This window comes from Mus musculus, chromosome 7 (genome assembly GCF_000001635.26).
Source record: "Mus musculus strain C57BL/6J chromosome 7, GRCm38.p6 C57BL/6J".
Classification (NCBI taxonomy): domain Eukaryota; kingdom Metazoa; phylum Chordata; class Mammalia; order Rodentia; family Muridae; genus Mus; species Mus musculus.
In genome coordinates, this window is record NC_000073.6 from 95945785 (window position 1) to 97063823 (window position 1118039).

Consider the following 1118039-nt stretch of genomic DNA (forward strand, 5'->3'; position numbering starts at 1 on the left):
GGACAAAACACCAATTTATGAGTATAGCAAAATATCACTACGAATCATTTCATTGATTCTTTTTGCCTGTTGTGTTTGGTTTTACCCTATGTTTCTAAACTATCCAGTCCCCAGTTCCTAGCTATCCAGGCAGTACTGGGCATAGGCTCCCTCTAGTGTTATGGGCTTCAAGATAATGAGACATTGGTTGGCTACCCCGGCAAATTCTGTGCCACTATTGCTCCACAATATTGTGAAGGCAAGTCAGATTGTAGATCAAGGATTTTGTGGCTGGTTGGGGTACAGGGTTCTCTTTCAGTAGCCTGCAGAGTACTGTCTTGCACCAAAGATATTAGAACATAGGGGTGAGGGCTCCATGCAGGCACCAGTTCAACCTATGTTCGATGAGCTATGTGGATGTTATGTTCAGCAATGGGATCCCACTGTCAGCTTTGGGGAGTGACCCTCTGTCCTAGCATCAGCCTGGGCTCTTTGGGGATCACCATGGAAAACATTGGCTAAAAAAAAAAATGGAGTTAATTGTCCATTTTTCTATCACTAGGGTCACCATCATAGATTGTGGGAAGTTTCCATTGAACTATTATTGGTTTCTATACCACCCCTAAACAATCACCAATTTCATCTATCTCTCTCTGCACTCTCTCCCTCCATCCCCACTACCTGGTGCCTCCTGTTTCTGTCCCTACCTGACCCAGTTCAGTAGGAAAATCTATTCTATTTCCCCTTTCCAGGGAGATCAATGAGCTTCCCCTACCCTACTCTCTAGCTACTTCTCTGGGTCTGTAGATAACAGCTTGATTATCATTTACTTAACAGCTAATATCTACTTATAAGTGAATTCATGCCACCTTTGTCTTTCTGGGTCTGGGTTACCACACTCAGGATGATTTGTTTCTAATTGTCTTCCTTTACATACAAATTTCATGTCATGTTTTTTTTTTAAACAACTGAGTAATATTCTGTTGTGTATCTATACCATATTTTCATTATTTTTTGGTTGAGGGTCATCTGGGTTGTTTTTAATTTCTGGCTATTACAAATAAAGCCACAGTGAATGTAATAGGACAGGTGTCCTCTTGGTAGGATGGATTAGGTATATGTCCGAGGTGGTATAGATGGATCTTGAGATAAATTGATCCTAAATTTTCTGAGGGACTGACATTGATTTCCATAGATCTACAAGTTTGCAGTCCCACCAGCAATGGAGAAGTGTTCTTTTTGCTCCACATCCTTGTCAATGTGAGCTGTCAGTTGTATTATTTATCTTAGCCCTATTTACAGGTGTAAGATGGACTCGCAAAGTAATTTTGATTTGCATTTCCCTGATGGCACAGGGTGCTGAACATTTTTTTAAGTGTTTCTCAGCCATTTGAGATTCCTTTATTGAGAATTCTCTCTTTAGAACTATACCATATTTTTAAGATGGATTATCTGGGTTTTTCGATATCTAGCTTCTTGAGTTCTTTATAAATTTTGGATAGTATTCTTCTACTCTTTTAGATAGTATGAAGTTGATAAAAAATATTTTCACATTTTGTAGTCTGCATCTTTGTCCCATTGATGACAGTCTCCTTTTCTTTACAGAATCTTTTCAGTTTCACAAGATACCGTTTTTATTATTATTATTATTATTATTATTATTATTATTATGTCCAGAAAGTTGTCTCCTGTGTCAATGTGTTGAAGTTTATTCCTCACTTTCTCTTCTTTTAGGTGCAGTATATCTGGTTTAGGTTGAGGTTTTTGCTCCACTTAGATTTGAGTTTTGTGACAAATATTGATCCATTTGCATTCTTCTACTTGCAACAAACAGTTTGACCAGCACCATTAGCCGAAGCTGCTTTTTTCCAAGTGTGTATTTCTGGCATCTTTATCAACAGTCAGGAGACCATAGGTGTGTGGACTTGTGTCTGGATCATCAGTTTGATACCCTTGACCAACCTGTCTGTTTTTATGCCAATATGATGTGGTTTTGATTACTATAGCCCTATAATACAACTTGAAATTAAAGCTGATGATACCTCCACCAGAGCTTTTATTGTTCAGAACTGTTTTAGCTATCCTGTTTTTTCGTTGTTTGTTTGTTTGTTTTTACATATGAACTTGAGAGTTGTCCCTTCAAGGTATATAAAAAAACTGTATTGGAATTTTGATAGGGACTGTGTAGAATCTGTAGATTATTTTTGGTAGGATGGCCATTTTTACTATGTAATACTACCAATCTATAAGCATGGGAGATCTTTTCATCTTCTGTTATCTTCTTCAAAAACTTGGAGATTTTGTCACACATGTCTTTCACTTGCTTAGAGTTACTCCAAGATATTTTATATTATTTGAGGCTATTGTGAAAACTGTTGATTTCCTGATTTATTTCTCAATCCATTTGCCATTTGTATAAAGGAGGGCTGTTGTTGTTGTTGTTAATCTTGAATCCAGTTGCTTTGCCAAAAGTCTTTATCAGCTATAGACGAGCTCCTTGGTAGCAATTTGGGGTCACTTATGTATACTATCTTATCATCAGAAAATAGCAATATATTGACTTCTTCCTTACCAATTTTATCCCCTTGATCTCCTTCAGTTGTCTTATTGCTCTAGATACAATTTCAAATACTATGTGGAATGGGTATGAAAAGAGTGAACAAACACCTTTGTCTTGCTCCTGATTTTAGGGGAATTGCTTTGAGTTTCTCTCCATTTAATTGGATATTGGCTATAGGCTTGCTATAAATTCCCTTTATTATTATGTTTAGCTATGTCCCTTGTATTCCTAATCTTTCCACAACTTTTAGCAAGAAGCAATGTTGGATTTTGTCAAAGGCTTTTTCAGCAACTAATAAGATGATCATGTGTTATGTCTTTATGTTTATTTACATGGCAGATTACATTTACTGGTTTTGTATGTTGAACCATTCCTGTATCTATGGGATGAAGCCTACTTGATCATGTTAGATGATTTTTTATGTGTTTTTGGAATCTGTTTGCAAGTATTTTATTGAATATTTTTGTATCTATCTTCATGAGGGAAACTTGACTGCAATTCTCTTTCTATGTTGAGTGGTTATATGGTTTGGGTATCAGGGTAACTATGGCTTCATAAAACAAATTGGACTGTTTCTTCTGGTTCTATTTGGTAGATTAATTTTAGGAGTATTGGCATTAACTCTTCTTTAAAAGTCTGGTACAATTCTGTGCTAAAGCCGTCTGGCCCTGGGATGTTCTTGGTTGGAGATTGTTAATTGACAGCTTCTATTTCACTAAGAGTTGTAGGTCTATTTAAATTGTTTATCTGATTGTGATTTAACTTTAACAAGTGGTACCTATTGGGGAAATTATTCATTTTTTTACATTTTCCAATTTGATGAAGTATAGGTTTTTAAAGTATGTCCTAAGAGTCTCTAAATTTCTACAGTGTCCATCATTATATCTCACTTTCTGATTTTGTTAACTTGGATACTCTTTCTGGGTTTTTTAGTTTGCTTGAATAAGGGCTTATCTAGTTGATTTTCTCAAAGAGCCAACTCTTTCTTTTATTGATTCTTTGCATTGTTCTCTTTGTTTCCATTTTATTGAATTTATCTCTTAGTTTGATTTTATCTTGCCATCTACTCCTCTTGGGTATGCTTACTTCTTTTTGTTCTAGAACTTTCCAGTGTGGTGTTAAGTTGTTAATATGAGAATTCTCCAATTTTTTAGGCCCTCAGTACTGTGAATGTTCCTCATAGTGCTGCTTTATTTTTGTTGCAAGTATGGGTAGGTTGTGTATTCGTTTAAATTGAGTTCTAGAAAGTCTTTCATTTCATTTCATTTCATTTCATTTCACTTCATTTCATTATTTATTTCCACTTTGACCCATTTTCATTCAGTAGAAAGTTTTTCAGTTTTCATGAGTTTGTAAGCTTTCTGTTGTTTCTGGTTTTGTTGATATCCTGCTTGAATCTGTGGTGATCTGATTGTATGCAGGCAGTTATTTCAATTTTCGTGAATCCATCAAAATGTCTTTTGTGATGAATATGTGGCCAGTTTTGGAAAAAGTTCCATGAACTGAGAAGAGGGTATACTCTTTGTGTTAAGTTAAATATTCTTTAAATATCTGTCAGGTCCCTTTAGTTTATAACATCTGTTAGTTTCGATGCTTTATGTTTAGTTTTTGCATGGATGACCTGTCCTTTGGTGAGAGTTGAGTACTGAAGTCTCCCACTATTCATGTGTGAGTGTCAATACTTGATGTAAGCTGTAGTATCATGTCTTTTACATAAGTGGTTGCCCTTGTGTTTGGGTCATAGAAGTTAAGAACTTAAGTGTCATCTTGGTGCATGTTTCCTCTAATGAGCATGTATTGCCCTTCCCCATCTCTTTTTATTAATTTTGGCTTGAAGTCTATTTTGTTAGATGTTAAAATGTCTACATCAGCTTCTTGTTTCTTTGGTCCATTTGCTTAAAATATCTTTTTACAACCCTTACTCTTAGATAATGTCTATTCTTGATATTGAGTCATATGTCTTATATGCAACAGAAACCTAGATAATGTTTTCTTTTTTTAAAAAAAAATTATTAGATATTTTCTTCACTCACATTTCAAATGCTATCCCAAAAAGTCCCCTATACCCTCCCCCAGCCCTGCTCCCTTACCCACTCATTCCCACTTCTTGGCCCTGGCATTCCCCTGTACTGAGGAATATAAAGTTGCAAGACCAAGGGGCATCTCTTCCCAATGATGGCCGACTAGGCCATCTTCTGCTACATATGCAGCTAGAGACATGAGCTCTGGGGGTACTGGTTAGTTCATATTGTTGTTCCACCTATAGGGTTGCAGACCCCTTCAGCTCCTTGGGTACTTTCTCTAGCTCCTCCATTGGGGGCCCTGTGTTCCATCCAATAGATGACTGTGAGCATCCACTTCTGCATTTACCAGGCACTGGCATAACCTCACAAGAGACAGCTATATCAGGGTCCTTTCAGCAAAATCTTGCTGGTATATGCAATAGTGTCTGTGCTTGGTGGCTGATTATGGGATGGACTCCCGAATGGGACAGTCTCTGGATGGTCCATCCTTTTGTCTTAGCTCCAAACTTTGTCTCTGTAACTCCTTCCATGGGTATTTTATTCCCTATTCTAGGGAGAAATGAAGTATCCAGGCGGCGTTGGTCCTTCTTCTTGATTTTCTTCTGTTTTGCAAATTGTATCTTGGGTATTCTAGGTTTCTGGGCTAATATCCACTTATCAGTGAGTGCGTATCAAGTGAGTTCTTTTAATGTTTTCAATCCTATTCTGTTACTCTGTGTCTTTTGTTTTTTTTTCTGAGAAATTGAGACCATTGATACTGAAAGAAATCAATGACCGATGATTGTTAGTACCTATTATGTTGTTGTTGTTGTTGTTGTTGTTGTTATTGTTGTTATTGATAGTGATGATGATGATGATGATGATGATGATGATGATGATGATGATGCAGTGGCAGCCAGGGTGTCAGTGGTGTGGGTTTTCCTCCTTTTGGTTTTTCCTGGTGTGAGATTATTGACTTCCTGTGTTTTCATTTGTATAATTATCCTCTTGGGATAGAGTTTTCCTTCTAGCACATTCTATAGGGATTTATAGATATTGTTTAAATTTGACTTTATCATTGAAAATTTTTATATCAAAATTGTAATTGAAAGTTTTGCTGGGTATAATGGAGTTGGCATCTGTGGTCTCTTTGAGTCTGCAACACTTCTACCCAAGCCCTTCTGGGTTTATAGACATCTCCTTCTTTATAAACATTTTCTTCTATGATTTTGTTGAAAATCTTTTCTGTGCCTTAGAGTGGGGTTTTCTCCTTCATATATTCTTATTATTCTTAGGTTTGATCTTTTCATAGTGCCCCAGATTTCCTAGGTGTTTTATATCAGGAATTTTATAGATTTAACATTTTCTTTGACAGATACATGCATTTCTTGTGTCGTGTCTTCAATGCTAAGATTCTTTCTTTCATCTCTTGTATTTTGTTGGTGAAGCTTGCTCGCCTCTGTACTTTTTGTTTGAGTTCCTAGATTTTTTTTTTGAAAATTTTCTCAGTTTATATTTTAATTTATTGACTTTTCAATGTCCATTTTCAGGTCTTGAACAGTTTTATTCATTTTCTTCAACTGTTTTTTTTTTTCTTTTCTTTCTTTAAGGGATTTCATTCTTCTAGCTTTTTGTTATTTGTTTGTTTGTGGTTTGTATTTTTCTGGATTTCTTTAAGAGATTTATTAATTCTTCTTTAAGGACCTCTATCATCATTTTACAGTTGGTTTTCAGATCTTTTTCTTCTGTTTTGACTACTTTGGAATATCCAGGGTATGCTGTTGTAGAATGGCTTGGCTCAAGTGGAGACATATTGTCCTGGTTTTTATTAATTTTGTTCTATGCTGTCATCTAGGCATCTGGATTTGGGGTGAATATAGGTCTGGGTGCTGATTTCTATATTTGTCTTTGTTAGATGGGTGCTTTCTTCTTTTATTTACATTTCCTTTCTGGATTTTCAGAGAGCGGTGTTAACTGTTTTACTGGCCTGCTTGACTCATGTGTTCATGGGTAGTATTTGGTAATGTTGGAGGCTAGGGAAGGGGCTGCCAGGAGGTGGGTTGTGGGATCCACAGCAGTCATGAGCAAGGGGATGAGGAGGCTGTAGCTGGTGTTCTGTTGTGGCACTGGTGGTGATGCCAAGGATTGGGTCTAAGGAAACAGAGAAAGAGGGAAAGGTCTATAGGCAGACTACTTGGTTTTCTGTGAGGCTTATTCTGACACATTGTCCAACAGACAATGTGTGGGAGATAGCACATTCTGAATTCAGAGGGCAGGCTTGCATGGTAAAGACTCAACATTGCCAAGCTTCTCTGTAGTATCTAGGGCACAGACTTCTTTTCTGGAAAACATCAGTCTTCGTTCTTAAAACCGTCAGAGAATTGGACAAAGTGCACCCACACCAAGGAAAGTAATTTACTTTACTTTGATTGTACCTCTTAATCCCTAGTACAAATATCTTCTCAGCCATGTCTACACAAGTGTTTGATCAAGCAACTGGAGATGCTAGCCCAGCCAAGTTGACAATCAGCCATTGAACATGGTACACAAAAATGGATCCCAGAAAAAATTTTATATGTAAGCTACTTTTTTCAACACATTTCTGATTTTTTAATTAAAAAATACATGAGAATAACAGAAAGAGTTTGAGAATCTGTGCATTTGTTAAGAAAAAAAAGTATTTTTCTTGTAAAATGGCTGCTTTTTAAAAATTCATATAAGCATAAAAAATTCAGAGAATAGAAAATGCTTGTGCTTGATTTAAACATCAAAATATTTTATGCATACTTGGTTTTGAGAGGATTGTTCATGGGGAAGTATATTTGACTCTTCTGCTATTTGCTTAGAGAACAGTTTTACAGAGAGTTCTAGAATTTCAGCTCTGAGAGATATAGGGTGTTACTTGAGCGGCCCCATGTGTCACACATGGGTGCACAAGACCCAGAAAGGACCCCATAGTTACACTAGTGACAACAGGAAGGAGGAGCATCCATTAGGCTCATTATCCAATCTTATTACAGTGGGGAGAAGACAAATAAACATATGCAAAGTCCACATTTCTCACTACTTGTTTGCCAGCTGTGGACTAGATGTCAGTCCTCCTCAAAGGGGCTGCATGAATTGACAAGGATTTCAGGGCAAGTGAAGTCACTGCCCCATGGAATGGGGCAAGACTGGGGCACTCTGAGATAACTGGCAGAAAGAGCAGAGAAGGGGAAGAAGAGAGAGAAAGTGAATTGTGTGTTGTGACAACATCCTTGAGGTGATCAGAAGACCAAAGCTAGGAGGCCAGAGGACATGTTCTCAGTTCCCCGTTTGCCTTTCTTCAGCTTTGAACTTGCCTCCTTGACTTCAGTCCCCTCTTTTAAACGAAGAGGGAGGGGCTTAGCTATATAAAGGGAGGGAAATCAAAAGACCAAGTTCTAAAGGCTAGCTCTGTCACTCAGAAATGGTCTGTCTTGAAGCAGTACATGGAGACTCTCAAGTGTCTTCCCACAAAGGGAAATTAAACCTCTGCCTGGGATTTAAGATGAGGTCCTGTGAAGTGTCAGACCCAACATTGGTGTTCTAGAGTGGTGACAAGTTATGGCTCTCCCATTCGTTCCTCCTCATTCTCTCCAGGACTACATCCCAGAGGTCTCAGCTTCCTCCCAACCCATTCTGACTCTTCCTGCTCCTTCTTTAGTTCTCTCTATGCAAGCACTCAGCAGCTCATTATGGAGGCAGCACTGAGTATCAAGGGCTCTTCTGAGAGCTTCTCCTCCTGGAACCAGCGTGTTTCCCCTAAAGCTACAGCCTCAGCTATAGACTGGAGGTGGTCCTTGCCTGCAGAAGAACTATCAAAGCTTCCCCTTGAAACCTTGCTACATTGTTTCCACCCCAAACCCCAGCTCTGGAAACCTTTGCCAAGTCTGCATGGTGAGAAAGCTAGGAGCCTTGCTAGGAGGCGTGGAGTGGAAGTCTCAGAGTGGCTCCCAACAGCCAGTGCTGCTGAAATATTGATGATTTCCCTCCCACGCTGTGGAATCCAGGTGTGGCTGCCTTTGTGTGTCTCTCCCTAATAGTAATAGGGTCCAAAGAACACTTCCATTGTTGAGGTACCAGTAAGGTAAGGTCTCTTAAAATGTCTTCCCAGGCTCTGGTGATATCTGTAATTCAGTGTTGAAGCTGGTCTGTGGGGTCTGATCCACCCCACCACAGATTTGCCTAGTGGAAGCTGAGGCAGGGACCATGAGCTCTCTCTGGCAGAAACTTCACAGTGCGATGTGGGGCCTGGGAAGAAACTAATTGCAATCTGGGTGTCTGAGGCTGGGGACTCACTGAGTGAGTCACACTCAAGTCTGAGCTCATCCAGGCTTCATGAGTTTGCAGCACTGTTCATAAAGCCAATGTGTGAGTTACAGGCTAGCAGGGCTGTCTGACAGCTTCCTGCTGCTGGAGCTCCTGAACAGCCCCACTGCTCACGCCCACTGTCCAACATCTTTGGTTTCCTCTTTGAAATCTAAGGCCCTCATTCTGCAACTTTCCTTGTTAGCTTTCTGTACCTGCTCCTTAGCTGACCAAGAAAATAGGGTGTCAGGTCCTGAGCACAATAGTCCTATACCTTCAGACCCCATCCCTAAATAGATGAACAACCAAAATGCTCTCTATCTATTCCCCATGGAACACAACACACCAAGGCCTAAAACCACCAAAAAAATCTTGGACCCCAGCATGCTATGGCCCCATCTGTAGCTCCCAATCCCTTCTCTACTACATAGGTGTGGAAACCACACCCCATCACCCCACAGGTACTTAAGAATTAACCCAACTTTCTTCCCAGCTGAGCCACAGGACATAATCCATGCCAGGAAGACAAAAACTGTCTCTAATAGTAACTACCACCCCAGGCATCTTTTAGCATTCCTTTATTGTTTAAAGAAAGAACTGAAGACCAAGAAGAATTAGGAGATTTGCCAAGACCCCACACTGTATGTGTATATAACACACCCATGATCTTGGCCCTTCCACTTCCTGTCATGGCTTCCTCCATGCAAGCGTCTCCTTGGCCTGAGATCTCACCAGGCTCCGTCTGGCTTAGTTTTTGCCCAGCTTCCTAATAAATTAGGCACCAACTGTTCTTTTGGCTTAGTGGATCACATTCCAACTGCACTCTTCAGGATAGAGCAAAACACTCTCAAGCTATTCAAACTCTGTCTCCCTTTGATCTCCTTTGAGCTCAACTATGAATTTTCAATGTTCTTACTCTTGGTGAGCCCCCAGGAGGGGCCATTCTTGACTGAATAAAAAGCTGCAACATACAGCAGGCTAAACCTCAGTACTATCTGGGTAAGCTTACCTCTTTCTGTTGGCTCTGGGGTTAGAAAGATGACAAGACACAGGAAAATGTGGCAGAAGAAGTCATTGGAGTGTTAGAGTCAAACAAGATAAAACACATCTTAGGTGTGTGTTTTAGTATGGTGGAACCCCTGCAAAAGGTAGCTGGCAGACCCTGTGGTGCTCCCGGGGACTGGATCATCAACCAAAGAATACACATAGAGGGACCCATGGCACTGGTCACATATGTGGCAGAGAATAGCGTTGTTGAACATCAGTGGGAAAAGTGGTCCTTGGGCTGAGGGTGTTCAATACCCCAGTGTAGGGGAATGCCAGGGTGGGAAGACAGGAGTGGGTGCATGGGTGGGGAGCACCCTTATAGAAGCAGGGAGAGGGGGAATGGCCTAGGGGGTGTCCCGAAGGGGTTACCTGGATAGGAGAAAACATTTGAAATGCAAATAAAGAAAATATCCCTCCCCGCCCCCCCCCAAAAAAAAAGAAAAAGAGAACTCAGCAAAGGTACTATCAGATCACTTCTGTCAATAACAATTCAGAATTTAAAAAAAAAAAAAAGACAGGCATAAAAAAGTATGGCTCCTATAATGTTACTTATTTAAATTTCAGTTGATAGATTTGTTTAAGATCAAGTCTTATGATTACATAGTTTATTTATGGTCAAAAAAAGAAAATCCTGGAAATTTGATTGTATTAGACTATTTGCTTTTAATAAAGAGATCAAAATAAAAAGTATTAAACATGAAAAAAAAAAGCTACCTGGCTTCGTTGAGCCTCTGGATGCTCCCGGAGAAAATATGGATGCTGGTCGTTACCTCAGGACTCCTGTGAGCGTTGGGGAAATGCTACTGACTCCTCTGTTCTAAGCTAGAATTCTATTCAGTAGTTTTTGTTCACTGGCTCCATGGTTTTACCTCTCTCTAAACTGGGGTATGTGTGAATACATATGTATAAATGTATTCATGTATGTAGTCCAAACTCAGTGATAGAGGAACAAATGGCCTCGCATAAGGTCAAACAGCTTGATGTCAAGACCCTCCCCTCCAAGTCAGACATTGACTTTCTTCTGCCTGCCACCTGCAACATTCCCTGGTACCAATCCTCCACATCTCTGCTTTGCAATGCCATCAGTTGAAAAAGCATACACTTACTGAGTCCCTCTTAGGGCTGTTCAGACAAACTAGATACTGTCTTAGTATTTATGTTGCTGTAACAAAGTGGGTAAGGATGGGTGTGGTATAAAGAAAGGAAGTTTATTCAGCTCGTGGTTCTGAAGGATTAAGAGCGTGACAGTGCCATCTGCTCGGCTCTGGTGAGACTTCCTGCTGGATGGCATCACAATGGTGGAATTGTATGTGGGAGAGAATGAGTAGCATTATAGAATGACACTTCTTGTGAGGTGGTTACTTCCTGAATGATAACCATTTTTATAGGAACTAACCCACCTCATGAGAACATTAATATCTTCCAAGGGTGAGTCCTATGACCCCATTACTTTCCACTAGACTCCTCCTCTCAAAAATTCCAGTACATAGCAGTGCCACCCTGGGAACCAAGCTTCTAGAGATACATCTAAACCATCACAGGAACCATGTATCAGGAGGAAACAATGGTTATGCACAAAAATTCCCAAAGAGTATAAGGATGATGTAAATACGGTTCTCTGACTGAGTAAGTTAAGAAACACCGGACTCAAGATTTCTTCATGCAGGACTCCATGCCTTCCACCTGCCAGTATGCATTGGCCTATCCAAAACTAGAATATATGTGCAGCATCTCCCAAGAATATTTGATATTGAGCAAACATTTTGGAAGCCGTATGATGAACTCTGAACTCGGTGTTCCATTCAGTGGATATGGGCCTCAGTTTCCACAGCACAGAACTTGCTCACCATCTTCACTCAGCATGCAGTGCAAGAGAAAGATGACGGGTGGACCCTGACTCAAACAAGCGAGTAGTCGAGAATTAGCAGCTGTGGTTGTCTTCTTACCTCTGCATTCCCCATGCGGGCACACACTCTTACACATGCACACACACATATTCTCTCCCTCTCTCCCTCTCCTGATACACACAGATTAAAAAACAAATCTTGAGCCAGGTCATGATGTCATCAAGTGAAAGTACTATGGGATGGCTCAAAGATCCCCAGACCTTAGAGATGTTACTCATGGGGCTTCTAAAGGCCTATGAGGCAGTGAACAAAAGTAGCTAGCTTTTCTCTCTTCATTTCAATTTTTTAAACTATGTAAGCAGTGGGAGTTGCCAAAGGTAGAACCTAGTGTGATGGCTTGAAATGCAGAGCCAGTCACAGCCACCACCTCGTGTATAGTCTACTGTGTTCTGAGCAACAGCAATCAGGCTCCGCATCTTGTGGGGTGGGGAGAATTCTCAGGAAGCCCATGCCTGTGGGAGCCACGTGGGCCCCATCACAGCTCTGTGCTTCCCTGCAAGCTGGCTATTGACCTCTGTGAGCTTTCTATGCTACAACAGACACCCAAGATCATGGACTCATAAAAAGAAAAGACAATGGTCTGCTTATTCTGGCCCACGGCTTGGAACATGTACCTTCCATTCCTGACAGTGGAGTCCTTTGCCTTTGGGCCTGTGGCGAGGGCAGCAAGTCAAGGCAGGAGCACAAGGAGGATGTATACAGGTTAGCATCTCATGACTAGGAAGCAAAGGGAGACTGAAGGGACTAGCGCCGTCCTAGCCTGCTCAAGGGCATATTCCCTGCTAGGCCCTGTCTTTTAAGCTTCGCAACCTCCTAACAAGGGCAACCTAGAGACCAGCCTCCCAACATGTGGGTATTTAGGAAATGTGTGTGATTTGTGCTATTGCTATTCCCATTCAAAGATTGAGAAACTTCCACCCTGAATCTTGTTTCATGTGTGGCTTTTCCAGAATCAGCCTCCATTCTAAAACAGGGTATGATCTATGTCTCTTGTTTCTTCTTTATCCTCTGGCTCTACCACCACCACCACCAAATAAACATGCTGTACATAAATGTCACCACCAAGGCAGAATTTACCGAGGAGTCCACAAGACAGTGTTGAGAATTTACGTGACACGCCATCCTTCTCAAAGGGCTTTCTTGATGTTTCTTATCTCACTCAGGCAGGCCTTGATTATGCTGTTTTCTCTGGAACATACCCTCCCTGCCCCCCGAGTATACTCGTTTATGGAGTCTGAAGCCCAGCTAACTCTGGGCTTTTATTAGCAGATTAAAGTCCGGGCTGGAGGATGCAGGCAAGTGGACAGCTCGTAGTCATTGACCTTGGTATCACAGAGGCGGTTCAAATCCTGGCTTTGCAACTTCCCAGAGGAGGAATCCTGTTCAAGTCACTTTGCTTTTTCTGGACTCAATTTCCATTTGAAGATGAAACTAACAACCCATTTTGCCTGATCATTTTGTGAATAGGATCAAAGCAAGAGGAGGCAGAGAGCCTGCCACGTGGCAACAAGAAGCCACTTGGTGAATGCAGTGACAGTGACTCAGAGAGGGACTGAGAAGTGCCTGAACCCAGATGGTGACTGTTAAAAAAGGAGGTGGGGGGTGGGGGACAGGTGCATGAGCCAGTATGTCTCAGCATAGACTGTGGCTGCTCTGGAGTGAAAGCAAGCGATGACAGGTCTCCGTTAAAGAGATTAAGTGCTTGGCCTTGCATGAAGATCTGGGTGCCACTCACGATGGAGTCTGACAGCTGAGCATCAGGGACTGCTGTGGAAATAAGCCAGGTGTCTCCCAGGACCCATGGGGGTAGCAGATAAAGGGCTGAATTAATTAATTAAAATAATAGCTGAAGGTCTGTTTGATGTTCATTCAGATAAATGACAAGGCCACCTAATTGGTGAAGGTGGAGGGGAATTTTTCGTGAGTGTTGTTTGACTATAAGTTGTAAATCGTCTTTGGCAAAGTGAGAGTTCGTTCTCTGCTTTATTTGTGGGTGCATGTGTTTGGTGGCGCAGGATAACTACTGAATAATTCTCAGCCTGGTCACAAGTGACTAAGAAGAGCCTATTGCCATGCTTAACTACTGGGGAGCAGAACAGGAGCCGGAAGCTTCTGGATGCTGACGAGCACTTTACCGTGGAAATTCATGGCTCTGAGTATTTAGACAAGATCCCAAGTCTGATTTAAACCTTCAAGTTTGGCCATATTATTTCATATGGGTCTTGGTAATTCTTTCAATGTAGTAGGACTACCTTTCTGGATTTTTCTAAGGTACCCATGAAGCTAACATAAGGAGAAGGGGTACCTGGCCCATGGCTGCCACTCAAGTGCACACTGGTTTGCCTTACTTAGACATTAAACTTGAACTACTTACATGTATGTGTGACTTTATATTGGATAGAGAAGGGGGAACAGAGAAGAGAGCTCAGAATTCTATGTGTGACTTCAAGTGCCTATGCTCTGCTTCTGAGTATATAGGTAGGCCAGAAGGAGTACTCAGGGCTAAAGGCATAGTCAAACAATGCAGGGCTTTGGTAGGCTGCATTGTAAGACTGTCACATGACAGAAGAAGGAGAAAAGAGATATGGGAATGAAAAAAATGAGGAAGAAATAAGTCTAGGAGGAATAATGAGTTTTGATGTCTCTGAGAACTGAGGAAAATCAATGTACCATGTGGCTGAAAGATGAGGCTGAGAATATGGGTCACACAGAGAAGACAGTCTTGGAGGTACTACTGTATGCTAATAAGCTGAAGTCTGGGATTATCCTCTGCCCTACAGGAAGGATGCTAGAAGGACAGTACTTGGCTCCTAAGAAATATCTGAAATGGCAGACTGGACAGTCTGTCAGGGTAATTATTTTTATCATGGTAAGTGGAAGAGAAAGATTAGGGGACATTGTTTAGTCAACCACCATCTTGATGCCCACCTACTAAAGATCTTCTAAGAAAGCCAGGGGAAAACCAGATGAGGCCAGAAAGACCCTTGTTTGTGCACTAGGGGGCCTTTGCACAGAACCCAGACAGTTCCTCTCATGGGAACACCAGTTTTCTTATAAGACTTGGCTTGAGTTTCCCATATTATTGTGACAGACAAATGGCTTACCTTAACATGTTTTTTGATCATCTTGTTTAAGAAGTCTTGGCTCCTTAATGCTACAGGTGTACTTGGGAGGCCTGGAGCTCGCATCAGGCAGAAGATGGCAGAAAGAGCAGAGGCCTTGGTCGGTTTCCCAGCACTCCAACTTCTTTACGCTCTGACTTGACCAAGTAGCCCCAAAAGTCTGGTCCTTCGTTTCTCCTCAGCTGAAAACTGAGAGGACATTGCTAGTAGGGCTCTTTTAAGAAGTCTTGGGTAGCAGCGAGTGTTGTAAAAAGCCGATTCAGATGAGAGAAATTATGAATCGCCAGCATGGTAAAGTCAAAACACCAGCCAAAATGTATCAAGCTCTGTTAAAAAAAATTGATCAAACGTCTTCATATTTTTAGACTTGGTTTTCCTCCTTGAATCTCAGGAAGCAGGTGCTGTTATTACTCTCATTTCCCAGGTGGAAAACCTGAAACTATGCCTGTCAGAGTTCACCTGAGCAGGGAAGCCAGAGCCATAAACTGAGCCCATGCCACGTCAGCTGATTTTGCTACTGAGCCGGGCAGACTTGGTCAATCCTGGAAGAAGCTTTCGCTTCTCTGTTCTGCATCGGAAAAATCCTCTAACTGGATCATCCCTGGGATCTCCACTATTTCCTCCTTCAATACTGGCAGAGCTAGCATGGCAGGCCACTTTGGACAGCAGATGAATTAAGAAATCAGTGAACATTGCTATCTCCCTTTCTGAACCCCAGAAAGGAGAGAGCAGCTATGTTTCTCAAAGTCTTGGCTTAGCCTAGAGTGAACGTGACTGGGGAGGGGCAGTAAAAGAGTGAAAGGGTGTCTGGGAAGATGAAAGAAAGATAGTAGAGTGTTTGCCAAGTGAGCAAGGGACTTGAATTCAGTTACTAATACAGATGTAAAAAGAAAAAAAAAAGTCTAGTACCTCTATTCCAAGAGCTAGGGAGGCTCGCTAGCCAGCCCGTCTAGTGAACTCAGCAAGCTGCAGGCTCAGTGTGAGACTATATCTTTAAAAATAAGATCAGCGAGCACAGAAGAAGAAATGCAGTGTCAACAACCTCTAGCCTCCCCATGCACACATCTGTAACATGAACCTAAACATGAGTGTACACACACAAATGAAGCAACAGAATAGTTACAAGTCTTGAAAAAGGCTAAAAGAACATAACCAGGTGATCGCAGATCACAACAAAGACACAGTGACAAAGGGTCCCATGAGGCAGTGTTCAGATTAGATGAATGAAAACCTGTGAGTGTGGTGGTGGTGGGAGGGTGCTTTGCATCTCCTGACAAGGGCTGGAGGGTCTCTTTTGAGGATGAGGGCCACAGAGAACTCTGGGGAGGTTTTACTTGAGGTAAATAAGGGAGTGACAGTGGTATTGCTTTTGCCCAAAGGCAAGTGTTGCTTGCATATCTAGCTAATAAGTACGAGGAGAACGCGGTAAGGCCTAAACAAATCTAGTTTTTTTTCCCTCCCTCTCTGGCCCTGTGGATGTGGCAGTCTAGGGAGGAGAGAAAGATGGAAGCCTCTCTTTTCATCGGGGGCAAAAAGAAATGTATGCCACAGAGATGGGTTGGAATCAACACTTCAGCTTCTCTTTTCCCACACACACACACAAAAAAAAGATTTTAATTTTAACATGAAAATTTGATGAGCAAATATGCAGCCTTGCCTGGGTCGATATGGACATTTCAGATGCATTTACTGTCATTACTGAGAGAACCTCCAGTTCGTGGACCATTAAGACAACGCACTGAGGAAATTAGCTAGATCATGCTTAGGGTAACCACTCTGTGGGCATTGTGGGAAGAGATGCTCTTCCTGCAAGTGGTGGTTGGTAAAGGGATGTTTCTGGAAAATGGCCTTTCGAGGAGGGACAACAGATAATCAGAAAAGATAGCTGAGGGGAAGAAGGGGAGAAGTAGGAATTTGTGTAGATATAGCCACAGTCTCCTCTCTGTCACCAGCAAGCTGAGTGACAGATTTGTTAAAGTATTAATTGTGTCCCTACTATATGTTCTCAGTGTATTCCATGCATGGACTATTTCAGAATCAGCAAATGGAATAAACCCCTGCCCCAGAGGAACTTGTTACATTCAGGTGGTATAAAATTGTCATACAGGATTATGTCTCCCCAAAATGCATATGAATCCATAGGCGTCCAAGTGGCAGGATGAGAAGATGGGGCCTGAAGACATTCTCTAGGAGAAATGGGGACGGGGTCTTGGGCATTTGTTATAGGATTAGTACCAGTATAAAGTGAGACAGGGGCACTCTCTCACTCACATTCAGTCTTCCCAACTCATAGACACACAAGGAAATGGCCATCTGTGAGCCAGCAAGCCATAGGTCTCTCCCTGGAAACCCTGAACCTGGTCACACAGCTTCCAGAACTGTGTGCAGATAAACCTCGGTTGTTTATTTCACACCGGCTGCATTCTTTGCCATGGAAGACACAGATCACTAATAAATATGTATTTCAAACACACAGGATGCTATCTCGTGGGAATTCCTGTGGAGGAGTTGAAGGAGAGGAATAATCAAAATGCTGGAAGTGGGTTGTACACAGGAAGAGGCTGTGACTTTCAGTAGCAACTTTAAGAGACCCTCACTCCACCCCTACATTCTGAGCCAAGCCAATGGCTAGCCACAACACAGATGATAAGAGCCCAATTTTCCACAGTTTGTTATTTTTTTCACCAATTGTCATCAAAGGAAGCTAACCCCCAGCTCCACTTGTCACCAGCGGGACGACCTCAGGCCAGTGCTTCACAAATTCTGCTGTGCACCAGGATTACCTTGAAAGGACAATACAAATACAGTGGTGCCGCCTTGTGAAGATCTAATTCTCTAGGTCCAATGTTAGCTTGGGAATCTGCATTTCTCATAAGTTCCCTGCTGCCACTGCTGCCACTGCTGCTAGACTGGGTCCTCATGAGAGAACCTCTGCACTCTATAATAAACCCCTCATTGCCTTCATTTCTCAGCTACGAACTGGGAGTGCTAATTCCTCCATCACAAGGTGGCCATTAGCTTTAGGACACCCAGTTCTCAGCAAGTGATGGCTGCTGCTGCTACTTGAGCCTTGTCAGCAAAGACATAGTGTCACATCCCTTCTCTAGGAGAGAATGCCCTGGGATAAGCAAACAGGCTTGGCCAAGATGGCCCCAGTCTGCTCAGGAGTTAGGGCTACCAGGTGTTTGCTAGAGATAACAACAGGATGAGTAGCAATGGAAATCTTGGCTTCAGCTTAATGGGGAATGGGCAGGTGAGGGAGCTTGATGGGGTGTTCTGAGCAGGAAGAGGGGACAGAGGGAAGAGAGGATGCTTATTCGGGGCACTGTGTGCATCTGATGAATGTAAATGTGCACCAAGATACGAAGGACTTCCGTGAGCTGTGACAACATGCTTGGTTTTAACCTGAAGTCATGAGGGAACTGATGAAGGATTTATTCAGGAAATCGTGTAAGTGCATCGGACTCCTTGGGGGAAAACTGCTTGAAATGGCACAGAGAAAGCACTGCAGTAAAAGAGCTGTGTCTGAAAGCTGGGAGACAAATATCACAGATTATAATGGGGAAGGCTAGGAACTTTCATAAAGACCCTGTCTGGGAAAAACTGGCACTTGCAATCCAGCCCACCGTTTGATTAATAGATGTCTCTGTCACGAGGCTGGGTTTCACCCAAAAGAAAACAGCTTCTGATAAGTGTTTGCTACAAAAACTTAAAGACCAGAGTTTCGATTTCTAATACCTATGTCAAAGCAAGGCATGGTTGTATGAACCTATAACCTTAGCACAGAGGGTCAGAGATACATAGACCTAGAGCTAACTCACCAGTCAGTCTAGCCAGCAGATGATCTCCAGGTGCAATGAGAGACCCTGTCCAAGAAACAACACTGGTGTCTTAGTCAGGGTTTCTATTCCTGCACAAAACAACATGACCAAGAAGCAAGTTGGGGAGGAAAGGATTTATTCGGCTTACATATCCATGTTTCTTTGCATCACCAAAGGAAGACAAGACTGGAACTCAAGCAGGTCAGGAAGCAGGAGCTGATGCAGAGGCCATGGAGGGATGTTACTTACTGGCTTGCTTCCCCTGGCTTGCTCAGCCTGCTCCCTTATAGAACCCAAGACTACCAGCCCAGAAATGGTAGCATCTAAAAGGGGACCTCCCCCCCTGGATCACCAACTGAGAAAATGCCTTACAGCTGGATCTCATGGATGCACGTCCCCAACTGAAGCTCCTTTCTCTGTGATAACTCCAGCTTGTGTCAAGTTGACACGCATAACCAGCCAGTACAACTGGGGAGGGAACTGAGATAGATGAAGATACCCAACATCAATCCCTGGCCTCTAAGTGCATGGTCCCACAAGTGCATATGCCCTCACACTCAAGTGCAAAACACACACTTATAAGATGAACTTTGATACCTTCAAGGCTGATACCATCTTGGATCATTCTTGAAAATTCAGCAAGCTGAAATGCATCCTATTTTGTAGAACAAGGTACAAACAGGACAGGCCTATGATCCAGCTACAAACTGGAGTTTCCCCCTTCTGGGAATACATTAGACCCTTCTTGGCTCCTTGAGGTTGATTTACACCCCTCTTGGATAAAGTTCCATATTCCTTATCCTGTGGCCTTACTCACGGCCCTTTTACCACTTTCTCTGGGGAACTTTCTCAGATTCTTGCTGATTCAGTGAGTTGTCTCCTCCTCTGGATTTTTTCTCCCCAGAAACTCATCCATCTCTGCCACATTCAGTGTCTTATATTTTAATGCACATGTCCATCGTCTCCATCCCCCTGTTTATTGCTGCATGCCGGCAGCTAGAAGTGAGCCTGCCTGGAGAGCAGGTTATCAGGATGAGTGAGTGAAGGAAGGAAAGGCATCAGTGGGTACATAGAAGAATGAAGATTTTGCTTTGTGATCAAAAAGAAGCCCTGTGCCGGCAGGCAGACTTCATGGGATGACTCCTTTCCGGAAGTCCCAGGTGGCTGGAGCCTTAGGCTTATTCACCACTTACCTCAGCCGTCATACCTTTCCAGACTCTTCTCCCCAGCTCTTGGTCCCCACCCTGTTCTCCCTGGCTCTGGGCCAGCCCTGCTTTGTTTTTGTGGGAGCTCCACCTGGCTCCAAAATACAGTGAGACATAGCTCATTACCTGCTAAAGCACAGTACAGATGCTCTGGGCCAAAACAAACACTCGCATCCTTCTGCCACTGAAGCAGGACTTGGGAAAAGTCACAGAGAAGAGGTTGCCTGATGCTGCCTGCCACATCTATGGGCATTCTTTGTCTCCGAATTCCTTCCCAGAAGGAATGGATTAATGTAACAGTACACTGACCATACAGGAAGCAGGTTCTTTTCAATGCCATGGGAACTTAAAGAGTTCTAAGCCTAAGGTCTTCCAAATGATGCTCAGTTGACAGCTAGACCCAAATTTGTAACATCAAAAGCGGTTGACATTTACAAAAACTTTTGGAAGTCAGTGCTAAAATAGGACCAGAGCTGAGAAGTATACAGTTGTCTGTTCACTTTCAATAAAATCTCTGTGGTCCCTAGGAGAGACCGAAACCAAGATACCAACTCACTGTGGACGCCACAGTCTGATCTTAGCATCATTAGTGTAAAGATGATCAGGATTTTTAATGCTGGAATGGGTACTTGGGAGGATGCCCAATAAGAGACCAGAATGAATAAGTAAATGAACAAATAGTAAGTGACCAAATAAAGCCCCTACATCATTATGCAGAATCACTGATGTGCAATAAAATACTTTTACAATTTTCTTTTCCCCACCCAATAACTTTTTATTTAACTTTGATGTCTTCCCTTCTACAAACCTTGGAGAGCCCCTCCTTTTTCATTCCACTGTTCTAGTATCATTCCTGTGGACCAGGCACTTTCTTCTAGGGCAAACGTTCCTGGATGACCCTTTGCAAAAAGGGTTGGTCTCTGTCATTTGAGCATGTCTACCTTCTTGAAAGTGGGTAGTCTAGAACAGGCATTGAGAAAATGTAAATAATCCTCTCTGAAAGGATACCATGAAGGGGTGTATTGTAAATCCTACCATGTGAATGGAAAACCAATATTCGATTCTCTCCAGTGGCCTTTCCACTTAATCCCCTTGTGGAAGAGCAAGAAATGGAACCTGGGTGAGAGAAGCACTCTGGGGTTTTCTGGAAATTTCTACTCATCTCCTGTCTGTTCCAGTCTTGCACCTTGGACCACAGAACACAGCCCTTGTTAGAAAAGTTTGCTAGTAGATCTGAAAACTTGTTCTCAGGTGACTGTGGATATGTGTATATGTGTATGATTGTGTGTGAATGTGCCTGAGTCTGTGTGTTTGTGTGTGTGTGTGTGTGTGTGTGTGTGTGTGTGTGTGTGTGTATGTGTGTGTGTGTGTGTGTGTGTGTGTGTGTGTGTGTGTGTGTGCGTGACAAGAATGGAGTGGGAGGGAGAAACTCAGGGAGCTAAACAGGAGACAGAGATAGCGCAGAACAGGCCAGCCACAAGATCCACTAAGTGAAGCCCAGTGAGGACTCTCTTCCACAGACACAGTGTGTGTTCATCTGCCGAGACAAGCCATGGAGAGATTTTCTTTGTCTTGCAACAATTATTGGATATTACTTCATAAAATCTAGATTTCAAGCTCCTCTTAAAATTGTGAAATTGTGGGAGGTGGAGAGATGGACCAGCAGTTAAGTGCATTTCTGCTCTTAGGACCCAAGTTCAGTTCCCAGAACTCATATCTGCTAGCTTAGCCTGTAACTTCAGTTTCAAGGAATCTCATGCTTTAGCCTGGCCTCTGTGAGCACTGGATGCACTTGATATACATACATACATACATACATACACACACACACACACAGACTCAGGCACATTCACACACAATCATACACATATACACACTTACACATACATGTAAAATAAGGAACAAACCTTTTACAAAATCCGAAATTGGTACAAGCCAGGTGATTGGTGCTATCTTGTATCCCTATGGGGCTCATGCATTCTAGTTTGCCATAGTCCTCACCATTCCCATATGTTCTGCATGCCTCTCTGGCCCTCTTCACTCATGAGCACTACCAACTTGGCTCCTGTCAGCTTTTGATTTGCAGTGTTTGAACAAGAAAGAAAGTGAGGATAGAAGCAGCGAGTCTTGCTCTTAGCCAAGAGCTCCTAGGCACAGATCAAGTGCTGTGACATCACTGGGCTAAAGTAGCATCACTCCCATTTTAAGCCTGATAAAACTCAGACTCAATTAGGGTCAGTGTCATGACCATGGCAACAAGCAAGTAGGTTATGGAGCTCAGACTGATCCTAAACTCTATACCCTCTCTGAACTATGCCAAGCACTCAATAGCACTCAATGCTCCCACACCACCTCTGCCTCTGTCTTTAGATTTGCTTTGATTCTGAACTTGGATGCTGACCCAGAAGGTCTAGTTCATTTGCATATTAATTGAATGTGGTCTGAGAGAAGGGTCATCAGTTCCAGAGCGCAGTCGAAAGGCACATTTTTAAAAACCCTAGACAAGCCAATGTGTCATTTGCTGGCTCTTGACTAAGGGAAAAAGAAAGAGAAATAATTAAGTTGCCTGAGTGTTTGGACTTCAGTGTTCAGACCACTAATTGTCAAAGGCAAGAGACTGATCATGGAGAGACAGGAGTTCTGCTTTACCACATCCAAAGCCCCTATTGGTTGTAGACATGACAAAAGAAGTTACAAATAAGGAGGAAAATGTGTGTGTGTGTGTGTGTGTGTGTGTGTGTGTGTGTGTGTGTGTGTGTTGTGTTGGTGGTTTGAATAGGCTTGGCTCAGAGAGTGGCACTATTAGAAGGTGTGGCCTTGTTGGAGTAGATGTGGCCTTGTTGGAGGAAGTGTATCACTGTGGGGGTGGGCTTTGAGACCCAATGCCTAGCTGCCTAGAAGACAGTAGTCTTCTCCTAGCAGCCTTTAGGTCACGATGTAGAACTCTCAGTTCCTTCTGGTCCATACCTGCCTGGACACTGCCATGCTCCTACTTATATGATAATGGATAGAACCTCTGAACCTATAAGCCAACCCTAGTCATAGGCATGCACACGCGCACGCACGCGTGTGTGTGTGTGTGTGTGTGTGTGTGTGTGTGTGTGTGTATTTAAATGCCTAAACATATTTTGAAAAATGTGACTTAAGCCCTTAAATTGATCAAAGAAATTCTTTTTAAAAACCTGGATCTCCCTGTCACAGGGACCTGGGGACCCCCACCATGGTTGCTCGGTTTGCTTTCGAATCAACTCATGATTCATGTACCAAGTATACAAAGATCTTACCATGTACCTGAAACTTCGAGGTGTTTACTTTCTCTTTGCAGGGACCTGTCGTCATGCTTCACAACAGGGCTGCTTAGACTTTTCCCATGTGAGACACCTTTTCACTGGAGAAATTTCTATGCGGTGGGATACAAATGTTGAAAATGCATTTACAAATCAAGCATTTACTGATGATAAATCATAATAAATTTTATTTTGAAATAATTATTTGCTATGCAAAGAGCTTTACCCCGTATTAGGATGAAAACAAATCTGCATGCTAATGAGATGCAGGGCTGTGCATGTTGATTTTTACATAAAGATAAGATCTTGGCTGAATATCTGATGCTTCGCAGCACAGACCATCTTCAGAGGGTTGCAGGCTGATCAATAGTTTGATTTTTATAATCATCAATGCTGAAAACTCAGCTTTGCATAAATAAGTAGTACAAGATACAGACGAGTATCTTGGTCATTTGGGTAACTTGGAATTTCTGTGCTAATCCCAAGTTAAACTCACATAGTGATTTGTGTGTGTGTGTGTGTGTGTGTGTGTGTGTGTGTGTGTGTGTGTGTTTTGTGTGTGTGTGTGTGTGTGTGTGTGAGAGAGAGAGAGAGAGAGAGAGAGAGAGAGAGTGAGAGACTGAAGTCATCAATTCAAACAGAAAACTTTATATCAAACATATTAACACAATGAAAGCCAGAGACATACTGATTTGATACTTAAAGCCTGCACTGCCTGGTTTTATGTGTCAACTTGACACAAGCTGGAGTTATCACAGAGAAAGGAGCTTCCCTTGAGGAAATGCCTCCATGAGATCCAGCTGTAAGGCATTTTCTCAATTAGTGATCAAGCGGGAGGGCCCATTGTGGTTGGTTCCATCCCTGGGCTGGTAGACTTGGGTTCTATAAAAAAGCAAGCTGAGCAAGCCAGGGGAAGCAAGCCAGTAAGTAACATCCCTCCATGGCCTCTGCATCAGCTCCTGCTTCCTGACCTGCTTGAGTTCCAATCCTGACTTCCTTCAATGATGAACAGCAATGTGGAAGTGTAAGCTGAATAAAGCCCTTCCTCCCCAACTTGATTCTTGGTCATGATATTTGTGCAGAAATAGAAACACTGACTAAGACAGAGCCTAAAAACTGAGATTTGGAAAACTTTTAAAGTTTTGTTCTCATGGGAAGGTGGTGGGTCATATAAATACCACATGCCAACAGGTGGCTCCAAAAGTTTTTGTTCTTTTAATTAAATCATTACATTTCTAGAAGGGCAGTAAACTAAATATGCAGTACAAATGTTGCAGGTCACAAGGTACAGTAGTCTCCTCAGAGAGGAAGTGTGTGTGTGTTTGTGAGCACACACACTCGAGCTCAGAAGTCACACAGTTCAACATAGACTGATGCTGATAGAAACCCTAGATTCACCACACATTTCATTTTTTATTAATTTTTCATCATTACGAATTCAGAAACCTTTACTGTCTCTAATTTTCTAATTAAGAAGCTGGGCTTTCACCTATGTCTTATCCCCATTTCAAAGATGAGAATGCTGAGTTTCAGAGAGATTTAACTAGTACCCTTTCCTCAGTCCTCTTCCATAGCCAACTACCAGCTACTTTTACCAGAGACCCCATAAATTACCAATGGGGTGAGGACAGTAATAAAAGACCAAATTCTGATGTTGGTAACCTAAGTTCAAAGCCTCATGTGCAGAAACAGAAGCCCCTCTGAGACCTACGTTTCTTGTCAGAAGAGAAACCCTGAGTCCCTGCGTTCTTGGGAAAGCAAAATGCAGGATGTGTGTGAGCAACTGGTATGTCCTGAAACCCCAACGTTAAACTTTCATCCTGTGCATGTACACACATATATAAACATATTCTACACCTTAAGTATATATTAAGGAAAAGAAGAATCAAAATGAGGCTGGGGACTCAGCAGGGATTTTTCCATTATGTCTCCAGGATTTGTGGCTGGAAGTAAGGCATAGAATCAGGAGTACAGCAGAGCTCCAGTGAGGTCTAGAATGATTTGCACCATATATTGGTAAATGCAGATCTATCCTTGTTCTTGCCTGGATCAGCCAAGGCTAATACCTAAGTGTACAGGGTCAGAGGATGGATGGGTAACCATCTACCTGAAAGAGGCTGAGATAGAGACCAGAAGACCAGAGCCAAGTACCACAGAAGGAAATAAGATGCCAATTAAGTGTAAGTGAAATTCTTTTAAGAGTCAACTTCATCAAAATTACCTGAGCCATTTATCTGGAAAAAAAAAAAGACTCATTGTTGGGATACACTCCAGGCATTCTAGATTAGAGTTTGTTAAAGTGCAGTAGTCAAATGCAGAGGGGGAAGTGGAGGAAGGGAAATGACTGTATACATCTTTCCTAAGTAATTCTTGGAGAACCAGGATTAGAAACCACTGTTTTACTGTTTTCCCCAGTGGGGAAATGATCAGGAAGGGTTTTGGATGGTGGTACCCAAGGATTAGCCTAGGCACAAGGCCTGTCTCACTCACTCTTAGCTGTCCTTTGGGACAGAACACTTGAGGTGCCAATGTACACCATTGTTACAACATCAAGAGACACACAATTAACAGGAGGAGCCATGAGTTCTTGGAGGGGAGGTGCTCCCAGTAAGTACCTAGCCAAGTGCTTGGGGCAGATAAATCTCCAGCAATGATTAGGCACTGCTGGTGGCAGGAGGTGTAAAGGAGAGAGATGTTAGGGCACTCATGGGGACCACAAGAAGTCAACAAAGCAAATGATCAGATTTCCCGTTCTAAAACTGAGAAAAGACGGTAGAGCTTAGGGTGAACTAGGGCTCAGTCCCTGTTCCCAGCCAGTACAATTTAGGTCCTCCAGCAAAACTAATTGTCCATGCCGAGAGAAAACCCATGACATACTCCAGCTTTAGCTCTGATTGGCCTAGGTGGGATTTATATAGCAGGGAATGTACTGCACACAACAAGAAGGTCAGGGAAGGACTGCCCATGGGAAGAAATCCCTCTCCCTAGTGGACCTCAGCTTGGGGTTGGCTCCGCATGTTAAGTGGCATGCTGACACCACTCGGAGTAGGCAGATAACTTTATTAGATGAAGGGTCAAGTGCAGTAAGATGCTTGGAGGCTTTTAGAAAAAACATTAGAAACATTTACCGTGACGTTATTGACAATCTGGTTAATAAGCTGCCTGGACTGGCTTGATCCTGCTGGAGTCAGCAGCTTGCTCTCGGCTTGCGTTTTCCTCCTCCTCTCGGGCCCCCCAAGGTACTTGGTGTGCACCTCCTTCCTGATGATTCTCACCTGTGCTTCCATTGGGAGTGACCTCCCACTTCAACTAAAAGGTTTCTTTAAGGGCATTAGGTAGTTCTTTCTGTCTCTGTTTCTTTTACACTTAGAATCTATTTCTGTTCTTCCGATGTCTCTTGCTTTCCTATGTCTTTCCTTTTTATTTAAATTGTTCATACAGTATATTTCCCCTACCACAACCTCCAACTCTTCCAAGATCTTCACCACCCATCTTCATGTTCTATCTATCTATCTATCTATCTATCTATCTATCTATCTATCGATCGATCTATCGACCTATCGACCTATCTACCTATCTCTCTCTCGACAAAACCTGTAAATAGAACAAGACAACAGCTTCTCGATTATGAATGCAAGACTGTGTCCACTTCTCCACCTTGGTGCGGGGGTTGTGTCTGGTTTGAACCTGGGCCTTACATGAGCTGCCACCGTCTCTGTGAGTTCTCGTGTACATCTTCCCTGCTGTGTCTGAAATATGCTGCTTCCTTGGAATTACCTCCCACCTCTGGCTCTTACATTCTGTCTCCTCCTCTCCCACATAGAAAGGTTTGATAAAGACATTCTATTTAGGACTGAGTACTCCTATTTTCTTCCTTGACTTTACACTCATCCCAGAGCATTTCCCTCTATTTCTCTGTCTACAAAATAACTGAATGTCAAAATTCATGCAGCTTATAAAGTGCAACATAGAAGGAAGTCTACCTGATTCTTGCAGGGTAACTAAAGGGCTCCTTCTTACCCCACCCTCCATTCTTAGTAGGCAAAGGCATCCTCACACTAGGTAGATGAGTCTATACCTTTGGTTATGAGTGAGTAACTTTCATAGATGCCCACAACTTAACTGTAACTCTGAACTGGTCAAGGTTCAGTTCCCTATGAAGACAAGCATTCCCATGTCTTCTTGGGCCCAGCATTCTCACATGGAAAATTAAAGTAGAAGCAGTCCCTACGTTCCAAGCTTGTCTAAATGCTTAAGATAAAACTGTAAACTGAACGGATACACAGGTCTTTTCATTCCTTCACAGGCTTTCCAAGTTTCAAATACTGTATCCGAACTGGCACATTGGCTAACTGCAGCTGATGCTGTTCAGGGAACATCAAGTGTCCAGTGGACAAAGTACTTTCCCACACACTGCAAGAAGAGGGAACAATGTGTCCCCCTACCTCTGATTCTTCATATTCCCTAAAAGAAGACATAATCACAGGCTTTCAAAACTCTGATAAAAAGTAGAGTGCCCACTGCTCTGAGAATAAAAACAAAGAGTCAGTTATCTTAGAGCACCCTATGAAATTGCTTCAAGGTTATATTAATGCTCACAGACATCTACTCTTTTTCTGGGAGAAGAATGTATCCCCAACTGTCATTGATGGCAGACTTGGTCATGTGACTGACTTAACCAAGGAAATGCAGTAGAAATTAATATGCTCTATCTAAGTAAAAATTCAGTATTCGATCCTCCCTCTTCTGATTTCCCTGCACTCTGATACTCAGTTGGTGAGCTGAGCTGTAGCTCCCACAGAAAGAGTAAAAGAATTCAGGGGAAATAAAACAACTCTTTATATAATAAGCCACTAAGATAGACAACAGGGCCATTTGTTACTGGAACACAACTGGCCCTATTTGGACAGATACAAACTAAAAGATTAAGGTATTCCAATTCCCAGGCAACTGCTGAGCCAAAGAGTGGAAGGCAGAGTGAGTTCTTAGTGTATCCCATTGAATAAAGTCTTGCAGAGTGGAATTGAGTGTCTTAACTGAGCTGCAGATGGCCAAGAATGCACAATCAAGAAGTTTTGACCTTATCAAACACTCAGAGGCCATAAAAATCACTTGACCAGAAGAGTGACAGGAGGAGAATTCCTGCCTCAAAGCCAGCAGATGACCTTGCAATTGATCCACTCACCAGAAAGGTGGAGGGGGCTGAGAGCTGTGGAGGGCGGAAACATTGTTGGCTTTGAAATTCCTGGCAGGGTTGCTTGCATAAACCCATAGCAACAATGCCCAGCTCAAAACCTCAGCCCAAAGATATTTATGTGCGTGCCCACAGTAGTCTAATTACTCTGTATCAAGTACCATGTATCAAAATACCCTTCAAGATTATAACAGGTTTAATTAAATGCACAGTGAAATCCACTTAAGATGAGCTAATTGGGTAGAACCTGATTTTCCTTCCCACTGCATCTGACAGACCTGAGGACATCCAAGGGAAGAGAACGCACACACAGAGATGATGGAGAGGCAGGGGTCAGAAGCTGCTGTGTTAGGAGTCATGGCAGGACTGATACTTCCCAGTGGCAAATGTGTGGAGCTGTGAAGAGCTGGGAACAAGCCCAGTGACAGCAGTTGTCTCCTGTCCTAGCTAGGACATTATTCTATTTTGGCTCCTGCCTGTACTCAAATCACCCAGTGTGTCTCACCTGAATGACTGAACTGGCCTCCCAGTCAGCAGCCAGATGAGCCTTTTAGGACCCAAGTCAGATCATGTCAATCCTCTACATAAGATGTTCCAAGGGCTCTGAACTCATTCAAAATAAAGGCCAGGCAAGGTCTTGCCCATGACTCACAAAGCTCTATATTATTTTCTCCTACCCAAAGGAAATTCTCACCCAGGCATGAATGGCCTGGTGAATGAGCTTCCTCCCAGGTTCATGGCAAGCAATGGTTTTCAAAGCCTGATTGCCCCATACTATGATGTTGCTTAACAGGGACACAGGAAAGGTAGCTCAGCAAGTTTCCAGTCTCTTTGGAAACACACACACATAGACTATGATACTAGAGGTCAGCCTGACTCCCAACAACTGAAAAGGAGGCATGAAATATTTAAGGGCTACTAAGATTAAATACCCACTCTGGGGAGTCAGTTTTCATGGTGACCATTGGTTTGATTTTAACTATTTAAATAAGGGATTCATTATGAGTTGTGTAAAACTTTGATAGTTTTTTTTTTCCAGTTGATTCACAAGTAGTATGTAATGCCTATGAGACATTTCAGACCTAGACACACTAATGTCTAGGTTGGTCCGAGAAAAGCTCTGGTCCGACAATTCCAACCCCTCTGACCATGACATAGTAGCTACCCCTGGTAGTACCAGAGCAAAGAACCAAACATGTCCTAAGATCAAGGCAAAATGCCCTGCCCAAAGTACCAAGATCAAAACCCCCTGCCTGTAATTCATCTCTATGGACAGAACAGTGTCCTGTGAAGTGTTGGGCCAGACAACCAGGCAGGTCCTGCCAACCAGCTCCACCATTCACAGGTTCCCCAGACCAGATGAAACAAAATTCCTTGAATCTGGTTTCTCTGGGAATGCTCCCAAAAGGGTCACCATTGCTGCTAGAACCGGCAGCATTTTGGCTGTGGCACTCAGCGCACGACGAATATTCACTCCATATTAATAGATCAGAGTTTCCTTCTCAGAGTCCAGTTCTCAAACAGAAGAAATTGAAGGAACCATAGTTATGTATATTGAGGATAAGCATCAGAACAAAAAGACCTTTTGTCTCTGTATCCCTGATAGATGAATGCATGAGAACCCCTGGAATCAAATACTACAATCAAATATTTAATATAGTTCCTACTGTCTTGGTGAAGCTGTGTGGACAGCACACAGACTATCATCGTGGCCACTGACAAATCAGAGACACAATGAATTATTTATGATTTTTGTTCCACCCAATATTGAAGACTTTGTATTTTTGAGTTTTGCATACTATTAATTTGAAATATGTTAATAGGGGAGTTGAAGAGTAGGAGAGAGGGTAAGGACAGGTACAGAGACTTTTTAGAGTAGGCTCTCACCACCAGATGGCCAAAGGAACAGAGTTGTAGAATAGTCTTGTAAATGACCTTTGAACCTTTTTCTCATGTTTGATATTGTAACATAATTAAACCATTTCTCCCTTCCCTTTCCTTCCTTCAAAGTGTCACATATACCCATCTTTGCTCTATTTCAGATTCATATATTTGTTGGTGTGTGTGTGTGTGTGTGTGTGTGTGTGTCCGTCCCTGATACCACCTGTGCAGTCTCTATAATGTTACCTGTATGTATAATTTCAGGGCTGACTATTTGGTATTGGTATTGGATAACCAACCCAACCAGTGTGCTCTTCTCTAGGGAAGACTATCTCTCATGCTCTCAACACTCCATAGTCTTCTGTAGTTCTTTATCTGAGACAAGCAGAAAAGGAGTTTTGTGAGCCATTTTGCAAAATGAAAAACTGTGTGGCTTTTTGTTATAAAAATATTAAAATTTTCAAGATGGGGACAGCACAGCATTCTGTTTAGCCTTGAGTGTGGGACCAGAAGTGTTTGAACAGCCTGCAGACCATGAGCTTGTTTCATTTAAGTTTTCAGCTAATTTGAGCTGAGTTGAAGTAGCCTGAAAGACCCACCTTGACACAAGCAGCCTGCTGGTGGACACCTGCCCTTCCATTAGACAGGTCTATAACTCCATAGACAATCCTGACTGACTGCTGGAAGCCTGTCTTTCTGTGGTTTGAATCTGGATACTTTCCCAGAGTTCCCTGTAACAAAGGCATGGCCACCAACCTGTGGTATTTGGGAGAGATAGTGGAATATTAGATAGTGAAGTTTGACTGAAGGAAGTTATGTATTGAGGGTATACCCTTGGTGGTCATTTAGAGGTTGTTGATCCTTTTGCTCTTTTTGATTCCTGGATGACATGAGTGTGGTGGTTTGAACAGGAATGGCCCCTCATTCACTCATGTATTTGAATGCTTATACATATGAAGTGGTACTACTACTAGTAGGTGTGGTTTTGTTAGAGGAGGCATAGCCTTACTGGAAGAAGAGCATTAGTGTGGAGGCAGGAGTTGGGTCTCCTATGCTCAAGCTCTACCCAGTATGGAATTTAGTCTCGTTCTGCTGCCTCTGGATCAAGATGTAGAAAACTCAGCTTCTTTTCCAGCATTGTGTCTGCCTGCATGCTGCCATGCTTCCTGCCATGATGATAATGGACTAAACCTCTGAAACTATAAGCTGCCCCCAATTAAGTGTTTTCCTTTATAACAGTTGTCTCGGTCATGATTTGTCCTCCCAGAAATAAAACCCTAACTAAGAATGAAGTTAGTACCAGTGACTGCAGTATTGCTGTGATAGGTCTGACCAGGCTTTTGTTCAGAAGAATGTGGCTTTGGAGGATTTTGATTTGGAAAGAAGTGGAATGCTTTAAGCAGGGGTCAATGAGCCATATTAGTAGGAACATGGAACACAGTGGTGCTGAGGGTGATTTGAACTGTGGGAGCCTGGATCGAGAGGTTTCAGAGGAGAAGAATTTTAGTATGAAGTCTAGAGCCTGCTCTTGTGGTATTTTGGTGAAAAATGAGGCTGTTTTTTTTGCCCTTGTCTGAACAGTCAGTCTGCCTGAAGGCTAAAGTGAAGAGATTTAAATTAATTGCATTGACAAAGGAAATCTCAAAACAGTCTGGTATAGACTCTGTCCTGAGGTTCACTCTTATGAAAAACATTTTGATGAAACGGAGCAGGAAAAAAATACAAAATGTATGGTTCAAAGAGTAGTGGGGCACCAGGAAGTGGGATGGAGCTAAATCTTGTGTTCAAGGAAATAAACAGATTAAAGATATTAAATGAAAGAGAGGCCCATTGGACACGCAAACTTTATATGCCCCAGTACAGGGGAACACCAGGGCCAAAAAGGGGGAGTGGGTGGGTAGGGGAGTGGGGGTGGGTGGGTATGGGGGACTTTTGGTATAGCATTGTAAATGTAAATGAGCTAAATACCTAATAAAAATGGAAAAAAAGAAAAAAAGATATTAAATGGAATTAAGGGAATGGTGGTCTCAGAGCAAGATCCCATCCAACTAAGTTTCTATTTAAATTCTCCTGAAAAGAAATGAAAGAAAATTTAGATCCATGTTTGGTGGTATACACCTTTAATTCCATCACTCAGGAGACAGAGGCATTCAGATTTCCAAGTTCAAGATCAGTCTACAATGCAAGTTCTATGACAGCCAAGCTTAGGCAGTGAAGAAAACCACCAAAAACAGAGAGCTGGTGAAGATGTGACTGAATATTCCCAGCAAGAAGCAGAACTTAGAAGCCTCAACCTTAGAATCAAGGATAGAAGAAAGGGGAAAGGGGTCATGGAATCTCACTTCATGCTAAGGAAAGTCTCTGGGGCCAGATGTGTGCATGAAGGTCTAGAGAGGCCATTGTGTGAAGGGGTGAAAGGCCATTTTGTGAAGTTGTGAAGATGAAGCCTGGTTTGCCTTGAAGACCCCAAAAGGTTTGAGATGCCAGAGCTATGGAATACCTGCCAAGGAAAGCTGCTAATAGAGAGTAGGACCAGATCAAGAGAAAGAAGTTGTGTTGTAGTCAACAAAACTGAAAGGAGTTGGAAATATGAAGAACATTTTGACATAAGAGGTGAAGATGCAGAGTTTGGACTTTGCCCAGCTGGTTTTGGTCTGGGTATGGTCCAGTATTTCCTCACTGTGTTCCTTTCCTTACATTTTGGAGTGGTAATGTATTTCCTGTGCCATGATATATTGAAAGTATGTGATCTGCTTTTTGAATTTGATTTTATAGAGGATTACACTTAAGAGATTGCATGAATCTCAGGAAAGACTGAACTTTTAAATATTGTTGAGACTGTGATAGACTATGGAGACTTTTGAAGATGGACTAAATGCATTGTGTTATGGCTACAAGTCTATGGGTGTCAGGGAGTGGGATGTAATGGTTTGAATAGGTTTGGCCCCCATAGACTCATGTGTTTAAATGAATGTCCCATGGGGAGTGGCACTATTAGGAGATGAAGAGGTGTGGCTTTCTTGGAGTAGGGATGGACTTGTTGGAGAAAGCATGTCACTATTGAGATAGGTTTTGAGGTCTCCTATGCTCAGGCTCTTTCCAGTGCGAAACCCAGTCTCTTTTTGCTGCCTTTAGATTAAGATATAGAACTCTCAGCTCCTTCTCCAGCACCATATCTGTCTGGATGCTGCCATGCATCTCACCATGATAATAATGGACTAAACCTTTGAAACTGTAAGCCAGCTTCAGTTAAATCTTTTCTTTTATAAGAGTTGCTATGGTCATAGGGTCTCTTCACAGCTATAAAACCCAAACTAAGACAATGAGTCAAACAACTTTTCCTCTATGCTATCCTGCCTTGCTGTAGACACAAAGGCAATGGCACCAACTGACCATAGACTAAATCCTCTGTGGTCTAGAGTCAAACTTAACTGTAATTACACATAAGGTGGTTTTTCTGGTATTTTGTCACAGTAGCTTTGAGAGCTACATAGTTCAGGTCCTAAGATTCTGTTCTTTCTTGTCACATCTTAATCTTTGGTATTGTTGTTGCTGTAACAAAATACCTGAGACTAGATTATTTATTCAGTATAAAAACTTCTTTTAGCTCACAGTACTGCTGCATTGAGAGATAAGTTTCACACTGGGTCTTGGAGGAGACAGACTGCATTCAGGACATAGTGCCAAGACTCTGACAAGCGAAGAGAACCTTAATGCCTCTGTCGTTTTTCACTCAGTTCACTGCTGCTATGGGGACATGTGCCTCTGGGATACTGTTAAGATGTGTGGCTTCAAAAGGATCATTTCACTGGTCCCTCTCCTATCTGATCTTCCCTCCCTTTCTCAAAAAAAAAAAAGCAGTAAGACTCCCATGGGTGCTATTAGGAAAGAAAAAAGAAACAGGAGAGAGAGAGAGAAGTCCTCCACCATCTATCCTAAGCCAGCACAGGACTTGGCTTCTGAGCACAGAAAACTGCTGGGAGCTCAAGAGTTTCCCTTTGGGTCCTAGCATACAGGGCAGTGGAAATTCAGTAAAATGGCTGAAAATCACTCTACACTCCCAGGATCAGAGGTACAGATGTGCTGTGGAGAGGCTGACATTCAGTGCCCGGTGGCCTGACCTCTGTGTGCCCTGGCTTCACTTCTGTCACTGCCTAAGACAGACCTCTGCTCCACACAAATATTTCTTCTTAAGTGTTCTCTGTACCTCTGGCCTTGCAGCTCAGCCCTGGCTGATTCCTCTTCTAGAAGGAACCACCTACATTGATGGATAATTCCCCCTTAGCTCTCAAGGCCCGCCTTGATCATTGATACCTGATTCTCACCTGTGCTCTGAAACTAATCACCATCACTAATGGCCTAACAGTTTTCTCCTGCCTGAAGAGTGCTTCTTCAGAAAGATCAGTCTCTCTTGTACATTGCTCCAACATTTTATTTGAAACCCTCTTCCATTATGATGCCATGGATCCTTGACTCTTATTGGTTAGCACTCTTCTGTTACAAATGGCAGGTAACTTAGCTTTCTATTGTTAATGGTCCCAGACAGTTCAGTGGCACATAGCTCAGGCCATGGCATCTTCACGACTTTCCTTGCTCCCCTTGCTCTGGGCTGGCTCCACTCTTTTATTATTTCCTTCCTAATAATAAGAGCTTGGAAAGGTCTCAAGGATCTCACCTCTGCTTCCATTGCAAGTAGAGCCACAGAACCCTTCAAGGACCTTCTCCCCATAGAGTTGTGATGTGTAGTTACGACTCCTGAAGATTTGGCTTGAGTGTCTCAATCATATTTTAGAATGAGTTTCTCTGACTCTGTGGCAGGATATAGAGCACCATCCAAATAGCAGGGCCCATGAAGAGAGAAGAATTTTGGGGGCCTAACACACCTTTTGGTGCCATAACAGATCTAGCAAACAATTATTGACCAAATGGATGGACTTTCAGTTATATGAATATAGTATGAATTTCTAACATTTAAAATATACCAAGTACTTGCCAATGTGCCTGTGATACAGTAGGATCACCTAAAAGTTTGTTAAATTAATTAACAAAAGAGAAGACACACACTATGTGTCAAGGATGCTAATCAGTAGCACATCACCTTTCTTCTTTGCTTGATTAGCAATTCCTCAATACATAGTGTGTATCCTCTTGGAGTTGTTAAGAAGCAGATTTGATTATAAAAATTAAGGAGGACCTTGAATAATAGGAGAGAGAGATGAGGAGGACTAAACTAAAAGTGAATAGCAACAAAAGAAGTGGACAGGTTATTTGCAATTAGCTAAACATTAACTGTATGTATGAGCAAAATGTCCTTCAAACTGGAATGAGCTGCCTATTACAGACTCAAATGTAAAATCAGGATAAAACTTTTTTGTCCAGGTTTCAAGATATAGAAATTAATATAGCAAGTAAGTATATATCATCCCATTGCTCTTGTGCCTGTTTTCATCACTGACATCCCAATTGCTCCAAGAGTATGTGAGTTCACCTCCAAACTCTCTAGGAGGCTACCCTTAGGAAAGCCTCAGGGAAGGCAAACAAGGGTATGAAGTCACCAGGCAAGCCTCATGTGGCCTTTCTCCAAGTGTGACCCGTGGAACACTAGCATTAGGACAGGGGTGAGTTGATCAAGTGAAGTTCTATATCTCATTTCCCTAGAGATTCTCAGTACTCGACCACTGGAATAGGGAAGAAGCCCATCTAACACAGTAAACTCTGTTTGACCCTAGCATCCTCCTCCTTGTTGTTTGGTCTTGCTTTGTTGTTTGTATCATTTCCCTCGAAATGTATGCACGTCCCAGGCCATGAGATCTTGGAACAGCCGTAGGGAATATCTGCTTCCTAATCTTATTGTTGCAGAACTGAGGTCTCCTGAAAGGCAAAATAACACATCCTGTGTCTAACAGCCCAGCTTTATCACCATCTTTTGACTGACTTGATCAAATAGTTATCTAGTAGCATCACATGTTCACAACTCTCCCCCCAACTGCTAAAGGATTAAACGGTGGCACTTTATTGGGTTCTGGGCTGAGTTTTACAGTGAGAAGCTTTTATGCCTGCTGCCTCCTGGGGGAACTGACAATAATAGGTTCCCAAGAATCAAGTTCACTTGTTCCCACCAGGATGACTTACTGTCCTAGGCCACGTTGCTATTGTCCACTATAATGCAATTCCCCATTATTCACTGTGATCCAGAGAATGATCTATAATACCTATCCTCTTGACTTCAAAGGAGTCTGTTAAGCACATAGCAAGTAAAAGTACAGCAATAATTAGCAGACAGTAGTTATAAGCAGTGGATAGATAACAGAAGATCATGAAATCAAGCATCGGTAACATCCAGCAGAGACACTGAGTAGCCCGATCAAAAGAAATCAAGCAAAAGGACCTTGCAACTGGGTACTTGCAACATTCAGCAGGAGTTGGCTGGAGAAGAAGTAGTCAGCTGGAGTTCACAATCTAGTCATTCTAACAATGAATGACCAACAGTAGGATTCTGGTTCCCACTACAGGCATTTTTATGCCATGAAATAAACAGCAGTAACTGGGGAACTGGTTTACTGTCTATTGGTTCTCATGGGTATATAATTTTAGTACCTTTAGTTGCTTGCTCTTTTTCTCCTTCCCCATTTCAGACGCAGGGGCCCAGAGTAACTTGGATAAGGGGCCTTGAAAGAGATTTTGAGCCAAACATACCTGTGTCTCAAATGAGGGGTCTACCCTCATTAGAGAGCCAATATCTCAGTAACTTTAAAGAACATGTGACAGACAGTTTACCAAGATGTTGTATATTACAGCCATATATATAGGATGTCTTTCCAGCGGTGACTTCTGATCTCTGTTTTCACAGTGCAAGACTTTACATTATGGCAGGTCCTTGGGTGGCTCTTGATAAATGGTATATAAATAAAATAAAATTTAAAACAACTTTTAAGGCCTTGCCTAACCAAGTTGTCACATGTAGTCAGAAAGAGAAATGGAGAAATAGTCTTGCTATCCCAAAGAGCTTAAAGTTTCTTCTCTTTCTGGACTCCTCTGCTTTTCCCTCCACCTCGTCTGCTGTGGAACCCTAGCATTAGGTGTGAGGTTTGCAGAAACTGGGGTTCCCCTGGCTGCAGTGTCCTTTCTTCTTTTAGCCTGGCTGCAGTCCTAACTCACATGTCAAGCTAACTCAAAAAAGCACCCTCTTTGTTATTGACGTCACCCAGCAGTGGACTTGGCAACTGGCCCATCTCCAAGGTGGGGCTTCAACTCTTAGAACCTCAGCTCCCAGTCTCCCCTCACTGCAGTGCTAAGGTGTGAGGTCTTCATTCACACCTATCTCCCCTCTAAAGTAGCACTCTGGCATTTAGTATTCAAGCACAGGCTTTGAGCCCAGTAAGATGAAATAAAATTCTACAGCTGGAACTGCCCCTTTATTGCCTCTCTATTTCAGGGGTAGAACAGTGTCACCAGGCATAGTCAGCAGTGGCAAGGATGACTAAATGAGACACCTTAAGAGCTCTGCAGAGTGGAGTGGAGTGGTGTGCACTGGGTATCCTGTGACTCATGGCAACCTGTATTAGCTTCATTCCCAGCCAATACCCTGATATATAGGCATGTGTACATCCCACAGCCTAGCCAGTGTCATCACCACCCTGCAATAGCTTGCACCTTTCTTGTCCCGTGCCCACTCTAAGCCCAGAAGACACATCTCTAAGTTCCTTCTTCTAAATGTCACTTCCTTCAAGGGGCTCCAGGTCACGGCTGTCAGAGCAGACTCTTCACTCCCATGTCTTAGTGTTTTCCTTGTTTTATTCTGCTTAACTAGTCCTTTGATGGGCCTAGCATCCCCTCTTATCTTTCTACCTTTGATTTTCAAAGTATATTCCCAGTGACTACCTCACAGTCAGTCCTCAACAAGACTGATAAGTGAACAGATGAAAAGCTGAAAGGACTTTACGATTGTAAGACAAAGTTCCCATCACAACATAAAACCTATTCTCAAAACAATAATTTTGCCCTGACAGAGCTTCATGTAAAGAAAGTTTGTGGCCTTGATATGCTAGGCCCCTTCCTGGTTGGAAAAACCACCCATGCTTGCAGATTGGTAATTGAGAGATAGATGGGCTGCAACTCTCCTCTATGTGGAAATCAGAACTCTCCAAATCGTAGCATCTGTCATGTGTTCCCACATGCACAGACCAGTAGGAAAGTGTCTTTAGATTTCTTAACCAGTTTCCTTAAAGTTCAAAGCGTAAAACATTAGGGGCATCGAAGTAACCTTTTCAGAGTTTCTTGCAAATCCTAGCTTGTTCCCCTGGAAGGAAGCAGGTTGCTGCTGGCAGGTCTTTAGACCAGTAATTGTCATATTCATGACCTGATTTAATCTTCACAATAAACCCTTGGGGAATCCATGCTGGTTTGCTTTCTTCATACATTCATGCATGTGTGCTACGCATGCACATATAAGCCAGAGGCAGATAGCAGGTGTTTCCCTCAATTTCTTTCCAGCTTAATTTTGAGAAAGGACATCTCACTGGACCTGGAGCTAATCAATGAGGCTAGATTGGATGGCCAATGTGGCCTAGGTATCACCCTGTCTCTGCTGTCCCAGTGGGGTTACAGATGTGGACTGCTGCACCTAGCATTTTGCATGGATGCTGGAAACCCTAGCTCAAGTTCTCATGCTTGCACGGCAAGTTCCTCACTGGCTGGGCCAAATCACCATGCCTAGTGTTATTTACTAGAGAGAAAGCAGAAGGCTAGAAGACTTGATAAACCAATTATGGAGCTGAACATTTGAATCCAAATCCAGGTCCTTTCTCTCAAGCCATGTACTTCTGATGTCTACAAATCCCTTTCTTCTACAAAGCTACATTTTCCAACAGCACCGGACAGCTGTGGCTTTGTTATACATATCAGATGCACACAGCAGCCACCACCCTTACCTCTGATACATCAAAGCCAGAAGCCCATTCCTGGATTGCAGGCGATCATTTCTCACTCGTGACTGAGAATTACCTTTCACGCTTTCCCCACTTTGGCAAAACTGTTCTATATTTATTTCATTGTTATTAACATTTTCATCATTCTAACGATTATTCAGTACATACCAGCTGTCTCCGATGAAACATGCAGGAGATGAAAAATCTTTGGGTGGGTTGGTGTGTTTCAAATTGTTAGTGTATTATTCATTGGTATATTAATATTGCATGGGCTGTATTTTTATATGCAATTTAAAGAACAGGTAGTTTGAAATGGGACTGAGACAATATTGTTGGATCAATCAGAAGCTCCGGCTTTCACTCAGAGCTTTTAAATGATCGCTCTGATCTGCTGGGTGAGAGAATATGTTGTCAGGAACGTGATGCATCTGCAGGGGGATGTTTGCAGGAAGGACCTCTCAGCCTATACCGAGAGTGGGACTATTAAAGTAAATGCTTTCTTTCCACCATGCGGACTCAGAGGAATTGGGTCTGGTGGATGGTTAAGGTATCCTCACAGGGAGCTGTCTTGGGTCTGACAGCCACTGGAAAAAATAAAAATAAAAGGAAGGCAGATACTGAGACTGCCCTGTGGTCTCTGCCGTGTCTTTCTGAAGCTACTCCCTCATCGAGAACACAAATCACTTGTGCATTTTTATGCAAATCCCCATCTTTATGCAGTGAAACAGAGTATGTGTGCTAGTTCCAATCTGAGAGATCAGGAGAGGCAAGCCCTACCTGTATTCATGCAGCTCCCAGGGAAAGGGCGGCTTCATGCTGACCATCAAAGGGATGCTGTATGGTGACCCATTTCTAGGCACCATTTTACTGAAAGTTACCCCAGACTCTTGAAAGCAATGAATACTGTAGATTCACACTATTTTTTTGTAGATGCCAGCATTGAGGTCGGAACCATCTGACACTAGTCTTTGTTCCCATCCTCTGTTCTTCCCACTTAAACATGTTTCACGGAAGCCTCCTCACTATTAGCTACCCCCGCTGCAGCTTCAGTCCAAACACTGCTCATCATCTGGATGCTAGAACCTGAGCTTATCTCTAGATCGCTGGGTTGGAAGAAGCTTGACATAGAGAGTCAGAAGCTCTTGATGGAGTCTTAGCTGAGAGGACCCCAACGAGTCTGCCTCCACTCCTTCTCACACGACTTTTGGGGGTCAGAAACTCAAAAGCCTTGGGGAGCAGAGTAGCAGTGAGGAACCTCACACCAGAATGCATGTTAAATAAATGAAGGATTTTTAATGATACGGGTAACAAATGATACTGGCAAACAAATGGCATGACTGCATAAGCTGTAAACTAGAAGATAATGGTGGGTATTTTTAGCATTAGCTTGACATAGGCAGCTTTACTCACTAAAAGAATTCGTTAAGTTTAGTGTGGTATCTATGGATACTTGCAGGCTATAGAAAGGAACTCCCAATAAACTACTCAGAGAGTCCTATCACTTATCTGAATGAGAGATATAGCTAAATGCTTGCTTTGATAAGCTGGATGTAGGGAATAGGGAAGATAGCTCAGTCTATAAAGTGATTGCCTAATAAGCATAAGGACCTGAGTTCAATCCCCAGAACCCACATAACGAAAATCTTGGCACAGTGATATGTGTTTGCAGTCTCAGCCCTGAGAAGCACAAACAGGTAGATCCCTGTGCCTCACTGGCCAATGAGCCTCATCCACTCAGTGAACTCCAGGCCAGTGACAGATTCCATCTCAAAAACAAGAAAGTAGATGTCACCTGATAAGTGGTACCCAAGACACATGCATACACTGCCCCCTCCCCATGCACACACAGACATACACTAAAGCAGAGATGAACATACATGGAGTATCTTGATGCTGAAAAGAGCCTCCCCGATCATTTAATATAAACTTTATTTTACAAAAGACAGAACAGAGAGCCAGAAAGAAAGACTGGTGGGCCAAGCTCTTCCCATCGTACATAGATCTTACTTGCTACTCTGGGACTCCAGGCCCTTGCTGGAGTTTTCCAGGCAACCTGGGATCTGCTGTAACAGCTAGCCCTGGGGCCTTGAGTCCTGTGAAGGCACGAAGCAACACATATGGGAGTGGCAGGAAATGACAGCACTTGGAGCTTGGCAAGAGAAAGGTTACAATGACCCTCTTGTTTAATTATTGCCAGCCATAAAATAATCTATCATTGTATCGCTATCCCTAATGCCAGCAAGGCAGAGGCTCACTGGGGTTCTGTTCTTCCTAAAACCACATCCATGTGTTGTGTTCCATGTAGTGGGCAGAGAGCTGCAAAATCTGCTTGGCATTGGCATCACCGGGCTTCCTTCGTTCATGTGTTGAATCTTTTATTCACTGACTGATAAAATGTTATTTACAAAATGTAACATATACAATGTGATGTCTTTCAGCCAAGCATCACGGGAAAGAATCTGAGATGAATTAGACAGGGGTCTTCAGTAGAATCTAGGGGAAAACAACTTCATATTTCATGGGCATCTACCTAGGGCCTGGCTTACTGAATCCAGTGTGGGAGTAAGGAGATAGCTCATAGATAGATACCTGAAGCTCATAAAATCCCTTGCCCAGTATCGCCCGGGAAGCACGCCATCAAATCAAATCCAGCTAGACCTATTTTCTGCATCTTCCACTTACTACTCCAGTATGTAAATGAACTCTTTACCAGACAAAAGTGCTCCATCATAAATAAATGACAAGACAGAGTGAAGGTGATGTGACCAAAGAGGAAAACAGTCTTACCCGTCCTCCACATTCTTTCTCACCTGTTTCCTGTTCCTGCTCCTGGAAGCTCAGACACACTAGAGGTTACAGTGTAAATGGAGCAAGGTCTCTGCCACTTGGGAAACTGTTTCTCAGTCTGGTCCTGTTACCCATCCTATGACCTCAGCTCCTATGAAAAGCAGATGGTGAGGAAAAATAAATAAAAACAATAACAGCTTCTTTCTGTTAAGCAATTTCTTTGCTCCAGGCACAATCATTGCCAAACTTTATCTCTGAACTTCACAGTTAACCTTACATATAACCCTATATTCAGAGTCTTAATTCAAGAAAGAAAGAAAGAAAGAAAGAAAGAAAGGAAGGAAGGAAGGAAGGAAGGAAGGAAGGAAGGAAGGAAGGAAAAAGTGCAAGCCTCCATTAGGCTCTCCTGGTCTCCCTGGGACCAGGTCTGAATGTCAGCCAGTGTCCTCTATGTGTGACTTACAGTCACCTGTCTCTGCGCAATGCTTTGTCTAAGGCAGTTATGGTTGTCATTCATGCAGTACCAATTACAGGTCAGATGCTATGCAGTTCTCTAGTATGCACAAAAGGAGGCATTAAACTCAGGAAGAGGTTTAAGGCTCAGATAGTTAGCAATAAAGAGCTAGCAACCTGCTCCATCCTCAGACCCACTTGATTAAACCCTCCAAAGTAAAACTTTGCATCTTGACCTTATAGCATCTTCTGTTTCAGAGAGTAGGAACTCTATCCTGAGGTGGCACTCTCCTCTGAGCACTGTCATCCATTCCCAGTCCCGGGTGGGTACCATTTGATGGATTGTCAACTTACATCACTTTTCTATGAGCATGTTCAGGTTTCTCCAACTCTAACCTCCCCTCTGACCTTCTCTTCCTTATTGATGCTCTGTCTTCACCCTTCTACCTGCTGAGAGTTGGCTGACCTTGCACTTGCCCTCCCTCACCCGCTCACTCCGACATCCTCAGCAGCCCTTCGTCTGCTGCTCCAGACTGCTAAGGATGTGCCCCCAAAGGCCACCAGAGACCCATTGCTCATCAACCCTCGTGGTCTTTTAGCCTCACCTGTACTGACTTCACGGTGGAACTGGCTCTTGCTGAGCTGTGGCCACCTTCCGCAAGTCTCCCTTATCGATTTCCTGTGACCCTATGTTATTATAGTTTTCATTTAACCCAACCAGCGATTCTTACATCAAGAGGGGAATCTAAATGTCTTCCCATGAAACTGATACCTCAGTGAGGAATCTCTTCAATAGCAACCGTTACAGGACGTCGCCTTGCAGTTTCCAGAAGCCTACTTATATACAGTAAAGCAACCACTACCTCACGCCTATTTTCCTGCTCTTAGTATTTATTTATCCATTCTCAGGGGTTCTTGATTTTGATTCCCAATATGTAGGGATATTTTAGATTACAAAACATTTGCATGTTTTCTAATTAAAGATTAATAAGTAAAAGTCTAATATTTATGCCCCATCCAACTAACATTCACTGCTTATTCTCAGGCCCATAGAAATACGCATATTTGCATAAATGCCATTGGTGGTGTTTTACTTTCGAAGTTACCTTCAGAACCTTACGAGAGTTCTCTAGTTGGAACTTTACAAACATACATAAAACTTGCTCCACATGCAGCCATAGCATCTTCACAGTGCAAGCAAGCCTCTCTTTCATATTCCCACATCCGAGGACAATTCTATTGGCTGCCAGGATTCTTTCATTGATTTGCGTTTATCTGTTGCATTGAGCTTCATTACAAGTAAATCTTTGTGGGCTCACATGTGCACAATGAACCTTCATCTGGGTCAAATGATTCCTATTAGTGTAGGACTGATTTTACAAAACTTTCCAGGTAACATTGGGGAAAGTGCTAGTTAGCCATCCGCCAATGAGGAGGGCAAGACAGCCTGTCCTCTAACCTCACCATGAACACTTTGCTGTCTAAAGTGTTTGCTAATCTGGACAATAAGAAATGTCATCTCAAGATACAATTTGCAAAACACATGAAACGCAAGAAGAAGGAAGACCAAAGTGTGGATACTTCATTCCTCCTTAGAATGGGGAACAAAATACCCATGGAGGGAGTTACAGAGACAAAGTTTGGAGCTGAGATGGAAAGAAGGACCATCCAGAGACTACCCCACCCTGGGATCCATCCCATAAACATCCAGCAAACCCAGACACTATTGCATATGCCAGCAAGATTTTGCTGACAGGACCCTGATATAGCTGTCTCGTGTGAGGCTATGCCACTGCCTGGCAAATACAGAAGTGGATGCTCACAGACATCTATTGGATGGAACACAGGGCCCTTAATGAAGGAGCTAGAGAAAGTACCCAAGGAGCTGAAGGGGTCTGCAACCCTATAGGAGAAACAACAATATGAACTAACCAGTACCCCCAGAACTGTGTCTCTAGCTGCACATGTAGCAGAAGTTGGCCTAGTCGACCATCATTGGGAGGAGAGGCCCTTGGTCTTGTGAAGATCATATGCCCCAGTACAGGGGAATGCCAGAGCCAGGAAGTGGGAGTAGATGGGTTGGGGAGCAGGGCCTGGGGGAGGGTATAGGAGACTTTTGGGATAACATTTGAAATGTAAATGAAGAAAATATCTAATAAAAAATGAAATGTAAAAAGAAAATTTTTTAATTAAAAAAAAAAGAAATGTCATCTCTTTGTTGCTTCAACTTGAATTTCAGCATGGTCATCTTTTACATACTTATTGGTTATTTAAATCTTCTCTTCATAAATTCTCTGCATATAACTTTTACCCTTTTTATTATTTGTTTTTTGTGAGTGTTTCTTTTGTCTCTTTGTGCAAGAAATATGCATAGAGACATACTTACCTAGGTCCCTATAACCTTATGCTATGATACCTAGCATTGCTTTATTTTGTTTGGACTTTGTGGTGTTTTGTCATACAAAGATGTTAAATGCTTAAGAATTGAAAAATAGTTACCTTTCCTTTCTGGTGTTGCTTAGGAAAGTTGCCCTGACTCCTAAGATTTTATAAATATTCTATGTTTTAAGGTCCTTTCTACTTAAACCCTTTTGATTTGGACTTATTTTTGTGTATGATATGAAGAAGAAGATACAATAATCATGTTCTTGCTTGACTTGAATCTTCAGTCCTCCTCCTTCTGTTCATATCCCTGGACTAACTCTGCCCTTAGGGCTACCTGGGTCAAGGTTAAGGCTGCAGCGTGCCAAGGCTAGGTCCAGGCTCCTCAGATGTTCCCCACGTAGGCTGATGCTCTAGCCTCTGACTGGACTCCAGAGAATCCCATTTGGGAAAACCTGTGACATTTTATTTTAATTGTGGTAAGATTTGTTTTTTTATCTCTTCCTTTACAGTTTACACTTCTTAATGGTAAGATTTCCCACCGAAGCTTAGCAAACGCAAATAGCCTATACTTGTCCCGTTGAATTCCCATCACCACACCTCACGTGTCAGTGCCCACGGCCTCCTGAGACTACAAAAGCTTCCCCTCTGCTATCTGGAGCCACCGCACGTCGGAAAGCATTTTGTCCCATTTGTCCAGGGACAGGCGCATGGGAAAATGCCACTCAATTAAGCCCTTTTGGGTTTCCTTAGAGCTCTTGCCAAAATCATAATTGCATATTAATTTGCAACTCAAGTGAGTTTTCCTAATTGCAGCTAGGGGAGGGGGTCGAGGACCCACGTGTGTATCAGAGGGAAGACAAGATGCTGCTGCCTAATGAGCCTCTGTAGGAAAAGGTCAAGGTTAAAGGCTTGCTTCATCAATCCTTAAAGGTCTGATGGGGGTGGTGAACTCCCATTGGAATTGAGCTCATTTTCATATGTATACACTCTAGGAAATAGGATTGAGGGGGCGGATCTGAGCATACACAAGACACTTCCCACCACAGTCCCAGAGTGGAAAATGTAGTGCAAGCCACACCCTCTGTCTTACCTTCTCTTGCTCAGTCAGGTTTACATCTTATCATCTGTAGAATGGGAATGAGAATTTGCCAACGAATGGATTCAAATTAAATGGATCATGTAAAATTCCTCACCCCACATGTAGCAATTAAGGAGCCTAATAAATGACAGCTGCTATTTTTATCTTATTGTTCCTATGACTATAGAGTGTCAGGAACCACAGTTGCTCCAGCTTTGCAAAACCAACATGCCTTTTTAAAAAAGAAGAAACTCATTTGAGGAATGTGAGTAGAAATGGGAGGGACCAGCACAGCATTTGGGATGATTTGAGCTCTGGCAGAAGGATGGGTGGGCACAGGCACATGGAGAATGACAGTTTAGGAGCCAGAGTAAAGGGACCTAGAAACAAAGGAAAACTCTTTGGCATTTTATCCTTAGGATAAACACACACATATACCATCTCTCCTTGCTGGTCACTTGGGACAGGGACTAGGAAGCAGTGATTTGCCTGAACAGACCATCTCTTAGGTGCCAGAATCCTGACTCAGTGTGCATTTGTGAGCGTGGGGACTCGGTGTAGGTGGCCCGTTTCCATGCTCAGAAGAGCCCTGAGAAGGCAGATGTAAGCCTTGGCTGTGGGGAGTGTCCACCCTTCTTTAAGTTTCTGATCTCTTGCCTGCCAGATCTCCTCACATGGGCAGATTTTTTTTTCTTTTCTTTTCCTTTTCTTTTCTTTTCTTTTTTGAACCCTTGCTGGTGCAGGTGCCTTCACAGCTTTTCTGGACAGTTTCTCTACAGACATTTCACAAGAGAAACAGAAGATCAGACCTTTGCAAGACAGACAAGGTGTTCATTTAATTTCCTCAACAAATATTGTATGCCAAGTGTTGTTCCGGAAGTGAGGCAGCTTTGACAAAGAAACCAGGCAGTAGCCTGCTCTTGGGAAACTCACTTCAGGAGGGTGCACAATACGATAAGCTTGGGACTGGTAAGGGACAAGAAGAAAGAAAGGCAGTTATAGGGAGCCTGAGGAAGGAGAGATGGTGAAGGGAATGGCAGGAGAGGCCAGACAGAAAGGCATAATTCATAAAGGAGAGTGGGAAGGAATTGAGTTGGCATCAGACGGAAAGGTATAATTCATAATGAAGAAAAGGAGAGTGGGAAGGAATTGAAGTTGGCATCATCTTGTTTGAATTGTTTTCATTTCTAGAGTTCAGTGTGATATTTCAACATGTGTATACAGTGAACACTATTCAAACGCTGTCTCCCATTATCTGTGTCCCTCTTTCCAACACTAGTAATTACCATTCTACATTCAGGTTGCTGGGAGGGGGTTGTTTTGTTTGTTTGATTGGTTGGTTGTTTTGTTTTGTTGTAGGTTTTTTCTCTTTTCTTTCTTTTCTTTTAGGTGAGGATAAACCATTAGTAGTTTGTTCATCAATTGCTTGGGGATCTTTTATCTGCTCTTCATCCCCGTTCTTACCTCCTGTCCCTTCTTAATGACTTCCAATACCTCTTTGTCTTCCTCAGACAATACAGAGGAAATAACTTTACCTATATTAATGACAGTGTGGATCAAAAGATTCTGCTGCTTCTGAAAAGACCTCATCATAGGCTCCTTTGCTGATGCACAATACTTCAGAGTTGGCAAACTCACCGCCCTTGTGCCCTCTTATTTCAGTCTTATGACAGCCTCACCTATCATCTAACCCAGCCTTCTGCTGCTACACATGTGGAAGAAAGCATACAAGAGGAGCATCATGGCAAAGTACGACAGCAAGCAGTAGATGGTAACCCTCAGGCCTCATTCTTTGATCTAATGATGCTTTTCTCTCACGTTCAGTGAGCTTCTCTGTCAGTCTCCAGCAGCAATGGGGAGAAGAGTGGTGCTACTTGATGATATGTTCTTCACTAAACCAGAAAATAGGACTCAGGAAGCCAAAGGAGCCTATCCTGACTTCTACAGTCGGGCACCCATGTTCGAGTTCTTGGATGTCTATCCATCCTATGGCTGCTTCCCTCCATGGTACAGTTGTGGTGTGATGGGAAGAGGTCAAACTACGGTGTCAGACCAATGTGGGTTTAAATGCTGGTGATTTCCCAGTCTGTCTTTTCTTCCTCTGTGTCTTGGTTTTTAAAAAATATCCAGTGATACCACAATTGCTTTTGTCAGAATTTCAGAAAAATATCCCCTACGAGCCTCATCTTTATTTATAAGGATTTCACTGTTATTATTGACATACTGAGTCACATACGGACTGGGAATTGGGTGGTGTGTCTTTGCCTGATTAACTCCCCATCTTGGTCATATAACCCTTGAATTAGCTGTGTTGGGAAAGGGAAATACTAAAGGGTCTATAGGGTATGCCTTTAAAAAGAAGGTGCTAACCCTGAAAGACATATAACTTGGATCTGCAGTTTATGGGCAGGGATTTAGTTGTTCCATGGATGGCAGCTGCACATAGCTTCAAAGAGAGGTAGGGGCTAGGTATGATGAACACACCATGGCTTGTTTTCCACACTGCTTCACAAAGAGAATATAAGCATTAAATAAGGGCAGATGTTCAAGTGTCTAGCACAAGGTATCATGAAGTGGCAGCTGTTTGGTAAGGAGGCAGCTGGCATCATGATAACATCATCAACATTGAAATTGACTCAGGGCCTGAGCAGGACTATGACAACAAAAAACACTCAAACTCCCTTCCTTCCTGGGCCCCAACTCACCATGAGCAGGAGGAGGGTGGTAAGGCATTACTCAGGCTCCTTTCAGCTCAGTGAAGGTTCCCTCTATGCACTGTTCTAATTAATATTTAGAGTTATACCATTTAAGTGAAATGATCGATCCCTTTTCGGTGATGATTCCAGGTGTCCTTTATAAATAAAGATGTCCTATTTAAATAGGGATCCTAAGGACCGTAACACCTGAAGAAGGTCTCCTAGGAAGCTGGCTGTCCAGTCGGAGCAACAATTTCTATTATGAGAACCTTACACAAAGGTGGGCTCTAAGCATCCCTTCTTCTAAAGACAGTTGCAAACCTTACCGAAGATGTTATTTTTGGAAAGGCATCACATGTGATGCCTTTATCAGAGATTCTTTATCTGACTCATGGTACAACTGACTGGCAGGCCTCCTTGCCAACCACAGAAGGAACAAGCAGTGTAGAATTGGAGTAGTGAGTGACTAGCTTCTCGTGGACTGACTTTCTGTTTACAGCCAAGCACTATTGCACTCTTTGAGATTTATTCTCCCCGATACTCTAGAATGATAAGTGCTGATATTGCACCCTGTTTAAGATGAAAACTGACTCCCTAATGTAACTTAACTTGTAAGTGACTATTATGTGTAACTTACTCATAGACCCCCTACTCCAGATCTTGACACTATCAGGATACATGTATGTCACCTGTGTCAGTTTGATGTTCTTTTAGTGATTAGAGAACCCTCAACTATAAGCATACAGGAGGGAAAGCATAATTGGGGATATAGCAGCTATAAACAATAGTTGATGTGAATGGGTGACCATACCACTTCCAGGTTCATGTCTTGGACAGATCCCAGCATTAGCCCACCTCCTAAGGACGAAAAGACCACATAAGAATATCCTGGAGTGCAACAGGGTGAACATTGCTCTGCATGCTTCTGCTCTAGCTGAGACATCCTACAGACCTGAAGGCAGCCTGGGCAGACTAGCTCACTAATGCCAGCACTGTCCTTTAATCCCTATGAGCTGAAGAAAAGGCCACCATCTCCTCACAGGCAGACTGGTCCCCAGATCCCAGAATCCTGCAGTGGGGTCAATGCTGGCACTGAAACAAAGTCAAGTTAATAAGGAGAGAATGACAGCTGACATCCATCACAGTGACTTCTAGTCACAGGGCATGATTAGTCTCATTCTACTTATCACAGTACCATCCCTGGGTATCCACCTTCAGATGTATTTTGCACATGAGATAACTGGGGCTTGGTAAAGCATGTGATCAGCTAGAAAGCTTAGCTTCTCTGGAATGAGATCCTATATTATTGATGACAAAAAGCCTATGTCCACATTCGAACATGCAACTCACAGATGATTCAACTCAGGTATATTATTTGCCAAATACTAAGGATATGAAGTCATAGAGAGATGTAAACCCTCTCTGCAAGGTGCACAGGATCTGAATTATATTTTATGAGAAACCTGGCCAAGGGTTAGGAATTTCTGGAAACTCACAGCTGGACAATGAAGAAAGAATGCTGACTTGGCCACCGAAGAGGAGTGGCCGCTACTCCCCACCCTCTGTGTGACAGAGAAAAGACCCATTCCCTGGGTCTCCTTGACTTATAATTATGAGACTAAATTGTTTGTGTTTGTTGCCTTGGTTTCCTCACTGGTAGATGGGGGATTTAATAGTGTCTATCTAGCTTACCAGTCTACACTGAGCATTAGGTGAGTTAGTAAGTCAATAACTATTGCCAGTCATTCAGTAAGTCATTAGTCACTGTTACTCATTAAATGAGCTATCACACAATGCCTAGGACAGTGCCTGGCACACGGTTATCATTCCATTCCTATGAGATCCTAGTTTTCATAATATTGTCATCATTAGAAAACTGGACCTTGAGTGGGAACGTCTCCGCACTCCCTACAACAACGCAATCATCCAGTCTCACTGTCTCAGAGTGCCTTTGAAAACCCAGGCAGGTTCCCGAGGCATGCCTATTGGATGGCCATAGAGTCTAAAATGAGCCAGAATGGGACTGGAGAGATGGCAACGTGAGTGGGGATCCAAGACTCAAGTGAGAGCTAGGCATGGCGCTAGGCTTCTGAAATCCTGGTGCTGAGAAGACAGAGAGCCAGATCCCTCGGCCCTCTTATCAACCAGTCTAAATAACTGCTGATCTCCAGGAGCTAATATAGCTATCACTGAGCTCCTCGGTTCAGCGAGGGACACCCTATATTTAAAGAAAAACAACAACAACAACAACAATGGTAGTGCACAGTAGAGACAGACGCTCAACATCAGCCTCTGGCCACTACGTGGGCATACACATACAGATGTGAACTCACATACACATGAGTACATATACACAAACACACATATATACCACATGCATATAGAGTGCACCAGAGTGGAGAAAGGAGGTAAAGTTCTATAATTAAACCAGCCGCCTGTGTTCTTGTTCTAACCCCTCCAACTCCACCTAACCCCTGCCATCCTATCCTAAGATGCTTTTGAGACAGGTGGTTTATTTTACAGGTTTTGCCCATGCCCCCCACCCCTCCCAGAGAAAATGCAGAGTTAGGAATCCCAGGATGCTTACAGTCCCTCTTTGTCATATGAATTGGTAGAAGGAGTAGAAGGACAACCTGAAAACACTGAAGAAGTTACAGTGAGTGCTGGCTGAGTTGGACGTGTAGGGAGGGGTTTCAATGACATCTATTTCCTCTGTCCTGGTAACGTGCTAATGAGCTGGAGAGCTCTGACTAAATTGCCATTTCCCAAAATGAGTTAATTAATAAACTGATTTTGGGATGATTAACAAGGGGGGGGGGGCATGGTTAACATGATTTTAATGGGAAAGCGTCAGCGAAGCACAAACTCATTAGTGCAAAACTATTTCCTGCCCCAGCAGGCTTGTCACATACTACTTTTTATGAAGGAAGCTGGAAAAGCCAAACTGATAAGGATTGGGCTGTGAGTAGCCCTGAGTCCCTAAGAGTAACACCCACTGAGGAGGAGTCCTTCACAGCCATGGCAGAGTCTGGCAGTTCCCCTAACGAGTGAGGTCCACTCACATCTCTTTGCTTCCATTCATCTGTGGGTTGCTAATATGCATGCTTAATACTTAGGTTAATTAAGCCCTGTGTTATTATCAAAGAACAGAAATAGAATTCTGTATAAACTAGCTGAGATAGCTCCCAAATATGATAAAATAATAGCTGTAGCAATGAGTACTATTATCATAAATGATATTTACAATGCACTTTTTTTCCTTGTCTATAAAAAGGAATCCTAACATTACCATAACCTGAAAAGTCATCACGAGATTGAGGATTGATCCTTTAAATCGTTCATTCTCTGAGTGCCTGCCCTCTGCCAAATACTGCGCTAGTAGATTCCTTTGGGATGAATAGCATTTCAAGATTATGAAACTGAGGCTTAAATGAATAAGGCAGATTCCTATATACAAAAAAATAGTTAATAAAGCTTAATGTGCACATATCTCATCAATGTCTTCTGAGTTATCTTAGGAGATAGGGCAGCCAAGTGTTACCACCCATTGCCCTGGTGTAAATGGAAAGGACTAAGGATGACGTGACAAGCCTGAGGGTGGTAGGACTTGCCCACTGTGTTAATTCCTTTTTCCTTAACTGTCATCAAATACCTTCCAGAAGCAACTTAAGGAAGGAAAGATTCATTATCGATCACAGTTTCAATTCGTCATGACTGGGAAGGCTCTGTAAAGTTCATAGTGGCCAGAGCAGGTGCCAAGGCTCCTCAAATATAGGTAGATGAGGAAGCTGAGGGCTTGCATCTGAGGCAAGATCAGGTTATAACTTCCGAAGACCAGCCTCCAGTGGCCACCATTACCAGCTGTGCCACCTACCTTGGAGGTATCACAGCTTCCCAAACAGTGCCAGTAGCTTGGGACTAAATATGAGCCTATTGGAGACATTTCATATTCAAACCACAATACCCACCAATAATACAGTGAGCTCAGTGTGTATGTAGGTGTGTGTGTGTGTGTGTGTGTGTGTGTGTGTAGACCATGAAACTACTTGAGGTGACACTCTGAATGCAGTCAGCTGAGGTGCCTGAGTGGTGGGAGGTATGTATATATGACCAAGCCTTGACTATTTATTACAGACCAGGCTTTATACGTAGCTCCTGCTGCATCCTTACCGCAGCCCCACAAACAGGCACAGCAGGAAGAGAAGGTCCTAGGATCTGTCCCACCTTGCAGAACAGAATCCTGAGGCTCACAATGGTTAAGTAATCTGTGCATGTTTTCAGAGTCAAACTGAACTCCAACAAAGAGTCCTGAACTCCCCTTTAACTATCATAGTAAAGGCCTACATGATAATCAATGGGCCTCGCCCCTTTAATGCCACTGGAAAATTGGTTCAAGTTCTCTTTTAAGTCTTGTCAGAAGCTCAGTACTTTCACTGAGATTTCTGACTGTGCATTATCTCTGGACCCCCTTTTGTCTCTCAGGAAGGCTACCTTATAGGTCCATGGGAGAGCTCAGCAGGTAAGCACCCTTGTAACTATGCTCATGAGCTGTTCACCCCCCCCCCCAAAAAATCCACATGGTGAAAGGAGAGAACCCCCCAAATCTACATTGGGAAAGCGATTATAGCTCCTCAAAATTGTCCTCTAATTTCCACATACAAGCTGTGGCACACATGACCCCTTCATATACAAAAGAAATACATAAGATGTGAAGAAAATCCACATCTCATCTGAACTATTAATTTCTGGAGAAATGCATGTCTCTGGGTCTCTTGGCAAGCAGCAAACTAATTTCCAGAGCTTTTCTGGGCTGGGACATGCAGAGTGAAGTGACCGTGCCATAGTAAGAGTTCCCGCTGAGTTTTCTGTAATTCTATGGCTCAGTGGGGTGTGTGCATACATCTACATCTGCACAGAGCAACCTCAGTCTCCCATCTGGGAAAAAAACACAGCAGTGTGTCAGCAGCCTCAAAAGCCAGTAGCTTGACCTCTTCAGCAGTCAGCCAATTGGCAAGAGCTGCACTTGAACTTTCTCCGAAAACCCTTTCAATGGCTGAGACTCATCACCTCTGTTGTAGTCTGAAGCTTTGTTCATGACGATGGCTGCAAGCTTAAAATTTCTTTGAGGGATTTTTAGTAGTCTTAAATCAGTGGTTCTCAACCTTCCTAACACTGTGACCCTTTAATACAGTGCCTCATGTTGCAGTGACCCCCCCCCAACCTAAAATTATTTTCATTGCTACCTCACAACTATAATTTTGCTACTGTTGTGTGTGTTATATGTAATATAAATGTCTGATTTGCAGGATAACTAGAATACAACCCATGTGAAATAGTTGCTTGACCCTCTCAAAGGGGTTGAGACCCACTGTCTTAAAATGTCACATAAATGCCCACATCATAGACCATGTCATTGTTTAGATATAAATATAATGACAATTACTTGTTAATAAACTTATTTTATTTTTTTCCTTATCTGACAACTCAGGGTTTTATATATATATAAAGAGAGAGAGAGAGAGAGAGAGAGAGAGATGCCAAAAACTGTATCCAGAGTTTCTTAACAGTGTACACTCCCTGTCCCCCTGACTTTCAAAAACAGAAACAGAACAAGGTTGTAATTATTGTCATGCATTTTGGTTGGTGAGATGAAGATGCATTGCGATGAACACACTCGTATGTTGTATGTTTGGGCTGTTTGACCACAAGGCCTGCTCTACTAAACAACCCAGGCTTAATGCTGCTCGCTTAGTGCCCATCTATTTATTTACATACTTTATTGAAAGAAATGTCTATATCTAATTTAATAAAGCCACACTAAAGATTGCACTTAGCAGGAAGATGGTGTAAGAGCCCAGCTTCTATCAGAAGCCAGAAGCCCACAGCATCTGAGACATCATGCCATCAGACAGAAAGATCCCAGAGGTCTCTAGTCTGTCAGGAGGCCTTGTACTCCTTGTACACAGCCTATAGAAGTAGCTCTCTCCAGCTCCTGTGTTACCCCCCTACCCAAGGTCTCAAGATATCACCATGGTGATTGGTCTGGGATGCAGTGTAGGCAAACACAACCAATAAAAAAAAGAAAAAAACCCTATAACTCAGACAGTAGGGATCTCAGCAAGCTGTCCTCAGTCATGCATGAAAACATCTCAGGTGATTTGAATAAAACACAAGGTGACATGAGCTCTGTGTAGGAAACTGACTCTTTACTCTCATGGCTGACCTTGCTCTTCTGTAGACATACAGAATAGTTTTCACAAGCAATAGAAGGCTTTCAAAATGGAGAAAGAATAGCTTCAAGAAAGTTTGTCAGGGGTGGAGAAGACAGTTCAGTCAGTGAAGGGCTTGCCTTGCAAGCATGAGGACAGGAGTTCAACCCCCAGACACACATACAAAAGACAGCACTGGGGGCGGGGCGGGGCAGAGAGAGAGAGAGAGAGAGAGAGAGAGAGAGAGAGAGAGAGAGAGAGAGAGAGAGAGAGAGAGAGAGAGAATACCTGTGGTCATAGGCATCACACATACATGAACACACAAACATATGCACATGCACAGACATACAATATTTAAAGCAAAGGTAGTCACTTGTGGCCGCCATTAGGTATGACGTTGACACCAGCATGTTGGGGAGTCCTAGCAGCATAAGATCCATGAATCCTAACAGCCATGTATAGTGGGAGTTGAGAACATGAGTCACATCAGAGTCAGGCAGGCTCAGATTCAGAATTCAAGTTAGATAATTTCCCATTGTGGGGTCCCAATAAATTATTAAGCTTTCAGCACAATGTTTTTTCCCCCTCTACAGACCAGGGATAGCAGTGTTTCCAAACAAGCTTAATGTGAGAATTCATTATGATTGACAGATTTAAAGCTCATGCACACTAAGTTCGAGTGTGCCTCCTCCTCCTCCTCCAGCTGTACAGCCCCTATGTTCATGTGGCCATTCCCCTGCATAGGCTATTTCTCCTGACTACTATGACCTCCATCATTTTATGCCTAGAGAAGTCCTCCATAGTCCAGCTCAGAAACGACTTACTCAAGGAAGCCTCCTAGGTTCACCCTCTGCCATTGAAGTTATAGCTTCTACTTCTATTCTCAATAGTCATTTGTCCACACTGGGAACAGGTGAAGAGTAAGGACCTCTGCAGGCTCTAGAACCATCATGTTAAGGGGTTAAGGGGTTCAACCTGAATCACGTGCCCTGGTGGAACAGAATAACCATGTGACCCAAGTGACTGGCAAAGAACTGTGAAGTGTCTATGTCACTAATGTCTCAGTGAGCAATTTGGTCCTTACTGTGGAAGATGAAAGAGGAAATACTGAAATGGGGAGAAGAAAGAAAGGAAGTGGGGGAAGAAAAGGAGGAAGAGGATGAAGAGAAGAGTAGCTGCCACTACAGGACCAAGCTTATCAACTCAGCTACTCAGGAGGTTGAGACAGGGCATCTCAATTTCAAGGCCTACATGGACTACACAGTGAATCTGTGATCAGCCTGGGCAACTCAGTGATACCCTGTATAAAAACAAATAGAAAAGAGGGCTGGGTGTATAGCTCAGTAGAGCTCGTCTGGGGTTGGGGGGAGGCAGGTGGGAAGCAAAAGAAGAATTCCTTCCCCAAGAGAGGAAAGTCTGAGCCAACTATAGAAGTCAGGTAGAAAGTTAAACAACCCTTCAGACCACGTCAGGTTGGAAAAAGGAATCCAAGGTGCATTCAGGATCAAGTTTGTGCCTCACACTGTGCAAGGTTGATTTACTGGCCTCAGATCCCAGCCAATGTGAGAGGGAATATCATGCCTCTCTTACATAGATTATAGCTGGCCCTGAGACTGAAGCTAGTTAAACAGAAATACCCAAGGATGAGAGCCTCATAATGGTGGAGTTTCAGTTTGAACCCACTCTGCTCCCTGCTGTTCCCCTTCACACCCCTCTACTCACATTTGCAAGTAGATAACCTGGGAGCCCTGAGCGATCACTGCAGATCTAAGTGACACCATCTCTTTGATTTTTTTTAAAAAGACTGGTGATCCTTTCATCCCCAGCATTTAGACACAGCATGCAACAGCCTGTTATTAATACACTGACACCCTGCATTAGACTCTGCAGGTCAATACCCACTCATTCTGTCATATTAAATGGCCGTTCAAGTCAGAGTGGACGAAACTCCAGTTGCAGGGCTCTCACTATGAACATGAGGCAGAGCGGATCACTTCTAAGGCTAAACAACCCTGACCGTGGCCCAAGACCAGAACTGTTGGGCAGCTAATTGCCTTCCCCTTCCAAAGAGCCAGGCAGGCAGACAGCATTACCCCCACCTCCTCACAGCAGTTCTTCAGTATTTCATCTTTCTTGACAGGCAGCCAGTCCATCACTGGACCCCTTTCATAATTTGTATTGATTTGCATTTATCCACAGCCTAGTCCGTTTCCAGACCATTTTTTTAATGAGCAGAAAAACTGTCATTTGGAGTTGACACAACTTCAAGCACCCATGTGAAACTCAAGGGTGTTCATCCCACTCACCTTGATGGCTCTGAGATCAGTCTAATACCAGCAGCTTGAGATGATTCAGCCACGAAAGCAACTGGAACTTGGCGTTGACTCTGCAAGTCTGAGACACTTAACCCATGGTCTGCTGTCCAGAACAACGCCATGGAGACTTAAAATAAATAAATAAATAAATAAATAAAAGCACAGGTCACAAACTGACAGACTAGACCTCATCACAGAGGGCAGGAGGTGCTCTGGGCCATGTGCTATTTTTAATTAGAGCAAGTTGGCAAGATGAAAAATGTTCTAAGATGTCGCATATCAAATTTCCTACTTTCCTTAGCATTTGAAGGTCTGGAAGTGATGAGCTTATGTGACCACCTGATGCCTCTCCGCTGTTACTGGCAGGTTTCTCCTAGGTAGACAGGTTCCTAATTCATCACATGTGCATTGCCATTGGTCCCTTGTGACGTTTGGGTGTACAGCCTTTACCTATATGGATATGGATAGGACACTTCTAGTCTGAACTTTGGTTTTCTCACTTGTAAACTTTAAAATGTGGTTCTATTCGAGATTTTCTAATTTAGGCTAGATGCTCTACTAGGCATTAAGAATGTGGTGATAAATTAGAGACCATGCTTGCCCCCAAGAAGATTTGGATTTAGGAAAATACATGGAAATGATATATTTCAAAATCATGTGTTAGTAAGCATGAATGCAAGGATATTCAGGGTGCGGGGACACAAGGAATGGCCATCTCTTGCTATGTGAAGGAAGACTAGAGACTATTATCCACAGAGGGATGCTCAAACAGGGATCACAGGAGGAACCACGCGTCTTTAGGCAGTGAGACTCGCTGAAGCTTTTGGAAAGAATGTGGGAGATTCAGAACCAAAGTCAATTTGGAGAACACTGGGCACAAGAGCTCTGCCTGTCTTCATGGAGTTCTTGGACTTGGTCCCAGAAGGTTGTTTGAATGAAGAGACACAACTCACTCTCAGAATGGAATTGTGAGTTCTCAGATATTTCCAGCCTGTGACAGATTTGATGGAAAGCAGGTGGATGTGTTCAGCAGGAAGAGATCTTCAAGGTCAAAGAGGCATGTGAGCTTTCAGAATTTTCAGACGTCTGGCAGACTATAAGAGAACTGAATCCATGTGCCAGCTGGTCAAAGCCCATAATGAACATTAAAATACCAGCTTTCATTCACATCAGACACCAGGCAGATCATGTAGAGTACTAATATCATGTTTTCTATTTTATCTCAGAGGTATGGAGGATACATTGGTGAACAAGAAAATTAAAAACAAAGCTTAGCTTTGCAACCATGCAGAAGCATGCTTTCAGCAGTCCTTAACAAGTGGATATATCAGTAAGGATGGAGACAAGCCAGGGATGCAAGGCATGAAGAAAATAAAGCTGGGTGTTATGGTAGGGACTAGCAGGGTATACAGTGAGGATGGGAGGCTGAGTGAAGAACTTCTCCGAGATAAGGCTATATGGGGTTCCACCTGAAAGAAAGGAAACTGACCTTGGGAAGTACTGAGGGGAGAACGTTGATAATCTCACTAGCCACTAGAGATGTCCATGTCATTGGGAGACCAGGTCTAAAGAAGGAAAGCAAATGTTTTGTGTTGCTGTAGCTTCCTACAAGGAAGAGTGCAGAACGGTAGTGATTCAAAGACTCCCTTCTACTCCTATGATTTCTTTGAATCATGAAAGAATGTCAGAAGGGCAAAAAAAAAAAAAAAAACCACCAAGAATCCCTTTAAGCTTCTCCCGTGTCTATTTTGTGTTCATGTTCATATTCCCCATGGTTTGTGGTCAGCCCATCTACATGGAGAACCCAGGAAAATCTCAGGATACATCATAGGCTGAGGATAGGTCAGGTGCTCTTCAATGAGAGTAAAATAAACAAGACACAGGACAAGAAATCAGAGTATGGTATCAGATGACTTGTATGAATTACCTTTGCCTTTCTTGTACATGACAGACATTATTAATAGATTGCTGTTCTCTTTCCTGCTGGGACCAAATGTGACCTCAGAATCCTTCCCAACTCATGGTTTCAAGCATAGACTATAAATCTACCAAATTCAGAACAACAGGGAAGATCTATTTGTTAGGTCACATCTTAAGTTATTCATAGAAGCAGTGGGAGGCATTCTGATATAGCCAGGTGAAAATGAAAAAAAAAAAAAAAAAACTCCTCTTTTACCCAGTTAATGTGTGTGGCAATGTCAGATTCACACACACACACACACACACACACACACACACATTTGACCATTGATTGCCTTATCAGCCCGCATTTAATAGTCTCCACGTTAAAACATTTTTGCAAGGTAACTACTACTTTGATATCTCTAGAGAGGGACATTCACCAAGCCCCGTTGAGGACCCGTGTCACTGACTCTTACCATCTTAGTTGCTGCTGGTGGAGAAGACATAAATTAGCCAGGCAGAACTCTGCATATAATGATCAGCTTGCTAAGAATTGAGGCTCTTGACAAATACAGAAGTGGATGCTCACAGTCATCTATTGGATGGAATACAGGGCCCCCAATGAAGGAGCTAGAGAAAGTACCCAAGGAACTAAAGGGGTCTGCAAGTCTACAGGAGGGACAACAATATGAACTAACCAGTACCCCCCAGAGCTTGTGTCTCTAGTTGCATATGTAGAGAGTAGCCTAGTAGGCCATCAGTGTGAGGAGAGGCCCTTGGTCTTGCAATGATTATATATATGTCTTAGTACAGGGGAATGCCAGGGCTAGGAAGTAGGAGTGGGTGGGTTGGGGAGTAGGGTGGGGGGATGGTATAGGGGATTTTCGGGATAGCATTTGAAATGTAAATGTAGAAAATATCTAATACAAAAGAAGAATTGAGGCTCTGATACCAGATGCCCAAAGTACATTGGTTCTGCCATTTAATAGCTGGATAGTTATATCATCCAACTCACAAGGCTTCAACTTTCTCATATGCAAAAAGGCTAAAATAAATGTTGTCTACTGTGTAGATCTGGTGAAAGGTTATCACATATTTAAAAATCATGCCCAATACAGAGTGAGAACTTAATGTGACTGTGCATGAGTAGATTTTTTTTTTAAAAAAAGTAGAATTTAGAGGTAGCTATGACTGCAACAAAAGCTAGGTGGGAAGTCTATCTATGAGTAGTGAGGAATCCAAGATAATAGCCAGGAAGATCCAGAGGAGGCTGGGTGGGGGTGGGGTCCTGGGTTTCCATGAAGTAGAAAATAAGCATGGTAGATTTGGTTTCATGACCCCAGCTGACTTCATTTATCACTTGCCTTCTCTGAGGTCTAGTTGTCTCATTTGTGAAACAGGTACAAAGGCTAGTGTCCATCTCTTACCCTTGATATCAGAACACATTGTGAGCATCAAACAAGTCCAAGAAGAAACTTAGAAAATGAGACATGCTGTCGGAGTCCTCAGAACCAGGGCAGAAGGAGAAAAGGAATAGAGATCAGAAAGGAGACATTTTATAGTGTCTTCATAGAGACTGCAGGAGAGAGTGGAGGAGACACTTACTGGTAGAAGCCCCAGTCTCAGAACATGATGCAATCACAGGCAAACCTAGAGATAGAACAATATGCTGCTCGTTCCTACAGTGAGATTGTTAACCTGGTGACCAAAGGCAAAACATCAAGGAAAAAAAATATAGGAGTATGACCCTAGGACCATGAAGACAAGAAAAAGTGAGAGACCAAGAACAACATGGTATTACAGAACAGATCTGTTCAGTCACTGAATTATAAAAGGTCCTAGGTCCCCTGAAGCTATAGATATATTTCATTTCTTTTTAATATGTGTGAGTGCATGTCTATGTGTAGGTGTATTCACTGGCTTGTGTGCCCACAGAGGCAGAAGTGGGCATTGGAATCCCAGGCACTGAACTTGGATCTATAGAAAAGTGCCATACTTGCTAACCTCAGAACTATCTCTCCAAGCCCAGTTTTTAAAAGATTTCTTGATTTAGTTAGTTGTTTTGTGCATGTGTGTGACAGTGATTGTATGATTGCCTCTGTGTGTGTGTACTTGAGCTTACGTACAATACAATGGGCAGCTACATGCAGAGGCAGAAATGTGTCAGGTCTCCTAGAACTGCAGCTACATGCAGTTGTGTGCTGAGTTGCAGCTTGATGTGAGCTGCCCAATGAGGGTGCTGGAAACCAAACTTCTACAAGAATGGCAAGTGCTCCCAACAATGGAGTTATCTCTCCAGGCCCATGAAGCTGTAGTTTTCTAACTTGTATTTTCTTGGTGAATAAGGAGAAAAGGTGCAAGAGAACAGAGCCTTTGAATAGGTTCCAGCTTAGTGGTTTTATCGGCTTGGATTCCACAAAGCTTCATTTAAAGGGATAGCTAGGCTACTTTTCAAAAGAGATTCAAAACCACAGACTTTAAAGAGCAGAGAGATTGCCTTATAGAATCCTAATAGCTTAGAATCAAATGGCCACCTTAAGAGCCATCCAATCTATCTTCTCCAAGGAGGGAAGCATCCCCTATCACCTGCTATGGAATCATGCAGCTTCTTTTTGGGTACACATGCTGGCAGGAACATCACAGTGCAACTTGTCTGACTGATGAGGCAAAATCCCTTCTGTCATCCTGAGATGAAACCAAACTCCCTTCCTCCAATTCTATCTAGTACACTCTCATCTCATCCTCTAAACCTCAGCGCCTGCTGGCTCCACAATAGACCATCTCCTTCTTTAAAGAGCATATCTGCTTATGCCACACCCCAAAAGGGTGAGCTTACTGCATAGAGGAACCACGCTGAATCCACTGCAAGGCACTAAGCCTGGGAAGGAAAAGGTATTTAATACATTCTCTCTCTCTCTCTCTCTCTCTCTCTCTCTCTCTCTCTCTGTGTGTGTGTGTGTGTGTGTGTGTGTGTGTGTGTGTGTGTGTGTGTGTGTGAGAGAGAGAGAGAGAGAGAGAGAGAATACAGATAACAAAGGAATAAATGGATGAATACTTAGGCCTTTACAGAATATTAGTTCAACATCTTCATTCTGTTAAAGAGCAATCTGAATTCCAACTAATATAAGTTTCTGAATAATGTGTGGTGGCAAAGAAAGAATTGGGCTCTGAATACATAGAGTGAATCTCAGAACTTGAGACATGGCCCTGGGGATTGAGGCTTTGTAAACATGAGAGTTCTGCCACCCAGAACAGAGAATCAGAAAGGTGATGAATGGTCTGACTTCACACAGGCCAGTGGCCACTCAGAAACTAGATTCACTTATGGTTTGCTAGTAAGTCCCATAATGTTTTATTGAGTATGTGCTCTAAGCAAAGCTCTGTGTCAGGCCCTGAGGAGGAGTCAAAGATGATCACATGGCCTCCATAAATGTGTGCATTCATGACTGCCATGGACATTCTCGGGCAGGTTATGCAATGCTCTATTACAAAACCATTATTAGCAAGGGGCTGCGATAAAGTCATTCACTCCATTTAGGAAGAACCCAAGTCTCATGGAAAAACAAGCATTTGACTTAGACACCAGATGATTGAAGAAAGTAAGCCCATAGATGAAGTATTGAAAGGACAAAGAAGGATTTGGGTAACTGGACATGTACAGAACCATTGACTGAAAGAATGTTTCAGCAGTGGCCAGATGCCTCACAATGCACAGGTTCAAGACCCAGCTAGGACTTCTTCTGTTACCACCAAAAGGAGTAACGGAAGAGTTTGCATGGTGAGACCCATGTTTAACAGTGTTGGGGACACCTTGTCCTACAGTTTGTATCCCTCCTGAATGAGGAAGGCCAGATCTGTCAGTCATTAACATTTGTGTTCAGTGTGAATCTGCCATTCAGGCCTTAAAAATGTCCTGAGTGGTACCAAAGTTGAATCAGGATCAAGTTGACCTTCTAAACAGTCCCATATCCCCTAAAGAAATAGAAGCAGTTATTAATAGTCTCCCAACCAAAAAAAGCCCAGGACCAGATGGGTTTAGTGCAGAGTTCTATCAGACCTTCAAAGAAGATCTAATTCCAGTTCTGCACAAACTATTTCACAAGATAGAAGTAGAAGGTACTCTACCCAACTCATTTTATGAAGCCACTATTACTCTGATACCTAAACCACAGAAAGATCCAACAAAGATAGAGAACTTCAGACCAATTTCTCTTATGAATATCGATGCAAAAATCCTTAATAAAATTCTCGCTAACCGAATCCAAGAACACATTAAAGAAATCATCCATCCTGACCAAGTAGGTTTTATTCCAGGGATGCAGGGATGGTTTAATATACGAAAATCCATCAATGTAATCCATTATATAAACAAACTCAAAGACAAAAACCACATGATCATCTCGTTAGATGCAGAAAAAGCATTTGACAAGATCCAACACCCATTCATGATAAAAGTTTTGGAAAGATCAGGAATTCAAGGCCCATACCTAAACATAATAAAAGCAATCTACAGCAAACCAGTAGCCAACATCAAAGTAAATGGAGAGAAGCTGGAAGCAATCCCACTAAAATCAGGGACTAGACAAGGCTGCCCACTTTCTCCCTACCTTTTCAACATAGTACTTGAAGTATTAGCCAGAGCAATTCGACAACAAAAGGAGATCAAGGGGATACAAATTGGAAAAGAGGAAGTCAAAATATCACTTTTTGCAGATGATATGATAGTATATATAAGTGACCCTAAAAATTCCACCAGAGAACTCCTAAACCTGATAAACAGCTTTGGTGAAGTAGCTGGATATAAAATTAACTCAAACAAGTCAATGGCCTTTCTCTACACAAAGAATAAACAGGCTGAGAAAGAAATTAGGGAAACAACACCGTTCTCAATAGTCACAAATAATATAAAATATCTCGGCGTGACTCTAACTAAGGAAGTAAAAGATCTGTATGATAAAAACTTCAAGTCTCTGAAGAAAGAAATTAAAGAAGATCTCAGAAGATGGAAAGATCTCCCATGCTCATGGATTGGCAGGATCAACATTGTAAAAATGGCTATCTTGCCAAAAGCAATCTACAGATTCAATGCAATCCCCATCAAAATTCCAACTCAATTCTTCAACGAATTAGAAGGAGCAATTTGCAAATTCATCTGGAATAACAAAAAACCTAGGATAGCAAAAACTCTTCTCAAGGATAAAAGAACTTCTGGCGGAATCACCATGCCAGACCTAAAGCTTTACTACAGGGCAATTGTGATAAAAACTGCATGGTACTGGTATAGAGACAGACAAGTAGACCAATGGAATAGAATTGAAGACCCAGAAATGAACCCACACACCTATGGTCACTTGATCTTCGACAAGGGAGCTAAAACCATCCAGTGGAAGAAAGACAGCATTTTCAACAATTGGTGCTGGCACAACTGGTTGTTATCATGTAGAAGAATGCGAATCGATCCATACTTATCTCCTTGTACTAAGGTCAAATCTAAGTGGATCAAGGAACTTCACATAAAACCAGAGACACTGAAACTTATAGAGGAGAAAGTGGGGAAAAGCCTTGAAGATATGGGTACAGGGGAAAGATTCCTGAACAGAACAGCAATGGCTTGCTCTGTAAGATCGAGAATTGACAAATGGGACCTAATGAAACTCCAAAGTTTCTGCAAGGCAAAAGACACCGTCAATAGGACAAAAAGACCACCAACAGATTGGGAAAGGATCTTTACCTATCCTAAATCAGATAGGGGACTAATATCCAACATATATAAAGAACTCAAGAAGGTGGACTTCAGAAAATCAAATCACCCCATTAAAAAATGGGGCTCAGAACTGAACAAAGAATTCTCACCTGAGGAATACCGAATGGCAGAGAAGCACCTGAAAAAATGCTCAACATCCTTAATCATCAGGGAAATGCAAATCAAAACAACCCTGAGATTCCACCTCACACCAGTCAGAATGGCTAAGATCAAAAATTCAGGTGACAGCAGATGCTGGCGTGGATGTGGAGAAAGAGGAACACTCCTCCATTGTTGGTGGGATTGCAGGCTTGTACAACCACTCTGGAGATCAGTCTGGCGGTTCCTCAGAAAACTGGATATAGTACTACCGGAGGATCCAGCAATACCTCTCCTGGGCATATATCCAGAAGATGCCCCAACTGGTAAGAAGGACACATGCTCCACTATGTTCATAGCAGCCTTATTTATAATAGCCAGAAGCTGGAAGGAACCCAGATGCCCCTCAACAGAGGAATGGATACAGAAGATGTGGTACATCTACACAATGGAGTACTACTCAGCTATTAAAAAGAATGAATTTATGAAATTCCTGGCCAAATGGATGGACCTGGAGGGCATCATCCTGAGTGAGGTAACACATTCACAAAGGAACTCACACAATATGTACTCACTGATAAGTGGATATTAGCCCAAAACCTAAGATACCCAAGATATAAGATACAATTTCCTAAACACATGAAACTCAAGAAAAATGAAGACTGAAGTGTGAACACTATGCCCCTCCTTAGAAGTGGGAGCAAAACACCCTTGGAAGGAGTTACAGAGACAAAGTTTGGAGTTGAGATAAAAGGATGGACCATGTAGACACTACCATATCCGGGGATCCATCCCATAATCAGCTTCCAAATGCTGACACCATTGCATACACTAGCAAGATTATGCTGAAAGGACCCTGATATAGCTGTCTCTTGTCAGAGTATGCCTGGGCCTAGCAAACATAGAAGTGGATGCTCACAGTCGGCTATTGGATGGATCACATGGCCCCCAATGAAGGAGCTAGAGAAAGTACCAAAGAAGCTAAAGGGATCTGCAACCCTATAGGTGGAACAACATTATGAACTAACCAGTACCCCGGAGCTCTTGACTCTAGCTGCATATGCATCAAAAGATGGCCTAGTCGGCCATCACTGGAAAGAGAGGCCCATTGGACACGCAAACTTTATATGCCCCAGTACAGGGGAACGCCAGGGCCATAAAAGGGGAGTGGGTGGGTAGGGGAGAGGGGGTGGGTGGCTATGGGGGACTTTTGGTATAGCATTGCAAATGTAAATGAGCGAAATACCTAATAAAAAATGGAAAAAAAAAAAAAAAGAAAAAAAAAAAAAAAAAAAGATGGCCTAGTCGGCCATCACTGGAAAGAGAGGCCCATTGGACTTGCAAACTTTATATGCCCCAGTACAGGGGAACGCCAGGGCCAAAAAAAATGGGAGTGGGTGGGTAGGGGAGTGGGGGGGGAGGGTATGGGGGACTTTTGGGATAGCATTGGAAATGTAATTGAGGAAAATACGTAATAAATAAATAAATAAATGAATAAATAAAAAAAAAATAAAATATGAACACACAAAAAAAAAAAATGTCCTGAGTATGTCTTGATAGACTAAAAAATTGACATGACTTGGACCATAGAGAGTCACCTCTGAAGCTAGGTGGGGGATGGTTGACCATAGCTTCTGGCAAACTCTACAGTAGGGCTAGGACTGAAGAAGCTTCTCTTTCCATAAGTCGTTATTGGGGTGTCTTTCCCATGGGACACAAGTTTCCCTATGCAGATGTAGTGAAATGGTGACAGGCCATCAGTCCTTGCATCTTCACTTCTGTCCCCCAGGATCTTTGAACAAACAAACACCTTGAACTCTCTAATATTCAACCCCAGTTCAAACTAGGAAGGATAACACATATCTCAAACGGGTTATTGAAAGAATTTAAATGTTATCTTACTGACTGCTCTTTCAGAGGACTCGGGTTGAAGTCACAGCATCCATATAACAGCTCACAACTATCTGTAACTCTAGGGTCTAATATTCTCACATAGACATACATGCAGGCAAAATACCAAAACACATGAGATTAAAAATAACTAAAATTTTTAAAAAGAATTTAAATGTTGAGCCCAAAACTAGCAATAAGTAGGAAGCCCTTTCTCTTCCCCTCATCCAGACAGGAAGCCAAGGCTCCCTAATTGTTCCTCCAGTACCATGTACTGAGGAAAAAAATCCCATGAATGCCCATTACCTGTGTGAGTTGAGGTAAGATAGCATCTACACACTTGGCACAACTTGTTCAAAGCTTTTCACCTCTGTTCCTCGGTTCCTTTCCCACCCACCTCCGAATTTCAAGACACAGTTTTCCTTTTCGGAATGAGGGGTGAAGCTCAGTAGCAAGCCTGTGACTCACCATTCTGCGAGCAGAATCCTGAATTGATTGCTCTGAGGGCTACAGCTGTCACTTCACACAGCTCCTCGCTGCCTCACATTTAATTGATACAGAAGTCAAAGCGCTGTGGATCCCATTTGCCATTGATGCAAAAAGTGGTCCAGGAACTCCTACTGGAGCTGAGAGTCTGAGGAATATGAGTCACTCAGGTCTAGAAGGAGTGCTGGAGAGAATCTCGATAGTGCCTGGCATGGTACACAAATGCTTGCACACCACTTACTCATGCCCATGTATATATTTTGCCTCAAATATTTCAAAACTAACTATTTAAGATGGCAGAGGGGATCAGGAGTTAGTTCAGTTGGTAAGGCACTTGCCTTTCAAATGAAATGACCTGAGTCCCACCCCCCAGACCCTGCATTTAAAAGCCAGGCATGGTACTATCTGCTTGTTGTCTCAGCACTGAAGATAGGAGAATGCCTGGAGCTTTCTGAAGAGCCAGCCTGCCTTGCCTATTCAACAAGGCCCCTGGCAATAAGAGACCCAGTGTTAAAAAAACAACAGGAATGGCTCCTGAGGAAGAATAATGGAGGCTGTCCTCTGGCCTGAATACACTAACAGATATATACACATACACACACATTCATTCATACATACTACACACACACACACACACACACACACAAAATGTGTCTTAAGTCATTGGCACATATTAGCTCACTTAATCTCCAGAGTAGCACATAACTACTTAGTACTTTGTATAAGAACAATTTTTACCTGTGAACTTGAGAGCTCCAAACAGATGTTTGATGCCACGAATCTCAGAAGCCAACAGAACATCTCTGTCTCTGCTGTCATGCTCCTAGCTCTTTGACCTTGAACAATCACCTGAGCTTTTTGAGTCATCATTCTTTTAATCACAAAATAGATCGAACAGAGCTGGGCCATAACTTAGCTGGTAGAATGCTGGTCTAGACTGCAGAGTCCTGGTTTGGGCTCCCAGCACTGCATAACCAGGACTTGACAGTTACCGCTGTGCTCTCCAGGACTAGAAAACTCTCAGGAGGGTCGGAACCTCAAGGTCACCCTCGGTTATATAGTTTTAGCCCCTATGTGGAGCATATGAGACCCTAACATGAAAAAATATGGATGAAATAGTGTCTCTTCGTAGCACTAGGAAAAATCACTAGGATAAAGTATAAAAGTTTACTAAGTCAGCTGGTACATAATACATGGACACAGGATATTAGGAATTATTAATAAGTAGTTTACCAAGACCATGGAGCTGGTAATAAACCCTAGCCTGCCTGAGCAGGAAGCCAAAACAACCTGCGAGGCTGTCACTTCTCTTTTGCCTCCCCACAGCTTGGTGTGATCTTTATTCCCTCAGGCTAGATACTAGAGATCCAGGGAGAACCTACTCAGGGATGCAGAGCTGGCAGAGTTCAGAGCCCATAGCACAAGAGTCTGGACCTCTGCTCCAAGGAGAATGGTTTGTCTCTCATGGCTCTGCTCTGCCTTTTCTTTCTGCAAGCGCCCCATGTTCATCATACCACTAGGATATCCCAAACTGAGAGAAGAGACACAGCTTGCCCAGTGAAGGCCAGGTGTAAAGTGGCAGAGCTGGGGCTAGACCCATATCCTAGCCCTTATCCTCATTGTTTCTCGTGTACATTACATTACAGATCAGAGAGACTGAGATGAGGACAGACAGACAGATGACAGAAATTAAACAGAAAGGGACAGACGGATAGAAATGGACATAGACAGAGGAATGGAGAGAGGAAAAAAATACAGAAAGTCTCTGACTTTCTCTAACTGTATGTTAAAAATACCTTTGAGACTGGTCCTTTAAAGAGGTACTTAAAGTGATGAGGACTTGGTGATTTTAAAGGGGAGAAGGTGAATACTAATACCATAGCAACTACTGGCACAGTTCATTAGCAAGTCTGAGTAAAGGGGGGCAGGGGGTGAGGAAGAAGTAGGGAAATCAGAGCTTGGTCACACTTACAATCATCCAGTTGGGTGCCTGCCCTCTCCACCCGCCTCCTGCAGAAAGAGCTAGGGTTGCAGTCAGCATTTGCCAGGGACTTTTGTGCAACTGAAGGTGTGAGAATCAACTAATTGAACACTCAGCAAATGGAGATGAGCATTTTGCAGATGTAGTCTCCTGTGGATTCAGGGGGTTATTGTGATCTCACCTGTTCCTGTTGAGCATCAGAGGTGTTCTAAACAGGAGAGCTGGAGGATGCCTGAGCTTCCAGCATCAGAGAGGGCAGGAGATGCAGTATGATGCAGGCCAATGAACCACCTCGCTGAAACATCAAGCTTGCAGTACACAACTTGACCAACTCATTCCCAGCATAGCAAGTCCTCTTTACCTGGTAGTTACTGCAGGCTCTACAGGGCATAACTATTTGCTGGTTTTCATCCACATTTATACTCCTAACCCTGGACTTAGGCTTAGGCCTTGCCCTGGTGTATCCCTCTGATTAGTAGTCCCATCCACAGGCCCAATTCTCCTCTGGGAGCTCGGTCTTCACAGACTCCACTTCACTAGTGATATCTCATCCCTCCCTTCTCTAAATGTCCACAATAGCTTCAAGTTTCTTCTGTTCTTTGAAAACTCATTTTCACGGGACTATATAAGGAAAACAAAGACACCTAGTGACAGTCCATACTTTCCATGGTTTAACTCATGTGTAATTCAGTGTAGACTTACTATGCCTAAGGACAACTTGGGCTGACTCATTGCTGCTAAAATCCCAGTTAAAAATACTAAATCAGCCAGTCTAGCTAAATCAGTATGCTCCAGGTTCAATGAGAAACCATGGTTCAAAAAGTAGAGAGATACACAATCAAGGAAGACATCCAACATTGATCTCTGACCTCCTTGCATACACCCACATAAACAGGTCCATACAAAACACACACACACACACACACACACACACACACACACACACACACACTCCACACACCAGATTGGCCACTGACTGAATCAGGGTACATAGCCCAAAAATGACTTCATTCATTGGCCAAGCAGAGGCCCGTATACCTATTCTGTAAACAGCATATAAGCAGTTGTTTTGTGTAAGGAATTGTTAGGTACTGAAAACACAACTGTCAACAAAGCAAGGTCCCTGTCCTCTTAAGACTTTATGGCCTTAGAGAAATAGCACTAAGTGAAAAGAATGAATAAATTATAATGATAACTATATATTAAATGGCAGGTTGGTGGGAAGTGCTTTGGAGAAAGAGGAACAAAATGTGTCACCAGGACATGGTAAGGAAGGAAAGTCTCATTGTAAATGATTGACTAGAAAAGTCTTTGTGCTAAAGTCACATTTGAGCAGAACCCAAGGAATGTATATGAGTAAGAGTGTTTATTAATTATAGGTATCAATTTGACTGGGCCATGGGATGCCTAGATATTTGGCCAAGCATTCTCCTGAGAGATTTTCCCAAGGGTGCTTTTATGATGAGTTTAATATTTGAAGTAGTAGATTGTGGAAGGATATGCCTTGTTCAATCAGATGAAATTCTGTGCGAAACAAAGGCCTCAACTTCTCCAAATGAAAGAGAATCCCTCTGCCTCATGGGGCTTGGCTTTATTTGGCCTTTGAACTCAGAACAGCTCTCCCGCATCTTGCTTGCTGACAGACAGCTGTTCTTGGGACTTGGTGATCTGTATAACCACAGTAATCCAGTTCACCATAATAAATCCTTCTCATCCCACATCATCAGCCTTTCATATTTATTGGTCTTATATCCATGGTTTCTATTAACTGCATATCAGGAAAAAATTATATCTATATTGAACATAGTCAGATATTTTCTTATCGCTGTTCCTTAGGCAACACAATGTAACACGTGTAACACATGTCTCCATATTTATGTTGTATCATTTCAAGTGATCTAGAGATGATTTTATGTAAATGAGAAGCTGTATGCAAATTATACCCAAATACTAAACCACGTTCTATAAAGGGCTTGAGCAGCTACGTATTTAGTATCTACAGAATTTCTAGAACCAGTCTGACATGGTTACCAATGGCTGAATATGCATCCCTTTGTGTTCTATGGAGAACCGTGATTAATATCACGAGCCATGTGCATAGTTTTAGAAGAGCTCCCAGCCATGGGGACAACTTAAATAAACACCTAGAGGTTACAAGCAAAGCCGAGTGAATAAGGAGGGTAGCCAAGGCTGAGGCCAAAGTCCTGGGTGTCTGAGGGTGGAGTCTCTTGAAGCTTATGAAGAAACTGCATTTTCCTCCGCACAAGATAGGGAAATTTTCCAGTGGAAAGGCGATGGGATCTGACATTGGCTTTTAAAGGCAGCTCTGACTGAGCTGAAGACAAATGGACTGTTAAGGGGCTGTTAGAGTGATCCAGAGAGAGATGGTGGCTGAACCAGGGAACTGTCAGGGAAGGTGAAGAAATGAGGATATCTAGGTACAGCATGTGTGAGTGAGATATGGAGGAGGTCTAGGCTGGGGTATAGATTATGAGCATCACCATATAATGAAGATGGCTGACATCACCAAAGGAACCTCACAGAGATACAGAAGGTCCAGGACTGAGCCCACAGCCTGCCAACACTCACAGCATCTTAAGTCAGTTTACAGGATAATGAGCAGTACTTCGTCCAATGAAATAGAAACAAATGGAAAATATCACAGTGCTTTGAATGTGGTGTTCCATGAAATATTTTCAACACAGTTCTTAAACAAATGTAGGTTTGCAGATGGCTTGTTTATGTATCTGTGTGATTGATTATATATGTTCCAAGTGAATTTATAGCTTTACTACATGATACACACACACACACACACACACACATATACACACACACACAACTTATGATTTAAATATGAAATGTCCATAACCTGATGGGCTTGAATGCTTGCTCCCCAACTAATAGTGCTCTTTGGGAAGATTTTAAGACAATTACGAGGTGGCACTTTGATAGAGGATAAATGTCACTAGAGTTAAGTCTTGAAATTTTATAACATGTCTAGTTTCCTGTTTAACTGTTTAACCTACAGTTGCAGTATAAATAGCTGGTCTCCGCGGATGCCTTCCCCACTGTACCTGAGTGGGACCCCCTAAATTCTAGGACAAGAATTTTTGTCACAGAGATGAGAAATAAGGAAAAAAAATAATACAATTGTTACAAGGCAATTGTGACAGTTCTACACTGACGTAGGACTAAACAATTACTTTTGAGACATAGTAGAGTCTCCTTGCTTCTGAGCTCTATAACTAAACTATCTCTGCTTGACCCCAAAAGTAAAACCAAGAGCACAACCTCCCAGATAAGGAAGCAGAAGGGAGAGGGAACGTTTCTGTGACTGAGAAACGAAGGCAGAGTCAGATGCTTACTCTCTGTAGTCTCTTTCTTCCATTCTAGCGACACAGTCTAGTTCTGCTCCCTCTGAGCTTATGCACAGACGCCTCTGCTGAGCATCTTCCTCACAGCATGCAAGTTGATCCCAGCAAAGAAGTAACTCCAGCAATGAGCCTCACTTCCGAGCCCCTCTATTTGCATATCTGTAAGATGATTCTGCAGCAAGATCCTTGGATATGTTCTGAGGATTGGAAAGGCATTTGGGCTCCATCAAATTTTCATTAAATGCTTCTTGGAAGAGGGCACAGCTGATGTTCTTTTGTCCCCTGCAATTTTCTGGGTGTGCTGGTTGTACTGGCATCAATCTTGTGAGTGACAGACTTCAGTCTCTGGGGGAGGCCCAGGCCTCATCTCCCCTCTAGAGGAGCCCAAATTGGTCTAGAGAGGCATGCACATTTAAGTGTCTTGAAACAAAGAAGAGACTTTGAAGGGATGAAGGATAGGAATGAAAAGCATTAGACTGAAGCTGGGACTGTCTTTCAAGCCATGCTTCTGATTTCTGATTACCAAATCCTCCACTCCTGCATCGATCAGGGGCGATGAACACAGGGTTGTCCTACCACCAACATGGGAGAGAAATGCAAAAACACAGACTGGGTGAACTAGTGGTTCAGAACCAGGTTCTAGAAAAAATGTCTCTTCTTTCTCAGAGGCTTTTTGTTTTAACCAAAAAGTAACGGATGGGAACTAAAAAGTTGGGTCAAGAGTTAAAAGCAGAGGACCTGGGTTGGGTTCCTAGCATCCACACGACCATCTGTACCTCAAGTTCCAGGGGTGCTCTGAAACACTCTTCTGGCTTCCAAGAGAAGCAGGAATGCCCCATGATATATAGATATACACATATCAAAACCTACACACATACACACACACTAATAATAAAAATTAAAAATTGACAAAAAATTTAAGTGATGATTTTGTAAGGCTAGGAGGGTGCCTTAATTAGGGTTTCCATTGCTGTGAAGAAACACCATGACTAAGGCAACTCTTATAAAGGAAAATATTTCATTGGGGCTGGCCTGCAGGTTCAGAGGTATATTATCAACAAGGCAAGGAGCATGGCAGCATGCAAGCAGACATGGGGCTAGAAATGAAGCTGAGAGTTCTATATTTTGATTCAACTGCGCTAAGTTAGACTGTTTTTCAGGCAGCTAGGAGGAGGGTCTCAAAGCCCACCCCTACAGTGCCACACTTCCTCCAACAAATCCACACCTATTCCAACAAGGACACACCTCCTAATAGCGCCACTCCCTAGGCCAAACATATTCAAACCACTACACAAGGGCACCAAAGGAAGCGTAGGTTACAGGAAGGTAGTCCCACACCATGTTCCTGTGCCCTCAACTATTCCAGACCACAAGTCACAGGTACATAGGACACACTGGAAACAAATGGCCATCACTACCCTATCAAGCTGACAGAGATTGGACCCAAATCTCCTAATTTTTTCACCTCTAATTTTTCTTCCATGGGCACTACTTTGGCTGCTACTTCTATTCTGTATAACAGCATCCATGAGTGTATATGCTTGGGCGTGGATTTGGCATAAAAGGATAGTGGGGGGGGGTAACTAAGAGGAGTGGATGGAGGGGATGCTGTGGTTGGGATGTATTGTAATGAGAGAAGAATAAATTTTAATAAAAGACAGCATGAGCTATCACGTTAGTATTGGGAATAAAACTTGGGTCCTCTTGAGAGAGCAACAAGTGCTCTTACACACTGAGCCACCTCTCCAGCCATTTGTCCCCTCTAAAGTTCTAGTCGTGTGCCTGTAAGTATCTATTTGCTATCCCATATTTACATATCTATTTATCTTATCTGTGTTAGCCCCCACTTCTGGCCTCCCATAGCACTTTTCATACATCTCTTTGATTTTGCTTATAAAACGTAACACATGTTTCTGTCCATTCAAAAAGAAAAACAAATAAAAATCTCAACTTTCCAAAAGACAAGACCTAGAAGCAAACCATATCTGTGTTTTTTTTAGCCTTAAAGGCATATTTGGTGCTCAGCGTCCCAGTGATTTTTCTTGGTAAAGTAATCAATTCAGTTGAACATACATTTATTAAACTTAGAGTGTGCACCAATCTGAAGCTGAAGATACAAGTACTTCCCTGACTTGACATATCTCACACTCCAACAATGGAGAAAAATATCTGACAAAGAAACCCAGAAGAGTGACTACAAATGCCAAAGTGTGTTAGAGTTACAAACTCAACCCAATAGAGGAGGAATATTCTAGGAGAATATAGAATAGGACAACAGATGGCTAGAAGCAGGTGAAGAAGAAGAACGTGGGTAGAAGAGCAAATAATAGTAACAGTCAGTAGCAGAGTCACCCCAACTTCAGCATATCATTGTCAAGGTCAAGGCTATTGCTTCTGTGTTGCGAGTATGGTACCAAGTTTCCAGAACCTTCCCACTAACTGTCAGCTGAAGACAGTACAGCTTATTTCAGCCTTCCACTTGGGATAAGTCTCAGACACAATACAAACCTACCTTGGGGGCTGTGAGCAGCGAAATAAGGCTGTGTTGAGGATAGTGTGCCGGAGCACAATTGATATTCATCCTTCTCATTCTTTAAAATACATTTCTTCCTAAGGACAGTTGAATGTAATTTAACATCTTAAGCAATTTGTTCAAATGAGCCTGCCTGCGTTGTGGAGCTGAGGGGGTACTCTAGAGGCTACGCTACACAAGAATGTAACCGCAGAGCAATCCTGTTGATAAAAATGAATTAACCAGAGAAGGCCAAGCGTTCTGTGATCAGAAAAGATGCCATCACAGGAAGATGAGATCATTAAAGATGTGGTCTCAGGAAAGGCAATGAGAGAGAGAGAATATGAACCAGAGGTTCAGTCCTACCATTCAAGGGGTATCTGTGCAGATCTGCTGACTGTGCGTAAAGCCTTTGTGAGGCTATTGAGGTGAAGATGGTGAGGAAAGTTCTTTTTAACTCATTTGTGCTTGAAGGAAGTAAGGAGGATTTGTAAGGAGAAACCAAGCAAACTTGAGCACCTGCTGCATTATCAAGCACTATCAAGATTCTCCTTCTCTCTCTCTCTCTCTCTCTCTCTCTCTCTCTCTCTCTCTCTCTCTCTCTCTCTCTCTGTATACATGTATGTACATGTTGGTTCAGTACCTGTGTGCATATGGCAAGGCCAGAGAGGATGTCAGGTGTCCTGCTCTATCACTGTCCGTCTTACATTTAGACAGGTTTTATTACTAGTGGAGCAGCTTGGCAGATCAGCTAGACTGGCTGGCCCGTGAGCTCCTGGAATCTGTCTATTTCCTAGCACTGTGGCTGCAGGCACATGTGACAGCTCCTTACTTTTGAGTCGGTACTGAGGATCTGAACTCGGGCTCTCATGGCTGTACAGAAAGCACCTTTCTACACTGTCATCTCCCCAGCCTTACATCCCCTTCAATACTGTGATTTGATTAACTCATTTTCCGGATAGGGGAAATGATAGATGGATATAAAGAAGTGTAAAATAAACCACAGGCATAGTCTGCAGGGATTCAGAGAGGAATCTCATTCACTCGTTCACTCAACTACCTTTACAACCCAAGTGTGGTGGTGCATGCCTATAATCCCAGCACTGGAGAGGCTAACCTGGACTGCAAAGTAAGACTTTGTCTCAAATAAGAAAAAAAAAATCTTTAATGAGTAACTATCAGGCACTGTAACAGATGCTGAGAATATAATAATCAAAGATGAAAGGTGTAGTCTTTGACATCACCCTATCCATGGTCAAAGTAATAGGCATTCCACCAATTAAACAACATTATGAACTAACCAGGACCCCGGAGCTCTTGACTCTAGCTGCATATGTATCAAAAGATGGCCTAGTCAGCCATCACTGGAAAGAGAGGCCCATTGGACTTGCAAACTTTATATGCCCCAGTACAGGGGAACGCCAGAGCCAACAAAATGGGAATGGGTGGGTAGGGAAGTGGGGGGGGGGCGTATGGGGGACTTTTGGGATAGCATTGGAAATGTAATTGAGGAAAATACGTAATAAAAAAAGTATGATAAAAAACAAAAACAAAACAAAAGATACCAGAAAAAAAAGTAAATGTGTCCTTCAAAACTTAATGTCTTGAAGGACAGGAGAAGTAGCTTTCTGAAAAAGTATGACAAAGGACTTATCACTTAAAGAACAATGCCAGCAAAAAGCCTCCTGAGACAGTGGTGGCTAAGCTGGAGGAAGGTACTGGAGATAGGCTGGGAGTGGGGCATAGTTGACTACACTGCAACTATTACACCTTAGCACACTTCCAAAACCCCTGTTGAAGAGAAGAGCATGAACTATGGAACTGAAAGCAGAGCTAGAACCCAGGAAGCCAGGGAGGTGAGAGGTTGATGAGGGGCCACAGGCACATGCACGTCTTCAATTTTGCTCTAATAGAAAGGGGAAGCCATCAGACTGTGATGTGAACTCACTGGCACTTTAAAGAGATAACCCTGGCTGCCATGTAATATACGTAATGGACTGAAAAGAAGACAGATGATTGCAGAGTGGTCAAGGCAGAGGCTACAACACCATGTAGGTGGCCTGTGGTTGGAAGCTTGACTCCGAGTGATGGAGACAGATGCAAGCGGGGTGACTTGGGAGATACCCAGAAATGAGATAGACATTGCTCAGAGATGACTGTAGAGTAATGATGGTAAGTAGGACAGGAAAGCATTTGGGCAAGCACACACATTAAGACAAATGCTCACGTTGCCTACCAGTGCCTGCTTTCCAGGGATGCAGGACAGGACAAAATGCCACACCTTTAAAACTAAGCACAATCTAAGCTACAACCACAAATTTCCGGAGTATGAACCTGGGAGCACTTGCCTCGTGGCCCCACCTGGGGTCAACCTTACCTAGGAAAAAGTGGGTGTGTTGCTGATCCCATGCAAATTCCTGTCCCTTCTTACCTTGACCCATGACTTTCCGGATAAAGCCTGCTTGTTGGGAGGAAGTTTCCAGGTAGTGGGTTCTTACCTCAGGATTCCCTCAAGCGCCTTTCAGTTCTTCCTGTCAGGGCACTGGCTCACCATATCCCAAAATGCACCTGTTAAAGGAGTGGGCTAATTTTCCAAGTGTGGAAAGGTATGCTGTTTCCTAGGAGCTATCACATGCCTCTTCAAGCTGAGACAAGTTCTTAGTGATATGTTGAGTGTTCTGTCATAGAAAGTGAGGAAATCTGAGGAGGTCATCTTCTCTTACCAGTTCCTACAAGGAAATTTCTGGATTGAGCATTGCCATCAACAGTATTTAAGTAGCTACAACACATGTTCAGAAGTCAGGAGTTGAGAGTTTCCAGCTACTAACTCACTAGAGACACGGAACTCAATCTCTTGCCCACAGGTCTCCTATCTACAATGATATGGGAGGGCTCAGTCCTTCCAGAATCGAGATGTATCCCTTCAGCTTCTTGTGACAGAAGGAACATATCTGTCACATGTGGTAGGGACATAATAAGCTTATTTGGGCTATCAAAGTACATGCTAATGCTTCCTCAGTAAAGACAGAATGGCATAAGAACAGGGGATTCTAAAGCTGGAAAGGGTTCTGGGAAAATGAAGCCTGAGTAATGTTGTTGCTATGTAATGGCCATCTTGAAAACAACACAAATCAGAGAGAAGGAGTGAGAAGGGACAGAAGGGAACATGAAAAGCAGCATTTTGTTCTCATTATAATGGTAATCTTTGTGTTGTTTGTTTTTATATGTGTATGAATGTCTGCATGCATGCAATATCCTCAGGAGGCCAGAAGAGGGTGCCTGATACCCGGAGACTGGCGGTACAGTTATGAGCTGTCACGAGGGAGCTGGGAATCAAACTCAGGTCCTTTGGAAGAGCTGCTGATGTTCTTTATCACTGAGCCATCTCTCCAGCTCTAATAATGCTAATTTATACTCTGGATCAAAATCCTAGGGAATTCAAAGAAATTTTAAGGCAAAGAAGGATAAGTACCTGCTGACAAAACCAGACCAAGTTATTATAAGAAGACAAAATAATACAATTGGCCAAAATCTCTGGTGAACATAGACAAAAAAAATATTCTCTAGAAAATATTATCAAGCTAAACTCAGCAGCATGTTAGAAAGGTCGCACACCACGACCCAGTGGGATTTGTCTCTGGAATACAAGTATAGTTCAACATGAAAGTTAATTAACAGCATGTTACATTAGCATCAGGAAGGATAAAAACATGTGGGCTAGATACAACCAGAATGCATTGTTTGGAAATCTCAAAAAAATAAATAAAAATATTTTCAAAAAGAGGATAAAGACCATAATATCATCTTGGTTAATACAGTAAAATTTAGAATTTTTAATTACTTTTTATTATGAAAAACTACACAACAATCTAGGAATTGGTAAATTTCCATGATATGTGCAAAAACCTACTATCAGCATCATACTCCGAAGTGAAAAGGAAAGAGCTTTTCCTCTGAGACAGTGGTTCTCAACCCGTGGGTTGCAAACCTTTTGGAAGTCGCCATAGTCAGATACCCTGAATAACATTTTTATATTACTATTCATAAGAGTAGCAAATTATAGTTATGAAGTAGCAACAAAAATCATTTTATGATTAGGTGTTGCCACAACATAAGGAACTAAAGGGTCACAGCATTAGGAAGGTTGAGAGCCATTGATCTAAGACCAGCAACTAGGCGAGAGGGAGTCTCACTACTTCTAGTCAATGCTTTATGAGAAACCATTGTTGGGGTGATTAGACAAGAAAATAATCACAATCCACCAAATTAGGAGGAGGTCTATTTGCATATAAGATTACCTTACATGTAAAAAACAAAGCTAGATATATTGTAGAATTGTTAAAAACAATAAAATATATAAGCTTGAAGATAGAAAACTTTACACACAGTGGCCAGAGGGTAGCCTGCTCAGTTGCTACAATCAGGCCCTGGGTATAATCTCCAGGATCAGATAGATAGGTAGATAGGTAGATAGGTAGGTAGGTAGATGGGTGGGTGGATAGATAGACAGATAGATAGATAGATAGATAGATAGATAGATAGATAGATAGATAGATAGATAGATAGATAGACAGACAGACAGGTAAAATTTTTTTGTACAGTAAAAATGAGCTAGCTTAGCTGGGAGTAAAATTAGGTCTTATTTACAATAGTTCCCAAATGAATAAAATGCTCAAGAGTGCATTTAAGAAACTTAATCACGTTACTCATTTCTTTATTGGTCCTTTGTGTTTCCTGCAACACAAGCTGGCCTGGGACATACTACATAATTCAGACTGGCCTTCAACTCCTGATCCTTCTACTTTGCCTTGCATGTGAGGATTACAGGTCTGTGCTACTAGCCCTGTCAGAAAGAAATTACAGAGGAAAGAACTAATGAAAACACATCCTGTGGTCATAAATTGAAAAGATTAGGACTGTCAACATGTGCATAATATCTTCAAAAGAAGGCTGCACATTCAGTGATGTCCCTATCTAAATAGCAGCAGCAAGTTTTGCAGAAACAGTTAAAAAAAAAACAGTTTTGCAATCAAAGAGTAAAACTAGATGTATAACATTTCCTGTGCACTCACGCTTTCTGCTTTCTCTCTGTCTCTCTGTCTCTCTGTCTCTCTGTCTCTCTGTCTCTCTCTCTCTCTCTCTCTCTCTCTCTGTGTGTGTGTGTGTGTGTATCTGTGTGTGATGAGTATGTGACCTCTCTATATATATTTCTCTGTGTGTATATAGTTAAAAATAGAAATACCATATGATCCACAATTATATTTTCAGTATGTATCCAACTAATTAAAATAAGAACCTTGAATAACTGTTAATCTCCTGGTGTTTGTTGCACAGGATAGTCATGGACATATATTGTATATGGTGTACAAATAGCACAAACAAGGAGTATAAATATGTGTTAATAGATTAACAGATTAGGAAAGCATAATGCAGAGAATGGTGTATTATTAAGCCTTAAAAATGAAATTATTTAAGATGAACTTAGGGAACAATATATTGACCAATCCAGACCCAAAACAAGTATTCAATGATTTCAATTGTGTGAGCTATTTAAAATGATCATTCTTGAGTTGGGTGTGCCTGCCATTCTTGGCATAGGGGAGACTGCAGGAAGGTAAGTTTGAGGCCAGCTTTGGCAACACACAGGGAGAAACTCTGTACATATACTAAAGAAACTCCTAACTACATATATACAGGTGTAACTGTGGATTAAACCCCCCCCCCCAAAACAGGAGAGGAAACCAAAGGAAGGTAATGACAGGTGATTAGGAATTACAAGGGGTGAGCAAAAAAAGGTGTGGGACATGGTAGAGGAAAGGATTAGAGGGACAGCTACAAGCAAGTAGATGAAGAGTACTCAAGGGGAGAACCACAAAAGCATACTTTGTTCACAAATGTCATAAAGATAGCTAACAGCCTTTATGCTGATTTTTTTTAATGACATGAAGGGGACATGTAAGAGATAAGAGGGGGTACTATGGTAGGAGGAAGATAAGAGGGAAGAGTTACAGTAATCAGAGTGCTATGTGTGTGTGCTTACATATGTCAAAGAATAAATATTTTGATAAAACAAGAGAAATAGCAAAACAAGCGATAGTTCACTGGACTCAAAAGTAGGCAAGCAGCCTTAATGGGAGAAAGAAAAGAACTGAGGTTGCTAGGATACGCCTAGAAACAAACACCCTTCATTTTCTTCTAGTTCTTCTTAGTAGATCATTCACATTGCTGACATCGTACTCTATGCACACACTCTTCTTCAGGCATTTTTGTCACATAATTATTAGATCTCCTCCCATGTTGGAACCAGCCTGCTCCTCTTTCCAACTGAGGGTTCGCTGACATTGGAAACCACTGTGGTGGAAATGTTTATACCATAGAAACTGGCAAACGGTTCAAAGTGAGACCCGTTTGTTTTATTATTTTTATATTCAAAGACTCTGTTGTGAACTTTATTGTACATCATGGCTGCATCATACGCTTCTCGAGGTCTTAGAACTTTCTCTGTAAGCAACCTGTAATCATTATATGGTGATGATTAGTTCTCATTTCTAGACATTATATTCAAATATTTCCATGATGGATAATATTCTAAAGAACAAATCTTAGTACAGAAAATGTATTCTTATCTTCAGTATAGATTCCCAGACAGAGAATTATTAGGTCAAAGGATATTAACATCATTTGTAGGCTCTTGAGATTTCATGAGAATTCTCTTTCCCAGTGATGGAAATAAGATAATGACAAATTTAAGAGTTCATTGAAAACACGGCCATTTTTACTATATAATTCAATCAAAGGGCACACCGGCAGAAGGAAAAAAGGCAAAATGGCTGCCTCACTGATTTAGTACAAGACAGCAGTTTTTTAAAATCCTGTGTTGAGAGAGAAATCTCTGTTCTCTCTTCCTGTAGGCCAGGACTTGACTTCTCCACAACTCCCCATCCTATGTGTTTAGGGCACAGAACTTTATCTAATGAAGAATTTGGGGGTTCTGTCTTCTTCTCTGGTCATGAGCTCACCCACCAGACTATCTGTAACTTTGCACCTCTCAAGAACTGTGATGTGCTTTATCCAGCTGTCATCAAAAAGTTCCTTCAGCAGGAGATGAGAGCAGATTCAGAGACCCACAGCCAGACATTATGGAGAGAGAGGGAGGGGGAGGGGGAGAAGGAGGGGGAGCCTCCATCAGGTCCCTCCCTTTGGAGCTCTTGGAACCCAGCAGAAGGAGAGGAAAGACTGTAGGTATCAGAGGGGGCAGAGGACACCAGAAAACATGACCAACTGAATCAACTAAGCATCTCTCATAGAGAGTGAAGGGGCAAGCATGGAGCCTGCAAGGGTCTGAACCAGGTCCCCTGTATAAATGTTATGGCTTTTAGCTTATGGACCTCATAAAATGAGAATTTTCCTTGCATGGCCCCAAATGAAACTAGGAGACAATTAACTAATTTACAATGTGATAAATACGTTATATGGCAGGCCATTATCTCTAAGATAGAAACAGTTTGTGCAAATCAATTAAAACAAATAAAAGAGCTAAGTACTTGGGCACACTAACATTTGAATTCATTGTCATACCCCAATGTGAAGACCTTCCACAATTAAATTCAGAGAATACAAGCATAAGGAAAATCTTGAGGTATCAAGGGCTCACCTGGCCAGTTCACCGGCATATCTGGTTATTTGATCAATGCTTGTGATTAGCACTAGAATTATCCAGAAGTTATCTTCTAAATAGAGCTAAATTCCACAAAAAAACACATACTTTTAAAACAACACGAGACCATGTAATTAATAGGCCATGTAGTTCATGGCTCAAAAGACAGAGGAAGGGAAATTAAGGATGCAATAGTCTAAGGACAATTCTTGCCAAGCAGATGGCTCCTCTCTGCTGAAACGGAAGCTCAGTGAATGCTGCTCACCTCCAAGGTTCCTGGAGGCTAGTTCACATTTCCTTGAAGTGTTTGGCTGTTTTCTGAAGCTACAGGAAACTGGAAACGGGGTGAGAGAAGCACCCCGAGCCTTTCTTTGTTCCTGCACAGCAGACTGCTGTCAAGACTCTAGGCTATGTATAGATTTGAGCAAGTTAGTCTTCCTGAAAATAAAATTCCAAGCCAGGGAAAAACATATTCTGGTTTATGGTGCATTTTGTTATGTAAATTGCATGATGCCACTTAGGTGAGGTTGCGATCAATCACCATGTGTATTCTGAGGACCATCAGCATCTTTTGAATTAGATGAGGGATAACATCAAAAACATTATCCCTAGCCTCAAGAAACTGAACCTTTGGGTCACTCTTCCATCTGGTCTCAGAAGTGAAACCAGGGCTGACTTATACAGAGCAGGCCTGGGAAGGACAGTGACAATAGTCCAGCGGGAGACCAGGCAGCCAGGGATGGCAGGACCAGAGCCTAGGGGTGACCTATCAGAAGCAAATACGTGGGCCAATTTTTTTTCTCTGCAATTGGCACTTGTAGCCACCCAAGTCAATCAAGGAGCATCCTGAACATGTTAAAAATGTATCCAAAGTAAAAGTTCCCAGTCAGTAGATGTGATAATCCAATGTGGCTCCTAATCTGGTATTGTGAAAGTGAATAAACAAAAACAAACAAATTCAACCATTGCTTTATCCTTACCCTACCAGAAATCAATAAGCCTTTGTTTTTAGTTTCCTTTCAATTATTATTTTATTATAATAATACACACATAACACAAAATTTAGCACATGAACTATTTTGAGTGTGCGTTCAGTAAGAGTAAATGCATGCACATCAGAGAGCAATCGTTGGTCCTGCCCATCTCCAGAATCTCTCCATCATTCTCAGGAGAAATTCTGTACCCATTAAATGAGAGTTCCCCATTCCCTCTTATGCCTGGCCCTGAAAACCACATTTCTCCTGTCTCATTGACTGTGACTATTATAGGTGCATCATATAAGTAGAATCATTCTCTCTGTTTTATTTTCACAGTCATTCTCAGTCATGGTCTCAGAAAAAAAAAATAACAGATGGCATACAAAACTGGGTAGTTGAAAAATTATAATTGATAATTGAATTTAAGAAAAGGAATACAGATGCTTCTCAGCTTACAACAGAACTACATCCTGATGCATCGTAAGCTAAAAAAAAAATGCATTTAATAAACCTAACCCACCAGATGCTGTAGCTTAGGCACATGGCATTGGGTCATTTCTCCTTGTGGTCTAGTGGCTGAGAACTGTCACTCACTATGCTGTCCAGCAGCTCCTTGAGTACTGTAGGCCATGCAAAGATCACCCTTCAAGGATGTGTTCTCCTGAGGGTTCACTGCTTTCACAGCAGCACGAAGTAAAGCATCCTAAATTGAAGTCACAGGAGGAGGACCACATGCATGTATAAGAAACTGTGCAGGAATGAGAATACTCTAGGGGCAAACATGACTGACACGACTATCAAGATCAGGGAACTGTTAGCAACTGGAGATCATGTAAGATAAACACAGACCTATGGCTGTGTGAAGAAGGCCACCATCAGGAGCTGGGGCTGTCACAGAGGCTGAAGCCAGCTTCCAAAGATCAAGCAGGGAGTACACCATTGGTGTAGTCCATGAAGTGTGGCTTCTATGGATACAGTAGACCTGGAGTCTAAAGAAAAATATGAACCATGTGAATTCCTTTGTCATATACTAAGTGTGCATTGCTGTATGGTGTGCAAAGGTGAATGTGCAGAAATTTAAAAGGCATGCAATATAAGAAAAAAGCTATATAAGAGAGACTACATGATTATCTGAGTTGGAAAAGCACCTCATGGTCTGCTAGCATGAAACAAACACCCCGAACTAGCCTCAGTAGAGCAAGGAGCACCAAGTTTCTATAGTTGTCACCACTTTCCCATGGACACCAGGTTTATATGGTAGCCACCACTATTCCATGCACTCCCAGATATGAACAATTCCTAACCTGGTCTTTTTGGATTGCACCATACAAGAGGATTCTGAGCCCTAGAAAAGGTTGCTCCCTGTATCCCTAAAACTCTCACATATAAGGACAGTTAAATTGGGGGTTCTCCCTGCCATCTCCTCAGTCCTCACCTCACCTGGCATTTTACTCACCCATCACATCCATCAATATCATACCCCAAACTTCCATAGGGAGACAAAATACCAGAAGGATAGGAAGCTTGCAACCACAAAGAGGAACATGAGTATCCTTGTGAACAGCAAAACTCAGGGAGCCCTAGGAGAGGAAGAGCCTCCAGACTGCAGGGCTGGGTGCTCAGAGATGCTTCCTGAAAGAGGCCAATGTTGGACAAACCTCTGAGGTTATGCCAGGCTGCTGGCAAGGACAAAAGAAAAAAGAAAAAAGAAAAGCAGACATTGCAGGCTGGCAGAGCACAAGAGCTAAGCATTTTATCATCCCTTTATCACACAGTAAATATTAAAATGTGCTCTGTCACCATGGGCTGTGATTGGTTCTCAGCTCTTCTGTCCAGGAGCATTGCGTTAGATCCCTCCCCACCCCATTCCCCCTACCCCCATCTACATGCTAATTGGCTTTCTGTTGCTTTGACAAATACCTAAGGAAAATACATGTAAATAAGGAAATTTGTTTTGACTCATGATTTCGTAGGGTTTGGTCCACTGTTGGCCCAGGTGCTTTTAGTTCTGTGGTAAGACAAAAACATCACAGTCGGAAGAGGATGGAACAGAGTGGGAATACTTACCTCATGGGAATCTCAGAAGCAAAGAGAGAGGAAGAAAGGGCCAAAGGTAGAATATATCATAGAAAGTCATGTCCCCAAAGACCACCTCTTCCAATTAGGCCCACTTCCTAAATATTTTCTCACCTTCTACAACCCTCTCCAGTGCCTCTGGCAGTGGAATGATTTGTCCATGAGGTCACAGCCACAAAGACACAAATATCCCTCAAAACCTTTGTTATGTTAGAGTTCAGTGCCTGTAACATGTAAATGTTGGCATGTATTTCAGATCTAAATCACAGCACTCCATCAAGCATCCCCCTGAAAAGGAAAAGCTCTCTGGACACACCAGTTGTCTGCTACAAATTAGAACCAGTGTTCAGGAATCTTGTCTCAGCACTTCCCTAACATTCTTGGAAAATTCCAGGAAGAATGGAGGAAAGTCTTGAAGATGGCATCCCTTCCCCAGACCTGGAAAATCCAGTAGTTTTATGTAGAATCCAGTGGTTGGATGAGATGATCATGAAGTCTCCTCCCAGCTCTGTTGTGTTGGGAGTTCTGCTTCTCATGCAGAGAGCCTATTCTGGTTTGTTCTCCAAATGAATATTCAAATTTGATGCTTCATTAGTTTCCAGAATCTTATAAATCTCCACTCTGCTATGTCTGTCCCTTCCCAGGACTTAACCTACCTGCCTGGAGTCCACATTCCCCTTCCCCTCCCCGTTCCCCTGCCCCCCCCCCACACACACACAGAGAGAGAGAGAGAGACAGAGAGACAGAGAGAGAGACAGAGAGAGAGAGACAGAGAGACAGAGAGAGAGAGAGGCAGAGAGACAGAGAGACAAAGAGAGAGACAGAGAGACAGAGACAGAGAGACAAAGAGAGAGACAGAGAGAGAGACAGAGACACAGAGACAGAGACACAGAGAGAGGCAGAGAGAAATAGAGACAGAGAGAGGAGAGAGAGAGAAAGAGAGAGACAGAGAGAGAGAGAGAGAGAGAGAGAGAGAGAGAGAGAGAGAGAGAGTCTAGCTTGCCTGGAAAGCCTACCCCATTCTTCCATGGCCACTCAGACACTCTAGCTCAGAATTTAAGCATGCATTGATGAATTAAGTCCTTGTCTAACTGCCGATTTCTCTTACTCCAGAACTATTTGAGTCTTCCTCCAATCATCTCAGCAACGCTAAAACTAACTCAAGACCTTTTAAAGAGACTTTGAGGTTTAAAGAATGTAGAGTCATGTGGAAGGAAGGTGAAGTATTGAAAGAAGTCCTACAGGGTCATGAGATCACTAACATCGTGACCCCTCACACCTTCATACTGACTCCACCCACTGGCGCTATACCTTGGCTTCTGCTTGACATCATTTGTCCTCCACCTAACTTTTTCTTGCCATGTGGGCCACTAGTAACCCTGAAATCCCCTCTCTCCCTAGTCTTTGGATTTTCTCTAACAGAACCTCTCTGTGAGTGGTAACTACCTCATATGCCCAAGTTAGTAAATGCCATTGCCCCAGCTCGTTCTGCACCAGATCCCATCATGGGTCCCTAATAAATGTGGACCAGCTACTTTTGATATTTGCAATCCACACTCCTAAGAGGGCAGAGCCATGAACACTGCCCAGGACTTCAGAGACCCAGCATGGTTCCCGAGTCTCCTATAAAGTAGGTCTGATTTATAGGAAGGTTTTACCACCAAGACTGACTTCCATCTGTAGAGGACAGTGTCACAGTGTCAGACTGTTTGGTGATCCCCAAAATAAAAAAGGCATTATCAGATGAAGAGGCTGAAACCTTTGCCTGATGCTCAAAAGGCATCAATTGTGGACGCTGGTTTCAAGGATGACCTTGGCAGAGTGCTTCCAGGTATCACCCAGAGGCCATAGCTCTCAGGCATGTCTGCAGTGAACTCCTCTGTTTTGAAGGAACAAGATGTTGCCATCTGTGTCTTGCTGAAATGAGCATCTAGAATCTTCTCCAAGGACAAGGAAGGCCCTGGCTGAGTGGGACTGGTATAACTTCAGTGGCAGCCCTGGGAGGAGACCTCGCCACAAACTGCTTCTGCTCCCAGACACCAGGTTGATTGGAAGATTGATTTTGAGAAGGCCTTTGTAATAAATTGTTCCTCTCCTTGCTCACAGGAGGGGGCCAGCTGCTGCTGGCTTTCCCAGCATGGAGGGCACAACTGTGGATTTAGAACGCAGAGAGAGCAGATGGGCGGCCTCTCGGCAGCTCAAGGATGGCTGCCAATTTGGGTTTGTGCTGCCATTTGATCTAATTTTTTTCTCTCCTGATGTTCATATTTTGTGATCTGTGGAGGAGCATGGTATCTGAGAAAGAGCACCAGGCCAGAGGACCAGGCTGGGACTCAGAGTGCCTTGCTAGGTGTTCTTCACAACCCTCTTACTCTAGTTTACAGTGTGGCTGCAGAAATCAGGGGTCTCTGTCCCATTGCTGTCACTGCTCACTGTTCATGGAGGCAAGCAGACCAGCAGCCACCCAGTGTCGTGTTGCTAAGACTGTGCTGTGCACAGGACACTATACCTACATGGACTGTTGAGTGCGCCATCTCAAGCAGGCCACTGATACCCACGGAAGACTTGTAAGAGGAAGGGATGCCTCAGTCAAAGGCTGAAAAATAAGTAAAAGAAGATCTTGCCAGACAAATAGATCACTAACTGCCATTCCCTCCCTGATGTGTTCCATCAGAGGGTTCTGGGAGAGGTAGACACACACTCACATCAAGAGATCAACAACACATCAAAGTAAGCAAGAGACAGCATGAGATGATGGGCATGCCCCAGATCACTAGTCTCACTCCATCCATCTGGGATGCTATGACAAAATACTTTATGGTGCATGCCTTATTAAAAAAAAAAAAGAAATGTATTTCTTACAGTTCTGGCAGTTGAAACATTCAAAGTCAAAGCACCAGCAGAATGGGTGTCTGGGAGAGGCCCCTTCCATAGGTGGTCCCTTCTCATGGTATCTGTAGATAATGAAAAAGGCTAAGCAGCTTTCAGAGACCTTTTGTAAGGGCATTAATATCATTTGTTAGGACTTTGTCTCCCTGACTTAAGCAGTTTCCAAATGTCCCATCTCCTAACGTCACCTTGGAGGATAAGACTCCAACATTTGAAAGTTGGAGATACACAAATTCTAGCTGGAGAGGGGGCTCTAAATGTCATCCTTAATTGCTTGCCAGCTTTGGGATCAGCATTTGGATCCATAAGAAATAAGCTGCGTGAAACTTCTGAGCTTTTCTCTACTGTATAACAGGGAATACTAAAAGATCCCTGGATTAGAAATCTTACCACACAAACATAAAGAATTACATGCACAACACATGCCTGGAATCCTAGTGGTAGGAAAGTGGACGCAGGAGGACCCCAGGATTAACTATCAGCCTTCTAGATGAGCTGATGAGCCCAGCCTCAGTAAGAAACTCTGTCCCAAAAATTATGGGGGTGGGGAGATTGTTAGAGATACATGGCATTGAAAACTGACTACCATGTATGCACATATGTACAAGGGCTCTCTATACATTACACTCACACACATGCACACACACAAGCACACATCTAAAACATAAAGAATACTATATATAAGATAATATATTTTTTAGGGCTGTGGACATCATTCACTCCTTTATCCATAAATGTATGGTGTGTCCTGCATATGCCAGAGATGCAGATATGAGTAAGAGATTATTATTACCCTTGGATTCTCCACTGTAGGCCAGAGACAATCATCGGGGGAGCCGATTAGTAAATCAATAAAGTCAGGTCAAAGCAAGCCAGATAACAATGAAGAACAAGAAATTAGAAGTTATTATAAAGGGCACATGTTCTGCTGTATACTTTGAGAAATGCTCCATTATTTGATCTCTTCCGAAGCCCCCTGTGGTAAAAAGAGAAGAAGGAGACAGGACACTCCCCCATCTCAGAGGCAAAAAGAAATTCCACAGATGACTGACTCTCTGGCCTTGGGACTCAGGGTCCGGTTTCCATGCTTCACCAGCCAAGGCTGGGAGGAGTCATCATGAAGATCCTCCCTGACTCCTTCCTCTCACTCTGTGCATTTGCCTTCCTGCTCCTTAAAGAGAATATTCATTTGCTCCTGTGGCTCTGTGGTGAGAGCTTGATTTGCAGGAGCCACAAGGAACTATTTGAATATGCTTTTGAGGGAGAGTGTTTCAGGGAGAAGGCAACTTCATGCTGAGATACCTGTTGGCAAAAATCATTCATGCACAGAACAGAGGTGAATATTTTTTTGAAATCAGGATTTTGTTTCATGGAATATTCATTGCATTTGAGGCTATGTTTTGCAGTATTTTCCTGTCTTACTACAGATTCGTTGTGAATCACAATTGGGCTTTTGGAACTGTAAGAGAACCTCTATTTTAAGCAATATTCATTTATTAGTTTATTGTTAATGATGATAACAAAGCATTTTGCATCCATCCATTTTTTTTCATGCATTCAGTCAACAAATGTTTACTGAGCACATAGCCTGAAGGAAATATTGTTGTAATTCTTCATTGCTGAGACAGTTGTTTGCAATGTATAGGGGGGAAGATGTATGTTGGCACGTGATCTCAGGGATGTTAGTTCTTGGTTGGCTTGCTCTGTGATCAGGAAGCTACAGTGAGACAGAACATCATGGAGGAAGGGCATGGTAGAAACAAGATGCACACCCCACAGTGGCCGAGAGGAAATTAAGAAGGAGGAAGTAGCTGGTTACAAGACGTTCCCTTTAAGGCGCACCCCTAGTGATGTGCACCTTCCAGCTAGGCTCTGCTTCAGAAAATCTCCAACTCTTCCCAGAAGCACCACCAATTAAGGACCAAGCCTTCAACATATTTTATGTTCAAACTACAGCAGGTCCAGTGGGTAGATTTTAGCATATGGTAATAAACAAGACAGACATAGGAAGGAGGCAGTAAATAAAAATGAATATTAGTATGTGATCATAATTAGCATGTTGCATATGACTATGGAAATATATTATTAGTTGCATACACAATGAGAAGCAACTGAAGAAGGGACAACTTGTTTGGGTTGGGAGCTCAGAGGCTGCTTGTTTACATCTGAGTGGATCAGAAATATTAGCACTCAGCTCACATGGGCTACCCCCCCTTCCCGTCTATTTTTCCTGGGTCCCAGTCCCATGGGGTGGAGCCATGCACAGTCAGGATGGGTCTTCCCTCCTTCCTTAAACTTCACTGGCAGACTTCAACCAAAGTGTGCCTCATTAATTTCCTGGGTGTTCGTTAATACAGTAGAGGTGACTAATGAAATGACCCATCACAGCAAGGGACAAACAGAGGTCCAGCATACTCTGAGAATATGGTACCTAGGAACCTAACCTAATTAGAATTTTAGGAAAGTTTTCTTTGATGATTTTTATCTTTCTGCTGAGATTTGAAGGATGAGCAGGTACGGAGTAGAAGAAAACATTTAAATTAGGCATGGTAGAGATGAGTGTGTTAAAAAGTCTCCAGGAACAAAGGGGTTTCCAGTGATATGGAAGGCAGCCAGTGTAAGTGTTGCGTAATCAAGAAGATGGAAAACAAACCAAGGGAAAAGCACTGTGCCCAGTGCTAAACGAGCAAGATGGAAGGAGAAGCCCAATGAGATACAAGTCCCTGTGGGCAGCTTGACTACAAACAGACCTAGCTAGCATCCCACACTCAAATTCCAAAAGCTTTTGAAAGCATTGCTTTGCCATCACCTCCAAAAACTTTGGGAGATGACACATCACACAGTTTCATACTTAAAGAATCACTATACTCATTATACGTGTGTACACAGCACTGAGACGTTCCACAAGTAGGAGAGATGTTTATCCTGGTATTCCCATGCACTAAGGCTCCAAAACGTATGCGGCACTGGCACTTCTAAAAACTCAGTTTAAGGAACTGTGGTTTAGGACACTAAGATCTTAGATTTTGGTGAAATTCTGAGACGTTTAATAGCTGTGGACAAATTGTTCCGCATCTCCAAGTCTCAGCGTTCTCACCTACACCATGGCAATCTGGACAGATGCCTTAGATCCTTTCTGTGAGGACCACATACAAAGCATGTGCAAATTCTTTATTTCACTCTCTAGCATTACAGAATAATTGGAAACTTATAAACATTAACCAAGACCGTTTCTTTCATATAGTACCAAATAGACTAGATCACACTTCACACCATAAACCACTGTGAAAAGGGTTTTTTTTTTTCCCCAGAATTAAAATCAAGTGCCTACAGTTAATTTTAAAAAAACCTATTATGTTCTGATTCAATATGGACAAAAAGATCCACTTTGAATTATATCATGATGAATTATGAAGAGAGAGGATATACTAAAATTATAGAGAGAATAAAAAGTAACAAAGAACGTAGGATCAAATTAACCTCAAATTTATCAAGAATAAGACCAGAAGTTATGACAAGGGAGAGCTGTTTTCAATATTTTGAAAGAAAATCGCTTCAACAATATAGATTCTTACTCAGTTAAACTAGTATATGAATCTGGAAAATTAGATAAGAAACACACAAAAAATGTTTTAATGTAAATGATTTGTATAGAACTTCTTTAGGAAGCTGCCTTGAAACATAACTCTTATCAAGGAGTTACAGAGAGTAGAAAAACAAAATCATGAAATAATTTCCCCAGGTGACAGTCAAATTAAGGGCCCTTTACTGCTTATACAATATCCCCCTTCCAAACGGAACAGAAGGGCAGACTGTCATAGAGGGAAAATCTCCAGGAAAAGTTAAATTGATAGGTGGGGTTTTTAAGATTTACTGATGGGTAAGAGTCAGAGATTTTGGAACATGTGAAGAACACTGAATATATGCTAAAATGTAGAAATGAGAAGAAAAATAATTACTACCCTTAGAGGGTGGGAAGCAAGGTGTGATACAATGAAGAAGATACCGTTCGCTGTGTATAATAGCTACAAAATCACAACAAAAATATTCATCAAACTACTATAGAATTATGTTCCAACATGAAAGGACATCAATGATAGAGAGACAGAGATATGACAGAGACAGAGAGATTTACACAGAAAGAGACAGAGATAGGAGAGAGGGGTGAGGAATAGAGAGCATCTTTATCTGCTAGCCTTCGTTTGCTCCCCGAGGAAGGCAATATCTAAAATTAATGAATCAAGCAGCCAATGTAGGCTGGGAGTGTAGCACAGTGCTAGAACACTTTCCCCCAAATATGAAAAGTCCTGACTTTAGTCTCCAGTGCTGCCAAAAGGGGAAAGGAAACTAAAATCAAAGCAGATATTGTACACATATTATTTGGCAATTGAGAGATTAGTATCAGTAGCAACCATCAGAAGAGACAAAGCACAAGGAGCCTAGAGACTAGTATTTGCTTTCTTTATGTTTTACTCATAAAATTAAATAAAATACTTATCGCATGTGTTTATCAGGAGAATACTGTCACTGAGATTCATTCCTTCTACCATGTGGGGTCTGGGCAACAAACTCAAATCAACAGGTTTGGTAGCCAGCACCTTAACTACTGAGCTGTCTTGCTGGCCCACGCATGGGGTTTTCTAAGACAGTGTTGGGCACTGTTTGAAAATATGTGCCTATTAGTTCGAGAAAAATGTCAAACTCTAAATAAAAACTATAGATATATAACAACCAAAGTTTCAGTTGTGTAAAATTCTGTGTATGGATGGCCGGGGTTAACAAGAGCACATGATTTGAGAGCATACGAATAAAGTCTGGGTAAACCAGGGAAATGCTACTGTTAATGAACCATAAGCCAGAATCAGCTGGGTTCCAGCTTCTTGTGTAGAATGAGGGTAAAGTGGATCCCGTCTTCTAGGGCTGTTAGGGAGATACCATGACAGACTATATCCTTAGCACAGATTCGTGTCCAATGTAAGTGTGAATAAAGGCTGGCAGCTTAAGGAAAGGAGAGAGGGAAGGGACCAGCCTTTGTGCAGCCTAAATTGTGGGAGGAAGTGGCATCCACCCAGCCCCCTCCCCACCCCCCCACCCCACGCGTCTTCTGTTCAGGCTAGCCTCTTAGTGACCATCCACTTAAAGGAACTTTGTCAAGGTTGACAGGCTCAATTTAATATACATTAAAAAGAACTTAGCCTGATTCCTCTTGTCGGAACAGACTGTCAGTGTGGGAGAGAGGGTCAGCTTCACTGCCAGGTTAGGAGACATGCTCAAGGAAAGCAGTCCCATGGTCCAGCGCTTCTCTAATCATCCCATTTTGTTCTCAGTGTCCTAGCTCTCCCTTGAAAAACGCATTTGCAACCCCCTTTTCTTTCTTTTTTTCTTCTTTTCTTTTCTTTTTTTTTTTTTTTTTTTGGTTTTTTTTTTTGTTTGTTTGTTGTTTTTTTTTGTTTTTGTCACTGACGGCCTGATCCTGCCAGGTGAAAAATTCCTCTCTGGGCATGATCAGGCTCTTCCAGGCCCCACTTTACAGTCCCATCTGAGACACTAAGGTTAAAATTAAGTACTACCAAAGTATTCAAGCTCCAAGGAGTTCTCCCGACCTGTGAACTTTGTGATGTCGCCTTTATAAAGGAGACCATGTTTTAGAGGGGTGGAAATGCATATGTAGCTATAAGTTTTACAGTAAAGATTAAGGGCCAGATTTCACTCAACTCCAAGTCCTGCATGGGTCTCCAAAGGTCACTCTATTTGACCTTCCAATGTGGTACAAGCTCCAAGAAGAAGGAGAAAGAAATACTGGGTGGATCCCAGCATTTTTGCTTCCTAGTTCTGAAGACTTGAAATAGATACTTGATCTCCCTGACTTTCAGTTTTGTCATCTAAAAAACCAAACCGGAATAATTGTTGAGTTGGTCCTTGCCTTGCTGATCTCAAGGTTAGCCCCAACAAAGTGACCAAGATCAACTGCGTGTACAGAAGCTGAGTGGGAATTGGTGGTGCCCATCAGTCAAAAGGCCAGTGACAGCAAGCCTCTTCCCCAAGCCATGCCATAATGCAGACATGCCTTCTCCACACCAGAAGAGCCTAGTCCTTCTGACCTAGTGACTGTAGCACCGTGAGGCTCAGCTGGCAGCCCCCTGCCACGAGCTTGGATGGACACCTCACTGCTCACATCTCTCTAGTGCTGCCATTCACTCTTTGTTTCCACATTTTCTAAGGCTATCCCCTAAGTTGCAGAGCCAATTCCAATTCCCTTTTCTCTCGATTTCATGATCAACTCTACACAGCTTCTATATTTGTTCAGTAGCCACCAGGCATTTTTCCTGTAACAGCCAGACAAGCGGATGGGAGCATAGCCAGCAACCCTAAGTAGGGTCCATATCCCTTCATCTTCCAGCTGCTTCATGATGCCCTTCAAACATCATAATTCGAACTCAGTAGCTCCTGTTATCATTGCATTTATAATTACACCAAAGGGCTATCTCATTGCCTGCATCTCTTGTTTTGCCTTTGTAGTAAATACCTCCTGGCCAGTTCTTGATCAATGGCATGAACGAAGAAAGAGAACAAAAAATGCAGGATGATTTCTGGGGGGAGGATGAGATGGGGGGGAGGGAACATGAAGTCTGAGGAGCATAAGAAGCCAGAGTCAGAGGCAAGAAAGCCAAGGAAGAGGGAGGAGCAGGCAGCTCTTTGGCCTTGCCTGCCAATCTTTGTGCCTTGGATTCTGAAGTTGTGCATGACACTGAGACAACATGCAACTGTTCCGGCCTTGTTCTCAGCCCTGGGATCTGCTCCCATGTTATCACTCCCTTAAGCAGGCCCCAGTGCCTACTCATCCTCACTGTTCTTATCTATGAAACAGGAGTGCCACCATCTGCCAGGTGGCATTGTCTGATGATTAAAGTCAGTATGATCAAGACATCCAAAGCAAGGATTTAAGATGCAACATGTAGCAGTGCTCATCCAATAGTCACTAAAAGAATGATCACTTCGGACAGTCAGGGAAAGATAGCTTCCATGCCCCCCCCCCCCAACCATTGATCCAACACATCCTGCTGCAGGGGAATGCCATTATTCTAACTGTTGCTCTCAGGAAAGAAATTCTGCCCTCCTGTTACCATTCCTCCTGTGACTTCTTTTCATTAATGTTGTTGCAGTTGTTCAAGAAGCATATTTAAAAAAAAAATAATCATGCAGACTTCCAGATTAGCACTTGAAAGCAGTTGAAAATTCATAAGCAAAACCATCAGAAGAAGTGAAAGTTTCCCCAGGGCTGGGCTTACAGCCTCTGCATCACTGTGGGCTAAAATGCGTGCTAGGAAGTAAGATATGGTTACCCCGAGCACAGCCACACGTGGATGTGACATCAGTAACTCCAAGTCCTCTTGGTCCACCCCATCCTCCAGGGAACCCTTCAAATTCCTAACTCCTGAGTGCAATTAAGTACATTAAATCAGTTCCTATAATTGAGTTTGGTTCAATTTCTCACTTTAGACTTGGGAAATGATGTGTAAGGAAAGATTTGCATGCCTTCCTAATCAGCCAGCGTTGACAGGGGGAGGAAAAAAGAAAGAAGGGAAACTTCTGATCACTCAGCCATGAGACAAATGCCAGCAATGGTGCCAATCTAATTACTAGTTACTACAGCTTCCAGGATTTTCTAAAGTGGCACCCTAGGTCTGAGGACCTCCATAGTCTAGAGGTCAGTGGCTTCTCACTTAGATATTTATTCCCTGCCTTCCTCTCTACTGTAGGATCACTTCAACTTGCTTATGTTTTCCAATATTTCTCAAAGTCCTCTCTAATTACCCCACCCTTTGTTGGATCCAGGAATTATCCCTGAGTACAAAAAGCCTCAGGGAGAGAGGATCTGTCAGAGTGTGACTCAATCCCACTTCAGCATGGAGCTAGGTTTTAAGACAATAGACAATATTTATTTCATGGGCATTAGTTATAATAATAAATAATGTACTACATAGCACCCCCAAATTGTGCTGAGATTACATAGCCTTTTATGTGACCCCTGTCTCTATCATAGTATGACTGGTCCAGCATTAGTGTTTAGAAAGGATGTTGTACGAAGGGATGATGAATGAGATTCACTCTGTGGGTTATTACCTATTCTCTCACACACTGGCCATCTCTGACTTCCACCTCAAGAGCCTCTGACATAGAGACTATGATGTATGGATCACCACTGTGAACATGGAACTCATTTGAGAGATAATTAAACAGACGATATGAAGATCGCAGTGGGTGGGAGGGGAGATAGTGTTTGAGGCACTCAAGTTAGAGGGAGGTCATGGTGGATGGGGAAGATGTGGTGTGTGTGTGTGTGTGTGTGTGAAATGTGTGATCCTTTCAGAGTATAAAAATTACATTTTTAAAAATGAAATGTTATTTAGAATGACTGAAAGAATATGTGAATCAAAATGAATAAGTGAACTGAATGATTTCCAAGATCCTTCCTTACAATCCTATAAAATCCTTCAAATGCTAACATGCATATGCTTTGTGTGAAGGACCAAGAAATATAGAAAGGTGTGTGTGTCTTCATCCAGAAAAGGCTTCTTAGAGAAGATGATTCTGTGTCTTTCAAAATATCACCCACTAGTTAACTCCATCATTTTCCAGACTTCAAAAGCAGCGTTCTTTTGACTTAGCTATTGGTTGAACTAAAAGCTTGTGGCCTCTATGCAAATGTACAGGACCAAGGGCTCAACTGAGGTCCATCTAGAATATTCCTAATTTCAAGGGTAAAAATAACTCCTCTTTTTAGTTCATATTAGCCTCTCTTTTTTCATTATAATTACATGATCATTATGAAAAATTGAAAAACCCAAGCAAATTTCACTCCCACTGAGAGTTCAGCCACTGTTGACATATTAGCACATTTCTTCCCAGGATGTTTCTTAAGCATTTATACTTTTTACATAATGTTATTGGTATTTTTTCCTAAAAATTTGTTCTGCTTGATTTTGCTTAACATTGCACCATGAGCATCTAACCATGCCATGAAAACATCAGCTTAAATTGCTACAGAGTGTTCTATGCTAGACAGATGAGTCAGTATTTACATAACCAATCCCAGATTGGACATTTAGGTTATTTTCAATATTCGTTATTATAGCAAGTAGTCCAATGATGGACATGCTTATATAGAAAGCTATATTTGTATTTCTGATTAGGTTCTGAGAGCAGGGGAAGAAGAGAATGAGTGGGTCGAAGATGTGGACAGTTTTCACAGTTACTATTCAAGACTAGGTGATTTTCTAAATGTGTTTCCCTGAGATGGACTCCATCAAAGAGCCAGGGAGGCTGTTTCTCTGCAGCAGCCACTTTGATTCCTATTGTCTCCTGTTGACTTTGCAACTCCACCTTGTCACCACCCCAAGCCTTTCAACTCCTATAACCCTCTCAGCATCATGTAGAAATCTGCATCATGAACATTAGTCATCACTCCAAGCTCAGTGTAAGGCATAAGGAGAGAGGAACAGAGGAACAGGGGAAGGGAGGGAAATAGAGATGGAGAGAGAGAGAGAGAGAGAGAGAGAGAGAGAGAGAGAGAGAGAGAACATTCAGAGAATTCCCACAATAGCACATGGCTATACACAAATGTATATCTGGCCTGGCCAGGCTGGTGAGATGACCAGTTTGAGTCCCAGAATCTAATATGAAGGAAAGACTCAACTCCTGAAATTTGTCTTTTGTTCTTCACTCCTCTAGACCCGTACTATGGCACATGTACACCTGTATTCCCTCCTTCCTTTCCTCTCTCCCTCTCTCTTTCTCTCTCACGTGCACACAGTAGGAATTATTGTTAAAATGTAATATAAAAGAAGTAATCTGGCATTCACATCAAAAAGCAGTGCTGGAGAAACCTAACATCAACATATACAGGAATGAACATAAACACAGCCAACACAAAAATTAATTAAAAAGAGATCAGAAGCCTCAAACTTTAGAGATGCTAAAGGAAGCCTAAGATTATAGGCATGAGCAAGAACTTCTGAGAAGGACTGAACCAGCCCAGGAAATTATCCCAAGAGTTGCTGAAGGGGGTTGCATGAGATTTGGAAGTTCCTCCACAGCAAAGGAAACAATCATGATTGTGAAAAAAACAGATACAGAGTGGGACTATAGCTTTCCCAGCTGTCTTAGGGTTTTACTGCTGTGAGCAGATACCATGACCAAGACAACTCTCACAAGGACGACATTTAATTTAAGTGGGAATGGCTTACAGGTTCAGTGGTTCAGCCCATTATCATCAAGGCAGGAACATGACAACATTCAGGCAGGCATGGTGTAGGAGGAGCTGAGAGTTCTACATCTTTATCTGAAGACTACTAACTGAATACTGACTTCCAGACAGCTAGGATGAGGGTCTTAAAGCCCATGCCCACAGTGGCACAACTACTGCAACGCAACAAGGCCACACCTCCAAATAGAGTCATTCCCTGGGCCAAGCATATTCAAACCATGAAACCAGCTGTACACCTGACAAGGGATTAATGTCTAGACCTTAAAGAACTCTCAAAAACACCAAAATAGCAATTTATTCTAATAATAAATGGATAATGAACTATTATTTTTCAAAAGAAGAAATACAATTGGCCAAGGAGTGCTTGAAAAACTATTCAGCATCCTTTAACCATCACAGAAATTTATATTAAAACCACATTAAGATGCTATTTCAACACATCTGTATGACCACCACAGAAAAAAAGAAATGAAAAATGCTCGTGAGAACATGGGAGGTATGACTCTACTCACTACTGGCTGGAACATAAACTTTTGTAGCTCCTATGGAAATCAGTATGGAGGTGACCCACAAAACTAAAAATAGAGCTAGAACATGAACACAGCCTTCTTACTCCCGAGGGAAGGACCCAAGTCAATTTGCCACAGAGATACTTGCTCATCCATGTTTATTGCTGCACTATTCACTAGCTAAAACCAACCTGGAAGCAGCATGCCTGTCCATCAACAAGTGAATGAATAAAGAAAATGTGATACATATACACAAGTCTATTTTAATCAGTGATAAAAAAAATCATGACATTTGTAGAGGAATAAATGGCAGTAGAGTTAATATTCTAAGCAAAATAAACCAGGCTAAGAAAGACAAGCATTGCATGTTTTCTCTCATTCACATTCAGAATCTAGATTGAAATCTGCAGTGGTGTGTGTGTGTGTGTGTGTGTGTGTGTGTGTGTATGCACATGTGCATGCATGTGAGTCTGTCTGTGAATATGTGTGCATGTCTGTGGGTGTGCATGTGAATGTGAGTGTGTCATGCATTCATACATTTGCATGTGAGTATGTAAAGTAAGGGAGTCAATAAGATAAACAAAGAGCTCTTAGGGGAGTGGGGAGGGGATATTTGTGAATGACTCACCATGCAGAAGGTGGATCTAATAGAAGGAACTACTTGGTAGATCAGCAAGAGGGGGTAAGGGAGATGAGGGAAGAAAGGAAGAAATAAGTAAAAGCAAAGCATACTGACATATATGTATGCACAGTCTTCTAACTGAAAAATTAGTTGAAATTTTCTTTTCAAAAAATATATTAGTATGAACAGTGGCAATACTGACAGAGAGGCCAGGATGACTTCCTGATGAGGTAAAAATCAGGGAAAGAAAATTTCCCTTAGACACGAATCATTAGACTTTCCAAGGGCATGGATCAAGTATCTCTATGATGCATGACAGAGCTCAAGTTCAAGCATAATCCTGAAAAGGTGAGCCTGAGAAGAGATGACTTATATATAGCAAGCTCCCAAAATGATCTTTGATCCCAAGACTTGAGTCTAGAAATCAAATCCAAGAGAAAAAGGTACTGGGGAGAAGGTGGACAGCTGCTGGAGTCAGAGGCTGGTATATCAAACATCTGGTTCAGTTGAAGAAAATACTGGAGAATTGTGTCCAAGACTAACTGGGGATCGGGGGAGATAAGATGGAAGCAAATTCCCATGAAGTGCTCTGTATGCTGTAAGTGCCTGCCTATAGACATGACTTTGGGAATAGAGTGGAAATGTGGAGACTATTAAAGATCTAAAGTTCCTCAAGTATTAAAAATGATAGAGAGATTCAAGGATTTCTTTGAGATTGTATGGCCCATGGAAATTAGCTACATCGGACTCTATCAGTTTTATACATGAAAAAGACGGAGGTCTGTACATCACACTGTGAAGTCTTTATCTAGGACCCATGTCATATCTTAATTGTAGCATGATGCCTTTTCTACATTTCTGCTTTAAGCCATAGTAATAGAATATGTCTAAAACATGGAGTATTTTCTCAACTAAGTTTCCCTCTTCCCATATGAAGCTTGTGTCAAATTGACCAAACATACAAACAAAGACTAATGAGTATATCCCAAACTATTAGTTCTGTCTTGAGAGAGAGTCTCACTGGGCATGGATGTTTTATGCCAGTCACTGACACTTAATTTCTCTTTCCATGTCTCCATCTTTAAATTGGACAGGACACTAAAGTGGAAACTTCTGGTTTCTTTGGAAAGTCAATTATGCCAAATGATGTTTTGCTAGGGCAAATGGTTGAAAGAATGTTTTCCTGAAGCAGACACAGGTGAAAGATGTTTTGCTAAAGAAGAAACATGAAGCAAATACAGGTAAAAGGTTGTTTTGCTATAGCAGACACGTGAAAGGATCCATGATGTTTAGAAGGAATATAAATATGAGCCCACAGACAGCAAGAGCTGGAGCACTTGCTCTGCCTCACTATTCTTTCCTGACACTGCGCATGTATTGGTTCGCCTTACATTGCTTTGCTGAGCTTCACAAGTGGTGACTTGATAGAGAAAAATTCACCAAAGTACTTCTCATGAGGTTCCTGTGGCTTCTTGCTGCTTCCACAGTGGACACTAGCAAGTTGGCAAGTCTTGCAGTTTCTTCTGAATTGAGCTGCCATTGCTGATTTGTGAATGGTGATTGCTGAATGGACTAGACTGCCACAGCTGATTCGTGTTGGTGTTTTGTTAAATGGACTGGAGGCCGATATCCTGACAACTAAGATTGGACTCAGCCCCAAATAACTATTTCTAAACAGGCCTACTTCCCCTGTGTGTTATAACTTTTCTTTTCTACTACCTCTGAGGGTGGTGTGCTAGAGGGGAGATTTCATGCTTATTAAAGTAGGTTAAGAAAAATTTGTGCCTATGACACCACTTTTTCTGTGTTTCCTTGGAGTCATTTTGTGGGTGGCTGACATAATGTATGTGAAAGCTGTTTGTGAATGTCAAAATACTCCTAAACATAAGCCAGGTATGTATTTGAGTTATAAGGTTCTGTGAAGGGTGGTAGGGGAAGAGAGAACTGAGTAAAGAATTTTCCAAAGGCCATTAAGAAACGCTTGTAAAAAACCATGTGTGTGTTCCTGTGTTTATGTATACAGGTGAGTGCATAGAAAATGGAGGCCAAAGAACAACCTGAGCTGTCATTCTCCAGGCACTGTCCACCTTATTTTGGGAGGAAAGGGTCCTTCATTGTCCTAGAAAGCTAGCTAGTCAGTTCCTGTCTCTGTGAAATCTATGAGAACGGTCAACTACTCTTGTTGTTTAAAAGCTCTGGTGATAATGCTCATAGCCCTGTCAGGCTATTTACGGAATGAGCCATCTCTCCAGGCCCAGTCCCTATACAGTTTTAATTCAGGTAGTAATGGTGTGAGACTTAAAATGAGGTACCACAACAAAGTGAAGACATGATAGAGATGTAGAAATTCACAGAGAACCAAATAGGCTAAAGGCAGCCTCTAGCGTCAGGAACCCTCCTGCGACCTGGTACTACCTGAGCTTTAATAAGTGATACCTTCTCTCTGAGTTTTGCCTTCAGGATGGTGTTGTAAATTTATGTTAGTGCCTGCCTCGAAGAGCTTCTGCTGAGAATGGAATAAATGGGCTGAGGCACAAATAGTGCCTGATTTTCCAGGTCATTTATACTGACAATAGAAGTAGAGATGGGGTATCACTCAGTACATAGAGTGCTTGCTTAAGATGCTTGAGACCTGCAGTTGAGCCTCAGCACCAAATACACTGAACATGGTGTCGCACACACACACACATACACACTTGTACGTCCAGCACTCCAGAGGTAGAGTGAGGAGATAAAAGTTCAGAGTTATGCTGGGCTATGTAGTGAGTTTAAAACAGCCAGCCTGGTTTACAAGAAGTCTTTCCACAAATTGAAAACAAAGCATAAATAGGAAAGGGTCTTGGAAGCTTTTTAGAAGTAGACCACACTCTTTATTTACAGTTGAGAGATAAGAGAGTCAAAAGGTCCTGGGTATCCATGGAAATAGATATGGCTGCCCTGCCAGAATGTGTGCCAGTTGTTTTCCAGTAAGAATGCTCATGTTTGGCCTGCTCCCCCTGGCTGGGGCAAAGAAAGTTAAAATATTTCCTCATTCTCTCTCTCTCTCTCTCTCTCTCTCTCTCTCTCTCTCTCAGATCAGATCCCCTGGCCTAGATAGCTTAAAAAAACCTACATAAAAAATCCATAAATTCATCATTTTCTACCGCCATATATAAGGATTAATCATTAATATTTGTAGACATGACAGAGCTTATGCCTTGGCCAGCCTCTAACAGTAGAGCATTACACATTCTAGTTTTCAGAATACCTCTCTTTATACTGTTATATCCAAGGTAAAAACGTTCATCCATTATGATCAATTTGTTGAACAATCTGAGCTCAACAGGGCATGAAAAAAAATGTTGACGTTTTTCTTTTCTTTTCTTTTCTTTTTTTATTTTTAAACAGAATAGCCTTGAACTTACTCTGTAGTTTAGGATGATCTTAAACTCCTGGTCCTGCCTTCTCCTCACAAGTTTTGGGATTACTGATATGTGCCACCACACTTTTTATACTGTTCACATCATCAAAATCAAGACCTGTACATGCTTGGCAAGCATTCTATCAACTGGCTATATCATCACCCAAAAGTTTTATTTCTTCTCTGATATCGACCATCCTTTGTTGACACTGATGTGAATTCCATACCTCTCAAGTGTAAGGGAACAATCAAAAATGTCCAAACTTGGTTTGCAATTTCAGTCTCACATGCTTATGTTTAATTCTTGCCCCTCCCTTATTCCTCCAGGCCTAGTAGGTCTTGGAATAAGCAGGTTGCCACAGAGAGAGACAGAAGTACGGATACTCAGAACTTAAAGGAGAGATCTCTGACTAGTCTGGTACCATTATGATCATGTGGGCCTAAGCAAAGTGTCCTCTGCACTGTAAATTTTCAAACACTGAAGCTCTCTTAAGTATACATGAAAGTTCTTCAAAAGGTCCGGCAGGCAAAGCTGTCAGATGAGTAAGTGACAGAGCTCATGCCTTGACCAACTGCTACCAAACATATCAACAGTCCAAGCTTTCATCTGAAATAGTCTACCATATGGTCTCTTGCAGCTAGCCCTTACTCCAGCAGCCATTATTATTGGATAAGGCACAAAGGATAACTCTAGACTGGCTATTGTTCAGAGTAGACTCTATGTCACATATCTCCCCTTCATGAGCTTCCATACACTGAGAATATGAGCTGCCCACCTGATCCCTCTCTCACCTCAACTATCTCTTCTGATATCTGCAACCCTACTTAGGCAGTCATACAATACACTATTAAACTCAGGGCAGGAACAGACAAAAAATTGGAAAGGAGAAGCCTGTTTGCCTTTCTAAGTGAACCCCTAGACTTTCCCTCTGCTCATGGGCTAAGGTAGTGACTTACAGCTGAAGCAATCCCCTCTGTCTCCTTAATCTGTTCAGACAACTTGCAGTTTCAAGATGTGGTCAAGAAGGAGATGGATGACCTCTGAGCATTTTTCTTAGAATATAGCATTTCTCACCCCTCTGTTCCTAGCTCTGGATTCTGGTAAAAAATATTCCCCTCCTTCTAATTATCCAAAGAAGTATTCATGATCTCCCCTCTGCCCTTCTCTTGAGTGGAAAGGATCAAATGCTCAGTACTAACTCCAGGATCCTCTTTTTTGGGCAAAGCCAGGAAAGGTAGCCATGAGAGCAAAGGGAGTTCAACAAGCTTGCTGCATCTGATTCTTTTGAGAACACCCAGAAGAGAAAGTCCTCAGAGAATCTGTGATGTGCAAAAAGTGCTTGCCAGCAGAGTGGTAGAATGGACCCTGTTTACTGCAGCATCTTGTACAAAATGAACACACTCTAGACTACAGCATTTGATTGTTTGTTGTAAAGAACTGAATTGCTTGTCAATGACCAGGAATGCCATTTGGAACTGAGACACTGAAATGGGGGTTGAGTTTCAGGCTTCTTACATTGTCTTTGCCAAAGTACAGCTCCAGAGTGCTATTATTCTCATTCCTGTTTCTAAAATGTACAAATTAGCCAGAAAAGGGTTAGGAAGATTTTGAAAATTTTTTAAATTAACAAAGAGCTTCCAGACTCTAATTCTAACATCAAGATCTTGTCTTTAAGGCCTGGGGACATGGTGTGTGAAGTGTTTGCTGTACAAACAGGAAGATCTGAGTTTCATTCCTGGAACCCATGTGAAAAGGCTGGACAAGGCGGTGTGCTCCTATGAGCTCTGTCCTGGGGATACAAAGACAAGAGAATCCTGGATCCTCCTAGAGTTTCTTCACCAGCCAGGATAGCTACATAGACAAGTGTTAGGTTCATTGACAGTTTTTCTGAAATAATAATAATAACAAAAACAATGACAATAGTGTGTAGGGTATTAGAACAAGAGAATAATTGAGGAGGCTATCAGTGTTAACCCCTGGCCTTCACAAGCACACACATGCATGTACACACACACACACATGCATACATATATTTTTAAAATCTTTATTTTAGAAATGCTATTACTATGTAATATTGAAGAGAAAAGTGTACCATAACTTATGAATTATTTTAAAATTGAATGCTTCTAAAGATGTTCTAATAATGGTCAAAATCCATCTCTGTAAGTTGAATTGGGGGGAACCTTGAAGATCAGCCTGAAGGGCAGCTAGTAGCCCTCAGATGTCTGTCCCTTCACCCTGACTATAGCACCTTATAAACAGAGCTGAGAAAGACCAGTCATTGTTAAATTAGCCATGCCTCTGCATCTGAAGAACCATCCAGAAGCCTCTCCTAGAGAGACAAAATGGCGATTCTTTGGAAAAGTGGAATTTCAGATCCCATTTCTAAACACAGGTGCCCAGAGAGTGGAGCTGACTCTGGACTTGAATTTCACACCATTCCACAAAGATGAATCAGCAGCTCTGCAAGCAAACAAAGCAAGCATGAGCTCCACAGGACATCAGAGCTGTGAGAAGCCACTAAAAGCAGGGGCTCTTTCCCAGAACCCCATTATTGGGTGCTGTGATAATGTCCCTCAGGCCACAAGGTCCAGAATACTCCTGTGGCTTAGCCTGAACAGGGCTCTCTGGGCTGGAGAACATTCTAATGGAACTTTCTGTCTTCTCATCATGTTGAAAGGCTTCCAAGCTCCTGTGGCTTTATCCACTTCTTCAGATTTCTGAATTCGTATCCAGATGAAATACAAAAAAAAAAAAAAATAGCTGTATAACACATCTATCCAAGCAAAATGTATAAGTGTATATATACTCCAATAACTAATTACTGTTTATTATAGCTTATTTTTGTTCCTTTTTCCTTTTTTCTTGCATCTATTGTATGCCAGGAAATTTATTACATCTCTTTTGATCCAACAATAGCTCCAAGCATCAGGACTTTGTTCCCCAATTTATAGATGGAAGAAAGAGGGTTCAGTGCATTATGACCATTCTAAGGCCTCAAGATGCCTCAAGACTGATACTGTAGTAAAGATTTAGGATGGGGCTACAGCTACCTCACATATGACAACACTTCACAGGTAATGCATCTTAGGCACTCCAACATCCAAATGAATAGTTGAGGTGACAGAGGGCATGAGGCCAACACATTTTGAAATCATTTAAGTTCTTGCTCTATGAAGTTGAACAGGAAAGCACACTCTACCTCCCCACCCCCACCAAAGGGAAGAAACTGTAGAAAAGAAACAGGGTCTCAAGGGAAAGCACACTGATAACTCTGGACCACTCCTCATCTGCACCGAGTGAGCAAAAATAGCCATAATAGCCTGTAAGCAGGTGAGGCGCCGTGATATTCAATTCATCCATGATGAATCGAGTCCCCGTGGCAACAAAAGTACATGCACACATTAAAAACTCGGGGCTAAATTATTAATGACACTTTGCATGTATGTCTTGGAGAGGTAAATGGCTTGCCTGGGATCACCTGCTGAAGAGCAGAGATAACAAGTTCACTGTGGTTGTTGTTTCTCCCATTGTTTTATCTGTTCCAACTGGTAGCTCTGGTCACATTGTCCTCTCACTGAGAACCCTCCACCATCTCAGAGAAATCTCTAACTCTTCCATCATTCCTTACTACCTATTTCAGCCCACCTTTTCTTTTGACTTCACTCTATGGGCTTCTGTGGGCATGTGTGTTTTAATTGCTTGGTCCCCAGTTGGCAGTGCTGTTTGGGACATTATAGAACTTTCAGGACAAGAGTTTTACTAAAAGAGGTATATAACTGGGGTGGGTTCTGAGGATGTATAGCCTCACTCCACTTCCAATTTGCTTTCTCTGTTTCCTGTGTGTGTGTAATAGAAGTGATCTCTCAGATCCTGCCATGTGCTGCTATACTGTCCAGAGTGATGGACTCTTATGCCTCTGGAACCATAAATGAAAAATTAATGCTTGTGTGTGTGTGTGTGTGTGTGTGTGTGTGTGTGTGTGTGTGTGTGTGTAAAGTCGGGGTACTTTATCACAGCAAGAGAAATATAACTGGAGCACTACCTAATTCATCATAAAGAGCTTGTTATCAGTGCAGGGGCAGCTGGCACACTGTGCTGCTTTCCCATGCTGTCTTTCATCTCCTGGTCTTCTACACAGGATGATCCATAGCATCCCAACATTCCTGGGCTATTCAGGACACCATATCTTCTCCTTGTCTATCTTTTCCCTTCCCTTCAGTTGTACTCACTGGTAAGAGCTATTTTGTTCTTCGAGGGTCTTCCTCCCATATTTCAGTTGAACTATAAATGGCTTTTACTAAGGGACATCTTGGGAAACATATTCTGTGTCCTCTTTTCCTAATATGTTTCCATAGCTAAATGTCCTAACATTACCCCTCCCAAGTGGATTCTGTTTAGCAAAAGGCAAAAGATTCATATGCTCTGAGGAGAAACTAGAGTTGTTTCTTATATTTAAATTGGACATTTCATCTCCTTTAAACAGGACACAGGGCATAGATTCAAGTCCTTCATCATCCTGTTGAACTGTTATAACATTTGTGTAGAAAGAAAAAGGATATTCTAGGTGTTGGAACCAATATGGAGCCAAGTTGTACTGAGCTGTACTTAGCATTACTGCCAATGCTTTAACAATATTATTTCGTTTTAGTCCTTACCCATTTTAATTAAATTATTTAATACTATAATCTTCCATTAGCCTAGCTAAGGAAACTGAAGAACTTCATGGGTTTAGCTTTTAGAAGTAGATAGATAGATAGATAGATAGATAGATAGATAGATAATATAACATTTTCCTCTTTTTGGCTCTTCTAAGTGTGTCATGACAATCTTAAATTTTCTAGACTCCAGATGATTTTATGCCTTGTGAAGGTCAGAACTGTAATCTCAATTCCCTTCTTCAAGAAAATTAAAATAATTGGTGTTTCCCTTCTCATTTGCTCTTCTGCGTCTCTGTTATTTTGCCAGTTGCTGAACAAACATGCCACCTAAAATCATCTCATCTCCGCCATTTTCCATCTGCTTTATTGGTTTCCTTAAATAAAATATTGCTGTGATGAATAATACCACATAATTGTAAATGTGCGCATCACAGTTCACTGCTTCAAGTGGCTTCCCAGAGCACTCTGATGGGAAACACAGACTTGAATGGCTCTCTGAAGTGCCATGAAGTCACTTGGATATGGTCCATAGTCCACCTCTCAGCCATGACAAATGCCAATGCCAACACCTCCACTGTTTTTTAGAGCTGGAACTGCCCAAGCACTGAACTAATAGGGCATAGAGCAACCAAATATGGGCACTGTCTACTGCACCACAGCCATCTAAGATGGACAGGGTAGTTAAGTAAATAGTTAACTGAACTAAATACGAATAAACTAAAGGAATGGGTAAGGGACAGATAGTGTGTTAGTTACAGGTCTCATCGCTGCTATAAAACACCTGACAGAAGCTGCTTAAGAGGAAGGAAGAATGTGACCCTTCAGTGGACACTTCAACAAAGATGACAAGTTCTAGGAGCAGGAGTTTGAGGCAGCCAATCGCATTGGATCCATAGACAGGAACAGAGAGATGAAGGCAGATGCTCAGGTTTCACTCTCCTTTTTATTCGGAACAGGATCCCAGCCTACAAAATGATGGGTCCTATGGTTAGGGTGGATCTGCCCAATTCAATTAACCTGCTCTAGAAACTCCTCAGATATGCCCAGAAATTTATACTCTAGGTGATTCTAGGACCTAGTAAGCTGACAATATTACCCATCTTCAGCAATTAGGTGGTTTGCTAGATAAATACAATGGATGAATAAAAGAAGGATAAAAGATTCTATGATATTCATAAAATCTTACAACTTCAACTGTAAAATTTGACAGTCATTTGGGTTGGGTTGGGTTTGGTAGGACATATATACATACAACACACACACACACACACACACACACACACACACACATATATAATTTTAACCTTTGAGATGTGGAGGGAGGAAAATTGAGAGTTTAAGGTCAAAGTGGGCTATGTATGTGGTCAGATCAGCCTGAGCTACAGTGAAATCTTCAGTCTAAATAAATAAGCCAGCCAGTTCTTAATATTATTATAACTGAAAATCTTGAGTACTCACCATGTCCCTAACTAATGTGTGAGCATGCTGCAAGACACTTTACTCTTCTCAAATACCATTGTTACTTTCATATAAATACAAATACAGATACAAATATTTGCATGCAGAACATGACACTTTTCCTTCTTTGTCTCTTGTCATCGGAAGTCACACATCTGGATGCGCCCCTTTCCACAAGGCAGCACTGGTTTTTAATCAAAGACAATGAACATGCACTAAGGCTTCATACTGTTGACATTTGGAGATTTAGGGCTGAGTAGGCAATATTATCAACCCTCAAAGTGCTTATGGTGTTAGTTGAATATAACTAACAATGGTTCCAGTGTCAAGAGAAGACATGAAAGCTGACCTTATGAAGGTAATCAGATGCAGTCCCCATGCCCACTTTTCAGGGAGAACATTCTGTTCTTCCTACCAACCAACCATTGGCCAAGCCCTTGCCAAGAGGTTCCTGTCCTCTCAGTGCAACACTCAGAAAGAGATCCCTGTGTCTCATTGAAGAAGAGATCGGTATAGATGGCTGCTGCCCCTCCAGGTACTCCTGTCACTAGGGGGAAAAGATTAGCCTAAGAAGACCAGAGGGTTCTAAAGTCTTCCTCCATCACTTGTGGATTCAGTGTGCCAATGTGCTAACAGCTTTCTCCCCCTTAATGGCAAAGTGTAAGAGCAAATAAGATAATATGAATATTATTTCTATCTTGTCAGTCTTTATTTAAGGTCATACTTTTTTTGTTTGTTCCTAGCCTAAATACGATTTTCTGGAATGTGCTCCATTCAAGTCAATAGTCAGTAAATCGACTATTACTCTGTAATGAAATGTTAATATTTTTCAATATGAAATAAGTTAATTTAATGAGTTACAAAGATTTTTCTTGATTATTAAGTATACATCATTTTATAATTTTATGTATTGCTGACTAATCTAGACAAAGCCATGGCCATTACCTTACTACTAAAGGGATATATTCTCTTGAAAATATTTTTTCTTTTCTTAAATAAATTATTTTTTATTCTTTAATCATTTTTTACAGTCCAGACTTCATCCCCCTCCCCGTCTAGCCCTGGACCACTTCTGATCCTACACTGCTTCCTCCCGTTCCCATCTCCAAGAGGATGTCCCCACTTCCCCACCCCAATATTTTAAAGAATAGAAAAATTGAACTTGTAATTCCAACTAGTTGATCATTGTTTCCACATTATTTTTTTTTTCCATTTTTTATTAGGTATTTAGCTCATTTACATTTCCAATGCTATACCAAAAGTCCCCCTTACCCACCCACCCCCACTCCCCTACCCACCCACTCCCCCCCTTTGGCCCTGGCGTTCCCCTGTACCGGGGCACACAAAGTCTGCGTGTCCAATGGGCCTCTCTTTCCAGTGATGGCCGACTAGGCCATCTTTTGATACATATGCAGCTAGAGTCAAGAGCTCAGGGGTACTGGTTAGTTCATAATGTTGTTCCACCTATAGGGTTGAAGATCCCTTTAGCTCCTTGGATACTTTCTCTAGCTCCTCCATTGGGAGCCCTGTGATCCATCCATTGTTTCCACATTATTAAATGAAGTAAAAGGAAAGGCACAATCGAGATCCCTCAGAGACTAGTCTGTGCAGGTGAGAGTGCTGACTACAGAAGCAACACAGCTTCTGGGACAGGCAGAAGCTACACAGCTTCTGGGACAGACCCCGTCTCAGACTCCAGACATTCTGGGCAGCTTCCCTGCCAGGGGAGAGGTGTCTACCTGGGAGGGCTCTGCCAGAGCAGGTGAGGGAGCCACCCCGGGTCCCCAAATGCCTCAGAGAGTAGTTTGCACAGGTGACAGTGCAGACTACAGAAGCAACACAGCTTCTGGGATAAGCAGAAGTGACACACAGCTTATGGACAGACCACATTTCTGGATCCAGCCATCCAGGCATCTTCCCTGCCAGAGGAAAGGTGTTTTCCCGGGAGGGCTCTGACCACCAGAGCAGGTGAGAGAGCGATCTTGTGTCCCGTGTCCCTCAGAGACCAGTCTGTGCAGGTGACTGTGCAGACTGCAGAGGCAACATGTCTTCTGGGACAGGCCCTGTTTCAGGCCTTCATCTTCATCCAGGAAGCAGGTCTAAATGCCAGATATCTGTGTACCTTCCCCGAAAGAGGAGAGCTTGCCTTCAGAGAGTACTCTGACCACTGAGACACAGGAGAGAGCTAGACTCCCAGATCTGCTGACAGATGCTAACAGAATCACAGGAGGAACAAGCTCCAACCAGAGACAACTATAACAATTAACTCCAGAGATTACCAGATGGCAAAAAGCAAAAGTAAGAATCTTACTAACAGAAATCAAGACCACTCACCATCATCAGAACCCAGCACTCCCACTTCACCCAGTCCTGGTTACCCCGACACACATGCAAAGCAAGACTCAGATTTAAGATCATATCTCATGATGCTAGTAGAGGACATCAAGAAGGGCTTTAATAACTCACTTAAAGAAATACAGGAGAACACTGCTAAAGAGGTAGAAGTCCTTAAAGAAATACAGGAAAACACAACCAAACAGGTGATGGAATTGAGCAAAACCATCCAAGACCTAAAAAGGGAAGTAGAAACAATAAAGAAAACCCAAAGTGAGGCAACGCTGGAGATAGAAAGTGTTATCAAAGAAGACAAGGAGGGGTACTTCATACTCATCAAAGGTAAAATATACCAAGATGAACTCTTAATTCTGAATATCTATGCTCCAAATACAAGGGCAGCCACATTCATTAAAGAAACTTTAGTAAAGCTCAAAGCACACATTGTACCTCACACAATAATAATGGGAGACTTCAACAAACCACTTTCACCAATGGACAGATCCTAGAAACAGAATAATAATAAACAGAGACACATGGATACTAACTGAAGTTATGAAACAAAAGGATTTAATAGATATCTACAGAACATTTTCTCCTAAAACAAAAGAATATAACTTCTTCTTCTTAGTACCACATTGTACCTCCTTCAAAATTGACCATATAATTGGTCACAAAACAGGCCTCCACAGATACAAAAATATTGAAATTATCCCATGCATCCTATCTGATCACCACGGACTAAGGCTGATCTTTAATAACAACATAAATAATAAAAAACCAACATTCACATGGAAACAGAACAACACTCTACTGAATGATTCCTTGGTCAAGGAAGAAATAAAGAAAGAAATTAAAGACTTTTCAGAATTTAATGAAAATGAAGCCACAACATACCCAAACTTATGGGACACATTGAAGGCAGACCTTAGAGGAAAAATCATAACCCTGAGTGCCTCCAAAAAGAAACTAGAGAGAGAGTACACTAGCAGCCTGACAGCACACCTAGAAGCTCTAGAACTAAAGGAAGCAAATTCACCCAAGAGGAGTAGACAGCAGGAAATAATCAAACTCAGGGCTGAAATCAATCAAGTGGAAACAAAACAAACTATTCAAAGAATCAACCAAACCAGGATCTTTGAGAAAATCAACAAGATAGATAAACCCTTAGCCAGACACAAACAATAAACGGACTGAGAAAGAAATTAGGGAAACAACACCCTTCAAAATCATCACAAATAATATAAAATATCTTGGTGTGACTCTAACTAAGGAAGTGAAGAATCTGTATAATAAGAACTTCAAATCTCTGAAGAAAGAAATTGAAGAAGATCTCAGAAGATGGAAAGATCTCCCATGCTCATGGATTGGCAGGATCAATATAGTAAAAATGGCTATCTTGCCGAAAGCAATCTACAGATTCAATGCAATCCCCATCAAAATTCTAACTCAATTATTCAGAGTTAGAAAAGGCAATTTGCAAATTCGTCTGGAATAATAAAAAACCTAGAATAGCAAAAACTCTTCTCAAGGATAAAAGAACCTTTGGTGGAATCACCATGCCTGACATTAAGCTGTACTACAGAGCAATTGTGATAAAAACTGCATGATACTGGTACAATGACAGACAGGTAGATCAATGGAATAGAATTGAAAACCCAGAAATTAATCCACACACCTATGGTCACAAGGGAGCTAAAACCATCCAGTGGAAAAAAGACAGCATTTTCAACAAATGGTGCTGGCACAATTGGTGGTTATCATGTAGAAGAATGTGAATTGATCCATTCTTATCGCCTTGTACAAAGCTCAAGTCTAAGTGGATCAAAGACCTCCACATAAAACCAGATAAAGTGAAATTAATAGAGGAGAAAGTGGGGAAAAGCCTCGAAAATATGGGCACAGGGGAGAATTCCTAAACAGAACAGCAATGGCTTATGCTGTAAGATCAAGAATTGACAAATGGGACCTCGTAAAATTGCAAAACTTCTGTAAGGCAAAAGACACTGTCAATAAGACAAAAAGGCCACCAACAGATTGGAAAAGGATTTTTACCAATCCTAACTCTGATAGGGAACTAATATCCAATATATACAAAGAGCTCAAGAAGCTGGACTGCAGAAATTCAAATAACCCCATTAAAAACTAGGTCACAGAGCTAAACAAAGAATTCTCAACTGAGGAATACTGAATAGCTGAGAAGCACCTGAAACAATGTTTAACATCCTTAATCATCAGGGAAATGCAAATCAAAACAACCCTGAGATTCCACCTCACACCAGTCAGAATGGCTAAGATCAAAAATTCAGGTGACAGCAGATGCTGGCGAGGATGTGGAGAAAGAGGAACACTCCTCCATTGCTGGTGGGATTGCAAGCTAGTACAACCACTCTGGAGTCAGTCTGGAGGTTCCTCAGAAAATTGGACATAATACTACCAGAAAATTCAGCAATACCTCTCCTGGGCATATATCCAGAAGAACTTCCAACTGGTAATAAGGACACATGCTCCATTATGTTCATAGCAGCCTTATTTATAATAGCCAGAAGCTAGAAAGAACCCAAATGTCCCTCAACAGAAGAATGGATACAGAAAATGTGTTATATTTACACAATGGAGTACTACTCAACTATTAAAAACAATGAATTTATGAAATTCTTGGACAAATGGTTGTATCTGGAGGATATCATCCTTAGTGAGGTAACCCAATCACAAAAGAAGTCATTAGATATGCACTCACTGATAAGTAGATATTAGCCTAGAAACAGAGAACACCCAAGGTACAATTTGCAAAACACAAGAAAATCAAGAAGAGGAAAGACCAATGGGTAGATACTTGGTTCCTCCTTAGAATCGGGGACAAAATACCCATGAAAGGAGTTACAGAGACAAAGTTTGGAGCTAAGACGAAAGGATGGACTTTCCAGAGACTACCCCCACCCGGGGATCCATCCCATAATCAGCCACCAAACCCAGACACTACTGCATATGCCAGCAAGATTTTAATGAAGGGACCCTGGTATGACTGTCTCGTATGAGGCTATGCCAGTGCCTGGCAAATACAGAAGTGGATGCTCACAGTTATCTATAAGATGGAACACAGGGCCCCCAATGGAGAAGCTAGAGAAAGCACCCAAGGAGCTGAAGGAGTCTGCAACCCTATAGGTGGAACAACAATATGAACTAACCAGTACCCCGGAGCTCATGTCTCTAGCTGCATATGTAGCAGAAGATGCCCTAGTCGGCCATCATTGGGAAGAGAGGCCCCTTAGTCTTGCAAACTTTATATGCCCCAGTATAGGGGAATGCCAGGGCCAAGAAGTGGGAGTGGGTGGGTAGGGGAGCAGGGCAGGGGGAGGGTATAGGGAACTTTTGGGATAGCATTTGAAATTTGAAATGTATATAAAGAAAATATCTAATAAAAAAAAGGACACACTTTATAGGAACAGAGGGGGGGAAAAAAGGAAAGGCACAATCCTTTTCAAAGCATATGCTAACAGATGTCATTTCTCCCAGCCTTAATTTATTGATCATAGACTCACAAAATGGTAGGCTAAGTAATTTCTTGAAGCATGAACCTTAACAAATGGGATGATGCTCATCCTCACTGTCTGTTCTCCCTGGAAATCCATCAAAGCATTGGAACTTTCCAAGGCCAGCGGTTTTTGCTATTGTTGTTGGTTTGTTTGTTTGTTTTGTTTTGTTTTTTGTTTTTTGTCTTAAATTTTTTTAATTTAATTTAATTTTAATTTATTTTTACACTCCATATTCCATTCCCTGCCCCCCTCCATTCAGCCTCTGTCTGCTCCCCACCCTACCCTATCTGCATATGCATGCCCCCACCCCACCCTACCCTATCTGCATATGCATGCCCCCACCCCACCCTACCCTATCTGCATATGCACGCCCCCACCCAACCTGACCTCTAAACTCCATGGGACCCCCAGTCTCTTGAGAGTTAGGTGCATCATCTCTGAATAAACACAGACCTGGAAGTCCTCTACTGTATGTGTATTGGGAGCCTCATATCAGCTGGTGTATGCTGTCTGTTCTGTCTATTTGGTGGGTGGTCCAATGTTTGAGAAATCTTAGGGCCCAGATTAATTGAGACTGCTGGTTCTACAGGGTCACCCTTCTCCACAGCTTCTTTCAGCTCTCCCTAATTCAACAACAGGGGTCAGCTGCTTCTGTCCATTGGTTGGGTGCCAAATATCTGCATCTAACTCTTTCAGCAGCTTGTTGGGTCTTTCGGAGGGCAGTCATGATAGATTCCTTTTTGTGAGCTCTCCATAGCCTCAGTAATAGTGTCAGAAGGCCAGCGTTCTTGACAAAGTGTAGCCCTCCCCCTAAGACCACCACCACCTCCACCCTCATCAGTATCTCCTGGGAAATCATCAGAAATGCAAATTCTTGAACAACTCAATCAAATCGATGAACTAGAGATAAGGCCAGGAATCTGAGCTCTAAATTCCTTTCAGGAAGCGTGGTGTGTGCTAAATTTTGAGAGCTACTGCCATAGAGGAATGAGACCTTGGGACACAAGCATTTCTTTTCTAACTGCAAACATTTATAGAAGCTACTGAGGCAAGTCTGAAACTCAGCACTCAAGAAACATTCACAGAGATACACAAAACAGTCTATCCTTAAGAAATCAGTAGTCCAGCAAAATTATAAATAATTTTGCTATTTAGCTAGCTAAACTAAGAGGCAGAAGAGTGGAGTGTCATGCTACTGGACGAGAAATGGGCAATAGAATCATCTCTGGGGATTTAAAAATTATGTATCCCAAGTAGCAGATTCAGAAGTCTGGGATGGATTCCAGCAACCTTTTCTTACTTGAGAACACTGGGTCGTGACAATGAGCACGGGTCTGAAGCAAGACTGGGTTGTGCCCTGTGTCAGCTCTGTGTCCTTGGGGTAGCTGGATATTCTGCTCAGGGACAGAGGGCTAGTACAATGATTACAAGCATGGGCTCTGAAGAAGGACTCCCTGGGTCTGAACTGAAGCACCACAACACACAAATGATGTAGCCATGGGTAAGGTACTTCAGTTCTCTGTACCTCCGTCTTCCTCTCTAAATGGTAGGGATGCTCAATAAGTTAACTTAGTCTTAAGATTAAGTTGGTAAGATATATATGACTTGAGATATATATGGTATATGTATCATATATACAGGACTTGAATCAGTAATGTAACATAGATTTGTGGTAATAATGATGATGATAGCTTCAAATGAAGATAAAATAATAACATTTAGTTAAAGTGTTCTTGGAACAATATTAGATAATAAAATACAAAAAAATAAGGAAAGGTTTGTTTCCATTTCTAGCTTAGGGTCTAACTACACATTATTTTTTCCTTCTATGTGCATACATCATTCTCTGAAAATATACAGTGGAGAGAAATACTTTGTCAAGGAGTTTTGGGTATCCCAGCCCCTTGCATCCACATGGCCCAATGGATATCTTCACTTCTCTGTAATACTCCTAAGCTTCCGCTTTGCTTTTGACTTCCTGAGAAGATCAGTGTAGTCTATCTCCTGAGCTTTGAGGATTCAATCAGAAGCCTTTCGTTTTAAATAATCATCTCCACATGCTTCTGCAAAGCACTGTGCTTGTGAAGTGCCGGAAACCTTGATAAAAAGCATGTTCTGACTCGTAGACACAGGACTGGTCCTGAGAGCTCACCTTTAAAATAAGCTTCCAAACGCTGCTAGTTGCCAGCACATGCATTGCTTTAGCAGAGTCCTGCAGTGGCCTCAACACTTCCACAGGAGCATCCACATATCCTCAAACTGTTCTAGATTTCATTTGCAAGCTCCTAAAAGCAAAATAGCACAGTAGAAGAAGTTCTAAATCCAGAGGAGGAGGCCAGGTTCTGAATTCTGCCTTAGCTTCCCATAAGGCCAGTGACCTTAAGAAACACATTTCTGAGAATTCCCAGTATTTTCTAACTATATCTCCTTAACAGGGCATTGTGAAATCTAGATGATATACTTTACATGAGAACTATGAAGATCAGAAGTCTTAGTGCAAAATGAAGACCATTGACAAGCCTATTGCAAACTACACATACAAATAGTCTGGTGCCTTGTTAACCCCTTGAACTGAAGGAACAGAGCAGGAATGTCTTTCTTCCTTTCTCATATTATACTCATTCTTGGATTTGAACATTTCTGAATTATTCAGTACTCAATATAAATGAGGCTGTATCAAAAAAACTGAAGGGGTATATTATGAAGGGATCATTCAACTATACCCCGTAGTTGAATCTGCTCTTAAATCTGCCTTACTAACTGCTTTTTATAAATAAAGTTTTATTGGAATACAGTCATACACCTATTTGTTACATATTGCTTAAACATGTTTTCATTCTCCCATGTCAGAGTTTAAGAATTGTATCCAAAACCACATGCCCTGCAAAGGTTTAATGATGTTTGTCATCTGAGACTAAGTTTCATTTTGGCTTCTAGTACTGTTGAGATCTGAAGGAGGCATGGTTTCCAGAAATAAGGATCAAAGCTATAGAAGAGAACTGAGTTTCTATGACTGTTTGCTTGCTCTGCTCAGAAAGATGTAACAATGAGAGTTCCAATGTTGGTTGAGCTCCAAATGAATGTCCACAAAGATCTCTACTATAGCCACATGCAGAATCAAATGTCTCCATGACTCCCCTTCCTTCCCAGCAATAGAAATAGAAAAGGCTCTGTGGTAACGTGTTACATCCTTGTGCAGGTGTACCTTACTAACGAAATCTAAATCACATTTGTGCCTCCTGCCATGAGCATTCTGGGAAAAAGACTTTGTAGCTTTCAGGCCAGAGCACAGTAATGTGTCATAGAAGGTGATTCAAATTGACACTGGACAAATCGGTACCCCCCTACAGTATTTGTCATAGTGCAGGATTCTATAAAAAATTGCAATAGGCCTGGGGAGGCTGTTAAGATGCAGATATTTATTTTTCCAATTCTGGAGGTGAGGAGTCCAAAGTCAAAATGCAGGCAGATCCTGTGTCCAGTACATACACACACAGTGGTTTGAGAGATCTATCTTTGCCTTGTATCTATACATACTAGAAAGAAGAAAGGGCAACTTATAATACCACTGCTCCAACCACAGGGGCTCCACATTCAGAAGCCAGTTGCACCTAGTATCATCTCAATAGAGGCTAGGATTCCAACTACAAAGTTTGGAGGAATAAAAACATTAGTCTGTAGGAGTCACCAATTGGCACAGGATCTGTCTTCCCTTCCTTGGCTTCTATTTTTCTTTCTTTTTTTTAAATTATTTTCTTATTTTTAATTAGGTATTTTCTTCATTTACATTTCCAATGCTATCCCAAAAGTTCCCCATACCCTCCCCCCCACTCCCCTACCCACCCACTCCCACTTCTTGGCCCTGGTGTTCCCCCATACTGAGGCATATAAAGTTTGCAAGACCAATGGGCCTCTCTTTCCACTGATGGCCGACTAGGCCATCTTCTGATACATATGCAGCTAGAGACACAAGCTCCGGGGGGTACTGGTTAGTTCTTATTGTTGTTCCACCTATAGGGTTGCAGATCCCTTTACCTCCTTGGGTATTTTCTCTAGCTCCTCCATTGGGGGCCTTGTGATTCATCCAATAGCTGACTGTGAGCATCCACTTCTGTGTTTGCTAGGCCCCAGCATAGCCTCACAAGAGATAGCTATATCAGGGTCCTTTCAGCAAAATCTTGCTAGTATATGCAATGGTGTCAGTGTTTGGAGGCTGATTACGGGATGGATCCCCGGGTATGGCAGTCTCTAGATGGTCCATCCTTTCGTCTTAGCTCTAGACTTTGTCTAAGTAACTCATTCCATGGGTGTTTTGTTCCCAATTCTAAGAAGGGGCAAAGTGTCCACACTTTGGTCTTCATTCTTCTTGAGTTTCATGTGTTTTACAAATTGTATCTTGTACCTAGGGTATTCTAAATTTCTGGGCTAATATCCACTTATCAGTGAGTACATATCATGTGAGTTCTTTTGTGATTGGGTTACCTCACTCAGGATGATGCCCTCCAGGTCCATCCATTTGCCTAGGAATTTCATAAATTCATTTTTAAATAGCTGAGTAGTACTCCATTGTGTAAATGTACCACATTTTCTGTATCCTTTCCTCTGTTGAGGGGCATCTGGGTTCTTTCCAGCTTCTGGCTATTATAAATAAGGCTGCTATGAACATAGTGGAGCATGTGTCCTTCTTACATGTTGGAACATCTTCTGGATATATGCCCAGGAGAGGTATTGCGGGATCCTCCGGTAGTACTACGTCTAATTTTCTGAGGAACTGCCAGACTGATTTCCAGAGTGGTTGTACAAGCTTGCAATCCTACCAGCAATGGAAGAATGTTCCTCTTTCTCCACATCCTCGCCAGCATTTGCTGTCACCTGAATTTTTTATCTTAACCATTCTGACTGGTGTGAGGTGGAATCTCAGGGTTGTTTTGATTTGCATTTCTCTGATGATTGAGGATGCTGAACATTTTTTCAGATGCTTCTCAGCCATTCAGTATTCCTCAGGTGAGAATTCTTTTTTGGCTCTTAGCCCCATTTTTTGATGGGGTTATTTGATTTTTTGGAGTCCATCTTCTTGAGTTCTTTATATATATTGAATATTAGTCCCCTATCTGATTTAGGATAGGTAAAGATCCTTTCCCAATCTGTTGGTGGCCTTTTTGTCTTATTGACAGTGTCTTTTGCCTTACAGAAGCTTGGCAATTTTATGAGGTCCCATTTGTTGATTCTCGATTTTACAGCACAAGCTATTGCTGTTCTATTCAGGAATTTTTCCCCTGTGCCCATAACTTCAAGGCTTTTACCCACTTTCTCTTCTATAAGTGTCTCTGGTTTTATGTGGAGTTCCTTGATCCACTTAGATTTGACCTTAGTACAAGGAGATAGGAATGGATCAATTCGCATTCTTCTACATGATCACCACCAGTTGTGCCAGCACCATTTGTTTAAAATGCTGTCTTTCTTCCACTGGACGGTTTTCACTCCCTTGTCAAAGATCAAGTGACCATAGGTGTGTGGATTCATTTCTGGGTCTTCAATTCTATTCCATTGGTTTACTTGTCTGTCGATACACCAGTACCATGCAATTTTTATCACAATTGCTCTGTAGTAGAGCTTTAGGTCAGGCATGGTGATTCCACCAGAGGTTCTTTTATCCTTGAGAAGAGTTTTTGCTGTCCTAGGGTTTTTGTTATTCCAGATGAATTTGCAGATTGCACTTTCTAATTCGTTGAAGAATTGAGTTGGAATTTTGATTGCATTGAATCTGTAGATTGCTTTTGGAAAGATAGCCATTTTTACTATATTAATCCTGCCAATCCATGAGCATGGGAGATCTTTCCATCTTCTGAGATCTTCTGAAAGATCAGGAATTCAAGGCCCATACCTAAACATGATAAAAGCAAACCAGTATCTGTCGCGCCCGCTCTCGACCAGCAAGAACGACGTGACCACCAGTCCTTCTAACAGCAGTTTATTCAGTCCTCATCTTTCTTCTTTCTCTTCATCAGTACCGTTCCCCAGCTGAAGAGTTCTGAATCCACGCCGGATCCTTCTCAACAGTCTGTTTTATGAGAACCTTTATTAACCACTTCTTCCCCGTTATGCAGTTCTGAATCCTCCCTGTAGCAGGGGGTCTTCGCTCATGCCTGAAGATGTTTCTTTTCCCGGGTTTCAGCACCACTTGTTGCGCGCGCTCAACTGGCCAGGAAGAACGACGCTGCTACAGGATCCTTCTGCACACGTTTATTCAGTCCTGATTCTTCTTGTTTATATCTCTCTTGTTTATATCTCCCTTGTTTATATATCTCCCTTGTTTTTATATCTCCCCTGCTTATATCTCCCTTGTTTATATCTCCCAATAATAACAATCCTCTCTCGAATAATAATCCTCCCTCTAACCCGGGCCTCTCACTCTTATATACTCTCAGTTCCCATCCACGCACAGCAGGCCACGCCACCTCACCAGGCACGCAGCTTCAGCTAATCAGGGCAGCAGGGGCAAATCTCCACCAAATTGGATTCACCTGTATCCTGGTACACCTGCGCAGCACTCAAGATGTTTGTGTCTTATATGAGGAAGTCAGGTGCAAGTCATATGACTTAGCTGCAGTCCCTGGCGCCTTTGGGACTGCCGCCACACCCGCTCCCCACAATTCCCCCTTTTTTCTTTTTTGGCAGAGAGAATGTCTGTAGATAGCCCCCCGCAGCCATGCCCCTTACCCGTCCTTGGGTGACAAACAGCATTGGTTTGATCCCTGTCTTAGGTTGGTGACATGCCCAGGGAGTCTTATCACTGACTACCTCTCTATCATGCCAAGCCACACCTGGGGAGATTGTGTTTTGCTTGCGGCAGGTGCATCAAAAGGCCAGGATGTTAATTAACCTATGGCCAGATCTTAATTGCTGCAAGCAAGCCTCATGGGTGAAGGTAGAGGTCTGATCCCCAGTGTGCAAGCATAGGGGCCCTACACAAAACCATCCCTTAGGCTCATCACCCAGAGAGGTCTTGGCCAGCTCCCGTGTCGTTTTTCCTGGGGGAAGGGAACTAGGACACTGAACCTTCATGCAATCAGATGTGCCTTCCACAGGATGCCAACAGCAAGCTATCCTCTGTGCAGTGCTTAGCCTCGCAACCCACGGCATAACGCAGCATAATTTCTTTTAGAGCGGCAAACCGAATCTGAGGAGATTGTCCCGCCTCCACTGCAGCAAAAGCCTACGCTACCATGGCGAAAGTGCGGGCCGCACACTCTGCACCTAACACATGTGCCAAACACAAAACACACACACACTATAACAAGCATACATCCCAGGGCTCTCACCCCCGCTCATCTTCCCTAAAGCAAGGGATAGATAGCCAGAGGGGATATCTCTTTAAGGGGAATTCAGGGATCAAAAAGCGTGGAAAAATTTGAATGTCATGTCGAGCTGGTATCGGCTTCTGGAACACCGAAAGGATCTCTCATCTCGGCTCCATCCTTTGTGCTTGTGGGATCATCCACCACATCCACAGGGGCAACTGGATCAGGATCCTCATTCTTGCAGCGTCTCACCAATCTCTCCGGCACCCAAAGAGGTTCCGTCTGGTCCTGTGGAAACACACAAACAGACCCTCTCGCCCACATCAACACCTGATCTACTCGATCCCCAGGGGGGATGGACACAATACCTCGTGGTGATGAGACCATAACCTCAATCACCTGTGTGTCCATCTGGGGAGTCAATATGAGAGTCAAGTTTTCACTGCTGAGGAGGCATAGGGAGGAGGCACAGAAGCTAATTCGCCTTCCTCCTCCACCTCGGCTCTTTTATTTTGTCCTTTCTGTCCACCTGATAACACTGTGTCTCCTTTCTTTTTCCTTTTTCTTTTTAAGCCCTTCTCCTTTTCCGACATACTTTCTTGTTGCTCTGTAAGGATTTTCTGACCTGTCTTGACTGCCTCTACACACAAACAGTAACAGAGTCCATATATCAGAACAAACAAGACCAAAACTATCAGACCTACCCACAAAGGGTCAATGGGAGAAAAAAGCATAACTACACAGCGAGGATCTATTGATCACTACACTGAGGTTATCATAGTTCCTTAATCTATCCTGAAACTGTGAACCTTAACTTGTCCCAAAGCCATGAACCTTTAGTTACCTTGTACCTGCTTCCTGGCAACGTTATATTCGCCTCTATTTTATCCGAGGTCCTTCCCAAACTCCTGGGTTACTTTGTGCCTACTTCCTGGCAACTTTATGCTCACCTCTATTTTATCCGAGGTCCTTCCCAAACTCCTGGAGTCCCAAGTTTCACTCACCATGAACTTACCCTGCCGGCAACCACTGACTGCTGAAAGTTCTGAACTCGGTGGGGGAGTCGGTTCCCCGTACGGGCCACCAATTGTCGCGCCCGCTCTCGACCAGCAAGAACGACGTGACCACCAGTCCTTCTAACAGCAGTTTATTCAGTCCTCATCTTTCTTCTTTCTCTTCATCAGTACCGTTCCCCAGCTGAAGAGTTCTGAATCCACGCCGGATCCTTCTCAACAGTCTGTTTTATGAGAACCTTTATTAACCACTTCTTCCCCGTTATGCAGTTCTGAATCCTCCCTGTAGCAGGGGGTCTTCGCTCATGCCTGAAGATGTTTCTTTTCCCGGGTTTCAGCACCACTTGTTGCGCGCGCTCAACTGGCCAGGAAGAACGACGCTGCTACAGGATCCTTCTGCACACGTTTATTCAGTCCTGATTCTTCTTGTTTATATCTCTCTTGTTTATATCTCCCTTGTTTATATATCTCCCTTGTTTTTATATCTCCCCTGCTTATATCTCCCTTGTTTATATCTCCCAATAATAACAATCCTCTCTCGAATAATAATCCTCCCTCTAACCCGGGCCTCTCACTCTTATATACTCTCAGTTCCCATCCACGCACAGCAGGCCACGCCACCTCACCAGGCACGCAGCTTCAGCTAATCAGGGCAGCAGGGGCAAATCTCCACCAAATTGGATTCACCTGTATCCTGGTACACCTGCGCAGCACTCAAGATGTTTGTGTCTTATATGAGGAAGTCAGGTGCAAGTCATATGACTTAGCTGCAGTCCCTGGCGCCTTTGGGACTGCCGCCACACCCGCTCCCCACAAGTATCCAACATCAAAGTAAATGGTGAGAAGCTGGAAGCAATCCCACTAAAATCAGGGACTAGACAAGGCTGCCCACTTTCTCCCTATCTATTCAACATTGTACTTGAAGTCCTAACCAGAGCAATTCGACAACAAAAGGAGATCAAGGGGGAATACAAATTAGAAAGGAAGAAGTCAAAAATATCACTTTTTGCAGATGATATGACAGTATATATAAGTGACCCTAAACATTCCACCAGAGAACTCCTAAACCTGATAAACAGCTTCGGTGAAGTAGCTGGATATAAAATTAACTCAAACAAGTCAATGGCCTTTCTCTACACAAAGGATAAACAGGCTGAGAAAGAAATTAGGGAAACAACACCCTTCTCAATAGTCACAAATAATATAAAATACCTTGGCATGACTCTAACTAAGGAAGTGAAAGATCTGTATGATAAGAACTTCAAGTCTCTGAGGAAAGAAATTAAAGATCTTCCTTGGCTTCTTTAAGCTTTCCATCTAGGGCTTCATCACAGTGACTCCAAACCTGTCCCAACAGTGTCCACAAGGGCTCTAGGTCAAGATGAAGTAATAAGTAAAAACTGAACCCAGTCTCTGATGGAGCTTTTCAAAATTAACCATTGAGTCACTTGTATGTACAGCCTACCCACAGCCACGTGGCCCTTGAACAGCAAGCAGTGTGAATATTCTTAAAGTGTTGGGAAAGCCATTGCTTTAACCACTGGCCTTGATTCTGAGCTAAATGTTTTCTGAGTTAAAACTCCATGGTTCGTAGACAGCCATTGGGCACCCCCAAAAAAATAATGATGGGGTTTTTTTGAAAGCACATTGACCTGAAACAGCTACTGTAAAAAAATCCAGCATTTGATTAGCCCAAGGCAGAGTTAGAGGAGACCTGGAGCTTCAGTGCCATGTGACAGCCAGGCTTTGAATACAGATTAGTGCAAGGCCCTGTGTCCTGCAGGTTCCATTTAATTCCCACATCTACAACCCTTACTGGGGTGGCACTAACCTGTCCACTTGCCTAAGGCTTTAGCCATCCCTCCCAAAATGCCCCAGGAGCCCCCATCTCCCTGCAGTTTCACTCTGAAAACTGAGAAGATGACGGGAATGAGAGGCCAGGAAGATAAAAACAATGTGAAGTGTGGAGATTGGGAGCTTATCAGCCAAACAGGACGTGGGAGAGAAAAAGCAATCAACCAAAAGCTCTTATCAAAATCTCCCCCAGGGAAAGGCTTGAAAAATCCTATCATTGCTCAAGGAAAAATTATCGGATTATTACAACGGAATCAGGTTTGCTATGCTCCCTGTACACTGAGGACACACACACGTGCTGGAGGCTGCTGAGCGTTTGTCTTAAAAATTGCGTTTAGAAACTTGAAGCAGGGTGTCCTTCACAATTAAGACAGAAATCACACACACACACACACACACACACACACACAGAGTCAACTACTGTCATAATGATTACTACACACCCTTAGCCATATGCCAGGTGAATGCTGTTTTGTTCATTTCTCTTCAAATGCACCATGCTAGACATGGCCCTGTCATCTCCAAAGCTTAGCTTAGGAGACCAAAGCTTAAGCGAGTGCTCAAAGTCACACAAATAAAGGAGCAGACTAGGATCCAAGTCTGTCGTAGTCTACCTCCAGGGGTCATTTGTATAAATCCAAACCTTCAGTGTAGATGCCCTTCTAGCTTTTTAAATTTCATTTATGTATGTGTGTGTTTGGAGGTGAGTGGGCTGCTAAGGAGAGTCGGTGCTCTCCTTCCAACATGTAAGGCCTGGGAATTGAACTCAGGTCAGTGTTGGCAAGTACCAATACTTAAAGCATCTTGTTGGCCTCACCTCTTCTAATGTGTATATATATATATATATATATATATATATATATATATATATATATGTATATGCACATACATATACATATATATATACATACATACACATATATGTATATATTTGTGTGTATATATGAATGTATAGATTTTTATTTTTTCCTTTTATTGAAAATAGATACTTTTCTCATATAATATATTCTGATTACAGTTCTGACTCCCTCTTCTCCTCTCCACCTTCTTTCCCATCCTGATCCACTCCCTTTCTTTTTTTTAACCATGAAATATAGTAGTTAGATTTATTATTCAGAATATTTAATTAAACTGTAACTTGTTCCATACTGAGTTATCCAAGACTAAGACTTCTTAATGTTGCTTACAATAGCTATTTTTCTGAAAATATAGTCAGCACTCAAAATTTTTGTTTTGAGTGATCAAAACATAAAACGAATGTATGAGATACTTTCTTAAATTAAGATATTTCTATATTATATATAGTAGTATTACTACAGAGTTGCAGCTTTAGGAAAATTGAGAATCACCGATTGAAAGCCTCAATGTTACATGCCTGTCGCTCTAGCTATGGCAGGGAGCTGAAGCAAAAGGATTGTGAATTGAAGGCCAGCCTAGAAAAACTTGCCCAAGAAATGAAAAAAGAGTAAGTTCAACCGCTTGATTGTTCATACCGTCAGAAAAATATGTTGCTGTCAAAATCCTTGGTACTCTTTGGTTTTGTTATGCTGCTGAAGAAGGGTACTCTTGAGAACTTCAGCCAGATGCATATGATAAAGTATTGATGCCTCTTCTAGTTTCTTGATAAAACTAAAGGAAACTAACTCAAGCTTTGCAAGATAGCCTAGAAAATCCTTTTGTCTAATTTCAAAGTGAAATTCAACCAGAGGAAAGGAAAGAGCCTGGGGTGAACCCTGAGAACCAGGCAGAGGGAAACAGCCAGCCAGCAGAGGGCTAGACAGAGAGCTGCTACCTGTGGAGTCTTCTGAAGGAAAGCACTTTCCACATTCACTCCTGCCTTCGGAACCTTCAGAATCGTGCAAGAGTAGCAGGAATAGAGATGTGATATTGAATTCATACATCCAGCTCTTTGTCCCAAGAAGCAATCTGTCTTCTTTAATTGCACAGGTGCATTCAAAGTGATGTTGTATTGAAGGAAAGCTAGTCAAAAAATGTTCTTAAAAGTGTCACTAAACCTATCTAAGCATTTTACTGGGGGTAGGGGAGTTCCATAAAGCTGCATGTGGAACCAAAGGGTAAACCTGGGATGTGTTCTCAGACCGGCCTCCCTGCATAAGAATGAGCTAGTTGAGATCAATGCATGGATGTCAGACAAGGCTTACCAACATGTCAGTGTCAAGGGGATAGAACCCTGGGTCCCAATGTCCTTTCCAAGGGTTACTTCTGTCTCGCTGTAGCTCATAAATTGCTCTGGTCAGAGGTGCTGCTCAAATAACCCCAAGACTCAGGGAGGGAAGGGGAGACCATAATTGAGCATTTTTGATGCAAATGGAAAAATTGCCTTTACTATTAAAAATTTGAAATTGTATTTTTAAAACACAGGACTTTATTGCATGTTTACGTTAACAAAACAACTGGAAGATGCCAATGTGCACAGAGCTACTGTTTCAGTGAGATGGGCTCATACACACTCATCTGCTCATTATTACCCTTCTCTGTGCTTCCCAGACACTTCACAGTTAGTACAACAGCCCCCCCCCCCCGCCTTATTTATAATCTTCATTCTATTCTTTCCTTAACATTTGGTCAATTGCAGTCCAAAAATGGTAAGTGGAAAGTTCCAGAAAAGGCTATTGATACATTTTAAATTGGACACCATTCTGAGCAGACTTATGAGATCTTAGAGAGTCCTACTCTGTTCGCTAGCATGTACCTTCCTTCATTCTGGCACACCTCCCTTCCACAGGCATCAGATAGCCACCATAGTATATATAGAGGGTTTGCCTTCAAATAACTCTTAGCTTACTTGATAGTGAGCCCAAAGTACACGCATAGTTAGATCTGTCATAGAGATGCTTTAAGAGCTTTTTAAAAGTGAAAATGTGAAATTTTTCAACTTAAAAGCTAAAGGAGGGATCTGCAACCCTATAGGTGGAACAACATTATGAACTAACCAGTACCCCGGAGCTCTTGACTCTAGCTGCATATGTATCAAAAGATGGCCTAGTTGGCCATCACTGGAAAGAGAGGCCCATTGGACACACAAACTTTATATGCCCCAGTACAGGGGAATGCTAGGGCCAAAAAAATGGGAATGGGTGGATAGGGAAGTGGGGGGGGGGGGCATGGGGGACTTTTGGGATAGCATTGGAAATGTAATGGAGGAAAATACATAATAAAAAAATATTTAAAAAAAAAAAGCTAAAGGATAGAGGCTGGAGCACATGCGCAGTGGTTAAAGTGCTTGCCCTACAAGTGTGAAGGCCACAGTTTGACTTCCCAAAACCCATTTAAATGCTGGGTGAGAGTGACAGTGCCTGTAATTCCCACCTGAGAAGGTAGAGACAGTGCCTATAGCTGAGGCTCTAGAACCTCCAATGCCCTCTCCCGGCTTTTGCAATCATCTGCACTTGCACAGACATCCATACACAGACACACAAGCAAACACATAAGTAAAAATAATAAAAAAACAAATCAGTTTCAAGGAAACCATTAAGAAAAGTAAAACAAAAGAAAATGTTTGTCGCCGGGCATGGTGGTACATACCTTTAATCCCAGCACTCAAAAGGCAGAGGCAGGCAGATTTCTGAGTTCAAGGCCAGCCTGATCTACAAAGTGAGTTCCAGGACAGCCAGGGCTATACAGAGAAACCTGGTCTCAAAAAAAAAAAAAAAAAAAGAAAAAGAAAAGAAAAGGAAAGAAAACGTTTGTCAATCTCTATTGCCTCAGATTTGCCAGGGCTGCTGAAACAAAGGACCACAGAACAGATGATTTAGTTGATAGACACGTAAGCCCTTAAATTTCAGAAGCTAGAAGACCGAAATGAAGGTGTCTTCTGAAACTACTCTCCTTGGTTTATAGATGCCATCTTCCCATGACTTCCCATGGTCTTTATCCTGTACTTCTTTGTCTTAATCTCCCTTTTCGAAAGACCTCTGTCATGTCAGAGTATGGATCACCTAAAAGACCTCCACTTAATCATTGCTTTAAACATTTACCTCTAACTTTCCAAATATGGTCACATTCTAAGCAATCTTGTTAGACTGCTGAATGTGCACTGTGAGGGAGGGCTGGGGACTCATTACACCATATTACGCCTGGTGAGGTTCTCAGGTAGTAGTAAACGCTACCTGTGCTGAGCCTCCTCAGCCAGTGCAGTAAGAAGCACACTATGTGCTCTGTCACTTTCTTTCTCCTTCACCCCAACAGTCTTCAAAACAGTGTACTTGAAATTGCAAAGGCTCATAAGGATACTCTAAAGAAATGGAAATTAAGTCTTCCTATTGTAGCATCACTTTAACATCTATCCACTAACTTCATGGAAAGTCTTTTATACTCAAAATGGCATTCCCTTATAGTTTGAGGTATTTCTCTATTATGCAGCCTCCTAACCATAAGATAATAATAGTCTCGCATGTTAAGTATTGACAACATCATGGAAACTGCAGAAAAAGGCATGAAGCCATGATAGAAATGCTATCGCAAGGAATCCATGCCCAGACACCAGCATAAAGGGTGTGATGGCAACGAGATTTGACACATCTTAATTGCGAAATGCCAATTCCTCCTGTAAATCCAGTCAGCCCTCCTCCCTCTGATGTGTTCAGAAAGGAGTCTCGAAGCACACACTTCCAAAGCTTAGCCAGAAGTGAGACAAAGAAGGAAGGACAAGATGTCCCTGTGAGCACCCGAAAAGGGTGTTCATTGGCTGTTGGCCTAACTAGACATTAATGGCACCTTAGAGGGTGACCTGGACTCCAAAAATTCCTAAGATGCCACTCAAGAGGCATCAGGGCTAAGGTAATGCTTGATAGGCATTGAAATCCTTTCTTCTTACTAGGGAGTATCATTGGCCACATTATACAACATAACCACCCCTCCCACACTCTGCTCCTGTGAACATCAAGATGTTATTCATAAGACACTATCTTAGCTACTGGGAGACCTTTGGGAAACAGTAAACTAACTCTCTTCTTGTGGCTACCCCATATCTCTGAGCTTACCCATTCCCACATCAACTTCATATTTAAGTCAGCTGTTTCCCAGACATATATGGACTTTCTCTCCTCTACATCTTTACATCTAACTGATCCTTTATTTTGGAATATAGCATTATCACAAACCATCATTTGTTTTTAAATACCCAAGTTAATGTCACGTCTGTGAGATTCTACTCAACTCTCCCTGTTTTACTGAACGAAAGCCATGTCTTTTTATCCTGTGCATCTGTGATCTGGATTCCCACAGCCTAAAATATAATAGATGAAGAGATGCTAGAACGATCTCACAGTGTCATGGGCCTGACTGTGTTGTGATGTAGCATTTTTACATGTCATAGTTTATAATTTCAACAAGAAAAGGGATGGGAATGTCAATATCAAGGGCCTAGTAGGGCTTGATAAACAATGACTTACCTTTTATATTTCTAACCTATGATTTGTTGGTAGAACCAAAGAGAAATGTGGGTGAGAGAAAGTGAGTATCAATAAGCATTTAGCATCTGTCCTTCAAAGGTTTACTTTGAAAACAATAATAGCATGTGTTATTGATGGACCACTTATCTATGTCTAAGCACATGCTTGGGACCTTTGTAAAGGAGTTTACTGCTAACCTGGTGAACTAAGGATTTGCCCTGTGATCTCTTCCTAGGAGCTACAGATTTCACTATTTAGTAGATGACTCTTTGGAGCCAAACCATTTAGGTTTCAGAACTCAAAAAGTTAAGTATATTGGAGAATTTCAATTGGTCACCTCATCTTTGGTTTCTTCATCTGAAAGATAAGAATAAACTTAGGACCCACCTTACATGGCTATTGTGAAAAATGGATGGTATATAATACAAAACCACTGAGATAGTGCAAGTAAGAGGCTCAGTGCAGAACAAAAGCAAAAAGACAGCCATGTTACAGCCCTGGTCTTTACACAATGTATATGTAGCAGAGCTGGACATGGGTCCAGTGTGCCTGACACCAATACAACCCCATGAGACCATTCAATGACACCTAAGTAAACAGTTACTCACCCCATTCTTCTTATAGGAGGCAATAAAAATGCCCAAGGAGTATCCCCATCCATCCTAAAAGAACATAAGAAAATGCAATCTCTTATCCACCCATTGGATAATATGGATTTCTTTCCAGTTGTTAGTAAAAAAAAAAATTCCTCAACACCACATTATTTGTTCACAGTTCCTATAACTGAGAGAAGTAAAATGTCAAGAAGAGATTTATTTTAGTTTGACTCAAACTGAGAGGAAGGAGGTAGGGGTGGTTTATAATTAGAGTGATCATAGGACAGTTCGCCCTGGAGAGTCCCAGTTTACCCAACTTGTCCCAGTGTGCCTATTAATAGCACTCCTTTTCATTCCCTAAAGGATTCCAGTTAGGACAATAAATTGCATGTCCCCTCTCCAATAATGGAAAAAGCAAGAGTCTTGGAGCCATGGAGATTTGAATTCAAATCTTAATTCTATCCCTCGCTACCTGTGTATCCGCATTAATTCATATCAGCATTCTGGGCTTACATTCCCCTCTTAAATGAATTTCCCACTACCTGTTTTCTAAGGATTTGTGAAAATTCACAAAATGAAAGAATTCTAGAAAACACTTGGCACATAGTAGGTTCTCCATGCTGGTGAATTCTCCTCTACTTACTCTTCCCTTGCCCCATTCACAAACCCCACTTAATTCAAAAGCACTTACATCTTTATTTTGCAGTTCACCAAGTGCCTCTCATATATTGGTTATATATTCAGCTAATTCAATTCAGCCCTTATGGGTGGAAGAAGAAATTTCATCTCTTAAAGGTGATACAAGTATTTTTGCAGATGTTATTAATGCAGGGCAGCTTAGTATAAGCTCTGTAGAGGAAATAGGGGAGGCCTTAAGGTTCATGACAGAGTGTGGACACCTCTGTAGATTGGACTTTCTGCAGGAAATAGGATTTGGAAGAGGTTCAAAAGTGATGGGTACATCTGCAACAGGCAGAGTTCAAGAAGACTACTGAAGACAAAATAGCCCGAGGACAGGGTAGTAGAGAGTGCTTTCATAGAATGGTGCTAATCCAACTTAACTAAAACACTGGGTACATTGGGAACAGATTGTAAATAGAAGGTCTGAAATAAGCTGTGGTGAGATACTGATGGTCCATGAGGAAGTCTGGTCTTGCCAAGATGAGCCTTGGGAACAGTTCTCTGGCAGCTGTTGAGTGGGAGCAATTACAAGGCCATGCAGAGAGGCAGAAGGTGGGAAGCCCAGCTATGGTGCTATTCTACAAACATTGTTCAGTCAAATTGACAACCAAGAGTTCAGTTCAACTAACCTCTTCACCCCACAGTTCCAAAAAACAAGTCTCTACTAACAATTAAGGGGGCCAATCTATCTCACTTCTAACTGCATATCTTAAGAGGAAATTAGGTTCATTTATTCAGTTTCTAGTCATACATCCAAACTGTTGGCAAGCCTTGAAGACTCACGATCCGCCATCTCATATGGTAAAGGACATTGCCTCCTATTTCATTTTGGAATTTCCTCTAATTTTCCCTGTATTTTCCCAATTCTTATAGTGCTTTCATCTCTAGGCTAACTCAAAAACACTCACCTGTGATGTTTTTGTGCTTACTCTGTGTTCCAGGTTGGCTGCAATAGCACCCTGAACTCTATTCAAAAAATGGAGCCTAAGAGAGTGGTCTGTATTTATTCTTGTAGAGTAATGTAAGAGAGGAGAGGAAGGAAAGGGCCAAAATAAGAATTTGATAGTGTGTTGATAACCGTAAAAGTAACCGGTTGTCTTTTCTACTGCAGTGATAAAACACCGTTACCAAATATATACATATAATAGGATGGAAAGGTTTAGTTCATCTGACAACTCTCAGGTCACACTCCATCACTGAGGGAAGACAGGGCAAGTACTCAAGGCAAGAAATGAAGCAGAAGCCATGGATGTATGCTGTTCAGTGGCTTGCCCTCATGGCTTACTCAGACTGCCTTATACAACTTAGGGCAACCTGTCCAGGGTTGGTACCCCTGTTATTGGCTAACTCCTCCCATATCAGTCATGGATCAAGGAAATGGTTCAAAGGCTGGGCACAGGTCAATACATTAGGGACAGGTTTTTGTTTTTGTTTTTTCCAATTAAGGTTCCCTTTTCCCTAATGACTCTAGCTTGTGTCAAGTTGCCAAAAAAAAAAAAAAAAAAAAAAAAAAAAAAAAAAAAACCTAACCAGAACAACTGTTTCTCAATGCTACCAGAACCAGGAACTCTAGAAACTGCAGCTCAGAACAGGAAGACAGAGAATGGGTTGTGTTGAGGTTTGATCTGTTGGTATGTATTGTAATGTTAAATATTGCTCCCCCAACGTCTGGTTGCTCCTAGGCAAGAGGGTCTTGTGCCTTTTACTTGGGAATTAAATGATCCAAGGTGAGGTGAAAACCCTCATTAATTTTAACTACAACAAGCATATAGTCTTCAAGTCCTTCCCATTTGACAAAGATGATCCCACAACTGTTAACTGCTCAGTATTTCCTAATTGCACATCTCACAGTATGACAGGAAGCTGACATCAACCAGGGTGTCAGAGACATCCTAGAAAAACAGTAATAGGCACATGACAGGAGACCTACAGTGAGTGGGGTACTGGACCATGTGATCACCTATGCAAGGGTATTAGAATTTTCAGTAAGCCAACAAAATTATACCAATTCATATCACAAGTATCAAAGACACAGAGAAAATACTAAAGGCAGCAAAAAAATAAAATGGCAGAGAAGAATGTAAAAAAGAATGTCTGCAGACTTCACATCGATGTAATCCACACAAGGAGACAAGAGGCTGACATCTTCCAAATGCAGTAAGGGGAGGTCTGGTCTGGAGGCAACTCATTCCAGGTATGACACAATGTAGTACAGGCCTCTGCTGTCTATCTCTCATCGATTTCCCACCTCAACTCAGGTCTTCCTCCAATGTGCAATACAGCCACTTAGAAGACTCCAGCCACCACAACCACATTTTAATCAACAAAAGCAAAAAAAAAAAAAAAAAAAGGCGGGGGGGGGGGGGGGGAGTAGAGAATATCCCATTCCATTCTTTAAGGACACATCCCCTGGCCATTACATAAACACTGATAGAATTATGTACATAACCATAGACAAAGGCAAGAAAAGCTTGGAAATGCATTATTTTTTAAGATTTTAATTTTGAATTATGTATATGTGGGAGGGGAGAGTATATCCATGTGAATTTGGTGACTGGAGACCAGAAGGTATCTGATGCCCTGGAATTGGCGTTTCATGCAGTTATGAGCTACCTAGAAGGAGCTGAGTACTAAACTCTGCTCCTCTACAGTAGAAGCAAGTCTCCTAAGCGCTGAGCCATCTCTCCAGCCCCAGGAAATAAGTTTTTATTCCAGTGGCCATGGATCCAAATAGAACTCTGGGGCTATGTTGTTACGGAAACTACAGAGAACAGATATTAAGGATGACTAGCAATCTTGCCATAAATATTAAGCTATGTCGTACGCATTGATCCCATTCATTCTTGACGCTATTAATAAGACATAAGCTACAGTAACCAGTAAATCCATGCAGATAAAATTAAGGGGCTGATAAAATGATCTGCAACAGTCCTTCCACTTTTGACTTTTATTTTATGTGTTGCTAGGATACACTGACACATAATAGGTCTTCTTTCATTAGACCAAAAGTAAGCAAATTATAGCCTAGAGGCCAAATCTAATTAATTATAAGATTTGAAAGTAAAGTTAGTTGGAACACAGTTACATTCACTCTACTGAATATTGCCTATGATTGTTCTCGAGTAACAATGGTAGGGGTGAACATCGTGATCAGGCCATGAGACCTGAAGTCCTATGTCCTGGCCCTTTGGGAGGACAGTGTGGCAATTCCTGCATTAGACAAATAAAGGAACTCTCATGACCAAGCAATTCAAGAAAACTTTGTTTTCAACAAAATGTGTTTTTCTTCTCCTCCATTCGAGTCTTCTGTAGATTACATTCTATAGTTTGAAAATGAATACACCATGAGCTTAATTTCTAACGATTTCAAGGAAAACAAATGCAGATGTTCTGCCAAAAACATAATAGAGCGTTTTCTTGACTCTTGAAAAAACTTTCAACTGCCCTTGAAATCTCAGGTTTAAACACAACAAACTTCCTCCCTTAGAAACCGAGCTGCTGGGGAAATAAATGACTGCTTTGGAGCATATCCCAGAGAAGCAAGTACACACGGCACGGAGGCCTCACAAGAGAGATTTGTGTTTGGAGAATTCTCACATTAAAATGAGTGACCATAAACGAGGGTGGTGGTTGAAAGAAGGAGCCAAGCATGGCTTCTCTGGGATCCAGACTAAAGAAAACCATCAGCTAGAGACTAGCTCTGAATGAGGTCACAAAAAGTTCAGACTGTGTGGAAGGAGACATGTGTGACAGATGTGCAGCTGTCCCTTGATGGGTGAAGCTCAGCAGAGGGTAACACCATCAGCACTGCCCAGAGTCAGAGCAGCAAAGCTTGTTCATGGCTTAAAAAGGAGGGCTTGCTTCAATAAGATTCATGGAAAATGATGGACAGGACCCAGCTCCCTGGGCAGGACACTGAAAAATGCCATTCAGTGTGTCCTTCTCAGCAAAAAGCCACACAAGAAGCCTGTATTTACTCAAGGCCCATAAGGCAAACACTCGGAACATGGCTTAATGACCACAGAGGCTCAATCCCCTCTGATAGACCTGGGCTCAAACATAAGCTTCTAAGAGGTGAATTCAATAGGTTGTCTCAGTGTTTCCATTTACAGGCAGAAATTTTTAGATGTCCTACAAAATTGTGATCTCTATGCTTAAGTGTTTGACAAGTGGTAGGTGTTGTTGTCACCCTCACTATTACCACCGTCATTACCACTGTTCTCTCTACCGTCATCACCACAGCTATCAACATTGCAGGCCTATACAGGTAAAGCTACCCTATACCCATTGGTCAAGGCCTATCTTGGGATCTAAAAGCCCTGAATTGGAAGACTAAATATATCTTCAACTGTACAAAGGAGCAAGGGAAATACCTTAAGAGGCAGAATTAAACAGCAGCAGATTTTGGTACTTTCTGAGATCTCCAGAAAGTTTATGTTCCTGTCATGAGATGAAATGTCTATGGGTGTGAGGCACATACAGGGCAAGACAAACAAGACGCTCTGATCAAATGTTACCATGCCCTGCTCCCTGTCTTTATTCCAGAGTCTGCTCAAAATTTTTTGTAGGCATCCTTTCTCTGTAACCCCAAACAGGTGTCCCCTCTTGCAAGACTCACCTTCTTCCTCCTTCCTGGGCTTCACTTCCTCTCAAATTCTTATCATTTCCTGATACATTATACATTTTGCTATACATGTATCTTAACCTATGAGAGTGTAAGTTCAATGAGACTGGAGAGTTTTCTTTGTTTTCCAGTGCTTCTGCATATAGAACTGTATCTTTTTTTTTTTCCATTTTTTATTAGGTATTTAGCTCATTTACATTTCCAATGCTATACCAAAAGTCCCCCTTACCCACCCACCCCCACTCCCCTACCCACCCACTCCCCCCCTTTGGCCCTGGCGTTCCCCTGTACTGGGGCACACAAAGTCTGCGTGTCCAATGGGCCTCTCTTTCCAGTGATGGCCGACTAGGCCATCTTTTGATACATATGCAGCTAGAGTCAAGAGCTCAGGGGTACTGGTTAGTTCATAATGTTGTTCCACCTATAGGGTTGAAGATCCCTTTAGCTCCTTGGGTACTTTCTCTAGCTCCTCCATTGTCTTAAACATCAAGAGGTATAAACTGTCTATTGGATATTTTTGAATGAACCTAACCCACCTGCCTCCAGGAAAAAAAGAAGTAATTTTGTTGGGGGGGGGGCATTCAGGGTAAGGGAGATGAAGAGCTTTCCATACAATTGTCAGTACCTGAGTTAAGATGCCCAGAATCCATGTACAGAGGCAGGCAGAGTAGCGAGTTCTTGTAAGTCCAGGTGCTGGGAGGTAGAGACAGGAGAATCCCTCTGGCAGCTACATTTGCCAAATTTGCAAGACTCAGTTCAGTGAGAGACCCTAACTCGAAAAAGGAAGTGGAGGACAATTAAGGAATGACCCTTGGCATCAGTCTGAAGCCTGCATGTGCACATGTGCACACACGAGTGCATGTACACACAAACTACATACACACACACACACATGCACATACAAAGCAGGCATTCTAGAAATAGTAAAGAAAAAGCAGCCTTAGATGAAAAGGAATTCGATCTTTCTTTGGTAACAAGGGAAGAGTGGCCTTCGCATACTTAAGCGATGGGTGACATTGCTCTACAAAGTAAACCCTAGTCCCATGCTACCCTGCCACAACCTAAAACATCAAGAAAACCAATAACAAGCAAAGAATAATGCTTTTTGTCTCACCAGAAGAAAAACAACTACCTAACTCAATGCGTTTTCAAGCATTTTAACCCAGTAAAGCCCAAGGCTCCCAGCTTAAAACAAACCAAAGCAAAAACAAAAAAACAAAAAAAAAATCTAAAAATATATGTAGATATAGTTTTTTTTTTCATTTGTTTTTATTTTAAGTTCAAATGTGGTATGGGCTTGCAAAGTCAGTGAGAACAGTCAGGTTGTAATATGGCAACCTTCAATCAACCTCAGTATCAATTTGATTTCCCTATGTTGTGTAGTTTCTTCGGGCCCTGGAATACCCTGACTTGCACTGTAAGTAGCTGTGCACGGCACATTTTTAATGGCTTGCCTTGCAATCTCAGGTCGCTGCTCAAATCAACTTCTACAGAAACTTCAAAGAGGAGAAAAGGGAAATTTTCTTTTCAGAACTGATTTGCTAATGACCTCTAACGACACCTTGAGTTTCTATTCTTTTTCCACATGAGTACCAAGGACAGGAAAGGAACATCCAAGAATTATAATAAACATCAAAACTGGTCCTAATTCAATAGTTCCACATAACAAAACATTTCAAATGCAACTGCTATTTTTTACCCAATGTCCATTTAGTACAAATGGGAGAAAGCCAAAAATAGAGGCACCTGAGCCTTGCTAGAAATAGATCACACAGCTCTCCACAACACAGTCCACATTGCAAGGGGAAAGGAACTCAGGTGGGTAGCATGCAGAAGCCTGACTTTGAAAGCAAAACACGTGCAGCTACAACTGTCTGAGCTATGATGTACATTCAAACTTCAGCATGTGCGCCAAAGGCTACAGAGGGCATGGAACCAGCCCTCCAATTATCACACACCCTACACACACACACACACACACACACACACACCAATCCTCACACTTATTTGTAAGCCTTTGACTAAACTGGAGATGCATTTTCATCCAGGGGCTGGATCTCACTTATCTCCTAACAGGCAGGCATCCATCTTTGCAATGTTGACTGGAAAAAAAAATGTGTGTGTTCGCTCCCAATCACCTTTGATCACTTTCCACATTCCCAAAAGCTCAAGTTTTTGTATTCTTCTGTTTTGTGAGAAAACAACAACAAAACTCAAACAAACAAAACTTTCCAAACTTTCTAGTGAGGCATTTGTAGGACCTATGGCACCTATGTGACATCTTGAGGTCTCCACATGAGTTCTTCTTCACCACTGTACCTGACTGACCATCAACCTGCATGGTGACAGAGCTCTCCCTTCACAGCAGTTAACCAAAGAGTAGACTCTGAGCTCAGCCTAGCTCAGCCTAGCTCAGCCTAGCTCAGCCCCACTCACCGCATTTACCCCATCTCTACCTTGGAGTCTCAGCCAGCTCCTGCTGAACATTTTTATGAAAGAAAGCTCAACATCCAATTATCATCACTTGTTTTTTGAAATGATTTCTCTGTTTCTTTGAGTTGATATAATTTTTATTTAACAGACCAGGCTTGCTTCCTTTTTGCAGAACTACCTACTCTGAGAGAGCCTGTGTCTCTCCTGCTACATCTCTCATGTTCTTCATCTGCAGTTCCTTTAATGAATTCCAAGAAGCCAGAGAGGATTAACACACAACTTGCAGAATTAGGTGATTTCAATGGAAAGTGTTCTCAACACATGACCAGATTAGCAAAAATTGAGTCTCAGCTGTGTGACCTTAGACCCATGATATAAACTCCATATAGCTCAATTTCCTTACCTACTAATCAGATATAGTAATCACAGTTAGGACTCCTACTGTGGTGAGCGAGATTTGATGAACAGCAATGGTGGGTGAAGTTGGGCCCTCCTTTTATGTTCTGTCCATCTTTCCTAAGATTCCTACATCTTACTCAAATGGCCACTGTTCTTTTTTTTAAGATTTTTTTTTATGTATATGAGTACACTGTAGCTGAAGAGGACATCCCATCCCATTACAGATGGTTGTGAGCCACCATGTGGTTTCTGGGAATTGAACTCAGGACCTCTGGAAGAGCAGCCGGTGCTCTTAACCGCTGAGCCATCTCTCCAGCCCCACTACTGTTCTAACTTCATGAACAAACCATGTTTTTACTTCGATGTCTGAGAGAGGAATTGACACACACAACAGACACACACAGACACACACACACACAAACAGAAAGAATTTCAGCATTGAGTATAGGAGTTATTGCCCCACTATGGGGTCGGCTTCCCCTCTCACATCTGAAAAAACTCACATCACACATTATTCACAATTATCAAAGCTAAGTGTGATGCATCCCCATTCTTGTGGAGTTTAGTGACTTAACACTAGGGGTAGAGTTGCCCGGGACCAGGGCGGTGGGGTTGATGGGAAGCTGAGGGAAATGTAAATGTAAAACTAAAGACAGAGCGTGCATGTTCTTTTGCTGGCATTTGGCAGGAAACAGACCCAGACCACTTTGTGGGATTTTCTTCCTTCTTTGCAAACAAGAGGATTCCTAAGGGGAGTGAGTACCAGGAAAACTTCCAGGGAAGAAGCTCTGAAATAAAGCTCTCAGGTTCCACAAAGTACTGACTTGCATTCTGCGGGGCTGGGTCAGCTAACACAGTACAGTGGGTGTTTCCCGGTGCTCACTGGCTTATGAATATTTAAAGGTAATAAATGTCACAGTAAGTGTTTAACGATCTTGTTTACATGTAAAAGTCCTTGAGAAGGGTCTATTGAAGATGAAGCTGATGCCAATTTCAAAATGTCTTTATTCGCTCATACCCTCCCCACTTCTTGGGGGACAGAAAGGTGTCCTTTAATACAGCAGGGATTTGGGGAATGCTGAGCCTTTCAACTTGAACATGGGAAAAGTGTTAAAATTAGTAGAGGTGTTAGAATTTTTTTTTTCTTTTGGAGTTTTATAGTTATTCAAATGACACCTTCCCTTACTATTGAAAACAGAGGACAAGAAAGAAAGAGAGGGAAAGAAAGGAGGCATGTAGGAAGAAGGATCTCCTGTTCTCCTAGTATCAATACTTATTGGGGTTCTAGAATTCATCTAGTGACCAGAGGAACCCAGATTAGACTGTGGATTTGTGAGAAAATAACCTCCGACTTGAGCAGGGCAGAACTAGGTTCTGGGAATGATCCTGGGAAATTAAAAGATTCCCAACATCACCCAGCGCCATAATTGTTAGGCAGTAGAGAGGCTCTGATTCCATGAGACAACTGAAATTGATGCAAAAGTGCCTGGCACACAGGTGCTTACCATGTACTAATTATAAAATTAGAATTGCCCGATAGATTTACTGTGCAACCTGCATCAAACACAGAGACTTAACCTGTAGCAAGTGAGCCAATCAACAACAAGACCAATGCCAATATATGGTTATGGATCTCGAGTAAGAGATTACAGAAAACAGCCATCAAAGGTGCAACAACTTAACGAGTTAGTCATTTGTTGTCGAGCCCTGTCCATGTCTGAGTTAACAACTCAGTGTCAGAGAGAAAAGATCACTATGCCTAAACCAAGAGTCTGATTTCCAACTCTTCATAGCTGTGTGCAAGAAGTTCCCCATGATCTTATTCCTGTCTGAGCTCTGGTTCCACTACTTATGTGCCAAGGCTGAGGAAAACATAGTTATAATCATAGGACTAAATGGTAAGCTGAAAAGAACTGTGAGATATTCCTGCTTAATTTTCCACTACCCACCAGACACACACACACACACACACACACACACACACACACACACACACTACCCTACCCTAAATTTATTTACTCTAATAACAAAATTTATTACCTCTAATTCAAGGTCTCTCCCATGGTACTAGGGAGAACATCACCCAGGGAAGCTCCCTACCATAGTCACTCAGAACTGAAGGATCATCATTTATATCACAAAAGGAGCTGCCTGTTTTCTTCATTGACAAATTTGACCCTTTCTACTCCCACTGTTAACTTGACAAGCTAAGCAACCCAACTTTAATTATTTTTCTTTAACTTGACTTTGATCTTCAAGAATGGTTACAAGGAGTGGATACCATATAATGAAAGCCAGTGCATCGTAAGCCACAAAAGTAATTTGGAACATATAAAAAGGCCAGAATAAGCCAGAAGGTCAAAAATAAGCCAGAATATATTGGCTGTCTGGAATGCTGGCCACATTTTTGAGAGACCCAGTTTTGACTTGAGACTTAAACTAAATGAATCCACCATGATCTCCAGTGATCCTGTGACTTTGTTGACAACCAGAGCCATGAAAGAAGCCCTGTTCATCATAAACACTGTTAGGGGAGGAGACTGAGTGTTTTCTACTGAGATACAATCTCCTGGCACTTAACACTTGAAGGACATCCTCATGAATCTCATCAAGTGATATAGTGAAGAGGGACCTCAGCAACTTCCCTTCAGAAACACATTTCTGAAGGCAAATCGAATATCATTTCTCAATGAAGGTCTAGAACATAGCTGCCAGTTGTGAAGAAAGTACAATTGAACTGCAAGGCCTTCTTCCAGTAGCGTGGCTTAATCCAGGAACAGCATCTATTGTGGCATCAAATAAACTTGATCTTGAATGCTGAGCCTACCTTCTTCCCAAGGGGCCACAAGAAAGGGGCCCTGAGTCTTCCTTATCTGGGCTTTGTAGGAAACAGTATGGTTATCAATTATTGATGTCTTACATGGCCACAGGAATCAAAGAATGGTAAAGACTCTAGATGCTAATCTTGGCCTGGAACCAAAGTCTTCATATGCCCTTGGCTAACAACGTGCCCAGTAGCCCTGTCTTTTTCTTAAAGATTTAATTTTACTTTATATGTATGAATGTTTTGCTTACATGTATGTATATGAAATGCAACCCTCAGAGATCTAAAAGTGGCAGTAGGTCCACTGGAACTGTAGTGGCAGACAGTTGCTAGCTACTGTGTGGATTCAGAGAGTTGAAACTGGGTCCTCTGCAGTAACATCAAGTGTTCTTAACCACTACGTCATTTCTCCAGCCCTTCTCTGTCTTCTCCTTGGACTTGAAAAAGTATCTGAGTTAAGAAATAAGGAGCTAGAATAACGGCCAAAGCAGAGCGAGTGTTACTTAGATAATAACACTGTAGTTTATAAACAGAAAATTCAGAAGCATGTCCACATATTGTGTACACACACAGACACTCACCTTGAAAGAATATACATTACCAACTAATTTGATACAGTATTTTCTTGATATCTATGTGTCTTAGCAATAAGGCAAATTTTGATTGTTAAAAAGAAAATAATAAAGCACATACTATACGTCCCTCTGTATGTCATGGACTGTCTGTGCTGGCAAAGGACCGTTGTGTTTCCTAGACATCACTGGCTCTCCTTCTGTCTCTGTGTGCTGCACAGAGTGCTATCTGCACACAGGAGACAAGTCTCCTCCCGTGAGATCTCTGTATCTTGTCTCACTTTTTTCCATTCCATGACCTCTACTATGTCTGCTCCTAGATACAGTCTCAAGGGTTGCAAAGAACACATAAGGAACTCGAAAGAAAGCCCAAATTCTTACACTTGACTCTCCAGAATCCATCTTCTCTGAATTAGTTTTGCCTTTCAGAACACAGTATGCGAACCTTCCCAAACAGGCTTTCAAAGGCAAAGTGCATATGCTTAATTGCCTCAAAACCTCTTAAGTTTTAGCTTATTTAGCTTGTTTAGCTTTTTGTTGCACATAGGTACCTAGTCCATAGCATCATGGCAGACACTCTGCAATGGAAGGTTCTGCATTTTCAGTCTCTGTATTCCCTGCAAGTTGTGATTAATCAAAGGGATGGCCCCTCCACTGAGCACTGTTAATTAGTTGGACATTTAACATGGAAACCTCACAGCAAGGGAGCTGTGTGCTCGTGCCCCACAGAGCCTGACTCAGGCCCTCCTGGGGCTATAGAGAATGAGTTCGTTTGCATGGTGAAGCACCCCCCATTGATCCAAATGAGGCACCCTGATTGAACAGGGCTTCTGGCAAGAGAGCCAGGATGCTGGGGCCTGTGACCACAGAGATAAGAAGAGCCAGCCCTAAAATACCCCATCCATCTGACACTCTCCCCGTGAAGGCATTCTTATTCCTCGTACTGAAAGTCCAAGCCAAGAAATTACAGTCTCTGAAGGTGACCTCCCTAGAAAATAGCCATCTAGAGAAGCAGCCTATGTCCACTCCCCACACAGCTCTCTCTGTGCCTGTTTGCTGCAGCGAGCATCACAGTGGGACCTAAGAGAGACCAATTAAATGGGACCACCAAAGCCCTTCTCCAAGGAATCATACAGTCTAACAAAGGAATTCAGAAAATAACCCAAAAGAGGGGGAGTCACTGCAAATTACTGTGTAATTTAAAGGAGCCCCTTTTGCTTTTGCTTTCTTATGGAATGGGGCCTAATGTGATGTGTATCAGGATCATGTCAGTCCTAAACTCCTTGCTTGAGCTTGCTGGAATAGACAGGGTAGGCAAAAACTGAGGTTCCAAAGTCTCATCCAAATTTTTGTTTCTGCTATAGGATAGGTCTGAAATAAATGGCCCATTATTCAGCAGAGCCTGTCATTGAGTCTTCTGATGTGGCAAGGTGAGTTTTCAGAAAGGAGGGAGAAGTGAAAAGAGGGGCTAAAGCAGCGAAGCCTTCTGGCCGAATAAGTACCCACTCACCAATGTGTTATGAACAGTAGTTTAAGGGAAACTCAAGGGGAAAGGAGAAATACAGACCAGACAACAAAGGAAAGAGAAGCTGTCCCAGTCACTTACCATATTAAGCCAAAACTGAACATTGAAAGCAGAGGGATGGAGCAAGCTATGGTAATGATGTTCTCAATCCAGAGAGAAAGAGTGGAAGGAGGGAAACAGGATGGAGAACATAGGTGGGAGACATTTGAAGCCCTCACTGCCTAGATTTGCATTTTCAAGTCAAATTAAACTTGAATGCCAAAAACACAGAACCTGAACTAATCTCCAGTTTATGTGTAAGATGAATGAGACAGGCTGAGGAGATAACTTGGTTAGTAAATGCCTTCTTTGCAAGCATAATGATAACCTGTGTTTGGATTACATAACCCACATAAGAAGTCAGGCTTGGCTGCATATGCCTGTAATCCTAGCAAGGAGTCAGAGACAGGAGAATCTCTGGGTCTTGCTGGCTATGCAGCCCAGCCAATAAGTGAGCTCCCAGTTCAATGAGAGACCCTTGTCTCAAACATAAGATAGAGAAGTAGTTGAGGAAGACAGAAGTCACCTGGCCTCCACATGCATGCAGGTTCACAGAAACCCACACACCTACACAGATGTGTGAACACAAATGCACATACACACACACATACACACACACAATTAAAATGTAGACCAAGGAAAGTGTATGCTAAACAAAACAGATAATAACAGACTTTGAACTTATTAGAACACACAGCTTTAAACTTGATTCAAGAAGCTATTAACTCATCACAGATAACAGGTTATTATGTGTACTAACGTAGTTGGACCTTTATCCAATGTGGTGGTTTGAATGCAAAAGGTCGCCATAGGCTCATATGTCTGAATCTTTGGTCCCTAGTTAGTACTACTGTTTGGGAAGGATTAGAAAGTGTGACCTTGTTGGAGAAGATATGCCACTTGGTATAGATTTGGGAGTTCCAAAAGCCCATGCCAGGTACAGTCTTCTTTCTCTGCCTGCAACTTGCAGAACAGATGTGAGCTCTCACACACTTCTCCAGTACCTTGCCTCTCTGCCGGCCATAACACATGTTCTTCTTTGTAAGCCGCCTTGGTCATAATGTCTCTTTACAGCAACAAACCAGTAACTAAGAACCCTAAACCAAAGACCCTGCTGTCCAGAATTTGATATTTCTCTCTCTTCAGAGGTTTGTCAAATGTTCTGGATAATTCAGGTTCCAAGGTCCAAGCCTCTGTCCTGAGACAAGGTAGTTGAGCTTTTTGGTTCCCCTGTAGGTTATCAATGGTTTCGACTCTAAGTCTTTTTTTTTTTTTTTTCCATTTTTTATTAGGTATTTAGCTCATTTACATTTCCAGTGCTATACCAAAAGTCCCCCTTACCCACCCACCCCCACTCCCCTACCCACCCACTCCCCCCCTTTGGCCCTGGCGTTCCCCTGTACCGGGGCACACAAAGTCTGCGTGTCCAATGGGCCTCTCTTTCCAGTGATGGCCGACTAGGCCATCTTTTGATACATATGCAGCTAGAGTCAAGAGCTCAGGGGTACTGGTTAGTTCATAATGTTGTTCCACCTATAGGGTTGAAGATCCCTTTAGCTCCTTGGGTACTTTCTCTAGCTCCTCCATTGGGAGCCCTGTGATCCATCCATTAGCTGACTGTGAGCATCCACTTCTGTGTTTGCTAGGCCCCGGCATAGTCTCACAAGAGACAGCTACATCTGGGTCCTTTCGATAAAATCTTGCTAGTATATGCAATGGTGTCAGCGTTTGGATGCTGATTATGGGGTGGATCCCTGGATATGGCAGTCTCTACATGGTCCATCCTTTCATCTCAGCTCCAAACTTTGTTTCTGTAACTCCTTCCATGGGTGTTTTGTTCCCACTTCTAAGGAGGGGCATAGTGTCCACACTTCAGTCTTCATTTTTCTTGAGTTTCATGTGTTTAGGAAATTGTATCTTATATCGTGGGTATCCTAGGTTTTGGGCTAGTATCCACTTATCAGTGAGTACATATTGTGTGAGTTCCTTTGGGATTGTGTTACCTCACTCAGGATGATGCTCTCCAGGTCCATCCATTTGGCTAGGAATTTCATAAATTCATTCTTTTTAATAGCTGTCGACTCTAAGTCTTAAACAAAAAGATAGAGTGTGCTTCCGAGCACATAACACAGTGTTACCTGAACATCTGGTACATCTAAAGCATCAGCTGGCCTTCCTGAGGTGAAGCTGGAGTTCTTAGCACAGTTAAATACCCTGCTGCTGCTCACCTGGAAGAGAGGCGCATAGACCCACCCTTGGGAGAAGCTAATCCACTCCTACCCAGAGTCTGTGGGTCCAGTATCTGCCCTTGGACATTCCTGTCCTCTATATAATAATTAATGTTTCCTCTGTCCAAGGCAGTGAGGAGTGCCTGCCATAACTCTCCTATATGTCGGATACATGGGGTTTTTCCTACAGAGTGGCTACCAGTCACTCTAAGAGACCTTCTAGGACAGCCCAGTGAAATGCATGTCAAGACCAGTAAGTGAGACTACCCAAGCCACTCTCCCAGTCCCACACATGCACCTTCAGACTGAGTGGCAATGTTTCCCCAGAGTGACATTCTGTCCTGTTTTCATAGCTTGTCACTATTATCATTGCTTTTGCTGTCAGCAAACTTGTCATTCCCAACTTCACTCCAGATCCACAAGCTTCTACATGCTGCCTTAACAAACTGGGTGGCTTGAAACCCCAGAAGTATCATCCTTGCAGCTGGAAGTTTAAGATCAAAGTCAATATGCTGACAAGATCCTGCTCTGTGTGTGTGTGTGTGTGTGTGTGTGTGTGTGTGTGTGTGTGACTCAAAAAGAGAGGGGGCAGAGAGAGAGAGTCTGTAACATATTTCTTTCATGATTCCAGTGTCTTCTGACCCACCCTGTGTCCCTTGGCATATAGATATGTCACTCTAGCCTATGCATCCACCCTCCACAGTCCCCTCCTCCCCGTGTGCGTCTTTTGCAGAGTCCCTCCTGCTCCTCTTTGGAGTAGGACCATCTTAACCTAGGATGACCGCATCTTAGTGAGATTGAATATCTAATGGCCTTAACTCCAAATAACATCAGAATCACAAGTACTAGGTAGACATAAACATGGGAAGGGGGTGGTTATGGATATGGATGCTATCCCAATTACCAGGAGACTTTTATCAAGTATCGAAAATGGTAAAGAGAGAGACTGCATCACCCTCAGAGATTAGCCCCACATGAAGCCCTGTCTGCTTCATAAATGAAAAAAACAAACAAACAAACAAACTAACTAACTAACTAACTAACTAACAAATCACACTGGGAAAAGAAAGTTTATCTAGGACCTTTGTTATATCTGGGTTCGAGTCTGATGCCTGTTCCACATTTTTACTGCAATCAATAGTATTAGAATACTCATTCAGACTTATGTTTTGATGTGGGAATTTAGTTTTCCCAATAAAGTTAGACTCACTTACTGGTTTATAAGTAGGAATAGCATAGTTGTATGCTTGGGGCATAGTTATAGTAAGTACATAATAGAATCAGTATAGCAACTTTTCCTTCCCCACCTTCTGTTTTCTCCAAACTTCATAGTACCAAGCAAGACCCATTAAGAGTCATCAATAGGGAGGAGAAGCTGAGATTGGGATGTAAAGTAAATAAATTAATTTTTAAAAATAAAGGGAAAAAGGAATTATCAATACGGGTAAGGGGTAAAGTACATTGAATCGTGTCCCTGTTCTGACAAATGCTCACTGTCAGCAATACCATCTACTCTCTTCATGGTGTGTGTGGCTAGGCTCCATTTAATTCAACAGCCATTAATTGAGCAGTCCCCATGCATCAGGCACTAGCCTAGGCATTGAGAGCAGAGGCAAAGTATTACAAAGTGGAATCAGATACAGTCCCCACCATCCAACAACGTGGAGTCTTGTGGTGTATTAATAGTGAGCTGACATTCAAATCACAGTATGATGGATGCTTCTGAAGAGGGGAAAGTAGAGTGCTTTGACAGGAGCGACAGTATGATGGATTCTGCCTGGGGAGCAGAGAGGAGGTTCACCAAGATGCCATTAGAATGGGGCCTCTAAGAGAAACAGGAATGAGGGGGTGGAAATAGGTTCCTGGACAGAGAAAAGAGCAGAGGCAAAACACTGCTAGGAAAGCAACCGGACCTAAGCTAGAGTCAGCATTGTCATGAAGACAGCAAGTGGAGAGTGGTGGGAGATGTGTGGGAAGCTGGGGAAACTGGATCCAGGCCACTGTGAAGGCTGCTCCTTGCTAGAGCAAGGCAGGGATTTGGCTACATCTCGTGTGTCTAATACCACTCGTTTTTAATTCCAGTTCCCCGCACTTGCCAATGATGTTTATAAGCAAGTTACTGAGTCTCTTGAAGCCTGCATTCAGCCTGATATGAGGGAATGTCTTCCACTCCTGGTTGCTGTAAAGATTAAATAAGATCATGACAAATGTAGCACCCAATACAATAAACAGCTACCTGTCAATTTACAAAATGAATTTCTATGTTCTCGAACACTGGCTTTTGTTTATTAATAATCGTAGATCAGTTACATGGGGGATGTTTGAGTGTTTGGATGTTGTATCTTGTTTTGTTTTGTTTTGTTTTGTTTTTCATCAGACTGTCACTAGTCACTAAAAGTTTAAAGCAAGAAGTTCATTTTCAGCCCAGTGATAGGACCATTCTAAGTCGAGACAAGGCTGAGAGGAAAAGCAGGTGCTTTCTGGATAAAGCAGGACCCAGGCTGACAGGATGGGAGCTGAAATGAACCAACTAGACACCACAGAAGGAGAACCAGCAGGGTGTAATGACTGGCGGTATTGTGAACTACATACCCAGAGGGGTTTCAGTCTTTGAATCATTCATGAAAGCACAAAACTTGAGCAAAAAAAAAAAAAAAAAAAAAAAACAGTCCTGGAAGGAAAGGGGCGAGTCCAGTTTTAAGTATCTATGGAAGATCAGGGTGACGATGCCATGCAAGACACTGGTTCTGTGGATAGGGAGACTGGTGTCATCAGCATATGGTAGCAATGTATGAAATGACAGGTCCTACCCACTAAGAGTATGGAGTGAAAGATGAAAAGCAGGCAGACAACATCCTGAGGACTCTAATACTTAAGAGGAGAGCCTTTATTCAGACAGTATCTGCCTTGTACGTTTTAAGTCAGTTCGCCCCAAACAACCTGCCAGCCATTGTCCTCAAGTATATATGAAAAGAGACAAAAATCATGACCCATCCACAGTAATAGTCACAAGTGAGCTATGGAGAGCCTATACTCTTGTCTCTTGACCTCAGTGTAGGCTCCTTCTGCTGTGCCATGCTGGCTAGCTCAGGGTACAGACAGCAAGAAGCTGTCATGGTAGGTGGTGCTTGTCTGACACCCTTTGCTACTCCAAAAGTCTGCTCATTTTTCTCTGTTGGCAGAAATGACCTGGTGACAGCTCCCAGCCAGCTAATGAACCAGCTAGAGTTGTCTGCTGTGCCTTCTTAATTTCCCCCAAAAGTGAGCTCCCCACACGTGGCCACAACTCTAGGCAAAATGCATCATGCTCTCAGCGAGAAGCCCGGAAACCACGGGGAGACTGATGGGGGCACCTGGTGTGCAATCTGTGGCTGTGTACTTGAGCAGAGTCTTGGGTTATGATTAGGAAGGAGAATAAACAGGATCACCCGATATTCCTTCTGATGCCTTTAAGTAGGTCTGTCAGGGCACCCCGCCTCTCAAGCTCTCCTGAGGACAGCAGCAAAGCACCCTCGTGTACTGCCCGGGAGTTCACAGGGACCCGTGCACCATGGCCTATGTGCTGTTACTATTGGGGTCAGCTCGCAGACAGGTGCTTTACTGTACTTGGTTCAAGCTCTGTACTGTACTAGATAGCATACAGGGATAAAAAAGGCGATCAGATGAACTTCTGCCCAAAGAGGCTGTTTAGTGAATAAAGACTCCGGGCCTTCCGACAGACATCTCTCTCTTTACACATATACACTATGTATGTGACACCTCAATTCCAATACCCAAAAGCATCTATTAATGGTGCCAAAGGCAGACTTGTGAGCCCTGCTTCAAGACCCACAGATCTGCTTGTCCCATCATTACCCTTTTCTTGCAGGATGGAGCTTCTCTCAAGCTAGTGGCTTCAGCTGACTTGTAGGTGTTAATTATCACTGCTATCTTCCCTATTTCGATATCCGACAATCCCATTGCCTCTCCCTTCAATGGAGACCTTAAACCTGACCGTCTCCAACTTCTAATCATTTTAGTTGGAGCCATTGTCAGCTCTGTCCTTTCTCCAGCCAGATTTCTAACTCAGATGGTCTGATTATCACCACTCTCCAATATCCCCTAATCTGTTCTCTACCCAGAATTCTCAGGAGCCTCCTAAGGACAACACAGATCATGTTATTCTCTGTTGCCAATCTCAAAGGCTCCTGATCCCCCTGTGATGCCTGGAGCAATCTTCAGATACCATCCTAGCTTTCTTTCTCCATTTTTCCCAGGCTGACTACATTCATTAGTCACTGTACCCTCACACCACTTGACTGTTTCCAGAGCATTTATTTCCACATGAACTTGTATGTGTTGTTTGTTTAATTACCCCTATAATTTAGCACCTCCCCAGAAGCAGAGATTCTGTCTCATATACTATTCTGTTTCTATCATCTGAATAAGATTATTCATATAGTGAATAATTTGGTCTCAGCTAGTAAAAATGGGTCCTGGAATTATTGAAAACTGCCATTCATTATAGGATGGAGAGGTCTCCACATACCCCTTCCCCAAATTAAAAATCACTTCTCTAAATGAGGGACTACAAGTTTGCAACCGCATGCTGGGCAGAAAGACAGTGATAAGACATTAACCAAAATAATGAAAGGCTCTGCAGTTAATAGGACTGTTGTTATTTCTATAGAGACACACCCCCTCTCAAAACGCCCAAAGATTGTTTAGCAATAGTGTTGATGCTGGAATTTGGAACAGTCCATTGCAGGGTTTTAATTGTTAGGAACATGAGCACAGCTATGCTCAAACTTACACAGCCTTTTTTAAAAAAAATTGTTGAAGTGGAATGATACAGAGTTGTTTGATTTTTTAAAAAGAATAACATGATTATACTACTGCTTTTCAAAATGCATGATCCACACATGAAGTAGATCATGCTCTATGACATGCATTCATTCTTCAGGATCTGGCAAATTAAATCCATGCTGTCTTCATGTCCAGAATGTTGAGCTGAAAGAGCCCCTGTGAACACCTGCTTGAAGTTCCGTGGTCTCCAGACATGAAAGCATAGACTCAGGGGTACCTTGGTTTCCTCTTTGTCCAAGGGAAACTCTCTTCTCTGCTCTTAAAACTTCCCAGATTTGGCAAGGTTCTCCCAGCACCAAAGAAAAAGATGGATGTCCAAGGAGGTATTTGAAAGTGTATGATGCCATGCTCAGCATCTGAAGTGGTGAGTGTCCACACGTACAAAATGTCCTTTCCTTGGTGCCTTGGCATTGTATAGCACACAGCAGAGACAGAGAGACAGAAATAGACCTATCTCCCAATAATGGGCAACTATGAGAGATCAAGACAATTCTTTTAAAAGCCAATCTCTTAGAGTAAGAATAAACAAAAGTCGCAGCAAGTGACTAGAGAGTATTTACTAAGCAGTGCTTTGAGGACTCAAGTATAAAAAATTCTGAGCTGACAGTCACATAGGGAAGGCACTAATTTCAAGTCCATTTTACAGATGAGACCACCGAGGACAAGACAGGCAAAAGCCCTTAGTCAATGTTCTGAGCTAGGGAATCATGGAATAGGATTTGAGGATATAGAAGCCTTGCCTAGAGTTGATGGTGTACTCTGCCCTCTATACTGATTGGGCATTCAGAGATTAGTCCCTCCAATTAGCTGAGCGGTGCCATGTCCCCAGGGAAGGAACACATTCAGAGGAGGAGAAGTTCTGACAGCCTGTTGAGTATGTTTCCTGATTTCCTGAGATGCAAACCTCATTGACTCCAGGAAACTCTTGCTTCCTTATTATTTTACTAATTTATGTGACTCCTATGCATACATACACATGCATGTGTATAGGTCAGAGGACAACCTTAACCTCAGATGTCTGACCCCATTGAGACAGAATCTCTCATTGGCCTGGAGTTCACCTATTGACTAGATAGGCTGGTCAATGAGGCCCAGGATCCTCCTCTTCCTGCCTCTAGCACTGAGGTTGCCAGAACATACCACCAGGGAAACATTCTTGCATGGTCCTAGGGCTTACGTCTTCATGCCTGCAAGGCAAGTGCTTCTCTCACGAAGCTAACATCCCAACCCCCACTTTCAGATGAATTTATTCTTAGCTGGTAGAACAAACAAAAAAGCTGCACATATTTATGAGGCATCATATAATACTTTGATACATGTACTGTGTATTTTTTTAAAGCATCTTTCTCCTCAAACATGCCTTTGTGGTAGAAACATTCAAAATATTTACTTTGAGAAAAGCATTGGACATTATCTTTGGCTGAATAGTATTCCATTGCGTATACACATCACACTTCGTTTCTCCATCCATCATCAGTTAAAGAGCACTGAGGCCATTCCCATCTCTTAGTTCCTATAAATAGTACTGTGGTCAACATGAGAGGGTTGATGTCTCTTTATACTGATTTAACTTCCTTTGGATATGTTCTCAGGAGTGAGATTGCTGGCTCGTGGAATAGTTTAATCTTTAGATTCTTGTTTGCTGTATTGAGTATACTAGTTTCAATCCCACCAATAGCATGTAAGAGGTGCCTCTCCCTCCACATCCTTGTTAGCGCCTGTTAACTTCTGTCATTTTAGGGATGCCCGTGATTTCTGGACTGTAGGGATACCTCACTGTGCTTTGGATTTGATTTCCATGGTGACAGAGATGTTGGCCATTTGTTTTTCATGTAACTCTGGCTGGTTTCTGTCTTCTTTTGTAAGATGTCTATGCAGCTCTACTGCCTAATTTTTAAAATTACATGTATTCTTTGAGATTTTCATATGTGTAAACAATGCATTATGATTTCTTTAAACCCCCACCCTGCTTTGTCTTCCTCCTACCCTTATCAGCCCCCTCTACTGCCTACTCCCTTTTTCATATCCATGCACTTCTGTTTTGTTTGGAAACCAAGTGAGTTTAACCAGGGCCATCTGTGTGAATGTGGGTTTGGAACTCTCCATCGGAGCCTGATGGGATGACCGGTGGTTACTCAACTATTGCCAGTTTTTAATTGGGCTATTTCTGGTTTTGTTATTATTGTTGCTTTTACTCTCAAATTTCTGGAAGTCTTCATGCAGATAATTTAACCCCTTCTTAGTAGCACTGAAGGCAAATGCCCCCCCCCCCCGCATTCTGCAGGCCAGATCATCGCTCAGCTGATTATTTCCTTGCTGTGAATTATCTCTTTAGTTTGATAGAACCTTGTCTACTTTTTGCTTATCTTCCCTGTTTTGAGGTCCTACTTAAATCACCTTTGCCTATTCAAATGTCTCAATGCATTTTCCCATGTTTTCTTTCTAAAGGTCTATTCTATAAGGTCTTTCACCTTAATCCATTCTAGAGGATTTTTGTGACTGGTGATGGACAGTGATCTAGTCTTGTTCATGTGCATGTGCACATCCAATAGACTCAACCAAAAGTCTGTTAGAACCGTTGGTTGAGTAAGTGGTGTCCTAGCCCCATTTACTGAATGGGCTTCCCTCAGCTCAACATGTGTCTCATCACCCATATTAAAACGTGACTGGCTGTAGGTGTGCAGGTTGCTTTCTAGGCTCTCTGGCCTGTTCTATTGATTATCCTGACGATGAGTGGCACATGTACACTGCTGTTTGGTTACCATGGCTCTGTGGTATATCTTGAAATCAAGTAGTGCAATGCCTTTATTATACTTTTTACTCAAGATGACTTTGGCTTTTTTGGGAATTTTCTAGTGTCATGCCAATTGTAGGGATTTTTTTTCATTTCTGTAAAGAATGTCAATGGTATTTTAATAGGTTTACAGTGGATTTATTAATGGTATTAGATGGTATAAAAATTTTAACGATACTGATTCATCTCCTCCATGAGCAAGGGATTTCCACTGTCCTTGCTTGTGTGTTCTTTTTAGTTTCTTTCATCAAGACTATAGTTTTGTCTTACAGACTGTGTGGGCTAGTTTTATGTCAACTTGACACAAGCTGACGTTATCTGAAAGAAGGGAACCTAAATTGAAAAGAGCTCCATAACATGCAGCTGTAAGGCATTTTTTTTTTTTTGTATTAGTGATTGATGGGGGAGGGCCCAGCCTCTTGTAGATGGTGCCATCTGTGGGCTAGTGGTCCTGGGTTCTATAAGAAAGCAGACTGAGCAAGCCATGAGGTGCAAGCCAGTAAGCAGCATCCTCCATGGCCTCTGCATCAGCTCTAGCCTCTGGGTTTCTGCCCTGTCTGAGATCCTTGTCTTGACTTCTTTGATGATGAACATCAATATGGAAGTGGAAACCCAATAAACCCTTTTCTCCACAGCTTTCATTGTGGTCATGGGGTTTCATTACAGCAAAGAAACCCTAACTAAGACACAGATCTTTAACCTCTTTGATTAGATTGATCCCTACGTATTTTTGTAGCTAGTGTAAATGGAATTACACTTTGATTTCTGGGTTGTTGGTTTTTTTTTAAATATAATATTGGCATATAACCACTACTAATTTTTCTGTGGTGATTTTATGTCCTGAAACTTTGTTGAATTCACTTATTGGTTCTAATAGACTTTTGGTTGAGTCTTCAGATTTTTCTATACACAAGAGCACATAAGATGCAAATGGTGGCAATTAGACTTTTTTTTTTCCAGCTTGGATGCCCTTCATGATTTGCTTTTGCCCGATGGCTCTGCCTGAAATGGTATTGAATACAAGTGGGAACTTACACGTCCTTTTCCTGGTTTTACAACACTCTCTGATTTCCTGATTACATTCAATGCTCCTTGTCAGCCTTTCATATATGGCCTTTATTACATAAAGTGTTCACTTGCCAGACTTCTTCTCAGATTTTTTTAATCATGAAAAGACATATTTTCTCAAGTACCTTTTCTACATCCTTTTACATGATACATAGTAAAACTTTTCTAACATTTATCATGGGAAAGTAAAAGATATCTGGAATATAAAAAAAAGAGAACTCTATAGTTTTTGAAATTCTAGTATTTTCTAGCATGTTATATATAATCTTGTCACAATCCAGTGAATGAGGCTCTCTGGGGCTCAGGGAAATGAAACTGCCCTCCCCAAGGTCGTGTAACAAACACACAAGTGTTTAACTTCTTTCATCTGTTTGACCTTTCAGTCCTTGCTCTAACGGCTGTGACACACTGCTCCTCTGGTCATGGTCTCACTCTGAGCTTAGCTGTCAGCTATGTATTGAATCCTTAGGGCACTCTCCAGAGTATATGAGCAGATACAGAACTGGGTTTTTAAACCTCATGTTGTCCTGGGCACAATTTAAGCTGGCAGACCTGAAAAGAGCTGAGCTCTCTCAGGCTACTTGTAAGACCAGTCATCACCTGGAATGATTTTTGCTGTATCAAGCCCCTCGGCGTAACAGTGCCAAGCTATAATTGTCACATTGAGCCTTGTATGAGACCCACACTCCTCATGCAGCAAGCCATTCATTCTTCCTCCACAACTCACCCCAGTCTTCCCTCCACCATTGGTAAAATTACGATCATTAATCTCAATGAAGAGAAATATCAGACTCTGATTCCCTCGCCATGGGCCCCCATTATTCATACTTTAAATATCTGGTAGCACTAGATGACAAGTGTAGAATGAGTTACCAGGAGAGGGAAGGCTAGGACAGGCACTGCTTTTATCTACCTAGGTGGCCACCATTGAAATATGAACCTACCTGTTGCCTTGCAGAGTCAAGATCTAAAGCAGACTCAACTCCTAAAGTCTCCACAAAGAGAACTGATTCCCTGCCATCAGCCCTCATGGTTGTGTGCACTTGTGCACCAACCTGCTGCCAAGAGCATCATGTTGGTCTTTTTCTGAAGGTGAACAAACTCACACACTCTAAAGACCCATACAAATCCACTTCCCGATCTCTCCAGCCAACGGAGCATACCAAATGTATATCCTGTGGGTAATTCTGCCCAACTCTACTAGGTTACTAGTTTACACAAGCCTCCCTATGAGTGAGAATCAGCCCTTCTCTGTGCTGGGCTGTGCAGTCCTGGGCAGTTCCGTCAGTACTCCCAGCCAGATATATTTACGGTGCTATTGTCAGAAGTTAGGGGAAGGGGAGGAGGAGGACAAGGAAGAAGTGAGATCAAAGAAATGCTTTTCAACTTGGGTTTCGGTGCACGAACAAGCTCCACCTGGTTAACCACAATAGCGCACATTCTTGCTTGAGACACCTTTGATAAATGTGACATAACAGAAACATTTCATCATTTGACCAGACTCTGCACAGTGCATGGAATGTCTCTTGTCAAGACGGCTCAGAGCAGGCTTTGGCAAAGGCATAAAGAGCCGGGGTCACTATGCTCTCAAACCTGGGATACTGAGTAATACTGTGATATAACCTGGCTCTGTGCCTCAGTTTCTCTTTCAGAAAATTATAAATGGCACAAACCTATGTTTATGCTCACATGTGTGTGCACAAACACACACATACACGGGGTGGGAGGAGAGGTGGAAGAGGAAGGGAGAAAGCTGTGCTTTAACATACTAATGTCTGAGGAAAAAATGTTCATGAATGGCAAAAGTGAAAATTCCTGGAAAATGAACTTAGCATTCAGCAGCCATCCTGCACAGTGCATGTGTGAGGTCAGTTTCACACACTCTTATCTTCTCCAAGTATGACTAAACACTATCTTAAAGCAGTAAAACCAATCTGGACCTTTTGTTGCCCCAGCTTTTTTTCCCCCAAGATGTTACAGCACTTCTAGGAGCATTTCCATTCCAGAATCATTCAGGAAGGCTAAAAGGACAAGAATCTATGAAACCAAGCCACCCAAGAGACCCAAGTCAAGAAACCACAGTCTAAAAGAAGGCACACACACCTTCTTAAGGGCAATAGATTATGAGTGTTCAGTGTGCAGTCTCTAAGCCCACTGCTTCCTCCTACCAATTAGAGAGAATCCGAGGAAAATCAGAGTGTACTTATTACTTGTCTTGTTGTTGTGGGGGAAACTGCATGACCAAAGCAACATAAGGGAGAAAGGGTTGTTCTGCTTCACATTTGAGGGTACAGTCCATCGTGACATGGAGTGGTGGCACATGCCCTTAACCCTCAGGAGACAGAGGCAGGTGGGTCTCTGTGAATTCAAAGCTAGCCTGGCCTACAAAATGAGTTCCAGGATGGCCAGGGCTACACTGAGAAACCCTATCTCAATAAACTGAGAGAGAAGACTGGGGGTGGGAGGTGTCAGTGTTAGTTGTTCCATTCAGTCCAAAATTCCAGACCATGAGATGGTGTTACCCATAGCTTAGATGAGTCTTTTCTGCTGTTAACATTTCTGCAAATGGCCTCTTAGACATACCCACAGTGTATCTCCAAGGTGATTCTAAATCCCATCAAGTTGAGAACCAAGGTTAACTGTCATAATTTTCAAAGATCCAGGAGTTACGAATGCTTGCCCCCATGGTAAGTAGCCAGCAGCTATTACTAGCTCTGCAAACCAAGTAGTTCAACAAAAAGGAAGTAGGAAATTGTCCTGGCTCTGGACATCCACAAGATATGAGGAGGAGGAGAAAGAATGAACATGAATATACCCTAACAGGAGTAAGCAATCAAAATTCACTTGGATCTATTTTTTTGTTTGTTTTTTTTGATGTTCTTCTTTGGTTCCGTGTGTTTGTTTAAACTTTTGTTTAAGTGTGAAATCCCTTGCAAGTTTATTCATTTGAACACTTGGTACCTAGATGGTAGCCCTGTTTAGGAAGGTTGTGTATATTTTAGGAAGTGGGGTGTGGCTGGTGGAATGGCCCAATAGGGGAAGTCCTTGAGGGTTATAACCCTGCTTCCAGTAACCTTTGTGTTCCCTGGTCTACTGAGATGTGAATACATTGTGGGTCATTCGCTGTCACGATGGATGAAGTTGCTCCAGCTTCCATGCTTATCCTTACTATGATGGACTGTGCCCTGTGCCCTGTGAACTGTGAACTATGAACTGTGAACTGAAAGAACACAGTTCTTTCTTCCCCTTCTAGGAGCATTCCCGTTCCAGAATCCTTGTGGAAGGCTAAAAGAACAAGGGTCTAGAAGTCCTTCCTTCCCTTTAAGTGTCTTCTTTCAGGCATTTTTTTTCAAAGCAATGAGATAATGATGAATACAGAAGGCATTGGGTTTGCCTTGGGATTTCTGTTCCTCTACTGGTATCTTTTATTCAGTCATAGTTGCTGCTGGGGTGGTGGGGTGTGATAGGAGCTCCATGGAGGTGTCAAAAATGAGCAATGATAGAAAAAATTAACATTAGGAAATGCTTTCAAGTTTATATGGCATATTTATACCCTCCAGCTCATTTGCCCCTCAAAGCAATGCATGGAGATGGGCCAGACACAAAATTTCACATACAGCTTAGTACACACAGATGGAGAAAGTGGTTCTGCAAGGAATAAGGAAAGAAGATGAAATTGGAGACTATGGAGCAGTTATTATATGTGTGTTAAATGGCTACCTGAGCTACATGCCAAAGAGACAGAGCTAAATAAATGACGTTTCCTACTTGGGGAAGCTGTCTTCCCTGTAATGGGGAAATATAGAGGGGAAACCAGCCATTGTTCTTGTATATGCACAGGACCAATCACAGTCATCAAGGAAGCCCTTGAAGGAAGTGACAACTAACCTGGTAAAACCTGAGTGAGAGTTAGCCAGAACTACAGAGAGGTGGAAAGAGGCTCTCCTAGCATCAGAAGAAGCTAAGCACAGAAGGCCAGTCACCATAGCCATGTGAAGATAAGAATGGGTTCTGGATCCCTGGAGCCAGGGTAAGAGGCAGGGCAGGGAGAAGTGGATTGCGAACTAGACTGATGGAAGGACTTGGGTTACTGTCATTTGGAGCCCTGCAGGTCCTCCTAAAGAGGTGGGATGCTGTCTTGTAGGTTATGGGCTATCTTAGATCATTCTGGCAGCTGTGCAGAAGGAAAAGGAGCAATAGAAAGAATGTAAGCTGAAGGCAGGGTGACCAAGGAACAGGCCAACTCAAAGGTCTAGGGCAATGCTAATAAAAGCCTAGGCAGGGCAATGGCCACAGAGATGGAAGGCCCGAGCTGTCAGGAATTGCTAACTGCCTGGATATGGAGAAAAGAACCCTCGGCATCCTTAAGGTTACTACTGACTTACATACAGTGTCACCTTGGGAGGCAGTGATCAGATAGAGATCGAAAATATAATGGATGGAAATTTCATGCAACAAACCTCTGAAAACTTAAAAGACAGTTCTGAGGTGCTAACTGCCGCATACTTTTTAGATTTTATTATTGAAAAACTCCTGTTGGATGCTTCAAAAATGGCATGTAAAAAAAATTACCTACTCAGATGGAGATCCACAGGCCCCATAAATTCCTCGTCAGCTTCTGTAGACTTATGACACGCTTTTAAAACATGAGGGAGAAAAAAAAATTAACAGGCGAGGGGATAGTGACATTTTGTGCCAATCACTTTACAAACAACCTGACTTTGCTGATGGGAAAATAGACCTTGAAAAAGCCCCAATTCATCAATAGAGCAGAGGTCAGACTCCAGTAAATAAAAGAAAATTGCTATAATTGCTGATAAAATGCAGCTTTTGTCATTTCATTTATGCATTTCAATTGCAATTAGATTAACAAGGATTTCAAGGGGGAGAAATTTCCATTGCAAACTACCTTTCAGATTGAACAGGCAGGGAGCTTCAGAAATAGCTCAAAATCTTGCAAGCAAGGAGCCCAGAGGGACAGCCAGGGCCAGGTCATTATTTCCATAATCTTCAAGTCACATCTCCAGTGGAGAGGTTTCCTGGGGTGCTTCGAGGAGAAGGAGGAGCCTATCAACCTAATTGTGACACAAGCAATAAGTGGGTACACTGCCTGGAGGAAATTTAAAGACAGCAAGGAACCCAAAAGTCCAGAGGCAAGAACTGATGGAGACACCATGGAGGGGTGCTTTATGATCCCCATATTCCAGCAATTCTAAACACTATCAGTGATTCCTCCCGGGGGCCCTTTCATACCATAGCCCCTCCTGAAAGCCAGCATTTCTACACTGAGGAATGTTTAGCTCAACTGAGACTACAGTATTTGATAGACACTCACTTACCCACTCACCAATTTAGCAGATATTTAAGCATTCCCCTCCTCTTCATCACTATCCTACTAGGTAGCAAAGAATCCCAGGGTCCAGAAAAGTGAACAGACTTAACAAAAAGAAAAGAAGAGAAAAGAAAAGAAAAGAAAAGAAAAGAAAAGAAAAGAAAAGAAAAGCCAAATCACAGACAAAAATCTTAGAGTTTGAATTCTAGACTACTTAAATTTCATAACCTATCATCGTTTCCATCTTTTCAACTCACTGACCATATTTGATCCGATGCATGCTTGCTCTTTGTTCAGAGTTCCATACTGGACAGGTTCCACTTGAGTCTCCCAGGCTTCCTCCAGGACTATCTGGGATGAAAGTTAGTGGTGTTGGGGAGCGGGGGTTGTATAAGAACCCAAATATGATGCTCTTTCACAAATATAAGCCCCCAAAACAGGCATTCAGTACCCCCAAATTAATATGTTTACCGATGCTTATAACGGAAACAGAGATAGCTCTATGCCAGTGAAAGAAGGAAGGGAGAAGAATTGCACAGGGGGTGGGAGGAAATTCATTTTCCAGTGCAGTCAGATTAGGTGACCTGATTCTTTAAAAAGCTGAAAGACGCATGAAGACAATTCAACAGAACTCTCCTGTTCATGAGAGCACAATGAATTTGACTCTCCAATGATGACCATGAGGCCAAAAGGCTAGAGCACCCATAACTGGGTCAAGGTCCAGTTACCAAATGTCTCCACTAAGGGCTTCTCACGCCTCTTCCATTACACAAGATAATGTTCACCTGTGCTGGCTAGTTTTACATCAGCTTGACCCAAGCTAGAGTCATGGGAGAGGGCAAAGCCTCAATTGAGAAAATGTCTTTATAAGATCCAGCTTGTCTTACTTAGTGATTGATGGGAGGAGGTCCAAGTCCACTGTGTGTGAAGTCATCCATGGGCTGACAGTTCTGGGTTCTATAAGAAAGCAACCAGAGCAAACCAGTAAATAGCACCCCTCCATGGCGTCTGCATCATCTACTGCCTCTGGATTTCTGCCCTGCTTGAGATCTCCTCTTGATTTCCTTAAATGATGAACAGCAATATGGTAGTGTAAGCCAAACAAACACCTTCTTCCAACTTGCTTTTGGTCATGGTGTTTCATCACAGCAATAGTAACCCTAATTAAGACATAAATAGATACCTAATCCTATTCCAACCCCCATCCACATACTGAAAAAAAGTAAAATATAAAAACACTGTATATTCACTATAGAAATCATATTTCATATGCTCTTAGTATATAGTTGCTGGTAGTTGGTTTTCCATTATTATGACAAAATAAATGAGCAAAACTACTTAAGGGACAAAGGACATACAGGGTCCTTTAAGGTACCAGCCCATCGTGCCAGAAGGGCATGAAGATTAAGAGGTAGGGAAACTCAGTCATAATGGCTAGAATGTCCCCCCAACCCCATTTTTATTCCATCTGGAATAAATCTGATAGAATGTGACATGGTACCAACCACATCTAAGGTAGGCTCCCCACATGGGAAATCTCATAAGCAGATAAGTTTTTAATCAGTCTTCTAGGCATCCAATCAAGTTGACAACCAAGTTTGATTATTGTGTATCATCTCTAACATCCTGTAATTACTAGCTGAGTTAAGGTCATTTGTAACTTTTGGCTCACCAGCGAACTGTCCCCTGCTCACTACAGATGGTATGATATGAGTTCTAACAGGCTTAGGCAGTCCGTTCTTATGGCTTTAATGTATGTACACATCACATCTCTTTTGTTTTGGCTCTACTCCAGTCTCAACCATTGCCTACAGATTTCCTTGGCAGAAATTCCATACTACTGGCAACTCTATCATCCTTGGGTCTCTACTTTAGCTTAGTTTCCAACCTCAACGTCTCACAGGAATTATCTGAAGGGGCTCCCTTCAAGGATTCTATCCTGGAACATGTTCCCTAGCCTCCAAAGCTTTTCTTCTAAAATCTTGCTGCATGCCTCTATAACTCTATAATGCATATATTCTGCATTTGTATAGGCACAAAACCAGCACCATATGGACAGGGCCTAGTTCTGCCACCAGTGTGAGCAGGAGCCTCCTCTGCCTGGAACTTGTTGGCTGAAGTTGCTTCCAAGTTCTCAAATGAGACATCCCTGGATGCATGGGTAAAAATACAACACCCAGGGACACTCTCTTCTAAAGGGAAATCTTCAAAGTGAGTTTTGCACCCTGGAGTCTACTATGGGTGGGGTTTCACCGATTCCTAAAGTGTCCTTAAGGGACCTTATCTATCATTCTAGTGCTTAGACCCCATTAATTAAGGCCTCTTTCCGCCTGCCTCTGTGTGTGTGTGTGTGTGTGTGTGTGTGCGCGCGCGCTCTCCCTTTCTGGAGAGCCATCATATTTTCACATATTCCCATTCTGCTTATTGTTCCTGATTTTCACTGGAGGCCTGGCTAGAAACATACAGCAGCCCTGATGCTATACCACCTTAAAATTCCATCAGTCCAATAAGGTGGGCCATTACATTTGACTTTGGTTTCATTAGTAAATTATCAAGACACTAGTAAAATGTAGACAAATTCTTGGCCAGGCTATAACTCAAGTTGTCCTTACTCCAGCTCCTATCAGAGTACTTATTCCCATCAGAAACCTCACCAATGCAATTTTTTGCTAGCTGTATTGCTATTGGCATTCTGGTCTTCCAAATTCCCACAAGTACATTCAACTATTCTCTGGTTACAACATTCTCGGGCCTTTAGTCCGCAACTCCAGACTCTTACAAATTCCTCCTGTAAGTATGTTTCAGGTTTGCTCACAACATTCCACTATGACATAAACTTTCTATATTAATTACTTTTATTCATGATGATAAAAGAATTTGACAGAAACTGTTTAAGGGTTCATTGAGATACATAGTTTCAGCAGAATTCAATCCATTGATGCTTTGTCTTATGGACTTGTACATGGAGGGTATCTTGACAGTGAAATCATGTGGCATAATATATTCATATTCCAGGGCACCATAAAGCAAAGAGCAAAGACAGACTCAAGGACCAGGTACAGTTTCAAAGCTCCACCCTTAGTAACCCACTTCCTATAGTTGAACCATGCTGGCCAAGGTCTTACAGACTTCCCAAACAGCACCAGAATCTAGGAAATAAAGATTCAAAGCTCAAACCTGTGGTGGACATTTCGGATTCAAACCATACCAATTACATAAAATAGCAATTATAAATCTATGTAAATAGCTACAGATGTATAAAGATGCAATTTTCAAAATAACATTAAATAGTCATGCCAAAGCTTAAATAAAGATCTGGCTTTGGTACAATACTGAAACTGAGTTGTTATTAATTTAGACTAAAGTTCTATAAATTAAAGTAATAACTAATTCTTAAATGACTCCAAAGAAAGAAATTAAAATAGATATTTTAAAAAGAAGCTAGTCAAAACAATACAATAGAAAAATGTATCTATTGTCAAAGAAAACAGGAATGGACAAATTTAGAGTAAAATAAATATGATGTATGCATATATATGAAAATAGCAAAAGTAGCCCTTTTATATAAGTCAACATTAAATGTTAATGATCTAAACTTTCAGATTAAAGCATAAAATGTTTATTAGAATTTACTATATACTGCCAATAAGTGACTCATACTAGGCTGAAAGACTGAAATGATAGAATTCTAAATCATATACACAAACAGCCAACATTAGTTTCAAGAAGACAACTAGAAAAAGAAAACTTACCCAACATCATAAACTAACTCTATCTATACAGAATTTAGTACTCAATGTTAAAATTTTAATACTAATACTAATTTTTAATATTTAAGTTCATACGAAGCAGTTTCCATAGCTTAGATTATAAAGGAAATCAATAGACACTTTAAAAATTTGACATCCTACAGTTACCATAATGAGATAAAATTATACATAAATAACAGAAATTAATATAGACTATTAACAAATATGTAGGTCAGAGATTCTCAATCAGAAGTTCCAAGATAAATTAGAAAGTGCTTTGAGATAAATAAACATGAAAACACAACATACTAAAATATAACAGGATATAGTGAAAGCTGTACTCAGAGGAAACTCAGCCCTTTCAATGCTAATATTAAAAACAAGAGAAATCTCAAATAAGTAAAACTTGAAAAGCTGAGGAAAGAAGACTCAACTCTAACTAAAGCTACCAGAAAGAAGAATATATTAAAGATGAAAAGAGAGATAAAATATAAAACAAAAATATTAATATGGACAAATCAATAAAACAAAATAATTTTTCTTTGAAAATACCAACAAAACTGATAGATCTCTTGCAAAAGTGAGAAAATAAAAAACTGAAATTACTATAATAAGAAAATTATGGACATTATTACCAACTTTACAACCAAAACAAGAATTATAAAAGAATATAATTAATTTCTGCATGCTAATAAATTAAATAACCTACATAAAATAATCACATGCCAAGAAGCATCGAACATGCAAAACTGACCAAAAAAAGGGAAATGGATTCTATATATGGACCTACAAATATATTTAGTCAGTAATCAAAAAACTTCACAGAGATGTTGTCATGAGAACAGACACCTGCAACCTCTGACTGGGGAGGCTGAGACAGCTAAAACATGAGTGTGGTTTCAGCCTAGGCAATATAGTAAGATCAAGCAACTCTGAGACACATAGCTAGACCATATATGTAAATGAAAGGGAGGAGAGGGGTGGGGCCGGAAGCCAACTGTTTCACTAGTGAATTGTATCACACCTTAGATGAATTAAAAACAATCTTTCTCAAGATCTTTCAAAATTAAAAGAGCAGGCTGGGAGATGTAATCAGAGAATAAAGTGCTTGCTGAGCATTGTGGCATGATAGTATACATTTTTAATCCAACACTGGGGAGGCAGAAGCAGGCAGATTTCTGAGCATAAGACCAGCCTAGTCTATAAAGTGAGTTCCAGGACATCTAGGTAGAGAGACCCTGTCACAAAAGCAAACAAAAAAAAAATTTTAAAGTGCTTGCTGAACAAGTATGGGAACATTTGAATTCTAATTTTGAATCTTAAGAATCTATATAAAGCAAGAATGTGGACCTGTGATTCCAATGTTTCTACAACAAGACAAGAGATGGAGACAGGAGACTCACCACCAAGCTAGTGAGCCAGGTAGCCTGGCATGTGCAGCAGAGAATAAAAATAGACCCCTCCTCAAATAGATTAGCACCGACACCAAAGTTTGTCCTCTGACCTCTACATGCATGCCATGGCATATATGTGCCTGCACCCACATGCATGAATGTGTGAACACACATGCACATCCATCATAAAAACATACAATCAATGTAAAAAAAAACTTAAAAGAAAACAAGTATAGGAGGGAGTGGATTTACCAGATAAAAAGCATTTATGATAACTGTATATAGCTAGCATCATACATAATGACAATCATATACCATCTCATCTCCCAAGATTATGTACATTTTTTACCTGTTCTATTTAACATAGCTTCAGTGTCATCAGAAAAGACGAAAGTTTCAATGGTGCCTGGGTCATAAGGGAAGAGGTAAAGTCATGCATTTTTATAGATGGCATCTTATAAGACATACTGAAGAGACTACTCTAAAAACCTTTATAACAAATGATTTCAGCATGATTGCAGGATATAAGATCAATATACAAAAATCAATTGCCATTTTCCTACAACTTTGCAATAAACAATGAGTTCACGCTGCATCCCAAAATTAGATTAAGAAAGCAATTCCATCTACAAGGCAGTAAAAAATAACAAAATGCATGGGAACGCATTTAACAAAATGCACACTCTGAAAATTGCAAAATGTTGTGGAAACAAACCTAAATAGATGGGAATATATCCCACATTCATGGATCAGAAGACAATTTTGTTAGTATATTTCTCCTAAATTGATCTATAGTTTCTATACATTCTCAGTCACAGCACAACTAGATTCTTTGTGGAAGCTAACAAGGAGATCCTACAGAAAAGTATATGCATGCAACTAAAAAACAAAAATAAGAGGCAGGAAAGAGAGAGACACAGAGAGAGATAGAGAGACAAAGACTTAAAGAAACAGACACAGAGACACAAAGACACCAAGACACAGTGAAACAGGGAAACAGAGAGACAGAGAACTCACACACCCTGGTGTCACAACTCACCACAAAGCAATGACAATCAGAAGAGCGTGGCCCTTCTCAGTGACAGAGGCACACGTACATCAGTGAGATGTAACTATCAGGAGAAATGAATCATGAATCCCAAATCAAAGCATTTTCATTAAGGTACTACGTCCATCTAACTTGGTAATAAATATCCCTTCAGATGATGCTGGAACCACTGCATTAACAAAAGGAATTGTTTTTAAATGTTGGCTTTTACTTTAGAAGAAAAATAGTGTGATAACATTAGGCCCCTGATGGCTAGTGGAGTTTTAACCCTGGTAAGGCAAACACAGAACAGAGAAAGAATCTGATGGGTTTGCCTTGATTAATGTTAGAGGACACTATGAAGAAATGCCTACCCTCAGAATGGGAGAAGCTATTTGCAAACCTAACATTAAATGAGCATTCAATATCTCTAACATAGGAGAAATAACTCAACAAAATAATTTGATTTTTACAATGTTACATGGACTTGGTAGATCTTTCTCCAAAGAAAGTATGCAAATGGCAAAAAGATCACATGGAAAGAAACTCAACATCATTACTCCTTAGGGAGATGTAAATGAAAGCTATGCTGAGCTGGTGGGCTATATGCTTACTAGAATGTTTATTATTATTGAAGTAGACATTAGAAGTTTTATTTTTTAAAAAAAAGAACAGTGAAAAACACGTTGTTGAGATGGGGAGAATGTGATGAAAACTCAAGCTTCATATATTGCTGATAAGAATATGAAATAGCTTAGACATTATGGAAAATAGCCTGACAGTTTAACATAGAATTATCGTGGCCGTTTCACTATTATCCGTAATAGCCAATCTTCCAAATGCTTAACAATTGGTGAATTAACGTTGCCTGTCTATACAATGAAGTGGGTAGTATTTAACCATAAAAGGTAGTACATTTTACAGGGTGAGGAAGAGGGAGATGGTAGGATACATGATGATTAAAAGACAACATATTGCAAAACTACATAGATGCCAACCATCCAGAGTAGATAAATCTGCAGTGACTGGAAGATTATTGATTATTAGGGGAGGTAGAATGCTGAATAATTATAGGTTTATTGTAGGTGCAATAGAAATGCACAATGTTGTGAGCAAATTGAAAGCCAAGGATGTTTACATTTTGACATAGTTAATGTGGACTGAGGATTTAGCTCAGAAGTGGAGGGCTCATGTATAGGGGGCCTGGAGTGAATCCCAGGTATGAAAAGAGAGGGGGGACAAGTAGGCAGCCAGGAAGGGAGGGAAGGAGGGAGGCTGAGGATATAGCTAGGTAGGAGCTTGACTAGCATACACAAAGCCCTGGGTTTGATTCCAGGACCACACAAATAAGGTGTGGTTGAACACACCTATATAATCCAAACTCTCAAGAGATGGAGGCCATCCTCTGCTACACAAAACGTTGAAAGCCACCATGGGATAGATACGGCCCTGTCTCAAAGTGGAAAAGTAAAAAGGAGAAGAAGAAAAAAAAACTAGTGCAAAGGAAAGTGAGAAATAGGACCTTCAAGGAGTGTCGGGACAGTTGCGAGTGTATGACATCTACATGCTTAAGTTGGATAAAATGTGATGCCCCCCCCATAAAACATAATAATTTTAAGACCAAGGAGAGGAAAATAAAACACCTGACAAAAACAAATTTTAAATTTGTGAACATTTCAAAACATCAAGAATTGAGCTTTAAGGCAAACCAGACCTAAAGAATAGGAGAACAAATGAGGCAAACTCCTGTGCGTGTGTGTATGTTTGCAGAGACTGGTATAAAGGATGAGCAGTTCCACAATCAATAAAGTCAACCACAGAGAAAATCTAAAAATGCAGACAGAACAAGGAACACAAGATGACCTCGACTTGAAGAAAAAAATTCAACCACTAGCAATTAAAGTGAAGCAAATTAAATGGTTGTAAAATATTTTTAACTCCTTCAAATTGTTATTCCAATAATAACACTATTAAATAACAACAAAAAAGCATACTAATCTATTGCATGTATTAGCACATACTGCTGCAATCTTGCAATCTGGGAAGGCATTTAGCTATATGAATCAAGAGCCTGAGTCTATCCAGACATGCTGCAACTATATGCAGCATTTAAAACAAGTGAGGGAAATAGACAGGGGCCAGGATGAAAAGATTGCTTTTACTGCAGTGTTATTATCTTTTAAAGTATTCTAGCACATTGAAAAACATTTCAAAAGTGAGTGTTAAAACAATCAACCCAAATCTGATCTTATAGTAATAACCATCATTAAAAACAAGGTGACATTTCATTCTGTTTCTGGTGCTATAGACAGAAAATGGGTAGGTGGGGTTCTTTGAAAAGCACTGGGTAGATGGAAATAGCTTGGAGCAGAGTCACTCGCAATGCTGTAACTAGGAAAAACAAGCTATTTTTATGTATTTATACACAAAAACACATAGAACTCGACATTAAACTGGAAGATTAGTAAACTTCAGACACATGAGTTTTCACCATAATAGATTTCATTTATGCAACCCTTTTTAAAACACTTCAATATATATATGCAAAGCACTGCACATCAAGAGGCTTGGAGCAACAGCCACCACTCTATGTCTGAGAATTCTCAGGGTCAAGAATGGGATGTGAGGCTCCCTGGCAGGAATGAATGTCTGTAATCTCAGCTCTTGAGCTGGAAGGTCTGAAGTTCAAGGTCAGCCTTTGCTACATAATGAGTTCTTGGCTGGCCTGGGACTCATCAGACCCAGGAATCAACAGCTAAATCAATGAACATCAAAATTTTTTTCAATTTTGCAATTGGGGAGTAGGGTCAGGTGTCTGCTGGTGAAATCTTTTTCCTCCAGCTCCTCACAGCCTCTGAGATGGTCAGATAGATGGCTGGCTTCTTCCCGAGTTCAAGTCTATGCCCAACTTGCCCCCTACTTATAAGAGCACTGGTCATATTGACTTAGCATCTGCCCCTATGACCTTATTTAAATTCTGTAATGACCCTGTTTCCAAAACTGTCGCATTCTAAGGTAATGGAGCCTAGGGCTCCAATTTAAGTACTTAGGAGGACAACATTCAGTAACAAGTATGTAAATAAAGCAAGTCTCCTTCCAGAGAGATATTTTTAAAAGATTTGAAAACTGTGAGTCTGTTTTCTATTATGATCTTTAAGAGCATTGAATGATCCATTGCTGTGAAAAATGAGAAATTAGCACTTCTACAATGTTCCCTCTTCCTGTCTTCCTTTTTTTTCCCCTCGGGGGTATTAGTAATTTTACTCTATCAATATTTATAATATTTAAGTTCTATGGTATAACAGTATAACTTGCTACGATTTTTAACCATAGCTTTCTATTTGTTGAAAGCATTTAACTTAAGAATATTTTCCTGAAATGCTTTTCTTTGTTTTATGTTATTTAAACTGATGGAATACTAATCAGGAGTCGTTCCCAGGCATCTGTACTGGTAGAATTGTCTCTTATGATAAACTCAGTTTCATCATCAGCCAAACTATTTTTTAATAACATAAGATTCATATACGTTCTAACCTGTGACCCACAGACCACAGAATCCCTGAGATAGTTATCACTTGACCCAACACAAAGTCCTAAGCTTGGTTAAACATCATTAGGGCTGGGGATATAACCCAGGTAGAAAATTCTTGTCTAACATGCATGACACCCTAGTTTCTATCCTCAGTACCACATAAACACATAAAATGGGCCTGGTGGTACATGCCTATAATCTCACTTTTTCTGTATTTTTACTCTAGAGGTAGAAGCAGGAGGATCACAAATTCAAGGTCATCCTTGGCTACATAGTGAGTTCTTAGTCAGCCTGGCTCGAAAAGCCAAAGCTAAAGCTAAAACAAACAAAAGCAAATGAGATTTTTTTGGCATGTTTTTTTTAATACTCAATTGTAAGTTTCTCCAGCATCAACCCTGTGACAATGGTGTCTCAATGTCATAACATTGTACATGCCTATAGATCGGTCATTTCTGTGTCCCCAATGCCTTGAAAATACACCCATTTCTTTCTTGGACTTGTATAGAAAATATAATTTAGCTGGGCACAGCCACCTAAGATCACACCCTCTCACTTGATCCTGTAGACTTTGTTTAAGCCTTTGACAACGCTTTTTCCTCTCATGCTATACACAGCATACGTTGCCTGGGTTTCAACAGAGTAGTTTTCTCTGGAAAAGTGGTCAAAGCTGAGTTTGTATATCTTATGTTCTGGTGCTTGCTTTTTTGGTATTTTATTTATTGTTGTTGTTATTATTAGTGTATTTGCATTTATATGGTATGTGTGGCATATTATGGTGTGTATGTGTGTGAGTGGAAACGTATATGGGTGAATGAATGTGCGTGCCATGGCCCATCTAGGGTGGTAGAAGACAATTTTCAGGAGTTAGATCTCTCCTTCTACCTTCTTAAGGCAGGGACTCTCATGCTGTTTCTGCCCTGCTACCGATAGCTGGCCCAGTTCTCCTCTCTCTGCCTCCACTCTCTCTGTAGGATTGCTAGAATTACAGATGTAGGCCATCACGTGGGCTTTTTACATTGGATCCAGGGAATGAACTCAGGTTTTCAGGCTTGTGTAAAAAGTATTTTTACCTGCTGGATCCTCTCCAGGCCTCGATGATTTTTTTCCCCTTTATGCATCCATGGTGAGTGGTCAAGTACACCAGCGCTTAGTGCCTGTATTGTGGTTCCCTAGCAACACTTCAGGCTCTGCTGTTAGCTTCAGGTGTGTTTGTGTTTGTGTTTGTGGAGAAGTCTGAAGTCAGCTGGACTTCTCTCTTTGAATTCAGCTTATTCTTCTCTGCTTAGTTGCCAGAAAGATTTTTTCTTCATTATTGGAACTTAGTGGACACAGGGTATTGTTTGCATCACCTGATCTGTCACAGGGTATCATTTGCATCACGTGATCTGTTTCCCTCAAATGAGCTCCACCCCTTCGATTCTTAAAGGATAGAAGGAACTATTTCTTCTACATCACCTGTCACTCCTCAGCAGAGACGCCATGACTCTTACTTTTAAGTTGTTGCCCCCTCACTGAGGACCATAATCTCTGTTCTTTTCAGCAGCTTTCATTGTTACTACAGCAAGCCCTTTTTTATATGGCAGCGATGCTATTTTCAGCTGTCTAATTTAGTTATTTTTGTTTGTGATTTGTTATTTCCATAATACTGTAGTTTTTCATCATTTTTCTTAACATTGTGAATTTTCTTAATGTCTTGCTGAGTTGGTTGTGTCATTTCTTGTTGAACCTGTTTGATGAAATTTAGGACAATAATGTTCTTCTAGTGCAATATAAAACAGAAGTGTTCCTTATTCTTTGAGATGTGTTTCTTCATGGTTGGGGTTTCCTTTATCTTTTTGTGAACAGTTTTCTTCTCCTCTCCCCCCTTGTTTTTCTTCCCGTCACCCCTTTCCTTTTCATGTTCTTTCCTTTCTTGAGGGTGCGATGGAGTGAGGGCCACAGCACATTTATTCAGCCATTGAATGGTTTCTTTGCTTGTTCTGAGCAGTTCTAAAGAAGCTTCCTGTTCCCTGGATCCTTCTTGTGACATCCCCTATCTCTTTTTGTCCCCATTCTAAAATAATGACCCTTGTATGTCAATACTCAAACCTTTTCAATAGATGAAGGTATTACTTTCCAGCTTATATCACAGAATGGACATAACACCCTAAAAACAATCTAAGCTACCTTGGGGCCTAAGAGGTCTTCCCCTGGACACTTTGCTCACATGTTCACATATGAGGTCCCTTCCCCCTATCTGACTTCTAGCCTGATGTGGCCATGTTAAAACACCACCAGCAGAAACAGAGTATTTCCTTTAATTTTATCACATTAAATAAATATGCTTTCTTATTCGTTGCTAGAGGATTTAGGGGGGTAGGGATGAGCAGATTTTTAATTAGCTGCTTTTTATTTAGTCAAGAATTAGAGTGGACCAATTGTGCAGCTGGCATAGTTAGAGTTGTTCCATGTAATTATTTAAATGAGTGAAGAAGCAAGGAGAATCCAACTCTTCAATAACAGAAGATTGCATAGATAAACTAGAATAGACCTTTATAGTTGAGTATTAGTCATGAAAATATGTTTGAATTCAAATGAGAAAATAAAGTTTTCACAATATATTAAACAGGGAATCAAGCCATATGTGCAACATGAGCCAGTTATGCTTGGATTAAATATCTAACCAAGCAGAATAAATCAGCAAACACAGTATTAAGCCCTGAAGTCCCCACAGTGTTGATGGCCATTATTCTGGGCAGTTACTTCACCTCTGGAAAGTTTCAGCTAAACAGAAACTGCTTGAAGCATTTGAGAGGAAAAAACAAAAATGTGCTTCAAGAATCCCTTTCTGGGGCTGGACAGATGGCTCAGTGGTTAAGAGCACTTGCCACTCTTCCAGAGGACCTGGTTTTGACTCCCAGTTCCTACATGGTGGCTCCCATCCCACCTGCGATTCCAGTTTGGGGGAATCCAGTGCCCTCTTCTGGCTTCCATGGCTCCAGACATGCATGTGGAACACTTGCATATATGTAGGCAAAGCATCCATATGCATAAAGAATTTAAATATATATTTCTGATTACACAGTAGATAAAAACCTAGGAATCAAAGAAGAGGTGACTGAAAAACTTAATAGCAAGAAAGTGAGAGCCCTACACCTCTGAGCTTTAAAGCAAAGGACAGCTAAGAAGGGAACTGGATGGGGAGATGAAGGGTTTCGGTAGAAATGAGAAAGGTTTCAGGGGCTGATGGGAGGTACATGGGGCCACAGTATCTAATTATATTATATATCTTATTATATTTAAAAATACATCTATAAAATGACAGTGGGACCCCAAACCAACAAAAACAAACAAAACAATAATAACAAAATAAAAATAAACAGAAGATAGCATGATGCCTCAGGGCTGGGTCTCCCATGAAAGTGGCCACAGGTCACAAACACAGTACCCTGCCACCAGCCTACCTACCGCTTCCCTGCAATTAGCCCAACTGAAGATGACAACCCTGCTACAAGAAAGGGAGGAGGTATTCAGAGGTGAGCGTGAGAATAAAGAGGCTCCCGCCAACACTCTCTCCTTTCCCATGAATCCCTTGGCAGGGCTCATTGGGGAAATAACAGATATACAGAAAGCATCGGGACAGGACTTGCCTGGGAAGGGATTAATAACTTTTGGGATTAACGAGGGGCATCTCAGGAGGATGATCCAGCTAGAGAGCAGGAAAGCATTCAGGCAAAGGCTGCCGCTGACTAGATGACTCAGAACCTACAAGAAGGACGCTGACTCATAGAGCTTACTGTGCAGGTGTGCCGTCAGCTCCATAATCGTGAGTCCCTACCATGTTTTCTCCACCTAGAAACCCCATGTATACTAAACAACACCCCACCCTCAGAAGTACCTCAAATAGAGGCCTGTAAAGCTCTGCTTGTGCCCCTGGAAACCACGACACGACACCCCTAGTATTTAGGATTTCTTAGCAATCTGCCTCATCCCCTTTTTTCTTCTCATTCTTACAACTGCCGAATGGAGTGTGGGATCATAGCCATCAAACAGCCTCCTTATTAGCATCAGAACTATAGTCAAAACACATTATGCTTGGCTAATACATTTATTTTTTATGTAATGGAAATGCCATCAAAGCACAGTTAATCGGAATTGAATTAAATCATAATTGGAGCTCTTGTGCACAAGGAAGAGAAATTATTCTTTATTGTAGCAGATGGAAAATGCACCCGTTGTAATTTACTTTTTAAGCGAAAAGCCATTTTTATCCAGAGGAGTGCATCCCAGCGGCACTGTATCCCAGTGTCATCAATGGGAGACACCTCAATGTGGAGCCGCCTGTGTCCAGGGCTCTTCCTGTGGAGAGGGATGAGGGAAGTGCTTTGATCTAAAGCACCAGCCTGCCCAGCAGGCTGACCTTTGCCCCTCTCTGAGAGGAGAGTGTTCCTGCATGCGGGAAGAGGGGACTCTATAGGAAGTGAAAACGATGTATCGGACATACCAGTCTCTAGGTCATTCATGGGAGACAGAAGTATAAAACAAGGTCCCGTTTCTATGCTGTTTGATCAGTCTATTCTTCCAACCATGCTTGACCTTAAGAGTGCAAAAAATACCTTCTAACGTTACAATTAGATACCCACAGTGCCTTCCCACAGTCATCTCAGCAAGCGCTCCAAAGTCATGCCTGGGGTTTTAGAAAGTTCTTTGCAAGCTCCCTGGGCTCTGTCCACAGCAGACCTAGATACTATTCTGTGAGCCTGCAGCACTCTTCATGGTAAAGAGCGACCATGCTTCTGTGGGTTTCCAGTGGACCTATATAAAGCCATATAAGCCTCTTGCTCTCTAATAGCACTTGAGACCATTCATATAACTATATCATAGCTCAGGCCCAGACCAAGCACATACAGGACATATTAGTATACATATGTGCACACATGCATGTATGCATGCACACACACACACACACACACACACACACACACCGTGATATTTTTCTGGCAACACTGCAGTCACCAAACTACCGATTTCTTCCTCTGTTCTTCACCTCGGTATCTACTGGGAGATTGTTTTTAATCCCACCTCTAGGGACTCCATCTCCTCAAAATGGTTTGAGTATTCGAAAATCATTCTCCTCCTCTGTCCGTCATAGAGCGAGAATTTTGAACACTACAAAGAGGACCAGAATCTTGTACCGAGGAGTGAACCGAACATATCACATGACCCAGAATGGCCCTAGGCAAATGCTGTTCCAGCCTTGTGTTCCCAGACTTCTAAGCTAACATCACACACAGCAGAAGGAAAATCAATAGAGGCCCCGACTCCAGGGCTCTCTGAGGCATTGCTGGCTCCCTCTGAATTTTGTCCATGACCAAAATGAGCCAGAAATGGCATAGGATACTGTTGGGTGTTTAAACTTCTTGAGCTCATCTTGCAGGTCACATACCTGCTGTTTGAATTTGACCCTCAGACTGAGGCATCCTTATTTATTAGATGAGGACAGTGGGGCTCAGGGAACTTGGTTAGCCTGTGGCATTGCATGTGGTAGAATTGGCACAGCAATCACACTGTATACGTTCCTTCTGTCTCAAAGTTCTGTATTCTTCCATTAGCATCCTTTACTAACAGGGATATATTTCCCAATAGATACATTCTTTCAATTTTCACTGTTAGTTCTTTCATCACCCAGTCTGAACTTTACATTCTTCCTTGTTCTTTCAAGTGTTGGGACTACAGGTGTGTGCCACACAATGGTAATGGATTGTTAAACAGTTTTGTTGCACAAATATCGTAGAATGCACTTACACAAATTAAGCTGGCCGTAATATAAGTGAACAGTTGTTGAGCAAATGCTTTTAAGTAGCACATGCAAGACTATATGCGCACCTAGACCAGGAGAGCAGGAAGTACAGTATGGAAAAGAGGAAAAGAACACATATCAGAAAGGAGCCAAAATCACCCACTGTGGGCAGGGACCAGACAAGGTGAGCGAACCTTCCTAAGAAGGAAGGCTGGGATGCAGGGAAGAGCATGGCTTTAAAGTTCTAATGCTCTGGCTTTGTTCATATTCCAGTTCCCATACTTCCCAGCTGTTGTCCTTGGAAAACCTAACTAGCTATGGGAGACTGATTGCCCATGTACCAAATGGCAGTATTAATAATATTTGCCTCATGGGCTCTGTAATAGATAGCAAACTATGTGAATTCTTAGCACAGCACCTAGTGTGTAGCAGGTACTCAGTAAGAAATCACAGAGATGGGTGCTTACTGCATAGTAACAATACTGACAACATTAAACATCATGCTTAGCAGATAATAGAAGTGCAATAAATCCATGCCTTGCCGAACCAAAGCCTGTAGGCTTCCTGCAACTTCAACCTCTGAAGGTCTGGATTCTACTGTTAGCTGGTTCTCTTAGTGTCAATATGATATTAAGTGTTGTTACACTACCTCTCTGGACACTAATTATTTTTTCTTTCCCTAACTTAAAGAATCAGATATTTACCCAAAAGACTCCATGCAAACATGACATAGAGATACTTGCACATGGTGTTTACTGCGGCATCAACAGCTAAGTTATGGATCCAGCCCTCGGATCCACCCTTTAAGACAATGGGAGAATGGATGAGAAAACATGGTACCTATGTACAGTGCACTTTTGTTCAGCCATGAAGTGGAACAATTACATTACTCACAAAAAAGTGGATACAACAGGAGATAATCATATGACATGTATTAGGCCAGTCTTAGAAAGGAAAATGTCATATGTTTTCTCTCATGTTCCTAGATTTCAGATAGATAAAAATGTGCATGAATATATGATATGAAAGCAGAAATAAAACTGTCTAGTGATACAAAGGGAACCGATGTAAGAGGAAGAGAAAAGAAAGGAGAGGGTGGCAGAGTGTAGAGAGGACAATGTTGACTATATATTATATGCTTCTATGAAAACTTTAAAATAATTAAAAATATTTAATTTTTAAAATGAAACTTATGAGATCAAGCCACTGGTCATCAGTCTTTGACACCGGAGTGTCCAGTGTATAATATGGCAACAGTCTACATGTACCCACTGTACAGGGAGACCTGTATTCCATACCATCATTCCCAGGCCCCAAACAGGCATGGATAAAATCTGCAGACTGCTGGCATCAACAGAACGTGGCAGGATTGCCCTACAGCAATGTTTCAAGCCCCTAATTCAACCACACAGAGAGCGGGTCTGACCTTTAACATGTTTGAAACAATGATTTGCTGTCCTTTCCCCATCAAAAAGCAAAAGAACCACTTGTGGTAGGCAGGGGTGGAAAGAAGGGGGGGGGATTTATTTGTTTGTTTGTTTGTTTGTTTATTTTTATTAGATGTTTTCTTTATTCACATTTTGAATGTTATCCCCTCTCCTGATTTCCCCTCTGAAAACCCCCTTATCCCTCCCCTCCCCCTGCTCACCAACCCACCCACTCCTGATTCCTGATCCTGACATTCTCCTACACTACCACAGAGAGCCTTCACAGGACCAAGGGCCTTTCCTTCAGTCTCTGCTCCACACTTTGTCTCTGTAACTCCTTCCATGGGTATTTTGTCCCCCCTTCTAAGAAGGGTTGAAGTGTCCACACTTTGCTCTTCCTTCTTCTTGAGCTTCAAGTGGTCTGCAAACTGTATTTTGGGTATTCCGAGCTTCTGGATGAATATCGACTTATCAGAGAGTGCATACCATGTGTGTTCTTTTGTGACTGGGTTACCTCACTCACAAAAGAACACACATGATATTTTCTAGTTCTCTCCAGTTGCCTAAGAATTTCATGAATTCATTGTTTTTAATAGCTGAGTAGTATACTCCATTGTGTAAATGTACCACATTTTCTGTATCCATTCCTCTCTTGAGGTACATCTGGGTACTTCCCAGCTTCTAACTATTAAAAGTAAGGCTGCTGTGAACACAGTTGAGAATGTGTCCTTATTAAATGTTGGAGCATCTTCTGGATATATGCCCAGGAGTGGTATAGCTGGATCCTCAGGTAGTACTACATCCAATTTTCTGAGGAACCACCAGACTGATTTCCAGAGTGGTTATACCAGCTGGCAATCCCACCAGCAATGGAGGAGTGTTCCTCATTCTCCACATCCTCTCCAGCATCTGCTGTCACCTGAATTTTTGATCTTAGCCATTCTGACTGGTGTGAGGTGGACTCTCAGGGTTGTTTTGATTTGCATTTCCCTGATGACTAAGGACGTTGAACAGTTTTTTAGTTGCTTCTCAGCCATTCTGTATTCCTCAGTTGAGAATTCTTTGTTTAGGTCAGTACCCTATTTTTAATAGCATTATTTGGTTCCCTGGAGGCTAACTTCTTGAGTTCTTTGCATATATTGGCTATTAGCCCTCTATCGGATGTAGGGTTGATAAAGATCTTTTCCCAATCTGTTGGTTGCTATTTTGTCCAATTGAGAGTGTCCTTTGCCTTACAGAAGCTTTGCAATTTTATGAGGTCTCATTTGTTTATTCTTATCTTAGAGCATAAGCCATTGGTCCTCTTCTGTTCAGGAATTTTTCTCCTGTGCCCATATTTTCGAAGCTCTTCCCCACTTTCTTTCCTATTAGTTTCAGTGTATCTGGTTTTACGTGGAGGTCCTTGATACATTTGAACTTCAGCTTTGCACAATAAGATAAGAATGGATTGATTTGCATTCTTTACATGCTGACTGCCAGTTGTGCCAGCACCATTTGTTGAAAATGCTGTCTTTTTCCACTGGATGGTTTTAGCTCCTTTGTCAAAAATCAAGTGACCTTAGGTATATGGGTTCATTTCTGGATCTTCAATTCTATTCCATTGATCTGTCTGTCACAATACCAATACCATGCAGTTTTTAATCACTATTGCTCTGTACTACAACTTGAGATCAGGAATGGTGATTGCCCCAGAAGTTCTTTTATTGTTGAGAATAGTTTTTCCACTATCCAAGGTTTTTTGTTATTCCAGATGAATTTGTAAATTGCTCTTTCTGACTCTATGGAGAATTGAGTTAAAATTTTGATGGGGATTGCATTGAATCTACAAATTGCTTTCAGCAAGATGACCATTTTTTCTACATTAATCCTGCCAATGCAGGAGCATGGGAGATTTTTACATCTGAGATCTTCTTTGATTTCTTTCTTCAGAGACTTGGGGTTCTTGTGATACAGATCTTTCACTTTCTTAGTAAGAGTAGCACCAAGGTATTTTATATTATTTGTGACTATTGTGAAGGGTGTTGTTTCCCTAATTTCTTTCTCATCCTGTATATCCTTTGAGTAGAGGAAAGCCACTGATTTGGTTGAGTTAATTTTATAGCCAACCACTTGGTTGAAATTGTTTATCAGATTTAGGAGTTCTCTAGTGGAATGTCTGCGGTCACTTAAGTATACTTTCATATCATCTGCAAATAGTGATATTTTGACTTCTTCTTTTCCAATTTGTATTTCTTTGACTCCTTTTGTTGTCTAATTGCTCTGGCTAGGACTTCGAGTACTGTATTGAATAGGTAGTGAGAGAGTGGGCAACCTTGTCTAGTCCTGATTTTAGTGAGATTGCTCCAAGTTTCTCTCCATTTAGTTTGATGTTGGCTACTGGTTTGCTGAATATTGCTTTTATTATGTTTAGGTATGGGCCTTGAATTCTTGATCTTCCCAAGACTTTTATCATGAAGGGGTGTTGGATTTTGTCAAATGCTTTCTCAGCATCTAATGAAATGATCATATGGGGTTTTTTTTCTTTGAGTTTATTTATACAGTGGATTATGTTTATGGGTTTCCATATATTGAACCACTCTTGAATCCCGGGGATGAAGCCTACTTGGTCATGATGGATGATCATTTTGATGTGTTCATGGATTCGGTTTGTGAGAACTTTATTGAGTATTTTTGCATTGATATTCATAAGGGAAATTGGTCTGATGTTCTTTCTTTGTTGGGTCTTTGTGTGGCTTAGGTATCAGAGTAATTGTGGCTTCATAGAGCAAGTTAAGTAGAATTCCTTCTGTTTCTATTTTGTGGAATAGTTTTAGGAGTATTGGCACTAGGTCTTCTTTGAAGGTCTGATAGAACTTTGCACTTAACCCATCTGGTCCTGGGCTCATTTTGGTTGGGAGACTATTAATTTTCCAGTTTTGTTGAATATAGGCTTTTGTAGTAGGATCTGATGATTTTTTTGATTTTCTCAGTTTCTGTTGTTATATTTCCCTTTTCATTTCTGATTTTGTAATTTGGGTACTGTGTCTGTGCCCTCTGTTTAGTCTGTCTAAAGGTTTATCTATGTTGTTGATTTTCTCAAAGAACCAGATCTTGGTTGATTCTTAAATAGTTCTTTTTCTTTCTATTTGGTTGATTTCAGCCCTGAGTTTGATTATTTCCTGCTGGCTATTCCTCTTGGGTGTATTTGCTTTTTTTGTTGTTCTAGAGCTTTCAGGTGCTCTGTTAAATGGCTAGTGTATGCTCTCTCCAGTTTCCTTTTTGGAGGCACTCAGAGCTATGAGTTTTCCTCTTAGCACTGCTTTCATTGTGTCCCATAAGTCTTTGTATGTTGTATATTCACTTTCATTAAATTCTAAAAAGCCTTTAATTTCTTTCTTTATTTCTTCTTTGACCAAGTTATCATTGAGTAGAGCATTGTTCAGCTTCCATGTGTTTATGGGCTTTCTGTTGTTTTTGTCGTTATTGAAGACCAGCCTATGGATTACAGGGTGATCTGATAGGAGGCATTGGATTATTTCAATCTTCTTATATCTGTTGAGGTCTGATTTGTGACCAATTATATGGCCAATTTTTGAAACAGTACCATATGTTGCTGAGAAGAAGGTATGTTCTTTTGATTTGGGATGAAATGTTCTATAGATATATTTTAAATCCATTTGGTCCAAAATTTCTCAGTTAGTTTCACTGTGTTTTTGTTTATTTTGTGTTTTCCTGATCTATCTGTTGATGAGAGTAGTATGTTGAAGTCCCCCACAATTATTGTTTGAGGTGCAATGTGTGCTTTTAGCTTTAATAAAGTTTCTTTTATGAATGTGGGTGCCCTTGCAGTTGGAGCATAAATGTTCAGAATTGAGAGTTCTTGGTAGATTTTTTTCTTTGATGAGTATGAAGTGACCTTCCTTATGTTTTTTGATGACTTTTGGTTGAAAGTCAATTTTATCCAATTAGAATGGCTACTCCAGCTTGCTTCTTAGAACCATTTGCTTGGAAAATTGTTTTCCAGCCCTTTACTCTGAGGTAGTGTTTGTCTTTGAACTAAGGTGCATTTCCTGTATGCAGCAAAATGCTGGGTCCTGTTTACATATCCAGTCAATTAGTCTATGTCTTTTTATTGGGGAATTGAGTCCATTGATGTTAAGAGATATTAAGGAATAGTGACTGTTGCTCCCTGTTATTATTGATGTTATTTCTATGTTTGGGTGGTTATCTTCTATTGGGTTTGTTGAAAGAAGATTACTTTCTTGCTTTTTCTAGGGTGTAGTTTCCCTCCTTGTGTTAGTGTTTTCCATCATTTATTCTTTGTAGGGTTGGATGTGTGGAAAGATATTGTATAATTTTGATTTTGTCATGGAATACCTTGGTTTCTCCATCTATGGTAATTGAGAGTTTTGCTGGATATAGTACCCTGGGTTGGCATTTGTGTTCTCTTAGGGTCTGTGTGAGATCTGTGCAGGATCTTCTAGCTTTTCTAGACTCTAGGGAGAAGTCTGGTGTAATTCTGATAGGTCTGCCTTTATATGTTACTTGGCCTTTTTCCCTTACTGCTTTTAATATTCTTTCTTTGTTTTGTGCATTTGGTGTTTTGATTATTATGTGACAGGAGGAATTTCTTTTCTAGTCCAATCTATTTGGAGTTCTGTAGGCTTCTTGTATATTCATGGTCATCTCTTTGTTTAGGTTAGGAAGGTTTTCTTCTATAATTTTGTTGAAGATATTTACTAGCCCCTTAAGTTGGGAATCTTCACTCTCTTCTATACCTATTATCCTTAGGTTTAGTCTTCTCATTGTGTCCTGGATTTCCTGGATGTTTTGGGTTAGGAACTTTTTGCATTTTGCATTTTCTTTGACTGTTGTGTCAATGTTTTCTATGGTATCTTCTGCACCTGAGATTCTGTCTTCTATCTCTTGTATTCTGTTGGTGATGCTTGCATCTATGACTCCTGGTCTCTTTCCTAGATTTTCTATCTCTAGTATTGTCTTCCTTTGTGATTTCTTTATTGTTTCTATTTCCATTTTTAGATCCTGGATGGTTTTGTTCAGTTCCTTCACCTGTTTGGTTGTGTTTTCCTATAATTCTTTAAGGGATTTTTTTTGTTTCTTCTTTAAGGTCTTCTACCTGTTTACCTGTGTTCTCTTGTATTTCTTTAAGGGAGTTATTTATGTCCTTCTTTTTTGTTTTTTTTTTTGTTGTTGTTCTTTTTTTTTTTGTTTGTTTGTTTGTTTTTTGTTTTTTGTTTTTTGAGATAGGGTTTCTCTGTATAGCCCTAGCTGTCCTGAAAATCACTTTGTAGACCAGGCTGGCCTTGAACTCAGAAATCTGCCTGCCTCTGCCCCGAATGCTGGGATTAAAGGCATGCGCCACCACCCCGGGTATTTATGTCCTTCTTAAATTCCTCTTTCAGCGCCATGAAATAAGATTTTACATCAGAGTCTTGCTTTTCTGGTATGTTGGGGTAAACATGGTTCTCTGTGGTGGGAGAACTGGGTTCTGATGATGCCAAGTAGTCTTGGTTTCTGTTGCTTATGTTCTTGTGCTTACTTTTTGCTATCTGGTTATCTCTGCTGTTAGCTGGTCTTCTGTGTCTGACTTTGGCTTGTCACTTCTACAAGCCTGTGTACTCCTGGGAGATCAGTTATCTCATGGAGGAATTTGGGTATGGAGATCTGTGGTATACAGTCAGCTCTGGGGTGTAGATAGCGATCAGAAGGATCCTGTCCCCATCTGATCCTAGGATCCTGTGTCCTGATAACTCTGTGAGGGTCCCTCTTGAGCCAGGAATTTGAAGAAAAGTGGTGGTCTTACATGTACTTGCAGGTTTGTAGGCACTCCTGGAAGACCAGCTCTCTCCTGGTGGTATTTGTGTATGTAGCTCTGTGGCACAGGATCAACTCTGGGTACAGATGAAGACCGGAAGACTCCTATCCCAGGCTCCCCTTGGTTCCTGTGTCCTGAGGGTTCTGGGCCTGTTCCTCTGAACAGCAGTGGTGGTCTTACCTGTGCTCACAGGCCTGTCTGCACTCCTGGGAGGTTCCCTCCTTCCCATTGCTATTTGGGTATAGAGCCCTGTGGTATCTGTTACAGGTGGAGACAGAAACTGGAAGTGAACTTTTCTACAAATATATAAAATGCATTTGAGCTAGCAAATAGACTTCTTAAATCCAGAGTGACTTTTTTAACATTTGATGGTAGAGGCTCAATTCCCTGAGCTGATGACTTCAGTGGCCATGTTTTAAGCACAAATGTACAATGTTGTAAAACTGTTAACCCAACACGAAAGAAAAAAGGCATGATTTTTAGTCACTTAAAAATAGTAAAAACTGGCCCCACCTCCACACCTGACTATGTTTTCACCTTTCTCCCTATGCACTGCTTCATCCAAATCCTCAGGTTAATATTCTCACCCACTCCCCAGAGTGTGCCACTCCCATGCCCACCATCACCCTTTTCTCTACCTCCATGGCCTGGTATCAGACTCTCCCATGGGGCCCCTTCATCCTCCTTGCTCCTCACCATCTCCAGTGCAGCCAATGGGGAGCTGTGACTGCGTCTTTGTTGTGTGGGAAATGCCAGTTCTCACACTCTGTGGGTTTTACAGGGTGATTTGTCAGTATCATAAGGGATGAGAAGTCAGAGAAGAAACAAAGGGATTGAGCAAATCTGAGGACCACAAATCGACCATGGAGGATACAGTGGGGAATGGAGGCTCTGAGAATGTAGAGATGTAGCTTCATTGGTAAAGTGATGGATTTGCAACCATATTGAGTTGGATGCCCAGAAACCACATATAGGGATAAAGGGGGACAGCATGGTGACACAGGTTTGCAGCCCCAGAACTAATGAGTCAGAGACAGAAAGATTCCTAAGACTCAGTTTTCTTACAGCCTTGTTTTGGTAAGTTCTGGCCAATGAGAGATCTTAGAAAAAGAAGATTCCCAGAAGCATCTGAGAAATGATAGCTGGGATTGTCCTCTGTCACAGAGAGAGAGAGAGAGAGAGAGAGAGAGAGAGAGAGAGAGAGAGAGAGAGAGAGAGAGAGAGAGAGAAGAGGAAGGAGGAGGAGGAGGAGGAACAGTAGCAGAAAGCAGAAAGCAAACGGGGAAAAAAAACACGTCTGTCCCACTTAGAATTTGGATGAGGCTGGCCTCTTGAGCATTATGTAACTTCTTGAACTGATTTAGATGCTGCCTCATTCTAGACAGAGTTTGGGGAATGTTACCAGAAAGAGGGCACAGGCTGTGAGCTTACATGTAAAAATAAAAATATTAAGAAGGGGGACAGCAGAAAGAAGATGTAAAGAGTTCATTGAATTGAAATGGGAGAACACAATGCATGGGATGCGAGCCTGGGGACTGGATCACTCGAACAGAGAAAGAGATGGAGCTCTGGGGAGGGAGTCCTGTGAAGCAGGGGAGAAGAAAGCCCTTCCTGTGGCAGCCAGCTTCTTCCTCTCTGCAAATCAAAGAATTCCTATAGCTTCCACTCCTCACAGCCTATGGATTAGGAAGCCCTATGCAATCACAGAATGATGTCAGCAGGGGCTACTCCCAGGGAGCTAGTGGAAAGAGGCAAAGCCTTGACCCTGCAGGACAACCCAGGGCTGATGTCAAAACAGCCAGGCAGGCAGGATGCACTTTGACCAAAGTCAGGTTATCAAATTGGCATTCACTTACATAAAAATATTCTATTCTAGAGGTTTGCTTGGTTAGAAGGGACAGGATTCATGAGCTTGGTAATATGAAAAGAACATATTTTCGGGTGTTTCTTATACAGGTGCCCCCATCAAAATGTCCAAGTTCAAAAATATGTACAAAGTCACATTTTTGTTTCAATATGTTCAAAAAATGTGCCATGTTGATGTACTTAAGCACCTCCTGGTATATCTCTGACAATCCCTAGAGATATTAGCAACAGGGAACAACAGGTGTCAGTAGCCCTGTCTAAATCTTGTTCTGAATCCAGTACTCTGGTACTCAGTACTCAGGGTTAGGAAGATGAGTTTAGTACAGAATTAGACTTAGGTGACAGGCAGGGAGAACATCACCACACCCAATCAAGCAGGTTCCCTATCCCTCCCCCATCTCAGTAAGGCTAGAGGAAGGTGAATCACTTGAGATGCAGTGAGATGCTGCTAACCAGTTAAGGGCACTTGCTGCTGTAGCAGAAGACCTGGAAGCACCTTGGTGGTGGCTTGCAACCTTCCATAACTCCAGATCCAGGTTAGAAGCCCTATTCTGGCCTCCATAGGAACTATACACAAGAGGTGCATATGCATACAATGCAGGCAAAACATATACATAAGACAAAAATGAACAAATCAAGAGAGAAAGAAAGGAAGAAAGAAAGAAAGAAAGAAAGAAAGAAAGAAAGAAAGAAAGAAAGAAAGAAAGAAAGAAAGAAAGAAAGAAAGGAAGGAAGGAAGGAAGGAAGGAAGGAAGGAAGGAAGGAAGGAAGGAAGGAAGGAATTCTGCTAGAAAGGCTGGGGATTTGGCTCAGAAGTACAGTACTAACCTAGCAAGCACAAGACCCTTAATGCAGTCCTCAGTTCTGAGTTTTAAAAAACAAAAACAAAAGCTAAAAAAAAACAAAACAAAACAAAACAAAACAAAACCAACCTGCCCATAGTCAAATTGGTAGTCAAATATCAGTCCAAACACCCTTGATCACCAAACTGCCACCTCTGTGAGCTTTCTCTTGGAGATTGGTCTAGGGGGGCTAGTCCTTTTGACTCAGTTCAGGATGCCAGCTTGGAGAATGGTGCAACCCACAGAAAAGGTAGATCTTTCTACCTCATTTAACCTAATTTAGACAATCCCTCAAAGACTTGTTTAGAGGCCCATATCCTTGGTGATTCTAGATCCTGTCAAGTTAACAATCAATATTAACTATCACAAAATCTGGCAAAAAACAAACAAACAAACAAAAACTGTTTTCTATACCTCAGTTTGCTTATCTTCAAAGTTTAGGTACTAATTGTTCATGATTCATAAGGTTTTTGTGAGATTAAGTGAAAGAATATGAATTATGTGCCTGGGATTACCCTTAGCATATCTAGAATGTTCAGTGTTTACATTAGAGTCATTGTAACTCCTTATAGTCATGGTATTCAGGCTCCTGTATAATCCTCTCCTGCGTGAACAATAGGTTAGACTCAAGACACTCATGAAAGAACCATTTTCTCCCTCCTTGACCATCACTCTTAGAAGGGAAGCCACATTCAAGTCAACTCTGTATCCCCAACAGCATGCAAACACATACCTGACATTGTTCATAGAGACAGAAAATGATTGATAGACATATAAGTAGTGACTAACTGACAGTTAATGAAAATAATTAACTAATCATTAATGCTAAAGCACTTTTATGTCTGGAATATACCAAGTCCCAAAAGATGCTCCACAGTGATGATGATGTCTTAATATATCTTTGAGGGGGAAATTACTGTTTACTGTTCTCTGACATCATAGCACTGGATGAAAACCAATAGCAAAACTAAATAAAAATTTGGTAGCGATGGTGGTAATGATGATGATGCTTGGTGATGTACAACTAGGTAATAGTGATGGTGATGATAATGTTGATGATGGTGATAGTGATGGGGATGATAATTATAACTGGCTACTAAATGGACCCCACCCATTTCATTCTCTATCTCTCTATTTTTTAAAGAAAAAATGTATTGCATACTGTGCAAAGAACATACAAAAATAAGCTCGTTTATCATTCCCCTCTTAACCCTGCAACCTAGTCAGTCATTATCTCCATTTTTTTAATTAGGTATTTATTTCAGTTACATTTCCAATGCTATCCCAAAAGTCCCCCACACGCTCCCCCACCCACTCCCCCACCCTCCCTATCCTACTTCTTGGCCCTGGCTTTCCCCTGTATTGAGGCAGATAAAGTTTACACAACCAATGGGCCTCTCTTTCCAATGATGGCCAACTAGGCCATCTTCTGATACATATGCAGCTAGAGACACGAGCTCCAGGGGGTACTGGTTAGTTCATATTGTTGTTCCACCTATAGGGTTGCAGATCCCTTTAGCTCCTTGGGTACTTTCTCTAGCTCCTCCATTGGGGGCCCTGTGATCCATCCAATAGCTGACTGTGAGCATCCACTTCTGTGTTTGCTAGGCCCCAGCATAGTCTCACAAGAGACAGCTATGTCTGGGTCCTTTCAGCAAAATCTTGCTAGTGTATGCAATGGTGTCAGTGTTTGGAAGCTGATTATGGGATGGATCTCCGGATATGGCAGTCTCTAGATGGTCCATCCTTTTTTCTCAGATCCAAACTTTGTCTCTGTAACTCCTTCCATGGGTGTTTTGTTCCCAATTCTAAGAAGGGGCAAAGTGTCCACACTTTGGTCTTCATTCTTCTTCGAGTTTCATGTGTTTTGCAAATTGTATCTTATATCTTGGGTATTCTAAGTTTCTGGGCTAATATCCACTTATCAGTGAATACATATTGTGTGAGTTCTTTTGTGATTGGGTTACCTCACTCAGGATGATGCCCTCCAGGTCCATCCACTTGCCTAGGAATTTCATAAATTCATTCTTTTTAATAGCTGAGTAGTACTCCATTGTGTAAATGTACCACATTTTCTGTAACCATTCCTCTGTTGAGGGGCATCTGGGTTCTTTCCAGCTTCTGGCTATTATAAATAAGGCTGCTATGAACATAGTGGAGCATGTGTCCTTCTTACCGGTTGGAACATCTTCTGGATATATGCCCAGGAGAGGTATTGCGGGTTCCTCTGGTAGTACTATGTCCAATTTTCTGAGGAATCGCCAGACTGATTTCCAGAGTGGTTGTACAAGCTTGCAATCCCACCAACAATGGAGGAGTGTTCCTCTTTCTCCACATCCTCGCCAGTATCTGCTGTCACCTGAATTTTTTATCTTAGCCATTCTGACTGGTGTGAGGTGGAATCTCATGGTTGTTTTGATTTGCATTTCCCTGATGATTAAGGATGTTGAACATTTTTTCAGGTGCTTCTCAGCCATTGTCTGAGCCCCATTTTTAATGGGGTTATTTGATTTTATGGAGTCCACCTTCTTGAGTTCTTTATATATATTGGATATTAGTCCCCTATCTGATTTAGGATAGGTAAAGATCCTTTTCCACTCTGTTGGTGGCCTTTTTGTCTTATTGAAGGTGTCTTTTGCCTTGCAGAAGCTTTGCAATTTTATGAGGTCTTATGAGATCTTACAGCACAAGCCATTGCTGTTCTATTCAGGAATTTTCCCCCTCTACCCATATCTTCGAGGGTTTTTCCTACTTTCTCCTCTATAAGTTTCAGTGTCTCTGGTTTTATGTGGAGTTCCTTAATCCACTTAGATTTGACCTTAGTACAAGGAGATAGGAATGGATCAATTCGCATTCTTCTACATGATAACCGCCAGTTGTACCAGCACCATTTGTTGAAGATGCTGTCTTTTTTCCACTGGATGGTTTAAGCTATCTCCATTTTTGTAAATGAGAAAATCAGTGCATGCAGAGAGCTTAAGTCCCTAATCAGAGGTCAGCCATGGGTGTGGCTTCTAATCTGAGTAACTCCTCCTTCTCATGCCCTCTATACACACCACTAAGACAAATCAGCTTCATTCCTAAGGGCTGCTCAAGGGATATGGCCCTTATAGTCTGAAAAAATGTTCAAAATAACGGAAGACTGATGACTCTAGTCCTAGCTCAAAAGCTTGCCTTCTCTGTAGCCTCGGGCCAAGAGTTTAATCACCTCACATTTTTTGGTTTCCTTCGTCTATAAGCACAAATTTACACTTACCTACACACAAGGGTGCCGGGAAGATTAATCGGATGCGGCAGAAGTGCCTTTAAGATGAAAAATGTGGATTATTTGCATCATTATTTTAATAGCCTTGGACTTTGCTATCCCCAGTTTACACGGACATGGATAGCTCAGAAAATGGAGATTGGTGAGGTTCATTTTCTCCAGCATCACCTCTGAGCAGAGCAAGGAAAGCACAGCCCCCAAGGACCTGAGGTTAGACAGGTCCTCTCTCGGCCAGCCTGGGTGTACATGGTACCTCAGGACTGATTGGCTCCCTGCAACTGTTTGAGAAGCTAGACCTTCAGAACAGCCATCTACCAAATGACTCCGTAGCCACAATATGAGCTGCCAAGGCTGGAACACATTGCTGTCTCTATAGATATAGCCCAGCATACAGTCTCATATGTAGTGGTGCTCAATATATGTGTGTTGAATGAGGGAGTGGGTGAGGGAGGGGTGAGTGACTGAGTAAACAGGGCCAGGAAATGTCAAGTAGAGAAGACACTCAGGAGTCTCCTCTGGGGGGAAAAAAGAAAGTGTCGTCTCTGCTAGCATAGACACTGAATTCCGCATCCTTAAGGAAGTCGCCGCCTAAGAGAAGAAACCTCACATCCACCACTAGTCATGGACCAAGGAATTTGGGCTCTGATAGATGTCTAGAGTTTCCTGTGAGCAATTGGTTTCACTGGAAGGCAGTCAGGCAGAGAAGGTAGCATGTTGCTAGATCCTAATGAGCATCTCCCAGGGATGTGGAAGGAAGTCTGTTGATATGGAGCAGGAACTGCACGGAGGGAGAGTTGATGCAGTTGGTTACTGTCTCAGCAACCCTACTTTCTCCTGGAAGTACTAGGACTGTAAGCACATGAGTCAGAATGGGGATGTATGCGAGGAGTCTCTGCAAGACAGGGCTGACTAACAGACGCAAACTACAGTCTCATAGATGACCACAGTGAGGCAGAGGTATGCTCTTTGCCCACAAGGGGCAGCTGGCAACCTGGAGTGAATTCCAAAGAGTCTTGAATACCACGCTCACATCAGGAATGTGGAATGTTCCCCTTACTCTGTCCTTGCATGGTTCAATTTACTGTTTGAAGCAAAGGCTTTCTCCTCCTAAGGCTCTCTTTCCTCTGCCAGGCCTGAGGGCATGCTCATAAAATGTAAAATCTGTTTAAATAATGAAACCTGTGGGCAAGAGCGTGGTCAGGGTGGAGGACACCAGCCCGTGACACCGTAAATCACTGCCAGGCTTGGGACTTGGCATAGCCTAGCTGAGTGGAGGAAGGCGTGTGCTCAAGCCAGCCTGTGGCCTGTGGAAGAAGTGCCAAGTCAGCATCTCACACTTGGTTTGGGATGAATTATGGAGCTTAGGTGGAGACACTTGCAGCCTGCCTTCTGACAGATGATACAAGGCTATGCCTCCCCTCTCCCCCTCTTCAAGACCAGATTGGCTTCCTCTGAGACAATCAGTAAAGGGATATGGACAGAAGCCTGCATAAGAGAACTTTGCACTAGAAAGGGCCTTCTGGATCCAGTCAGGCCTAGGCCTTCCTACCCTGGAAGCATACAAAACTCCAAGGGTCTGTGGAGAGCAGAGGACAGGAAAGAGAGATACTGTCACCAGGGTCATACCCTGTGCTCCCTGTCTTCCCCCAGGGATTCCCAACTACTCCCTGAGTCCAGACTGAGCTCCTACTATGTGCTGGGCTCTTCATATACACCATTGCAATCAGTAGGCACACAGTCCTCTAGCAACAGAGCAAATAGGCAATTCCACCCCTCAGCAATGAATCTGAAGAGGTTGTTTAGCCTCTCTGTGCCTCAGTTTCCTCATCTTTTTTTTTATTTTTTATTTTATTTTATTTTAATTAGGTATTTTCTTCATTTACATTTCCAATGCTATCCCAAAAGTCTCCCATACCCCCCACACACACTCCCCTACCCACCCACTCCCACTTCTTGGCCCTGGCATTCCCCTGTACTGCGGCATATAAAATTTGCAAGACCAATGGGCCTCTTTTTCCACTGATGGCTAACTAGGCCATCTTCTTATACATATGCAGCTAGAGACATGAGCTCCAGGGGGGGTACTGGTTAGTTTATATTGTTGTTCCACCTATAGGGTTGCAGACCCCTTTAGATCCTAGGGTAGACATTAGCTAGGTTGGTAAAACGCTTGCCTAGCATGCATGAAACCCTGCAAAACCAAACCTGTGTGATCCAGTCACATGCAGAGGAAGTGGGGACAGAGGATCAGAATTTCCAGGTTATCCTTGGATGCCAGCCTGGGATATAGAAGACTGACTTCAAAAGCCAGCAGAAAGGAAAGGAATGCAAAAATGGGATCGGTAAGCTAATAGGATTAGTTGTGAGTTCATACATGTCAATCACTATGTGTCAATCACTTGAGAGTACTGCCTGCTCATGGGGAAAAGCTGTATAAATGCAAGTGCCAGTGACCACACAATTAGCCAACACACATAGACCATCTGCCCATGCCAAGTTCTGGGATGCATAACCTCATTCATTCATCCACTTAATAAGTCTTAAGAGCACCTACTACTGGAGCTGGAGAAAGGTCTCAGTGGTTAAAAGCAATGTCTCTGCTTCCAGAGAGCTGGGGTTTGATTCTCAATACCCACATGGTAGCTCAAAGCTATCTATAACTCCAGTCCTGGGAGGAATCTAATGCTCCCTTCTGGTCTCTATGGACACCAAGAATACAAGCACTATCCAGAAATACCAAGTGGGAGATTTGCTCTACATGATCTCATTGATTTGTACCAGAGACATTCATGACCTTGGACCTTGGAATCCATGCCAGGTCACAGCCTTGGATCTGTGTTGTCTTCAGTTTTATCAATGTTCCCTATATTTGATCCCCAGTGCTGCCATCACAATATGTCACTAACTAGGTAGTTTAAATAATGAAATGAATTGTCTCTTGCCTCTGGAGACTACAAAATCAAGGTGGTGTCAGGTTTGGTTTCTATGTCAAGGCTTCTAGCGATTTAGCATCCATATTTGACATCATGTAGGTTGGGCATGCCCCACCACCCTAACCTCTGCCTTTATTTCTACCCAGCATACTTTATGTGTCTCCATAAACAAATTTGTCCTATTTACAAATAATCAGACCATTGCGTTTGGAGGACTTGCTTTAATAGCCCAAATTTTAGGCCAATTACCTCTAGAAAGACCATCAGGCCAAATAAAGTCATACTCCAAGCTTCTCAGATCCAAACTCCATCACAAGCCCTTCACAGTAGCCATGCCATCTGTGGGAGGGTATTCATATGCACACCTTATAGCCAAGAGCTGTGTCTCCAGTATTCGGGTCTACATTGAAGTCTGCACCGCCACTAAGATAACTACCACCCCAGGAACTCAGCAGTCTTCACTTTTTCCTGGGTTCCAATTCAAGGGAGCCCTACTTCCCTAGCACTGGGCATCAGACTCACAGAGCTAATAAGCTGGGTAGCCTCAGTACAGCCATCAGTACAGCTCACCACAGAGAAATGGACAGTGGTGTGATTGGTTGTTTTGAGGAGCTAAAAATAGCCTGACACTGCCTAGCTGAGGGGGACATTGGGTGACACAGCCTGTCCCCAGCACACAAAACAATGAGGGCATATTTCAGGCTCTGGCAGAGGATTCATAGGATAAAGTCAGAGGCAAAAAATCATAGAAAAGTTCACCCTTAATGAGAAATGACCTTCATAACTCCATCTCTCCAGAGTTCCCTTCACAGAATATTACATTTTTCCATATCTAATTCCATTCCATCTATCTTATCACTATTGTAGAAATATTAATAAAGATGGTATTGTTTAGGGCCTTTAATTCAGCGTGTATATATACATATATTAGGCTAAAACCTATAAGATAAATTGTCTGCTCCTTCTCTCCTTTATATTCTTTTGTTTGGTTGTGTGGGATCCTTGACGCTCGTTTTAACATTTTTTAATATCCTGCAGGTTAGGCTGACACCCTGGTCCTTTGCAAAACTTGAGTACCCCATTTGGGGTGCTGGGCACAAGCCTTCTCATCCCACCCTGCCTCAGGCCTGAAGCTCCGACTTGCCAGCAGCTTCTCTACTTCATCAAACTCAGCTGGCATGAAGCATTTGTCTATATCCCCAAGTCCCCAGAAGGTCTCAGGTTACCCCATGCAGCCCCACTCCATCCCTCTCAGGTTTTCAGGGAACCTTAATTCCAAGGTAGACACACCTGCCCATTGAGAATATCTGGTTGTGTCCGAGTTCTGTTCTGTGAACTCAGCTTTGGCCTCAGTCTTACCATTGTGTGTACACAAATGCTTGGACATCAGCATGGTCTGCCACTCATCCAACACCTACAGTCCTCCTACTCATTCCGTGTCCTCGAGGAAATGGCGATGTCTGTGGTGTTAGGTTGCTGTTACAGTGAGTAGCTAGAAATCCCCATGGTTCACAGAAATGATAGATTTGGTGACTAAATATAGCGCCCGAGAAAACGAGTCTTTATCAAGTATAGGCTCTTCTTTGTTTTGCTTTTTACAAACAAGGCCAGGAGTAGCAAGGGAGGGGGGACTGGGGATAAAACAACATTGGTAAAGAGCTAACTATTCAAGCATCAGGACCTGAACTCAGAACCCCAGCACCCATGTGAAAGCCAGGGACAGCACTATGTACCTGCAATCCCAAAGCTTTAGAGGTGGAGACGGCAGGATACGTGTGGCTCGCTCACCAGTCTATCTAGCCAAATTGATGGGCACCAGATTCAGTAAGAAACCTTGTCTGAAAGAACAAGGTGTAGAGTAACCGAAGACACCCAACCTTGACCTCTGGCCTCCACAGAAGGGCACATACAAACATAAATGCATTCATATACACAGTCAATCCATTACCTTACCTGATAGCACAATGCAGAGACTGAGCAAGAAACTTAACCACTAATCCATAGAAAAAGAGACTGACTCTCCCAGAACAGCAGGAAACCAGTCATGGAGGAGAGCTGAGATTTTCTAAATCACTGACAAATCAGTGACTTGGTGATATGTCAGTGACTTAGAAGGTAAGTGATCGCCCAAAGTTGAAGCTAATGCAGTTTCCTCAGTGTCTTTGTTACTCCCAGGATTTCCAGGTGCCATCTATATATCTCACAGTCACACATATTTTAGTTCATAATTAAGTTCCTCTTTTATAGAGTGCTATTGCAAAGTTTGCCATTAACACATTGGCAAAGTGTGAAACTTTCCTCAAACAATCAAATGAATAAACATTCCTCCAGCATCTCCTACCGCCCTTCTCCCACTGCCCCAAAGCAGGGCCACGGTGAAGGTAAGAATGGCTTCTAATGGAAGCTTAGCATTCCTGTGCTCAACCTGCCTGGACCTTTGAGCATCCAGGCTGCCTCCCTTACCTCCTTGCACTCTTCCTCAAAGCTCAGTGTCCAGCTTACCTTCTCCAGCATCTTCTTTAAAAAATAGCTTCCATTCCCATTCCAGTCCCTCCCATCTCTCTTCATCTTCAAAAATACTAAAGGAGGACCCAGATGTAGCTGTCTCTTGTGAGACTATGCCGGGGCCTAGCAAACACAGAAGTGGATGCCCACAGTCAGCTAATGGATGGATCACAGGGCTCCCAATGGAGGAGCTAGAGAAAGTACCCAAGGAGCTAAAGGGATCTGCAACCCTATAGGTGGATCAACATTATGAACTAACCAGTACCCCGGAGCTCTTGACTCTAGCTGCATATGTATCAAAAGATGGCCTAGTCGGCCATCACTGGAAAGAGAGGCCCATTGGACACACAAACTTTATATGCCCCAGAACAGGGGAACGCCAGGGCCAAAAAGGGGGAGTGGGCGGGTAGGGGATTGGGGGTGGGTGGGTATGGGGGACTTTTGGTATAGCATTGGAAATGTAAATGAGCTAAATACCTAATAAAAAATGGAAAGAAAAAAAATACTAAAGGAGGTTCCACTTATTCATGTGTCTTCTCTTCTCCACCAGGATACAAGTTCTAGGAGAGCCTAACTTGCAGCATGGTTTGATCATTTCCTTAGCCTTTTGCTGGACCCAATACTATCTTCTTAATAAGCATTTGTTGAGAAAATGAATGAGGGAGGGAGAATGAATGAATGAATGAATGAGCCGTATGGTAACCAGTTATATTATTTATAAAGCATTAATTCCATGAAAGTGCAGACAGAGGAATGGCCCCTAGGAGGGGTACGTTTTGGACATTGAAGAAATGGGATCTTATTTTAGTCTTTCTCCGTTGCAGATCCAGGAGAGAGAGAGAGAGAGAGAGAGAGAGAGAGAGAGAGAGAGAGAGAGAGAGAGAGAGAGAGAGAGAGAGAGACGGTGCTCCAGGACCTGGGACTAATCTAGGCAGTTTTCCAGTTTGGGGAAGCAGATGATCTATGTTGGCAGCAGTGAATGCTTCCAGCAAGTTAAAGAAGCATTCTTCGTGTATATTTTACACATTGTGAGATGCTCTTTGACCTAAGGATTCTTTGTTCTATTTTGCAACAGCCAGGCTAGAGATTTACAAGTCCCCCAAAGCCCTGAGTTCAAACCTCATCTCAACTATTCCTTGGCCAGCATGGTTCTCTTTGTTGTCTCCATAGCAAAAGGGTTGTTGTGAGGGTCAAATGAAGCAAAGATTATAAGGTGTTTATCACAAGGCCGGGGACACGGGAAGTGCTCAAAGAATGGCTCTAGGCATCTATTTCAGAGCCAGAAGATCTCCATAGGAACCCCAGCTCTTCTCCTCCCTGGCTGGGTAAACCTCAAAAGCTGTTTAGTATCTCAGGCCTCAGTTTCTGCATCCACAAAATGGATGAGCACTGTGCCTACCTACCAGAAGCATGGAAACTGCATGAGTTAAAATAGCCACAGCACACAGAAACCATCCTGACAGGCTATTTGTGTCACAATCACATCACATATGGTCAAGGCCACCTTTTCTGGGATTAAATTTCAGGTCAGGAAGCTTTCAGGTCAGAAATTAGCTTCTTGAGGACTCTGGCAAGTCTCACAACAAACACTAATTGAATCTCTCTCTGTGTTCCTGTCACTCTTATCTTCATATGGGATGTATGCTCCCCAGGAGTTGTCTTCTGAGAAGTTTTATCCTGAAGCTGATGTAAACAGATGCAGAGGCCCACAGTCAAACAATAGGCAGAGCACAGAGTCTTGTGGAAGAGCAGGGAATCGGACTGAAGGAACTGGAGGGGTCGAGGACACCACAAGAAGACCTACAGAGTCAACTAACCTGGGTCTATGGGGCCCTCAGTGACTGAACCACCAACCAAAGAGCATACAGGGTCTGGATAACTAAGGCAAAGGAGGGGAGGGATTCTTATCCACACTTTACTCTGCATTCTCCAAAAAGAAGCAACAAAGAGGCGGGAGTTTGTGGGGAACACAACTTTAAGGAACTCACTCACACTTCCAAAGTCCAGATTCTTCAGCCATTAATATGCAGGGCACAGGAGCTGAGGAACCCTGGTGCAATGACGTGCCTTTGAGTTGAGGACTTAGTTCAACAGTCTAGGCCCTGGTGACTGTCACCCTCTCAGCTGACTCTTGGTTCCCTAGAGAGAGGGCTATACCCATCAGCCAAGCCTAGAAGCCTTGTCTTAGAGAGAGAGAGAGAGAGAGAGAGAGAGAGAGAGAGAGAGAGAGCAACAACAAATAACTAGAGTTGAAAGTCACAGGCAGGGCCCTTGGAGCCCGGCCCTCAGTGGGCAGGCAGCCTTCCAGCTTGGCATTCTCTTCTGGCACCTCTGTGTCCAGGCACTAAAAATAACACACCCAATCTCTCTGCAGCCAACTGAGCTCCCCAGCAAGGACTTGTGCCCTTTATGGCCAGTGAACATCTGCTGCCTCCTGACTGCTGTCAACAATCAAAACAGTGTCTTATCTCAGTGGGGGCTATTACCTAGCCCAAAAGGATGCCCCTGAGGCAGCCTCTAGCTAAGTGGTCTCCCATTCAGCTGTGTGAGTGGCCAGGACCCTGCCTGCAGGAGGTTGGCCATGCAAGAGTAGAGAAACCAGGTCACAAAGAGGGATGTAACTGGAGCCAAGAGGGAGAGAATGAAGAAGGGCATAAAGTGCCTCCTTTCAAACCTAGAGCTGTCTTGAGCCAAAAGGGTGGCATGCAGAGGTGTGGGAATACTAATGAGCACAGATGTAACAGCATCCTCTTGTTGGTAGCCATATCTTCCAGACACACAAATTGAACACTGAACGCAGGCCAGGATGGTGGGCAGGGCTGGGACCTATAGGCCTCAAAGGAAAAGGTATGAGCAGTTAACTTCCCATCACTTTGAGAAAATACCTAGGATAATCCAATTAAATGGAGGAAAAGTTTATATTTTGCCTCAAGGATGCAGAAGTTTTAGTCCATGCTCACTTGACCAATTGACTTTGGAACTGAGAGCAAGCTCTACATCATGGTAGGAAGCATGTGGCACAAGAAACCACTCATCCCATGCAGCCAGGGAGGAAAGAGAAACAGAAGGGCTGGCCTCCCAGTATATCCTACAAGGGTACACTCCACCTGACCTGCCTCTTGACTCTGGTCCTTGCCACCTAAAATTTCCATTACTTTCACAACCTCCTAGTAGCAACAACAGTTGGGGACAAAGTCTTCAATGCAGAGGACTTTAACAGTGCACTCTTCCCTAATTCGTGATTCTTGCTGCTCAGTGCCAGGTGTGGACTTTTCACTCCTTCATCTTGTACTTCAGGCTTCCCAGTACATCTGATTTCTCCACTTTGCTCAGGCTGGGGTAGCTCTGTCCCACTCCGGTGTCAAAGGATGTCAGAACAAGCAAAGCTAACTGCTTGGAGACTATGCCAGGCATTGTGCAGTGTGTTTTCTATGCATTCAGTACTTCTCCCATTGCTACTGATGAAGTAAGGTGCAGACCAGCTACGCTGTTGTCTATGGCCACCTAGGAAATAACCAAGCTAGGCTTAGGCTTGGTTTTCCGGACTTGAAGGCTCTTGTTCTTGACAATTCGAATTCAAAGGCCACCTGAAGTTCATTAATCTTTGAGGGATTTTATAAAAATGGACCCCATCTGGATACCCCTTATCTATACCTGAGTCCTGTTCAGATTCTGTGAGGCCTCAGAAACTAAAATGATTCACCGTATTCAGCTTGTTCTGCCCCATCTGAACTTTAGGTTCCTACAGCTGACCAAGGAAAACCAGAGGTAGCTTTCCATCATCTTGTGTCCATGTTCTTGGTCCACTCCCAACTCATGTCTGCTAGTCAACCCAAGGTGGAAAGATCCCAGGTAGAAACATGTCTTTGAACTTTGATCTTCCCCAAAGTATGTCAGTGCTTTTGTAGCAGGCTGGTAGAGAACAGGCCTTCAGTATAACAAAGCAGTCTACAAAAAGAAACTAAAGAGGATTCCCCCAATCTTTGGGACCCTGACATATCTGACTCATAGGATCTATCTTTTGAATGTCCTTGTTCTACCAGGTCATACCCCTGACTCACTTTGTCCTTTACTTTTCCACTTGATATCACAACTTGGTGTCCTTTCAGCATAGTGGCCATCTTCCTCTGATCGCAGATCTTCAGATAGTCTTTTGTCCTTTGATAGATTGCCATCAATGGGTTAAACCACCTTCAATCCTCTTCCAAAGATGAAGAGTCAATCTGTCCCTCCCAGAAGTCATCAATGACAGTATTCAGGAGCCAAGGCTGGAGTTAGATGGCTCCCTCCAACACTATCTGCCAGATCCCAGACTCCCCATCTGGAAACGTAGAAGACTAGGTAGCTTGTCTCCCTTACACACAGAAGAAATTAAATACAACGACACAATGATAGTAGGCAGTTATAGTACCCAACTGGAAGTAAGCCTGCAAAGCCTACAATGGTGAAAGTTATGGACATAATCTTCTCCCAACTTGAAGATTTTCATTTAAAATAGGGCCTCACTAAACAGTCCATACTGTCCTTGAACTCAAGATCCTCCTTCCTCCAGCTCCCAAGTACTGAGATGATAGGTGTGCACTATCACATCTACCTCCAACCTTATACATTTCTGAGGCACTGTTTTTGTGCTTTGCTGTATCAACAGACCCATGGGGGGACCCAAAATACAGTAGACACTAGAGGAATGTGTTGAGAACAAGTACAAGAATAAAAGGGTGGATGAACAAAATAGATAAATAATAAGAGTATCCTAGACACCAGAAGGACATCGTGAATCATCCTTCATGCTTATTGGTCTGATTTCAATTTCTAGCTAATCACTATGTGTATTTTCTTGTTTTTGTGGTGCTGCCGACAGAAGAAAGTACAGTCAGTTCTGTTATCTTACCCCATATGTGTTCTGAAAAATCAATGTGCTATGCAAATTCACCCACAGGGACTGGGGTGCAGAATTTAGAAGAAAATGGAGGTAGAGCTATAACACTCTAAAATTTCTCCAGTAAAGTATAATTTAAAAAAACATACAAATCGATTCCCAGTAATAAAAGGTAACATTATTTAAACTATTTCAATGGCTAAATAGTAAACAACCATGGCACTTCATTTTGAGAAAGCCCTATAGCTTGAACCTGCTGGTAGAAAGGTGAGATAGTAGAATTATCATCTGAAATTAGGTAGATGGTTGAAAAGCCAGATGTGCACAGATGTGGTTAATAGCACACGCAATTTTTTTAACCTTTCTCATTGCTACAACAAAATACCTGGTATCTTAGATAGGGTTTTATTGCTGTGAAGTGACACCATGACCAAGGCAACTCTTATAAAAGAAAACATTTAACTGAGGATGGATTACAGTTCCCATGGTTTAGTCCATTATAATCATGGCGGGAAGCATGGTATCATACAGGCAGACTTGATGCTAATGGAGCTGAGAGTTCTACATCTTGATCCTAAGGCAGCCAGGAGGAGATTAGCTATCCACACTGGGTAGATCTTGAGTAGATTTATGAGACCTCAAAGCCAGCCTCCACAGTAATACACTTTCTGATAAGGCCACATCTACTTCAACAAGGCCATACTGCCTAATAGTGCCACTTCATGGGTCAAGCATATTCAAACCACCACATTCTATTCCCTGCTCCTCCACTCCCAATAAGATTGTTCAAACACATGAGTCTATGGGGGCTGTTCATATTCAAACCATCACACCTAGCCAGAAGAAATTTAAGAAAGGAGGTTTATGTTGGCTTATAGGTTTAGGGAGCACATCCCATCTTCTAAAGGAAAAGTGTGGCAACAGGAAGAGAGGAGAAGTTGGCTAATCATACTGCATCCACAGTGAGAAAACTGAAAACAGGCAGTGAGGCTGGGCTATAAATCTTCAAGGCCTGCTCCCAGAGACCTACTTCCTTCAGCAGGTCTCTGTCTCCCAAAGATTATACAACCTTCCAAAACAGTGCTACCAACTGGAGACAAAGTACTCAAACATAGGATGTTGTGGTGGACACTTCAAATTCTAACCACAACAACATATGCAAGGAACTAAAGTGGATGAATGTATTTGTGTGTGTGTGTGTGTCTGTGTGAGTGTGTGCGTGTGTGTGTGTTCCCACATACTCTGTTGATTTTAGGCATCACTCTAGGGCTTTCCAGGAGGAATTCCTGTCATGCTCATGTTGCTCACTAGTATCAATTGCACGAGAACAAAGCCATATCTCCAGAATAGAACCATGAATAGGTGTTTTGATACTTGGTTTTTTTTTCCTGTTAGTATTCTTCCTATAACTGATTCTCACTCCCACATACACTCCAGAGAGAGAGACAGAGACAGAGACAGAGAGAGACAGAGAGACAGAGATAGACAGAGAGACAGAGAGAAAGAGAGAAAGAGAAGAAAGGTCTAATTTATTGGCGTCCCTCTCTCTCCACATAACCCAGCTTTCAGCATGGGCCTACTGAGTACATGCTAACCTGGAGCTACAGAGACAAAGTACAGATGGCCCCTTGCTTCACATAGCTTACAGTCCAACACTGTATTTAAACGAGAGCCAGAGATTCACAGAGTGCCTCAAATGGAATGTTCCACCCCTGGGCAGAGCTTTCCAAGTTCCGTAATGCAGTAATGCTGAGTGCCTCCTTGCCAGGGTCAGCTCTCACTGCCATAAATCCTACTGAAAGTTACAGCTCTGTCTACTTACTGTGTACTCTGGGGCCCGGCCCCTAAAGAACTGGAGTGCTAGATTAGCAAGAAGAGAAGCTACTGCTTCCCACTGAAGGCTGGGCTTGTTCTAGGAATGTGATGGGTCACAAGTGCACCCATGTGGAAGACATATTTGTCTTGACTGTCACTAAGCTTTCTATTTGTCCCCAGGAAGGGTCTTCTTCACATTAGGACATTGGACTTATGCAATAACAATTTACCCACCCACCCCCTAAAATTCTCCAGCGGCTTTTCTATCTCTTTTTAGTCAAATACCATACCTCTCTCTGTGGTCTAAAAGACGCTGTGATTGAGTCCAGTGTAATGTCCAACCTCATTCAACAGTACCCTTCACTCTTGCTGCAGTCTGACCACCATGGCTGTCTGTTCCTCATGCTCTGAACCTTCAGACCTGCCTTTCCTTCTCCCCGGAATGTCTTTCTTGGACACGGGTCTCTTATCCTTTCTCTTAGAGTAGCCTTCTCGGGTTGTTATCTCAGTGTAATCTTGCCCTTCTTCATAACTTGGACCATAATCTGTAATTGCTCTACCCATTCAGCTCCAGTTGCAGATGTCCCAAATTGCCAACTGCCTTCAGGCAAAGGAGATTTACTCTGGATGGTTTCCCAAGTGAGAAGTCTGATGTGGGTGGGCAGGGCTGCATTCCTTGCAGAGACTCTAGGGGAAGTCCACTTCCTCTGCCCTCCCACAGTCTAGCAAGAGGGTGCTTTCCTCTGACTTGTGGCCTCTCCCTTTTTGGAACTGTCAGTCACAGCTATTTGACCTCTGTCTCCAAGGCCCTACCTTCCTTGTGACTGAGAACCTGCTGCCTCCGTTTTCTAAAGACTCTTTCGATTGCATCGGACTCACCTGAATAATCCAGGTTAATTCTCCATTTCAAAGCCACAACTTAATCACATCTGTAAAGCGTCAGGTAGCTTTCAGAGGTTCCAGGGATAAAGATGAGGAGATCTTTGGTGGGAGCCATTATTTACACTACCACAGCCTTCTTTCTTTTCTATCTTCCATGTCCAAGCTAAGCCTTAGGAGACAAGGATCTTCTTTATCTCGTTCACTGCTGTCTCTCGGGAATGGAACATAAATCCTAGTACATAATAAGTGATCAATAAATGCAGAGAATAAAGGGATTGGTGGCTGAGAGTTTTAGTAAAACTGCAACCAATTCCCACTTCTGAAATAGTGTAAGAATACACAGTATCCTAGTAAAGAGGATTGGGGCTCAGAATATACCCCAAACCTCAAAGCTAACAGTGTAACTATAGTATAAGTCGCACCCTTTCTCTAGTTCTCTGTGATCATATCTATAAAGTTGAATACAGAAAGAAAAAAACTTAGCTCCAATACTGTAAGTATTAAAGATCATAAAGAAGAAAAATGCCGGGAACCTGGGCCTTCCACGGCTATGCTCATTCCTGATGCATAGATTATAGATGAGCAAAGCTGTCTAATGAGAAATTACAACATAAATAACTAATGCAAAGCATGTGTGTGCTTCTGGGCTGCCATGGGCTGAGGGACAGAGTAGGGCACAGACCCAGAGCTTCCTCCACTTGAGGAGCCAGAGAAGGAGCAGTTGTGGATGTTAGGGAGTGCCCTAAATGGCGGCTGCAGGGAAAACCCAGAATGGGAAATGATGAGATTGTTCCAGGAACCACATTCCAATAAATCCCCCCAGCACAGTGGAGGCAGAAAAGGAAGATGCTAAGAGGAGCCATTTGCAATGACCATCTGGCTTGTTAAAATTGATTAAAGGTAAAAAGAGAAATCGAGATCTATGTCGGTGGCATTAAATTACTCTTCAGACAAGCCAGTCCATGAGCTACAGACTCTCCTTGCTGCAATAGCTGAAATATCTGAAGACACGATTTCAATTTATAAAGAAAATTCTTTTTAAAACTCCACTAAGAGCCTGCTTCATTGAGAAATGTTGAGCATTGCTCAACTGCTTTATTAAATCCTTTTTATTTATGTGTTAGGAAGGGCATGGTGACGTGCTGCAAAAATAGAGCAGGCTCTGCGCCATGTCCTTACTGGAGAGTGGAGACAGCACATCCGCATGCATCTTCAACCTTTTTCAATGCTCAAACATTTTATAATGATTTAGGAGAAGAGGAAAGAAACAATAGGCTCTAAGGTAAGACACTGGATCCCCATGCCCAGTCCACTCAGCTCCCTGGCTGTGGGACCTTGCCAAGGAAGGGACGTTTTTGGCCCCAGATTCTTCTTCTCTAAAGTGACAAAAATCATGACCACCTCATTGTATGACCCGAGGGGTGACAAAGGTAGAATTTACTTTTGGTGTTGCAGAAATGTCACACTAGAAGAATTCATGGAGTCCCCGTTCTTCAATGAATGAGAGACCAGAGGATGGTTTAGCACCGTAGATCCCGGTGGGATTGAGCCTTAAAGACATGTGTATGGTAGTCCCTTCTCTGGGCCTCTTTTGTCTTCAAGAAAACAAGAGTTTTTGTCTGGGACTCCCTGCAACAGTTTCTTCAAGCCTGCCAGTCTCCACCCTCCCCATCCCCACCCTCCAAATGCTTCTGAAGCCATATTTGGATTCATTGGTCAGTAAGGATTAGCAGCTTCTGCATAGACAGGGCTGTAGAAATAGCACAAACCATTTTTATTTTCCCTTTAGAGTTTCTGACTTCTGAAAAGACTGTTGATTGTGTTGCTTCACAGCAGTCCCCTCTACACACACACACACACACTCACACACACACTCACACACACACACACTCACACACACACTCACACACACACTCACACACACACACACACTCACACACACACTCACACACACCCATACACACAAAAGCACCACTAACACCGCTGTCTGCTCTTCAGGCAAAATAATATCTAGTTCTTTTGTTGTTTTTGATCTCTAAATGTGTTTCTATACCATGATGGCCTTGGTGTGTGGCCAGGATCTGTTTATGGGATTTTCTGTCCCATTCCATCGTGGGGTCCATGAGGACAGAGGCCAAGAGTCACTGGGTAAAAGCATGAAGGAGGCCACCCTGATGGCTGCATGAGCTTCCACTTTGATTGACCTCCGGCTGGTTCTATCACTCCAAGAGCCCCAGACCTCAAGCAAGGTGTCTGTTTTCTTATCTGTAAAATGCATTAACAAATCCTCTTGGAATCCTCATGGGAAGTAGAGAAAAGTGGATTTGAGAAACCCTGAAACTATTCAGAGGCTCTGAGAAGGAGAGGCAGGAATGAATAAGCCACATGATGAGAAGCTGGGATATCAGGATGTGGCCAGGGTAAATTTGGGCAGGTTAGCACAGTGCTGACAGTAAAGTCTTGGAGTAGGATGGAATAAAGAGTTCTTTTCCACAGTTCTGCCCCTACCCCTCAAACCTCCCCAATACACACACACACACACACACACACACACACACACACACACACACACCAGTGCCATGTAAGCTCCCTTTCCTGGAAAGTATTCTTGTTTGATCCAGACTTGTAGACTTGTAGATTGGAGAGCTTGCTAATTCAAGGTAGAACACAGGTTGTTACTGGTTTTAACAGCACAGCATTAACGGTTGTCCTTGCTCTTCCTACCTGCACTGGACATCAGGAAAGTAACTGTCTTAGCAGCTGGGAAGGATGGAGAAGTCTATGCTCAGGGTAGCATTTACTTTCTTTGATGGAGGACCTCTTCCTCTAGGGCCATAAGGAAGGCTTGGCCATGACCCGCCACAGGGGGGAGCCCAAGAGACTGAGGCTAAGGATAGCAGAAGCTGGAGCAGGACAGAGACCTGCTGAGAACAGGTCATCTGTGTTCTAGGTGAGCGAGGGTAACCCTTGAAAGTCTAGTCTGTACCACTGAGGCCATAGAGGCAAGAGTGGGTAAAGGTGGTGATACACCTTGGAAAGCTGTGCAACCAGGCCTGGAGGATGAACTCAGCTTTCCCAGCTCATCTGCAAGCTATCCTGAGCAGAGCGGGGAGGAAGCAGGGGACTTGATGAAGCCCCTTGAAATAGCAATCTATCCCCATGGACACCCTAAATTCACTCATGAGGGGGAAGCAAGATTGCATTCCACTCAGAGCTGCTTCTTAATACTGATGAGTTGTAAGATGAGCATTAGCACAACATAAAAATTATGATCATGATAACAACAATAATAAAAAGGGTTTAAATTTGTACAGCACGTTATAGTTTGCAAAAATGCTTTCCCATTCATTAGCTTGTATGTGCATCATAATAGCCCCATGAGAAAGACAAGATGATGGCTGCTAGCCATTTTATGGGTGAAGAAAGGACTCAGAGGGCTCAGGGATAAAGTGACTGGTTAACAGCTGGTGGGAGGTGAGATCTTTACCCCAAGCTCGAGGCTCTTTGCCAAGCCTTCAGAGAAAGGCTTGGGCAGCCTTGCTCATTGCTCTGAGGTTATCACCAAAAGACAGAGTGGGAACCATCGGTGAAGGAAGCTCAAACTCAGAGTGACTTCTCCTAAGCCTCCCACTGTGTGATTTGGCTCATTGGATTTGAAACGCATCGCTGGATACCTCTACCACCACTGGTCAGAAATAAGCCAAGTCGGTAGCAGGGGTTCCAGAATTCAAGCTCCTCTGTTAGTAAATATTTGGGGAACCACACTGATAACTCCTTCAAAGACAAGTGTGCAATTCAACGTTCAGGAGCAAAGGAACAGGAAAGTGGAAGACCCCAAAGCTGCAAGACATCCAGAGAGGAACAACAGAGACACAAAAGAGGGATCGAGGAGAATAAGAAATCTGGTTAAGAAAGGGCAAGAAGGGGGAGCTAGAGGGATGGCTCAGAGGTTAAGATTGCTTGTTGCTCTCGCAGAGAACCTGGGTTCATTTCCTGGCATCCTCATGGTGGTTCACACGTATCCTTAACTCCTCTTTCAGGAGATCTGACTCCCTCTTCTGACCTTTGTGGGCACCAGGCACATAGGAACTCATACACATAAATAAATCTTTAAAAGAAAATGTAAAGAAAGGGCAGGAAGGATGACCATTAAAGAGGAGTGAAAAGGAAAAAAGAGGGGGAGAGATTAGTTTGAGAACAAAAGAAATCGGCACAGCCTTGGAGAAAAAGAAAGGGGGGTGGGAAGTTGCCTGGCTTTGAGTAACAAGGAAAGCATGTGTTTTAAAGAGGCGATTAAATATCTTATTCTCTTGTCCCTAAATGTAAATGTTTCTGTCTCCTTGGGAGTTAATCAGGCTTAAAGCAATTCTAAGCCTTAAGGGCTTGGCTTAACCGCAACAAAGAATGTGTCCAGCATGCTGACCTCTGTCGGGCCAGTATGTAAAGGCAGCAGAGAAAAGAGATTAAGGAGCTGCCCTCACACCGGCGGTGCAGCCACTCCTATCAAGGCATCTCCAGCCCCTACCCCCACCTCCACCACCCACTCCCCTGTCCCCAGCGGGCAGAAAGCTGACCCACAAACGCAGCTGTGAGTCAGGAGCCTTTTAAGCACGCTTCCACACCCTCTGCCCCTCTAACAGCTACCAGAGGAGACGGAAGGCTGAGAGAATCCCCATTGGCTGAGAGAGTGGTAGGCGGGGCATAACCCTCAGGGGTGGAGTCTCTGGCAACTGCTTGGCCTTCCGGGCCTGTGGTAGTGAGTATTATAGGAACTTCTCTAATCACAGATCCTGCTGTTTCTTCTGTTTGCTATTTATTGTATTTGTGGTTTTATTAAAATCCTGCTACATAATATATTGTTGTGATTTTTCTAGCTTAAAACAATTTGCAAGTCAGGAAATTGGAAAGAGCAGCGAAATGGCTGGTCTCTGCTTCTCAAAGTTTAGGTCTTCATACCTAAAAAAAACCAAAGTATGAAAACAGCTAGGAACTTCTTCACTCACATATCTGTGCAGCACATATGAACTATTGGCTGGAGTAAGGCACTAGAGGCTCTTTCTGTGGCATAGACTCCCTCATCTAACCATTGGCATCCTACAAACACAGCCAAATTCAAGGAAAAGAAGAACCAACACCCAGATCTTGATAGAGCTGGGGGTGAGGTAGAGGTAGTTTCCAATAGAACATGCCAGGAAGATGAACAGCTTTGAGAATGGCATTCTCCTTAAACCACTACACTTCTATCAGGTACCATTGTCCACCTAGGAATGAGGAGTCTGGTCTTTGAAGGATGAAGTAATGGATCCCCGTTTCATCAACTAACAGTAAGCAAAGGGAGAATTTCACCCCAGTTGCTCAAAGAATCCTGATTCCATATTGCTACAGGCAACTTGAAATGATAAAAAGGACTTCCTCTTGTGGCCCTTGCAGCCACACCGTATGTGGGACACTGTGCTGAACATACTTTGTTCTTTTCTTCACTGACCAAAAAAAAAAAAAAAAAAAAAAAATGCTATTATTTGTTGAGATTACTCTGTGCAAAGACTTGTTTTGTAGCTGGACTTTTCAGAGTCCAGGGTGTGTCTGTTTTATAACGGAGACTGGGGAGGGAAGCAGTCACTTGCTCAACCTCCCCATGTGACAAAGAGTGGCAGCTGGGAACCTGCCTTCTGTTTTCTGACCAGAGAAGATTGTCAGATGGTGCGCCATGCAGAGGCCATTGTTTGTAAACAGACAGTGTTGAGGGGGCCTGGGGCTCCTTTGCAGAGATATAAACTTTTCTAAGGAAGCCTGAGCAAAAACAGGACATAGAAGAAGACTTTTGTCTCACTTGCAGACTTTCCAGAGATAGGTGTGTGTGTGTGTGTGTGTGTGTGTGTGTGTGTGTGTGTGTGTTAAAATTGTGTGCATCTGTGTGCATGTTCCAAAGCCAGTGAAAACGACATTGGGTATCCTGTTCTACCACTCTTTGCTTTATATCTTTGAGGTAGGATCTCTCACTGGAGTTGAAGGAGGCTGTTAGCCAGGGAAGCCCCAGTAATCCTCTTCTCTCTGCTCCCATGAGGACACATGCGTGACCATGCCTTGCTTTTTAGGCGCTGATATCTGAATTCCAGGCCCTCACGCTTGCAAAACAAGCATTCTGGAGAGATGCCCACTGGGTCTATCCCTCCAGACCTGATTCCAAGGTTATATTAGGAGACACCCTTCCCTTCTCTGATCTCCATAATGCATAGGTAAGGAAATAAAACCATAGGCTTTGGGGGTTCTCAAACAAGAAGAAAAAAATAAACCCACAAATAACTAGACAAACGGAAGACAGTGACAGAGCATAGAGTGCTATTCTGAAAGAGAAGGGGTGAACTCTCTAAGAATGGAGATCAAGAAAGGCATCCTAGGATGCATAGCGTTTGAGTGGGGTCTTGAAGATAAAGAGGATTACATGGTGCATTGATGAAAGAGACAAGCCTTACTTTCCCGGTGTCTTACTTCTATGTCTTTGCAGAGCTGAATTCTCAAAGAACCATCTCCTTTGAAAGGGTCAGAATCATACTTGTCTGTGAATGACTAGTCAGTTCAAGAGATATTTTCATCAGAGAACTCAGAGCCAATCAGGAAACTTATTTGCATAAAATCTTTAATCAAGTTCCAAAACCCAGACCCCAGTCTTACCCAAAGTAAGATTGCATGTTATAAGACCCTTATTTTCCAAGGACAGATGTCACTAAGGACATATACCTTATATCTTGAGATATACCTTATACCTTATACCTTATATCATATCTTGAGAGAGCAGTGAGGGAGCAGAAGGGACATCTGTCTAGTTCTGTACTGAACCATGGAACTCAAATTTCATGTGGCCCCATCATGCACTTTCAACCAGAAATTCCTTCAAGACCACTTGCTAAGGGACCTTAAATAAGTCCTTCTGTTTCCATAAACCTACTTGCACTGCTTTAAGGCAGGAATTGTGTGGAATTAAATACCAAGATTCTGTGGCACCTTTAGGTTCTTCAAGGTTTTTGCCAGCCAAACATTTAAAACTACCCCTCACTGACTCAACAGTAAAGGAGTTTACTACCAATCCAGACAGCCTGAGCTTGATTCCCAGTACCCACACAGTGGAAGGAAAGAACTGATTCCTGCAAGGTATCCTTGGACCAGTTCACAAGTTGCACACATAAATAAAGCAATAAATTTTTAAGAAGTCCATGAAATGATATTCACAAACACATAACTGCTTCTTCAAGACACATATCCAAGCAACCACCTACCAACGTCTGTGTTCAGTCACCTTTTCTTGAGGCAATTTTAAAGGATCTATTTTTATTGTTTCAGTAATGTTGAATGCATCATGAAATGTTAATATTAGAAACAATAATATAAAATAAATGCTTTCTCTGCCAAGTGCCTAATAACATTGAGGCAATAATAAAGTATAAATAGAAAAAAAAACTTGTATTGGTATCTTAAATGAACATTAAAATCTACCTTATTTTGGAATTATACTGGAGAAAAAAAATGATAAATAACACAAATTAACAAAATATCCCTGGGATTGTAGCACAATCCCAGCCCTTGATGAGGTGGAGGCAGGAGGACCAAGAATTAGAGGCTAGCCTGGGTTACAAGAGACCCTGTTTGGAGGGAAATGATCAAATAAAGAAAGTAAAAGAGAGAGGAGGAAGAAAAGGGAGAGAAGGAGGGAATGGGACAAAGGAAAGGAAGGAAGAGAGAAATGGAAAACAGAAGAGAAAGAAGAGAAAGCAAAAAAAATTAGCTGTGGCAATAATTGAATTACATAGCTCAGAATGTTACCAGGAAATGTCTCTGAGACCTGGGGTGGACATTTGTGAGCTGGTATGAAGTGTGGCTCTATACTTAGCTGACAGTGACCTCTGGCTTCACCAAGCTACCTGAGAAACTTATGAATGAATGTGGGCTATGGGAGATGTGCTATTCAAGAGGCTATTGTTCACCTCTGGCTTAGTGCTGCTGCTGCTGGCTGTGTTAGCAGTGTTGTCAGACCATGGTTACTGTGTCACTAGCCTGGGTTTGAGGGCTGAACATTTGCGGTTCCTGTCAAAGCCGAGTATCAGAAGCAACACTGTGTCCATATCCAAGTCAGAGGCCAGTCCAGACCTGCACTTTTTAGTGATGGGGCGGGCTCCACCACCTCTCTAACACTCAGTCCCTACCTAAGAAAAATGAAGACACTGGAAGGGTGACTGACGTCATTGTGTGTGAATTCCTCCATGTGGAAGGGTGACTGATGTCACTGTGTGTTAGCCCCTCCATGTATGTCCTTCACTGTGCATATGTAGAGACCTCAGTTCCTTTTGTGTCACAAGGATGGTTTTAATAATGAAGATTGTCAACTGTCTGCCTCATTCTGCAAGAGGACATGGGGTTAAACAGCTCAGCAGAAAGGATTGGGAAAGTGCTGGAAACTAAACCTTTGCCTGTGGCTGGGGCTCCCCTGGGAGGTTGTGAAATGGCGGCATTGGCCTGGGGATTTCAGAGCAAGGGTGAGGCGGTTCTCCTGGTTCACTTGGGGAAAGGCTTCACGGAGAGAGAGTTAGTGTCAGTACTTCACAATGCACACAATGCCCAGGGCTCCCTGGCACACCTTTTCTGTGTCTTTGTAGAAGCCTTCCTTCTCCTCTCCCAGAAACACCCTTGGTCTCTAGCATAAGGCTCTCCACTAGTCCCCACTGACTGTGATAGTTCACACACAGATCGTGAAAATGGAACCAAAACTTTCTGGATAATGGCCAGTACAACCACCTATCTGAGTGGGAGAGAAAGGGCAGAGTAACAGCCTTCGGCTCCAGCTCAAATGTGCACTTAAAGGACTGACATCCCACTTAGGAGTTAGGTCACAAGCTGTTTGGTCAACATTGGGATATCTTACTTTATATTGTATTAAACCAAAAGAAAAATATGATTCTGGGTCTGTATTCCCTCCTCTACCATGACTATATGAACCAAATCTGGTAAGTGACCACCCACCCACCCTGTTTAATTGGGATAAAAGATCTCCAGTTCGCAACTGGTATACCTGCACATCTAGGACAACAGTTCAAGCCCCAGTCTGTCCCCTCTGGGGAGTAGTTTGAAATCTGTAACTAGGTTTATGGACCCTGAAACAAGCGGATAGGGGGTTTAATCATGTTTTTGCCAGATATTGGATTTGGGGTTTTCAACGAATTCCTTAACTTCTCAGATCTTCAGTTTCTTTCATTTTGAAAACAAATATAAATTCGTTCTAACCTTGTAAATTGTGGGTAAGGGTTGGGATGATACATTTAGTAGGGTGTATATGCACATAGTAGGCACTCAGTAAGTACTGTTTAGAATCATTATTATTGTGGTTACCTTCATCATCACTCCCAAGTTCACTGGGATACCCTGTGAATGTCATTGGAAAAGATTACACACTGATAGGCCAGGAGTCAACCTCAGTTAACCTGTTCCTCAAGCAAGGTGCCACCATCACTGTGAACCAGAAAGCACAGGCCAAATCTGGGGAGGATTTAGAGGCACCTTACAGTGAGTAGATAAACAGTTGTACAGAACACTCCCATCCAACATGAAGGCTCAGCTACACATTGGCATGGCTGGCACTTCTCACATCTTGCTTTAATCAGCTCCACGAAATGGGTGCCATTATTGTCTCTATTGCACAAACTAGAAAACCAGACTAAGAGAGAGATGGAGTCAGAACTCCGAGCTAAGAGTTCTTTCTTGATGGCCGAAGAAGCTTCAGGAAGCATGGTCCCAATAGGACATTAGAACACAGGTCTAATGTAAAACAAGAGAAACGAATACACTTGTATAGATAGAGCCGTGATCTTGAGCACCAGGCACCTCAGGCTCTGGAGTGACCTGGAGTAGCCAGGATGATTTCCTGAGAGTCAGAAGCTTAGTCATAGCATTCTTAGTAGGGGTCTCTATGCCTAGCCCCACAGCTTTCTTCTGCAGTAACTATGCCATACCTCTGTTAGAAAATGAACTGAGTTTCTCTTGATGTACCTAAGTCATTGTATATTAAAGTAACATCGACTGGTGATTTCACTAAGAAGCACACTTGTTACAAGTGTGGAAGCTGGAAACTAGAAGTCCTAGGTCAAGGTGTCAATAGTCAATCTAGTCTCTCTTCCTGATTTACAAGTGGTTGCCTCCTTTTTCTCTTTTGTATGGCAGAGATGGGGAGCTATATCTCTTTCTCACTATCTCTTATAAAGTCACTAATCTCATCTTGGGGGTCCCAGCCTCATGGCCTGATCCAATACTAATTGCCTCCAAAAGCCCCAAACACTTCCAAATAGCATCACACTTCAGAGGACGGCTCAACAGATGAGTCTAGAAAGGGACACAATACAGTCCATGGCCCTACACAGCTGCCAGATGATAAGTGCTCTGGCTGATGTGCTGTGGTTGTGTCCTGCATTATCCTCAGATGGGGAGTTTCCACGCTTCTGTCCTGCCTCCTCCTGTGCTGCACTGTTGATGTCTTAATAGGAAACCTGATACACATGTAAAGGATACAAGAGAAAGAAAGGGAGAGGAACAGCTGTGTGCCTGCAGGGTGGCACAACCAATTTGCCAGGTCAGGTGAGTGCTGTCCATAGACAACCCACAGAGGCTGGCTGGTGGTGGGAAGTGGGTATAGTCTCCATGGAGACAAAGCCTCCCACCTCCTGCGAGGAGCCACAAGGTTCTACCTTGGCACATAGGATGAAGAGCGCACAGGTCTGGAAACCTTGCTAATTCCTAGACAGCCTTGGGGAACGTACTGTCCCGCTGACCTGTGTGCTCACTTATCCACACACTCACTCTCAAACTCATGAAGGCCCAGTTTCCTTCTTCTGGAAATTCCTTCCAAACCCGTGACAGTATAGCACAGGATATGAGGGAAAGGCAGACCTGGATGTGACCTCTATTTCTGCCTCTTTCTGGTCATGTGACCTTGTCCTAATCACAGCCTGACTGAGCGTTGTTCACATCACAGATCAGACTGAATACCTTCTGCCCAGGTTCATCTCTCACCCGTGTGACTTCTCACTCCTCCACCCAGAGACACATCATTCCCTCACCTCTGGTATTTCAGGGAGAGGCCCAGAAGAGACAGATGCTCACTTTTGTTTTCCTTCAGGTACTTGGGCACTTTCAACTTCCACTGTGTTTGAAAGGACAGAAGGTTTTCAGTCTGATTCTCAGACAACCATGTTTTGAAATGACCATGTGTTAACAGCCAGGCATTCTCAAAGCCACCAGGATCAAACCAGGAAAGCCATCATCGTAACCCATAGGATTGTGCCCTTCCCACTCAGCTGTCTTGATGCTCGCGTGCACATGCACACACACACACAAACACACACACCTAGAGTGAAAGCAAACACCAGCAGATGAAAGACCAGTCATTGGAGTAGACAGGTCCCTAAGCTACACACACTGAGGAAAAGAATTAGAAAAGCCCCTTTCATTTCTGGAGATCTTACAACAATGTAGAGGGAAGTAAGCTGGGGACCCTCAGGAACTTAGAGGTGCAAGAGACTTCATTCTGGGTCCGCAAATGCATAGTGAAAAGTGTTACCATGTTACACTTACAAGCAAGTTAGCAACATGCTTGGAAAATTTCCAAAACCTTTATTTGGCCTATTCTATATGGCTCTATCTACTATGTCTTATCACACAAAACTCTAAAGCCAGCTCCACAGCGAGTCAAGAGCCTATATAAAGAAGTCTGTAACTGTCATACAATTTCCTGTTCATTTAAAAGGACAACTTTACCCAAACCATAGTGGCATCCATCAGGAAGCTGGTATCAAGTCTAGACCATGGGAAGGCCAGGGAGAAAAAGCATGGGAGCCAGTCTTGCTGATTCATACCCTAAAGTCCCCTACGCTGTTCCAGGCACATCAGGCCTGACCACCTGCTGCCTTTTACAGGGTACTTTCTTGGATGCTCCTGAGATTCCTGGATGCCAGGGACAGAGAACATATTCTCCAGTTAATCACTCATGACTCTTTTCTTGATCCCTGGCAATGTTATACATAAAATGACTAAACAAATCTTAAAAATAAAATAAAATAAAATAAAAAGCAGTCTGAGAAAGCTATACATATTCTTGGTTGTCAACTTGACAATATCTGGAATGGACTATGATCCAGAAATGGAGGGCACTCCAGTGATCTGGAACTTGAGGCTGGAAGACACAAGCTTTTGATCTATATCTTGAGGTGAGATTACATACACTTTTGATCTGGACTGACGAACTTTCAATCCAAATCTTGAGGCCTACCTTTATCCTGAGCTATACCTTCTGCCAGAGGCCTATATAAGGACAATGGAAGAAGTAAGCTTTTATTTATTCTTTGCATGTTTGCACTCACTTTGCCAGCACATCCATTGCAGCTTACTTTTTCTTATACAGAAGACCATCTGAAACATCCAGCCTTGTGGGACTGAGCAACTACTAGACACTAGATTCTTGGACTTCCCATTCACAGCTGATCATTGTTAGGTTAGTTGAACTGTAGCCTGTAAGTCATTCTAATATTTACAGAGAGGGAGAGAGAGACAGAGACAGAGACAGAGACAGAGACAGAGAGACAGACAGAGACAGAGACAGAGACAGAGGATAGATAGATAGATAGATAGATAGATAGATAGATAGATAGATAGATAGACAGACAGATAGATGATAGATATAGATGATAGATAGATAGATAGATAGATAGATAGATAGACAGATGATAGATATAGATGATAGATAGATATAGATAGATAGATAGATAGATAGATGATAGATAGATAGACAGATAGATGATAGATATAGATGATAGATAGATATAGATAGATAGATAGATAGATAGATACTCATTTCATAAGTTCTGTGACTCTAGAGAGCCCTGAGTAATACAATGAGTAGGCCAGTAAGCAGCATCCCTCCATGGAGTCTGTATTGGCTCCTGCCTCTAGGTTTCTGCCCTGCTTGAGATCCCGTCCTGACTTCTTTAATGATGAATTGTGATATGGAAGTGTGAGCTGAATGAGCCCTTTTCTCCCCAAGTTGCTTTCATCATAGTGTTTCACCGCAGCAATAGTCACCTTAACTAAAACACCACTCACGGCCCATCCTTCTCTTTGCTCCTCTGATCAAGAAGCTACCAGTAGCAACCTCTTTCCTTTAGATTTCTTAGATGTCTAAGATCTTAAGAAAGCCTAGTGGAAGAAAGACTGATATCACTTGACCCTTTGCAGTAAGACTGAAGGTCAAAGCTTACTGATGGCCTCACCCATCTCAATTTAAAGGCTGGGGTCTGTGACTATCTCCTCTCGACAACCCGGGATTCATGTCTCTTTAGCCTCACTTCTGAATTGGAAGTGTTGGGGACCTATTCCAGAAAAGGTTTAGCAGACAGGACAGGTCATTGCTAGACCTTTGTCATATCTAACTACAACATGACACAGAGTCTCTCAGGAAGGAGGGAACCTCAACTGAAGACTTGCTCAGGTCGCATTGGCTCAGGCCCACCTCAGTGGAGCTTTTTCTTAATTGCGAATTGATGGGGGAGGGCTTAGCCTACTGTGGACCGTGCCATCCACAAGCAGATAGGGCCGGGCTGTGTGAAAAGCTGGCTGAGGAAACAAGTAAACAGCATCCCTCTGAGATCTCTGTGCCAGTAACAGCTTCCATGGCTCTGCTTAAGTTCCTGCACTGACCTCCCCCAGACATGGACTCTGACTTAGAAATGTCAGGCAAATCAACCTTTGCCTCCTCCGAGATGGTTTCGGCCAGTGTCTTAGCATAACAGCAAGTAATGTCTATCACATCACACATGGAAGAAACTAAACAAAGCAGAGTCTAAGTGGCCTAGCAAAAGAATGTGTTCATAAACCGTAATGTTAGCCATAGTGAAAGCTAAATAGCACAGAGAACACTCTCTGTAGCCTTGGAATTCATTCCAACATGGAAATCCCAACGAGTCAAATGAGAAAAAAATATATGTTTGTTTACTCAGTGATTCTTCCATTCAATAAGCATTTATTGAGCACCTACAGTAAACACTGTACTGGGTCTTGGAACTCCAACAAAGCATCAAAAATACTCTATCCTAAGCCAAGGTGGGAGTAAGAGTTTTGATACGACATGTAGTTTTAATATCATGGTATTTTGCTGCATGTAAATTAAACTTAAGCCGTATGCTACGCAGGAAAGGGAACCCAAAGATGTCTAGGTTCCAACACGGAGACCTTGAGGAGGCAGCCATGGCCAAGAACTGTAAAGCAACTCTGCAAGCTGGGAAAGCACAGGAAAAGGATCCGTTAGCCTGAGTATTTCCTATGTAGTACACAGCCCTTGCTGAAAACTCAATTTTAGCCCAGTGGGGCCTATTTTGGACTTACATGCTCTGAATCTATAAGATGATAAATGTCTGTTCTTTGGCATCTTTAAATGGGTGCTAATTTGTTATAGCAGAAAAAGGAAACTAATTTAAGTAATTGCAACTAAAATCATTCAGTATAGAAAAGGAAGGGGTGAGTAGAGAATACAGAAAAGACATATGTAATCTAAGTATTTTTTTTTGTTAAGATCATCTTTTTTTATTTATTTTTTATTAGATATTTTCTTCATTTAAATTTCAAATGCTATCCTGAAAGTACCCTATACCCTACCCCCGCACTGCTCCCCAACCCACATACTCCTGCTTCCTGGTCCTGGCATTCCCCTGTCCTGGGGCATATAAAGTTTGCAAGACCAAGGGGCCTCTCCTCCCAATGATGGCCAACTAGGTCATCTTCTGCTACATATGCAGCTAGAGACATGAGCTCTGGGGGTGCTGGTTAGTTCATACTGTTGTTCCACCTATAGGGTTGTAGACACATTTAGCTCCTTGGCTACTTTCTCTAGCTTCTCCATTGGGGGCCCTGTGTTCCATCCAATAGATGACTATGAGCATCCACTTCTGTATTTGCCAGGCACTGCATAGCCTCACAAGAGAGAGCTATACCAGCGTCCTGTCAGCAAAATCTTGCTGGCATATGCAATAGAATCTAAGTATTTTAAACGGGGTAATACTTCCACATACCTTGCTAGCAAGGTGTGCTTCAGATCAGTCCTGATGCTTTTTTTTTTCTATATTTGCTCTCAAATCTGATGCACAACTTTAGAAGAGTTTTGGAGATAATGATAACTCTGTTCAATATGCCATACTGTCTGTCTTAGTCAGGGTTTCTATTCCTGTACAAATATCATGACCAAGAAGCAGGTTGGAGAGGAAAGGGTTTATTCAGCTTACTCTTCCACACTGCTGTTCATCACCAAAGGAAGTCAGGACTGGAACTCAAGCAAGTCAGGAAGCAGGAGCTGATGCAGAGGCCATGGAAGGATGTTATTTACTGGCTTGCTTGCCCTAGCTTGCTCAGCTTGCCTTCTTATAGAACCCAAGACTACCAGCCCAGAGATGGTACCACCCACAAGGGGCCCTTCCCCCTTGATCACTAATTGAGAAAATGCCCCACAGCTGGATCTCATGGAGGCATTTCCCCAACTGAAGCTCCTTTCTCTGTGATAACTCCAGCTGTGTCAAGTTGACACACAAAGCCAGCCAGTACACTGTCCCTAATTTCACAACTTAAGACCTAGACAAGGGACATTCTTCAGCTTCCCTTCTCTTCTCTTGGCACTGAATCCATGACTTTTATGCTAGTCAAGCACTACACCACTAAGCCACACCCCCAGCCCTAGTGACATCATTCTGTCAGAAGGGAGAGCCCCACTGAGTTTACCAGGTATGAACTGGAGCTATGAAGTCAGACAAATCTGAGTTCAGCAAACTCTGGCCTGATCCTTACCAGCCATGTAGCCTTAGATAAGTGTCTCATCTCCCCTAACCCCAGTCTGGATCTGTGCAATGGGAAAAACCTGATGACCTCTACTACTCCCTTGAAAGGTGGCTGGGTGTGCAGAGCCCATGGTGCATAGCAGACTCCTAGTAAATGGCTGGAGTTAATGCAGTCTGAATTACTGTTGGGATTGTCTCTGCTGTTGGGATACAATTGCCCTCCAAAGGCTAATTTGCTTCCCAGATAACGTGCCTGCTTCCGGTACCTATTGCACAAGCTTCTTAATAAGCTTCCCAATCTTGTTATTAAGTAGGTAGTCTTGCAGGGAATAAAGAAGAGGGGGATTGTAAAAAAAAGGGGGGGGTCCTTGTAGTCAGAAGGGTGAGTGTCAAGTATCTCAATCTTATATAAATGGGACACACAGAAGGGAAATATATGCCACAGAAGACAACTCTGAGAGGGTAGACAAAGAACTAGACCCGTTAGACATTTCCGGCTTCTTCCCCAGCACACGAACTGTCTCTAACTACAGCAATGCATCAACACCACCACGTTAGACTGCGATCACTGAGCGCCCTATGTCAAAAGGGTAAATACGAATGGTCTTTGCCCTCTCCTCCAGCAATTTCTGCAGCATTGATCTCCCAAATGTAATTTCTGAAATAGAAATATCAAGTATTTGAATACATGCCTATCACATGTAGTGTGGACGTGTGTGTTCTCTGTGCAGCTAACCTTTAAACATTATCTTTCCCCTGCCAAAAAGGTATTGCAGTTAAAGCATGCTTCACCCACCCACCCACCCCAAATTAAAGAATTCTCTTTTCTACTACAGCCCATGGTTAAATTAAAAAGGCAGTCTCTTCTTAGCTGAGTATAGAGTCTTCTTCCTTCTAGAATCCTCTGAGTTGTCCATGTGAGGCATATTGGTTCTAGGTCCTCAGTGGAACCTATCATTGATCTTTTCAACTGAAATGTAGAAATAATCCCGAATCAATCATTTGATGGTTAAATTGAGTGACATACTAAGTAGTCAATGGGAGACAGTGACCCCTCTCACTCAGTGCCTTGAGCAATGAGGAAACCTAGGCATTTTTTTGTTGACTTTGGTGAGAATTATAAAAAAAATTTATATACAAATTTGTTAAATATTTTGTATATAAGGCAGAGTTCTTTCCATGAACTTGAAATACTACCTCTGTCCTTCCTAGTAGATAATATTACTGTTGTTGTTATTAGTGTTGTTGTGTTTATTGTTATGATTATCACCATGATTCTCGGTTTGTAGATTAGCAAACTGATACTGGGGGAGGTTCAATAACTTATTCAAGGTCACATATTTAAGAAAACGTGAAGTCAGAACTTGAACCCTCATCGAGAGATGCCAAACACAGGCTCTTCTCCCCACCTGCCATGCTCCAAGAACGAGACTCCCGTGAACCATATTCCACAGAATACACGAACTGATAGGAGAGGAGGGGCAGGAAGCTGCATCTAAGCTCCCAGTCACCTCCAGGTACTGTCAAATATCCCCTCAGTCTACTAGCAAACAGAAGGAAGAATTCTTCCCCCTTGCACCTGAGCATTCCCCCTGGGAAAGAGCCACAGAAGCGGTGGTCAAGTCTCATTTTGAAAAGAACTCTTTGGCAACAATGAGAGTTAGTCGTTACTTTTTATCAAATACCAGGTTAAAATGAGTTTTCTCTCTCTCTTTTTCTTCCTTTAAAAAACAAAAACAAAAAAAATCCCAAAAAAACCCCCACAAAACAAAAGGGCTTTTATCTAAGAAAGTCTCCTCCTCTGGGGTTCCTCTGTCTGGTTTGTTCTTTCCTTTTGTAGCTTCAAAGGTAGTTGTTTTCCTTTGATTTCCAGGTCTGTTCTCACTCTTACCTTACACTGAGCATACCTTGAGTTCAGAGTTTGTCTCCTCGCGTGTCTCCAACGGGCAAGCTAGTGCCCTACATGCTGTCGTTGGTCCCCCAGTAGCTCCCGTTAAATGAATGACTCCCCGTTACCTAAAGTGTAGAACCATATGCATTATCATTTTAATAGACAAAAAGTCAGTACAGTCTATGAAAGGATTCACGTGTGTTCTTACACATGTGTACTTACACTGTGTGTTTGTATGTGTGCGTATGGTTTTTTTTTATTGACATCTCCAACAGTCCAGAGGGCGATCATATTTAGCCTCCCGAACTAGCAACACTGCTGTCCATTGCATGGTCACTAACATCAATCATTCAGCTGCTTGTAGGGTGGAGGGGGCCCTACAGTGGACCTGCTATTGTTCACTCCGTGCTGGAGCACTAAACTGAGTGGCAGCTGGTGTCTCTTTCTCTGGCTGTATAAGAGGGAGCTCATTTCTCTTTAAAAAAAAAAAAAGAAAGAAAGTAAAAACTTGCCTTTATATTTATTGTTTAACCCATACAACTAATTCTTGGAACTTCTTTCCTTTTTAAAAATACCCTTTAATGTGTCAAGAGTCATAAGGAGAAGGAAATGAAAGTTAATCAGAAGTTCTTGTTGTTAGAGATGAAATACCAACATACCTACAATTGAAGTTGTCAGTTCCTGTGCCATTTGTAAGTTCAGTGGTGACAATTGCAAGGACTCCAGCCTTGCCCCCCATGGACTCTCTTGCCACCTACTGCCAGTTGTTGCCATGTTTGCACCCCTTCTCCCTGTCACCATCAGATTACACCTTAGAAACAACATTTCCCCTGCAGCTTTAGTAGAGCATTCAGGATATAAACCCAGCATGCAGTCAGCCACATTTGTTGGGAACTCTTCCTGCTTACTGCCACAGAAAACCCAAGCCCTAGGCCATCCTTTGTGGGGTATGGGGGAGGGGAAGGAGGCGGGGGAAGCAAATGGTGACACCTCAGACATTTGTCTTTCTTCTAGTGCCACTGAGTCCTTCAGAATGTCTCTCCTGAGCACAGGCTGGTCACTCTTCTCACATTCTTCTCTATCTAGGGCATGCCTACCCTGTTGACTCAGTCGGTTCAGGATGGTGGTTAAAATGCGGGGGCCTTTTCCTGATGGATGCTGGCAAACCCCTGTTCCATCCTTGTCCTACCCCCTCCCCCAACAGTGATGCTCTGTCTTAATTAGCCAAGGAGGGGCAACTAAGCCAGAAACAGAACCTGGGTGTCCTAATCGACGGACATTTTCCTCACTGTTTGAAGGCCATAATCCAAGGTTAAGGTGCCAGTAGGATGGATGGCTAAGACATGCTGACTTGGCTTGCAAATGACTGCCCTCTTGCTGATTCTTCATAGTTGGGACTCCCTACAACAGCCGTTGTACCCTTCTGTGTCTCCATCTCTGTTATTTGCAAAGTCACCAGATTGGGTTCGGATTCATCCAAAGGCTCTCATTGTAACTTGTCTACCTTCTAAGGCTCACTCTCAGAGCACAGTGATGTCACAAGATACAGGGCCTAGAAAAAAAGGGATATCGTTCAGTCCCTGCCATTGTTTTTGTTCATTCTAGCTAGGCTGCTGATTTTTTATTTCCCACCAGGCCTGTAGTCATGTATCTGGAATATGAGACCTGAACCTGCCATGTTCTTAAGTTCTCATTTGCAAGCACAGACTGTGAAATCTGTCCTGTGAAGATAATCATGGCCTGTATTCCCTGCTGTGTAGCACAAAGGGTGCCATTGGTGTTTGGTGACACATTTTTATGTCCTCACTTCCAAAGAATTTTAAAATAAAGAGGAAGCACTATATACTATAAGCACATATTATATATAACCCTAAAATTAAATCTGCTCCCTCTCCCTCACACTTCCTCTCCATCTTCCTTTCCCTCCCTCTTCCCCCCACCCCCGTGTGTGTCCATGTTCCATGTGCACCTGTGTGCGTGTGCATGAGGAGACCAGAGGTCAATGTTAGGTGTCTTTTTCTGTTGCTCTTCCCCCGTATATCATTGAAACAAGCTCTTTCACGGGACCTACAGCCCCGCATTTGGGAAGACAGGCTGGTTAGCAATGTTCAGGAGTCTCCAGGTTTCCACCTATCCCAGCAGTAGATCACAGGTGTGTGCCACTGAGCCCAGGTTTTATATGAGTGCCGGGATCTGAATTCTGCTCCTAAGGCTTGCAAGGCGTGTACTTTACCAACAGTTATTTCCCCAGGCCCCACAGTTTTACATATTCTTTTGAAGACTTGCTGTACTTCTGTTCACATTTCCAGTTAGAGTCTCAAAAGCCAGCAACAGCTTAGGACAATGACCCTTCATACATCTCCCAATGAATAGACCTTTAAAAAAAAATCACCACAGACAATGGATAAACTTCATGAGCCTGTGTATGCTGACAGATCAAAGCAGAGGTTCCGGACTCACACAAGCCTACAATCAAACTCAGTGCCTACCATTTATTAATTGCATGATCTTGGACAAGCTTCGGAGCCCCTCAGTTTCCTGGTTAATAATGGCATCTGGCTCAAGAGGCCACTGCCAGAAACAAGTGAGAAGGCATGCACGCCACATCTCTGCATGGCCTGCGAGGGAGCACAGACTGCTTACAATATGGGGCTCCCTCCTCTCTCAGACCATACACCTGCCAGTCAGAACCCTGCCCCTCCCCCTGCCACTCCCTCCCAAAGGGGCTGCCAAGCCCAGATCTTGCTCAGTTCCTAATACAATCCACCCTCCCCTTTCACCCAGTGCAGAGGGTTTGTGCAAATCCTATGGTAATTGATTTCTTTGGCTGATTCACTTGGCAGATTTTTACATCTGAAAGACTATTTGACAGTCTCCCTGGGCATTTCTCCAGCCCCCCCCCCCAGGGGCTAGAAACCTTTGGGAGACTAACTTCTGGCTCCTCTGGTCCCTGGGGGTCCCTGGGGCAACTCCCGGGGAGCAGCACCTTTGCCTCTCTCCCTACCTTTTTCAGAGAAGGAAAGGGAAATTTGCTGACAGGGGTTTAGGAAAGAAATCTGAAGAGGAAGGAGGGAGAAGACAAACATTTACAGAGCACTGCTTTTAGTCTTGCCAGACTTTTGACATCAGTGACCCCATTTAGTCTCCCCAGCCACTCAGAGGAAAGAGTGGGCAGATTTCCTCCTATTTTATTTTATTTTATTTTATTTTATATCTTTTCAATTGAGACAAGGTCTCATATTCCCCTGGCAGGACTCAAACCCATACCCAAGGACAACCTCCAACTTCAGAGTTCTACAGATCTTATGGGCATGAGCTACCACTACCCATTTCTGTGAGTCAGAGCTTTGTGTGTGCTAGATAAACACACTACCACCTGAGCCACAGCCTCAGGCCAATTCATGCCCATTCTACAGATGAGACAGATTCAGAGAGGGTGGTTAACTAGTGAAAAGCCACACTGGCTGAACTACACTAGATTCAAGGCTGATGCTCTATAAGATTAAACCCAAGTTCAACACTCTTTCCCTGGGAGACAGGGGAAGTCCCTCAGATCTCCATACAAATTTTTCTCACATCCTCTTTGATCCTGGAATCCCTCATCTTCCTCCTTGTGTTGAAGTCTAGTTCCTTGTAGCTGTGTCTACTGTCATCCACTCTCTGTTCAGGGGTTCACTCTTTTGCTATCGTTGATTTTTGAAATCATATTTTAATTGCAATTATAATTCCCTTTTCCATTTCCTCCTTCCACACCCCCTCCCCCTCATATAACTGTCCCTGCTCTGGCTCAAATTCATGGCCTCCTTTTCATTCATTGTTATTGCATATATATCCCTAATATGTTTTCAGGACTACCAACTGGTATGCTGTCATTCTTTTTTCTCAGCATATCATAGGACTTAGGATGTATCTTCAGAAGATGAAGAATTGCAGGAACTTGTGCATAAATAGATGAACATTTACATCTCAGACAACAAATCTATGAATCAGTGAATTTAAAATGATTTATGGGATGTTTGGATGGATGGATTGATGCATGGGTGAATATGGGAAATAAAAGTAAATGCTTCATACATGAAAAAAATGAATGTGTGCATGTTTGGCAAGTCTATAGATTACATGAAATGACAAATAGGTGAATAAATGAATCTTGACAAATAATAATACAATTGAACGTGTCAGTCAGTGAGTGAATAAAAATGTATGTGAATACCAAATGGGAGGATGAATATGTAAGGGAACATAAATTAATAAATAAATTAATAAATAAAGCAATTAGTGCAAGGATGAATGGTGAGTACAGAACAGACTGATAAATTCACACATGCAGGAATGAAGGAATGAATGAATGAATGAATGAATGAGGGAAGGAGCCAACAGATTGGGGGCATGGATGCCTTCCCTATTTTCCAAGGACAGTCCCACCCACAGTGCCCTGTGATGAGAAAGCCTGAGGTACTCGGACCAATGAGTTTCCAGGAATCAGCTTTAAAGTTGTAGTTTCAAATCTGGGGTTGAGTCCCACCTGCACACAAAGGATGCATCTGGCAGGAGTCTCCTACAGTCAAGACAGTGGAAACCAGGGGCATATGACCAGGAACGCTGTGCCCAGTGTCTCAGTTCCCAGTCTCAGCACTCTGCTCCATCCACGTCCTGGAGCCCAAGCAGGCACCCACAGGCAAGGAAATTAATTCTTTCCATCCAAGAACAGCCTCTTGTAATGAAGAGGCTGCTGCAATATCTTTGCAACAAGCAGCAACCCACATGTTTGATTACAACAGGTTGAGCCATTCCACGCTCCCCAGTGCCAGGGCTCAGGGAAAAAGAAACGAAAACACCAGCACAAAACATGAAGCAAGCACACACGCTCCCTGACAACCAGCATCGGGTGGGGATGGGAAGAGCCCCGAATCTGGACTCCTCCACTTGACACCGGGCCACTAAGAGACATTCTTTCTCTGTGCTTCCTTTTCTCTTCCTCAGACTCTGAACTTCAGCAGTTTTGAATGACTGACGCGTCCCTACTCACCCCTGGGACGTAATTCCTGCAGGATTGTGGCAAACTAGTATTTCAGGTTCCCTTGGCAACCCCGGTGCCCTGTCTCCTGAGAACTGTGCATCCCCAGGACCTGAGAAGACCTGACTTCTGGGTAAGAATCTATACTTTTCTGTTTCTCTGCTGTTCCCGCCCCCTGCAGCAACCTGGCTGCGTCTTGGATGGGGAGGGGCTGGCTGGGGAAAAGGATATGGTTGAAGTTAGAAACCACAAAGTGGAAGGAGGAAGACCCTATGTGTTTCAGTCCCTGGGTGAGAGGGCACGGGCACGGCATGTAGATTCCTGGAATGAAAAACTGCTTGCTTCCAGTCTTCAATCTTGTCATTGCTTGTTCTATGATGCAACTTTTGAGTAATCGCTGCCACCTAGGACTGGGTGCCCATTTAGCCTCGGGCGTTTGTCAGTCATTGAATTAATCACTCTACTTTGACACATGCAGGAAGGCGTTACTCTCCCTCATAGCTGTGGGGAGCAGGTAGGGGATCCTGAGCAGGCCCTGCAGTGGCAGAGTTGGGGGGCAGAGCTGTGTGGATGTGTGGCGACTTCCTTCACTGTGTGCAGAGTAAGCACTCTTCCCAGGCATCAGGAAGTCTATAAAGCCGGCCACCAAGCATCAAAAGGTTTTGCTTTGTTTGGGGAGGGGGTGGAAGAGGCAGAACCTTGGCCTTGATGACTAACTCTAAACAGCAGCCTCTGAGAAAGACAGTGATGTGCAAATTACTGATTTTTATTGGACACTTTGGGGAATATAGCTGTTTGTCAGGAAATGAAAGAGAATGTTTGTGCTTATAAAATTATATGGAAAATCAATGTGGTGTTAAGTATATTTCTCAGTTGTTTGAGTCAAGGACTGTTCTCTCGCCAATTCTAGCAAACTCCAAGGGGATGGCAAGGTCCCAAAGTGCAGCCATGGGACTGGATGGAAAGGTCAAACCTCTGTTTCCTACCGCCCTCCATCTTCCTGGTGTGTGTCTAGTGACAGAAAGGGACAGGGTGGTGAAGGCTGGGCTGAGTGGCCAGCACTGCATCTCAGCAGCTGCACTTAGCTGCACATGGGAGTCTTGATGCTCCAGTCTCTTCTGAGTTCTTTTGCTCCACTTTAATTTATGGATCTCTGTAATATCAAGCTTCTGTTACAGATGGGGGTGACCCCGGGGGAAGCATGTAGCAGGAAAGGAGACTAAAGTTATCCAAAACTTGAGTGAAACTGGAGTCTGCATAACTTCCAGGTTTCAGGAGCCACCTCCCATGGGTAGAAGTGTATTATGGGACACTAGTATTACCCAGTTTGACACAGGAATAAAGTGAGGGTGTAGGAATAGACAGGTCTTTTGCCCTCTTCGTAGGTACTTGACGTTGCTTTATGACTGAGAATCTTTGACTGACTGGGGATGATGCCAAAGAAACTGGACAGAGAGCTCTCAGAAGGTCAGAGTTTGAAACCTCACAAGCTACCAACAAGAGTTCTACCTGTGACTACAAGTCTTGTAGTTAGAAACCACACTAGATAAAAATATAAATATTTTCAAGATATTTAATTGAGACTCACACCTTCATTTCTAACCCATATGCCACCTCCCTGGGCTTGCGTGCCTTTGTGTGGATACTCTGTGTGCAATTAGAAGGCTCTTAGTTTGTTTCAAGCTAGCCTTATTCCCTTTATACCATTAGGACCCACTTGAGTCTGTTGTGATCCTCCTGACTCAGCTTCTTGAGGACAAGGATAACAGGTATATTTCACCATGCTCAGCCAAAGAAACTTCTTTTCTTTTTTTAAATTAATGTTATTATTTGCACTGCCCCATGTGCCACTGCACACATGTGATGTTACAGTACAGAGGCTACACTGATCAGTGAAGATAAACAGCTGACTAGATGAACTGTAAAGTTTTATTTTCTCTTACACATATGCATTTAGTGGGGTGAGAGTGCTGAGCCATGGCACTCCCGTGGAGGTCTGAGAATAACTTATCAGTATTTGGCTCTCCCCTTCCACCATGTAGGTCCAGGAGATGAAATGTCAGGTTATCAAACTTAGCAGCAAGCTTAATCTCCTGGACCTACGTGGTGGAAGGGGAGAGCCAAGCATTAATACGTTGTTCTCAGAGTCCTCTCTCCATCCCTTCAAATGTTCTTTATGTCTCTTACTTGCTGTAGGTTAGGCAGTGCACTCCCCTTTTATTGTGCCTTGGTTTCAATTTCAAACTAGGTTTTTACTTGCTTGCTTGGTTGGTTGTTTTTATTTCCCCCTTTGATAAAATTGTGCAGGTAATTAAATGCAGTAATGCATGTCATATAAGTTGATCTTGGTATTTCTCACAGCAGACATACAATAGTTGCTGTTGCTACACAGGAAGGTGAAGAAAAAAGGTATGTTTAGCAAAGTGGCCTGCTGTTCATATTCAGGGCAACTGTTGTGAAGTAAATAACAAATTTCAAGTGATTCTTTTTCAAAGACCAAATGATCTTTGCAAGTATCTAAGCTCAGTCCAAGGACTACATGCAAAAGATATCAACAGCAAAGCTAAACACAGCGGTAGGTTCAGATGGTCCCCTATATCAGGCATCTGCTTCAGCATCTGTACATTAGGTTAAAGCCCAGGAACTATTTGAGAATTATAACATGCACACAGCAAGCTTCAGGCACCACATAATGGTATCAGCTTTTACACTAGCAATTATTATTTGGAATTCATTATTTGAAAGCAGAAATATCAAAGACGCTACAAAGCACACATCTGGTTTTAGCATGACTTCCTTACTACACGGGGACTGATTTTTCCCAGGCTGCTTTTCCTTATGTGTCTTCTTTTATTTGTATGTATGCATTATGTGTATACATTTATATGATAGTTCCTTATTTTCTAAGCAATGAGGTGGAGATGGCTAGAAATAGTATCTGTATTTTACTCAAGTATTAGAAGTTTCTCAGGCATTCAGCTGTGGTGCAGCCACAGCCCAGGCATTACAGGTTGTGTTAGTAACAGAATTTCCTTGCTGTAGAGCTTTGGAATTTAGGAGAGAAATGTATTTGGTTGACAAGACGTTACTGGCCGTGACTGTGGCCAATTGTAGTCATAGACCCAAAGAATTCTTGCACAGTATTTTCAGGCATGAAAGGAAAAACACATGTCCCTTAAAAATAGAGACATGATTCAGGGATAGAGAATGTCATACTCCTTTAAAACCAGCACTTGAGCCACAGATGTAGGTGGACCTCTGTGGGTTCAAGGCCAGCCTGATCTATGTAGTCAGGGCTACACCTTTAGTGAGATCCTATCTAGAAATGAACAGTAAGTAAACAAACGGTCAAACATTCTCAGCTTCACTCACGTTTCTATGGGTAGGAAGGAGTGTCATAAGATGCCTGTATTCTTTGCTCTGCCCGGGAGCCTGAGAATGAGGATTTGTTAGTGTAAAGTTAAGCCTCAGTTTCAAAAAGAGTCTTGAAAGTTCCTAAGTCTCTTAGAGTATACAGAACAAAGTTCAGAATGAAAATATAAGTGTGCTACATATTTTCCAGTGTACACACAGCTGCATTTGCTTGCCAAGTTTGCTCTGTGACTTTATGGCTCTCCAAAATGGACCCATTCCTCTCTGCATGGCCAGGAATAACTGCAAGTTATCTATGATCTATCTATCTATCTATCTATCTATCTATCTATCTATCTATCTATCTATCTATCTAACTACCTATCTATCTATCTATCTATCTTTCTATTTATCTATTTACCTTTCTATGTATATACATTTTAAATTGTATTTCTTGTATGATTAGATTGTCTTCTCTGATAAGGGGAGGGAGAAGCAATAATTTGAAATGAAAGAGAAAAATTTTTGTTTTATTTTTAAGAAAAGAAACATATCAATTATAACAAAATCCAAGCCAATTAAACACCAAACCAATTAAAATACACAATTGTTACAGGTAGAAATATAACACAATGTGAACTGTGGCTATTTTTGCACAGTAAAACTAAAATTTCCTTTCTTCTCTGTGTTTTTCATACTTTCTCAATTTTTTGTGATATATATATGCATTTCATTTAAGTAAAAGTTTCCATATTTTTCAAATTATTATATTAAGTGATGGTGCTCTTCCAGAAAAAAAAAATCTGTTTCTAACTATTAAGAAACATAGTTACCAAGTACACGTCATCTTTCTGAGAGCAGATGGCTCCTGTGTGTGGTGGCCTACTTCTAAGCAAGTGTCAAGTGCCACAATGTCACGCCACATTTTGCAAGGGCTCGGGGGTGGGGTGGGGAGGAGAATACAGCTTAATGGTAGAAAGCTTGCCTAGCGTCTACAGTCCATATGAGACTCTAGGTCCAATCCCCAACAACACACACAAAAACAATTGTGCTCTCAGCACCTGACCATTGTGTGTTGCCAGTAGTCAGGGATGCTCCAATGGTCTTGTCTAGCTTCAGCTCTTGGTTAAGATCTAGGTTAAGATCTAGGCTTGCTCCCATTGCTGGTTCACTTAAGAAAGCTCCCCAACACACGCTGCCACATATTCATATTTCCATAATACCACATTTCCTCCACCAGGCATTACCATTACACACTTTTGAGTTCCCTTCACTTTGGTATATGCAATATTTACCGGACATTTTTGAGCAATCAAGATTATATGATGCCTATGTGCCCTTTCTAATGTCATCCCAACCGTTCACTACAATGTTTCTGTGCCCGTAGAGCAATACACCTGTTGTACTTTACTCAAGTAGTTCTCTTTCCAAGAATTTAGCTTCCTCTGAACCAGGTCTTGTTGATAGAAATGATGCTGATAAACATAACTCATACTTCTATTTTTTAAATATTTTTCTTAGTATTGAATTGAAATTTTAAAATAATTTTCTTAAAGTATAGGATTGAAATTAATGGCTCAGAGAACACCAACACTTTAAAACTTTTTAGAGTCAAAGAAACACAAGGCTGAACTGTGTGTCTGTGAGGCAGGTCTGTATACATGAACCTGAGAAACGGGACACCGTAGCCCAAATGCTTACAAACACTGACAAAACTGAGAAATGGGACAGCATAGCCCACATGCTTACAAACACTGACATTCATCTTCTTCACCTTTGACACAGCCTGCAAACATTGCTGCTTTCCATATTATTTTCATTTACATTTCTTTGATTGTTTCTGAGATGAAACTCTTTTTCATGTTTATTGCAGATTGTCTATACTCTTAATTTTCTGCCCTTGTCCATTTTTCTGCTGATTTCTTTTTTTTTTCAATTCATGAAAGATTCATCCCTATTAAAGATATCAGGCCTTTGTTGGGTCTATTATAAACATTTCTTTCCTGCTACTTGCCTTTCATTTTTTAATGAATTTTGGGGCATGCAGAAATCTGTTTTCTGTGATTCAAGCATGGCTCTCTCACGCTGTGATGCTTTCTTCCCTTTGTGATCCTTAGAAGTGCGCCTGCGTTCAGAAATGAGGTCCCCCCCATCAGCATTTTTAAGTCTTTTTGTCTTTTTAATATAAAAATTAGAGTCTGAGCCGCGGCCTAAGATGAGACACATGAATTTCAGCAAGAGGTTCTTTCTGCCTCTTGCATCATAAGGACCCACAGAGCACTGGCTTCCCAGGGTGCTTAGTGGTCTGGAGACACAAACACGGGTGAAAGATCCAGATTGGACCGGCTAAAAATTCCCTGCGATGGGGAATTTTGAATATAGGTATGGGTGTTTGAGTAGCAAGTGTGGTTTTAAGTGTTAATAACTGATAAGGTAAAAACAGCAGGGCCTCTATAAATGCTGATCCTGAAAAGTCAGTGGGCCAGACTGTCTGTGAGTCTTCCTCCAGTGAGCCGGGCTGCTGGAGAGCTACGGCTGTGGTCTCAGGTGGCAGAGAGGAAGCTAAATGATTTGGAATTAGATCTTTGCTTTGGGTCGCATGTGACGAAGTCCATTTTCCCTTGTCGTTCTAAGGCGGTGGCTTTCAGCTCAGAGCATTACACACTGTAAATTCTATCCTTGGGGGTTAGGGGTAGAAAGAGAGGTGGTCCAGGAACCCCAAGCAGGATGCTGCCAAGATAGGCTACAATCAGACGGAGACTGCACAACAGTTTCTGGCGAGGTGACTTTGAGCCTCAGTTCTCTTACCTATAAAACAGGTATAAGAGGAGTCAGCTTGCATAGATCTTGTAAATCAGTGGTTCTCAACCTTCCTAGTGCTGTGACCCTTCAACAGAGTTCCTCATGTTGTGGTGACCCTCAACTCTAAAATTACTTTCGTTGCTACTTCATAACTGTAATTTTGCTACTGCTGTGAGTTGTAAAGCAAACATTTCTGGAGATAGAGGTTTGCCAGATGGTTGTGATCTAGAGTCTCAGAGTCACTATTGCAGAGAGTACACTGCACCACACACAGCAAACGCTCCAATAAATGACTTGCTTCACAGTGTCTTTGGGGTTCAAACAGCTGAAGGTTGTATGACTCCTGCTCCCCTGCATGCATCTCTTGTGCCACAAAAAGCTTAATTTCCCCCAATCAAAATGTGAAGTTTCCCTTTTAATCTCAAAAAAAAAAAAAAGACTGGTTTTCTTCAAGTTGATGATGTAGTAGATTTTAAAGGGGGGCTAGGGATGTGTTTCATTGAGTAAATGCACTTGTTATGGAAGCCAGAGGAGCTGAACTCAAATCCCCAGCCCCCAGATATTTTCAGAGCTGGGCAGGGTTGAGTGCCTGAGACTGTTAGCTCAGCACTGACAGGCAGCAATGGGTGGATGCCAGGGGCTCCTGGACCATCCCACCTAGCTAAGTAGCACATTTCCGTTCAGTGAGTCACCTTGTCTCAGACACAAGGTGGAAGGCACTGGAGGGGGACGCCAACGTCCTTCTCCAGCTTTCACATTGAGCTTGCATGACTGCATGCACACATATGCATACCCCACATGCACCGTTCCCACCACGCATGCACACACCACACATAAATAAATAAAATAAGTAGATGAATGAGTACACACCTATGCATACCCCACACGTGCCATTCACACCACGCATGCACACACCACAAATAAATAAATAAAATAAATAAATAAATAAATAAATAAATAAATAAATGCATGAATGAATAAGGCATGACAATGTACTCATGCCTTACTGCACATTCAGTGACTTCCCTTATTTTAAAAAGTAAGACTCTAAGCACCCTCAAAGTCTTGGAAGAATCAGGTGTATCTTTACACAGTGCCCAGTACCTTTGCATTGAGAATGTTTCAAACTTTCCTGGAACTGGCCCCCTAGTTCCCTGATTTGCATATCACCCAAGTATTGATTGCCCTGTGGGATGATACCTGTTTGGCATTTCACTATAAAGAGTTACTTTGTTAGGGAGGGCCTGCATAATTATTAATTTTTAACCGATGTTAAATAAAGTTTGACATGTGATGTATGAGGGAGACATAAAGAATGAAAGAATGGGAAAGCAAAACTGTAACTCTTTACTGAATACCTAAGCGCCAGGCACTGTGCCTGTCTCCTTGGCAGGAAAGAAGGGTTGTGGGATGGAGCAGGAGGAGGCAAGAGTACCAAAGCCACCAACATTGCTATTCCAGTTCAACTGCATTGGGAGGAAGGTATAAAAATGTGGGCTTTCCAATGGCAACATCAGACATAAGGAATCATCTAACCCTCCTGCCTCTCCCTAAATGCATTATGCAATGGTGTTAGAATTCTTAGGTATTTGTGAAGGGGCTGACCTAGGTGGCACATTTAAAAATCAAAAACAAAAAATCCTGTGGGCTCTTGTCTACATGTACAGAGCTGTGATGGCGCAGGGTCCCCAGGGTACCAGAGATGGAAGTGGAGGAAGCAAGTGCTAATACTTCCAATCCCTAATTGCAGGAAGAGTCCCTGGATGCCTACACACTTTCTTCCCTCACTCTGAGACCCAAGAAAGCTTAAACTCTCTTCCTCCTCTTCTTCTTCCTCACCTTCCTCTTCTACCTCTTCCTCCTCTTCCTCCCACGCCTCTTCCTCGAACTCCCCCTCCCCCTCATCTCTGCTCTCTCCTCCCTTTCTCGCTTTAATTTTCTTACATAAGAAAGCAGGTCTAATGACACATCCCAGTGGCTCACTGCTAGGAATAGGAGGAGGAAGATGTTGAGGACCCTTTGTGAATCTGAGAAACAGGAGGTGGGCTGCCACCACTGCTTTTTCTTCAAGTTGGGGTGAAACCTCTGTTGTGCATGGACCCCTCTAGCACAGAATATTCCTGAGTCCTTCCATACTACGTGGATGCCCCTGATTTCTTCCAGTCTGTACACATTATGAAATGGCCAATGAGGGCCAGTTCACCTGTCTTTTTCCAAGATAGATGAGCAGTGCCTTCAAGAGATGCCCCATATAAGGGGAAATGCAATGTGTACAAAGACAAACACTCCTTAGAAAACCGGAAGTCTGCATCATATTGTCTGCCATGCCCTTGGCAGTTGAGCAGCGTTTTGTTCACTAGAGACTAGAATAATGTATTATGAATAGGTTTGCTCAGGAAATTGTTATGTTAGGCATACTAAGTTTAAATGGGCAATTAACATAGATCATGCTTACATGTTTAGTCACTTAATTTACTTAAAAAAAATCTCTAGTGTGATGGGCTAGGGATAGAGCTCAGTTTTTAGTTTGTTTGTTGAGTATGCATGAAGCTCTGGGTCCCACCCCTAACCCACATAAGCCAGGTATCACACACCTGTAGTCACAACACTGGGAAGGGAGAGGCAGGGAGACCACCTCAGCTACATAGCAAGTTCAAGGCCAGCCCTAAGCTATGTAAGACTCTGTTCATAAAAAACAAATTAAATAGAAGGTTGAGGAGATGGGTCAGTGAGTAAGGTGCCTGACACACAAGTATGAGGATGAGTGTCTGGATTCCTAGTTCCCATTTTTAAAAGCCAAGCAGGACTGTGTCTGTCTGCAACCCCAGCTCTGAGGGTGAGAGTAGGGGGACAGAAACAAAAAGATCCCTGGAGCTAGCTGGCCAGTAAATCTAGCTGAATCAGCGATCTCCAGGTTCGATGAAGAGACCATGTTTCAGAAAATGAAGGTGGAGAGTGATGGAGTAAGAAACTGGGTGTAGGTCTCTGCACTCCATACTTATGTACATACATGTGTGCACTACCCCCCAACATGAGCATGTTCACAGGCATAAAATGTAGTGTGGCCACAGACTCTGGAGGGAAGCCTTCATCTTTTGGCCTATGCCTGCACAGGCCCAGTGGGCACACAGCAGAGCCAACCAAAGCGAAGCATAAAGACCCAGCGTCATCCAGAGCTTGTGTCTTGGCCAACGTTCAACAGAGTAAGAAGTACTTACTTCATGAATGCTGTACTGGGGGGCAAAGGAGAATTTTTAATCATGCTTTATTGGAGACAACTTTTGCCATGTGGAACCCTGTCTAATCAACATCACTGGGAAATATATATTTCTTCTGACACAGACTTGCAAATTATACCTTCACCCTCCCACCCTAACCCTCACCCAGAAAAAAATCTAGCAGTGTAGAAATGCTTCCATATGCTCAAAGCTGCTTTCCCCATTCTCATTGAGGGGAAATAAAGAAAAATGGCGCTGAGGAGCCAGCTTGCATATATGAGTAAACACTTGGCTGGGCCACACGTAGAGGGAGGAAAAGCAGGCCTCAGTGCTGGCCATAAAGAATACTCCAAGCCTGTAAGACTTTGCTAATGGTGTGTTGAAGCTTTGCTCCAGAATGGCCTATTCACTGGAATGTAACTATAACTTACATAGGTTATGGAAATAATTTAAGACCATAGGGCTCAAAGTTCCCGAATTCTCAAACATCGAAGCAGGGAGTATGGATGATATTACTTGCCAATGTATCACACAAGGGACCAGTAACCTAGCCTCTACTCTGGCCTATAGAGTTGGGTGGTCTTGAGCTTGAGCAGGCCACCAAATCTCTCTGGGTTTCAATAGCATCAATGAAATGCAGGGACAATAATTAATGTGTCCATATTGCAAAATTGACATGCAATTGAGTAAGCAAAATCCTTTGCCCCTAACTCTAAGCTGAGGTTGGCAATGCTGGTAGAGCAGTGAGCCGGCCTTCGGGACCATGGACCATGCTCCTTGAGTACTGTCTGAAGCCAACTTTCGCATGACTCCCCCAGAGTTGCTAGTTCTTAGCTTCAGATGTGTCATCTGTAGTATAGGGTCTTCAAGTGCACTGAATTCCTCTCACTTGGATGGTCTGTATGGAAGAATCTTGCAAACCACAACCCCCCCCCAAAAAAAAACCCATATCTACATTTGATCTCCAGGGTATAGTCTGGGGTTGGCATAGTGGTTTGCACGTTGTAAATACACCATAAATATTTGTGGAATGAAAAAAAAAAAAGCCCAGCAAGAGAACGATTCTCATGTTTCCCATTGCCTCAGACCTTTGGCAGAGCTTGTGATGGGCTCTTTTCAAATGGAAGTCTCCGTCCGATTCAGTTAGGCAAGTTATTACTTGTGTGGTTGTATCTCTAAAGGAACATGTTGGCCATTTCTTCTCCTCTCTGGTTTGGAACTGATGTCAGAGGGGGCAGGGAATGTGGTTTCCATCAAGCCTTGTGATTTGCCCAGAGACACAAAGCTGCTAAGGTGTCCAGCCAAAAGCAGAACTTAGGTCAGGCTGACACAAAGCTTGCCATTTCGTGTTCTGCTGTGTAAATCCACTTACCAACCTCAAGTTCAGTGGCTGCCCAAAGACACTCTGAAGCTTGCCACCTTCTCTTAGGAGCACAGTGCTTTCTAGAGGTCCAAAGCACACTGCATGTGGACATCGTGCTCTCCTTATACAGGATTGTAGGCCAAAAGCCATTAGTGCCCCCATACTTAGAAATAATTCCATGAGGTAATCATACATTTATATCAAACATCTGAACCATATTTAATATAATTACCTAATCAAAAAGTTTTATGGGTGGAGATACAAACTACCATGCCCAGCCCCCTTCCTTTCAACAGCTAGAAGAGCCTTCTAAATCTTTCAAATTGATATTTTCAATTGAATGTGTGCAAAGATATCTCAAACCAGCCATGGCGGTAGGTAACCAGAATGCCAGCTACTTGGGAAACTGAGGCAGGGAGATGACAATGGGCTACCTAGTAAGTTTTAGTCCAACCTAAGGAACTTATCAAGGAATTTTCCATCTCCAAATAAAAATTTTAAAACAGGCTGGGGATAGAGTGTTTGCCTAGCACAGGGAAGATCCTGAGACCAAAGAATACAAATAACACTAATAATAACAATAGCAATACTCAAATCTCCAAACTGTTCCCAGATCTATACTAAAGTTCTAGGCAGATAATCTCTCTCCCCCCACCTCACCCCCACCGCTGAATCTTAACCCCAGCTTTAGACATCTCTGCTCATCTGACTAGCAAAGCCAGAACATTTCCCTTCTCTGGAAAGGGTTGCCTGCTTCAACAGAAAGGCCTGACCGCCTGAGGGCTTCTGCAATGGCTGTCCGCATGGTTTTCTTCTGCAAAAGAAAAGAAGAAAGTTCACTTCTTGTCACACATGGCTTTGCACTTTAAAACACATTGCATGCAACAGTAACATCATTTCATCTAATTAATGGCTATCTTGGGTAAAGTGCAGAATTCAACTTAGAATTCCGAGCACAAAGTAATTGCTGCAGATCTATGTGCAGAATGTTACCGAAACATACAGTAATGGGAGTTTTGACAATACCGTGCTTTTAAAGCCTTTTAAGAATACCATGGGCATGTCTGCAAGAGAACAGTGTGAAATGAGAGTATTTAAAATGCAAATATGGGTATAAAATGGAACTGAGCCTTAACCTTTGTCCGTGGCAGCCACTATTGGCTTAATCACTATCCACTCTTCTGCCTTGACCAGATTTCTTCATTTATTTCAAAATTTATCCTTTAAGCACATGCTAGACATTGGGCATATGGTAGTCAACAGTGCTGGCACCCTGAGGTCTCTGGAACTACAGGGGAGACTAATGTTGAATAAACAACTATTTGTAATGCTGTCTAGCTTGAAAATGGGCAAGTATAGGAGTGGGGTTTGAAACATTCTTCTTGGCCTGGCAAGATGGCTGAGTGTTAAAGGTGTCTACCACCTAGCCTGATAACCCAAGTCCAATGCCTGGGACACACTTGATGGAAAGGGAGAGCAGTCTTCTGATCTCCACATGGACTCTGAACTGTGCACACATGTACCCTGAACATGTGCACACACCCTCTATAAATAAAACAATTTTTTAAAAAGGAAGTGTCATTCTCTGGGTCTAGTACAGACTCATCTTGGCATAGGTAAGGTAGACTCACTTCTCTATGTGAAATGTCCTGCTCACTTGGCCTGCAGAGAGAACTTAATTCCCCACCCCAAACACAATAGATACTTTTCTATATTCATTTCTCTGAATACATTTTAAGACCTTTAGAGTTTATTCTCTGCCTGGCCTCAGTTTCCCCATCCGTGGAGAGCCATATTAGTACATAGCTCCTAGGACTTCCTGAGAGGACTTAAAGGATTCATCATACAAAAAGCATTTAAAATAACACCCAAGTTCCTGGTGAACACTGGCTCTTGCTGCTGTTGTACAAATTTAGTCATTTATGCTTGAGTGCTGTGTTTAATTCATATGCCTTCTTCTCTAGTTCATAAATTCTTGAATTTCAGGACCCTTCATTTATGCATCCGTTCACTCTAGCACTTCACAGAGAATTTGACCCTATAGTAGATTTCTGCCTCCGTTCGTTTCCTGCTGCTGTGAGAAAATACTGTGACAAAAGCAACTGCAGGAAGGAGGGGCTTATTCTGCCTCACTGTTCAAGATACAGTCCATTGTGTCTGTCTTAGTTAGGGCTTTACTGCTGTGAACAGAAACCATGACCATGGCAATTATTATAAGGACAACATTTAATTGGGGCTGGCTTACAAGTTCTGAGGCTCCGTCCATTATCATCATGGCAGAAGCATGGCAGCTTCCAGGCAGGCATGGTACAGGAGAGAGTTCTACATCTTCATCTGAAGGCTGCTAGCAGAATACTGACCCCCCAGGTAGCTAGGACTAGGATATCAAAGCCCACGCCCAAGTGACACACCTACTCCAACAAGGCCACACCTCCAAACAGTGCCACTGCCTGGGCCAAACATGTATAAACCAACACAATGTGCAAGAAGTCAAGGCTGCTGTATCGTGAAGTAGTTGGCCACACTATGTTTACAGAGAGCAGGGAATGTATGTTCAACTAGCTTAGCTTTTCTGATTCTGTCCAGCCCAGAATTTTCTCACCCATGTCCTGCCCATGATTAAAATGGTTCTATTTCAGTCAATGATCGATCGATCAGAACAAAGATAATCCACCACAGGTATACCCACAGGTCCATTTCCCAGATTATTCTAGATTTTGCCAAGTACACTATGAGCATGAGCCATCATAGTATCTAAGCAGTGTTTATTATAAGAACATAAGAGTAATGAATCCCCACAAGCTGTGTGCCTGGATCAAGAAAAGTTAAGTCAAAGTATTCTAGGAACAGAGTTCACCCCCCTCCCATACAATTTTGTTCCCCTTGTTGGTAAATAAAGAGAGAAAAGAAAGAAGTGCATGAGTCTATGGGACGATCATTTGATATGCTCTTTGTCTCTTCTACGTAAATGTGTGTGCTCCTTGGGTTCTGAGGACGACATAGAAACTAACTGATATTCCTTTCGATACAGCCATCATAGTCTTTGAATAGGAGAACAATGTCCTGTCTCTCTTACTTTAATTATACTGAGCTGCATGCATGAGTCACATAACACGACGCAATCTTCTTTTTGTCAAGTGCCTTTCATCTGGAGCTACACCCACAGCATTCAAGTTAAATAATAAATAATGCAGCACAAACTGTTGGGGGAGGGGAAGAGGGGAATTAAATAACTAAAACAGAGGAGGAGAGCCGTGAGCATAAAGATCCTCTCATCAGATTTCAGAGGGCCTCCAACTCCCCATACTGACTGGATTGTTTGCTGGTGGTAGAGACAGAAGAACGGGAATGGAGATGCGATTTAGCAAATGGCTGAAACAACGGTTTTGATTTCATGGTGGTGACATAGTTACGCCACACTCGTCATGCTGTCTTGGCGCTCCAGATACACCACACAGGTTTTCACTCAGAAGGACGTGTCTCAACAGACAAACTGCTGCAGCCCCACCTCCCCACCCCGTATTGTTTGGGGATAATCTGAATGTCAGTAGGGCTCTGATGGGCACTGTGGCATCCACCCATGTCTAAAAGGGAGAGAGGGAGAGGCCTAATGTTGCCGTGTGGAGAAGGAACCTTTGTCAATACTCACCAGCTGCCAAGTATTATCATAAGGCCTTCATAGGCTCTGGTTCAGGCTTGGTAAACTTTGGCCAGATCCAAATTTGTCTGTGGCCTGTCATTATACAGCCTAAAAGCCAATAATGTATACTTTTTTAAAAAATAATTTTAAAATCAAGGATAATAAATGTAAGAATAATTTGTAACTATGGGAGGTACTTTAGCTGGTAGAATGATTACCCAGCATGCCTGAAGCCCTGAGATGGATCCCTAGAAAGGTAGAGGGAGGAGGATCAGGAGTTCAGGGCTATCCTTGTCTACTTAGGGAGCACAAGGCCTACCTAGAATACACGAAACCCTATCTCAGAAGTCGAGGAGAAAGAGGAAGAAAAGGAAGAAATTATGCGTGGTTTGCAAGAGGGCTGCTGGATGCTACTCTAGCACATTAATGCAGCCTGCACAATAACGTGAGCATTTACTATCCTCACTGAATAATTTGGACACTGGGTCTTAGAAAGGCTAAGTACTTACCTGATACTCATGCAGCTCCTCCCTGTGACTGAGAGCCAGAGATCAGAAACACAAATCCTTGCAGGACTTAAGTGGGAAAACAAAACAAAACACCTAATGTGGACCCAGGAGGACTAGGCCAATGCGGAGGGCACACAGCCCATACAAAAGATGGCTGCAGTCTCCTTGTGCATAAACATAGGAGTGTAGAAGCCTCTTGAACATAATATATCTTTCCTTCAGATATATTAAAAATAAAATAAATGGGGACTGGGAAGACAGTTCAATCAATAAATTGCTTTCCATATGAGCCTTAAGACCTGAGTATGGTCCTTGAGAACTCAAGTGAGAAACTTAAGCACAGAGAGCCATGGCAGAGGCTCGGCCATAGATACATCAGAGACTTGGCCATAGATACATCAGAGACTCGGCCATAGATACATACCTGCACATAGCTGCTGAGATCACAGACATCATCTGCTTCACTTGCCTGAAAGTCAGCTTGAGTTGAACTTGCTTCCAGAATGGTGAATTCTAGAAGAGTTGATCAAGTGGCCAAAGCAAAATAAAGATGCCAGAGAGTAAGTATTTCATATTTTTAGGTCATAGGCTATAGGTAGCAACTGACAGAGTGACCCCTGTGTGGGAGGGTCTTTTGCACATTTCTATGTAGGGAACACAGCATAGCCTTGCTGAGCACTACAGGGAAACAGTTCCATGCTTTGAGAGATTTGTTTTAATCATTACAGTGCACGTGCACGCGTGCGCTTGACATAGCACATGTGTGGAAGTCAGAAGACAACTTGTGGAAGTTGGTTCTTTCTGTCTGCCACATGTGGTCCAGGCATTAAACTTAGGTCACCAGCCTTGACAACAAGCCCCTTTATCCACTGAACCATCTCTCCAGCCTTATGCCTGGAAGTCTTGTATACTCCAGCATACCTGCTTAGAATGCCAGAGGGTTGTATTCAGAGAAGGCACTAGAATCAGTGTGCACAGTGAATGATGAGGATACGCTTGGCTCAGCAAGCAGTGAAAAACCTGCCCTCCGAACAGTGGTAGGAGAGTGGTAGAATCGTGCCAAGGACTCCCGAGCAAGGGCATAGTGAAGGCAGGAGTGCCCACCGTCCTGTATATGCACACAGGAAGGAAACAGTGAATATATCATGGTTCTTATGACCTCATTTGTGCCCGAGGGAAGCAAGATTGCATGCAATGGGGCATCCATAGAGATCAATACTTGAAATCTGGTCCTTGTGGTAGCATCAGAGCATCACTTGGGAGCTAGCTGACTATGCAAACTGTAGCCCCACACCAGGCCTGCTAAGCCAGAATCTGTACCGTAACCGTGCAATACAAGATCCTCGGTGGCTTGTGACAGCATTAAAGTTTGAGAAGCTCTGGTCTTGGCTGTAGGAGTACTTACTCTGGGGAGAACTAGACACTCTGACCTTGTGACCTGCCACGTCTTTATTGTGTGATATTGACCTAAAATCTTAACTCTACACATCAGCCTGTTCCTTTCTGGAACAAAATAGTAAAAATATACATGCACAGATGCCTGGATGCTCAATTGAGACAACATTAGAAGCTCCTTGACATATAATAAGTTCCTGCTAAATATCAACTTCTGTCATAGCCATCACTATCACCACTATTACCTTTTATAATTCATGACTTTTCATTAAAACATTTATAAAGGAAGATCCTCTCCTTCCATGTAGGCCTCATCATCTTTATCATTGACCCAGTAAGCTTTGGCACCAATCTAGCCAGAAATTGTAATACTGAAAATATATGTGACTGGCATTTATAGATATTCTTCAAAGAAGCAGGAACTAAGATTACTGGCAAGACATCACCCTGGTGGTTTTCACAACTATAAGACAGACATGCTTATCTGCACTGCAATGTTGAGGGCGCTACTCAGGACCCCCAACTCCTTCACAGGTGGGATAGTCAATGACAGAGACACGTGGCCACTCAGAGAAGGGACTCAAGATTCTGGGGATAGCTTAGTGAAATCTCTGCCGTAGTCTCCTGCAGCTCATGGAGGTTAAACACATCTTTAACTCTTGTTTCTTCTGTAATAACTACCAACACTACTCCACAAGAAAGAAATATTAAAAGAGACACACAACCACAAAGGGAAAAATAGCCAAGAAGGGAATAGTATTTTAGAACTAGAGCTGGTGAAAAAGAACCAACTGACTCAGCAGCCCTGCCAATGTGGCTTCTAAGCTCTCTGTAGGGAGAGCCTGTGGGTATCTGGCTGTCACTGCAGAGCCCCAGGGATCCTTAGAAATGGGAAGCTTGGGGCACTTTTAACAGAACTGGTCTGGGAAGAGTTGAAAGTGGACAGGCTGATGAACTATCTCCAGCTTCACCTCAGTCCCACACGATCCTGGGTACCTAGCTGTTCGCCACAGTGCTCGGGACACCCTGGATCCCTGGGAAATCTGTCTAATAAAGGAAGTTAGAATGTGCTGAGAAAAGGAACAAAAGTAAATGAAAACTGTTTACAGTGGTCAGGCCAGCTCTCTACTTCTCCCCATGCTAGGCATTTGGAAAACTTTAGCAGTCAGCATCTTCCGCCCTTGGAAGAGACTGAAATAAACTTTCTAAAGAAACCAAGAAGCCTGTTATAGAGTCACCAAGAAAATTACCTTGCCAGGGCATCCCACCAGCAGCAAATATTACTCTAGAGCTTGGACTGTTCAACTGTCTTTTGTTGTTTCTGTTGTTGTTGATTGCACATATACACACCTAGACCATGCAAATATGAGCATACTCATTAAGTGGTGAACAGCTAAAGACTGCTCTCATTCTCTCTCTCTTTACATAGATCTGTATTAAAACCCTTTTTATTACTAACCTCAAATATAGTGCAAGGAAAAAAAACACATTTATACTATACAAATACATATGCAAGCAACTCTAATTAAAAATCAGTGGGTTATTGACAGAAGAAAAAAAAAAAACTAAAGTAAAAGCTCCCTTAGGAGATAGGGAGAGGGTTCCAAAGTGTGTGTGTGTGGGGGGGGGGGGTAAGATAGAATTGGGGTTGAATGTTGTCATCATACACTATATGTGTGTATGAAATTGTCAAAGAATAGATAAACCTCAAAGAACACAGAGACAAGGATGAGAATAGCATCAACAGGAGTGTTCATAAGATACATTGTTAGCATCCTTAGAGATGTAGCCTGCATGAAATAAGGAGGCTATTTAAAGAGAAGCATTCAAGCAACCAAAACAGGCTCCTGACAATTAAAAACATAACAGCAGACGTGAAAATGTCAACAGAAGGGTTAGTAGGCAAAACTGACAAAAATTTCCCAAAAGTAGAGCAGAAAGACAAGAATATTGAAAATAAGAAAGAGAAAATTTTAAAATGAGAAACCGTCTATAAGTTCTAGTATTTGGTTATATTAAAATTTGAATACAAACAAAAAAAATTACCAAAGAAATAATCAAAGCAAATTTTAGATTTTCTAAAGGTGAAAAAAAAGAACAAAACAAAACAAACAAACAACAACAACAACAACAAAAAGCCAGCAACAACCTAGCACAGTTGATGAAATAAGGCCCACTGAAATAAGGACCCAGATATAGTTGTCTCTTGTGAGACTATGCCAGGGCCTAGCAAACACAGAAGTGGATGCTCACAGTCAGCTATTGGATGGATCACAGGGACCCCAATGGAGGAGCTAGAGAAAGTACCCAAGGAGCTAAAGGAAACTGCAACCCTATAGGTGGAACAACAATATGAACTAACCAGTACCCAGGAGCTCTTGTCTCTAGCTACATATATATCAAAAGATGGCCTAGTCGGCCATCACTGGAAAGAGAGGCCCATTGGACTTGCAAACTTTATATGCCCCAGTACAGGGGAATGCCAGGGCCAAAAAGTGGGAGTGGGTGGGTAGGGGAGGGGGGGAGGATATGGGGGACTTTTGGGATAGCATTGGAAATGTAAATGAGGAAAATACCTAATAAAAATATTAAAAAAAAAAAAAAGAAATAAGGCAAGCATCCTGTGACTTCTGAAATTGAAATCCAGGAAATGGGGACAGGAGAGATGGCTCCAAGCCTGGCTACCTGAGATGAATTCCTGGGACCTACATGGTAGATGAAGAGAATTGATGCCAGCAGGCTGTACCCTGGTCTCACCCAGTCACCATGGATGTACACACACAGACACACAGACACACACACACACACACACACACACACACACACACACACACACACACTTACTCAGAGAGAGGAAGGGAGAGGGAGAGAGAACAATGAATAATGGTAATATTATTTTTTTAATCTGGGAAACTGAAGTGCTTTTAAAACATCCAGAGATGGAATAAGGTAAGAGAGTCACACTCACAAGACAAAATCCGGACAAAGAGACAAATACACCAGACTCCTTGATAGCACATAGAAGACAAGAAGCCATAAACATCCTGAGAATGACAGAAAAATTGTCTCCTTCCAGAGTTCTAGGACAAGTCAAATTAGATATACAGGTTTCCATGTCCTGCTGCATGAAGAGCAAAACAAAGGGGAGGATATGTGATCACAGAAGTCTAAGTGCAACCACTAACTAGAGAGTCATCACTATCTCCAGGAATAAGGTAAAGGAGATCCTAAAAGAGTGTCCAGCTGCAGGTCAGAACACAACCAGCCCACACTGGGGCAGAGGGGATGATGGAAAATGAGAGAAACACACACACACACACACACACACACACACACACACACACACATGAGAGAAAGAGAGAGAGACAGAGACAGAGAGAGAGAGAGAGTTGGGGGATAGAGAATAAAGAAAGGAAATTAATAGATTATGAATTAATAGATTATTTTATAGATGGGATATATCAGGAGGTTTATAGCTTGGTGAAAAGTTGGGGGATCAAAGAGTATCGATCCCCAAAATGTTGAACAACCATGAAAAAAAAAGACACAACAGGAGAGACACAAAACTTAATACAAGAAAACTATATGTACACTATAGAAGATGATATGGCTTAACGGAGAATAATTTTAACAAAATCATAGCAATAAAAACAATGACACAAAGTATATTAGTACTTTCAAAAATCAAAAGCAATCAAGAAATTGCAAAGGAGGTGGATTATTGAGAAATGTAGAAATAAAAATGGTTAGAGACAGCTGAAACAGAAACTATTGCTCTTAGGGAGAGAGGACATCAAGCCAGGTGAGATGGTGAATTACAAGGCAAGGGATGTCCATTTTGCACCAGATCCATGCAGGATATTTGACTTTATTTTCTTTTTTTTTTTTTCCATTTTTTATTAGGTATTTAGCTCATTTACATTTCCAATGCTATACCAAAAGTCCCCCTTACCCACCCACCCCCACTCCCCTACCCACCCACTCCCCCCCTTTGGCCCTGGCGTTCCCCTGTACCGGGGCACACAAAGTCTGCGTGTCCAATGGGCCTCTCTTTCCAGTGATGGCCGACTAGGCCATCTTTTGATACATATGCAGCTAGAGTCAAGAGCTCAGGGGTACTGGTTAGTTCATAATGTTGTTCCACCTATAGGGTTGAAGATCCCTTTAGCTCCTTGGATACTTTCTCTAGCTCCTCCATTGGGAGCCCTGTGATCCATCCATTAGCTGACTGTGAGCATCCACTTCTGTGTTTGCTAGGCCCCGGCAAAGTCTCACAAGAGACAGCTACATCTGGGTCCTTTCGATAAAATCTTGCTAGTATATGCAATGGTGTCAGCGTTTGGATGCTGATTATGGGGTGGATCCCTGGATATGGCAGTCTCTACATGGTCCATCCTTTCATCTCAGCTCCAAACTTTGTTTCTGTAACTCCTTCCATGGGTGTTTTGTTCCCACTTCTAAGGAGGGGCATAGTGTCCACACTTCAGTCTTCATTTTTCTTGAGTTTCATGTGTTTAGGAAATTGTATCTTATATTGTGGGTATCCTAGGTTTTGGGCTAGTATCCACTTATCAGTGAGTACATATTGTGTGAGTTCCTTTGTGATTGTGTTACCTCACTCAGGATGATGCTCTCCAGGTCCATCCATTTGGCTAGGAATTTCATAAATTCATTCTTTTTAATAGCTGAGTAGTACTCCATTGTGTAGATGTACCACATTTTCTGTATCCATTCCTCTGTTGAGGGGCATCTGGGTTCTTTCCAGTTTCTGGCTATTATAAATAAGGCTGCTATGAACATAGTGGAGCATGTGTCCTTCTTACCAGTTGGGGCTTCTTCTGGATATATGCCCAGGAGAGGTATTGCTGGATCCTCCAGTAGTACTATGTCCAATTTTCTGAGGAACCGCCAGACTGATTTCCAGAGTGGTTGTACAAGCCTGCAATCCCACCAACAATGGAGGAGTGTTCCTCTTTCTCCACATCCTCGCCAGCATCTGCTGTCACCTGAATTTTTGATCTTAGCCATTCTCACTGGTGTGAGGTGGAATCTCAGGGTTGTTTTGATTTGCATTTCCCTGATGATTAAGGATGTTGAACATTTTTTCAGGTGCTTCTCTGCCATTCGGTATTCCTCAGGTAAGAATTCTTTGTTCAGTTCTGAGCCCCATTTTTTAAGGGGGTTATTTGATTTTCTGAGGTCCACCTTCTTGAGTTCTTTATATATGTTGGATATTAGTCCCCTATCTGATTTAGGATAGGTAAAGATCCTTTCCCAGTCTGTTGGTGGTCTTTTTGTCTTATAGACAGTGTCTTTTGCCTTGCAGAAACTTTGGAGTTTCATTAGGTCCCATTTGTCAATTCTCGATCTTACAGCACAAGCCATTGCTGTTCTGTTCAGGAATTTTTCCCCTGTGCCCATATCTTCAAGGCTTTTCCCCACTTTCTCCTCTATAAGTTTCAGTGTCTCTGGTTTTATGTGAAGTTCCTTGATCCACTTAGATTTGACCTTAGTACAAGGAGATAAGTATGGATCGATTCGCATTCTTCTACATGATAACAACCAGTTGTGCCAGCACCAATTGTTGAAAATGCTGTCTTTCTTCCACTGGATGGTTTTGGCTCCCTTGTCGAAGATCAAGTGACCATAGGTGTGTGGGTTCATTTCTGGGTCTTCAATTCTATTCCATTGGTCCACTTGTCTGTCTCTATACCAGTACCATGCAGTTTTTATCACAATTGCTCTGTAGTAAAGCTTTAGGTCAGGCATGGTGATTCCACCAGAGGTTCTTTTATCCTTGAGAAGAGTTTTTGCTATCCTCGGTTTTTTGTTATTCCAGATGAATTTGCAAATTGCTCCTTCTAATTCGTTGAAGAATTGAGTTGGAATTTTAATGGGGATTGCATTGAATCTGTAGATTGCTTTTGGCAAGATAGCCATTTTTACAATGTTGGTCCTGCCAATCCATGAGCATGGGAGATTTTTCCATCTTCTGAGATCTTCTTTAATTTCTTTCTTCAGGGACTTGAAGTTTTTATCATACAGATCTTTCACTTCCTTCGTTAGAGTCACGCCGAGATATTTTATATTATTTGTGGCTATTGAGAAGGGTGTTGTTTCCCTAATTTCTTTCTCAGCCTGTTTATTCTTTGTGTAGAGAAAGGCCATTGACTTGTTTGAGTTAATTTTATATCCAGCTACTTCACCGAAGCTGTTTATCAGGTTTAGGAGTTCTCTGTTGGAATTTTTAGGGTCACTTATATATACTATCATATCATCTGCAAAAAGTGATATTTTGACTTCCTCTTTTCCAATTTGTATCCCCTTGATCTCCTTTTGTTGTCGAATTGCTCTGGCTAATACTTCAAGTACTATGTTGAAAAGGTAGGGAGAAAGTGGGCAGCCTTGTCTAGTCCCTGATTTTAGTGGGATTGCTTCCAGCTTCTCTCCATTTACTTTGATGTTGGCTACTGGTTTGCTGTAGATTGCTTTTATCATGTTTAGGTATTGGCCTTGAATTCCTGATCTTTCCAGAACTTTTATCATGAATGGGTGTTGGATCTTGTCAAATGCTTTTTCTGCATCTAACGAGATGATCATGTGGTTTTTGTCTTTGAGTTTGTTTATATAATGGATTACATTGATGGATTTTCGTATATTAAACCATCCCTGCATCCCTGGAATAAAACCTACTTGGTCAGGATGGATGATTGCTTTAATGTGTTCTTGGATTCGGTTAGCGAGAATTTTATTAAGGATTTTTGCATCGATGTTCATAAGAGAAATTGGTCTGAAGTTCTCTATCTTTGTTGGATCTTTCTGTGGTTTAGGTATCAGAGTAATAGTGGCTTCATAAAATGAGTTGGGTAGAATACCTTCTACTTCTATCTTGTGAAAAAGTTTGTGCAGAACTGGAGTTAGATCTTCTTTGAAGGTCTGATAGAACTCTGCACTAAACCCGTCTGGTCCTGGGCTTTTTTTGGCTGGGAGACTATTAATAACTGCTTCTATTTCTTTAGGGGATATGGGACTGTTTAGAAGGTCAACTTGATCCTGATTCAACTTTGGTACCTGGTATCTGTCCAGAAATTTGTCCATTTCGTCCAGGTTTTCCAGTTTTGTTGAGTATAGCCTTTTGTAGAAGGATCTGATGGTGTTTTGGATTTCTTCAGGATCTGTTGTTATGTCTCCCTTTTCATTTCTGATTTTGTTAATTAGGATTTTGTCCCTGTGCCCTTTAGTGAGTCTAGCTAAGGGTTTATCTATCTTGTTGATTTTCTCAAAGAACCAACTCCTCGTTTGGTTAATTCTTTGAATAGTTCTTCTTGTTTCCACTTGGTTGATTTCACCCCTGAGTTTGATTATTTCCTGCCGTCTACTCCTCTTGGGTGAATTTGCTTCCTTTTTTTCTAGAGCTTTTAGATGTGTTGTCAAGCTGCTAGTATGTGCTCTCTCCCGTTTTTTCTTGAAGGCACTCATAGCTATGAGTTTCCCTCTTAGAAATGCTTTCATTGTGTCCCAAAGGTTTGGGTACGTTGTGGCTTCATTTTCATTAAACTCTAAAAAGTCTTTAATTTCTTTCTTTATTCCTTCCTTGACCAAGGTATCATTGAGAAGAGTGTTGTTCAGTTTCCATGTGAATGTTGGCTTTCTGTTATTTATTTTGTTATTGAAGATCAGCCTTAGTGCATGGTGATCTGATAGGATACATGGGACAATTTCAATATTTTTGAATCTGTTGAGGCCTGATTTGTGACCTATTATGTGGTCAATTTTGGAGAAGGTACCATGAGGTGCTGAGAAGAAGGTATATCCTTTTGTTTTAGGGTAAAATGTTCTGTAGATATCTGTCAGATCCATTTGTTTCATCACTTCTGTTAGTTTCAGTGTGTCCCTGTTTAGTTTCTGTTTCCATGATCTGTCCATTGGTGAAAGTGGTGTGTTGAAGTCTCCCACTATTATTGTGTGAGGCGCAATGTGTGCTTTGAGCTTTACTAAAGTTTCTTTAGTGAATGTGGCTGCTCTTGTATTTGGAGCATAGATATTCAGAATTGAGAGTTCCTCTTGGAGGATTTTACCTTTGATGAGAATGAAGTGTCCCTCCTTGTCTTTTTTGATGACTTTGGGTTGGAAGTCAATCTTATCAGATATTAGGATGGCTACTCCTGCTTGTTTCTTCATACCATTTGCTTGGAAAATTGTTTTCCAGCCTTTCATTCTGAGGTAGTGTCTATCTTTTTCTCTGAGATGAGTTTCCTGTAAGCAGCAAAATGTTGGGTCTTGTTTGTGTAGCCAGTTTGTTAGTCTATGTCTTTTTATTGGCGAGTTGAGACCATTGATGTTAAGAGATATTAAGGAAAAGTAATTGTTGCTTCCTGTTATTTTAGTTGTTAAAGGTGGCATTCTGTTCTTGTGGCTGTCTTCTTTTAGGTTTGTTGAGGGATTACCTTCTTGTTTTTTCTAGGGCGTTGTTCCCGTTCTTGTATTGGTTTTTTTCTGTTATTATCCTTTGAAGGGCTGGATTCGTGGAGAGATAATGCGTGAATTTGGTTTTGTCGTGGAATACTTTGGTTTCTCCCTCTATGATAATTGAGAGTTTGGCTGGGTATAGTAGCCTGGGCTGCAGTTTGTGTTCTCTTAGTGTCTGTATAACATCTGTCCAGGCTCTTCTGGCTTTCATAGTCTCTGGTGAAAAATCTGGTGTAATTCTGATAGGCTTGCCTTTATATGTTACTTGACCTTTTTCCCTTACTGCTTTTAGTATTCTATCTTTATTTAGTGCATTTGATGTTCTGATTATTATGTGTCGGGAGGAATTTCTTTTCTGGTCCAGTCTATTTGGAGTTCTGTAGGCTTCTTGTATGTTCATATGCATCTCATTCTTTAGATTTGGGAAGTTTTCTTCAATAATTTTGTTGAAGATGTTTGCTGGACCTTTGAGTTGAAAATCTTCATTCTCATCCACTCCTATTATCCGTACGTTTGGTCTTCTTATTGTGTCCTGGATTTCCTGGATATTTTGAGTTAGGATCTTTTTGCATTTTCCATTTTCTTTGATTGTTGTGCCGATGTTCTCTATGGAATCTTCTGCACCTGAGATTCTCTCTTCCATCTCTTGTATTCTGTTGCTGATGCTCAAATCTATGGTTCCAGATTTTTTTCCTAGGGTTTCTATCTCTAGTGTTGCCTCGCTTTGAGTTTTCTTTATTGTGTCTACTTCCCTTTTTAGGTCTAGTATGGTTTTGTTCATTTCCATCACCTGTTTGTATGTTTTTTCCTCTTTTTCTGTAAGGACTTCTACCTGTTTGATTGTGTTTTCCTGTTTTTCTTTAAGGACTTGTAACTCTTTAGCAGTGTTCTCCTGTATTTCTTTAAGTGATTTATTAAAGTCCTTCTTGATGTCCTCTACCATCATCATGAGATATGCTTTTAAATCTAGGTCTAGGTTCTCAGGTGTGTTGGGGTTCCCTGGACTGGGCGAAGTGGGTGTGCTGGGTTCTGGTGATGGTGAGTGGTCTTGGTTCCTGTTAGTAAGATTCCTCCGTTTACCTTTCGCCATCTGGTAATCTCTGGAGTTAGTAGTTATAGTTGACTCTGTTTAGAGATTGTTCTTCTGGTGATTCTGTTACCGTCTATCAGCAGACCTGGGAGACAGATTCTCTCCTCTGAGTTTCAGTGCTCAGAGCACTCTCTGCTGGCAAGCTCTCTTACAGGGAAGGTGCGCAGATATCTTGTATTTGGACCTCCTCCTGGCCGAAGAAGAAGGCCCAAAACAGGACCTTTCTCAGACACTGTGTTGCTTTGGCAGTTCCCAGGTGGTACAGACTCTCACCTAAGCAGACTAAATTCCTAAGTTCCTTGGAGTCCCGGGACCAAGATGGCGACCGCTGCTGCTGTGGCTTAGGCCGCCTCCCCTGCCGGGTGGGCACCTGTCCTCCGGTCCGGAAGGTGGCCGGCTGTCCCCGGCCCACACAGGGTGCTGCCTCAGCGCCTCTGTGCTTCTGCCTGTTCCAGAAGCTGTCAGGTTCTCTGGCGCACCCTCTCACCTGTTCAGACTAATTTCCTAAGTTCGGCGGGTCTCGGACCAAGATGGCGACCGCTGCTGCTGTGGCTTAGGCCGCCTCCCCAGCCGGACGGGCACCTGTCCTCCGGTCCGGACGGTGGCTGGCTGTCCCCGGCCCACAAAGGGTGCTGCCTCAGCGCCTCTGTGCTTCCGCCTGTTCCAGAAGCTGTCAGGTTCTCTGGCGCACCCTCTCACCTGTTCAGACTAATTCCCTAAGTTCGGCGGGTCCCGGACCAAGATGGCGACCGCTGCTGCTGTGGCTTAGGTCGCCTCCCCAGCCGGGCGGGCACCTGTCCTCTGGTCCGGAAGGTGGCCGGCTGTCCCCGGCCCACACAGGGTGCTGCCTCAGCGCCTCTGTGCTTCTGCCTGTTCCAGAAGCTGTCAGGTTCTCTGGCGCACCCTCTCACCTGTTCAGACTAATTTCCTAAGTTCGGCGGGTCCCGGACCAAGATGGCGACCGCTGCTGCTGTGGCTTAGGTCGCCTCCCCAGCCGGGCGGGCACCTGTCCTCCGGTCCGGAAGGTGGCCGGCTGTCCCCGGCCCACACAGGGTGCTGCCTCAGCCCCTCTGTGCTTCTGCCTGTTCCAGAGGCTGTCAGGTTCTCTGGCGCACCCTCTCACCTGTTCAGACTAATTTCCTAAGTTCGGCGGGTCCCGGACCAAGATGGCGACCGCTGCTGCTGTGGCTTAGGCCGCCTCCCCAGCCGGGCGGGCACCTGTCCTCCGGTCCAGACGGTGGCTGGCTGTCCCCGGCCCACAAAGGGTGCTGCCTCAGTGCCTCTGTGCTTCCGCCTGTTCCAGAAGCTGTCAGGTTCTCTCGATATTTGACTTTAAAAAGCTATGCTCATGAATCACTTTGATAAGAAGAAAAGTTTACAACTTTGCTTTTGGTCTGTGTTTGGTTTCTACTGGTCTTTACTAGCTTAGATCCCTACATTGCTGTGAGGTAGCTAGCAGCATCTTCCCCATCCCCAACAGCCCCAGTCCCAACTTCCCACCCCATTGTGTGACAAATCTGAGTAGAGGTATAGTGGTTTCATAGCCCCGTCCACCCACAAGCAGATTCTGTGAACAGCAACACCAAATCACTGGCTGTTGGGCTGCTCAGGAATGCTGGGCAGAAAAGGAGCAGCTAGAGAGGGACAGGGCAGGCAATTCCTCCCTAGCCTTTGCAGCTCATGGGAGGAGTAACAGAACTCCCAAGTCCCTCGTGCTGCACACACATACACTGAAATTGAATACTATTTATTTTATCAAATTTCTCTCCAATGTTCAGATATATGTGGAATCCTAAGGGTCATTCACACACTGCTGAAAATAGGTTATTTATGCACTTCTAAAAATATTGGCATTTATGTCTTTGGGTCCCATGCTGAAGGAAGTTCTGGGACAGCATCATAATTAAGGGAGAGAGAGTAACAAAGATCTCTCCCTACTGTCAAGCCATACAGTGATGACCACTGAAAATTAGTTTTACGCATGGGCTGGGGCACTCGCCAACCATTGGGCAGCACTGACTTCTACCTTGAGTTTGTGATCTGAGCTACCTTTAAACCTCTTCTTGCTTGCCTTGAACCCATGAAGATCCAACTGTCTCTGTCTTCAAGCACTGACATTAAAGAAGTGTACCATGACACCTGGGCTAGTTTTCTGACTTATGAAACAATATTCCTATCCTCTCTCACAAGAATGCTGTGATCATGAAAGATAATAAATATTTTGTAAATAGTACAGCACTCAGCGGATGTCATAGATTATCATTATTCTAGCCACGTGTAAGATGGGTAGTTTATAATATTGTAATTTATACCATCTGGTTTATTTTGGTGATTTCTTAGTAATGGGTTTTTTTTTCATACCAAAATTATAAAATGGGCTCATTGTGGACATTTTGTAAATAATAAAAAGCAAAGAAAAATAATTTAAAATTTATGCTTAATTTCACTATCAAGAATATTACTACTAATCCATACCTCCTCTCTCTCTCTCTCTCTCTCTTTCTCTCTCTCTCTCTCTCTCTCTCTCTCTCTCTCTCTCTCACACACACACACACACACACACACACACACACACACACCTTGCCTACTTTTAGGAGACGCTAAAAAGCCAACTTGGAAATCAGGCAACTGAAAGGAAAAATATCAGAAATGTACCCTACCTTTTTAAGATAACCAAGGAGTTCATGAGAGGTCATTTCTCTTTATAGAAGTATTCTGCTAGAAAGTGAAGAGGGCATGATGGACGATCACCTCTTCACAACCTCCAGTGGAATGATGAATCTGGTCAATGAGCACCAAAGGCTGCTAACATCACAAAGACAGATGGAAGCACACTCTACCATCTATAAAGTGGTCCTGCCAAAAAAATTAACTCTCCAGTGGACCAAGCCTCTAGAATGAACTGCAAGTTTACAGGAAAGAAAAAAAGAATATGTTAAAACACCCCCAAAAGAGTATAATCAGTAACTAGATTATAGGACACTCTCTGGGATAAATCAGTAACAACTCATTTACAAGAGAAGAGAAATAGATGGCAGGAAGCCTGTAGATCCAACGGAACCCAGGAGACCTCTCAGTCAGTTGCAGCCTGTGGGATTCACTTGGATGGCGCCACAAACAAACAGACTAGGAAAGAAGACTTGTGAAAATGGGTGATGTGGATAGCCACTGGATACTTTGATTCTATTAATGAATTCCTGTTGTGTTTTAATATAAAACCTATTATTGTTAGGCATTGTTAAAATATCTCATATTTATAGTAATGGCTACTAAAATATTTGTGGGCTAAAGGAAATAGTTTCTAGAATTTTCATTCAAATAACATGGGAGGGTGTAAATTGACATCAATAACGAGACTGGATGGGAGCTGATGGGAGCTATTAATTACTGCAGCTAGGTGATGGGTATAGTCAACTTACCCACTTTGCTTGGAATGCTCAATAATTCATTAAAGAAAAGTCACAAGACCAATCATAGCAAGTCCTTCACAAATTCATTAAATATTGTTCTCTGGCCTCTACAGGTACAATATGGTCCATGTTTGTTTTTTCCAAAGTGACCAAAAATCTTACCTTCTTCTGGGTTGCTTAACAATTAACTAATATGAAAGTAACAATATAATTTACCTACTTAACATTTGGGGGCAAATGCTGTGTGCTTTACCTTATGCTATTTACCTGACATTTATTTAAATGAATATTATCACAGTTTCTGTGATCCTTACGGTCATCTTCACAAAGTGTCACATATGGATATGCTGAAACAGCATATATCTGTGAAAAATAAGGGTGTGTGTGTGTGTGTGTGTGTGTTCGTGTGTGTGTTCAGATAGTCTGTACATAGTAAAGTGTTTGGAATAGTGTTAGGTCCTATTATTACACACACACACACACACACACACACACACACACACACACATTCATGTTGTTAAAGCCAGAAAATATTGGATGATGGTGACTTGGGAGTAGCAACAGGATCTTCAAGAACCTAGTGTGTGAACACTTGTAAAGTGCCTGGTCTGTGTAGTGTAGTGACTCACACCATAATGGCTCTGAGACTTGAGTGGAAGCCATTCTTAAAGCTTTAGTGTTTGCTGTTGGTTCCCTCCTTGGTTATCTCTGCCACAGGTCCTGGACCAATACAGTTCTCATAAGGCCACCGAATTCTGGAAGTAGGGGATGGAACTGATTTTGCAGAATATCAGCCCCAGCTCCTGACCCACCTCGAGTATACAAGTCAGACCTGTGTAGGTGGCAAAGAAGCCTGTTAAGCCAGTGACAAGATGCAGCAAGAGGGAAAGTGGCAGGATGGAGGCCTTGGAGGAACAGCAGCCTTTGTGAGAACATTACATGGCATCAAGCAGGCTGAAGAGATGGAAAGGCATTAGGATTCCTTTGAGGAAAGCCCTGGGAACGACAGGCGAGGTCAGCTGATGCAGAACCACTGCACGGTGGGGCCGTGGGGACGTGGGGACGGGGAGAAGGTGGCTACTCAGAAGGAATGCTTCCTTCTGCTACAAAATTTTGCCAGCTCGTCACCTTTGACCACGACAGATGCTGCTATTTTCTGACCAGTGTTTTCCCTGCTATCTGGGAGCAAATGTCAGTGGAAGGGCACAATCTGACATCAGAATCATTACGTGCTCATCTGAAGCTCAGCCCCACTGCCCGAACTGCATGCCCTCAAGGGCAGAGAGTATAGCGTTGGCATGAAAATGGAGTGAATTAATGGAAAATCCCCAGCTTTCACCAGTGTACATGTACTGAGGCTTTCGTATGCTCTGCTGCGCCAGAACACCAGGAGCCCACCTTCATTTATTCATTTCACAAGTATTCACTTAACACCTACTTGGTGCCAGGCATTGAGCACCACAGTAGCTAAGACATAGCATGGTCATTTCACTCATGCAACTTAAACATCTTACAGCTCGAAAACAAAAGGAATGTACAAACAAGCAATTGCAACTCCATTGTGAGATTTGCAATGAAGGACATAAGCAGGGTAGTATCATGAGAATCAATGTGTTCGCCTACCCTCAACAAGCTTAAATAAACCATAAATGGCACTTCACTCATTTCCTACTAATATCAATAGTTCCATCCACCTAACCAATACAGTGTGTGGTCAGGTATAGTCTCGCCAAAGCCGGAAACTACCTTTGGCATTTATCAGAACATTCTTTTTTTTTTTCCTAATAAAAAAAATTGTATTTACTTAGAAGCATTCAGAATGTCAACAAAACAGCCGCAATTTTTTTTTGCAATTACAGAGTGGTATTCAGTTAACAGAACAACAATTATCTTCGTATAAGCTGCATCGGAGACAACTGAAGATGAAAAAAATAAAACCCAAAAAGAAAACCAAAAGAAAAAAAAACAAACAAAAAACCAAACTACTGTCCCCATATATAACTAATTTGTGCTGTGCACCAACAAGAACCTGCTTTAAATTTCCATGCCAATTTACAACCCCCAGACTGTACCAGGCAAGGTTAGTGGCTATTTAAAATGCCACCAGGACAGGGCTATCTAAAGACACATTCGGTAGTGTGTTAACTATACAAAAAAAGACACTGTACAGTTTAAAAACAAATCTTACACAGCCTTACATTTCAATTTTTTTCTTTAAAAGGAGTGAGTTGTGTACAGGGGGGTTAAATGCTTTATAGACAAGAAAAAAAAACTGCGCTAGAACCAACTTATTCATCATCATCATCTTCTTCTTCATCTTCGTCTTCCTCTTCTTCCTCCTCTTCTTCATCCTCTTCATCCTCCTCATCATCTTCCTCTTCCTTCTTTTTCTTGCTCTTTTCAGCCTTGACCACCCCCTTTTTCGCTGCATCAGGTTTTCCTTTAGCTCTGTAGGCAGCAATATCCTTCTCATACTTCTCCTTCAGCTTGGCAGCTTTCTTCTCATAGGGCTGCTTGTCATCTGCTGCAGTGTTGTTCCACATTTCTCCTAGTTTCTTTGCAACATCACCAATGGATAAGCCAGGATGCTCGCCTTTGATTTTGGGGCGGTACTCAGAACAGAACAAGAAGAAGGAGGCCTCTTGGGTACATTGGGGTCCTTGAACTTCTTTTTGGTCTCCCCTTTGGGGGGGATGTAGGTTTTCATTTCTCTTTCATAACGAGCCTTGTCAGCCTTTGCCATATCTTCAAATTTCCCCTTTTCTTTAGCAGACATGGTCTTCCACCTCTCTGAGCACTTCTTGGAGAACTCTGAGAAGTTGACAGAAGCATCCGGGTGCTTCTTCTTGTGCTCCTCCCGGCAAGTTTGCACAAAGAATGCATATGAGGACATTTTGCTTCTCGGCTTCTTAGGATCTCCTTTGCCCATGTTTAGTTGATTTTCCTCCGCGAGGCACAGAGTCGCCCAGTGCCCGTCCGGCTCGCGCTTGCCCCGGCGCTGTCTCTATGGAGCTCAATGTACTGCAATGGCTGTCTTATCAGAACATTCTTAGAATAGGACCTTCAGCAACTTGCTTAACTTCTCTGTTTCATTTTTAAATTACATGTATTTATTGCCTATATGTGCATCACACGCATATGCACGACGTGCCAGGATACTAGTGTGGACATCAAAGGATGTCTTAGTGAGAGTTATTATTGCTGTGACAAACACGCCATGACCAAAAGCACCTTAAGGAGAAAAGAGTTTGTTAGACTTACACATCACTGCGCATCACTGAAGAAGTCAGGGCAGAAACTCAAGGCAGGAATCTGGAGGCCGGAGCTGGTGCAGAGGCTATGGAGGAAAGCTACTTATTTGATGGTTCCCATGGCTTCTTCAGCCTGCTTTCTTACAGAATCCAGAACCATCAGCCCAAGGCTGGCGCCACCCACAAAGGGGCGGGCCCCACCCTCCCCCACCAATCATTCATTAAGAAAATGCTTTACAGCCTGCCTGCAGCCAGATCTTATGGAAGTGTTTTCTCAGTTGAGGCTTCCTTCTCTCAGATGACTATAGCTTGGATCAAGTTGACATAGCACTAGCCAGCACAAATGACAATGTATGAGAGTTAGTTTGCTTCTTTGTGGAACCCAGGGCTCAGTCTCAGGTGGCCAGATTTGGCAGCAAGTTCCTTGACTTGCTGATAGCCTTTTGCTAGTTCTTGCTTAACGTCCCCGTGTCTCAGTTTTCTCACCTATGTTGTGGAAATAGTGACTGTGTCGATCACATGGCCTGGAGCTACAACTGAAATGAGGTAACCCTCTTTGCTGTTTTCCAGAAGTGTTCAGGCCATGCAGGGTCTATTAACATCCGTTTCTTAATTCAGTGAAGGAATTTTTGCTAAGGATGTGTAAAAGCCAGATAGGCCGTAAGGAGCAGAGTGGAGGACAAGATCCAACCATTTCCCTAAAAGAGTATTTGTGATGATCCTAGGGCGTGCTCCCCTTACTTGCAGACAGTTTAAGTTGTCATTTATTCCCAAATACCAGCTTCTCTTTCCATCAGGCCGAAAGACAGCTCACGGGTTAGATAGGCAGGCAGCACAGAAATTCACTGAGTCAGCTGGCCAGAGAGTAGTCATGGCTTCCCCTCTTGCTTTTTACAAATGTGGTTGAGCTAGAAAAGGCCAGGAACCGGGGGTGGGGTGGGGGCGGGGGTGGGGGGGTGTCTTCTGACACCGACTGTCCATACGCTGCGGAGCCAGCAGGGGGGAGTGGGGGTGGGTTCAGTACTCTCACGCCCTTTCCTTGGATAGCAAGAGGATCCCACAGATGATACATCCGGGAAGCTCCAGGCCACACCCAAGGACTTCCAGGAACCTTCCCGGTTCTCCTCAGCCTTCACTACTGTTCAGCATTCAGCTCTGACCATTTCTAGGCGGTGCCCCCTTCTCCTTCACAGGCTCCCCCTCAGGGTGGGTGAGGAATGGAAAGAATTGCAGATGTAGAGGTTGGGGAAAGATGGAAGGAGTCGGCTTGCTTAGGTGCTGTGCTATTGTTATTCAGGTTAAGGAACATCCAGTCTCTTATGCTAAATATCTCAACAGGGTGGGCATTCAATGGGGAGCTTTTCTAGGGAGCTTTCTACTTACATTTAGCTGCCTGAAGCCTGGGGGCGTGCCCTGACCCTTTCCTTACCCTCTAATTGTGAAAGTCTGCCGGGGCCTATCAGTGGGTATCTAAATCCTATGAAACCAGCTTGGCATTTGATAAAGTATCAGACAGACAGCAGGCATGAAGCATTGGCCGCTCCCCCTCTGTGATCCCTTGCCTGGAATTCTCACATCCAGCAACCCTTCTGTAGTAACTGCTGGTCTCCAAACAGAAGTTGTTATTTTTTCAAATAAATATGTTTCCTAATTAAAACTTGCCCTTTAAAGACTCACACGTTCTTGGCCCCACTTTATGTTTTCCTTTCCTTGTAACATATTACAGAATCAATAAGGGCAATGCAAATATCTTTAATATATACAGCTCCAACGGCTCTAATAACGCATCTGCCTCCACACAATCGCCCTCTCCCCTCACCAGCCCAGCTGATAATTTCTGCTGATTTGTTAAATGCCTTGGTATTTCACTCTGGATGATAAAGCCTGGAAGGCACTTAGCTCTTCAGGGGATTGGGGAGGGCACATTGAAAAGGGACAAAGTGGATGGTGGAGATTTCCAGCCATGTCTGTGGTTTTTATGACAGTTCTTATAAACAAGGAACAATTAGTATCCGAGGCAGAGAAAGTACAGAAAGAAAGAAAAGAAGAAAGAGAGAAAGAAAGAAAGAAAGACAGAAAGAAAGAAAGAAAGAAAGAAAGAAAGAAAGAAAGAAAATGTCTATTACTCATAACCCCACCATCCTCAGTCAAAAATTTGACAATATTTTTATATTTCTTTTCTTTTGTTCCCTAGTTAATTTTTGCTAGAGGATTTCAAAAATATAATTATCAATTTTGAATTGTTTTAAATTTTGTTTACAAAATAGCAATATCCTAACGGACTGAAAACTAGACCAAAATATTATTTGAGAGTATACACATAATACTCTAACGAAGGCTGTTCCAATATTACTTTTCTTTTTTTTTTCTTTTTTAAATATTTTTATTAGGTATTTTCCTCATTTACATTTCCAATCCTATCCCAAAAGTCCCCCATACCCTCCCCCTCCACTCCCCTACCCACCCACTCCCACTTTTTGACCCTGGCATTCCCCTGTACTGGGGCATATAAAGTTTGCATGACCAATGGGCCTCTCTTTCCAGTGATGGCGGACTAGGCCATCTTTTGATACATATGCAGCTAGAGACAAGAGCTCCTGGGTACTGGTTAATTCATATTGTTGTTCCACCTATAGGGTTGCAGTTCCCTTTAGCTCCTTGGGTACTTTCTCTAGCTCCTCCATTGGGGGCCCTGTGATCCATCCAATAGCTGACTGTGAGCATCCACTTCTGTGTTTGCTAGGCCCCGGCATAGTCTCCCAATATTACTTCTCATACTTGATCTTTTATGCTGGTTTTTGATCTTTTTATCTCTGTCTTCATTATTATAAATGATGTAAATCTTTTGTATATTATACCGTGTCCCAACCTTTGGTGTAATACACATACACTAAGAAGGTCTTCTCTTCTCTTCTCTTCTCTTCTCTTCTCTTCTCTTCTCTTCTCTTCTCTTCTCTTCTCTTCCCTTCCCTTCCCTTCCCTTCCCTTCCCTTCCCTTCCCTTCCCTTCCCTTCCCTTCCCTTCCCTTCCCCCCCTATGTCTCTCTCTCTCTAATGTCATTTGTTTTCTGTGGCCTTAGAGAGCCACACAGGAGCATGAACAAATGCACTTAGCACACAGTTGGACTATCATCTGATGACAATGGACCTCATTTCCCCTCTACTTCCTTCTGAACCCGTTCCACACTGCAAGGAATTCTTCCATCATCCACCAGGATAACCAAACTGAAGAAAGATTGTTACCTTTAACTTCTAGCCCAGTCCCCTCTGGGTGGCCACCCAAAATGTCCACCTCACCATACAAACCTACTTGCTCTCAAACCTCTTCTCTTCTTCATGACAAATGCCTTAGTTTACATGAATCGCCTACTTGTTTCTGTCTTTTGTCTTCTCAAACTACCCCATTCCTTCTTTTTCCCTCCCTCCTGCTTCCAAATCATCTTGTTTCAACTGTACTCAAGATCACATCCCTCTCCAGCTATGAACCATCAATAGCTTTCCCCCATGCTTTCTTCAGAACCCTTTCTCTTTCAACCATGCCTACTGCTCTAACCTTGATCCAGTCGTGGCCTACAGCTTCCCTTGTGCTTGTGCAGGCGCCTGATGCATTTACCTGTCCTGTTCTCTTCCAGGCTGAGAACACAGCCCCTCCCACTTCACAGTCCAGCCTGCCCTGAGAAGCACCTCCTGCAGGAAGCTTTCCCTTGCCCCCTAAGCCAGGGTGGACAGATCAGGCTCACACTGCTGCTTCCAGGCATCACACCTTCTACACTGTGTCTCTTTCTAAAGGCAAGGATTGGCCCTACTGTTTCTTTCTTTTTTGAACTTCTAAACATTTCAGTGGCATGTTTATTTAAATAAGGGGGAGGAGTCTCCTCTCTAACCACCCAAACTAGAAATTAACATGGACGTATCATTATATAATTTAAATTTTCTTTAACCTATGCCAATCCCTCCACTAATGCTCTAGTCAGGCTCACATGTCACATTTATTGTCATAACAACTAAGCTGTTTCTTTATCTGAGACTACTCTGGAGCCCTCTGTCAGGACTTTGCTGTTCTTGAATAGTGCACAGCACTTACATGGAATGACCCTCAGTTTGGAGTTGTCTGACACATCTCAATGGTTAGATTCAGGTTCCTTATTTGCTGTAGAGATACCACAGAGATGGCATTATGTCCTGTGCACCACACCAGGGGGCACATGGTACCTGTCACTATCCCTGTGGTGTGGACTCTGATGTTTTGATGAAGGAGGAGTATGACAAAATTTTCTGGTCTAAAGCTATCATTGTCTCCTTTGAAGTGATCTGCATCCTGTTTGGAAATACTTTGAGACTGTTTGAATAGCACATTTCTCATCAACATCCACTGCTTTCAAATGCAAGTCCGTTTCCTTACCACCTCAAGAATGTGCAGAAGCTGAAGGCGATTTCCAAAGTTTTCACTCTCAAGCACCCCCTTCTTACCCCCACCTCAGACCTGTTGTTTTTTAAAGTCTGTAAGTGCCACTGACGGAACTCTCTCTCTCTCTCTCTCTCTCTGTGTGTGTGTGTGTGTGTGCGTGTGTGTTCTTTTTTTTCTCATTATGTTTTTATGAGATATGTCTAGGACACTGAAATCCAGAAGGCAGGAATGATTGGCTTCATACCCAAGCAGCCAGAGCCCCATTACACACCTGCCAAAGACTAAATGGTCAACAGATACTCGTTGAAGGACAGAATGTGACTGCCCTTCATGATGGTAGCCAGCATTTGATGTCTGCAGTGAGGACACATAGTTGATAAATGCCACCCAAAGGCTTGACATTTTAGTAAGTCTCAAAGGCTTTGTCGCTGGTCAGTGTTCACTCATCGTGAGGATTTTAAAAATAGATTGGGCTGATTATAAGGCAGTCTGCCCACATCGTCCCCATTTTTGCCTTTTTGCATGCAGAAGCAAGGATGTACTGAGACACCTACTACCCCAAGTTTATATATAAACTTTGTGATCTGCACAGAGTCTCCAGAGGCACAGTACCCTCTTGTTGTTGTTGTTTGTAACAGCCAATCTTTCCTTCCACGTGGCCTGGGAATCAGTACTGATCACCTATCCATCCTGAAACACTTCTTATAAAGGTAGTGGAAGATGGGAGATGGAAACTACCTCTGAGTACTTTCTATGCACCTCAGTGCTTTCTGTCCATTGTTCACTCTAAGGAGGTGGCTAGAACCTGTTTTGTAGGTGGAAAATGAAGCTAGGGGAAGGGAGCATGAAGCAGGCTTTAGGAGGGAATTTCTTTAGTTTCTCCAAAAAGCCTCCGAGTTCAAGCGGTGTCGCCATCACAGACAAATGTTCTTCCTTTGGTAATGTGCTGGCAATTAAGATCCAGACTCATGAAGGACAGAAATTCCTTGGACTATATTCACTGTCATCCCTCCTCTCCCCCAATGATTGCCATCACGACTCCGTAGCGGTTACCATGGTTTTGGGGAAGCTGTCCCAGGAAAGAAGGCCTTTCTTTAAGGCATCTTGCATTCCCAAGGAAGGAACTGTTAATTACTTCTGGCGAAAGCAACCCAGGAAAAGTGTTGGAGGTGTGGAAAAGTATTTCAAGGGGTTAGGCAAGAAGCAGGGCCAAGGACTCCAAGAGAGGTGTGATGAGAGAGAAGAGCCCGGGCTACACAATATACTAATACACAACTCGGAGGTGGGCAAGAAAACAAAAAACAAGAGGGGAGGAAGTGGAGAAAAGTAGGGGCAGGGAAGGAGAAAGTTTTCGAAAGACTGCGAGGAAAGCGAGAAAGGAGGGTCAAAGAGGAATCCGAGAAAAATACTGAAGCACTTGAGAGAATTCCAGAAAGAAAATGAGATGAGGAAATGGAGAAAGCAGCTCAGAGAAAGGGAGGACGGAGATAAGGGAAGGCATGGCACACAACAGAGATGGGTGAGCGGAAAGGAGGCCGAGTGGGCACGGGGGAAGGGGGCGCATCACCTGTGTGGCGCCCCCCGGTGCCGTGGTGAAGCCCTGTTCCAAGCGCCGCTCGGCCGGCCTCGTAGGATTGGCTCCCGCCTCCCATTCATGTAACCTGCGTGTGTGTGCGTGTGTGCGCGAGTGTGTCTCGCTCGCTCACTCGCTCGCCCTGTGTGTAAGAGAGCGAGGGAGGGGGACGAAGGCAGGCAGGCGAGCAGGCAGGGAGGGGAAGAAGAGGAGGGAAGCTATTAAACACACACACTCACACACACCCGCGCGCGCACCCCCGCCCCAGCCCCCCCCCCCCCGAAGCCTCGGGATTGCAGCTGTTACATGTGGGGCAGCAGTGCTGGCAGGAACGCCGGCCGGGAGCGGCCGGGAGCCGGAGCCCGGCGTGCGCGCGCGGCTGGAGGCTCGCTGGGGCTCCGCTCCCCGCGGGAGCTATTGTTGGTCTCACCGGAGCTGAGCTCAGAACCGGGACCTGCTCCGTCTTGGGTGCCTCAATACAACTCGCGGAGCGGCGGAGCCAGCGGCGCGGTGCCTCGCCTCCCCGCCGTCCTCGTCCACGCTTCCCCGGCGGTGGCAGCCTGCAGCCACGGTAAGGCGGCGTGATCAGCTCTACGGAAAAAGCGCCTTGGGGACCACGGCGGAGGCTCGCCAGTTCTGTCGCCCCTCTCTGCATTCGCAGGTCCGGGCAGCTCAAGCAGCTTGCTGGGGGCTCCGGGAGATGCTAGCCTGCTTCCCTGCTCCGCACTGGGGAGGGAGGGAGGAAGAGAAGGAGAGCGGGGCGTCCAGGTTGCCGACAAGGCAAGGAGCCTGGAGCCCAGAGCCTCCGCCACCGCAGCCCCGGGAGTCCGCCGCGTACTGGAGCCTGGGAACCAGTGTTGGGGGAGAGCGGAGAGGTGGGAGCCGGCCCCAGACTCTGGACCGCGGGTGGGATGGAGGTTAGCTCGATCCAGGTTCGTGTGCTACGCCGGGATCCCCTTCCCTGCCACGGCCCAGTCTCCTGCAGCCCCTCTGCAGACTCGCCCGCCCCAGACTCACGGCGGGCGCTGGAGGAGCCCACGAGGCGGCGCCGGGCTCCCGCTCTGCAACCTGCCCTGCGGGGCGAGAGCTGGCTGCAGCGGCCCCGGTGCGCGCTGCGGTTAGAGCCGGTAACCCGGGGACGCGACCCCCAAGCCGCACGCCCTCTGCCACCCGCTTGGCTCCTGCCCATCTTCGCCGGTCGCGTCGTTTCTCGTTCGGTTTGTCTCGGAACGAGTTGAGGACTGCAGGCGCCGGGTGGACTCTCTAGGGGTGCAGGGCTGTGAGTGTGTGACTACTTGCACCTCCAGCTTCGGGAAATATGCTGTGTATTGAAATGTGATCTCTGAGCTCCTTAGTCATTTTCCTAGTGATTTAAAAATGCAGTCTTTGCATCGGAGAAGCGGAAGAAGGTGGTGTCGCGGAGTGTGTGTGTGTGTCCACACCTAACCCAGGAATATCCCAATAACTATTGGGGGAGGGGGGTAAAGGGTGTTATGAATGGTCAATGCCTCTTGGCGGGTCCGTAGGTGGGTTTCTCTGGCCACTGCCCTCTTCTTCTATGCCCTACCCGCCCCCTCCCCATCCCCCGCCTAAACCAGGTTGGAAAGTACTGGAAATTCAATTGCGTGGTCTCTAACTTTGGAATTTGGTATCCCTTTCAGCAGGAGACGTTAAGACGATTTCTGCACTTGGGTCTGTGTGGACGAGAGTTTTGCTCAGGTTAGATGTAGAATCCGCCTCAGACCTGCACCAGTCCCCTACCCAGTCGCCACCTCTCCTCCACCCCCCACGCACATACAACACAACCCTGGAGAGAAGGTTTGTACACATGCAGTTAACCGTAAGCCACCAACGCAGCTATAAGGACGCAGAGTCAGCCCGGGTTTTGCGGGCATCTGAGCGCACTATTGGCGTTTGATTAGCCCTGGAGATCACCCTGCTGCTTTGTAGAGGCGCTGGTGGGGCATGCTCGTGATCCCCAGCGCCGGGGCTAGAGGGTGTCCCTGTGCTGAGCTGTACGGCCGTGCTCGGAGGATGTTCGCTGAACAGTATCATGGGCAATTATATAAGCTGCCTCAGTGATCTCCCAGATCTGTATTGCAAGCACCCGGCTCTTGAAAGACAACCCTGAAAGTTTTACTGCTTGGGGACTGTAAGTACCTGGGAGACCCACTTGGGGAATGGGGAGCTGGGTACCTTGTGCCGAGGTGCCCACTTCTGAGATGTGGGCTTTGGGTGCTAAAGCTCTGTCCCCAAGGAACCGGTTACCGAAGCAGGGACTGAGTGGGTGGAGATCCAAGATTAACCTGTGAAGAAGAACGGGTCAGGACTCAGATTTCTTTGAGTCCGTGGAGCCCTGAGATTCAGGTGTTGGAGGTGTTGTGTGGGGGGGTGTTGGATGGCCTTCCAGGGAACGTAGTTTTCGGAAAATCGGTGTTCTAGGCAGCCCCAAGACTCTTTTCTTGGCCCCTCCCTGGCTTTAAATCCAGCGTCCTTCACCTGTTTAGAAACCTGCCTCCAGTCCCTTTTAGAAATGCCCAGAGACGCCAGGCATCCAGGCCCAGGTTTGGGGTGTTTGTGGTGGGTTAGGAAGTAGAGTACTGGCCTCTATGGGGTGCGGGGGTGGACAGAAAAAATTATTATACCTAATGCGGATGCTATGGGAATGGGTGCCTGATATGGCTTCTGTTCCCTCGCCTCCCTCCAGGACTGAAAACAGTTTGGTTTCAACTGCGCTCCTTTCCACCCCCCTCCCTCCTATCTCGCTGCCTCCCTTCGCTGCCGCAGCCTGTCGCACGTTGATGGGCTTTGATAGAGAACCACAGTAGTGGAGTGTTTTTAAATCTTGTTTTTCGCCTGTAGAGGGAAAAGCTATCCCAGCCCTAGCAGAAAGAACCCTGAGGAACGCTGAAGTCTGGGGCTTGGTGGCCCTGAACTCCCTCCCCCAAGTCAGATGATAGCGTGCATGGGTGGGGAGGGTTTTGTTTTTGCCACATTCCGGTGTCCTGAAACTCCGCATCCCCTCCCCCCTGAAATCCCGGGTCTGTCTGAGTGTGTTCGGCGCTGTAAAATAAATCCTCCCCCGCGCAGACCTGTGGGGCTGTTCGGATTTCCTGCCTCTGCCATGATCCTTAACAATGCGATTGCAAAGCCAGTGCAGGGCTGGGGAAAAATCCCCAGGTGCCGACCAGCCGCGTCTTGACCTTGCTGAAGGCGCCTTTGCCTGGGTTGCCGTAGCGGCTCTGGCCCAGCCGCTGGGGCTAGGGAAGGAGTGCACCCCGGAGGCGACCGGGTTCGCTACCAGGGCACGGCGGGAATCGGTTCTCAGCCGGTTGGCTTGGGGGAGGGGATGGGCTTGGCGGCAACCTGTTTCCCAGCTCTTGGGGCCCAACACTTAGCTTCCCAGCCCTGCTGCTGGCTCCACGTGACTAACTCTCCTCTCCATCAACCTCTAGAAGCCTCCGGGATGGGGTTTCCAGGATTGGCTGCGGCCCCCTTTTCGCCAACCTGGGACTGGGCGCCCTCGGCCTTGGGGCTTTTTTTTTTTTTTTTTTATTTTGGTGGCCCGAACAGAGCTCCGCTCTAGAGGGGTGACGGAGTGGGCGGGGCCTAATCATCGAAACCCGAGCTGTGGCGGCCCAGTTCCGACCAGGAGCGCTTCACAGTTGGGGTGCACTTACCCCTCCCTTTCAATGCCTGGCCACTTTCTTTAAGACCCTGGGTGAGCTCCTGGAGGCCTGTAGCTATACTTCCCGGCTTTTCTAAATGTTAAAGTTGAGAAGAGACTGTTTTCACAGGTGGTAGTAGCGGGAGCAAGCGCTTTCTCTCTCTCTCTCTCTCTCTCTCTCTCTCTCTCTCTCTCTCTCTCTCTCTCTCTCTCGTGTGTGTGCGTGTGTGTGTGTGTGCGTGAGAGAGAGAGAGAGAGAAAGAGAGAGAGAGAGAGAGAGAGAGAGAGAGAGAGAGAGAGAGAGAGAGAGAGCGAGCAGTGGGGTGGGGGTGGGCGGTTCCGACCAGGCCAGACTCTAGCATGAAAGCCGGATTTCGCTCTTTCTAGGAGCTGTAGGACTACTGTAAAGAACCTGTTTTCTTTGGTGGGGGTGACAAGGAAACCCTTTCTCCTAGTGGGACTGGGTCTGTGCCGCTTGTCCGCTCTTGTGACTGTTTAGAGTGGGGATGCAACTGTATCTGATTCGGTAGCAGCGAAAAGCTGCTGGAATGGGTATTAGAGTGAGTGGGATTAGAGGCAGGACAGTTTGTGAGATTACTGTTCTGGGGTGGAGAAGGTGTCAGGGATGGTGAGATTCCATTCTCTAGAGATTCCTCATGTTCTTGGGTTGCCAGTCCTGCTTTTTTAATCAAGTCTTCTCCGGGTGGAAGTAGGCTTTGGGCATTAAGCCATGAAAGTACCCTGTGGAGGAAAGAGTCAGTCTTTGCTAAGGGTTGGGGGTTCACAATCAGTGCTTAGTTTAAGGAGGAACCCTGAGAGTACAGCAAATGGAATGACCTGGAATTGTAGGCAGTGAGCAGAGGTTTTAACAGAAGGGTAGGTATTGGGTTAGAGGACTCTTTCCATTAGAGTTTAATTCTTTTTAGTATAATCCCTTCAGCCTTTCGTGGGAGCTTTTTAATGGAGGTGGGACTTACAGATTTGGGGGATTGAGACTGTGAGGTCTTAGGCAGGTTTTGTGGGGAGGGCCACTTCTCTTCTGCAAAATATGATACTGCCATCTATTCTACCGTTCTGTAAGAAAGCACCGGCACCCATTAAACTTCGAGCAAGTGTCACCGGTGATCATTCTTACCGGCTTCTTTCAACTTTCTCCAATGATGTACATTTGTTGGGTGAGGTTAGGCATGGAAATAAATCAACAGCGCCCAAAGAACCAGCAACATTGCATCCAAAGTCTATTTAAAACCAGCTTCAAGTGCTTGACACAAAAATATCTTCTCTTTTCTTAGAAAAGTCATTTCCAGTTTTGTTAGAATTTGTGCTTCACTGGGTCCCTTTCTCCTGACAGAATTCCATCCTTGTGCAGACTGGTGTATTATATAATCTGGTATTTTCAGATCAGAAGTTACAACTCTGAGAAAAGAGGTGATCAGGAATTTAAGCAAAAGATTGCTGGGCAACACAAATGAGGGACTTGATGTAAGATGCTCATTCACATTCTAACTGGGATGGAGGTTGGGGGAGAAGGAGATTGGGCAAGCAGTCATGCAAATGCTCAGCCAAGTCCTCTGCTGCCTGCTGCTCCTATTCTGACAGCTGCTCCACCCAGGCCCAGCCTTCAGATGCTCCCATCCCAGAATATTCTCCCACACCCATCCATCTATCTAAACAGTGACAAACAAAGACACAATGGGGTTTAAAATCAACCCCTTGTGGGTTTGATTCGAAAAGCCTCGCTGGGTAAATCAAAGTCAATTTTAGGTCCAAGGGGCCAATTTTTACCTGACTCCTTAAATAGTTTATCACACAAGTTTATTGTAATCTAATCGAGAGCCAAATCACTCCATCCACTTTGCTCTGAGAGACAACTGTAGGAGCCACTTTGAAAGTAGCATGCCCTAGATCCCAGGCAGCTAAGCAACACAGATTCCCAAACCTAACAACTTTCTACAGGAAAGTATTTAATAAAACTTGTAAATACAAATGTGCATATGTGTATATGCATGTTTGCACACATACATATATGGTGTGTACTGTATGGGTTTATGGGTTTATTACTTTATGGTCCTTTTCTTTGTTTGCTCAGATTACCCAGGTAAAATGTTATCACTGAAGAAATTCAGACAATAGAGACAAAGTCAAAATAAGCTCAATTGCTGTTGGGGTTGCATCTTGAGACTCTATGAGTACAGAAAAAGTGAGGTCATATAGTATTTTGAATGCTTGTTTATATTTAGTGATAAAGCATATAGATCTACCCTGTACCCTGTTGTAACTCCCCTCCCTCACAGCAACAGTTCCAGTGGCCAGATGTTTTAATATAGAGCCCAGATGTTTTAATATAGCGCGCTTTCATTAAGCCAGTCCACACTTCTTGATTTCTTGTTTACGTTTAGTATTTTATTGTAGCATAACCACAGCAGTCAACTTTGTACATTTCACAGAATTTTAGCGTTTCCTCAAGACGGATTCCTAGAAAGTAGGGTTGTAGAGTCAAAGGCATGTGCTGTACTGAAGCTCTGTCACGCTTGAGAAGCAGAAGGATAAACTGTGTTGTCTACATCTTTTTAACCAGAATCTGTTTACTTTCCAGTCCCCTCTAAGCTTGGGAACTGAAGTGGTGGGGGAGGGGAGGGAGTCACATGCAAACCTCATAAAAAGAATCCGAATAACTTTGCAATGTTTTACTCAACTGATAGGAAATTCCTTTTTTTTTTTCCCCTCCAAGAATATTTTTCTTCCCTGGTTGTCTTGGAATGACTTTCTCTGAGGCTTCAGCCAGCAGTGGAGTTGAAATATGTAAATATGTTCCTCAGCCTTGTAGGTGGGGTTGGCTACATGATAAATGACAAACAGTTCCCTGGATAAGTGAGCATGTATTCCAGCACTTGCTGGGAGTGGAGATCTACTCTTTCCTTCTTCTCCTTGGCTCAGAGGCCTTCCATTGACCTAGGAGGTCTTAGGAAGGGACAGTGAAGAAGGAGGGTGTTGTCAAAGAAGCATGGTGGCCCCACCTGCTAAATGTCTTTGCATTGAAAATCAGCTCCTTGTTCTTGTTACTATCCCAGGACAAGAGTAAATAAATCACTCACTCACTGTACCTTCTTGCTGTTTGAGGTTCTTGTCCCCTCACGATCCACTTCAATCAGAGGGTGCATTTGTCAGGCTTGCTCCTTCCCCAGTTGTCTTTCTGTGACCCAGAAAAGGTTTATTCCCTGTGGTTACATGACTTGTCACGTGACAGAGAATTCTGTGGAACCAGTAGGAGAAACCTCCCATTTCCAAGGTGTCCTTATCCCCAGCAGGATAAATCAGAAGTTCCCTTAGATCCTGTAAAAAGGTCACCTAAGGGCTATTGAGTGTCAAGTGTCACCTGACATGGAGTGGCTCTGTTGGTCACTGCCTCTGACTTCAGACAAGGTTGAGATGCTGCCTTTGATGCCTATGACACTCTGGTTTCACCTAGGGATGTGAGAGAATGTGTCTTGTCTGAACATCAAATCCCAGCTTTCCTTCTGTTTGGAAAACAGGTAGAAACAGGCCCCAAGTGAAGCAGTCTGTCTGTAGAGCAGTGGCCCCTACCCACTTCTTTTCCCCGTTTGTCCTGTGCTGGCTCTGTGGTGTGGGAGATGGAATATCAGAGGGTATCAAGTGCCATCACTTCACCATTAGCATCCTCTGGAAGTCAGGCTTCGAAAACAAAAACGGAGCTTCTCCTGGGTCTGGAGGCATATATACCTGCAATCCCAGTACTTAGATGCCAAGAGTTCAAGGCTAGCCTGGGCTACTTAGTGAATTCAAGGTTGGCTTGGGCTCCATAGAGAGATTTTTTTTTAAAAATATTTTTAAAGGTATTTTCTTCATTTACATTTCCAATGCTATCCCCCAAACCCCCCATACCCTCCATCCCCTACTCCCCTACCCACCCACTCCCACTTCTTGGCCCTGGCGTTCCTCTGTACTGAGGCATATAAAGTTTACAAGACCAATGGGCCTCTCTTTCCAATGATGGCCAAATAGGCCATCTTTCCATAGAGCGATCTTATCTCAAAACAACAAACAGCAGTTTTTCCCTCTCTGAAAAAGTCTATTTTTTCTCTATTTTTTTTTTCTTGCTGTGAAATGACTGTTGGTTTCTGAAACTTTGGTCTTCAAACCCTTTGGAAGACAAACAAAAGGGTTGGAGCTTTGTATATACCCCATTCATTCCTCAGTTTTCCTGTCTCTGAACTTGCCTTTGGAGAGGAGAGTAGGCTTGAGGTACTAGAACCAGCGTGTTGCTTGGAGTTGAGTATGTATCTATACCTAAAGGACAATTGTGTTTGGAAGCATATTCTGATTGAGTGGGCTGGAGGACTCAAGAACCTGAATTTCTCACCAGTTTGCTGCTGGATTTTAGGCTTTGAGTCCACAGCCCTTACGGAGGGGTTCACTTCCAAGCACCTTCTCTTCTGATGTTCTTTTAGAACATGACAATAATGATCCATAGACACAGAGAAATCCTAGCTGTCCTAGATTTGGGGGCTTGCATTATAAAGAGTGTCTCTCCTTTTGGATCTTGAGTAGCCTCATTTCCACAGACATAGCTAGAAGGGTAGGGTGAACCATTCTACGCTATGAAGGAGGGAAAGACAGGGACAAGAACCAAGGGAAGACCTTTCAAGTGCTATTGGTGTCTGTCCTGCGTGAGGGAGTTTGGGAGGGAGGAGCTGTTTGCCCAACTTCACATGCCTGGGACTAACATTTGATAGTAGCTCTCTCTAGCTCTTAACCCCTCTATTCCATAGAACGGCAGCCTTAAATCTTTATAGAATAACACATAATCAAAATCCAATACTTAACAAAGTGTTTGTCTTTAGAAGAGTTTCTCCTTTTGTTTTGTTTTGTTTTGTTTTGTTTTTCTTCTGGGCCAACTTTGGGAGTAGATCAAGACATTTACAAATTTGCATCATTATCATGTAAGCAATTAAAGTGCTTAAGAGCTTAAAAGCAATTTGTTCAAGTTGGTTAAATATCCACCCTCCCCAATCTTGTTTGTATTATTAATTTACTCATCAAACTTGTGATATCAGCTCCACAGTGAAGCCCATTTCAGTATCTGCTTATTGATAGCAAGGTCCCAAAGAAAGGGGTTTGTTTTGAGAAGGTCCACAGTGAAAGGACCCAGTTCGGGATGAGTCAGGGAAACCAGCATTTAACTAAATAAACCCAGCCCTTCGTTGGCCTCTGGATGAGAACGGGTTGTTTAAACGTTTTATTAAGGTGCAATTATTCTGAGAACCAGTTCGTAATGCAGTTCTTTGCAAACATTAATTAGCTGATCCCTACATCACCCCACATGACTGATAAGTAGCATTAGCCCTCCATTTGAGAGAAAAAATAGACACAAAGAGTTGAGGGGGTAAAAGGCCAACTCTTGCCCTGATGGAAATATGGTAGTAGCAGGTGGAGTTGGGAGACTGAGTTCTTCTCTCAGTAATATGTATTGCAGTGCAATCGATAGCACACTGTAACTCAGTGGTCGCTAGTGACACCTCAAGTTAAATTTAACTAAAATGCAATATAACTAAGACATTCATTTCCTCAATCACTGAAGGCATTTCTCAAAGTTTCAAAAGCCACATGTGGAGAGTGGCTACCAGGGTAGATACTTGCAGTCATAGGATGCTTCCATTGTTGTGGAAAAGACTCAGAGGGAGCACCAGGTTGGATCCCAGGGATAATCAAAGAATAACACGAAAGTCCTTGCCATCATAGAACTCAAATATAAAACTTCTCCAAACTGGCTGACATACGAGGAACACTGAGCAACCCAATCTGTGTCCTGTATACACTGTAAGATTAGCATCCTTTGCCTCTTTGAAGACTTGTGCTACCATTTATCACTTTTCTTATTAGCCAAGATTATCTTTAAGACAATGCTGGATCCTGGAGAGGATGATGGGAGACAGGTACTCTCCTTCCCTGCTGGTGAAAATGCAAATTAATATACCCTTTTAGGAAAGCAATTTGGCAGTAACTGTCGGTAGTCTTAGAAACACTTACTCCCTTTAGTCCAGTATTCCAATTCTAGGAATCTAGCCAAAGAAAATATTCAGAGACAGGCAGAGAAGTTTTAAGAATAAAAATGTTCACTGCAGTGGTATTTATTAGCTTGGCGGGGGGGGGGGGGGGGGTTAGGAATAGACTGGACAGAGTGTCCTGGAGCCAGACAGTAGAATAGTATACAAAGATGAAATATTGTTTTTATTTTTTATTCTGTTTTATTTTCCATTCTCCTGCCCTTCCTTCCTTTCTTCCTTTTGTTTTGTTTTGTTTTTTGAGACAGGGTCTCTCTGTATAGCCCCTGGCTGTCCTGGAACTCACTCTGTAGACCAGGCTGGCCTCGAACTCAGAAACTTGCCTGCCTCTGCCTCCCAAGTGCTGGGATTAAAGGCGTGCACCACCATGTCCAGCTTCCATTTATTTTTATTTATGTATTTTGAATCAGGGTTGCTGTATAGCTTCAGGGATCCTTCTGCTTCTAGCAACCCAGCACTGGGAGAGCAGGCAAATCTACAGCTAGCTTTGTACATGATTGCTGAGGTCCCTAGGCTGGCCTAGCTCTTGCTCTGTAGTTCAGGCTAGTATTAATCTTGCCTTCCTGCCTCAGCCTGCTAAGTGCTAGGATTACAAACACACACACACAGAGAGAGAGAGAGAGAGAGAGAGAGAGAGAGAGAGAGAGAGAGAGAGAGAGAGAGAGAAGAAAGAGAGAGAGAGAGAAAGAAAGAAAGAGAGAGAGAGAAAGAGAAAGAAGGAGAAAAGGAGAAAGAAAGAAAAAAGCAAGAAAGAGAAGAAGGGAAGGAGGAAGATAGAGAAAGGCTATGGTGACTTGGATGAGTAAAATAGGGTATTGAGAAGAATATCAACTTTGGAGACTGTGTTCAGAGGAAGAACTGCTTCAGACCCTGAGCCACCACTTTTCTGGCACAGAAACCTTGGATCAACCTTCTGTACCTCTCTGTCCTCGTATATAAATAAATAATAGAAAGTGCAGTCAATCAAGCTCACATATCATGGCAGGGAGGAGCCAGTGCTCACCTTACAAAGATCTAGTCCAAGCATGTGAAGATGCAGAGGACAACCTCAGGACCCGGTGTGTGCACTGTCTAGAATATAGACATGCATGATGTTCCCTGGAGATTTGTAGGATCTTTACTCTCCAGAGGAAAGTAGAAGATGGCTTGTGGTTCTGTGATTCAGACCGGACAGGCTTGTGATTGGCAGCGCTGAACCTGGTACAAATGTGGCTGATTGTAGTCCCCATCTGTCTCTGGTGCAGGCTAGGAAGCGGTCTTCTGCCTGCCCCATTGTGCTTATGAGCTTCCCAGCAGTGCATAGCACTGAAATGCTGTGTAAGCTCCTTGCTGGCTCCCACTCTTGCTGCGCCTCTCTCTCAAGGAATAAATAAAGCTGGAGTGAGTGCCTTGTTTACAGGGTTGACTGATTAAAACCCAAGGCGCCCCTACCTAAAGAGTAGTAGTCTTTAGCTGCTAAGTGACAGTGGCTGTGAGGCTCAGTGTGGAGCCACCTTCCAGGAAGTACCTAGGACTGTAGAACAGTGTTCTTACTGCAGCCTTGAACAATCTCCCAAGCTCTCTCCCCTGGTATCTGAAAGCAGCACTGAGTTTGGCACCACCTACTCTGCCCAGCTTCAGTGCCTTCTCTCTGTGGGACCTTGATAAGCTACTTAATGTCTGCATGCCTTAGTTTCCCAGTTCATCAAATGGGAATAATATTGAGAAGTTGGCAGGGTTCTTAGCATGGTTATTGGGAAAGATCGTTTATGACAAGCATAGGAGTCCTTGTTACTGCTGAGTCAACATGAGAATTCCCAGAACCTGAAAAGTGATTTATTGACTTTTAGCTCTGTAGTGGATGGACTTGCCTGGCATTGCAAGGCTCTGAGTTCAATCCTCAGCACCACAGTAAGCAAGCAAACAAAAAAAAAAAAAAAAAAACAAAGAAGAAAGGACAGGAGTTTATTGAGGTATAGCTAAGTTCTGGCTTCCCTTTCCTTTCATTGATGATGGTTCCCCTCTGTGCTGTGGTTTTGTGAAGTGGCTTGGAGGGCCTGGCAAGACTCGGGAATTGCCAACACACGTCACTTGGTAGCTCTATGCATTCAAACACAGTCCTTAGAAATCTGTATTCACCCTCTTTTCAGTAATAAAATGGAAAATCGAAGTCTCTGTCTCCAAAAGGTTTGTGTGGCACTTGTATAGTATCTTTTGGTCAGTATCCTTTGTGACAATGGTGGCTTTTGGCACTGGCATATTTCTTCTTATTCCCCATCTGCTCAACTTCAGGTTTTGTGACCTGCTTCTGAAGCCCATTAGAGCACATCAGTAGTGGGAACATGTGGGGCTGGGGAGGCTCTGAGACTTAAGAGGGTTTGAAGATGCTCATTTTGCAAGGTTATACAAGCATAGCTCCAGGAGGACCTTGGATAATGATGGTACCTGTAGAAGGTGAAAGCCAGGGATATGTGGAGAAAGGTGAGCAGTTCACCCTGGTTCAGTATCAATTGTTCTTTTACTCCTTACACTCACAAAATCCTAAAGACTTTCTCTCTGCCTCTCTGAGTACCTACTCAGTGCTAGCTTTAGTTTCTAGTATCACTATAGGTCTCAACAGGCATTGCTAATGCCATCCCTGCAGTAGACTCACCTGAAATGTTCTTACCAAAGACCAGTTTCTTCTTTCCCCATAAATGTTCTCTGTCTCTCTGTCTGTCCCTGTCTCTATCTATCTATCTATCTATCTATCTATCTATCTATCTATCTGTCTGTCTGTCTGTCTGTCTGTCTGTCTGTCTGTCTCTCTGTCTGTCTCTCTGTCTGTCTCTGTGTGTGTGTGTGTGTGTAAGAGAGAGAGATGGGAGCCAGTGTGTGTGTGTGTGTGTGTGTGTGTGTGTGTGTGTGTGTATGTGTATGTGTGTGTGTGTGTGTGTGTGTGTGTAAGAGAGAGAGATGGGAGCCAGCAAAGCTATACAGCTAAGGGTGAGCAATGACACACAAGAGTAGAGCTTCATTAAATGTTCATTCCATCCCCTTTCCAAAGAAGCAGAAAGGATCCCATATTGGGTAATTTATGTATGAGGTGAGTGACCTAATTCACTAAATCCATGGGACTAGAATATGATAATCAAGGCTTTTTGCTCCACCCTCCGCCCTGCCACTGGCAAACTGGGGCATCTCAGTGGGAAAGTCAGCATTCTCCCTCCTCCTGTTCTGTTCCCTCCAACAGCTGCTTTCTGCCTGGTGGAAAAGGCCTTGCTTTGCCTGGAGCTGTCAGGATAAGCCTTTGGGCTACTTCTGCTCTTTTTTTTTTTTTTTGTTCTCTCCTGGGCTGTGCCCATTAACCAATCCTGCATAATCCCCTCAAATGTGCAAGGTCACTTCTGGATTCCCCAGGTAGAAGAGAGGATGTCTCATTTCTTTCAGCATGTCAAATGCACATCTCATGGTAGTAACCTTCCAAAGTTGTGCTGAAGACTTGTCATTGTGGAAGAGTCTGAAGGCTCTCAAGTTTGAAGGGTTTGGGATTTTCTTGTTGACAGTACAATTTGTTAAGAAGTCCTTGGCAGGCAAGATGACTTGCCTCAGTAAAAGTGCTTGCTACAAAAGCCTGATAACCTGATTATGAGTTTTGGAGTATATGTAGAAGGAGGTAACATGTTCTACAAGTTGTCCCCTGACCTCCACACATGTGCCATGGCATATATGTCTCTATCCAGTCATGTGCACACAGACAAGTAAATGCTAATACTGTTACTACTAATGATAAAAGTGAAGACATTATTCACTCCTTTGGATTAATTTTTCTGGAGATCATCTCAAATCTACGTCAAACTGGGAAACTGAATTGTACTACAGAGAGGCCCTTGACTGTCAGATGCAAGAGTGCTTTTCTGTAATCTCAGCAACTTGGTGTTCTGAGGCAGGAAGATCACACATTTAAGGTCAGCCTGGACAACATAGGAAGGTCTGTCCCAAAGAACAGACAAGACAAAATAACAAACAACACTTGTTTGTTACTTCTTGAGACTTGTTAAGTTACAGGTCCTCGGGATGGTAGAGATGACTCAGTGTACAAAGTGCATGTCACACAAGCAGGACAATCAGAGTGTGGATCCCTAGCACTTATATGAAAGCTGGCCACATTGTTTTGCTTCTATAACACGAGAACTGGAAGAGGCAGAGATAGGAGAATCCCAGAGGCTCCCTAACCAGCCTTAACCAAAATGGTGAGTCTCAGTGTCAATGCTAGACTGTCTCAAAAATAAGATGTCAGGAGATAGATAAAGACATCCATTGTCAATCAACTTCTGGGCTTTAAATATATATGTAGAGACACATGTCCTCATATGTCTGTGCACACTAGCATACACTACGCACAACCCCCTTGCCATAAACACAAACACAGATTCTTGTCCAGTGCATTGGAGAGTTGACCTGAGAGTGTGTTTCTGACAAGTTCCCCAGACATACAAATCCTGATGATGGAATCCCCTTCCTTGCCGAGCAGGGATCTCAAACTTGATCTTTCTCTTCCTCATCTCCCCATGTCTGTAAGTACCAGATGTGTATGCATCTGGACACCAGGATTGCTGTGGTGTCTGTCGTGACAGCTGCCGTGTGCCAGGCAACATAATAAACAGTGGCCATCATCAGCATACCAGGGACAAACTGCACTTACAGCCGGAACAGTGTGCTCTTCAGGCTCCCTTAACATCCTTAAATGCATTCAACTTTGTGACATATTGTGGAGGAGGGAGCAATTTTATTATTAAGGTATTACTTTAAAGATTTTACATATTTTTTTCATGTTTGGGAGCAGGAAATATAGTTGAATGATAGAGTGTTTGCCTAGCATGCATGAGACCATGGGTTTGATGTTCTGCACTACCGAAATTTTAAGAAATCATATTCTTATTCATGTGTTTCTCCTTGTGACAGCAGTAACCAGAACATTAAGGAGGCCTAAGGTAATCGCTAAGGGAATGTAAACAACACACGACCCTGTAGCTAAGCAAACACACTTGGTCTTTTCTGATATTGTTCTTCTTTACAACTGCTTGGAAAATGTTTTTAGATTTATTTATTTTTACTTTAGGTACTTGAGCACTTTGCTTGCACGTATCTATGTGTGCCACATGCATGGGGATCAGCTGAGGGCTTCAGACCCTTTGGAACTGGAGTTACAGTTGGCTGTGGCTCATCTCTGTGGCCCCTTGCCTGAAATTCTAATCTTCATCTACTCCTATTCTCCCCTGCCACATAGAGCAACTTAGATACATTACTTTCTGACTTTACTATTAAGATAATTTTCCATGCTGTTACATTTTTTTCTCCAGCATGCCGTTTAGATTTGTAATTTTCCATCATAAGGATGTGCCATTATTTATCTAATCACCCACTGCTGTTTCCAGTTCTCCACCACAGTAACTAACGCTGAGGTGCACATAACTGGGGGCTTTCCGTTTATTTCTTTCGCCTATTTTCTTTACTTGAAATTTCGAGGTCAAGGATGGTGTAGCACTTGAGAGCATTTGATGCATGCTGCTCATGGGACCACAGAAGCAAGAAGCCAACTTAGGTTCCCCCTAGACTGAAAGGAGCTTGATTGAAGGTGTTGTCATCATCTCTGTGTTAGATTGGGAGCTGCACCGTGGGTACCAGGGAATCTTGGGACAGTGTCACTGCACTCTGCCTCTGGACGTGTGTTCCAAACTGTGTCGTGCTAGGTGATCCAGCTGAACACAGACACATTTTCGTTCCTGAATTCCTGTGTAAGTGAGCAAGCAAAATAGAGAAGAAAGTTGCTTGTGGGGTCTCCCAAACTCTAGCTTCAAGTGTCTAACCACCTCTTTGATGTTTCTCTTGAACGTCTTATGGCTAACTTGAACTTTATGCATCTCAAACTTGAATTTTATGTGCCTTTTTATCAAATCGTTTTCTGTCAGTAGTCTTTGGCCTATCATGGCCAATGGGAACTACATCCTCTGCTTCATAGGACCCAAACATTGGAGTTGCCTTTAGTGCATGGTTTTTGTTGTTGTTTGTTTGTTTGTTTCCATGTCTGCATACAGAGCCATCGGGATATCTTAAGATGGTTCACCTTCAAAATAGACCCAGAAACTGACATATTTCATTATTATCTTTGCTGCTACCATCTGGGTCCATGTTCATCTTCTCTCATTCAGATAGTGGTTTCTTCTTGTCTTGGGTTCCTTGTCAGTCCTTGATCCCTTGCAGTTTCCAGTCATCGTAGCAGCTAAAATGATCCTCTTGTTATATCTACATTAGATCCTGTATTAAAATGTAACTCTGATCTGTCCCTTCCCTGCTCAGAGCTCAGCAAGGGACCCTTGCTTGCCTCAGGGCAATGGTCAATATAGCTCCAAAGCCTCCAAAGCCCTCTCACCAGGCTTCCCACCCATCTCCTGCTCAGATCACTCTCTCCCTCACTGTGTAGGACATCAGGCCTGGGTTTGTTTGTTGTTGTTGTTGTTGTTTGTTTGTTTGTTTGTTTGGTTTGATTTTTTTGTTTTTTGTTTGTTTGTTTGTTTGTTTTTTCGAGACAGGGTTTCTCTGTATAGCCCTGGCTGTCCTGGAACTCACTTTGTAGACCAGGCTGGCCTCGAACTCAGAAATCTGCCTGCCTCTGCCTCCCGAGTGCTGGGATTAAAGGCGTGTGCCACCACACCCGGCTCATCAGGCCCATTCTTGCTTCAAGGCTGTCCCTCTGCCTGGGATGCTTTCCCCTTTATATCCCCATGGGTAACTGCCCACTTCCCCGTCTCTGCTCTAATAGCGTCTTCTTGCCAAGCCTTAGTCTGACAATCCTGTTGCAATAAGAACCCTGCATCCATGCCTGCTCTACTGTTCCATGACTCCCTAACCCTTCTGTATGTTTTCTTCTTTCCACCATGTTAAATGTTATGCTCTAGTATTCTTAACAAGATCACCCTAGCTGCTATAAGAATAATCTGAAAGAAGGGGGTGGGTCAAGGGCAGAGCATGCTATGTAATTTACTTATTTCTTACCCTTATTGGCTGAAAATGAATAAAGACTTCCCATATAGGCACAGGCAGAGACTGTTTATTCAGAGTTTGTTATAACAACGGAGTCAGCCACCATCAGTTGCCTTTGTCAGGGCCTCAAAGGCAGGCAGGGGAGTAGGCAGCCTCACAGTGAGAGTAGGGAAGGCTTCGGGCTTCTCTGATTGGAGGCTGCTGTAAACTAGAAGCCAGCATCCTTCAAGACTCGAGTAGAAAGCAGACTTTACTTTGTTTAATTTCAAGCTCGGGTAATAGGGAGGGAAGCTGAAGGGTCAGGGTTGTTGGTCAATCTGGCCAATGGTTTTTGTATCTGATCTGGCTGTTCCTCGTTCTGTTCAGCTCATTCTCTTGTGGATACTATTAAGTCTCCATGGAGGTAGAGATTAATCTAGATTAATCCTCACAACAAACCCAGTTAGGTCTTTTTAAAATTGTATTTTCATTTATTTATTATGTGTGTATATATATTTATATATATATAGTGGGTAGGTGTGTGTGTTCCTCCACACAGAGGACAGTCTTTGTGAGCCAGGTCTCTCTATATATCACGTAGGTCTCAATGATCAAACTCAGGTCATGAGACTTAGCAGCCAGTGCCTTTTCCTGCTGAGCCACCTCAATGGCCATCAATTTAATAGAAGATCCTGTAGGCTCAGCAGGGACAGCACAATGTCTATAGCAGCAACCCTGCTTCCCACAGTGAAGTCTTCCTGTTCCTTATTTCCAAAGGTAGTTCAGAGAGGTCAGACATCTTGCCCCCAAAGTCCTGACCCATACTTAGCCAGAGAACTAGGTCCATAAATAAATCTACTTGGCCCTAAAGCAAAATGCCCCTCACCCCCCCCCCCCCGAAATGGAGGGGGCAGGGAACTTGCCCAATGGCAGAAGCAAGGTTCCTCTCATCTCCAGAGGTCACTAAACTTTCAGGCAAAGCTTTGAGTAGGCTCCTACCTTCATTGCTGAAGCAAAACTTATTTTCAAAATTAATTTGTGCTCTTGGAAGGCCCCTTTAAAACACTTTTTTAAGATTCCAAATACGTGTGTGTGTGTGTGTGTGTGTGTGTGTGTGTGTGTGTGTGTGTGTGTAGTATGGGAAAGTTCATAACAGACTTGAGTTTGGGTGATAGCCCCATAGCATCAAAATAGGCGTGTGTGTACATGTGTGCATACACACGTGCATATTCAGGCCTGCCTCTAATTTCCAGAACATCCTTGGAATTCTTCAAATTTAAAGCATTGCCATGGTAACTCTCACAGTTGTCATTCCTTGATCTATTGTTCTCACCCCATCTCAGTTTTCCATCTCTCTAATCATTACGAAATGAAGTTCATTTGTTCAGAAACGGACTCCAGAGACAAGCCAGCAGGTGTCACAAGGCTCATATCAGAGTCAGGGACTGAAAGGCAGGTCCTCTGCTGCAGACTCTGCTAATGAAGATAGTTAGGCCTTGTGTGTGCTGAGCCACAGCACTGCACCCAGTGTGGCAGCTCTGCCAGCAGCACTTATTATGCTCCATTGTCTGCTGAATGGAGCCAAGTTTGATTACAGGCCTGCCTGGCTTTCTCTTCACTACTTCCACTACTCCAGATCTCAGCAGCACATAGTCAGGACTTTAGGGATAACTTCTCATGGGATCATCCTCAGTTTTTCCTCTGGAGCTTCAGATGCCAAGGGAAGCTAGGCTGGATGGATATCTGCCTTCAGTTCAGTTGCTAGGGCCTTGTTCACTAAGTATCAAACGACAGTGGCAGGAATGAGTTTCACGTCCCTGGAGGAGAGCAAGGAGGGCCAGACTCCTGATGACAAACTTCTTGTAGAGGTTAGAAAATTATGTTCAATGTTCTTTTCCAAGATCCAGGGAGAGAGGAGGGTGGGCTTCTTTTGGTGGGGTCCCTCAGCAGGGAACCTGGGCACCATCCTACAATATGACTACTTAAGCAATAAGAGCTTGCTGAGTGAGCTCTGCCTTGGACTATATGTGCTGTGAGGCAAAAGGAGTAGGCGTGTCTGCTCAGAATTTGGGGTTCTTAGGATGCAAGGAAGTATTTCAAAATACCCAAGTTTGAGTCAGGCTGACCTCTGTTTAAGTGCTGGCTCAGCCCTCTCTGCCTGAAGTTTTCTTAACTTTGGCACCCTTGGCTGGGTAATTCTTGCTTGCACTAGTCTGTCTTAATGCATCGTAAGATAATTGATGGTGTCTCTGGATCACTAGATGCTGGTGCCTTCTCCACCACTTGTAACAGGCAACATTTTCCTAAGGCATTGTTAAATGTCATCTAGGAGGAGAATACAAGATTCTCCCAGGTTGAGAACCACTGTGCTGTCTTGCATGATCTTGGCCAGTAACTAGAGCTCTTCTATTTGGTGTTTTCCTCTTCACTATGTGGTAAGGAGACCAGCTCAAGGACTAACTGAGAGAATGCCAATTGAGCTTCTAGCATAGAGCCTGGCTCAGGGCAGATGCACTTGGGAAAGAGCTCTCATTCCCACGGTGCCTGGCAGAGGCAGGGGAGGCTTCTAGAAGAAAGAAGTGCTTGTGGTCAGACTGGAAGGATGAGATAGTATGCCTTCCGTAAAGACGTGAACTGCTGTGGTCAGGGTTATACGTGCTCTCTCTCTCTCTCTCTCTCTCTCTCTCTCTCTCTCTCTCTCCCTCCCTCCCTCCCTCCCCCCTCCCTCCCCCCTCCCTCCCTCTCCTCACCCCCACCCCTCACCCCCACAAGCATACTCTTCTCACTTGTTCAGCACCATTTCTTCCCTCCTATGAAGTAGGCCTGGTAGCCCCCTGGCTTCCAGAAGAGGTACATTTGATTCTGGCCTCCATTTAATGCCCCCAGGACCTTCTGCTCCATATGCACATGGCCTTGCCCCGTGTGCCTATGCAGGCCCAGAGAAGAGGCTGTTTCTACCATCTTGTTAAGCATAAATTGGAGATTTCTTTCTGTGTCACTCCTCTGCTAGAGAAAATGCCCCAAGTAAGCTTTCAGATTGGGTCTGGATGAAACAGACAGAGGCTAAGATGGTGGCTGAATATTTCATGGAGACCCTTTCAAACCATACACTCACCTCTCAAGGAGAGTGTTGGGAAGAGAATGTGGAGTAGGAGTCTGTCTCAGCTCAGGCGCCACCTACGAGATGGAACTTTGTGGGGTAAGTCTTTTCATTTCCCAAACCTCAGCTTCCCTACCTATAAAAACAAGGAGTCTTATATCGGCTGTCGGGGTGGTTGGAAGGTTCTAGTGGGTGATACAGAGGACCTGGTGGAGTCCTGAGGACTTAGTCTAACTGGTTGGAACTGCCTTTTCATTTCTAGAATTTGTGGTTTGAGGGACAGCACTAGCCTTGTGAATGACATAGACCAAGGACATGAGACTCCTTGAGGGACTGGGTTTAGAGCGGCCTTCCCAGTCTTCTCCTTTGAATTTGCACTTTGGGGTTAGGGCTGGAATTTTTGGAGGGTTTAGCAGAAGACCAGATGTAGAGAAAGCTTTTCCCGTGTTTCCAGCAGCCCAGCTGAGCAGACGTTGGATTTAAAAATAAGCCAGCCTATCAGGAGGCAGTTTTAAAATATAGCTGTGACAAGCAAATGCCTGCCCTGTGATTGCACAAAAATTAGTCATTAGAAAGGTCAAATGAAGCCTAGGCAGCTCCAGAGTCCCAGCCCCCACCCCAGGCCAAGCTCCAGCCCAGCCCAGCCCCTCACTCCTCCTGTTTCTACCAAGGAGCTGAGGCTGTTGTAATAAAAACACGAAGAGTATGGTGTTTTGTAACTATTTTTATACCGACATCAGACTTGATGTTAGTGCTTCTGAATTATTTAGCATTTTTCTTTCTCAGCTGGCCTCTGCAGCGAATTTCTCTTCCAGGGCGGAGGGAGTTGTTTTATAGGAAACCAAGGAAGCAGACAGACATTGACTGCAGGCCCTCTGCTTTCCCATTGGGAGAAAGACAGGATCAGGTATCCTGTTATGGACCAGTGGCCTCCTATTAAAGGGAGGTGGCTGCTACTTGTCTCCATTTTCCAGAGAGGTTGTGTAGCTTGTGTGAGCGAGCCCAGCAAGAAGGGTTGGGGGTTGAGGTCTTGCAGATTCCTGGGTGTTTCTGACTGCAGAGCCTGTGTTGTTTTTGTTGGAAGAGCCTGCGTACACCCTGCTTTACGCTATCATAAGTACATGGAGGCTCACATCACCTGGTGGCTTACAGGGTGCCAGGTCAAATCACCCCCTGAGAGTGTGGAGGTGAACAGAGGTGAGATCAGCCTCAGAAGGCTGACAAGGAGGAAGAGGAGTGGCCTCGTGGTTCCTGTGTATTGTTGTCACCGTCTCCGGGAGATTGCTGGTGGCTGTAGTGGGAGGCTGGTTAGGTACATTCTGCAGTTCTCTAGGGCATTTTAACTTGAGTCTGTCTGCTCTGTGGGCGTGTACAGAGCAGGTAGAGCCCCTCCCTCACCGTCTGCATCTTGGGCCTCTTTGAAGAGGGTGGTGATTGGCAGCTTCAAACCACCCCTAACAACGAGAAGCGAGGAGGAGCTGGGCTCTTATCTGCTGCTTCTCATAATTGAAGTTCATCACAGACTTTTAGTGGCCATTTGAAATAGACATCTGGACTGAAAAGAGTCCTGCTGCAGATTGGGATGGTCTCACTGCTGCTGCTGCCCCAGCGTTATCTATTTCTTTATTTCAGAGTCAGAGATTAGACATTTTTCTTATTCTGTATTGCTCCAGCTCCTATTTAATTATCAGTGACCCAGAGATGACTCTATTTAAAGCATGTTAAAGTCCTCATTCTACCATGTGTGAAACCTCAGCTAGAATTGTGATATGAAGTCTCTGGGGGAGAGGGGCCTCTGGAAATTAGCTAGGGACAACTTACTTCAAAAGTGTCCATCATTATGGTTTCAATAACATTCTCCAGGATAAAATAGCTGTTGGTAATGTTAATAACAGCTGTATTTTGATAGGGCTGCACTTTATGACTCTATCAAGCGATATCACATTCTGTTAAATAAAGTAATATTTGACACAGGCAGATTCCATGTTATTAAATTTTAGATAGCTATATGAAATACTTGGTTCTCCTTGCTGACTCTCTCTCTCTCTCTCTCTCTCTCTCTCTCTCTCTCTCTCTCTCTCTCTCATACACATACATACACACATGCACGCATAGTAAGACAGCTATGCCCTCCCCCAGATGACTTTATTTCTGAAAATGTGCAGACTAATGGAGTGACCCCTTTTCTTTCAAGATGGCCTCTTATATGAATGATTTGGTTTTAAGTTTTACAAGAAAAAAAGAGAGAGAGAGAAACTGATCAGTGTGTTTTCAAACATCTCTGCTTAGGATTCTGCAAAGAGTACAGAGGAGAGAGAGTCACATTTTCAGAGTAAATCCCTTGTGGCAGATGCCTTGGTGTGTGCGTCACAGCTTATCTTATGTGACATAGGCAATGCTGCAGGAGCCTACTGTGTCTTCTCTTACAGGTGAAGTGGCATCTCTAAGGACATCACTGGTGGAATTATCATTGATCCTGGGTTTATATGACTGCCTTGCCCCAAAACCCCATCTTGTGTCCAGGGATTTACTGTAAGGCATGTTTTTCCATGTTTTGTGTGTGTGTGTGTGTGTGTGTGTGTGTGTGTGTGTGTCTGTGTGTCTGTGTGTCTGTGTGTGTCTGTGTGTGGTTGGCTGGGCATGCCTTTAATCCTAGAACCTGGGAGGCAGAAGCAGGCAGATTACTGAGTTCGAGGCCAGCCTGGTCTACAGAGTAAGTTCCAGGACAGTCAGGGCTACACAGAGAAACCCTGTCTTCAAACAAACAAACAAACAAACAAACAAAAAAACGTGTCTGTGTGGTATGTGGAAAGGAGTAGGAATTCCTCAACTGGATGGGGCTATACTTCAGTGGCAGAGTGCTTGCTTTGTATGTGTGAGGGCCTGGGTTCAAGTCCGAGTTTGGAGAGGAAAAACATGTTCTTAATTAATTGCAAAATATCTCTGAGAGAATATCTCAAGAGTAGGGTACCTCTGAGGACTGTTTCACTGTGAGCCCTGTGAATTATTGAGTGCACAGGGCTAGAGCTGTTGTTCCTGTCTTAGTGATGTGCTCACACTAAGAACTTGAGATGTCCTTCAGAGACCCATGACAATTACCTCACTCAGGAGGCCACAAGCCTACCTTGCTTACTGACATCTTAGCTGCTCAATACACAGAATCCAGGTTTGTTATGCCCATTCCCAGCTTATCTTATAGGAAACATATATATATATACATATATATATAAAGAATAAAGGCTTAACTTTTTTTAATGTTATCAGGAAGGAGAAAAGTTTTACTAGGTTTTCGGGAAGATTTGTGCTGGTAAAGGAGCTAAAAGGCAAAGATAAGCTTTTAAAATACACGTGAAACAACGAGAACATAATGGATTAGTATAAAAATACTGAAATTCTATTCGATTAAGGGGATTTAAAAACTCCCTTCCTCCACCCATTCCTTCTCCTTCCCTCTCTTCTTCTCTTAGTTACACATATACAAGTACAAAGCGCAGTATTGAAAGTCTCACCCTTGAACCCTCTATCTTGTATCTAGGGGGACCTCAGGGATAATTCTCTTATCCACATTGCTGGGGACACTGTGGTCCAGAGAAAGAACGTATTTTAAACCATCAAGCAAGTCTCTTAAGGGAAAATGAGGCCAAGACTTGGATAGAACATTGAAATCTAGTGTCTAAACTCTGACTGTATGGCCAACCTTAACCTGTATGGCCTTACAAGCCAACCCAAGAGATGGGTTCAGAGAGGCTGAGCAGTTTTAAGTAACATGACCCAGGCTAGTAACTATTCACATGGTGGAACTTTAACTGACAACAAGGGCGATGTTAACAGGATCAGATGTGGAATACAAGTTTTTTTGATTGCTGGTCCCATTTTCTCCCAGCATTCACTACCTATCCCTGACACAGAGGAAAGAACAATGGGCCGTCCCAGTTGTCTCCTAGAGAGCTAGGGTTGAGCCAGGGCCCCTCATCCTGGAGCTGGGGTTGCTGTGGGTGCCCATGGGAACAGGGGGAGGAGCAGAACCTGTGGGAGTGAGCCTTGGCTTCCCCTTCTCAGCTGATCAGGTGGATGGGAAGCCTTGGAGTGAGTCACACAGAGCAGACAAAGGCCCCTTAACTCAGTGCAGACCTTCCTTTTCAATGCCATATCACCATGGAGTACAGGAGCTGCTTTGAATTCTTTCCTATGTAGTTTTGAAAAGCCGTGTGTGTGTGTGTGTGTGTGTGTGTGTGTGTGTATATACATACATATCTCTGACAACTTTAGTTGTGAATTTGTACTGGAGGCAAGGATATCTCTCAGTTATTGTACTGATGGGCTTCATTCTGTCCTATGTTCGAAACATTTCTGGACTATGATCCAGAGCATAAACAATCCAATGAAGTTGCTTCCTGCATGGGAGTACCAGAGGGAGACCGCCAACTTATCCAGGTGATGCAGCTATGGCTAAATACAAGGTTGAAGTCATCTCTGGATATTTAGTCGTTCAGTCATTCACTTACTCAGCCTTTCAAGTAGTATTTATAGAGAACATCAGATTTTCCAGGCATAGTAGTAGACAGAGTCAGGGGAAGATACAATGCCTGCCTCCAAGGTTGTAGCTTATTGGAAGACAACGGCATGAGGGAGGAGCTGCAGAGGGTGTAAGTGTTCCTAGAGTCACACATCAGCTGCCCCTGCCTAGCAGCAGCCAGCAATGGTCTTATGGGGAAGGAGAAGCTTCATAGGGATACTGCTCAGTGTGCAAAGCTTGTTTTCTATAAGCACGAGGACTAGAATTTGGATACCCAGAGCACTTAGATACATTCTGGATGGATGTAGCATCTAGTCTGCAATCCTAGGATGTGGTAGGCAGAGACAAGGGATCCGCAAGTGGAGACAGGGGAGTCCCCAGAGCAAGCTGGACAGCTGGACTAGACAAATTGGTGAGCTCTAGCCTCAGTTCAGAGACATCTCCTTAATAGCTGAAGTAGAGAGTGATCAAAGAAGCTATCCAGCTGCCTACCACAGGCTAGGACTACAAGTTTATAGTAGGTTTCCAGTTATTTCAAGACAGGGTTTCTTGGTGTAGCCCTGACTGCTTATTTATTGTGCTTAAATTTTTCTGTTAAGCCATCCTACTCTAGTAGAGGGAAACACACATGCCCATTGCTCATTCGCACACCATTTGAGGTACATGGTGGGAAAAGAGCTTACCTGGGAGTGAACATCCAGCAGTTTAGGGGTGACCTGATCTGCCTGGAGGTCACTAGGGAAGACCTCAGAGAATAGAGATGACTCTAAAGAGCCTTGATGGTTGAGGATATTCTCAAGTGAGTGTGTGTGGGAGGAGTCCCCAGGCAAAAGGCAGAGCTTATAGAAGCTTCAGGGAAGCCTGTGGAGCCAGGAAAATAGGGGAAGTGGTCCTAGGACTGGGGAAGACCAACTTGGACTTGGTCCTGATGAGGCAAAGGAGCTACCTAGCTGCTGTAGAACTCAGTATTTGGAAAAGGTGAATCTTGAGTAGATGATGTCACAGTTTCATTAGAAAAAAAATGTCCATAGCCCCGCTCAAAATCATAGGAGGCATGCAGGCATCTTTTTCAGAGTAATATAACATTATAGACGTGGAACATCAACCCCACAGTTCAAAGCCAGGGTTTTTGAGTCAAAATGCAAAGTTGAAATTTGGATGCAGCTTATCCATTGAGTATAGCTTCCTTGTTATACATTGTGTTCACTATTTCTCTCAAGTTTGTAGTTTCTTGGTAAACCTTTGTTTTATTTTATGTACATTGGTGATTTGACTACATGTATGTTTATGTGAGGGGGTCTGATTCTCTGGAACAGGAGTTACAGACAGTTGTAAGCTGCCATCTGGGTGCTGGGTCCTCTGGAAAAGCAGCCAGTACCCTTAACCAGTAAGCCATCTCTCCAAACCTCTCCTACAAACCTTTAAGTTCAAAAAAATACATCCTGCCTCAAGGAGGGAGAAGAGGGAGCCACCTGCATCCCGGAGAAGAAGCTAACCTTAGATAGCATAATGGGTAGGCTCAAAGCTACTCAGGTTTTCCACTAGTTACACACTAGATGCTTGAACTCAGTCTCTGGGCTAAGAAAACTCTAGATGTGTTTCTAGTGCTTATGTAAGGATCAAACGCTTGAGGCAGAAGCCTTCAAAGAGTAAAAATATAGAGTTCTTTTTGAGTGATTTCTTCAGCATTGCAGAGATGTGCTAAACATTGATGTCTTATGCCAGTCCTTAGATTTGAGGCTCTTACTTAACTGCTTTCCAGATATCTGCTCTGCCTTTAATGTTATCCAGTATTGATGTATTGATCAAGACCTCAGCCACAGTGTATCTTGGCTAACCTGTCCTGTGTTCCTAGCAAACAGGGAATGACCGGGTGAGCGGCAAGAATGGGTCGATGTTACATTTATCTGCAATGTCCATCTGCCTTGTCTGGTTGGAAACCGGTGCTCTGCCTGCGCTGAGCTGGAAGATGCTAGCTCTGCAGAAGAGCCGTGGCAGAGGTCAGCACAGCCTGGATGGCTGGGAGCAGGGCCTGAAAGGAGGCCAAGGAGCCTCTGACCTCCCTGAGTTTCCTTTTCACATCTGTAAGCTTGGATCGTAATACCATCTGCTTAGAATGTTGTGAGGAGCAGATGACATGATGCATCTAAAATTCTTACCATTGTATCCATTACAAAGTTGGGTAAGAGTTTATTAAATGCTGACTAACAATATCATTTTGATTAGATAATGATGTCATAGCTAAATAATTAGCTTTGGTGAGTATGTCATAACTGTTCATATGTGTATGCAAAGGCCAAAAGTTGATGCTGGTGTCTTCTTAAACTGCTCTTTCTACTTTATTCTTTTGAGATAGGATTTCTCACTAAACTTGGGGCCCACCAGTTGGGAAGACTGGCTGGGCAATGAGCTTCAAAAATCCTCTTGTCTTTACCCTTGAGAGCTGAGATTAGATGTGTACCTCCATATCTGGTTTTTAAAATGGGTGCTGGGGGTCTGAACTTGGGTCCTCAAGTTTGTATTGCAAACACTTTATTGACTAAGCCTTTAGTTTTGTTGTTGTTGTTGCATTTGTATATTTTTGTATATTCTCTATTCCTTCCTTCCTTCCTTCCTTCCTTCCTTCCTTCCTTCCTTCCTTCCTTCCTTCCTCTCTCTCTCTCTCTCTCTCTCTCTCTCTCTCTCTCTCTCTCTTTCTTTCAAAATCCAGATTTTATTCCCTTCCTGGTCCTCCCTCTGACTGTTCCACATCCTATACCTCTTCCCCACTCCCTTTCTCCACAAGGATGTCCTGCTCCCCATCCCCCACCCTACCAGATCTTGAAACTCCCTGGGGCCTCCTCTGCATCTTCTCTGACTAAACCCAAATCCAGCAATACTCTGCTGTATATGTGTCGGGGGCCTCTTATCAGTTGGTGTACACTGCCTGGTTGGTGGTCCTGCATTTGAGAGATCTCAGGGGTCCAGATTAATTTAGACTGCTGGTCCTCCTACAGGGTCACCCTCCTGCTCAGCTTCTTCCAGCTTTCCCCTAATTTAACCACATGGGTCAGCAGCTTCTGTCTATTGGTTGAGTGCAAATATCTGCATCTGATTCAGCTGCTTGTTTTAGTGGGCACTCCATAGCCTCTGTAATAGTGTCAGGTTTGGGGGGCCTCCCTTTGAGATGGATCCCACTTTGGGCCTGAGGCTGGACCTGTTGTTGTTGTTTTTAACTCTTGTCTTAAATAAGTAATTAAATGAATATTCCTCAATAGAGAAATTAAAATTAAAGACACAATGAGATGCCACTACGAGCTCACTTGAGTGTCTGAAATTGAAAAGGCTTATTACACCAAGTCTTGGTGAGGATGTGGGAGAACTTAAATGTCAAATAGAGAGTGATTCTAGTTTCGAGAATACTTAAGTAGCCTCTTAGAAACATAAGCCAGGCTTAAGGTGCATGCCTGTTATCAGGAGTTGAAAGACTGAGACAGGAGGATCACCATGAGTTCAAGGCTACCCTGGGCTGCATAGTCAGTTATAGATCTACTTGGGCTCTAGTAAAAGCCTGTCTTAAAACAAAGGGGAGCAATACCTACTTCATGACAAGCCCTTTTACTCCTAGGTGCTTAGCTGAGAATGAAAGTATCTTGACACAAAGACCCCCCCCCCCCCCACACACACACAAGGATGTTTAGAGTGGCTTTGCTTGTTCTAGCTGAGAATGAATCCAGCAGCAGAAATGGCTATTAACCAGTGTATCAGTAATCAAAGGGGAATGGAGCCTTTATAATCCCAATAGAATGGATTAGGCTCAAAACAATTACAATGAGTAGAAGAAATGCCAGACAAAAGGAATATATACTGCGTAGTTCATTTGTTCAGAACTCTGCTTATGCAGAGTAATTCTGTCCCAGTAGAGAGTAGGTCAGTGTTGAGGAGAGCAAGGAGGGATTACAAAGAGGGCAGGGGAGCAGAGAGCAATGCGTGTGTCCTCTCCTGGATTCCATATTTCACAGTGGTACATCTATATTGAGACTCAAGCTATGCAGTTTAGATGTAGAGTGGTTTGTTGTCTTTCAAATACAGCTTTGTGATGTTTTCCAAAAGCTGAGGCTGAAAATGAAGGTCAAATAGTGTACTTAAGCTGAAGTTTGTTTACAAGATGACAGACCAGCACAGCTCCCACTTGCAGAGATGATTGACTGCTCACTGGTACCCTGGACATGGTTTGTAAGCTCTCTGAGCTGCCATCTTTTTTATATAAAACAGGGATGAGTCCAAGACATCCCAAAGACCTTGGCCTTTGACTTGCAGACAAGTCCTTTAGCATAGAACTCAACACGTATTGGATGTCCTCCTAATGGCTGTCTATAATGCTAGTATTGTTTATTGGTTTCTATTAAGGTCTGTAGATGACTAAGTACCTGCCAACAGATGACTTCCCTATGAATCATCCAGACTGGAAACTGCAGTGAATGTTCTTCCATGCGGCATAGTCATGAGAATATTCAAACTGCTAAGCCTGTTTGTTCTCTTTGTATGGTTAAATCTGCTTGATTGTCACAGATGCCCATTCTAGTCAATAAATATTGTTCTTCAGTTTAGGAGGACTTCTCCAAGAAGGAGACTAATCATAGAATCTTAGAACTCATCAGAACTGGAACAGCCTTAATCTAACCTATCTTCTTTTATTTGTTTTAGGAGAGTCTTGTTATGTAGCCCAGGCTAGCCTACAACTCCTCATCTTCCTGCCTCATCCTCCCTAGTGATAAGATTATAGGCAAACCCAGACAACATAATAATTTTATGAAGATGTCAATTTCTGAGGAAGCCAGGTGCCTTGTCCAAAGTTATCAAGCAAAGGAGTCCAGAGTGAAGCAAGTTTCTTGCCCCTACCCGTGTATGCAACCCTGTCCCCTAAGCCAGGCTGTCCCTCACAGATTGGACAGAGGCAAGGTCAGATGAGGCCTTGGCTAAATGTGTTCACAATTTCTACATAAATGAGGTTTTCTACTCCTGTCACAAAGCACTCAGGAGACTTCCAGCCATAAGCTTGGCATTCCCTACTCATGACCCAGGCCTGGTTGTATGGTTGGGTTCCATGTCTCTTTGCAGCCCCTCTGCTACATGTCAGATCCATTCCTATAAGATGACTTTACATATTCTTCCTTAAAATAACTGAAAGCACGCAGTCTTATTGCCATGGCCATACAGGCGGAGGCCAGAACTCTGTGTCTAGCAGCAGGTAGCTCTGCATGGCTCATTCTTGGAGTCCAGTTTCAGAAGATGGACACCACAGGAACCTTTAGTCAAAGAAAAGAGACTCATCCAAGCTACTACATTTGAGTGTTAGTTTTCAGGCTTGTTTTTATTGCTTTTTTTTTTTTTTAAACAGGGTTATTTGTTTTGTTTTGTTAAGTCATTGTCTCACTGTGTAGCTACACCTAGCCTGAAACTTACTATGTAGAACCAGGCTTGCTTTGTATTTATAGAGATCTGCCTACCTCTGCCTCCAAGTTCTGGGATTAAAGGCATGCACCATCCAGCGGTCATGCCCACTGTAATCTCAGGTAGTGATAGGGAATGTTGACATAACTTGACAGCCTTTCTTTCTCCTGGTGTTTGTATCAACTTTGTGGAACTTAGAATCAGAACACTTATATTCCTTATGAGACTGAAGGAAGTGACACATGGCCTCTGAAAAACATCCACACTAAGGCTGGAGTGATGATGGCTCAGAGGCTGCCCCTGCAGAGGACTCGGGTTCAGTTCCGAGGGCTTACAGTATGATTCACAACCTTTATAACTCCTGTTCCAGGAGCCTTCTTCTGGTCTCCTCAGGCATAAGAGAAGCACATGGTGTACATACATACATGCAGGTCAAACACCATACACATCAAAAAAAGAGAAAAGAACACACACACACACACACACACACACACACACACGTCAAGTTTTAACCAAGTCCTCCAGCACAGAGCCTGACCCAGTCTGTCATTTTTCTATAACAGCTCTTCTGAATTTTCTCTTAGGGCTTTCATCTTGAAGAAAGTGCCTTCTGGTACCAAAAACTCATGTGTGTTTGCTTGCCAGCATATATGTGTATGTGCACAAGAAGAATTGCAGACAAGAACTGGAGCTCTTTTGCCTTTGAGAAAAAGGCAAGTTGAATTTTGAATTGTGGAGATAAATGTGTCCTACAGTTCAGTTCTCCATATAAGGGATGCACAAATAAACTCTGTGCAGAGCCACAAGGAATTAATCTTCCTTTTTCTTAAAATATCTTCCGTGTATGCTTTACCCGTGTGTATGTGTAACATATGTGGATATATAAGTATCCTCTGCACTCTGGACATGGGTCTCTTTATGCACCCAGAGAGAAAAGATTGTCTTTTTATTTTGTTTACATCCTCACGATATGGTAGTTACACCTCAAAACAGAAACTAAACAACAACAAAAAAAAAGTAACATCATAAATAACCATCTGATTTCGAGCTCCCATTACTTTGCCCTGATTGTCCAAACATGTCTTCATGACTTCTATTTCTCCCCTCCCTAAACTAGTATCCAAACAGGATTTATGCATTACATTTGGTTGGTATGTTGAACCAACATTCCTAATAAGCAGTTTTCACGAGCTAAAATCATCTCCAAATTGGAGTGAGCCAGCCCTTTCCAGCTGAAGCAGCTGCTAGGGGCTGGCCAGCAAGGTCTCATGGGAACATGTGTGCCTTCCTTCTGATGTGCACATACCAATCAGCAGGAGGGACTGGAGACCCTGTGCCAAGATAGAGAGGCTCATAGAGCAGGCAGAGGCAGAACTATTTAGGTGGGTTTTGTTGTTGTTGTTGTTGTTGTTGTTTTGTTTTGCTTTTTGCCTGAAAGGTTGTGGATTCCAAGAGACTGCAAACCAGAGACCTGGAGTCTGTGACCAGTTTCTAAAGAGAATGAGAGCTGCCGCCGGAGGACTTGGGAAGAGCCTGGAGTGTGAGCTTAGGGTCACCTTGGCAATAGGAGACATTGCTAGAAGGTTTGAGGGCCACTATGTGCAATAGAATCAGAGCTAGGACCACCTCCTTGGGTTCCAAAGTGCTCAAGCTGTGTGCTTTCACTTGGACCTCTTTTTTGATGTTTCTCATTCCATGTTTTTTTAGTGGTAGCTTTTTGAGAATGGACTTGCTCTTCAGATGGATATTTAAAGTTGTCCCCTCATCATCTGATTACACAGCCCCTGGCAGTTAGAAATCATTAAGATGCTCGGCAGGACGTGGTGCCTGTTCTCTGCCCTGGCCTTTGTTATGTGTTATATCTCCTCTGCTGCTTCCTTCCCTGATGGACCATGTGTTGTCTATGTGCAGCCTCAGTGGGGATGCAGTGACAGCCACACTGCAGTGAAGATGCTCTTGGGATATGTTTCAGTGATCCAGAGTTCTCAGCTCTGTGATCAGGCAGTATACTGTGGGGGTGCAGGGAAGAGGGAGAGGGGGAGAGAGGGGAAGGGGGAAGGAGAGGGAGAGGGAGGGAGAGAGAGTGCGAAGATATGATGATGTGTTTTCTAAGAGGTTAGCGCTAGGAAGCTACTGGAAGGTAGAGTATTTACTTAGTAAATAGTCCCTGGTGTTTATGATGCCGCTGTGCTTTTTAAATCCCTTTGTAAATAATTCACCTTACTTTCTTATAAACCAAGTGGAGAAAGTCTCCTTTTCTTACTTACCTCACATTTGAAGAAACCGAGGATTAGACTGATGAAGTGACTTGTCCCAAGTCATATGGGATGAATACATCAGGTAATTTGGCTTAAGTCCACTGCCAGACATCTCACTTTAGCTGAAGAAGGGCTAGATGGGCACCCTATGATCAGGGAAGTCACTGATAACTGCTGAACTCAGAGCCTCTTCCTGGGAACATTGCTAAGGCTGTACAGGATTCACAGACAATAGAGGGCTTGTCCCTTAGTTGCTCTGAGGGAGGCAGACATCTTTGTCATTCTTAGGGTTGCAGTTTCTCACCCTGTTAGTTAACCTTTTCCCCTGACAATCCTCTAAAATGTTCCAGGGCTCAACTGAGCTACCAAGGTACTGAAAGAACTGAGAAGGCTCTTGGAGGATGCCCTGAGGCTACCATTCTTTTTCATAACTTGACTCCTGAAGGTCTCAGCCCAAAAGGAAGGCTGAGCTAGTGGTGGGCTCAGCAGTGTGGTTGCCTGAGCCACATTAGGGTCTGCTGGGCTCTTCTGCAAAGTTGGAACTGAGCTATCAGCTCCTACCGTTGTGGACTTCTCTCTTGACAGGGAGCATTTGGTGGTGTTTAACAGTGTTGTTTGGTGGTTTGAACTGTTGCCCAGGGCTTGTCTTTACACGTTAACAGAGCTGAAACAGGGCCATGATCGGAGCAGCCTTCCAGAGTTGAGAGCTAACTCAGTGGAGCATTCCTTCTACAGAGCAAGTCTTCCCCAAGCTCTAACACTACCTGCAAGTGAGATGGGTAAGCAAAGTGAAACTGGAAGGTGCTCTTCCCCTTCACCCCTTGGTGAAAGAGAAGCCTGGGGGAGAGAAGAGCTGCTGTGGGAGATCCAAAGAGTATGGACCAATGCCAAGCCAAAAGAGACAGAGAACAGGAGGCAGAGCCAGGAGGTGCCAAGGAGCCAAAGAACAGTTTATGCTCTGGAGAATCTCAAGTGTAAAACAGACTAGTGGTACCTACTCAGAAGTACCTGGGTGGTGCATAAATTATCATTAAACAAGCCAGAGTGAAGCCATTCAACACAGTGGGGTACTTCTGTGACCTTCAGCCAGCTGTTGGGGTGTTACAGCATTAGCACCACCTCAGGCTTTGAACTTCACTGGGAGTCCAGCAGAGGCAGTGGGTGTGCAAACAATCAGACTCCTTAGACCATGTGACCTCTTAGCACAGGGGAGTCAGCCTCTCCTACTAGCTATGGACATTAAAGGGCTTAAAGCGTGGCAAGAGAAATTGAGAGTGGAAGGGACTTGCTCTTGTTAACTGAATGCCATGTACCAGAAACTCTGTATCTCTCTGTATTCATTGCACGCCCACTATGCATGTTAGACTATTACCACCTAGTTCAAGGAGGTTCAGAGAAGGCAAAGACTTCTCTCAAATCTGATCACGTCTAGCCTTAGAAACACATTCCTCAGACCTGGTGGATCCCTGGGCCAGGCAGTGGTATCCCATACCTTTATTCCTAGCACTTGTGAGACAGAGGCTGGTGGATTCAGACCTCTATGAGTTCAAGGCCAGCCTGGTGTATAGAGCAAGCTTCAGGATTGTCAAGGCTTCACAGAGAAACCCTGTCTCAAAAAAAAAAAGTAACAAGGAAAAAAGAAAGAGAGAGGGAGGGAGGGAGGGAGGGAGGAGAGGAAGGGAGGGAGGAGGGAGGGAGGGAGGGGAGGAAGGAAGGAAGGAAGGAAGGAAGGAAGGAAGGAAGGAAGGAAGGAAGGAAGGAAGGAAGGAAGGAAGATAGGGGGAAGGAGGGAGGGAGAATGGAAGGAAGAAAGGAAAGAAAGAGGAAATACATCCCTCATTGATTTAATCCCCACCCATACACACCTGAGTCCTCCTTTAAATTTTCTAAACACTCTTAGAAAACTCTATGACGTGTGCAGGTGCCACTACTACAGTACCATTCATCTATGTTTATTCCTAATACCAAGTTCCAGCCTTTTTATATTTTCTGCTTTTTTAGGATGAGAGCCTCACAAAAGACTTGCCTCTGTGGCTTGTTTAAAAAAATAACATCACCACATACATGCTTGTGAGTCATGTGTGCATGTGCGCCTGTATACACACAAACATACACACACACACATTATCCCCCATAGACAACACTTTGCAAATTAGGCAAAGAAAGACCAAAGGGATTGCTTAATACTTCCCATTTATTCTGTTCAACAACAAAGTACTTTAAAAACCCCACGCAATTACACTGTTATTTTATGATTGTGCTGTAGTGAGCTTCAAACAAATCAGATCCCATCAAGCACCTCTGTTTTGCCTGTAAGTCATTTCCCAGTAGGCAATGCTGCCTCGAAAATGCTGAGTGCTGGAAAGCACAGCCCTTTCTAATCCACTGGCCTTTGCTCCAATGGGCCTCTCTCTCTCATCACCCTGTGTTTTTCTTTTTACCAGCCACTATTTCTCATATCTTTTTGCATAGAAAAAGTAGAGGCAGGCCGAGGCTGTAACTCAGTTGGTAGACTGCCTGCTTAATGGGCACAAACCCCCAAGGTCAGTCCCCAACATTTCTTCAGGTGGGCTTGTTGGTACATGCCTGAAAATCCAACACTTGGAGCTAGAGACAGGAAGATCAGAAGTCCAAGGCCATCCCAGATTGAGAAGAGCCTGTGATAGCTTCCTGGGGGAGGGAGTGGGGGGAAAGGAAGAAGGGAAGGAGGGAGAAGATAACAATATTATATTGGATGAAACGCCACTACCAAAGAGGGCCAAAGTAATCCTTTTCAATGAGATAGTCAGTAACAAAGATCACACATTTTCTCTGTGGATCACTACTTGGTGTTATTAGAAGCCCTGTTTTGAATACAGTAGGTAATTGACAGGTTATATACATAGCCTCATACAGTATAATCTTTACCTGACTTTAGCTAACAGCAGTTTTCTCCTTTAAAATGAGATCAGATCCTGTGGCTGGCTGAAAGTCACACACAAAAGCATAAAAAGCAGGTGGCCAAACAAGACTGTGATGGGGTCTGTCGCCTATTACAGCACTTGTGTCCATAACCTGGTATTTCTCAACATGTGGTCTCAAGCAGGCAGCTCTCCTGCCTGGGCTCTGCCTGGAAATGCTAGTCCTGAGGCCCCACCCTAGACCTGCTGAGTGAGAACAAGGGGCTGGTCTTCCCAGTTTCTGTCCTAACAAGCCATCTAGGTGATTCCAATACACAGTAGTATTTGGGGAACATGCCACACCCATTGTACTGATACAAGGATAAAATATTACCTGAGCTGATAGGGTTTTTAAAGTTGTCCCACCTTCATAAGAATATAATTGGAGCAAAATAAAAATAAAGCAAAACCGCAAACGCCCCTTTTCTGTTCCACTCTGATTGAATATGCCTTACAAAGTTTGATCGGTTTTTAGCTTGTACCAGCTGTCTGGATTGGTATCGAGGCCTCAAGCCCTTTTACCTGTGTGATCTGGAAAAAAACCGCTTAACCTCAGTGCCAATCTTGGTTCTTAGCTCTGTCTACCGCAGATGGTAATGATCCTTTATGGAATTCATGTGAGGATTCGGTGAGTCAGAGTCTGCTAAGGTGCTTAGCACAGGGCCAAGTCTACGGGAAGTCCCCAATAAAGAGCAGCTAGATGCTAACCATGAAATGATTAATGTGGCTATGCTGGCTCTGATGAGAGCCTAATGAGCGAATGGTTTGGTTTGCTTTTTGGGAAGTGCTGGAGATCAAACTTGGAGCTTCACGTCAGCGAAATGAGTTTTCTTCCACTGCGTTATACCTGCAGCCTAATCAACACTTTGAAATTTGTCCCCTTCTGAACCTCACTTGCTTCCTGTTGCTGTGACAAACACTATGACCAAAAGCCAGTTGAGTAGGAAAGTGGTTGCTTGGCTTGTTGGTGACAGTTAGTCATTGTCAAAAGCCAAGGCAGGATTTAAGGCAGGAGCTTAAGGCAAAGACCACTGAGGAAGACTGTTTATTAGCTTGCTTCTCAAACGTACATGAAGCTATCATTTTTATACATCCCAGCTACCCAGTGATGGCACCCCCCCCCACATCAATTAGTAATTAAGAAAATGACCCACAGATTTGCCCACAGGCCAGGTTCTGCTGTCAAAACACACTTCGAGATCTTATAAACAAATATCAAAACAAACTTCCATTTCTCTCCCTGCATATGTCACTGCCTAACACTGAAAAATAAAATCACAAGATCTCAAATGAGATAGGCATGCAGGAGTCATCAGGCAGTCTTGGCTTAGCTTTACTGCCAGGCTTAGACACAGCAAAGTATTCTCCCTTAACTTCTAGGGCCATTTATTCCCATGTAAATGGAGAAGGTCAGGTCCACGAGTATTTTCCACAAGGGACTGGTACCAAATGGCTGTGTGTGGTACCTAAGCATGGTATTAAATGTCGTTGAATCACATGGTGATAAAGCTGGTTTCGGTTCCTCTTCATTCTTTGTGATTTAGTCGAGGACGGAGCCTGATATTGGGGCTGGTAGATATTTAATACCTCAGTGACACTCGCTCAGCTCCCTGTTAACAAAGGCCTGTGTCTGGGTAAGGAAGCAACAGTATCCACTTGGTTTCCCTGAAATTTACTCTTCAACTCTTTCTCACTGTCCACATGAGGATGTCTCTTAAATGACCACAATGGGATACATGTTGCTTCTTAAAATAAATTAATTCAAGAAACAGTCAATTGAATCCAAACATTATTAGATTAATCACAGTATAGGAAGCCTTTGGGTGTGGCTTGAGATCAAGAGAGTGGAAGGAGCTTCCTGTGAGAAGCTAGAAGATTGCCTGCAATACTCAGGGTCTGAAGGCTGTACTTCCTACAGACCGCCTCTTCCATCAAGATAGCTCATCTGTATAGTCAAGCCAGGAGAAGGGGCCATTGTAAGTCTCAGTACTGGCTACTGTGATTAGAGCCAGAGTCATCAAAGCATGTATCAACAACCCTACCCCCACCCCACCCCATTGGGGATTCTGGTGCTCACTCTGCAGAGGGTTGTGTGCATATTCTAGAAACTCCCATAGGTGATGACCTTGCTAAGTCAGGGTTCTAGATAAGGACATAAAATACAGAGCACAACTTGAGTTCAAAGCTGCCTAGGAAGTAGTGAGAGATTGAGAGAAAGTGGGTGGGCAGAAAAGATCACCTCAACATTATATATACACACAGGGGCTGGAAAGCATCCATCTGCCCAATGGGAAGAGTTAGCTATGACATCCAAATACAGAATATTATATAGCTGTTCGATAAAGTATGTAGGGACAATTGTAAGATGTGGAAAACATTCAAGGTGTGAGGCCAAGGGAAAAAGCAATCTGCCAACATCATCTATAATTTAAAAGATTAATTAATTTTTGTGAGTATGATTTTTTTTGCTAATATGTCTGTGCATGTAGTTATGTAGTATCTTTAGAAGCCAGAAGGAATGGAATTCCCTGGGTCTGGAGTTACAGATGGCTGTTCGGCACCATGTGGATGCTAGGGATCAAGCCTAGGTCTAGCTATTCTGTTCCTTTCTTTTTTATTGATACAGGGTCTTACTAAGTAGCTCTATTTGGCATGGAACTCACTGGGTAGACCAGGCAGTTCTCAGATTCATGCATCTATGACTTTATTTCATCCACATTGGAGAAACACACCAGTATATTTGTGGATGTTAACAGTGGTCATTTCTCATGAAATAATGATGTCTATTAAAAATGTTTGTGGTATTTTTCTAAGCTACTGGTCTACTCCCTAGAAGAGGAGATACAGGTTAAATCTTACTCAAAAAGCTGGCACTGAACAAAGTTCATTCAAATTTTAATCCTGATGCTTACAAGTCACGCTCCTGTGGGATTGTGATGGTGCATGTGTGTGCGTGCAGTGCTCAGTCACTGTCACTTCCTAATGTATGGCTATGGACAGTCTGGATGGCCACTAGTGGCTGTTCTGTGGACCAGGGAAGACAGTTGGGGATGAGGAAGGGGGAAAGTCCAGGGGCTGTCTCTTAGACACTGGCAACTGCATGGTGATGGAACGGCTTTCCAATCCAGTTTTACTTGTAAAACGAACAGGAAGCCTTGTACTGGTGGAGGGGTTGTCTTCACCTGATCACTTCCGTAGAGTAAGCCTCAGTTTCTGTATTTGCAAAATGGAGATATCAACCAATACCCCACAGGGGTGCTATGAAGAAAAAGTGAGATAAAAATATATGTGGAAATATTTTGTAAACTGTAAAGTGCTACATAAGTGTACCTGATTATTTCATTGAAAAAACATTGTCATGCTGATGTCTTATCCAGCAACGTTTAGCCTCCCAGGTGACAATTTTGTGTCAAAAATGTGCTCTAGGAACCGATGGTTAGCAGGTCTTTGGCTTTATCCAGGTGGTCCATGAGCTGGAAAAGATGGAGAATTCTCTCACTAAAGGGCCATATCACTTGACTCTATTGACAGCATGTCATGTGGAACTCAAAATTGCCTTCTTGAATGCAGATAGATTGCATCTATTAGTTGCTTCTTGCTGTCATGACCTGCCAGACGGGAAAATTAAATGTGCCTACAAATATTTCAGTATCTGTGCTGTGTGAAGGTTTAATATTCATTTGGAGCAGTGAGTTGAGAGAGGGAAAATAACCCACACCCTTTAGGTTGGGCTCAGAAATTGCTAAGTTCAACAGGGGTTCTTTGAGCATTCACCCAAAGCTAGCATGTGAAGAATGTGTTAAGCCTTCGAAAGAATGACATTCAGCTGTAATATTGACAACTCCACCATTATACATTCTTTAAGACGCTGCAAAGATTCAAACTCAGGTAGGAGTCTGTCTATTCCAATGGGACTTGAGGAAACTTGCCCTAAAATAGGTGGGCAGCAGAGCAGCGGAAGAACGTGTTCATGAGATGGGAAAGGTGGTAGGGGTATCTGTCTAACCTTAGCAGTCATCCTGTTAAGATGTGGACATACACTTACATTACATTGCATGTGGGACCAAAAGATAGACATCAATAGGCTGAAGTCATAAAAGCCATAGGTATCTAGTATCGGGCTAGGAATGTAGATCAGTGGCTAAACATTTACCTAATACATGTGAGACCCTAGGTTCAATCCTCAGCACCTCAGAAAACAAAATTAAAGATGAGAACAATAAAACAAAATGCATTGAGTAGTTACATGGGAAACCACACAGAAATGACTTTTAGAAGTTATGTTATACAAAGATGATTTCATATACATCTTGTTACCGCTATGAAAAGAAGTCTATTAAAGAAATGAATAGCCAATGAAAATGACTTGTAAAGTGGATGTTGTTATTATATGTCGATCATTTTAAGTGTCACAAATTTTCAATGTTTTTAGGATGCTGTCATTGTCAATTTTATATCAATGTACAAATATGATTTCAGAAGTTAGTTGGTGCCTTCGTTCCCCTAACCCTGTTTTTTTTCCATACTAAGGTCCTAAATTCCTCAAGCCTGACTTCTCCTGCCCCAGGGGTTAACAGAAACCTATCCCCCTTGGTTGCCGAGGGACAGCTGTGTTTGAAATGGGGACTGCCCTCAAGGAGCTTACAATCTAGCTGGGGGTAGATGACTTGCACTTGAACACAACTAGACTGTGAGCTTCTAGAGGGCAGGGGCCTTACCCTAGTCATCTCTCTGCTCACTCTGCACACCCTCCCTGTGGGACATCCTCCATCCCCATGGCGCCAACCACTGCCTGTTTGCTGAGAACTCTGTAGGCCTGAACTGTCTCCTGAGCACTGACTCCAGCTCTACAGTGTCTCCTGGCTCCATCCCTGGGTGGGATGCTCCATACCACTGCTGCAACCGAATCAGCAATGTGCAACTCAATGTCAATTACTTCTTGAGGCCAGCCCTGGCTCTTCAACTCCTGGGCTTGGTCTTCAAAGCAAAGGTCCAGAGTTATTGTTTTGGACTGAGCTCAATGTAAAGTGCTTGTGTTTAATGTTGATTAAATTGGAACATCTTTCTCATTGTATATAGACTGGCTAAATAGGTGGGTTGAAAATTAACAGAGAAATGCTCTTGGAATGTATCAGTTATTGTCTCTAGTGATAAAAAAATGGTTAATGCTTTAATTTTCTGATAATGTGCTTTCTCGATGTCCTGTGATGACTATGTGTGAATTTTATAACCAGCAAAACTAACTCATAAAAGTGGCTGAAAAGTGCTTCAGATAAGTGTCATCTTCTTTGGAAAGTGTCTTTTACTTCTTAATATCCCACATGGAGTCTGAAGCTCTGTTTTGGCCTTTCTCTGTTAGGGGAACTTGTGTTCTTTGTATAAATCTCTTCCCCCTAGAATGTGAGCTCCTAGAGAGCAGAAGAACCATTGACTTATTTGTTCATTTCCCAGTGCTTAGCACAAGGCCTACACAAGTAACACCTTAATGAGCGCTTAGTCTTTAAAGGAAGAGGGGCTGTAATATATGACTTCTATGAGTCACTTGCCTTTATTTCTGGATACTCCTTTGTTATGATTTTTAGTCTGCTAGTCACTGACTTTTAAATCAATATTTTAAATTGTTCTAATCTATATTAAAGACTTCATAAATGCCTATCAAACTCATTCAAAGTGAGGTCTGGCATGTTAGCAGCTCTTTTAAATCTATCTTGGGTAACGTGCCCCCTACCTGAAACCTCAGGCATAAAATTCAGGACTGCAGAGTCCAAACCTGAGTGCATTTCTTAAATTGAAAAGTGGCAAATGACAGTGGCTCATGGGAAGATATATGTCGGGGTAGATACAATAAGAGAAAAATGACAGTAACCAACTTTAATTCTGTGTTACTCTGTACCAGGCACTGTGCTACACAGCAGCATGCACCATCCTTGTCCCCTTTCCCTTATGATATAAATATGGTTATCATCTCCATTTTGCTCATGAGGAAAATGAGGCTTGAGGATGCACTTGATGGGGAGACTAGTATTTGAACTTTGGACCATTTTATTTCATCTTCAAAGTGCACTGTGATGTAAGTAGTCTTAACTTTTCCAGCTTACGATGGTGAAATCAAAGCCCAGGGAACAAGTAAGGTAGGCCAGCCCATGTATCTCTTTTGAAATGATGGAAGGAGTCGGGAAGAGGGATGCTTGGAGAGAGTAGCCCTGTTCTAATGTTTGTTAGATAATGTTTGTTAGATATGCTCTGCCCTGAATACACAAAGGTCTCCTCCCAGGTTCACAGTGCTCCCGAAGTTGGAAGGGATTTGTTCCATGGTTAGGCAGTGTTATTTAAAGGAGTCTTATGTGGTTTTTAAAAAATAGCTAAGGACACATCGCAAGGACTGGTGAGGACCCGTGCATGGTCTGTCTCCATGGTGGGAATTTAACCATTTAATATCAGCTAGCGTAGAGAATTGTGTTCTGGAGAGTGTGTGCACGCATGTTTGTCTTCTGGGTCTGTAGCCAACTAATTACAAAATCAGCCAACAAATATTTATTCAAGAAGTGACCTGATAGTTCTCTCATTTGCTGTCTGCTTAAGGAAGGGTTACTGCCTTGGGTAGAGTTTGGGCTAATGAGATAATAATAATTACCACTCATTGAGTGCAGGTTGCATGTCAGGAACTTTTCTGGGCACTTTCTTATACACAATTCCAATTAATCTTCACAACCTCAAGGAGGAAGGTTTTATCACCTACTCTTGACAGAGGAAGGAACTTACAGAGTTTGAATGGCTCCTTTAAAGTCTCAGTAATTCAATCCAAGCAAGTAGAGAGAGCCCGATTTGACTCCCATCTGTCTCCTCAGATCCTCTTTCCCTATCCATTCTGTTTGGTGTGCAGGGTGCCTGTGGCTTACGTTTATCACATTAGCAAACATCCTTGGTGGAACGGAGTCAGTATTTTTAAAATCTTGACAATTTTTTTTCCTAACTCTCCACCATGCTAACTCCACTTGACAGCAGCTAAGATTGATTTGATGGTTATATGCAAATCCTATAAGGGGAAATTAAAAAAAAAAGTTATAAAATTGCCCAAGTTTTTCTAGTCATTTAGCCGCTAGCTCTCCCTGACACAGACAAGAATGTGGTCCTTGGGAGGAGCCCAGTGATACCCCAGACACATGCCCTTAGCATATTTTACTTCCTAGCTTCTATAGAGGCCAACTGCTTGTACTCTCTAGTGACCCTTAGCATTCTCTGGGGTCACCAGGATGTCCTTCTTTGTTGTCCATGAGTGGCAGCAACTGTTGGTCAGGAAAGGAATTAACTTTGGACATCAAATACTGAAGATAATGGCTTAGCTCAGGAAAGTGTATAAAGGAGCCTAAGGTTGGCACATCTATACGGTTCCCCAGTAGCCATGTGGCATGGAGTCACCTGGATGGGTGAGGATCTTGATGCTCTTCTGACTAGCTCTCTGACCATTTTTATGTCTCCAAGCCCCCTGGGGTTGTGCCCCTTGTGCTATATGTAAAATACAAATGTAATGAAAAGAATTTGAAAACAAGATAAAGTCACAACAAAAACAAAACAGTGAACGAACACATTTACTGCCTGGTATGTGTAAGGCTTCCATGAGTTTGATGTCCTTATCCATAGACTTAGCCTTTATCATTTTAGCTCAGCTTTTCCTCAGCCCTTGGGCTGTCCCTTTTCAATGCCTCAAGCCAAATCCTGTAACTTAGTGTAACCAGAGTCTGTCCTTTGAACTGGAAAGCTCCTTATAAGGCTCCCATGTTCTTGGCTAGGCTAATAAGCCCTCAAAAGCAGTATTCAGGAAAAAATACATTGAGAGAAAGACCTGGGGATGCAGGTGAGTGATAGAGTACTTGTCCTGCATGTGCAAGGTCCTTGGCTCCATCCCCAACTCTGCAGAAAGCAAAAGGAAAGGAAGGCAAGGTTGAAGAAAGGAAATCAAGAAAAGAAAGGAGGGAAGAAGGGAGGGGAAGGGAAGAAAAGTCAAGGTTACTTTATCAGTGGGGATGGCTCAAGTTCCCCCAAGCATTGCATCATAAAGAACAGCTTTCTCTGTCTGTCTGTCCGTCTGTCTGTCTGTCTGTCTGTCTGTCTGTCTGTCTGTATCTCCTGGTAATTTAGTTACTGAAGCCATCTTGGTTTGAGATCTTTCCCTAAGCCATGCATTGGCACTAAGGGATAGAGAGCAGAAAGGGCTGTGGAGCCCCAGCAACCCTACCTGTAGGTTTTAGAAGAGGGCACCATGAGGTCCTTTTCTGGGAGACACTCAGAGGAAGGAGGCAGACATTTAAGCTTGGCCACCATGGGGTTTTGTGCCATCACCTTGCTCCAATCAGAGTGGTCATTTGGCAGCTATTTCTTCTACCTGGAATGGAAGGTCCTTGGCAGCAGTATAAGGAACTGGCTGCTTTGGGAGCCAGAAAGCTACAAATGGTGAGTCCATTTAGCTCTGGAGACTATAGAGCTTCTGTCGAGGGTTCCTCTGCTTCAACTGTTAGAGAGACTGGCTCTTGAGTAGCCTCAATCTATAAGAGACTTTGTATGACATCTGTTTCTTCTCTCTTAAGGGGCAAAGCAGTAGGATACTTCTAGAACAAGAACTAGATACATAAAGTATAATAATGCAAAGATCATGAGAGGTAAGGAGCTAAGGTGAGGTGAGACACAGATTAAGGAAGCAATGTTGAATCTAACCACCACACAGTTGGGGGAAGGCCTCAAGGTTCATGAAACTGAAAAATGTTAGAAAGCTAATGAGGAAACACTTCAGAAAAGCAGTCCATGAATCTTCCAGATGTGTCAGCCATGGAAAAGTAGAGATGAAGGGCAAAGATGTGGTCAAGGTGGGGAGGTCAGTTCTGAGCAAACATATGGGAAAAACCTTAAATCCTTAGGCTAACTGTAAAGTACAACCAGTACTTTTGGTCTGCAGTTTATAGATGAGCAAGTCAAGGCCAAGTATTTCTCATTAGCTCTTCTTCTGCTTGAGGGCATAGAGAAAGGTGTGTGTGTGTGTGTGTGTGTGTGTGTGTGTGTGTGTGTGTGTGTCCAGAATGGGCCTCAGATATTGAAAGTGAAGGATGAAAATCTGAATCTGTCTTTAACTCAGTTCCCCAAGGCCCATGTTACTTGTTCATTTGTGGAATAGACAGAGTAGTAGATGGTGAGAGAGAGAGAGATGAGAGGAATTTTGGAAAAGCTCAAAATGGGCTTTTGGACCTGATGCTATAGCCACTTGAAGTCACTGTAAAGACCCTGAGATGTGAGTGATGTGTTGCCCGTGGCCTTTTCTATCTTATGTGAGGCTGTCAAAGCGGAGCTGGTGACAGATTTAGTGGGTCGTCTTTCATCTTCCTACTGTACTACCTCCGAGCCCATATATGCCTGGCCCTGCCTAGTCATGCATCTCCCAGGTGCAAGACCTTGTTCAAAGTTCCATCCTTGTGCATCTTTTACCTCATTGTCTTCCATGCCTGCCCTGGAACAGAATGGCTGTTCAGGCTTGCTTTGATCTATCAGTTTTACAAAATGTGGTCAGGACCTATAGGGTTGCATTTCAGGAATATCTTGCTATCAAGTGGTCAGAATTGATTGATTTGGGACTAATAAGATGGATGGCCAGAGGTACAAACATTCAGGAGTTGTGGGTATAAGTTGCCCCTTCCTCTTCAGTTTGGGCTCAGATCCTCTGTTATGGTACTTCTTGTAAGGCATTTTGGTTGGTAAATTTGTTAGGACTTCTATTTCAAGGACTCACAAACTGGGCATATTAAGAACACTTGGAGTGACTCTGCGGTTTGTCCCTATTTGCATAGCAAATCCACAACAGAGATCAGAACACCTGTTTTCCAGCCCATCTGCCCAGGCTATGCCATAGGGAAAGGAAGAGAGGATGAGGGACAAGGCCTGGACAGATGCCGGAAAGGAAGAGAGGATGAGGGACAAGGCCTGGACAGATGCCTTTAGGATTCAAGGACACCAAACATTATGGTCCAGAGGACATACGGAAACATCATATGTATTCATTCTCCTTGAGACTCTCCTTCACTGAGGGAGCTAATGCTAACAAGCAAACAGCCATCCAGGCTACTGATGTCACCTGTCACTTAATTACCCATCAGTGGTCAGCAATGACCACGATTACTAAATTAGCCATTGAAGCCATTACTTCATTTGCCTTGCACCCTCTGCTCCTAAGTTCACAATATATTCTGTCCGACCCGATGTCAGCACCCATTTTCTGTGACCCAGCAGGACACCTCTGTGAGCCACCACCACAAGGAGAGAATGAATGACTATGGACACAGGATAGTAAATGAGGCCATAGAATCCCTGCTTCATCTCTGCATCCATCATCTCTGTATCCATCATCTCTGTATCCATCATCACTGCGTCCCTTATCTCTGCATCCACCCTGCAGTGTTCCTGGGCCTAAGGCGTGGTAGATGTTGGACGGCTTTAACTTCAAACCTGGCTCTTTCTGTTTGAGAACAGTCTATAGAAATCTGGGCTGCCTATAAGTAAATGTTTGAAATATTAACTCCATAAAAAAGAGGAAAGCTGATTTTATTGCTTGGATCTCAACAATATATTGAATTTTTTCAAAGAGAAATAAAAAGTCATTCAGTTATGGGCAAACACCAATTTTCTGTATCTTTTGGTTGAAGGGAACAATAGGAGTGATTACAGCTGTCCCATGGAAATAATAAATGCATGTCCTCAATCCATCATCCAGTGCCTTGGGGTCAGATATGTTTGGGAATCTGTGTCTTTGGATGTTTGAAGGGAAATGGGTTGCATATACTGTATATTCTATAATACCCCTGGTGGAGTCTGGGGCAGTGTTCTATAATCAAGCCTATTAATTTTTCTGCAGGAAAATGTCTGACTGTCACACTAAGTGGGAAAAATAAAGACAATAAATAGCCTCACATCACTGCAGGTCAGGTTTTGCCATCAACTGAGTTATTAAAAAAGAGAGAGAGAGAAGGAAAGAAAGAATCCAAGCAACCTTTTGGTTTCAGAATTTTTGGAGTGTCAGGATTGATAAGGGCCTGTGGCTCTCAATGATTAATACTGGCTACTTTACTATATAAACCCATACAGAGAAGATGATTGCCTGTGTGCTGCTGTATAAATCAATTTTCAGTAGTTCATCAAGTTGTGAAGACCTCAGACGCGGGGCTGGGTGGGGGACTTACTACATGTGGCATCGCCAAGGACTGAATAGATCAGGCATAGAAAGGGTGCTGATAAACCCTGGATGGATACATCCCTTGGCAGGCTCCTGGCACTGCTCCTTGACCCCACTTTGGGTTGATTTACTTAGATCTGAGTAACTGGGCTAGTGGGAAAGAAAATATGAACAGGGAATAAACAGAACTATAAAACAATGGCAAGAGCTTACACTGCCCTGGCTGGATCTTTACGACAGCTTGGTCCTGTGACTGACATCCTACATACATGCCACTCGCTGAATTCTTAAGACTGCAGAACCACTGTGCATCTGTTTTTGTAAATGACTCCCTGAGGGTAGCACAGCTAGTTAGTTGCAGAACCAGTTTTGGGACTCCAACATTTTGCTTCCTGAGTCTATATTTGCAACTCCACTGCATCCTTGTATATGTACACTGAAGCCAGGCTCCACTGAGAATATGGACTAATGAGGAAGAAGCAACTAAGTAGGTAGTAGTGTGCATCATTGAGACTGAAGAGAGCACTCCACATTGCCTTATGCACTTCTCTCAGCAATTCTAGAAAGCGCAATCCACCCCGATTTTTCAAATGGAAGAACTGTGCTGCAGGACATGCAGGGCTGGAATTCAAACCCAGGACCTCAGGGATTTGGCCCCAGGAGCATAAATGAAGGTTTGGGGCCCATATCACAGATACCAGGAGGTGTTCTGACAACAGTTAGGAGCCACACAGCAATCTTGGTGACTCCTCAAAACAGTGAGAGGGGAATCGATACTAAATCTTTTCCTGACTATGTATTGTCAGCCAAGTTCCAGCTCTTTTCTATATCACTGCTCCTTTCTGTAAAATGGGGACTGTAGAGACTACTTGACTACAGGGGTTGGCACCAAGGATGATTTGGGGGAAGCAAATGGTATTAAAGTACAATCGCTCTTTTATGCCAATATGTCTACCCATAGAATTACCAGGAAGTGAACCAAGGGCTATTTGGAAGAGCACATAGGGCCTTTTGGAAGGTAAATAAATATATAAGGAAAAGAGGAAGGAGGACTCTTGTTTCTGACTGAACATGCTGGATCAAGTTCACCAGTATAAACCTGCCAATAGATAGGCTATGCCAGAGCTTCTCTGGATCCTTCTGTACCTGGTTTGTACAAGTCTTTGGGATAGCAACTATAATAACCCCTGTCTTCCTATCAGGTGCTTGAGGCCTTCACATCTTTATAAACTACCATGATGGTGCTAGTGGCTCTGTCTGATATTAGTAGCCCTAGCAAGGTCTCTTGGACACCCTCTTACCCTTTTCTCCAAAGTCTGCTGGCCATCGCCCTGAAGGTTTTTGCTGCATCTCAAACCTCTGAGGACTGGCTCCTTCACCTGCTTCATCCCCACTGTTCCCAGAGAGCCCCTCCCTAAGCCAGGGCAAAATGGTAACGGTATTGTTTTCCTATTCATTTCTCTCTTGATTCGCCTCAAGTCTGTCCCAGATGGTTGTTTAGAGCAAATCCTTACCATGTTTCTTTGTCTCCTGCTGAAAATAATTCAGTCACTTCCTATCAACTTCAGCAGGAGTCAGCAACTGTTGCTGTGAAGGGCTATATCTGGCCCTTCACATATTTTAGGTTTCTAGTCCAATGGAGAAGTGAGTATACATTGAGCGTCACTAACCCCCAATTCTGAAATGCTCCTGAACGTGAAACCATTTGAGTGACAACCTGACACACCACGTCATATAATTCACTGGAAACAGATTTTGTCTTATAAAAATAGTTATTTAAAATAGCATGTTAAATTCCCTCCATGCTGTGTGTATATGGTGTATTTGAAATATAAATGTTGCCTTTAGATGTGCTATTTCAAAGGTATTTTATATATACAAATACTTCCAAATAAGAAGAAAGGTCAAAATCTGAAATACCTATTTTTGTATGTGCGTGTGGTCTTTGTATTCATGTCCACACGTGTGTGTATGTGAGTACACAGGCCTGTGAGAGTCACAATGTTAAGATAGGTTATCTTCTTCAATTATCCCCCATCTTAATCTTTGAGGCACGGTCTCTTTGTTGAAGTCAGAGCTCACTGATGTAGACAATAGGTTAGTCTAGCAACCTTGCTTGTTCCAGAGGTCCCCTGTCTCCACCTTCAGAGCACTGAAACTCGGAGCACTGGGTTGACAGACTCATCAGTCATTTACATAGATTCTGGGCATCAGAATCTGGTCTTCATGCTTACTGCTTGGATGGCAAGCACTTTACCTGCTGAGTCGTCTCCTCGGACTCGGAAATACTTTCAGGCTCGAAAATTTTATATTAGAGGTGATCGATCTATAGTTACTTACTAATACAGTAAGAGGGAAGATACATTTTTACAAGTCTTTTATTGATGAAATTCAGTGTGTAAGGAGCACTGAATACATTTTGTTTTCAAAGTTTTAATTTTAAGCTAAAATATAAAAAGTTACATGTATTAGTGGTGTACCATGTGACATATATTCATATATATGATTACGTAGATGAGAAAGGAATTTAATTCAGATTAGACATGTACCTCATATACATAGCATTTCTTTAAGATGAAAGTATTCAGAATTACTTTTCTAGCTTTTTGAGATGGAAACTACTTAGCCGGATGTAACTCCATACCCCTGGACCAGGCTCTCCCCATCCTTCTCTGCCACCTGTCCACAGTCCAGCAACCGCCATATGTGGGTTCTGCTTCATGCTTTACATCTGCCGATGAGAAGAATTGAGCTTCTTGGGTATAAAATCAGAGTTTGTTTAATTGGTGTTCATGTCCCCTAATATTAAATTCATTGCAAATATTTTACCAGTGAAAACCATTCTGAGTCCCACAGGCCACACAGAAACAGGCTTGGGCCCAGGGCTACAGTTTTCTAGAATAATCTGGATGATTCTCAAACACACTGATGATGGTACCTGCACTGAGGCCCACATAACAAGCAGCCTGGGTATCAGGATTGTTTGAAAGTTTCCTTGCATTGCCAGGACTGAAGACTATAAGCCCACAGGACAGAGTCTGTGGGATACCTGCCCTGATCTCACAGTGACAACCTCATTTCTCTTGGCTCCGTTCTGTCAACACAAGCTAATCCTTTCTTACTTGGAGGTCTTGCCTATCCTTTTGTACATCTAGCTCTCCATTCATCCTTTCATATCTCCCCCAAAGGATAAAGAATGTTTTCTTTTTTTTAATTCTTTTTTTAAAAAGATTTATTTATTGTTATACATAAGTACACTGTAGGTGTCTTCAGACACTCGAGAAGAGGGAGTCAGATCTCATTACAGATGGTTGTGAGCCACCATGTGGTTGCTGGGATTTGAACTCAGGACCTCCGGAAGAGCAGTCAGTGCTCTTAACCGCTGAGCCATCTCTCCAGCCCCCGAAGAATGTTTTCTTGGCAGACGGAAACACAAGCTAAGTTGGGGAAGGGACTGTTCATATGCACGCCGGCAGCCCACCCCCGTCAAGGAAGCCCATCTAGTATCATGGCGGTGAGGAGCCATAGGCAGTAGTAGGTTTCAAGTCCCTGGTAATCAGGGGTTTATTTTCTGGGAAGCTCATGTTTTCTGTGTCTTAGGCCTTCTCTCATCAGAACCTTGGCACTTGTTTTAAGAAAACAAAGTTCGTTTTTCCTTGGTTTCTTTTTGGTCTTCAAAGAATTTCGCTCTTGAAAACAAGCCATGTGTGGTTAAAAGGAAAGAAAGTGTGACTCCACATTGGCATGCAGTGGCCACGGCATTCTTCCTGCAGTCCCGGTGCAATCCCCAACAACAGTGCTTCGGAACTGAGCCCAGCTGAGGCCCACCCTCAGCCTCAACTCAAACCTGCAATGCTGTGCCTGCTGCTTGCTTCTGTCCTCTCTGGAAGTGGAATCGTCCCTTCCATTGGTAATGCTGAAGCTCCCAAGAATGCTGTCACAGACCCATGCCATCTTTCACCCTCATGATGGTGATTTATGACAAAATTATTTTGGTTTGTGTTTGTACCTTTTAAAATGTGAGTAAGAGAAAAAAAGACTAAGTGTCCAAGAACCCAGATCATCAAAAGATACTATGATTTCCAACAGGAAGGGGAAGAGGGAGGAAGCAGAGGAAGAGGAAAGGAAGGCAATGTCTGCAGCATGTAGGCCTAGGAATCTGTAAATATATGTCACGGGGGTTTTCTGTTTTAACCTGTACATCCCAGCAAATTAAGGGAAGAAAGAGACATATTAAATGTCTTGCCTAACTGTCCAAGGTTGGTTGGTTGGTTTGTGTTGGTGCTGGGAGTGTGTGTGTATGTTTGTGTACAGACTTTTCATGTATTTGTACTAAACATGAAGGATGCTCAGCCCAGTGTAAAGTGAACCAGAACATTAACCACTAAATGGACATTACCACCTCCTGAGATCTATCTTTCTTCTACCCTGACCCAGGCTCTGGCTTTCTAACTTCCTGGTAGGTTAACTTCTATCCAGATGTAGAACGCCATAGTTTAGCCAGTTTTGTGATGATGTAATGGAATCATAGAGCATCAGTTCTGCTTGTCTATTTCCATGCCTTGCCCTGTGGTTGTTCCTTCATTATCAACACTGTGTAGCATTGGCTCTGGCTTTATACAAGGTTGCTTTCCACTTAGAGACATATGCAAATGGTGCTTCAAGAAGAGTTAGTGTGTGAGCCTTTAGGTGCTACTTTGATTTTAGAATTAGAGTTTCTGGGATACATTCATGCCTCTATGCATGCTTGCATGCATGCATACATACATATATACATTCAGACACATGCACATGTGTATTGTTTACTAGTTTTGTCTCAGGTACAGACCCAAACCCAACTGTCCAGTAGTGTGGTCTGATTGCCTTGCCCACTCCAAGGACACACATTCCCTAGCATCCATTACTTCCACTTTTGCTATTCTAGGGATCACACTATTGTGTCTCATTGTGGTTTAGGGTTCCCTAGTAAGTTTCTGATGGCTGGGAGCACCTTTTACAGGCTTACTGACCCTTGAGATCCTCTTTTGTCAAGTGCTTGTTTATGACTTCCTTTTTGAACAATGAACCACACAGTCTGCTTCTGGCTTCTTATTTGTTTATTTCTGGGAATTCCTGGTGCATTTCAGTATAAATCCCTTATCAGACATGCTTGTCTTCTTCAAGTTGGTGCCTTGTTTGAGTCTTTTTCCAGTTGCTATAATGAAATACACAGACAGAGGCAACAAGAGGGAGACCAAGTTTATTTTATCTCAGAGCTCATGGTGAGGGCGTCATGGCAACATAAGCTTGAAGCAGCTGAGCATTTTGTATTCACAGTCAAGAAACGGGGAGCAGAGAATGTTTGGGCTTAACTCATCTCTTTTTATACAGCCCAGAATCTCAATCCAGGGAATGGTGTAGTACAAGTAGTACTATGTAGTACATAGTACATGAGTCTTCCTACCTCAATCAATACAACCAAGATAATCTCCTACAGGCAGAGGCATAAGGCCTACCAATTCTAGAGCTCATCTAGGTGACAACTGAGATTAGCCACAACTGGGTTTTTGACAGGGTTTCTCTATGTAGCACTGGCTGCCCTGAAACTTACTCTATAGATCAGGTTGGCTTTGAACTCAGAGATCTACCTACCTCTGCCTCCTGAGTGCTGGGATTAAAGAAGTGTATTACCATCATCTGGTTGACACCTCTCTCTCTCTCTCTCTCTCTCTCTCTCTCTCTCTCTCTCTCTCTCTCCATTAATTTATTTATTGACTTTACATCCAATCACAGTGCCCTCTCCTCCCCTCAAATAGCCCCTGTCCCATTCTCCCCTCCTCTTCTCCTCCTAGAAGGGGGAGGCCCCCTGGGTATCACCCCACCCTAGTTAAGTCACTGAAGGACTGGGTACATCCTCTTCACTGAGGCCAGACAAGTTAGAAGAATGAGATCCACAGGCAGGCAACAAATTCAGGACAGGCCTTATTGCAATTGTTGGGAGCCCTCATGAGGACCAAGCTGCACATCTGCTACATATAAGCACAGGTTGCAGTGGGGGCTAGGTCCAGCAAACATGTTCTCTTTGGTTGGTAGTTCAGTATCTAGGAGTATGAGGATCCAAGTTAGTTGAATCTGTTGGTTTTCTGGTGGAGTTCATATCCCCTTCCGATCCTTCAATCCTTCTCCCAACTTTTCTACAAGACTCCCTGAACTCCATCTTATGTTTGACTGTGGGTCTTTACATCTATTTCCATCAACTGTTGGGTGGAGCCTCTCAGAAGACAGCATACTCCTGTCTTCAAGTATAACAGAGAATCATTAATAGTGTCAGGGAGAATCATTAATAGTGTTGGTGCTTGCCCATGGGATGGGTCTCAAGGCCAGCCAGTCATTGGTTGGCCATTCCCTCAGTCTCTGCTGCATTCTTGTCCCTACACATCTTGTAGGCAGGGCACATTTTGGGTCAAAGGTTTTGTGGGTATGTTGGTGTCCTTATGCCTCCACTGGGAGTCTTGTCTGACTACAGGAGGTGGCCACTTCAGGTTCCCTATCTCCCACTGGAGATACCCTGCTGGAGTCACCCCCATAGACTTCCTGCTGTTCTTTTCCCGGATGCTCTCTTAATGGTACCATTTGGTAAATAGAAATTTCCATTTTGGTGAAGTTGAGTTGATAAAATTTTCTTTATGCTTAACATATTACAGCATGATTAAGAAAACTCTGCCTATTTTGAGCCCATAAAGAAGTTATTTTTTCTCTATAAAATTTACCTTTCTGCCATTTCTATTTGGATCTATGGTCCATCTGTAATTGGTTTTCCTTTAGAGTGAGAGATGGAGGTCAAAGTGCAGTGTCTTTTGCATATGGATAGCTAACAGAGTTAGAAACAGCTTCTGGGAAGAGCCTCTCCTCCCCTGCTCAGCAGAGTCCTCTCGGTCACACACAGGGAAACTGCATCTGTGGGTCTGATACCAGCTCCTACAGCCGAACATTTTGGTAGAGTGATCTGATTCCTGAGTGTAGCTTCGTTTCATTGTTCTATAATAGAATTAGAGTCATCAACTCAAGAACATGTTAAGGATGGAAGGACCTCACACACGTCACTGGAGTAGGATTATTCTGTGTCATCTGATAGGGACACTTTCAAAGTAAAAAGTGGCAAATGAGGGTTGGCGGGTGGAAGCATAGGGAGGTTTAGATAGAGGAAGACAGGAAGTCCTTGGCCCTAAGAGGGAGGTGTAGCGAAAAGTTCTGGCCATGGGCTGTAACCTTCGAAAAGTTGTAACCCCAGAGGATGGGGGGAAACACATTTTCATTTTCTACAGCTGTAAAATAAAGCAAGCCATCAGACAAGGAAGTATTTGTTGAATAAATGGAGTTTATAACAGTTTGATTTTAATGAGCGTGCATAATTTGTACTTAGGGATTATTAGCTCTTCAAAATCGTGTTGTAACTGGGTTATTAATTACATTTTTTGATTACAGGAGTTAATCCATATATGCTCTTTTCTTAATAGGGGATTACATTTTTGTAAATGAGGTACATAAATAGAGCAGTTAGCAGCCCAGCTTCTTTTGCTTTTCTATAATGGAAATCTCAGTCTACTGTTCTGAGTGGACATGATTAACCATCTGCTGTAAGTTACCCAAAATGCTGACAGAGAACTTAGTCTTGGCTGAACATTTGTATCATGAACAAAAGCTTCAGCCATAGATTCTTGTTTAATCAGCCCTGAGAGTAACCTGGGCTTTGAGACTGAAGAGAGTTCTTCAACAAACTCTAATAATTGACCAAGGTGAAAATCATAGGACAAGGTCAAGTTCATTCACTGGTGGGACTTGTCTCCATTCCCTACAGTACCAAAGTGGACCCCAGATCTGTCCCCTGAAGCCCACAGCATTGCTCAATGACAAGTAGCTGTGGACCGGGCAGGGAATTCCCACAAATGGCTTTCCCTTACATACACATACTCCAAGGCCCAGTTCCAGGAGAGGAACTGGGAGGTATAGGAAGAGGGTTCCTAGTGTGTACTGATGTAGTAGTATATTAGTGACAGACTTATACTGAAACACTGGGCTCAGGAACAGTAGCAAGGTGAGGGAAACAAGAAGACAGGGATGCAAGTGTCCCCGGATAAAGGACACTGAAAAAGGATCTGTAGCCTAACTCAATGCAAGGTTGATGCCAAATAGAAATTTCTGTGGTTGTTGAGTGAATTCAAGAAGCATCAGGGTGACTTACGGTTCATAGAAGAAACCCTGACTAGGAGGATTTGAACTCAGGCTCCTGAAAGCTCATGCCTGTGCACATCATATTTGGAGTTCAATTGTCCCGGTCCTACGCAGTGTAGTCAGGAGTCCCATGGATTCCTGAGTCCCCATCTCAAGTGTATGGCTGATAGGGTTCTACCAGATAAATCAGTAGGATGAGAAAATGTTATCTTTATTCTGGTAGAGAAGGTTTTCTTGGTCGCACAGCACATACTGAAGACTCAGTATTCTGCAAGCTCCAAGGTGGGTATGCAGCTCAGGCTCCAAGGCGGGTATGCAGCTCATGATCTCAAGATGCTTCTCCTCTTATCTAATCTAATTCCCTCCCCTCCCCTCCCCTCCCCTCCCCTCCCCTCCCCTCCCCTCCCCTCCCCTCCCCTCCCCTCCCCTCCCCTCCCCTCCCCTCTTCTCTTCTCTTCTCTTCTCTTCTCTTCTCTTCTCTTCTCTTCTCTATTTCTTCCTTCCTTCCTTCCTTCCTTCCTTCCTTTCTTTCTTTCCTTCTTCCACTTATTCATTCATTCATTCATTCATTCATTCACTTTACATCCCAATTGTTACCCCCCTCCCTATTTCACCCCTCACACAGTTCCTCCTGCTATCCCCATCCCCTTCTCTTCTGAAAAGATATACACCTCCGCCCCCCAGCTATCCCCCTACTGTGGTATATCAAGTCTTTGCAGGACTAGGCATATCATTTCCCACTGAGGCCAGACAAAGAAGCTCAGTTAGGGCAACAGGATCTACAGGCAGGCAACAGATTTGGGGAAACTACCCCATTCCAGTTGTTGGGGGGGGGTCTGCATGAAGACTAAGCTGAGCATCTGCTATTTATGTGCATGTTGGGGGGGGTGCTATGTCTAGCTTGTGTATGCTCTTTTGTTGGTGGTTCAGTCTCTGAGAGCCCACAAGGATCCAGGTAGGTTGATTCTGTTGGTCTTCCGATGGTGTTCCTATCCCTGCTGGATCCCTCAAACCCCCCCCCCCGCCCCAATTCTTCCATAACAGTCCCTGAGCTCTGTTTACTGGTTGTCTATGGGTCTCTGCATCTGTTTCAGTTAGCTGCTGGGTGGAGCCTCTCAGAGAACAGTTATGTTAGACTCCTATCTGCAAGCATAACAGAGAATCATTAATACTGTCAGGGATTGGTGCTTGCCCATGAGACAGGTCTCACGTTGAGCCAGTAGGATACTCTTTTCTTAGGGTTGACAACTTGATCAGAGTTTGGCATAAAGAATGGTCTAAAGGCCTTTTGGATAAGTGAATGAATTATTGGAAAACAATTTCTATTATTTGTTCTCATATTTTGTTTATCAGGGATGTAGTCAGCATAGATGTAGTTGTTGAAGGCTAAGGTAGAAGATGAACACCCCTCCTTCCCACAAACACACTGTGCTAGAAGGGAGACCGCAGGAACAGTTGTAATCCTGAGTCCCTGCCTCTCTCTAATGCCTTCTACTGGCCAAGACCAACTAAGTGTTGCCAGCTAGGGGACCAGAGTGGTGTATCTATCTACTAGGTCGACCAGTCTCTGTGATAGGAGCCAAAACATGAAGGTAGAGTATGGCAGGGTCATGGTGGCCACTGTAATAGCAATACATGCATGAAGTGTCTGCAGTGACAGAGGGAAAGTTAAGAGACCCAGTGGCTGCATGTCCTCACTCCCCAACCCTGAATATTACAAGCTGCATGGAAGTAATTAATACCACATCCAGGAATTGAATCCCTGGACCCATAATTACATGTACAAGAATTTTTAAAGATGTGATGGCAGTGGTTTTAATGTCTCATAAATATTCCTCCAAGGATCCTTGGCACAGAGAGGAGTGGTTTTGCTTCTCAGGCAGGGAGCCAGAACAGCCTGTCCTGGAGAAAGAGCGGGAGTTCCTCCTTCCCTCTTACTTTGGCCAGAGCTTTAAGCTTCACTGAGAACTTAGCCTGTGGGTTCTTCTCTACAGAGCCTCTGTACCTTGGAGTCCCTTGTAACCTGTCTCTCCAGACTGCTGCCACAACAGGCACAGGGGCTCCCAGTCAGTTGTGGAGAGTTATGCTGGGGAGAGTTTCCCAGGAAACTCAATTTGTGTGCCTACATTCTGGTCTGAGCATAGCATGCGCACAAGGTAGAGGTTTTTATTCCCTCATCTGCAGAGGGCAGAGGAAGGAACTAGAAGGTAGAAGGTATGCAGTAGTAGGCCTGTGGAGATGATTTGGTGGTTAAAGTCCTTGCTATACAAATAGGCAGACCCGGTTCAGCTCTCCAGAAACCACACGGAAGCCAGGCATGGCAGTGTGCTGAAACAGTGAGCTTCAGGTTCTATGACATATCCTGTCTCAAGAGGGAAGGAAGGAAGGAAGGAAGGAAGAGAAGGAGGGAGGAAGGCAGGGAGGGAGGCAGGGAGGGAGGGAGGGAGGGAGGGAGGGAGGGAGGGAGGGAGGGAGGGAAGGAGGGAGGGAGGGAGGGAGGTGAACAGAGAAAGATACCTGATGTCAACCTCTGACTTCCACATGCATGGGCAAACACTTGTATGCACACACATGTATGCACACAGAAACCCCACAACATAGACACAAAAGCATGTGTACCTAGAGCCCCAGAATAAAAGTGGTATTGAACAGGCCCTCTGACATGGGCACAGTTCGCTTGGTGAAACTGGCCCAGAAGTGGTACAGGCTTAAGTTTGAATCTTTTTGTTTGTTTGTTTGTTTGTTTTTGTTTTTTCAAGACAGGGTTTCTCTGTATAGCCCTGGCTGTCCTAGAACTCACTCTGTAGACCGGGCTGGCCTCGAACTCAGAAATCTGCCTGCCTCTGCCTCCCAAGTGCTGGGATTTGCCCGGCTTTAAGTTTGAATCTTGACCCTACCTCATGAGCTCTTTAGATTTGAGAACCGCCTATATCGGCCTGATTCTTCATCTTTCCTTTATAAAAAAAATATCATCATAACTGTGCCCGGATAGAAATAATTTGAATAAACATTTCTATCCCAGAATCTGCCTCACACCAGTTGCTACCTACATGTAAGCCAATTTCAAAGCCACTTTTAGGATGAGCCAATGCCTCTTCCTTCCTGTGGTCACAGGACTGTTTGTAACTTTGTCTCTGTGTTAACTGACTCCCTTGCCCTCCCCTCTCCAGCAGACTGGCAGCTCTTTTGCACCTTAATGCCTGGCTGCAAAGTCTGTCTAGAGAGGCGATCAGCCAAGATGTGTTGAATGAATGATGGAGTGCCGAGCAGATGCTGGGGGCTGTTGAAATTCCGAGTCGTGTCCTGTGTTTGAGCCACTGCAGAAGCCGTGGTTAAGGAGACAGGGAGTTGGGAAGAGTCCAGAAACCTGATGCATTTAGAAGGCAATTCACACTGGTTCTTTCTGAGTTTTTCAGGCCGTTTAACTTTGGGGATGTGATTACATCTTTGGCTGCAGTCACCATGTGCTGGGGGTGGGGGTGGGGTGGGGGTGGGGTGGGGTGGGGTGGGTGGGTGAGTGGGGTGGGTAGGTGAGTGGGGTGGGGTGGGGTGGGTGAGTGGGGTGGGTGGGTGAGTGGGGTGGGTGGGTGAGTGGGGTGGGGTGGGGTGGGAGAGTGCTTATTCTGATGTTCCAGATTGTTCTTGGCTCCCCTTTGTCTGACTACTTAAGAGCTCATGAAAGCAAGGAATTGGTATACCGTGGAAGGACTTTGGCAAAGGACAGGTGAAGCTGGTGGAACAAAGGACTATGATTTACACAGATACACAGACCATGTATCCAAAATCCAGGAATGCCTACTGTGTGCTGCTGTCCTGCATTCGTGCCTTCCTAGAGGTTATCTCTATTAATCCTTGTGGGTTGTTCTCATTCTTGCTCTCTTGAAGTTGAGGAAACATGATTCAGGATGGGTCCTCTAATGGCTGTATTCACACAGGCATTCAACCCCAATTCTGACCACAGAGCCTCTACCACTCCATCCCCCAAGGCTCTGGTTTCCCTTTCTGATGCGCTCACACAGGAGAGACTCCATGTTTGAGTAATGAGGCTGTTGACTTTCTTTTAAGAAAAAGACACAGGACCAGTCTGCTTCCTTAATCAGTTCCCTGGAACTCTTGAACTGGGAGATCCCTCGCTGTGATGGCTTGCCTTGGGGATTCTCAAACTCTTCCCTGGAGGGTCATAGTATGCTTTCCTGAGTTCTACAGAGTCCTGTTCTTAGGAAGCTTCCAGAAGCCAGCCAAGCCTGCATCTTTGTTCCATCTGCATCTTTTATTAGCATCCTAAAGAGTTTTGATTCTTCAGTGAACCCCTAGACCCCCAAATCAGACTGTTCCCAAGGCCTGACCCATCAAGGGTAACTCATAGAACAGAGATTCTCCCATGATTCCACTAGGATCCCGGAAATAGCACTGAATTCTGCCTCTAGGATCTGGAAATTCTGTACAGCTCCATATTGGCATTCTTTCTTTCTCTTAAGCTTTTTCTATCTGTCTTAACTTGGACGCAAAATATAAACAGACAACTGCCCATGTTTGAGCAGTTCTTTGCTTTGCTCATTCAGTGTTTACTGCATTTCTGAGCATGCCTGTGATCCTGCAGAGACAGACAGGTAGCAGTTCTTTTGGGTCCCCTGACCCATAAGCTCTGCCCCCACGCAGTTCCTTCCATTTACTCCTGTCAAGTAGATGTGAAGGACTGAGGAACCCTTGAACATGGCTAGACCCCAGTGCACCCAAGGCAGAGCTCTCCCCCAAAACCCCAGGATTCCCCTACTGACTTGCAATCTTCATAGCCACCTCAACATTTGAGCTACAAAGAAAACACTCACAGATCTCACTATGGGACTACATGAGGGAGACAAGAGGCGAGACTGGGTGTCATGCCCCCATAGAGGACACGCTTGCCCTCCCAATAGTGAGACAGGTAGTTGGCAGGGTGTCACTCTTGCCTTAGAGGAGAAAATACACATTAGCTAGGTTCTAACATGCTTTAAAACTTGGATTTTGGAATCATATTTATTTATTTATTTGTTAATTAAGCTAAAGGGAAGAAATTAATATATGCACTGTGGCAGGTGCTAGACTATAGTGATAGGAAGAATATTCTCAACCTACCATGGGGAAACTTTCAGGAAAAGGCAAACCTTAGACTAAGCCTGTGGGAAAGGCTGTGGGATAAGGACGAGCCAGCTAGGTCCACCTGAGAAGGGGGGAAGCATTTCAGCAGAGTGCCCTTAAGGAAGCTATGGAATCACAACCTGGCAAGGCGTGGTGGCAAGTCCCTGCCATCCTAATTCTTGAGAGGTTGAGGCAGGAGGATCATGAGTTTGGGGCCAAACTGAGTCACACAGAAAGACTGCCCTAGCTAAAGCTAAAAAGATCCCTACCTGCAGATGTCACCCAGTGGTCATCTGAGGATCGAGACAAATCTCAGATGAGGACATTTTACACCAAATACTGCATTTTGTTGTTTGAAGTCCACCCTGTAGCTTTCCATATAGGTGAAATGTACCAAAGGAAGAAGATTCTGCATGTCTTTGTGAGGTGACAGGGCTCATCTTCTGTTGGATGGATGCCCTGTTGTCCTGTACATGTGGTCCACGGTGTGCAGACAGGCAGACTGGCCAGCCGTGAAATCTGAATGCAAACTGGCTGCTAATTAGAGGCTTGTCAGGTTTGAAGAATCCAGGCCCACTGTGTTCTTCAGCGTTAACACACCTTCCCTTCAAAACGTTAAAATGCACCTTGCATTTATCACAGTGTGAACGGCTTTTCAATGTGTTTAGGCTAGAGTGACCTGGAGCAGTCCTCATCCCTGCTCACTGCAAAGTCCAACCATAAAAGAAGCCATGTGCAATCTGCCCAACTAGCTCTTGTCCAGGCGTGTTTGCAAATGCATTTTCCTCTGCCATCTGACTCCTTCTGCCCATTCTGACCTCACCATCTCCTCCAGCTTTCAGCTGTCAGCTGAGGGGCCCCTTAGTTTATTGCACATACATAGCTTTGATTAAGTATATGTACATACAATCTGCTTCAAATCTTTCTTCCTGAGAGAGAGGAGATAATTTCATTGACCCAGGTCCTTAATACATGAGCAGGTAATAACAAACACCAAAGGAAATTTCATATGTCAACTCTTAATATCCATGATAGAGCCATTATGAAAAATATTCTTTAGCCAATAAATATGTTTTGAAAGAATAAACCTAAAATGCTGAATGGGAGACACAGGAGAAAATGTTGCATGCAGTCTAACCTCAACTTTATAAGGTTCATACAAATTCATTTTAAAATCTATCAAAATATTAGTTCTGGGTAGTAGTGCTGTAGAATAACTGCTTTTGTTTTTGTTCTCCCATGCCCCTTCATGCTCTTCAGTTTTCTCTGATAAAAAGTACGTGACATTAATAACTTAAAAAAATTTAAACTATTACTGGGGATACTTCAAGCCATCTGGTGTCTTGGTCCTTTCTCAAACTCAGCCTTAATCTTCTCCATACACATCACAGGCACGCCCGGATGAATTGGCAGCCCCTACTAGAATGATTTAACCAATTAACTTACTCATTAACTGCCATGGTATCTTATAAATGCTGGACAAAAGATCTAGAATAATCCTTATTAAGGGATAGACAAAGGGGATATTTGAAATCCCCCTCCATCATTCCTTTTCTGCTTTTCTCATGGAATTCCCACAGGGACTAATACCCGTGAGGATAAAGGATAAAATGGCATTAGAGTCTTTGAAAGGAAAATGAGTTCAAGACGTGCCCATTGTTGATGCCAGAGCAGAATTCCCATGAAGTGTGTGTGTGTGTGTGTGTGTGTGTGTGTGTGTATTACTAATTATTCTAGGCTTTCGGCTGCACTTACCTTTCTCGTGGTGAATTCTTGAGCTCTGTTAAAACATTACTGTAGTACATATGACACCATTCTCTAATGTAGAGCAGTTTTAGATAACCAGGCATCATGCTTCCCATTCTATGACCAAGAGGAAAAAATAAATAGTGAGTCTGTGGCAAAATTAGCATCATATCTATCATTTACTGGCAAAGCTGTGATCCAGTGATGTCATTTTTGAAAACTCCCCTTAAGGATACGATATTCAAGAGAAAAAAACAAAGGAAGTTTTATCTCTAAAGGTAGTTCTTCTGCTGTCGTCCATAGCAGAAAGAACTTGAAAGCAAGGTAGAAATAAATTTCAGCCTGTCAGGGAGTGGGCTTTCCAATAACTCAGTAGCCTGGAAGAGGCCCTTTGAAAGAACAGCCTTATACAAGAGGGGGCACTGTGTATAATGTTGATAGTTTTAGGTTCGGTTTCTAACTTTGGTGTACCAGGAGGTGCAAATTCATGGAGAAAGACTTATGTGCAATGGCTTTGCCACACTGAGATACAAATGTCATCTCCCAGGTCCACCTGAATCCCGGCAAACATCGCTGGGCTCCTAGTTACTTACCTGTTAATAAGCACATGCTTTAGAGGGCCCGTGTGTTCACTCATCAGGCATTCATCTTAGAAGAATCTCCATCCTCAACATCCACTATTTCTCTGAATTTCATTTTGGAAATTTGTCACACAACCTTTGGCTCTCACACCAGATTCACAGAAACTGTCATCTCATTTCCCATTTGCAGAGTTTGGGAGTGCTAGCTCCTTCTGTCTCCCTGTCTTAGTCTGTTTTACATGACTCTTCTTGGGCCTGGAAAATTTTTAAAAATCATGTTTTATTGCTCTCAACCAGTGTTCCTCAACCTGTAGGTTGTAACCATCTGAAAACATATATGCCCCATGGTCTTAGAAACTGAAACACCACTCAGTAGTAAAATTACATTTATGAAGTAGCAACAACAACAAAAAGTTATTGTTGGGAGTCATCATAACAGGAGGAGCTGTCTTAAAGGGTCACAACTTCAGGAAGGTCGAGAATCACTGCTCTAAAGGCTGGTTCCCCATCAGCATAGGACAGGCACCTGACAAGGGCCTTCCTGCTGTGACACTCAACAGCAGAAGGCCAAAGGGCAGGAGAGAGTAAGGGTGAGACGGGAGAAAACTCTCCTTTGTAACAAACAGTGGCTTGTGGTAACTTGACATTGTTCAATCTCCGTGACCTCCATAGCTCCTGGCAGGCCCAAGCCCCAATGCTGTTACATCTGGATGATGTTTCAACACAGAAACTATGAAGCACACTCAGACTCTAACACCCCCCCCCCCCACACACACACACTTGCCCATGTGCCTCTGCTCTCCCACCTTTTCCCCTCCAGCCTGAGGCAGTAAGTCCTAGGTTCTCCTTTGGAATCCAGGAACACTCACTTTCCTGTGCTGGAGGAAGGGTGGGATGTAAATTGATTGATAGAAATTAGCCTGGACACAGTATCTTTGCCTTTAACGTAATAACTTAAAGGGGACTCTCTTAGCTGCATGATGTGTTATGCCAGGCCTTGAAATAAAACAACTATTTCTTTAAAAATCAGCATGTCCATCATATTTTACATTTAAGATAAACAAAAACATACTTGAAAGGATGCTTCGTACTAGTGAAGAAAGTGCAGAATGTATCAGTAGTATAGGACCTGCCTGCCTAGTCCCTTTCCCCTTCTCTGTTTCCTGTTCTCTACTCTTCCCTCCATCCAGCCCATGTTTGTGTCTATGCCCATTTCATCCTCTAGCCACAGATGTGCTTACCACATACTTATTAACTATCTGGTACTTAGAAATTGTTCTAACCTTGACTATACAGCTGTGAACTTGACAGACAAATCTATATGTCTTCAATGCCATCCTGTTTGGCGTGTGGTTTTAATGAGGTTAAAAACCCTCTGCTCTAAAGAACAAAACCAGCGAGGCTTCTTGTCCCGAGCAGTGTGACCCTCCTTTTGTACTTTTAATGTGCCTGCATGAAGATACTTTATTGTCTCCATGGATGAGTTTCCACCAACCCATGGATGCAGCCTGTGTTTGCAATGCTGGGGTGTGCCATCTGTCTCCCTTATACAGTGTTGGAGACTTTGTCAAAAAGGAGTAATTTGGAGCCAAGATGTATTGAGCAACTACTGCACCCCATGTCATGCCCTGTAACTCCAAGAGCTCCTGTGTCTTTCCACAGGAACAAGCATTTTGTTGCTATTTTACAGGTCAACATGATTCTTAAATAAGTCAAATTACTTCTGCAAGTTTTTTTTTAAGGATTTATTTTTAATTATTTTGGTATGTGTACAGGTGCATGTGTGCGTGCGCATTTGTATGTGCATGTGTGTATGTGTGTGTGGGGGTGTGTGTGTGTATGTATGTGTCTGTGTCCATGTAGTTATGTGCAGAAGAACACAAGGGCTCATGGGACCTAGAAGGTGGCGTATGATCACCTGGAGCTGGCGTTACAGATAGTTGTGAGTCTCTTAATATAGAAGCTGAAAACAGATCTCAGGTCCTCTGCAAAAGGAGCAAGTACTCTTAACTACTGAGCCATCCCTTCAAGTCCTCTTAACTGAAAAAGAAAAAAAAGTATACTGGTGTTTTGCTTTCCTGTATGTCTGGGTACCATGCGTATGCTGGCACCTGAAGAGGCCCAAAGAGGACATTGTATCCCCTGGAACTGGAGTGTGAGAGTTGTGAGGCACCATGTGGGAATCAAACAAACCCAGGACTTCTGTTAGAGCAGCCAGTACTGTAAGCCACCAAACCATCTTTCCAGAGCCCCCTTTGGTGTTTGCAGGTCAGGATTCACACCTGGCTCCTTGATTCTATTGCAGTTCTTTCTGCTTACACCATTGGCTGTGAGAGGTTCAGTGTTGAGTTTCAGATGGGGGCAGTTAACAGCTGTGGGATAGGCCTCATGTCCCTCCCCTTGTTGATTGAATGTAGGGACTTTGTCCAGATAGAACTCTTCTTCTACCAAGGAGAGAAAAATTAGGAAGCTTTGCCACCGAAAGACAGGCCATTCACTATCTTCAACATATAATTTTAACCTCCCCTCCTTGCAGATTTTCTTATTACATTTTACTGCAAAAGAAAATGGTTCTGCTCTTCAGATCCCATCACACCCCGGGATGTCCATCTAGTAGGTATTGGATTGACCTTTAGAGGCTGAGTTTGGAAAAAATAAAAATAAAATCACCACTCAAAATATATTTCACAAGCTGAAAGAATGATACAAACGTTCATCTATCTGTGCCAAACTTTCAGTGACCCTGGCGGAAGTAAGTGACATTCGGCTGCCCAACAAAGGGAGATACAGGACAGGAGCCCTAAGCTAAGCAACAGAGAAAGCCTCTTTTTCTGAAAGTTACTGGGTGAGGGGTGGTGAGGGCTGATCACATTTCCTGTGTGTAGTCCCCAGGAGGTCTCTTGTCTTGTCAGTAACAGCCATTGTCGTTCACAGCAACTCTTTTTTCCTTTGGTGCCTTTCCTCAAGTGCTTACGGGACTTGGAAGCCATAGTACCCAGGCTTGTGTCAAAGCACACTCTACTGGAGGTTCTAGGGAAGGAAAGCCAAGAGCTCAGGCTCCTGGGGGCAGGGCACATGGGTTTTCTCCTTTGGGAATTTTGTAAGCAAGGGAGCTTTCAGGACTGGAAGGATTAGGGATAATCTCAGCAGTGTGGCTGTATTCTATGATGACAGGTGTTTTCAGTGTGCCTGAGCCAGTGGACCCAGCCCATAATATTCCCAGCCAATGGTTAGGTAAAATCCTGGCTTCCATCCAGTTTCCAGTCTAAGTTGTTCTTATTACTTTTTATTTTTAATTTTTATTTTTTAATATTCAATGAAGTTGTACTATAAGAGCACCTTGAAATTAACAGTCTACCAGGCAACATGACTCTTATTAACATTCTTATTCTTTCTGCCAAGGGACCTGCTAACCACTCCAGGTCTCAGGCAGTGTGGTTTGGTGGCACAGGCGACTGAGGCTCAGGTCTGAAGATAAGCCTATTAGTTCTGTTTCTGAGGCTCAGTTGCTGGGTGACCTTGGGCAAAAGTCCCTTGTCTTGAATCTGCTTCTGCATCAGTAAATGGAGGCTAAGTCTCACTCTTGTGGCTTTGGTGAGATCAGATTAGAAGATCTGATTTGCAACTTAGAGAGACTTATGTCTTCCTGAAATGGACTGCTCCAGGCATTTCACAGCCCCCACCTTCCTATCACATCAAGTCACCCTTTGGTTGGGAAGTTTAGATCTTCCTTTGTCTTTTCCCTCACTGTGTTGTCCTGACTGGTCTGGAGCTCCTGACTTCAATGGCCTTCCCACTTCAGCTTCCCGAGTAGGGACTACACGTGTGCACCACTGCATCTAGCCTTAGATCCTTCCGAACAAGATGATTTGCTCAGGCTGAGACTGACCTTCATATGATGCAGAAAACAGGCACTTGAGAGGTGGCTTTCATAAACTACCACTGAAAGAGTACTTAATGTGGACAAAGCTTGGTTGGTGACTAGGGGCTTCCTGCATATCCCACTAAAATCTCCGTGGTTGCTCAAAGAGAGGTGGTACTTCACTTCAACTCTGAGTGCCCACACACGCACACACATGCACACACACTGGAACTGAGTCTGAGAGAAGTTCAGTAGCTTAGTCAAACACACACAAATCAAGTGACAGAACATGACACTGTGTCAGCTGACTTCTCAATCCATTACATTTCCCAAGGTCTTAGGTGCCTCCCATATCCTGTCAGAACCTTGAAAACTAAGGCAGAGCTTTCAATTTTTATCAGTCTGATGGTTGTGGCCACATCTTGTTGGATTTTTATATTTTCTTGTTTTGAGTACAAGATCAATTTGCCTGTTAGCTTTTAGGGCCTCTGTTATTGACTTCTAGTTTCTTTGTCTATCTGTTAATGGGGGCTCTCAAGTTTTCTTATATTTTGGAAGGAACTTCTAGTAAATTCTAAATATTAATTTTTGTTAGTGGTAGACAAGTATCTTCTCTAAAAATGTATCTATGCATGTAAATTCCATAATCTTTGAAGTCTGGAATTACTACACCCACCCCTTTTTTAATCTTAAAATTTATGTTTCTGCAGGTTTAAGTTTTGTTATCCCCCACAAATGAAACTTTCTTCTTTGCTTTCTTTTAGTAACTTTGGAAAGCAAAGGAAGGTTAGACATGGGCCTTTAGTAGAAGGCCCAGACCTTATGAATCTCAAACTGACCTCATAATTTTTGGTTCCTTCACAGGACCCTATACACCAACAGGAAAGCAAGTAGATGAGGGAGGGGCTCTAATTAAAATTTTCCACTTTTTAATTTTTCTGAACTTCAAGGGTACTCACCTCTCACATCACAGAAGCAATAGTTAATGAGTAGAGGGTCCCCGGGAGCTCTGTACTGTAACAGATCAGTCTCCATCACCACTGTAGTCTGTTGGTCTATGAAGTTAGGCCTAGAGGCACCCAGTAGACAGAAGAAAGGAGACAAGACTGAGGGGTGGGTAACAACAGTGTAGTTGACCCAGGCCTCCAACTCACTGACCCCTTCTCAATGCAGAGGCACCCAGAAAAGCAAGAAAAGCAAGCAGGAGGCAGGCTCAGGGCCCGAGGAGAGCTCTGCTTTCTTGCTGGTTATCCCTCTTTGGGGGAACTTAAACACATGAGTCTGATTTAACAACAATTTCTACAAAAAGCAAACTAGGTTAGGATTCCAGTCTCACACTCTGTGATATATGGTTCCCTTACTAAAGGAGAAACACACACACACACACACACACACACACACACACACACACACACACACACACACAGAGAGAGAGAGAGAGAGAGAGAGAGAGAGAGAGAGAGCAGGTAAGGAAGTCCAGAGCAGCTTATGAGTTGGAGACCCGGGGTCAGTTTTAACTGCTTCCTGGAGAAAGACTCAAGTCTTGGAGGTAGGCAACCCAGGGTGCAGGCTGAGCTCTACCAGATATGGATTAGTAATCACACAAACAAGCAGAGCGTGTTTTTGTTTTTTTGTTTTTTTTATGGTGGCTAGTGTTGTACATCGTAGGGGAGTTTTTTGATCTACTATTCAAAGGTACTAGAAGGAAATTGGCACAGGTCCACAGATAAATCCAAGTTAACCTGGTAAAATGGGAGAGGTTATTGGATATACAGAAGGATGGAATGGAAAGAAAGAAAGAAGGGAGGGAGGGAGGGAGGGAGGAAGGGAGGGAGGGAGAGAGGAAGGAAGGAAGGACTGTGAGTTTGGGTTTCTGAAGCTCTCTGTTTCTACGCACCAGTTCTCTTCCCTCCTGGCCCAGGGATCCTGATAGTAAATTGCTAAATCTGGCAGGAGAGCATGAGGAAAATATCTTTTTCCCTGCCCATCAATTGTCTAAGAGTTTCACTTAAAGCCAAGCACATGCTCTACTGAAGCGCTCACCTCTGGCCTCCTCAGCTTCTTTGAACCCTATCACTGGTCCTTGGAAAAGGAAAATGAAAAAGGGGGGGGGGCGAGAGGCCCTGAGCGTAAGAGACGTGAATCATGCTGAACCGCAATGCTCCTCTCTGAACCTTGCTAGATGAGAATTATACATGCTGATTTCACCCGCTACTTAACTCAGGGGGTGACAGGCTGCAATTGAAGAGGCTTCAGCCAGTTAAGTGCCGCAAACCCTTGCACGGGTTCTGAAGCGGCTTTCAGAGCCCTGTGATTCGGGTTGGTAATTTGGTGGTGGCCTTGCTAGTGAGTCTTGGCTCTTCCTTAAAGAAAAAAAAAAAGGTTTCATCCCCTGCTAGGATGTAGCCTGCTCTTTTGTTGTCTAGAGACTAGAGACAGTTACAAGCAGAGAGGGTGGGGAAGAGATTTTATAAGGAAAGAAAAGAAAACGAGAATAGACTTACATGACCAGAAATAGCCTGTCCATAGAGCTGTCTTCTTACTGGAATTGGGAAGGCAAAGGAAGGGGAGGCTAATATTTGTCTGTTGTTCACTGGGTTGCAGATTCCTATCACTCTTGACTTTTGAACTCCACATATCTCCACAAGACAGGTGTTGTTACTCCTATTTTTTAGGTTGGAAATTAAGGTTAATCAGCTTGCCCAACACAATGACAACATGGTGGTGTGGATGCTGACAGTGACGGTAAAGCTGACATTTCTGTGGCAATCAATCTCTGCTCTCAGTTCTTTGTAGGGACTGTGCTCACTGACTGCCTCCTCACCGTACAGGGGCGGTTAGCCTAAGTGTTTTTCCTAAGAAAGCCTGTGTTGCTAGAGAACGGAAGGATTGACGAAAGACGTCCAGTCTGAGCAAGGCTTGCACTCTGACTCCTAGGATGAAAGTGGGAAAGAAGATCCGAAGGGCTGCAAATACACATGATCGCCACACTGCGCCCTGCGCCTGCTTCTGGGAGGGGACAGTGCTAGGTACAGTGGTCTTGGGGTCACCCGAGTGCTGGCTGCCTGTACTTGTTGCTTCAGCTTTTCCTGTATTGACTGCTCACTGTCTCCCGTCCAGGCATGTGGAAACTGACGCTCAGGAGGTCAAGTGATTTACCCAAAATCATACCACTAATTGGGGCTCTGGGCTACTTTTAAGCTAGATGATTTCCTTTGCTGGCTCATCTCATTAAATTTAAAGAACTATTCCTGCAGGCCTGATCCGTTGAACAAACAGTGGCTCAACAAAAGCTGCACAGCTGCCCTTAGCAGCTCTTGCTGGGGGCCTGAGGTGAGGCTGGCTAGGCCTGCCTCAGAGGACTCTTGAGTTTTGGGGTTCACTGTGAACTTGTTCCTTCTTGCTCCCTCCCTAAGGAGCCACAGAGAGCCAGAAATGGCAGGACTTGGCTTCTACCCCTTAAGTAAAACCACAGCAGCCTCCACTTGCCTTAGTCAGATCTAGTTACAGCCAGATAGACATCAATTTTTATTGCTGTTAATTCCACACAATGAGGGTTTAGACTCTTGATCCTGAGAAACAAAATATGGCCCCCAAAGGGAAGATCAAGACCTATCCAAATTGTCTTTTTTTTTTTTTTTTTTTTTTGCTGCTTTAAGAAAGAAGCACCTGCCGCCCCCCCCCCCAATACCAGGACATTGGAATTTCACATTTGTTTCCTTTCTCTCATTATTCCACATATTTGAATCAAAATGATGATAAATTGCTCCATTGTAGATGGTTTCAGCCGGACATTGATATATTGGATTAATTGGATTAAGACCAATGAGGTTTTCCAAATCCCCAATCCATATAGCCAATAAAATAATAACAAAATATGTATGTTCACACACACACACATATATATATATACATATATATATATATATGTATACAATATGTTTATTATACACACACATTCATTGAACATAGATGAGTATACAAATGTATGTATTCACAAGTACCTGTAGAAAATAATAGCAGTTCTTCCATGGTACCTAATCAATAACAGATGTGTACCAGGCAAGGCTTGCCATGTGCTATCTCCTGGTAGAAAAAAATAGAAGTTCTAAGGAACTATTTTCTTAGACTTTTCTGGAGAGGGTGAGTGAGGAGGCAGGATAGGGATGGGGTGAGAATGAAAATGATCAGGCACCAGAGCCATGCGCCATGCTGTGTTAGTACCCTCTTCATGGCTGTTTCATAGGGAAGGATTCAGGTAGCCCTTGACTAGAACATCCTCCATGTTCATGTGGAGGTAAGAAGGGAAGAGAACACATCCCTGCATGCACAGGGATGCCTTTATATGTACACACACAGATCCCCCTTGGCTTCCCAATCTTACCATGTGATTTCCAAATGGGACTGTCAGAAATTTTAAATGATGGGTATGGCTCTCATAAAATTTCTCTCAGACAACCTGTCTTGGTAGAGTCTGAGCTCAGCAAACTTCAGTCTAGTGACCAAATCCAGGCCAGCCCCACATCTATTTTTATATGACCCATGCATGTACTAAGGATAGCTCCTATGTTTCAAATGTTATGAGGAAATAAAATCACAAGAAGAATATTTTGTGGCCGGTGAAAGCTGTGTGAAATTCAAATTTTAGTGTCCATAAATAAATGTCTTTTGGAAGACAGCCACACACGTTTGTTTCCATGTTGTCGGTGGCTATTTGGGGGCTGAAGTGGTAACACTGCGTTGTGACAGAGACCGTAAGCTGTGGGCTGGGAGTCCTGTGCCTCCTTACTTCCTTTCTTTGCTCCTGCTGGGTTCTCTGCTCTTGTGTGGGCACCCCAACCCCATTTCTCACAATCCAGCTCTCCAGGCTGATATCGAGGCCACTAATTCTGGGAGGTGAAACCTTTTCCCACATATCCCCTAATGCCAGTGGGAATTTGGAACTGGTTACTCAATCTGTCTAAAGTTAAATTTAACCATCTATAAAACAGGACTGATAACACCTATCCTTTGGGCACGTCTCTCAGCAAGCATGTTCTTAGTTGGTGTTACTAGCCCTGATTGAATGCATGCTACAGAATTTAGTGTGCCCCGAAAGTTGGCCTATCCTACCAGGGTACCATGACCTAGAGTCATTTTACATGGCTTTTCTCTCCTTGAGGACATGTAGAATATCTTTATGTATCTTCAGCCTGGTCATGGGAAGGAGTCCAGGAAATAGTCTCAGCACATATGAGTCATAATCTCCCTTTGTAGTCACAAATGTCATAAAAGCACCCCCTTACCTCTTTTTTGTTCACCTCCTCGGAGAGCTGTTCTGTTACCATCCCCTGCCTGGATTCAGGTCCCACACTGTTCTAATTTATTTTATTGACCTTTCTAGTTGCTGCCATGCTGGCAGAAATTTAACAGCCAGCTTTCCGAAAGGAAAAGAAGAGTGGTCTGTGTAGTGTTTGCCAATTTCTCTGATGTTCTCACAGTAGCCAATCTGTGCCTCCTGACATAAGGCCTCTGTGTGTGGGGCTGCAAATTGGGACACACAAATTGGTCTCTAAGCATGTATACGATGTCACACACAACCTGCTACTCTACGTTCAGTGACTTAGCTGCTTCCTGTTGATCTCAGCAAAAAAGCTCCAAGTCCTTAATACTTAATACACTTACAGACCTCACAAATTAGCTCTGCTACCTACCCCCCAGGCTTGTCCCCTCCCCGGGTCTGTCTGTCTGTCTATTTCTCTCTCTCTCTCTCTCTCTCTCTCTCTCTCTCTCTCTCTCTCTAGTCATTCTTCTGAGCTCCACACACCATGCTCCTCCATCGCCTCTGTCTTCCCAGGTCTTCCAAGATGCTCTGGAACAGCTTCCTTGTTCCCATGCTCTAGGTACCTTCTATTGGCCTGTACTTTTGGCTATTGCAGTAGATTACTAATCTGCTCAGTTATCCATTGCTACTGCCTGTTTCCCATCAGAGTATAAGCTTCAAAATACAGCACCCATAACTCACATTCCATCCTGGGGTCCTGGGTCTCTGGCATGGGGGAAGCTTAGAGAATCCTTCTCAGAAGGCTGCAGGGCCCAGCCTTCCTGGGTATTTGATTTCTGTCTTGGGCATAATTTCTAAATACTTGGATCTTATTTACTTTAATATCTTATGTTTTTAGAACTCATGATTTGGTGGCTTCTGGGAGCACTGAGGCTATCTCCTACCAGAATATGACAAGCCTCAGATGGAGAAAAAGTTGACAAGCTACATTTTTAAGATGATGAAGCACTCTGTCTCAGTTCTTTGGAAGGAAAGTTATCCATCAGAATCGTCCTTCCTTCATGTTGATGGGACAAATGTTGGTGCTTAACATCCTAGCTCAAAACCCCTTGGGCCTGCCATTTTTAGTGGCAAAAATTGAAAAACAATCTGTTATTCCTGTGTTGCTAATTCCATGTAATTTTCTCCAAAGTGAGAGTTGCAATCCATCCCATATTTGTCCTACAGTCAGAGGATCGTGGATTATTGGGGAAAAAAACCCTCTTTGGGAGGCTTTTGAAATATGTCTCCCAAAGGTTTTTGTTTTCCTTTTAAAAACATCTACAGTTTTTTTTTAAAGTGTGCCTATTGCATCAAAAATGGTGCTAGTGAATAACTTTGAGTATCTCTATTCAATTCTCTTGGGAAAGGAGAATTATAAGATGACAAATTCCAAGTGGTTTTTGAGTGAAGGCATAGGCTAACTATGAGAACATTGTAGCTAGAATTGTGCATGTATGTGAGACTGAAGTAGGGTTAAGTTGCCTCCCTGGCATGTTCTGATGTATGGTTTTGGGGCCCATTATAACCCCAACACTATGTGATTATAATATTTCAAGGGGTTGCTATTGAATGAAACATAATGGTGTAACAGGTATTAGTGTAAGAACCATTGCTATTAATAGCGTATGACAATACATTGCCTACTAGCAAATTGGCCTTACTTTGATTTTACTATACTTTTCTATACCTATGAGAATTTTAGTTAAATCTATGTGAAATCTGAAATTGCTCCTTACAGAGATAACTGGGGGTGGGGTGGAGATATCAGACTTAAACAAGAAAGAAGTGATAAGACTATGAAGGGAGCAGGAGAAAAGATGATGATGAGAGGAATCTCAAGCTCTCTGTCTCATGTCTTGCCTTCCAGACAGAACCATGAAGCTTGTGGAGTATACTGAGATGTAAGGAAGGGTGACAGTGATCTGATGTGCTTGAGAAAGCACATGTAGCCTGGGACCCTAGGGACCAGTGCTGTTCCCTCCACTGTTATATGTCTGTGCCCAGCAATGGCAGGCTCTGACACACAGCATTAACAAAGCTTGCATGTGTTTAACAAGTGGTTTCTGTGTCCAGATCTAAGAATACTCTTCCTCCTTCTTCATGGATAGCATTTGAAAAATAGCTCCTCAGTGATGTCACTTGGATAAAATAAGGGTCACTCCAAGAATTTGCTGCTTCAATCAGCAAAATACCCTTTGCTCTTGGGGAATAAGATGGATTGGGCAAGTAGAAGGTGGCTCCAACTGAAAACAGCCATGTCTGTGAATGTTAAGATGAATGGTAAGACTCATCCCTTTGGACTAAGAATCACTTACCACAAGGCACACGAAGTCACGGGTATGTCATTAAGACAATGGGGAAGAAAGATCTCCAAGTGTTTCTAGCCATCTAAGATTAGTATCTAAAGAGGAAATATGTAGTCCACTGCTACTTAAAACCATCATAGATGTAATAGCTTCTCTTCTTAAAGTATGTAGAAGATATATCATCACCATTATTATTACTAGCAGTAGTAGTTTCATTTAGTAAAAACATGAGAAGATTTCCTAAGTTTCTTTATAATCTTGATCCATTCCCCCCAAATAATTATGAAATGCACAGTCTGTGTAGGTCTGCTGCTATGGCCACACACTGAAGTCCCTCATAACGACTGTATCATTTAAACCTTCCCCTAGTTGGGCTAGATGTGTGCTTTCTTTCCACTGCTCAGAAATACATGGACATGCATTTCAGGGAGAGATTCAGAGACAGCTGAATTCCAGAGACAGACTGTACCACAGAATCATAAGTTGCAGGACCACAAGTCAAACTGAGGTCAGCCAAACTCCAAAATAAAGCCAACATCAATGCATCACAAATTTTCTGACATTGTACACTTTCAAGTGTATGTCGTTTTGCTTTCCGACTGGGGAATGAAAGCTCGAATCAGAAAGAATCTAAAATGATTTAAGGTAAACTAAATGGGCTGGGTAGGGACAGTAGCAACAGTGAACCCACAGCCACCGTTGTCAAGCAGACAGCCCTTGCTCATTATAATAATTTTAAAAAGTAGGTGTTCTGACATTATTCTGTTCATTGTTCCAAGAAAAGTTGGAACCCCAAATTTCCATGTGAAAATTTGTGTTCCTAATCTGTTATCAGTTTATTTGACTAAAGCAAAATACGGTACAAAGTTACAGTTTGGAAGAATAGTTTGATGTCCCTTCAAAGGTGTGAGGTGCTGTGTATGCTAAGTCCCCAGATATGGTTATTACAAGATGTGTGCACATTGAAATGTCACACAATGCTCCATAGACATGTACCATTGTTACATAACAATTACAAAACAGAAACGAAGCTAGCTGTGGGGGTATGTGTCTGTAGTCTCAGCTCTCAGGAGCCCAAAAAAAGAGACTGTGAGTTACAGGGAAAACAAGGCTACATATACTATAACACACACATACACACACACACACACACACACACACACACACACACACACACACAACCAAGGGAAAACCTAAAACAAAATGAGAAGTGGGTTTTTTTGAGCAATTGAATCTCTGTGTGCAGAGTGTGTACATGTGTGCATGTTCAGAGGAGAAGATCAGACATTCTGCTGTATCGCCTTCCCAGTATCAGCTTGACATAGGGTCACTGACCCTGGAGCTAGGCCGGCAGCTAGCAAGATCCAGTGATTTTCCTGTCTCTGACAACCACTTCAGCCCTGGGGTTAAATGCACATGTATAGCCAGCCATGTACAACTTTCTATATAGATGCTTGCAATCAAGCTCATGTGTCCTGCTTGTGCAGCCAGAGTTCTCACACACTGCCTCAGTCCTATAGACGAAACACATTTTAAAAGAGAAGAGAAGATAATGGAGAAGAGGGAGAAAGAGAGGTGAGGGGAAGGAAGGGAAACAGAAAAAAAAAGGGCACAAAGCAATAGAATATATAGGAGTAGTCTACCCCAGGGTGATGTCAGTGGCTAGGCCTCTATTATCTCTTCATCTGTCTTGTGAGAGTGGTCAGCAGAGAGGCAGTGTGCTTGTTCCAACTGTACAACACGCATTTGAGAACACTCACCTGGGAATATTCTTTGGAGTAAGAAAATGGACCACACCAGGAAATCAACTTAGTCTTAATTAAAGTCCATTGGCTACCTATGTTAATACCACTTAATCTTCCAGTCCACTGATGGATATTGTTGTCCTTGTCTTTTGCTGATAAGAGAACAGGTTTAAAGAAATTGAAAGCCTGAGCCGGGGTCATAAGACTTTGAACTAGCCAGGTCTGCCTGACTTCTAAGTCTCTTCTCCTAATCTTTGCACTGTCCTGTCTCCTCTGGGCTCTATAAGCATTGAAGACCTTCTATGGACATTGCTTTATTCAGTGCCCTTTGTTCGCCAGGGCAAGATGTCAGAGAGTGTGGGAACTTGTTCTAGAAATAAACACCTTGCCTGGAAAAGCATCAGTCTTCCAAGTAAAGTGCTTTGTGTATCGTAAAACCTTCAATTTAGCTCCATTATATTTTAGGTCCATGAGGAATAGATTGCAGCTCCTGCTTTCCTGCTGATTAGAGCATCCTATTTACGTGTATACAGTACCTATTAGACGGTGAGCTTTGCAGAATTAGCTCCCTGATGAACAGGTATTATTTCCCCCTCGGCTGACACTCAGCAGCTGTCTGCAGTCATTGTGTTCAAGTTCACCCGAGCCTAGTATGCTGGGACAAACAGTGCAAAACAGCTTGCCTTCTAGCCCAGAGATGGGTGAGGCCAAGTCCTATGGAATATACCTTTTGTTACTAGGTGAATCTGGGCAGCCTGTGTAATGACTGGGCCTCATTTCTTCATCTGTTAAATAGGAATGATCTTTTTCCTAACCAGTTCAGGACCTGTTCTTGAACTTCTGATGGTTCCACGCCTTTGCTCCAGCCCCTGCTACTCTCCGTCACAGAATCTGTTCTGTGGACTTCTGAGTAAGCATGTGTCGGATGTCTTACTTATTTTTGTCCAGATCCTGTTTCTGGATAGTCTGTTCCTTCTTGACATCGATCAGAACCGTCACTTCCACTGTATATCAAATTACAGCCTCTCTCTCTTCCCTACTGCCTAAGCACTTACCTCTCTAGTATTCCTACACTATGGAGAACAGAGCTTGATATCGGGCAGGCCAACTGTTTCTTCTTTCTTCACGGTAGCTCATTTGTGTTGATCAGGGTCTCAGCTAGGAAGAGATGGCCCATCAGAATGGGTTGACTGAAGAGAGTTTTGTCAGCTGGTTATGTGGAGAAATGGGAGCCAGGACATGACAAGCCGTGGTGAAGAACTCAGAAGCTAGCAATGGTGAGGCGTCATGGCTACCCTGTGCCTAAGGGATGAGGAGGATATGCAGGACATGGAATAGCCCAGAATGATTTGTGAATGGCATCTGCCTGTCTGTGTCCCCAGCGCTGGGGCTATATGCATGCACAATCACGGCTAGCTTTTATAAGGGTGCTGAGAATTCAATCCTCTTGCTTTTACAAGTACTCTAATCCACTGAGTCATTTCTCCACCAACCCCCGCCCCCAATCATTTTAAAAGTAGGTCCATTCTACGTATGGTGGCATGTGTCTATAATTCCGGCATTCTGGAGGCTTTGGCAGGATTTAAGGGCAGCCTAAACCAAGTAGACAGACCACCACACTAAATGGAAAAACTGATTCACAGTACTCCATCTGTTCCACTTTCCCCCACCTACCACTTCCAGTCCAACCCTTCATGATCAAGAACTCAACCCTTCTTCTCCAACTCATCCTATTATTTTAAGTTGTCTCTTAAATAGTCTAGATGTTAGTACAAAAATACTCAGACTTAAGCGACTTATAAAATAATATAGTAACCTCCACATATTCACCTTCTGAATTCAGGAATTGTCAGTATCCTATTTGTCAGATTATTTCATTTGTAAATACTTTGGTGAGTGTCTAAATAATTCAAGATTTCCCCTGAAGTTGGAAAAAAATCAAACATGAGATTATGCGTTCATTACTACCAAATACTTAGTAGTGTCAGGTGTCTAGGAAGTGTTCATATTTCTCTGATTGGCTTACAGAATTTTATAGTTTGCTATTCCAAATACTATAATTGTTCCATGCCATAAAATAAATATTCCTTTCACTTAAAAAAAAAGACAGCTTTCAAGATATACAAAAATATAATGAAAGAAAAGGTGGGTTTCTGATAACCAAACCATTAGGAAGACCCAGCACAATACCTGCCCCATTGTTCCTAGACACAGGGCCAGCATATGTTCTGAATGGAACTTTTCACAAATGTGTGCTTTGACACGCCTATGATCACAGAGTAAATACAATCTCCATTTGGTAATAAGTGTTTGTCATCAGGCCTACTGATGATTGATGTGGCTTACTGCTTCTCCTCCAGGTCCCCAGAGTCCCCAACCTTGACCACAGCCTCTCCTCTTTTTAGCCTATAGCTCCTGCAGGGAGATCTTCATTCATAGGCTGCCCTGTAGTTATGGCTTCTCAGGCCTTAGAGCAAAGTGATGTAACGCTGGCATTTACTCAGCTGACACTGTGCTGAAGGTCACTTAAAAATATTTATCATTTAATTTCCTGAAATTGTCTAACATATATTGACGGGAGAGGAGAGTTTTGCAAAGAAGATGAAGAAATAATTGTTCTAAAGACTTGGAGTTTATTCATGCAGCGGGATGCTCTGATTATAGATCGTGTATAACCCAGACCCAGAAGCAATGAGCAGGGAGTGCCATACCAGAGCTGTGTGTCTGGGGATAGCCCAGGTCAAACAGCCCTGAAACCAGGCAAAGATTTTACATTTTTAAAAGCTGATGTCTGAGCCAACTCTGAAAGTGGCCTCAGATCAGATGTATTTACACCATATCTGCTTATTTCATTTGGTCAATTTTGTGTGTATGTATATATGTGCACACGAGTGTGTTTGTGTCCATGTATACACAGATGTGCATACAGGAGTGTGTGTAGAATCCCAAGGACAACTTTGGGCATCGCTACTCCTCAGGCTCAATCCACCTCAGGTTTTGAGATAGGGTCTCTTTTTGTGACCGGGAGCTTGCCTTCTGTAACTGTCTCTCTGGTGACATAATTGTAAGTGCACTTTCCCACGTCCAGCTTTTAATGTGGTGCTAAAAACTGAACCCTTAAATGTGTGTTACTTTCTGAGCTGTCTCTCCAGCCCCCCAGAACCTCATCTAAATCATGAGCCTCGTTGACAACACAGAGACTATGCGGGATTTGAGAGTGTGCTTTTTTTTTTTTTAATTTCCAAATAAAACAGCCCTCAGTCAAAGGTCAGGTTATGTTTATTGCTTAATTTGGTGGCAGATTTTATGAGGAACTGTCTACAATGGCCGCATGAAGAATGTAGGTGGAATTCGCCTACCATGTAGCACGAGGAAACAATTCTTCCTGCTTTCTGCTTCTGTGCTTGCTGAAGTGGGGGTTGGAGGAGAGGGGGGGAGAAAGGTCTCTGACTCACACCCAGGCAGCTTCTGATTTCTATAAAGTAGATGCAACACCCCATAATTCTACTCTTTAGGTAGCACATTCATATTCCCAAAGGAAACGTCCATGACTATAGTAGACCATGGTGAGGAGGGGCTGATCTCATTAAACTATGATATCCATTATCCATTATGGATATGTAGTATAGGAACAATTTCTAAGAGCAAGCACCCAGTCATGAAACTAAGTTTAAAAAAAAAAGAGTGCATTGTTCTGTCAGACATAAAAATGAATGGCAGTGGCTCTGCCCGATAACTCCTTTCCTACAATAACACTTCCATCACTCAGGACTGACAGAGGTAATGACGATAATAATGACCTTGACTCATTTGTGAGCAGCACTTTGCTGTTTACAAAGCCCTAGCGTGTCTATTACCTCACTTGATCCTCCTAATGGCTTTACTAGACAGATAGATGGGGCTTATTGTTTCCATTTGCTAGGGGAGGGGACTGAAGCTTAGGGGGCCTGTGTGCATTAACTTTGGTTCTATGGTGAAGACAGTCAAAGTAGAAGTGTGAGCATCCCCAATGTCTAGGACTGGATGTCCTGCAGAGCAATGTAGCACTGATACAGAAGGCACTCTGTTCTAGGCATAGGGACAGCATTTCACGGGAATGTCTTTATTTGGTGCCTACAGTCCATCCTGATGCCTCTTTAGGTGAGAGACTTGGAAATGGAGAAAGTTATCACTTGCCTAAGTTTACCCAACTGGATGTGTAGACTTGAACCTTGAGACCCTAAATCCCTAGTAACTTCCTCTAGCCCTCACTCTGGCAGAAAAGACTATGGTCAAGAGATGGTCAAGGAGGCAGGTATTGGTTATTTCCTTGGAGCTATTCCCAAACAGATAGAAGGGACTCACTGGTGAGCACCCATATTGTTTGTTGTCCAGATTTTGCCGAGCACAGGAAAAGATCCGTGAGTTAAGCCACCATTGCCTAGCGTAACCATGGCGTCTGAAGTTGAAGGTATAAAGACCACAAGAGAGGGGCTGCCTCAGGCCTCTCAAGCCTCTGAGAAAATGCGCTTCCGTCTTAAGTTTTAGATCCTGGCTGCTAAAAGCATCAGAGTAATTTTCATTTCTCATCTTGACAAACACTCAATTGTATGAATTTGTTCCACTGAGGTCCCATGATTCATCACACTGGTCTCATATGTCAATGTGAGCTGCAGCTCAGCTTATATTCAGCTAGCTGGGACTTTAGCTGAGGCACTTCATTTTGTAGGTCTGTTTTTCTTTTTCTATAAAAGGGGAGGTTGTGACACAAGCCTCATCTTTACATGGTTTCTCTGACCATCAAAATCAGTTGGATGAGGAAAATTCTCCATAAGCTAACAGTACTAGGAATGGGACATTGCAGATCATTTATTCTGTTCATGGCAGCATTTCTTTAGGGCTGACTTGCACCTTATGGAATTCAAATTCTGTTTCATGGAGGGATTTCTTCACATGCATCAGAAGGAGCAATATCGTGAATCCTTGAAACCTTAATTTTCCAGTGCACATAACCAGCCAAGAAGCTATGGAGTGATGGTTCCAGTTTTGTCCTTGGATGTGTCTGTCAGTCACATCTGTCCATGGGAGCCCTTCAGGATTTGGAAGGGAGCTGTTATATCAACATTGATTCTCAGTCTTTCCAAATAAAATATCATCAGTGCTTCCAACAACATTATTTTAAGGCAGAAAAAAAAAATCACTGTGGACTTAAGGTATGAATGAAAGAGCCATGAGTTTGCCCTCCTTGCTCTTTGGGATTTTTTTAACTTTCATTTTTTTCATGGAATTATCATGTTGGGGCAGAAGTCAGTCTTGGTTGTTGTTCATCAAGAGACATTCACCTTGTTTATTGAGGCAGAATCTCTCACTTAGACCTACGGCTTGTTGATAGGCTACACTGTGTGGTCATAAACTCTCAGGGATCCACTGTCTCTGTCTTCCCAGGACTAGGGTTACAAGTAGCACACACAACTATATCAGGATTTTTTTAAGTGAGTTCTGAGAGTTGAACTCAGACCCTCATGGGTACAAGTCAAGCTTTGTGTACTAGTTGAGCTATCTCTTCAGCCCCTTCATGTTTTTCCAATGTAGTTCTTAGTCTGGTAGACAGCAATTATACATCTGTTTTTTAAATGTCGTAAGGGAACACACAAAGAGAGCAAAATTTAGCCTCTGGGAACAAAAGACTTTGTTGAGTATGGCTTGCAAGTCAGAGATTGTCAAACTTCTTTAAAGATGCTGCTAGTAACTCTCTTCAATAGTGCAAGTTGTACAGCTTCTGTCACAAGCATTCAACTGTGCATTGTCATGGAAAGCAGCCATCTATGACAGGCAAGCAGATGGGTGGGGCTGTGTGCCAGTAAAACTTTATTTACAAAAATTGGCTCGCTGGGTGGATTTGGCCTGTAGCCCTGAGCATGCCGGTCTCTGCTATAAACCATCTTTTTTTCTCATTCTTTTATTTGAATTCTCCATCTCTGGTTGATTGATCACAAGCATACCCTGTGTAGCTTTGCTTGGCAGTAGTTATGTAAGCAAAAACAATTTCTGCAGCTTTTCTGATTTGCTTGATTGGTTGTAAGTGTTTCTCATGAACCAGGCAGCACGTCAGAGTCATTTATGAGCCACAATACATTAAAGATTGTCACAGCCCCAGGATGCCACCTTTATTAGATAATAGAAGCTTGGGAAGTCATAGCTGTTCAGAATCTGGTTTGATGGTTTCCAAGCAAAATACATTTTCTCATCAATGAAAAACAGATTCAGAGCTGGGGAGATGACTCAGTAGATAAGAGCACTTGTCATGCAAGTGTGAGGACCTGTTTGAATTTTCAGGACCCAGCTAATAGATGGGCATGCAGCATAGCACAAACATCTGTAACCTCATTGGTCCTATGGGTAGATGAGAGACAGACAAGAATATCCTCAGAAGCTTGCAGGGCAGAGAGCAGGCATACACAGCAGAAAGGAACAGTAAAAAGATCATGTCTCAAATAGATGGTTGACATTTGAGATCCTTCTCTGACTTCTATATGCATGTTATATCTCGCATATGCGCACATTCATACACATGGATACCCATGTATACACACATAAATTAATATAAAAAACACATGTTTAAAATGCGGCTAACAGTGGAGCTCTGTGAGATCATAAAGCCTTTGTGAACTTGACCATCAGAATTTGGGGTGCCTCAACAGAAGCTAGACCTCCCCTAGGAAAACTGGTTTATAATTTTCAAGTCAAGGATTACCCTCTAAGAAAAATAAGGTTAAGCCCAATTATTCTGGAACATTCTGTCATGGGTACTAGAGATGATCCTTGTCTAAGAGGTTGATGTGGGCCCATCGCACCCATACTTCCATCCCCAGCCCCCAGGAGACACCATATACTGTATTTTCCCTCAAGCTAAGCCACACATAATGTTCCATAAGGCAAAAGTACTCAGAACTGTCCATCTCCTGTCCCTAGTTTCTAACTGGAAGGCAGATTCATTCCCCATATATGAGACTAAGTCTTAGTCTGACATTGCTATCTCCCTATGCTTCTGTCCTTTTTCTGCCTCTGCATCTCTCTAACCCACCTTTCTTTCCCTCACACTGCATCTTATTTTACCACCTCATGAGAAAAATTGTGAACACAGAAAATGCCTCAAAATTATTTGTTGGGTGTCCGTGTCCTCTCTTATTCCTCTCTTCTTTCTTTTCTTGTCTTCTTGCCAATCAAACTCCAGAGGCCACTGTGGAAGCTACTGCAGGTTGGCCAGCTGACCAACAATGAACTGAGCTGCCCTTTTGCTCACAGTCATTGCTTCAGAACATCCTGCCCCTAGTTTTCTTCTCGGGTCATGCATGTCCCTCTGACTACAATGCCCACAAATCAATTAGCTGCAGGCAGTCATGCTTTGTGGCTTCTCTCTGTTCTCACAGATGGCAGCTCACTGATCATAAGAGGTGCCTGCCTAAAGAGGGTAGGTCAATTGGGTATGATCATGGCGGAGGAGGAAGCTGCAGCTTTCTTTGGGAACTCATCAGCACCAGAAGGTCTTGGCTTCCCTTCATGTAAATGGCTGGTGTCTGGGTCAAGCATTCAGCTGAAACCAAGACCAGTAGTACTCAAGGTCTCCTATGAACACATACCTCTCCTCTCATCCCTCAAGATCCTCTCTCTACTCCTCTAAGCACTGCTCATTTGAGCTCCCAAAGTCCTCTAGTATATGGATAGGTGACATGTTTGGGAGAGATTCATGAACATGGCTCTCCAGAGACCAGGGCCAGCAAAAATTTTTCTTTCTTATTCATCCATTATGCCACAGACATATCTGGACTCTATATATGTAATCTCATCTCATTTTATGAAATAGGTATTATTATCTTTGTTTTACTGAGCAGAACACTGAGACTTTTGGGTTTGAGAGAGAGTGAAAAACAAACAAACAAACTAACAAAAACCAAGACCTAGACCATACCCTCCATTTTTCACTTTGTTACCATGGCACCTAAAACTGGCCCATCACCTCCTTGGCTACAAGGTAAACTTGTCAGATATTGGCACCAAAGCCATGGGCTGTGAGAAATAAAGAATCTTGCCTTGAACCAGAAAAAGGAGGGTCAAAGGAAAAACAGGCTTGTTTCAAGCCTGGCACTGTGAACCATAAAACAATCTCCAAAAACAAGAATGTTACATCATGTTGAGGGAAACCAGACAGTAAACAAGTCAGTATGATACACATGAGAAGACTCATAGGAAAGGACATATGAAGGGAATAAGGAATTCTGGGGAGGGATGGAGTAGAGGTTGCAAATAAAAATAAGATGAAGTTTGTGAAATCTTGAAAATATCACCAAGAAGGCCATTCTGGGGTCATGTAGGTGGCATCCATGATGTAGTCCCAGTTCTGATGCATGGGGAGAGAGACCCAAGGTGCTAGAACAGGGGGTAGAACAGAGTTGGCAAGGAAAGTAATAGGAAGAGGAGAATTCTGGAAGCAAAGGGAACACATTGCATAGGGTCACATGGGTTAAGGACACTCTTGAAGGGATGTGGCAGTTTGGGTGCTGAGCCTTCTGGATGAGAGACGATATCAGCATCCACAAGGTATGAATGGTAGAAATGGCTAGATGGTGGGTTTGAGTGATGTGAGTGGTAACTGTGGTACACAGAGTGATCTTCCTGGATCAGTAACTAATCTCTGAATGCTCCTCAGAAAGCAAGACCCTCAGAAAGTCAGAAGTTTTTTTATATAGCTTAGAAGGACCCTCATTTGGAAGAACCAGAGATAGTTGTGTGCTTCCTGCCATGAGGCACAGTTTTGTATACATTTGTCCCTGAAGTCGGACCCTTGTCTGCTGTATTTCCCCAGCCAGTGTCTATCTCAGGTCCCAGCATACTGTAGGTGATGGTGGGTTGGTAACATGAGCGCATAGGATCTAGGAGCTTTATCTGACTTTATATGCTTAGCTTTGAGATATGGCTTCACCACAGATTGGGATGGAGAGGACATGAGTTGGATTCCTGACCCTCCTGTGTGCCTGCCACATGTATCTGAGTTCTATTTACATACTTATAAAGTCAACATTTGGTTTTGGCCGTCTTTGTCAAAAATCAAATGACCATAGGTATGCGGGTTTATTTCTGGTCTTTGATTCAATTCCATTGATCAACCTGTCTGTTTCTATACCAATACCATGCAGTTTATTATTATTATTGATCTGTAGTACAATTTGAAGTCAGGGATGGTGATACCTACAGAAGTACAGGATTTTATTGTACAAGATTATTTTAGCTATCCTGGGTTTTTTGTTTTTCCATATGAAGTTGAGAATTGTTCTTTCAAGGTCTGTAAAGAATTGTGTTGGACAATTTATGGGAATTGCATTGAATCTGTAGATTGTGTTTGATAAGATGACTATTTTTACTATGTTAATCCTACCTATCCATGAGTATTGGAAATCTTTCCATCTTCTGATCTCTTCTTCAATTTCTTTGTTCAGAAACTTGAAGATCTTGCCTTATAGGTCTTTCACTTGCTTGATTATAGTTACACCAAGATATTTTATATTATTTGTGACTATTTAAAAGGGTGTTGTTTCCCTAATTTCTTTCTCAGGCAATTTATTATTTATATAAAGGAGGGCTACTGATTCCCAGTGGAAGGATAAGGTCACCAAACTACCCACAAAGCCTTCCATCCAAAATGTGTCCTGCTTACAACATGTACAGGGACAAAGATAAAGCAGAAACTGAGTGCATGGCCAACCAATGACCGCCCCAACTTGAGACTCATCCCATGGTCAAGAACCAATCCCTGACACTATTAAGAGACTAGCATAACTGTCCTCTGAGAGGCTCCACCCAGCAGGTGATGAAAACAGATGCAGAGACCCACAGCCAAACTTTAGGCAGAACCTGAGGAGTCTTGTAGAAGAGTTATAGGGAAGAGTAAGGAAACCATACAGGATAGGAACTCCACAAGAAGACTGATAGAGTCAACTAACCTGGACCCTTGGGAGCCCGAAAGACTGAACCACCAATCAAAGAGCATACATAGAGTGGACCTAGCCACCACACCCCTTCCCACACATATGCAGCAGATTTGCAGCTTGGTTTTCATGCAGGTCCTCCTACAGCTAGAGCAGCAGTTGTCCCTGACTCTGTTGCCTGCCCGTGGATCATGTTCCCCTCACTGCACTGCCTTGTCTAGCCTCAGTGAGAGATAATGTGCCTAATCCTGCAGTGACTTGATGTGCCTGGGTGGTTTGGTACTCAGGGAAGACCTCCTCCTTCTCAGAGGAGAGGAGGAGGAGTGGGCTGTGTGAGGGGTGTGTGAGGGGGAGTACTGGAAAGGGGGTGTGATTGGAATGTAAAGTTAATTAGTTAATCAATTAATTAATGGAAAAATTCAACATTCGAACATTTACATAATAATTTGGTAATCCTTGCTCAGAGAAAGCTTCCTGGCTACTCCAAGTCATCCCCTCCCCACTCCATTACTCCCACCTTAGTTCACCATAACACCTGCCAGTACCTGAAAGCACTTTACTTCTATATTATGATGTCATTTCACTACAGCTGAAGCCCATGCAGGCAGAGGCATGTGCATTGCCTTGTCTACCATTTTAAGCCCAGGATCTTGTTCTGCCTAGCACTTGGGGAAGTCCTGAGCATGTGTTCATGCGTCAGTGAGAACTGGGACTTGACCATTCACACACAGACAAGAAAGGAAAACGATTGGTCTAGGATAATTGTCCCATGTGCAGGCTCAGTGCTAACTCCTCCCGCAGTATTTCTCAAAGCAAACTCTGCTTATTACAGGTTTTGTTATGTTTTAATTGGGATCTTCTTCAAAGGGACAAATCTTAACAACTTAATTTAAGATAGTTCCAGGTGTGCTATTCCAGCTGTAAACTTTACCTGTGGCTGTCTGTCTGTCTCCTAGCAACTTCATTGGGAGACCGGTAGTACAGAAGAGAGGTGATGGTGCCAGTGGGCAAACCAAATGACAGAGATAGGAAAGAGGATGGGCATTGGGGCTTTTTTTTTTTTTTTTTTTTTTTTTTTTTAGTGTGTGGTGGATAATTAAACACCCAAGTTTAGACATTCTCTAGGTAGAATATCCTCTGTGAGCCTTATTTCTACAACTCAGGAGCCTCAGGGGCCTCATCCAGCCCATCACCCTCTGAAGGACATTTCTGTGCCCTTTGTGAAGCCACGCCCTTCGTTAAGTTTTTGACACATATCACTTCCTCTTCTCCCCATTTAGGCTCTGAGGTAGGGTTGGAGTCATTTTCAGTTTGTATGTAAGGAAGCTGAGGCATGTAGAGGGTAAGTAATATTACGTCATTAGTCATCCTGTGACTACTATAGTACAGCCCCATGCACGCGTACTCTAGGTGGCTTAGACCAAGGCAATGTAAGGAACCTGAGAAGTTGATCAGTGTGTAGCTCACTCTGCTTCTGGTAACCTCTTCCTGCACTCTGGGTGGCTATCTTCTCAGTCTTTCTTGTGACTTTTTCTTCCCCCCTTTCTTATAAATCCACTACTCCCACCATAAGAGTTCAACCCACAAGACCTCATCTAACTCTGCCTCCAAAGTCCATCATCTCTCAAGCCATCATATTGGGTATTGATGGAATTTGGGAATATGTGGGCTGGGGGGGGGGGCATGCACATTCAGTCTCTCTCAGTCCTACTCCTAGCAAGTAACAAAGCCAAGGCTTAACTCCCATCATCAGTGTGCTCCGTGTTCTGGGTGCTTGGAATCTTGTTCAAGCCCTAGATTTGATAACCTACACCAATGAAGGGGATTCTACGAGGGCTGGAAGAGCTATCCAGGTGCAGCACTTGGTGTCAGAGTGCAACTGCCATGAACTCAGACACCAGGATAGTATTGCTCACCACTGTATCCTCAACAAAAACTGGACCAGAGATATTTCATAAATACAAACTCTACAAATGAATAGATGAATCTGATAAAGACTGATGACTGTATTTGGATATGAAAAGGTTTAGATGGTGGCTATGTTCACGTGTATTGGGTCCCTTGATGTCTGTCAAGGCAGGTGAGCATAAGGGTAGCCATTAATGATATATAGCTTGCCATGGTGGCACCTGTTCATAATCCCAGCACTTGGGGAGGCTGAGGCAAAGAGGGCTGGAAGCTCAAGGCCAGCCTGAGACCTAATGTCCTTGGTCTATATAGTAAGACCTTGTCACAAAACCCAAATAAAAACCTTTTTGCATCTTTGAGTCCATTACAACCTCACAAGAATGCATTTTTCTTCTCATACGTGATGGGGACTGAGCTACTCGTATGAGACTCACCTCTGAATCAGTACACGCTGCTCGTGTTCATTGTGTGTAATGATAGCTGTTGTCAGGAGAGCAAAGCGTTTTCCAGAAGTTTACAGTCACTTCAACAATGCAGGAATCCAAAGAGATTTTGACTTTTTCTTGGGGAATGTCTCTTTGTGACTTCTCTTGCGTCCTTAAGACCGAGACCAGCTGATGCTATGAGGGAGTAATCTGCTTCTCTCTCAAATTCATGATGTCATGTTATAACCGCCACACATTCCTGCCCCACTAGAAAAAAAAGCCAAGAAACTACATCCCATCACATTTCTGGATGACAGAGGTGGGATTCCGCCACACTGACTAGCACAGGTTTCTTGTATAAGTCTCTACCAATTCAGCCCATTGCGAAGTCACAGGCAGACTCCATTAAAATCCAGTTTGTGCTTACTTGGAATGGCTGTTGAGATGTGATTGTCACAAAGATGTCTTATTAAGTTCCTGCTATTTGCAAGGAACTCAACAACATGTGACATGGGTGCTAATTTTGCCCTTTTACATGGAAGGCAGCATGGTTTAGAGGGATGGGCTAACCTGAACTCACAGCTTATAAGTCCTAAAACCACATAAGTGAAGGTCAAAGGAAAACATCTCAGATTTTGGTCCTCAATCTATCTTGTTTGAGATTGGGTATCTTGTTTTTTTCTACCGTGTGTGCCAGGCTGACTGGCCATCAAATTTCTAAGGATTCTCTAGTGTTCCTATAAGAACGTATGCATAGGCTACAGTGTTCAGGTTTGTGTGCGCCCTTGAGATTCAACCACAGTCCTCATATTGGAGCAGAAGTGCTTTGCCCACTAAGCCACCTCCCCAGCACTAAAAGATAGAGAGTCACAATACATCAGACCATTGTTTTTCTTCTGATTATAGAAATAGCACAAAGAAAAATGTGTTTTCCAAATTGCCAGGGCTTCGAGGATGTGAATTTTTATTAATAACCAGATAGCGATAGTATGGAATTTAATGACACTAATACTATGAAAATGGTTGAGAGGAGGTAGGAATGTAAATGAACGTGAGAGCAAAGCATAACATTTGTTGTACTGCATGTAAACACAGAGAAGCGAAGCCTGGGAACAATGGATATCCATTGAGAAAAAAACCCATGGCATTAGAGAAGAATGAAACAAAGAAAACAGCATCCCTGTTTCTTGGCTGTGCTCCCTCCCCTTTGGGTTCAGAAAATAAAATTGAGACACACCAAAGGGGATGGGTAAAGCCTTGGAACAATGAATACTCGTTACCAGCATCAGCTGGGTATCTTGTTAGTGTTAACCTGATGCATTGCTAGCGAGCTGCAGTTAGAGCAGTAATTACAGTAAATAGAACCCATTTGGAATCCTCAAGCAAATATGAGCAGGCAAGAAAGATGAGCTGAAAAAAATCCATTACCCTTTGGAAGTTGTGGAAGCTTCGAATGGCAGCGATTTCTACAGTGGATTGCGTCCGACTAGGAAGCTGCAGTGTGAATGAATCTATCTCCCGCTCTCAAGTGTGTTTATATGGTAAATAAAATAAATTACTACCCATTCCAGCCATGTGCAGTTTCCTGGAATATTTGTCTTGGTAATTTAGGTAGAAAATGTAGGTAGAATTGAGAAAATCTCTCTCTCTCTCTCTCTCTCTCTCTCTCTCTCTCTCTCTCTCTCTCTCTCTCTCACCTGTGTTGTTTGGGTTCTTAGTAACACGAAATATTGTCATTCTGAAAAAGTAAATAAAAAGGCTGAGGGAGGATGTGAGAAGGTAGGTTTCACAGGCAGTGGGGCTGCACTTGTATATTTTGTGTATGGAAACTAGGGGCCAACCTCTAGTGTGGTTCTTCCAATGCCTTCCTCCTTGTTTTTGAGACAGAGGCTCTCATTGGCTTGAACTTCAACATATAGGCTGTGCTGGCTGGCCTGATAGTAAATCCCAGGGACCCACCTGTCCCTGACTCCCAAGAGCTGGGATTACAAGCATTTGTCACCATGCTTAGCTTCCTATGCAGTTTCTGAGGATCCAACTTACATCATCATGCTTGCGTAGTGAGCACTTTCCCAATGGACACACCTCCGCAACCCAGGGATAGGTTCTATTTGTAAAGACTGCTACACCAGGCCACCATGTCTGGATACTCACAGTCTTTTGGGAGGATGTCCATTCCCTCTGCTTAAGAGTTGCAGACACTTTCCCAACTCAGCCAGAGCAGCAGAAGGACTAAGGAGACCTTCCTCCCTGTCTTCAGCTTAGGCCTGTTGCTGTTCAGGCCCAGACCAGACATCCCTCTCTGGCTTCCTTTATTCATCCCCCCACTCCAGTGAAAAGATGTCTCCTCCTCCCCCAGCTTCTAGTGTCTTGGCCTCATGCCCTGAGCAATCCCCTGTTACCACCATGTGGATAATGACTGAAACTTAAGAGTGTGGAAATTGAAAGACTTAGCAAGAGTATAAACACACACACACAGACACACACCCATCCAACAATAGTTATTAAGTGGAAGCTCTGGGCCAGACATGATCCTCAGCCTGGTTGAAGACCCGTTTAATTCCTCGTGGGAGCTGAGATGTCCCACAACAGAAAAGTAAAAACACTAAAAACAGCATGTCTGTGAGCATAGCTGAGAGCTATGTGAGATGCTCAAGGTGTCACCTGGTGATTTGTGCCACTGAGTGACCCAACCCTATAGACCCGGCCATGGCACCAAAGGGTACCAGCCTTGGGGAGCTGCCTTGCTTTACTTTTCACCTTCACCAAATGGCCCCAGTTGACTGGCCTTCAGCATCTTTTTCTTGCCTGGGTACCAGGACAAAAGTTCATTAGTGATGGTAATAATACTAGCAGTTTTTCAGATAGTGTGGGAACTAATCAAAGCAGACATGGGACATATGACGTTCTGTTTGTTTTTTTGTTTTGTTTTGTTTTGTTTTGTTTTTTCCTGTCAGAGTAACTATGCAACCTCTTCAAGCCAAATGCATTTTAGTATGCACCCGTTTTGTTTTGTTTTGTTTTGTTTTGTTTTGTTTTGTTTTGTTTTGTTTTGAGACAGGGTTTCTTTGTGTAACCCTGGCTGTCCTGGAACTCACTTTGTAGACCAGGCTGGCCTCAAACTCAGAAATCCCCTGCCTCTGCCTCCCAAGTGCTGGGATTAAAGGTGTGCACCACCACCGCCCGGCTTATGCATCCTTTCCAAAAGAGAAATCAAGGGCCTTTGAATCAAGTGCTTACATCTAAGTACCCAGCTACCTACTTCACATCGATAGGTAAACATGGTGTGTTTTGGTGTTTCTAAGGAACTATCTGATTAAAAAAAACCAATATCCTCATTTTACAGGTGAGAAACTTAGACTCTGACTGCATGTCAAAGCTCAACCTCTGGAGTCAGCAGACATGGGTGTGGGACTAAGTTCTAACTTCTATTTATGAAACCCCAGGCTGTGTGCCCTTTCTCTTCCCTGTGCCTATGTATGCTCATCTGTAGAACAGGATGCCTGATTCAGCTAGCTGCTACAGAAACTGACTATCATGATTGCATAGTGTCCAAAGCCAGACAGAGAAGAAAGACTAAGTCAACTGATCCTCTACATCTGGGGCCAGTAGCAAAAATCCATGATTCCCTTGTCCGTAGGCATTCACACTAAAGACGGGTCACGGTGAAGCAAGCTTTAGTTATGCTCATGTGAGGAGCTAGAAGGGCCAAGGCCTCATGAGTCCGAGAGTAAAGCCACCAAACCACTGAGACACACTCTGAATGGCAAGGACAATGAAGCAGGTGGAGCCTAATCCTCAGACACTGCACAAACAACCCCAAAAGCCCAGGTCAGACCAAGGACAGGAAGGGAAGGATCACTTTGTACAGTGCTTCAGGGCTAGAGGGGGGAGGCAGGGAGAGAAGTGTTGTAGCAGGATGGGAAGGGCTGAGGATAATCCCGAGGTGGAATTCATATGACTCTAAACTGGCATTCTGGCCCTGGAGATGGGTCCCAGAGCACAGCTGTTCAGCTGTTTAGGGATTTGCAATTTCCCAGAGATCTGTGACTAACCTCGCTCCGAGAGAGACTGGGTTCGGTGACTTGGAGTGCAGCCTGCACACTGGAATCTAAGTGTTCTTCAAGTGGTTCTTGTTATGGAGTGAGGGCTCAGAGTCCCCAGCCTTGATGCTTGTCTTGGGGCCCCAAAGCTTGCAACTACCAGTCATGCAAGGGTCTTAGAGAAAGGTCAGACATCTGTGGATTCCCATTTCCATTGCTTTCCAGCCACCCACAGCCACTCCCTATTCCCTCTCTCTGTATCTCTTCCTATCCTTCCAATCCTGCTCCCAAATCCTACATCATCCTGTGCCTTTGGCCAGGAGGCCTTGACTCCATATTCCTCCAGTTTCCTCCTCCATGAGGTATTCTGTCCTTTATATCATTGCTCAGCCTCTACAAAATGTCTCAAAGCTCCTCTCACCATGGGATATTAAAGCTGCATGCTCCTTTGATGATCACAGGTTAACCCAAAGGTTCTGAGCTTTCCCATCTGTAAATGGAAGGACTGGATCTGCCTAGCAACACTGTAGTAAGATGAAGTGTGTGTGTGTGTGTGTGTGTGTGTGTGTGTGTGTGTGTGTGTAGTGAAGGCTTTAGGCACTCCTGGTATCCAGAAGGACCTTGAGAACATCAGCTGTGCCAGGACACAGAAGGAAAGTGGGTGTGACCAGGTGAGAATGTCATGATGAGGGGACCGTGGCTGTAAGTGGTGGGATAATGAGTGTCAAGGCTTTAATGTGGTGACAGAAGAAGCAACTGTGTATGCTGTGACAGCTGCAAAGGGAGTCCACTGTGCCGTGTGACATTCCATTTAAGGAATGCTGACATTCCACCCTGGCTCAGTCTAGCCATCCTCAAGAGTATCATGTTCTACTGGGTAGGGTGTGTGAGTGTGTATGTGTGTGTGTGTGTGTGTGTGTGTGTGTGTGTGTGTGTCTGGCCAACAGGACCTGGGGGTCCCTGACGCTCTCAGTTGTCTTTATTGCTTTCTCCAGACCAGCCCCTCAGACTCTAACAGAAGAGTGCCCCCCACCCACCAGTACCCTCATCCCCTGACTCTACTTCCGGGAGCTCCTGAGCCTCAGAGCAGAGGATCAAGGCTGGTGATGGAGAACAGAGCCCGATGCCCATTTATTGGAAGCCATTTTCCTCCTCAATATCTTCAGGAGAGGTGGACCGGCAAAGCGACATTCCCGCAGAAATAATTTTTCAATTTCTTATAATAGGACATAAAAGTCGGCCCGGGGAAATTGATTCCGTTCGGTGCTCCCTTTGTAGGACACTTTATCTTCCATTGCGGCCTCTGAATTTCAGCAATTTCTAAAGCCTGAGGAAGTCTCGCTTAATATTTTTTTTCTTTTTTGCCACCCTGGCAGAAGGCTTTTGTAGCTCAGCTGAATGTCTCTGCTGACCTGTCACTTCCTCACACTGTGGCCTGTGGGCCTGCCTCAGGTCTGAAGAGGTCACCCCACCTCCATCCCACACCCCCACCCGCCCCCCCAACCTGGTAGCAGATTGCTGCCTCCCCAAAGTTTTCCTCCAATGTAATTTAGTCTCAGCCTTTGCTCCTCCCTCCCATCTCTTGCCCCTCCCTTTTTCTTCCTCTTTTGATATTGACTTAGCCTAGGTTTTGCCTTTGCCCACGCTTTCATTTCTCTTTCTTGTCTTGTGACTCTGTCCCTAGGTTGCAGTTACTATTTAATAACTGTGGGACCTAGCAGCTGACCTAATCTTTCTGTATCTCAGCTTCTTAGTCTATAAGATGGGAATTAATAACACATACGTCAATGATGTGAGGGTTCCACATTACATATTCAATGAGCCCTAGGAAGGGAGGAGTGTACTCAAGGGGGAGGGAAGAGTGTACTCAGCGGGGGGGGGGGGGAGGGAGGAGTGTACTCAGGTGGGGAGGGAAGAGTGTACTGGGGAGAGGGAGGAGTATACTCAGGGGCTGAGAACAAGTGCTTGGCCTGTGGTCCTAGACAGGAGTCCCTGAACTTGGCCCTGGCCCCTGGAAGGAGCCATGCTGTTTTCAGTATACTAGGGTGATTCACAAAGGCATAGTGCTCATCATTTTGAAGGATTTTTTCTTCCTGATGTATTATCGAGTTTGGGCTCTATGACAGTGCTTGGCTGAAGAAGGAATAGGCTCCTGTCCTGTTTATAGATGAGCGGCTGAAGCCTTGGCCACACTTAGGCCAGGGAGGCATGTACACAGACACCTGCGTCAAGTGGGCACTGAGCCTGATCTTCCTTATCCCCTGCATCTGGAGAATAATATCATCAATAGTTAGGCCTACCCACCTCTCTCCTACATACTCTGGGAAAAAATAGAATAAGATCTTTCTCCGCTCTGTTGCCATGCTGGGGGGTGGGGGTGAGACTTGAGAGAGGGTCTAGAGCCTTAGGTCTGTGGAGAGATCCTCTTCAGAGTCCCTGACTTGTACACCAGCTTTGCTCTACAGCTAACTTAAGTGTTCCGACATGCACAGTCAGATGTGACTCAGCCGGCTAGTGTTCTTCTGCAGAGCTCCAGGAGGAAGCTACATGGCAAGTGTTACTTCCCGAGGTCCAGCTGGGACTCGAACCCAGGTCTGGGCTAAGATTTCAGGCATCTTGGATGTAGGGAAGCTAAGTGTGCCAAGCCAAATTTCATTGAGCAAGTTTAGAATTCACCAGGCCACATTCCAGGATTTTTTTTTTAAGGCTGCATGCTTTATTTGAGATAGTTTAGATTGCTTCCATGTGAATTTAAGGCTAGGGCCAGAGACTTTGGAAAAAGAAGTCAGTAGGTAGAAGTTGCCTTTCTACCAGTGCAGCTGCCTCTGAGGAGAGGGAAGGGCTGGCTGCAAATCCCTTCGGGTTTTTGGTCAGGCAACCAAATCTCTTGCTGGGGATGCTATGAAGGGAATTCCACCTCCTGCCATCTGGGTGGCAGTCAGAGGCCATCCCATTCCAAGGATTAGATAACCCTCTTATATGCAGGCACTGACCGGGAGCTGAACTCAAGCTGATAGCAGCTGTTGTTCACAAGTAAAAATTTCCCTCAAAAGAACCTGGACTCTCAAATGTAGTGGCTATTTTTTTTTCTCTTTAGTCTGTGGTTGAGGGTGTGGGAACTTCTATTAATCTTATTATGGTCAGAAAGTCCTGCATCTGATAAATGGATTCAGTCATTCATTCCACACACATCTTTAAGCATCTGCTCTGGGCAAGCCCTGTTTTGTACTATAGGAATGCAGAAGAAAACACAAGATGGCACCCCCTAGCCCAACCCCCACTCCAGCCCCCGAGACACACACACACACACACACACACACACACACACACACACACACACTTCGCTTCCATCAGAATCCTAGTCTATGGAAGGGACATTTGGGAGGCAGGTTATCACAGTTTATCTGTCATATCATATCATTTCCTTCCGAGACTCAGTGGGTCCTTAGCAATTACTCAGAGTCAGACAAGCAAGGAGGAGGAGAGAAGATCCTTCATGTTGGGTTGGCTACAGATGGAGCTGTGAGAGCCTGTTGGTTCTTGTGCTTATCACCTCTGGAATGAGGGTAACAGTTATCTACTCTGATCTTGTCCTGCACAGGATCTTGGGTGTCACAGAACACTCACCTACCTACTCAAGCTACAGTAGAAAGAGGAAGGCCTGTAGTGCCACAGTGGGGGAATCCAAAGACAAGAACCCTATTGCAGCAGAGCTTAACAGAGAGCCTGGAAAGGGCTGTAGGGCACTGAGGTATCTGTGGGTCTTTCTCTTTGTGTGGCTACTCTGTTCTACCCTCTGCTCACCTACCTCCAAAAAGCTCACAGGCCCACAGAGCTTTAAATTGTATTCTCTGATCTTCTCAATACCCTACCAACCCTTGGTACCCCTCTGTTACAAACCATTGCCTCTAGCCCCCAAATTAAGGTCCCACGCATCAGAGGAGGAGCCTAATCAAGACAAACCAAGGCTCCTGAACAGTTAAGGCGTCGCCCCCCCTCCAAGCACAAGTACCAAATCTGTTTTAATCAGCCCTGATTACAGTGGGATATGATCACATGATACAAATATCCCTGGGCTCTACATGCCATAGTCTCCAGTAGGATGTGATATTGACATATCCACCATAGACTTGCTCCTCCTGGACTGCCTTGACCAGTTCAATGAGTTTTTTATTTGCTTTGTTTTGGTTCTCTTTTCTCTTATTTCTAAGAACCAAGCAGGCTGATTTCCCGTGCACAGCAAGATTAACTAAATGACTACTGTTTCCAGGATGCTGTGAACTGGAAGGTACTCTGTAGATGTGAGGTATGTGAGAATGTCAGGCAAGTACTGATGAACGTAAACATTGCAAGGGCTGGCTGGGCTGGCTTTAAGCCAGTGGCTTTAATCAGGAATGATTTAGCTTGGTAACTTACCTCGTTCCCTCAGCTGTTGCCTTTCCCAGGGGCCGAGGAGACTGTGCCTTGAATGTGAATCCTTCAAAGTAGCTCCTTGCTGTGTCCCTGAGTGGGGCCAGGTCTCAGCCTTAGAAAGTATAGTTTGTTTCAATCTTCTGGGCAACATGGACTCGGTGCACACTGGTCTATCTCAATACCTAGGAGAGAGCAGGCAGCCAGCAGCAGGAGTGACAGCCAGGGAGCTGTGTCTTTGGAGATCACAAACAGGGTGCAGCCCTACTGGGTCTGAATTTTCACATATATTACATCATTGTGTCTTCATAGCAATGTCATAATAAATGGGATATTTTAATCCGTATCTTACAGGTGGGAGTAATAAGGCTCAGAATGATTAAGTAATTGATCCAAAGCAATAAACAATAAATGGGAAGTCTCTTGGCTCCCACTGCATTGTAGTAAGAACTTATAAACATACAATTAGCAATTCTTTCTGACTACTTAGAGCTCTCTCCTTTGGTGTGCAAATGAGACTTTTGCCAGCTAAGTCTCCACCTGACTCTACTTACACAGACACACAGACTGAAGGGAGCTGGCGTCATAAATGAAATCTGCCCTCCTCTGACTTTGGTGCTCATAGAGGCCCATTAGAAATGCTTTACAGAGGATCTACAGTCTTCAATCCTGATTTCAAGCTTTGCCTTTCCACTGGGGCTGGATGGGAGGTAGCCTGCCAATTCTTGGCTTGAACAGGGTGAAAAGATGGCTTGGACAGGGTGAAAAGATGGAGTTGTTTCTTGGTTTCTATCTTCCTTGCAACACTAATCAACCTGCCTTGTAGCAAACCAGCGGTTTCCTAGCAACATCCAATGATGTAGCAGAGTGGCATCTATTTTGAATCTTCCCAAAGTGACCTGTTGACTCTCTTTGAGCATGAGTGCTATTGCCTTAGACAAGTGGCCTTGCTGGCAGGGTTCTGCTGCAGGGCTACCCTGAATAGTACCTCCATTCTGAAAATGGACTCCTTCCTTTTCCCATTCCTGCCCTTCACATATTCTCCAGACACTATCTGTTGCTCACTGTGCCAGAACTGGTACCTTCTATGGGCATCTTGCAGAGAAGAATCAGGCCCAGTTCATTGGGTAGGAAAGAACATTTTATACCAAGTCTTGTGATATATAAAGAAGAAAATCAAAATTGAAGTTTTCAGAAATATTGTTCTGAAAAGTCCTACGTTGAACCAGACTTTGACACATCAATAGGAGTTATCTATGGCGAGAAAGAATACACTTGTCAGAGGGGATAGCATGTGTTAATACGCTAAAGGCAGAAAACCCACAGAGGAAAGTGGCTAACATCACTGAGTAACCCAAAATATTTCTCCTTGAGCTGCTTTTGGGTGTTTTTCAGACAAGGGATTTTTGTCTCAAAATAAAAACTTAGGCTCCAAGTGAAATTCCCTCAAAGCTGTCTGTGACATGCTAACTTTCATACAGTTCTCCAGGATCATGAAATGTTCTATGGCGTTCTCTAGGTTGCCTCATGTCCTAGGACATTAAGACCAACCCTAGGCTATCCAATAAAGTTATTTCCTGGAGATGCTTCTACATTGGAAGGCCTAGGCTGAGGGTGGAGTTTGCCCTGAGATGGTGAGAACTATGGGCACATGTAAACAGGTACAGAGAGCTGGTAGCCCAGGAGCTGGATGTAGTATGGGCCACTGTTTAGAGTCTTTGTCATGGATTTGAGTATGAGCACCTCTTATTACCTGAGACAGCTCAGGGGACTCAGCACCAACACACACCAATCACAAAGACCCTGTTGGGTGACAGCCTGGTGTCAGTGGCTCATGCCCTTGGGAAGCAAAAGGAGGTGGGTCTCTGAGTTTGAGGTCAGCCTGGTCTACAGAGTGAGTCTCAGAACAGTCAGGACTACACAGAAAAACCCTGTCTCAAACAAACAAACAAATGAACAAACAAACAAATAAACTCTGTTGGATGTCCATATAGGCTCTCACTGGCCTAGACTAGTTTCCTGAATGTGACACCACAGTAGAATTAGAAGTTCTTTGCTTTTAAAATGTCCAGGTTATATTCTCTGATTTTGGCAACTGGATTGGTTGGGGTTGTTTTTCTGTCCACCCTCTGCTTCTCTGCCTAGCCCAGCTACATATTCACTGCTATTTGTCTGCACAACTTTGATGTGTCCAGGACTGCAGAAACCAGAGACAGATCATTCTCTATGCTGAGAAGAAAGTGTCACCAGATATCAGATCAAACACAGTATTCTAAGCAATGGTCCTTTTCAAAGAAAAAGGAAACTTAACAGATACAAATGAGAAAGCCCAGGAGGCAAAAGAAAACTCCAGAGCCAAAGGGCTAAGATCTTACACACCAGCCTTCCTGCTCACAGGCCAGATGGACACAGACAAGCCCACTGGATGCTCTGAGTCTTAACTTTTCTTGGAGGAAAATGCAAGATGTGAAAGAGATTTTTGAAATGTGCCCTTTTTTTTTGTCTCATAAAATCAGCACCACCGATACTAGGAATGGTTTCTTTTTCTCTTTTTCTTGCTTAGTTCTTAAACCCAACACTCAAGAACAGGCATAGTTTAGTACCAACAGCTGTGAAAACAATTTTCACGGTTTTAGTTGAAAAGTTGTTTGCGGGGCCAGAAGTGCTGCTGGGAGCAGAAGCTCTATAAGAGGAGTGATCGCCACATCAAAGCGGGATCCCTCCCAGCCGCAGGCTTGTCCAGGCTCTTTTCAAAGATCATCCCCCATTCAGAGTCATGGCCATACTGCTCTGTGCTCATTTTAGACAACAGTGGTCTGGAAACCAAGAACTTGAAGGACAGATGAAAAAGCCTTGGAAATTTTGCCTGCAAAAGATGACGGACAGTGATATGGTAGCCAAGAAACGTGTGCCCTTTAGTAACTACAGCTTCGTCTAGTGCACGGTATTTTCTGTGTAAGCAGTTGTTTGGATAGATGGATGATGGATAGGCAGGCCTTTTGTGGAATCACATCTCTATCACATGCCAACATTGACTTTAGGGACAGTTGTCTAGCCTTCCTGCTGTAAGCTGCAGTTGGGAAGAGGGAAGCCTCGGGTGTGCGTGCAGGGTGTACGTGCAGTGTGCGAGTGCACTCCCTGAAGAGTCAGTGGAATAAGAAGTATGCAATGCTGACCACTGAGCTTCCTACCCCGGGAGATACTTGGGAAATTCTCAGCTATATTCTTTTGTCACCCTTGGCTGTGACCTCTGTCCTCATCATTAAGTTCTAGGATCTCCTAGAACCCAAATACACCATCCTTATCCACTGGGGGAACACAAAAGGCAGCCCAGCATGTTGACTCCTTGTGCTTCTGGTATTGGGTTAACTGGGGGCATGCTCCATTTCTGCAAATTTCTAGCTTACCAGTTTCTCAACTTTTCTGATCTTGGTTTTTACTATAAAACTAGGCTAGTTGTCAAAACATTTGAGGGTGTGTCTGGCACTGAGAAAACATGGTTTGTGGTCAGCTATGCCTGCTGTGTCAGGGTTTCTATTGCTGTGATAAAATATCATGACAAAAAGCAGCCTGGGGGTAGGGCATGCACAAAGGAGACTGTTGCAGCATAGTCAGTGTAGTCCTTCATGAAGGGAAGTCAGGACAGGAACTTAAGGCAGGAACTGAAGCAGAGACCGTGAAGAGGGCTACTTGCTGGTATATGCCTTATGCTTTGCTTTCTTATATAATGCAGGGCCGTGTGCCCAGTGGTGACACTGCCCCAATGGGCTCCATCAATCCTTTATCAAGAAAATGAACTACAATTAGCAAAGAAAACACACAACAGACTTACCTACAGGGAATTTGATGGAGGTATTTTCTCAACTGAGGTGTCTCTTCATGGATAACTCTAGCTTATATCCAGGTGACAAAACAAAACAAAAACAAACAAACAAAAAATCTAGACACTTGCTTCACAGACAGAGAATTGGGCTTGCCTCTGAAGTTACAGAGTGGGACAGGAAGGCAAAAGCTCAGCTCACTTTCTCAAGACTAGGGCCATTGAATTTGATCTGTCCTAGAAATCAGCTCTCCAGTCCAAGGAGCATATCTGGAGGGACACACTGTGAGATGCTTAACTAGGACAGTATATCACACAAAGATCCGTCATTTCTTTTTTTTAATATTTTTTATTATTACGTATTTTCCTCAATTACATTTAGAATGCTATCCCAAAAGTCCCCCATCCGTCATTTCTAATGATCACCCTTGATATAGAAATCTACTGGGGCTATTGGTCTCAGTGTGTCCATCTGTCACTCGGAGACAGCAGTATCCTAGCAAAAGAAAGAAATGCGTATGAAGAATGCTTATAAGTCACAAAGCACTGGGATGTCCCTCACCCTTAGAAAGATTTTGGAGAATTGGTATAATGAACATTGCATTGGTCTTCGGTGGAAAGCTGGTTTCCGTGTAAAAAGCTCAGGTCGTTTGGCTTGCTTTGAAGAAGGAATGGAATAAGGTGACGGGTACATGTCATCACCTGGCACAGGGGACTGAACTTTGGCAAGTTTCCATATTTCTCACATTCTCTTACACAAGTCTCTTGAAACCCCAAGGCTAGACTTGACTTTCTGGCCTCTGTAGCCACTTGGCTATGACCTCTGTCCTCACTGTTAAGTTCTATAACATGAATATACCACCCTTATCCACTGAGAGAACACAAAAATCTGCCCAAGGAGGTAGTGGACATCTTGGCTTCTAGTATTGGGTTACCTTAGGGCACGCCCCACTTCAGCTCCTTTCTAGCTTACTAATTCTTTGACCTTTCTGGTCTCAGTTTTTACTATAAAATGAGGCTAGTAGTCAATCCTGCTTTATAGTTTACATGGTGACTTGAAGGCACATCTGGAACTGGGCACCTGTCATTTACAAAGCAAAGGGCTCTCTTGTCATGAGAATCAGTGTCATCTCAGGCTGCCTGGACTTCTGCTGTGAACCTGGGCACAAAACTTGACAGATTTTTGACAACACTGATTTCAAAACAGGTGCCCTTTCTGCATGAGTAACTACGAAGTGCCAAAGCTGGACCTGGAACCAGCTACATGGCAAAGAAGAGATTGGACCTGTAGCCCCTGCCAAAGCAGTCCAATCCATGAGGCTCCCCGCTCTACAGTTCCAGGAAGCACTGTGATTTTTCCAGGGCCATTTGGCTGCCTTTGGCCCCAGGATGTGAAGGAACTAATGTGTCACCTCCATTTCTATAACATCTAGATGAGACCTGATGGGATGTCTCCCCCTTCAACACCATCCCCCTCCTGCTCAGCCTACTGATACTGTATACAGTATATGTCTGAGAACAAACCATCTATCCCTAGGAAAGAAAGAGAGATGCTGGGATTAGCCCTTGACTTATTCTCAACTCCACGATCCCCTCATTGCTCCCTGCAGCTCTTTGAGGGGAGGATTCTCCTGAACTCTCACTCTCCAGGTAAGAAGAGAGAGGCGTTGTCTGTTCCAATGAGCTGCTGGCTGCAGGCCATATAGCTCCTGAGTAGTCAGAATGGATCCTAAGCTGGTACTCAAAGGACTGAGTTCATCCTATACCTCTGTCAGCCTGGAAAAAAAATGTGTTGGCCATGCAGATGAGTTTTTTAAAAAAATCACTTATCTGTCAGGGACAGGTCAGTCTGTCTTCAGCAGGGAGTCACTGGCTATTGTGCTGACCACATACGTAGGCTATTCCCAGGAGGGCCACCATGCCACCATTGCTTTCCCCAAATAGTGTGTGTAGATCATCATTGGTCCTGGGAGACATCGCTTGACCAGCTTCAAAGGGAAGATCTGTAATTTGCTCAGTGGGCTTGGTAAGACACTGGCCACTACTATGTCCTTCATACCCATATGGCCCTGCTGCCCCTGTTGCCCCTGCTGGGAACTGACCTACCCTTGGCTGGGGTTGAATCAGCTAATGAGCAATCAGTGTAACTGCTTGGACTGGTTTGAATCCTGGCTCTGGCACATATGAGGTGATGTGTTTATCACAGGGCTCAGCATCCATGACATGAGAAGGGCTAATGTGAGGATGCAGAAGCAGGGGTGCAAAGAGCCTCAGGTCTTCACTCTGGAAGATGTTAGGTTATTTCCCAGGAGATTCTCATGGTTCCCTTGAAAGAGAGTTCACACCACCGTTCCATTTTGCAGATGAAGGCAATCAAGCATGCATTTGTTCTCACACCTACCCCCTCACTAAATTCTGTCTGTGTGTCAAACCAAGTCCTGGGGCAACAGAGGGACTAAAGCGTGGGTCAACTCTAGGGACTCTGAGCCTCAAGACACTTTTCTTTCTCCGTAGCCTCCTGCTTTTCTGGAGTCCAGAAGCCAGAAGCAACTGCAGGCCAGGGAGGAATTCAGGAAGTGGCTCTTTTATCCTTCCTGTCACTCTAGCCCAAACCTCTGAGGTTATCTTTGGTTTCCCTTCCCTACCCACATACTCAGTGCCTTTACAAGCACTGTTAAGACTGCTCCTGAACTACTGCTGTGCTGGGGTGGGCTCCCACCACCTAGTAGAAGTTTGCTATGCACAGTTCTTCCCAGTTCAGCACTCAGTGTCACACTGACAGCTTAGCATTGGCCTCAGTGGGATATTTACTATGAAAAGTAGCAATCACAGATGCTCCCAGATGTTCCCTGTCTCTCCATTTCCCTTTCTTTCCCCTTCTACCATCTCAGTCTAAGCCACTGTTACACCATACCCAGAAGGTTCCTCCTGGCTTCTAAACTACCTACTGTCAATTCCATCACCAGGAGGAAAACTACAAACTAGTGTCTGCTACCCATCTCCTTTTAGAAACAGTTATGGTTCCCAGATTGCTATGGCTGAAAACCAGTCCTTGTTGGGGCCTGCCTGGTATGCTCCATCTGCCCTGTCACACTGACCTCAGCAGCATCACTACTCACCCTGCATTCTTACCATGGTTGGAAGAACTGACACCATAGGCAAGACATCTGTGCTTCTGCTGACAGAGCTCTGCCCCTGAATCTTTGCATGGCTGTCTCCATTTACTCTCTGGGTTGTGTGCTATCTCCTCATAATGCCCGAACACAGGCAAGTCCTCCTGTCTGCTTACCCTTCCTGCCCAAAGCACCTTCTTTTACTATTTAATTACCTGTCTGTTGATGACAGGCCTTTGGTGCCTGGGGGTGGAAATGGTGGGATTGACTAGATTGTAGTGAGTATGTGGTAAATGAATATAAAACTCCTGCATGAGCAGATGATCCTGAAAAGGTGTCCGTCCCCCCCCCCACCCCCCCGCTGCTGATGACTAGGGCTCTACCTCAGTTTCTTTAAACTCTTAAAGCAACTAGGCTTGGTCCAAGGAAGCATTCCTGTCCTGACTCTTGTATGCATGGTGGAGGTTGTCCTAAATTTAGATAACTTGAAAGGAAATCTCTATGCTTCAAGGGCAAGAGAGTGTCGAGGGGGAGAAACAGAAGTGCTTCTCTAGGAGCTGAGGATGTAGCTCTGTTGAGTACCTAGTGCCTAGCATTTCTGAAGCCATGGGCCAATCCCCAGCACTGCAAAAGCCTGACATAACACTTACAATCCAAGTACTAGCATTCAGATAGAGATAGAGGCAAGAAGATAAGAAATTCTAGACCACTTTTAGCCATATACTGAATTTGATACCAGTTGAGACCAGCCTGGGCTACATGAGACCTTGCCTCTAGATAGAAAGAAAGAAAGAAAGATAGATAGATAGATAGATAGATAGATAGATAGATAGATAGATAGATGATAGGTAGATAGATGATAGATAGATAGATAGATAGATAGATAGATAGATAGATAGATAGATAGATAGATAGATAGATTCCTCTGGCTGCATATGCTTCAGACTCTCCAGGCTTTGGAAGAACTTAGCTGCTCCTGAATGGTGACCAAGAGGCCAGGTCTAGTCAGATGGTGAATTTCCATTGGGCCAGGTACTGTCTTGTCTAGGAAACAGTTTTGTAGACACAATGACTTGTCATAGGAAACTTTCCTGTGACATTATAGACAGTCCCTGGGGCTATGGATAGAACTTCATGGGAGAACACTGATCTAGCACACATGAGGACTTGGTTTCAATCCCCAGTATCACAGAAAGAAAAACAGACAATCTCTAGAGTCCATCTAGCCTTGACCTCTCGTTCTTTAAAACTGGAAAAACTTTGAACGCTTAGGAACCTCGGTGTTGTCCATGAAACAAGGTTCAAATGGCTTACTTTGCGACGACATGCTGTTGTAATGACTAAATGTGACATACTATATGAAAATGCTTACTTAGCAGGGTGCATAGTACACAGGATTCAATCATTGCTAGTTTTCTTTCATGTTTCTCCAAATGTGTACCCGCACAAGTCTGTTCAAACCATTGGGAAAATGGGCATATTCTTGAAAATGCTATGTGTACAGACTTTTCTTCCACTCGCTCCCTATAGCTCCATTCTGTATCCTTAGTGCATCCAACTGGGCATCCTTGAGAGAATCCCATAGGTAAGGTAGCTGGGGAGTTTTTCAGCATAAGATTCATTGACTTTGCTGGGGTCATCCAGACAGTCGCAGGCACCCCCTGGAGAGCCAGGCTCTGTCTGCCTTTACACTGGTCATGGTTCCAAGCTCTAGTTGAAAACATCCTTCACCTAGCCTGAGAAGGAAGAGTGGGGGTAATAGAGTGTGGCAGCCCTGAGCTGGCATTCAGAGCTTGCCACCCTCTCTTTAACTGTAGGTAACTCAATGGCCTTTCTGCACCGACTGATGGGAACACAGAGCCACTTTGCAGAGCCTCAGCAAGAGAAGGGATTGGGTACACAGAACAGGAAGGCGATAAGCATCTGTTTGTCTTCTTGCCAGGTTCTGGACTATAGCAGAATTTGTGGCTAGATTTTAGGATGTGCATGGCAGGTCAGTGCTCAAGTTCTAGAAAGCATCTTGTTGATCTTGTTGTGGGGACGGACATCTTGTTGAGAAACCTTTTCAGGCTGCTTCATTCCTTTAGTCCCCAGAGGCACATGAACCTTTGTGGGTTTGAGGCCAGCTTGGTCTACAGAGCAAAGGGAGGGAGAGGGAGGGGGAGGGGGAGGGAGAGGGAGCCTGTCAGGCAATCTCAGCATGCTTAGGGACCCAGGTGCCTCTTGGCCTGGTGGAGAGGCTAGGTGTCCGGTGAGACTGTCATTCCTTGAAACATTTACTCTGAATTATGCCCTGGAAATACTTTCCTCCACCATTCACAGGACAGAATCTAAAGCCCCAGTGCAGAGCATTGCCATTTTAGTCTCCTATGCCAGACAGTGGTGTGTCTTTGAGAACAGGCAGAGGCATTGGGTGCTAGGACTGAGGTGGCTGGGCTTTGATCCATTTCCCCAGGCTGGTTTTTGGTTTGGTTTGGTTTTGGTTTTTTTTTTTTGTTTGTTTTGTTTTTTTTTTTGTTTTTTTTTTTTTTTTTTTTTTTTTTTTTTTTTTTTTTTTTTTTTTTTTGGTTGGTTGGTTGGTTGGTTGGTTGGTTGGTTTTTGCCATTAACATTCTCTTGGTTTCTTTAGTTGGTCTGCTTATATGCAAAGGTCACAAAACTGGGTAGTTTCGTTTTAATTTTTTAATCTGATTTCTAATTCTAGTCTGGCTCTGACTAGATGGTTGAGTGAGCTTGGGGAAAACTGGACAATTAACTCACTACGATTCAGTTTTCTTAACTGTAAAATGGGGACTTTGACACTTTTAACAGACTACACTAGGCACTCTGGACTTTACATTGAAATTGACTTAAATTCAATAAGATAAATAAATATGGATAAGTGTCATAGTGTATTTTGTACTGATGGTGATGACAAGGGAATTGTTAAATCATAAAACATTCTTTTAGAATGTACTTTTGCCACTGGCCTTAAACTTTCATTTAGTGGGAAGTAGCATACTGAAAGGTAACTGGCTTCTATGCCTTCCTCATTGATTCAAATTAAACCTCACTGTCATCTGGCAGTGGAAGCCTCAGTCTCTGTCTCAATCAGAGGATTTTATATCTGTAGAAATATAGGACCCATTAAAATTATCTATTTCCTTGGCACTTAAAGCTGTCGACATAGTCTTGTTGCTTTATGTCCTGGCTGACTTATACAACCTCACTTTCCTAAGACTTGGGGAGCATGCCGGAGTGTTTGTGAAGATTAATGTTTTGTTTTAAGAACCAGGACTTACGTGTGATTCAGTTCTGAGTAGTTCATATGAACTATTAAATATTTGCTTTGATGGAGCATTCGACAGGTCAAGAAAACTGAACAAGGCAGGGCTGGTGGCCTTCTGTAATATATGGCCCAGGGTTTTCCTCTTTCTTTCTAATTTAGTGGTAGGTTTATACTAACACATACAATATTCCTAGTCCTGGGACATCGGAACAGATATGAAATGAAGAGACCTGGTTCCCTCCCAAGAGGAGAGTGGACTGAGGAGATGCAGCTGAAGTAGATGGAGACTGGTGTGAGTCTGAAGCCCCATAGTACTTAGATAGGATGCTGTGCTTCTGCTGAGAGAGGGCTTGTCTCATTATGGTCTTTGGCTGCTGCTACAGAAGCAGACCTGGACCAACCAGTGAACAGTCAGAATATGGGGTCTCACAGTAGGCAAGAATGTGAAGGTTTCATGGTGGACTTAGGGAGCCAGGTAGCCTTTGGCAAAGCCTTGAGAACTGGCTGGATACTCCTGGCATAAAGATACAGACCCTGGGACATTGGTTAGTGCTGGCTGTGGGCAGAGTCACCGTAATGAAGAGGTTGTGAGTTAAGCTTGAATGGCCTGGTTAAGCAAGGTCCTGGTTTGGCCTAGTCTGAGAGAGGTGGAGACTGAGGAGAAAGGGGATCTTCAGTGTCTAGTGGGAGCTTCTACTTCAGTCTATAGGCAAGGGAGGACAAGGCAGGTTTGGAGCCAGGTTCTACTTTAGAGCAGTGGGACTTCTGAAGAACTTGCTGATGGCACTCACTATATTAGGAAGTCTCTTTCCCCACACTATGTTCCTGGGATAGGACACACGTTTTCTTTCTGAGAGCGTTGGTTAATAATAGGTACCCAGGCGAAAGTAGAAGTAAGAAAAACACACTGAGATGCACACAGGCACATGTTTAATGAGTTCACAAAGTGATTTGGCTTCCTGATTTTTCACAATGCACCTCTCCACCCTCCCACCTGTGTGAAAATCTTTAGTGGAGCTGGAGCCTTGGGCTTCCTGGAGGCTGGCAGGAGCTGGAGTGTGTATGTAGAGGTGGTTGCTCTCAGAGATTCAGGAGCAATTCAGAGCCTCTCTATACCTTTGACCCAGTGAACTGGAAAGTGAGGACCATAATATCTCCACAAAAAAACAGGGCAGGAACCTGGAGGCAGGAGCGGATGCAGAATCTATGGAGGCATGCTGCTTGCTGGCTTACTCCTTAGTAGCTTGTTCAGCCTGCTTTTCTTATAGAACCCAGGACTACCACACAGGGATGGCACCACTCACAATGGGATGTCCCCTCACCCCACTCCCACCAATGACTAATTAAGAAAATGCCCTATAGCCAGATCTTATGGAACATTTTCTCAACTGAAGTTCCCTCCTTTCAGATGACTCTAGCTTGCATCAAGCTGACATAAAACCAGCAACCACAGAGCAAAGAGGAGTCAAGTGTGCCCTTTCATTCAAATGGCTGTCAGCTATGATTCAAAAGGGAAAACTTCCCTTCTGAGGTTCCACAAAGTGGCACAGTCACTTCTTCTCCAGAGTGTCTTTGAGAGGAAATGGTGATAGGCTTCTCATTAGGTGATAGCTATGTCTGGAAAGGTCATTATGGGTTTGGAGGTTGAAACCCCCACCCCATTCTTAGTTTGGGTACCACTCCCTTCTCAGTGATGAGTCAGAGTCAGGTTAAAGTGACCATAGCCATCTTGCCCCTTTGAAATTCCACTCCTCTCCTGTTATTAGACGCGTTCTCACGACCGGCCAGGAAGAACACGGCAAACCAGAATCTTCTGCGGCAAAACTTTATTGCTTACATCTTCAGGAGCCAGAGTGCAAGAAGCAAGAGAGAGAGAAAACGAAACCCCGTCCCTTTTTTAGGAGAGTTATATTTCGCCTAGGACGTGTCACTCCCTGATTGGCTGCAGCCCATCGGCCGAGTTGACGTCACGGGGAAGGCAGAGCACATGGAGTGGAGAACCACCCTCGGCATATGCGCAGATTATTTGTTTACCACTTAGAACACAGCTGTCAGCGCCATCTTGTAACGGCGAATGTGGGCGCGGCTCCCAACATCTCCCCCTTTCCTTTTAATAAGAGCAAATAGGCCACCCATATTAATGAGAGTGGAGATAGAGGTCAAATCCCCAGTGTGTAGGTAAAGGAGCCATGTACAGGATTAGCTCTTAGGCTCACAGGCTTTTACCCAGAGCAACCCTGACCTGCTCCCGTGTCGTTTTGCCTGGGGGAAGGGAACTAGGACACTGAACCTTCATGAAAGATGACATGTCTCCCTAGAATAGGCTCATATATGCCGCAGAGCCTTTCCATTGCAGTGCTTAGCCGTGCAACTCTCTCGGGCTGCTGAAGCACACTCACTCTATCCCGTGCAATGAGTCTAGCCTCGTGAGATGTAAGAGCTGAGTGGCCAGCGACCTATTGCCTAAGCATAGATAACCATATATCAGGGGGAGCTCCATGTTCTAGTCCTGCAAGCGCCTGGGCAATAACCACCTTGTCTCTCCTAGTTTGGGCCTTAAGCTTACAGACCAATCAAAGAAGCAACACTAATCCACAGCAAAGTGTATCTCCAAATAATATTAATCCCACCCATTTTTTAAAGAAAGAAAATGCTGAGGAGATCCAATTGGGTAATCCTTTGGTCAGGGACAGGTCCAAGCGCGTGGAGTTGACCTGAAGTCTCAATTCCCGAAGGATCTGTTCAAATTCAGCCATCCAATTCTGTAACATATACTGAAAAAGACTTTTTGACAAATTAGCTGCCCTAGTAAACTTAACATACTGAATGGAAGTAACACACAATCCCGGAAACTTTTGTTCACATCCCAGCTGAGTTATTTGTCATAATACATCTAGTTGTATCTGGACAAGATCTATGAGTTGATTAACCAGCATGAGACCTCCCTGTATCTTGACATTAGCTGAGGCCTGTTCATCTATGACTGTAGTCACTGAGGCTGACAAAGTGTTAATGGTGTCAGTTGTCTGGACCTGTCCAGACAGAGCCAAGGCTGTCTGAATTAAGGCCAAACCCAGTTCCCAGTTAGTGGTAAAAAAGCAGGAGAATACTTGAGCATTATACATCACCGTCATTGGGAGTGGAAATGTCGACATTATCCCCCAACGCTGCTCTCTCTTTATTATTGACGCCCTGGACATCACCAAGACGAGGGACATCAGTATTCCCTTGGTCAGTCTGGATTTTTCGGGTGAGTCTTTCTGGTATCCAAAATGGGTTGTCTTCATTCTGTGGGAAAACACAGATAGCTCCCCTGGATCTTATCAAAATAGGATCCGGGCCATACCATTTATTATCAAGGACATTTTTCCATTTAACCATCTCATTGGGCCTATCTGGCTCTGTACAATGACGTTCAGCCGCAGTATGGTCATGAGCATCAATATTTAAAAAATTGAGTGTAAAGAGTGCCAAAGACACAGACACTCTTGGTGCTCGGGGTACAGTCTCCTCAAAAGTTCCCCTCTTCTGTTTTATAAGATAGGCTTTGAGGGTGCGATGCGCACGCTCAACAATACCCTGTCCTTGAGGGTTGTATGGAAGTCCAGTCAGGTGGGTTACGTCCATCTGACGGCAGAACTGTTGGAATTTTTGAGACGTATAAGCTGGTCCATTATCAGTCTTAAGGAGTCTGGGTTTCCCCCAAGCACTCCATGCCTCAAGACAATGTTGAATCACATGTGAGGCTTTTTCTCCAGTTAACGGAGAAGCAAACATGATGCCAGAACATGTGTCAATGGACACATGGAGATATTGAAGTTTTCCAAAGGAAGAAACATGTGTAACATCCATTTGCCAGACCTGTAGAGGTCGAATACCGCGTGGGTTAATTCCCACATGAGGAACTGGCAAGAACTCACAGCAGCTTTGACATTGAGTAACAATGTCACGGGCTTCTTTTCTTGTCAAGGAGAAACGACTGCGTAATGTTTCAGCCGTCACATGAAAATTGTTATGAAAATTTCTTGCAGCCTCTACCGGGGATGATAGGGCAGCAGCCACCACTTTAGTGGCCTTATCTGCCAAATCATTTCCCAGAGCCATGGGGCCAGGTAGGCCTGAATGGGCTCTAACATGAGTAATATAAACAGGAAATCTTCTAGATAACAAAACTAATTGTATCTGCTGAAAAATATTGGCAACTCTACTGGAAGGCTTAATCACTCCAGCCACTTCTAAAAGATTTACTGCATTAACCACATAACAGGAATCTGACACAATATTAAGGGGTTCTAAAAAGGTTTTTAAAACTTCTAAGACCACTAAACATTCTACCACTTGAGGTGAATTTTCATTATATTGTTTGGATACCACTTTACCATTAGCCACATAGGCACCTATGCCAGTTTTTGATCCATCAGTATATACCACAATCCCATTTTTAAGTGGGTTTCTTACTGTTATTTGTGGAAACACAACAGATTGATTTTGGGCAAACTGTAAGATTGGATGTTTTGGATAATGGTTATCTATTTTTCCTGAAAAGGAGGTAACTAAAACTGCCCAATCATTAGATGTGGCTGCCAAGGTTTGAACCTGTGCAGCGGTATAAGGTACAATTAAAAGATATGGACTTTGCCCAAAGTGGGTGATTGCTGCTTTTAGGCCTTTAAGGGCAAGCTGTGCAATTGCATCAGGATACCAATCTATTATTTTAGCTGGGGATACGTTTGGATGGATCCACAACAATGGCCCATTCTGCCACAAAACTGCAGTTGGCAATTGTGCTGTCTTAAAGACACACAAACTGAAAGGTTGCGAATCCTCAATACGTTGTAATTGTGCATTCTGTAAGGCTTTTTCCACCTTTTGTAAGGCCTGGTTAGCAGCTAGAGTAAGAGCCCTAGGGGAGGAGATATGAGGATCTCCTTCTAAAATACTAAACAAAGGCCTTAACTCAGCAGAAGGAATCTTTAAAAAAGGTCTGAGCCAATTAATATCTCCCAACAGCTTTTGAAAATCATTTAAGGTATGGAGGTGATCTCTTCTTATCTCTACCTTTTGGGGCACAATCTTATCTGGGGACACCACAGAGCCCAAGAATTGTCCTGTATCAGAAATTTGGACCTTTTCTGTGGCTATCTGTAAACCCCACTGACTTAAAGTTTTAAGTAGAAAAGGATATGCCTTTTGTAGCATGGTAAGGTCTTTATGGCACAGGAGGATGTCATCCATGTAAAGGAGCAAAATTAAAGAGGGGAATTGTTCCCTCACTGGCAAAAGAGCTTCTTGCACATAAAGTTGACACATAGTAGGACTATTGAACATTCCCTGTGGTAAGACCTTCCATTGATACCTCTTATCAGGTTCCATGTGATTAATAGAGGGGATGGTAAAGGCAAATCTGGGCCTATCCCTTGGACACAAAGGTATAGAAAAGAAACAATCTTTAATATCTATAATAATTAAATTCCAGCCACGTGGTAAGGCGGAAAGTACAGGGAGACCCCTCTGTACTGGGCCAAATAAGTTCATTTGCTCATTAATGGCTCTGAGGTCATGGAGCAGTCTCCACTTTCCTGACTTTTTCTTAATTACAAAAATTGGAGTATTCCAAGGTGAGGTAGAGGGTTCAATATGGCCTAGTTTTAATTGTTCCTCTACCAGTTGAATCACAGCTTCTAGTTTTTCAGAGGATAGGTGCCATTGAGGAACCCACACTGGGTCCCCTGTTTTCCATGGTATGGGCCGTGCTGCCCCAATGGCCGCTAAGGAAAAACCCAGACCCTGTCTGTCTTGGTTTCCATTAGGTGAGATGGGCTCTATCCTTCCCTGTTCTTGATGTCCTAACCCTTTTCCTTCTTTATAACCCATCTTTGCCATGATATTTTTTGCTTTAGCTGAATACCCTCCCGATGGGGCGTTTTCATTGGACAAAATAAGGCCCAAATGCTGCATAATATCCCTTCCCCAGAGGTTAACCGGGAGTGGGAGCACATAAGGTATGAATTTCCCTTGCTGCCCTTCAGAGGATTCCCACGTCAAGGCAACGGAGCTTATAGTGGGACATGATTGATATCCTAGGCCCTGTAATGAATGAGATGACTCTGTGGTGGGCCATGCTTTGGGCCACCAATGTGTAGAAATTATACTTTTATCTGCTCCGGTATCAAGGATGCCTTCAAACTCTTTTCCGTTGATCTTAAGGCAGAGCTTAGGTCTATTATTCAAAGATACAACCAAATAGGCAGAATCATTTCCTGAGGAGCCCATTTTCTTTATCTCAGGTCCTGCAGATTTCTCCCTGGTATTATCAGGGAGGAGCAGCAGCTGAGCTATCCTATCTCCTTTACTAATAGAAAAAACGCCCTTAGGGCTTGAGCACAGGACCTGTATTTCAGGGGAATGTTGACAATCCATAACTCCAGGGTGGACTACTAAGCCCTGCAAGGTGAGTGAACCCCGGCCGAGAATAAGGCCCATGGTTCCCGGGGGCAAGGATGGTATAGGCTCCACTGGCACCGGCTGAATACTCATTTGAGGCATTAATAGGAAGTCGGAGGCGGCACGCAGGTCCACCCTTGTGGGTCTTCCTGGGTCGCCTCTCTGACTGCTTCCTGGGTCCTGACAAACCGGTTCCCATATCTTTGAGGGCCCTGGGACCGAGGGCCCGATGACCCGTTTTTTGGCACATCAGTTGATTGACTATCAGGTGGGGGAAGGACTCTGCCCTTTATATCCCTCACAGAGCGACACTGGTCAGCTCTATGATAACCCTTGCCACACTTAGAGCAAAGAGTGAGAGTCCCTCCCTGTTTATCTGGAGCTCTGCAATCTTTCTTAAAATGCCCAGGCTTTCCGCAATTAAAACATGTCCTCTGATCATTTCTGCTCATGGAGCGGTTCTGAGATTGGAGGATGGCGGCCGCTAAGCCTGCATTGGTGAGAGGTCCCCCAAGCTCTCGACAGACCCTGAGCCAGTCTTGTAAGCCTTTGTTCTTTCTTGGGGCTATGGCCGCTCGGCACTCCTTTGTGGCTTGCTCATAGATTAGCTGTTCTATCAGAGGCGCAGCTTGCTCTGACTCTCCAAAAATACGCTCTGCTGCCTCTGTCATTCTGGCCACAAAATCTGAGAAGGATTCCTGAGGTCCCTGGATTATCTTTGTTAACTGCCCAGTGGTTTCACCTGCTCGAGAGAGCGCCTTCCAGGCCCTAATAGCCGTGGAAGAAATCTGGGCATAAGCTCCCCAATGGTAGTTTGTCTGATCAGCAGAATAAGCTCCCTGACCCGTTAACAAGTCAAAAGTCCAATCTCTCTGCTCTGGAGTCAAAGCAGCTGCGTTTGCTCGGGCCTGCGCTTGTGCAGCTTCGTGCCAAAGCGCTCTCCATTCCATATATTTGCCCATACTAGGGAGAGCGGCTTTTACAACCGTTTGCCAGTCGGCAGGAGTTAGTGCCATGCCGGCAAGCCTGTCTAACTGCACCAAGGTAAAATTAGCATTGGTTCCGTATTTACGGACCGACTCGGCAATTTCTTTAATTTGTAAGTATTCTACCGGAGCGTGGACACGCCCACCCTCGGCTCCTTCAAAGACCGGAAATGCCTGTTGTATTTTCCTTTGTTCCTCTCTGGGAATGAATGAGTCTGCGCACTGCCTCTCTGCGCACTGCCTCTCTGCGAAGGGCTGACGCACTACGCAGGGCGGGGACTCCGCATAGGGCGGACCTTGAAGCCGACTGCCCTGAGGCCAATCAGCAAACTGGCCTTCGCCAGCCGCTTTTGGCTTCCTTAACTGATTAGCTAGCACTTTACCTGGCTGGTACCCTTTTTTCTCATAATGAGCTGCTTCTTCCTCCCAGTCTGTTTCTTCAGAGGAGAATTCTTCATCTGCTTCAGAGCTACTAAGAGCTGGCTCCCCGAGCCCATCCAGCGATGAGCACAGGCTCCTTTTCCTAGAGACCTCCGCTAATTGATCTTTCTTCTTTTCCCTTTTTCCTCTTTTTCTTCTAATCTCTCTCCAGGTATTCCTACCTAACCTTAACTTTTCCTCAGGTTCAAGACCCGTGGAAAGGCCTGTACGCTTATTTTGTGTACCATATTTTCTCTTTGCTCCTACTCTCTCTCCCCGCTTTACTTCTGATAGCTTGTCCTGAATTTCCTCTAGAATTTTCAGCCCTATCTTAATCACTTGATAACATGTGAAAAGGAACAAAAGGGCTCCTAACACCAGAAAAAATTCAAGGCCAAACATATTCCACTTTACTTCTGATAGACTGTCTTGAATTTCCTTAGAAAGTTCAAGATCAGACTTACCTCGTAAAGCTGTACTCACTGGTACTCTCGTTCCCCAGCTGAAAAGTTCTGAATTCATACAGTTGAATCCTTCTTAACAGTCTGCTTTACGGGAACCTTTATTACCGCGACCCGCAGTTCTGGTTCTGGAATGAGGGATCTTCCTTGTGCCGGTGATGGTAAACTCTCGTCCCGAGTTTTTTCTCGTCCCGGAATTCGGCACCAATTGTTATTAGACGCGTTCTCACGACCGGCCAGGAAGAACACGGCAAACCAGAATCTTCTGCGGCAAAACTTTATTGCTTACATCTTCAGGAGCCAGAGTGCAAGAAGCAAGAGAGAGAGAAAACGAAACCCCGTCCCTTTTTTAGGAGAGTTATATTTCGCCTAGGACGTGTCACTCCCTGATTGGCTGCAGCCCATCGGCCGAGTTGACGTCACGGGGAAGGCAGAGCACATGGAGTGGAGAACCACCCTCGGCATATGCGCAGATTATTTGTTTACCACTTAGAACACAGCTGTCAGCGCCATCTTGTAACGGCGAATGTGGGCGCGGCTCCCAACACTCTCCCTCACACTCTAGCCAGCATTGGAGCATCTCAACCATTGATTTGTATGCTAAGGATGGCAGTGGAACATGAGCGCACACACCAGCCCTGTGCTGGTTTATGTCTGTCAGGATTCCCTGAAGCAATGGAAGGCACAGAGGTTTCTTATGAGAATGCCCGCTTCTGAACCCCACTTTATCTGCAGAAAGCCAAGCAGATGATTGCTCACACTCACATTGCTTCTGGAGAATCCATTTCAGGTACCCAATGTGCTCAACTGTGTGTACTTACCATGAGCATGGCCTCTGGGGAGAGCAGTACTGTCACTTAGGGTACTTCAGAGTGCTCAGGCTCTGTGTAGGGTCCCTGTAGGAACGAAATCACAAGGGGTATCTGTCTATCTATCTGTTTCTATGGATATATAAGCCTGTAGTGTAACTGTCTGTAGAGCTAATATGCATATGAATTTACTCGCATAAATGCACAGATTTACATCTGTGCAATACACGTTTTGAAGGAAAAGAGTTTGTGGAGGAATTGTTCCATGTGACTTAACCCGAACTTTTGTCCCCGCTGGCAAGAACACACTCAGGACAACTGGAATCTTCTGCGGCAAAGCTTTTATTGCTTACTTATCAGGAGGGAAGACCCCGAACCGGGAAAATGGCGCTGCTTATAGAGCTCGCAGCGTGACGTTTCAGCACCTGATGTGGCGTGACAGCTCCTGATTCGTTGCTCGCCCATCACCATTACTACGCCGCTAGATGGGCAGTGACTAGGCCTGAGTTCACTCTTGCACTTGCGCATAAGGCTTATTTACTAGTTAGGCGCAGTGGAAGCCAGCGCCATCTTATAATGGCAATTGCTCACGGCATGCACGCGATTGCTCGAGGCACGGCTCTCCACAGTGACTGTTGGGACTGACAAGTCCAGTATCTACAGGACAGACTAAGCAGCCTGGAAATTCAGGCATCGTTTCTACATTAAGTCTGGAGACAGGGCAACACCTCTATACCTTTCTTGGGAAAAAGTGGTCTTTTCCTTCATAGTAGTCTGTGGATTGAATGAGGGATCACTGCATGAGGTCTGTCCACACTGGGGAGAATAATCTGTTTTGAGCCAACATGTTATACGTGTCAGTGGTATCCACAAATACTTTCACTGCAACTCCAGACTAGATCCAGGTGTGCCCACAGGAACTCCTAGACCTTAGAAGGGTCTGGCTTTGCTGATGAGCCCCCAGACCCAGGCAGTTCTCACCAGATCTGTAACTAGAAAGGAGGCCAGTGTTTCTGAAGAACAGCTCCATCTCCAGCCAGGTGGAAATCAAGCCAGATGAACTGCTAGAAGTTTGGATCATGGATTCATTTGTCCATTCATGCAGCTGTCTGACCTTGTGTTAGGCCTTCTAGGACAGGAGATAAGACAGTAAAGGGGTTGAGAAGAGCTTCGGGGATGTATAATCCCATCATGGTAGGCTCTCCATACCTTGGTGTATAAGACAGAACTTTATGGGTATTCCATTAGCCCTGGTTATTTGTCATGATGGGAAAGTGAACACTTTCACTAGAGCCCAGTGCATCTCAAACCTTTGTGGGTCTTGTGTCCACTGGAGAATTCAGCATGAGCCATGAAGTACTTTGTAGTGCTCACACCGTAACAATATGAATGGAGGAGATTGAGGAAACACAGAGACCAGATTGAAGTCGTTCAAGGTTTACAAGACCCATTGGATAAGGATTCTCAAGGAGAAATCTACTTCTTTTTTTTTTCCTTTTAAGGAAGTTAAGAGAGTACAGGGAAAGGGTTCTGTGTACAAGCCTTCTGTGCAAGTCTGATACCTGAATCCAAGTCCTGCAGCCCACAAAAGCAATGGGCCATGCATCTGTAATCCCAGAGCTCCTGCCACACAATGAGAGGCAGAGACAACAGAATTTCCCACAAGCTCATGAACCAGCTAGTCTGGAATGCTAAGCAACACACATGACAAGAGAGACCATGTCTTAGGAACAATGTAGAAAGGTTTTCAAACATTGTCCTCTGACTTACACATGTGCATCTGTTCTTACACATCTCTCTCTCTCTCTCTCTCTCTCTCTCTCTCTCTCTCTCTCTCTCTCTCCTTCTCTATCTCTCTCTTAACACACACACAAACATGCACACACACACTCATACATACATGTACATTATTCATGTGCACATGCACACACTCACATGTATTAAGAATACATATCTTGGGGGCTAGAGAGATGTCTCACTCAAGTGGCACCTCACAACTGTCTGTAACTCCAGTTCCAGGAAATCTGATTCTCTCACACAGACTGAAAATTCAGGTAAAACACCAATGCACACACAAATAAATAAATCTTAAAACAGAATTCATGTCTTGCTACAGAGGGTAGTTTCACCTTGTAAGCATGGAGTTGTGAGAGAAGTGACATCGAGCTCCAATGGTCTCCTAGGACATACTGAGCTACAACTGAAGTCTGACTGCTGAGAGAAATAAGCTAATTCATAACTCAAGTTTGGTGACTATCCCATCCTTTTCTTTCTTATCTACATGTGATCATAGAGTGTTGGGAATAGTTTTACATCCATTTTCTCTGTTTAAATACTCTCTGTTTTTGGAAATTAGGCAGAGTTAAAGAATCAAACAGCAGAAGCACTGAAAGGTGTACAGTACAGGAACCTGTAAGGTATAAGGACAGAGCAAAGGAGTGGGAACAAGGCCAAAAACATACTTGGTGGGACCCAATGCAAAGTGCTTACACAGAAGCCCTCATTCAAACATTTGGGCATTAAAAACATCAACAATAAGGTATTAGGCTGAGCCTAGGCTAGCCCAAACTTCATCTATGCACTCAGAACAGACACATAGAGGAACCCAGCCCTGAGGGAAGAAGATACTTCCCAGTCAGGCAGCACTGGGAAAATCTGAGAGGAAGGACTTTGTCTCCCAAAGCATCATAGGGCTATCTGGGCAGAGAATCAGCAGGTGCTAAGATCTAAGGATGTGGGAGAGGAGTCATGAGACAAGCTTAGCCTGAGATGGTTTGAAGAAGGAAAGATGAAGTGAAACTGACCTGCCAAGAACCAGTAACCTATGGGTTTTTGTTTTTGTTTTTTATCAATTCCCCCACAAGAAAGAACATGTGCCCCTAACCGCACATGGACTTCAGGCCCATGGAGTCCCATTTGAGACACAACCCAGAATATCCTTAATTGCCAGCTCATCTGCCCTTTGCCCTTACTCCCATTGCCTGATCTTCCCACAGCACATAGGGGGAAGGCCAAACTGTAGCTCACGTGAAGTCTGCACAACCACCTCCTAGCTACGATGGAGATAGTCCGAGGCACAGGGAACTCAAACCTCACAGGCCTTTGAGCCTCCGAGAGAACAGGCTTTGTGGGTTTCTTCTGACTCCTTCAATATGTACCAAATTGTCCATCTTATCATTCCCTGTTTGTGGAGAAAGTTGTCACAGGAGCTTGGTGACAAGTTGTTTGAACTCTGACAGATTGCCTATTTCCTCTCTGCTATGGCTGTCTTGGTTCTTGTTGGCTGAAATTGGGTGGTTAATTCCCTTTCTCCTCTCTGGTGGCTTTCTGTTCCTTTACAGCACTTTCTTTGATAAATCATTTGGGACATCAAACCATCAACAGCATTGCCGTAAACCCTTTCTACAGATTCATAAATGAGATCACACTGAGAAGATGCATTAAGCAGTGACTTGGGAAGCGTTTGGGACTGTTTATTTGCCTGGAGACACAACAAGCAGGGCTGTAGGAATAACGGGTTGTGGAGTTGAAGGCAGCATTTGCTGAGCAGAGAGAGAGAGAGGGAGAGAGAGAGAGAGAGAGAGAGAGAGAGAGAGAGAGAGAGAGAGAGAGAGAGAGAGAGAGAGAGAGCGCCTTACCGTTCTTAGAGGCAGCCAGGCTCCTATGCAGCAAAGCTGGGATAGGGCTTCTGTTAGAGTCCTGCTCTGTTCTCCAGAGTAATGCAAGGTGCAGAGAATAAGGGACTTAAGTTAACTGATGTTGTGCAGAGAGCAGGTGACATGCTTCCTCCCAAGTTAGTTCTATTCTTGAAACATGAGAATCACTAGACAATGCATCATCTACCATGCATCTCTGAAGAAGCCCATTGACTTCCAGGAACCTCAGTTTCCCCATCTGAGAATAGAAACCACTTTCTATTATCACTCCAAAATTGGTAAGAAGTAGCTGAGAGCAGCATCCATGTGGAGTAAGCTAAGTTCCTTAACCCCACAGCTTTGGGGTAGGTCACACAAGCTCTCTGAGCCCCAGGCTTCTCACCTCGGAAGTAAAAAGGTTTAGCAGGATTTGGAACTCAAGTTTTATCACTACCTCGCATATACAAAAATGTCAGCTATTTTCATCTTTGCCATTATCTTCATCATTATTATTGGTACCAAATAAGCGCTTAGTAATGATTATTTTTTTCCATTCTGTTATAGGCAAGAGCTGTAGTGTAGCTGGAATCAGCATTCTCAGCATAAGCAGACAGGGCTTTAAATCACGAATGTGCAATTTATTGGCAGTGCAAGCTTCCCAAATGTCTGAGGCTTGTTTAGCATCCAAGAAGTGGAGTTGCAATAGACACCTTGAACTGCGGCTTATAATGACTGGGAGAGGAAAAAAAACCAAAAAACAAACAAAAAAAAAAAAAAAAAAACCCTGGCCTGCCATGTCATTCATGCTGAAAACATTACTCTCCTTTCGCTTTCAACCATTATTTTGAGTGATTTTAAAGTGAGACACAACCCTCCTCCCAGCCAAGATCCAGAAAGTCCTCCCTGTGTTTGTTGCAACAGAAGCATTGCCTGCAATTTAGGCAGTTTGCATCATGCATCTGTTTCCAGCCTGTCTATGCTACGGAGGTATGATGAAAAAGCCACCAATCCAATCCACATGGCCCAGGGATCATGCTGAAGTTGGTAACAAAGACTTTCGCAGGTAAACACTGAGTGCAAACGCTTGTATTTGGTTGTGGTCTTGGCTGGCTCTCCTCCTGGACACTGCAGAAGTGGGCTGTGTCCTTCCTGTGTGCTTTGGACTTTCTTTACCTGCTGTGCTGTGATTGTGATCTGCCTGCCATGCAGGACCCTCCACTGTAGAAGGTAGGTGGTGAACCATATAGGGCAGGAGTTAGACAGCAGGTCCACCATCCATGGATGGAGCATTTAGCATATTGGTAAAAACATCTGCCAAAACACAAGGCAAGCTCAATGGCATGATCACCTGCTGTATATACTAGGAGACTCTGGACAAAGATTCAGGACAGCAAGAACTTTACCATGGGGATGATTAGAACTCCGTTGGCTTTGCAGAGGGTTATTGTAGGGTCTGGAGGAATGACACGGGAATGGAGAAGCTGTGATAAGTTCCTTGTGTCTGTGTGATGCAGGAATTTGTCATCGACCCATCTTAGCTGTTTACCATAGAGATGTAGCTCTCCCCCTATGCTCTCTCCCCGATAAAGCAACGGACAATGATGTCAGTCAGCAGGATACTCAAACCTTCACACCAGGTTGTGCGTTGCTGGACATCTTATTGGTGTGTTCCACATTGCCTGCTAGTGAAGGAAGAAGGTGAAGTTGTGCACAATTCATTGCTTTTCCCCCTCCAGTGATAATTATTTTTTGTAGAAAAACCTGAGTTAAGTCTTAATAATTTAATTGCTTTTATTGTTGATTACCAAACCAAAAGAATAAAATGGAGTGTGCTGTTCATTTCAAAACTTTCTTTATCTGCTCCAGGCTGTTTAATTTCTAGATCGCAGCAGAGACTGAACAGCACTGCTCAAATCTTCAACTGTGAACAAACTTTTGGTTTGTTTTTTTTTTTCCAGTTTTCCAGATGAGTTTGTCTTGAAGGGAAATGGAATAGGAGAAATAGTGTTTGGCTTATTATGTTAGAGCGATATGCTTGTTTAAGGAAGGAGGATTGGAAGTTAAACATTTCCACAAACCCATTTTTTTTTCTCTGATTCTAGGCAAGTTGCTTGATGTTTCTAAGCCTTAGTTGCTCAGTCTGTAAAATGGAAATGGTATACCACTTTCAGTTGGGTCAAGATACTGAGTCAATAAAGATACAGCTCTTAACCCAACTATAGACACGTGGGAGACTGGGACAAGTCACTCAGCTTCTTTAGGACAGTAAGACTACAGCCATAGCCGTGGCTGCTGCTTTGACCGTATGGGTCCAGAGACTTATGTGATAATCTCTGTGCTAAGCAGCCATCCAGCATCAGCTAGTATACCTCCATCCCTAGGGTACTAAAGGCCCCATGAAGGTCTGCACCCTCCATGCTGGCTGACGAGAATGCATGAATGCATCGTTAATTATTAAGGGATTTGTGTGAGCTAGTTATTAAACACAGTTATGATTAAAAATTAAAGGACATGAGCTTACTTGTAAATAAATTATGTTTAAAACAAAGAGAAAGCACTTGACAATCACCACTTCCCATTTCCTTTATTCCATTACCTTGTTCTCCTGAAGTCACAAGTCTGTTTTATCATGGTGATACACACAGCAAGATGGCTGCTCCTGTCTTCCCAGCTCCCCTGTGTTGACTCTGTTTGCCTGAAGCTAGCTATGGTGGGAGTATTTACACCACAGGAATGAGCAAACTCTGCAAATCAGTGCTGTTTATTTATTGACTTATTTGCTTCTCTCGGGGGTGGGCAGGGACACTAGTTAAATATTTACTAGCATGACTTTGGGTAAAGCTTACTAACTAACAAGCAGAGACACTTTATTGTAGGGCAAGATCTGACAGTGAGCCAAAAGGAATCTCCTTCCAGCTGATGTTCTTGTTAGGATTTACAGAGCATTTGTGTTTTTGCTGGGAAATAAAATACATGGTTTGAGATAATGGCTTAGTACAGTTTTGTAACCCCTTATTCACAATGTGTGGGACACCAAAGGTCCGGAGGAAAGTATTATTGTGTAAAATCAACTGTCTTTGTATTCAGATCAGGGTTTTTTAACTGTCATTTCTCAGAAAAGACGATTTCCCTCTAAGCATTAACCAGTTTCAGAATGCTTAAACGATGCTACTGAGGAAATTCAACCTCATAGATGAATCTTACCCACTGTGGGAACAGTGTAGTTTGGGTTGGTTAATTGTTTGGTTTTTGGATTTTGTTTTTTGGGTTTTTGTTGTTCTTGTGGATTTTTGTTTTGTTTTGTTTTGTTTGTTTTCCAGAGTGCTTGATTGAATGGGGTGGGGGTGGGGGCGAGCAGGTATCATCTGGGCCAGCATGAAAAGCTTTCAGAAGACGCCATTCTGTGACTGAGCATCCACACACACAAGACAGCACCAAGGAGAAATATCAGGCAGCTTCGGTGCAGAAGGACCCAAATAAATAAAAGCAGGAGGGAAAGAGAATAGCAAGAAGCCACAGGAAAGACCACTGTGACACACTAGGACTCTTAGAATTTGAGATTGAAAGAACATTAGCAGGTTGACCCATGGACAGCTTGATTGACATTTCATGGTCACACATGTTGCTGTTTAGGTTCTTCTGGTATCATTTTGATGAGCTGTGTGCTCTGAGGTAGGCCACTAGACTTCTCTGGGCTTCTTTTCTTATCCCCTCCCCCATCTCAGAAAATAGAAACTATAGTAATTATCACATTGTTTGTTGTTTCTATTAAATGACATAAAGGTATGAAGGTCCTGGATCATGGAGTTTCTGGAAAGAGGTAACCACTCCCCCTGCCATATTAAGACATGCTAATCATCTTAAAGTTATGAGAAACTCAAGATGATTTTAGAAATGAGGTACTATGTATAAGAAAATGTATTTTTATAAGTTGGCCTTTGATCATTTAATTATTTAAAATATAAAGTGAAACTGTCTAAGTGGACTTTGTAAGAACTTATTTTTGGAGGAGATGCTGGTCTGATTTTGTAAGACAGACCCAAGACCAGCTACAAGAAGTTGTGTTGAAATATGAGCTAACCAGTACCCCTAGAGCTCGTGTCTCTAGCTGCATATGTAGCAGAGGATGGCCTAGTCAGCCATCATTGGGAAGAGAGGCCCCTTGGTCTTGCAAACTTTATATCCCCCAGTACAGGGGAACACCAGGGCCAAGAAGTAGAAGTGGGTGGGTAGGGGAGCAGGGCAGGGAGAGGGTATAGGGGACTTTCGAGATAGCATTTGAAATGTAAATGAAGAAAATATCTAATTAAAAAATTGAAAAAAAAAAAGAAGTTGTGTTGAGCCAGACATGGTGTCCTACACCTTTAATCCCAGCACTTAGAACACAGAGGCAGACAGATTGTTTCAAGTTCAAGGCTAGCATATTCTACCCAGTGAGTTTCAGGACTGCTGGGGCCATGTGGAAAGATCCTGTCTCAAATCTCTCTCCCTCTCCACAAGAAAAGAATTAATGTATTCATTGATTCTGACTCTCTCCCTCCCCCACCAATCTCAATCTCTCTCTCTCTCTCTCTCTCTCTCTCTCTCTCTCTCTCTCTCTGTGTGTGTGTGTGTGTGTGTGTGTGTGTGTGTGCATGCGCATGTGTCCGCGTGTGTTCTGTCCCACTCCTTCCATGCAGAATTTACCAAAGTGCGGATAGTAAGCTCAGTGTTTTACAAACTCTGCTAGTCTGCAAGAAAATTATTTTGAGTCATTTTTGTCATCTCCCATTAGACATCAATTTCCTAGGCAAAATGGAATGTAGGACACTGTTGTGTGAGTGAAAAAGCAGACATGTGGCCAGAGGTTAATAACTCCCATTGCCCAGTCATGAAAGAAAGAAAAATCACAGTGTCACTTCTACTCTTGACATTTGGTTCTGTCATCCTTCGAAGTCGAACAAAGCATCTTTGTGCATTATAAAGAGGCCTCCATTTATGTCTTTCCAAAGTTCTTTGGAGATGTGCCTCTCCATTTTGCATGGAAAGGTAGATAGTAAGTGGAGAGAAACCTTAGAAGCAGTGCAGAGCAAAGCACCCAGAGTATTAACCATAAACCACATTGCCCCAAATTCCTCCTGGACAAGTGGCAACAAGCCATCAGAAACAACAGAGTCCCTCCAGTACAGAAAACCACTGCCCACAGTGAGAAATATAATCACTGCCATATCTGTTCTCAGGGTGGGGTAAAATGCTACAGAATGCCATTGAACTAGAAAGAAAATCCAAGAGCACTTTCAAATTGCTCTATGGACAATGAGAGATGAGGTCCCCTCTGCCTCAGCAAGCATGCTTGCTTGTCCTTGTCACTGTTGTCCACTGTTGGCTATTGCTTCTCTTGCAATAGCTGTTGAATGACATCAAAAGCAGGCCTTGTGAATTGTTCTGTTCTGCAGGGCTTTCAGCTGTGTGCCTCTCCAGGAGCCCCGGGGTCATTCTTCCATTCTTGCTGTGTTGTGCTGTAAACTTCTTTTCTCAGGCTATCTGTTTTCCTACCTGGTCAGATCCTGGGAGATACTGGATAAGAATCACCAGTACCTGGTCTTAAGAAAAATAGTAGATTCAGGCATTGTTTAAACTGCAGCTCACAGTAATGACTACCTTAAGTCCTGCTTATGACCTCCATGTAAGAATAAAGCTTTCTGTTGCCACCTGGGATGAACTATGACATTTTTAATCCTTTTCAAACCCATTTCATTTTTTGAACCCTTCAAAATGATTTTTCTGATGCATTAGGTTCATTTCATGGCTCATGAAAGGGACACAGCTTCCTGCTGCAAACCCCTGCATTTCAGGCTTTAATGGGCACACAGATCATCGAGGTGCTGGAAAATGGCAGGTTCTGACTCATCAGGTCTGAGATGGGGTCCCTGATTCTTCATTTTTAACAAGCTCCCATGGGATGTGGATGGATGATGCTTAAATTCTGGCAGTACCTTGAGCACTAGGGTTCTCCAGGGCAGGCTTTGTTCAGCACCACGGACAGAGAAAACCCATGCTTCCTTCCCCTTGCCCCAATACCTGAGCAATCAAACCTATGAGGCACCACACATGTCTGGCTTCTCTGCCAGAACTGTGTCACCAACTGTCTGGGAAGCAAAAGAACCTTCTAGAGGCTACCTCGTGATACAAACTATGATCACTCTTCCACAAAGGAGGCCTCTTGATCTTCAAGGATAAACACCTTGGAATAGAGACCCTGCTGAGGAGTAGGAAGAGAAGGGCAGGGCTTGACAAAACAGAGGAAAAGCCTTCTGGGAATCGGCTCAGCTCCTTTCAGCATCCTATCTCTCCGGTACACTACAGTTCTTACCTACTTACTGTGTCTTTGTCTTCATCTGGGGTCATGCAATAAAGGTGCAGAATGTCTCTCACAGATTTGCTCTAGTGAGCTGTAGTCTCACTCTAGTATACAGCTGCAGTGACAAAACCATTACATTAGTCTGATACCATGACTCACATTAAATATGCTTGGATCCCAGAGCACATGTTTATACTAGGAGCAGCTGTGTATTTATACCAATCTACAATTAGATTAGTCCTTCTTGGTGCTTACCATGTTAGGACCACCTGATAGATTTGCAAAAATGCTGATAGAAGGGCCTCACCTAACAGCAGTTCCATCAGAATCTCTGAGTAGGAGGTTTCCAGTGTTGTTAGAAGCTCTCTAAATGGCTAGATTATGTGGCCAAGAGTAAAGATCATGGTATGCACCATATTCTCTGTGACAATATAGATCAAGTTCTAGGTACTCTTTTTCTCCTCCTTTTGTTCTTCAAAATTCTTCCCAGATCTTGTCCAATGGGATGGATTCCCACCTACATATCTAATGATTAAGAACTGATGTGACCAACTGACCTGTACCTGTTCTACATGCACAATGAAAGCTACTAACATTTGCCTCCATTTCTGCCCAACTCTACAAACTTGGGAGTAGATCTCACTTATGTCACTCTGAAGTGGAAGAATCTGAGACTTAGACAAGTTGGCTGGGCCTGATGAGGTCATGCAGGGAATGCCAGAGCCAGAATCTCCATTTGATTCAGGGTGTACTGGAGCTGTTTGGAACAGGCACCAGCAGGTTTCTGAGGTTAAGGGAGACCCAACACCACAGACAAAACTTTGTTTTTCTTTACTACTATCAATTTTACAGCTTTATGGAAAATACAGAGTCTTTATTAATATTTTATAGAATTCATTTCAAAACAATAGTAGCCCTTATTAAGTATGTTTTGTTTGCCAAGAACTATGCTTGGTGATTAGAGCTGTCAATCAGCGCTAGGAGATTGGCTTCAGATCGATCTCCTTGAGGATGTCAAAGGTCATGGACACTCAAGTCTCCTAAGTACAATGCTGTAGTATTTACACATAATCTGTGTTAATCTTTGTACTTAATTAAAATCATCTATGGATAACTTCCAATACCCAAATGTAAATTCTGGGTAAACAGGTGTTAGATGGACTGTTTAGGAGATAGCAAGAATTAAAATTGGCCTACACATGTTTAGTATAGACATGATTTTTTTTCCCCTCAAATGTTTTCAGATCTGATTGTTTGAGTTCCAAGATGCAGAACCCAGACAGCCAACAGTTGTATCCATTTCCTCTTTACCCAGCTGAGTTCCATGATGCCATTGCAAGGCAGGTGTTGCTCCTACAACTAGGATAGAAAGAGAACCAAGTCTTGGGTTGGGTTAATAAGCCTACCTATAAGGTTAAAGTCAGAAAGTAGCAAAGGCAGATTTGAACCCAGGCCTTCCTGACATGAGTCCAGCCACTCCTTAAGCACTCTGCCCATTTCTTGTTTGCAGTGCAATGATGGTGAAATTATCTCATTAGAGCCTTGAGCTCAGAAGGGAGATGGATGACAGGGTGGGAGCCAGGTTCAGGGAGCAGGTGCCAGATGGATGCAAGTGGGGATTGACCATCTGGCAGAAGACTAAACAAACAGCATCCACAGGCTAGAAGGGCTTCTTGTAAAAGTAAAATGTCTCTCCCTCTGCTCCCTGCTCCAGCAATTCCAGCATTCTTTGTATCCCTCCCAGGACATGAGGAGGCAGGTTCCAGGCAATGCCACCCTTCTTCCTGCTTGCAGAGGAACACAGGGTACCTCTGTTGTTGCAGTTTGAGGTCCTTGATGATAGATGGCAGGTCATTTGCAGAGCCTGGAGCTATCATTCATGAAGGACAATGGCCTACTGGGATCTAACACATTTGGAGAAGAGCATGAAATGGACAAAAGGGGGATTATATGAAACAAAGTCAAAGGAAAACTGTTAGGAGTCTTATTTCATGAGCCTTGATTCCAGCAGAGATGAAACACTCTGAAAGAGCTGTCAGCAAATGCACAGAGAGCCCAGAATTGTTCTCTAGCTTCCTGGTGTCCATCACTAGCCAGCATTGTTAGGGACTATATAGAATTTAGCAGAGGATTACCCTTTTGGGAAGTGTGGGCTATACTCTAGTGTGGAGAGGAGTCTGGTGTTTGTGAGGAACTTTACTTTGTATGAGGAACTGGGTCAGTAACTTGAGAAGTATCAGTGGGATCTTTCTTTGTCTGGAGCACTGGTCCCTGTGCATGGATCTGGGAATGTAAACAGATGAATGACTTTGTTTGGCTTGGCTTGGGAACCACTTTCTAAAATGTTAGAAGCCCCACTGTGTAATAGGAGGGAAGTTAATGCTGTATGTATGAGCGTGGGGTTAAGGATAATAAAAACATTCAAAGTCAGAGAAGTAGTCTCAAGCCTGCTTCTTTGTCTTTTGGCTTTAGATCAGCAAGTATCACTGGCCATATAGTCTGATGCTTTCCAACACCTGCTAAGGGTGTGGCTTCTGGAAGTAGGTGGAGAGCCAGGCTTGATGGTAACAAAGCACACAGCTCCCTACCATGAAGGTGCTGTGGCTTGGAAACTGGGCATATCATTAAGTGAAGGGGAGCAGCCCACTTAAGGTCATGCTTAGGTCAGGGTTGTCAGGACTGGGGCACATTCCGCCAAGCACTCATTGTATCTTGGGTCTCCCCATGATGGGTGGTAGCCTTCTGTGGAAGGGATGTTGGAAACACATTTTAATGGGTAGTGAGTGTTTGGTGCTTGGTGCTTACCTGGTTGCATTCAGAGGTGCTATTTATTGGCCAATGCCAAGAAAACCCATTTCAGAACAGTATGGCCTAGATTGAACCATAAGCCCTGCAGTTGCTCCATCTTGATTGGGTATATTCCTTGGCCTCTCTATAACTTGTTTGTGTGTGTGTGTGTGTGTGTGTGTGTGTGTGTGTGTGTGTGTGTGTGTTTTCATCATAAAATACTGAGGCTATTGGGATATAGAGATGGCAGAGCAGTTAAAGATGCCAAGCCCGAGGGCCTGAATTTGATTCCAGGACCCACATGCCAAAAGGAGAGAACTAACTCCTGTTAGTTGTTCTCTGACCCCCACATATGTGCTTTATTAGTGTGTATCCACTCCATCCCACACAATCACACACACACACACACACACACACACACACACACACACTCAAATAAATGAACAGAAAAGGAATGTAATAGGCCATATTTCATAGGGAGGTTATACATATTAAATTTGCAAAATATATTAATACTTGTAGAGCATTAAATAAGATAATATATTTAAGGTATTAATTAAACTAATATATGAAGTATTAGATAATCTAACATACAGCAGTTGCAATAATATCAGGCACATAGTATTTTATACCTGTTTTTAGTTATTGTTATTGTGTACATATGTGAGCAGGTGCACATATATATGTGGAAACATGAACACGTGTGCATATGTATGTGGAGGCCAAACAACAAACTTTGGTGTCATTTCTCAGGAGCTGTCTATAACCTTATTGTTTGAGACATGGTCTCCCATTGGGACCTGGGACTAATCTGTTGGACTAGACTGGTTAGTTTTGGATCCCCAGTTATCCTACTGGCTCCACCTCCCCACTGCTGGGATTACAAGTGCGTGCCAGCACATTCAGGGTTTTTACCCGGGTGCTGGGGAATGAACTCAGGGCCTTGCACTTGCAAGGCTAGAACTATACTAAGTCATCATCCTAGCCCTGTAAAACTGATTATAGTGAAAGCGTGCCCAATGCCCAACTTTGCGCTGATGACAGGGATGTATCAGTGAACATCATATGGCCCTTCCTTCATTCACGCACATTGTTGAGAACCAGCCACATACATGACCTTTCCCCATGACCGGAAGTCATACATCCTCTGAAAATGATTCGGGGAAGTGCAACAGGGAGTCATCAATGGGAGGGATGGAGACCAATCTGCTGAGACAAGGAAAACCTAGAGAAAAGAGTGCTAATTATGAAGTTAAGGACAGGAAATTCTGACCTGGTGAATGCAGATGAGAGCTTGTACCTGCCCTGCCTCACTTGTGAGAGTATAGAGACACTCTGTAGCTAATGAAACAGAATAAAAACTAGAAGCCACTTCTCAAAGCACTGGGGGACTCTGAGGGACAAGGGAACAGAGACTTAAATGACAGGAATGCTGCCCACATGTGGGCAAGGGTGAGGGAGACACACGGAAGCATTCAGATTATTCCAGGAGAGAAACTGTCTGCAAAGGTGCAGAGGCAAGCCTGGCAGTGTGTGTGTGTGTGTGTGTGTGTGTGTGTGTGTGAGAGAGAGAGAGAGAGAGAGAGAGAGAGAGAGAGAGAGAGAGAGAGAGAGAGAGAGAGATTTGCATGAAGACTACAGGGCTCATGGAGGGGATTTGGCCCAGGGGCTTAGAGGATAAGCTGGAGGGGATGTAGTCCTCAAACCAGAGAGTAGCAGGTGAATTTGATTCCACTCCGAAGATTTTTATGGACTCATAAAACTGTATATTGTGAGCTTGTAAAGCATCAATTCAACCCACAGCGTAGGATTAACAAGGTACAACAGAAGCAAGGTCCCAGGAAATAAATAGTGCATCCACTGTATTTGTCCTTCTCCGTTCATCTTTCTGTTACTTGTCTCTCACACTCAGGCCCCAAGATCTCTGAGATGAGAGTGGCAGAGAGCCCAGGAAACCAGCATTTAACATGTTGGGCACACTTCTGAACAGCTGACCTGTATCCCGGGACCACCGCAGACCTGTCAGCTTGAGCAGAGAAGTAGAAAGAGAGGGTTTTGGTGGACTCAGGACTTTGGTTTCTCTGACTCCCTAGCCCTTGCCTAACCTGTGTAGGAAGTATGGGAATTCAGTGTACTAATCAATGTGAGATGCAGAGTCTGCGCCCACTATCGGTTTCAAATGCCCTGTGTGCACAGAGCAACCAGAATGGCTTCTATTGTGTGGACTCCCAGGCAGTGTCTGTCCTGGAGGCTGTGAGTGGGGAAATGATTTATTCAAAGCTCACTCCTGCCTCTCCATGCCTAGGGTAAGCATGAGTGTGGAGAATGCAAGAAGGAACCCCCGCAGACAGGTGCCCTGCTTCCAGCCTGCCTTCTACTCTGTGGTCCTCACCCTTTGCTCTTCCAATCCCCATAAGGCAGGTGCTTCCCACATTCTTCAAAGCTCACGGAGATGCAGTGTGTGAGGTGCCCAGGTGGAACCTGGCACTTCTCAGATCGACAGCCACCACTTAGCTTCTCTCCTTCATTTGTTCCTAAGAGTGACTTTCAAAGAAACCATGGATCCTGCTCACCGGAGTCCTGGCTGTTCTTTGAAGTTCGAAACCCAAGTCTTTCTTATATCTCAGACCCGGGGCCAGTTTTGCATGTTAGCTTGACATCAAGGTGGAGTTGCTGAACTCTCTCCTAGCAGAGAGTTTCTTTGCAGCTTCCTTACTCTGATGCAGGTGGGGATTGACAGGCTGAGTTCCTCACCACAGAGATGTATAGCGCACCCCTGTGTGCAGGCCAGATCTGGGCACAGGGTAAGGATTGATGGACGAGGCAGAGCCCTTTCTTAGCTCTCAGGCTGACTGCAGGGCAGACGAACCATCAGTGGCCGACCTGCTGGGTGTGTGCTGCAGTTGATGGGGACACAGGAACTGTGGTTTCCAGAAGTTTCACAACTGCTTCTGCACGGAGGAGTCAGGACCAGGCTCTCGCTGTCTGACTCACAGGGATCTTTCAGGTCAAGTCTGAGATAGTCAGTTCTGCAAGGCAAGGATATCGGGTGGGAAAGAATAGAACACTTTCAAAACAAAACAAAACAAAATAAAAACCACTGTTACTGTCACTTTAAGAGTTCTCAGATGAGGAAACAGATGCCATGAGAATTCATGAATACCAAATGATCAACAGGACCCCGACAAGTCTTTTCTTTTTCTCTGGGTGTCTCCCCATCCTCCACATGAGCATCCCTTCCAGTTCCACAAGCCTTGATGCACAGTGTGTTGCTCACAGCCTGCAAGCCAGTGTGAAGCCAGCTTGGCTCTCAGTCTATTTATCTTATCTCCTATTTATATTTGGAAGCCTGTTTCTTCATCTGTTAGAACTGCCTGCATCGCACGCCCTGGAAATGTCTCTGTTTACCTTGATGTGCCGTGAGCACGATCCAGGGTTATTAATAAAACAGAGGAGCTTCCCAGCTGCTAGGGCTAAACTACTGCTATAAAATCGAGGGCCACAGTTGAGGGTTCTAGTTGCCCTAGAGAGAACTCCCATACGCTCCACAGGCCCATTTGACCTTAGGGACCAGGGTGGGGCAAGGGACATTGAACCAACCTGCCTGGCAAACAATGCCCTGTTTTACCTTCTCCTGCCTCAGATGGTAGAACTCACATTTCTGAACATCCCATAGACAGCAAACAGACAAGGTTTTGGTTGCTCACTCTGTCTTACCACAAACAGAACAAAACAGCAACCAATATCTCATCAAAACTGTTTCCACTATCTCCTAGAAAGCCCAATTTGCCCATGACAGGCCTGTCTTCCCATGTGGCACCCCCACCATTTTGCACCTTGTCAAATGAGAGCTACCCCTTTGTCTAAGTTTGCCATGATAAATTGCAATCAAATGCAACTTGGGGAAACTGGGTTTATTTGGCTTCCAATAACGGGAGAGAAGGAGAGCAATTTGCTGAGTCAGGGAAAACCTGGAGCAGAGAGTGCCAGTGATGAGGTTAAGGACAGGGAGGAAACCCTGACCTGTGAAAGCAGATGAGAGCTTGTACCTGCCCTGTTTCACAGGTTCTCCTCTTGTGAGAGCATAGAGACACTCTATATATCCCTGATCATGGTCCATCGCTGAGGACAACCAAGGCAGGCTCACAAGCAGAGCAGGAACTCGGAGGCAGGAACTGGAGTAGGGACTGTGGGAAAAGGCTGGTTACTGCCATGCTCCCCACGGCTCGCTCAGCTTTCAGTTATTTCTTTTACCTTTGACATCATAATGCATCACCCAGGGCCACCTGCTCAGAGGTAACACAGTGAACTGGACCCTTGTGCTTCAATCTCTAATCAAGACAATGCCCTATAGACTTGCCCACCCAGGTCAACCTGATGGAGATATTTTCTCAATTGAGGAGCCTCTTCCCAGATGACTCTAGCCTCTGTCAAGATGACAAAAACCAGTATCCCCTGTCACAGGGGTGTGAGGATTTTTTTTTGCCAGTCTCTACCCCTCCCCTCTGCTTCTATATACTCTGTATGGGACACCTCCCAAGTAAGCTTGCCTCCCTAGACTTGCATGTGATTTGGTCTTCTGTGATACTGTAGCTATGTATAACTATTGATACACAGTCCCCAGCTACAGTTATTCAAAGTAAGAATTTGGGGATAGCATACGAGTAACACAATCAGTGGAAAACATTCTTGGAATGATGCGGATTCATTTCTTGACAGCCTAGGGATAAACCATGATACTTTTTCCATGATGCTCGGCAGTGAAGCAAGGAGCTGTCAGTCACACAATCAAAGGGGGAAGCAACCAATCCCCCACAGTGCACTGTTTCTAAGCTAGAGTGGTCAGTAGGATCAGGTGTACTGAGTGCATTTGTGTGTGTGTGTGTGTGTGTGTGTGTGTGTGTGTAGATGAGGAGTGTCTTCAGGTGTCTTCTTCATTTGTTCTCCATTTCGTTTTTTCAAGACAGGCTCTTCCCTGAGCCTAGAACTCCTTGATTTGGCTAGCCTGGCTGGCAATGAATTCTGGGAATCCGTAGTCTCTGCCTCTCCTCCCCCAAGTGCTGGGCTTACAGATGCACACCACTGTGTCCGGCTTTATGTAGGTGTGGAGGATCAGAGCTTTAGGGCTTTATATCTCACACCTGGCACTTTAACAACATGGCCACTTCCCCAACCCCTTAAGTGCATTTTGACTCAGTAGCATTTTTAACTTACAACAAGTTTGTGAGTTTTGACCCCATTATGCAGAAACGAGAGTCTATACACACTGCGAAACCTTTCCAGCCATCAAGATCCCCATTCCTATGCATACCCTCATTCTGATCTCACTGCAGCCTGCCAAGGAGGGAGTGGCTATTCCCTTTTCTCGGCTCCAGAAACCAAGCGGAAGAAATAAATGACTGTCCTGTGTTATGGGTTCAGAGAGTCTCACTCGGGTATGGCTCTGCACAGTGGGCAGAGTGTGGCTAAAGAGGCAGCAGGCACCCATGTCTGGTAAGTCATACTTGCTGTGGAGCCCTGTGCAGAGACCTGCCCCTCCCCTTGGGAGCTCAGTTTCTTCCCACTATAAAGTGAGGTTACTGCCCTAAATCAGAGCTTCTTAATGTGAGTGTATGGCCGGGAAGAAAATAACTGAAAGTTAGCATTTTCTCCCATTGCGAATATAGGCAATAAACCACAATAGCATTAGCAGTTTCTGGGACTTTGTTACCAGGAAGAATCAGATATTTTTGTATCCCATTATAGTTATTGGAGATGCCTCAAAATATCATTTGCACTCATCACTACCTCAAGGTTATGATAGTTATTAGACAAGCTGTTAGATCTTGTTATGACTTAGAAAAGAAATAAAAATATAACAATCACAAATTTCTCATTTTAACATTTTGATAACTATTTCAATATAATTGGTTTCCTTTGTAATCCGATTAGTTTTTATTTTGTGCTTTTAAAAGGTTTTTTCTTTCTTTTCTGGGAAGAGGGTCTACATGTTTCAAGGATCTGCCAAAGGGGTTTGTGGGGCTCCAGAGGTTAAGACCTTGCTGTGTCACCGCAGGAGCCCAGGTCCCACCAGACCCAGGTTCTCATTCATCAGCCTTCCCCCGCCCCTCACTCTAGCACACTCAGCCCCATCTGCTTCCACACCTGAGGCAGCTGCAGAGGTGCTCCCTTGGGCTCCATGCAGCTCAGATGGCATTCAATTTCATCAGACCAGTGCCTTCTGGTCTATAATCTAAGGGAGGCTGATGCTGTCACAGTCATATGGGTTGAGTGGAAGGAGGGAGATGGAGGCTCAAGACTCAAACATGTCTTTTGAGATAGGCAGCATTTAGTGCTCAAATACCTTGGTTTTATCCCTCCCAGATGACATCCTCCTCACCCCTATTCTTCTACAAGGTCCTCATGGGGGTACCACAGATCCAGAGAGTATGGGTGTTTGTTTGTGTTTTATAGGAAAGGGCACAGGGAAGGCCAGAGTCCAGAGCCACAAAGGACAAGATGTAGGAAGAAAGTAAGGATGGTGAAGCAATCAAACACACACACACACACACACACACACACACACAGAGAGAGAGAGAGACAGACAGACAGACAGACAGACAGACAGACAGACAGACACACACCAGAAAACAGAGCTGAGGACAGGCTGGCAGGGGCAGTTTGTTCTAAGGGCACAAGGCACAGAAGAACTTGTGATGGGACCATACCAGAAGATGAGGTGAGAGATGACTATGGCTTCATATAGGGTCACAAGTGCAGGCAGAAGTGGAGAGAAGTGGACAGAAGCTGAGAGAGCCTGAAAAGACAGAACCAGGCGGGCTAAAGGATAGATAGCTAGTGGATGGAGATAGAGCTCAAGGATTTAGGGCAACCTAGGTGCTCCACTTGCTGACATGGGGACCAACCAAGGGAGGCTCTCTAGGAGGAGACTGTAAGGTACCACCATGTGGGTAATAGGTGGTTCCTAGCATCAAGACAATTGTTTCTCTTTTATGCTGATTACATTGCAGTTGAGAAAACACATCACCATCCCATGCTTCCATGGCAACTATTAAACTAGGAGCATAACTTCTACTTTAGGGGTTTTCTGTGATGGTTATTTCAAATATGAAGTAGAAGCATCCGATGCATTATGAGCTGTCCATGGCCCCAGGTGGTCTCTAGCAGTGCTCCAGTCCCCAGGAGTCTCAGGGAATCCCATTACAAAGAGGCACGTCTGGAACGTTTCTCACTTAGGGGATGAAATTTGGAGTCCATAACAAGTCTGGCCATGGTGATGCTGAGTCTGTTTTCTTGCCTGTTGGGCGGGAATACACACTTTTGTCTCTAGCCCTTGAGATTGTGTCACACAATGGCATCGTTGGGTGGAATTCACATAGTCAGTCTCCAGGATTGTCTCTGTGGCTCCTGGTCAGTCCTGTAAGGTCTCTAGCTCATTAGGACCATTAAAGTTGAAGCTCAATGAATTAATATAAAGTTCATGCAATAATTCACCTAGGCTAGAGTGCTGAGCTGAATGAGCTGTGACTCTGGACCCGTCTGCTTCAACCTCCCTCCATCCTAACCTCACCATTCAGGATATCTTCCTCACAGCCATCAAGGGGCTCAAGATCAAACTGGGCCCTGTGCATCCATCGGACTGGGCTGGAGAGATGACTCGGAGGTTAAGAGCAGCGGCTGCTCTTCCAGAGGTCCTGAGTTCAATTCCCAGCAACCACATGGTGGCTCAAAACCATCTATAAACGTAATTTATGCCCTCTTCTGGCATGCAGGTGTACATGAAGATAGAGCACTCATATTCGTTGAATAAATAAATCTTTAAAAGACAGAAGCAAAACAAAACCCCTGACTGCCTCTCACAGATAGAATCAGAGGCCTGAACCTCATCCTTCCTTTTTTTTTAATTTATTTTTTATTAGATATTTTCTTCATTTACATTTCAAATGCTATCCCCAAAGCCCCCTATACCCTCCCCCTGCCCTGCTCCCTAACCCACCTTCCTCCCACTTCCTGGCCCTGGCATTCCCCTGTACTGGGGCATATGATCTTCGCAATACCAAGGGCCTCTCCTCCCACTGATGGCTGACTAGGCCATCCTCTGCTACATATGCAACTAGAGACACAGCTCTGGGGGGTACTGGTTAGTTCATATCGTTGTTCCTCCTATAGGGTTGCAGACCCCTTTAGCTCCTTGGGTACTTTCTCTAGCTCCTTCATTGGGGGCCCTGTGATCCATCCAATAGATGACTGTGAGCATCATCTTCTGTGTTTGCCAGGCATTGGCATAGCCTCACAAGAGACAGCTATGTCAGGGTCCTGTCAGCAAAATCTTTCTGGCATATGCAATAGTGCCTGGGTTTGGTGGTTGTATATGGGATGGATCCCTGGGTGGGGCAGTCTCTGGATGGTTTTTTTCTTCCATCTTAGCTCTGAACTTTGTGTTTGTAACACCTTCCATGCGTATTTTGTTCCCCATTCTAAGAAGGAATGAAGTATCCATACTTTGGTCTCCCTTCTTCTTGAGTTTCATGTGTTTTACAAATTGTATCTTGGATATTCTAAGTTTCTGGGCTAATATCCACTTATCATTGAGTGCATCAGTGAGTGCATTTTTGTAATTGGGTTACCTTGAGAATTGACAAATGGGACCTCATAAAATTGCAAAGTTTCTGTAAGGCAAAAGACACTGTCAATAAGACAAAAAGACCACTAACAGATTGGGAAAGGATCTTTACCTATCCTAAACCAGATAGGGGACTAATATCCAATATATATAAAGAACTCAAGAAGGTGGACTCCAGAAAATCAAATAACCCCATTAAAAATGGGGCTCAGAGCTAAACAAAGAATTCTCACCTGAGGAATACCGAATGGCTGAGAAGCACCTGAAAAAATGTTCAACATCCTTAATCATCAGGGAAATGCAAATCAAAACAACCCTGAGATTCCATCTCACACCAGTCAGAATGGCTAAGACCAAATATTCAGGAGACAGTAGATGCTGGCGAGGATGTGGAGAAAGAGAAACACTCCTCCATTGTTGGTTGGATTGCAAGCTGGTACAACCACTCCGGAAATCAGTCTGGTGGTTCCTCAGAAAATTGGACATAGTACTACCGAAAGATCCAGCAATTCCTCTCCTGGGCATATACACAGAAGACGTTCCAACTTTTAATAAGGACACATGCTCCACTATGTTCATAGCAGCCTTATTTATAATAACCAGAAGCTGGAAAGAACCCAGATGCCCCTCAACAGAGGAATGGATACAGAAAATGTGGTACATTTACACAATGGAGCACTACTCAGCTATTAAGAACAATCAGTTCATGAAATTCCTAGGCAAATGGATGGATCTGGAGGATATCAACCTCATCCTAATCCAGGTGTTTTGCTGCTGTCTCAGATGCTCTGTGTCTTCTTGCCTGTCTGCCTGCATCATCATGGGTCCACCCACATTCCACACCTCCTGCCTGGAACTTCTGTTGGCAAAGACTGTTCCCAACTTCTTTTTCTCATTCATTAGAACAGAGCCTTCACTGGGTTCCACTATTGAGCACAGGACCCCTTTCTTCCATTTTCTGCTCTAGACACGTTTTATGGCCAAAATGAGCAGCTGAAAGGTCAAAGTGGAGCTGGAGAGATGGCTGTCATATATAAATCCCATAATCTACATCGACATTGTGATAAAGAGACCCACTTTATAGATAGAAAATAAGGCTGAGAGGTGCTAAGTAACTTTCTCAGTGTTACATGATAGCTTTGGTACAATCTAGGATTTGACACTGTTGATAAGATAAATGACCATCAGGACCTACCCTCTTACTTTAAGAGCTATTAGCATCTCAGAGGTGCTGGGGGGGGGTGGAGAATCATTCTTTTTTGAGGAGCTCTCCTTTACTCCAGTGGATGGTCACATATCCGTGGATGTATGGTCAGTACTACTTGAACTTAGTGGGCTATGAGGGTAGGTTGGAGTTGGGAGGGGTGTGTTGAGGGCATATGGGGAGAGTCGGAGGGGAAATTAGGGGGTGGTTGTGATCATATTTCATTGTATACCTGTATTAAAATCTGAAAAATAAGTAATTTTTTAAAGTTGTGATTTGGATGCTGATGAGGCCCACGATTGTAACATTTCTCCCAATCACCAGTTTCTTCCCATGTGCAGTCCAGAGAAGGGGGCTGGCAACTGTATGTCAAATGGAAGGGTAAGCATGAAATTGCTGGGTGGAGAAGTTGCTCTTCCAAGCAAGGCTCACTTGCTTGAGTTGTTAAAATTAGAAAGGCTCTCACCTGTTGTTCTGTGGGTCTAGTTGAAAATATTGGCAGCATCCTACAGCATCTTGGATGATTAGTAGACCTCCCATGTTTTAAGATAAATAATAAAAGCCATTATTTCTGTAGCAAACTCCCCCCTGAAAGTAATGTAATGCATAGCATCCAAACAGGAGTGCCTGCAGCTGGGGCAGCTGTCTGGAGGACCTCACTAGTCCCTGGAAAGCTGGTTAATGTTCTAGGGTTTCATTACTGGCTCTGCCAGACCTTGGGGAGTTGTTTGGTGCTGAGGGTTGAGACCTCATGTCTACCGTATCTTTTTTTTTCGTCCTAAATTGCTTCCATCACCCTGACCACACAGACAAGATGAGATCTAAGTGAGAAGGAGTGAGAAAGGACAGGACCTTTGATTCTGAAATGCCCAGGAGAAAGCTCAAGTGAGCATGTTTTGATACCCTAATCAGCAACAGAAGTCCAGGGGTTGAAAATCCATGCCCCAGCAATGATGACCTGGGAAATCACTGCCCATCATTTTCAGGAAGAGCTTCCTCACTCACTCAGACATCTGGTGGCAAGGCTTAGCTTAGATCAACAGAGTTTCCACAAAGCACCTACATCTGAAGAGTGGACACTCAAAGCTCACACAGCATGCCTGAGCCTTGGGGTCCCTGGAGCCTCCTAGATGGAAGCTTCTAGAAGGCTCAGTTTATGCTATTTTCAGCCTTACTATGCTGTCACCAGGGATGTAACCACTCAGGTCTGGCATCTACCTTGATAGAAGGCTGACCCAGAGAATGTCTCTGTCCTCCTGGTAGGTGGCTAGGTTCGGGTGCTTTATCTTCAGCAGTTAGAGTGATGACTGTGGCCCTCCACCTTCCATTCCATTCCCAGCCCTCACAAATTGGCACAGCACAGCTCTGGGATCCAGCTATGATTTCCCCTTCACATTCTTGCTTCTCACTGGAACTGGAAGGCTTCTGGGAGCTAAGGAGTTCCTGACACTCAGCCTAACCCTATAACAATCACCCCACCATCTGGATTTGCATTCTGATGCTGGTTTGCCTAGGCTCCAAATCCTGGTCTTAGAGGGGTATGGTTGTATACTCTTTCAGTCTCAGCATTCAGGAGGCTGGGGGAGGACAATCCCAGGTTCTCAGGCTATAGACTTGACCCTGTCTGAAAGAAACAAAGACGCTAGCCAGGCGTGGTGGCGCAAGCCTTTAATCCCAGCACTTAGGAGGCAGAGGCAGGTGGATTTCTGAGTTTGAGGCCAGCCTAGTCTACTACAAAGTGAGTTCCAGGACAGCCAGGGCTATACAGAGAAACACTGTCTCAGAAAAAAAAAAAAAAGAAGCTAATGAACAGGAGCAAAATCTTGGCTCTATTACTCATTGTATGCTTTTAGGCAATTTTGTAGGCCTTTCAGTATTCTTGTTTCATCTATAAAATAAGGAAATGACAGCATCTAACTCTCAAAATTGTAAATGAAGATTAAATGGAGTGATATTTATAGAGCATTTAGGACAGTGCATGGCCCACTTGGGCTGCTCTGACCATGCAACTAGAACAAGTTGCCTGTAGTATCATAGACAAGCTTAAGAAAGGAAACCCAGAGCTTTTACCTGGTGCCTGACACCATGAAAGACAGATCCATGGCAAGCAACTCACAGGGCTTTGGAAAGTTTCAGGCAGATAGGAGCTGGTAGAAAAGGAACTATGCTGCCCTGGAAATATAGTGGCAGGATCTTAAGGGATCCCGAGGAGAGAGGCACCAGGGGAAGAGGGTGAGCTATGCTGTTGGCAACTCAGGCTACCAGACTGCACTCATCATGATGTTTACCAGCTTTGTTAGATGTGTCATTGTTTCAATATCCCTTTATCACATCTCTGTTAGATGTGACGCATACAAAGACCAAGGCAACCCTGAGGTTCTGTGCTCTTAGTGTCTATCCATCTCAGGTGAAAACATGGGGGCTTACTGATATCACAAATGTTGTCTACAGTCAATAAGCTTGGGAGGGAATGAGAGGCAGGGGTCAACCCCAGGGTCTCACTAAGGACTAAAGAGCACCATGCATGGTCCCCATTACTCTTCCTTAGATATTGAGAAGCAGAAGAGAACTATTTAGAGCTGTGGGAGGTGGCTCACAAAAAGGATATTGAAACAATGACTAGAGTGTTTGAAGATGGGGCGGAGACAAACATGATACTGGTAGTATCTTGATCTTAGTTTCTCAGTGGAAACTTGACTTTGATCAGGACATCAGACAAACTTTGATCTATCTTGGTACCTCCTTCAGGGCCCAGAGAATCCTGATTTGTTGACCTTCCACTTCCATATGCCAGTGGCCTTCAGGGGCTAAAGCAAGTTGTCAACATGTTACTGGCAACTGGAGTAGATTAATTTGAGACGATTCTAAACTGAGCTGAAGAGGTGGCACCACACCTATTAGCATTTCTTTTCCTATTGCTGTGATAAAAGGGAACTTAAGGGAAGAGGTATTCATTTCAGCTCATAGTTCAAGGTACAGTCCATCTTGGCAAGGGCCTTAAGGTCGTGGGAGTTTGAAGCAACCAGTCATATCATACCCACACTCTGAGAATGGTGAAGGCAAGGTAAAACTCAGCTCACTTTCTCTGTCTTATCCAGTCCAAAGGCCACTCTCAGGGAATGGACTCGCCCTCCATTAAGATGGGTGCTCCCCACTGGTGTGCTCGGGGGCCCATATCCCAGGTGATTCTAGGTCTGCCAAGGTAATCAATTGTCCACCTGACTTTTTATTTCCACCTCTGCGACCTTGTTAGGAGAGTGGGTGTGGAGTGAGTTGGGTTTCAGTAATTTTGGTGACTGAATGTTGAACTGAAGACAGGTAGCTACAGGGAGCAGAGTAGTGATGTGAGATGCAGCCAGAGGAGAGCTGAGCCTCTTTTCCCTATATCTGCTTCTCCCGAGTTAACTCAGAAAAACAACCTAAGAGCAAATGTTCATAAATATGTGTCTCACTCTATAGAAAGAAAAACTCATCAAATCAATAATTGCAGTCAAGTAAATTTATTTTTGAATATGGGAGGGAAGAGGGTAAATTTGGTATAATTACTATATAATTTGACTTAAAATGAAGTCCATTGAACATTTATTGAATGTGGGCACAGAGGATAGAGAAACACTGGAACTGCCAAAGAGCTTGTGATGCAGACAGATCTAGCCTTTCTGGCACCCCCAGTTCTGGAACTCTTGTTCCCAAGGCCCAGGCTATGAATTGTATGTGTGAGAAAAGATGTGATAGTCCCTCATGGTTGCTGTAAGTCAGAGCCTGGTATTCCATACAAACCCATTTCATCCCTTGTCTTTTTTGGTCATTATTAAAATCTGGAAGTACCAGGTATGGTGGCATATGGTGCTAGGGGGATGACAGACAGACAAACAGACAGACAGTCAGGACACCCAACATTTTCCAGTTTCTAGAAAGAAATTGGATGCCCTATGGCCTTCAGATTTTAGTTTCAATAGAACAAGAAGTTTTGGGGGTACTCCTTCGTAAAAAAAATTCCTCAAACTTGTGGGGAGAGAATTGCAGTACACTGTATGAACATAGTGGGTAGGAGGGTCATGTAGAAATCCACATGAGAGACAATGGTGGCTCAGTGGAATTGAGGAACTCCTTGGGAAGGAGAAAATGAACTGACTTAAGCTATATTTGAAGGTAGAATTGATACACTGTGGCGAATAATTGTCCAGGACCAGTGTGACATATAAGGTGGTATCAAAACAGCTGCTGGGACTCTGGTGGAAACCATCAGTAGACAGCGCTGTGACTAAGCACACTGGTGGAGAGCTAACAACAGCAGCAGCTGCAGCAGTAACAGTAAAGGAAAAGACAAATGGCGAATCCTTTTGTACCAGTACGGAGATTCTCGCGCCTACTCAGAGATGGGTAAAGGAAGGGCAGAGAGCATGTTGATTCCTTAACAATGTTAATTGCTAAGGCATGTGGGAAAACATGTTTACACTGAAGACACAAAGATTAAAATGCCATGGCATCGTGTGCCTACCTCAGTGACAGAGATAAACCAGGATCCTGAGGTTTACTATTGAGGAGAGCAAGAGGAGCTAGCTCGCTCATGGAGTGCTGGTAGAGATGAAAGACGATGCGCTCTTTTGTGGGAGGCATTTACACATTTTCCAACTGTTTGGCAATGTAGCTTAAGTACATAATCAAACTGCCACGTGAGAAATATGTATGAAATATTAATTAGTGAAAAATTGTATACATCTGTCAGTGAGGGATTAATTACCTACCTACATAACCATTATAGAGAATGCTTTCTTAGTAAGTTAAAAAGACATTAAAGTCAGCATCCATGGTTGGGACCCTTCTTTGTAAACCATCAGAAATACATGGCATGTGTGCATCTGTTTCTCCATACTCTCATAGAGCGGCTAACGGGGCCTGTATCCAAATTGATAGCACCAGGGTGGTAGTACATTTTAAAAATATTTAGTGTATTCTGGTAAAAATTCTGGCTTTTTACAAGAGAAAGCAATCTATGGGTGTAATAATTATAATGTCGATGACTGTAATAATTGACTAATGCGGACTGGTTGGCAAATGATTCCAGAGAGAGGGGTTTGCTGGATTGGGGGGGACTAATCAAGCCAAATCTTCTTGAGGGAGCGAGGCTCTGCACCAAGGCAGGCTAAGCCACTTCTACAGGCCCTTTCACCTATTTACTCTCTCCTCATAAAAAATTTACAGCAATTAATTTTAACGAATGACAGGAAGTGGGAACTTAAAGTTCTAACAAGGCCATGCCACAGCCACATTGGCCAGAATCCAGCACAGCCTCTTCTTGGTGGCTGCAGTTTCGTCCTCATTTCCCGTGACAGTGGAGTCCTAGGTATTATGTGACTGGCCCTTTCTATTCCCTTGGTTACTATCTTGGATCTTTGAATAAAGAATCACTTTCAGTCACATTTTCTGAAACCTGGACGCTTCTTCCTAAAGTGCCCTTTTCGGGAACTTAAATAGCTATTGATAGGATCTCGTCACTTTATGGAATCGCTGATGATGTTACAGAATGGGCTGAACCTGCCTTGATTTGCAAATAGAACTTAATTAGTGGCCAAATGCCAAGGAGTTATAGATTGGAGCTCTGAGGACAGGTTGCAGGAGAGGGAGTGACTGTATTCACAGAGTGCTGGGTTGGGGATAGCCAAGTCCTGGCTCCTTGGTGACCTTGGGAAACCTTTGTGACAGATAACAAAGAGTAAAGCAGTTCTTCTTGCTTTCCCTTTGAAATGTGATATCTCTAAGTTCTGAGGCTGCAGAGTAGCCAGGGACCAAATGCCTGCATTCCTCAAGTATAGTTAAAGAAACTGATAAGAGGTAGCATGGTTGCGGATGAGCATTTTAGACTTCAAAAGTGCCATATTCTAATGAGATACGGGCAGATAGGTTACACAGACAACACCTGGACCCTGGGAGTTCGTAGACATTTGTGTGCAGAATGGCCATGGTGATGGACTCTTGATATTGTTAGCAACCTGTTTGCAATAATCGACTCCATCTTCATCACAAGGTTGCTTTTAAATGGTCCACGGAGAGAAGGGCAAGAAGTAAAAAGCTGCAGGTACTTCTTTTAAAACTCCCTTAAAAGTGAAGTTAAGCGCCAGGGAGATGGCTCAGTAAGTAAAGTCACCTGTCACTAATGTCGCTACACGATGTCTTGAGCTTGATTCCCAAACGTACAGGATGAAAGGAGAGAACCAATACCCACAAGCTGTCGTCTGACTTTCACCAACACACTGTAACATACTCTGCCCCACTCCCACCCCTTCCACAAGCACATAAAATAAGTGCCTAAAATGTAATTTAATGAGATGCTTGGATATGAGGTAAAACAAACAAACAAAAAGGAAAGCAAATGACTGACCCAGTGATGGCTAAACTGTGCGGCGGCCACCAGTGACTGCAGTGGCCTTAGGATGGATGGCCGCCAGGCTGAGCTAGTCTTCTTGGCTGTGAAACTTTCCCAGAGTGGTTACGAGGACCTGAGTGAACATCTGTAGGTAGTGCCGCCTTGACAGCTGTGACTGGAGGGGCTCAGGGAGATGATGGGGTTCCTTTTCTTTCCCTTGGACTCTTGTTCCTAATTCAAAAGGAATATCTGGGAGTGGCTACTAGCTGTCCCTTATTTTCCAGACGTAGTCAACTGAAGGCTGGGGTAAGTCCAGTGGCAGAAGTCGCCACCCCCTGCACTCCACTGGACTGAGTGCAGACAATGCTACTGCCAGAGACCAGAACACAGGCCTGCAAAGTGCTTGGAGAAAATGACAATGAGAAAGAGACAATATGGGAAGGGCAGCAGTCCTGGTCATAATGTGAGGGACAAGAAAGGGAGGCCTGTGATCCAACCAGTCCACTAGGTTTTATGTACCATTGTCCTGCTCTGAAGGAAGATAGAGTGTGTGTGTGTGTGTGTATGCCTGGGAGAGAAATGATTGGAACAATGCTCAAATGGAACTGGAGAGACAGCTCAGCTATTAGAAGCTCTCTCTGCCCATCCTCTTGTAGCAGACCCATTTCAGTTATCAGTGCCTGTGCTGCATATCCTACAACCACCTGTTAAGTCCCTCTCCAAGGGACCTGATGACTACTTCTGACCTCCAAGGCACTTCACACACACACACACACACACACACACACACACACACACACACAGTATGCACTCATACAAAAAACACACACAAATACATATCAATATAATTAATTTTTAAAATTTAAAGATAATTATTTATTTTATATTTTATTTATATGAGTACACTGTAGCTATCTTTAGCTACATCAGAAGTGGGCATCAGATCCCATTACAATGGTTATGAGCTACAATGTGGTTGCTGGGAATTGAACTTGCGACCTCTGGAAGAGCAGCCAGTGCCCTTAACCACTGAGCCATCTCTCCACAACCCTTAATTTTTTTTTTTAAACTGAGAGTGTATGAGAGCCATGACTCTTCTCTTTATACTCTTTCTTCTAATGTCCCTAAAAATCTAGGTTGACATCTATGAAAACCAAAAGTGTGTACCCAGATGTCTGGAAGGCTGATGTTTCTATACGGAGATAGAAGTACTGCTGGTGTCCAGGTTTGACACAGAACTGTCATTGAGCAGTGTGTGTGTGTGTGTGTGTGTGTGTGTGTGTGTGTGTGTGTGTGCCCTGACCATCAGGAACATTCTCTGTTCCATGGGCTGGTGAGTAGTGGCAGGCAATATTAGGTGTCAAAGTTGTGCTGCCTGTGAGCACAGAGGACACTCAGGGTTCATTGTGGTTGTCTTCTTGTTTTTCAGATGGACAGTCTGAGGCTGAGAGAGGGCTAGTGATTTCTCGGACACTTGGGCAGTAGGTAAGTTATGACGATGAATTGGGCCTGAAATAAAGCATATATCCGATCATCAGGGCTTCTCCTCTGCAGCTACATGCACCCCAGTTCTCGACTTGTCTGTTTTGTGCAATTTAAGTAAGGAAATGAACAGAGCCAGTTTGAAGCATCTGGGTACTAAATGGGTTGTGATTTCTGTTTTATTGTCATGATCTGCTTGAATCATTGCGAAGATCTCTTAGCCCCATGTTAGTGTTAGACCTTTCCTTAGGATGGTAGGACTCTTTAGAACCTGGTAAGGTAGACCTGAGTGTTTGTATAATCAGGAGTCAGAGGATCTCTGTGTGTGTGCTCAGATCCTGCAACAACACATTCTATGACTTCCAGATATGAACTCAGATATGTTCACGATGATCACTATTTCCTCTAAATTGTCTTTCATCAGAATATTAAGCTCGGTGCTGGGCACGGAGAGTGACGAGTTAATATGGAGTTTGCTGTGCCTCTGGTATATAAGCACTTCCTGTGATCATTATTGCTTCATGGAAACTTCTAACACCTGCCTTGGAGTTCGTGGTTGTAGTATTCATGGTTGTAATGTTTTCCCCGATTGATTTGCATTGTATAACAGAACACCATTGGCTAGTGTTATGTGATATAAGCGGTGAACCTATAAACAAGAAAGTATCATGGGTGCGTGCTTGAGATGTGGACTAATGCCTAGGCCTTTTTGGTCTCAATAAGCTTCCCTCCAGGAGTTTCATCTCATAGATGGGAATCCTTTAAAAAGTCTTTAAAATGGACATTTTTAACCAATTCCATCAGTAAGGATGGTGCTGGGGAAAACGGAAATCAAGATAGGTTTATACCCAGGTAGGGATATTTTTTGTATAGGTTTTTGTTTGTTTGCTTGCTTGCTTGTTTGTTGGCAGAAAGCAGTGCCTTCCTTTCCTAGGAGTGAAGACTGATGTGAGCTCTGGGCAAGCCAGTAACAAGAGGATAAACCTATCCAGGGCCAGAGACAAGACCCTGTTTCCAAGTGATTGAGAGTTAGCATATCAGAGCAACTCTGCCCAGGGCTGTGGGGACAGTCCCCTTGTTGTGCAGTGACCCTGCTGAAGGCTGCTGCTTCCTAAAGCTCAATGGTTCTGGACACTAAAGCAAGTGCTTAGCTCCTGCCTTTACAGAACTTTGCCTCGGGCACTGCATGGAGAGCGGGAGGGATTAGAGGCTGGGCTGTTTGTTTATATGGAAGACACTTCTTGGAGTTGAAGCTCTTGGGCTCTTTCAAAGTCTGGGATTTCAAAGGGTGCATGAATAACCTCAGGCCTAACCTGGTGTTTCTATTTGAGTGTGCATTGAGGCTGGCTGGTGGGTCTATTTAATTGAGGAGACACGCTTTGTGAATTATGATGAGGGAGGGAGGGAGGGAGGAAGGGAGGGAGGGAGGGAGGGAGGGAGGGAGGGAGGGAGGGAGGGAGGGAGGGAGAAAGAGGGGAGAGGGGCTGAGAGAAAGACAACACCTGTGTCTGTGTGTGTGTGTGTGTGTGTATACAATGTTTAGAAAGCAATTCTTACAAGGAAATTTCTTTATCTCCAGACTTACATTTTTAGCAGGACCCAGAAATGGACTTTTAAAAGCTACCCTTTAACTTTTCATTCATGTGTCTGTATTAGCTTATGCCACATGCACATGGGTGCTGGCCTCCATTGGATTCCCTGACAGTTGGTATGACAGGCGTTTGTGGTCTTCCAGTGTGGGTGTTTGGCTCCTCTGGAAAAGCAGTAAGCACTATTACCACTGACCCATCCCTCTAACCTCCAGAATGGCTCTTAACAAGACTTTTGGACCTCTCTGATGACAATGGGAGGCCAGCTGTCCCTTCATCCTGGCTAGAATTACCAAGATCCCTCTTACGTTCTTCAGAGTCAACTACAGACTCTTGCTTCTTGTATTGATCTCTCTGTGGCAGGCACCCTCCCAGCCTTTGCAGTACCCCCTCCCTTCAGGGCTGTGCTCTTTCCCTCCACCTGTCTCACTCAGCACTAACAACGCAGGTGACCACCTGGCCTGACAGATGATAGCTGCCATACTCTTGGAACCTCATCCCCTGTGACTGACGTTGTCCCAGCAAGAATCTTTGGCGTCTTTGTTCAGCAGTTACTCTGAGCTTAGAATCCAGGAACATCTTTCTTTCTCTGCAGGTCACTTTCAGCTGCAGACAGCCAGCAGGGCAAAGCTTTTTCCTTGCCAGGTAGGGTTTCCCTTCATCCCACACAGGACAAGGGGAAGGCTTGTTGAAAGGCAGCCTTGGCTCTCCATAGCAAGCACTCTGCCAGGTCTCCGGAGTGGAGCCTGTTCCCAGAGCGATTATCTTTCCTGCGTGAGAAGCAGGTGCTTGGTGACAGGAAGCAAGGCGGGCTTAGCAACAGACTTATCAGGCTCTCTACAAGAATGTCGTTCCTGTAAACAGGTCTGAGTCTGTGTTGTTTTGTTCCTCTCACCTGCTCAGTTGTGGGGCTGGCGGCTCTAATTTTCACAGCTCTGCTGCAGAAGTAATCAGTCCCTGTAATGTAAAGTTCTGTCTGCAGTACTCCTGTTTATCCCCTACAGTACTCCGAAAAGGGCCAGGCCAGACAAGCTGTGGTCTCCAGAGAAGACTATGGCCTCTGGCTCCCTCTTGAAAGCCCTATGGAGTGTGTGTGTGTGTGTGTGTGTGTGTGTGTGTGTGTGTGTGTGTCTGTGTTCCTGCACTTAGTGCTACTTCATCTCTTTGCACATGCTGTTGTTGCATAGTGGTTTTGAAAGTGAACATTGTCTATGGCTGCCTAAGCAAGGGGACAGAGATGTGTTTGGATCAGATAAAGATGCCTATTCCTTATATTGATCCTTCCAAGGAGGAGGCAGCTTCCCCTCACATACTGTACAACCCCGTAGCTCTCCGTCCAAGGCTGTGATCTCTCCTGTCTTGCTCACAATGGACAAAGCTGGTGTCTGAATTGACAGGATGACTGCTGTGTGCCTGGATCCCTAGCTCCTGCTGTCCCATGTCCTCACAGGAAACTTTGCAGTCTTTATTCACATGGTGGGTCTACTTCTTTCAGCCTCAGTTTCCTCTCTCTCTCTCTCTCTCTCTCTCTCTCTCTCTCTCTCTTTAATGAAGGGTGGATTGGAGAGCAGATTGCCAATAATCCTGAAGGTACACCTGACAGATATGTAATAGCTGTAATTAGTACTTGCCATTGGAGAAGTAATAGGGGTGTCAGTATTGATAACGGATCATTTTTATAGAACTTTATATTCTCTTACATTTGATTCAGCAAACCCACAAAAGAAATAAGACTAGGATCATTGTACTGCCGGGAGATAAGGAGAGAGAGATAGAGAGAGAGAGAGAGAGAGAGAGAGAGAGAGAGAGAGAGAGAGATTTGTTTCCAACTGCTGAAGGCCTGGATAGAGCTGCCAAGGGCCCTGTAGTCATAATGTGGGAGTGGAGAATAGGAACCTGAGGTGCTTGGGAGAGCCTAAAGACCCAGCTTTTCCTAGAGCCCTGATCACTTCTTCTCTCTCTTTCCATCTTAATCATTTTCTTCCTTCTGGAGGTCTATCCTATTTACATGAAGCATTCTGCCTGATTCCTGTAAACTGCTTCATCTGTGGGTCTAGCCTCTCATTCCTGGGCTGACATCTTTGACTTACAATGGTCTCCACACCAGCAATGCCACGCACCCTGGTAGCCTGTTGCCTGCCTTCAGAATTTCCCAGACACACAGTCCAGGGCTGGGAGAGCACAGTCATTCGGCATCAGCTTTCTGTACACCCCTGAATGTTCCTGCTTTTAAGGCTTATTCTGCCCTCTAGCCAACTGACATTTATTAATATATACAAGACCTTCTGGTCCATGAGATAAATTAGTTTCAAAAAGTTGGTGAACATGGCCAACTTTCACAATCTTGCAGTAATGCTGGAATTTGTGTTCAGGAATTCAGACTAGAAGCTACAAGCATTTGCCTTATAGGAAGTCTGTAGCATAGAGTAATACCTAGTCCAAATGGGGTGACCCTGACTAGTGCTAGTGCTTTTAGAAACAATGCAGCATCCTAGCCATTGGCTTTCTGTGGTCTTCTTCCATTGGCTGGTAAGGTTCCCTGAGGTAGCAACCAGAAGCCCCAGCCCCAGCCCCAGCCCCAGCCCCAGCCCCAGCCCCAGCCCCAGCAGGGCATAGGTCTATAGCAGCTGAGGGATACAGGATGTAATGATAAACAGTATTAGTAATAAGTTATTGACTGTACGTTAACAGTACATAGCACTAAGGGCTTTCATGTGCTGCTTAATGATGAGATGAGCCCAGAGAACTATGAGATGAGGTGATTTCATTGTGCAGCCATCAAAGTGCAGATTCTTCTAAATGACACAGGGTTCCGTCACTCCATATGACCTCTTAATCAGACATATAATTAGCATAAATATGTGAGCCTTGTGCTGACATAACATGGCAAACCTACTTAAGTATTTGTAGTAAGTAGAGGTACTCTAAATGAATGATTTAGAAAATATGCTAAATCAATGAACTTAAAGCAGTTTGCTATCACTACCAAGTAGTGCTTACTGTAGGCAACGTACAAGCTACACTTTCTTACCTCTGGCAGTGCAATAAATTGTTTACATTATCATCACTGTAATCATATGAATAACACATTGAACTCCACCATGGCAATGATGTTACCACAAAGCAATACGAGCTCTATCAGCTCAGTTATAATCTCAAGAGGCTGCTATTGCATGTGTGGTCTCTTATTGACCAAAACATCCCTGGGTGACATATGACTGTATTATTTTTTGCTTAATTTCTGCAGCAACCACTACATTGAATGCTGTAGTTATAAAGGCAATGGCTCAAACACATTGAATCACTTTCCCAGGTTGCACAACTGAACAGTAACAGACTCCAGGAGGAATCTGAGCTAAGGGACACAAGAGCTGGCATTCAGTGGATGTCTTGCCCTACTGAGATGTACTGGCTTTCTTAAGTAATCTTCCTCATAGACACAGCTGGTAGCCATGGCTGCATCTGTGAACTCCTATGAAACTGTCACTCAAATCTAGTGCCTGATAATCTAAAGCAGTGTTTTCAGACAGCCAAGGCAAAACTGGAAAAGGCTGAGATGCCATGTCATGTATAAAGATTATATGAAGAGTCACTAATAAAATCAATGTACAGTGGTTGTTCCTGGGGGTAAACCTCATTTGTAACGTTCGAGTAGGACAAGGTAGCATCAAGAGATGCAATCTAAGTTCATGGAGAATAGTGGGGAAATGTGCAGCCACAGTGTGTGTGTGTGTGTGTGTGTGTGTGTGTGTGTGTGTGTGTGTATTTCATTTTAGAATCTGGCAATTTCTCAACAGCCAAGCCATTGGTGGATGAGGCCAAAAGAAGGGAGGCAGGCAAATCTTGATGCATTGCTCTCAAGGGACCACCTTCCCTTTCCTGTACCTTCCCACAAGACCCCATGGGTCTGTGATGTGTTTCATCATATGGAGTTTCATCTTATGCAAGCCGGCGAAATGGTCCTCCAGCCTCATTGCAGCAAGATAATTGACCCCTTGTGACTTTGTCCAAAAGGTAGTAGGAGCATGTACTCATGTAAAGTCAAGCAGCGGGGAAACTGATCTAAGTCAGGGAGGAGGGGCTTGGAGAGACTCAAGGGGCTACTGGAATGTGACCAGGTTTCTGATGGAATTCATTAAGCTGCCAAGGTTCCCTCTTGTGGCCTGACTCTGGTCTATGTTCAGTCTTGGAGACAGCAATGGCAAAAGTGCCTTGCTATGTAAGTGCCAGAGCAGGGGCACTTGTTCCGTGAATGGAAAGGTGATGATCAATGAGCTATAGTATTGCAGTCTTGCCTTTGGATAGCATTGTTCTCCGGGTGGCTGTGCCTGTGCACTGAAGGAAGAGACCATTCCTGCACTGCATCCACGCTCTGCAGAGCATGATTAGGGGTCAGGAATCCTCTGTGGAACTTCCATATAAGATAAGCAGAAAATTCTCTTTTAACATCTAGGCCCCAGGTCTGGATTCTCTTCTCTTTGTGTATATGTTATGTCTCCATGATGCTGGAGCAGATGTTTAGCTGGGACACCCAAACACCCATGGCACTGCTGTTCTGCAGCCTATACCCTTTCTCACGGTCAGTTCTAATTGTCCAATACCCACATACAACAGCTGGTAAATACTTTTCATTTGACTTCTGTTTGAGAGATGTTCTTTGTGTGGAGCCAAAGGGACCGCCTCATGCCAGTTGCTCCTCACATAGGTTCAACAGGACAATGGCTAGTCATCAAGCCTTTGCTGTGCATAACTAACTATGCAGCTGTGCTGACAAGTGCCTTTCTGCTTACCAGCATACCCCAGGGTTACAGAATCACCAGAAAGTCACCAATTCCCATGGGTACATGGGGCTGGCGGATTTGTCTGTAGCCCAATCTTCCCCTTAGATCAAAAATGCAAGTGTCATCGCAGTGGCAGACCAGGGAGCCGGCTCTGTCTTTGCTGTCTCTCCAGTGAACAGGTGGCATCACGCTGCAATACATGACTGTGACACTCATCCTGCAGAGCAGGTGAGAGCGTCTCTCTCAAGAGAGCAAACCGTGAAGCTTCTCAGACAGAAGCCCCCCTGAGTGTCCCTTATTCATTCTGTTCTAAAAAGTCAAAAAGTAAAAGGAGTGACAGAATAAATGTTCCATAGAGGTAAATATGTGCACTGAGGATCTGGGTAGTCCAGTGTTTCTATGCCGGTTCTGCTCCTTATTTAGAGGTCTGATCTTAAGGAAAGGGGTGAATCTCCTGTTTCAATTTCCTGGTCTATAGAACAGGAACGATGATTGAAACGGCTTTTAATACGTACCATGTGCACCCAGCAGAATTTAAACCTGTAGATGGCAATCTTGCTGTGATAGATAGCATGAGTCTCTCTTCCTCCTACAGATGGGGAAACTGAGGCACAGATGACTGGGCAACTTCTGTAAAGTCACATGAGCAAATGGCAGAGCCAGATGCTTGGTGGCAGAAGCCATAGCTAATCTGTGTGCTTCTCTGGCTCTATGAGGGACTATGTGGAGATTATAGAGAACTTTCCTGGGTAAAGGACTAGACCTAGACTCCATATAAGCTGGTTATGTCTACTTGTTCTGTGTCTATCAGAAACAGGAAGCATTTCTACTTGTACCCATTGCATTCTCAGCACTGTATTCTAAGTCCCGTGTCTCTCATCTCCTTCTAATATCACAGTCTTCCTTCTTGGTCCTGATTAAGTCACACAGGTGAGGGAACAATAGGTTCCTCAGCCTTCTCAGTAGTGAAATCCCCATTGACTGAGGAGTCCAAGCAGGAGCAATATGACCCTTGTCCTAAGCATGTAGCAGGTACTTAGAGTTTGAACTGTTACACTGTCTTCCATCTGAATTATGTTATTCAATACTCAGAGCAGGATGTGAACACAACCAAAACTCTGGGGTCTCATGATAGCATAAAGAGAGCCAGTACGAAGAATCCCCTGAGTTAATGCCCATGTCCTTCAGGACACGCTCCTAAAAGGTGTCAGAAGCAAGAAACTCAGAGTTCAGCCTAGGCTTTGCAATAAAAGTGCTGTATGATGTGGGAATTGTTTAACCTGTCTGTGCCATTTGTCCAAAGGAGTTCACGCTAACCTTGTTACACTGTGCCTATTATAAGTTGATGTTGACCAAATCATGCTGAGAGTCAGAGAAATATATTCTTAAGGCCTCCAGTGGCATCATTGACCTATGATGATCCTCAAAACTAAACTGTGCATGAGAGCTATCTCATAGTCAGAGGCTAGGCAAAGGAATGTCTGAAATGAGAGGAAAATAGCCAAGCCAGCAAAATTTTACCTCTGATATCAGCAAAGGAGAAGAAAGAATGGCAAACTTATCTTTAAGCCTCCTCAACACCTCGGGAAAAAGAAAGCTGATGTGTTGTTCTCATTGACTAGCCCTGAGTGCCTGTTGAGGAATAAGCAAATACAGATGACAAGCTATTAACTAACTAGGCACAGAGACATCGTGCTTATGCAGGGATGGCAGTTCATGATGGATTGAGTGTGGCTAGCCTGACTGGGTCTGGGACAGATTTCCTTGTGGAAAGTTGATAGGGGTGTTCCTGTACCCAACCTCTGAGAGTGAGACTAGGAGCCAGGACAAGGTGGAGGGAGGGGTGGTGGTGGTGAACTGCACTACAGTCATAGCGGTTCTTCAGTTGACTCCACTGCCAATCATGAGCCTGAGATGCTCCCTCTGATATCCCCCCCATCGCATCTAGTGCAGTTTAACTTCTTTACGGCCACAGTAGTGACAGCTGCAGCTGCCTGCAGGTGGCCACTCTCTTGAGCTGAAGGCCATTTCTAGAACAGAGCTCAACTGAGGAGCCAACAGTAGCTGTCCCTGCAGCTGGAAAAGCAAATCTTGGTTCCGTGTACACAGCAGGCAGCTGCCATTCTTGCCTGCCAGCCCTCGGTAGGCACCTCTGGTTAACACTACGGTCTTTACTACTGTGTTTCAGTGAAGTCTCAGAACTTTCCCAAATACTGTGCTCTAGGTAAATGCTCTCAATCGCTGGAATTCACTCATGAGAAGAAACTTATTTGTTCCTTTCGCCCTCTCCATCTATAGGGGACATTTATTGATGATATAATAATAAGTCTTCAGTGTTATGATTGAGCTGGCAAGATCGAATACTTGGCAGACCTTGGACCATTTCCTCGACATGTCTGCTGGAAAATGTGGTTTTCTTGTGTTTTTCCTTATTATCCTCCCTGACCACATTACATTTGAGTGCAGACTTGTTTCCTCTTGCCTCACTCAGTGCCCTTTCCCCAACCCAAATTCATTTCCTTCCCCTTGCCTTTCTGAGATCACACTCTCATTTCAGCTACTGTTAATCTTGCGTGAGTGATGAGGGTCAAACTCAGGTTCTTGTGTTTACATAGTAAACCGTTGAGGCATCTCGCAAGCCCCTGAGGTGATTTCTTAGTGGTGCTCCCTCTTGAGTGTGGCCTGCCTTTGGTTGTTACTCCAAAGTGTTGGTTGTTGACCTATCAAGTCATTGGAAATCACATTAGAGTTGCAGGGCTATCCACCTAGCCGTCACCACCAAATAGAATGGATTTCTCAAGAACCTTCTATTTGTTTCACCAGCACACATCAAGCTGAACAGAGTAGAGCTCTGTATTCCATTCTATTCATTTCAACTTCAAGGGACCTTTGGGAATCACAGACTTGCTGTCGGAGCCAGTGAACTGGGGCAGACACCTAAGCCAAGGCAGGGTTGGTAATGACTCTTGATAAATGACACTGTTCTTTGTCCAGCTGTCCAGGTGCCACAAGCTTGGCAGTGCCCCTCCAGGGTTGCTTGGGTCTCTGAAGTAAATACCTCCACTCTGCTACTGACCTTGCTTTTGTGCAAGTTGCTTTCAGTAAAGGTAGGACTTTGGAACTGAAAGCAGACGCTACCAGAACCTAAGAGAGATTAGAGCATCTCAGAGAGGATTCTTTGAGGCCCAGGTCTGTGCCAAGTGTTAAACTATGTTCTTAGGAACACAGGCATAAAACCAGTGTCCCAGAGTTTAAATTACAAGCATGGTTCCTCAGCCCCTTGACACTGGGTTTTCTGTGTTGTTTGTGGACTGTGGCCTTGGTCCTTGAGACGATGACTTCTCTATATAAAAAATGGAATTTGAAATCAGCGTGAGAGAACAAAGAGCACAATTCAAGTCTTCACTCCTTTCTCTGCTAGAGATTTTCTGTGCAATCAGGCATAAGTCACTTGACCTCTCTGATCTTCAAGGTTACCTTGGTGTCTATATATCCTGGGTCCACTGTATTGCTCAAGCCCCAAATCTTGGGGAAGCAAGAGTATAATGCTGGCATTCTGGGAATGTCCAATGTGTGGGATTCCTGCCATGGACAAACTTTTCTTACAGAACTATAAAAACACTTGATTCACCCCAGTCTGTCACCAACAGATGGATAAACAATTCTATACAAGTCCAACTTGGTGAACCAATGAATTTACTGAAATTATTTATGGAAGTTTGAGGGGTTTCTAATGCAAGCATGGGTGACTCAAAAGTGGCACATCACGAAATAGTACCAATTCCTGCTCAACCTTCCATGTCCTCTATTCTCTAGCATCCATACATCCTGTTCCAGCCCTCATTGAACTGTGACTGCCTCATCACCGTTACTGTAGGCCTAGCAATGACTGGGTTCTTCTGCTCATTTCTTTGTCATGTTTGTGCCCAAACTCTCCTGTAGGTCACCCCAGGTGCTCTGCTGCATGATGGTTGATGGTCATGCCCCACTGAGAGGAAATAGATTGTTTAAAGCACCTGCCTCCACTCATGACTTAGTGACACTAGTGGGAAAGTACTTACTAGACCCTGACAATGTACAGATCAGGACTATTTCCTGGAAGATACCATTAACTCTCCATTGGATGATCTAAGACTTATAAGTCCTAGGGTTTCTATCTGACATGGTAGTCACTGGGCCCTAAGGGAGGGAAAGGCAAACCCAGTTATCCCTACACCAGGACTTGGGGAAATCCCTGTTCCTTATGTGAGTCATCACTTTCCCCACAATCCTTCTTCCTGGTGCTCGAGGAAGCTGAGATTCCTGAGAAGTGATAGCCATAGCCAAGTGGGATGGATTTCACCCCTTGTGGTGGCTGCATGAAACCAAATGCTCGAGTTCTTTAAGACTAGCTTGTCATCTTCAAAGTGGGCTGTCATCCTTTCCTTGTTGCCATTTTCTGGGAAGTGCATGAGATTGCACAGGTGAGAGCAGAGCACACACAGAGTGAGCATGGGGCCTGGAGTGAGGATGTGTGGCTGTGGCTTTTTCTTCTTTTGATCTGAGTTTCTTCATCTGTGCCTTCACCAGTAAGTCCCAACAGGAGTGTAGAAACGTCTTTCCTCTGTGCACAGAGCTATCCAACAAGCTCTTGTGTGAATAGAATTGTTGTCACCCTTTCCCAGTGAACTCCATGGAGCAATTTCTATGTCTGTCTTCCACTTTTAGTCCTAACATGTTTAAGAATAAGACCTCATCACTATACATCTGTATCCCCGGTAGGTAGTTGATACTCTAGGACTGAGTGAATAAAGGAAGAAAAACAAGCATCCTGAGAACCGGGCACACACTGCTCTTAAGCCTGGAAGGCTTCATGCAATCCTCATGGTGGCTCTAGAGGGTTGGCATTATCCTGCATCTGAGAAAAGGGTACTGGGGCCCGGAGAGGTCATCAACTAGCAGCATGAGGGATTAAAACCTCAGTATCCTAACTCCAAACCTGGGGCCCGTTTTCTACAGTAAGCCCCCTCCCTGTCTCTTTCCTTTTCATATTATTGTTCCATAAACAACAATAATGGGAAAAGAAATAAAATCACCTTCCATCTTAGCACTTCCAGCAAGTCAGCTGTTTCCATTATTTTCCACATTCCCTACAGTCTCTTTCTTGCATATTTTTTATAATAGCATTATTGAGATATAATTCACATGCCGTAAAATCCACCCTTTTAAAGCACACAGTTCCCTGGTTTTTTTTTTTTACAATACTCACAGAGTTGTGCAACCATCATCACTATCTAATTTTAGAACATTTCATCACCCCCCAAAGAAACACTCATTAGCAGTCATTCACCATCTCCTGCATCCCCCATCCCTGGCAACCACTAATCTACTTTATCTCTCTATGGACCTGTCTATTCTGAAGATTTTGTATAAATGGAATCATACAAGATGCTGCCTTTCTGTCTGATTTCTTTCACTTAGCATAATGTTTGCAATGTTTACCCATGTTGTAGTATGAATTAGTGTTTCACTACACACACACACTTTAATGTTGCTTACGAATTTATACTTGATAAGCATTTAAATTGCTTCTACTTTTTGACTGTTACGTGCAGATTTTTTGTGGATGTATATTTTCATGGTTTTTTGCATATATTCAGAGAATGACATTATTGGGTCATATATTCCTTGGATATATCCTTAAGGCCATATTTCTGGGTACTACATTCTTTAAGTTTATTCTGAGTGTGATATTACTGGATCCTATATCTTTGGGGTAGAGCCTGAGTGTGATATTTCTATATGTTATATTCTTTGGGTATATCCTGAGTGTGATATATTTCGGTCCAGTATTTTGGGGTATATCCTGGAGATGATATTGATGAACTTTACATTCTTATAAATGTATTCTGAGGGTTCTTTTGCTAGGTCCTATACTTTTTATTGGTTTATCCAGAGGGTGCTATTGCTAGGCTCTACATTCTTTTGATATATCCTGAGAGTGATATTGCTATCTCATGAGTGATATTTTAAGTTCCGCATTCTTTAGGGCTATACTGAGGATGCTATTTCTAGGTCCTACATTCTTTAGGTATATCCTTGGGGTGATAATTTCTGGGTCCTACATTATGGTAATTCCAAGGTTAATATTTTCAAAAACTGGCAACCAGTTTTCAAGAGCATCTATACCATTTGTTATCTCTCTAGATATGCATGGAGTTTCTAATTTTTCATATCCTTTCTACTCACTGCTTTTTATTATATATCTTTTTTTAGACATTCTGGAGGTTTCAATGTGATGTCTTGTGATTTTTATTTGGATTTTGTAATGACTAATAGTGTTATCTTTACGTGTGCCTATGGCAGTTTAAAAAAACTCTCTTGAAAAAATGTTTATTCTAGTTCTTTGCCCACTTGTTAATAGGCTTGTCTGTCTTTCTGTAGTTGTAAGATTTTATATATTCTTGATTTAAGTCATTTGTCCATGATTTGAGGGTATGTTCTCTCCTTCTATGAGCTGTCATTTCCCTTTTCTTTCTTGAGAGTATGCTCTGAAAAGCACGTTTTTAAATTTTTTAATGAAGTCCAATTTAGATCCCATTTCTCTTTTGTTGCCTGTGATTTTTGTGTCACATCAAGGAAGTGACCGCTTATCCCAAATCATGCAGCTTTAGTCTTTTGTTTTCCTCTAATACTTTTAGCTCTTACATCTAGGCCTGTTATCCACTGTGAGTTAAACTTTTTATCTTGAATGATGTCTGAGCCCACCTTCACTCATTTGCATGAAGATGTCCAATTATCTCTGAAACATTGATTGGAAAGACTTTCCTTTCCCATTCATATGTCCTGCTGCTTCTGTCAGAAATCAATTGAGCATAAATGTGAGACTTCATTCCTGATCTCTCCATTTTACTCCACTCATCTGCATCCTTGCAATGACCCCGTCTTCATACTTGTCCCTGCAGAGCAGTTGTAAAGTTGAGAAGTGTGGGTACCTCAATTTTTCTTTTTTTCCCCAAGATTCAGACTTTTGTGTTGTGTGCATTTACACATATATTCTAGGAGATATTTGTTGGTTTATAAAAATAAAACAAAATAAAAAATTTTAATTCCAATATAAGATTATTCAGTTTATGAACATAAGGAATCATTCCAATTAATAAAAACTTTGAATTTTTCTGTAATTTTAAAAAATTATTCAATATGCAGGTTTTGTCCTTATTTTATTACCTTTGGATAATATTACAAATAAAGTTATTTTCTTCATTGCATTTTTGGATTGATCACAGAGTATTTCTTTCTATACTCTATACATTCATTTTTGTCTCTTGATCCTACAGACTGTCATCTTGATCAGCTTGTTTTATTAGTTCTATAGTGTGTCTGTGTGTTTGTGTGTGTGTGTGTGTGAGTGAGAGAGAGAGAGAGAGAGAGAGAGAGAGAGAGAGAGGGAGGGAGGGAGGGAGGGGGAGAGAGGCAGACAGACAGAGACAGAGACAGGTAGACATACAGAGAGAGATCCTTAGTATTTTCTATACCCATAACATCTTGCCATCTATGAATAGAGGCAGTTTCTCCTTTTCTGCCAATCTGAATGCCTTTGCTTATTTTTCTTGATTAATTTATCTTATAGCCTTTACTCCAGTATTTATGAGAAATATTAAGAGTGAATCATTTGCATTGTTTTTAATCTTAAGGGGAAACTTTACATTGTTCACCAGAGTCTGATGTTAGCTATGAATGCTTCATAGATGGTCTGAATCATGAGCCGATTACTATTGTTCATAGTCTATTGTGTCCTTTGCCATGGAAGAGTAATGTCAAATGCTTTCCCTGTGTCTCCTGGCCTGAGTATGGGGTATTGTCCTTTGTTGTGTTAATATGGTATGGAAACATTGATTGGGTTTTGCATGAGAAACCATTCTGGCATCCCTAGAGAAATACAACTTGGCCAAGATTCACAATCCATTCTGTATGTTTTATGCCAACTCAATAGTATTGTATTGAGAATTTTTTGTATCTGGATTTATGGAGTGGATTGACTTGTAAAAATTGTCTTCCTTTGTGTTGTCTGTGAGCATTGGCATCAGGATCATAAAATAGCTTGGAAAGGGTTCTTCCTTCTTCTACTTCTTGCAAGAATTTGCGAAGTATTTGTATACACCTGCTTCTTTCTTGAAAACTTTCAAAAGTTGGGACGAGCATAAAGGTTTTGACAGCTCACGGTTACATCCTTTCATATGCTTGTATCAGAAAGAAATAGAAGTCAATGAAAACAAAAACCTGATGTTGAATTGAATCTTGAACATTTCTCCATGTGCAGAACTGTAAATCTCTTGCCGTTATGCCAGGCCCTTAACTGCAGACCAGGGTGTGTAGAACAGATGGGATTCCTGCTTTTAAAGAATAAATAACTGCAACTATTTCAGTGCAGATGTCTAAATAGATTCTATGCTGAAGCAGACTTTCCCCCCATCACAGATAAGAGACAGGCCTCTCCAAGAGACTCAGAACAGACCAATGCCTGGATGAATCCATCAGGGTCATCCAAGAAAATCAAAACATCGTATTAATAGCTTAGTGTTTAAGGGTTGACCAAAGATCCGGGTTTGGTTTTTGTTACTGTTTAACATGTGAAATAAAGAAAGGAATATTCTTGTCTTGAATGGCTTGTTGCAGAAAATAGACATCTTAGATTATGTTCATAAGTGCAGCAATTTCACTATAATACAGGTGATTATATCAATCCCAAACATTTGTAACGCAGAGGCTCAGAAATGTGGCCTTTGGCTCACTCATTCAATCAGTCTCTTCATTAGTTAATGCAGCAATTATTCATCAAGCTCTTTTCCTGTGCCAGTCCCTCTACCAGAGTGTCTGAACGGATTCTATTTGAGTCCCTGTTCCAGAGGAGCAGCTGGTCTGATGTGGTGAGGTATAGCACTTTATATAAATAATAGATCCCAGGCATGGACAAGGTTGCCACCTAGTCATGATGAGAGACCATAGACATATAAGCAGAGAGACTTCAGAACCGAACAGTGTCCAGAGAAACCCATTCCACATGGAGTCCTGAAGGATACATAGGAGTTTTCCCAGACATCCTATGCTACATAGCTGAAGTCTAAGCAGAACAAGGTGTATACGATCTGAGTCTGTCCTAGAATTCAAAGTCATTCTCAAGGATTCAAAGGAAGAGCTTTAAAGTGATTTGAACAAACTCAAGAGGCAGATCCTAAAGGGTCTGTGTGTTTTTTAACCTGATAGAGCCAAAGTTTTAAGGATTTGGGAATTTTTGTCCAAATGGCAGTCCAATAGTGCCCGAGTGTCAGGAATGAAATAAGATATCACAAAAATTATGTTCAGATGTTGAGACATCTCTGGATGCAGGTTTCCTGGAGCCTTCCCATAGACTTCTACCTCCATAGGCCCTGTCTTATCTGTTGTGACTTAATAGGCCATCTCACATAACTAGGAGGTTAGACTAAAAAAGGTGTTCAAATCTGACCCTGACTGTTACTCAAGCGCGTTCTTAACCCCAGCTTTTCTTGCCTGTAAAACAGGGCCACTGATTCAACTTCCCCAGTTGTTGGGACAATGAAATGAGAAGGGGGCGTCTCACAAGCTGGATACGGTGGCACACGCCTGTAATCCCGGCACTAGGAATGTAGAGTCGGGAAGATCAAGAGTTTAAGGTCATCCTCAATGACAACAGTGAGCACTAAGCCGACATGGGCTTCATGTGACCCTGTCTTACAAACAAACACGTAAGCAAAAAAAAACAAAAACAAAAACAAAACAAAACAAAAAAAACATACACAAAAGAAAAGGAACAAAGATCCCAAGGGCTTAGGAATCTATCGACAGCTGGATCTAAGATGTGTCCACACCTGTGACGAGAGTACCAGTGTTGAGAACTGGAGCGACCAGTCCCACTCACCCACTGTCAGTCTGATCCTTGACCATTCATCTCGTTCTGAGCCTTAGATTCTCCCTCCACAAAACAGAAATGACTGTGATGTCCCCTCATGATGTTGCCAAGGAGCGTCAGTGTGAAGATCATGGTACCATCCGGCATATTGGTTGTCATGTTGCTTTTGAGACTGAATGTGAGCACAAGGTTTTTGGGGTTTTGTTTTGTTTTGTTTTTTATCCCACCACGCAGTCTCTGAGTCCAAGGCTGCACTTGTATTTCTCAGAGCCAAACGCCATGCTTGATTCACAAGGACAGTCAAATGTTTCTGTAGTTGCATTTACTTCTGGCCTTCCACACTTTACTCATTCGAGGTTTTTGTCTAATTGTAAAAAGAATTGACCGTCCTTTTAGAAATCTAAACAAACCAACCAGGAGAAAAGAGTCTAAATCATCCCATTTTATGTATTTATTTTGCTGAGTGGTCCAACTTGGTATTAATCCATTGGGGGCTCTCCCAAGGAAGCAGACAAGACCTTCAGTTCCTGTTTGACTAACCCAACCTGACTGTCCCAGTTTCTCAAGCCAAACGACAGGGCTGCGACTTCTATGCATTAGGGCATTAGGCAGTGTAACCTGGGAGGGATGTGTTTGATAAAGCTTCATCTCCCTGGCCCCACCAAGAGAAGAACCTTTAAAAGGTAAAGGGAGACAGCGGTGGCAGGAGCCACAGGGGTACAAGCAAGGATGCAGGAGGGTGAGAGCCGTTCCCTTGGCATGTGTCCAGGGGTTCAGGGAGGGCATATGTTTTGCAGAAACCTTAAGGGATTATATTTAGTGCAGTGTATACCCTTAGCTTGCCCCCCCCCCAATCTTGTTCCCATGCATGATATCTAATGATTCTCTTTCCACCTAAAGGCAAAAGATCAAGCTAAGGGGTCCTCAGGACCCGAGACAGGCTCTAGAGTTACAGCCCCTGCCCACAGGGACTGCCCACTCCTAGCCTGGCTCTGAATAAATGAACTCTGACTTTCCTCTGGAGCTGCTAACAGAGAGGAGACAACTACAGAAAGCGTTAGAAGGGTCTTTGGGGGGTGGCTCTTGGAGGCTGTAGTCAACTGTGCCTTTGGGAAGAAAGAAAGGAAGCTCATGAATAGAAATATCCTGCCTGGTTAAACACTTGAGAGTGGGAGAATTTCCAAAAACATAGAAATATCAAAGGGTCAGCAGGTTTGATGTCTGCTGAAGGCTACTCTTTGCCTCCAACGTGATGTCCTTTGATGGTGTCCTTATGCTCTGTCCTCCAGAGGGGATGATCCCATGTCCATGTGGCAGGAGAAGGGATGTAGGGCTCAACTGGATCCCTGTTTTTATAAGACACTAATCCACTCACGAGGACAGAGCCCTCATGCCCTACTCACCTTCCAGAAGCTCCACTACTTAAGGCTGTGGCATTGGGGAATTGGCTTTCAATATTAATTCCAAAGGACACGACTTCCAAACACCTTGGCAAGAATACACTCGGGGTACATCTTGAAGGGTAATTAAGAGTTCACCAGTCAAAGAAGAAAGCAAAGGACATTCCAGAGAGAGAAAGAGAGGGAGGGAAAGGGTCTGGGCTGATCCAGTAGGCCTTGTATATCTTGTTACAAGGGACGTCATTCACTCAATCTTGAGGGGTGAGGAGACCAGATCCCAGCTGGAAAGACTTAATAAGATCCACCTGAATACACCTTAATTTATTCATTGAATAATGATGTAGAGAATCATGACCAGGTATGCCTACCTTGCTACATGTGGAAGAAGGTTGTACTTGACCCCAAGCAGGCTAAGTCTCTGTTGTTCTTCATTCTTGCCTCCTACTGAGCATCTTCCTAGCTGGTGTCCTCTCCCAAGGTGCCAGTGTCTCAAGGGCTGTTACTCAGTTTCTGCCTGGCACACTTGCCCCATTTCCTTCTAGCAAGAAGAGATTAGGAAACATGTTAAAGAGGTGTCTCTTAACAGATGGGAGAGTTCTCTGAGCTCATCAGGTTGGATCTACTACAGAGCAGGTTCTCAGCTGCAGAGTTTCTAATACACTGGACTTCTAGATTGAGAACACTCTCCCTTGCTGCAGGCTACAGTCTTTTTTGGATGCATAGAAGGCTGAGTCGTATGTGTGTGTGTTTCTGTGTGTGTGTCTGTCTGTCTGTCTGTCTGTCTGTCTGTTTGACATTTCATGGTCATGCAAGGATCTGCAATGTCAGAGTATGTACTTCCTGTTCCATGCACATGTGAGTCTGGTCTCAGGTGTGCATATTACATATGTCTGCATCCCTGAGCTCCCAAGTGTCCCTTTGGTATGCTGCAGCAGGATGTGCCGGTGAGATTTCTCTTCAGGCTCTATTGGTTCTCAGAGATGCAGAAGCCCTGCCTCACCTTGAAAACTATCCTGTTGTTTGTGGTTTCCTGATAGTGACAGAATCGCTGCGCGTGCCTGTCACTTGTACACATGTACACACAGCCTCAGTACCACTTGGGAGCTGTGAATGCAAAGAATTCCCCAGAGACTGCCACAGGCCACTTGAGTGACTCACTAATGGGCCTGTTTCCTTCCTCAGAGAAATAGCACAGGCAAGGTTCTAGAAATGCAATTTTAGTATCAGCTCAACTTCAGCAAACTACATCAAGTGGCTAGAGTCTCAAGGTTTCCTCCTCAGAGGCTGCTCTGATGGGAAAACCCCTCAGATGTCTGCAGCCTGGGAAGGGAATCCTTCCCAAAGGCTCTTGGGAATTCCCTCTAGTTTCCCAGCTGCAAGCAGGCCCTGGTGGTTAGTTCCCACTCTCGAATCCAGATGTTAGTGATGAGGCAGGCTGCCCTGCTGGGTGTGTTTCTGCAGCTGCCAGAGAAAAAGCTCATGGGACATTCATCAGTCACTGTACCCAGAGATGCTCATTTTAGGGGCAGAAGGTGGGGCTGAGTTAGAACTTCTGTTTTCACGGACTTTACACCTTTTTTTGGAATATGACATCACTGTCCTGGAACAAGGTGGGACAGAAGCACACCACGATTAGTCCAGCTGTTTTGTCACACATTGCCTTCTGCTCCCTGTCTCTCCTGGTGCTCTCTCCTCTGCTGTGAGTGGCTCTGGGGCATGAGAAGGCGCTCATTTGCCCTCTGCTGCGTTGACAGAGTCAGTCATCATGTCTGTTTTGTTCTTGCCTACTTAGTGGGAAGGGCTTGCAAGCTGTTGAGCTGATCTTCTGGTCAGTCTGTGCTCCAATCTGGGCCATCAAGATGTAAAAGAACCGCAGCACCAGGTATGGTGGTTTGTACCTAGACTCTCAGCACTCAAGAGGCCAAGGAGGGAGGATTGAAAACCCAAGGCCACCTCATTTATACATAGAGACCCTTTTTCTATGTGGGGAAAAAGAGGAAAGAAGGAGAGAGAGGATGATGAAGAGAAAGGACTTGGTAAACAAAAGAGCAGTCTCTGAGGGTGAGGACCATAAGAATGTTTGGGTTTCCTTTTTGTGTGTGTGTGTGTGTGAATCCCAGGTCAAGTTCAGACAAGTTCAATTGATCACCCCAACTGGCCTGGCAGCAGGCAACTGAAGAGTTCAAGTCTAGGCATCCAAAGTCAGCCCTCTGCTTCTGTGAGCATAATTATGCCCGGCAAAGTAGCACATTCCATATCATTCTAACCTTGACCTTGGTGAGCTTCACTTCTATAAGCCTCAGTGGCCTCACCTGTAAAACAGGACAACAACCTTCTCCTCCTAGAGTACTGCTGGAAAAATGCAAGGAGACCATGTGTGTGAAAATTGATACTATCAGATCTGGCTCAGAGAAAATTATCAACAAATGTTACTGTCCCCTCCATCTGGAAGCTGACAAATTCAATTAACTAGAGCCACCCATTCCCACCCCTACCCTCCACCCCCATTCCCAAGCCTATCCACAGAATCATAAATTTCCTGTCTGAAAAAACAGCTCCATAAATCACCTGGCATGGTCTGAGCGGGGGAATTCTGGCGGGAGTTGGTTCCGTGTGTTCCTCAGTCTTGCTGGCTCAGCCTGCCAGCCTTCCTATAAGTAGAAGGATTCCCACCAGCACAGCCAAAAAGAGGGAAAGATGCTGTCGGTGGATTCCACAGAAGGGCTAATATTAGCGGGGCATAGGATGGCTATGGGTCTATATTTAGAATCTGTGTCTTCAGCCCTTTTGGATGCAGCAGAGTGGAGGGCAGAACGGGGTGGTATTTACAAGAGGCAGGCAGAGCCGCTAGACCAGGCCTTCCTTCTTCTCTCTCCAGGAAGTGGGCAAGCCAACACAAACCAGGGCTGCTGGGGAGGAGGCAGATAGTAGAGGGTACCCCCATAGTGGAACAAAGTAAGGTAGTGATAGAAGTCTTGGGAGAACCCCAGGATTGCTGAATTTGGCTAATGGGAAGGCAGAGGAATAAGCTCTGTGGCCTTCTGGTTTGGGTTGGTAACCAAAGAAGGATGTCCCTGGCTTTATCCTGCAGATGCTTTGGATGGACGTGCCACAGGGCAATGGACCTAGGTCAGAAGAGAGACGTGTATCTTTCACAGACGTCTTTTACCATCCTCCCTCTCACAGGTGGCCTCCTCCTTTCTCTGTTTGCTTTGTGCTTTTCACCCAGAACCTGCCTCGCTGAGGTGCTTCTAGCCCTTCTATATGGACTAAACCAAAATATATACTTCTGCTACATACATGTTATCCTATATCAAACGAGGCCCAAGGAAGAGAGGATGGAGGTATTTGGGGTTTCAGTTACTCCATAGTGTGGGATATACTCTGAACAGCCACACACAGAGGCCTTCATATTTCTCTACAAGTACCACATCCACAGATGCTCTCCAGCACCCCTGGCCATACCTCCTTAGGAGACTTCAAGACTGAATAGAATGTCCTGTTACCTGATGTCTGCCCTGGGTTCTCTTCCAGCAGTTAGGTGGTTTCCTAAGGGGGAGAGACAGTGTTAGGAGGAGAAGGGGAGGGCAAAGGGCTTTCCTGGTGCATCAGGTTTTCTACCCTTCGGTGAGGGAGGTGAATTGGATGCTTACCAGGCCTCTCTGCCTTGCAGTCTATTTATCTGCTGAGTTTTTCGTTGGTATAATGAGAATATAATCAGAACAGCATGTGTTCTCCACCCTGTCCCTACTCCAATAAAATCCATGTGACCCCAAGGAAAATGGAGATGACTTAGGCTTTTTCACATTCTGGTGTTCTCGTTCACTCCCCTTTCTGGAGTCTTAGACAAGCTCAGAGGCCTGTCTACACAGGGTGGCAAGGATAGCCCACAAGCCGGGATAATCTACTCTCTACCCTTAGGCCCTGTCTGAATCTGTAATTATGGCGTGGGCCTGGGTGGGCAGGTTGCCCCCATGAGAGGCTGGAGACTATCATGGGCCTTCTGCATGTACTTTCCACCATTATGGAACTGTCTGTTATGGTTCCTGGAGCGAGCTTTCTCTCTTCCCTTCTCATCTTAGAGCACTGTTCTCTCAGTTGGTTTGCTTGTTTGCAGTCTGTGGGCACAGTGTTGTCTCCCCTGCAGACTCCAGAGCACATGGCTGAGTTGGCGTGGACGCAGGCTCACCCCACTTAGCCTACAGGCATTTTTGACACATAAATAAATAGCTCTGAGAGCAGCTGATGTTTCCAGGTAAAATGTTTGCACATGGTATGTATCTGGGAAGCAGAGGCACGCTCGCACGCATACACACATAGACGTTGGAGAATTAAAAACATAACATGCACAACTCTACTACTCACACATGCCTGGCCCCTGGAGATTTCACTGGGAGCTGTTTCTTCCTGCAGATGGATTAGGAGTTTGTGATTTTTAGAATCATAGAATGTCAGGGAGGGAGGAACACAGCAGATTATTCAGTTAGGGGATTTCAAACATACTGACCTCCATCACCCATCTTCAAAGAGAATTTTATAGAGACCTTCGAGATACAAAACAGAAGAACAGATGTGTTCTGGATAAAGTGAAGAAGAGGAAGGAGGGGAGGCCTGGATTCCACTGAATGCAGTGTGAAAGGCAGAATACTCAGCACCCTCCAGGAAACTGGGGCCAGAGGAAGAAAGCCTCTCGCTTGGCGTCCCATGACAACTGAAGGATGAATTCAAAAATGGAACCAGAAGCCATACCATGGGGAATGACAAATCACAGCTGAAATAAGATGGAAATATAACTGACCTTTGGCATCTGTGGAAGATCAGTTCCAGGAAGGCAAGCCATGAATAGCAAGGGCTAAGGACACACAAGTACCTCATATAGAATGGCATGGTATTTGCCTATAACCTAGGCACATCTTTTAGGATACTTAGAATCATCTGTTGGTTGCTGAGAATATCCAGTCCAGTGTAAGAACAAAGGGATGATGTTGTTTAGGAGATAATGATAGAAATAGTCTACACATCTCAGAATAGATACAATGCTGCCTGAATAATTCATATTCTCTCTCTCTCTCTCTCTCTCTCTCTCTCTCTCTCTCTCTCTCTGTGTGTGTGTGTGTGTGTGTGTCTGTGTCTGTGTGTGTCTGTGTGTCTGTGTCTGTGTGTCTGTGTCTGTGTGTGTGTGTTTACACACTTTACTATGGCATGTACATCAAGGCCAGAGCACAGCTTTGTGGAGTTGGTTCCTACTTCCCACTATGTCCTGGATATCAAACTGGACTTCAACCTTCAGCCACTGATCTTTCTCCCCTGACCCTCCTTGGCTGTTTGAACAGTAGTTCTTCTTTCCACTGAGTATCAAACCAGCCATCTTTCTGCTATGATGGTTGCTATGGTTTTGTATGTAAATAGCTCCCCCTCACACACACACACACACACACACACACACACACACACACACACACATCAATTTTCAGCAGAATCACCCAGCATCATAGACAGGAGTGTCAATGTATCTGTTTTACATCACTGCTGCTCAGGGCTGGGGTCTTCTCAGAGGAGGGGTAGACATGGAAGCCCCAACCACTCTCTGTTCAGTTAGCTAGGCTCCTTGCTTACCTGTTTGACCAAGATTTCATTGGACAAAACAGAAACAGAAACAGGGGGAGCTACTTTAAACAAAAGAACATCAGAAAGTCCCATGATATAGGTACCTTCAAAGGAGTGAATCTGAACCCCCATTTACCTGACTCTTTGGAAAGATATTGACCTTACTATGACAACGGACTGAAAGAGCAAACCTTCTTCAGTCATGCAGGACTAAAGTTTGTCCTTTTGGCCTCAGTAAATCTGAGAGAATTTCAAGCTTGGCACCACCTACAGTTCCTCATGGAACTTGAAAACAAACATGGTCCCAGATCTAAACAGAGGAACCCTCCTGCCAATTGTTCTAAACCCCCAATGCCTATCTAATTGTTCACCTTTGACCTACTTAAACATTTAGTACCTAAGGTGATTCTATCAACTCCCTCTGCCTGCAGTTGCCAGCTTGGCCATCTCAACCGTCTAACCCAATTGATGCTTGACACCCTTCAGCTGAATACTCCAGAGGAGTTCTTGGTTTGCTGGCACCGATGGGTGATTTGGAGATCCCAGAGCTGTGTAGATCCCCACCCTGCAGAGAGCAAGGCATTACACCACCTTCACATCTTTGCAGGAGTCTCTCTAATCCACTAGTTGTAGTTTGTTGCTGACGTTAAATCCAATAAATTCATGTCTGGCAGTTTGATTCTCCACATGTTTGAGAAGTTTGAAGCTTTAAGGTGAATTAAGGAGACATCACTGATGGACTTTGGGAGTCAACCTATGGGGATAAGGTCTCTCTGGGTAGACTCATGGGTCCAGGTCCCATCTCAGCTCTGTCACATGCTCGAGGGGGAGGGTCAACCTCAGACTGGCTACTTCTTTCTCTCAAAAATGAGGAATATTCAGGAGGATTCAGGGAGGCAGATGATGAGATGTAGATGAGGTTGGCCTACAGTGCAAGCTTTAGGGCTGTGTAGGAAGATCCTGCCTCAAACAAGCAAGGAAAATGACAAACAGGAATCCTTTTGATAAGTATTTATACTACAAAAAGAATAGCTGGTCCATAGTGGGGACCCAGTAAACAGCCATTCTTTCCATCTGGTTCCTGGAATATCTGTGAAGCCTTAGACCCCTGACTCCATGTAGTGTGACCCAGATCCAAGCTAGACACTTCTACTAAAGAGTACTGCCCAATAACACTCGAGGGTGAAGCTCCAGTAGATGGAGGATGTGTGCTAACCAGATGTCTTTGATTTTGAGAGCAGTAACTTACTGGTTTCCAAATACTATAATACTCTCACATTGCAGGGTTTCCTATGGCTAGAGGCTGCCATGGCTTATACGGCCTTGTAGGAATTTTCTGCCTTTAAAGAATGTCTCATAAGATACTGATGCTTTCTATAGTTCAGGAAGTTGTCATTGATCCCACTTCAACTTCATGAAATTGATGTTCAGAGGTCCTTGTGGCCCAGGTCCTATTCCGGACCACATTGCATCACTTATTGTTCAATCTGTGGAACCATTATGGGTGGCAGGGATAGTGAGTCTCACTCATTAGATGGTAAACCGAGTCTCTACCAAGTTAAGGCACTTGGCTACATAGATTTATTAGAGGATAGAATTGGACTAATGTCTATGTGATTCTTGCTATTGTGGGTAGATGTATGTGTTAGGAGGGGGCAGCTTGCTTCTTTTCACTTTTTTAGAGCCAGCCCTGAGCAGATCTATGTGCAAGGCCTGAAGGCATCTTCATTTTAATTAGTAAAATAATCTCCATTGACTGTTATCTGCTGTGCACTAAACACATCCTTGACATTAAAGCTTCACTTATAAACAAGATATAGTTAAAGCTGAAGAAATCCAAACAATAGCAATTCATTTAATGAGTGTTTTTAAGAGCTGTAAAAATGGTACAGGCATATATGAGAGAGGTCCTGGACCCGGGAGAAACTTCTAGGAGGATATACCCTGTGATCTGAAAGTTTGAGCAGCTGAGTAAGTTGGGGTGGTGAGGTTCTGGTCTGGAGGACCAGCATGTTAGAAGTCAGAGAAAAAGCACCCACCCGGATAATCTGAGGTTAGCGGAGGGTTCCATGATAGCCAGGAATATGGTTAGTCCTCATTGATATGCACTATAGACACAAAATACACGTGGAGTTAAGAAACCACATGGGAAAAAGTGTCAAGCATCACATTGATGGTTTTTTCTATTTTGATCATTTATTAGAATAATAATTTAAATAAGCCATGTTTGTAAATAAAATTAAAGCCGTCTTATTAAAACTGACATTTTCTTTTCTCTTGTAAAATCTACCAGCATTACATTTGTGACCCACAGTGTATTAAGACTTAATCCATCAGGGCATAGGAAGTGTCTCAAGGGTTGAGAACTTGGAAATATAAGTTAGGGAGATTGGGATTAGAAAGTGTGTGATTCTGATACATTTCCTTTAAACTCATTTACTCCCCAAAGCAGCTCGAGAGGAAAAGATTGTTCAGTTCATGTGTGTGGCTCAGACACAGGGATGATGTACCAAGTGGTCCTCTGTTGGTCTATCTACACATCAGTGCTCACAGCATGCCACTACTAAGGTACAATCTGAGCTCATAGCCTTTCTATTCTCTACACTCCATCCCTGGCTGCCAGCCAGTTCCTTGGTTTGATTTTCATTTGAGGGTCTGTCACTAGAAAGTCATCATGCTAAAGATTGGCTTTTTCATGCTTCTTGTTTCTCTCCCATTACTAGACAGCATCTGAAAGACCAGCTACCTCTCTCTTAGTTCTATGAGACGGCTCTCAAAGTAAAAGGCTGTCCCATCTAAGGGTGGTGTGCCTAAGGGCATTGGTAGACTGCGCTGGTTTAGGTTTGCCGTGGCAGCTTCAGTATATATAGTGTCTTCAGCTGCACTCACGTCAGTGATGTCTGCAGGTCTCTCAGTGGCCTGGGCTGCAGGAGCTGTGGGATTGCACTGATAGCCAAAATACAACCTGCTTAGGTAGGTAGGTAGATAGGTAGGTAGGTAGGTAGGTAGGTAGGTCTCTGGAGGCTTTTGGTCTAGTTCGTCTGACTCCAGGTACAGGATGTGAGGTCACTCTTGTGGGCCCAGGTAGGTGAGGCCCAATGTGACTGGCAGTGGGGGCAGGGGCCCTGATAATTTTTGAGTGCTATACTGAAGTTAAGCCATACCATGAGTCCCTTTAGTGTCTGTGAGCTGGGCAGGTGACCTCATAGGGCCTTTGGGGGACTAACATGTCCAAGGAAGACTATCTGGTACTTTGTGAGGCTGAAAATGAGCAAGTGAACGTAGGCATTGATTTCCTGGGCTTCTGCAGAGAAATGAGCACTCAAGGTTGGTGATAAGAGAGTTCCCTGAAGTCCTCATCATGTCGTATATTGTAGGGAGATATATGGGGATCAACATCTGAAGTTCTACCTTGTGGGAGAGGCTCATTGCTGGTGTTGTAAGGATCTGTGTACATGTGGAACCATTGGGTTAACTCTGGGATACATCGCAAGAGACACATGGCTGCATTTGAGAAAGCTCACCCACCTTCCCTGTTGAGAAATCCCTGCCCTAGAGCCTCAGGGTCTTACATCAGGACTTTGGGTGTAACCAAAATGTTTCTCTTCTCTGAAGAAAGGAAAAATACAGGGAACATAACCAACAAGAGTGTAGGCAGAACCCTCCCAAAGTGGAAAAGGAAGGAGCTAGATTTTATCACATAATTAAGCCACAGACCCAGACTTTAAAGTCAAGTCACAGAAGCTGAGAAGGAAACTCATAGGAACTTAGAATTAACTTCTACTGATACCAGAACTTCACTGTGGTAGAATATTTAAATAGTCTTTTCTTCTGGGAATGGGCATGAGTATGGTTTTATATAGATGTATTGGGGTTAAAATCATTGGTACTAAGTGAATTGTTAGCAAAATATTTGCCTGAATTTTTGGAAAATTTAGGGAAAAAAATTGTGTTAGTTACCTAAGGTATATAGACAACATTTAACTTAATGTTTAGAATACAGGAATATTACAAATATTAATTGGATACAATTTTAGAAAGCCACTACTATATGCCAAATCCTGTCATACCCAAGTTGCAGGGACTCTTCCCCCTCACCCTGCGAAGACCACCGAGGAGCCAATTCCAATGCAAACACACACACACAAGGGTCTTTATTATGAACTTACAAGCAAGGACTCTCACCATCACCATCCCAGCAGGTCAGAAGTGAGAGCCTCAAGTCTAGGGGTACAGAGTATTTATTGTGGGTACAGCAAGCTTGGGGGATTTCCATTTATTGTGGGTCAGCAAACTAGTATTTTAAAAACTGCATTTCTGGTGTAATCTTCAGGAACCAATCGGGGGCAAAACCTCTTTGGGAGGAAAGACAAACAATATGGCTAGGTTATCTATTTTCTTCAGGATGTCATAGGTTGTCTATGTGTACCTTCATCCTGCTGTTATAGCCTGACTGGCTGTTGCTAAGGGTGGGGGGTTAGTTGCCATAGGATGTTTGCTTAAGTGGACTATGTGGTTTTCCTTCTGGAATTGGAGTTTAGCCCCTGGCACTTCTTCTCAAAAAACACAGAGTAGGTTGGGCTTTACAATGCAAGCCAAGAAACACAGATAGGCCACCCAAAACAGGAGAAATTACAGTAGGCTTCCTGGAGAAGCTACCTAACAAATCCTTGGAGGATTAGTGGGTACGTGTCAGGGAATATAAATGGAAGGTATTCTAGGCAGATGAATCATGAACAGCTGGTGTCACTGTAATAGAAGTAAGGATTATACTGGAGCAAAGCTTAAACCATGGTCAGTGAGATGAATGGAGAAGAGATAACTGAAGAGATGGGATGCAGAATTCAGGGAAAATGTGCCATGGGTCACACTTAGATTTCATACAATGTAGACGGTATCAAGCCACTTAAGAGGAAGGAAATATAGGAATTGGATTTAGATGGATGGATGGATGGATGGATGGATGGATGGATGGATAGGTAGGTAGATAGATGATAGAAATTTACTTAGGTACAATGCACACACCACATTAAGTGGTGTTTGGATTATGGGACTAGGAGCTAAATTGCTTTGGCTGCAAAATGACAATTAAAAAAAAAAGGAAACTGCTGGGGAATCATTGTGGATGCTGCACTGCAGTTGTGCACGTGCTGAGCCCCAGTACACTCCCTGGTTAACAAGGCAACTCAGCCCTCCCTACTCACCTCAACCTTTTGGGAGGAAAGACCACTCCCAGAGCCAGGAGCAGCCTTTCTGGAAGAGGAGACTGTGGGGCCAGGCTGAAGGTGAAGAGGGCACCAGGAAACTTGGCCATTGGTAGCAGCCACAAAGGAGCCTTAGCCCACAGGAAACCCTGGAAGGTGTGGGAAGGAACCTGCTGGGGGTAGAGGGAGGCGAGGCTGGCAGGACACCCACAGAGCAGCCTGGAGAGGAGGCAGCCCAGAAGCAGTTAATCCTGCTGGTTGGATTGTTTTTATAAACGACACTCTAAAATCAAATAGATGCAATAAAAACACAGTGGCCTTTTCATTAAACATGCCACAGAGGCCCCTTGTTCAGCAGCCGTTGTCAATCAGATCTGGGCCATTGTCTCTTTTCCCAACCCCCTATAATTGGCATCTGTCTGGGAACAAACAAATAAATACCAGGCTGGCATTTTAACTAGGGCAGCAGGGAGTGAGGGCCCTGTGTTTCAGAGTCTGCTAGGCCATCAAGGCAAGTGAGGGCCCCCAGAAGACTGGTTCTCACCCAAGGTAGAGCCCAGCATCAAGGCACAATTAGATACAGCTCCCTGGCGCTGCCGCTGCTCTGGTAGGATCAGGAGGATCCTTTGTCTCGGGCCTCTGGCTGAAGAAGCCCCTCGGAGACGATTTTTGGAAGGCCTTATTTTTGTTTCCCTTCATAAAAAGTTATGGACATAAAAAAGAAGTGGACATGTTCTCTGGCTGACTTCAGATACAACCACTTAATAACGGTAATGCAACAGAGTTGCCAAATTATAAAAGCGGGAACAAAACTATCACGCTTAATTAGTGATAGCATTAAAGCATTGTGACTAACCAGTAATAATAGCCTGTCATAGCACTATTATTAACTACGAGTTTTAGAATAGATTGCTGGCTTCCACCTTGGACCACATATTCATGCAGGTGATTCTCATTATTCACGGCAGCTCTGTTCTACAAAGTGGATCTGAACTCTGAATTAGCAAATTTCAACCCTTTGCTGTTATAGGAAGTTCCGGCAGGCCTCCGACCACCATCCGCCCATCAACCTTCAATGCACAATCTCTTCAATGCATAATAGTATGTGTGTTACTATTTAAACACACCCGGTTTAACATTTACTTTTGTGTCATGGGTTTTGAACTCAGGGGTGAAGGGAGGTCACTTAACACCAAGCAACATCCTTGCAGGTAGGACCACTAGACACTAACCTTGCAAGCATTTTACTAAGGAGAGTCATCAACAGAATTAGAAACATGAACAATGTGGTACTAAGTAGACTCTGACCAAGAGGCAAAGTGTTGCTGTATCCCACGAGAGCACGGTGACCGCATGGAGCGCCTTTAGTTTTCCATCTCTCTGGGCACACTGCAGACATTCTGCTAGTGCTCAGGGTGGGGTTGCAAGCACATTTACTGAATATGCAAATTCACAACCCTGTTTGAGCAGCAGGGTAAGCAGAGTCTCTGAACCACTAGCTCTGACTGGTTCATTTCATTTGGTTCTCACTCTGGCAATACCTCCCGCATTAGGGTTCAGGAAGGAAGATTTGAAGAGCATAAGTGATATACCCTAACATACATTATAGTCTTCCAGGGTCAGGTGGGACAGCCCATGGACCTGCAGACTAATTTATGAAAATAGTTTTACTGGAGTACTATTAGTTTGCATATTTTGTTAGATCTTGTCTTTTGTGTTGAAGTGGAAACAGAGCAATTGCCACAGAGATCAGACTGCAAAGCCTACAGTTTACAGGCCGGGCCTTTAAGATCCAGGTATAATCACGAATATGTCCTCTCTCTCCTTTCTTTCTCCAGCCTCCCGGGTCAGGTCGGAGGAGGTTTTCTTTGATTCTTATGCCAAAGCCGTTTGTTTGCTATTCACAGAAGTAATTTTTTTTTTTCTTGAACGTTTATAACGTTGGAAAGTTTATAACTATATTTTTGTCATTGCATTAACATTAATAAGCTTAAAGCCCAAACAGACTGCAATTCTTCACGCGGACATGACAGGAACAGATGTGATACCGGAAGAGAGTTAGGTAACGCCAGCACAGTCAAAAGTGGGATCAATTTGTAAGTTGTACAGGCGTCTGGAACTTTCCAGTAATGAAGTGTTACATCTGGGACAAGGACTGGGTTCTGCAGGAATCACAGTTGTCCCTAAGGAGACAATGACCTACTTTCTATGAATAACCTTTATTCTCTTCAGACGACTATTCTTTGCTGAGAACTTACATGGCAGTTTGCCTGGTACCATTTTTTGTCTCTGTGGTATATGGCTGTGAATCTGGAATGCCTACACCATGGGATCAGATACGATTATCCCATTTGATGGGATGGGAAGTGAAAGATTGGATACCTGAAGTCAGTGAGGTCTGACTCGGAGACACAAGCCCTGCAGGCTGCTCCCTCACCCTGCCGTGTGACCTGAATGTGGAATGTCCCCAAGGGTTCAAGCATCCCTCTCCAGCTTCTCGCAATGGCTTTGGTGATTTTGGAATCTCAGGGGTGGAACTTAGCTGATGGAAATAAATCATTAGGGCTGGTCCTTTAACTATATACCTATTTCTGGTTCAGGTCTGAACACTTTGCTTCCTGTTAAGCCACCGCAATGTGACTAGACTTCTCCCAGTGACCTGGGCTAACTCATTCTCCTCGTGTCATGCTTTCTCCCTATGATGAAGTGAGATGTTCCGGAAATAATGATATGGGTTAAATCCCTTCTCCATGTTTTGTGGCAGCAATGAGGAAGTAAGTAGTAAGTCAGACATGCCTGGCACTAAAAGTTGATCCCATGACCCTCTATAACTTACCCAGAATTTCCCTCACCACTTCCCTAACTCTTGAGACTGGAGCTGGGAATTGAACAATGAGACAGCTTCCATATTCTCCTCATATTGGGACACTTTTCTTTGGGTTGGAGTAAAGGGGGAAGCACCCACAGAACACTTGGGTGGATCAAGGGTAGAAACCCTACTAAGATGAGACCTTTAGATACTGACAAGGGTAGTATCCAAGGTGTGCAAGATGTATGGTGTTGTGTCTGCATAGATGTGATAGGTTACAGAGCTGACAGGGACATAGAACTGGAGATGATGATAGAATGGCCTCCACTCCAGGCTGGGAATAGTAGATGAGGGAGATTCAATTGGAGTTTGGTCTCACTAGTCTCAGGAATAGATCCCTGAAGGAGTCCCAAAGCAACCCTTGTGTGATCAGCCTTCTTCTCAACCCCCTTTGTGTCTCTTAACCTGTAAGCATGCCTCTATCCCCCACAAAACTTGAGTTACCAAGGGCAGGGAGCCTTCAGATGTATGGCCCTTTGTTTAAAGACTACAATGACTTCAATTCATGTTAAGAAGCTAGGGAGATAGCTCAGTGGATAAAGTGTTTGCTGTGCAAGCATCCAAATGAAATACGGCCATGGCAGCATGTGTGCTTGCAAACCAGTGAAGGGGAGCAGAGACTAGGGGATCCCTGAGGCTCACGGGTCAGTTGGTCCAGCTGAGATGATGAGCCCCCAGGTTGGGGAAGAGACCCTGATTTCAATAAAACAATAAGGTAGATAGTAGTAGAGGAAACACCCGATGTGAATCTCCAACCCTGTGAACCTGCACAGACAAATCCACACAAATGTATGCCTTCCTCTCAATGGTTCCTCCATCTATATGAATCTGACAATCTTGGCAATTTCCTTGGTCACTTGTACTGTGACTGTAAGAAAAGTGAAAGTCTTGCCTAGGCCAATTGAGGGCTTCCTTCATCTCCATCAGCACCAATAAATTGTGGTTGTCACCCTGTTATTGCACATCCTAAATGCTTTAGTGCACAGTGTATGCAGAGGGTTGTAAAGACTCTATTACGAAATGTCTCCAAGGGAACAGAAGCCAAGAGTAGGACCTGACGAATGGGCTGGGATCCCCTTGCACTTCATTCTTGCAGGGATATTGTACAGATCTACTGAACCCTGTGCATCAGCTGTGTCCTGGAGAATTTCCCCAGGGCCTGGGAATTCCCAGTAAGCAGATGTTTAGTCGGCTTCACTCATTCCTTTCCCTAGACTGAGCTTGCCGTAGACACAATACTTCCCTTGGAGGAGAGAGAGGCTTCCATTAATTCAATATTCACTGAGCATAACATCAGATTTCAGTCAGGTCTTCGGAGGCAGAGAGGACCACCCCTGCATTCAAGAAGTCATGAAATGGTTTGAAAGATGGCTACATGGTTGCAGTATAAGCAAGAAGGCTGGAGTTGGGATTCTCAGAATTCCCATAAATGCTAGATGGGTATAGCAGGTCGCCTATTGTTCTGGCTCACAAAGGCTGAGGCAGGATCCTCCAGAGCAAGCTGACTGCCTCGACTTGGCTTATTGGTGGGCACTGGGTTTATTTAAGAGACCATGCCTCATTGGACACCATGAAAGAATGATCATGGAATATTTCAGACATCACCTTTGGGCCTCCACAGGCACATACACACATATGCATATGTACCCCCACATACATGTGAACACATATACATGGAACACCACACAAACACACGAATCATAAAAGGTCATGTGAACTCTTGGGAGGGGCAATCATTTGAGCTCAGTGTCTGAAAAGGCTCATGGGAGAATGACACGAGAGATTAAGGGAAGGAGTTTGATCTGGGTCTTGAAGGATGAGTAGGAAATGAGGAGTTTTCCAAGCAGAACATGGGAAGGTCATCAGAAAGAGAACAACTTTGGGTGAGAGAGTAGACACCATTCTTGTTTATAAGGACAGAGGGAGATGCCTTCTCCTAGTCCCAAAGAAAATCCAGTTTTGTCCTGAATCCCCATTCCTTCCTTACCTTCTATGGTACTGTATCATCATCCTACTTGAAGACTGGAAGATAGAGATTATTGGTGGGCAAAAATGTTGAAAAGATAACCACACAATAGAGATATGTTTGAGTAAAAGAAGCGGAAGAAAAATACTCTAGGGCTGTACTTTCTAATAGAACTAAAAAGAAAAGAAATTGATAAGATCAGTTTTAATAATACTTAACACATCATATTCAAAATATTATTTCAAGGTGTAGTTAGCATAAATGTTTATTAATAAAAATTTAAGCTCTTGTTCATAGTTTCAGTATATGAAATAAAGTGTGTGTTTTTATACTTAACACCATAGATCAGCTTTAATCTCTACACTTCTCAGTGGTTATAGAATCGGGCTGTACAAGCCTGGGACCTAAACTTCTTTGTTATTCAGCATAACACTAAAGAACTATGACTGTCTGGGATCTACCTACTCGCCCATCCATTCAGCTACCTATGGACCCAGCCACCCATTTACCAAACCACTCATCTATTATCCATCCATCCTTCTTTCCTCCCTCCCTCCCTTCCTCCCTTCCTCCCCCCCTCCCTTCTTTCCTTCCTTCCTTCCTTCCTTCCTTCCTTCCTTCCTTCCTTCCTTCCTTCCTGCCTGCCTGCCTGCCTGCCTGCCTTCCTGCCTTCCTGCCTTCCTGCCTTCCTGCCTTCCTGCCTTCCTTCCTTCCTTCCCCTACCCACTTATCTACCATCCACCTGTCTACCTCTCTACCCAATGACCCAATCATTTTCCACCAACCATCCACTCAGCTGCCTAGCAGCTTTACCATCTATCCACCCATTCTTCCACATATGCACCCATCTACCCTTTTCATCCATGCATATATCCACTCATCTACCCAACCATCCATTTGCCCATTCAGTCAGCATTCAATGACAACCTACCATGTGCTTAAAGCTTCCAATGGAAAGATCAAATGAGACATGGCCCTGTGTCACCAGAAATTAACTACAAGATAATGAGCTAGTCACCTGATGTGTACTGGGACCTTTCACTTGTGATCAGACCCTCTCAAGCTGGGGCTCCAAGCCATGGGGAATCAGTTGGTTTTTCCTGTCCCTTGTCTCAAACAGAAGAATAACCTAACAGGCATAATACTCACCTCTCTGTTCAGAGTTTGGCTCCCTTTACCAATGAGCCTCCTTGTGGGTTCCATGTGGACACATGTATTTGAAAATCCTGCATCAGACATCTCTTAGACAAGCTCAAAGCCTGGGCAACCCCAGCCCATAGAGGCTCTTTTAGCTAAAGTCACACAGTAGGTCATTTCTAACTTCCCACCCCTGACATTTACTCCAAATAGCACTACTTACAGAGGGGCCCTCTGAAAGTTCTTGCATATTCATTAGTCTCCACCACACACCAGGAGCTTGGAGCAAGAAGACAGAAGTCTGCAAGGGCTATGTTGCCTCTTCAAGAACAAAGCCTTTGTCGGTTTACCACTCTGGGAAGATTGCCAAGCTCCAGTATTAATAATAATCCCTTTGTATTTTAAATGCTTTATAATTGCATAAATAAAGCATACTTTCTCTTCTTCAATGGTAATGAGCCTTATTTGACTGATTGGTTGATTAATAACACTCTAATTCCTCCAATGACAAAACACAAAAGCCAAAAGATGGATGCAGAGTTTCAGTGGTTTGAGATGGCAGAGAACCTTCCTGGCCACTTTCTGCAGCTGCCCGGGAAACTCAGTACGAAGGAATGAGCAGTGGGCTCGCTTCACAGTTACTTGTTAATAAGCTAGGAACGCAGTCAGCATCAGGAAAACAGTTCCTGCTTTTCCAGCTGCGATTTCATGGACACTTTTAACTCCACATTCTGTTAGGTGAATTCTCCAAAGGCCTATGGAAGAGGTTTCTGTGGCTTTGTTGATGGCAGCACTTGCCCTGGATTGCTAGGGCTACTTTTAAACATCTGGGATCATAAAGCCGGTCCAAGTAAATCATGTTTACTGCTTCACGTTCATCTCTGAGAAACGCAGAGTCAACCCTAAGTCTGCCCTGCAACAAGTGTTAAGAAGTTTTTGTACCGAAAGTCACTCACATTTGAGCTGTCTACATGGCTCTTGGTACTTCTTTGTGAGCAACATGGTCCTGTAAGCATTCTCCTTAATGGAGTGATGTACTGTATGATAATAGAGACGCTCATTTCAACCCTACGTTCCTGAACACGGACCCCCTTGCTCTTTATCATTGCTGGTTTTTTTTCGATCCATAGAGATGAACTGAGCCCAGGGGTGGCTTGTGATGTGGCTGTGAACTTGGCTTTCCTTTCCTGAGCTCATCAAAGGCCCTGTTTTCACAATGAGTCAGAAATCACAAGGTTAGGCCAAAGCTCCAGTGAGGGAGATGGCATTAACAGCTTTCACTGTCTTGCACCAGCCCAAGACAAAAGCATCCAGGAGGCTTTTGTCAATCACCTGCCTCCTTGCAGCAGGCTTCAGACAGACAGACAGACAGACAGACAGTAGGCAGAGGGATAGAAAGTGAGTGAGATAGGTATCCTAGCCTTCCATCCTCCTTTTCCAACAAGTCTATTGTGCTAGGCAGATGGTCAGGACAAATCGGGGTTGTAGTGGAGGCAGAACGAAGCTTGCCTTGTCAGCAGGAAGTCCTCAGTTGAATTCCTGGCACCTCATAAGCTAAATGGTATGGTCCATAGTTGTTATCCCAGTACTCTGGAGACAGAGGGAGAAGAATGAGAAATCCAAGGATATCCTTAGCTACAAAGTGAATTCCAAAAGCCATGGAGGAATGGTGCTTACTAGGTTGCTCCTCATAGGTACCGCAGCACACGCGCGCTCGCGCGCGCGCACACACACACACACACACACACACACACACACACATATATATATATACATATATATGTGTGTGTGTATGTATATATATGTATATTTTTGTGTATGTATATATATATGTATATGTATGTATGTATGTATGTGTGTACATACATACATACATACATACATAATGTTCCAAGATACCTGCACAGGGTGGCACCACCAATAATGAACTGGGCCCTCCTAAATCAGTTATTCAATTAAGAAAATGGCCACCCCGTAAACTGGCCTACAGACAATCTGATGGAGGATTTTCTCAACTGAGGATCCTTCTTTCTGTATGACTCTAGTTTGTATCAAGTTGTCAGAAACCTAGCCAGCACACTCATCTACTGTAGTCCAGCATTTGAGAGTCAGGGCACGCCTGGCAGGCTCGGCGGGACTCCATATCAGGCAGCATGGCTGCAGACTACTGTGTGCACATATTCTTTCTTGGTGCTTCTCTGTCTCTAGAAACAATCCATTCATAATGCTGTTTGGGGGGGGGGGTTGTTGCTATTGTTGTTGTTTGGTTTTTTTGTTTTGTTTTTTTTTTTTTTTTTAGTATCAGACATCCATGAAGGGCTCTGATCACATGTCAGCCCCAGCGGTCTCTGAATCCCTGTAGACCCTGCTCAGGCCTTGCTTTCATCCATCCCAGGGTTGTGGGACGCTGTGTGTTGAAAGTATAAGCCTTTCTTCTGAGGGATTTGAAGGCCAGCTCCAGCTTTTGTCTCTGGGTCAAGGAAGAAATTTGAGAGGCTGTGGAGGAAGGAGGCAGCTGGCTTTGTTTTGTTGAGATCAGTGCTGTGTTTTAAACAGTTTCAGCTTCAACTGGATACATACTCCCACCAAAGAAAAAACAACTCCCCCAAGAAAAACCCCAAAACAAACGAATCAAAACAAAAACTGCAGGCCTCTCTGACCTACAGCTATAGGACAAGTGCATTTTCTTGTTCTTCACCTCCTTCTCTGTCTCTTCATCCCCAGCCCAGTCCCTCACATCCAGTAGAGAGTAAAAAGAACTGTTTTCCAGTGGTCACTAATCAGAAGAAACAGGGACCTATTTTCTTAGTACTTCAGGGGGGTCATAGTGAAGACTCACAAAGGGAACAATAACAGAGGTGCCTAATTCATCTGCATTCTGTAACCCTTGACCCTGGCCTCTGAGCACAGAGTCAAATACTGCCAGCTTTCCCTGCCCAGGATAGTAAAGGCAGTGGGCTAGGGCAGCCCACCACAGTCCGGTGTTCAGCAGTGGCGCATGATGTGAGCAGCTTCTAATTTCCCAGGTCTGGGTTGCTTGCCTCACTGAGAAATAACCCACCAGTTGGCTTCTGCCTCCACCTGCTAGTTCAGGGCAAGCAGGGACACTGTCCCTCATGTCAAATTGCTGACATGTGGTTATATATCCACCTTTGAACACAGGTTTCCAAATAAATTCCATTGCTTTCTCTGACCAGCCACATATTCTCCACATTTCTTCTTTCTCTGATTCTAAGAAGAAGGAAGAGCCAGGCTGAGGAAACTCTATAGCCCACCTGATGAAGGAACTTTGGGAAGGGGACAGGAGTGGCCTAGGGAGGTCTGGGCATGATCTGCTTTGAATCCTGAGCAGAGCCTCAGATCTACCTATGTAAGGGTAAAGTGAGGGTATCTGGGAAGGTGTGAGGTGTGCCTTAAGGCAAATGGCATTTTTGATAACGGGACAGTTGAGTAGGGCTCCTAAAGGCATCCGGGGAAGCATGGAGCAGCTCTTGGATTTCCTAATTCTGCGATCTGAGGATATGTACATTCTTTAGTTTTGGTTTATTCTTTTCAAAAGAATATGTAAAAAGCATCCACAGTACATTTACAGGAATAAAAGCATTGTATACTGGAGGGCTACTGCTATTTTATTACTGATGAGCTTGAGGTATAAATGAGACACCCAGAGTGAAATTTAAGCAGGCACTCACAGTTGGTGTCATACCGCTGCTGCAGCGGCACACTGGAGAATGAGTGACACCTTAAAGTGCCCTTGGTTTGCCCTTCATTCACTTCATACTGGTCCAAGCTATGAGATTACATAATGATTAAGATCACTGTTGTCTTTAAAGGAAATTTTTGTACTATTACAATAGTAGCTACCTTTACACGATAAACAGATGTATGTAAGGTACTATGTTCAGTCTAAGAAAAATCGCAACTTTCTGTAGAAAGCCACAGCCCTCCAATCACCTACTGTTGAAGAATGAGTAATGCTTGCCCATTGTATAACCTTAGTCTTAACTGTTCCTTACATTGTAGAGAGCTATTTAACCAGTGGGTCTGAGAAGAAGCCATAAACAGATCTCATCCCATGGATCTGTTCTGAAAACAGTTTCATGCTGACCTACAGGTTGGAGTTACCTCAAGTACATTAATGCACAGCTGCATAGAACATCCTAATTGTTTATTTTGAAATTATTTTCTCCTGGACAGTGGTGATACATGCCTCTAACCCCAGTACTTGGGAGTCAGAGGTAGGTGGATCTCTATGAGTTTGAGGCCAGCCTGGTCTACAGAGTAATTTCCAGAACAACCAAGGCTACCTCCCCCCCAAAAAAAGAGAAAAAGAAAAAAGAAAGAGAGAAAGAGAGAGAGAGAGAGAGAGAGAGAGAGAGAGAGAGAGCAAAAAAGAAGAAAATACTTTCCATTGACTAGCAGTGGTTATTTAATGAATACTTGATACAGTTTATTGGTATAAAGGTGGATGACTGTGTGCACTCACACATAGATGGATGGGTAGGTTTACAATTAGATGGAAAGGTAGGTAGATAGACAGATGGGTGAGTCAATGAATAAAGGGTTTGATGGACTCACAACCTGTGAATGGATGGATTAACAGGTAGATGAATGAATAGATAGTTAGTTGTGTGGATTTACAAGCAGAGGCATGGGGGTTTCAATGAGTAGACAGGTGGGCAGATTAAGAAATAGTAGACAGGTAGGTATGTAGATGAAGGGATCAACAGGTAGAGTCACAAATACATGGACATGAGAAGAGATAAATGGATGGGTATGTTAATGTATAGATGGATGAGTAGATTTATGAGTAGATATAAAAAAGGAAGATAGATAAGTGGGTGGATAAATGGGTAGATTTACAAATAGATGGACAGTGGATGGGTGGATGGATGAATGATGGATGGGTAGATTTACTAATATAAGGACAGGTGGGTGGACAGATGGCTAGGTGAGCAAATGGATAGATGGGTGGATTTATGAGTAGAGAACAGGTGGGTAGATAGATTAATGGGTAGCTAAATGACTGGGTGAATGAATTAATGGCAAGCTGGCTGGCTGGGTTTCAGTTTTGTAAGTTCCCAAGGTACAGTGATTTTGAATATTTTATTGAATGTTTATTGATATTTATGCAACACCCATGACTTATCTATAATAGACACTAAATATTTGTACATTTGTTATTGAGTTATGTGAGAATGTGAGGAAAATGTATAGACTATGTAGGTAGATGGGTGAGTAGATAACCATTCACTTATAAACACCATTCTTTCCATCCTGTAACTATATATGAGCCGTGGTAGTCTTGGGAGCTACATAAGTAGGTCCACCATCTCCTTCCAGAACTTCAAACTCATCCAACACTAAACACATGACCTAACATACTGTAGACAGTCTGCTGGACCACTTAAGACTGATCATCACAAGTTTTGAGTGCTCCAAAGAAATGAAGAAACAGTCACTGGCCACATGACTTCTCAGTGGAAAAGCCAAAACTAGTACTCACTTTAAGACTGTTTATCTTGGACTCACTTCTTTCCAGATAATATGGCTGGCCTACCAGAGAAGTAATGCCTTGAATCAGGCAGACATAGCATTCTATGGATCTGGGGAGCCAACAGGAGAGCTTTTGCTTAGAAGAGACACACAACTTTGCCTGAGCGTCACTGTTTGAAACAATTGTGTCTACTTAAGCCCCTGACTCTGTCAGCAGGCAAGGACTGTGTGCCTGGCTAAGAATCTTGGCCATTAATGGATTCACTGTCAGTAAAAATTCCCTGGTGCAGGAGGCTGATGGCATATAGAGATGTAAGCAGTTTTGCAAGTCACTTTTGCCTCCTGTAAATTTGACTCTCCTGAAATAAAGTCTTATTCTGGCCTTCTTTCATGAAGGATGGGGTTGTGTAGAATGGTTGGCAGGGCCAGCCCTTGCATTCACAGACTTGGATTATAGTGGAGGTACCACTTCACACCACCTTAGAGAAGCAGGAAAAGGAAAGAAGTTCTGTCTTTTGGACATCGGCCATACCAGGTCACCTGTAGTACTATGGAGTTATACTTATTAACACTCCTTCAGATAGAACTCAGAAGTACACTTTACACATGGAGGAAGCAAAGGGTCAGAAAGGTTATGCATCCTATTCAATGTCTGATCATTAGTCACTGGTAACCTCATTCCAAACTGTGTTACTTAGACATGTACCAGCGCATGAAACCTATGCCCTTCTCGCCTCCCCTTTGTAAGGGGAATAACTAAAACTCCAGTTACCCAGTCTGTCCCGGTAATCAAGTGAACTCTCACCTTCCAGGTGTTGGCAGGAAGAAGGCCTGAATTTTTGCACACGAGGAAGCTGTTTTGCACCCATGATGTGGGTGGATTCTGAAATGACAAGCCTTTTGAACATTTGCCAGTATCTCAACCCTTCTAATTAAAACCACATTATCCATGATGATTCTTAATGATAGCATTTGTGGAGTTGGGATGCTCTCTGCTCTCGAGTTCAGTGTGAATTTTTCCCATCTGAACAGCACATGTCATGGCCTTGATAATGGGTTGGGTGGAGATTCTACATGACCTGCTCCAGTACTCTATATATTTTTTCTCATTCTAGAAACCTCTATTTGGGGAGACTCAGCCTGCTTGGTAAATTGTTTGGTAGCCATGTGTCAAAGACACATGTGAACTCTTTCTCATTTTTTTTTTAATTGCGTTGGCTATGGATCCCTTTCCCTTCCAAGGTGCAGGTGTGAAGAAATAAATAGATCAGTGTGTGCTGGTCAGGGTTTCTGTTAGGCTGTCCACTGGCATGTCCTTTCCCACTAATGAGACTTGGTACCTGTAAGGTTTTTGAGCAACAGCCCATTGTTGACCTGAACCTAGAGGAGACAGGAAAGAGCATCCTGAGTAATGGGTCTATGAAAGTTCACTGAATTATTTATTCTTCAATAAGTCTGAAACTAAATAGAAAATACATTCTTTAAGAAATTTCATAGCATCTCTTTGGAGCCTGACATACAGTCTGAAGGCTGCAATACTGACTGTTTAAGACCATGAGTGTCAGTTTCGTATCACAGATCTCTTTACAAGTTCACTGGCCAAGGGTTACTATGACTGGTCCTTTCATATCTTTCCAGTCCATCTCCCATTTAGACAAATTCCATGCTCAAAACCCTGGACTTCTGATATCCTCTTTACTCACTCCTTGCTCAGCACCTTCTGTGCTGACTAGTCTTATGTCAACTTGATATAAGCTAGAGTTATCTGAAAGGAGGGATCCTCAATTGAGAAAATGCCTCCATCAGATCTGGCTGTAAGGTATTTTCTTTATTAGTGAATGATCAGGGAGAGCCCAGCCCAGTATGGGTGGTGCCATCCCTAGGGTAGTGGTCCTAGGTTCTTCTTCTTCTTTTTTTTTTCAAAGAAGACTGAGCAAGCCATGATGACCAACCAGTAAACAGCACCCCTCCATGGCCTCTGAATCAGCTCCTGCCTTCAGTTTCCTGTCCTATTTTAGTTAGTCCTGACTTCTTCCAATAATCAACAGGAGTGTGGAAGTGTAAGCCAAATAAACAATTTCCCCCAAATTTGCTTTTGGATATGGGGTTTCATCATATCAGTAGGAAGCCCATTGAGGACACTTATAGCCCCATCATGAGAACTCCCATGGATCCTTTAAAATGCAGCTTTTCTTCAAGAAGCCCTTGCCACTGATTCAGGCTAGACAGAGCAACCTCTACAGTGCTCACACTGCAGCCAGCACAGATTTCGCTGCTTGTTTTGCATATTTGGTTCTCAATGGCCTAGACAGACCTGTCCTTTGGTAATTGTTCACTAACTGCATGGATGGATGGATGGATGGATGGATGGATGGATGGATGGATGAGTGGATTAGAGTGGAAAGGCCTGGGCAGTTATTTATATGAGCTTCTACCCTTCTGCCAAGACCTATATCTCCACAGTGTCCTAGGGCCCATAGCCATGAAATCTAAAGGTAGCCCATGTGAGGCTCAGCCTCCAGTATCCAGGCCTGGGATGAGAGCCAAGCAGCTAGAATCCAAAAGGCAAGGCAGTGGGTAAGAGTTAGGATTGTTATCACATCTGGGAAAGATGGCATGGCCACTGTCAATGACCCACTTTCTGTACACTTTTAACTATCTGGGGAACTTCCCAGAAGATCTTTCACAGTTGGCAGGGTCTTACCAATTCTGGCTGACTGGTTTGGTTTCACAGCAACATAATGAAGCTGTCAGATGCCAAACTCTGGCAGTAGGCAGCCTTTGCTTGGGTTCCAGCTCTGGCAACTCCTACCGTGCAACTTAGGCAAGTCAGCTATCCTCTTTGAGGCTCTCTACTCCCCTGGAAAATGAGGCCATTGAATAATACAATAAAGGGTACATTTAGAAGCAGATAGCATATTCAAATGGGTTGGCTGAAGGGTTTACTGAAAGGCAGAGTGTCCAGACATGGAGAGAGGTGCAGTTATCCAAGAAAGTGCCATAGAGCAAGATCTGAGGTAGAGAAAACAAGCCCTTGCAAGCCTATAGCCGACTAGCATGTATGTCTGACAGCATGGCCCACTCCATGTGGCCAAGGATAGCTGAAAATGGCCTAACACACACACACACACACACACACACACACACACACACACACACACACACACACAGCAAACTTTTAAAAAGTATTACTTTTTAACTTTTGACTCAGGTACAGAGTTCTCAAGGAGGAATTGTATAGATAACAAGGTTGTATAGTAATATTGTAAGTCTACTTTACTCATCCAAAGATGGAGCCTTCCATTGGCTAAGCCAGAACAGAAGTCAAAGCAAAAGGCATGTGCATTGCTGGAAGCCACTAGGGCAGGAGGGGTAGGGAAAAGAGCCAGAGGGCAGTGGGAACACACCCGGGCATAATCTAAGGAAGACTCGCAGGCAAGCCTCCTCTCTCCCTTATCAACCCCTCCACTCAGACAGGAAAAGGGACCAAAGACAAGATCGGACGGTTCTTTTTAGGGCTTCGCCAGAGTGTGGTAAGGATGAAGGTGAAATGGGAAGAAAGAATAAAGGATTTCTAATTGTGATTATCTGTGGATTTCTTTTATCCACCTTATCTCTCTGTGCCAGTAGCTGGGATCATTAGAAACCCATGCTTCCCCTAACTGCGGCTCTTAAATGTGCTGAATTCTTCTTCAAAGGTACTTTTGTAAGGAGCTGTATGCCGTCGTTTTTAATTAATTTTAGCTTTATTTTTCCATTTGATCTGATAGAGTTAAATGAACTTTTATTGCCCAGATATCCCTAGCCAGTGAACTAGGTCAGCCTTTCCAGGAGTTCTTTGAAACTTTTCACATGTATAAATAACTTCTGCCAACAGACCCTGGGCTCTGCAGGAGACCTAGCTGCCCTGCAGAGATACATGGGAGATGGGCTCCACCCACTGGCTACTTCCATCAGAAAGCTTGGCCCACCCACAGGTCTTTCTGAGCACCAGAAGTCTTTCAGCGCTTACTGGGTGCTGAATAGAGAAGGGGTCTCCTAGGCTACCTGTATCCCACAGGGAAATAATGTTGAGGACCTAAGGGGTAGAATTAACAGGCATCTAGCGTTTTCCTCCTTAAACCTGTCTTACTGTGGAGGACTGCAATTTGCCCATCTCTCTGTCATGGTTTCTGGAGCTTTTCTGCCACCTGTAGCCACTGATGAGTCTTAAAACCTGTGGGCCTTACTTACTAGGCCCTTCCCGCCAACGACAGAGAATGCCAAGATAATGCATGTCATGGAAGGTAATGTCTCTCTAGGACTGGGAGAACTTTTCGAGATCTCTCCACCTCTCTCTTATCTCTTGCCCCAACCCTGTTGCTTCATAGAGTAAAAAAGTAGACTTGTATTTATTTATACAACAGAGGTAATTTTGTCCCCTGTCTTTCTTTAACGAGGTTGGTGAGAGCTTGCTCCCCAGAGCTCAGGCCTCCTCCTCTGAGCTGCACCATGCTTTTCCATTGTGTAAATGCACCCAGAGCTCTTCTCAGACATGTGCATAGTTCCAAATGCAGCTCTTAAAGACAACTCTTCAATGACCTCCTGATGTATTTGGTGGGAACTGGCTCTGACTATCAACTCACCTCCTATTAACTGAATGCATGGACCAAAACACTTGGCATTTTAGTGGGAAAAGCCAGATTGGCCTGCAAAAAGTTTCGCTGATGGACACCTCATCAGCAGTGGATGAGAAAGCCCCTTTGCAATAGGCAAACCCTGGGAATTATCATGCCTTTGAATGTTTGCCAACCTGATAAAGATTGAAAAATATATCATCTCTTTGATGTTTTGATTTATATTTCTTTTATTATCAAATATCTTTTCATATGTTTATTGAGCCCCCTGCATTTGTTCTTCTCTGAATACGTTTATTTCCTTTGTTTTGTTTTCACTGGAAATAAGTTTTAAATTATTTTGTGACATCAAATGCAGCATCTTAATCACAAGTATTTTAGTGTCATCATTGAATTTATTTTGGCTTAGTTGGAGATGCCAAACCAAAGAGGGTGGGAGGAGGGTCTAGATGTCTCTATCTCCTGCTGCTGTCGCAGGGAACCCACTCTCTGCAACCTCTCAGCATGGCCTGTCACTCCCACACCGAGTAGAACAAGGCGATGCATTATTTAGGATGCCGTCGGTTCCAACGGGAAACTCTACCCATCAGACCACTCTCTGGCAGCTGCTAAGTACCAGGCACGAAGGCACGAATCAGCTGTGGGACTCCATGTCGTCCATTTAGATGAGGACTCTGTCAACTGCCCATTGAGAACCTCTAGGGGTCACATCCTTGACACCGTCTGCTGGACCATGAAGATCAGCAGCCTGCCAAGAAGTCTGACAGGCTGTGATTATTTTCCACTCCAGTGCGGTGTGTTTTTCTTTCCCCTGGCATGAAGGGGATTCATTTTCTGAGCGAGCTCTCTGGGCTGCAGACATCTCATAAAGGGAAATGGTCCTCTCAGGGGACCTTGATATGTTGGGCCAGACCCTGAATGTGAGCTTGTGTGCAAGCAGGTGATGTTTTTGGTCTTGTAGATAAGTTGTTATTCACTTAATCCATCTATTCTACGACAAATGTGCTGAGATGCAGTTTTCTAATATATTAAATAGTCAGGTTTTAGGGGTTCAACAAGATGGCCAAGTAGCTAAGGGCAGTTTCTACCAAAAGTAAGGGCCAGAGTTCGAGTCCTAGAACCCACATGATGGAAGGAGAGAACTAAGTATATACACACAAACCAAACAAGTCCAGGTTTTAATAATGGTCTAAATCTTGATTCTTGAACTTACCAAGTGACATTGAACAATCTGCATTGTTGCTTGGTACCTATGAAGTTTGCTTAAAATATAAATGGAAATAAATAAAATAGGGTCAGCAGTGTCTATTTCAGAATTGTAAAGTTAGTGGAGCCAATCAGCAATGGTCAAACTTGAGTAAATAAATACAGGTACTTAAAATAAGCGTCTAGTCGTGTACAGATGCCTGAGCATTGGCTGGGACCTGCTGACCTAAACCTGGCTTGACTAGGTTCACTTCAGTCTGCAAGGTACATTCAAGCCTGCCCAGGAATCTCTTATCCCTCTTGGACCAGAGGGACATCTGAGGCATGGAGAGTTTACTGCAGAAGAAAGGAGAGCAAGCCATAGCACTACCTCTGTACTGTACAGATGGACATTTTATTTCTTAGTTCTTAACATGCCGCTACCCTTTAAGAGGTTGGTCTGGAAGCAATGCTCAGATTTCGTGGGTTCCAGGGAACACGGTCGTGGCATTTGTCAGTTTATATGCTAGCTGTCTTTACCCTGCCCCATTACCTTGCTTTGCACAGCTCTGCCAGTTTCTGTCTGTGTCTGTTCTTTTGTACTGCATTGTGGGAAATTTCCTATAAACCTAGTACATTTGTATGCACCCCTCTCTCCCCCTCCCCCCATGCAGGAGTGTGTGCTTGTACCTTTATCTGGTAAGCCATCTCACCAGCTCTACAGACATATTTTTTGAGTTTACCAAATCTTTAATTGTATCTATTCTTCACTTTCATTCCGCCTCTGAAGTTTAATATAAATGGCGGTTTTTTGTTTTGGGGTTTTTTTTTTGTTTTGTTTTGTTTTGTTTTTTGAAAAAAAGTGAAGTCTTCCATTATGTTCCTCCCCAGCAAGTCTTTTTATTAATTTAATTTAATTTAATTTAATTTATGTATGTGAGTACACTACGGCTGTCTTCAGACACAACAGAAGAGGGCATCAGATTCGATCACAGATGGTTATGAGCCACCATGAGGTTCCTGAGAACTAAACTCAGGACCTCTGGAAGAACAGTCAGTGCTCCTAACCACTGAGTCATCTCTCCAGCCCTCAATGGTGATTTTAAAAAGAAAAAAAATTGAGTTTCACTTGTTTATGTTTCAAACCTGCCTTTATGTTTTCATACTTACAAGAACATCATGCTTTTCGTCTCATGTAAGTTTATCATTTCTCTTCCCTTCATACTCCATTAGTTACCTCTATAATACATCAGGTTATTTAGTATTCCAAGGATATGAGCTCTGGTTGCTGTGCCTGCTAATAAGAAGTGCTTGGGTGAGCTGTAACTTTGGAAGCTCATTTGTAGATGATGTGTTTCTTGTTCTTTTGGTTGGTTTTGTGGCTGTTGCTGTTGCTGTTGCTGTTGCTGTTGTTGTTGTTGTTTGTTTGTTTGTTTGTTTGTTTTTACCCTTCTCTCTGTGGGTGTCACTGTAGTCAACGTTGTCAAAAGGCCTCTGCAGAGTCTATTAATTACCGCATGCTCCTTACCTGCCTACCACCACCAAGCACGTGCTGGCTTCTGGCCAGTTTTCACACTAACTTTTTGTTGTAGAATCCCAGGAACCCATCCGTGGTTGGTGTGAACCGCAACTTCATGTTTATATGTAACAGTAGGTTCATTTTTCTAAATATGAGATGTTATTTTCCTCCCCCAAATCCCCAAGCAGACACAAGCTTCTTGGTCTCCTGTGTAGCTGGCCGGCCTAAGTTCTCACGACTGGAAGAAACCCCTCCAGGGTTTAGGCAAAAGTCAGGGACTCCATTCTAATGCTTGGCCTCACATGGCCTGGAACTGTGACTTATTTTTGCTTGTGGAAGTTTAGCTCCCGGCCCTCAGCTATTAAGGTCTCTGTCTTCTACAATTCTGAACCATCATGGCTCCTGCTTATATACTTGATACTCTAGGTAAATGTTCTTTATTTGATTTTTTCCCCTTTCTATTTCATTTTGTTTCATGTTTTTAGAAGGCTTAATAGAAAAGGAAACCCATGAGTTCAGTCTTCAGTATTGGCCAGAGCCACAAGTCCAACACTTACCGGTCCTCACAAAACCACTGTAGGTGGCTTGTATGTTAAGCTCCTTCCCAAGATCTGCCCCCCACCACATGTTTTCATTAAGTAACTGAGTAGTTACATGCCTACTGGATTTAAAAAGAAATTGAGAATTTAAGCTGTGCCCAGCAAGTTACTGTCTTGAGTTACCTTCTATTGACTCTTGTAATAATTAGAATTTCAATTATTCATTTTCAATTAGAAGTGTGGCATAATCATCACGGATGTCATTAAGAAATTTAATTGTATCTAATGTTGGATTGATAGAAGGGATGTTTCCTAGGAAAACAGACATCCTTAATTAGAAGAACAAGAGTTACAGAAGAACTCTGAAAGAAGCTGAAAGAAGCAGAGGCCAGCAGGCTGGTCTTTAGTGGGTTGAGGAATATGTGGGTTAATGCTCCATTCATGACAAACATCTCCAAGCTAACCACCCCCAGATACAGGGATGAAAATCACCAGAGGTCACTTCAAATTCTAGTTCTACCATGTACCTCAATGGGCACAATGGATGCCATGGTGCCTGCTCTGTGCCTGGTACCCTGCTTAATTCTATGCTTGGATTGTTTCATCTAGTCACACTACCACAGATCTAGGAATTTTCTTGGATGAAAAATGGTGCAGGACACTGGAAATCATGGTGCAGAGTGAGTGTTGTGTAGCGGATGACTAGAGACACAGCTACCACAGAGAGGAGCCAATTACTGCACTCCTACCTGGTGAGAGCTGCCTCACACACATATCCTGGTTTCATCTTCTGAAGCAGCTCCAGAGAGTACTCATGTTACAGTATTGAGACGTTGGCTTGGAGAACATAGGTTACACCATCCAGGACTCCCGGTTAAGGAGTGAGAGATCCACAATCTAAACCTCCATCCTCCATCTTGGGCTTACTGACCTTGTATATAGAGAAATGAAAGAAACTGTCCATTTCTCAAATAAATAATGTCTGTGAATTCTTGGGTATGTTTAGGTAACTTGAGGGTTTTTTGATTAATCCCTTTTTGGTGGGGGTAGGGGGATTCGCCTGAGTTTGATTGAGTTTGCTGGGTAGATGGATGTATAATAGGTATTGTTGACAAATAGTAGAGGCTTAAAAATATTTGATGAATCAATCAATACATTAAGGATTTGATGGCTGGCTTAAGAGGAGTCACTCCTTTTAAAAATAGACTAAAATTGTGGTAGAAATTTCACAGGCCAGCTTTGGGATTAGAAGAACCTATATTCAAATTATACTTTCTACTCTAGGCCTGTGGGAAAGTGGATCCAATCTCTCCATGCCTTAGTTTCCTAATCTGTAAAATGGTACACTCAGAATAGGCTTTGTACAGAGTAAATACTAGATAAACGGCGTATTTTGTAATAAGCACTCAGATGACAGCTGTCATTATTGTTACAGCATTATGTTACAGTTGTGGTAATGAAGGCTCTCTAAGTGGGCAGGAAGTCTTCATCTGTTCCTGTTCTTGGTGCCACCTTCCTAAGTAATGTCTCCTGTCCCAGAGGGCTTGGAGGACACTGTGTCAGGAGTGGGATGGGGAAGCAGAGCCTTGTCATCCCACAAAAGGAATGGAAACAGTTGGTGGTGGGGGGGGGGACTGCAAAGAAAAATCTTGACCATATCCCACAAAAGATGCTGTAGTTTCCATGGCAATTAATGGTGTTAAGTGCACTTCATAGCTCAAAGGTCTCTAGTGAGGCAGGAGAAAGGGGTGTGTGTGTGTGTGTGTGTGTGTGTGTGTGTGTGTGTGTGTGTCTTTTCTTTTCTGTTTTTTTTTTCTTTAATAGTGTTTGGAGAAAAAAAGTGTTTGCTTGAAAACTCCTTTCATTGACTATTAGGCAAAAGTTTAATTTTTGAATTCTTGATAAGATATGCAAAATAATCTTAGTGACAGAATCATAGGTATAGTTACAAGACCCCAAATAGGTTCTCTGCCAGGTGAAGAGGACCCTCCTGAAGGCAATGCTCTGTCCTCTGCCCCTGGTGAGGATTCTCTTACATAACAGTCCCTGGCCACCCAGGGAAGTGTGGCCTTGCTATAGTGTCTATGGACTCTCAGCAAGGAGAGGTTGGTAGGACCTCTATGGTAGCCTAATCACAGGGACACTGTCTCAGCATGTAGCTAACTGATATCTCTTTATTAAATGGCTACTCTGTACCTGGTGCTTTGTTGGGGTGACACATAGGTCTCCCAGCTACTCCTAAAAGGGGCGGGAAGATCTCCACATGAGAGGACTCAGATTTTAGAGCAAGCCACGGTGAGCTGCATGAAGCCATGCCATTCTAGGCTTCTCTGTTTTCCCACAGCCAGGAGATCATCCCCATGTTAGGAGGTCAGGCAGCATGCTACACAGTAAACGTCACTGCAGGGGTCCTCAGGGATCAGACTCACGTTGCATACTGACTCTGTCACACCTTAGCCAGGAGCATTGAAAACAGCCACATATTTCCACAATTTCAGAATAAATTATCCTTGGCTAATCTGCGGTGTTAGTTGTAAGAATTCTTGATGAAGAATGTAAATAACCAAAGTAGATATGGAGCAGTTGGGCCCTCAGGACACAGCCGCTATATTGATGTGGATTTCTGTGCTTAGAAAGGGTAGACCAAGCCTCTAGGCTGCTCTGCAAGGCCTTCATCAGCCATTTTCCTCTTAGGCTACCTCCCATATGCAGTGCAAATTTGTCATACTTTCTACTGGTGTTAAGGATTTGGGTTGTTTCAGTGTTTAGTGTTAGACATAATGATGCAGATCTACTGGGGTTTTGTTCTAGGTTAGGCCTGGGCCTGGCGTCTGCAAGATCACAAAATAACACCATAGTGTTTTCCAGAAGTTTCCAGTTTACTGTCCTGATTACTAACTTATACTATAAATAGAAGGTTCATTTAGGCTCCCGAATAGAGGTCTCTGACTGTTTCGACTTCAAAATCAAACCAGTAAAAGCTATCTCCCTCAATTCATCCTGGTACTGGGGATGTTGAGGCATGGCACGAGTTTGAGGCTAGCCTGGACTACTATGTGAAATCCTTCAAGACAGAAAAAAAGTCATTGTATAAAGTTGTTAGAGTGGTAGATTGAAATTAACAAGAGGCAATATTTCATAAGCACTCTATAAATCTGGCCCATTCCTCTGCCCCCTTTTTGCTTTTTCTATGGATTATGAGATGGATCTATAAAATACTCAACCCTGGACAGTGAGGTACTCAGAGGGAAAAGCACTTGTCACTTGTCTGATGGCATGAGTTGAATTCGTGGAAAATGGAGATAACTGGCCTCTAAATGTTGTCCTCTGTCTCTCCATGCAATGGTTGACACATGCCTGCAGTCTCAGATCTCCTGAACACACATAATAATGAACAAATGATTTTTAAAAGCCAGTCCCAATCTTATCTGCATCCCTTTACCCTGCCCCCATCCTCTCTCGGATGATGCACATCTGTCACACTATTTTGACCCATTTCTTTCTCCTTCCTCCTTTCACTTCCTACGATAAAGTTCTTCGTGCTTGTCATGTGCCCTCTGGCTTATCCTTTCCAACAGTGCCACCACCGTGGCAGTTCCAGTCTAGGAAACTGAGGTGCACAGAAGCAAAAGCCCCTGACCCCAGGTCCCCTGGGGAGGCAATGCTGGAGGTGGCTCCAGAGACCTAAACCAAACAGGACTCTGCCTAAAGGGCATGTGTCCATTAGCCAACTCCAAAGTGCAGGGGCCTGATGACTCCATTCAGAGCCTTACAGCATATGAGGTGCCTTCCTCGGTGAGAAGCCTAGAAAGGGAACTGAGAACTCAGGTAAGCAAATCAGTGTGGTCATGAATGCCTGGCTCTCCCCAGCCTTCAGATTCAGTCCGACATGAAGGCAGTAGCAGAAACTACAGTCTGCACGGGGGCGGGGGGGAGGGGTGCTTTCTGTGCTCAGGTTGAAGTTGAGAGTGCATCTACCTGGTAAAATCCAGGAAGGCCTTCTGGAAGTGGTGTCTCTTGAGGCCCTGTTCCCCCCCTAGCTGGAGGAGAGTGCATCCCTGTAAAGCATCCCCCTCCTCCTCCTCCCAGGGCAGCCAAGGATCTCAGTCCTGCTTTCTAATCCCCTGCAGAGTGCAGACTTCACCCATAAGGTGAGCCTCCTTCCCTGCTCTCCCTTCCCCACCTCTGTCTAGTTCACTGTGGACACAAGCTTCCGAAAGAGACGACCGTTTGTTTTATAACAGGAGCTTAACACGATTCATTTCAGATTCCCTAAGGACTTTTGTAAAGTTTGGACTGAGTGATAATATATTTTTTTGTTAAGCTCAAGACCTAACAAGCAGGAAGCGGTGTTCAACAACATAATAGAGCTGATATACTGCAGAGCAGGTTTTTATCAGAGTCTTCGGACTTCTCCTACCACCACCTGTCTCAACAGGGAGATTAAAGGGGTTTTGGAGATTTGCTATACCACACACAAGGTCCTGTCCTAATGCCATTGACAAAGGCTGAGAGAGTCTCAGGACAAGGGCAGCTGAGCTCCAGACCTTCTAAGAATGGTGGTCTGGCATCCTGTGCAGAACCAAGTCAGTGCTCTCTTAGATGGCCTGGCTCCCGGTCACCCCAAGAGGTTAAGATTTGGAGACTGCAGAGGTTCTTCATTTGGCAAATTACTTATCCAGCAAGCACATGGGCTAGAGTTTGAGCCCTCAGATACTGTGAAAAAAAATTGTGAGGTGTCATAGCATGTGCTTGTAATGTGAGGGCTGGAAAGACAGAGACAGAATTCTTAGAGATAGCTGGCAAGGTAGCCAGCCTAGTTAATTCAGTGAGTTCTGAGCCAATGTGAGGCCCTCTCTCAAAACAAAACCAAGGTGGATCTCAAAGAAATGTGGAGCTTTCTCTGTGCTCTAGACATATGGCTGTGACACCAGAGTCAAAGGTGAACTCTGGGTGAAGGGAGGGGAGACAACGGAGCAGGTTTTGTGTAAGTACAGATGAGGTTGACTTCTAGCCTCTATGTGAATGGATACACACACACACACACACACACACACACACACACACACACCCTGGACCTGCTAAGTCACAAGCCCCAGGAGCTAGACCCAGCATTTGGACGTGAAGAGGGGCCTCTGGGTGATTTGTAATGCTTGCTAAGGCCTCTGGGTAATTTGTAATGCTTGCTGAAGCTTGAGAAGCGCTTGCTATTCAAACTGTGGTCCCTGGCCCAGCAGCTTTAGCCTTGCCTTGGGACAACTCAGAAAAGACAGGCACCAAATCTGACTCTGAATTTAACAATCCTGCCAGTTGGCTCTTACTCTCATGGGGCTAGAGGAACATTCCTGTAGCCAACACTGGACACTGGCGGCAAAGGGTCAGGTATTTCAGTTAGGCATGGGACTTCTTTAGACCCCAGCATTTTGATGAGGTCATGAATTATGAGGTCACCTCCCACAGCCTCTGCTGCATGGGAGTCACTCACCCTCCTTGTGACAGGCCCCTGTTCCTGCAGCCACCAGCCATGTGTTAAGGTTTTCTCGTAATAAAAGGCCCCTGTCGGAGTTCTCATTCTATAGAAATCTTCATCCAGCTTCCTTTTGAAGTATTTCATTGTCTTGTGTAAGTTCCTTAATACCCTCTGGTCAGAGCACCTCTGGTCTGGTCACCTCTGGTGACCTTAGAACACAAATCAAGAGTTTCTCTAAGGCCAACTGAACCTGACCCCAAAATCTACCATGTAGAATACATTTAAGACAACTCTCTGACATGCACGGGTACTTTATGAAAGGAGAAAAAAGGATCCTACAACCTGATATATGGCTGAAAAAAAATGCTAGCTGACTTTAGAAGCATGCATGCGCCCTGCCCCTTCCTTGCATCCTCTGGAGTTGTGATATGTAAGGTGACAAGCTCGTATGGAGCCTTCTCTGTGCCCTAGACATAAGGCCATGACACCAGAATCAAAAAGGGAACTCAGGACGAGGAGAGAGGAGACTAGGGACGGGAAGACACATTTTATGTCTCCATGGAGACGAGAACCATGTCCTTCCAGTTCTGGGTCAGGACCCCAGACAAGTAGTGCTTTCCCTTCCCCCGCCCCAGGAAGACAGTTTAAAAATGCACCTTTGGGGCCAGCTTGTAAGTGCACCAAGGGGCCCTCAGACTCTACATGGGGAGGGAGATCACAGGGTGCCTGCGTGACAGTGAAATTCAAGAGGCTCTAAAAAGCCTGTATCCTCCGACCTACTAATTCTATTTCTGGGAATCTGTGCTAAGAAAACACTCTGAGATGTAGGCACAACTGCATCCATACTGGCAACCACTGTGGCTTTGGTTATGAGTAAAAACTGGAAACCACTAAATGCTTCACTAAAGGAGGCTCGTTAGGTGAATTATGGCTTACTCGGGGATGGAGTATTTTGTAGCTGTTAAAAATGATGTTTGCCGAGCTTTTAATGGCAAGGCGCCATGTGTCTTGCAGGCCATTAAGTATGAAAGACAGGATGCAAGTTCTCCGAGTTAAAATCTGAGCTTTGTGAAACAATTACAGAAAAAAATGACAGTCAGCACATGAGCGGGAGAAACCGGCTCTCACTGGTTTTCTCGGCACTGGGATTGTGCTGTGATTTTGTTCCTTCTCACCTTGTTGGATTTCCCCCCATCACACACCCCCACCCCCGAATTTGAAAACCACTGCTCATCTCTGTTAGGAGATTGTCTGAGACTTGCTCGAGATAAAGCAAATAGTCACGGCTGGTCCGCAGCCAGGCATGGGATGTAACAGCTGCTTCTATCTTCTAAACATGCATTGCTTTTGAAATGAGAAAAAAAATTCAATAAACATTATTTACCAAATTAAATTCAAATCAAAATAAATAAATACAATAAAGCATTGGTACACCCTGTGGAGGATGGCCTCTGCTCCCAAAAGAAGTGACAGCCTGTTTCTGGCTTATCGTTTTGGGGGGATCTTCAAAAACCAGCCACTGTGAAATTGACTTCTAACGGATCTTAATTGAGATGGGCTCTAAATGCAAGGATCAGAAATGACATTTGGGCTGTCTGTCCCCATGCTGCTTTGTGGATGAGTCCTGTACCTTTTCTATGTGTCAGAGATGTCTGGGGCATGTAATGGGAACTGTGGTGCAAGTCCCATCCTTGCCTTTCAGGAATAACTCCAGGGCCTGGTACACACTGGCAGTAGTTTTTGCCAATTCCGAGCAGACTGCAAGTTGATTTTAATGTGCCTGGACCTGCATAGAGTTGAGCCCTTCATCCTCAACTATATACACCTTGATAGTCTTGTCACATGTGCTCCCTTCTCTTAACATAAATGGGCTTAATGCTGTAGTGGCAGGTTGCAGGACATGGGCAGGGATTGCCTGTAAATCCCACACTGACCTATGCACTAAGTACTATTAAGTCTCTCTCTGCCTCTGCTTTGTATCCAACGCCACTAAATATTTCTTCTTCTGCCTGCTGGTATAGCTCACATGATTTCCGGGGTGGTCTTGCACCACATCCTCAGAATTTCTTCCACCTGTGGAGTCATCAGTTACTTAAGTATACCTTAAAGCAGGGTGCCAGAAGCCTAGAGAAGTTCCAATTCTCTCCCTGTATATCATCTTGCAGCCTGGTCCCTTTCCCTGTCTTCCCCCAGAGCCCCTCTTCCAGCATTCTTCTGTCCATACATCCATGGCTTTCACAGACAGAACACTGTAACTCTTCCTTCCTAAACCCTCGAGGCCTTCTTCCCCTTTCATGTCCAAACTGGCTGATTAAAGCATTTTACCCACTCCAACAAAAGTAGTCTCTCTCTGATACATCCTGGTTTCTTTTCAAACCAGTGGCTAGCATCTTGACATCACATCACTTGGGTATGTTTCTTTGGCCAGTAAATGTTAACCGAGTGCTGGAAAGCATCAAGACTACAGGAAGAAGAGCTGATGGGAAAAGGGAAGCAGACCACTGATGTGACTTAGCAATCCAACAAGACAGCCGGGCGTGGTGGCACACGCCTTTAATCCCAGCACTCTGGAGGCAGCAACAGGAAAATTTCTGAGTTTGAGGCCAGCCTTGTCTACAAAGTGAGTTCCAGGACAGCCAGAGCTACACAGAGAAACCCTGTCTCAGAAAAAAAAAAGAAAGAAAGAAAGAAAAAGAAAGAAAGAAAAGAACAAGACAACACTCTGACTTTGACATGTCTCATGGCCTTAAGATGGGAGATTTTCTTAGAAATGTAAACTATGCAAATTGACTCAAGAAAAATTAGAAAGACTCGAAAGGAGAAAGGTTCTATATTCACAGGGCACATTGCTCAACTTACCAGGGGTTCCCTGAGTAGAAATATTGGGAACCCTTTTGTCTCAACAAAAACTATGTAATCAATACCATCCTGTTCTGTGTCTGTGGGGAAGCTGGAAGACTGTAGGCCCCGGGGGAGTGATGCATAGAATTGTAGTTTTCTCCTATTTCTCTGTATATACTGGACTCAGAGACTGCACTGTGTCTCCATGTAAATATGGGCAGTTAGGATTTATGAATATGCACCAGCCTACTTTCTCTTCTTGAATGAAATTAAGAGACAGACAAAGGGAGAGACAGAAAAGAGAAACAGAATGCAATATAAAGGTCAGCAACAAATGGATTTGAGATGCTTGGATGGATCCAGTAGCCATCTTTATAATGACTTGTCCTTCCCATGTTTAATTGTGATATTTAATGGACACCCTTGCATTGCAAGATGACACTTTTAAAGTAAAATTCTCTCCTAATGATGTCTTGAGCCCTGCCCCTCAGTGGGAAAATCAGCAAAACCTGGAGGACTTTATCTGGAATTGACATTCTCTTCTGTGATTTCATTTGTTTGCTTGTTTGTTTGTTTGTTTACTCAGTTTTCACTGAAAAGAAAGTAAAGATGATGTTCAGTTTCAAACATGTACAAATTGCTTTATTTCAATAAAATTAAATCTGTCTCTGTATCTTTTTCTTTCTCTGTCTCTCTGTCTCTCTCCTTGTCTCTGTCTCTGTCTGTCTGTCTGTCTGTCTCTCTCTCTCTCTCTCTCTCTCTCTCTCTCTCACACACACACACACACACACACACACACACACACACACAATGGGATTACTTTGAAAAAGCTCCAGGTTTAGAGAACTCAACAACAGATGAGAGAAGCCCAGTACCGACTCTCGCTTGTGTGGGGACAAGTTTCCCTCTGCCCCTTTCTAGTCCTGTATGTAACCCTGGGTGCATGACGTATTCTCTCTGAATCTGAGTTCCCATAGAAATCCAGTCCAGGAAACAGTTATCACAAAATGGCAGTGCTGGGAGCTTTCTGGCATGGCTGTCTTAGGTGGATTGGTCTATCAGCCATGCTGCCGACAACTATTCTGAAGTCTTATTAGACTTCTCTCTCTTGACTTTTAAGTGACTTGCAACATTTGGATGACATCCATAACAGGGAAGTGTTGAGCATCCCAAAACCCCATGCTTATTTCTTGGTTATCTGTGCAATATGGCCCATTTGGTCCTCAAAGCAACCCCATGAGATGTACTTTACTCTTACCTCCATCTTAAAGATGGAGAAACTGTACAAAGATAGTCCAGAGTGTGCCTCAGCCAAAGTCTACCATGGCAGAGACAGGAATGGAACTGAGCAGTCTGCTCTCAGAAAACTTGGCTACCATGGCTTTCTGCATCTGGATACAGCCTTGTATCTGACCTGCCTTTGACAATTGTCCTATGATAGCATTTTCACTGCTCACATGCTCCCTGCACTAATCACAAACTCTTACATTTACAAAGTCAGAAATTGAGAGCCATGAAGAGACTTAGTCATAGTCAATAGGATACCTTAGCCCAGAGCCTAGTCCATTCTCTTTATTCCTCAGGAACACTGAGGCTCAGTTTCTGCATTCTTGGGAATTGAGATAAGGATGCTTAGCTCAGAAGGGACGCAAAGCACTTAGAAAGGGACCCAGGAACAGTACCTGCTAAGTGGATGTCACTTGCAAGTTATTGCATTTGATACTATCAAATGACATTTGCTTCCTTTGTCTGTCTTGAACACAGAGACTCTGAGATGTCTGAGTCCTTCCTATGCACCCTTACAGCAAAATTAATTGGTGCCAGATGTGCCGGAAAGCACAAGGGTGAAAGTCACTGCACCCAGGTCTATCTACATCTGTGCATGACAGCATCTCCCTCAAATGATACTTGGTTACATGAAATGAGCCTGTGTATTTTGAAAGTGTCTGATTTAGAACTTGCAACAGCAAATATGATTTCCTTCCCCTTCTCTGGTTGTGTTTTTCATGGAACAGAGCCATATATTTTTCTTTCTTTCTTTTTTCTTTTTATGGAAAGCAGACATTGAAAGACATTCTGCTGTAGCTTTTCAGTGGGACATTTCAAGGCAGGTCTGCTGAGGAAGTGTTAACTGAGCACTTCCTATGAGCACAAGGTTGTGTGGATTGCACAAGAAACACAAAACACGACCTTATGACTCAGTGGGATCAGGTCCTGATGGAGGTATAGCTGCCACACAGACAGACAGAAGGCTAGAACCCCCACAGACCACCGGACAGCTCCTAACTCTTCAGGTCTGCATTAGACAGGGCTCTGCAGAGACTCAGAACCAAGAGGCTAGTAGATTAAAGGAAGAGAAGTATAAAGAGATTACTCGTGTAATTAATGGAAGTGAAAAGTCTCACCAGCTGCCAGCAGGCACAGAGAAACCAGTAGTGTTGACACCAGCCAAGCCCAAAGGCCTATGAACTCACAGCATGCACATCCCAGAAGAGATTAGTGGCCAGCAGCCAAAAAGATGGTTCTCCCAGCTTAAGCTCCTTGCTTCCCCTCTATTCAGACCCTCAAGGACTGGCCAATGCCCACTCATACCAAGTGCTCCATCTTGACTCAGTCTACAGAGTCTCCTCCACAAAACACCTTTGCCTTCATCCCCAGAACCACTTAGCTAGACATCTAGTAGATCGGTCAAATCAATTCATAAAATCAGGCATTCATATCCAGTTCCAGGCCAGGGACAGCTTTCTAGGAAGTATTTGCTTGCAAGTAGGTTGAACAATCCAATCCAGATGACACTCCTAAACTGTTAGCTGCATATTAATCTGCAGGGACTAATATCATAACATAATTAGTGTAGCAGTGTTCCCAACTTAATTGAAAATGCTGCATATGAGGGGCAGTTAATGAGAAATGCAAGGTTTGATGATTCAGAACTGCAGAGACTTGGCGGTGTAGCGGGTGTAGCTGGGAAGTGTTGGATTTATTTCCTTTTGCTATTCTCTTTGTACATCTGGACAGGAAGGGTCTGAAAGGAGTTGCTAACAGTATGTATGGTGAGCGAGCTTTGATTATCTGGATGTCCCTCAGCTATTTGGAACACAGCAGAGAGCCAGCCAAGCAGGAAGCAAAAAAAAAAAAAAAGCCTCTGCACCGACAAAACACATTTTAATTTGTTCATACAACAGTCTTTTCACAATTCTGATAAGAAATCCTCTCAGCCCGCCCCATCAAAATTAATGTTTACATTATCCACAATGTTAGTACGCCAGGTGATCTGATTTCTGAGTCCTTAGCAGAGCAGCAGCTGCACCTCCCAGCAGGGTGGAGGCACCTACAGGGATGCTTGGCTCTGCATCTCCATCCAGTCTCAGGAGGGCTTTAAGGCACAAGGTTATATTTTGGGTATAGGGAAAACAAAGATGTAAGAATCTCCGCTCATATGTCGTCTGTGGGAAGGGAAGACATGATTTAATCTCGTTCTGGCTAGTTTAAACAGAAAAGGATTTAAAGGAGACTATTGGGGAACTTACACATTTTCTTAAAATAAAAACACTTAAAATGTTTTTATTTGTTAACGTATTTCTTTAACTATGTATGTACGAATGTATGTATGTATGTGGGAGGGGGCACTTGTGCCATGGTATGCATTTGGAGACCAGAGAAAAACTTGTAGGCGTCACCTCTCTCCATCTGTCTTGTATATCCTGGGAATCAAACTCAGGTGATCAGACTTGGCAGCAAATGTCCCTGCCTACTGAACCATCTCGTTGGTTGGCTCTTTGTGGGTTGTCTTGTTTTATTTTGCTTGTTTTAACTTGACCACTTTCAAGGAATGGCAGGGCCGAAGATTGGCTACCACAGGACAGGAAGCCCCCCGCATGGCACAATATCCCTCTTGCCCTAAGTCTTTGACATTTAAATTGGAGAACCCAAACCGTGAAGTTTCAGATGAGTGGTTATCTCTACCAGTGTGCTGGAGGGAAGGTCCCTGAGAGCAATATCCAGCTATAATGACAGCATCTATCCTGAGCTATCTGGTGGGAGGAATCTGTAGTTTCCCATGTCCAGACTGTTTGGAATACACAGGAAGTTGAGGTGGATGTAAAAAGAGTAAGTAATGTCTACTACAAATGTGGTCATGAGATGAGAGTTCAATGGCCAAGTCCTATTGAAGTTTCATTCCAGGACTGACCTGCTGTTGGACAGGAATACAGTGAAGGGGACACAAAATAACATCTGAGTGCTAGTAGTCAGGGAGGAACTCACAGCATGAGCAGAGTAAACAGAAACATCAAAGATGCAAGAAGGAGGACGAGTCCATTTAAGAGTGACTTATGTTACAGAGGCATCACTGTCGAACGCATGAAGGGAAGAGCTGGACAACAGCTAGAGTGGAGATGTACTTAGGACACTTGGTGGAGGGCAGACAGCTCCACAAAGCTGTTGAAGATGTTCTGAGATTACCATGTGAATTTCCCCTTGCTTGTAGCTCCAGCACCCAGCTGTACAAGAGTTTGTTGCTACAGCCTTTACTCTGCCATGTTCTCAGGTGATAGAAGGGTTGTGGGAGTACCATAGCCCTGATTCATACTCCTAGAGTAGCAACCAGGGATCTGGATACCAGGAACCCCAAGCATTCTTCTCACAAGGGCAAGTTACCCCAAAGAGAACTGCAGACACTCTCTGAAGATTGCCTCTTGGCTTAGAACAACAGCAGCAGCCTCCTCCCCAGTGTTCAGTGACATACAGAGATGGGTGTGGACCTGGGGACATTGGGGATCATGGCAGTAATGTGAACAGGTAATCAAGTTCAGCTTTGGGATTTTTCTCTGGGGATGGGGAGGAAGAAACAAAGTCTCCCGTTATATCCCAGGCTAGCCTGAACCTCACTGTTAGTGCAGAGTGGTCTTGAAGTCAAGGTCCTTTTTGCCTCTTTCTCCTAAGTGCTGGGGCTACATGTATGTGACATCACAACCTGACTCATCCTTATAAGAAGTTTTCATTCTTATCTTGAAATTTAGACAGATCTCTGCAAGCTAAATGAAAGTGTGGGGAATAGTCTGGAAGGAGGTAATTGGCCAGAGGGAAAGGTCATTTCCAAAGATCCACAAGCGGATTATTTAACATACCATTCTAATATGTATTTGCACATTTGCATATTCATTTATATTTACATGTTTATGCATCTGTATCTGTGTAGAGGCTGCCATTAAGACTGCTTTCTCCAGCCTCCACTCCCAGGGCTCTGTTCTGTTTTCTTTGCCCTTCCATACTTTGCTGACCTGAGCTCCCCTGGGTCAGTCATAGCCATGGGCAATGTCACGGTCACTGATCTAGGCTTCCAGCTTCATCACCACAGGTCCCCACCTCAAGTCAGGTAACAAGAACGGAGAGAACCACAGCAGGAACCTGACTGTCTTCAGCTCCTCATACTTCATGTTATTCACATTGTCCTTTATAGGAGGGACACTTTGGCCTCAGGTGTTTAGCAAGAATGATTGTGGGGAACATTGTCTAGAGCTTCCAGTCTCCTCTTGATATTGTGATAAGCCCATGACTTCAATGAGCCTTCTATAAGTATGTGTAAATGTGCTGTGTGTTTGTGTATACATATTTGTGTGTGTATTCCTTCTCCTGTGGGTGCACATTCGTTGAGTGTGTAGGCCAGGGATCAATGTCAGGTGCCTTCCTCTATTGCTCTCCAGCTGATTTTCCAGCATCTCTCACTGCACCTGGAACTCATCAATTTGGCTAGGCTGGCTAGTTAATGAGCCCCAGGATCCAGCCTGTCTCCATCACCGCTCCCAGCAACGGGGTAGCAGACGTGTGTGCGGTATCCAGGTTTTATATGACTGCTGGGGATCCAAACTCAGGTCCCCACGCTTGTGCAGGAGGTGCTTTATCCAGTGAGTTATCTCCCCAATCTTATCTCTAGAAATCTCAAAGTTACATCGAGTGCTGCTATCTTGCCTAGCCAGTCCTCCTGGCCAGCTGCCCAGAAGAGATCAGGGAGAGCCAACCACATGCTCCGCCAGCAGGGAGGCAGGAAGCAGGCCCACTGTTTCCTAAGGGAAGCACAAGCTTTGGGAAATAAGCAAGCCTCCATTCCCACACAGCAATTATGTGCACAATTACATTTCCAGCAGGTGTCACTTAAGAGGGTGAAACCCATTAACTGTTCAAATGAGAAAGCAGAAAGGAGTCTCCGAGAACACCCAGGCAAGGTATACTCTGCAACCTAGAGAGGGGACACTCTCGGGCTTCCACCACGTGTTCCCCCACTCAATCTGAATACTATACTGTGTATCGAAGTACACGGGCCTGATGCAAACTAGTGTAGAAATAAAACTTGGCCAGAAGGACAGCCATGATGCTTGGGCATGTGTGCACACCAACTAGGGAATGAGTATGGATAGCATTGGATGCCTCCCTTCAAGTCCCGAGAGGCATCCAAGTCTCTTCATAGCCCGCATCCTCCTCCTTCTCCTCTTCTTCCTCCTTCTCCTCCTCTTCCTCCTCCTCCTCCTCTCTTTTTGAGGGCATCAAGCACACAGGAAATAACCTATAAGTCCATGGAAGACATTTTTATAGCAATTTTCTCCATATTGCTTAAATGATGAACTAGATGTTTTGTAGGAACATCTAAGGAGAGAGAGAGACTTCCAGGCCTGCACGAACTTGCTTAAGTTGACATTTGCCCTGGAAAGTGACTATGATTGCCCTCATTAACAGATGAAGAGACAGAAGAAAGGAGAAGGATCTCACCCCAGTATGCTTGCTTGTTAATGAACTGCAGACCTTGGATTGAACCCAGGCCTGTCTGACTCCAGTGTGTTCTTTGCACTACACTGAGCAGCCTAAGTTGGGACTTCATTACAGAAGTGAAGCAGATGCTCCCTGGTGACGTCATACAGGAGGGGAGTTCAAGGACCAGAGCTTCTTCTGTCCTACTCACTAGACGGCCTCAGGGCCTAGATGAGACAGAAGGAACTTCCATTTTCTCTGCTCAGGTCAGCCTAGCTTTGATGGTCAAGGAACTGAAAGCTGGAAATGGGGTAAGAAAATGTCCTGGGCACAGCTGGCAGGCTTGCTTCCTTTCTGACAAAGCCCAGTTCACAACCTCCTTTCTTCAGTCATACTGCCATTAATATGAAGTGGCACAATTGGGTCTATGCCTTGCCAAGCAACAGTAGTTTCTGCACTGTCTAAAATGAAGAGACTGCCTCCTTGTCCAATCTCTCAGCCTTTTATACCATCACTTACAGGTTCTGACAAGTCCATGTTCTAGTGTGACTATAACCCTTCTGTATTAGTCAGGGTTCTTTAGAGGAACAGAAGTGATAAAGTGTGTGTGTGTGTGTGTGTGTGTGTGTGTCTGTCTGTCTGTCTTTGAAGGGAATTTATTAGAGTGGTTTACAGGCTGTGGTCCAGCTAGTCCAAGAGTGGCTGTCTACCAATGGAAAATCCAAGAATCCAGTAGTTGTTCAATCCACAAGGTGGGATGTCTCAACTGGTCCTCAGTCAGTATATTCTCGGGGGCTGGAATCCTGAAGAGGTAGGCTCTCCGTCCAGCAAAGGAATGATTTTGCCAGCCAGAGTAAGGACAAGCAGGCAAAGAGCAAAAGCATCCTTCTTCTGTGTCCTTTACATAGTCCATCACCAGAAGGGATGGCCCAGATTAAAGGTGGATCTTCCCACCTCAAAAGATCTGGAGTAAGAGTGGCTCTTCCCACTTCAAATGATTTAATTATGAAAACAGTTCCTCACAGGTGTGCCCAGCTGCTTGGCTGCTCGGGTTTTAGTTAATTCCAGATGTAGTCAGGTTGACACCAAGGACTGCCATCACTGCCCCAAGCCCCTTCCTCTGCTGTCATCTATCCTTTGACACAAGTCTCTCTTGGGTCATTTTTATTGCTTCCTGTGATACAGTTGAGGGTGAACTTTGTAAACATTTCATTGTATCCATTCAGCCAGTCATTCAACCTTCCATTCACCCAAGACATAATTACAGGGTGTGAAGATTTACTACGAGGTAGAGTTCATGACTGATTTGAGATGGATACAAAATTCATTAAGAAGTCCGGTCTCCATGTTGGAGAGCTAGATCACCACAAAAGGCTACAGGTGAAGGGCAGCCAATGAACAGGCCCCATTCTTCCTGGCAGCCTCTTCTCGGGGAGATGGTTTGACATCTAGGGCACTGTGCACTTACAGAGTTTTGCCTAGCACTATATCTTTGGGCAGCTACCAATATTTGGTTGGGAACCCCACCAGTTTCATACTGCAAGAACAGAGACCAAACCAAGAAGTGCCCTTTTCTACAGGCCTAGAGTAGCCCTGTAGACTATGGGAGGGAACACCCAGGGCAGAGATCTTTCCCTTTCTGGTTCCCTGGTCTTATCCAAGCTCCTGAAATCTGCTCTTCAGGTTCTACCCTCCAAGCAGATCAACCGATCAAGCCTCCTTTCTGGCTGACTAACTTTCATCTGATCAACAATTTTATTCTCCCAAGAACTGCTACTCACAGGAGAGCTGAATCTCACTCAGAGAAATCCATCTTTAGACTCTCACTGTGGCCAACACTGTGTGTCTGGAATGCTGGCACTCTTCTCTGGAGCTGGGTCAGTCTGTGTGTGAAGAGACGGTCATATGGGATGCACATGAGCCACCTCTGTCTCCTGTGGCTGCTGAGAGCCAGGAACTTGTAGATCATCAACAGGCCAGCTGTCACCTCCTGATCTTCCAGTCAGCTAGAGGAAATGGGAAAAGCCCTCCAGCTGTCCTTTCTGAAGGCAGATGGTGGCCTTGTATTTGGAGCTCGGGCTCAGGGTGGGAGTCATCTGTCATTTGCAAGGGGTTCTTCATCTGAAGAGTCTACTCCAGCTTACGGCCTGGTCCTATCTTCTCACATGCCACATCAGGGTCTCTCTCCAGCTTCTCTTTGGGGTCCTATTCATGCATTCACTATATCTGATAAGGCAAGTATACAGAAGGTGCCCAATAAGTATGCTTTTTAACTAGCTGCCTCCAAATAGATTGTGACTTTTCTATCTATGAATCTGCAGCCATTTGAAGTTGAGTTCAAATTTGGAAGTAAGATGACTACTTTAGATATGGTGCTATTTTGCTTTGCCCTGATTTTCATTTATTTGGTTAGTAGAAAAGCTGAGCATTTCCCCACATGTTTATCCACTCAACATACTAGTTGTGTAGTTGGCCTCCTGCCCAATTTATTTATTTCCCTCACATTGAACCTTTGCTGAGTGGGTATTAACCTTAATCTACGTTACATCCTACAGGTGCAAGTTTTTCAATCCGATGTCCTTTTTACTTATTTTCTTTATTCTCTGTTGCACAGAATTACGGAGTACAGTTAATTTCCATTCATATTAAGTTGTATCATCAGTGCCGCACAATCTACACTGAATGTTGGAAGTGAGTCTCCTCAGGCAGCACACACTCTTCCTGCCCCAGCAAGCTGGGTGAGCCGAGCAGGTTGAAAAGGGCCACAGAAGTGTTTCCAAAGGCAAACACTTTGTTCCTTATGTCATCGACCCACTGGCTCCTGCACGCACGCGTGTTGCTCTTAGTTAAAAGGCCAGCCACTTGTGTTAACAGCTCTACTTGATCTTGATGGAGCTCCCCCTCTCTCCACCTCCTGAGTACTGTTTTCCTTAATCAAATGTCACAGGATCAGAAAACATGAATGGAGGGTCATTGCGTTGCTGATGAGGACCAAAAGTCCTTTCCGCTTTGGTTGGGCTTCCCTATGAAACATATGCTGTTGTGCTTGGATCCCCAGGTCTTCTCAGCAGCCCTCTGGCACAGGAGTGGAGGGTTATCTTCCTACAGTATCTGGTGTGGAAAATGAGGCTCAAGGGCTTGGCTCTGTTCCCTACCAGTCAGGCAAAGGCCAGACCTTCCCCCTCTGATGTCAGAACTGATGTTTGTTTTGCCTAACAAGTTCCTACTATCTGGACATGGAAGTAAGCAGTGTTTTGGTCCTAAACTCAGCTCTAGAAGGAAAATGATCTCCCAACCGCTAGAAGTTGCTAGATTAAATGTCTGGTGACAGTCTCACCTGGGTGCTCCTGCAGGGAGAGCAAGGTGATGTCCAAAAAAAGAAAGAAAGAAAAAAAGAAAAAAGAAATAAAGAAAGAAGGAAGGAAGGGAGGAAAGAGCAACTGGTGATATCCAGCATGCTGTGGAAAATCTGCAAGAAGTGATTTAACTGGCAGCTTTGCAATCAACTTCTTTTGCTAAACAGGATCTGTTCTTTTCCAGAACTTCATTATCCAGCAGAGGAAACAGGCAAGCCCAGACCACTCTTAAAAAATGTGGGAAATGCATCAGGCGCTCATGCATTCATTCAGCAGATACTAAGAATTATTTGCTATCTAATGTCCCAGTGTAAAATAATATGAATTATTCTTAACCCCGTCTAGCTTCAAATGGATGAGACTCAAACTGTGATTTATTTATTAAGCTCTGTGCAATTATTGTGGGATGACCCCTAATCTAACTTTCTAATGCTAGACTGGCTAATTCCCCAATTGTGCTCCCCAAATACTTGCTGTTAGAATTTTCCTACGTTATTTCTGCTCCAGCAGTCTGGTGACCTGGACGAGAATTTTACTTGGGCACATGCTGCTGGCCCATCATGACTAATAGAGACCTCTTATTTATCCATCTTCTCCTTTGTGTTCTTGTTCTCTCTCTCTCTCTCTCTCTCTCTCTCTCTCTCTCTCTCTCTCTTCCCCTTCCTCTCTCTCTTTCTCTTTCTCTTTCTCTTTCTCTTTCTCTTTCTCTTTCTCTTTCCCCTTCCCTCCCTCCCTCCCTAGCTCCCTCCTTTCTCCATCCCCTTATGGTCTCTACTTGTGAACCCCAGGCTGGTAATTCAAACTCTACCTCATTCTATTCTACCCAGTAATTAATTATAGCCATTTTTTTAACCAATGGTTTTAAATTGAGGAGTAAGGTTTGCATAACAAAGGCGTAGGTGAGAATTTGCTCCTCTTGGCATAACCAGATCCTGGAGTACAGAATTTAGCATAGAAATTCAAGCAGCACCAGACCAACCCCCAACATCCCAGTAAACACAGCAGACCAAAATCAGGAAGCTTGCAGCAGGGAAGGCCAAAAAAATTAATAACCATTGTGGTCCACACACTGGAGCCTTGGGGTGGCAGTCAGAGTCTCAGTCTTAGAGAAGCACCCTCCATGCAGCACAGAGAAACAGGGATTAAGTTCTGCTCTCAAAATGAGGGGTTTTGTGCTATCCTATGACTCTCAATGGGGGCTCAATCCAGGCAGTCAGCAAGAGGATGCATTGCTTGGTGAAGAAAAGAGTAACAGCATAAGAGTGAAGGTCTGAAAGATGTGGGAACTTGATAGCAAGGCTAGAGAAAAGTGTCGAAAAATTCAAGACTCTGTATGGCAGACTGTGAGGGTTTGGTGGCATCCACAAGGACAAGGACACCAGGGCCATATGCTGCCATGACCATGTGCATACCATTGCTGTGAGTCATTATTATGTGAGGGATATTAGCCAGTGGCCTGAGCAAGGGTTCTGACATACTCCTGTAGTAACATTAAGACACATAAGAGCATATGTAAGAGTCAGACACCCCTCCTGATCTTCTAACCTCAAAGAACATCCTAAACGGTGTCCAATAGTGAATGCATTAGTTCCTGCTTTCTTGCTGCTATGAAGCATCCTAGTTAGGGTTAGTATTGCTGTGATAAAACACCATAACCAAAGCAACTTAGGGGAGGAAAGGGTTAATTTAAATCACATTTTCAAATAACAGTTCATCAAAGGCAATGAGGGTGGGAACTCAAACAGGGCAGGAATTGATGCAGAGGTCATAGGAGGAGGATGCTGATTGGCTTGCTCTTTGTGGCTTGCTTAGCCTGCTTTCTTCTAGAAAGATCACCATCTTCACCAGGATCAGGACAACCAGCACATGGGTGGCACTACCCACAATGGCCTGGGTGCTTCCCCATCAGTGACTCATTAAGAAAAGGCCCTACAGGCTTGCCTACAGCCCAATCTTATGGAGGTATTTTTTTCCATTGAGGTTCCTTCCTTTCAGATAACTTTAGCTTGTGTCAAGTTGGCAAGCTATTCAGCACAGACTATAACTTAAGAAAAGAAGGGTTTCTATCAGCTGGAGGGGATTCATTCTCCCATGGTGAGAACAGCATAGGAATACTGAATTCCCTATGGTGTGGCGGCCATACAGTGAGGCATATACAGAAGAATATGATGAAAACTGGTGTTGGTTCATGCTCTTTTTATTCAGTCTAGGACCCCAGCCCACGTAATGGAGTTTATTTCATTGAAGCTGGGTCTTGCCATTTCAGTAATTCGGTCTAGACTCTCTCTCTCTCTCTCTCTCTCTCTCTCTCTCTCTCTCTCTCTCCCCTCCCCCAGACATACCCAGAGGTTTGTTTCTTAAGAGATTCTATACTCCGTCAAGTTGCTAATCAGCATTAACCATTAGGGTGGGAGCACCCTGCAATGACCTTTTCATTGTTCTCCAGGCTATCAAAGAGCATCTGAAGAACTGGCCCAAGCAAGAGGAACTTAAGGACATGTGAGGACTAAATTGAATTAGGCATCATGGCTGGGGATCCAGGAAAAAAAGGAGCATTAGATATAAACCCTGGAAAGCTGAATAAGCTATAGGTGTTAGTTAAAATAATTTCCCTGCTTTGGTTCATCATCTGTAACAAATGCAGCATAGTAATAGGAAGATTCACTATAAGGAATGGGGAATTCTCTGTACTGTCTGCATAGTATTTTTGAAACCTATCACTTCAGAAATTCTTTTTTTTTTTTTAAGATTTATTTATTGTTATATGTAAGTACGCTGTAGCTGTCGTCACACACACCAGAAGAGGGCATCAGATCTCATTACGGATGGTTGTGAGCCACCATGTAGTTGCTGGGATTTGAACTCAGGACCTTCAGAAGAGCAGTCAGTGCTCTTAACCACTGAGCCATCTCTCCAGTCCGACTTCAAAATTCTTATTTTAAACATGTAAAACATGTATTATATTAATAATGTTTGGGTGTGGTTTTTTTTAAGTAAAGGGGGGATATATGTAAAATACACACCCCTCCTTGTTTTTCTTGTTTTTCCTATCGTTGGGAAGAGCTCTTTCTCTTCTGTCTTGTTCTCTCCTCTGTCCATGACTTCAGCTTTACCAGGAGAGACCTGGCGGGTGTCCACCTGGGTGGGCCTGGGAGGGCTGAGCAGGTGGGTAAGGAGTCTGAGCTAGAGAGGAAGTCTGTGTTGGAGTCTCAGCCTTGGTTTCCTCCCTGGGGCTAGTTTCCAGGAAAGTGACTATGCAGTGGTTCATTAACAGCCCTGATGTCCCACACCTGGTGGTCCTTTCACTTCCGCTGGAGGACATGGAGCCCAGACACTTGGATCAGTCAATAAAAAGGCCACCTGTAACCAAGGCTTGAGCAGAGTAGAAAGCAAATGTGTCCCAAGATCCCAGAACCTCTACGAATGGTGGGGAGCTGACCTCTGCTGTGAACCTGCCATGACTTGCTCATCTAGAGAGCTGGCTGGGGTTTTATGCCTTGTTTCTGTTGTTTGGTTGTTTGTTTGTTGATTGGTGTTTTTGGTTTTTTATTTTGTTTTGTTTTGTTTTTCCCTTCCATTCCAGCTGGTATCTATCTGTTTATCCATACTTTAAGAAAATACATTTCAATGCTTCTTTACTAACAAAGGCTGTATTGTCTCTTAGTGGTCATGCCAACATGCCATTTCTGCTCAGTTGTGTCTTTGCTGGACTGTCATTGGTTCCATTAAACTCCAGGCTCCCCTGAACTAAAGCAGGACAGCCTGACCTCCCTCAAGAGTTTGTGTGTCACGATGGAACTTACTGGCATTCAGTGGCTTAATAAATGGTTGGCTTTCCCCATGTTCATTTACCAGAAAGAGTCATATTTAACTCTCTCTCTCTCTCTCTCTCTCTCTCTCTCTCTCTCTCTCTCTCCCACCCCCTTCAGACACACACACACACACACACACACAAACACACGTAAAGACTTGACTGTATGTCTTTACCTTTCTTCCTGCAGAGCTTCCTCCTCATCCCCTGCATGCCTCAGCTACAGCTCATTTCCTCACGGACCTGCCCTCTGGCCAGTCCCATAGTGAGCTCCCCAGCTCAGCCCAAACCCTGACCTTGGTGAACATCAACGCATCCTCACCGAGAGTTCCCAAGCACCACTGCCACCTGCACATTTTCTCGGTACTTTTATCCGCTCAGGCAAGAAAACAGAAACCATGCCAGGTGTTTCAGTCAAGGGAATCTAATCCAGGAAATCCATTGCAGAATTGAGGAAATGGCTAAGAAACAGTCCAGGGATCAGCTGCGGTGGGCAATCCTTCTCACTTCTAGGCTAGAAGGACGGTGAGGCGGGACCAGTCAGCAAAAATCAGGAGGAGCTAGAACCACTTTGCAGAGTGCCTCTCAGGCCCTGAGACGACAGAGGGTATGTGGTTACTGCTAGACATGTTATCTAAGACGAAGCAAAACAGGGAGGAAGCAAGACCCTGGCTGCACAGGGACTTTCATTAGGCAAACCTGTCCAGGATCCAGTGAGCTAGGGGAGACCGAGAAAACCTATTCTCCTTCCAATAGAGCAGGGCAGAGAAGGGCAGTATGGGAAATAAATCAGGAGCCAAAAACCAAGTAGTTACAATGGCTGTTCAGACTTCTCAGCTAGCTGTACCCATTGGCTTTGTCCAGTGCTGAGCTGGACCCCTTCATTCCTGAAAACTGCTCTTTTCTGATTTCTCTGATCGTGACAGCTGCCTTCTGATAAAGGCCTCCTGTTCCTATGCAGTCCCCTGAGATCAGGATTTCCCTTCACGCTGGGGAAGGGGCAATGACCCTCTCACACCACACGCTGGAGTCAATAATTCTGACTCCTGTATGTAGCTGCAGTCCCGACTCCTTTAGAGACGATGGTGCCTCTTTTCTTTCATGGACTCCTTCAGGTATAATGGTTCTATTTGTCCTTACCACCATGGCAGCCTCCAGAGTTAAGCTAGACCTTGAACAATTATCTTTTGATGTACAATATTACACTCATCACTCAGACCCCACTAACCAGGCACAATATGCTGGCAAGAGCCCCGTTCGGGAGCTATTGGGGAAAAACTAGTGAACTGCACCAGGGGCTTCACTTCTTGTCCAGGAAGGGTAATCAGTTCCACCCTTTGAGCTTTGTGAGAGCATTTCCCTCCTCTGCTAACTAAGAGCCCTTACTGCTGGCGCAAGAGCTCTGGACAGTGCTGGATGAGAGAAGGAAGAATCCAAAGACAGAACAGAGGAAGAAACGAAGGCCCTTCAGCTGCTGCAGCCAAGGAAACAGGAAACTTGAGAAAGGCTTTATGCTTGCCTTTTTTGTTTTGCTTCGGAGCATTGCAAGGACCCAGGCACATTATTGTGTTTGGATTGGGGGAAAAAAAGCATAACTTCGCGGAAGAAAATCCTTTCCAATTTTGTTCTGGCTGTTAGGTGGATTAAAGGAAGCTGAGAGAGGAGTGGATTGCACAAGGCAACAGCATCCAGGCAGGGCCCATCCCTCTCCGCCTGGGACGTGCTAGGACAGCATTTGTAGCAGTGGGATTCCCATGGGATTCTGTCTCCATCCCGATAGATTCAGCATCAGGTGGAGTCGTGTGTGTCACTTTTTCTTAACTTTAATATCAATGGTAATTATTAAATATTAATAGCAGTATTGACAATAAAGTGACTTCCCACAATCTCATAGAACGCAAGAACGAGTTGGCTGATCCTGCTGGAGACAAGGAAGTACCGTAGAGTTAGGATGGAGTACTAATCCTGCGGAGTTTGTCCTGTGCTGTGGGCGGCTCCAGTCTGGTTCTCTCGAGCTGTGTGCTCTTTTCTCTATTGCAGACTTACGATATTACCATGATAAAATACGTGATAAAATCAACTTAAGTAGAGTAGGATTAACTTTTTTTTTCCATTTTTTATTAGGTATTTAGCTCATTTACATTTCCAATGCTATACCAAAAGTCCCCCATACCCACCCACCCCCAATCCCCTACCCACCCACTCCCCCTTTTTGGCCCTGGCGTTCCCCTGTACTGGGGCATATAAAGTTTGCGTGTCTAATGGGCCTCTCTTTCCATTGATGGCCGACTAGGCCATCTTTTGATACATATGCAGCTAGAGTCAAGAGCTCCGGGGTACTGGTTAGTTCATAATGTTGTTCCGCCTATAGGGTTGCAGATCCCTTTAGCTCCTTGGCTACTTTCTCTAGCTCCTCCATTGGGAGCCCTGTGATCCATCCATTAGCTGACTGTGAACATCCACTTCTGTGTTTGCTAGGCCCCAGCATAGTCTCACAAGAGACAGCTACATCTGGGTCCTTTCGATAAAATCTTGCTAGTGTATGCAATGGTGTCAGCGTTTGGATGCTGATTATGGGGTGGATCCCTGGATATGGAAGTCTCTACATGGACCATCCTTTCATCTCAGCTCCAAACTTTGTCTCTGTAACTCCTTCCAAGGGTGTTTTGTTCCCACTTCTAAGGAGGGGCATAGTGTCCACACTTCAGTCTTCATTTTTCTTGGTTTCATGTGTTTAGGAAATTGTATTTTATATCTTGGGTATCCTAGGTTTTGGGCTAATATCCACTTATAGGATTAACTTTTGCTCACAGTTAGAGCATATAGTTTGGTGGCTCTCAACCTTCTTAATGATGTAACCCTTTCATACAGTTCCTCACGTTGTGGTGACCCCCAACCATAGAATTACCTTGTTGCTACTTCCTAACTGAAATTTGCTACCTTTATGAGTTGTGGTATAAATATCTAACATGCAGGATATCTGATATATGACCCCAAATGGGTTTCGACCTACAGGTTGAGAACCACTGATAGCAAGCACATCATGGCAAGAAAGGCAGGATGGTGAGAACTTGAGGCGTCTGGCTGTATTATGTCGACTGTCTGGATGCTGACAGAGAGGAACACTGAGGCTCAGGTCACTCTCTCCCTTTACGCAATCTGAAGTTTGAGCCCACGGGACGCTACTGCCCACATTTGGAACGTGTCTTTCTACCTCAATTAACTCAACCCAGACACCCGCTCACAGAGGTCTCCATGGTGATTCTTCATCCTGCCACATTGATATCAAGATTAACTCTTTTATTCATTGTGTGAGTTTCTGAGGGCGGTTGTACCAAACAGTATACAGGAATAGGACAAGCAACAGGAGTTTATTTATTCACAGTCATGGAGGCAAAAAGTCTCAGGTCAAAGTGACAGCAGACCTAGGCTTCCCTGAAGATGCTGTAACGGAGAATAACCTGTTCATGCCTCTCTCCTGACTTCTGGAAATGGCCTGACCTGTGATGACATAAGTCGCATTGTCATAGGCTGTTATCCCGTGCACACATCTGTCTGCCTCTGTGCCAACATTGTCCCCCTTTCTAAGGACACCAGTTTACCCAGATGATATAGTTCTATTTTGATTAGGAATAAAAAGGCCTATTTCCCACTAGGGTTTGAATTATAGTATATCTACTGTAAAGGACACATAGTTGACCTTCTCTCTTTTGGGACCCTGCAATAGCACATCTTCTCAGCCATTACAGACAGACAGACAGACAGACAGACACACACACACACACACACACACAGTTGGATTTGGGCAGCAAACCTATAGGAACTCTTGCAATTCATGGCATGCCATGGCTGACATTGTTAACAAGCCATGCATACATGTCAGAACTACCAGAAAGGAAATAGAATAGAAAAATTGGCTACTATCTCCAGACAAGAAAATGGCAGATGAGATCTAGCCTTCTTTCCACAGCTGGTTTTGCCCACAGAGGCCCTGCATAAAAGCCTCTCCCTCCCTCACAAATGAGGACATCCAGTTAAATATTCATAGAGCTGAGAACTACATATGTATTTAGGAAAATATATATGCACATACATATATATAACAAAATTAAAGAAAATGAGGCCATAAAATAATAAAATAAATTCATAGGGAGATTGCATAAAGCCATCTGCTGCCTTTATTATCCCCACCCTGGGACCCCATGCATTTAAAATATACAAGTGTTCACCCTAAAACTTTCCATCACAGCAATATGATGGAGCATCTGAGTTGGTTGACATTCAAGATTGATGGCAGAGAGGAAGTCAGGTGAGAGAGGAGGCATGTAAGCAAGCGCAGGGCTCTTACCTACACCTGTCCCAAGCAGGACAATACAGAATGGCTCACGTTACTGCCATACCCTTTGGAGAAGGTGTCATTCTGGATTTGAGAGAGAATCTGTCTGTGAATTTATATATTTTTGTGTCTGTTTACTCTCTGATATGAACATTGAATCACCAGCAACTGCAGCTACCATAATAAGAATGATATAATCTGCTTCACTCAGTCTAGAGAGATAGGCTTCAAAGTCAGTACTGCAAGTGAACTCCGGCATGTAGTATGCCTTCTCTTCTTCTGTTGACTTGAAAATTTAATGAACCTGTTTTTTTCCAGAGACAGAGAAAGAGAACTTTTGCTGAGCATTCATCCTGGTGCTGCACTGGGCTAGGCTGACCCACATGCTCAGCAGTGTGTTTACATTTAGTTTGGAGGCGCTGTGCTTCCTCAGTCAGGTTTTGTAGGCTCCCCTACTCTCAATCTAGTCTGATTCTGGGCAAAGAGCTTGGAGAATTGGCGATATTAAGAGGTTATCAAATGGGATGGCATGTGTAATTGGCTTGGATTAGAAACCAAAGCTCCCAGCATAGCAAAAAGGTGGGAAATTGTGAGCTAATGATTTAGACAGTAACCAGCTGGTTTCCTGGACTATCGCTTGTGTTCTGGAAGGTCTACATCAAAACAGACTGGTGCTAGGAAAGCTCATAAGGGCTGAAGATTGTGCAGCTTGCTTGGGTCTCAGAAATCAGGCATCTAATATGGAAGGAGGATGCACAGATAAGCTTGGAATCCAGAAATGGTGGCCATCGCAGAGGAGCATCCAGAGCTGCAGGAAAGAAAGATGAAACGTTAAACAAGTGCAGGGCTCTGGTCATGCAGGTGAGGCCATAACTGTGAACATCTCAGTGGGGCTGCAGAACTTGCTTCCTCCCCACGCCCATTTCTTCAGCTGGGGAGAAGCTCAGTCACTTTAAGTCTCTGCCATGATCTAATACCCAGCAGAAGCGACTCCAGGAAGGAAGCGCGCTTGTCCGGCTTACAGTTTGAGGGAACAGTCTCCCAGAGCTAGGAAGGCCTGGGGGCAGGAGCCTGAGGGCAGCTGGTCACATCGCATCTGCTGTCAGGAAGGGGAGAGAGACAGGACAGATGCTCAGCTTGCTCTCTCCCTTGCATTCACTCTGTCACTCTAGACTGAACTAATTCATGTGGGTAGTATGAATTAGTTCAGTCTAGAAAATCCCTCACAGGTGTGTCCAAGGAACTGTATCCTAGCTCCTGCTAGATCCTGCCAGATTTAATTAATATTCACCACTACATCATCCTTGCTAAGGAGCTAGCAATGCCCAGAATGTCGTGTATTAAAAGACAAAAAGAGCACCTTACTGCCTGAGGCAGGAGGATTGTCATGAGTTTGAGGCCAGCCTAAGCTATACAATGAGTCTTTTTCTAAAAATAAATAAATAGATAAATAGACAGATAGGTAAACCAGAGGAGCTATTGTGCTGCCTATTGTTAGTCTGTGGCACTCATTATTTTCGCCTCCATTTAATGAGGATGCATAAGAAGCTAGGAGATTGGCTTCAGGCAAGGGAGCTGGTGTTGCTCCAGGAGGGCTCAGGGATGAGCTCACTGTTCAGGGAGGACTGCCTGGAGGACTCCCCAGGGAGGATTGCCTGGAGGACTCCCCATGCACTTGGAGCATCTGTTAAACGTAATGTCACTGTGACAAAATACCCAAGAAAGTCAAGGAAAGTCAAAGAAAGTCGACTCATTTTGTCTCATAGTTCAGAAGTTTCAGACCAATGACAGGTGGAGCCAATGCTTTGGGCCAAAATAGTGAGCTAGTGCATCCATGAGCAAGGACAGACTGGTGCCCTTGTAGATTCTGTCTCCCACTTGTGTCTCAGTGTGCACAACAGACCTTTCTTGGTCTTTCAGAGTCCACTGCTTCAGTGATCACAGCTTTGGCTGTGAGAGGAGAGTGCACACTCTTTGACTGTGAGGACACTGCTCCCCTTCCCCTACGGTGTGACTAAGGACAATGGCTGTCATTTGGGACCAAGGAACAGTTTATCGTTTTGGTCTGTGGTCCTTTAGGGGAGAGACTAACAGGAGCCAAGTGTTCTCTGTCAGGATGGCCCTTGAGGTGAAGGAGCCACAAACATCCTGGGGCATGCAGAATTGGACACATGAACAGAAGCTGGGGTGTTAAGTGGACACATTGTGTACAGAGTCAGAACATGCTTCCCAGCACACTTGCAAAAGAACAAACAGGGTTGGGAGCATGTCGCCACGGCTAGCTAGCTGAGGATTTGGGGGAAAGCAACCTAGAGCCCCCACAGCCTCCCTCCTTCACCAGCAAGTCAGAGAGGATAATGCTTGCTTCCTGCAGCTACTTAGAAGACTCACAGAGATCCAAATGCCTAACAGTCAGCCAAATGCCTAGCAGATAGCCAGGAGCTTCCTCTCCTAACTGCCTCCTCTTCAGACTCTTCACCTGTCTGTAGCATATCTCCAATAAAATCACATCTCTTCTCAAAAGCCCTCCTGGCCTCCTATTGCTAAGCAGTGCTTGCACATATGACTTAGTCCTCGGGATCCTGCCTGTTGAAGCTCTCATATCCTGTGTTATGTCTGCCACCCGGTATATAGCCACACTGAGGGATGAGTGTATGTGTTTGCCCTTTCCTCTCTTCCCGTACTTTTACTCCCTTGCTTGGAGAACCCTGTTCTCTCTCTATGCTGTAGCCTACCCCGGGTAAGACTGAATTCAAGTACTCTATTAAATTCCACCTACCCCATCCCACCCCCCAGTTTGTCAGCCAAGGAGATCCTCTGATTCCTGTCTTCACTTACGGTTTTTCTGTATCTCTTATGAAACTTCTGGGAAATCAATTTTTTTGTGGTCAAACCTTGTTTTTATTGCCTATGAAGTTTCTAGAGTCAGGATTTTGTCCTCAGATAATCCACCCAGCATCAGGCTCATCAAATGAATGAATGAATGAATGAATGATGAATGAGTGGCATCCATTCCTAACTAGACCTTCCTTCAATGGAAGGCTATCACTTTTTCAGCCATTTATACATGCTGGTTGTTTTCTGTCAGCTTGCCACAAACGTAGACATATTTAGGAAGAGAGACTCTTCATTGAGACAAGGCCTCCATAAGATTGGCCCATAGGCAATTTTGTGGGGTGTAGTTTGGGTTATTAATGATATAGGAGGGCACAGATCACTGAGGGCAGTTTCACCCCTGGGAAGGTGGCTCCTGGATTGTTTATGGAAGCAAGATGAGAATACCATGAGGAGAAACCCAGTAAGTAGCGCTCACCCATAGACTCTGCCTTTCTCCCTGCCTTCAGGTTCTGCTCTGACATTCTTCATGACAGACTATATTCTGTAAGCTGAAATAAACCCTTTCCTCTCCAAGTTACTTTTAGTTATGGTGTTTATCACAACAATAGAAAGCAAGCTAGCATTGAACAAGCATGAATGTTTTGGTTTCATGAACAGTCATTGTGATGTGGACTAAAAACTGAGAATGCAATAACAAAAGAGGTTGCTCTCAGTGGGGCCTTAGCCATGGTGAAGGCAGGAAAGGCATGGAAAGGGCAGTCCTGCAGCTTCTTCCAGTTGTGAAGCCAAGGCACAAAGCTTTGGCCTGCAGCCTTTGTGGGCTTAGTGGAATCTTATAATCTGACAAGTGTTCCATCACATATCATCTGCCCACATCAGTGAATGTGACCAGTATTCCAACAGGATCCTTAGGAACAAACCCAACAGATCTAGATCGTAAAAGCCACAAGTCATTTGGGATAGGTCCTGACACAGACACCAGGCATGCTTTACCTTGCCCATGAGCTGAGCAGAACAAGTTAAGTTGCTGATCTCTTAGAAGCCTCAGGGGATGATATTCTCATGAACAAGATCTTGTAAATCGGAATTGAGTCCTTGTTGGTTAGTTTTGGTCAACCTAACAGGTTAGAGTCACCCAGGAAAATGGAACCTCAGTTGAAGAATTGCCTCCATCAGATTGGCTTATGAACATATTTGTGAAGCAATTTCTACACTAGTGATTGGTAGGTGGGCATATCCTACTGTAAGCAGTGCTACCCCTGGGCTGTATCAGAAATCAGGGTGAGCAAGCTTCTATGGCTTATGCTTCAGTTCCTGCTTCCAAGTTCCTGGCCTGAGTTCGTGTCTTGGTTTCCTTCAGTATTGGATTGTAAGCTATTAGATGAAATAAACATTTTCCTCCCCAAGTTGTCTTGATCATAGTGGTTGTCACAGAAAGTGAGAGCAAAGGATAAAGTCCCAGAGCCATTTGAGAGGCATAGAATGAGAGTCATATCGTAACTTAGTATATCAGCTTTATCTCTGTGTGTGTGTGTGTGTGTGTGTGTGTGTGTGTGTGTGTATGTGTGTGTGTGTGTGTGTGTGTGTATGTGTGTGTGTGTGTGTGTGTATGTGTGTGTGTGTGTGTGTGTGTGTGTGTGTGTGTGTGTGTGTTCAAGTGTTCCTTGTCATAGTGTTCTTATGTGTGCAGGTGCACAGATGCACATGTGTGTAAAGGTCAGAGGTCAGTCTCGGTTGTTGCTCCTCAGCTGCTTTCCAGTTTTTGTTTGAGTCACAGTTGCTCATTGGTCTGGAACTTCTCACCAAGTTGGTTAGGCCAGCCAGTTTCCAGGGGTTGGCCTGCCTCTGTCCCCCTATTCATTGCTGCTAGGATCACAGATGCACGATGCCAGACTTGTGTGTATGTGTGTGTGTGTGTGCGTGTATAAGTAGGTAGATAGGCAGGAAGACAAGGAAAGAGGGTGGGAGGAAGGTAGACAGACAGATAGATTTTAGAGATCCAAACTTAGTCCTTCAAGTAGTTGGGCAAATGCTTTAAGGACTGGGCCATCTCCTCAGCCCTCTAATTTGGTTTAGAAGAAGTTTTTTGTTGTTGTTGTTGTTTTGTTTTGTTTTGTTTTCTTTTCTTTTTCTTTTTTTTTCTTTTTTCTTTTTTTTTTTTTTTTAGTTTTTCTTCCAGATTTATTTTCATTATTCTGTAGCAGGTCATGAGGTCAGTAGATCTTGGCCCTGGAGAGGATGGGAGTCCCTGCACTTGGGCAGAGCCTGGAAATGTGCCTGCCTGATAGCTACTCTTTCCTTAGAATAATTAGAATTTACAGTAGAGAAACATCTGAGACACAGGGAGAGTTGGCAAATTTTCACACTTACAAGATTTTTGTTTTTAATGGGAATTACCAGTAATTCCTCACCTTATAAGAGACAATAATGACTTCTTAGCAGGGTTCCAAGGTATATTTGGCAAATATGTATTCAGGGAACTTCTCAAATAATGGCTTGGGAACAAAACTCAGATAAATTAAGTGTCTTGACACCCAGCTCTTTGCCTGAAAGCTCTTTCTGCAGAGGGTGCTCCAGAGTGTCTGTTATAGTGCATGGACCTGCAGTTCTCCAGGGTCTGTGCTCAGATTCCAATTCCTTTTGCTGAAATCACCCAAGGCAAATGACTTAAAACATTACAGCCCCTCCCTTCTTTATCAGTGGGGTGTAATTCCTTGCACTCATTTGACAATTTATTGTGTAAGGATAACAGTGGGTGCTGATGAGTCAAATTCATAGGCTTTGAATTCTAGGACAAGAAAAAATTTCTCATGACACCCAGATCAGAGACCTACCTACCTTCCTTCCTTCCTCCCTCCCTCCCTCCCTCCCCCCCCCATTCGAAAATAACTTTATTTGGTCTAGGGTGTTGGCCAGAGTCCCCTTAGAACTTCTGAAACTGCTTCTTGGTGCCAGCAGCCTTGGTGACCTTGAGCATATTGACTTGAACATTCTTGCTCAGGGGCCTGCACTCTCTAACAGTGACAATGTCTCCAATCTGTACATCCATGAAACGGAGACAGGTGCACAGACATGTCCTTGTGACACTTCTCAAAATAATTGTATTTTCAAATGTAATGGAGATAGTCCCGGCAGATGACAATGGTCCTCTGCATCTTCATCTTTGTCATAACACCAGACAGAATCCGACCTCAGATGGAGACATTACCAGTGAAAGGGCATTTCTTGTCTAGGGAGGTGCCCTCGATGGCCTCTTTGGGCGTCTTGAAGCCTAGACCAACGTTTTGTAGTACTGAGGGAGGTTTTCATTGCTGGTTTCTACCAGCAAAACACACTTCTTATTTTGAAAAATTGTAGGCTGCTTTTGGTAAGCACATACCATCTGAATGTCTGCCATCTTCCCAGCAGCCTGAGAAAAGGAGAGGTAGGCCCACCCCCGGCTTCCTTATTCACCACATGAGGTCAATGATCTAACTGAGGCTGAGAAAGGGAATGTGATTTTACAGAGGGCCAGATCAGATTTCTTCATGGGAGAACCCAGGCCCAAGTGACTCTGTAGTCTACACGGTACATCCCACAGAAGTAGGTCTGTTTCCTAAGCCAAGTGCTGAGGCTCCAAGAGCCAAGGTGCTTCACGTATTTTCCCGGCAGGCCACTGATACTGTCACAAGACTAGTGCCTTTGGGCTTCAGCCCCACACTGTGTGCCTTCCAGCTCATCACAGAGCACAGGATCCTCTCTATCCATCAAACAGTTGCTCTTGTGCTTCAAGCCTTACACTGGGCACATGTGTTGCAGAGACCAGCAATATAGCCTCTGCCTTGGAGAGCTTGGGTCTACAAGAAAACATACCTGCAGGTAATGACTGACTGTAAGACAAGGTGATGACACTCATAGCAAGATAAATGCAGCATAGGACAAGGCTCTCCCAAGATCCACGGGAAGCAATGGAGATGACATGTTTATTCAAGGTCTTCAGGGTTAGAACCCCAACTTGCTTCACTTCATGGCCATGGGACTAGGATCAAACCCCATGTCCCAACTAAAATACATTTGCAAAAGGGTTCTGGGGACAAGTCTGAGAGAAAGTATTAGGGACCAATCATGCTTAATCCCTCTTCTTCTCTTCCTCAACAGAACCCATACCACCCTGTTCTCTGGGATCCGATGGCCTTGGAGAGGGGGCTGCAGGGCCCGAGGACACCAACTCTTCCCAGAGCGCTGGCATGGAGCCAGGTCAGTCCCTGTCACCTCCAATCATCACCTATAAGCCTGGGGCCTAGTGAGAAACACAATGTAGAATCTGGAAATGCGTATACTTCTCAGGCTGTGTAGGAAGTGCAGGAGATCAAGTGACCGTGGCAGTGAACCTAATAAGAGGACAAGGGAGGCTGCTAAGAGATGTAGCAACTACTGCATTTACCTGGGGAACAGATGGTAGAATCGTTGTTAGGCTGAGGTGCCTGGCCCCTTCCTCATGTGTCACACACTGCAAGCCTGATGAAGAGGGAGGGGTAGGTGGGGTTGGGCATCCAACAGGAATGATGGTGGTGCTGGCAGCAAGTAGGTACTATCCAGGCCTGATCAGGACAACAACGGGTGTGGTAGATCGGAGCTTGCTTTTGCACCCAGGAGACCAGGGTGTATGTCCTGGAGCTAGTGGCGATGCCAGAGTCATAGTTGAGCCTGGGAAGAGAGCAGTAGTGGGAGACTGTCAGAAGGGGTCCAAGAAGGCTCCCCGGAAGGCTTTCTTCATACTGCCGTGCAACTTCACAATATGAAGTGGGTAGGAAATGCAGCCGAGTTGGGATAAGGCAGGGCTGAGTAGAGAAAGTGCCAAGATGTTTCAAGCTGGAGGAGTGTGGCCCGGAGTAGGACAGCATCAAACATGGAGGCAGAGCCCAATGAAGGAGGCTGCAGAGGCAGGAGGGGAGTAAGCTCTTCATTAGAGATACACTGCATGGCACTTGTATCAAGTTCTGATTCTTATTCTTCAAGCAGTCCCATAAGGTGACATATGGGCTCTATTGGATTCCATACTGCTGGAATCATGAATCAAGTCCAGAATCCCAGCAGATAAACAGACTGAGTTTTTACTCACAATAAAGGCTTATGTAGTCTGGTAGAGAGCCCTGCACACCTCCTGGAACAAATGGCTACCTTGGTAACCGCTGCAGTACTTAGAGCTGGAAGGTGTTGCCCATTAAGTACTCAGGTCAGAAGTGACGCACCCAGCCTCCTAGATCACAGTCTCTTCCTGACATCTAGGGTTCTGTGCTATATGGGAAGCAGATAATGAACGAATCCTAATCACACTGGCTGGATTAGATAACTACTTCCACCTTACAGACCAGCAATTGGGAGACTCAGAGGCATTCGCTGTACTGCCATGGGGCTCCCAAAAACAAACTGCTGGGGTTTGGATGCTGCATAACCTTTGCCTGAAACATTCATGTAGCCATTCAACAAAGACATATGGAGTAGTCACCATGGCCCAGGGAATGACTAAACTGGAGGTGGCTGAAGCATATGTAACTGCACAAGATAGCAAGTCCTCTGCCTTGATAGAAGGTTCTCTAGGAGGCTCTGAAAGTTTTAACTTTTGCCTAGAAGGACAGTGAAAATGAGACTACACGTATAGAATCCTGATTCACACATCTCACTTAACTCACCTTACCCAGGAGCCAGTTTTCATGGCCCCATTATTAAGATAAGTAAACTGAGTGTCCCACCCAGGTAAAAGGGGACACATCAGCTCCTTATCCCCATCAATAATGACTTGAGTTCCAGTATAACAGGAGCTGAATTTCTCTGACTCCACCTAAACCCTAGAAATGTGGTCCCACGGTCTTCCTAGAAGTCTTCTCCAGTTAGGCCTTTCCTTCCCTGCTTCCTCCATATGCCCAAGATAGCATGTTGCACCGTGCAGACACTGACTTAGGTCTGACAGAGGGAGACTGAATTGCTCATCCGCATTATGATGCCACCCACAGAGTTGGGCCTGGAACAAGGCTTGTTGAGCTCATCTAGATGAAGGGAAGGAAGGAATATATGGTCGAAAGCTCTGTATCTGGCAGCAGGGGGTCACACATAAACCTGGACATCCGAGAGCTTGGTACAGGAACACTCCCCCTGGCCTTTCCAGCTCCGTCATCCACCACCCCAGCCCCGCACTCTATGCTGTATTTACATTGTCAGATCATTTCTGCCCTTCCCTCATGCCTGTGATCACCTCTGGTAGACTTCTTTCCTTTCTGTGTTCAGAACAGAGGCGCCTGTCACAGCACTCTCCGCTCCTATCACTTGCCTGACAAAACCTCCTGTGACTGTCTACCTCATGCAGATCAAAAAGAAAAGAAAAAAAAAACCCCAACAACAAAACCAAAAATACCACCAACAAAAACCTTTCTACAGGCCCTCCTTCCACCTTGGGTTCTATTTGAACCCAGGTCCATCTCTAGGCTCCAGGCTCCCATGCCACTCACTTCTTCCAAGTTCCCTGAAGCACAGACTGCTCCTGCTTTGGAGCACTGAACATGGGCCTTCCCCTAACCTTGAGAAAACACATCTGGACCAGGGAACAAAAAGAAGTGAAAGGCATTGTACCTGTGAGCTGGCCCATGAGGGTGAGACGCCTTTAGCTGAAGCACACTAGCTGCCTTGATGGCTGTAAAGCCAGGGAGTTGATGAGGGATGTAGAAGGGCAAAGCCTTCCCTACCCTATCACCTAAGGGAAAGGCCACTCCTCCCAGGACAGTTCGTTCTTCTAGGGAAACATTTATCTCCACCTGGTATATTACTTTCTGTTAAGTTTATTTATTTTCAGATGTCTCCCAATTAGCATCTAATCTCCAGGAGAGCAGGTACTTCCTTCTTTATAGTTTTTGAAATGCCTTCATGCAAAGAAGGATGCAGTAAAGACAGAGTGAATGAATGAATGAGTGAGTGAGTGAGTGAATGATGCAGTAAGGACAGAGTAAATGAATAAATGAATGAGTGAATGGTGCTATAAAGACAGAATGACTGAATGAACAAATGAATGAATGAGTGAATAGTGTAGTGAAGACAGAATGAGTGGATGAATAAATGAATGGTTGAGTGGTCAGTAAAGACAGTGAGGGAATGAATGAATGAGTGAGTGAAATGGTGCTGTAAAGATAGGGTGAGTGAATGAATGAATGAGTGAATGGTGCAATGAAGACAGTGAGTAAACTAATGAATGAATAAGTGAATGGTTCAGTAAAGGCACACATAGTGAATGAATGAATAAGTGAGTGAGTGAATGATGCAGCAAAGACAATGAGTGAATGAATGAATGATGCAGTAAAGACGGAGTGAGTGAATGAATGAACAAACAAGTGATTGGTCAACAGTTTCTACAGTTGCTCACTTCCCAACAGGACAGTCCCAACAGGATTTGACCAATTCTGAGGCCTCAAGCCAAGATACCTCCATCTTCTCTCCTCCATCCTTCTCTCTGCCAGTCCAAGAGGCTGAACTCCCTGCACATCACATAAGTATTGTCCCATCCATCCTCAGGTCCTGGACTTTGAGCCTGCCATACTGGGAGGACCTGGTTACTGCTTGTTGGCCTCATCAGGGCAGAGAGGAACTTTCTCTGCAGCTTCAGCCCAGAGCCTCTTGGTTTCTCCTTTTCAAGTTCCCTTTGCCTGGAGTCAAGCACTGGGGAGCCCCTGGCTATCAGCTAGGCCCCCTCCTGCTTACCACCTGTCTCAGAGCTCAGGAAGAGGAGGCAAATGGGACACTAATGAAATTCAGAGTGAAACTAAATCTGGAGGTGTTGCAAACTGCATGGAGGAGGGAGACAGGATTTAAAAGGATCTGTCTGGGGAGCCAAGGTTGTAAACAGCCAGGATCAGTTTCATACAGACCCATCTTGGACAGTGCATGCAGTGTGACCCAGCTCAAGCTCTTGATCCCTAGGGGTGTCACTTTGCAATCTTTAAATTAGAGACCTGTTAATTGATGGACTGACTCATTCAAGCCTTCTCACTCCAATGACAAAAAGAGTTTGAGTGGATTCACAGTTTAAAGTCAATTAATCCAATAATCAAGACAAAAGCATTTAATAAAGGCAGAACATTAGGACAAAGAGAAGGGGAAGAAAGACCAGAAAGGGATGTGTAGGAGATGAGCTGCAAGCTGTTATCTTGAGGGTGGCAATGACCATGTGACAGGTAGCTTAGGCCTTGAACCTAATGAGCTTTGGGAATGAGACGCTCAGTGGTAGAGTTAGGGCCTTTTCAGATCCGCTGTTGACTCATTCAGTTACGGGTCTTCACTACTTCACACCAGGGGTAGCCCAGGCTGTGCTCTCTGCGGATCTCATTAAACTCTTTAAAAGTTCTGCAGGGTGGTCTCTGTAGCCACCAGGGGAACTGGAATCAGAGGCACAGAGTTGCTTATGCTGCCCAGCCTTTCTTCTACCAAAGCTTCCATCTCCTACCTCCTTAAGCCCGGGGAAGAGGATACATTTGGGGGGAGGGGAAGGCTGCTGTGCCACTAAAGGCTTTCACAGGAAGGTGAGGAAACCACGAGGAGGGTAAGAAATCCCATCCTCACGAGGCAAGCTTCCTCATCTCAGGACATTGTTTTATTCAATGTTCCCAAAGTCCGCAGAGGGGTTTTTGTTTAAGCCAATTGTACGTGTTGAGATGCTGTTTGTTTATTTGTCATATTAGTAATTAACAATTTAAAATATTAAACTGGTATGCATAACTTAACATGAAATACCAAGCTGTAATGTCAGCATCAATAGCACATTTCTATAAAAACTGATTCCCCCCCCCCCCCCCGGGGAGTTGGAGAATAGAAGACTAGAACTGTATAGGAAAGCGTCACTTTATAGCATGGCAGATTTCTTTACTGGTTGGCTCATCCAAACATGTCCTTGCTCTGTTTTCAGTCTGCAGGCTTCACGTACATTCATGAGGGAGTGAGAGGGAAAATGAGGCTAGAGCAGTTTTGGAAATAGTTTGATCTCATAGACAACCGAGGGGGTCTTGGGGACCATCAGGGATCTGTGCACCTATGTTTTGAAAGTCATACAGTGACACATAAGCACCACAGGCACATATACTACACATATATACCCCACACACACCCACATACACACAACACAAGCATATCTTTCCAAGCATAAATTTTAATTATTGGAAAGTTGGACAGAAACACCAAAAATGTTTATTTTTACCAACTTTTCAAGTCTACTATGGCAGATTCTAAAGACAGCAGCCAATCTCTACGTTTGCATTGCTTCCTTTCAGTGAATATGACCACCGTTAAGATGCAAACCCAAGTCACTATCAATTAGAGGTACTAGGGACTCTGCTATATTCAATCAATTGGCTAGATCGTATCAGAGACATCCATTCTGCTTTGTCATGGCAACCAGGGAAGTGAAAGAAACTGGGATAGAAGGTTAGTTTGGAAAAATAATCCTAAATTAGACCCTTGACTTCTTGTATAAACAATAAAACAAATAAGCTTCAGGAAGCTAAGAATGTACAGCCCCATGTAGTGCCAGTGACGTCAGCCAGCAAGGATGAACACACATTTAATGAACTCTTACTGTGGGTCACATCTGTGGTAGACAAGATGCAAGTTTTACCTCTAGTACAAAAGCCTATATATCTGTGTGTTTATGACATAGGCCTTTCCCTATTTTTAAGCTGTGACTCAGAGAAAAATCTTGCTCGGGAAGGCATAAGTGTGACATGGTGAAGTCATTGCTATTTGCTTTGTCCTCTAGCAATGACACTGGGAGGAAATGGTGAGTCTGGTCTCACAGAGAGCCAGGCTGTCACTCTGAGGTGGGGTCCTCCAAGATTCAATAGTGGTCATGCTAACCTCACGTAGGTTTCAGGCTTTCTTCTCAGGCGCTGTCTCTTCCCTGGCTGTGTTTCCTGTATTGAGTCTATACCTCCATATTCAGTGGAGACTTAGGACATCCACTACCTTCAATGCCTCCATCACCTTCCAGCAAATAGCCTTTAATTAATGTTCTCAGGTGAACAAAATACATGTTTAGGCTTAGGGAGAAAGAGAGAACAATTAAGCTGAGTAGAAAGCCAAACATTGCCCCTGACTGAGCCTGAAGTCCACAGTTCTGATTGACCAAACAGACATCCCCTGCAAAGGAACCTCTTCTGTTGTCAAAGCCTTGTTTAGAAATCTTTCTATTCTTAAGGCCTGGCAGGGTTAAGATTAGACGCCTTGAGTCCAGCCAGTACTGCAGATGTGTTTGCCTAGGTTCCCAGCCCTTTCATATCATCTTTCATGTTAACCTTATTTACCTTATTGCACAGTGGGAGGTGTATGTGTGTGTGTGTGTGTGTGTGTGTGTGTGTGTGTGTGTGTGTGTGTGTGTGTGTGTGTTCAAAGAAATCACAGAGACATTTAGCCACTTGCAAGCTGAATGCCTAATTCACTTCCAACTGGAAGATTGGTGTCATTATCCTTGGTGAATTCAATCGCCAAATCATAAGGCTTGCTTCTTGTTGCTAATTGCACCTTCAACCACATACTTCCCTGCCCAATTTGACCAAAGCAACTGAAGCAGGATCTAACTACCCATTTCCAAGGCTTTAGCCCTCTGGTTGTATTGCCTTGACTTACCTACTATGAAAGAAATATGTTTAGCTATCTTTCTCCTCTCATTGCCTTTCTGAAAGTTCCCCTGATAGAAAAGAACAAGTCAACCAGAGGCTCAGAATCCTGTTCCTTTGGTACTGTAACTATAGTGGAAAATCAGTGTGTGCAGAAAACACTCCAGGGGTGAGAAGAAACATTTGTTGAGGGCCTATAAGATGTCATCCAGTGAGCTGAGCATTTCACAGTCCATTTCACCCTCACAACTACTGGGAGAGGTAAGCATTGTTATTTCTGATTCACAGATGGAGCATGGAGCCTTAGAGAGGGTCAATGGCTTAAAGTCACATAGCTGGGACATGGGGGAAACTAGAATTGGCTCAAGGTCATCCACCACAAAGCCCCACCTCTTCCCGATGTGTGGGGGAAAGCAACCAGGACAACTAGAACTAGAACTACCATTTGTGGGGTGCCCACTCTATGCCTGACTTGCGTGAACCCATTTAACCCCGATAAAGAGCCCATGATATTAAACACTCATCACCCATTTGTCATATGAGAAAACCAGGGCCAAGAGAAGTGCTTTCAGAATGGATAATTTTCTGAGAGTGGCTGTTTAGAGGATAAGCCCCAGCAATCTGTCACTGTTTGCTGCTCTGTCATAAGGGGCTCTTAGCCAAATCAGCAAATAAGCAAAGGCATTGCCTATAGGACATACTTAGTAATCTTGGTGGTTGGTAATTAATTTCGTAGTTTTCTTTGCCCTGGAGTGATTATTCTGGTTGCTACTTGTAGCCCATTCTAGCCAGTGAGTTGCCCTCCACTGTGCGAGACACCTAATAGGTCAGAGGATCCCAGAGTGTTGAGCATCGAGCATAGTTGGAAGCCATGAGCCATGTGGCAGAGAGAGAAGACTTTCAGATGACCCCGATGGAGGCCAGTCTGGACTGTCAACTCTGGACTCTGCGAAAGTTATTAGAGCTCTATGGTTTGGTTCCCTAATGTATAACATGGATATGTGAAGTTCAGACTGTGCTCGATAATTATAGGGACCGAAATTCATGTAAGATGCTTCTAGTCGTGGGGTGGCACAAAAAAGAAAAGCCGAAGATGCTTCCCGGTGTGATAGAATGCTTAGAGAATCAGACTTAGACGATGACGTAGAAGCCCTTTCCATCTTAGCTTGGGAACGCCAGGCTTAGAGACCGGCAATAATTTACCCATTATACACAGCACACAGCATTTTTAAGACAACTTGTTGCTGTTGTTGTTGTTGTCGTTTTGAGAATGATGATAATGATGATGATGATGATAATGACAATGACGTTTATGACAGATTATCTATGTAGCCCTGGCTGTCCTAAAGTGTGGTGTACAGACCAGGGTAGCCTTGAACCCACGGAGATCTACCTGCCACTGCTTTCTGAGTGCTGGGATTAAAAGTCTTATCATTTTGGTTCACCAAGGCCCATGCTGATACTGCAAGTCATACTTAGACCCCCCAGTTTTAGAACCCCAGTTTGAGAAGCTCATGTTTCAGTCTGCCTTGCTTCTCTGGTGGTGTGGTCTTAGTATGAACTTTCACAGTCCTTGCAGTATGTGAACATACCACACCCATTATTTTGTTGCCTGTGTCTGACTGCCTTACTACTTACCAAGTGTGGGTCTGGTCATTTCGGTTGCTGTTTCTCCTGACTCTTCAGATGGTGGCTCCTTTTCTTGTATACTCTTTGATTTTCATGAGAGAGTTCATGATTTGGAAATTTCTCGGAGGCATGGTTTGAAAATTCACTGCTGCAGAAAGGGTTTGCCTTTGTTCTAGAAGAAATCACCTTGGGGCTACTTCAAATTAAGGATACAGTTTGGACTTTGGGATTTTGGTTTTTGGGGTTTTTTTTTTCCTACAAGTTAATACATTCAAGGGCCATTTTGTGTTTGGAAATTCTTAGAGGATCTTTTGTTCTTTCTCCTTACCTCTGGCAGGGCCATTTTCCTTGCTGTGTCCTACCACGGTGTGGGGTTCTGGGCTGCTCTAATTCCTGACACACTGGAGTTAATGATGCTGTCTTCGGCCCTAGCTTTAGCTGAGAATCCCAGCCTGTCTTCCCTCCTTTTGAGGCCCTGGGGCTTTGTTTCCTGTGTTGTTGCCTTATAACCCACAGCCCCAAGACCACCATGGATGGCGAGATACCTTCAGACCCATCATCACTTCCCACACTGTGTAACCTCTGTGGATGGATGGTATCTTATGTTCTTATGGCCTCTGAGGATCTCCTACTTCTTGCCAGCTTAGCTATGCATTTAAAGGTAAATGAGTGTATTAAGTACCAGAATTACTTGGGGTGAGTAGGAAGCTGCATGTCTGGAAGTAGAAACCTGAAGTGTTCGTTGCTGGCCTTCCCTGCTATAAATGGGTGACTTCATCAGGTAAGGCTTCCCTGGTCATTACATAATTGCTACACAGTGTAATTTTCCTTCTGAGTTAACCTGTAAGTCGAGAGAATAGAGCCATTTCTGAGCCATAGAAACCTCTGTCTTTCAGCATTATTTGTTTTCGTTCTGATCTCGCTTTTGCTCAGTCCCACTGGGACCTTGACCACCTACAGATGTCTACAAACAGAAACTTGTTTGCAAAAAAAATACCTGCTAAATGGCCACATTCTTAAGGAATCCCTACATTCTGTTTCTGTGAGCCATCCGGCCCACATGGTTCTTGCATAAGCAGGGCAACAGTGCCAGGCAGTGGTATTATCACTCGGTTCATTTGTTCTGCAAACATTTTCTAAGCACCGAATGTGGGCTGTGCCCATACAAGGTTCTAGAATGTACCATTGGGTAAGTTACGGTCCTTCTCATCATAGAAAAAACCACTTAGATGGAATGCGATCACAATTTGGCATTGAGTGTGAAAAGGGAACCCACACAGCTTCGGGTAGAGGTACCAGATGAGCTTCCCAGAGGATGGAGAAGATGAAAAGAGCTAGAAAAGAAAAGATAGCTGGTCCCTCAAAAGCAAACACTACTCAAAGAAATGGCCCTTCTGAATCCCTTTTAAAGTTTTGGGCTGGTTTTCCATCCCAGAAACTGCCATTGAGAGTCACCATTTTTAATTTATGTCTTTTCAGAGGGGCAGTACTGTTTCTAAGGGGTTAAATTGTTACTTGGGAATTATGGGTGAAAAATATTAGTTATTATAATGGTTTGTGTTTCCCCAAGGGCCACAGTATATAAACAGACATGCAGCACTATGGTGCTAAGACAAACAAACAAGAAATGGACAGGAGACAGGGAGGGATCAAGAAAAACAAGTTTATGAAGGCTCCTTGGTAAAGCTGGCAGAGTAACACTGAGCAGAGACACAGAGGTGCTGAGTTTGCCTAGTGTCGGAAAGAGCAGCAGCATTGGAGTCAGCCACACCTACATTCAAAAGCTCAGCCCTGTTGAAAGCATATATAACCAAGGCAAATTCATCACAATGCACCTCTGTTTCCTCGTCTACAAAGTGTGTGTGTGTGTGTGTGTGTGTGTGTGTGTGTGTGTGTGTGTAATCCTCTCTTCGCCATGTGCTTGTGCGGATAGCATAAAGTCACATCTGCAAAGTCCCCAGCATGTAGAGGTAAATGAGAGATGCCTCTGTTCAGCCCACAACCGGCTTGTCCAGGGAGAGAAGATGCCTGAGAGCTCTCTTCCATGCTGCCTTAAAGACATGCATTGTCCAGAGCTCTTGGCGTCACCTGGGATGGGGTGTGGAATGATCTGGGATATTCAAGGTGTTGAATCCAAGTGATTTGAGTGGATCTAAGTATATAAGGATTTTTTTCTTGGGTTTTCAGTTCATTTGAAGCCCTCAGATCTTTGTCTCTGAAACATCATGCAAACCGAAGCCCAGGCAGGCATGGTACAGTTGGAGGTGGGCATCTTGAAGTGGGAGGCACTGAAGGTAGCAGGCAGAGTTGATGAAGAAAGATTAGGTTAACATCCCCTGTACCCTGAAAACCTGCTTCCCTATCTGCATCTTTCCTGCCCAATGAAAGCCTGTGAGAATTACTGAATAATGCCTGGCATAGGCTGGACCCTTGGTACATGCCTGTCAATAATAAACTATCTCCTCCCATGACATATAATCAGCATTGTCATTTGTTGATAACTTGTTATTTTGATGCATTTTTTTCTCTTCACCCTCAAAGTAACTCATCCATCAATCTATCACCACCACCACCACCATCATCATCACCACCACCACCCCTGTTGCAATCAAGCTTTACTGGACTCCAATTTACTCCATACTATATAAAACAGTATGTTTTCAGGTTGTATCTCATTCTAGAAAGTCCATTTTACAAGAAGTGTTTGACTCTAACTTGACAATGCCCCTTTTATAGGCAGGTAAACTGAAGTGCATATGAGATTAGGCATTGCCTCAGGTGAACAGGTTAGAAAGCCAGTGTAAGTGCCCCCTTCTGTGTGTCTTTTACCCCTGGGCTTATGTCCCTTTGGCTGTCATGGCTGCCCAGAGCAGGGCAGAAGGCTTATTCCATTCTGAAGCCAAGGAGAGAAGAGACAGAGGAGGCTTCCCCTCTAGCCGTGAGCAGAGCTGTCTTCCTCCTCCAGGCCTGTCAGAGACCCCCCAGCGCAGCTGCCAGCCCTTATTCCTGTCTGGGTGTGTATGTCAGGTGTGACAGGCAAGTCACCTTTGCCACGTCAGTGACATATAGAAGACAGCATGCAGGCCCATGTTCCAAAGAGTGAAAGGATGTCACGGGGTCTCCCAGAGCCGGTAGCAGGGCTTCTGACACCAGCTATTTCCTCACAAGCCTGTCACAAGCAAGCAACAGCGGTTAAGCATTTCTTAAATCTCTGTATAGAACACGTCAGGACAAAAGCCCAGCAGATCCAGCGTGACCTGGGGTGACTTGCTGCAGCTCTCCCTGTCTCTTCAGCCCCAGTCTGTACCCGCACTCACTCAGTCCCTGCTCTCTCAACCCCTCTCAGTGTCTGCCAAGGAAGCACACAGGGGAAGGGCAGGGAGGCTGCAAACACTGGAAACAAGCTTGCTTAGAAATGGGGAAACAACCTGCTGCTTTTCAGAGCACAGTGCAGGCGGCCAGTGTTGGCTGTGTGCTTTCCCCTCGACCTTCACGATGGGCCATTACAGGGTAGGGGTCGTTGCATCTTGGACGGGGTGTGGTGCTGTGTATATTCTGGAAGGAGCTGCATGGGCTGGAGACACCTCGGGATCTGGCCAGGTTAGAGGGAGTCTTTACAGAAACGTCTATTCAGGTAACAATTAGCAGAGCTGGAGACAGAGCCCAGAACCTCACTGCAAAGGCCACATTCTTTCCATCACACAGTGACATCTCAGACTGGAGAGAACATGTAGGCTATGGTCTGTCCCTGTCTAGCTCTGTGAACTCAGAGCAGCAGGTAAGAGTTCACTGCCCAGTCAGGAGACATGTGTATTTGGCTTCTCTGATGCTACGTCTTGTCTGAGAGACAAGAAGTGGGCTCCGGTCCTTGGATACTGTGAATTCTCTAAACCTTGCTCCATCTTTCTGGACCACTGGAAGGTGAGCTCCTGCTAGGTAGACTGCCCTGACATCCTAGAATCTCTTGTTCTTGCCTCTGTCCCACAGCAGGAGTCATCACACTACTCTGGCCACTCCAGCATGTGTCCCTATTCTCTGGGCAGATACAGGGTATTTATGGATGTCTATGCTGGAAGTTCTTGTGGGTAAGGAAATGTTTGAGAGTAGGAGAGCCCACACTGGATGTTTGTGGCATGGCTCTGTTTTCTCTTTCTGTTCTTCCCAGGGCTATGAAAGTCATAATAGATATTTGCAAGGATTTAGGCAAAGAAGACTAAAGCCCCAAGCAGAGCAGTGTGGGAGGTACACAGGAAGCCAGGGCTCCACCTGGCTGCTCTGCACCTGGCAGAAACAGATAGTATCTGGGCCTCATTATCTGCTCACTGGCAACGAAAGTCCCAAACAGCATTGACCTCATTAGAAGAAGCTTCCCGCCTTTGCCATCGGCATTCTGTATTCCAGACTTTCAGGAAGCTCTCTGCTGCATTCTGGGTCTTTCTCAAGGACCATGGGAGATTTTATTACGAGGTTTCTGTGCTCCTATGTGAGGCCTAGAACCTCAAACCGTCTGGTACCCAGGTCGAATTTCCTGTATACCAGACCAGATGCTCAGGGCCTGTCCCAGCATTTCTGACATCCCCTTTCTCCTTCCTCTGTTTTTTTTTTTTTGTTTTTGTTTTTGTTTTTTTTTTTTTGTTTTTGTTTTTTTTTGTTTTTTTTTTTTTTTTTTTTGGTTTTTTTGAGACAGGGTTTATCTGTATAGTCCTGGCTGTCCTGGAACTCACTTTGTAGACCAGGATGGCCTCGAACTCAGAAATCTGCTTGCGTCTGCCTCCCGAGTGCTGGGATTAAAGGTGTGTGCCACCATGCCTGGCTAAATTAGGCCTTCTTTAGGATGAATAATATGGTGAAAGTCTACTACATACCTACCTACCCTGTGCAGGTGATAAGATTTTATAGAATTTACCACAGACAAGCACAATCCAAAAGAAAGAGTGAATAAAGTCCTTGACTATCCACCAGCTGTGTTAGTATTTTATACTTCCATAAGATATTTTCACCAAAAAAACTGAGGAACATGCACAAGGGACTCTATGAATTGCTTCCCACAAAAGCATTTATAACTAATTTATAAACTGGATTATAGCTGGATGTATAACTATATGTTAGTTATTTTCTCGTTACTGTGACAAAACACCTGCCTAAAAGCATCTCAAGAAAGGGCTAATTTATTTTGGCTCTCAGTTCAAGGGTACAGTCCCTCACAGCAAAGAAGGAATAATGGTAGGCGCTTGAGGCGGCTGCCATAGCAATCAAGAGGCAGAGAATTGTGAATTCTGCTGCTCACCTCACTTTCTCTTTTTTACACAGTTTCACGGAGTGGTGCCCCACATTCAGAGTGGGTTTTTCCTCCTCAATTAATCCTGTCTAGAACTCTCTTACCAACTTGCCCAGGGATGTGTTTCCATGGTGATTTTAAGTCCCATTATGTTGATAATTAAAGATAAGCATTATAATCCCAGCATACACACACACACACACACACACACACACAATTTTTGAGTCAGAGTTTCCCTTTGTTATCCAGCAGTCCTGGAACTCAGTCTCTACACCAGATTGGCCTCAGACTCAGAGACAAAGAGACAGAAAGCAGCAGCAAAGATCATGATACCAGGGCATGGTGAGAAACATTGGTGACAAGAGGCAGGAGAATGGAGACAAGGGAGACCTTCACAGTGGGGAAGGCCTAGAGTAACCATGTGACAGTGCTAGGTTCTCATGGCAGCTCCATGAACAGTGCATGCAGGGGGCTGCTAAGAAGTGAACATGCCAGGCTCACATTTACCCCAGACTCCGCATAATCTCCACTTCCTAGTTCCTTCTCTAGTCCACAATGTCTTCTCCTCATCTTAGTTGGTGGCCCAGGAGCTTGTGTGCCATTTGATTGCACCTTTACCTGTCCTCCAGTCTAATCATTCACCTCACCTATTAATTCTATCCTGCAGCTCTCAAGTCAATCCCAATGTCCTTGTTGTCTCCCTCCAGCATCTCTGCAGCAGCTTCCGTGTTGTCTTCCTGTTTTATAGATTCTAAGCCCTGTTCTTCCTGGTAATTCATGATTCAGTTCACTCCCCCTTAAGATCCTACAATGGCATCTCTTTGCTCTGAGGATGGTCAGAGGGTTGTAGGTCATTTGTCGCACCCTTATCCATCACAGGCTACTGTGAGTCTTGGCTAACTACACCAACTATGCCATTGAGCGCTTACCTGTCTTCTCTATCCACTCTGATTCTCTAAGGGCAGAGTCTGTTTATCCAGATCAGTATCCCCAGCATCTAATAAGCATTCTGATTCATGGTAACTATCCAATAAACTCTGTCTCTGCTTACATTTGGATAGTCTTGGCAATTTTCAGAACTCTTTGCCCAGTTATCTCTTTCTTTGGCCCTCATCTCTGGTAACTTACAAATAGGAAACCCAAGACTCAGAGATGACAAAGGGTGGTCTAAAGGCCCAACAGTACATGCAAATGACAGGGCTAGACTGGCAATAAGTCTTGCAGAGGAGTTATTACCAGAATCTCATAAATAAAGCACAGCAAGTTGCTATTTCCTATGACTCCCAAAGTCACTCCTAGATCAGCAGCCTCGGCATTATTGCTATCAATGCATGCCCGTGGGCTGGAGATCTCTCAGTGGGTAAAGCACTTCTGCACAACTGAAGACCTGAGTTTAGATCTCCGGCACCCACACACAAAAGCCAGACACAGTGTATGCATTTGTATGCATCTGTAACTCTGGCACTAGGGAGACAGGCAGATCCAGATCACATAGTCAACAAGTTCCCGGTTCAGTGAGCGGCCCTGTCTAAAAGAAACACAAGGTGGAGAGCAATTGATGAAGACATCTAATGTTAATGCTAACCCCGACACATGCATACACAAGTTTGTAGGTGTGTGAGTGCATGTGATAGAATATCAAGTGCTCAGATCTAAACTCCTTAACTACCACCATCCAGGTTGGGTTCTCTGTGCTACATTGCTGAGTTCTTCTGGGCCAGGTAGAACCAAAGCTCTCTCCTACAGATCCTCTGCAGCTTTCAATTAGGTCAAAAGCCATTTGAGGGATAATCATTCCTATCTGAGTGTGCTCTGCCAAGACAGATTACTGGAGTGTCTCTCCTTGATGAGTCTGGGCATTAAGGCAACCAGAACCTGAGTCCCCTGAAATGCCCCAGGCCAAACAGTCTCCCAGCAAGGACAGAAACTATTAGTGACAAGCAGAAAGTTCAAAGGCTGTGACTACGCCTGAAGCAACAGTTTTGTCCTTTCCTGCCCCCACCTTGACTTTGAACCACTGTCACGAAAGATCAACTGAAACTTGAAAAGCATCTATGTGGCAGCTGAGCCCCACAGTGATGAGATACAAGCCTAAGAGGTCTGGCCTACGTCACTCTGATACATGACCTTGGATGAACTTTGTCTTTCTAGATATGTTTGGCTCTGGTGACCTATCTCTGAGGCCCCCTTCCAGCTTTGAGGTTGAAAATCATAGCATTTTCTTGCAGGACATTTGGACACTGGTTGCAATGTGGGTCTGAAGAAACTTCCCCCCAGTTTCATTCAGGGAGGTCAGTGGGACGTGGTCAGCTTATACCACAGGAGATTCCCCAAACTCCAACCCTTGAAACTTAAGAATGTGTCATCTCTGAGAGATGATGAAAGCAGAGATGGCCGTTTTCTCTTGAGACCTCCTGAGTCTCAGAGGCTCTGGCTCTCAAGGGCTTTAAGGGTCACCTTGCACTTTCTATTCTGCCCATCCAGTCTTGTCCAGACATCTGGTTCTCAAATTGCATGGTGTACTTCTAACCCCCAGGGAGTGAGCAATGCTATACCCCCAGAGTTTCTGCTTCAGTAACTCGGAGACGAACCACTAGATAGTTCGTTTCTAGTGTGTTCCCAAGATGAGATAGGACATTTCTAAAGTACTCCCATGTGAGGTTGTTGCAGCCTTGAGGGTAACAGTGAAAACGGATACTCTGCCACATGGTCCCCAGAGACCTCTGGTGACACCTCGTTCTCTTCCAGGTGTCTCCTCCACTCTTTGGCAGCTGTCCCTGGAAGTAGTTTGAAACCTATCTCCTTGCTTATTTTACCTGCTTAGAGTCCACAGCAAGTCACACTGCTTGGACATGATGGCAGTGGTCTTTGGCACTATTGTCAAGTTCTTGGTTCAGGATTTTATATGCATGTTACCAGCTCTCTATTCTTGTGGGGAGTGGGGGACGTTGTTCTTTCCACCTTACAAGGTCATTACAATATAAAACAAAACCTGTGAGATAACTTTGTGATCATATACACTGATAAGAATTTAGTTTCTATTTTTAAGCTTTAATATTTGTTAGCTAGAACTTCTGCCTTATGATACCTCAGAGCAGAACAGAGTAACTGATTACACACACACACACACACACACACACACACACACACACACACACACACACACACACACACACAGTTGTGGGAGGTTATATCTGTGATCACAGTGTTGGCAAGTTTGGATTCTTATGAGCCCTTTACCTTTCTTTGCAGAGGATCGCCTTCTTGTGCTGTCCTCACCTGTTTGTCTCCCACCTGTGTGGTGTCTGTGTCATAACCTCTTCTTCTTTAGGACACCAGTCAGCATGGATTAAAGACACACATCTGCCTTCATTTCAACCCAGTGACCTCTTTAATGATTTTCTAAATGCAGCCATGTCTAAATTACTAGGGACAAGATCTTCTACACATGAATATAGAGGAAAAGTGTATCAATTCTATAATTCAATGTTGAGGAATAGCTGTGTGACTATAAAGGAGTTACTTAACCTCTCTGAGCCATCTTTTTTTGCCATCAAGGCCAAGAACATAACACTTTCAAGCACAGTAAGAGGTTTTAAATAGGGAAGAGACCAGATTTGGAGAAGAAATATTATTAGGATGGACTCTGCTGGATCAAACAGGGTCTCCTTGTTTGGGCATCTCTGAAAGCTAGAAATGAGGCTGTAGCCCACACCGCAGAGGGAGTCTACAGAATCACCATGTGGAGTGACATGTTCCGGAGCTTCATGTCATATATGTGGCAGTAGAGGTAAAAGGCTCACTCTGAAGAAGATCCCAGAAGGGAAGCCCAGAGCCTGTGACCTCCCAATCCCCATTTACCACTTCACCCAGGGAGGCTGCTGTCATCTGCTCTCTGAATTCTAGAATTTTCTGGAGAGGGAGCCTGTGGTAGACTTTAGAAATAAGCATAATGTCTACCATGAGAAGGAATAAGGTAATTTTAGTCACTGTTATAGTTTAATAGAATACAACATTATTCATTGTATTGTGTTCTTGTCAGCAATCCTCAAGCAGTTATTAGGAAAGTGTCTGCACTTTACCCTTGTCACAACCTATGATGGTGGTCACTACTCCTGACCCACTTCAGAGATGTGAACACTAAGGCTCAGCATCTCTGGCTACAGCCCAGGACATAAAGTAAGATCATTCCAGAGCAAACTCATATGCTTCATCTTTATACCATGCTCAGTTTAGGTCCTGATGCAGAAGAGTATGAATGATATAGGAAGGTGCCTTTGATGTGATATTCAGTGGGGGTGGGGCCATGAAGCATGGTCTCAGTTATGCAAATAGATATGCGGAGAGTATGTGTATACATGGTGTATGGTATATATGTGTGTGTGTGTGTGTGGTCATGTGTGCATGTGCTACATGATATGTGTGGGGTATATGTGTATGTGGTTTGCATGCATATGCTATGTACATGTGTGTAGTGTGTGACAGCATGCGAGCACATGTGAACGCTTGTGTGTGCATGGTACAGTTCTGAGGGCAGAGAGAAAGAATAGTCAGTTGTTATTTCTGGATGAAGGATTACCATTTGATGTTTTCCATATTACCTAAAATAATGAATAATGGATTTGTTTTTTAAGTGCAAAGTAAAGGATTCATAGAGAGAGAAACTGAGTAAGAACCCTAAGCCCTGCCTCCCTCGACAGATATTCATGATACCTAGCAACCCATCACTACCCAGCCCCTGGCTCTTTCCAAAGGATTCTGGCCTGACGCTGAGAGACAGGAGTGAGGAAGCACACCTGATTGAGGTTCTATTTTTGAAGGAGGCCTGCACTGCCATCCCCAGAGACGGATCACAATATTTCCCTGAATAACCACGGCTATTTTTAGAGGCTGCCGTTGAGCTGCACCCCAGGAGTGCGGACGGGAACTGTAGGATGCTTCTGAAGACCCTGCAGATCCAGCCTCAGTTGCTCATCATGCTCTGTGCTCCTGGTGCTGTGCAGCTCCCGCTGTTCTGTGCGCTATGAGAGCATGGGCAGCTGGGAAGCTGGCCCCAGGGCCACTCCCCCTTCCTGTGTGGCATCTTCCTTGTAGGCTGCTAGCCCTGAGAGTATAAGAACTGGTTGGATTCATCATCTACCCCCCTGCCACTGCAGGAAAACAAGAGGGGATTATTGTTCGAGTGTGAAGCCTCAAAGACAGGCTTGCAAGAATTATTAGCGACAGACAGCAATCAGCAGAGTTCAGAGCTGGGTAGACTCATGGATTCTTTACTCTGAGGGCCCCTTCTCCAGCCATTGACTTGGATGTCCTGGTCAGCCTGAGATGCAGACGCCAAGTCAAGGTGCACTTCCCCTGAGAAAGCTTTAGTCTGTTCTAGGCTGTTGACTTCTTTGCTCTAAGAAGTCTCACGTGCCCTGCCCAGCATGCCCGGTGCCTAATGGGAGTTAACAACAGAGGTAAACGTGTACTGTTGCTTCCTATGCATGTACTGCACGGTCAGGTATATTGTTTCTCCTGGTTTATGGATGTGGGATCTAAAACAATGTCTGGCATGATTGCTATCATGTGGTTATGTGCTCCTTGCTGTGGTCCATGTGCTCATTCAAGTGGTTCTACACAAGCTAATTAGTTTAATCTAATCTTCACCAAAGCCCTCATTATCATTTCTGCTTTAGAGATGGAGGTCAGAGAGGTTAAGTATATAACCCAAGGCCACAGAGCTTCTAAGAGTCTGAGGTGGTGTTTGAACCTGCCCTCTCCAGGTCCCAAGGTCATGTTCCTCACTCCCCTTGCTACCAGCACTGTTCTCTCTCCCATTATTCCCGTGACTGTGGGGAATGTGGAACCCTGCCTACCGTCAGGGCTCTTCCAAGGCCACTCTCTCCTCCTAGTCACTGTGTTTCTGGTGCTCTAAGTCAAGGTTGCTGCTCAAGAGACCTTCCTTCCTCTGGCCAGTTCAGCACATTTTACCACATGGTCTCCTAGCAGCCCATCTGTCCTGCACTTAGAAACAGAGGCTCCAGGGGCAGGATGGCACTGCTGTCCTCAGCTACCTACCCTGAATGTTGTTGCTTGGCTGGGAAGCCCATGAAATAGGCTGGGAATTCCAGTTCCTTTAGAAGGCAAAGCTGTGCATAAATGTAAGGACAGGGTGGGGGCTTCTCACCTACTCACCAGCTTACCCTGGAAAGCTTAGGTGCCTCCTAGCAAACCAGAAAGCACCCCATACATACACTTGCATAACACAAATGTACCACTTGCAAACACATACCACACACACACACACACACACACACAGTCACTCACCACATACACACACAATATACACACCACACACACACACATATACACAAACCACATAAACACATACAGACCACACACATACAACACAAACATTCCCCCCCACACACACATCACACATACACCACACCTCTCTCTCTCTCTCTCTCTCTCTCTTACACACACACACACATACACACACACACACACACACACACACACACACACACACACACACACCTGCATACCCATTGCCAAACTGGTAGGGTCAGAACCTTTGGTTTGAGATTTTCACTTTCCCTAGCTTGATCTGTGAGATGGTGCTTTGAAGGCCAAGGCACCCACAGAGAGAGAGCCCTTCTGAGAAAGTGAAACCAAGCACGGTGTGGTAATGCAAAGCCTGTGATCACAAGGGGAGGACTGCAAGTTGGGGCTACATAGACAGAACGTTATCAAGAAGAAGAGTGGGGGAAGGGAGAGGTAGGAATGGGGAGGAGAAGGAAGAAAAGTGAGGGAGAAAATCAGACATGCATAGCCCAACTCAGTCACTCCACACACACCAGAGACCTAATTCAGGAGGCTCACAGACCCCTGTGGTCTGACGATGGCCTCTATTCCTTACCACTTAAAGATGAGCGACAATTACGGTACGCTGAGCACACGTTCAGAACGTTATCCTATTAGCCTGCATCACTAGCTAATGCCACTGCCTTTATACAGAAGGAGACCCAAATTAGAGTCATGTGGTAGGGACTTGGGCCTCTATGAAGAGTCCGAGCCTGTGTTCTGCAAAGACCCACAGAGCCAAAGTGTTGCCCACAGAGCTGCACAGCCACAGAATTACATACTTCTCTGTTTCTTCTTCCCTGAACCTGGTACAGGTGGGAAAGCTTCTGCCTGTGTGACTAACAAGACTCGGAGATAGAAAACTATCCTGACTGGAAGCCCTCAGTATTCTGTGATAGGGTTTAGGAGAAAGCCAGGATTCCCCCCATTGGGGCCCCCAGCAAAACAATGCATTTTAAATGGCTCCAAAATTGCTAAGCTATTTCACTGCTTCAGAGGAGAAATGGCTTGGGGGAAGCTATTGGCCCTTTATGCCTTGAACATCAAAACAAAATGCCAAATGGGAAAATGAAATAACAGGAGGTCGGGAGAGTAGGGAAGATTATGTGGGAAGAGTCTGTGTGAGGCGGAGGGAGGGTGTTGAACCTGGGATTCTGCGAGAATCTGTAGAAGACTGTGCTTCACTCTGCTCATGATCTTGGGCTCTGGTGATCCAGGGTCAAGACCTGCCTGGGCTCTGGTGGTCCTCCATGTGACTCACACACTCATGCCTGTAAAACCTTAGTGTTAACCCTTGCATGCAAGGCACTGGTGAGGGAAGGTTGAAAAATGCTATCTTCAGGGGTTTCTAGTTCAGCTGGCCTGGTGTTGGTCCCTCAAGAGACATCTTGAGAGCTGTCCACACGTGACTCAAGAGGGCCAAACCTCTACTGGCCACTCCCCACTCTTTCTGAGCCTGTATCTTCACCCATCAAATGGGGTTACCTGAGGAAACAACCCTAGTGCCTTCCAGGGAGCCAAAGAGATCTCTGAGTAGGTGGGAACAGGCCCAGCCTGTTTCTAGTCATACCTTTGACTCTGAGAAGAGCCAATGCCAAACCTGTTTTCTAGTTGGCATAGTTGGGAAGAGGAGCTGCTGTTGGGTTGGCATGGAGCCCTGAGAACACAGAATATGATTTCTTTCGGCTGGAAAACCCATTTTTAAAAACCTCCAAAATTGAAATTGGCTGCTTACAACCCAAGGGGATCTGAGACATACTCCCTGCCTCCCTCCCACCCACCCCCACCTCCACAGTTGTATCCCAGAAAGAGGTAGGACCTCAATCCTGGGAAAAGGCACCTGGTAAAACTGTATAGAAAGTTCTAGAAATGCAGATTGAGCATGTGCTGGGCCAGCAGCCTCACAGCTGAGCCACAAATCCCTAGCCCATAAAAAGAAGAAGAAAGGGATATTGTAGCTTCGAAAACATCCTGCTTGCTGAAGAGCCTGGGATTGGGAGAGAAGAGATGAAGACCACGTGAGACCATGACCGTGTCAGGAGGAGATGTGTCACCCTGGAGACATCCTCGGTAGCAATTCTCAATCCACACCTGAGCTGTCTTGTGTGCAGCTGGGTTAACAAGAATTACTTCTGACAGAACACCAGGAAGGACTAACCAGAAACTGCCACGGTTTCCCACAACAGCACTGGGTAACTGAGTTGGACCTGAAGCCCAAGGGGCTACAGAACCAGCCCACAGTTAGGCTGGGGTCTGGATGATGTTGTGACGCCTTGGCAACACTTCCTAACTTATCTTCTCAGCAACCCTGTAAAATAAGAGAGAATGTCCTTATCTTTATTTTTTGAGTCTCATATAGCTCAGCCAACATATATACTGGCCTCAAACTCACTCCAGTAGCCAACAATAACCTTGAACATTTTATCCCTCTGGCCCTACCTCTGGAGTACTGGAGGAGTGGCTCACAGGCATATGCCACCACACTCAATTTTATGTGGTGCTGCCGATTTTTTGCTCAAACACTGGGCCAGCTGGGTAAGCTTTCATTTTCATCTCCTTTAATTTCCTTGTGAGGTGCAGAGAGGACCATGTACCTCCCAGCCTCCTGCGAGACTAAGGAGACAACTGTCCCTGGCCCTTGGCCCCATGCTGTCATGCTCAGTCAATGCCAGCTGCTGCTGCGTGCTGAGGGACACTTTCAGGCTCACAGACGCTAATTATCAGAAAGTACAGAAGCCACACAACCATCCTCTCTGGAGGCAGATGGTCAAAGAAAACAAGCGTCACTGAGCAAGTAGTGGAAGGGCCAGCCAGTTCAGTCCCATGCTCATAGCCACAGAGAGTGTGACTCCGTAAGACCTAGGGAGAAGGAAAACATTAAGTGGGTAACTCTAATGGCGAAGTTATCAGTAGTGGTCGTGGTGGTGGTGGTAGGTGGGAAATCTCTCTGTGTATGACACCATTCTTTTCTCTGCTTACTTGGGAGCTGGGGAGCTTGGGAGGAAAAGACCACTGGGTTTAGGAATTCTCCTCAGGTTATTCCTTATACTTCCTTCTACATCCTCACCTAGCCTTAGCCTTGCTGGGAACCGTACAAGCAAGGATTGAGGAACTGTGGCAGGAGACGGCTATCAGCAGAGGTAGAAACCTCTGCTGGAAAAATAACCATCCCCTCTCCATTATTCTCCAAAGCATTGTCTGCATGCCCGAGGTGCTCTGATGTAGGCTTGATACTCAAAATCTTCTTTTAAACTCTAATTACAATTGAAATTGCTTTGCAACACAGGAAAACAGTACCATAGTCCTGAGTCGCACTATTCATGTTGACTATTAACATCTTTTTTATTAGGTATTTTCTTCATTTACATTTCCAGTGCTATCCCAAAAGTCCCCCATACCCTCCCACCCCTCTCCCCTACCCACCCACTCCCACTTCTTGGCCCTGGCGTTCCCCTATACTGAGGCATATAAAGTTTGCAAGACCAATGGGCCTCTCTTTCCAATGATGGCTGACTAAGCCATCTTCTGATACATATGCAGCTAGAGACAGGAGCTCCGGGGGGTACTGGTTAGTTCATATTGTTGTTCCACCTATAGGGTTGCAGATCCCTTTAGTTCCTTGGGTACTTTCTCTAGCTCCTCCATTGGGGGCCTGTGATCCATCCAATAGCTAACTGTGAGTATCCACTTCTCTGTTTGCTAGGCCCCAGCATAGTCTCACAAGAGACAGCTATATCAAGGTCCTTTCAGCAAAATCTTGCTGGTGTATGCAATGGTGTCAGCGTTTGGAGGCTGATTATGGGATGGATCCCCGGATATGGCAGTCTCTAGATGGTCTGTCCTTTCTTTTCAGCTCCAAACTTTGTCTCTGTAACTCCTTCCATGGGTGTTTTGTTCCCAATTCTAAGAAGGGGCAAAGTGTCCACACTTTGGTCTTTGTTCTTCTTGAGTTTCATGAGTTTCCCAAATTATATCTTATATCTTGGGTATTCTAAGTATATGGTCTAATATCCACTTATCAGTGAGTACATATGTGAGTTTTTTTGTGATTGGGTTACCTCACTCAGGACCCTCCAGGTCCATCCATTGACTACTTACATTTTTTAGCATTTCCTTCCACATTCATTCTACTAAAGCCTGTATTTCAGTATTGAGGGGTTGCCTGTATTGAGTCTTCAGGATGTTTCTTATAGAAGTAGAGATAGTATTGTGTAAATTCAATGCATACTCTGAATATAAACATGAATAATGAGCACCTACTCTTTTCCCCGACCTTGAGCCTCAAGGAAAAAATAAGTCTAAGTACTTATGGCCTTCAAGAAAGGGTAAGGAGAGGAAAGAGAAGTTGCTATTGACAGGATACAGGGACACACTGTGTACCTTTTATCTCTTTGAAACCTGTTGCAAACTCAGAACCAAGCTGAGACTTGGGATGGAAAGTCAAGCACGTAGGGCACTTTCAGTAGTAGTCTACAAGAGGAAAAAAATAAGAGCCTATGCCTGTCTAGCAGGCTAATCTGAACATCTCTTCGAATATCACCATGATAACCTGCAAACAAGACATACATGTCTGAGCAAACCCACAGTGTGGATGGAGCTACAGGATATTTAGATACACACACACATACACACACACATATATGCATATATATATATATATATATATATATATATATATATATATATATATACATATACACACACACACACACACACACACACACACACACACACACACACACACACATATATATATATATTTTCCTCCCAAATTAAATAGAAGGAACAGGGAGAAGAGCAAGTGCTTGGACAGAAGGTTCCAAAAGGTTGCCCAGAGAGAGTGCCATTTCTATAGATTGCTGTCTTCATTCTGCTGGAGGTCACCAATAATACAGAAGGTGATCATTGCCATCAGTAATCTCATTCTGCCTACCACTGGCTCCGAAGTTCCACAGTGCTCTGTAGTTTGAGCCCAGAAATGGGACCATGAGGGTGGCCCAACATATGTTTTGCCCCTACAAAAACCCATAGAACTTAAACAGCTTCTAGCACTACCCTTGCCAGGCCTCTCTGATATTATTCATGCCAACTGTGGAGTCCAGTCAATATTAGCTTTGGTTTTCATTCAGATCAAAGCAAAATCCATTTCACAAATATTTATTAAGGCCCAACAGGTTTTTTTACACTGGCAGTGTTGTCTAGGTTTTATCAGTTGGGGATCAGGGCTCACTGTTGTCTTTGCAGTGATTTTCAAAGCAACATCCATTAACCCTTGAAGTTTAATAACTCATCATTCTGTTTTCCTAAGGAGACGGTCTTTTTAGATTCTTAGATTCCTAGGAATGTGTTAGTGGAATTCCCAAATCCTAATCACCAGTAAATGTCACTCTAATTCACTGTATCCAGTGAGACTTAAACGCACCTGTAGTGTCTTGCTACTACTGAAAAGGGAAGATCTAAAAAGCCTTGGTAGGTGATATACAGTGGGTACATTTCTGTCTTGGGGAAGCAAAATTGAAGTGCCCTGGAACCCTGCTATTTGCAAATAAGCAAAACTGCAAATAAGCTGCCCTGGCTGCCATAAACGGGGCTGCCATGCACGGGGTGGTTCGTGTGGCTGACATTGATTTCCTACAAGTTCTGGAGACTGAATGTCTGTGGTCGGGGTGTCAAGTGTGGCATTCCCTTCCAAGGCCTCTCTCCTTGGCTAGCTGTTGTCTTTGAGTGTCTTCTCAGTACCTCCGTCTGTGTGTCTGTGCTTGTCTCCTCCTCTCACAGGGACACATCATATTCTAGAGTAGGGTCATTGGCAAGTCTGCACTTTTCCTGCATCATCATTTTGAAGGCCCTGTGTACAGTCAATTCCAGATACCAGGGATTAGGGCTCCATCATAGGAACTTAGTGAAGGGGGACATTTGGCCCTTAACAAACTGTACGTACCTGAGGGGGTGACTCAGGAGGGGACCACACAATGCCAATTCGTGGAAACCTATTGCACTTATAACTTGGTCTTAATTCAAACCACTATCGACAGAAGGTTATTTAGGAAGCACTTTCTGGCTGATCAGGCCCAGGATTAATTATTAAGAATCCATCCATGGGCCAAGGAGGAGTTGCGGACACTACATTAGCGAGTAGCAGACCCACGTGGTCGCCTCTTCTCTCTGACAGATAGCAAGAAGTTCTGTTTTATTTATACACACAGCTATTCTTAGTCTTGCACTTCTCATTCTCTGTGCAGGAGAAGGGATTATTGTAACCACTGCATTTCAAACCCTTCTTGTCATTCAATTAATAAACAGAGTTCAGGTCACTACATTGGAGTTCAAGGGCTGGGGATCATCTTAACTCCCAAGCTTATCAGTCTGTTAGAGTTGTGTGTGTGTGAAACTTTGTCTCCCAAGGTTTGGAGAGAAAAGTGGGAAGATGTAACATCAGTGAGAAAGAAAAGCCCCCGTGACAATTTTTCTTTTTTATTAATAATCGTACTTATTCTTTGACGTTTTCATATATGTATACAAAGTATCTTGATTATATACACTGCCTACTCCCTTTCACACTCCTCTAGACCATCCCTCCAACACATTCCTCTTCCACCTTCATCTCCTCTTCTCTTTAAATATATATAACCCCGTTGAGTCTAGTTAATGTTGTCCATGTGCACACGAGTGTGGGACTATCCACTGAGCATAGGCAACCTACTAGTGACCACATCCAGAAGAAAAGTGACTCCATCTCCCAGCAGCCATTAACTGCCAATAGGTCCTGAGCTAGAAGTGGGGGGCCTCATGTCCCCTCTTCCATCCATGCTAGAATATTGACTAGCTTGATCTTGTGCAGTCTTGTGCACGCAACCACGGCTCTATGACTTCATGAGTGGCATGGCTATGTCATTTCCAGAAGACAGTATCTTACAGGACACTCTTCTCCATCTTCTATTTCTTACACTTTTTTCTTCCTCTCTTTCCTTGTGTTCCCTTTGGCCAGTGATGATTCTACTTATAACTGCTTCTCTAGATGAACAAGAGGCTTCTCTGACCAAGGTGAAAAATCATCACTAATCTATGGGCATCATCGTAGTCTATCATTATCATAATATGCAAGGGCTATCACTGAGTACGATTTTTGTTGCATTCTTACTCCCACAGCCTTTTGGTAATATGAAAGCTAGCCAACAGCAAAGATGTTTCTAAGTCAGTTGACACTGAGCTTCTCTATGTCCTGAAACCCAAGTGTGTGGTCTCTTCAGCAATAGTATCTTAACATCCAGATATTGTAGAAAACCAAGAGAAATGCCAATAGCCTATGTTGTTTTGAGATCTCTGTGCCCTCCCTGGCCAGTAACTCATAAGAAGGTACCTTATGCCTAGCACAGAGATTTTTGTTTAGTAACACAGGTCTTCTGGTAGTAAGACTGTCCACTTCTGCAGGTTACCCCCTTGTAAGCACCTTTAAATATATGTGTGTGTATATGCAAACAAACAACACACACACACACATGCACATACACATGTACACACACATATATTAGTTTGCACTTTTTCATATGTGTATGTCTATATACATACACACATATGTCCATACATACATACATGCATGCATACATACACACATAAATTTGTTCACAAAGTAGTGGACTTCCATTAGACTTTTTTTTAATGCCATGGTAGTTTTTATTTTATTTTATTTATATGAATACACTGTAGCTGTCTTCAGACACACCAGAAGAGGGCATCGGATCCCATTACAGATGGTTGTGAACCACCATGTGGTTGCTGGGAATTGAACTCAGGACCTCTGGAAGAGTGGTCAGTGCTCTTAGCTGCTGAGCCCTCTCTCCAGCTCTCCATTAGACTTTTCATACATCTTTAATTTTGGTTAACCCATCTAAACTCCCTCTTTTGCCCTATCCCTCATTACCATTCCTGCTTAAACATTAACTACCAATATTCACTCCCTCTGTTTTCACATCATATGTGCTCTCTTAGCCCCTCTTAAGTCCTCTTGTGACTACTTTCTGCTTCTTGACTTCTCCAGACACTCCAAGTTAAATATACAAGAAATATATAAGTCTAAGAAGTAAAAGCTAGGATCCACATATGATAGAGATCACATGGCATTTGGTTTTCTGACGCCGGCCTTATCTTAGTAAAATAAAAATTCAGTTCCATTTATTTTCCTGCAGATTTTTAAATTTTACTTTTTTGTTAGGGCTCAATAAAATCCTATTTTGTCTATGTACCACAAGTTCCTAGAGCCTCTACTGTAGTGACGGGTCTGAACAATTGCTTGGTGAATATATTTGATTATTATTAAAGATTTTGCAGGTGGCTGAATTGAGAACAGGGCTTTTAACTTTTCTACTCACAACTCCTATTTGCCCAAGAAAATGTATGTGACCTCAGGTCTACAGGTATACAAATAGTTATGCAAATCAAACAAACTGATAATGAATTATACATAAGTGTATTTTAAAACAATGGTTTGGTGCATATAACTTCACCATTTATTAAAGATGAGAGGCAATCTGCATGGCAACGAGGTGGATTTGCCTATTTATTTTATACAAACAGCTAAACCTCACCTGAATATTTGATAGTGAGGATGTAAAGCATTGATCTGGATTTTGGTTTTATAATTGCCATTCCTGAGAGTGCCACTTCACATAAACATATAGCCCCAAATGGCAGAGGTCTGTATAGAGATATTTAAAAAATGGACCAAAATCCTGTCCTGATCCCTAACCAAAATTCACTGACTGTTTTTTTAATGAAACTCAAGTCAGCAACTCAAACAGCGGTTTCTTTTAGACTTACTCATTTTATGTGTATGAAATGGCTTGCCTTCATGTATATCTGTGTATCACATGCATGCTTTCTGTCCTCTGAAGTCAGAAGAGGGCATTGGATCCTTGAAACTGGAGTTTCTGATGCAGATGAACCACCATGCGGAGGCAGAGAATTGAATCCCAGTTTTCTGCAAGAGTTACTAGTCCGTCCTCTTAACTGCTCAAACAATTTTAAAAATCAGACATTTAAACATAATATCATGCCCAAAATATACTGCTTTGAAACCTGCATGCTGAGGAATGGGAGTAGGAAAATTTCTATAATTAAGCCATTATGTTTCTGTTAGATGGGGAAGCTTTGTGTATGCAGTAAAAACACTGCATTTTCTAGCATGCAGTGGTCTTAAGTCTGAGCCAGGGTGTTTTAAACAGTGGCTATGGCACAGTGTGGCCAGATCTCATGAGCAATTCACAGTGCTCATTTTGTGAACTCAGACCAAGGTTGCCATGAAGCAGTGTGACCCAGGCCAGTCCTGCTACTAACACCTTGGATTTATGTGTTGAACTGAAAATAAATCAATTTTTTGTTGTTGTATATTCAACCAACTTTTATGACTGCCATTTTTTTTCATGACATCCCCATTCCATTGTGCATGTCACAGGGTGTCATTTACTGTGCATACACACACACACACACACACACACACACACACAAAATTCCACAATTTCCATCCTAAACATCCAACTCATCACTACCTTTGCCAACAGCTAGCTAACATGAGGCTTCTTGCAGGAGTATTACTTACCCAATATGTGAGGGAATTCTTAAAGGGAATTCAGTATTTAAAAAAAGAAAATATATCTTGCAGTTAGAACTAGATTCAGTCCCTAGTTTGTCCCTTATCTTAGCCATACTCTTTTCTACCAATCTCTGACATTTTGTCTTTAGAATTGAGAATTGAGATTTTTTTTTTTATTCACTAGTCAAAATGGCTAGGAAAAGAAAACCTACTGTTTCGTACAACATACCAGATTGAGTCACAGAAAAGACACTCAGCCATGCTGTCGTCATTGCTGTGGCTCAGGCCGTCACATCACCTCATTTGCAGATGTTAAAGGAACTCTATCAGGAGGGATTCTGAGAAGGAGAGATGCTGCGTGGAGCTAAACTTCTTGTCTTCCCAACTGATGCTCTGCTCTGTCTACTACACACATTAGGCAGTAATCAACAACTGATGCTTTGTCTACTACACACATTAGGCAGCAATCCCCCCTTTCCATAGCCTCAGTAGCTACTCTCTAACTTTATGTCTCTGTGAATTTGATAATCAGCTATAGTTAGAATCACACACACTTTATAGTTAGAATCCTTTTCCCCAGCTTTATCTCACTTGACAAACTCTAAATTCCATTCATGTTGTGGCAAAGACAGAAATGTCTTTCTCTCTGAGACCAAACAATAGCCCACCATGTGTGTATGCAGTGTGTCTTCCCTATTTAGTCTTTTGGGTGGGCTCCTGGATTACTTCATCTTTGACCACTACTGCTGCCATGAACACCTGTGTATGAATATCTCGTTACATCCCTATCTCAGTTCTTTTTGATCATATACCCACAGGGGGATTGTTGGATTTTTGAGATCTGTTGTTAATTTTAGTCTTTATTGCTGAATCAGCACATTCATTGCGCATTGCCTGCAGCATCTTGCATTCTGATCAACAGTATACAGGACTTCTGGTTTTCCCACTTCCTTTGAAGTGAATATCTAGTGGTTTCTGTATTCCAGGCCCACTTACCTAATGACGGTGCTGTTCACACTGGCCTGAGCCCTCCTATATCAATTAATAATCAAGATGGTCCCCCTAAAGACATGCCCACTGACCAGTGTGCTCTAGGCAATACCTCTGTCAAGGCTTTCCCCTCAGATGATTCTAGTCCTAGTTGGCATGACAGTTAAAGCTAATTAGGATACTTTCTTTTTTATCTGTTTTCTGCTTTTTGCTCCTTTCCGAAGACCAACTGCTTGTCTGTGGGTGAGCTCTGGGCTCTGCAGACTGTACTGTTGACTTATTTGTCTACTCTGTTACCAGTACCGCACTCCCTTGGTTAGTATAAATAGGTAGTTAGTCTTGAAGTTAGTTTTAAATGTTGGTTTCTCTAAATTTTCACCTTTTCATATAAATCACCAATCAGTTTGTCATTATCCACTATTCTTGCTAAAACATGGTTGAGGGGGTGCTCAACCTACAGGTAAAGCTTAGCAAATACCTTTGAAACATTTTTCGAGACAGGGTTTCTCTGTATAGCTCTGGCTGTCCTGGAACTCACTCTGTAGACCAGGCTGGCCTCGAACTTAGAAATCCGCCTGCCTCTGCCTCCCAAACGCTGGGTTAAAGGAATGTGCCACCACCGCCCAGCGAGTCTCCTTTTTTAAAACGGAATCATCTCCCCAATCATTTAGTTCTTTTCTGATTTCTTCTATTAACCTTTTGTTTGTCTCTATGTTATTGCTGTATATAGTTGAAAATGTATGTAAATATTTGTATTTTTGTATATAATTTTTCTATTTATACAAATATCAATTGGAATGTATATTTAAATTTCACATCTTCCCTGGTCATTGCGGGTACATAAGAAAAGCTCCTCTCCGTAAACTGCCCTATGTCTTGCAACTTTGCTATTCATTTGCTTATAAGTTCTAGGAGGTTTGTATCAGCTTGTCTGGTTTTTTGGTTTGGAGGTTTTTGTCTGTTTAGTCGGTTGTTTGGTTTTTAGTTGTTTTGGTTTACTGAGACAGGGTTTCTCTGTGTAACCACTCTGGCTGTCCTGGAACTCTCTATGTAGACTAGGCTGACCTTGAACTCACAGAGATCTGTCTGCTTCTGCTTCCATAGTACACCACCATGCCAGGCTTTAAACACATCATCTGTTGTGTTATCCAAGGTTTCCAATACAATATTGAAAACTGTGGCCAGAGAAAAATCCTTGCCTGGTTCCTGGCAGAATAGCCTTCTCGTTATTACCTGTGACGTTACCTGTCATTCTTTGAAGATATCCTTTATCAGAGTGAAGACACCCCCTCCCGTTTTTCAGTTGACTGTGATAAGCCTCTCACAAATACATATTGAATTTTGTCAAATTCTTTCTCTGAATTTGTATATGTAATTATGTGATAGTTAACCTGTTAATGTGATAGATTAAGTAACTGATTTTTAAAGTTGAACCACCCTTGTATAGTTGGAGGGAACCCCATGCTTTATGATCTATAATTATCTTTGTGTATTATTCAGCTTGGTTTGCTAATATGCTAATATTTGGCAGGGATTTTTTTTTAAATCTATGCTCATAAGAGATATTGGTCTTCAGTTTTCTTGTAATGTCTTTGTTGGTTTTGGCATTGAGGTAAGGCTGGTCTTACTGAATGAGCTGGGAATGACCCTCTTGATTGTTACATAGAGCCCCATGGGATACTGGCCAGATCCTGGCTTTCAGGCTGAGATAGGAACCTTTAGAAGTCTTAAGCAAAGAAGTAAGTCGTAGGAGACAAACAGACAGAGGGGACAAAGTAACATAAAGGTGTTGGCCTTGGCAAAATAAGTAATATCATGGCCAGAGATGGAGAAGAGAAAGGAGAGTCAGCAGCTCTTTATGCAGTTGCTATGAGCAAGGCTGTGCTGTTTTAGTGGATGCTTGAACTTAGGGGTGGGGAGAGGTGAAGGCTATAGGTTTTTTCAAGGAGTCGCATATGAATAGAGAAGTTGTGTGTGTGTGTGTGTCTGTCTGTCCCACACTACTTAGGGAGTCTCTAGCGTGTTTCTTTGTCCTCTCAGTTTCTCTCATATGCTCCACACAGTCTACCATCATTAATGCCATTTCTACTTTCCACACTACACTAAGGATCAGGACACAAGCTGTCACTTCCCCCCTATCTGTTATCGTTCACCTGCATGGCTCCATTAACACTGCTAGCTTCTTCAGGTGCTTCCTGCTTCCTTCTTGCTCCTCTTTATTCTGTTCTATGTCCCCATCTTCTGCTTACAACCTTCTAAAGCAGTGGTCCTCAACCTTCCTAATGATGCAACCCTTTCATACACTTCCTCATAAGCCATAAAATGGTTTTTCTTGCTACTTCATAACTGTAACTTGGCTACTGTTATGAATCATAGTGTAAGTATGTAGGATATCTGATATGTGACTCCTGTGAAAGAGTCGTTTGACTTCAAAGGGGTTGATAGCCACAGACTGATAACCGCTCTGTTCTAAAGATTCCCATCACAGAGTAAAAGCCAAAATCTGCCTCATATACTACAAGGCTCTACATAAGGATCACACTGGTCCCATCCTGTGCTGGGGGCTCTTCCTCTGCTCTCTATACCCCAGTTCTGCTACATCAGCCTCCTCACCAGCCTTCGAACATACCAGTCTCTCCTGCCACCTCCTTTTGTGCCTACTAGAGCAGAATTCGGAGGTCCTCTGCAAGCCCATCCTAGATTAATTCTTCACCTCCTCGGAGTGGCCTTTATCAACCTTACTGAGGAACAGAACTCTGATATCCCCTCACTGCCCCTTCAATGTCCCTTTACTGACCGCCCCCTTCTGCTCTACTTTCCTCTGACACTGACTGACACCTGCTGTGACCTATACTCGCTTTCAGTTCTGCTTTAGACCCAAGGTTATGATAACTGTTTTGTCAGCTCCATGCTTGGACCTGGCCCTACATTATCAGGTACAGATGCCCAAGGAACCTTTTATGAGAGAAGAGAAAAGAAATAAATTGAAGAGCAGAGAGAAGTCAGCACCCACCTGCAGGACGATGGGTGTGCCAATCTCTGAAAGTCACGAAAGCTGGAGAGGACCCGCAAACCCCAAGCCATCCTGTGCCAGGAAAGCACTCATGTGACCAGACTGTATTCGGTGCATTTATAAAATTCCCATTGGAACATTAAAATAGTCACAGTGCTTGTCTAGAGGTGTTTTAAAGGCTCATTCAAAGCAGCCATCCTAAGTCTGGGAGGCTTCTGGCAAGCTTGCCCCAGGAGAGTCAAGATGCTTTGTCTCTATGTTATGAAGATGAGGCTGGCAGGGAAGGGGCAGTCAGAGGCAGAACCACAGTAAGAATCCAGCGGGGAAGCCATAGAAGGGTTAATGTCAGAGGTGATAGTGATAGTGTGAACTTCATCCGGAAACCAAAAGGGTAAGCAAGTGCTCTCCTCCACCAGCCTGCTTCCTGGATGCCAGCATCATGCCCTATTTCCTGCCTTTCCTTCCTGAATGACTAAAATACATGTGATGCATGCACAACCTAACTCTGCACTATGGTTACTGAGAAGGTGCGACGCAGTACACCTCACTCACTCTGATGGCCACACACATAAGAGCTTGTCTTCACACTCATAGATGCTCATGCAGTTCTGTACTAGCTAATTTCCTTCCCGAGTCTTCTGGAAGCAGAGGCAGAGGGAAAATGAGAGAGTAAATAATTGGGAGCCTAATAATTAAAAGTACTATTGAGAAAGGATGTCTCTTGAATCTTTCTGTTTTAATTGTTTTTTTTTTAAATATAACTGACATAGATGTCTCTGAGAAGATATCGCTGATTGACAGCCTATTTGGTTATTAATAACATGTTATCAATCTGCTAGGAATACATTTCGTGTTCGGGGGAGGGCATATCTGAACAAGACTGCTGGAGTACTGGCAACAGTCTCAGATCGGGACACATGTCTGCCTTGTGGAGAGGCAGAGAACCCTGCACAGAACTGGAATTAGCAGGATAAAACAGACAGTGGGCCTGGGGATCCCAATGAGTCGAGTATCAAGGATTTGAAATGCCAGCCTCCTCCAGGGAGACCAGAGCCGTTGCTTAAATATCTAGCTTTACAGGCTGTGTGTTTTGTAAAATTGGAGGCTGCTAATAAGCAGTTCCTGGATAACATGTCTCTAAAATTATGCTAGGTGGTTTTGAAAACTATGCTTTATTTTGATATTTTCTCACTAGTAAAACTATTTATTCTTGAGGTTTTCGAAAGTACGGATAAGCAAATGGGAGAAAATGAGCCACATTAACAAAAGCATTGCTGATGTGTAGGCAAGTACACGCAGTTAAAGAAAAGGTGTAGGCAAATTAAACTTAGAGTTTATTAGAGCAAACTGCACCCCATGAGCCATGCAACACTCAGAGTCCTTGCCTGGCTGCCTGAATAAAATAGCAGAATTTGGAAGATCTGAAATAAAAGCAAAGTCAGGAAACTACCTGCCTGGTTGCAGTCTGGCATCTGCCTGTGGGGCGCGTGGTGTGTTGAGCTGGCTGGCTCTGATTGGCTGAAACCAGATGCTTATGGCTGGCTGAAACTTGGTTGTTCTTATATTTATAATGAAGAGTCGTCAGTAGTTGGTATATAAGATTTGGAAGTACAGGAACACCCTCAGGCAAACATCTTTGTGCTTCTTTAATATGTTCAGCTAGTCTTGTGATCTTCTGTTTCATTGACCAATATACATATCTTTCCCTGTATTTCCAGTATTTACCTACACAATGAGTCATTTTGTGTGGTTGCATAGTATTCCATGCCAGGGAAAGTCGAAGTTCATCTCCGTTTTTCTTCCTATTGTCTCTGTATTCTGCTCAGTGTAGATGCAATGCCTCCTCTGAGACTCCAGCAGCTGGCACTCAAAGACTCTTAAAGATTCTACAGACTCCTAGGCACTTGTACCAGTGACTCAGCATTTCTGTACCCCTAGGCACCTCTTTATGCAAATTCAAGGATGATTAGAATATCTGGAATTTAACATTTTTCAGGATATTTTGACAAACTGACCTCTGAATAATTATTTTTGCCTTATAAAGAATTTCATTGTGTCCAGAATCATTAGATAAAATAATAATGAACTATTACTACTGACCTGCTTGGCAAACTGCTCAATAATTCTTTGCTCTTTTCTTTTCTTTTTTTTTTTTTCTTAATTTCTTTCTTTTTCCTTTTCCCCCTTTTTCTGAAAATCGATTCTTCCCTCACATATCTTTAGTATGGTTCCCTCCCTCTCCTCCTCCCAGTTCTTTCCACACCTCCCTTCCCACCCAGATCCACTTCCTTTCTGTCTCTCATTAGAAAAGAAGAGGCTTCTAAGGGATAATAATAAAATCTAACAAAAGAAAATATTAGACGATAAAAATGAAAACTCTCACATGGACAGGACAAACCAACAGTAGGAAAAGAGCCCAAGAGAAGGCACACGAATCAGAGTCTCACTCACTTGCACACTCAGGAATCACATAAAAACACTAAACCGGAAGCCATAATATAAACACAGAGGCTCAGGTGCAGGCCCTATGCAGGTTGCTTCAGTCTCTGTGAGCCTCTTCCCACCTCCTCTTCCATGGGGTTCCCTGAGCTCTGAGAGGAGGGATTTGATGAAAACATCCCATTTAGAATTGTGTGTAATGCCTGGCTGTGGGTCTCTGTATTTGTCCCGTCTGCTGCAGGAGGGAACCTCTCTGACGATGGCTGAACAGGGCACTGATCTGAGTACAGCAGAATAACATTAGGGCTCATTTTATCACTCTGTTTCCCACTTTTTTGTTTTATTGTTTTTAAGACCAGTATTACTTGGTTTTACCCGAGGTCCTTGGGATATCCAGTCTTCAATTCTTGGTTATCGCACACCAATAAGAAGTATTGAATGTAGGTTCTACCTGATAGAGTGGGCCTTCAATCAAATTAGATATGGGTTGGCTACTCCCACAAGCTTTCTGGCACCATTGCCCTAGTATATCTTGCAAGAGGTACACCATTGTGAATGAAAGGGTTTGTGACTGGCACAGTGTATATCTTTCCATTTTGGTACTGTGCAGGAAGGGTATCTTCCGGTACCAAAGATTTTGGGGAAGGCTCTAAGTAGGTACCAGTACAACCACTCAGAAGTCAATGAGTTAGATAGCTGTTATCTTCAGCAATGGGGCCTTGGGAATGTATTTTTAGAAAGAGAGAAAGATCCGTTTGAAGTCAAAGAAAGACAGACCTGAACATAATGGTTGACATGGAGCTGTCCTATATTAATCAGGTCCTAGCAAAAAAATCCTTTACACCATCATATGAGGTTCTCAGGCTGGGGAGGGGGAAAATGATGTTAAGCATAGGGAGAAGTAAGGACAGCCACTAAAGTTAGTGAAACAGCTAAGAAACTATCCTCCGAGGCTCAATGGACAGAGAAAAGGGCAGGTACTGGCCTAGGAGACAGTTGTATCTGTAGTTATGACTCAACCAGGGAGATGGGGAGATGATGTCTCAGAGGTTAAGAGCACTGGCTGCTCTTCCAGAGGTTCTGAGTTCAATTCATAGCAACCACTTAGTAACTCATAACCATCTATAATGTGATCTGGTAATATATAATAAATAAATCTTAAAACAAACAAACAGAAATATTCAATCAGGGGTTATGCACTCTCCTACATAGGAACTTAGCTCCTGCTAATCCAATACCCAGAGAGTAGTCATCCAGAGAAGACATCCAGCTTCATGCTCTGAACTGTCTCAGACTTCCTACCTGTGCCTCTTATTGGATCCATCTAGAAGCCATGAGGAGACCCGCTGATCTGCTCATGGTTAGGACACAGATTCCCATGCACGGAGCGGTCTGGAAAAGGGGCAGAAAGAAGAGGCGCAGTGGCCTCAGCCTTAGCTGCAAGCACGGGCAGCTTCATTTTTGCTGCTGTTGTCTTTACAGTCAGAAGGATGAAGGAAGAATGGAGCAAAGGGGAAAAATTGAAGATGCTGACAGTGTCCTCTATTGCTGTAGGGGTGTGTGAAAAAGTAGTATGTGTCAGTATGACCGCACTGGGAGCTTCCCAAACTAGGCTTACTTTTTGTCCCCTCTTGCAAGCCACTCCCAGTGTTTGAAAGATGTTGTTATTGGTTTTGTTGTTGTTGTTGTTGTTTTGTTTTGTTTTGTTTTGTTTTGCAATACCTGGGCCAAAGAGCAAAGGAAGGATAAACTGATGGGAGAGGGGAGCCTGGTTTGTCTTATGTAACTCACATCCTCGTGAGAGTTCCATTTGCTTTTATTTTAAGAAGTACCATTTATGAACCCTCTGGGGGGTTAAAGAGCAGAGGAGATGAGGATTCGATGTCAATAGGAAAATCGCTTAGCTCCCGGGATAAATGATGCTTCTGTTTGGGCTTTCTGTTTTTCAAAAGGACCATCTGTTTTCATAAACAGAAATGAGCCTCTCTAGCCACGTTTCCCTCCATAACCCTCTGTCTCTTTGCACAAATGACAGTATTCCCTTCGTGATTCATTCCTGGAGACAGTCCTCTGAGCTAAGCGCGGCTGCTAAATCTGCGCTTGAGTTCTCACCGAGCCCCACGTGGTTCCCACTCGGGCAGCAACTGTGGTTGGATGGCAGCTTTTGTATCTCCAGAGCCAGAGATGGCACACACTTGGCTTGCCAATGGCTCTGCGTCAGGCTTGAAGCAGGGGCTTTTCCTATTCTTGGGAACATCCAAAGTCTTCGAGGGAGTCCAATAAGTGATACTCCTCCCTCCCCGAATTTGGATGCACTTACTGAGAGGCAAAGAGTGGCAGATGGAAGCCAAGATACCATGTTGATTGCTTGGGATGAATAACTTAGTTCAGTCTGGGTGCCAAACAGACTTGGTAATTGGATTCAGAGTTAGGCAGACTGACCCATCTGGTCACGGGCAGTGATGGGTGGAGCAGAAGAAGAGCCAGCTCCTTGGAACAAGAAGAGGTGTGTGCCAACTGCCAGGCCTTACATGGTACTTGAATGAGCTAAGTTCACTCCTTGTTTATTGCTGCTATGACTCATGGCACTGCTTATGGCTGAAGGGACAGAGGGACTGCCGTGGCTCTCCTTCTCATGGAAGTTAGCATTAGAAATCAGGGATAGGTGTGGTACATCCCTATAATCACAGGACTTGAAAGGCTGTGGAAGAGGACCATATGTTTTAGGCCAGCCTGGAGTGTGAAGTAAGAATTTGTCTCAAACAAATAAACAAAGTATGTCAAAAACAAAGGCTGAGATGTAGCTCAGTGGTAGTTCACTTGCCCAGAGGCATGAGGCCAGTGCCCTGAGTTCTATCCCAACAGCATAAGCATACCCACCCACCCTCACGTACACACATTAACAATAACAACAACAACAAATCGCATTAGAACTTATGATGAAAATTTCTTCCCAAAGAGACCTCTGAGTAGCTTGGAAGTTAGAATATGGCTTTGCATGAGCCTCGTCCATGGCATATTCTATGGATGCCTACAGTTTTTGGTGTGCATTTATTTAATACATTAATTGAGCAAACATGCATGACCAAGATGAAAGGATGGTCCTTGATTCACAACACAACAGGAAGCTGCTGAAAGATTCTGAATAAGGGGAAAGCATAATTTCAGATTTGTGTTTTTGAAGAAGTACTCTCTTTCTTCTCTTCTTGTCTTTTCCTGTCTCTCTCTTGTACCCTCTCTTCTTCCTTCCACTCTACATAATAGAAAAAAGTGTCTGAGTAGGGTGATGGAGCCAAAGGTTCCTGCTACTAAGAAGAAATGCAGCAATGCCCAGGACACAATTGGAATCAGAAGAAGGGCACAGATGAACACATGAGCATGGGATATGTAGATGGAGCTGAATGGGTGGGCTGGAGGGCCGGTGTTGGTGTAAGAACCAGTGGGAGAGTGAGAAGATTTAAGAGCTGTGTTCTTATCTGAGTGACCGGATAGATGGAGATCCAGCTAGGGAGGGCCAGGCTGGGCACCTGCTTGAATAATCAGCTGAATGAATAGAAACTAGGCTCCTTGGTGTCTCTTTTAGAAGCTACATTGGACTACACTTTATCCTCGTGTGCCTATGGCATATCTGGTTCACACCTTCTGACTGTAGAACATCATTCAGAGGGTTTCATGTTACCCTCTTTTAGCTTCATTTATGTTACTGAAACACTCAGAACCAGCTTCCTCACGCCCCAAAGCAACTTAGGAAAGAAAGAGTGTGTGCTTTATACCTCCAGGTTGAAGTCCACCATTAAAAGGAAATCAAAGCAGGAACTTAAAGGGACTTCATGTATAACTTCCACAGTTAGGAGCAAAGAGAAACTAATATAGCCACGCTGCCTTTGCTTAATATTCAGCCAGCTTTCTCCAGTCTTATACAGTCCAGAGCACACCCCATAAAATGGTGCCTCCCATATTCAAGGTATATCTTCCTGCATCAATTCACAGTCAAGACAACCCCCCACAGACATGTCCACCATCCAAATTCTTGTAGGTAAGTCTTTGATTGAGACGTTGCTCAACGGGGGTTCTAGGTTGTGGCAAGTTTGGCATTGAAAACTAACCATCACACCCTCCAAAGGACATTCCTTAAGTGAGGGAATCACTGTGGAGCTTGTTCGGGAGTTGTCACTTGTGTTTTGCCTTGTGACAAACACTGGGTAAGGATGAAGTATCCAGCATCAACAGTCAGGCTGATGATTCGCCCAAAGGCTGCGTCTTCTCTGCTCAGTAGCTTCTCTGATTGTTTTAGGTTACATTCCTCTGTTGTCTGATTCATTATCCATGCCATGTGGCTCCCACCCTAGGATAGAACTCAAGTTCCTATGTTGTCCTCCCCCTCTTCCACTTCTTCCTCCCTCAGTGATTTTTAAAGCATGCTGCTTAACCAGCCCATGGGCTCGCCACCTTTTAACAGTAGCCCATGATTGCTCTTTTGACCAAAGGCTTTGTGGGAGCACTAAGCACTTACTTCCTACTCTGTAGCTTCTTCATAGCCTGGTCTTCTTCCAATCTTGGAACAAAATCCCCACGTGTCCTAGCTCTTAAAATAATCTGTGAAAATGGAAAGAACCACTTTTCCACCACCCCCCTTCCTTGAGAATGTCTAAATATACAGTTGTGCCCACGGAGGCTGTAGCATTTCACGCAAATGGCATAGTTCTGTGTGTCTGCTGGCCGAGGCATGCTGGTATTTGAAGGGCATTTGTAGATTGCTGAGTTTTAGCCTCAGTTCAGCCTCCACCTCGCTAACAAGAACATCTCCCTATTCTGAGCTTTCAGTTCCTCACCTCTAATTACTTCTGCTTTGACACACACTTACATTATGGAAAATGAAGAAGTACTTCATGGGCCTGAGCCTGGTGACACCAATGACCCAGGGTCCCATGTACGACTGAAACTCACTTGAGCCTTTGCCCAGATGAGTACAAGTCCCTGTGGTTTTCTTGAGATCCCCTTCTGGACCCCTCCTACAACTGAGGAAAGTTGCACTGCCCTCCTGACCTCAGACCACACAAAGGTATCTTGGACTCTTCTTCCATCATCTTGCTAGCATAGGACTGCACCACAAGGCACCACAAAATTGGTAACTTCCACTACTCACAGTTACCATCTGAAGGCTGGGACACTCAGCCAGGTGTCACAGGCTGCTAATGTCTCTACTCATCCTCTCCCTTAGCCTCTGCCAGTCTCTGTCAGCTGTGGTACTCCTGGGCCAGTAGATAAGATGCTTCACTCTGGTCCCTCTGTCTTCCCACCTCAAGATGTTGCCCAGGGGCTCACCTGCTGGCCCAAATTTCTGTTTATTTGTTCCAGGCCCATACTACCTAGATTTGACCTCATCCTCAATTATCTGACTGCCTCCACCATGACCCCATTTCAAGATAAGATCCCGTGACTGAGGTGCCAGGAGTTGGAATATCAACATGAGAACTTTGAGTAGGTGTACCATAGACCACCTGAATGTGAAAAAGCCCAGGGTGGTCAGAGCTACTGCTGCAGCTTACCCCAGCTTGCCTCCCAGACACTGAGAGGTAGCTATCTGTTCAGTGTCAGAACCCTGAAGTAGTGAACAAAAAAAGAACAGAAGCTGGGGCTGGAGAAGAGAATTAGTGAGTAAGAATGGTTATTATACAAGGGTGAAGAACTAAGTTCAAATCCCTAGCATGCCCCAACTTTACCCTGTGTTGTATGCTAGAGAAATGTGGATCTTGGTGAGTGGCTAGAATTTCAGATTAGCTGAAACAGTGAGCTTCCAGCTCAGTGAGAGACCCTGTCTCAAAACAATAAGGCAAAGAATGATAGAGAAAGACTCCTAATGCCTTCCGTTGGCATCTGCAGGTATACACACAAGCTAATGTACCCACAAGCTCAGATACATGCAGTAATACCATACACACACATACACACAAAGAACACACACAGACAGACACAAGCTAAGGACAGTCTTATATTAGTTTTATTGTCACTATGACAAACTACCTGACAGAAACAACTGAAGTGAAGACAGATTAGCATTGCTTGCTTTGCCATGACATCAGGGAGAGCATGGTGAGGCAGCTCACATCATTGCAGACAGGAAGTATAGCTGAGCCACCATAGGAAAGAGCTATAGCGAGAAACAATCCCAAGGGCATGTCTTCAGTGGCCTGCTTCTCCAGTCATTCCCCACCTTTCAAAGTTCCACCACCTTCTAATAGTCTATCAACTCCGTGAATGGGTTAGACTATTCAAGAGGTCAGAGCTCTCAGGATCTGTCTCTGGAACTATGCTCACAGGTACACCAAGAGCTGTGCTATACCAATTGCCTAGGGCTTTCTCAAGCCAATTAAACTAACAATCAAGACTAACTATCATGGCTTCATGTGGGTTCAAGCTATGATGTGTTTCACCAATACACATTTACTGAGCAAGTCCAATGCCCGGTACTGGCTTCTAGATACCAAGGTGTGAACAAGCCATGGCTTCGACTCACAAAGACTCCATCATGGATAGTCCAGGTTTTATCAAACAGATTGGTAACCAATCTGACAAGAAGGGCAATAACATGTCCAAGATCCAGGAGCTGGTGTCTCTCAGAATTAGAATTCAGATCCCTGTGAACTGTTTTGTTCAAAGTCTAGGCGGCTTTGGGCCTGTGTGACATGGGGAGTGCAGGTCGCAAGCAGCAAATCTGCGTGTGTGATTCTTCTAACTAACAAGCACTTGCCTTTTCCCTGCTCTGTGGCCATAGAGGAACTGGTGGTGGCTTGTGGTTAAACACTGGTCTCACCAGTGCTCTGGGAAGGGGCTCGTAGCATATGCTCTGACATTGCATCAGGTAAAGAAAACCATCTTTGGAAGCCAGGCATGACCAGAATTTGTTAAATTAACAGTCTCTGGGGAAGCTCGAGTTCCTGCTGTACAAATGTGCTGATTAAAGAGGCAGCCGGGTGGAAAGAGAGGGATTTGAGCCCTGGACTGCATTCCAGATTCATTGCTTGTTCAGAGAGTCCAGGCAGGTCCCTCAGTTTCCCCCATTGTCCATCCTTTGCCTCTGAGTCTTCAGGGTAGCTCAGAAGACCTGTAGGTCTAGAGCAATTCTGGCTCGATTCATTCATGCCTCAGATTCAGGCACTGAGTGGCCAGACATCTCCATATGCCTAAGGATAAAAATGTTCTTGGGGTGTTGGACTTTCATTTTGAATGTTAGCCAAGGCTGTGACTGGAGAAAGAGGTCCCTTGGTAAAGTGTTCATCTTGCAAAGATGAGGACTTGAGTTTAATCTCCAGAGTCCATGTTCAAAGTGTCTTGGGCCTGCTCCTGCACTTGTTTAGCCCCTACACTATAGAGACAGGCAGATCCCTGGGGCTTTCTGGCCAGTCCACTTATCCTACTTGGTGAATTTTAGGCCAGTTAGAGACTCTATCAATAGATAGATAGATAGATAGATAGATAGATAGATAGATAGATAGATAGATAATAAACAAATAAAAACATAGTGGGCAGCGTGCCTAAGGAAGACCATCTGCAGTTATCCTCTGGCCTATTCCCATATGTACATATGTGCACAGTACACAGGTACCTGGAAATACATACATACAGGCACATACACACATGCATATACACACACGTGTTCAAATACATGCACATTCATGTACACACACATACACAGAGAAAGAAAGAGAGAGAAAGAGAGAGGGGGAGAGAGGGAGAGAGAGAGAGAGAGAGAGAGAGAGAGAGAGAGAGAGAGAGAACTGGAGAGGATGAGCTGGGTGCCTTGGGTTAGCTGGTCGCTCTACTGAGGCTCAGTGTCATCTAAAGCAAAGAAATAGCACCTCTCCACGAGACTTGATCATCGTCATCCTCTGTAGGCTGCCCTGGGCTTGGTCCCCTAGGGCTAGATTTAACAGGTGGCATGTCATATCACAGAGGGCTGTGGATGCAGGCAAGACCTGATAGTATACAATTAGTGTGCTCCGGCACTAAAGGCTTTGTGTGCATCAGTAAGACAGCTTATCAGGCTACCAGGTGTGACAATGAACAGTCTTGGGTCCTCCCTGATACCCTCTGTGTGCCTTGCAGAACCCCCTGTCTGTCAGGCACAGGCAGCAGAACAAGATTGCATTTCTGCACAGTATGCTGCTCAGTATGGTCTCAGCGCCACCACAAAGGGGGAAAGTCTGCAGCCAGTGACGGGGTTGGTGGTACAGCAGGTGGGACTCTTCATTTAGAATCTCTATTGTGTCAGACATTAGTGCCCCAGCCATAGTCATAAAGACCCAGAGGGAGCCCAGTCTAGAAAGCAGATGGCCAGCCAGCCTCAGGCTTCTATCCGCACATCACCCTTACGTCAGTGCCAAGCCTTTGTGTCCTGGCACTCCCTCTGTTCGCCTCCCCTTGCCCAGGTTTCTATCCCCTAACTGGAAGTCATCAAGTCAAAGTGTGCTTTCTAAAATGCACAAAAATATATGTTTAACCGAATACACAATACCCAGACCACCCAGTTTCCTCTGCTCCAGGCTGGGCCACCTTGGGTCACTTTCCTACCCTGTCTGTGCTTCTTTACTGTGCTACTTCATAACCAGAAATAAAGGGAGGACTTGAGCTTCAAGGTTGCTTGGTGAGATTTGGAAAGTACTTACTTAGGATAGTCTCCAGTGTTTACTACATTAGTTATAGCATCTTTGCCTGCCTCGGGGCCATCAGTGGGTCCTCTGTAAGCCACTGTGTTTACTACTGAAATATGAGGACTTAGCCCTTCTATCTTTGATTCTGTTATGAGCTCAGAATAGAATGCTTAGAGGTGTGGCAGTTGTCTTACACCCATGAGGACAATGTTAAGGCTGGCAGAGCCAGAATGCAAAAGGAGCTTTGATGACATTGTTGCCTGCTAGAAGCAACTCTTTTTCCCAAATGTAACTTCCCATATTCCCATGGGAAATAATCAGCCCCCCTCCTTGTGAATAATGGATGAACAGCTTGTCTTAGCAGCCATGCTTGGCATTCATAAGCCATCAAGGGCCACCCTCTTTCTCTTCTGCAACATCATTCCCAAAGTGACACCTCGACCTCCCACTCCCCATGCTGAGCTACCTGCTTGACTTTCTGCATACAATAGTTTTGCCTCATAACTGTTGATTAAGTTTTCTCTTATCCTTTTCCTGTCTAGAACTTCCTGACCCAGTCTTAACCTATCTTTCTGCCATTGAAAACTCCTACTCAGACTTTAAAACCCAGTTCTTCATTCTCTTCTATGATGGGAACTAATCACTACCATTCTACAAAATTGAGTTTGACTGACAGAGTGTGAGCCCCCATTTCACTAGCAACCCATCTGTCTTAGTTAGGGTTTTACTGCTGTGAACAGACACCATGACAAAGGCAACTATTATAAGCACAACATTTAATTGAGGCTGGCTTACAGATTCAGAGGTTCAGTCTATTTTCATCAATTCAGGTGCATGACAGCATCCAGGCAGGCATGGTGCTGAAGGAGTTGAGAGTTTTACATCTTCATCTGAAGGCTGCTAGGAGAAGACTGGCTTCCAGGCAGCTAGGACGAGCATCTTAAAGCCCACACCTACAATAACACACTTCCTCCAATAAGACTGCACCTCCAAAGGTGAGGAATCAAGGAACTGAGCTGCCCTGACCCAGAGATGAGTGCCTGGGGCCCACCAGGAAGAGTGCTCTTGTTTGCACTGTCTTTTTTCTAAGCTTCCTGCAGCCCTCAGCCATGCAAAGTCTTCTACCTGGGCAGTGGTTGCCTGACTTTATTGGGAATGACAGGGACTTCTCGCTGGGCTGTAGCCCATCACCTCTGGGACATGTGGGAGACTTTCAGCCAGTTCCACATACTTGGGAGCCTGGTAGCCCAACTCTCAGTGCAGAAGGAGACTGTGAAGCCTCTGAGGGTAACCAGGGTCCCCCTGCTCATCTCTGAGACTGTTTCCTCACTTGCAAAAGGAGGCTAATGAAGATTTGAGTTGATAAGTTCTGGGGCTCTAGGGAAGCCAGAACATAATGAAAACAATGCCAGTCATCCCGAGTGTTAGCAGAGACATGGAAGAATCAGAAAGAGGATGATAATAATGAAGGCAGACACAGCACCATCAGTACTAGCCAAGCCTTGACACTCACAGTTTCGTTTAGTTCTCTCAAAGTGCTCTCCAGTAATAACTAATTGAAATGGCACAATTCTGGAAGGAGGGTATTATTATTACCCTCATTTTCCATATGAACAAATCAAGGGACTAAAATCTTAATTTTGCCCACCACATGCAACAGTCAATGGTGGATCAGTCCCTAATGCTGCATGATATGATTTCAGAAGCCATTGTGACCTTAATCTCAAAGGAAGCTCTTGGTGTGGCTGCACATCTGCAGCCAGAGGCTTGTTCCTACTTCACTGTGGAGTCATGCAACTTTGACCTTCTGAAAAGGGAAGCTGGGGTCGGGGGTGGGGGGAACAAGAACCCGTTGAACCATAGCAGAAAGCAAGTTTGCTTTCTGTAGGCCACCGGGGGTGAGGTGGGTCATCTTCCTCCTGCCTGCACCGCACACTGTACTCAGAGATTCTTCATTTTCTAGCTCCTCCTCTGGCTGCTGCCCACAGTCCTTGACACACTCTGCTTATGGACGCGCTAACCTAAGCTCCTCCTACACCTTCACTAAGCACCCCAATTCTGACCAGTGCCAGCTCCTTTTTCATGAAGGCTCTCCTTGGATGTAGCATCCACTCTAATGTGCTATGACTTCATTTTAAACCACTAATTACATCGTCAGAGAGGCGACATGAGTTTTTAGGGGACTCTGAACTCAAACGAAAGCATAAGGAGAGGAGAGGAGGCAAGCATGTGCCTCTGAGGAAAGTTTCTCCTCCAGGAAACAGGATGTAGGAAGAGGCACATCCTTTTGGTGGCATGTCGTCCCTGCTGGCTTGCTGCTTTATTAGCACCCCACTGAGGCCAAGCAGGATGCCTGAAATCTTAGCCAAGAGACAAATTCTACCTCCCCAGTTTCTCCAGGAACCAGGGCCATCTCTCTTTTTCTTTCATGCCCTGAAACACTTCCTAAACCCCAAAGTCAGCTGATGGTAGCTCTCTCCAAGGCCCACTCTCTGCTGCGGGTGGAGGAGGAGGGAAATGGAGAACACTCTTCTTTTCAAGGGCACAGCAGAGATGTGGCAGTGATAAGCTCTGCTCACACCCACTGGCCACAACTTAGTTGGTGTATCTCTCAGCAAGGGAATCTGGGAAATGTAGTCTCTGGCTGAGAGGTCACAAGACCAGCTAAAAGTCAGGAGAATGAAGGAGATGACAGCACCAAGGGACTATAGGCTTAGAGTATGAGAAACACCCAACACACATAAGAAGCCAGGGCAGAATTGCTTCCATCTTCTGCTATCATATAGTTGGCAATGTCCTCCACGGCGGCAAATGTTCTCTGGCACTGTGGCCTGTCACTAAGGTAAAATGACACCAGGCTGTTCATACCTGGCATCCATCAGCCCTCCTCTTAGGAGGCCTCACATTGCTTTTCAGATCCTGCTCATATGTCCCAGCTCAGCTGAGACTAGAGATCCTGGAATAGAGAGGCCTTCCAAATGTCCTGCCTGGCTGCCCATGCTACACCAGGCCGTGGAATCTGTACCCCCAGGCACTGAGCTCCCTGCCCAGGCTGCCTGCTTGCTTTCCTGTGTGCTACAGGAGTTTGTGGAAAGAATGTTCTGGCATTAGGGGGTGAAAGTCAAAACAGTAATTACAGGAACATCTGTTCCTGAGTGGAAAGCATGTCCCACACACACCAGGAGACATGCCTGCACAGCTCAGCAAGCTGATGTTCAAATGGAAGAGAATGTTCTGGAAGGGAGGGCTAATGGACCTAGCCAAGGGAGGTTCAGCTTCCTGGTAGGATGCTGTGCTGTGCTGAAGAGCAGAGAGGGAGGAGAAAGGGGCAGGCAGGGAGTGAATAAGTGGATGTATAGGAAATGGGAGGGAAAGAAGGGGGAAATGATTGAAAAGTGCCAATGAGTTAATCAAATGAGTAGATGAAAAAGGATAAGCAAGAGGAATCAGAGAAAGAAAAAGTGAATTAATATATCAAGGAGCCAGTCAGTGAATAAATGAGTAAATATATGGAACTGAAATGTGGAGAAATGAATAGGAATGAATGGCTAGATCCATGAATGAATGAAAGTGAATAAATGAATACTAGTTGAATGAAGGTGTGGAGCAATATCATACACAATGAGAGACTGGGTAAGTGACCATGTGGTTCTGTCAACCTTCTTACCAACTGGGACAGGCCAGGAGAGTGGGCAGAGTGGGAGGAGTGTAGACACCCTCAGCTTCTCAGTACTGAGAGGACTGGTGGAAGGGTCCACCTCCTCCCCTGTCACAGATGAGGAAGCAACGGACAAGCAGCATCCAGAAGCCATGGGAAGAAGAGCTTGGAGACAGCGGCTATGTGGCGGTGGGGAAGGTAGTCCTTTCTTATTTCAGTTCCCTGTCTAAGTGGTGGTGATGCTGCCTCCCGCACAGGATGAGATCAAGGAAGGCCCAGTGGGCACAAACTGTTATTTTCTCCACATTAATCTGGTGTTCTGCCCATAGTTTGAACTTAGAATCAGAAGTCAAGCTAGGGGTTAGGAAGAGATACAGTGAGAGAGGGTTCCCAAACTTGACTTAGCTGACACACAAAGATCCATTCCTTATTTTTGTCACATATGAAGGTCATGTCCCACCCCTTCCTAGTAGCTCTTCAGCCTAGCAGTCCTGACTTCCAAGGTCTCTGTGGTAGAGTGTCCTGGTTAGTAGTTTTGTTTTATCAATTTGACACAAGCTCGAATCATCTGGAAAGAGGGATCCTCAGCTGAGAAAGCACCGCCATCAGGTTGCATGGAGTCAACGCTGTAGGATACTTTATTGATTGATGATTAATGTAGAAGTGTCTAGCCAACTGTAGATGGTGCCACCCATGGACAGGTGGTCTTGGGTGGTGTAAGAAAACAGGCTGAAGAAGCAATGGGGAGCAAGCCTGTGGGCAGCATTCCTCTGTGACATCTACTTCAGTTCCCACCTCCAGGTCCTGCCTGAACTTTCCCCCATGGTGACCTACGACCTGTAAGCTGAGATAACCCTTTTCCTCCCTAAGCTGTTTTTGGTCGTGGTGTTTATCCCAGCCACAGAAAGCAAACTAAGATGTGGAGGATAAGCAGAATGGGGGGGTGGGGTGGGGTGCTGGTTCTCTGGGCCCAGGATTGACAGGTGTCCATTCCACAACCCCTTCCTCAGCTCTACCTCCAGGAAGATAAATGGGGCAGTGGCTATGCAGTAGTATAAGACACCCTAACTTACTGGTGTTTTGGAGGGACGTTAGCCATGCTAGAGGTGACCATCTGAACATAAGTATTTATCCATTAATTGAAGACCCATGTAAATGTATAAATGGCCTTTTCTGTGGCCAGGAGCTCCTGAAGACTTCAGATTTTAAGGCAGAGTTAGTGAGTCCAGGACAACCTGTCTGCCTTCCTCTGGCTTTGTGTTCTTGGACAAATCATTCAATGACTCAGAACTTCTATTACTTTCTTTGTAAGGTGTGTCATAATACACTGTTGGAGAATTCACTGGGACATCGTGCATAACATCAGTTTCTGATTTATAAACCATAGAAGGCATGCTATTCTTATTGTATTCACCTCCCCAGATCATACAAGAGGCCCAAGAGTCACTTCTCACTGAGAATCTAATGTTACATTCCATATCCCAAGAGTCTTATATCTTCTGAAGTTTATCTTTGTAGCAACAGCAGAAAGGTGGTATGGTCCATGCTAATATCCAGATGAGGACCTGGAGGCTCCTTGCAGGAAATAAAAAGTCACTAAGGCCTTAGAGTTGGCATGCCAGAGCTAAGGATCAAACCCAGTGGTCTTATGCCAAGACAACATCTTGCCTGTTTCTGCAGTCTCTTGTGGTCTGACGAACTTTGAAGAAGGAAATCATTGTTGCTTCCTTGTAGAACCAAAATTGTCAGATGCAGAAAGCTGAGCTTGTGCTGCTAGCAGGCATCTTATTTGTCAAAACTATACAAAGGTGAATTTGCCTCCTGTGGATGTTGCACATTCACAGCACATCCTCAGAAAATCCACAGCATTAAATAGACATTAAGGATGTAGGTGCTGTGCTCATAGAGTCTGTGTGAGCCAAAAACAAATTCTGAGGCCAGAGGAGGCTATGGACCAGGTCAGTTGTGCTTTTCTGGAAAAATAAAGGGTAGGAGAAAGACTATTCTGCTCTTCCTTATAACCTGGCCTGGTAAGAGGACACTGGTTAGAAATGTAACGGTAGTCCAATTAAGTTCAAAATACCTCGGGTACTTATTAGCTTGACCACTGCTGGGATGCAGTGATAGAAAGGCAGTCTCTGGCCTTGTATAGTTCAGAATAATGGATCCAAGATATTGAACCCACCAATACAGGACAGTGTTAGGTGATTATAAGAGAAAGAAAATGGCTATGGATTCTAGTGAAGGTAAATCAAAAGAGAAATGTAGAAGTGATAGAGGCTCATGAGAAAGGCCTCAGGGGTGGATAATAGACCTAAGACAATAATAGAGAGCTCCTTCCAGGCAGGCTCACAACATGAGCAGAGTACCTGAGAGCTGGTGGCCATCTATACCAAGTAAATGGCTGATGTCCAGGATGCCGAAAACCAAATGCTAGGAACCAGAAGCCTGAATGAAGACCAAGAGCCTAAGGACCCAGAGACCAAAGACTGTGAGGACAAAAATTCTGGGGATCAGGAGGCTGAGGCCCAAAATGGTGAGAACCAGGAGTCTGCTAAGGACTAAGAGCTTGTGTACTTAGCAGCTGAGGGCTAGGACTTCCACTAATTTCCAAAAGGAAAATACTAAGTCAACTTTGTCACCATAGCTGTAAACATTAAACATACTGCTGGGTAGCAACTAGCCACAGTTGTTGAACAAAGGTTTAAAAGACAAAACAAGGGAAATGGAGGGAGGCCAGAAAGATCAAAGCTTAAGGAAGAAGTCCAGGTTTATGGGCCAATTAGGTTTGGAAGTCTCTGCAGGAAGAAATTAGGCCACAGAGACCCACAATGATGCACCTATGTGTCTTAAGAGTATATCACAGGAAGAAGCATAGCTCCACCATTTGAACAGGACCCAGCCATACCATAGCTTATTATCTGAGATGTCAGTTCCAATTTTCTGATAGTACAGAGAAGCAGCTGAGGCTCTGCAGGAAGCAGCAACTCACTGGACAGGTAGTCAGTGACCTGGATTGAGAGTTTCTAGTCACTACTGGGTGTCCCAGGATCATTTCTCAGCTGCCATTAGCTGGCAAGCCATTAGAGGCCTCTGCCCTGCCCCTGCCCCTGCCCCTGCCCCTGCCCCTGCCCCTGCCCCTGCCCCTGCCCCTGCCCCTCCCCCTCCCCCTCCCCCTCCCTCTCCCTCTCCCTCTCCCACACCCTGCCCCCCCACACACCACTGGCTTCAATATTCCTTAGTAAAATATGTGCTCTGTAAGGCCCTTTGAGGCCTCCCTACCAACCTATGTCATGTGGTCAAAAAGCATCCACTAAGTGTACCCACATATCATATTTGTTCTAAAAAAATACCAGAGGGATGGTCCCTCCCTCAGAGTCCTCCTCCAGATCTTATTATTCAATCCTTATGTGCTTTAAAAATGCTTATGTGTCTGCCATTCCACTGGACTCCAAGCTCCTCGGGGGTGTATCTGACCTTTGTGTTTTCTTAAATTCTTCTTAGAGTAAGGCAGAGAGTCATCGATGCATAGATTAAGTAATGTATTGACTCTTCTTTGCACATGTGTGCTGGTCAAGCAGGGACTCCCTCACACATCTGCTGGAGGCAGGTACAACAGTAGACCACTGCTCAAAAACAAGAGGGATCGCCAAGGAAGCGCAGGGTAGGAAGAATTAGCTAGAGACCCAAGCCAGCCAGAGAGTGAGGAGGGCTTAAGTCTTCAATGACAATGAGAAATTGCTCAGTTTAGTAGTATGAGGAAGAGGGAGAAAAAGAAAAGAAAAAAGAAAAGAAAGAAGGGAGGGAGAGAGAGACAGAGACAGAGAGACAGAGAGAGAATGTATATAGAGCACTAGGGCCTGAGAACCTTGCCCATTGGAAGAACTGAAAGCAGTTTTGATGATGTAAGATTTTACCCTTCAGCTTGTCCCTTGAGGACTTCTTATGAAACATACATTATGCACAGCTCAACAAAGCCAGAGTGAAGCCATATTCTAGTGGGCATCCCACAAATAGCCCTTTGACACACAGGATTGCTCTATGGATGATCCTAGGGTAACAAAACTCTGGAACCAAAATAGTGTGATGGGCATAACAGGTCCAAATGTCACTTCTTCAGACTGCCAGGTGGGTGGAGCCTTAGTGCCAATCCCAGCCCTCCGGCCTGCATAGTGCAGGGATGACCAGTAGACATTCCTTCGGAGCACAGTGGCTCTTCACATCTGCTGGAAATGGCCTACCATGACTGCTCTCACCAATCATGAGAAAAAGCAAAAACTCAACCCTTGCTGGGAGGGACCTGAAACATTCTCAAAGTTACATTAGTTCTATGACAGGTGGCAAGCAGGTAGGATGGGTAGCCTGGGAGATGCAGAGAGATAAGGAATAGAAAAGAGAAGAGGACTCTGGGATCAGAAGGTTCTAGAAGCAAAGACAAAACTCCAATGTAACCCAAAGCCAATATACTCAGAGTAGGAAGGAGGAAGGAGGGGGGAAGAAAAGGAGAGGAGGAAGGAAGGAAGGGGAGGGAGGGAGAAGGGAAAAAGCAGAGTATCTGACTCTACTTGGAAACAAGCATCAAATGTTATTTAAACATCAAATATTATTAAAGTAGAAATGCAGCCAGCTTCCGGAGCCCTCCGCAGTGCATCTTGATAGGTCGCCATTGCTCTGGGGTTAATATGAGGAAATGGCATTCTTAAGAACCCATATTAACCTGTCTGTTGTTCTATGAACTGTGACAGCTGCATTTTACATCTTAATGGCTAACCATTTCTTTCACGCCAAAGGGGGGAAAGAAAGGGAAGGAAGAAAAAGAAAGGCATTTTTATGCCTATGAAGCCAGAACTCAAGGCTGGAAACTTGGCTCCAGAAGTAGGCTATGAGGTCTCTGCCTGCTGTGTGTCCCTTCACAAGAATCCAGACACAGGTCTTTCCTTTTGTGGATCCCCTATACTTTTTTCTCTGAGCTGCTATGGTCTGCAGGAAAGACATGCTACCCACTTGGATAATGGTTAACTCACAGGAGTAAATAAGGCTGGAAAAGCACCAAGTACAAGGGAGGCCAGAGGAGGGAGGGTCAAGCCAAGCCACCTTCAGGAAAGAAAGGACTTGACTTACATAGAAATGTCCTTGGTGGGATTTTATTAAGGACCTACTAGGTGCATGCGTTGCTATAGAGATATCAACAAAACGTATGTTGATGAGGTCACTGTGTGCCTGGCTCCCAGAGGACAGACATGATTGTGTCTACTCAGAGGACTGTCATTCAAGGCAGGACATAGACTTTGGTCATAGAATCTCTCACAGGTCTAAACTCCCCAGTATGGGAAGCTGGGCAAAAAATGTGAATTTGAGACCAGCCTGGGCAAGTTAGAAGACCTTATTTCAAAATAAAAAGTAAAATGGCTGGGAAGTACCCTGATAGAGCACTTGCCTAGGAGGCCCTACGTGTAGTCAGTCCTCTGTGATAAAACTATTTTCCAACCAGAGAGATCTGGATGTGATTACGGGGCTCTGAAGGAGTGGGGTGAGAGGATGGTCATCCCAGTGTGTGAGCAGAGTGAGGCTCCCCCAGGCACTCAGTCTAAGTGAGGCCGAGCGAGTGGAGAGAGGGGTGAGTGCCTCTCTGAAGAAGGCAGCCTCTGTGTCTTGGATGGAGCCGTGGGGTGAGCGAATAGGAAGGAGAGATGCTTGTGAGCCATCTTGAACACAGAATTCAATCTGTCCAGTCCTTCTCAGCTTCCAAAGCTCTTCAAGTCCACCACTGTTGTCTGTGAAAGTTGTCAGGAGACTCAGGCAGATCTGGGGATGACAGACCATGGCACTGAAGTTCTTCCAACTTTCTGGAGACCCCTGTGGAGAGGCAAATGAAAGCTGGGATCATTAAGAGAGGCAAGCGATATGAACAGATCAGTGCACATGCCCAGGATGGGTGACAGAGCACTGTGGCAGGTAGCAAGTTTGCACATGAGGGCAATGTAGAAGTGTTAGTCCTGGGCCTGGAACTCGGTGGGTGCTGGGTATACACTGCCTTCCTCCCCTCACTGTGAGAAGTACTTTTTTAGTTCATCTCCAGTTCCCTCATTTCACCTCCTGTGTCAGTGGTTTGTGGGATTTGACTTGGTTAAGTGGGGAGTGCTTAGAGTGGCAGGCAAGCTGTTATTGCTTTGACCTGAAACCCAGTCCCCTCTCTTAGCTACAGATGACTCAGCTGGGAGACCTGTCTCTGCCCAGGCACCATGCAGAAAACTGGAGAAGAAACCCTCCCAGGCTTTCTGGTGTTCTGCCCTTAGCCCTGTCACATTCCATAGGACCTTGGTCAGATAGTCTTTGGCAGAAGGAGATACTTTGGGGGACTGGGGGTTTGCCCAGTCAGTAATAAGCTTGCTGTTCGTGGGGACCCGAGTTTGGATCCCCAGCATCTACATAAAAGAGGTGGTGCATGACTGTAATCCTGGTGCTCAGGAGGCAGGGACAAGAGGATCCCTGGAGCTTGCTGCCTGGCCTCTCTGAAAAGTTAGAGAACATCACATAACATGGACCTCACACGTGTGCAACTGCACATGTGCAAGCATGCACAAACAGGCGGACAAAAGAAAGAACTGTTTTAGAATTTATTTACTTGACAAAAATATCTAGTATACATTTATTAAAACTTCTTTCACACACTTCTTGCTTCATGGCCAGGGTAGTCTTCTGAGGTAGTTACTCATTATGGCCATTTTATAAAAAGGAAGGAAAACACAAACACAATTCTGCTCCCAGCCTGGCAAGACCTGTCTTCCTTGAGCTGTATGGCTCAACCTCTCTGCGTACCATGCTCCACTGGGACTCTCAGAACCAGCCCAGTCGGCTTCTCCCTGTGCCAAGGCAAGCTGAGGGAAGCTATCCTGAAAAAAATGCACCTAGTATTTGTAGAGGGAATCCCTCATTCCTCCTTGAGATTAGTCTCTGCTGTGTTTGGCTTAGTGCATGCTAATGCTCGTAGATCAATTTAAGGCTCTTCTTTCTTCCACAGTGAATGTTTTGGGTTTCCCTGTATGCAAACAGGGTGATTTAGGCACCTTTCTGTTACTAGAAGAGTCAACTTGGACCCTGCTAGAGACTTCATCACCAAAGTCATACTTCTCAGGGACACCAGAACCCAGAGTTCTTGTCCCCTCTCATGGCATGTCCACTGGACATCAGTAGATGGATGCCTGCCAGAATGGAAATTATGGCTTTGGAAGGGGACTGGAGGAATGTGGCTGGCTCCAAGCCTCTTCTTTTCCCATTCGACTGGAAGGTTATGTTCATTTGAGCTTTGAAACCAAAAATAAATCATTGTAATCCATTTGCTAATTATACCATGTGAAGTTCTAGACGCTGTAAATTGCAGCTGCAATATATCTAGATGAAGTTTGGAGAGTTTATTTTTAGTGATACCAAAAGCACTTGGCTTCCTGGAGGCTTCATTTGCTGGTCTGGGAGTGGAGAGAGAGCTGCGTGGACACAGCCCTTCTGGTCCCTCTGCTGATCCCTGGTTGTAGTGACTTAGCCTGAAGCCCTTTCTAAGTTCTGACTCTGATCTTTTGACTGTGGGAACTGGGATATGTCTGGATGTAGGTCTCCAATGTTAAATTCACCTGGAGCATGTCAAAATCCACCTCACTGACGTGTTTGTGAGCCACGGTGCACGAATTTCATGTTCAATGGGAACATCCTCCCCTTTTGGGCTCCTTATCTGTTGGATGGATTCGATATTTCCTTAGTTCCCGGTGTTTTTATTTTCATCCACTGAGACCTGCATTTGACGATTTTTGGATGCCAACGCCATCTTGTTTCCATCGCTGACGTTTGTGTGCCAAGCCCTAGGTTTGGTTCTGAATGGATCAGGAATGAACTGACTTCACCTTCAAGCCCAGCGACAGCAGTGAAGATGCTGCAGCTCCTCTTGAACTGTGACATTCGTGATGGATGATGGAATGCCAAGTGAGACTTAGCTAGCAAAGATGATCTGGAGTGAAAGTGGGTTCATTTACACCTCTTAAAGAAAGGGAAGGCGAATCTCTCAAGAATGAGAAGGCATTTGAGTGTGGCTTGATGTGTAAATGCGATTCTAAAATGTGGTGATTGGGTAAGGAAATTGACAAGACCTGGTTTAGTAACCTTGGCAACCGTCCTGGCTAGATAGATCACGAGAATTTCGTCCATGCACAAGTTCTGAGAAGAACTTCTCCCTTACCCAAGCACCATGACTTCTAACTTCTAGTAAGCTTCTTCCTATTATAACAATAGCCTGTTGTTGTGTTTCCAAGGGTGAGCATTTAAAAAACATCTTTAGGGGTGCTGGAGAGATGGATTATCAATTAATGCTCTTCCAGAGGACTCTGGTTCAAATCTCAGCACCTACATGCAACACAACTATCCATGACTCCAGTTCAAAAGGTTCCAATGCCTTCTTTATTATCCATGTATCCTAGACATGCATGTAGTAACATACAGGCAAAACATGGCTATGCACATAAAATAAATAAATCCAATTAAATTAAAATCAACAATCAAAGAGAAAAAGCAAAGCAAGAACAAAAGAAACACTGGTAACAAATCCCTTTGTTTGGTTGCTTCTATTTAGACTTCTAGAAAGCAGTATGCTCTGTATGTTCAATTCTTAGGGGACCAATGGGTAGCTTGGGATACAGAATTTTCATAATGAGGGATGGGAGTAGTTTCGTTGAGTAGGCTTGGCAGAGCAGGGCCTGGACCAATGGGTTGTGTTTCAGACCAGAGGCCTTCTGGGGGAGGCAGAACGAGGTGAAGGGAGGACAGTGTAACATCATGGGGAGATGGTAATCTCAGAGGCCAAGAACTAGGAGGCTGGCAGGAGTGAGGACCACAGTGGAGCCTATATGCTCTGGATTAGATGAAACAGGAGTTTGACTCCTAATCTCCCAAGTCTTGGCTGAGTGGTCCTAGGACTTTATAAGACTTTTCTACCCTTCCATTCTCTCATCTGAGAAATATAAAGAATAGCATCTACCTCTGGTGGTTATTGTGCAAATGAAGAGAAATAAATGATGTTCAACACATTAACCGGCATGAAGGTATTGTGCACTTAATAAATGGTGGCTTAGGGTCATTGTTCTTTCTGAAGTGATTCTAATGAAATCATAGAAATTCAAATTCCAATGCCAAAGGGACTTCTTAGAAGATGGAAAAGGCAGGGGAAGCCCGTGGCATAAATGCTGAGGCAGGACAGTTTCCAGAAGGATGGGCAGTTCCTGTGACTGATGAGTCAGAGAGGCCACCGTGGATCCATCCTTTGCAGTGTCATCGTCACGATCCTGATGAGAGCATTCAGCAGATGAGAGTCACACCACAGCGATCCGTGAAGAGCAAGCGTAGGCAAGAAAGACGCAGACAGATCTTCCAGCTAAGCTCGGAGGAGAAAAGAGCACACGGTGGGGGCGGGGGCAAGGTCACCGGAAGGGCGTGTGCTAGAGGAAGATTCCTGGAACTCTGTCAGCATCGAGCTGCTCTGCTCGCCGCCCACTACCTAACCCCAGCCCTCTTCCAGAATTACATCTGCCAAGGAGATTGCCTCTGAATTTACCTCCTGAGGTTGTATATTAAAATCTTGACAGAATGTAATCTTGGAATGAAGCAGGTTAGAAAGGAGGGCGGCATTGCAGGTGATCAGGGGAGCGGATCTAGAGGACAGTGACTGAGAAGACATATCTGATCAGGGCAAGGAGGGCAGCATTGCAGGTGATCACGGGGCAGGTCTCACAGACAGTGAGGGAGAAGATGTATTTGAGAGGGCAAGGAGTGACAGAGGGAAGAGTAAGAGATCCAGGTTCCAGTACTCAGGGCAGAGTGTATAACTGCACGTGCACTTTCATGCACAAGCATGCATACACAACACATACATGCATGCGTGCGCGCACACACACACACATCAGGAGTTTCTTCCTTTGCTACCTTTTACCTTTCTGAGTTGACACCATGGCTTCTATTTAGACAGACTTGCTAAGACCCAGTGACAAATGTGCTTATTATTTAGAAACTTCAAATGGTTGGAGAGCATGAGACACTGTCGTTTATATTATTATAAGCAAAAGCTAGCCCAACCTGGGCAGCTTTCGCTTTTACTCTCCTTGGTTTTTGTGGTTTGTTGTTGTTTTTCTGGCTTTTGTCACCAGAACTAAGTGTAATTTGGAGCTGTCTGCGTTGCTCACAACCTCTTTTACCAGCAAAGAAATGGGAGTGTAGAAGGGGCTGAAAGAAACTGGCCTAAGCAGGGCTATGGCTAGAGTGCTTGCCTACAGTACCCAAAGTCAATCCCCACTTAGCACTCTGGAGGTGGGAGCAGGAGGACTCGGTGTTAAAGGTCATCTTCAACTACATAGTGACTTTGTGGCCAGTCTGGCCCTGTCTTAAGAAAGAAGGGTGAAGATAGGAGGGAGAAAGAAGGAAAGAATGGAGAAAGGAAGGCAGGAAGAAAAAAAACTGGCCAGAGATCACATCAGAAAACACATTAATATTCTAAGCATATACGCAACATTTACAAAAGTTGACTACATCTTAGTCCATAAAACATTTCCCAATAAATTTCAAGGAATCAGAATCCTACAGACCGCATTTTCTCACCACAATGCAATTAAGCTAAAAGTCAATAACAGGAAGATGAGACGTTTTCTATTTTGTATCTTTTAAAACTGTATTGAGAGATTTTACAAACACACTACTAACTCACTCTTGGGTCAAAAAGAAATGACAATAGAAATTATAAAATAGTTACAAATGAACTATCAAGGAAATATTAAATATCAAAAGTTGTGGAATACAGCCAAGACAACACTTAGAGGGAAATTTATGATCTTCAGTGCTTATGTTAGAAAAAGAAAAGGGCTAAAAATTAATGAATGGCCTATGTATCCAATTTAAGCACAACAATAGTCATAAATCAGTCGGCTTAGAGTTGATACCAACAGCAGAGCCAGAATTCTGGTCATAGATAAAGCTGGCCCAGCATTCCTCGTTCTCATTACTACACCACAAACATGGCTTCAGTGCCGTTTCTCATAACATGCTCAGGGCCAAGAAATTTTGTTTCTCCCACAGAGTTGAAGAGTTAAGCCTATAGGGCAGCTCTCTGTATCAAAGTTCGATGATAACCCTCATTTGTCCACCCTTTTTCATTCATTCCATATAGCTTGATTGAGCCCTTGCTCAAACTAAGCACTACTACCTTCATTGTGAAACTAGCCTCAGCTTAGGGCTACTGTAATGCTCTGCCCTCCCCCCTTCCCACCCCCTCCCACTCTCTCCTGCAACAGCCCTACACTTCCAGAATCTTGTAAGAAGAGCAAGCCTCATCAATAGTGACTGATTTCTTTCTTGTCTTTTCCAACAGGTAGACTGAAATTACCATGTGTCCAAATTAAAATTGCGTACTTCAAGGATTATTTGAAGGACTATTCTTAGACCCTTTTAAGAAGATTTTTTAAAAAGTGAGTCAATTTTTTTTTCCACTTCAGAGTATTCATGACTTAAGTTAATGTTACAGGTGCTCCCTTCCCCCAACCCTGCCTTTTAAATATGCACTAATAGGTAACTTCATCTCCATTTATTTTATAATAAAGGTCTCCCCCACCCCAAGAACAATGAACAGGGAGGATGGGTTTATTGCTGTAGCGATTTGCATATATTTCACAGGCTTATGGGCTTTCAGAGATGAAAGGGTGTTAGAAGTGTGGAGGTTTTTTGTTTTTTTGTTTTTTTTTTTACTCTCAGAGTAGAGATTGCTATAGATGTCTGGACTGGACCTGGAGCTCCAGGAACTACCAGGGTAGCTGATGTCTGTCCGTACTCCAGCCTTTTAGAGCATTCTCTCGACTCTCTCCATTTGAAACCCACCTCTTCTTCTCCCATCCACCATGCCTTCCCTGCTAGACAATTCTAACCATGGTTATGCAACAAGCACAAGACCCCACCCCACCCCTGACCATTTTCTAAATCCCTTGTTCCCCCAATAATCCCACATAGTTTCATTTCTAGGACAAGTCCTGCTCAGCTCATCTTACCAACCTAGCAAATGTCATCTTGCATTTGGAGCCAGCCTAGAACACAAGCTGCAGGCAGGCCACTGCCAGCAGGAGGGGCAGTGCAGAGGCAAGCCTGAGTTCTCATTGCAGTTTTGCTCATGCTGAGCTGGTGGGGAGGCCTCTGTGTTTTTCTGAGCTTAGAGAAATAGAGAAGAGCTGGGTGAGATAAGCCCACTGCTGCTGCTCCCTCCATCCACATGGTTTAGCTAACTCATAGTAAGTAAGCAAGATGCTGCTTCTGACAGTCTCTGGCAGTGGAATGAGTCAGGATTTGCCGGTCAGTGGAACCTGGGTCCAATCCCGGGTTTTAAGGCTTGCTGACTTTGTATGTGGCTATACACTGTCGCTTCTCATCTCCAAACTTCTATCTCTTCATTTGTGAGACAGAGAAGCTAATGCATGCCTGTCAGAGACGGTCTGTGTTGGGGTAATGGTCATGAGGCACTTAGTACCTGGTCCCTAGGAGATACACAATCAATATGAGTCCTTGAGTTCATTAACTGGTGATGGAATTACTTACCTTTGGCTAAGAGAGGACAAGAGGCAGAGGCAACTTTAATTTTTAAAAAAAAAAAGGAACAAGAAGATACAGAATGTTCATTAGACATAAAAGAGAAATGTTCATACTTGATAAACTCTCACACAAACGTAACTCCAAGCCAAGAAGGTCCATGAAGTTAAAACTCAGAGCCTCATAAGGATAGATTGATTGCTACAGAAACACGCAGCTGAAAAGGACAAATGAATATGGGTTCCAGAGCTGTACAAACTCTCCTACCCTATACCCAGGGTCAAAGCTCTAGTCCTGGACAGCAAGAACTCATGTCCCTGGAATGAGGGCCCTAGACTATCAGGTCAGGGGCCATGTGATGCATCATGTATTTGTGTATGTTTAGAAGGCTATAGGGAACATCAGATGAGCTGATGAGTGGCAAGGAGAGTTGTAAACTGTAAAATAAATGCCCCACACTTTGTGCTTTGAATTATACATGCATTAGAGACTCTTGGTGTTTTCAAAGCAGCACAAGGTAAGATCCAGCTGGGTGTGTATTATACTATTTGAGTACAGACCATAGATTTTTGAGAAAGAAAATCAGCAGCATGTATACACTTATGGGCACGCCTAGCATGTGCAAGTGCTTATACATGTGCATCTGTATGTGTGCACAGGGGTTTGTATGTATGAGAATCTCCAGTCGTTTTAGCATGACCAGCCTCCACACAGTGTCTGGTTCCCACCAAGATGTATAACCTGGGCCATGAAATCAGTCAATCTGGCGCTATTGCCAGTTCTGTCAACTGACTAGCTCCATTATCTTGGGCTAAATAGGATCACCTTGTTTGACAAGAGTCCTGTCCCTGCTTGCTGAAGCTTTGAGTCTGTGGAGAACGCTGCTCTGAAGGGTTGGGGGAGGGGGAAGTTGAGTGGAACAACACTCAAGTACTCTAGCTGTGGGGAAGCCTGGATCCGGTGGCCACTGTTGGCAGAGCTAAAGGAGTGTTGTTCTTCCCTGCAGAATATAAAGGACTTCTGGAAGTGTCTTACATCCTTGGCACTATCTGAGGGCCTGCTATATCTCTGGGTAAAGAGCCATATCAGGAAAACATATCATCTATCATTACTAAGTTATTCCACAATTTGTTCATTCCCAAAGTCTTTTCCCTTAGCCTGGGCTAAGGGGCTGGCAGAATTAGAATCTCCGGAGATTTGGATGTTGTTGTCATTTAAGATAGAAAATAGATTTGTCAGTTGGTTTTAACTAAATAAAACTAATATCCTGGCCTTTGCTCTCCAGACAGTTACTGGCTGCAGACACAGAAATGCTCTGACTGCTGTAGAGCCAGTGGGCCCTTTAGGGGAGCTCCAGCCCTGTGGAAGCCAGACAACCAACTTGAAGCCATTTCCAAATTGTGGGTGGTGATCCATTTCAAGTTATGAAATGAATTTGATGATTCAAGGCCATCGTTTATTAAAACTAATTAGAATGACCCATTAGCCTACAGAGAAGGTGTATGTATTTGATTGTTTTGTTTTGTTTTGTTGAAATAGGTTCTCTTTTTCATCCAGGCTTGCCTGGAAATTGTGGTTCTCTTGTCTTAGCCTCCCCTTCCAAACACTGGGATTACAAACTCACCTCACCCTGATGCTTGACTCTTCAACAAAGACTACTTATCCAAAATATATGCAGTAGGAAAGAATCAGCTCTCCATAAAAATCAATAACCAAAGGACAAATAGCTCACTTAAAAATGGGCAAAAGACTTAGATGCTTCCAAAAAGAGAGTAGAAAAACAGCCCCCAAAGCCATGGACACATCACTATTCTTGAGAAATTGATACATGAGAACCACCATGAGATAACTGCTACCACTTCCACACTTCCATGAGAAAGGCTTGAATGGAAGAGGTGGAGTTTGCCCAGCATCTATGACCATGTAAAGCCACTGGAATATACTCACACTGGTTGGGTTGAATTAGTGTGCTGACTTCGAAACACTCTTCAGTTACCAACCATTCAGAACCTAGGAGTGCAAGTGTGTCCACTCTGTGGCGTGTACCCATGAAGTGTTCATATGGGTGCGTGTAATACAAAAATCACAAGCCGCACACAGGTGTGCCAAACACATGCCACGCCCAGCCTTGAATGGACAGATGCAGTCAGTCTCTTCCCACAGTGGGGCAGAACATTCAGCAGTGCTGATGACCCTGGAAACCGTAAAACTGAAAGACAGAGGCCAGGCACAGGGCTTTATAACCCCCCTTTATAAAGTACAAAAGCAGGCAAGACAAATACCTTAGCAGTCTAGGGAGTGATTACCCTTAGGGGAGGAGCTGGGGTTGGGGAGAGAATGGGAAAGGCTTCCAAAGTACTGATGTTGTTCTGGAGGATCTGTTTTGGGGTGCCTGCCTGCATCACTGGACCTGGCTCCCATGGGTGTTCTCACTTTTTGAAACTGCATCAAGCTGCTGAGTTCAGATGGGTTCCCTCCACTGTACTTAGATCACACTTTAATAAAAGCATGCATGTGACAATAATGGAGGACTCATGGTGGGTCATAAAGGTTGGCATTGTTCAGTAATGGGGCAGCCTGGTGCCTCTGCCGATGTATGTCTGCAGGGTTCGGGTGTCAGATGTCTTTCTTACTGTGAGTAACAGGCCATGAGTGAGAACCATCCACGTAATTAATGTAAGCTTCCACTTTTAGGTGAAGAACTTGATACCCAAAAAAGAATTAAGAGCTAGGGTAACACAGAGCGAGGTGACGGGCTCTAGGTTTCCAATCTCTGTGAATGGGGAGTATGTAGCCAGTTTTCACCAGATGGGCCTGGGTGGCATGGTGAGGCCAGATGGGTAGGCTGTTCAGTCTGGCACCTTTCTCAAGGGAGGATGTTCAAGATGGCAGGGGTAGTTTTGAGGGGGCATTTTCCCATCCCAGCCTGGCTCGGGCTCCCCAGGATCTCTCTCGCCTCCTTCCTGCCTCCTCTGTCTGAGTCTGTTCACCCCTGTACTCTATCAGTTTTCCATTTGTGTAGAACAGCCTTGGTGCCAAAGCCATGCAGTCATGCTGTAGAAGCTGGAAAACAGAAGGAAACAAATAGGACTACTGAGATCCAATAAAGCACACTTCCAACTAGTTTGTGGTTTTGTTCAAGAATTTTGGGCAACAGGAACCCTACTCTGAGCTTACAAAACCATTGGGCTTTCTGGTTAAGGATGAGTTTGTGCAAAGGTTCTGGGACCCTCCCAAAAAGGGTTCATTAACCACTTGCCAACCCCGCTAACCAGGATCACTCAATACAAGCTACCTGAGAGCTCTTTACTCTGGGCATGTGTCAACCTGCATAAATACAAGGGTAAGGTACAGTATAGAATCCCCAGGCTGATATAAAGGGGGCCAGAGAGGGTCTCAGAGATATTGAGCTGAAGCTAAAAACCAAGGATAAGGAATGTGCCTGCATAAGGTTGCTGGAGAATCACCATTGTCGTATTAGGAAGCTGCCTGCAGTCCCACGCAGGGAGAAGAGGCAGAAGAAATGGAGTGGGCAGAGCCACGTACTGATGGAACCTTCCTGGGTGATGAGGAAAACCTCACCAGAGACTTGTAAGGCAGGAAACGCCTGTCACCTAGGAGACAGGATAAAAGATGCAGGCAGATGCTGCTAGGAATGTTGGTACAGGTTTGAAATTATGTTCTACAGCACTCACTGGCTTAGGCCATCTTTAAAGGCCTGTGCTGGTGTAGGTCTGGCTGAAGGCCAGAGGTAGAAAGATGAGTAAGAGATTTCCCAGCATCACAGCCCTGCCAGGGACCCAATACTCAAAAACAGACACAATTTGATGTCATTAATATTCTAGAACAACTATCCTAAACTGTTTCTAGGATACATCAGTCCTGCAGGATAGTCTTTCATCTGTGTGTGTGTGTGTGTGTGTGTGTGTGTGTGTGTGTGTCTGTGTGTGTGTGTGCGTGTGTGTGTGTGTGCATGTACGTGTGACGTGTGCATGTAGAGGGTGTTGAATGATCTGAGATGCACCATGGATTGAATCCATTTGGGGAGGTGTGCACACTGCTAGCACGCTAAAGATACTAAGAAAACCTGCAGTGGGGATGTTAATGGTTTGGAGACAAAATTTTCTAATATCCTAAAATTGTCCTAACATCTCCATATTTCCTGTGAGGTCATCGAAGTCTGTTCCTCAGCTAGAGAAGCCCAATCGTGAGATGGGCCAGAGGCTTCTTAAAATAAGAGAACAGGGTTTCTCTGAGGAGGGAAATGTGGATATTATATAAGGTCCAGCCCACCCTGACCACTCATAAAATTGTCAATGGAGTGATGGCTAGTGCGTTGCCTTGCGGAGAAGAACTTAAAGCTCTCAGCAGAAGCATTGGCATTGTAGAGTTTCTCAGGGAACCTAATGCAGGGCCCCCGTACTTCCTCACCTGCCTCCTCTCTTCCAGCTACTTGGGAAAAGGCAAGATGCAGGAAAATAGTTAATCCAGGCGCGGTGATCTATGTCTGGAATCCCAGCCTTCCAGAGGCTCAGGCAGGGCGTCAGGAAGTTTAATGCCAGCCTGGACTACATTGGAAGACTCTGTCTCTGAACAAATAATAAAGGAAACTGGTTTTAGAACATGCATGCTGGAGCCAGACCATCTGAGTGTGAATTCGGTGCTGTTTCTCCTTTCCAGTTCCTTAGACAAGTTGTCCAGGTACCACACTTGCAAAGGCAGTGGCCAGCTCAGTACCCCCTGGGATGAAGTATGTTCACTTGTTTCCTAGAAGGCTCTAGCATGAAGCAAATATTGTAGTTGCACGAAAACCTTCCAGGGTGCCCTTTCCAACAACTCCTGGTAGTCCAAAGAATCTCCTACTTGGAGTAATGGAGTAAATGACCTGCAAATCCACTTTTCTCATCAGCGTCAGGAAGGGTTGGGTGCTCTTCCTTCCGTGACAATAGGCAGGACTGTTCCAAGTCAGGCTTAGGTTCCACTCCTGGTTTTCAGAGCTGAAGCAGCTGCCAAGGAGCGTGGTCCCAGGGACTTCAATGCATCTATTATTAATTTTCTGCAAGCAGCCGTTGGCTTCCCAGACAAGCTCCTGTCTGTAGATGACTGTAGCCCTCTCAGAGCGCTCCTGCCCTTAGTACTTCTCACAAGGCTCGAAGGAAACAGCCCTTCATGCCCCTGTGTCCCTGGGAAGGTGGATTGTAGTGTAAACAATGAATCAAAGGCCCAGGATGGTCATACTGAATCTGACCTACGAGGATAGGACGTCTTGTTTTTTCTTCACACCTCCTGCCTCATGCACGGTACACAGGCAGAGCTGTAGAGATCTCCTTGACAGCAAGATTCCATACCCTATTAATCAGAGGGCTGTGATGCCATCTACAGTGTGCCATGCATCCCGTCATCTCTCTCTCTCTCTCTCTCTCTCTCTCTCTCTCTCTCTCTCTCTCTGTGTGTGTGTGTGTGTGTGTGTGTGTGTGTGTGTGTAATGTCACCAGGAAACTCCAAGCAGCTGTCTTCCTTGTCGTCCAATCTACCCTCCCCAATCACTGAACTAAATCTTCCAATCTGCCCTCCCCAATCACTGAACTAAATCTGAACTGCTTCTTTGTGCACCCTCGGGCACACATTCCCTCTTCCAGTCGCTATCAAATCTCTCACTTCTCTGTTTGGCCTCTGATTTTGTTGTATCTGAATTATAAGCTCATGAGAGTAGGAGCCTGTTCATCTTCTAACGTCCTCAGCAATGTGAATCTCCTCCCAGCGACCACTGCAAGAGTGTAACTTACCCACCCCACCTCCTAGCTCAGCCCCCACCCTCTGCCTTCCTCTCTCTTTTGTTTCTTCCTTCCTGCCTTCTCCCCTTCCTCATTTCCTATATTTTTCTTAATTGCTTAACAAAGGAAGTTAGAGAGCACCTAGTCAAACAATTCTCTAGAGGAAACCATAGGCCCACTTAAAATAGGGAAAATACTGAACACCCAAGCTCTTAGCCTGGTCAGCAACCCACACTTTCTCTCTCCTAACATAAGAACAAAATTGGTTCTCCTGTGATAAAAGATTTAGACAACTTCAATCTATTCTTATAGCCTCCCCCTCCCCCAGAACAAAATGATGCCAAGTGCCTGACATATACACGTTCAGCCAAAACGAGCAAGGTACTACCCTCATTTGTAGATGCGGGATGTGGTCCCAGTTAGCCCAGAAACTTACCCATGCTGGACACACCAGCGTCTAACAGATCCAGAGTCCATGAGAGTTTACACACTCCAGTCTCTGCATGGCTACCTTCTACCTCCCAGGGGCCCGTGTTCCAACCCAGCATCTCCTCAGACAACCTTTGAGCCCACTGTAGCTGCATGTGCCAAAGATAGGCCATTGGGTTTTAATTGACACCACTTGGTCATAAGCACAGGCCCTCATTCCTGAGGTTTCCTGACAGTGCAAGCGTGTGTTGCTCATTAGAAAGCACCACATCTGTGCAGCACCAGGGATGAGCCTGCTGCCCCACAAAGTGTCCTCATGGCTAAAATGAAGTTCTCCATGACCTGAAGTACCAAGTCCCCAATCCTGTCCACACAGGCTGGGTCTTCCTTCTCAAATGTCAGGAATTTCTTCCAAGGAAATCCTAGAGCACCCGGGGAAAGAGGCCAGGCTCTATGCATCTCATGTAGACCTTTACAGTCTCTAGTCTCCCCTGTGTTCCCAGAACATGACATTTTGACTTTCACTTTGGAATGAGGTTGGGCTTATTTTAAACAATAATGGAACTGGAATGGAAGACAGGGAGGCTAAACTCTCACCCCCAACTCCCTTAAGAATTTACTGGGTAGATCACATGGGCTCTCAAAGACTGTCTCCATCTTTAAAATGTATATTTTAGATGCTACAATCTCTTCTACCTTGACAAGGATAACTAAAAAATTCTAACTTGGGAGCCCTGCTTCCTGAACTTAAATCCCAGCTCTGACCCTGCTAGTGTGCAACATGGATCAAGCTATATGAGTTCTCCCTGGCTCCAGGTGATTATCAGTATAATGAGATGATAGTAATGGCCATCTCATAGATTTTTTCTTGGGATGGCATGTAACTCTAGATGGATGCCCAACCCACAGCACATTTGTTGACTGTGGCTGGTGTCATCATGAATCCACAGTGTATGACTTTATACTTTTGTTTGCCAATGCAGATCCACAGTCTCCTAGCTTCTATTTCCTTTCCTTTCACTGCTTCAGGAAATACAGGACAGAAAGCTGTTATAAATCTAGAGATGATTGGAGTGAATGTGTGCAGATCATAATAGCTCCCGAGTACATTGTACAAGGCAGTGACATATATAGACAGTGTTTAGAGAAATAGTGTACAGATTCCCAAATCACGCCAGTACCAGTGTGTCTCTCAGTTAGAAACCTCCAATCTAGATTATTGTTTTTTCTTCCAGTTTGATTCACGCATACAATAGGTGCCAAGTCAGTGTTTAAATAGACAGGTATATGTATGTTTGTATGGGTGGATGGATTCACAGATGAGTAGATGGATGACGGGTGGGTGGGTGGGTGGGTAGATGGATAAATCCACTTTATATTTGCTTCTTCATTTATCTTAAGCAGAGTAGTGTGTGTGTGTGTGTGTGTGTGTGTGTGTGTGTGTGTGTGTGTATTTTCAGAGAAAGCTCCAGCTATTTCTCTTGTAGGGAGGTAGATGGCCATAGCTGTGTGTTTGCACATTCCCCCATCTTTTAGCATATAAAATCATTTTTCAAGTCTTTTCAGCTGTCCACCTTTGACAACAGATATGCACTTCTCTGTTTCTCCTGTGCCTTCCTCTTCCAACAATGAAGGGCTTATGCTGGGATTATTGCTTGTGGCTGCCTCTTTCCGAAGGTCCCAAAGCTTGGTCTGGCTTTTATCAATGGTATTGATGGAGGATGGGGTCTCAGACAGTTGGATTCAGGGAGTGGTGCTGTGGCCTGGTGCCAGCTGAATATGTCAGGCTAAGATGGGTAATTCAGGTCTGCTCTGGATATAGGCAGCTTGGTTACCTGTTATCCAGCTGTTAGCAGCTGTTGCCTTAGAAGTCATCAAGCTGTTTTCCCAGAGTTTGCTGCAGGCCTAGAGAATGGTGGGGATCGGGAGGGGATGGGCTGGCCATGGCATAGTGGCATACAGCTATTCTCTGAGTGTGAAGAACCTTGTCCCACAGGGCAAAGGGCTGCTCTCGCCACTGCCTCTTAGAGCTCCAACTCCCTAATGAGATTAAAATGCCAGCATCCTGCCTCTGTGCACACTTAGGAACGCATTGGCTTGAGAGGCTTAATGAGTGTTAGTCAGGAATCTAAGTGAGGTCTGGGCAGGCGCCTGGCTGATGCTTCGTTGATTAGAATACTCAATGTGCTGCCCTTTGAAAGCCAGCAATTGCCGGAGACCAGGCTCTGTGCTCTGTTTAAAGAATTCCTTAGTAACCCTACATTCCCACAGCTTACAGACCCCTTTAAGTGCCCAGTGATCTGGCATAGGTTGATTGGGACAAGAAAATGGGTAACAAAGACAAAACTGATGGTCGTTATCACAACAGTAAAGAGTGGCTTTCAAACCTGGCACCCACCAGGAACACTTAGGATTGGTTCATCTGTTTCTTGGGAGATATTTCCTTCTTTTTTAGAGATGGGGTCTCATGTAGTCTAAGATGACCTCAAACTTGCTGTAAAGCCAAGATGCCATTAAACTCACGAACCCCCCTGCTTCTGCCTCCCAAGCTGATAGAGGTAGGCATAAGCCACCAAGCTCAGGTTATGCTGTGCTGGAAACTGAACCCAGGATTTCATGCATGCTAAGCAAGCACTCTACCAACTGAGCCACACCCCTGACCCCTTGGATGATACTGTCATGGTTCTCTTTCTCTAGACCCAGAGACATGGGAATCTATCTGCTTATTAAAGGTGCTGTGGGGTGCCCATGTCCTGGCTGAGCCCCAACACTGGGAACTGTTGTTCAGCCATCTTAGTGCCAGAACTGGATTCTCGAACCACAGTGCTGCCACTTCCTAATTTGTACATCCTTGCACCTGCTGTTTAGCCTCTGGGCCTCAGTTTTAGCATCTCTAAAATGGGATTGGACAAAATGATAGCACTGCTATAGCAAACAATACAGAAGCTGAAATTGACAATAGAGTTACAACATGATCCAGCAACTCTGCTTCTGAGCATACATCTGAAGGGAAAACAAACAAACAAACAAACAAACAGGAGCTCGAGGAGATAACCTGTGCACACTCATTCCTAGAACCATTCCCACATCCAGAGGTAGACCACATTAAGTGCCTGCTAACAGATGAATGGTCATGGCAGTTCTCTACTACGGAATGTTATTAAACTTTTAAAAAGTAGGTTCACATATTCCACCATGGAAGGAGCTTGATGACATGATATAAGTGAAGTAAGATGCATATCATGAATCCATTCTTATGAGGAACTAAGATGGCCAGATCTGTAGGTGGTTGTTGGCAGCTGGAGGGAGGGAGAGTGGGATTTTAATTATCTCACAAGTTCAGAGTTCCATCTGTGTAAGCTGCAGGGGTCCTGGAGCAGGATGGGTGTAACGGAAGGACAGCCGATTGTATTTTAGTGCCAGAGCTAGACCCTTGCAAACGACCAACAAAATAATTGTATGCTCTAGGGCACAGTGTCTCTGCTTTCCATCTTGCTGTAGGAGAGCTGGGATTACAGACGTGAGTCACCACATCCAGCTTTTAGATTTTTTTTAAATTTTATTTTATGTATATGTATGGGAGTGTTTTGCTTCCGCGTGTGTCTGTGCACCACATGCTTGCCTGCTGCCCGGGGAGACAGACCAAGAGTGTCAGAACTCCTCAAACTGATCTTGAGATGCTGCATGCGTGTTGAGAACCAAACTAGCTTCTCTGAAAAGTAGTCAGTGCTCTTAACTGCGGAGCTATCTCTCCAGCCCCCACACTTAGCTTTCTATGAGTTCCAAGAATCAAACTCAGGTCTCCAGATTTGCACACCAAGTGCCTTTACCAGATAAACCATCTCACTAATTGCATAGCTAGATTTTTTTTTAAAGTTCGACATATAGTATCTGCCCTCCAGAATCCCTTTAAGGAAAGTATCCAATAGCATCTGCAAATGGCTTAGCACAGCTTCTGACACAGCACCTGTATTTAAACATCCCTTTGTCTTCTCTCCATCATTTTTCAAGTATTTTCAAAACCATGTTTAACCTAGGGTCTTTATATGTATGTTCTTATCTCCAGGAATGTGTCTAGAGGGAGCAAGGAAGGGGACACACATTTGTGGAGAAAGAACACAAATACTTTTGTGGGGGGTTGAATGTAATTGGTCGATAGGCCCAGAGGGAGTGGCACTATTAGGAATGGAGGCCTACTGGAGGAAGTGTGATACTATGGAGGCAGGCTTTGAGATCTCTTATGCTCAAGCCATGCCCAGAGTGGCACACAGTCTCCTTCTGCTGCCTTAAGATCAAGGTGTAGAACTCTTAGCTCCTTCTTCAGCACCATGCCTATCTGCATTGCCACCATAAGGATAATGGACTGAACCTGTAAGCCAGCCCCAATGAAATGTTTTCCTTATAAGAGTTGCTGTGGTCATGGCATTTCTTTGCAGCAATAAAACCCTAACTAAGAACGTGCGTACCTATATGAGGTTTAAGTTCAGAGATGTCTCATAGTCACAAAATGAAGGCAAGGCCCATCAAGGCTTTCCTCAACTCACCCTTCTGAGTGGCTTTTGGCCTGCGGATGGCTAAGGAACATGGCTTCCACTCTTCAAAGAGAGCCTGCAAAACGTCACACTTGCCAGTTGGCTTTCATTTGAGGAGGTGGGAAAGTATACTGAGTATCTTCCCAGGAGTCCTTTGCGAATTCTTGATTGAGTCCAAGTCTTGTCTGGCGTTCACCATACAAACATGCTTCATGTTCATGCTTCTATTAGGCTAGACCCAGTGATACTCACAGCATCAAAAAAATCAGCCTATCCCAGAGACTGGGATTGTCTGTCACTAGACAGGCTACAAATCGGCCTTGAAAAGAGCCACCTGCCTACTTAGGCCAAGCAGGAAAGATTGATGGCCCTCAGGTCCAAAGGAATGCTCCTTTTCCTCATAGCGTGTCTCGTGTGTGCCTGGGTCTACGATAAAGAGTTGATGAAGGGGAAAACCATGTGGGAATCCTGTAGTCAGAAGCCCAACGGTATGGTTCCTGCCAAAGTCAATGTTAAGACTGGGGTTTTGTTTCAATGAGTGAATTAAATTGGACAGCAAACTGAATAGCTGAATTTTCAATATTATCATAGTAAATTGAGTAGTTATCTTCTTAGAGAGCTAAGTGATGATGATGATGATAGTGGTGGCAATATTACAAAAGACAACTTGAATAGCTGAAGTGGAGAGAAAATTGGGTCCCCCCTCCTCAGAAATGTTTTAATTTTACTTACCATAGGCATGACCTGTGCTAATGACATTAAACACGTTGCCCTGTTTCTCTATAAATAGTCAGAGAAGTGTTGTCTCTGCTTTGTCAATATGGAAGTCTGAAACCAGGTGGCTGGTGTGTCTAAGGTTAATGTTGTCTAGAAACGGAACAGGAGGTCTACCTGGCCCCAGACTCTATGGTATAGACTTACTGTGTCATGACTGAAACCACAGCTAATTACGCATCTTCAGAAATATGTGCTTGCTTTACAGGGGGAGTCATTTAAGAAGTAACTCTCACCCAGTGTGCTTTACATAAAGCCCTGATTAGCAAGAGTCACTTGGGGGGAGAGCATTTTCAGTCATAGTTTAACCCATTGGAGTGGTGGCAGTACTGTCACAGCAATGCCACCATGTTAGGTGAAACATGAATAACATGGCACCACCCCTTCAGTAACTCCTAGTCGTTAAATGAGCAGAAAGTGGAGCTGGGGTCCCACAGTCTCAGCTCTGCCAGGACCAGCCATGGGAACTCAAGCAAATGACTTAGCAGCTCTTTTGTTGTTGTTTTGAGACAGCGTTTCTCTGGGTAAGCCTAACTGTCCTCGCATTCATTTTACACGCCAGGCTGGCCTTGAACTCAGAAGCTTCTGCCTCTCAGAATGATAGGAGGACAACAGCACACTCTGGACTGCCTCACATTTCTGAGTGTCAGTGAATGTGTGTAACAAACAGAAGTGCACATTCAATGTATGTCATGTATATTCTGAACCCACAATACCACAGAGTAATCGAGGAATTTACTCTGCCTACCCAACAATCAAGCGAGAACACCCCGACTTCCTCCCTGAACAACTCTGGCTAAGCCTTAACCTTTAAGCAGGTTGGTGTCAGTTATCATAGTTATATTGGTTGGGGTCAGTTGTCATATTGGCATTCCATCTTGTGCTTCAGTCTCATGTGATCTTCCTTAGTATCTTCAGGTCCCCTTAACATGGGGGAAATAGTTAACATGGTCCTTGGTAAGGTCAAGCTATTATCATGACCCTAGGTTATAGAAAATTCCACTACATTCTGCCTTTGCCATGGCATTGTTCTCAGGGTAAAGAAATTTAGAGTTCTAGAGCTAAGCTGGCCCTGGAGATCACACAGCAAGACCCACAGCAGGGAGCTCAGCCCCTAAGGGGTAGAGAAGGCAGCTGACTGATACAAAGAACAGGATCTATCGAGTCCCCTCCTTACCCACAGGCTCCTGTATCCTAAGCAAGCACAATGAAATGCACAAAAGTGAGAGTGTCTGACACCAGTGGGGAACCGACTTCTCCCCTTTCAGATGCCCAGAAGCACCCTCTGGAACAAAGGCAGTCAGTATTCATGTCTGAAATTCTAGAAACAGGTGAGGACTATGGGATAAGATTTAGGATCATGGCTCAAGCGTCCCTGTAGAATCCCCTAGGGAAGGGGAAAGCATGCAAGGGTGGAGAGAAGAGGTGGGGTTTGCTGCAGAGATGAGGAGAAATGAAGATCTATCTAACCTTCTTTGTAATGGCAAAAGAATGGAAGAAAGAATTCCGAAGCATACGCAGGAAAAAGTGGTTTCTGCTTGTTTGAGAGTTGGGGAAAGGATATGAAAAAGATGACTCAGAGCTGACCAAATCCAAGCCCTTCCCTATCCCTCTCCTTGCCCGCCCAGTTGTGCAAGTTCCTGCTTATGTATGCTCTACCTCAGTCTCCACAATGATAAACTCACAGGGTATTGCAATTTTCTATTTATGTGTCAACGTCTTCTGGTTTGCATCATGCACTATCTACTGACTTTATCCCCTGCTCTGTACCGAAGACTGGTCCCCTCACCCTCTCATCCTCATAGGACTGCCCAGCAGAGAAAGTCATTTATTTATTATCCGTCTCCCCTGTCAGCACCTACGTTTCCCAGGGCAGGGACGGAGGGTCCTGCTCGAGACCCTTTTGATCTAGAGCTTAGAAGAAGGCTCAATAAACACTACATATCTCCTGCTCCCTCCTTCAGAATCCCAGAGTGAGAATCCCTAGTCTCCCTTAAGCCGACACATAGTCTAGTTTCCTAATTATCCTTGCCACAGTCTCAGACACACATTAGACACAGCAATCCAAAGGTGTTGGCTAAAGAACTGGGCGGATAAAGATACTGATAATCAGAACCAATTACCTAACATTGTGGCGTTTGGTGCTCAATAAAACTGTGCCAGGTTTTTTGCTTTCTTTTAAAATATAAGAAAGCCATAGCAGTGGCCTCCACCAATCCTGTTTGCTTCTGGGTGTAGGCCCTGCGCAACCTCATGCTTCACACACCGTGAAGCCGGATCTGTTGATGAGGACCAGACCTTAGAAGACTATAAATACCAGATACTGGATTTATGGTTTGTCATGTAAAAACTAAGGAACTACAGAAGGATTCTGAACAGAGGTGACATTTCAAGTTTATCTCACTGTTTCCTGACTGTGGGTCATAAGCACTGTGGAAAATATGCACAAATACAGAAAGGCATAAAGCCTGGTTAATCTCCTCCTCCCTCTCGCCCTGCAGGCACCCAACCCCACAGGAACTGGCAAGCCTTTGGTTAACATCCTTCATCTCCCCAAGTTCATGTCTTTCCGAGTCTCCTAGTAAGGCCAGTACTTCTTCAGCTCTAGCATGGAGCTTTGCTTTATTCAAGTGACATTTGAAGGAGTGGAGAGGAGCTTTGCTTTGTTTAGGGAGCCTCGGTCTGGAAGTGAGCTTGTGGAAAGGCAGGGAGGACCATTCATAGGGTTGCCAGTAAGGCATTGAATTGGAGGTTGATGTGGGCTCTGGAGTTCCTAATGGGTGGCTGTGGAGAGATAGGCAGGGAGCTGGTTCAACACTGACAAGCTATCCCACCTTTCATGAAAGCCCTTCTTCTGGAAAGAACTTCCAGGATTTGGTGAACCTTTCGGAGGATCTGCAGGTGGCAGCAGGTATTAGGACTCCTCAGTCCAATATTCTACCTACGCGTCCGAGCTAAGGTTGAGCCTCCTGCTAGGGGTCAGGTTTTGCATCCTAAGCAGCCTGGGGTATGGCCATGGGGATAGTAATCCACCAGAGAGCATGTGTGGAGGGTCAGGCTTCCCAACATGGGCGGCTCACGCCTCAGGGTTCAGATTTGCACATTTTCTTGGTAATCCCCTGTGCCTGGGCTGGCAAAGGAGAGAGTTAACATTGTCATCGGATCCTTAATTGTGCGTTTCATGAATTTTCATGTTTCCGCTTGCAAGCTTAATGTTGCTTTCTCCGTGAGTTCTTTATACTCAAGCATAAGAGACTCGTAATTACAGAGTGTTGTGGATTGCAGAGGGTGATTAAAATGGATTTCATGAAATCTGAGATTCAACCCCCAAAACCCCACCCCTCTCAGCGCGCACGCGCGCGCACACACACACACACACACACACACACACACACACACGTCCATTGGGCAGGGGAGTAAGTTGGAATCCCACTATGTTCAGAGAATATAGGAAGGGTATGAATTTTCTTTATGATTTTCCTCCCTGGATCTTGGATCTGCTCCAAGACAGCCCTCCCCCACCTCTCCTTCCTCCTCCCTTCCTTCTCTAACTCCTCCATTTCCTGAAAGGAGTCCAGCTCCATCCCTGACCCCCAGCCAGCTCTGACCCCCCACCCCCACCCCCGGGGCCCTCTGGCTGCCTCTCACTCCAAGAGACAAGGAGACAGAGTAGGCTTGTCTTTGCTTGAGTGCAGTTGAGCTTTCTCATCACCACGGTCATGGTCAGCCTCCATCCCTGTCACTTTGAATAAGGCCTGAAGATGCTGAAGCCAGTGAGGGGTAAGGATTCCCATCTTGTGTGTCTTTCTTCCTAGGACAATTTGCTTGGTGCCTGCTAGACATGAGGTGTAGTCCTCTCAGCCTTAATCTAAATCAGGAATGGGCTATTTGGCTCATGAGTTGGGAGAGTTAGCTGGAAGGCTCCCTTGAGGAGGCAGGCTTTATCTTGAATAAAGAGGAACTGAGTCTCCTGAGAAGGCGAGCCGAGAAGTAGGAAACCCAGCCTGGCAAAGCTGGAAGTGGCCCGCCTCTTCAGGTGTGTACTATAGTGTTGGAAGGGAGCAAAATACTTCTGTGTAAAAGGACAACTGTTGCCAGAGCAGGCTTGAATGAGAAAACACATAGCCCGCCCCAGACAAAAGTGAATGTGCACCAAATTAACCCTCTCAGCTTCTCTCATGGAGCAGTAAACCACCTGCCCCATGTTGTGTGGCAGCCCTGGAGCAGAGTGAAGCCAGGCCTTTCTGTGTCTCTGTCTGTGTCCTCCTCGTGGCACATGACCCATGTATGGGGGAAGTATCCCTAGCGGCACTTGGGCCGCACTGATGTGTGGGCTGATGGTACAATGTTACCAGCAGAGCCAGGATCCAGGGAAGCATCTGTGGGTCGCTACAAACTCTGCCCAGGTCAGGTTGTGGTCCATTCTCCAGAATCTTATTGAGGCTCCAGCACTCACTGGTGCATGAGTCAAGCTTCACGGTGAAATCTGAGAGAGGGAGAAGCCAGCTTGGCACGCAGACTAAGAAATAGATATTCCTCATAGCAGGTAAAAGCAGGGTAGGGCTTTTGGAACCACTGGAAGAGTGCTTGGGTCCCATGCTCTGTTCCAGTGGCATTCCTTCCAAAGCAGACACCTTCCCAGGTATTACCCAGATTGGGACCCTTTCTGAAGCTCACTGCTCTTTAACTGTGATCTTGGATCTTGCCTGAAGGGTACATCCTCACCAGCCTGGCTGCAGCTGTGAGATGGGCTCTAACAGCAGATGCTGAGAGCAGGTGAGACGTGATCCTCCATGGAGAATGCAGAAGAGAGGGGCTTCTCTAAAACTGGATGGGCCTCATGCTAGGGTGAAGAGGATGGAGACAGGCAAGGTATTCTGGTAGCAGAGATGGTGAAGGCTAGCTATATTTTAACAGAGGTAATTAGGGAGAGCATCTAGAAAATGAGACATTTAAAGTAGGCCTTCAAGACTAGGAATTCACCAGCAAGAAATATCATCTGGCCTCAGACAATGGAAGGCAGGTAGGAGAGAAAGCAGTAGCAATAATAGCTGTGCTAGTGTTAACAGAAGGCCATCCACGTATATACCCTGGGGTATCTCCATTTACAGATGAGATAGCTAAGCACCAGACTGGTTCAGAATTTTTCAGAGTCACACAGCTTGTATGACTAGGCTTCAAAACCAAACTGTTGCTCTCTGACCCATTCTTCTTCTAAACACTGAGCGAACCATGTCTGCCATGGCTTAGGCATTTCCCAAGCATGTATTTATTAAGCTGTCTCAGCACCTCAGCACATGTGGGAAAAGATGTTCTAACGGGCTGGGATGAGTATCAAACTTCTGCTTGCCTGCTACCATGAGCTCTCTACCCTCCCTCCCTCCCTCCCTCCCTCCCTCCCTCCCTCCCTCCCTCCTTCCCTCCTTCCCTCCTTCCCTCCCTTTGGGAGCCCCTGTGCTTGCAACAATCCAGTCAGTGGCTCCAAGCCTGCCAACATGGCTTTCTGGGGGCTTGTCCTTGGCCAAAGTTATTGGCAAACTCTATTGATACATTTAAACACAAGAAGTGAAACAAGTAGTAAGTGGTAATAGTATGCTTCCATAAAAATGTGCCTCCAGTTCGGAAACTCAGTCGCACCTGGCTTCCTTACACACTGTGGAAGTGTTAACATCCCTGTGTAGGCAGATAAGCTGTGCAGAGGAACATACAAATGTATGTAAAGTGACTCTCTGCATAAGATGGCCTCCTAACCTAGGAGACCAGATTACCCAGAGCCTGCTGAAACCCAGGGTGTGTTTGTGAGTCTGTGTTTAGGTGAGAAGAAGAGGAAGGTGGGAGAGAGAGGAGATGGGAGGGGAGGGGAGAGGAGAGGAGAGCCTGGTGGACATTACCACTGCACAGGAGGGACAGCAAAGGCTTGACTCTACTAGTTACTTAGTTACTCTTTTCTTTTCTTTTCTTTTCTTTTCTTTTCTTAGATTTATTTATTTATTTTATGTAATGAGTACACTGTAGTTATCTTCAGACACACCAGAAGAGGGCATCAGATCACATTGCAGATGGTTGTGAGCCACCATGTGGTTGCTGGAAATTGACTCAGGACCTCTGGAAGAGCAGTCAGTGCTCTTAACCACTGAGCCATCGCTCCAGCCCACTCTTTTTTTTCAATTACATGAGAAATACCCTATAAGTATATGTGGGAGGTGGGTCCCCACTGGAATGCATAGGCTGACTTATTATTAATGATGGCTATCTTACTAATGATGTTCTTTAAGTATTGATTAAGATACTATGTTGGTCAGCACTGTCCAGGAAAACAGAACCAACAGAAGATTCTCATGGGTACATACATATATCCTTATTTTATAATCTAATACATACATATGCATATAGGCTTATTGTGGGGAATCAGCCCACATGCCTGTGTGGCTATGGAATATGAAGTCCATGGGGCAGGCAGCAGGCTGGAGATTCAGGCAGGAGCTACTGCTGTGGTCTTAAGATTAAACTTTCTAAGGAATCACAGCATTTGCTCCCAGGGCCTAAAACTGATTAGAAGGCGTTACCCAGATTCTCAAGGTTCATCTCTCTTTCTTCTGATTACAGAGGTCAGCCATACCCATATAACTCCTTCATATACAAAGCTAACATCAACAGTGGCTTCTGATTTCTCCCATTGCCATCTCCCCTTAGTCAACGGAACTTTGTTGGGAGATATTTCAAGATCGTGTGTATGTTCTCTCCTTTGTCTAACCCCTCCCACCTGCATCAAGCATCCATTGCTGGTCCTTCCTGAAAGGAAGCAGTGTTGCCTGTAACCATTATGTAAAGAGCTTTCCCTTGAAGAAAAAGTTTGAGAACTGCCTACCCATGACAGCTCTGCCATTTAGTCAGCCCTGTGGCCTGGTCAGGTTCTCATTCAGGACCACTTGCTCACACAAGGCGGCTGGACTTGTGCAACTGGTACAGCATTCGTTAGATATAATAACATGTGTAAAAATGCTGTGTATAAGGAAGGTGGCTTAGAGAGCCTTATACAGACTCATGCAGCCTTCTGTCATGGCTAAGTACATCTTTAATTAGGAAAACATTTATCTTAGTCTTCCTCCCCATCACAGTGAAGATACAATGAGTTAATTTAAACAGAGACCTTAAGGCAGCAGCTGGCAAGGTTAGAGCAAGGGTTAGGGTCTTACTTGATTAAATAAAAGAGAACATTCTAGACATCTGTTCTTCAGTTAAAGAGTTGTTACTGTCCTTGAAGCCACCCAAAACTTTAGCATTAATTGTGTTATTTATTTATTTATTTATTTATTTATTAATATTTGCTGGCATTTATTGTCACTCTGCCTATACCCAAGCTTACTGTGCCACCTCTCTGAAGAGTCCCTAACCTGCTATGGTAGAAAGAACAGAAAGCTGGATGCCAAGGGTGTGTGAGCTACTGTCCCATCCCTTCCATGGCCCTGTGCTAATATTTTGAGCAAGTTACGCCTCCCTGAACTTCAGTTTTCCCTTCTGCAAAGTAGAAGGGTCGAACCAGCTAATACTTAACCTAATGCTGGCTGTAAATGTCCCAAGTAGCTTTAGTTCAGAGATAGTTGGGCCAACTAAACTGTCCAGCACCCAATGTCTGCCATGCATTCCTCATACGAAGCTCCATCGGGTCCCCAGCGCAGCCTTGCCCTGGATGTGTTAGTGGAGTTATCCCACCAATGCTCTGAGATGCTGGATGCCTGTTGGTTCTCCTACTGGTAAAGGGTACAGCCAGGACTCAAGCCTGGAGCTGCCCATCCCAAATATCCTTTGCTTTGAGCTGGCTTCCACTATGATCAGTATCTCAGAGATTGAATTTAGAAGGCACCAGGCTCAGCATACAGAAAGCCCCATCCCTCCCAGCCTGAACTCTCTGGGCCTCACAGGTAGAACCATCCTGCTTGAGCTCTTACTGATTCTGTGACTTGGGGAAAATCATTTAGCTTTCTTATGCCTCAGTTTCCTGGTCTCTGAAAGGCAGCTATTTCACACAGTTATGTTGTGATGAGACTTGAAGAGAGTCCTGCAAAATATTAGCACAGTCACTAGGATTTAGGTAAATTGAGCTAAATAGTTCCACTGGGTCAGCCTCCCAAGCCTGATGTGAAAACAGATGCAACAAGCCATGGAAAGTATATTATAGATTGCAGTGTGCTGTTTATATATGAAGGATCAGGATTCTAAGATCTGACCCTGGAGAAGCAGTTGAAGGCAAGGGTAACAGGAGCCGCAAGGGACGGTGACCCTGCCGATTCCACACATTTTTTTGTTGTTGTTCCTGAGTTCTCAAGTGCAGTTCCCCCCACCCCCACCCCCCGCCCCTCAGTCAAGCTAGATTTGTTAGGGGAAACAAGTAACATGAGTCTATAAACTTTCAACTCAACTCAATTACAAGGAAGTGGGTAACCGGAAGTGGGAATTCCAAATGAAACCAAACTATATGCGTTGGCTTTACACCAGCAATTAAGTATGTTGATGGGAAGAAAACAGTGATTTTACCCTTTTGAAGTAGAGTTGGGGTTACGGCTGTACACACCTGTGTTGTATTAAGTTGTGGGATCAGTAGGTATAATTACAGAATTTAATTATAAAGTGTGTCTTACTGACATGTGTATGCATGGGTGTACATATTGTAAACCCTTTCAAGACGGTTTATTTAAAACAAAATCATAGAAGGTCAGCTTCTCACTGAAAGGTTCATGGTGGGTCTTCCTGAGTGGGAGGAGCCCAGAAAGTCTTTATTCTCTTGTGTTATTTGAGTAGGAAAATACCCCACTGTGTGTCTCTCCCTCCTTCTCTTCCTCCCCCTTTCTTTCTCCTTTCCCTTCTACTTCCCTGTTAGATCTCCTCCACCCCCTCCTCCCAGTAGTACTATATATCAAACCCCAGCCTCCTGCACTGTACACAAATGCTCTATTCTTGAGCTTGGATGCTTACAAGACAACCATTTCTTTAGAGAAACTTACAGTCCTGTTAGAAATGACAGGCAATAAATAGTCAGAGGATTAGTTCCAATCTCTACTACCTGCTAGGAAAAAAATGGTGTAGTTAGTTTGAGAACAACCAGGGAAGGGCGGGGTGGTGATGAAACAGACTTCATCTTTGATGTTGGGGGAGCCGGGGGCACTCGGGCCTCATCTGTGATACCAGAAAGAGGCTCTCAGGTAGAATGTGGGATGCTCTGAGAGTCCTAGGAAGACGGAAAACCAATTCTCAGCCTGGGGTTTGGGGGCGGGCCTTCTACAGCCCTTATGGAGTTCGGCCTCTTGTGTCTCTTCGAAAGTATGTCCTACTAGGACTAGTGGTGATAGATGCCACCAGCCCACCCCCCCCCCCCGACCCAGCTGCCCTAGAAACCATAACAAAGTTACTGGCTTTGAAGCCTCTGGATGCTCAAGTCTTCCCTGTCTCAGGCAGCTCCCCTCTTGCCAGAGTTCTTGTCCTTCTGTGGAGTCCTAGGCTGCCATTTAGCCTTTCCCAGAGAAGCACCGCAGGGCCAGAGATAAGGCTTTGCATGCTCCAGGCCCTGGGTTCAAGCCCCAGTATCACAGAACATAAAGATAAAACAGCTCTCTCCCAGCCACATCCACTTACACTTTGTGACTTGCTTCTTGTCCTGTGTGGATCTAACCCATTCTATCTAGGGAGTGGAGAGAGGCCTCAAGAAAAGGCAAGGAGCACAGGGGCCCCAGGAAAATTTCCTTTCCCCAGTGGGGGAGTAGGGATATTTATGTGCTTCTTTGTCTAGATCTTATCTACTTTTATTTTATGCATGTATGTATATATGCCATGTGTACACAAGTGCCTGCAGAGACCAGAAGAGGGCATTGGAGCCCCTGGAAGTGAAGTTACAAGTAGTGGGGAGCCACTGTGTGGGTTCTGGGAACCAAACCTGGATCCTCTGCAAGAACTTCAAATGCTCTTAACTCCTGAGTCATCTTTCCATTGTCTGCTGGAAACGCTTGTACTAAATACTTCTATTCAGTCACCTACCTTGGGAGGCAGTGGGAGGTGTTTCCCACTAACTAACTATCATCATGTGGACTTCTAAACTGTAGAGGGTCGTTTCTTGTACAGATAGTTTACTGGGCATTTATTATGTGACAGTGTATCCTAGGCACAGGGAATGATGTGGACAAATTTCCTGAGCTAGGAGATACTGTTCAGGGCAGGTCTTGTCCCAGCCCTATATCTGCCTTTGATCCCATGTTTGCCATTATTATATACAATAAAGATTAAAGTGTGGATAATATTAGGTAATAAGTATGGAAGTGCTTGGGAAAGCATCCAGAAACCTGGCTGACTTTCCTTATAAGCCATTCTACAATCCCAGAAAAGGGCTGGAGCATTGGGTAAGCACACCTGTAGTTCTTTCGTCATACCACTAGATGTCAGTGGTGTTCAGGAGGGGAGGAGGACACGTGGTGATGACCTTTTAGCCAGGTTGTGGAGACTGCAAAATAAAGACTTTCTGTATACTAGATGCTGTCCTGAATGCAGTGAATTTCCCATATCATTTGATGCTTACAGAGGCCCCATGATTTGCATATTCCTATCCCTAGTTTACAGTTCTCAAAGAAAGAACTGCTGCTAATGTTAGTCAGTTTTCTATCTGAAGCCACCATACAAAGATTGCCTTAGAAGCAATGTTCAGCCAGACAGTCCTTGGCTGCTGCCGACCCACTGTGAACAGTGTCTCCCCATACACGGGCAGCAAATGACTGCACAGATGTATAAAGACAAAAGCTTCCATGGATGTCTGAGTAGAGTGCAGTGCAGGTGCTCATTAGACAGACAGAAAGGTACAGGCTGACAAAAGCCTGCAGAGGCAGCTGGGCTGTCTACATCTCCTGTTAGAGAGGTTAGAAATCATAAACACTCTTGGTGGGGCTGGGACTTGACATGAGGAATATAAAAAGGTCTCAGTGAGCTTGACTTTAAATGAGCATATAGATAGAGGTACTATATGCCATTCCAACAATGACCAGCATGGCAAGATGTTCCAAGGGCATAGTAGTGGCACTTATATCTTGGGGGTAACCAATACCCATCCAGTTGTACCTAAGGCCTACTCAGTTAGAGGACATTCATGACTGGTACTGTAAATCTAACCAACTCTGCATGGCTGGTAATGTCATAGACCCGAGAGGAAAACAGTACAGACAGTATAGCTTCTAAACTATATTCTAAATGCTTATACCCACAGATAAGTATAGCTCTCAGCCCTTGTCATAGAAGCTTCTTTTTGCCGAAAACATTACAGAAATTCCAAACTGGTCAAAAAGAAAAACTAACTGTGGGGTACCCAGCCCCACTTTATGCATTTACAGTACAACCCCAAACCTAATTCTCAAGAAACATCGCAAAAGTAGAGAAAGAAAAATCACTAAAAACTGAAAGGCCAGGACATCTGATAATGGCAGAGCAGCTGAGCCCATGAAATCCCAAAAATGTGGTTGCTTAAATAAGATCTGCACAACGACACCAGTTTACATGCCAGTGTGAATAGGGGAAATCTCACAAGGCCTGGAAGAAGAGCTATAGGTAACTAATAGCTACTGAGACGAGGAGAATTAGTATTTCCCATAGACTAGGCCAGCCCCCTGGTAGGCGATCCAAACCCAAGTGGTCAGCTTTAAACATGCACATAGCAGTGACTCTAAATGGGCTCAGAAGGATGTATGTATAATATAATAGACATTGGTTTACATTATATAATAATTTTTTAAAAAGGAGTTTGTGAATTTGAGATGGATCTGAGTACACAAGAAGAATTGGAGAAGTAGAGGCTCTCATCTATAAAATTCTCAAAAAATATATTAAATTATAAAAAGAGCTGGAGTCCAGATCTTCCCTAAGCAATGCCTGAAAGTTGCTGAAAGTTAAAGAAAAAGTAGGGGGAAATTCAAGGTCAAAGTTATACAAAGACAGACTGCGTGTAGTAGCTGATGGTAATTCCAGGCCTTTGGGAGCTGGGGAGGTGGCTCAGCTGTTAAGAGCACACACTGGTCTCCCAAAGCACCTGACTTTGATTCTCAACACCTATGTGGGGCAGCTCGCAATTGCCTATAACTGCAGCTCCAGGGGGCTCTGATACCCTCTCTGGCTCCTCAAATACCCTCTCCTGTATCTAGAAATATGCATGCATGGTGAGTGCACACATACACGCACACACACACAAAACTAAAATAAATGATGACGTCATCCTTCCCAAGAGAAGACATGACAAAGGCAAGAAAGACACTGCTACGTTTCTGTCCTCAACACCCATAGACCTTCAGTTCAGACCCTGGACTACGGCAAGGCAGGGAGAATGATGTGAAGAGTGGAACGCACACAGAAGTCCGTAGGGAGGCCTTGCAAAGGACAGAAGAAACAGACTAGGCATGATTCCCACGAAGGAAAATCCAGGAGCCCTCTCTTAAGTTGAGCCCCACCCAAGGGACAGCCCTGGCGATACCTGAAGCAAACCAATGGCTTTGGAAATGGCTGGGCAATGGGGTCACACAAACAGAGGGAGGGAAGGCTCAAGGGGACCTGATGGCAAGATGTCTCTGTGATGTCTGGGGTACCTACTAGCTTTGAGGAAGCAGGTTTGGGCATGGCAGAATAAATGGTTACATTTGTCCCTGTTGAACCATTTACAAGGTCATTTCTACATGTGACATCTTGTTTGAGGTCAGTTAGCAAGGAGCTGAAGGGGCTCTCTATGTTCTTACCTGAAGGATGAGTAAAGCCGACCTTCGTGCTCATTCATTACCATAGGTTTGGGTGCTGGGGTGAAAATTCTGGTTTTTCTAGTTGCTATGCTACATCGATTTCAGAGCGATGATGTCCCGGAATGGTGATAAAGTTGCTGTTGTTTATGACTCTGGGGCCAGGCATGTTGGTCTGGTTTGCACCTGGAAGCCCCTGAGCCTCGACAAGGCACATCACATGCCTACCGTAACAAGAGAATGTGTCTAGGAGAGAGGGGACCAAATGCAAACTAACATGTGCATCTGCTAGTCGAGTGCTCCTTCTGCTCCTCGTCTTTGTGGGATCGGGTGTGCCCCTGTTCCTGGAGGGTGGGAGCCTATTCTGGTGGCCTGCCGCCAGCTCTTCTTCACGATGAGTCTTCCTTAGGCAAATGCTTGGGAGGAGCCATCTCCAGTTAAGGGCCTGCTTTGGAAGGCAAGTTCTCTGACTCATGCTGAGTAAAGTCTGCACACAAGCAGGTGCCTGACTGGGAGCACATTTCTAGGGCTTAATGAGCATCTGGAAGGGAGGAGACAGGAGGGTCCTGGGGGCAGAGCTTGGCGATCTGCTAGGAGGAGGGGGGAAGCCGGAGAAATAAGCCTGCATTGGGAGTGATATGATCACATGGCATCCATGAAAGATGACTATCACTGGCCAGGAGATGGGATGGAGGCAACACAGGAGACCCAGGATGATGCTGTGGAAGGCAGCAGATAATGCTACTTGGGCAGGCCACTGCAAAACAGCAGACAGCCCTGAGGACAGAGGATCATGTGAGTTGAGAACGACGTGTGTACCTGCGATTGCTGAGTCCTCCCTTTCAGCCTTCACCAGTTGTGGGGAGGGCATTTCCCTTCTCAACAACTTCTTATGCTGCCTAAGTAGGAGAGCCTGGCCCATTGTCACAGTTTATAGTTATCTGTATGCTTTGGTGTTATTGTCTTGTGCTCTGTAGACTCCCAATTCCAAGTCAAGTGGTGTTCATTTTTTAAGGCTTCTTGCCTAGTTTCACGTTGGAGTTCTAAAAAGTATGTGTGACTATGACCACCGTGGGAAGTTAGTGGCTAGCCACTGATGTCCAGGTAACTCTAATGGTCACTGTTTGGTACTGTATTGACAGTTTATTGTTTGATCTCCCCTGACTTCTAGTGTAAGATGCTGCTTGTAAATGGTTTTTAGGATTCCTTTGTTCTATTTTGAAGGGTTGAGGGACCTGGTTTTCTTCATTGTTGTTTGTTTGTTTGTTTGTGAGATTAAAAAAAATGAGGAAAATTTTTATTTTCCAAATATATGTTCTGGAAGAAGGAATCTGGGCTTTAATTATCTGTTCAGACCACAGAGAGGAAGCACAGCTGGCTAGGAATGCTTTGGAAAGCCAGAGAGGAAGCCACGGTATAAAGTGCAAGGAATTTTGGGTTGTCTGGGCTTTGAGAAGCAGAGACTTTAAGAACTGATAGAGTCCCTCTGTGGCCTTACAACAGAGGAGGGAGCAGCTCTGCCTGGTAAGCTCTTTGGCCCAGAAGAAAGAAAATGGGCCCCTGGGCACCATGTCTTCACCCTGTCCTCCGTGCCAGCAGTGCAGAACTAGTATCTGCCTCTGGCAAGTCAGCTTGCCTCTGTTTCCCTATCTGTAAACTGGATGGAGATAACAGAGTCCTCTCTTGGGGGTTGCTGGGAGGACTTGGTGTGATGATAAAGATGAAAGCTACTTCTTTAGTTAACATGAATTTAATGAATAGTATAGTAATTGCTATTATGTAATACATTATTGAAATTTTTTAAAAAAATAATAATTAGAACTTTACTATTAAGAACTTGCAAATAAAATTCACTCAGTAAGCTTAGCCAGTCCCAAAGTCTATACACTGAAATCTTACTAATCATATCCAGGGCCAAATTAAGAGTGTGTGTGTGTGTGTGTGTGTGTGTGTGTGTGTGTACTCGCACAAGAACTGGTCTTCCAAGAAAAGGGATTTAAAAGTGTGAGAAAAGAGCAGATTGTTCCCTTAGAGACCAGAATATCCTGGGAAAATGTCTATAAGTTGCTGAAACTATTTTAGAGTTGCCAGAATATTCCAAGGAACAGAAGAAAAGCCAGCCAGTGGCCCAGCTGTGGACTTTACTAGGTTGCAGGTCCATATGTTTGGCTAGGTCTGGTCTTCTGGCATCCCAGCCTCTCTGAGTCGGGGACAGATCCCAAGAATTGGCTTCCCAGACAGCTGCTTGCTATCTGCAAGAGCTGACTATGGGTAAGGCTGAGGGAACGGGGAACTGATGCTTGCCAGGTTTATGTGGACATAAAGAAGACCATTGGTCACTTACAGAGTGACTGTTTGTGCTGACAAACTCCTTCTGGGCTTCTCTGTAACAGTGGACCTGAGACCTCTGTAACAGTGGAACTGAAACTATCACCCCAAAATTTTGTCCTCGCAGCAACCTCCCTCATCTCTCTGCAGGGCCAACAGAGTGTTCTTCACCCTGTCTGTTTCCTTACTGGTTCCAATGGAAGCACGGCCATCGTGATCTTGAACATTTATCAGTTGCTTACCTTCGACCAGTGTGGTGCCAGATGCTTCAGGGGAATAGTCAGTTACCTGGGTTAGGTAGCTAGGCAGAACCGGAAACAGAGCTGGAGAGGTTCTTTATAGAGAGTCACACAGCTGGCAAGTAGCAATGGTGACGTCTACATCCAGGTTCAGGCTTTAGTGTCCACCCTTGCAACCTTACTGAATGTTTCTTATTTCCTGGATGTGAGACCCCCCCCCCGGACAGAACAACAGAGAGGTGACAATCACATGGCCCAGCCATGGGTTAACCCAGGCTAGCCCATTCTTTGAGGCCACCGTGCTGCAGGGAAAGCATAACAGAGTTAGGAGACAATGTAGCTGGGTTGAGCTCTAGGGCTGCTCTGCATTAGCTGTGAGTCATAGATCCCTCTGATCTCCTTCAAATTGGATGACAATATTTACTTTTCCAGGCTACCAAAAGAAACGACGATAACAGGCTGGCCTGGTACGTGCTGGGCAGGTGTCTGGAAATGGCAAGTGGTACCACAGTTGCAGGAAACAGAGAGTTAGGGCTTTGTTAAACCCGGGAAGTCTGATCCCTCACTGCAGGAAGAAACAGGCTGCTAGAGGCAAGCACGTTCCCAACTCTCTTGCAGGCTGCAGGCTGCAGGCTGCAGGCCTGGTGTTGGCCCTGGCAACAGAATCCATTTTATTTTCTAAGTATTTCAGGACCAGATGAGTCAGTGTGCTTTCACCTTCAGTATAGCATATGGGAGAATGCAAAGGAGCCTGCTGGCTATTCTCCATGAGGGTTGTTTGTCTTCCTTGATCAAGAGAGAATGGCCAAATGTGGGCAGCTGTGTGAGGAGCTGAAGACAAGAAGCAGAGGTGTGTGAGCATCCTGGTTGCCTGCTGCTTACCTTGGGATACCACTTGCCCTCTGGAGCCATTGTTCCCACTTTTGAAACGAGGGTCCAAGCTTCTTGGAAGGGTTATTATAGTGGTTGAAGGTTAGCTGTAGGTAGTCCCACAAACCATTAGGACCCTACATCCAAGGTTGTCAGGCCATGCCTCCTCTGCCCCTCCCACACCCGACTTGTCTAGCCAGGTAAAAATGGGTGTGGCCAGATATAGCCCTCCTGCCAGACATAGCTGATGCCAAATCCTCTGGAGAGCAGATGGAATAGATCTGGCCTACTCTCCTGGGTCCAGCCTCAGATCTTTTGACCCCTCTCTGGGTCAGTGCACAACTTGGGGCTGGGGCAGGCACAGATCTGGGACAGCCTGGAGCCATAAGCAGCCTCGTAAATCAGGCCCAGCCTTGGAGACTTCTGCAAGCTCTCTGTGGAGCCTAGGAGCCCCAGCTTCTTAAAGCTGTATCCTCTCACTCCCACTCCAGTCTGGAGTCTAAGGGGTGAACAGAACCTGATTTATAGAGACCTCAGCCCAGCCTGTGAGGGAGGCCCCAGAAAGAATGGGCTTCCCCTATGACCTGCCTCCCAAGTCACAGATAGAGACAGAGGTGCTCTGTAGGGAGAACCACCTCCCTCTGGGCCAAGGTTGAAAACTGAAAACTGTCCCCAACTATCCCCTTCTGGGACTTGGCCTTCTTCACTGGAAAGATCCAATTTGTCCTTTCATAAATGAATGAAAGGGGGAAACACTTCCAAAACGGCCCCTTGCCACAGAGCTGCTGCAGAAGGATCGATCGGGTCTGAGTTTGAGCTCAAACTCCACCATCCCCAGCTTAGACAAGTCTTCTCCCATCCACTCCTGTATCTCAGTCTTCTCCCATCCACTCCTGTATCTCACTGTCTAGTCTCCCACATGGCATAGAGCTGGTGTGAGAGACAACCGGTTAGCAGATGCCAGGCACACTGTACATTGACAAGCAGTTGTGTATACTTGAAAAAGCTTCTCTCCCCGACCCCTGTCTGCTTCTTCAAGTCAAACAGGAGACACCAGGTTTGGACCCTTGTACAGGCCTGTCAGGTGGGGACTCATGAATTACTCTCCGACCACCCCGAACTTCTAGAACACCACTGTCTACACTTAGCCAGTCTCTACATGTGGCTGCTGTGTTCATGAAATGTGACGATACAATTAAAAACCTTAATTGTTATTTTAACAGCAATTAAAATTGAAATCTATTACATGCTGTGGGTGACTACTGTGGTAGACAACCCAGGCCTTAACCACACAGTCTTGAAGACCTGGTTCGGCATTGGTTCTTGGATAAGCTTAATTACCCATCCACGCCTCCAATGTCCTCATCTATAAGGCAAAGAGTGTGTGGAGTCAGCACGGAAATGCCTCACTCCAGTCACAACTGTAGGTTTTCAAGGATTTGTCATGATTTTTGACTCTTGCTGAGTTAAGAGCAAGGGCAGGCTTTAGAGAAGGCAGGAGCCCAGTTTGGGACAACCATCTGATTAGAGATCAGCTCCTATGTGGAAGAGTCATGGGGGTGCAGTTCTAATCCTGCCCCCAGTGTTCAAAGGTACCCTAGTGTGGCTTGAACCCCTCGTGCACTGTGTCTACCACTTCTTATACCATAAGGACTTTCCCTACAGCCACAGTGCTTTCGGGATGACCTTAGCGCCATGTTTTCTGCCATGTCACCTTGCACTCAGTTTACCATGAGATAACATCTGGTTGGAGGCTGAAGCTGTCACCTAGGATAGATGGTGCCTTGGGTGTTGGGGGGGGCACAGAGATGGAGAAAGCAGAAAGGGCAAGTGGAGCTATATCACCATCCTTAAGTCTGCTTTGATGGGCCATCATGGCCACCTGAGCTCACATTTAGGATAAGAAGGAAATATGTGGTATCAGCCATCACCCTTCCAAGTTCCTTCTACCAGTAAGCTTCCGTTCCCAACTGATTGGCCAGAATAAAGTCATGTGGTTACCAATAACCGCAAGGGAGTCTGGGAAAGTGAATAGCTGGCAATCATGAACTAGGCAGGCTTGTTTTATTTGTTGGACAAAATTTGTTTCAGTCTGGGGAAAAGTAGGAAGAGAATGAGTCTTGGATTTGCCAGCAATCACGTCTGCCTTTATAGCCTCTGGTATGATTATTATAATGTTTTCTAAATTACCACATACGTTTCAGATTTGTGATCCTGTTTGAGTTTCTCAAGCTTGTGGACAACAGAGATTGTAGTCCTCATATTGGAGATAGGGAGAATGAGACCGTGTGAGGTAGAGTAACTTACTCTGGAAACAGTGGCTCCTGCAGGAACTACCCAGTTTTCCACATTCTTAACTATCCCCTGAGCTGGAGGAGAAACCTCAGAGAAGGAAGCAAGCAGATGGTATTTATAGTTATAGCCCAAAATGGCAGCCTTGATGGCCTGGTACAAAGTAGCTATTCAGCTAACCTTTGCTGGTTATAATTAATGTGTTACTTTACTTCTTTATTGACATGGTGGACAAGGTAGGTCAATTCATATAAAGCAGGCTTCTGAGAACACAGCTCAGAAACCAGGGGGTGTTCCTCAGGGAACAATCGGGAGGAGGGAAGACAGCATTGGTTTCCTTGCCTCTAGTAAGTAGCTTCAAAAAGAGTCAGGTTAGCAAGCATCCTATTTGCAGATCTCTACTGAGAAAACGTATTTGTACTCACAGCTCTGTCAGTCTATCTTTATGGAACTAACTGGGGTTTTCCAAGGCAACCTCTAAACCCCATCTGCACCCCAGGACCCCAAAGCACAGGGACTGAGGTAGGACCTGGAAGGGTGCAAAGGAAAGGGAAAAAAAAGGTACACCCCACCGTCTCTTGGATTCACCTTTATTTGTAGTAAGGCAGACCTTTGCTGACCATAAGCAGCTGACCAACTGCTGAACCCTGAGCTCAGGGAGAGGAGGTCGGGCCTCAGTGGTCTTATGGAAGGGAAGGGGTGAGTTGAGGGGAAGTCCAGGCACAGGGCAGCTGGCCTTGCAGGGTTTTAGCTACCAGTGTGCAGGGAAGATATTCTAGGCAGAGGGCAGTGTGTGGACAAGGTAAAGGAGCAAGTAGGTGGTCAGGATTGAGCATCAAGAGTGGAGTGTTTGAAATCAGGGTGGCGAGGACATGAGCAGGTAGCAGCAGGTCTTTGGATTGAAGGGTTGATCTGGTTTCCTATACATTCAATGCCCACCAGTCGTCAATGTCATGCAGGAGCCCTGAAAGTCTAGTTTCAGATAAGGTAGAGCCTGAGACTCTGCATTTCATACAGGCTCCCAGATGCTGCTGTGACAAGCACTGCTTACCGGTCAGTGGAATGGCAAGGCTCTCAGTGGTCAAGCCAGGCCAGCTCTTCTCCTATTTAGCTGGATGAAGTTACCACAGGGCCATGTCTCAGTCCTTTTTTAGAAAAAGTACTCAGAAAGCTGTGAAGAAGTTTCCAGGGCATAGAAGAAAGCAGGCAAAATGGGAGGTTTATTTTTTCTGTATTCCTAAAACCTAGAGTGCTAGCTAGCTCATAAAAGATAGGCAGTATGCATAGAAAGAATCGGATGTTCAGGTTAGCCCAGCTGGGAAGCCAGTGCTCTGTACATCTCTTGCTGCGGTCAGGCCAAATCACTATGTAAAGGGAGTTGATTCCTAATTTGTTTTTAACCATTCATCAACTGATCATACATGTGAAATGCCAAAAGAACACATATGTGAAGCACATAAGTAATTGAGTGCCCGCCCAGATTAGCCCAAGGATGGGGACCCTGAAGCCAATAGACTAGTTCTCTTCTCTCCCCAACACCAGTGACTGCCAAATGCCCACTGCCCCCACCCAGCTCTCACAGTTTTGGTTTTCCTAAAGAAGCCAGGCCAGATCTTCTCCCATTTCGCTGGATGAAGCATCCTGCTGCTAGATCTCAGGTAGTGACTGATGTATCTGGATTGGTTCCCCCAACTAAATAGTATTATCCTACAGGATAAAACCACAAAAGCCACATTGGTATATCTCATGCCATACACAAAACTAGTTCAAATGAGGTCCTTGGGAAAGGGTGATGGGAGGTTAATGGTAGCTACAGCAAGTCCGAAAGACAAGGCTTGAATTCACAGAATGCCTCTCCTCCCAAGCAGCAAGGGAGGTGTGGGTAGCCAAGGCATACGGGAGATAAGATTCATATGTAATACATATATATTCAGTATAACATTTGAGGGCTCAAATCTCAGCTATGCTGCTTTAGTTAAGTACTCAGCATCTCTGGTCTTGGCTTCTCAATCATTAAAGGAGTAGGACTGGTCCTGCCTTTGGAGATGTGCACTGCGAGAACTAGATGAGCGACTAGATGCAAGCAGAGCTTTTTAAGCTCTGCAGCTCTCCCCAGACACTGCCTCTGCCAGCTCTCAGTCTGCTTTGCTTCTGCACAAGTGTCTGCATACTGTTGCATCTAAGCAAGAAGCATCAGTCACGCTGACAAATCTCTGTGCCCCCAGGTAGTGTTTCTAACCAGTTAGAGGTTTGGCATTTATTCTCAACTGCTTGTTGGTATATTTTTCAAATAGCCAAGTATTTAAATACCATCAGCCTGATTGCTTCTGCAGATTTGTAGCCCTTGTCCTGCATCAGGGAAATCCTCTCACAGGCTGTTGTAACAGAGGCAGCTACCACCTAGTGGAAAGGGCACTAGGATGCAGAGAAAAAGATCAAATTCCACCTCTATTTCCTGCCAGCAAAGTGACCTGGGACTAGACATGTCACCTGGTGGAGGCTTCATTTCTTCAATGGGAATAACACGAATTTGTGTTGTTCAGTTTCAAGGCCATGTATACCTGCTGGTGTGACACACTCTAAACCTCTGTGACTGTAAACCAAGTTGTAGCCAACCAATCTCCAAGTTGTAGCCCAAAACATTGAAGTTCATTGTGTAAACCTTTGAATGCCATTTTCCTTAAACAGTGAAGTGATACCATGAGAAGATGGTTCGGTCCATAAGGTTCTTGCCTTGCAAGCATGGGGACTTGGATTGGGTTCCCAGAACTCATGTAAAATACTTATGTTTGCAATCCCAGCACCAGGGAGGCAGAAGCAGGAGGATCTCCTGCATGCTGGCTAGACAAGCCTAGCTTAATGGCTGAGCTCCAGGCCAGGGAGAGACCCTGTCTCAAATGTAAGTGGATGCTGCCTAAAGATTGACGCCCCAAACTGTCTTTCATCCTTCACATGTGTGCACCCACATGCACATGCATCTTCACACACATGAACACAGCATACATGCATATGCAGACCTGGAGTGCTCTAGGACAAACCCTTGCTCACCTGATATGGAGTTTATGGTAAGACAGAGAAGCACCACAAGGTGGTCAGTAAGTGAAAGCCTTCCTTGGGCTATGATTTACATAGCCTTGTCATTTGATGATCACAAAGCTAGGTCTGAAGTCAGCTCTCCTGAGCTAAATGCCATACTTTTCCCTCACCCTCCGACCTGCTGAGAGGAACCTGTGACACATGCTATTCAGGGTAGTATAAAGTCAGATGGCATAGTGTAACTGTCACAGTACTGGGTCCAGGTAAGGCCTCTCAGCATGGCATACTCTCAGGGTGGCCTGGGCCATCTGTCAATGTATAGCCAATCTTGGCATAGGTTTTGACTGTTAAGTTTGCACATTATCTAGAAGAACCATAGGCCAGGCTGTTCTCCGTTCCTCCCTCAAGGCTCTGACTTAAGCACCCATGCTTGAATTCGTGGGAATAGGAAGAGGACGGACCTAGTAGCACCCTGCCCCCACATTAAGCCATAGCAGGGGCACATCTCAAAAAGGTCTAGGCAAAGTGGGCCAGTGTCCAGCCACCTGCCTATACGTGGGGCCTTGGCCTGCTGTGTGGAGTGGGGTGGGGGGACACTAATCCTATTTTTTTTTGAAGCTGTCTTGGAGTGGGCACAGAGCCTAAGCCAATTAAAACCTCCTCTTTGAAGGTGGTTTAGGTTTCCCAGAGAAGGCGGGTTGCAAGGTGACCTGGGATAATTGCTCTCAGGGTTTGATCTCCTCCCTGCCGGCCTGAGCTGGAGGAACACAGGGGCCCACCGCCCCACTGTGCTCTGTAGGGCCCGGTCAGACAATGGTATAGGTCATGAGGAGAAGTAGGACACTAGGAATATTAACAACCCTTGACAAAGGAGGAAGGCAGAACCTAGGATGATTTACCATGGTCCATGCCTAGCAAGTTCTAGGGTGAGACCGATACTGCCTGTTCAAATTCATTGTCCAGATCCTGGTCACACTGTATGTCATCACTAACCAGGGAATTTTGTAGGTTAGCAATAGATATTTATTCTGTGACTAAGTGAATGAGTCCTGTTAAACAGAGTTATTTTGTGTCTTACCACAATGCTGAATGGGCTGGAGAAAGCCAGACCTGAATACAAGCTACAGTGAGAGCTTTGCAATGAAGATGAGAAGCAGCCAAATCCAGGGCTGAAGAGACTGCTCAGCCTGTAAAGTGTTTGCTTTCTCATCATGGACCTGAGTTTGATCCCTAGGACCTACATTAAAAACACTAGCATTTACTGCTGATCCCAGTGCTGGGGAAGCAGAGAGGAAGTCCTTAGGGCTCACCAGTTAGCCAAGTTTGCAAGTTTCAGGCAAGTAAGAGACCCTGTTTCAAACACTGAGGTGGACAGTTCCTGAAGAATGACATCACATACACACATATGCATACTCTCTACACACACACACAAGCACAAACACATACACACACACACACACACACACACACACACACACACACAGGGAGAGAGAGAGAGAGAGAGAGAGAGAGAGAGAGAGAGAGAGAGAGAGAGAGAGAGAGAGAACCTGTCAAGTGTCAGCTGCAGCCTGCTCTATGTGCTTTTCAATATTAAATCACTAGCCCCTCCCCTGCATCCCTACCATGGAAGAAAAAATAGCATTTCCACTTTGAAGAGAAGGCAAAAAAGTGGGGAGGTTAAAGGAGTGTCATGGAATATCATGTGATACAGTAGAGCACAGATCAGAACCCTGAGCACAGAAGGATCTCTCTCCCCCCTCCTTCCCTCCTCCTCCTCCTCCTCCTCCTCCTTCTCTCTCTCTCTTTCTCTCTCTCTCTCTCTCTCTCTCTCTCTCTCTCTCTCTCTCAGGACTGCCCTTCTGTAAGGTAGACACAGTAGTGAGTGGATGGGTGGTCTGTTAAGAACACTACCCGACAAATGGGGGCTTCTGCTCCCTTAACAAAGTCGGGCCTGGCCCCTGTAATGTAGCCTGCTAAGGCTGAGTGGCCCACTTCTCTCCCTCTCCTGCAGAGTGGCCTCCAAGGCTGGCACCATTAATTGAGGTTAACAACCCGAAAGGGCAGAATTGATGGAGTGACAGGCAGCATTTCTTAATGAAAACAAATTTAGGTCTATGATCAAGAGAACAAAGTCCCCAGGAAGCCAGGCTGCCATGACCCAAGTGTAACATTAGACAGTGCAGGGGCAAGGACCAGGGCTTCCCCACAGACTCCGGACCCTCCTGAAAAGCAGAGAGACGCTGTAGCCACCCAAGAGGCAGTTCACAGGAGCCCACAGAGGCAGCGGAGGAATCTAGCTTGCTCTTGGTGTCCGAGGCTGCTGCAAAGGTAAACGCCATTTCAGGTATAGTTGGGCTTCTTGTGGAAGATTGCTTAGGGGCGCTTGAAGATGATCGATTTTCTATAGTAAGCAGAAGGGAGGATAGGATAAAAGGAAGCAGGCATCTGAAACTGGTCCCACATACAGCCTGACCTGGGGCTGAGGAGAGATGGGGCTGTCCTGTGCTCTCTCCAGTCTGCAGGATGGGAGCCATGTTCCTGGGTCTGCATGGGGCTGGATGATACAAGTTCATGCAGGACCTCAACTAGCAAGTATCTCTGATCCCAAGCAGTGGGGTTCATGCTGGTATGCTTTAGCCCCAGCTGGGAGCTTATTTTGATCAGAATCCTCTTAGCATGGCGATCAGCATTCCTTAAACATATGGAATTCATCCAGCAACATTCCCTCCTAACTGTGGGGTAGTTACTCATTTCCTCAACTGTCTTGCCCTCAGGATGCATGGAAAATTTAAGGGCAGACCTTTGCACTCTGGGGCAGAAGAACAGAGCTTCATTGGAGTCCAGGCGCTGTTAGCTGTATAGCTTGGCAACAAAGTCCTTCTCCTATCTTGGTGCAGGTCTTCTATCTGAGACAGCTCAGCTACTCAGAGATGTTGCCTGTTTATCCAGTAAATCAATCAGTATCTATTAAGTGCTCAATGTTTGAGGAGTTTGGGAGCACACAGTTTAGAACATATGGTGAAGCAGTTACCTAAATATAAACATAATATTGGTATAAACGGTAAGTTAATTAAAAAAATTTAAAAGGTCCAAGGTGATTGGTGATCAATTAAATTGCACAAACATGAGGAAGAAATGTACAAGTTTTACAATGCTGCTTTTAACTTGAATCACCTGAGTCTCTTCATCTATAATGGGAATTATAGTAATATTTATAGAAATTTGTTTGTACAGTGTACTATGGCACCCCAAAATCTAGTGGCGTATACTGGTCATTCATTGGTTCTTATTTCTGAAGCTCAGTAATCCAGGCTTGGTATAACTGGGTAGGTCAGCTCATTCATGGGCTCCCACCGTGTGGCTACAATCCAGTAAGAGCTTGTTGCTCCAGCCAAGATGCTAAGCATTTTGTATGATGCTAATTGTCCAAAAGAAGCAAGAGAAGGCAAGTTCTAATAGTCAAGGGTCTTCCCTGCCTCTGCTTTGAATTTGCTATTTTTCTTTTGGTCCACAAGAAGCAAGGCACATGGCCAGCCCTAGAGGCAGGGTGTAGGTACACAGGGTTTGAATACGTGGAGGTGTGCTTCCTTAGAAGTTGTTATAGCTGTCTACCAACATGACTTGGAGATTTAGAAAGAAATATGTGATACTGAGCCTGTGGTGTTTGTATTGATGCTGACACCCAGGGTTGGATAAATATGAAGTTGAGCTGCTTGCTTCCTTCTTAGGGAAAAAGACATTGCATAGAGAATAAATGGCAGGTAAAGTCTGTCATCATGGCTAGAAATCATACTACCAGGATTGTCTGTGGTAATGAGACTGCATCAGACTCTGCCATCATCAATCCTGCCATTAAGAAGGTGACATGGAGTCTGTAGTAATTTCTCCCTGAATGTACCTGGTGTCATCTGATCTCCAAAGAGTAGTATTAACCATGAAAAATCTTTTCTTCAGAGGAAGATGGACAGAAAGGAGGCAATGTAGGTGATAGCTGAATCAGGCAAAGGCACAGAAATATTTGCTGGATAAAGATGTTAGATATATACCTGTTGCCATCTGAGCCCTTGGTCTAGGGCAGGCTCAAAGAGAAGTGCTTCCATGGATTACATCATTTAAACCTGAGGACAGCCCTGCATAATGACTGACACTACCTTCATTTTACAGATGGGGAAACTGAGGCGCAGGCTCAGATACTTTTATTTGTCCAAAAGAGCATAGAAGAACATAAATAGATCCAATGTTCAAACCCATGTGTATTTTACTCAAAATTCATCAATTCGAAACACTCGTTTAAAATATTTTATTGAGATAATTGTAGTTCACATACAGAAATAATGCAGAAATACTCTGCATCCTTTCAATGATTTCCCGTAGTCATAGCACTTTGAGAAGCAGTAACAAGACAGCACACATCACCACTGGGATCTTGGCATTGGAACTTCATCTTACTCCATTCATCCTACTTGGGTTTCTTATTTTACTTGAGAGCCCTTGGTTAGCTCTACGAAACCTGACAGCATGTTCAGCCAAGTCTATGCAGGAAAGGTAGTGTGACATCCCTCATCTCAGGGCTTCCCTCACGGTGTCCTTTACAGCCATACTGGACCCCATTCCTCTCTGTTCCATTCTTCTGAAGAGTCGGGATTCCCAAAATGTTTCAGAAGTGGAAGTTTTCAACCTTCTTGGCTGTTTTTTCTCTTTTCACTCAGTATCAGTCCCTGGAGGTCCTTTGATGTCATTACTTACTTCCTTTTTATCATCAAGTAATATGCCATGGGCTTCTACCTTGATATAACCAATCCCCTGTCAAAGGCCATCGGGCCTGTTTCCAGCTGTTGGCTATTAAGAGTAACTCTTCAGTGCATGTCATTGTGCAGGCTTTTGTGGGCACATAAGTTTTCATTTTTGAGGGCTAAACACCCGAGAGTGCAATTGCTAGCATGTACAGTAATTGCATGCTCCGTTTTCTAAGCAATGTGCCAAATTATTTTCCAGAGGGACTGAGCCATTTCTCATTCCTCCCAGCAACGCACGGGTGATCCAGTTTCTCTGCATCCTTGTCAGCATTGAGAGTTGTTGCTATTTTTCATTTCATCCCTGCTGGTGCATAGAAGGTGATAGTTCATTGTGATTTTAATTCCCATCTCCTGTGCGGCTAACAATGTTGAACATCTTTCCCTGGGCTCCTTTGCCATCTGTACAGCCTCATTGGTAAAATATTTACTCAGATCTTTGGAGTGTGTGTTTAGCTCACTATTGAGTTTTGGGTTGCTGATGGGGGTCTAGATACTAGGCTTTGTTGGTGGTTTGCACCATTTTTCTCCCACTTTGTAGCTTATCTCCTCATCCTGTAGACAGACTTTCACAAAAACAGAAGAACTTCAGAGAAGTACAATTTATCAATTGTTTTTCTGTTTGAATGGTGCTTTTGCTAAAAGCCTGGATTTTCATTCACTATGATCTACTGCTTTCTAGAGCCTGGGGAAGAGAAGTCCTACCCTGGGAAGAGGATTTTCTTGTTTGTGGGCTTTCTAAAGCAGAGCTAAGGCAGGCAGGAAATCTCTTTTAAAGAAAACAAATGCTAGCTCACAAGCAGAATGAGCCAGGCAAGGCCAAGTTTGGAGGATGCAATGTGACAGGAGTAAGCACCCAGTCATCAGGGGTCCATCAAGGGCTGGCAGGGTCTGTGGGGACACACAGAAGCCATCCAAGCTTCAGAAGAGTTTACATTCCTTTCTAAGTCTGAGGATCTCCGATTGGTTTTTAGCTTTTGATTTTTTGGAGTTTTGGGGGGTTTTTTGTTTTTGTTTTTTGTCATCCTTGCTATAACTGGAATTTTTAACAGACAATAGCTTCCATAGAATAACGCTGTTGAGAAATTAAGAAATGCTTTCCATGGCTCAGCCAGGCCCAGCAGAGGCCACCGTTACTCCATTGGGGCAGAAGGCACAGAGTAGTCACTGAGGACTGTTCGCAGGGACCACGACCTCTTCCTGGCTCCCTATCCCCCATCCCAGGAGCTAGTACCATGTCTGCCTCCTCCACCTCCACCCAGGCAGTCCTTTCTCCATGCTGACTGCCCTGGAGAATTCCTTTCTTTAAGGCACTTAGGAGACTTAATTACTGATGGTGAGTCTTTTGAGGCTTTGGATGAAAGGATGGAGGCAGCGCAGGGCTTGATTAGGCGTGTACGTCTCTGGGCACAATTAGCTTCGTGAGAGACTGGTCCTGCCTTTATCTGTCTCCAGTTCTGTGAGACTTACAACAACTAATTATTGAAATGAAAATCGCCTGGCCACCCAGTTGCTGGCAAGAGGGCCCTAATATCTGCCCTAATGACTGGAAATGGAGGCAGCTTCAGGCACTTAGGGTTTTCCCATCATTAAAGAACTTTTCTCCACCACTTCCAGACTTGAGTGCCTGGATATGCAAGTGAAATTCTGCCAAAGTCACTTCTCTCTGTCTTGTGTTCTTTCTATGTGACATGCCTTTCTGGGATACCTTCATTAACTGACCTCCTGTGTTAAGAGTACCTAAGGGGTTTTTAATCCATGTACCATACAGGAATTCTGGTGCTTGACAGCCCCCTCAACACTGTCTGTGTGTGATCTTCTCTCTCTCTCTCTCTCTCTCTCTCTCTCTCTCTCTCTCTCTCTGTGTGTGTGTGTGTGTGTGTGTGTCTGAATGTGTCTCTGTGTGTGAGGACCCAAGAAGAAGCAGACAGCCCCTGTCCCTTCACTTCTGGAATATAACTAAGCCTCAATCTCCCTCACTATAACACAAAGTCCCCCTTGGTTCTTGGGATCACAGGCTGTTGCTACCTATATACAAATCTCAGGGCTCATGTAGGCTCTAAAGAGAAAGTGGGGTTGGAGGGTACATTAGGAAATGGTAGTTAGGTGGGTGCGAGGGCTCCAGCCACCTGAGCAGGACACAAGGAGGGTATGTCTTGAGTGCTATTGAGTGGTATGTCACCAGGGATATTTAGGTTGCTTTGCTATTTCGGCTGTCACCAAGCAAAGATATAATCTGAGGGATCTGCAGCTTGGGGTGGAGTTCGCACATCAGAGGAGTTTCTGGAACGCTGTGTACTTTTCTCCACTTTGTTCAATGTAGCAGACCCTTCCTTTGCTTCTACACTGCCCCTGGCATCAAGATGAGGTAACTGCCAAGAGAACAGATTCAGGTTTGGGAGCTCTTTCTCAGGGATGGAGAAATTGAGGCAGAGACATTAGGGGGCTTGCTCAAGGATGTGTCACCTGCTCTAATGGCCTATGAGAGTCCAGATGAGGGTTAGAAGGCTGTCTGTAGGCCCTGCAACTATGGTGATAGTGGGACCCAGCCATTTAAAGGTCTGACTCTTGGGGACGGAGAGGATGTAAGCAGAGGGGTAACAATAGAAGTTCCTGCTCCTGCTGCACCCTGATCCTTGGTCAGTCCCTAAAGCCCTGAGCCCATCACCTTGAAGCCATTGGGCAGCATTTTGGGCCTTGAGCCAGTTCCACCCTCAAGACTCAACAGATAAGGGTGAATAAATCATACTAGAACCTTCTCTTTCTAATCAAGTGCTGCAGAGGCTCAAAGACTCTAGGTACATACACACACCCCACTTTCCCAAAGACAGTTTGAGGGTGTGACAGAGAAGACAGAAGGAAGAGAGGTGCCAGTTCCTTTCGCAGGTGAAGAATTCCCCCCAAACTCTCTTCAGACTGAAGAATTCTCCATGCTAACCTGGCGAGTCAATGAGTATGGTAGCTCATGCCTCCAATCCCAGCATACAGAAGCCTAAGTCAGGGAACTGCAAGCTCAAGTGTGGCTTGGGCTATGTAGCTTGACTCTCTTCATGGTATTTAAAAAAAAAAGCAAATTATATTTTCCATGAAAGTCTTGCTATTTCTAGAATCCTCAAACTGCTGCCTGCTGTACAGAGTCTGGTTTCCCTCAGACTCCTCCTCCTCATTTGTTGAAGAGGAAGCCTGGTGGGAACCCCAGGTAATTGCAGGCTAAGGCTTGGCCACGGTAGGGGATGTTCAATTAGTCAGCATCTCTACTCTACTTTGAATATTTTATAGTGCAGGTCTAGGCCAAGCCCACTGAAGGTCATGGAAAAACAATTCTGTGATTAGTGGGCACCAAAATAAACCAAGTTGCAGCCTTGACTCTTGCAAGGGTTTCCTAGGAGAAAGAACATAGGTGCTAGTCTGTGGGCTAATCTTTGAAGAGGTAGGCAATGTCCCAAGGTGGTGTTCATAAAGAACCTGGAAACCTAGAAGATGACCCTGTAGACCAGGGTGGATCTGGCTCTGCAAATCCAATAGGACCAGCTTCCTGGGGTAAGATGGAGAGGGGCGCAGTGGACAAATAAGAGAGGACATCACTCTATAAGGGCTCCAGTGGTCTGTCACATAATGGGAGAGCCAAGGGACAGTAAAGAACACCTTCTTCTCTGGTCCACTGGGTAACTCCAGACTCAGCCTGGTGGTTCAGTTCAGGGACCATCTCCCTAAACTAGGCATCAGAGACCTAGAGTTGGTATCTCATCTCTGCTGGTAGGCATCTGTGTCAATTATTCCTTTGTACCCTCTGTGGTGGAAACAAGGGTAGATGTGTTTGACCTGCTGACTACTTTGTGACTCCACAGAAACCAAAATCGAGACAACTCCTCAGGCTACACCCCAGGATATTCTAAGAGTCTGGTGAGAGGAGGGAAGTACAGACAAATCTTGAGGGAAATTACCAAGAAGGCAAGGGCTTGGAGATCACTGGAGACATGCTCTCTTTAACAGATAACTCAAGGACACAGATTGGCCCTGTCTTCAGTCTGGAAGGATTATTCTGTGGAATAAAACACTAGACGAATTTCCTAGAATCCCAGGGGATAGAGAGCTGAGACCTATAAAGGGAAGGGAGCTGAAAAGAGGCAGATTTTGACTCCATAAGAGGAAGTGAAAGCTAGCAGGCAGAGCTGTCCCTAGAGATAGTCAAGTTACCAGAGTTGAGGTCATGTGATGATCACAGAGTAGAACTGGGACTGAGAGACATCAAACACCCAAAGTGAGTGTTGTCTTCTGTCTGAACTCTGAGATGACATTATTTGTAAAAGGTACTTTGCTGTGGGTGCCAAAAATGGACACAGCAGGAATGTAGACAGTACAACCATCATCATCATAAAACCTTCTGCTGACTGAGGTCCTGCTGTGTCCCCAAGTCCTGAGCATCCCCAGCCCTTTGAAGGGGAAGTCTCTGGCTCAGGATCAGAGTTTCTGCCCTTTGATACCTGGCCTCTGACAAGCCTCCAACAGAAGGCAAGATAGCTCCTGCAAACAGTGACACCATCTGTCACCTGCCTGCCAACCACTGATTAGAGATGTCCCCACAGCAAGGCTGGGCACAGGGCCACACTCCATCCAGCTCACTCCCAGGAAAGCCGTCTCCCTGGCCCAGTTTTCTGTTCAGTGCCAAACTCCCAAGTAACCCTGTAGAATCCTCTCACCTAGCACAGTTCAAATTGGTGGCTGAGTAGGTCCACCGGAAGAAGTAACGCTATTAAAGAATGAACTAATAGAACACTGGTACAACTAGAACAGGGATGACCAGATGGGAAACAGTATAGGTTGTGTAAAAGCTTGAGTCTCAGGGTAGGACAGCTGAGGTGTGACTCCTGCTTGTACTTTCTTCCTAAAGTGGTCCTCTAAGCAAGTATCTAACCTGTCTAATCCTGGGTGCTCATCTGTAAAGTGTAAGTAGGGCATGGGAAGGCTTAAATGAGGGAATAGACATGAACACCTTGGCTTAGGCACCACTATTCATAGCACTATCTCTCTGCTTAAGAGGTAAGGGGGTTCCCACAGTGACAGGGCTAGAGAGAGATATTCTAGGTGTCACAACAATGAGCATAAATATGGAAGCCAGTGTCCAGGATCCCTGTCCTGGTGTCTCATGGACTTGTATTTCTTTGACCCTGTAAACCTTTCCCAAATCCATAACACGGAGATAATGACGCCTTCCTCCCTGGTTTGCAGACTCCAGCACAGAGTCTGGCACCCCGATAAGGACCAGGTCTTCCTTTCTCCCAGCTGAAAACAAAGGATTCTAAGAGCAAACTTTAAAGCACTAAGGAAAGTAAGATTTATGCTTTTCTACATGCCAAGCTACTCCCCAGGACTTTCATTCTGCAGAACACATGTTAGCTCTGAAATGTTTATGGGCCTTTCTGACACACACAGAACTAAAAATACCACCCTCTGCTTATGTTAGGCAAAACTGATAAAATTTTAGCCCAGCAGGAATTCAGTCAATTTCCTGGCTGGTTTCGGGTAAGCAGGTGATAACAGCCCTTGTCCCTGTGGGCCAGGGCAGGGGGGACGGTGTATTAGCAGTCCAGGCCCTGTTGTCTGTGGATATCTCCCTCACAGATGTTCCATACCCCGCCTCTGTGTAAATACAACTGGAGAAAGGTCCAGATGTGGGGTTCTCTCCAGACATGGAAGCTTTGTTTCTGCATAAGCCCCAGGTCATTCTCCCAGGCAGTCTCAACCCTACCCTGCTGCTCTAGGCATGAGGGTCTGTGACCCCAGCTGAAAGTACCCTCCCTAGGGACTTCCTTTGGTCTTTGGCCAGCATCGCCTGTCACATGAACCCTGCTTCTTACTGTCCACTGATATTACAGTAATGCGCCTCTTCTAGGCAAGCCATACTCCATACTTCAAGCTTCATCCCCCACATCTTCCCTCACCATGGTCTGAACTCCAGGAATAATCTGGCTTTTTTTCTGCTCAGGGTCATTCATCCATGCTGTGAGCTACAACAGTGTATTCTAATGCCAGTTGGCAATCCATTACAATTCTATGTAAGTAGAATGGACTTGAAAAATACCAAAATCCACCCTGGCAGTATGGTTTGGCACCAATCCATGAAGCTTTGGGCTTAGTTAGAAATTTGTAATGTAGGAGCTAGGCAGGTGGCCCAGTGGGTAAAATGCTTGAGGTGTAAACATGAATACCTGAGTCCAGATCCCCAGCCCGTGTAACCCTAGTGCTGGGTGGGCAGGGGTAGAGGATCCAGGGACCTTACTGTCTAGCAAGCCTAGCTGTAAACAGTGAGCCCCAGTGAGGTAGCCTGTCTTAAACCTCAGGGTGGAGAGTGATAGAAGACAATCTACAGGCACTTCTGTCCTCCACACATACACATGAGACATGTATGATACAGGTGGGCCTTGAATTGTAGTAGCATCAGTGCATTTCCACTGTGTATCAGAGCAGTATGGAGGCCACACATCTATACCTTTTTTCCCTTCTAACCTCAAACCCTCTGCTGACCACCTTTTACCTAACCTTCTTTGTCCTTGGTTTAGATACCACAGACTCTAGTAAAGGAATCCGATCATCTTTCTAGTGCTGGCCTCTCTCAGCCTGGCCTGATGGCCCTGTCACGTTCGTCCCTGTCTCTCTCTCCCTATTGAAATGCTTCTTGAATAGAGGCTCCTAGGAGTCACAGCTAAGCTGTGTTCTTGTCTCTGATACCTCAAATCTGGCCTGAGACAGGTAGCTAGGGAAGAAGGGAAGCTACCCTAAGGGAGCCAGAGGCAGAGGCAGACTCCAGTGATGCCAGTTTGGGCCCTCCGCAGCACTGAGCTAAGAAATGGGATTTAGTGGTTATTTACTTAGTGACCCAGCCTGTGGTACTAGGAGTTCAATGTTTTTCTTGTTTTTTAAACATTTTATTCTGTTTCAAATATAGAACCAGACATGAAGGAACCATGTAATTTTGAGTAATTCACTTTACCCCCTTGAACTTTTTTGACCTCATTGCTAAATCAAGAATAAGAGAAAATATAAAATAAGAGAATAGCGCCTAGCTTGCACTGTTGCCATGGGAACTGGGAATACTATGCACACAGTAACCAGAACATAAGGAAGCATTTAGTGAACAGGGTGTTTTGTTTGTTTTAGGTCGTGTCTCATGTAGCCCAGACTGTGATTAAAATTCACTGTGTAGCTGAGACTGTCTTTTATCTCCTGATCTTCCTGCTTCTACTTCCCAGATACTGGCATTGCTGGTGTGGGCCATGGCACTTAACATAAACTGATTGCATGCATAGCTTCTCTAAGCTTTGTTTCTAATACTGGCAATTTAACCCACAGCCTTGCACAAGCTAAGCAAGAACTCTGGCACCAAATTCAAACTCTAGATTATGTTTTTGTTCATTCTTTCTCTGTCTGAAGTGCTCATCTGATCCCTATCCCAACAAGTGTGTCTCTGGCCTCCACATTCCAGTTCCTCCAAGACTAGCTCAATGCAAAGGAAAATGACACCAAACAAAGTAGACATGAAAATGTGGTAAGGGTGGTTACTTTAAATGAATTACAACTTGAGTTCAAATCCCTAGCACCCATACAAGAAAAGAAAGGATGGCTGTACGACAGCCTATAACCCCAACACTATGAGTCTCTCTGGGCTTGCTGGCCCACCAGCCTACCTCCAGGCTTAGTGAGAGATCCTGTCTCAGTGGAGAGTGATCAAACAGCACACCCAGTGTCTTCCTTTGGCCTCTATAGGCAGTTCAGCACACACTGGTACATATATACCACAAACACACATGATAAATACTAAATGCTGACTTTAAAATCAGAGGGTTTTGGGTTCAAGCCCTAGCCTTTTCCTTTACCCACAGTGTAAACTGAATCAGCTACCAGTGTCCTTTAGCCTGGTCTCCATGATGGGAAACAGGGCAGTGGGAACATTATGCTCTGTGCTCAATACATATACCTTCCTTTTGTCCTCCTGTCTCAGCCCCTTTCTCTTGCCACTGGAAGACCACATCTGACACCCATGTCAAAGTCTAACCAGGAACTTAGGCATCCACAGTTTCTCATTCATCAAAGCACTTTGCACTGACAGGCCTTCTGCTGACACTCTAGCCAGGCAGAAAGCTGTTATTACAAAGCTTTTCTCTTGATCATCTCTGGAGACACCAACACAGAGAGGGACTGGACTATTGCTCTCATGGAAAGGACCTGTAATCACTACACCTTCGTGGTGGTTGGGTTGTAGCTGGAGAATAATCTCAAAGAGCTGTGCTCAGGAAGGTTTGGCAGCCAAGCCTGTGCCAAGGTCTTGCTCAGTTCCTAGCTATGGCCAACATCAGTGTTCTCACACAGGGACCAGTATTCTACCTGACTGCCATCATAGTTGCAGATGCTTCATCTAGCTGGAAGCCAATAGCCAGGCCTACCTTTTATTCCTTGGCTATTCTTTACCTGTCACTAGAGTGCCCCTAAAATCCCCCATCTGCTTAAGTTAGCTCATGGTTTGAATTCTGACATAATATTATGCTTAAAAATAATTTTTTTAAAATGTTGATGATGATGGTGAGAAGGAGGACAATGACAATTATGATATTAATCATAATAATTTAGTGGCCCAGAGTATTGCAGTTGTCAAAGCATTGAAACAAAACAGTATCTTGGCTTGAGAAACCTTCCCAAAGTCACACCACTAGGAGGTGATCAGAGCTCATCCTGCCTCATTCAGTCAGGGGAGAGAAGGCATGGGAAGCCCTTGATGACACAGCTGTCATTTTAAGCCGGTTACTTAACTTCTCTAAACCTCTGCTTCTTCCATAAAATGGAGCCAGAGATGCATAGAGATGCAAAGGGTGAGAACACAATGGGCCCATCAAGCCCTTCACCCTATCCCAGCTGACTGCAAATTGTTCTGGAACTCTGTGCTCTCGGCAGGACAGTGCTGCCACCTCTTGACATCAGAGAAGCCATGATTTCCTGGAAGAGACTCTTAGAAGCCTGGTACCATTTACACTGAGGACAGCAAGGACTCAGGGAGCAACATAGTAGTGTTGCTGCAACACAGCAGTCCCTGACCCTCTCTGAGGATATACAAGCAGGTCCATAGCTGCTAGGAGACTTGAAAGTTCTTCATGCTCCTGACAGTAATCCCAGTTTAACTCATTGGTCAACCAAGGTAGACTTGAGTGAAATCCCTTCTTGGGTTTGTCATCGGTGCCCTACCTGGCATAAATAGATATTTGTTCATGTCTCCTCGGGAGAGTTTAATGAAAACATGGCAGTCATGGTTATTAAGGAAGTGGCAGTGGGGATAATGGCTGATAGTTAACCAGCTAGTAAGAGGTCAAGCCCTAGCATGTGACAAGGTCCTTACAGGAAACAGATTCACCCCATATGTCATTAATGAAGAGACCGAAGTATGGCAGGCTCAAGGAGCCAATCAATAGAAGATGACCAAGGCTTCAAAAGAGCAGGAAGGGGTCCATCCTGGACCTTCACAGGGAAAAATCCTGTGCCAGAGGTAGACAGGCCACCTGGTGGGAATTAGTGTAAAAACAGACTTGCAGAAACTAAAAGAAGTAAAGCAAACATGCATAGACCTCTCAGCAGCCACACTTCAGTCCCTCGCCTCCTTTGCCCCTCCTGCAGGGGAACATTACAAACATTAAATGCTCAGCATCAGTATAGGGAATAGGGGAGTTGAGTCATGGCAGCAAGCTGTATAGAGATGGCCTTCTGTTACTGTGATAAATACTATGGTCAAAAGCAACTTAGGAAGGAAATGGTTTATTTTATTTTAAGTTTATAATCCATCATGAAAGACAGCCTAGCATGGCTATAGCAGGAACTCAAGGCAAGAAGCTGGAAGCAGGAACTAAAACAGAGACCATGGAGGAATGCTGCTTACTGGCTTGCTCCCATGGTTTGTTCAGTGTGCTTTCTTACAAAAGCTGGGGTTGCCTCCCTAGGGGTTGTATTGGGCCCTCTTCAGTCAATCATTAATAAAGAAAATGCTTGCACTTGCCTACTGACTAATCTGATTGATAGTTTTTCACAATTAAGGTTCCCTCTTCCAAGTTGACCTTCATGTTGACAAAAAAAAAAAAAAAAAAACTAATTGACACAGAGACTGAAATAGACACACATGTCAGGGGCAAGAGACTGAGGAAATGAATTGTTCTGGGACAATAAAAGGACATGGAAAGAAAGTTTAAAGAGCCAGGTCTAGAAAGACCTAGAATACCTTCCCCTCTTGGGTTTTATGGGCAGTGGAGAACCCAGAGGTTGGTTGATTCCTTAGTCATCTGCAGTTGATATAGAGGACCACAAGTTTATTGCTGCTTGTTTCTCAGGTCTGACGTTTGGGAATTGCAGTATCAGGAAGCACCATGTGGGCATCTTCTTGCTTTGTGACTATATGGTGGAGGGTATCACTTAGCAGTCTAGAATGCAGGAAAGAAACTTGCTTGAGCATCTCTTCCCTCTCCTTATAAACCCGCCAATCTCATCTGGAGGTCTCCAACCTAATTAGGTCATCAAGCCTAATTATTTCCCAAATATCATCTATACAGCAATGGTGTGATGGAGGGGGGCCCCTCCTGCAAGCAGGGAGGGGATGCAAAGCACATTCAAGTGATAGCAATGGGTAAAAAAGTGCCGGGTGTGCGGAAGCAAGGCGTTTCCTCCTGTTTGTTCTCCATCCATGCATGGATCACAAAGCCACTGGTGGAAATAAACACCTTCCCCAGCAAAGCTCCCCATCCTTCGGCTGAGAGCCCTGAGTCACTGCTTGCTTCCAGGGAGTTCTTGTCCATCTCCTTCCTTTTTCTCACATCCTCTTCTCGTTCAGCTAAATGCCAATTTAAGTGTGAACTCTGTGTGACCCCTTGTCTCTTCAGAAAAGTAAATATTTACTGAATTGCTACGTTATGCTGAGGCTCTCCCTGCCTCTGCTCTGCCTGGGGATGTCTGAGATGTTCTTACGAACTTGCATGCAGTTACTGTCTTTATCTTGAAGCTGTTGTATTCAGCCAGGAGAGACAAAGATGGAAGTACTACATCCACTAGTTTTGCAGCCATAGTTGCCAATGGTTCTTTGACGTGTCCCTTTTTCAATTGTAACTGACATCTAGTTAAAGCCTTCTCAATTATGCCTTTTAAAACCGGGTTTCTGACATTAATAGTTAATATATATTGAGCATTAATTGTGTGTCTGGGGCATATATTGAAACATTTAATCCCCAGAACAGGCAAAAGAAGCTTTGCCAATGAGGAAACTGAAGCACAGGCAGGTTGAGTGACTTGTCTGAAGTCACCCAGCAGATCAGTTCAAGGGCACACACTTTGAACACAGGCTGACTACTACTACATATAAAAGGACATGTTTCAGGATTGCCTCTAATTTAGTTTTTTATATTCAACTGGGCTAGTTGTTACCTATTCAACTAAAGTGAACCATCAAAAGCTTGTTAGTGTTAGAAGGAAGGAAATAAGTGCCAAACAAATCTCCGTTTGCTTATTACTCAGTTACGTCTTCGAACACTATGAAAGCCCTTCAAAGGGAGAAGTAGACTCAAAGCCAGTATGGAGTTATCTGTGAGGAGCATGTCCAACGGGTCGGGAGAGAGCGCCTTGCACAAGGAAGTGAAAGCGGTTCTTGGGATGCAGTGAGATGCTCCAAATCTACAAGTTTATTTTTGTCAAGAAGGTAGAATTGGTCCTAGTGGCTAGGCAGGGATGCAAAGGGGTCACAGGCAGATCAGTGGCATGACCTGGGCTTTGGAAATTCACCTGGCATAGCCCAAAGGGAACAAAAGGATCCAAACATCCATGTGACAAATTCAATTCTCTGGGTCATAACTTGGGCTCTCGCAGAGCTGTATGACCTTGGGCAGGAGAATCACCCTCCTCAACTGAAATTTTCATAGTTCCATGACCCACATGGCAGGCTTGGCAGGGAGATCTGATAGCTATCACTTAGAATAGCAATTAAAGGAAGCACCCAATTAATACTGGCTCCTAGTACGATTATATTTGCTACTGTTGGTGCTAATTTGGTATGATTATGAGGTGTGTTGGCCATGCGTGTTCATGATGGCTAATCTTTATTGTGTGCTTATTCATAGCAGCTGCATCTCTATCATTCTGGGGATGGAAAAGCCACAAGGGACAGACGCAGTAGTTGCTGTAAATCTTCACCCAAATTAAACCAAAACAGTGCTGTGGGTCAAAAAACCATTTTGGGGTTATAATATCAATCTAAAGAGTTATAATCAGCCTCTCTTTAAAAATTAAAAAGATTGAGGGGCTGGAGATATGGCTCAGCAGTTAAAAATTCTTGTTCCTCTTTCAGAGGGCCTGTGTCTAGTGGCTCACAGCCACCTATAACTCCAGTTCTAAGGAAATCAGACCTCCACAAGCACACACGGACACACACACACACACACACACACACAGAGAGAGAGAGAGAGAGAGAGAGAGAGAGAGAGAGAGAGAGGATAAAAGAAACTGATTTTTTAAATATTAAATTAGCATGGGAACTATGAGCAAGCATTAGTTATCATGTAATAACTTCCAAAGATTTTCTGCTCCCAGTAACATACTCCACAGATATTTTCACTTAGCAATGTATATATGGGTATCATTGCAAGATAGTTTTTAAACTAAAGATTATGGTGAAGAAATTTTAAAGACCTTGGCATAGAAGGTGTGGCTAATCTCTGGTCTTCCTCGTGGCCTTGCTTCTCAGACCCCTAGAACATGGTCTTGGCAGCCAGTATTGGGAAGCTGGGCATCAAGACAGAAGTCAAGACCCGAAGAGATCACAGAATAGACTTCTAGAATCCCTATGTGGGGATCCAATGCCATCTTCTGGCACCAGCCATACACATGGTATATAGAACATTCATCCACATAAAATAAAAGGAGATAGCAGATTTCAGAACCTAGGTTTGGGCCTTAGTCATGTTACTTGATTCTTGTGTGACCTAGGTCAATTCACTACCGAATTATCAAGCATATTTTGAGAACCAAGACCCTCCCCCTTAAAAAAACCCACTCCATTTAACTGCATATAGGTGCAACTTTGGTCTCTCTCATAATTCCAGCTTTGCTACTACTACTGACCCATGGCATGTGCCAAGGTGGGAAACTGAATGGCTCAGGGTCCATGAAAATAGTCCCACTGTATGCTCCAAGGCTTTTATACAACACCCATAACATCACAAATATCTATGCTTTGAACAATGCAGGGAAATGTTGGGGAAAGTCCATAGTGAGCACTCAGAATCCATAATACATCCAAAGTGGATGTATAATAATACACCGAGTGCTAACTCCAGATCATCTCCTTGAAGAGTGACTGTGGTATCCTGTTTAGGAGATAGGGTTGACCTTCGTGGGTCTACAGAGCTCTGGAATAGAGCTAAGAACTACCCTGGAGAGGGCCTTTGAGGTCTTAGGAGGGAAGAGCTAAAGGGCAGATGCAGATGCCAGTGACCACAGGCTACCTGCTAATCCTCAGACCAAACCTGGACTACCACTGGGTTTTGTTTGGTCTGCAACATAATTTGAAATTAAAACTTAAAAATAAATTTACATCTTAAAATTACATATTGTATTTCAAATTTTAAATTTCCCAGCTTGACTTAAAATTTCAGTAGGCATCCCCTAACCCCTTCTCATCAGCTTATCGTAGACAGGCACTGAGCAACACCCTTGCTGGCCAAGTCTGGTCAGGCACTGAGATTCTAGGTACATTCTGTTTACCAGGGAGCCCCTGTTTGGCTGCTTCTCTAGCAAAACAGCAAAGAGGAGAATGTTTGCATGCCTGTGTTGCTCTGACAAATGGAACACGGGGAAGCCAGAACTGGCGAGGTTAAGAGGCTTCTAGAAACACAAACCGTCTCATTTGTTGATCAGTTGAATGACATACAGCTTTCCTCACAGACTGAACTCCTGACCCTTTCAGAAGTGGGGAGAGGTTGTGTTTGTGCCCCAGAGCTAAAGAAAGAATCTAGAAGGAGAATGCAGATGCCACTAAGAGAAACACTCTCAGGCTGTCAGTCTAGAGCAATAAAGCCACTGCTTTCTGACCTAGGCGAGATTGAACTCAATGCAGTGTTATTGTATAGGCAGAATGGCAAGACACTGAGAAGACAGATAACAACAAATGCTGGTTAGGATATAGACAAGAGGAAGCCCTGATACACTGCAGGTGGGAATGTAAAGTCGGTCACTATTTAAATCAATATGGAGATTGTTACTGGATACAGTAATAATGCCTGCACACCTACTGTGATCTAGTGAGATAACTGAAGAAATGTTTGCTTCCTGGCCTAGCTATAGTCAATCATTTCTCAGATTCCCAAAAAGCCCTTAAGTTCAGGGTTAGGGCCTCTTTCAGCTGATATGGTGGGAAGAGCAGGGATTCAGCCCCTACCTCCAGCTGAAGTACCAGCACCTTGTGGAATCTGGGCATCATTGATCCCCAGCCCAAGGGAAGAACATGAAGCATCCTCAGATAAGCCCGGTAACAGCAAGAGGATTGTTCATGCGAAGCACCAAGTGCCAGTACCCTATGCTGCTGACTGTCGCTTAGCGATGGAGCCTGCCCACACCTCGGAAGCCTGGTTAAAGAGTCTCTTTGATCCAGGAGTTTGTTAAGTGCAGGATAGATTCTGGCATTTGAACCCAAATCGGGGATTCAATCTTTCCTTCATGTTTCCCCACTGCAGACCACTCGGCCCTGAGTGCGGCAAGGGCCCAATTCGTGGATGTGGAAGAGCGAGAGCCAGAGGCCATGGACGTGAAGGAGAGGAAGCCCTATCGCTCGCTGACCCGGCGTCGCGATGCTGAGCGCCGCTACACCAGCTCATCGGCAGACAGCGAGGAGGGCAAGGGCCCACAGAAGTCCTACAGCTCCAGTGAGACCCTGAAGGCATATGACCAAGATGCTCGCCTAGCCTACGGCAGCCGCGTCAAGGACATGGTACCACAGGAGGCCGAGGAGTTCTGCCGCACAGGTGAGTGCACGCCAAAATGTGGGCTGAACGCAAATGTGTACAGGTGTGTGCCTGTATGAAAATGCAAGTGAGCTGGCCAGGGAGGAGATGCCTCTAGAAAAATCCAAGTTCCTACTGCTTTGGCTCCTGGATGAGGTAAGGGCCTGCCCTGTAGTTCATTGCTAGGCAGACCTGTTGTAGCCCACCTGCCTAGTTTAGAGTGGTGGCTGGAGGCTGGCCTTCATCCTCAGCCTAGAGTCAAGCTCTCCTGCTGAATGAACCTTGTTCTTCTATGTTAGATGGACATGAGCTGTCTCCCTATCACAGCAACAGGTGAGGGAGGCCTCAGTGGGATGGTACCTTTAAGTTGTAAGCATGATAATAGAAGTAAGCGCTAAACAAATGCTAGGGCTTAGTTTGGGAATTTATTCATTCCACAAGCATATCTTAGCACCTCCCTTGTGTCAAGCTTCGTGAGTGACGTTGAGAGAAAGCAGCTCCGAAGGTTAGAGTGACACTTAGTAACACTGGTGTCAGAGCCTCCTTCCTCACTTCTTCCTTACTGTCCTCACCAGAGTCTAGCAATCCCTTCCCAGAATACCTTTCGGCCAAACCCTTTTCTCCTTTTCCTCTGCCATTGTCCAGGCCTGGACATGGTTATAGGTTCTGGAAGATTGACCTCAACGGCCATCCAGCCCAGAGCCATCCATTCAGGCCACACTCCTTCGTAAGCCACAGTGAAGCTTGAGGGTGAATCCATGCACTATCTCCAGGCTCCTCAGCCTGACACTAGGAGACCTTCCCCAGTTTCCCCCTTGTCTTCCTAGAATTTTTTTGTCTCCTGCTTCTTTCCCACCTCTCCACAGCCCACCTACATCCATGACCTAGCCCAGCTAAACCATTGCTGCATCCCACAGGAATGATCACTTCCTGCTGTGGTACCTCCAAGCTTGTTCCACTTCAGGGCCTCTCTGTGAGGCCTGGTAGGTGACCATAGTCCCTCCCAATGGCAGCAGCCCACTGAGATTCTGCCGTGATCTTCTCCCCTCCACAGACAGCATCAGCCACCCCAGAGGCTGTGCAATTCAGATAATGTTTTAGCAATGCTGTTAAATCCTCACAACAATGCAAGATTGAATCATGTACCCAAGATCAAACAAGTAAGAGGAGCATGCAGGCACATACACTCACACACACACACACATGCTCACACACATATGCTCACATACTCGCACACTCGAGAGCGCTCACATGCATACACACACACAGAACCACCTATGGCCTCATTTCCACTCCCTGCCACAGGCCTGGACCCACATGAAAGCTGACCCACCATGGAGGCTGCCTCTCAGGCTTGAAAAATGACAGCCCTTCCCAGCTTGTGGTTACAAGCTCAGGCTCTGGCATCAGACAGATCTGGATTTGAATTCCGGCTCTGCAGCTGTTACAGCCCTAGGCATCCTCACCTGTGCTGAGGGATAATGTCACCTAATGGTAGGGTGCTCTCCGGGATTAGAGAAGACTGTAAGCAAGATCCTAGCCACCAGAGCCTGGCATGTAACTGATGCTCTCTAAATGCTACCTACTGCTCGTGGTCACCTCTGAGTCCCAGTGAAGGGAATCGAAAAGACCCCTCCCAAGCTCTCCTCTAACTCAGCCCAGCTGATGCTTGACAGAGAGCTAAGTGAGCCTGTGACTCAGAGGCAAGCCTAGCACACCAGGCTAAGAAAAGGAGTCCCTCCGGTCCTTGTGAAGAACAAATGCTCACCCTCAAGCACGTGCACAACAGTTTGCAAACTGCCATCTGGGATCTTAAGAGTTAGATGCTGAAGGAGGTGCAATGGCAGCCCATGCTTTAGGCTCCTCAGGAAGGAGGTCAAAGGTCATAAAACAGAACACATGCTGAAAAAAATCTCCCACCTCACCAGTTGCCTCACCAGGGATCGCTGAACTCTAGGAGCTGGGGTTTACCTTGCGTTCCTTCTGTCTCCGGGTACCTCGGCTCACAGTGCCAATTCTGACTGCTTCAAAGGGGATGGGGGGCAAGCCATATGGAAATCAGTGTGGCCCAGACCGTTTATGGCAAATAAATTTGAGTTTTCACTTAGCATAGCAGTCATTCTTTACAACAGGAGTAGCCTCTCTGGAGAGGCTTAGCCCAGTAGAGCACAGCTATGGGATGGACGGGGAGCAGAGCAGGGCTAGAGGACTGTGCACAGGAGCCAGGACTTGGAATGTGCAGAGACCTGCAAAGGAGATGGGGGACTGGGATTCCAATGTACGCTTCGTTTATTCTAAGAAGAAAAAAAAAAAAGGAGAGCCAAATACAGTATGGCACAAGGGGGTGAGGTTCAACATATGGAACATCTGGTCTGGCCCACCTCCCAGCCAATCAGAACCTTTGCCTGGCCACTGAGCGGAGCCCAGAGGTCCCTGAGGCACAGGGCCTGCTGATGGGAAACTATTTGTCTAGCAGCTGGATCCAGGGAAGATAATGGAGAGGGGTGGAAGAAGAGTGGCAACAGTAGCCAGGACAGAGGATCGGAGGCACCAGGGACCTCTGATACTGAACACGTTATTTATCCACCCGCATGGAAAGGTTTCATGACTTTAGCCTCAGCTCGTGGCTGTGCTAGCTTCTGAACTCTCTCCCATTCCAGGCTCCACTGGCCTGGCCAGAAAGGAACTCCTGGTTCCAGGAACCTAAGTAGGACTCATCCAAGAAGTTCTGTCCTGATCTGGACTTGTCAACAAGTCCCATTTGCGAGAAGAGACCAGAAACCTTCAATGCAATTTAACAGACATGTTATACTGCGTGCCCTGAAGATACTGTATTTGGCTGGTGACACAGAAATTTAGAGAAAAACAAGACATAGCACCAGCCTGTGTAGAAGCCACCTTCAGCAGAAGTGGCAGGCTACTCTATCATCTAGTGGCACCAGGGCAAGGCAATCTCTCAGGGAGAACTGGGTGCAGAAGACAGAAGACCTATGCCTATAAGTATGGGTAGACAATGGGGAGCTCTCATAGAAGAAGGCAGTTTGAATCAGCTTTCATGCATGGCACTTGGCTAGAGAAGGAGGGGTGAAGGCAGAGGAAGTGGCTGGAGCCAACAGGGGAAAGGGGCTTCTGGTTTGGAAAACTTGCCCCCCCACACACACACACACACCTTCCCTATGATTATCTTGTTTCCTCTCAGGCACTAATTTCACTCTTCGTGAACTGGGACTGGGAGAGATGACGCCCCCTCATGGGACTCTCTACAGGACAGACATCGGCCTCCCACACTGTGGCTATTCCATGGGGGCCAGCTCTGATGCAGACCTGGAAGCAGACACTGTGCTATCCCCTGAACACCCAGTGCGCCTGTGGGGCCGGAGCACACGGTCAGGGCGCAGTTCCTGCCTGTCCAGCCGGGCCAACTCCAACCTCACACTCACGGACACGGAGCATGAGAACACAGAAACCGGTGAGTGGCTCACCTGGCCCGTTGGTTACACGGGGTTACCAGGGCATGGTTTTAATTATAATATTGATTTCCTGCTCCATCACTAGAGCCCTGGTGAAGCTGATGAAAAATTGCTTTGCTCTCAGTGGGCAAAAGTCAGAGCCTTTTGCAGTGTCACATGAAATACCCACCCATCAGTGACATGTCAGAGAGGGGTCACTGCACTTTTAGTCCAGACTGGGGCAGGGCTAAAGGGCTGGGTTATTACTTACAAGGTAAGGGAACAGAGGGCTGCAGATGTTGCTAGCCGCCCCCCTATAGAGCTGTTTCCTGTGGAGTCCAGAGGGACCCGATCTGCTCTGAGTCTCTCTAGTGTCCAGTTGCTCAGCAGTCCTATGCAATCTCCTGTCCTATTCCATGCCTTCGGTTGCTCAGGAGGATTATGGACCAAGATTTTCAAATGGGAGCAACTTGGCATTTGGGGTGTAGGGGAGATAGAGGTCAAGGGCTCCAAAGTTCCAGTTAGGAGGAAGAAGCTTACATGACTGTACGTGTGAGGTGTCCAGGAACCGAAAGTCTTGGGGTCAGGAAATGTGTGGCATAGAAACGTGCTGCATAAACACCACCTGGTTTGCCCTGCCAGGTCAGCCCTGTGGAGGGGTCCACTGTGGACCAATGCTGGGGCCTTGGAGAGACTGGCAGAGCCTAAAACAGTCCCACCTGGGGAGATCTGCTTCTGAGAAGCTCGGCCGAGAATGTGTGTTCATTACTGTAACTGGCAGGGCAACACTGGAGATTGTTTTTAACTCAGAATGAGGAAAGCCAGCCAGGTGCCAGTGCCCCCTACTGGCTGCCAGCTCTAAATGCAAGAACCTGGATTTCCAGCCAGCATCTGGGTCAGGATGAGAGTTTAGCCCCCTTTAACAAGACAGCTCCAGCTGAGCTGCGAAGATCAAAGCCCAGATTAGAGACCAGACAGCTGACCAGGGTAGTCAGAACCTGGTAGAGGATTTCATCCCCTTAAAGAGCCAGCTGCGGCAGGATTCCAGGTGTCAGTTCTACTCTCTGGACCCTCCGAGTTCTTTGTAGGAGTTAAGGAGCGGCCAGGCCTAAGAACTAACTTGACAGAGTCACCCACTCCCTAATTCCAGGGAGGGTCCTGTGCCCTCAGCCCCTGTGGATCTTCCCTTCCACAGTTAATAACTTGTACACTTTCATCTGCCACCAAGGCCCAGGCTGAGCTAACAGCCCTGACTCTCCCTAACCCACTGTACACAGAAGCACAGCACAAGTTTAAACACTAGGGTCGCTCAGAGAAAATGAGGTCTGGTTGGAGGAACAGAAGTATCTACTCCACCACTGGCCTTGGGTATGGCATTGGCTATGTTGGTTTCTGGCCCTCACTCTCCCCACTTGGCGTTTAAAGGAAGGCCTCACCCCTCATTTTCTGAGCTCGTGGATTAGAAAAGGGAAAAGTCTTTTTTTTTTTTTTAATTAGGAAAGGGAAAGCGGTTTTTGCGACATTGCAGTGAGGAAACACGAAACACGCATCAACCAGTTTTTCTTGTGCAGGACTTCTCAGAGCCTTTAAAACATTAACAGGCATGCTGATGGATAAATCACCAGTATTTGTAGCACGCTTTGTAGTCTTTAACCACAGAACCCTTTATTCTCAGCTCATCAGGGAGGGGGCAGTGTTCTGATAGCTGCCTTCTGTAGCTTCAAGCCTTGTAGACCTGGGATTCTGGCCATCTAATATTGCTGTGCTGAGGACTGAGGTACAAGGGAGAGTACGAGGGATGGAGAGAGTTAATCACGGTTCCTGATTATCAATGCCCAAGCACGGCTGAGCACTCCAGCCACAGGAGCTCATTTACTGCCTCTTCAACTCTTTGAAGTCGATTTTATTACAACCATTGCACAGAAACAGGGAACACTGGCCACAAAAGCCAAGAAATCTGCCTGGCTCACATGCAGGATGGAGTTAGAACTCTGGCCCTTTTACCAATCTAAAATCTTAACTCTGTTAGCTTTAGTTACTGTGTTGAATTTTCTGTGTAGCAAAATACTAGGATTGCCTGTTCTTTTGAGGGCTTCTTGCTATGGTGCTAAAAGGATCACTTTCTATAAAGTCATGACAGAGCAAGACACGTATCGCCCACGTTACTGTATATCCCTGAGAGCTGAATTACAGCTGAATTAAGCCTCTGTTGGGGGGATAATGACATATGCCATGAGAATGCAGATAGTGGGGCCAGGAGGTTGGTTGCTGGTTCCCTGGCATGCCCCACCCCCTCTTTCCATCTCCACTCAGACTTTAACACTCCACTTAGAGCTCTAAGGCAGCTATACTCAGAGGAACCAGTCAGGCAAAGGAGTGGAAGGAGAGTTCAACAAAGGACCTCTAATTTCTGCATCTCTTTCAGGCTTGGACTCCCAAAGCAGACACCCTACAGGTTTCCATACTCTCTCGAGCCCTGACTCCATTGGGAAGTTTCCATTAATGGCTGTCTTACACTCCAGCCTGAATAAGGATGGCGATCATCAGAATGGCTTGCTATTATTCATTGATTGGGTTCATAGAATTGTTGCTTGGCCGAGGAAATTGAGGATCAGAGAAATGAAGGGCACAGTCCTGTGTGCCTGGCTGAATAGAGGGTAGGCCCTATCCAGAGAGTCTGTTCTCTCCAGGATCTTCTTCCTTCTCTCTTGCCTTCCCATCTGACCTCCCACCATCCCATCCTCTGCCACTCAACCATCCAGCCCTCTAGACCTGGTTCTGTCCATTTTCTCTGAGGAGTGCTTGGATCTCATCAGAGGAGGGATTGGATATACTGAATGTGTTAGCTAGTCATCCCATCACAGTGAGGCCACTGCTCAGGAACAAGGGAAATCAGTGCTTGCCAAGGGCCCCAGTACACACATGAGATAGCCTCTAATTCCCATAACACCGCAATGGCATTCCCATCCTCCAGACGGGAAAACAAACACTCCACAAACAAAAGTCAACTAGCACGACAGCAACTCTCAGCGTGTTGGCAAAGCTTTGATGGGAACGTGGACCTCTCTTGTTTGCTTCCATCTGAGTCACAGGGACTTTGGGATCTCTCCTTTGAGAACAGCAGCAATGTGAATCCTAGTTCTTAAGGGGGAACCGCCTGATGAATGTAAAGGGCTGAACCATAAACCCCTGTGACCTTCAGCCACAGAAACGTGCACTCCCCTTTCCCGGGTGGCCTTGCATTAGTCAGTAGTAATGGTCAACAGTATTGACAGCAGTGGGAGCTTTCTCTGAGGACACAGGGCTGCTGTGTGTAACTGTCATCAGTAATAACTTTTATAGGGACCATTAAAGCCAGTTTCTGTCCCTGAAAGTTAATGTCAGCCACTTTTATGTCAGTGTTTAATTGAAATAAATACAAAATTGACTGGCAGTATAAGCCCTCCTCCTCAGGACTGTCAGGCAGAGCTAGCCTGCAGGCCCCTCCTCCTAGAAGGCGAAGTCACCAACCTGGGGGGCAGTGAGGATTATCCAGCATGGCAGACACCCAGTAGGCATCCAATAAATGTTTTCCAAAGACAGAGGATGTGATCAGGGCTCCATCCCCAACACTGGGGCAGGATGGCAAAAATCTCTCTTGTGGATTCATGTGTCATTTGTTTTGTGATTGCTGAGTGTCCCTGGCATGGCAGGCATTATTCTAAAATGTAGTAAGCAGAGCAGCAGTGGGAGAAGTGGGAAGTCAGCCACCTGTACGTATAGCAGAGGCATCCCAGACTGGAAAAATCACTGACTTCAGAGGCCTGCCCCACCCCAACCCCACAGGAGATCTGGACCAAGTCCCAGCTGTTAAGCCTTGGACAACTTGGTTCACCTTTCTGAGACACAGAACCTGTGCTTTAAAAGCAACACACTAATAGTTATTAGAGATGGGTGAGGGGAGCGTAAGGCATGTGATGGTTTGTATGTGCTTGGCCCAGGGAATGGCACTATTAGAAGGTATGGCCTTGTTGGGGTAGGTGTATTACTGTGGGTGTGGACTTAAGACCCTCATCCTAGCTGCCTAGAAGTTAGTCTTCCACTAGCAACCTTCAGATGAAGATGTAGAACTCTCAGCTCTGCCTGCACCATGTCTGCCTAGATGCTGCCATGCTCTCACCTTGATGATAATGGACTGTACCTTTGAACCTGTGAGCCAGCCCCAGTTAAATGTTATCCGTTATATGACTTGTCTTGGTCATGGTGTCTGCTCACAGCAGTAAAACCCTAACTAAAACAAGGGATGATTGTTACTGGCTACAGAGCTCCAGTTGGGAGAATGAGGAGGTTCTGGAGATAAACAGAAATGATGGTCATTACAGTATTGCAAACATACTAACACTGCCGAGCAATGCTCTATAATAGGGCTCATCATTCAGTAATGTTAATCATCATAGTTCAAAACTATAAAATCTGAGGTCTGGGGTGATGGCTCAGTCAGTGAAGTGCTTGCCACATAAGCACAAAAACTTGACTCCATCCTTAGAACCAACATTTGAAAAAAAATGAACAGCCAGGGGCAGTGGCAAGCTTGTGATACCAGTGCTGGGGTCATGGATCCTTGGGTCTTGCTGGATACCCAGTATAGCCTAATTGGCAAATCCAAGACCAACCCTATCCCAAAAAGAAAAAAAAAATTAGGGAGACAGCGCCTCAGGAACCATACCCACAGTTGCCCTCTGGCTTCCACATGCGTGTGTACACACAGATTCATGTGAACCCATAAAAATATGTATGCACATACACATAGAAGATAAAAAATAATTAAAATTGAAAACATAAGATTTCATGCCAATTTTGAGGTGTTGCTAGCTCGTCCATCACTGGGAAAGTCCCTGTTCCGTGGGCCCTGAATTCAGGCAATCTGATCATGCCATTTGCTTAAAGGTCCACCTGAAGGAGCTACTCACTTTCCCTGCGTACGAGGAGGTCAGTCCTCTTCCTCACTCAGGTTCTGAACCTGGGTCTGGAGGGCTGTTATGATCTGATTGAGCGGGAAAGAGAGGGGTTCCCAGAGGAGCCCACTGCAGAGCCACACCTGGAGGCCTGAAGAGGCCTGGGTGGCCTCTCTGCTTTTATCCAAGGCGCCAACTTAGAAAATCACTTAGAAAATAAAATGAAAGAAATTCAGGTCTTCCCTCTGCTCCCCCATGATTATACAGTCTGGCATCAAAGAGGAAATGGTGAGTTAAGCTAATGAGGCACCAAGTCCACAGAACAGGCGGGTATCTCCAGGGCATGTGAAGAGAGCGCTTACCAAGTCGGCTTGCTTCACCCTCCACGCTCCCCGGCCCCAGACTCTTGAGAGTTATTCTTACCAAGATCTAGAAGAAAAACTGTCAGGAAGCTCGAAATGTTCAAAGTGCTGCAATTCAACCTACTGTCCAGAGAGACAGCACCTTCCAGAACAGGGAGTTGAGCCAGGTAACTGGGCTAGAGACTGAACAGTGCCTTCGGAGTTTGTCTCTTATTGGGCAGCTCACCATGTAACTCCTGGACACACTGTAAGCCCCCAAGTTCCCAACGAGGCTGAAAAAGAACAAACCTGGTTTAAGTCAGAGAATTTAGTAATAATGAGTTAGAAGAGACATTTTTGTTTTCATTTTCTAGGCAAGCACATTGATCTGGAGTTCAGTGACATGGTGAAGGGACGGCCACAGCCAAGACTTAAACCCAGGTGTGCCCCTTTCCATCATCATTGTCTTGCTTGGCAACTCCACTCCATGGTGTGCACTGTTTTGTAGAAACATGTGCTCGACTCATAAACTGTGAGGTCTGGGAAATAATTCTGGCTCTATCTAGGACATAAATTTCCTTGTCCATGTTAGAAACTTCCAGAAAAGCAAATGAACTTATAGCCTCTCCAATATGATCTGGATATAAAACAAACAAACAAACAAACAACAACAAAAATCAACCCAGGCCACTCTCAAACTGGGTCAAGCAAGAGAAAAAGTTTAAGAGGAAAGTCCAACTAGAAAGCATCTGAGAAGGCTCCGTGGAGGAGGCGCTGGACTCCAGGCCCTGAGGGTCAGGAGGAATTTAGCAGGTAAAGAAACTGAAAGCAGGGCATTCTGTGTGGACAGCCAGCAAGGGTGTCCCCAGAGGCTGTGCAGAATAGACATTCGAAAGTGTGTTGTACAGGAATCTGGGGATGGAGGGTGGGAAGATGTAAGACTGAGTCCAGCACTGTTCTGTACGATCTGGGGAATGTAGGAACCGTTCTTTCTGCTTCAAATGAGCGAGTTTATTAAGCTTGTAGCAAACAAAAGTAAAAGAACAAACAGCAAGTAGCTTATAGGTAACAAAACCGCATCAAAGCAGATGCTTTTAACATCCAGCAGGGACCAACGGAATGACCTGATTGAGAGAGAGATCAAATGCAGGTAACATCATCAAACTGGGCTTACAACATCCAGCAGCAAACGGCTGGGGAAGAATCGGTCTCGCTGGAGTTCCCATCAGGGAGCTTCTGGCTTCTTATGACAACCACACTTGTTTTCACATTGTAGGATAAACAATAGCAAAGTCTGTTAGGAATTGTTTGCCTTCTACGTGTTCTCAAGGACACCATGTTTTTACATCCTTTGGTCTTTGCTGTTTTTCCCTGTCCTTGTTACAAAGCCAATGAGTACCCTGACCCATGTCAGGATTTGGACGATGCTTGATATAAACAGGCTTGAGTCTGAGACAAGGGAAGACCTTCTTGATACCACAGTCCACTCTTGGCAAGCCCAAACATCTCATGAGAATTCACCGAGATAATGCATATTTCAGATGTCATGCTATTCCTTGGGCACTTGCTATAGCCTAGGAATGGTTTTAAGTACTGAGATTCTGTCAATCATCAAAACTTCTCACTCTTAAGAACATTAAATTTTAATGGGGAGACAGGTTGGGAAATTAAACTGTATACTGTGTGTCAAGATAGTAAGTGCTGTGCGAACAAGTCCCAGGGTGAGGGAGGAGAGTTGTAATTTTAAATATGGTGGCCAGAGAAGGGTTCATAGAGACAGTGAATTGGGGGTTTTGTCATTGATAACAGGAGATGTGAGGTTGTGGAATGAAAACCAGTAGAGGGAAGGACAGCTGCAGGGACCTTAGTGTAGAATGTTAATGGCTTGTTTGAACAGCAACAAAGGGGCCAGTGGGTAGAACAGTGGAGTATGCCAGAGATGGCCTGGAGTGGAAGGTGTGCAGGCTGGCACTAGAACTACTGAGAACTTTGAGGGAGGATGGGCAGGGTCTAACCAGTGCATGAGTAAGATCATTCTGGATGCTGCATTGAGAATAGACTGCAGCAGGCACAGGTTCAAGTGTTATGCTAGGGCAAAAATCCATGCAAGGAAGGATGTGGACTCTGACCAAGCAGGCAAACCTTGTAAGTAGCTGGGGTTGCCTCTGTGAGCAGCTTCCCTGTCCTGTTCTGCTCCTCAGGGATCTCGCTTCACCAAAGACCCCTTACTCTTAGTCCTAGGACCAGCAAGAATTCCCAGGTACTCTAGGGCAAGAGAACCTCTATTTGGTCCTCTAACCACACACCTACTGTGGGACAGTTGCTGGATTCCTTAGCCGCTGTCCCATTCCGTGCTCCCTCTCTCTTCTTTGATCCTGAACCATCATCCCGAGCCTGGCTCTCCATCCTGCTGCTGATCCTCTTGCTTTCTGATCCTGCTGCTTTCCTCCCACCCCTGGCCTTGCATTCTCTTCCCCAGGAGGCATGTGGTACACGCTTATTTTGCTAAAACTCCTCCTTTAGCTACAATTCCAACCCGTCCTCTGTCTGCTCAGCGGCCTCAGACTGCTGTAGCAGCACATGGCAAGGGACTTCTCCTCTACAGCACTCCGCCGTGATCTGGAAGCTGTGGTTTAAAGGCCACGAGCAATTTCTTGGGAGTTCCTTGTTAGAGGACTTTACAAAGTCCTGATCCAGAGCAGGTGCTCCCCACCTCCCTCCCACTTGTAAGCTTGGTTAGAGCTAATCAGGCTGTGCCCTGTTTCTGAACTGGGAAAGGAGAAGGAGATGGGGCGAGTCAGACCTTGCTAAATGAAAATGGATTGCTTTCTTAAAACTTGGTTCAGACCCACTGAGCGTGGAGAGAGGTGCAGCAAACAAGAATTTTGCCTTTAATTTGCGCCAACATGACTTTCAATTCCAGTGGAAGCAACACAGTAACCGAATTCCTTCCCAAGATAGTTGGGAGGCATTTTCCTCCTTGTGTAATAAGCTCTGCTTTGTCCAGGGCAAGTTGGTTCCTTAGCCTGTTTGAACATCATCTCACTCAAGATGAAAGAATAGCCAGTAGTGGGAAGAGAGCCTTCTGCTCAGGAGAGCATAGTTGCAGCCTCAGCATCCAGAGACAATCTGGTTTCAGAACTAGGCTGTCACTAGCCCTTGTGCGATGCCAGACCAGTTACTTCTCTTCTCTGAGCACCAGCTAGTCAAATGGGGACTCGGGTCTCAGTCAGTGGCGTGGCATGGAAGGAGGATCTCAGCCACATAGCAACTGGGGAGTTTTATGCAAATTACTGAAGTTCAGTGAGGCTCGGTTTCCCCGCCTGCAGCTTTGGGATGAGCTCCTATTTCCTAAGGATATAATGAGAGCAGAAAAGAGCTCTCCATGGAGAATATATGGCACTGTTCTCCAGGCAGGGCACGATAACCAACTGTGAAATAAACTCTACGACTTAGGAGCGTTGTTGAAATAATAAATGAACTAGAGAGATGCAGGAGGAAAGACACAGCACAGAGCCAGATGGGTTGACTTCAGAGTTCAGGTTTTTCTAAGTCTAAAGGGCCAGTGAGACGTCTTAGCAGGTAAAAGTGGTTGCCATATTAGCCTGACCACCCAAGCTTGGTTTCTTAAACCCACAGTGGAAGGAGAGACCCAGCTCCTACAAGTTCTTGCCTGACCTCCACGTGTATGTGGTGACACATACACCGTATGGATGCATTCTTGCCCTCACATCACACACATAATAAGATATGATTTTTTAAAGACTTTTAAAAAATGCTCCACACATAACTGGATTCTCCAAATGTTAATTCCCTTACTTTTTAAAGACCCTTTAGTAGAAAAATTCCATGATTCACTTCATGATGGGTTTGATCAAAAACCATTAGCCTACTATCTGGGCAGAGTTTTGGGTTCTGTGATCTATTAGGCTGACTCTAAAATCTCTGAGCTTGTAATATAACACTGGGCCCCCTGGCCTGTGGAACCAGTCTTCCCTTCCTTCTGTGCCTCCGATGTGAATGTGGGAATAGATGACTAATAAGCCTAAGGTGGCCACGAACTGGGAGGGTGGCAAGAAAGGCATCCTCAAACAGGAAATGCTGCCCTGGAGGCTGGATGAGTCACAAGCCACCTGGACCACTCTGCTCGGGCAGAGGACCCTGGGGCACATATTTCAGAATACCACATGTAGCAAGCTAGCATGGCAAGTAGTATCTCCCAAACCCTTACCACAATTAAATTTCACACTAATTGCCCAGGTAGATGGACCACCATGTAGAAACTGCTTTCATTCCTTTGACCTCATTGTGTGGGGGAAACACGGGGTAGACAAAAGGTAAAGGGGGCCCAAGGGGCTCATATGGCCTTGATACATGAAGCTTGATGTGGGCAGGATGACACTTGTTAGCCTTGGGATCTCTGGAGCCAGGTTCAGGGGAAGCCCAGAACAAACCTCCCTAAATGATTTAGAGAAGATGAGGCCCTCCCCCAAACTTCACTCAGTGACAAGGAAGGCCAGCTGTCTCTGATAGGGAAGCAGCCATGCAGAGAAGAAGAGCACCCCCAGCAGTGAGGGGGCTGGGTCTGACTGCTGGCTGGGTGTACTGTTTATCAAATAGCTAGCGTTTGTTATGGCTGGAGCTTTAAGGAGCTAAGAGGTGGGCTAAAGGGAAGCCAGGCTCCCTGATGGTGTGGATAAGGCTGAATCACTGACTTGTATGCAGTGGTTTCTTCTGAAAGTGATAGGAAACCAACTGAAGTTTTACCAGGGAGAAAGAAAAGATCCCACCTGCTTCACACTAGGCTGCATCTAGTGAGACCTTACTCTCAAGATGACAATTGCCTTTGGGTTTGCACAACAAAGCAATCCAGCAGAGAAACCCCACTGGTGTAGCTGGAAGCTGTATTCAGAACGCACTGGCTTGACTCACTGGGGATCTCAGGACCCATCTGCTAAACTTGGACTAGAGGTCAAGTCAGTTACTTGTATATATATCTTCTGCCCCCTTGTATTGATAAAACTGAATTGGTCTGAGTTTTCGAGAGAACAGAGATTCAGGCACAGAGAAGAGCCCATGCCTTGTTCAGGAGGTATACTTTCAGGGCAGTGGGGACAAGATGAAATGAGGCAAAGGTGATACCCAGAAGAAAGGTGATATGCTGCCATGCTAATTAGCACTTCATGGTGAGCTGCAGGGACATTCCTGGCCTCTACTCAGTAGGCCTGCTCACTAGGTCCCTGCCAACTATATAGACAAGCCATGCTTCCAGAGGGAAGGAAGGAAGGGAAAACAGAAAGACAAACAATTGAGGGTAGAAGACCTCAGTGAGCACCAAGAAGGTCAAACTGGCCACATCCTGCAGGTAGATCGTTTCACTCCAGCAGGTGAAGACAACAGGAGAATCAGCAAAGGTGCTGTGTTGGATAGTCTTATATCAACTTAGCATAAACAAGAGCCATCTGAGAGACAGGAACCTCCACTGAGAAAAATGCCTCCAGGAGATAGGGCTTGTGGGCAACCCCATGAGATGGTTTTCTTCAATAATGATTGATGTGGGAGGGCCCAGTTCCCTGTGGGTGGAGCCATCCCTGAGCTGGTGGTCCTGGATGCTTTATGAATGCAGGCTGAGCAAGTCATGAGGAGCAAGCCAGGAAGCAGCATTTATCCATGGCTTCTGCCTCCCACCCTGGCTTCTTTTGATGATGGACTATGATGTGGAAGTATAAGCTGAATTAAACCCTTTCCTCCCTAAGTTTCTTTTGTTCGTGGTGTTCATCATAGCACTAGACAGGTGCATAAACTGCCATCAGCACCATTTGTTCTGCATGGAATCAGAAGTGTTCCCCGAAGGTTCATGTTCTGAATATTTGGCATGAAGACTATGACATGATTTGGGAGGTTCTGTAGCACTGAGGAGTGAAGCGCGACTGAATGAAGTGGTTCACTGCAGGGTGGGTTTTTGAGGTATATCATCTCTACCTACTTCGAGTGATGCTCTCTCTGCTTCCTCCCCACCATGATGTGAATCATTCTGGAAAGTCTTCCTTGTTAAGGGAAACCCAAACCTCTAAAACTATGATCCAAGATAAACCGTTCTGCCCTTAAGTTGTCTGATGGAGGTATTTTGGTCAGAGCAATGCCAAGTAATCATTAATGCACTGGGGTTAACTATTCCCTCTCCCTCCTTCTTCCTGCCCTTCCCTCTCCCTTTTGCTCATAAATTCTACATTGGTTAATAAGGGTGTCCCTAATTCCTGCTATCTATCATGCACATTTACAGTAAGCCAGGCAGTATGGGTGCTTTGTTTCATTTAATTGCCCCATTCAGTTTGTAAAGCCATTTGTTATTAGCATTTTATAAATGGTTAAAATGAGATCTTAAAAGTTTTAATAATTTGCCAGGCAGGAAGTCCCAGGGTTCACGTCTAAGCCAGAGCTGTCTAAATCCAAAGCCTGAGCCACTTACTGTATTGGCTCATGGAGACAGGAATACAAAGTGATTTGAAGGGATGACTACCAATGCTTTTGCAGGTTAAAATGATATGGTTGTACCAGACTTACCTTTCCAGAAAAACATAGTTACCCACACTTAAGCTCAGACTCTGGAGCCACGTTGTCTGGGTTTGAACCCCATCACTTTCTCTACATGCTGGCAAAGTCCCTTCGTTTCTCTATCCCTTCTGTTTTCTTGTCTGTAAACTGGGGATAATGCTGCTCTCTGCTACACAGGAATGCTGTAAGGATTCCGTGAGTAAATAAAGTCATAGCAGGTCACATTATTTGGCACATAGGAGATACTGTGTGGGTATATACTATTATTATTAATTGCACAGCACTTCCTGGATGATAACATGAAGATTTGCAGGATTCTAAGAGGTATCTATGAGGCTCTTCTTTGGGTAGAAGTGCTCACACATCTGGATCGAGGCAGAGATGGGATTCAACTCCAGGTCTCTCTGACTCCACACCCACGCATGGCTGCTCATGGTTCCATCTGGCAGCCAGTCAGCTTGGCTCTCATTCCAGGGATGATTCCCAGGTACCCGGGCCAAGTCTAAGGGCTCCAATAAGCCTGGTTTTTCTCCAGGACTCTTCTCCCAGGCTGCTCCGTGAGAAACTGCCACCCCATTTAAGAAGTACACTTCCCTTCAAATAAATAGGCAACCCCTTCATGTTTTGAACACTAAAGAGTAGTTTTCTCTCCGCCCCCAACTCTACAGCCTGGCTCCTAAATGAGTTTGCTACACTTAGTTTTGTAGTACCCTAACTACAAAATAAATTGCTTTTGCGGAATACACCTCTACGAAGGGAGTAAGGACAGTGTGTGGAACAACCCAGGTTCAAAGCAGGGTATAAACAGAGGGAAATGGTTCGCAATTCCAGCTCCTTGCAAAGATGGGAGAGGGAGGAGAGAAGAGCCATCTTGGGTGTGAAGTGGGTGGTGAAAATGCAGAAGCCACTCCAAGTGGGAAACAAATGGGCTGGAGGCAGAAGGCAGGCAGCAGTGAGAATCCAGGCATCCTTTAGCTGGTAGCTAAGAGAGAGTGTGTGCTTACACACAAGTGTTACAATACGAGACCCAGGGTACCTGACATCTCTGGGCCCTTGTACCTTGGCTCAGACATAGAAATGGAGACAGTTATTAAGAAAGGGAAAGCCCTCCAAAGAACGGGAGTGAGCCGGGAAGCCGAGGCAAGAGCATGCACTCAAAAGAGCAGAACCACAGGGACTCGTGGTCCCTCATTGGTCTTTTCCACACCAACTACCTTCCCACATTTGTGTGTCAGGGCGGTTTCCAAGCATGACCTGTTCTTTATGTGTAGGCCACATAAGGGAAGGGATTCCAGCCTCTCTCTGACAACTGATTTCTTTCCTATGTTAACTTTGCTATAGCTTTTTCTAGTCCCTCCTCCTCCTGTCACACAGAAACTGCCTTCTTCCTGGCTGTACCCTCCACCTTCGCACTTACAACGTCAGCACTACTGTTAGTAAAGCTAAAGGATGGGTTGTATTTGCAAAAAATATTTATGCCACATTTCCCTCAGGTAGAAATGAAAAGGTCTTAGAAATCGGCCCCAGTAGCCTGGCCATTATTATTCACTTTTAGAACAAGCAGAACAACCCACAATAAATAACTCTTCAATACCTGCAATCCCATAAATGGCTCTACCGTCATCCAGCTCTGAACTCTGACAGTGAAGTTAGAACTTAAAGCAGGTGTTGGGACACACCCACAGTTCAGTGACACCCTGGTGGGGCCAGCATACAGCAGGATTCACTGCCCAAATGTATGATCCAAGAGACGGCAAAGCTTCTATGCCGAAGGCATACGGGGCAGAGTGAGGAAGAAGCCAGCTCCAAGCGTCCCTTTGCTGAGTGACAAGTGCTCGTGAGTTATAATGACATCCACATGGTGCCATCTTCCAGGGAAATGCAGGAGAGACCTAGAGCCCGAGGTTTGGATCAGGGGATTGATCATCTAGGTAACACCTGAAATTCCAGACTCAGAAACAATACAGGTGTTTAACATGAGCACATTAAGCAGCCCTGGCATCAAGACACTCTTATGATTCAGGGAGGGGCTGTTTATCAGCAGGTTCCCAGACTAGTCAGGATCATCCTTGCAAGCAGAAGAAGTCTCTAAGATGCAACGTCAGGTCTGCTGTGGGTTAGCTCTTTTGCATGCTGCCCTTAGATTAGCCTCCTGCTTGATCAAAGAATGATCCAAGCAGACCACCTGGTACATACTTCTCAGGACAGCATTGACGTTTTTTTAACACTCTCTGTCCTTACACACACTCTTAACCAGTGGCTGTACGTTTTAGCTGGGAGAACTTGCCTGGCGAGGAACACTGGATGCTAGTACAGGGAAGAAGGGAAGAAGAAATGAAATGATGTCTCTTCAAAGAAAGCAACTTGTGTTTAAACGAATCTCGCAGTAGGAGCATGTTTCTAGGTGTGTGGTAGTGGGTGGGTTAAGCTGGGCAGAACAGTGCAGAAATCTTTCTTTGTTTTGACTATGCAGTGGACTAGCTTGCTGCAGGAAGTCAGGGGTGGTCTCAACCTAGGGGTTCATAGTACAGAGGAGACAGTGGACAGCCCCTACATAGCCACCTTGCAGAAGGACACCTCAGTGCTGGGATGAGCACTGAGTGGCCAGCAGCCAGCCAATCAGGGAAGAACTGCCACAGAACCATGGGAAGAAGCAGCTGTCCCTAATACTAGGCAGCGTGGGCGCTGTTTGACGCTTTGTGGTTTGGATGATGCTTTTGGGCTTTGCCTGAATTCAGAAATGACCCCAGGGTGTCCTTGTCTTTGGCTTCATCTACTGTAAGTCACAGAATTGTCTGGAGCTGGAGTATAAAAGGGTGTTGGTTGCTTATATCCAACAGGAAAATGCCACAGTCTGTGTAAGCTGAGGGTGTCAGGCCAGTTCCTGGTCACCACACAATTCTTTTTTTTCCCCCTCTTTTATCTCTATAATTTACTTTTCTCAATGAAATGGCAGGGTACCCAGCAAGAGTCATTTAAGGGAAGGAGAATGTCTTCTAGCTCAGAGTTCAAGCGTGCAGTCCTTCGAGGTGGGAAGGCATCTGAGACAGCGGGTCACTTTGCATCCACAGTCAGGAAGCAGACAGGGACAAAGGCTGGCCATCCTCTTATTTCCTCTGCTTTATTTGGTCTTGTCCTCTAGCTCATTGAATAGGTACTTGGACTTATGGTGGCTCTTCCTACCTCAGTTAGTGACAGTCGAGAAACTCTTACACAGACGGCCAGACAGTCTTGATCCTCCCAGGCTGATGATGAGTATTAACCATTATAGTATGCCAAACCAAAAATAAAGAATAGAACATTGATAACAGGTAGGAGAACCTGCATTGAAAGCCTTCAGTGAACTGTATGTATCCTTCACAAATTCCAATGTTCAGGGGACATAATAATAAAAAATGGCTTATTTAATAATAGTATAATTATACTACTGAATTAAGTGCTATTAAAATTTATTTAATAATATATATTCTGCAGTAATTATTACAGGCCAAGTATAAATATACTCTTTAAAAACCCTTATTTTACCTTCTTGTCTCTATAAAACTGCTATGTTCTTTTGGAGCAGATAAGAAAATAGGAACTGAGACATGTTAGGCACCAATCATGCGATCACTAATTTAATAAGTGGCAGGGACCAAGTTCAAGCATAGATATCTGCATGACTCCACATTCTCGTCACTGCCTGGAGCACTGTTGACTTGCAGATGTCATGGATATTGAAAGACATGGCTGGCCAAGCTGTTTTCATGAGCCTAGAGTAAAACCTTTGTGACAAATTTGATGCATGTTCACAGACAGGGAATATACAGGAGCCCCAAAAGGCAGAGGGGAAGTTCCTCGGAGCAGCTATCATAGCTGAACCAAGTGAGCTGGTTGCTGCTGGGTATCCTCAGAAAGCAAGGTAAGGATTTGTCTATTGTTTGTTCCTATGTAGCTGGCTAATTAGTCTAAAAAGTGCCGCCCATTATTGATCAGTTTTGTATTCCACCACAATGATGTCTTAATGAAGCCCACAGTCTACAGCTCAAAAATGGGGTGAAAACTTTAAAGCGGATGTGATAGTTAACCTTGCTGTCCCCTTCGGGGGTACAGGACAGTCTCATGAGGGTATTCTTCAATGAGCCTTTTAACTATGCCTCATGGTTAAATGCATCCTTTTTTCTTTACATTTAACCTTTTTCACAGGTCTGTGTATGTCTTGGCAAAACTGTAGCATATGCATCTTCATGGGTTCAGAGCCTGGACATGAGAGTCCATGAATACACATGGGTTTGAAGGTATTCATCATATATCCTGCCCATCATGCCCATTATTTGAGAATGCTAGCTAGAGATCCAGGAGAATGCAAGATATAGAACTCTTACACAGAATACAAGACTGAGTACCTCAGAACAACCCAATCCCCAAATCTCTCACCTTGCCACTTCTTTGCCACTCTGGATGAAAGAAGCCTGAGATGTAGGGTGGGCTCTTTCTGAAGTCTGCAGGATCCTTCCTCATTTCCCCCTGGCTTCTGATGAGTTGCTGGCCATTCTTACCATCCCTTGGCTCGCATCATGGCAGCCTCTGCCTTCTGTGACACGGCCGTCTCTCTATCAATGTATGCATTTATTTCTTGACAGTAAGGGCAGATTGGATAAAGGGGCCTCTAGCTCCAGTGCGACCTCATTTTACAATTCTAGCCATAGCAATCTTATTTTCAAATATGGCATGTGCTGAGGTCTTGGGCATAAGACATTAATGTGTCTTCTGAGGGAAAAACAGCCAGCCCCATTAGAAATGCCTGTTAGGCACCAGGCACTCTGGTAGGCACCATGATTTCCCAGGCAGAAGTAGGATTCTTGAATTCATGGGCCTCATGAACAGCAGGCAAGAAAGAACACTTGAGTCTGAATGGTGGACCGGTTGCCACTTCCTACAATGGACTCCAGGGACCCTGAAGCTTTTCCCTACTCAAGCCAAGTCAGACCTCCCAATCTATACCCCTTCTTGGTGACTCAGCCCTTCACGGGGGACAGGATGACCCCAGAACACATTCCTGCCTGGGACTACAGAAGTGACCCGGCAGCAGAGCCTGAGCAACATTGTGTGTGGCTGAGTACTGACCTGACAATGTGTCTGTGCTGAAACCACTGGATGCAAGCACCTGCAAGTGTCAAGGGAAGGTGCCCTTGACAGTATGTGAGTTACACCAATATACGTGTTCAGTGTGGAAACAAATTATGCCAGTGCTTGGGAAGTGTGGTAACAAGTGTGTATGGATTTGAGCATAGATGAGGGTGTGTGTGATGGAAGGTGAGGGTGGAAGAGAGAGAGAGAGAAAGAGAAAGAGAGAGAGAGAGTGAGGATTTTCTGTTAAATACCTGTTGTATTCTAGAATCAGCCAACAAGCAAAGATGAAGTCTTTTCTCCCATTATGGAAGGAATTAATAATTCCATTATGAAGACTTCCTAACTTTAAAAAAAAAAAAAAGCCATCTAGCTAGTGTTTGTTAATTAGGAACAGGTCCCTGGGAAGCTGCTGTACAGCAACACCAATAAATCACTCATTAACTGTCCATGGCTGCCTGCCTCCAAGTCAGCTGTATTGCAACTCCAGAGGGAGCTAGGCCAGGAAGATTTCCACTTCAGACCTGTCAGCTGGGGAGAGTTGTGTGTCCCCACCCAGTCCTCCTGTGGGCACTCCTAAGTCACACCAGGCCAGATAGGGCTGAGTCAGCACTCCTAGATTCCTAGACTTATGTCTGTCTCTGCATCCAGTCCTTCCAGTCCCCACTTGTAACATCACTGGCATTCCTGTTCTCTGGTCTGCCTTGACTGGTTCCATCTTCATCATGTTCTCTCCGAGCCCTGGTCATACGCTTCTCTAGTGTCTTACGGCTCCTGTGCCTGTACTTCTACTGACACCTCCCACCACAGACATGGTCCTATGGGTACTCCTCTTTAGCCAGTGCCAGCCAATGCTCATAAAGTAACAGCTACTAGCAATGCTTTAAATTCTTATCTTTATCTAAAACCACCATAACCTGGGGAGGATAAGTGGAGTAACTCTTAGTGAGAACAGAAACTTCTCTTGGGAGTGATGAGAATGTTCTAGAACCAGGTAGTTGCAAAAGTTGCATGACCTCCATCCAATGCTACTGATGTTTATGGGGACAAAAAAGGACAAAAAAAAAAAAAACAAAAAAAAAAAAAAACAAAAACATCCAAACAAATGAAAACAGAAGGAAAATCCTAGGACATCTTATCTTCTTTAAATATACTTACAGTTTGGTGTCTTGCAGGGCTTTGCAAAAGTATGCTTTACTGAGCAAAACCCTCAGCCATCACACATTCATCCATTAGATCGGTTCTTGGAATATGGAAGTGTTTGGGGTAGGAGGATTCAGGCTAACAAGCTGCAGAATACAATCTGTGCGGTCCTCCAAAAACTAAAACACTCCTTTCTATACTTACCTCTACTTTATATACAGAGAAACCTCCGAATCATGAAGCCATGGACCTTGCCAAAGTCACAGCATCCTAAGGAGCTCTGCTAGGATATGGATCTCAGCGTTTTGCTGTTGTGTGTGTTCAATGCCTTTAGCTTCCTCCTTGTTTCTGGCCCAGCACCAGCTAACTCCACCATAGTATGACTAAAGAGTAGGAAACACAGTCTTGATGAAGGTACCAAGGACTGTGGCTCCTCCTCCTCTGACCTGGAACTCTCCTGGCCAGCCTGCTTGCCTTTGGACGAGGGCCTTCCATTGAAGCACTTTCCAAATCAGGCTCTGTCTAACATCTTAGCGAGACATTTGTATGAGCACTCTGCCCTTCTGCCTAACAGGGACCTCAAAACCTGTGACGCTGGAATGAAATGCATTAGTATGTTTGTTTTTGAAAATACGTGGAATCTGTCTCAAATTTAGAACCTGCTTTTGTGCTCAACTAAAATGTGTTGAATGTTTTCGGGATAGTAACTCCAAAAATTATATAGTGATACTTGGTCCGATGAAACTATTATTTAATCTGGTATAGATAGGGGAAGGAACTGTCAGAACTGAAAGCCTTTGGCCTCGGGAGCTGAGGACTCTTCACCTTGGAGCCAAATCCAGATATAACCCTGGAAGCGTGCAGGGTTATAGTTTGGTAGAAAAGGGATAAAATGGGCCACCAGTTCCCCTCCCCAGGGCACTGAAGCAGACAGCAGCAGCTGCATGTAGTTTTGATTGTCATAAGTACAGAACTGTTTCAGAGACAAGAACCAAAAAGTTCAGTCCTACCCTGAGTCCAAACAGAGACCAGCGGAGCACTGTGGGGGAGAGGGGATATTGGGGTGCTAGCATGGGCTATTTTCTTTTGACTCTAGGTTTCAAGTTCCAGTTTCGAGACCTATTTGCCTATTCATTCCCGTATCCTTGGTACTGTCCAATGTGCCGTCAGTACCTATACCTGCAGGTCCGATTTTGGCAATTATCGATAGAAACAGTATTTCTGTATTTGCAAGCCTGCATTTGTGATGGAACAATTAGAGGCCAATCCTGGTGTTTCCGTGATTTAACTGGCTTTGCTTCTTCTGTTAGTCAGACTTTGCTCCGCATCGTCTCTCAAGGATCCAGAGTAATAGAGATTGCATTTTCTGCAGCAAATGGCTTTCTGGCTGCTTTTCACAGCCCATGGCTCTGCTTAGTCATATGGCTCTGCCTAACTACAAGGGAGCAGAGAAATGTGTAACTACATAGATGGGGGAAGGAGAGAATATGGATGCAGGTTGTGATATAGTTTTTGGCTGTGTGCAAGCACTAGACCAGTGATTCTCAACCTTCCTAACGCTGAAGCCCTTTAATGCAGTTCGTGTCATGGTGATCTCCAACCATAAATTTATTTTCAATGCTATTTCATAACTGTAATTTGGCTATTGTTATGAATCATAACCTGAATATCTATGTTTTCCAGTGGTGGTCTTAGGTGACCCCTGTGAAAGAGTTTCTGACCCACAGGTTGAGAACCACTGCTACCTTGCCCCATCTGGCCTATTATAACAAAATGACTTAGGCTGTAAACTATAAACAACAGAAAGTTATTGCTGGAAGTTCTGAAGTCTAGGAAGTGTAATATCAGAGGATCAGTAGATTCCTCGTCTGGTGAGGGGCCTACTTTCTTGGTTCCTTTTCTATGTCCTCACATGGTGGGAAGGGGAACAGTTTCTTCAAGCCTATTTTATAGATGCATTCATTCTAGAAATAAGGGCAGAGTTCCTATGACCTAATCAATTCCTTGGTGCCTTAGCTCTTCAAACTAAGAGAATGCCTGAAATTAGGTTTCAACGTATGAATTTTTCAGGGACATAAACCGTCAGGCCAGTTGGCAAGGCAACTGTGGTGATGCAGTGAGGGATGCTAGGGCATGACTGTAGAGAGAGATAATAAGCTGAGAGCTAGACATTGTTGTGTCTGAAGGACCCAAGGAACCTCTAAAGCCAAAGTGTTTGGGAAGCACTTGAATATTAGGGCCAGAGGCTTAGGAGAGTTTTCCCACTTTCCCTAGTGGCTCAGAAATTAAAGGTGTGGGGGTGACCTCTGGGGAGAATAGTGCTTGCCTCCGGGGATCTCAAATTACACATCGATCCCAATACCAGAATTGCTTTTTTAAATTGTGTGACAATCTGGGTGCCTTTGAAATGGAGTCACTTCCTGCTTGACACTTTCCTAAGGCCCAGTCTCCCCAGCTGGGAGAAGTCACAGCTCCCTGGGCTTCTGCCACCCCACCCATCCCCCAGCCCCCACCCCATCCCACCCTCCCGTGGGTGTTGGGATCCTACACTGTCATTGTTCAGAGGCAGAGTCCCGGGGGTGGCATTTGTTCACCAGTCCTGGTGCCCAGGTGCTCAGGTAGAGTTGCTTGAACAAATGAATGAGTTAATGACAAGCTATTCAAAACTACTGGATCCCTTGTGAGACCCAAAATAGTCCTTCCACACTGGAGAGGCTTTTTAATAAGTTATAACACAGCAAATTAAAATAAACATTTGTCTAAACTTCCACCAACCAAGTCTCCTGAGGGTTGAACACCTTTTCATCTACAAAGTGCTTTCAAAACAAGAGCTGATTCTCCCCCTCAAGGCCCCTGGATATTGTAAACAGTAAACACATTCAGAAATAGATTAGCATTCAGTAGCTACGTTGCTGCAGGCTAGTTTTACAGAACACCTTCTCGGGAAAGAAAAGTGAATTGTCTTTGGGATTTTTTTTTTTTTTGGTGGGGGGTGGGCAGCTTCCACATGAGGCAGGGGTTGTGTCAAAGGCTTACAGCATCGTGGTGTTATGCTCTCGAGGCACATGTAGGGCAGGCATTCTGCTTCCTGCTTTAGAGATTTCAAGCACTCTAAGGTTCCAAGTCATAACTTGTCCAAGGGCACGTAATGGATAGATGAAAACCAAGAACTTCTCTTAAGTTCTGCTAATGCCTCAACCACCGGCCTTCACCTCAAAGGTTTATTTCCCAACATTTGGTCTACAGATTGCCCAGACTAACAGCGTACAGGGGGTGAAGCATGGCCCCAGCCAAGATTTATTAGATGAGACTCTGGAGGGAGAAGCTCGGGAATGGCATCTTTAGCAAAGCTCCCAGAGTCGTCTTTGATCACCTAGACCTTATGCCCATAGCGTGTCTCACAAGCTGAGAGAGATGTCTGTCTAAAGGGATGAGAGGGGAAAATCAAAAGGGAATCACTGGGTCCAAACACCTCATGCCTCGTGTTGAGTTTGGCAGCTCAGCTCTGTGCACAAACCATGTGGCAACGGCTTCCTCCCCCTGCCTCTGCAGGCTGCGCCGGCCAAGATGGAAAGCTTCCTCTGTGCCCTGCTTTTCATGGCAAGCCTGGGTGGATGTTTTCTCTCCACTCCATATGGATTTTGCAATTAACTCACTAGAAAAGTAAATCACAGGGTGCCTGGAATAATGAGTGCAGTGAGCAGCAGACTGCAGCCAAGTAGACTGGGCCCGGATCCAGCATGACTAAGGTTGCTGGGCGGGCACAGGAAAAAGGCAGGAGGCTGGAGGCTAAAGGAAGGCAAGGGCTGAGGGAGGAGGAGAGCAGCCACTGGGGAAGATGGAGGACCTTTGTGAACGTGAGGTTTAGGTTCCGTGTTCCTGTCCAACTCGTAGGTTTCGGGTTACTCTGACTGGCCGTACTAATGATATCATTTTGCAGAAAAAGAAGCTGAGACCCAGAGAGACACCATTGCTCCCCAACTTTGAACTTTCCTAGGAAGCCTCCAAACCTATCTCCTGGCCTACAGGGATCTTTTCTCTCATGTAGTAACTAAGTAGGAAGAACCCCTTCCTCATTAGCCTGGGGACAACTGGGAGCCTGAGAGAGAGCTGATCTGGGGGGGGGGGGGTGTGCAGCTCCTCATCTGTGAAGTGGGATGGCGATTACTCCTAACTGACAGCTATCCAATCTGGTATCTTACAGAAGAGCATGTTAAACCCTGCGTGGCACACAATAGGACCTTTGAAATGCCACTCACCTTTAATGAGTGGTGGTTCCTTCACAGACAAAAATACCATTGAATGACACAAGGAACAGAGACATGAACAAGCTATCATAGGAAGTGGGGTTTCTAGAAGCCTTGTGGATCGAGAAGGAGATAAGTCATGGAAATCAAGAGCAGTGGCCAATGCCTCTGGTCATCCTAGAGACTGCTGCTGGTGCTGAGTCTACTGACTGGGAATCAAAAGGCCTAGGACACTGCCTTTCTTATCATCCTACTTCTCAATGGGCCGGTTTAATCTTTCAAGATGGTGGGTTGAGCCCATCTTTGCCTGGAAAGCTTACTGCACGGGCAGAACCATGAGATGCAACTTGACTCCACAGGCTCTAAGAGACACTCTTGGGTCAAGCTACTAGCCACTGCAGGGGAGCCATGGGCACACATGCACTTACCATGGGTTCTTTTTTCTTTATTTATGTTTATTTTCAGCAAGACTGAAGCCTGGGCCGGGGCCTTGTCTGTATAGTGCATATGGGCCACCACTGAGCTATATCTCTAACCCTCCTTTGCTTTTTATTTTTCGACCCCTAGTTTGCTCATGATGGCCTTTAATTCATTCTATAACCCAGGCAGCTCTTGACTAATAACCCTCTTGCCTCAGCCTTGCATGTAGCTGGGTTACAGGCCTGTACCACCAGGCCTGGCTACAGGATGACCTCTTTGTCATGAACAGTCCTATCTAGATGTCTGTTATTCTGTCTCCTTACTCTAGATCCATAATTAGTCATCAGAGAAGACTAATAAGAATAGGAAAAACTGATGGCATGATTAGAGACAAGTAGAGGTTCTGTTTGCCCCAGCTGGAAAGTTTGGCAGCTGCCAGAAAGCCTTAACTTCAGACATGAATGCCAATGTCCTTAGTCTGAGAGGGTCTTACCTACTTGCCGGTTGATATGACTCTTTTCTGCAAAGCTGTACTGGGGACCCTGTCCTGGACCTGATGCACCCTTCTCTCTGGCCATCTCTGTATCCTGTAGGTTTAGTTTACAAGTCAAATGAAGGTTTCTCTCTCTGCATTTCCAAGCCTAGAAATCAAACTGGGCCCTTTCTGCTTCCAGCAGCTTCCTGAGCAGACACATCTGAGCCTGATATAGATACAGAAAAGCACAGGGCTTCTTCTGGTGGCTTTCACTCCCTGCCATCAGGGCTCCCAAGCCCTTCTGGGGCTGTAAGGAAAATGAGAGGAGAGAAAAAAATCAGAGGAGAGAAAGCATGCCCAGGCTCTCCATGGGGTTTGGTGATGGTTTCTTTGCCTAGATAGAAAACCAGACAAAGAGAACAGGATTTATAAAGAGCAGATGCAGGGCTGGGGGCTTGGCCAGTACAGAAAGTGCTTGCCATGCCAAAGTGAGGACCAGAGTTCAGGACTCCTCCCCAACATAAAAGCTGGCTGCAGTAGTCTATGCCCACAGATCCCGGGGGATGGATAAGTACAACAGAAATTCCCCTGGAGCTTCAGGGCCAGCTGCCATGGCATACTCCATGGAAAAACAACAACACACAGAGACCCTCTGACTACCACATATGTACTCTCCTCATGCAGGTATTTTAAAGGCAGACACAGCCACTTCAGTCAGAAGGACCATTGCTTTTTCAACTGCACTGCTCAGCCAAACCCTCTGCAATGGCTAGATGTCCTGTCTGCATTTTCCTGTGCAGCTTCCTGCAGCCTCCTGTGGTTACTGAGTGCCTAGGGAGCAGCTAGTACCACCAAGGAATGGCCTTTTCACTTTAATTCACTTAATCCTATGTCTATTCTTAAACTGCCATGCATGGAGACTGGAGCGTGCAGCTCTCAAATCAGGGTCAGGGTGTGGGAACAGAGTGATTCTTTCATCTCTATGAGAGTAGGAAATTCGTCCTGTGCTCCATATTCCCATGCCTAGTACAGAGGTTGCCATGGGCTCAGTCATCCTCAGAAGAGTGACTAGAGTGTGTCAGTGAGGCAGTGGGTACAGCGTACAAGATGTGCTCATTAGATTTAGGGTAGGTTAAACCCAAAAGCAAAGGCTGACTCCAACCGTCGGGAATGCGGCAGGTGTTGGTAAGCCTTTCTTTTCTGTGAAAGTCTACAATGTCAACCCTTCTCTGAGGGATGAGATGTTCCTTCTTTGGCCTTTTCTTGTGACCACCCACTTCCTACACCCTCCCTGTCAAGTTCAGTGCAATTCTAAGATGGCTTGTTCCTGAGTCAGGATTCGAACTAAGTTCCCTTTAGAGCTCCTGGCCTCCTCTGCTTCCCCCAATCAGAGTTCTATTTTACTGCAACTAGAAAGTCAGTAATAGAGATAGATGAGCTGGAAGACTTCTGAGACAGTCCAGCTGCCTCTATGTCTAACCCAGTTTCTGTTCTCAAATCCCTAAAGACACAGGAAGGGTCAGCGAGATGGATTCACAGGTTAAGACACTTGGTTCCAAGCTTGACAAACTGAGTTCAGTTCCTGGGACCCTCTTGATGGAGGGATAAAACCTTTCTATGTCTCTGTAAGTTATTAATATATATTAATATTATATATTATACATTATTATATGTATATTCTTAATATTTTATACACACACACATGAAAGCCAATGAAAAGGAGCAGGTAAGAAGTGTCCAAAGGCATCGGAGAGAAAGGAACACTCACACTGAGAGCTTTGTAGATAAGGGCAGTGAGGGGGAGAGGCTCAGATGATTAAAGATGGTGTTGAAATTCCAGAGTCCTGAAGGAGCAGTTTGCAGGGCCAGCGAGTGGGGTTTGATGAGTTAGAATTGTAGATGTGATGAGTTTGAAGCACCTGGGAGGCATCTCAGCCGAGATAATTACTAGACACCTGGAGCTGAATAAGAGCTTCTGGAGATATTGATTTAGACGTGATCATGCCCTCATCCCTGTATCCATTCATTCAAGGGAAATGTATGCAGCACCTACTCCATGGGGCTGAGCTGGATTCTGGGCTACAGCGATTTTCTAAAAAGGAAAACCCAGAAAACGCAGCCCCTGACTCTGTTCCTCTCCCTTGGCTCAACAGGACACTGGTTGTGGTGTTCGTTATCTGTCTCTGTTCTCCTTTTCCTCGAGATGTTCCATTTCTTTATTGTTTGTTTGTTTGTTTTAAAAAGGTACCTTGAGGCTGGGAAGATGGCCCTTATAAAAGGTAGCACAAGTAAATCCCAGAGTTTCTACAGGGGGATGGTGAAAGATGGAGACAGAAGAATCACCAAAAGTTCATGAGCCCAGTAACCTGACATATGTAGTAAGAAAACAGCATACTCTGTCTCAAGAGGCAACGTGTGGACCAATATCTGAGGTTGTCTTCTGACTTACACACATGAGCGTATACCCATGCACACATACACGTCCACATGAGCACACACACAATTGAACTCGCAAACACACATATACATGCATAGGCACACACATACCACACACATACACAAACACACATACACACACAAAACAGTATTTTGGGGCTCTGGCTGGATGACAGACATTGGTTCTAGAATATAAACCCTTCACTCTTTTCCACCACAAGAGTCATTTTCTACTACTGTTGCTCAGGTTCGGTTAGGAAGGGAAAACCCAGTCTTTCTGAATATTTTTATGCTGATCAGAGTCATGAAAGTTTATTGGAAAGTCAAGTTGATTTCTGAGATCTGGAAGGATAGGAATAAAAACTGCAAATGCATGTCCTTCTATGTTCTCTGTAGGTTTGAGTTATTTAGGAAGAATGATATTTATAGACAAATCATGGAGAAATACCTGCTGCCCATTATCAGGGAAAATGTAAGGTGTTGTGGTCTATTAAAGTCGTAAGTTATTCTCTAGAATCCAAAAGATTTTTAAAAAATGAAAAAAGCACAATAAAATACATCATGCTTAACTGCAGAAACTATAGGGACCTTGTCTGAGCTTGGCAGACACTGTCTTACCCTAGAGAAACCCTAGGTTTTTTGTTTTTGTTTTTGTTTTTTGTTTTTTATCCTCAGAAAATAAAAAAATCAAAGCTTCTCACCATTTCCTAGGCTGGATGACAAGTCTGGTCATCTAACTGAGTCTCCAAAGGCACTGTCCTCAACATGACCAAGTGTCATGGTCACCTTAAGGTACCAGTGAGCTGCAGTTTAAGGTTGATATTGGGAGGCGGTGGGTCTTGGTGAGGTTTACTGGTATAGACCTATCTGTAGAAGCCACACTGGTAGCTGTACCAGTGCACAGCTGCTTCTCCTCTAAATGGCTCTTCTTGCCTGTGTGCACAGCCCCACCCCACACTGCTCCTGCTTTCTCAAATGGTGCATACTGACCCAGTTGCCCTATTCCCACCTGGACCTCAGTCCCACCTAGAATCCTTTGTCAGAAGGAACTTTGAGTATAGTTTCTTTCACTGGCTACCCATCTCTGTCCCTCATGCTCCACCCCTCACTTTAACTGGGGTGCCAAAAAATACTTACCCCTTTTGGCTGAGTTTAGGGGTTAGGACTTTGCTTTATTTCTTTGGGCTCTGTCATCCAGTGCAGTTAAAACCCCCTTGTGGTTGCATTTCTGGGATGCCACGCCTCTGTGAGCTTGGCGTGATGGTTATGATGTCTCCAGCCTTTTATAAGATGATTCACACCAAGTTTTCTTTTGTTTGGGACCCACCATCCCCCAGAACTCATTATCACTGGTTACCTAAAATCTTAAGAAAGACGTGCATTTGAACTTTATTGGACTTCACTGTGGTCAGTCAGGAAAGGATCATAATGTAACATTTGGGATAAATAGGAGAAACAGTCCCCTGGGTGTGTTACAAGCTAGGAAGGCCTGCCTCCAGCAGATGGATGCCCTTGGGTCTCGTTCCTAGGGATTACAGGGAACCAATGGACTGAGCCAGTCTAGACTGCCTCACAAATCTCGTCCTCTCATGGCTCTCAGGTACTCAGACACATGTGAAAGCTGAGAAGCCCTGCCCTAGATTTTTAAGAAAGTTGATTTCAGAGAAAATACTGAGTCCAGTTTGATGCCCAGATTCTTTGGAATGAAATGATCCATGAGGTCTGAGAAATGAAACATGAGCTCTGAGACCATCTTTTAGGATTTTGAGCATCAGCCACTGACTATAACATGGAAATCAATAGGGACATGTCTATACGTACATCAACGAACAGTGGCTTAGTGGGATGGTGGGGTAGGAATAAAGGAAGACATACAGTTATGAGCAGCTTATTTCTATGTTTCTTGAATTTAAATATATGCATACATTAGTAATATTTGTTGAGAGAAGATATATGCAAACTAACATTTCATAAAGGACAGGAGATTATGGTAATTGTACATTTAACAACACAGTAGAAAATAGCCTCCAGAAGCATTGCAGGCATTTCAGAGGACCTTAATACAGAAAAAACAAACAAACAAACAAATAAACAAAAACATGGTTTTTCTTTTTTGTGTTACCAAGGTAGCTTGGAGAAGTGGAATCATGGGTGATTGCTTTCTCTTTCTTCTTTCTTTTTATTGTCTGAATTTTAAATTTTCCTACAACGAATGTGTATTTTTTATGTTCTAAGGACAAATAGACCAAGAATGATATAAGGAGGAATTAGAAGAGAGGATGAGGAAGCATCAGCTAATGTCACAGTGGAATGACAGAGCTTCAGGGTCCAAATAGCTATGGCTGTGGGTAATCTGGTAATTTAAAAATGAAATACACACGAAGTGACAGAGGAGTATTAAGATTAGGTGGTAGCCGTGTCTTGAACCTCCTCAGCAAGACAGATACAATCATCTCGTAACTGGGGTACCAGATTCTGGGAGAACTACGGACACCCCTCAAAGGTCAGAGATGAGCTGGTATGCAGACCTCACAGTGTACCTCTAGCGTTGCCCGGCAACAGTGAAGGCACTGTTGTAGTCTGAAGGTGGGCATGAGGTCTGGGCTGACCCAGAGGCCTCAGTTCCTCCGCTGTTCAGGAAAGGTGACTTTCCACATTTTCAGTGGAGCATGGGAATGGGTTCAGAGCCTTTGAGCTCCTCAGCCGTCCTCCAGGAGCCTCTGAAATCCTGATGAACAGCATGAAAGCCAGTGTGCAGCAGAGATTCTGGAGCAGGGTGTGTGGCACAGGGGTAGAGAACTTGACACACATGAGCAAGGGCTTGGGTTCAATTCCCCAGTAGCAGGGAGGGCTCGTGTAAAAGACAGTGAAAAATTAGTTCCCCATATGTCCTCAGGCAAGAGGGTTCCAGAAAGGTTCCAGATCCCCCTACTGCTGAGTCTACTTTCAAAAATGTGCCCAGCAAATTTTCTTGATTGGGGATTGATGGGGGAGGACCCAACTCACTGTGACTGCTGCCACCCCTGAGTTGGTGGCCATGGACTGCATAATTAAGAAGGCCAAGAAAGCCATGAGGAGCAGTCCAGTATGCAGCGTCCCTCCATAGCTTCCACTTTGGTTCTTGTTTCCAGGTTCCTGCCTTTACCTCCTCCAATGATGGACTGTAATGTGGGACTATAAACTGAAGTAAATGCTTTCTCCCCCCCCCCCAAAAAAATGTGCCCAGCACCTCAGCCTGGTCCCTGCCTATCCAAGATCCACAGTTACATGCTCACCTTGCCATTGGAATTCCAAGTAACATCTCACAGGCATCTCAACTGTCCCAAATGATAGCTTTTGAGATGCTTTTTAAAGACATCTTAAACATATCTTTTTTAAACTCAACATTTAAAAAAATTTTTTTAATTAAACTTCTACAATATTTCCTACATGATGGCTTAGGATTTGTTCTGAACATTTTGTTCTTTGAAAGGGATTCTGGAGAGCTAAAAATGTCTGTAATTATACCCACAATGAGAGCAGGATCTCAAGTGCAGGCCTCTCAGAGCTGGAGGTTAACAAGGCTCACGCCTTCGTGAACCACCAGAATAGCATCTGTGGCTAGGCCGACTAACGCTACAAATTACAAGGTCCTTTCTTCCTTGACATGCAGCGGGGAGGGGAAGACACTGAGCTCAGATGCTGGCGTCTGTAAGTGGGCTCACTGTTGTATGCTATTCAAATGGTATGTTTTCTTCCTCTTTCTTTCTTTCTTTCTTTCTTTCTTTCTTTCTTTCCCTTCCTTCCTTCCTTCCTTCCTTCCTTCCTTTCTTTCTTTCTTTCTTTCTTTCTTTCCTTCTTCCTTTCTTCCTTCCTTCTTTCTTTCCTTCCTCTCTCTTGTTTCCCATGTACATAATTAAAGTTGTCCTGAAATTAAGTGTTTGCAAGTGGATACAAAATGCTAACCCTTTCCCATCTATAGTGGCCAGTGCTTCCATGCCATGGCTTCCAAGGATAATTTTAAGGCTGTGTTCTCACAGCAGCCTTATATACATTACCTGTTAGCCTCACTTCACCGGCTCACTGAGAACTGCTCCAGCAATAGCAGCTTTGTGATTTGACTCTGCTCTTCTCATTCTGTGCCCTGGATTGTCCCCATTACCCTAAGTCACCTACAATGGTTAATGCTCTGCTGAGCCCCGGGTGTCTTGAATAGACCTGAATTTGGGAGATTGTTCAACGATGGTCAGGTCATTAAGCCCTTAGCAGAGTATCACTTACTTGTATCTTTGTAGAAGCTTTCAAACAAATAGCTTCATAAATCTGAAGTCTACAAATCAAATCAAGTCTTTTTAATATTTCTTCTGTCTGAGGAAATAGACTTTTAGTGCTGTGCAGTCAAAGCAAAGCAAGCATCAGCTTGGTAGACCAGGAGAGCCTGGCTCTTTGAATGCAATACCATCTCCTTATCAGGAAACTGGACATAACACAAACCAGAGTCCTAATGATTCAGTTTAGTGGGTTATTTTTTATTTGCTGTTTATATAACCATTCTGCCTTTCGTGTTCAGACAGTATTCAGTCAATTGCATGAGACAGGCAGGACCCTGTTATAAAATAGGTGTTGTATTAACCATAGATGTTGACTTTAACCAACTATAGGCTACTATAGTTAGGTTAGATTAAGGTGAGCATAATGGTGCATACCTACAGCCTTGGCATTTGGGATGTAGAGGCTAGATGTCCACAAGTTTGAAGCAAATTTTTTTTACATAGTGAGTTATAGGCCATCTTGAGCTACATAGAGACAGCTTGCCTTTAAAAGAAAAGAAGAGGAGGAGGAGGAGGAGGAGAAGGAGGAGGAGAGGAACAAGGAACCATAAAGTAGGCTAGGCTATGATATTTGGAAGGCTGAGTGGACCAAATGCATTTTTATTTTAATTTACCCTAGTTACATCAAAGGATGGGCTTATCAAAGCCAAGTGCCACCTATATTTTGTTTATAGGCTTGTCCTGTGGACAAAGCCTATCACAAGTCTCACACAGAGGAAACAATCAGTAGATAGAAACTTCCTTTGGCATAACAAATATTTATTCTTCTTTCTGCTTTATGGCTTTCCCCCTTCAAAATGGCTGTATTGACGGGAACCAGCTCTTCCTGTCATTGTTTATCTGTCTTTGTCTCTGTCTCTGTCTCTATCTCTATCTCTGTCTCTGTCTCTCTGTCTCTCTGTCTCTCTGTCTCTCTGTCTCTCTGTCTCTGTCTCTCTGTCTCTCTCTGTCTCCCTCCCCCCGACCCCGTGTGTGTGTGTGTGTGTGTGTGTGTGTGTGTGTCTGTGTGTGTGTGTGTGTGTCTGTGTGTGTCTTCGTAAGTGTGTAAGTACATGTGAAGGGCTAAATGGTGACTTGGAGTCCTTTCCTCAGTCCTTATTTCTCCCCACCCTTAGTATTTTTAGACAGACTCCCTCACTGAGCCTGGAGCTTTCTCTGATCCATTTAGGCTATCTGGCTAGTGAGTTCTAGGGATGCTCATGTCTGTGCTTCCTCACTGCTGGAACTGTAGGTGTAGGCTGCAACTTCTGATTGGTTTTAAGTGGGTTCTAGAGGTCGGAACTCAGGTTCTTGCCTGTTGCCCAAATTTGCTCAGGCACTACCTCTTCTTAGACAGCAAGCATTTACCAACACAGATGTTTAATGAGTGCCCACCTATCCTCTACACCTGCTCTGTGGCTGATTAAGTGACCCCCATCTCTCAGGACAAGTCTATGGCCTTCAATTTTCACTCGAAACGAGTCAGCTACTGATGTGTCTCCCTGGAAGTGAAGAGCCACCTTTTAATCATCAAAATAAGTCTCCAAGGCCTGGGGAACGGCAAGGAAATATCAGTGCCCATTTGTAGTGTTTTTTATTTATATTAACAATATTTCTATTAATTCTTTGAGGCTTTTTAAGCATATTTTCCCCCACCCAGTTCTTTCCATAACCAGCCTTCTACCATCTATTCCTACCCAGCTTTAAGATTTCTCCTCCTACTTTTTTTTTCTTTTTTAAATCATGTCCAATTTGTGTTGCCTAGCTAGCCTTGGGAGTAAGGCCTGCCCTGGCATGTGTACTGTCCACCAGGTGCCGTCATTAAAGGAAACTGACTCTCCCTCTCCCAGCAGCCTTCCAGGGCAGTAGCTCCTCAGCTAATGGTGAGCTCTCATGGTCACCTTCACTGATCCAGATCGTTGTCTGGCTGGACCTTGCATAGGTCTTGGGTGTGCTATTAATAACTGCCACGAGTCCATATGTGTACCTGCCCTGTTGTGTCTGGAAAAAAAACATTTCCTTCCTGTTATCTACTACCTCTGCCTCACCGTCTTTCTACCACCTCTTCCTCAAAGATCTCTGAACCTTGGAGAAAAGAGTACAATATGTATGTCTCATTTAGGACTGAGCATTCCATAGTATCTTATTCCTCCCCGTTATCCAGTTGAGAGTCTTTGTACTGATTACCATCTATTGCAAGGGGAAGCTTCTCTAAATGAGGGTTGAGAGATGTCTGATTTATGGCTATAGCAAGGAGGAGTCTTGTGTGTCCCAGGCTAGTGTCAAACTCACTTTGGAAAAGAGGATGGCTTTGAACTCCTGACCTTTCTCCCTGTGTGTCCCTCCTATCAATGAGATTACAAGTGTAAACTTCTATGTGTGGCTTGTGACAATCTTTTCACTAACTAGATTCATCTTTCTTCGGAACTAAAGGAGACACACCCTACTATTATACTGTAATCTTGGTCTTTGGCTCCTTCACACACACACACACACACACACACACACACACACACACACACATCTTGGGCTCCCTGATCAACAGTCAGTCTGATGTGAGCTGAATCTGGTTGCCTGTTAGCTTGCAAGGTTTACAGCAGGCCACCTATATACCTCACACCTTCTCATTGCAAGAGGAGCTTCTTGGAAACTAAATTACCAGAGACTCTTTCTCATAGAAAAACCTCAAGGCAGGCAGTGCAGAGATCTGGATTCCAGGCCTGGTCTGCCATTCTCAAGTCCTGATCCATCACCTCTCTCTTGGACTTCTTTTCTTTACTTGTCAGGCAAAGTAGTGCTCTTTCCGTTTCAATGGTCCAAGGTTGTAAATTCCATAAAGCAAAAGGGGAGCCCCAAGTGGGGGGAAAGTTCTGGAGTGCTGTTGTGATGGCTGGTGTAACCTCAGGCCTCTGGGTGAGGGATACAGGCTTGTGTCTCTGAGTGCAAACTGCTATCCCTTTGCTTTAAAGAAAGAACGCAAGAGAGCAGCTATCTGCTTTCACATACTGGTGTTCAATCTTTATCAACACCAGTTATCTTAACTATGATGACTACAGCACTCTCCCTGAGGCCTGACATTCAGACACAGAGAGGCCCTTGTACTCCCAGAGAGCTGTAGAATGCTCTGATATTTTACAGGCAACTCTTTGTTGTGGAGTTTGGCTTGTGTGTTGTAGTATGTTAACTGCAATCCTTGCCTTGACCCTAGCACCTCTTCTGGGTTGTAGCAGCCAAAAAAAAAAAAAAAAGTCTCCAAATATAGCCAAGTATCCCCCGAGGAAAAATAATGGACCCCTTTTAAGAACTAGATGTCTCCGTGCCAGAACCCAAAGTTCTAAGGCCTCTTTAGGCCTCTGTGCCCACCTCACAAGTTGCAAGCACAGTGCCAAGACCCAAGACCCCACCTCTAGCCTTGACATTCTCATCCTCCATTTATGTTCCCATTCATGTCTGAATTGGTGCTGAATTCTGAGAGAACAGCCATGAGTTCTCACCTCTCTACCCTCCTCCACCTCTGTTCCAAGACTGTGACCATGCTGCCAGCTTCCTGGTCCTCAGGAGGCGGCTTCTCTTCTGATGATTGTCCACCCAGACCTGAAGCCATCTTCTTGAGGGCACCATTTGGCCATTCACCTTTTCTCCACAATACTTCTTTCCCTATTTGGATCTGCTGGACCTCTGGCCTGAAAACTAGATCTCTTGGACTCTCCTACTCACAGGTACTTCCTAATATTAGGCAGGCATTTAATAACTATTTGCTGCATCCAAGACTGGTATTCTAATATTTCCCTTTATTTTTAATCACACTTGATAAATTCTTAGAGTACTTTCTCCTCTCCTCTCAGTCACTATGCTGGGTGCTGGGGATGTAAAAGTGAGCAAAACCAGGCATGGCCCTGTTGGGGGAGGGGGTTTCATCACATCATCCATCATGCACATAAATGTGCCTTCACCAGCCTTCCTGTCTCCCCACTCTCCCCTCCCCCTGCCTTCCTCCTACTTTCTGTCTTCCTCCTTCCTGTTTTGACCTGTCTCTTATGTCCCTGGGCTCTCTCCATCCTTTACCTGAATCCATATCCATCAGGGTCCTTTCCCCAGGCCAGTAAGCAGCCTCTCAGGTCTGCTGCGTCTCCATCAAGTGCCTGCCAACCTGGCTTTCTCCTTTGCGAGAGAATGAATGTCATTTAAGAGGTCTGCTGAGGTGGTTTGACAAGTTGGCTGGGCTAAATGATAAGTAAGAAGGATCGGCTCTTGCTGGGGATGGTAGGGTCTGAGGCTCATCAGCCATCCACCACAGGCCTAGTTAGCACATGGCTCCCTCTGCTCCGTGTGCTTCTGTGAGAAATTCCCAGCAGTGGAGGAGTGAGGCGTTACCCCAGGATGCATGGCCCCAGATGCCCTGCATGTGATCCTGTCTCCTCCCCGATGGAGGGAAAAGACATGCCAAGCCTTTTCAACATCGGTTGGCATATTCAAAGGAAACCATTTCTTCCACTTTTTTGGTTGAGGCACAGCATCTCTGGAGAGTCAGATCAAGGAAGGGGGTAAGGAGTTTCTGAGATTTTTCTGATTCTGAAAAGTTGGGACCCCAACCTGGGCTCCCTTCCTCTCCAGGTAAACCCGAGAGCGTCTCTTCACCTTTAAGATTCCGTTTCCGATAGATGTTTTAGAGACTATGAGGCTTCCATCACCCCATGGGTGTGAAGAGTCAGTTGATGCTTTGCAAATGATTAGCACAATAACTGGCTCATGAGATGTTTGGCACATTCTGGCTCAACACCCACACCCACACTGCCACCGCCACCACTACCACCACTACCACCACCACCACCACCACCACCACGTGGCTGAGCTGATTTCCCCATCTCCTCCTCTGATTGTATGTATGACTGCTGAACGCCAAGTCTCTCCCTGGATTCATTCCGACTGTCCTGTCGGAGAAGGAGAGTTGTGGCTAGCTACTACCTTTCGCTACATTGTCCCAAGGCCCTTTCCCTCTGCTAGAGAAGTACAGCTGTTTAACAGCTGTTAACGTACTCTGCTTTGCAGACCAAGTCCATTGTCAGCCTAGGTCTGATTTCTCCCCATAAAAGACTTGGGGATTTCTCACAACGAAAGCCATTTCCATAGTGAGTAATGTTATTAATAGGACTTCCTGGAAAAGAGCCCACCTGGATGGAGAGAGCTACTTGTTACAAATACCAAATCACCCTTGTCCCATTCCACATTCTCTCAGCTTTCTTCTGCCCTCCTCCTTGGAAGGTAACTTTCTGAATTAAGATTCCAACTGCAAAGGCCCCTCTAGGAATGGAACTGAGAAATGCTGGGGCCTGACTTTGAGAAGTTCTAAATCACTCTGTCCTCCTGGGCCTTCAGTTCCCCCAGGGGCTCTTGGGTTTCCAAGACAGCCAAACATCTAACATGAAATAGGTTGCTGTACTTGGCTGAGAACAATTTAATGATGCAGAAAGTAGAGAACTTGGATAAAGGAGAAAGTAAGCCTGTGATCCAGTGCCCTTGGACAGAAAGCAAATGATTGGAGGGTGGGGGAAGCAGACCCAAGCTATAAACCCATCTGCTAAATTCTCCAAGCATGTGTTATCTGGGTCCCAGAAAAAACACATAAAAGTAACAGACCAGGCTGTCAAAGGAGGCTAAGAGGAAAGATAGCAGCTCTGGAAGATGCCTGGTGTCTCAGCTTTGAGCTCCTTGCAGGCAAAGACTGGCTCTAATATTTGTAACCCTAGCAAGTAGTAAAGACACATGAGAGGAAACTGAGGTGTGCCTTGGACCTGTGCAATATATTACTGACTGTAGTTCGTTTTGTTTTGTTTTGTTTTGTTTTGTTTTGTTTTGTTTTGTTTTGTTTTTCGTGACAGGGTTTCTCTGTGTAGCCCTGGCTGTCCTGGAACTTACTCTGTAGACCAGGCTGGCCTTGAACTCAGAAATCCGCCTGCCTCTGCCTCCCAAGTGCTGGGATTCAAGGTTTGTGCCACTACTGCCCCTGGCGCTGACCGTAGTTCTTAAGTGCAAATCCAAAAGCTGTGTTAACTAGTGCCCCAGGCAGGATCCATGCACCTGTACTATATCTGTCCTGCCTTCTGGGACTTGCAGGGGGGGTGGGGGTGGGTATGGGTATGCTGCCTTTCTGCTCTTCAGGCATGAGGTAGATGCTATAGAGAGTCACTTTGCATATGCTGTCTAAGCTCAAGATTCTCATTGCCCCCACCACCACCAGAGAGTGAACCCAGATTCACAGCTACTTTTTTTTCTGGGAATTGGCTTCACCTGAAAGGAGCTGCCTTGCCCAGTCCAATCCCTGTAGGCTGCCTGGGCCTAGCCTCTTCTCTGTAGGGAAGAAGAAGGGAGAGTAGCATTCCAAGGCCAGGCTTCCTTATCCTGCTCAAGATGACCTGTAAAGGCCAGCTCAGTTCCAGAACTCTCCGGGACACTGGCTGGCATGTGTACTCCACCTCAAGTTCTTCACCTGCCCAACCCGCCCCTGTCTGTTCTTGTAGGGAGTGCTTGCAAGTGTGGGAAACCTCCTTCTAGAGAATTGCCATTCACAAACCATCTCTCAGAGAACCTAGGAATAGACTACTCCAGACTACCTTGAGGCACAGATAGTCCAAAGAACTAGGTAAGCTGACATATGCTAGCAATAACATGAGCAACCACTAATACTGATTTCCTTTCCTTATATTTTAAATGTATTACATTTAGTTTGCCCTAAATCTTTACAATCATCTTATTAAAAGCAAAAACTGAAACTCAGGAAAATTAGCAGTGTGTGCAGGGTCACATAGCCAAGGAGAGGCAGAGCTAGGGTTCAAATACTTACAGTCTGGCCTTGGCCCACTTTTGGACACTGTAGATAGTCTTCTCAAGATCAAACTGAGCTTATCCACGTGAGCCTCACTAATCTACAGAAGGGGCTAGAGGTACCTGCAGGATTGTGGGTCCGAAGTGGGTCTCAGTCACAGACATATACCTAGGTCTTGGTAGACCTAAGAGAGCTGGAGCCAAGACAAATTCAATAAGCACTTTTTGGAGTGCTTCCTAGAGGAAGTGGGTTCCCCATGTCCATGGAAATCTTGGATCTGGCTAGATTCAAAGATGAGACAAGGAATGACCAAGTCAATGAGAGGCCTGGGTATAAGGAAGTGAGAGGTAGAATAAACTGAAGGAAAGAGAGTGATAAACTGTGCCCACCTTCAACACTCAGGAAATACGATGCAGCTAAGAAGAATGCCAGTCTCCAGGACAGTGACAAGGGTTATCCAGGTGGCCAGGTAGGGCCCAGATACGATGACCACTTCATTCACATAGCCCTCTTCCAAAATTACTAGACTCTGATCTGAAGAGTCTCTGAATCTGGGTCCATTACAAAACAGCTGTGTGATCCAGAAAGAGTCGGTCTCCCCTGATCTTGGCTGCAGTCGAAAACAAAACTGAGAATTGAAGCTTGTGACCATCAACATGTTCTGGTAGATCAGGAAGCTTGGAGATTAGAGGAATCTTTGCCCTTTCCTTAATTTGGGGAGAATCATTGGCCCTCTGTGGTTTGTGGAGGAAAACCACAAACCACAAATTCACTCTTAGGAGCATTTTCTGTTCTAACCTCTTCCCTTGAATTTTACAAGACTCTTGTTAGGTCTGGAAAATTCCAAGTTCAACCCTCTGGGCCAAAGTCCACATTTACCCTTTCTCTGCCTCCTCATTCCCTTCCACCCACCTCCACTTCGCAGAGGGGCTTGTGTCTGCTAAGAGTGGGGCCTTACTCCTCTCCGTGTATGCATCAGAGTATTTTAAAAAGCAACACTGGGACCCGTGGTATATGCCTTTAATCCTAGCACTTGGGAGGCAGAGGCAGGTGGATCTCTATAAATTCAAGGCCAGCCTGGCCTACAAAGGGAGTTTCAGGACAGTTAGAGTTACAGAGAGAAACCCTGTCTCTTAAAAAAAAAAATGGGTGTGGGGAGCTAGATAATGGTTCAATTAATTCAGAGAGCATACTGGTTTGGTTTGGTTTGGTTTGGTTTGATTTGGTTTGGTTTGGTTTGGTTTGGTTTGGTTTTGCAGAGAACCTGAAAGTAGTTACCAACACCCATAAATGGCAACTAAAAGTGCCTGTAACTAACTCCAGCTCCTTGGCATCCACTGTTTTATGTGCATGGTCCCTTCTCCCGCCCCACCCCACCCCACACTTACACACACTCACATACACACACATCTAATCATAATTTTAAATGAATGAATGAATGAATGAATGAATAATCTTGAAAACATAGCACTGGGAAGACCTCAATATGAAGGATCAGAAGAGCCAGAATAATGATCCCGTATCTCACTGAAACCCTGATCCACACACACAGTCTTACACAGAAAGGTTACAGAACCTTCACGGCATAGCTTATGTAGAACAAGATTGTTGATTCCCAAGAGAGTCTATGGACTTTGCTCTTTCGCATGAGTGCTAGAAGCCTGTCCTTTACACAATCACCCTGACTGATGCCTTTTGCCAAGAAAGTCATTCTGTGGGGCTTGGGGACTCAGACGGGCCAGCTTTTCACTCAGCCTGACAAGAAGTCCTCGAACTCCTTCTCTGTAAAACTGGAATAACAATCCTTTCCATTCTTGGTTCTGTTGTATGTAGATCACATGAAATAATTCAGAGAAAGTACCCAATAGGGCCTGCCTCCAAAGAGGCACTTAAAATATTGTGACGAGGACTCTCTAGTACCATTGAGCTCTCATTTCTGATCTACTGGGAGATTCCCTAACTGTTCAAGGCCCTTCCCACTACACCTTGTTAGTAGAAAGCAGCTGTGTGTATTCTCAATAAACCTTCTTTCCACTCAGCTCCTTGGATACTGAGCCCCAAATTCCGACTGCCAACATCACTCCTGTTCCTCCCTGCCCTAACAGGGCTAAGCTGGACACCCATTTCCCTTAATCTCATTGCACTCACTTGACTATTTCTGGCTTCGTGTAGAGCTGGAATACCCTTAAGGAATTCTCTCTCCCTCTACTATCAAATATACAGCCTGCAATTCTGGTGTAAGGACACTCAAGCTCTGGTTCACACCTGGCCAGCCAGCCAAGTGCTGCTCTGACATGCTGAGATTCTCTCTCTCTCTCTCTCTCTCTCTCTCTCTCTCTCTCTCTCTCTCTCTCTCTCCATGTGCATGTAATCAGAAACCAGCCTTGCAACTCTCACACAGCCTGGACTTGTTTCCATGCTTTCTAAAAGGCTCCCAATGGCCTTCCATTCAGTCGTCAGCTCAGCAAGCATCTCACTAGGGCATCCAAGTCTGACTGAGACTGCTTGGGCTTGGGCTAAGGAGCCAGATTGCTTGGGCTTTAAATAAAGTTTCTACCCACAGGACCTTAGGCTTCATCTAAGGGGTAGAGATGATAATAATAGAACTTATCAGGAAGCGCCTACCAATGCCAAGATTTGAATGAGCTACCACTAGCAAAAGACTTGACATAGTTCAGTAAGTGACTGAATCTCAGACCAGCTCCCAAATAGAAATGATAGTAGTTGGACAGGTAGTTAAGTGGTTAAGAGCATTTGCTGCTCTTGAGGAAGACCCAAGTTTGGATCCCAGCACCTGCATCTGTGGCTTACACAACCTGTAACTCCCAATTCTAGAGAACTTAATTCTTTTCTTCTGATTTCCATGGGCATTTATATACACATTTATACATACAAACACACACACACAAAACACACACACACACATACACACACACATACACACACACACACACAAAACACACACACAACACACACACACACAACAAAACACACACACACCACAACAAACACACACACAACACACACACAATACAACACTCACACACAAACAACACACACACACACAAAACACACACACAACACACACACACAACAAAACACACACACACCACAACAAACACACACACACACACAACACACACACAATACAACACTCACACACAAACAACACACACACACAACACAACACACACACAACACAATACAACAAACACACACATAACACAACACCACACACACACAACACACACACAACACAACACACACACACACACATATCCAAATAAATTTTGGAAATAAAAGATAATTCTTGCCCTGAAAAAATAACTTGAAAATGTTATTTATCACTGGTATCTGTTACAAAATACACTGTGGCTCTGAGGGCCTATGACATCACACCCATGAAAGCATGTAGCTATCCCACACTCATCAGTTCAACCATTTACTTCTTCTTGCATGGTTTCCACTGTAATGCCAAATCTCCCTTCAGGCTGGAAGTGAGGGAAAATCACGAGAGTTTGACCTAAACCTTGCCCACGGGAGTTTACTGACTTGTGTGAGGGACAGAGGGACAAAATAACCAAGCTTTTATGGCAACAACAGGGATGGGGCAAAGAACCAGGAGTCTTTCTTTACCCAGTATCCTCCAGGCTTCTCAAGGGATCCACGGCATCTCAGTGCAGACTGACTATGTCAGGTCTTCCCAGAGCACACTGCCGTTCTTCAGAAGAGGCTGTTTCTAACATTTCTTTTTTTCTTCTGAAGGAGGAACTTATATCCCCATCAATGGATGGTGACGTGAACCCTGGTCCAGGAATCTGAAGACCTGGTACCATCCCCCACCCCTACTGCTATGCAATGTGCGGCCTTTGGCCAGGCCTTCTAGATTCTCTGGGCCCCGTTTTCTCCTGTGGAATCTGCAGAAGGCAGACTTAGTTCTTCTCAATGTGACCTCTGATGTGCCATCATTTTACAGTGATTCCAGCAGTGGTCTTTACAGATCTCTTTCTGTGGCAGGGCTGTGCAGGGCCTTTGAGAAACGAAAAGGGGGTAGGAAACGGGATTCCTGCCCTCCTGTTCTTGCCTTCTCACTGAGTGGGAATTGAACACAGATTACCTAAGCAAGGAACATGGAAATACAAGACAATATATTCTAACTTCAGGATATAATTCCATTTTCTCCAGACTGAGTGTAACTTTTCCATTAGGTTTCATGTTAACTTCAAAGGTGTGTTTCCTTGGATAGGCATCACTTTAGGATAACACGAGGGCTTCTGCTTAAGATACACATATTGATATACATACAGTAGGTGAACAACCTGAGATTAGCGTCTGGAAAGTCAGTGAGGGCTACTGAAGGACCTGAGAAATGATACCGAGCAGCCACTCGCCTCTAGGTGAAGACCCTGCCTTGTCTGTTTATGCTGCCATTGGCTTCCAAGATGGCGCCTTGAGCACTGTGGCCTCTGAACAGGGAAAGCCATGTGAATTCAACACTGCAGAAAGGCCAAAGAGCCTCCTCCTCCATCAAGCTATTATAATGCACTTATCTACCCACAAGGTAGGAGTCTTTATGACTGCAACACTTCCCCAAAGGTCCTACCTCCTAAAACTGTTGCATTAGAAAGTACATTTCTAATGAATTTTGGGGAGACACATTCTAATCATAGTGTGTCCAGAGGCACCAGAAACAAATATATTTCAGGGAGGTGAATTGTCTAAGTCAGAGATAGACGTGGACCTACAATCCAGATGCCCTGGCTACTAGCCGTGCTCATTAACCAACATCCATTATATGTGCCATTCTCAATGCATAATGAGTAGAGAAATATCTCTGTGGCAACTCTCACATAAACTAACTTCCAAAGCTCATGAACAGATATGCTCAAATATTATTTTTTCCACTTGCTGAATGGCCTAAGAACTGTGAAGTTCTTATAACAGTGTCTAATGTCCCTTCTGTTGTATCACAGTACAAGACAAATACCCAGCAATGGCTCTCAGCAATGTCAGAAAGCAAGACCCTCTGTTGTCCTTCAAACCACCATAGGGAGTAGTCAAGTCGTAAGTGTTATCCAAAGCTCCACCCATGTTTGTCCCCAGATGTTAGTCCAGCACTGTGAGCTTTCAAGCACTCCTAAAATCAACCAACCCTGCTCAACTGGCTGCCATGCTACCTAGGGCACAGGCGGTAATGAAATGCAGGGCAGCCCCTCTCTTCTCAGCCAGTTACTGAGCAGCATTTTTACTGCCACATTAATTAAGAACGAAGCAGATAATTGGCATTAGCTTATAGGAGCTGAAAAACCATCAATGGTTCTTTTCACACTGGTTGTCGACCGTTCACTGTGATAAATCTTGATGTGAATGTAATTCACACTCATTTTCATTTATCCCTAATGTGAGGATAGAGGCATATTCTTGACACATGGAAATTAGAAGGGTCTAGTAGCTGCAGTAGGTAAACCCAAGACTGGTGTTTGCTGAATAAATGAATGGATTTTAAAAGTAAATGAACAAATGGAGGAGTAAATACGGCTGTTGGGTTAGCGGTTATGGGTGCATGCTTTAGGTTGTGACTTCATTTCTCTGAGCTGCAGTTTCCCACGTTATACAGAGATACTGAGCACCATTGCACAGTTACTGTGATAACCACAAAGTGTATCTGAATGCCGTAACAGTTGGTCTATTTAAGTGCTCTGGGAATGGTGGTTGTTCCTGCCCACCTCATCATCACCACCATTATCTTCTTCATCACCATCTTCTCAATCTGTGCCCCATCACCACCCTCTTCATTGTCTTCATCATCTCTATCTTTTTTTTTTTTAACAAGGCTTTATTGACCGTGATCAAAGCTAATCTCTGCCCTTATTGGGAATATCACTTTCAGGAAAACAAAATGCTTCCTTTTGTTGCATATGTCTTTTCAAACCTTTTATTCTGAAATAATTGCATTTCCAGACAGGACCCCTTTATTCTGTAGTCTGAGAGGTAATTGCTGCAGCCACTGCCATGTTGAAAGGCTTCCAGGGTCTTGTGAATAGAGGCATGCATGAGAGCCGTCCTCCCTCCAGCCCTGGAACTGATTATCTTGTTTGCTTTAATCACAAATCAGCACAAAGACCCTTTGCAGGGTATGTTTACTGCCTAGCTGAGCCCAGTAGCACATCCTTTGAAGGGCCATGGAGAAGCAGCTACGGAGAAGGGCACCATAGGGTCACACAATGAGGAACAGACTCACACTCGCCTCGATCCGCTGTTTACTATTCAGGTTTTGGAGACCCCATCACTTCATAGGCAAAGTTATGTTTTTACAACGTCTTCCAGGGTGGCTGCGAAGAGTCACAGAGACAGATTCATGTGAGAATGACATAGTGCCATGGCTCACAATCAGTGGCTGGCAAAACACATCAGATAACCTGGAGCTCCCTGGCACTTTCTGTTGGTGTTCTGGACTTTCTGCCACCACATCTCTGGGTTACCTCACCCCTCAAGACCCTTTTGTCTTTCTGAAAACTGGCTTTCATGCAAGAAGGATTGAACCAACCCGGCTCTATAGCTCCACCCACTCTCATAACAAGGTCTTTTCCTTGCTCAACCCAAAGACACGGTAGTTTTCCTTTGAACATAATTTGTACCATCAAAGCCAGTAGGAAGCTGGCAAGAGCCTCAGCAAGTGAGGTTGCTTACCTCCAAATCTTACGACCTGACACTGAGCTCCAGGAGCCACACAGTAGAAGGGAGAGAAGTGACTTCCGAATGTCGTTCTCTCACCAACATACACACCCCGTGGCAAGCAGAGAAATGCACAGGCACAAATAACAGTAATTTTTACAAAGTTAAAGCCAATAGGATACACGTGGTTACATCATACTAGCATTTGGTACGTGGCATAGGGAACTTCTTGTGTCTTAACCTCCAGGTACACCATGATGGTTCAAAATCCACACTCCCCCTCTGGATGTTCTGGGGTTTCCCATATCATCATGTGGCAGAATTACTCATCTGAAGTTGTGAGCAGGTATCCAGTTTATACCCTTGGAGGATGGCAGTACAGCCAGCCCCAACTGTGACTGAGCTCCGCCCCCAATCCTTTTCTAATGTAGATCAGGTATTATATAGAATCTACAACACTCTCCCCGACCCCAAGGGAGCAGCCACTAACCAATGAACCAATGACCAACTAATGTTGCTATGTAAGTACTGCAGCTCCTTTCCTTCCTTTGTCGGGGTGATAATCATGAATGTGTGCCACTGGCTGCCTTCACATCCTTATTCCAGAAGCCAGATTGCTGTAAAGACTATGAAAAGAAAGGTATATAAGATATCAGGGAGTCAGGTAATATTCACTGAACAATGTGTTGGATGAATGTGTGTTGCTCACCAAGACCTGAGTTGGTGTAGCAAGATGCCAAGGTGGAAAAGACAGGGACCCTATCCTTGAGGTGCAGTGTACACTAAGACTACACCATCTATAAAGTGTGCAGTTGTAGAGAATATCGTAGAAACTCCAAGGAGCAGACCCGGGCTCAGCAATAACAGCTTTTCTTCCCATGTGGAATGATCATGGGGTGTCGGCATAAGTGCCCAGAATTTGGTGAAGCTGAACTAAGCTGTTGAGCAGTGAAGAAAGAAGTCGGGGACCCAATAATTCCTGAGTATAACTTAGAGGCACTTTCTTCTTAGACCCTTTAAAATGCTTTTTTGTTTTTAATTTGTTTTTATTTTGTGCATATATGGAGATTTTGTTTAAGTATTTATCTTTATACCACATGCGTGCCTTGTGCCCATGGGAGCCAAGAGTGTCCAGTCTCCTGGAACTGGCATTTCGGATGATTGGATCCACCGTGTCGGGGCTGAGAATCCAACCTAGATCCTCTGAAAGAGCAGTGAATGCTCTAAACTGCTAAGCCATCTTTCTAGCCACACTCCTTTAGAAATGATTTTTTAGCATTGACCGAATTCTTTGTGGAAGAGGCTGCACATGTCACCGTGTACAAATGGAGCCCAGAGGACAACTTGAAGGAGTTGGTTCTCTCTCCCATGTAGGTCCCAGGGATTGAACTCAGGTTGTTGGGCTTGGCGGCGAGCAGCTTTACCCACTGAGCCATCCTGAGAGACCTTTTTTATTCTAACATTTATTTATTTGTTTCTTAGACCTTTGATTTCAGAGAAGAAGAAAAAAAACCCACCCAAGAAACCTGAACATTGTGAGTGACAGTAGGCAGCAGAGCCCCGAATGCAAGGGGTTTTGTTGTCTTTCTTTGTGTGTGTGTGTGTGTGTGTGTGTGTGTGTGTGTGTGTGTGTGTGTGTGTGTGTGTGTGCAAACTTCCCATTTATATTCTAAGGTTTTAAAGGCTTTGGGGGATGAGGTGGAGAAGAAGCTGAGCTGTAAGCTATTGTTCATGCTTGGCTGATATTTAATCAGTTTGTTGGGTCGTAATTGAGACCACAGCTCCAGTGGCAGAAATTCAAATGGTCAAGTTGAAGCCTGTGAGTCTTTCTCATTCTTTATCTTACAGTAGAGATAACCTTTCCATTATTGAGATATAATTTCCAAATGAGATAGTTAATATTAAAACAGAATTAACAACATGAGTGTAACGTTTGGGAAGAAATTTCTAATAGCATTTTTTTGTTGTTTTTATTTTATATTTTATTTTAATGTCTGTAAAATTAGTGTTCAGTCTTGCTGCAGTGTTAATTGATGATTAAACCGAGCTGAGAGACTAGTCCCAGCCACTGTTGCTAGCAGTGGGGGTGGGGGAGTCTCTTGATTCTTTGTATCACTCACAAAACCTAGTGAAGTCTATCCTGGCAGACTGGGAGCTTTGTTTTGCATTACATATGGGCTATGATTGGCTGTTTTGTTTAATAAGGAAGTATTAGATTCTGGGTACGAGAGATGAGCTATAGGTATATGAAAAGATGACTGAGTCTTACAGTCCTCACAATGCTATACAGCTGGCACAGAATCAGGATAATGCAGTAAGAAATGGCAACAGCTATTCCTGTGCTTATAGGTCTCTGTTCCACCTTCACACCTATCTTTACCTTTCATGTTTATGTCCCCAATTCACAGACACATCAGTGATCTTCTTCTAAGATGCCACTATCTCACTTCTCTGGGGATCCCAGTTTGAGGAAGGTCCTTTGTGTGCCCTCCTCCTTTCCAATCTCAAATTCTCACAGGCCACTGTCTGCACACTCACCTCTCCCTCAGGCTTTTCTCCCCAGTCTGTGAACCTAACGCTGACCGCAGTGTCTTGTCTTTGTGCTCTCAACGGCTACCAAAGAATTTGTACATAGCACAGAACATGACATCCAGTAGGTGGTTAATAAATATTCACTCAAATAATAAGGAAGCAAGAATTGGGGTGGAAGAGTGCTTTGTGAATGAAATGAAGGGAGTTGAAAGTGAGCATCCTGAAGAGACAAGAGACAGATGGGAATTCCAGAGTCAGAGACAGCCATTCAACCTGCTCTACCAGGCTCTGCCATTTTGATTCTTGTTGGGGAAGTAGCACCCTAGAAGTGCTCAGGCACAAGAGTTGAGCTTTGAAGGGGACAGGTCGCTCTACTCATGACCTCTGCTGATAGTCAGTTCCCCTCATCCTCAAGGAAGTGAAAGAGTGGAGGTTCAGTGTGATGCTTTCTGCTAAACTCCTCCTCATATATGGCTTTGGTCCAGGCCCCAAGAACCTATGGGACAGGTCCTGGAGGAATTCCCTTTCCAAGTACAAGCATATGCTGGCACTGCAGATGGAAGAGTGGCTTTCACTGGGTCACAGGAGTGTGGAGGGAAACAACCCAAACAAGTATTCTAGAATAGATTCTTCCAGAAAAAAGAAACCCAAGAGATAGCGGGAGAGTAAGACAGAAGGACACATGTTTCCATCCTACAAGAGTCCAGCCCCTCTCTGGGTTTGCCCCACTGTGAAAGGTACTCCTGCTAACTGTAAATCTATCCCCATTTCTGCCTGTTGGCTAGCCCAGCCATTCTAAGCCTGCTAATTTGAAAGTTTGGGGGAGGGACATCCATGAAGAACTCATGGATCAAGTTGGCCTTAGTGAATTGCCTCCACTCTGCTCGCCCTGCCTGGCTCAAATCACATCTCACGTATTAAACCCATTCAGAAAATGAGGCGGGGGGGGGGGGGGGGGGCGGGGGTGGGGGTGGGGCAGTGGTCTCCAGGAAGCAAGTAAACCTATTCCAAGCAATCTCTCTCACCAGCCACTCTTGCCTCCTGAGGCAGAGATAAGCACATTGTTTCAATCAGGCCCAAGTTCCATTTCCTTATCTTAAAACTATCTTCTACCACATTATAAATAATCAGCTTACCAGAGAGCTAGGCCAGACACACGTGTGTGTGTGTGTGTGTGTGTGTGTGTGTGTGTGTGTGTGTGTGTGTGTTACATTTTTGGTGTAGTATACAGGACCCAGGTAGCAGCCTGGATCCTCAAACAGCCCAAGTGAATGAGGCTCCCACCCCACACCATCACAGCAAGGAACCTTAGGGTAAATTTTCCATCTAAACGTTTGCAGCTAAGAAACCAAAGGCAGCAGGCACAATCATCCAATGTCAGCTGCATCGTGCTTGTCCAAGCTTAGACCTTGGTATGTGAAACAGCTAGAAGTAGAGGCTTGCTGCATCGAGTCAGGAAATAAGACCTCTAAGACAGAGGTCCATATTTTCTCCGAGCAGGACCTGGTAGATTGTTTATGGGACCAAATGTAAAATGAAAATGCACTTTGTGCACAAAGAGTAATAATTTCAAGATGGCAGCAGTCGAGAATTAAATGGAGCCTGTAGACCTTCTGAACTCTGGGATCTGGACAGGCTGGCAGGGCCAAGGCCACATCACCAGCCCTGACCCTCAGGCAGCCTGAACCAAGTTTGAGGGCTCCTCGCCTGCCCGCATGCCTGCTAGCACCCACTTCATGTTCAGGTAAATAGTTTGAGCATGTGATGTTTCCTTGGTTCGAAAGTCAAATGGTACATGGTGACATGGGCTAGAAATGCACTCTGTCCATTTCTGTCTCTTTCCCAACCATTTCTCAGCACTCTCCATCATTCCCCTTAGGTAACTAGCTCTTAGATATCCCTCCAGAGTCCTTTATGCAAATGTAAGCATGTTCTTACCTGTGTACAGTTTCAAAGATCCCAAGTTGTATACTGATCAGTCATTCTGTGCCCTGTTTTGAAACATTCTTCCCGGAGTCCAGTAGAGACCCACCCTTGCTGCCCTTCTTCTGTCTGCCTTCAGAACCACACCAAGCAAGGCCGATCCCTCTCCCCATGTGAAATACTTCAAAGTATGGAAACTGAAGACAGGTCCCTCCTCATCCAGTCTCTACTTCTTTGATTTAGACTATTTCCTTTGCCATTTTTCTCAGGTTATATTATCTGGGTAGCTTTTGTTACCTGTAACTTCCTATATGCGCAGGACCTACAATCAGCCAAAAGGTCTGCCAGAAGTTGAGAAAAAAAAAATAGATCTCTTCTATCCTTCTCATCCCTCAATATCTGATAATAATAGGTCATGCAGATAATAACAGTTTTGACAGTTACTCTGTGTCAGAAACCAGGCTGTGCACCTATCAACATGATATCACCGTCATGACAAAACTATAGGATATTTGGTATAATTGCCCCTTAGAGAAGGAGCGTGAATATACTTGCGGAAGGTCACACAACAAGGCAATGTTGAAAGGAAGGTTCCAGTAGGTCTGTCCAATGCCAGACTTTATCCTTCCCTGGTCCAGAATCACATCTCACCTCTCAGTTTCCTTGGGGTCCAATATAGGGTTGATAGTAGATATGTTCTTGAGGAACTTCTTTGCATACATGATATCAACTGTGCAATTCCTCCTGGCACGTTTCAAGTACTGACTTTTCTGTCACCTGCCCTGTTATTGACTAGTCTCAGCCTTGACTCTCAAGATGATGTTGTGGTTTCAAGGCTTTAAATAGCACCCAAATTGATAACTTTGACCCAGTCATCTCCTCAGATTCCAAACTTCCATTTCAAAATCCCCATTTACATCTCATCTTGAGTGTGTAGTGTGCCTCCAAATATTATATTAGAAAACAACACTCATAATCATGACCCTGAGTCCTGAGTGTCCCCAAGTTTTTACCATCTCACCCTTAGAGTAATATGTAAATCTACTGTCCTTGGCCTTGCTGGCTGTGAAATCCACAGGCTCTGGCCAAGGCTGCAAGGTTCAAGGATGAAGACTTTTGCCCACCACTGCTCCTCTGTATGTCTGCCAGAGCCCACATGCTCTCTTTTGTATCTGCAAAGGAAAAGAGAAAAGGCAGTCCTCTCTACAGAGAGGTACACACACACACACACACACACACCTTTTCTCCTTGTGAATTCAGCAGCTGCTTTTCCGAATACTTTGCTGATCCATAATGTAAAATGGAAAGAAGTGGCCTCCAGCGTTTCTCCTTCTTCGGGAAGCAGTAGAGCACCGTGTGAGAACAGTTGTGGGTAGCACTCAGCACAGCAAAAAGTGTTTGCAATGGCTTTGGCTTTGGCTTTGACTGTGGACAAAGGGGCAGTTGTCTAGGTTTAAATCCAAGCTCTATAGCAGTCCTTCATCTCTACAGTGGATGATAAAAACACTACCTCCTGAGTGGAGGAGAGGGCTTCATGGGTAGAGTAGTTTCACAAATACAAAAATTGAATCTGATCCCTGGCACCAACCTAAAAAGTACAGTGTGTGCTTGTACTTTTAGCACTGTGAGGAGGAAGCAAGAGGTTCCTGGAACCTCACTAGACTTAGACATTAATGAATTCTAGGTGCAGTAAGAGGCTCTGTCTCAAAAATTAAGGTGGAGAGCAAGAGAAGACACCTAGCATCAACCTTTGACCTCCACACAAATCATCTATATACCTGCACATACAACACACACAGAAACCACACATGCATGCACCACACACACACATACACACACATACACACACCCCACGCATAACTGCATACACACAAATACCATATACCACACACATCTGTACACACACAACAAACACCTGCATACCTGCACATACACATGCCACACATACCTACACACACACACATACTACACACAACAAACACCTGCATACCTGCACATACACATGCCACACATACCTACACACACACACATACTACACACAACAAACACCTGAATACCTGCACATATACAAATATCACACATCATACATATCTGCACAACTGCACACCTGTACATATACATAAATCTAAACACACATACCTATCACACATCACACACCCACACCTACACACATCACACACACACCTACATACATCACACACACATATACACACACCACACATACCTACATACATCACACACACATATACACACACATATGCACACCAAAACCCAACCCCCTCTCTCTGTAGACTCCACATGTAAATAGATAGTACCTGGCAGGTAGTAAGCAAGCATTAAGATCATTCGCCTCCAAACTACAAGCTGAGCTTCTAACTGCTATTCTCTCCCAACAACCTAAAGAGGTATTTTTTATTTCAGTTTAGCACAACAAACATTTCCTATAAACACCTGCCAAGGCCTGCAGATATAAACCCAAAAGATCTCGTCTTTTAGGGGCACCACATCTCTCAGAGTAAAGTCATGAAATAAGGGTTGAATCTGGGTCGCTCTCACCACCACCCCCCACACACACAGCCCCCAGGAGACTGTGACATGCCCCCTCTCACCCACACAGTAATATGCAAATCCACTGCCCTTGGCCTTGCTGGTTGTGAAAGCCACAGGCTCTAGCCAAGGTTGCAAGGCTCCTGGATGAAGACTTGCTCACCACTGTTCCTCTGTGTGTCTGCCAGAGCCCACATGCTCTCTTTTATATGCCTATCTGCAAAGGAAAAGAGAAAAGGCCATTCTCTCTGCAGAGAGGTCCTCTCACTCATCACTGGGCACCTTGGGTGGCTGCCTCTCACTCTCTAGACTATTGGTGGCCACCAAGCAATTAGACCGTTTGGGGCCTAATGAAGTGCAAAGGCAATTCCCTGCCCTGGGCCCCAGAGTGCAACAGTTCCTGGCTGCTGAAGGCAGACATTAAGGAGAACCATTTTAATTGATTAGAATGTGCATATGCTGTATTGGTTTAGTTTGAGGGCATTTTGGAACAAATAGCACTGTCATTGTGAGCCTTAATTAGATAATAAATTAATAGATAAATGGATTCCCTAGCTCCACTGGCCTCTGCCTGTTTGTCAGCACCAGCTCAAAGTTAGAGGCTCCCTCTCACACTGCTGAGGAGCTGTGTGAGGGACAGAGCTGAGCCTCTGGATTACTCTCCTGAGGTCCTCCTGCCTACAGCATCCCTTAGACAATGCAGAAGTCAGAGGAGGAGCTCAAGGGCAGCATCTTGCTGTGGAAGAAATGGCACAGAGCCATAGTCCCCAACTAGCTTAGAACTTTGTTGCAGTTCTGTTTGTGGGCTTTTGAACAGGCTGGGGAAAAGAGATATAAGTAGCAAAAACTCCTGTCTTTGTAGAGAGACAAATGAAATAGGTACAAATGTCATAGTTTGTTAGGTAGTGAAAGACAACAGGGAAAAGTAAAGTAGGAAGGAAGAAAACTGGAACCAGAAGACTGGGAAGTTAGCAAGAAAGGAGGTGGAAATTTAAAATTAAATGGTTAGAAAGGTGACTTAGAAGGTGACATTCCAACCAAGAATAGTGAGGAGATGAGACAAGAGGAGCAAGTTCAGAGACTGAGACAGGAGAATGCCTGGTGATATGGAAGAAAAGCAAGGAGGCCTGGCCCATACATGAACAAGAAGCAGAGTAAGAGGTTAAGAGGCCAGAAAAGTGACCGTTCCAGCTAGCTGCAGCACTCTGGGTCAGAGTCTGCAATTAAGAATCTAGGCTTTAATTCTCAGCAGAGGACCTGCATTCCTTTCAGGATTTCCTCATCTATGATTACTTACAGTCCGGAATAATTACTTCCAGTTCTGAATAGCAGGCATGCATGCACAGAGCAAGAAACCTTCTCATATACCCTTGGCAGACATTGCTAATGGATCACAGATCTCTTTCCAGTGAACTCAATTCAGTGAACATTTTGTTTATACAGCCTTTCTGGATTCTACCACCACTTTTAGGTGGCACTCCAGAGAGTGTAGGCTAGACTGGTGTGCCTACTTCTGGGAAAGGGTACTAAGGAAGATGTATAGGGAAATTCTCAATGGGTGCACTTGTGTTGATGTTAGCATGCTTGCTCTTCCCATCAGTGTACCTTTTCTAGGAAGCAGGAGCAGAGAGGATCACACAAGCTCCCTTGTCAGCTTTAATGTCAGATTATACCTAATATCCAGAGGCTTGTATAAATTTTACTTGTATCAGTCTGTAGCAGTGTTCCTGGATGGCACTAACATCTCTTTTATTCTGAGTTTGAGAGACCTGTATTCTTTCTGTGTTGTGGCTCTTCACTCCACACCTAGCACTTCAGAGGTGTCAATGAAAGAGAAGTAGATGAAGAGGAAACCTATATCTTATCTATTTGGTCTGAGTGATCTCTTCTGACCAGTTCCATAGTTGAAATCCTGTGCCCTGGGGCTACTTGGGTAAGAGACCTAAGAAACATAGTCTGTGGATGAGCAGACCTATGAAGTCTTGCCCATGATAGTGAATATACAGGCAAACTAAGCTCTGCCTTATCCATGCAGGCAGAAGTCTCTTTTCCTTATGCAAAACAAGCTCTTCCAAGTTAGAATGTTTATGAGGAGTCCTCCCATTTACTCTCAGGATTTCTCCTGTGAAATCTTGAATGAAATGGGTGCCGCCGGCTTGTCCCTACATCTAATCCAGGGCTTCAGACTATCGTCAATAAGATTTAAGCTTCCCCATGTTTCAAAAAATACCACTTCTCGAGAAATGAGAAGCAAATTCAGATTGATAAGCATTAGTTAGGTGCCTATTCTGTGTCAGATAATGGGGAAACACCCCCTCAGTTTCCTCCTCTATAAAAAGAGTAAACCCTCTCAAACTCTCAGTTATTAATTAGGATTAAGAGAGAGGGTTCCTGGGCACATAATGGGTGCTCAGTAGCCAGCAGCACCCATTTCTTTCAAGATTTCACAGGAGAAATCCCAAGAGTAAATGGATGGACTCTTCATAAACATCCTAACTTGGAAGAGTTTGTTTTGCATAAGGAAAAGAGACTTCTGCCTGCATGGATAAGGCAGAGCTGAATACACAAGAGTGAAACACAGAGGGAGGGCTATAGAGATGGCTCTGAGGTTAAGAGCACTGACCGATCATGTAGGGAAACAAAGTTTATGTCCTAATACCCAGATCAACTCTACATTCAGGACAAACAATGTCTCCTGTCCTCTGAGGGCACCTGCATGCATATAATGCATGTAAACACACACACACACACACACACACACACACACACACACACACACACACACACACACAGAGAGAGAGAGAGAGAGAGAGAGAGAGAGAGATTAAAAGGACTTATGTAGTGATAGATCTGAATACCCCATGCCTTTTAACTCAAAGCTCTTGAAGATAGCTTAACAGAGTTCAAGTTCATATCCCCCAGTCCCATTGCTCCAGTGGGAATGCCATAGCCTGGACCAAGAGAACCAGCAGTGTTTGGTCAATATTTTTCATGAAGGCTTCACCTGGGCACCTTGGTTACAATCAGCCAAGTTTTATAGAAAGATGTATGGAAGGGATAACAACAGTCCAGAAGTTTCTCCCAGGAGACAAGGGTGTCATCTCAGGAAAGGAAACAAAGAGAATCTACAGTCAAGAGTAGGATCTCTGAATCAGAATGGTAGTTGAAGTCAAAGGGTTTTTTTGGAAGACTTTTTTTAAGGTAATATTTAGGCTCCCCATCGTAAGGAATAGTCTCCTCGTTGTCGTGCCTGTTGACTCCATTAATGACTGACCTAGTGTAATATTTCTCTAAATAATGCTCACTTCCGGTCCTAAGTGCCTTCCAGCTATCAGAGAAGTAAGGAAGATGTCCTTTGGGGTGCTAAGCTTCCTTCCTGAAGCTAGACAAGGCTGTGAAACAACAGGTTAAGCTAGTGCTCTACCCAACAGCTCGTTGGGTGCAGGCAAGGGAGTGGCCCCATGTTCCACACTTGGGAATCTAGACACATATACCACGGCCCTCAGAAAGGTCATCTTAAGATGGAGATTCACAGAAGTAAGGCAGGACTGGCCTAGGCCTGCCGTAGTCATGTTACCAGAGCTGACACACAGATGCAAAATTAAAGCCAGGTCAGAACTGCTTCTCAGGACTCAGAAAAAAACATGATGTCTTCCTTAGCAGAGCAAAGGTACCTGGAAAGACAAGGTCAGTTTTGTGGCTCCAAATGGGTTAATGGGGCGGGGAGCAGGGAAAGGCAGAGTTTGGCAGAGGAGAACTCTCTAAGGAGCAGGATGGAGCTAATCCTTGCAAGGGCCCTTCTGAACTTCTGCTTGTTCAAACACATTTTTTAAAAAGAGGCTATTCCCAAAAAGCTTAATAAGGATGAACAGAAATGAGAACACACTAATTTGATATCAAACGTTCTATCTGCTTCATCTATTTTTCACAAACAACTTTCTAGAGATCAGAAAACCAAGAATCAGAAGGAAATAACTTGCCAAATCACCCAGGTAATGAGGGGCAGAGTCTGGTTCTGAGGGCTATGTTCTGTCTTCTAAACCACTGTGGACTATTGCTGGGATTAGTACTTCAGATGGGATTTTGGTCATCCTTTCCCTTGCTTGATGGTGAGACCCTAGTGAGATACTTCATCACCATAATGTAAGCCAAATGAGGACTTCCATGCTGACCTCCTCAACTCTCCCCTGGGCACCAGTGGCCCAGATACTAGCCAAAGTGCACTTCCTACTCCCTGAAAGGCCCTATCCCCAGGAACTGTGAGCTCTTTTAGAGGAAAACCTTTATTTTTAACTCCTTCTCCGGGTGCTTGACACATAAAAGATATCATAGAAAGCTAAGGAGGCACCACTCCTCCACATCAACCCTGTAGCCTAAGAGTCCGGCTCCTTGGGTTCAGAGACTTTATAAATCGGTGAGTGTGAACCTCAAATGTTGGGTTGCCCTCTTAGGTTCTAGGCACAGCTGCGCTTGTTTTCTTACAAGGAGGGATGTAAGTTGGTCTTCATGTTCCCTGGGATCTAGGTGTAAGGTCAGGCATGAGAGCAATGCATTATCAGCTGGTGATCTATAATTGAGTTAGGCAACAGCCTGAGTATCCCACATACCTGACAAAACTTTAGTACCAATCCTTCCTCCCCTAGAAGCTGGGGTCTGAGACAGATAACATAAGGTACTAGGAACTCCATGTGTTCCCCACTGGTTTTGTGCCTGAGAAATGTTCCAGGATTAACAAATGGGTGAAAATAGTCCTATAACAAATACAGCAGACAAGCCTTTCTATGGCAAACACTGCAGTACAAAGTCCCTGCTATAACAGAAAAGGGGCAGATGACACACAAATGAACAAAATGCTCAGCTTTGCCACTAACCCCAAAACATACATCACAGTGAGGTGGAGTCCCACTTTGTGAACTATCTGATGTGTTAGGGACTAAAGAACACAATCCACAAAGATGTGGCTATGTAGGCATCCTCATGGAGGGTGGAAAGAAGGCCCAACTTATCATCTCTATGGGAAGCAAATTGAAACGTATATCTCAACATTTTAAAATGTAGCCATCGCTGAACCCAGGAATTCTGTGCCTTAAACTCTAAGCAAAGGAACTCACAGAAATATGGGCAAGTTTTATATCACCAGATGTTTATGATGTCATTATTTGTAGTCACACAGACACACACACCAGAATCCAGCTCCATATTCAAAAATATGAAAAACAGTAGCATAGATAGATAGATAGATAGATAGATAGATAGATAGATAGATATTCAACTTAGTAGAGTATTACAAAGTTACCTAAAATGAGGTCTCTCTACAAAGAGATTCCCACGACTCCAAAATGTTTATCATAAAAAAAGTTAAACAAAAGTTATAAAGCTGTGTAGTAGCTATGCTCAAACTATGTCAAAAACGTGGGTAACGTGTAAAAGAATACTAAGGCTAGTGTTGTGTTAATGATGTCATTGCAGTGTGGTTTATTTTTTTCTTTATTTTTTTGAGAACAATTATCTTTATTTTTTAAGTGTATATTTTAAAGGAAGATATGGAAAACAGTTTGTTGGCAGGAGAGTACTTAGGACCCATTCGTCTTTGCAATCACCAGGGACTGACTGCTAAGGAAGCCGGTTAAACCGGGGGCGGCAGAGCCCCTGTGCCGAAATCACTCTGTCTCTGGAGCATATTTTTTCTTTACTGAGGAAATTGCTTTCCATAAAACCAGCTCTCTGACACCTCCGAGTACCAGGGAACCATGCAAGCCTGCTTTCCTGGGGACATTCTCTAATAGGGAACTCCATCACGTTCCAGCTTGGCGCTTCCAACAAATCCTAGCCAGCCATAAAAATTTTTAGCACCCTGAATGCAAGACTGATTGTGGCGGCCTCATAAAAATCCCGTTCACCAACCAAGAGCTGTAGCTCTGAAACTCAGAGCTCCCTGCTGTTTTAAAGCCAGTGGCACCACGCATTGCTAAGTGACGCCTGCTAGAACTCCACACAGTAAGTCGGGGCTGGGATCTAGGGCGGAACTAGCAACAAAACAGAACACAGTGGGCCCTTGTGAGGGTTCAGGGTACAGTGACCATAAAAAGCCATCTTGTAGCTGCAGGTTCGGTGGGGTGAGAGGAAAGGAGGTGATTAGGGGAAGATGGCATTCCTTTAAGAAGGGAAAGGGGTGGGGAAGGGTGTTAGAGGAGGAGCAAGCATGGGGACTGTACCTTCACCCATAGCTGCTCACTTGGGATGTGAAGACCCTTTATGGGTCCCAAGACAGAAGCACAGGCTACACAAAGTACCTCTGTCTTCTAGGAGGCACCTTCCTGACTAAGCCCCTGGCTGGGGTTTTATCTCTCCCTCCAGCAGTAGGCAGATGTCCTGTTTGCATTAGGAACACATTCTCTATGCACTGCATGAAGTCTCAGGAGTTGGGTCCTAACACCTTGACCCAATCTCTTTCCACACAAGTAGACTCTAGGAGGCCTGTTTTCTAGCCTCTAAGCTCTGGTTAGTTCTGTCATACTAGAGGTACCACCACAAAGTCTTTCGTCCACCTCTGTCCCATCACCCTTTAAGGGAGAATCATAGACTACATTCCCCAGCTGGGCTGTTCCCATCACCTGCCCTCTACTCACTATATTAAATGTTCACACAAAAGGAGCTCAATGCTCCAATCAATTAAAATCATTTAAAGGTCATTGAGATGACTGGCCAGGGTGCTCCAGAGAAACTGTTCTAGTGAGGTGTCTGACTCCATGAGTGACTCCTGGTAAGGGATTAGCTTGTGCCACTACGGAAGCTGGTAATCTTAAAATCTACAGGGTGGGCTGCAGGTGTGGGATCCAGAAAATATGATGTGATTGGTCCGGGATGAAGGACGTCTGTCAACACTGAATAAAGCTGGGTTTTGCTCTAGTGAGGCAATCTGTGTATCTGCTTAATAATTCATTCTTTTATTTTTAATCCAGAATAATGTTTGGCTAAGCATCTAACCCAAATGACAAACAAAATTAATCGTGACAGAGCTAGAGAGGTAGCACAATGGTTAAGAGCATTGGCTGCTCTTCCGGAGAACCCAGGTTCATTTGCTAGCAGCCAGCATGGCAGCTCACAACCCTCCCTAACCTCAGCTCCAGAGGGCGTGATGCTCTCTTCTGGCTCCCACAGGCACCAGGCATGCAGGCAGGCAGGCAAATCACCCATACACATAAAATAACAAAGTGAAAAAACTTAAACAATAATATTATTTAAGAAATAACTATCCATTAATGCTGTCTAAAATATAGTTACCCCTGCTTCTTTGAATTCAGAATTCCAAGTCTATACTGTGCAACCAAATGTAACAAAGACTACCTCATGCAGGCTTTGAGGCCCATGCTCTATAGCTAAACTTAATGGATAGCTACGTCAGGCCTAACACATTCCTCTCTGGGTTTGGAATACAACTGTCTATGTCTTAATTCTCTCCTCTCTGAAAATAAGCGAATCTTGCCCACACCATGAGGCTTGGGGGAAGAGTCAGAGCGTTACATCTTTAAGAAGTGCCTTGCACAATCCTTGACCTAGTAAGTAGCTCTGCCCTGCATGTATCTGACTGTGAGTTAGACCTGAAGTGTTACTCAGAGCCCACAATGGATATCTGTTTATAATAAGGTCCTAGTGATTGTGTTTTAGATAATACAAGCGAATGCTCCACTTAACAGCATTGGCCCTGACTATCAACCAATGTAAAAGTCCTTGAAAGGTATGGTGCTACTTTGGGGTTCTTTGTTTGTTTGTTAATTACACGTCTTGTAGAATACTAAAAAATCAGGAAGGGGTAAAGAGAATCCCTGGGAAATGTCATTCTTATGCCTTGAAAATCAAGTACTCCTGGGAGAGGGACCCCTCTGGTGGGTGTGGCTTGTACTTGGAAGAGCTAGGGATAGGATGGACATTCCTCTGTTTTGTTCTTTGTGATAGTGGTGGTGATGATTTCAAACATAATTCTGTTATGTTGACAAAACACTGTATAATTTTAATACCTTTAGATTTATTGGTATTTGCTTTCTGGCCTTACACATAACCTAGAGGACGTCCCATATTCTCTCTAGACAGGTGTATGCTTGGTAGTCATTGAGTAGGGCATTTTGTGGACATCTGTTACATTTGGTGGCTGTACAGTGTTGGTCTAATCTTCTATAGCAGCAGTTCTCAGACTGTGGGTCACGACCCATTTGGGTAGCACATCAGATATCCTGCATATCAAGTAGTTAAATTATGATTCATAGCAGTAGCTAAATTGTAGTTATGAAGTAGCAACAAAATAATTTTACAGTCAGATATTACCACATCATAGGGTGTATTAAAGCAGCATTAGGAAGGTTGAGGACCACTGTTTTACACCATGCTAGTATTCTGTGTCTGGTTTTTCAGTTGTGAATGGGTTTTTCTTATTGTTGTTATTCTGTTTGTTTGGGTGGGTAGGTTTTTTATTTTGTTTTGTTTTGTTGTTTTTCTTAGATCAGGGCCTGGTGGTGGATATCTATATCTTCAGCTTCCGAGAAGGCTGAGGTAGGAAGATCACAAGTTCAAAGCCCACCTCAGATGTAGACTGGGTACAAGTCCAACTTAGGCAACTTGGTAAAATCTATTTCAAACAAGAAGAGAAAAGAGGTCTGGGGCTACAGCTCAGAGGTCCAGTATTTACCTAGTACTTGCTAAGCCTGGGTTCAATCCCCCAGTACCAGAACCACCAAACAAACAAAAGAAGAATTCATTTTAGAAATTCATTCACTATTAGCAAACTTTCCTGCAATACTGGCCATCTTCTTTCAACACCTCTCCTTGTTTCTAGACGCATTTCTTCTCTTGAGTTGTCAGTTTACAGCAGCCACACCAGCCTTGCATGGGTTTCTTGCTTTCATGGTATCAAGCTTTGCTTCTTTTCTCTCAGCCTGTCTTAGCATCAGTCTGAGGTACATACGCCTCCTATGGAAGTCTGATTGTACAGTGCTCTCCCGTTCCTTGGGTCATGTTTAATGTCCACGAGATTAGATTTACAGCTGTCACTTTCTTATTTCCTAATTAGATATATTCTGTCTTTCTCAGTCCCCTTTTCCTGCTCAACCCTTTGTGGGTGAAAAGTCTTCAGGATTGCATTGAATTCTCTTGTTGGTGTTTTAAGCATGGTTTAAGGGTTTATTGTGGCTGCTATGAGATTTATGATATTTGTCCTAATTTATCATAAGCACTTCCGATTAATACTATGATTCTGCTAAAGCCCTGGAATGCTGACCTAAGATGACTCTATTTCTTCTTGATCTTTCTGCTGTTTTCGTTGTGTATTCAGTGGTATAGTTTTGAAATTAGTTAAGAGGATGAATGAGAAAATGCATGTTGACAAAATTGCTTTTATCAACCCATGTTTTCCATTTCTCATGTGTTAGTCTTCCTACCTACACATTTTAGAACATCCCAGAGCCCCTTTTTTTTTTCTCAGCTAAGAGACTTTGATTATTGTATATCATATCTTCATTTAGATCCTGGAGCTTTGAAATGATTATTTTTGTCACCTTTGTCCAACTTTCCAGTTCTTGTGGGGAGGTGATTTGCTAAGATCCTCATGTAGCCACAGCTAGAAATTCCTCTAATGTTTCTAAACTTCTTTATGATCCATGCTCTCATCTGACTAGGAGACATAGGTGAGGCAGATGTAGCAAGTCCCATTTCAAAGACAGAGGAAAAGAATGAGGGTGCAACTGGAGGGATGGCTCAGTGGCTAAGACTAAGAGCAAACCTGTTCTTCCTATGACCCAAGTTCAGTTCCCAGCACCCATGTTAGGTGGCTCATGACCTCCTGTAACTCCAGCTCCAGGGAATCCAAGGTTCTCTTCTAGCCTCCATCAGCAACCACACCACATGGCATACATACACAGAGGGGGAGGGGAGAGAGAGAGATTATTTAATTATATTTATAAAAAAAAATTTGTAGCGGAGGAGGGGGTGAAACTCAGAAAGTCCAGATGACTTTCCATCATTATCCACCTAGAAACTAGCTGGACCAGAATTCCAGGTCAGTTTTCTACCTTTTGGTGTCATTTCTGGTTTGCCTAGATCCTGGCTGAGGCTTTATTGAGCAGTAAGGAAGGAAATCTCTTAGCTCCAGCAGCATAGCATAGAGTAGGTGGTATACAAAACATGGTTACGATTTAATGCCTGGAAGACTGAGAAATCTGAGATAGAGGCTGATGGGATTTCCCTGACTCTCTAGAGACTTGGTTGTTTCTAGGAACCAGGTTACAAGTAAACAACTCCCTTCTTGATGTGTCTTAACATGACCTTTCTCAGAGTGTACCCAAGTGGGCAAAGAAAGAAGAGAGCCCTTCCGTCTCTTATGCAGCCACTAATATCACCCGTAGGACTCCATATGACTGTAGGGACCTTCTTCTGCAGCATCTCCAAATTCTATCATTTTTGGATACTTGACCTTCATTCAATTTAGGAATCTGGAGGCTGCACACAGATTTAATCTATAAAGGAGTCAGCCCAAAGCTGAACCTCTCTTGCTGGCCAAAGCCACAATTGCACTGAGTCTCCATATTCATGTAGAGTCGAACTTCTGGGCACAGAAACAAAGAATCAGTTGTGCCTGTGGCCAGGGCCTTGCCCCTCTTGCCATGAGGTGAGAGCTGGTGCTGGGGGTTCTGTCCTCCTTCAGCTGCCCATGAGGGATGCTGGGCCTAGTTTGTGAGCAGCCCATAAATTACAATTGCGGTCCCTATTTTGACTGGACTGAAAATTGCAAAAGTCACTTTTATCTCTAGCTCCCTCTGAAATAATTCAGCAAAGAAAATTCATAACACCCAAAAGCTCAGAATTGTTTCTTGTCCCAAAAAGTACTTCTATATGCAAACTCTGGAGGTTGGTGAAGTTTTCCTGAGTCTCCGGGAGTATTCTGAGCTCTGCCTTCCTCATAAAGATGCTGCTGCCTCTGGAATAGCCTCAGAATAATCAGCAAGGGGTCTAGTCTCATGGAGAGAATGTTCTAGAGAATGTCAGAATCTCTTCCCTAATGAACAAGACTGACACATGTTGGACTTCACCATGTACCAAATACTATAATAATAGTTTTACTTACAAAAACCATGACCATTCCCATGCCTGTTCAATCTTTGGTCACATTGGATAATAACCCAGATTTTCTGTATTACTTCCCTACCACTAACAACTTTTATAGAGCCAACCACTCATTTGGGGCTTTCAGGAAGCCTATAAATGAACTTAAGATATGTAGTCATAATTCACATTACACCTGCCATTGCTACACCCTCTTTGCTTGTAGCTGAGCCCTCCACCAATTCTGCCTTGTGGCCAGCCCTGAGTAATCCTAAGGCTGCAGACCTTCCCTGGCAGTGGCTCTGCTCTATAACTATTTCATTGCTCTATAAATACTCTAAGACCAGGAGGGAAAGAAGGACTTATATACCACTACATGCTAAATTTTAGTACCTGTGTCCCAGAGCATCTGTACTTGGGACCCTCCCAGCAAGTTTCAGACCTTGCCTGGGTCTAGGTAGGAGAGAAAACCTTCCTATCTCATCTGAGTATCCTCTACTGTGAAATGAACTACCACCTATGGCTTAACATAATAACCATCTTTTTTTTTTATACAATTATGTAGGTTGACCAGTTAGCTCTCGAGTCCTATTCCAGGTTTTCATGTGGTTATGATGCTGTGGTGGCTGTGGCTAGAGCTTCTGAAATGGCTTTCTTCGCTCTACTAAAAGGCTAGAACTTCCTTCTGTCCATGTGGTCTTCTGACTTGCCTAGCTTGACGGAGTTTCCTGAGAACTTGATCTCCTAAGTTGAACATTCTCATAGAAATAAAGCAAACATGGCATTTCTCTTACAGTATAACTCAGAACCAGCAATGTGTCCCATCTCTTGCATTTGATTAAAGGGATAATGGCAAGGTCAGCCAAAATGCATAGGGAGGAAAATAAAACCCATCTTCTTATGGGATAAGGATGGGGATTTGTGGCTATCATTAATCTACCAGCTCCTTTCCTCATTCTTGGGTCTGTTTCCAAGGGAGCAAATCTTATGCTGAGTTCCCTTTCCTCCAGAGCCTCCACAAGACAGCTCTTTGTAAACTCCATAGCAGCTTCTCTATAGATCACTTTTGTATGTCTGTCTTCAATCCAACAAGATAGACCTGATAACCTCTGATGTTCAATGAAGGAACCAGAACCAAGAGGGCATAAGTGATTTACTCAGGGCCACAGACCAAGCCCACATGGCCAAGCCCGGATTTGAATGGCAATCTACCTAACTACAGAACAAAATTTCTTAGTCACCCCTCCTCTGTGAAACCTCTGGGTCTGTTTTTCTTGTTGTTGTTGGTGGTGGTGGTGGGCTTTTTTTGAGAGGGAAAGACTGATAATTTTTTTAAAGGGCCATTCTTAAGCCAATGTGTTTTTTGAAGAAACACACATACTACTTTTCTGCATCTTTTGGATGAGGCTTAGACCCTGTAGGATCTATTTTTATGTATCTTGAATTACTATTATTATTGTTGTTGTTATTATTATTATTATTATTATTATACAAATGGCTCTTATAAAAGGTCTTTCCAGTTCTGGTAGAAGAACATGAACTTCAAAAGCCCTTCTCAGGCCTGTAAATCTCCTAGGAATATTAGAGTGGTTGGCTGCCCCTTGGGAGATGTCAAGGACATGAGTTTTCCAGCTCCTGTTTAAAAACTTTCCATGGCTCCTCCCATTGCCCCCAGGATAAAATCCCAGCTCTTAATATGACAAAGGAGGCCCCCAGAGACTTATCTGCCTCTCTGGGCTCATCTCATCCTGCCATGCTGAGATGCTTCAAGCTTCCTGCAGGGCCCTCGTATGTGCCATTGCCTGTTGATTAACTCATAGTCATTCTTGGAGATATTGTGCAGATATCACAGAGGTAGGGACACTTACCACCTCTCTTCTCCCATGGCACCCTAAGCATGGCTTTGTCACCTGGCTGCTTCATTTATATCTCTCCTAAAATCATGGTCTTGCAGAAATGAACCTTCTCATTTTTTGCCTCCTGTCTACATCCTTCCTCTTCATAAAGCAATTCTAAGGGCTCTCCACTCTCCAGATTTCTTCTCTGGCTATCCTTCAGTGACTGGAACTACCCATCCTATCTGCTAGAGGATGGTGAGGATGGACATGATATATGAAATTATTATTTCCAAGCTTTAGTTCTCAAAGAGGAAACTGTATGGATCACATGCGTGGCTCTCCCAGCTTTAGCCAAGAGGAGATTTATGAAGCAGCAGAGAAGGAGATATTAAACAGAGCACAGCCACCCTACCAGTGGAGGCGCAAGTGCTGGCATGTTCACAATTCAGAGCTGGTTGACCAGGGAGAAAGGAATCCAAAACTAAAAGCCCTGTTGAGCACTTGCATGCCAGGAATCTCACAAAGCTGAAAGACAGAATAGAAAGGCCTTGTTGAATGCTGTGGACTTCAAGGAGTGTCTGCTGAAAGACCAGGGTTAATCTAGTCAGGAGTGAAGACTATTTTTGTCTTGTTCTCATGGAGTTTAGGCTAAGCTTTGAAATGGCAAAGCTAATCTATCCAGAAATTAATTTTCTCCCTCAGCAAAGCTAAACACATTTCTGAGGGAGACAGCAAGACCCAGAGCCCAGATGTCCTAGCACACACTGGACAACCAAAACATCATGCAGTGCAAAGAAGGGCACAGGACCCATCTCTAAGGAAAGTGAAGTCAGCTAACCATAAGTGAGCAAGGAGAAAATCTCCTTGAAGAAATACCCAAATGGAAATATTTAATTGAACAGTATAGTTTTTGAAATGAAAATTTTACCAATACAGTTAACCATTGTTTATAACCTGTGTAACAAAAGATCCAAACACTTGTAGACAGGGCTATTAAAACTATCTAAACTGAGAAAGACAGAGGAAGGGAGGGAGGGAGGGAGGGAGGGAAGGAGAAACTAAAAGGAGTCTGTAGGTAACTACTACTTAGTATAACATGAGATCAGAATGCTGTGCTAGGAGATGTATTTAAATAATAGCTGATAAGTTCCCAAATTTAACATAATCTAAACTCACACATGCAGAAATCTCAAGAATTCCAAGAACAAATACACACACTCACACACACACACACACACACACACACACAAGATCACTGAAAATTAGAAATATAGAAAAGCTTAAGAACACAGATTGTCCTGATCCTATGAACTGGTTTCTCCTTCGGTAGCTCTCTGTCTTCCCAGACTCCCTCTCCCTTCTGCTCAACTCCACTTTGATCCCTCCTTGCCCAGAGCTCTGTGTCTATGAGCCATTGCCTCTACAAGATTTTGAATTTTGATGACTAGAAATCAATTTTTTAAAGTTACATTTAAATTTTTATTTGGGGTGCACATCCCACAGTGCAATGTGATCAGAGGACACCTTGTAGGGACCTCTCTTCTACCCTTTAGATCCTCGGGGATCAAGCAGAGATCCTCAGACTTGGCGGCAAGTTTTCTCACAACATGTTGCAATATATTGCCAATATTAGTTACTCAATAAGCAAATTACATTAATGAATGAAGTCTACAAGTGAATAATCATAAGAACAGCACAAATTAGTTATCAAGTCTTGGTCATCTAAGTGAATAATTTCTAAGATACAAGGACCCAGGTATTCCTACAATTTCAAAGTAACCATCACCTTCCAGAATAATACTAGTGAAATCCACAATTTATTGAGTGTTCACTGGGTGGCTGGCATTGTGGCAAACCATTAATAAACACCTAATTAAAGTCATCCTGGGAAAACAGTTAAATAAATTGCCTCAGGTCACATAGGTAATAAGTAGTTTTTCTCGACTGTTCTTTCAGAATTGATTTCAAAAGTCTTCTTTTTTTTTTTTTTAAGAAAGCACTGTCTCTCCTCACTACTGAGGAGATATTCCGATGTTTCTTGTGTCTGTTCCTTCTGTCCCTTCAGGCCGTCCTGTGCTTCCCACACTATCTGGTGAGGTCCACTTCTCATCCTAGATCCACACAAAGTCTTCCGTCTAGAGGAAAAATCTGTTCACAAACAACCATGAACCCAGAAAGCATGACTACACTGTGTGGTAACCAATAAGAACACCAATTTGAGGCAGACCTTTTCCACCCTAAAGAAATGAACATTGCGATCAAAACGCCTGTGGAGAAATGGGCTCACTGCATGAGAGAAGGGAGCCATGCAGATTTGGAGGATCCTGAACCAACCTCAGGGATCAGAGAGGACAGCCCAGAGCAAGTCAGACCTGAGCTGAGTCTAAAGCAGCAGTTTTCAACCCTTGGCCCTTTAAGGGGTCAAATGACCCTTTCACAGGGGTCACCTAAGACCATTAGAAAACAGATATTTACATTATGATTCATAACAGTAGCAAATTACAATTACATAGTAGCAATAAATAATTTTACGTTTGGAAGTCACCACCATCTAAGGAACTGTCTTAAAGGGTTGTTGCATTAAGAAGGTTGAGAACCACTGATATAAAGGGATAAGCTCTGGCCAGTGTCTAAAATATCTATGGGAGAAGAAATCCCTGTGCTCCCCACAAGAGGACCTGGGCAGACACCCAGGGTCCATGGGATCGTGGCAAGCAATCTCAGAAACTGCTCATTTTCTCCGGGTCTGTCCTAGCAGGCTTTGCTGATCTGGAGACCCTAACAGAAGTCTGTGGTAACTGACTCCTGCTCTCCCCACAGTCCAGGGAACTCAATTCCTTTCAAATAGATCTGCCTTTAAAGTGAGAAGTTAATGGCTCACAATTTTTCAAATTTAGAGGAAATCCATAGTTGTCCCTGCTTTATAGCTTGGTATTATTGGATAATCAAACAAAACTATTTTCTTAAAATAGAACGGGTCTCCCTTGCACCCTCCCAGGTTCTTCCTGTGTACCTGCATAGGCAGCAGGGTGGGGAGTGTCCCGGGATCCAAGTCCAGGTTGCCCTCTTTATTCCAGACTGTGTAATTGGCCCTTGCAGACAGAGGTTAATTTCCTACCGTGAATTCCCTTACCAGAGGAGCCCTGCTCCTGGGGGGAAAGCAGGGAAGAAATTGCTTCCAGGTGTCACCTGGCCTACTCCGTGGCTGGAAGGGAAGCCTGTGGAACCTGGCAAGGAACAAGGGCTTGGAAAGCCAACCCTATGTTTGAACTGAATCATTTGCTAGCCAAGGGCCTCAAGGTTCAGTGGCATAAGCTCCAGCTTTCAACTTACTCATCTGTAAAATGGGGCTAAGAGTTCCCTGTTAGCCACGGGAGGGGACTCTGGAGCTTGACATAGTACTTGCATGGACAAATTCTCCTGCCTCTCAGGTATTCCATGCAATCAATCCCATGTTTGTGTCTGTCTTTCTTGGGGAGTTTTCTCCAGAGGGTATTCAGGAAACCTACAGTCTAAATATTTCCCCTCTATCAACAAGAACAAATTGTTCTTCAAAGGGAACATGAAGATCAACTGGGGGCAGAGACATTCTAAAACTATAATTTTAAATAATCTATGGGTATTTCTTAAAAGGGCATGTCTCCATTGGCATTTTGGGTAGAACATTTTATCATTCATAGCATCAGAGTATTAAACATTAGCAGTAGGCTTCTTAGTCACCGTGACAACAAAAAAGACCTGCACACAGCTGAAGCCATACTCAACACACAGGCCCCCCTCATCCCTATCTCAGAAATCATGGCCATGTGACACTGGCAACTGATTGCACCTGTGCCTTGTTACCCCCCCCCCCCCCGGTGTCCTTAACATGTTGTGTGGAACAAAGATTCAGATGCAGGACACTACAGCTACTATGTATTAATTTTTAATGTCTTTTTTCTAATTATGCAAATAGTGCATGCTAGGTTGGGGAAAAGTCAGTAGAAAAGCGTGACAAGAAGAAGGGACAATATCAAACACGAAAGTCCCCAGCATTAACATTTAAATATTTATGCCATTTTTCTTATACAAGGTCACAAAGTCACACAGTTAAAAATTCAAACAGTGCTTAGGGCTATAGAATGAAAAGCAAAAGACATTAGCATCCACCTCACCCTGCCATTCACGGCTTTATAGCTTATCTTTCTAGTCATTTCTATGCCAAGCTATGTGTCTATACCTTTTTCCAACACTAATAGAATCCTTTATTTGTGATTCAACAACCTCTGCTGGTGTCTGCTAGGCAGTATTCTGTAGCTCACTCCCTAACAACATGCTGAGACGGTCCTTATTAAAACCACCACCACCACCACAACAACAACAAAAAGAAAACAAAAACTTGCAGTGTATTCCACAGATCACAGGCCCCTGGCTATGATGTTCTTTCTTCACTGTTGTGGATGGCCCTGCCCTGTTGTTAATAGGAATAGAAAACAATTTAAACATGGTAAGGGGTGGGGCATACTTGAGTGATGACCTCAAGAATCTATACGTTTAAAAGTTATGAAATGACCCTGTGGTCCCTGGGGAAGGGGTTGTGTACAACGATCTTGGTGTAGACCACATTCCGTAAGCCCTGTGACCTTGGAGAGGGCTGGGTTCTGAGAGGCTGTGTAGGGCAGGAGTGGGGAAAACCCCAGAGAAGTTCGTGTCGAGGAGCCAGAGCTGTTGAACATGAAGACAAGAGGTCGGGCTGTGATTTAATTACTCTGTGTGGTGTCTCTGAAGATGGTTCTTAACATTTGCTCCTCGTGCGTGTTCTCAGAACACGAAGCAAATGAAAAGGCAGTAAACGAAAGCAGGGCAAACGTGTGTGAGGTGCAGGAATGTATTTGATTGTCGGTATTAAACAAAACACAGAAAGCATAATTGCTACGGAAGGAGAGCGTGTGGTAACATCAATTATGGCTAAAACATCTGCCTAGGGACAGAGGCAGGGCCAAACATGTTAGTAGGCTCTTCCCCATGTCCTGTGATTCTTGCGGTCTTTAAATGCTAAGTGCTGACCAAAAGCTAACCTTTGCTTAATGTTAATAGAATCTAGCGAGTCTTGACACTGGCGATTAATATTGTAATGAGGAGAGCTGTTATCAAATGCCACCAAACTGATATGCTCTTTGTCTTGCACGGAGCTAATGTATTAATAAACAAGGCACAGACTTTTATTTTCTGCGCAATTTCATGTTACAGTTTCATGGCCTATCGGTTTAAGGTTAGGGGGCTATAGCTGAAGAATTGATGACTGTTCCTTGACATTAATTCTTCTGTAGATCTAACATGAAAATAAAGGATGGAGGCCGGAGACTAGCCTTCCCATGCAGCCCTAGAAATGGAAGGAGATAATGGTGAAGGCCTTAATGAATCAAAGAGCTACCCCCCACCCCCAGCCTGGTCCTATGTGACTGAGTTGCTGGATGCAAAGAATACAGTACCTATCTCTCGGAGTTGCAAGGGTTAGATGATGAGCCCATCTCACTGTCTCCCAGTCCCTGATTTCCACAAGGCTTTTCTCACAGGGATGGAGCACTTTGTCAAAGGTCTTCTTGGCATCTGTTCAGATGATAATGTGACTTCTGTCCCTGAGTTTGTATTTGTGCTACACTGCATCTTCTTCATCTCTGTAAAAGCACGGACTTGGCCGCAGTGTAGCCCTGGCTCTCCTGGAACTCACTTTGTAGACCAGGCTGGCCTCAAACAGAAATCCGCCTGCCTCTGCCTCCCGAGTACTGGGATTAAAGGCGTGCACCACCATGCCCAGCTGTGTGTGACATTCTTAATGTGTTCTTGAACTCAGTTTCTGAGTTTATTGTTGCAAATGATTGCACCTGTGAAACTGGTCCATAGTGTTTTGCTGTCGTTGGACCCTATCTGGTTTTGGCACCAGGGTAATATTGGCTTTGTAGAATGTGTTTAGTAGAACCCTCCAATCCTGTTTTGTGGAATGATTTGAGGAGCATTAGTATTAACTCATTTTCAGATTTTGATAGAATTTGCTAGTTAGTCTGTCTATTGCTAGGCAAACTAAAAAGACTCTTTTTAATTTAATTATTTTTTTTTTAAATAGAGTCTTGATCTCATATATTCCAGACTGGCTTTGAACTCGCTAGTTAGCCAAGGCTGGTCTTAAATCCTTGATCCTCCTGTCTTTACCACCTAAATTCTAGAATGATAGGCATGAGCTATCATACCTGTTTTATGTGGGGTTGGGGATCAAACCCAGAGCTTTGTGCATGCGAGACAAGCACTCTGCTGACTGAGATCCCGCCGCAGGACCGATGTCGGGAAGGCTCCTTAAAACTCTTTCAATCTCCTTGTTTTCTATAGATCTGTTTGAATTTTTTACATCTTCTTGACTTAATTTTGGTATGAGATTTGTGTCTCAAGATTTATCCTTTTTTTTTTTTTTCATTTTCCAATTTTTTAAAATGTAGTTTTCTAAAGAATTCTCTAAGAACTGTCTAAATTCCATTTGCATTTGTTGTAATATTCCTTGCCTCATTCCTAGTTTTATTGATTTGAGTCCTCTCTCTTTCTTCTGGCTAGACCAGGGCAGACCAGGCCCTATACTCAGTAACCTGGCCCACCTGTAGCATGCTCCAGTTCTGCTGAGAGTTTGTCAAAGAACTGGCTCATAGTTTCATTGATTCTTTGTGTTGTCCCTTAGTCCCCGTTTTACTAATAGCTGTCCCAATCTTATCTCTTATTGAACACTATTAAGTAAATAAATGTTACTGTTAGGCATGCATTACAGTATAAATCAGAGTCCTTCTGACTGCTGAGAAGCTTGCTAAGTCACTAATGGGCAGGACAGATGGATGGAGGACATTTATCATCCTGGGGAAGACATAGAGGGTTAGCATGAGATTTCATCACATTTCTCAGAATCCTGTGCTGCAGGAGTCATTTGTTTCTAGACTTCTTCATTTATGTCCTCAAGCCTTGGTCGAGCATAGGTATCAGAAGCCACAGAAAAATGAAACTGTAACTAAAAGGAGTGACCGTGCCAGTCCCAGCCATAGTGGCAGTGTTAGTGGTGACAACAGCCGCAGCATTATGCTGGTATATCTCCTTTCCTTCCTTCTTTCCTTAAAATATACCTTCCTGGAAGTCAGAGTCTACTAAGATGAGAATCGGCTGCCTCTGAAGGAACACTGAGTTTCTTGTCACGTCAGCAACAACATAGGAGATGATCTTCAAGCATTGAGTTTGGGATGTGTGGCTACACAGATTACAGTAAGGGTTTGGGTTTTCCTTAATCTTGTAGGTTGAGTCCATCGGTGAGACTCTGATCCTAAGAACCAAATATAATTCCTGCCTGTTTATTTTGGGAGAGAAACTGTATACAAAAAAAAAGAAAGAAAGAAAGAAAAGAAAAAAGAAAAAAAAAAGTCCTTCTAATAAATCTTTAGGATACCTAGCCTCTCACAGAATGAGGAACTAAATTTTACTGAGTACCAAATATCACTATACTGTGATTCATAGATTAGATTATATCCTAAGCTTTGTATCCACATAACAAGACAGAGCTTGGAATCTCCATTTTACTCTTAGAGAGAAGTAACTTGTTATAGATCACAAAGAATCAGATATGGGGTTTGAATTTAAATAAAATATTTCTAATTTCAAAACCTGGTCCCATCATTTCCAGATGGGAAAGCTGAGGCCCAGAGGTACAGCAAAAGACATGTCAGTGAGTCCTAGGGGATTTGCCCTGGCTTTGCTTACCTCCCCTTACTGCTGTTGGAATCCATGACGGTTGATGGGCACATGACTATTCATTTATTCTAGAAGCCCCTGAGAGTTCTGGTGGTACAGAAAGCCTAGTCCTGGTAAGATACCTTGGATTTGCCCAAGGCACAAGGAATGTTGCTGAGAAGCCAAAGCCAGGGCTCTAACTCCTGACCTGAGTTCCTACCCTGTTTATCCACTTGGCTCATAGAGCCTCGAAGCACAGGACATTGTCCTTGATTAGAAATGGCCACAGAAGTCTCTAAAGCAGGAGGGGCAGCTGTAGAAGCTGGGCAGAAGGCACTTTGCCTTCTGATTCCTCTCCTAGAATGATTAAACTCCCGAGGGGAATGCCTCCCCTCCATCAGGTGTGGCAGAGGTTATGGCCTGATTCGCCCACCTGCATCCTTAGTGCCAGCATAGAGTAGGCCTCAGATCTACATGGCAGATAGAATGGATAGTACAATGGAAACACAGAGGAGGGCACAGTTCAGTTTGGCCGAGGTCACCCTCACCTGTGCAATGTTTCGTGCAAGTGCACCATAAAATAACATAAATATAACACACAGTAAGTGTGCTTGTTGTTTTGTAGCAGATATCAAACAAGAAGCAATTTGAAAGAAGAAAGATATGTGTGGGCTCAAAGTTTCATAGGTTTTAGTCCACGATTCTGTGAGTCTGCCATGGTGAGATAGAGCATCATTGCCAAGAGAGCATGATGGCACAGAGCTGCTCGCCATCTGGCAGTCAGGAAGCAAAAATGATAGACAGGGAGGGGCCAGTAGCAGGCAAGATATGCACTTTAAAGGTATTCCCCCAGTGACCTGCTTCCTCCAACCAGGCCCCGACTCTAATAGTGCAATATAAACTCAGTGGATCAAACCATTGATGAACTTAATATCCTCATGAACCCTCATGAACGAGTCACCTCTTAACAACTCTATCAGATGGGAGCAAGCCTTCAACACATGAGTCTTCATGGGAATAGTCCTCCTCCAAAGCATAACAGCAAACATCCCATGAGTCTGTGAGTTTCCATAGTGACCTAGCCCCAGGGACTGCTATGCAGCTTTCAATACTTGTTGAATGAATACATGATCAAGTGAATGAAGACTCAGTAAATCTTTAACAAATATTAGTGGGATGTGTGGCCTTGACAGCCTTATATCCACAACCCACCTAAGAGGGTGAATTCTCCCTCCTCTTTCAAAGAATATGGTATTTGAAATATACTTTCCCAACAGATACTAGAAAGGGTATATCTATCACAGGTCAGAAGAAAAATCCACACAAAGGCCAAAGAGGTCAGGACAGCAAGCTCCTGTGAGTAGTCAGTAACTGTGAGCGTAGCCATGGAGACCTTCTACAGAGGTCGGCAAGGGCAGTCCTGAGCCTGGTTTAACATAAGCTAATCGCAGTGGCTTTATTGAAGAGTGACAACTTTTTCAAAAGAAGCAATAGCAGCAGCAGCAGCAGGCATTACTACCAATGGGTACGCTGGCACCTGGTATGGCTCAGCTGGACCTCAGGAAATCATTTATGACACAGGGAGTCATCTGCTGCACTTTGGATAAGCCCTTCTTCAGGAAGTGCACAAGCTCAGGCCTGGCTGGATGGCTGTGTGGAAAACTGGCAGTGAGATGGTCCCCAGTGAGCATGAGCAGGCTTCCAAGTGCAGGCTCTGTGGGGGTGTTGAGGAGGGCAGGAAGAAGGACCCTGCTTGAGCAGCTGGGACATGATGACACTGAGACCAGCTGTGGGCATCCTTTAAGAGGAAGTCAAAGTTCACAGCTGCACACCATGCAGAAGCATGCAGGAAGGAGGAGCCCGGGGTGTGAGACTGCCGATGGTGGCTTTATCCCTAATAAGATACTCTCTGCCACTGGTTCTTAGAAGAATCAGAGGTCTTAGTGGACCTGGGATGAAATGTGACAAGGCATCCAATAGTGCCTGCCTTGTTGGGCTGGAAGTACCAAGAAAGCAAAGGTTTTCTTCACCACAGGTTCCTCATGCCAGGCATGAAGTCCTGACCAGAAACTAGTGGGGTTGCTACTGACTGAGGGAAGGAGTTGCCTTAGGATCACTGTGCAGCCGGCTTAACCACGATTCTCAGGTATGGTTCCCGTGTCTACCCTCTGACACATCAGCTCAGAGACTCATGGAGAAGTGAGGGAAGTGGTGAACAGAGACAGAGAGACCAGAGCCACACTTTGTTGGCAACTGAACAAAGTAGCAGTACTTAGACTTAGCATAGGCTTAGACTTGAGGATACGTCTGAAAACCTCAAGTAGTGGGAGTAAAGTTTTAGGAGCACTCTGTTATTTTTCTTATTACTATGATGATATACCTAACAAGAGCAACTTGAAGAAAAGGGGTGACTATTGTTGTTTGGCTCGTGGTTTCAGAGCATAGAGTCTATCATGCACAGAGAGCGCAGTGGTACAACTGTGAGATGACTGGACACATTGTTTCCACAGTCAGAAGTCAGAAAGACGAATGCTAGTTTTCAGTTAGCTTTCTCCTTTTTCTACTTGCATTCAGTCTTGGACCCCAGCACCTGTGACAATGCCACCCACATTCAGGGTGGGTCTTTCCTCATGGAAAGCTCTCTGAAAACATCCTCAGAGGTTTATCCAAAGGTGTGTCTCCTAGGTGACTGCAAATCCAGCTAAAGTGATAGAGGAGATTACTCTTCACAACAGAAGCCAAACTCAACTTAGCTGTAACCATTGTTGTTAACTCAGTCCTTCATTATATCTCTTAGCAAGATGTTCTAAGGCAAAGCAATTCCAGACATGGTTTGCCAAAGCCCAGGATAGCTTCTTGGCTTCTGCTACTCTAATCTCAAGCACTATATACAAATGGCTCAACATCTAGGCTTCTCCTCATGTCACACTGACCCATGGTCACACTCCCAAGAGGAGAATGGAACACTGTAATTCTCCAGCCAAAATCTAGCAATGGAGGCACAGAGCAGAGGCCTGGCCCACTGATCAGAGTCGGGATGCTGTTAGTGAGGGCAATGGGTATTGGTAGACAATAGAGAGAGGCTGCCACAAGCAAAACCTAACATAATTAGCTCTACTCCTCTGCCTGCAGGGCCAGTATGGGATGCGATGAGATAATGGTGTGAAAGGGTTTTCTGCACCAGCAAGGGTTCTGCACATGGGATGAATTGTTATTATCCTTATGAAATAATTACATTTCTATTATAGAACAATAGCTGATACCTGAATGCAGTCTTCTGTGCTATTCCTGCCTTTGCCCCCTTTCTTGTCATGCTGTGCCCCTTATATACACATGCACACACACACACACATGCACACACATACCCCTACACATAAATGCACATATACATACACATGCACACTCATCTCCCACATACATGTGCACACCACCCACACAATGCACACACATGTGCACACACATGCCACACACATGTACACACACATACATGCACAGGCATGCACCACACATATGTGCACACACATACCCGTGTGCATGTACCCATACACACAAGTCATATGCCAAGAACTTCACTGTAGTGGTTGACAGTGCTCTCTGTAATGCTGCTTATAAAGATGTCACTCTGGAAAACAACATGCACTGGAGAATCAGACCATCATGGATTCCAGTCCAGCTTTGTGCAGTTGCCATGCTGCATCACTCTATGTACGTTACATAATTTTCTAAAGATGTTTCTTTGCAAAGTAGGAGCAATAAACTCACTGCCCAGGTTCCTGTGAGAATCAGAGATAAGACACATCAGGTATCATGTCTGGTGCAGAACAGGTAACAAGTGACCACAAATGTTCAAATGGAGCTTTTGGGTCTGCACTCTTATCCCGTACAAGCCGGCAGTGCAGGAGCTAACACTGTCCCCATTCTACAGTGAAAGTGCTGAAGCTCTGAGAACTTAGAACTTCTCACTCAGGATAGCACAGCTTGTAAATGGTAAAACAGGTAGGAACCCAAGCAGGTAACTTCAGGCTTCTTGCTCTGGCTGCTCCAGTCCACCATTTCCTGCTTGTGCATATCTGGCTGTAAGAGCTAGACTGTTTGTAAGCTTCAGAGTGGAGTGCTTAGCTTCACAGACTGTGGGTCTTCGGCCATTTGGACTCACCTCTGGTCCTTTCTATGCCTGGATGACCACAGGACCTTGACCAGGCTGACTGAGCACTGTAAAAGGAAGACTCCTCCTCTCTGAAATGGGAATAATATAAGCATCTGCACCATCAGATTGTTGTGGGATTAAATGGATATGTGTCTTCCACACCATGTGAAAGACTGCTAAAGAGAAAGGATGGGATCGATAGTAACCACTGTGAGCATTGTTGTGATTAACGAGTCATTTTTTTCCTCCCCTGCATAAAATTCCTCCTGAGAGCAAAGGATTCGGTTATTCAGGCAGAACGCTCGAGGGTGGCTTCTTTCAGAAAATCATAGACTTTCAGAATGTAGTCACTTAACCTTCCTGAACTTCCCTCTTCTCATCTGCTAAATGGGGGTAATAAAGAGGAACTCGGAGAGACAGACTCGGGACTCGCAGAATGGCGAGAATCAATCTTGCTAGCTTTATTACTGGAGCTTTAGGAGGGCGCTAAAGGTAGCCTTGTCACGTGCTCATTTTCAGCTTCAGGGAAGTTTGGTGGCTCAATTCTCATGGTACAGCTTACTTGGTTGCTGCTGCTAAGTCTAGAGCCAAAGAAGGAGTGGCAGGCAAGATTGTACAGTAAGCTTTCTTAGATCGTAAGTCTCTCCACTCATCTCTGTGACAGAAACATTCAACTCATCCCACTATTCCTTAACAGGAGTGTGCTGTTTCCTACCTTTGGACCTCAGCATATGCAGGTCCTTTGGCATGGAACATTGACCAACCTACCCTATGCATACTTAGCACACAACTGTGCCTACCTGCCTCCTAAGCCTGACCCCTCAGCTCACCACCAGGCTTCTGCAAAAGTGTCATCTCCATTAGGAAATGGACACTGAGTTAAGGGCCTGCTCTGGCCTGTCCCACCACCACACTCTATGCATTTAGTACAACAGGTACCCAGGAAGTGAGATATGATTAGAATGTCTGAACTAGTCTGTCCAGTGCAATTCCTCATAACATTATGAGGAATTGACCTACTGTGCATTTTATTGGCCTTTAAACCAAGATCTTTTACAAAGACAGGTAAGGGCCCAGTCTAAGTCTGCAGTTCTACTGGAATATTGGTTAAAACCAATGTGGAACTGTGAGCAATGAATGGTCTGGTCATGACCCATGTATAGAAGAACCCTTTAAAAGGAGCTTTGAGCATCTCCTGTAGCTGATAATTGCATTCTCTGGCTTGCCCAAGGACCTAAGGTAATTCAGACAGAACTGTTTTAAATGCACACACCTGCCTCTCCCACCACCACACTCTATGCATTTAGTACAACAGAACCTCCTAAATGTATTTCCGACCATGCAGGCCCCCCTTTCTTCTCTCATTTTCCCAGACACATGAAACTCAAAGCCAACACAGACCTTGGAATTGGTCAAGGAATGCTGTCCCTCAGGATCCGCTCACAGAACTGACCCGTCCAGCAGGTCCAGTTATTCGAGGGTCTCGAGGGGACCTTCTCCTAAAAACCAAATGGGGGGATAGAGAGAGACGACAACCTTGTGTAAAGAACGACACACTGAAGCAGTCTGAGTAACATCGAGGTTCCAAGGTATTGAGCAAGGCCCAAGGCTTAAATGCACAAGCAAAAGAGGAAGTGCCTTTCAGCAGGAAGGATGGGGCAGTAGAATTGCACAAGCAAAAGGGGAAGTACAGGTACTTATCAGCGGGAGGGGTGGGGCAATAGAACTTCACATTCTTTATGCAGTTACAAGGGGAAACAGGAACTTGGCGTTATCAGGGTACATCTTGAGGTAAGGACATCCAGCGCTGACTTAGGGCTGGAACAATCTGTGGTTGTTCTCAGAGCGGTGCGTCGGTGGCCCGCTTTTGACCACCTTTTCTTCTCAGGGGTAGGGGGGAGGCCCAATTCAGAGATCAGGACAATAGTGTTGTCTTAATAGCTCCCAACACGGAACAAATGAGAAACTTTGTACACCTGATGGCGTGCTCTGTGTTCTGCCCTCCAGAAAGCAAGGCTCTCTTTTGCCAGCCATGCTGTGGTTCTGGTACCCAGGAAGTGAGATATGATTAGAATGTCTGAACTAGTCTGCCCAGTGCCCTGAGCTTCCAAAGTATAAACTCTATCTACAGATGAGCCTTTTTAGTTAAAAAAAAAATCAGAGGTATTTAAAGCCTTCCCCCAGCCCCACTGAATCCAGTTTACTCTGTTAGGCTGGGCAGAAAGCCTTGAAGAGCAAGCCAATTGTCCATTTTTTGGTGTCTAACCCCTACCTCAATGCCACTGATCTCTTAGTGACACTGGGTAGACAGTCTTATCTCCTTGTGTTTTTTTCAAACATCATGACTTCCTCCTATCCAGCCCTCATTTTCTTCAGCAGTGAGATGAGGATAACACTTATTTCATAGAGGTGTATGTGGAAGTCCTTTACATGTGAATGGACACCAGCTGAATAAACCTTATGTGGGCAAGGAGCAGCATTAAGGCAGATACCCTTTGGGCATTGTGGGAAGATCTAGATTTGATTTGTGAGTTGTTGCTATAGATCACTTGACCATTATAATGGTCACTTGACCATTTTGTCAGTCAAAGAAGATTCTATGCTCCACAAAATGGTACTGTAGGTTAAATTGAGTCCTCCATCACTCCACAGCTTCGCAAAACTAGATAGGATGCAATTCTAGCCTCCAGTAGCTCAGCATATGAATCTGGTCACTGTAATAGCTGTTAGCTAAGATGAGGTCATCCTGAATAGGGTGGGACCCTAATTCAATAGGACCAGTAACCTTATAGAGAGAATGCCATGTGAAGACAGAGACACACATGGAGAGCATCCTCTGGCAGACAGTAAAGTGAGATGCTATAGCCATGTTGGAAGTCAAGGAATGCCAAACATTTAGCTAAGAAGTCAGGCGGGAGTCCCTCACAGGCTTCGGAGGCAGGTTGTGGTGGTTAATGTTGACAGTCAACTTGGCAGGACCAAGAATCACCTAGGAGACAAATCTCTGGGTGTGTCTGTGAGGGAATTTGTAGTTGAATTCATTGCTGTTGGAAGACACACCCTGAATGTGAACACCATCGGAGTCTGTGAGCTGAGGTCCAGGGCTGGGTACCAGCACACACCTCCCTGCTTCCCAGCTGGGTAGATACAATGCAGCCTGCTGCCTCAAGTTCCAGCTGCCCTGTCTTCCCCACTGTGGTGGGCTCCATCTTCAAACTATGAATGAAAATAAATCCTGCCTATCCTAAGTTGCCTTTGTTCACCACAGCAGCTGAGGAAGGATGCCCTGGCCCCGCCTATTTCTTGATTTTCAGATTTGAATAGTATTGGTTCAATAGGGACTAACGGCTTTTGCGAACACTGTGGCAAAGCACACCTAAAAAGCTCAAAAGAATGTTCCATGCACCAGAGGCCTGTGGTAAATGTCCTTCTCACACAAAAGCTCCTTTCCCTACACGATGCAGTTGAGAGTAAAAAGTAAGTCTGTTTCTCCATCACGTTCTTCCTTAAAACCTGATCAAGGATTCCTTTTGAAAACCTCCCTCTGGGGCTACCCTGGATGAGACAAAGTCACTGGGAAACGAGACTGAGCAACCTGTCTACTCTGCCCCTAAGTGTTTCTCTTGATTTTTCAAGGCAGATCTCTGGAGCTCGCTGGCCAGCCTAGCCTAAGAGTGTGGGCTTAGGACCCATCAAAGAACGGTCCACAGCCCATCCTGGCACCCACCATCTTAGTAACCTTGAGCATCTTGCTTAAACATCCTATTCTACATCTGTCAGCGGGTCTACAGACTGAAGGTGATGATTCACTTAAAAATGGTTCCATAGAGCTGGACACACAGTAGGTGCTCCATTACTGTCAGTAACCACTCTACCCTCCAGCAGCTAGCTCTTTGCCCCCAGGGCTTCCATATCTCTTGCCTCTTCCCTCTAGGCCCTAGATCCCCCACATCTGAGTAGCGGGCCTGGCAATCGGGTTATGCTCTTCCTCGCTTATGAGGCCTAGGATGTTGCAGCTGTGTAAATGGAGTGGGAGAAGGCAAATATCTGGAGACACAGCCCCAGGAAGTAATAAATGATGTTGAGCAGCTGTTTGGAAGTGCTTTCTTAATCACATCTCAGAGTAGAAGTTAAGCTGCCCCAGCCTCCCTGATAGAGCAGAGCTCTCTCTGTAGCCAGATTGTTTGAGGCTCACCATCAATTTCAGTGGCTCTTTGGTCACATTTGCCAGCATAGTTTGACAGAGAGAAATAATACAGATGGCCTTGCATCTTCCTCTCCCACATTCCATGGAAAGTAGCCTGCTGCCCTATCACAATCCTAGCCTCCAGGGGCCTAGATAAAGGATCTTATACTCCTCTAGGAAAGGCTGCAAAAGTCCGTGAGAAGCCTCAGTTGGGACTTGAAACTTAGAGCAGTTGCCAGTCACCCTGCCCATCAGTACCTCCCTCACCAATCTTCTCTTCCTCTGCATCCCTGCCTCTCTCCTGTAATGTGATGCATCTCTGTCTCCTGCATCCTGGAGGTCTGAGTCCCTCCAGAATGAGGGCTGGTTTTAGGCTGTGTTTGCAGTCCCATTCAAGGCCCCCACAGAACTGCCTTGGGGTTTGACTGTGGTTGGCCAGGAAATGGATATGAGAGGCAAGAAGGGAGAGGAGAGAGGGAGGGAAGAAGAGAGAGAGAGAGGGAGAGAGAGAGAACATGATGAATATATTTGTGTTCATTTCTTTTTCATGAGACCCATTTTGAGTAGAACCAAATTGACATCCTGAGTTTTTAAAAGATGAAGCAACCTGCTGGAAGTCTGAGTTCCAGGTCTCGAGCTTACTCAACTCCCCTAGGCTAGAGTCTCATTTAGCTCCTTAACAGTTGGAATCACGTGTCATCGCACAAACCACATCACCCGTCCTCATTTCCCCTACCCATAGAAGGAGAAGGATGGAGTTAGATCAGAGGCGACGACAAATGAGATGCTTGTGTGTAAACTGTAACACTATCACATCTCACAGCTTTTGTGATTAGGAGCTTAGGGAGTTATGATATACTCTAACACTCAATGGGATCCATCCCAGCATGTAACAGACTCCAACTACGTGTGGAATCACTGTGTTGGCTGTGGGCACATGCAATGAATAAGATCCATCCCTGTCCTGGGAGGACATGACTCATAAGACACATGTACCTGGTGACCTTCCTTTGCAGAATTTATCCATCTATAACCTGGCCGCTGGAAAGACCTCCAGACTCATCTGTAGTCTTCTCCATATTAATTCCATTCATCTAGCCCAGTTAGTTTCTTTGCTGTGCCTCAAACGACCATGGTCCTGCTATAAGGATTTTGTCATTGCTAAGTTTGCTGCCTGAAGCAGAGGCAATCTCCAGATATTGAATGGCTCATATTTCAGTTACTTTTACTGGCACCTCCTCAGGGAGACTACTCTTTACCACACTGCAGAAACAACACAGCCACCATATCACACCTGACTCTGTACTCATTTAATGTCTCTTCGTTTTACTTACCCCCACATTCACACTTGATTGTCTTCCATATAGATATTTTCTCATTGATTGTCTTTTCCACTAGAATGCAACTTTTCAGAAGGCAGGGATCTGCCCTTCTTTGCCTGTAATTCTCAGAACAGTGCCTGGCCAAGTAGGCACAAAATAAGTCATTTGAGAAAAATTTCAGCGTTGCAACTGAGTTTTATAAAAATAAAAATAAACTTAAAAGAAAAATCAAACAACTCAACTTAAAACAGGAAAAGAAACCAAGGAGAAACCAAAGAGAAATTTCTCCAAAGAAGATAGAGACCCAAGTAGTCAGTAAGCACATGAAAGCAGATCAGTTTTACTGTAGGTAAGGTGCCAATAAAACACACCAGAGTGGATGTATTCAGAAAGGTAGGTAATAACAAGTGTTGGCGAGGATGTAGGGAAGTCAGCTGTTAGTGGGAATGTAACCTGATGCTGCCACTTTGGAACATCACCTGATACTTCCTTAAAAGGTTAAACATGGAGCTGCCATCTGTCTGTTGCTGAGATAAATTACTCTGACAAAAACAACTTTGGGGGAAAAGGTTTATTTTAACCTACCAGTTACAATCTATCAAGGAAGCCATGCCTGTTTGTTATTCCAATGAATTGCCTCTAACCAGGGAACTCAAGAACCAGCAAAGTATAGCAGAAACCATAGAGAAATGATGCTTGTTCACATTCATGCTCTGCTAGCTTTCTCATATAGCCTAGGACTACCTGGCCAAGGAATGGTGCCACCCACAGTGGGCTGGTACCCTGTATACTAACAATCAATACCATCCTCAACATGCCCATAGGTTGCTCTGATCTGAGCAATTCCTCAGTCTCTTCTCAAGTGACTCTAGACTGTGCCAAGTTGACAAAGCTAACTAAGATAACATCCAATCCAGCAATTCCACACCTACATTTATACCCAACAGAAGTGAAAACACACTTCCCATGCAAAACCCCATGTGCAAGACTTTAGCAGCCAGCAATAATAGCCAAGAAGGGAAACAAGTGAGGTTTGATATGTGGATGATCAAAATCTCACATATCCATCCACTGTAGTGCTAACTGGCAACATAGGGAGATGTGGGTAAAATTTAAAGACATGTTCAGTGAAAGAAGCCAGTCACAAAAGAACCCAGAATATATGATTTCATTTCCTTGAAAATTCTTGAATAGGCAAAACTGTAAGGACGGAGAACAGATCTGTGATTGCCCCAAGCAACAGGGTCTGGAAGAACCACGAGGAGTGCCTGCAGGTACCTATGATGTTTGTGGGCAAAGCAAACACTCTCAGATATATTGTGTAGTAATAGTCCCACTGTTCGGTGGATATGTTCAGTCCCACTGAGTGGTGTCCTTGAAACAGGTGGCTTGTAGGGCACGTGAATTATTTCTCCAATAAAATGGAGATTGTGTAAAATGAATGTCTTCCTCAAATACTGCTCTGCCACACAGCATACTAACTGGAGAGAGTCAGTCCCCATGTGAAGATCGGGCAAACCTTACGGCTATCATCTCCTCTGTGTGGAGGAGGGGGGTCCTCCTTGGCAAGCCCACGAAAGCAGAGCTCTGTTCTTCATGAGTGAAGGAAAACAAAACCAAACTCCCTAAGACACTCGTGAGGCGGAGGAGGAGATCAGATGCCCTGAACCTGAGTAATTTACTGTGTCTTGTTTCCAAAGACCATTTTCCCAGCATAAGTCACAGAGACAGATGACCAGGACCTGCTTCTGAAAACAAACTGAGGGGGTGGGGGTTGGGGGTTGACAGAGCAGGAGCTGCTGGGCTGGAGCCTGAGAACCAGGGCTTGCCCTGCTCACTGAGCTTGGGACTTACAGGGAGGGAGTTCCTCTTACCTGACTTTTTCCAGCAGGGCTCTTGGTCAAGAACTGGTTCCTGAGTTGGATATCTTTGTGTGTGTTGTCTTCCCTTTAAAATAACTTTTACTATTTGCTGGGTTTTTTTTGCTGTTGTTCTTTAATTTAATTTTATTTGTAATTCATTTTTTAAACTCCATATTCCATTCCCCACCCCTTCCCCATCTACCCTCTGACTGCTCCACGTCCCATGCCTCCGCCCCACCCCCTGTCTCCACATGGATGCCCCCACCCCCAATCCCACCTGATTTCTAAACTCCAGGGGTCTCTAGTCTCTTGAGGGTTAGGTGAATCATCTCTGAATGAACACAGACCCGGAAGTCCTTGCGTGTTGGGGGCCTCATATCAGCTGGTATATACTGTCTGTTTGGTGGTCCAGTGTTTGAAAGATATCAGGAGTCCAGGTTAATTAAGACTGCTGGTCCTCCTACAGAATTGCCCTTCTCCTCAGCTTCTTTCAGCCTTCCCTAATTCAACAACAGGGGACAGCTGCTTCTGTACATTGGTTGGATGCAAAATATCTGCATCTGACTCTTTCAGCTGCTTGTTGGGTCTTTCAGACGGCAGTCATGATAGATCCCTTTTTCGTGAGCGTGCCATAGCCTCAGTAATAGTGTCAGGCCTTGGGACCTCCCCATTGAATTTGTTCCTTGAAAAGAATGGGCAATGAAGGAATCAGGCACTGTGGCTCATGCCTGAATCCTGGCAAGGCTGAAACAGGAGGATTACCAGAGTTTGAGTCTGAAACTGGTCTGTGTTGCATAGCGAATCTCCGGCAAGTGTAGGCTATGAATTAAGACACAGAACAGAACAGTCAGACACAGAAACCAAACAAGAAGAGGAGAGGGGAGGGGAGGGGAGGGGAGGGAAGGGGAGGGGAGGGGAGGGGAGGGGAGGGGGAGGGGGGAGGGGAGGGGGAGGGGGGAGGGGAGGGGGGAGGGAAGGGGAGGAGGGGGGAGGGGAGGGGGGAGGGAAGGGGAGGGGAGGGAAGGGGAGGGGAGGGGAGGGGAGGGGAGGGGAGGGGAGGGGGGAAGGAGAGGAGTGAGGGAATGAGTAATGGGTTAGGGAGGATAGAAGGAAGGAAGGATGGAAGGAAGGAAGGAAGGAAGGAAGGAAGGAAGGAAGGAAGGAAGAAAATAAACTCCAAAATTTTACTGTCTTAACATGACTGATATGAAATTTTTTTGCAGATGTGTGTGTGTGAGTGTGTGTGTGTGTGTGAGAGAGAGAGAGAGAGAGAGAGTCAGAAGAGCCTTTATGCAGTTTACACCCTGCTTTTCTGATTGCCCTGTGTGTGTGTGTGTGTGAGAGAGAGAGAGAGAGAGAGAGAGAGTCAGAAGAGCCTTCCTGCAGTTTCCACCCTGCTTGTCTGATTGCCATCATTATAAGCACAGTTAACAGACTCTGTCTATCCTAACATCGCATGCCTGTGTCTTACTTTATATAACTATGCACTTGTTTTTAAAATAAAAGATGTTTAACCTTTTGAGAATTTTCTCTAAATTTTTCAGTTTTACTGTTATGTGCTAAGAACATCTATAAAAATCTTTCAAAAGTCATTTTTACATAAGTTTTTAGAGGTGGAATTGCTCAGTTAAAAATTAGCTTATACCTAGCTATATTAATACTTTCAGTATATAAATCTGTGTTTATACTTAAGGCCAACAGCTCGCTTAGCACCTACTAGACACGGGATATTTTCATGCTTACTACTTCATTTCCCCTGCAGTTTTAAAACACCGGTTTAAAAGCATGAAAAGAACTACATATGCTCATTACAGAGCATTTTTTATGTTTTTATTTGTTATTTATTTGAGGGGACATGTCTGCCAAGGCTTACATGTGAAGGTCAAGTGGCAGCTTGCAGGAGTCTGTTCTCTCCTTCTGTCATGTGAGCTCTGGTGCTTAAACTCGGTGTCAGGCTTTATGGCAAGGACCTTTCCACGTGGAGCCATTTCCCCAGCATGCCATTGAACAATAGATTAAAGATGTAAAAGCATGTTCAAATTTAAAATTGTTCACATAGTGATATTATAAAGATTTTTTTTTCAATTTTTGCTAACCTTTTTTCTAATACATTTACCCAAACTTGTACCTTCTATAAAGATCTTAGGAGCCTTTCCTGGGTTAGAAGAATCTGATCTCCTACTGTAACTAAAATCATTTCTATCCTGCATCTTTTTATTGCCTCTTTTAATCTTCTGAACAACACAGGAAGTATAGGCTGCTGTTGCTTCCATCCTTTGTAAAGCTGGACCAGGGAAGAACCTTGGGAATTAGTTCAGGTGAAAGGCTAGAGGATCGCCAGGTAGTGAGATGCTCGGTTGACATTGCCCAGAGCATCCTCCTGCTCCATGACTACAGATTCCTCTGGTGTTGAGCTCAGTGTATACCTCACTGCCTTACAACAGGGTAACCACCTAATACATGGTCCAAATAAGATCCTTTATAAAAACAGGGTGCCATTATGGATTAGTACAGAACAGCAAGTACAAATTGGGGCTGCATCCCCCCACAAGGCACTCCCAACAAGTGACAGATGGTCACTCTCCATTCCCAGATTTTCATCCCTTTGAAAAGGAATGAGATGGAATCAATGCAAATAGCCAGGGGAACAAGTTCGGCAAATTGGTGCTGATGAGAGACTCTAGGCTGGACCAGAGCACAGAGATGAACAGTGCATGGCCCCTGGCTGGCTCAAGCAGTAGACATGAAGACAGTTGACTGGCATAAGATGCAGCGTGTGGTGTTGCTGCAAAAGGGCTGCTGACCCTCCACCTGTCCCCAGTCTCTTAGGTATTATCAGTGCCCCTGCCTCTCCTCAGAACTGGACAGGATTTTACTTGTTCCATGGGCAGCTAGACAGTGGATGTCTGTTCATGAGAAGAGAGAGAAGGTGCTCCATCTAGGTGAAGTGATTAAAGTGGCGCTGGGAAAGAGATGTTGTGTCACTTTTTAGTGATGCTTGTGAGCTAGGCTCAGCACTTCTATGTTACAGGGCTTCCAGTTCAAAAGTTACCAGGAAGCTCTTCAGATGACCCAGGGAGTTTCTCAGGATCATCTCTCCCCAAAGGCCACAACTAAAACTGTCCAGATAGGGGCTTGTACTTGTTGACACTTTACACATGCCACAGATTTCCCTACCATAGCCTGGATGGGGTTAAACACTGAGCAATACAATTTCCTTTGGGCAGTCAAATGGATTTCTCAGGAATGCTAAGTAAAGTGGGGGGAGGGAGGAAGGGGGGGTCCTTCTTGTTAATAGATCTTCTTTGAAAGAAATGAACTTGTCTATCAGCTAATGTCACACAATTTAGCCTTCTGATATATTCCAAAATTATTCTCAGAATCCAGAGTGCTAAAAGATGTTCCTGGGACAACTACTGTACTGTGGTTGGAGGGCAATGTTCTTTTCTTTCATTCTTTCTCTTTGGGTGTATATTTGTCTTTATTTCATCATTGCTTATAGTGGTTGAGACAGGTGGCCTCCAGCTCACAGCAATCTTCTTGCCTCGACCTTCCAAGTGTTATGACACCAGAAGAGCATATACGTTGGATTTCAAATGGTTTTCTTTTTAAAGGCTAGTATCAATTCACACAAAGGTGTGATTTAGATATCAGGATTCCTTGACCTGCAGTCTCTCCGTATATCCTCTCTCTCTCTCTCTCTCTCTCTCTCTCTCTCTCTCTCTCTCTCTCTTTTTCTTTTGTTATATTATCAAATGATACAATTTTATAGAAGTCTCATTGGCAGGCTTGCAGAACTCTCAGTGTCTCTTTCTGAAACCGACTTCTTCAGGTCTCTGCATGGAGAGACAGCAGAGAGAGCAGTATTTGTTGAGCCTTTACAGAGAGCAAGCTGACTCCTGGGCTACTAGTGAGCCTCAGGTCATTAACTCCCAGCAACACTTCGCTCGCTCTTGCTCCAGCTTTTTTTTCCCCATTTTTTTTATTAGGTATTTTCCTCGTTTACATTTTCAATGCTATCCCAAAGGTTGCTCCAGCTTTTAAAGGATAAAACAGAGACGTGCAATGTCACCTGCTGGTAAAACTTGACTTTGACCCTGGGTTAGACCAGTGGGAAGGAAGATGGTGGTAATTCTGCTTTCTCTGTATCTCTTTCCCTGAGCCTGTATTTTTCTCTGAGCCTCCTTGGGAATCCAAATTAGGGTTCATCAATTTCCTTCTCAGGATTCAGTGATAAGACGTTTTCAGGGACGAGTTTTCTAATGGGTCCCTTTGGCCACAGACAAATGATTGCACTACTCTGAGCCTCCACCACTTAAGCTTTCCCATGGGAAATGGAGCTATATCTGTAGTATCCCATGGGGAAGCCCACGCCCATCGCTGGTAAGAGCTCTGCCACGTCTTCCACCCCAACCTTGCAGGTGTCTGCTCTCCCTCAGTTTGCCCAATTTTACCTACTCCATGCTAAAGTTGGATTCACTGGGACCGTATCCTAAGAAATGTACATAGCATATATGTATATATCCAATGAAAGTAGAGGTGACATTTTCAAGGGGATAAATGAAAAAGGGGAAGGACAGTAAAAAAAAAAAAAGAGTAGGGGAGAACTGGAAAAATATACTCAAAATACAATATATATAAGAGTTAACAAAAATTTATATTATGAAGAAATTCAAGCAGTCTGATATTTAATTGATATGGTTATCCTATAGTTTACATAGATAGGCAAGTTCTTCCTGCATGCATACATAGGAAGGAATACACACAAATACTGAGTGGCACAAAAGCAAATGTCTAGTTGGTATTAAAAGTGCAAATATTTCTTCCTTGTCTACCTAAGCTTTGCTTTTTTTTTTTAATTTTTTATTAGGTATTTAGCTCATTTACATTTCCAATGCTATACCAAAAGTCCCCCATACCCACCCACCCCCACTCCCCTACCCACCCACTCCCCCTTTTTGGCCCTGGCGTTCCCCTGTACTGGGGCATATAAAGTTTGCGTGTCCAATGGGCCTCTCTTTCCAGTGATGGCCGACTAGGCATCTTTTGATACATATACAGCTAGAGTCAAGAGCTCCGGGGTACTGGTTAGTTCATAATGTTGTTCCACCTATATGGTTGCAGATCCCTTTAGCTCCTTGGGTACTTTCTCTAGCTCCTCCATTGGGAGCCCTGTGATCCATCCATTAGCTGACTGTGAGCATCCACTTCTGTGTTTGCTAGGCCCCAGCATAGTCTCACAAGAGACAGCTACATCTGGGTCCTTTCGATAAAATCTTGCTAGTGTATGCAATGGTGTCAGCGTTTGGATGCTTACCTAAGCTTTTCAAACCCAAATAGCTATTTGTCCCCCTCCCCCCAGAAACTGGTGTGGCTCTTCCTCGCTTCTATGGCCTTGTGGTTGTTGGAATGGGGCATGAGAAAGTTCTACTGAGGGCGGGGTGAGGGGGCTGTCAGAAGCATTCTGGAACAACATACTCTCTTCCTTAGCTTTGGTCTGATATTGTAACATCTTGGCATGGCATGGCCCAGTTCATCAAAGACTCTGATTGGAGATTTTAAAAATATATATGAGAAAATGGGTGTATATGTTGTTTAATAAATGCAGCCTGGTAGAGAAAGATTGCAGGAGGAGAAGAGTCATGAACAGGGATCTTGATGTAATGGTTTTGTTCCATTTCCTAAACATTTGGTAAGCTCTGACTCTGGGCTCCTATATGCTCTTGTATCCTGGACAGTCACACAGATCATCTTTAGTGCTGATAGCAGCTGCATAAAAACCAGAGTGCAGGGGGAGTGGACAGCTTTCTAATGGGCAAATGGAAGTCATTTTCCCTAAAATCATAGAGCTGATAAAACGGTAGACAGTGATGTAAACCTCGGTTCTGTTAGACCTAGGAAGCCCACTCTGAGTGTGACCCATGCCCACAGGATGTATTGTATATTTTAGTGTTGCAGATGTTTAAATTATAACCAAAAAACCAATGGTATCAAATGGGGGAAACCAGGTTCAGAGAAAGCTGTATTCGGCCTTTTGTGCTGGCTGCTAAGCGTGTCAGGGAAGGCTCTCATGGTGAATCAGGAATACTGGTTTGGACAGTTGAATCGTAGCCCAAAGTTTTGGGGTGAAAAAAACCAAGACCAAGAACAAAAAGCCACCCCAAATAATGTACCTTGGTCACTGATTCCCCACTTTCTGCATTGTCCTTAATGAAGCTCTGAAATGAACCAGCCAAATGTCATGAAGCAATTCTATGAAGCAGTGACTGGCAGTTAGACTCAGGGGTTGACAGTCACATGGTGGGAGCTGTAAAATACATGGCTTTGAACCATGAGGCCTTCTGTTATGTGTACCACCCAAATCAGAAGTTCTGTGCCTCTAAGGATCCTGCTAAATGTTCTGATCTGGGATGGGCTGTGTTTCCTGAGGCTGTGGCCCTTCGCAGAACTGGTGACATAGGGCTATGTCTTACACATATTCTGCCAGTCCAGGTGTGAGACAGTAACAGCCCTTGCTGCCGGGCAATGCCTATGTTGTACTGTATACCTGTGTATGTGTCTGTGCTTATGTCCTCTCTTGTACTCGATGTACTGCATGTGTGGAAAGGTTCTCCGCAGACAAGAAGGTGAACTCTCCCGAGCTGTCCCTTCCTTCTGAAGAGTTGGGCATTTGTTCCTAGAACTGTTGAAAGCCGTACCCTTAGAACTTTGTAATAGCCCTATATCACAGAAGATCAGAGTCAGGATCTCTGCCTTTTGGAACCCATAAAATGCCAGTGTCTTAATATGACAGACTTAGAAATGTTATCATTTCAGCTATCAGAGCATAAGGATCCTAGTCTATCAGATCTCTAGCACTAATATGTGCAACAAGTGTCTCCTCTGTGCTTTCCGTGAGCCTGGCATTACGTTACGCTCTTTGCTTAAGGGAGTGAGTAAGACCACTAAAACCCTTGATTGCAAGAAGTTTGCAAAGAATGTCAGAATTTAAGAATCGTAAAAAAAAATGTTAGATCCTCGGAGAACTAAAACACTGGTATGCTGACGTTCTTAAGCTACTAAAGGTGGGGGAGAGCCTTAGATCATTTTTTCCAGCTCTCACTACCTTTTTATGAGGCCCGGGACTTATTGCAGGCTAGCTGGATTCAAATCTCACTAATAAGAACATCATTTCAGTTCAGTGACATCACAGAATGGCTGGGTCGCAAGGGCTCGGCCTTCACCCAACCCTGGCTGCTCATTTTACCAGAGAGGCCACTGTGGCTTATAGAGGGCAGCCGGTTGTTCTGTAAAAAAAAAAAAAAAAAAAAAAAAAAAAGCGCAGTCAGCAGAAGACAACCCGGGGTTTTCCGGCCTCTGTTAAAGAAAGGCTAAACAAGAAGACCCTCCTGCTGTTTCTGAGGTATTCTGCTAGGCCCACTTTTGTGAGCTGTCCCTGCTCTTCAGAAGGAGCGCTTGCTCGCCAACTTTCTCTGCACAGGGACAGCCCTTGTGCGGGCCACACGTGCAGTGGATCGTCGCGTTCAGAGCCCCCTCCCCCGTTGATGCGTGTTTTATTTTGTTGCCTCCCCTTCCCCGTGTGCCTCGAAATCGATTTTCATTATTATTTTTTTCTGTCTGTGTTTGTCTTTGTGGCCCGCAGGTGCTCCCTTGCATTGTTCATCTGCTTCATCAACCCCTATTGAGCAGTCCCCCTCCCCGCCCCCCTCCCCTCCGGCCAATGAGAGCCAGAGGCGGTTGCTAGGCAACGGTGTGGCCCAGCCAACCCCGGACTCAGACTCTGAGGAAGAGTTTGTCCCTAATTCATTCTTAGTTAAAAGTGGCTCCGCCAGCCTGGGGGTCGCAGCAAACGGTAAGTGCTTCTCTTTTTTGCTAACTTTTAATAGTTTGTTGCTTTTCTTTCTTCTCGTGGGCTATGCCTGCTCTCGACCGCTTGCATCTTGCAGGGGTGGAGTGGCTTGGTGCATGGTGGGCTTGTGGGCAGACAGGGACCTGGGTGGTTCTGTGGGCTTGGGGTAGGTAGCTCCTGTCTCTGCCCCATGAAGGAGACTTTATTCCGTGACAGGTGCACGAAACAGAGGATCACAGACAGCAGGAGACAAACACCGAACAGAGACAAAGACCCAAATTGGAGGGTGGGGGACATGTTGCACTGATTGGCTTGCTGCTGTGGGCAAAGCGACCGCGCCAGACATAGTCACCTGTTGCTTCATTAGATTCTCCCTACAAGGTTTTGAAACTAGCAGGAATTCAGTGCTCCTCAGTAACATTATGAAAACTGAGAGAAAGGATGTTGCCTGAAGCCCAAGGCTGTTTTTCAAAGTGCCCTAGCCTGAAGTTGCAGGCAGCTACAGAGCTGAGTCTGACCACGGGCAGAACTGTTGGGTTTCAGCATGACCTGCCTGCCCATAGTTCCATGGTTCGCTCCTTTTCTCTGCTTTCCTCAAGAGAAGGAGGTGTGAGGGTGTAGCGAAAGAGTACCACCCAGATCCTGTACTGTTACACTTGGCCAGAGATACCCACCTGCCCAGCGGCAGCCAGTGCATTTCTCCACAAAGATGTTCTTGCAGGGGATCCAAGCCACTATGGGGTGGACATAAGACTGGATGTGAGAGGGCTTGGGATTACAATAATGGCACCAAAGTTTTCCAATTCTAATAGAAGAAAGTAGGCTTTTCCAGCAAAGGGGAAAATATACATGGGACGATGTATATTGACTTGGCAAGCATTTATTTGTGAATGCCTGCACAGGCTAGAGAGGTGACTCAGTGATTAAGAATATATACACTGTTCTTCCAGAGGTTCTGGGTTCAGTTCCCAACACCCATGTCAGGAGACTCCCAACTACCTGTAACTTTAGCTCCAGGGAATTTAACGCTGCTGGCCTCTGTAGGCATACATACACATATAATTTAAAATAAAGTAAATCTTATAAGTGATTTATGAAACTGCATCCTAAGCCATATTTTGGGAAAGGAGCAGAGATGGAGAACATGAGGCAGGGTTGTTTGGTGGAGCCACACAGTTCTGTAACCAATCAAAGCCCTGTGGCTGGGAGCTTTGGACAAATCTCACTGACTTCCCAAGGTTTTTCAAATGTAAAAGCAGGCAGTGTGCTATCCAGGTCTCAGTGAACAGCATCTTAGGGTCTGGGGTGGGGGTCCAGTAAATGTAAATGCTTACCCCATCAGCTGCCACTTCCCTGTATCGGCCACACAGAGTGTCTCTGTGAAAGCTCTCTACACATAGTGGAGCACTCGGTATGCTAGGAGAAACACCAGAGGCCCTTTCTTTTCTCAGGAACAGCCAGAGAAAGCTAAAGGTGATAAGAAAGGAGGAGCCTCGAGTGCTGGGTGACAGGGTGATTGAGAGAAAGTCTCACCACTGCCTGGGGGAGCTGGAAATGCCTCCTAGAGATGCCGGCTCGGTGGGAAAGAATGGGTCAAGTGGACTAGACTTTGATGCTAGCACTATTCTAGACAGAAGGGTACACATGGACATAGAATCCCGGGTAGGAGTTGGGGAGCCTGCTTCCACTCCTTTACATCTTGGAACCTTGACACAAAATAAGGCACTGACCTGGAAGGGTGTGAAAGGCTTCACAGCAACATCATTGGAGCTTCTCCAGCGGCTGAACAGAGCATGCGCACACAGGCCCTGCATACTCTGTGACAGAACCCCATACACCCCAGGGCCCCGGGTTTGGGGGACTGTCTCTGAGCCAGAGCATCCTTAAGAGGACAGAAGCAGGAACCCTGAACTAAGGGTGAAAGACCTGAGTTCCAGCTCTCTGGGTCACTGGATATCTGTCCTTGGCAACTCACTGTCTCGATTCGGGCCATCTTGCCAGTGATGAAGCAGTTTCTAAGGTATTCTGGCTTTATTAATGTCATGTGGTACTGCTGATCATGACTCTGCCAGTCAGGGCATGAGCTTGTTGAGGAAGAAGAATTACATGTGTGAATACATATGCATATATCTACATATACATTTGTGTGTGTATGTATACATGTGTGTGTGTGTGTGTATAATAGTGCACATATGTAGAACAAATATAGATAGATTGGTAGATAACTAATAATGTTCTGCATTCATTTCTGGCTAAATAAGCCTTTCAGGAAAAAGAAGATGAGAGAAGAAAGTCCTTAATCTATCCCTTTGCTACTAACTGACCCATAGCTGCGCCTTTGTCACATGTTCTGATACAAGCTGAGGCACTGTTACTTTGTAGCTGTGCAGGGACCACAGGAGGTTGTTGGCCTACAGATGTTTGCTCACTTCAGCTCCTCTGTGCTCCTGCTTCCCAGGGGCCTCCATCTTACTCTGGATTACCCCAGGGTCTCGCTCTGAGAGTGTCTCCCTGACCATCATTAGTAAATGTAGCCTTTGTGGGAAGGGAGAGTCTGGGTTCTGCTTGGTTGTTGTTCTGGGGTAGGTGCCATGAGAGTCTATTGCTGTGCTCCATCATCTTTTTGTCCCTAAAGTCCCACATGGGAATGTCCTGTTGGTGCAAGTGACAATGAGTAAGTCACCACATGTGGCTCCAGTAAATGTTTGTAAAGTTTAATTTGATTTTAAGGGGGGAGTGTGAATATATTTTAATGGAGTTACCTATATTGCTTTTGGTAATTATAGAAGTAAGGATACTTACTTATACCCCAGATGATCTAGGAAAGTGAAAGTGACATTCTCACATAATCTGTATTCCAGAAAAAAAACACTTTCAGCAGTTTTGTCTATGGTCTTACAAATGCTCTTTTTTCAGTATTTGTTTATTCTGTATTGATTAATAAGTGAATGAATGACCCAGTGAGCAAGCTACAGAGCCAGCTCCCCAATGTGCCATCTCAGGAAGGGTCCCCATCCTCCTCCCACCCCCAACCCCCAGTCCCAGTGGACAACCTGCCATAGTTGTGATAGTTTTAAAATAGCAAAGCTGGGTACTGTGGATGAAAATCAGAGGGAGAAAGCACTTTGCTGGCCTGAGAGGCCCTGGGCAGGATCAGAAAATAACAGAGATGGTAGGTAAATGTCCCTACCTCCACACATCATCTTCTGCTACTGAGCTGAGGCTTGAGACCACCTGAGGCAGGTCAAATGCTAAATCCCCAAAGGGCAGCTCACCTGAGACTTCATTCCCACTGTATGGGCTTCATTCCCAATGCTATGAGCTGCTTCTCTGGCTACTGGAGGGTGACAGCACAGAGGTTTCTCACTTTCCAGTGGTTTCCGGAGACAGTGGGAGGGAGTTGGCCCCTTGGAACCTGTTTTCTCAGGGCCCAGGCTGCCTTCCCCCTAGAGTCTCTGCCAGCAGATGTGTTAGCTCCAGGCAGTGCTGGGACCAGGGTCTGCGAGGCCTCAGAGCTGCCCTGCAGAAATCCCCATGTAAAGCTCAGAAAGAAGTGTGGGGCATCTCTGCACAGCTCATTGTCCCCATGGAAAAGAAGAGAGGGTAAGTCGCTCTTTCTGTCATCACTATCCTAATCCTCCCCAGGGCACTCGTACAGAAGTCACCCATGTGAATAGGAAAAGATCAACTGGGCACAGTCCAGGAGCTCAGGAAGTGGTTAGGATTAAGTAGATGCCTGTCCTAACCCCATAGAAACGCCCAGAATCAACAGTGTTTCATCAATTGAGCTAATCTGAATCCCAAGCCAGGGGGCTTTGGAAACTTAGGGGTGGGGCTTAACAGGGTCAGGAAGTGAAGAGCCCTGAGATAGCAATAAAGAGCCCTGGAGAGCTTCCTGAAGCCAGAGAAGGCAGGAGAGGCATCTAATGAGCACCTTCTGTATGCACACATTTCCTTTACGTGCATTATTGTCTCTGGGCTTCAGTTACTTACATTTCATTTGGGGGAAACTGAGGCCCAGAGATGAGGACAGTGAAGTAATCATGACCCCACTGGAAGACAAAGACGCAACACCAAAGCATGCTTGCCTCCAGAGCCTCTCTATTGTCTGCCTTATTTCTGATGCCAGATTCAGATCTTTCTGTATCCAGCAGAAGACTGACAGGGTAAGAGGACTCCTACCAGAACTGAGTGGACTTTTTTTGTTTGTTTGTTTGTTTCATTTTAAAGAACTCCAGGTTGTTTGATTCCTATTGCTCACCTCACGAGCATTTATGAAGCACCCAGCACTGAGGAGCCTCTTTATCTTAGGGAGTCTTTGGCTCCTCTTATCTATCCTGTGAGCTATTCCAGTCTCTGGGACCAGAGGTAACATGGTCCCGGAGAGGTAAGCCACTTTCCTTTCTCTGCTTCTGGGAGCCCCTGATGATAAGGTCAAATTTGAACTCTAGGCCTGCCTGAGACCATAGCATGGAATCTTTATGGAATATTTGTATGGGGACTTCAAGGGTTTCATAGATAAATCGGGCCAGATATTTGCCACATAAAATATTGTTGCAGATCCCCAAAAGCAAACCCTCCACGTGTCCTTGGCTCCCCCAGGCTCCAGGCCCTTCCTGTCTGGCCTTAGAAAAGGCTTCAGTGGCCAGCAGCAAGGTTGCTTGGCATTTTCATTGACTTGCTTAGGTCTTAGGCAGCTGGGAGTATTTTTGTTTTGACTTCCAATCCTGCAGAGGAGTGTTTATTTTTCTTTCTAAATGGGAAACACTGCTATGTAGGCAAGCTCCTTCCAAAAAGTGTTTTCTTTAAAAAAAATTTTTAAATCCAACTTAATTTAGAACCTATGCAGAGTTCTCAGGGGAGTCTGCTGGGTCCTTTTAAGTCAGCTTGTGAAATCAGAAGGCAAAATGAAGCCAGCTTCTAACGATAGAGAGACGTGCCCAGTCAAATTGTCTTTCTTCTTCTGCTGGGAGTTCCATGGAACCTGTGGCAGCCATAGGACTTGGGTCTGCCTGCTTGACACGTTCCCGGAGCGAAAGGCTGCTGGGGTGTGTAAAGTTCTCTGCCAACCTTGTCCTCAGCTTCTCTCAACCCTTCTTGCATCAAAGGACACTTGTTGGTAAACCCGTTCTTGTGACACAAGCTGCATGGGGAAATCAGTATGAGCTCCCTTTTCCCTGCTAGGAAGACACACCGATTCCTTCCTTTCTTCATTCATCCCCCGAAGACATGTTACGTGGTGGTGGGTGCTTTTCAGAAAGATGAAGGTGAAGAGTGTTATAAGCAGAAAGCTCTTATTGAGTAAATGGGCCCTTGGGAACCACATGCCTGGCAGACTCCTTTCTTCTCAGACCTCAGAGTAAATGGAGTATCCTGTGTGTGTACTTGTCCTAAAACTCCTCCTGTCACCAAGTACATCAGCATCTCTTCAGAAAAGCATACAAATACTTTATACTAGTGGGAAGAAAGGAAGACAGACGGACAGACTCCAGGTCTTGTATCATTTCAAGACACATTTTTGCAACCAAACAAGATGGATTGTTTGGTTGGTGGGTTGGTTGGTTGGCTGGCTGACTGGTTTGGTTTCATTTGCTTTGGTTTGCTTTGGTTTAGTTTTTTTGTTTTGTTTTGTTTTGTTTAAGACATGGCCTTGATGTGTAGGTTGTACAGGTTGGCTTTGAACCCGTGATCCTCCTAAGCCAACCTCCCAAGTCCTAGGATTACAAATATGGCTACCCACACCCATATCCATGCCCAGCTTCAAAGTTGTTATTGTTGCTTAATGTCTATTGGCATGTGTGTGTATGTGCACATATAGATCAAAGACAGCCTGAGGTGTCATCTTTAGCAATGTTGCTGTCTTCCTATGGCCTAGAACTGTCCACTTCTGTGTGTCTCGCTAGTCAGCGAGCACCAGGGGTCTTCTGTCTCTACCTCCCTGGCACTGTGATTTTAAGTGTTCACCACAGCACTCGGCTTTTTATCTAGTGCCAGAAATCAAACTCAAGTCCTCACACCTGTTAGACAAGCACTTTACTGGCTGAGCTATCTCTCTGCCAACAATGTATGGATGTCTCACTGTCCTTAGAACAGATACCATCTCTGCTTGTGACTCCATTTCCTGGCCCAATTTCAAGTGTATGGAGGTCAGCTTTGGCTTTGCCTGATTCCTAACTTGAAAAAAATAATCACAGCTACATTGAAAAGTCAGTTAATGTCCTTTCTTCTCCCTTCCCACTTACATAGGACACACAGCCATCCCAGGACCAGGGCACTGAGCCACACAGACACAGCCATGCAGATAGAAACTGGCCCTAGTGCAATCAGGATTCAGTGTGGCCTCAGTGCCTGTACTCTTTGTCCTCTGCCAGGTGCTCCCCTAACTAGACCTATGCCTCCCACCAGGAACAAACTATTATGGCCCCTAATTGGGGGCGGCAGGGACAGCCTCAACAGGGTCATTTCTATTTTATGTAGTTTACAAAGCCCTTTCTCATGCATTACCCCGGGCAAACCCTGGTGACTATAATCTAATTGCCACTTTGGCTTTCTAGAAGGTAAGGGTCCTCTTTGACCCTACAAAATAAACAAGTCACACTTTGAATTAATATAACCCAATGTCCAGGGGAAGCCAGGGCCCTCTCATTAGTCACTCACGTGACTAGAATGCAGCCTCTGGCATCCCTTTCCCACTCATTTCCCCCAAATGCAGTTGTATTAAAAAATACCAAAATACCACCAGGTTTAGTGTGTGGCTTGGTTGGCTCTCAGGACCCCAAAGCCACCCCATGAAGAGGCATGTCAGCCGTGTGTCCTGACTTTTCCCATCTGGAAACAGCCTGATTTGTGTTCTCGTTGGTATGTGAGTGGCTGGCTCTACAGAGTCCTCATTTACAGCAGACCACATCAGAAAGTACCTCCTGACACCAGGGTGCCCAGGCTGTTGAAGAGGAGCCTGGAAGGAAGCCAAGGAGACAGAGAAAGTTAGCATAATTCCCATTCAGACAAACCCCTTTCCTAAAGCCCACTCACACGCAATCAGCTCGTTTTCTTAGATGCACAGAGCCTCAAGGATGACTGAGCTCAGGGCTCGGCAAGCACTGCGTGCTGGAGGTAAAATGTGCAGAGGCAGCTCTGTGTCTTTTTGGGATTGGCTTGTACTCCAGTCAGTCCTGTCTGTAAAGCACTCTGTCATCGACAAAGCTTACTGTCCAGTTACAAATCTCAGCTGATGGCACTGCCCAGACCTGGAGCTGGCATGGGATTCCACTAGTGAGGGGGCTGCAGATAAGGACACCCAAGTGACCCCTTCAGCCTGTCTCTGACCTTCTGTGTCACCCTCGGGAGTCTTTGGGTCTGGACACTGAGGGACCTGGACTGAAACAATGTTTTCCAGGCTTTGTCTCTGTGTCCCTGTCACAGCGTAGACCCTCAAACCATGCCTACCTACACCATTATTTATGTTCTTTTAAACTGCCTCTTTCCCAAAACTTTTTGGATTTTACTGAATTTTCTTGTTTTAAGAGGGAATTGTATACTGGGACTGCAATTCCCTTGCCATATGGCAAGCGTATGATTGGCCATAAATAGAAGCTAACTGTAAAAATAAATACAATGAAAGCAGGTTATCATGTTCTAGTGAGAACATGCCTGCTCAAAGCTGTGGGGCAGAGCCTTGGCTCTCTTTGTTAAACAGGGACGTTGGCAAGTGTTGAATGTTAAAGCACACACTGGGTGCCCATCTGAGGTTTCCTCTACTTCATGAAAAGGGTTAAAGAAAGAGGCCCTCCCCATGGGAGAAATACTCAATGGGTGTTCCCAGCAGACACTGAAGACCATCCACAGGGGACACAGCTTGGCAGCCTTTTCTAGAATGCTGTCTACACATTTAGTGCCACCTTCACAGCCTTCCCACCTTGAGAACAAACGTCTCAGGCAGCTCCCCCCACCCTGGCGTCTTCCCTCGCCTCTGCTGGGTCTTTGCAGGCCATCTGTTCCTGCCCTCCCCCTCTGTCTCTGGCCCTCTGCCCCTGTCATCAGGTCTGAGCTGGGTGCTTTGAGCTCAGCTGGATCCCCCATTACTGGTTAATGGCTCTCAGTGTGGACCAGGAAACCATGTGGCTTCCTCTGAACTGCCATTATTTATGTAGGTGTTTGAGATTCAGCAACTTTAAAAAAATCTCTTTGCTTTATAAGACCAGAAGAACCAGAAATGGCACAATGTGGAATCAGGGTAAAGATGGGCTGGGAATGGGGGGGTTGGTAAGTGGATCCCCGCTGTGATGGGTGGCCACCTGGGATCTGCTCAACCTCTTCCTGTTCTATCTCTTGTTCTGTCAGGTTTATTAGCTTCACAGGATTGCTGTGCAAATGAGAAGACACAGTGTTTTCTCTATTAGCAATGCCCAGTGAAAGCTGGTTTCCTTCTTGCCCTTTGGTATCACAGAAGAGTCCAGATATCTTGGGGGTGGGGGGCAAGGAGGAGGCAATTTTTTTTCACTCCTTCCCCTCCTGGCTTAGAAGAACCACAGCAATGAATAACTCTGCCCAGGAGTCCTTAGCTGCCACCCCCTCAGGCGTGCGCACGCACACACACACACACACACACACACACACACACACACACACACACGAGCAGCAGCAGCAGCACTACCACCACCATCACCACCCTGAAAGATTTCAGGGAGGGAGCAAAAGAGGGAGGGAGTGATGGAGTCCGAGGCAGCAGCTAAGCAAATATAACACAGGGGTCTTAGAAACCATTGCTGAATTCCTAGCCAGAGTTTCTCCACTGTTCCTGGTCCCCACTGGTCTAGCATCCTGATGCCTTTTCCTCCTGGCCAACGGCCTTCCCTCCCCCCATGGAGTTGAAAGGAGAGGAAACTGGCTGGTAATTCATTTATGCCCCCTTCCCTCTCTCCTGGTAGATCATGTTTCTATAAATAACCCTAGAAAGCTATAGCAACAGCTCATGATAATCGTATGTATATTTATACTTCCAGACCCTTCTCTTTCAATGCCCCAGAGAAAGTTCTCTGAGATGCACACCTGATGAGAACTAGTTTCTACTCCCCACTACCTGTGACCTCGAGAACTCTCCTGTCTCACGCGGTGCCCATCTGTGAAAGGGGACTGAGGACAGCAGCCTGGGGCTGTCTCAAAGGCAGAATAAGTGAGAGTCCACTGTGCTCTATGGCTGCTGCTGTCCCCTTAGTCACCTCTCTTATTTATTAGAAACAAATAGGGGGCATTTTCAGGATGAAAAGGTTATTGTACCTGAAGTGGAGTTTGATGACCTGTCTGCTGTCATTCTGTAAAAAAGTGAAAGCTGAGAGGCTACCCACCTGTTTGCTGATTTTACAAACTCTGCTGTCTTCGTTCACAGTGCTGTTTAGTATATTCTTGCCCTGAACCATTGCAGTAATATCCCCTCTAGCTTGATGCCTCCTTCTCAGCCTGCTGACCACCGAGCTCCTTCCCAATCCCGATTTTGCTATCTCCAGGCCTCACTGCCGTAGTCAAAGCCAGCCCAGGCCCTCTGTCCGACGCTTGCCTGCAGCAGATTTCTGACAAATGCTGAGAGAAAAACTCCTGTATTCTTACTTATTTTAAAGTCAGACCAGGGGAGGATCTGATGAGCTGATACGGAAAGAAAGAAGCCTGTTCGCCCCTCAGAAATAATTCAACCCAGCAAATCATGATCAAGTACCAGCTATGTGTCTAGGCCCATGGAGAAGAGCCTCTGGGAGATGAACTCAAACCTCAACAGCTCATCACTGAAGCAGGCAGGCAGGCAGGCAGGCAGCCGTGAGGACAGAGCCATGAAGGTTCTGTGCAAACTGGAAGGATCCCTGTACCGTTTACATGCTCACCAGTGGTTAGCCGAACTTTGGTGGCAAGTCAGTTGCCTCTATGTAGCCAGATACTCCCAGCTTCGTGCTAGGTCTAGAAGTGTTTCTCTGTGAGCAGCTATGTGAGAGAGACGCTGGGGTGCCCTGGAACCCTTGACAGGAGGCAGGGCTCTCTTCATCTCTGTGGAGTGAAACCTAGTGTGAAGGGCCTCAATCAAGGCCACACCCACTCCACCTTCTTCCTTTTCTTGGGCAGCCAAGCCTTCTGACAAACTCCATTTTCCTGGGGGTTTCCTATAGGGATGGAATAAGCAGCGCCCTCTAGAGGCTGGGGTGTGTGCTACCCTGCACCCAACTCACATCAGAGACCACTGAGTGAGGGCGATATTTTGGGAACCAAGCAGGGTTTGATGCCACCTTGAGACTGTGTGGCAGAAAAGTATGTGCCATCCATCACCAAGCACCTGGGAGCACAGGGGTTGTGCTGGGTGCTTTGCCTTTTCTCCCCTGCACACAACCCTCCCTACCCCCCCCACACACACACACACCCTCCCCGCAACACACACCATTGAGTCTGCCTGGAGATCAGAGGGTTTCAAGCAGGAGACTTGCAGTGTGGCTGAATTGCTCTACTAGCTGTGATTAGGGAATGACCAAACTTCTAAGTCTCCTCCTTTCCCTGACATTAGTTAGCATATGATAGGAATATTACCAAAATACCGGGCTGGTGTCAAACTTGAAAAGGAAATTTCATTTGTAGTGGTTCTTGTTTCTAGTGTCGTGGGCTGAGTAAGACTTGGGGACACACAACAGTCTTCAGGATCACTCAGATAGCAGGTGCAACGCTGGCCCAGTGCGCCTGACCTTTCAACCCAATCTCTTGCCCCATTGGGTCTCTTCTTTGGTCATCTAACAGCTTTTGTCCTCCTTTCTTGACAGCCCCCCACCACACCCCCGATCTTGGGGAACCTCCAAAGCAGATGAGAGGTTTCTTTTCTAGCCCTCTTGCCTGGAGAGCAAAGCTGCCTGTGCACCAAACCCCAGGCCCTTATCAGAACCCACTGAATAGAAGTTGCTGAGTTGCACTCCAGTGCTCTTGGCTCTAAGACGTCCTGTTGGGCTCCTATGTGGGTGACAAGATGATGCATGGGGTTTGGCTGAGCTGCTTATTTGTCTGAGCTGGTGACGGCCTTTATCCTGAGGTGAGTTAATGGCAAGGGGGCTGGGGCCCCTTAAGGCCTGGACAATGGCCTAGCATCCCAGGTCATCTGATCACTCAGAGGCCTGGCCCTAAGTCCCTCCCAGCACAGGAGGCCTCTGTCCCCTCTGCTTCCCATCAGCTTCACTCACCAGCCAGAGGTGCTTCCAGCCCAGCAGGAGAAGCCTTGGGATAAAGCATCAAAGACAACTGTGATAACAAAGGATGCTAGGGTCCTGGGATAATTTGCCCCAGCCCATCCCGCCCATCCAGCCCAGGGCCCACACCCAGCCAGCCCACACTAGATTCTAGCTGCTCTTTTTGATGCAGATTCCAGTTCTACCTTTTCTCCACACAGCCAGGGCCCTCCAGAGTCCTCCCCTTCCTGCTTCCCTGAACCACTTCCCCAGTGAAATAAGTTCCTGGCCCCACTGGCCTTACTAGCTGCCTCAGTTACAGCAGCCCTCCCAACAGCTCCTTCATTAGCATCTGAATAAGATCCTATTTGATGACTGGTTTGAATATTAGGCTTTTTTTTTTCAAAATTAGAAAACTATTGATTAAACTTACAGTCTGTATGCAGATTGGAAGCTGAGACTCGAACCTAGCCTTCTCAGTCTGGACTTTCCCCTGATGTGTTTGTTCATTCACCCACTCACTCATTCATCCATTCATTCTACAAAGATATCTGGGATATTTATAGAGTGCCAGACATTGAGCTAGATCCTACCCTCTAGGAGGGGCTTGAGCATCATTGTCCATCATCACTAAGGGGTCAAGAAGACATACACACACATTACCCTATAATATGTTAAAATTTTAAGGTTCTAAAGTCCAATTAAGGAGGAATTTAGGAAGATGGGGAAAAGGCAAATGTGAAAATAATTATTGACCTTGGCATCTGGCTGGCTGTTGGAGACCATGACTGGGTGTTTTCAGGGCACAGAGGCCAATCTCACAGAAGGGCAGAGGACAGAGGGAGAGCAGAGACAGTTTAGATAACAGACTCTTAGAGCTGGTCCTGTGTTGCAGGCTGCTTTCTAATTACAAAGAGAGGACGGAGCCCTGTATGGAACTAATTCTAGCAAGGATCCAGTGCCCAAAAGAGCTCGAAGGAGGAGCTGGCTGGGGGTAAGGCCATAAGGAGCTCAGGGGTTCCAGGTTGTGACTCAGAGGTTGAGTGCTTGCCTCGCATAGGCAAGGCCCAGGGTTCCATCCAGCTCTGCAAGAACAGGACAAGAAGAGAAAACAATGGAAGAATAGGACACAGAATCCACAGCCGATCACACCACATGTGGGCTCAACAAAGATGCCAACCGGAAAGCTAGCGAGAGAACACATCAGCCCTTCCATGGTGCTGGGCAGGCCACAGAGCAAGACGCTGGACTGTGCTTAGAAAGTCGATGCCATGACAAAGGAGAAGTGTGGGTATTTGGCTAGCTGTGAGGTACCTCTAAGATGAAGAGAAACCAACAAAATACAACCAGATTTCACCCACATTTTGGTCAGATCTTACTACTTTTAAGCTGTAAGAGAGAATATGGGATTCTTTAGGTATGGTGGAACATTGCAGGAACATGGCTTATTTACAAGCCTGCAACTTGCTTTCACAAAACTACAAGATCTAAATACTGCAGCAGGGCAGTATATTAGCCAGGGCCGTCTAGGTAAAGAACATAGGGATGTTTTGTGCTGTCTCGAATTTCCTCTAGGGTTGAGACTTTTCAGCTAACGGTAGAGGTTGTGCGTGGGTTGGAGAGAGACTAGAGTTCAGGAACGGGTTCTTTGAAACAGGTGAGACAGCCCTTTTTTGTAGAGAACACCCACTCGCCCATCACCTTGTCTGCTGGGATAAAGGAACTCTCTGAAGCCTTACAGAGGATCCAGAGCCTAAGAGTAAGATGAAAGGAGTCTGGCTGGGCACAGAGGGGACCTCAGCAAGGCCCTCAGCAAGGCGTGAGAGCCTGTAATAGAAACCACATTGTCAGGGGTGTAGGCAGCCCCACCCACCCCGGGATTAGCTCCTCTCTGCTGAGGCAAGGCTGGAAGAAATTATGTGCGTTCATACTTGTTAAACAGCCTTGGCACCAGAAGTGAGCCCCATAACACTAGCTTTTACAGTGGCCAGGACACAGTTAAACCCGGGTCAGCCCCGTCCCCGCACCCTCTCTGTCAGAGGTCTATGGCTGCGGCATAAAACAGTTCAGCACGGGTTGAAACATGAAAAACCTCCAGACTGCAAAGGAGAGTGTTCTTTTGTAAAGTTTGCTGAGGGGGAAACGGGTGGTCATGGAATCTTTTCTGTGCCTTCTGCTTTCCCAGTCAGGCCCCTAGCACACTGGTTTGTGCCCCTCCCCACCTCAAGCCCAGACCACAATCCAATCAGCCTCAGAAGCTGCTTCGTTCTGCGGTTGAGGGTGGGGGAGCGGTTGCTGTTCGAGGGAAGTCTCCTTTCTGAGTTGGATTCCTGCAGCTGTGTGGCCTTGGATAAGTTGATTCTCCTCTCTGGGCTTCACCCTCAATAATATTTAGCACATAGTTGCCAGCCCACACTGATATGTAGTTGTTAGTTATTGAGCGTTCTATGAACACAATATTGACTTTTATTTTTTAGTGTGCCAGAGTATGTCAGAAACAGAAATGGTCAAAGTATTTAAGTATTTGTCCAGAAGATCTTGGTTTTATCTGAAAAGTAGTCCAAAAAAATAAGTATGAGGTTTTCCTTGTTTGTTTCTTTGTTTGTTTGTTATTTTGTTAGTTTTACATTGATTTCCTCATCCATGTTTGCGCATGCGTGTGTATCCTATGGATGAGAACCAGGTTATGAGGCTTGGTCACAAGCATGTTTACTGACTGACTGATCTCTCTGGTTCTCAAAGTACAATTCTCAGTAGAAGATAAATCATATGGAAAATTTCACAGAGAGAGAGAGAGAGAGAGAGAGAGAGAGAGAGAGAGTCTGGCTTTCTCCTTTCAAGACATTTTGTCTCGGGAAAGCAGGAAAAGCTTTGAAGAGTCACAGGTCTAGATTCAAGCCCAGCTTTACCACTTACTGATGGAACGGCCTGAACAGATCGGTAAACCCCCGAGTCTCAGAAGCTTCCGTTGTGCCACAGAGCGTGACACTGTCAGCCCAGTAAGAGAGGGGTGGTGACCATGAGAGACTCTAGCTCAGACGTTTGACAAACAGAGCCACCATTAGTCCCAAATCTGAGAGAGATTGAAAGTCCCCTGAGAGCCAGGCCTGTCTCTCCGGAGTGGGCAACCGCAGGGCTAAGCACACAGGCAGAGAGCTAACATCCAAAGCTCTGCCCACAGCCTGCCAACCCTGTGATGAAAATGAGCAGGGATTGCTACTCTTCTGGAGGTGCTGAGGTGAACCCTTCAAGCCCCGGGGGAGTTGAAGGACTTGGGGGACACTGAGCAGAAGAAGAAACTTCCATTTGTCACTCCAAAGCAAGGTGGCTGCCTCACACCGGCCCTAGGGAACCGATTCTCCTAAGCCAACCCTACCCCTGGTTTTTTTGGAGTGTAGGCTTCAGGCTCCGCAAGGAGGTTCAGAGCACAGTGGAGTTGGGTGTCCTGTTCATTTCAGCAGCATGAGGCCTGAGAGCTAGATGGCTTGGGAACAGGTTTGGCTATTGAATCCAAAGCGTGACAACCTCAGCCACTTCGCTCGGTTAGCACTTCAGGCCCGGCTCTCCTTTACTACAGTTCTAGAAAGTCTCCGGGTCCTCTGAACCTCCCCTGCCTTAATACTAAAGTCACCTGCTCTGCTGGCCTCTGCGGGTCAAGGCACGTGGCAACGTGAGTACGTAGGAGAATAGGTGTGGGAAGGTGGTCCCTACCAGCAAGTCCTGGTACCACAGGCACATTAGTACCTTTGTATAGCCAGTGCCCCCAGAAGTTGTATGTAAACAGACACATTGTGAATAAAATACCTGGCAAACAAAGTGCCTACTACCTAGAACCTTTTTCAAGGCTGAGAAGGAAATGGGTCAGTTAGCTTTTCTGGAGTTTTTGCTTTGTTTTGTTTGTGACAGGGTCTCACATACCCCAGGCTGGCCTCAAACTTGCTATGTAGCTGAGGGTGGCTTTGAACTTCCAATCCTCCTGCCTCTACCTTTAGACTGGTGAGATTACCAGTGTGCTTGCTCCTGCCAAGTTCATAGGGTCCTGGTGCTCACGCGCAGGGTTTCATGCTTGCTGGGCAAAACTTCTACCAATGGGAACCTTATCCTCAGCTCCTCAGACGTGGCTATTCATGATTGTAGTTTTAATATTATTACGGCTCCTGGATTCTCGCATCCCTCAAACCATCCTGTGGCCTATCCTAGCTATCCTATCATCAGAGATCTAAGGAAGTTTTGTAGTAAGGGAAAATATAGTTTTGGACCTGCCTTGACAGTTTCCATTGCTCCAGACAGATGAGAATTTATGAGTGGCAGTTACATGATGTCAATTTGCTGAGTGTGAATTTCTGCTGCTACACGGAGGAGGAGCTACGTGAGGAGGACAGATGAGGGTGGGAAGGAGACTGAGTTTGTTTCCTGGCCCTCTGCAGGTGGGGTCAGCATGTCCACCTAGTCTCTGCACTACCCAAGATAGGAAGGAGTCCCCTGCTCACAGCTACCCCAAACCTTCACCATTATACCAGGGTGTCCTTTCCCGCTCCGCCACGCTGCTTCCAAAAGTCAGGATACTGCTTTGGGCCATCCCTCAAGCTCCTGGAAACCAGCCTAGAAACTGGAATATGAAATCACCACCTTCCTTCAGGGCCTCTCCTGAGCCAGACTGAGTGAGGATTGCTGCATATTGGCAGACGGAAGCCAGTTTAGGGCTTCTCACCTGCAATATGCTCACTACGGATTGTTGAGTTCAGCTCGTTCTTTGAGGCTAGAACTGGAATTCTAGCTGGATGCAATTTCTAGGCCAGGAAGAGAGAATCTAAAAGACTCCTCTCTCCCATGTTCTGAAGGAATCAATTCATACGATGAATGGTCTGGTGGAACCCTAATTGCACTCCAGAGACCACCAGTCTCCAAGACTTTTAGGAGTTCCCTTGCAAAGGCAGGTGCTATTGTGTCCAGTGCTGACTCTGGGGCCATCCAGAAAGGCTCCAGTTCACTGCTTTCCCCGTGTGTGGCCACGAAGCAGTAGACACTTTCTCTCCCTTACCGATGACCATTGTTTTTCTCGTCTGTATAATCAGGATAATTATTCTTATGTGGGGAGAGAAGAGAGTCCTTGGCAAGAGGGATTCAGAAAAGATGAGCAGAGCAAAGGGGACTGGTACCAAAAGCATGGGATGAGTCAACTCTTTGAAGACAGGCTATCTCATAGTGCCACAAGTTTGCACCTAGGAGAGGACTGTGGAAAATCTACCCTTGCACTAAAGGAATAACAGCTGGTAGCTTGGTCTAACAGTGTCCACGGTGTCTCCAGTGTAGCTAACTGCACTCTTCTGGGTCTGTTTTAAAGGGCCTCATCCCCAAAGTCTCCCACTTGTAGAGGATGAGAACAAACTACTAACTACATCACACGAGTATCACAGGGAACCAGTGAAGTCTGTGCACAAAAGCATGAAGCCAGCACACAGTAGGAGATCAGAAAATGCTGAAGCTTACAGAAGAGAAGGCTGGATAAAGACAGGTCAGGAATGCAGTCTGGGTTCTGTCAAAGGCAGCTCCTACCCACTTCAGGGACAGCTTTGTGAGGTGAGAATGAGTCAGGGCAGCCTGGGGAGAGAGTCTGCTCTGCATTGCAAGACACCTAGGGGTGGGCTTGGAAAGCCCGTCTGCCCTGGTTCCCATGTCTGCCCGCCGCCTAGCACCTGCATCTAGCAGGCTCCTTGTTGGCTCCCTGCCAGTGCTTGCATCCCTGCCCCCCTCTGCTGGGACCAAGCTGCCTCCAAGTCACACCTGAACCCATGTCATCAAGACCTGCCTAGGACAGCCCTTCCCTGTTTGAACAGTCTATCTACTCCCTCCCTCTCAGCCTAACTTGGAGCTGTGCAAGGTATCAGCTGTGATGTGGAGGCCCTCCTGCCTGTCCCTCCTTGCTGCCCTTCAGGACCACCTGGTCCCTTGCACGTGTTTCCCGCTAGTACCTTTTCTTAGAGCACGAGTGCTTTCATGTGTCGTTCATGGTTCATCTCAGCAATTACAGAGCAGAGGCTCAAGTGCGTTTCTAATAGCTGAAGCAACCGAACGACTCAAACCCCACACTGTTTGCCCAAAGCCAGGCAACTAACAGGAGACGGGCCCCTATGTCAAGTGCCTGTTTGTCTCTGTACCACTCAAGTGGAGAGCTCTGGAGACACACTGGCGTGGAGTGACATGCAACTCGACCACTCCTAATGCAGGATGTTTTATTCATTCTCTCCGTTGACAAAGTGAGGCAATTTGTCAGGCTCTTTGGGTAAGTCTTTGGGGCACAGGTCCTGTGGTGAAGACAGCTCTTGGCTTGCACATCGAAAGGCTTGAGTTTGCTATTTGTGGTAGGCCTAGGACTAGAGACAACAGCAGAAGGCAGCTGTAGAGATTGGGGTAAGTGCTTGGCTTGTCAGAAAGATAATCTCCCCACACCTGGGTTCTGGAAACACAATCTAGGGCTCTGGGATGCACTTTAATCTGTCACCAGTGTGTCCCCACAGTGACCTGCCCAAGTGAATCCAAGCCTGTGGGGCTCAGATTTCAGGCCCATTCTCAGGGCCCTTGAGTCCCAACAATGCCTGCCTGTCCTCTGGAACTGCATCTCCCAAGAGGAATGTTAATGGGATGGAATATGGTGGGGGTGGGGCCTAGCTGACTTAAGTCTGAGCCAGCGGTCTAGTCAGTCTCTTGAGTTCCCCTGGAAGCATCTGCTATTCTTCCATAGGGTCACTTAAACTGTCCCCAGAAGAAGAACCTTTCTCTTCTTTTCCTGGGACAGAGCATCAACCCTGCAATGGGAGAGACCTATTTAACTGGGGCCCAGTCTCCATCTTGTCAGGGCTTCCAGTTAACCGAAAGGGTTTCGAAGGCAAAAACACTGGGAACATCAAGGGTGTCCAGTAACAGCAGGATATGGGCAAAAACACTGCTTTCTACCCATGCAGCAGTATTTCCAGGGGCTATTTAAATCTCAGGGATTTGGTCTGCTTTGGTTTTAGTAGGTTTGGCTAGTTGGTTTTTTTCAATGCTGAGAATTGAGTCCAGGGCCCTAGGCATGCCAGGCAAGCGATCTACCAAGCTGCACCCCAGCACTTAAAATTCTGTATTTCATAGCAAAGGTATAAAATTCCTCTAGAAGAAACTGCGTAGAAATGGGATGCTGGACATGAACCTACTTTACTAGTTGTATGTGCATACGTATTAGAAGGTCCTGTAGCAGAAAGAAACGTTCCTAGCTTTTTACAGGGTACTGAGGCTATCTAATAGGCTTTTGTTTTATTCTTTGTACTTTTCTCCATACATATTGTGATAAAAGGGTCCTTAGAAAATTAATTTCTTAGAAAGAAATTCATTTCCCCTTTACCAATTGACAACCTAACCCCTGACCTGTAAGAGCTGGTGGCCTAGCAAAGGCACGAATGCATACAAGCAGATAATGAAAGGACTTGTTTTGTAACAAGTGGAGTGACTGCACTGGCAGGTTGGTTAAGAGCTACTGATTGTTCTGGGAGCTCTAAGTGTGTTTACATCTAATCCCGCCTCTCTGGGAAGAAGGTAGCTGTTAACTCCCTCTGCTTATAGTTACCACGTCTGGGGCTGTGGCTGTGGTGAGGATCAAGGGAAAGATCGGGAAGGCTGGACACTTCTTGTCGCTCAGACTGTGTTACCTGGGAATTCTCCCAAGCAAGGAAATCTGTTTCAGAGAATGCCATGTCAGAGCAAAGGAGCAGGCATGAGTGCGAATTAACTTGCCTTCCCCCTCACGGAGGCTGGAAAGACCATGGGTGCCTTCTGAAATGAGCAGTCACAGGTTAAGTTTGTATGTGACTCCCTCAGGCAGCAAGAGCCCGGCATCCTGGGCTCGGATATGGGCAGTTCCACGGTGGAGAGAGCAAGCCTGCTTCTTAGAGCCAGAAACATCCATCTTTGGAGTCTGAGTACTGCCTGGAAACCGTTTTCTCGCCCTTTGCTGGGAGAGAGTTGCTTTTGTCATGTGGAGTCTGGCCTGGGATGGGAGATGGATGTGCACAGAAATGTGTTAACCACACACACTGTGTGAACTGCATTTACCGTACAAGTCAGGCCCCGTTAGCCCGACAAGGTGCCAGAAAGCCAAGGCAACCCTGCTTTTGCCATGTCTGTCGTCTACCAGATGAAGACCTGCAGTGCTTGGCACAAGGCTGTGCTTGCTACAGAAGAGAGGATCAGAACAGGGTAGTCACTTGTCCACCGCACTCTCCCTCCAGCTCTGTCCTTCCTATTCAGGCTATTCTTCAAGGAAGTCATGGTAAATCATGAGTGAGTTTTGGCTGGTACATTTGCTTTTGAATTCTCCCTTTTATTTTTGCGTCTGGGTTTTCTTGTTTTATTTTGTTTTGTTTTTGGTTGTTGTTTTTCTTCGTTTGTTTGTTTGTTTGTTTGAGCCGTTACTACAAAATGGGTCAGTTTGGAGATCACTGAGCCTATGCCTGTTAATCCGTGCTTAATGCCAGGTTCCAGAAGAGATCCAAAGACACATGAGACACAGATGGGGACAGCAAGGCAGATGATTCAGAGGTGGGAAGCGAAGAGAGAGAGCTATGTGCAAATATCTGAACATTGTCACTGAGGGACACTGGGTAAAATGTATCGAGAAATTCTACACACACACACACACACATATACATACACACACACACACACACACACACACACACACACACACATACACACACCACACAAAACCTTTTGGTGAACCTAAGATTATTTTTACATCAATAAATCTATGCTGAAACCTAGCATGCGTGGTCATAAACGAGAGGACAGCAGGAGACAACAGTAGCCCAAGATGGTTATTATTTTGAGGTGTGTTGGGAAGCAGCCTCAGTATCAGGCTGGGGAGCCTCTGCTGTATTCTGGGACAGTGATGTTGTCACAGGGAAGTTGTTGATTAAAAGTGGAGTCAGGTTTCCTTTTAGAAAGACCACTCAGTAATCAGGGCGATGGCTGCAGAGAAGTTGGAATAATCAAAAGGAAGCAAATAGGAGGATGTGTTCTAAATGCACCTCCTGAAGAGCCAGCCCTGCACAGTGTGTTCGGGTGCTGCTTGGATTAGGGGCAAACTCTGGGAAGAGTAAGGCCAAAGAGATTTCCCCCTGTGTGACTTCTCAGAGGCATTGACTTGTTAGATTATGCTCTCTATTGTCTCTAAGCAGGAGAGAATATATGCAATGCACCCCCCCTTAGGGAGCTACTACTGGGGTACATGGACTTATGAAAAGGTCACCCTCTGATGCCATTACTTTTGTACTGGCTGGTTTGAGTGTCAACTCCACACAAGCTGGAGTTATCACAGAGAAAGGAGCTTCAGGTGAGGAAATGCCTCCATAAGATCCAGCTATAAGGCATTTTCTCAATTAGTGATCAAGCGGGGAGGGCCCATTGTGAGTGGTGCCATCTCTGGGCTGGTAGTCTTGGGTTCTATAAGGAAGCAAGCTGAGCAAGCCAGGGAAAGCAAGCCAGTAAGTAACATCCCTCCATGGCCTCTGCATCAGCTCCTGCTTCCTGACCTGCTTGAGCTCCAGTCCTGACTTCTGTAGGTGATGAACAGCAGTGTGGAAGTGTAAGCTGAATAAACCCTTTCCTCCCCAACTTGCTTCTTGGTCATGATGTTTTGTCCAGGAATAGAAACCCTGACTAAGACACCCAGGATCTTGTACCATAAGCTGGCTGTGTGGGTAGCCTTTAGGCTCCAGGGATCTTCTTGTAGCCACTTCTATAGCACTGGGATTATAACCACATACCACCATGCTTGGGTGTTTATGTGAGACCTGGGGATGGAATTCAGGTGCTTTTGCTCAAATGTTGCAGATGGAACAACTTCCCCAGCCCCTTATTTCATTTGTTTGTTGTTTATTTTTGTTTGCTTTTTTTTTTTTTTTTTTTTTTTTTTACATTAGTACCCTCCTGGGAACTTCTCACAAGACTTGTATATAGTACAACAATACATTTCTGGTATTTGTGTAGCACAATCGTTCTGAAATTCTGCAAATGTAAATACCGTCGGCTCTCACTGCCAAGTGGAGGGAGGACCATGAACACTCTGCTCTTCCTTCTCCCTCAGACCTCCGAGGCCCAGGATTTAGGCGCGCCCTTCATGCACAAAGCACTCTTCTGCAGGTTTGTGAACAACAGTTTCGGAGATGCCCTGGGCCACATTTCCAACCTCATTTTTAAAAAAAATCACAATGATGAAAAATAATTTCCGAAGAAGAGATGGGGTTTTGAAGGGCACTTTAAACGGTGCTTTTCTAATTAAGGGATCTCTGCAGCTGAGTGAAAATATACAGCAGTTTCTAGTTCCCTTGTCTCCAGCTTAGGGGCTCCATCTTGAGTCAGACCCGCGGGCTCTAATCAGCTGGGTGGTACCCCTCTTCCCCAGCTACCTGCTCACTCCCGCACAATGCCTCCTGACAGGCAAGAGCAGTGGATATTGAAATGCTCAAGTTAGTGGGCACTTGCATTTTCGTGCGTTGAGCTTTCTGGTCTTACCACATCTGCTGGCCTAGCATTTGCTTGATATTATCAAGTTAGCTAACCTCCCTCAACTTCGATTTCCTGATCTTGAGAATGAGAAAGAGGATCCCTGCCTCAGACAACCGTGTAGAATAATAGTTCGAGGCACATAGACTGCACTATCCACTAGTCTCTAAGAGATGACCGTCTTCCAGGGACTAGCAAGCCCCATTCCCCAGTGCCTCCAAACTGCATATCAAGAGAACACAGGTACATCTACACAGCTGCCATTAGCCTAATAAAGCTACTCATTACCGAGTTAATTGCACCCTTTAAGATTTTTATTTATTTTCTCTCTTTCACTTTCCTTTCAATAAAAATACTTAACTTGGCAATAATAATAAGCAGTAAACAACCCTGTAAGGAAGCCATTATTGCTCCCAATTTATAAATGAGGAAAACAGGGCTCAGAGTGAAGCTATATTAAGACCTCGTATTTTCTGGCTCCCAAGTTCATTTTCTTGAGATTGCACCAGGAATGACAAGATCCTCATGTCACCCACACTCCAACTTAACTAACAGTTGTGGGCATGTGCAGGGCGCCAGACATTAAGACACATTCCAGCCCTCCAGGAACTCACCTCCTAGCTGAAGGAGATGAACTGCCCACATGAAACTTGCAAGGCAGCCCTATAACACCTCATTTGTCCCTCACTGGCGAATGAGCTGTTAGGTTAAGTGGATTTTACAGATGGAATCACAGAACTTTAACTCAGAGGAGCCTTAGAGATAGCACCGGATGCACAACTTCACTGTCTCAAGGGAGCAAGCGATGCCTTCAGGCCACTGGGTGACTGGTTCAGAGGGTCTGTCCAACCACAGTCGATTTTAGACGAGAATTCAGCTCCTATAACTCCCTGGACAGGATTTTAAAAACATATTAACAATTTTCTTGAGGCATGTATTTCTTTGGAACGTGGAAGTATGAACTTCTTTGCCAGAGGGATGGTTCCTATCTAAACCTATTTGCACATGTGTTAGTGTATGTGTCAGACTCTATGTTAGTGCACCGTGCAAGGACACAGCGATGCCTCTGAACTTTCTGAAGAAGGTATGGAAGTCTGTCCTGTGTGTTTCTGTGGACCAGATATCTGCCTCTTGCCCAAGCTCCTTAGCTCTTGTTCTGCATTCAGTATCATTTTTCTGTTTTTTTCCTATACACACACACACACCACCACCACCACCACCAACAACAACAACAACATCAACAACAACACACACACATACTAGACATACACACCACACACATACACATCACACACACACACATATACCACACACAGTTACTCCATACACACATACACCCACACACGCACACACACACACAAAGTGGAACAAAGCATGCTAACTATGTAATTAAACACATTTGCTTGGCTCATTAGCTTCAAACAAAGTATCTTATTTTTCTGAGTCCATTCCTCACCTGTAAAGTGGGCAGAGTACAACAGCTCTACTCACAGAGCAGAGGCCCAGGGAGTTAAAAGGTTCCTAGGGCTTAATAGATGTTTAGTTCCCACCTTCCCCTTCCTGCTTTCCAAGGGGTCAAGAAACTCTTCAAAGTCACGTGTTTCCTCACTCACAAAGTGCACACAGATACACAAACAAAACCAGAATAACACAATCCCCTCTACACTGTAAATCAAAAGTTTCTTGCCCCCCCCCCCCACCCCCTGCCACAAACCAAAGCAAAATAATCCACATGGAATATGTCTGGTTTCTTCCTCCCAAGAGAATTAAAGCAGGCTTTAACACAAAGCATAATTCATATCATCTCCTGATCTTGGGCCGTAGCACCTCATGAAAACTATTAACACATCTCCCACCGCCTACTTTATGAACTCATATAAAAGCAGATCAGGTGAGCGCTCTCAAGGTAGTGGCTGGATCCCTGAAGTATGTGAAATCTGACCTCATGTGAGGCAGTTGTGTGCTAGTCACTCTGGGAAGTAGGCAGAGCTCATGGGATGTGCCGGAGCGGTCCCCACTGCACCAAAGACTCACTCACAGCATGAGTGGAGAGGAGCCCCTAGTTCTTCTAGTTCAACCCCCAAATGGTAAAGAAATTATGGAATGGGTAAAAGGGTCTGGGTAGAAGTCCCCGATGGGACTTTGTGCTGAGGGTCCTCCAGCGGTGTCCCTCTGTTTGTTCCCTTTTCCAGGGCTGGATTCACCATGAGGACCAGTGCTTCCGTCACTGGCAAAAGTCCTGCCCTGTGCCATGTCGTAGTTAAGACGGTCCTTTTATTACTTTTAGAAGTAGTTTTCAGAGACATAAGGGAGGTCTAATCTTTACTGTGCCTGCTGCTAGGAGCCCGATGAGCAGATCTCCCTTTCCTATGAAGGGATTATAAACTCCAGCCTGCAGTCGGTAGATGGAAATAGATTGAGTAAGGTCCCTGACCTCTTCCCAAGCACAGCCAGGGTGAGGGGAACTCACATTTGTGTCTCTTCTGGTCACAGATAGGTGCTCCTACCCTGAACTACAGGAACAGAGGTCTGGGTACCCTGGACCAGACCCAGAAGTGTCCCTGACACTTCAGAAGCCAGCTGGGGTTATCACCCTCTGCATCCTTGCTTCCTCAGTAGCTCCTTGGTCTCCCTGCTGCCTCTAAGACTTAAATCGAATGAATCCACAGCAACACTCTTTGGGTGTTGCAAAATCTCATCTGCCTTTACCAGGGTCGAGAGTTTGGAGAGTATTCGCATGTCTTGCCTGGGGCTTGAATAAAAGTAACAAGGAGCACAGGCCAACAAAGAAAGCAAATGTGGGCAGCCAACCTTGTAACCTCAGCTAATCTTTAATTGTGCCTTAATTGAAGGCTATGAAGTAGATACAGGAAGAGGAATAATAATATGTTGAGTCTATTCAGCATGTTAACCCCCCCAAACCTATATTATAATAGTAATTGCTGATGCTTTACTGCACCCCACCTAGGTACAGGGACTGGGTAACTTCTTTGTAATATCTTTCTTTTCTTTCTCCCTCTGCTTCTGAGGAGAGTAGGGTCCTTTCAATCAGAAAAGGAAAACAAGTCTCACTTGTCCAGAGGAGAAGCACTGAGCAGCCCCCACTCCCAGAGTCAGGCTCCGCCGTGGCCCACTGCAGCCCCGATTTATACGAGTACTGCCTGCAGCAGGCACTTGTGCCCTGAGATTGGTTGCCAACTTCCTTATGCTCTAGTCTTCGCAGGACACCCCACTCACCTCTTTAGGACATTCAATGGCAACTGTATTGAAACCCAAGCCCAGTGACTTTGTGATGTTTGTCGTACCATCTCCCTTGTGCAAAAGAGGAAACTAGGATGTAGAAGATTTCTAGACTTAGCTTGGTCAGCCAGTCCCCCAGTGAGGCAGCTGGGCATTGGTGATATTTATTCTGCCATTTTCTTAGAACACATCCGGGATTCTGCCCCCCACCCGCGTGTGCGAGCCCCCCCCCCCCACTAGCCTGTCATTGCCAAACCTGGCCTGATGAGCTTCATGGTCATGTGGAACTGGCCTAAGACCTCCCAGAGCTGGAGCCTCCACAACTCAGGAGAGTGTTTTTCTTGGTCCATTTGCTTTGTAGGTTGTTCATTTCACTTTGCCACAATTGTGGGTTTTGTTAAGTTCAAGCAGTTGGGTTGGCCATCTCCATGTCTGTTAAGTTCATCTGATTAGCTCTTCTTCCAAGTGCCAGGCAGTCTACTAGGTGTCAGCATTACTCCAGAATTTTTGTCATAACCATAGAGGCAGACTGACCTTGAACTTCTGATCCTCCTGCCTCCACCTCTCAAGTAAAGAGATTACAGGTGAGCGCCATTACACAGTGCCTGGAATGAAACTCAGGACTTCCTGCATTCCTGGTGAACACTTTCAACTTAACCACATCCCTAGCTCCTAACATCATTTCTAGCTGAAGTGCAGGGGTCTTGTTAACCTGCTTAGGGTCACATAGCTAATCGGGAGCGTCTGGTTTAAGAAGCAAAACTTTCCCATTGCAAATGATGATGACTTTACCCCTTTAGCAGCATCAGGACCCGAAGCTAGTCACCACACACTGATGGGGGACAATAACCCTAACTCCCTGGGTGTTTTGTCAAGATTAAATAAGATGACATTTTGCCAAAAGCCTGTGGATACTGGCAAATGCCTTTTCTTTCCTTGAGGTCTCCACGGCCAGTACTTCTCACTAGATACATCTGATGCAAGTGCAGGCATCGTTCCCCCGCTGCATCTCTTTTATATTATTTCATAGTGGAGAAAGGCAGAGCTCTAGGCTGTGTGCTTTAAAATGGGACAGCCCAGCTCACACATAGTCACTTCCTACAGCACCTCCCTCCAAGGCTTTGGGTGTCCTTTGTCATGCAGCAGTGCTGCTGGTGGTATTCAGTGTTAGCATGCCTTTTAAAAAGGCTGGCTTTGGGCTAGGGACATGCTTTATCTGGTAAAAATGCTTGCTGCATAAATAGGAGGACTTGAATTAAGATTCCAGCAATAACATAAAAGCTGGACTTGGTGATGTGTCATGCCTGTAATCCCAGCACCTGGCAGGAAAGGAAGAAATAGGCTTGCTGGGGCTTCCTGTCCAGCCAGTCCGGCTAATCAGTGCAGTTCAGGGAGAGATCCTGTCTTGAATAATAAGGAAAATCCATAGAAGAAGACACCTGATATCATCAGCCTCTGGCCTCCAAACATGCATTATGGACATGGGCAGTCATAGTGTGTGTGTGTGTGTGTGTGTGTGTGTGTGTGTGTGTGTGTGTGTGTGTTTACACAGTAAAAGAGAGATAATGAGGAATCTTGCAGACTATACTTGGAAGGTGCGGGCAGAGTGCTAATCACCGTGTACTGTGTAACCTTCCTTGTGATTGGTGGGCAGAGAGAACCCATATAACACTCCAGCACTTTGAGAGCTTCTGGGTAAGTGCCCTGACCTCCCTAAAAGGGAGCATGAATGGGCTCTGGGAGGATTGCTAGCAGCCATCACAAGGATGAAGTGAAATTTCAAATTACATTAGCTGTTTGCTTAAGGAACAACAGATGAGGCCCTGTGGATTCTTAAATCCTGTTGGCAGTGCAGCAGAAGGAAAGTACAACCATTTGGAACCTTCCCCTGGACCCTATGCAGTCTGGGCTGCAAAGATGACCTTTTAATGACAGCATCCTGCCTCCAAACGGTCAGAGTGTGGCAAATTGTTTGCTAGGGGCCTGGTTTTAATCATTGCTTCAATCAGAAGAAAGGGCTCAGATCCACATCATTCTAGGGTGGGGTGTTCTTCTAGCTAGGTGTCAGGGTGATATTTATCACATTTGAGAGTTTTTGGTTTTGTTTTGTTTGTTTGTTTGTTTGTTTGTTTGAGGACCCACAGTGGCCCATGAACAGAATTTCATCTTCTGAAGGATTCTTGCACTAGACTCAGAGACCTGAAGTCATTGTCAAAAATACACATACCCAAAAGAAAAATAACTCTTAGCTCTGTGTAAAAGAAAGGACAAGTGTCTCAAAGCACATATCTATGAATGCTAAGATCAACCTGAAAGCCACTGCCCTCATTATATGACAGCTGACTAGTTGCAGGGAAAGATATTTGTTGGAGCCACACATAGGTTTTAAATAAAGTAATGTCATCAAAGCAGCTTCCAGAAGTTTGATCAATTAGTTTCTTTCTCATTTAAGAATCTTAACTATCATTTCACCATATTAAAACTATACGATGTATACCTATAATAAATGTGTTCATCGTATCAATATGAAAAAGTAGGCAGAGTATAGAAATTAACTGATGTCACAAGCTTTGTGTTTGTTTATTTTAAATATTAATGTTGTTTGCTTTTGAAATTTTTGTTTGTGTGTATATGTGAGTATCTTTGTGTATGTGCACATGTGTATGCAGGTATGGAGGCTAGAAGACACTGTCAGAGTTGGAGGTATTTGTGAACTGCCAAATTTGGGTGCTGGGATTTGAACTCTGGTCCTCATGGTTAAGCAGTAGGAGATTAAACAGGATACTAGATTCTCACATCATAGGCAGTCCTAGAACTTCCTTCCTGGGCATTGCCAGCTCAGCGGGCTCTTCTCTAGTTCTGGAAGCAAATCCCTCTCTATAAGGCTCTCCTCATAAAATTGAAATCCACTCAGGACAGAGGCTCATAGCTGTTCCACTTTGTCTAAGTTTAATCCTGTGAGCAGCCCACAAATGTACTTGTGTTCCCCAGTTCATAATCAAAATTTAATTAGAAGAACCTTTGCTGGTAAAATAGATGGCAGAGAAGCCTTTGTTTTCAATGTTTGGTGGCTTTTTAAAAAGCACTTTTTTTGTACCCAAATGACAAAGTCTGGGGGTAGTGAACTTTTGACATAAGGAAAATAAATCCTTCAAAAGAAAATCTACGGCCACTTGAGGCTTGGCCTCGCCCCAGCAGGAATTTAGGAACAGTTATAACTGGACCCCCCTTACCAGCTCCCTCATGGGTCCAAATCCTTGGCTTAATGCTTGCATTTCCATAATAAAAGCCACCATCTCTCATTTCATCACTAACTTCCCAGGAACCCTTTAAAGACCCAGGCAGCGCCATTGTAGGAGGATTTCCCTGGGTCCTTCTCTGCCCTCCCTCTTGTCCCCTCTGAACCTGTGGGTTTTTCCAAGGGAGAGATTAAAGCAGTAGCAAGGAGCTGTTTAATTAAACTCTCCCCCTCCCGTCTCCAAAGTTGCTGGAGACTTTTTTTTTTTTTTGACTTCTCCTTGGCAATGCCTAATCACTGTAATTTAGCAGATTCTGTAATTACTCACCACACACGGAAGCAGTTTGATGGCTGTTTCTTTGTCCTGCCTATTCCAACCTCAACTGACAGCTGAGTTCACCCTGTGAATGTCTAAAACAGCCTGGTGGGAGGCAGTGAGGTGCAAATTCGCCAGTGAGCTTTGAAAGAGTCTGGGTTATAAGTAAAAGGGCTAAAGGCATGGACTAGCCCTTTGTGCAGATCCTAGGAGGGTGGTTAGTACTTGCTGAATTTTTGTATCTGTACATTTAGAATAAAAGTCTACTTGCAGGACAGTTGAGAGCAAAGGGGAAGAAACGTGGCCCTGGCTGTGGGGCACCCAGGGCCCACTCCACCATGTTCTTGCCTGAACCTGAGACCTACAGCGAAGGAAGCCCACTCCAGCCTCAGATGCTCAGTCTCCATTGTACACCTGAGCAAAGAGGGACCAGACGGGCTCTGACAATTGCTTGGGGATCCAGTTCTATGTCAAGACCGACTCTTGCTAGGATTCTGTCCTGTGCAGAAGGCCTCTCCTTAGCCCCTACCTAGTTATGACATAATTATAGGCTAGACTTAATACCATTAATTGTGAAGGAAAGGATATTCGAAAAGTTATGCAATATATGCAGTCACACAGCCAGGAAATGGGAAACGTGATCTTTCATACATGGACGTGATTGCAAAGCTACATTTGTAACCTCCACACTTGTGGCTTCTAAAATATAGTTCTTTTCTGGTTTTCTTTCTATTGTACTTTTAAAAACAAATAGGTTGTTTTTGTATAGTATATTCTGATGATGGTTTTCCCTCCCTCAGCTCTTCCCAGATCCTCTGCACTTCACCTATCCAAGGCCACACCCTTTCTTTCTCTTTCTCATTAGAATACAAACGGGCATCTAAAAAATAAGATAAAATAAAAACAAACAAACCAGAATAGGACAAACACAATAAACAAACAGACAACAGAAATGAGACAAAGAAAAAGCACAAGAAACACACCCGGATACTGAAACCCACACATCCATACACAGAGAAAACATGTAAAACTTAAATCAGAAACCATAATATATAAGCAAAAGATATATAAGGGGGGAAGCCTAAATAAAGCATTGTGAGATGAAAATAAATTAATTCCTCCAAAAATACCATTGAGTTTGTTTTGTGTTGGTCATCTATCTCTGGGCATGGCCTGCCCTTGAGTGTGATTTGTATACCTAGGGAGACTCTGCTGGAGAAATAAGTTTTCCTTTCTGGGTGGTTATCAATTGGAAATAGATTCTGGGTTAGGGATGGGTCTTGTGCCTTCTTCTCCTCTCAGCACTGGGACCTTATCTGGCTTAGACCTGTGCAGGCCCTGTGTGTACTGCCACAGTCTCTATGAGTTTAGAAGCTGCAGAATAGTACATTAAGAAAGACCATGGCCCCACGCCTTCTGCTTACAGGGGCAACCTGGAGCAGAGTAGCCATGATGATGGTAGCTTTGGAAAAAGTAGTGACACCCTTCACCCTGCAAGGGGAATCTGTGTATGGATGGAAGGACCAATGGGAGATGGGAGACTGGGATTTGGAGGCTCCCTTATAGAAGACCTGGGGACATTGGAAAAACAGACTTAGAAGAGGCATGTCCTTCTGCCATCAGGAGGTTGGAATGGGAGCCTTACAGTCTCCAGGGGATTGTAGCAGATAGATGGATGGAAAGGGGCAGTGAGTATGGTATTCTTGGCACTCTTTTCTCCTTCCCAACACTGCCCCATCACCTCCTAAACCATGGTCTAACCCAGGTGAAATGTCCCAGCATTTGGGAGGCAGAGGTAGGAAAATCATAAGTTCAAGATCATCTTGAGCTATACAAGTTCAAGGTTAGCCTGGATTACAGGTGACCTTCTCAAAAGAAAGAAATCTATGGCCCTAAAAAATACTACCAGCACTGCCTAGTAAGGAAGCCAAGTCCAGTTGGTAATATCTCCAACTCCAGGGGGTAATAATGACCCTTCAAATGAGAAAGGAATTGCCTTCCCTGTGCCAGGCAAGCTTTTCAGATGAACAGAGACCATATATGGAGCAGCTGACACAGTGATGAGGATCTGAGATAGAAGCACCCCCTGTAGCTCTCCAGTAGCCATCCTTATCACACCTACAAGGAGACTCCTCACAGGCTGTTGGCCCCCTGGATGGATGATAACCACCTAAGCAAATGGTCCACCCTGACTGATGTCAGGACCTACCATGCTCCCCATCCAGAGCTTGCTGAAGGAGCACACTTGTTGCCACTGAGCATCAGAGAAGCCCAGGGCTTCTAAGAAAGACCTACAAGAGACACACTTAAAGCAGGTCTCCAGCTGAAAGCGCTGCCCAGGCTGAGTCCTCATTCCTTACCTTGATATCTGTATAAACTGTGCATCTTCAACTATGCTCTTACTTTTCGCCCGATTTCTGTTCTTTTAAATTGATTATCTTTTATCTCTTACAGTGTATATGAAACAAATGCACTTTGCTTGTTTTATATTTTAAAAAAAAGAGACTCTTGTCCGAGATGGATAGGTGATATCTATGCCTGCTCAGGTGCCATCTTTGTAGTAGAATCTGCACTTTGACATGTCTCCTGGTCTGAAGGACACCATTAGTGAGGGTGACAGAGATCTTGCACACATCATGTACATTTTCAAAGCAAAGAGCCCTTTAACTTAACAGGAGCACATGAGTGCCAGTCATGTACATGTCTGGGACATGAGCAGCCAGCCTCTGCGTGGATGGGACACCCATCCCTCCTCGGTTTGGAGTGAAAGCTCCTATAACAGAAACCCCAGGCTCATTCAGCCTTCTATTCTAACCTCATTCCTTCAGGAGGGCTTTAATTTTGATCTGTTTCAACTTTTCTCCCGTTGCCACGTTTTGCGGATCTTATCATATTCCCCGGTGCCCGCCTGATTGCCTATGGTAGAAGACCGCGGAAGTGGTGGCAGGGAGGCAACCACTTTCCTTACAGATGTTGTTTGTTTTTTTCTAATATAAAGGTAATACATCACCAGTTCTTTCCTTCAAAACTAAATGGGGAATAAATTGCCATTCAATCCGTGTAGACAAAGCAAATAGAGCACTAAAAAAAGGGGGCACGGGACAGCGAGGAAATGGCTTCAACATTAAATCAATCCCCATTCTGGTCGCCGCAATGCACATAAGCAGATAATTCATCAGAAACAAGCTCCGGTCCCACAGCGAAATAATCCACTGTTGTCGAGGGAATTTCAGCATCCTGCTCCCACGTGGACGGCAGGCCAGTTACTCACTAAATATCAGTGCACGGTGAGCAAGGATGACTTTAATGGTAAGAAGTGAACCAAGGCTTCTGGTGACTGTCAGGGCTTTACAAGAAGCATCAAAAACGGACAAAGTTACACAGGCTTTACGCTTTGGTCTTCCAGCCTGTGGAATGACCTCCTGCCAGGCCCCTTAGACCTTCAAACTCACATCATAGATGGGTTCCACGTGATCTCCCAATCACTCGTGTTCACTGCAGGATTAGAAAGTGTTATGTTCATCTGTAAACCGCCACCCTACACCTCTGTTTGTGTGAGTGGTTCTCAACCTTCCTAATACTGCGACATTTTAATACAGGTCCTCATGTTGTGGTAACCCCCAACCATTAAACTATTTTTGTTGCTACTTTATAATACTAATTTTTCTGCTGTTATGAATCATAATTTTAATATCTGTTCTTTCTGGTAGTTTTAGGTGACTCCTGTGAAAAGGCCCTTCAATACCCATGAGGGGGGTCACGACCCACAGGTTAAGAACCACGGGCTCAGCGTGTCTGTGACGTAGCATGACACCTGGTGTTGAAGTGCAAGTTCTCTAACTTAGAACAGCTTTTTCCTTGTGGTTATTTGTAAATGAAAGTGAACTGTACCCAAAACTTTAGAAGTTACATTTCTATCAAAGGCTTCCAATGACAAAGAAAAGCCCTTGACTCAGCCCCCCTCCCTGGGCCTCTTTCCACAGGAGCTGTCAATTTTGGCCCCCATCTTTGTAGTCTGTGCCATCTACCTGTGTAGGTTTCTCAGTTGCCTGCTTCTGTTGCTGTTTCTTCATTTATCAGCTATAAACATTTTTCGTTGATTTTTGTATAAGGGAGGATTCCCACACCACCTGGTCCCTTGCTGTTCTTCTTCCCACAATGCCTCATAATTAGTATAATCAGCTTTGGTTAAATAAACAGTCACTGGTTACGTGATTGTGATTATGTGGTACATGGAATTTTTGGTTCTGGTTTTCATTTTTTTTTCCTTCTAAGCCAAGCAGCAGGCTATTGCTTGTGCGCACCTTCATTTTTCTTTGAGTTACTAATTTCAGTTCTTTCTGAGAAATTCCCATGGCCTCAGTGTGACCAGGACAGGGTGCTTAATGCAAGGGATTGGTGACAGATGAGACTGTGAAAAGAACCAAATCTTAATGGACCTTGAATGTCAGGCAGAGAGGCCTGCACTTAAAGGTGATAAGGTCCCAGGGAAAGGCTTCAGGCAGGGACATGCCTTTCTGGAACATTCCTTTAATAGCTTTGTACAAGTACCATATGGGAACTCTCAAAGTGACAGGAAAGTGTTGTGAGAGCATCTGCAGTGTAACCATGTCTCCAGCACAACTGCTGCCATCTTTAAGAAACACCCACACTGGTGGGGGGTGGGGGAGGTATGTCTGTTGAGCTGCTAACAGGCCCCATCTATCTCCCTGTACCGGCCTTATGTACGGCTCATAGGGTGAAGATCCTATCTGAGTATGCTATCTGGTCACAAAGCAGTTCATAGAACAAGCAAAAGGAAAACAGTTTTTCCCTCCTCCCATCCACTCTAATTTTTTTTAAAGTAAAAATAACTCAAGTATGAGTGGTGTGAGTTTGTTCATTGCCCATCACCAATGAATTAGAACTGATTCTCTATCCTAAAATTTAACTCATAATTGAAACCATACATTTTCATTGCTACTTTTTTTTTTTTTGAGGAAGATTGGACAGTTTCAAGAGACTGAAGTTAAAATATAGAGTAAGAATTCAGATTTGGAAAGTTACACAAATAGAAATGGAAAACTAGGATTGGTACTGGTAGTGGAAGTGACTTTTCTGTTGAGCCAGCAGCTCACTACGTAACTCAGTCTGGCCTTGAACTTGAGATGTTGCAGCTGCTCCCCTCCCAAGTGCTAGGATCACAAGCATGCACCACTGCATGTGCCACCACTGTTAGTTTTTTTGCAAAATTTGGCCCTAGCTAGCTCAGACTATTCCACAAACTTTGCAGTTGGCGTTCATTAGGAAGCAAGCCCTACTGTAGTAAGTGATTGGGGAAGATCCAGATTTCCAAAGGAGCAGGCCTCTGACTTCCTCTACAATGTGAGCATGACTTAATTGGTTTTTCTAGTCTTTAGGTTCCATTGATATAGTTATATGTTGTGTTTTGTGGAAAGAACAGAGTTTTATTTTATCATAAAGATTTCTGCCGCCTTCCCTGTAGTTGGGAAAGTTAGCTCATTACCAGCTTATCACCAGGGGATTCAGTGGCAGCAGCTATCCACTGGGTTCAGACACTGTCACCATCCCAGTACCTTCAATGACACAGTCCCTGCCATGCACCGAGCACTGTCCAAGCATCGTCTCAGAATAGCTTCCCTTGGTCTCCAATGCTGTCTTATAAAATGTGATTACTCACCCTCATTGTCCAGTCAGTGAGAGAAAATGAGGCTTGCCAGAGCTGTAATGTAAGTAGGTGGCAAGCTGGAGTTCAAATGAAGTGAAGCCCACGTTGTCAGCTCAGAGACTTTTAGCTGTAACCAGCAGCAGCAGCACCAAGTTTTGAGGCATGTTATATTATGTCAAAGGAGGCCGGGAGATTGGGTAGGTTGAGGGTTAGTTGCTTAAGTAAGAGATGAAATTGTGAAGGGACCAGGCACTCTCCATTGCTTGTTTCCCCTTGTAGCTGGAAGATGGCTATTAGTAACAGTATAGCCCATTTAATGATGAACAAAGACTGGCTTCATATCTATTGATTTAAAAAAACAAACAAACAAAAAAAAAAAAACAACCAAACAACCAACCAAACAACAACAACAACAACAAAAACCAAAGGGTATCTTCAAGAAGCCATCTTTGAGTCTCTTTGTTCCAAACTAGGTCACATGCTCATTTCTGTACCATTCATTGACCCAGGAGATGGAGTCACCTTGCTCTCTCTCAAACATTGTCAGCCGTGGCCATACCCCCAACAGTCTTACTCCTCTCTGTCAAATGGAAGGATGGGAGTCAGATGGCAAAGTCTTCTTTCCGCATCCAGAACTGCCCACATAATTCATTTGGTCCAGCGTACATTGGAAGTGTAGGGCCCCTAATCAAAACTTATTTGGCAAATTTCAAGATGATGACAGCATATGGAATCAAGAATGAGACCCTCTGATTGGACAGCTCTTGAGTGACTGTAAAGAAGACACACTGGCCTTAACCACTTGCTTCTTGCTTCACCATGTTTGATTGGTAACCCTGTGCCTACTCTGTGATTTGTTCAGTGCCCGGCAGACCACAGGTGCCAGGGGGAAGGAGAGGAGACACAGGTGTAGCTGAACTGTTGTCTCCAGTCTTCTCCAGTCTGGGGAAATGGTGGCTAGGATGGTGGACACTGGTGACCTCTTCCCAATTCTGAGAACAGTCCTGAAACATCCCACCTCTCTTGTGAGCCTCCTAGTGAAATCTTTGTATTTTGAGCTTGGAACGTTTTATTTATTTTCTTATGTTGGTCTTTGGGGCTATAATGCCCACTGAAATATGTCATACTTTCGGGACAATGCTCCTCTGGATTGCAAAGGTGGCCAGGGTGTCTACACTTGTCACCTGCATTTACTTCTCATCTGCGTTCACCATCTGAGGTGGTGACTGGCCTTTCGAAGGGATGTTCAGAAATGTCAGCCACACCGTCGGTGTTCTTTTCCAACTTGGGAAAGTGGTCCTCAATATGTTGGTAATGATTGCAGTGGTTTTTGTCTCACACTGAGAACTATGTGGACTCTAGGGAGAGCCAGAGATTTAAAGAAATGTTTTGACAAGATGACCTAGTTGGAGACACTGGGCAAAAACACAGGAAGAGTTAAGTAACAAGCCCTGTCACCATAAAGACATCAGGAGGGCAGTGCTTAATTAAATTAATTGCCTCTGAGTGGTGCAAACCACATTCCCTCTATTTTCTGCTTGCCTGCCTCTGCTCACACTGTCCCTGCGTATTATCCATTGTCCCTATCATTTAGCTGTGTCCATCTTCAAGACCTCTAGGGACTGTCTCTGAGGCCTTGAACAAAGTGTCCTGCAGTGTGCTTGCTGCAAGCTGCCATCTGCTAGTGGTTTGTTGCTTCTCTTAGGTCCTCTCTTCAAATCTGACAAGAGCCTATCAGTCCATTCCAGCCCAATCGCACTGGACATGCACCCAGGGTCTTACTGATTTCCATGCTGTCTGCAGTTATGGCTCATAGCCCGAAACCTGACCTGTGAGAGAACCTTGGCACCTGAACGGCCTCTCTCTCTACTCCTGTTTCCTGGCCTTGTACATAATAGGTGCTAGTGTCTGACTGGCCTCTGCCTTGAGAAAATGGGAAAGAACTATGACTTTGGAGGGTCCCAGAGTTCCCATGATCCTCGGGAAGTCTGAGATCCCAGCTGAAAGATGCAGCTCTCGGACTGGAGAAAGGCCAGAAGAGTGGTGTGAGCTGTTAGCCTCACACCAGGCTCCCCAGAGCTGCTGCCTCTCTTCTTGCCTTGGCCTTCCACCTACAATTACCAGTCTTCCCCATCAGTCTGCTGGGACAACACAGTTCCCCTGGGAGTCTGCCTGCAATGCTTTTCCTGCACTGACTACAGCCCAGCACAGATGAGCTCAGACAAGGCAAATATGGAGGGCCAGGGAAGAGTGTCTGTAATTATAGCGCAGACCTCAAGTGTGTGCGAAGGAGGCGGGCAGACAATCTTCACAGAGGCTTTGACATTTAGAAATCTTCCTCAGTGCCACATTTGAGTCCTTGAGAGGGAGGAACAGAGATGTTATTTCTGAAGTTCCTTCAGGCAGGCGCAGTTCCCATGGTTTGGACATGATTGCTCCTCTATGGCCTTCCCTGCCCAGACCTCAGGTCCTGCCTATCCAGATGCAGGACAGACCTGGGCATCTGGACCATCCCTCTCTAGTCCTCTGAATACAAGGCTGCAAGTGGTGACCATTGCGTTTTGTGTCAGACTTCACAAAACTGGCTGTCCCCAGCTTCAGTGGGTCGCCCCAGAGAGGACATACTTAGTGCTGGGTTTGAATCTACTTCCTCCTGGGTAGCCTGCAGCTTGCCATTCATTTCTGCAAGCATGAGTTTCCTCCTGTGTGAAATAGGATGAATGGCTTTAGATCTTCACAGTGCAATGATGTGGAATGGAAAACTTCAATGTAAAGTTTTAACCACCATGCTTGCCTGGCACACAGGAGACTCAGTGCTCGCTCATGAGAAAGGGGGATAGCACCAAGAGGTGTTCCCTGGGTGACCTGACCCAAAGAAGGATTCTGAGCACATACACAGATCCCAACATCTTTTTTGTATTTGGAAGGCCTCTGCCTGATTTGCATGGGCAGTTAAGAGAATGGAGACATAAAAAGGGTTTTGGTCATATTTTATTTGATGTCTTCCTTTCTGGGGCGATGCCTAATGTGTATCAGCTGGCTGCGTTTGCCTAATTTTAGTCATTAGATTAAGGAGGGATGAGGTAGTTTGTCCTTGGGGATTAAAAAAAAAATCGATGGGAGTAAGTGTGATTAGTTACAGTGTGCCTGAGTTATACAGCAGGAGCTGAGGATGTACAAAAAGTGCAGAATTCCAGCGAGGATGGGAGAGGGGCTCAGAAGGACCCACCCTCAGCTAGAGGGTTGTTACAGGCAGTGATGGCAGCTGCGAGAGGGAGAGTCATTTTTCTTTGGGGATGTGGCCACTGTTGTTGCCTGTTCACTAGTGGATGGCTCCACACCCATGCACTTTTGGGCACCACTGATTAAACTCAATGGGTTATAAAAGTGACAGCTGAAGCTGAAGTTGGGAAAGCAGGAGGAATTGGAAGAGAGGAGTGGGGGGTGTGGAGAAGATTGAAATACATTGTGCACACGTATGAAAGTATCAGAGTAAATAACAAATATTACATTAAAAAAAAAAAGCACAGATCATGTCACCATGACCCACACACTGTCCTGCCCTGTCTCCAAGCCCCAAAGCACAGCTGTTCTGGTTCTGCACTGGTCCTGCCCTGGCCACTTAGAAGGAGACACCCTATCCTTACTTGGTATCCGCAGGTCATTACAGGACATTTGCTTTGTGAAGTGGAAATGGACATACTTTATTGTAAGGACCACATGCGCATGAAATTGGCTTAAATGTTAATGAAGTCTGAGACTGTTCATTGTTCCTGTTCACTTGTTCACACGCCATTTGTATCTACTATGTGGCAAGTGTCAGACGGGGCACAAGTGGCATGACGGTGAATGGGAGCTATCTCAGGGGACCCTCAAACCTATAAGGGGCTTTCCTGGATACAGGAGTTAGTGTGTAGCTGTGTAAGGGCAGGCACTTGTGACTTCAGGACCATGGTCACAACGCACGATTGACCTTCAAAAGATAGAGCTGAGTCTATCTGCAGGATGCGGAAGGGCATGGGTGTGTCATTTCAGTATCAGAAGTGAGTTTCAACCTCAGGAAATGAGGAGGGAATCTGGGAAAGACACTAGGGTCACACACCCAAGCCAGAAGGATGAGGGTGCTCACTGGCTGCCTTATTCCACCAGATTCACTGGTCACCAGTAGGGATAGGATGCTGCAGTCCAGAAGTTACCTAAAGGGAAAGAAATGGCAGATAAGCAAAGACGCTATGCAGTAGACACTTGAGGGGCAAAGGCATGGTGAGAAGACATAGTCTCACTCAAGTAAATTCTCCCTGATTTGCAGATGGACAGCATTTCTCCCATTCCCCCTCAGACGAGCTAGGCACTTAAAGATAACCCACACCAACCTCTGGACCTTACAAACCACATCTGCCCAGCCACCGTGTTATGAGCAATGTCTACTGTTGCAAAAGGCCCCACCCAACGTGCAGCCATCATCCTACACAGCACTGTTAGGGCTTCTGAGTAGCAGTGATGAAGTTACCCCATTGCATGCTGGGTGATGTGCATTGACAGTCAAGGCATGGGGTATGAGCATCAAAAACACAGACTACAAGGCTGGACACCTAAGTTTAGATCCTGTCTCAGCCAGCAAACCTGGCTTTGGGCAACCTACAAAATCTTCTCTGTTTTTGTTTCTTCTGCTACAAAATGGGACTCTAAGACATAGTCACCCCACAGGGTTGTTACACAGATTGGAGTAACATGTACAGATCAGTTACTTGTCTCATTGCTAAGACAATGCAACCTGAGGAAAGATTTATTTTGGATCATGGTTTCAAGAGGAGTATCAGTCCCTCATGGCAGGGAAGCATCCGTCAGTGGCAAAAGCAGCCTGGGACTTGTTCAGCCTTTATCAAATCAGAAAGTGGGGAGTTCTGGCCTCTGCAGAACCAGAAATTAAGGCCAGCCCCTAAAAATACATTTTCGTACTTTTGCTAAATAATTCCAAAGAATCTTCCACCTTCCAAAATGGTACTGCCAGCCGAGTACCAAGAATTCAAGCTTGTCCCACTAGAGTCTCTGTTCCCCCTGAAACATGAACACAGTCTTGACTATCCACAACTTATACTGGTGTTTTGCTCTTCTGAACCCCAATGCAATGGCTCATTAAGCTCTGCACACAGCATTCTCCGGCTTCTTTAGCCTACAGTTCCTAACGCTAAAGGTCTAAAAGCTGTGTGATCAGTTTCCCCACAGTGACTCCACCCCAAGTACTAATTTTCTACCTTAGTTACTTTTCTTGTTGCTATGATAATATACTTGACAGAAACAACTGGAGGAGGGGGATTGATTTTGCTGACAGTTTCAAAGGGTATCAATCCTTTATTGCATTGATGGCACGGCTTCTGGAGTGGATTATGTCCTCGCCCATAGGACCTTATGGTATGACTTGTTTACATCTTGGTAGATTAGGAAGCAGAGGCTTAAACTTGAGCCAGAAAGAGATAGCACTTTCAAAGTGCGCCCACAATGACCCACTTCTACTGAGGTCACTGTCCCAAAGATCTCACCTCCTTCAACAGCTGAGCCTCCCTCACAACAGCTGAGCCTCCCTCACAGTAAGGCTACAGGAGAACAGTTCACATTCAACCCTAACCATATGCACAGAGCAAAGGAAGCAGCCAGATTAAATGCTTCCATCTTTCTCTTCTTCTCAAAACCAAAAGAAAACATACAGAACGGCATTCAGGTGTGAGTCTAGGTTGAGGAACACGCCTCAAGTCCACGTGGGGCCCTGACTTCTCAGGATGCCAGGCCTGGATAGCCACGCTGTCTCCTCAGCGGCTGTCTTGGTGTTGGTTGCAAATGTTGACAAGAGGCATTTTTCTAGGCCACCTTGGGCGGCATAAATTAGGCAGAGCTCTGATCACTGTGGCGATGAATATAACTGTTTGATTAAGGTGCTGTGCCGGCTGCGTTATTTGTTTCGCAAACCTCAGCTGAGCTGATTGGATTTCTTTCTCTTCCGATTTTTAACATAAGTAGATTTTGAAATTGGAGAAATAAAATATTCCACAGCCAAAAGGAAAGAATCCTCTTGGGGAATGAGCCCAGGTGCACACTTTCTGAATCAAAATCGGGTTAGCAGAATCAGTGACCTTGCTGATTCGGGGAAACAGGGACTCAAAAAAGACCTGTGATGTGGCCAGTCTGGAGAGAGAGAGAGAGAGAGAGAGAGAGAGAGAGAGAGAGAGAGAGCTGCTGGATACAGAGTCATGGTACTCACATGCCCTGAGACCCTACTCTGGGTCCTCATTCCTTTTTAGCCAATCTGTCACCTTGGATGCCGTGGCTATCAAAGGGCAAAGACCTGGCATCACTTCCCGGAGCTGTGTGTACCAGAGCGCAGCACTGAAGAGACCACTCTCAAATACAAGTGAAAACAATGCCATTTACAGGGTCCCCTCCCACCTGCCAGGGGAAGGGAACAGGAACGGTAAGTGTGGGAGGAGTATCCTTGCCCTCGCCAGGACAGGCAGGTGAAACTAAAGGCGTGTGCAGTCCTGCCTGTGCACTGAGTAGCAATGGAGCAAGAGCACACTTCTCCCGTGTGTGCCTCAGTCTCTCCCTCTGGAATGTAATGATAAATATAGTTAAAACTGGCGGGCAGATGTGATGGGTCATGCACTCATTTTCCTAGCTTTCTGTGAACGCTGCCCCCTGGGACTTAGTATTTCCATGTTTCACATCAGGAAGATGCCACAAGATGAGCTCGGTCACTTGTGTGGGTTCACAGCTATTTCTGTCCTGGGCCAGCCTCCTAACACACAGCTCTGTGTTCCTCCTGCTGCCTTAAAGGCACTGGATACCAATGGTGCTTGACAGTGCCCTACCTTTTGATACTTTGAGGCCGTTATTGGTATTAGTGATACATTTCTGTGACCTGGGGGCAGAATTGTACACTTTGCAGAAGGCTACAAGAGGACAAGAATGTTTCCTGTTTCCGGTATGACTGGCCTTCTGGACACTAATACCTGCCCACAATATCCTGAACAAGTATCAGAAAGCAAGCCCACACATGATGTGTAGTGAATCATAAAAAGTACCTCTCTGGCCTGGGTAACTAGCTGAATGCTTTTGGCCTTTTCTCCCAGGTATGTTGGGTCCTAAAGGAGAAAGGTGTCTACCACGTGAGCAGGATGCCACCAGACTTGATTGGGTTGGATGGTTGGGCCTCAAGGTTTCGCATCTAGCTGTGTAAAGACTGGGGTGGTTCCTGGGTCGGCCTCTGAACCCAGGCTTGAAGAGTCTCTGTCTATGGGCTTTGACAACTGGTTAAACTACAGAACCATGCAGGGCTCCAGGTTCCCAGTCTTTAAAGCAAAAATAATGTCTGTTTCTTGGTGGTGTTCTTGTTAGGACTGTTCCTTTGGGGGAGGCCCACGGCATCACGGGCTTCAGCACTGGAGTGCTGATGGCAACTGTCAGGAGGTAGGAGGGTTTTTGGTACTCCAGGCAGTGTGATCCTCTCTTTACACTTGACCCGATATTCTCCAAACTGCACAGGGGACACAGCTGGTAACTGAGGTGGCTGTAAACACTTTATGTTTTCACAAGCAGCTGGAGACAGTATGAAAAAGAAATAAAGACATGGTTCTCAGAGCTCCTGCAGGCAACAGCCTGTGTTGTAGAAACAGACCTTAGTGCTGAAGGTCAGGGCAGTTTATCAGGTCATGTTTCCGAATTCTCTTCACCCAGAGAGCACCCTCAAGAGGAAAATTCACATCTGTCATGTTCCCTTCTCTCCCTCCCCTTTACTTCCATCAGTAAATTCTGAAGAAATGGCTTTATCTGTGATAAACTCTGGCACACCCAAGCGATAGCAACAGGCTGGTTAAAAGGATGTGAGATCCTAGGGCAGGCTCGTGCGGTACATGAGCACCATGGTTAGGGCTGAACAGCCTTGGGTTCAAACCTCCTCCCCCCTCCTACATACTGGGCACTTCAAAAACCTTTTGTGGGCCTCCTTCCTCCCATTAAACTGTGTGCTCATGTGCTCTGAGAATATGTCAATGACTTAGAGAATTATGGTGGCTTGAAGAACCTGAAGGAAGAGCCTCTACCTCAAACTAGGGAGAGGGCATCACAGAGGGCTTCCTGGAGTAGACAGCTTCTAATTAGAGTCAGCCTGGTGATGAAGGGAATATGGCCATCCAATCAGAATAGCATTTGCAAAGCTGTAACTGACACAGCTTTGTGAGGCATCTAAGATGGTCTTGCCCTTGCCATCTTTCATGGAGAGGGTGGAGAGTGTGGGTACTATCCTGCAGTGATGGAGCTCAGGCTGCAGGGTGAGGGCTTCTATCCAGGGGTCAGTGGAGTCACCCACAGACTTGAAAGCAGGTAATCGCATGACCCAGTTTGCTGGTTTTTTTTTAAACAAACAGATTTATTCATTTATTTATTTTATGTAAGTACATTGTAGCTGTCTTCAGACACTCCAGAAGAGGGAGTCAGATCACCTTACGGATGGTTGTGAGCCACCATGTGGTTGCTGGGATTTGAACTCCGGACCTTCAGAAGAGCAGCCGGGTGCTCTTACCCACTGAGCCATCTCGCCAGCCCCGTTTGCTGGTTCTTAAGCTGGACTGCTGTTGACTTCAACTTCCTGGACTGGTCCTGACTTATCTGTCAAATGCTCCACGGAGACAATCCACTCCTCTATTGAGGGAAGCAGGGCTGCTCATCCTGACATCTTCTTTCTAGGACATTCTGTGAGAGGAGCAAGGGGAAGCCTCTAGGAATCAGACTATCAAAGCCTGGCAGAGTCTAACTACCTCTGTTGAATGGAGCAATCGCATTTTCCTCATAGACAAATTAAGGCCCGTCCAAAGTCATGAATGAGTTAGTCGCTTAAAAGGGAAGTTCTTCAGTCTAGAGCTCCGCTACAGGGGCTGTAATTGGGCATTTAACTTCCTGGCAGGTAGACTTGGTGGACATAAGCCACGGGGCTTGGAAAGCTAGTCCTAAGCTCTTGGCAGGCTCCTACACACACACACACACACACACACACACACACACACACACACACACTTTCTTAAAACCCTCTCATTTTCAGGCTGATAGGAGGGATCCCCCTTCTGTCCCCATGGGACCCTCCCAATCTCAGGAAGCCAGGGAACCAGTAAATAGCCCGGGGGGGGGGGTCACCCTCCAATGTCTGAGATGACCCCTCTTCTGTGAACTTCCACTAGCCACGCCACGCCTATCAACCCCGGCTGACAGTTGCTTGTGCTCATTTGTAGTGCTTTTATGCACTCTATGGAATATGTATCTGTTCCAAGACATCATACTCCTGCTGAACACACACACACACACACACACACACACACGCAATCACTCCTGTCTTACCATATCAACTATGGCCCTTTGTTGATTTAGGCCTTGACCTGACTGTTTATGGGTCAGACCATTTTTGAAAAGGCTATGGAGGTGAGAGTGACAGGAAGGAAAGCTCACTTGACAGCCACAAAGTTCTCCCAGAACAAATTCCGCCCTGAGGTAGACATAGATTTAAAGGAATGCATACACCCAGAAATGATGCCCCCCCGCCCACCGTCCCCGTCCCCGCCACCACCAATGCTTCTGGCTTTAGCTGGCCTTTTTCAACAAGTCTATTACAACTTTACAGCAGAAAGCCTGTCTAACCCACCTCTGTCCCCAGCATCAGTACTTAGGTCCTGAGGGAAGCTTGCAGGAGACGTGGAAGCAGGAAGAAGGGAAGGAGGGAGCAGGCTATGTTTCTCTTTTATTTATTTATTTATTTATTTATTTATTTATTTATTTTTTTTGGTATCCAGCCATACAGTACATCCCACACACAGCATGCTGGGAGTATCTTTTGCAACCAGATGCCAATGAGCAAACATCTCAGGTTCAGTCTTGCATCCTAGAATTAGAGACGTCTCCCTCTACTTCCTTTTTTTTATCAGTCCAAGAAATTGGTACATTAGGTGCCTTACTCAAGGTCACAGAGCCATTTAGCTGCTGACAGGGACAAAAGTCATGTATAGGTGGGTATTTACTGAACGATAGTTACCCCATTCAGATGGGAGTCTACCAACCTAGCCACACTTAGAAAACATGGGTTGTGACGACCTTAGCTTAGCTTGTCAATTACTAGCACTCTGGGGGTAGAGAACATTGCTAATTGTGTGTCTCTTTATCTGATGGTCTTGGGACACTGCTTGCTTAGAGAGAGCAGGGTCTTCCACCCTACCCCATCCTGAGTCCTGATCCAGCAGGGTATCCATTGCTGGACAGGAACTGCAGGTCCATTTAATGGCCTGAGGCTTTTACTTCGTTATTATTACTACCATTGACTTTAAAAATATGGAAGTCAGAGTGATTCCTCTGAACACCAGTAAAACCACCACCAGACTCCAGATTTTTCTTTTTGTGACCACTCACTAGAATTCTGCTCCAGGCATTCAGGTCCCCACACCATCTTGGCTGTTTTGAGCCACAGGCTTTGCTCACAGCAGCCGCTGGCCTGAATATCCTGTGCCTCCCTGTTGACCACATTGGGCAGAAGCACCCAATTCCAGCCCTTGTTCTTCCTCGAAGTTTCCTAGACAACTGCATCTGCATGCTTGGTAACCTGGAGAAACGTGGGGACCACGACGTGAGTGCACTGCACTGGACTGAGCAGAGGCATCTTCCCTCAGTCAGCTTTCCTCTGTGTCAAGCATTCTAGTGACCTCACAGTGAGCCAAACCTATTGAAAGTCAGCTCAGGGGCAGGACATTCTCAGGCATGCAGTCAGAGACAGAGAATGATCTGCAACCAAGAGTGGAACAAACAGGAAAATCATACAGTAGCTGTCTACCCGACTTCTGCCACTGTGGGGCATGCTTCTGGGACAAACCATACGCATTTGCCAGCTTCCCTGGCTGTGTCCTGCCAGCACAGCTACCAGGACTCTGGGAAACACCCCTTCCTCATTTCTAGCCCCCTAAGAGGGAAGCACTGTGCCATACAGTGGGGCTTTGACATGTACTGCCCTGCTGTTCTAACCTGTAATGCACCCATTGTCATAGTCTGGGTGTTTCCTCTGCCTCACATAAATGAGAGAGCGAAGCAACCATCTTGCAACCTGAAGGCTCTGTGTTCCTCCCAGCATGAAAAGTTCTGCAGGGGCTACCCCACCCCCAGGTCCTTCCCTCTCCCTATGTTCAACTAGTGTGTCAGACAAAATACCATTGAGAATTCCTGTACACTGGCCATTAAGGGACGCCAGTGAAAGTGAACAACAGACATTGCATACAGGGAGAAAGTGAATGAACAGAAAACATACCCAAGAGCGGCCCTTCACCCTCTGCTCACACCACGGCTTGCTTTTAGATTGGAATCCATTCTAGATAGAAACGTGATACTAATGATAGCTCTCTCTAACTGTAGCACGGGACTTTGCAGTTTGCCAGCTACTACCGTGTACCTCTGACAGGTGACAAAGTTAAAACTCAAGTCAAATAAATTGTCCGTGACACCACAGCTTAAAGGAGGCCGACCTGAGATCAGAAGCGGGGCTGTCAGATGCCGCCGTGAACTGTGGTGACAAAGAACTCTCTGGTCTGTCTAAATTGGTCTTGCAGGCCAAGGTTCATTAGCTAAGCACCCGGCGCCTCTGCATCACCATCCCACGAGTCAGTGGTGGTCGATGGCATTTTAATGGAAGCCAAATAATTCTTTCTGTTGGCATGCTCGGGCAACTAGAGTTTTTGTGTTTTATGATAATTAAATACCATCATCTTTCAGAGACGGCGATCTTCAGGGCCCAATTAATGACTGCAGTGCACAGTAGGGTCATCATTAACTCTGAAGCAAAGAGAGCTTTGGGCACCTGTCTGTGGTTTGGCAAGAGTTGGCACGTTTGGAGCACCTGACCTGGCACTCTTTCTTGAAGCTATCTTTGATGTCTTTAGGTCTCTGTGCTTGGGTCTCACGACTGAGCCAAAGCTATGAAAGTTTATGCTTTTTTTGTTTTTTTCTCATGAGAGTGGCCTACTCCACTGCAAACCATTTCCTAGGAAGGCACCCTGCCATTGCTCTGGGGCACGCTTGTGCCTCTACTTCCCACCCACTTCCACATCCTCCACCAGCCTCCAAGCTTCCGCCAGTGTTAACGTGGCCATAGCTCCAGCTCCTACCTTCCCAGGGACAACCCTGTTTTCTAGTCTTTCACATCCAGGCAGCCAGCACCTGGGCCTGCTTCACTATCCATGCCCCACCCCCAACCTCTACCATCCACACTGTTGATTCAGAGTGCATCTAGCACCATGCTCTCTGAGGCCTCTGACACCATGCACACTCCTAATTCTCAGCCTGGAGTGACCACTGTGACACAGGCCATGTGTCACCTCTCATGCTTTCTTTCTGAACCCCAAGAGCTAAAGACCTCAAACTGCCACTCTCTATGCCTCTGGGTGCTCCGGGGGCTGGAGTACAAAGTGATAAGGATGATAGCCATCAACACTTGTCGGGTCCTCCCTGTATAGCAGACATTGTTGGGTGCACTTAGCCTGTCCTGATCCACTTGATGGACACAAGGGAAGGATTTCACACTCCAGGTTTGATGCCAGTCTGCCCAAGTTCAAATTCTGGCTCTGTCGATTAATAGTTTTCTAAGTGTGAGCAAGTGCTTTCTGTGAGGACTAACAATAGTCTCTTCTTTTCGGAGCTGTTACAGGATTTCCGAAGTAAAGCACTTAGTGTCTGTCACTTAGTAAGCCCTCAATCTGTGTGAACTAGTATGTATGATAACCTCACGCACAGTTCATGTCCCTAGGTGCTGTCTAACTAGATGGACCATCTCCAATTTGACCATGTCTGTGACCATGTTCTCTACCTTTAGTTGGCGTCTCTATCACATACACATTTTCTAAGTGAGTGAGCAGCTGAAGGCTTGAAGAAGTAGCAACCTGCCCTGATGTCACATCACCTGTCAGAGGCCAAAGCTGTTCTGTGACACTCCTGGGCTGCGCCCTGTGCTCTTTCAACCAGCCACCACCTGAAACTGACACATCAGGGATGGGGTGTATCTTTATATGAGGGCCGATCGGTCCCTGAACCAAGCAGAGGGCTCCCCCAGGGCCTCCCGTGAGCCCAGGAGAGAGAGATTGGTATCGGTCCTCACTTGCTCTGAGAGGCTCGTCTAAGGCATCAAGGACCCTTTCCCTTTCAAACCCTGAAGTCTTAGGTACATAGCTCGGAGGGTCCAGGCCAGGCATTCTGGTCACTTTTCTGATCTGTGTTGAACTCCAGGCGCTTTTCTGGCTTCTGGGAGCCAGAAGATTGGTCCCAGTGAAATCCATCAGCCACAGGGAAAGGGCGCTGCCTGCTGCCTGCTGCCCTTCTGTGCAGTATTTCCCTATTCTTCCTTTGCATTTCTTTTTTTTTCTTTTTTCTTTTTTCTTTTTTTAGAACTTCTGTGTAAAATGCTGAAGTCATCTCCATGGTGACATTTAGTGCTATTTATGGTTTATTCATTCATGTGCCTTTATCATTATTGTGGACTAGCAGCTATGGTTTGCAGGAATGGGATGTAGAGCCATGACAGGGCACTTGTCTTGCACAGATGAGGCCCTGGGTTTAGTCCCCAGGGCAGGAAAGAAAATAGCATATAGTTGAAATGCTGTATGCCAGGCACTGTGCTGAGCACCTCACATGCGGCATCTCATTTGAATCTCAAAACACCCTTATATGGTAGGTATTTTCTCTAGAAAGAAATCTCCAGAAAACTGCAACTCTGAAGGTCAGTGACTTGATGGATATCATAGAGGTTTTAAAAAAATGCTACATTAAATTTTTTACATTTATTTATGGGTGTGTGTATATGTGTGAATGCATGTGTGTATGTGTGTATGTACATGTATATGTGTGTGTGTATGTATATATATATATATATATATATATATGTGCATGCGCCTGTCTGTGCGTGTGTGTGTGTGAAAGCATGCATGAAAAGAGCAGTCAGGAAACACCTTGCCAGACCCACAGTCACAGCTTGTAAGTGGAAGAAACAAAACTTGACCTCAGAGCTGTGGGACACCAAGGCCCAGTACCTTTCTGTCATCCATGGCTCTGTTCAGCACTCACAGGAACCTCTCTATGCCTTCTGAGAGTCAGCAGAGACACCAGTGTTCAAGGTTTCTGCACATATAAAATAAGAGAAGATACTGGAGAACCCTGACAACTGTGTGTGCGTGCGTGTGTTTATGGCAGAGGCAGGGAGATCCCTTTGAGTTTAAAGTCCATCTGGTTTACATAGTTCAGTGGTCCTCAGTCTTCCTAATGCTGCAACCCTGTAACACAGTTCTTCATGTTGTGGTGACCCCCAACCATATAATTACTTAGTTGCTACTTCATAACTGGAATTTTGTTACTGTGATGAATCATAATGTAGACGTCTGATATGCAGGATATCTGATACACCACCCCAGTGAAAGGGTCATTTGACCCCCAAAGGGGTTATGACCCCGCAGGTTGAGAACCTCGGACATAGTTTTGAGAGCTACGTAGGAGTCCTGTCTCAAATGGAAAGTGCTGCTGGAGGAGCGCTGGGCACAGCAAATGGCCCCCAGCCACGTTTACTTTCTCCATCAAAGGCTGCTTGTTCACTGAGAGAGGCGTGGATACTCGACCTGCCCAGGTCAGATTGACTTCCATGGTCTCACCTCTCCCCTCAAGGGACAACTGTGCTAACTCTCTTCTGACCGAGGACTTCAGCATCTTCAGGGCACAGTGGGCTTCATCCACACTCGATGGTCTCTGGGGACCCTCCTTTCCTGCACTGATGTTTCAGTCCCTTGAACCACCTCCACCATTCCTGACCTTTGGGGGTCGCGTGGCTGGAGAAGGTATTGTAGTGGAGCTGATGAGAGAAGAGGCTGGGAGGCAGGAGTACCTCAGAGCCCAACCCAGACTTTGCACTACAGGTAGCATCTTGGAATGTGTCCCCTTTGGATAGATTATCAATCATGTCCTTCTCCCTTCTACTTCTAACCTACTCCCCCAGTTTCCCACCACATTTACTTTGTATCTCGTTACCATAAAAGGTCAAGACTGATATATCTTCCATTAATATATTTTGGTCCTGTCGACTGCCAATTTGGTATCATTGTAGTACTATAATCTCAGGAACAAATGCCCTTCCTATTTCACAGATATGAAAACTGAGGCTCAAAGAGGTTCAGTGACTTGTCCAGGGTTGTATGTTTACTAAATGGTAGAATCCTAGACTGGATTCTAACTTCCTGACTTCTTCCCAATCATACAGCCTTGTGAGAGTAGCTTAGGTGAAGGGGAAATATTCACTCCCAGGCCTGCCATCATTACAGCGAAGTTTGCTTTATTTCTTTGCAAAGAGAATCTGCTTTACCACATTCCCATAGGAACTCACATTATCCACTCCAAGACCAGCTTTTTGGTTTGGTTTGGTTTGGTTTGGTTTGGTTTGGTTTGGTTTGGTTTGGTTTGGTTTTAACACATGTTGCTCTGGGTAACTGAAAGGACTAAATAAAATATTTATCTCAGTCTTCTCATCTGTATGGGGCACAGAACATCATTTGGCACACAGTGTGTGCTCAGTAAGTGTACTGGTGGGTTTTATGCACCCAGACACAGCATGGCTCACTGTGCTCAAAAGCCCTCCTCATAGCCCTCCTTGCCCCAAGGCAGGCTGCTCTCCACCGTCATGGGGCACGTGCTTCGTACAGACAGAGCTCTGCCCTAGCCCTGTGTTTTTAGGTTTGTCAGACTCTCAGCTAACTGTTCATTGCACTTATTTATCTTGTTAATTTCCTTTACTATGCACCATTTATAGGACCAGTGATTCTCACACTGAACCATGCATCCCTCACCCAGGGGCTCTGTAAAGTCAGATTCCTGGGTCCCTACCCCAGGGTTCTTGTGGCTCAGGGTGCCAGACCTTCCATCTCAAACACACTCACTCTCAAGTGAGGAAGCCACTGGTGAGAGACTGGGCTCTAAAGACCCAAACCCTAAACATGTGACAGATCAAAGGTGAAGTTGTTGGTCGGAATAATGTTGCTGATATTGACAACTGGAGTCTTACGTGCTCAAGCCTGCTCTCCCTCTCAAAAAATTCTTTCCTATTACTCTCCTAAAGTCTATGTTCAGTGGGGTGGGAGTTTTTATTTTGTTTATTGGCCCAGCACATGCAGAGAACAGGAGTTCGGAGCTATCTGTGAACCTCTGATTTGATTGAATGAATTACTATGTGATTTGCTAGTACTGGACACACTCATTCTCTCCCCTGTAGTCTGTTTGTCCCCCAGGGGCCTCACCCAGCCAGTAGCCCACTGACCATGACTGCTTGTTTCCTAGATCATCCCAGCAGCCTGCAGAACCACCCTCGGCTCCGGACGCCTCCTCCACCACTGCCCCACGCCCATACCCCCAACCAGCACCACGCGGCCTCCATCAACTCCTTGAACAGGGGCAACTTCACCCCAAGGAGCAACCCCAGCCCAGCACCCACAGACCACTCACTCTCTGGGGAGCCCCCAGCAGGCAGCGCCCAGGAGCCAACCCATGCCCAGGACAACTGGCTACTCAACAGTAACATCCCACTGGAAACCAGGTGGGTCCCAGTGGACTGAGGCTGGGTGGGCATGGGTGGGCTAGGTGGGCAGAGGGCAGACCAGCTGGACACTATGGTCCATTGGTGACCAGACCAGCAGGGAACATGTCTCTACCACATATCTGTTCATTGAAGCTGGTATGAAGTACCTGGCCTCTGGCTGCTATTCTCCAATGGTAGAAGGAGAGAGCTCTGGGAGGCTAGGATTTTAGAACCCACCAGGGCTGAGGTTCAGTGCTAGCCTGCTGCTTACTAAAGGTATGTGTTGTTCCAATTGATAGACTCACAAACATCACCTGCCTTGTCTAGGCAATGGCAATGAAGCTAGCTGGGTAAGGCTTCTTCTATAAAAGCAGGCAAGAGGTGTGCAAAGGAGTGGAACAAGGTAGGCACTCAGTTCCGCTTTGGCTGGGTCCTCAACAGCCAGCAGTGCACAATTTCACTGCCCTGTACCTAGCATAAGACCAACTGGACTTATATAGCTATTTTCAGCCACATGAGACCTGTAATTTTAACTTTAACCCACCATCTTCATCCTCCGGCTTTTCTACCCATTACATTGCAATATAATGTCTTAGGGGCTCCAGGAATTCACGGTAGTACTCATTATCATTAAATACTCACCGGTTACCTACTATGCGCTACAATATCTGAGAGAACAGTTGCTTGCGAAAGATTGTCATGGCAGAGGAAGCTGAGGGACATGCTATGCTTTCATTACTGTGAGGTCCCCAGTGACACAACGCTTGCCACAGCATGGGTGGGAGCTTATAATATGAACACACAAGTATAAAAAGTAAAGATGGGACAAATAGGTGACTCACTATGCTTAACTGAGACTTGGGTGGGGAAACGGCACAGCTTCCCAATGGCTCCAGAGCCATGTGACTGAGATAAAGAGAGTCAGAAGTCCTGAGGATACAGAGGGGAAGATGAGGAAGCCCAATAGAGCAGTTCTACTTGACAGGTTATCCCCAAATATTGTCCTGCCCATACCCAGGAGAAGCTCGTAAGTAACACACACACACACACACACACACACACACACACACACACACACTCACACACACACACACACTTCCCTCAATATTAAGCAGAGTCCATGCTGGAATCTAAGCAAATGTGCAGATACCATAGCAGCTGGTAGGATGACCAAGAGGGATTGCATTTCATCCTGGTAGAAAAAGCAAGTCTATCAGAAGGATGGAGAGAGCAGGCTTCTGTAGACCTGCTCATTTCTTATACCTCTTGTACCTCTGCCAATCCCCAAGATTAACTGAGTCCTTCAGGGAGGAGCCTGGACCTTCTTGTGCCCCCTAGAGCTGGAGTAAGCCCTACATGAGCATCTGTAGTTCTTGTGTGTGGAGCCATGTGCCGAAGGTCCCCCAACCTCTGATCCACTTCTTTGACTGGCTGTAGCATCATGCGCTTAATTGATTTCATAGGGACTGTCTGATTAATAACCCATCAGGCTCCTGTCAGATGCAGGGGAAGCCTGAACAGAAGGCTGTCAGACCTCTGCTCTGCCTCAGCTCTTCACAGGCCTAGTCCGGGAGCCTGGAGCCTTTTTCCCCCTCTTCAAACTGAATTTGGGAAATAGCCTATGTAACCTCAGGAATGAGGGCTACCCAGCAATCTCCAGGCCAACCCTACTGTGGTTCCCCAAATGAGACACAATGCCTTCTGATGAGGCAGAGCAACCTCAGAACGTCACTTGACCTGCCTGAGCCTCTTTGCTTTATTTGTAAAATGAGGGCTGGAGAGTTTGAATAGGAAGTCTTCTCTGTTGTTGGGTGCCTTGATCTCAGATGTATATAAGACAAAGCCCACTGCTATGCAAGAAGCTTCTAGAGGGAGGCAGACCTCTGAAGGGAAGGTGGGCACTAATGATGATGCTTGAGAGGAGCAAACAGAAAAGGTATCATTTTATGTGCTTGAGAGCATCCATAGCCATGCCAGGCACTCTTGGAGACCTCCCTGGGAGCTTCCGAATGTTATCCAGACTAGTTCCCACATACAGCCTCTTAATCCCCCTCCCAACTCTCCCACAAATAGTTATGTTTGAGGTCCCCAAGACTACTCCAGGTTTGGCAAAAAGGGCTCATGACAGTCTGTCGTGAGTATGGCTCTGAGTTCACTGTGGTGACAAAACGTGTGGCAAATTGGTAAAGAAAAGGTGTGTAGGGTGAAGTCAGGGGCTTCAAACCAGGCCCAAGTTTCCAGAGGCTTCACCTCATAGTATCACCCAGAAGAGACACACCCTGATCCCTCAGTGAAAGCTGCCAGGCCGGAGGCACAGCCTCTGACTAGAACATACTTAAGTCACATCCTCTTGGAAGGAAAACATACATGCATCATTGAGTTAAATATGTAGTTTGTACACAGTGGAGCAATCACCTGTTATCGGTTCACACGGGAAACCCTCCTGAAGTCCATGTTCCCAGATGCCAGCTGGGGGGCAGTCTTAGCTACAGCCTTTCACAGTAGTCTGCACCCTAACTCTTTCCTGCATAAGTACTCTCGTTAGAACACACACACCACTCATGCACACTCACATACACACATACTCATACACACATTCACACACATACCACACACCACACACATACATTCACACATACCACACACACACACACACACACACACACACACACAAGTACACGCACCACTTTCCATTGATAGAGGAAGGACAGGGAGGATCTGAATCATAAAACACTAAGTTACTTGCCTTAGATCCCACAGCCAGCATGGGAAGGCTAGAACATTGAGCTATCTGACCTCAATTCCCCCACCCCTCACCCCCCACCCACATGACTTAAAGTTGTCTTCTTGGGCCAGATGTGGTGGGACAAGCACTCAGAAGCCTAAGGCGGAAGGATGGTGAGTGTGAGGCACATAGTGAGACCCTGTCTCAAGAATAAGTAACAAGTGAAGTGACTTCCCAAGGCATCCATTGGCAGGCGTTGCCAGCAGAGAAAATACTCAGCTCAAGAGAAGCGAGACACAGGCACAGAGCCAGAAAGGAGGAGGAGCGGAGGAAGATGGTAAATAGCTGGGTGAAGTTAGGAGGACAGAGATCTCCTGAGAATGACAGATAGAAGTGAGCAGCAGAGGGGCTCAGGACATTGAAAAGGGGTCCCACCCTTCCTGTGGTCATTAGGTCAGAATCCCAGAAGTTGGTCAATAGCTGTTCACAGCTTTTAAGTAGTGGCATTATGAGGTTGGCCTTTCAGAGGATCGCTGTGGTCTGGAAGATCTAGGTCATGGTTGTTGTTGTGGTTGTGGTGGTGGTGGTGATGGTGGTGGTGGTGGTGGTGGTGGTGGTGGTTGTTGTTGTCTCCTTTCCCCATCCCTGTCTCTGAGCACCAGGTGCATCTCTGACTCCTTGTGAGCTTGGCTGAGTCACTGACACCTGCACACTGTGAGATGTCAGCTGCACACTTAGGGTATGATTCCCGCTGTCCTACACTACTGGGAGATGGCAATCAGATGTGACGGTGGCTATCCCAGGGCTTTGTGGACTGAAACACAATCCAGCACACTGGCTTATGTAAGCAGACTGGCTGTTGGGTGGGACCATCCTAAAGACCTATTTCTCTTAAAGGTCTGGGGACTTCCCTTCCCAAAACCACACATTTTTCCCTCTCAAGGTAAACTCCTCCTGCTCTGGATGATACCAGTAGCCCTGGAAGCTCCTGCTTCAGGATGCTCAGGGACTCATCTGTGTGTAAAGGGGACCAAATCCCTCCCCAATCCTAGAATAACACAGCCCTTGCCAGCCAAACCCAGTGCAGCTAGGGCCAAAGTCAAGGACACCGGCTTTGAACCCCATTCCTGTCTTTTCCTTTCCATGTGACCCTGAGAAGTCTCACCAAGCCTCAGGTTCTAGGTCTGTAAACTGAGGTAAAAGTACTACCCACACACAAGAAGATCATGCCTAATCATAAGTCAAACCTCCATACCTGAGCTGTCAGCATACGTGGGCAGGGAGCCACGCAGGACTATGACCCCAAGTGGGCACAAGAGCTTGTGTTTCCATGAAAAAACTCCAGGAACCTTTTATTTCTCATAGGAGTTAGACATCTAAAGTATTGGTGGGGGTAGGACATTTAGGGGTTTCTTGAGCTGGGAGTTAGGACACCTGTGACTCAGTCTCTGCTCTGCCACCACACTGACTTGTATGGATTTAGGCTCAGGATACATGTCTCCATGGTCTCTGCTCTGCCACCGCACTGACTTGCATGGGTTTAAGATCAGGGCACATGTCTCCATGGTCTACATGATGAATGCCCAGGTTGGCATGCTATCAGAAGCACTTCCAGGAGATCCATCACTGTGTAGCTTGAGAAATCCTTCATCCTGCTCCACTGCCTGCCTGTCCTCTTGTCCTCTGGCTCTGGGCTTTTAAGGGACAGTTGTCAGTTCTCTCCCCATTTAAACATGTTTCTATTCTATTTTAAATTGTAAAAGTTAAAACAGGGCTGGACGTTAAGAGACGGCTCAGTCAGTCACTTACTTTCCAATTGTGAAGACATGGATGTGATCCCCAGAACCCGAATAAAAATTCGGGATGTGATAGCACTCACTATAATCCCACTATGAGACATGAATCCCTGGGGCTTACTGGCCAGCCAGCCTAGCCTAATTAGCCAGTGAGAGATCCTGTCTTAAAGAAAGAAAAAGATGAATGATTCCCAAGGTTATCCTCCAACCTTCATGTGCACTAGCGCACATTAACATCACATGTGAACATGCACACATGAACATGCATAGACACAGATTTAAAGTAAAAATATTTTTATCTAGGCACTTGAAATATCCTATCATTAACATTTTGATCTTATTTTTTGGCCCTTTAAACACACACACACACACACACACACACACACACACACACACATACACACACACACACTTATTTGTTTATTTTTGTTGAGGTGCAGGCTAGACTCTTGAATATAGGCTGCTGTCAAACTCCCAAGGGTTCCCAGAAACAGGCTGTGCAGGAAGGCAGCAGAACTCTGCTCAGGTCCTCTGAGCCAACTCTGTGGGGTCTCTGCATGGTGGGTGATGTAGGATGAAGAGAGACCAAAAAATCCTTCTTAAAACAAGAGACTAAAGGAGATAATAAAGGAGATAATAATACCCTCCACCGGCTGCTGTCTCTAGGCACTGACTGTGTGTCTGCCATATGCCAGGCAGGCCCCTCCTGCATGCCCTGAACCCAGCAACACAAAGGTCAGATCTGTTTAGTGAGTGCATGCATGTACTGGGCAATCCTCTCCTCTGGGCACATAGCAACAAGCTGGACATAAAGGACACCTGCCTTGCAGAATTGGAATTATAAGAGGAAGAAACATATTGTGCAGACAGTGTTCTCCAACATCACTCTGTGAATGTGTGTGTGTGGTGTGTGTGTGTATGGTGTGTGGTGTGTGTGTGTGTGTGTGTGTGTGTGTGTGGTGTGTGGTGTGTGTGTGTGTGTGTGTGTGTGTGTGTGTGTGTGTGTGTATGTGTGTGTACTAAACCAATGCAAAAGGGTCAGTGAAGAGTGGCTGGGGATAAAGAAGGGGAGCTGTGGATCTGTAAGAAGTCATAGCTCTGGAGGGAGGTATGATCCAAGGGAATATTTACAGAACAATTCAGGCTTAGCTTGTTTGAGAGGAGCAAGGAAGCCAAGTGTGTCTGTAGCCAGAAGTATGACTTCGGAGGAGCAATCCAAACCAGGGCTCATACGATCTGTGGGACTGGTCAGGCCTGGGGAGGGTTAGGGGCAGAGAGAGGATCTGTATATTTCACGTGTGATCACCCTTGGATAGATTCTCAGAGTGATGCAGATGGGGCCTAAATTCCGAATCCGCCTTGTCTCTCAGGCCTCCCATCAGCAGCGCCACCTGCCTAGAGTAATGAAGTTTTCAACCCCTGCACACCTCCCAGGCACTGTAGGAGCCTCATGGCAGAAAATCCTGGTAGTGGTGGGCTCAGGTTGTGCTTTGTGACCCTCCACAGAGCACAGCGCACTAGCGCCTCATTATCAATGTCCCAGCTACAAACCAGTGTCACTTCGCTTGCCGCTGTCACTGGGATGTTGGGATCTCCAGATGGTGCTTTCTCTTAGGTTGAGGAGGTGACAGGCAAAAGTCAGGCTATGTAGAGTTCTGGAGCAGAAGCTCTGAGCTCTGGGCACTAACCAATCCCGCGCCAGGACAAACTCTGCCACCTGTTCACCATGTGATATGACCTCAGAAAAGCTGCTCCTCTGTTGCAAGGGGAGATGACAGAGCTCTGGCCTGATAAGCATGGGGGTGAGGGGTAAATGTGAGTCACTCACAGAGCTCTAGAAGAGCAGACCGTGAGTGATGGCTACAGGATAGGGTGACTGTTGCATTTAGCATCATCCCAACTGACCCCACGGCAACCATACTGTTATCATGCCCAGTGTATAGGAAGGATGAGTAAGGGAAGTTAAGATCTGTACCCAAAGTCACACACCAGGAAGGTGGCATAAAAACAAAAACAAAAACAAAAAACAAAAAAAAAACCCAAACCTTACACCTGAATATTTTGTGTTAAGGCATGGTAAGAGGCACAAGGGCTCCTTGGCAGTACTGGAACCTGGAGCTGGCTTGCTGCCATTTCTCCTCCCTCTAGTATGTCTTATCGTGAGGCCGCAACAGTCCTGAAACTAGCTGGAGGGGGGAATCCAGGGCACTCGAGGGTGAATGGCATCACCTAGCAGGTACAGGTGAGGCCCATAAGGGCAAGGGTGGCTGTCTTCATTCTGGGGTATAGTCAGGTGAATGCATAAGTACTGTAATGCCACCACAGACACCTTCCCTGTCTTCAGGGAACTGTCTTCCTTACTGATCAGTCACTGCCCTGGTCTCACACACAGCTGAGGGATGGTGAGACCCTAACCAGGGTCCACATCAACAGGGACTTAGGAAAACTACAGCTTCTGGGCCCCATCCCAGTCCCTGGGGCTCTGCTGGGCCCCATCTCAGTACACCAACTAACTGAGTCCCTGGGGCTCTGCTGGGTCTGGGCAGTTTGCAACTCTCCAGAATGCAGGGCCACAAGAGCTCTTGGTCTTCAGAGAAGCCAAGTGGATTTCCCAGATGTTGCGTTAATAAGTATGGAATGAGTCAGGTAGAGGGGAGCATTGGGCTTTGGATCCAGAGATCAAGTGCAAATCCTTGCTTCCAGCCTTGCTTCTGGTGCCCTTGGCGAGTCCCAAGAGAACATCCACATCCCAGTATCATCCTCTACTGTACTGGGATCACCCTGGCCTCCTTGCATAGCATCTGTTTTGAAAATAGATATAATGTGCCCAGCCCACTACTGGGGCACCTGCCGGTCCTGCTCAGTGAGAACTGTAGGTGGATGTCCACAGCTTCCAGCCACGCGGGTTTGTATGGAGAGTGCTCCCTCCGAATGCTCTGTGCCAGGTGGATCCCTCGCACATGCGGCTTTGCACACTGACCTGCTGCCTGGAACCTTTGTCCCTGCTGGTCTCATGCACAGCTGCACCCAACAGCCACTCTCATTTGTTTCTCTACTGTCCCCTCCATGGATGCATGACTCATTGCTTCATTCATGTCTCCATGTGTGCGTAGAAACCTAGGCAAGCAGCCATTCCTAGGGACATTGCAGGACAACCTCATTGAGATGGACATTCTCAGCGCCTCCCGCCATGATGGGGCTTACAGTGACGGGTAGGTGGCACCCCTCCCCGTGCTCCTCTGTGTGTGTGCTCTCCCTGTCGCTCCTGCACTTGCATGCAGACCCCTGAGACCTTTCCCTGGGAACGCCTCGGGGAAGTGATGCCATGTTGCATGCACATCCCCAAGTCCATGTTCAACTTGCAAGTGTGTCCTTGAGATATCCCATCCCCCACCCCAGCATATTAACAGCAGTCTCGTTAATATGCAGCTCTCGGCATCTCATCGGCTGCCTTCGCCATCCTGGAAACCATCTCACAAAACAATTTTTTTTTTCTTTAACACAGCACAGGCCCATGTCTTATGTGGCCTTGAGTGTGTACGCTGTGGTCTGAATGTCTTCTACCCCAGGGGCGGTGGGTTTGTCCTAAGATTGCAGGGCTGTGTGGGATAAGTCATGCAGTCCACCCAAGCTTTGCACGAGTCCCCCCAAGGCCATGGTTCAGGCCACACTGGGCAGGATCTTTCAACACCTCCTTTGGCCACAACCATGCGCTTTGACCGTACTCTGCTGTTTTCAAGACTGCAGCTGGGCTACAGGATGGGCTTGATAGCCTGTCCTCCACACAGCTATCACATGGGCTCTGCCTACAGCAGCCAGGCCCCTAAGGCTGTGAGGGCATTCATACTAGCCATCCATTCATGGGCAGAACTTAGTAGTGAGCTCTTGGCTTCTACCCCAGTAAAATCCATTTAAAAAGAAGGGCTTCCAATGCCTTATCAACGTTCACTGGAATGCAGGTATTAGAGTAATAGGAAAAAAAAAGTCCCAGTGGCCTCCAGGAGACTTTCAGGACTTTAGACATCCTCCTAAGCTACTATAATGGCTTTAGAAAACAGAGTTTATATCACAAGACCCAGCCCCTACCCCCAGCTCCACTGTTCCCAGGAAAAGGACTTCAGGGCAACCTCTGTTGAGTGGGCAGTGTCTTCGGCCTCGGGTGGGTATTCTTGTGGGTAGCACCGAGTGCTCTGTGGGAACGTGTCTTCTTGTGCCCCATTTGTGCTCTGGTCTGTGACTCTTCCTGACCCTGTCACCTGCCCTGTGGTGATTCTCTTCTTTTCTCTCTCTCTCCAGGCTCCTCTGCATGCTCCTTCTGCGCCTCTATCCTGCAGGTTGGCCTGGGAGCCTGGTTAGCTGGCAGACCCTGACACCTTCCCACCTCTCTCCATCCACAGGCACTTCCTCTTCAAGCCCGGAGGCACCTCCCCGCTCTTCTGCACCACATCCCCAGGGTACCCCCTAACGTCTAGCACCGTGTACTCGCCCCCACCCCGGCCCCTGCCCCGCAGCACCTTCTCCCGACCAGCCTTTAACCTCAAGAAGCCTTCCAAGTACTGCAACTGGAAGTGTGCAGCGCTGAGCGCCATCCTCATCTCAGCTACGCTCGTCATCCTGCTCGCATACTTTGTGGGTAAGCATTTCCTCCTCCCCCACAGCTCCCCATGGCTCCCATTTGGCCAGGGGCCACCAATCGAAGCAGCTAGGGCCGCCAAAGGCCCTGTACCAGCACCACAGTCATAGTGCATAGGCTGTATCAAGATGCCTTGCACTGGTCTGGCCTGTGTCCACACCATAACGGCAGCTCTTCCAGGCTCTCCGCTCTCTCCTCTGAGGCTGAACCGGCAAGGAATATTAGGATCTGCCTTGCATGTGTTGGTTCTCTAGAACTGAGGCACAAGGCAATGAGGACTCTGAGATAGTGGTCTGGGACATGAGTGTCCTAGATCAGAGCCGCTAAGATGAAATAACAACTTAGGAGGACTGGGCGGTAGGTCGGCCTCTCCTGTTGTTCCATGTGACAAGGGTGAGAGACAGGGAGGTAGAGAATTCTATGGGAAAAAAGAAACGACCAGGAAAGCTCCAGGTGAGTGTTAGGCAGGGTGGTTATAGAAACTGCCAGAAACTTCCATGATTATGAAACCACATCTGAAGCTAAGGAAATCCTGCATGAGAACCAGCAGGTCCCAGTGAGTGGAGAGCTGGCTGAGGGAGAAGCAAAGGCCCGGAGCCACACTGCCTGGGAATTTTCTACCTAACCCCAGGGTACCTAAGAAAGACCTCAGTCCTGTGACTTCTAGTCCTGGCCAGCACGTTGGATTCTATTTGGCATTCTTTGGACACATTTCTAGCAAAATCTGGTTTCCCACTTCTGATTCCCCTTTTTTGGTCTTCTCCTGGGACAGAGACTAATCTAAGGAGCTGTGAACTCAGTGAGGATTCTCTGACCTCTGGGATAATAAGCCTCTTAAAAAAATAAGGCACCTAAAGTGGGTTTGTTTTAGCTCTTGGTGAGCTGACGGTAGGTCATGGAAGCCTGAGAAAGCCATGAATCTAGGTTAAGGAGTTCAGAGAGAGTTCTGGAATCAAATAGGATTGTTTTCAGTATAAGCTAGTAAGTGAAAATAGAGCTGACTAGCAGAGGCCAAAGAAAGGCAGAATACTTCCCTCTGCCAAGAAGAACCCTCTAGCAAGCTATCACCAGAGAGGCAAAGGGAGCCTGTCTTGAGAGGCATTACCGTGCTATCATGAGTGATTAACAGAACCTGTGCCATGACTTCTTTGGGCAATGGAAATATGTTTTGGACACGGATGGGGTTCAGGGGATGATGTGAACTGTAAGGTCTCTCATGATCACCTTGGAGCAAACAGAAAGGACACCTTACTGTATGGACAATCGAAGAACCATTGAAGAGCTACATATCAATATTTGTAGGCCACAGCTAGGTTGTAAGCCACAGTGATGCCAGAGCTATTAGAAAGTGGTTACAAAGAACTGCTCAGGAAAATCTGATGGCTTCAACTTAACTAAATGACAGTATGGGCGTGGCAAGAAAGGAGGTGGATGTAAGATAACGTTAGGAGAATTTATGACTCCAATTAGAGGAAGTCAGTCCACTAGTAGCATGCCCTGGCTAAGAGTAAATGCATGCTTCTGATAAGCAGAAGGCTGGACTATAGCAACCACACCTAGAAAGATACCAAAGAGGCAAGCCTAGGCATTCTGCTCGTCATGTAGATAGACCTAGCAAGAGCTTGGGAAGAACCTCAGTACCAGACAGCCCTAAACTTTACTCTCAGCTCTCCCACACGGCAACTGGTGACCCCCTGACAGCTCCCTGATGATTTCCCTCAAGGGTGCCTACGAGGCTGGAGTTAAGCACGGCAGGTGAATGCACTGTAGGTATGGGGACCAGCCATCCTTTTCTTCAAGGGCTGGACATGGCAACCCTGGTACCTGGTCTCTTCCAGCTGATGAGGGCTGGAATGGGCATGTGTGCTGGGCCATCTTGCTTGGCCATAATTACAGACTGTGATGACTAACTTGTAAGGAACTATCAATTATTAAAAATCAAATTAATTGTTTCAGCCAAGCACAAATATCCTTAACAAAGACTCTTTTCCAGCAGACCAACTGATCTAATCAACAGGCAAAAAAGGCACAGATATTTAATTAGAATTTTGATGAAAAATTGTGTTTAATTTCAAGTATAATCAATTATTAATTACAGTAATGAATGAGTCTGACTGGGTTTACTAATTAACTCATTTAAAAATTATGAATAACCTTTTCATTTGTAATTATTTTCTACAGCCTATCAAATTCCAGATAAGAATTGCATCACCTTGCCAGCAGAGGGGGAGACAGATGCAAAGGGCAGGAAGACATGTTGCTTCTGCTAATACCTGCTCAGGGCAGCCATATCTGGGTGGTGATTCTGACAGATCTATTTGACATTCAGCCTCTGAGGTGGGAACTGTGCTGAGAAACGAGCAGCCAGTGACCTTTACGTTTCAGACATATTTACTGGTATTTTCATGGGAAAATAGAGGAATTGGAGTTAAGACTCCATGGAGACTTGCCTTTGGGCCATCTGCTCCTACTTTCCTCAGAAAGCCTTATATGGCTAAGGTAGACTCTCCACGCCCCAGGGAGGACCTTGTCAGGGTCATGTGACGTCTTCAAAGAGGGAAGTGGAGCTCTCTTGCTGTTTACTTCAGACAGGTAACCATGCAGAGACAGGCAGCCACGCGGATGTGCTCACCCTACTTGACCCCTCTTGTTACTGTTTTCAGATCCTCACTGGTCTCCATTTGGTTACCTTACCTTTCCTTTTCTAGAGAAGTCTGCTTGCAGAGCAACATGGAGACGCAAGCAGCTGATGCTGTGTAGACGATGCTTTATTCTCATAGCACCATGATCATTCTTAGAACATTTTGAGTAGAACAAATATACAACATGCAGTGTAGAAAAATGTCAGTGCCCACTGTCTGTCATTCCCAACATCACTTGCTGTTAGTGCCGAGTCTTCCTCGTGCCCCCTTTTGCCCTAAACACCTCACTTGTATTTTTCCATCAAAATCTCCTAACTCCAGTGGGTTAGGACCCCATTTGCAGATGAAGACCCTGTCTGGGGCCCACAAAGCTTAAGTGACTCACTCACTGTCCCATGATGTCACATTAGGGATGTGAGTCACCCAACCACAGGTATTCTGACACTTTTGAAAATATACTTTGACTCTTTCCAGCTCAGTCTTTCCCCTCATGCTGTAGCTTTCCAATCTCGATATTCTGTTGTATCGGAAAACCAAAACCAAAACCAAAACAAAACACCAAACTTTAAATGTGGTCCTGGCATTGGGCCAAACCCAGTGCTGCTTCTCTCTGAACCTTCATAATGATTCTATGGAATCAGTGTTGTTTTTTTGTTCATGGAGAATCTAAAGCTCATGACAACTTTCCAGGATCCCACTGGTAGTAAATGACCTAGCCACCATTCATCCAAGACTTGGGATCTCTAAGAGCATGTGTGCCTCTAGGTGTGGTGCTGCAGGTCCTAGGCTTGAATGGATCGTTCTGAGCTGATGGATGCCTCCTTCAGGTCCCACCTGTGATCTTTATTCACAGGGTAAGCGTGGCTCTGGTTCTTAGCCTCTTGGAAACCTAGCTTCCCATCTCTGTATTGTTCTTATAGTGGGCACGGATGCCATGATTAGCCCATCTCACAGAAGAGGTAACCATGAGTGACAAATGGCCCTCAAGAGCCTGGCTTCTGAAATTAGACCTGTAGCTTTAAGACCTCAGCTCCTCACCTACAAGCTTTGCCTCTTTAGTTTCTATGTTTGTAAAATGAAGGCCCAAGTGGTTGTATCACAGAGTTGTCATAAAATTCAAGGAAGAAAGTTTATACAGGGTACCTAACCTGCCCTATGCGCACACACACACACACACACACACACACACACACACACACACACACTTGCACTCACTCATGCATACATGCTCATACACGCACACCTATCACAGAGTGGACACCCAGTGGAAGTTGCAGATTGTTAATACTTCTGTTGTGACCCCAAGGCAGAGAGTATCTACATCTTTATCTTTTGAGAGAAAACCTGGTCCAATCCTGTCTTGCTGCAGCCTGCCAGCTTCCCAGCCTGCATTAGTCACTAGAGCAGCCGAGAAAGCAAACAGGGCGTATGTCAGAGCACATTTGTAGGGATGTCTAGTTTTTCCAGGAGAGCAGCCACAAAAGGGAACAGTCATCTAAAATGCCCCCACCCCGTGTCTTTTCTCCAAGTAGGACAAAAGTTAATTTTGCTTCACTGACAGTTAGCTGTATCCACACGAAGCTGACAGCTTCTTTCACTTCTGAACACGGTGTAAAAGGCAGTAGATGAGCTGCAGATTGCAATCTTGAGGATGCTTCAAGCACCTATCTGGCCAGAGAGCCTGGGAAAGAGGGATGGAGAAAGGCTTTCCATTTAAATAAAAGCCCCAGAGCACCCTAGGTTCTTCTGGCTCTTCTATACCAAGTCTAAGCCCACCCTAAAGGGTGGGGTGAGTTCACTGTAATGTCTCTATGCAAGCATGGTGCTCCTCTGGTAGTATAAGCCACTGAGGCTTGTTTCTACCTCTGCATACTAGAGCGAGTAATAGAGTTGCCGCAGCTAGGCTAAGAAGCACAATGGTCAAGGAGACATTGCTTGCTGGTGGCCTTGGAAGAATGCCATTACAGCTCCTTGAACGTCAATTATCTCAGCCTGAGGTTTGATGGATAGAGATGATCCCATTCAGCTCTTTCCCGTGAACAATCCCTTGCCTAGAGGAATTGTACCAGAAAATCCAGAGCCTGTGGTGTCACAAACATGAGCTGTAGCCACCTCTGGGAGGGACAGTCCTACAACCTCAGAAGCCGTGATGGATCTTTTGGTTAATTAGGTCATGTTTTCACCTCTCCCAGAAACTGAGTGAGTTGCAAAAACTAAACAAACCCTGGCTCAAAGTAACAATAGTTTAGTTTGTAAGTGAGAATGTTGCCAAGCTTAATCGCTGTTCTTCAAGAGGCCGTTTGAGCCATTTGAGAGAGCTTTGCTTGGTGGAACATTATTGCGGTTCTGGGTCTGGCAGAGCCTGAGTCACGCAGTTTTGGGCGCCATCTGGAAAGTGTTGGTAGAGCTGCACTTGGGTGATGAGAGTCGTTTGCAGAGAATGTGGCTCCTAAAGATCTGACACCTTACTATTTGTTAGTTACTCTTCTCATCGATATGGCAGAATACCTGACGATAGCAATTGAGGAAGGAAAGGTTGATCCAGGCTCATAATTTAAGAAGGGATACAGTTCATCATGGCACAGAAGGCATAACGACAAAAACATGGGGCAGATGGTTACATCTTCGACATAATCAGAAAGCAGACAGTGAGCAGCAGGAAGTGGGATCAGGCTATGTACCCTCAAGCCCCACCCCCAATGACCCACTTCCTTTAGCAAGGGTCCAACTCTTAAAGGTCCGTAGCCTCTCAAGACAGTGCCACCAGCTGGGGATCAAGTGTTCAAAATAGTTTTGGGAGACATTCCTCATTCAGACTGTGAACTGCCCTTCAGTGAAGCAGCCATGCCACAGGAAGGGACAGTAGACATCTCATCCTAAGAGCTGCAGTACACATTTTCCATGGCCAAGTATCTTGTCCAGAGCCCAGCACAAGGTAGCTGTGCTCACAATGGCTTTATTGAAATTAAGGGCCTTACACAACGCTTAAGTCTGCTATGGGTAGCCTACATAGAAAGGTATAGGCCAAAGCATGGTAACAGAAATGTTCATTTCACCTCCTGGGATTCGGGTACAAATAAGATGGACACGAGAAGACTAGGAAAAGCATTAGGCTTGGAAGCTAGGGTAATCATAGCTCCTCCTCTATTCCTTATCCACATCTGGCAGCCTCCGGTCTCAGGTGTCATTTGTTTCATGAGCACAGGCCTGCTACACTTGGGGCCTGGGTGTTATTAGTGAGCAGCTAGGCTCATTTTTTTTCTCCTTCCTCTTCAAACTCACATCAAGCCTTTTGGACAGAAGCCATAGGTTTAACTTTATAGCCCAAAGAGTGCGGGGCAGGGAGGGGAGGCCTCCAGAGAGCCTGCTCTCTCACAAGGAGGAAGAAGTGATGAAGATACGGGGTCCTACACTGAAGCCTTTCTCTCTAGGATTGATGCTTCACACCCTTCTGTGGGAGTTGCAAACAGCAAGACATCTATGGGTTAGACTCTCTTCAACTGACCTCAGACAAATATCTTCCAGCTCCCCAAAGGAAAGCTTAGAGACTGTCAAGTCAAAAACGCTGTTTTAGACAGCAAGCACTCACTCTGTGTAGTTCCAGAGGACAGAGTCAGGCATGGGGCGTAAAAAATGGTAGGAGCAGCTTAGGAGATGGTCCACTGGGTATAAGCATGGGGATTGGAATTTGGATCCCCAACATCCACAGAAAAAATCCTGGCGTAGTTGCACACTTGCCTGTAGCCCTAGTGCTGTGGGGAGGAGGAGCCAGAGGGATCTCTGAGACTTGCTGGCCATCAGCCTACCTCCATGGTTGGTTAGAGACTCAGTCTCAAAGAAGGAAGGTGGGCAGAAGTAGAACATGACTCTGGCATCTGGACTAGGAGGAGGGGGAAGTGCCCAGACCCTGTAGGCCCACAGTCTTGTCTGTATCATCCCTCCACAGAGACTAGCCCTGCCGTCCAGACAAGACCTTGCCTTCATTAAGCTCTCACTTTCCTACTTGTAAGGCAGGAATAAAAATGAACAAACAAGAAACTGGCTGAAATCATGACTCACACAACATGTTTCAGCTCAGCATGAAAGAAAGTCTTGCAGCCTGCAGAGCTGCCCCACAATAGAACAGTTTGGGGGGTGATCTTCCTGGCAGTAAAATTACCAAGCAGTAGGTTGTTCTGCTTGCTTGCTTATCTGTGTGTTTGATTGTTCATTTGTTCTTAATTGGAGAATAATGTAATAAAGAAGCTAGATGCAAAAGCAAGTGCTTTGAGTCACAGAGCAGCACGGCTCTGAACTAATGTCACTGGGTCTTGATATTTCCCCAAGCATGGGTGATTATCAGAGACTGGAGGCCAGGCTGCTGCTTAGGAAGCGTGGTCTTCAGCAGCAGGATGGTGGTGGTCAGGAGGCAGGGGGATTTATGTCTTAATCTCACTTTCTCTCATCCCTCCTGTCTCTTGTTGATGGAACACAAGCAGCAGACAGAGCCCCAGGGAGCCACATAGAGGAACCTCATAGGACATAGAGCAGGTGGAAGAGAATTCCAGGGTGGATGGACAGAATCAGCCTCCCATGTTTTAGGATTCTCTCCCACAGCGATGCACAAGGGCTGCGACTACTAACCTCAGGTCCTAACACTAGCACAGAGATACCACTGTCACCCAGAAACGTCTCCCTCATCCTCACACCCACTCAGACTCAACGCCCTTGCTTCTTAAATCAGTTGTTGCAATATGATGAGCACCTAGAACACTTTGCCACCTTGTGAGCTCTGACAGGCAGGAGACCTGTCACCACCAATGTGAGCCAAGCACAGCACATTTCTGTCGTTCTAGAAAAGTCCCCCTGTCTTCATGGTCAGCTCCCTTCCCCGCTCTCAGATCTCTGGAAGCCCCCCTTCCCTTCTCAGTCCAGGCACTATTTGTGAAAAGTATGGTAAAGATGGCATTAATTTACAGCTTTAAAATCAGTAATTACCTAAAATAATGCCCCAGCTCTAAGTGTTGAAGTGCTGAGAAAACATTAAGGTATGCTTTAGTATCTCCAGCTCCTGGAGCAGCAGAGACTTGTCTATGGAGGTGCAGTTCCTCTGGCACTGTCTGTCTGTCTGTCACTTGGTTTGGTTTGGTTTCTGTTTATCATCAGCCAGAACTTTACCCAGTAGCCTGGCTGGCTAGCTCGGAAGTTCCAAGGACCCGCTCATTTCCACGCTCGCAAGTGCTAGGATTACAAGTGTGTACCGTGAATGGATTTTTTTTTCTTTTTTTGAAACATGAGTTCTAAGGATGGGACTCTGAGAGTCTCTTGGAGTTTCTGTGTGCTGTCCCTGACTTTCCTTAGGTGCAGCAGCCACCGCTTTAGGATAGCAGGGTCTTTTCACAGGTTGATATTCTTTATCTCACAGGTCATTCTCGTGGTGTATGTGTTCCCCAGCATCACACAACTCTCTTCCTTGTCAGGGTCACTAGCTCTATTACATTCCTGCCATGACAACAACTGCCATCCTCATTTGTTGTATATATGTCACTTTCATGATATTCTCATGTCCCTGCTGTTTCCTTCTTCCTGCCTCCATAATGGGATTGCTGGGTAATCAGTTACAGACAGGTCGGTGCTATAGGATAGGACTGAATCCAGGGCCCCACTCGGGTATCCAGTTTCCTCACTGTTGGTAAACATGGAGATTTGTGTGAAATCTTGGGTCACTGATATCAGTGAAAAATGTAGGTCACAGGTGACTCTGAGACCCAAAGTAGATAGCAGATCTTCATTCTAGAGGGTTCTATGTGCCACCTATTCTCCCTCTCTCTTTGTTTTCAAGACTTTCATCCAAGCCAGGCATGGATATATACTATATACATGGTAGTATAGTATATACCTATATCCATACCCATACAAATACATATACATATACACATACATATACATACATATAGTATATCTCACATATATAGTATACTACTATAATCCCTGTAACCAGGAGGCTGGTGTAAGACAGTGAGTTTAAAAGCAGCCTGAGCTACATAGCCAGACATTGTCTCAACAAACTCAAATTAAAAACATCTCTACTTAAATGTCATTATTCAAGGAAGAGTTTGACACTCACACTAGGCCAGCAACTTAGTTATATGTCTTCCTGTAGCCTGTGGTCATGTCCACAGTCACATCTAAATTACTGTGACACTGAATGGTGACTCAATCTCCCCCACTGGGCTGCATGCACCATGGAGGGACAAACTGTTCCCATCAAGCTGGGCTGTCAACACAACCTCTTATGTCCAGGTCCAGCATGTGTCTGGCCAGTTTCTTGGCAGAAAGATAGAAGGAAAAACACTGAGGCTAGAACCAGCAGACACCACATGGGGTGGGAGGGACAAAGAAGGAAAGACTAGAGGTTCCAAAGCTTTTCATACATCTAAGACCCAAAGTCTAGATCCCATGAGAGTGAAAAATGCCTGCTGGAAATGGGGATGGGGGAGGGACCAGAAGAGTGAGGACCAGAGGTGGCTCTGTGGGACCTGCGGGATCCATGCCTTAGTCTGTTCCTGGTTACTGTGCAATTTTATGCAGAAACCCTGCTCTTGATGAACCTCTTTCTCCCGACCTGCGGATGCAGTTAGCAAGCTATTCTGGGGATAAAGTGACTTGCTGGCACATAGTACTTACTTGTAATAGCAAGGACAGTCTGTCTCCTGTCACCATAGCAGACAGGACACATTGAATCTATGGGCAATGCAGCTCCTGAGTATGGAAATGTCCCAAGGAAGACAGACTCAAGTTTATGGGTACATTCACTTTTAATAACAGCAACCCAGACAATCAAGCCACGTGGAGAGGCAACATGGCAATGGTGAGCAGGAGGCAGCCATAGCTGCATCTCAGGATGCTCCTGCAAACCCCCACCCCCACCCCAATGAATGCAGAAAAGCTGTGGTCTTACAGATTTCTAGAGTTCTTAGAAAGAATTTTTCCTTCAGTCTTGTTTTTGTTCCAGAGTCGCTACTGTGTGGTCACATAATTTAAGTCCACTTAAACGGGAGAGACTGGTCTCATTGGTGGCCTTTCTTTCACTTTGTGGCATCTGTAATGGTAAAGTCAGTCCTATCAGGGTGTCACATAGGATGCTGGACAGGGCTTGGAAGGAGAGATCAGCTGCTCTTCACTCGGGCAGCAGAGAAGAATGAGGGAGAGAGGGGAGCAGTGGTTGTAAGCACACTGCTTTTCTTCCACTCTGTTTTCTTATCTCAGTAAAACAGGAAGGCCATATACAGTCTTCCCTTCTAAGGACAGCAATACAATCTTCCAGTCAAAGTGGACTTCTGGTCCATTGGACCTGCATCCCAGGACCCTGCTTTTAAAGTTTTAAAGTCAGTATTGATTTCTTTCCTTCCTTCCTTCCTTCCTTCCTTCCTTCCTTCCTCCCTCCCTCCCTCCCTCCCTCCCTCCCCCCCCTCTCTCTCTCCATGTGGTGTGTGTGTGTGTGTGTGTGTGTGTGTGTGTGTGTGTGTGTGTGTGTTTGAGGGGGTATGCACACATATGTATAGGTATGTGAGCACATGGAGGCCAGAAGACAGCCTTATTCTTCCTCAGGCACCATCCATCTTTTTTTGAGATAGCATTTCTCACTGGTCTAGGACTCATCAAAGAGACTAGGTTGGTACCCAGCAAGCTGGAGCTGCCCATCTCCATCTGCTCAGTGCTGAAATGACAAGAGGTAGCTGCCTGGAGTTTGGTTTGGTTTGGGTTTTTGGTTGGTTGGTTGGTTGGTTTGTGTGTGTGTGTGTGTGTGTGTGTGTGTGTGTGTGTGTGTGGTGTGGTGTGTGTGTGGTGTGTGTGTGTGTGTGTGTGTGTGTGTGTGTGTGTGTGTGTGTGTGTGAGTTCTAGGAATCAAACTCCAAAAACTTGTGCTTCCAAGCAAGCACTTTGATGAGTCATCTCCCAGCCTTTCTCTTTGGTAATTTAGCAGTTGATATCTAAGAGGTGTTTTGAGCCATGGATGAGATAGCATCTGTGAAAAGTCTAGTCTAGCCCAAGGCACCCCAGGGCTTTGAGGGCATTCAGATCTCACTCTCCTGCAGCTGGGTGTCCAGAAACTTAAGCCTCTCCGGTTCCATACCCTAGGACTGTCTCTGGCTTTTGGTAATCTGGGATTAGTAAGCTGGTCATCCAACACTCAGTGAGGAGTAGCACTGACCCATCCGCTTCACTGCATCCTCCTGGGCTGTGATCGACAGAGCTGGATGTGCTGTTTAATGTCATGAGTCATCCAGGGGTTTCTAGAGAGCCAGATGTGCTAGACACTCCTGGCAACAGGGGGTGGCTGTTGATGCTCTTGTACTAGACTTTGAACCTCATCTCTGTGGGACCACCCACCCCTCCACCCAGGAGACACTAATCCATTCCAGTCAGGAAGTTCAGCTAAAACTTCCAGAAGAGGTGGAGCTTGCTAATCAAGGGAGACATTGAGAGAGAAGATATAAATGGATTTCTGGAGGGAGGCAGGGGATGGCCGGCCGATAGAAACATCAGCCATTTGTGGAGGGGGGTGTTGACGTGTTCTTTTCTGTGTTTACCTTGCTGGGCCTCAATCTCTTACACCAAAGGACTCTGGGTATAAAAGTCAAGGTGACTGCTGGTGAATCCCATTGACCGCCCCAGTGGAGGAGAAGCCAACTAGGCAAATGCATCATCAGCCTTGCCTTTGTGAGAGGCCTGTCAGGTGATCACCTTCTACAGCATTCCTTGCCCAAGTATAGTTAGCAGAGACATTTGCTGAGGTGGAAATAAAGTGGTTAAATCACTCATTCAACTGTGACAGTCAGTAGTCTGGAGAGTTGGGTCTAGAAAACAGGACTCATAACTCCATAGAGTTCACTTCTGAGGACACCCCCAATGCCTCACTCCTGAGTACACAGACCACAAGGAACAGTTGCCTTCCTGTGTGGGGATTTCTCATAAGCCATTCCCAGACACCTCAGAGTGTTGAGCCTGATGAGACAGCCAGCAGCAGTGCTCAGGAGCTGTGAGTACACCACGTGACCACACGGCTGGAGGTACAGCTCCTAATGATGCTTGTGGGTTTTGCGTTTGACCTTCTCAACAATCCCAACCAGTCACGAGCTAGGCACCGGTTTATCGTCACTTCCAATTTTCAGAGGGAAATGAGTCCTACCTACCTTGCTAAGGGAGGGAGACGGCTGGTGCTCTTTTCCCAGGCTGCCATCTTCCATCTGGTGTCTGGACTTGGCTGAGGGTGGGAGGACTTGGGCTCTCTCATCTCACCTGAGCTGTATAGAGGGGACTTCCTGGAAGAAGAGAAGAGCTGCATTTATTATGGAATGAGCCAGAGTGAGTCTGTGTGTCGTAGGGAAGGTGGTTTGAAGGCATGCTTTATAACCTCAGTTTTTCAGAATTGAGCAAATCGGGGTATGAGGGCAGGAGCGCTGGGAGCTGTTGGGAGGCCATGAGACTGACCCACCACAAGTTCAGCACTGAGGACTCTGACCCTGTTGCTTCCCAAGCTTAGCATCACCAAAACCACCTTCTCCTATGAAGAAAGGTCTTCCTGTTAGTATATGGCAGGAGGCTGAATCTTGATGCCCCTTTATCAGAGTGAAGGTTTTGTTCACAGCCTCCGGGGAAGTAGGGGAAGGGGAACAAATGCCAGGATCATTCATTGTGTTCTGGTCCCCATGCTATCACACGTCCCTAATGTTATCCATCCATTGGATAACATTTCCATAGGATGCTACAGTCAAACCTTCCATGGGAGGCTGCAGTGAGGCCCTGCTCCTCTGTTCTGTGTGTCTCAGTCAGTGTGTGTCTCTTTATGGGTGCACACAGTTGCATACAACTGTGCGTGCAGCAAGAATGTTAAGAGGAGACAGAATGTAAGAGGGGACAGGCCTTCAGTGAAAATTTGGGAGTAAATACCATTTTCCTTTTCTGACAACTGCAGAGTCTCCTTTGCCATCTAGTGTCTCCTAACTAGCCTCTAAGGCATAAGATCTACTGAGTCCATCAGTGTTTGCACAGGCACCTAAATGTGTGGGTCTGAGACCCTGTTGACAGTTTCACATGGAAAATTTTCTGTCCATCTGTGTACTAAACATAGACTGTATCACATTAGAATATCTGAGTGCTTTCATTTCATTAACCGCTAAGCAATGTGATAATGACTGTTTTCAATAAAATTTAAAGAACCCTCATGAAATTTAATCTGTACAAGCAGCCAGAGGACAGGTTTTGATCATGTTGATTGATGCAGGGGAGAGTAACCAAGGGTCAGAGTGGTTGCATGACTAACCTGCTGTTGCCCAACTAGTAAAGGGCAGAGCTGGGGGCCTGGCTCTGTCCACGGTGCCACTGCACCGAGCATGAATCTGGCAGGGAAGAGGGAAAGGAAGTACAAATGTATACCATAAGGGCAGTGCTGGGGAGAAGTGCAAAGCAACAGGTAAGCGCCAGGGAAGAGGTCCCATTTGCCTGGAAAAAGCCTCAAGGGAAGGGATGATATTGGAAGTAAGCCTTAAAAAAATAGTCAAATTGTTGGGTGATGGTGGCAATGCAGGCCTCTAATCGAAACAGTTGGGAGGCAGAGGCAGGTGGATCTCTGTGAGTTTGAGGCCAGCCTGATCTACAAAATACATAGAAAAACCTTGTCTTGGAAAACCAAAAGAAGAAGCGGGCGAAGAGTCGTCTAAAAGTTGATAAGGTAGTAGGCATTCCAGGCAAAGACCAAAAGCATGAATTTTGGCTGGACGGGTATGCTGAGGGACATGGAATCGACACAAAGCAGGGAGACTCCTTTATGCAGGGAGAAGCAACAGAGCTTATCAGACATGATATTACACATGCATTGAAAGCCCTCCTAAAACCCAATCTTTCTGAAGAGTGCCCGTTCTCAGGGAACTATGGCCAGCAAAAGTTGAGCAATTAAAGTTCATATAATGAAAGGACGAACCCATTTTCCCACCACCTTTATCATTTCCAGATACTACATGCTTGGGGAACTCTGTGGGGTTTGTTCATTTATTCATCCATTTTTAATTTTTGCTTTTTAAGACAGGGTCACAGGTAGCACAGGCTGGCCAGGAATTTTCTGTGTCTAGACACTGACATGGCATTGGGCTGGGCTTAAAGCCAGCAGCTGTGGTTCTAACCATCGCAGTCATCTTCACTTTCCTGGTCATCATCCTTATGATGCCTGCACTTGCCTCAAATTCCCTAATCAAAGACGGAACCAAACACAGGGATCAGTGTGTTCAGAGAACAACAGGACCTCACATCTGTCGAATTCACAGAAGGGGACAGGAAGGCAAGAAACCAGGAAGATCCCAAGGGTGGGAATGCCTGGGGGCAGGAGCCCGGAGAGTCTCAGGATAAGAGAGGACATCAAAGGCTGTCCTGTGAGGTTTCTCAGCCCTCATTCACAAACGTTCCCCCTTGCAAAGAAACACCACAAGTCGATAATCTGTGTGGCAGCATCCAGGGCAAGTTGTCTGACCTCATTGCTGTCAAAAGCAAATGTTCCAGTGGGAAAAGCCCTCTACTAATAATAGGTGCCCAAATTAAAACTCCTCAAGAGATGGTGGGGACCACTTCCTAATTGACGTTGATCATAGGAAAAGCAAAGGAGAAGTCACGTGGTTCATGTGCCTGAGGAAATCAGGACATGGAAGCATCATTCCTGGGGACCCAACTAAAGCATATCGTCCGGGAGACATGGACGTGAAACATAGCAACAGCCATCTTCTCTCTAGGCACCAGGACTAGCCAACCCCATTGTTTTAATTCCACCACATTGGATATTTGCTGAAGGTGTAGGATGGGTGTCCATAGAGTGACAGGCAGTAGCTTGCATGCAGTCTTGCTTTAGGTAGATTCGCAATCAAGTGTTGCAGCTCGGATGCATTAGTGCAGAGAGGAATCTATCCTAGGAGATGTTGAAAGCAGCCTCTCACCCCCTGAGGAAATGACAAGCGGTTTCCCAGACTTCAATGCTGCCCAGAGGGCAAGGCTGCCCGCCCCCAGCTGAGTGGTGTGAATAGGCAGGCTGTCCCTGGGTTTCTCTGATCCCAAGGTCATTAGTGAAGCCTTGACCATAAGGCACAGACAGGCCCTCACCAGGCTTCAGCATGTTCTCTCTGTAGGGTAACTCACTGCCTGCTTGTTCCCTCAGCAGTGGTCTTATGAAGCCACTTTTGTTCGAATTGAGATTAAATAAGGGAGGGGGGCTGTCTGGGCTGTGCTTCCGTGGCAACAGCGAGAGCAGAGCTGAGGGCCCAGAGTCCCTGGGGCTCTGTCTGAGGCCATGGCAATGCTTTAGTAAATGGTGCAATTGTAAACAATTAGGAGCCTGCTTTCTTAGAGCTACAGAATTTAATTAATAACTGTGTCTAGCTCTGCTTTGAGACACCTATAAATGGGTTCTATACAACACCATTCTATAAACCGGGTTATAACAATATCTGCCTTTAAAAGGGTTGTTTAAGTGACATGTGGAAGTGACTTCTCCAATATTATACCATGCACAAGAGAACAGTTCTCACAAGGGAGAGCTGCTATTATTTTAATAACAATCCTTACAATATCTGTGTCCGCCCTGCTTCACATCTCTGGTGCTGTCTGGGAGGGGAAACAGCAGGTTTCTCAGCCTTGGTGGGCTTACTGCCCATACTTTGGCACCAGGCTGGACTCCTTCTATTTGGGAAGTGCAGCCTGGTGGCACAACAAGATCTAAGGATGACTCTCCGTCTCCCACAGGATTTCTTTGTGACTTCTGGGCACAGTTTTTTGTTTTTTTGTTTTTGTTTTTGTTTTGTTTTTTTCTAATAGAGCTCAAAGCTATAATCTGAAGATGTGCATTTGGGTCTTGCATCCAGATCCTCCCACAAATGCACTGGCCGAGGCTGAGTCTCCTCAGCTGTTCTTTGAAGGAGCTAGTAGGTCTCTGAAGCAAAACACTCAGTATAGCAACCTTCCCCACTTTTAAACAAGATCTCAGACCTCTTAACTCCCGAAGTCCACATAGATCCTTATTTTACTTCTTCATCACGAACCCTGATGTACCGCAAAAACAGTCAGGATGATGTTAGCAACACTGAAGTATACACCACACCCACCTAACTACCATCTACCTACTTGAAGGTAGGTACAGGTGCCTTGGCATAGATGGTGCCACCTTATGTATAAGGAAACTATAGCTGCAGAAAGGGAAGTTATGAAGCTAGCACATCATCCCTAGAGAAGCAGCCACAGAGGCCAGGCTGGCCACAGCCATACATCATTGACATTGCTCCACTGTACAGTCAGCAGTTTTGACAGCTGACAAGGACAAGCCAGATGACGAGTCTGAGGCAGGATGGAAGGGGGAAGAGAGCAGGCCAGTCCCTAGTCTAGGAAAGCATGGAAGAGGGCTCAGTTGAGCCTGATGGGGAGGAGATTTCCTAGCCCATTGCTGCAGTAAGAATCCTGTGCAAATTAAGTTTCCCTGCTTCCTTTTCTCTTTAGCTTGCCTCCACCAGCTCTCTGTGCCTTCCAATTAAATGGGCATCCATATTGACCCTGGGCGCACATGTTTGCCACACAAAAGTGGCCTTCTCCCCTGTTCTACACAGTGGGGGGGGGGATGTCCCATGATGCAACAGTCCATTCTGTAGAAGAAGTGCATTTGTGAATGAGGGACTGTAGCCCTGATTGCTGCAGTCATGTTCTAGTGGGAGGCAGGAGGAAGCGCAGTATATTTACTTGATTTAAAATTAGCCCCACGTAGCCACCGGTGGGATCCTGTCAGGCTGCTTTATAGCGATTCTACCCTTAAAAGCTGTTTTATCTGTTGGACAAATAACTCTCATTCCGTGCCCAGAGTCTGTCAACTCATGGGAACAAGAGAGTGCCTGCATCTTAAAGGGACCCACAGATGGTGTGACAGGGAGTCATGAGGAATATGGAGAAAGAAAGAAAAACAGGACTGGCAACAGAACTGGCTTAATTTCTCAGTAAGTGCAGGAGCTAAGGGCAGCAAGGCATCCAGAGGCAGAGGTTATGACAGCTGTCATTTATCAAGCTCCTACTGTGTGCTAGGCACTGCTCTGAGACAATTCCATGTGTTCTCTCATTTGATCCTTTGGGATGGGTGTTGTAAGTAAGCTTCATTTTGAAGAGAGGAAGCTGAGAATGAGTGAGGCTGAGACCTTTTGCCCAAACTCAGGAGACCAGTAAATGAGCATGCTCTGTGCCTTGGGCAGACTGCACTCTGCTCGTGACTACAATCTAACATGCATGCCATTTTGATCATGAAAGTCAGCATAAAAAAGAAAGCCCCTTGAAGTGTCCCAAAGAGCAACTCTAGCTGTGCTTGCAGCAAAGCTTTGTGTTGGATTCCTTTTTTTTTTTTTTTTAATGTTAGCCACTGTAACTCATCAGAAGGGCAATAACTGAGAGCCTGCACTTTGAAACTAAGATCTGGACTCAAATGCAGCTCCATCACTTACCTGTGTGTCTTTGGAGATCACAGAGCCTTCTGAGCTTCCGTCACCTTTAGTCCCATCTTGCCTAGGACCTCTCTTCATATGTAAAACAGCACTAACACGCGTTTGGAAACCACAGAACAAAATGCATCCACAAGCCTAACAGTGATTCAAGCATGGTGTCCTCTTAATCTATTTCTTTGTTGATTTTTCATATGCATATACAGAAATGCGTACAGAAGCACAGTCAGGAGAAAAAAAATGCAGTTTTATGCCCCATTCCCTTCCCCAACACTACATCCCAAAGACCTTCATTGTGGCTATCATAGATGTTTGCATAGGGGTTCCCATGGATACAGTGCCTGTACCTTAGCCAGTGTCCTGTGTCCGGTGCCCAGGTTGCTTTCTGGTACTTCACCTGCTACATTGCCACACTCCTCTCTGTGTCACTGGTAGCGTTATAGAAGCAGGGATATGAAGTGAAAAATGAAAAGTTGCTGTTCTTGTGGGATCTTACCTTTTCGTCATTGTTGGTGCTGATGCAAAAGATCAGTAAGGACTAGTTTATTCTGAGCCAAAGCTGGTGAGCCTGGCCTGGGAATAGACTCAGATGGCTCTGGTGACATGTTCCATTCTAGATGCAGTTAAAGGGAATCTTTATAGCCACCAAACAAAAGGAAGTCATACTTCAGTGCGTTGGCCAGACACTTTGGTGAGGACAGCAGATTGGTTACAGCCACGCGTGGTAATTTGTAGAGGCCTCAGCTGCTCTCTGGTAACTTCGCTTCGGTGTTGGTGGAAGCCAGTGGTCTGGTTAACAGGCTATATTCCAAAGATTTACCTGACAGATGAAAGAGCAAATCGCTCACAGCAGCTAGTAATGGCTATTAGGGAGACTAAAGTCAGCCCAACGTAATTATAGCTCTAGATCTGCAACATTCCAACTCTCCCCAGTCATGGAGTTCTGTTCAGCTGAGCTAAAGAACCTTTAGTACACTCTGGCCTTTTCAGGGACTCTTGCTTTGTCCTGAGATTGTCATTTTTCCCCATCCTTGGAAGTCTGAACACCAGTGACTTTATTTTAACAAACAAAAAAGTCCTAAATCTGAATACTAAAACGGAAAAATCAGGTGGCCAATCACGTGACCATGGTTCCTACTTTTGAGATTTAAAATGCTACTTAGTAAGCCTGGAGAGATGACTCAGATGTCAAGAACACTGGCCACTTCTCCAGAGGTCTGAGGTTGCATTCCCAGCACCCACGTTAAAGCTCACAACTGTCTGTAACTCCAGTTGCAGGGCATCCGATGCCTTTTCCTGGCCTCTGGTGGCACAAGGCCTGCGAGCGATGCACAGACCCATATGCAGCCAAACTACCCAAATGCTACTTGGACCAGCAGTTCCTCAAAGTTATAACCCTCTCTACTCCCTCCCCAGCATACATGCAAGTGGGTGTCTACACAGAGTTGCGAGCCTCCCCCCTACCTCGTGACAGCAGAAACTCCCCTCTCCTAGGCTGGCTTAATGGCTTTGTTAATTGCCTTTCCTGTGTTGGGTGCTAGGGTGCCTTCAGTGAGTCTGAACATCAATGGAGCCTTTTTTTTTTTTCAAATGTCAGGACAAAACTTGCACTTTCTGAGCCATCGCTCATGTCTCACTGGGCAGGAAAAGGCGACAGGAAAATGTCAGCCCCAGGATCAGATGGACCAGAGCTGGGGCGATTGAACTTTCCCACCCTGGCTTTTGGCTTTCAGAAGTCATTAACATTTCAATGTGGGTGATCCTGTGAACCCTGCTACTTCTGCACAGCCTCTCTCTGAACTCTTCAAGCATCTTGTCACCTTTTCATTGAATTACAAGTAGTCTAATGGGAAAACCACACTTCTTATCTAGGTCACCCTTGGTATACTTGAACAGGGATTTGCACCTTAGTTATAAATACACAGTGCAGGGTATAATTTACATAATCCTGCAGTGTGCATTGGTGGGTGGTTCCTCTTCATTCTTCAAAGAATGAAGAGTACAATAAACGATTTATGTTATTTGAATGGTCTCCTCTATCCCTAGTGGGCTGGGAGAACCATTTATATTTTTGGCTTTTATTATTATTGTTAACCCATGATCTCTACTTTCAGAACATTTGACCAAACAGTGTTCACCACTTGATACCGCTTCAAAGGCGGGTTACTGTAGGACAGAGATGAGTGGCCTCATAAACCCCCAGCCTCCAATTCACATTTCAGTCTTTATTTTGTGGGTAGCTTTATGTTGCTTCTTTTTTCTTCAACTGAAAGTGAGACATAGAAAGAAGAAGAGCTTGAAGCTTGTTCACCCTTAAGCCAGCTCTGCTGTCTGGTCTTGGTAGCTCACCATAACTTCTTTCAGTAACTCAAAGGTCACTTTAGCCCAGCTTTCATTTCAGTACCATTATATACGTTCTTCACTAATGCTGCCCAGACCACCGTTTACACAAGCGTGAGACTGGATGATATCTATAATGTGTTGGCCATGGGCCACTCTTTCGAAGGATACTGTTGTTACCTGAATGACTGTCAGGAATCAGGTGGTGACTGAAGCTTATGGATTCCAAAGACCAAATTCCTCACTGAGCATGTGTGTGTGTGCACGCGTGTGTAAGTCTATCTGTCTGTCTGTCTGTCTGTCTCTGTGCATGTGTCTGTGTCTTTGTGTCTGTCTGTCTGTCTGTGTCTTTGTGTGTATCTGGTGTGTGTCTGTGTGTCTGTGTTTGTGTGTCCCTTGAAGAGAACACAGACTATCTCTCTTCTTCTCTCTTCCCCAAGTCTTCACCCAAGACCGTAAAACTCACCAGGCAGTACAGTGATGGAGCTAAGCACTTCTTAGCATGACTTCTATTTGGAGCACCAGACATCAGGCTAAAGATCCTATTCATTTTGGCTTCAAGATACTATTGCTGACTGGTCCTTTGCTTCCTCTAATCTCATGTCTGTAATTCTTGCCTTCCAAAGACCGCAATGGATTTTACTAGCATGCACTAGTCATGCATGATAATGGGCTTCATCATGACATTTGCATGCATGCATGTATATAATACACTTTGATCACATTTGCCCTCCACTGTTCTTAAGTGCCCCCCCAACTCCTACTCTTCACTTTCCTTTTTCTAGCTAGTTCCCCTTTAACTTTCATGTCCTTTCCCCCACTAATTTGTAACCCAGACAGTTTGATTATTAGTCTTGCATACACATAGGTGAGAGGTTACTTACAGGAGTGTGAACATCTTACCAGAGGCTACACCACAGCAGAAAATGTTTCTCTCTCCACCAGTAGCCACCAATTGTCTATAAATCTTCAGGGTAGGGTGGAGCCCTTAAAGCCACCCCCCAGCACCCTCCCTTCATGTCAGGGTATCAATCAGTTCCATCCTGTGCAGGCAATCACAGTAGCTGTTGAGTGCAAGAGTACAAAGGCCATGTCATACCCAGGAGAAAGCATTCTACAATATTCCAACCAGTCCTCCAGCTCCTGGGTTCTTGTCTTCTGAGCCTTGGAGAGAGTGATAAAGATGTCTCCTGTATAGCTGGGCATTTAACAGTCACTTATTCCCAGCACTCTGGCTAGATAATGAGTCTCTGCAGTTAATTCTATGCACTGTTTAAAGAAGTGTCTCTAACGAAAGCTGCCAGCAGTGCTAATCTACAAGGGTTGTCATAATTGTTCAGAAGGCAATTTGACAGGCACGTCATGTCCATTTAGCAAGGCAGCAGTAGTACTTTCCCAACCCAGGCCTATGTCCTCTCTGGCCCCGGGCCTCTTATGAGATTTACGGTGCAGATACGAATTCCCTCCTGACTATGGGAATTCCAGTCAGAAAGTGGTTGGTTACCCCTCGAACAGACTTGCTACTATTGCATCAGTGGGTACCTCTTGCCTGTTAGGTTGGTAGCAAAGTATCAGCAAGGTATTTCTCAGCTCCATCTGGATGGCGTTGATCCTTTTCCCTATCACCATAGTCCTCCATTGTCACTTCAGGGTGGCCTGGGGAGTTTCTGAGGGAATACATCACAAGTGGTTTTAAGTGGAGCTTTGCTTTCAGAGGGGCCTTTTCCACAGGTCACGGAGACTACCTGTCACTCTCGCAGCTATGTGAGCCGCTCCAAGGAGGCAGAGCAGAAAGAATGAGATGTCAACATTTAACTATATACTTCCAGCCCCTTCCCCAACTGTAAACTGCCTTACCCTATTAACTTCCCCTGGGACCCTGGACTTGGGAATCAGATTCATCTCTGAGACTCTAACCCCACCCCGCCAACCAAATACTGTCCTAGCAGGGTTTTTTGGGTTTTTTTGTTTTTGTTTTGTTTTATTTTGTTTTGTTTTTTTAAGGAAAGGCTTGCTTTTGTATTTTCTTAAAATTAAGAGAGAGCTCTGACAATAAAAATGTTTCTTTTCACAGAGCTGGGAACATTCTATTCATTCTGGAATTAGTTAATTCTTGTGACCTTTTAACAAGACAGCACTTGGCACTCTTAGATAAGATAATTGACTCTAATGGGGGAAGATGCGCTGCTCATTTAATGGTGTACATCTGAGTTGTGTGTAGTTCAAGGAAGTTCTCCATTACCTTCGGAGTTGCCAATATATAGATTAAAACAGTAGGAAGGTAAGTAGAGATGTGAGCTAATTCAACCTAGGAAACAGTGGCTTCGCTCCTTGAAGGCCGACTAACTGTTTTCTATCGCCATCATCACTCAGAAGTGGAAAGCAGGCTAAAGCACAGTACTGCTGACTAAAAAGTTGCTCAGTCAGTGGGAGCTGCTATTATCAACCAGTCTAATGTCTGGGAAAATACAGTACTTATGTGCACTTGGCAAAGTACCTTGGCACATAGTATCCCACTGATAATATGGTATGCTAAGTCTCAGTGTCAAGGGCTTAAGTCAAGGGCTCCATTGACTTGGTATATAGCACCCTCTGATATAGCACCCCTCTGACATGATACTGCTCTCGCATGCTCCTCTGACACTTATCCCTCTGACATGGTATACACCTCTGATATAGCATCCCTCTGACATGATACTACTCTCGCATGTTCCTCTGACAGTACCACTTATAACTACCCCCACTGGCATGGTCTATATCTCTGATACAGGGCCCCTCCGCTATGGTATTCCTCTGATATGGTATACTGCTTCTACAGTACCCCTGTTGGCACAGTACACACCTCTGGTACAGTACTCTCTGGCACAGTACCACCCCACTGTTTCAGTACTAAAAGCACTGGTGGAATATGTGTCTGCATTTCTCAGAGAAGACTACTGCAGCTAGGAAACAGAAATTAGTGTTCAGAATCTTTTCTTACCTCTGGTCCCACATCACAGACACCAAAGCAAAGCAAAAGGTCACTTTCTCACTATCACAAAAACACAACCTCCAGGCTGAAGCAGCCATGACCCCATGTCCCCATGTCCCCAGCTTGATTTGAATATGTCCTGGAGTCACAGAATATGCTGCGTTTGCCAGGTGCCTTTACCATGTTTCGTGGCCTAAAAAGACTGTTGTAGGTCCTCAAATCCACCACCTGTGAACTTATCCATAACACAACAACCTGTTTCTCAGCATCCTGTGGGAGAGTCCTAGTTCCATCTGCAGACGTGAAGCCCTTGGAGACTGTCTGATGTGCAGGCAGGGGCGTCTTCATATGTCAGCCTGGTGCCTTGTGAGATAGAACGGATAAGAGGAGGCAGCAGACGCAGGGTGTGAGCTTTCAGGTCTGGGCAGATGTGAGTTCTAGATCAGCCTCTGCTTCTTCTTGTCCACTGAACTTTGTACATGTCAGTTGCTCCCTTACCTTCAAGTAATCATCTACAACATCTGGCGACAAAAAATTTACCTTTTTTTAGGGTTGTTATGAAAGCCAAAGTATACATTGTTCTGATAGTTTTGACACAGTATGTAGCACATAGTAAAACATCTCAATCCTTGTCTTATAAATATCAGAATTTTAACTAACTTCCTAGTTTTCTTATTAATCTATACTAACACCTGATACTTTTTAACCCTCTCAAAATTGTGTCTAGTGGGTTGACATGAGAATTAGAAAGAATGCATTCATATTACCAGATATACACAGTAGGTAGTAAGTCTAATGCCATAGACCTTCCTATCTCTGTAGATTGGCCCTGCCTTCCTTTGAGCCTCTTCAGGCACCCCCTCCTCTACACCAGGACCTTCTGTGTAGACATCCCAATCCATCTGTCTTCACTCTTGACCATGTACTCTGGCTGTCTGAATCAATACTAACTCTCTAGAGTATGCCACAGAGAGCCTCTAAAAAATAGGATCATCAAGGAGAGGAAGGGGTACTGTGCAGAGCATGGTGTGGGATCCAGGAAGATGAGTGCTGGCTACATGTGGGAGAACCAGGCCACATCCTGGATGTGGCGAATGCAGACCACTGAACAGGTTCAAGTCTTGTTTCATTTTGGAGAGGATTTGGGGGTTGGGTTGGGTTTTGGGGTGTATGTGTGTGTGTAATGTGGCACTGTGTGAGTGCCAGCACATGAATGCCACAAGACTCAAGTGGACATCAGAGGACAATTTTTAGGGGTTTGTTCTCTCCTCCCGCTTTGTTAAGCAGAGTTTCTTTAGTTGCGTTTGCCACCATGCACACCCCCAGCACATAGTGAGCAGCTTTTGATAACGTAAGGGACTGAACTCAGGGCATCAGGTTTATGTGACAGGTGCTTTGCTTTACTGAGTCATCTTTGTGGCCCTTGTTTTTTGTTTTTGTGAATGGGGTCTCACCAAAACGGAACAGACTGGCTTGCTAGCTTTATAGATCCCACAGCCTGCCTCCTCGGCCTCCCCCCCTGCTGGGGTTACAGATGTGTGCCACCATGCCCGCATCAAGAGCTCAGTATTGATTTCCAAAGTGAAGTCCAGAGAGCAGTCACGCACCGATTACAAATCCTTGTGGAAACAGCATTCACGGCTTGAATGCACACTGTATACTTCACACAGCGTTCCCTCTTTGCTATCTCGTGGCACAAAATAAAGATGTGCAGAATGTCGCCCTCCCACCCCAGCCCTGTATCACCTGCTTCCCTCACAGTGTTATGACTGTCTTTCATATCCTTCCGACACTCAGTACAATGTAAAGCCAAAGGTAGTATGTCAAATGCATTCTTCGGCAGGTTATGGTTTTTCTTCCAGAAAAGAAAAAAAAAGATAAAAATCTTCCTCAGTCTATTTATGATCAATGCTATTGTGTTGTATGGCTAGATCCTACCTAGCTTCTTCTCAATGGACCAGTTTATGAAATTTCACTATTAAAATAATGTTGTAGTGAGTAACCTTGTAGGTACATCGTTTATTAGATATGTGAGTATATCTGGAGGAGAAGTTTCCAGAATTGGGACCTTGAAGTCTTAGGGTAAAGGGTGAATATATTTTCAATTTTATGGCTTTTTATTACAGACTCATATGTGCTCACACCAGCAAAGTGTGCGGGCACCTGCCTCCCCTCCTCTGCCAACACAGTATATTTTCAGCCCTTTTTATCTTTGCCAAACCATATGTGAAAACTAATATTTCAGAGTTTGACTTAGATTTCTTTCACAGTGAGTGATGTTAAGAGCCTTTTTGTATGATTAAGGGCCTTTGGTATTTCCTATTCTGTAACCTGTCTGTTCATATCCTAGGCCCATTTTTCTACCGCACTGTTAGACTTTACTCATTTGTAGGTATTATTCTTACATTAAGGAAATAATCCTTTGTGTCATACAAATTATAGTTCTCCTTCCTAGATTGTTATTTGTCTTTTAAACAAAAAAGGTCAAGACCTCCTGAAACTGTGATTTTTCCTGATCATCCCTAACATCACCAGACTGTGAACCCCTCGAGGCAAGGTCCAAAACCTTGATTATCACTGTGTCTCGAGCCCTCTGGCAGGGCCTGGTACTCTAAGAGATCTCTGTGGTTGAACTGAACTGAGGGTCTGTGTTCCCCACCCCAGACCCCCTCTCCTTGTGGCTTGGGAGTTCCATTTCCACCTCCAGCAGAAACAGATGACTTTTTCCATTGCTCACTACAGCCATGCACCTGTTTGGCCTAAACTGGCACCTGCAGCCGATGGAGGGGCAGATGCAGATGTATGAGATCACGGAGGACACAGCCAGCAGCTGGCCTGTGCCAACGGACGTCTCCCTGTATCCCTCAGGGGGCACTGGCTTAGAGACCCCTGACAGGAAAGGCAAAGGAGCCGCAGAAGGTAGGGTTGCTGCGTTGTCCGTGTTGTGAGTCCTCTGTGTCTGCCTTTGAACGGAGGAGGCCTCCACCATGCACGCATCTGTGCCTGACTCACAGCTCATGCTTCTTCCATCCTCCACACCCCATGCCGGCTGCAGTCCACCTGTGTCTTCATCCCAGATCCGGGTCAGCGGGACCCATGGTGCTCTGCCGCATCTCATTTCATGCCTTCGAGGATGCTTTCAGGGCATTCACATGGCCAGCCAGCCATCTTTGTATGGGGTCAGGGGGAGCACTTCTGGGAAACCCTGTGGGATCAAGAGGCACGCGTGGGAGTGGGACATGGTAGGGGATGGTGTGTCCCAGGTGAAAGACTCTTAGACTGCATGTTTCGATGGAAACATTTCAGATGATTGCCGACCCAGTGACCAAGTCACTAGTATCTCTGACCCAGCTTCCTCATCTGCAGTAGTAACAACAATTACTGTGTACTCACAGTGTTTGCATCAGAACTTACTACCATCATTTCACCACACACTTTACCCTCACAACCCTGTGAAATGGGTATAATTAGCTATGTCCATTCTAGATGCAAACACAAATGATCACATGAAGTGACTTGACCCAGAGGATGTCAGAACTGAGTATATGAACTCAGGTCTGGGACCTCAGGGCTCTCACAACCCCCCTCCCCATTAGTTTCCCCACTTGATCTATCCCCATGGTGACAGGGCCTCAAAGGTGATACAGATGTGAAATTCAGTTGCACAATGAGGCAAAGCCATTTCCATCCATCCATGATAGAAATGGTGGTGACATTCTGTGTTTGGCCTTCTTAAGTGGGAATCCATGGACCCAGATTTTGAACATCTCAATGGTCTTTATTCATAGATATAACTTCCCTCACTGTCATCCAAGAATGGTTCAGGCTCACCAAAATTGGAACGATGTAGCATATTGGAGTGGGGGTTGGGTTGGGGGGCACTGGTGAAATCAGGAACTGCTGACTGTGATCTCAGCTTAAGCAAACCACCACACACACTCCCCCCTCCCCCACCCCCAGCCAATCATTCTAGGCTGTACTTTCACTTCCTGTGGCTCAATCAGAAAGCACTGAGCTGTGGGTTCTCTATAGGGTGCATTGCCATTTGCAAGTCCTACAGGTGAAACTTGTACAAGAAAGATTCACTATAGGGCAACCTGGCACTCTTCAGGGATCTGACAAAAGTGGCACTATCCATGGGTCCTGCTAATGGCTTGCAATACTCACACCAGTACATATTGTCTAGTGCCATCAGTGAAGACCCATAGAGGAACATCTGTCTTTAGATCAGCCTGTGAAAACACACTTAAACCATCTTTATCCTTAGAGGAATTGGCAAAGGATCTCCTGTAACACAGTGTATTTTCTTCCCACCATGAATCTCAAACGGACATTCCTTCAGCGGAGTTAAGTCTATCTGAAATCTTGCACTCTAATGAAATTAGTTTGTGGGTTGTTTGGGTTCTGTTTAGTTTTTCCGGAGGAGGAGGGGGTGCAGATAAGAGACAACACAAAAATTACACTGCCTTATTGGCTTATTTTAATTGGGGAATTTTTGCTTAAAGGGATTATCGGTTATTACTGATGCAAATGGAAATCCTGTTGCTAAGCCCCTTAAATGGAGGGCGGTACTGGAAAGCAGTCAGCACCAGAAATGATTGCTGAGCCTGAAAAGCAGAGGAGGAAGCTTCCTATAGTCTCTGGGAGACCACATTGTTCCCCCCACCTTTCCACCCCAATCAAACCAATGTCTGCTCAGTTTCTGTTTTTAATTGTGATGATAAAACTCTGCTTCCTTAGACTTTATCTCAGTAGTGAAATTCTTAACCCGACTGTGAGGGCACATTTCTGGCCCCTTCTGATGGTATCAGGGGAAAGAATTGATTACAGAATTAAGATTAGCATCCCTACATCATGATCATGGGAAAAGCAATATGATGTGATTACGAGAGAAAAAAAAGGTAGTGGTGGGCTTGAATGTGCCTTGGAGACACACTGCCCAAATGTGGTTCTCAACCCAGCCTTGCATTTCTTGTGTTAACTCATTCTAGTTACTTCTTCTGTTTGGCCTTAGTTTCCTCATCTGTAAAACAAGGATGATAGTGGCTTCCTTGAGAGTACAGCAGGGAGGAGCCACTTGTAGACAGTGGTCGTCAGTCCAGCCAAGACCTCTCATCTTGTCTACCTAGTCCAGGAGCATTCCACTTCAGAGCCAAAGATCCTAGAGATTTATACTCATTAACATTTACCCTCATGGGTCTTCCTAAGGTTTGGGGTATTTGAAAAATATTTTAAAGTATGCTTTTTAAGTTATAAAAATTAGATAGATGATAATCCCAGTACTGTGTCTCTCGTGTCTGTGAGAATAACATTAAACTATAATTGTTGCCCTATTTTTCAAAATGGCTGTAACAATTCCAGGCTCATTATGGGACAGAAACCAAATGTGGCAGCTTCCTGAAGCAACACCCCACGACCTTGTGCTCGCATTAATGGGGAAGGAGGAATGGCTACATAAGCAAGCCTTTCTGATGGTTGACTTGGCGGGCTAGGGATAGCGCTTTCTTTTTGCAATGGAATAAGAATTGCTTATCAGTTTGAACCATACAAATTGCTGCACACAGGCTCAGCTGGGCTCTCCAAAATGGAACAGCTTATTTTGATAGCCAAATAAATTTCAAACAGTTGCTAAGGAAACTAAGGGATTCTTTGTGCAATCTATTGCATTGAGAATAACAAAAAGAAAAAAAAATAGGTAAGGGGATTGTCAGTTGATTAGAAATTTAGAACCTGGATAGATGGATCTGCTCAGGAGAGTGGAGACTGTGATTGGGATGCAGGGCAATTCCAGTTCTTCCAAATCTCCCACATTTGATGGAGCCATCCAGCCATTTCAGCAATTCATTGAGAGATTTCTTTTATGGGCGTGATTGCATACTTGCACAGCGTTGCTCTAGGAAGCCTGAATCTAAATTTACAAAGATAAAGATGGCTATCAATGGAATCTGTGCTGTGAAACTGAATCATGCTGTTGGAAGGGGTAGGGTCTAAACTAAGCTTCTTGTACCATTTGGTGAGGCCTAGAGGTATCTAGTAGAGCTATGGTATGCTTCTCGTGACTGTCTTTAGACCCTAGCTACTCTGAGTCCTGTTTAAAGCTTCCTAATGAATAAAAATGACCAACTTCCAAACCCTGACATTCCACAAAGTTCTTAACTGGACCTTGGATCTAGCTGGCTAAATCTTGACTTTCACCCTGTGAACCCCACTGGAATCACTGCTCTTTGAGAAGGTCCCTGCACCCCAACACCACCAAGAGTGTCTCTCCAGATTTTTAATTCACCTCTCATGTATTTAATCCCCTGAGAAGTCATAGACTAAGAGGTAAAGAGGTTTCTCAAGTGACTTCATCTCTGACTGGCTTCTTAAGCATTCAGAGCCTCCTCAGTGTAGAGATGTTCTTAGTGTCATGAGACTCGACTGAGCTCATGTAAATGAGGGCCCTTAACACAGCTGGGACTCATTAACCTCTATCTCACTACTGTGTCTCCTACTAATACCTGTTATCTTCCAGAATGTACATGAAGAGCAGAATTTCATACACAGACTTTTCTCTCTACCAGTCTCTTGCCTCTTCCCCTTCCCTTTCCTCCACTGGTGGACTACACTTTGCAGTGGGACATTTTATATTCCAGTCCTCACACTTTGTGCTCAGAATTAAAAACAAGGAATCTTATGATCTGGAAAGACAAAGGCAGGTAGGGGTCTCTCTCTCTCTCTCTCTCTCTCTCTCTCTCTCTCTCTCTCTCTCGCTCTCTCTCTCTCTCTCTCTTTCTCTTTCTCTCTCTCTTTCAGCCCTGCCTAGCCCCAGCCCTGGCAATCTCAGGCATCTTTCCCATGAGCTCAAGGTGGTAAATGCTATTTACTCTTTCCTCTCAGCCACCAGTCCACACCAATTGGTCCAGTGTGAAGAGAGCATTTCTCTCCCACCTTGGGCCACATCCTTGAGGTGCAATGAAAGAAAAAACCCCTCTGTCACTTTTGTCACTTTATTAGGGCAAGTGCTACATGCACGCACACGCACACACACACACACACACACACACACACACACACACACACCCTTGCCTAAGAACCCTGCTGAGTTCTGGAGGGGGCGGTATCTCTGGACCCATCCTGCCCTGTAAAGATGCCTTCCACACTATGCTTCCTCTTTGCTGGGGAGAAAAGGAGCCTTGTTGGCTAAAGTGAGGGAGGAGTTTTCCATTATTTATTCTGATACAGGAGACATGTGAGTGTAGACAGTTCTCCAGTCCCCTTGGCTCCGACTCCTCCCTACTCTCAGGAAAGCAACCCTTGGAATTAGCAGGGTATGCTTCTTTCTCAGCCCTTCCTAGGCATAAAAGGTTCAGAGGGTGCTATGCTTTTGTTTGACACACCCCTTTAGTTCTGCCTCCCTGGGAGAACTTGGAGCTGAGGCTATACAACTTTCTACTGCACTATAGAAGGGTTACAGTCCTGGGCACCCACAGATCAGATAAAAAAGGAATGGGAATAATTCGCTCCCATCTTAATGCTTTGTGATTTGGGCCCCTGTCTTTGAAGTCCCATGACTCACAATGTGGAGGTTTGTGTGTCTTCATTTTCAAGGTAGAAGTCTGGAACGCATTCCACCCATAAGGAATTAAATGCAGAGTCTCTCCTGTGTTAATGATAGAATATCCGTGGTACTTTTACTGACAGCGTGCATTTTAACTTTTTTTTTTGTTGTTGGCACATTTTTAATTAAAATAACATTTAATGGTTTGAAGCTAAAAACCTGATGTTTCTGCCTAGGAGTTTATAAGGGAATGATAACATATGGAGAAGTTTAACATTTAAATTGAATTTTATTATTTAAAACAGTAAAATATTTTATGACTACAACAATGCCCTGCCAAACTCCATTTCAGCGTCAAACATGCTTTGTAAGGAGTCTTGCAAAGCTGAGAGCGGGGTGGGGGAAGACGCTGTAATTTCCCCTCTCCAAATGCTTTTTATAAAAAGTTCCACAAATGTGTTTTCTTTGCAAATGATTCTTGTTCTCTTAGAACATTTTGGAGCATCTCAACCCACATAAAAACCCTTAGACCCAGGACGCCCAGTGGGGGCTTACTACTGACAAATACAGTGGAGCCTGTTGACTTGATTTGGGTTTTTCAGGGTCCTAAGGGTGGTCCTTCCAAGGCCCCTGCCCCTCCTCCTCACTCATAAGAAGGCTAATGTCTGGCAGAAAGTTAGGGCTTATCCCTTGCACATGCGTGTGTGTTTAATTACTACGAAGAGGAAGTCTGGTAAGTCGCCTTCCTTCCTGGGGCTTGGTGCCCCCCCCCCACACACACACACCAGAAGCAGTCACTGCTGAGCACCCTCCACCCTTGTGGTACAGGGCTGAGGGCTGGGTTAAATTTCTAAGTATGCTATAGATTTCATAGCTTGAGAAGTTTCTTTAACCATTTTAATACACACTTTAAAAAAGGGGATACCCATTCCCTACTAGAACACAACAGCGTTTTCGGACATGTTTCCTCCCTTCTTAAAAGCCTTCCTTTTCATCTTTGTCAGTCTATAGCCTGGTTTCAAACCCAACCCTCCACTCACATATGAAGCTTCTGATTTTCACATGAAATAAAATAAAATACCTCCCTCCATTCCCATCGTGCCTCCCGCTACAGGGTTGGAAGTTGAATGACAATGCCTTACTCCCTCTGTCCTTTCTACGTTATCATACACACACGCACACACACACACACACACACACACACTCACAAAATCACAAAAGTATTCTCATGTGACCACCGATTATTTTGGGGATCAAAACATACTTTAACAAGCTGTGGCGTTATGCAGTAAACAGGTGGCCCTTTGGGACCCATACGGCTTTGGAAGAATGAGTAGTTTTAGCAGAACAATTTGAGCGTTACGGGGGAGAAACTTCTAGACTGTCTTACTCCAGTGGAAGAAGGGAGCAGGGTAGGGAGCCGGCTGCAGACCTCTCGGGTGAGAGGCAGAGTGGAGTCCTGGCTGTTGGGATGCTGTTTTCTTGTTGTGTGTGGCTAACCAGAACGCTCTTGTCTTCCCTTCCCTGTGTCTCGGTAGGAAAGCCAAGTAGTTTATTTCCAGAGGACAGTTTTATAGATTCTGGAGAAATCGATGTGGGGAGACGGGCTTCCCAGAAGATTCCGCCTGGAACGTTCTGGAGATCTCAGGTGTTCATAGACCACCCTGTACACCTGAAGTTCAATGTGTCTCTGGGGAAAGCAGCTCTGGTTGGCATTTATGGCAGAAAAGGCCTTCCTCCTTCCCATACTCAGGTAACTAGACTCCACCCCCTGAGGGACCTCTTGATCTTAACCCAGGCCTGAAGTGCAGCCAGCTCCTAAAGCCTGAAGGAAATTTCATGTTACTGTATAGGCTACTCATCCATTGGCCACTAGCATCCTGCCTTCCAGAAGAGTGAGGCTAGGTCTCTGGATCTTTTTCAGAGAACTCTAGGACACTTCACAACTGCCTTTCCACTACTACACCATCTCCAAAATCCTAGTCAATATGACCCAGAGAGGAAACCACATACTGTGCATGAATCCTCTTGCCGTAGGCAATGCAAGCTTGGGTCCACAATTTATCCTTTCCTTGAAAGTTTTGTCATCAATAAAGTGGGAAATAATAGTAACTGCCCTGCAGAATTCTCATAACAAGGAACACTCATAGAACCCTTAGCCTAGGAGCTGGCTCAAAATAAACAGTACTTTCTTTGCCTCTTGCATCCCCACCTTTCTTCAGGATTGCATATTTGTTTGGATACATATACCAGAAACAAAGAACTTAACCAAGTAGCTGGGAGTTTAGTTCGGGAACAATACAGATGCTTAGCATGCTGGACACTGAATCCTCTCTGACACCAAAAGAGAGGCAGAGGGAAGGAAAAGAAAGACATAGGATGAGGAGGAGTCATGTGTCAGAGAGAACAGAGGCCTATGCAAAACACACCCCCTGTGTGTGTGCATGTGCACAAATACTAGCTTTGGAGCTAAAGTCATCAAAACTGTAAATGTCCATCATCCATTCTCATTTTAGCTCCAGTATTAGCCAAAGGTCAGGTCACAGAACAATAGATGAGCCTGGTCCCTAGTGACCACAGAGCCACTACACAGTCCTGGACTTTATAGTATCAGTATTTTTGTTCAAAGTAGGCTAAATATCTTCCATCTACTAAAATCTAACTAGGTAGCTACTTGGAGTGAGGCGGCAGGACTTCACCCTCCCGATGTTCACACTGCATGGTGGGCTCTCCTGGAGCTTCACACCAACAGCCTTGGACCAATCCGTGCTAGTGTTCCATTGATGGAATGTTGAGCTAATCCAGTTCAGCCCATGACTAACCCAACCCTACTCAGTGTTCCATTCCCACTCCAAATTCCCAAGATTCCCATCTGTACTTACATGAACCTCCAGTGACCACAAAGTAGCTAGGTTGTTTCTACTGAAGTACCTGCCACTAAAGTAAACAAACATGTCTATCTTAATGTATACATGATCAAGTAAAGGCTTGCATGCCCCAAAATTAAAACAAAGCAAGACAATGAATAATCAATTCTGCCACGTTCACAAACGAGTTAGAAGAATATTACCATGACAACTGTAGATGTAGGGAGGACTTGTTTGGTCTTCCCTTCCCCTTTAGACGCCACAGGAGAAGCCGTGCATGAAGCTTGGAAGGTGGAAGTGTCAGTTTGTTGCTAACTTTACTCCCTTTGTGCTTTAGTTTGACTTTGTGGAGCTCCTGGATGGAAGAAGGCTCCTAACCCAAGAGGCAAGGAGCCTGGAGGGTCCTCAGCGCCAATCACGGGGCCCTGTTCCCCCATCCAGCCATGAGACCGGTTTCATCCAGTATCTGGATTCAGGAATCTGGCACCTGGCCTTTTACAATGATGGAAAAGAATCTGAAGTGGTTTCATTTCTCACCACCGCCATTGGTAAGCAGCTACCCTCTCTATTAGTGTCTTTGGGTAACAGGAAGGTTGTGTGGACTAAGCTGGTGCTGACAAGGGATTAGAATTGAATATGATTGGAATTGGAATTGAGTATCTTTAGCTCTTGCTGAGCATGCAAGGTCATCCCAAGTGGACTTGCTGGATAAGGTCCTCGAACCACCAGCTGCCTTTCAAGAGCTAGGATGCAAACCTCACATTCAGATAGGAATCCTGGATGGCAAACCACACAGAAGTCACGCGTCCCTCATTGGCACTTGCCTCCCACCTGCTTTAAGGTCTCACTTAGTTCAATTTGCTGACTTGCCATTTGGGTCTGGTTTGCTTTGGGTTTGTCTTTTACTTCTGAAACCAGCAGATGATGCACATAAGAGAAGAAAATAATGACTTGAAGAGAGAGTGAAATGGCAGAGATAGGGGCTGGCAGAGCAGGTTGCAGTTGCACTGGGGTTTCACCGAGAATAGAACTCTCCTGTTCTCTGACACAGAGCATGTCCTGATATCTAGAACTTAGCCAGAACATAGCTCCATGGCCTGGGGCTCTTGGACAGGAGCATTGCCTAGTGAAGGCTTTAGAGTGCATCTTGGCTGGGAGTCTCTCTCACAAGGGAAATGGTGTTAAATGAACATTTCTTGACTTAGTACTAAGTTTCCAGCATTCTTCAAAGATCCTCATTCTCTCTCTAATCAGCAGTAGTTATTTTCAGCCCATTTCCTTCTTATTTGTAGTTTTGCCTTTAGTATTGAGGCAGAGCGAACCTTTCTGTTAAATGGAGCATGGTTAATACACTTCTGTTATATTCTGCCTTAATATTTTGCCTTGGTGGCAAAAAAGCAGAGGTGGCATCCAACAACTGATGTTGATGAAGGAAATGGCCCTCTGTGTTGTTCTTGACTAGAAGTGTAGTCTGTCGTCACGATACACCTTGAATCTCCATGGGCAATGCCACTTGGTTGGTAAGGAATAAGCAAGAGCGTGACCTTTTCCTGCCCAGGTTTGCTTTAACAGGAACCTAGGCAGCTCAAGTCTTGTCAGCTGCCATACTATTGGTTTCTCTCTTGCAGTTCTGTCTGTATGGTGTAGGGAAAAACTGGCTTAGTCCAGAAGCCCTCCCGTGTACTTGACTTTTAACATCATACAGATTCTTATTCTTTTCCATACATTGGTTTCTTGAGATTGTGGAATCTGGGTCTGAAGAGATAGCTCAGCAGTTAAGAGCACTAGATGCTTTTCCAGAAGGCTCAACACCTACATGGTGGCTCACCACTGTCTGTAACTCCAGTTCTAAGGGACCCAACACCCTCACACGGACATATATGCAGGCAAAATACTGATGCACAGATAATAAAAATAAATAAATTTGCTAGGTGGCGGCAGCACGTGTGTTTAATCCCAGCACGTGGGAAGTAGAGGCAGGCTGATCTCTGAGTTTGAAGCTAGCCTGGTCCACAGAGGAATTCTGGGACAGCCAGGGCTATTCAGAGAAACCCTGTCTTGAAAAACAAATTAATTACTTGATTAGTTTAAAAAACATTTTGGAATCTGAAGCTGTGTCTTAGTAGCTATTGCTGACCTGGGGGCCAACATTGCTGCTCTCAATCCCTGCCATTAGAGGCTGGAGGCTGGCCTCAGAAACGACTAGGTTGTCACTTCTCAGGTTCTGCTGGCAGCAGTCACTACACATTTTCTTTCTTGCTATGGTGGCTTTAATTTAAAGACACAGTTATCACGTCCCACAGCATCCGAGTTCCCTAGTCTCCCAGCCTGACTCCATCTAGGCACAGTTCACAAGGAGGCACACAGCACTGGGCCCACACAGAGCTGGGAGTATTTACAGTCAGATTTCTGTCTTAATAGCTGAGTGCAAATAGGAAAGGTTGTTAATTTAAATTCCCCAAGAAAGCCATTTTAATTAGGGTATGCATCTTAAAACAGTAAGGAAATAGTGGGATGGATGTTCCTTTGCCGAGCCTTGGCTTGTCAGAGCATGCTAAACTGTTCTGTTATAATGAAGACCACGGTCTTGCTTTTTGCCCTGGTTCCTCTCACCTAGATGACCAAAGCTGTCCCTTAACCCTTTCCTGTATGCTAGAGCAGATAGGCTTGCTCATGCTTCCTATATATCAATGCACCGAAGAACGATCTGAGTGTCTGGGTAAAATGCAGAATGTACCCCAGCAGGCCTGAGGGAGCAGCACCCAGTGGAACCCACGCTAAGGTGCCTGTTTTAAGCCGAAAGGACTTCTAGCCATGGTCCTTCTCAAATGCCGCTGGACAAAGGAATCAGCTGATGCAAATAGAAGTTTGGATTCCTTGCCCATTCTTCAGAAACCCTGAGTCTGAGGACAGATCATAGAGCCCAGGGTTCTCTTGGTCAACAAGGCTCTGAAAACACCCTCCAAGCAACTAACTTCTGCCCCCCCCCTTCTCCTGTGGTTCCATGTTACTTCTGTGATTGTCAGACGCAGGCCAGCCCTGCCTGGAAAATTTTTCTTGAGTGGTCATTTGCAGTCCACGTTATGAACGTTAGAAAAAAGAGCAAAGAGAGCCTGGTACCCACTGAGCCACTGCACATCCCAGAGAGAGGGAAGCAGTCCCTTCGAGAGAGGAGGGTGCCCCCTCCCTCCTCTTCCATTTTCTCTCGCTGCCTTTCTGACCTGTCTGCCTCCCTTCAAGCTACAGTGATTGTTTAATGAACACTGTTTTCTTTCTTTTAATACAAAAACAGACTGCTTCTGATGTTGCTATTAATCCCTCTTTCCCGAGAGTCCCCAGGATTGAGTCCCAGCTGTCCGTGATCGTTACCTGTGAGCTGTGAGCTGTAATTTGTCTTGGCAGGTTAATTAAAAGTTTAGGCCTTGCTTTAGCAAAGTCATTATGGTCCCAATATACAATTATAACTCTTGGGTTTGCTTAACACACAAAGTGGAATATGACCCTCCTTTCATTACATGCTGAAACACAGATCGAGAATTTAAGAAGACCTGAGATGTCAGAATTCAGCGTATTTATGTCTGCTTGTAATTAAGTAACAGGGGAAATAATTGTGTCTAACGAATGGTTGCATTGTGTATGTTTTTGCTTTTCCCCCCATTTAATGTAAACCAGCTGATAACTCCCTAAATCAAATGGGTTTATCTTTTGCCTTGGAAAAAATATCTAAAAGCCCTTTCCAAACTGGATATACAAGTATTTCCATACAGAAACCTGATGTTGACATAATTCTCACAAAACTGGACCTATGCCACAAATGTGCATGAGTATGCACGAACGCATGCATGCACATACACGTGTGTACACTCCCACCGAAACCAAGCTAGTTTAGAATAAAATATGGCATCTGCTTTCAGAAATAATAGCCTTCCCCTAGCATAGGGAGATTTAGAACCAGAAAGGACTGTTTCTCCCCGACTCCCTCAAGGTGGCAGCCCTGCTGACCACAAGTGTTAAGGATGTCACAGGATCCCACCTGCATGGCAAGGCATACCAGGCCAGCTAAAGGCTAACTCACCTCTTACAGTTTGCAAAGGATTTTTATATTCATCTGTTGAGACTTATACTAACTCTGGAAGGAGACAACCCTCCTACCCACTGCAAATGAGGAAGGTGAGATCTGGGGATGCTGCAAGAAAAGCTAGATGTGATCTCACGCCGGCCCCTCTGGAAGATTTAGGCTTTCCCTCTTTTTAGCACGGGGGCCTCCTCACCTGGGTCAAACCTTTGTTCAAGGTTTTAGATTTAATTTGTTTTCCACATATTCATTGGTTCACTTACTCATCAAATATCTGAAGTACATGTAGCATGCACTGGGAACCATGCTTTGTCCTACATAACTGACAACAGCCTTAGACAAGAATGTGCATGTGTGTGTGCATGTGTGTGTGTGTGTGTGTGTGTGTGTGTCTGTGAGAGAGAGAGAGAGAGAGAGAGAGAGAGAGAGAGAACAGATATCAAAAAATAATGTTGGATGTTGTTCCTCCGACAAGGTCTTCCTGCGCTAACACCCCACCCCCACCCCGTTTAGGTTAGGCTAATTAGCCATCAAGCCCAGCCCTGGGATTCTGAATACGCTACACCCAAGCTTTTTTTTTTTTTTTTTTTTTTTTTAAGATTTATTTATTTATTATATGTAAGTACATTGTAGCTGTCTTCAGACACTCCAGAAGAGGGAATCAGATCTCGTTACAGATGGTTGTGAGCCACCATGTGGTTGCTGGGATTTGAACTCTGGACCTTCGGAAGAGCAGTTGGGTGCTCTTACCCACTGAGCCATCTCACCAGCCCCACCCAAGCTTTTTTATGCAAGTTCTGGGAGTTGAACTCAGATTCTGGTCCCTGCAAGATAAACACTTCACTCACTGATGTGTCTCCCCAGCTTTGAAAGAGATGTTTTCCCTTCAATTTAACTTTATAGATGAAGAAGCTGAGGTTCCGAGGGCTTAGATGACTTGCCCAATGTTATAAGCAAAGCCAGAATGGGAACTTGAATTCTAAATTCCCTTGGGTCCCCACTGTGCAAGAGACTCCCTATTTGTCATGGATATGATTTAATATTTTATTTCTGTTTGTGTTCTATGAATCATAACTTTTCCCTTGTTAGCTTGCCTCCAATTATCAGTAAGAACCTTACATCGATCCAGGAAGTTTTCTTGAGAAGTCATTAAAAAGACTATGGTGAAAAAAAAATCTTACAGTATCTAAAACTTTAAAAATGAGAATACCTTTCCCTGGGTGGCTTGCTGCCCTGAGGCCTGACAGGTTAGCAGCTTGGTATTTTGGGTCTCCAGCTAGCAACTTATCCTTCCCTTTGGGTTCGTGCCAAAGCATAAAAGGACAGATCAACCTGACACCGCAGCGAGGCAAGCCAAGCTGCCAAATAACAGAGGTGGCCTACGATTTAGAAACTCAGGAGAAACGAGAACCGCTGTTAGAAATCACTAGCCATGGGAGTTTTTATGAGGAACATGCGCTGGCCTTCCTGGTGCTAATTGAAAGGGCTGGTCTGCTTGTTTATTTTTGGGCAGCCACTGGAAATCAGTCTGTTCTATGTCCAGGCATTGGAAGTGGTTCAACTCCTTTCTTTCCTTCTTCCATCTTTTCTCCTCACTTTCATCCATTATCTAACCTTGCTTTTTTTTTTTTTTTTTTTTTTTTACCCCATGCTGAGTACCTGGAGAAAGTAGCTAGGAGTTTGGATTGATGGAGATGGCGTTCATATGGTAACCTCCTCTAAGACAAAGAAAAGAGCAAGGAAGGCCATTCTGGGAGGCACAGATCAAAGGGCCAAGAGACAGGAATGGGGAAGGGTATGTCCTGCTGAGTGGTTCCAGAGGCTCTTTGGCTAGAGGAACATTTAATCTGGTCCTTAAGGCGTGTGTGGCTTAGTCATATTTAAAGAAAATAGAGGGCTAGTGGGTTTGCTCAAGAGGTAAAGCATTTGCTACCAACCCTCATGACCTGAGTTTGATCCCTGAGACCCACACAGTGCAAAGAGAAAACTGACTCCCACGAGCTGTCCTCTGATCTCTATATGTTCAGTATGGTGCCTGCATATGCTCAGGAGACAGCACACACTACATAAAAACTTACTTGAAAAGATAGATACTCATTAACGAAGAAGAATAGAAAGTAAGTGGTAAGCCATCTATTCCAAGTTGTGGGTATGGCAAGAGCTACAGGTAGGTGGTTAGAAACCTAGGACCTGGCTGAGAAACTGGGCAGAAGTGAGTCACCCAGGAAAGCCTTGAATGGTACCCCAAGGAGGAAGCTAACTGCACCAACTAAGCATGGAAATAGGATTCTGTACATACAAATAAAATGATTAGAACCAGAAGCCTTCCTTCTGAGTCCTACATCGAGAGCCATTTGTTTATATGGTCCAGGGAGGTTGCTGTGGTTGGAGGCTGTGATCTGGGGCAAGGGACATCAGAGGTGACAGAAGGACTGTTGTAGTGGCACTAACCGTGTGTTCCCTGGATTTCCTCTAGTTTATTGCTTTTTGTTGCAAGGAACACTAGGTTCTTGCACCTATATTTTTGCCTCTCTACTTCATCGTAATCAGGTCCCTCCATGATTATCCAAAGTTTGCTAGACCATAGTGATTCTTTCTTCCCCTTGCTCTGATCAGGCACCAGCCTTTGAGTGTGTTCACAAGGATCTGGTGATAAAGTAGTTTGTATGAAAACCAGCTGGTGCACTTCAAAGAAGAAACCAAGAAAGCTGATTGAAAATTCATTCTGTCTGTAGTAGGCTTGTCTTTGCCCACCCCCGTCTCCTTCCCTTTGAGTTCTACTGTCAAGGAGAAAGTGAGCAGTGAAAAAGCTGGCTCTCTTGATACTAAACTAGCCTTCTGGTAACTGGCATTGGTACTTTGCGGTATTTCTAATGGAATTACTCCTTTGGAACAGTGCCCCATGAATTTGCCTCCCCAGATACAGTGATTCAGTCAGAGTATTGGTATCGTGGGATGAAATCGTAGGTCAATGGACAGCTCAAGTCAGCTTGTTGGAGATCGTGGCCCAACTCTGTTTGGAGGAAGAGCTGGGAGTATCAGAACGCTTCACTACTGACTGAAAAACTAGCCCCACAGTAGCTTCCCCTACTCCCCAAAGGCCCGGCTCCCCATTGCCCTATTCCTGCTGCTGCTCTGGGTGTCTTATCACAGACATCTGGGTGTTCTGAAAGCTCAAAGACAGGAAAGAAAGGGTAATGGAAGGATGCCAGTGGCTGTCCAGCAGCAGTAGGGTCTGCCTGTGTGGGAAGGACGTAGGCATGTGGCTAGTGTGTGAAGAGCAAGAACCAACCGTACTCAGGTGCCATTTCAGGGGCATTGATGTCTTCCTGTCACTGCTACCCCAGATGGTCCAGCAGTTTGGTGGTTACATCGGGGACAAGGCTCCGTCTACTCTGTACTCTGCCAGTCTTACTCTGGGATTTTGTTTTCTCTCTTTCTTTCTTTCTTCCTTTCTTTCTTTCTTTCTTTCTTTCTTTCTTTCTTTCTTTTTAGATTTATTTATTATTATATGTAAGTACACTGTAGCTATCTTCAGATACTCCAGAAGAGGGCATCAGATCTCATTACGGATAGTTGTGACCCACCATGTGGTTGCTGGGATTTGAACTCAGGACCTTCAGAAGAGCAGTCAGTGCTCTTAACTGCTGAGCCATTTTTCCAGCCCTGGGATTTTGTTTTCATAGTTGCTGCCTCATGGGCATAAGGTAGCTGCTACACACACACATACACACACACACACACATATATATATATACAACATACATACATAATACATATATGCAAACACACACACACAAACACACACATATATACAAATACACACATATATACAAATACACACACATATACATATACACACATACATGTACAAAACACACATACATACACAAACACATATACATAAATACATATATACATACTTACACACACATATGCAAACACACATACATACATATATACACACACAAATACACTCACACATATATACAAACACACATATACAAACACACACACATATACAAACAAACAGACAGACACACGCTTTCCTAAAGTAAGAGGCAAGCCTGAGAATGCCATGAGCTAAAGCCAGGACTCATCTTCCTTTCAATCAGGAATAAAAAAAGATAGAGGAAAAGAAGAAAGAGGAAGAGGTAAGAAAGCAGGACTTCCCCCCAAACCTTGTAGCTTAGCATCCCTTCCGTTAAGGTGTGTTTTCTGGACACTCGGCCCTGTAAGATTGTCTGGAATGAGGTTCATTTTCCTGGCTGAGCAAGCGTCCCCAACCTGAGCCTGCCCCCTTACCCCCAGCTGAAAGACACGCTCTTCCTTCTCTACTCTCCAATCCGATGAAGTTACCCATGGGAGAGGGTTTTTTCAGTAGTGGTTTGATCTTTGCAACTGATGGCTGGGCTTTCTGTTATCTCTTCTCGCTGTCAGTTACTAAAAGCTGCTTCTCTAGTCTACAAGAGATGCCAGTACATCAGCCATGAGAGCTGTCAGTACCTTTCCTCTTTCCCTTCATGGTGATACTGACAAAACGTACAGCCTTTTGCCTTGTAACCCCTTGTGCGTATACACTAGCTCCAGGATGAGGGGCTCTGCTGGTACTGGCACTGGTGGTGGCTAGCGAAGGGGGTGAGAAATAAAAGGGCAGTGGGACTGTGCCTGGAGAGATGCTGTGGTCCAGAGGAAGAACAGAGGCTTGAATCTCAGCCAGAGATGAGATGAATTCTAGCTGCCATGTGCAGGAATCATGGGGGTTTTGTCTAAGAGGTGTGGGTTTTTTTCCTAAGTCTCAGGCTCACCAAACACTCCTATAAAAACCTACACCAGGACCCCACAATGCTGTGAAAACATCAATATCTTCTTATTTATTTTCGTCTTTATTCATTTGCTGAGTTATCTACACGGGTAAGTGCTGGAGACTTAGCAGCGAATAAAACAAGCCTTACCCTCAAAGAACCTACAATCAAGAGGGAAAACTGACCCTTTCATGAGTAATTACACCATAACGAGGTCTGCAGGAACAGAGAGGCCCGTGGGAGTTCTTGTGGGCATGGAAAGGAGGGCTGTCCCCACTGCCAAGGTTGTAGGAGGAGCTGTGAGGAACAAAGGGCCACTGTGAGGAGCGCTGAGTATGCTGGAAAGCACTGTGTAAATATTTTCAGCAACTCAGGGCCAGAGCAGAGGTGGAAACCCAGAAGAGTATAGTAGTGTTTGGAGGACATGTGTGGGGGATGTCCCAAGACCCCAGTAGTTTTCTGAATCAGTAGATAACAACAAACTCTGTATGCCTTCGTGTGTGTGTGTTTGTGTGTGTGTGTGTGTGTGTGTGTGTGTGTGAGAGAGAGAGAGACTATGATAGAGTTTAATGTATAAATTAGGCAATGGTAATTAGCAATAACTACTAGAGTGCTTACAAAAGTGTGCTGCAATTAAAGTTATTGAAAGTGATCCCTCTCAGAACATATTTTAATAGATAGAAGATTTTGAATGTCTTCATCACAAATAGAAGATTAATGATATGATGGATATGTGAATTATCTTTGTTTAAATACTGCACACTATGTGGACAGAACAAAGCATTAGTATTATATTTTGCTATTTTACATTGTGTGTGTGTGTGTGTGTGTGTGTGTGTGTGTGTGTGTGTGTGTGTGAATACATTTGTAAAAGCATCTCCTACTCTGTGCTGACTATCCTCGGTTGAAGATGAGTGATTGGTGCCACAGAAAACAGTTTTATAAAAGGGGAAGAAAGCTGTCACCAGGAAAAGGAAAGGGAGAAGATGAGGATGCTGGCTTGCTGCGGCTGCCATGACGAAATGCACAGGCTGAGGTCTTACATTCTTTTCTTGCTGATGTGGAAAGAATTGGGTGCTGGCAGAATTTGTTTCTGTGAGGTCTTTCTTGCTGGCTTTGACTTCCTGGGGCTCTTTGCCTGCATAAGCACACAGAAGGCCAACGGAATGTCACCTTGTCCTGAGCTTGATGCCACCTTGTCCTGAGCTTATAAGACACCTGTCCTGTCAGACTAAGGCCCCCAATGATACCCTGACTTGACCTTTATTGCCTCCTCCTAGGCCTTCCAGTCCCTATCTCCAAGTAAATCCAGTCATGTTGGGGATATGAACTTGGGAGGGGAACACAGTTCAGTCCATGACAAGGAAAAACTGGAGACTTAATGAGAAACAACTGCTTGACAGACAGAGAAAATGACCAGAAAGGGCCTTTGCAACACCCAAAAGCAGATTACAAAATAAGGATTCTTCCACAATGCAAAATAAAGCTCACACTATTGAAATGACTAGGTATATATTAAATATCCAGTCGCTGGGGGGCTGCAGCCGGAATCCAGGTCCACATGGTCCTACTATCTGCACTGTTCTTCATTTCCTACTGATTGACACACCCAGTGTATCTAGGAATCTGGGAGTGAAAAGAAAAATAAGATGAGAATGTGTGCACCCAGAGAAGAAAATGAAGTCAAGGCCAACCGGGAGGGGCTGTGTCGACCAGCTGGGAAGTCTTATTTTGAAGACAGTAGGGAGTATAAGGTGTTTTTTTAGGTCAAACTGTGGCACCCAATGTGTCCTCGTGGACCTTAGACAGTGGCATATACAGAGATGCTGGATTCTCAGACTGACAAAGGGAGACCAACTGAAGGCTGACTGTGGAGCCAGAAGGGTTGGGAGAGGAGAGGGCCCGGCCTGGAGCACTGCCTATACCTTTTCCTAAAGGAGAGGATGAGCGTTACAGTGTCATAGGCTGTTTTCTTGACCCCTTGCATTTTAGCGTTAAGGAGAAGCACAAAATTTTTATCTTCAATATTGAAAAGACCTGAGTTTCATGCCCAGAGCCCATATTAAAAAAAAAAAAAAAAAGACAAAAGTCAGAGTTGGTGGCATGCATTTATAATCCCAGCACAGGGGCAGCAGAGGCAGCAGGTCCCTGGGGGCTGCCTGGCCATCAAGCCTAGCCTAGGCCATTGGCAGACCCTACCTCATAAAACAAGGTGGAAGACACTTGAGGAATGAAAGCCAGGGCTGTCTTCTGGCTTCCATATGGATAAACACAAACACATGGGGGGGGGGGGGGAGAAGCGGGAAGAGCTGAATGGATGGATGAATGAATGAATGAATGAATGAATGAATGAAATTTGCTAGGAGGAAGAGCTATGAAGATGTTCTCCATGTTAGATTTGAGCTGCTATCAGACTCTCAGAATGGATATTAGTTGCTGGCAGGTACCAGTAAGTAGGCAGCTAAAAATGACAGTTTGGAGATAGTGCTGAACTGGAGAGGGAGTTCCAAGAGACCTCAGCATGAGGGTGAGAAGAGGAGGGAGGGGAGGAAGGGGAGAAGTGGAGGGGGGAGGGGAGGGGGCAGGGTAGAATAGGTAAGAAGTTAGAATTGGAAGTGGGGCGGGGTTAAAGATGGAAGCCCCACCAAGGACAGAAGACATCTGAAGAGCTTGAAGTGGGGAAAGTTAGGGAGAACAACTTCACGAAAGCTGCTGGAGTTGGTCAATAGGGAGGCCTCAGAGGGCACCCTCCGTGGGAGCAGTTTCTACCCCTGGTGCAGGGTGCAGGCAGAAGCAGGGTCACCACAAGTTCAGGAGGGAAGGAGGCAGAATGGAAACAGTTCCTTCTAGACAGAGCAGGCTCAGAGATGATAGGCATTACCTGAGGAGGAGGCAGGTTGACTGGAAAGGTTTATGTAAGGTGAGGGGAGCCCTGAGGGTGTTGTCAGTAATGGGAAGGAAGCCAGGAACGAAAGCTGGAGACCCAGGAGGTGAGTAATAGAAGTGGGGGAGGCACAGGCAGAGGATGAGCGGATGAGCGCTGAGCAGGCTTGGGGGGGGGGCGGGCAGCACATGAGGTGCTGAGGGAAAAACAGGCCTAAGGGTGCAGAGGAGGAAGATAACAGGTTGGAGCTTATCGCTGGGTGACAACCCTTTCTAGTAAGGACAGCCACTCTGCTTGCATCCCCTTCTGTGTGAAAACTGCCTCAGTGCTGATCAGCTCTCATGCAAAGGACCAGTAGAGACCCCTGGGCACAGAAACTAGGAAGTGCATGCGAGTGGATGCGTTTGTGCGCAGTGTGCTACTTATTAGCAGTGTGGCCATGGACAAGCTGTGGAACCCACCAGCTCCTAGTCTCCTCATCTGAAAACTGATGGTGTTAGCACCCACCCACCACCTGAGGGGAATGATGAAGAGAAACTGATATTTGTAAAATGCTCAGAGGCATGCCCAGCACCTGAGAGTGTGGAGTTATTATTGGGATAGTCCCCAGTGCTGCCTGCGCTCACCAGAAATCTGAGGTTGGTGACAGGCAGCAGCAGTTACTATATCCTCTTACAGATGAAGAGACCAAGTTCCGAGAAAACAACAAACTTGCCCCCCTCCCCCCAAGCAGCATTAGGCAGGAACAGAGGTACGATTTCAACTGAGATTCTCAGATCTATATACCAGCCCCACCCTTTGCCAATGAGCGAACATCCCTTCCCCCCCCCCTCCCCGTCTCCCTCCCACTGCATGAGGAAGATATCTAGGCTATACTGAGCTCAAGGCTCTCTAATACTTCCCCATGCCACAGAGTTGAGTACCAAGGACCACCGCTTGGGGTGATGGCTCCTTCAGAATCAAGCTATAGTTCAGTGGTGGCAACTTTGACAAAGGCTTGAGCTGGCTCCTAGTGCCTAACCAGAGTTCTAGACCTTCAGCGTCAGTGACAGGATCACGAGGGTTATGGGAAGGGCAGTAGAAAAAGTGAGAGCCAGAACTGCCCGGACATCTGTTTTCAGTTTGAGCTGCTGCCTCTTCCTGCCTTTATCGGAGCACACTCATGTTCCGGGCTAATGGAAGCACAGTTTGTTTCAGTCCTGGTTCATATTACATGTCAGCTTGCCTTTTTATTTCCATCAGGTGTCATAGGTCAAAAGAATCCCTTTGGGGTGTAAGAGATGGACTGCGTAGTTTGAAAATATGAGACGTGGCCATATGCACCAAAGCAGGAGGGCCAGCGTAGTGTCTGCCACAAATGGCACTTGCATTTCACAGGCCTATTAATGCAAGGCGTTCCTTAGACAGCTTGCGTCTGGGATATTGATTGTCTTCCTTTTAAGGGGTAGAAGAAGAAAGTACAATCTGTTGAGCTTTTCCTAGTGCCAACCATTACCCTGAGCGTAGTGGAAGAACGTCAACTCGCTTGACTTCTCATGAGCTTGTGTGGTCACAATTAGTACCCTATATTTCCAAAATCGGAAGCTCCAGGATCCTAACCCAGCAACATCTGGTTGAGGTTGAGACTCTTGCAAATTTCAGACACTTTTTGAGGGCACTGTGTCCTGTACTGAGAGCTGGCTTCTGTGTGCAATGAGTAATGACAGCACTTCTGATGACAATATCGAGTCACAAAAATACTGAAAATAGAAAGAGTGGGGCAAACAGCAGCGTCAAGAACAAGGCCAATAGCCAGGCCTACACCTTTAATCCCAGCACTCGGGAGGCAGAGGCAGGTGGATTTCTGAGTTCGAGGCCAGCCTGGTCCACAAAGTGAGTTCCAGGACAGCCAGGACTATACAGAGAAACCCTGTCTCAAAAACAAACAAACAAACAAAAAGAACAAGGCCAACGTTAAATTTCTAGTTTAAATATCAAAAAGATTCCTTAAAATCACTAGCAAAATGTGATGTATCTACTAGTAGCTGTTGTTTCAGATGCTTTGGCCAATATAGGGAACAAGAAAAATAAGAGACTGAGGCCAGGACACAAAGTATCCACAAAGTATGGACACAAAGTAGTATTTTTGTGAGTGTTGTGTTTATATTTGTAAAATGCATATGTGTCTGTGCGTGCGCACACACATATACACACACATCACTATTTGAAAAAAAAAAAGCTACTATTTAATAAGGAACCCAAATTTGTAACTGAGGTACAGTGAACTTTCCTAAAGTCAAAGTATTTCCAAAATACCTGAAAGACCACTTGGACAATATACTAAAAATATCCTACTCAAGAAAATTAATAAATACTACTGTGTCATCTTAATGAGAACTATGTAAGACCTATGCGATAAAACTGCAAGGTTTCACTGAGCAATGCAAAATAGAACATGAATAATGAGGACATATTGCGTGTTCCTAGGCTAGCAAAGTTGAAATATTCTGAGATGACAATCTGTAGGTTTGACAGAATGCCCAAGAGGAACCTAAAGAGAACTGTAGAGATCTGGCAGAATGGCTTAAAGCTTGTCTAGAGTAGTAGACAGATGAAACATAGATGAGCTATCCAGAGGAAGAAGAGTGGTAGTCCATGTTAAAGATCTCACCACATCATAAATCTACAGTAATTAAAAGAGAATAGCAGCCAAGCAGGTTAGATGGCATAAAGCTGCAGAGAAATATTACCAATGATGCAATAATGCGGTTTAAAAAAAAAAAAAAAACAACACTCACAAAAGCAGGAGTCTCAAGTGAGTAGAGGAAAGGCGGTTTAGTCAATAGATATCAATGGGAAATCAGGAGCTTAAGCCAGTGGCTCTGGAGTGCTAAGGAGGGGAAGGGATATGGCTGATGGACACAAAGTAGTTTTGTAACCCAAAGTATTGGCCTACTATGGACACAAAGTAGTTTTGTAACCCACAGTATTGGCCCACTATTTACAAGATAGATTTTTTTTTCCAGAAAACTCTCTCTTTGTGGCTTTCCTCATGAAAATAGGGGCTGTAGATGTCACTCCGTTGTTACAATGATTATCTGGCATGCCTGAAACCCTGGTTCAGTCCCCAACACTACCTAACCAGGTGTGGTCTGGTAGCTCTTGCCTGTAAGACCAACATTCAGGAGGTAGAGGCTTTAAGAATGTAACGGCCCAAGCTGGACAGTGGTGGCACACGCCTTTAATCCCAGCACTTGGGAGGCAGAGGCAGGCAGATTTCTGAGTTTGAGGCCAGCCTGGTCTACAGAGTGAGTTCCAGGACAGCCAGAACTACACAGAGAAACCCTATCTCAAAAACAAAAACAAACAAACAAACAGACTGTAATGGCCCCCATCATCATGAAGGTGTAAGAGAGTACTTCAACTCTTACCATAGGGGCCCCGATTGTCTCTCTTCAGAGCACCCTGCTCTTCAGTCTGGTGGTAAGAGCTCTCAGAGCCCCTACCATTATACTACCTGTCTCTGCCCATGGCATCAACTCCTTTTCTAACCACTACCGTCTATCCCAGTGTCCCTCTGGTGTCCCTCTGGAACCTTTCAAAGGTATGAGGATCAGAAATTCAAGGCCATCCTCACCTGCACAGCGAGTTCAAGGCCAGCCAGAGATAAAGGAGGCCCTGACTCAAACAAAACAAAACAGGAGCTGAAGAGATGGCTAGTCAGTTAAGGTGCTCACTCCTCTGGCAAAGGACCCACGTTAGCTTCCCAGTAACCAGGGCAGCTCATCCATATAACTCCAGCTCCTGGGGACCCATAGACACCTATAAGCATGCGCGCGCGCGCGCGCGTGCACGCGCGCACACACACACACACACACACACACACACACCAAAATCTTATAAAGGAAAAAACAACAAACAAAAACAAAAATGACACAAACTGCTAACTTCTCTGCCTGGTCTCCAGAAGAATTTGAACTTTCCACCTTGAATATAGACTTTAGTTCTTTATGCCAAAAATATTCCAGAGAAACAAAAGAAAGAAATGCTTCACAGTTAAACCTAAAGGGAGAAAAACAAACACCCACCCATCTCTGCCTCAGAGAAGGGCTTTAAGCTTTAACATTTATTGAGAAGCTGGGAGTGGTGGCATATGCATGTCTTTGATCCCAGCACTGGAGGGTGGGTCAGAGGTAGGTGGATCTCTGAAAGTTCAAGGCCAGCTTGGTCTACAGAGTGAATTATAGGGCAGCCAGGGGGCTGGTGAGATGGCACAGTGGTTAAGAGTCCTAACTGCTCTTCCGAAGGTCCCAAGTTCAAATCCCAGCCACCACATGGTGGCTCACACAACCATCCATAACGGAATCTTCTGGAGTGTCTGAAAACCCCCACAGTGTATTTACATATAATAAGTAAATCTTTAAACAACAACAACAAAAAAATTGTAGGGCAGTCAGGGCTACACGGAGAAACCCTGTCTTGAAAAACCACAAATACATTTGCGTATACATATATTATAGCTCATATACTAGGAAATGGACATTTTATTTTAAGAAAATGGCTACAGTGTATGTATAGAAGAATTAATGATTTGAGAGAAAGATATATCAAGTATGTTTCCCCTTAATAGTAATTAAGTACAAACTTAAATAATGGAGTATCAACCTCTTTTAACCTTGTGAGCTAGAGTCACTCCAAAAAAATACCACTCCACCAAGGCTGTGGTATAACTCCGCCTGCATTGTTACTCATTACATTGTAAATCACTACAGCCCTTTGGGAAAACAAGTTGGCTGTTTGTATCAAACCATAAAAGTTGTGAATGTCAGAGGCTCATGAAGGAATAAACCCATAATCAGAAAAGTTGCATGCTTACCACAGCCTTGTTTACAAATGTGAAATTTTGGTAACATTCCAAAGGCCCAGTAACAGAAAGCATTGAGGTAGATCATGCTACATCTGCTTGCTAAACATTAAATGGCCATTAAAATTTTTTATGAAAAGTCTAAAATACAGGGAAATGCTTTAAATATTTGGCTCCAGAAATAGGGCATAGGTGTGATGTTTCCAGTATAAACCTCTCTATTGATAAGGATTGAGGAAGTCCAACTTGAACTCACATCTGTCAAGCCCGAGAGAGCAACACTGTTGCTTTCCCTACTGCATGCTCCCTGCTGTGGAGACCAAGTTACTGCATCAAGTGGTTGGTCAGGCAGGATGCAGACACAGTATCTATGAGGATTGAAACCTCCAACAATTAGGGTTTTCTTAAAGTCCTTTCTCTTCACCTTTAACACGACTGATCAAGTGACCATTCAGAGGCCCGGGGAAAAGACCTGTGGCCCATTAATATGGGCACACCTGTCTCTTGAGCTCTCTGCAGCACCTCTGTCTCTGTCTGCCGTGTGTGTGTGTGTGTGTGTGTGTGTGTGTGTGTGTGTGTGTGTGTGTGCGCGCGCTCGTAGATATTTTAAATACTTTTCTTGGTGTCAGTTGTCCCGGTTGTTTCTTAATGAATTGCATTAAGGAAAAGCCCAGTTCCCAGAAGCACACCTTCTTTCTAAACCAGCTTTGCCTGAGGTGAAAGGAGAGCCCCCAGGTGGTCTCTAGAGCCCTGCGCCTGCTGTTACCGAACACGGAAGAAGGCTTAGTGGGGATTCGCTTTACAAAAGTGAATCTATTTCAGAGAATCCCAAGCTGTGAAAACCTGAGCCTACCTTTCTGTTTCCTGCATCACCCATGCCCCAAACCGGCTAGAACTGTCTGCGGTGCCCAGCTCACATGACAGTAAGAATCCCTTGCGTTGTTCTGAGCACACGGCTTACTGAACACAGTGACATCCTGTTTTCATTTTTGTTTTAATCTTCACAACACAGGAAAGTAGGACGGTGCTGGGATTATTGTCTGTATTTCATAGACGGAGCAGTTAAGGTTCAGAAAAGCTAAGGCTCTTAGCCGAAAGCTTTTTGACAGCCATGGTCACATCAGGTGCCCGTGTGAGAAGAGGTTTTTTTTTTTTTTTTTTTTTTTTTTTTTTTTTTTTTTTTGGATGCTATGCTCTTCCTCGCTTTACTCCTAGCTCAGTCATTGTCAGCAGGCAGTCACTCAGTGTGTGTCCCTTGTCTCCTCCTATGTGTCCCACATTCTGCTCTAGCTAAGCTCCCTGTTGTGAACTGCACCCTGGAGGATCTCAAAGTCTACCAAGGAAGACAAGCTTTGTTCAGGAATGTGTTGCAATGACCCAGAGAGGGGTCAGCCTGGGGTCTAGGGCTATGCTAAGCAAGAGATGCTAACCCAATCAGAATGGGGGTGAGGCATGGCACCTGGGCTCAGACTTCCAGACGCTGAGCTGAGCGGGTAGGTGAGTGGAGAGGGTAGAGAAAAGGGCTCCAAACAGATGCCTAAGGCTGCCCAACTTCTCATAGGTGAAAGGAGAGTCAGGATGGAGAATGAGGATGGGAGACTACAGTGGTCGAAGTGTCAGAAAACATGCCACGTGTAAAGCTGAGGAAAGAGAGGACTTCAGAACAGGGGGGCCAAACGCTCGTGCCGAATGCAACAGAGTCCCCTATGATATGAGCCATGGTTTGAAAACAAACGTGTAGTAAACACACAAGGATGAAGGAAGGAGGCAAGCGCCTGCCCGACGTGTCAGCAGACTTTTGTGAAGCAGAGGTTGGCTAGAGTTGGGGGCACATGGTGGGTCAAACAAACAGTGAGAAGCGGAGTCCAGATAACTTCTGGAAGGGGACAGGGGGCGGGCGGGGGTGGGGGGGAGACAGCAAAGGCAGGGAGAAGACACAGCTGGGATGAGAGACACAGCTATGATTCAGGGGCCATTGCAAGCAGTCTTCTAGCTTTCTTACCTCACACATACAGGAATCTAAGGCATCTTAGAAAGATCAGGGAGGCTTCATCTCTGGCAGCAGGCCTAGCAGGGCAGGGGAGAATCACCCACAGAAAACGGGAAGTTAGTGTAAGCTAAATGCTGAAAATAACATTTGTAGACCCTGTTTTTGACAGCCAAACACATGTCTTCTGTCTGAGGAAGGAGATTATTAGAAAAACAAATTATATGAGGGAGTGAAAAGCCCCTGTCGATGGTGCCCGTGCGGGATTATCCCCACAATGCAACAGTCCCTCTGCGCAGTGAGTCAGCGACTGACAGGGTGGCTTTTGTTCTTATCCCGAAACATGAACAGGCCAGGAGATTATTGGGCATCTGAGTAAACCTTCCTGCACGTGAGAAAAAGACTAAGCAAATAGGAGAAGAAGAGAAATAAAAAGAATGAGACAGAAACAATAAAATAAAGCAAGAGGGGCAAGCTCCAGTGACGGAGACGTCAAAGGAGAAGAGGCAAGAACCCATCAAGATAGTGGAGAAAAGATCTCACGCTTATGCGTGGCCTCAAAAGGCTGTTCAGAGAGGAGACCTCTTTACAACAGCCAGCACTCAATTTACCTAAAACAGCTCCTTCCAGCCTGCAGCTTAAACTGTAGGAAGTCTCTCCTGACCCTGGTTTCTAGCTGGCTGCCCTCCCTGGCCTCCTTGTATCTGCATGGGGAGCCAAATATTCTAGCGTCTTTTGGCTTTAACTGGGATGCCGTAGAAAGCGTCCCCTGGGTGCGTGTGAGAAGAAGGCTGTCAGGAATGGCACTCTCCAAACAAGAGCAGAACAAGAGCAAAGCAGAGAGCTGCACGGCAAACCTTCAGATGGCCGGGGCAGTAGCCACCATAGCATGAGCACTCTAAGGCATCTGCGGCTGAGTACTGGGGAATGCCTGCCAGGGCCTGGAGAGCAGAGTGACAGAAGGCCCTGCAGGCACTGACACAGAGGTACTGCCTCTCTGGGATCTGATAGCAGCAGGAGGAATCTGTCCCCTGCAGTGCCCGGTCCATTGCTTTCTGTTCTCAATACCCACAAACCCAACATGACTCCTAATCACCCCCAGTTTAAATAAACAGTGAGAAAGCCACAGCTGTCTCTGGCCTTCCTAGGTGCATGTAGCCCTGGCCACTGGTGCCCACCCCTACCTGTAGAGATAGAACAGCTCCAGTTATAATAATAATAATAATAATAATAATAATAATAATAATAATAATTTCTCTCATCATGAACAGCAGCATGAAGACATTCATGGAGAACAGTTAACAGGGCACAAGGGCAGGGGCAGGAAGTAAGAGATTTCATGAGATAGGCCCAGTGGATTAGACCCTTGAAAGCCATCTTTCACAGGAATAGGAAGTTGTGTCTATGAAATATCTGTCGGTGCCCGAGAGGTCAGAGCTGTAGGGAAGAGAGAACTGAGCAGCCATAGTGTGGGCCCATCCCAGTGTGATGTGTGTCCTGCAGGTGGAAGAAACACGATCTCCCATGACTCAGTTGTGTCTTAAAACATATAAGCCATCTCTTTGTGGAGACGACAGTGTGGGAGCATTAATTGCTGCTTTCCCAGGCCCGCAGCCAGGCTCGCTCTCCCCTGGAGTCATAAAGCCTACACACCTGCACGCACACACAGTGTGTTGGGGGCCCTGATGAAGGGCAGAGAGCTGAGGTCAGCCAACAGTCAGCTACAAAGAAGGGTCCGTGGCCACTAGCCGCAGCTGGTCAGTTACTGATCTAGGAGCGATGCTTAGGTCAGGAACTTTACACTTACTTGAATTTGCAGTAAAAATACTGAAGTACTGAAAAAACCAAGGTGTGGAGCAGAAAAGTGACCCACTCAAGGTTACCCGTGGGTGGCACCATGGAATTAGAGGCCCAGGGTCTTGCTCTAAAGCCCACTAACTTTCCACTGTACTGCATAGATTTGGCTCGGCACAAACATGTGGTTTTGCTTTGTTTGACTTAGTTTCCTTTATGTCCCACCACTGAAGCGGCCGCAGCAATCCCTCCTGAGGGCTGTGTGTGCTGTATCCTCTCTACTCCACAACTGCCCAGAAGATATTCAGTGAGAAACCCAGAATTCAGAGCAGCTAGTAGTGAGAGTCAGAGCTGGGATTCCAGTCAGGGCTCATCTGATGGCATCAGCCAAGTTCAGCCTTAAACTGGAGTGCTCTCTGTATGAGCAACCAAATGATGCTAGAGACAGGGCTCTGCCTGAAGAGCTGTGGAATGACTAGAGAATCAGCAAAGAGGCTGGGGACCTTTGCTGACCCCTGGGTGCTTTGGGCAAGTGGAAGCAACAAAGGGCTAAAGGAAGGCTGGCCCACCAGAGGCAATGGCAGGATGCCCAAGGCTGCTCTTTACCCAGGCACACAAAGTGCTCACCGCAGAAGCTAGAGCTGCCCCCAACTTCTTCCTGGATACAAAATAGACAGTCCTGCCATGTAGAAGGCCAGCCTGTCACCAGGCAGGTCACAAGACAACCTTCCTCTGGAAGCAAGACCAGTATCTGAACTACAGCCCAGGACAACAGCAGCTTAAAGTCCTGCTACTGTCAGAGGTCAAAAGTAACCAGAAGGTTCTCTACACTTTCCCAGAGCAGCGGCTCCTTCTCAGTTCCTTGTGAGATGTGTAGCGATTGTGTTTGCCATGCGGCGGTGTCTGCCTTGAGGCAGAGAGAATGAGCTGTCTAGGTAGCTGGGAAAGCTATAGAATATTGAACATAAACCTATAAGCACACGGCCATGATCTCTAATAGGATTTGGTATTGAGCAGAGGTCTGGCTTGGCCCCTGGCCTATAGCTATAGATCCAAATTATTATACTGAGTGTTACCTAGTAATAAGTAAGAATGATTGTTCAAATCACTGTGCGACTGACCAACACACATTATAATTATTGTAAAGAAAAGTCCACCAGAGGCAGAGAATCCCGCCATCCTGCTAATTAATTTCATGTGTAATGTCCTAACAGAAGTAATTCAAGGACACAATTCATGGAAACCATGTTGACAGCTCCTACTGAAATAGAGGACTGAGACCCTTCTGCCACGTGGTTAGTTACTGCTGTCTTGAGAGAAAAAGGTTGGTTCCATGTCTAGCCAGATATAATTGGTCCAGAGGAACAGGGCTGACAGTGAAGCCACTGGTTTGGGGAAAAGTTGGCAGACTGAAACCTTAAAAACAAGAAGTGAACAAGGAATCAAGGAGTCTAGGCCCCACAGAAAGGCCATTTGCCCACGAGGTCAAGACACCAGAAGACGTCACCTATCATTATGCTCTGCTGCTTACAATTTAACAAGCACTGCTTCAGGACAAATCATGGGGCGGCAGAGAAGTGGGGGTGGACCCCTGCCTTCGCAGGGATTTGTCGTCTACACGGGTGAACCTCGGAGCTTGTAAGTGACAGCACAATAGAGACCTAAGACAAGCAGAGGATGATGTACACTGACATCAGGGGACGAGGAGAGCCTAGCCTTTCTAGAGGACATCTCAATGCTTCAGGGAAGGGACATGGTATAAATTAGGTCCGGGGGCTAGAGTAGTGCTTGGTGATCAAGAGCATTTGCTGATTTTCCAGAGGACCTGGGTTTAGTTCCCAGCACACACTTTAGGTGGCTCACCACTGCTATAACCCCAGCTCGTAGGATCTGTCACCCTCTTCTAGCCTCTGAGAAAGCCCACGCAAGTGTAACTACGTGAGATTAAACTCACTCAGACAGACACATGCACACGTAAATAAACGTAAATCTTTTGTTGTTGTTGTTGTTGTTGTTGTTGATCCTTTATTTATTTTATGCATGACTGCTCTGCTGCATGTACACGCATGCCAGAAGAGGGCACTAGTCCTTTTATAGATGGTCATGAACCACCGCATGGGTGCTGGGAATTGAACTCAGGACCTCTAAAGGAGCAGCCGCTGAGCCATCTTTAAAATAAATCTTTAAAAAGGAATAAACTTAGTGTGAGCTAAGCCAAGCAAAGACGGGATTGATAGGGACTTTTATCAGTGCTGGCTGTTCCTGAGAAGGCGAGTGACCTCAGGAGGCAGGACTATAGGGAATACCTGGTCTGCAGCGTGATGAGGGCACCAGGCAGACCGTTGAGGCAAAGAGATGTGCTTGAGTTGATTTTGTGCGGGGACTGGGGAGTGAACCCAGGCCTCAAGCATGCTGAACACATACTCTATAGCAGAGCTAGACCCCAGTCCAAACAAGGTTGTGTAGGAAGGGCAGTGGGCCTTGCCCTGCCTAGTGTTTCCTAAAATGTAGCTCTCGAGATTCTGTTAGAACTCAGGCTGTTTCAGAAATCATGGTTTACTGGCTATAATTAGGAATAGCAAGTCATTGTTTCATAGTGATATTAAATTTTCTGTTTTAAATAAATTTGCTTCAGAAAATCAACAATTCAAAGAAATGCTCAGTGAAGGATAGGGCAGATGGTATGTGACTGCAGCACCCAAGCAAGCAGCTGTGGGAGGCACTGGCCCCGTGGCCTTTGAGAAACTTGGGACCAGGTAGGTGACACCAGACTGGGAAACTTGAGAGTGCCCGTGGTTGACCACAGGGCCTGGACCAGCCATAAACGCAATCAGACTTCTACCGTATCTCACTGCTTCTAGTTTTAAAACAAAAGCCAGCATTAAGATTTTTCCCTCAGAAATCTCCTCGTTGGAAAATCCTGGCACCTGATTCAAATTTTGAAAAACATTGTACAATGTGTCCATAGGGGTCCCATTGGTGACGCCTGCTCCAGATGGTGAGAAAGAGACTCAACTCCAGACTGACAGCTCTGCCTGCTACAGCAGGGCTGAGTGAAAATGGGGAGGGGGCTAGAGAGCGAAGGCCAGGCAGAACCGAGCCAGAGGTAATGCAGAGGTAGTGGACAGCCCTACCTTTTAAGCAAGGGATTCAGTTGGTTAGTTTTGGGGGAATTTTTGTTGTGTGTATGTGTGTGTTCCTGTGTGCACATAAGAGGAGGTAGGAATGTGGGTTTACCTTCCCTCCTTGATGGAGACAAGGTCTCCTTGCTGAAGCCAAACTAGCTGGTCCTAGAGATTCTTGGGATTCTCTTGTCTGTGCCTCCCACTCCCCCAGTGGAGCATCATGGGAGTTACAGACACTTGTGCCAGCGTGTCTGGCTTGGGGGGTGGGGTGGGCAGGGGGGCTGAACTCAGAGCATCAGGTTTGCCCAGCAAGCACTCTTTCCCATTGAGGCTCCAGAGCCACCCAAGCAAAGGTGGGTTTTAAATCCCGTGCCAATTAGTTGTATGGATCTTCCAACATAACTTTACTGACCTCAGGGAAGAGGGAGATGTGGTTTTCTGTGTGAGCTATAAGCAGCAGAGAGTGGCTTGGTGCCTAACCTAGGATAAATGATTGGAGAATAACTAGTAACTCCCCACTCCCCCACCCCACTACACACACACACACACACACACACACACACACACACACACACACACACCTCTGAGTCTGTTTCTGTTCCTGCATTCCCCGTCCTGGAATAATTCAACACAAAGTGATGCTCATTAGATGAAAATCTCGAGCCAGCAGCTGAGCTTTTAAAAAGATGAGTTCTTAAGTAATTTGTCCCAAAGATGGGCTTGACATGAAGTTGGCAGAATGATTAGCAGGTCATTGCGTGGGAGCACCAAAAAAAGAAAAAAATTAAAAAAATCCTGGATCTGGCTCTTGGCCCCCATTGAGCTGCTTAGCATTTCAAAAGGCAATCTACTCTGGAAGCTACTCCCATGGCAGATCCTGGAGGTGGGGGAGCAGGCCCTCCTCTTTGGAACTGGGCCACAAGTTCTCTTGCATCCTTGTGTAGCTAGCATCCTCCCGCCACTTCCGGCCTGTTTTCACACGCCTGGGTATAAAGTGCAGTCCTTGCAGGTCTTAGGCATCAGCACCACCTGGGCTCCTACCTCTTGACCTTTGACCTATGACACTGAACGCTTAAGGGGTAGAGCCCAGGACCTCTATGTATTAACAAAAAGCATTGAGGTGGCTGACACACACCAAAGACTGAAAATGGCTGCACTCTCGCACTCACGTAGGAACAGGCTGATATTCCTAAGGACCTCTGTACCAGGCATACATTTGGCATTAGGTGAGTGGTCACCAAGGAGTAAACTAACATTTGGATGTAGTGAGGACGATGAGGGTGTTTGCAGAGAGGATTTCCTAATGGGCAAGACTGCCCTGAACATGGGTGGCTCCAAGCCATAATTGGGGGGGGGGGATTAAGGGAAAAGGAGAGATCCAGATTTCAGGTGCGAGTGCTCTCTCTCTCTCTCTCTCTCTCTCTCTCTCTCTCTCTCTCTCTCTCTCTTCTGGCTGCCATGATTTGAATTGTTTTGCTCACTCCCTCACTAAAGATGGAATGCTTCCTAAAACCATGAGCCACAATAAACAGTTCAAAGCAGAAAACAAACAAACAAACAAACTACCCAACACACCTAAGTGCTTCCGGAGAACAAGAACCAGGCTTGGGGGTTCCTGGAAGTATTCTTCTGATTAGTCTGATATCTGATTGGAGAATGAGTGGATCTCTGTTGTGTCTATATGGAATATACCTGTGAGTGCTTCCTGCTGCCTTTGGAGCCTGGAATGATAGAACTGTTGTAAATGGTCAAAACCCCAAACTGTCTCCCCTTGGAATTTACCAGGCTGTGCATGTCTTCTAGGCAGTCTTGATTCGGTAACTAAGCTGAGTTTAGAGGTAACAACAGTGACATTGGCAGTTGTGCAGGATTCCCCTTATGGAATGGGGAGTAGAATAAGCCAAGTTAAATACTAGTCTAGCGCTTGGCTTCTGGAATTCAAGCAAGTTCTCTGCATATTCTCTTCTATAAAATGGGGGAGTGTACACTTCCCTTTTCTTATGCGTGAGGGATGCACCTGCATATCCTATATAAGAAAACAGGACCCTGTCCTCCCTCTGGCTTCTTCCTCAGAGCTTCACCCATATACTTCCCTCAGCTGACAGCCTGGCACCCTGGACTAACAACACTCCTTTTAACTGGGTCCCCCCTTAGCCATCATGGCCTTTCTGTGTCCTCTCTTCCCATATATTTTTCCTTTTCTGATTTTGTTTGTTTGGTTGGTTTGGTTTGGTTTTCATGAGACAGGGTGTCTTGTTACCCTCAAACTTACTATGTACCCAAGGATGGCTTCGAACTTCTGGTCTTCCTGCCTCTACCTCCCAAATGCTACAATTCATTCTTATCTTTAAACCTCTGCACTCTCCACCAAATACCACATTTCCAATCTTTAAAATACATTCTCAGTTTTAGACGACATACAGTCATTGCCCACTAGGGCTACAGTGGAACATGGCCATGCACGGACACAATGTGTGATCATTGTCATCAGTCTCTCTGTCGCTCCAGACACTCATAGTTTCTTTGACAAATGTTGAGTGCAGTCAAAGTCCTTTCTGCCAGCTGTTTTGAAATATAAAATTAATTGTTGCCAACCACAGTTGCCTTGTCAGGCCAGCAAATGTTGAGAGTTACCCATCCTTTCTAGTCGGTCCCTTGTAGTTCGGCTATGAAAAAGCAAGAACCTGATTGATCCAGCAGACTACAGACTGAGTCCTGGTAGACTGAGACCCAGAGCAGGGTTCAGCTTGTGAATGGGCTCTCCTTGCATGAGATGCTTGGCCTAGGCCTGACAACTCTAGGCAGAGGAAGGATGATGTCAAGCAGCATGTGCCTGCTGCTTTGGAAAAATTTTGAACGAAGCATTGGTTGCCAGAAGCACCTGTGGGTGAAAGATCCCAGGAAGGAAAGCCCTCTCTAAACACTGACAATTCATGTCCCCTACAGATCCCTTGTCCCATTGCCCTGGTCAGTCTTGTCAGCACTTGGCCTGCCTCTCAGGATCTCTTTAGCATATGCTCTCAATCAAAGCAGGAAAGCACACATGTCGTTTTCTTTAGGGAACATTATGGAACCAGAGTGATTAGCCTGCCCATGCCACCTGAGAAAGCCATTGCCAACAAGGCCAGGAACAAAGGCCAGGCTCATCGAGAGGCAGCCAGTGAGTGCAGAGTTCCAGTGGATTGTAGAGCTGCCCTGAAAGAAGCAAATGTCCTTTCCACCCTCAAACTACAAACATCAGGATGGCTTTCTCGGCCTTTTCATTGACTTGTATAGTGTCCAAAGTAGTGCCATCTGGATTTGACTCACAGGGTCTCAAAGGCTAGACTTAACAAACCATCTCAGCTGTCACCTTCTCTAGAACACCTCCTAAGCCAGAGAAAAGACTTGCTGAGCCAATTCAATAAATGCTGGAAATTAAAAGAAAGGGCCTGAGACAGGAAGAGGCTTGGTCAAGGTTACTAAAAACTCTGATGGCAGGAAGAGAGCCCAAGTTTCTTGCTCTGTCCAAGCGTGTTCCTTGTACAATGGTTCATGCCATAAGTTTCAGGCTTTATCCTTAATCCCTCATTCAAAGGATCCCACTCGTCATTAGTATATCCTTCCCTTAAATATATCTAGAGATTGAAAATGTTTGACCTTGTTCTAGCTTCTTTCTGTTGCTATAATAAAGGCCATGACAAAAAGCAACATAGGGAGGAATGGGCTTATTGGCCTACAGGTTACATCACTGATGGGGAGCCGACCACCTACTCAGGGTTGGAGCTAACCACAGCGAGCTGACCTCTCTTGAATCAATCACTAATCAAGAAAGTGTCCCCCAGCTATGCCCACAGGCCAATGTGATGAAGGCAAGTTCTCAATTAAGGTTCACTCTTCCCAGGTGACTAGTTTGTGTCACGTTGGCACAAACTAACAGGCACAGGCCTTAAGCCATTCATTTAGTCCTTTGGCTATCGAGCATTCAGCCAACCCCAGCTTTGTATCAAGGATGATATCATTTACTATCAATTGAAAGGTGATGTGTACTCATCCCGCCTTCAGTCCTCAGTAGTTAGATATTTTCACATAAGTAGAATACAACCCAATCGAGCAGGTAGTGTTCTTCTCTGACACTTACAAAGGTAGTTCTTCCAAAGACTCTAGAGCGTCCTTCCTCACTGGCTAAGTCAAAGCAAGTCTCCTTCCTGTTTCACGTAACGTATGTTTTTGGAACACAGGTCATACTGCCTGAGCCCAGTTCTCAATCCCTTCGAGAACCTCTTCCTTGCAATGTAGCTCCTGATCCACTCATCTTCCTCCTTGCTCCTCCACGGTCATGCCCCAGTTTATCTTATCTCTTCAATGTGGCTGCCAGATGTGAACGTCTGAACTCTAAATACAATCTGAGAATGCAGTGAAGTCTGACAGACTGCACTGCCTTCATTCTGAGTGCTGCCCAGGTAGAAGAGAGGGTCTTTCTCTACTGACTGCTTACCTACGCTCTCCAGCCTTGTCACTGCCTTCCTTAGTCTCTGACCCCCATCCCCTCCCCATCCTTCTCCCCGTCCTTCTCCCCCTCTCCCACATCGTGTTCCTGCTTAGTTGTCATACAGTAAGCATTGTTGACCATCTCGGTTTGTGTTTAGCCCTCACCAGACTCTTTGGGAGACCAGATGTGATGTCTGTCTTTAAGGACCTCACCATCTTGCTAATGGAATTTGTCCCCCCACCTCCCACTCCCTGCAAAGAAATAATGAGTGAAGAACCAAGACACATAGAATCCAGGGAATACCGTCTGCTAGACGTTTTCCTCCTCAGAGCATCTCTGTAGTGGTTTGGTAGACTTCTGGGTTTGACTGAAAACAGGTCTCCCAGCTCAAATGCCAGCGTGGAGCTGGCATCCAGCCCAGGCTGTCACGGGGCTCTGTCAAATTTTTGTCATTGTGTTGACCTAGACGGCTGCAGACTGAAGACCTTTGAGTTCCATCATCTGCAAAGAAAGCTGGGGTGCCTACAGGGACTGACACCTCACAGGCCACAGGACAGCTTTCCAGCACCTGGCGCCTGCCCAGCGCCAATCCAGAAAGCACAGGAGGAAAGTTCTTTTAGGTGTTGGCACGAGTGTGCCAGAGTCGGGGCTTCGGGGAGACGACAGGTTTAATTTGCTTTGACAGTGCTTTCCCCGGGAGAAAATTCACCCCGACACCCCGCCCCCTGCACACCAGGAACTCGGCTTGTTTGCGTTCTCATTTTTACCACGGGGAGTTTCTGTATGTTTTGCATGTGTGTGTGTTTACCCCCAATAACCCACATCTCCTTATTTGGATTCATTAGACCAACTGAGTGTTTTGTTGTAGTTCACAAATGGAAGACATGTGTGAATCTTAGAGCCTAAAGACCAGCTCTGCTAGGTTCTGGGCCAGCCACTTTACATGCACAACATGGCCCTGTTTGTTATTCTCTGTGATAGCTCTCTGGGGTAGATGCTGTTACTAACCCCACTTCACAAATAAGGTTGGAGAGATGCCATTCCCCAAAGACACTTAGGTCATAAGGGACAGCCTGGTTCCAAACTCCATGTTTGGCCCAGGCCATACAGCAGTTCCCAGGACCTGATTCACTTACCAGAGTCACAGTCTTAGCCATGTGAACTCGAGCTAGTAACTTTAGCTTCCAGTCTCCATTAAGTCTCTAAAATAACTGAGCATGACACCTATTTTGTAATTATTATAAGGCTTGAGTCAGACTGTCTGGTTATGTGTTTGTAGGTTCATTTAAAAGGATGAGGAGAGTCTCTCAGAGTCCTCCCTCAACCTGGACTTAAGGTTGAGTTAAATAGTATTGTGGCTGTTTTGTGTCTGCTTTTGGTTGTTTTATCATAAACAGAGCTCAGTCTTTGTCAGGAATAGAGGCGATGCAGCAGGTGTAAATCTCACTAGCTAAAGTCAAGAGCATGTCTTAGGGTCCATCTTGTTCACAGCATTAGCTGTCATCATCTGAAACGGCAGCCAGAAGCAGTCATCAGACGATTGGACCACTGTCTGGGTGTCAGGCAGACCTCATTTCCTCAGCCAAGTTCTCTCAAGTTTCTGGCACCTACCTTTACAACTTACGGAGAGACATAGAAGTAGGAAGAAAATGGAAGTAACCACAGGCTCAGACACATCACAGAGACAACGTGGAACTAAGGATGCAGAGAGATCCTCTTCGTCCTTGGTGAAGGATCCAACACAGTTCTCCTAGGGTCACAGGGGTTTGCCTGCTCAGACTGGGATCTCAAGCAAATGTGCCCGTTGTGCCTATACATGGTTGATTTGGCAGAGGAGATGACCCCTGCCCTTCCATCATGATGGCTCTGGGAAACAGGAGGCTCCTGAGTTGTTCTCGTTATCTTCCAGCCAATAGTTCCCTTGGTGAGCCTGGAAGAGCAAGCTTTGGGGGTTTGTTTTTGTTTTTGTTTTTCGAGAAAAGGTTGCTCTGTGTAGCCCTGGCTGTCTTGGAACTCACTCTGTAGACCAGGCTGGCCTCGAACTCACAGGGATCCTCCTACCTCTGCCTCCTGAGTGCTGGGATTAAAAGTTTTCGCCACCACTGCCCAGTGGCTTTTGGGGCTTTAGAAAACAGAAAAATAGAAAGAACAAATGCAGGCAGGACTTCTAAAGCATCTGCCTTCAAAGGACGTCAGTGTCACATGTGACCTACTTCTCCTTAACATAGCCATGTCAAGGATTTAGTTCCAGTAAGAAGTCATCAGTAGACAGAATGAGCCCTGCAGTGAAATACCCACGTCCTTGTGACTAATGCCCTCCAAAATCTCCTTGCTGGGGGTGAGGGGAAGGGACACTTTTTCTTTTCTTTCCTCTGAAGGTGCCCATTGGTGTCTTCAGCAATGTTGTGTTCCACATCCACAGGATATTCCCACTCACAGCCCATGTCCAGAGGAAAAGCAAGGAAACCTTTAAGCTTCACATTCCAAGACTGATGGGAGGGAAAACAAATTCCTGAAAGTCACCATTCCTATCAGGGCCCACTGCTCTGACAGAAAAACAAAAAAGCCAAGGCAGAAAAGGCCGGCATTTTCCAGTTTACCCTACACTCAATTATGAAAATCAGTTACTCACGGGCAGTTGAATTCTTAATTCCAATTCAGGCAGATTGGAAGGTGCACCGTCTACTAAGCAAAAGCAGCTGGAGTGGGAACTTTAAGCAGAGCAAAAAGAACGCAGGGGCAGAGACTCGCCCAGCACTGATTGGGAACATACACAAGGTTTATGAAATCAAGGTCACACTTCTCAAGACCCCAGAGTTGAGCACAGAGATATCTAGGTGGTCAGTGGAGACTTGATATCCATGGGATCTTAACCTTTTTTTTTAAACTGCATTTTAGAAAAATGTGTGTTTCTGTTTTGTCTGCCTGTGTATGTGTACTTTATTCATGCAGTGCCCACAGAAGCCAGAAGAGGGCATCGGATCCCTTAGAATCAGAGTTATGGATGGCTGTAAGCCATCATGTGAGTGCTGAGAACTGAACTCAGGTCCTCGGCCAGAGCATCAAGTAACCTTAACCACTGAGCTCTCTCTCCAGCTCCATATTCATGGGATCTCAGGTCAAGCCCAGGTTGCTAAAGTTCCTTTATATGGAAGAAATTCTATCCACATAAACATTTTATCAAAAGCAAAATATTCTCCAGATGGCTCCCTTCCCTTTCACATTGCCATCTTCAAATTATTTTCTTAAAACTCTGTTTCTTAAAACTATGCCTTCCCCAAAACTAACAGCCCAGGACAAATCCTTGAGAAGCCAGGCTTCTGTTCTGTCAGATTTAGCCGCTGACACTAGACTGTGTCCCAGAAAAAAAAATGTGTTTTCCTCACTTTGGCCACTACGGAGGACTTTTGGCAGGTGAGAAGCAGGTTTGAGGCTTGCAGACTTCGTAAATCAGTCTTGAAAGTGTATGGGAGCCATCTGCAAGTGGATCCTGCTGAGTACAGCTAGTTGTCAGTGTCTATTGGAGGGATACCTGTGCCTTCAGCTGAGAAGGACTGAGCGGAAGCATTTTAGAGCTGGAAGACCATCGAGTGAATGCTTCCAGCGATAGCATCAAGAGTAGGCTGAGACCCTTCTGTGGATTCGATTCCAGGGTAAATACGCAAATGAATAACGTCCGTTTCTAAACTCCAAGGTTCATGGTCAACAACGTTGAGGATATGGTGTTTCCATAGTGATAAGGACTTGGTCTGCTTACGCTGCCAAAAAGTCTTCTCAGAGATTAGGGCTTTAGAATTAGCTCTGGAAGAAGGAACAGAAGTTGCAAACAGGGACAGCTGCTGTGGGAAGAATGATCACAGAGGAGCTAAGAAAAGGAAGGCCCACCACGCCCATGGCCCCCAGCCATTGCAGAGCACAAGGAGACCCAGAAACCAGCCCTCTGCCTCTCTGTGCTGGGCTCCTGCACCAGGGCTGGAGGAGGCGGCCCTCCCACGGTACAGTGTACGGTAGCTTAAAGGGAAAGTCACCTGGCCTTGAACTTTACTCAGACTCTTGGATTTTAAAACAAAATTCAGAATGGAATTCCCTGAGTGACGTTTATTTAGAAATGTATTTAGGAAGCCAGTACTGATGTAAACACCTCGGGACGTGGGCCTTTCCAGGCGAAGAGATGCTCAGAACCCACAAGTCTCACTCACTCACAACCCAGACAGCTCACTTAGCCCTGGAGGGAGGCCACATGTTGGAGTGGTGTCTCTTACTCAAGTTCAGGCAGTTCTAGAATGTTCTCCCCTCCCACTGGCCCCTTTGCTGCCTTCACTGGTGACCCTGCTGTCCCAGAAGCCTGCCTTGCTCAGCCCCTGGCTTCTGCTCTCGGGTGAATCCCTACAAGGCCTAGAGAAGATGCCTCATGGACTAAGGATCAAACTCGGGGCTTCTGTGAGAGCGGTGTGTGCTCTTAGCCTCTGAGCCTCCCTCCAGCCCTGAGGAAGCCCTTTCCATCCATACCTCCCGTTCCTCTTCTGGGTCCCAGGCTATTGCTCAAGCCCTCTCCCCCAGTCGTTGCCCTTGTACATCCCAGAGCACTCTGCGGCATTTATGTTTTGATGCCCTCGCATTCCAACTAATCTCACTATAATTCCTGCTATTTTAGAACAGGAAGCAGTCCCCGGGAGTCACTTGTGCCATCGCCTTCATCATAGAGAGCAGAAAAGCAGGGTTCAGAGAGGGAAAGAAAGTTGGTTTTGGTCATACTGGAAGACTGGAGCCCAATACATGCCCCCTTATCCTCAGGGAGAATGTTTTTTTTCTCTGCCATGCTGCTGACCAAATGACAAGTCACTTGTCACTGTTCAAGTCTGAAATGGCATTGTCACTTTTATAGATGCTTTTATTATTATTATTATTTAGTTGTTCGTTCTGAGAATAATTTAAATAATATATGTGGAGGGTGTGTACATATGAATGCAGTACCTATAGGGGCCAGAAGAGGGCACCAGATCCTCCGGAGCTGCAGGGACAGGCAGTTAGGAGCTTGTGAGTACTAGGAACCAAGCAGTAGCCCTCTGAAACGCTACTTCATGCTCTTCACCACTGAGGCTGAGCCATCTCTTCATCCCCCAGTCTTGGTCTCTTGATGGACTCCTGTGAGCTACGGCAAACTGATTCCTCAGTTCTTTTTGCACTCCCGACTCTAACTCTTCTCCTCTACATTAACTCTTACTCTCCCAGCTCACTCTGCGACCTTGGGAACCGATGCCCATCCTCTAGGTTTCTTTTCTGTTAAGTGAGCACATTGAGCTTAGTGGTGATTTGGAATCCTTTAACCTCTGAAAGTTCTAGAATTCTCTGCCCTTCATTCGTTTCCCTGCCTCTCAGGGCATTGCTTCAGGGCCCTGGCTTCTGCTGTGACGGGAGTTCCTGCAGGCTCTAAAGAGTATGGCATCATGGAAGGATGCTAAGTTTGGAGGCCAAAAGCCTGTGTTCAAATTTTGCCTCTGTAATTAGTAGCTGTGGCCTCCTGCAAATTGTTTTATCTCTCTTGGCTGCGTTTTCTTTCTAATGAAATGGGAACAACCATACTTATACTTGTCAGATATGGTGACATCAGAGAGGTTTATGGAACTCCATGGCCCCAAGCCGGTGTTCTCGGCATAATTGTATCTCTGTCCTGTATCCCACATTATTGACAAATGACGACTTCTGTAAATACTCTATTTAGTAATTAGAGCAACAAACTGCTTAAAATTTTTTTTATTAAAATCTTTCTGAAATCCATTGTGCTTCCTTGACATGTCACGCAGAGTATTTGTCAGAGGGACTCGGGGAGTCAGAGGAAGTTAACAGTCCATCTCCATGGCTGGGCATGGGGCTGAGTGGGGAGAGAAGGAAAGGAATATGTGCCTTTCGGCAGAGCATGGATTTCTCCCGCAGTCAGTGAGGACTATTGAAGAGCTCTTATTAGCAGAGTCACAGCATCAGGTTCACCTCACAGAGATCAATCAGGCTGTCGGGTGAATAAATCAGCGAGTGGAGAATGCTAAACGCTCACCCACAGACTGCCATAGAAGAGCCAGCCGGGGAGGGGGGAGGGGGGAGGGGGAGGAGGAGAAGAAAGGGGGAGGGGAGGCTGGATGGATTCATGGAAAACAGAGCCAGATGAAGGCTCACTTGTGCGCTCATGCGATGGAACTACAGATAACCACCGCTCGCAGGTCATACCGCTTCCTCCCAACTGTGTGTGGCTGCAGCACTGACACATAACAAAGAAGATCCGTTTGAGCCGGGCATGGTGGCGCACGCCTTTAATCCCAGCACTTGGGAGGCAGAGGCAGGCAGATTTCTGAGTTCGAGGCCAGCCTGGTCTACAGAGTGAGTTCCAGGACAGCCAGAGCTACACAGAGAAACCCTGTCTCAAAAAACAAAAAACAAAAAACAAAAAAAAAGAAGAAGAAGAAGATCCGTTTGGTTTATAAATGCTCGGAGACTGACGAGGTGACTCAGTAGATAGAGCGCGTGCCTACCATACACAAAGCCTTGGGTCCCATCCTCAGTACTTCATGGAGTGGGTTGAGGTTATGCACGTCTGTGATCCCAAGATTGAGACAGGAGGATCCAAACTTCAAAGTTATCTTCCATTACACAGCAAATTCAAAGTCACCCTGGACTGCTTGAGTCCTGTCTTAAAAAAAAAGAAAGAAAGAAAGAAAGAAAGAAAGAAAGAAAGAAAGAAAGAAAGAAAGAAAGAAGAAGGAAGGAAGGAAGGAAGGAAGGAAGGAAGAAAGAAAGAAAGAAAGAAAGAAAGAAAGAAAGAAAGAAAGAAAGAAAGAAAGAAAGAAAGAAAGAAAGGGAAAGGAAAGGAAAGGAAAGGAAAGGAAAGGAAAGGAAAGGAAAGGAAAGGAAAGGAAAGGAAAAGAAAAAACAAAAAGTATGTGTGCATGTTTGACCCCGGGCTCTGTAGCATGAAGCCATCTACACTTTCAGCTCTCCCTCTCTTCTCTTCCAGAATCAGTGGATAACTGCCCCAGCAACTGCTATGGTAACGGTGACTGCATTTCCGGGACCTGCCACTGCTTCCTGGGTTTTCTGGGCCCTGACTGTGGCCGAGGTAAGCATTCACATGAGCATAGTGGTAACTGCTTCCCAGACCCTATGGCTAGCTGGGGTGCACATCTCAAAAGGAACTTAGGACTCACGCTGCCTCCTCATGTACCCAAGAAATACTACAAGAGCAATTCTTCAGTGGCCTGACAAAGGCAGTTTGGCAGGTAGAGAGAGCCAAGTCCTGTCAGTCTTTGTTATCCAGCTATGGGTAACACACATGGACAGGTCAGGACTGGAAGGACCGTGTTCCTTCCTGGGGTACTGAGGGAGGCAATGAGGGACCCTTTGAGAAGTTGATTCCCTCTTTAAAGGGACCATCAGCCTCTGTCAAGCACCTTCTCCGCCCTTCCTCTCTGGCCTGTGGATGGGAAGCATATGGAACCCCTTCCACTTCTACACAACCCAGACAGAATCTCAGCTAAGACACCAGCAGATCCTGGAGGCCTGGCATAGCTTCTCACACACCATATATACTGCTAAAGACAGCAACAAATTCTGAGATGACCTGAAGGCTACCTGAGACCTACTGTGTGCTTTGGGCCTTCATTTCTGTTCTAGAAACATGAAGAAGGAAACATCTTGAGATCTGTGGTCCTGAGAATTTGATATTCCCCAGAGAAAGCCCAAAATGGCCTCTTGTCTGGGTTTCTCCATCTCTCTACCCAGAAACCTCTGGCTTTGGGTCCATTTAGGAGTTGTCCTGTGCTCGATACTAGGCTTATCCCACTGCCCAGGCCTGGTGCTCTCAGGCCATTCTGAGAGAGTAAACCATCTGTTATAAAACAGCATTAGAATACCTGGAATAGAGGCAGCAAGGTTAAGTGTGGCTGTCTTTGCTAGGCAGGCAGAATATCCACTCAGAAAGGTGGAGAAGAAATGGGGTAGAACCAGAGTCTAAGGCTTGTGGAATTCAAGAACAAAAGTCAGAAATGATTTCCAAGGCCAAGGGAATAGCATCCTACAAATCCCTCCTAGGGTGTAGTGCTGGAGACTCCGCCTACTTTAGCTACTATGAAATAGGCTTGCCCTGAGACTGCCAAGCTGGGAAGCACAGCGATTGCCTGCTGAGTGTTCTAAAAAGAAAAGACACCAGGTGGGGCCCAGCAAAGGAAGTGCAGAGAGAGCCTAGTCATTCCTTCTAAGGAGAATTACCATCTCATCTCAGACGCATGCACTCCAGGTTAAGAGTCATGTATAAAACAGCCTTATTGTATTCACCGTGAGACAGGTGAGCACTTGTACCACAATGCAATATAGCTTATTTTTAGATAGTACCCTTCATAGAGATGATCCCAAAACCTTGATACTAAGAGACAGAATGGAAAGATACTTCAAAGAGCTAAGTTGGGCTCAGCTCTTTTTGTTGGAGGGCTGTGATGTAAGAGGCTGGAATGGGGACCTGGAAGACAAGGGAAGCAGAAGCCAGGGTTAAAGACAACAGTTAGTGGTGATGCAGTGGGGGGGGTGGGGGGGGAGTGGTGACAACAGAGGGCTATCAGGAGAGTGCCGGGAGAGGCAAAGCAGGCAGCCAGGAGCCCCAGATACTATCTTTTCTACTGATAATAAGAAACAGATGGCAGTTTCCTTTCTGAAGCTCCTGGCAGCCAGGGCGCTCCATCTGAATCAGAGGAGGCCAGAGAAGCCAGCAGCACCCCGTGCCAGCCCCCAGCCGCATGCCACACACCTTCTCTTCCAACCCCAGAGGTGCTTAAGCTGCAATGAACCATCGCAGGGGAAGTGGGTGATGGGTACACAGGGGAGTTCACTACCAATCAACCGGTGTGATCAGCCGAGCGGAGGGGAGAAGAGAAGAGACACCCATGACAGGGTGCTGGGAAGCGACTCACCCAGGCTTTTGGTACTGTCTCTTCAGCATCCTGTCCCGTGCTGTGCAGTGGGAACGGCCAGTACATGAAGGGCAGGTGCCTGTGCCACAGTGGCTGGAAGGGTGCCGAATGTGACGTGCCTACCAACCAGTGTATTGACGTGGCCTGCAGCAGTCATGGCACCTGCATCATGGGCACCTGCATCTGCAACCCCGGCTACAAGGGCGAGAGCTGCGAGGAAGGTGAGATTCAGCCAGCCTGCCTCTAAGGTAGAGGCCAACCTGCTCTGTGGAATGGCTTTCAAAGACTCCTGCTTTGAAATCTGACAGAGCTCTGAGTCCTAGCTCCATCTCCTCCATAAAGCCAGGCTACCTTCCCCAGGGGGCCACTGTGAGGGCTGAACGAAATAGCCCATATCAAGCACTTAGTTCGGTGGCTGACACCTAGTAAATGCTCCATAACTGTGGCTCTTATATCAGTAGCGTTATTCGGGGACAGCCAGGCTTCGGCCTCCTTCACCCAGGGTTTGGAAATGGATGGGCTTTACCGTTTGCAGCCGATGGGCAATGGATACACTTGCTACCACCTCCTATTTCCTACCAGCCAGCACCGAGGCTCCTTCCCCAGTGGGGCAGAGAGGTTCCGAGGAAGGCTAGTCTTCTAAACCCACTTAGTATGTGACAGAGAGCCTGCATTTACAGCACCATTTTCTCTTAAAAGAGAGAATGTTAACAGACCTAAAGTAAGAAGCCAGGCGGGATCAATGTCTGAAAGGCATTTCCTGTCTCTGTTACTTATAGCCCTTCAGTGAGCCACTGAGTACTGGTGCAGACCTTAGCTTTGGAGGTGCCGGTAGCTGTTGAAGGAAGATGGCAGCCTGCAGGACATGAGGATCTTCCTTAATTCCCTTTCCTTAAATCACGTGAGGTGAAGACCCTGCGCAGAAGGGTCTAGTAGGAGAGATTCCTATTAGAACAGTGGGATGTTTCACCTGAGCATGTCCATGTGGCATTCTCCAGACAGAAGGACACTGGACAGTGGCCCACGGCTGTGGGATATTTTTTTTCAAAGAGAAAGAAGTAACGTTTAGAGCTCTGATTTACGTTATCCATTTGAAATGAAGTGTTCCTCCTCCTGTTCTCCTTTCTGAAGAGGGCCATCTGGGACTGATCTCTTTTATTATTTCTCGTTCTCTGCTAAAACGTGTTTGTACAGTCTCATGTTTATAATAATGTTTTGGGGGCCTCCTTCCTCCCTCCTCCTCCCCCTCCTCCCTGGGCTCCACGGCTAACGGGTTTCCCGTTTATAAAACATCAGCTAACAAGCTTACTTTTTTTCTCTCTCTCTTCCTTCTGAAGTTTATAGCTCCATATTTTTTTTAAAGCCTGAGAGAAGGCAAAGGCAGGAGGCTTGAAGGGGGACCAGGGGAGGGGCAGGAGAGTGCAGACTCAGATCTTTTGGAGTGAAAAGTGAGACTACGCTGCCTTCCCAGTCCTGAAGGGCATCTAGTGGCTTGTGTGGTCACTGAAGCATGGAGCATTTGGGGGTTGGGGTAGTAGGGAGCCTGTGTTTGCAGCCTGGCCGTGTGGGCACCGTCCTCCATTAATGAGCTAAGCTTCTGCAAGGAATTTTGGCTCTGTGAAAGAGAAAAGGGGGACTGTCTGGTATGCCTTCTAGAAAGAATCTAAACCAAGTTAGCCCACCTCCCAAGCACCTACTCCCTCGCAGGCCTGCTGGTACCTCCTGCATTACACATAGCTCCCAGGAGATAACCCATGTTCATGAGGCTGTCTCGGTGTGAGGGAAGAAGAGAGTTTTATCCTTGGAACTATCCTGTCACCCACAGGCCCAGGAGGAGGCAGACCCAGGCCACTCAAAGCCTCCTTGGCAGAAGGCTACTGTAGCACAGGTAACAGCCCTCAGTTGAGGATCAGAGCTCAGGGCCAATGGCATTCATCAAGTCTAGCCCGGGTGCCAGGAGCTCCTTGTCCCTGTCACACGGAACTCTGTGAGCTTCCCTATGCTTCTCAGGTCACCTGGAAGCATGGAGACCAGATTCTTAAAGAGAAGGCCTCTCATTAGCTCATCTTAGTCTTTATTCTCCTGAGACTATGGGGTTCCCTTTGCTGGTTCCCCGGTCCCTCTGTGTATGAAAGGACAGGTCTGCAATGACAAGTACACTTCACCAAAACTGATACCCTCCCAGGCTGCACTCAAGCATTGGATGTGTACAGGATCCACCCTGAGGGCACCCTGGGCTCCTCGGAAGCAGGGTCAGCCCAAAGCTGGGGCCAGGCATTCACAGGATGGGAAATGCTTTCCTAGGTCTCTTCGTAGGATTTGCCAAGTTGTTTGCTGTCAAGTTGGAAAGCTCTCTGAACCAAGGGAATTGCCACAGTAGTCTAATGGGCTGGAATAATCCTTCTGCGGTTCCGGGATCTGAGGCCCGTCATGAGAATTTATCACTGCTGTTGTCTTTATTATTTTTAATTACCTGAATTTCAGCAGGTCATGCTTTAGCCGTTGTTAAATGGTGTCTGGAGACCATAAGAGAAGAGTCATTTGCCTTCGTTGGGCCTTATTAATCCCCCACACTGTCCTGTTTCCTTCCCTGTTTTGATTTGGCTTCTATTTTTAAACCACTTCATGTGTTTATGTGAGCATATATGCGCAAATGTATTTTTGAACCAGTCAGATTATAAGAGAAAATAGCAAGCAATCTAGACAGGAGAGAGAGGATGAAATGTAAATTCCTTCTGTGCTGCCTTGGAAAAATTATTTAATGAAAATAATAGATTAAATAGAGCTACATAAAAGGCTTAATAGCCAAGAGTAGCACAGACAAGCTTCTAAATGAGTGACAACTTTTGCTACTGTCATTACTGTGATTTTAGAAGCTAGTTACTCTTGGTCCCTTGGCCTTCTCACTTACCACTGAGATTGCCAAGTAAAATTCCTTTTAAAAATGAGGTGGCAAAAGAGCTGGCTCCACAGTCTGGTCCTCAAAACAAATATCCCAGAATGCTCTCTTTCATAAAGTCTCGGCCCCTTTGTGCCTGTGACTCTTTTATACCCAGACCAGGTTTCCAGGTCTGGGTATAAAAGTCAAATATTCTGGATTATAAATGAAATTAGTTAATACATTTGAATGTTTGAATTATAGACAAACACATAGTTTGCATAAGCCTCACTACTCAAAGTCCTGAGAGGATGTAAAAATAACCCTCTTTGATGCTATAGTTCATATAGTCTCTTCTGACCCTCACTGTCACTGCTGGCTCCTTGTAGCAGTCAGAATGGTAGGGATTCTTGACGGTGTCTGTTTCATAGTTAGAAAGCTCAGAGCTTCTATTTAATGAAGAATTCTATCTTAATACAATAAAGCAGAAAACAGTAGAGGAAGGCACCCAGCATCTTGCCAGCATCTTGCTCTTAGTCGACTTGTATATACATACAACACACACAGAGAGAGATGTGCTCACTCACACACATGTGCACAATTGGGTGCATACACACATACGCATTAGAGGAAAATCCTTTCTGATCGATTTTATCTGTGTGTCCTTCTGAACCCTAGTTCCCCCATCTGAGACTCCTCCTCCCTCGTTGCAGTTTTTGCAAACATGGTAGGCTCTGGGTGCCATGCTGATGCTTGTTGGACATTAATACTCAGTTTACCTCACAAGCCAAAGGGCAGGGACTTGTAGCCACATTTTTCAGGTGACGAAACAGTCTTGGAGAACTGGGAACTCAGGTCCACCATTCACTGAAATCCTACTCTTTACTGAACCTGTTACCTCCCCTAGTGGACAGATTAACAGTGTTGTCCTTCCCAAGAGTCTCACACTGCTGTCCCAATACTCACTGTACCATCTTCCTTCCCTGTCACAGTGGACTGCATGGACCCCACATGTTCCAGCAGGGGTGTCTGTGTCAGAGGCGAGTGCCACTGCTCTGTGGGATGGGGAGGCACCAACTGCGAGACACCCAGGGCCACATGCTTGGACCAGTGCTCAGGCCACGGAACCTTCCTCCCAGACACAGGACTTTGCAACTGTGACCCAAGCTGGACTGGACACGACTGTTCCATTGGTAAATACCGGGGAAAGGGTTGGCGAGGGTGGAGGGTGGGTTCGACTGTTACAATTTAACCTTTCAGCACTGGTGGGGGTGTGGCCCTAACTGCAAACTCCTCCTGCTGTGGACTCATTTCCTCTTCCTTGCCCTTACATTCTAATCTTTGATGCCTTTCCTCTTGGTGAGCAGATAATTTAAAAACTTACACCCTCCCCTTGTTCAGCCTTGGGATTCTAAACTGTGTTGTACTGGGCATTTCTGCATAGCTCTAACCAGAATGATGAGAGAATGAATTCAAGGAGGAAAGATTCGTGTCGGATCACAGTTTTTCAGAAAGTTCTTTCCAGGATTGCTTAGGGCATGCCATCTTTTGTAGAGCAAGAGCCAGGAGGGAGGAGGCGGGGATACTCACAGGGTGTGTCCACAGTGGCAGTGTTGATTACTTGCCTGGTTGTTGTGACAAAATACATAGTCAGGGAGCCTGAAGAAGAAGTGAGGACAGGCTATAAACCCCCAGGCCCACCCACAATGACACACTACTTCCATTAAGGCTCTACCTCTTAGAGGCCCCACAACCTGCTCAAATAGCACAACTAGCTAGGGGCACAGGATGCTAACACCTGTGCCTTTGGCAGACACATTCAAACCATAGCAGTGACCTGCTGCCTCCAGCTGTGTTCCAGCTCTCCAGGCTTCCAGAACATCCCAAAGTATCATCACCAGATAAGGGCAAAGCGTGTAGCATAAGAGCCTGTGAGGAACATTCAATGTGAAATGATAGCAAGTGTCGTTTATCAACACTGACAGTAGCGCCTATGATTCCAGATGTGTTTTACTGAGACTTATCTAGTGCAAGGCCACAAGGGGGCCTGAGAGAGCTACAAGAATAGGGGTCATGGGGAAGCACCTGCCCTGCCAGGCTGTCCTTTTAGCTCTGTCCTTTCCTCAGAATGAAAGATGAGCTCAGTATGGATTTTAAGGTCCTCTGAAATCTGCCCCCCAATTCTTTTCTGGCTTAGTGCTTATACTGGACAGCAATTACCATGGTTATGCTGTAGCAAGTGTGTCTGTTAGTGGATACAATCCCAGGACTCAACATAGGCCTGGCCTACTACACCTGCTTGGTAAAGACAGATGGACAGAAGGATAGATAATGAATGGACAGACAGGCAGATGGATGGATGGATAGATAATGAATGGACAGACAGACGGATGAATGGATAGATGGATGGGCAGGCAGACAGCCACATGATAGGGCATCCGGTTCTACAAAGAATAATACATTACCAACCTTCTCTCTATAAGCACCGCCCTGTTTAGACCCGCAAAAGAGGATTAAATGAGAACACACTTGGACTACCTTGTACAGTATTGTTACCAGTAGGCTTTATACACATCTAACAAGTCATTTACTCAATACAAACCCCTTGAAAGAAACTAATCAGCATCCCCCTTTCCAATTCACACCACACTTTAGCACACCTACTGTGTAATGGGTACGATTTTTAGCTAGATATGACAGAGAGATAGGAAAGTGCCCGCTTGGCAGTGCACGAATTCTGCGAAGTGGAGAAAGGAGACTTACCTCAAATCACTGTCCAACCAACCGCTCCACACTGCAAAGCTCAAACCAGCTCATTATGGTATAGATTAACAGTTCTGATCATGATCAAGAGAGATGGCTTTGACCTTTTTCTAAAATGAGACCCATGCCGCATTCATGCCTTTAGAATACCTTGAATTACCTTTCGTGCTGAATGGAGAATTGCTGTTCAATGCACTGTCTAAATTGGACTTTTATCCCTGTTTGCAAAGCTCACGTAAAGACATGATTGTGAGCACAGATGTGCAGAGTCTCAGGAATAATTCTCTTTATATAGCTCTGTTTATTGCAATATAATAAATGGTCCTCTTAAAGCCACGCTGCCTTGTATTGTTCATTATGTGGCCGAAAAGCTAATTTACGATGGGTCTATAACCCGAGTCTTGCACTGTTAAACCCCAATGAAACTCCACAGCCGGGGGGAGGTAGAGATAGCTTCAGCTGAGCTTTCTGAGTGCTCTTCAGTTGTCTGTGAATACAATGATGACAAACCCGAGAGAAGGGGGTTAGAGAGATGGCTCAGTAGGCAAATGCTGTGCAAGCATGAGGATTTGAAGCCAATCCCCAGCACTCCTGTAAAATGCCAGGTGCTACATTATGAATCTGTAACCCCAGCACTGGGCGGGGGGAGGGGGCGTGGGGGGGGGGGCTGGAGAGGGAGGGCATAGACAGGTGAATCCCAAGGGCACTCTAGCCAGCCAGTGCAGCAGAATCAGTGAGCTCCAGGTCCAGTTAGAAATTGCGTCTCAAAAACTAAATGTTGAAAGCCATCAAGGGAGAAAGACAATATTGATCTCTGACCTCTGTATTCATTCTCATGCTTGTGTGTGTGTACTACCTCCACACCTGTGCATACACACACACACACACACACACACACACACACACACACACACAGGATTCATTTGATCTCATCCTCCTTAGTCATAGGTCCATCCTTGTGGCTATAGCTGATGTCAGACATGTATGTGGACTCATGCAGAAAGACATAGGAGAGTCCTGTGCTGGGGAGAAACCCTGAAGCAGATAGATCTGGGTTCAAATCCTGGCCAAGCTACTTAGTCGTTATAATTTTAGACCAATTGCATCAACCTGTTCTACCAAAATAAATGGAGACAGTGTGATAAGAAGCAGGCTAAACCTTGAACCCAGGGCTGGTGTCTGAGTCTCATGGTCCTGACTCACCAGTGTGTGAAATGAGCAATAGCCACCCTAGGTCTTATTATAGGCATGCAGAGGATTCTGTGCTCACCATCATCTCTAGCTTCCATGACTCTGTGTGTGTGTGTGTGTGTGTGTGTGTGTGTGTGTGTGTGTGTGTGTGTATGTGTGAATATGTGTCTGTGTATCTGAGTGGGTATGTGCCTGTGTATCTGTGAGTATGTGTGTTTGGTTTTGTGTCTGTGTGTGAGAGTGTGTATGTACCTCTCTCTCTCTCTCTCTCTCTGTGTGTGTGTGTGTGTGTGTGTGTGTGTGTGTGTGTGTGTGTGTGTGCATATCTGTGTGAGTGAATGTGAGTACTGTCTCCTTGGCTGTCACTTCAGCTCTGGAAGCCAGTACTTCTGCTACAGGCTACTGTATGGCATCGGCAGGGCACGTAACTTTACTTCAGTTCCCTTATCTAAAAATACAGAGACACTAACATGCATCTGCGTGAGATATGTCACCATTAAATTAAGTCAGTGTGCACACAGATAGCAATACTCATCCCACACTATGCACGTGATATCTCTCCGTAACCTCACTTCCAAGGGTTCTTTCACTGAGAGGAGCCATTCAAAAACTATTTGTGAGGCCAAGCAAGGGAGGCCTCATTTCCTGAACCCACGGTAGCCAAGAAGTTCATGTTCAGGGACCTCTTTAGAGAGCTGTGGCCTCTGTCTGTCACAGAGCCATAATGGAAAACCTTGTTGCCTAGAGCAGCTTCAGCAAGTGGCTTAACCCTTTCAGCCCTTGGTTTTCTCCTACATTCACTTACCCTACAGGCCTGGCACAGTGCTTCCTGTGTCATTTGTGACTCCTGCTTCCTGACACATGAGGTAGGCACAAATACTGCCCAGTCTTCATCAGGAGATTCAGGCCAGTGGGCTTATCCTACACAATCCTTGTACCATTAGAGGTACGGACTGCAGGTTGATGGGTTGACAAAGATGGCCACATCTGCCACCTCCTAGGAGAAGAACCTGTCTCCTCCGTGATGAGTGTCTAGTTCCAAGAACAGGATTTAATGAAGGTAGCTTAAACCAACACATCCTGTAATGAAATGTGAGCTGGGAGGGTCCTCAGCACTCTCATAGGGTATCTTATACAAGTGTTTACTTAGGTCCCTGCTTGTCAGCACCTTGGCTTCTGGCCCCATCTCAGAACCTTCTCCTCCAATCCAGGCTCATCCATGTGGTGCTCCTTCCTGACAAGCCAGACAAGGCAACTGGAGACAGAGTCTCAGAGGCGACAAGGTCCAATCTCTCACCTTCAGCACGTGTGTCTTTAGCTCTGGGCCCAACAGTATGTCACTGGCTAAATCATATTGCTGGTGGTAAGGGGATATGATCTCTACCAGTTTTATAGAACGGCTGGACTTTGGGAAGGAGAAATGTCTTGCCCTGCTTAGAGACAGAGTTTAAATTAAATCTGGGCCCTCTGTACCTAACTCTTCATCTCCTGCCTTAGATACTCTTCCCATCAAAAAGAGGTCTCCTTGCCAGTATCTGCCTCCTTATGACAAGCAGTAGTATAGAAAGTTTATTTATAAGGCCATCTCTTTCTTTGTGCTCATTTCATACCAGCCACTGAGCTTTAAGTTGGCCAGGATTCGTAAGATCCCTGCAAAGGTAATTGTGATATTGAGTGTGATGTTGAGTACAGGTGAATCTAGAATAGTCATGAAAATGAACCTCTGGATATATCTGTGAGGGAGTTTCTAGAGTAGGTCAACTGAGGCAGGAAGACCCGCCCTAAGTGTGAGCCCACCACTCCATAGGCTGGATTTCCTAGACTGTGTTAAAAGGGGAAAGCTGTCTGAGTACCAGCATGCATTATGTCCTGTTTCCTGACTGAAGATGTTGTGTGACCAGCTAGCTACCTCAAGTCATTGTTGCTAAGCTCCCATTAACGTAATAGACTGCACCTTTGGACTGTAAGCCTAAACAAACCCTTCCTGCCCTAAACTACTTTTGGTAGGTTATTTTGTCTTATCAACAATAAATAACAAATATACTAGTGTTACTGTTAATAACACTGCTGGATGAGGAAGCACAAAGCTAGGAAGGATTTTATCAGTACTCACCCTGTTGTTTAGTGAAGGGCACTATCACGGACCCCATTCCTCTTGGTTCCATACCCTCCTGGACAAGGACCTGCATCGGCTTACCCCTCCCAAGCTCTCTCCCAGGGGAGCAGCCTTCACACAAAGCAGGTACACACCTGGCCTGTGCCCGACCTCTTCTCCCTGTATTTTACCTGGTTTTTCTTTTGCTCAAAGTAAAAGGGGGAGGAAATTTAACTTCTTTAATACAGTTCTTAAAATTGTCAAAGCACACTTTTCTTTCAGAGTCTACAGGCTTCTAAAAACAATTCAGGCTCTTTGGCACTGGGTAGGCACCAGCTGCCCCAGGCCAAGTTCTTCTTGGGTCTTGGTTCCCGCTCTCTCCCCAGAGCCTCGCTCCTCTTTCCCCCTGCTCAGCAAACTTTCTCCCATCTTATCGCCTATAAATGGCTTTTATTTCAGCGGAGGCTGTCGCTGCGTTTTATCCCTCTGTGTGGCTGGCTCGCAGAAGCAGTACATGGCAGAGTCTTGCCTGCAGAATGCTCATGCTGGTAGTTTATGATTCTTGTCATTTAATTGCACTTGAGTTTCATGGAATAACAGGTGGAGATGCATTGGAAATTGAGTGGCATGGGTTTGAAGGCAGAATGTGCCATCAGTAAAATCATGTGGGATTGGGAATAGGACCAGGCTCTATGGTCAAGCCTCAACCTACCCATTAATACTCCTAATAATAGCTTCCCTTACAGAACTGTTTCCAAATATATTTGAGTGCATGTGCATAAATTGCCCAGTATGGTGGCTTGCATTCAGTATGCACTTAATAAGGAAACATGAGAACTTTTATTTGCTAGGCATAATTAGGTCTAAATTAACCAAGCAGTTCTTAACCTCAAACAAATTCAAGTTTAGGGGAGAGTTTATATGGTCCTCACATTGGAGTCAGTCTCTTCTCTGAATAGTAGCTTCCTAAACTCCCTACCAGACAGCATCACAGAGCAGCTCCAGGCCTGCATCCAGTCCAGAGCTTGCACACAGTCCTGACAGTCTTCCCCATGTGTCCTGTGTCACAGCTAAGGATCCAAGAACCTTGCTATCCACTCAGGTTCCAGCCACCATGCATGCAGTCTGCTAAGAACTCTAGTCAGTGTGCATGAAGGTTAGAAAGTGATGAACTTGGCGAGGAGATGACCCAGAAAAGTCATCACCAAGGAATCTCCAGAGCCATTAGAAGGAAGGAAACTGAACAGAGACTACTTGGCACCCAAGAAAGAAACCACACATGCATCCATGAAGAGCCTTCTGTAAGCCTGGTGGTGAAGTTGTTCTACACTCTCACTAGAGAGGAGGAGCGCTGGGGCAGAGGGCAGGGAGTGAAGCAGGGGCACAGGCAGGGTCCAATTCTACGGGCTCACTGAATACCTTACCAATTTTTGGATTAGAGGCCAGGGATACAGGTCAGTGAGACACTTGGTACACGATCGTGAGGACCCAAGTTCAAGCACCACCACACATAAAAAGCTAAGTGTATGCTTCCTACATGGAAGAGCACAGGCCAACACTGGTTGGCTGACTTTCTTGTCTAGATGAACGGTCTTATTGTACACAATGACTTTTACCTGTAGCAAATTTCAAGGATGCTGCGCTGTTCCAAAGCTGCTATCTCACTTCACTGTGTCATGGAAAGAAATGGAAGCTAAGTGTTACTTCTCCTGTTTTAGAGAGAAATGAGTAGAACTATAAAGAGTTCGCCACTTTTCTCCACATCTTCTTGAGTATCCACTACATTAGGATGTGTGAAATATTAGCTATCTTCCACAGCCTCCAAAATGTCTTGTTGGTAAATGTCTCCGTGTCTTCCCTTACTACTATGTACAACAACTTAAATAAATCAAACAACCTGATAGTTGTCAGAAAAAAAAAAAAAAAGCTAAGTGTAGCAGCCTGCACATGTCGCCTTAGCACCGGAGAGGCAGACACAGGTATGTGTGGGGCTCTCTGGCCAGCCTAACCTAATTGGCTAAGCTAAACTAACCCAGATCTTAGTGAGAGGACTTGTCTTTAAAAACAAGGCGGGGGGGGGGGGGGAGGCTCCTGAAAAACGACACACAAAGGTGACCTCTGACTTCCACACATGCATGCACATGCATGGCCTAGTACCTACTTGTATACACACACACACACACACACACACACACACACACCCCATCATCATCATCATCATCATCATCATCATATATGCACACAAATCCTGGATTAAATTCTTTCAATGTACCTGGACCATTTTCTTTGCTCTCCTATCTATCTGGCCTAGGTCCTTTCTGAATTTGGATGGAAACTTTCCAGAACCCAGATTCAGATTCTCTAAGATCCCATTCTCTTCTCTTCTCTTCTCTTCTCTTCTCTTCTCTTCTCTTCTCTTCTCTTCTCTTCTCTTCTCTTCTCTTCTCTTCTCTCCTCTCCTCTCCTCTCCTCTCCTCTCCTCTCCTCTCCTCTCCTCTCCTCTCTTCTCTTCTCTTCTCTTCCCTCTCTCTCTCTTTTTCCTTCCTTCCTTCCTTCCAGAGAGGAAGGGATGAAGAAAGAAAAATGAAAGAAAAAGAGAGAGAAGGAAGGAGGGAGAAAAAGAAAGAGAGAGAAAGAAAGAAAAGAAAAGAGAAAGGAAAGTCATAAAGCATGTAAAAGAAAATAATAATTGGATGGATTGGGCTGATAAGAAGCTGAAAAGCTCTGTATTAAATGAAGTCACAATTGACAGCAAAATGAACCAAATGCTTTAAAAAAAAAAAAAAAGCTGAAAGTAGCATCCGAGTTAAGAAAAATTAAAGCTTCGAACATAGTCACTGCATTAGTGCTAAATTTTGAAAATGGTAATTCAACTTTATTTACGAGGCAAAATATAATTACATTTAAATTTGAGGGAAGAGAATTTAATTCTTATTAATGACAGAAAGACGGAGCGAGATGCTTTAATGCCAGAAAAATTGTCTGATGTTCATGGATGGAAGAGAAAATTAGATTCGGCGTTGAGCATTCTCCCCTGGTACAAGTCTCATTTGTGTAGCCAGAATTGTTCTCTCTCTGAGAAACATTACCTCCTCAGCCCAGAAAGCACAGTGCCGACAGCCAATTAAACATCAAAAGGAAATCATCGGGCCGGGCTGTTTCTGTATAGGTATGTTACAAGACGGGAAACTCAAGGTTAGAATTTCACTGGAGAAATAATATCCATTGAGACTTGACATTTCCCATACGCCTTCCCAAAGCCAGTGACAGCCTAAGACTCAAAGTTCAGAATAATAAATATCTAAGAGATTGACATTGGCAGGGAGGAGAGTGTGATGGCAGAAGCAGAGAGGAGTCCACCAGTTGCGTGGGAAGTAACAAGAGATTTAGATAGAAAGAGATGGTCAGTTCCTACACTTAATCAAAGACTGGAAAATTGAGCCCAGACAGGCACACTGCTAAATACTGCCAGAGTTAAAGGTTGATAAAGCAAGAGCTGGCAGCTTTGTAATTTAGCAGAATTTCCCTCGACAGCCCTGGAACATTTTCTATCAGAACTGGAGCCTTTCAGTATGCAAATCTAAGCCCCCCTGCAATTGGACTTCAGAGTCAGGCTTCTGTTTGGATGCTCTGGCTGACACTTTGTAGCAAATCTCCAGTCAGCTTCCTGAATCAAACTGCTGCTACTATAACTTGTAATTTAAAAGAAGAAAAAAAAAGAAACCTGTCCTTTGAATGGAAATGTTACATTTTAACAGAGCCCCTTCCCATATGTGCTTCATGATTTATTCAAACAACTATATAAGACCCTGACAGGGCAGGTGGTACTGTTCCCAGGAAACCGGGGTTCAAGGAACTTGGGTGAGTTGCCCAAAGATACTTTGGGGAAACCAAGATTCAAAGCCAAAATCCTCTGGCTCGTATTTTTCCCTTTGAACAACACTTTCACTGGCAACTACCAAGGCTTGTGCTAAAGCTGGCAAGACAAGGCAGACATCAGGACCGTGCATTGCCAATCAGTTCATGTAGTGCCTTTGCCATGAACCATGCGTCTTACTCTTGTTTCCTGTAGCCATGATAAAATACCCTGACAAAAGCAACCTATGAGAGTAAGGGCTTATTTTAGCTCACAGTTCCAGCTCCTAGTGCATCAGAGCAGGGAAGGCAAGACAACAGGAATAAGAAGCAGCTAATCACATCCTATCAACAGGCAAGAACAGCAGGGAAAGCACACATGCCTCCCCGGTGCTCAGCTTGCTTTCTCCTTTTCTTTTTATTAGATATTTTCTTTATTTACATTTCAAATGTTATTCCCTTTCCTTGTTTCCCCTCTGAAAACTCCCTACTCCCTCCCCCTGCTCAGCAACCCACCCACCCCCGCTTCCTGGCCCTGGCGTTCCCCTACACTGGGGCATAGAGCCTTCACAGGACCAAGGGTCTCCTCCCATTGATGACCGACTAGGCCATCCACTGCTACATATGCAGCTGGAGCCATGGATCCCTCCAAGTGTACTCTCTGGTTGGTGGTTTAGTCCCTGGGAGCTCTGAGGGTAGTGGTTGGTTCATATTGTTGCTCCTTCTAGGGATGGAGGAGAGATGCTCGGTGGATTAATAGTACTTGATATGCAAGAGGACCCAAGTTCAAATCCATAGCACCCACATTAAAAAGCCAGGAATGGCTGCTCAACCCTAAAACCCTAAATCACTACCAGAGTCAGAAACAGGGCTTCCTGGCCACTAATCTGGCTCCCAGTTCACCGAGAGACCCTCTCTCAGGGAAATACGGTGGAGTGATAAAGCAGGATACTTATGCTCTCCTCTGGCTTCCTTAGACTCATGCACGAGCACACACTCACACGTGCACGTATATCGCACATACACATACCACACATATACAAATGCTGGTAGTAAGTCGGAAGATGGTGTAGGACCTGTATGAAGTTTGAAGTACCTAGGAGACATGCAGATGGCAGGCAGTACCTAGGAAAACTAGATAGATGAACTCATGACTAAGTGGAGGAATTAAGCCTTTACAAAAGGAGACTGGGGCTAGAAGTCTTTGAAAGATTTATCACCTATCTCCTCCGTTTACTTCCTTAGGCTCTCGTGCAGGAGTTTGAGATGAGGGGTTTCGGGCCCCAGTCAAAATATGCAGCCTGGTCCTGTTCCTTGGCTTCTCTGCTCCCTGACCTTTCCTGGTAGTTTTCCTGCCAGTGCAGACACCATTCAGAGTCCTTTTCTGGGCTAGGTTTGAAGGCCTCTCTAATCAGGAAGCCAGATATCCTCCAATTAAGATGACTGTCAGAGGCTTACTGCTTCTTGCCACAGGTACTTTGTCAGGACTTGCAATCTGAACCCTGGGGAATAGGTGTGGAGCCCTGCTCTGCCTGTGCCCTAGGTCTCTAGTCTCTGCCTGGTCTGGGGGCTCTCCAAGCTCCCTGAGTGAGGTGAAAGGCCACTCGCTTTCCACAGCTCATTAGCTTTCTACCTTCTTGGTCTATGGAGCAGAGCCACGACCTGGAGCACTTCTGACTGGAGGGTTTTGGGGAGGCGAGTGGCTCAAGCTTGGCCTTGATGTCCAGAGGAGACTAATTACTGTAGGGACAGCAGAAGCTCGTTCTTGTACCTTTTTCCTCTCTTGGTTTCTTCCAGAAACCTGCACTGAGACAAAGCAACCATCTGCTCAGCTTGCAGGGAAGGAAGGCGGGGCTGCCATGCTCGGGGAATGATAGTTTGCTGGAAACCCAAGGAGATTCTCACCCCTGGGAGAAAATGAACTGTACTCTAATAACCGACCATGTGCCAGGCAGGTGGCTGGTTTTGTGCTAGTTTGTGCACATGGGTTCCTTGGAAATGGGTCTAATTTTATATTATCTCCACATCCCGAGCTTCTAAGGCTATCATGAACATAGCAGATGCTTGGCATATTTTTGAATTAATTGTAAACTTCTGGTAGAGAGTTGTCATTGTCACCATCCTATAAATGACATAGATAAGGCTCAGAGGTAGCAGCATTCGTTCCCTATAGGTAGGAAGTAGTGAAACACCCAGCTCCTTACATGACTGCAGGCCTTCACTCTGTGCAAAGGCATAGAACTTTGGAAAAGTATGTGGCCCACTATGGCCCTCTAACTTGGCAATACAGAGATATAGCAGAAGACACATTTTCTGTATGAGACATTAGTCTGATGGCAGGGTCCTTGAGGCACTACCTGTAGACTAATGACCCTGAGAGAATAGTCCACACAGGGGTGTATTGGGGTGCCTGGAACCTAGATGAGACTTCTCCCAGCCAGGATTGAAGAAGAAGGATCCGAGGAGGAGCTGGAAACAGAAAGCACGTTTTGACTTGAGCCTATGCAGATGGACCACAGGAGGCCCACTGGGAAGAACCCATGCAGAAGCCTAGAGGAGGGACACCGAGTACAATGGCTGTTCTTTTGTAGCCATTTGCAAAGAAGACTCTATGTGACTGCTTTTCTGAGGTAGCTAACAAGGTCTTGCTCAAGTACTGGCATATACAGCACCGTGTATATAGAAAGGCAAGGCACTTTCTTCCTTCTTGCCTGCCTTCCTGTCTATAGCACCGCCAGAAGATTTCTGAGGTGCCTTCTCATGCTCTAACCACAAAAGCTGCTCCCCAGAGTCCTCAGCTCTCCCTTCCTTGACTCTCCATCCACTTTAAGGGGATCTCCTGGTGACAACACGCCACCTACAAAGCACCTTCTGCCGTCCCTGGCTTGCCCTCCTTCAGTTCCCACCCATCCCTTGGTCCTCAGTCTCCTCCTGGATGCCTTCTCCGCCACTCACGATTCCCCTGTTTCTGCATCTCTCTTTCATGCCCACCTTGCATCCTCCTGGCTGCCTCCTCCGCCACTCACGATTCCCCGTTTCTGCATCTCTCTTTCATGCCCACCTTGCAGTACCCAGGCTCTCCCCGAGCATTCGCTGTCTCTGGACACACAGCTGGCTTCTGCCCTCTCTCAGTTGCCAGATCTCATCATGGGCAAGATGGGCAGCCTCTCTGCCACACCCTGCACTTGTTGCACTCCCCACACTCTCAGAGGGGCTACCTCAGTGTCCACACAAATTCACTGCCATTCCACCCGGCAGAGCTTCTTGCCTCCTACTTCCTGAGAACCAACACCATTGCGTAAGTCCTCCTGTGTTATTCCGGATGGTCCTTTACATATCCTGTGCCCCGCACATCTCTCTGCCTGTATTTCTATGCCCAACAGAGATACTGCTCACAAGGCCTGTCCCTCCAGTTACACTTCGGATTCAGTGCTTGCCAACTGTTCAAAGTCACCTCAGTGGAATCCAATGTCCTTGTTCTCTTCCTAGCTTCTAATCTCCCTTCACTTGGCTAATTTCTAGGACGCAAACATGATGTATTTGCCATACAATGACTGTTTGTTCCATAAAAGGTGGGAAGAATATAAAGCACCTTCCTTGGACTTTATATAACTGGCCCATAAACCCAAGATTTTGGTATCTATACCACATATTGCCTAATTTTTATGCAACTTTTGAGAAAGCTGAGGCATAGAGAGATGAAGCAACTGGATCATATGGTTTGGGTGGGTGGGTGGTGACATGCTAAATGATGAAGTAGCTGAGTAGACATACAGATGGTCTGATGTTTGGGCAGACGGATAGAAAAAAAAGCAGAAGAGAAAGGGCTCAGTGTACTGGGGTTTGGGCTAGGGTGAGGAAGCAGAAGCCGTTTCCAGTTTCAGCAGTCAGGTTGTTTAACTCAGGCAATGATCTACTAAACAAGTTATATTCACAAAACACTGTCTGATTGCATCAGGGGCCTCACTTCAACCTGATCCCACAGTTGATGGACCAAGAAAACCAGGCTAGACAGACATCTTTCATTCTAGCCAATAAACGGTTGAGCAAACAACTTCATCTGCCCAAGCTGTTTGCCCAACTGTGGTATGGAAGTGAATAACTGTCCTGAGGTATTAATGAATTAAAGGGGGTATGTGTGAGCACCACCAATAACTTGGGAACACCGAGGACACTTTGTCTCGTCCTCATTTTGACTCACATGCTGGCTAGTGTGACTTAAACTCTCCATCTGCCGAGATCTCAAAGACAAGTAGTTAAACAGAAAATGCTATCAGGAAACATTATCCCTCTATGGAAATAGCTAAGATCATTCCCCTAACCTCGGGTCCTAAGCAAAATAGAATCATCTTTATTATCCCATCAATGCTCAGTAGAGACTTATGAAGACTTCCTAGAGGTCACACGGGTCAGACTCAGTTTCTACACCCAAGGATTTTCTAAACCACTTTCACCTCATTTTTCTCGTTCCGTGGGAGTTTTCAGGCACTTGCGTAGGGTGCATTCTCTACCCCCAGTTTTTATCAATGTATATCTTTCCGAGTAGACGATACTCTATGAGGAAATTATTCATAAATCTCTCCCATTAGGGCAAAGGCACAGCCTCACCTTCCAGCTTTTTTTAATGAACAGGATTGCAAAGTAAGTCCAGACAAATTAAAACACAACTGTGATAGATCCCAGGCTTCATCTTGGCTTGTTTGAAGATTAGTGTTTAATGAGAGGAGCTTGAGGCAATCTTTCCCTGATGTCCACACTTCTGGGCATAATTACAAATAACCAACTCTTACATCTTTTCCCATCCTGTCACCTGTTCCTCATATGTCCACTTCCTTCCATGCCCTGAAAGATGGCAGGTACAGAGCAGGAGCTGGCATGAGGGAAGATGGGCCTACAAGCATATGGACTAAGCCGTTCAACAGTTACAGAGTTCACAGGGGTTGGAGATGGGTGTTTAAAAAGCTTATCTCCCAAGAGTATTGAGCCTCTGTTTGAATGTATTTGATGGTAATTTTTTAATATCATGGCCCTGAGATGGGGTTGAGCTAGCAGACATGCGTCTCCTCCAGGAAGTGATTTTAATATCTCTCTATTCATTCAACCAATCTTTATGGGAAAGCCATACCGCGCCATACCTGTGCCAGCGTCAGAGCCCAAATAGATAAAACCTAGGCCCCTCCCTGCTTCTGGAAACTGCTCCCGTGTAGCTTGATACCATTTTGACACAATTGTGCCCAGGCTCTCCATCAGTCCATCCTGTTCACAGTCGTTTATGTCTGAGTTTCTTGTGTGGGCCATTTTCTTCAGTTCTGCAATTTACCCTGTGTGAGCATCTCCCCATTTCAGAAACGAAGAACAGTGGCTGAGAAGAGTTAAGGACTTTTTCCAAGGGTCCACAGCTGGGAAGTTGGGTAGTCACATCCGAAACCAAGCCTGTCCCATTGCTTGTGGATCACAAAAGATTTCTCCTAGACCCTAGGGTCGTCCAAATTCAGACAGAAAGTTTTGGTTCTGATCAAATAAGAGTCCAACAGCCATGAGCAAATGTTCTCTTGCATTGGCTGTGAAGCAAGCATCAGCATTCCCTTTTATCTTTTGACGTTGCTACATTTGCCCTGTCTCGTTTCCTTTTTTATTAAAAGCTAAGTAAATAGTACGTGTTAAATTTGTCATGTTCGGACTATGCCAGCCATAGATTCTACACTAGGGTCTTTACTTTGGGGCATGCCAACTCATTTAACCTGATGGACGTAGGTTACATTGTCTGTGATGCTGGAATGCAACACCTAAGGGAATGGAGAGCAAGGTCTGTCAGGCTTAGCTCTTCAAGCCCACTGTCAGTTTTGCACTTAGGAAATCACCCATGCGAGAGTGAGTCCTGCAACACTCCCTAAAGTGGCTGAAGCTCCCCCACCCCACTCTCATTTAGAAAGAAGAAACTTGAGGCTTAGAAAGGAGCTGTGACCCACTTTCATGACGACCTTTTCTATTATGTAAATGGCATATGAGCTGTCAAAGCCCATTCTAGAGCATTGTCCTGTTTGGTTCTCACCAAGCGCTCTGTGAAGCTTTATCTGCTTTAATGTCAAGGCAGAATCTGAGAAGGAAAAATAAAACAGTTCCTTTTATTTCAAGGGCAAAAATAATAAATAAAAAGTACCGAGTGGGGAATAGAGACTACAGTCTGAAGCCACATGGTAAAGTAGCATCTCGGGTTTCTACTCCCATCATGCACTGAAGGTCCCTTCCACTCGGTCAAACAGGCTTTCCTGTGTTACCATCAGTTAGCACCCCATAAACATCAAGGTCACCCGGTTTGGGCCCCTTCCATTAAAATGTACAAAAGCTTACAACCAAGCTTGTAAAGGGCCATGGAGGGTCCAGCAGGCACCAGGCAGCTTTGGAGGATAGGAGAACATGCTCAGCACAAACCAAGAAGAAGGTGGAATGCTTAGGTGGTCAGAGCAGGGGCATCCTGGGGAAATCCCACTTCATCTCATAGATCCCAGGACTGGACCTGGATATGACAAAGAAAAAAACCCTGGGACCAGAAGTGGGTAGGAGGGGTCCGCTGGATCTCTGAGGAAGGTCTCCCCAGGACATGCATCTTGTTTACTCTGAGGCTCCATTTAAAGAAATGCCTGCTCTGCAGAACTCCATTGTTCCCAAGATGCTAAAATAAGGAAAATGCACGAGATGCCTGTGAGACCTTACCAAGCATCCTCAGACTCTGTAGCTCTCAGAAGCCACATCTCCAAGGACAGTAACAAAATATTCTTACTATATTACTGTAAGAATTAGTGAGAAACCATATGTGAGTGTGCTTTGGAAGGTGTAAAACGTCATAGAAGTGTTAAATCAAATATACCTTTCCCCCACATTACCTCATTTGATCTAATACCAGGCCTGTGAGAGCAGGGAAGTAAGAATTATTACCCCCATTTTACAGAAATGCAAAGTGAGACTCAGCGGGTTATATAATGCAGTGCAGTTTATCCAGTCAGTAAATGGCAAAGCCACAGATAAGTCCAGGGTATGTCTCCTCCTTAGACCCATGGTTTTAATCCATTGTAACTAAGCAAAGAAGTGCAGACATTAATAACAGCTGTATATGAATATATACGGAGCTACATATACTATATGCGTATATTGAATAATCTTCAGAATGCCAACATCAGTTTGTACTCTCTTGGGGCAGGTTTGTATCTTATTGGCCTATATATTTCAGCACTAGGCACAGGGCTCAGGATAAGCAAGGATGGGAGATCACTAGAAGTGAATCATGGGGATTCACTGATGCTGGGATCAGTCACTAAGTCCCCTGTGCCGTGGGCTTTCAGCGTTCCCACCATACAAAGGATGGAAAGAAAGCTCAGAGTAGCCAGAGGAGCAGGTCACCTGGCTGGCAAGCCTGAAGTCTGCAGTCAGCACTGCCTCCAAACTAATTAGTAACAGTCTGAAGTGAAGCCCACATTCTGTATTCATAACTCCTGCATCTGGAGATTGGATCAACTGCAGATTGGAAACGGAAGTTGTATCTATGATGAATACAGATTTTTTTTTGTCATCATTCCCTAGACAATATTGCAAACAACCATAAATACAATTGTTTGGGTATGACACTGAGGTAGAAATGGTTTAAAGTATAGCGGAGGTTAAGAGAGCGTGTTGTGCTCTTTTATACAAGGAACTTGAACATCTATGAATTTTGGTATTCAAAGGGTTAATGGCTCTGGACCCAATCTCCTTTAATACCAAAGATGACCTTACCTGAAGCTAAGACCTGAAGGCCCATAGGCAACTGCAGGGGAAAGCCTTCCTTTTCTTCTCTTGGCCCTTCTGCTGCTCTTTGCCCTGCCGCCTGAAACCCAGCTGCTGCCTTGGCCCCCAGTGCTCATGATCACATCTCAGTGCAAACAGAGGGCTGTTCGCTGTTTACTTTCATACCATCAATTGCCACTTGGAAAAAGTGCTGGGCAAACCCAAACTAAGTCATTCTTCTCTCCCAGAGTGCTCAGCCAGCCTCCAGAGTGACCAGGAAGCACAGCCCTTTGGCTGTGTATAAATAGATGGAAGTGTCAGAGATAGAACCTAACCCAGGACCGGCAGGGTCAGGAGCCTGAAGATTATTGCTCTTTGACTTTAGGAAAGCCCAAGATGTCATCTGAGGGAAATGCTACCCCAGAGGGCTGCTGGATATGTCATACTGAGTTGTATAGTCCCATCTTCTAGAGATGCTAGACAAACAGGCATGCTGGACATTCAGCCAGGCTGAGAGACATATACATCAACTTTCCATGCTCAGGTGCCTGTCACATGGAGCACCTTCATCTATCTATTATTTAGTGAGCATCAATTCAGGAAAAGAGGTGATCAGTGGAAGGAGAGGCAGCCCCAGGTTGCTGCTGACCAAAAAAATCACCTTCTGATGTGGGGTGGGAAGAAGCAAGAGGTTAACCACCAGTGAATTACAAACAACTTCTTAGAGGAGGAGAGGCCTTGAGCCTTGTACCTGCTGGTTGTACTGTGTAGCAGGGAGGGTATCGTAGCATAGAATCTGTCTTAGAGCCCAAAGGGACTTTAGACATTATCAGGTTCCCCCAGAAGTAGATGAGGAAGCCCACACCCAGGGAGAGGAACTAAGTGACCCTGGGGTCCCAAGACCAGTGACTAAGCAGGCCAAGACTTCACAAGCCTGTTTGAATGCCCAGTGGGAAGTGAGCTGCCTTGCCCTCCATCTTGAATTACTTGAGGCCTTCTGTGCTCTGCTCTTCCCTGAGTACTCACCACCATCTACAGAGTAGCAGTAGGCTGTTCTGGAGCAAGGCTTCCTGCTCACATCCTCCAAACCAAAAACTGTAGCTCCGTGGGTCCAAGGGACCATCCTACATAGTCCCACGGTGCAGAGGCCCCTGGATACAGCACAGATCCTGTCTCTGTCTCCAGATGACAACCATTTCTGCCCATCTGCAGCTGCTACCCTGCCTGCCTCTGGACAGCCAAGAGTTGCCATGTGTACTGCATGTAGCCGTGATCTCCATGCTGAGGTGGCAGCTTGGTGAGATATCTGTGTAGGAAAACAAAATAGATAGCAATTCTTACTGTGCTTCTTAAAATGTCCAGCTCTTTGTCTATGATGATGATGATCATCATCATCATCTAGGTTGATAATAAAAGTCAGAACCACTGAGACTCAATTTTTTTTTCTGGTGTGTGTGTGTGTGTGTGTGTGTGTGTGTGTGTACGCTTGTGTGCATGTGTGTGAATGTGTGTACTCTCCCTGTTTTATCACTCTCTACTGTATTCTGTTATAGACAGGATCTCTCACTAAACCCTAAGCTCACCTCTTTGACTAGACTGGCTGCCTGGGCAACTCTGGAACTACAGGCACTTGTAGCCATGCCCAGCTTTAATATGGGTACAGGGGTTCCAAGCTGAGCTTATGTGGCAAGCATTACTGTGCTGTCTCCCAGCCCTTTGCCGTTCCCTTGGCAAAAGTTCCTAGAACGCGAGCAGTTTCTAGACCAGCAGTGCCTCTTAAAAGGGAGAAATGGGTGGAGACAGCTTGACATTGGCTCTACTTTAGCCCAGTTGCAAAGAAATTTAAATTGTTGGAATTTTCACATCCGTTGGAAAACTGTTAGCCATGAGTCAGTCAAGTCTAGGCCTCCATCGGGGCCCTGGAAAACAAGATCCTGGGGTACGTGTGCTGCACAAATTTCCTCAAAAGCAGTTGCAGTTTAGAAATCTTTGGCTCTCCGTTTTCAGTAAGCATGAAGCAGCTGCTGGCTTGGAGCCCAGGGGACTTGTGAATCGTGCCCTGTGTGCTTTGCACCCACACAAACCAGCCTTTGTGAAGGACAAGGCAGCCTCACTCTGGCCATGAGGTAGCCTCCTCCCCCAGCTGTTTACTTTGGAACTAAAAGCTCATTTAGATGGCGGTAGGGGAGAGCATGAAGCTGAAGGACAGAGAATAAACCCAGCATCACAGGATAAACACTGTTGGGGGACAACACCGAAAACCCCGTGAGTTCTCTCTCTGTCTCTCTCTCTCTCTCTGTCTCTCTCTCTCTCTGCCTCTCTCTCTCTTTCTCTCTCCCCTCCCCACATGCTTTCCTGACCAGCTTCCACTGGAGTCAAGGCTGCAGGGAAACGCCATGGGGTCCTTGCCAGGCCCACATGCAACTTCATTTGGCGACAGGGACTCACCCTCGCTTTGTTTTCACACATAACTGGTTTTTAATTAAATCTGACTTTTTCTCACATCTGTTCAGAAGGCCGGTCCCCTTTGGAAGTGGCAAGCACAAAAGCAGGGACAGACTGGCAGTAGGGAAAAGCAAACAGAGTGGAGCTGCACAATCCCCCCTCCCCTGGTGAGGAAGCTCGGGCTGGCAGGCCTCTGCCAAAGGATTGTTCTTCAGGGTCATTGGCTGGGGAGAGTACTCTGCCAAGCCACTGGAATCCCTACCGCTCACAGAGCCTAACTAGGTGGCCAAGTGTGACCCTTGTTCCTAGCAACAACTGGCTTAATAAGCTTTTGTTCTCTCTCCTCCCACCCCCGCCCCTTGGCCCTTCTTTCTTGCCCACAGAGATCTGTGCCGCTGACTGTGGTGGCCATGGCGTCTGCGTAGGAGGCACCTGCCGCTGTGAGGATGGTTGGATGGGGGCCGCATGCGACCAACGGGCCTGCCACCCACGCTGTGCAGAACACGGGACCTGCCGGGACGGCAAGTGCGAATGCAGCCCCGGCTGGAATGGAGAGCACTGCACCATCGGTATGGCGGGCGCACGTCCTGGGGCATTTGGGTTGCTCTCAAGACATTTCCAGGGCAGCCTGGTTCTCCTCCATTGCATGTGGATTGGCACCAAAAGTCCTTTCATCTGATGACATTATGACTGGCTTTTCCTAGACATGAGTTGAGTTTAAATGCACCATCTGTCATTTTCAGCACACGTCCTCCCAGTTTGCATTCCCCAGGTGGCACCTAGCTGGTTAGCAGGTCTTGCTGTTAAGCCGGTCCTGAGCTAAATGCAACACTGCTCTTTGCCCATCGATGAGTCAAAGCGCCATTGCCTCTCTCGGAATCTGTTTCCTCACCTATAGGATGGGGAGGATAGTGAAAGAGTTTGGCACAGAGTGGCACACGGTGGAATGCTCCAAACATGAAGCCATCATTGCATCCCCTGGCTATGTAGCTCCTAGTAGTAGCAGTGGCTCCTGAAGAGGCTTCTAACCTTGGCACAAAGCTCTTCTCCAGGCCGCTTAGGCCACATCTGCATTCCTCTTTCCCTTGCCCCAGGCTTCCATCCTGTCTGCATCTGTCTCCTTTCTCCTCTCTGGGGGCTTCTCCGCACCAGTCCCTGCTGAAGCAGCACCGTTGGCAGCTTTAAAAACAAGCTGATCACTTCTTCCCGTCTCTCTGCCTTTCCTGCTGGCTTTGTTGATTTTAAACACAGCCAGACGTTTCGCTTGGTTTATTATCCTGGAATGAACACTCACCAAAAGCTCTTTATTGAATCAACTGCTTTGTGTACTCGTTTTAACGTCTTCCCTTTCCTATTTTTCTTTCTTTCTTTTTTTTTAAAGAAAGGGTTTGCAATCAGATGGTAAGCACATGGCTTTATAAGGCAGAATTCCAGGTGCCTCTCAGCGTAGAAACTGACCTCTTGGGTCTCACAGAAATGGCAAGAAAAACCCTAGCTTTTGAGAGACAAAGGAGTTTTAAGCAAATGGTGCTATCTTGCATCCGTTCTTTCTGTTTCGCCATTACTTCATGTCGTTGGTCCCTTGCAATATCACCAAGTCAATAAACAGCTATGGAACACATTATATTTATTAACAATAATGGCTCCTAATTTTTGAGTATTTACGATGTGTCAAGCACTGTGCCCAAGGCCTTAACTGCATTATTTTACACTTCTAACAATGCAAAGAGGGATGGATTATTTTCTTTTTTCTCAGAGACCTGAGAGGAAAGGTCATCTAACTTTTTAAAAACAAGAATTAGAAGCTTGATTTTTTCCCCCTTTCCAGCTGTTTGCCCTACAGACCTTACAGATGGTGCCCAGGTGACTACCAGGCATCCAGCTCCGGTCCTGTCCAGATGCCCAGAGCCCGGGCAGTTTGTCTAGTATGGCTCAGAGTCCTCCCACTTTGCTTCAGCCCACATTCCTCACATATCCCCTTCAGATTGGTGATACACAGCGGACTATCTCACTATCATCCCATCTCACTGTATGCTACCTGACAGCTTCTGTATGATGATGTCAGCCTACTTCAGGGCTGCCTTGGAATTCTCTCAGTGAAAAGTGAGGCTAGTTGTCTGAAGGGTCTCTGCTTTCCTCTGTGTTTTCCTCTCAGGGCAGCCTAACCTTTCAGCCTCTACCCAGAAGTCCATTCCCATTCAAAGAAAGGATCGTGCACCAGAGAAATGGCTCACTCAGTAAACCACTTGCCTTGCAAGCCCTAGGACCTGAGTTCAATCCCCAGAGCTGATGTCAAAGCCACGTGTGGTGGCCCAGGCATCTGAAGGCAGAGGCAGGAGGATCTCTGAAGCATAGTGGCTAACCAGTGTAGCCTAACCGGGCAGCTCCATGCCAGTGAGAGACCAGCCCTCACATGAGGCAGATGGTGTTCCTAAGGATAGCACCCAAAGCTTTTCTATGATGTCCATGATGGTTCCCAGGCCTGGCCCTACTGTGTGCAGAATTAAAGGTGTGCACCCCCACACCCTGATCCCCCCCCACACACACACACTTTTAAAGAAACAAACAGTACGAACATAAGGAGAACATATTTTGTTTTCCTTCCCTTACTAATAGAGTTCTGAGTTTGCTTTGCCAAATTCAAAAAAAAAAAAAATGTGCCTCATATAAGGCAAGGCTTCTCACCTATATTAAATGCTAGGCATGGAAGGAAACTCTCCAGTGGTCTCACTGCGAGGATTTATGTCAGGGCTTATGGGCAGGCTGGCCTACGTCTGCAATAGCTATTCGTCAGCCTAACTTTAAGGAGGTCCCACTTATTTTGGAACCAAGACGCCTTACCTTCCTTTCTATGTCTCCTGCCTGCTCTTGCTGTTTCCTTTAAGAACATGTTCTTCTCTAGTTCCAGATAGTTTTTCTCTCTAGATAAAAGAAACATCAAAGTAAATGCGGGTAGCAGAAGAGGAAGATTGACAGTCACAAAAGAACAAATGTCACAGGACACAGAAGAGGTTGTGGGCTGGTCACAGTGGCTCAGATGAAAGGACCTTGGGCTCGGGATTCTATTCTTCATTGTGTGATGAGCATTTTCTTTGTCCTTGTGTAATTTCCCTGCATGGCTCCCTCCTCCTCTTGGGTCTCTGTTGTGGCCAGCTGCACCCCTGTGAAAAGCCCCACCCCCTCGAGCTGAAGGAACACGTCCATCCGTAACCTTGTATGATAGAAGGGGCTGGGGTTCAAGTTAGAGAGGCAATGATGGGTCCTCTTTCCCTTGTTGAAGTGGTAAGAAGAAATCCTTTTAAAGATGATTCCCAGTAAGCATCACGTCGGGGACAGAGGAGGCTGATGTGGGAAGTTAGAGATGCTAAATCTTCAGTTTTTATTTGTCTTTAGTTCACTGGGCCACAATGGGTCTAATCCTGTAGCTGGTTCCCACCCTGCAATCCTGTTCTCTCCTAACCCAGAGATGCTAGTAGCTTGACACTGAGTAGTGGAAGCGAGAGTCAGGGTCGGTTTGTTTATACACTACTGCCCTCCAGAAACAGGAAGAAGTTACCTTACAGCAGGCAGGAAGGAAGCACTTACAGACCAAGGTAACGCTGGGTTCCCTAAGCCAAGTCCACCAGAACCCTTCTACCCAGGTGACACTTTCCGGAGCAGCTTATAGTAGTAGACTTAACAAGTTGTCCTTTAGAGAATTTGGTCTCCCTTGTCTTTCAAGGAAGCTGCTTATTTTTATCTCAAAAGAAGTTGGCTTTCTGAAGAAGAGGAAATGTGTCAATGACATCTTCCTTAATGACAATATTTTTTATTATCATAAGACTGCTCCACATGTACCCCTCCCCCCACCCCATGCCTTCTGTTAAGGAATCACCCACTCCTAGCACCGAGAGAGGGTAGGTCTCTGGTGAGACTGCCATAGGGAAACTGCACAGTTGTTTGGGGGCAGTTTTTCTCTCAGTGGATTCAGAGTGTGCGGCTACATGACTTCACCAGCGATGACAGAATTCCAGCCCTTTCCTCTACCACCCGAAGGACAGCATACCTATCATGCCAGAAGTGGGTCACCTGAAATTATCCCCAAAAGAAGAAGGACTCTTCAATTTTGTTTTGGTCTCTTCATACAAATGCTTTCATTTGCAAATGCGGCACTCATTTGCATATATAACACTCATTTGCATATATGGGGAGCTAAGGTAAGATGGATCGACTTGGTTCTGTTCCTCAAGTGTACGGTCCATACACCGTCATCAAAAGCTCATTTTTAGATGTCTGTCCCAGGAATGATTTGGGTCCTGTAAATCCAAGGCTTGACCTCCAATCTCTCTAGAAAAGCTGAAAACTATTGTTAAATTTAAGAAGGGGCTTAATTTCTTTTCCTGTCTGAAAACGCTAACATTCTGGATCAATCCTATGGTGATCATTTTACTCACCTCAGTGCCCCTCACCCACGGAGCCTCAAAACATGTGTGGGAAATGCCAGCCTCTGATTTCATTTATAAAATCCAACCTTGACCCCAAAGCTGTGATAGCGGGAGATGCCAGACGCTCAGGGTTAGTTACTGAACTTCAGGAGAGCTGTCCAGTCACATAAATCCTGACTCTTAAACAACAGCCTCTTCTGGGAGTAAAGATCAAAATAGCACGCTGATGACGCAACCCCCTGAGTGAACGAAACCAGACTTCACGGTGGAGAGGAATTTTAAAGGAAACCACAGAATGTTCTGGAGCCCTTTGTCCACTTTCGAATGGTAGCTTTCAGGTTTCCCTTGGTAATCACACAAGGGCTCAGAAGTCGCTCAGGAGACATGATGACCCTCTACTAACCATCCTCTAAAGCTCTCCCAACAAGACCTGAGACAAGGACTGTCAGGAAAGGGAGAGAGGGGGAAACTGCACACAAGGATCCACCTGGAATAATCAGAATAGGAGTCTCATTCCTGGTATCTCTCGGAGACTGGTAATGGTGGGGAAGTGGAAGAAAATAAATGAGATTCCTGGAGTCATCTCAGGGTGGGTACCCCTGACTATCCATTCACCAGTCCTGCATCCAGGGGAAAAAAAAAACAACATGAATTTGTTGGATCTTAAGGACATCACACCAGTAGCTGGTATCTGCAAGACAGAAGTTCAGGTGACTCTCATCACCTTCCCGACACCTGCTGCACTGAGCGACCTCTGCTTCATCTGCCTTGTGAACTAGGGATGCAAGTGTTAATTGTCAAGTCAAGACTCCTGGGGGTGTGAGAAGAGGAAGCCTCAGGTCTTGTTCTCCACCACCCTTGATAGAGGCCCCATTCTCCAGGGGACCATTGTAATAAACCCTTAGAAAGCCCTGTGGATGTAGACCAGTGAAAAAAAAAAAAAAACCATTTTCACATTAGTGGTCCCAGAAGTGCCAGAGACCTGAGGCCACCCCAGAACCTACTGTCAGTGACTCTGTGATGCCAGTTTCTCTACTTCCTCAGTGACTGGGAGATAGCAAGAGCCCGAGAAACATTTGTGCAATGCCAAGGAAATGACTGCAGCCTGCAAGGGAAGATGCTGCAGCTGCAGCTGCTGCTGCTGCCGCTGCCGCTACCTTTATCCCAAAGCCCTGAGACTTAACCCAAAGCAAACAGACTCCATGAGCTCTTGAACCACCTTTAACAATGCAAACTTATGGGCTTGCCACCATCTTCTCTAAATGCTTTAATGCCATAGATTTCAAATGGCAGTGTTGGAGAACATTCATGTCAAGATGTTTAAGCAGTTACTGTGTGGACTTCTGCCTTTATCTTTTCAGTAAACTGTATTGGACTTCAAAAACCCAGATGTCACTTCCATTCTCAATAGCCAAAGATGGAAGTCTTTTCCTAGTCCAAGAATTCTTGAACTTGGTGTATCAGCTTTTTGATTCAGCGTGATTTATGGTGTTGTCATAGCGAAGGAACCCCTTTTGATATGTGGACTCGGGATTTGAAATTTTCAATGGCCACACTTCTCTCCTGAAAACCCACACTCTGAATACGGCCTGGGATGTCTCAGTTGCTTCTGCTGGCTTCTGTTCCCATCTGTGGTCGGAAGAAATTAGCAAGCATATTTAAAAGGTATTAAAGTATTTGTACTAAATAAGATCTGAATTACTATACAGTCTTTGGAAATGAAATGACATTCAAAGAGAAAGAACTCTCTGAAGTCAGCCCCGGCTTTCGGGAGATTGTCCCGTGGAGCTTGCATAATCCTCGGTAGGCACTATTGAGTCTGAAGACAATCGAGGATATTCTCTGTTCGGAAAACTCCCCTCAAAGCATCAGCTACACCGTGATGGTCATGTGGATCCCAGTGATGGGGACTCACTTACCCTAGCCATTTTGGGGAGAGAAATCACAGCTCATGTCACACATTCTGTCCCCAAGTTTGGAGTTGTTAGAAGAATGTATGATTAGGATCCTCTGAAAGAGCTCTGCATATCTGAAAGCTAAGAAATCGACCAGAGCCAGGACATCCTGGGTGTCCTTGCTCTCTGATAGCAAAACTATCACCACACGAGGAGATGTCTACAAAATTTTAGACTGCTTTGCAAATTTAGATGCTTGTATACAACTAAAAGAAACAGATGAACCAAGAACCAGTGACATTCCTCTCTTGGCCAGAGACCTCCTGAATATTTTTAAGATGGGCTCTCCCCGTATTTCATTTTTTCATTTGGGTGGTCCCCATGTTTGCCATTCCATGGCTTGTGTATTCACTCCTGCTTAGAAGCCATTCTCCCCAGTACCCTCTTATATCCTGCTGATGAACAGACCCTACAGCACCTCTCAGAATAAAGGGAAGTATACCGGCCCGGTTAAGTCCCCTGTTCCCAACTTTCCACTTGGCTAAGCAGCTTCCTGGTGCATATTTCATCATAACAGCTACTGCAATGATACATGAACTAAGAACAGGGTCTCTCATCTACCAGTATTTTTGGAGTAAATCGATAGATGATTGATACATAAATCAGTAGACAGACAGACAGACAGACAGCAATAGTACCTATCATTTTTCTGAAGTGAGGAAAAGAATGTCCTTACAGTTTATACAATCATGGCTTCTAGATAAAGCTTCTCCATTATAGTTCACTCCTATCTAGAGACTTTTGATTCTCATGTGGGCATTGGTTGCTTTAGAAGACTTCCCGCTCTGTCTGGCCTGTATGAGAACACGGGAAAAAGAGGCATAGTGCGACTGGAGATGGGAGCCTCTTCCATAGCCCAGATGAGGAGACTGAGCATGCTGCTGGCACAGGCTGGGACTAAAGAGACCAGTCCTGAGCGTTCAGACACAGCTCTTATGTATGCACTGAGTTTGTATATCAGAGCAATGCTTGACACAGATCTTCACACGTAGACAAGACCTTAAATTGTCAAGTAATTCAAATGGCCTCTCCACTGGAAAACCAAGCATGTGCCATTCTGTCTTTTGAGTTAAGAAGTGGCCAGGTTTCCTTTTCCTGTTCCCACTTTTCACAGTTACATCCATTGGCCTCACATTCCTCATAAGATGCAGGAAGTAGGGGTACATCTTATTCAGCGCACCCAACATTCTGCATTTGAGTCTGTGTAGACATGTCTGTTCCCATATAATTTGAGACAAGCTAGCAATGTCTCAACCTAGGATTCTAGTATGTATCAGAAGTGATGCAGAATCTGTATGCCTCTAACCTCTAATTTCTCAGGATCCTGTCTGCCCAGATAATTTGTCACTCTTAATTCCCCTTGAGGGAGGTTGGCCATTGACCTGTTTAGACAAAGGGGTTAGTTGTGATTTCCCCTTGGATGCTAGTGAACCCGACAGAGCAGACTGTGGCCACTTGTGCAGCCTCCGGGACTTGTTTCTCCTGTTGCATTCCTCCACGTGTTTCCTGTTTATATGACCGCATTTCCGAATGCCTGGCTCCCAGAATGAGTTGACCGTTCCTCTCGGCTCTTCATGGAGAATGTGCTTGCTCTCCTTCCTTCTACCCCATGTCATTTTGTCTTTGGTTTGGTTTTTCCCACCATGGCAGAGGCCTGCCCCAAACACTGGGCACCACCCTGACTCCCCACCCTCCCCTAGTGTCTCCTTAACACTTGGCATGGTTACCTGGCAGGCAGTTCTGCGCTTCCTTGGTCCTACCTTAAATGTCCTGTCTTTTATCTCCCAAGCTCACTATCTGGATAGGGTAGTTAAAGGTATGGTCTTCCTCTATTTTCCTGTTGTCTTTGTGTCTGTGTTTGTGTGTGTGAGCATACAAGAAGAAATGTGCATACAAAATGTAAATACACACCGTTAGCATGACAGTGTGTCCACGTGCTGCCACACCCCCCACTTTGTCACAGAATCCATTACTTAATGAGAGTGGGGTTGGGGTCATGGAGTCATAGACCTAGAATGTCATTCTATGCCCAAGTCACTTAGCTCTATCTGTGGCATTGTGTTGTAATCCCTCTGTCATCCCTGTGCTCCCCCATACCTTTCACCCCCTCCACCCCATCTCATGTCACCCTGCCCATTCCTTATGGCCTCTGGCCCATCAGAATTCAGACACTGGGAACAAGCCTGGGTGGCCTGAGAAAGGACGAAGCTGAAGAGCAAGTAAAGACAGCATAAGTGGAGCGCCCACCATGTGCTAGGTACCCAAGCAAGGCTCTGGGAACAACAAGTAGGCTGCAGTCTTGAGGGAGTGGGTGCTCTATTGCTTGCTGCCTGTTTTCCCTTACAGAGAAGGCCTGGCTTTGGTAAGTTTGTTCTTTGAAGAGGATCCTCCAGTAACAAAGCAATTTGTAATATTTGAAACACTTGCATAGCTTAGGTGATGTCTTAAGTCTCCACAGAGACCCCATGGCTGTAAGAATGGAGGCTCAGGTGGAGACTTGAAAACAAAAGAAAACAGCACTTCCAAAGGAGAAATATCATGTCACAGCTTTTAGTCCTTGGGTCTAAACATAACACCTGGCACAGTACATGTGCTCCTTGGTTAGAGACATGTATTCTGGAATCAGATCTTGAATCCCAGGTCACACACTTGACAGCCAGGGTGACCTTGGGCAGGTCACTTCACTAGTACATATTTATCTATAAAATGAACTTGGAGACAGGCCTGCCTCACTAGATCAGCTCAAGGATGCTGTGAAGCAATGATTAGCGAGCACTAGCACATGGGTGAGAATGTCCCTCAGTAGGTTACAGTTACACTGTGTTGTTACTGTGTTCTTATTCTCTCTATTCACTTAACAGACTCTGAGATAGAGTTAGCATCTGACATTGCAGGAGGAAAAGATAAATTGGCTTTTGTAAGAGAGAAGAGTATTTTTCATTATTGTTTTTGTTTGGTTTTTGTAGCTGTGTTTAGACATACCAGAATAGGATATTTTATTGAATTACAGATTGTTGTGAGCCACCATGTGGTCACTGGGAATTGAACTCAGGACCTCTGGAAGAGCAGTCAGTGTTCTTAACCTCTGAGCCATCTCTCAGCCCCAGGATTTTTTTTTTAATAAAGAAAAAGGGTTGGAGGACTATATTGCTATTTTTATTGTTACTATGACTGACCACCAAATGGGAAGCAACCTAAGGGGAAAACAAGTTTATTTCAGCGAACGATTTGAGCAGATGCTACCTGTCATGGTGGGAGTGTGGCAGTAGGCACATGAGGCAGCTAACCACATTACATCAGCAGTCAGGAAGTAGAGAGCAGACAGGAAGAAGAGCCAGGCTCCAAAAACCAATGATCCTACCTCCAATGAGCTTCCACCTCCAAAAGGTCCCACCACCTTCCCCAACAGCTGGGTAACACATGTTCAAACATATGAGTCTATGGGGGACACTTCACATTCAAACAATGGGCCAATAACGGACTTAATGTTTCTCAGCTGAGTCAACCTTGCCAATGTAATGAATGCATTACTAGGACCCATCTAAATGGGTACCAAGCAAGGTTCCTTGACTTTAATACACTGGCCTTTGCTGAGAATAAAATAAAACCAGCAGGGAGCATATGTATCTCAGCATCCTCCTGGGACCCAATACACTGTCACCGTCCAAATGTAGACTTCATAATGGGATTATTATTCAGTGGGCTACTCCCTACTGAGTGACATATTTTTACAACCATGGGTCTTGAGAACTGTTAATTTTTTTCAAAGGAAACAGATTTAATGCTGCTAATTTGGTTGAAAGGGGAAGCTGAAATTGAGGGAGCTTAGTGGCTAGTCCAGGTAATACTTCTGGACTGCAGTGAAGCCAATACTTAGGAGCTTCTTCTGATAGCTCACATCCCTTCTCAAACCACCTGCTCTGATCTTTAGTCCAGAAAATAATGCCATTAGACCTTTATCTGGCTTAGGTCAGTGAATCAGAACTTGCTTTAAAAGACAAGTATTTCTTGGCAAAATCTGAGAAAGAACCAAACCCCACTGGGCTAATCTTCTAGGGTAATGGGCACTGATTCTGATTCTCAGATCCACTTCAGAGACCTGCGAGAGCCTCCTTGAGACTCGGCAGAGCAGAGCCGGTATTTTGCAGTTCAATGAGAAGCCTGCTTTTGTTCACTTTCCAATTGCATTGGTTCAGCGTAAGTAAACACTGTTCAGTGGCCTGGCCTCCTAAGCTGCCAGGAACTGTCCACGTTCCACAGCAGAAATGGCTCTCTTTGCAAAGTGTCTACATTCTCTTGCTTCCAACGAGTACCATAAGGCTAATCATTTAGGAAGGAGATCTGACCAAACTAGGAGGGGGCTTGCAGATGGTGGAATTTGACTTGGGCTCGAAGAGAGCTACTGAAGGTTTAAAGAGCAAGACAGCAGACATTTGTGATTTGGAAGGCTCCCAATAGGCCATTTGTTAAAAAGGAATTGGGGAAGAATATCAGGAACAATAAAGTCAGAAAAGTGACACCGTCTAGGTGAAAAAAGATGCTGGTCCTGTGCAGGAGTGTAAATGCAGCGATGTAAAGAGAGAGGATGAAACACGGGGAGAAGGACGTTTGGTAGGTAGGAGGTGCGCTGCATAGCCGCTTGCTACTCTGCAAGATGCTGAACGCTCCTGGCCAGACCTGATGTAGGCAAGAGGGATATTGAGATGAAGTGGTCCCTTGTCACTTAAAGGGCACCGTTTCTTTTGAAAAGCTTAGCCTTTCTCTAAATCTTAAACCTACATTATTTTGGCTCCAGCAAATGCCTGGTGTGAGTCCTTCCATAGGGGATTGTTAATGTCGCTCAGGCGCTCTGAATTATTGATGAGTTTCAGGGTTTGTGGAATTAATGAGCTGCCGCCATGGGGAAGGATGGGCAGATTGCTTTAAGAAAGTCAGCAAGTCACCCTGGAGGAGGCTTCCTCCTGCTGGCTAACGGGGGTGTGATGGGCACCACAAGCCAGATGTAGAGTCAGAGTGAACCTTACTCTACTCACAGGCGCTCCGAGGACCCCTCTGAAACCAAAGAGACAGCAAAGGTCCTCAGGGTGGAAGGTCCTCGGTCTGAAGTGACTGACTGTGGATAAGTGTCCCTGGGGTCCCCTCCCCTGGGCACCTCTGAGCAGCACAGAGTGTGTGTAGTAGGCAGCCAGAGGAATTCATAAGAACCCAAGAGAGGTGTTGTAGAAGAGACAGGCTATAATAGCAATATTAGGGGTGGGGGGTAGGTGTGTTCCAAGGCCAAGATGGAAAATGCTCTACAAAAATCAAATGAGCAATTCTCTTTAGTAAGGTTATTAATTCTCAGTGTGGTGAAGAATTGAACCATTTTCTAACTTGCATGGCAGGTATCATTGCCATCACTGTCTTGAAGCATCTAGAATAACGTAGCCCACAGACCACGTCCACCTCATCACACGGTTTTGTACGTAAAGCCTTATTAGAACGCACTGTGCTTGTAACTCAGCTGCATGCCCCTGCTTTGGCACTCCGGTGGCATAACCCTGTGACCATGGCAATTTCCTAACAGCTCACAAGCTGAAATATTTGGGCCTTTGCACAACGAATTTTGTGGGGTTTGATCTAGATAACTGCCTCCATTTTCTACTTGGTCTTTCTATGAGCCCTACTTGTGGTCATGACAGCAACCTAGGCTGTGTGCACCCTATGTACCGACTTCCCAATAGAGAGAGAATGTGACGTAAGTGGAGAATTCTGCCACTGCTTCCCAGTTTGTGCATCTTACACGCCTTACCTATCATGCTGAGTTCCCTAATGCCCCTGTGCTGTAAGTAAGAATACAGGGGTTCTAAAAAGTTCATAAGATGCTGGATCCCGTGTCCGCTGAGTCATGGAGCCGGCCTTTGGTGCGCCTCCTAAGCTTGTACTCTCACAAATAAAAAGGTCCTTTCTGCATCTTATGAGATGCTGTATCTTATGGCAAAATCAAAGAATCTCTCAATATCTTTAAAGCTTTCACACCCTTCTTCTAAGATGAACCATGATATGAGTGGTTTAATTAAACACAGTCCCTGGCCAGATGAACAAAAATTTAACTGAGACTAATTAAAGGACAGGAGAGTTTTTGCCTGCTGAGACCACTCGAGGTACTGATCATGGTGGCTTAGTCAGAGCACAGGGGAGCCACCTATATGTCACCCATCGCTCCTGGCACCCATTTTTTTTCAGTTTTCTTCTTGATAAGTTTTGAAGATGGCCATTCTGGTAGCCTCCCCCACCTGCTCTCTATGTACTACCAAACTTTCTGTGGTCACCACTGAGTTCTAAGGACACAGGCAATCTTCCTTTGAGAGGAAAGGGCTGTGGCTGTATTGACTTGTTGGCAACTCCATTGACCAGCTCGAGGAAAAATAAATATTTGTTTTCTGTTGGAATAAGAGTCAACTATCAAAAGCCCTTGAGCCATAATGTTCTTTAACCTTTGTGTGCTGATTTTAATATGTATTGCTAAAAGTCCTTGAAACAACAGTCTCAGGTTTCTATTGATAGCTGCTCCATGAGTGTCTATGTGTGGCAGGCCTGTCGGTAGACAGCCATGTTCATCTTTGTTGTCCCCTTTAAAAAATAACAAGTCACAGATATGGGTAGCTCTGCTGACAGAGTGCTTACCTGGCGCACATGAACCCCATAACCCTCACTACATAAAGTGGACATGCCAGCACACCCCTGTGATCTCAGCACTTGGGAGGCAGAGTTGGGAAGATCAGAAGATGAAGGACATCCTCAACTGTACAGCAAGAATGCAGTTAATGTGAGCTACGTGAGACCCTGCCTTTAAAAAAAAAAAAACAGAGTGAATGAAAGGAAAGGAAAAACAGCCCCCATAAGAGGTGACAGGTTCATTTTGTCTGGTTTCACAGTAGAATATTTAGTTTACAGCCAAATTTATAGGTGTTTGCTGTTCATCATAGTATAATAAGCTAAGTGTTCTAGAGAAAAAAGTTGTTTCACACTCAAGCCTTCCCTGGAGACCAGGCTGGAGCACAGAAGAGAAGGAAGCCAGGGGTGGCATAGTTTGGTAGCTGTGGAACTCATAAAAGAGGGTTGGCTGTTAGGAAAGTAAGGGCTCAAGCGAAGGGATAGAAAGGAAAGGAGTTAGAATGAAAAACAGAAGCTTAAGTGAACTGTGAAACAGAAAATTTCTTAACTGTAAATGTCTTCCCTTTTTATTGAATGTGTGTGTGTGTGTGTGTGTGTGTGTGTGTGTGTGTGTGTGTGTGTGCGCGCGTGTGCGTGCGCACACGTGTACCAAAGCGTGCAGGACTTGTACATACCATGACACACACAGGTGGGGGGGATCAGAGGACAATTTTTAAGAATCAGTTTTTTCTTTGTACCCCAGGTTCCTGAGGTCAAACTCAGGTCATGAGTCTTGCCCAACAATAGTTTTTACCTTTGACCTTCTGCTTTTTACCTTTGTACCACAAACTCCACAGGGCTTGAAAAGGTAGTAATCAAAACTCTGTGAGTCTACTTGATGAGCACTAAAATGTAGCCACCTTACCGTACGGTCCAAGCATTGTCCTGTCCTTCCTGATGAGGTCATCTGTGTCTTCTCAGATGGCCATGGCTGTTCCTAGCCCCCTCATCCAAGCACTTTGTTATCCTTTGGTAGTAGTGTGCCTGCTCCTCAAGAACACAGCTTGGTATCATTTATCTCTATGCCTGTAGCTAGCCCAGAGAAGATGCTTAGCATGGGACAGGTGGGTAGCAGTTTGCAAACAGGGCAGCCTGTGTGGACCTGCCTTTGTACTTGAGACCAGCAGGAGTTTGCCAAGGTTGTGGCAGTCCCCTGAGCTCCTCTTATATACAGCCCCTTTCAAAGTATAATATAAATGCAATGATAATAGAAGGCCCAAGCCCTTTTCTCAAAACCAAGACAGTTGTCTAGAAGAAATTAAGGCCAAATAATTGAAAAGTTTGAGGTCCACTAAAGTTGTTGACCTAGTTGCAAGAACTGGAAAAAGAAAGAAAGAGAGAGAGAGAGAGAGAGAGAGAGAGAGAGAGAGAGAGAAAGAAAGAAAGCCCAAGTGCGAAGGCACACACCTTTAATCCCAGCACCCAGGAGGCAGAGGCTGGAGAATCTCTATGAGTTGTGGGCCAAGAGACAAGGTGACCAACCACAGGAGAATGAGCCAGTCTCAAGGATGGATGGAGGACATTCCTGGTCAGATTTTAGCAGGCTTGATCCATTAACCGCAGCTCCAAAATGCTGGTCACTTGTGGTGTTCTAGACCTGCCTCGACTACTTCTGACCATACCCTCAGTAAGTCAGTCTCCTTATTCCTGAGTCTTTTGTTGCCTTCTCTGTGAGGTGAAGATTCTTCGTGGTACCTGCCCCCAAGGCTGTTGAGATTGATAGATTTGAAAGCATCATACAGACAAGCAGGTCCGGCATGAGTGCAGAGGGTAGCAGTTACTGTTGGGCACCGGTCTTTGACTCTCTGCTTTGTCTTGCAGAGGGCTGTCCTGGCTTGTGCAATGGAAATGGCAGATGTACCCTGGACCTGAATGGGTGGCACTGTGTCTGCCAGCTGGGCTGGCGAGGGACTGGCTGCGACACATCCATGGAAACGGGCTGTGGAGACGGCAAGGACAACGACGGAGGTAGGGCTCTGGCACCCGTGGACCCTGGCCAGTTCCCCCGAGTAGGAGACAGAGGGAAAGGGGTGGACACTGCTGGGTTAGCAGGGCACCAACATCCATGTCCAGAGTGAGAGGACCTTGGGGCACCAAAGACTGCATGGGTGGCCTAAGGAATGGGTACTCTCAGTAGTTGCTGGATTTTGATTCAAGTGAAAGTGATTGGCATCTATTGGCAATGGAGAGAAGGCACAGAGAAGCATCCAGTTAACCCATTGGTGGCCAGATTGGTTGCCTGGCCAGGGTTTGAAGAGGCAGTCCTCCTCTGTACCTCAGACACTGTGTAGGCTCCTCCTCTAGGGGAGAAGGGTCATTTACTTTGATCAAGGTCTCTCCTTTGATTCTGGAGATGACCCTTCTCAAAGACACCAAGGGACACTTTCCTCTCACACTCTCTCATCCCTGTGGGATAAAACCTGCCTCTGCTTTGCAGATTTTTTTAAGTTTTGGGTAATCAAAGCCCAAGAGATGGGGGGAGGGGTTTAGTCTTATGGAATATTTGTTAATTCAGGGTGAAAACCCATGTTAATTCCAACTCTGGCTATAACTCCCCATGCCTCTGTAGGCAAGGTACTAGGTTTCTCTGAGCCTTATTCTCCTCAATTATGAAATAAGGTAGTTTGTCCATGAAGGTTAATCAAGTCTTTATATCAGGCATAAAATTAGCTTTCAGTTTTCTACTGTGTAAACTTGCGTTACAACAACCATAGTAAATTCCACACTCCCATCTAGAAGACTCTGGTTCTACCAACCTCAGGGAGTTCCTGGAAAAATAAAAAAAGTCAGATAGATATGTTAGAAATTGGTGAACTAGAAACTCAGCATCATACTTTTTGGAAATTTCCTACCTAGAATGTTCCCACAGTCTCAAACCCTATAACGGTCAAAGGTCAAGTGTGTAATATTGTAATATTGTATAATGATATTTTAATATTGGCTTTCGAATCCCAGAATAGCTGCTTTATAGCATTGATGTTTAGCTGAGCTACCCTTCAGTCATTCTGTCCACTGCCGAAATCCAGAAGTCAGCCACCCAGATAACCTCAGATGAGGACTATGAGAATAATCATGAACAAGGGACCCTTGTGGTTGGGCCCCGATCTCTAGGCGGAGAGGCGTGTCTTCCTGAAATCCCACAGTGTTGGCATGTCCCTTAATCATGCTGAAACTTGGCATGTCTCATCTGCCCAAATGTGACAAGTCTCTTGTGGATGACCAGGCGCAGAAGCTCACAGGAAGGAGCAAGCCCCAAGGCTGCGTGTTAATGGATTATGCTAAGTGCTGTGGCAGGGTTATGTGTTAGTTGTGGGAGCAGGAAAATATTTATCAGGAAGAGGATGCTGGGGCAGGAAGGAATTTTACTGAGTGAAGGTGAAGGGGTCTTTTGTTCTCAAGAGATCTCACAGAAAAGGGCAGGGGGAAGAAAGCAAGGGTATGGAGCATCCTGGTCTTCAGGTAAGAGGGAGCAATCAGGCTCTGTCTGTGGGAAAGAGGTCAGCTTCCCTGTTTGTATGATACCCTCAGCATCCCGCTGTGTTTTGTCTGTACAGCTACAAGGCCGGAGATAAACAGTAACAGTCATGAAAAAAAAGAGAGAGAGAGAGAACCCCCACCAGGAAGTCACTCTCTTCCCCAGAGTCCAGGGTCTTGGCCCAGCTTTCAAACAGCTGTGGAACATCTGGGCAGCTACAGAACTAAATGTTTTTGCGATTTTGAGAGAACACATAGTCCCCCACATGCATACATTCAAGAGCAGGCTACAAACCAGGGCTTGCTCATTCCTCTCCATAAAACAGAGCACCAGACTATACACCCTGGTTGCCATGCTTCAGAGACAGCCAGCCCTGGGAAAAAAAAACAAAACACAGTTTTCCCAGAAAACCTGGACCCACAGTAGCAAAAGCCCCAGTGTTATAGGAAATGATCTAGACCCTAGGGAAACAGAGCCTTCTCCAGCTGCTCTGAGAAGTGAGCCAGCAGAAAGAAAGAAAAAAAAAAAAAAAAAAAAAAAAAGAACAACCAGAAAATCCCCAATTGCAGGAGAACATGTAGTTTTTGAAGCATATTATAGAAATGAGTTTGTACGTACTTTGTGGCAAAGCTGTACAAAAGCTGTGCTGTGAGTTTGTTCATTTGCTCCACAAATGTTCACCGAGCATCTGCACTGCATCAGGCCCTGGCTCCCAGGGCTTCGGAAATAAATCTAACAGTCTCTGCCCTTGCAAAATGTATAATCTAGAAAGAGGAAACGGGAGGTGACTGTGATACTGTGGGTTCTTGCTGTTGTAGAAGAGCATCCAGGCATTCAGCTGATATTGTCAGATGCCTGGAAGGGAACTTAGATGCAGTGCCAGGAAGAATCCTCGCCCATGGGTCATCACGACTGGAGATACAGCCATCTCGGGAGGACATGTCTTTGGCATTCGGTTCTCAAATGTGAAGAGAGAGAGGTCTTACCTTACTTTGGAATCTTCTAAGTTTATAAGTTCAGTGGGATTTCTATCCATTGGGAGAGTTCAGAGGTTCAGAGCATCCCTACTTTGTAAGGTAGCATGGATAAAATAAACTACAGGACCAGAAGGGCCCAAGATTATCCTCATTGGCCTTTTAATCTCTTAGCCCTGCCCAAGCAGAGACAATCAGATTAGAAGAAATTGGTGTCCAAATGACTACATCTAATGGAAACAAAATGAAATAGTCACCTTCATGTCTGCTGAGGCAGGGGACTCAGCATAATACCAGAAAGTAGTTCAGGGTAGAAGGGGAAAGGGCAAGAGGCCCACTGAGTTCTTGAAATGACTCAGGGCTTGAAGGAGAAATTAGCAGAGCTTAATGTTGAATCTAGTCTAGAGGGAACTTTATCTCCCTCCTTCTCCTCCCCTGCATGACATTGACAAGGAGTTGGGAACCCAGACATGTGACCTCATTTATTTCATTAGAGTCACACAGAAAGCCAATAGCATGGCCCACACTAGAACTCCAGCTGAGTTACTGCATGTGGCCTTATATACATCTAGAAGGCTGCTTCTTCCCATATAGACTTCTGCTCTTCCAAAAATGTGGAGATTGTTGCCCAGAAATGAAGAGGCTTTGAAAAATTGTCTCAGAGGCTTCTAGAGCCTAGGAGAACTCCAGTGTCATTTGACAGCTTGTAGCTCAGTGGTGGATTTGTAGGGTGACATTGAGAGGAACATGGTATTGATGTCCCTCACCATCTCCTCGGAGAAGGACACAAGAGCTTAGCTTCTATTCTACCCAGATCATGCCACTGGATAAAACGGTCTGCTAGTGGCTCTGAGGCCTGGCCTGACTGCATTACAGCCTTTGCTATACCCAAACCTCAGACCTGGCTCCCTTGTCAACCACCAAGGTCCTTCAAGCTACCTGAGAACTCCCATTTCTTCCTCCCCCCTTTACCCCCCCCCCAACTTTCTAGGCTTAAAGTAATCTTTTTAAAATTCAACTTGAATTCCAAGGTTCATTAAGAATGCTATTCCAGTGTTTTTAATCTGTGAGACAAAAAAAAAAAAAAAATTTGCCCATATGGTTGAATTGGGAGAGTATTATTGGTTTGTTTTGTCTTCACGTGTGGTTGGTTGTTCTCTGAATTGAAAAGCAGAAAGCATCCTGAATATGACTAGGAAGCAGCTGGTCTCCTAAGCTTCTGTGGAGTTGCTCTGTGCCTCTTGAATGCCTCAGATTTCACCCAAGGGAGCTGGCTGCTGAGTGGGCCCAGAGGGGCAAGCACTAGGACCCTGACACTAGCTTAGCACCAGTTTCTCCGTGAGTCTCAGTTGCAGATGATAGCTACCTTCTTCATCTCTTACCCTGTGCAAATTCCTGCATGAAATGCTATCACATGCATCTTCTCAAATGACACACAGTGACCATCCATGAGAATTCGTCTCACCCCCATCTCAAAGACGGTGAAATGGTAGTTCCTCCATGCAGAGTGACCGTGAACTATGGAGGTGATGCCTCCCTTGCAGGGTCACAGTAAGAACTACAGGTTTGACTTTAAAGTGCCTGTGATTGGTCAACATAACACAAAGATGAAAAGCCTGGCCCCTGGATTCAGATTCCAGGCTCTTCTTACTGTGTGATGTCCAGTGAGTTACTCAACTTGTTATTTGTAAGTGTCAGCTCTCTTCCTGATCCTTTCTGCCCGAAATCACAGGGCATTGTGTTTATCATAAAATATATATTTATGTATAACTATTTTTCATTGAAATTTTGCCCTCTGTGAAGTTTTTTTTCTGTCTTCTTGCACATGGAGGTACCATATTTTTTTCATTCTTTGTGAATCTTGACTATTTTTCCAATTTTCTTTATTAAAATCTGTCTTGCATGCTGGGTCTGGTGATTCACACCAATAATTAGGAGACTAAGGCAAGAAGATCATAAGTTTAAGGCTAGCATGGGCTACCAAGTAAGACCTGGCCTTGAGAAAGAAATGTATCCTAAACAATTACATATTTGTGGAATAAAAAGTCTACATGTGCATCATTTCACTGCTCCTCCCAACACACTTGTAGGCAGAAACATTTACATACAAGGAAATGGAGTCTAGGAGAAATGCAGTTAAGATATGAAGCCTCACACAGCGGATCAGCAGGAGAGCTAGACCAGGCAGGAGCTATAAAGATGCCAGAATAAAAGCTCTGCTGGAATTTAAGCAGTCAGATCCTTTTTGATAAGGTTTCTCTAAGCAGCTTCAATGTGTAATAATCTCTACTGAGGCTCTTGGCACCTTGAAAGACAATCATGGCTGGCGATGCCCAAATTGACAGATGCAGCCCAGGAGAAATTTCAAGAAAAGGGAGAGCAAAGTTCCCTGTCTCCCCTTCTGCCCCTACCCCCCATCTCCCACTGTGAGGATGGAGCGTTCACACAAAGCCCTACAATCTGGTCACCCTCCAGACTATCTCTAAACCACGTTTCTCATGATAAGAGACAAGAAAGAAATTGACCTTTAAAAATCTTGTGTTCCAAAGAGCAGATAAAGATTTCACAAGTCCTTTTGAAAGAAGGCACAGAATCCATTATAGCAAATGACAAAAACTTCTCTGGGATGTGTACAGAAAGGGGGAGGGGCCACACCCTTCTCTCCTTCCCCAGGGCCTCCCCCAGGGCTGCTCACAGCTTCCTGTAGGACAGCTAGCTCTGCGGCCGGACTGCACAGAACAGCAAGATGAGGCTGGCTGATGCAAGCTGGCAGAAAGACAGATGGGCTCTTCCCTGACTTGCACTTACCAGTTTAAGGAGCCCTGTAAGCAGCCGCAGTAAAACTGCTTATTCTTAGCAATCCTAGTCTGCTTTTAAGCATTCTCTCTCTTCCAGGATATATCCCACCCCGGGCTGGGGAGGATCCCTACCTGGGAGGTCTTCACCATCTCCTGGGCTTCCCTTCTTCCCAGAGAGAGGGATGAGCTCTTCCTGCGTGGCTCCGGCCACAGCTCCCACCCCCCATGGGCCTGGCCACACTGATCTGTTAGACTTGGGAGCCTCACACAGTGAGTCATGAGGTACTCAGAAAATACCAAACCTTTCAAACCACAGAGTCTCCAAAATTACAGACTGATTTCTTCTTCCCCAGGATTTACTCTTCTGTTCCAAAGCATGGCTTCTCCTTGTCATACATGTCTTCTAAAACTTATCATCTCTGCCTAAGAAAATTGAGTTATGCAGGAGCATACACATATACAAATGTACACACATACAAACATACTTAAATACATATATACATACACACAAATACATAAACACAGAAATACATACACACATACATATATATAAAGACATACATACATACATACATACATAAATACGCATATATACATACATGCATGCACACAGATACACACATATTGTGGAACAGGCATATTCATATGCTACCTTCAAAAACAAAGTTTTTTCCTAAATGCCAGTCTTGTATAATGCTTTGTAAATGAAGTTTGTGGGCCCCATTCATTTCAAAATAGGTGTCTCACTTAAATACGATGGTAGACAAGTTGCCTGCATTCACTGCTCAGCAAGCATTTGCCAAGCATACAAAGCATCAGCATAACAGGGTACAGGCAAGCAGAATTTCTGGTCTGGTATCAGTCGCTAACCCACCGTGCACACAGTGAGCAATTCCATAATCCCGAAGTTTCTGGTAAGAGTGTGGCTTATGTGATATCTCCTTTTCAATGATACTAGTTTGAAAGCTCCTTGAGAGCTCTAGTACCTTACCTTTCATGTGTCACCATAGTTGGCTTTATCCATCTCAGTCCTCTGAGGTCACTCTGTACCCAGAATCCTGCCTGGAATGTATGCAGAGGAAGAGATCAGGGCTCCATCAAATGGCTACTGGTTGCCAGGATACCAGGATGCTTGCTAACAGGAAGTACCTGTCAGAAGCCACTAGTAACTTTCCTTGGCTGAGTCCTTACATAGGAGCTTCTCACTGCCACCCCCTCTACCCCCATATCATGTGAAGTAGGTTTCACATTGATTCATTTAACAGGTGAAAGTAAAAGCTCGGAGCTTTTGCTGGACATTTATTTCCAGCAAAATACCCAAGTAGGTCATCATAGCACCCTATTGACCACAAAATACAACAATTTCCTTTTAAAACTCAGCAAAGGAGAAAGTAGGGGAGACAAGGGTGCCCTGAAACTCAGAAATAAAATGAAACTGAAAGCCAGGGCAGCAGGCACAGAGCTATGACACACTCATGGTGACAGGGGTATGTTCACAGTAGGACACTACTGCTGACACTAAACAGAAAACTGAAGAGCCGAGAGGCTCGATTTAAAGTATGTGCCCGCTAGAGCAAAGGGCATGGCACGGAGGCTTTTCTCAGTCTCAGAGCCAGGGGACAGAAGAGCCATCAGTGAGAGACAGCGCTTACACCACAAAGGTCCTGGTCTGATCTTGCTTGCCAGAGTACTAATGCCAAGCTAAGAACCCCACCTAAGAAGCCATCCTAGGTAAGTGGCACCCTGGCACAGCAGGCAGAAGTCACCAGAAACTGTGCTAGGGGAGGTCAGGAGGTGGCTGACCACAGGCTGAGGTTAACAGCTATGCCATACAAGAGGATTACCACTCCCAAGAACTTAATCCAACAGCAAGTATACCATAAATAAGCTTTTATATGACTACAGATATAAACTGATACATAAAAAAAAAAAAACCCTAAGGATGGAACAATCCACCATCAGGGAAGGAAAAAGAGGGGGCCCCCATTTAAAAAGGCCCAGAGAGACCATCTGCAAATCTCAAAGTATTGTCACTTAAATTAATGACCCAAGGGACAAATTAAACAGCAGACCAGACACAAATGAAGGAAAAATAAGTGAAGTAGAATAGAAGTCTGAGGAAATATATCAGAATGGGACACAAATAAAAAAAGGCAGAAATGAAAGGGTTGAAAGGCATGAAATAGGAGACGGCCCCTTAAGCTTTTATGAGTATCCTGAAGAAAGGGCTAAAGAGAAATAAAGGAACATTCCCAGTTTATAGGAGAATTTTCCAGAACTCATGTAAGGCACAATCTTAAAATGCCTAAGTTATGATGCATGGCTTTCTATAGAGCATGCATGCTGTATCCCAGGCTGGAGACAGATTGTCTGTCTACAACTTTTCTAGACAATCTGTTTTGTTGTCGTAAGACACCCAAAAGGAAGCCTCCCACCTGGCAGTGGGGCAGATTCGTGAGTCTAAAGAATGAAGCAGCTTTCTTTGTCTGTCATTATGCATAGCTAAAGGTCTGGAGCCTGAGGTTTGAAGACATTAAGCAGCTTGTACAGGGTCACACAATGCAAAGTTGGATAGGGTGTGACCATCTGGCTGGAGAGAAATCACCTTAAGTGCCACTGAGCATCGCACATTAGTGCATTCTGTGTCCCTGTCCTTCACTTAGAAAACTAGTTCTTGACAGGATGACTCAAAGAAAATTTAATACACCTGAAAGAACTGAGTTCAAATCCTTCCTCGGCTTCTTTACAGGATACCTCTATGAGTACTCTATGAGTAGTCACTAAGTCAACTTTACCACTTCTGACCTGCGGTTCCTTCCCTGTGAAGTGACAGTGATGACAGTGGCCACCTCTTAAAATAAGTAGTAGCCAAGGTCATCACTGCTCATCACAAAGTGTTTACCACAGTGCCCAGCCTGGCATCACTGTCATTTGTCAGCTTCATCAACCTGGTGCAGATGAGAACCACCCTCTCATTCCTGGCTCACCTTCTCCACAAATGGAGAGTAGACACCCCGACAGGAAACAGTCCCTCCCAGGTGCCACGAAGGAAGCAGTGTTTATAAAAAGGTAAAAGTCTGGCTTCCAAGGACTACTTTGGTGGTAAACAAGAGCAGGCAGGAGCTAATAAAATTTCAAATTAGCCATGACTTTTCACGGCCCTTCAATTGTGCTAGCTGATTTAATGGTCAACGTCCCCGCTCGCTGGGATTGAATAATGGAGCGTCTCTGCAGAGTTATGGATGCAGCAGCTGAAGCTGTCATGCTAACATCAATAGCAGAATGCAAATCACCCTCTGCTGGGGCTGTAATTATGTGTTTAAGCAACGTCTGATGGGGGCAGCAGGGAAGTGTGGGATGAGACCTGCTGACTCAGGAAAGGGTGGGTGCTTTGCTTGGCAGTGCTACCTGCAAGGGAGAAGACAGGCCACCCAAAATAATACTGAGGTGAGAAACACAGGTGGCTCTGCCAGGTAAACACCCCTCCCCCCACACACACCATTTAGTGAACCATGTTCTAGGTTCAGGGTCAGAAAGGGAAACTATCCCTTATTAACACCCACTGTATATCCCATACCGTGTTGGATTTGGGGATCTATGCTATACAGTTTACTGTGGGATGGAAACTTACATGACACTCTTATTAGGCTCATAAGAAACATAGGAAACTGGTCAAGTAAAGCGGTTCCATGGGTGAAGGGACTTGTCACCAAGCCTAACAACCTGAGCTTCATCCTTAGGACTAGCAGGGTGGAAGGGGAGAACTCACATGGACTATCTCCTTATGCACACTATGGTACATGCTTACACACAAACACACACACACAAACATATACCACACACTGTAGAATGTGTAGCAATTTTTTTTTCAAGACAGGGTTTCTCTGTGTAGCTCTGGCTGTCCTGGAACTCACTCTGTAGACCAGGCTGGCCTCAAACTCAGAAATCCAACTGCTCCTGCCTCTGCCTCTGCCTCTGCCTCTGCCTCTGCCTCTGCCTCTGCCTCTGCCTCTGCCTCTGCCTCTGCCTCTGCCTCTGCCTCTGCCTCTGCCTCTGCCTCTGCCTCTGCCTCTGCCTCTGCCTCTGCCTCTGCCTCTGCCTCTGCCTCTGCCTCTGCCTCTGCCTCTGCCTCTGCCTCTGCCTCTGCCTCTGCCTCTGCCTCTGCCTCTGCCTCTGCCTCTGCCTCTGCCTCTGCCTCTGCCTCTGCCTCTGCCTCTGCCTCTGCCTCTGCCTCTGCCTCCTCTGCCTCTGCCTCTGCCTCTGCCTCTGCCTCTGCCTCTGCCTCTGCCTCTGCCTCTGCCTCTGCCTCTGCCTCTGCCTCTGCCTCTGCCTCTGCCTCCTCTGCCTCTGCCTCTGCCTCTGCCTCTGCCTCTGCCTCTGCCTCTGCCTCTGCCTCTGCCTCTGCCTCTGCCTCTGCCTCTGCCTCTGCCTCTGCCTCTGCCTCTGCCTCTGCCTCTGCCTCTGCCTCTGCCTCTGCCTCTGCCTCTGCCTCCCAGGTGCTAAGATTAAAGGTAGTGATTTTTAAAAGAAAGAAAGATATAGGAAGCTGAGACCAGATAGTTTAAGTGACTTGTCCAAGATCACACAGTGGGAATATTCACAATTGATATTTGGTCCCCGGTTGTCTAGCTCTGAAATCCAGACACTTTCACTGTGCTGCCTGCTAGGAGGACACACACTCTTGGGTACTATACAGGAGTTGGGGGAAGGACAGGGGAATATTGTCAGGGATGATTGTCCCTAATACACTTAAGGGGGTGCTGGGATTCGGTCAACCAAGAAGCTCAGCCTTTGACTAAAGATAAGTTCCCTCAAACACTGCGCATTCTGCCTCTATTCTTCTATGATATAGAAGGGTAGACCAGAGGTGACTCAGCCTATGAGAAGGCGAGGACCTAAGGCTAGCCAATGTATATGTCATGCCCTGAGGATGCAGACTGCACACTCTAAGTCCTGGAAATAGAAGTGAGGCAGGTGTGCCAGCATTATTTCCACATTATTAGTGAGGACAGTGGTACTCAGATTAGACCTGGCAAGTTGTCTGGGGCCAGTCTTACACACAGTGCTGAGATGTGAACTTTAGTCTCCATCCTAATGATTCTACCATCACATCATTTGATGAATATGGCTGATTGAAGATGTTATTGTCTGGCATTTGCAGACTAGTACTTCATGTTGTCTCCTGCTTCATGTGTTAATTGATTGCTTGGATTGTTGTTGCTGCTGCTGTTTTTTCATTTAACAGCCATTTAAAACATGTCTACTAAGTGCTAAGGATACAACAGAGATGGCCAAAGCACATCTGTATCCAGGGTAGTTAAAGTTTTCCAGTGTCACACAGCTAATAACCAGTCAAACCTAGATTTGAACCCAGGCGCCACACACCCCATCTCTGCCTAGAACACACACAGATGTGACGATGGGTTTTTCCTGTCCCTTATCATGGTCACTATCTTCTAATGTCTGGGTTTGTTGCCCATCCTAAATTGTTATTTGTGAACTATAAAAGTACCTTTCAGTAATGAAGCCAAAAATCTGTATTCAGGGGTAATCTCTCTCTCCCTCTCCCTCTCCCTCTCCCTCTCCCTCCCTCTCTCTCTCTCTCTCTCTCTCTCTCTCTCTCTCTCCATTTTTGGAAAATTAGATGAGCTGGAATAGTTTAGGATCCTGAAGAGCTCCATCCATGTGGTAAAGAGAACTCCATGCAAATGACAACTCACCGAAGGCAGGGTTGGGCCTCTGAAGGGCTGAGGGCTGCACCTGCCTCAGGTCACATGATCCCATAGCTGCGAGAGATGCTACAATTACAGGGTTCTTAGCATCCCTGCTTCATCCTCACCCCAGAGTCAGGTGTCCACCAGGTCTTGGGTTTTACCTACTAAGCGTCTCTCAAAACCACCTACTGCTCGTTCTCCATTGTAGGCTGCTTGCACTAAGCAGGCTGCTTTGCTTTCTATACATGCAACCTCAGCACCACAATCCTTCCTGGGTGGCCTGTGAGTTTTAACAGTGCGCCCCAAATGAAGTCACCTTCTATCTCTAGACTTTAGGGGTTCCTATAGCCTGAGGGTAAAATTTCAGCTCACTAGCACGGACCACATGGCCTAGCATGGCTGTCTCAGCCAACACAGCAGCCTCATCCATTGCTCCTCCCTGAACACCAGCGCTTTAGCTTAGCATCTCTGGTGTTCATACTTTCTCTCTCCTCCGAAATCTCCTATAAACTCTTCCCACTGACTCTTCAGAGGAGGGAAGAACGTGCACACCATATGCTTACTTATCACCTATTAATGTAGCACCTATTAATGTAGCGTCTGAAAGGCTGGAGCAAGGTCTGAAGTACTTGGCTCTCCTTGTGCTCTGAAGCAGCCTAGGCTTATGTCTGTATTTAAAGTTGGCCAGTGAGAGAAAGAGGCAAACATGGCTTATTGAACATAGCTGTATAAACAACATGCTCTGTCGCCCTTGCAGATGGCTTGGTGGACTGCATGGACCCTGACTGCTGCCTCCAGCCTCTCTGTCATGTCAACCCGCTGTGCCTAGGCTCCCCTGACCCCCTGGACATCATCCAAGAGACACAGGCCCCTGTATCCCAGCAGAACCTGAACTCCTTCTACGATCGAATCAAGTTCCTCGTGGGCAGGGACAGCACACACAGCATCCCCGGGGAGAACCCCTTTGACGGAGGGTAAGTCCATGGGGCTCGGCTCTAGGGGCTGCTCTTGTGGGGAGACTGAGTCCATTCTGGGCATGAGGAGCCTGAGAAGGTGGGTGGGCCTCAGAGGTCCTAAGGAGTTTGTGAGAGAGGCAAAGAAGCAGCCTCCAGTACCCACACTGACAAAACTGCTGTCAAGGCCTTCCGAATTATTATGAGCAAAGCCGTGCTACTCCCACTGGGTGATAGATGGAGAGAGCGAAAAACCAGAGGTCTGAGGGGAATTGTGGATCAATACCCACTTTGCAGTCAGCTCTTTCTGATCCTGTGGTCTCCACATGAGCTGACGGGCTTTGACACTGTCTGCCCTCAGAGCTGATGGAAGACCTCACTAACCTGGAAGCTGGGACCATGGCTACACCCCAGGCCACATGTCCACACAGTTTTTTCTTTGACAGTTGTATCATGCGTTGGATATTTTAGCACTGAGACACACTCTGTGCCTGGTCGGGTACTAAAATGACAGAACCAAGCAGGGCACACTGTCTGCCAAGTGGTTACTTACTGTCTACTGGGGTAGAAAATGAATACAGTTATAATGTGCTTGGCCAAGATGTGTGGCAAGGGTCCTAAGGGGCACACAGGAGGTGCTCTTAGGCAGGAGAATCTAGGACTTAGGAGAAATAACACTTAAAGATGAGAGACCATTAAGTAAGCAAATGAAAGAGGAGAGGCTCACAGGAAAGAGGAAAGAGTTCACACAAAGACATGAGGCATGAGGCATGGAGGGATCCTGGAGCCATCAGATGGCTCTGTGTTCCCTGTTCCCCTGTCAGGGCACTGAACCAACACAGTAGCCAGAAAGAAATATTTACAGTAGTTTCTCTGGCGTGTCTTCCGATATAGTGTTACGTGTGCATGTCTTCACCGTGAATCAGCATAGTGACTCTGGAAGTCACCAATCACGTGCCTCCATGTTCAGGACTTCTGTGCCAAGGGGTCCCTATCCTGAGGGGAAATGGGAAGTGATGTGACTGCCGGAATGAGGAATCAGTGGGGCTTGAATGGAGACCAGTGTGAGGATGGAGAGAGGGGTCTCCTGTGTGGGTGCCTGGGTGGATGGTGCTGTTATCTGACACCAGGATGAGGACCTAAAGCAGAGCCAGAAGGAAGCTGATGGCTTCCTCTTGAGCAGGGAAAGGGTAAGGTAGGGAGGCTCCCGGGAGGAGGTGTCTGCTGCCTGCTGGAAGTCATTATGGGAACCTGTTACCTCACAGTGCAAGCTCCAGGAGCAGGTGTAGGAGTGGATTCCTCCCACTGTGCCCCATCAGTGGCTTCTGTGGTCCCAGGTGTAAACGGGAGCACTGAAGGCCTCCCCTCTGTGCATAGTGGAGCTTGGGTACAGCCTTATAACTAACCTCAAAGCCCACCCATGCTACCCTAGCAGTCCTCGCTTTGAGCACAAGGATATGGGGAAATTAAAGGAAAGAAGCCCTCTGCACCCAGACAGGGTCAGATATACAGCAGCAACCAACAGGCCACCCCTTTAGAGGTGTGGGAGTTAGTGCTAAGGACATGGCTCATTCTGTCAAGTGTCTGCTGAAGAACATGAGGGCTTAGGTTCTGACCCCCAACACACAGACACACAGACACAGACACACAGACACAGGCACATAGACACACACATACACACATACATACACACACACACACACACAGACACAGACACACACACGCATAGATTCACACACATATCAGAACCCACATAAAACCACAGAACCACTCTGCAGGGTGCAGAGACACACAGCTAAAACTGAAGTTCCAAGGGAAGGGAGTCAGGCAGGGACCCAGAGCTTGCTGACCAGCCACTCTAACTGAAATGGCAAACTCCAGGTCCAATGACAGACAGACCCTCTCTGGAAAAATAAGGCAGAGAGCTGTAGAAGAAGTCACACAACCTAACTTCTGACCACTCCCCAGCCCCCCACCCCACACACAAAGATTCATGGGCACATTAGAGGGCACACTCTTCAACACACCCCAAAAGGGGTAGAATGGCTTTCCCACATGCACAAGTCCAGTCACATGCTAGAGTTAGGAATAGCAAGAATAAGAGGCAAAAGTGACATTTTAATTTTTATTTATTTATTTATTTTGACCAGAAATGCTGCTTTTGTTCCTAAACAGGAAGCTGCTGCTATCTTATCCAACTGTGTGGTTTTGTGTGTATGCGTGTAGCCCTTCCCCTGGCATGAGCTCTTTTAATCTACTGCAGATATAAGTAATATTCTTACCAAGGAAAACCTTACTTGCTCAGCCTTTCATGACCGGCCCATATGGCATCTGATTAGGGCTACGGCTTGTCAGTTGCCTGTAGCTGTTCTGTTTAGGAAGTGCCCTATTTATGCCAGCCTGCTGTGTGCCAGCAGGAACATGTGTCCGGGGCATCCTCCTGGTTACGTGCTAGGCCTGTTGCTTAAGCCCTGTGAGATGCCATTGGACCTTCCCTGGGTTCTCTGCACTGTTTCTCTAATACAGAATGCTCACACAGACTTGAGAAGCCGGTGCTAGGGGAACATGCAAAGCCAAGCTCCACTTCAGCTCTTGGCTCTGTCACCCCTGTGTACATGGATCAATGAAGGACTAAATAAAGTGAGGCACGCCAGGATCTGCCAGCCCTCTAACCTGTGTGTTCTAGGAAAGTCTTACATCTCACTCATAAAGCATTTAGTAGCTGCTTAAGGAATGTATATGGACATAAACTGCCTGAGGGATGAAGAGATAAAAGGGAGAGAGGAAGAGAGAGAAGGAAGAAAGTATGGAAGGAAGGAGTGGGCAGATGGGCACATTACGTATTTTTCTTGGTTTTATACTGAGGATTCAGGTTCCAGCAGGGTTAGATCACCTGCCAGACATCAGACTGGAGCGGAAGCTGGAGAAGACAGCTTGCGGATCCTTGCTTATACATCTGTTCCCTTCAGTTAAATTTCATACACTCCAAAGGCAGAGGCTATTCATCCCTCCACACCCATGACACCTCAGCAAGGGCCCGTAATGGGATATTTGTTCTACAAATGAATAGATAATGGAAGGCTCTGAAATGTTAGTATGGAATTGCTGTCTCCTGACATTCTCCCGAGTCATGATACCCCCGCTCCTTACTCATCTAGATGCAGAAGAAATAGCCATCCATCACGGTAGATTTCCCAAACGTCCCTCTGTAAAATAAGCCCAGGTGACTAGTCATCAGAAACACCAAGCAGCAGATGCCTACCCGATGGCCTCAAATGGGTGCAGAAGTAAAACCCTTCTTTCTTGGTGCCACTGGGGTGATGTGGAGTCCGACTCCTGTAAGTGTAATAGAGAAGCCCAGTGAGTGTGTCCTCTCTGCCTTTACCATAAGCCATGCATACACGAAACAGAGTAAACATTCCACAGCCGCCATAGACAAGATTAAAGGTAAAAGAGCTATACCTGGCAGGAGATTTTATAGAGAGAAGGTAGTGTTATCATCAAGTTAGCACAAGCCTCGCAATCAGACAGACCTGGACCGAAGGGCAGATGCAGCCTTTTCCCTGCTGTGTAACCTTGTGGGGGGGTGGGGAGCGGGGAGGAGGGGGAGGGAGGCTCGGACCTTAAGCTTTCGGAAGTCAGAGGTCCAGTCTCATCATCTGAGAGACTGCGTGAATAACGTGTGTGTCAGGGGGTTGCCGGGAAAAGTAAATGGAAAGAAGTACACAGAGCCTCGACCTGGAGCACCCACTACCCGGAAACACCTCTGATAATTACCTAACGGTAGGGTAACGGAGGCCATGGCTAAGTGCTGCCACCTCCACCTCCTTAACCGGAAGCAAAGCTTGAGAATCAGCTGCCCTCCAGAAAAGTCAGGTAGACATACAGAGAGAAATGGGTTTAGACTGTCGAATCACTATCTGAGGATAAGAGAAGGCCATGTTCTCACCAGCCAGCTGACATTGGGATCAGCCAGCGAGGAATCCAGTGACATCAGGGTGCAGCTGGTGGAGAGGCAGGCCTGCCTCAGTGCCCATGGGTAACAGCAATAAGCCTGCATCTAACCCATATCCTGACATCCTATATGAAGAGTCAGGAGAGTCCTCAAAGGATACGTAACTCAAGAAGCTGTATGATAGAGGACACATCCTTATGCTTCTGTATATACCCTATGTGGTGCCAGAAGTCATGGAAGAGGTAGGGTGAGCTACAGCTCCTCAGGAAGTGTCCCGATGGGGGAATGCAGTGGTGGTTGGATGGCTGAGGCAGAAGCACTTCAGAGCAGAATGAGAAACAGCGAAGGCTTTCCCCAGCATTCTTGTTAAAGTTAGCTAGTGATGTGTCAACAGATACCTAAGAGAACACCTTAAATGCAGCAGGTATTTGTTTTGGCTCACGGTTCTGAGGTGTCAGTCCAATGGATAATAGAGTCAATTGCAGAGGGCCTGTGGAAAGGCAGCACATCAGGGTGCAAGAGAGTGTGACAGAGCAAAGCTGTTTGCCTCTTAGTAACCAGGAGTAGAGTGAGACTCAGGGAGGGACTTGGGACAAAGACCCCAAGAACATGCCCTTCAGTGATGCGCTTTCTCTAGCTAGGGCCCCGCCTCCTGCAGTTTTCACCATCCCAATAGTATAGGAAATTATTATGATTCCATCAGTGGATCCAGCCATCAATTAGGTCAGAGTCCTTGTGATCCAGTCATCTTTTATTGATTAGGTCCACCAACTAAGGACTGAGGCTTGGGCACATGTTTCTCTTAGGAAACACCTCCTATCCAAACCATAACACAGTTCACACATAGCCAAGAACCTAACACAATACCTGGCTAAACCACATATTCAGCAATTGATTTAACCAGGACAGTGGTTCTGACACTCTTATACTGCAAGTGTTATGACTTCATAAAGTGATAGAGCTATGAATAACCTCGGGGGTTCCTAAAGTGGGGATACACGCAAGCCTAGGCATTACCATTACCAGATTAAGTAGCATAAACACCATTTGCCTGTTGTCATAGGCAAAGATGATGAGAGACTCTTGCTATTGAGACTTGAGTGAGAGGGCAAAGAGCCATTGGGGTTTCTGATGGAAGAAGGGTCTCCAGCTATCCAGACAGAAAAGAAAGAGAATAGGACACCAACCATGAAAGCCAGAATCAGGCAGCTGAGAAAGAGATGGCAGCCTGATGCTCTCCCAGAATCCCCCAGGGCAGAGCAGTTTCTGCTTCTGACCATACAGAGTCTGAGCAAGACCAAGAAGGCCAAGAAGCTGGGTGCAGGGCAGCTACCACCTCTATGAGAAGTTGCTTCTTACCAGTGCTAGACAATTTGAAAGACTTCAGGAAGATGTATTGACAAAATGACCACCCAGATGTGTGCTGAAGGCTCAGCTATTTGAATGTAGGTGGAGACTACATTTGAGGACCCTGGCTAGGTCTGAGAAACGATATGACATTGACAAGTCTTGCTGGTTGTCAGCTCACTCAGTCAGCACATAGCAGTGGGTAAGATGTTGCAAGACTCAGCTGATAGGACACGCTGAGCACAGAGGGGAACACCCAAAATAGTAAGAGGTATGCATGAAGCCATATGAATGTGTGCACATGTGTGTACATGACAGAATGTGTGTGACAGTGTGAGGAAGTGTGAGTGTGTGTGAAATGTGTATGCTTGTGTGTGTTTGTGGATGTGTGCATGGGTGTGTGTGTGTGTGTGTGTGTGTGTGTGTGTGTGTAACCAAGATGGGGAACAGATGAGTTTCCAGGGTCACCAGAAAACAGAGGACTTTAATGGAGCTGGGAAATAATTAGGGTGATATTCTTGGGGAGGCATGGTCTAATGTTTGAGGTCAAGATGGGCTTACCAAGTCAAGTAAAGGAACGTGGTTTGCACAAAGGGCCTGCAGGGGAAGGGAACACATGGTGAGGAAGGCCAGGAAGGGGATGGAAGGGCAGGGGTTCAGAAAGGTCACAAACTACATTCAAGCATCGTGTCTGAGTCAAGGCCCAAGGTCAACTTTGAGCACAGGGGAAACAACCAGCATGCCTCTCAGATTCCTGCTAAGCCTTTAAGTAGAACCCAACTTTTTCAGAAGTTTTAAATATGAGAGTTTACAAAAGGATAAGGTAGTGGGAAAACAGAAATGGTCATATATGTGACATCATATGCAGGTTATTCCAAACAAAAACCACACCCAAGTGTCAGTGCTACCAAGTCACAGGTGGGCATTCACTCCCCACCCCAGAGTCCTGCCCCCACTTCTGTCCCCAGGCCTCACACAACCAACCAAGACCCTCGAAGGGGCTGAGCAGTGAGGATCTTCTAATGAACTGCAGATAAACAGCAGCTTCCTGACAGCTGGCCTCTGAGTGGATTTATTATTGAATTACACTCCTGCACTTTCAAAACAAGCTGAGCTGACAGGCTACCCCATCAGTTACCAAAAAGGGAAGGAAAAAAAAAAAAAGGAAAGAAAGACATTGATGAATTACCTACTGGAAGATGGAAAAAGATAAAGATCCTGCTTCCTCCAAAATGTCAGCCGTAATATATTATTCATGTTGGTTTTTAAAAATCCCTCCCCACATTGAAATGAATGTTTATGATGATAAAGCAACAAGGTGGATTCAATTGAGGATGCAGGCAGCGGCGTCTCACATCATCCTGACGAGCAGCTAACAACTCCTCCTCGGCCACTTGATCATCCCTTTATTGATTTCAAAAGGAATTACCATCTCTGTTTGCTTTGCAGCTTAAGCATGCTCCTCCTTGTCCATCACGGGAAGCATTAGCACAGGACGATATGGTGATGCAAAGACTATCTAGTGCATAGAGAGAAGGGACCTAGATCAAGGTCTGGGACAAGTGAGACAAGTGACCTTGGACAGAGGAGACTCACTCTGAAGTTTCTGATTGCCACTGGGTTGTTTTAAAGAGTCAATGAGATAAAATACCCAGATACTTGTATACAGAAACAACACAAGACATTCACCAATGGTATGTTCTTTGTCAGGCATTGCTAGGAATACTTTCCATAAGTCATGATGGGTTTAGTTCTCCACTCCCAGCTTCCAAAACAGCGCAGAAGGGCTCAGTTGGTGGCTCCTTCTTTAAAACTTGAAGAACCAAGGCACAGCCCAATCACTAAGCCAAAGGTCATAGACTTGTAAATAGTAGAAGCATCAGTTCTTCACTGCATCATGCGTGTTCCAAGTTCAGCATCTTCAGTTCCTCTTCAGCAAGATGTTGCTACCCTCCACATCTCCAACTGGCTCTAACCATCTCTTTAACATAGCACGACACACAAAGAGGCTTCACGCTACAGAGCACTGGCTCAGAGTAACCTGGGCTGGGCTGGGAGCCCAGCCTCCTCTAAAAGCAGTATGACTATAGACACATCTCTTACAGACTTTGGATAAATTGTGGTTGGTGCTGAAAAAAATCTCATTCAATCAACAGGAGCTGACAGAAGACAGTTTAAGGTTTCGTACAAGTCAGGCTTATAAATCCACTTAAAGCACCTTGTGAGGTGAGGTGATTTACATAACCACCAGCAGCAGCAGCAGCAACAGCAGCACAGAGCTGCAAACACTAGTAGGCAGGGAAAACGTACACTTAGAATTTGCTACCTAGATCCCTAATGATTTCTCCCATGCCCTGAATGCCAGCTGTTTTCATTAAATAACCAAAAAGGAAAGAAGTTGCAGACTCTCTCCCTCCACTTAGCATTTCCTTTACCTGTTTATACACTATACCTCAAACAGTAACTTAAAACCTAATGATTTCTGGCATTTTTGTTAATTTTATTTTTCAAACAAGTTATGCAAGCAGAAGCCAAGTGAACTATCCAGGGGCAGAAATTGCCCACCTTGGGAAGAAGTTTCAGCTCTCAGCCTGGGGTCTCTAACCACAACCCTATCAAGATCAAGTGGCTTCAGGGTCTCAGACACTACCTCACCTTCTGTAAGAGAAGCATCTCATATCATGATTCAGTAAATAATTTATTAAAAGCTTATGCCACGCCATGCATTCAAATTCTAGGACAAACAGCCCCTTGGACGATATTTTCCTTTGCCTACTGAAAATGAACATCAGCCATGCTCAGTGCTGGGAAAAAGAGCTTGAGGGAAATGTGGCTAGTCCCATCCACGTGGAGTAGAATCCACTTTGGGAATAAGATTGTCTTAATTGTGTGACTCATTTTCTACAGAAGTATCCCCGAGAGGCAGGAATGGTGGCCACTGCTTGGTAAATGCTGTGGCTGAATCTGAAAGGTGAGCAGGCACATTTCTAGTACACAAGGTCTGTGGAAGACAGCAAGAATAGCTCAGAGGCAAGAACATGCATGCTATGAACCTCATTAAGATGAAAGCCCCCTGGTCTGAAGGCTGTGTGAACTGTTTGCATAGTGCCAGGTAAAAAATGATCAAAACTCTTTGAGAAAGCACAAGTTGAAGCTCTTGAGAGTTCTGTTGGATTCTGTTTTACACTAGATCGAGAAAAACCTCAGGACAGATAACGGATGAAGGGATGGAGGATCAGAGGTGGGTGGCTCTCCAGAATCGCCTAGATCCGAGTCAGAACAAGGAGCTGTGACTTCCCAACCTCGGCTCTTTCTGCTGCTTTCCCCGAGTGGCATCGAGGTCGAGGCTGCTTTTTTTGATCTGCTCGCTTCTGTTTCGAGGGAGGGCTGGGTAGCAATCCATCTGCTGTCTCTCCGGCAGACTCTTCTCTTTCCAAAGCCTGGCCTCTGGCCTCAGGAAGCAATCAGGCAGATCGTCTAGTCACCAGCAAGGGCACCTTGTTCAGGCTCTGAGTGTATCGTTGCGCTAATGCCAGTATATGTGACACCACCCCAGCTGGCCTGGCAGGAGCACTGCCTCCTGGCAGGGTTCACCCAGCCTAATTGCTTGTTTTGTGTCCCAGCTGCCTGACATATGCTAATTCCATGTGTTGACACTCTGATAACAGGGACAAACACACTAAGGCATTTCAAAATGGCTTTTGTGAGCTCTAGCAAGTAATCAAGGACTGGGATTTATAACTCTAGCAGCCAGCAGTGCCGGCTCATCGAAGGTACCTGGGATTTCTGTGACTGTAGACACATGACACAACAGTCACAGTAAGGATTCGTACGTGAGAAACTAGGCTTAGCCAATTATGTTCATCTCTGGGTGACCTTGAGCAAATATTTTCTCCGTGGGTTTCAAGTTCTTAGCTGCAGCCCCTGCTTGCTCTATATACTAGGAGTGAGTCAGCCCCAGGCATGTGAGATGGCTTTGTAAATGTGAGTGGTGTAATTGTGGGACCATCAAAGCCACAGAGAGATGCTTTTAAGTATAGAGGAGCCCAGAGGAAAGGGTGATTAATTGTAACAGGAAGAGCTGGTGACAGCTTTCCTGAAGTGCTGACAGTGGGAGTCATTCTAAGGATGACTAGGAAATAATACCTCCTCTCTCCATCATCCCAAGAAAGTGACCAAGGAGAAAACAAGAGCCATTGTCCCAGTTTGCTTTCTATTGCTCTTATAAAACACCATGGCTGAAAGCAACTTGGGGAGGAAAGGGTTTGTCTGGTTTACACGTCCTGGTCATAGTCTATCATGAATGGTTTGGGGACAGGACTCAAGGCAGGAGCTGAAGCAGAGACCATGAAGGAATGCTGCTTGCTTGCTTGTTCTCCATGGCTTGCTCAACTTGCTTTCTTATACAACCCGGGATCACCTGTCTGCAGTGGTCTGGACCCTCCCACATCAACCATTAATCATGAAAATGCCCTCACAGACTTGCCTGTAGGCCAATCTGAAGGAAGCATATTTTCAATTGAGATTCTGTCTTCCAAGATGCCCCCAGTTCATATCCAATTGGAAAAAAAAAATAACTAACACATGCATCATACATACATATAGGACTGGGATATAGAGAAACCCCCCAGAGAGTGACTAGGATTCTCACCCTGGTCAGTGGTTCTCGCCGTAACACCAAACCTGGCCTTTAGTATGAGGAGTGACCCAGGGGAATGAAAGCACCAACTCATTTGAGCTCATTAGAACTGATTATTAAATATTTAGAAATTTGGTAAGCTGGTTGCTAAACAGCAAAAGCTATTCTTCCAGAGGACCTAGGTTTGATTTCCAGTACCCACATGATGGCTCACAACAGTCTGTAACTCTAGTCCCAAGGGATCCCATGCCCTCTCCTGACCTCCATGTGCACCAGGCATGCATGTGGTACACAGACATGCATACGGGAAAAACACTCATATGTGTAAAATAAGATTTTCGATTTAAAATTTAAAAACTAAGCTATATGAAATTGAAACGATATTAAAAGGTTATAAATAACTCAAAACCTGTCACTTCCTAAGTATTTTATTATATTTTATAATTATCATTGCTTTTGAACTTGTCTGAGACTAATATATCTCTGAGATAGAAATATCACATACTCGCATTCCATTATGCACCTCTTCCCAACTTTGTATCCAGCAGCATACAGTTGGTAGCTTGAATTTGTCCATGATGGGAGTATTTACACCATAGGAAAGGGTAACTATCAAAGATTGCAACCACCTCTCTCCCTCGCCCTCTCACTTTCCTACTCCCTCTCTCTCGGTTTCTCGTCTATCCTTAAGCATTTACCAACATCTCACTGGTAGTATCTGTTGAATAACTGCATAGAGAAAACAATCGCTGGGAAACCTGCCTAGCACGCACATCTTTTCAAACCTCCCTTGACGAAAGCACACGGCATGGAGCATAGACAGAGACCACCACAAAGTGACTTCCCCATCTCCTTTGCTCCAGGGAAGCCCTAATATTAAACAGCGTTCTCTTGACAACTGAAAACCCTGGTTAAACAGAAATAGAATGGAAGTGTTTTCCTCTAGGGCTTGGTTTCTGAGCCAAATGCCTGTCTTGCCATGAGGCCTCTGTGGCCTGCAGGGGCTGGGGGAGTCAACTTAATCTTCTGCAGAATCCAAAGCAATCCACAGGAGCCTGCCCTAAAATTGCATCTGCTCTGGTTTGCCGAATGGAGACTAAATGATAGCCAAATGGCGCTGATTTAATGTTTCCCAACAACCAGAAAATCCCCACAAGAGAGATAAATCAGAGGATGCTGGTCTGCATGTGCACGGGGTGGGGGTAGCCAGGGCAGCCCCATGATGGAAACCACCGACAGAGGGCTGGTTACTATCCAGGCAGAATCCAAAAGTACTGTACATGTCAGAAGGCTGGATCATAGCCAGGATCTGAGGCGCTGAGATCTGTTAGTAATTCACTGGAAGGACAAAGTTCCAGCAATACAAAATTCAATTGTCCTCCATTAAAGAAAGCCTCTCTCAGTACCAGCTGAGTACAATTGATGAATAAATCCCTCCCATTAGTGGAAAGATAATTTCACATAAATACATCGGGAGACCTTCAGAACAGGACTGGAAGTCTTTGCTGAGCCTCACCTGATTTACTGGTTTGCCATGTAATTGCATTTAGACCAAGGGCCTCAGAAGGAAAACACTGACTGAATTAGTATTAGCCAGACTGTGCAGAGTGAGGTGAGGTGAGGTGTGTGGTGGTGGTTTGGGGATGGGGGTGGGGGAGCAAGGCATGTGGTGCATTGTGGATAGTTGTTGTTGCCTTCAGAAAGGACAAGCTGACACGAGTGAGACCAGCTGCTTACAAGCCTGGTGTTAATTGCTTTTCTCATCAAACAGAGAAAAGTTTATCACTTGAGGGAAGTAAGGATCTGGGTGTCTAATAAAGATGGGCTAGAACTTGAGGATTTTTTTCATTAGTGCCCACAGGCCTTATTAGTAGCTCTTTCATAGGCCAGAAAGAAGGGTGGGCCTGAACCGGGAAAATGAAGAGAAGGTGAGCTCCTTCATTTTTGCCTGAGACGGGTCATCAATGGCTGTTTCCACAGTATCCTGATCTCGCAGAGCACTCACCTGAACCGGCATCTTCACTCCCATTCATTGCTCCTTCAGACACACCAACAGATCTAGCATCTAGCCTAGAAATGGAAGGTCCGCACTCCAGACTCCTGCAACCACCTTCCTGGTAGCCTTGTGAAAATATTAGTACCTCCCAATCTCCTCGTTACAAAAACGGAAAGGATCCTGACAACTTTCTGGATGGTTCCTTCAGAGGCTGATCAAATTGCCTTTGGAACCACCAGAGTTGGGGAGGAATTCTGTCACCATTACATCTAGGGCGGGTCTTCTTTTGGTTTGTTTCCTATTTTGAGGTCCTTAGGAAATGTCATCTACCAAATTATTCTACTTCTGAAACATGTGAAAACCACCCCTCTAGATGATTGCTAATTGCCCTGTTTATTTGCTCAGTCCTCTATTTTGCCCCTGTGACTAAGTACTCACTAGGCACGGTCCAGGCTCTGCACTACAGAGAAAGCCTTGCCACGCCCTCACACTGCCTGATGTCTGGGTGGAGAGGAGAGGGAGGTGCAGCTTAGCAGGATACCAAGGCCTTGGTGTGCGGTTTCGAGGGAGCGAGATGAGAGTTCTGAGCAGGAACTTCACAGAAGTCCTCTGAAGTGGGCGCTGAAGGACAAGACTGTTGGAGTGTGTGTAGAGATGACATTTTAGGCAGATGGGAGAACATTACACACGCACGGGCACCACACATTCTCCTGGAAAATGCAGGAAAAACGTATGGTTTGTGGTCTAGAATACAAGGGACAAAGGGGAGGGAGCTGGGAGTGGGAACAAGTCCCCAAGCAGATACTCCCAAGGGGGTGCTATCATCTATCCTTCTCTTCCCAATGCCAGGTAAAAGCAAGTATAGCCTCCATCCTGTTCTCCTGTGTTCTCACTTCCAGTAATAAAACCATGGCTATTGTTACTTACCATACCATTGTTACATTGTACCTTACCATACCACTGTTACATTGTACCAAGATGAAAAAAAAAAAAAAAGAAAACAAAACCAATAACAGCAAAAAAAGAGGTGCAAAGAACTGTCACATACCTGCACAAGCTCAGAGCTCTAGCAAGTAGCAGAACTGGGATTTGAACCCAGGCCACCTGACTCTGTTGTCGCATGCTTGACTATACCCTGTTGTTCCCTGGAGTCAGCCTTCTCCCCTCACAGTAGATGACAGCCCTAGTGAAAAACTTGAAAACGTTCCCCCAGAGTGATTCTCTCAAGGACACATTGATACCTCGAGACGTGATTTTTTTTTTAAAAAAGAGATTATTGTTTGTATGAAGTGAACACGTGGGGCTCCTGGATGTTAGTCATGTCTAGATGACCAGTCTTCTGGCTATGACTTCTGGGGCTTCCCTGCAGACTGTGAAAAGTATCTCATGGTCTTCTCTCTTCTCTTCCCACAGGCATGCTTGTGTCATCCGTGGACAAGTGATGACGTCAGATGGGACCCCATTGGTTGGCGTGAACATCAGTTTCATCAATAACCCTCTCTTTGGATACACAATCAGCAGGCAAGATGGCAGGTAGGAGACCCTTTGTGGGCCAGGGAGAATTAGGCCTGAGAGTTAGGAGCTGTAGTCTTGCAGCATAGCTGCCCTGGATCGATTATGTGGACAGAGGGTCAGACCTGGACCCAGACAGCCTATATTTTAACACCCCGCTCAGCCACCTACTGTCTCCTGACCTGCACCTGCCTCCGGCCTCTGTCCCTTTGACTGTAGATGTGACACCTTCTTCTCATGAGGATTTCACATAAACAGAGGGTTCCTTATCCATATTATGCTGCCCAGTGACTCGTGGAAATACTCTCGTGAATCTACTTTATAATGGATAAGATGGCTCCTTGGAATCTAACCATTCGGTTTCTACCTTTCAGTTGCTTAGAAGTGGCTCCCATAGAAGCCATTTAGGCGATAGCAGAATTCTATCCTTTTACTTTCCCTGAGAACCATCAACAGCATGTAGTAAAGCTAAGGTTTCCTTTAAGGAATGGCCCTAGACCTACCCCCACCGTGTGACTAAAGTATGCTTGGACAAATATTGCCTCTTCATCTGAAGCATGATTCTAATACCATCTACCTCATACACTAGGAATGGATAGGACAGTACAGTGGCTAAGGAAGCACCTAGCTATAGTTCCTGTCTAATAAACCATTGTTTCCTGCCACACAAGAATTCACTTCCTAGTGTGACACGCAGTAAGTAAATAAATAGTGGGTATAAAAAAATACTAATTATTACAAGTTGTTGAATAACGAGGACAGAGTAACACAAATATTTCAGAGCAAAAGAAGGCAAGAGGAATATTTAGGCTGTCGGTGGTGAGACGTCCTCTATTTTTAATGAAATCAGGTGATGTCAGTCCATCTGGCTGAGCGTGGGCCCATAAGGTTGATTCCTCACTCAGTGTTAGAAATTATGCTCCAGCCTGATTGATTTTAGCACCTCTTTAATCCAATATCAGATGTGAGCATGTCCCAGCCGAGGTGATAATGAAGCAGGACTCATCTGTTTGGAGACATGTGTGCCTCTTAGACAGCTTGGCAAGCTTGGTGTACGGAGTCTCCCCTCCTCCACGGCCCTGGGAAGGGCACAGCTAAAAGGGGTCTGTGCCAGTCTCCAGGGAGTAGACTGGCCAGGCCAGGCCACTGTTCCCTGCCCTGAACGGTTTCTGCCAGAGGCCCCTTAGCAAACACCCACCCATGCATGAAGGAGCTTCCTTTCTTGATTGTGTCTGTCTTCGGGTATGGATTGTACAGAAATGGCAGCCGTGGGAACCCTAGGCCATGGGTATTCTTAGTACGTTATCGCCCACAGGGGAACAGTCATCCAAACAGGAGCTTTTGGAGATTGTTCTTTTTGCCACAAAACTTTCCACATAAAAGAGCAAACCATCAGTCAGTAGGCCCCTCTGGGCTTGCTCAGACTAGGACCATGAACTACACCACAGTAATCCTACATGTTGTGACCTTAGGAATCACCTATTCTTTGACATCTCTGGGCTACGATTTCCCCATTTGTGCTATGCTGGCCCTATCTACTGTTTCTTGAGGGCACTGAGCACCAGGAGGGAGGCTTCCTGCATCAGCCTCCCACACTGTGACATAGAAAAGGTGCTGCTTAGAGCTTGCATTTCAAATAAGTCCTCGCCCATGCACCATGGGCCTAAAATGTTCTTTCCAACACAGACATAATGTATGGGAACGTTATCACTTGTTCCCATAGTGTGTGAAACTCCCTCTGTTGTACATGAACAGGGAGCATCTGGCCCACTCCACTCCTCCTTCCTTGGCTCAGTTTCGCTTAAGCCTGGTTTATAGGAGAGGCCACAAGGCTAAAGATAGTCAGCAGGTGAGAATGAGTGCATGTGTGCTGGAGGCCTAGGCTACATCTGACTCACCAGTACAATCTGCGGTTTCTAGGCAGCACCAGGACACTCTCACCAGTTCCCTACCCACAACTTCACACACACACACACCACTTGATGTCAAATGTTAACAGTAACTCATACACAGAAAGCAGTAACAAAGAAAATACTCAAAAAGATGGAAAATGCAAGTCATGAAGAAAAACCAAGAGACCTAGAGACAAGAGAAGCGGTTCAGGCTCACTGACTTGAAGTGTGGGGTCGTGCTGAGCGAGATGCCCAGGGAACAAGTGGCATCCTGGGCTTGCCCATCCATCACTCCAACTAATTAGTAACCTTGCCAAATGGTTATGATGCTCAGCCTAATTTTATAGACGGAGAAACTGAAGCTTGGAAAGGTGGTATAACTCACCTGTAATGTGAGAGTGGTGTTTGACCAACAAGAGATAGGCTCCATTTGAGAACCAGGCCTTCCCTCTGGGGTCAAGTCCATGTTCACATCTACATTAGGGTTTCCCAACGAGATGAGTAGGCCTGGCCTTGGCCTGTTGCACTCAGCCCCTGGCATGGCCAGCTGCTCTGGCCTGCTCATAGCCTTGAAGAAACGTCTTTTCTTGTTTGTCATCTCTCCCTCCCTATAGGCTGCCTCTCTTGAACCAAGCTTTTGAGTCCAGCCAAACTTGTGTTTGGCTGTTAAAAAACCAAATTAATACAGACACTCATTCGTTATGTGACAGGAATACCACCCCGTAAGTGTTTCCTCTAGACGGTGGGTGTTCTCTTAGAGAACATACCCTGAACTCTTAGACTACAATAAATGCCCACCCTTGGTGTTTCTCCATCATCCCTTTCTGAAGGATGGTGCCATCTAACTTCTAAACATTAACATAAAAAGGGCAATGTGCAGTTAAGTATGTGGAAAACTCCCGCAGAAAGAAGAGTCTGTCTTTGGGGTTTGAGAAACCATAATCAGGGTCATCTACCATGAGCAGAATTTGCCTCTGGGACAGGATGGTTGAATACAAGATCCTTGCAACCTCTAAGGAAGGGAAGAGTGAACTGGGCAGCCAACGCTAACCAAAGTTGTGTGTGTCAAGGTAAACGTGAGATCCTGTGTTGAGGGGTCTCACAAACCAGCGACAGAGATAATCACTGGGTTGATCTGAGTCGGTAGCTAAGGCAAGAAGGGACTTGCGAATTTAGCAGCCATTTAAGAAGAAATGGTAGTGTCTCATGTATTCATTCTGTAAGCTAAGTGTCCCTAGAAAGTCAAGAAAATGGGTGTCCTAGGCACTGTAACAATTATAGTGCACTGCAGCATAATCTGTCAGGAGTCTCTGTGACACAACAGACCCCTAAGAGGAAACAAGAATCCTGCTTGAGCAAGGCTTTGTCGTGGCAGGCTCAGCAAGCATGCCCTACCTAGCTGGGCATGATAGCACACACCAAAAATCTCATATCTTTCGAGGCTGGAGCAGAAGAATTATTAGTTGAAGAGTAGCCTGGTCTACACAGAGAGGCTCTGTCTCAAAAAATAAACCCACAAAGCTAAATGTACCACCTAAGAAGACTTTGTCCAAGGAGGTATTACAGTGGAAGAGAGCTGGCAGACAAAGCTACCGGTCTCCGGTCACCATAGCAGATAAAAAAAAAAAGCTCAATACAAGAACAAGAAGGAGAGAAGCCCAGATGTGTTCCAAAAACTAAAGTCTTAATGGCCAGAATTACTCAAAGATGGACCTGCCCTCCTGTGGCTACAGCAAGCTCTTGGGGACTCGATCTGTGCAAGTGTGAAATGAACAGCCCCTTGCTGGTAGTTCGGTAGCAGGGACCAGCCCTTCACATTGGGAGAGACATGGGAACATGACCACTAAGTTCATTTCTGGGGGCTCAGCTACTACATGGCTTCAGATTTTCTTTTTAGAAAAAAAAAAAAAAAGCAAACTCTAGGCTGGATTCCCGTACACCAAACACAGGGCTTGAAGTGACAGCCAAACACTGGTCTTGGCTAAGCAGACCTATCCTGCAGGATATGTGCCACACCTTGATTTCCAGCCCCTGTACCCATAACCTGAGCTCTCCTAGCCTCTGATCATGTGGCTATAGAACAGAGGCTGGCCTCCCTAGAGGGCTGGCAACTGGCAGAAACATTAAGGTATGCAAATGGGAACTCACATTCCTTGACTTTCAAAACTGAAAGGCTCACATCATGGTTTATAAAGGCAATGCCAGGTAAGGTTTATCTGCATGTGGTAGGGACTGAGGTGCTAGATTCCCAACAACTGCTAGTATGTTTCTGGGGGAGTCCTATCTGGGAGTAAGGTACTTAGGGGTAAAGCAAGGAGGATTTTTATCTACATGCTCTCACACAAACCTGAAACAAGAGGCCCAGGGTAGAGCTGTCTGGGGCAGCAAAGGGCCTGGAGAACACAAAGCCAGAACAAGAATCAGGAGCATGCATTACTGCTCAGAACACCCTTAAAGAGCCATGAACCGAATCTGGGCTACTGTCTCTGGATGCTTTGTAGCAATAATCTCATTTCAGCTGGACACTTGGGTTTGCATTTCTCCTTGCACTTACAAGATACTGTGGTTCTAATTACACAATCTCAAACTGCTTAGCTGCTTAGGACTTCAGAACAACCCCTTTGAGAGATGGACAGACGACCCAATGGAGAAAGTACTTCTGTATAAGCATGAGAACCTGAATTTGGATCTCCACCACCCACATAAAAGCTGGGAGGGAGAGACATATGGATCCCAGGGGCTTACTGAGCAGCTAGTCCAGACAAAACTACAAGCTCCTGGTTCAATAAGAGTCTTGTCTCAGTGCCTGGACCTGGTAGTGCATGCCTTTAATCCCAGCACTTGGGAGGCAGAAGCAGGCAAATCTCTGAGTTTAAGGTTGGCCTAGTCTACATAGTGAGCTCCAGAACAGCCAGGACCATAGACAGACCCTATCTCAAAAATAAAAACCAAAAATAAACAGAGTGGGGATGGAGGAGAAAGCTATGTCAAATATAACATACAGAAGCAACTGAAGAAGACACCTATACCTATATCAAACTATGGTCCCCATACATACACATACACAGAGAGATGCATGTGTATGTGTGCATGCACATGCACATACACATACAGAGAGAGGGGGGAGGGGAAGGGGAGAGAGGGGGAGGGGGAGAGGGAGAGGGGGAGGGGAAGACGGAGAGGGGGAGGGGCGAGAGGGGGAGGGGGAGAGGGGAGAGGGGGAGGGAGGAGGGGGAGGGAGAGGAGAGGAGGCTGACTGATTTACTCATGGCCACACTATAGTTCATGGCAATAAGGATTCAATGCAGGGCTCAATAATGCCCAGGGAACACTTATTCAATCTCATTCTGCTGGCTCTTTGTGGGCTCTGGCTGACACAGTAACAGCACCAGGCGCTCCACAGCAGAGGTTCACCAGCTGCCCTGGGTTCTGCTAAACAGCTCCTGCTGCAGTGGCTAATTTGGCATCTGTAAACTCTCTCTGGCCAATCATCTTGTAGCAACAGCTAAAGGTTTCCAGGGTCATTGTCACTGTTTGTGACTGCAATCCGGTCTCTGGGTGTCAGAGTAGCACTCACCAAGTTCTCAGCCCTTTCCTGTGACTTTCAGGATCTCGGTTCTCTTCATCTTATTTCTGCCGTTACTGTCCCCCACCCACAGCTTTGACCTGGTCACAAATGGCGGCATCTCCATCATCTTGAGATTCGAAAGGGCACCCTTCATCACACAGGAGCATACCCTCTGGCTACCCTGGGATCGCTTCTTTGTCATGGAAACCATCGTCATGAGACACGAGGAGAATGAGATCCCCAGCTGTGACCTGAGCAACTTTGCCCGTCCCAACCCTGTGGTCTCTCCATCCCCACTGACATCCTTCGCCAGCTCCTGTGCTGAGAAAGGCCCCATTGTCCCAGAAATCCAGGTACCCAGGCTCCTTGACGACATCAGGCTATTCTTTTCTTTTATTTGGGGGCAGAAGATAATCTCACAGATAATGGCAAAAGTGAAAGTGCCTGTACGGGCCTGGGTAAGACCCTCCCCCCAAAGCCCACTTTACCAAATCGCACCATGGGCATGGCATCAGAATATAAAGACTATCTTTCATGCTAAAGACTGGTGCATGCCTCCAGTCTGCCTGGCACACTGGGGCTTGCAATAAACTCCTTGGCTCTTCCTACCCTGTCTCCCTGTTCATTCTTCTTTGTTCTTCAGCTTTCAGAATCTCACCTCTCTTGGTATTTCTGCTCTAAGTACTTATAATAATAGTTTCTATGAATAGGAATAAGCCATGGGACCCCAAGTATTAAGCATTTTAATAAAGAGTAAATAAGAAAAATGTAACATGAGGTACTTAGCACGATGTCTGATACCTACTAAGTGCTCGATAAATTTTAGCTATTATTATTGCTAAGATTATTTAACACATGCTGCCTTCATGCCAATTAAGGATTGCTTTGGATCAAATCTACACACGCAAATGGTTTACTTCATTATCATTAAAGGGAAGTAATCGAGAAAAAATGTATTTTAATCTGATGAAAATTAAGATAGATTCTTTGCCTAACAAAGCCGTTCTGAGTTGGATCTCCTCCATCATCCCCAGTCTGATGTCTGTAGGCAGAAAAGAAGGCCAGAGGAAGAGGGGGAAACAGCAGCACAGAAGCCCAGAGAAGCCCAGGTCACCAGGTCACCTGCCTGCCTAGTGAGACCTCAGCAATGTGCATGTTAATGGATTGCCCTGGTGCGGGTAGACCAGAGCATTTATACATTTACATTTACATGTGTGTGTGTGTGTGTGTGTGTGTTTCACGCCTAGATGAGCAAACACATCTCCCTGGACATCCCCTGTTGAGTAGTTTCCAGTGTCAGTCCCCAATAAAAAAACATAACCATTTCTGAATTCTCACTGTACAGAAAGCTCACTCCTTCTCAGAGATTCAACGCCTGTCTCCTGTCTCAGTGGCCAGGCTGACCTTTTGTATGAAATGCTTGTCAGTAGAGACAGAGCTTGCTGGAGAGAAGTAATTTGTTAGTCAACCCTGGCTCGGCTCCAGCTAGACATCCTTTCCCAGGAGCAGGGACTGGGCAACAAATGAGGTTCAAGGTCAGACTCTCTTTACATTGCTCTCTGAGCTGGGTGCCCCAGTGGGGGCACAAACCTTGCTTACTGTTAGTCCCACCAAACACCTAAAAAAACAAACTCTTTGTCTCCCTGGTCCCATTGTCGTTGATGTTTGCAAGTGCTGGGATGTGGAGATTGAGATGGGTGCATTAGCAAAGGGAAATGTTTATGAGAGCATCAGGCTAGCACTCAAGCGCTGCCGATGGCTCACCCGGGGGTGTAGCCTTCTTTGCCTGGAACTATAAACTGTGGCCTGGGAAGGCGGCCCTAGATTAAGCCCAATCTATAGCATTTCCTGTGTTTGAAAAAGCTTCACAGACAAAACATCTACACCCTTCTATAGAATAAACAGAATGAGAAGGGCTCAGCTCCCCTGTAAACAGAGGGTAAAAATAGCCACATCCCTTGAATGGACATGTTAGGCTCAATTGACTTAATGTTCTCTTCTTGAGCAAGAGCCTGGAGCATCGAGCTGATGGCAGTCCCCTGTGTTTGCCTTATGGTGATCATCTGGACTGCAATGACTGGTCCCTTCTTCAGTCTTCTCTGCTCATCTGGAAGGCACTGGGGTTGGGAGCCACTGTGCACTGAAAATTCCTCTCTGGGGACAAACTGGGACATTGGAACAGGACTTTGTCAGGTTCTCAAGCACGGCCTGATGATGTATTTGTTCAGCCTAGTGTGGTCTCTGTTGACTGTCCTGGAAAGGATACATTTAAACTCCATCTTACTTTAAGAAAGCTCTAGATAGAAACCATCATCTATCAGGCTCTGATTGCTGCCTACATTAGTCTTTCTTCATGGCAGCCCTGCTCTCAGCTCCCCGGGTACCAGCCATACCCTGTCCTGCCTAATGATGGCTAGGCACTTTGCATATATGGCCTTACTGGTATTGATCCAGTGAGGAAGTACAGATTCCCAGACTCCTTGAGTTTTCCTGACTGACACAGCTAATGAATCAAAGCTATACATTGTTGAGTATCCTTATGTGTCCTCTCAGGCCCATGTTAAAATATCTTCATTTATGTTGCACTGGAGAGAGGTCCAAGGCTCACACAGGTGAGTTTGTTAGTGCAGGTACACCATGTAGGAACTGGCCCTGGAGACCAGGGCTAGTCCTCCTTCTGCCTCTCCCATTCTCTTCCCGCTCCTCTCCCTACCATCTTCCTGCTATTCTTCCTCCTCCTCTTCACTGCCTTCCCTTCTGCTTCTTCCTGTGCCTCCTGAACACCCAAAGGCCACAGGCCTTGGATGTCACTTCCCCCAGGACCCACAGTGACATCCCTACTATGATCTGTCTGCGCTGTAGGCCCTGCAAGAGGAAATCGTCATCGCTGGCTGCAAGATGAGGTTGAGCTACCTGAGCAGCCGCACTCCTGGCTATAAGTCTGTCCTGAGGATCAGTCTCACACACCCCACCATCCCCTTCAACCTCATGAAGGTCCACCTCATGGTGGCAGTCGAGGGTCGGCTCTTCAGGAAGTGGTTTGCCGCAGCTCCTGACCTGTCCTATTACTTCATCTGGGACAAGACAGATGTCTACAACCAGAAGGTGTTTGGACTCTCAGAAGCCTTTGGTAAGTCTCCCCTGAGCACCTGTGACACAGGTTCCACACAGTGGCCGAGACAGAGCAGAACCGAGGAATCCCTCATGAATGTGTCTTCCTTCCTTCCTTCTTTTCTTCCTTCCTTCCTTCCATCTTCCTTCCTTCCTTCCTTCCATCTTCCTTCCTTCCTTCTTTCCTCTTTTCAGGTCAAAACCTGCTAGGGCTTAATGTGGCTGTGAAACCTCAGTAGCTATCCATAGCCTAGAGGATACATTGAAAGGCCTGAGTAAGCAAAGCCCAAGCATGGAAAGTGGTTAGGAACCAGAACAGTCCTCAGAAAGCACTATGGCACTGTGTGATGGGCTAAGATACACTGAGTGCCAGGAAAGCAGACTATACACATGTTATCTGGCCACCCTGCATCCATGCTGCTGAAACCTAAAATTAAAATAAAGGGGCCAAGGTTGGGCTACCTCCATATTTTCAGTTATAAGAGCTAAAGTCAGAACTTTGTGCAAGATGATTGTCCTTCCAACTTCTAAATTAGAGCAGGGTCCCAGAAGCTTCAGAGAGAGATAGTCAGTAGTCATGATCCCTAGTGAGACGACTGAGGAGCAATAGCCCTGCAAATTCCTTCATCTCAAATCATAGTCCCAGTCAGTTGTCTTCACCTAGCCAAGACGGAAAGGAACTGAGAAGCCAAGTTGCACTTAGGAAGGGAAGAGAGAAGGGAAGGAAAGGGAAAGGAGTTGTGGGAGGCAGGAAGGAACTGTGAGGATCTCTTGAGCCCCTACTCCATGAAATACTGTAGATTGAGCTTACTGCGTCAGACACATTAGCACCACAATGAATCCCACAGCCACATCCTTTGGAGGATGCTAAGGTACCAACTACAGTGACACCCTAAGGATGCACAGATAGATGGAAGAGAATTAGATCCATCCACATCGTCATTAGGATTTGCATCCCTACCCTGTGACACAAAGGCTCTCTGGGAACAGAAATGCCATCTCTCACCATTCACAACCCTTCTATCGTGTCATCTACAAAAATATAGCCAAGGCCCTAAGCCCCCCCCCCCCCCTCTCAGTGACATGAGCACATTTAGGGCCCACTTTGCAGTTTCAGAAGGTCTGTGCTGTGAGATTCCAGCACTAGGGCTCATTCTGCTGAGATCATCATTGCCAGAGGTAAGGCTCCTGACTGCCACTGAAACTTGGGCACGTTGTCCAGCCTACTCCTCTGTTAGGTGGTTAGCAATCTTTTAAGGCATCTGTGAAACATTCAGAGGCTAGCCAGTTATTAGATCTTGTCTCAACCACATGGTCAGATGTTGCCATCTAGAAAACAGTGCCCTTTCTGAGGAGTTACTCGGAAGAGATAGCTTGCTTGTCTCAGCTGATGCTCACCTAAGCCTGAGCTTCCACAGAGACCAAGCTTAGGGAAACTCATAATTTTTTAAATCATAGATGACTGAAGACAATCAACTTCTCAACTGAGTGTTTTTCTTTAAGCATCTCTATGACATCAGCTGGTCTTAGTAAACATGATGTCCGGGGGAGAGTAATATTTCTGGATTGGACATGACTAGATTCTCACCTGACTGAACACTGTATCACTCTCAATTGTCTACAGCCACAAATAAGGCTTCAGTGAAAAGTTCATAGGATACTATAGAGTTTGGATCCTTAAAATGCATATATACACACACCCACACATACATATGCACTCACATACATGTGGATATTACCATAACATATACAGAGCATTTTAAAAGATTCCTCCCCAGAATCAACTCACTTGGGTCTTTTTGAACTATTTAACTTTTCCTAATAATGTGCAGTCGTTCTTAAAAAAAAAAAAAAAAAAAAAAAAAAAAAAGCTTTTAAGCCCCAGCATCACTGTGTTGGTATTTGGTATTTCGCATGGTTCTAGTTCCCAAGTAGAAGCATGATCCTTTGTATTTGTCCTATAATAGATAGGCATAGGCCTTGCCTGTGGGGCTGAGGCTCAAAGAGGACACTTTGCTCACCTGTGCACTTTGCTCTTATGTCCCTGTAGTTTCCGTGGGTTATGAGTATGAATCCTGCCCAGATCTGATCCTGTGGGAGAAAAGGACAGCGGTGCTGCAGGGCTATGAAATTGATGCCTCCAAGCTGGGGGGCTGGAGTCTGGATAAGCACCATGCCCTGAACATCCAGAGTGGTGAGTGGAATCACGGGGCTCCTTGAACTAGGCTAAGGTGGCCTCTCCTTTGTTATCCTGTTATCCTCACACAAAAAAGAAAAGAAGGAAGAAAGGAAGGGGGGAATGGGAGAAGCATACAGTGAAAATATGGGCTCCAAGGAGATCCATCATTTGGAGGGTTGTCAGAAAATGACAGGTGAAAGCCTAGACACCAGAGAGACATATAGAAGTACTACATTCTTTGTCATCAAAGCAACAATGGAGAGAGGCTCCCTATGCAGCATCCCAAAAGGTCTAGGATTAGCTCTAGTATCAAGTAGGAGATACTCTAAGAGAGCAGCCATGAGTGAAGGCAGTGCAGCTCTGAAGAAGAGTTCCTGGAGAGGAGGTCCATTCTCTGTAATTTGGGCTGAGATGGAAGAAAAAACTCCCAAAGTTCAGGCATAAGCAGCTGGAACCTGGAGTAAGAGAAGTATGACATCAGGCTTCATCCACAGTGGGTGTCACTCATATCTGTACGTTAAGAAACCCAGTCTGGCCTTGGAGCAGGAGCCATAGTGACAATGTTGTTATCTTCTGCCTGGTATTCCCTAGGCAGGGATAGTAACAATGATGCTTATTAGGGATAGTAGCAATGTTGCTTATTAGAGGTAGTAACAATGTAGCTTACTAGGGATAGTGACAATGTAGCTTATTAGGGATAGTAACAATGTTGCTTATTAGAGATAGTAACAATGTTCCTTTCTTCGGACTAGTCTAAAATTGGAAGGATGCTTGTCAATCCCATAGCATGTTTAAAATAGAGGTGAAAACCCTTATCAAAAAATGTATAACAAAAGACTTGTACATTCCTATGAGTCTCTAAAACAGGAGCAAAAGACAAGGACTCAGCACATGATAAAGTTAGAAAATGACAATCCAGAGCTGTGTGGTACTGATAGAGAAACTGGTAGAGTCATGGCAGATCAGGAAGTTCAGAAGTGACCCATGACCAGTAGCATGGGTCAGAGGTGAACAGAATGGTCTTGAAGGAGAAGCACAAATGTCAGCAAACATGAGAAAGAATTGCTTAACATTCTTTGTCAGCAGGACATGAAAACCCAAACCTAGCAAAGTCTGTCTTACCCCAGTCGGAATGGCCAGCATCATCAAGATCAAGTCAGGAAGTGGAGGATAAGGACAGTATGTTCAACATACAGTTTATTTTCCTCAGAGTTAATATAAAGATAAGCCTTTAAAAATAAATGAAATGGAGAAAGGAAAACAATAATAGAAATGGTACAGGAAAGAAAACCATTATACACCATTGGCAGGAATGTGACTCAATGTTCCTATAGTGCAAAACAGTATGGAAGGTCCTCAGACAACCACATGAGAGGATGCCCCAAAGAATGTTACTCACCCTACCACAGAGATGCCTAGCCATCATGTTTACTGCTACACTGCTCACAATAGCTACATTATGAAACCAGCTTAGCAGTCCATCAAGAGATGAATAGATAAAGAAAATGGGTCTTATATAATGGAGTCTTATTTAGCCATAACAAAGAACAAAATTACATTATTTACAGGGAAATGGACAGGACTAAAGAAGATAATATTAAGTAAAATAAGCTCAATTCAAATGCCTTGTTTTCCTAATATGAGGAATCTAATTTTCCCCTCAAGTGATGTAGAAGCAGAAAGCTATCTGTTTAGGAACAAAGTGGAGATCAAGGCTAGAGGGGAAAGAGAAGGCAATGGACAAGATGAATGAGATGAAAGTACACTGTGTGTATATGAAAATGGGGAAAACAAGAAAGTCGGTTTGGTTCTCAGTATCCAAAATTCTGAAGTAATAGACTGTGATCAAGCTAAATTTTGTTTCTCACTCATTTGCAAACCCTGGGAGGCAGATTATCTTGGGCTGCAGGCTCAGAATGTAGGGCTCCTCTGTTCTCCTTGTTTGTTTGTTTGTTTTAAATTTGTTTATTATTATAATTAAGAACGCTCTAGCTGTCTTCAGACATACCAGAAGAGGGCGTCAGATCTCATTATGGGTGGTTGTGAGCCACCATGTGGTTGCTGGGAATTGAACTCAGGACCTTCAGAAGAGCATTCAGTGCTCTTATCCTCTGAGCCATTTTGCCAACCCCTCTGTTCTCCTTGTTCATGGTGGCTTTTACCCCAACGTCACAGTCCAAGGTGACTACTTTAACTCCAGCCTGCGCATCCTTGCGGATGTAGGAACTTCATCAAGGAGAAGGAAAAGGACCACGAGCCAGGCCCTTCTAGTGTGGGGATGCTGCCCAGCAAATGATCTCAGCATCCATACTTAGGAGCCACTGGCCAAAACTCAGTGACAGATGAAGCTGCTCCACGGTCATGATTGCTCCAGGCATACATGTGCCCAGTTAGGTGTTGGGAATTATGTTAGCTACAGAAGAGGAAAGGGTGAATGGGCCATCTGTGGATAATGGGGAAAGACTTGCCTTACACACTGTGCAAATATAGAAACTTCCTATTCTATAGAGAGAGTATCACGTGTCATGAGATACACGCTTCAGAAACTAATACTAGAGAATATGCTTCAGTGTATTTAAAAAAAAACTATGCCACACCTCCACTCCACACTCTGTGCAAAATAAATTTAAATAGTTTTCAACATCCAAATGTGAAAGTACTCTAAAATTAATAGAAGAAAGTATAAGCCAGTTTTAAATATCAAGGAAGGATTACAGAAAAACCTAAAAGGCACAGACTTGGATTTAGAAAAATAACTGGTTAGACTAAGTAAAATTTAGATTAAACCCATTCAATAAAAGACATGGTTTGAGCAAAGCTAGAGAGAGCGTGGCACACGGAAAGGAGATTCTTGTGACCTATAGGATCCCAGTCCCACTCGGGTATCATAGAAACAGGGATAGCAGGAGAGACAGTTCAACATACACAGATGAAAAAGGGTAGTCAGGAGTGGAGACAAGTCACCGAGGTCATTCAAATGAGTCCCTTCATCTGGTTAGTGGGAAACTGAGAACCCAGAACAGTGTGAGTAGTAAAGGCACTTGAAATCTCTACAGGCTATAGGATCATTCTGTCAACTATAAAACCAGGTAAAAACCTGGGTCCATGCTACTGCGCAGACACTGTGAGCTTCCCTCCTCTATTTCAGTAAACGTTTAATGGTATCTACCGTATGTCAGATGCTATGCTAGGCACTGGGGATATAGAAATGAAAACGACATGAACTCTACACTTGAAATTGTGTTGGTGGAAAGAAGGGCAAGTAAGCATGTACAAATTTAAGAGTTTGTGTCGCACACAGATTCACACCGAGTCCAGGGAGATGTACTAGCTGCATGGTCAAGAGCTACACCTTGGGGCTGAAGAGAGAGCTCAGGCAATAAAGTGTTGGTCTTTAAAGCACAAGCCTAAGTAAAAAAAAATGCCAGAAAAAGGTGGGCACTGGAATGAAGGCCCAGCCAATAAGAGCCTATGTTCTTGTAGAAGACCTGGGTTCAATTCCCAGTACCCACACAATGGCTCATAGACATCTATAATTCCAGTTCCAGGGAATCCAATCCCCTGCCCTCTTCTGGCCTCTACAGGCAGCAGGCACACATGTGATACACATACATACATGCAAGCAGAACATTCTTATACATAAAACATATCTTTTAAAATGTTATGCATGGTGAAATAAGCTTTCAATCCAAGCCCCGAGAAGGAGAAGACAGAGCGATCCCTGGGGATCAATGACAAGCCTACCTAGCTTACTTGGCAAGTTCCAGGATATGAGAGGCCCTGCATCAAAAAATTAGTTGTCCTCTGGCCTCCGTATGCACCTGTATACACCTGCACACACATGCGCATGTACTACCCATGGGCACAAGTGTGTGCATGCAGACACCACACACATACATGAGGGTGGCAGAGGGTAGATATATTTTGGGTCTGCCTACTTCCTGTCTGTGGGGCCTTGGCTAAACTGCTGGTCTATTCCATCTGTCACAACAGTGGTAACAGTGCCACCTCATAGGCCTAGAGTGAGAATTCAGTCAGTAAACAGTGGAGGCTCTCAGGGAACCCTGGGTTTCACTGTGGTAGGACAAGTCTCAAAGTGTCTGGCCACAGCCGCATATACTTTGCTAAATCAAGATAACATTGGCCAGCCAAAGGAAAAAGGACCCGGCCTCTGTTCCCTTCCTTACACGCATCTCTCCTCGTCCCAGGCATCCTGCACAAAGGGAATGGAGAGAACCAGTTTGTGTCCCAGCAGCCACCGGTCATCGGCAGCATCATGGGCAATGGGCGCAGGAGAAGTATCTCCTGCCCCAGCTGCAATGGTCTTGCTGATGGCAACAAGCTCCTGGCCCCCGTGGCCCTCACCTGCGGCTCTGATGGGAGTCTCTACGTGGGAGACTTCAACTACATCCGCAGAATCTTCCCCTCTGGAAATGTCACCAACATCCTGGAGATGAGGTATGTAAGGGGATCTCTTCCCTGTGGTTCCTTGTAATGGCCCCTTGCCACCATGAGGCCCAACAGCCCTACCCATAGGGACCAGAGAAGTAGGTCAGGACAGAACTGCACCTGCCAGACACTGGGACTTTTCACTTCCCAGTTCCATCAGGCGCTGCCCCTCCTGTGCTCTGTGAGGAAGACAGAGTTGTCCTTCATGTCCAGATGATGTGGGAGGCTGCTGACAGCTGAAAATGAGTCCCCTCTGAGTCACCAAACCTTTTCTTTTTTCTGTATTTAACCAATAGAATCAGTTACAAGGGTCTTTTTGTAAGGACAAAGGATTCACAGCAAGTAAATGTCACCCAGTTTGGCCCTGTTCCTTAGTATTCCTCAGGGGCAGTTACCTCTGTCTGGCAAGGGTTGAGATAAAGTGAAGCCCAAGGCTGATGCGGGCTCTCTGGGTGGAGCAGAGCCACAGGGAGAGAGACTCACTCCTGACCATGAATGATGGAGCACAGCAACTCTCAGCTGGGGGACAGCTCTTGAGTTTGCATTTTTCCCTATGCCCCTGAGCCAGATCTCTTTACAACCGAAGCCCTCTGATGAGGTGGGCTCTATGGTTAAAGGGAAACTTCGATTCAGAGACAGGGGAGACCTACTCTCAATTTCAGAAGAAATTTTGGAAATCTTTTTATAGCTATCCTGGAGCAAAAAAGAAAAAAAAGAAAAGAAAGAAAGAGAGAGAGAGAGAGAGAGAGAGAGAGAGAGAGGGAGGGAGGGAGGGAGGGAGGGAGGGAGGGAGGAAGGAAGGAAGGAAGGAAGGAAGGAAGGAAGGAAGGAAGGAAGGAAGAAAGAAGGAAAAATCCACCCATATCCTGGTTTGGAATAGAAGGGCATTCTCCAAAGTGGATGGCAGGGCAGTAGGGCTCCTACTGTTAACCAGTGTGGTGGTTCTGTAAGGCATTACCTATTATCAACCTTTGACAAATAGGGGGAAATGAACTCAGAGAATTTAAAGTACATGATGCTCAAAGTCCAGCATCTAGAATGGTGAACCCAAACCTAGAAGACCGATACACAGCCCTGCCACCCACCGGGCATGAGAGCTGTTCCACCTTGTAATGATATCCTCTGCTGGAGAAGCATCTTATGCTGCTTTCACATAAACGGAGGCAAAGCATGCTGACTGGCTGTCAGACGCCACTGTCCTAAGAGCCATGAGCATCCCATCCCCACACGGGTCAACTGCCCATGCTGTGGGCACCTAGGACGTGGCACATCAGGCGGGGTGAGATTGACTCCAGGAGAGTATTCTTTACCCCTTTTCTCTGTTGTGAGGTGAATGCACAGGCGCTGGTCAGTCAGGGAAGAAAAACCCCTTGACTGTACTTGCTTCAGTCGGATGAACAGAATGAGGCAAAGGAGCAAAGGAGCAAGGGTCAGCTCAATGTAGCAGAAACGCTGTGTGACTTTAAACCAACTTTAAATTCAGAGCCTCCCTGAATTTCCATATCCTCCAAATAAGACATCCTAGTTTCTCTCTCTTCTTCCCACTACTGTTGAGGATCAGGCAAGAGGGGATGATGGGAGGAATAAACAAAATTAGGGAAGAACTCTGTATTATCATCCTGACATCTTCCTCCAGTCTTTTCCTGCTGGGCTTTGTCTCTGTGCCATACCCTCCCTAATTACCCTCATTCTCCAGTCCCATGCCACATTTTGAGTAGGCTCTTGGTAAGCTCCGCACGTTTTGAAGACTGTCATGGAGAAGCAGGCATGCAGAGACCCGAAACAGCAAGCCTGTATATCTCTCTGAGTGCATGTCTGTGCAAAGAAGAGAATCAACCACTCCTATCTCTTCTGAGCCCCCGCTGAAGCAGCACACTGTGTCAGGCCTGTCCTCTTCCCAGAGTCAGCGGTATGGTGCAGGTGGAGCCGGGCCTCCTCTGTGATATGTAGCTGCTTATAAGTGAACTCACTGACAAGGAGTACCCAATATAAAATGTATCAGTGTCATGGCTGCTAAGTCTGTATTTATTACAGTGTTGTACAGTACCATTGCTGTCAAGTTTTCAGCTGCTAATAATGCTTCTAACCCTGCTGCTAACACCTCGTTCTTTCTTCTATTCCCTGCTCTCCTGTCTTCTGTCAGAAATAAAGATTTCAGACATAGGTAAGCCAACCAGTGGAGAATTTCCTGCTTCTCCCCTACCTTGTTGCATGCTGTATGGTAAGCCACACCTGTCAACTTCAGATGTCTCAATGACAAAGGAACCCTGTGTGGTTAGAAGCTGATAGGAGATAATTGATGCAATTAGAACACCCAGCTCCTAGTGGTGGGGTAGGTGGCAAAGATTCGAATTTCTTATACCTGTGGTAAAGTGAGACACTTGTCCTATAGTCTATAGATGTGACAGGCTGGAGTAATAGGGGGAAGTACTTGAGTGGCACCACCTACTTAATTCTTAGACTAGCACATCATCTAGACTGTTGAGTGAGTTTCTGGCCATGGTGGGAAGTGCCGAGATCTTCTTGCACAGGTGAAGAGTATGAAAACAGGTAGGTTCCAGATCTCAAAGTCAGAGCCCTTAGAAGGCCAGGGATCCCTGAAGAGGCTCTTCCAGGCAGGACATCACAACGGCTTCATGCAGAGAACAGACTTCACACAGAGCTGTGTCCGCATGTGGATTTGAAAGCTGAGCATGAGCAGGCAGAGCCACAGGGGAGACTCTCAGCAGCCTGCATAAGACTCAGACCACAGTGGTGCATGGGATGGTCCTATTAAAGAAGGCTCTATGGGATAGTGAGAGCCAAACACAGCCTGAACCAGTAGTCATTTTTTAATTCACTCATGTATGTAAGTAGGTATGAGTGTGTACATGTGTTATTTAAAGCAATAATTCCTGTGTGTAGTTGCTGCATAGCAGAGAGTTAGACAGCTCACATGAATACCATCTTATGTCCCATCTACCCTGTGAGATAGACATCTGCGATTATTTCCAGTTTACAGATGAGGGGACCGAAGCTCCCCAGAGGTATAGCCCTGAAATAATTGCTTCATCTTTAAACTTTCATTTTTATCTTGAAGTTATTAAAAATTACTGTAAGGAACAAAAGGACCTCTGCAAATTATTCAGCCTTTTCAGGCACAGAGAGAAGTTCCAAAAATTGCTATGGAGAGACATGTTGCCAGTGGTTATAATAACTGCTACAATCTCCATTACATTGGTTTTGTAATTAGCATGTTACAATTTATTTTAATTATGATAAGCATGATGATAAGATGCTCTTTCCCCCAAAAGGGGATCTGAGTCCTCTTATAGCCAATGATACATAAAAGAAGGTAAATTCAACAGAGATTGGAACCGAAAGTAAAAACAAGGAAGAATACCAGTGATCAACTTAAACTCTAAGCGTCAGGGTAGCCAGAGCAATCCTGACAACATAACTGATGTCCTGGTTCACACTGTCACCAGTAGGAAGGACAGGATTGCCATCTGTTCACACTGAAGCCCATGTCACATGAGCGTCCTATGGATGAGACTGAACTGCTCAGGGACCTGTCCTCTCCATTTCTGTATTGCAGAGATATGCTTCCTGTATGCCTTAAATAAAAACCTGGCATCTAACACTGAGTCATTCAGTCCATGGTGACATCCGCCCAGGGCATAGAAGTAGTACTGGCAGGCACAGCTGGGAAGTCTTGCACCGTGTAGATTTTCTAGTTTCAATTCTCTATCAGTTGAAAAAGTCATGATTGTCTGTCTGTCTGTCTGTCTGTCTCTCTCTCTCTCTCTCTCTCTCTCTCTCTCTCTCTGTGTGTGTGTGTGTGTGTGTGTGTGTGTGTGTGTGTATGTGAATATGTACAGGTTTGTGTGGCCATGTGAGCTTCTGACCTTCAGCGATCTTTGGAAACAGCCATAGAGTATGGAGTCAAAACCAAGCCCCTGGCTTCTTTCAACCCATTGCTTTCTTAAGTGAGAAAAATTAATCTATAAAGTAATGCAGAGTGGAAAGGGAGACTTGCCCATTCCTAATGGGGGGGGGGCAAGAAACCTGAATTTCAGCTGTAATCTTTGACTGGTACTGACTGATAGTGACAAATTCCTTCCTCTCTCTGAGCCTCAGTGCCTGTACCCTTAAGTGAATACTGGTTAGATTAAAGAAGTTCTAAACGTTTATCTTCGTCATCTGTCAGCTGCTTCAGTTTCTTCCAATAACAGCATTTGGTTCCACGGGAACCTTGGCCCGTGTGTCCACCCCCAGGACAGAGTTATCTGTCTTTGACTTTTTCAGGCTCATGCCACCTGCTATCCTATGCATTCCCAGTAGCAAGAGTCCCTTCAGCATCTACTGCTGTGTACCTGTTCAGGAAACAGGCATCCTTATGTCTTCTAGGGTTTCGTCCCTGGGGACAGGAAGGGCTGTTAGAAGCTTGTTCTGATGCACGAAGTTAACCTCCCTCACACCAAGCTGCACATGTTGTACTAACTCAAAGAGCCCCTAACTGCCATGGAAAATAGATTAGCAAGGCAGAATTATGTCAAGAATACACAGCTATTATTTACCAACATAAATATTCTAGAGATTTCTTAGGGTCGCCAGACTTGGGGGCTGGAGATATAACTTAGATAGTAGAGTGCTTATTTAGTATTCTTGAAGAACTGGGTTAAAAAAAAAAAGAAATGAAAGAACTGGGTTCGATTCTTAGCACCACAGAAACTGGATAGGATGTTCCAGTCCTCGAATCCTACTACTTAGAAGATAGAAGACTGAGGGACACAAGTTCAGGATCATCCTTAGCTACCTAGAAGGTTCAAGGTCCCTTGGAATATATATGACCATGTCTTAAAAATTAAAAACAAAAACAAAAAGGATGGAGTTGGTGTTTGATCCTCTGCCTCTCCGGCCCCAGCACTCACCTCTGCCTACTGGTGGGAACAAGTGAACTAGTTCCTGTCAGGGCAGCATCCAAAGTGTTAAACGAGGCTCCTTGCCCAAAGGAGATCTTACTCTAGGACCAAAGGAGGTTTCTCCCTCAGAAGTAGAAAAAAGATTATCTTTCGCCACAGGAGACTCCCAAGTTCTAAGTCTCTACCCAGAGCTTCCCCACTTCTTCCTAAAGAGGAAGGGCTGACTTCAACTCACTAACTTCAGGAATGCTTCCACAGCCAAGGTTATACTCCCAGAGCTCGAAGACAGTGTGCGACCTTGGAGTTCTCTGTAGCAAGCTCCAGAGGAGGGCTGTGATCTAGTTCTGCATCTAACCCTGCTCAGGGTCCTGGCCATCGACCAGGAAAATGCTCCCTGTCCATGAATGGTCCTAGGGCCTCTGGGGCCTTTGGGGCCTCTGCCTCAGGCTATGCTCCATCACATGCCTTCAGGCTTTATGGTTTGCAGCACATCCCTAGGCCTTCAGAATGATGTGCCTGGGAACCATCAGCAATGCCAGGTCCTACCCTATGGAACTGAAATCTACATTTTGGTAATGTCTTCAAGAGTGTCCTCTGCACGCTGAAGTTTGAGGCACTCTGCTCCATGCCCAAGTCTGGCTCTACCTAGGACTCAGAGATCTCAGAGGCAGAGCCCAGCCCCCGTTAGACACGCTTGTTCGGGCTACTTCTAATTTCCAGATGATTCTGAGGCATAGAACCATCAATCTAAGCTCACTAGCAATGGATGCTTCCTGTGTATCCTCCAGCAACAACACCAAGTTCATTCATTCATTCACTCATTCATTCATTCATTCATTCTCACATAAATTCAGCAGAACTTTTCAGAACATTTCCTCTGAATCTGTGTAGTGGGATCATTTAGGACTTGAAGCCAGTCCCTATCCTAAAAGAGTTCAAGATGTTCATTGTAATGGTAGTGGTGGTGGTAGTTTATTTATACGGGTGTTTTGCCTGTATGTATCTGTGTACCACATGCATACAATACATTTGGAGGCCAGAGAGAATATAGCATCCCCTAGGGCTGGAGTTACAGTTGGTTATGAGCTACCATGTGGGTGCTGAGAATTGAATCAGGCCCTCTGGGAGGTCAGCCAGTGTCCTTAGCTGCCGAACCATTTCTCCAGTTCCAAGTTCAAGGCTGTATTGAGGAAACAGACAACTCAACAGAGAAGAACCCGTGAAAGTGCCACAGAAGAGAGATCTGCCACAGCTCTAGTGGGAACATGAGGATAGAGTGTACTATAACAGAAAAGCGGGGTGGGGTGGGGTGGGGCAGGAATGGTAGCTCAGGTGAGGGAGTACTTAGCCGAAGCTCCCGGGACAGGCAAGTCAAAGGGGCCCTGGAGCTCTCTTCCATCCATGCTTTCAAGGATTGCATGGCTCCCAGCAGATCATCGGGCCTTCAGGATGCAGCGCTGAGGTGTTCAGGGAACCGAGGCAGCTGTGTGGGGAAATAGAATAGACCATCGAGCGCGAAGCACGTGGAGAGTGAAATCCACTCTGCAGCTTGGGAGCCTGCTCAGGCACTATCTCTGTCCATCTCGGTTTTCTCAAATGGAAGAAGACAGTCCCTACTTAATGTGTTAGTTACGGGGGGAATGAGGCCATGTGTGTCAAGTGCAGACACAGACTAGGACAGAACCCACATCTTTCAGTGTCAGGTACATCCCAATCCATGGCATTAGCTCTGTCCCATGGGCTGCTGGGGCTGCAGCCCAGGAGGTGGGGGTTGGGGGAGCAGAGGAAACCACAGATACAGTGCAGCTGCCAGTGCTGGCTGGCACGAGGAAGAACTGTGCAGCTAGGGATGTAGTTCAGTTGGTAGAATGCTTAACACAAAGCCCTAGGTTTGATCTCCAGCACAAATAAAGCCAGATTTACTGATGCACATCTGCAGTCCCAGCACTTGGGAGGCAGAAGGAGGACAATTAAGAATTCAGGGCTATCCTCAGCTACATGGTGAGTTGAGCCCCTGTCTAAAACAAACAAACAAACAAACAAACAAGTGTGTGTGTGTGTGTGTGTGTGTGTGTGTGTGTGTGTGTGTGAATCTGTCTGTCTGTCTGTCTGTGCATCTGTGTGTCTAAAGGCCCATGTGTGGGCAGAGCAGAGACCTAACCACTGGACAGCTGACAGTCACTATTTCATTGTCTTACCCCACTTAAATACTCACCTTCTCCATTCAGAGCAAGCAGTTTCCCTTCCATGCTGACCACCATATAAGCATGAGAGATGCAACCCTAAGTTTCATAGGATCTAGGGCAATCCTGACAAGGCCACCATCACCTGGAATTCTCCCCACTTGAGAAGTTCCACGTGAGTGACACTTCTCCAGGGCAGTGCAGGGCTATGTGAGCTAGAAACTCAAGGGGCTAATCTAAGTGGACAGGGCCCTCCATTGTACTCCCTTGGGGTCCTCTCTCTGCCAAGGTAGATAGCACCAGTTTATCATGAGTGATGCACACCGAAATGAAATAGTCCCCCGCCTCCTGGCTGTCACAGGGAAGCTGGGAGGCCGGGATGCTGCAGCACGATGGAGCAGAATCTAAGGTCATTGTATTTTATTAAGCTAGGATCAGGGTTGTCTGGGAAGATTAAATTTGTGCCACCTTCTAAGTCCCAAGGGAACGTTTCACAATAAACAGGATGCCTGTGCTATTACTGCCAACCCCATGAGAAGCAGAAGCCAAGCTAAGTGATTTTAATGCAAATACCACCTATATAAGCTGAAAATGGACATGTCATCTATTTAAGAGAAGCCACTCTAAAGGACTGGAGGCTGCAAGTCAGTCATTGGAAATGCAGACTGGATAAAAATCTAGCCGTTTCCCCTTAAAGTATGAAAGGTGGTATGAAAGTCGCCAGGCCTTGTGCTTGGTGTAAGACATACACTAGTATGAACCCCAGGCCACAGAGGAAAAACAGCCAGGGAAAGGTGGCAGAAAAGGTCCCTGAATGGGTGCCTTGAGAATTGATAAAAGGAACAGAGCAGAAGAGTGGATAGAGGCAGGACCAAATGCATCAAGGGGCCTGGTATGGGTGTTGCTAGCGTGGGATGTCTGGGAGGAAGGAAGATCTGTGCTTCCTCTGAAAGTCGGGAGAGTGTTGTAAACTGAAATATGGAAATAACCTGGTGAGGTTTGGATCTGATCAGAAAAATGGTCTGAGGAAGAGAATCCTGGCCTCATTTGTTAGGAGGCGATGGGATAGCAGTCTGGGGCTGGAGAGGAAACGCCAGTGCAAGAGTAGCATGTCATGTGGACCTCAGGGAAAGAAAACAATAAGAGAGCCTCAGTCTAGACACCTGGCTCTGGTCCAGGAGATACCACTGAAGCAAGGGATGTTTCTAATCATGAGAAGTCAGGGCCAGACTAAGACGCCATGGCCCTAAACACACACACACAGAGAGAGAGGGGGTTGGGGTACAGATACACACACACACACAGAGACAGAGAGAGGTACAGATACAAACACACACACAGAAATCGGTGTACCCACACATGAAAATACACACAAAGATAGGTGTACACACACACAAAACACACACACACACACACACACAGAGAGAGAGAGAGAGAGAGAGAGAGAGAGAGAGAGAGAGAGAGAGAGAGAGAGGTATAGATACACACACACACACACAGAGACAGAGAGAGGTACAGATACAAACACACACACAGAAATCGGTGTACCCACACACGAAAATACACACAAAGATAGGTGTACACACACACAAAACACAGAGAGAGAGAGAGAGAGAGAGAGAGAGAGAGAGAGAGAGAGAGAGGGAGAGAGAGAGAGAGAGAGAGAGAGAGAGAGAAAGGTATAGATACATACACATACACCCAACACACACACAAAACACACACACGGTGCCTCAAGTTTCACGTGTGATAAACACCAGTTTATAAAATTAAGTTTTTCAAAGGACCTGGATTAATCTCTATGCTTGATAAATGTACAATATTGACATGCCGTTTGAATACAATATTGACATGGTCAGACCACACACAGGAGCTGAAAATTGACATCACAGTGGGCTCCCAGTGGTAAGCCCTGCATCTATGTGCTCTAGACTTGGAAGAAGTTGTAATCAGTCCCCCTAAGTAGTACAATCTGTACTTAGCAGGAGATGCCTACCTGAAAGCCATCTCCAAAGGCAAGCACAGGCACCATTACTCAGCAGCAGGCATGATTGCTGAGTACCTCCTGTGTGCCACGCAGCATACTACATGTGAGACACATGTGGTGTCATGTGAATGGTCCCAATTCTTTTTTTTTGATATCATATCTTAATTTTTTATTAGATATTTTCTTCATTTACATTTCAAATGCTATCCCGAAAGTCTCCTGTACCCTCTCCCCCCCCCACCCCCCGCCCTGCTCCTCGACTCACCCACTCCCGCTGCATGGCCCTGGCGTTCCCCTGTACTGGGGCATATGATCTTCACAAGAATGGTCCTGATTCTTAAGCAAACACTAACACTGCTATCTTGTAGATGAAGGAAGCTGGAGGCCCCGGGGCCCACGTTTCAGCACCCACAGAATCCAGACTGACCTGGTTTCATGCCCTGGGCATTTTCCAAGGGAAATATCCCTTTCACGTTTCTCTGTGATCTGACTTCTTTCCCATTATCAGAACCCACCCAGGTTTTGTGACTTTCTCCCAGAAACAGACTCTATCAGCGCTGCTCCTCTGCTGTTTCTTTTCCTTGAGTTTGCTTCCAGTTAGAAAGTGATCCTACCTCTCATTTCTACCTGACTGCAGGATGGAGACACCCAGGCTCCTGATTAACCCACCCTGAGGAAGGCCTGGAAATGGGGAGGACACTGGCAACAGCTGGCAGCTTTAGCCAGTGTCTCACTGTCAGTCTCAAGATGGAATTGGAAGTTGCTGTAAAAACCTTAGTTGTTTAAAGTCAAGCACCTCCACGTTCCTATCTTGGGTTAGCAGTCTCCTATGACAAGATTCATTGATAATCTTTTATGTTGGACTAGAAAGATGACTCAGTAGTTAAGAACACTGGCTGTTCTTCTAGAGAACCTAGCTTCAGTCTCCAGTATCCACACGGCATCTCACATCTGTCTATAATTCTGTTTCCAGTGGATCCGATGCCTTTGTCTGGCCTCTGTGGGCACTGCACAGTTCACATGTGTACATGTAGGCAAAACACATAAGACAATACACATAAGAGTAAAAAAGTATATGTTTAGCATTTGATGTAGGCAATCATTAGCAAGAGGCCTGGTGAGTTTTTTTTTTTCCGTATATAGTTTGTATATATGTGTGTGAGAGGGCACAGTGTACACAGGTAGGCATCAGATATGTGAATATGCATATAGAAACCAAAGAACAACCTTGGGTACCACCATATACCCTTTTTTCCCTTTGAGTCAGTCTCTCAATGGCTTAGAGTTCATCAAGGAGTATAGGCCAACTGGCCAGTGAGCTCCAGGATTCTCCCATCTCTGCCTCCTAAACACTGTGATCACGCAGACATGGCCCCACAGCTGGCAGGGGTTGGTTGGTTGGTTGGTTGATTGGTTGTTGTTGTTGTTGATGATGATGATGATGATGTGGGTATTGAACTCAAGTTCTGGTGGTTGCAAGCACTTTACTGGCTAATCCATGTCCCCAGGCTAGGCAAGGGGTTTTTGCATTAGTAATTGGAAGGTAGGGGTCATTAGGCCAAGCTCTCAGGTCACCCTCAATGAAGATTAGCATCCTCATTAGAGCATTTTGCTTAGATTTAAATGGGTTGGAATTCATGTTATATATCCCCATCTAAGTATTAAACAGGCCCAACCCTTCTTAGTTCTGAGATCAAATGAGACCTGGAATGTTCGGGATGGTATGGCCATAGTCATGTTGTGCATCTCTAGCTATGTGATGGAGAGAACAAAGTCTCACCCTAGCCCTGCCTCTCTTGCAGTCACAGCCCAGCACACAAATACTACCTGGCTACAGACCCCATGAGTGGGGCCGTCTTCCTGTCTGACACCAACAGCCGGCGGGTCTTCAAGGTCAAGTCCACCACAGTGGTGAAGGACCTGGTGAAGAACTCCGAGGTGGTAGCAGGGACTGGTGACCAGTGCCTCCCCTTTGATGATACCCGCTGCGGAGATGGTGGGAAAGCCACAGAAGCCACGCTCACTAACCCCAGGGGTAAGGCTTTGCTTTTAAAACAGTAGCATGTGTTTGTCATTAAAATTGTGTCTGTCTGTCTGTCTGCCTGCCGGCCTGCCTGTCTGCATGTCAGTGTGTTTATATTTGATATAAGCAATTATCAACAAGAGGCCTGGGAGTGTGTGTGTGTGTGTGTGTGTGTGTGTGTGTGTGTGTTTGTGTGTACACAGAGGAACTGTGATAATTCTGCCTGCTGGAAACAACCCCCCAGTTAACAATACCTGTCTTTCCTCCTGTCTTTCTCTGAGTGTTTGTGCACATTAGTCAGTGCAGTCAAACAAGATGAAACATCAAGCACACTCTGTTAGCAAGCTGCTTTTATCTAAACGATGCCAAATGACTTCTCCATGACAGTAAATAGTCTCCTAGCTACTCATTTTTAACAGCTGTGTAGGATTCTAACAAACCAACGCTCTATCCCTTGAGCAACTCCCTCCCATCGGGTGTACAGGCTTTCCCTCCATCATTGCTACGCAAAGACATTGTCCTGTGTCTTCCTTGCATATAAGGTAAACTCAAAGAGATGAGTCTCTAATTTTTCATTCAAGTATATGCCAAGTGCACAGAGCTTCAGAATGCATAACAAAGCTTACTGTAGCAGAATCAATGACACTTGGATGGTAAGTGCTCTGATAGAAGAGAGGAGATACATACCCTGAGATGCAAGAAAAAAGAGCTGTCCACGGAGGCTCTAAGCCAGGAGAAACCTGAATGCCTGGAGACTGAGGAAGCTTGACAGAAGAGAAGCCAAGAGGTGTCCTTCAGTCAGGCATTTACTATGTAGCAAGCCCTACAGCCAAGGACTTGTAGCCTCTAAACCTCGGGGACCTACTCAGTAAAATCAGGGTAATAATATCATCTGCCCCTACTTCCTAAGATTGTTTTGGGGGTCAAAGTTGACATATTTCACATGCTGTCCTGTAAAACTGTTAGAAATAATTAAAGAGGACCCGATTTCAAGGTCTGGTTTCAAATCACAGCAGAAGACTCTTGAAAAATCATATGTTCAAGTACAGGCATTGTTATCTAGTAACTGTGTGATGTTAGTTGCCTAACCTCTCTGAACCTCGTTTTCCTCCTCTGTGTTACAGGATACACACAGTCATAATCCAATTCAAATGTCAGGAATATAAATGTCTAGGACAGACAGCTAGGTACACAGTAAACATATCCTCACAGGAGATTCCTATTAATATCACTACCATGTGTTAGGTAACCATGTAGCATTGTATAGCATCATGATAGACTGTCTAGCTAAGTAATGGAATGGTCAGGTGACAACTCTGCAGGTAAGCATTGTGTCACCAGTGGTTCAACTCCCTGCTAGCTGTGATTCCTTGGTACTGACTGAGCAATGAAGAACAAGCCCAGGCTTGCATTGCAGGTTTTCTCTGCCTCTAGATGGCCCTTAGACCTCCTCTTCTCTGCCTCTAGATGGCCCTTAGACTTCCCCTTGGAACCTCAGTTCCCCAGTTTGTGAGTAAACAGGCTAAGCTAAATGATCCCTAGGCCCCTGTCAGCTGCACCATCCTACTCTCTTCAAATTAAAACCATTTCTTGCTGAGAGATTTTTCTTCTCTCCTGGCATCTCTCCGTTGTTCTGCATGCCTGTGGTCCCCTCCCTCACCCACACAGATGGAGTGGCAATACCATTGCCCAAAAGCCTGTAATTAACCCAGACAGAAATGACAAGGGTGCTGCAGTTTGCAGTCACTTTGCAGGAGGGAGGAGAAAAGATGTCCATCTATTTAGCACAACAAAAGGAGAAAAAATGAAGTAATTAATCAGGGGACAGATCACTTCTATTAGCCTGCGCAGCCAACTTTGTAAACAAGAAACCCAATTGTTCATGGAGCGCTCATCAGTCCTGGCAGATGGAAGAGAGAGACAGGGCATAGCCAGGCGGACAGGCGGCAGGACTGACTCACGTCCTGCTGCTTACGGGAGGAAATTAATTGACATTCTAGGCAGGACCACAGCAAAGACTCCCAGCCCTGAGGCTGCCTGTGCATTGGTATGAAGTCCTTTCCAGCTTCCTGGTCCCTTAAAGAGGGATGGAATGAGTGCTCTGATGTGGCCATCACTAAGAGGGCCATGGAGGCCTTATCCGATCCTGATGGCCTGGAAGCCACAGAGCATTGTTTGTTGTTGCAGTCAGAATGGTCATAAATGAGTATTGGGAGCTAAGAACTCCAAATAAGCTGCTACTGAGTGTGTGTGTATATGTGTGTGTTCTAGACACAATCATGTGTAGTGTTTGTAGGAGGCCATGTGTACAATCACGTTTAGGAGACCAGAAACCAGATGTCATTCCACATTTTTGATTTTTATTTTCTGAGACAGGACCTCTCATTGACCCAGAATTCATTGAGCCCCAGATCTACCTGTCTCCACCTCCCCAGTGCCAGGATTGTAGGAGCACTCCCATGCCTAACTTCTCTCAGCTCCCCACTTTACCAACTGAGCTCTCTCCCTAGCCTCCCCAGTCAGAAGCTGTCATTCCACACAGCAACGAGGAGGCCAAGAGTCAGAGGTGACATAATTCAGCCAGGAGCCCCCTAACTCAGCAGTGTCCCCTCCCCATGCCTCATCTAACCTTTCTCCCATTGCCTGGCCAGAAGACAAGAGAGTGTATCAAGATCACCCTTCATGTCACCACCTCCCTCCTGGACCTGTCATTTCCCATGGTACTTCATGCAGTTCTCACTCAGTCCTGTGCCTTCATTTCAAAACCTGTCCACCCTTCATGGGTGGCAGGTACCACCCAGAAATTCTAAAGACCCTGCCATCTCCTGGGTGGTATCACCAGAAGTGAGGCCAAGAAAAGCCCCCTAGGTCGTTCTGAAATGAGTCCCTGGCCAGGAGGAATGACCTCCTGTGTGGGCCTTCTGTACCACCATCCCTCAAGGTGCCCTTCAGAAACACAAGTTTCTCATGGGGTTTTCTCAAGCATCCACCTGGAGGTGCCATGGGCTCCCTGCAAGGCCTCAGGCCTCAGGCAGAAATTTGGGCACTAAGCAGTCCTTTGATCCAATGAGTAAGTAAACGGATGCCAAAGGTCCAGGGACTGGGCCCCACAGCCCCAGAGGAGAAAGCTGTCAGTATGAAATGGCCCAGCAAGTGAAAGGATGCTGAATGACAGCTGGGACCCCATTGTCAGGGTGCCTTCCTCAGATCCAAAGTCAACAAACCCATTCTTGATGCAGACCCGAAAGATACTTTCAGTCTGTGTTCTTATAATGACCAATGAAACCGAAATAATAAGGGTTGATAAACTTAGAGTATGATTGTCTTGGAAGAAAAGAGAAATTGTTGCTAAAAAGGAGATCCATGACTGTTGTGTTTGCAGGACTTCAGAAATAAGGTTACTTAAATAATTCACAGAGACACTGGAAAATGTCTTTCCTACCTCGACTTCAAGTCCTTCACAAACCCAGTTCTCTTGGTACCCAAGTGAAAGATAGGAGCCTCTTGTAGCAGCAAAGTGGGAAGAACAGAGCCTGCAGCCTAGGACACTGGATTTTTATTCCTGGTTCATAGGACGCTCAAAGCCTTGGCACCTTCGTTGCTCCCTGTTCATCTGTAAGAGATGACTGGAGTCGCTGAGAGTGAGGCTCAGTTGGTAAAGTGCTTGCCTGACATGCACAGAACCCTTGGTTCAATCCCCGACACTGCGTAAGACTGGGCATAGCTGTGCACACTTATAATCTCAGCACTGGGAAGTTAGAGGTGGGGGGTTCAAAAGTTCAAGGTCATTTTCTCTATCTGAAACTTGAGGCCAGCCTGGGCTATATGAGATCCAGTCTCAAATGATAATAATTTTAGATGGTGTTCTTATTTAAAAGTAAACAAAGGTAAGTAACAAATAAACTGTTAAATAACACAGAGGGATCTTGAGGGACTTGGGATTGCTCAGTGCTACAGTGCTTTTAGTACCAGATCCCAGCAGAAGAAGCCGGACATGGTGGTGCACGCCTTTAATCCCAGCACTCGGGAGGCAGAGGCAGGTGGATTTCTGAGTTCGAGGCCAGCCTGGTCTACAAAGTGAGTTCCAGGACAGCCAGGGCTATACAGAGAAACCCTGTCTCGAAAAAACCAAAAAAACAAAAAAACAAACAAACAAAAAAAAATCCCAGCAGAAGGACAGAGAGCTGGACAGGAGTAGATGTTAAATCTTGAAGCTTTCTTCCGTTTCACTCCCTCTCGGATCCATTGCTGAATTCCTGTTTTGCCTTCTCCATCCCAGGAATTACAGTGGACAAGTTTGGGCTCATTTATTTCGTGGACGGCACCATGATCAGACGTGTTGATCAAAATGGAATCATCTCCACTTTGCTGGGCTCCAATGACCTCACCTCGGCCAGGCCCCTCAGCTGTGACTCCGTCATGGAGATTTCTCAGGTGAGAAGACATTGTCTCCTGGAACCCTGTGTGCATGTGTGTTCTTCCTGCCTCTTGTCACCTGGTCGCCTGATGACTACTCCTCTTGGCACTGTTCACGCCTTTGAATGGAGCCCGCTTGGTTCAGGGCCTTGGTTGAGTACCCAGAAGAAGAAACCACTCCAACCCCAATGCCCTGGGAGTTCACCATTAGCTATGACAAATGTGTGGCTGGAGTGGGGACTCAGAGGACAGTAGAAAAAAAAATCTTCATATGGCCAGCAGACCAGTATGAATTTAAATTCTTATCTCTGAACTTCCTCTTTAACAATACATGCAGACACCTATATACTTTCAATAACATATGCTGCATAAGACAGGGACTCTGCCTGCCTGTTACCTCCTCTACTTTAACCAAAGTGCCTGGGACACAGTCAGAGCTCAGCCAATATTTGTTGAATACTTGTTTGGACCCTAGCTGTAGATCCTTAGCTACCAAAGCCTTGGGGCATGGATTCCTGTATGGTTGTACAATGAAGTGATTGACAGGCATCTGCATGGCGAGATTGCTGAAAAACACATGCTGTGTGTGAGCTCAACTTTGCTCATCCCTTCAGAGGTGGTGAATAAAAAAAAAGCATCCACTTTCAGTAAGGAGGAGACATGGGTACCAGGTTTGGACTCTGGGTTTGCTGAATGGCATGAAAGGACAGAAAAGCGATAGTAAGTGCAAAGAAAGATGTCACTAAGCCTCGTGTGAGCCTGGGGTTGCAGCCCAGTTGACAGATTAGCATTCATAAGCCTGGGGTTGCAGCTCAGCTTAGCATTCATAAGGCCTTGAGTTCAATCCCTAGTTCCATATAAACTGGAAATGATGGCACGCCCCTGCAATCCCACATCTGAAAAATGGAAACTGGGAAGCCAATGGTCAAAGCCATTCTTGGCTACATGCTAAGTTCAAAGCCAGCCTGAGATATACAAGACTCTGTCTCAAAGAACATTGGAAGGTCGAATGCCAAAGCAGAGGGCACTTTGAAGGGAGTTGAGATAGGAAGTGTGAGCTAGAGCCACTGAGAGGAGGTGCTCCTATTGTGCCAAGGAATCTGGGCTTCAGTAGGTAGACAGCAGGAATGAGACCCAGTAACTGGCTATCCAGGGTTTCCTGCATATATCCTGTGATGACTTGGCAAGGACCAAGTCCTTAACTGCCAGAACCTGGGATCAGAGCTTGGCCTGAGTTTGATCGGTGAGCATCCATCCTGCTGACATTATCAGAGCCTAGGGCATACAAAGAGGCTGACAGGAACCCTCTCTCTCAGCCTCACTCACAGCGCCTTCATCGGTCACTAACACATATCTCTGAACTCCGTTCTCCAAGCCCCATGACCACCCTGCCGGCATTCCCAGCACCCACACCCCGGCCCAGCCCGCGATGCTGGGCTGGTGCCCCCCTGTGCCAGCCTCTGTGAATCTGTTCTCTGCTGCTTGACTTGGCAATTTGGCAGGCTTCGACTTGCTGGCTTGAGAGTTTCCCTTTCCAGTCTGTGAGCAAGCTAGAATTACCCGGGAGGAAGCCGCCAAAACCTAAGGATGTGCAGATGAGTATTTTTGCTTCTCTAAATGGGCCCTCAACCAGCCAGCACGGGGCGCCGAGCGCTTTCAATCCACACATTGGAAAGTTGTTTAGGTTTAGAGAGAGGCACTGCCAGGCACTCACACCAAAGACTTGGAAGGCAGCTAGCGTGTCGAAGGAGAGAAAAACACAAAAGCCACATACTGAGAAATCACAAGGTAAAAATCTCTACTTCTGGTCCTTGCTTCCTTTGTCTGTATGTAAAAATTGGATATTCCCCCCCACCACCACCACCACCAAACTCTTAACACAGGCATGTCTTTTTCCATACACATAGGGTAGGTGGTGTTTGTGTTCAGAGCTCCCTCTACTAAAAACACCCAGGTTTCCCTGTGGGAACCGGGAAGGAAAGTCACAGAGAGCATGGCTAGAGCCTTCAAAGGGAATAAGGAGAGAGTTTGGGGGAAGACAGAGACCAAATCCCAAAAGACACTGAGAGAGGCACGGAGTGGACCAACAGAAGTCAGGGCCCCGTCCTGGGAGGGAGTTTGGCTCTCAGCTCCGCAGGTAGGGCCTCCACCCTGTACTTTGAAGCCCGAATGAAAACTTGCTGTGTGCCTGGTGCTGACTAGAAATGAGGTCAGAGCTGATTACAGCTTCTCTTTTCTTATGTAGTTGCCACCTTAGTCCCTGGGGTAGAATGTAGGAAACTGAGGCTGAGTGAGAGGAAATGCCTTTACAAGCACCCTGCGCTGGGTTTCATCAAGGATGGGGAAATGAATCTCTCTAATGAGATCAAGAACGTAATTGCCTAGCGCAGAGCCGCCAGCTGGTAATAGGATGTAAATATTAGTTCCCTGAACGTCTACAAAGAATTTCCTGGTATATTGTCTCATTTGCTGCAACTCCTCAGGATAATGTTGATACTCTGATTTACATATGGGCAAAGAAGCTTGGTATCTTAAGAGACCTGAGTCAGGTGACCCATCAGTGACTGTAGAAGCAAACAGGAAGTGAGGCGCCCTGCCCCCGTCCCTCCCGCTCATTGGACACACTCATTCATTTATTCCTGTGACGATGCATCTGTGCACATTCGCCACTCCGTGGCAAAGCAGTTGGCTCAAAACACCTTCATGGAGATACAGAACACTCAGGACAACTGGGCAAAGGAGTCCCCTCCACAAGTCCCCTGAGCTCAGGAGCCTGAGGACCACTGAAGTTCTCAGGTCCAGTCCCAATGTTCTGACGGTGGGAATTGAAGCTCTGACAGGATCATCACTAACAGGAGGAAAAACCAGAAAGCCTGGAGCCGCTGAGCACCATGGCCTTCTTTCCTGGGCACACCGTAACACAAAGCAACATGGAAAAAAAAAAAAAGAAAAAAAAAAGAAATGCTAAAATGCAAAATGCTCTCTCGTTCATTTATTCTCCTCTCTCTCCCCACCGGACTCCCTCTCTGCTCTTTCCCACCCACCCACTCATCAGGACACCATCTTTTCATCATAATGACAAGCAGAAAGGTCTCTGCGAGTAAGTCCCCAAGGTGCCACAAGACCAGAGGGCATAAAATATTTAGCAGCCAGTGTTGACAAGAAATGGGTTTTAGGAAATTGAAAATTCTCCTGTCACTTTAGAGCAAACTGTGTTCTTGATGTAGCCGAAAGCTGGCAGGACCATACCCCAGAGAGCATCAGGGAATGTATGCAGCAACCCAACTGTAGCTCTGGAGAGTCTGCAAGCTCCCCTGTCCTGCACATAGACAGGGGCTGGGGCTGGGGCTGGGGGAAGGACAAAAGGCTTAGGACAGAGGAGCTGAACACTGACTATTTTGGCCCATCTTGGGAATGGCTGTTAAGCTAAGAGAACAACCTCATTGTTGTTGTTTTTGGTGGTGGTGGTGGTGGTGGTGGTGGCGGCGGCAGGGTTGTTTGGTTTTGTTGCGTTTTTGGAAATAGGTTTTCTCTGTGTAGCCCTGGCCATCCTGGAACTTGCTCTGTAGACCAGGTTGGCCTTGAACTCAGAGATATGCCTGCCTCTGCCTCCCAAGTGCTGGGATTAAAGGTGTGTGCCACCACCACTCAGCTTTTTTGCATTCACTAACAACCACATGTACATTACAACAACTTTAACATCATCCTTGATCCCGTATGGCTGCCATTGTAGTATGCCTCCTTCCAGCTTTAATCTCCTCTTTGTCTATAAGCTAACTTATATATTTCCCCTAGCCGATGTCATTCTCCTGCAGCTCTGTAGTCTGCCATTTCTACTTAGCACGGAGCAAACACGTCCCCCCACGTCATTGAGTATCTAACTAGAACAGTGGTCCTCAACTCGTGGGTCCAAACCCTTGTGGGGGTGGCATGTTAGATATCCTGCATATCAGATATTTGTATTACAATTTATAACAGTAGTAAAATTACAGTTATGAAGTGGCAACAGAATAAGTTTACGGTTTGGGGATCACCACCCCAAGGAACAAATAATAAAGGGTCACCTTAGGAAAGCTGGGAACCACCATCCTAGAGGATCATGTTAAACGATTATGCACAGTATTCTAATTTGCAAGTAAAGTAACTGTGCTACGATTGTCTAGCCAGTTCTCAGTCGTTGACCATCTGAGTCAGTTCTATTTGGTTTGGGGTTATTGCTTTGGTTATTGCCATATTACTAACATGGTCGTGATAAATACACTTGTAGAGACTAGCATGCTAGAGCAAATTCCTAGGAGAGAAACTTTCCGATTGCATTATTCATATTGTTTGAGGAGCCCCAAATTGGACCAAATGTAGGAAGCCCAGGGATGTCAAAGTGATGAGTCCCTCAGGAAGAGCTGGAAAGTCAGCTGCAAGACGCCCTGCTCAATGTTTCCAGACCGTATGTAGTGTAGCTAAGCCTCTTGGGGAGACAGTCAGCCAAGGGCTTCCCTTAGTGCCAGTCCTTTCCAGTCTGATACATCCAACAGTGCTTTGGTAAAACATTGGTCACCCAGACCCTGATGGCTACCATCCCCTAGGCATTCACCACGACTTCAGCCACTGTCCCAGCCTGGCTGAAGAGAAACTCGGTGCAAGGCTCCAGGCTTTGAGCCTAAGTCCCACTGCAAGTGTCATTAACCCCTTCCAGGAGGACCCAGTCTGTGAAGCCCTAGAGACCCCCCCCCCATCTATCAGGCTTCCTGAGCGCCAGTGTCCACTCAGTCACATGAAGGTTCTGCCTGCAGGCAGATACATCTTCAGTAGGTTTGGGGCAAGCTTACCATTGTGCATTCCTGACCAGCTCCAGGGAGCTGCCAGTGCTGCTGATCTGATGAGAAGAATCGGGTGTGGTTCCCAACCCTAAAAGCAACCACCCAGGAAGTTGTTTTTAAATAGGTCCAATGTGTGGACCAACTACACTGGGGATCTGGCTTATCTGACTACTCAGAGTGGCATTTGAGCATCAGTGCTTTCTAAAGTCTCCTTCTAGTGTGACTATGAGGCCAACATGAAGAGTCACGAGCCTAGGACCACATGTCAGGCAGAGGCATGGGGTTTCCACCTTCATACTCCAAGCCTAACTTCATGTTAAGTCACCTTCATGCATGGGCCATGCCAGCATTCCAAGAAGATCATTTCAATCCTTTGAAGAACTGCCGTGTCAGCCTCCAGACTCCATCCTCCTCTCCCTCGCGCTTCTGTAACCATTGTCTAAGTTTGAGCACTCAACTGTGTCCCAAGATGTAAAATTGTCATCCCTAGTTTCCCAATATGAATATTGAAGCTCAGAAAAGCAAAGTAACTTGCCCAAGGTAGAAAGTGGGTGTAGGTTAGGAGCCCAAGCATGTCTCTGTCTCACCAACTTCCTTTTTAAGGCTGTGATCCCCTTCTTCGGTTTCCGTAAGGCTGGGTCATACTGTATATGAAGGCCCTTTGGACACAATAGTGGGTTATTGGGAGTTTGGGGGTGACTAGTGATGGGCATCTTGGCATCATTTGAGTGTCCGTGTCTCCATTGTCAGGTTCGCCTGGAGTGGCCCACAGACTTAGCCATCAACCCAATGGATAATTCTCTCTATGTCCTCGACAACAATGTGGTCCTGCAAATCTCCGAAAACCACCAGGTACGCATTGTCGCTGGGAGGCCCATGCACTGCCAGGTCCCTGGCATCGACCACTTCCTGCTGAGCAAGGTAGCCATCCATGCGACCCTGGAGTCAGCCACTGCTCTGGCCGTTTCACACAATGGAGTCTTGTACATCGCTGAGACCGACGAGAAAAAGATCAATCGCATCAGGCAGGTCACTACAAGTGGTGAGATCTCACTGGTTGCTGGTGCCCCCAGTGGCTGTGACTGTAAAAATGATGCCAACTGTGACTGCTTCTCTGGAGATGATGGTTACGCCAAGGATGCAAAGCTGAATACCCCATCGTCCTTGGCTGTGTGTGCTGACGGGGAGCTCTATGTGGCCGACCTGGGAAACATCCGAATTCGATTTATCCGGAAGAACAAGCCTTTCCTGAACACTCAGAACATGTACGAGCTATCCTCCCCCATCGACCAGGAGCTGTACCTCTTTGATACCAGTGGCAAGCATCTGTACACTCAGAGCCTACCCACAGGGGACTACCTGTACAACTTCACTTACACAGGGGACGGGGACATCACACATATCACCGACAACAATGGCAACATGGTGAACGTCCGCCGAGACTCTACCGGGATGCCTCTCTGGCTGGTAGTCCCAGATGGCCAGGTATACTGGGTAACCATGGGCACCAACAGCGCACTCAGAAGTGTGACCACACAAGGACACGAGCTAGCCATGATGACCTACCATGGCAACTCTGGCCTCTTGGCAACCAAAAGCAATGAAAACGGGTGGACAACGTTTTATGAGTAAGTATCAAGTTGTATTCTACGAGATGTGGTGTATGATTGAAAATGAGTGAACTGATGACATGTGTTTTTTATTGACTTCATTTTAATTCAGGAGTGGGGGTAGAAACCATGATCAATGACAGGTTCTGCATGTTTATATTCCAAATGATTTCTCCTGAAAGGGAAATGGGATGGTGGGAAAGGCATGAGTTTTAGACTCATGTGGGGCTTCCATCCCAGCTGTAGGTACTATGTTACTCTCTCTAGATCTCAGTTTCCATACCTGTAAAATAGGTACAGTAGACACCAAGATTACCACAAAGACAATGTCAACCAGAAGTACTTAAAGTGTTAGTATCTTTGTATAAACAGCAAGGTGACAGATAACAGGAAGAACAACTCCACGTGGGTGGATTCTCTACATAACTGATGTTACTGGTTTTTTTTTTTTTTTAATTTTTGGATGAACTTCTGGCATTCATTATATGTCTCCTTTCTCAAACACATGATATAAACATCACCTGGTCTTTCTTTCAATATGTCAAGTTCGTTAAGGAATGATAACAGTTACATATCATACTGTGCTACAGAAATAACTTCCAGAAGTGGGCACACAAAACCCTTCACCCAGGAATGAGCCAATGACTTTGATCTAGTTGCTTCTTGGCTTCTGCGTCTAATGGGTTATGGCTTGACCTTGTCCTCGCCACAGTGTTGCAGCTCTCTGTTCTCAGGTGTAATTCACACCTCAAGTAACTACCCCCTGCTCTTCCTGCAAGGTTCACATCTCAGAGCAGGGTGGCCAAAGAGAGGCAGAGTTTCAGCTCATTACAATCCTAGGCAAATAACTCACCTCACCTATGGATAGAAGACCAAGGTGCTATTTTAATGAATGGGCCTTCTAACATCTCTTTTTCGACTTAGACTTTTTTTTAAGCTTCACTTCTTTGTCATGTTCCAGACAACCGAGCCTGCTGAATATGTCAGCATTCCAGGCTGCAGGAGCTAGCGAAGAACTTAGTCTTGTTGAACATCAGCTATGTGCTAGAAACAGAGTCATTGAGCTAATCTTCACAGCAGTGGGGGTGATGGGTAATATTTTCTCTTGTACGGAAACAGAAACTGAGGCTAAGGGAGGCTCATTTGCAGGCTAGAAGAAAGTGAGAACCCTGCAGGGAAACAGGAGTTCTAAACACAAGTTCTAGCTTGTCTGGAGCTAGAGTTTTAGTTCTGAGTTGGGCTCCAGGGCCCTCCCAAACCTCTCCCTGAATCTGCAAATCCCAAATGAGTTTAAGTCCTTGGATCATAAGGTTTTCTCAAATTAAATAAATATCAGCTCTCACGGCTGTAGAACCCAATGATGGGGGTAGGGGCTATAATTGATTTTTAAATATAATTTACATTTTAAAAAAGCCACAGCCCTATGTGCAAAGTTCACTAGTTAAATTCCTTTCTCCAAACAGGGGCCTTGTTAATTGTTAAAAAAAAAAAAAGACAAAGATCCAGGAAAATAGCAATTATCTTGATTAACTTGTTGAAATGGAAATACACTAAATAATTCAATTTTCCCCATTGCCTGGTGGAAACTTCTTATACATTATTTAGCCAATACAGGGGTTTCTTTGTCAGAGCAAATCTGTTCACGCAATTAGTTCCCAAGGTCACCCCCCAAATCCCAAACGGAATGCTAACACAACACCACCACTGTCACTCCTGCCACTCCTGAAAACTAAAATCCCTTCCTACGTGTACACCGAAAATGGAGCCCTCCTCTCTCTCCTCCATGCAAGCCACAGCCACAGCCGATGGTGGGTTAACTATGACGCCGCTATGCGAGTTCATGTGTTTGCTTGGATGCATTTGTACGTGCAGGTACATGTGCATATGTGTATGGAGGCCAGAGAACAACCTCAGGCATCCTCAGGAATGCTACCCACCTCCTTTAAGGTCTCTCATTGGTCTGGTGCTCAGAGACTGAGCTAGCCTGGCTGGCCAGCATCAGGCCACAGGAGCCAATTGTCCCCACCTCCCAGTACTGCAGATTACAAGCCCTCACCACCAGGCCCAGCATTTTTATGTGGATTCTGGGAGGGAGAGGGGGGCGCAAATTTAGGTCCTCATATTTGGTAAGCACTTGACCAATCTGGATATACCCTCAGCACCCACAGCTCATATCTCAAGAAAAAGAAACTGTTACAATTATATTTTTTAAATAGCATTAAAAATCTTTTAAAGTCCACTTTATATTAAAGCACTGGAGGAATGTTGATCATTGGCATAAACCAAAAGAGGAGGCGCCATACATACCATTAAAGGGAGACTCACATTTTTTTTGAGATCCCACTGTGTGCAAGACTCTTCCCTCAATGTCTATAACAGCTCTGAGGGTTTTTGTAAGCCCCTGGATCTGACACAAAAAAATAAGTGGACAAGGTTGCCTCAGTCAGTAAGAATTGTCATCTGCACATTCTTTTTACCTATGAACACACTATGGCTCAGAGAAAGTACACAATAAGCTTCCGATCGTGCTTAGTAGGTTTAGAGTAAAATCCTACATCCCTGCCTACATCCTGCTACACTGGCCCAGCATTCTATGTGCTTCCTGACTTACCTGTATGGCAGGGACTAAGTCACTGGTGAGTTTCTAGGGATAGTCTAAAGTAGGGAATCTATGAGATAAAATGTGGCAGGTGCCGTGACAGCTGCTGCTGTTCTTTCCAACAACACAAGGCACTGGCAGTTATTAGAGAGGCAGCATGCAAGGGAGGCAATGAAAGCAACAGAAAAAAATGTTTTATTAGAGGTGGAAATCAGGAGTCAGGCAAGGAGAGTGGAATCAAATATCAAGTCTGAGAGGTCAGGAAGAACCAGGAAAAGAGTCAGGTCCTAGGAGTATCTAAGATGGACTAGGAAATGGGGTGCACTGCAGCCCCAAGCAAAGTGCTCCAGCTCACACTGGAAACAAAGTGAGGGTGTAAGACACCTTGCCGGGCAGTGGTGGCGCACTTGAACCCCAGTACTTGGGAGGCAGATGCAGGCAGATTTCTGGGTTCAAGGCCAGCTTGGTCTACAGAGTGAGTTCCAGGACAGCCAGGACTACACAGAGAAACTCTCTCTCAGAAAAAAAAAAAAAAAAAAAGACACCAGCACTCACTAGACTATAGCCATGGAGATGAGAATAGACTGGAGCTTTCAACGAGTCTCCACCACCCAGAACTATCACTCTCTTTAGGGCCATTCTGAGCATCAAAAGACTTGATAATTCTCTTCTCTCCATCTCTGTCCTGCTGTTTCTCTGGCTGTCCACTTCCTTTCTCTCCGAATCTCTGCCCCATCTCTCTAAGACTTTGTCACCTCTCTTTGGATCTCTGACCTGCTTTCTCTCTGGGTCTCTGACCTGCTTTCTCTCTGGGTCTCTGACCTGCTTTCTCTCTGGGTCTCTGACCTGCTTTCTCTCTGGGTCTCTGTCCTGCAGTCTCTCTGGGTCTCTGTCACCTCTCTCTGGGGCTCTGTCCTGCAGTCTCTCTGGCTCTCTGTCACCTCTCTCTGGGGCTCTGTCCTGCAGTCTCTCTGGGACTCTATATTCTTCTCTGAGAGTCTGCTTTCTCATTTTCTAGCTTTCTGTCCCCCATCTCTTATACTTAGTCCCTTCTTTCCTTCTCTCTAAGTATCTGTCTCTGTTTCTCTCTGCCTCTACCTTTCTTTCTCTCCCTCTTGGTTTCTGTCCCCTTTTGCCCCCTCCCTGTGTGTGTGTGTGTGTGTGTGTGTGTGTGTGTGTCTGTCTGTCTGTCTGTCTGTCTGTCTGTCTTCTGTCTTTGTACACTTCTTTCTGAGACTCTAAAACTACATAAATACACAAACATGCATACATACATACATATATACATACACATATACTTTCTGAAGGTGAAATTACTTCATAAATGATGAAACCAGCTAGAAATCATTACAACATTCTTAATTAAGAAAACTCCCACATATGGAGTTTTCCCAATAAGCCATTTGTTGAAGTAGGTTTCCCCTTAAACATCATGAGTCAGCGTAGTGGAGTCAAATTCCATGCTTATACATATAAAATGCAGGAATGCTTGTGGGATGGGCTGTTCCTGAAACAAGTTTTAAGTTGGTTTTATCAATCCTCACAGCACATTAAATAAAACATCTAATATAAACAGTATATACTAGAGAAACTTGTCTCAGAGAGTCTGCCGTTGTAGAGAGGCAAGGTCACTCAGCCCATGTCTATTGGGAATCCTTCTAGAAGACTGCAATGCAGTCCTTGGTTCTGTGGAGTGGACACCATGGCTTTCAGACTCAACTCCAAGTCACACAAAACGTGATGGGAAGAAAAAAAGAAAGTCTTGCTAAAGCCAGATGTGGTAGTGTATAGTTGTAATCCCATTACTCAGGCAGTCTGGGCTGCCTGCATAGTGAGTTCCAAGCCAACCCGTGCTACATAGTGAGACACTGTCTCAAAGACAAAAGCAAAGAAGGAAGCTGATAAAATGGGGATAGCCCCGAAAGGACTTTCTGGGTGGCAGTGAGCAACAAGCTCGATGTGTTGCATAAAGGGAAGTGGCTCTAGCTGCCTACAGGGCCCTGGGACAGCCCCCACTATAATTATGCTCACATTAAATATGTGAGCCCTTCACTAATTCTTTACATTTATTTCTGCTTTAAGTTTGGGGCTTTGCCACCTCATAGGTGCTCGGTAAATATTTTATGAATGAAATGTAGATCCAGGAGAGCAGGGAGACAAAGAAGGAGCACATGCGCAGGGAGGACATTCCATTTAGGCCCTGGCTCCAGCATCATCTGTGCACCTGGCAGGACGGAGAATTCAATTCACACAGTTCAAATAGAATGTGTGGCTTTCGGTCTGTGCTGGAGAGATAGGAGAGCTACAACAAGCACTGTTCCCAACTTTACAATGAAAATAAGCCTGACTAGAGACAAATCCAGGAGTTTTCCTTGAATTCTTTCTCTAAGGTCACAGGGCAAGCAACAGGCCCAAATCCAAGAAGCAAACTCCACCTACAGAAAAGAACCACATTTAAGCTTCCAGTTTACTGGGTGGGCACAGCCAGACACTAGACGTGGTAGTTGAGCTACAGCTACAGAAACTGGGGTGACGGGTGCTCGTGTCTTCTTTCATGATCTACCTGACCTCCCTACAAACCACAGCAGAGGTTCTACACACACACAGTAGAGAGAAATTAAGGAAGTGTCCCCCACAACTGGCATGATAAAGGGGCACAACAGATGCTACTGAGAAACACAGTACCCACTGGCTCCACCCACTCCTTCGTCACCCTGTCTCCCCTAAGGAGAAATAGAAAATGGCAGCTGTGCACCCTCCTTAGACACTGTGTGAGAATCCATACAGCTCATGAGAGACGGAAAGAAAGGGAACGTGATAACTGCAGCTGAGAGAGAAGCAGGAGCAGTCTTCAGCCCAGAGCTGCTGCCTAAGAAGGGCCAGGAGCACAGAGCAGACCACAGCCCTGAAACTCAGGGACCCATGGACCTGTCAGAACAATAGAGAATGCTCCCCCAATACCCACAACTGCCTAAAATCCCGAAGCAAAACAAGGGGCACAATACAGTAGGAAAGGGGATATGGAGTAAGCCAGCACTGGAAGGAGCTGTCCCTCTAAGATACCACGTAGGCAGGATCTAAAGCTGGGACAGAGTGACTTGGAGACAGAAGAAAATAAATAAATAAATAAATAAATAAATAAATAAATAAATAAATAGCAAGCTCTGGCAAAGCAGTTTCCCAATCAAATGATTGCTAGAAGAGCTTAATGCCTGTGACACACCAAGGTTCACCATAGAAATAGTGAATCTCAAAGCCAGCCTGATTCCTGAGGCCATTACCTCACACACCCTCATTAAAGACCTCACAGGAGGAGACTCACGTCATCTCAGACTCTGCTGTGCTGCACAAGATGTCACATTTTCCAACTGACCGTGTAAAAGGGCAAGAAAAAGCAAGAAAATGTAGTCGTCAGACTCACATTCAGATCTGACACAGATGTTGAAAACACCTTTCAGGGAATTTAGAATAACTGTAATTATATTAACAGCGCTAATGGAAAAGGTGAGCCGTGGGCAGATCAGATGGGTATTTCAGCAGAGATGGGGAAGAAAAAGAATCAAATGGAAATGCTAGAACTGAGAAGCCCAGCTACAGAGATGAAGAATGTCTTTGAAGGGCCCGCAGCTCTTGATGACAGCATGACACAGCCAGGGAAAGAAGCTAGGTCAATAGAAATTACCCAGACCAACACACAAAGGAGAAGAGATAAACCCACAGAGCAAGAGCTATGGAGAATATCAAATGGTCAAATGCACATGTAATAGAATTCTAGCAAAGAGAAAATAGGCAGAAGAAATACCTGATCAAATAATGACCATGTAGTATTCACAATTAATAGCAGGACACAGTTTTTAAAGAGCTCAGAAAGTATGAAACGAAATATGTATGCACATACATACATACACATACATGTAGAAACTTCTAAGTGTGTCATATTCAAACTATTGAATTGTTTGTAAAAGGGAATTTTCTGAAAATGGCCTAAAGGTGGGTGTATTTTACAAGAGGAAAAAGGGATAAGAACCATAGCAAATTCTCACCAGAAACTATGCAGACTAAAAACAGAAGTGCAAAAGTTAAAAAAAACAAAACAAAACAAATATCTGTCCACTGGGAGATGATTCCTAAAATAGCGTTTTAATGAAGGTACCTACAGGAACAGGTAAGGATAAGGACCACAGATAGGTGCTGCGACCCATCGGCACCAAAGGAGGAGCAGCCGTCACTAGCCACCTTTAAGCCTTTTAGCCTAAGGTGGGCATAAAACAAGTTGCTGGAGTGGTCACTAGGGGGAAAGAAACCACCCAAAAGAAGATGTTGGTACAGCTGTAAAAGGACTAGGGGAGAAAAATGAAGGAATGTGTGTCCTGACTCGTCTCTTTCCAGTGTGTACCTCTTATTTGAACCTAGTGAGGCAAACCAGCAGAGATGCCCAGTCCAAAGTCTATAGCTGCTAGCCTCCCGGGGGACAAAGAATGGCAAAGAACAGCTTTAGGAAGGAGCAAAACTCTCAGAATAGACACTGACTGACTCCATGGCATGGTCCGTGTAAAAGGGAGAACCAGGATTCTACCCTAGCTGGACCTGACTCCTAAGCACCTCCCCCGACCCCCACCCCACCCCAGAAGACACCTGGCCTCAGAACAGCATCAGTGAGCTTATGATAAGGTTTGCAGATCTTACAGATCTCGGTAATCCTGAAGTCTAGAATTTGTTGTTGGGATTTAATCTTGCAGTAAATACAAGTAAGTCATGACCGAAAAATGCAGAAAGTACTCCGGCTACGACTTGACTTAGGAGTGCCCAGTGATGTAATATCCATTACAGTGACCTGGGCCAAGGGAACTACTATCACAGCCAGCTTTGAACTCTGTTCACAAATGACACAGTGACCACATCTTTGCTGGTGACACTGGTATTTAGAACAACTACAGATGAAAGTCATAAAAATCACACCTTTGTTATCCAACCGAAACATCAGGATGAGTGAGAGTTGTGTACCAGAGACGTGTTTTGGCATTTCCTCGCTCGCTGCACGTAGCGAGTGGCTAGCGATGAAGTATGTGGTGTGAAGAAAGCCTTCCAGCACGTGTGAAGACACCCTTTAGTGGTCCCCTTCTGGAAGCCGAGTTCATGGCAGCTCCATGAATCTTTTATGTTTTCTCTCACCGTGCTGTAAAGATGCTTCAGAGAACTGGCGTGAAGAAAAGTCAGTGGAAGGAAATCACAGAAAGCCAATCATCTGGCCATCTTTACCTCCCCCTTCCCAATGGGGATCTGGCTCTGCTGCTAAGTGAGCTGCAGCCAGAGCCAAGAAGAACTTGTCTTGAAAACTGCCAGTCTTCTTGACCCACTCGAGACTTCCAAATAGAATTGTTTTCCCCTTTAGCACAGCGATAAACACAAAAGGTTTTGTTGTTGTTGTTGCTGCTGGTTGTTTGTTTACCTGAAGCTGCATCATTTTAATGGAAATTCTGATCAAAGAACACAATCTCCATGGTCAGGCATACCTGGTTGTGAATCTTCCCATGAGCTATGTCTTTAGGCAAGCTGATCACCCTCTCCCAACCTCTATCATTGCCATTTGTAAAATGACGATAACAATCCCTACCCTGAAAGATGCTTATGAACGCAATGCATGATACCCAAAAGGCTCTGTGATTATTAGTGAGCTCTTCTTTTCTCATATAGAATGGAATATAAAGTAGAAAGTTGCTCTTAATCCGCTCAAAAAAATCAACAAAAAATAACTACCGTTCTCTTATTCAGTCAGTGAACCCTGCGGTGTAGTGTCTCTATGCGGTGTCTTCTTTAGGCACTGAGAATATAGGTAAGGTCCCTGTGTGTATGGATCTTACATTCCAGTACGAGAAGTCGGGTAAACAGATAGCAAGTATAATGAAGTGAATACGATACAGTCACGTGGTAAAGGTGGTGGCAGCCTGTCTGTTTTGGAAACAGGAACTTTGTGTGCCAGCACTACAAGGGAGAAAGCATTCTCTACAACAGAAACAACAGCCCCCAGCACAACTCCTGGGCTCAGCATGTTTGGCACTGAAGCACAGCGAATTCAAGAGAGTTCAGAAGAGCAATTTCCCCTGCAAAGTCAGAATGAGAGACAGGAAGGAGTCAGGTCACACAGCCACCCTTCACTCACATTATTAAGCACTCCAAGTACTCGGCATTCAGCAGTGATCAGCAAATCCTGGCCTCTGGGGGCTGACATTCCACTGAGGAAAGACTCCTAGGACACTGAAGAGCCTGGTAGGAAGTTCAGATCCACTGGAAGTACATAATCCTTTTGGACCTCACTTTATCTATGACATAGGCATTGGTGTTGCCACTCATGGAGTGGGGAGCATAGCCGCCAAGGCTGTACTATGGCGCCTGCGCATAACCACTGGCTGTGGTGAGGCTTGTGGGTTAGGAGGAAACAGGCCTGAGATCTGTCCTCCAGGATCACCCCTCTGTCAAAGGTAAAGATAAGATCCTCTAGCCTACACTGTGCCATCTCTTCTGGTTTGGAAGAAAACATGGCCAGGGCTCTGAGAGTTTTTGTAGTGCAAAGCAGGACAGTCAAGCCAGAGTGGTGACACATCAGTCATCCCAGCACCTGGGACGTAGCCGCAAGAGGATCCGCAGTTCTATGTTGTCCTTCGCTGCACAGCCAGCTCAAAGTCAGCATAGGCTACAGGAGACAAGGGGGAAAAAATCAAACCAAACCAACAAATAAAAAAGGCATGATAGTCAGAATCAAAGCAATGTCCCAGCTTCACCCAAACAGCTGGGGCTCAGAAAACTCTCCTCCCTGATTCCTAAATCCTGCTGCAGTAGCTCTCAGGCAGTAGCTCTCAGCAGGTCAACGCCATGCAAAAGGGGTCCCGCAGAGGAGGCCCACAAGGCAGAGGTCTCAGGACCAAGAGGAGAAGGCTCCAGCTCTTCCAACTCAATGAGAAGGAGCAGCACTCAGATGGGACAATCACATGTATCGATCAGGAGGCCGGGGAGCCCATCGGCATCTCCCAAGCTCTGGGAGATACGGAAATTAATGACTAGGAGACAAACATGTATACATTGGCAGCTGCATCTGATGTTCATTTAATTAAGATGTGCAGTCCTTCTACCAGAATATGGGGAGAGTGGAAATGGCTGGGTTTGGGCGGTCACATATAAAATGAGAACCAGATCTTGAAGGCGCACAGCCTTTTCATTGTATCTTCCTCTGGCTCGATTTAATTATGCATTGCCTTCCATAATAATTACAATTGTCTGCCTTCATACAAAGCCTCCTTCTATTTGGAGACTAAAGCTCAGGGGAGAAGCCTAGGGAGATTGCTGAAGTATCATTTAGTGAGAGCAGTTGCCTCTAGCTTTGTGTTTCCAGCAGATGTTTATCTTGCACCTACTGTGTGCCGAGGTCTGCCCAGTCCTACAGGAGGCAGGAGTGAGTGGACCATGGTCTCTTTCTCCCCAGACCCATTCTATATCCATGTATTTGTTTAGACATTTTACCCCCATCTCCTGGCTGCTTTCTTGATGTCAGTCTTAAATGATACTTGAGTAAGGATGAACTCGGGAGCCAGCACACCTGGGTCACAGTAGTAACAGATGACAGAACCCAGTTGGTGTGAGTCCGAACTCTCAGCCTAGCAGCCTGACCCACTATGGCTGCCTTGACCTGGAGCACACGGAGTCCCAAGAGGGAACCGACTCGTACACCAGCCCTTCCAAACTAGGAGAAAGCAGGAGCAGGGCACTTCCCTGGGGCTCTTCCTGGTCATGCTGAGCTGCAGATATGGAAAGGACTAGGAAAGAAAGATTCAGAGAAGAGATTCATTTTCCTGCTAGATATCAGCTAGCTACCAGGTAAAGTTACATCTAGGAAAGTATGCCAAACCTTGGACAAGGAGAAATTAGAGGTTCTGGAGGAGACCCAGCCAGAAAGAAGAAGGCAGAGTGTGCAAAGCCACAGCTGGAGATAGACACACAGCTAACCTCGGCTACCTCACTCTTCTGTTTTGCTCTTCGTTGCTGTGATCACAGCATCAATGGTCAAAACTAACTTGGAAGAGGAATAGGTGTGATGTCACTGGGTTCGGAGCCGATCCTAATACCAACACTAAGTTTGTAGCTGAAGCTGACCATGACATGTACAGTCATACTTCTGTCGCTAACGTGCCACCCCTTTCTTTGATTTCTAGGTATGACAGTTTTGGTCGCCTGACAAACGTGACCTTTCCAACTGGCCAGGTGAGCAGTTTCCGAAGCGATACAGACAGCTCAGTGCACGTGCAGGTAGAGACCTCAAGCAAAGATGACGTCACCATAACCACCAACCTGTCTGCTTCGGGTGCCTTCTACACCCTGTTACAAGGTAAGTCAGCCAGGGCCTGGGGACTTTGAGACCCAGAGATGAAGATGACCAGAGGAGGAAGCTACTACAGTAGCTGCCCAAGATCAAGAAAGCCTCTTGCTTTGGTTTTTCTCTGTTCTGCCACCTCATTTGCAAACATGCCAGGCAGAGGCCTATAAATTGTCTCTCAGAGGCTTCAGAGTGATTTTTCATTGTCCCATCCTATTATCCTCAGAACAAAGGGGAGAAAATCCATTAGTTGTTAATCCAGGTGACCTCCTACTCTGCTGTTGTAATGGCTCCCAGATTTAAAAAAAAAATGTTAGCTCACACTGGTGTAAGAGAGACAAAGGCCACCAGTAATTACACCTAATTGTGGCAGGAATTTGGGTGTACAGAAGTCCTTCCAGGAGCCAGGGAGACAATTGTTCCTCTGCCTGGACTCCAGGGTTTCCCCTTCTGTGCAGCCATCGAATCATCTCAGATAGGGATTGGTGTTTTAGCTTCAGACCCCTGAGAGTGAGGGAGTCTTGCTGTGAGCCCACTATTTTGACTGTTCCCATGGGAAGTAGTGACCACCGGGGCAGCACCCACAGCTTTGTTGAGTTTAATAACCTAAAAGAAACACCAATGTCACTTAGGAAAGCCCTGTCTGACTTTTTGTCTTTCTTCCCTCATCTGATACACTCCCAGATCTCGGCATCTAACAGCAAAAGGAGCTCGGCTCTGGATGTCCAAGATCCGGTTCTAGCTCTGCCTCTGTCACTAAATGAGACCACACACAGCCCTTGGGTTTCTTCTTCGGGGAAAGAAAGCATGCTGAAGGGGTGTTGGGTAGTATGGAACAGTCCCTGGGTGGACCTGAGGCACCTGTGCCTACTGGAAGGGGAAGTCACTCTTGTTCTCTGAGCCTCAGTTTCTTGATCTTGGAAATGGGGCCGCATTAGAGACTCTGCCACACAGAGTTGCCTAGACATATCTAGAGACAGCATTCATAAAGTGAGCATCATGGGCCAGGCACAGAGCACTGCTCAGAAACTGTTTGCTGGATTAACTGACTAACTAAGCGGTTGGATTTACCACGAGGAGGCAAATGTTTGCATGTTTGCATTATTGCTTTTGTTCCCAAACATAGTTTTTGTCTTTCAAAAAGCTAGACAGAAAAATAGGAGTTATTAAAGAAAAAGAGACCATGCCCAGCAATGTCTTGCTGTAATGAGGAGTTGGGACACAGGACAGTGTGTATGCTCTGGCAGGTTTATCACCAAGAGAAACTACCACCTGCTAAGAACCCTACCCAGCCTACTAGGACAGTGACTGTTAGGCTGCGTGACCTTCAACCCAGCTTATTCCCTCACCATGCACGGTTTTTCTACCCACTTTATACTGCCAGGCCTGCTTTAATACATTTTTATGTTCAGGCAACTTTTTAAAATTCAAAAGTGCAACACTCCTCAACTTTAAAACCTACCACCATTTAATCACTGCTTTCTGGATGGGGGAGAATAAAAGCCCAGTGTTCAGCATCATGCCTAGATTGTAAGACACCCTCCAATTCCAGGAACATTGGAATGTAAAGAGGAAAAGCACGTCCCAGAATCCAGGGGATCCAGTATCTACAGTCTGCCGGGTACCACCGCAAGCAAGCTCCCTGTCAATTTCACGGTCGTTCCAGGCTCGGGTGCCCGGCCTGTCCGTCACCTCAGCAGAGTCTTTGTAAGAAGCTCTTTCAGCTTCATCTTAGGTCTGAACAGTGGGAAATAATGAGAAGTAGCTGCTAATGAGTAGCACCCTTGGGCAGTCACAGCCAGCATTAGCTGGGACCGTGTGCGATGAACCTCCCCACATGCTGGCCCATCCAAAGTCAACAGTAATAGACGTATGTGCATTCCGGGAGGAGAAGCTTTACGAGATAAATTGACACAGGCTTTCTCACTCTACGAATGGAAGCAAAATACAGATTGTCAGTGCATGATGCATAGCAACGCGGAGGCAGATTTTAGAATCCCCGTGAGCAATAAAGTGTGGAAAGATGGAGTGCAAGGGAGAGAGAGGAGAGGCCCAGTCTGATGTCATTCTAACAGGAAGATTCAACGAGGGTTTCCCATGAAAACTACATCTTTTAAAAAAGATGTTTTCATTTTGCATAATGTGTATGAGTTCTTAGCCTGCGTGTGTGTATATATATATATATATATATGCACCACATGCATGCCTGATGCCCATGGAAGCAAGAAAGAGGGGTCAGATCCCCTGGAACTGGAGGGACAGGTGGTTATGAGTTGCCATGCGGTTCTGGGGGATGAACTCAGGTCCTCTGGAAGATCAGCACTGTCTCAACCGCAGATCCATCTTCCCAGTCCCCGCCACTATATTTTTATGGCTTTACATAGCCTAAGACATACTTAATTTAATCCAGCAAATGCCGAACACATATAATAATAGTAGTGCTAGCTATGTTTTGAACACTTACCAGCTAAAAGGGACTTTTGGCCACTTGTGTCTAACTCCTTTCACTTACAGTAATATCAATAATGCACTTTTTTTGCAATGTTATTTGTAGTTGAAAAAACTGGGACAAATTAACTATCTACTTGGTATTGTTAAATACATTGTATTTCTAAATAATGGAAGACTGAAGTTATTTTTTTGTTTTTGTTTTGGTTATTTTGTTTGTTTTTTTTTTTTTTTGCTTTTTAAAACTGTGGGCTTGTTTGTTTATTTTAAAGATTTATTTATTTCATGTATATGAGAGCTCTATCTGTATGTTCTCCTGCATGCCAGAAGAGGGCATCTGATCACATTATACATGATTGTGAGCTACTATCTGGCGACTCACAGTTGAACTAAGGATCTCTGGAAGAGATCTTAACTGCTGAGCCATCTCTCCAACCCAAAGGCTGTAGTTATTATGAAAAATGTTTATTACAAGTATTTAACAGCATGATATGATACACTGGCCGATGAAAAAACTCTATAGTAACTATTTGGCTCTGTAAATGCATTAAAAAATACCATAAAATCTACAAATCTACAACATATTTCCAATGGTTTTGAGTACTGAGCTTATATAGTCTCCAGATACCTTCCTAGTTTTCTTCAATGATAAAGTATTACTTCCATATTTAGGGGTAAACACATTTAAACCCCCACCCTAGCCTCCATCCTCTCTCTTCTTAAGCATCTTTTCTCTCTTCTCCTTCAGACCAAGTCCGGAACAGCTACTACATCGGGGCTGATGGCTCCCTGAGGCTGCTACTAGCCAATGGCATGGAAGTGGCTCTGCAGACTGAGCCACACCTGCTGGCTGGCACTGTCAACCCCACTGTAGGCAAGAGGAATGTCACACTGCCCATTGATAATGGCCTCAACCTGGTGGAGTGGCGGCAGCGCAAGGAGCAGGCTCGTGGCCAGGTCACCGTCTTTGGACGCCGTCTGCGGGTAAGCGGAGGAACCTTGCAGCCATTAATCCCGGTGCTGGGGGTCGGGTGTGTGTTTGGGGCGGGGAGAGTGTATTTATAGAACGGGGTCCCATTTTTGAAACTCTCCCCAGTTTCTTCATCTACCAAAGGGAGAACCGAGGCCACAAGCCACGTGTAACAAAAGGCTGTGGGCCATCCTTTCCGTTTTGATCTGTGTAAACATGGCTAGCCTTGGGATGGGCTCTGAACTGAGTTGCCAGCTTGTATTCTACGACTGAACTCGGACATGTCAGTCACCTTAAAGCCTCAGGGTCAGTCATTAGGAAGTAAAGCCAATGTTGCCTGCTGTTTCGACATGCAGTGTCTCACACAAAGCTTGGCGCACATCAGGGTCAGTAATGGCTGCTGGTGTCCTTACCCGCTCGCTACGCTGCTTGTTCTTGTCACTGCTAGTATGTCCCCAAGTTTATTTCAACCACTTAAAAAATGAGCCACATTTGCCACTCTTTCTGAGTCAGTTGATCCTTTCTAATGATCAAAAGGACTGAGTATGGTGTCAGGGAGATCACAAGTTCAAGGCTACCCTGGCCTATGTGCCAAGAAACTGTCTGTCAGGATGATCTTAGCATAGCTGTCACTGTGGATGGGAGGAGCCACCTTGAAGACTGGTATTTTGGAGCATTTTTCAGTGTGGGGCCCTTGGGCACCTTGTCTGCTCCCCTCCCGTGTTTCTGTAGAGCTTAGCCTTGGCCCAGGACTCACTACCCAGCTGCCTTCCTCTCTAGGTTCAAAAAGCAAAGTTTAAAGGGCAAAGTGCGCTAAAGCGGGAACTTGGTGGGTGAGCACTTTCATGGCAGGTGATTAAGCTTGGAAACCAGGGCTGAGGGAATGTAGAGCTGCAGTTCAGTGGCTGCAGATTGCCCAGTAATACAAATGACAAAGCAGAAGGCGAGAGGCTGTACAGTGGGACAGCCAGTGCCCCGGGCCTGGCTCTCTGCCCAGTACCTGTAGACCACAGGTGCTCAGCAGGCCGCTGCCGAGCCGAAGAGAACTGCAGAAACATCCTCACCGCAACAGTGGACTCTTGAGTCCCTGCCTCTCACCCAAGGAAGTTTCTATACATTCCCTTCTTCTACATGGGCAACCAAGGTCAAAAGAATAGGTGATTGTTTGCGAGTCACACAGCTAGGTGGCTATAAATCCTGGGAAACAGATGCAGGGCAGAAGCATGGTGGCTAATGACTTACCTAACCATGAAAACCAGAGCCTGGGAAACCAAGCTTCCTTTGTACCCTCAACAGCCAAGAACTCTATAACTAGCTAGTTAGCTAATGTGGAAACCAGCCTCCTACTAAGTTCCTGTGGAAGGCTGGGCTAGCTCTTTGTTCCCTGCCACCATCTGGGGTCTCACTAAACTCATCTGCATTCTCAAGAGCCCCTCCTACACTTCTGAGGCAGTGTGCCAAAGGGGAAGTTTGACCTAGGTTGGATTCCTGCTGGGCCTCGTGTGTAGCCTCCAGCAACTCCTCGGAGTCTAAGCTTCCTCTGCAGATGCAAGAGGATGATGTATGCGTTCAAAGCACCTCGCCCAGAGCTGCAGACCCCAGGTGCTCAGTAAAGGGCAGTGATTAGTGCTATTAGGAGTTTCTCTCCACCGTGTGAACAGGACCTGAAGTTTCTCAGGCTTTAATTGGTCCCTCTCCCAGCCGGAGATAGATGATACCCTAGTCCGGTGGCCACATCTCCTGCTTCCTCCCAAAATAAATGGCCACCAACAGTGGCAGTTTGTGGAATGAGAATGTTAGCCGGGTGTGCCTCCCCATAATGGAGCTCATTTTTTATACAGCTGGGAATTTTTTTTTAATAAAGAAAGATGTAAAATAATCTCATTGCCGCCTCTGCCGAGCACAGGAAGCATAAGGTGCTTCCCCCAGTGAACTGTTCAATTCAGTTTCATTAATTTTTGTCACAAAGGTACAGATCTCCTTCTTCACTGGGATCCTTGGGGGTGGGGGTGGGAGGTGCTGTCCATGTGGCACCAACACTGGTGGGATAGGAGGATCTCCCAAAGGTGCTCCCAGAAGGCTCCCACCATTGTTGACAGCATGTCCCCCTTTTCACATGCCCTCTCTGCGAAGAACATGGTTTGAGCTTCCAACGCCTCTGATTTTTCACGGGAATCATCTGCCACACGGTTTTTGCTTCTGCAATTGTGTTTGATTACCCTGGGGAAGGCAAGCTTATTATAACCAGGCCATTCACAGCTAAAGCCGCCTCGGCATCATCATTATAAATCCTTATTTTCGGGGCCTTGGCATTTGTATGGGGAGAGTGGGAGAAGACACACACATCTCTCCTTCCTCTAAGACTGACCGTGATCATGTGCAGTCATTTAGTGGAAATAATTACAGCCATCTATCCGATGCCTTCTATGCACCTAGTTAGTAGTCCACTGAGGCTTTACTCACAAATCTAGGTGTATACACCGGAAGAAAGTGAGTCTCTGAGAAGTAAAGGCACTTGACCAAGGTCACACAGGAAAGCTAGTCACAAAGTTGAGGTTGACATTTCAACCTTAATCCTGACACCTGCCTATACCCAAACCCTCTTCTAAATATACAGATCCCTAAAGGATCTTTTATTCCCTCAGGCCACACATGCCATTTTACATTGTGTGACCTAATTATCTGCTTTCCCCTTGGGTCATCTTGGTTGTCAAACTTGCTGAATGACAAGTAGAAGAGGCAGCAAAGGTGCCCCCTGTGCCCTGTAGGGCCAACTCCCTTCCCTACCCCCAGCCGGATGCTTTGAAAAACTTACTAACATTTGGGGACAGCCTATGCCGAAAGGTCAAATCCAAAGGCTCCAAAGCATATTTCTTTATTAAAACATGGAGCAAGAGACCTGGGGAAATGGCTCAATCAGTTAAGTGCTTGAAGGTCTGAGTTTATTCCCCTGAAACCATTTGGGGGAGGGAGACCAGACATGGTGACATGTTTGTAATCCTAGCTCTGGAAAGGCAGAGAAGATAGATCCCTGGGGCTCACTGGGCAGCCAGCCTAGCTTAAACAGGAAGTTCCAGGTCCCTGTGTATCCCCATATATACATGTGTGCTCATATAAACACATACAAAGCTCCTGCTTTCAGCTACCTTCATGAGGGCCTATAATTCTGACTCAAAAGGGAAACTGAGTTGGTGGTGGCCTCACAGACCAGAGGGAGATGACTGAGGGGGGTCCTGGTCCTGGAGGCAAAAGGAAAGTACTCTAGAGTTAGGACTAGTTCCAACAGGACTACAAAAGAAACCACAGGGAATGAGAACACTCCTATCTCTCAGCAACCTCTGAGGAGAAACAAGAGGGGATGGCTCAGAAGACAGCAGGTGACCTAGAAACCTTGCCTGTGGGCAAATGCAGGGGAGAACCAAAGAGTAGCAAGTATAGAGGCCCGGGAATGCTAAGACTTGCTCAGAAAACCATCAAGTATCTGCTTCACTCATGAAAGCAAAACCCACACTTGGTCATACATGAGCCACAGATCTGTAGCTTCCATGAGCTTGGTTATCTTGAAATCCAACACAGCATGTTGTCTGGCACAGAGCTGATGGGTGAGGTGTTGATTTGCTGGGCTTGCTTGGTAGCTCTCTTTTTGGGATAGAGTTAAGAGGGATCTGACTTCCCCATTGAAACAACACATGATAAAAATCGTCTTCATCAGCCAACGAACCCATGTGCTCATCCATCACTCATGTTGACTTTATTCTTACAACAGGCCTATGAAGCTGGCTTCATTTTTTTCTTATAGTACAGATAAGGAAACTTCAAAGCACTAACAGATGGCAAGGTGAGGTTTGATGCCCACAACCTGTGCTGCTTTCTGTTCTCGAGAGCTCAACACAGTTGGTTGGTCATCAGAGCCAAATTCTCAGTGTCCACATCTACAGTCTCTCTTTCTTATCCCTTCCCCAGGTTCACAACCGAAACCTCTTGTCTTTGGACTTTGACCGTGTCACACGCACAGAGAAGATCTACGATGACCATCGCAAGTTCACCCTTCGGATCCTATATGACCAGGCAGGGAGGCCCAGCCTCTGGTCACCTAGCAGCAGGCTGAATGGTGTTAATGTGACCTACTCCCCTGGAGGTCACATTGCTGGAATCCAAAGGGGCATCATGTCTGAGAGAATGGAATATGATCAGGCAGGGCGCATCACATCCCGGATCTTTGCAGACGGGAAAATGTGGAGCTACACGTACTTAGAGAAGGCAGGTGTCTGTCTGTCTCCCTTCATCACTGGTCTTGCCATATAGAAGCTTGATCACTGTGGGTATAGTTTTTAAGACAGGTACCACTACACTACCCAGGTGTACTTGAACTCCTGGCCTCAACTGACGCTCCTGTCCTGGCCTCCTGAACAGTTGAAGTCATTCACTACTACACCTGCCTTTGTCATTGCTCCCCACAGCCAAGCCTAGACCGCTAAGCTCAGTAGGATAAATCTGACTGTTGTAGTTTCTGAAAGTGGAGGTACACATCTTTCAAAAGGAAAGAGGGTCCTGGGGGTATCTGGATGGATAATAGGTTTAATGTGCTGAGAAGGAGTTCCTAAGCCAGGGAAACACGAAAGTCTTGTTGATGGAGAAGAGCAGGTCCCACCCTAACTGGTCCGAGGGTGCTGACCCAGGACAAGATTCTGCTCCCAAGATGATCACACATACTGCCAATTCCCCACAGAGGACCAAGCAGAAGCCTGGGGGTCACAGATCTGAGGTAGAGCAGGCTTAATCCAGTGGGGTCAGATCTGAGGTAGAGCAGGCTTAATCCTATGGGGTCAGATCTGAGGTAGAGCAGGCTTAATCCCATGGGGTCAGATCTGAGGTAGAGCAGGCTTAATCCTGTGGGGTCAGATCTGAGGTAGAGCAGGCTTAATCCCATGGGGTCAGATCTGAGGTAGAGCAGGCTTAATCCAGTGGGGTCAGATCTGAGGTAGAGCAGGCTTAATCCCATGCTGCTAGAACTGGGTGTGGGTCTCATAAATCCCTTCCACTTTGAGTTAGAATTCATTTCACCCAGAAACTAGGAATAAAAAATGATCTAGATCATAAAACATGTTTGGGTAAAATTTCTTAAAAGTACCTAAATTCAGAAGTTGGGGGTGGGGGTGGGCATGGTCGTTTGGATAGCTAGATCTAGCCTAGTTATGTGATGACTAGTTGTCTAGATCCAGACTCTTCACTTTGTTTCTTGTCCCACTCAACAGTTGAGGGTCCCAGGCTCTGCTTGTCTCTGCGTATGCTAGAGAGCAATGTACTGTTATAGGGCTACAAGACAGATGATGGAGGTCGTCCCATGCCCTGAAAAGCCACTCCTGGAGAGGGCAGACACTGGCGCAATGAGAGCACTTATAGAACAAGGTTGTCCCTTACCATTCCAGCCTGCCCTATCCCACAGTGGGCCCATGACTTGCTACCACATAAAAAGTGAGGAGAAGTCTAAAGTGCCCTTCCCAAACATGGTCTATATGTTATAGGCACAGGGAAGCCTCAGATGCTGTTTAGGCTTTGAGGGCATCAGGCTGTGTTTTAGAGTGTCCCTTCTTTCTTGAATAGAAATACCAAGGTCAGAAGTCTGGATCAGGGAAGGCCGTAGGGATGCAGAACACCACTTTTCTAAGCCTTCCGTTTCTTTCCTTTAAGTTGTGGGTACTTGGGCTCTCATTCCTTCTCCCACCTCCTTCATCTATGATTTTCTTCTCCCTCCAGTCCATGGTGCTTCATCTCCACAGCCAGAGGCAGTACATCTTCGAGTTTGACAAGAATGACCGCCTCTCTTCTGTGACCATGCCCAACGTAGCCCGGCAGACGCTGGAGACCATCCGCTCAGTGGGCTACTACAGGAACATCTACCAGCCCCCGGAAGGCAACGCCTCAGTCATTCAGGACTTCACTGAGGATGGACACCTGTTACATACCTTCTACTTGGGCACCGGCCGCCGGGTGATTTACAAGTATGGCAAGTTGTCAAAGCTGGCCGAGACTCTGTATGACACCACTAAGGTAAGCTTCACCTACGACGAGACCGCAGGGATGCTGAAGACTGTCAACCTACAGAATGAGGGCTTCACCTGCACTATCCGCTACCGTCAGATTGGGCCCCTGATTGATCGGCAGATCTTCCGTTTCACGGAAGAAGGCATGGTCAATGCCCGTTTTGATTACAACTATGACAACAGTTTCCGTGTGACTAGCATGCAGGCTGTGATCAATGAGACCCCACTGCCCATTGACCTCTACCGCTATGATGATGTGTCAGGGAAGACAGAGCAGTTTGGGAAGTTTGGTGTCATCTACTACGACATCAACCAGATCATTACCACAGCCGTCATGACCCACACCAAGCACTTTGATGCTTATGGCAGGATGAAGGAAGTACAGTATGAGATTTTCCGGTCACTCATGTACTGGATGACTGTTCAGTATGATAACATGGGACGGGTAGTGAAGAAGGAGCTGAAGGTGGGACCCTATGCCAACACTACCCGCTACTCCTATGAGTATGATGCTGATGGCCAGCTGCAGACAGTCTCCATCAATGACAAGCCACTCTGGCGCTACAGCTATGACCTCAATGGGAACCTACACTTGCTGAGCCCTGGGAACAGCGCACGGCTCACACCACTACGGTATGACCTCCGTGACCGCATCACTAGGCTGGGTGATGTACAGTACAAGATGGATGAGGATGGCTTCCTGAGGCAGCGGGGTGGGGATGTCTTCGAGTACAATTCAGCCGGGCTGCTCATCAAAGCCTACAACCGGGCTAGTGGGTGGAGTGTCAGGTACCGATACGATGGGCTGGGACGCCGAGTATCCAGCAAGAGCAGCCACAGCCACCACCTGCAGTTCTTCTACGCAGACCTGACCAACCCCACCAAGGTCACCCACCTCTACAACCACTCCAGCTCTGAGATTACATCCCTCTACTATGATCTGCAAGGACACCTCTTTGCCATGGAGCTGAGCAGTGGCGATGAGTTTTACATAGCTTGTGACAACATCGGGACCCCGCTTGCTGTCTTCAGTGGAACTGGCTTGATGATTAAGCAGATCCTATACACGGCCTATGGGGAGATCTACATGGACACAAACCCCAACTTCCAGATCATCATCGGCTACCACGGCGGCCTCTATGATCCACTCACCAAGCTTGTCCACATGGGCCGACGGGATTATGATGTGCTGGCTGGACGCTGGACAAGCCCAGACCATGAACTCTGGAAACGCCTGAGTAGCAACAGCATCGTGCCTTTTCATCTCTACATGTTTAAGAACAACAACCCCATCAGCAACTCTCAGGACATCAAGTGCTTCATGACAGGTGAGGATTGAGGTATACCCGAGGTCAGGACCTACCCCATTGCTCCTTGAGAAAACTGGTATGGGGTCATGGGGGACACTGGCTATCTCTAAAGACATCATCTCCCAAAGTCTATGAAAAGAAACACTAGTTTGGAGACTATTCTGAAAATAATGACCACCATTATCGCCTTTGTTTTTTTTTTTAGAAAACTTTTCCTTTTCATTTATTTTCTCTATCCTGACTATAGTTTTCCCTCCCTCCTCTATCCCTAGTCTTTCCTCCCTACCTCTTCTTTTCGCCCCATAATCACCCTACCTTCACCTCCCCTCAGAAAAGAGCAGGCCTTCCAGGGACATCAACCAAATACTGCGAAACAAACTGCAGTGACACCAGGCACATCACATTGAGGCTGATGAGCCAACCAGTAAGAGGAAAAGGGTCCCAAAGGCAGGCAAGAGAGCTAGAAACAGTCCCTGCTCCCTCTATTAGTAAATCCCACAAGAACACGGAGCTACACAACCATAACAGAGGACAAAGTCGGACCTATTCAGGATCCCTGGTCTTCATGAGCCCACTTGAGTCCTGGTCAGTTGATTCTGTGGGCCCTGTTCTTGTGGTAGGACGGCCATTCTTAATTTTTCATACTACACTTCAGTTTATGAAGGCTCTAAGAGACTCTGTAGTAAAAAAAAAAAAAAAAAGTGCTCTTTGGTTTACTTACCTACGTTTCTAAATTATTTCTCCATAAAATCCTAATGCCTCACTAGAAACAGCCTTTAGAATGCTCTCTGGAAGTTTCTGAAATGGAAATCAAGCTGGGTATGAGAATATGGGTTAAGGTGTGTCTAAAATAAAATCAGATTTTTTGACTTATGATGATGGAAAGTACAGATTTTTTTGAGGCAGACAGAGCTAAGGGAATGGACCAGCCATTTCTTAACTGTGACATATTATTTTACTGCTCCAAAGTTTTAGTTTCCTGGGCTTAGTTTAATAGAATACCACAGTCTGTATGGTGGTTCACACTGTTATCCCAGCACTGAGAAGGCAGAGGCAGAGGCAGAGGCAGAGGCAGAGGCAGAGAGGCAGAGAGGCAGAGAGAGAGGCAGAGAGGCAGAGAGGCAGAGAGGCAGAGAGGCAGAGAGAGAGGCAGGAGAGGCAGGAGAGGCAGGAGAGGCAGGAGAGGCAGGAAGAGAGGCAGAGGAGGCACAGAGAGGCAGAGAGGCAGAGAGGCAGACAGGCTGACAGGCTGACAGGCAGACAGGCAGACAGGCAGACAGGCAGACAGGCAGACAGGCAGACAGGCAGACAGGCAGACAGGCAGACAGGCAGAGGCAGAGAGGCAGAGGCAGAGGCAGAGGCAAGCAGGGGTCTCTATGAGGTCAAGGCTAGCCTAATCTATATAATGAGTTCCAGGCCAGCCAGGGCTATATAGTAAGACCCTGACCCTGTCTCAAGATAAATAAAATAGTTAGAATACCTACTAATAATTCTGTTTGGATAAATGTTTATATGTTATGCTAGAGCAACTATTAGAAACCTAAAAACTAAAACAGATAAGCCAAGGGTGTGGTGGAGATATAGGGGTCAGGAGAGAGTTCTAGGCCAGTTTGGGCTGTTGAAGATCCTGTTGTTTTTTTGTTTGTTTGTTTGTTTTTTGTTGTTGTTGTTGTTGTTTAAAAATTGAATCAGACACAAATAGACATCATTAATAAGTCAGCAATCAAAGATAAACTAGAAGATTAAGAAAACACCCAGAGTTCAGTTGGTAGAGTACTTTCTAACATGCACAAAGCCCTGGGTTAAATTCCAACATTCAGGAGGTTGAGTCTGGGTGATCAAGAGTTCTACATCATCTTTGACTGCTTAGTGAGTCTGAGGCTAGCCTGGGATATGTGATACCACCACATCTCAAAATGTGTATGTGGTAGTGGTGGTGGTGGTGGTGTGTACATGCATACCATACATATTATATGTATGCATGTATGTATGTATGTATGATATGTATGTTCATACACACACATCCATACCACCACCACCAACGGTGACGTGAGATACACATACCTAACATAGCTCATGCTGGTTCCCTTTCTGCCCTTTTGCTTTAAAGGGAAAGTCACCTTTCATTCCTCTGAAACCAACTTGAGTATAGAGTGTCTCAAGGGTCCTGCAGACCTCTCAGACTGCTACCGTCCCTCAGCAGGCGACACAGGGAGAGCTCTGTGGGATCCAAATAAAGCCAGCCAGGTCCTTGTGAGAATTTACACTGAGAAAACCTGCTAACCTCGTGATCGAGCCATTCACCCCCTTTTTGCAACTGTTCCCTTCACCCCACCCCTCCCGGTTCCAGACATGAGAATACAGAAATTATTCCCGCCCTCCAGAATTCCTCACTATCAGAGGAAATGCACACTCTGGTCCATCGTGAGGGGCCATGAGGAAGATTTGCACAGATGGCCATTAAATCACAGAAGGCTAGCAACCGGCTCTGCCCACAGGGTTCTGGGAAGCCTTCAGGGAGTAGCGGCTGATCCTCGAGGCTGGCTCCTGTATAGGTTGCATCAAGTAGTAGGGAGAAAGGCATTCTGGAGAGAGGGGTCAACATTCACAAAACTGGAAACAGGGCATTGTGGCTAGCTCACAGATGCTATAGCTGAAAGCAATAGGAGAATTCCCTTTTTTCCAGGGGAAAAAGCATCTAGGTTGTTCTATTAAGAGGAAGAGTCCCAGTCAAGGACTAGAAGGAGACCAAGGTGGTACACAGATGTCATGGAAGCATACCTGGGACCTGGGGGGTAAACACATATATTTTGACAGCGTTGCCAGCCTTTACCATGCTCAACTTGGCTGCTAGCACTACAGAGCCTTGACAGACTAGGATGACATTTCCATTACATCTGTCTGCACAAAGCACGCCCCCTGCCTCACCCTCCAGTGGGTTTCCTGTGAGACATTTTGGCATGTTACTATAGCTGGGGAGAAAAAAAATACTGTAATAGGAAATGTAATTTTCCATAAAAAAATTGTTAAAGCTTGCCAAAAATTACTGCCCTCCCCCTCTTCCTTTGTACACAACCATATGCATATAGTCTCCTTCCAGAACAGCACTGGCGTGATTAAACACTCCCTGCCGAGCACTCGCAGATACGGTCTCCTTTAAGCCTGGCAACAGCTCTGTGAGATCACGACAGACAATTATCTGCATTCTACAGATGAGACACGTGAGACCCTGGAGGACCAAGGGTCTGCAAAGAGTCACACGGGACAGGGCTCTCTGGTTTCAGAACATTTCCCGTGATAATCACCCAGCCTCTAAATCCTGCTTTCTAACACAGCTCTCAACTATCCAAGGGGCACCTTACATTTTCAGTTTGTGTTTCATTTCCCAGACAGTTAAATCCAGCAAATATCATATTGGTTATCCCTTCTCTGTGCCAGACCCACGCTAAGGATCCAAAAGGGAAGAAGGCTTGGCGCCTGCCTTCATGGAACACATGCCCCCTTTCACAAATGTCCTTGACTGTGAGCCCACCTTAAGAAAAAGAGTTGTGGAGCTAGAAACGTAGCTCAGTCTGTAGGGTGCTTGTTAGCATGTGTGAAGTCCTGGACTCCATCCCCAGCACCAAATAAAGTAGGTGTTGTGTTTGCATTCCTGTAACCTCCGTATTCCAGAGGTGGAGGCTGGGGGATGGGAAGTTCAAGGTCACTCTTGCCTACACAGCCTGAATAGGAGGTGAGAACCTACCTCGAAAAAGAAAAAAAAAATCTATTTTATATCACTATAAAACACTAAAACCAAAGGTTTGCACAGCAGTCCTTAAGTTTGGTATCTATATATTTTTCCAGTCTAGTGTATTCCACTTCAACAAAAATACTGGTCATGACCCCAAAATTGATTTTACCTACGAAGTGGATCCTGTGGCACATGAAAAAGATATTTGCCATCTAAACAATCAAGCTTTCAGAACATCAGAAATGCTTTGCAGTGGCTAATGTGATTCTGCTGACTCTCACTATACCTCACCTTTTACCTTCTCTGTGGGCTAACCGTATCCTCAAACATACTCAAAGGTCCTGAGGTGTACTCCGCCTAGGTAGGCCTGGGTCATGAGACAATGGAGCAATTACCAGGATTGAAGAGGACAGAATGCACTGATTGGATGATCCTGGATCACATGGTCCAACAGAGAAAGAGTGCAGAATTGGATCATGGGGAGGCGACCCTAAAATGTCCACCATGGGTCTGTGTCACACATCATCGTGCTGAGTCTTGGCCTGAGACTTGCGCTTGGGGGAAACCCACACAGACAGCGAAGTTCAGGATTGATAAAGTAACCCTTCCACAAAGACACTGGGAAGCCAGCCTTAGAACCTGTGGTGTCAGACTTCAGAATACTTAGCAGTTTTGGGGTTTTTGTTTTTGTTTATTCTAATACATTCTGTGAAGAACAAAGGCATGCGCTGGTGAAAGGGCTTCATATCGCTTGTGTTTTATTCCTCCCCTGCGGCAGCAGTGCCTTTTGGGACTGACAGGTAACTCACGGAGCTTTTCAAGAGGAAGGAAGCACTTGCCCCTGAGGTTGTAAGAGTACAATTCCCAGCTCTTCTGAAAAGCCTGGTAGGAAAGCTAGCTAATAAATAGATCTCTGACATTTTCCTGAAAGACATGATAGCAAAGCTTCCGCCTTCTGTCTTCCATCACTCATAGGTCAAGCCCAGCCCTCTCCTGTGCCCCCTGCTTTCCTAGGGACTGAGCGCTATTCCAGATAACCACAAAATCCCTATGCACATTCTCAGCCTCAAGCAAAAGGGCTTTGTGAGGTGTTCTCTCCGTGTGTGTGTGTGTGTGTGTGTGTGTGTGTGTGTGTTCTGTTTGTTTTAATTTCCCAAAGATCTGTGTGCAGAGAATCCTAGGATGAAAGACTCCTGGAAACTCAAGTGAGAAAAGGGCCATGGACAAAAGCCTTCCAAGCCTCTGTTATAAATTAAAAAACAGGGATCTTGGGATACATAATGACAGAAACACACACACACACACACACACACACACACACACACACACACACATACACACACACACCGTGAGCTAGTACCTGATCTGGATATTATACACTAAATCCAATGTTTTAGGGGCAAGCTTGGAACTGCTTCTGCTACAGAGTAGAAGTTAAGATTCTCCAAGTTCACTGTTGGTACCCTGAGAAGCCAGCATGTGGGTTTGTGTGGCCTTAACTGCCACACTCTTTCCCTTCCTGTTTACAATCTGGATCTTCGCAGCAAGGCTGAGTGAGGAGTTAAACCTGGGTCCTAGTGGAGGGGCCTAGGACAACCAAAAACCAACCAACCAACCAACCAACCAACCAATCAACCAAATAAGGCAAGGTCAAATGTGAGCTGCCTAGATGGGAGAGATACATGGGTCACAGGAGTATCATGAACACAACTGTTGACACCCACAAATCATTCCCTCTCAGCAGCTTCCAGAGGGGGCCACTTCCTCCTTGGCCTAGGTCATCAATGGGACCTCCCAGCAGAGATGTGTTTCTGTTGGAAAGAAACAAAAGGCACCTGGCTCCGAGGCAGGCCTTAAAACCTTGTACACCACCACCACCCCACTCTAGTTTTCTGAGTCTCCTTTGTGGCCCACCTCAACCCCCATGCAAGGTCATGGCTTTTGGTTTCTCTATTTGGTTGGTTACCTAGATGGTCTGTTGTCATCCTCGGTTTTGCTTTGCTTTCTTTTGAGATAGATTTCACCGTAACCTAGGCTAGCCATAAACTCACCATGTAGCTAAGGATAGCCTTCAACTTCTGCTCCTCCTGCCTCCACCTCCTGGGTGCTGGAATTTCAGGCATCATTCTGCGGAGTTCTCAGGACTGAACCCAGGTCTTCATGCACTCTGGACAAGCACTCTACCAACCCAGGATCATAGACTTCTGGTTCCATTCTTCATTGAGTCAAATGCCCACCGAAAAACCTTATCTATAACTCGCAACTCCAAGGAATGTGATTAATAAGCTTAGAAGCAGGCAGGCTAAGGCACTGGGAGGTCGAGTGACTTCCTTGTGCTGTCAGAAAAGACAAACAGGAAAGCCCTTTGATCTGAACCAACCAGCACCATGCCCAGAAGCGCTTTGGCCTGAGGCTACAAAAAGGGTGGGGAAAGGAGGGGCAGCTTGTTTCTTAAGTGAATTTTTTTCTTTTCAGAGTCAGCCATTAAAATCCTTTCTTGGATCTGACTGACCTTTGCAAGGGTTTCCTACTGCTGACGGGGCTGGGGGTGGGCCTGGGAGAGCTGCATCCTCTGGGAGGGCACTACCTCTGGGTAAGCAGATGAGGGGTGAGAGTCATGAAGACATCTGGAAGCTTGGGCGCTGCCTAGGCTTCATCTCTCTTGGATCTACCCCCTTGAGGAGGACTCTGGGCATGCACCTGGCAGAGGGATTGCTGGGACCCAGCAGCACAGTTGGCTTTAAGACCAACCAGGACATTATTTCCATAAAGTGTAGCAGTCAGCTCTGTCACCTTCCCCTTGTGGCCCCTGGTTATTGGCTTGCTTACTCCCCAAGCTTATTTCTGCTTCTCTCCACCCAGATGTCAACAGCTGGCTCCTCACCTTTGGATTCCAGCTGCACAACGTGATACCTGGCTATCCCAAGCCAGACACAGATGCCATGGAACCCTCCTACGAGCTCGTACACACACAGATGAAAACTCAGGAATGGGACAACAGCAAGGTAATGCTCCACATGACAGCCACACATTGGCTGTTCTGACCCTGACGCAGGGGCCCCACCAATTGTGCAGGAACACCAAGCCAGGGATGGAAACTGAGGGATGCAGTGCCTTCATGATCCCTACCAGACAACTTTCAACAGACAGAAAACTATGGCTAGGCAGGCCCCAAGGACCCAACTGTAGCAGCACATGGACACCCACAGGCTGCATGAAAGAGTTTTTCATAATCCACCGTGTTCAGAGTACAACAAAAAATAACCAGCCTTTGTCACTATGCGGGCAAAAGCCCTGAGAGAAAAGGAGTGTTCTGAATGCAGATGGGATTCTTTTTTGAGCACCCGATGAACTTGGCTTTGAGTAACATTCTACTTACGTTAGCTCACAAATATGCCAGGCTGTTATTCTTCTCATTGTACAGGATTAATGCTTGCAACCATTCAAACCCAGGTTTGTCCATTTCGTGTCATCTGGCTGAGCGTGACTAGCAGGGCCATAAGAGGGGGGAAAAAAAGTTACATTTTCTTATCTCCCTTTTATGACCTAATTTCAAAGACTCTGAATTATATGGCTGGGAAAAAAATTTTATAACAATCTCGTCACACCTGCTGATCACTTCACGTATTGCTCATGCCAACCTCAGCCTCCATTCATAAATTCTGTATCTGGATTCTGTGTCCAGCCCGGTACTGTGGCCCATGAAATGCAAGGGTGGGTTAGCAGAAACCAAGCCTAGGGGATGCCAGCTCAGAGACAGTAAACTCCGGGGAGCGGCCCCAATGTCACATGGCCCGATCCTGTGCTTGGAAACCCAGCCACCCCGGTTCTTTTCCTCCCCCTCCTGCTCCTCCTACCTCGGTACACACACCTCCACTCTTTTGAGAGAGACATTGCGTTCGTGTGCGTCCCTCTCTGAACCTGGAGCTCACAGATTCAGACAAGCTGGCCAAAAGGTCCAGTGGTCTGCCTTTACCTGTCTCCACAGCCCTGATGTTACAGCCATGTGCCTCCATGCTCGGCTCCTTACCTGGGTATTTGGGGACCTGAGCTGAGGTCCTTCTGCTTGTGGGTAAGCTAACTGAGCCAGTCCCCCAGTACCATGTCCCTATTTCTTGTTCCAGGCTAAATCCATTAGGCTCATCCGAGCTACCTCCTCCCAGACTTGCAGATGAGTCTGCTCAGGTGGTGTGCTCTGTTCCACCTTCGTTTTCTTTCTTATTCCTTCACTAGATTCTAAATCCCAACAGGCTAAGTTACAGGTTAAGGGTCTCAGTCAGTGTCCAGCATGCAGACTAGCACATTGTAGGTGCTTTAGTGACTCAGTGACTGAACCATGTAAACAGCTCATTTCATAAAGAGGCTAGGCTCAGGGAAATTTACTTAAAGGTGTTCTGCTGAAAAATGACAGAAGGTGACAATGAACCTAAGTCTGCCTGGCCACAGAGCCCATCCTCTTTCTGCCCTAGCCTGTCCCAGACCCGACCCCAGCCCCTGGTCCAGATGTCCCAGCATTTGCTGTCCCCAAGCAAATTCCAGCCACACAGTACTTCCTCCCCCTCCAGGTTTCTGCTGTACTCTCCAGAGTCCCCTTCCCTGGCTGCCTGTTTGCCAACCTCGCCTGTCAATGAATTATTGATTTCTGCCCTTGGCAAGCATTGGAGATCTTTGTTGTTGAGTACTCCAGCTTTTGTGAAACTCTAGGAAATAATTGTTCACAGACAGGGTTCTATTAATTATAAAGAGGACTTAATTTCAATGGGAGGCTGATGGGTCTATTTCTAAAGCCTGTGCCCCGATTTGCTGATGAAGCCTGGAGCCCTGAGCACAGCTTCCCTGTGCTGCCTGAGAGTGGGAGGGGCAGACAGATGGCACACCAACCAACGGGGTCCAACCTGACCCCGCAGCAGCCAAGCTGGGGGTACTTGAGGAGGCCCAAGGAGGCACTGTGGGGCAGAAATCCTCCTTGAAGTGTGGATAATGGGAGGGCAGAGTGGTAGAACAAGCAAGAGACTTAAGACAATTCATGGCTTTTCTAATGTCATGCATTTCTTGGAACCCTGCCTTTTCCCTCTCTTCTCCACCTTCTGAGCTTTGTTTGCATCTCACTCCTACAGCTGCCCTTGACCCTGACCCCTAGAGTCACACAGACCTGGCTTTGAATACTAACATGGAGTGAGTGGTGGGACTGTAGGCTGGGAATGAGCTGTGTAGCCTTAATTTCCTTAGAAGTAAGCTTGAAGCTGAGTGCAGTGACTCACGCCTTTAGTCCCAGCAGAGGCAGAAGTAAGTGGATCTCTCAGAGTTCAAGGCCAACCTGGTATAACATACTGAGTTCCAGGCCAGCCAGGGCTACATACTCTGTTTGTTTGTTTGTCTGTTTGTTTGAAATGAACTGAAATAATAACAGTATCTATTATAGGGATCAAGCAGGGTGTTAAATGGTAATTCTTGAGTTGAAGATCAATGAATGTTACCGTATCTATTAGCTGTGAAGTGTTTTGGACCACCAGTCCTTACACTTAGCTGCAGTATTGTCATGTGTGTCTGGGCCTATGAAACCATGAGTTCTTTGAGGGCAAAGACAATGTCCAGTTCATTCTGTATCTCCACTGCTCAGCAAGGTGCCTGGCCAGAGTAGCTGCTCCCTGCTGTGGCTCTGAATAGAAGGGTGTGGGGATGAAGGGTGGCTGGATGTTGTGAGGATCAGCACCGTGGAGACGGATGTTATAAGCTAATGTGTCCCTGCAGATTTGACTTCACTGTTTAAACTGATTCTCTGCACTCTTGGGGTTTGCCTCCCTTTTGTCTTACACTCTCCCTTTCTCTTTTTCATGCCCCCCCCATCAGTCTATCCTCGGGGTACAGTGTGAAGTTCAGAAGCAACTCAAGGCTTTCGTTACCTTAGAACGCTTTGACCAGCTCTACGGCTCGACCATCACCAGCTGCCAACAGGCCCCTGAGACAAAGAAGTTTGCCTCCAGTGGTTCCATCTTTGGCAAGGGGGTCAAGTTTGCCTTGAAAGATGGTCGAGTGACCACTGACATCATCAGTGTGGCCAATGAGGATGGGCGGAGGATCGCAGCCATCTTGAACAATGCTCACTATCTAGAGAACCTTCACTTCACCATTGATGGGGTGGACACCCACTACTTTGTGAAACCAGGACCTTCGGAAGGTGACCTGGCCATCCTGGGCCTCAGTGGGGGGCGGAGAACCCTGGAGAATGGGGTCAACGTCACTGTGTCCCAGATCAACACCGTGCTCAGTGGCAGGACTAGACGCTACACTGACATCCAGCTGCAGTACAGGGCGCTGTGCCTGAACACCCGCTACGGGACAACAGTGGATGAGGAAAAGGTGCGGGTGCTGGAGCTGGCCAGGCAGAGAGCTGTGCGCCAGGCTTGGGCCCGAGAGCAGCAGAGACTGCGGGAAGGGGAAGAGGGCCTGCGGGCCTGGACAGATGGGGAAAAGCAGCAGGTGCTGAACACGGGGCGGGTGCAAGGCTACGACGGCTTCTTTGTGACCTCGGTCGAGCAGTACCCAGAACTGTCAGACAGCGCCAACAATATCCACTTCATGAGACAAAGCGAGATGGGCCGAAGGTGACAGAAAGGGCCAAGGCCTGGACTTCTTGCCAAAGACAGCTACTCTTCTGTGGCCGTATTCCTGACTGTGTTGTACTTAACAAAAAACAAACAAAAAAACACAAAAAAACAGAAACAAAAAAACAAAAACTTCTTTTTAACAAGTGCAGAAAACAGAACAGAAAGATATTTGTTGCATTGTTAATTCATGCAACATCCTTTTTTTTTTTTTTAAAGAAAGAAAAACACAAATTTGGCCTTCACACTTTTTTTTTTTTGCAAAGAATGGAAGGGTTTTTTTGTTTTGTTTTGTTTTGTTTTGTTTTGTTTTCTGTAGTGTGATCATGATGATAATTTCATTGTCTTTTGTTCCCTTTTTCTCCTTGAGGAATTTTCCCTGTCGTTGAGGATACATTTCTCCTCTCTTGGGGGAGCGCATCTCCTTGGGTGTGTCCACATCCGCCCCTAGGTACCCAGTGTGATGTGAGACACGAGTGTCTGTGCTAACTTGTCTCGTGTGTAACCCTTTCTTCTCTGGCTGGAGTTGGGCAGGAGTGAGGGGTCACAGAGTCACAGGCCCGGTGGGACCTTGGGAGCTCTGGTTAGGCTCCCACAGAAGTGGTGAGTTGCTATTCACCATGTTTTGTGCCTCCTGAGGACCTACATCATGCTCTGGAAATTTCCATGATGCTGTTCAGCACCTTTTCAAGCCACCCCAAACTCCTGTCTGAGCTTTATATTTTGATGCTAAATGAACCCACCCACCCCCCTTTTACAAATCTCTAGTGTAGCTGTCAGTGCCGCCCCCCACCCATAATGAGATAGAGAAAGTGTGTCTCCCAGGCCCATTCCCTAGTCTGGACTATGAGCCCCATCCTTTCCAAGAGGGGAAAGCACCCAGGATGCTGTGAGTTGTTGATCCTCCATGATGCCCCTCGCTCATCTCCTCCTCTCTCCCAAAGTCAGTTGTGAGAACCAGCAGTGCGCAGCAAGCCCCCAACGTTCCCAAAGGGAAGTCGAGGGAACCCTGTCCCCATGGCTTTGGGTTATCTTCCCTCCAGTGCTCGGATGCCACCACTGATGATTGGGAGTGTGGCAAGAGATGCCTTTGATCCTGGAAAGATGTATAAAAGAACAAGTCAGCCAAAGACAGGAGTCAACAAAGGCATGAGCCAAGCACCCTAGCCAGGTCCTGGAGTCTCCTCTGCCTCCCCTGTTCAGGCTATTCCCTGAAGGCTAGGCCTTCAGGAATTTCCTTCTGTGGAATTCTTCATTAAAGAACCCCAGGCAGGAGTGGTTTTGTTTTTGTTTTTAAATAAGAAGAAAGAGCTCTTTGGTTTGGCCTAGCAGGGTCATACAACCCCACTGAGATCAGGGATGGCGGTGCCAGAGCTGGTACCCATGGACCCAGAAGGCCAGGCTAGCATTGTTCCTGTGAAGACCTGTGTACATGGCATTTGGACGAGAGTAGGCATAGGCGCAGCCAGTGCTGGAGGACCGGCCAGAGGGAGCCAGCAGGCCGGGGAAGTGTGGCGGGCAGAGGACTGTAACAAGAGCTAGGAGCTCACTGGAGGATTCCTTTCCTGCTTTGTCTGCCTAGATACCATTGTTATTGGCACTCCCAGTGTCTGGGAGACTGGGGAAGCCAAATGCTTCCTTTTGAGCCGGGCTTCTTAGAAAATGGGACTTTTATGGGTTACATTTACATTAAGTGTGGAAAATGAATTCCGAGTCTAAGCTATTCCCCGTGGGAACCTTGTTGGACTGATAAAGCTCATGGCACCTTTATAGCCTTACAGAGTCTTAAGAATATGACATGAGTTAATGAAACCAAGAAGGTCTCTTACCGCAGGAGAATCGGAGCAGTGTGTAGTTCTGCCTGGCAGAGAGAGGTGTCCAAAGCGTGTTGGGGGAGGGGAGATCTCGCCTTATGTTGTCCCACTGGGATAAGAGGATGTGTTTCGTTAAGTGCTCTTCCTGATTCCAAAAAAAGAAAAAAGAAAAAAAAAATCCGTCACGCTGTTGCAACCGTGTGCCACAGCCTGCTCTATCCACTGGTTGCTCATTGCCTCTGGATCAAAGCTCTGCTGGGTCAGATTTGATGCCCTCTCAGGCCCACAGTACCTAGCGCGAGCTGTAATGCAGACCCCCTTCTGGTATGATCATTCTTGGGTGGGATAGAAAATAGTTTGACCTGAAACACATGGGTTTTTCTGTATCCAGAAGACATATGCCCCTCAAAATGTACGTTTGCTGTAAGGGTCCTGTGGGCAGAGTTGTCCTGTGAGTTGGCCTAGTTGATCTGTCCCATACTGGCTGCCTGACATTGGCTGAGATCCGCCGGGGTCATTTACTTATAAGACAGAGAGACAGCATGTGACCCAAGGGACCATCTCCTTGTAGCTGTCCAGCCTGTGACTTCCTCCTCTGTTGTCTCCCTCCCTCAAAGACTATATTTTTAGGCATCAGTGAATACCATGAGATATGGGGTATTCTTCTTTAAAAGGAATGATCCCATATTCTTCCTGGACTGCCACCCCAGAGAGGAAACAGGCAAGCATCCCTGAGCTGTATAGGACCTCAGCTGTAGGCCAGACAGTGCCATGTGCCTCCCTTGACACTGATGCTGTCCTCCCTGAACTATGACCTTGGCTCCTTTCAGTTGGATTCCACCTCCCAGGTGTGTTTAAAGGCACAGGCCACAGTTCCTTTCGCCCATTTAGGAGACTTTAAATATAAAATGCCATCCTGGACAGCTCCCGCTCTTTCGACACTCATTACATCTATCCACTTGAGAGAGTGACCGGGTCTTCCTCACTGGTGGAAGTTTGTGATTCTGATGGGAGTTAGCTTCTGAACCTCTAAGGATTGCTTTTGCATAGTTCCCACCTTCTCCACCCTCCACAACTGCCAATTAGTCCCCCAGCCTCAGCCCCTCCTCCAAGACCTTAAACAAGACTTTATTAGTTTCTGACCTCGTCTTTTATACCCTGAGACCCCCTTTATGGTCATCTCCCAGGCAGGCATCACTAGATGGTATTGTGGTGATATTGACTCCATAGTAAACCACACTTTAGCCTTTAACACTTGGCTCAGAGCCACTGGTGGAAAACTAGCCCAAGGTCCACACCAGTGCCTGACTCTACTGAAGGATGCTGGGCTTGAAAGAAACCCTAGGAAGCTAAAGGGAGACTGCTGAGGCTGGACAAGTGCCTGAAAATAAGAGGGATTGCATGGGGAGGGGGGCAGATGATGAAGAAGAGCCGAGTAAGCTGAGTAAACTGGCTTTATAGGCTTGAGGCAAGGGAAGAAGAAGAAAGGGCCTTACAACTGTGACTTAAGTGACTGCCTTTATAGAGAAGGTTTTCAGTGTGACATCTTAGAACACATCTTTGCCATTTGCAGTCCTTGTGTTTCTGCTGGCCATGTGATGTGGTGAGAGCAGTGACATTGGGCTTTGTACCCGGGGAGATGAGCTGGCTGGCTTCCAGCAGAGGGCTGGGCTTTGGGGTTAAATCACCCATTACACAAAGATGAGTGTGTCCTTCATCCCTCACATCAACTGCTTAGCCCAGGTTATGCCGATTCTGGGGTAGGAGGATTCACCTCCCATGGGGTCCCAGTCTCTCCTCTCTCCCGGGATCTTCATCAGGACTAAAAGCCCTCCACGAGAGGCACACCGTCCCCAGCTAGGTCAAAACCATTGTCTATATTTTGTGAGAGGGGACGGAAGTAAAAAATGAACTCTGTGGTTCAAGACCTTTTTATTTAGCCTTCCCAAAACAGCAAACTCATTTTAAAGACTCATTGCTCAGGTGACTGAAACTTTATCCTCTCCAACCCATCATTCTCAAAAACCAGCCTTGTGTACTTGACTGCCCGGAACAGTGGCGGGCTATGCGGTTTCACGGTGTTGTGGAAGATCAAAGGTGGGGAAGCATGGGGTGGGAACCCTGTGTTGTGTTTCAGAGGCCTCGGTGGGGCCCTGTGTTGTACTTCTTACCCTCTGGGGAATGCCAAAGGCGTGAGACTGGGCTACTTCCTAGTCCCTAAGAAAAATGTGATTGATTCTAAGGGCTGATGGTTCAGGGCTGACTGCCCGTGGGCAGGCTCGGCTGTCCCCGCAGAAGCTGACCCACAGATGTCTGGTGGTTCCCAGCAGCTCTAATCCACTCATCACCAGAACCCCACTGTTCTAAATGTGCCCGTCATTCTGAGGACTTCTGAACCCGCAGCTCTGGCAAAGGACGATAATGAGCTGCCTCTGGATGACCAACACTGGAGACTCTGGCCTTACCATGTGGAAATAGTTTTCCTGAAGTCTGGAACTAATTTTGAGAAGTTTTTTTCTCAACACTTTTGTGTTTCTAACACTGTATTCTTGACTGTGTAAATACCAACAAGGCTGTAAATAAATGCAGATGTAGATACCTTCTAGAAAAAAGGGGGGAAAGCATAAAAACAAAACCAGAAGTGATCCCGTGTAGCCTTCGTTGACAAATAAAAGACTATTTTGTGTTTAAAGGTGTGCAGTGGCCTTTGTTGGGAGACAGTGGCAGTTACCAGGAGGGCTGGAGGAAGACCCCCATCTTAGTCCCAGAGTCCCTTGCAGGTCCTACCTGTCATGAACAGCGGTGTCTGGAGGATCACAGAAGACCAGAGGCCTCACTTACTAAAAGATGAGGTACACACAGAGGCAGCTCTCACCTTAGCTAGTGCCAAACTGCCTTAAGCTGTGTCCTAGCCTGGTTCTTATGCTCACTGGCTTCAAAGACAGATTCCAAGGGGCAGGAACACCTGGCCCCATCCACCACCAAACGCAGGACCTGCCACAGAGTTACTGCACCTTACAAATTAACAGGCGCGTGTTCAACTGAGACGTGATAATAACCACATAGTACAACTTAGGGAGAGAGGAGAAAAACTCCTTGAGTAGTGTAGGTGTTTTCCTGCTGTGTTCTTTTCTTTCCAATCTAGCGTAGTTCTAATCACAGTGCGTGGGAACCTCTCTCTTTTAATCGCACACTTAAGCTATGAGACCTCAGTGTCAGGGGTGAATGCTGGTAGTCTTGAAGAGATTATTTACTGAGCCCAGCTCCCGGGTGTATGTGGCAAACTTTATGAAAATTCAAACAACCGTCCTTCTAAGTCAGGAATGCCATCCCACTCTCATTGACCCCAGGTTGGCCCATGCTAAGCTCTAGGGAAAGGAGGGTCAAGCTATAATAGGCCCCTTCCTTCCATGCAGGCTGGATGGAGACATCACGGCAGAAGTGACAGGCAGCATCAGCAGCGCAGCCCTCCACTGTGAGCCACCTCAGCATGGACAGGGGTTCCGGTGCTACGACCTGACCTTTGGTCACTGAGGTACTCTGCACGCCAGATCGTGCCTCTCCATGAGGGCATGGTGACACAGACCTCCTGGTCGATTTCTTCTTGTGTCACTTAAAGAAGGATGTATGTAAAGTAGCTCACTGCTCAGAACACCATGCCCCCTCTGCCCAGCCCAGCCAACCCAGACCCTTAACTGCTGTCCAAAGCTTAGCACTCTGTACTCTATAATGTTTCTCAAGCTTTGACTTGCAGTTTATGAACGTATAGCACCTCCCCCTCCCCCTGAATTCCCAAATAAGCAGGCCTGGAGGGTAGCCCCAGAACATGCAGTTCTAATCGGTTCCCAGGTATTACTGCTTTGAGAACTGCTGGTAACTATGCTACCCTCAATGCTGTGTACATAATAAATTGTTTAATGTGTGTGACACTTCAGATGCCCCGAGTCAGCAGAACCTCCCCTTTCTCCCAGTGGGCAGCTGCGCTAGCCCACACCCCGACACCCCTACCCCATCTACCTTTCCCTCTGCATGTACCACAATGGGCTGCCTGAGCTCTTGGACCACTCAGTCAAGCCCCAGACTTTCGCCTGTCAGTTGTTCACACACAGTCTTCACACCTGGCTGAAATCAACTCAAAACCTTTTGGACACTCTTTCTGCTCTCACAAGATGCCCCCAGTGCGTCCTCTAAAGCTGACCTGAGCTGTTCAAGACGGGGCCACTTCAGGAGTGAGCTCCTCTCCAGGTTAATCAAAACTAAATTTCATCCTCTGTGTGTTCCCAGTGTCCCAAATACGAGTCCAGCGCCTCATCCGTTGAAGGTTGGCCTCTCTTTGACTTCAGGGTCCAGTCCCTCCAGTGGAGAGTCATCAGTCCACAGCTGCCCCGAAGAGCCAGACACTTCTGGCCCTCTCTACACTCCAGTAAAAGTTGCTAGGACAGCTCACCAAGACTCAGTGGGGTTGGCTGTTGAGAATGAACACACAGGGCCTTCGGTCACCTCATTCAGAGAGACTGGTAGAGTCCTGTGTCCTGCCCCAGAGTGAACACGTGATGAGGGTCCGTGGGTTAGAAATGAATGCAGCCAAGATGACAGGACTTCCAGTTAGCAGTGGATGGGGCTCTAGGTACCTTTGCTCACCAGTTTCCCCTGGGTTCTGCCACAGGAAGCACTCATAGATGTCTGTTAGATGAACGGTGCACACATCTCTGATTCTGTAACAGCCCACCCCACCCTCTGCCAGGTCTCTGGACCTCTCCCCACTTTGATTCCTATTCTATAACTGACTGCAAAAGCACACAGGAAGTGCTCCCCACTAAGTGAGTGCTACTCAACTCTGAGGCCAAATGTCTGCCCCAGCCTCCCTGACCAGATACTTCTGGGGACAAGCACTGTCTGGTTTAATGGTGAGATCTCAGCAGAGAGAGTAAGAGTTGCCTCTAGACAAGGTGCTGTCTGCATTAATCCTGATTGAACCCACACCATAGGCAAGAGGTGGGATTGGCAGGTGAGCTGTAGGTTCATGACTTGTGTTTAAGGATGGAATCAGAATGTGAGTCCAGGATTCCCTAGTGCCACATTCTAAGCTATGTTGGTATTAAAGTTAGGGAGCCAAGGAATTTCCCATATGAAGAGACTGAGGAATGAATACCACCTTTCATGTGTCCAGCAGGTCCCCATCAGCAGACACAGGATTGCCTGAGACTGTATTCCACTCCCATACTTGGAGCCAGCCTCATGGGCAGTGACCAGAGCTCCATGACCAGTGCAGCCCCACAGAGCTCCATGCTTAGAAGGGCTCGGCTCTCCCTGAGTTCAGTGTTCTGCTGTCACCATCTTGAATGCCTGTTTCTTCTTCTTTTCAAAGGGGGACTGTCTATTTTCATCTTATCCTGGATTATGCAAACTATGTGACCAGTCATGCCCAGATTGCTTATCCAGCGTTGATAATCTCTCAGAATTCTAGGACATTCTCAAGACCCTGAGACACAGAGGACCCCAGATTCCCAAAAGAGTGGGTATCCAATGGGCAAGAAAATCCTTGCATGTGTTGGCTTAGGACTGACTCGCATCAAGAGAACCCAGGAAACTCACACCTGATGATAAACATTCGAGCTACAATGCCCTTGCACACACAGGCATGTGTCTGAAGCCCATCTCCATGTCCACCCAAGTCTCACTAGATGACCACAATGTATTTATATGAGGACAATGATTCTCTCTCCTCAGAGATGTTTGCCAGTTTTCCTGATCATCCACTAAGTCGCACTCATGATTTCTTCACACTCATAGCGCCACCTGGTGGCCACCTCTCGCACTTTCCCTCCCCCAGCCTGAGCTGCAGAACAGCTGAGTAACACCAGTCTCCTGCCCAGCTCTTTCACTTCCTGGGGTTCGGGAGACCTTCAGACAACATCCCTTGTGACTTACAGCCAACCGTTTAGACTTATTACATCTACACGGCTTCTCTGATTCTCTCCCCCTTAGCTTTCTTTATACTTCTGAGCCAAAAAGAGAAATTCTTACTAATGTGTGAGTAGGCAAGATGTGGCTTCTTATAATAAAAAATGTGACAAAAGCCCTCAAGATGCCTCAGCAGGTAAAGGTACTCACTGCCAAGCCTGGTGACATGAGTTCCATCCCTGTGACCCACACGGTGGAAGGAGAGAATGGACAACTGAAAATTGTCTATTGAACTCCAGCCCAATGTGCATATAAACACATATATACCTATATCTGTATCTGTGTCTGTGTCTGTGTCTGTATCTGTGTCTGTATCTGTATCTATATCTATGTCTATATCTATACACACACACACATGCATACACGTGACATGTGTATACACACAGACAGACTGTTTTAAAAACTAACAAGATGAACTCCTTGAGGATCCAGGCTCCACTCTGGTCTGGATCAAATTACTCTCAGAAGTTGCTTCAAAAAACATTAAAGGCTCGAGAAAGGAAACAGAGGAAAATAAGCTTTGGGGTCCTTTCCTCTTCTTCCATGATGCCTTGCGACCCTCAAGCCACTGTGAAGAGAATCCCTCTATAGTAAATATGATGTCCCCAGCTCTCTCCTGTAGTCATGTACAGGAGCCACTGCTGAGCCTGAGGCTGGAAGAAGGCAGACAATGCAGTGTCCCTGAATTATGTCGCTTGGAGACTTACCCTGAGCACCCTCAAGCTATCAATGCCAACAGTGATAATAAGGAGGAAGAACTTCCTTTGCTTAGGAGCCAAGACAGTAGGCAGGCACACTAGGCACATCTTCTTTGATGCATTTTGCAATTGCATCAAGGCATGTTTCAGAAAGCAGTCTGCCCAGCCTGGGAACCTACAACATGTCAGATGTTTGCTAAGCACTCTAAGTACATCTGCATTTAAACCTGGCCACAGTGCATGCAGAGGGGTGTCATTAATATCTCTAGTCTTCAATTGGAGAAACGGAGGTATATTTAGAAGGATGCGATGCTGGCAAATGGAACGACTGAGACTTGAACCTAAATAATCCGATTTCAGGGGCTAGCATGCTACCGTTAGCTACCTCTTGAGCCTAGAAACAGAAAGGAAACATACAAACACTGATCTAGATCCTGCTAGACAAGGCCAACTGAATAACCACAGTGCATTTATTTAGTCACTTTCCCTGAAGGGCATCTGATGTCAGGTATGGATGATACATAAGTACAGTCTGCCTCTAGTCTGGGAGTAAGAGCTGAACCAGATGGAACTGCACCTAGGTACTGCATGATGGGGTGGAATGCAATGGGACTCAGGTGACAAGAAGCAAGCTCCTGACACCTCTAAGTCAGGAAATGCTTGAACACTGGCTTAGTTGTATCTAAGATTTACCTCTCTGTCCTGCAGATAAATTCTAAACAAATTTATTATACCTAAAGACCCCACTAACTCTAACCCTCAGCTTCACACTGCCTTCCACCTTAGACGAGAGGAATGCTGGCTGCCATGGGTCAGGCAACTTAACAAGTCCAGCATCTCATGGTTCCGGGGTCTACATAGACTGGCCTGATCTGCCATCTAGTGGTTGATATGTGCATTACATAAGGTATGGGTGGCATCCTGCCTTTCTGCCCAGGTATAGAGGGGATGAAACCTAAGATAGAATCCTTAAGTCTGTAAGCAGCATTAAGAAGGTGTCTCCAATGTTTTACTAATGAGGAGACTGAGATGGGACTCTGAGATTTGATTGATATAGTAATAATTTTATCCATCATTTGCCTGGCAGCATGCTAATCTCTTCACGTTGACCTCCTGGAGTCATCTCATGAATACCATAACGACATTTGTTTAGCCTCCCTCATGCCTGCTCTATTTCTGAATTCCATCTTGTAATGTCCTCCTTACTTTGAATGCCATGTATTTATAAGACCTTGAAGTGACACTGCAAACTGTTATACAGTCTGAATCAGGCCGTCCTTCAGAGTGACACTTCCTATGTTCTTGGCCCTCCGTGTATCCTACATGCTCCTTGGGCTTGCATCGGATTTGATTGTTGTAAGCAAGACTGGTGTGTGTGTATGCTCTTCCATATCTGAACAGGTCAGGCATGGTAAGAGTTGGAGGTGTTGGTGCAAGGTAAAATGCTGACCACGGCTTCTCCTCCACCACTTCCTTCTTGGTATGTTTTGTTTGCTTGTTTGTTTTGTTTTGTTTTGTTTTCAAGGTAGGGTTTTTCTGTGTAGCCTTGGCTATCTTGGAACTTTCTTTGTAGACCAGGCTGGCCTCCAACTCATAGAGACCCACCTACCTCTGCTCCCAAGTGTTGGGATTAAAGGCATGCATCACCATTTCCAGCAGGAAGAAGGAATTTTAGTGGAGAAAATGACTCAATAGGACTGGTCAAGTGCTACTCAACTCTGAGGCCAAATGTCTGCCCCAGCCTCCCTGACCAGATACTTCTGGGACAAACACTGTGTGGTTTAATGGTGAGATCTCAGCAGAGAGAGTAAGAGTTGCCTCTAGACAAGGTGCTTTCTGCATTAATCCTGATTGAACCCACACCATAGGCAAGAGATGGGATTGGCAGGTGAGCTGTAGGTTCATGACTTGTGTTTAAGGATGGAATCAGAATGTGAGTCCAGGATTCCCTAGTGCCACATTCTAAGCTATGTTGGTATTAAGGTTGGGGAGCCAAGGAATTTCCCATATGAAGAGACTGAGGAATGAATGCCACCTTTCATGTGTCCAGCAGGTCCCCATCAGCAGACACAGGATCGCCTGAGACTGTATTCTGTTCCTACACTTAGAGCCAGCTGCATGGGCAGTGCAGCCCCACAGAGCTCCCTGCTTAGAAGGGCTCGGCTCTCCCTGAGTTCTGCTGTCACCATCTTGAATGCCTGTTTCTTTTACTCTTTTAAAGGGGGACCCTCTATTTTCATCTTATGCTGGGTTATGCAAGCCATGTTGCCAGGCAGATTGGGGGCACAGACATGGACCTGGAGTCCCTCTGAGCTGACACTGAGTGTGCTTGTTTTCACTGTCAGAAAGCCCACAGCCTCAGCACAAGGGAACTGGGTATCCAGAGTGAGTTTACAGGAGAAGAGACGATTTCACGTGGAAGAATTGGGAGAGGGGTTTTCTAAAAGAGCCAATCTTGGCTTCAGAGGCCCACAGATACACTGCAGTAATATATGCTAGGTAATTTTATTTCAATTTGACACAAGCTAGAGTCATCTAAGAGGGTGGAGCCTTATTTGAGAAAATGTCTCAGGCTGTAGGCAAGCCTTAGGGTGTTTTGTTAATTAGTGATTGATGGTGGAGGGTCAGCCCATTGTTAGTGGTGATACCCCTGGGCTGGTCGTCCTGGTTTCTATAAGAAAGCAGGCTGGGGAAGCCACAAGGTCCAGGCCAGAAGGAGCACTCCTCCATGGCCTCTGCATCAGCTCCTGCCTCCATGTTCCTGCCCTGCTTGAGTTCCTGGCCTGCATTCTTCCATGATGAACTCCCATGGTGTGCAAGTGTGAGCCCTTTCCTCTTCAACTTCTTTGGTGATGGTGTTTCTTCCCAGCAGAGGTAACCCTAATTAGGACACAATGGATGCTTGTCTGACCAGACAGTGGTCTCGAGAATGTAGGGAAGCCCCCTTGTATCTCTCCAGCTTCCTATCCATTGTCCCCAGACGTGGTTTGTACGGTTGCGGGAAGTATCTGTCAGACAGTGATGAAGAATACTCAAGATCTGTGACTAAAACTGAGGGGGATGTTCTTGGGGAAACAAAAAAATATTAGCGTTACAGTAGCACGGCAGGAACTCACAACTCGGAACCCAGAAAGCTGCCAGTGAGCACGTGGTGGTTACACAGCCCCTGGCATCGCAAGCTCCCGTCGGATCCCTAAGTCTTAAGAACTAAACTAAGAAGACCTCAGCCTGATTCTGACTCACCCGGTGACACACATGCAGAACCAATCCAAAAAGCTTTGCAAAGTCTTTGAAAACCAGTTTAGGGGCCACAGTCTACAAAGGGTTGCTCATAACTTGTTGTCTATATTCATCTTGGTGGGTGTACCTACTTCCATGACAGAGCCCTCATCTAACATGAGCAAAAGTCTATGTTCAGTCCTCAGCACTACACAAAAGAATCAAGAACTGGGCCAGGGTGGTGGCATACCAGAGACAGAGGCAGGCAGAGCTCTATGTGTCTAAGTAGCGAGTTCTACATGGTGAAACCCTGTCTAAAGGGGGGAGGGGCAGTGTTAAGTATAAATTAATGAAAATAAAGTCAGTCTTTAAAGACTCCCTAGAATTTAAATAAGACCTAACACTATATTTATATACAACCTTATCCAGAAATCTCAACTTGGCCAGTTCTGAGATGACATCAAGATGGGAATTATCTAAAGTTCTAAAGCAGATTTTACAAACAGGTTCCAAAGGTAAGGACAGAAACTCTTGAAGCAGCTGGTAAGACAGAATACCTGAAAAAAAAAAAAAAAACACATAAGAGATGTAAGGCAGACGCAACTGGAAACACAACAGCTAAAGTAAATGTAACCAGTAGCCACACCCATCCACCCCCAGCCTGGGCCAGGCATAGAAGAATGGAAAGAAAAGGAAAAGAACCAGTGAGCCTAAAACAAACTGATTAAATATTCTTAATCTGTGGTTGATGGGGATGTGCTCAACCAGAGGAAGAGTGATTGTGAGGGCAAACTAGAGCCTTGGGGTTCACTGGGGCCATTTGACGGGTGTGTGTGTGTGAGAGAGAGAGAGAGAGAGAGAGGGAGAGAGAGAGAGAGAGAGAGAGAGAGAACAGCAGGAAACACACCTGATGAGATGAGAGCTAATGACTCCCCAAACCTAAAGAAAACCATGACCTCACGGAGTCAAGAATCTCTACAAACTCCAAACAAGGTACTGGAATCTATGCCCAGACACATTCTAACCCAAGCCATGGAGACCAAAGACGCAGAGATGCAAGGAAGACACAGGGGTTAGGGAGACAGCTCAGGGGGTAAAGTGCTGCACACACAAACACGAGGACCCAAGTTCAGTTCACAGCAGCCCAATAACAGCCAGGTGCAGTGACACACATGCCTGAAAACTTACACTTGAGAGAAACAGAGGGAGTCCCTACATGAGCTCCGGGCTCAATGAGGGACCCTGGCTCAAAAGATGGAAGAAGACACTCAGCATTGACCTCTGGACTCACATGCACAAGCACACACACACATGAACATACACCCACACATGTGCACATATGGGTATGTACACACACATTAAAGAATGTTTTTCAGTTGAAAGAATTCATAGGAAAACACAATGCATGACTTGCAGGGAGACAGTGACTGGAACGGCTGTCGGGACACCTAACGTTTCTAAAGTGCCAAAAGAAAAGAAATGTCAGCTCAGAATTCTGAGTGTAGTGAAAAGAACCTTCAGGAATGGGGATAAAATTAAAGCTGGCAAATGAAGGGAGCCAGGAGAATTGAGCTGCTCGGCCATTCTTCAGTCAATGGGAACGAGGCTAGAAAGAAGCTCGCAACCTTGGGAGAAGAACAGCAGGAATGGGAACGATTTCTAAACAGAATAAACTACCATTTAAATTCTTTCTTCAAAAAAAAAATCTCTTAAAAATCGGGAACGCTTTACGAATTTGAGTGTCATCCCCGTGCAGAGAGGCAGTGCTAATCTTGTCCGTATCCTTCTAATTTTAGTGTATGTGCTGCTGAAGTGGGCACTATTTTTTAAGTTCTTTTGTTGAAAGAGGCAGGGTCAGCACTCTGTGATGGACTTCCAATAAGAGGACAGGGGAGATCTGTGCAGCACACTTGGACACTGCCCTTGAAATAATCAGGTGTTGTTTCCAGACAGAGCAAGGAGGATGTCTGCTTTAAGTCCTGAAGCAATGGCTAAAAAACAAAGACATGATTAAAAAAGACAGAGAGACAGAGAGACAGAGAGAAACTTTTAAAAGCTCAAAAGCCCACAAGAAATCAAGAAAAGTTGGAGAAAATAACACAATAAAAAAGCTTATATGTAAATATGACAGTGATAGCCTCAAACATAAACTGGTATAAGCTCATCAAAATAAAAGAGATTCTGGAACACAGGAAAAAACATACGAGCTGACTAGACTATATGCGCGGTGAAGCAGTCACTTCAAATATAATGATATGCATAGGTTAAAAGTGAAATGATGGGAGAAGATATACCGTGAAAACAGTAATCAAAAGCCAGACAGAGTGACTACAAGGACATCAAACAACACAGACTTCAAAGCCTGGGGCGGGGAAGGGGGACGAATTACCATGATAAAAGAGTCAGTCCACCAAGAAGACATAATGTACTTAATTGTACATGCATTGAAAGTGGGTTCAAAATACAGGAGGGGAAACCTGACAGAAATGAAAGAAGATAGAGACAAATCCACAGTCATAACTGGAGATGTCAACATGCATGCCTTTGTTAGTCATCTGTAGAATTAGTGGGCAGAGAATCAGTAAGGTGGTAAAACAACTGTGGCAACCATCAACCAGCAAGACCTGATTGGCTCAGTTCTATGCCAACCATCAATCAACGAGATCTGATTGGCTCAGTACTCTGCCAGCCATCAACCAGCAGGATCTGGTTGGCTCAGTGCTCTGCTGACCATCATCCAGCTGGATCTGATGGACTCAGTATTCTGCCTAGCAACAGTGCACAGTGCATGTTCTTTTCCAAAACAGGTAGGACAGACACCAGACCTGAGTTATAGAATAAAATCCTCCCAAACCTAATGTAATTGAAGCTGAGTATGGTCTCAAATCAATACATCTTCCACCCTAAGGAACTGGAGAGTAAGGTCCAAAGGAACCTAAGGTAAGCAGAAAGGAGATGATGAGGAAATCAATTAAACAGACAATAAATAAACAAAGCCCTGAAAATCAATTAAACCAAAACGTGTTTCTTTAAAAAAAATGAATAGAATTTGACAAACAAAGAGAGGGAGAAGACATTATTGAAAGAAATGAAATGGGGATTATTATCATAGATTCAACAAAAACTAAAAGAAAAATGAAAGAACACTATGAACAACTTTATACACACAAGTTCTACAAAGTCCATGAGATGAACCCATTCCCTGAAAACCACAAACCACCCAAACTCACCCAAGATAAGATAGATCATTTGAATAGTATTGTAATACCTGAATCTACAGCCCAAGATAAAACAGATCATTTTGAATAGTATTGTAAAATTTGAACTGAATCTGCAGTTTTAATAGTTTGAAAAGAAGAGCTATCCAGGCTTAGATGTTTTCACAAATGCATCCTTTGAAACATTTACATTAGTAGGAGAAATGAGTTGCTGGATGTTGTAGGGCATGCCTGTAGTCCATGCACTTGGGAACTTGAGGCAGGGAGGTCACCAATTTGAAATCAATTTAGGTTATATAGCAAGACTGTTTTACAAAAAGAGAAATGCATTGTGAGAAATACATAATCCTATGACATGGGAGTCTGAGAGTCTCAGACAGGAGGACCACAAGGTTGAGGCCAGGCTATTCTATATATTAATTCCTAAGCCACCCTGAGCTTCACTTTGTGAAGTGCCTTTGCAATATGGGAGAGGGGAGGGGGGATTAAAAATCTCTCCAAGACAACAAAAGAGGACTACTTCCTAGCTCACTTTCTAAATCAACACTACTTTGATAGTAAAATAAAACATAGATTTCATGAAAAGAAAACTATAAGCCAACATCCCTCATAGACATACAAAAATCCTCAGCAGAATATTAACAATTCTAATAATATGGAAAAAGTATATACTACAACTATGAGAGAGTTATTCCAGCAATGCTTGTCAGGGTCAATATTCAGAAATGGATCAACATTATCCAGTTCCTTAATAATCTAAAGACGAAACTACATGATCCTATCAACTGATAGAATTTTAACCACATTCATTCAATATTTGTAATTAAAAAAAAAAAAAGCCTTGAGAGGCCAGCCTGCCACCACGCAGCATATGTGTGCTGTAGACACCCAGAGGCCCGCCTGCCACAACATGCAGCCTGGGACAGGCAGAAGACACCCAGAGACCCATTAGCCTCATGGCCTGCCTCGGCAGGAACCACTACATGCGCGAGTGTGCTGTGGACAGATGGACAGATGGGAGAGAGAGAAGCAGAACAGTTTGAACATTATGAAGAGAAATGGAACTGGAGATGTGAGGGTGGAGAGGAACAGCCTGTTGTAGGGAGCCTGCCCTGTCACCTGAGATGAGGGTGAAGTCCCAGTCCATGATGCTACTAGGGGCCACGTCTAGGTCTGTGGCCATGCAGCAATGTGAGTCTGTGTTGATGTCCATGGCTCACATTACCACTAAAGACCATGCAGAATCCCCTGGTCTGGGCTGCTGCCCGAGACTATGGTTGTGCAGAGCTGGCCCTGCCCCTCATTGGCTGTGGCACTTTGGAGAGCTGGCCCCACCTCTCACCCACGACAGCATTCAGGAGAGTGGGCCCTGCACCTCCATCGGGCGTAACAGAGAGCTGGTGGCCTGGCAGCTGGAGGGCACGACCACAGAAGAGCTGGCCCCACCACTCACCCGCTGTGAGGTGGCAAAGGTGTGATGCCCCCCCCCCAACCTGAAGCAGCCAGGAGAGCTGGTCCTAGGGTCATGAGAGTGGGAGAGCTGGCCTTGCCCCTCACCTGCTGCAGCACTGAGGAGAGCAGGCCCTGCACCTGGGCGGTGAGGTAGAGCTGTCCTTGATGGCTAAGGTGCAGGTGAGCCAGTCTGGAAGTGGGAGAGCAGGAGGGCTGGCCTAGTCCTTCACCATCTGTGGCACTCAGGAGAGTGGGCCCAGCCCCTTGGCTGGGCAGTGCAGTAGAGTTGGCTCTAGTGGTGTGGGTGAGAATGAGCAGACCCCAAGGGCAGGAGAGCAGGAGTGCAGACCCTGCCCCTTGCCAGCTAGCCAGGGCAGTGCTGGAGGGTTCACTCTGATGGTGCAGGTGCCAGAGAGCCGGCAACCAACTCAGCTACCACTCCGGCCCAGATCCCGGGCTTTGAGTTGGCCCAACATCTAACTCATCTATGCATGGTTGGAGCATGTGAAAGGGCCAGTCCTGCGGATCCAAAGCTGCAGGATCTCCATGACACCAGGCAACAACAAGATATCTGCGAGGAGTCCTGGTGAGGATCCAGTATTGATCGTGTAGCAGAAGCCAGAGGCCTAGAATCAGACGAATGACTCACTGCAGTGAACATTCACAGTACAGATGTGTGGGCAGAGGGGGACGGGGGGACACACTGACACTCTACAGCTGCCACAATGAGATGTTGTCAATGTTTTGTTTAGCTTTTAATTTTTGTTTTTCATTTTCTTTTGGGGAAGGGGGAAATTGCAAGGACAGAGGGATTGGGTTGCATTATGTGAAATAAAGAATCAAAAAACACTTTACAAAACCCTCTTGTCTAATAAAAAAAATTGCTTCAAGTTGACAAAAAGAAAAGATACCCTAAAAACAAAAACAAAAACAAACAAAAAATTGGAACAATGTTACAGTTAATGATGAAAGTCTAGATTCCGGGCTGATTGGCTCAGTGGGTAAGAGTACCCAACTGCTCTTCCAAAGGTCTGGAGTTCAAATCCCAGCAACCACATGGTGGCTCACAACCATCCATAACGAAATCTGACTCCCTCTTCTGGTGTGTCTGAAGACAGCTACAGTGTACTTACATATAATAAATAAATAAATCTTTAAAAAAAGAAAGAAAGTCTAGATTCCTCCCTTTGATCAGAAATAAAACTGTCTGCTCTTACCATTCCTAATTAATACATACTTCACGCCCCAGCCTATGTAATAAGACAAGAAAATAAAACACATAGAAGGAAGTGGTGACAGTAAGGAGACAGCCACGAGGATCATAAGCCTGACTGGAGCATGACTTTGAGGCCAGCCCGAGCTACATGGCAAGTGGCTCAAAAAGAAAAAAGAATACTGGCCCTGTGTGCAGACAAAATTATTAGCTACATAGAAAACTTCTCCTTCATCAAGACATCTATTTTTATAATCCTGTAGCTGACAAGTGAATTTAGCAAGGTTGCAAGTCAATAGGCAAAATGAATTTTATTTCCGCATAATAGTGATTTATCCATTGAAAACCCCAAATTTTAAAACTGTAGCTACAAAAAGAGGTAGGCAGAAATTTGATAAAGTACGCACAGACTCTGTAGGCTGAGAACTGCAACACACTGTTAAAGTAAACTTTACAAAACTGGACAAATGGAAAGGTATGTCATATTTAAAAGAAATCAGAGAAATTACTAGAGATACATACTATGTTCACCAGATTTTCCAATCTGGTTCAAATAATAAAGAGACTTCATAGAGTTGCTAGACACTGGATTAGATAACACAGGAATTCCTTTGCCATCTTATCAGCTCAATGGTAGAGAATTTGCCTAGCATGAGTGAGGCTTTGAGCTCTGGCACAAGGGGAGAAGTCTGTACCACCATTGTTTAGGTTGATCTTGGAGCTGTATCACCAAAATTGCCTCAGACACTCACTCTGATGCTGGTATTGCTCTACGGGCTCCTAACTTGAAAATTCATGCATGAACTGAAAGAGTAAGAGATAATTAAATTGACAGGCAACAGTCATAACTGCGGATCTCTGTCAGCAAAGCCCCCTGAAAGTAGAGAAAAGGGTTCCTGGTAGCTAACTAAGATTTATTCCACAACAGCTGTCCAATAAATAGCCACTATATCCACCAATAACCCCTTCGTCAGGGCTTTGAGTCATAGATAGCAAATACTTTGTGTAGCACAGCTCTTTCCAATATCAGCTTAATCCCATGCAATACTTTTGAGCACCTAGTATCATAAGAAAAGCCACATGAGCAGTTTACCAGGACTTAACATGCAAAGCAAACCTACCTACTAAATAGAATTTAAATACTCTCATCACAAGCATCCATGCCTGCTGTAGCAATCAACAATTCTCAAATATCAATTCTTGAAAGAAATGCAACAACACAGACATGTGACAGAGGCAAAGAAGGGGGTGAGTACACAAGCATGCTTGAGCGTGCTTGTGTGAGTGGGAGTGTTTATATGTATGTGGGGGATGCTATCATTTAAATGTGTTTTTGAATATGTGTATAAGTGTGTGTGTGACTATGTGTTAGTGTGAGTGTAGTGAATGTGAAATGGTGAATAACTGTGTATAAGTGTGTTTGTGTGAGAGTGTGTACAAATGTGTGTGTGTGAGTATAGACGTATGGAGGGTAAAAGCATGAGTATGTGAATTTTCACTCCACAAAATCCCATCCACAACCAAGAAACTATTTGCAGTCACTATCTGCTGGGGAGGGAAGATCCGTTTTCTCTAAAGGAGAGTCACTGTGGATATCAATCACTGTCCAGGGCAGGCCCCATGCCAGGAGCAGTTGAAAGACTATATGGCTTTGTGTGTGTGCACTTTCTGTTTTTGTTTTGTTTTGGATTTTTCTTATTGATTTTCTTTATTTAGTTTGTCCTTTTGATATTCTTTTTATTAATTTGGTCAGTTAGTTAATTTTTGTTGTTATTTTGTTTGTTAGTTGGTTAATTTGTTTTGCTTTGTTTTGAGAGAAAGATCATGAAGTTGGGTGGTTAGAAAATTGGCTAGGACTGGAAAGGAACTGGGGAAGTTGGAAAAATGTGATCAAAGCGTATGAAAAACTAAAAATTTAAACATTATAAGGATCTCCTTTCTTTCCTAAGTTGCTTGTTGCTCAGGTATTTCATCACAGAAATGAAACTAGGACAGATCCCACTAAGAAAGGTCTATACTCATCCCTAGACCTTAGAGTTCCATGTCACCATATTTCCAATTATGTTTCTCCCCAGGCCCTGGCCATCCTACCAAACCATTATCTACAGCCTAAGCTCTGTATAGATCATGTGCTTGCTCATTCCCAGCAAAAGTGAATAACCAAGTGTGCTATGGAGTTCCTCCCAGCAAGAGTATTGTCACTCGTGGCCATCCTTCCTGGCTGTGCCATAAAAATGAATACATTCACTGTGTATCTTCAGGTGATGCTTGTATGTCTTTAGGCAACAATCAGGCCTGAATTTTCTCAAATTTCTCTTTCTCTGTTAAAGGATTGTAGGGAACAATCCCTGAGACCATAGGACATGTTGAGAGCAAGAATGTATTGTAGCAGTTAACGGGAACGGTGAACATTTGGGTGGCTTCTCCATGGAACTGGCTTAGCCTTCAGAATCAATGCAATCCTTGTCATATGTGCACCAGGTGGATTAGATCCTGCTGAGCACACCCCGCTTTATGGCTTGATGGTTCAACTGATACTAAGTTTATGATGGACAGCTCAGATTGATTGGTTGATATGTTGGTGTCCCATGGCTAAACGTTTGATCTCTGTGGCCTAGTAGCTATACCTACCTAGCCATAGGTATTTTATAAAAATAAAAAGGATTGTACACAGAAGATATGCTTTGCTTCAAAATCCTAAAGGACTCTTCAGTGGTTCATTGCAGGAGTTTGCCAAAGGCTCCAAACAGCAGCCCTATTGGACACTGGAATTTCAGGCACCATTGGTAATATGGTCCAAAAAGCAGAGTAACCTGGAACTGTCACAGAGAAGTCTCTTAGGCTAGCCTCCACTGCAAAGCTAGGAGCAGATTTTTAGGCCACGTGATGTAGGGAACAAATATGAAAATTGAGGAATACTATTTCCAAAGCCCAAAGGAGTCTACTACCTAGTATATCTTTTTCTTTTCTTTTTTCTTTTCCTTTCTTTCTTTTCTTTTTCCTCTCTCTCTCTCTCTCTCTCTCTCTCTTTCTCAAGAGAAGCCATGTACACCATCTTTCCCTGTATCCCAGGAAACATATCTTCCCCACATCAAAGGACCATTAAAATTTCACTAAGGTTACTTTTATTTTATGTACATGGATCTTTTGCCTACATATAAATGTGTATATATGTGTTCATATGTGCAGTGCCCAAAGAGGTCAGAAGAGGATGTCAGATTCCCTGGAACTGGACTTACAAATGGTTGTGAGCCACCATGTGGGTGCTGGGAACCAGGTCCTCTGCAAGAGCAGTAAATGTTCTTAACTGCTGAGCCATCTCTTGGGCCCCCAAATCTCTGAATTTCTGTCGAAATGTTTCCCATATTCTATCACAGACTAACCAATAAACCTGAAACACTTTCAACTTCCAGCCCACTCATAAACAGACAGGAACATAATAGATCAGCAAGACATTCTGAAGGAGGAAAAGGCAAACGATGACCCCTTGTTATGACGTGGGGCTAGAAAGTTGATACACGCCTAGGGAAGGACTGGGAAGGTGTACTGCTAGCTGTACCAGCTGAAAGAAAACTGCTTCTTGAAGTCTTTATTAGCAGAGAAAAATAGGAAATTGGATTTGCTGAATTCAATTGCTGTGCTAATTTATTGGATGAAACCACACCTTGTATAGCACTTGCAATTAGAGCCATCACCTGTTTAAACTAGCAAAGGTCTCTTGTTCTCTAGGTTCTGTCTCTTTAAGAAGCTGATTAAATAATTTGAATCAAAAGCGAATGGGACAGCATCCATGAATTTTTCAGGCCGTTGATGGTGACAGGAAATTCTGCCATCCTTTCTGGGATAAAGCATTGTTTGGGGGCTTGTTATCTCCCCAGGAAGGTGTGACTCAACTGTGTCGATGAGAACTATTTCTCGTTGCCGTGGTGACCAGCCCTCGACAGGTGTGAAAGCCAGGGTGGAGATCCTGTCAGCTGCCCAGAGCGTCTACTACAGTTACACTTCAATAAGTGGGGAAATGGTCACAGGACAGGTCCAAGGACTCATTAGGCCCATTGTAGGATGAACCCCATAATTGCCTGACCTCCGCAGCTCCTCCTCTGTGGACTGCAGTGATGTTTGGGTCAGTTGGGAGGTATTGTGTGATAGAATCTAGAGCTTCTGAATGTTTTCTCTTCTCAATCCTAGTCACTCGGATAAAAGGCTGTGTGTCCTTTGTGGGGAAAGCCTGAGGAAATGCTAACCATATACATTTTTAGTATTTTTCCTTAAGGGAATCCAGTCTTCCTTTCATCCAAGAGATTCTCTAAGAGTCCAAGTCTGAGAACTGACTGGGGGGGGGGGGGTCACAAGCCTCCTTATATGATTCAGATTAAACTTTTCTTCCCTTGACCTAGACATTTCTGGCTTATGAAAAATCAAGCACTACCGCTTGGCCCCTGCCAAACCCAGAGAAGCCTTTCAGTTTAATATAATACAATAGTTCTTGAGTGCCTACTGTTTACTTATACACAGCATACCTGAGAGTTAAGCATTAAAAGGTTAAGTTTTCTTCTCAATAGACATTACTGGGACCAATAAGATAAAATACACCTTTACTCCGAACTCCTTCTTCTTCCCAGCTGGCCAAGCCCATCCAGAGAGTCTCATCAGGGGGACTTGGTCTGTCAGCATCTTCTGGTTTGCCTGGGACTACTCCTAATTTTGCCAACAGCTCCCTAGATGCCAAGCCAGCTAAGCTCCCCATCTTTACATATCTTCTCTTTGTTGCCAGGTTCAGAGCTGAAAGCACAAAACTGCAAACGCTATTTATGCTGGGTTTATAGCTTTGGTTTTCCTCCTGCCTGATGCTTGCTTTTCATTTGACTTTTCAAAAGAAGAGAGAAAGGAAGAAACCCTCTAGACCTCTTAAGGCAATCAGACCCCTTTGCCTTCAGAATGCCTATAATGTCAATATTTTAAAACTATCAAACTAAACTGCGCGGATTTTTATGCACATTTACAGATTAGGATCTTTGCAATATGTCCCGGCTAAATGTCAGAACTGGGTAATGTCAACATTAATCAGAATGGCCAGCTAAGAACTGAAATCATGTAGGAACTGCTTGAGTCTCCTACCATTCCTGAGGTAATGTCACATTAGCAGATGTCAAAGTTAAACAGTGTTAGCTAACTAAGCATGTGACTGTCTGCGCAGATGGTGAAGGTTAGCTGGTCAGCATTGATATTAATCATACTTTGGATAGTAGACAGACAATCTATAAACACTCGGTTTCATCAGGGAAGAAAACTGATGTTATCTTCTTCCATTGCTATTGAAGCCCTGATCATATTTCTTGAAAGAAATGTATTGATCACGTTCCATCTCCACCTTGTACATACTTCTCTGTTTAAAATTCACTGGCATCTATTCTAATTACTTTTCTTTCTCTTTTCCAACCCAGCATGAAAGATTCTGGAGGGATATGCTTTGCTAACATCTGTAAGCCCCCAATGAAATAAAGCAAGGGGTTTGAGGTAAAATAGGCTTTGCTTTAAATCACAAACTGAGAATGCACAGTGTCATTCTGAGTAAATACATAGATGTGTATAATACACATCTATACATATATAAAATAGAATATAAAAATAGAAATTAATAAAACATATGAAATTGAGTCTCACAGTGCTAGTTTCTAAGGCAGATGCTTTGGTGCCTACATGGGATTGTTGGTTGAGACTGGGAGATGAATTGTATTAGATCTTTACAATAAACACTATATCATTAAAATTCTTCAGTTATAAGCAACAAAAATAAGCTCTGGCTAATGAGGAAGAAAGACACAAAAATTAAATGGATAATGTGGGTTTGGATCTTAGGTCAGAAGAGCTTTTATATAAAGGATATTATTGGAATAATTGGTACAATTTGAAAAATAGAATGTATATCATGAAAGAGTACTAATCTTAAAGTTTCCAACTTTTTTGCAATACAGGGTTTTGAATAGCCCTCTATAGCCTTCTGTATGGCCCTATAAACCAAGCTGGCCTCCACCTCACTGAGATCTGCCTGCCTCTGCCAAGTGCTGGGATTAGAGGCATGTACTACCACTATCTGACATAAATTTTCGAAATTTTATCATTAAGTTCTGGTTATATAAAAGTAAGCCTCAAGGATATAACGGCAATCTGGCTGCAGCATCTATCGCCCATCGATTGCCAGCATTGGTTCACCCGACTTGGGCAGGCATTCTCTTTCAATGCTTCATGAATCTTTGACATTCTGAAGCAGTCAAAGTTAACAGTCAAGAGTGTGTATAATGGTTACTTTTCTACTGCTGGGATAAAATGCTGATACAGTGAAAACTCTATCTTATAGGAAATAGAGTTTATTTGTGTGTGTAGTTCCACAAGAATATGAGTCCACAATGCGGAGTGGAGGCACAATGACTGGACCTAAAAGCTGAGAGCTCACATCTTAAAACCATAAGCAGAAAACAGAAAGTGAACTTGGACTGTCTTGTGGCTTCGAAACCTCAAAGCCTGCCCCAATGACATACTTCTCCCAGCAAGGCCATTCTGCCTAAGCCTGCCCAAACAATATCATCACACCTGAGCTATGGGGACGTTCTCATTCAAATCACTACAGTATACAAGTAGCTGTTCTCACCTGCTAGAACCTCCAAACAAACCCTCAAGAGAAACTCCTGAGTGCAGCACAGAGTTTGAAAATAAGGATGCATAATATCCGAAACTCAAACAGATCAGGGAAAACTATTCGTCAACACATAAATATTGTGTGTGTGTGTGTGTGTGTGTATATCACATATATACACATATACACACATATACATATATACACATATATACATATATAATATTCAAGCATGCATCTGTATATCTATCTGTACATGTATTTTTTTTTTAATTAATTTATTATTATATATAAGTACACTGTAGCTGACTTCAGACGCACCAGAAGAGGGCGTCAGATCTCACTATGGGTAGTTGTAAGCCACCATGTGGTTGCTGGGATTTGAACTCAGGACCTTTGGAAGAGCAGTCAGTACTCTTACCTGCTGAGCCATCTCACCAGCCCCCCTATCTGTACATGTATAAAGACAGAAATCAATAAGATATGAAATTAAGCAAAAAATATGGGAACTCTTTCAACTGTTCCCATAACTTTATATCACCTTTAAACAATGTAAATTTTTTAAAAATTTAAAAGGAAGAAAGGGTAATTTATAAGAAGAGTCATCAAACTCTCCAAATGAACAAACTTGGAAACTTGATAGATACTGGGGCAGGGATTACTCCATAACTAGAATACAGTATTGGTCAAAATTATTTCTCCTTATTTTCATTAATTACACATGACTCCCAAGCCTAAGAGAGAAGGAGAGAGAGAGAGAGAGAGAGAGAGAGAGAGAGAGAGAGAGAGAGAGAGAGATTGGTTCTCATGGAGATTCCAGAATGCTTCATTATAATCTCTCATAGAGCCTAGAACAATAGAACAGCACCTGGGTGAGCACACAGTAGGCATTTGAACACAAATCTGGATTGTGGGAAGCCAACTCCAAGATGGCACCGGTTTCCGGTTGCCGTTGTCATAAACAACACCACTGTGCAGGCGTCAATTCGAATTTGGCGCCAACCCCTCCCGAGCAGGTGCATGCAAATTGGGTGCCGGCAGACTGACCAATCCCAGGGGGCCACGGAGCCTTCTCCTGTGCCGGGGTGCATATAAGCAGGGCTCCCTGGGCACCGGGGGTCCCGTAGAAGCATCGAGGCGTTCCTGCAATAAAGGCTGTTGAGAAGAATCCGACTGCGTCGTGTCGTTCTTACTGGTCGAGAGCAGACGCAACACTGGATGAGCACACAGTGGGCACTTGAATACATATTGAGTGCATGCTTACACTTACAGATATAATGGGTGCATAAGAAACCCATGCAGGGAGTCTTAGCTCTCTTCCCTATGGCCAGCAGGATAGCCCTAGCCCACAGACTGGTTCTGTGACTGTTGAAAGTCAAGAATACTCACAGATTTAAGTGTTCTCTCTTAATTTATTTTAATTATATTTAAAATTAGCAACTGTATATATTAATAACATGATTGATGCATATTTATGTTGTAGAATGATTAAATCAAGGAAATTAACATATCAACTCGTTTATTTATTTTTTGAGATGAAAATGCCTCTTAGCAATATCTAAGAATATAGTTCATTATTTTCTAAGTTACTTTACATTTAAGCATATGGATGTTTTGCCAGAATGTACATCTGTGTACCATGTATGTGCCAGGTCTTAATCAGCAGAGGGTGTTGCATCCCCTAGAACTAGAGTTACAGATGACTGTGAGCCACCAGGTAGATGCTGAGAATCCGACCCAGGTCCTCTGGAAAAGCAGCCAGTGCTCTTTTGGATGTATATCAAAAGTGAGGATTTGAAACACCTGGTAATTCTATTTTTAATTTTTGGTAGGGATTTCTTACTGCTTTATAATAATTTATAATTCCATCATCAACATGCCAGACTGTCCCTTTTTTCTATATCCTTAACAATGCTTGCTGTTCTTTGTCTTTCTGATAAAAGCCATTGAGCAGATATAAAATGACAGCACACTAAATGTTCATTCACATTCATTCCCCTGATGGTAGGTGAAGTGAGCTGTATGTACATATGCATGTATGCATGTATGCATGTATGCATGTATGTATGTGTGTATGTTTGTATGTATGTACATACTCAGCCATTTATGTCTTCTTTAGGAAAATGTCTACTCCAGTTTTCTACACATACAAATCAGGTTGTTCTCTGAATGTTGAATTGAGTATTATGTTTTTCAGCTTATTAAATATTTGGGTTTCAGTAGTCTGTTGGATTGATCATTTGCTATGCAGAACTTTTTAACTTGAGAGAACTCCATTTCTCTGTATTTGCCTTTGTGGCCTGTTTTCTGTCTTAATGTTGAAACAAAAACCATTGCCCAGAGTGCTGTAATGGAGTCTTTTTTCCTAGATTTTAGTAGAAAATTTCTACGGTTTTATTCCAGTTTGAGTTTGTTTGGTAAGTTTCATTTTTCCATATGTAGTAACCCAGTTTACCCAGCTCCACTTATAAAAGAGGCTGCCCCTCCCCCTGGAGTGTTCTTAACACAGTCATGGGAGATTTGTTAGCCAGACACATGTGACAGCTTTCTTCTGTGCTTGAGCATTTACAATTTTGAAGAGGTATAGACGAATTCAAAATACAAGAATCAGAGGCCTGCGAAGCCTGCAGTGCTTTACTGCCTTCCTGTCACAGGACTGTTTTATCCACCCTGATCTCAAACCTCAATCCACTTAAAATTTTGTTTGTTTTTACTTTTCAAGAACACTTCACACAGCATAGTAATTATGTCCTGCTTTGCCGCATTAGGAGACACGCAGCATGTCATTCGCCCACATTTATCGGTGTTTATCTTAATCCATTTTCAGCTTGACTAATTCCTTATACATTTTCCTAGCAGTGTTTCCTCTAGTGGTTTTAGTATCCATTGATGATGGTTGCCTCAAATTTTCACTTAAAGTTGCAAGATGCTGATTTTCCTTCTTCCACCATCGCCCTGGCCTTCATTAACTGGAACTTTTCAACCAAGAAAAACACCTTCCTTGTGGTGTGTTTAATTTCTCTGAAACCCCCTTGGTTTCTTTCTTTTTATTTAAGAAGTGTGTGTGTGTGTGTGTGTGTGTGTGTGTGTGTGTGTGTGTAGAGGTAGCAACAGAGGCCAGAAGAGGGCACTGGATCTCCTGAAGCTGAAGTTACAGGCAACTATGGAACATCCAACCAGGGTGGTGCACATTGAACCAGGATCTTCTGTAAGAGTGGCAGACAGAGCTAAGCATGGCAGCACACACCTCTAACCCCAGCACTCGGGAGGCAGAGGCAAGGCAAGGCAAGGCAGATCTAGGCAAGACAGAGGCCAGCCTGAGCTATGAGTGAGTTCCAGGACACTCCAGGCTACACAAAGAAACCCTGTCTCAAAAAATCAAAACAAACAAGCAAACAACACAAAACAACATCAATAACAACAAAAAGAGTAGCAGGCCCTCTTAACCACTAAGTCACTCCATCCCACTTTTAAAATTATTATTCTTCACTCATTTTTAAAACCTTCCTTCCTTCCTTCCTTTCTTCCTCTTCCTCTCCCTCTCCCTCTCCCTCTCCCTCTCCCTCTCCCTCTCTCTCTCTCTCTCTCTCTCTCTCTCTTTTTCTTTTTTTAAACTCCAGACTTTATTCTCCTCCTGGTCCACCCTCCAACTGTTCCATATCCCATACCTCCTCCCCACGCCCTGTCTCCACAAGGATGTCCCACAGTAATAAACTATCCTAACTATTGGAATCCAGGAGTTGCCTGACAAACCACATGAATACCGATCTCATTTAGAAAGGGTTGGTTTATTGAATACACACCCCAAGACTGATCAATAGCTCAGAATTTGGGGACTGAGGCTACAGCCCAAACATCTTTCTCTGTCAGCTTAAAAAGGCTAAAACCACATTGAGCTCATATGCAGGTGCAGGAAGTGCTGCCCAATGGTTAGCTCTGACCCAAGTCATTTTAGACATAACAGTTCCTATTGACCTTTAACTTGATGGGTCTTAAATAAAACTTTGTGGAATTTCTTAAGGTTAACAAACCTCATGCAGAACATAACAGGATATGTGATCAGCATGACATTGCTCTGAGTCAAATTGTTTTTCTGTGCCAATGACTGCCAGGCATATTACAGCAACAATATGGAATAGCTGGCAGGCATAGAACAAAATGGCTACAGCTGTGCTGGGGCTGGGGGCAGTCCTCAACACTAGCAAGCTCCAGAAGAGGCCAAGAAACACTAGGTCTTCATTTTTAACATTTTTAAACTTTGGGGTGTTGGTGTATGTGTGTGTGGGGGGGTGTTGGTCTGTGGTGGGGGGACAGGTCAGAAGATAACCTCATGTGTAAGTTCTCATCTTCCCCTTGTTTGAGACAGAGTTTCTTATTATTTGCTGTTGTGTATGCCAGGCTCGCTGGCTCATGAGCTTTTGAAGAGTCTCCTGTTTGTGCCTCCCATCTCTGCATAGAAATCCTGGAATTACAGACATGGACTTCTGCACCCAGCTTTACATGGGTCCTGGGGATTTGAACTCAGACCCTCAGGCTTGTACAGCAAAGACTTTATCCCTTGAGCCATCTCCTAAGTCTCAATAATATGATTTCAATCAACAACAACAAAATAAGTATGCGTTATTTCAGCTGTTAATTTTTTTGTGCAGTGGAAATAAGTGTCCTAATTATATTGGCCACCATTTGATCGATTGCTCTACTGACTAGATAACCAACATTTCATGTGAACTTTCTCAACTGAAGTTTAACATCTATAGCCAACGTTTGTTCCACTTCACCTTTTCCATTGTTCTTTATCTTTGGGACTTGTCACATTTGTGTCTAGGGAATATCATTTCCACCTTTAGTGTGGGTCTGGTAGCCAAGGATCTGTTCTGTTTGTCCCGTCTAAAAACTCCTATTCATTCTTACCACTGAAGGCCTTTTCTAAGGCATACAAATCTAGGGTGGCAGATACCGCCCGTCAATATTTATCAGACAAGACAATTGCCTTTTGGTCCTGTTGTTTCTATTGAAGTCAGTCACTTGCAGTCTTATTCTTTTTTTTTTTTTTTTTTTCCATTTTTTATTAGGTATTTAGCTCATTTACATTTCCAATGCTATACCAAAAGTCCCCCTTACCCACCCACCCCCACTCCCCTACCCACCCACTCCCCCCCTTTGGCCCTGGCGTTCCCCTGTACCGGGGCACACAAAGTCTGCGTGTCCAATGGGCCTCTCTTTCCAGTGATGGCCGACTAGGCCATCTTTTGATACATATGCAGCTAGAGTCAAGAGCTCAGGGGTACTGGTTAGTTCATAATGTTGTTCCACCTATAGGGTTGAAGATCCCTTTAGCTCCTTGGATACTTTCTCTAGCTCCTCCATTGGGAGCCCTGTGATCCATCCATTAGCTGACTGTGAGCATCCACTTCTGTGTTTGCTAGGCCCCGGCATAGTCTCACAAGAGACAGCTACATCTGGGTCCTTTCGATAAAATCTTGCTAGTATATGCAATGGTGTCAGCGTTTGGATGCTGATTATGGGGTGGATCCCTGGATATGGCAGTCTCTACATGGTCCATCCTTTCATCTCAGCTCCAAACTTTGTTTCTGTAACTCCTTCCATGGGTGTTTTGTTCCCACTTCTAAGGAGGGGCATAGTGTCCACACTTCAGTCTTCATTTTTCTTGAGTTTCATGTGTTTAGGAAATTGTATCTTATATCGTGGGTATCCTAGGTTTTGGGCTAGTATCCACTTATCAGTGAGTACATATTGTGTGAGTTCCTTTGTGATTGTGTTACCTCACTCAGGATGATGCTCTCCAGGTCCATCCATTTGGCTAGGAATTTCATAAATTCATTCTTTTTAATAGCTGAGTAGTACTCCATTGTGTAGATGTACCACATTTTCTGTATCCATTCCTCTGTTGAGGGGCATCTGGGTTCTTTCCAGTTTCTGGCTATTATAAATAAGGCTGCTATGAACATAGTGGAGCATGTGTCCTTCTTACCAGTTGGGGCTTCTTCTGGATATATGCCCAGGAGAGGTATTGCTGGATCCTCCGGTAGTACTATGTCCAATTTTCTGAGGAACCGCCAGACTGATTTCCAGAGTGGTTGTACAAGCCTGCAATCCCACCAACAATGGAGGAGTGTTCCTCTTTCTCCACATCCTCGCCAGCATCTGCTGTCACCTGAATTTTTGATCTTAGCCATTCTCACTGGTGTGAGGTGGAATCTCAGGGTTGTTTTGATTTGCATTTCCCTGATGATTAAGGATGTTGAACATTTTTTCAGGTGCTTCTCTGCCATTCGGTATTCCTCAGGTGAGAATTCTTTGTTCAGTTCTGAGCCCCATTTTTTAAGGGGGTTATTTGATTTTCTGAGGTCCACCTTCTTGAGTTCTTTATATATGTTGGATATTAGTCCCCTATCTGATTTAGGATAGGTAAAGATCCTTTCCCAGTCTGTTGGTGGTCTTTTTGTCTTATAGACAGTGTCTTTTGCCTTGCAGAAACTTTGGAGTTTCATTAGGTCCCATTTGTCAATTCTCGATCTTACAGCACAAGCCATTGCTGTTCTGTTCAGGAATTTTTCCCCTGTGCCCATATCTTCAAGGCTTTTCCCCACTTTCTCCTCTATAAGTTTCAGTGTCTCTGGTTTTATGTGAAGTTCCTTGATCCACTTAGATTTGACCTTAGTACAAGGAGATAAGTATGGATCGATTCGCATTCTTCTACATGATAACAACCAGTTGTGCCAGCACCAATTGTTGAAAATGCTGTCTTTCTTCCACTGGATGGTTTTGGCTCCCTTGTCGAAGATCAAGTGACCATAGGTGTGTGGGTTCATTTCTGGGTCTTCAATTCTATTCCATTGGTCCACTTGTCTGTCTCTATACCAGTACCATGCAGTTTTTATCACAATTGCTCTGTAGTAAAGCTTTAGGTCAGGCATGGTGATTCCACCAGAGGTTCTTTTATCCTTGAGAAGAGTTTTTGCTATCCTCGGTTTTTTGTTATTCCAGATGAATTTGCAAATTGCTCCTTCTAATTCGTTGAAGAATTGAGTTGGAATTTTAATGGGGATTGCATTGAATCTGTAGATTGCTTTTGGCAAGATAGCCATTTTTACAATGTTGGTCCTGCCAATCCATGAGCATGGGAGATCTTTCCATCTTCTGAGATCTTCTTTAATTTCTTTCTTCAGGGACTTGAAGTTTTTATCATACAGATCTTTCACTTCCTTCGTTAGAGTCACGCCGAGATATTTTATATTATTTGTGGCTATTGAGAAGGGTGTTGTTTCCCTAATTTCTTTCTCAGCCTGTTTATTCTTTGTGTAGAGAAAGGCCATTGACTTGTTTGAGTTAATTTTATATCCAGCTACTTCACCGAAGCTGTTTATCAGGTTTAGGAGTTCTCTGTTGGAATTTTTAGGGTCACTTATATATACTATCATATCATCTGCAAAAAGTGATATTTTGACTTCCTCTTTTCCAATTTGTATCCCCTTGATCTCCTTTTGTTGTCGAATTGCTCTGGCTAATACTTCAAGTACTATGTTGAAAAGGTAGGGAGAAAGTGGGCAGCCTTGTCTAGTCCCTGATTTTAGTGGGATTGCTTCCAGCTTCTCTCCATTTACTTTGATGTTGGCTACTGGTTTGCTGTAGATTGCTTTTATCATGTTTAGGTATTGGCCTTGAATTCCTGATCTTTCCAGAACTTTTGCAGTCTTATTCTTTATTTCTTTGAATGAGTTGATAATTTTAAAGATTATTCTCATTTTGTTTGGATTTCAGTAGCTTTGCTGCTATGCTGTATGTGTTTTCCTTTGTACTCATCCTTCCCGAGTCTTGCGGAGATTCTTGAATCCGTAGTTCTATGTCTTTCTTTGGTTTTAGAAAACACTTAGCTATTCTCTTGTCAAATATTACTCAGTGTGTCCTCTTCTTTCTGAATCTTCAATTATATAAATATTAGCCTTTTTCTACCTTGGATGTTTCACCTGTATATTTGCCAAGTAGATCAGTAAGGCAGAGAAGCCTGCAAAGTTATTAAATCAGAGGGAGTATCCATAGCCAACTAGGAGCACGCCCTAGGAATACGACTGCTTTTACATATTGTCTTAGTTTGGGTTCTATAGCTGTGAAGAGACATCATGACCAAGGTAACTCTTATAAAAGCAAACATTTAATTGAGGTTGACTTCCAGTTTCAGAGGTTTAGTCCACGATCATCAAGGTGGGAAGCACAGCAGCATCCTGGTAGACAGGTACTGGAGCAGGAGCTGAGAGAGTTCTACATCTGGATCTGCAGGCAGCAGAAGGTGACTATGTGCCACACTGGGCATAGCTTGAGCACAGGAGACTTCAAAACCAGCCCCTACAGTGACACACTTCCTCTAACAAGGTAACACCTACTCCAACAAGGCCACGCCTCCTAACAGTGCCACTCCTCATGAGCCAAGCATTCAGACACAGGAATGTATGGGGGTGGGGAGCATACCGATTTAAACCACCACAGAGAGCATGAGTTCCCCAAGTTGGAAAACTAATCTCATTCTCAAAAATGAATTTTGAGAAATCTAGTTCCAAGCTATATTGATAATCTGACAATGGATAGTAAAATATGGATAATTATCTCACAGATATAATAGTTAAAATACTTGTAGTCTTTACAAATTAAATAAATCCTTTTATGTATTTCCTAAAATAGAAAGCTTAAAGCAATAAGCAGGAAGAAGCAAGCAGGGGGGTAGCAACACAGTGCTCAATAGTTTCTTTCTGCCTTTAAAGGGGATAAAGGTATTTTTTCCTTAGATAAGTTCATTTTCTAACCATTATTAACTTTTCTTTTTATGTGTATGCATATGTGCCTGCATGAATGTATTTGTGCCCCACCTGCGTGTAGGTGCTCATGGAGGCCAGAAGAGATCAGATATCAGATGCCCTGGAACTAGAGTTTCAGTAGTGAGCTCCCTGATTTGGGTGGTGGTACTGAGCCCAGGTCCTCTGCAAGAGCAATAACTGCTATTAACCAAGCTATCTCTTCAGCCCCACAAATGAGTTCTTTTTTTTTTTTTTTTTCAGTTTTTTTTGTTGGCTGGTTTTTTGGCTTTTCAAGACAGGGTTTCTCTGTGAAGCCCTGGATTCCTATATCTCATTCTGTAGACCAGGCTTGAACTGAAAGATCTGCCTGCCTCTGTTTCCAGAATTCTGGGATTAAAGGCATGCACCACCCCCTGCCCGGATGATATTTTTGATTGTTTTTATGTATATGAGTGTCTGCCTGAATGCATGTTGTGCTCAACCTTCATGCAGTACCCACAGAAGCCAGAGATGGTATTGGATCCCAGATGACTAGAGTCACCAATGGTTGTGAGCCCCCAAGTGGATGCTAGCAATCAAACCCAGATCCTCTGCAAGAACAGCAAATGCTCTTAACCACTGAGCCACCTCTCCAGCCCTATGTAAGTTTAATTTTAAGGGCAACCATACATTGCCAGCATTGGATGTCCTCAGCCATAAGAAACACTCTATAGTGGAATTTTAAGGGAAAGAACTTACTCAGTTTTCAACTGTATGATAATGGAAAATGTTCCGCATCTCTGATTCTAAGGGTATGAGGTGGAAAATAGATATTACCCATCCACCTCCAAAGAATTATATCTGAATCTGAAGAAATTTGGGTTTGCTTTCCTAGGGAGAATCTGAAAGCTTTCAGATTTCTTTCCCTGATTCTCTTACTACCATGAACTAGTGTTATGAATGTATTTCATTCTATGGATCAAAGGAGGTGGGAAACTGTGAGAACTAATATTTTGCATTAAGCTGAGAAGAGACACATTTGCCAGAATACAAGTTACCAATTACTATGTAAGACTTTACTCCAACAGGGCTGGGGAGCCGGCTCAGTGGGTAAGCACTTACTGTGCAGGCATGAGGATCAGAGTTGGGAGCCTGAACCCATGCAAACGCCAGAGGGGTGTGGTCCTGCTCCCGTGATCTTAGCGTGCACGATGCTTAGTCAGGATCCCCAGGGCAAGCTGACTAGCTAGACTAAGCAAATCAATGAGCTCTGAATTCAAGTAAGGACTTGTGCCTCTCAATATATAAGCAATCAAGGAAGATACCTGGTGTCAACCTTTGACTTCCACACACATGTACACTTGTGCATGCGTGTCTGCACACATACATGTGCCCATACACATTCAAATATACATATACACATGCACACATATACACATGTCCTTAGACCTCTCACACTATGCACATTTATATTTGCATTCTTTTGGTTACATGAACTAATTCGGTTGATTAATATCGTAAAAATACACAAGGATGTAAATACCAGAATGCAGAGATAAGTCACTAAAAATTACATTTCCCTATCAATTAACATAGAAGGTTCTAAATAGGAAAACTTAAATAGGAGCATAAAGCAGTGTTCGGAGGAAGCCACATTGCCCTCCAGTCTTCCTTACCACTGTTTGTATGCATGAGTCGAACTCAAGGAAATTCCAATGAAAAATAAATCTACTAGGAAGCATCCCATTCCCTGAATTTCTCGGCATGGCTGGTCATATAGAGAACCCGTGTGCGGAGGGGAAGAAGTTATCAGAGGGTTTCAGTACCGTGGTGTAGAGGTACCCAGGTCATAACTGGCTTAGACATCCTGCCAGAGATCCTTAAGTACCGTAATGTTTTGTTCTACTAACCCAGGTTCATTAACATAGAAACTGCACTCCTCCTCCAGGACAACACAAGTCCTTCCCTGTTCAGCTGTCAGGTGGTAGCTCTGTTGTTTTGTAGGGCAACCCCTGACAAAGAAATTATCTGCTGCTGTTTGAGGTGGAGGCGATGACCTGGTCAAGCTTGTTCTAGAAGTCATCAGATGGGTGTTAGGGTTTTCCTTCTTATAAAAATAAAAAATAAAATGCTCAGATGACTGTCTGCTCAATGTATACCAATAATGAATATTGACAACTTGGATTCTAGGAAGACCATGCTTCCAAATTCCCTATCATACACATGAAGCCTTCTCAAAGTTAGGATTTGCAGACTTTCTTTTTTTTTAAAGCAGAGCCAGAGACATAACTCACTATTGACAATATGTTGCAAGGGTTGAGATTATACCACGAAAACAGCAATCCTTGGGAGAATTAGGGAACTTCCCTATGGGATGGCGCATTCCTAAAAGTTCACAAACCCTCTAATCAACAGCAAAGCCATTCCAAGAGTGGAGAACTGGGAATGCGGTCTCCCCAAGCTGTAGACAATAACTTTGTGCATAATTATAGAAAATGTAAGGAAAGAAATAAACAGATCAAAGGTTAGGATTTACAATCATGAACTAAAACTAGATCACTGACAGAGCATTGACTCTCTACAACAACAGGAACATTTGTAGAATTTCACTCTCTCTGAAGCATATCCTTTTTGTTCATGTTTTGGGCAACCTTGGGGGAAAATTGTCCTTTCTTTTCAATTTCACCCTATGAATGGGAAAAGCTGCAAAATGCAGGTATAATAATGAAAAGGCTTCCAAGACACGGTGGGGTGCTCATTATGAAGCTATGTATGCAGTAAGACACATTTTCAAAAGCTATTCACCACCTTTGAAGTTCTGTACAATTCAAAAGAAAATATGAACACAGGAGGGTCGGCTCAGATTTTGTTATCAGCTATATACAACTTTACTGCTATGAATTATATTATTTTCTGGTTTGAAGTTTTAGAAGTTAATCATGCACAAAAATATTTGCAAACAGCGAGATCCAGCTTTGAATGATGCGCAGCAACATCCCAAGCTTTGTAGATTGTTCCTGGCAAGTCATCATCATAGATGAGCCTTAGCCACATGACAAGGAGCACAAAAACGTAAAGAAATAGGCATTTCAATTTTAAAAACCCACTTTCAAAGAACAACAGGTGAAACAACAAAAGATGTGGGTTTTACATGATCAGAAACAAAATATAAAGTATCTTAATAATGTTCCTTAAGAACTGAATGTTACTACTAAAGCAAAGGATAAGATACATATCAAGGTTTGCGATCCCTCTGTCCCCTTTTTTTCATAACATGTCATTTTAAAAGGTAACCCACAGAGCTGTAGAAGACCCTTTGCCATGCATTTAGCGGAGGAGAGCTCATATATCCAAAGATACACCTTAGACTTTGTATAGATTTAATTAGAAAAATCTGCAAGAAGAAATAAGAGCACTCAATTGAAAATGGGTAAAATACACTGTCAATTCATGCAAGAGCATTCAATAAAAACAAACACTGAAAAGGTGCTCAGCAAGAATAAAGATCGGAGAAGCGCAAATTTAAAGTGCTGGGAGAAATAACTAGCAGACGGTAACTGCCTTTACCAATACAGATGCATTAAAACATCTGATAGAGGTTAGAGAGAGAGTGGTTCAACACTTGAGAGCTCTTATTGCTCTTTCAGTGGACCAGAATTTAGTTCCTAATTCCTATATCCTATGAATGACTTACAATAACCTGTAACTCCAATTCAAGGGCACCAGACAGCATCAGGTCTCTATGGACATTGCACACAGATATTGTGTGTTCAGACAAGCAGGCACACACATATGTACATACTTTATTTTTAAATCTGAGAAGGAGGTTGGGAAAGTATCTCCGTGGTAGAGCATTTATGTAACATGTAGAGAGGCCTGAGTTCCACCCCAATGGACACACACACACATACACCTTGGTAAGTTAAAAGGATGTTAAGTACACAAAGTCTGGAAGATGACACTTTGGTAAAGCTGTTTTCTTTTTCTTTTTCTATTTTTTTCTTTATCACAGCCAAAGATTTAAAATCCTATACTATAGTAATTTAAGTCTTAGAAGTTATTCTAAAGTTAAGTGAAGCAGTATTTATATTGAGTTTGCAACAATGTTACTCTTAAGAGCTCTAAAGTAGAAGCAAACTAAATGTCCATTAACAAAATGGATTTTAAAAAATGTAGTTATTGCTATGGCTTCAGAGTAGGTTGTCCCTCAAGGGTTCATTTGCTGGAGGCTTGATTGCAGTGTGCAGTGGCATTAAAGGAGAGTGAGGCATTGAAGAAATGGATCCTGGTGGGAGGTGATTAGGTGACTAAGGGCACTGCTTTGGGAAGGGATTATCTCTGCTGTAATGGAGTGAGTCTGTTCTTAAAAGCATGGCATTCTTTTCTGGTTAGAAGCTTGAGGTTAGTTATGCACAAACATGCACAAATAGCCAGAACCAGTCTTGAATAATGCATAGTGAAATTTTAAGCTTTAAGTTTCTTCCTTGAAGCTCGCTGTACAGACTGGCATGGATTAGGCAGGGCCAAGAGCAAAACAAAACAAGACCAAAAAGAAAAACCATGGGCTCCCAAACTTCCCGTGACTTCCTAACACACCGTGGTGTGATCTCTCCTTCTCACACACTCCCACAGTGACACCACCCACCACGGTGTGACATAAGCTAGGGGATTTCAACAGAGTTCAAACAGACGGAGCTGCTTGCCCTTGGACATACAGCCTCCATGACTGAATAATGTCTTTTCAGTAGACATTATTCAGGATCAGATTTGTTTATTTGTTTAGTTTGTTCAAAGAACCAAAAGATGGACTAATGCAGTTACATCGGCTAAATGAGATAATACACAGCATGAAAAAATGAACAAGCTTCAATACATATCCTCTTCCTTGAGGGTATCTTATCGTTCCCTCAGTGAATGCCTGAGGCCAAATAGCATCCCAAACCTCATATATACCATGGATGTTTGCATATGTGTATGGTGTGTTCATGCCTGTATATATGTATGTCCACATGGTGCATGTACAAATGGAGGTCCAAGATTGGCAGAGAGTGTCTTTCTCAGTCACTCACCATTGTATCTACTGAGGCAAGGTCTCTCACTTGAACCAAGAACTCTCCTCTTTGGCTAGTCTGGTTCACCCCCTTCCCTTGGGGGTTCCCCCTCTCAGCTTCCCAGTGCCTAGGGATTACAGGCCAGCTGCCACACCTGCAAGGGATCCAAAGTTTGGTGCTCAGGCTTGTATGGCAAGCACTTTACCTCTTAAGCCATCTTCCCAGCCTTATACTGTGATTTTTGATTTGGTAAATGACATGGCCACAGTGACTAGCAGACAGATGGTGTATATACCAGACAGAGATGGCCCATGGGAGAGGGTGCAGACTATATGAGAGTTCATGTTGTTCTCAGACTAATATCCTACTTAAGACCTTTGAATTGTTTCTGTAATTTTCTGTTTAACATTTTGGCCCACAGGTCAACCTGAAATTATAGAGAGGGAAGGTGAAGATGAATGAAGGAAAACTACTGTGTAGGTAGAGGCAATGATATACCGGGGCTGCATGAAAACAATGTTGAGCAAATAAGTCACACACACAGTTGTAATACATTCCGCAAGATTCTATTTGCAGAAGTTCAAATATAGGTAAAATGAAATTATAATGTTTAGGCTACATAGTTAGCTTGTTAAATTATAAAGAAAATTACAACCAAAGAAAGGTTCCATAATTAGCAACCCCGGTGGGTAGGAAAGCTGTAACTGAAAAGGTGAACCAGCTAAGATACTGCCTGGCGGTGCCCTTTGCCTTGACCCACATACTGTTTACACAAGTTCCACTTTACAAATACTCCTTAACTGCACACTTATGTTTTATGCATTTTCTGTTATTCATGGAACAACAAAAGCATTTTAAACCTTCTTTCGACCTCAGCAGTGAAAACTCAGGCAATTATTTTACAATTTACCCCCAAATAATAAGGCATAAAAATCGATGTACTTCACACACTGACCTATTTGCAGTGGAAGTTATAATTCACATTCAACTCCATTTTAGGAAATGCAAGCATCTGCCAATGAGTCAGCCAGTTGATAAGTATCTGAAATTAACAGAACAAAATCGGAGTTAGTACCAATCTGTCTCTCCCAGTTATGTCCAATCACTCCTAAATGTAGAGTCCCTTTCAAAAATCTCGAGTCCTCAGGGTTTCTTTACCTGTAATATGATGCATGACAATGCAGTAAGATAAACGTATCAGCTGGGTATGATGGCATGTGCCTTTAGTCCCAGCACTTGGGAAGCAGAGGAAGGTAGATTTCTGAGTTTGAGGCCAGCCTGGTCTATAGAGTGAGTTCCAGGATAACCAGGGTACACAGAAGCATATCCCTTACATTCTAAGCTGTGAACCTCACAGCCATGTGCAGGGCAGTGGGTGTGGGGGAAAGTGGAGTGGGAGAAAACCTGTTTCCCACCAGAGTTCCGGTGCTCTGGGCAGGCGGACATGGAAGGACTGCTGCATGCTTTCCACATGGCCCTGGGTGGGTGTCTGGCTGTGTGAAGCCATGAAATCCCAGCTCAGTTGGACAAGGAGCAGTCCTAGATAACAGGTTCTCGGTCTCTGGCATCCCATGCTGGATACTGTGGAGGAGCTGAGAACAAATGGGGGCCCCAGGGGGCCACTCGTCAGCCCTGGGGCCAAAGGGAGGAGAGGGCAGGGGGAGAGGTGTGCTGGGTGGTTTCTACACGGGTGTGAGTCCCTGGTCCCGTGGCTGGAGTGTAGGAAGGCTTTCTGGTGGGAGGTTAGACGCTGCTCATTAGGGGAAAGCCTATCCCATCGTTCAAGCACAGTGGGTCTTGATGAGCAGAGACAGTCTATGGTTTTAGAGTTTCATTGTAGAAAGGAGAGAAAGTAGAAAGAGAGAGGCTGGCCATGGCCACATGGAGAGAAGGGGGAAAGGAGAGAGAGAAGGAGGGCTAGAGATGAGAGTAGGAAAGGTAAGTGTTGGGAGCTATTAAGACAACACTATTGTCATGATCTCTGAATTGGGCCTCCCCCCCACCCCAGAAGAAAAGGTGGTCAAAAGCGGGCCACCGACGCACCGCTCCGAGAACAACCACAGAATGTTCCAGCCCTAAGTCAGCGCCGGATGTCCTGACCACAAGATGTACCCTGATACCACCAAGTTCCTGCTTCCCCTGTGTAGTCGTCAAAAGAAAAATTTCTGCTGCCCCATCCCTCCTGCTGAGAAGTACTTCCCCTTTTGCTTGTACATTTAAGCCTTGAGCCTTGCTGAATACACTGACACCTTGATGCTATTCAGACTGTTTACCTGTCGTTCCTCGCACTTGGTGTCCGTACTTCACCCCACCATCCCCCAATTTGGTTCTTAGAAGAAGGTCCCCTTGAGACCCTTGAATAACTGGACCTGCTGGATGGGTCAGGTAAGGGCTTAAAGAGAGCAAGGAGGGGCCAAGCAGCTCCTTTTATAGTGGGCTGGGCTACCTTGTTGCCAGGTAACTGTGGGGAGGAGCATACCTGGTTATTATCAGGTAACTGTGGGGTGGAGTCTAGCCAGAATGCCAGAAGCTTGGGACAGTGTCTGCATGACTTATAGTCACAGAATCATGGAGTTGGGGGCTCTGTGGTGTCAGACTTTGGGAACGTGGCTTGCTTTTCCATCCCTTGTAGAGTTTTCTACTGGGTCATTGGAGCAAGCCTCATTCAACCAAAATAGGCTGCCTATCACAGTCCCACAGCCATAGTTAATAGAACACTTTGAGGTCACTTAAGACTGCTATCCTACTGTGTACTCAGCCTGTTTATTTAACATGCCTTTAAGAGAATAATAAGCAACCTTACTTGCCTTTATTTCCCATCTAATCAGCTTTATAGCCTAAGTTAATACATATCTGTAATTTTAAACTATGTGCTCTTCCATGACCCTTACCCTTGAGTAATGTCATAAAAATCATTTACTGAAACAGCAAACAAGATGAAATTGGACTCATAAAATGAGTACCCATTATCAATGTTGAACATAACATAAAGAATATTGCTTCATAAACAATGATGTTTGTAATATTGTTTGTTATCTGGGTCAGCTGGAGTCAGTGACTTAACCCCTTGTAAAACACTACTGAAACATTTTGTAAAGTATCCTTCATTCCTTCTCCATGTGACACTTTCTTTTCCAGTGAATACAGAGCAAAGCCCCTTTGTTAGGGACATACACAGACAGTCAGATTTGACAGCTTTCAGGCAGGCACAGAGTCAGACCCCTACAAGAGATAGCCAGGAACAACAGAAGACACAGGGCGAGAGAAGTAGGAAATTCAAATCTCTGTTAAAGTACATCAAGCAACAATGCCCCCCAAACTTCCTTTCCTCCATGCAACACTGACACATTATTGGTGACTCTGGGTTTATAATTAATGCACTCACACTGACCCCAAGTATGTTCCAATTTCTGAGGTGATATGGACATCTACTTGTAGGCATAATTTTTTTCCAAGCTACTTTAATAAGAGTTCAACTTCTCCTTTAGTCCACCATCCACCAGAGGTAGTGGAAGAGAAAAGTTATTAGGACACGGGGTAAGTAGACCTGTTTAGAAATCGTTCTTTGGCGGAGAGTCCAGTCTTCATTGTCAAGATATCAGCAGTTCAGTCCAGTAGCAAACACCAAATATGAATCAGCAGCTGCAGTCCAGTTCTCTGGGCAGACACTACACACAGACCAGCAAGAGCAGTTCAATCCAGAAGAAACCCCAAGGCTCTCCAACTGGCTTGAGGCTGCAGAAGGAGCAAGAGCTGCAGGAACCTCACCAGACATTCTTTGGCAAGTTTCTTCCAATGTTGTCACTACAAGCAGAGCTCAGCACTGCAATGTAAGGTGAACCAATACATGCATGTCATTTGCGAAGAACAGAGGGGCAGAGCAAAGCAAACCAATGCTCAAGCTTCCACTGTCTGTGGGGTCATGTTTATATTCCTTCTGAACATCATGCATCCTTTCATGTGTTTGTTATAGTAAAACATACTGTCACTTGTGTCTGCTTCAGAAAAACATTTTTTCACACGTCTGCTTTAGCAAGGCATCCTTTCGCCTGTGTGACCCAACAAAACATCATTTGACATCACCGACTTTCCAAAGAAACTAGAAGTCTCCACTTACTCTGTTCACCTCAGATAGGGCACCATAAACAAAGCAAAGAGTCCACCCATATGAGGCTTAGTCAAGCAGTGAGACTATCCCCACACTAATACCCACCTCCTTCATCTCCACCTCTATGTGCGTATTTGAAAGTTCAAGTGACTTCCTGAGAGTTCCATCATGGGTCATACAGACAAGACTTAAGCAAGAACTTCTGATCACCAGGTTCATGGCTTTGTTCATTATGCTACTGAAGGAAAAAAAGATGGAGTTATGCTGAAATGGAATTTTGATGAACAGGAAGAAGAGAACCAACACATAAACTTTTGAAACACTAATACACAAGGCTTCCCTTGTGGTAAAAAGTGGAAAGTCTAAGTTTAACAATTGTCATCGAAGGTAACTGGGAACTGCCACAGCTTGCCAGAGGGCATATAAATTGGATCATCAACTCAGAAAACAATTTCCCAGGGCCTTGTGAAGTTCAAGATGAATATGCTTTAGGCTACAACACTGAAACAATCTTTTAAATGCATCCAGTATGAATACTTTTTAAAATCAAAGTCTTATCTAGTTTCATGAGACCCGAGCCTTCTTAATCTGGGGTATTCTTCTCAAGAAAGAGAATATATTATAAACATAAGTAGTTGTCAGCTTAGAACAGAAGAAAGAATTGTAAGAAGTTTCTGGTTTAAGTTAGCTAAAGTGTGTTGTGTAGAACCCTGTCAAAAATCTTCCCAGAGAGGCTACAGAGATGTCTCAGTTTTTAAGAGCACTGGATGCTCTTTAAGAGGACCTGGGTTCTATTCCAAGCACTCAAATGGCAGCTCATAACTGTCTATGACTCCAATTTCAGGAGATACAACATCCACTTTTGGTCTCTGTGGATACCAGGAACATATTCGGTACATAGATAGATACACATGCAGGCAAAACACCTATACAAGTAAAAAAAATTTTTTTTTTACTTAAAAAATAATCCTTCACAGAGTTTAGGGGTAACACTGACAGAATTCACTGCACAGATAAAAAAAATAGCAGAGAGTAACACCATAGACATTTCATTTCTGATTCTCACTCCAAGTCACTTCAGGAAACTTTGTGAATCAGAGAAAGTCTGGTAGCCAAGTCTTTATGTTGTAAGAGGAACAATTCATGGGTGTTTAATCACTAGGGTAACAAAATGAGTAAGAACATGGATGAAACAAGACTGTAAGTAACTTGGGGTATACGGCAAAAACTCTAAACTTCAGTTTCTTCTAAGCAAGAGTGACTGTGATGATGGAGTTAAGACGTGAGGAGTTCTTGGCAGGGAACAGCCACTCTGTGACACTCTACCTATCATTATGGCTGGCACGGTACAACATTCACGTTAGAAATGTCATTCCTGCTGCTATCGGGAAGGCGATGAATCTAAAGGCAGACGTGTGGATCCAAACACTGAAAGCAAATCAGAAGATAGAATTTAACACAGTAAAGGATAAACGGGAGCAGTTGGGTCTGAGCACAAAGCTTGCAGGCAGTGATCAGCTTTCACTACACACTTTAGATTACCCACTGCTAATTTCCCATTTTACCCACTGGGGTCCCTTTCCCTTGAGTTACTGAACAATGGTTCTCTGCTTAGTTTCCTAATTAACCCTTTGCCTTAAGTAGAGGAAGATAGTCTCCCTGAGACTTAGCAGAGCAAAGAGGAGGAAGAAAGATGAGACAGAAGAATTAACCTGAAGAGAAATTGAGCTTGCTGGTTGCTGGTTTCACTTTTTTTTTTGGGGGGGGTATCGAATATACTTTTATACTTTAAGATATAAGCTATCTCTACATATTTGGAAGGCTACAAGTTTTTGATTTTTCCTTTCTCAAGGTTCCAGAAGTGCCCCAAAGTATTTTTATTGGAGATATTTTCAAGTCTGTCCAGAGAAGAGTTTTACAATTCTTTCAGGCCATTTTCCTTCCCAGCAGATTTTCCTGTCCTCCTCTTACAGGAAAATTTCTGACATTCTCATCTGGAAAAATTCTAACCTTCCTCAAACTCAGCCTAATTATCTCTTTCTCTGGGTCGCCACTCCACTTACCACACACATATCTATGTGTGCTCTTGCTGGGTATAATGTGATGGTTTCTCTCGGTTTCTGTCTCACTGTCTCTTTGTCTGTCTCTGTGTCTCTATCTCTCCCTCTCTGTCTCTGTTCCCCAACCAACATCTTTTCATCATAAGCTCCTTGATGAACAGGACTATGTATGGTGTCTCATCGTGGCAACTTAATTAGTCCTTATTTTGACCTTTTCTTGTTTAACTAGATAAAAGCATTATCATGTGTCTCACTGAGTTACGAAAAAATATTTTTGTGTAAACTTAAAATGTAGCTGAATATATGCAAAGGCCATTTTTTTCTTTTCAAACAAATGCAAGTAAGAGAAAAGATTTGCCCATTCTGGCAGGCAAAGCTCCTTTTTAAGCAACGAATTGTTTGGCTACCACCCAACAGTGACTTCAGCAGGTACTACGTCTGGAGACTGACTTCCCAGAGCTCAGAACTCCTCTCCACCCCTAAGACTCTGCACAGACACTTGCCTTCTGCATCTGTCAATACTGCCCACAAGTATTCCTCAGTCTCCCTAGAGATGACCCAACAGTAGCTATTTCTGAGAAACCTGAGACAGCCCTTGCGCCTTAGCCCCGCCCACCTCAGCTCCTGCACCGCCCCTACCGGTGCGGCGCCTCACGAGCTCCCGGACACAATCACGCATGCTCAGACTCCACCCAGCGTGATGACGGAAGAGCGAGCACGGGGTGACGTAGCTCAGTTGCAACGTGCTTTAAGTCTGGGTCTGCACTCCGGTCCCATGTACGGTGTGACACTGACCGCTGTGTTCCGTGTAGTCGAACCTTCTGTGCTTTCGGGAGCGGGACGCGGAGGTGGGGTCCCGTGGGAACTGCTCGGGGCGCGGAGGGAAGAGCGACAGGAGCGCATGACGGCAGGACTGCGCGGCTGAAAAAGGCTGCTCTCGGGGACTGTGAGCCGGGACGTAGCCCGGCATCCCGTGGAACCCTGTCCGGTCTCGCCATGCTCGGGGCCCGGCGCCTGCTCGGCGCGCTGCGCCTCTGTTCCTCCGTTTCCTGCCCCAGGCCCCGCGCGTCTGCCAAAATGCGCGTGCGGGACGCCCTCAGGGTCCAGGACGCGAGAGGGGAGTGCGTAACGGTGCAGGTGGGTGTGTGGAAAGACTGCTGCCTGAGCTTGCTTGACTTGAGCTGTCTCCAGAGTCTACACTTCTGGGACCGCACTGTTATTTTTGCAAATCGTTCTGACGATCACAAGTGCAGCAGCTGAGTTTTCATGACACCTAGGGGTTTCTTGTAAACACTTTAATCATGCGGAAAAGTTGAAATGAACACTCCCTTATTTATTTATTTATTTATTTAGTTTTATAGTAATAACTTGGGATGCTTTGCCCTAGTTCCTTGAGAACAGAAATTCTGTCTTTCCTTTTTTCCTGTTCACCTGGCTGGCAGGAAATAGTGGTTCCAGGTGTGTCCAGCCTTTTGACATTGCAACATGAGGTCTCCACCTACCAAGTTCATACTTGAGTTACCGCCTCTACCCTCCAGTTAAAAAGTCTCAAAGTTTACGAGTCCGTGTTGGGCTGCATTCATAGCTATCCTCAGTTGCTCACTGCGGCTCATTGTACACAAGTTGGACACAGGAGAATCCATACCTTTTCAATTTCAGTCACTCAGGCTCCTGAGATTTCCATGTATTTAAACTAGGAGAAAGAGCAGAATGTTGTAGTTTGACAAGCTAAGGGCTGCAGTTGCCTTGGCTTAATTCGCTTGCCCTACTATGTAGCTTGTTACTTATAGGCATGTCACGACAGTGCCTCAGGCCCCAGTTTCTCTTATGAAAATGGAGATAATAGTCTATATTTTGGAGAGTTCTGAAAATTAAACGGGTTAATGAAGACAGGCTATTTAGAACAGAGGCCTCTCAGTCAGTGTTAGATGCTGTTATTTGTGACAGCTTTGAATAAATTCCTAAAAGCACAGAAAGAGTAAGACTGGTGCTTGGCTGTTTCCTCTTGAATTACTGAAATAAACTAATAGGTCTTACCCATATTCCTGATATCTGGCACTATGACCAAGCTGTTCTTCCTTGCATTTCTTTGGGTTTATTACTTGTTCCATGATCCCAATCAAAAGTTATCAAAACTGTTTGCTGTACTCTTTGTACCTTGATTTGTGTGATGAACAAAAGAAGAGTCAAAGATGAACTGAACCTACTACGGAGGTAACAGACCTTTTATTTGGGTGCTTAGTGGTATAATATGGAAACTGCTAGTCAACTTGTGGCTCTGAGCACCTGAGTGTGTTTCAACTGCATGGAGGTGTGTTGTAAGAGTAAAATATATAATAACTTTGAGGAGTAAGGAAATATAAAAATATAAATATATTCAAAAATAAAAATATGTTTATATTGTTTACATGTGAATGATATTCAGAGTATAATTGAATAGCATGTTATTCATTACCTATTTTTACTTTTAATGTAAGGACAAATCTTTTTAAAGATTAATTTTATCTTGTATTTGTGTATGTGTGTCTGCATGAGTTTATGACACATAGATAGGAATACCTATGGAGATCCGTAGGTGGTGTCAGATCCCTTGGAGCTGGAGTTACAAGGAGCTGTGCGCTTCCCCAGAAGGTACTAGGAACCAAATGTGGGTCCTCTGAAGGAGCAGAAAGTGCTGTTATCCTTGGAGCTAACTCTGTAAAACTCACATTATATTCCTGTTTAGCCCTAGTTTACAGCAACGTGGTGGTTATGAGTGGTACAAATAACGAGCTCTAAGAAAACAGGGAGTTCCTGAGCTGTGTGAAGCTCAAGAAGGTGTTACTTGCATATCAGGCTGTCTTGGAGGATGGTATCCCCAGGTAGGGTAACTGATGGACTGTACATAGCTGCAGGATGTGTTCCCAGGCAGGACGGGAAGGAAAGAGCATTCTAGCGAAGCTCGTTGATACTTCAGAATAGTAACTGTATTTGAGTTCCAAGTGTACTACCTGATAATTTTTTTCTACCTGGATTATCTTTTAAATTTTTTTCTAAGTGTCTGTTCTTTTCACAAATGCGCACAGCCACTTTGTTTAGCCCTTGTAAGGATTAAATAGCACAGTACTTAGAATTTAGGACAGAAGCACATAAGAAGTGCTCCATATGAACTTTCCAACAAATGAACATAAGAGTGGTGCTTTCGAAGTTACCGTTGACCGAGACTGAGCAACTGTGGGTGCCGTTGGGGGCTGGGTGCGATGAAGTGCCCTGTACAGGAGACTGAGTAGGTTACACTTCATGCTCTGCGGCCCCTCTGTAGTCACATAACCTTGGGTTCACACGTGAACACCAGTTCATCAGCACTGTATTTAACAGCCTGGAGCCACCGTTTACTTATTTGTAAGAGAGGTGTGATAATCATTAGGACTTTTATGAGATGGAAACAGTATGAGACAGTATATAAAGGAAGTAAGCTTTTATTTTTAACATGACACATGTCCAATAGGTAGTAGATATTCTTTCACTTAAAATGTGTGTGTGGGAGAGATGGCTCAGCAGTTGGAGCACTTGGTACTGACCTAGAGAACCAGAATTTTTTTTTTTCCAGAGGAGCTGAGTTCATTAGCAGAACCTAAACAGGGAGGCTTTCAACTACCCTAAGTCCAGCTTCAGGGACTCAAGTGCTCTCTTCTGGCCTCTCTGGGCACCTGCTCTTACATATATATCATACACGTACACATACACATAAGTGAAAATATAGAGGCAGAGTGTCATGGCGCACACCTTTAATCCCAGTTCATGGGAGGCAGTGGCAGGCGGATCTCTCTTAAGTTCTGTGCTGGACCCCAGACCTTGTCTCAAAAACAAACAGCAACAAAAACATTAGATTGTTATCTATGTACTAGCAATAAACTTAAAAACAAGTAAGGGTGCCTCTTTCCCTTAAAGTATTTTGTGCATACCTGTAATAGTGTCTGTAGGTGTTGCTGAGCGACAGACATGGTAGTAATAGGAGGGAGGGTGTGTGTGTGTGTGTGTGTGTGTGTGTGTGTAGTCTCATCTCTTGCTTTTCACAAGCCTGGTTAGTAGGAAATATTTTTTTGTATCCAGTTCTATACGTTTAGGGGATACCTCACACTGTATCTTTGTCTTTGGAAGCATTGTTCTCTATTAACTCCTGTGCTGTTTAAATTCAGGTTGGGAATGTAGCTGTCAGCAGTCTTGCGGTCTACTTGAAGACTTCTCATTTGTACATGCACATACCTGTCATTTAAGTTAAGACTGTCTTTGAAGTTTATGTATCACTATGTGTTCATAATGAGACTTTTCTTTTTGTCATAAATTTATATTTGCTTGGTTGTTAACATTTCTGTTCCTGCTGCAGAGTAATTTTGCAGTAGCAAAAGATCACATTTGAAAAATGCTCAAGAGGCTGTTTTTGATAATAATATTATTAAAATGTTAATTTTTTGGTTAACATACAAAGAAATGGGTTTCAGGTTCAGGAGAGATGGCTCTGTGGTTAAGAGTACTCACGATTCTTTGAGAGGAATAAGAGGACAAGAATTTAGCTCCCGGTACCCACATAGGCCAGCTCCTAATTGTGTGTAACTCCAGCTCTAGGGGATCCAATACCTTCTCCTGGCGCTGCTATACACATGATGTATATCGACACACAAATAGTTTTTTAAATCTAGTATTAACCCACAAGAATTAAAAAAAATAGATTTGTTTCATTGTGACATTTTAATATGTATATTTCATTATACTTTTTTCCTTTGTTTTCCTTTGTTTTGTTTTGTTTTGTTTTGTGTTTGAGACCTAGACAGCTGCAGAGTCAAAGTTAGCCTTAAACTTGGGATCTTCTTGCCTTGGCTTCCCAAGTGCTGGATCACAGGTGTATACTACTATACGTAGCTTCATGAGACTGTTGGGTTTTAAGAAGTTTTGTGTGATATTTTGTAAACACAACAAAATCTTGTATGATATTTCAATCTAATGCTCTCTCTGGCTGACATAAGAGAAAGGCACTAACATGTAAATTTTTTTTTCTCTTTTGAGAGATTGTGAATACCTCTAGCAGTCTTTTTCTGAATGTGTAATGAAAATGTAAAGTGTTTGGTTTTTAAGCTCACATTTAACAATACTTTTCAGGGATGGATCCGGTCCGTCAGATCCCAGAAGGAAGTTTTGTTCCTGCATGTAAATGACGGATCTTCTTTGGAAAGCCTTCAGATTGTTGCGGATTCAAGCTTCGACAGTAGGTAGGTAGGTAGGTTTGTTTTATCCTCTTTCTTTTCTAAAGAGTTCTTTGCTTTTTCTTTTCTAGTGTTCTCAACTTCCCTAATTGTGTGTCTTATTTGACACCTGAATGATTGATCTTTCTAAGCATATCTGTGAAAAAGAGCTTTGAAGAAAAAGGAACCAGGAGCCCTTAAGGTCTAACATTTTCACATGCTGGTATCCTCTGCCCATGCTTTGCTCCAATCTTTTTAAACCTAGTCAGACCTCCGCTAATTGTTGTCTTCTGACCTTGTGCATGTTGGTCCCTCTACCTGATACAGTCCCAGGTTTTTAGTTGTGGTTCCAGTTTAGACATCATCTGGTGTCTATATCCTGTAATCATAGCAGGTGCTTCTCTGCTCCCATTGTATCCTGTACCCATTCTTCATAGAATGGATAACATTGTTTGGAAATTAATTAGTAATTAACTTACTAGACTCCATTAAGGACTCAGTCTTTGAAGTTAGAAATGATGTATTCAATTTTTTGTCCATAGCTTCTGACACAGTGTTGGAAAATAACCAATTATTATTGAATAACTGGAACTTTTCTTTTAAAATTTTATTTGTTTATTTTGGTTATGAGTACACTGTAGCTGTTTTCAGACACACCAGAAGAGGGCATCAGATCCCATTACAGATGGTTATGAGCTACCATGTGGTTGCTGGGATTTGAACTCAGGACCTCTGGAAGAGCAGCCAGTGCTCTTAACCATTGAGCCATCTCACCTGTCCAGAATAACTGGAACTTTTATGGTCTCATTATCAGATGTCAGAACTAATAACATTTTGTGTTAAAGTATAACCTCTAAGGAGCAGAACACAATTCTGCTAGAATAAGAGCACTTTGCTATTCCAAGGACTGTTAGGAATAACATACTACATATTACATATTACATAATACATATTACATATTGCATATTACAAAGACTGATGGGTCTCAATTGGGCAGAAAGACAAAAATCTGTCTTAATTACGTTTCTATTGTTGTGATACCTTAACCAAAGCAACGTATAGAAGAATGAGCATTTTGGGGGGTGCGCAATAGTTTCATGTTAAGAGTCCATACCATCATGTTGGGGAGCATGGCAGCAGGCATGCACTCTGCTGGAGCAGTCATTGAGAGCTTCACCTTGTTCCACAAGTATGAGGTAGAAAGAATGAGTGCACTAACTGGGAATGGCTTGGGCTTTTGTACCCTCAAAGCCCACCTCCTAATCCTTCAGTGACACAAAGCCATACCTCCTAATCTTCAAACAGTTCCACCAACTGAGGACCACACATTTAAATGCTTCTGAGGGCCCTTCTTACTCTCACCAGCATACTGAGCCACTGTGACCACCTTTAAAAAGAGGTTTGTGTTCCTCTGATGATATCTGTGAGGGTAACAGTTGCATGGCTCTGTTTAACCCTGCTAAAGCAGGAGGCAACTCATAGCTGCTATGGACAATCTGAAGCAGCCCCACATCCCCATATCTGGGAATAAAAAAAAAAACTGCACTTCTATTTCTGTTTTTTAAAGAAACCAAAATTTTCACTACATGGGACCTCCTCTTCAAAAACAGCAACAAAAATCTACATGTGCGAGGTGGTGGTGATATTCCTTTATCCCAGCACTGGGGAGGCAGATGTATGTGGCTCTCTTTGAGTTCCATGCCAGTCAAAAGAGTGAATTCTAGGTCTTTCCCCTCCCACTCCCTCCAAAACTCATGGAGTTCCATACCAGTCTACTGAGTGAATTCTAGTTCTTTCTCCTCCCACTCTCTCTAAAACTCCTAACAGCTATATAATTTATTAATTCTAAATACTTGAGCAAATTGTTAACTCTCCTTGTTCCCTTTTTAAAATTGAAGGAACTCATTTTTACAGTCCTGGTCCTGCAAGAGTGTCTGCAGGTTATTTAACTAAGGGTACTTTGGACATTGTATACTTTAGCAAGATTTTAACTGAAATGAAGGCTATCAATAGTGTCTTTTCTGATCTTAGTTTTTTTGTTGCTATAGAGAATTGACTTTTGGGAGTTCTGTGCAAGTCCAAGGGCAGCTGGTCAAAAGTCAGTCCAAGAGGCAAAATGTGGAACTGAAGGCAGAAAAGATTGAGGTTATTGGAGACTGTGAAGCCAAGGTATGTTTACTGGTAATTTTAGGGGGCTGTTTAGGTTTAATTTAAAACATGAGTGGTCTGTTTAAGTCTGTTGTGAGGATGGCACTTAGAGCGAGTTTCATTTGTGACTTCCCTGATCATTGAAACAGGCCACAGAGCCTAGGGTGAAGTAACGTTGTAGTGATTGCTTCAGCTTCTGAGAGTGCAGTGTTCATTAGTCCCTGCATCTCCGGGGTACCTGTCCCTTCTGAAGTCTGTCTTCTAGATGTTGGCTTTTGTTTTTGCTAGAACTGATTTTAAATATCTAGTGGGCATAATTACTGTCCCTTGTTGCTTTTTATGCTTTTGGCTTAGTGTTATATATTTATTTTAAATTTATATTGTTCCTAATTCCAAATCCAGGACCTCACCCTGTACATGTGTGGTGCCCCCTGCCCGCCCCCTGCCCTTGTGGTGCTCAGACCCTGCCATGGGTAAATGCTAACCCTCCCCTAGCTGAGAGTTAACATGTTCAGACATGAGAGAATTCTGAATCTCTACTGATGGGACTATAGTTTACCTCTAATAAGTGTGATACCTGTTTCTATACAGCATAAAAACCAATATTTATCCAAGAACTGAAGTATGGAGGGGACCAGAAGCAGTGTGCTGTCTTTTTAACTTTGCTGTTATCTTTAATTGAAACTTCAGGTTTTGTTTGAGAAGATGTTTGTCTTGTTAGTTTTGAAACCTAAGTATGGACAGGTTGGAAATGTTTCAGGCTAGAGTGATAATTACCTTTAATTTTTTTTCCAATCTTCAGTACTGTGCTAAATGAAAGAAAGCTGTTGCTCTCCCTCTTGCTGTTAGATAATAATAAGTTGACAAACAATAAAGCAACCTTAATCAGTTATGCTTGTGGGCTTGCAAGACATTGGGAGAAATACCAACTGTGTGTATGTATAGTGGTAGAAAGCCTTTTATGCCTGTAGTGTTTTGAGTTCACATGTCAAAGTGAATTATTTTGAAAAATTACATGCAAACCCCTTTAGTTGTAAGAAACTGACAGCTAATGGGTAGAAACTTGGTAAGCAACAGGTAGGCCTCAGCGACATTGAGTGATTTAACTGCTAAGTGGTAAAGCTGGCTGTAGCCCAGCATCTCCCTAACTCCACCCCACTGCTGTGGTTACCAGATAGGAGTAATTGGGATACAGTCCATTCTGTTAAGAAATAGGTGCTGGAGAGCGCGCCAAGGATAAAGGTGCTTATCTCCAGGCTTGGTGACCTACATGCTTGAAAGAGAACCAAGTTGTCCTCTGATCTTCACACATTTGGTGGTGGTGGTGGTGTGTGTGTGTGTGTGTGTGTGTGTGCGCACACATGCATGCAGAAATGTGCACGTGCACACATACAAATACATGTAATTAACTTTTTTTAAATAATAAAGAGGGAAAGCATCTTCCCAAAGCACTACTGTTTTTGTTTTCTTCTAAATCTTCCCCATATGTTTGGCAGGCATTCCCTATAAAGTATAAGGAGCGACACCCTCTGGAGTACCTGAGACAGTATCCTCACCTGAGGTGCAGGACTAATGCTCTGGGTTCTATATTGAGGGTCCGCAGTGAAGCCACAGCTGCTATTCATTCCTACTTTAAGGTAAGGTGTTCAGCTTCTAATGCAGAATTTGAATAATTGTAAGCCTGGAACATTTTCCTGAAAGATCTCATTTGTTCTAAACACTCTATTCCATAAAAGATTAAGTGTCACAGACATGCGTATGTGTCCTCTCCCCTCCCCGCTTCTCTTTCCTTGTATGTGTTGAATAGCATTGTTGAGGAGTAACTGACATAAAGAACTGTGCATACTGAATGCAGATGGTCTGATGAGTTTGGACATGACTATACCCATGAAGACATCAGCACTGTGAAGGGATGTGTCTGTGACCCCGAAAGTTTGTATCTGTAATACCTCTTACTTTACCTTCATTTTTGAATACTTTTTAGGATATAGAGTTGCAGGTTGGTAGACTCTTGTGTATATGAGTGCCTGACTATTTTGCATTCATATATGTGAATTCGAGTGTCATGTGGAAGCCAGAAGAGGGTGCCAGATTCCCCTGCACCTGGAGTTACAGACAGCTGTGAGCTTAGAGAACTGAGCATCCTATGAACAGCAACAAGTGTCCTTAACCACTGAGCCACAAGGTCTTTTTAAATAGGCTTCTCCTGACGTCACGTGTAGCCCAGATAGCCTCAAACTCAAGCTACTCTTGCCTCAGCGTCCCAAGCTTGAGAGCTACAGTCATGAGCCCAGAATCCTAACAGCTGCCCCCGTGCTTTCTCATTTTTCCTATCGAGACTTGATGTCCTCTTTTAACTTGGGTCCTCTGAGTCATACCTTTTTCCTTTGGCTTCTCTTTACCAATGTTTTTGTTTGTTTGTTTTAAAATTCAATTCCTGTGTTTTGGCCTAGCTTTGCTTGTCTCTCTGTTAGGGCTGGTTAAGTTCTTAGGTACATAAATTGGCCATTTTTATTGATTTGGGCTTTTTTGACTTTCGTTTTTTATTTGCTGTGTTACTGAGGCCTTCCCAGCTTTTGCGATTCTCCTGATTTTAGTCCCCTTATAGCTAGCCATGTGCCATCATGCTGAGCTCCTGAAGGGTGCTTTTAGCCATCAGTTAAAAAAAAATTTTTTTTTTTGTTGTCTCTGAGATTATCCCTGTGTTAGGCCACTTAAGAATATCACATAGATCACTGAATCCAGGGCCTCAAGCATGCTAGAGAACTTGGCATTGCACTTGTGGGCAAAAGATCCAATTTTAACCTTGTTTATTGCCCAGGATGGCCTTGAACTTGTGATATTCCTACCTCAGCCTCCTAAGTAACTAGAATTACAGGCTTGCACAACTTCACCTGCCTGGGACTTGTTTTTTATGTCTTTTCTCTCTCTCTTCCCAAGGGCCTCTCCTCCAATTGTTGCCAGCTAGCCATCCTCCGCTACATATGCTACATGGCTTTGGTTGGTGGTTTAGTGGAAGCTCTGGGGCATCCAATTAGTTGATATTGTTATTCTTCCTACGAGGTTGCAATCCCCAGCTCCTTCATTTCTTCCCCTAACTCTTCCATTGGGGTCTCCACGCTCAGTCTGATGTTTGGCTGCGTGTATCCACATCTGTATTGGTCAGGCTCTGGAAGATCCTCTCAGGGGACAGCTATACAAGGCTCCTGTTAGAAACAGCTTCTTGGCATCAGCAATAGTGTCTGCAGATGGGATAGGTCCCTAGGAAAGCGGTCTCTGGGTGTCCTTTCCTTCAGTCTCTGCTCCACTCTTTATCCCTTCATTTCCTTTAGACAGAAACAATTCTGGGTTAAAAATTTTGAGATAGGTGGGTGGCCCATCCCTCAACTGGGGGCCATGCCTATCTACTGGATATGGTCTTTACATGTTTTATCCCCTTCGTTGGATATTTCGGCTAATGTCATCCCAGTTGGGTCCTGGGAACCTCTTGCTTCCCTGGCATCTGGGACTTTCTAGTGGCTACCCACAGTTCCCCATCCGCCACTGCTACACACCTCCATTCAGTTTCCTGACCCTCTGTACTTCTCCCTCTCACCTCCCACACCTCATTCTGCTCCCCTTTTCCCCTTCCCCGCCTCTCTCCTTCCCAGGTTTCTCCTTCCCTTTACCTTCCATGATTATTTTGTTCCCCCTTCTAAGTAGTACTGAAGCATCCAACTTTGGTCTTCCTTCTTCTTGAGCTTCATTTGGTCTGTGAGTTTTATCATGAGTATTCTGAGCTTTTGGACTAATAATCCACGTATCAGTGAGTACATACCATGTGTGTGCTTTTGTGACTGGGTTACCTCATTCAGGATAATATTTTCAAGTTCCATCTATTTGCTTGTGAATTTCATGAAGTCATTTGTTTTTAATAGCTGAGTAGTACTCCATTGTGTAAATGTACCACATTTTCTGTATCCATTCCTCCATTGAGGGATATCTGGGTTCTTTCCAGCTTCTAGCTAATATAAATATGGTTGATGTGAACATAGTGGAGCATGTATCTTATTACATGCTGGAGCATCTTCTGGGTATATACCCAGGAGTGGTAAGCTGGGTCCTTAGGTAGAATTATTTCCAATTTTCTGAGGAACCGCCAGACTTATTTCCAGAGTAGTTGTGCCAGCTTGCAATCCCACCAGCAATGGAGGAGTGTTCCTCTTTCTCCACATCCTCGCCAGCATCTGCTGTCACCTGAATTCTTGATCTTAGCCATTCTGACTAGTGTGAGGTGGAATCTCAGGGTTGTTTTGATTTGCATTTTCCTGATGATTAAAGATGTTGAACATTTCTTTAGGTGCTTCTCGGCCATTCAAGATTCTTAGCTATATACCCCACTTTTTAATAGGGTTATTTGGTTCCCTGAAGTCTAACTTCTTAAGTTCTTTGTATATATTGGATATTAGCCCTCTATTGGATGTAAAGATTTTTTCCCAATCTGTGGGTTGTTGTTTTGTCCTATTGACAGTGTCCTTTGACTTACAGAAGGTTTTCAATTTTATGAGATCCCATTTGTCAATAACTGATCTTTGAGCCTGAGCCATTGGTGTTCTGTTCAGGAAATTTTCCCCTGTGCCGATGTGTTCAAGGCTCTTTCCCACTTCTGTTAGATTCATTATGTCTGGTTTTATGTTGAGGTCCTTGATCCATTTGGACTTGAGCTTTGTACAAGGAAATAAGAATGGATCAATTTGCATTCTTCTGCATGCTGACTGCCACTTGAACCAGCACCATTTGTTGAATATGCTGTCTTTTTTTCCACTGGATGGTTTTGCCTTCTTTGTCAAAGAGCAAGTGACCATAGGTATGTGGATTTGTTTCTGAGTCTTCAATTTTTTTTTTCTTTTTCGGTTTTTCGAGACAGAGTTTCTCTGTGTAGCCCTGGCTGACCTGGAACTCACTCTGTAGACCAGACTGGCCTTGAACTTAGAAATCCGCCTGTCTCTGCCTCTCTGCCCCTCTGCCCCTCTGCCCCTCTGCCCCTCTGCCCCTCTGCCCCTCTGCCCCTCTGCCCCTCTGCCCCTCTGCCTCTGCCTCCCAAGTGCTGGGATTAAAGGCGTGTGCCACCATGTCCTGCTCCTGGGTCTTCAATTCTATTCCATTTTTCTACCTGTCTGGCTCTGTACCAATACCATGCAGTTTGGGGGGGGGTTGTTTTGTTTTGTTTTTTGTTTGTTTGTTTGTTTAATCATTGTTGCTCAGTAGTACAGCTTGAGATCAGGGATTCTGCAGAGGTTCTTTTATTGTTGAGAATACTTTTCTATATCCTGGGTTTTTTGTTATTCTAGATAAATTTGAGAATTGGCTCTTTCTATCTCTGTGAAGAATTGATTTGGAATTTTGATGGGGATTGCATTGAATCTATAGATTGCTTTTGGTAAGATGGCCATGTTCACTATATTAATCCTACCAATTCATGAGCATGGGAGATTTTTCCATTTTCCAAGATCTTTGATTTCTTTCTTCAAAGAAATTTTAAAAATGGGGTACAGAGCTAAACAAAGAATTCTCAACTAAGGAATACCGAATGGCCGAGAAGCACCTAAAAAAATGTTCAACATCCTTAATCATCAGGGAAATGCAAATCAAAACAACCCTGAGATCCCACCTCACACCAGTCAGAATGGCTAAGATCAAAAACTCAGGTGACAGCAGATGTTGGGAGGATGTGGAGAAAGAGGACTACTCCTCCATTACTGGTGGCATTGCAAGCTGATACAACTACTCTGGAAATAAGTCTGGCAGTTCCTCAGAAAATTGGAAATAGTTCTAACTGAGGACCTAGCTATACCATTCCTAGGTATATACCCAGAAGATGCTTCAACATGTAATAAAGACACAGGCTCCACTATGTTCATAGTAGATATATATAGATTATAATAGACAGAAGCTGGAAAGAACCCAGATGTCCTTCAACAGAGGAATGGATAAAGAAAATGTGGTACATTTACACAATGGAGTACTGCTCAGCAATTAAAAACAATGAATTTATGAAATTCTTGGACAAATGCATGCATCTGGAGGATATCATCCTAAGTGAGGTAACCCAGTCACAAAAGAACACACATGATATGCACTCACTGATAAGTGGATATTAGCCCAGAAGCTCAGAATACCTAAGACACAATTTGCAAAACACATGAAACTCAAGAAGAAGGAAGACGAAAGTGTGGATACTTTTACCGTTCTTAGAAGGGGGAACAAAATACCCATGGAAGGAGTTACAGAGACAAAGTTCAGAGCAGAGACTGAAGGAACGACCATCCAGAGACTGCCCCACCTGGGAATCTATCCCATAAACATCCACCAAACCCAGACACTATTGTGGATGCCAATAAGAGCTTGCTGACAGGAGCCTGATAAAGCTGTCTCCTGAGAGGCTCTGCCAGTGCTTGACAAATACAGAAGTGGATGCTCATAGCCATCCATTGGACAGAGCACAGGGTCCCCAATGGAGGACCTAGAGAAAGTACCCAAGGAGCTGAGGGGGTTAGCAGCCCCATAGGAGGAACAACAGTATGAACTAACCAGTACCCCCAGAGCTCCCTGGGACTAAACCACCAATCAAAGAAAACACATGGTGGGGCTCATGGCTCTAACTGCATATGTAACAGAGGATGGCCTAGTCGGTCATCAGTGGGAGGAGAGGCCCTTGGTCCTACAAAGGTTCTATGCCCCAGTATAGGGGAATGCCAGGGCCAGGAAGCGGGAGTGGGTGGGTTGATTAGCAGGGGGAGGGGAAGGGGGAAGGGGATTTTCGGAGGGGAAACTAGGAAAGGGGATAATATTTGAAATGTAAATAAAGAAAATATCTAAAAAAAAAAAAAGACTTGAAGTTCTTGTCATACAGATCTTTCACTTGCTTGATTAGAACCACACCAAGATATTTTATATTATTTGCGACTATTGTGAAGAGTGCTGTTTCCCTAATTTCTTTCTCAGCCTGTTTATCCTTTGAGTAGAGGAAGGGTACTGATTTGTTTGAGTTAATTTTATATCCAGCTGCTTTGCTGAAGTTGTTTATTAGCTGTAGGAGTTCTCTGGTGGAATTTTGCGGGGTAGGAGAGTTGCTTTGATATCTTGACTTCCTCCTTCCCAATTTTAATCCCTTTGACCTTCTTCTGTTGTCTAATTGCTCTGGCTAGAATTTGAGTTCTATATTGAATAGAGAATGGGCAGCCTTCTCTAGTCCCTGATTTTAGTAGGATTGCTTCAAGTTTCTCTCCATTTAGTTTGCTACTAGTTTACTGGATATTGCTTTTGCTATGCTTAGGGATGGGCCTTGAATTCCTGATCTTTCAAGACTTTTAACATGTAGGGGTGTTGCATTTTGTCAAAGGCCTTTTCAGCATCTAATGAGATGATTATGTGAGATTTTTTTTTTGAGTTTGTTTATATAGTAGATTATGTTGATGGATTTCCTTATATTGAACTATCCCTGCTACCTGGATGAAGCCTACTTGATCATAGTGAATGATCATTTGATGTGTTCTTGGATTCGGTTTGCAAAACTTTCATTGAGTGTTTTTATATTAATACTCAAAAGGGAAATTGGTCTGAAATTCTCTTTCTTTGTTGTGTCTTTGTGTGTGTTAGGTTCAGTGTAACTATGGTTTCATAGAACAAATTAGGTAGTTTTCCTTTTGTTTCTATTTTGTGGAATAGTTTGAAAAGTATTAGTATTAGGTCTTCTTTAAAGGTCTGATAGAATTCTGCACTAAAACCATCTGGTCCTGGGCTCTTTTTGGTTGGGAGACTTTTAACGACTGCTTCTATTTCTTTAGGGGATGTGGGACTGTTTAGATGGTTTATCTGATCCTGATTTAACTTTGATACCTGTTGTCTTTCTAGAAAATCATCTGTTTCATCTTGTTTTTTCAGTTTTGTTGAATATATGCTTTTATAGTAGGATCTGATGATTTTAAAAATTTATTCAGTTTCAGTTGTTATGTCTCCCTTTTCATTTCTGATTTTGTTAATTGGATACTGTCTCAGTGCCCTCTGGTTAGTCTGGCTAAGGGTTTATCTATCTTGTTGATTTTCCCATAAACCAGCTCCTGGTTTTGTTTCTTTGTATAGCTCTTTTTGTTTCTACTTGGTTGATTTCAGCCCTGAGTTTGATTATTTCCTGCCTCCTACTCCTCTTGTATCTATTTGCTTCTTTTTGTTCGAAAACTTTCAGGTGTGCTGTTAAGCTGCTAGTGTATGCTCTCTCCAGTTTCTTTTTGTAGGCACTCAGAGCTGAGTTTTCCTCTTAGCACTGCTTTCATTGTGTCCCATAAGTTTTGGTATGATGTGTCTTCATTTTCACTAAATTCTAAAAAGTCTTTAATTTCTTTCTTTATTTCTTCCCTGACCAAGTTATCATTGAGCAGAGAGTTGTTCAGCTTCCATGTATATGAGGACTTTCTGTTGTTTTTGTTGTTATTGAAGACCAGCCTTAGTTCTTGATGGTCTTATAGAATGCTTGAGATTATTTCAATCTTCTTGTATCTGTTGAAGCTTGTTTTGTGACCAATTATATGGTCAGTTTTGGAGAAGGTACCATGAAGTGCTGAGAAGAAGGTATATTCTTTTGATTTAGGGTGAAATGTTATGTAGATATTGTTATGTTCTGTAGATATTGTTATTCCCAGCTCGTGGGATTCCCAGAAGAACTCTAAGAACTGCTGACCTGATGTAGTGAAACAAAAGAGCCTTTTTATTCCAGTCAGACTCGGATTGCAAACCTTCCTACTGCCCAGGATAGGAGTGCAACCCTATGTCTAGGGCCTTGCTGATTTTATACAGGCATAAACAGGGATTCTTAGTCTTCGGGATGAAGGGGCTATGGGGGAGGTGACAAGGGAAGTTATCCTTCAAACATGATTGTTCAGGCAGGGGGGCAGGATCCTGCAACTGGGAAGGGGTACTCTTCTGACCTGGGAAGAGTCTTTAAGGTCCTATCAGGGAAGTAACTTTATGGTCCTATCAGGAACTAGTATGGTTTTGTTTTGTTTTGTTTTTGTTTTTTTACAAACTGGCCACAGCTGTCTGGAAACGCTTAATTGCCCTCCTCTCATGGCCCAAATGTGAGGCACTTATTATCTCTTCAAGAATGCTTAGTCTTCAATTCTCCCAAGGACAGGCACCACCTGCACTGGGAAGTGCTAGCCCCTGCAACACTGGGCTGAGGGATGTTTATTCTTAAGCAGGCATCTGTCACTCCCAGGGGGGTTGTGTGTGGGGGTGTTCGTTAGGGAGTGCTACCATGAAAATGGGATAGCAATATTTCCGTGCCAGATTGGGCCCTCTCTGAAAAGCTGGGGAGGGGAGGGGGTGTTCTGTGAGAAAGGCTTCCTGCACCCCTTCAGCTATATCTGTTAAATCCATTTGGTTTATAACTTCGGTTAGTTTCACTGTGTCTCTGTTTAGTTTCTGTTTCCATGACTTGTCCATTGATGAGAGTGTTGCATGAGGTTCAATGTGTGCTTTGAGCTTTAGTAACATTTCTTTTTCAAATGTGGGTATTCTTGCATTTGTGGCATAGATATTCAGAATTGAGAGTTCATTTTGGTAGATTTTTCTTTTGATAAGTTGAAGTGTCCTTACTCATCTTTTTTGAAAACTTTTGGTTGAAAGTCGATTTTATCAATATTACAATGGCTACTCCAGCTTATTTCTTGGGACCATTTGCTTGGAAAATTTTTTCCAGCCCTTTACTTTGAGATAGTGTCTGTCTTTGTCACTGAAGTGTCCTGTATGCAACAAAATGCTGAGTTCTGTTTATGTATCCAGTCTGTTATTCTGTGTCTTTTTATTGGGGAATTGAGTCCATTGATATTATGAGATATTAAGGACCAGTGATTGTTGCTTCTTTGTTAGAGGTAGAATCATGTTTGTGTGGCTCTCTTCTTTTGGGTTTGTTGTGAGAAGATTAATTTCTTGCTTTTCCTTAGGTGTAGTTTCCCTCCTTTTGTTGGAATTTTCCTTCTATTTTGTAGGGCTGGGTAAGATACTATTTAAATTTTGTCACGGAATAGCTATGGTTTCTCCATCTATGGTAACTGAAATTTTTGCTGGGTATAGTAGTCTGGGCTAGCATTTGTGTTCTCTTAGGGTCTGTATAACATCTGTCCAGGCTCTTCTGGCTTTCATAGTCTCTGGTGAGAAGTCTGGTGTAATTCTGATGGGTCTGCCTTTATATGTTACTTGGCCTTTTTCCCTCACAGCTTTTAATACTTTCTCTTTGTTCGTGCATTTGGTGTTTTGATTATTATGTGATGAGAGGAATTTATTTTCTGGTCAGATCTATTTCTTGTATGTTCGTGGGCATCTCTTTCTTTAGGTTAGGGACGTTTTCTTCTATAATTATGTTGTAGATGTTTGCTTGCCCTTTGAGTTGGGGATCTTCACTCTCTTATACCTATTGTTCTTATTGTTTGGTCTTTTCATTGTGTCTTGGATCTCCTGATGTTTTTCATTAGAAGCTTTTTGCATTTTGTATTTTCTTTGACTGTTGTGTCAATGTTTTCCATGGTATCTTCTGCACCTGAGATTCTCTCTTCTATCTCTTGTATTCTGTTGGTGATGCTTGAATCTATGACTCCTGAAAATTTCTAGGTTTTCCATCTCCAGGGTTGTCTCCCTTTGTGATTTCTTTATTGTTTCTATTTCCATCTTTAGATCCTAGATTGTTTTGTTCAATTCCTTCACCTGTTTGGTTGTATTTTCCTGTATTTCTTTAAGGGATTTCTGTGTTTCCTCTTTAAGGGCTTCTAGCTGTTTACCTGCATTCTCCTGTATTTCTTTAAGGGTTTATGTCCTTCTTAAAGTCCTCTGTCATCATCATGAGATGGGATTTTTAGATTAGAATCTTGCTTTTCTGGTGTGTTGGGATATCTAGGGCTTGCTGTGGTGGGAGAACTGGCTTCTGATACTAAGTAGCATTGGTTTCTGTTGCTTGTGTTCTTGAGCTTGTCTCTCACCATCTGTTTATCTCTGATGTTAACTGGCTTTGCTGGCTCTGGCTGGAGCCTGTCCTGCCTGTGAGCCTGTAAGCCTGGGTGTGTCAGAGCTTCTGGGGGTCACGCTGTCTTGGGTGTGTTTGGGGTGTGGAGGGCTGTAGCACAGGGTCCACTCCTGGGCACAGATATAAATCTGTGCAGATGCAAATCAGAAGCTTCAAATACAGAACACAGGTTTAGTTTTAAAATTATGAACTTATATATGTTTAATGCCTCACCTATAAGTTAGTTTTGATTAATCTGTTGCATTTTTCCTCTTTGTATCCTTTTGATTTTCAGTTGCTACCAGATGATGTGGATTTTACCTTGTGAGTACAGGGTATTTATAAAGGTTCTCAGTTTGTGTTCTGGTATATCATTAAGTTACTTGAAAACTATTCAGTACTTTTGGTCTATCATGTCTAAAAGAGGGCTCAGTGTACTACTGATTATTTGTTATGGTCTAGGCCTCAACCTTCCTAAGGCTGTGACCCTATAATACAGTTCTGCATGTTGTGGTGACCCCCCCAATCATAAAATTATTTTTGTTTCTACTTCATAACTGTAATTTTGCTACTGTTGTGAATCATAATGCAAATATCTGTGTTTTTTGTGAAAGGGTCATTTGACTCCCAAAGTGGTTGCCCCACACTGATAGAGGCAAGCCTTCCTGATTATTCTATCTGGCTGTGTGAGCATCCAGCCAACAAGCAAATACTGGTCCCTGTCTCTGCCAATCTCTGTGGACTATTCTGTTCACAACTTTGCATAGTTTCTTCTGTCTTGTGCTAATCAGTTCTGTACCTGACACACCTGGGCAGCACTCTAGCCATCTGGTTCCCACATGTCTGAGATTCTGCCCTTTGAACTGCAGCCATTTTGTTTCTGCAGACTCTTGACAGTTCCTTGACAGTGTTCAGAGAAGAGGGTGGATCCAGTCTCCCACTTTGGTCATATTTGTGGGAGGACAGTGGTGAGCCAGTAGATAAAGCCTGTGCTATTTTCCTGTGTCAGTCTCGTTCTGCCTCACCAGGACACTTCTTGCTTCTTGGAAAGGTCCACTAGAGCTCATTTCTGGAAGACTACCAAAGAGCATCATAGCTTTAAGGCAAATAGTTTTGATTAAACAGAGGAAAGTAAATTATAAGTATGCAATTTTATCCCATTATACTTTAAAAGGGCCTATTTACATGTCATCTCCTAAATTTATTTATTCACCTTTTATATGACTTTTAATAGTACTTGACCCAGACAAATATAAAATCTCTCTAGAGCTAAAGAGAAAGGGTGGCGGCAGTGGTGGTGTGTGTGTGTGTGTGTGTCCCACACTTTAAATAACTGAGAAGAGACCTGCTTTAGAACAGTTTTATATAGTTTTGGCCACTAGATGGTGCTATTGACAAGCCATCAATCCACTGACAAGTAAACTTTACCTACTTTTGTATATTTCTTTATTATTTTGAGCTTTCATAAAATCTGAAAATAATTTAAAATATAGAGCAGACTATAAAAATCTGACATAAGAAAAACAATTAAATGGTTGGAAGTAATTTTAGCATTGTTAATAGTTATAAAGTCAAGACACTTAAATGCTGTAAATTTACCTTTTAGTTTTTAAAAAATATATATTTGATGTGTATGTGTGTTTTGCTTGTATGTATGTGTGTGCAGCGCATGCATTCTAAGGCCTCGAATGCCAGGATGTGGCTTGAGGCCCCCAGGAACCAGAGTGAAGAAAGGGATGTTGGTGAGCACCATGTAGGTGTAGTGACTCGAACCCAGGTCCTCTGGAAGAACAAGCATGCTCTTAGCACTGGCCAAACCATCTCCCCAGCTTCTCACTTTAAAGTTTTTAATTATATTAAAAACATATAATCCTAATGTTTCATTTTGTGGTGTCTGCTTGTGTACATGACACTTTGAAATGTATATTTTCAAGAAGTCACTAGAGCCAGAGTGTGTTGGTTCATGGCTGTAATCTCAAGTACTAAGGACACTGAGGCAGGCTTGCCAGAAGTTGTGGTTAGTAATTATCACTTCAACCAGGGCTGCATAGTAAGATTATGTCTCAGAAACCCACAAAAAGGGCCATTGTTGTACTTATTAATAATGGTTGCATATTACCTAGTATTTGATATTGTTTCTTTGATTTATTACTGTAAGCTTATAAAAGATGTTAAAATTTCATAAATTCCAGACCTATCAAATTTGTTAATATAGTAAAAACTGGGGATTTGAATCTTATTCTAAGCTAGGATTCTGTAACCATCTAAGTCATTCTTTGGTTTGAATATCAAAAATGATTTTGTGCAGACTGGGGCTGCGGTCCGGCTGCCCCTGTCCTGGGAAGGCCTCAGTCACTGGCTCAGTCAAGGCGGACACTGCGCATCCACCTCCCCTTGCGCTCACTCTTCGTCGGATCTGCCTTTCTCGCCCACTGTCTTCCTCAGACTTCGCTTGTGCTGCTTGTACTGCCCTAACTTTGGGTTTGCCCTGTTATAGCGTTGGTAATGGATTTGGTGAGCTTTGCTGGCAGCATTAAAACTTGCAAACTGATGGCCTCCTGGAGCAGCTTGACGCCCGTGTTCTGTCAGCTCCGTGTTGTTTACCTCGCATCTGCTGCTGCTTCACACGGCAGCTCCCCAGCGCTGGAGCTGGCAACTGTAGTCGGCCGGCCGTTACGTTTCTTCTCCCACCCTCGTTTCCTTTGGATTTTTCACTTCCTTTCTTTGTTTACTGTGCTCATGCTCAGAGTTGCCTGCACTCACATGGAATAAATGATTCATGTCCATAATTCTTGGTTCATAAGAAATACAGTTTTTATGCAATAATCGTATTGATTGTGTTTCATTGATCCTTTCTAGTGTGCTGTGTGCGGCACCTTTAAGCACGCTGCTTTTAGGTTAAGTGCATATTTGAATAATTTCTGGAAGCCGTAATTTATATCTTGAATGTTTAACCAGTCCATATCTATGTAAGTTGTTGGTTAAATAATTTCTTTTGTGGTCAGAACTCTTGAATTCAGAGAGGGTCATACTTGGAAGGTCTTCCTCTGATTATGCCTAAAGATGTTTTTACGTTCTACTCAAGATAGGCAGAACCTGGCAAGGATGCAGATGCATGAATTTATTGTATTGATTTCAAGGCTGAAGTTCTGCATTAAGTAGATAGCATTCTGCCTGTATACTGTAAAGTTTCTTTTGGCTGTCTGCACTTCCATCCTGCCACATCCATTCTGAATGTAACCTTTTGCCTGCATGCATAGTCAGAATGAGAGAAGCATAACCTTGAAGGTGATGGGTTATTTCAATCCTGCTAGCAACAGCGTTTGTGGTTCACTAATGGAAATAGTCGCAGACTTTTGATCGGAAGGACTGCAGTTGGGCGCCTCTGTGATGGATGGGCTTGCTCCCCTCACAATGTTCTATAGGCAGGGGAAGTACGATCACTGCCTGTGTCATGTGCAGTATGCACTGTACCATCGATTCAGTGACAGAGACTTGTTAGACCTTCCTCCCTCTTCCTCTTTAGTCCCTTTTTATCAGCCGTTATCTTCTCCTTCTTGATGGCTCCTTACTGCTGAGGCTTCATTTCAAGATAACTTCATATTGTTCATTGGCATTCTGTTAGCAGTGTGGGCAATGCCATTCCACAATAGCCTTGGATGAAAGATTATCCTCATTATGTCAGGACTGAGCAGGAGAAATAGCATTAGAGAGAGACAGACAGACAGACAGGCACAGAGACAGACACAAAGAGGGAGGGAGGGAGGGAGGGAGGGAGGGAGGGAGAGAGAGAGAGAGAGATCATCGCTAAAGAGCCTGTGCTCTACCCCTGGCCTAGCTACTGACTAGTTGCCTAACTTGGAAATTCAGGAGATCTCTCTAGAATAGGGATTGCTTATTTTTGAAATTAAGTAGTTAGACAAGGTACATCTAAGTCTGTTATATATTTGAAGTTTTTGTATGCTTCTAAGTATAATTAAGCATTCAACTCTCCAAGTATGATAATGAATGCATATAAACCCAGCACAAGAGGCTGAGAGACAGGAGGATCAAGAATTCAAGGCCAGCCTGTCGCATTCCATAGCAAACCCCTCTCAAACACCCATAAACAAAAAAAACCCCACTTGCCTGATCTTTGAACCGTGTTGTATTTGGAGAGTTGTGGAGAGCTGCATGACAGCAGGATGTTGGTGCCATTTTAATAGTAAAACACAGCATTGGGTCTTGGGGTTCTTTCACATACAGATGTACTGAAGAGTTCTCCTTCTCTTCCAGGACAATGGCTTTGTGCACATTCATACCCCAGTACTCACATCCAACGACTGTGAGGGGGCCGGAGAGCTTTTTCAAGTGGAGGTAAGCTGTATTCCCCTCTTACCGCTGCTTAATATTTTTCTTTAAGGATTTACTTTAAATTTAATAATGGTTATGTGGACTGAAGATCATGGCTAGCACCTGAAGCTTTCAGTAGTAATCCTTGAACAACATTCACACAGCTCCCGTCTCCTGTTATTCCACTGGAGCTAGAAGGGGTGAATTTTTAACTTAGCATTCTGTTTGCTTTTTCATGGAGTATATATGTCAATGAAATCAGAAAGGGAGGAGTATTTAGAGTCAGGAAGGGAACCAGGGAGGCAGGACAGGAGAATGACAGGAAGAAGGGTTGTAAATAAGAACAAAACATTATAATATATGCATATCTATAAAATGTCACAATGAAGCCCATTTCTTTGTATGCCAATCAAAAAAATGAAAAAGTAGAGTAAAAATCAAAGTAGATTAGAAAAATAAAAAAGAGTACAAAAGTATGCATATAAAGAAAGATTTTTCCAAAATTGTAAAAGAATACATTTTTTTCATAAGATTCACCTCCTAAAATAGGTTTTTTCTCTGTTCAACTTTATTTTAGTTTTGAGCATATTTTTCCAACATGTCTCCCACCCTCTTCTCTGTACCCTGGTTTCTCCCCTTTGTCCCCTATACAGTTTTGCTTCTGCTTTCAGGTCATATATACATACGTGTTTTATGTACTAATATAAAATCTAGAAATCAGTAATGAGATAAAATGTGATATTTGTCTAAGGTAGACTTAATGTCGTAGCCCTGCCTGCATCCATTTTTCTGCAGATAGCATCTTTGTTCTTTATGACTGAAAAAAAAAATTCCATTGTGTAGGCAGGGAAATTAGCTCCTTTGATAGAATACTTACCAAAGCCTTGGGTTCAAATCCTACTATCTCATGAACTAGATGTGGCAATGAATATTTGTAATTCCAGCACTGGTGAGATGGAAGTGATGGGATCGGAAGTTCAAGGTGATCTTCAGCTCTAAAGCAAGTTCAAAAGTAGTCAGGCTACATAAAACTTGTCTTTAAAAGACTCCCGTTGTGCATAAGTACCGTACTTTTGATGATGAACCCTTAGGTGGTTTTATTACTTAGCTATTATGAATAGCATTGTAATAAACATTAGTGTGCAAGAATTTCTTTGAAGTCTTTCAGGTAAATACCTAGGAGTCATGTAGGATGGCGAGTGTCAACGGCCCAAAAGAAACAGGCTCCGGTTGTCCTCAAGGCCCAAACCAGGACCAAATTGAGGCCCAACAGTTTTAAACTTTAGGTCTCTCATTAAGGTCTCCTGTCCATTTAGAGAAGATTTTTCTACAGGGTATTTGATGGAGATTTGGGTTCATTTTTCTGCATGTGGTTATCCAGTGTTCCTGATAGCATATGTCAGAGAGGCTGCATTTTCTCCACTGTGAAATTTTGTCATAATTGTTAAAACTCAAACGGTGGTGGTTGTGCAGGTTTGCATCTGAGTCCTCTTTTACTCCATTGATCTGTGTGTCTATCTTGTGCCAGTTCTATGCTGATTTTATTAGTTAATACTATGGCTCTAAAGCATAGCTTGAAATCAAGTGACTGATACCTATAACGTCATTCATATGTATGGAGGTGTATAGTGTGTGTTCATGTCTGTGTGGGTGTATTCACATGAGCATGCAGCTTCATGTGTCTGCATGTGGAGGCCAGAGGTCAACATGAGATATCTTCCTCCATTTCTTTCTATCTAATCTTTTTCAGACAGAGTCTCTCACTAACCCTGCAGCTCATCAATTGACTAGGCTTCAGGCTGGCCAGTGAGTTTCAGGAATCCAGAATCCACCTGCCTATCACCCCCTTCCAGGGCTGAAGTTACCTACATGCCCTGCTGTCCCTAGCTTTATGTAGGTGCTAGATACTCACGTCCTCATACCTGCACACCAGGCACGTCAGTAACTGAGCCATCGTCTCTGTCCCCAGTGTTCTCTCTGCTCAGGGTTACTTGGCCATCTGGCATCTTTTGTGCTTTAATATGAATCTCAAAGGTGTTTTATCTATTTCAGTAAAGAATGGCATTGGGATTTTTATGAGATTTCATTGCCTCTATAGATTGGTTTTGATAGAATGACCGGCCATTTTTGCAATATTACTTCTTCCAATCAATGAATGTGGGATGCCTTTCTACCTTCTGGTGTCTTTTTAGTATTTTTTTTCTTCTTCAGTGAGTGAGTTTTCATTGTAGTCTTTCATTTCCTAAGGTTTATTCCAGGGGTTTTTGTTTGTTTTTAATATTAAGACATTTGTGAATATGATTGTTCCCTTGATTTAGTTCTCAGTTTGTCATTGGTATATAGGGAGGCTTCCAGGTTTGTATGTTACTTGTGTAGCCTGCCACTTTTCCACTGAGCACTTATCACTTAGCTGGAAGTGCTAAGAGTCTTCTTTAGGACCTTTGTGGTGGTTAAAAAGAGAAGTGTGCCCCATAGGCTTAGACATTTGCACACTTACATACAGTTGGCGGCGCTACCCTGAGCAGTCTGGGAGGTGTGGTCTTGCTGGAGGAGGTGAGTCACTGGAGGCAGGGGCAGGCCTCCAGAGTTTAGGGCCCTACCCAGCTTCCAGCTCCTTTTCTCTGTGCTTGTGGTAAAACCTGTGATCTCTCACTTCCTGCTCCTGCTGCAGTGCCTGCCACATGCTGCCATGCTTTCCTACCGTAATGGATTCCGATCCCTCTGGAGTCATAAGCTAAAATAAGCCCTTCCTCCCATTAGTCACTTTGATCACGTTCTTCTATCACACAACTGAGAAGTAACTGAAGTACAGAATCCTATCATCTGCAAACAAGGACACTTCGTCCTCTTCCTGTCTGTATCTCCTTTGGCTTTTTATTTCCTCTTGTCTTATTGTTCTAGTTAAGATGCAAAGAGTTTTAGTTTAATTATTTTTGAAAGATTTGTTTTTATCTGACATGTGTGAGGGTTGCCTGCATGTATGTATGTGTACCTCCTGCCTGCCTGATTCCTGTGGAAGCCAAGCAAGAGCTCCGGATACCCTGTACTGGACTTACAGATAGGTGTGAGCTTACATGTATGTGCTATCAACTAAACCTACCTTCTCTTCTCTGCAAGAGCAATGAGCACTGTTAACCACTGACCTCTCTCTCCAGCCTCAGTTCTCCCGAGTTCTTAGCCAGACACTGTAAGCCTGTCCATACTGCAGGTTAAAACAAACAAACAAACAAACAAAACCAAGACAAGAACAACAACAACAACAACAAACAAAACCCACATATTACCAGAACAGGCTATGCTTGATGCTTGTAATTACATTCATGTAATTCCAATCCTCAGATAAAAACGGGGAATTGTGCATTTCAGGGCAGCACAAGACTGTGCCCTGGAGTAAAATAAAGTGCTCAGCCAGCCTTTCTTACAGGTGAGCTTTTGAAAGCCACTCATTTACAAACTTTACTGTTCCAGATCATTATTTAGTTGTAGACCAGTGGAACAGAGAGCCATGTTGTTGAATCATACTTTTGTGCTTCCGTTGTTTATTTATTTATGGGCTTTTTTTTTTTTAATCCTAAAAGATTTGTTTCTGTCAGCTGATAAAATTTACTTTTTGCTTTGGCACTTTCTGTCTCCTGGTGACAATGCTTTCTCTTAATGCTATCAAGCAAAGTATTCACTGTAAGAAGTTATCTTGACCTATTGAAGCCATTAATAAGAACAAGAATCAAATGTTGTCCTTTATACAAAAGTTGAGGAAATCTTGATGATAATCAGCTTTTTGGAAAAAGAAACTAAAAATTACTTGAGAGCCAAAGGAGGTATGGTGTTCCTGTAATACTAGTACTTAAAAAAAAAAAAAAAAAAAAAAAAAAGAGGAAATAGCCTTCTTGGACATTGGAAGTGGAAGTGTTAGCATCTGCATGCATGCATTCAAAGAGCAACAAATAAAACGCAGCAGTGTTCCTAGAACTGTTCTTCCAGTTGTTCTTTTCCATCTCTTCTTAGTATTCTGAATGTGAGCTGAAGAAAAATTAGCCACCTTAAATACACATCATAATTCCTTAATCCAAACTACTTAATAGTTAAAAAGGATGAGTATTCAAGTTGTTACAAATAAAAAAGGGAATTTTTAAAGGAACTCAGCCAAGTGAAAAACTGTCTTTCTTTTACCTTTTTTTTTCTTTCTTGAACCTTAATGATAAATTTGGAGATAACTGATTTGCTCCCAAAGAAATCTTTCAAGCAGATCTGATAGATTACAGATTACATCATATGTCTTCTGACCTCTAAATCATGCAGGAAGGCAAGTAACCGGATGAGTATGACTAAGAGGAGGAAAATACATTTCTAGAGCTAAACAAATGAGAAGTGTTCTTTGCTCGTGTATATTATTTCAGGACCACACATGGGAATTTTACATGGTGGAGTCAGACTCTGGCTGTTCAGAAAACCATAGAGATGTGCTCTGGAGTGATGCTATTGCTCCAGTCGCATAGGCCGGACCTTGGCCATCTGTAGTGCCTGTGCTGGGTATGACTTGCCTTCTCTTTACCTACAGAGGTTCACTACTAGGATGTAATCGGCAAGCCCGATTGTTTGGAAGAAGAGCCTACCAGGGCCACTTTCCCTCACCCTGTCCTTCAGGATTCATTGTTAATCTCCTCCTAACTGCTTGTTCAGGCTTAGGGGTGCAAATCTTGGCATGTACTTTTAAAAAGGAGTGAACTTTGGTATTTAAATGTTTGCTTTTTTTAATGGGGCCCCCCCTCAGCATTGATCCTTAAGCATTTAAAGATAACAATACATAGTATGCAGCAGTTTGAGGGCAGCATTTAGTCACCTTGAACAATCAAAGTAAGAACATGTAGTACTCATTGAGAAGTGAGTACATGCCCTGTTTCAATTTTGTTCTTTCTGTCATCTCTAGTTCCTATCTGAGGACTTGGATAGTTGTTAAGATTTAGGGACTATGGGGCTGGTGAGATGGCTCAGTGGGTAAGAGCACCCGACTGCTCTTCCGAAGGTCCGGAGTTCAAATCCCAGCAACCACATGGTGGCTCACAACCATCCGTAACAAAATCTGACTCCCTCTTCTGGAGTATATGAAGACAGCGACAGCGACAGTGTACTTACATATAATAAATAAATTAAAAAAAAAAAAGATTTAGGGACTATTACATACATATATAAGACGATTTCAGGGCTTTTATTTCAGCACACATTTGATACTATCTGTGTTCAGGATGCTGTGTTAAATACTGCACAGGCTATGATGCTGTAGTTGAGGCTCTGGTGTGTAAACTGGTAAGTTAGGACATGATAAAGGCCGGATCGTGCTTCCTGGCATCCTTGATTTCTATCGTACCCTGTCTGAATCTCTTCCCTGGCTGCTCACAGTGACTTCCCAGCTGATTCAAAACTGTGTTTCCCTCTTTAAGCTTTCGCCTTTCTTACTCTCTTCTCTAGCTTTCCTTCTCTCTCTCCCTTTCCCCTCTCTACACGTGGCTATAGCCGGCCTCTCTCCCTCTTTCTACCTTTTCTCTCTCTCCCTGCTTTTCTACAATAAAGCTCTAAAACCATAAAATACAAAACAAAACAAAACAAAACCTATGTTTCATCTTCACAATTCTGGAGCATCTGTGGTGGACCCCAGTTTAGGATGGATCCATTTGGGATTTTTAAAGCTGCAAAAAGTGATAAGCATTCAACAGTAACAAATAAAACTTTGGTCTTGCTGTGCTAAAGCCTAAAGCCCTAAACATGCTAAACACTCTTACCACTGAACCCTCAGCCTAGAAACCATATTCTGAAATTTAATCTTCTTTTAGGCTAATAATATGTGGTAGGAATATTTTTTTCTTGATTTTGGGCAGTAGCAGCAAGTCACAACTACCAGTGAGCTCTATGATACTTGGTACACCAACTCTACAGTGTGGTATGTTGCTAAGTCATAATATTCAATGGGGTAGATATATTAAATGTATTTTTTTCAATATTTAATACTAACAGTTGATGAGGGACATATCAGGATGCAATCCCAATATAAGTCTGGAAGCAGTGGTTTATTTCCAAGATGATAAAAGAGATGGCATGAATTAGAGGCTATGGGCATAGAATGAGGTGAAACTATAGGTACAGTTGAGATGCCACTGTTACTAATTATAGGTGATAGGGAATCACAAACAAAATTAGGTCAGTGATGATTAAGTAGATAGAAAAAGCTTGAGGGCCTGAAGAGATGGCTCATCAGTTAAGAGCCCTTAGACATTTTGGAGAAGACCCAAGTTCAGTGCTAGTACCCCACATGGTAGCTCACAACTGCCTGTAGCTCCAGCTTCGACTTCTGGCCTTTGGGGTTGTCTGCCTGTTTGTGGTATAGATATTCTTCTTACACACATACGCATTAATGAAAAATAAACAAATTTTAAAGGTCTTAAGTGAACATGTGAATTGACTGTGTTGCAGAGAAGGTGTTCCAGGGAAAGAAAAAGAGAATTGAATTTCCTGGGGGCTTTCATTAGACTCCCAGTGAACACATGGAAAGCTGCCTGTTGATGGATTATAGAGGATAAAGATGGACGGCTTCAGGAATGAGGAGTACAAGAGTTTTATTGTATGTCTATTTTTTAAAATGTTTTGTTGTGACTGGGAGGATAGCTCAGTTGGGAAGATTCTTGTTCCGCATACACAAAGCTCAGTTCGGCTGGACGTAGAAGGACCAGACTTAAAGTCATCCTCACTGTATTCTGAGGACAACCTGAGGGGCGTGAGATGAGACCCTGTCTGTAAAACAATGTGAAAACACTTTTTAAGACATGTTTCATGTAGCATTACATTTACTCCCTTAAAATACAGTTCCATTGCTTGTAATGTGCTGGTTGAGTTCCATTGCTTTAGTGTGTTAGGCAAACCCAGAACTCACTAGCAGCCGTTACCCACTCCTGTTTGTAACTCCCACTGATTACTTTACATAGATTGGCTTCTCCTGGAATATTTCATTTGTTGTAGTGTTTGAGGTTCATCCATGCTGTGGTGTGTATCAGTACTTCTGTGTTTATATCCAGTCTGTAGTCTAGTGTGCGGGTACCCACATGATGTGTATCCATCCGTCATCTGATGAACAATTGTGTTGTTTTCTACTTTGGGGATAATATGAATACTACTAAGAAAAGGTTAGTGCATTTTTTTTTTGGTCTGGATGGACATTTTCATATCTAATAAAAGCCCCCAGGAAATTCAATTCTCTAAGATCTGATAACTTTCCAACATTTCAAAACCTGTCACAGTATTTTCCAGGGTGGTTGTACAATTATATTGCCACTAGCACTGTTAAGGGGGCTCCATTTTCACTGCGTCTTTACCTATGTGTGTTATTTTCAGTCCCTTTGATTATAGTTCTGGTGTGTGGTGTGGTTTCTTATTGTGGCTTTAATTCCATTGTCTTAATTACTAAGGAGGGAGAGTGTCTTTTCCCACATGTGTTGAATATGTGTATATCTAAGCCCCTTGACCTTTTTGGAATTGTGTTGTTTGTTCTTTTGTTGGAGGAGTTCTTTTACATAGTCTAGAGATATGAGATTGTGCACCGCCATCACTCCCCCATTACTTCTGCCCAGCACTGTGAAGACTGTGTGCTCTCAGGAGCACAGCCTTGGTCATGTCCGCATTACACAGACTGTGCACTTACTAACTTGGGCAGGTTTTCTTTGGTTGTCTCTTCTCCTGACCACAGGCTCATTGCTTTATAATTTTCAACAAAGTCATGAGCCAGAAATTGCATCATAAAATGATTCGATCAAATACAAGCTCCTATGTGGGGATCATTCAAAGCTTGCAAATTTGTTCTGACCTCAGAAGAACTGTTCTCAGCCAACTTTCTCTGTTTCTTCCCAGCACGCTAATAGATCTACAGTTTAGCCTGTCCTCAGTGGATCTACCAGTTTCCCTTTGCCTGTTGCTGCACTATTGATGCAGTCACTGCCCTTCTGAAGAGCACTCTTCCATGTGACCTTTCCCATAGACTGTTGCAAATCATAACCTTTAGTACAGATTTGGACTGATGCTCCATGCCCTGTGTCTCTTGCAGAGACAAGATCTTGGAGCCGGGGTTCTAATGCTCCAGGCAGACACATTGATGACTCTGAAGAACTTCCTTGTTTAGAAACTGAGTGCTGGGGGGGAACAGCAGCTCCAGGTGTCCTGGGTGTGCCTCACCTGGCCTGGAGTTCAGCAACTAGAGCAAGAGCCTTCCACTGGGTGGGTCCTGTGGGGCAAACAGAGGCGTGTGGTTTGGCTGTATCATCTAGGTCAGTGGCTCTCAACCTGTGGGTCTGAACCCCTTTGTGGTTTGCATCTCAAATACCCTGCATATCATATAGCTATACTATGCATTATAACAGTACCAAAATTATAGTTATAACAAAATTATTTTATGGGTGTGGGGTCACCACAATATGAAGAACTATATTAGAGGGTCTCAATGTTGGGAAGGTTGAAAACTACTGGTCCAGGTAGAATTTCTGTCATAGTAAGCTATGAGGAAGGGTAAACAGGACTGACCTCCAATGCAAACGCTATAGGCTTCTTCATCCATACTAATTTTTGGTAGATTGTTCTAACTAGATCTTTCTTTGTTTGCTGTGCGTTCTTGGACTGTTTCTAGTGATCCTAATGGTTGTTTCCTTTTGTCTTTAATAACTTTTACCAGTTTCACTGAGGAATAGGTCGGAAGACCATCTTAAAATAAGGGGAAGGAAAAGGCTATTCACTTTACCCCTATATACTGACCTCAGTTTTTGAATGATGTCATAGTTAGAAGTTATAAGAATTAACTGAATGGCATGCAGGAAAACTTAATCAGAAAGTACCATAGATATGCTGACGACACCATTTTCCTTTCCCAACTGTTGTTGTACTTTCTAAAATAAAAAGATGTAACTTTAATTTTTTCAAACCTTATTTTTAATGATGGTTCTAAAATGCTTTAACCTCCCTTGTAGCACACCAGGCTACAAGGCACTTACCAGAGATAGTGGGAAAGAAAGGATAGGGGGAAGTGGACTTCCTTAGAAAGATTCTTTGGAGCAACTCTGTGTTGTCTGGAAATTGGCAGTTCAGTTCACAGGTCAGCAGCAGCTCGATCCACTCGTAAACACTTCATGGATACACCAGCAGTCCAGTTCAGTAGAGTTGGGATAGCAAACACGAATCAGCAGTGGTGGCACGACCTTGCAGAGACAGCCAGGCTTCAGCCTCCACACGAATCAGCACCCGAGGGACCCGAGAAGTTCTCCCCTGTGCCTCTCTCAGGGAAGCGAAGATCAGCAAAGATCAAGACCTGCAAGTGTTGCGCAGCCTCGGTCACTGTCCATTGAGTCCTATTTATACTCTCTCCAAACATCACATGTCTTCCATATTACTACCCAAATAATACTGTTTTCAATGTACTATATCTACTTCATTTATCAGTAGTTCACACTGCTCTTAATGAGAATCTGCCTTATTCCTTTAAGGGTGCTTACTATTCCAGGGCACTACCACATGTGCCTTGGCATATTGGAATTATTCTTTACTGTGGAATTTTAATTATTTACACTCCTTCACTGTCACTTGTGAAGTTTCATTGAATATTACTATGTCTAATTTTGCACACATGAAAATAGTTATGGCACTGTATTAATTACCTTTATGCTGCTGTTATAAAATGCCCTTATAAAAAGCAGTAAAGAAGAGAGGGTTTGGTTTAGCTTAAATTCCCAGAGGAATGGAGTCCATCATAAGAGGTGAAGCATGGCATGGTGGTCAGGAGCTGGGTGCTCATGTTTTTATCCACACACAGGAGGCAGAAGTGGGCATGAGATGGGGTGAAGCTGTGAACCCTCAAAGCCCACCCTAGTGATGTAACTCCTCCAACAAGACTATACCTCCTAAAGGTTCCATAACCTCCCCAAATAGCACTGCAGACTGGGGACAGAGTGTCTAAATAAGCTGTGGGGGACTATTCTCATTTAAATCACTGCACACTGCTACAGTAATGGCATGTGGGAAACACGTGTATTTTATGTTTTGATTGATAGTTCACCATTATTTACTTCTACTAGTGATAATTATGGGGGAGTTGTTTTGGGTTTAGATTTTAACAAATCAGTATGGAACCAAGTTTGAATTTTTAAAAATTTAATATTTTAAAAATTAAAAAGTTTATGTTTTAGTCTAAGTTTTGAGAACTTTGAAAGAGCTAATTTTAATAGAAGACAGAAATGTCAGATAAAGAGAAGTGTGTTAGGCTACGGCACTGGTCAGTGTCTGAAACCCGGTATGAAGTGCCACAGCTCAGCCTGCTTGTTATTTGTTAACATTGTTTTCCTCCTTTAAAGAAAGACTTTATTTTTATTCAACCCCGCATCCCCAAGCCTCACCAGCTGATCTGAAGAGTAGCAGGCCCTTTTGTCTTTTATTTGTCTTGTTCTTTCTCAGCCGCTCAGCAGGAAAGCAGACAGTTTACAGTCTGAGCTCATAACTTCCTTTCCTGTGCAGCAACAGTTGCCAGGATGAAACCTCTCTCAGCTGAGCATGGGTGTTCTTGTTGGTGGGTGTTCTGGAATGCAGATGGCCCTAATCCTAAGGCAGAAAGTTCAGTGTATACCAAGATACACATTTGTAGCAACTGAAACACAGAAGGAGGCTGGACTTACTGGAGTGGCTAGGCAGGGGGAGTCTTGTTAACAACGTGCTTGGCAAAGTGAAGCGCAGTTCTCTGCCACTCCTGTTCCCCTTGGTCTTCATTTCATTCTACGATGCCCTCTAAGGACTTGTCAGGACAAATTCCTGTAGCACTTCCCGAAGCCTATTTAAGCACAGATGGATAGGAATCTTTTATTTCCCTATTACCAAACTGTAAATCCTTGGAGACTGCATAGCAAGGTTTGTCCTTAAATGCTCAAAATTCTATACTTTGGTGCTAGGGAGATGGCTCACTTGGTAAATTGATTGCTGCCCAAATGTAAGGACCCCAGTTCAGATCCTCAGCACCCATGTAAAAAATTGATACTTGTAACCCCGGTGATGGAGGCAAGGGATCCTGACGGCTCCCTGGACATCCAGCCTAGTCAAAACAGTGAGCTCCAGGGTCAGAGAGACACCCTAGCTCGGAAAATAAGGTGTGGAGGTGATTGAGGCATGCACACACGGACACAAGTTCACCACACAGGTGGAGGTGAGGGAAAATTCTATACTTTGGAATGGTTTTTTTTTTTTTGTTGTTTGTTTGTTTTTATTTGTTTGTTTTTATTTTTTCGAGACAGGGTTTCTCTGTATAGCCCTGGAGCTCACTTTGTAGACCAGGCTGGCCTCAAACTCAGAAATCTACCTGCCTCTGCCTCCCGAGTGCTGGGATTAAAGGCGTGCACCACCACTCCCGGCTCTTTGGAATGATTTTTATAGACTCATTCTGGGCCTGGCAGTGGTGGTGCACACCTTTAATCCTAGTACTTTAATCACACGGATTAATTCTTTAATCTTGCAGAGGCAGACAGATCTTTGAGTTTGTGGCAAGCCTGGTCTGTGAGTTCCAGGACAGCCGGGACTGGCCGGGACTACACAGAGAAACCACATCTAAAAGAAAACAAAACAAAAAATCATTCTGAATACCATTGCCCTCATCATAGCATTATGGAAAAGCAAGCACTATAGGAACAAGCTGGAGTGTAAGTACTAGTAATTGGACTGCTGTCTGAGAACCTGGACTCTAGTACTGATCTTACCCTAAACAGGTTATGCATGGCATTTGACCTAACACTTAATATTTCCATTTTAAGCAGTGGTGTCTAAGTTGTTATAGCTCAGGTCCTTTTGAATCTTTATTATATCTGTATCATGAAACATTATAATAAAGCATTCCAAAGTATAGAATTTTCCCTCACCTCCACCTGTGTGGTGAACTTATGTCCGTGTGTGCATGCCTCAATCACCTCCACACCTTATTTTCCGAGCTAGGGTGTCTCTCTGACCCTGGAGCTCACTGTTTTAACTAGACTGGATGTCCAGGGAGCCCTCAGGATCCCCTGCCTCCATCATCGGGGTTACAGGTATCAATTTAGCCTTCTTGGAATCTCTCAATTGAGATTAACACCCCCCCCCCCCCCAAACCCCCCGGGCATGGAGCGTGAGTGAAGATGGGTACTATTCGACATTTCCTTCATGATCTTGAAGAGAAGTTGCAGATTGGAATAAACAGGCAACAGCACGTAGTTTTGTCTGTAGACCTTTCAGGCTTGTGTGGCATGCTGCTGCTCTACCCATTATATTCTCAACTTTTCCATTCTGGGATTATGAGGAAACAGAAGTGAGGGCGAGGGGACAGAGTAGAGGACAGGAAAAGCAAAGGGGCTGAGTAGCCAGCCTGTGAGCGTTCGCTCAGCTGCCGTGGAGGTTAAGTAAACTTTCCGTCACAGACTGCGTTCTTTTCCAGGGTTAGCTCGCTGCTGCTGGCTTCTCCTCCCTGCACTTCACAGGGAGACAGCTGACTTGTGTGGGTTTTTCTACAGCAGTCCCTCGAGACTGAAACTACTCAGCTATATTTGTTCTGCTGTGAGAACAGATAACTGGGAGGCAATTCAAAACATTTGTTTAATATTTTCTTGGAAATCCTTAAAGAAGCAAAGGGTTTTACACCTTGATTTAAAAAATAAAAATAAAAAGGTCACTGGTTCTACGCATCCTAAAATGTTTGGTGATTCTTAGTTTCCTGTTTCTTTCAATGCTTTTTTTTTTAGCTTCTAATAGCAGAATAACCTAGGAAAGTGTTTTGCTCTGATAACTTTTATATGACCAGGGAGAGGTTGGTTGGCCCATAGAGTAGCATGGGAAAGATTTTAATGTCATTTGTTGCATTAGTTTCATATATATTTGCCCAAAGGTTTTGTCTAAATAAAATCTTACACTGAGACTCAATCTATAAAGGAGATAAAAAGTGGTAGGTATTAACGAGGTAGCTTATGTCTGGTTTGTGTAGGAAATCAATCATGAGTGAATGACAGTAGGGACCTGGGAGATTGTGGAGAAAGTCTCCCTACATTTCCTACAAATTGATATTATTTTTCTAGGGAACATTCTCATAGTCCAGTGGTCTTGAGACATCTCCTATGACAGTGTGACTTCTGAGTCCCTTCTGAAAGACCTACCTGAGGCTCTTCTTGAGCTGGTCTTTCCTGAAATGCATTTGTGGCTTGCTGGTGTCTTTGTTTTCTTGTTCTGGTTTTTGTTTTTATTAGAGATTTCCATGAAAGAAAATACATCATGAATCTCTCTCTCCACTAATAAAGACCTTCCATTTTTGGGGTCCATGTTTTCAGGGATGCGTGTGTCTGTGTGTCACTGGGGACAGGCTTTGACGTTTCAAAAGCCCACCGCATTCCTAATTAGCTTCCTCATTTGCATGCTTGCATGTGTCGCCCCTCCCCCACTTGCTGTGGCTCTGATGCAAGCTCTCAGATACATTCCAGTGCCATTCCTTCTGCCATGCTCCCGACATGATGGTCATGGATTCTGACCCTCTGAAACACTGAGCCCTAAAATCAATGCTTTCTTTTGTAAGTTGCCTTGGTCGTGGAGTCTTAGCACAGCAATAGAGAAGTAATAAGACAGGTCTCTTGCAGTCAAACTGTCTCAATGCCCCCTGTAGCCAAGCTTACCTTACACTCCTATTTCTTAACTTCCTTAGCTGGGGTTATAGGCATGAGCTACCGTGCCCAGCCCATTACAGTCTCAGGGGACTATCTATATTGTACATGGAGTCTTTGGTTCACTAAAACATAATTGTGAGGTACATGACTTAGTTGAAACAGTCAATATGACGCCTTTTTAGACTGGCTGAAGTGTAGAACTCATTCAGAGTTCGTCCATATCCCTCCTGAGATTGACAGCTCTTTTCTTTTACGTGCTGGATTCCTCTGTATTCCAGCCTCCGAGTGTACAGCAGCTTATTTACCTTCTAAAGGTGTCTTAGTTGCTTCCTAGTTTTGTCAACTATGAATAATACAGATATAAACATCCCTATACAGTTTTCTTTTTAATACAGACATGATATTTCAGCCCTTGTGGGTAAAATGCAAAGGGACACAACCACTGCTTCACAGCGAGAGTATGTTTGTTTTGTAAGAAACTAAGCGTGTCCCAGAGCAGCTGTGCAGCTCTGCCTTCCAGTCCACAGTGAGCCTGCTGCTTCCCATCCTCTCCCGCATCCAGTGCAGTCAGTGTTCTGGATTTTGACCTTTATCCTAGGTATGTGATGATCTTGTTGGGCTTCTGGGTGCGTGGCCAGCATCCTGCTGTGAGTCATTCTCAGTGGATCACATGGCTCATCCCCTCCCACCTCGATAAAATGGACAGCAGTTAGTGTTTTCAGCAGTCTGACCCAGAAGTTCTTAGTGTACCTGAGTAAGCAAGAGGTTAGGGAGAGTTTTAAGTCCTTGAGACAATATACCAGTTAGTAATATGTAACTCAAAACAGACATTCTACTTATGGGGCTTTTTGTCTTTTTTTGTTAATATTGTGTGTGTGTGTGTGTGTGTGTGTGTGTGTGTGTGTGTGTGTGTGCGTGCTTGTAGGAGTCAATTCTGTCCTTCACCTGGTAATATACAGAAGTATCTGTATCAGATCAGGTTCCTCTCTACCCTCCACTGCCCCGCCATCCTGTCCACATTCCCTCCCAAGGCTCTCCCTTCCTCCCTCCCCACTTGTGATTGCTTTCTTCTCTCTCCCAAGTGGGACTGAGGCATCCTGACTTGGGCACTTCAGCTTGTTGAGCCTTTTGAATTCTGTGGACTGTATCTTGTATATTCTGTATGGGTTTGTTCTTTCTTTCTCTCTCTCTCTCTCTCTCTCTCTCTCTCTCTCTCTCTCTCTTTCTTTCTTTCTTTGGCTAATATCCACTTGTTAGTGCATGTATACCATGTATGTCCTTTTTGTCTGAGTTGCCTTATTCAGTATGATATTTTCTAGTTCCATCCATCCATTTGCCTACAAAAGTCAGAATGTCCTCGTTTTTGATAGCTGAGTAGTATTCCATTGTGTAAATAAACCACATTTTCTGTATCCATTCTTCTGTCATGAGACAAGAGTGTACCAAAGACTTGGGAGGTGAGAGACTCCCAGAACCCATAAGGAGGGACCTTTGATGAGGTGCTGGACAGTGAGGAGAGGGAACTTGTGGAGCCCACCTCCAGCAGGAAGACAGGACATCAAGTGAGGGATGGGGTTGCCATCTCACAGTCACATCTCTGACCCATAATTGTTCCTATCTGAAAGAATTACAGGGATGGAAATGGAGTGGAACCTGAGGAAAAGAAGGTCCAGTGACAGGCCCAAAGTGGGATCCAGCTCAAGAGGAGGTCCCAAGGCCTGACACTATTCCTGAGGCTATGGAATGCTCACAAAAAGGGACCTATCATGACTGCCCTCTGAAAGACCCAACAAGCAGCTGAGAGTCAGATGCAGATATTTGCACCCAACCAATGGACAGAAGCAGCTGACCCCTGTTGTTGAATTAGGGAGAAGCTGAAAGAAGCTAATGAGAAGGGCGATCCTGTAGGAGGACCAGCAGTCTCAATTAATCTAGACCCCTGAGATTTCTCAAACACTGGACTACCAAATAGACAGCATACATCAGCTGATAGGAGGCCCCCAACACACATACAGTAGAGGACTTCAGGGTCTGGGTTCATTCAGAGATGATGCACCTAACCCTCAAGAGACTGGAGGCCCCAGGGAGTTTAGAGGTCAGGTGGGGTGAGGGGTGGGGCCATCCATGTGGAGATGGGGTAGGGTGGGGAGGAGGTGTGGGATGTGGAGCAGTTGGAGGGGGGGAGAGGAGGGGCGGGGATGGAATATGGAGTGTAAAAAATGAATTACAAATAAAATTAAATTTTAAAAAAGTATCTGTAATTGAGGTGGTACACAAGTTTAGTTTTCAGTGGTAAGAACATGAAAGAAAATCTCCATGAGGAAGACAGTGATTAAAAATGCTTGAGTAAGCCGGGCAGTGGTGGCGCACGCCTTTAATCCCAGCACTCGGGAGGCAGAGGCAGGCAGATTTCTGAGTTCGAGGCCAAGCCTGGTCTACAAAGTGAGTTCCAGGACAGCCAGGGCTAAATAGAGAAACCCTGTCTCAAAAAACAAAACAAAACAACAACAACAAAAAAATGCTTGAGTAAGTGAACATTAAAACACAGTGTAAAATTCCTAAATGAAAGTAGTGTGGTGGGGTTGGGGAGGTGGTCAGGCACTGAGGACACTTTTAGCTCTTACAGAGGACTCAGAGTCAGATCCCAGCACCACATAACAGCTCACAATCATCTATAATTCCAGTTTCAGGAGGCTTAATCCCTTATCTGCATATGTGCAGACAAAGGAGAGAACCTGGGAGCCTAGGGTAAAACCAAATGCTACTGGTCTAAAAAGAAAAAGTAGCAACTAAATGACTCCTAATGACATTCTGCTACACTCATAGGTCAGCGCTTTGCTCAGCCATCATCAGAGGCTTCCTCCTGCAGCAGGCAGGAATAAATACAGAGACCCACATCTCAGTGCTATACAGGGAGCAAGAGACCTTGAAACACTCAGCCCTAAATGGGATCTCTCCATCAAACCCCTCCTCAGGGCTCAGAGAACCCTGGAGAAGAGGAGGCGGAGAGAGTGGAAGAGCCAGAGGGAATGGAGGACTCCAAGAAAACCAGACCCTCTGAATCAGCATGATCAAAGCTCATATGGACTCATAAAGTTACACTGAGGCAGCATGTGTAAGACCTCCACAGTCTGCACCAGTTTCTCTGCAGTCTTATTATGGCAGAGTTCTCAACCTGTGGACCAGATGACCCTTTCACAAGGGCTGCGTATCAGCTATCCTGTATGTCAGATATCTGCATTACAGTTCATGAGAGTAGCAAAGTTACAGTTATGAAGTAGTAATACAAATATTTTTATGCTTGGAGGTCACTACAACATGAGCTATATTAAAGGGCTGCAGCATTAGGAAGGTTGAGAACCTTTGTATTATGGCTTCCAGTTTAGGGTTTTTATGGGATCCCTGAGTGTGTTAGTAAGTGGGTCTCTGTTTCTTGTGCCTTCTCTCGGGCTTTTTTCCTTCTATTTGTTTGTTTGTTTGTTGGTTGGTTGGTTTTATCCAATTTCAATTTGTTATTTTTTGTTTTATTTTACTCTATTTTATTATTAACCCTTAGAAACCTGTTTGTTTTCTAATGAAGGATAGAAAGGGAGTGGATCTGGGTGGGAGAGGAAGTGGGGAGAAACTGGGAGGGGTAGAGGGAGAGGAAACCATAGTCAGGGTAGATTATGTGAGGAAAACTAGTGTCCATAAAAGGGAAAGAAAGAAATGCACTGTATGTGTGGAGGTCATAGGACAGCTTGCTGCGGCTGGGTGCTGTCTTTTCACCGTGGGGGTTCCAAGGATAGAATTCAAGTCTTCAGGCTTGGTAGCAGGCATTTTCACCCAGCGAGCCATCTGGATGGTCCTATATGTGTTTTTAAGTTTAGCAAGTTCTGTAGAATTAGCAGTAACTGTTTATACCAGGCCAACATTCCCTACTGGTTTCTGTTTCTTATGAAATCATTTTCTATTGCTTTATAACAAATTATAACATTAGCGACTTAAAACACCCTGTAGTATCTATTTTACAGTTTTATAGGTCAAAAGTAATTGCATGGCTGGAAGGTGACAAAGGCTGAAAGCCAGGTCTCAGCAGGCTGGGTCTCATCTAGAACCTCTCTACTGGACTCTGTTTACCAGAGCTCAGTGCCTTGCATCTGTAGTGCCCAGCTTGTTCTCTTGCAGCTCTCTCCCAGGTTGCCCTCAGCTGCTAGAGACTGAGCTCAGACCCTTTCATATGTCCCTGCTCCCCCTGCAAGCAGCAGCAGCAGCAGGTCACATCCTTCTTACAAATCTTTGACCTGTGAAGCCAGCAGGGAGTGTTAGATATTCCCACGTAACCTCTGGATCTTGAAGCTGATTGGTATGGAACTTTAATTGAATTTGTAAGATCAGTTTACACCAGTAACTGGTATTTGAAAATAGCCAGGGTCTGGGAATCATGGGACAGACCGTTGAGTTCTGCCTGCCACGCTGATTTTCACCTGTACTTGACCTTATATACCTGCCTGATTTTTAGCAATCTGGTGTTTGTCAAGTGTTCTTAGCATGCCTTCTAATCATTTGTTTGTTTTAATTTCTTGATGAGTTTGAGAACTTGTTAGCCATGTAACCATGCTTCTCTGTCATCTCCTTGCCTACTTAGGGGGCAGATTCTTTTCTTTCTTGTTTTCCTGGTAGTCTATGTATTCTGCCCATTAATCACTTAATAATTTTAAAGATTTGTTTTTATTTTTTATTAATGTGTATATGTGTAGATCTGTGTGAATATATGCTCTGTGTGTGCCTGGTACCCTCAGAGGCCAGAGAAGGACATGGGATACCCTGAAAGCTGATGGCAGATGGTTTTGAGCCGTCTGATATTAGTTCTGGGAACCAAACACAGGTCCTTTGGAAGAGCAATAATCTATCTTTTTTGGGGGGGTGGTGGTGTTCGAGACAGGGTTTCTCTGTATAGCCCAGGCTGCCCTGGAACTCACTTTGTAGACCAGGCTGGCCTTGAACTAAAAAATCCGCCTGCCTCTGACTCCCAAGTGCTGGGATTAAAGGCGTGCGCCACCACACCCGGCTCAGCAATAATCTATTTTAACCAGTAAGCCATCTCTCCACTACTATAGCATGAACTGATTTCACATGCTGCAAATATTTTTTCTTAATACATCATTCTTCTGTTAGCCTTGTCTGTCTTTGCTTTATTGAACAAAATTCCTTACCTGTAATGTTCTCCAATTCATCTATCAGTATTTCAGATGAGTAGTAACAGAGGTGTTTAGAATTACAAATTTAAGATTGCAACCTTAACCTTAACACTAGCCCTAACCCCCCAAACCCCAGGGTGATAGTTTCTGAAATGGAGAGATTAGGACTTACTTTTACTCTTGAGTACTTTGCTTTACTTCCTAGGTCCCCTGAACCCATGGGTGCAAGCCATCCTCTTGTCTCAGTCCTGGGTAGCTGAAAAGATGTGTGCTCCTGTACCTTGTAGATGAGTACATGAGTTCACTTTCCATATATGCTTATCTAATTGAGGCAAAATTAATTTAACGTGCATTTGTATGTGGAGGGGATATGCATACTCATAGCCTGCATGTGGAAGTCAGAGGACAGTGTTTGGGAGTTAATTTTCTCTTTCAGTCATGTGAGACCTGAAGCTCAAACCAGGTTGTCAGATCTGATAGGTACCTTTACCCATTAAGCCATTTCCAAAACCCCAGAATTAACCATTTCTCTATTATGAATGTTTCCTACAGTGAAACTATACAATAAGCATTTATTTTAAATGTATGTATTTAATTGCTGCATGTATGTCTGTGCATCACATGTGTGTTTGGTGCCCTTGGAGGCTAGAAGAGGGTATCAGATTCCCTGTAACTGGAGTTAGGCATGGTTTCTGAGCCACTCTGTGGGTATGGGGAACTGAACTCAGCATCTCTAGAAAAGTAGCCAGTTAACCACAGAGCCAGTCTCTGCAACTCCAAGATGTGTTATTTTAATTGTATCTTATTTTACTTTGCATGTTTCCAAGGTTCGTCTATGTTTTAATATAAAAACATATACTTAAATATATGGAGGTATATGCTTTCTTATGCTTAATAACACTATTTTGCACATAACACATTTATTTATCTATTTTTGCATTGATGGATATTAACATTGTTTTTCCCCTTTGGCTGTTGTGAACATTTTTGCTCATATGCTGTTAAAACATTTGTGCACAAATATTTGTTTAGTTATTGAACTACAAAGTTTTACTTTGAGATATGCCCCACAAGAATAAAGGAAAATTGAAAGGATGGGTAACCCATTACCCTCAGAAGTAGCCTGGAGGGGGAAGGGGTCCCTGCCTGGATGTATATGCAAAAAGGACCCCTACAGACTCAAAGAAAGAGGGTGCCACTGGTGCTTCCAGAAGAAGCCTGATGGGACAGCTCTTGAGTTCTTGCTTCTTTCTCCTTTTTCTCTCTCTGCATGTACTTAGACCCTCTGCTTTCTCATTTTCTTCTGAAAATATTCACCTCAGGTCATGGCCATAGCCACGGTCCCAACACGCCTCAGTTTTGTCCTTTAATTCTGTCTCCAAGTATTTATTCATTTTTTTAATTAGGTATTTATTTCATTTACATTTCCAATGCTATCTCAAAAGCCCTCCCCCAACCCCCTCCCCCAATTCTTGGCCCTGGCGTTCCCCAGTACTGAGGCAGATAAAGTTTGCATAACCAATGGTCCTCTCTTTCCACTGATGGCTGACTAGGCCATCTTCTGATACATATGCAGCTAGAGACACGAGCTCTGGGGGGTACTGGGTAGTTCATATTGTTGTTCCACCTATAGGGTTGCAGATCCCTAGCTCCTTGGGTACTTTCTCTAGCTCCTCCATTGGGGGCCCTGTGATCCATCCAATAGCTGACTGTGAGCATCCACTTCTGTGTTTGCTAGGCCTTGTCATAGTCTCACAAGAGACAGCTATATCTGGATCCTTTCAGCAAAATCTTGCTAGTGTATGCAATAGGGTCATCGTTTGGAGGCTGATTATGGGATGGATCCCCGGATATGGCAGTCTCTAGATGGTCCATCCTTTCGTCTCAGCTCCAAACTGTGTCTCTGTAACTCCTTCCATGGGTGTTTTGTTCCCAATTCTAAGAAGGGGCAAAGTGCCCACACTTTGGTCTTCATTCTTCCTGAGTTTCATGTATTTAATTGTATCTTATATCTTGGGTATTGTAAGTTTTTGGGCTAATATACACTTATCAGTGAGTACATATTGTGTGAGTTCTTTTGTGATTGGGTTACCTCACTCAGGATGATGCCCTCCAGGTCCATCCATTTGCCTAGGAATTTCATAAATTCATTCTTTTTAATAGCTGAGTAGTACTCCATTGTGGAAATGTACCACGTTTTCTGTATCCATTCCTCTGTTGAGGGGCATCTGGGTTCTTTCCAGCTTCTGGCTATTATAAATAAGGTTGCTATGAACAGAGTGGAGCATTGTCCTTCTTACCGGTTGGAACATCTTCTGAATATATGCCCAGGAGAGATATTGTGGGATCCTCCAGTAGTACTATGTCCAATTTTCTGAGGAACCACCAGACTGATTTCCAGAGGGGTTGTACAAGCTTGCAATCCCACCAACAATGTAGGAGTGTTCCTCTTTCTCCACATCCTCGCCAGCATCTGCTGTCACCTGAATTTTTGATCTTCGCTATTCTGACTGGTGTGAGGTGGAATCTCAGGGTTGTTTTGATTTGGATTTCCCTGATGATTAAGGATGTTGAACATTTTTTCAGGTGCTTCTCAGCCATTTGATATTCCTCAGGTGAGAATTCTTTGTTTAGCTCTGAGCCCCATTTTTTAATGGGGTTATTTGATTTTCTGGAGTCCACCTTCTTGAGTTCTTTATATATATTGGATATTAGTCCCCTATCTGATTTAGGATAGGTAAAGATCCTTTCCCAATCTGATGGTGGCCTTTTTGTCTTATTGACGGTGTCTTTTGCCTTGCAGAAGTTTTGCAACTTTATGAGGTCCCATTTGTCGATTCTCGATCTTACAGCACAAGCCATTGCTGTTCTATTCAGGAATTTTTCCCTTGTACCCATATCTTCGAGGCTTTTCCCTACTTATTCCTCTATAAGTTTCAGTGTCTCTGGTTTTATGTAGAGTTCCTTAATCCACTTAGATTTGACCTTAGTATAAGGAGATAGGAATGGATCAATTCACATTCTTCTACATGATAACCGCCAGTTGTGCCAGCACCATTTGTTGAAAATGCTGTCTTTTTTCCACTGGTTGGTTTTTGCTCCCTTGTCAAAGATCAAGTGACCATAGGTGTGTGGGTTCATTTTTGGGTCTTCAATTCTATTCCATTGGTCTACTTGTCTGTCGCTATACTAGTACCATGCAATTTTTATCACAATTGCTCTGTAGTAAAGCTTTAGGACAGGAATGGTGATTCCACCAGAGGTTCTTTTATCCTTGAGAAGAGTTTTTGCTATCCTCGTTTTTTTGTTATTCCAGATGAATTTGCAGATTGCCCTTTCTAATTCGTTGAAGAATTGAGTTGGAATTTTGATGGGGATTGCATTGAACCTGTAGATTGCTTTTGGCAAGATAGCCATTTTTACAATGTTGATCCTGCCAATCCATGAGCATGGGAGATCTTTCCATCTTCTGAGATCTTCTTTAATTTCTTTCTTCAGAGATTTGAAGTTTTTATCATACAGATCTTTCACTTCCTTAGTTAGAGTCACGCCAAGATATTTTATATTATTTGTGACTATTGAGAAGGGTGTTGTTTCCCTAATTTCTTTCTCAGCCTGTTTATTCTTTGTGTAGAGAAAGGCCGTTGACTTGTTTGAGTTAATTTTATATCCAGCTACTTCACCGAAGCTGTTTATCAGGTTTAGGAGTTCTCTGGTGGAATTTTTAGGGTCACTTATATATACTATCATATCATCTGCAAAAAGTGATATTTTGACTTCATCTTTTCCAATTTGTATCCCCTTGATCTCCTTTTGTTGTCTAATTGCTCTGGCTAGGACTTCAAATACAATGTTGAATAGGTAGGGAGAAAGTGGGCAGCCTTGTCTAGTCCCTGATTTTAGTGGGATTGCTTCCAGCTTCTCACCATTTACTTTGATGTTGGCTACTGGTTTGCTGTAGATTGCTTTTATCATGTTTAGGTATGGGCCTTGAATTTCTGATCTTTCCTAGACTTTTATCATGAATGGGTGTTGGATTTTGTCAAATGCTTTTTCTGCATCTAACGAGATGATCATGTGGTTTTTGTCTTTGAGTTTGTTTATATCCTGGATTATGTTGATGGATTTCCGTATATTGAACCATCCCTGCATCCCTGGGATGAAACCTAATTGGTCCGTGTGGATGATTGTTTTGATGTGTTCTTGGATTTGGTTAGCAAGAACTTTATTGAGGATTTTTGCATTGATATTCATATGGGAAATTGGTCTGAATTTCTCTATCTTTGTTGGGTCCTTTTGTGGTTTAGGTATCAGAGTAATTGTGGCTTCATATAATGAGTTGGGTAGAGTACCTTCTGCTTCTATTTTGTGGAATAGTTTGTGAAGAACTGGGAATAGCTCTTCCTTGAAGGTCTGATAGAACTCTGCACTAAGCCCATCTGGTCCTGGGCTTTTTTTTGTTGGGAGACTATTAATGACTGCTTCTATTTCTTTGGGGGCTATCGGGCTGTTTAGATTATTAACTTGATCTTGATTTAACTTTGGTACCTGGTATCTATCTAGAAACTTGTCCATTTCATCCAGGTTCTCCAGTTCTGTTGAGTATAGCCTTTTGTAGAAGGATCTGATGGTGTTTTGGATTTCTTCAGGATCTGTTGTTACGTCTCCCTTTTCATTTCTGATTTTGTTAATTAGGATGCTTTCCCTGTGCCCTCTAGTGAGTCTGGCTAAGGGTTTATCTATCTTGTTGATATTTTCAAAGAACCAGCTCCTTGTTTGGTTGAGTCTTTGAATAGTTCTTCTTGTTTCCAATTGGTTGATTTCGCCCCTGAGTTTGATTATTTCCTGCCTTTTGGGTGAATTTGCTTCCTTTTGTTCTAGAGCTTCTAGGTGTGTTGTCAAGCTGCTAATGTGTGCTCTCTCTAGTTTCTTTTTGGAGGCTCTCAGAGGTATGAGTTTTCCTCTTAGAAATGCTTTCATCGTGTCCCATACATTTGGATATGTTGTGGCTTCATTTTCATTAAACTCTAAAAAGTCCTTAATTTCTTTCTTTATCTTTTCCTTGTCCAAGGTATCATTGAGAAGAGTGTTATTCAGTTTCCATGTGAATGTTGGCTTTCTATTATTTATTTTGTTATTGAAGATCAGTCTTAATACATGGTGATCTGATAGGCTGCATGGGACAATTTCAATATTTTTGTCTCTTTTGAGGCTTGTTTTGTGACCAATTATGTGGTCAGTTTTGGAGAAGGTACTGTGAGGTGCTGAGAAGAAAGTATATCCTTTTGTTTTAGGACAAAATGTTCTGTAGATATCTCTTAGATACATTTGTTTCATAACTTCTGTTAGTTTCACTGTGTCCCTGTTTAGTTTCTGTTTCCATGATATGTCCATTGGTGAAAGTGGTGTGTTGAAGTCTCCCACTATTATTGTGTGAGGTGCAATGTGTGCTTTGAGCTTTACTAAAGTTTCTTTAATGAATGTGGCTGCCCTTGTATTTGGAGCTTAGATATTCAGAATTGAGAGTTCCTCTCGGAAGTTTTTATCTTTGATGAGTATGAAGTGCCCCTCCTTGTCAATTTTGATGACTTTGGGTTGGAATTCGATTTTATTAGATGTTAGAATGGCTACTCCAGTTTGTTTCTTCAGACCATTTGCTTGGAAAATTGTTTTCCAGCCTTTCATTCTGAGGTAGTGTCTGTCTTTTCCCTGATATGGGTTTCCTGTAAGCAGCAAAATGTTGGGTCCTGTTTGTGTAGCCAGTCTGTTAGTCTATGTCTTTTTATTGAGGAGTTGAGTCCATTGATATTAAGAGAGATTAAGGAAAAGTAATTGTTGCTTCCTATTATTTTTGTTGTTAATGTTGGCATTCTGTAATTGTGGCTGTCTTCTATTAGTTTAGTTGAAGGATTATTTTCTTGTTTTTTCTAGTATGTGGTTTCTGTCCTTGTATTGGTTTTTTTCTGTTATTATCCTTAGAAGGGCTGGATTCGTGGAAAGATAATGTGTGAATTTGGTTTTGTTGTGAAATACTTTGGTTTCTCCATCTACAGTAATTGAAAGTTTGGCTGGGTATAGTAGCCTGGGTTGGCATTTGTGTTCTCTTAGTGTCTGTATAACATCTGTCCAGGCTCTTCTGGCTTTCATAGTCTCTGGTGAAAAATCTGGTGTAATTCTGATAGGCTTGCCTTTATATGTTACTTGACCCTTTTTCCTTACTGCTTTTAATATTCTATCTTTATTTAGTACATTTGTTGTTCTGATTATTATGTGTCGGGAGGAATTTCTTTTCTGGTCCAGTCTATTTGGAGTTCTGTAGGCTTCTTGTATGTTTATGTGCATCTCTTTTTTTAGGTTTGGGAAGTTTTCTTCTATAATTTTGTTGAAGATATTTGCTGGCCCTTTGAGTTGAAAATCTTCATTCTCATCTACTCCTATTTTCCGTAGGTTTGGTCTTCTCATTGTGTCCTGTATTTCCTGGATGTTTTGAGTTAGGATCTTTTTGCGTTTTGTATTTTCTTTTATTGTTGTGCCGATGTTCTCTATGGAATCTTCTGCACCTGATATTCTCTCTTCCATCTCTTGTATTCTGTTGCTGATGCTCAAATCTATGGTTCCAGATTTCTTTCCTAGGGTTTCTATCTCCACCGTTGCCTCACTTTGAGGTTCCTTTATTGTGTCTACTTCCCTTTTTAGGTCTAGTATGGTTTTGTTCATTTCCGTTATATGTTTGGATGTGTTTTCCTGTTTATAAGGACTTGCAGCTTTTTAGCAGTGTTCTCCTGTATTTCTTTAAGTGAGTTATTAAAGTCCTTCTTGATGTCCTCTACCATCATCATGAAATATGCCTTTAAATCCGGGTCTAGGTTTTCGGGTGTGTTGGGGTGTCCTGGACTGTGTGAGGTGGGAGTACTGGGTTTTGATGATGGTGAGTGGTCTTGGTTTTTGTTAGTAAGATTCTGACATCTGCCTTTCGCTATCTGGTAAACTCTGGAGTCAGTTGTTATAGTTGTCTCTTGTTAGAGCTTCTTCCTCTAGTGATTCTGTTATTCTCTACCAGCAGACCGGGGAGACTAGCTCTCTCCTGAGTTTCAGTGGTCAGAGTACTCTCTGCAGGCAGGCTCTCCTCTTTCAGGGAAGGTGCAGAGATATCTGGCTTTCACACTTGCCTCCTGGCAGAAGATGAAGGCCTAAACAGGACCTGTCCCAAAAGCTGTTAGCTTCTGTAGTCCACACTCTCACCTGTGCAGAGTAGTCTCGGTGGAGTCCGGGATCCAAGATGTCTCCCGCAGATGCTCAGGCAAAGCTACCTGGCCTGGGCGGACACCTATCCTCTGGCAGGGAAGGGGCCCGGATGTCTGGAGCTGCCTCAGAAGCTCTGTGGCTCCTGCCTCTCCCAGAAGCTGTTAGCTTCTGCAGTCCACACTCTCACCTATTCAGAGTAGTCTAGGTGGAGTCTGGGATCCAAGATGTCTCCCGCAGATGATCAGGCAAAGTCCAAGTATTTATTTTAAAACCTCATTTTAATTCTTACTGATGTGTACCTAGAAGTAGAGTTGCTGGGTAATTATATTTTAAAATAAGAAACCACTAAACTTTTTTTCCTTGATAAATGTGACATCTTTCATTTCTGTGTTTTTTGTTTTTTTTTTGTTGTTGTTGTTTGTTTTGGTTTTAATATTGGTTCTTTTTTTTCTATTGTGATCAGTGAAAACTGTATTACTCCAGTCCTGCAAAGTTTTATCAGGCTTGTTTTTATAGCCTACCAAGGACTACCTTGGATATTGGCCCACTCATTCTCCTGCTAACTGAATCCTTCTATTTTTAAGTTGCCATTTTCTTGATTTAGCATCCAGTTGATTATTATAGACTTCCGACTACTTTCAGAGTTCTCCAGTCTTTTCTCCTCTATGTTGAAGAGGATAGGCCTATGGAGTATTCCCTTCTATCTTAGTTAGGGTTACTATTCCTGTGATGAGACACTATGACCAAAGCAACTTGGGCTTCCTGGTGGGACCTGGGGATTTTTGTTTGATTTGACTGTGTCAGGTGAGACTGTTGAGGCAGCAAAGGTGATGAAGGAAGAGACCCCTCTGGCTAGGCTCACATGATAGGTGTTCTCTGCTGTAGGAAGATTGCTCACAGGAGAGTCACCACTGTGACTGAGGGTAAGACAGGAGTCTCCAATCCCAGTCACCTCCTGTTTCCTTTTTTGCTTCCCTTTCCTCCTCCTTGGCGTCTTTAACATAGCCATCAGCATTTCCAGGGCTCTTTGGTTTCATTCTCTCTGTGTTCTGAGAACTGGATGATAGCTGCATGTTCACCCCCATCCCCAGGACTTTCTGCAGACCCACATTTTATGGACATTACTCTTAGGGTATCTGCCTTCCTTCCTGCCTGCCTTCCTTCTTTCCTTCCTTCCTTTCCTTTTTTCTTGTTTTTTGTTTATTTGTTTGTTTTGTTTTGTTTTTTGTCCAAGGCATGGTTCCTTTGGATATCCCTGACTGTCCTGGAACTCACTCTGTAGACCAAGCTGGCCTCAAACTCAGAAGTCTGCTTGCCTCTGCCTCCAAGTGCTAGAACTAAAGACATGATCCACCACACCTGATGGAAATATTTCTTAATGCAAATAGTTCACAATGCTTTTTTAATACTATGAAATAAAAGCTTATATACAATATAACTTAATAAACACAGAAGTATAAAAATCAGTGTAATAATTTAATTGTAATGTAAGGAAAAGTAAGCTATCTTATAATGCATGCATTTCATCCTATAAATGCTTACACATAACATTAGAAGACAAAGTGAAGTAAGACTATGTTTGCAGCCTCTTAAGTAAATTGGATAGATGTAAGTGTAAAATTCTTTTTACCCAACTGCTAATAAAATGGAACAAATTCGTAATTCCACCAGAAAACTCTTAAACCTAATAGGCACTTATAGCAAAGTATTAACATACAAAAACACAGGAACTTTTCTATGTCCCAGTAATGAGTATGGTAAGCAAGAAATCAAGAAAGCAATACCATTTATAGTAGCCTCAAAATAGATATTAAGTGCCTAAGAATAAACCTAATGAAGGAATTAGAAGACCTCTGCATTGAAAACTAAACAATAGAAACACTAGAAGAAAACACTAGAAGATTGAACCACTGTTCATGTTATAGATTGGGGAGAATTAATGTGACCAAAATCAGTATACAGATCAAATGCAATTTCCCCATCAAAATTTCAATGGCATTATTCAAAGTACTAGACAAAAAATCCTTAAAAGTATATAGAAGCATAAAGTACTTCAGATAGTCTGGGCAGTAGTAGCACATGCCTCTTGGCACTCAGGAGGCAGAGGCAGGCAGATCTCCAAGTTTGAGGCCAGCCTGGTCTACAGAGTGAGTTCTAAGACAGCCAAGACTGCAAAGAAAAACCCTGTCTTGAAAAGCCAAAACAAAAACAAAAAACAAAAAAACCCTCCAAATCGCCAAAACAAACACTCCTGAGAAAAGGGTGATGCTGCAAAAGCCCATGTGAGTGGTTTTTGTGTTGTTTAGGAGGTAATAGTGAGGTGGGGAGGAGGTAGACATTTAATGCAGACAATTAACGTACATGTGCAGTCTGAGTTTAAATCTCGAAGAGGCTGTGGCTACAGAGACTGGTAATAATTTTGTCCATTCGTTTATAATGCTTTTATAAGAATCTAAAATAAGGGGGCTAGAGAGATGCTGAAGAGCCCTGGCTGCTCCTCCAGAGGACACAGGTTTGGTTCTCAGCACCACATGGCAACTCACAACCATATGTAATTCCTGTTCCAGGGGACGCAACACTCTCTTCTGGCTTTTATGGGCACCAGGCAAGCACTCACTACAGTTACATAGTTGCAGGCAAAATGGTCATACAGGTAAAATAAAAATAAATAAATCTTTTTTAAAAACTATAGTAAAAATACAGTTAATACTTTAATAATATGACATATACTGGAAGCTACTCCCTGAGAAAATTAGGTCATAATTATAGCTCAAATTTTGTAAATGGTCATATTTAATGTTTTAATTTATAATCTGTTGCCTTGGTTTGCTCTTAATCAGAAGTACATTTTAGGGAAAAATTCATGAAAATGCCTGTTTTAGTTAGGGTTTCTATTCCTGCACAAACATTACAATGCCTATGTCCTATATCTACTGTGTTTTGAAATTTCGTGGTAAGTTCCTTGGCTGTCAGAACTGTCTACACAGGTATATTCTGTTTTAGGCGTATGAACTCCTTTTATTTTGCTGAGAAGGAATAGTCCTTACACAGACTTAACTGCAGTGTTGTTTTTAGCTATGGGTCATGTGTGGTTGTGAAAAGCAAAATAAAGTCCATAATAGCTTTTTGTGGCTTGTGTTTTTTATTTACAGCCTTCAAGCAAAATAAAGGGACCCAAGGAGAGTTTCTTTGATGTTCCTGCTTTCTTAACTGTCTCAGGACAACTTCACCTAGAAGTGATGTCAGGGTACAGAATTTTATTTTTCTACTTATGCTGATTGTGATTTGGGGCAGAATGAAACAGGGTTCTCCAATGTAAAAGCTGAAAGTATTCTATCATTTGTCTACCAAGTGGATTTAACAGACAATCTGAAAATGTCCAAAGGAGGGGCAGGAAAGATGGCTCAGTGGTTAAGAGCACTTGTTCTTTCAGAGGACCTGGGTTTGGTTCCCAGCTCCCACATGGTGGCTCAGAACTGTCTGTAACTCCAGTTCTAGGGGATCTGTCATTCTCTTCTGACCTCTGAGGCCATCAGGCATGCATATGTACACGCAGGCAAAATACTCATACACATAAGAAAAAATTAGAAGAAAAGAAAAAAGAAATAATCTCTAAATATTTTCCAAGTAAAATCATACTAGTCTAGACTTCTGTTTTTAGTGAAAGGTGTAAAAGCAAAGTGTGACGTTGCAATCTTTTATTCCTAATGATTCTTGCTTAAATCCTAACCATGTAATCAAAATTTCAATGTAATTGACCATATGCATGGAGGTAAAGGCGGTTGATAGTTTATGTCTGAGCCACACACTAGCTCATTTTACTTGAAAAAAAGGTAGGAAAGTAGGAGACGTCTTTGCTCAGTAATTGTTGTGTGTGCTCATACCTGTCTGCATGTCTGCATATCTGTGTTCAGAAGAGGACTTTGGATCCTCTTGAACTAGAGTTGCAGGCATTGGAGCTGGTTTGGGAGCTGGGAACTGAACTCAGGTACTCTGTAAGAGCAGCAAGCACTCTTCCCCATTGAACCATTTCTCCAAACTATCAGCAGTTGAATTTTACTGTACTGTAAATCCATTAACAAGTTAAATTGAGTAGATTTCTGCCACATCAAACTTTTGAAAAATATCTGTGTATTCCTTTGAGCCCAACTTCCCCTTCCTTCAAGATGAGATTGGACAACAAACTCTGTAGAGTTTAGAGCTGTAATCCCAGCACTTCAGAGATAGAGGCCATCATATGTATTCACAGACAATCTTAACAACTGGACAATTAAGAATTCTGTATTAATTACAAATGGGTTGGTGTCCTGTAGACCAATAAACCCTAACCTTCCGGTATTGTTTCTTTCTTTTTTTTTTTCCGAGACAGGGTTTCTCTGTGTAGCCCTGGCTGTCCTGGAACTCACTTTGTAGACCAGGCTGGTCTTGAACTCAGAAATCCGCCTGCCTCTGCCTCCCAAGTGCTGGGTTAAAGGCATGCGCCACTATTGCCCAGCTCCAGTATTGTTTCTTATAACTGAAAAAAAATATTGTTATGTTTGAGGATAAAATATACAAATTGATAAGTATGTAATATAGAGTATTTCCTTTCACAGTAAAGAAACAACAGAGCAAGGGCATTCTCCTAAGTGATGGCCTTTGAATGGGTCTGTATTCTCATACTTTATCCAACAGATATTACTTTTAAAATTACCCTTTGCCCTATATTCAAGGTATAGGTAAGCTTTATAAATAACCCTTTTAGGCTCAGTACTAGCCTGTAATCCCAGTGTTTAGAAGGTGGAAAAAGGAGGACCCGCAGTTCAATGTCAGCCTTACCTATTTAGCAATGTACCTATATACCTGAGACCAGCTTGGGCTCTAGGATGCATTGTCTCAAAGCAAACCAAACAGTACTAATTTCTTTAACCTATACTGGTAGAGGTAAGGTCTCGCTCCCTCAGAAGGATCGTGTATGGGATGTAAGTTTACCAAACCCTTGTATTATAAAAGTGTTACTGTAATAAACACGCCTCTTTGTCAGTAAAGTACAGTGATCTACAGTGTATAATGAAACTTGATGAAGGATTAATTTGTGAAATATTAGGTCTTAAATTTATAATATGTATTTCTAATAATGTCATGCAAATGTTCCTAATTTAATATGCATAGTTCTAGCACTATTAACATACAGTACATCATGTTTTGTGATTTACTCTAGTAGGAAATTTTTATCGTTCTTTCTCTTAGCTTTGTGTTTTGTTTAAATTTATAAAAAGACTGTTAGAAGGCATAAGTGTGGTTAAATTTAGAAGGCTAGCATTTTCCAAAGAACCTCTGTTAGTCTAATGGGTTTATGACTGTCTTCAAGGTTTTTCATTCTTTAAATAGATGCTGTTCTGGAATCGTCTCTGGATGTATATAGACAGGTTAGAGATGCAGTGTAGTTCCTACCTCCCCCTGGCTGTTCCCTCTCACCTTCCATTACTGTGAAACATTTGTCAAATTGAAGAGCGTAATGTTAATGAGCAAGTGTTAAGCAGATTCGATGCTATATTTGGGTTTCACTAGTTTCTCTGTTAATACTGTCTTCTTTTTCCTGGATTCAGGTCAAGACATCTGAAATGTAGTTGTCTTGTTCGCAAGCTTCTTCTTGTCTGTTGCCCTTTCCCATTCTTCGTTTTGCATGACCTGTAGAGTGGAACCTAATCTTAGTTCATCTGATGTTTTTCTCCAAACCTGGATCATGCAGGTTTTTGGAAAGCCTAGCACAGAGATAAAGTGCTTTTTTTTTTTTTTTTTTTTTTTTTTTTTTGGTTTTTCAAGACAGGGTGTATTCTCTGTGTAGCCCTGGCTGTCCTGGAACTCACTTTGTAGCCCAGGCTGGCCTTGAGCTCAGAGCTCCGCCTGCCTCTGCTTTTCTCCTTGCAGCCTCTAAAGGAGCATGTGTTGTGTGTGGTGCTGTTGACTGCACAGTTACACTCCTAATGATTGTGAGATCTCTTCAGAAAACGTGTCCTGCCTTCTTTCTTGACTCTGTTCTGTCTAAGAGAGTCCTAACTCTACTAGGGTGAGAGCTTGCAGTGTAGGAAATGACACTCCCCAGTGCTCCTTGGTGTGGGAGGATATCTGAAATTCTGTACAGAGGGCTTGTTCTTTTTTATTTAGTCTGTCATTTTCATCAGAGTGTACTCAGGTGCATCTGTCCTTCAGCTTGAGTTAATATTGTTTTATCCACTTAGTTTCTAAAGTACTTAAGCTGTGGAAAACTTAGTACCCAGTGAGTCTTCTCTGCCTTTTATGTGTCTGCTATCCCATGAGTTCTTTCATATCCTGATACTACAGGAAGTCTCAGTTTTTTCCTTTTGTTTTTATGTTTGTTTTCCACCTTTATTATTATCATCTCTCCCTTTCATAAGTCTACACTGACACATAATCACCACCTGAAACCTGTAGTTCATGTGAGCGTTCATTCTTAGTGTTGTGTTCTCTGTGCCCTTTGACATGTATCCACCATTACCACATACAGAATAGCTGCCCTGCTGTGGGAATTCTGGCATCGGTCTGCTTTCTATCTCTGTAGTTCCCCATTTCTATACTGCTACATACTTGGAGTCATACATTATGCAGCCTTTTCAGAGTGGCTTTTTTCCTTAATAGTATGCATTGGGGTTTCTCTGTGTCTTTTCATTACTTGATACCTCATGGGTTCATGGTTATTTAGATGCACAAATATTTATTACCTCATAGACTCTATTGAACAAGGCATGCATTAAATAAGGAGTTGTAATTCTGGTAGCCATTATTTAAAAGATTGTCCTATTCACAAGAGCAGATCTCAAGGGACCTTGACCTTGCCAGTTTTGAACGTAATTTAGAGGTAATATTATTTTAATATCTACATGACATTATATTTTAAAATGACATTCATATTTAATGGTTAAGACTTTTATATTTGATATTATACCTTGCTTTTGTATTCTTAAAACCACATAAGTTCAGTTTTCTCCTCATTATAGAGCATCTATAATATATAATCTTTAGCTTTGCAGTACATGTTTTCTCTATTTGTCTCTGGATTATCTTTTGTTCTGCTGCATGTATTATTGAGTGAATTATGTTTAGACAAATCATCAAAATATAGAAAACTGCATAGCTTCTCTGTCCTATTCCTTTATCAACTTCCAGGTTTTTAGAATCTATGAAAGAGTTATGACTTTGCCGTACTCCAGCAGGGATAATGAAGGACACTATAAGCCAAAGAAGTAGTTGAAGATTCTGGGTGTATTTAGCATAGGAAGACAGAAGAGGGATTATTTTATAGGTGTTAAAGTTAGCTTCATGGCTTTCTATAAGGACAGATGAGTAAATTATATATTTTTAAGAACAACTTTATTGACATATCATAAGGTTCACTCCTTTAGGCTCGGGAAATGGTTCAGTCAGTAAAGTATTTGCCATGCAAGTACAAAGACCCAAGTTCAATTTCCCAGAACCCGTGTGTGTAAAAGCTGGGGATAGCAGTGCATGATGGTAATCCTAGCACTAGGTTATCAAAGACAAGTAGATCCTTGGGGACTATTAGCTAGCTCTTTAGGGAGATCTGGGCTAGGGAGAGATTGTCTCAAAAACAACAAAATATTTTTAAATGAACCAACAAAGAAAAAGAAAACAACAACAACAAAAAACCTGGTATGTTGACACCTAAGGAATGATACCTGGGGTTGACTTCTAGCCTCTGGATATATACAAACACACATGTACACACACACACACACACACACACACACACACACACACACACACACAGAGAGAGAGAGAGCCTCCAGTCTATCCTTTGAGGGATGGTAGACATAGAACTTACTGTTCATGAAGTGCAATGCCTGTTGGTGCTGTCAAGAAGCAGCTATTGATTAGTTAACTAGGGAACATTAAACTAATCCTTAGTAATTAGGTCCATACATACAGTGATTATATTTATAAAAAGTAAAGCAAATATTGTTACTTCTTTCAGTTACTGTCCAAATTGCTCAGGTAGTTTTAATTACTTTTTTAGGAGAAAAAAAAATCTGTATATGCTTTGTGCTTGAGGAATTTTAGTTAGATTGAGAATAGTTTTTGTCATTTTGATTTTTTTTTTTCCTCACTAGTTTTCCTTAAAAACAACCGTGGTTACTCATTTACTCAACAGTGGCTTTACTCTTCACCTAAGTCATATGTAACTGTTGGACATCCAGAAGGGTATTGAGCACGGAGAGGGTTACTAAGATGCTAGGATAACCATGCCACCCAAATAAATGGTCCTGTTAGCTGAAGTAAATGCAGTCAGAGAGTTAAACTGGAATTCTGTCTTCTTTTCATAGTTAATAAGCTTAATGTCTGAGACTCCACTTATAATCTATAAACACAAATTATAACAATTACCATTCAGAGCTGTTGTGAGAATTAATTGGGTACCTGTAAAGTCTCAAATTTGTCACAGTGTGGGCACTCAATTGTTAGGTACTCTGCTGGTAGCAGTACTGACAGCTGGGACCTCTGGAGGATAGGTCTAGCTAAAGTAGTGTGACCTGGAAGAAACAGCTGACAGGTAATTTTCAAGTTGTTTTACAACAGAATAAAACTAAAGTTCTCAGAAAGCAAGTGAGTTGAGATAGTGAATGAGTCTGCCTGGACTCAGAACTCACAAGACAGGTCAGGTTAAACCAGAGCTGCCTACAAGGAAGGAATGGATTAAGGCACAGAGCTTAGATACGTCCCGATACCTCACAGAACTATGGCAGGTTTAAGAGCAGAGTAGACTGTGCATGACTCCAGCTTGAGGGGGATCCAATACTCTTGGCCTCTAAGGACACCAGCTCTTGTGTGCACATGGACATACATATACATAATTAAAAAATAAAAGTAAATCTCCTTTAAAAGCTTGGAATACTCTTCTGTTGATGTGCTGAAATATTTTAAGTATGCCTGATATATGAAAATGAATTCTTATTTATCATTTTCACATAAGTACGAATTCCTTTTTGTGTTCATTTCAATCTTAAGGAGAGATTGGGGCAGATTGAGTGTCTATACAACTTTAGAAAATCTGCCAGCCGGCTTCCTGAAGTAAGTCTCTTTCCTGTGACCAGCAGCGGGTGAGAGGGAGTGAAAGGAACACTGGTGCTCATCCCAGACCAGCGACCGTAAAGCAGCTTCTGGCCAAACCAGGGTCATCCTAACCTAGATGACCATGGATACAGTAAATATCTACCTTCATTAGTGTTCTATTTGTTTTAAGGGGACTATTTAATAGACGGCCTGATAGGCCTTAGTAGAAATGTAAGAAATGTTATGGAAAGTATTAATAAGCTTTCTTTAATATAAAATAAAGGGCACTGGGGCTAGAGAGATGATGGTTCAGTGGCTAAGAGCACCCATGTGGGTGCTGGGAACAAACTGGAGTCCTCTATAAGAACAGCAAATGCTGTTCTTGCCCAGTGTCCTCTGCCCTCTAGGCACCAGGTTCAATATGGTGCACATACACGCAGATATAAGAAATCACCAAGAACAGGGCAGCAGGGATTTCATCTTTGCTCCCTTGGAAAAAATGCTAGGGAAGAAACTTGTTTGATGTTTTTCTTTCTCTCTCGTGAGCAAAAGCTCATAATAATTATGCACAGGTATTGGTTTATTGGTATTGTTTTCATTTCTCTTGCCTCTACTACTTACTAGATCTCCTGTGATATACTGTATCCTGAAAAACAAACAAAACATGTTTGCCATTTGAAACAGGTGGGTAGAATAGATGAGCACATGTGGAGTTACGTAAATCTTTACAATTTGGAGAGTAAGAAAAACCTACCTAGAAGCCTTATTTCACATTTAAAAATATTGTTGTCTTGAAAATTCCTTTATTGAGACTGTTTTTTATTTCTGGAGCATTTATTTATTAATTTTACTTCGCTTTTTTAGCTGAATAATTCTGGTCTTTTCCTTCTTGGTCTACTTCAGGACAGTGGCAGGAAGTTTAACAACAACAAAAAAACCTGAACTCTGGTAGATGTTATTTTAGGACTATTACACCAAAAGGTTTTCTCTTCATATCTCTTTTAGCCTAAACACACATTTGATTTGAAACTACTGCTATTTGCTTTATAGCTATAAAAGGTTGGATATAAATTGGAGATTTGAAGATAATAATCCAGTAGTTCAACCCAGAATCTCTCTACCTTTCATGTAAATTATAACAAGATCTATATCATTAAGTGGTTTTGTTTATTGTGTGTGTTTGTTTGTTTGTTTAAAGCAGCATCTCATAGCCTAGGCTATCCTTGAACTCACAGTGTAGCCAAGGATAACCTTGAACTTCTGGTCTGGCTTCCACCTCCAGTGTTCTGAGATCACAGGTTGTATACAACCACATCTGATTTTATGTGGTGCTAGGAATGAAAACCAGAGCTTCCTGCATTTGAGGGACGCATTCTCCCAAAGGAGCTATCTCCCCAGTTCCAGACACAGTGTTGATAGAGGTAGCATTTACTAGCCATGTGTGTTTGTGTCCTGCAAAGCCTATTTATATGGAAAGCCAAGCCAGGAAGCAGAAGTGCTGGCCGCTTCATCTTTCCTCTTTGGAATGCCTTACCAATGGAGATCCAGGGTCTTTGGAGAATTGTGGGTGCACTGCCATCCTCAGAGATTTGAGCCACATAGCTTGTACAGCTTTTTTAAAAATGCATATATTTGAAAGTTAACAAATGCTGCAAGCATGCTTTACTAAGTAATCCTTGAGTGCATATCAGAACCTTTCTAAAAGAAGGCCCTTCTGTGAGAGAAGCTGTGCTTACGTGCACAAAAAAGTAAGGCTTGTGCCCTGTAAAGCAGTAGAGAGGAGAGTGAGGGCCAGGGACCGTGGGAAACAGCAGAGCAGTTCTGACTAAACCTAGGGACAGATGCAGAAGCTGTGCTTGACAGTCAGTCCTACGTGCTGTTCCCCAGTGTCTGAACAGGTTATCTTTTTCTCCTTGGTCAATCCTCATCTTGCTTTGCCGAGATTTCAACAGTCTGTTCTGATGCTAACAGACTTACAGCAGTAATAGCCATGCTCTGTAGCTATTGTCCAGCATGGATATCACCTGCCATGCCTCTTGCCTGAACTTGGAGTGTGGCATGTGTGACTGCCATATTTCAAGAACTAAATTTTTGTTAATTTTATCTAATTATAACTAAATTTAAATACCCCTATGTGGCTGGTGCATATATATGTAACAAAGAAGATCCAGTTGGCACCATATGAGACATATATATCACATAAAATTTATAGGTTTCTCTTGCCCAGAGTGGCTAGACAGATTAAGTCCCTAGTATACATTTGTTGAATTAAACGGGCAATGGGGAGGAGAAGGATTTGGAAGCGCCTGGACTTAGTGCTGGCTGCTGGGTCCTTTGGGCTCAGTACTTTATCATAATTTACCACTTTTACTTTCTGCATTACCTTGTTCACTCTCTTTTTCTTTTTGGTATCTAAATATTATGTAGGCACAAATTTAGATTTTTAAAATATATACACAGGTACAGTGTGTGTGTGTGTGTGTGTGTGTGTGTGTGTGTGTGTGCGTGTACGTGTACGTGTACATGTATTTTTTTCCAACAGCCATCCTCCTAAGTTCCACTGCCTTGCTGTCTTGTACAGAGGTTTCTTGGGGTCAAATGTCTGGACTCCAGGGAGGCTCTGGACCTGAAAGGGTGGGAAAAAGTGTTTGAGAAGAACCATGTCCCAAGGAAAGCTTCTCTACTTAAACCTCTGAGACTAATAAAAAATGGTCATAGGTTAAAAACTATAAAGTACAGTGTGTGTGTGTGTGTGTGTGTGTGTGTGTGTGTGTGTGTGTGTGAGAGAGAGAGAGAGAGAGAGAGAGAGAGAGAGAGAGAGAGAGAGAGAGATGTGTGCCTTTCTCCAGGCCAGATGTCAACTTTGGGTGTTTTCCACTATTGCTCTCTACCTTTTGAGACAGGGTCTCTTCTCACTGAACCTAGAGCTCAGTGATTGGCTAGTGAGGCTGAGCAGCTCAGCGAATCTACTTGTTTTCCTATCCCTTTCTCTCCCCCACCCCCTGAGTCCTTGAGTTACAGACTTGCACCACCAAGCTCAGCTTTTACATGAATGCTGCAGATCAGAACTCAGGTCCTTACACTTGCACAGTGCTGTGCCATCTCTCCAGCCCTGTTTACCACTTTCTTATGTCCTAAAATGGAAGGCAGAGGTGTCCCAGTTAACCATCAGGACCATTAGACGGGGCTCTGGGTAAAAGGAAAGAACAAATGTGAGGAACAAGAAATGGCCGCCTTGGGGTTGACAGCTGAATGCAGGTGGGAAACAGCCTGTGGGTGGTGACTTAGCTTTGACCCTGTTGTCTTCTATGCCTCTGAGAGCAGCTTTTTCAGAAAAGTGCAGAAGCTCTTAGTGACTGCCTTTACCAGCCCATTCCCCTGCCACCATCCTGAGTCAGTGCTTCTTCACAATTGTATCGAGAGAGATTAGCATATTTCATACAAAGTTATCTTGTTTGTTTGACAAATAACCATGGACCGAGGGATACTATAGTGAACAATAACTAGTGAAATCTATTAAGTATAAAACAAAGAAACTGTGGTGGGAGTTGGAGAGATGACTCAGTGTAAGACCACTAGCTGCTCTTCCAGAGGGCCCAGGTTCAATTTCCAGTACCTACAGAGCAGCAGGGGCAGGGGATCCAGTGCTCTATTCTGACTTCCTCAGTACCACACATACCCACGGTGCACAGACATATATGCAGGCAAAATACCCATACACATAAGATACAATTTAAAAATTTTTTAAATGAATTTTAATTTATCACAAAATTTGAAATCTCATACAAATAGAGATTAAATGATCACTGAACTATATGCATGAAATTTTATATTTTAAAAGGCACTGTGAACAGCAGTTCATAGTGTTATTAAAGAGGAGGATTAACCTGGAAGCGTTGGAGAACCCTGAAGGCAAACTGTGACCTTGGTGGAGGAATGAGTTCAGCTTTTGTTAAGGGAAATAATTGGTTAAGTGGATAGATATATGCATCTGGACCATAGAGAAAAGCCCCATCAAAGAGTATAGGATTGTGAATTGTAGGTAGTTAAGTGAAATTGTTGCCTGAGAAAGATCATGTGGGGGCAGAGTGAAGAAAGAAGAAAAGTCTAGGACTGGGGATAAGGCTCAGTGGTAGTATTACATGCTTGGAGCCCTAAGTTTGAGTGTCAGTATTGCAAAGAAGGTGAAGTTTTAGGACTAAGCTTTGGTGAATGGTATTTAATAAACAGGTAGAAAAAGTAGCATGTAGAAAAAGGCAGAGACAGAGGCCAGATAAGTGGGAAGAAAACACTAAGAGAATAAATACACCGTTAGGTATTTCAAACAAATGGGATGTTTGGAGTAACAAGTAAAGGCCGTTTGTCCCTTATCTTGGAGTACAGGGAAGGCTATTCATGTCTGGCTGCTTGCCATCTCCTTGACCTCGTCCCTTCCCAGTCACCTTGCACTGCCCTGCTCTTGCTTTTTGTGCCTGTCAGGCTCTTTGCTATCTGATAAGAGCCTCATGTTCCTTTTACTGGAAAGTCCTTTCTGATCCAGTTGGAGAGGAGGGGCTGACACTTCTGCCCCTGTAATGGGGTCATTGCTGGAAGTTGTTGTAGTTCATTGTATGATTAAAATTAAATTTTTCCTGAGACTCAAATTCTGTTCCAAGTAAAATATAAATACATGTTAAAGAAAAATAAGTCTTTTATGACATTTATCGTGTATGTGTCTGAATGTGTGTACACATGTATACGCGCACACACACACATGTGAGTGTGTGTGCGCATGAGTGTCTGAGGACAGGTTATTGGAGTTAGGAATTGGTTTTCTCCTTCCATGTGAATCCTAGGGACTAAACTCAGGCTGTACCTCTACCCATAAAACTATTTCACTGGTCCATAGAGCTTGCACTATGTCACACTGATGGTTTAGAAGAACTTTTAGGTTCCAGAAAGCAGTCTTTCCTTAAAGCATCTGGCCTGTTGAAATGATGAGGCTATACTTTATACCTTCTATAAGTGCAAGATTTAGAAAAGAAGAAGAAGAAGAAGAAGGAGAAGGGAGGAGGAGGGGGAGGAGAAGGGAGAAGAAAGAAGAAGGAGGAGGAGGAAGGAAGAAGAAGGAAGAAGAAGGAAGAAGAAGGAGAAGAAGAAGAAAACTGAAAGTGTCTGCAGTCTGCTCTTGGGCATGTATCAATATTAGATGTCAAAAACATCACAGTATTGATAATGGGCATTGGCCACAAGACAGGAAAATAGACTATCTTTTTTTCAGTGCTAAAAATTGAACTTGGGTCCTCATGTATTTCCTTCTCTTAATTCAACTATAGGGGTCCTCAACTTCAGTCCAATGCTTGGATCTAAGTATCTGCTTCTGTCTCAGTCAGCTGCTGCTAGAGCCTCTCAGAGGACAGCCATGCTAGGCTCCTATCTATAACCACATCATAGCATCAGTAATAGTGTTAGGCCTTGGTGCCTGCCCATGGGATGAATCCCAAGTTGGGCCGGTCACTGGACTGCCTTTTCTTTAGTCTCTTCTCCATTTTTGTCCCTGCATTTCTTTTAGACAGGAACAATTCTGAGTCAGAAATTTTGACTGTGAGTTGGTATCCCTGTTCCTCTAGTTAGATCCCTGCCTATCTACTGGAGGTGGACTATTTGAGTTCCCTCTCCCCACTGTTGGACAATTTGACTAAGGTTACCTGCATTGAGACCTGGAAGTCTCTCATATCCCAGGTGTCTGGGACTTTCTAGAGGGTCCTCCCCCTCCCCCCAGATACTGCATATTTCCATTCATTCTGCTGGCCCTCTGGGCTTCTCTTCTGTCCCCTACACACACACACACACACACACACACACACACACACACACACACACACACACATCCCTGACTCTGTTTCCCTTTTCCCCTCCCATCTCCCACCCAGATTCCTTCCTCCCTGTTTCCCATGATTATTTTGTTCCCCCTTCTAAGTGAGATTGAAGCATTCTCACTTGGGTCTTCCTTCTTGTTAAACTTCTTATGGTCTGTGGGTTATATCCTAGATATTCTGTACTTTTTGGCTAATATCCACTTATCAATGAGTACATACACATGTTCTTTTGGGTCTGGGTTACCTCACTCAGAATGATATTTCTAGTTCTATCGATTTGCCTGCAATATTAATGATGTTCTTATTTTTAATAGCTGCATAGTATTCCATTGTGTAAATGAACCACATTTTCTGAATCCATTCTTTGGTTGAGGGACTTCTGGGTTGTTTCCAGTTTTAGGTATTACAAATAAGGCTGCTATGAACCATGTGCCCCTGTGGCATGGTAGAGCATCTTTTGGGTATATGCCCAAGAAGTGGTATAGCTGGGTTTTCAGGTAGAACTATTTTCAATTTCCCAAGGAACCACCAGATTGATTTCCAGAGTGGTTGTACCAGTTGGCAGTCCCACCAATAATGGAGGAGTATTTCTCTTTCTCCACATCCTTGCCAGCATCTGCTGTTGCCTAAGTTTTTGATCTTGGCTATTTTGGTTGGTGTAAGGTGGAATCTCAGGGTCCTTTTGATTTGCATTTCCCTGAAGCATGTTAAACATTTCTTTAAGTGCTTCTTGGCCCTTCAAGATTCCTCTGTTGAGAGTTACCTGTTTAGCTCTGAACCCCATTTTTAAATTGGGTTGTTTTTTTTTGGAGGTTAACTTCTTGAGTTCTTTATATATTTGGATATTAGCCCTCTATTGGGTGGAGGGTTGGTGAGGATTTTTTCCCAATCTGTAAGTTACTGATTTGTCCTATTGATGTTGGTGTCCTTTGCCTTACAGAAGCTTTTCAGTTTCACGAGGTCCCATTTATCAATTGTTGATCTTAGAGCCTGAGAAATTGGTGTTCTGTTCAGGAAAATTTCCCCTGTGCCCATGACTTTGAGGCTCTTTCCCACTTTCTCTTCTATTCAATTCATTGTATCTGGTTTTATGTTGAGGTCCTTGATCCACTGGGACTTGAGCTTGGAGCAAGGTGATAAATATTGATCTATTCTCATTAATCTACATTCTGACCAACCAGTTAGACCAGCACCATTTATTGGACTCTTTCTTCTTTCCATGGTATGTTTTTGGCTTCTTTGTCAAAGATCGAGTGTCCATAGGTGTGTCAGTTTATTTCTGGATTTATCAACCTGTCTGTCTCTGTGCCAATACCATTTGGTTTGTATCACTATTACTCTGTAGTACAGCTTGAGGTCAGGGATGGTGATTCCCCAAGAAATTCTTCTATTGTTGAGAATTGTTTTGGTTATCCTGGGTTTTTTGTTTTTCTATATGAAGTAGAGAATTGTTCTTTCCATGTCTGAAGAATTGTGTTGGAATTTCGATAGGAATTGTATTGAATCTGTAAACTGCTTTTGTTAGGTGGCAATTTTCACTATGTTAATCCTGCCTATCCATGAGCAGAGGAGATCTTTCCATCTTCTGCTATCTTCTAAAATTTCTTTCTTCAAAAGACTTGAAGTTCATGTCATACCGCTCTTTCACTTACTTGGTATGAGTTACACCAAGATATTTTATATTACCTGTGTCTATTTTGAAGGGTGTTATTTCCCTATTTTCTTTCTCAGCTTGTTTATCATTTGTATAAAGGAAGGCTACTGATTTGTTTGAGTTAATTTTATATCCCACCACTTTGTAGAAGTTATTTATCAGCTATAGGAGTTCTCTGATGAAATTTTGGGGGTCGCTTATGTATATTATCATATCATCCACAAGTAGTGATATTTTGACTTCTTCCTTTCCAATTTGTATCCCCTTGATCTCCTTTTGTTATCTAATTGCTCAAGCTAGAACTTCAAGTACTATATTGAATAGGTAGAGAGAAAGTGGGCAGCCTTGTCTAGTCCCTGATTTTAATGGGATTGCTTCTAGTTTCTCTCCATTTAATTTGATGTTGGCTACTGGTTTGCTGTATATTGCTTTATAATGTTTAGATATGTGCCATGGATTCCTGATCTCTCCAAGACTTAAGGCTTTTTCAGCATCTAATGAGATGATCATGTGACTTTTCCCCTTGAGTTTGTTTATATAATATATTACATTGAAGGATTTTCATCCCTGGGATGAAGCTTACTTGATCATTGTGAATGATTGTTTTGATGTGCTCTTGGATTCAGTTTGTGAAAATTTCATTGCATATTATTACACATATTCATAAGTGAAATCAGCCAGAAGTGCTCTTTCTTTGTTGGGTCTTTGTGTGGCTTAGGTATCAGAGTAACTGTGGCTTCATAGACTGAATTAGATGGTGTTCCTTCTGTTTCTATTTTGTGGAATAGTTTGAGGAATATTGGTGTTAGCTCTTCTATGAAGGTCTGGTAGAATTCTGCTCTAAAACCATCTGCCCTGGGCTTTTTTTTGGTTGGGGGGTTTTTAATGACTACTTCTACTTCCTTATGGGTTATGGGACTGTTTAGTTTACCTGATCTTGATTTAATTTTAGTACATAGTATCTGTCTAGAAAATAATCCACTTCATCTAGATTTTCCAGTTTCGTTGAGTATAGGCTTTTGTAGTAAGATCCAATGAAAATTTTTTTTTAATTTCCTCAGTTTCTGTTGTTATGTCTCCCTTTTCATTTCTGATTTTGTTAATTTGGAAACTGTCTCTTGTGCCCTTTAGTTAGTTTGGCTAAGGGTTTTCTATCTTGTTGATTTTCTCCAAAGAACCAGCTGTGGTTTTGTTAATTTTTTTTTTTTTTTTGCATTTTCTTTGTTTCTAATTGGTTGATTTCTGCCCTGAGTTTTATTATTTCTGCCATCTACTCCTCTTGCGTGAGTTTATCTTTCTGTTCTAGAACTTTCAGGTATGCTGTTAAGAGTATGGGATCTCTCCAATTTCTTTATGAAGGCACTCTGTGCTATGAATTTTCCTCTTAACACTGCTTTCATCGTGTCCCATAAATTTGGGTATGCTGAGTCTTCATTTCCATTGAATTTTAGAAAGTCTTTAATTTCTTTCTTTATGTCTTCCCTGACCAAGTTATTGAGCAGAGAGTTGTTCAGTTTCCATGACTATGTAGGCTTTCTGTTGTTTTTGTTGTTATTGACGTGCTGAGAAGAAGGTATAGTCTCTTCTTTTAGGGTGAAATATATGCCTATAGATATCTGGTAAATCCATTTGGTTCATAACTTATGTTAGTTTCACTGTGTCTCTGTTTAATTTCTGTTTCAATGACCTGTCTATTGGTGAGAGTGGGATGTTGAAGTTTCTCAATATTAATGTGTAAGGTCCAATGTGTATTTTGAGCTTTAGTTAAAGTTTCTTTTATGAATGTGGTTGCCCTTGCACTTGGAGCATAGATGTTCAGAATTGAGACTTCCTCTTGGTGGACTTGTCCTTTGAGCATGAAATGTCCTTCCCCATCTCTTTTGATAACTTTTGGTTGACAGATAACAGCGGCTTTCTGAATGGTGGAGAAAACAGTCAGCAGTGCCTGTTTTAGGCGCCAGGGTAAAGCTGCCTGTGTTTCACTTCCTGTCAGTGTGCTTGTACTCAGCTGACAATAGAGGGTGACATGGAAGTCGGGAGATTAGAAAGGATGCTGATTGGTCTCATGCAGATTCAGTTCTCCAGCTAAGAACAAAAAAGTCCTGTATTTATAACTACGGAGCCTAGTTCTTCAGAAAGAATAAATGGTCATACATTCAGTGACCATTTTATCTATTAATCTATTTAGCAACTTGAGGGTTTCAGAAAACTCTACATGAGAGCAAAAGCAACCTCTGTAATTTCACCCCCCCCCCCACCAAAAAAAAAAAAAAAAGATATTTTTGTAGCGATCTTGATTGATGGGTATTGGATGTTCTTTTGTTAGCTTAAACATCTACTCTAAGCCCAGGACTTTCCTTATATAGCTCTCATCTTCCCAGAATTTGGCACGAAAATGGTTTTTAGTGCTGAGTGTTCTCTGCTGCTCTCCTCTCACAGCAGTGCTGGCCTTTCACCTGGTTTTGTGTCTTATTTTAGAAATTGTCCTTGCTCTTCGGTTTTATTTTAAATGTTGGTTGGTATACACTTTGCTACACTTGATATAACCAAAAGGCTAAGAAGCAAATTTTGAGCCTTGCTGCAAATGGCTTCATGGCTGTGGAAGGCAGAAAAAAGGAGGAAAAATGGATTATTTTAAAATGAATTCTTTAGATCCAGAAACAAAATTATTGCAAAATACCTTATCTACACCAAGCCTCAACTACATAAGAAATTTGAGGCCAGCCTCGGATATGTAAGCCTTTGCCTCAAATAAATAAATAAGCAACAATTGCTACCCGGTCCATAGTGTTCTACATAGAATTGCCAGTAAGAGGCAGTTACCATTGTGATTTGATCTTTTTTTAACCAGAATTTTTTTAACATGAGTAGCAAATATCTTTTTGAGTAGCAAGCTTTTCCTTATATTTCAGAGCTTCCAAAGTAAATTTCAGCCTCTCTGCCTGTGTATTTATGGAAAATACACTTGACCGTTAACATTTTTGTTTATGTAGTGTATCCTTGTGAGACAATACCAGAATCACCTTTTTTTTTTTTTTTAAAGTGGATACTATTGGCAGCCAATCTCAGAGAGCATAGCCCTAAACTGGAAACTCAGTTTTTACCATTTACATTGGTGCTTGGAGCAGACCAGAATTATTTGATCCATTTTAGATGCCTATTTCTGTATCCATTTTAGGTACTAAATAGCAGCCTGAAAAGGTCTCTGGAGTGTTTTGCTCTTTGTCATGTTGCTGATAAGGATGTGCGCCTTCCCAGCTGATGTTGAGGAAGCCTGGTGTCATTAGTGCTCATTCATCAACATGAGCACCTGGTTTAACTAGGCACTGGAGATGCAGACATGAATAAAACATGATTCCTGTTCTGGAAAAATTTATAGTTCACTGTGGGAGAGGGGGGTATTTAAAAACATAATTATATATCAAAGTGAGACATTTTATATAATAATATATAGATTAAGTGTTGTCATACTGTGTAGGAGGGAAATAAGTTGGGGGTGATAACATTTCAAAAATGAAAGATTTTTAGGGCAAATTTTGAAGGTTGGATGGGCATTTGCATTTAGAGAAGAGCAAGGATGGCATAGAGAATATTCTGTGCAGAGACAAACAGCTCAGGGACATGTAGGTAAGAAGAAAGTCTTCAGAGAGCTGTAGAGAAAGGCTACATGGGGAAAGAATAGGAGTGTCTCTCCTTTTGGAGAGATGGTCATTTAAAATTTTTAAATTGTACTGGTGTAATCAGATTTGACTTTAAGAACTCATAGCAATTTGGAATCAGAGGAAGACAGGAAGCAAACACCAGTCAAAAAAAGTATCTGTTGGGCATGCTTGACACATGCCTCTGATCTCATCGCTTGGGAGGCTGTGTGTAGAATTTTGAGAGTTCAGTGCCTTCTTGGGCTGCATAATGGGACCTGTCTCAAACAAGAGCAACAGAACAAAACAAGACTTCTTATTTCCAAGGAAAAGAAAGGTTTACAGTAACAACTCCTGGGGAGATAGGAGTCACTAGACTTGAGAGTGTTTTTGCAAAGTGTAAACCAGTAAAATTTGTAATCAAAATGATAGTGGACTTGTTGGCATCAAGGGGTGGGAGGGAGGAGTGAAATATGCCTTAGTGACTGGCAGATTAGCAGAGCTGGGGAAACTTGTAAAAAACAAGGATTGTTCATCTTGCACATGGTAGACATGGTCTTTTTAAAACATTCCAGTAGATGGGTCTGGATCTTAATCATGGGAGAGGTATAACTATAGAAATATTTTTATGATTTTATTATTTACTTTTCCATTAAATGCTAATGTTCTCACAGATTTACTGATTTTGGTCTCAGGAGGGTGACTGCAGAATCAAAATGTAAATTCCTAAGCTTTTAATCAACTGAAAAAGCCTCTTGGTGGGGGGGGGGGGGGAGCACTTGTAGGTTTCTATTACAATTATTTCACTTTTGTTTGTTTGTTTGTTTTTTCGAGAAAGGGTTTCTCTGTAAAGCCCTGGCTGTCCTGGAACTCACTCTGTAGACCAGGCTGGCCTCAAACTCAAAGGCCACCTGCCTCTGCCTCCCAAGTGCTGGGATTAAAGGCATGCCCCACCACTGCCAGGCATTATTTCACTTTTTCACTTCCCCCAAATATCTCTTGGGAGAAAATTGGCTTGTATTTTTAAATTCAAATACTTTCTAAACTATGTGTACTGATCATGACAAAGTAAGTTTAAGACCACAGAAAAGGGAGTCTTAAACCTTTTGTTGTTGTAAAAAACAAAATTTAAAATTAATTTCTTCAGAAATACTCATTTTTAATTTTTATACTTATTTAATATCAGTTGTTGCCTTGACTGAATATGAGGGAAACTATCCATATTAAAGAATGAGGCTGTAGCATTTACCTCTAGGAAGAATTTAAAAACTAGGGCATTACTCCATTTAAATAGTTGAGTTGTGTTCTTTTTTGAAATTGAGAGGGTAGATAGTTCTTCAAAAATCTTCCCTAACCTCAAATCTTATGTCACTTAAAAGATTTACACAATGGAGTACTACTCAGCTATTAAAAAGAATGAATTTATGAAATTCCTAGGCAAATGGATGGACCTGGAGGGCATCATCCTGAGTGAGATAACCCAATCACAAAGGAACTCACACAATATGTACTCACTGATAAGTGGATATTAGCCCAGAAACTTAGGATACCCAAGATATAAGATACAATTTGCTAAACGCATGAAACTCAAGAAGAATGAAGACCAAAGTGTGGACACTTTGCCCCTCCTTAGAATTGGGAACAAAACACCCATGGAAGGAGTTACAAAGACAAAGTTTGGAGCTGTGACGAAAGGATGGACCATCTAGAGACTGCCATATCCAGGGATCCATCCCACCATAATCAGCTTCCAAACGCTGACACCATTGCACACACTAGCAAGATTTTGCTTAAAGGACCCAGATATAGCTCTCTCTTGTGAGACTATGCCGGGGCCTAGCAAACACAGAAGTGGATGCTCACAGTCAGCTATTGGATGGATCACAGGGCCCCCAATGGAGGAGCTAGAGAAAGTACCCAAGGAGCTAAAGGGAACTGCAACCCTATAGGTGGAACAACATTATGAACTAACCAGTACCCCGGAGCTCTTGACTCTAGCTGCATATGTATCAAAAGATGGCCTAGTTGGCCATCACTGGAAAGAGAGGCCCATTGGACTTGCAAACTTTATATGCCCCAGTACAGGGGAACGCCAGGGCCAAAAAGTGGGAGTGGGTGGGTAGGGGAGTGGGGGCGAGGGTATAGGGGACTTTTGGGATAGGGATAGCATTGAAAATGTAAATGAGGAAAATACCTAATAAAAATATTTAAAAAAAAGATACAAGTGTCTGTAAAGAATTTAAGTAGGCCTTAAATAGGTGAATTGTTACTATTTTTTATTATCTTTTATTCATTTTTAACAGTTCCATATGTGTATACAGTGTATCTTACACATATCCAACTCTCACCTCACCCTTCTGGGGAATACCCCCAACATGTTCCCATCTCACCTTCATGTCTCTCTGTCTGTGTCTGTCTATCTCTCTCTCTTTGTGTGTGTGTGTGTGTGTGTGTGTGTGTGTGTGTGTGTGTAGCCCAGTGACTCCAATTGGTGTTGCTGGCTTGCTGGTCTTGACCAGAGCTACAGTAAGTCCATGAGTGCAATGGTCAAGTCATGTCCAGAAGACATGAAGCATTCCTTTCAATCATCTGGCTCTTACATTTTTTCTGCCACATCTTTGATATTCCCTGAGTCTTGTGGTTGGGGTTGATATGGATGTACCATTTCAGAAGGAACATTCCACAGTTACTTATTGTGAGTACTTTGATTAGTTAGAAGTGTCCATGTTTACAGCCTAGAGCAAGAAAAGGCTTCTTTGGATAAGTTTGAGAATATCCCACTGATCAATGGCTATAAACATAAATACCTAGGAAGTAACTTAGTAACATGTTTATTTAGCAAAATAACAGTAATAGTTTCCCCTTTGACCTCCCAATCCATGGGCTTTTGGCCAGGTTTACAGTATAAGGTACGAATTGATTCCTGTAGAAGGCCTGAGAGCCTATTAGAAAGCAGTTGGTTACCCCCATAACCTTCATACCACTGTTGTGCCATTGGTCCCATCCTGTGCTGGGTAAGACCATTAATGTCTTTTTTCCCAAAGTGCTTGCATAGCACCATTTAGTACTATTAAAACTAGTTAGCAGGAAATTTTCAAGTCAGTTCCAGCTTGATTTCTGTGTCATTGCAACTGAGGTGTGCTATGTCTTTGTCAAAAGATCTTATAGATTAATTATGGTAGACAACCAAGAGCACTGTATTTTGGGGGCCTTTTAGGCCTCCTTGATCAGCAGCTCATAGGCATGCTATGCCTGGTACTGAGATTTTAGTTCAACAATCTATATCTGCCGAGTGTGTTACATGGTAATGACATCCTTTTCGTGACTTTAAAAATAAGTTGAGCAAACCTTATCCACATGAAATTCTAGTTTTCATTGTTCTTAATTCTGTTTCTTGGGTTGTGCTGTTTTTCTCTTACTTTGTTCTTGATTGCTTTGAAATGTAGTTGCCTGCTGTTTAAGGCAGCTGCAGTAGAGTGCACCCAGGAGTGGTTATATTTCTATATTTAGAAAACCATAGGGTTTATAAAGCAGTTGCAGATTCCTTTGGGATAAAATGGTTTCTATAAATGTAACATTTTTAATGAAACTATTATTATCCTCCATTAGAGAAATAGAGCAATGAGCAATGTGTGTGTTTGTGGGTTCAGCTTAGATGGAAAACATTTTTTTTCCTTAGGAGCTAAGGGTATTTTAAATACTTACAATGAATCATGTGTATTCTATTTTTGTGTTCTTAATCTTGAATTGCAGAGCTTTTACCCAAGTATTTACCTTTGGTCCAACATTCCGAGCTGAGAATTCTCAGAGCCGGAGACACCTGGCTGAATTTTATATGGTTGAAGCGGAGATTTCTTTTGTTGAAAGCCTTCAGGATCTCATGCAGGTAGGTATACAGTTTGTCATTTCCAGGAATCTGACATTGTAGTACTTCTGCATTATAGAGATTTATGGGGTGGAGAAAATAGGAATCCATTTAATTAGTATACCTTAATTTCTACTTCACAGAGCAGTTGAAATCAGGCAGAGGTGTGTGTGTGTGTGTGTGTGTGTGTGTGTGTGTGTATCTGACTGATAACTTACTAATTACTCAGAAAAAATTAACTGTTACTATTTTAAATTCTATCAGTAATATTTGGGTAGTCTCTTAGTTTGGATTTATAATGTTCAATTTAATTTAACATAATTTAAAAATAATGAACTGTTAGCTTTACTTTCTACTCATTGTATGTCTTAAACTCCTATTCACCCAGTAAATGAGCATTTTAAACCATAGGCACTAGGGTAGGATAGAGCCATGACTTTATGGCCACATCCTTTTCTCTTAAACTTTGTGACAGAGTTATTGCCATCAGAGTTCTTTTCTTATCTTTTTTTTTAAAAGTCGCATGTAAGAGGTAGAGACAAAGAGACAGACAGACAAAAATATTGAGAAAGAATGAGCATGAATACCCAAGCAGAGCAGAGATCGTGGATCCCCTTGGAGCTTGAGTTACAGGCAGTTATAATCTACCCATCATGGGCGCTGGGACCTGAACTTGGATCTTCAGTAAATAACATCTGAGCCATCTCTCCATCCCAGGTTTTTGTTTAAGATTTGATTTGATTTGATTTGATTTGATTTGATTTGATTTGATTTGATTTGATTTGATTTTAAATGTATGAGTGTTTTACCTGCAGAAGCCAGAATGGGGTATTAGAGCTGCTAGAACTAGAGTTGCAGACAGTTGTGAGCCACCTTGTGAGTGCCAAGAATCAAACCCAGGCAAGTGGTCTCACCTACTTAGACATCTCTCCAGCCCCTGCTGGCAAATGTTTCTATTACTATTGTTATATATATATATATATATTTCCCCCCCCCCCCCAGAGACAGGGTTTCTCTGTGTAGCCCTGGCTGTCCAGAAACTCACTCTGTAGACCAGGCTGGCCTCGAACTCAGAAATCCACCTGCCTCTGCCTCCCAAGTGCTGGGATTAAAGGCTTGCGCCACCACCACCTGGCTATTATATCTTTTTTTTAAAGTCCACTTGTTATCCCCATCCCGATTCGCCCTCTGACAGTTCCTCCTCCCCTGTCTCCAAGAGGATGTCTCCACCCTTCATCTACCCCATCAGACCACTGCACTACCTGGGGCCTTAGGTCTATCCAGGGTTAGGTGCATCTTCTCTCACTGAGGCCAGACCAAGCCATCCTCTGCTGTGCATGTGTTGGGGCCTCATATCGGATAATGTATGCTACCTGGTTAGTGGCTCAGTGTCTAAGAGATCTTGGGAGTCCAGGTTAGTTGAGACTGCTGGTCTTTCTATGGGGTCGCCTTCTTCCTCAGCTTCTTCCAGCCTTTCCCTAATTCAACCACAGCAGTCCCCAGCTTCTGTCCATTGGTTGGGTGTAAATATCTGCATCTGACTCTTTTAGCTGCTTGTTGGGCCTCTCAGAGAACAGCCATGCTAGGCTCCTATCTGTAAGCACATACATCAATAATAGTATCAGGTCTTGGAGCCTCTCCTTGAGCTGGATCCTAAGTTGGGTCAGTCACTGGACCTCCTTTTCCTCAGTCTCTTCTCCATTTTTGTCCCTGTAGTTCTTTCAGACAGGAATAATTATGGGTCAGAATTTTTGACTGTGGGATGGGAACCCTGTGCCTCCACTTGATGCCCTGTCTTCTACTGGAGGTGGACTATACAAGTTCCCTCTCCCCACTATTGGGCATTTCATCTAAGGTCCTTCCCTTTGAGGCCTGAGAGTCCTTCCAGGTCTATGGCATATTCTAGAGCCCGCCCCCCCCTCCTCCTACCTCCTAAGGTTGCCTGTTTCCATTCTTTCTGCTGGCCCTCAGGGCTTCAACCCTATTCTCCACCTGCCCCTCAATACCTGATCATGTTCCCCTCTTTCCCTTCCTGCCCCCTCTGCTACCCAGGTCCCTCCCTCCCTCTGCCCACTGTGATTTCTTTCCTTCTCCCTTCCCAAGTAGGATCGAGATGTCCTCACTCGGGCCCTTCGGATTTGTTAACTAACCTTCTTGAGTTCTGTAGACTGAATCCTGAGGATTCTGTACTTTTTTTTTTTTTTTTTTTTTGGCTAATATCCACTTCTTAGTGAGAACATACCATGCATGTTCTTTTGGGTCGGAGTTACCTCGCTCAGTATGATATTTTCTAGATTTGCCTGCAAAACTCATGATGTCCTTGTTCTTAATAGCTGAATAGTATTACATTGTGTAAAAGAACCACATTATCTTTATCCATTCTTCCATTGTGGGACATCTGCATTGTTTCCAGTTTCTGGCTATCACAAATAAGGCTGCTTTGAACATGGTGAAACACGTGCCCCTCTGGCGTGGTGGGGCATCTTTTGGGTATATGTCCAGGGGTGGTATTGCTGGGTCTTCAGATAAATCTATTTCCAGTTTTCTGAGGAACCTCCAGGAATGCTCTTGAGCACACTGCCTGTAAGGAAAAGATCAAAGCAGTGAGGAGAGGGCAACGTTGAACTTTGATACATCAACAGAGATGGCTTCGTTTTCCATGAAGACATCAGAAGCTAGAAAAACTTTTCCTTCTGTGTACAGGAGGGAGGTTTTTTGTGCTTTCCTCTATCACCCAGGTATTTGACGTCGTTAGCTAGCCTTAAAGAAACATACCCTTGAGTAAGGCAGTGCCTTTGGGCTGGCAGTTCCTGAAGAGTCAGTCTGTCAGCAACTAACATTGCCAGATAATGTATTTGGCCATGCATTGTAATGCCTTCCACTGCTTATGTAGGTCAGTATCACTCATGGGACATTTCTGCTTATCCCTTCAAGGAGTAGGTGGTGATGGGTAGAGTAGTTACTGCCAGTATGTAATGGCTAAAGCCAAAGATGGTTTTCAAGGCCTTATCACTCACAAAATGTATTCTCTTCCCCTGAGGAATTATCTAGTTCAAAATGCTAGTAATGTCTCTGGAATAACCCTGGTGCTGACTATGTGGAGTTAAACTCTGAGCCTTAAAGAACGGTATGCATTCCTTAAACAGCTTTATCTGAGCCCACCACCCAGTGTTATTTTTCTTCACTTAGATACTGAGAGCACTGTGAGGAAAGGAACCACTCTCAGACTTCCCCATATCTGCCTCTACCCTATTTCCACTGCCTCAACATAGACACCAAAGGGAAAGGTTATGAAGATTAATATGTAAATTGTTAGACACATGACAAGATTGCAAAATACTTTCATTTCCTCAAGTTTTTTTCATAAGAACATTGAGAAATGGATAAGTAAGTACCACTGTGGTGAATGTAAACAGAATGCAGGTCCGCTTTCATACACTGGGTAAAGGTAATTGCTGCCACGCCTGATGACTTAAGTGTGATGCCTGGGACACATGGCAGAAGAGGAGAGCTGACCTTCACAGTAGTACTGTGGCATCACAAAATTAATCCACAAATGTAGCACTGGCGTTGGAGATGGTTCTGTGGTTACGGACAATGGCTGCTCTTCTAGAGGACTCCCAGCACCCATGCAACAGCTCCCAACCATCTTTAAGTACAGTTCTAGGGGATCTGATGTTCTAGGGGTTATGGTTTCTACAGGCACCAGGTACACACATGGGCACAGTCATACATACAAGCAAAGCATACATATAAAATAAAAAGTAAATCATTTTCAAAATGTAATAAAATTTAAAACATACTTGAACGTATCATTACTCCATTCTATTTTCTCTCGTTCATTCGTCCTCTGTTGTTAGAGTTGTTTATAGATATTTTAGCTGATGGATTTTTAAGCATTACTCAAGAATAATGTGAACCATAACAGCAGTCATTTTATCACCACCCTAAGATATTCTTGCTGGTATTATTATATATATATTTATATGCATATGTGTATATATATATTATAAGTTTATATATAAAATAATACCAGCGATATATATATATATATGTGTGTGTGTGTATGTATGTATATATGTGTAATATGTATATGTATGTGTGGCTGTATATATGTGTGTGTATGTATGTGTATATATATATATATACACACACACATATACATATACATATACACACACATATACATATACATACATACATATATATATATATATATATATATATATATATATATATATATATCAAAATAAGTCTGGGAGTAATAAACAAGGTCAGATGACCCAAGAGAGATGAGCCATTGTGTGTCTAGTGGCTTCGGATGAGGAGACAACTCTTCTGACATTATGAAAAACACACTGGTTTCCTATGACAGTTTTGATTTATGTCTGTTTTCTTAGTATCACATTCATGTAAACTATAAGTTTTCAGGCATATATCCACTACAGTCAAAATATGGGACAGTTTTGCTCTTACAAAACAGCTCCGACTTATTGCTGCCTTGCATTCTAATTCCTCCCACTGTCAACTGCTCATCTTCTCTGTCTCTCTTGAGTAATTTGCCCTTTGCAGACTGTAATGTGGACATTCTTGTGTCCATATCTGACTGTCTTCTGCCGCTTAGTATACTATATATCAGACTCTCCTGTTGTCTGGGTAGTTCCCTGACACAGGCTCACCACAGTCATTTACCATTCCTACTGAAGAACATTTGTATTAGTTCAGTCTTGGAAAGCAATGAAAAAAGTTTCTATAAACCTTCCAGTGCAGGTTCTGTGAGAACATAGTTTTCATCTCTCTTGGGTGAGGTCCAAGGAGTGAAGAGGTGAGATCTAAGGTTGATGTTTAGTTTTTTTCAGGAATCTGTCTGGTTTACAGGGTAACTACACTGTGTTACATTCCTGCAAGCAATATGCTATGATTTTATTTTGTATTTCCCCAGTATATCTTGAGGGTTTCTGTGTTAAACATCTTGTCATCTGCCTAGCAGCTATGAATTTCTAGTCTTGGTCAAGTTGCTTGTTTTCTTGTTGTTGAACTTTGATTGTTTTGGTTTTTTGAGATGGCATCACTGTGTAGCCCTGGGTGGCCTTGGACTCAGGCATTCTGCCCCTCCACCCCCTGAATTCTGGGAAGATACGCACCTCCACACCTGAACCTTTGTTGTTGAGCATTGAGACTTCTTCATTTTCAAATATGTATCCTTTTTCAGATACATAATTTGAAAATATTTCTCCTAGTGTTGGCAGTTTGTCTTTCCACTCTTTTAGCAATATCATTCACAGAGAAAGGGTTTTAGCTATGGTAAACATGAATTTGCCATTTTAGACTTGGAAATGATAGCACAAATACATAGTCCTTGACTTGAGAGGCAGAGGCAGAAGGGTTATAAGATCCAGGCTAGTGTAAGCTACAAAGTGAGACTGATTCAAAAAGACAAAACAAGAATTACCATAAAAAGTAAATCTTAAAGACCCTGTCTTATATTTTAAAATTAAAAATAAAAAGAACACCACCCATTTGAGCAGTTTCCTTCATAATTACACAAGAAGACCTCTGACTGATTTTGTGAGTCTTGGTGCTGACTCATGCAGTCGGTGACAGCCAAGCACTGGGATTGGGTAAGGATGCGGTGTCAGCACCAGCAAGATGGCTCAGCGTGGATAAAGCTTTTGCCCATGTAGTCCTGATGGACTTCAAGCCCAGGAAGCCTCGGAGGAAATGGAGAGCCAGCTTGTGAAAGTCGTCCTCTGCCCTCTGCCATGGACCGCTGTGGCGCATGTGTGTCGGCACGGCCACGCAGTTAACTGTACTCATGAAACTCAGCATTAAAAGAGAATATTCAAGTTTGGGTGGCAGATTTGCTACTTAACTCACTCTACTAGTGGGACTCAGCATCTATTGTCTAATGACTCAAAATATAAATCTTTTTTTAAACACAGAAAAAAGTAACCTCCTGCTTCTCCTTTTCTCGCAGTGCATTTAAGTTTTGACTCGGTGTTATAAAATCTTTTTATTCATGAATCATAAGTAATTAATAAAGACTATTTTAGTAATTTTTATAAACATCTTGTACTCTCCACTCATCGTAGTTCCTGATTTTATCAGATGTGCTTATAGAACTTAGTCTGAAAGTCAGAGTTTGGGATGGAGGGCAGGGTTTCCATCTTCAAGTTAAAGTTTTTACTCCTAAGACAGCAGTTAACAACACCGGCAGTCAGACTCATTCTTCCACAGTCCAGCTGCTCTTCCCTCCTCCTGCTGTTCACCTTGCTCTGTAATTGAGGGACATCACTCAGGTACTTGGCTTTATCTGTCTCACTGCTGTCTTGGAAGGTGATAGAGGCTGGACCTGGACGTGGAGGGCCTTTAACCACCAGTGGTTGCTCTTCCTTTTCTCAAGTCCCCTGACTCTACTTTCTCTCCACTGGAGAGGTCTACTTTTGTTTTTATTTTAGAATGTAAACATTCTGCATATGGTCCTTTTAGAGTTTTGGATTTTTTGAAGCAGGCTTTCATATATCCTAGAATGATCTTGAACCCTTGATCCTGTCTTTACCTCCCCAGTGCTAGGGTTATAGGTGTGCCTGTAACTGCCAATGCCACACTGTCCAGTTTGCGCAATGTTAGGGAGGGAGCTAAGCAAGCACCTCCCAGCTAAACCACACTCCCAGCCCTCTGCATATCAATAGTTTACAGTTTTATATTGCACTGATAGTCAACTGTAGAATACAAAGCCCTTCGAACACTTTGGCCTGGTTTAATCGATTCCTTTCAACTTTTCTTTACTCTTATTTCATTTGTGGATTCTTCTTGTTTTTCTACCCCCCCCCCCCAATTATTGTCATAACTACTTATGCTATTGGTAACTCAGAAACTCTTGTCTGGGTGTGGTGACATTAATAATCCCGGTCTTCTCTGTGAGTTCGAGAGCAGCCTGATCTACATAGTGAGTTCCAGACCAGCCAGGGCTGCTGAGACCCGGTCTCAAAAGATACAAGTAATTAAACAAGTAAAATACTTCAGAAATATTTTCCATTCTCGTAACTGCTTTCTTCTAAGGAAAACAGGTCACCTATGAGTCTTATGGGGATATGCTTGATAGAATTAATCCTCATATACTAATTTATATTTTATATTTTAAGAAATAAACATATATACAATTATTATTTAGATGCATGTTGTTGCTTCTTAAATTTTCAAGTTTCCTTTCATTTACCATTGACTGACCCAACTACTTCACAAAAAGTTCTCTCTTCACAAAGTCTAATATCATGAATATTTCTCTGAACCAAGAGGTAAGCTAATATACAGGGTTATTTAATATAATTCTCACAACGGTCCTGTTAATGAGGTGCTATGATTGTCTTAATTCTGCAAGTGAGTTCATTGATAAGCAATGAGACAATTAGTCAATGATGGCTGTTCACTTCACAGCTCATTTCAATACCAATATTGATCTGAGTCACTGTAATACATTCAGGGATTATTAACAAGCTTAGTTGAGTTTTAGTTGCTGGAAGCTAGAGGAAAATCCTTCAAGCCCTGAAGCCGTGGAGGTTTTTGTATAAAACTGCTGCTCAGGCAATTGTGTCTCATTCCTCTTAGGTCATGGAGGAACTCTTCAAGGCGACCACGGAGATGGTTCTCTCACACTGTCCTGAAGATGTTGAATTGTGTCACCAGTTCATAGCTGCTGGCCAGAAGGTAATAAGCTTGTGGATACAGCAAAATACATAGCTCCTTAAGTATATTAATTATATATAGTGAATATAATTAATTACATTTAAACTCTGTTGTCTTTTGTCTTATCAAGGGCAGACTAGAACATATGCTAAAAAACAACTTCCTAATGTAAGTAGATATTATACATTTTTCTGGATTTTGCTCATACTTGACTACTGTAGCATATTAAGTTATAATTTTTTGTTAATGTATCTCTGTGTTTATCATACCAGATCAAGGCAAGACCCAGATTCTAATTATTGCTCTTATACTTAGCTCATAGTTGAAAACCCATGTGTTATTAAATAAATGAATCATACCAAGATAAAAGAAGGTAGAAATTGTGGTTTATATTACTAAAATTTATACCTTGTATAGTAATCCCTTGACATCCCTGGAAATTGGTTCCCAGAACCCCAGATATACTAAAATTTGTATGGTTAAGGCCCTCTATAAAATATCATACTACTTGCATAGCCATCTACCATATCACCTCTAGAGTACTTAAAATGTCGCATACCAACTACCACAGTGGGTATGTCACATGCATGATTAGATCCCAAAGTAAACTAAATCACAAAGCTTTTCCTTTTTTCCTCAAGCACTCTGGAAACAGTTTCTGGAAAGGCAAAGAAATATCCTTTATGCATATCAAGAAACATACTTAGAGAGACTTTTAGAAGCCCATTAAGGATATCCAGTGTCAGAGCTGTAATCTGAACTTGAAAGCCATGCTTTAATTAGGAGGGAGTGGGGGGAGGGGGAATGGAGATCGTTATCCCCAGAAGAAATGTTTGGAATCAGTAGTTCTTCATAATGAAACAAAACAACTGTATAAAAACTATTGCTTCTTAACATTTCTCAATGTAATTGGTAGGGCATACAAAGTAATTGACGGGCTAGAACAATCGAATGTCTAAGGAAGGAGCTGCAGACAAACTCTTTCGTGTACAAATACTTAATTTTTGAATGTACTTATCACATTATAAAAGTTAAACATGTTTTAAGTCAAAGCAATCAATATTACTAAGTAGTGGAGTCAGAAGACCACGGTGCCTGTGAGTCTTACTCTGGAGGAACACATGACAATATAAACATTAGACACTCTCTTAGGCCTTGAAAGCAGAGGCTGAGTCAGCAGACTGCCTCTTTACACATGAGAGCTCTAGCAAGTTGCTCATGTTCTCCCTAAGCTTTAGATTCCCTTCTGCACAATACTCAACTCTTAATTATTACTCCCACAACCAGCCACCACCACTGCTTGCTTAGAAATGCACAGGGCGTAATTTGAATAAAATGTTCACTGGAGAACAAAGTCTGTCACTCAAAACATGGCTTTGGGAGCTGGCTTTTTTTTTTTTTTTTTTTTTTTTTGGTACCGTAAAAACATTTTCTAGTTCATTTGTATAGGTGTGAAATTCAGAGCATAAGTTTGTACTAGGTAGATTGAGTTCAGGGTTCTTCAGAAAGCTTTGTAGATTAAAAAGAAATCATCCAGAATACTGTCACAGTATCTCTTATAATTTGCAAGGAAACTAGTGTGTCTTTGCTATGAACAGAAGCATATGAACACTTTGCTATGCTAGTGTTCATATGCTTCTGGTCCATGTACATACATTTTTTATGACCTTGTGAAAGGGAGGCCATTAAATTTGGCAGTATACTTCAGAGTACATAAAAATTAGGTTTTGACCCAATAATCCTATTTTCTCATATGCACTAGAGAGGTGTTTAGTCATGATTTAGAGTAGCAAAAGATTGAAAACATCTGAAATACCATTAATGGGTAATTAGTTAAAGTATATAAACACACATAAATATACTTAGAATGTTGTGTTTTAATTCAAAAAATGAAGTTCCTACCAAGTGGTGGTGGCACACGCCTCTAATCCCAGCACATAGGAGACAGAAGCAGGCAGGTCTCTCAGTTCGAGGCCAGCTTGGTCTACAGAGTTCCAAGACAGCCAGGGCTGCACAGAGAAACTCTGTTTCAAAACAGGTTTTGGCAGTGGATGTAGCTCAGTTGTTAGAGAGCTTCTCTCACAAGCATGAAGAATGACATCATGTTCAGTCCTCAGCATCACATAAAACTGCATGTGCTGGCATTTGCTTGTAACCCCAGTGCTCAGGAAGTAGAGGCAGGAAGATCAGGAGTTCAGGGTTACCTTCAGCTGGCCAGGGCCACATGAGACCTTGTCTAATAAAACAAAGTTTTAATTGCAATACAATGTTCGATAACATACAATCTTGAGTAAAAGTGTATATGATATGTGCTCTGACATTTACTAAAATAGGTGTTATAAATATTCACATATTCATTCATAATCTCGTAAAAGAGTACACAGGTAGTGCTAACAGTGAGTATAATATTAAGAGGAGGGACTGGGAAAGTTTCTCAGAAATTCAGAGCACTTGCTGTTCTTACAAAAGGACCGAGGTTCAATTCTCAGCACACACACATAGTGGCTCACAACCATCTAAAACTCCAGTTCCAGAGGTTCAATGCCTTCTTGTGTCTTCCATAGACACCAGCACACATGTGGTATACATACACATACATGATCATAAATATACCATAAAGTAAACTTTAAAACGTGAGAATAAATAAATTCGGTGGCTGTGGAACAAGGCAAGAGATATATATGCTTTTATTTTCCCTCCCTCCCTTTCTTCCTTCCCTTTTTCTCTCTAACCATCTTCTCCCTCTGTTGCTCAGACTAGCCTTGAACGCCTGGGCTTATGGAGTCCTCCTACCTCAGCTTTTAGGTGTGCACACTCATGCAATGGGGTTTTCTCATGTTAGGCATGAGAAGTTTCTTAGTGAGAAAACCAATACTAGCTTTCCTCACCAGTCAGTCCTAGAATGCTTAAACTATGTTAAAAAAAAAGGCTTTTACCAGGGCCTGAAGAAGTGCTCATGATCTGACTGCCTTCTTACCAAATTCCTTGGGATTTCCCCCTTGCTAAGTATGCTCCAGTCACGCTGACCTTTTTGTTCCTTAGTGGGACAGACTGTTCCTCACAGAAGGCCCTGGACTTGCTATTCTTTTCATCTAGAATATTCCTCCCAGTTATTTATACAGCTCTTTTCCCCCGTTTTCTGCTGCAGGTTTCTCTTCAGATGTCACCAACTCAGAGTGCCTTTCCTGAACATCTCCTCTAAAATGGCAGACACCTGCCCTACTGTATCCCTACTGTATTTTTCTTTGTAATAGTTCTCTATCACCGTTGTTATTTGTTTAATTTGCCCCACACATCAGCGCACATGTCTTGGCCCCAAGAAGATGCCCTCTGCCCTCACATACACACATCTTGGCTCCAAGAAGGCAGGAGCTTTATTTTGTTTGTCATTTTCCAGTACCTAGAGTAATACTTAGCATCTGGTAGCTGTGACATACATGATTGCTAGACGAGTAAGTAACTGATAACTTCTAGAAAGGCCTTTTGCTCTTTGAGCCTCAATATTCCATACCTTTTAGTAGAGCATTGACACAGCATGGGTACTGAGAAGCTCTACTTTCTGACTGGACTCTTGTGTCCATTGTGTGCATGTTCATTGCATGCTGGTCAAGAGTGGGACTAGTAAACAGCCACTTCTCTTCATGCAGATCTCATTTCCATAAGGTTAGGTCAGCCTGAACTCCTGATTGCCTGGTACTCACTCATGGCCTCACAGATTATATTGGAATTGGTTTGGTTTTCTGGTTTAAATGGGCCTAGTGTAAAATTCTTCTGTGGTGTTAACCTTTATTCACTTTTGTGTTGTTTTCTCCCAGCATTTCTTATACGGAGGCAATTGAGATCTTAAAGCAAGCATCCCAGAACTTCGCCTTTACACCCAAGGTAGAGTGAGTGTGTGTGTGTGTGTGTGTGTGTGTGTGTGTGTGTGTGTGTGCGTGTGTGTGTGTGTGTGCGTGTGTGTGTGTGTGTATATTGGTGACATGAGAATTTGTGGAACTGTGCATAGACTTAGTGAGGTTTGTTTTTTTTTTTTTAACATGGTTGAGAATAACTTTGAGATGAGTCTCACCATGAAGCCCTGGCTGACCAGGAACTCATTATGTAAACTAAGCTGGCCTGGAACTCTCAGAGATCTAAGCTTAAAGGTGTACACCACCATGTGTGGCAATAAAAATGATTTTAGAAGAGAATTCTATTATTTGGAATAAAAATAATTAAAGGCTTTAAAGGAATATACCAAGTTTAACAAGATGAAAATTCAAAAGGGGAAATGATAGTCATAGATTATTACTGTATAAATCAAGTAGTGTTTACGCATGTATAGTCTAAATAATGTTGAAAGCTGATAGACAAAGAAGTTATAGGATGAAATGTATTTGGGCAACATATTAAACTGAGGCACACAGACCTAATAACTAACGAAAGCCTATTATGAGCGACTGATTATCACTGCAACAGATCAGATTCTGATCCAACAAATCCAGTGAGATAGATTCATGGGAGCAGTTGTACGTGGCGGGTGCGCGTGCACGCTCTGTGCTGCAGACGTCAGGACGAGTCCAGACCTCTTTTCTACAGACCAAGAGTACATTCTCAGTTAGGAACTGCAACTTGGTTCCACCAAATACCAACTACTACAGCAATGTTTTCTTTTTCTTTTTCCCTCTTTCTGAAACTAGATTTTTTTCATATAATGTTCTGATTATGGTTTCCCCTCTTCTATTTCTTTCAGTTCCTCCCTTCCCCTCTATACCCTTTCTGTCTCTCATTATAAATCATGTGAGTTTCTAAGAGATAAATAATAAAATGAAACATAATAAGATAAAACAAAAGCTAATATATTAAAACTGGACAAAACAAACAGAAAGAAAGTCTAAGAGAAGGCACAAGAAACAAGAGACCCACTCATTCACACTCTTAGGACTCCATAAAAACACTAAATTGGAAGCCAATATTCATGCGGGCCTTGTGCATGCTGCTTTAGTTTCTGGATTCATATGAGCTTTGATCATGTTGGTTTAGAGTACCTTGTTTTCTTGGGAGTCTTCCACCCTCTCTGGTTCTTAGACTCTTTCCACTTCCTCTTCTGCAAGGTTCCCTGAACCCTGAGGGCAGGGTTTGATGGAGACATCTCATTTAAGGCTGAGCATTCCAAGGCTTCTGTATAATGCCCGTCTGTGGGTCTCTGTATTTGTCCCGTCTGCTGCAGGAGGGAGCCTCTCTGATGATGGCTGAGCAAGGCACTGACCTTTGAGTATAGAATGTCATTAGGAGTCATTTTATTGCTACCTCTTTTAAAAAGATCAGTAATATTTTACCCTAGATCCCTGGGCTATTTAGTCTCTGGGTTTTGGTCACCAAACAGTGTCAGGTATAGGTTCCAGTTCGTGGAGTAGCCTGCAGGCAAATCAGATATTGGTCAGTTACGCCAGCAAGCTTTTTGCCACCATTGAATTAGCATATCTCACAGGCAGGACTGCATTATCAATCCAAGGGTTTATGGTTGGGCTTGTACTTATTTATGTGTTTGTTTGTTTGTTTGTTTGTTTTGGTAGCTTGAAGAGTACCTTCTATGCCATGATGACAGAAATTAGGGGTGAAAGTTCTTTATATACAGCAGCTCGACTTCTCAACATTGAATAAGTTATTCAAGTGTTGTCTTTAGCAGTCAGGGCTTCCATCAGTTTGTGGAGAGCAACTGATAGTCTAGACACACACACACACACTCACACCCCCCGACCAATAGTGCAATTAGATGTAACCTAAACCCAGTACTAGAAGCTTCATTTAATGACAAGAGATAGCCAGTTGGGGCTCTGTCCTTCCCCCATTATTTGGCAGTTTCAGTTATAGCATCGTCATATATATATGTCTTCAGTGCCTGAGATTCTCACCTCCATCTCTTGTATTCTGTTGATGAGGCTTGCCTGTGAGAGTCCTGTTGCATTCCTAAATTTTTCATTTTCAGATTTTCCTTAGTTTGGGTTTTCTTTATTGATTTTATTTCCACCATCAGTTCTTAAACTGTTTTACTCATTTCCTTCTGCTGCTTGTTAGTATGTTCATAGCTTTCTTTAAGGGATTTTTTTTCCTTCCCTCTCTAAGAACATCTATCTTTTTCATAAAGTCTTTGTCATATGGTTCAGCTATGCTAAAATACTCAGGACCTGCTGTGGGCTCTAGTGAAGACATATTGTTCTGGTTGTTACTGATGTGTTTCTACATTGGCATGTAGCCCTCTGAGTTTGGAAACATTGTAATTCTTCCTGATGATATCTGGTCTTGTCTTTGTTGGGTGGGTGTTTTGTTCTTCAGCGATACTGCTAAGTGTGGCCACTGAGGGTTCCAGGTAAAATGTGTTTATAGGTATTGAGAACTGACCCAGGAATGAGGGATGATCTGAGGGTGGGCTGAGGGGTCCACCGGAGAGAGAAAAGCAGGATGTTCCACCAGGATCTGCTGAGTCCTCTAGGAAGGGAGGTAGAGAGAGTAATGAGAGACTACCGCAAGTAGTCGGTTACAAGTTGAGACTGGGGGATTAGATTTGGAGGAACAGAGAGAGGTGAAGATACACGGCCTGCCTACTTTCCTTGCTGGAATGACCTGTGCGTTCCCAGGGAGTGCCTATAGGTTTGCGAGCTGGGATATAGTAATGAGTTAGAAGTGAGAGATCCGTATGACCCACTGGGGAGCATGGCATGGCTGCTGCAGGTATTATGCCACAGAGCTCGGGGATGAGACTGGAGGGATGGCTTTAGGGTAGCTGGGGAAGAGGTTACTATCTTCAGTTCGCATAACTGCTTCCCTGGCTGGAGTCTGGTAATGCTGTCTTCCCTACCCCACCCCTGGTTTCTCTCTGTAACCCTGGCTATCCTGGAAGACCAAGCTGGTCTTGAATTCAGAGATTCACCTGCCTCTGCCTCCTGAAAGCTGAGATTAAAGGTGTTGCCATCACTGTCTGGGTGAATAATGTTTTCTTATTCTTTTTTACTTTTTTTCTTCTTTCCCATTCCTTTATTACACATAACTGATGTATGTTGCTTTTTTGTTTTTAAATTAAATTGCCAGTGGATGTTTTGATTAACACCAAATGGAGATGTGGTAGGGGAAAATATTGATTGTGTGATATTTCCTTTCTCCATGAATGACATGTTCATCCAGCTTTATCTTCCAGTTAAGTTATTTTTATGCTCATTTAGTGCAGACCTGATGCATCTTGTTAGTCTGTAGCATACAAACATCCAGGAGACCCCTGTGTCTTTTGTGGCCAATCAAACATCTGAGAAGTCAAGACTAAGAACAAAGTCATACTGACCTCAACAGAAAAACCTAGTAATACAAATAAACCGCCTGGATTGGGGAATTGTAAATTTTTAAACCTACCTTTATAAAATCAGGGGCAGTTTTATAATTTTTGTTTATCTATAACCATTATATGCAGGCCAATCTATATTTAAGTAGGAGAATTACTCTTAAGAAAATGAATCTAAAATAGTTTTCCCTAATTCCTCATCTTGTTCAAACTTCCTGTTTAAAGTATTTGGGGTAGAGAGTATTGCCAAACCTGTGGGAATAGTAAGGTAATATGATGTGCTATATATGCCTTTAAATAATCCTTTACCATTGTCCCATCTCAAGCTGCCATATGCTCTTAACACAGCTTATCAGTAACTAGAGCTTCTTTGCTGGACCTCATGCAGGTCCAATGGCCTCCAGCTTCCGATGTTAAGGGTGATGCTGGTTGTGGCTACCTCCCAGTGGCTGGCATTATAGTGTGCCACCAGCCAGCAGCACTTGTTGGTTTTAAAGTCAGTTAATTCTTTGTGTAATTTCTACTTTGATATTTTCTGTCAAGCTTCAGGAAGTCAAGAGTGATAGCATTTTGGGAATTCTTTGCTTGTTTAGTTTTTGGGTTTTTTTAACTACCATATCGAGTACTTAAAATGCCACCTGGAATTTAATAGTCACAGTAGTATTTACTAAATAAATAGACTGAACAGTATTGCTACATAGTCATCAAAGAACATCTTGCATATGAATTGACTTTTACTAAAATAGAAATTCACTGAGAAAAGCCATCTTGATAGGCTCAGTTTTAGAAGTACTATCGCCCATCATTTAATTTCCTGAGACTTAGAAATAATAACTAGGGGAGACGCTCTAGGTAATATTAATAAAAATTGCCATAATTATGCATCAGTTTTATCCTTTTGGAAAGTGTTTTGTTTTCTTGCCTGTGCTGTGCTTGTTGACTGCTACTCCCTGAGACGGGGCACAGAAACAATAGTGTTTATCTACTGATTTCAGCTTTCATCTTTCCGGGCCTTCTGCTGTTCTTATTAGCAAGCATTCCCCCTTTGGTTTAGTCAGCTGTGTGACCTCGGCAGACAGCTGCACACATCATTGAGCTCCAAGGGCAGAGAGCTGGTAAAGGTTGTTTTCATGTGTGTACTATAGCCCTTTCTTCTTGTTTCTCATTACAGTGGGGTGTTGATCTACAAACGGAACATGAGAAGTACCTGGTGAGACACTGTGGCAACATACCAGTCTTTGTCATTAATTATCCATCAGAACTCAAGCCCTTCTACATGAGGGAGAATGAAGATGGTCCTCAGAATACAGTAAGAAGATTATAAGTATGGTTCATGTTCTGAATCCGAATCCTCCTCACCTTGTTTCATTTCATTAACTTTAAAAATATTTTCTTAAATTATATCCATCGGTCTTCCCACAGAGCCCAGTGTTCTATAAACATACTTCTCATTTTTCTCACAGGAGGGGGGTCTTAGTTTAGCAGATTCAAGTGTGAGTGGGTTTCATTTTGCTTTTGATTTTCTTTGAATAACTGAGTTCAGGAAGTAGCCTAGAACACTGGACAACAGCACCAGGTTGATGTCAAGTTCAATATTGATTAGGAGAGTCCTGGGAAAGTAAGCTTGCTGGAGCATTGATAGTATCACTGGCATGATCAGGCAGAAAAACAGTTGGCTTAGAGTTCTTTTGTCTCGGCTATATATAGACACTGTGAGGGGAGGCAATGGAGGGATTGGAGAGTTCTTAGTAGATCACCTGTCAAGGGCCTCATCTGTCTTCTCTATCTGCCTGTATTGGTTCTCTGATTCTTCACTGTTTCTAATTGATTTTACTCTTCTCATTTACTTTCTCTTTATTTTCTTTCTGCTTACAAGATGAGATAGAATATAAAAATATGCTTTGACTTATAAAAGACTTATTAAATTGTTTTATATGTAACATTATTAGTTATGTCTGTGAGACAAATATGTTTATCTCAAAATAGGTCAAAACCTAAATTTTGTTGACCAGTATCTCAGCACTTTTAGAAAATGAAGGTTCAGCCGGGCGTGGTGGCGCACGCCTTTAATCCCAGCACTCGGGGGGCTACAAAGTGAGTTCCAGGATAGCCAGGGCTACACAGAGAAACCCTGTCTTGAAAAACAAAACAAAACAAAAAAAAAAGAAGAAGAAAATGAAGGTTCTACTCCAGCCCACAAGTAAGCAAACCCTCCCCGCCTTCGGTACATAGGTATCGGACTGAAGGTCTACACTGTTATAAGACTGTGTCACAGACTGCCATCTTGTCTTGAAATCCTAGAGCAATTTTGCCTAGAAACTTTTCTCTATTTGCAAATGAAAACTTACAAAGATAATTTAGCTCTACTATCCCTACTCCACAGTTGCACAGTGCATTCTCGTGTTCTGCCCCTCATCACTATACTCCATTCTAGACCGTGGTAAATCCTCTGCTTGAGCCTTTCCTTCTCTGTAAAGACTTGATTTAATTCGGGTTGCCCAGCCACTGGGAACCACCTCACAGCGTCTGTGTAGCAAGTGAAGAATTGGTAACATTATAGCAATGGTCTGTTTCCCCCCCTAAATGTAACTTTCTTGGTCTCCGCTGCACTCCCTCCTGATTGAGCCCTGTCTGCTGGTTTGCACTTTTAGATCAGCTACATTTTCTGCTTCTTTTTTGTTACCTGGATAGTTTCCTCTTTTGCCACCTACTGCAGCAGTTCCTGTTCAGCTCAGTCACCACTCAGTCTTATGTCATTAAGCCCAGGGACTTTCAGAAGTCTTTTTGATTTGATCTATCTGCAACTTTTTATTCTTACAACCCTCTTGTCCGTCAGCTTGTGGCGTCATGTCCTCTCAGTCATCTCTCTTTTCACTGGTCACTCTAATCTCTACAGATTTTTTTCTCCAAGTTTATCAGATGTTGGAACTCCTTAAGTCTAATCCTACATCTTCGCCTTGCCAGGTGACTTCACATGTTCCAATAGCTTATCATTTTTTCTAACATAACGGGAAATTCATTTTATATTTAGCTTCTCTTTAAAATTCTGGACTCATATCTTTATTATTATTTTTGTTATTTATTATTCATTTATTTATTGGAGGGCACACATGCATGCTGCTGTAAATGAGTAGTGTTCACTGTGTGGAACTCAGAGATCCACCTCAGGCCATCAGCCTTAGTGGTGAGCACCTTTATCCCCTGAGCCATGTCATCTGCTCTGGACTCTCTCTTACCGCCTCGGTGATTACTATGTTATGCTAAAGGCTTGTCACAGGCAGCAACCAGAACCAAGTGCATGACTTCTCGCTCCCCTCCCCAGCCATCTTCCATCTGTTCTCGTTCTTCCTTTCAGTAGGGTCTCACTATATAAGCCTGGCTAGCCTGAAACGCAGAGGAGAGCTCAGAGAGGCCCACCTGCCTGTGCCTCTACCTCAGCCCCCTTGGAACTTGGGTTAAAGGCGTGCATCATTGTGTTTGGCCATGAACTTGTAATAGTTTCTTTCATTGTGATTGTGGTAAGCCCACAGCTGAGTCATCTCTGAAATTTCTTTCTCACAGTGAAGTGCAAATCATTACTAGATTCTGACATTTTACATTCTGAAATGTATCTCAAATCCACTTGTTTATTTTCATTTCTGCTTTTATCTTTTAGATTAAGATCTCTTCTGTGTCTTGCCTTCATTTCCCTCTGGCCTCCTAACTGTTCTTCCTGTGCCTGCTCTTTCCTTCACAGTCTGTCTTCATTTTAGCATGAGCTTTTGGAAAATAGAAACTAAAGCTGGGTGTGATATCCCAATTCTATAATTCCATCACTTGAGAAGATGAGACGTTCAAGTTATCTTCATCTACATAGTTTGGGTCCAACTTGGACTAAATGAGACCCTATTTAATAAATAAATAAATAAATAAATAAATAAAATGTAAATCTGGTCATGTTAACCCCTTTCTTAAAACCAGTCAGTAGCCTCCTGCTGCTCCTGTTAAGCTAAGTATAACTGTCCCTGACTCTGAGGCTCTATTACATCCATCTGTGTCACCTCTCTGCCAGTTTGGACATCCTCCTACCTTGGGTTCCTGCATATGCTTTATTCTGAATAGTCTTCCACACCTACATAATTTTATTTATTCTCCAGATCATGTTTTTCTCATAAGAACTTTCTTCGACCATTATAATTAGTCATAAGAGCATCTTTACATGCTGTTCAGCGTCAGACCCAGAGCTGCTCACTTGTTAAGATTTAATGTAACTTTTTACTCATTATTTGAGAATTTCCTATTCGTATGTAATATATATATATATATATATTTCTAGAGGCCACACTTCTAGAGAAAAAAGTCTGACTCTTCCCCCAGCAACCACCAGTTGCCAGTTGTGCCTCAGGGAGGGGTGTGGCCTCAGGAGCCCCTCCTCCTTCTGTTGGAATGCTGGCTGCCTCAGGGAGGGGTATGGCCTCAAGAACCCCTCCTCCTCCTTCTGTTGGAATGCTGGCTGTCTTGGTCTTGTGCAGGTGACCACAGCTGCTCTGAGTTTATAAGTACCATGGCCCTGTCATAGCCAGAGGACAGTATATCACAGCAGTCTACCCTCAAACCTATACTTCCCACCATCCTCATCCATGATGGTAAATGAGTGTGAGATACATGTCTTCTTTGGGGCTGAGCAATCCACAGATACCTGTTCTCTGCACTTTGACCAGTGCTGAGTCTCTGTATTAAGCACTGTCCACTGCAAAAAGAAGCTCCTCTGGTGAGGTCTGAGCCCTGCACTTCTCTATGGGTGTAAAGCTTAATGTTTAAAAGACAGTTTTATCCTTTTACATAGTAAGTAGTAGGAGGTTCTCTTCTAGGGTTTATTATCTTCATAACTACAGGTTCTTGGCCATGAGCCCTAAATCCAGTGAGCAAGTGATTGGTTACCCCCAAAATTCATACCACTGTTTAACACATGATTTTTTACTGACACATGTCACTACTTAATGACTTTTCTTGACCTATAGATCTATTTTTTACTTATCGATACAGCCTCAGTGCCTAGCATAAAGCCAAGGACATGGCAAGTATCTAATAATCTATTTTGTGTAGGGACAGGTGATTGGATGGATACAAACCATCAAAGCTTTAGACACAGGGTGAGCACAAATGCGTAGTAACTTGATTTGTTAAGGAAAGTGGGGCCAGGCTGGCTAGGAATTTTTACTATAAATTTCTTGAGGAGTGGCAGGAATATAAAAGAAAATATAATGACCCAGAGTTACATACTCTTGGCTTCAAGTTACAGATCTGTGTGTTATACATTATGTGGTTGAGTTAGTGTGGTGGTACATACTTTTAATCCCAGCACTAGAGAGACAGAGGTAGGCAGATATCTATATCTTCAAGGCCAGCATGATCTACATAGTGAGTTCCAGGTTAGCCAAGGGCAACATAGTGAGACACTGTCTCAACAAGACAGACATCAGCAATAAAAATAAACTATGTGATTGATCTTAGGCAAGACACTGAATCCCTCTGAATTTTAATTTAAACAATACATGCTTGTGATCACTCTTGGTTCCTAGAAGTTGGACTGACTCAGCTGGGAAAGTTTTAGGTGGGACTGAGACTATCTAGGCCTGAGGATTGGTAATGTGTGAAAACTGAGAATTACTGTTTGGAGTAGCAGGAAGTTCATGAGTATGGCATGGCGTTGTCTCTCTTCCATTTTAACTTGTGATAGCTTTGTTGTGAAGGATACTATAATGCCCAGTGTCTGTGTGTGATACTATAATGCCCAGTGTCTGTGTGTGTGACACCGTAATGCCCAGTGTCCTGAATGTGTCCTTCTTACCTTTGTACATTCTAGGAGGCCAGCAATCTCTAACAGTACCTCAGATCATGCAAGCACTGTAATGAGACTTTGGTGTGCTTCCATAGTTTCTGAAGTACTATAGCATATAGCTTCTCATTACCATATTATTTGAACATCATTTAACTAAGATATTTACATTAGCCATAGATAATACCATTTATATTACCAATCTCCTTTTTTTCCTGTTAAAAAGTGCCTGTTTCTACTTCTAAAAAACTTGAGTGGTGAATGTACAAACCTTGGGCCATATGAATAAATAATGTATTTCTTTCAGTGGGACTCTAATTACAGGTTTGGGGAAGGTTTGTCAGCGTTTATGCAAGAAATTTCTCCTAGTTAGCTTCAGCTGTCAACTAGACAGCCCACAGTTATCTGGGGGAAGTCTCCATTAGGGGATTGCTTCCATCAGATTGGCCTTTGGGCATGTCTGTGGGCATTTCTTGATTGCTAATTGATATGGGCAGGTCCAGTCCACTGTACAGTACCATCTCTAGGCAAGGGATCCTAGGCTGTTTAAAAACTCTTATCTGGGGTGGGCTCAGTGGTTAAAAGCACTAGCTGCTCTTAGAGGACCCAGTTTCATTTCCCAGCACCCAAATGGCAGCTCACAACTGTCTGCAACTCCAGCCCCAGACCTCCATCAGCACCAGGTACACATGTAGGTAAAACACCCATACACATAAAAGTAAATAAATAAAAATTTTAACTTTAGAAAGAAGGCTAACGAAGGAGACAGAGTAGTAAAAGAACAAAGAAAAAGCAGGCTGAGCATAGGCTAGGGAGCAAGCCAGTAAGCAGCTTCCTGCATATTCCCCAGTAAAACAGAAGTGTTTCAATGCTATTTTCTCCAAGCAAGTGAAAGATAAGGACAGAGAGATATTTAACCTGTTTTTAAAACTTTGGGCTAGATTAATAGATAGAAGACTGGTTTTCAAAGTAGGGTGTTTGTTTATTTTCTTCCACCCATTTCAATAAAATGAAGATATACAGAAGTCGATAATAAAAAGCACACTAGATTGAAAGCTGGAGGTTGGAACTCTAACACTCTTACAGTGTATCTGTATGACCTTCTTCTACAAGGCTCTGCAGGCACAGAGCCTTAGTATCTCCCTCTTTACAGTCAGAAATTTGGTCTAGACCTCTGAAGTGCATCTCTAAGCCTCTGATTTCATGTAACCTGTTTTTATTTACTGGCATATATAAGAATAACACATAAGTTACAATGCATAAGTCTGTAATTTGAAGGCCTAATATAATGAATCTAAGGAAACATAGAAAATACCATGTGCTCTTGGGTACGGGACATTGATTAAAAACCCTGAATGTAAATGGAAAATAAGCAGCTATATGAATGGCTTCTTGGGGAATAGTCTTTCATAACTTCCAAATGTGACTAGGAAAAAGTAACAACCCAGCAGTTCTGAATGAGATAGATTAGGACCACCAGGTGGTGTTAGGGTTCTCAAACTCTTGTCAGTAGTATTTCTAATACTATGTTTTAGTATTACATCAGAAATGATGAGACATCGATGGCCATTCAGTGAAGTATACACTGCGTAATCTCTTAGACAGGCAACCAAGGGATAGCTAGTGAATTTCCCTAGCCTAGTGAACTATACTATGTCAAAGTAACTTGATCCTTCTTGAATCGACAGAAATAGTAAAGAAATTGTTAATTTTACTTAGTGATGACTAATGATTTTCCTGGCAATTTAGATCAAATAGAAGTATGTACTGCAGCCTATCTCTAATTGTTTTCAGGATCTTTGTAATGATATGTGTACCTTGGACTGTAGATCCCTACAATCAAGAGAGAAATGTGAAACTTTGACATGTGTGATAGATTTGTAAATTTTTATTGCTATTCTGTTTCTCTCTATTTCAATCTCCTCATTTCCTTATAGACAATGAGTTTAGTTAAAGCAGTAGACATAAAAGAGAATACAGATGTCTTCTGCCTTCAGGTAAAGTAGAACTGTAAAGGAAGCTGCACTGCAGGCTAGAGATATGACTCAGTGGTTAAGAACACTGACAGCTGTTCCAGAGGACCCAGGTTCAATTCCCATCTCCCACATGGCAGCTCACAACTGCCTATCACTCCAGTTCCAAGGGATCTGACACCCTCACACAGATACACATGCAGGCAAAATATCAGTGCACATAAAATAAGTCATTAAAAAAAGGAAGCTGCATTATTATGAAGAACAACAAAGAGAGTAGTTCAGAGTAATGGAGTGACTTACATCATCCCATTTAAATAACTAAACCCATCTTGCAGGAGTAGGACATATGTTGGTTAATTTCTCATTGCTGTGACAAATAGCAACTTGGAGAAGAGAGGGCTTGTGTTGCTTATACTTTCAGAAAACAGATTCTATAGAGGTGAAGGTATGACAGCAGGAGTGGGGGGCTGCTGCTCACCTTGCATCCGTAATCAGGAAGCAGAGAGTGAGGCTTCTCTTCAACAATGGCAGATGTGTTGGAGTGTTCATGCTGCTGTCTGCAGTTTTAAACCTGTCCACTCACTTTTCCCCCCAGACTCCACTGTCACATGTTTATATTCCACTTTGTGCTTTTTCTCCCTGTAGATCTAAGTAAGACCAGTGAGCAGTAGCCATATCACAGCCTGATTGCTGTGCTGTCTTGAAATTTCCTCTGCCAAAGATATTAATCCATTACTTTAAAATTCAGTTCTACATGGGTTCTCAGGACACAGGCAGAATGCAGTCATATGCCCTCCAGCCACTGCAGTTACTGATTGAGTCCTTGTTCCCCTGAAACCTCAGGACCTGGCCCACTACTGTTCCATGTTTCTGTCTGCATTCTCAAGAGAAATATAATAGAAGTCACTGGAGAAATGCGTTATACTTCTGTGAACTGACGACCCTCTACTGGGTATCTGCCTTCTTCCAGTTGCATCTGTGGATTAAATCTTTATTCAGACCCTAGGGGGGCAGAAATCATATTCAGCTATCATGGCACTACTGAGCGTTATGTGACAGGATATAGCAATGAGAATAAAAAATCAATCAAGAGGTAGTTAATGAATTTTCTTGGCTGAGACTAATAAACTGCATCACAATAGCTTGTACATCAGCCCAGCAGAGTGAAGAAGGCGATGTCAGCATGAGAGTCCCACAAAGGCAGCTTTCGGTGCAAGCATCCAAACTCCAGACCTCCGTGCTGTTTATACAGAGTTCAGAAAAGCAACTTCACCATGTGTGATCGTAGTCAAGAATAATGTAGTTCTTTGTGGGGGCACAGAAGGGCTCTTTGGAGTGTTACTCTTATTCTGCTTTTTGATCTAGATTGGTGACACAGTTTGCTCATTTTATAGAAGTTAATAGAATCATGCAATTTATTTGTATATTTTTATACATAATGTTATATTTTAAGTAATTTTGCTTCAATGGGGAATGCTGTCCTTTTATCACTGCAAATGGTGTGTGAAAGTCAGAAGAACTAACATTTATAAAAATGTTACTTATCTTTGCAAACTAAACTCTGTGACAATTTTAGAGGTTCCACTAAGATGGCTCAATTGTTAAAGGTATTTGCCACCAAGCCTGACAGGCTGAGTGGAAGGAAGAACAAACCACTCCTACTCACACACACACACACACACACACACACACACTCACTCACTCACTCACTCACTCACTCACACTATTCTAAAGAACTAGTGATGGTCTTTGAACTGAACTGGAAGGTAGAGGACTAAGGATGAGTCTCAGATGGTTCCCAGAAGTTGGATTTTTCGTTCTAAAGGAGGTGTTTACAGAAATCCAGAAATCCTTTCCTTTCTTCAAGAGGAAGATCTCAGGCAACTTGTATGTGTATGTACCTCTCAGCTGGTTCCTATTGGCTAGCTTGGAATTTAGAACTCCCGAAGGAAAAAAGAAGTGTGGTAATTACCTTGGCCCTGAGGAAGCATATTTCTGAGACAAGGTGAAAATTCCATTCCTTTGAAACCATTAGTATCTTTGATACCATTAATATCTTTGAAAGCTATAAAGCTCTGCCTGTTTAGCACAAGTAATGAGATTGATTCATGATTCATAAGACGTAACTAACGTCAGCCCCTTCTGTCTGCCAGTCCATCTGCATCTTCTAGCCGTGGCACCTGGAGGATATTTCCTCATTCTACCTTTTTCTCAGAGGCAACAGAAGAAAGAACATTAAGTTTTTTCCCTTTCTTGAAAGTAGCATAGAAGGGTTATACACCAAAGGCTTTTTTCCTCTTTAGCCTATTATTTTTCATCGAAAATTTAAGTTTTATTTGAGTATCCTGACTGGAATCAAAGAGTCAGAGTCAGAAGGGAACATCATAAATAGAAACCAGGGTTCACTCAGCTTGAACACCAAAATGAACTATTTCGAGACAGCTTGCTGCTGCAGCTGTGTAGCTTAAACAGAATCAAAACTCATATCCATGGAGGAAGATGGGCCAGGAAGCATTCTGAACCTAGAAGATGTATAGAATGAAACAGGTTTGTTTAAGCTGTGAGAGTTAACTGTGGCTTCTGGTACACAACCAGTATACAATTCACAGACCACATGAAGCTCAATAAGAAGGAAGAGCAAAGTGTGGGTGCATCAGTCCTTCTTAGAAGGAGAACAAAATACTCACAGGAGCAAATATGGAGATAAAGTGTAGAGCAGAGACTAAAGGAAAGTTCACTCAGAGACTGTCCCACCTTGGGATTCATCCCTTATACAGTCACCAAACCCAGACGCTATTGTGGATGCCAGGAATTGCATGCAGAAAGGAACTTGATATGGCTACATCCTGAGAGACCCTGCCAGAACCTTACAAATATAGAGGCGGATATTAGCAGCCAACCATTGGACTGAGTGTGGGGTCCCCAATAGAGGAGTTAGAGAAGGGGCTGAAGAAGTTGAAGGGGTTTGCAACCCTATAGGAAGAACAACAATATCAACCAACCAGATCCCTGAGAACTTCCAGGGACTAAGCCATCAACAAAGAAGTACACATGGCTCCAGCTGCATATGTAGCAGAGGATGGCCTTGTCATGTATCAGTGGGAGGAGAGGCCCTTGGTCCTATGAAGGCTCGGTAGATGCCCCAGTGTAGGGGAATTGAGGGCAGGTAGGTGGGTGAAGGAACACCCTCATAGAAGCAGGGGAAGGGAGGATATGATAGGTTGTTTCCGGGAGGGAGGGAAACAGGGAAAAGGGATAAAATCTGAAATGTAAATAAATCAAATATCCAATAAAAAAAAGAAAAAGAAAAAAGAAAATAAATGAGGTAACCCAGATCCAAAAGGACATGCATGACAGGAACCTAGCATAACTGTCTTCTGAGAGGCTTCACTCAGTAGCCGATGAAAAGAGATGCAGAGATTCACACCCAAACAGAAGATGGAGCTCGGGGAGTTTTACAGAAGAGTTGGGAGAAAGATTGAGGGACCCGAAGAGGACAGGGACTCCACAGGAAGACCAACAGAGTTAACTAACCTGGACCCTTGGGGACTCCCAGAGACTGAATCATCAGCCAAAAAGTGAGCGCTGGCTGGATCTAGTTCCTCTGAACATAAGTAGCAGATGAGCAGCTTGGTCTTCATGTGCATCCCAGAGCAACTAGAGCAGGGGCTGTCCCTGAGTCTTTGCCTGCCTGCCTATGGATCCTGCACACCTAAATGGACAGCCTTGTCTGGCCTCAGTAAGAGAGAATGTGCCTAGTCCAGCAGCAACTTGAGGGCAGGGGGAGAGTGTATAGTGGGAGGGCTGGGTGGGGGCCTCAGGAGGTTGATACCCAGAGAGGGGCTTCCCCTTCTAAGGGGAATGGGAGGAGGTCTTACTTGAGAGAGTACTGGGAGGAAAGGAAGGGCTGATGTTGGGTTGTAAAGTGAATAATAAATACATTTAATAAAAAGAAAACATTTCCAGGCTTCAGAGAAACACAGTGGAGATTCATACTTAAGGGACTCAAACTAGGTCATCTTTGAATTAAGACATTTTTTTTTCTGCAACTGACAAATTTTTAATAAGATGGTTAGCTCCGGTTTCTGATCCCAGAACTACCAGATCTACACCAGTGTTTTGTGTTCTGATCCTGTATTCTGTTCTCTCAGAATCTATTTTCTTCTTTAAAGTACAAATGATTGTTAATACAGAGGATATTTAAGAATTCAAGGTCATGGGCTGAATTTTTGCCTATGATTTGATAAATCCTAAGAAAAAGACTAACAGGGAACACTGAGGGTTCCTGTACCATTCATTTGTTGTTCAGTAGTCATAATGAAATTTAAAAGTAGAGATAAAGAAGTGTGCCACATATTTAAAAGATATAGATATTTTTCAGAGAGAATTTTCAAATTTTGCAGCTTCTGATGATATGCCGTAGCTCAGTGGTTCTCAGCCTTCCTCGTTCTGCGACCCTTTAATATAGGTTCTCCTTCATAACTGTGATTCTTCTATTGTTAGGAATTATGTCAATATCATAATGTAAATATCTGAGATGCAGGATATCTGATATGTAGCCCCTGTACCCACAGGCTGAGAACCATTGCTCTAGCTGGCTTAAATCATACTGCCACAATCTAGCTGTGTCCACAGCTGGGCACGCAACAGCTGACTGGGCAGATAAAAGGTGCTAACAGGCTAGTTTTAGAGTCACCTTTACAGGAGGCACATCGGAAATAGTAGTGAGGACTGTTAGTGGTCATTTGATATCAGTACTTTTGATAATGATTCTAAACTGTGATTATTTATGGTACTTTGTATTTTTCTTGTGGTCTGATGGGGGAAAATAAGAGAATAACTATTCTGTACTTCATTGTAATAGATAGTGAAGAACCTGTTGGAACAATACAAGAGAAAGAGCCCTGGTAGACGAGGAATGAGCGATGCAGTGGACTCTTGCTGTACATAAGTTTCTGCTTCTCCCTCAGTGTGTATTACACTTTCCCACCCTGTTGGCATGAGCTTTGTCATGGGAATTGTATTAGCTGAAGGATTATGAGCAGAAGTGACATTTTTTCACATATGCTTTTAACAGATTTCTATATTCTTTCTTACTGTCTGCTTCAAAACTTTTAAAAGAGACTTTTCTCTCAACTCCAGGGCAGTTTAAAAAGGCAAATTCATTGTAAACTAGTAGGTTTTTTTTACATTTATTTTTTATATATACACATATGTGCATAGCCAGATTCATTGTAAAATAGTAGTTCTTTTTACTATATATATGTATGTATATGTTATGAAACACATGTGCCATAGCACATATGTGGATGTCAAAGAGCACCTTAGTGAAATTAGTTCTTTCCTTCCACCATGTAGATTCTGGATCAAGCAGAGGTCGTTGTGCTTAGCAACAAGCACCTTTTACTTGGCAGCCCATAAACTGGGAATTTTTAGTTCAGATTGATATGCCTTCCTTTCTCTAGCTCCTTGAATGACATTTAGCAATGCCTGGAGACACTTAGGTTTGACACACAGGTTAGTAGTATATCTGACATCTCGTGGGTGGAAGCCACCCATGCTGTTAAGTACTTAGCACAATGGGCTTAGTGCAGTGGAGCGCATAGAGACCTTAAGTTCTACCCCCAGCACCGAAGGGAAAATAAAGTTCTACAATACATACTTCAGGCCCTAAAACTAAAATTATCTAGCCAAAGATGTTATTAATGCCAAGACTTGAAAAACCATGGAGTTTTATGATTATAGCCTACTTTTAGCCTATTCTAATATAGCCTCTGCCACCTCAATTTTGTAATAGTTAATGCAGAAGTAGTTGAACATAGGCAGTTAGCTATCCTTGTAATTAAGACAGGATTAGATAGTTTTTAAGTATGAATGAGTATAATGCATGATGTACATTTTAAAGGAGATTCAGGGAGCTAATGAGATGGCTCAGTGACTAAAAGTGCTTGCTGCACTTACAGAGAGCCCAGCTTCAGTTCCTAGCAGCCACATTGGGTGACTCACTGCCTGTAGCTCCAGAGGATTCTATGCTTTTTGACCCTGTGTGGGGATATGGGGGATACATATAAATAAGAGTAAAAAGCTAAAGGTGACTATTGAAAGTATTATATGTTCCAGATAAATAAAAACCACCCAGAATGCCTAAGGAGTGCTGTGGTCACATTTCAAAACTTCCAGTGAACTCACGTATCGAGAATCGACAAATGGGACCTCATAAAATTGCAAAGATTCTGTAAGGCAAAAGACACTGTCAATAAGACAAAAAGGCCACCAACAGATTGGGAAAGGATCTTTACCTATCCTAAATCAGATAGGGGACTAATATCAAATATATATAAAGAACTCAAGAAGGTGGACTCCAAATAACTCCATTTAAAAATGGGGCTCAGAGCTAAACAAAGAATTCTCACCTGAGGAATATCAAATGGCTGAGAAGCACCTGAAAAAATGTTCAACATCCTTAATCATCAGGGAAATGCAAATCAAAACAACTCTAAGATTCCACCTCACACCGGTCAGAATGGCTAAGATCAAAAATTCAGGTGACAGCAGATGCTGTCGAGAATGTGGAGAAAGAGGAACACTCTTCCACTGTTGGTGGGATTGCAAGTTTGTACAACCACTCTGGAAATCAGTCTGGTGGTTCCTCAGAAAATTGGACATAGTACTACCGGAGGATCCCGCAATACCTCTCCTAGGCATATATCCAGAAGATGTTCCAACCTGTAAGAAGAACACATGCTCCACTATGTTCATAGCAGCCTTATTTATAATAGCCAGAAGCTAGAAAGAACCCAGATGCCCCTCAACAGAGGAATGGATACAGAAAATGTGGTATATTTACACAATGGAGTACTACTCAACTATTAAAAAGAATGATTTTATGAAATTCCTAGGTAAATGGATGGACCTGGAGGGCATCATCTTGAGTGAGGTAACCCAATCACAAAAGAACTCACACAATATGTACTCACTGATAAGTGGATATTAGCCCAGAAACTTAGAATACCCAAGATATAAGATACAATTTGCAAAACACATGAAACTCAAGAAGAATGAAGACCAAAGTGTGGACACTTTGCCCCTTCTTAGAATTGGGAACAAAACACCCATGGAAGTAGTTACAGAGACAAAGTTTGGAGCTGAGACGAAAGGATGGACCATCTAGAGAATGCCACATCAGGGGATCCATCCCATAATCAGCTTCCAAACGCTGACACCATTGCATACACTAGCAAGATTTTGCTGAAAGGACTTTGATATAGCTGTCTCTTGTGAGACTATGCTGGACCCTAGCAAACACAGAAGTGGATGCTCACAGTCAGCTATTGGATGGATCACAGGGCCCCCAATGGAGGAGCTAGAGAAAGTACCCAAGGAGCTAAATGGATCTGCAACCCTATAGGTGGAACAACAATATGAACTAACCAGTACCCCCTGGAACTTGTGTCTCTAGCTGCATATGTATCTGAAGATGGCCTAGTCAGCCATCAGTGGAAAGAGAGGCCCATTGGTCGTGCAAACTTTATTTGCCTCAGTATAGGGGAACGCCGGGGCCAAGAAGTGGGTGTGGGAAGGTGGGGGAGTGGGTGGGGGAGCGTGTGGGGGACTTTTGGGATAGCATTGGAAATGTAACTGAAATAAATACCTAATAAAAAAATAAATAAAATTAAAAAAAAAGAAATAGGTGCTAAGGGGTTAAGAGAAGTTGTTATTGCAGAGGACACAAGTTCAATTCCCAGCACCCACCTGGCAGCTCACAGCCATCCATAACTTCAGTTCCAGAAGATCCATTGACCTCTTCTAACCTCTGCAGGCACCAGACATGCAGTGGTACATACATGCAAGCAAAACATTCAAATACATAAAATAATTTTAAAACAAATTAAAGTAAGTACCACTAGTAATTAAATACTATAAACTCAAGTAGCATACTGTCATTTTCCTCTATTAAAAGTTTTTTTTTTACTTTCTCTGACATGTGTAAGGTCTTTATTGTAAAAAGTAAGAAATTACAAGTAAAACTTTTAAATCTATATTCCTATAAGGGTGGAACCCCATTAACAATTTTATTATGTTTATAACAATCTTTTTTCCATTCCTAAAATGTATTTGAGTCTCTTGCTGATCACACTTGAATTTTTGTAACTGGAATTGATGCAATTTTAATGTCCTCCACGTTAATCTTTCTTGTGTCTTTGATTGTTCTGTAAGACCACTTGCTAAAGTTGTCATTGCTGACTCGGGATTTGCATATTGAAATCTCGGTTGTCTGTGGCCAACATGCTGACCTGGAACTGTTGTCTCAGGTGTGTGAGGGCATTGCCAGGTCAGTTCTCTTTCATGTTGCTTATGTCTTACTTTTCTATCAAGATAAGGAACTGAAAAAAAACAGGGATTTCATTGTTTCAATTTGTACTTCTTCAGTTAATTAACAATGATGGACTGGTAACTGTGACATAAAAAAATTAAGGAAGTGTTTCCACCTTTAGAATGTAACATAGCTATAGAGTAAATGCACAAGGCCCACATTCAATTCACCAGCAGGAAGAAAAAAAAGAGACTTGTTTCCTTAATCATGAAATAACAAAGTTGTACACATAATGTCCAACAAAGAGTTATATACTCTCAGAGAACTGAGTGCTTGCCAGGCATGCAGTACTCTCGCCATCCTCAACACTGAGTACAAGGGTAGTGGTACATAGCTGCATCCAGCCTCAAAGGGTAGAGACTACGTGTCAGGAGTCAAAGCCATCCTCAGTTGCAACTACATCATGAGTTCAGCAAGACCAAGTGAAACTGTCTGTCTGTCTGTCTGTCTGTCTGTGTCTTGCATTTGTGTATATTCAGGTTTGTATGTGGAGAGGTTGGGAGCAGGTGGTCATGTACTTGTGAACTGTGTGCATATAGAGGCCAGAGGTTGACACTGGGCATCCTCAGTCTCCCTCTCCCTCGTGTATATGAAGGCTTCAGTCATGGCTTCTGAAGCCACAGCTGCGGATGTCAGTAGTCTAACTAGTAAACTAGGACAGGGTCCTGTTTCCACCTTCTGAGTGCTGGGATTACAAGGTGTGTGTGCCACCACACCTGGCAAAAATTATGCTTTTAAACAATAAACTATGCAGCTGTTGAGACATTTAAAATATGTATAGTGATTTTATTAGCATGAGATTTTATTTCCTTAAAATATAAGGTGGGATAATTAGAATTTTACAAATGTAATTTGATCTCTAACATACTTTTTTTTATATGTATAAGAAAACTTAAAAACATGCTGAAGTCTAACTGTATCTGCCTACTGGTGATTTTAATAGTTCATAACTTTAATTTTATTTTATGATAAAGATATGAAAAAGAAAACGCGTTTTGATCGTTTTGTACTCATTTATTTATAGAATATTAGGATTTTGCACTTGGATATAGACAGTGGTTCTATTCTAATGTTGAGCTTATGACAGTAATTGAGTCCATGGTCTCAAAAGAAATTATTCATGCTAATTTGCTTAAGATGGAACCTTTTCATTTTGTTTAGTATTGTGGAAAATTTACAAAACTCAAAAAATATTACAAATAGATAATTGGTCAGGCATTGTGGTACATGCATTTGGAGCAGCATTTAGGAACTAGAAGCAGGTGAATGTCTGTGAGTTCTAGGCTAGCCTGGTCTATATAGCAAGTTCCAGGCAAGCCAGAGCTACACAGTATGACCCTGTCTCAAAACTATAAATATATAATTTATAATTAATGTCTCTTTACATTGTATATGCAGTACTCAGATGAGTTTTTATTGAAGACCCAAAGTGCACTTGTTTCTAGTTCATGTTGTCTTTCTTTGGAAACACTACAACTTCAGATCGTTTCCCCTCAAACAAGGACTATATTGTATGCCAGGTGTTATTTTATGAGCTTTATCAAGTCAAGTTTATGTGTGGCATGTTCTTCAGCTATTGCACATCTTTAATATTTATTTAGTAGTTCCCTTCAATGATATTCAAAGGGAAGAAACTAGTGCCACATACATACAAATATATGGTTTACCAGGCTGATATAGTCAAAGCAGCACCGGCAGGTCACCTAGTCCCAGCCCCTTGCCCTTTCCTGGTCTGGAATATAGAGAAGCCTTCCTGTGACTCTTTTGTCCCTAAACAGTACTTATTTTAGAGCCAGGCATAGTGATTTCTACCTGCTAGCACAGCACTTGGGAGGCAGAGATGAAATGATCACTGAAAGTTCAAAGCCAAATTTTGAGGTCAGTGTAATCTGCATAGCTAGTTCTGACAAGCCAGGTTATGGAGATTCCTTTTCAAAAAAATGGAGAGATGGCTCAGAGACAAACAGCACTTGTTGCTCTTACAGAAGACATGTGTTCAGTTCCCATGTGGATCCATGGTGGCTCACAATGATCCTGATAACCACTGGATGCAGCAGGCACATGGGGTGCACATATGTACACCTTGGTAAAGTACTCATTACACAGAAGATAAATCTAAAAGTTTGTTTTTAGATTTTTATTCCTCATAAATCTTATTGTGCACAAGTCTGCACTGCCTTCTTCACATGGGGCCTTTATTCCCATCCAAGTGCTGTTTGCCAGAACTCACTTAAGTCTTTCTCTTCGCTGCTGTTTCTCCTTGTTCTTGATGGTGGGTATTGCTTGCAGGACTTTCCTTGAATTTTTGATAATCACACAATGTAAGGGAGACGAGCTCTGCCCATAACTTACTGAATTATTATAATACTAGTTTAATATTGAAACAGAGAACATGGACAGTGGATGAGAGTCTAATAGTCAAACAGCTAAATTGTTTGTAAAAACAATTGTAAAGTTGTTTCAAGAAAATGTTCGATTTGCTTGAAAATCTGAGTGTCGTTGGAATCACCAGAAAGTACAGTGTTGTTCATGGTTGGTTGTTTCTTCTTTAGGTTGCTGCTGTAGATCTTCTGGTTCCTGGAGTTGGGGAGCTCTTTGGAGGTAGCCTCAGGGAGGAACGGTACCACGTCCTAGAGCAGCGACTAGCAAGGTCAGACCTCAAAGAAGTACACTTAAGTAATTGGGGTGGGGTCCTCAAAAGTGGTCCTTGCACAATAACACAAAGTGCTTGGTCTCCTCACACCTGACTGGCCTGGTGCTTGGGCTCCAAGTGATCAGCAAAGGTTGCTCTAACATCTGTGAGTATCTCCTTTTTGAAGACTGCATCTATTGGCAGGTGTAGTAGTTCATGCTTATAATCTCTGCAAGTGGCCGATATAAGAGAAAGAATTTCACAGGTTGCAAGCCAGCCTGAACTACAGTCAGACCCCCTCGATAGATAGATAGATAGATAGATAGATAGATAGATAGATAGATAGATAGATAGATAGATAGATGATAGATAGATAGATAGATAGATAGATAGATAGATAGATAGATAAGAAAAACAGCATGCTTGTGGGTCCAGCACCCAGAGCAGAAGCAGGAGGATCATTTTTATGTTTCAAGGTCATCCTGGTCTCCACATTGTGTTCCAGGTCAGACACAATTATATAAAATTTAAGACCCTGTCTTTAAAAAATATACAAGCAATATTCCCAGGCCCTTGAAAGCCTCCCCCTCATTTTTCTCTTTCTTGTGTCCTTTTTATGTCCTCAGTTTTATGACTGTCATGGTCCCACTGGGTCATAAGGACAGACTGAACTAAGAAGAGAGTAAAGATAGAAAAGTGCTAAGCTAGCATTTAGCAGTACATTTTCTTCAAGTTCTCTACTCTGCACAGTCCTGATTTAGCTGTTTGAATAACTTTGTTTTAATTTACTTTTTGAGATGTGGAAAATGAATCCGTAGATACATAAACCATTTTGGAGATAGAAAGTAGGGAGTCATTTCTACTGATTTGACTTTCACTGCTGTATATTCACAATCTGCCAGAAAACCAGAATGACTTCCAAAACTGGCCATGGTTATAAACCTTTGTTTTCTGATTTCCTCCTTCCCTGTACCAGGCGTCAAAACATTCTTTTCTCAAGTCTGTGTTAGTTAGTCCTTCTCTCCAATAATACTGGGTTTTGTCACTGGTGGGTGAGGGGGGTGGGGGGGCATTTTGAAAATATCTTGTTAAATTAGCCATTTTTTAAAGCCAGCTTTTCCTAATGGAGCCATGTTTGAAAGTTGATGCTTTTCCAAGATCCCAAGCTGTAAATGTCTTGAATAAGTTGGTGTCACAAATCCGGCCTTCTTGGCTATTTTACTCATCTTGGAGATGAGACTCCAAGAGGGTGTTGTGGAAAATTCCTTTATTGCTGCCTCCTTGCTGCCTCTCACGGTTAGACAGTCCTGGGGAAGGGGAGTTGTGGAACTAAAGTGAAGGTCAGAATCTCTAGATGAAAGAATTTTAACTTTCTCTAAAAGATAGATAGATAGATAGATAGATAGATAGATAGATAGATAGATAGATAGATAGATAGAAGCATAGTAAAAATCGCACATGGCAAGAAGCCTCATTTGTTGAAAGATTCATCTGCCCATTTTCTTCAGTTGCTTTCTTCCTCCAGGAAACCTTCCCTTCATGACATTAAATGCCTACCTAATACCTGATAATATCCAGTGTTTTTCTTCTCACTGAAGTAGATATGTTCCTCTGTCTCATGGAACTGTCTGTGGCTATTGCTCACATTTTCTGTACTTTATAGAACACCTCATGTTTTCTGTACTCTATTGAACATCAGTGGTCCTTGCCATTTCAGATAATAGTCCTAAATACCTTTTTAAAGGGCGGAAGTTAAGTTTAATGACCCCTAAGAGCTTAAAATGTTACTCCCATTTCTCTAGACAAGAGCCATATTGTAGTATTATTATGAAGGCAACCTCAGACTTGCACATTGTTGTAAATGTCATGGAATAAAAGTCGTGTCCAGGTGTTTGCTGTCTGTGTGTGCCTCCAGGTGCCTCGACTAGTACTGACTGCCTGACTTCCTTCCTGGTCAGCAAGCTCATGTCACATCAGTCCCTTCAAATCTTATGTTCATCTACAGCATTTATTACCTACACCATTTGTCTCATAATACCTCATTGTTTACTGTTAGCATTGATTACCTTATTAATAGAGAGTCTTCTCTCTGAAAACAACCTCCTCCGTCCTGCTGCATTGATTGGCGGGCACAGGCTTCATTCACTATGTCCATTTCCTTACAAAGGGCCCTGCATATATACCCCAGAATAAATGGTTGGTGGTTGATTAATGTTTGATTGCTTTTGACACAGTTTTTCTTTATTTTCTGTCCACAGATCAGGACTTACGAAAGCCTACCAGTGGTAAGGATGTGGCCTATTCTGAGTCCCTGCAAAGGATTGTTACTTGTGCTTCCATTCCCCTGTAAGCAGTGCTGAGAACTGAACATGAGGTTCAGAAAGCTGTCTGTGAACAACAGTAAAAATGATGGGTGCCATTTAGTTACTGCTTCTGATGTATCAGAATAATGCTCACCGTTTTTTGTTACTTCATGTAATCATCACAACCCTTAGAGAGGTAGATAGTGCTGTCATCCATTTATCACCCCTCCCTCCCCCCAGACAAGAGGCCTTGGCACGTGAGCTGAGTATTGTAGTTAAGATGGAGCCGAGAACCCCGTAAACCAAAATCTTCCTATGCTTTTGTTCATTTACTGCAACAGGGTCTTACTGCATAGGGCAGCTGAAGCTTGAGCTCTCGTTCATTATGCTGCAGTGGCCTAGGTTTGACATTGAGAGCTTAGATTTAGTGACGCCTTAGGTATCCAAGAGCTGCTTAAGAACAACCACCTGCACGGTCACACTCCCTTCCGCAGTTGTTCTCCTTGGGGTTTTTTGTTTTTGTTTTGTTTTTTCAAGACTCATCAAACATAGACAAATAATTCACATGTCTACATAGTGCTGTTTTAGGATCTTACTAAAATGTCAGCAATATCATTAACCACTTTGTTGTTCTTAGGGCAAGGAAAGACAGATTATACTCTTGCCTTTCGGTAAGGAAGGAGATAGGTTTCAGAGTTTCAAAAATCAGTTAATGGTTTTTGATTGCCTGGTAGTTGTCAGCAATATTGCTAATAATCTTGCTCTCTTTTAATTTTTTGTTTTTCATGATTATAAAATGAAGTGATAAATCTGCTGCAGAGTTATGGTAGAAATGGAAAAGTGCAGACATTGTATTCACACAAAGTAGAAGCAGTTCAGTAAACACTAGTTTTTAATCCCCTTTTAAGCTTTGCTATTTAGTAGGTAAATCTATTGAGCCAATTATACTGTTTGTACTACTCAGATTCTATTAGTTAATATTCACAGTGTCTTAAAACTTATTTAAACAACAACAAAACTTATTATATATTGGTTAAATAAGTATAATATCTATTAATCATGTCTATACTATTTTTTGAAAATATTTTAACTGTGTTTTGGGGTAAGAAGAAGACTCACATGCCATAACTAGTGTGTGGAGGTCAGAGTACAGCACTTCAGAGTAAGTTTCTCTCTCTCTGCCCCTTAGGTCCCAGGCTAGAACTCAGGACAGCAGGCTTAGCTACGTTTGCTCTTACCAACTGAGCCATCTTTCTAGCTCCTATACTATTTTTCTAACTGAAGGCTTCACACTTTAACTATAAATAATTCTGACTTGACTTCACTTCCTCTTATGTGGTGCTCATAGTATGTTAAAGGTGAAAGGAACTTGAGAACGCTTTGCATCCATGAGCTCTATGAAAGTTCCTCTGTACTTTGAGAAGCCAGGTGTCTGGGAGCACACTCACTTCCTATTTCTTCTTGTCATATGCAAATAAAATTAGTAACCAGTTCCATATATTCCTTGGCATTTTTTCTATATCTGCTTGCCCAAAAATCAATCTGTCAAAAAATACAGATGTGAAGCATGGCATGGTAATAAACTGTGGTCTAGCACTCAGAAGTCCAAGGCAGAGGACCTCGGGAAGTTTGAGGCCAGCCTGGTCTACATAATGAGTGCCAGCTGACTGGGATAACATATAATGACACCTATTCAAAAAAAAAAATCCACTTTTTAAATTAAAAGTAGATTTTTGTTTTCTATATCAAAACGAAGTCAGGCAAAACTTAGTAAGCCAACTTCCTGCCAACTCAGCTTATGACATTCATGTCAGTGTTTTGGCATCAGTCACGAGAAATTTAGAGACGTGAAACCCATTTCTGAACCACTGCAGCCAACGTGGGCCCTGCAGGTTTCGACAGCTGGTTTGCTGTACCTTCACCTCAGATTGTCAGTGAGTCGAAGTGTGTTTGTCCCATGCCTTGTAAACCTGCGGTGAATTCAGCCATCGAAACTGCACTTAACTGACTGTGCTTACGCCATCATTCCCTTAGCTCTTCATAATCAGAAGTGTTCTAATAACCTCTGTCATATTGACCTCACTTGGATACAGCTCATCCAATTGCTATTTGTTTTTTATGTTAGAATCTTTTCCCTAACGTGTGAATGGACCACTAGTGTGAATATACTAGAACTGAAGAGCCAAATGGCTACTCGTGGTGCTTTTAAGTCTTACTATGGAGCTGATTTACAAAGTGTTTGAGAAATTATGAATTTGTTTTATTTCATGAATATACAAGGATTTTCAAGCTAGGAACAGTGAGATGGCTCAGTGGGTAAAGGGACTTGCCACCAAACCTGACAATTTTAGTTTGATTCCTAGGCCACTATGTTGGAAGGAGAGATAGGACTCTTAAGGTTGTCCTTTGACTCTTTGTGGGCTGTCCTTTATCTTTACTCCCCAGATGACTTTATTCCATGCTAGTTTGTAGGAATCTGAGTTTCAGTCATAGCTGTATCATTTTTTAACTCTGAAGACTTAAGTGGGAACAGAACATGCATGATAAGCAGTGGAGGTGATCTCCCATTCCAGAAAAGGATGATCACTACCCTGATCATGATCGCTATGGAATGAAAAGATAGATCTACTCAGCCCCAGAGACAAAAAACAAACGGCTGTAAAATATGTATAAAATACAAAACTCCCATCAACACATTTGACTGAATTTACAAGTAATGACTCTGTCTTTAAAAACAGGTACCTGGATCTTCGCAAGTTTGGATCTGTGCCCCATGGAGGCTTCGGGATGGGATTTGAACGCTACTTACAGTGCATCCTAGGAGTTGACAATATCAAAGATGTTATCCCTTTTCCAAGGTTTACTCATTCGTGTCTTTTGTAGCTGAAAGACTGTTTAATGGAAAGTGCTCCATCACCTCATCTACACATGAGTATGTGTAGAAAAGACTGGGTGTTTGCAGTCTGGAAATGTGGATTTCAGTGCACAATTCTTGTGCTTTGAGATGTACTATATGAAAAATAGAAATGGTCTTGATCATCTTAAGTCAAAGGCTTTTCATGGACAGATAAACTCCCCCAAGGAGAAATACTAAGAGCAAGTGGACTTTCAAATCTGTTACCTCAATTAGGACTGGGCATGTTGTCCAGCTAGTGGAGAAGCCGGTTCAGGAGAGTAACTTGAGCCCGGATAACATCTCAAGAAAGAGGAAAGGAAGATATGGAAGTGTAGGATCTCAGCGTTCCTCAGGGACTCTGACTTGATAGCCATGTCTCACCCTGCTTTGCCTTTCATTGGTAGCTCATTTCCCCTTGTTGTTTGTTTTTTAACAACTAGTGACTAAAAATAAGGTGATGTTGACCCTTTTCTTCCTTGCCATTTAAACTTACATGACACCAATCTTATTCTCTGTGCTTTACTCAACTTTATAGAAGAAAATATTCCTTTTCAGAGTCTAAATTGACTAATGAAGTGGCTATTCTGAATTGAACCATTCATCATTGGGTGGTGAAAAAAAATCACATTTAATAACTGTTGATCTTTAGTTTTAAAAGTTAAAGAGCTAAAATTAACCATTTAAACTTGTCAATCATTGTTCTAGTTCATTTATATTAGATGTTTGTAAATATTCTAATAGTCATTAAAATTCTTTTAAGTTAAAACCTATGAAAGAAGTTATTTTTAAATTCCTCTTGATCCTTTCCCAGTGGAATTTGGAAGAAAGGTATCTTTAATGGAAGGTGGTGTTGGAAATGTGGCCAAACCTACGCAATGGGTAATTTTAGAATATGGTGTGGCCTGATAGAATGTGACCAGTGCCCCTTAGAGTGCTCAAGACCTGACATTCCAGCACCTTGGACAAAAGCAATTACTTTGTATAAACTAAAACATCATTTCCACAGAGGTCTTACAGCGCCGGGACACGCCTGTATTTGCGTGTGTATTTAAAACCACACTTGAACTAGAAATGCAGTTCAGAGGTAAGAGCATTTG

The 1118039-nt window shown here is 44.2% G+C and overlaps 2 protein-coding genes, 2 long non-coding RNA genes, 3 other non-coding genes and 2 pseudogenes across 51 annotated transcripts in view; 4 read left to right on the top strand and 5 right to left on the bottom strand.

The window, feature by feature from the left end:
- The first annotated feature begins 225459 nt into the window (after nt 1-225459).
- On the top strand, nt 225460-965309 carry Tenm4 (teneurin transmembrane protein 4). 28 transcript variants are annotated; one of them, XM_030242544.1, is made up of 35 exons: nt 264137-264625; nt 409572-409627; nt 490976-491074; nt 550460-550556; nt 604228-604515; nt 607694-607963; nt 698215-698424; nt 748986-749241; nt 756858-756956; nt 758142-758377; nt 783565-783741; nt 789901-790115; nt 791567-791777; nt 826220-826321; nt 828191-828385; nt 832035-832235; nt 851536-851721; nt 859321-859347; nt 866049-866195; nt 877946-878162; nt 891492-891611; nt 897142-897403; nt 899913-900180; nt 902212-902355; nt 906549-906798; nt 908933-908953; nt 917666-917898; nt 922166-922320; nt 927870-928747; nt 939533-939705; nt 942890-943125; nt 947075-947371; nt 948869-950483; nt 957061-957203; nt 960049-965309. In XM_030242544.1, exons 5-35 carry the CDS (start codon nt 604293-604295, stop codon nt 960805-960807), a joined length of 8526 nt encoding a protein of 2841 aa, XP_030098404.1. In that variant the 5' UTR covers nt 264137-264625; nt 409572-409627; nt 490976-491074; nt 550460-550556; nt 604228-604292; the 3' UTR covers nt 960808-965309. The 28 variants fall into 28 exon arrangements, with proteins under 28 accessions (NP_001297691.1, XP_006507869.1, XP_030098407.1 ...); XM_006507807.4 differs by lacking the exon at nt 264137-264625 and adding an exon at nt 265887-266206; XM_006507806.4 differs by lacking the exons at nt 264137-264625; nt 550460-550556 and adding an exon at nt 225489-225709.
- Gm8319 (predicted gene 8319) lies at nt 256605-257857 on the bottom strand (annotated as a pseudogene).
- Mir708 (microRNA 708) lies at nt 303640-303748 on the top strand. The gene has a single exon (NR_030489.1). It is a non-coding gene; the product is annotated as a microRNA 708 (primary transcript).
- On the top strand, nt 359883-359981 carry Mir6394 (microRNA 6394). The gene has a single exon (NR_105818.1). It is a non-coding gene; the product is annotated as a microRNA 6394 (primary transcript).
- Nucleotides 393699-396180, bottom strand: Gm15412 (predicted gene 15412). Its single transcript, NR_046043.1, has 3 exons — nt 395998-396180; nt 394341-394977; nt 393699-393974 (listed from the first exon to the last, which is right to left on the bottom strand). It is a non-coding gene; the product is annotated as a predicted gene 15412 (long non-coding RNA).
- Rps11-ps5 lies at nt 489748-490235 on the bottom strand (annotated as a pseudogene).
- On the bottom strand, nt 845649-855765 carry Gm15413 (predicted gene 15413). The gene is made up of 4 exons (NR_045874.1): nt 855586-855765; nt 853994-854073; nt 849734-850013; nt 845649-847043 (listed from the first exon to the last, which is right to left on the bottom strand). It is a non-coding gene; the product is annotated as a predicted gene 15413 (long non-coding RNA).
- Nucleotides 965310-974209: 8900 nt separating the features above from the next.
- Gm22226 lies at nt 974210-974318 on the bottom strand. Its single transcript, XR_003946927.1, has one exon. It is a non-coding gene; the product is annotated as a U6 spliceosomal RNA (small nuclear RNA).
- A 30736-nt stretch (nt 974319-1005054) lies between these two features.
- Nars2 (asparaginyl-tRNA synthetase 2 (mitochondrial)(putative)) overlaps nt 1005055-1118039 on the top strand; it is a 113920-nt gene continuing 935 nt past the window's right edge. Inside the window, exons 1-15 of one of the 18 annotated variants that reach the window (XR_001785551.2) lie at nt 1005055-1006160; nt 1010160-1010269; nt 1012291-1012411; nt 1013887-1014027; nt 1027698-1027778; nt 1057014-1057108; nt 1077834-1077966; nt 1085554-1085652; nt 1085762-1085799; nt 1088780-1089083; nt 1089447-1089513; nt 1094115-1094252; nt 1111664-1111761; nt 1114002-1114089; nt 1116785-1117635. Coding sequence is in view for 7 of the 18 variants with exons in the window: in NM_153591.4 (NP_705819.3) it covers nt 1006020-1006160; nt 1010160-1010269; nt 1012291-1012411; nt 1013887-1014027; nt 1027698-1027778; nt 1057014-1057108; nt 1077834-1077966; nt 1085554-1085652; nt 1085762-1085799; nt 1089447-1089513; nt 1094115-1094252; nt 1111664-1111761; nt 1114002-1114028; nt 1116785-1116929 (1434 nt within the window). In the remaining 11 variants the exon portion in view is untranslated. Of the gene's footprint in view, nt 1006161-1010159; nt 1010274-1012290; nt 1012412-1013886; nt 1014028-1027697; nt 1027779-1056487; nt 1056515-1057013; nt 1057109-1077833; nt 1077967-1085553; nt 1085653-1085761; nt 1085800-1088779; nt 1089084-1089446; nt 1089514-1094114; nt 1094268-1111663; nt 1111762-1114001; nt 1114090-1116784 lie in introns of those variants that run through there. The other 17 variants (XR_001785550.2, XR_378243.2, XR_001785552.2 and 14 more) reach the window with 17 other exon arrangements.

Bases quoted from the DNA above. Each gene is read 5' to 3' on its own strand.
- Tenm4 (XM_006507801.4), top strand. From the start codon at position 576,585: ATGACTATCACTGGCCAGGAGATGGGATGGAGGCAACACAGGAGACCC. The intron at 897,404-899,912 runs GTACCCAGGCTC...TCTGCGCTGTAG, and splicing joins CCATTGTCCCAGAAATCCAG to GCCCTGCAAGAGGAAATCGT. The intron at 957,204-960,048 runs GTAATGCTCCAC...CCCCCCCATCAG, and splicing joins AGGAATGGGACAACAGCAAG to TCTATCCTCGGGGTACAGTG.